This window comes from Schistocerca gregaria, chromosome 3 (genome assembly GCF_023897955.1).
Source record: "Schistocerca gregaria isolate iqSchGreg1 chromosome 3, iqSchGreg1.2, whole genome shotgun sequence".
Taxonomy (NCBI): Eukaryota; Metazoa; Arthropoda; class Insecta; order Orthoptera; family Acrididae; genus Schistocerca; species Schistocerca gregaria.
This window is the reverse complement of record NC_064922.1, coordinates 573,278,465-574,431,897: the sequence shown is the minus strand read 5'-3', so window position 1 is coordinate 574,431,897 and position 1,153,433 is coordinate 573,278,465. Positions and strand designations below refer to the sequence as shown.

Here is a 1,153,433-nt window from a genome sequence, read left to right as displayed (position 1 = left end):
GACACAAATGACACAAAAGTGAAGCACACAGAAGACACTGTCGGAAGTCAATAATACTTCATAAACTAACACACAATCGGCGGGTATGTGAATGACTGGAGTAACAGTTTCCTGTGATAGGTAAAAATGCACCAGAGTGCGTCAGTTCTGTTCTTTTCAGTGTTATTACAATGCATGACAGTGCACAGAATAAAGTGCGTGAGTAACATCATATGTAGAATGGTCACTGTAAATGACACGAAGATGTGTACTCATGTGAGACAGAAGCATCGTTGCCTAACAGAGTTTTAAAAGGGTCTCATAGGACATTCTGATATAATAGCGACCTGATATTGAACTACATGGGGCTGTGAGGGCAGGCCTAATCGTAGTCAAGGTTGCACCACAGCTGAGGATCGCCGTATTGCGCTCCAAGTACATCGTAACCCCTTCACAGCAGCGCCTGCAGGGCGAGAACAAGTAATGGGAACCGTGCAGCTTTCTGTGCCATTCCGCACCATTGGTTTCAGAGTAGGAAACTAACACTGTCGTTCAAGCACAACACAGTCTGCTGCATTTGGAGTGGTGCCGCGACCGAGATGTATGGGCTGCTGGAGAATGGTGTCACTTTAACTGCATTACCCAGGATGATCATCGTCGGCGAGTATGGGGGCGACCTGGAGAGTGGTCCTATTCCTCCAACTCAGTCAACTTTCTTAGAAGTGTTGAGATACTCCCATGGTCAGAAGGGTATCCAGCTCTATCCCCGATGGAATTTGTGTAGTGCTAGTTCGGATGTCAACTTAGTGCAGTGGCGGTATCCAGGATGCCGACGACACATTACAACAGTTTTGTAGCAGCTTGCCGCAGTAGAGCATACAGCGGCTTTATACCACACTTCCAACTGAATTAGTGCGTGCATCCAGGACAGAGTGGGTGAAACGTCGCTCTAGTAAAAACATTAAGCCCATTAATGTATTATAACGATTCTCTGTGTTCGTAATGCCAGGGATCGGATCATTTTCTGTTTACAGCAGAACTTATATCTTTGAAACTAAACACATATCATTTCAATTTGTGTTCATCTTACGAGTTCAAGAGGACATGAGACGGAGCCGGCATTGTAAAGCAAAACCAACATTGTAGCAAAATATTTGCCCACAAGTGTATATGATGTAGGTATGTCTCGATACAGCCCATTTTGACTGCAGACTGGGCACACATATGAAAGTCGAGATGTTTTCAAATGTTCGAGACCAATCAAAACTAATGATACAGCAGCTTTAAGTTAAACCATGAAAGAAGCTACCTTGACACATAAATGTAAATATTCCTCACACAGAAAAAATAGACTTCGGTACCAGACCAAGAATTTTTACCCTATTTTCATGTTACTCATTGGACATAGCACATTACCCAAGACTATGATATGATCCCCATCCCGCCATCCACATTCAGGTCCTCCGTTATGTCCCTAAAAGGTTCCAGGCAAATTCCGGAATGGTTGCTTTGAAAGGATTCAAATAGTTCAAAGGGCTCTGAGCACTATGGGACTTAACATCTGAGGTCATCAGTCCCCTAGAACTTATACGTAACTGACCGGAGGACATCATACACATCGATGCCCGAGGCAAGATTCGAACCTGCGACCGTAGCCTTTGAAAGGGGCACGACTGATTTTCTTGTCATCCCTTTCTTGACTTGAACCAGTGCTTCGTCTATAATGACGACGTTGTCGGATATATTGCCTCCCAAACGAATGCGAGGTCAACACAGGTAAAAATTTTAGACATGCTTTCTTGATAAACCTTTTATTACACAAAGTACCACCAACTGTCGTCAATTACGTTCTTGTATTATGATATGTCATCACATCTGTAAAAGACGTACGGTAATCGTCTAATAAATTTCTCAGAAGTTTTTTTACGAATAAGTAAGAATTAAGTAGTCTACAAATATGAGTTAACAGATGAAAGTCATATCCCCAGGTGAAGCCGTACTTTACATTAAACGGTTGTTTTGACGCCGATCAGGGTCATTATCGGGAGCTAATTGCTGGCCGAACGTGCGGTGTAATCGTAGAGAATACTGCCATGTTTTCACTTTATAGAGACACTGACAAAGATCGGAAGCGGTCTTGTCAATTGTATCGTTGTCGAAACTAGAAATCTGTCTAACAATGTTAGTCTGATATGGTATTCCCACATACCTTTGGCCACTGCCGGAACCTTCACGACCGATGTACCCTATTAATCATACGTGGGATGCCAGTGATCGTCACATAACAGTGAAAGAACAATGTACTTCATAACTGGCTCTCTGCTCGCAACTGTGACCACCTATGAGTGACTGCATGAATGGTGAAAAGGTTTTGTACGATCGTATGCAATAGATCATAATTCATACACTGACTGACACCACTAATTGACACGGCGGAGTGGTTAATATACAGAACTCTCAGACGAATGTGGGTGATAGCAGTTTAAATCCCTCCCATCTGTTCATATCGCTTTACGGGTTTCTGAGCTTTTCCTAATCAGTCAATGGTAAGTGACAGGGACGAAGATTAGTACACGTTGAATTCATTGTCCAGTCTTTCCCCCAACAAACCTGTTGAAAGAAAAACAGCACATATACAACAGATACGGGCTTTCTCAAAATGTTAAGTTGCCAACATTGTTGATTATCTATTTGAAAACTATTCGTGGACAGCAATTTAAAATTTGAGATCACACAGCTGGGCACATGTACCACATGTGATGATCACAATGTAAAAATGAAAAGTCCATCTCTTCGTAATGATGCTTAATGAACCATAACAACTAAGTTAATTGCGTATAAGAGGTGTGCTGATAAATTATTCTGGAAATTGCAAGCAGTTAAAGAGAAAACAAACAGATTATGTCATTGAAGGTCCCTGATTTTGTTTCATGCAGAGCCCGCCGTTGCGTCAGATACTAATACAAGATTTCTGTGTTGTCCGAACAAGACACAGCCACGGCCAAAGCACCACAGACGCGAAGATGCGAGCTATTGGCAGTGCCATAGATACTTGCCACTTGCGTGAGTTCCACCAGCGCCACGGGCGGCGCTGAGGAAGAAGACATTGGCTTCGTCTCGGCCAATTGACGGCAGAGTACAATCCACCAGTCACCGGACGACAACGGACAGAGGTGTACTCGGAAGATAGAAGAGCACCTCTCGCCATTGTGTTACGTATCACTGTCCAGGACTGACTTACACAGGGAACGTCGTTTAGTGAACTCTTGAAAGTGAACAGAAATTTTTAAGTGGCATTTGCTATGTATTGTGAAGTTTACGTACGATTATTTGTACTTACACATTGAGGGCTTGTTTGTGTTATATTACATACAGTGTTGCAGGCTTTATTATTCGACAAATCACAAACATCAGTAAACCTTTTTAACTCATTTGTGTCACTTTCAGATGCTTTTAATGGCTCTGAGCACTATTGTACTTAACATCTGAGGTCATCAGTACCCTAGAACGTAGAACTACTTAAACCTAACTAAATTAAGGACATCACATATATGCATGTTCAAGGCCGGATTAGAACCTGCGACCGTAGCAGTCGCGGGCTTCCGGACTGAAGTGCCTAGAACCGCTCGGTCACGAGGGTCGACTGTGTGAATTTGTTACTAATTTGTTAGAGTATTGTAGAGCGTTCGCTCTCGTGTCTTTTTACCTTGCAATGGGGCAGAGTTTTATTATAGTGGCAATGAGAAACTGTCTTTGTGGTGTACTGCACCAGAAGCCGTTTCACGAACTCACAAACACTGCCTACCGTATCAACAGTGGCAACTCGGACTCCAGAGCAGTAGCGACGAGGCCTTTACAAAACTGATGACGAGGGCTTACTAAACTAGCGACCAGGTGGCGTGACTTTTGCTTCGAATTTAAAGTGTTCTTATTTGCCCTTTTTCTCTTAATCCAACTGTGCACATTCGTGAGAATTTTAGCTCTGGTTGTGGGTGCACGTCATGTACGTCAAACCTTTTGCTGTTGTGTCAGTGCTATTGTCAAACTAGTTACGATGTCAACCCCAGCCACAACCCAACCACAGTCTGTAATTCACTATCCCGCGATGCAACCCTCACTAATGCCTACACCTACCCAGGCCCCAAAGTCCCAGAATCCGCCAATTGAATCTTTTCCTACCGAAGCAATGCCTAATGTGGATGTGCAATCGCCGCAGGAGTTTAATACGTTCCTTCGATTTAAGATGCAGTTGCTTCCGAAGCTGACAGAAATTATGAGTCAATTTGTCACACATCAAGCAGCAGCTCAAACAGTAAGCAGCGCGTCGGCCACCACGCCTGCAGCTTCCCAGCTACACTTCCTGCCACCGTATCTCGCTTCCGACGAAAACGCAGAAGTCTGGAAAGAGTAAATTGCACAACTCAGGGCCCACCTAACTGACCACCAAATACTGCGTACTGTGTCGCAAAATAACTTCCTCTGCATCGTTGGTGTATCAGTGCATAGGATTCTTACAAAACGCTTCCCTACATCAGTACCAGAAGACGTCACACTTAAGATATTAGTTAGTTCACTGACTAAATACTATGAATACCGTAGCAACATTAAGCCAGGAAGTTTTACGTTTTTTGTGTAAAGGAGTGGCCAGGACAAACATGCCGTAGTGGGTGGCGGAATTACAAGACTTGATGCGGAAATGCAAGTTCCTATGTGAATGTGGACAATATTACAGTGATTGCAAGATGAGGGACGAAACAACACACAGAATGTGTCAGACAATAATCAGAGAACATATTGTGAAATATTCCGATCCTACTCTTGATCATGTATTGCCGAACATAGATTAACAAGACTCTTGTAATTATGCCGTACACAGTTTTCAGCAGTTGGGTAACATTTATGGTGTAGAACAGAAGGGCGGAAATACGCGGTCCCAAAAATAGCCATACTTAATGGCACACAAACAGCACAACTCAACAGCTTAAGCTGGGGCCACGCTTCGCTCATCAACAGCGTGGTACAAAATCTTGCCCCCCGATGTCATACTACACATAAACGTGGAAATTGCCTGTCACGCCAAGCCACTTGATACTCCTGACACCGAACTGGTAACTGGACCTGTACAAAGAGTTTGCTTAAAAGGACAACAGTCCCCGGGTCACAATGTGAAACAGCTGCGCCCTCCTATGCACGTGCAAATTGTATATGCAAAACAGGTTGCTCCCATAGAACAGTCGTGTGCAGTTATTCCGAACACTTAGTTCACCTGTGAAAGGTCTCTATAATAAATTATATGTACCGTTAGTGATTGCAGGTAATACAGAAAAACTTCAACTGGATACAGTTGCACCAGTATCCTCTTTAAACTATGAAACTTGTGAAATGTTAGGCAAACCAAAACTTTGTCTATTTACAAATATGCTTACAGCGTACAGTGGTCACAACATTTTCGTGATAGACACTATGAACATTGACGCCGCGTATCGGAATCCGCAGAAGACAGTTTCCTTTCAAGCGCTACGAACCATTGAATATTTTTGGTCACCACTTGCTCGTCTTGTTTGGTTCAAACACCTGTGTGCTAGCTGCGTCTCATTTCAGTTCAAGTGACAGTGTCGCTGGGCTCTGTGACGAATCTCGTGAATTGTTTGCTCCTGGCTTAGGTAAGGCCAGTAACTTTCTAGCGCACGTTATGCTTAAAGACGGTGCGCAACCGCGCTCTTTCAAAGTACTTGCAGTGCATATTGAACTTCGTGAACAGCTTGGAAAATAACTGGCTCACCGGCACGAAAATGGCATAATCGCACCAATCTCTGTAAGTCAGTGGTCTTCCCAAGTAGTTTATATTCGCAAACCATGAGAAAAAAATTTGGATTTGTGCTGATTCAAAGCCACTGTCAATCACCAGACATTTGTGGATACTTATCCATTATCTCGACCTGACTAACTCATGGATTGTTTAGGTGCAGATCACTATTTTTCTAAAATCGACCTTTGCGATGCCATCTTTCAGATTCCTCTTGCTGAATCTTCACAAAATGCGTTTGTCATTAATACACATTTAGGGCATTAGAAGTTCCTTCGTTTGCCTTTTGGTAGCGCATCAGCACCTGCCATTTTCCGACGCCACCTATAACAGCTGACTACTTCTGTACTTTCATGTACAAATTACCTGGATGATATTGTAGTAGCTGGCCGCACAGCAGAACATCTTGCCAACGTGCGCACTTTGTTTCAAGTTTTGTCTAAGTCCGGACTGAAGTGCAATGAATAAAATTGTGTTTTTTCCCAGACGGAAATAGAATATTTAGGTTATGCTATCAACTCTCTAGGTGTTCATCCCACACAGGCCCATCTGCAAGCAATACGTGATCTCAGACCACCTCACCTCAGAATTTCAAAGAACTGCAATCTGTCTAGGGATCACAAATATTACATTAAATTCATTCAAAATGCACTTGATACAGAGGGCCCCTTGCATTGTATTCGCCGGAGAAATGTTCCATTTGTTTGGTTAAAATATTGTGATATAGCCTTCCAGAAACTGAAAGCGGCATTGCTTAGTGATCGATGCTTGGTTCATTTCGATCCAAACAAACCTGTCATTTATGCTACGAACACTTCGTCCTAGGGAGTTGCTGCTGTTTTGTCAAACCGGATTTGTTCGTCAGACAGACCTAATGCCTTGGCTTCCAAGCATCTGCACAAAGCTCAACAGAACTATTCCCAAATAGAAAAAGAGGCAGTCACCGTTTATTTCGGAGTGACTAAATTTTACCATCACTTATGTGGTCGAAAATTCTGTTTGCTCACGGACCGCAAGCGTTTTCAGTCACTCTTCAATCCGGCTAAACCGATTCCTATTCACACTGCTCAGAAATTTTCACGTTGGGCTCTTCTTCTCTCCCACTACCAGTACGAAATCATCTATCGGCCCACTTCTAAGCATGCGTATGCAGACGCTCTCTCACGTCTACCTGTGTGACCTGGTGCTGACTTCGACACCTCCGAAGCAACATGTTTTCGAACTGATGCACAAGAAACAGATATTGTCGAGGGGTTTCCCCTGGATTATTGCGAAGTAGTGCTGGCTACGTCTGATCCCGATTTGCAAATTTTGCTTCACACAGAGGCAGAACATTATCGGTTGGAGATATCGAAAGTGCTTCAAAGACATGAACTCAGCTTATTGCATCAAGGTGATTGGGGTGTTGTTCGCACAAAACAATTGGCGCGGAGAGACTGGACATGGTTTCACATGGACGCGATAATAGGAAGTATGTCCGAACGGTGCCAAGCGCGTGCGGAACATCAAGCTGCCCATCCACAGCGCATTTTTGAGTGGCCCAAGACAGAAGAGCGTTGGCAGCACGTGTATGTAGACTATTTTGTTTTAATTTCTATATTCAAATTAGCATATCGACCGACCCACCACCTAAGTACATTAGTGGATCCTAATTTCATATTATTTTACATTTCTGCAGCTTAATTTCTAACACTATAGGTATATCGCTATTATTCCTTTACCATTACACGGATCTCTACTGTTATTCAATTTGTTCATGTATCTATGTGCTAGCTGATTTTAACTTCCTCTACAACTATTATTATTCGTGTGCAATTTCATTTATCCTATTGGTGCACACTACCTACAGCATTACAAATGTGCCAACAATTGCTGGACTTGCTCACCGAGCTAACCCCAGTGAGCGTTCCCCTGGAAATGGGCTCGCTGATTACTTTGTTTCGCTGCAGTACTATGCTTTCTAATTCTAATTTACCTATTTCTAATATCTACTGTCGTAGTTGGTGCGTGTCACAATCGGTTAATAGTGTACAACCCCCCCCCCCCCCCCACCCCAATCCAAGGCATGGCGGATCCCAGCCAAGAAGCGGCTGGCCAAGTCCAGGCCCCGGTGGAACAGGGAAGGTGTATTGAGTCTAAGTCAGGTATTAATTATTTATTGATTGTTCCTTAAAAATTCCCTAAGGACTTAACTGAAAATGTCCTCTGAAACTTTGTCCAGGTCTGTAAAATGTGTCCTCTTGCCTGAGCAGGTGATGCGTATCATGGTTAGTAAGTTGTTGTCTAAGGTGATACGCACTCATACACCACCACATTGTCTCGACTGCCTTGCACAGCACCACAGTCACACGTTGGAGTAACCCTCTTCCAAAACCGACACAGGTACGTCGAGTAGAGCCCATGTCCAGTACGAAAGTGCAGTAGTCCTCTGGATGGTTTGAGGTATTTAGGTATGTAAGTCTCAAACGTTCCTCAGTGTTTGGCAGCAGCTCGTAAGTTCTTCGCCCAGTTTCATCATTAGCCCATCAATCTTTTCACAGTTCTATCCCTCTCCTTTTAATTCCAGGCTTTTCCCCAACATAAATCCCCATTATATCCTCTATTTTCTCCCTACTGTCCTTCTTCACCCACTACCAGGCAGCTTGTTCCCTAATTTTTATGTCCTGTGGACAGAGCCCCGTTAGCAATTGAAGTGCCCCCCCACCCCCCCACCCCTGCCAGGAGTTGGTCTGTATGCTCCTACTGAGAGCAGGAGCATGTTTCGCTGCAACCTTCTTATGGCCATGGCAGGCATAACCCTCGTCTGCCTGTGTGCCAAGATCCCTTACCCGTATCCTACGTGTTAGGATGCTATTGTGGTATAATTTAATAAGGTCAGGTGGAAGATGGAAGCGCTTGCGATAAATTCCGATAAGGTTATTTAACATTATCAATGACCTTTGTGATGCGGTGTCAAAATGTGATGAAAAGTTCCACCTCTCGTAGACGACTACATCTAGATAATCAGCCTCACAGCCCCGAAGAACTGATGAGCCGTTAATTCTTACATTTGGATTCCTATCAAGTTGGCCTTTGAGCAGCAAATATGTGGACTTGGTACATGCGATAGTCATTTTGGTCTTATGGCACCATGTAGTCAAGATAGTTATTGTTATTTCTACTTTCGGTTGTAAATACTCGCGCGTACGAGCGCCGACCAGCAGGAGTAGGTCGTGTGCGTATGCTGTGACCTCTAGCATATCATCACTGCTCTTTAGATCCCCCAGAAGGGGTCCGATATTAATGTCCCAAAAGGGAGGCCCCAGACAGAGCCCTGAGGACCCCCTTTGGTTATCATCTCGCTGTCATTGCCGCTAGGGGCCGATAGCCAAACCTCCCTGTCTTCGGAATAGCTCCTAAGGCAGCCATATAGCGGCCCTGGACATTCCTTCTCCCACAAGCATGCTGTCAAAGGTACCACCGATGTCCACCATGGGTGATCGTATTTTTACCCATAATAACATGTATGGGACACCTCAAGGATCAGTAGCCAATTGGCTTTGGTGTACGTAGAATTTGCTGGTCCTTACTGGAACACACGCTGATTAGTAATTGTCGACGTACATAGTAATTTCCCCTTTGTTACGTGTGCGGGGTGACCGCGCGTTCTAGGGCGCCAAGCCACGGTTCACGCGGCTCCCCCCGTCGGAGGTACAAGTAATCTCTCGGGCGTGGGTGTATGTTGTCCTTAGTTTAAGTTAGATTAAATAGTGTGAAAGCCTATGGACCGATTACCTCAGCGATTTGATCCCATGGGAACTTACCACCACCTCCTCTTTGTTGTTCCCATGTCATCGACCACATTTCGCCCCACTTTGCAAGCACTTCAGTTAATATTCTGCATCGAAGGTCTGTCTGAATTGCTCGTCATGGACAACGGATCTTCATTAGTCTCTGCAAAATCTGAAGATTTTTGTTCAGTGATCGGCATACGCCATCTCACATTAGCATCACTCCATCCACAATCGAATGGTGTGGCTGAACGTTTTGTTTGCACTTTCAAACGGCAAATTAACAAACTTTGTTTCCATCATCCACTCAAACAAACCTTGCTTCGCTTCTTGTCCACTTAACGCTTCCAGTCCCGCAATGTCCATTCGCCCGCCGAATTGCTACGTGGGCGACGCCACAACACGCTCTGATCCATTCCCAGCAGCGGTCGGTGCCTACAGGCTCCAGTCAGGCAGTATATCAGATTACCCAACCTGTGTTTTACAGAATCTATAGCTGAAAGAAGTCATGGGACCCCGGCGTCATTACTGATTCAGTTGGTTGCGTATGTTTCAAATTCAATATCTTGATGGATTTCAGAAGCGGCACCTAATTCAAAATTGCGTTTCCTGACTGCCATCAATCAGAGTGAGGTAACGCTATGCTGTTTCCGGATCTTGAGCCGATGAACATTTGTCCAACGCTGCATCCATCCACTAGCGGACGTCCGGCGGCGCCTGCCACGCCACCACCACTGGGTCAACGCGAAGCCGATGCCTTTGCGAATTCACAAGAAGATTCCCTGCCGATGGCTGCCGGGACGCACCCTCGGCGTCGTTTTTCGGTCGGTGTTCCGTCGCAGTGTGAAGACGCATGTCGGGGTGCGAGCAGCGAGTTGGCATCGGCTGCAGCAACGGTTGCCGCTCCAACTCTGACTCCAACACCCTACGCCTCCCCTTCATCGTCGGTATGGTGCTCGGCCGTATGGGACGACGGTGCTGGGGTTCGGAGGGGAGAAGTGCTGTGTGTCCCGAACAAGACACAGCCAGAGCAAAAGCACCACAAGCGAAAGATGCGAGCAGGTGCCAGCGCCATAGAGACCCTCGACTTGCGCGAGTTCCTTCAGTGCCACGGACAGTGCTGAGGATGAAGATATCGACTTCGCCTCAGCCAGTTTCCAGTCGAGCACAATTCACCAATGACCGGACGACAACGGACAGAAGCCTACTAGGAAGACAGAAGATCAACTCTCGCCACATGGTTGTAGATCATCTTCCAGGGCTGACTTACTCAAGGTACGTCGTGTTGTGAACTCTTAGACGTGAACAGGCAGTTGTAAATGGCATTTGACATGTATTGTGACGTTTACATACGATTATTTGCACTTAGGCATTGGTGGCTTTTTTGTATTATATTACATGCAGTGTCGCAGACTTCTCTAATCGACAAATCACAAAGATAAGTAAACCTTTTTAACTCATTTCTGTGACTTGGTTACTGATATGTTGGATTGTTGCAGAGTCATCGTTCTCTTATCCTTATATCTCACCCTGGGGCATATCTGTGTAGCAGTGGTGGAGAGAAATTCTCTTAGCGGTGTACTGCACCAGAAGCCGTTTCATGAATTCACAATCTCTGCGTACGGTAATAACAGTGGTCACTCGGCCTCCAGTAACGATCCCTTTTCAGGACTGGCGACGAGGGTTTACAAAAAGGACATTTTTTATTTGCATTAGCGTTCAGTATAAATCTTTATTTGGCATGTCTTAAGCAAATAAAGAGCAAGATTTCACCCCTTACCAAGGAGGAATTACGTGAAGAAATCCTCACGGAGACTGTTCACTTCTTTCTGAATATATAACTGATAATGTCGGGCAACATGTTAAACACCTTCATCTCTTATCCGATTCTCGTAGCTGCTAAAATAGGAAATATGCTGTATTGAGATGTCGTTTAATACTTACGAGACATGGAAGATTTCAGTTGATCGCCCATTACTTTCCAATAAGCCTCCGCTCTTACCTTCCGTGTGATAGAGATTTCAGCACGGTAAAAAGGAAATTACAAGCGTGTGACAGGATATATTTATCGGAAAACTATGTACAATTAATAACAGAATCCAGGAATAGAAATTAAAAAACGGAGGAGATACTTAATTTCAGGAAGTGGTGGCAAAATTTTTACCAAAAGAATGCTATTTCTGTTGAAATTCGAGAATGGGCTACACTAGGAAATACCAGGTGTAGAAGTATGAAACTGGAATTGGGTTGCAATAATTACACGTTTGCTGTTCTAAACCGATAAACAATACTTTATTCAAAATAATCTCGTCGGCCGCGGTGGTCTCGCGGTTCTAGGCGCACAGTCCGGAACCGTGCGATTGCTACGGTCGCAGGTTCGAATCCTGCCCCGGACATGGATGAGTGTGATGTCCTTAGCTTAGTTAGGTTTAAGTAGTTCTAAGTTCTAGGGGACTGATAACCACAGCAGTTGAGTCCCATAGTGCTCAGAGCCATTTGAACCATTTTTGAACCAAAATAATCTCCATTGCTGTTTATACATTCCTCCCACCTCTCTGGGAGGCTATGAACTCCACACCAAAAGAGCAGTTGTTCTTTAGAGGCAAACCAGTCAGCGAGCCATTTTATTACGAATTGAACCGTTGTTCAGCGAGATCGTGTCCCAGTGATGCAAACAGATGATAATCGCAAGGAGCCAAGTCATGAGAATTAGCACATGCTCTAGTATTTCCCAATTGAGCGACTCGATACTTTCCCTGACCCGTTTCGCTGTGTGTGATGGGTCTTTACCATGGAGCAATATGACTTTGTGTAGCCTTTTTCCATATTACAGTAGTCTTTCACGTAATACTCGATTTAAAACAATCATTTGCTGATGGTAGCGATCAGTGTTAACGTTTTCGCCAGGATTTAGCAGCTCATAACAGATGTGAAACGTCCCCTTAGAAAAATTATGCACCACCGTGCTTAAACTGACACACAATATTTTTAGCGCAAAGCAATCAGACTTTCAAAAATCCCTACGAAAGAATGGCCCTGACTGACATTAACCTATACGTTTCACAAATCACTTACCTCACAAAAATCTTCGTTACTCAAGCTACTGCAATACAGTGAGCGCCACTACAGCCATCTAAATAAAAGATTCAAACTACTGAAGGCACTAACTACTGATAGGCATAGTTAGCAAATGAAAGATTTTCATACAGAACAAACAATGTATTTACCTTAATAGACATTATATATATATATATATCAGTTCATGACATCAATTCTCACAAATTTCAAAACTCCGCCATCTCTTTCCCCACGTCCACCACTGCTGGCGGCTCACCTCCAACTGCGCAACGCTACGCTCTGTTAGCATCCAGCTGCCGCTGCCCAACACTACAATGGCGAGTATTACAACAATGCCAACCAGCCACAGACTGCACACGGCACAGCCAGTGATTTTCATACATAGCGCTACGTGGCGGCGGCGTTACCAATAAAAAAAAACCTAACGAGCCTACTTACAGATGACAGGCTTTTAATCCGACCTAACACAGAGCATCGTCCTCTTTCCAATGCGATTTGGTCTTGCAATGAATATTGATGGTTTGCCTGGATTAACCCATGATTTACGACGCTTAGAATAATCAAAACATATCCAATTTTCTTCAAGTGTCGGTATTCGACGGAGAAACGACCTCCTTTTGTATCTGGCGAGCAGCATTTCACAAGTGGTCTTTCGATTAGCTTGCTGTCTTCCATTCAGTTCATGTGGAACTCATTTTTCCACTTTCTGAACTTTTACCATAGCTTTCAACCGAAGAGAACGGTTTTGGCGTCACATTCAATTGTTCCACGATTTCCTGTTGAGTATGAGTATCATCTTCCTCCAGTAAGGCCTGCAATTCCTTGTCTTCGAACTTTTTCGGTGGTTTACCATGCTCGTCACTTCTCACATCAAAATCACATTTTCGAATTTTTTGAATCACACGAAACACTGGGTTTTCCCAAGAGCATGTTCGCCGAAAGCTTCGACAAGCATTCGATGCGACTCTTGAGCAGTTTTCTCCAAGTGATAAATGAAAACCAATTCTGTCCGCAAATCGTAGTTCGTAGGCACAAAACTCGACATGTTTACGGATTTGAAATAGATACCGATGTATGGGACTTGGGTTACTGTGTGTTGACATTCTTCGTCAGCCGTTACAGGAAGCCGATGGCTCTGCAGACGCGGCCCGACGGGCCCTACACAGACGGCTAACACCATCTATAGGAAATTACAGTTTCATACTTCTACACCTGGAAACAAACATTGTGAAGTGACATATTTCATTTAGTCCTGTTATTCATGTGAACTTCTTGCTGTTGTTAAGGTGGTCTCGCGGTTCTAGGCGCGCAGTCCGGAACCGTGCGACTGCTACGGTCGCAGGTTCGAATCCTGCCTCGGGCATGGATGTGTGTGATGTCCTTAGGTTAGTTAGGTTTAAGTAGTTCTAAGTTCTAGGGGACTAATGACCAAAGCAGTTGAGTCCCATAGTGCTCAGAGCCATTTTTTGTTGTTAAGGTTATGCCTTTCACTGACGGAGCAAAACAGCACACATTCTAAGTGCATGATGCATCTGTAATATCACCAAGCCTGTTAGTCAGGCTTATCAAGATCATATGTCTATAAATGAGATGAAAATATGTGACCTTAGGTGATTTATACGATTTCCACCAAAAGAAGAAATTGAACATTACTTATACTCTGATATATACAATTGGCCAACGTGTGTGAAAGAATTAAACATGTGTGGAATTTAATGCCAAATACAAGGGAAAATAGGCATAATTTGTTTGATTTTGGTCCATATTGCAAAAAAGTATTAGTTAAGTATTTATTGATGCGTATTTATTACAAAATATTGAGAAAGCCCATAAATTTAAACTTAACGTCAAAAACACGTATAAATATTGTCTACAGTGCACTGACATTATTCCCTCTACATTATTTTAAGAAAAAAAAATTATAAGTTAAACGCGGTTTAAGTACAACTGGAATGTTTTTGCATCTCCTGAAACGTTAGTTTTATGAACATGTGGGATTGCTCAACATTTCCATTCACATATTATCCACACTCCCTGTTTCACCATCCGCTCCACAAGTCTGTCTGCATCTCACTTGTAACATCTCACTTGCTATTGTGAAAAATTACTGCAGTTGTTTCTTTGTGAGAAATAGGGCTCAAATCAGCAGTAGTGTGATAATGAAACATCTTTAGACATAAATGTTTTATTTTTAAGTCATTTCCCACACAGGAATTAAAAATTTAATCAAAGAGGTGTTGTATCTCTTGACACTTTAAGGGCGTGATCGTTCACGTAACTTGGATTTGTTGGCAAGTGAAGTCGATAGTTTGCAAAGCAAAGTCAAAAGCGACTTTTCTGAAGTGGTGTACTTTTTATGGTCGATTGGTGTGCCCAGTCAGGCTGGAGAAAAAATGTTCAAATATGTTTGAAATCTTATGGGACTTAACTGCTAAGGTCATCAGTCCCTAAGCTTACACAGTAGTTAACTTAAATTATTCTAAGGACAAACACACACACCCATGCCTGAGGGAGGACTCGAACCTCCGCCGGGACCAACCGCACAGTCCATGACCGCAGCGCCCAAGACCGCTCGGCTAATCCCGTGCGGACTGGAGAAATACTCACCATGAACATATGTAGCCATTGACAATACCCAGGACGTAATAGATAGAATTTAGAAACTTTGTACATATTTCTGGAGTTAATTGAATATATGTGGAAAGATCAGTTTTGTTTTAATTTCAAAGACTCGTAAGCCTACAACATTACTACGTTTCATTGTAGAAAAACACATTTTGAATGCAACTTCAAAAAAACATGGAATAATTGTGTTTGGATGAATCTGAAACATCACTCGCATATTTAATGGAAAAAGGAAAAGATATTGCAAAATACTTTATACAAGTAACTCAGATTTGATAACCTAAGTCTGTACTCAATGGAATAAAAATTTATTGGGAAATGATACTAACTATTGTGATGACTTATTACTCCGTAATTCCTTCCAGCAAAAAATGGGCCACACTTTAATGGGCTAATCTATACTGTCAACGCTTTGTGGGCGGGAAGAAAGCTGAACTCGCTACCCCACAGTGTTATAAAATTAGTCGTGTGTTTATAATGTGACACTATGAAACTAAAACAGCACTGTACCACTGTTTCGTTAATCCCACAGGGAAAATCCCACGACTTCAGAGTGACGCTATAAATCTGATTGGTAGATGCCAGCTGCATATACTTTCACAAGCAGCCCTATTCAAACCATGAGGACATTGTAGAAGTCGCCACACAGGTTTACTGAATGCAGAAGTTACTCCACCATGGCGGCACCGCCTGGCTTATGATACTAGGACATAGTAGAAAGACTATGACAATGTCCAAAAACCAATCCTCTTGTCCCACTTCTGTATTAATTAAGAGGTCAGAGAGAGCTGCCTTCTCAGAAACACTGGTGGACTGACCTCGCATGGATTATCAACAGTCACCAGTAGACACTGTCTGAGCTTCCTGTGGGTCGGACCAGTCACGTCTTATTCCGAATGCAGCTGGCTTGTAGCCTCCCCGCCAGAGAGACAGCTGCCTACTTACTACCATCCACTACAGGCGCCTACTTGGCGTTCCGTGGTTCATACCTGGTCCACTTAGCAGTCGAGTCGTCATCGCCTGTGCGAGCTAACTCTGCTGCTGCTCGTCGCCTCGTGTAAGCACGCTTTTTGGGTGTCAGTGCTGGCGCTGTCGTTCAACTTGGGCTTCACAGCTGCACTCTGTGCGCCTCGATGCACCCCCACTGACATGTTAGCCTATGTCAATAAGCGTGGTCCCCCGCTCCTCCCCTTCAGGCTGCCATACCGTAACATACCCCCCCCCCCCCCCATACGAACCTAAGGCTGCCATGGCTGTAGCGCCGCCAGGTCCTGAGTCTTGACTCGGCAATGCCTAACCTTATTCCAGCTGATGGGTGACGCTAGTGCTGTGGCCATCTTTGGCCAGGGAATGGTCGTGCTTCCGAAGCTGCAACCTCAGATCAGGAAGTTCGACGCGTACCAGAACCGATGTCAGAATCTCGCCACCAGGCATGTTATCATTAACCTTCTGCTTAGCAGAATATTTGTATCTGTATACATAAACTGATGCTGTTTTGACTGCATATGGCGTGAACCACCAGTGAGGTGTAAACACTTTCAAAATAATTTTATTTATTTAAAGTTTACATTTAAGAAACACAGTTACTACTATTTTACTGATGGTTCTTTACGAAGGATATGTTGTTTATTCTCATTTTACACCAGGTATGTTTACAACATAATTCCCATTGAAAACTTGTGCAGGGGCTCTGCACTTACTTCATCTGGTGCTACTAAGGACTTCGTTGACTTCTCTACCTCTGCTAATTGGTTTCCCAAGATGATGATGAAATTGCAGCATCTCATTTTTTAAACCATCCTAATTATACAGGGGTGAATCACCTAAACTTAGTACCTCAGACATTGTTGAAATGGAATGTGCTGTTTTGACAGAATGGATCGCTATACAGGGGCTCGTATTGTTAGTGAATAAACCGAATGTAATAATACTTACAATGCGTATTTTTGTGTAAAATACATTTTTCAATAGGACATTGACTACTGACATTAACATACTAAAAGTAGGATCAATTACAAAATCATTGGTGTTGGTTGCAGGACTCTAGTGCAAGACGTTTACGAGATTCTTTATTTCGAAAAGTTTCCATGCTATCACTTGTTTGTTCCATTCAACCACCGTACTTGCTAGGTACAATGTCATTATGTTTGCTTAAAGTGTGTTCATCTGTTCCTTAAATGTATTTCGACTTGCTAATCAATTAGTGTGGACAATCCAAATAGTAGGTCGTGTGTGAACGATGGAATTTACCAACGTAGAAATAACCGACATGCTCATGGAATGTGGAGAGTGCAGGAAGAACACAGTTGTATTGTGTAGGTGGCGATATATTCCATTAGATGTCAAACTATATCTGCACCTCTTTATCAGCCTCTTCAACCACTTGCATGAATAGGTTCAATTGGTTCAATTCCTAACACATCTAAGATCTATCTCCATCAAGTGGTCCATGCATACGATTATGAGAATCCTGTTAACTTCTGAATGTAGACATTAAGGAAAGATACTCCACATACATAAATGTATCTTCTTTAGTGTTGAAACCACATGTACCACTCATGACCAAGTACACAACAAGACACGCACTATCAGTTGGTTGACAATCCACGTTGGCTTCATCACGTGGAATGAACTATCACCTCATAGGCCCTTGTCTCATAGATGCAACACTGAACACATGCAAGTTTTGCAGCCCCCTAACAGACCATCATCCACGGATGCTAAAAGACGTTCTTCTACAGACTTGCAGAAACCTCTGGTATCAACATGATGGCTGTGCAGCCCATATTGCACGAAACAACACAGCAGATTTTCACGAATTGTTTCCAAATCGTAGGACTGGAGACAAAGTTCCTGTACCTTGACCAACCGTTTCCGTTGATTTGACACCTGTAAACGTTTTCTGTGGTTGAAGCTGAGAGAAGCTGTCTGCGAGGACATGAGAGATTGCAGGGCACTCTCACTTCTAATACGGTGTTATGCTTCTTAATGGTCTTAGGGAAGATGATCTTTATTACTTGGTTGCTATACCTGGATACGATTGGAGTCCATTCATAGGTTGAAATGGCTGGCAGTAGTTAACGCTCTTGCTTGGGTGCTCAAGTGAAGGAATATCGGTAAGCTTTACCTGCATTCAAAGGAAGAGGGTGCCGATTCAAACGACTGCCGTAAAAGTGTAAGGCAGCCGAGGGCTGAGGGGAGCGTTTGTTCTGCAGAACCTGGGTGAAAACGTTGCGGTCTGCCAGTTCCTCAGTCTCATTGTGCTGACACGTTGTATGGCGCCAGTCTGTTGGCAGTCGGTCCAGATAAGCTGACTAGCGTCGAGGAGTCGCTGCTGCTATGTGCAGAGCATTGATGACCATCAATAAAGCGGCGGAAGGGCCCTTGTTAGGCAGGAAGCCAATGAGACGACTGTGTGTGGCGCTCAAATGTCCAGACTCTGCTACAGAACATATTTGTGAGTGAAAGAGGCTTTTAGCGAGTTTATCTCTGTTCTTTGGAAAGTTTGAAATGGACGCAACAGGCGAGATAACAAACTTCTTATGTATGGCTGTGGTTCCATCCAAATCATGCTTTTAGCAAGAACAAGGCATAAACACGTGGGAAAGAGGCCTTAAGGCTGTATCTTTTTTCCCTTTTCTCCTATTTAACTTTAAAGTCGCTGGTTGGTCAAATCTGTTATGCAGAGCAAGGGACAGTCTAACAGCTTCGAATGCGGTGCTCCAGCTCGTGACTGGCTTGTGCTAAAATGGGAGTAGTCTAAGATATCAATGTCCTATGCCCCCGAGCTGGAGAGGAGAGTTGAGAGGAAGAGAAGGACTCTGTTGTACTGGCACTGCTAGTAAAGGTCTTTACCTAAACGCTGACACTTGTGTCCTTCACTAGTGTGCCACTTAGAGCCTGTGACAGTCACCATTTGAACCATCAGAGGTAATGCTTCTAGTATCACGCACACAACGAGTGATGCATGGGTGTACTTCTTTGTTTTGAGACGGCCTCTAATCATCTGACATATTCCATCCCTCATATTTGTGGCACAGAGTCAAATTGGCTTGGCAGACCAGCTAACAGGTCCTCCAGCAACTGGAATCCACTGGGGATTCAGAAACTCATAGGGAAGCACCTGCCTTCCACATTAGCCGAATGTGAGACAGCGTACTTGGATGTTTTCGGGCACACGCCATTAATAACAGATTGCTCCCATCCATGACTCCAGTCGCCGAGAGCATTGTGGTGTGCTACCCTGACAAGCAGGAGGGTAAAGTATTCACTGCTATGGCATAGAGCCCCAATATATGCTTCTCAGCACCCTGTTCTTTGGAACCATATTTTTCCTTAGGGAATAGTAGAGTATAGATGTTTGATTGTAGTGTGGTTTTTGGGCCATACCATATATTAACATATATAAAGTCAGGTAAAGCGATTATTTCTGGTTAATGTCGTGATCACTTTGTTCACCATACACTGCATATCATTGAAAGCGTTTGTCCAATAAAAAAATTTTGGTGTGCCATTTTCTTAGCCATTTATTTCTCTTGTGAGTGAGTGCCCGACCAAGACTCGAACTCGGGACCTTTGCCTTTCGCGGGCAAGTGCTCTGCCAGGTGAGCTGCGAACCTGGAAAATTCATACTCACTAGGTAGGTTTTCAGAATCAGAAGACTGTTCCAACAACTACCTTACCTACTCATCTGATAGTCTTCTTGTCCGTTACAGTTTCACTATGTATGACACAAAAGTTTTTAAAAATTAATCCTCCAAAAGAAGCATGCTTATCACAAGCAGGGCTGTTGAACAGTGAAATAACAACAGCAATAATCAATAACAGCAAAGACATAACAGGCTCTGGTCAGACAGACGTCAGTTGTTTAAACGTTGCTTCTAAGCGCTTGGACTTGTAACGCTCCTACAGGAGGAATCGTGAACATCACTTTAACACAAAATGACAAATTTTTACAATCCTTTCCAAAATCGTAACAAGATAAATTAGGAAAAGTGTTAAAATTTCATTAAAATAAAATGTATAGTTACTAACAATAATGAAGATAATACGTCAGGTTCCTCATTACAGCGAATACCAACTTGGGAACGCAATGACAGCAGACGGCTAGTGTGCCCCCTCCGTTTACAGCGAACATGCTCCTGCACCACATCCAATACATAACGGTTGAAAGTTTTGTTCCATCTGTATTGTTTATTACTTTGAATAACGTACCGAGAGTCGAACACGATTCATATTCAGAATGAAATTTTCATTCTTAAACAGAATGTGAGCTGATATAAAACTTTCTGGCAGATAAACAGTATGCCAGACCGAAATTCCAACTGTGGACCTTTGAAATTCGCTGAAAATTCCTCAACTCCTTGACCCCGAAAGGCAAGTGTCTCGAACTTGAGCCTCAGTCCGGCACACACTTTTCACTTGCTAGGAAGTTTCAAGGTTCAAATCTTTGGTCGACGTGAATAACTCGAAGCTGAGTGCTTTCAATGTCGCCATAGAAACTGAAGCTCGTTTAGATATCTGAAGGCTTTACAGACTTGGATCTGAAGCAACAAAGAACCACACCCAGTGTATGTCTAATGCTGACCTTCGCATCTTTCTGCCTATATACACATATAACCAGGCGACTGAGCTGCAACGAGTCGATAAACTCAAAAATTTAAATGAATTATATTTTCATACAGAAAAATTGAAGAACAAAGTTTAAGACTGGAGACCAAATTTCACACTTGCTACAAACGGATTAAGGTGTTGGAAGTTTAACTCAGTCATCTAAACGTTGAAATTGGTGGCGGGGGGAGGGGGGCAATAAGCAGTGGAATAGATCAAGGAAATTTGGGAAGAGAGTTAAAAATAAGGATCGAGAGATATAAATTTGTAGATTTTTGGTGACATAAACTTCTGTTTGAAAATGACGATGACTTATAGGACATGAACAGCTTACGTAGTGTGTAAAACAAGGCCAGGTCAAGTGAATACGATGTGGCAGTGTAGTGTACACAACAAAGTGGCATGCTTTATTGCAGTGTTATGAAGGACGCGGTAATGCGGTAAACAAAGAATTCCCCGCATCTAAGAAACTGTGTTAGACGGGAGAAGTATTGGATGAAACTCTTGTAAAAGCCTTAAGCAAAATCACCTTCATCTGAAACAGTCAAGGTACCTCACGACCAGCCGCACATTCAGTGACAGTGCACTATTTGCACCAGTTTGTGTCCACAGAAAACGCAGTTAAGTAAATTAATTATTGGAAGATGTTTAGGCACTTGGCGTTGACGCCAAATGATATGTGTCTGAGAGGTAAACAAGGGGAGGAAAACTGTTCTCTTCAGGTAGGTGTACGGAAACTTCAGCATAAATCAAACACGGAATTAATAAACAAATATCACTGCTAAATAGTTACGCTACTAGTGCACAACGTATACACTGAAAATCTCCATACTGTGCAGTCAAAGTTCTTTGGCACCTGATGGAGTTGAAACGCACAGTTGTTTCTACTCATGAGTTGACGTCTCTGAGAAGACGTACGTCACTACTGCTAGCTGGCTCCGCTGGCATCGTCGTGGACTTTAGTCACCGATGATGTCAGTGCAAATAGTAACTGGAACTGCCGCTGCAGATGGCGCCTTTATACGCTGTCGAGTCTCGCTCTCTGGTGGCGTTGCCACACAGCATGCTTGGGACTGGCGACGCTCAGGATTGGAGGGCGCCTGTTGCACTAGCGACCACTGGTGGACAGCCACTGCACTTGTGCTGCCAACTTTGAAGTGTTTGACGATGACTGCCACCTGTTTGGTAACATCTGTGAGACGATACATGTCTTGGTCACAGGTGTCCACAGGTGTCGCTCATGAGGCAGGAGCTAAACTGTCGGACGATGCTGCATCTCTGTTCACGTCCCTGCAGCCACCTCGTCAATACCCGGAGAGATTGACCTAAAAGCTGGCCTGAGCATGGACCTAGTATCATATGTGGACTTCCGTAAGTGCGGTCGACATCTATGTGTCCTGTGGGTTGAATTTGTCGAGATGACTGACGAGTGGGCCATCGTGGCCCAACTCTGACAACTGAAGCTACGAGCGCAGTTGTCATTGTTGCCCCGTCTGTCTCCTTCGGCTCCAAGTCCAGCAGTGGCACAGAGCCCCAGGGAGACGCTGATGGCTGCTGCTGCGAGAGCCCGTGTCACCCGAATCTGTAACTTAAATATCTGTGACAGATACACGCAGCAGACATGGGTCAATTTGACAATAGTGTTGTATGTGCACTCTGCCTGGACCTTGGTGTGAAACATTGAGAGATACAGCAATTGAAAAATTGTGCCACCTACCCTTCTGCAGCCAGCTCTGAAGACTCTATAAAATACAAGATCATTAATATTATACTGATTATCACAAGAAAACCTTGACGGCTACTGTGGTAGATGTAGAAGGCACAGGAGAGTCCATTGGCGACAACCTTGTAGTAATTCTCCACTACATGGCTGTGAATAGTGGGATGTCAGATAGCTCTGAAGAGCTTGCATTCGAGTGTGGGAAACACGGAATCCGAACAATTCCTGTGCCAATGTTCAGATGAGTTGTTGAACCTCATCGTTGTCTGAGGGATGAAATGGCGCACTTGTTTCATGTTGTATGACATTCTCTGCAGAAAACTGTAGAAATTCTCTTGGAGCAAACTGTGGTCAATTATCAGACACAATGACTACAGGGAGTCCATCGAAGCAAAATATAGATGTCAGTGTCTTGACTGAGTCACAGTTGTAGGCTACGCATAGCACCACCAAGGACCCTATTTTAGTTAATTTCTTAAAAGTGGCAGTGATATTACACACATCAAAAATCGAAATATCACCTCCATTGTAAGCAGATAGCCCAGTTTGTGACTTTGAAGGTTTTGGCTGCTATACGCTTATTTAACACTGTGACTGTTGCTCCTGTGTCTAGTTGGCTGACAAATGTTCAAAGACACGAACGACTTGTCACCATTTTTCGGGAATGAAGACAAAATTCTGTGACTTTGTGAGTGACCTAACAACTGATGTAGAAGGTGACTTAGACTTAACAAAGTTCGCCTTAGAAAATTGTTTTGAAACAATTACTTTAACTCTGTTATCGTTCATTTTGACTGAACGAACGTTTGACTTGTTCTGAAATTCCTTTGGTATGCTGACTGATTGGACGTGTCCAAGTTTGCCACATTAAGCAATGTGTTTTTCTACAGGCACATGCTTGCCGCTTACGTGCCTTGAAGCACTGAGGACGTGACTTCACTCTGTTTACTTCTTGCTTACCGTGAGGCGGGTGTACACTACTGCCTCTGAGCTGCACGGCAGGACCAGTTCGCGCTGGATGGTGACGCGTAACCTGAACACACAGGCTGTTTATTACTGCCGCTAGAGTGAACAATGAGAATGTGTGAGGACTCGGACCCTAACACCGCACTACAAATGTGTGTTGGTGATCCTACAAATAGAGAATCTGTCTGAGAGTAGGATCTGGGTATCTGAGAATTTGATATCTGAGGCGACTGTCGGAGTTTTGGATATGGCACCACGCAACATCTCGTCTCTGTAATATTTGCCACATTGACATTGAAACTTACACTTCCTGATTAAGTCTCTCAAATCTGGAACCAAGTGTTCCCCAGTTTGTCTAGCTTCCTAATCAATCTAACAATCTCAACCTCTCAGCTGTGCATGAATCTGTTCACTAAATTGCTTCTCTGAAGGTGCTCTCGCGGTATCGTTCTCGCTTCCCGAGCACGGGGTCCAAGGTTCGATTCCCGGCGGGGTCAGGGATTTTCTCTGCCTCGTGGTGGCTGGGTGTTGTGTGTTGTCCTTAGGTTAGTTAGGTTTAAGTAGTTCTAGGAGACTGATGACCATAGATGTTAAGTCCCATAGTGCTCAGATCCATTTGAACCATTTAGTTTTGTCGTCTTCATCATCATCATTCATCTGCATTACGGTCGGAGGAAATAAATAATTTACGTGAAGAAACGTTTATGTGAAACCAGTTCGCATCAGGCATCTGTTATTGAAAGTAACGTCAATTTTAAAACCATTTACGTAGAGGATGCGCGACTAGCTTCGAATTCCGTGCCGTAGTGATCGCATTAAATCTTCAGTTTAGCCGTGGATATTCACTAAATAAAAGAGAACAATGTGTACTAGACAAAATTGCGTGCCCTTTCTTATTTAACGTTAGCGGGAATGCTACAAAATGTGGCAGCCGGCACTGCGCGCACTGCAAAAATTCGAACAGTAAAATTTTTCTGCACGTGCCACTTAGCATTCTGGAATTCGTTACCTTCTCCATTGTGAATTTCCATCAGTTAGCGTGACAACAATAGGCTCTCCTACTAATAATCCGAAAGTTCTTCCGCGTGTTACTGATGGACGCAGTGCTACAATTCAAGTGAACTGCGAAAGAGACTGCCTCGGTCAATACAATTGTGTACACCAGTTATCTGTCTCACACAGTTTATTTCCTCTTCATTTAATATGTGTTTGCGATGGTGTAAGCATATTGTTGCTTTTTCTTACATGGGCTGTTCTTAAACATCAGCATTGAGTTAAAATCACAAAGTCTACATATAGCTCTTATTTAAGTGGTTGAAGAGACAAGACAGATACAAACTTCTAGCTATCACCTACACTCCAAGAACAGATCTGTACTACAATTAGTAATGAAAGTAAACCGAAGAAAATTGTGACTCTTTAAAAGCAGAAACTGGCTGTCAGTTCCGATCCTAAAACAGTTTGCAAGATCGTAGAGGACATAATAGCATCTTTGAAAATAAATCTGGCGTAAATACTGGAGATGCACTATTTGAAAACGTACACTGGCAATAAGGCCGATTCAGAGCCTACAGTTGGTTTTTCTCAATCTCAAGATAAATAGCAAAATGCGCCTTTTAACACTCATAGATGATTATTCAAAGGTAAACTACTGAAGAGAGTAGACTGAAAATCATAAGTAGCAGGTCATACAACCCTTCGGATCCTTTACTTAGAGACAAGAAGACTATAAAGATCTTTGAGCTGCGATTACTACTATAATTATAGCAAAACAGTTAAGATAATTTAACGACGCTGGCAGTGATATTCCCTAGTTTCATATACCACGTGTTGCGTAGCATGCTGTTTATTCAGAGACGGAGGAAAAACATGTCGTGATGGACAAATTAATGATATGCCAATAAAATGTATTTTTCATTTTCAACCTGAATTCCAGTATTTGATTTTATAATGTTCTCACATTTGATATTTGAAAGTTTGTAAGCGAAGAAGGTACCAAAATTTACTTTCTGGTGGGCCACCAAAATCTTAGTTACGTCACTGGTGGAAGGCATTCACATAACGAATAAACGAATGAAAATTTTCATGGTGCCTGAAAGAATTGACACTATGTGAGTTTGGTGATATTAGGTGCCATTCAGAATAACACTAATGAAGAGTACAGAAATAATAAGCCTGTATTTATGAATGATTAAGAAAGTGGATTGCAACCAGCTCATAAGCTCAAAAGTAAAGTCATATGGCATCGTTAAATGAGAGACCGCGAACGGCAGGTTCAGCTGTCTAATTGGAAAGACTTTCTGCCCTACGAGCTGAATGGCTTCTTCGCTGGCTGATGACTTTGCAGTTTAGACCCTTTCACTCCAAACCAAAAGCACCTTCAGATCGCGAGGTGTAAGAGTTTTGTGTTTATGCGGATGCAGCCGTTCAACCTGCTCCAGAGGAAGCTTCTCGTGCCGCAAGATGTGGGCTTTCAACGAGTGTGGGTTTGCTGGTAGTTGGGAGATCTAACGTTAGGCCAAGGACGGGAAGGAATCCAATGTACACTCCGTGTGTATACTGGGTGGGGTCAGTCCGGATGTGGAAAGGGAGCTACCGGATGCCATGAAGAGTATAGAGTGAAGCCAACGCAGGTTGTGGCACATGTCGGCACCAATGACGTCTGTCGCATCGGATCGGAGGAGATTTTCTCTGGTTTCGGTTGGCTAGAGGAAAAGGTAAATAATGCCAGTCTTGCTTGCCAGATTAAGGCACCATCTGCAGTGTCGACGACAGAACCGACTAGGGTCCTTTGGTGCAGAGCCGCGTGGAGAGTCTGAATCACAGCCTCAGACGGTTCTGTGACCATGTAGGTTGCAGATTCCTTCACTTGCTCCATCCGGTGGTGGGTTTCCGTGTTCCGCTTAATAGGTCAGAAGCACATTACATTCAGGAAGCGGCTACACGTGCAGTGGGGGCTGTGTGGATGGGACTTGGCGGTTTTTTAGGAAACCAATGAAATGGCGTCCGTCTAAATAAGGGGCGGGTAAAACACAGTAAGGTAGTTGTAGAAACGATCGGTATTGTAGTTGTAAATTGTCGTAGCTGTGTTGGGAAAGAACCAGAGCTCCAAGCCCTAAAAGAAAGCACTGAAGCTCAAATCGTTGTAAGTACGGAAAGCGGGCTACAGCACGAAATAGAGCAGGAAATACAGCAAGAAATAAGTTCAGCCGAAACTTTTTAGAACGAACTAACAGTGTTCAGAAAGGCTACATTAAATACAGTTGGTGGTGGAGTAGTGAAATTGAATTAGAGTGTTCCTGCGAAATAGTATGGGTATAGGTTATACTTGAAAATCTAAATAAACTATTAACTGGATCGTTTTACCGTCCCCCCGACTCAGAAGATATACACTACTGGCCATTAAAATTGCTACACCAACCACAAATGCAGGTGATAAACGGGTAATTATCGGACATATATATTATACTAGAACTCACATGTGATTACATTTTCACTCAATTTGGGTGCATAGATCCTGAGAAATCAGTAACCAGAACAACCACTTCTGGCCGTAATAACGGTCTTGATACACCTGGGCATTGCGTCAAACAGGGCTTGGATGGCGCTTACAGGTACAGCTGCCCATGCACCTTCAACACGATCCCACAGTTCATAAAGACTAGTGACTGGCGTATTGTGACGAGCCAGTTGCTCGGCCACCATTGACCAGACGTTTTCAGTTGGTGAGAGATCTGCAGAACGTGCTCATCAGGGCCGCAGTCGAACATTTTCCGTATCCAGAAAGGCCCGTACAGGACCTGCAACATGCGGTCATGCATTATCTTGCTGAAATGTAGGGTTTCGCAGAGATTGCATTAAAGGTAGAGCCACGGGTCGTAACACATCTGAAATTTAAAGGCCATTGTTCAAAGTGCCGTCAATGCTAATAAGAGGTAACCGAGACGTGTAACCAGTGGCACCCCATACCATCACGCCGGGTGATACGGCAGTATGGCGATGACGAATAGACGCTTACAATGTGCGTTCACCGCGATGACGCCAAACACGGATGTGACCATCATGATGCTGTAGAACAAAACCTGGATTCATCCGAAAAAATGACGTTTTGCCATTCGTTCACCCAGGCGTCAAGGGTAACCGCAACCATGGTATCCGAGCTGATAGTCCGTCCTGCTGCAAACGGTGTCGAAATTCTCGTGCCGATGGTTGTTGTCTTGCAAACGTCCCCATCTGTTAACTCAAGGTTCGAGACGTGGCTGCATGATCCGTTACAGCCATGCGGATAAGATGCCTGTCATCTCGAATGCTAGTGACACGAGGCCGTTGGGATCCTCCACGGCGTTCCGTATTACCCTCCTGAACCCACCGATTCCATATTCTGCTAAAAGTCATTGGATCTGGACCAACGCGAGCAGCAATATGGCGATACGATAAACCGCAATCGCGACAGGCTACGATCCGACCTTTATCAAAGTCGGAAAGATGATGGTGCGCATTTCTCCTCCTTATTCGAGACATCACATCAACGATTCACCAGGCATCGCCAGTCAACTTCTTTTTGTGTATGAGAAATCGGTTGCAAACTTTCCTCATGTCAGCAGGTTGTAGGTGTCACCACCGGCGCCAATCTTGTGTAAATGCTCTGAAAAGCTAATAATTCGCTTATCACAGCATGTTGATATTGTCGGTTATATTTCGCGTCTGTAGCACGTCATCTTCGCAGTGTAGCAATTTTAATGGCCAGTAGTGTAGTTGCTGAACAGTCCAAAGAAAATTTGAGTCTCATTTCAATTAGGTACCCCTCTCATACAGTTATAGTCGGTGGTGATTTATATCTACCCTCGATATGCTGGAAAAATGATACGTTTGGAGCCGGCGGCAGGCATGAAAGATCACCGAAATTGTACTGAATGGTTTTTCAGAAAACAATTAATTCATGAGACCTCTCGAAGCGTAAATGGTTGCGAAAGCATACATGACCTCTTAGCAACAAATAATGCTTGACAAGCGCCGGCCGAAGTGGCCGAGCGGTTCTAGGCGCTTCAGTTTGGGACCGCGCGACCGCTACAGTCGCAGGTTTGAATCCTGCCTCGGGCATGGATGTGTGTGATGTCCTTAGGTTAGTTAGGTTAAAGTAGTTCTAAGTCCCATAGTTCTCAGAGCCATTTGAACCTTTTTTTTTGAATCCTGGACAAATAAGAAGTGTCATAACGAGTACAGGGATTAGCGACCACAAGGTAGTTGCTGCTAGGTTGAATACCGTAACACCCACAACCATCAAAAGGAAACGCAAAGTACAGCTTCTTAAAAAACCTGATAAAAATGCTCTTAATGCCTTTTTAGGATAAAGTCTGCACTCTTTCCGATCTGATCGTGTAAGCGTAGATAAGATGTGGAACAATTTCAAACAGATACTATCGACGGAAATTGAGAGATACCACATAAATTAATACAGAGATGATACTGATTCCCAATGGTACACAAAACAGGTAAGATAGTTGCTGCCAAAGCAACGAAAAAACAAACCAAATTTAAAAGAATACAAAATCACCAAGTGCGACAAAGTTCGGCAGAAGTTCTAAATATAGCTCATGCTTCAATGCTAGATACTTTTAATAACTTCCACAGCGAAACTTTGTCTCGGAATCTAGCATAAAACCCAAAGAGAGTCTGGTCATATATAAAGCACAGCAGTGGCAAGACGAAATCAATACTTTCACTGCGCAATAACAACGGTGAAGCAACTGATGACAGTGCCACTTATAAAGGAACTTAATAAGTTTTCCTTATTGAATAACAGATAGATAGTTATTCGACTCTCATACCAAAGTTAATGTGAAAGGTATTTAACACTGATGGGCAAAAGAAGCTTTACGCTTTTCGTTTATTAGTTTTAGTATTAGTTACCTTTCGTTGTTCTCCTGTCCTGGTGATAAGACGTGTTGCCTAATTTTAATGGTGTTACACAATGAAAGGAATTCATGGTCAATATGATTCTCTGATTTACGATACCACGGATCCCAGCTCTTAAAATTCCAGGAAATTATTATTATTTTAATTTTTTATGGAGAATTTAGATGGAGGCAACGATATTCATTATGGCGCTGTTCAACAATAGAGGTACGTGAATGTGTTCATCTCATTGCCTTCGTGGGCGCCAGTGTCTATTTCAGTGTATTATCCGCGACATTCAGAACCTGCAGTCTTTCTTTTCGTTAAATTTGGAAGTCCGATAATTTTCCTTCTTAGATGAGTAAATGTAATTTTATGGCAACTATTTTTATCTAGGCCACGGGGAATGACAGTACTCAGGGAGTACGTGCCTTTATCCCGAACCTACGTTCGCATACAACTGAATATGTACCGACTGAACTATATTTATGACCCATACCCTTTACGGTATTAATTCTTATTTTGAGCCACTCACTCGCAGATGTACGTGCTCTCTTATTTTGTGGAGTCAGTCGGGCGTATCTATAGTAACATTACTTTTAATATCCAGTGGCTTTGTTTCCATAATTAACCTTTGCCTGTGTCGCAACGGCGCTTCACGCGGAATACTTATTACGCGGCCACCATAACAACTATCATTTCAAAATTACGACACCGGCTGATTAAGTTTCCAACAATTTAAAAGGACGGTTGCAATGACCACCAACTGCCATAACGTTTGATTCAGAAAAAAATTACTACAAATTTTAAGTTGAAATATTTAAGTACTTTTTTCCATCCGTTGTTGCGACTATAACCAATTTATTCTGTTATGTGTTACGCCAACTGTGTACTAGATAAGAAAATAATTACCGAAATCACCCTACAAAATTCACAAATATTTACCAAAAGAAATGCAGAAGAAGCAACTTTTGGAACCTTAAACTTCAAACCGACTACCAAGAAAACCGCCCGGTAAAAGAAAATACGTATGGTAAGAGCAACAGCACTTCTACGCTTTTGGTTGTGCGTAACTGTGGGCTAGTTGATGTGTCAGAAGGGGGCGGATCATTTTCATTATTGCACGCCTAGAAGTCACTTATCTGTCTACTAATTCACCAGAGACATATTTCACTACATTGAATTTCACTAACGAGCGCGACGTCATCTGTGACTTGTTTACGTGTAATACGAGCCGCAATACTAGTGAACTCCGGCTGCATGCTAGTTTACGGTTATATACAGCTATGGTGAAAGTAAGATCACAAACCAAAACGATGCATAATTCATCCGATGAGGAATCAGTTGCTCATCCTATACCCAACTCAGAGGTAAACATTGCAGATATTGATACCGCAATCACAGCGACTAGTGATACTCAGTCGCAAGCGACAGACTACGATACGTCAACTTTGGAAACTGTTCCGGATTCTGCAAAAGTACAAGGTCCTATAGAGCCAGACACGATTTCCTGACGACTAAATAATGTCTTACCACTACAGCTCATTATTTGCGTCTCACGTTACAAAATAAAAACAATAAAAACGCCACCCAGTTTCATTGAACAGCACCTATGTTTATGTATAGCTTAGTGTTAAGTTTGACTAAGTACTAATCTCTGTGAAGTTCATTTGCTATATGTTTATCTGTATATGAAACCCAGAAAGGACGTTATGATATAGATCCTGGTATAAAAGAGGGAGACAGTGGAGAGCATAGGCAACAATAAGGATGAATTTATCCCACTTGCTACTCCAGATACCTTTGCTAACCCTACAGCCTGGATCGATACACCAAAATAAACGACGTTCTTGTGAAACTTTCTTATTTGCAGCAAAAATATAATTTAACTGTCAACGTGCGATTGAAAATGTTATAATGGGGTAGGAACAATGACCCTGCAAACCATCATAAAGAACTGAACAATGGACTTGTGTAAAATGTAATGTAATATCCATGCATTTCATGTAGTATGTAGTATGTAAGTAAATATGTATTTTGTGTGCCCTAGTGAATAAGTTTTGTTTTCAATGATAAGTGACAGGGCTGGCACCAGAACTATATAAGCAAAGTGGTGAAGAGAAATCCCTTAAAGAGAAGAACAGCGCAATTCAAGTACTTGTGTAAAGGAAAGGACTACCATTGTGTAAAGTGGTTGAGCTAATTGCCTGAAATTTGTCATTTCTTCGGACAATTCGCCCAAGGGGGCGATGTACAGGAACTTAATACTTTTTTCTTATTGATAAACAGATAGATAGTTATTCGACTCTCATACCAAAGACTAATGCGAAAAATATTTAACACTGACGGACAAAAGAAGCTTTACGCTCTTCGTTTATTAGTTTTAGCATTAGTTACCTATCGTTGTTCTCCTGCCCTGGTGATAAGACGTGTTGTCTAATTTTTAAGTGAAATGGTGTTATACAATGAAAGCAATTCATAGTAAGTATGATTTTCTGATTTACGATACCACGGATCCCAGCTCCTATAACTTCGGAAGATTATTATTATTTAAATTATAATTGGAGAATTTAGAGGGAATCGACATTATTCACTACGGCGCTGTTCAACAACATAGGTACATGAATGTGTTCATCTCTTTCTCTTCGTGGCCGCGAATGTCAATTTCGATTTTTTGCCGCGATATTCACAACATGCAGTCTTTCTTTTCATTAAATTTGGAAGTCCGATAATTTTCCTTCTTAGATGAATAAATGTAATTTAACCACAATTCTTTTTATCTAAACCACGGGGAATGATAGTGCTCAGAACGTTCACGCCTCTATCCCAGTCGTATGTTCCCATACAACTGAGTGTCTACCGACGGAACTATATGTATGGCCCATTTCCTTTAAGCTATTAATTGTTAATTTGAGCCACTCACTCGCAAATGTACGGGCCCTCTTATTTTGTTGAGTCAGTCGGGCGTATTCTATAATAACATTACTTTTAATATCCGGTGGCTTAGTTTCCACAATTGACTTGGCAGAACACTTAGATGGTGCAACAGGTCTACTAAAGAGACTGCTTACACCACACTTGTCCGCCCTATTCTGGAGTATCTCTGTCCGGTGTGTGATCCACATCAGGTGAGACTGACGGATGGCATCTAAAAAGTTCAAAGAAGGTCGGCTCGTTTTGTATTATCGCGAAATATAGAAGCTAGTGCACCAGACATGACACGTGAATTAGAGTGGAAATCATTAAAACAACGGCATTTTCCGTTGTGACGGGGTTTCCTCATGAAATTTCAATCACCAGATATCTCCTCCGATTGCGAAAACATTCTGTTGGCACCAACCTACATAGGGAGAAATGATCACCACAATAAAATAAGAGAAATCAGGGGTCGCACAGCAAACTTTAAGTACTCCTTTTTCCCGCGCGCTGTTCGAGAGTGAAACGGTAGAGAGACAGCTTGAAGGTGGTTCATTGAACCCTCTGCCAGGCACTACATTGTGAATAGCAGAGTAATCACGTAGATGTAGATGAATTTCATCGGATAGGTGTAGATGACTGTCATAGGTGTTTGTAGTGTGGTACAATGTTTGTGTTGGATGATGAGAGGAGCGAGAGAGTGAAACCGGCTGTCGGCACGTTGCCTACTTCTTTCGAGGATTATCCATGGGGGCTGCCGACCTTAAAGTCCGCAGCCGACGGACGAATCACCATCAATAGCGTCACGTGCCCTAACTTCGTGATAAACTGCGGAGAGATTTTGTCTCTAAATCAGAACACCGCCGCAAAGTCTGGTAATAGGGAGCTTTACGTAACAACCACGCTCCAAGAAACGGAAAGCCGCTAACAGCAACTTGTGTACCTTGGCTGATATCCATTCCAATACTGGCCCCAGCCCCCTCCGCCGCTGTTAAACTTCACTGATCTCGGGACAACGGATGTATTCAACAAGGCAAGGCCGCTGACACTCGATAAGATGATCGCATCACACGGAAAGAGTCGTGTTAGAAACTCTGTCTATGTATCGCTGCGGCATAAAATAGTCACCATCTATCGACCTAGCAAACATTTTGCAGAATGGATCATTAATGGCATTCATATAATCCCAGTTCATTCAATGAAGTAATAGTCGAGATTTGTCATACTGAGAGACCTTATACCTGTTGTCAAACGATCAAGTAACGTCCTCAGCACACTGCATGAATTTCGACGGTAAATGTATGTCTTATCTGGAAGAAAGAATGATGTTTGGATACTTGGTAGCATGTATGTATGTACAGATGATGAGTAGAAATATGTGAAAGTATTAAACTTAACGGTGTTCAACACACAGAAATAATGACTGACAGTTAATACGGGTATCTCCGATTCCTATTAACAGCTACGCTATTCGGATGAAGCTGCTCCTATATACCACTATGTGAGAATGCTGTATCCTTCACGTGGACGGATTTGATCGCGTGGACGGAGTTGTTATTTTTTGTGATATTTGTCGTAAGCTTATCGGTTAACTTCACTGCAGATTATATACTACGAGGGTTGCCGAGAAAGTAATGCACCGCATTTATTTATTTTCTCAGCCGAGAAAAATGCTATGTCTGCATTATTCGTATGTGTTATTTGAAGACTCCTGAGTTAACGCGCCAAGTTTCCATCACTTCCGACAGATAGCGTAGCTGCCGGACACTTTCAAAATGGCGTCTGTAGGTGATGTACGTTACAAGCAAGGTGCCGTCATTGAATTTCTCACTGCAGAGAAAGAAAGTGTAAGGAAAGTTCACAGACGCCTGTGAATAGTTTATGAAGCATCTGCTGTCGACAGAATCACAGGTAGTCTCTGGGCACGGAGGATGAGGTCACCAGAAAGCGACTCGGCGTAGCTCCACTATTTGCAGCAGTCGGGGGGTCCATCCACAGCTGTCACACCTGACATGTTGCTGCGACCTGATGTCAGCGACGAGAGACGCATTACGACTCGATAGTTGACGCTGCATCTGTCAACCAGCAAAGGAAGTGTGAATGCAATTTTCCGCACTGTTGGATATTCGAAAGCGTGTTCAAGATGAGTCCCACTGTGTCTAACGGTGTATCACAAATCACACCGCGAAAACATTTGCCTTGATTTGATACAACGTTTTGAAGTAAGGAGGAGGTCTTCTTGTCCCGGATTGTAACATGTGATGAAACTTCGGTTTACCATTTTGAGCCCGAAACAAAACGACAGTCGATGGAATGACACCATTCCCACTCCCCACAGAAGAAAATATTCGAAGACACTGCTTTCGCCGGTAAGGTAATGATCACCCTGTTGTGGGTCTGTCAAGGTGTGATTCTCATTCATGTAATGCCAGGAGGCGATACCATTAATTCACATGCATATGTCAACACGTTTAGAAAACCCAGGACGCGCTACTGCCGAATTCGGTGCCACAGCAACCCAGGAGATGTTTGACCCACACAAGTCTGACGACTGCTAAACACATCGCGAAAAGGGTTGGAAGCGTTACCCCATCCACCCTACAGCTCTGACCTATCGCCCTCAGACTTCCACTTCTTTGGGCCGTTAAAGATGTCACTGGTAAAAGACATTTCGAGGTGGCACCGGCTGTACCACCAGGACGAGGACTGGTGCTGACAGTGCATACACAGCCTTGTTTTGCGCTGGAGGAAGGCGACAGAATGGGATGGAGATTACGTGGTAAAACAGGATGTTTAGATAAAAGATCATTCTGTCTTGTGTGTAATTCTCATTATGTTCAATAAGGAATCGTGGTAGAAATATTATATGGTGCATTACTTTCTCTGCAACCATGGTGTATTACTGCAGCTACGTCTGGTTTAGCCAGTCAAGAATTTCAGAGTAATCAGTGCTCGCTAACAGTGCATGCTGATATAGTCCTGTTGTTCCTTTTGGCGTGAGTTAATGTTCTAGACCGAGAGTTCAATACAGTACAGACTGTGTGTCCACCAACATTAGCCGAAATCTCTCGCTAGTAAGTTTTCGAGTTAATTATTCATGCCGCTTCCTTAAAGTCTTAAGGTTTCAGTGAGAAGCGATTGAAGTCGTATGTTGCCATGCGCAGAGCGTATTTAAAGAGTTTGAGATGATTAAACTGTGTAGTCTGTGATTGGCTAATAGCTGTTCTGAGTTGAGACCGTCATCATCCGTTCTGAGTGACCTGCAAAAAAACATTAGATCATTCGCATCTTGGTATGGAGAGAGGCAGCAGCATATATCAGTAACACACACCAACAGATCATCTTGTAACTGATACACGAAACTCGTGAGGTTCGGAAGTATCTAATACTGATCACAGTCTTCAAATTGGAGCGTGAAGTAAGGAAATGCTACTACCTGTCATTTACGGGTATTAGACAACAAGGCATATTTGAGAAAATAATTTGGAAAACAGTAGTCTACACGAAGTGTCCTTATAATTCAAAGCTAAAATTACACAATTGCTAGAGAATCCTAACTGTTCTACCGTGAAATAAAAAAGTAACAGTCGGTGAAGAATACTCCTTCATTAGTGACATAAACTATTTACATCTAATAGACATGTAGAGCGGCGTATGGAATTTTGTTGTTATTAAAATGTTTTGTAATGTAGAAAAGACGCATTTCCCGGCCGATGCACCATATGTGGGGTGGCAGGTGGAATTGTTTGTTATTAAAATGAATGTGGAATGTCTTTCCCAACGATGCACCATATGTGGGGCGGTGGGTGGACATAATTGTTAATGAAATGTTCCTTTGATTTATTTAATGCTGTTGTTTGCCGTTCTCCATACTGGCTCTCTAACTACAATATTGGCAACCAGAAAGTGATTAACAAAACGTGAAGCCTGTAATTAGAATTCCTAGTGCCCACTTCATCTGAGAAATACACTTATAGCTACAGCTTAGAGCTCTGAGGAATTAGGAGATTGTCTGGGACTCATCATCAAAAACGATTCTTTCAAAAATGTTCACTATATTCTGAAAGTCACAGACCAAAAAGAATCCACACAATCCAACTACCAGAGCAGTCCAGAGTCTAATACGCTAATGCCACTGTAACTGTTCAAATTAAATGCTTAAGTGAATGCTCGCCATAATTTGATGATAATGTTCATCAAACGCCACGCTGAATAATGGTAGAATGTCTGACCCGCAGCGGCACGTGAAAATACGACATACACGAACTGAAGATAGATCATTAAAGTCATCCCAGAATTGACACTTCACTCGAAAGTGATTTCATGGTTACGCGTATCCCGAGTAACTTATTACGCTATCCGAGGCTGTTTCTAGAAATGATAATGACGCGACGCGACTCCCAGCGCTGGTGGTGTGCTGATCAACGTCTGGAGAGAACTGGGGCCTCATTTCCTCGCGCAGCGTTCTTATATATAAAGCCGCGGTGCAGACGGCTAAGGAAACGCCTGATGGAATCCGCTGTCCCGACTACCTGCTGGGCTAGTAATGCACTTTAAGTTATTAAAAAACCATTGCTTCCTTTGCTGATGGCCGATGAAGCTCTCAATTTAAACGTGCAATCAGCACACATGTAAGTAGTCATAATAAAAGTTTGTCGTGGATAAGTCCAATATTTTGGGGCGAGAGAATTAATTTAATTACACTACACACAGTAGAAGAGCTCTGAACTTGCCCTTTATAGATACGCTTTTGCTATAGTTTTATAGTTACTCAGTGGAAACTTCTTACATCTTTATGATTGTAGCGTATCTCCCATCTACTTTAATTTAAACATCCTAGCCTTATTTATTCGCCTACTTAATCTATCTTGCTTCCTTAATTCTTAAGACAAAAACCAGAGAATCATGAATTTCAACTAAAATTTTAATTTGTGGTATCCAGAACACTGTTTCTACTAAAGTATTATGCAAAGGGAATCTAAAAATGAATTTTTAAGTTTCTAGCCCTTTTCTGTGGCTCCAATGATTTTTACAGAAAAACGTCTAAATTTCGAAAGTGGTTAAAGTTATTGAACTGATATTTAAGACATAATGATACAGTATTACTCCTGACATGCTAGCAACGTTTCAGGTTATTTACTTGATTTTTAAAGTATTGCGCAACATTTATGACGTCAGAGCTAGTTACAGCAGACTGGCTGGCACACAATGGAAAGACTGCTGTGAATTTTCTACGGCGTGAGTAGATAGCTTCTGTACATCACCCTCTACTAAATTTTTTTTAATGTAAATGAAAAAAAAATTACAAAAGAGGAAGCAAGAGAACAGCTTAACTCCCTATGAAGAATTAAAATTTAAATGTAAACATATGTTGTTGTTGTTGTTGATTCAGTCCTGAGACTGGTTTGATGCAGCTCTCCATGCTACTCTATCCTGTACAAGCTGCTTCATCTCCCAGTACCTACTACAACCTACATCCTTCTGAATCTGCTTAGTGTACTCATCTCTCGGTCTCCCTCTACGATTTTTACCCTCCACACTGCCCCCCAATGCTAAATTTGTGATCCCTTGATGCCTCAAAACATGTCCTACCAACCGATCCCTTCTTCTAGTCAAGTTGTGCCACAAACTTCTCTTCTCCCCAATCCTATTCAATACCTCCTCATTAGTTACATGATCTATCCACCTTATCTTCAGTATTCTTCTGTAGCACCACATTTCGAAAGCTTCTATTCTCTTCTTGTCCAAACTAGTTATCGTCCATGTTTCACTTCCATACATGGCTACACTCCAAACAAATACTTTCAGAAACGACTTCCTGATACATAAATCTATATTCGATGTTAACAAATTTCTCTTCTTCAGAAACGCTTTCCTTGCCATTGCCAGTCTACATTTTATATCCTCTCTACTTCGACCATCATCAGTTATTTTACTTCCTAAATAGCAAAACTCTTTTACTACTTTAAGTGTCTCATTTCCTAATCTAATTCCCTCAGCATCACCCGATTTAATTTGACTACATTCCATTATCCTCATTTTGCTTTTGTTGATGTTCATCTTATATCCTCCTTTCAAGACACTGTCCATAGAAATATTAAAAGAAAACTTATTACCTACTTTAATTATTTAAATTGCTGACATATTCACTGCCTCTTAAGCAACATTATCACTCAGAATTTAAGCAAAATCAATGAAAAACTTTGGCATACATATTGCCTTAGACAAACAAACACATAAAAATATGTAAAATAATGAAAATCTTAAATACATTTTTACATAGACAAATTCAGAGAAAATAATACAGTTATTCATGATACATAAACCGATAGTTATATCTTTTTAGTGTTTTCTAAACATGAAAGAAAATTTTTACAAACAACGAAAATTTCATTTTTACATACGTGGTTGTAGCCGCTTTGGCTGGCGTTCCACACTTCCATTCACAAGGGTAGAGGAGGGAAGTTGCTATGGTGTGCCTCCTTCTCGTTCACTCTAAATTACATGGGGAAAGTAGAGGGGTCACTGTGAGTTGTTTCCAAGTCACTCCACGCTATCACGCAGCTACCAGGCTGCCATTATCTGGTTTGTCCTGTAGAACAAACAGAAAGAGTGCCTTAGACTCTGTTCACTTAATACCTAAGGGTGGGTAACAATGAAGGACATCACACAACACCCAGCCATCACGAGGCAGAGAAAATCCCTGAGTCCACCGGGAATCGAACCCGGGAACCAGGGCGTAGGAAGCGAGAACGCTACTGCACGACCACGAGATGCGGGCACACGATATCATCAAGGTTTCAGATGAAGCGGAATTTAAAAATTCAACATGGTAGGTAATGAGAAATTAAAAAAAAGTTTTCAGGTCTTATATTACTTAGATTTTTGACATATAGTTCCCATGCTTTTGGCTGCCTGGTTTCAGACACTTTTCAAGGTCACCCAACGATCCCCTTATGGTTACTTTCATCAAAATTAAGCATTAGATCTTCTGACTATGTAAGAAGTCTTCATAGCTGCAACTGATCAGCCGTCTTTGGTAGCAGAACGTGTGAACATTGTTCTCGAAAAGCATTAAAGATTTCTCAGTTAATAGGGAAGAAAATGAGACTAATCGACGATTGCTTATTATTGTTAAAAGTGGAGTGTGTCATTCTACATCTACATCTACATTTATACTCCGCAAGCCACCCAACGGTGTGTGGTGGAGTGCACTTTAGGTGTCACTGTCAATAACTCCCTTTCCTGATCTAGTCTCCTAAGGTCAGCGGGAAGAACGTCTGCCGGAAAGCCTCCGTGCGTGTTCGAATCTCTCTAATATTACATTCGTGGTCTCCTCTGGAGGTATAAGTAGGTGGAAGCAATATATTCGATACCTCATCCAGAAACACACCCTCTCGAAACCTGGACAGCAAGCTACACCGCGATGCAGAGCGTCTCTCTTGCAGAGTTTACCACTTGAGTTTACTAAAACATCTCCGTAGCGCTATCGCGCTTATCAAACAACCCTGTGACGAAACGCGCCGCTCTTCTTTGGATCTTCTCTATCTGCTCTGTCAACCCGACCTGGTACGGATCCAACATTGATGAGCAATACTCACATAGTTAGGTTTAATTAGTTTTAAGTTCTAGGTGACTGATGACCTCAGAACTTAAGTCGCATATTGCTCAAAGCCATTTGAGCCAAGCAGTACTCAAGTACAGGTTGAACGAGTGTTTTGTAAGCAACCTACCTTGTTTTTACTACATTTTCTAAGGACCCTCCCAATGAATCTCAACCTGGCACCCGCCTTACCAACAATTAATTTAATGTGATGATTCCACTTCAAATCGTTCCGCATGCATACTCTCAGATATTTTGCAGAAGTAACTGCTACCAGAGTTTGTTCCGCTATCATATAATCATAAAATAAAGGATCCTTCTTTCTATGTATTCGCAATACATTACATTTGTTTTAAGGGCCATTATTGACATTAGTTAGTTAATAGGTCACTACTTAACGGGAAGTATTTAAATATTCTTACACATATTAAAGAACAATTTTTTCGCAACAATATGACGGTAGAAATTTGTGATTGTGTGGATCGTCAAAACTGTTAGAGAAGACCTTATCTATAATGTTGAAAAGAGATATGTGTGGTTTGTCTATCGATTACTTACGTGATATTGTTTATATTTTTCTCTACTTCCATTTCTCCACTGCAAGAATGACACTGTGACAACAACAAGAACACTGAAAAATATCGGCAAGAAAGCACTGGAAGCCATTTCGAGGAAATATTAAATTTCTGTTCTTCAGTTTTTCTTGCGACGTATGTTCCGTATTACATTGAGCTAAGACAACCACAAGCACAAAATGTTAGCAAATACACCATCAGCAAGTTCAGCTTATATAAACTTGCCTTCCCGCTTTTTGATACTCTAAAGTCATCATATACCAATACAGATGTGATACGTAATTAATTTGATGCTTTATTGTGCCTCACACCACCTATGGTAACATAATTTTAGGATAATCCTTTTTAGCATCGCTGTGGAAATTCAGTTGGTTCAGATACTTTTGAGTACCCTGTAAAGTGCTTTGAAATACTGCCAACTAAGGCCTTCAATTAATTTTTTAAAGATGATTACCCTAGAACCTGGCACAAACAGTTCAGAGCGTTCAGATACTTTTGAGCAAGCTATAAGGAAATTTTAAATACCGCAAGTTATACACATTACATAAGTTTTCGTAATATTGCTCTGAATATTATACAAAAAGTTGAAACTCAAATCTTGCTGGGGGCATCCTGCCAATGACTTCTATATTTGTTAAATAATGGGATACCGCCATCTTGAACAGTAATGTCAGTGGTAGTTTCATTTTATTGAATATTAATGTTTGTAATATTTCCACCAGTGACATCTCATATTTTTATACACCGTGACTGTCTGTTTCATTTTTAATGAATGCTAAACAAAAATTTCACCACGGTCTTCGGTCTTCTAGAATTTCTAAGCTCTGTGACTGCCCGAATCATTAATTCCTTCTTTCGACATCTTGCGCTTTTTAAATTTAATATCATCATCATCTTTAGTTCTTAAATCAACCATTGTCTGAAATCTTTAGTTTTTAAATGTTCCACCATTGGCTACTTCCAGTTTTAAAGATCACACCGTCTTTAATTTCTAAACTTCTGGCTACTCGCCGTTTTTAATTATTTTAATTTCGTTCGTCTGCCATACTGTTGATGCTATTGGAAAAAAAGCAATGGCTACTGACGTCAAGATAATGAGGGAGTATGGTCTGTGAAGTTAGAAATGTAAACAAATGAAAACGTTTTTACTAGGTAGTGAAAGTAGGCTGTTTAGGTTTTCTTATTGGTAACGCCACATAGCGCTCGGTATGAAAAAATCACTGGCTGTGCCGTGTGCAGTCTGTGTTTAGTCTGCATTGTTGTCTGCCATTGTAGTGTTGGACAGCGGCAGCTGGATGCTAACAGTGCGTAGCGTTGCGCAGTTGGAGGTGAGCCGCCAGCAGTGGTGGACGTGGGGAGAGAGATGGCGGAGTTTTGAAATTTGTAAGAATTGGTGTCACGAACTGATATATATACTATGACTATTAAGGTAAATACATTGTTTGTTCTGTATTAAAATCTTTCATTTGCTAACTATGCCTATCAGTAGTTAGTGCCTTCAGTAGTTTGAATCTTTTATTTAGCTGGCAGTAGTGGCGCTCGCTGTATTGCAGCAGCTTGAGTAACGAAGATTTTTGTGAGGTAAGTGATTTGTGAAACGTATAGGTTAATGCTAGTCAGGGCCATTCTTTCGTAGGGATTTTTGGAAGTCAGATTGCGTTGCGCTAAAGATATTGTGTGTCAGTTTAAGCACAGTCGTGTAATAATTTTACAAAGGGTACGTTTCAGTAGGACATACTATGACTGTTCAACTGACGTGGATCTTAGTCGACCAGAATGACGAAAGAGACAATAATAATAATAATAATGAAAGTATTAATCATTGTAATCTGCTTAATATGCTGTCAATACATAATAATACATAATAATAATAATAATATGAGATATGTTGTTGTTGTTGTCTTCAGTCCTGAGACTGGTTTGATGCAGCTCTCCATGCTACTCTATCCTGTGCAAGCTGCTTCATCTCCCAGTACCTACTGCAACCTACATCCTTCTGAATCTGCTTAGTGTATTCATCTCTCGGTCTCCCTCTACGATATTTACCCTCCACGCTGCCCTCCAACGCTAAATTTATGATCCCTTGATGCCTCAAAACATGTCCTACCAACCGATCCATTCTTCTAGTCAAGTTGTGCCTCAAACTTCTCTTCTCCCCAATCCTATTCAATACCTCCTCATTAGTTACGTGATCTATCCACCTTATCTTCAGTATTCTTCTGTAGCACCACATTTCGAAAGCTTCTATTCTCTTCTTGTCCAAACTAGTTATCGTCCATGTTTCACTTCCATACATGGCTACACTCCAAACAAATACTTTCAGAAACGACTTCCTGATACATAAATCTATATTCGATGTTAACAAATTTCTCTTCTTCAGAAACGCTTTCCTTGCCATTGCCAGTCTAAATTTTTTATCTCCTCTACTTCGACTATCATCAGTTATTTTACTTCCTAAATAGCAAAACTCCTTTACTACTTTAAGTGTCTCATTTCCTAATCTAATTCCCTCAGCATCACCCGATTTAATTGGACTACATTCCATTATCCTCGTTTTGCTTTTGTTAATGTTCATCTTATATCCTCCTTTCAAGACACTGTCCATTCCGTTCAACTGCTCTTCCAAGTCCTTTGCCGCCTCTGACAGAATTACAATGTCATCGGCGAACCTCAAAGTTTTTACTTCGTCTCCATGAATTTTAATACCTACTCCAAATTTTTCTTTTGTTTCCTTTACTGCTTGCTCAATATACAGATTGAATAACATCGGGGAGAGGCTACAAACCTGTCTCACTCCTTTCCCAACCACTGCTTCCCTTTCATGCCCCTCGACTCTTATGACTGCCATCTGGTTTCTGTACAAATTGTAAATAGCCTTTCTCTCCCTGTATTTTACCCCTGCCACCTTTAGAATTTGAAAAAGAGTATTCCAGTCAACATTGTCAAAAGCTTTCTCTAAGTCTACAAATGCTAGAAACGTAGGTTTGCCTTTTCTTAATCTTTCTTCTAAGATAAGTCGTAAGGTCAGTATTGCCTCACATGTTCCAACATTTCGGCGGAATCCAAACTGATCTTCCCCGAGGTCTGCATCTACCAGTTTTTCCATTCGTCTGTAAAGAATTCGCGTTAGTATTTTGCAGCCGTGGCTTATTAAACTGATAGTTCGGTAATTTTCACATCTGTCAGCACCTGCTTTCTTTGGGATTGGAATTATTATATTCTTCTTGAAGTCTGAGGGTATTTCGCCTGTCTCATACATCTTGCTCACCAGCTGGTAGAGTTTTGTCATGACTGGCTCTCCCAAGGCCGTCAGTAGTTCTAATGGAATGTTGTCTACTCCGGGGGCCTTGTTTCGACTCAGGTCTTTCAGTGCTCTGTCAAACTCTTCACGCAGTATCGTATCTCCCATTTCATCTTCATCTACATCCTCTTCCATTTCCATAATATTGTCCTCAAGTACATCGCCCTTGTATAAACCTTCTATATACTCCTTCCACCTTTCTGCCTTCCCTTCTTTGCTTAGAACTGGGCTGCCATCTGAGCTCTTGATATTCATACACGTGGTTCTCTTCTCTCCAAAGGTCTCTTTAATTTTCCTGTAGGCAGTATCTATCTTACCCCTAGTGAGATAAGCTTCTACATCCTTACATTTGTCCTCTAGCCATCCCTGTTTAACCATTTTGCACTTCCTGTCGATCTCATTTTTGAGACGTTTGTATTCCTTTTTGCCTGCTTCATTTACTGCATTTTTATATTTTCTCCTTTCATCAATTAAATTCAATATTTCTTCTGTTACCCAAGGATTCCTAGCAGCCCTCGTCTTTGTACCTACTTTATCCTCTGCTGCCTTCACTACTACATCCCTCAGAGCTACCCATTCTTCTTCTACTGTATTTCTTTCCCCTATTCCTGTCAATTGTTCCCTTATGCTCTCTCTGAAACTATGTACAACCTCTGGTTCTTTCAGTTTATCCAGGTCCCATCTCCTTAATTTCCCACATTTTTGCAGTTTCTTCAGTTTTAATCTACAGGTCATAACCAATAGATTGTGGTCAGAGTCCACATCTGCCCCTGGAAATGTCTTACAACTTAAAACCTGGTTCCTAAATCTCTGTCTTACCATTATATAATCTATCTGATACCTTTTAGTATCTGCAGGGTTCTTCCACGTATACAACCTTCTTTCATGATTCTTAAACCAAGTGTTAGCTATGATTAAGTTGTGCTCTGTGCAAAATTCTACTAGGCGGCTTCCTCTTTCATTTCTAAGCCCCAATCCATATTCACCTACTATGTTTCCTTCTCTCCCTTTTCCTACACTCGAATTCCAGTCACCCATTACTATTAAATTTTCGTCTCCCTTCACTATTTGAATAATTTCTTTTATTTCATCTTACATTTCTTCAATTTCTTCATCATCTGCAGAGCTAGTTGGCATATAAACTTGTACTACTGTAGTAGGTGTGGGCTTCGTATCTATCTTGGCCACAATAATGCGTTCACTATGCTGTTTGTAGTAGCTTACCCGCATTCCTATTTTCCTATTCATTATTAAACCTACTCCTGCATTACCCCTATTTGATTTTGTGTTTATAACCCTGTAGTCACCTGACCAGAAGTCTTGTTCCTCCTGCCACCGAACTTCACTAATTCCCACTATATCTAACTTTAACCTATCCATTTCCCTTTTTAAATTTTCTAACCTACCTGCCCGATTAAGGGATCTGACATTCCACGCTCCAATCCGTAGAACGCCAGTTTTCTTTCTCCTGGTAACGACATCCTCCTGAGTAGTCCCCGCCCGGAGATCCGAATGGGGGACTATTTTACCTCCGGAATATTTTACCCAAGAGGATGCCATCATCATTTAATCATACAGTAAAGCTGCATGTCCTCGGGAAAAATTACGGCTGTAGTTTCCCCTTGCTTTCAGCCGTTCGCAGTACCAGCACAGCAAGGCCGTTTTGGTTAATGTTGCAAGGCCAGATCAGTCAATCATCCAGACTGTTGCCCCTGCAACTACTGAAAAGGCTGCTGCCCCTCTTCAGGAACCACACGTTTGTCTGGCCTCTCAACAGATACCCCTCCGTTGTGGTTGCACCTACGGTACGGCCATCTGTATCGCTGAGGCACGCAAGCCTCCCCACCAACGGCAAGGTCCATGGTTCATGGGGGGAGGAATATGAGATATAGGAATGTATATTTCATATGAGATATAGGAATGTATATTTCATACTTCAGAAATGTCAGTCTCCTTGTCACTATTTTTAGTAATTTCCTCTTCACAGTTTCTCAGAGCTCAGTAATGACATCTAGCAGATACATATGACTATAGTACAAAAGGAAGCAAGTCTCCAGAAGTTACTACATCGTAAAAGGATTAAGCAGAAGTGGGTTAAGGTTAGCAGAAGAAATGAACGGTAGAAAGCTGAAATAGATAAGTTGAGGAAAGCGTGGATATTGTTGATAGTGTTCCAGAAATATTACTTCGTTGTTCAACAGAAGGAAGACAGTGGGATGTACCAACAGCGAAGCAACGCCGTTGATAATAGATCGAGTTCCAGTCTGCTCATGAAAGCAGAGTAGCTTTAAAAAGGGCCAATTTACTGCGAAGTCTGTTCTTGAGTCTTGTAGCTAAGGTGGGGAAGGACACTGAAATACATTTAGTGATATGCGTACATACAGGGAAGACGCTGTACTAACCAGGTATTGTGCTGCAGTTATGAACTGATGACAGGTATATTATCTTCGAGAAGAGGTACTTAGGAGGCTGGTAACTAAGAAACCAAGGGAGAAAATCAGGGCTTGTGAAATTCAGGTGGCATATCTGGTCGCACCCACCTTGGGAATATTACGACATCTGTTACTAAACCTTTCGCAGTATATTCCTACTGCTTTCTTAGCAGTACATTCACCTATACCATACATTAAATACATGTCGATAAACAGTTATAGTGATGCTTCTCTAGCAACAAGAGACGAATGGTACAGGTAGCTTAGCTTAAGCGTGGATATAACACATTCAGTTGTATAATTTCTTTATGAAGCAGTGCCTTTAACTGCGATGTGGCAAGCAATGGTATGTTTCTAATGGCAAAAACATGCAACACACACGTTACTCACTCACTGTCTTGTGCCTCCTGAATATTCAGTTCTGTACATCAGTTTCCCATATTAGTATTCTAAATTTCATATTCTCTGTTGTATGTACCATTTTGCCTCCAGAAGTAAGCGGCACCCTGATTACTCGTAATTATCAGTTCACACTTAATTCGATCCTGAAAAGAGAACGCATAGGCAGCAAATGAACGCTTATTTGCAGTATGTGCAGAGCAAGCCCAAACTCGTCCGTCTTCATTCGTGAATCCGACCTTTGTTCTTCCTCAATTGTGATCCTGTCTTTACGTACCAGTCACCGAATCTGGCGTCCGCCACGCAATCAATCTTGTGCTGCCTGCGACAGCTGTGCCGAAGTTCTTTGCTTCACCACGTTGATTCTCGTTTCGATTCGTCTGCACTGCCACACTTGCAGAAAACTGCACCGTCTAACTTGTTTACAAGAGTGAGCCAGTATCATCTATCACCCAGTGGGTATTAAGATCAATAATAAACATTATGTATATCTATAATGCTAAACCGAGCGAGATGTCGCAGTGGCAAGACATAGGGCTCGGATTCTACTGGACGGTGAGCTATTCCCTCATCGTATTGCATTACAATCCGAGATCCGGCTCTAATTGCACTCATTGCCGATGGTAGGCTCCCAAATCTTCCTCCTTCTGCCGTTTTACGACTCGAATGTTGACTACCTATAGACTTCAACATGACGCGATACTGAAATTTACGACTCTTGATAAGGAATACCGTAAAATTTTGGAGCACCATATAATATCCGTAGCTACGTGTACAAATCACACAAGGATTAGTCCTCAACGCTGAGTGCACTAATTCAGAATAAAATGCTTTCCGACAGTCAAAACTCACATATGAACTCACTTTTTCACAAATGGCTCTTCCTCGAGCCACATTCTCAATTTACGAGAAAAAGATTAGGTTCATGAGGGACAGGTTACTTTCAACGGAACGCTAGACCAGGATAATATTGTGCTTTGGTGTTTACATAGTACCTTTGTTTCACTCTAATAGAGTGAATTATCAGTTAGAAATAAGCTATTCCTCGGTAAACATACATTTCGCGCCACGGACAGCCATCTTACTTACCATTCGCAAACTGCATACACACATCATCAGATAATTACCTAGACCTACGAGTTTGTCTTAATAATCGAGGAAGCTCTCTAGAATGTAGAAGTGAGATTCAGTTTTATCCATGTTGCATAGGTCAAACAGCTCGACCTCTATATATTGATTGCAATAATTTATGTGTGTTATTCAGAGAGTAAGATACGAATTGCCGTAGCTAGTCAAATATCGTGCGAACAATGAAACGCGCAAGCACACAGACTCCCGGCATACCTTGCTTCTAAAACGACGCCGTTTGCAATGGTATAGCCGCAGTGAGCTTTTGATAGTGTCACATCAAAGTGTTTAAAACAATAATGAGCCCTCGATCCGTGAAACACGATCAGTGATTTGGTTTTTGACAGCAAGGAACGTTGCAGCATCTGATATTCACCGACAGAGAAGTGAGATGTATGATTCCCTGACTGACAATAAAGTCCATACGTAGGAGATAGCTTTCAAGGGACAGCACTAATAATGGTGATATCGTATGTACAATAAACACAATGAATATTTCAGCAAATGTTGTTCAAGAAGCAAACCGTCTTTTTTACGAATTTAAACACCGGTTTTATTCGTTTACAGGAACTGTTGTTTTATATGTTGTATATAAAAGGCTAATATTTTTATTTCAAGAGGAAGTGCAATATCACGCAAAGGTAATAAACTTGGAAGAATTTCTCCTTATTACAAAAACAAATTTAGGCAGACACAGATGAAATGAAATCTCGCGTTGCTAGGGCCTCCCGTCGGATAGACCGGTCGCCCGGTGCAAGTCTTTTTGAGCTGACGCCACTTCGGAGATTTGCCAGTTTTTTTTCCATTAACCGGGATCGCCTGCTTACATGGCAGACGCTGTATTCGACTATTTCATTGTGTGTCCTCCCTCCAAAACTCTTATTTTAGGCATTAAAAACAAAACAAAAGGAGTCATTTCGTCAAAAACAGAATAATTAAATCCGAATAACGTATATAAAGGAATATGACGTTAGTTTTAATGTGCCTACACCTTTTTTTCCTCCGTCACTTCTACATCATGTAACATTTAAATCCCAGCAAGGGTGTCCACGAAAAAGGGGGGATATCAACTTATCCAACTCCTTGTCGATGAAAGACAAGATACAGAAAAAAGCTTTCGATAACGTGGCATCCTGAGCCACGTCCATTGCACTGTGACCATACATTGGGAAAAGACACTCGGATCTTCCTCATATCCATTCACCATCACATAGTAGACGTAATGTCCAGCAAGCCACATGATGGCATTGTTCTTCGAAGGTTGAACCGGCACGCAGAGGAATCTCCCCCGAGACAGCCGCCTCAGACGTCCTGAGAAGAAAAGCCAGTTGTCGGCGTAGCCATCTTCAATGGCCACGACCGCAGGGGATCAACCGATGATATAATGTATCAGTTTCGTGGCAACGATTGCAGCCCACTGAGGACAGTATGGAAAGGTCACACGATGGTAGGTACAGTATCACGAACAACTTGATACCACGAGGACGCTACTTCCATTGGGAGAATCGGGAGGCTAACGTCAGTCCAAACAATCTTCCAGTTCGTTTCTAGCGACAGGGCTTCCACAGAGAAAATATTATGAGGAATTTTGCAAGCGGCAAAAGGGCATTTTTAGGGGCAGATTCGCTTGGGAAAGGATATTTACTCCTAAATAACTGACTTCAAGAATATTACTTAACGTGCCTTAGTTTATAACTAATCCTACCAATATCTACTGGAGGTGATAAACTCGCCGGTGGGATACAGTCATGAAGGCGAACTGTAAGAGCCTGGTTAAAACGGTGCGACAGATAAATAAGGCAGAAGCCTCAACTCGAATGTCAAGGAGGGCGTAACCTCCCAGCAGACGCGGGCGTGCCATTAGCCCCTAACGCACGCGAAGTATAGAGTTGTCCAAGATACACCTACCAGTTAAACTTTGCAACTTGCGGAACACCATCGCAGGAAGTGGAAAGATTTATGCAATAAAATAAGCCTTACTTAACACCTACTTTTCAAAAGCCCGGATCTTATGAAGTCTTCCAGTTTGTTATAGCCATCTTTAGCTGACAACGGTCGATTATAACACCTAATGATTGATATCGTGTGATCTTCAAAGCCCATGGAATTCCAACAGCGTCAAACCCTCGCAAACTTAGTAAGCGACATTCCTGGTCATTAACCCGCGCTCCCGTAAGACGACCAAAACCATCCAAAACTTCCTTCAGCTTTGGTATCATCATGGGTACGGAGAAGAAACATAACGTCATCAGCATATGCACGAACGGTAAAGTTTTCTCCCAACAGCGAGCAGCCACGCAAACGAGCAACTATAGATCGCAATAAGGGTTCCAGAAACAGAACGTAGAGTGCTTCCGTTATATGGAAAACAGGTTCCTTCTTGCCTTGCATACGTAACATGCATCCGGTAACCACAAACAGTTAAGTGGGAAGGAATATTCTTTTTAAGGCACATGTCCACAGTCCGGATACCAATAGAACACTGGAAGCGATGGTGTGCTGACCAGCGTTCCCATCGGCTGTGTCGTATTGCTCCAAACGGAAGCAACGCTGTTTTAAGAAATGAATCGTCCTCTTCCGAAGGAAGGTTATAAATTATATACGGAATATACTCGAGTGCCGCATTTTCAAGGAGTACTTGACTAACGGAACCATCTCCATGTGCAACCAACACTTTAGAACCAACCCGAGAGAGAAGCCATGATCATAAAACTTCACAAAGAACGCATACAAATAGGAGTCAAAGTAAGCAGTATGTATCTGATCAGGTGTAACACTGATAACATTAGCCAACCAATCTTGAATCTTTAAGAAGCCGGGCTGAAAATAATGGGTACTATTGTCAAAACTAAAAAAAAAAGACGAAGAACAAACTTCGGAGACTCGAGAGACACCATGGCGCGGGCAGGAAACACCGCCACCAAGAGAAAAACGATAAAAAACTCCGCTACGGAACTACGATGTGACTCCAGCCGTTACACCAACAAGACTGAGTAGCTTCGACAAAAGCGGCGCTACAGCGCGGGCGGAAGTTAACTACGACCTGCTAGCTCGACGCGCAAGACGACACTACGAGTCGATGGGGATGAGATGATGATGACGAGGACAACACAATACTCAAGTACTGAGCGGGGATAATCTCCGACCCAGCCGGGAATCGAAACCGGGCCCCTTTCTACAGCATTACGTTGCGCTGACCACTCAGCGATCGGGGGACTCAGTCACAAATTATGTCAAATGTAAACGCATATGAGCGTTGAGAATCGTTATTCAATGAATAAATGGCTTTCCTCCCGAATATAAGGGCAATTTATAACGTAAAATGCTCATGCGAATAAAATGAGGGCTAATCAGCGGGATACTGCAGAAAGTGGCACGTGTGTTTCTTCTAGAGAGTGACTGGCACCTCCGCCAGGTGCGCAGGCTCCTGTAATGATATGCCAATAATAATTTGTGGAGATATTCTCCTAGTGTGGTACACTGTGGTGACGTATCCTGTGAGTTCAGGCACGGCTATTGTCGGCTGCGTAAGCGATGGCCGCTTGCGAGGGTCACAGCCGACAGTCGCCTGCCCCTTCCTGCCAATCTCCAAGGGGCTCTAATTCTCATAGCTAAACGGACTATAAACCACTCTGTCAGTGACAATGGCATGCATAAAAGTACTCCAGTAAAAGTATGCCTGAAAAAGTTGTGTTATCTCGAGAGAAATCACATGAACATACATGAACATGTATTACAGTTTCCAGGTTTTTATAGCAGTTTCTAATGAAAAGATAAAATTGCGTAAGAAATTAGGTAAGTGTCACTACAATCAGTCATTTCGCGGTGAAGAACGGGAATACACTGCAAAAATACTACAAGCGTAATATGTTTATTTTACGAGGGTCGTTCAGTAAGTACGGCAATGACTTCTTTTGCAGCCAGTTTTGTTTAAAAATGCGGAATTTTTTGTGCACCCAAAAGTTTCATGAAGTACCGATAGGCAGCGGCAATGTAAGTAGCCCTTCAAAATGGCTTTTGCAGCAGAGGTGTATTGGCTCTGAGCACTACGGGACTTAACATCTGTGGTCATCGGTCCCCTAGAACTTAGAACTATTTAAACCTAACTAACCCAAGGACATCACACATATCTATGCCCGAGGCAGGATTCGAACCTGTGGCCGTAGCGGTCACGCGGTTCCAGACTGAAGCGCGGAAAAATCATAGCATCGCAGATACCCGTAGGAAGTTGCAGAATGTCTAGTCGGATTTGACAGTTAACAATAGCGCTGCGAGTCGTTGGGCGAGGCGTCTGACATCACCGCAACAAGATGAAGCAAGTCTGTCTGACTTCCTGCATGCAGGCCTGCCATCAGAAATTAAAGAAATGACTGCAACGATTTTGTCGTCCTCAAAATGCAATCATGGTTTTCCTTATCCACGACAACGAAGGGCTTACCACATGTCTGTGCACTCGAGAGGAGCTCACATCCTTATCCATGACAATGAAGGCCTCACCACATCTCTATGCACATGAGAGGATCTCACAGAACTTGATCGGACTATTTTTCCTCCAACACCCAACATCCAGGATCTCTCATCATATGACGTCCTTCTGTTTGGCCTAATTAAAGATACATTCCACGGGAAACAGCGTATGGATAATGGTGATGTTATTGAAACAGCAAAACGTTGGCTCTGACATCGACCAGTAGGATAGTACCCAGATATACAGGCCACCCAGCGAAGTGGCGCAAGGACGTGGAGTTGAACGAAAATTATCCTAAATAAAACCAACCTGCTTTCAGAAAAGAATGTGGCATTGCTTATTGAACGGCACTAGGAATTCCCTGGAGCTGGTGTAGATAATCCTTTCACTTGTTGTTTATTACAAAAACCACATCCAAATTCAAAATATTTGTTAATGATTAGTGACTACAATCAACAATAAATAGCTTCACAACGTGACGCTAAGAAAGATCTACTTGTATATAAATGGTGTCCAGTGAAGTTCTTAACAATATTCACCACTAAAACATCATTCTTGTTATTGCAGATTTCACAAACTTAAGTGTGTCTTATAGGCCTCATTAAAATAACATGAGTAATGGAGCTCCACTAATTCTCTCCTGTTATCTTGTGTAAGAAAACTCGCTATTTGTGCTAGTTTAATTTCATTACCCTAATGTGTATGAAAGACTCACCTGGGCCACTGCTTTGTTTAATTAGGATTTAATTAGTGGTCCACGACTGTCATTTTAATTACCGCAATTTGCAGCCAACATGGTCCTCAAATAATGCAGTCAACTTTACATAGGTGGCACTTACAGGTTTATTGCTTTAATCCGGAAGTGAGAAATGTCATTAGGAAGACGTGAAATTACTGTACAAAATTAGATTTCTACCTCGCTCACTCGTGCAGTATGCTCCCATTATTCCTCCACCATCACAACCTTCCCCTCCACCAGCCCTCCCCTTAGGATCCATAGCTTCCTGAGAGGAAACATGGCATTCGTAGTCTGTAACTGGCGTACCGAAATAGTGTGTAGTTTTGATAACGCTGTGTGCCGCATAGCTTAGTGCTTTCTGCACCTGCCTAGTAAGCGGGAGATCCCGGTTTCGAATCACGGTTTGGTACACATTTTTTCTCACTGCATATATGGATTCCTGGCTGGAAGTGGAAGAAAACGGTCCTACGCACAAGCGTCTGGAAACGCATCGTTGCCACAGATGATGGCAATGACGAATGAATGTTCCTCTGATCACATTCCACATGTTTCTTGTATATTATAGGCTGTGCGGTTGAAGCAGCATAGTGTAAGCAGTAGAAGTGCTTGGTATTTATGTTGGGAACAAGCCGAGATGCTGTTTGTGTACGGCTAAGTGGATGGAAACAGTCGACATGCAGCTCGGCTATATTAAAATAAGCCTCTCAAAGGCACCAACAACATCACGCAACATTTCAAGACCTCTTTGGGAATTTTTTGTGTTCGTGGATCCTTTCAGACCGGTTGGGTCCTCTTGATAAGCGAAGTAGTAACGTGCTTGCCTCCCACGCAGCGTGCGCATGTTTGATTCCAGACCGGGTTGGAGATTTTCTCCGCTCGTGGACTGGGTCCTCTGTTGCCCTCATTTCATCCTCATCACCGGCACGCAAGTCACACAACGTAGCCTCGATTGAAATAAGACTTGCATTTGGCGGCCGAACTTCCCCGTTCGGGGCCTCCCGGCCACCGTTGCCATACGCTCATTTCATTTCATTTCAGACAGGTTAATTGCGCAGGGAGGCAGAGGACTGTGCGTATACCAGATATGAAGTACTGGGTTCTACAGGATAATGAGTCAAGCCCTAATACAAGATCCAGCCAACATCGTATCATCCATAGTACGAATATGTGTATCCTGCTTGACATCTGGTGGTATCCCTATCAGCTGCGATGAGTGGAAGTATTATCAGCAGCGGATTTCCGTCTACATGAAGGATTTTGCGGATGGTTTTAGCACCAGATTTCTGGTATCAGTCCTCTTTACCAATGAAGCAACCGTTACCAGAACTGGCATTATCAGTCTGCAAAACCGTCAGCTGTGGGCTACAGATAAACCTCTGGGAATGGTTGAAGTGTCTCATCAGCACCTGTCCAGCATCAATGTGACGTCAGAAATTCTTGACCACCATATAATTTGTTTGGTTATTATTTCACAACACCTCAACAGATTACTGTATCTGGGCTTCCTGTGGAATTTTATGCCTGGTCTACTTGAGGGTGTGTCTTTGTCAGTACGATAGGTTATGTTGTTTCTGCAGTATAGACCACAACTTCACCTCCGGATTACCGTTTGCTGAGAACTCAACATCATCTGCCCCAGACGTTGGATGCGACTTACTGGCCCCGTAGCAAGTTCTGCTAGATCACTGGACTTACGCCCCATGGATTTTTACCTCTGGGAGCATCAGAAAAGTGTTGTGTGTACTAGATCAGTTCCTGATGTGCAGCCCCCTCAGATGTGTTCATGGCACCTGTGATTCTATTCAGAGATACCCTGGAATATGCAAAATAGTGGGATAATCCATGATGTGAAGTGTGAGGACGTGCATTACATCCTATGGAGGCTACTTTGAACATCTGTTGTGACGTGGTACGATGCAGCTCTGTTCTATGTTAAGAGACGATCTGTTGTCATTGAACCCACACTGTCCATCTCTAGACACATATTCATTGGATCTTCTTCCCACCGTTTCCAGTCAGGAATCGGTTTCCACAGGTTGTCGGTGTTATTAATGTTCACCCTGTATAACTCTGGGATACGCTAGCTATGCACTCTATTTCTACATGCTGGCAGTGCACTCGGCCTGGTGGGTGATGGGAGTGACGGCAGGGGTAGCCCGTTTTGCATGGCTGCCGACTACTGGAGTGAGCACGTGTGACAGCTGATGTGAGCATGCACACTACTGTCTGTGGACGGCTCTCCCACATGCTAATCCTCCCCGTCACACAGCTGAATAAACACAAAGTGGTATGCTCTCTTGTAGCGTCAGGCTGAAACTGTCTTTGTATAATGTGCACCTAATTCATAGTGTTTCCGCTGAGTGGTCAGCGTGACTGATTGCCGTCCTACGGGCCCGGGTCAGATTCCCGGCTGGGTCACAGATTTTCTCCGCTCAGGGACTCAGTGTTGTGTCGTCTTCATCATGATTTTATCCCCATCCGACCGCGCAGGTCACCCAATGTGGCGTCGAATGTGATAAGACCAAGGAAGCCGGACCTGCTCCGCAACAAGCCTTCCGGCCATTGACTCCTAATGCTCATTTCCATTTAGATTCATAGTGTTTAAGGATGTGCTGCTGGTTTGGCAGTCAGTATGTTATTTGCACTGAAAGAACAGGAGTATGTACATTACTATACGGCTCTGTTAAAATGGTTATACATTCTACATAAGGAAAAGCGAAAACATACTAAAAATTACCTTATTTACTTCATTTGTTACAATCTTCACAGTGCAATTTAGTAATCGTTGGATCATCATCCTAGCAATATCCACACAACTGAAAATGCTTACTAGAATAGTCATACTTGGAAATAAACGCATCTCATTGAATCATTGCTGGCAGCTTGTGAACCCTGTGTGTGATACTAGACAAAACTGGCATAAGATCTTTAAGAAACATAATAATCAATAGCGTTCAGAATATGGCACTCTTCCATAACTTTTATTATAATTTTCAAAAATAACCTGATACCCACTTTCAGATTCAAGACAGTTGAATAGGTAATACGCATCAACAATTCCAATTTTATCGAATCCATAGTCTTCAAGCTACGCTATAATCAGATATTGCAGTACAAATTGATCCAGAAAATTTACAGCAGTTGGACTTAACAGAGTCCCTGCAATCTTCATTCCCCATTAACAGACCCTTAATGGCCGTCTTCCGAGTGTTGAATGATGCGTTGATGCTGATAACTTTCAGTGTACACTTGCTTTAGATCAACTTTTGACCAGCAGGTTCAAATGTGGTACTGTACAGCATCTTTTCGACGTGTCCGGTGCTCTTTCTGAACAAACTTTTAAAGCAGCGGTTAATAACAAAATGAACACAACGCCATTCTTACTTGTTTAATCTTTTCTACCCATGATCTTTTCCCAGCCTATTACATGTGGAAACATTTCTATATTTCTTTCTTCTATTCACAGCACCACATGCACACCTGGTTGCCAAAATTATTAATATCACCTTTTTTCCACTGGAAATCGGATCTGCATTATCCCATTATAATATATAATATCAACTAATATATAATATATAATATCAACTTTAGTTGATTAGAATCGTGACAGGTGAGACTGGATTTGAGTGCCGATCCGATGTATCAATAAGTTATGGAATTCATGTACCGGATAGATGTAACGGATTGCAAGAAGTCTACTTGTTATTAAGCATGTTGTAAAGTGAAAATTAATAATCAGTGAACATTCTCGAGTGTTTACGACCGACTGAATGAATCAATAACTGAGATAAAGCCTCGAATGCTAACGAGATGAATATTCTTCCAACAGAACACTACTGGGTGTATCATAACTCATGGTGTAAATTCATACAACAGTCAAATTACAAAATATTAGAAGCAAAAAATCTTAGTGAACAGGGGTCTGCGAATGAACTGGGAGAGACATTTGCCACTTTGTACTTACCGGTCACCACTGATTTGGTTCCATGTAAGCGTTATCCCAGCTAGGAAAAGGTAACGACACTATGCAACATTAAGGAAAGTCATTATAAATACTTTTTAGAAGTACAGATGCCTTTGATGAGTAAGACAATAGTTACTATTTTGTACTCGCAGTTAAAAGATGTGTTCAATGTGTCATTCTTGTACCCGGACGTAGGCATGTACCTCTCACTGCAATGAGTTTCGTATGTTTTCAAACACGCCTGATTAATTTTGCAATGTCTTACGAAGCTTTGCAAAATCCCTGCGCCAATTCTTCAACCATGTTAAGCTGGCCCAAGAAAAGAATTCCATGTCACATTAGGTGGTGTTGGAAGCTGTGGTACAGTTCCTCCGCTCCCAGTCCATCCTTGGTGATATCGGTTCGTTACATGTCGTCTCACCACAACAGCAAAATGTCCTGTGCTGTATCATACATGTAACACATTCTCTGGAGTTACTCTAAGGCAGCGTTTCGTAAACTGTGTTCCATGAAACACTGGTGTTCTGTGGGCCAAATTGCTCTGAGCACTATGGGACTTAACATCTGAGGTCATCAGTCTCCTAGAACTACTTAAACCTAACTAACCTAAGGACATCACACACATCGGTGCCCGACGCAGGATTCGAACCTGCGACCGTAGCGGTCGCGCAGTTCCAGACTAAAGCGCCTAGAACAGCTCGGCCACACCGACCGGCGGTGTTCTGTGGGAAGTGACTAATGTGTTGGCGTGTGGGTTGGCTATTCTGTCATTCTGCGCAACGGATTAATCTGAGATTCACCCTTTGCCCTGTGGCTCCTGGAAGATGTAATTTCCACCCCCCACACTACTACAGAAGTGAGTCAGACGCTCCTAACGTTCTAAAGAGAAATGCCTGAAAAACTTTCAGCAATAAATATCTTCGGGAGTCGTCCGCTGTATGGAAGTGACACATAAAATTCACAAAATTTCTTACTTAATGTAACACTAATGGCCATCGTGTAAGTCGTCCATGTAAGATTCTACTACATATAAGAAAGGTGACAGTTTTGTTGTAACAATATATGACTATTTTCCTACCATACACGAAGTGTCGGAATTTCTTTAACGCCCATATTATCGCTAATACTTCTAGTTCGGTGGTAAAGTACGAACGTTCACAACTGGAGAGTGTTCTACTAGCAATGGCCATTATTTTAATAGTATCTACATTAGTTTCGTCATTCATCTGAAATAACGTAGTCCCCAATCCCTTCTCTGATGCATCAGTCGTGATGAAAAAATTCTCTTCCATTCGCGGATGATGCAGCAGCGGAGCATTAACTAGAGCGCTACGTATTTCATCAAAAGCTTTACTACAAGCATCAGTCCATACCATGGTATATTTTTCCTCAACAATTTTAACAAGCATTCTTTGTTTAACAACTGATGCGAGATAAATTTCATGAAAAAGGACGCTAATCCTAAGAATGATTTTTGTTGCTCCCTATTGTTAGGATACGGGAATTTTTTAATTGTGTCTAACTTCTTAATATTTGGTACTATTCCCTCTGGTGTAATTATATGACCAAGAAATTTAATTTATTTCTACCGGTTTTTGATTTAGCCAATTTAATTGTCACTCCATACTCCAAGAATTTTGCAAATACACGATTTAACAATTCGAGGTGTTCTCCCCAGGTTTCTGTGGCAATTAATAAATCATCTACATACACCGTGCCTCGTTCCAACAGATATGGACTGAGCACCTTCTCTAGAGCTGATATAAATACACCACCGCTGATGTTTAACCCAAACGGCAGTACATTAAATCGATAGCTTCTATCTAAATAGATAAAAGCGGTATATTTTCTTGATTCTTTAGAGATCTTTGTTTGCTAATATGAACTTTTGAGGTCAGAGAGGTCAATAACTTCACTCCATGGAAATTTTTTATGAGTTCTTCAAGGTTTTCGGGACGAGTCCTTACTGATTTAATTATTTTATTAATATCTCTCGTATCTAAAACTAAACGTATTTCTCCATTTGGTTTAGTTACAACTAAAAGAGGGCTGGAGTACTCGGAATTTGAAGTTTCTATAATACCCCAGTCTAACATCTACTTGATTTCCTTTGTCACCGCTTCTCTTTTTGACCAAGGGATGGAGTATGTCGTCTTACAAAACGTATTATGAGGATAAGTATCAAAGTGATATTCTAAGCTCTTAATTATGCAAATACGATCTTAAAACTTCAATTAACACTATCTGCTGTTGAATTTACAGGTATTCTGATTCCCTAACCATTTCATCGATGCTTAACATCTCAGTGTCAACATCGGTTACTTTGTCACGGTCGTCACCTACATAATGCACAATATTTCTTGGAACATATTTTACAACCAAATGTTGACGATATTTTATTAAAATTATTCTCTCTTTTCTCACCATTATTCTTAATGGCTTGTCGTTCGCATTTAAGGTACAAACTCCTTCCTTAATGTTCAGGATTGCACCATATTCACATAAAAAATCCATACCCCAGATGCACGCTGTAGTCATTTTAGACACTATCAAGAAATTACATTCAAAATTTGCTTCTAGCAGTTCTACTGCTACCCGCACTTGGTTAATTACCTTTTGAGCTTTAGCGCTAACAGCCCCCAAAACGGTACATCCCAACACTGGTAAAGTGAGTAGCTCCTGTTGCCTACTAACCATACTTAAACAATTACTCGTCATTACGCTTACCGTTGCACCTGTGTCATTATCATAATACTTATAGGAATGCTATTAATCTTAGCATCTACTATCGCCTGTAACGTAAAATCCTCTTTGGTGACTTCAGCCCTTGGTTCCTCCATTAATTCGTCTCTGACGTCAGAGCCATTATTATAATAAGGACATTGATTAACCCGTGAAGTTTGCTTCCCTTCTCATAACCAGCCATCCGAGGAAGGCCTAACATGACTGGCTTTCGTTTGACCGCCCGTCAGTTGGGTTCCTCGGTGGTTCGTGTATCTCAACTAAATGCACTTCATTCCCATTTTGTTGGTACACATCGTCTCCTCTTACATCTTATTATCAGGTAATGGTATAGGTCGATTAGCGTTACATGGACCAGTGGCAGTATTGGGATTATTGCAATCTACATTAGTCATTTGATACGTTCCCCATCTAGATTTACTCTAAGGCTCCATCGGAGCACAGGTGTTTTGTCAGCCATCGCCACAGCATTGGTTATTTGGCGATTGCCGCCCTCCATACTTTCTTTTCCTATTCATGGTTGCTACATTTACTCGTTGAAAACTATTTTGTCTTTGCCGTTGGTTATTGTTTGGTGTAAAAGCACCTTTAGGACGATTATAATTTCCATTACCTTTATTATTTTCTTTTTGCCTACGATCCTTTTGTGCATTACCGTTTTTGAAATTGTGGTCACAGTTATTAAAACTCTTATTATTATTAGACCTATTTTGGTTCCAGTAGTTGTTATTACCATTATTCCCACCATTATAATTACTGTGGTTGTTGTGCCATTGTCTGGCGTCTTCCATTAACGTATCTATAGAGTCAATTACTGCTAAGAACTGTTCTACGTCATAATCAGGTGCATGAATAACTTTTCCCTTATTTTGAAAGGCAGCCTGCCCTTGAATATACGGATTACCTCTCTATTGAAATAGGTTCTGTCGAGTACCTAGTTTTATGTATGTAGCGTTCAAAATATTGCCTTAATATTTGTTTTCTAGGGTAATAAAATTCGGGTGGGTAACCTTCTTTCCATAAACGTTCTTGACGACTCAAGTTTTTTCGCCCAAAAAAACCCTTTCAAATTCTGAACACGTATTACTCGTTTCACTAATTTCCGCGGCCCATAATGCAGCTACTCCTGTTATCTTAGACACGATAAATTGGATCTTATCAAATTCTGACTAGCTACGCGGAAATATTCTCTTAAACGAATTTATAAACACTTTGGGATTAATGTTGTTTTCTCACTAGAAAATGTAGGAAATTCCGTACTCTTATACTGTATTCCACCTTTAAAGAAGAAACACAACTACGTTGGACATACGGGTCACCCTCTACTTCCCAATGTGAGTTTAATTCCCACGGATCACTAGTAAAGGTGTTAGACTGCATATACGGACGCTTTGTTTCGCAGTTGGATTTCCTTTGACTACCTATATGTTCATTTTGTGGTTTTGCGTCATTATGAAATCGTCGCTCTGATACTCGAGCGAGCTGTACATGACAATCACGAACAACTTGACTTTTTTAATTTAATTAAATACATCAATTAACTTATATGTTAATTTCTCAAATTGTTTACCTTGACCGATTAAATCATTGTCGATCCTTTTAACCGTCTTTTGTTCAATTTCATCCAGGTGGTCCGTGATATTACTATAATTATCGGTTAATTCATTAACCCTTATGGATGCCACATTGCATTGTTCCGATAAATTACTGAGATTTTCTTGCAATTTATCAATACAATCGATAATTTTAACATCCTGTTTTTCTTGTTTGGTTAACATGGATTCAACATCTTCAAATTTGTTATCTACCTTAACTTTTTGATCCTCAAATCTGGCTTCAACATCCCGACTGTCTACTTCTGAAATTTTACTATTTACGGTTGCCTGTCATATTGCCTGTTGTTCGGCTAGTTTCGAAAAATTTATATTAAACGATGCTTACCGTTCTAGAATTTAATAGCTTGCTGTTCGAGTACTTCAGGAAATTTATTATTGAAAAATGCCTGCTGTTCTGAAAATTGCTCACTCATTTAATTTTGAAAACATAGTATTAAGTATGTCTATACCTACCGAGATGTTCAGTGCGACATTCATTCTACATTCTCGATCGGAACCTTCTCTAACATCAGAATTATTGTCTGGTAATTCTACGACTATATCCCTTGTTCTAATCACCGATACACTTGGTATTGTTTCCTTTCCTTCTTCAGTAAACGTCTCACCTCCTACGTTGGCAATATTCCTATTACTTCCTTCCTGTTCTGGCAAATCACTTATCTCCTCTTCTGATTCAGGAATTCTCGTATCTACATCACTACGCAGTTTTAAGCTTCTTTTAAGCATCGTGTAATTACTGAACACAACCACAATGAAATCTCAGTTAGCACTACAGTTCAAAATCTATTCTAACATACTCAAATGATCCCTTATTTTGTGGATTGCTTACTTTTCTCTGTGATGGATTGTCGTGGCGTGGGTGTGGTCACTGTTGACTGTTGTCCGACGCGCTGCGTCGTTCTGCTTGCAGCTCACTCGATGTCGTGGAGTGTTGTCTGCGTTGTGGAGGAGTCAGCCCTCACATCGTCTCTGCAGTTGTCGTTGAGAAGATACGTCGGACGGTGTGATGTCCGGCGCCGTTAAGTCCAGTTAAGTCCTGTAAACAAAGAATGTGTAGGTGTTGCTCACAACTAGCACTTCGTCCTTGCAAACGATCCGTCTAGCTTCGTCTTCTCGACGAGGCGTCGACTGGCGTCGTTGGGCCCTGCGTTGTCTTCCAGATGAGACGACAGCTGGCGTCTTCGGGCCCCGCGTTGTAGGCGCCAAATTGGTGGGCGTGGCGCATGCCCCCGGACTCCAACCGCTTGCTGATGTAGTCGACGCCGTAGAGCTGCTACTGCCACAGTTCTCGAGGCAGAGTGGAGACACGATGCGATATAAAGTCAGTCCTCGTAGATTAATGAGCGAAAAAATCTAAAAACTTCCGAAAAGGTGCCCCTCGCGTAGTCGTTGTATCTCAATTAAAAGTCCGCAGCGTTTCCACTTATTCGAACTCGTATAATTGACGCTTTTTATTATTAATATTTTATTGTTAGTTGCCCGGATTTGCAGTAGTTATTAATGATTCTCTCGTTCGCATAGCACACACCACTGATTGCGAGGAAAGATTTTAGTTAACAGTTTTTTCTTACGCTGTTGCTTCGTTGCTATAGAATTGTTATGCTGGTATGTAGCGAGATCCAGAGATACTCTTTGATTCAGTCTTTGTAAAATTGCCTCGTAATACGAAAATAGATTAAAGTTCACTTCTCAACTAATAACGTGAATATTTGCACTTCAATGAAATAGTCTCATGAGTAGTCGTTGATTTAGTCATTTATAAAACTATTTAATGGTGTAGTCCACACTGGGTATTAACTGGTAACGAACAGTTTATTGTTATTTTGTCACTAAATACTTATAACTCCCGCACCACACGCTCACGGAATAATTCAGTTAAGTCAGTCCGATTAAGTAATATTTTCTTGGCAATTACCACAACTCGACACTATAGCATAATTGTTTTATCTTCATGATTTCGTGTGCTTGTGTCCTACTCAAGACTAACTGCGTGTATTCTTTCATAGAATGTTCACTTCTCCTTAAGGATAAACTAATTTAAAGTGTAGTCCAATGTTCACTAATTCCGTTATTAGATTTCAATTAACGCGTAGTGGATGGTTAAATGAGTCTATCTGTTTCTGTCCCAGTTTATAAAATCTGTTTCTTAAGCCATGAATCCCGTCACGCCACACACACTTCTAAACTCGAAAACAATCTCGTCACGATTCGCAATCTTAATAATTCAGATCAGAACTGTTCTCATACGTCTGCACTGGATGAGTTCTAGCAAGCGACTTCTTCTGTGGAAGAGCACTGTAGGCGCACTGAATTTCTTGGTTGCGCTTACAACTCTCTCCACATAAATGTTATCTCTGATGACATTACTTTGGACTTAACTTTTGAGATATTAATGTCACATTTGTCACATGGATATTTGTCCATTGCCCAAATATGATGTTTCTTCTTTCTCTTTCGCTAACAAATATGCTCAGTGGTGTACAATGTAGTTGTGGACAAAACTCTTTCGTGTTAGGTCATCGACAAAAATATCGTTACTGCCACGATAAATTCGCCTACTTAATGTTCTTTCTCAATTGACTTTAATGTGGTCGTTGGGGCATTACAGTAACTAGTGGGATGCTTGGGTACTGGAGTAGTGCTAGTTAGTGTAAGAAAAACATGAAACTAACGGAAACTATTATTTATTTTGCAAAAATTCTGTGAAATCACAATGGAACTTTTAGTTATGAACTTAACAAGTTATTTCCTGGTTCTTTTAGGATGTGAAGTTACCTCTTAAGGATAGGATTTTCTAATGAAACTTTTATACAAAGTTTAAGATTGTTATTGACTTGGCAGAATGGCTGAGAGCCGCGCCTACTCAACTGGAATAGGTATTCGTCAGAATTTTGCTAGGTACTGTCGAGGCTGTCGTGTGTGAAATGCAGTGAAGTGTACTGTTGTGGAGGAAATATGGGGCTCGCAATAGCTGTAGCGCACAATATCGTAAGCTGCGGTTACTGCTGTCTGAACCGCTCGCTGCTGACAAATAAGATAACTCTCGTTCTATATGGATTGACCTTCGCCAATCAAACTCTACCTATGCCTTGATGAAGTCAATGACTCCTATTCGCCCCTAGTCTAACTATTGGCGTGGTACACCAGTCAGACAACCAGTACACTGCGATTCCAGTCAAAAATTCGCTCGCAGGCATTTGACTATAACTCTGTCCGTTCACACCGCACAATCAGTGTGGTGGCCAACACAGTGAACAACAATTAATCGTAAAGACTCAATATAGAGTCGCACTTCGACTCGCTCTCGACAGAGGTGCTCTCCCAGTGAAGTACTGAGGAGAGACTTGTTCCTCGCTCTTTCAGTACACGTACGAGCGTGCATGCTCTCGTTACATGTTCTCGCTCCAAGAGCGACAACGGAACGGCCCCTCCCCAGCCAGACATGAAGGGGTATATCTTTCGGTCTCTTCCATTACATCTTCAGGTAAAGGCGTCAGAAATATCGTCTGTCAATCAGCATGGCTCTTCTAAAACGGGAGAATGACGTTTCGTTTAAGGCGACCAATCCAGAATTCCGTAGCATTGGCGTTTGGCGTTTGCTGTCTCCCTGTGAAAATGTCTGAAACTGCATGCTATGTGTAAAAAATGCTTAGGCTGGCCGCTCCCACACAATGTAGCGGAATTTGCATTTAAGCCAAACATGGGGTCGTTCTTCCTTTCACTCCGGCAAATGCTGTCCGCTCCACGGGGGTTGGGACCGACCCCCTGGCGTGCGGTTGTCTCTCTCAAACTAAAAGCTCCTGTGACCGTCGTGTCTGGAATGTGTGTGTGTGTGTGTCTGTGTGTGTGTGTGTATACGCCAGGTTTGAGTATTTCAACCATGGTGCGCACATGCGATTTATTAGTTATTTGCATATGGTTTACATGAATTCATACAACTTTATCTTATCGAGTTTGGGTTCAAATGAAGTGTATTGATGTGCGGAATATGGTTGTGAGGGCGAAATTTGTAGGCAATGAAGGTTAGGAGACCACGACATCTTAAATACCTCCCTCCTTCTGACAAAATTTTTGTGTGGGGTTTGTCAATGCTGAGGAAAACATTGACAAAGTCAGGCAAAAATTGATCTTTTAGATTTTCCAATAAACTTTTCTCAGCCATTCTTAACAATTTTATCTAATGATTACTTTGTAGCCACTGTGTCCATTTTTTAATTCTAAAATTTTCGTTTTGTTGTTAGGAAAATATAGACTTTACAAAAGGTGTTATTCTTTGTCTTTGACAGTACGTGTCTCTGTTTTTCATTTCCTAAAATTGTTTTTACAATATTAATTTTTCTAAATTTGTTAGTGTACAGTGTGTAATGTCTTCGTGTGGTTATCTCTTTTCTTCAGTTTGGCTTTGCGTAAATATTCCCTAAATCTCTGTTGTGTGACTTTGTTTTATTTATTTAGGTATTATTTGTATAACTGTTTTAAGAGTGAAGAAGTGTTTCCTCTTAATTCTATCCTCGGTAGTAATATTATTACCCCAAAAAAGTGTTTTTGAATTTTACTTAAAGAAGAAGAATCCTGCAAAAAATCGTTTTACCATTTTATATATATAAAAGAAATAAATAGCCTTTCCATGAGTTTGTGAGATTATATAACTACACTAGCTAAGTTTCTTTACAAAAGGTTTTAAGGTACCTATAAATTATGGCCTTTACATACCTAATAAAGTAATTACTTTTACAAAGAAGAAGAAAATTATTTTTACAAATATATCATTTTCTTAACTGTACATTCGTATTTTATTAGTTTTTTGTTTTGTTTTGTGCTGTGTCAGTATCTGTGCTTGACGATCCCCACTGAAATACTGAAAGGCGTTGACTCATTTGTATGGTTGTCATAAATCACGAGTGAAGCACTCTAGCATGCGATGCTGGGTCTTACTTGTTGACATTTTCATCATGCAGTGGTACTTTTAAGCGATGATGATGGCTATGGTTTACTGCATAAACAGTGATGTCTTGGTTCTCCTTTGCTTTCACACCTGGGATGGTATGGCAGTTTGATGATTGTAGTTGACTACTGACGATCGTCACCGAATATTGTGCTGTGACGTGTTGGTAGTTCACACCTGGTTCGGTATGGCAATTTGAAGATGTAGTAGGGAGAATGCCATTTATTTTGCTGAATCTATTTGTAGATAATGTTGGTTGATACTACTTAATATTCCGTTTGGCGTTCGCTTGTACTTGTTTGACGATTCAAGGTTTATTTTTGGAGAGGTGGTTGTAGTTATTGCCATGCCTCAAAGTTCATGGAAAGACGTTTGTAACAATTCGCTTTGGGCTAGCAATATGTGAATTTTAGTGTAGGAGTGATACAGGATTTGTAGGATGCGACTGCCTTTCCAACTGTTACTTGATGAATTTGTAGATATTAGTAATTCTTTGTCCCTTCATTGTCGTCTCGTCGTATTATGATTCTCCCCACGCTCCTCCGTTGTGTAACAGTGTCATGACATATGAAATGTCCATGCTGCGTGTTGTCCTCCTGATGTCCAACCTGGTTGCAACCTGCATTTCCAGTGGGGCGTTGGTCTTCATGTTGTTGTTATTGCCCTAAGTGCTTTCTCAACACGTCTGGACCCTCTCTGTCGTTATCTCGAAGCATCTTGTGATTGGTGTCGGTGGCGATGTCCTTCTGATGCGTAGAAATATTTACAATTTTTGTTTTAAATATATTTGTTATTAACAAAAAAAACTCTGATTTCATATAATGCAAATATTTTCTGATAGTGGCGAAAATTACTGTATATATATGTATATGATTTCCTTTCAGTTTTCTAATTATGTCCTACCACCCCTTCATTCTTTTGTAGCATTTATTGCTTGTGTGCATGTTGTAGTGTAATTGATACTACAAGAGATTGTTAGTGTGTATTGTGCCTCTTTGTCTTTTAATTAATATGTTATTTTGTTGATCTATTAATTTAACTTTTATTTAGTGGTTAGTATAAGATAGGGTGGACGCTAGTTTGTCTAACCTCTTTCGCATTTTTCAATTCAATCTTTACGTTTTGCAGTATTCGGTGGCCTAACTTCTACATCTGGTTTCTCTTGACGTTTCGTTTAAGGCGATGAATCTGGCAATCTGTAGCATTGGTGTTTGGCTTTTTCTGTCTCCCTGTGAAAATCTCTGAAACTGCATGCTATGTGTAAAGAATGCGCAGGCTGGCCGCTCCCACACAATGTAGCGGAATTTGCTTTTAAGCTGAACACGGGGTCGTTCTATCTTTGACTCGGACAAACGCTGTCCGCTCCACGGGCAGTCACCGGCCGACGTAGATGGGTTGGGACTGGCCTCCTGGCGTGCGGTTGTCTCTCTCGAACCAAAAGCTCGTATGACCGTCGTGTCTGGTATGTGTGTGTGTATGCCAGCGTCGAGTATTCCAACCACAGTGCACACTTGCGATTTATTAGTTATTTGCATATCGCTTACATGAATTCATACAACATTGACTTTATCTTATCCATTTTGGGTGCGAATGAAGCGTGTTGATGTGCGGAATATGGTTGTGACGTGTTACAAATGCTTCGTGCAAAACTATTAACACGACTACATCTACTTTGGCAATTCTTTATTTTGTGTCTTAACTTTTATTATGATTTCTATGTTATTAGCTATGATTTAAAGGTGAGTTAATTACTGACCAGAACAAGGTTTCTGATTTTAATGAAATTTCAGTGATTTTATTAACCTTCAAGGTAAACAATGTGTTCCAAGAATGCATGAGGGCTCTCAAATTGTCAAAATGGTTCGAATGGCTCTGAGCACTATGGGACTCAACTGCTGTGATCATTAGCCCCTAGAACTTAGAACTACTTAAACCTAACTAACCTAAGGACATCACACACATCCATGGCCGAGGAAGGATTCGAACCTGCGACCGTAGCAGTCGCACGGTTCCGGACTGCGCACCTAGAACCGCGAGACCACCGCGACCGGCCTCAAATTGTCCTGTTTGAAGAAAACTCTAGGAACCCCTGCTCTAAGAGAACACATTCAAGCAATCAAACCAGATGATGGCTCAGAAACCGTAGGTAATTCGGCCTATTGAGACTGTTTGGTAACATGTACGCTCCAGTAAGACAGTCACCTAGTAGTCCATCCAATGTCAGTTATCACTAATGCAGAGACCCATACACAACATGCGGGGTAAAGCCTCGATGATTTGCAACATGAGACTTGTCATATTAATCACACTATCATAAGTGAATCCTGCATCAAATGTGGTGTAGCTTAGAGTAGTAGTGGGACTGGGCATTTACGGGGACACCTTTATTGTTGTACACTTATTCAGGATGGTGGATCCGAGATGGTAGACATAAATGAGGTAACATAGCTCTGACGCTATGGCAGGAAATTCTAATCTTAGCGGGAGATAGGCCGATTGGTGGACCTCCCCTACCCTAATTCCTCCTACTCTCCCCGCTCCTCGCGCACTTCTATCGCATTCCACACCCCCACCTCTAGCCCACCCCTGAAATTGGCGCAATTGTTGTATTTGTGCCGAGCTGCATGAGAGGAAGGAATTAAGATAATTACTTACTCATTTTGCCAGGAAATGTGGTCAAATCCTGCTGGTGAATTGTCGTCCCCACACCGACACTCCTATCCTCGCTCTCTGTAATTCTCTATTCACACCCCCTCGCACCCCTTTCTAAGTTTCAGCAGCTTATTTGGCGAAACCGTCAGAGCGAAAAAAATTCGGAGCCCTACAGTCATTGTGTTTTCATCACTTTTCTGAAATGCTGAGTGAGCTTAGTTTATTTTGGCTGCTGACTCAGGCATATTAAAACACTTATTATTTACTATCCTCAGTTCTGGAAGCACGGTTCTACATCGGGAAACCCACCAGATGTCTAAGATCAGACAGGAACATCGTAACTTTACATATGTAAAACTTCGTAACATATCACGAAACCCACAGATAGTGGAAAAAACACAGACACACAGATGGTTGGATGTGTAAACGATTCTGCTAGTGTGTGAAGAATAGTCCTAGAGACAAGAAAAAGGCAGAAATATTAGAAGAATTTGCGATGTTATCCAACTGCTAGTCTCGAGATGGTGTTCAGCCACAATGGGCGGTGGGGGACAGCATCCCACCCGTCCGAAACAATAAAACAATAGGAGGCTGGTCTGTCCGGACTTGTCTCTGAGCATTGAAACAAAGAAGACATCGTATGACTCTCTGACGTCACGGAACATTCCGTAGATGCGTTATTCTGATTCTGTCTTATTCAAACCACTTTGAAGAGACTGGTTTACCCCTCACAAAAGATGCCTTGTAACTCGCGGACGTCAGAGGAACCCCCTGTAAATTGATCGTCCTGATTGGTTCATACCGAACTTTCCACCAAAATGCTGTTGCGGATGTGGGAGGACTGTCTGCCACTTTTTACGAACTGAGAAATTACGAGAATTTCACCGGAACGCTGTTTTCTGACAAACTGAAAAAAAACATACAGCACTTATATTGCTCTGACAAGTTACACGCTGCAGAAGTGATCTACGAATATTGAGAAATGGAATGTATTGCCAAAGACACTTACTCAGTTGTACTGCTCTGCTACTATTGAGGAAAGTTTGAATTTTTCGGCGTAAAGCCGATGTCCAACGAGGCTACATCACCACCGTGCCGTATCGCTACGTCGTCCTTGTAAACACAAATCACATCGTGCCCCATACAAATTCATCACTCCTGCATCTAGCATGTAGCTAACGACCACCAGGTACTCTTAAATCTCGCACGAGGACACACAGATCCCCAAAACAGAAGCCGCTGTGCTAGTTATCAGCACGAGGTTGGTTGGTCATCCAACGCAGCTAACGGCCACGGGGCAAAGGATCCCCTGAATGCACTGGCCTGATGCGTGATTGAGGCGCCCTCCGTGGGCAGCGTCCACACTCTGATCTGGCGTACAAAGGCTGGGCTGATTCCCCTGGCATAAAGGGTTCCACAAACGGCGTTGTTCCCGGCCGGACCTGCTTTCTGCCGGGGTTTCTGCAAGGAGTTCCTACCATCTCCAGACTCTGGAATTACAAGAATATTTAGTTTCTGATCTCTGTCGATGAGAAGTGGTTCATTAATAGGGAATTAATTTACTGACCTCTAAAGCGATATCAGTTACCATATCCGACTTAACACGCCAAAAACATCGATATATGTGACACTTTTATGCTGAAATCGTCGAACAGCACATGAAAATTTCTAGAGCTCCATGCATTTTCACATTTTTGCAGGAATATCATACCATTTACTCACGGTTCTCAACGTCAACCGCTTAGCCATATGCTACCGATCGCCGTAAGGCAGATAGTGGAAATTACATCTTCAGAGAGACGAAACCCGAACAAAGTCATAACGTGAGACGTGCTGGGAAACCACTGTACATCTGCGAAGATTTTTATGTGAAAACTCGAAAACAGAGGAAACTGGCAGCTTCACTCGTATTTTTTTAACGATTACCGATGGTAAAGATATAACAGATTTCAAATCATCCTTGTACGTTACAAAGTAAACGAATTTTATAATACTCATAAAAATATGTGTTTGTTATGTCTGAAGAACGAGAAAATATCTCATACACCGGTGTTTCACTATCGCAATGAAAACAACACATCACTACCCTTGCTCTCTCAACCAAATAAAAACAGGAAATGTGTAGAATTGCAGTATATCACACAGCCGAAGAAGAGGCTGAAGAAATTTTCAGATCTGTGCAACCAACGACGCACAAAGAGAGAGATACCTTAATGACTTGCATCACTACAGCTCCAACAAAGAAATGTGACCTCTGGTCACACCACGTCACAGTCGAGAAATAGGCTTCTATTCGTGGAACGCACAAACCAGTTATAAATGGACAAAAGACTCGAGATAAAACAAGCGCTTCATCAGGCCGTTCAGCTTATTCCTCGGAACGACTCTCCTCTGGAACAATAGCAAAATAACTGACTATTCGTCATGATTGAAGAAGTGAACGGTCAACAACTGTGCGGTTTGATACGTTCAAATTGTTCAAATGCTTCTGAGCACTATGGGACCTAACTTCTGAGGTGATCAGTCCCCTAGAACTTATAACTACTTCAACCTAACTAACCTACGGGCATCACACACATCCATGCCGAGGCAGGATTCCAACCTGCGACCGTAGCGGTCTCGCGGTCCAAGACTGTAGCGCCTAGAACCTCTCGGTCACAACGGCCGGCGCGGTATGATACGTCTGGATATGCTGGCCCAGTCTGAAAGTGGTCCTTGGCTAAGTAAGATTAGGCTAATGAAGAAAAAACATTAGGCTGGGCAAAGATACTATTTGGTCCTTCTCATACCTCTACATGCTGCAAACTTTTAGCACTGAAATGTGGTCCCCTATACGTATTCCCATCTGTCAGATTTGGTATTATGCACTAAATGAGTGTTATTTCGTGTTAAGGTTTTACAGAACAATATTTCTGTGTTAAACTGGCCAAACATACTCTTTGGTGCTCCTCACCGCAGATATTTTGATGCGTATACTCGCTGGTAACCTTTAGCACTGAAATATTGTCTCCTGTGCGTATTCCCAGCAGTCTGATTTGGTTTTACGTGTTAATCGTGTGTTATTCCGTGTTAAGGTTTTCCCAGAACAATTTCTCTGAACTGTCACATTTCTTTAACTAGTGTTTTTGACTACTCAAAGCTGCTCTTTGGCGCTTCTCACTGCTGATGGTTTCATACCTATGGCCGCCGGATACTTTTATTGTCTGACATTTGTTGGATTTATTTAAATCGATAGATAAAAAAATCTACTCATCAAGCGGCGGCAAGAACACACACATACAAGTTTGTTGTGACTGGCATGCATTTGGAGCCAGTGACTCCTTCTTCAGGCAGAAGGGTTGGAGGCGAAGTAAGAACGGTGAAGGAAAAGAACTGTAGAGGTCTAGGAAAATGGGTAGGTTTTGGGAAAGTCACCTAAATCCGCGGGTAAGAGGAGACTTACCTTGTGGGATGAGAAGGAAAGACTGATTGCTTGTGACTGTATCGGACGAGAATTGAACACAGTCTTTCTTCTCACCTCATACGGTAGGCCACCCTTGCCCGCGGTTCTGGGTGACTTTTCGAAAACCTACCCCTTTTCCTTCATCCTTCTTCCTTCCCCTTCATCCGTTCTGCCTGAAGAAGGAGTCACTGGCTCCGGGAGCTTGCCAATTACAACTGTCTTTTATGTGTGTGTTCTGTCGCCGCGTGGTGAGTAGAGATTTTATCGATCCAATTAAATAATTTCATCAATAATGGATTGTTTTATTTGTTGGATTTAGTATCCAGTGAAAGATGTTCATAAAAAAGCTTTCCAAGAAACCGATGGGAGTACTGCATTGCCATAGAACCTAGTCCACATGAATTTGACAATAGAGTTCACTCAATAATCCTTCCTAAACGCACTTACAGATCGTGGGCAAAGACTGCACAGCGAACGCGTGCGGACCTGTCGGGCTTGAGTCTATAACGGCAGCCAACGAGCATGGCCTTAACTCCTGGACGAGTGAAACCAACAGCCTGGTAAGCGAACAGGCATGTAGGGTGTGCAAGCTAGCAGTTAGGAGATCCTCAATAACAGCTACCAAAAACTACGTCTTCGTACCGCAATTCTCGTGATAATACTTTATAAAACGCCACCCACATATTCCACGAAACACTCTATATCCCTCGTTCTCTAAACAATGTTCTCTGATGACTTCGTCCTATTCCACTGTTCCAGAGAGCTTGCAGAGAGTTAGTTCACAATACAGCCTTCGAAAACCTCATCTACTACATCTACATCCACACCTACGTGGATACTCTGCAATTCAGACTTCATTGCCTGGCAGAGGGTTCAACGATAAACCTTCACAATAATTCTATATTATTCGGACAGAGCGCGGAAAAAAATGGCTACCTATATGTCTTTAAGTGAGCTCTGATTTCCCTTATTTTATTATGATGATCTTTTCTCCCTACGTAGGTCCCCAACAACAAATTATTTTCGTATTCGAAGTAGGACTTTGGGGCATATATTGTACTCGAACATTATGAATCACCTTGAAGAAATTGACTTATTGATACATAACCAACATGGATTTAAAAAATGTAGTTCTTGTGCAAAACAGCTCGCTCTTTATTCCTATGAAGTAATGCGTGCTGTCGACATCGAATCTCAGATCGATTCCACATTCCTAGATTTCCAGAAATATTTTGCCACCGTTCCTCACAAGGGACTATTAATCAAATTGCGTGCATTTGGATTTGCGTGCAGTTGTGTAACTGGATTCGTGATTTTCTCTCAGAGAGGTCACAGTTCGCAGTGATAGACGATGAAACATCGAGTAGAACTGAAATGATATCTGGCGTTCAGGAAGGTAGCGTCATAGGCCCTCTGTTGTTCCTGATTTACATAAATGATCTAGGTGATAATCTGAGCAGCAAAATGATGTAGAGAGAAATTGTGTATGGTGCGAAAAGTGGCAACAGGCACTAAACATAGAAAAGTGCGAGGTCATCCACATGGATACTAATAGAAATCCGATAAAATTTGGGAATATCATAAATCACACAAATCTAAGGGCTGTCAATTCGACTAAATATCTACGAATTGCAATTACAAGCAACTAAAATTGGAAAGACCACATAGATAATATTGTGGGGAAGATGAAACAAAGACTGCCCTTTACTGGCAGAACACTTAGAAGAAGCGAGAAACCCACTACATTACACTTGTCCATTCTCTGCTGGAATATTACTGCACGGTGTGGGATCGTTACCAGGTAGGATTGCCGTCCGGAGTGGCCGTGCGGTTTTAGGCACTACATTCTAGAACCGAGCGACCGCTACGGTCGCAGGTTCGAATCCTGCCTCGGGCATGGATGTGTGTGATGTCCTTAGGTTAGTTATGTTCAATTAGTTCTAAGTTCTACGCGACTGATGCCTTCAGAAGTTAAGTCGCATACTACTCAGAGGGATTTGAACCATTTAAACCAACCAGGTAAGATTGACGGAGGATATCGAAAAAGTGCAAAGAAGGGTAGCTCGTTTCGAGTTATCGCGTAATAGGGGCGAGAGTGTCACTCATAAGATAGGCGAGTTGGGGTGGCTGTCACTGAAACAAAGGCGGTTTTCTTTGCGGCGAGATCTATTTACGAAATTTCAATCACAAACTTTCTCTTCCGAATGCGAAAATGTTTTGTTGACGCCCACCTACGTAGGGAGAAATGATCATCATAATAAAATAAGAGAAATCAGAGTGTTCCGGCAATAAAACGAAGTCTTCGGTTTGGCTTCCTCGCATTTTCTATCTGTTCTTTCCATGTTAAGTTGTTCGTAAATGTAATTCCAAGATATGTAGTTGAATTTACGGTTTTTAAATTTGACTGATTTATGGTGTAACGGAAGTTTACCGGATTCCTTTTAGCACCCATGTGGATGACCACATTTTTTCCTTTGTTCAGGATCAACTGCCAACTTTCGCACCACACGGACATGTTTCCTATATCGCTTTGCAATTTGATCTTCTGATGAATTAACAAGACGATAAAAGATAGCATCATTTACAAACAACCTAAGACTGATGCTCAGATTGTCTCCTAAATCGTTTACTGATAAGCACAGCAGAAGGCCTATAACACTACCTTGGAGAACGCCAGACGTCACTTCTGTTTTACGCGATGAATTTCCGTCAGTCTTTTTCATTGATCCATTATGGACGATGGGACAATGGTTGGCATGTATTTCTTGTTGCTATAATTTACCAACAGCAGTATGTATTGAACAAATTTATTTTATGAACTTCTTATGTGCTACCACTTTCGGCATTATATTGATGCCATCTTCAGGTCCCACACGTCATAGTCGTAAAATCGATATACACGGAAGGAGCCTTATTACTGGATCCGTGAATCAACTCTTTAGGCCACAGCTCTTGGTGGCCAGGCGACACAGACTGGGGCGGTTAGCAAACATCGATGTTCGTTAAACCCTGCTGCATATCTACGTTAATGATATGGGCCTGTAATTTAGTGGATTACTCCTACTACTTTCCTTGAATATTGGTGTGACCTGTGCATCTTTCCAGTAATTGTGTACGGATATTTCGTCGAGCGAATAGTTGCATGTGATTGTAAAGTATGGACGTACTGTATCGGCATACTCTGAAAAGAATCTAATTGGTATACAGTCCGGACGGGAAGACCCACTTTTGTTAAGTGATTTAAGTTGCTTAGCTACTCTGAGGATATCTGCTTTTAAGTTACTCATGGTGGCAGCTGTTTCCAATTCGAATTCTAGGATATTTGCTTTGTCTTCCTTGTGAAGGAATTTCGTAAGGCCGTGTTAGGTAACTCTGCTTTAGCAGCACTGTCGTCGATAACACTTCCATTGCAATCGCGCAGAGAAGGTATCGACTGTGTCTTGACGCAAACATACTATACATACGACTAGAATATCTGTGGATTTTCCTCCAGGTTTCGAGACAAAGTTTCGTTGTGGGACCTATTACAGGTATTTGCCATTGAAATCAGTCCTAAATTTCGAACTTCTGTGCAAGGTGGCCAGTCTAGGAGATTTTTGGTTCGTTAAAATTTGGCACGTTGTTTTCGTTGTTTCTGCAACGGTGTTCTGACCCGTTTTGTGTACCAAGAGGGATCAGCTCTGTCCTTTGTTAATTTTTTGGCATAAATATCTCAATTATTGTCGATACTATTGCTTTGAGTTCAAGCCACATTTGTTCTACGCCTACATTGTTAAGCTGAAACGAGTGGACATTGTCTCTCAGGAAGGCGTAAGATAATTTGGCTCTGCTTTTCAGAATAGGTATGTTTTTCATATATTTTTGGAGGATTTGGGGCTACAGTATTAAATTTCACGACGACAACCATGTGTTCACTAATTACGTGACCATTTTCATACTCGCTATAGCTCAGGATTATTTGTTGCTACGAGGTCAAAAGTGTTGAATGCGTTTAGCATAATTTCGGATGATATTTTATGTGTACCTCAAGATTTAAACATTTTAAGACACCACCATCTATAATTGTGTGAGTGGAGTACATGTTCGAAATTAATATGAAATTTTCTGAAAACCTGTCAGCAGTAGTGTCATCTGAGTTGTGAGGTCGTTAAAAAGATACATTAGCTATTTTATTCCGGTTTCCAAGAATAGCTCTCAGGACATATCTACTTCAATTTCGCTTCAAGATAAACTATTACTAACAGCAACAAACCATTGTCTTTTGCCTACCTTTTCTGAACACTTACAGAAGGACCCATCCACGCCTAGAATAACTCCACCTAACATGAACACAGAGAGCACAATGACTTTCTTTCCCTACTTGGCAGCCATGTCTCTAGGGAGCCCCATAACGTGCCTAACATTGGAGATCCCAACAACCTAGACTCGCACCCTCTGTGACTGCCCAGGTGTTGCAGGCTGAGAGATTTCCTCTGAAAAAGAGACGGCATATGGTTGAGAAAGAGTGTCAGCCACAGACAGCACCTGGAATCTGTCTGACAGGCTACCTGGGGGGTGCCTTGCGTGCGGCTCCCTGGGAAGTATATCCCTGCATGCCGTGCTCCATGGCGACCTCCCACTTGACCCTGGGAAATTGGTCAAGCTCTGTGAGAGCAGTGACTGTGCTGGCCACCGGCGAGTACCGATCGGCGGACTCAGACGTGTAGGACGTCCGTTGGATCCCCACGGCCAGCCCACTACAGTGATGCCCGCCAACTGCAGTCCGCTCGCATCCACTCACAGTAATCACAGTACCTAACCGTACCAAAGCCCGTGAGAAACTACACGACACGGATAAACAACGGACAATCGACACCTGCTACGGAACGCTACTGTAACCACAGAAGAAAACCCAAGAACTGTGTGTAATAAATTAGATTAATACGCAGAGTGTTAAAAACTGAACTACAATGCACTCAGGTGAGACTAAATAATTCGTTCCTGATTAGGAACTTGTAATATGTCACATAGTCGTTTTATCTTCCGACACAAACGAAAACACAAGAAGTGTGCCTGTTAAATATTAAATTAACATGCAGAAACTGAAGAAACTAAAGTGCCAAAGCAAAGAGATGAAACTGTACAATTAGCTTCTGGTCAGGAAAACGTAAACTGTCACAAGATCGGTTACTTCTCTGTTGCTGCTTGTGTCTCAGCTGGCTGCTGCTGCCTTACTAGACGAAAGTCTTTAGTTTACAACTCATACAACTGAACCAGCTAACAAGCACACGCATCGTCTCCGTGACTGGGATATGTGTAGTATCCTGGGTTCAACACTATGTCTTCTTCATTACGTTGAACCATATTAGGCCTCTGACATGATACTACAGATTTATGTTCCAGCTTTAAAGCTAGCTTTGCAGTGGTGTGTGTCCTTGTATGATTAATCCGTAGTTCCATCTACAGTAGTGTCTCGGTGTGTTATTCATACACGAAGGCCTGTGGTGTCGTTTACATGTTTCGGTCTTTATGAACAGGTAGCTGTGGTAAACATAGCGGTTGTGTATTATGGTCGGGAGGAGGGGGGAATATCACAGCTTCACTCTGTCCTTCTAATGGTTGTTCTTGGACTGTATCAGCAGGGTGCCTTAGATTTGACAATGAAGATCATCAGTGATAGTTACCCCTCATACAAGCAATTTGTAGTACTCCACGCCGTAGCTTTTGATGAGCTGCATGACATTATCTTTGTGGATGTGTGCAGATTTTTGTAAGGGGAGCTACTGCTTTGTCTGGGCTCAGTCACTACTTTATTTTTCCCCCATGTTGGCATATATACACTATTTCTTGTCAAAAGCAACGATGCAGGAGGTGTTGTTGACGATCATATTGTTGGCTAGCAGGCAGTAATGCACTTATGACCAACTAACTGATCACTTTGTTATTTTGACCTGGAGCACGCTCTAGCCATACCCGATTTCTAACAACCCCCCTCCCCCCACAAATCACATTCAAACGTTTCATGAAAGTGGAAAGATCACAGTTCATTACAACCGTTAGTTGTACCCAAACACAAAGCAGGCGAGTCAGTAGTACAAAAAACGGAAACCCATTTTCTTACCATGCTCTGTCCAATGCCTATATAGAACGCAAAATTTTTCTAGCTACCTCAGCTGCTGTGAGCTCTCTATTGAGCTGAAATACAGCTGACGGTGATGAAAAGTCCAAAGAAGTGTCCAGGAAAGAACACCGACTTTCGCATATTACAGGTAATAAGAAGAGCCATCTAATGCTTTACCAACCTTTGACTCCATCTGTTAATTAAATCTGGATGTTTAAACTGATATGACCAATCTTTTTCCTAATTAAAAGAACCTGTATTGATTTGCTACGCAGCTTTCTGTCAAAAAATGCCAATTAAGTTATACGTCAATGCTGTTTCCATTTATGTCGACAGCGCTTGATTTCTAAAGGAATTTAGTGTTTACCTTAGTTCATTTCTGTGTGGAGGTAATTCTTCACAGTTGACAACAACACCAGCAACGAAATAAAGTTGTATCGCTGCTGGATTATTTTATAAATCTTTTACTGATATCGATAACCTGACCCACTCTGTTAATGTCCTGTATCGTGTTCCTGGTTTAGGACTTTACTAAATGCCTTTCAGATATGTGTAAATCTCTCTGCTCGTTGACATCTGTGCTGTGCTACACTCAAGTGATTTATCCTGACTCTGAGCACTCTACTTTTATACAGTACATCCAGTGTTTCTTAGTGGTTTTGGCAGTTATGAGAACTGATCGTTGCAATTGAGATTTGTGATAAATGTGGTATTGTATGACTCTTTATGAAAAGGTGCTGGAGTTTACTAATACTCAGAGCAAAATTCGTGGCAGAATTAAATATGTATTTGTTATTGTGTATGTGTGTGTGTGTGTGTGTGATCCATACAACTAATTTCATTTTATTATTTTATGGATACAGACTCGCCCTCATCGCCACCACCACCACCACAGATGGACGAGTTACCAAGGTGGTATTTATCAACCAGTGAGGAGGACAGTGGTGTTAAGTGGTGTTAATTTTTTGTATGAAATCATCAAAACATATTAAAAATGTGGTTTTATTGTTCTCTTCTTTTTTAGGAAAAAGTTGTTCTTATATCACCCTCTATCTTTTAAACACCTAGCATCTCCTATTAATACCAGTCCCTTCCTACAGCGTTCTTTTGTCTGTATTTGCGTGCGTGCGTGTGTGTGTGTGTGTGTGTATGTATGTGTGTGTGTGTGTGTGTGTGTGTTTTATAGGTGGTCAGGTGGGAGGTTGGATTCTTGTGCTAAATATAAACATAAATTTCTTGTACATGAATACTACACTAGTTTATAGGACTTAGTAACCATATCCCCTTTTCTACCTACAACATAAAATTTTTGGCGGAATTCCCAGCCTTTTACCCCGATGGGTGTTACGAAATAACACATGTTTTGAAACACATTTACCGTAGTGTGTTGTTATATGCGATAGCTGAACGTGTTGTAATGTTCGGAAAACACCATCTTTCCAGCATGTGTTGAGATTTGCGATAAATACCAATGTATATTTCAGAGAGTTGGAGAGATATAATAATTGAGAAGTGTTTCATGACAAGTAGTAGCTAACTTCCAGTAATGTTACAAGATTGCCGCCATGTACATGTGGTTGAGCTCTCCCAACTACACAGGGAAAAACAGCCACTGTATTAAAATCACTTATAAACATAACTGATAAAAGTGATACTTAATATTAACCTGATATTTGCAACTCCACTGGGTTGATTTTTGAACACCTTACTAAATTTAGTAGCTGACCTGCATGAGCGAAATATGAGTATAATATTCTAGTTCCACGATGAAGGGTGTAAAAAATATTAAACTGATAAGGACTTTCTTTTACCAGATGAGGAAATACCTGGAGGAACAATAAAGTCTATGACACACTGTTGCACATTTGAAAACGTGTGATTGCTCAGTCGCTATGAAGCAGCCATGTGATAGTTAGCTGAAAGCATTTCCCTCAGCATTCAGGAATGTCTTTGAAGCCAGAATGCTTAACGGTTTGTGGAATACTTTTGGTATTAATTTTCTTTACTAAGAACTGGTCGGTTTCACCGGCCGTATACCACACACACAGGTAGATATGCGCTATTGTTCCAAATCAGCACCAGCTTCTGTTTGCTTTCGTCCATATATACATACATGTACATATTTGTGTTCAGATCCTGCAGAATCTACCACATCACCGAAGATTCGATGGCAAGAGTTTGGGGAGGAGAGGGAGGGAGCTGTAGCGGCACTACCGTTTGGAACAGAAAAGTAGGTTTTGGTGCAATATTTCGAAGTGCAGAAGTTAGAGCCAGGCGCACGCCTGTTGACAGTAATTTACGCTACCAGCGGTTGTGAAGTAGAAGGGAGGCCACAGGGCTGTAGACCCACTGAAGTGAGTAGATGCAGTGGTTTGCATGGCGCAAGTTACAGGCAGAAGGGGCCCTCTGGCCTACCTAGGTGTTATGCGTACATCACTTGGAGTGGTGCGTTACCAAAACAAGGCAATTAAGTGTGGCATCTCTCCTGGACAGTGGGGCGTGTCTCACCACAGGCTACACAAAGCAGCATATGGGGCGCCAGCGTTCCAGTCCCCAGTGGGTCGCTGGCTCGACCCTCTGAGGCCGACGTGGGGTCCATAGCCAGCCAGCAACCGGCCACTGGACCGCTTGCTACCGCGGGCAGTCGTGTTGGCTCCCAATGTGCACCAAAGACATTCAGGACAAGGGCTGCAGATTCAGATGCCGGAATGCAGGCGCTCGTTGTCACCACATTCTTAGCCATTCCAAGAAGGGAGTGCGCCATGGGTCGCCTTGTAGCGGGCGGCGCTGAGGCTGCAGAGGCGAAGGCCATTGAGTCCGCTGCTGGCGCATCCTGACGACGCCACTACTCCACTTCTGTACAAGGCTGACACAGCAGTGCATGCACGGGTCGCTAGGCAGCCATACTGCGCCAAGCCGTTTTGTAGACAGTGAAGTGGTGACCTCAGCATTGCAGGACCCAGTGGCACAGACTGAGAGGAATGGGGGCACTGTAGCTGGAAACAATACATCATTTGGAAATCTCGGACGAGTCATAATAAGGTGCCTTCTACCTCTTCCCACTACATTTGGTGTTGCTGTTACATTGGGTGGCAGAAGTTTCCACTAAAGAGCAGATTGGGAGATTGCTTCTCCCAGTTCCCTCTACCAGTTGACCTGTGTAATAACTTCGTTGGTCCTCTGATACCTATCTGAACACTTGCAGTTCCTTCCACTATTTAGGCTGCAGGAGTTTTATTATTTCTGTGGTTTCTCGTGATTTTTTTCAATGTTTTGGTTAGTTTCAGGTACTAGCAGTGTGTACAATGACCTGAATAGTTTCTCACGACAATTTAAAGTGATGTTTGTTTTATACGACATTCTTGATGCATCTTCTACCAGATGAGACACCGTGATCTGTGTGTTTTGGGCACCAAGGTTGCTTGCAGTTCAGTTATAAGATTTGTAATTTTAGAGCTGCTCCTAGTGGATGAGGTTTCCGAAGCCTGTATTTTGAACTAACACACCACGAGCCCCCGGGAAAGTAGATTAGTATGTAGTCACCAGGGAGCATCGTTTAGAGACACTGAAGAGTTTCATGGATCACGACCTTACATCCCGGAAAGTTTACCAGACGATAATTACTACTACACTCGTTATTTCTTTGGGTCCTCTTGTCAACACCCACGCAGTCAACTCTGATCACATTTGGGAATATTACGAATTAAGTGCTGCATGACAAATGATTTAGATTGTTAAAATATTTCTCTTTGGGCTGTATTTCACCCATATATAATTTTCAGTTTATTACTATTTATGGTAGAAGGGAACTACAGTCACATTTATATAGAAGTTACCTTAAGAGATCTTTAAGTAATGGCTACTGTTTGTTCAACATCTCGTACACAACAAAATGCCATATATGTACCTGGTGCTCAAAATTGGAAGTACTTTCCTTTTTCCATCGTAAATAGGTACCCCATTAACAAATTAGACCATCTATCGAGTCTCGCTGCAGTGTCTGTGGATATGCATTTAGCAATGCACGCTTGTACTGAGAAGAGTGACCTGCCTGAAGACAACGCCAAAGTTGAACGTTTCCAAGGGTGCATCAGTACATTCGAAAACCTGGGTGCTTTGCCGGAACAGTTGGTGGTGCAAACGATCGAACACTTTCCATGAATCTCGACTGGGATACTTCCGACACAAATTCCTGGAATGAGACACAATAGTGTTTGCAGTTTAACTTATCAGTCACTGGATGCCAAAAAAAAGCTGTAAGTAGTGGGACTTGCTGGCTTCAGGAACAGCTTTCCATGTTGATAAATTTATTCTAGACGTCAGATCCGAGAAGGCAGCTGTACATGTGGCAAACATCGCACTGACACTACGACAGTAAATTCAAATTTTGACAGGAGACACGGATATTGGGATATCTCCACTTACCTAACTTCCCCTATCCCACTCCTCCACTCCATATGGCATCACCTATTCCCCACCACCACCCTACACCAGAAAATGATAGGAAATAGTCAGTATGTGCTGAGCGACAGGAGAGGAAGGATATATGGTATTTATTTACTTATTTTGGTGTGAAATGTATTCTTGGTGGCTTTATCCTGTCGGTGAATTGTCTTCCCTACACCAGCGCCCTTACCCCCATTTTCTGTCACCTTCTTCCTACCTACCTTTTCGAGGTTCAGGTGCTTCGTAGGAGGCACTGTCAGAGAGAATAAGTTTCAGAGTCCTACAGTTAAAGTGTTCATCACGTTCTGAGATGCTAAATAGGCATCGTTTATTTTTGCTGCTGGTTTAAGGTATGTTAAGGTACTTACTTTTATTTTTCTCGTTTTTGAAAGCACGGTTTTACAAGCCACAATGGTGTCTAAACTCAGTCAGGAAAATCAGAACAATTACATATGTAAAAGTTCATGGCATATTACAAAATCCACAATAGATCGTGACAATAGCAGAGATAAACAGCAGACCAGATGTTAAAAGATTCCCATGGAATTCGAAGCACTGTCTTAGAGACAAGTAAAATGGCTGGAATTTTCGGATAGTTTTCGATGTCCTTCAACTGCTGGTCTGTGGTCTGGAGATTCTCGTAAGCTACAATGGCGACTAGGGAACAGCATTTCACGTTTCTGAACCAGAGGGCGCTGGTCCGCCTGGATTTGTCACTGAACACTCGAGCAAATAAAACATCACGCGAATCTCTGACGTCAGGGAATTTTTTGTGGAAGCCTTGTTCTGTCCCTGTCTCTTTCGAACCAGTCTGTAGAGACTTGTATACCCCCCACAGAGGATGTCCTGTACCTCTCTGACCACATTGTACTTCCTGATTGGTACGTACAGACGTTTCACGCCCAAAAGCTGCAGCAAGTGTGGGAACACTGTCAACGCTGTCTACAGATGGACAAATTACGAGAATTTCAGCGGAAAGATAATTTCGTACAGGTCGAAAAAACATACAACAGTCATATTGTACAGAAAGTTAAACCCTCCAGAAGTTGTCTACAGATCATGAATACGGAAACTACTGCCAAAGCCCCTTGGTCAATTACACTGCTGTCGAGGAAAGATCACCATCACATGTCACTACGTCACTGTGGTAAACACAATTCATACCTTGGAGGTATGTGCCATCTATGCAACCAATTGAAGGCAGTTTGTTTGCATAGACCGTACATACCTCCAATAATTTGAAGCAAATAAGGGAAAGACGGAAAACAGAAACAAATTCCAACAACTCATATCGTGCCCCACACATAACCATCACTTCTGTATCCTGCATTCAGCTATCAACTGCCAGGCACTCCTACATGTATTGCGAAGACACACATATCCCATAAACAGCAGCACATATACCATAAATAGTCGCAGTGCTAGATATCCCCCACGAGGTCAGTAGGTCATCCACCGCAGCCAGTGGTCAAGAGGCAACTGTCCCCCTCATGCTCTACCCTGATACCCGACCGTGGCCCACTCCGTGGACAGCAGCCACTCTCTTAAATGGTGTACCGCGGATGGCCTAGTTACCCTGGCACAAAGACGTCCGCTAACGGTAGTGTTTCTTGTTGGGCCTGTTTGCTCCTTTGGTTTCTGCAACGAGTTGCGACCATCTCCTGACTCTAGGGTTAAAAGAATATTTAATGTATGAGCTATGTCGATGAGTAACGCTTCGCCAATCGCGAATTAATTTACCGATCTCAAAACCGAAAACAACTGTAATATCTGATTTTACATGCAAAAAAAAAAAAAAAAATTTCTTAAACTTATATGCTGAAACAACAGAGTAGCGTTTATGTATTTTCACAAGTGTTGCCGGAATATCGTACCATTTAAGAGACTGTTCTCGGTATCGACCGCGTAGCAGTATGCTATCGATTTCCTGCACAGTATAATTCTTAGAGAACGGAAGCCTTAAAACTTTAAAATAGAGAGGACTATTAATTCCACTCGTATTCTTTAACGGATACCTATGTCAATGATGTAACACATTCAAGATCATCCTCGAACATACGTATTCCTCAAACCTAGGGAACCAGCAAACGTCTCATCCACCGGTGTTTCAGAACGTTGCTGGAAACATCATCGACGCGGTCTCAATCAAAATAGACAGAAATGTGTACAATGTCAGTATAACTCATAACCGAATAAGAACTGCCGACCTGTGCGACCGATGGCACACAAAGAGAGACTTTTAACGTAGAAACCAGTCCCATATGTACAAAACACTCAAGAACAGGACGCTTCCTCAAGCCATTAAACGTCGTTCTCGGAAAGACTGCCCCACCTGGAACCATAGCGATATGCCTCTCCGTCATGGATGAAGAATTGAACGGTTAACAGCGGTGTCCTTCCGAACTTTCTGGATGTACAAGCACTGTGTGTAAGTGGCCCCCAGCAAAGTAAAATCAGCCTCATGAGGGGAAAACATTAAGCTGATCAAACCTATGCTTTGACGCTTCGCACTGTTGATCATATCTACACCCGCAGGAAGCTGATGGTTAATCGTTCGTTGGATAAGTACCAGGTTGTAGATATCCTAATTACCTCTTGCAAAAAAACTGACGAGAGTGCAGGATTTTTGAATAACCTTATCCACTTAAATCTAAAGAAGTTGGAGTTCACTCAAGAATCCTTCCTACACGCGATTACAGATCATGTGCAAGGACTGCACAGCTGTCGCATACAGAGCTGAGACTGTGACGGCGGCTGGCAAGCATGGCTTCAACTGTCCTATAAGTGACAACCGCAGCTGGCTAACCACACAGGCGTGGTTAAGCTCGCACTTAGAGATATCCCCATGCCAGCTATCAGAAACTTCACATTTGTACCGCAGTTCTCGTAATAAAAAAAACTTCGAAAACACGGCCCACATATTCGACAAGACACTCCGGTCTTGCCGACTCACCGGAGGAGAAACACCCCTCTGAAGATGTCCAGCGCAGCTCTGGACGAAACGTTAGGAGCTTAAGAGTTTCATGGACTACGACCTTACATCCCGGAAGATTTACCAGAAGATATGTCATCCGGTCGTGAAAGCCTTCGTAGAAGTAATTAATAAGAAAACAAATAGTGGCTGCTGCACAGCCCACCGGTGTGTCCATAATTTCCCTATCGATTTTGTAACGAGTTGCTTGAAAAGTTACTGATGATTAGACCATTAACGAAATTTCCGTGAGGGAAGAAGATGCAGGATAGTGAAAAACCGAAATTTTGGAACTGGTTTCAATTAGGGCCATTTTGAAAACAGTTAATAATTCACCCAAAATAGCTCTGACCACTAAAAATTACTCACGTTTTAAATGGACTTCACCATGCTGATGGGGGCGTATTGACACAGTGAAACACGGCTTCCTGCTGGAAGGGTATGCGCCAGTATAGGAAATTTCTGTGTGAGGCGGGACATGGGAAGGTACTATGTCCCAGCTGGCATGTTTTGGCCCCAGGCCTCTGACTTAAGTGGCGACATATCTATTTGCTGAAATCAGAAGGAGAATGGACTCAAAGAGGACCCTCTGCGACACGAAGCTGAGACGAAGCGTTTTATGCAGCACACTTGCAAAAGTCAGATGACAAACTTTCCACAGTATACCAAAGGAGACAGGAAAAAAATGTGTACTTATCATGACTAACTTGCATACTGGTTGTAAGTTCAATGAGAATAAACTTCCATAAACTATAAAGTTTCATAATGAAACTAGGGGCGCATTCGTTATAGTTGATCAGATGATTAGACTTTACCGCATCCGAGATGGCACTTATTGCTGGCCTGTGCATGTCATTTACGACACTCTTAACGTTGTAATGATCAATGCAAATATAGTTACTTACATCTACGAATATTTGGCGGCGAGACTTTATCCTCATAGTAACAGGTGAACGTGGTGGCCCCTACAGGACAAGGAGAGGAGCTCTCAAACCCGGAAATAGGAAGCTTTGTCAAAATCAACTTCCCTGCAAAGGCCAACAAGAGACTAAAATATCTCGCTAATGTTTCAAGTGCAATAAGTGTGTGTGCAAAAACTGCGAAGCTAGAATTCTTGCAGAATGTCTGAAATGTGAGTCCGTCCCAACATAGGCACTTCTGTCCACTCCTTTGTTTCTGAATACTTCCAGGTAATTATAATTATAGAGTGAAATTGTTTTTCTTGTTCTTACGATTTTTTCTTTGATTGCTACAAGCAAGAAAAACCACCGACTATTTTAGTCACATGCTGCATTGTAGAATATTTTTCAAGTCCTCGGTACATAATTATTTAGCATGCAAAAGTAAGTAGCAAGTATATACATGGTAAGTACTGACGTTGTTTTCATCTTCTTATGAAGAAAAACCGTCGAACATTATTTAACTTACTTCTTTCAGTGATGTTTGATGAAAGAACAAAGGATTTCTTCTGTAAAATCTGAAAGAAAAAGTTAATTCCTGAAAATTTCTTTTTGTGAGAGTGCTATTCATTTTAGTCGTAATTACCCCCTGATAACACTTTAGAGTCTTCCTGAACGAAATGTAGACGTGGCGGCACCCAGAATTTCACTCAAATGGCAATTATAATGGTGGTTTCCTCCTGTGGTAGGGTGTAGTCTAATACTTAAAATGTTAAATTGTTTAGCACTGTTTGAATGCTGTCCTTAGAAAAATACTGTGTTTTGCACAGTTCTAATTTCAGAAGGCACGTAAACCGATTTCTCTCATTTCTTTTCTTATTAGTATTGTGATATCCTTCCACCCTCCTTATATGAAAACAAATCACCGGACCCCTGCAGGTAGAAGCAATTTGAAATCCCGGCGCCCTGTTGTTATTGATGCATGAACAAAGTGGGGCAAGCTCCTTTCATTTTCACCAAGAGCCGTGGAAGACAGCCGAGTTGCGGTTGTGCATACCTCCCAAATACGGCTGCTCGTTTAAAGCTCAAAATTTACGTATTCGCTTGTCCTCAGTGCGCATCATCATTACATTACCGTTCGTCCTCATATGTATTAGTCATTCACTGTAATTAAACGTCGCACGCTTCAACAAAGCGACAGCTCAGTTCCTGGCTCAGCGATGCCTGTGAGACGCACCTAATTGTCGCTTGATCCCTACCATGCGACGGGAATCGGTTCTGTCTCCGTAAGCCACAAAGCAACAACGGCAGAGACCCAATTAATTGCGCAAGTTTCAGGGATTACCTTATTACGGGGAAGAGAGCAATGGAAAATGGACGCCACGTTAACTGCCTTTTGCAGACTTGTGCAGCAGCTGCTGATAGCTACTGCATGGAGGAGAACTGTAGTAGAGTCAAATGTTGCCGTCAATGAAAGATTTGTGCATTACTTTCATCCGTGAGATAACTGAGGATCGTCATTATCGAAAGGCCTTTTAATGAAAAACATGCTAAAATGCTGAAAAACAAAATAGAATTATTTCATTATTTTTAGATTAAATGCTCTAAACCCTTTATTCGTATGGAACCGTTAACGTTATCAAAAGCTCATCTTTTATAACATTACATGACTACAGTTAATCAGGTTTATTGTCCATTATAGGATAGAGCACGTATGGAGGTAAACTGGATCCTTGATGTTGATGTTCGTCGACATTGTTAACTAACAAAATCTTATGTGTCGGACCTCTTTCAGTTCGTCCAGACGTACTTTGCCAGTCGCCCACCCAGTCTAGTCATCACTCCAAATTTTGCTATAAAAATATTCCCGCAATATCACATATTATGTTGTTCAGTTATAAAACAGTGCATCCTACTTACAAAGTACCAACGCTGCCTCAGGGGAAGCTGGTTACTCCCCTGAGCTGCTGACAGCGATGATGTCCTCTGTGTACTTCCTTTGCATATCTAGTAGGTAACGTGCAGGAGGAAACACGTGTTAACTTCGGGCTGCTACCAAATATTCGTGGGCCAAAAGCGCCAGCTGTTTCGTTGTTAGCATCCAGCTAGGACATGTTTCCTAGTTCCAGAATGGGCAAATTAATTATTCTAAGGAGTTCACGTCTTGGCTCTGCGAAGACCAGCTGGAGATCTTGCTATCCACCCTGGGTTAGATAACTGTAGCCTGTCAAGGAATAACCCTCAAGAAAAAAAAAAAAAAGCTTCATCTTGCATTTGAACACTCCCTAAAAATAAGTCGTACCTGGAATAATCTGATTAGGCAAAATCTGCACATGCACAGTACAAAATAATTTATGGTGCTGTAATGGGACCTTCTACTGGACAAATGGGTTTCTGTAGCACAAAAGATCTCAATGGCGCAGTAAATCTCAGATTCATGCTGTACTTAATCATAAAGTGGCATAAGTATCCAACAGCTTACTTGCCTCCTCGGGAAGGATGTATGAGGAATAGTTCAACACGAGTAACGTCACGATCATCAAGCACAACTGGTACAGTCTTTAGTATGTAGGTGAGAGAGTTGCTTCACGTAACGTTGGACTGAAATAACGAATAGATGCTACAGATAGTAAGTTACTTCTCTACTGCCAGGTAGAGAGCAAAAATATTACCCACGACTTTGTGTACCTAGTGCCAATTGTATTATCCTTAGTGTACTCTGAGCTAGTAACTTAACTTGGTTGTTAGAACGCTAGAAATAGGTCACAACAACTCTTAATGTTTTATATGATCAGGTATGGCTGTTAAATTCGTGAAGCTTCCTGTGATGGCCTTTAATGAATATAAAATTTTAACTTTACAAATTGTTACCCAAGGGGAGATTACAAAACTATACGGCTAACGCATCTTAGAAGCAAAATCTTACACAATAGCTCTTGGAAACTCAGCCGAATATATTCGTTCTGGGATTCTAAATATGACTGCTGAGTTAGCTCTCACAAATCCTCACAGTTCAGAACTGATCTCATTTTATGTTTTAATGAACTGAAAATACCACCTTTCTAAAGTTAATCCTGCGTAGTGCTATTTTTCCGATTCCGTTGTTGTCCTGTTTCAGCTTCATCTGCTTGCTCAAAAAGGTCGTTTGCTTGTATGGATTTCAAGCCAAAAAAGTAAAACATTTCAGGCTTCAGCCTTATTGTAAAGAGAAATAATACAGCAAAACATTTATAAAAGGTAAGCAGAAGATATACAATGCCACTCATTCAAGTTTGTAACTGGAGTGACTCACATTTTAATGAAGTCGAGCGAAGGCTAGAGAAGCAGAAAAATAAAAGCAGATCTCAGTATAAAATAGTTATAGCATGTTTTGAAGCAAAAGTAGGAGTAAAACGAAAGAGAGATTCATAGGAGACTTTTTCCATGTACTACTAGAAAGGGTACAGCTAATACTCTACATTAATAGCAATTGCCGAAAAGAAAAACATGTTTGTCGCTAACACATTTCTCCGGCAGAGAACAGATATTAAATTGACTTTTGGAAGGAGGCACAGCAACTACACAGAAAATGTCAGAAGCTGGAGGCCCTATAAAAAGTAGAGTAAAAATAATAATATAAGATAAAAAGGATTATTTTTTTTTTAATGGAGAAGCGTGGTGTTTGCCCCCTTACTGCAAAAGTAGAGTGCTGAATTCTTAGCGATAACATTCTGTTAAGCCTGTAAATAGTCTCTATGCCAAAGTAAAAGTTACAGTGGAAAATTTAAGTTACCTGTGTAATCTCTGTGCCAACGTAAAAGTTACAGTGGAAAATTTGAGTTACCTGTGTATAAGTAATAAACAGGAACCTAGATTTCTCATCTGACTGCGTTAGATAATATTGCGCCGCTGCGGACCACATCCCCTCCAAAGACTTCCCTAATTCTTGATACTGCGAATAGTTGTTGATCTGTGTTTAGATGTTGACCAACACAGTATTTAGACTTTTCTCGTAATGTTTAACTCATCAGTGCGTTATGAGTAATACAATGACAAAACAATTACGTTTAACTAAAAGAGTTGCCTATATCAGTTAGGAGCACCCAAAAAAAATCTAATTCACTGGCTCAAATATTTTCGGCGGAACAAGAACAACACTTTTCCTTAAAAATCTCTTAAAAAATTACGATTTCCCCATAACACTAACGGCAGATTGTCTTTTACGTAAATGAACATATAATGTTTTATATTATGTAGTTTTGTAGGTTGGTGTAAAGTGATGAAGTCCCAGCATGTATTTAAAATGAGTCACTTGTGTTAGAATCAGACAAAACGGGATTTCCTGTGCTATTTGTGGACATAGAATATTGTACGTATGCTTCTGCAATGTCTGAAATACTTTTAAACATAAGCACTAGCATAGAATTTCTCACAGTTTCTTCTGCATTTGGAACATTAGGAATACAGGAGTACTAGGAGCATTTGATGTAAAAGCAAATAAATGATAGAGGACAAAAAGACATAACCAGTAATATATATATATATATGGAAATTGAAATAATAAACACCGTGAATTCATTGTTCCAGGAAGGGGAAACTTTATGGACACATTCCTGAGGTCAGATACATCACATGATCACACTGACAGAACCACAGGCACACAGACACAGGCAACAGAGCATGCACATTGTCGGCACTAGTACAGCGTATATCCACCTTTCGCAGCAATGCACGCTGCTATTCTCCCATGGAGACGATCGTAGAGATGCTGGATGTAGTCCTGTGGAACGGCTTGCCATGCCATTTCCACCTGGTGCCTAAGTTGGACCAGCGTTCGTGCTGGACGTGCAGACCGCGTGAGACGACGCTTCCTCCAGTCCCAAACATGCTCAATGGGGCACAGATCCGGAGATCTTGCTGGCCAGGGTAGTTGACTTACACCTTCTAGAGCACGTTGTGTGGCACGGGATACATGCGGACGTGCATTGTCCTGTTGGAACAGCAAGATCCCTTGCCGGTCTAGGAATGGTAGAACGATGGGTTCGATGACGGTTTGGATGTACTGTGCACTATTCAGTGTCCCCTCGACGATCACCAGAGGTGTACGGCCAGTGTAGGAGATCGCTCCCCACACCATGATGCTGGGTGTTGGCCCTGTGTGCCTCGGTCGTATGCAGTCCTGATTGTGGCGCTCACCTGCACGGCACCAAACACGCATACGACCATCATTGGCACCAAGGCAGAAGCGACTCTCATCGCTGAATACGACTCGTCTCCATTCGTCCCTCCATTCACGCCTGTCGCGACACCAGTGGAGGCGGGCTGCACGATGTTGGGGCGTGAGCGGAAGACTGCCTGACGGTGTGCGGGACCGTAGCCCAGCTTCATGGAGACGGTTGCGAATGGTCCTCGCCGATACCCCAGGAGCAACAGTGTCCCTAATTTGCTGGGAAGTGGCGGTGCGGTCCCCTACGACACTTCATAGGATCCTACGGTTTTGGCGTGCATCCGTGCTTCGCTGCGGTCCGGTCCCAGGTCGAAGGGCACGTACACCTTCCGCCGACCACTGGCGACAACATCGATGTACTATGGAGACCTCACGCCCCACGTGTTGAGCAATTCGGCGGTACGTCCACCCGGCCTCCCGCATGCCCACTATACGCCCTCGCTCAAAGTCCGTCAACCGCACATACGGTTCACGTCCACGCTGTCGCGGCATGCTACCAGTGTTAAAGACTGCGATGGAGCTTTGTATGCCACGGCAAACTGGCTGACACTGACGGCGGCGGTGCACAAATGCTGCGCAGCTAGCGCCATTCGACGGCCAACACCGCGGTTCCTGGTGTGTCCGCTGTGCCGTGCATGTGATCATTGCTTGTACAGTACACTCGCAGTATCCGGAGCAAGTATGGTGGGTCTGACACACCGGTCTCAATGTGTTCTTTTTTCCATTTCCAAGAGTATATATATATATATATATATATATATATATATATATATATATATATATATATATATATAATTTATTATTATTATAACGATTGTTCCCCTTTAGGATAGCGATTGAACTTGAATTCATAATTTCATCTTCGGATGTTTTTCTTCTTTGCTTCCCAAAACCTCGTCATCCACTCAGAATGCTCCTTCTTCCGTTCCTGTGTCCATTTTTTACCAGGCGGACAAGATGTTCTTTCCCCAAACTTCACACTTGTGATTTTATGCCGGCACTCGGAGCGATGTTCGAGATTTTTTATGTTGATCTGCTGTAAATCCCTCTGGACTTCTTTCAGCCATTCTGTGCCACATTTACCCCTTGTTATAGTATTGAATAATTTCTTTGCTGTTCTGGAGTCTTCCATCCTGTAGATGTGTGTATAAAATTTGGCTCAGCGCTTTCTGATTTCATCTGTTACTATGTTGATCTTTCTATAGAGTTCGTTTTGTGGTCTCTTCATCCAAATGCCATTTTTGCTGATTGGACCGTAAATCTTTCTGAGAATTTTTCTTTACTGCTTTTCTATTTCCTTAATTTTTGAATGACCATCAATCACCATTGTTTCAGGTGCATAGATTTCTTCTGGAAGAATCACTGTTGTATAGTGCCTTAATTTTGCGTCTGTCGAAATGCACTTCTTGTTGTAATGCGTCCATGTTAGCTTGTAGGCCTTCTGGAGCTTGGTGATTCTTTGTTCATTCGCAACTCTGTTTAATCCTGAGGGTTGTATAGTTTCACCGAGGTATTTAAAATGGCAGACGTGTGCAATTTTACCATATTTTGTTATTAAAGGGGATTTATTTTCTGGCTGCCTTTCCATTTATTGTTTTTTTTCATAAGATATCTGTATTTCGGTTTTTTGTGAAATTTCATGTGGTTTCTCCACTGCGTGAATCGCTTCTGTTCTGTTATTGGTGATAATTGCAATACCGTCAGCGAAAGCAAGGCGCTTGACTTTAATTCGGTTCTCTTTTTTGATACCAATTTGGATACCCTTTACGTGAGGTTCCCATTACCTGATTATCTTTTCTAGAACAATATTGAGAAGGATTGGGGATAGTCCGTCCCCCTGTCGGACTCCAGATTTGATTTCGATGGATTCTGATACTTGGCCCATGAATTTCACTTTGGTCGTTGTTCCTGTAAGTGTCTGTTTTGTGATTTTTCGTGTCTTTCTGTCGGTCCCAAATTCTTCCATGATTTTAAACAGGGTTCCACGGTCCACTGAATCATATGCTTTCCTGAAGTCGATGACTGCAACTACTTTGTTTCTGCATTTCCTCATTTGTAATATTGTCTTTAAGCACCAGATCTGTTCCGCACATGAGCGTCCTTTTCTGAATCCGGACTGGTATTCACCAATTAGTGTATCTTCTTGGGATTCTACCCTGTTTAAAAGCGCTTTGGAAAGGATTTTGTAAGCGACTGGGAGCAGGGAAATTCCTCTGTAATTGTTCATGTCTGTCTTGTCGCCTTTTTGTATAGCGGGTGAATTAGAGAGCATTTCCAGTCCTATGGTATCTGCTCCGTTATCCGTATGTCTGACATTATATGGTGTAATTTCTGCATAAGTATAGGATCGTTTAGTTTACAGAACTCAGCAATGATCCCATCTTCTCGTGGTGCTTTGTTATTTTTCAGCTGCTTGACTATCTCCATAATTTCTTCAAGATCCGGGGCATGTGAGTCTGGGTGTGTGAATACTGGAGAAGAGAAGACAAGTTTTTCTTGGGGTGGTTCGCAGTTGGGAAGGGGACTAAAATATTGGGCTAAGATTTTGCAGTTATTTTTCGTGTTGGTTTCCCAAGAGCCATCGGGTTTCTTGAAGTACAAGCTAGGCGCTTGGTATCCCTGTAAGTTTCCTCTAAAAGTCTTATAAAAATTTCTTGTATTATTCTTGATGAAATCGTGCTGGATTTCAGAGAGTCTGTTGTTCTCATATCCCCGTTTTTCCTTTCTAATTATTTTTGAGGTCTGTTTTTGGGTTTTAAGAAAGTTGTCATAGTTTTGTGACCGCAAAATTTTTTACATGCAGTTATACGGTTGTCGACTGCCTCATCACAGTTTGCATTCCACCAGCGATGTTTCCTGTTATGAGGGGGTTATCCTAACTTGAGGGCTTCCTGAATTTTCTGTGTTAGTTTCTTCCAGTCTGTTGATTTTTCCTGATTAATTTGCATGATGATTTTTTCTTTGTTGAGTTGCAGATATTCCGGATCTGTTTTGGTACTTTTGGGTGGCCTTTTTAGCATTCTGTTACGTTGGAATTTTGTTTTTATTTGGAGAAGATGATGATCTGATTTAAAGACACTTTTGCGGGTTCTGATGTTTTGAATTTCTTTTATGTTTTCTTTGGAAATTGCGACACGGTCTATTCGGTATTCACCCTGTCTAAGACTAGGTGATCTCCGTGTGGTTTATTTATGTACAGATTTTTGAAACTGGGTACTCATTATTTTAAGTCCAAAGTTTCTGCAGAAGTCGATTAGTTTTCCACCAATCTTGTTGGTACGTTTGTGTTTGGTGTGGGATCCAGTAGTATCTCTGAATTTTTTTTTCCTTCCCTAATTGTGTGTTAAAATCGCCTACTAAGATTTTCACATGGTGCTTAGGTTCAAATGGCTCTGAGCACTATGGGACTCAACTGTTGTTGTCATTAGTCCCCTAGAACTTAGAACTACTTAAACCTAACTAACCTAAGGCCATCACGCACATCCATGCCCGAGGCAGGATTCGAACCTGCGACCGTAGCAGTCGCACGGTTCCGGACTACGCGCCTAGAACCGCGAGACCACCGCGGCCGGCGGTGCCTAGGTACTTTATTTGTGTTTTTTCTAGTGTTTTCCTGAAATTGTCCACTGTTTCATGGTGGATTTCATTGTGGTGATTTGTGGGGGCGTGCACATTGATCAGAGTGTATGCTTTATTAGATGATTTTACTGATAACAGGCAGACTCTTTCATTGGGAGACGTGAAGTCAATAACTGAGTCGAGTAAGGAAGTGTGTACCGCGAATCCTGTTCCGAAAAGTTGTAGTTTGTCTCTTACTTTTATGGCAGGCTTGGCCTTGTAGATCCTGTAATTCTCTGTGTTAAAGTGTCCGTCATCTGTGAGTCTTGTCTCTTGCAGTGCAGTGATTTTCAGGTTAAATTTTCCCATTGCTTTGGTAAGTTGCTTTAATTTGCCTGTTTTAGTCAGGATGTTCACATTAACTGTACCAGTAAAATTTTTACGTTTCGTTTTGAGAGTGTGAGGAGTTTTTGAGAAGCTCCGATTCTTCTCCGCATGGTGTCCCCTATCCGCCGCCCCGGGAGGCGCCCAATGGGGCGACTAATGTATGAAATAGGGCTGTAGGGAACTGACACCATGAATCCTGCAGGGCTGTCCATAAATCCGTAAGAGTACCAGGGGGGTGGAGATCTCCTCTGAACAGTATGTTGCAAGACATCCCAGGTTACTCAGTAGTGTTCATGTCTGCTGAGTTTGGTGGCCAGTGGAACTGTTTAAACTCAGAAGTGTTTTCCTGGAGCCACTCTGTAGCAACTATGGACGTGTTGAGTGTAGCAGTGCTCTGCTGCAATTGCTCAAGTCCGCCGGAATGCTCAACGGCCATGAAAGGATAAGACAGGATGCTTACGTACGTAAAACCTGTCAGAGTCGTATCTAGACTTATCAGGAGTCCCATACTACTCCAACTGCCCCACACCATTACAAAGCCTCCACCAGCACAAAGAGTCGTTAGCTAACATGCAGGGTCCTTGGATTCACGAGGTTGTCTCCATACCCTCACTCCTCCATCCGTTTGATATAGTTTGAAACGAGACTCGTCCGACCAGGCAAATTGTTTCAAGTCATCAACAGGCCAATGTAGGTTTTGAAAGGCCCACGTGAGGCGTAAAGTTTTGTGTCGTCCAGTCATCAAAGGTACACGAGTGGGCCTGCAGCTCCGAAAGCCCGTATCTATGACGTTTAGTTGAATGTTTCACACACTGACACTTGTCGATGCCCCAGCATTGGCATCTGCAGCAGTTTGCGGAAGCGTTGAACTTCTGTCTTCTTGAACGATTCCCTTCAGTCGTCGTTTCTCGGCGGTCGGAGATTTAATGTTTTACCGAATTCCTTATATTCACGGTATCTCCTTAAAACGTTGTGTGCGTAAATCCGCACTTCATTGCTACGTTAGTGACGCTGTGTCCCATCGCTTGCGTGGCGACTATACCACCACGTCAAGACTCTCTCAAACGTTGATAACCTGCCATCGTAACAGCAGTAATCGATGTAACAACTGCGCCAGACACATGTCGTCTTAAATAGGCGTAGCCCACCACAGTGCCGTAATCTGCCTGTTTACATTCCACTGTATTTCAATACGCTTGTCTATACCAGTTTCTTTGGCTCTTCAGCGTATATTCTGAGTAATAATCAAATATACAATTACGTTTATGGCTGTCCATCTTAGTGCATGGACAAGGCACATAGCTGATGATATACAAACATCAAAAAAAGTTTTGCATCAGCCCGGTTCTTAGAACTCCTGGAGATTGACGTTGATTGTGGGTATTGTATCACAGACACAGTCCCTTTGACTGTTCAGAGATGTTACTATACCTGGCCAAAGATGAAAACAACCTTGCATGAGCAGCCCCTACTAGACGGAGGGGTTCTGACAGCCGATCAGTTCCAGTCATTCCACCAGAAGGAGGTTCTCGGCTCGTGTTGACTGTAGTTCAACCATGCTTAGACGATCTATACCGCGGTTCGATCGCGTCCGCATGGTTACTTTGTGTCAGAAAGGGCTCCCAGAAAGGGAATTGTCCAGGCGTCTCGGAGTGAAGAAAAGGGATGTTGTTTCGACGTGGATGAGACACATAAAGACAGGAAATGTCCTATACATGCCTCACTCAGGCCACCCAAGTGTTACTATTGCAGTGGATGACCGTTACCTACGGATTATGGCTCGGACAGCAAAGCCACCATGTCGAATGATGTTTTTTGCACAGCCACGGGACTGTGTGCAATAGGCTGCCTGATGCGTAGCTTCAGTCCCGACGCCCATGGCGAGGCCCATCTTTGCAACCACGACACCATGGAGCGCGTTAAAAATGGCCCGAACATCATACTGCAGTGACCGCTGACGATTGGCATCACTTTCTCTTCACCGATGAGTGTCGCATATGCCTTCAACCAGACAATCGTCGTAGACGACTTTGGAGGCAACCTGGTCAGATTTCCTTCAGAACGGCAAAGCATCTCAAATTTTGATACGCGGTGACTGTTACAAACACGTTCTGTGTGTTGAAATAAACAAATCTAATATATTTCTGTTCCACAGAGAAACTAGAACAATATTTGGTGGTGAAAATTGGATTATTCAGCCTTATGACTCTCAACCTTAATCATTTAAGAATGCATCTGTCACTTTCTGAGATGTAGACATATACCGAACTTAAATGAAGACAATTTCTGTTATTGTTTATGTATAGTATAACTTTTAGTGGCAGACTGAACACGCAGAGCTATCCTCGTCGATGGAGAAATTGAAAAACTGGTTATTGTAGATTGTTTTAAGATAAAATGAAATGGATAACAATAAAAGATGAAATCCTGATACTGCATGGCTGGCCATTTGATATGTATGAATGCATGAGATTTTATATCCTGAGTTGCCCCAAACTGTGTAGCACCATAAAGTATTTCAATGACGCATCTTCAATCCAGAGCCGCCGAATACTAAAGGCCCCATCGACGGAAGGAGACAGCTAACGTATTATCTTTAAAAATGTGTTTCCCCACGATGTGATCTATCGCCCCTAGACGTTCAAGACAAATATTTTGAAGTACTTCGTATGCGAAGGAAAGCAACGGACTCAGAACAGAAACTCTAACACTCCTCACTTTAAGTGGTCAATCTCCTATCGTATGCTGACTATGGAGGACAAGTTGCTGCGTATCACAATCCAGGTACGAAGTGAACCATTATTGAGGTTTGTCATGAACCTAACTTTATACAGAAGCACTGTTTAGTCATCAGAGTTACATGGTTTCATTAAATAAAAGGAAAGACCTACTCTTTAACATATTGTTTAGTCCCGATGATGCCTCATGCCCAAAACGATGAGTTGAATTTTTTGTGAATGTTCTTTTCCTGAAGCCTAACTAGAAATCTGACAAAAAATTATATGCACTGAGATGCTAGACGTTACTTCCTAAAAGATTATGAAAACACTAGTTGCTAATAAATCGGCCACTAACATTCAACTTTACAGCTTTCATCCTTTTTTTCTCTAGTTTCATTAATAAGTATTCGAAACTGTCAAGAAATTGACAACACCTGAAAGACCTACTGGACATGTAACACCAAATTTCGATCTATTTTGTGTCTGTCCCGATATTTCTACGTCAGTTTGTAGTTTTGTTTATGTAGCATTTTGTGACTGTCACGGACATTCTTTAAATATATAGGATACACATATTTCAGTTATGTGTACTTTTTGAACGATGTTGTTTAAGCTGTGCTTCAGTATTTAAACAACTACTGGAAGGATTGTTATATAAGGTACTGTAAATAACTTGGCCTATAGTTAGGGAACGAAGGGTTGGATGTAAAAACTGCGGGGAGGCCCTGTAGCTACGGAAGTAGCCTGACGGAGTGGAGAAGGTGTGTTATGCGTGCAAGTGACAAATCGTCCCTTACGAAGGATAAGGAGTCTAAACTGAGCAGTGATGTGGTTAACATCTCACTAGCAGCAGCGGAAAATATTCTGGGAGTTTTGAGGCCAGAGGATCTTGAGAGCAGTATGTACGGACCTCGGATGCTGCATTTGGTGATACTATTATCATTGCACTTGTTTTGGTCCTGTAAACAAGTAAGTCTGACGTCAAGAAGATCTGTAACAGGGTGAGGTCAACAGTGCTGCCATTAATGCCACGCCGCCGTGTTAACAGCCACTGCAAATTACGCCTCTAGTGTCAGCGTCGCTCCTCCAAATTGTTTTTATTTGGTACTCTGTAAATGGACCAGGTACTTCTGAAATTTGGTTGATTTTAAGAATAATCATAATGTTGCTAAAAGTCTTACACCGGTGATTATCCCGAATCACAAATCCGGACAGGACTCTTATCCTAGTAAATTTAATTCCGAGTGTCCTAATTTATTATGGAAAGACTTATTTGGCAGCTGTAAAAATAGTTTTGACTGCTTTCTAATGTTTGGAGTTATAGTGTAAAGGTCCGATTTACAGTTTTGTTAATGAACATGGATCTTCAGACCATGGAATGTTAAGGGCCCTCATGTGCTTGACGAGGTGGCTAATGAAGCAAAGCAAAGGACCCTTCAGAGCCAGTGCAGTTAGAATCTCATTATGTTTAATTGTTTCAAACTGAGCTTCTTGTTTTTTTGGTCATTAGTCTACTGACTGGTTTGATGCGGCCCGCCAGGAATTCCTCCCCTGTGCTAACCTCTTCATCTCAGAGTAGCACTTGCAACCTATGTCCTCAATTATTTGCTTGACGTCTTCCAATCTCTGTCTTCCTCTACAGTTTTAGCCCTCTACAGCTCCCTCTAGTACCATGGAAGTCATTCCCTCATGTCTTAGCAGATGTTCTATCATCCTATCCCTCCTCCTTATCAGTGTTTTCCACATATTCATTTCCTCTCCGATTCTGCGTAGAACCTCCTCATTCCTTACCTTATCAGTCCACCTAATTTTCAACATTCGTCTATAGCACCCCATCTCAAATGCTTCGATTCTCTTCTGTTCCGGTTTTCCCACAGTCCATGTTTCACTACCATACAATGCTGTACTCCAGACGTACATCCTTAGAAATTTCTTCCTCAAATTAAGGCCGGTATTTGATATTAGTACACTTCTATAGGGCAGAAATGCCTTATTTGCCATAGCGAGTCTGCTTTTGATGTCCTCCTTGCTCCGTCCGTCATTGGTAGCAGAATTCCTTAACTTCATTGACTTCGTCACCATCAATCCTGATGTTAAGTTTCTCGCTGTTTTCATTTCTACTACTTCTCATTACCTTCGTCTTTCTCCGATTTACTCTCAAACCATACTGTGTACTCATTAGACTGTTCATTCCGTTCAGCATATCACTTAATTCTTCTTCATCACATAATTCTTCTTCACTTTCACTCGGGACAGCAACGTCATCAGCGAATCGTATAATTGATATCCTTTCACCTTGTATTTTAATTCCACTCCTGAACCTTTCCTTTATTTTCATCATTGCTTCCTCGATGTACATATTGAAGAGTAGGGGCGAAAGGCTACAGCCTTGTCTTACTCCCTTCTTAATACGACCACTTCGTTCATGATCGTCCACTCTTATTATTCCCTCTTGGTTGTTGTACATATTGTATATGACCCGTCTCTCCCTATAGCTTACCCCTACATTTTTCAGAATCTTGAACAGCTTGCACCATTATATATTATCGAACGCTTTTTCCAGGTCGACAAATCCTATGAACGTGTCTTGATTTTTCATTAGCTTTGCTTCAATTATTAGCCGTAACGTCATAATTGCCTCTCTCGTGTTTTACTTTTCCTAAAGCCAATCTGGTCGTCACCTAGCGCATTCTCAATTTTCTTTTCCATTCTTCTGTATATTATTCCTGTAAGCAGCTTCGATGCATGAGCTGTTAAGCTGATTGTGCGATAATTCTCGCACTTGTCAGCTCTTGCCGTCTTCGGAATTGTGTGGATGATGCTTTTCTGAAAGTCAGATGGTATGTCACCAGACTCATATATTCTACACACCAATGTGAATAGTCGTTTTGTTGCCACTTCCACTAAAGATTTTAGAAATTCTGATGGAATGTTATCTATCCCTTCTGCCTTATTTGACCGGAAGTCCTCCAAAGCTCTTTTAAATTCCGATTCTAATACTAGATCCCCTATCTTTTCTAAATAGACTCCTGTTTCTTCTTCTACCACATCAGACAAATCTTCACCCTCATAGAGGCTTTCAATGTATTCTTTCCACCTATCTGCTCTCTCCTCTGCATTTAACAGTGGAATTCCCGTTGCACTCTTAATGTTACTACCGTTGCTTTTAATGTCACCAAAGGTTGTTTTGACTGTCCTGTATGCTGAGTCTGTCCTTCCGACAATCATATCTTTTTCGATGTCTTCACATCTTTCCTGGAGCCATTTCGTCTTAGCTCCCCTGCACCTCCTATTTATTTCATTCCTCAGCAACTTGTATTTCTGTACTTCTGATTTTCCTGGAACATGTTTGTACTTCCTCCTTTCATCAATCAACTGAAGCATTGCTTCTGTTACCCATGGTTTCTTCGCAGCTACCTTCTTCGTACCTATGTTTTCCGTATCAACTTCTGTGATGACCCTTTTTAGAGACGTCCATTCCTCTTCAACTGTGTTGCCTACTGCGCTATTCCTTATTGCTGTATCTATAGAGTTAGAGAACTTCAAACGTATCTCGTCATTCCTTAGAACTTCCGTATCCCACTTCTTAGCGTATTGATTCTTCCTGACTAATGTCTTGAACTTCAGCCTAGTCTTCATCACTACTATATTGTGATCTGAGTCTATATCTACTCCTGGGTACGCCTTATAATCCAGTATCTGATTTCGGAATCTCTGTCTGACCATGATGTAATGTAATTGAAATCTTCCCGTATCTCCCGGCCTTTTCCAAGTATACCTCCACCTCTTGTGATTCTTGAACAGGGTATTCTCTATTACTAGCTGAAACGTGTTACAGAACTCAATTAGTCTTTCTCCTCTTTCATTCCTTGTCCCAAGCCCATATTCTCCTGTAACATTTTCTTCTACTCCTTCCCCTACAACTGCATTCCAATCGCCCATGACTGTTAGATTTTCGTCCCCCTTTACATACTGCATTACCCTTTCAATATCCTTATACACTTTCTCTATATGTTCATCTTCAGCTTGCGACGTCGGCATGCATACCTGAACTATCGTTGTCGGTGTTGGTATGAGCTTAAGAAATATATATTTCCTGTGTTATCTATTCTATTACAAGTTGTTAATGCACAGTTATAGAGACCACGTACTAAGCAATGATGTTATAGAGTATGACCATTAATAGACTCCTTGATTTATGTCAGTCATTCCATGCTTTTCTCTATTTAGTATTGCTGTTACTTTCATGGGTGTTGGTGATTGGTTCTATGAACAGCTGCATCCATTTCATTTAAGTACGTGTAGTTGAGGGGCATATGTTACTGTTTGCTTCTCATTAACCATTTGTTTGTCTGACTTCCAAGCTAATAATATATTTATCTACAAGGTTAGGTATGGTGTGATATAGTGTAAACAGATAAATAGGGAAATAGTTTAGTGTGTGCGTCAAGCAAGCTTATGTTAGCCTTGTCATAGCCTTCTGCTTTATTATACTGCTTGACACAAGAATGCCCAATTAGGCTGGCGACCAATATTAATACATAATACTATAACTTGCTTTCATGCTGGGAGAACGTCTGTTCCTGACCCACCGGTTTAATATTGGTTGTACTCTGGTGGTGTGTTTCGGAAACGAATCCCAGTCTGATTGTTCTATTCCCATTAGATTATTTCATGGTCACAAATTTCTCAAAACTTCCTCTAAAATGTTTGACGTTAGCATCGACTGCCGTTTAAGGTTGTCGGTGATACCTTTAGAGACAGTCGACTGACTGCAGAACTAATATACGGTGCACTGATTTTCATAATTTTGTTTTGATATTTGACCACATCGATGAGTTCTTACTTTTTAATTTTGTAACAATTCATTGAGTTTCGTCTTTGATTGTTTGCTTTGTTTTTATGTGATATAGTTCTTTCGGAACAGCAGCGCTCTACAGCTAGACATATTTAGCAATAAAAGTACAATTTTCATTTAATTAGACGAATACTGATATAAAGTGTATATTAACCATTCAGCGCAGCTCTGATAAACCATTAACAGTTCCATTGTCAGATATTAGAGATACAGTACACTGAGTATCCACATTCTGTTACAGTACATCTTTCACATTAGGCCATAAGGCTTTAAATTTTTTCCGAATTTTTTATTATTCTCTTGACATAATGGTTGTGTTAGCTTATGATATGTACCCCATTTCCTCCTAAATTATATTCTAGTGTCACTTAGTTATTCCAATTAGTTGCTGATTAGTTCTCCTGGTCTGCTAGCAAATTTAGAATTGTGTGAACTATCAAATAACACCATAAAAATATATTATATCCGTCGTCTAAGTTATCTGTATTGTAGATTTCTTGCCAAGTTTCCCCTTTGACACTGGCTTCCAACATCTGTGTTTTTAGCTACGTTGAGATATGAATTTGAAAGTATACAGTCTGTATCAGCATCCGGGTAAGTCGATTAACATTAATTTCTTTCGAGGACAATTGAGAAAGTTGATATTGAATTCTCCTCCCAAAAATCAGCTTCATATATTTGCTAGAAACTGAATCTAGCACAGCGGCAAGTCTGGAGAGGATAGCCGTGTAGTCTGAACAGGGTAGATCTGTCGAGACCTATAAAAATAGCTGAACGAGTGGTTACCAACCCCATCCCACATAACGAAGGCGAGAAATAGAGTATCCTCATCACTTGGATATGTTCATTGTAATTGTCGCACTAGTAGGCACTGGTTCACAAATGTTATTGTAATTTTATTATGAAGAGTCCAGTTATCCGAGAAAGGCAAGTTGAAAAACCCAACACTGCTAGTCCAGCTACAAATAGTGTGAACCAAAATCGTGGGTCTCTTAGAATTTACGAAATCAAACTGTACGTCACAAATCTATACTCCTGCCGGTGTGGCCGTGCGGTCATAGGCGCTTCATTCTGGAACCGCGTGACCGCTACGGTCGCAAATTCGAATCCTGCCTCGGGCATGGATATGTGTGATGTCGTTAGGTTAGTTAGGTTTAAGTAGTTCTAGTTTCTAGGGGACTGATGACCACAGATATTCAGTCCCATAGTGCTCAAACCCATTTGAACCATTTTTGAGACTGTAGTTTGTTTCTATTTCTATGTCCTTCAGCTCTGTTTACAGCAGAGGTGAAATGAATACTAAAGTTGACTGTAAATAGCGAGAATCATTTACCTGAAATAGGAAAAAATTGTTAAAATTGAGTGGAAATGTAAGGTATATAATTTTAAATAGCAGCTATGGACAAATATACTTGTGACAGCTTGCTGTTTTAAGTTATAAACATTATTATTGTACTACAACCATGGTTCTCACAATGTATACGTACGACCAGATAGCGCTGAGTGAAAGACGTAGAATTTCTTTGTTTCTTGGAATCGATTTGTTTTGGTATAGCGGTATGTGGCTGTGGAACATAGACCGTGAACAGTATAGATAAGAAGAGAATATAAGGTTATGAAAACTGATGTCTCAAAACAGAATATAAAAGACAAGATAGTAGATCAAGTAACTAATGAAGAACGGCTAAATTAAGTTGGGTAAAAATTGGTTCAAATGGCTCTGAGCACTATGGGACTTAACATCTCAGGTCATCAGTCCGTTAGAACTACTTAAACCGAACTAACCTAAGGACATCACACACATCCATGCCCGAGGCAGGATTCTAACCAGCGACCGTAGCGGTCGCGCGGTTCCAGACTGTAGCGCTTAGAACCGCTAGGCCACCCAGGTACAAAAGAGTTTAGCGGCAGAACTTGATTAAAATAGGGGCTAAAAGGGTAAAGCACCAGTGCCAATGACTTGAGTGAGGGAGGAAAGTTGGAAGGAGGGGAATGGATATAGTAAAAATTGTAATGGAAACTAAATCTTTAATAGTGAGCCAGTGGTATGGTGATCTACTTACGTAGATTTAAAATGAGGTGCGGTGGTTAGAGCAATGTGGAGAAATGTACCTGTCATCGAATTCTTGGCTACGACAAAAGTTATTATGACACCATAAAAAATAAATTATTTCGTGGCCCATGATTCAAATTAGGTCTTCCGCTTTTCGAGAGATGTTGCCATCACAACTAGGCCGCCTGAGCGCCACGGCCGACAACTCACGTTATCAGTGCCACGTGTATTGGCTCTGTAATATCTCCGATCTTAGTTCAGCGTTAAAAAACAGATTTTTTTTTAAATTTCAGTATTACCATTTCACGGTTGCCTCTTTAAGCCATTTCCACCTACTATCATTTCGCTCTGCTGGGTTACTTGTAAGTACTTCGAGAAATTCTTGGATAAAATGTGTACAATGTTGTTCGCCAATTTCATGAAACTGCAACACAACCTAAAATGACAATAAGGCGTTCTAAATTGGAAAACATTTTGTAACATTGCTTTTGGGCCAAATGTATTAGGCGAATAAAGTGGATTGTTTGGGATTGTGGTACCGTGAGCTGTCACAAACTCTCAATAAATGTGTTTTCTGAAAACAAAAAACTGCCACGTAGGTTGGTGAATGGCGCTTTCATGAATGTCAAAGCATTTGTTTCAGAATTGCGCATCAAGGAGACAACAAGGCCATATTACTATCTTATCTGAAGGTGATAAGTGCAGACTTCCGGGAACTCTCACCACCACGATCTCCCTCACACATATTGAAGTCATGCCCACGACAAAAACTGGTGATGATGTTAAACTCACCCATGCTCTCTGAAAAATACGAGCCCAGATAATGATCTACCATGCTCTCACCCCTCCCGGGCTGGGAAGTCCTACCTCTCCTTCCTACGGCAATAAGAAAGAATCTGCCCGCACCTTTCCCATTAAATGGCAGACAAGAATCTTCATTCTGGTTCCTTATGCAATATTCTTGTTCCTTGTGCAATAGTGAATAGGTTATCATGAAGTGCAAGCAGCCTCACCAACAGATATTGACCTCCGGCCTGATGAAAAGGAAAAAGGCTAAAATTTAGGAGTCAGTTTTCCTCCATTCATTATTAATATTGTTTATTAATTATTATTACATGCGTTCATATTTACGTTTCTTTATTTTTCCGAACCGTGCAACGTGACCCTGATGCGGCGCTAGCAATAACACTGGAACAGGTTACGCAGGTGTTCGACTTGTTATTGTCTGTGCCACCAGAACAACCAAGAAACGGCCTTCCAGATTAATCGAAATGTTCTGAACCACCGTCGCCCCAGTCGTCAGAACTTCTGCAGTTAAGCACTATCAGAGTACTGCTATTATCCAGTATTTATAACGTGACTGCTAGTGGATTTAAACATGTGGATATAAACCTGACACCTGAAATCTGGTCTGAAATATTGAAGGGAGTGGACACTTTGCCACGTCTTCGTAACATGGTACTTTATATATAGTATACCTAAATATACAGTATGATGCACTATATTTATAGGAAGGTGACGAGCGACTACAATCCATTACACATTGCTAATAAGGTCCATATATTTGGAAGAAAGGTGTCCTCAGTCGATAAGCACGGAAACAGTGTGAAAGCTAAAATCAGGAAACATATGCATGTACATTAACTATTCAGGTGCCACCAAGTTTTGTGAATTATACTGTGCATTAGCAGTCATGATATAGCTGACTGCGTCGATGGTGTCCATATGTTACAGTTTCATGCTGTGTCTTTGTAGACCATTTACGCAATCATAAGATAAATTTGACTCAGTCAGAACAACGTGTAAATTCCCGGGGTGAAAAATGCCAACGTCTATTACTGATAACCCCGCAATCAAAATCTGTAGCAGTGGAATATACAGACGGAATACCACGTATGTAATTGCTGCTATATGGTCGAATGTGATTGTGGCCGAATTTGTGTCACATAGCAAACAATTACTTGCAAAATATTGCACAACAGAATGAATGTAATTTTGTGACAGTGTATGTTTGTGTGAAACAATAAATAATAATAATAATATTCCCTAAAAATTGTTGTTATTTCAACCCGTCACTATGTTTTCTGACATCAGCTCGCAGGTGAGCAAGAAATAATAGCAACACTACCGACTGAAACACGTGGAATAAGTGTATATTAAGTCTAAGGTTCCATCGCCACCTGTATGACCAGACCAGGGAGTCAACACTCCACTTTCCGCCCAACCCTCCTATTCAGCGTTGGTATAGAGGTCGACTTTGGGCACGCTCCAGGGACGCCGTAACATACCGCGAAGTACAAGACTCCTCTGCCAAGCCACGCGCTGCGCTGCAGCAGAGCTTCATGCGGTGTCGCTGCCTCCACTTTTGAGTCAACGCGCTGAATCATCATACCACCTTTTAGCAGTCGAGGAGTTATCAAGCAATAAATCACACTCTAAACAGTTTCCACACCGTAGGATAGGAATGACAGAGGTAATGAAATTTCATTACAAAACAAAATACACAAAACTTTAACCTCCATCTTCCCAAGAAGCGACACATGAGAAAGATGGCTGAAGAGCGACTGATGCCACCGTTCGTGTTACACAAGGTACCTCCCTCCTACGCTAGAGTATCTCTAGCCACAACAACGGATGGTGGAGCAAAACAAGAAATTGGCGCGTGGAGAGATCATACCAACGCCTCTAGAGGCAACTGCCTGTGTTAATAAAGACAGGAAACTCAGCCCTACCAACCATCTCTGTGGAGGCCAGTAGGAACATATTAAAACGGCGGTTTTCCCCTGCCTCTCCGTATTTTCATCCTAGAGCATTTGCATAAGCTACGTTTTTTGTACTCGATTAAATGTAGTGAAAGGATCGTTACCAGCAGAGTTAGCCTACTTAAAAATGGTGTAAATTATCCAACATTAATCGCCATATTATTTTTACCTACGGCATAATACATGGGAGTAAGCTAAAGCATCTATCTGTGTTGGGTTAATTTACAGAGAATGTACTTCATCATCCATGAAAACAGTAAGCTAAAAGACACCTGTTAACCGATCTTTTCTTTTACGAGTATTTATGTGTTGGTCTGAGACACTAAACAAGCTGGATTAAAAAAAGAACTGGGCTTTGTTGTCATAGGATCACGATGTTCATATATGAAATGACGAACAAAACCAGCATCATTTAAATTTGTGTGTTTAGAATAGTATAAAGTCATTTCCTCAAACATTCTTATTTCACGATCCAGTCACATTAATGTGATTACCACAAGTTTTCGACACCAACGTGCAAAAATCACTAACAATCACTATCAATGGACTGTACGTACAGGGCGATGGGGGAATGAGGGCTACAGTGCATTCATCGTAATGCAGAAACAGAGCGATTTATCTGACTCCATAACCGCATGGTCATTGACTTCATGCCAAGAGTGTGAGCATTTCCGAAGCGGGTAAGTTGTAAACTGTTCGCTGGTTAAAGCATACATTTCTAGGCAAAACGGTACTATCCAAAAGTGACACCGAGGCAACTGTCCTGCTCCATGGACCATAGATGACGGGTATGAACGACAACTGAAGGGATGTGTACACGCGAAGCGAAGCGCAGCTGTCGAGCGAGTGACCACCCAGATGAACCAAGGGGCCTAAGAACAGTGGCTCATCAATGAACGCTGCGCATGGACCTACACAGCGGGCCTTTGGTTCATGCACCCACGCTTACAGCTTTTCATCGCGGATGAAGACTGGAATTAGTATATCAACACAAATGAACGTCCACTGAGCGGCGACACGTTGCCTCTTCAGATGAACAACGTTTTATACTCCATAGGACAGACGCGCTGCCATATGCGTATTTCGCCTCAAATGTTCTAACAGCGAAGATCCTGTGATAAGCCGGCGGCCTTTTTATAATCGGAAGAATGGTTTCGTGGCATTTCCTGGATAATGTCGTCATTCTGGAAGGCACAGTGAGTCGAAACAAGTACGTATATATCCTTGGATCCCCCCCTAAATGCAGTTTGCTTTCCTCAGCAGAATGGCATTTACCAGCAGGACAACGCAACGCGTCACACGGCTTGCAGTGTAGGTGTCCGGTTCAAAGAGCACGAGGATGAGGTCAGCTTACTCTCCGGGATACAAAACTACCGGCACTTAAGTCCAATAGATGATCTGTGGCCAGCCGGAGTGCCCGTGCGGTTCTAGGCGCTTCAGTCTGGAACCACGTTACCGTTACGGTAGCAGGTTAGAATCTTGCCTTGCGCATGGATGTGTGTGATGTCCTTAGGTTAGTTAGGTTTAAGTAGTTCCAAGTTCTAGGGGGCTGATGACCTCAGAAGTTAAGTCCCATAGTGCTCAGAGCCATTTGAACCATTTTTTTATGATCTGTGGGACCACCTCGATCGTGCTTTGAGCACTGTAAACCATTCCAGAGGAACGTAGCGCAGCTGGCCATGTTACTGCAGTCATAATGGCTCTACATCCCCTCAGTACCTCACTGTCGCTCTTCCTGTAGGCCTCGGTCTCGCGCTCAAAAAAGTATTTACTTAGGCTTTTGACAGGTGGTCACATTCATTTGACTGAATCTTTGTTTTCTCTGTTACATAGAATCTGTGTCTTTAGTCTAGAAATCCTGTGAAGCTTTTATAGCTTGAATTGAGCAGTATTTCCAGCGTTATTTCATTCATGCGTGTTAAGAGTGTATGTGAAACAATGATAGCCGTCGTTGGAGTGTAATCTTTCTTATCAAAATAAGAGAATGTACAAATATATGTTTTTTTGTTTGCTGGTCATGGTGTGATATTTTTTGTAAGCAACTACGGTTAAGAGAGCTAAAGTCACTATTCCACATCCACGGCATACCATGTGCGTTTTAGTGTATGTATGATTGGCTGACAACATTTTTCCAGTTTGATAATTTGGAAGGAGCAGTCTGAGTGATTTTGAGGACAATCTTTAGATGCACCCTACATTTATGGGGAATATAGACCACTGTTAAATGCTAAGGAAGCTTGACAGTGTAAGTAGTAAGAGCACGTGTTAATTTACACGTGGATAGGAAAAAAAAGAACAAGACCTGTAAACATATGGAAAATACTGAAAACATATCGATAACATAAGAACACTGAACGAGAATAGAGTATTTATATGTGGGCAGAGTAAGCAATTTGCGGCATAAGCGCTAGATGTATATGAAAGGAAACACAGCACACATTCAGTAAGAGCAACCAACAAACCTTATACAGAGGGAATAATTTGTGATGGAAGCTGTAACATTTCAATGTAACCTCAAGGTATAGTAGAAGACGTCTAGAGACGTACTATCAAGAGGAAACTATAACTTCCTCACTAAATGTGGGTACATACTGCAACAAAAATAAAAATAACACAAGAAATAGAAAGGAAGTCATTTCGAGGAAAGATAAGAAACCTATGACTACTTCATAAAAAGTGCACCTTAAAACGTTTCAAGTGTCTGGACTACTGTAGCATCTTCGTGGGTATAAAGCAAGGCTTTCCTGGGATTTTTAACAAAAGGGAGCTTTGTGACCACCTGATATCAAACCACAGCTTCTCTGTGCACGAGCAAGACTGCCAGTGGAGCAACACTTTGTACATACTAGATTAGCAGGGGAATCCGAGAGCACAGTTTGGCTAAGTGTTTATACAATGTGATAATGTTAGCTTCTTAATATTATTATTACTTCCATCTGCTACATATAAACATTCTATATCTTTAGTATCCAGATATTCTTAAGTTTTGATAGCAACATTTAATCAGCATGCTGAAAATTATTTCCATCTCGTGACTATAGAGTATATACGAAGCTATGAAGTACAAATGGATGTCATCAGTTGTGGGAAGGTCATGTAGTGATATATTTTATAACAATCAGTAAGTACAAAGCTGTATTTAAGATACACCTATAACACACGTTGAACAGTTAGCACAGTATTATATTTTAACATATACATCCATATCCTCACAAAATCATTTTTGCAGTGCGTCATTTAACAAAAGACTTACTATTACATTTATGTCTCGGCAGCAGCGGCATCAAGGATTGACACAATTTATACCACAGACGGAACAGGTGTGTAAGATTACATCTTCTTCGACATCAGCTCACAAACCGCTGTACCAAAATAGTTTGAAGTTGGAAGGTGTACATCATCCAAAAATAATTGCTGGAGGAAAAAATGGCTCTGAGCACTATGGGACTTAACATCTATGGTCATCAGTCCCCTAGAACTTAGAACTAATTAAACCTAACTAACCTAAGGACATCACACAACACCCAGCCATCACGAGGCAGAGAAAATCCCTGACCCCGCCGGGAATCGAACCCGGGAACCCGGGCTTGGGAAGCGAGAAAGCTACAGCACGACCACGAGATGAGGGCAGTTGCTGGAGGATGCTGGAAATAATATTTGTAGCATGCTCCACACATCACATATAACATTATAGTTCGGCGCTTGTAACCAGTCATTGATCTGTTGCAAAAGTTTATTTCTTAACGAGGTTATATGATGAAACCTGGTATCTAGAAACAATATAAAATTGTAACCTTCAGGTTAGAAGACGACAGGAGGAAAAATGACGAATGTTAATAGCTTCTCACTTGTGAACAGCGCGCGAAATTGAACACCAAGGCATATCCGGCATGTGATTTAACACTCCAGCCACGGGCGGTGCGAACTTGTGTGTTCGCCTCTCTCCAGACAATTTCGAGGGTCCCGCTGATACAGCACCGGATTTAGTTTCTGCACTGTTTGCACATCGGAGGTCGTGATTTTCCCATCTAAAGGTTTTCGTTTCTGTATGAGTATCGTAGGCAGCTATTTTCCCATCACCTATATTTCTGCAGCTCTGCAAACGTCGAAGACATCTATTTTCCGATAGAATATTTTTTTGGTATGTAACAACAGAAATAGCATCTAGAAGTTCTCCACTCTCACCCACATATTTACACAAGCACCTTCTCGCTTCAGCAATTTTGTTATCGTATGTCAAAGCTTGTTTACCATTTTTGAAGATACATAACAATAAGAAAAGTTACCTATACGTTTATTTTGCTTTTACGGAGTTGGACGGTGTCCCAACGTTTTCGTTAAATGTCCACTGGTAATCAACTCTGCATTATTTCCTTTAATAATAACCTTGTGGACAGGTCGGAAAATGGCCCGCAGTTAACAAATATTAGCTGCAGGAAAGCGGTCTAGCAGAGACAATTATCAAATGTAAGAATTACATGTACCTACTAGATGAGAACTGGAGCATTGTAACAACTAAGAAGAGAAAGAAAATAGTGCAAACATTCATACAGGGTGTCCACAGTTAAAATTCCAGTTTCAAAACGCTGTAGAAAGAGAATCACTTCTGAGAATGGCGTCAAATTTGAACAGAATGTTATTGATGCAGGGGGAACGTCATGGAACAAAAACCGAAAAAGAAAGAAAACTATTTAACTAATATTTTACTAGTAGCGTGCATTACAAGCCTCCTAACGTAAATAACATGGCCTACACGACATGAAATTCACAATATGCCGGTTATGGTTTTAATTGCACTTTACTCCATCCCTACTGTTCACTGAGCATGACTGCTCAAATTCGGCAGTCATAAGTTGCGGCAATGTTAGCTAGTCAACCCCATCAACCACGGCAAGGTCGAAGGTTTCTCACTGTCTTCAAGCCAAAAACCACATTAAAACCAAAACGATATCTGTTACTAGAACCGTACAAAAAGCTAAATAGCAAGCAAAGTGACATTGGTTTGTAACTGTTGTAAGACTGGTCCGAGGCTTGTTTAATTAGGTGTTCGCCGTTTTCTACAACAAGCATAAATCGACAAACAGATCGGAGTGTCTCGGAGTCCATAAGCAGAATTCGTTACGCAATTCGTACCTCTAGTTCAGCTATGTTCGTACGTAGAGCACTGCACACAACGTCTTTCAGATAACCCCACAGCCAAAAGTAACAGGGATTAAGAACACGTGATCTGGACAGCCAGGCTATAGGGAAACGACGGCTGATAATTCTAGCATTTCCGAGAAGCCTTTGCAGCAGGCGTCTCTCTGGCTGTGCAGTGTACGGAGGAGTACTGTCTCGCATAATAATGATCCTATGCAGCCATCCGCGATGTTGAAGAGCTGGAATGACGTTGGTGCTCGTAAGACTCCCCCAGAGTTTACCAGTAACGGTACAGATAACAGAACTCGCAGGATTCATTCCTTAGTAAAAATACGGCCCTACAATAAAGAATGCTGTCAACAGATATATTTGGAGAACAAGGTAGTACCGATTGACGAGTGTATGGATTTCCCATAGTGAATATTCTGCAGTTTTATTACTAATTTGTCCTTGGAGATGGAAATGCACTTCGTCTGTTAACAGAATGTTCCATGGCAGTAATTCTCCATTTCCGTGAGACCAAGAAATTCCAGAGCCAAGTTCTGTCTCGCTGGCAGGTCAGTAGAAAGCAACACCTGAACATGGATAATTTTGTTTGGATAGCAATGCAGAATATTTTGTATTGCTTTATGCACCGTGATGTCAGGCATGTCAAACACTCCTGCAATTTTCCATACACCGCAGTTATCCCCACTACCGCGCGACACCTCCAGCAATGTGAAACGTCCCATTAGAATAATTATACACGACTGTGCTTAAACTGACACACAATATTTTTAGCCCAACTGAATCTGACTTCCAAAAATCCCTACAAAAGAACGGCCCTGACTAACATTAACCTATACCTCTCACAAATCACTTAGCTCACAAAAATCTTCGTTACTCGAACTACTGCAATACAGCGAGCGCCACTACTGCCAGCTAAATAAAAGATTCAAACTACGGAAGTCACTTACTACTGATAGGGATAGTTAGCAAATAAAAGATTTCGATAGAGAACAAATTATGTATTTACCTTAATAGTCAAAATATATATACCACTTAATGACATCCAGTCTTACAAATTTCAAAACTCCGCCATTTCTCTCCCCACATCCACCACTGCTGGCGGCTCACCTCCAACTGCGCAACGCTACGCGCTGTTAGCATCCAGCTGCCGCTGCCCAACACTACAATGGCAGACAACAATGAAAACCAGCCATAGACTGCATATGGCACAGCCAGTGATTTTCATACAGAGCGCTACGTGGTGGCGGCGTTACCAATAAAAAAACCTAAACAGCATACTTACATAGCCCCCATGCTCCCCACAAAAAAATTACAAATTGTTTTGGGCAGTGGCCAATAATGATTTGAAAATTTTTTTCATAATTACAATAAAAAAGAAATGAATTGCACACACTTATCGATACAATGTTGGTCAAAAGCTAAAATTTTCTCACAGTCCATAAAGACAGTCCTGATCATTCATCAAAGTAAAATTGCAGTGTTTTTCTCAAAGTCTGTGTAGTAAAAGGGAACGCACACGGAAGTAGTGGATTTCCATGCAGTCTTGAAGAAGTAGTGTTGTCTTTCCAACGGAAAGACAGTGCTGACTCTTGATATGCAGACAGATAATGGGCCACAACAGAGAAAACCCACAGCAGAGTCAGTCGGAGTTTTGAAGAATATTGGTAGGTTGGTCGTCACAGAGTAGACCCATTGTAGTCCTGATAGAGATTACGGTATTGGTGGGCCACCAGAGGTGCAGACCCACTGCAGTCCTTGTAGAAATAATGGTATTGGTGAGTCATCAAAGGTGTAGACCCACTTCAGTCCTTGTAGACATAGCCAGCAGCCATCTGTTGCGACTGTGCAGGTGCACAATCACCATCGAAGAGTCTTGCGGAGAATATAGCAAGTCCATCAACCACCACTTGTGCACGCACAAAGTTTTTGGAATTGTCCTTAGAACCAACAATGCTGTTGTCTAGTCCCTTTCTGAATTATTAACACATGTGTAAACACTGTCAGTTCTTCTTTTCACATACTGTCCATATACTATGACCAACAGAAATGTGTGCAGTGAAATGTAATTTACAAGTTACTTAATTTGATGAACTGGTGTCTGTTTACAATTTTATAACTTGAGAATACAATAACAAAGGTACAAAATATATCATTAAAGAACATAATAGTACAGATAATATTTGCAGTAATACAGGCTTTACAAAAGAATCGAAATAACAAATACATCAGTGTTACAAAAATTATGACATAAATACATACATAAAAGATCAGAATAACTTTTGAAACCTGAACTTCACACATGAGCATTAGAACAAAACAGAATAAATAATTTGTAAACATCTTTACGAAGTAAATAACATGTTATTAATGCAAATTATATTTGAGGATAACAGTATTCCTCATCATAGTGAATGTAGCTTAGTATTAGAAGAGAAAAAAATTCTATGAAACAGTACACAGTGACAGGAAGAAAATAAATACACAAGTGTACACAAACACATAGTGGGATAACACAAAAGGAAAGGACAGGGTTTGTTTTCAGGGTAACATTTGGTACTGCAGTCCAACCCAAAACTTCATTCCATAGATCGTCCCTCTTATTTCAACATTTGCTCCAGCCAAAAAAAATCCTATCCAAGCATGCTTTCTGTATTCTGTTCACATCCTCTTTCAAAAATAGTTTATCTCCACTGTACACTACTTTTTTGGCCAAACCATTTTCTTATATCTTCTCAATGCTTTTCTTCCAATTCATGATAGTTAGTTTCTTATATAGTCCACCCCCTGTTAAGCTAACTTAAACCTACTGAGCTCAGATGCTAAACTAAGGGACGACGCAATGCAGCTGCACAAAACAATTAACACAAACAGCAATGACAAAAAAATGCAAATTGGCAGAAAAAGGGCAGCAATATACGAGGGTCGGTCAAAAAGTAATGCCTCCCATTTGTTTCTACTTAAAAAAATTAAGTTAAGTGAAAAATTTGAATTTGGCGCCATTCCTCAAACCTTCTTCTGCAATCCACTGCAGTAGTAACTTTCTGTGTCAACAGGTGGCAGCACAGCAGAAGTTTGTAAGATGGCCGACATCGATGTTCGTTTGAGACAGCGTTGTGTGATTGAATTCTTGAATGCGGAAGGTGAAACGCCCATACGCATTCATGAAAGACTGAAGAAGGTTTATGGTGTTGTGACAGTGGATGTCAGCACTGTTAGACGATGGGTTCGTCGTTGTAAGGAAGCTGAAGGGCAAACACCGTTGACTGACAAAAGCGGAGCGGCAGGCCGGTGAGTGCAGTGACTCCACACAACATTCAGCAAGTTGATGACATCATTCGTGGTGACCGTCGGGTGACTGCAGATGAAGTGTGTCGCGTTATTTCTCTTAGTAAAGGCAGTGTGATCACGATTATTAAACAATTGGTGTACTCAAAAGTTTGTGCACGGTGGGTTCCAAGAATGTTAACCGATCAGAATAAAGAGGCAAGGAAAACAATAGCCTCCCAACACTTGCAGCGCTTCCGTTTGGAGGGAGATGAGTTTCTGAAAAAAATTGTGACCGGGGACGAAACATGGGTGCATTTTTTTGAACTCGAATCAAAGAGGCAGTCAATGGAGTGGCGTCACACAAGCTCGCCGAGGAAGAAAAAATTCAAAACTGTGCGATCGGCAGGGAAAGTTATGGCAACAGTTTTCTGGGATACAGAGGGTGTGATTCTGGTTGATTTTTTGGAGCAGGGATGCACTATAAATTCTGTTCAATACGTCACAACCCTCAAAAAACTAAGCACGTCTTCAGCGAGTTCGCCCAACAAAATCAATGGCAGATGTTCTTCTTTTGCATGACAATGCAAGACCACACACCAGTCGTCACACCTCTGACGAGATTGTCAAAATTGGATGGGAAGTCTTGCCTCATCCCCCATACAGCCCTGACCTGGCACCATCAGACTTCCATCTGTTCGGGCCACTAAAAGAAGCTCATCGTGGGATTCATTTTGAAGATGAGGAGGCCGTCAAAACATCCGTGCGTCAATGGCTTTGGAAGCAGAGCTGTGATTTTTACCGTGCTGGGATACATGCCCTTGCTCAAAGATGGGCCAAAACTGTAGAGATGGGCGGAGATTACATTGAAAAATGACAAAATGATCCTCAATGTTGTGGTTTTCAACCTATGTAATTGCATTTAAATTTCCTGACAATTAAACGTAGAAAAAAAATAGGAGGTATTACTTTTTGACTGACCCTCATGCAACATTACAACTAACATGAAGCAACGAGCAGCAACAAGAAAAATAAATCAGTAGTAAAACTGCCTTAACAACAAGAAAAATAAATCAGTAGTAAAACTGCCTTAACAGAGTAATACAAAGTGAAATTCAATAACACTATGCCTGGCAAACAGCAGCAGCAAATGCAATAACTTATATCTAAACATGACAAAGCTCAAGCAGAAAAAATAGTAGACTAAAGACAACAATGCAGATAAGGGAGATGTGTATCTACATCTTAATGTCTATATAATTAAAGTGGTGCACCACAAAAACTTATTGTAAAAAAATATTACCATGTACTTGAAAAGTAAATTCTGTATGTAATTCCTGTGAAGGGAAATGTCTGTTTGAGCTCCTTCGTTTTTTTTAAGTGCATCGTAAATTTATTATTTACTGGATCTGTAGGCATAAAATATTTATATTATACATCCATTACATTTTATAGTAAGCAATGCTGCAGTGCAGCTAGACACTAGGTATTAAACAAAATAGGCAAAGCAAGGCGTGAAACGTCATTCACTAGCCATATGGCGTTTCATAATGCAGTAAACAATCTTTGAACTAGCAAGACAATAGACGTGGAATGTTTCACGTCGTTTCATTAGGCATTTTAATAAATGTCATCAATTAAGAACTGCACATTATAATCATATGTTTTCAAATTCTAGCGTGTCGTATTTGCGATGCTTTCTACAAAGGAATGAATGTCAATTTTTTTTTTTTTTTATTTTTTTTTTTTACTCCACCTGTGCCTCTGAAAGGCACACACTAATGGCTTGTTTCCAGGTGGCTGTCGCCCAGCTGGGTGCCCACGACGCGTTACGTGCAGGTGGTCACTTAACTTTCTTACCGAAATATTTACGACACCAGTTTCTGCTACAGTGGCAGTCTCATATAAAAAATTTCACAAGTCAAGAACTTGCGTTACAAATCTGTAGAAACAAAATCCTATTGATATAACAGTGTCCAAAAAAGTTCCGTCGGCATTGTAATACATTCACGCATTTACATACATTTCATAACTCTTAAAGTACGATTCTTGGTTTCCAACAACCTTTTTCACAAACCAGAGTCCCTAACCACTATTCATTATTCCTTACCTTATTCGTCGACACTTCTTCAATATTACATCACAACAGATACGTAGCATAATCAAATAACTCATATAGCATCAGCTTATTGAACATAAACATATCGCAACAGCATAATACACATCGTCATCATAAGATCAGCCAAATCTCAATATCGTCGTGGCTTCCTTCAATAATTTCAAAACCTAAAAAATATTCTCTGCTCATTTCAATAGTGTCATCTACCTCAAACGTACTTTAAAAATCATGACCCCATACCAAATGCGACATTCAAAGCTCTCTGTGTACCACAATGGTTCCAAAAAAAATGTGAACAGTTCATGAAGTACAGACAAAATAAAATTTCATAAGTGTGAAGCTATCCAACTGTGTAATTGCGTAAAAATCTGTCACTGACGTAGTAAAAAAAGTTTCTTTCTCTGTTAAATAATCAGATAGCGGTGTAATTTATGTGTTACAGAAATATGGTACCGATGTGTAAAATTGTATAAGCAAGTACCATATTAGCTAGGGCTCCTTGTGCTTGCCAAACACATGGTACACAAAGTAGGCGTGTACCCCCTGAGGATTAATGTAATTATAACCTCAGGTGTTACAGATTACAGCAGTGGAATGAAATGTATGACGGGAAACCTTTGTATCATTGTACTTCAAATATCTTTAAAAATAAATATTTAAAGTACAAAATTAATCACTCAAATGTGTGTCCTGTAGCGCTAAACTGTGCGTCTTGTTGTAAGATATCGTCCTCCGAAAGCTAAGTTCTGCAGAAGTCAATGTACTTACCTAATGATAAACAAAAGTGAAATGCTATGCTTACAGATATCGTAGTTATTACGTACCTTATCGTGATCAAGAAAGTACTGTAATGTAACGTGTTGTTGTGCTACGGAAAAGGCTGTCTCATTGTAGCTATACCTCAAAGTTACTACTAAAACAGGTTTTCCTTTCCAGAACAATTCAGAAAAACTGTGCAGATATAAAACAGATACACCGCAAAAGCACAATGTAAATTGTGTCACACATTAGTAGCGTCGTGATATAATCGTGTAGCTATCAAAGAAACCAAATGCTAAGTCATCTTTAATCTCACAGAAAGTACTTCAAATAAAGAATGTCTTTTCAACTAAACCAAAATGTTCAATTAAAATCTCATTAACAGTATATGTTCTAAGTATGTAAGCCTTATAGTTGTTACGTAATCGTATAACTAACAAGCAAGAATGTACAAATAACAACACTGTGTCGTCTGTTCACTATAACAATGCATTCGTAATTTCTGTTAAAAAATGTTCCCTAGGTTCTAGACTGGATAGTTAACTTCAAAACATTGTTGCATGTTAACAGTTTCTCAGTGTGACAAAGCATACTAGAAATGTGAAGTGAAATGTTTTATGGCAAAGACAGAGTTAAAAAGCAGATTATCTTTCAATAAACAGTTTTACGTGTGGAATGTAGTGTAAACCTTTACTCTTCCTCAGTATGCAGCAAATCAACTTGAAGTCAATCATCATGTGGTATACGGCGGTAAAGAACACTGGAATTTTTCTCAAGGTTAGCTTATGTTATTTTTCTCCGAGCCAGCCGGCGCACGCGGCTGCCGGCGGTGCGATTCATTGTTTCCTTGTTGGCGCGCGTCGTTATTGGTATTAGGAGACCTAACTTCTACAAATTCACCTTGCCGAGAGGGCCCTGCTCTGTTTGAATCCCGCCAGTTCTGATGCAATTCAGGTCTGTCGTTACGATCACATAGTCTGTCGTCATGTCGGTAATTTCTGTAATTAATTTCTTTTCGATCACGTGGTGGAGAATTTCTTCCTGAATCGTAACTGCCCGCTGGACTGTTGCGTCTGAAGTTATTCCGTCTCCCGTGATGATAATAGTTCTGGTTGCCATATTGTCTGTTTCTATGATTGTCTTTGTCATATTCATTACAACGGAAATGCGATCTTTCTCTGTAATTATTACTAACCTGCCAACGGTTGTCATACGGGTGGTGTCTGTTTTTGTCACGATTTGCGTTGTTAAGAATAGCCTTGTCGTGTCCAGTTATTATTTCGTTCATCGCGGAATTGCGACGGATGTGACCTGTAGTGATTGTTTTCCTGTTTTCGCATCCCGCGACTGTCTGTGTCAATTTCTAATTCTTGTAAGAGTCCCTGAAAAGCTTCAATGTCGTCTTTGCAACGCCCTGCCAAAATAATATTCCTTAAATGTTCAGGCAATTTCATTAAGCAAATGCGGATCAGTTCTGAAGGGCTGTATGGGTTTGAAAGATACTGATTCTTATGCAACATGTCTCCAAAATATTTGACAAGACTGGAAAATTCAGATCGTTCAAAGTGTTTCATCATCATGATGCTATGTTTTACTCGGTCTTGTGTAGCTTGAGACCAGTATGCTGAGAGGAAGGCATGATAAAATTCTCCTTCACTGTGACAATCGTGAACGACCGATCGCATTCTTACAGCTGGTTCATTCTCTAAGTAGCGACACATAAATTCTAACCTGTCCTGCAATGACCAGATGGGAGGAAAACAATGAGAGAATTGATGGAGCCACGCTTGTGGATGAATGTCGTTTCCAGAATTCTTAAATGTTTTGAATTTACGTGTAGTAATGAACAGCTTATAGTCAAAAATCGTCATGTCGGTGAGTCGCATGTCGGTCATTGTTACATCGTTTCGGCGGTTCCATCTCAAAATTCAGTGCGCCTTGCCAATTTATTTCATAATTTCCGAAGTGTCCTGTGTTATTATTTTGTGGTTGTTCTGTATTTCTATGTCCCTCTTCCTGTATTGGAGCGCGAGTGTCCTCTGAAATATGTAATTCTTGTATTACTTGAGCCACCTGATCTTGTACTTAATGCATTTCTCTTTTGTACTGTGTATTGATTTGATTTTGATTCTGTTAGAATTTTCTAATTTGTTCATACTCTTCAGTTTCAGTGAAGGCTACAGGTTTTGTGTCATTCAGATCATCATCTACTTTAGTAGATAAGTTAGCGAACTGATCTGAAAGTTCGGCTACTTTATCCGATAGTGAAATTATTTCCTCTGTGTGTTTTTCTAAACCAAGTTTCAGAGTGTACATTTTTGTTGAAATCGTATCTACTGTGTCCTTTAAGTTGTCCTGAGTTTTTTCAAGTTCCGTAACCGAATCGGTAGACGCAACTGAGTCAATTTTAGCTTGAAAGGTCTCATGATTTTCATGAACAATAGTTTTCAGTTCTTTTAGGGGCTGCTTCGTGATTCTGTAATGCATTTTCATGCCGCGAAAAAATAGGTTGAAAATGCTAACAAATTTGTGTTTTTACGTCACTACAGACTTTTTGACATTTCGGTTCAATGTTATGTATCTCATTAGTTAAATCTTCACTTGTTTGTTCAAGTGTGGTGTCTACCTTTTGAAGCTTTTGCTGTGTTTGTCTCTGATTTTGTTCCACAGTGTCTAACTTTTGAAGATTTTGTCCTATTTGTTTCTGATTTTGTTCAAGCGTTGTGTCTAACTTTTGAAGATTCTGTTCCATTGTGTCTAACTTTTGAAGATTTTGTTCCATTGTGCCTAACTTTTGAAGCTTTTGTCCCATTTATTGCATTAATTGTAATAACAATGCACTCGTGTACGAAACATGTTACTCAGTGCTATTCGGCAAGGCATTTGAACCGGCAATATTCGCAGTTTGAAAAACAGAAAATGTGTCTTGACTTATTTGAGAAAACTGTGAGGACGCAAAACCTGAATCTACAGTATTTGCAAGATTGTGTTCTGTCATTCCCTATTCCTCAGACGAGATGTTGCCGACCGATCGATCGATAATGCTTCCCTGTTCACTAATTGTTTCACTGCCTACACCATTATTTGCAGCCTGCTCCATTTCCCTATGCACAATTACCAAATTACTACTTTGAACATTAGTTAATTCATTACATGGTGGCGCTAACACACTGCTTTCGTCTTCACTGTCATTTCTCAGTTTACTTTGGAGCCTAGTATTACGTTTTTCACACGCCATTATTGTCACAATATTTCACACGATAACACAGAAAAACACAATTTGAAGAGAAAAAATAAGTGAACACATTAACGTAGCACTGAAAATAATATCTAGTTAATTGCAAGCGCAGCTGCAAAATACTTGGTGCAAATCTACATGCATGCCACAACTGTTTTACTGTAAAGCAATGAAAAACTACAACTAAAGAGGAAATTCTCTCTACAATTACGCGCTAGCAATAAACAAAGGCTACACTAACTACACAAACTACAAGAAAAAAAATCAGAAGATTCCAATGAGGTATCCTCGGTTAAGGGTCGACATATGAAACGTCCCTTTAGAATAATTATACATGACTGTGCTTAAACTGACACACAATATTCTTAGCGCAACTGAATCTGACTTCCAAAAATCCCTACAAAAGAACGGCCCTGACTAACATTAACCTATACCTCTCACAAATCACTTAGCTCACAAAAATCTTCGTTACTCGAACTACTGCAATACAGCGAGCGCCACTACTGCCAGCTAAATAAAAGATTCAAACTACGGAAGTCACTTACTACTGATAGGGATAGTTAGCAAATAAAAGATTTCGATAGAGAACAAATTATGTATTTACCTTAATAGTCAAAATATATATACCACTTAATGACATCCAGTCTTACAAATTTCAACTCCGCCATTTCTCTCCCCACATCCACCACTGCTGGCGGCTCACCTCCAACTGCGCAACGCTACGCGCTGTTAGCATCCAGCTGCCGCTGCCTAACACTGCAATGGCAGACAACAATGCAAACCAGCCATAGACTGCATACGGCACAGCCAGTGATTTTCATACAGAGCGCTACGTGGTGGCGGCGTTACCAATAAAAAAACCTAAACAGCATACTTACAAATGCTGTGGCGACATCTACGACAGATCAACTTCTTTCCCCTCTCTGCCACACTACACTTCAAAAGAGCCTGTCTTTACGAATTTTACAATCATTTTCTGGAGACCCTTAGCCAACTTTTGACCAAAGCTTGTTTTCATTCCGTCAAATGTTGGAACTTCTGGAAGACTACTGGTGCAGTCACTATTCTTCTAAATAATCTTTACCAGCAGCGCTTGATTCATGACAGAGTCAGTCATGTTGTGCATCTCGGATGAAAACTGACGAACGGCCTTGTGTAACACGTCTGTTGGTGGGCATATCCTGACCCTTACGCCACCATGTGTTGGTCAGATTTTCGTTAAACGTATTTCCTCCATGACGTTTCCCCGTCGGTCAATTAGAGGCTGTTCAAATTGGACGTCATTCTGAGCAGTGTTTCTCTTTCTGCAGAGTTATAAAACTGAAACATTAACTATGGGCGCCCTATATGTATACAGGTTGTTCAGTAATCCAGTACGCAAAGTAACATGGATGATTCAGGAGACAGAAACAAACATCTTTCGTAAAGCAACCATGTTTCTGTAACACCTATTGCATGAGCACTCAACATGCGTAGGTAATGCACAAGTAGAGATGATTGTCGTTGTGTTTAACTTTGTTGTTTGAGATACGTACCATGTTTTGGTATCATTCTCTTCGACACTGAGTCAGTAAAGAGAGGGTGGCACTGGTTCCTGTATGACAGGTGAGAGTGTCAACATGGAGCGCTACACATTGGTGGGAACTGCGAGACATGCTCTTTACTTACGGTGCAGCGAAGTCAGAAGGCAGAAGGAGGATGTCGATTCAGCACGATGGGACCCCAGCTCACTTTGCAGGACCAATCCTAGCTGTACTAACTAGTACTTTTGGATATCGGTGGAAACGCCGCGGAGGACCTGTAAATTGGCCTACACCAAAGCGAACACACCACACATTTTCCATAGAACACAGAACTCCGTTACGGGTCGATACCAGCTCTGCCCTGAGGTCAATGGTACTCATTTAACTTTCATTGTAATGTAATAATTATTCTAACAGTAAAGGAATGGAAAACATTTAACACCGTTTTATTCTGAGTCACACACAATAGCGTCGTGCATATTCCGTACTCCAACAATCTGCGTTACCGGCTCGTGGCATGTGGGTGCTTTGCGAAATATATTTATTTTATTGTCGGACATCCTTCCTGTCACTTTGAGCACTCTATTTTAGAACAATACTGCGCAACAAAATTAAGTGTACAAATTGTAAATACCCTATAATTGCCTCTTATTCTGAAGCATAAATTTGAAATTAGGCTCAGTCTTTCCCTGTAATGCCGCAAAAGCTTGACGTCGGGCGGCGTCACCCTCCAGATCGACGACCCCTCAGACACCAAGATATGGACATATGCGAAGATAACGTCAGAGCTCGGAAGCTCATGTGACGTGCAGAGTGGGTTAATACTTTCACATTGTTACTAATTTTCATCACATTGCCGCCCAGACCCACCGTGGACGAGTGACGCCATGAGAAGGTCGTCTCAGCCCCTCTTACCCACATTTGACCGTTTTGTTCGACATCTTTGCGATGGACGTTACAACCGCTGCACCAAGCGTTCAAATCACGTGATTTCCTTATGGGTGGCTTGGGTAAAGATTCAGACACGCCGCCAACCAGAATCGAAACGAAAAGGCTTCAGAGGGTGGCTCAAAGGACATCAATGGAACCATCTTTTTCCTTGGGACGATAACTCGCACAGAGTGCGTGGTCGAAAACGACAAATTGCAGCGAGATGAGCAACAGGACGTTCTTGACAACCTTTCACACTGATGACACTTCCTGGCCGATTCAATCCTTCTCGGCATACACCACGCAGCTGCAATCCCATAGAACGTGATCTCATCCCTTTGGAGCATATTGCAGTGTACAGATGATAACCACTAGGGACCATTCAAAATCATTCGAAGAAATTTTAATGTGACCTGAAGGGACAAAGAGTCCTTATGTTTTCCAGTGCTCTTGATTCACGCTTTCCTGTGGCTTGATCACAGAGGGGTGTGACATCAACACATGCGTGAACAAAATGGTAAAGGGTACCTCTATGAGCCTGCAGCTCGGCAAAACTCTTGGTGGCACCGATCCACATTTATTGAGAATTCTAAAAAGATTACTTAACAGAGAAAGCCTGAGAAATAGCCTTGAAGCGCCCGCAGCTAGGCAACCTCTTGATACACCTCCGACGCAATTTACCTGCCACCTGTAGCCTATGGGTAATTCGAAGGTTTTTTCTGTAGAGACACGGTCTTAAAACACTTAATACATGAGGGAGGGAGATTTCACCGAATGGTGGAATGAGATAATCCCTTTGCCGTTTCATTCACGCATGTGTCAATGTCGCAACCCTCCCTGAGAACACGAACGGAGGGCTTGGAACAAGAGCCATGATCCTATGCCACCTCGGATCACGTTCGAATTTCTTCGAAAGGTTTTGAATGGTCCCTACGGTGCACCTGTACACCAGAGCAAAAACTGCAGTCGCGCTGCAATCCAAAGGGGTGATATCATGTTAAATGTGGTTGCAGCTGACAGAAGGGCTGAACCGCGCAGAAGGTTCCAGCAGGGCCAAAGATTTTCAAGAACGTCTTTCTGTCGCTTGTCGCACTGTGAAATATAGTATTTGACCGAAAATTGTGCGGGAATCAGCACCCCAAGACAAGAGATGATGTTATACTCGCCCTTCACACTGAGGTGACGAAATTCATGGTATAACGATATGCACGTATACAGATTGCGGTAGCATCTCGTACAGAAGTTATAAAAGGGTGGCGCTGTCATTTGTACTCTGGTGATTCACATGTAAAGGCTTCTGACGTGGTTAGGGCCGCACGAGCACCGTTAACAGACTTTGAACACGGAGTGGCAGTTGGAACTAGATGCATGGGACATTCCATTTAGGAAACCGTTAGGGAATTCAGTATTCCAAGATCCACGGTGTCAATCGTGTGCTGAAAATACCAGATTTCAGTCATTACCTCTCAAGACGAACAACGCAGTGGCCGACGGGCTTCGTTTAAAGATTGAGAGAAACGGCGTTTGCGTGGAGTTGTCATTGTTAATAGACAAGCAACACTGTGTGATATAACCACAGAAATCTATGTGGGTGATAGGAGGAACGTACCCGCTTTGTCAGTGCGGGGAAAATTGGTTTTAATGGACTATGGTGGCAGACGACCGTTACTACTGACTTTGCTGACAGCACGGCATCGCCTAAAGTGCCTCTCCTGTGGTCGTGAACATATCGGTTGGACCTTAGGGATTGTTCAGGTGAGTTCAGATTTTAGTGTGTAAGAGCTGCTAATTGGGTTCGGGTGCGGTGCAAACCACATGAAGCCTTTGACGCAAGTTGTCAACTAGGCACTGTGTTAGCTGGTATAGGCTTAGTTTACATGGATCATTGACTGGAAATAATTTTGTTCGGCTACTTCGAGACCATTTGCCACCATTCATGGACATCTTGCTCTCACACAACTTTGGAACTCTTGTGTGTCACAACGCGCTATGTCACACGGCAAAAGATGTTCTGGACCATTCGAACTAAATGATTTGGCCATCCAAGTCACTCGATTAGAGTCCCATCGAATATTTATGGGACATAATCAAGAGCTCAGTTCGTCCACAAAATCCTGCACCAGCAAATCTTTCGCAACTATGGACGGCTATAGAGGCAGCATATCTCAATATATCTGCAGGAGACTTCAAACGACTTCTTGAGGCCATACCTCATCGAATTACTGCAGTACGCCGGGCAAAAGGAGGTCTGACACGACATCAGGAAGTATTAGTGACTCTTGTCGCCTCATTATATGACGCCCTTCAGGCATTTTCGTTTCCACAGTGGCGGCGGCGTGTATGAAATATTTTTCTTCGGCCATCCATGAGAAGACCGTGTGATATCTGGGGGTCGCTGCACTGCCCTCCATCTCAAAGGCGCCAAAAGAAGATCTGAAATGTAGGAAAGAAGGGCTGTGAAGACCGTCGCATCGTTAGACATGTTCACTGTGGTGCTGAGCAGAATTTCAATGAAATACTTCCCAAAATGATCTATTAGCCAATTTTTTTATATCACATCAGCTTCTGAACACTTTTTCTATTGCATGCATCGATAGATTTATGTTTGAAGCATTCTCGTGCTCGAGGTAGACGTCGTAGGTGGCCCACTTTTGCAGCACTACAGAGGATGGATATAAGTGTGTGTGTGTGTGTGTGTGAGCCGTGAGCCCTTCCGTGTGGGCACGCACTTAATCCTACTAGTGCCACTTGTGCACCCTTTCGGTCGACGCTGGCCGTCCTTGTATCATCTTTGTATGGCTATGTGTTCCCTCTGGGCTTGTATGATGGAGTTCAATGTCTGCCACGGAGCTGCACTGATGTGTCTGAGTGATCAGCGTCCTGGCACTTGCAGCGAGTTAACACTGTTGATCATTGGGCTATGGGAACCCGTATTTTCCTTCAGCGTTGATCGTTGCCACCAGCGAGTTTAGTGGGCAAGGAGCGGCTCTCGTCACGTACAACCTGGCTACTACATGCATCAGTCAGTCATGACGTACTGAACAATTGTTAGCAGCCAAGGTCACCAGGGAAGTAATTTGGAGCCTACCTGGAGTCATCAAGCTATTCGCTTCCTTGGCATTTGTTTTAAATGATCTATGGATGCTTTTTAGTAAGTACTGTAATTAGAGATTGTAGTTTCTGTTCGGTGTGAGCTAGACAGGAACCAAACTTTTTTCATGCCGTGACTTTTGGGCTGCATGTCTCAGTCTGGATACGTGATACTCATATTGTCCTTCAAATAATGGTTTATTATTATTGAGTATTTGAAACTACTGACTTTAATTTATGTTTGTTGCTGACCTCATGGATCTTCGTGCGGCATGTGGTTACGTTTGTCCTGTAACTGAAGTTCTGTCGGCTCAGCCTAAATGTACGAGCGTGTGGATCATGTGTGTGTGTTCGTGCTTGTACAATGAAGCGCCAAAGAAATTGATATAGGCATGCGTCTTCAAATACAGAGACGTGTAATCAGGCAGAACATGGTGCTCCGGTCGGCAACGCCTGTATAATACAATTAATTTCTTGTTAGATTGGTTGCCGCTGCTGCAATCGCAGTTTGAACGTGGTGTTATAGTCGGCGAAGGAGCGATGGGACGCAGAATCTCCGCGGCGGGATGAAGTTTCAATTTTCCCGTACGGCCTATTCAAGAGTGTACCGCGAATGTCAGGAATCCGGTAAAACATCAAATCTCAGACATCGCTGTGGCTGGAAAAAGATCTTGCAAGAACGGGACCAATGATGACTGAAGAGATTCGTTCAACGAGACAGACGCGCAACCCTTCCGCAATTTGCTGCAGATATCAATACTTGGCCATAAACAAGTGTCCGCGTGCGAATCATTCAACGAAACATCATCTAGGTGGGCTTTCGGAGCACAAGGCCCATTCATGTTCCCTTGATGGCATCACGACATAAAGCCTTACGCCTCGCCTGGGCCCGTCAGCATCGACATTGAAATGTTGATGACTGAAAACATGTTGCCTGGTCGGAAGATTCTCGTTTCAAATTTTGTCGAGTGGATGGACATGTACGTGTATGGAGACAACCTCCTTAATCCATGAATCCTGCATGTCAACAGGGGCCTGTTAAAGCTCCGTAAGGGTGTGAGGCGTGTGCAGTTGGAGTGATATGGGACTCCTGATACATCTAGATACGACTTTGACAACTGACACGTACACAAATATCCTGTCTAATTACCTACGCGTCCATTGTGCATTCCAGCACGAAAATGCGACACCCTACGCTACACGTCCTGAATTGCTACAGAGTGGCTCCAGGAACACTCTTCTGAGTTTAAACACCTCCGCTGGCCACCAAACTCTCCAGACATGAACATTATTGAGCATATCTGGCATGCCTTACAATGCCCTGTTCAGAAGAGATTTCCATCCGCTCGTACCATTACGGCTTTATCGACAGCCCTGTAGAATGAATGGTGTCAAATCCGCCCAGCACTACTTCAGACATTAGTCGAGTGCATGCCACTTAGTGTTGAGCCACTTTTGACTGCTCGCGGGGGCCCTATACAATATTAGGTAGTTGCATCAGTTTGTTTGTCTCTTCAGTGTATTTGCACACTCTCACCCCACGTATTGAGGAGCTCTTTTGGTTACAGCTGTACAGTTCGACTGATCAAATGCTATTTAGTGCGGTTCCGAATTGCAGTGTCTATTAGCTCTTGAGAGGCCACATTAGAGATATATTTTGAATTTTTAAATCTTGTTGAAATTCCTGTGTAATTATTCTTTTAAATGACATTGTACATTGTTTCCTGTTATTGCTGGGAAAGTTAACTTACAATTTTACGAGCGCGCCGCTCCCATTTTCAAGTTTTAATATCTGAATTTTCAATTGCCTGTTTAAGTATTACTATGTATGGTATTTTTTTCAAAGTTATTTTGATCTTTGTTGTTTGATATATGTTGACAGAGTCGCATCGGCAGCAGTTGACTCGCTACTGTTCTACTGGCCACGGGCAGGAAAACATTTGCCTTCTGCTTCAGCAGCCTTCCCGTCATCGCATGAAACCTAAGTGTTGGCAGGCCACACGCGATTCTGCGGATATCCTGTTGCAGCCTCAACTTGAGCACTCTGTTGTTATTCTTTTAATACCGTGCCGCGGCGATGACGTTGCCGGATTAGGAAGTGATTGACTCAGTATTTCTGTTATTGTAATCCCTTGTAAGCCTGTGTTGAAAGACTCTGGGCAGACAGCACTCAGGTTCTGGATTGATTTAAGAAAACAAGGGTTAAATTGTCATTATCATTTTAAATGTGTTTTATGGGCACAGTTCGTAATATATATTTGTGTGTGCGTGACATCCTGTCTGTAGACAGGTACGAATTACGAATAAGTTAACCAGAATGTGATTAAGAACATTTCCAAATGTTGTATGGGGCACAAAAATCTGAGGGTACTATAATTAACAGCGTAGTCGTCTGTATATCCACCGTACGAAAATGGTTACTTCTTTGTCAGAATCGACAAAACACAGTCCTCGTGCAGGCGCTCGAGCAACAGCATTGGACCGATGCCACGTTATTATAGGTGGGAAGGGCCCCCTCGCCCTACAGTGTATAAAGCAATCAATAATATTCCTATTACTACCGAGAACTATGTGGGCGCGCAAATGATACTGCATACCCTTACTAATAATGACGCCGCACAGCATGACAATGGCTGGGTTACCATCGCACTATTAGTGAGTGGTCATAAAGTAGAAAAAGTTCCCGGGCTTGAATCGTTTAACAGTGGTGTCGTCATCGACTGTCGAACATTTCAGATTTTTGCGGCGTACAACACAGACATGAGTAAATCGTATTACATGTCATCCATGCTGTTGGTAATTAGAACTCGGATTGATCATAAAATAAATGAATCAGTATGGGTCAAAGGTGTGGACAGCTCCAAGAAAATAAAAACTGTAGAAGATCTCAACATTATTTTCGAACACAGAAACTCCAGAGTAAATGATGTACCCTATCAGTTTCGTAAAAGTCTTCCTGCCGATCATGTAGAAAGAGTTGACAGAAGTGGCAAGAGAGGAAGAACCTCATACACACCTACACACTGAAAACGGACCAGGAAGAATCTTATTCATTTCTCCAAGAATATAGGAAAAAAGCAGATTTCATGCTTATAACTTTGTTATTCGCACATCCGAAAATCATAGCGGCAAGATAATTAAAAAAACCGTTCCAGACATCGACGAGCTGGAGTGTGCCCAAAAAACCATCGTAGTACGAATTCCTTAACAGACTCATCAGTCATCCCAAGGCAGCCTCAGACACAAAAATCAGGTCTGCTGAGCATCGATTTAGGGAAATCCTTTGTTACCCAACGGCGTGTTACAGCATTTCATATTTCCGCAGGCAACAGTAGACTTACTACTACTAAATGGTTTCCAAAGTGTAAATTAACAGACATATAATAGAGACATTCCCAGTCTAAGGTTCTTTGAGAAACAGTTGTCCATTATCAGTAATACTGTTCGTTATCTCTTCGGAACCACTAGTCCAAATGGTCAACATCGACGTACCAGGGCAACACAACAGTTCACCCTCATCACCTGTTTCCATAATAAATAAGCAACCCCATAGTGTCCTGAAAATCTCGACGAGATACTCAGTTGCAGATCGTCGGAAAGGGCAGTAGAACATCAATCGTGACTGCATTTTGTCTAATCACAGTGCTATGAGGCCGATCAGGGTTGACTCCGCTACTGACACGCCAGGGCCGCTATAATTACGCAACACTGACAACAGGACAGAGAAGGTGCAAATTCATACGGCTGCAAGCACTATGGGACTTAACATCTGAGGTCATCAGTCCCTTAGACTTAGAACTAATTAAACGTAACGAACCTAACACACACATCCATACCCGAGGCAGGATTCGAACCTGCGACTGTAGCAGCAGCGCGGTTTCGGACTGAAGAGCCTAGAACAGCTCGGCCACAACGGCCGGCACAGAGAAGGTATCTAGCAGCTTATCAAGGGATGCCTGAAGCCATCCTAGGTTTTAAAGTTAAACAACCGTCACGGTGTGCAAATACACGACAATCGTAAAGTGGAATCAGCCGTAGAATAGCTAGATTCAAGTATAAGACATACACATGATATTTAAAAAAGTGTCAAATATTTTGTGAGTTGGCAGTACCCATAAAAAAAGAAAAAAATATCAATTATAGAAGTCCCTGAAGAGCATACCCTTAAGAGCTATGAGTACTTATTCCATAGAAGAGATGTGTTTCACGTTAGCATAAGCAAACAAATTCTCATAACTCTTACGGTATGCATTTCATAGTCCATGTTTATTATAAATTGTTTCTTTTCTTTTGATGGGTACTTAGACCTCTCAAAATATTGGACCCTATTTTTAACACCTTGTACGCGTATATAGCACTAACATCGTTCTGCAGTAACAATAACACAGGAATATTGACTAGTGCAAAAGTATACCTTCCATGTAATCAACATAACAAACTTGGTGCTGTTTGCTTGTAGTTTTAGTTATTTCTATGTAAACCATATGGATCATTCTTATTGTAGTTGACTGTGCCGTAATATCCTCACAATGTAGGACAAAAAGGCATAGCTGTTTTATTAATCCAACCCTTTTGTATATCACAACAAAAGTAAGTGACCAGACAGACGAGCAAATTTTGGTAAGAAAACAGATCAGTCAATCGGAATTTTGTAGACCGCGTATTTCGAGGATGATTTGGTATATTGCCTTAAGATTTCTGCAAATGAATCTTATCACAACATGCGCCTCAGCTCACTTCAGATGCTTACTGCTAGGTATTTTCCAGTCATAGTATTTCCAGCGATAGTGTAGAGCATCAGTACTGGATGTTGCCCCTCATTTTTAAGTAGGCTACCTCTGCTCCTGGTGATCCTTTCACTATAACGAAAGGAGCGCAAATGATGAGGCGCACGGGCATGCTCTAGAGAAAAACGAGGACTGGGGTAGTTGGGGTTTCTCACTTTTTTAACGTACGTTGTGGCCCCCGGAGGCCTGGGGATAACCGAAACTTCATGTCACCACCAGACACCTGTTATCGCAGTCGCAGAGATTATAATATATCAGGAAGTTCCTTGCGTGCCATGAGTGGCAGCATAATTCACTCCTCAGTCTTGTTCCTGGTATTTTTCAATGGGCGTAAAGTGGATTACATGTACCTTTTTAGCTTTTTTTGTTTTAAGTACAGTGAAATTCCGCTAACGTCCTTATCATGTGGTGGAGAGATTGTTCAGACTGCAAGTTATCGTTCGATAAATCCTCGGACACTACACAGTAGAATGCAGATTCAGCAATCTGACACAATGGAAAGCTCGTGGAACCCACACATGGCTCTGCTATGGCGAGGCAGAGGCAAGGCATGACATGCGGCAGATAATTCTTTTAATCTGGGCTTAGGTGACAGCGTCCAAGCAGTACAGCGACGGTGATCGAGTCCTGTAATTAATACTTGGTTGCTTAACGTGTCTCGGTCGGTATATTGCAGTTTTGCCTCATTCTAGCGATCTGTAGTTATAAAGCATATTAATGACAGGATAGGGACAAGTGGGAATAATGAACTGTAATTATTAATAACATTTATTTATGTTCTGCAATACTTTGCAAATTATTGTGCTCAGTACACCTAATCGTCAATTGCAATAGGAACTCGAGGCCCGTCTGTGATTTCTATGCTCTTCTCTATTGATAACTACACACCTTATTTTAATCAAATTTTGGTCTTTTCTTAATTATTTAGCTATAAATTTGAAAAATAATTATAAAAATTTACCTATGGTCTTGTATTAAAGTGTTCGTCAATGTTTCCTACCGTATGAGCCTCGCAAACCCGTGAGATCAGAAGCAATATTTCGTTCATTAGACGTCCCTCTACGCAGACATATAGTGATTTGCTATTGTTGACGACCGCTGTTATTTTTTCAGTGCACAGGGGTCTTCATTGTAGGAAGCACATGTTTGTCTTAGTGCATTATTTCACGACAGTTGTCTGTTCACAAATAATACGAACAAGAGAACTATCTTTTGAGAACATAAGGGAACCGCTGCTGCAGTCTTCTGATTGTGAACAGCCACATAGTGAATTTGAATTTTCCGGTGTTAATGACAGTGTGGTGGACGTAGCTGAAAACTCAGGACAGCTGAAGATGATGATGATAATGGAGAGTCCCTTTATGAAGAAGGAGGATAACTGCAATTTCTGTTGAGTGTGCCCTATTGTTTCCTCGTAACGCGAATGAAACATCAAGGCAAAACTCAAAGAGGACCATGGTCTTACGAGGTGGAAACTGTGGTAATGAAGAGTCTGGTTTTACGTTGTTCTTTCGTGTACCCCTCACTGAGAAAGTGACATTGCAGACCAACAATGGAGCTCAAATCCTTAAAAATGAGTGGGTGGATATAAATCTGCAAGAAATGTAAATGTTTCGTATTAATTCTGATCCTGATGGCATTTACAGGAAAAGAAATGAAGATATTAGGTAATTCCCGACCAATTTTCAAAGAAATTATGCCTAACAGCTGCTTCCATGCTGTTCCGAAGGTGTTGTGCTTTGAAAAGGCGGCAGACCGAGTTGAAAATAAGTCAGTTGGCAAACTGAAACGAATCAGAAACAATTTTGAGGTAAAGGAAACCACTCTGAGGGATACCTGCATTACAGGATAATGCACATCGCTGATGAACAGTTGACTACATTTCGAGGTCACTGTCCACTTCAACAATGCACGCCATCTAAACCTGCTAGATAAAGAATAGATTTCTACGAAATTTGTGACAGTGTACTAAGGTTCAGCTGGAAGATGAAAGTGTATTTCGGGAAGGAGGAAGAGACCAGAGCCATACAACTTAGCTAGAATGTTGTAAAAACGCTGGAGATTGAACTTCAATACTCTGTACGTAATTTCACCTATGACAAATTGTTTTACATCTCTCTCAAGCAAGTGAGGTAAACTCTATGTTATCTGGTTTGCAACGGGATGTTGTCACAGATTCTTAACGTTCTTAAGATGAGCAATGTTGTAACAGTCCTTAATAACCATCGGAAGTAGAGAAGCCTGAACTTATAATGACTTACTATGACAAAAAGCGAATGTGACCCCTGCGTCGCTCGTGTCAGTGCCATCTCTTATTTAACATCTTGTTTCTGACGTACTGCCACCTCGTTTTTTTATGTTACTTTCAGCTGACGCCTTGCCTGCCCGTGAGCGGCAGCAGCAGCACTTGCCGATATAGGCCCTCACGTATTATCTTTGCTGGTCTGCTATTACTTCCCGGTCGTCGTGTGTTGTCAGTTAGTTCGGACCTGGCAGTGTTTGAGTTGGCATGCAGCACAAGTTCAGTTGGGGCGCGGCTGCAGTGAGGTCCGGACCGCCATGACTCGATCGACAGTTGCCGACACACATGACTGAAGTGGCGACGACTTTGCTTGGTCGCGTCGGTCGTTCGTCTTGCAGGACGACGTGTATTTGGGCGGCGATCGCTTATGGGTTGGCTTTATGTGCCGACCCGTGATCCGTCCCTATTATTGTACAGTCACTGCAGTTAGTATTGTATGGTTCTTCTTGCAAGTGTTTGTGAAATTGTGTGTAGTTTTTATGATTTCGATTGACTAGTTATTTTAAATGCTTTGACAGAGAGTGTGGCGCTGTTCCCGTTGCTAAGAGGTCCGTAGCTCACCGACCCTGAACACGAAAGTTGACTTTTAACGTACCAGGAAGTCAAGACTGAACACAATGTGTCGTTTGGAGTTCGTTCTTGGCTTTTGGGATATTCCCGCGAGCAACAAAGTGGTTTTCAAGTTGAAAAATTACAGCCACCCTCCGGTGGAGTTTCACTGTATTTGGTTATTTGAAATGAACTGCACCGGCGGAATCTTCTGCCTTCTGGCCTTTAACGTTCCAGTGACCTGCCCAGGGCGTTGACGTAAATTTCAGGCAGTGTAAAAACATGGCTCTGACTACTATGGGACTTGACTGCTGACGTCATCAGTCCCCTAGAACTTAGAACTACTTAAACCTAACTAACCTAAGGACATCACACACATCCATGCCCGAGGCAGGATTAGAACCTGCGACCGTAGCGGTCGCGCGGTTCCAGACTGTAGCGCCTAGATCCGCTCGGCCACACCGGCCGGCTCAGGCAGTGTAGTTTCCTCATCGTGTTGCTGCTGTCCAGCACGGTGAGTAGCTTGACAGGTCTGTGAATGATTGGTTGTGGGCGCCATTATCTTCTACGTTCTTCCGTGGAACTCCCTATTGTGCCCTGATCGGATGAAGTGGAAGTTAACATGTCGATGGGTCCGCTGACTATTGGTCGGTTGGGTTGTCGTCGGATCGTGAATGGTTGGCCCGACTGCCTGTCTCACCTAAGCGAGCGTCAGTGTTTGGATTACAGGCCGACCCTCGGACATCTGGGCGCCCTTGTGTGGACCGCCTTATTTTATTTAAATTTGTTCTTGTCGTTGGTACTTGTATGGTTTCTAGCCGGTTTTGTGTTTTAAATTAGATTTGTTTTACTCTTTAGGGTCTCAGCCCTGTTTAAAGTAGTGTCGCACGTAAACCTTTTGGCATTGAAAAAATTTTTTTTTAAATTTCACGTCTTCGGACCTAAGCCGATTTCAATTTAACCTGTTTACTTCAACCTAACTAATGAACTGCTTTAAGGTAAGGCTTGCCTTTTAAATTTCTGATTATGCTTGCGCTTGAAGTTATTGGCCTTCAACCGTTTTTTAATTAAAGTAGCTTTAAGCCGGTAATTAAGTCCCAAAGATTCAAGCTATGTGTTTAAAAATTTGTTTTGGGCTCTTGTAATGTTTTGTTTAATAATAAAGTTATATGTTCAAGTGTAACTGACAGCCGCTTATTTTGGCCCCTTTCCACAATTTATTCTATCTGTTCTCTCTTGCGGGTTAAGCGGGACATTTCAGTGGCGTTGACACCGCGGTCCATAAGCCGTGATGCTACAGTGTGAAGAGAATAACCAAGTGCTGAACTTTGGTGGTTTTCTTCAAATTGATCGATGCAAGCGTAACGAATGCATACCTAATTTGAACGATTTTAGCTACTAAAAAAAATCAGACTTTCACAAAGAGTTAGGGAAAGTAGCTTTGGAGGGTGAAGAAGTCAGTAAATTCATTGGTTGTACCGGATCCAGGAAGTGCAGATAAACATCGAGCTCAGAAAAGGAGAAGGTACGCATTTTTCTATAGAAAAAAGATAGAAAATGTGAAATTATGTATCATAGGTGCACCAAACCAGTATGTTCGGAACATTCTGCTATTGTCTTTAGACCCTGCGCAAATCTGCAGTAAAAGTTATACTTCAAAAATATTTGAAGTGGAATAAGAGTAAACTATATATCCTTAACAACCGACGAGTATAGACAACTGTAAACTCCCCAGCAGTGCCTTATAGATTGAGGACGTAATTTACATTTCGATACGTTGACACTGTATTATTCATGGTTCTATTATTTGACGATAACGAATTTTTATATTTCTACTAACAGGGGGTTATGATCTCTTTTATGAACCTGATGACAGTCAGACGACTGAAGGTAGTTGTATAAATAAAGTATTTTACCAGCAGCTCAAAGCTGCAACATGACATTTCTCAAATCTATAACAACTGTGGTGCACCTCCTCTTGAAAAATTAGGTAAAAATTGTGTTTTTAAAAGGAATACAATTATTCTGAAAGTATTTTTATCTCTAAGGTGGTTCATGCCATAGTTAGTCAATATATTGTCAATTTATTTCAATGTCGCCTCAGAGACACGGCTGGTAGGTAACATTATACAGATTCCCTCATAAATAGATGTCTCACATTATGCGTTCAGCTGTTGCAGACTTTGGCAGTGGTTGAGCACAAGAATTTCACATTATTCTGATTGACTCACGATTACATTAATATTGTGTAAAGAGTCTGCGAAGTCATGGAATGCAGCTATAACATACAAACGCCAGGGACACAATCTTTCTGTTGTGATCGCTAATGCACAGTATAGTTCACATAATATAATGATTCTGTGACGTTTACTGTACTTGAGGTATTACCTGAGGTTAATTCCATCACCACTTCTCCAGATGTATCGACTGTTGACATCTTACTTCCAAACGTATGAACGTTAATAAGAGTGTGTGTGACAGACTGTAATCACGGGCAGTCTTCCTCCTAACGCAGTTCATCATACAGGGAAGGTAGTCCCATTGGTACTACGAATAATTTACTCTACTACCACGACATACGACTATCTCCACCACAATTAATATTTCAGAGTCGTTATCAGGTGCCCGTCTTAACAATCACATGTTTAGATCCGCTAGCAGTCACATATTGACGAACAGCGGTATAGTGCTAGCACCTAATTGAGGTTGTTAAGACGGCTGTTGCTGTGGCGGTGCAGAATTCTCGGGTAGATGTGGAAGGCCGAGTGTGGGTTACTGTGATGGCAGAGACAGTGTACGTATCCCTGTCCTGTAATTCTGCTTATGCCGCATCAGGAGCGCACTGCACTGCCGGGAGAAATAACGAAACGTAACCATAAACATATTGGTTAATTTCAAATGTGACACTATTAATATTTTTATTCTGCCTGAAGCACTATCTCTGTTGGTGCTGCTTCTGCTGGTATGTCATGTTGATCCTTTCACTAGTGCCTAAGGAGAATCAATGACAATGCCATAATTGGATTTCTAATAAAAGTACGTGTAGGAGGTTGGGGAACTTGATTCTTCTACTTTTATATTTACATGCACACTCTGCAAATCACATTTAAGTGCCTGGCAGAGGGTTCATCGGACCACCTTTACGATTTCCTATTATTCCAATCACGTACGCCGAGCGGAAAGCACGGGAAAGAGTACTTCTCCGTACGAGCACTGATTTCCCTTATTTTATCATGATGATAGTTTTTCCGTGTGTAGGTCGGAGCCAACAAAATAATTTCGCATTCGCAGGAGAGGGTTGGTGATTGGAATTTTGTGAAAAGATTCCGCAGCAACGAAAAGCGCCTTTGTTTTAATGATGTCCACCGCAAATCTTGTATCATTGCAGTAATACTCTCTCCCCTATTTCATGATAATACAAAACATGCGGCCCTTCTTTGAACTTTACCAATGTACTCCGTCAATCATGTTTAGTAAGGATCCAACACCGCGCAGCAACATTCTCAAAGAGGACGGACAAGCATACTGTAGGCAGTCTCCTTAGCAGATCTGTTGCATTTTCTAAATGTCCTGCGAAGGAAACACAGTCTTTGTTTGGCCTTCCCCGCAACATTTTCTGTATGATCCTCCCAATTTATTTTGTCCGTGATTGTAATTCCTGAGCGTTTTTTTTTTTTTTTTTTTTTTTTTTTTTGACTTTACGGCCTTGACTGACTTATCGTGTAACCGAAGGTTAACGGATTCCTTTTAGCACTCATGTGGATGAAATTATACTTCTCATTATTTAGGGTCAATTGTTAGTTTCCGCACTATACAGAATCTTTTCTAATTCGTTTCCCAATTTGTTATGATCTTCTGATGACTTTGTTAGTCGAGAAACGACAGCATTAGCTGCAAACCACCTACGACGGCTGCTCATATTGTCTCCCAAATCGTTTATATAGGCTAGGAACAGCAAAGGGACAGAAACACTACCTTGTGGAACGCCAGAAACCACTTCCGTTTTACTCGATGACTTCCCGTCAATTTCTCTGACAGGAAATAACAAATCCAATCACATAACTGACACGATATTCCATAGGAACGTAATTTCAGTAAAAGCCCCTTGTACGGTACAGTATCAGAAGCCTTCCAGAAATCCAGAAATACGGAATCAATTAGAAATCCCTTGTCAATAGCACTCAGCACTTCATGCGAATAAAGAGCTATTTGTATTTCACAAGATCGATGTTTTTTTAAATCCATGTTCACTGTGTGTCAATATACCGTTTTCTTCTACGTATTTCGTAATGTTCGAACTCCATATATGTTCCAACCTTCTGCCGCATATCGACGTTAATGATATGAGCCTGTGATGCAGTGGATTATTCCTACTACGTTTCTTGAATATTGGTGTGGCCGGTGTAACTTTCCAGTCTTTGGGTATGGATCTTTTGTCGAACGAACGGTTGTATATTACTGTTCAATATGGAGCTATTGCATCAGCATACTCTGAAAGGAACCTAATGGGTATACAGTCTGTACCAGAAGACTTGATATTATTAACTTATTTCAGTTGCTTTACTACTACTCCGAATATATTTACTTCTTTCTTACTCTTGTGGGCAGCTGTTCTTGATTCGAATTCTGGAATATTTACTTCGTATTCTTATGTGAAAGCATTTCGGACGGCTGTGTTTAGTAACTCTGCTGCGGCAGCACTGTCTTCGATAGAACCTCAATTGCTTTCGCGCAGAGACGGCCTTGATTGTGTCTTGCCACTAGAATACTTCACATCAGACCAGAATCTCTTTCGATTTTATGCCCGATTTAGTGACAAAGTTATGTTGTGAAAACTATTATAAGCACCTTGCATTGAAGTCCACATTGAGCTTCAGCTTCTGTAAAAGATTTCCAAACTTGGGGATTCTGCGTCGGTTTAAATTGGGATGTTTGTTTCGTTGTTTCTGCAACAGTGTTCTCATACGTTTTGTGTACCAGGGAGGATCAGCTACGTCGTTTGCTAATTAATTTTGTATAAATCTCTCAGTTGCTGCCGAAACTATTACACTGAATTCAAGCCACAACTTGAATACGTATATTTTTGTTTATTTCTGGAGGATTTGGGGTTTCCAATATTCAGTCTCTCTACGACAACACTAGGGTAAGGATTTCCACACCCCAGAGGTGTGGACTCGTCTTAGATCGTTTTCTGGGCTTGTACTGATGCAATGGATGGCTGACCTTCATTTTCCCACCACTTGGAGGTGAGAGCGTGACCTCTACCAAGTATCGGGGTGCGCTGAGTAAGGACGTTCCCTGATGTCTTACCACCACGAGATAAGATCGTTGTCTCTGTTCGTTTATTGATACCCATCTTTCATTTGGTTATAACGGAACTTTGTATTATTTACTTCAGTAACCGGTAATATTCTATGGCATGAGGGGTTTTACATTAAATAAGTGGCTCGAAACAGCATATCCAGACACTCTGGGATGATGATAGCATTGAAACAGAGGACGACACGCGTAAAGCTGAAATACTAAACACCTTTTTCCAAAGCTGTTTCACAGAGGAAGACCGCACTGCAGTTCCTTCTCTAAATCCTCGCACAAACTAAAAAATGTCTGACATCGAAATAAGTGTCCAAGGAATAGAAAAGCAACTGGAATCACTCAACAGAGGAAAGTCCACTGGACCTGACGGCATACCAATTCGATTCTACACAGAGTTCGCGAAAGAACATGCCCCCATGAACAGCCGTGTACCGCAAGTCTCTAGAGAAATGGAAGGTTCCAAATGATTGGAAAAAAGCACAGGTAGTCCCAGTCTTCAAGAAGGATCGTCGAGCAGATGCGCAAAACTATAGACCTATATCTCTGACGTCGATCTGTTGTAGAATTTTAGAACATGTTTTTTGTTCGAGTATCATTTCTTTTTTTAGAAACCCAGAATCTAGTCTGTAGGAATGTGCATGATTCCGGAAACTGCGATCATGTGAGACCCAACTCGCATTATTTGTTCATGAGACCCAGAAAATATTATATACAGGCTCCCATGTAGACGCTATTTTCCTTGACTTCCGGAAGGCGTTTGATACAGTATCGCACTGTCGTCTGATAAACAAAGTAAGAGCCTACGGAATATCAGACCAGCGGTGTGGCTGGATTGAACAGCTTTTATCAAACAAAACACAGCATGTTGTTATCAATGGAGAGACGTCTACAGACGTTAAAGTGATCTCTGGCGTGCCACAGGTGAGTGTTATGGGACCATTGCTTTTCGCAATATATATATATATATATATATATATATATATATATATATATATATATATATATATATATATATATATATATATATATATATGACTTAGTAGATAGTGTCGGAAGTTCCATGCGGCTTTTCGTGAATGATGCTGTAGTATACAGAGAACTTGCAGCATTAGAATACTGTAGCAAATGCAGGAAGATCGGCAGCGGATAGGCACTTGGTGCAGGGAGTGGCAACTAACCCTTAACATAGACAAATGTAATGTTTTGCGAATACATAGAAAGAAGGATCCTTTATTGTATGATTATATGTTAGCGGAACAAACACTGGTAGCAGTTACTTCTGTAAAATATCTGGGAGTGTGCGTGCGGAACGATTTGAAGTGGAATGATCGTATAAAACTAATTGTTGGTAAGGCGGGTGCCAGGTTGAGATTCATTGGGAGAGTCCTTAGAAACGGTAGTCCATCAACAAAGGAGGTGGCTTACAAAACACTCGTTCGACCTGTACTTGAGTATTGCTCATCAGTGTGGGACCCGTAACAGATCAGGTTGACGGAGGAGATAGAGAAAATCAAAGAAGAGCGGCGCGTTTCGTCACAGGGTTATTTGGTAAGCGTGATATCGTTGCGGAGATGTTTAGCAAACTCAAGTGGCATACTCTGCAAGAGAGGTGCTCTGCATCACGGTGTAGCTTGCTCGCCAGGTTGCGTTTCTGGACGAGGTATTGAATATATTGCTTCCCCCTATTTATACCTCCCGAGGAGATCACGAATTTAAAATCTGAGAGATTCGTGCGCGCACGGAACCTTTCAGACAGTCGTTCTTCCTGCGAACCATATGCAACTGGAACAGGAAAGGTAGGCAATGACAATGGCACGTAAAGTGCCCTCCACCACACACCGTTGGGTGGCTTGTGGAGTATAAATGTAGATGTAGATGTAGTTATCACGGTTTTAGAATCATATCAAATGTCCTATATGGAACGCTGTGATAATTAATTTCGAAATCTTTTGGATGTATAACTCATACTACAGAGCAATAGAAACCGACATTCTTCTTCTATTGTACAATATTCCTTTCTGTACGTTGTGCCTAAATGGAATGACTAATAGTTAAATTTAAATTTTACTTGTTGTATATACGAATGTTGCAATCTGTGTATTAGTGTCCGGAAACGAAACATTCGTATGACACTGATGGCTGGGAATCCCCACATCGGGAGGTTGGGTCACCGAGTAGCATTTCTTCTCAGTTAGCATCACACAGGGGGACTTGTGTGTCGATGATGAAGAAATGAGGACGAGAACAGCACCCAATGTTTGATCGGAGAAAATCTCCGAACCTCTTCCACCCCTGGTAAGAAAACTCGGTTCCACTGCATGGCAGTCACACACGCTAACACCGTCGTTGCTGACATATCGATTGTCAGCGCCGCTGAGAGTCTTTGGACCGGCTAACTGGTCGGAAGGCGCGAGTCTGGTATGAAAATAGATGCTTAAGCCGTGATCAAGCGCGGAGCCGGTGTTTGGGTTACAGTACAAGCCTGCAGAGGGAGAGGGCGTGACTAATTTGTCCTGAGCGGCTTGGATGCAAGACGCGTGATGTCCTGGGAAAGGGCAGCGATAATTGGAACCGTCAGCCGAGCAGGAAGGAGCTGTTGCCGTCGTGGCCGTAGAATTGCGTCGTAATACATAGCGACGGAGGAAGGGTGGTGCTGGGAGTGGTGGTCGCATCAACCCGAGCTTGACGGCTTTATGCCGATCCATAGCGGGTGAGTGTCAGCCAGGTTTTCTAGTTCCTACGAAGACATTGTTGTTACGGCCTATTTAGTTGCACTGATAATGCCGCCCTGAGGCTCGCGTTTTGAAAACTTAGAGCAAAAGATGCACGGTTGACGTTACAATTATTGTAGTTCAAATTTGTCTATGCAAAGTATGAACTCAACTCGCATTTAAAGCAAAGTGACTTAATGATTGATTTTCCAGTTTGAAGATTGTGTGGACAGTCGATGCGGCCTTCAGGTAGTGGAATACTGAATTGTGCATTATTATTTCCCAAATCGATGCTACTGAATTAATTTGCAGTTCATGAGCCTGACATTGCGAACAGCGTAAAAATAAGTAAATAAATAAAAATAACAGTTATAAGAAGTTTTGTTATACTATTGCCTTACCAGTGCTCGGGCTTGGCTCACTGGCATATTTTACTGATCATACGCCTTCAGCCTGTGACGCCACAGGGCAAGGGGTCTCCCTCCGTTTTCATTATTGGTTGTTAAAGTAACAAGATAGTTCCAAATCTTATGTTTGAGTGTAGGTGTTTAGATATGGCGCTGCTCGTGGTAGCCGCGCAGTCTTGGGCGTCTTGTACGGTTCGCTCGGCTCCCGCCGTCGGAGGTTTGAGTCCTTAACGTAAGGTTGTTTAAGTTACATTACTTAGTGTGTAAAGCAAGGGACCGATGGCCTCAGCAGTTTGGTCCATAGAATCTTACCACAAATTTCTAAATTAGACATGGCCAGATCGTGAAGTTTACGATGCTTTCTTTTTGGGCAGCGACCAGGGAAAACTGTCAGGTGTTTTCCAATTGAGTCAGTTTGTCAGTTATTGAAATTAAAGTTTTGTAAAATATTTATAACCAAGTCAATTATTTCTAAAATTGTCTTTTCTCTGTGATTGTCAACGCTGAGGTCAAATTTTAATTACTTCATTTAAAAGACTACAATCATTATTGGTCATTTTTAATTGGTTTGTTAAGTGGTCATCAAACAATTGTTGCTCATAATTGTTTAGATGTCCATTTGTTCTATGTACATCGAAAATCAGCTTTTAAAAGACTTCTGAGGAATTTTACTAGTATATTAATTCAAGATTTATAGCAGCGGCTGCTGCATTTGTTTTAAGGATTTGGTCAAATTAACTCGTAGTGTGTGTTGTTCCAGTACCAATGCACCCAAGTGTTTTTGTGACATCAAACAGATGATTATAAGTTAAAATTTAAAACAAAGGGCCAAGTCGCTTGTCACTCAAGGATCCCTTCGCAACCGCCTTTAGTGCGTTGCACTGTCCACTAAGCTATGGACTCGGACTGTTAGACGTTAGACGTTATCTTCACATATTTAACAGAAAGAGACAATAGGTTGCTACAAAGTCTCCCTCAGATAATTAATTGCACTAAATGTCAGATGTGGCATTCACTCGTCCTTAACTCAAAGAATTTATAGTGCTTTCCATTACACTCCATCCGCCTGCAAAACGCTTAATAGAACAGTTCTCTGTTTTGACACAAATGCCATTAAATTTCCTTATTTGATCATACACTGATCTACTCCGAACAGCTTTTAAATTTTAGTTTTCAGTGCTACATTTCGATCTCTGCTCTAATTCCTGAGGCTTTGTGTGTAAAAGTGAAATCTACAACTCTGCTGAAGAACAGAATAACGTAATAAATCTACAGTATTGGACGTTCTTATCTGAGGGTAAGGATTATCATCAGATTTAAAAAAAAAGGACTTAAGAAATGGGATAGAATCCAGTGGCCAGCTGTAGATCCTTTGAGGGGATGCAGTATGCGTAGCTCATCAGCAAACCACTGCAGAATGACTTTCATTCATAGTTTATACGTGTAAGTATTTCACAAGCAAACATTTAGTGAGACAGAAAAGCAGTGGAAAAATACAAAAATAACTATAGGCTGTTTCTAGAAGTAAGTCAAAGTGAGCCAAAAATGAATTGCGAAACACTGTAAACTAATACCATTAGCACATGAAACATATTGGCAGTTGCGAATACGAACAGCCATCAGTTGTATAAGATAAACACGTCAGTAAAACTTTGTGCAGGACAAGGACTCGAGCGCAGAACTCCCATTTTACGCCAGCGCTAGCCATAACCGCTTTGCCTGCACATGCGTAAGTCGTGGTCAGCCCCTAAATTCCACATGTCGTCACTCCTGCGTTGCAACCTGTGCTCGTACACACGTTATGTAATTCCCGTACAGGAGCGGGAATTTTAATTAAAAGTCGCTGCCCGGTACGGGAAGTGCGTAATGTGTAAACCAGTACAAGCTGTGACGCAGGAAGTGTCAGAATGGCAGTGAGCCGTGCACGGGCAGGCAAAGCGGTTAAAGCTACCTCTCGCGTACGTGTCATGTATTTAACAACGGCTGCCTATACCTGCATGTCGAAAGTACATTTTATCGCTTTTCTTAACAAAATGGGCACTGCAGTATCGTATTCCATTAGGTTCTGGTTGGTACTCAGGGCAGGCCATTCCATTTGTGGAATGCTACTGTCCTCAAGCCATTGACTCAGATTCTTTTTCACGACCGGGTACATTGTCATACTTACACAAACAACCTTCGTCTCCGAACCGTCCTTAACCGTAAGCGGTACACAGTGCTGCGAAGTGGTGTTTATATCCTTCCGTATTCAGCGCTGTCTTAAGCGCAGTAAGGGAATAACATCTTAATCACCAGAAACAACCACATACCGTAACCATTTGCATCGTCTCTTACCACTGATTACAGAAATGTGTTGCTTATGAGTTGCTGCTAAACCATTGTACTCCAGTATTTTTCACTCCACAGGCACAGTCGCTGTGCTAGCTGCAATACTCTTAGCTCTTTGAAGCTAAGAAGTGACGCCTTCCCCTGATACCATGAGATTTTTCACGACCAACCTTCGCAATACTCGGCGGTCGCTGTCCGTCAGTACACGATGTCTGCCTGGTCTCGGTTGAACAATGATTGTTGCTTCGCTTTTCCACTTCACAGCGACTCCACCGACAGCCGACTTTGGCAGCCTTAGAAGTGTTTTAGTATCTCTGATGGATACGTAACTCAAGTGACATCCAATGACCAGTCCACGCTCGAAGTCACTGAACTGACTAACCGACACTATCTGTTTTTCCTGTTTTCTGTTAACAGACAATACTCATCGACTTCTTTTACTCATTTTATACTGGCGACTATTGTGACACCTAGTGGTGAGTTCCGCATTAAATACGGGTATCCGGATAATTTTGGTCAGATAGTGCAAGACTGATCTGATCGATGTGAAACACAACAAACGAATTAGGTCTAAGCAGGGCAATTGTTCCATTTTGAGGTGCTTGTGTGTACTACTGTGAATGTATTGATACCACAATGGACACCAGAAAAGCGATTGTAATGTGATGAATTTCACTATACTACCCATGTGATTGGGATCGTGACCAGATCATTTACAGAAGCTGTTTTATGTGACGGTCAGTACAGTTGTTATGAGAGGGATGCACAACATCTTAGTGATGTTACAAGAGAATCTTGGCAAGGAGGAATTTCCTTTAGTAAAACAGTGCTGAGTCAGGAACAAACAGCCAGGATAAACGCTGAAAAGGATTTCACTCCTGCCGTTCTATAGCTACAGTACGGTCAGTAAAAAGAAAATCCACGCAGTATAAACCAATTTATTTTGTCACAACGTTACTTACTTGACTTTGATCGGGATAGAGAAATTGAAGTTAGACGCATGGGGCATTCCATTCCGAAAATTCTTAGGGAATATAATATGATGAGAACCACAGCTGAGAATACTAAATTTCAGACCTTACCTCTCACCACCACGCTTAGAGTTGCCAGTACGAACAGACAACAGCATAAATCAATGTGGGTCGCACGACGTACTTGTCCGTTAGGGCAGTACGACGAAATTTGGTGCTAATGGGCTATGGCACCAGATGACCGACTCGAGTGCCGTTGCTAACAGTAAGACATTGATTGAGTCGCCTTTCCTGGGGCGCTATTCTACATCGTTCATATCGATCGGTGCAGTAGGTTAGTTTCGTTAGTGATGTCATTTTCGGTTCTCTGTCCCAGTATCCTCTTCAGTAAGCTTCTGAGACCTGTTACCGAACGGTCCTCCCGCCGATTTCTTGACAACAGTACCGAGAGATTTTGGATTTCGGTATGGCCCTGTCGTTCGGTTACATGTGGTTTATTTAGACTATAATTTGTTATTTTAAATTATTCAGCGGTTTTAGCTTTGGATTTAATGATTGTGTTACGATACAATCACCACAGAAGGCGTCCAGTTGGAAAGTGAGTTCGTAATGGACTATATTACTTTGTTTGAAATACGGTTAGGTTACGTTGTTCCTGTGAATGATTACCACATCCAAAAAAAGAAGAAAAATATTTCGGTTAATATTCCCACAAAATACCTGTTACTTTTACGCATCTAACAATTTAAAGATCATTAAATACGAAGACATCGGCCGTCCTTACGTATATTACGTGATTGTTAGCTGAAATTACTAGTGACTTCGCATACTCCTTTTCGCAAATCGTTGTGTTATTAACTACTGAAACTCGTTTAAAACATTTAACTAACAATGCAAAGGAATTTTGTGAGGTGTGATGCATTTACGGCTTACGCCAGTATCATTCGGGAACGAAGTCAGCCTGTGTCTCTCTCGAATGGAATTACATGAAATAAAGCATCGGCAGCATGCAAGCTGTAGTAGAGCAGTTGTTAAGGCGACGAACTTCATGGTAACACAGAATGGGAGTAGGTTAGGAACACGTTGATTCCTCGTGGAGAGAGGAAGGATTCGGTCACGTTCCCGACACTAACCTCATCTGCAAGTCACACATGAAAAAATAAATCAGTAGTACAGCAGGTAAAAGAATATAACGGCAAACATCTGTTAGAAAGGAAGATCTTCAACTCCTTAAGGATGCGTTTAGAAGGGTGGAGCTGACAAAAAGCAACCAGGCAGTGAAGGACTTAGCGATATCGGTGATCGGGAGTGCTCTTCTGTCCACGTAATTTACCCTGGAAGGAACACACATCAAGGATTTACTTAATGATTATTTTGGGTACCTCAGTCTGCAGAAGAAGAAAATGTGCATGCTGAACGGAAAGGTGACAACTCAAGGAAAAAAAAGAAACATGGACAATTTAAATGAAAGGTAGGTGTCTCCAGAGATTTTAGTGTACAATATTCAGCTTAGGACAGTCTTCACCTAAGTTAAACATCATTAAGGAAGAATACATGAATGGGATTAGCTCGATGCAAATCTGCTTGGACCATAAAAAGGTCGTTGATGTCCTAGATGGAAAATGTTGGAAGGAATTCGCTGAAGCTAGGGAGAGAGACTGAACCATGACTGAGGTGAAATACTAACTCATGTATGGAGCCATCAGTCTGTAACTCTATTGCGGTAATGTCACGTTCCCCACCTGCGATCGAAGTGGTACGTGTACAAAAGTGACTGTACGCATTTCTTTTCAAAGTGCTGGATAGCTACACTGTTGCTAAATACTAAAATGTAGACTTTCACAGCCGGAAATATCCAAGTACTTGGTATCACGCTACATTCCGACAGTGCGGACGGTATTTGCTTCGTGATACATTACCCGTGTTAAAATGGACCGTTTTCCAATGGCGGAAAAGGTCGAGAGCTTGTTGATGTATGGCTACTGTGATCATAATGCACAACGGGCGTGTGCTATGTATGCTGCTCGGTATCCTGGACGACATCATCCAAATTTTCCGGAGCGTTCGCCGGATAATTACGTTATTTGAGGAAACAGGAAGTGTTCAGCCACGTGTGAAACGTCAGCCACGACCTGCAACAAATGATGATGCCCAAGTAGGTGTTTTAGCTGCTGTCGCGGCTAATCTCCTCATCAGTAGAAGACAAATTGCGCTAAAATCGGGAATCTAAGAAACGTTGGTGTTGAGAAAGTTACATCAACATCGATTGCGCCCATACCATATTTCTATGCACCACGAATTGCATGGCGACGACTTTGAAAGTCGTGTACATTTCTGCTACTGGGCAGAAGAGAAGTTACGGGACTATTACAGATTTTTTTTCGTCATTCACCAACAGCGTTAACGTAAACCGGCATAATATGCACTACTGGGCAACGCAAAATCCAGGATGGCTGCGAAAAGTGGAACATAAGCGACTTTGGCGGATTAATGTATGGTGCGGCATTATGGGAGGAATTATAATTGGCCCCCATTTTATGGATGGCAATCTAAATGGTGCAATATATGCTTATTTCCTACGTAATGTTATACCGACGTTACTACAAGATATTTCACTGCATGGCAGAATGGCGATGTACTTCCAACATGATGGATGTCCGGCAAATAGCTCGCGTGTGGTTGAAGCGGTATTGAATAGCATATTTCATGACAGGTCGATTGGTCGTCGAAGCACATTCACCGGATCTTGCGTCCGCGGATTTTTTTCTGTGGGGAAAGTTGAAAGATATTGTTATCGTGATGCACCGACAACGCCGGACAACATACGTCAGCTCATTGTCAATGCTTGTGCGAACATCACGTAAGGCGAACAACTCGCTGTTGAGAGGAATGTCGTTACACGTGTTGCCAGATGCATTGAGGTTGCCGGACATCAGTTTGAGCATTTACAGGTAATCACGCTGTAACAGCATGCGTAATAAGAAATGATCTGTTCACAAAGGTACATGTATCACATAGGAACAACCGAAATAAAATGTTCAAACGTACCTACGTTATGTATTTTAATTTAAAAAACCTGCCTGTTACCAGCTGTTCGTCTAAAATTGTGAGCCATTTGTTTGTGACTATTACAGAGCCATCTATCACAAAGCGAAAAAAGTGGGCCAACTAAAACATTCATACTTCTTTAAGTACTATACGAATATGTAATAAAAATGGGGGTTGATGTAGAAAAACGCATCTGATATCCGTTTGACCTATGGCAGCGCTCTCTAGCAGGCCAACCATAGCGCCATCAGGTTTCCCGCTACAAGGTAGACAAGTTTCGTTCTTTGTAGTTTTTTCGTTTGACGCTTAGTTCGTGAGAAATTTCGCACGGTCACGATCAATAGACCACCCTGTATAACTTTGAAGTATTTTATTGCGATGGAAAGGTCTAAATTTAATCATAACCCAACGCATTTCCTGCATATTACGTTAAGTAAATGAGATGTTTTAACTCCATAGTATTGATAGCACAGACAGTGTGCTCTTGTTGTTGTGGCCCGCGAGAAGTGTAGCGATCAGCAATGCCCAATTCTGCCGCGATTTGTTTGTGTTGGATGAGCTTGGACACTGCAGCAGACGCTTCGCTATGAACAGAAAGAATCACCTTGGCTCTGACTGCAGTGAGAGGGCATCACTGCTTGCATGTTCTTATAGTGACCAAGGCGAGATTTTATTCACAGGTGCTGTGGAACAATTGGAACGGGTATCATGTTATTAGTCACCAGAATATTAACCACTGATGAAATGTCCAGTCTATTTAAATCCCCAGAAAATAGGAACCTTCACACAAAGTAATGTGAGGTGATATCAAAATTTATCCAACCCACAAAAATTAACTGCAGAGCTTCCATTCTCGCAGTAGTGGCACAAAAGGAAATATTGTGTCTTGGAAAAATATACGTCATTTCCTTTTCTCATATCAACTCTATTATTTTAGTATGAATTGCGAAAATGAACACAAAAAACTAAAGTTTATGAGTAGCATATAAGTCATTTCCTTCTCATATCATAGCTTTTGTTTTAGTGTGCAGTGAAAAAATAAGCAGTTTAAGTTTCTGAAGCATAATACGACACCATATTCTTATCGTAGGCCGTATCAGAAACGCAAATGGCAGGCGGCTCTCCATTCTTTTGTCCAACAGTCTGTTTGCTTTCATGCACTACTGCCGTTAGTGGATTATTATTTAAGGACTTGCAGGCATCAAGCTCTTCAGCAGAATGAGCCTTACGTTATTGTGATAATTACGATATGAAAAACTTTCAACAAATACGAGTTCCCCTAGAGTAATTAAGGTATTTGTACATGTCTGTATACAGCAATGACTGACAGCTGCCACAACACTTGACACAGTTCACACGGCAGGCAACAAAACTGTTAATGCACTTCAGACTTCATTCAGTAAGTCGTTAAGAGACGGACGGAAACGTCAAATTAACGTCGCTTTCCGAGTCATATTCAATCCAAAATGAGGTGTTATTAAGGTAGTTGTGTGTTCTAGCAAATACGCTTTCATACTTCCCATATGAGTATTCCGAGAGCCAAAAGAACCTGTTAATGTGAAACCATTGGGAACTATATGAGTATCATCGGAATTGTTTCTGGAAGAACTTGTTATTAGTGGCGGGTAGAATGTGAAGGTAATTATCTTCGATGTTCAATCAGCCTCATAACTTTAGACGAGGGCCGAAATATGGTAAAAGAAAAAAATCAGAAAGAGAGGGGGATGATGAGACGAGAACACGCGACTATAAGGTCAGAATGCACGACGACTATCACTTCTTTTTTGCGTTTTGTTCCTTTTTTCCCTTCTGTTGCTCATAGCGGACGTCACATGACACCCCTTCAAGTTAGTTGTTTATCCTTTCACTCAGTGTTTTTATTTGAGAGAGCAGCCATTTCTCTGACCGAACATGCTCAGCTACCGTGTCTGCATAAAATATCATTTTGTTCGTTACTGGGCATTGTATTTGTTTGGGGTGGACGTCCGATGACACTTGTTAAAGTTAGTTGTTGATCCATTAGTTCAGTTTTTTTTATTACAGATGGCACGAGACCACATGCTCACACAAAATAACATCTCAGAAGTAGACAACACCTCTGCATCTTACAGTGTTGCCTGATTGCGCAGAATTTTGGACTCAGCATTGTCAATGGCAGAAGGTTTCATTGGCCACCTTAAGTGAACGACTCAGACTGTCTCTGTTGCGGCCAGATGGTGGTCAGTTTTTATGTGTAAGACTGAACATGAACACAATGCTGACGATGAGTGCTGAACCAGTGAAAGTGATACTGAAACAAGTCTCTAGCTTTACAGTTAATCATCCATGTCGGATAGGGAGCCGTAAGTCCTGTCTTGGCTCAAATGGCTCTAAGCACGATAGGACTTCACTTCTGAGGTCATCAGTACCCTAGAACGTAGAACTACTTAAACATAACTAACCTGAGGACATCACACAAATCCATGCCTAATGCAGGATTCGAACCTGCGACCGTAGCGGTCGCGCGGTTCAAGAATGTAGCGTCTACAACCGTTCAGCCACCCCGGCCGGCAGTCCTGTCTTCATTGAAAGCGGGTATTAAACATAGGTACATAAATGAAAGATCATCTGCAGCACAGTAAACATAAACAGTTATGACCATGTTGTGCACACAAACACTATGGATAAAGTAGGGAAAAGAAGACGCACTTGTTATCGCAAACTGTTGTTTTGCGTTTCAAGGATACTCAACACAGTTTTCAGGATCTACAAGTTAGTGACATACTACGTTATGCACATCAAGTTGCGCGAGACTTAGATTACCATGATTTCTAGGAAAGCAGTGGATGTTTGTTTATGGTAAGTTCCTGTGGGACCAAACTGCTGAAGTCATCGGTCCCTAGGCCTACACACTCCTTGATCTAACTTAAACAAACTTACGATAAGCACAACAAACACACCCATGCCCGAGGGAGGACTCGAACCTCCGATGTGGGGAGCTGCGCGAACTGTGGCAAGGCGCCTCAGACCGGACATCTACTCTGCACGGCTCAGTGGATGTTTGTTTAGCTTTAAACAATGCTACAGAATTGGAATGTGTAAGTTAACGAAATTGTCTATTTCATGATGCTCAGAAAACTGCGGAATCAAATGGTTCAAATGGCTCTGAGCACTATGGGACTTAACATCTGAGGTTATCAGTTCCCTAGACTCTGTTGTTGTTGTTGCTGTGATCTTTAGTCCTGAGAATGGTTTGATGTAGCTCTCCATGCTACTCTATCCTGGGCAAGCTTCTTCATATCCCAGTACCTACTGCAGCCTACATCCTTCTGAATCTGCTTAGTGTATTCATCTCTTCGTCTCCCTCTATGATTTGTAGCCTCCACGCTGCCCTCCGGTACTAAATTGGGGATCGCTTGATGCCTCAAAGCATGTCCCACCAACCGATCAATTCGTCTAGTCAAGTTATGCCACAAACTTCTCTTCTCCCCAATTCTATTCAATACTTTCTCATTAGTTGTGTGATCTACCCATCTAATCTTCAACATACTTCTGTAACACCACATTTCGGAAGCTTATATTCTCTTCTTGTCCAAACATGTCCATTTTTCACTTCCATACATGGCTACACTCCGTGCAAATACTTTCAGAAACGACTTGCTGACACTTAAATCTATACTCGATGTAACAAATTTCTCTTCTTCAGAAACACTTTCCTTGCCATTGCTAGTCTACATTTTATATCCTCTCTACTTCGACCATCATCAGTTGTTTTACTTGCGAATAGCAGAACTCCTTTACTACTTCAAGTGTCTCATTTCCTAATTCAATTCTCTCAGCATCACCCGATTTAATTCGACTACATTCCATTATCCTCGTTTTGCTTTTGTTGATGTTCCTCTTACACTATTCTTTGAAGACACTGTCCATTCCGTTCAACTGCTCTTCCAAGTCCTTTGCTGTCTCTGACAGAATTACAACGTCATCCGCGAACCTCAAAGTTTTTATTTCTTCTGCAAGGATTTTAATACCTACTCCGAACTTTTCTTTTGTTTCCTTTACTGCTTTCTCAAAATACATATTGAATAACATCGGGGAGACGCTACAACCCTGTCTCACTCCCTTCCCATCCACTGCTTCCCTTTCATGCCCCTCGACTCCTATAACTGCCATCTGATTTCTGTACAAATTGTAAATAGCCTTTCGCTACCTGTACTTTATCCCTTCCGCCTTTAGAATTTGAAAGAGAGTATTCCAGTCAACATTGTCAAAAGCTTTCGCTAAGTCTACAAATGCTAGAAACGTAGGATTGCCTTTCTTTAATCCTTCTTCTAAGATGAGTCGTAAGGTTAGCATTGCCTCACGTGTTCCAATATTTCTACGGAATCCTAACTGATCTTCGCCGAGGTCGACTTCTAGCAGTTTTTCCATTCGTCTGTAAAGAATTCGCGTTAGTATTTCGCGGATGTGACGTATTAAACTGATAGTTCTGTAATTTTCAAATCTGTCAACACCTGCTTTCTTTGGGATTGGAATTATTAAATTCTTCTTGAAGTCTGAGGGTATTTCGCCTGTCTCATACATCTTGCTTTTGTCAGGACTGGCTCTCCCAAGGCCGTCAGTATCTCTAATGGAATGTTGTCTACTCCCGGGGCCTTGTTTCGACTTAGGTCTTTTAGTGCTCTGTCAAACTCTTCACGCAGTGTCGTACCTCCCATTTCATGTTCATCTACATCCTCTTCCATTTCCATGATATTGACCTGAAGTTCACCGTTCTTGTATAGACCCTCTACAAACTCCTTCCACCTTTCTGCTTTGCCTTCTTTGCTTAGAACTGGGTTTCCATCTGAGCTCTTGATATTCATACAAGTGGTTCTCTTTTGTCCAAAGGTCTCTTTAATTTTCCTGTAGGCAGTATCTATCTTATCCATAGTGAGATAAGCCTCTACATCCTTACATTTGTCCACTAGCCATCCCTGCTTAGCCATTTTGCACTTCCTGTCTATCTCATCTTTGAGACGTTTGTATTCCTTTATGCCAGCTTCATTTACTGCATTTTTATATGTTCGCCTTTCATCAATTAAATTCATTATTTCTTCTGTTACCCAAGGATTTCTACCAGCCCTCGTCTTTTTACCTACTTGATCCTCTGCTGCCTTCACTACTTCACCCCTGAAAGCTACCCATTCTTCTTCTACTGTACTTCTTTCCGTCATTTCTATCAATTGTTCCCTTATGCTCTCCCTGAAACTCTCTACAACCTCTGGTTTAGTCAGTTTATCCATGTTCCATCTCCTCAAATTGCCAACTTTTTGCTGTTTCTTCAGTTTTAATCTACAGTTCATAACCAATAGAATGTGGTCAGAGTCCACATCTGCCCCTGGAAATGTCTTACAATTTAAAATCTGGTTCCTAAATCTCTGTCTTACCATGACAGAATCTATCTGCTACCTTCTAGTATCTCCAGTATTCTTTCATGTATACAACCTTCTTCTATGATTCTTGAACCAAGTGTTAGCTATGATTAAGTTACGCTCTGTGCAAAATTTTCCCAAGAGGCTTCCTCTTTCATTTCTTAGCCCCAATCTACATTCACCTACTGCGTTTCCTTCTCTTCCTTTTCCTACTGTCGAATTCCATTCACCCACGACTATTAATTTTTCGTCTCCCTTCACTACCTGAATAATTTCTATTATCTCATCATGCATTTCTTCAATTTCTTCATCACCAGCAGAGCTAGTTGGCATATGAACCTGTGCTACTGTGGTAGACTTAGAACTACTTAAACCTAAGGACATCACACACATCCATGCCCAAGGCAGGATTAGAGCTTGCGACCGTAGCAGCAGCGCAGTTGAGGTCTGAAGAGCCTAGAACCGCTAGGCCACTCCGGCCAGCTAACTGCGGAACCGGCCAGAAAATTTGTGGATGGGATAAACTCACTGGTTTCATCTTTCAGCAAGGAATTTCTTTCTAACACCGAAAAATCGCGATTTGAAGAAGAAATAAATATGAAAAGAACCCTGGAAATTAGAGGTACAAAGGGAGTTGTATGTGGATCAACTAATGTCAGTGCCTTAAAGGATTGGTATATAGCTATGCCGACTGGTAACCCGTTTGTTAATATACAGGGTGGCAGCCAGTCAAGGAATATTTTAGGGAATTGGTTTTACAAATTTATTTCCAAGGCCCAATTTCAACTTTACAAATTTTCTCCCAGAGTAACTTCGGATGTGCCTACGCGGCACAAGTTTCCTGCCTTTCAGAAATGAGACAGTTCTGTGCAGTTGAAGCTGCTTTGAGTCCTCTGATGAACCTTCAAGGTAATTCATGTCATCGGTTTTAGCCAATGCCATGCTTGGGGCACAGTTACGGTACATGTGCAGTAAATTGGCTGGAATTATTTTAGTGCTGGGAGAAGTTGGAGGAGCTCTTCTCCTTACGACTCTTTCTCGAGTGTGCTCTTTTAAGACCAGTAGGGAATATTTATCTCACAGCAAGCATGAATGGAAAAATGTCTAGCCGCGTGGGATTAGCCGAGCGGTCTTAGTCACTACAGTCATGGACTATTTGGCTGGTTCCGCCGGAGGTTCGAGTCCTTCCTCGGGCATGGGTGTGTGTGTTTGTCCTTACGATAATTTAGGTTAAGTAGTGTGTAAGCCTAGGGACTGATGACCTCAGCAGTTGAGTCCCATAAGATTTCACACACATTTTTTTAAAAATGTATGTAAAAAGACTACTATGTATGGTATAAGCACTTGTTTTGGCCACTAACTGGTCAAAATAACTTTCTTTCTCTTGATTCCTGGACTGTGTATTCCTTCAGATCAAACCATCCATCCTGAAAAGCGTGTGACATTGCAGTAGAAACCATCTAGAACCACTGCACAAATTCAGCTTCTGCATGTTTGTCTTTTCTATGACTGTGAAACATGTTGTCACACTGTCTGCAGGTACACCTTAAAGGAGAAGTAGTTTAGCGATAATCTCTACGAGAGACTGTTGAGTGCAATCAAATTCTATCATCTCTCATCGCTCCGTTTCACCAATATGATTCTGTATGCATTCTTTAAGCAGCTGAAAATCCTACAGGATTTGTAACTCCAAAGGTGTTCTCCTTCGATCTTGATGGTGCAAACCTTTGTGATCACTGTGGCCCGTCATTTTTCATTCGGTGTTCATGGTGCAGGTTAATGGGCTGTTTTGAACACTTCTTCAATGTTGATGACGTCCATTTTTGAAGTGTAATACGTAATTCCCATAGAATGTCAATCTCTGCACCTTCCGGACATCCATTCTGTTGCCTTCTTGGTGTACATTTTTCTTTCATAATTACTAACGCAATAGATTCAAATGAGCCTTACTAGAGATCGAACCTGTGACGTCACAATCAAGGCATTAGGCAGGGCGACCACCTACGTGGCATGAACCGTGATGCGACACGTGGCATGAGTGTGACTGAGCCCCAATGTCAGTGTTTTGGATTAACTGAAGTGTAACGTCTTTCTCGGCCGATAGAGTTCGTGTTATTATTTAACTAAATTATTGTTAATCAGCAAAGGGTGAAAAGACATTAGTAGGTACTTCCTTACTAGCTGTAAATGTGACGACGGCATGTAATGCTTCTAAAGTGTTTAACGAAGTTAGAACGTATCTCGATCTCTTCTATTAATTTGATGAAGACTTACTACCATCCGAAATCGCCAAAACGTCAAAGGCAACATGCAAAGTCAGGCAGCCTGAATGTTGACCAACATCCACTCAAAAAATTTGGAAGAGTAGTGCCGATCGTCTTGGGACCTATGGAATCTGCCGAACTGTATTGGGAACCTAAGCAGAAATTAAAAACCACAAAATTTTAGCTCCACTATCTCGTTACATGTTTCAGATGGAGACGAGTTATTTTCGTAATTTGTTTGGGAATCTGGTAAAAACAGTTTTGGGAAGGTTTTGAAAGGAAGATTTTAGGGTAAAGATTTGTCTGGAGGTGAGTTCCCATATTCGGAACTTTCACCCTTGGTCAAGAAGGCTGCAAATTGCAGAATCCTACCCCAGAACATTTAGTGGCATCATATCCTCGTAAACAATAAGTAAATGTAACAAGTTTATTTAATACATGTTATTTATGGAAGGAAGATTTACAGAATGTTGTTGTGGGATTTTAGTCCCAACATTCCGAATGATAGGCACTTCGAAGAGTTGTGACTCAGATAAAATTCATGTGTTCGTTCAAACTATCAGTGTGTTATGTTAGTTTATATTCGAAGCGTAGCACAATGCCCACCATCCCATTCAGGTCTCACAAAGGTTCTAAAAAACCAGCGGAGAATTGCTGACAGTGCTAAGAAATTGGGAAACAAGCTCTGTAGTTTCTTGCTTAGCTGAAATGGAGGATTGTCTTGGGAGAACAAATTACGTATGTACGGTGTGATGTAACCAAACATACAGCTAGATCAAAAAATTATACAGGCATACTTGATAGCAAACAACATTTCTGCTCAGCTCTACATCCTTCTTCACTTTCACACCTAATATAAATGAGTTTCATTTACTACACCTCTGTCTGCAATTTCTCGTTCAGCAGTTTCCCACTGTTTATTTTGAGCGTTCTGTTGCTGTTGTCAGTAATGGTGTGATCGTAAAACACAAGGATATCTTCCAACTAGACGAACAAGATGAATATTGAACTCAAGGTGGTATATCATTTTCCTCAATAGAGAGACAACTGACAAGCAAATGGGTTCTGTCGTAAATTGTCAACGAGTACAGACGTGCCACGCGGTGAAAGTGGAGCTCGTCATATTCATTTGGCTGCGTCGTGGAACGCTAAACGGCTCACTATAGCGGCAGTCCAATAGGTGCTGCGCCGTTGTACTGCCCTTGTTTTATCTGAAGTATCAAGTCTGTGAGTGCGTTTCTGTGCACATATCTGAGCAGATAGTTTATATTAGTGCAGATCACATATGTCTGTACCTTAACTGGCCACCCCTCCTGCGTGGCCGGATCAACTTCGTAACGCTATATGGGAACGCCCTATCTCTATTGAATATTCGGATTCTACTACGAAACATAGGTACTTTTTACTCTCATCACTGTTTCCCTTTCGTGGTAGATGGAACTGTAATCGACGAATATCACATGTGTCTTTTTCTGGAATTAGGAACCGACGCATCTGCTTCTGTATTTCATTTATCTTAGCAAAGTAACGGTTAATACTAGAATTCAAACGTTCCTTGAACCTTGTAAGTGCGGTTCTATAGTACAAACAGTATGGCTACACACTGACATTTCTGGCAAATAATCAACAGGTACGATAACGTAGTTCTCTGTTCCCTGCGGGTCTGACTGTGCTGAGCATCCAAATCATCGAAATGTTAGATTTCGGTGGCCATCCTCAGTCCCCGCCAGCAGGGTGACTGCTATTGTTGTGTGTTTCTATTTAACAGCCGTAACTCCCGCGCTGGACACTACGTGACTCACGGCAAAACGCAAACCATAACGATTGTAAAAATGTAAAAGTCCATGAGTTGATAGTGTCAGGTGCACCTGCCATGGATACTCACCGAAATCAAGCACCTCAATGGTGAGAGGCAAGGGGACCCACCGAAATGAAGCCCAGCAGCGGTGAGAAGCAAGGAGATTAACTGAAATCGAGCATCCAGACGGGAACAGAATAGGATTACTTCCATGTAGTCGTTGTTAGTTCACACTAATCGTAGTTTGTAACCAGATACTGAAACGGCCAGTGGTGTTGTACTGTACAAACAACTTTGCAAAACTGAGAGAAAAGTAGAATACAAATATTAAACGTTAGAACAGAAAAGTTTGCTTCTATATCGTAAGTGGTGTGTAGAACAAAATGCGTTGATTCTTAACTACAAAAATAAACACTTGTGAAGTTTGTCGGTTACAGTGCCATCTACCACGAATGGAAAACAATGTACTTTTCCCATGCAGGAGGGGTGATTAGGTGGTGACCAGTTGTACCACTGGCAAACGTGCCTGTGACTAATATTAACTTCTCAAATAGAACAATTTTTTAGGATGACGCGTTCTTTTCGACATACACAACAGAGGTGTCAAGGAAACTGGTATAGGCATGCACGTTCAAATACAAAGATATGTACGCAGGTAGAATACGGCGCCGCTGTCGACAACGACTATATAAGACAGTAAGTGTTTGGCGCAGTTGTTACATCGGTTACTGCTGCTACAGTGGCAGGTTATCAAGATTTAAGTGAGTTTGAGCATGGTGTTATGGTCGACGCACTAGCGATGGGACACAGCATTTGCGAGATCTCTATGAAGTGGCGATTTTCCAGTACGACCATTTCACGAGTGTACCGTGAATATCAGGAATGCGGTAAAACATCAAATCTCCTACATCGCTGCGGCCGTAAAAAGGTCCCGCCACAATGAGACCAAACAAGGACTGAAGACAATCGTTCAGCGTGACTGTAGTGCAACCCTTCCGCAAATTGGTGAGATTTCAGTGCTGGGCCATCAACAAGTATCAGCATGCGTAACGTTGAACGAAACATCGCCGATACGGGCTTCCGTAGCCGAAGACCCACTCGTGTTCCCTTTATGACTGCACGACACCGAGCTTTACGCATTGCCTGCGCCCGTCTACATAGGCATACGACTGCTGATGACTGAAAATATGTTGCCCTGGTGGACTACTCTAGTTTCAAATTTTAGCGAGTTCATGGACAAGTACGGCTATGTAGAGAGCCACATGAATCAATGGACCCTGCATGTCAGCAGCGGGCTGTTCAAGCTGGTAGATGTTCTGTAATGGTGTGGAACGTGTGCAGCTGGAGTGATACGGGACCCGTGAAAGTGTATATACGATTCTGGCACGTGACACGTACGTAAGCATCCTGTCTCATCACGTGCATCCATCCATGCCCATTGTGGATATCCGACGGACTTGGGCAGTTCCAGAAAAACAATGTGACACCCATAATTGCTACAGTGTGGCTTCAGAAACACTCTTCTGAGTTTAAACACTTCCATGGACCAGCCAAATCCCCAGACGTAAAAATTATTGGGCATATCAGAGATGTCTTCTTACGTGCTGTTCAGAAGACGTTTTCAGTTCCCTACTCTTACGGATTTATGGACCGCCCTGCAGGATTCATAGTGTCAGTTCCTTCCAGAACGACTTCAGACATTAGTCGAGTTCATGTCAAGTCGTGTTGCTGCCATCCTACGTACTCGCGGGAGACCAAATGGTATAAGGCAGACGTAACAGTTTCTTTGGCTCTTCAGAGTGGAATGAATGTATGGAGACACTCATTGCCTTCTCACATTACACAGTATATCACAATTCTTATAACAGGGCTCTATGGTGTACAGTGGACTAAGTAGTCAAGGTTTTCATGAAGAAGTATTACCCCTCGGTGCTCACACAAACTGAGAACATAGCGCCGTTGTCAGTAGGGCGCCCTTGTCTGTCCCTGTTGTAATTATAATGTCGCTTGCCACTTCCGTCCCACTGCAATAACGGCTGCGAGAAACTAAAGGGTAAAGGGAAAAGTAACATGTTTGTTCTGTTGACATATTCACCTTTATAACTTTTGTCGTACCTTTAATCTATGGAATAATGAATTAACTTCATCGCATAAAAGGCAGTATATCCACAAGTACAAGAAACGTTGGCCATACAAGGGGTTCCTGTAGAGCATGCAGGTCAGAGCTCTTCGCCTGCGCTATGCCCGTACCGTGAAGCTGTAGATTTGAAACCACTCCGATCTTCAAACTCATTTAATACAGAAACAGTACATTTTCGGACATGGGTTTATCATTAAATATTTACCTACAAAATCCGCTTTACAATCGTCAGAAAACTGTGTAATACGAGCAGTGAAACACCCTGTATGTGCATAAAAGAATACAGCGATTCGTACACTACCAAATATATCATATCACAGCATACTACCTCATATTTTTTTGTCGAAAATACTGCCTCAAAATTAATTAGAAATATTACCAACCGTTGATTATGAGCAAGAATTTGAGAGTTTTCTCTTGGTTGTAAGGAGAGTACTAGAATTGGGAATCCACTCCCAGTTATTCCGAATTGGTACTTAGCGTGCCACACTACCTACTCGCCTGTCATTTGGCTGAAAAATTCCCTGATTATGCATGGATCATTACTTGTACAGCCTACTCTACCTATTCAATGGCAAGTATTTTAAAGAATCCTGCGGTACTATTCTCTTTGCTAGGTTTCTACGACAGGTGCATGGGGCTTCCAATAGGAATGGAATATATAATGAACTGACCCTAATCCAAACTTCTATCGGAGATAAGAGGTGAAGAAAATACTCGTTTGGCGGCAGCCTATTGCCAGAGTCATCTGTGATGTGGCTGAATGAAACAGTACTGTCCATCTCAGTCAGCAAGTTATCAGTACCAGTGTTACTTCTGGAAGAGTACTGCTGGATAGCGACGTTCCTGTGCAGGTACGAAGCCAGTTTCACGAACACTGGGAGATGTAACCCTATATTCACCTTACACGCTAGTGTGAGAGGCTAGGATTATTCGCGTCATGTATGAGGGCCACCCAATTTTCAGCCATTCTGCGCATCCCCCTCCACTAGCCATTGGCGGTTGTTAATATTCATTCTCCTTCCGAGCGGCCAGCAGGGAGTTACAGCTAGAGAGCCAGAATCTCGCACCTACACGCTGCACTTTTGCTGCACTTCGCGACAACCGAATTATTCATTCAACTATCAATTCCTTTATTTCCTTTTATTTTTTGTTGCAGCAGTATAGCTGAGAATGTGTGCCTTGCAAATGTTTAAGTGAAATTAAAAATATGTCAGGTGGTGTCAACATATGTGAAGTACTTCACAAGGAGGCGGGGCGGATTATTTACCGCATTTATAACTTATTGACACGTGAATGTACATATAGGTCTCCTAATGTTGACATTGGAAAGCACAAGAATGGATTCAGGAACCATGTGGTATCGTCCAAGAGAACTGTAAAGAGAATTGCCAAGGAAAGTGTCAGAGCTGTAGCAACCGTAGAAACAGTTGGTTTCGTTTCGCCTGGAACGCATCTAAATCGCAAGGAACCTGTATCACAAATGGATGGTTTTAACAACGATGTTTTGAAGGGATCCATTGAAAGTCTTACAAATTTCCTTTTTATGACCGACACATGTCCAGATCGTCCGCTCATAGTAAACTCTCAAAACTCTGGCATCTCTTTCCCCCATCCACCACTACTGGCATCTCACTTCCAACTGCTCAACGCTACACGCTGTTCACATCCAACTGCCCAGCACTACACTAGCGAATATTCCAACAATGAGTCCAACCAGCCACAGACTACACACAGCGCAGTCAGAGATTTTCATACTGAGCACTACGCGGCCTTACCAACGTAAAAACCTAAACAGCCTACTTACACAGCCCCCATGCTACTCACAAAAAGTTTACAAATTGTTTTGGGCAGTATACAATACTGATTTGATAAAATTTCTCGTAATTACAATAACAAAGATTACAAATGCCGACAATTATTGATACAATGTTGGTCAGAAGCAAAAATTGTCCTCACAGTCGACAAAGACAATCCTGATCACTCATCACAGTAATAATGACAGTTTATGCACAAGTCTGAGCTGTAAATGAAAGTGCATGCGGTAGTAGTGGATTTCCATGCAGTCTTGAAGAACTGGTGTTGTCCTTACAACGAAAAGACAGTGCTAACTCTTAACATGCAGACAGGTAATGGGTCACAGGAGACAATGCAGCAGCATGAACATTAACACAAAGAAGAACGAAAAAAAAATGCAGAGTGCCAAAGCCAGCAGTAATAAACATAAATTAGCATATCAAATGCAACATTACAACTAACATGAGCTAATGTGCAGCAACAAGAAAAATAAATTAGTAGCAAAACTGGCTTAGCAGAGTAATACAAAGTGAAACACGGTAGGTCAATGCCGTGACAAACAGCAGCAGCAAAAGCACTAAACTATACCTAAACATGGCAAAGCTCAAACAGAAAAAATATTACAGTCAAGGTAGGAAATGTCTAATACCTATGTCACATGTTAACACTAGACTGATACATCACAATAACTTACTCTACCAAACAAGTCTCCAAGTCAAAAAGAAAAAAAAATTTTGCAGTTCCTGTGAAGGGAAACGTCTATTTGTGGTCCCTTTTTTTAAGAAAGTAGATTATAAAATTATTATTTAATGGATCTCTAGACAGAAAATATTTACATTAGTACATGTATTAAATTTTATTTTAACCAATGCTGCATCGCAGCTAGAAAATAGATATTAAACAAAATAATCAAATATACGTGTATAAAGCAAAGCATGAAACATCATTCACTAGCCATATGGCATTTCATAAGGCAGTACAAAAATCTCTCAACTATAAAGACAGTAGTCATAATCAGGTGCGTAAATGTAAAATACTACTTATGATTTCATAGGAATTTTAGTAAATGCCAGAAATTACGAGCTCCAAAGGGTAATCACATATTTTCATGTATGAGTGTGTCATATTGGCGATGCTCTCTACAAAGAAATGTCAATAGCAAGGTTAACGGCCTCTTTTTTTCTCCACCTGTGCCTCTGAAAGGCACATACTAATGGTTTTTCTTCCACGCGACTTCCACGCAGCTGGATGCCCACAGCGCATTACGTCAATGTCACCTACCTTACTAACCGAAATATTTGCTACAGCAGTTTCCATTACAGTTACAGTTTGATACAAATAAAATTTAACAGGTCGAAAAATTGCAGTAGAAATGTGTAGAAACAAAATCTCATATATAACTGTACCCAAAAATTTCCACCAGCATTGTGATACTCACATTCACTCAAGTACACACATTTCATAACTATTAAAGTACGATTCTTGGTTTCCAACATCCTTTTCACAAACCAGAGCCCCTAGCCCCTACTCATTATTCATACACCTATAAACACGTAATCACATTCCTCATATATCATCAGCTTAATGACCATTAACATATCTCAACATCATAATATACATTGTCGTCGCAATAGCATCATAAAAGCACATGAATCAAATCTCAAAATCATCACAGATTCGTTTAATAATTTCAAAACCTACAAAAATTCTCTTCCCGTTTCAATAGTGTCATATACCTCAAAAGTACTGAAAAATCATGATCCCATACCAAATACATCATTCAAAGCTCTCATACCATCACAATGGTTCCAAAAAATAGGAACAGTTCACAAAGTACAGACAAAATACAATTTCGCAACTGTGAATTCACTGAGGTAGGAAAAAATGTTTGTCTCTCTTAAATGATCAGATAGCTGTTTAATTCTGTTTTAGAGAAATATGTCCATATGCAAAGTTCAGCAAAAGTCAGTGTACTTGCCTCGTTATAAACAAAAGTTAAATGCTATGCATATAGATGTCGTACTTACTATGCTCATTGCCGTCATTAAGAAAGTACCGTGCTGTAACATATTGTTGTGTTATGGAAAAGGCTGTCTCACTATAGCTATACCACAAAAGTTACTACAAAAACATGTTTTACTTTTCATAAGAATTTAGAAAAACTGTGCCATTATAAAGCAGGTACAGCACAAAAGGAGTAATGTATATACCGTCACTCATTAGTAGCGTTGTGATATAATCGTGTAGCTGTCAAACAAACCAAATACTAAGTCGTCTGTAATCTCTCAGAAAGTACTTTAAATAAAGAATGTCTTTTCAAGTAAAATGTTGTATTACAGTCTAAGTAGCAGTATATGTTCTAAGGATGTAAGCCTTATAGTCGTTACATAATCGTGTAACTAATAAACAAGAATTACACACAATAACACTGTGTCGTATGTTCACTATAAAAAAGCATTTGTAATTACTGTCTAAATAAGTTTCCTAGGTTCTTGAGTGGATAGTTAACTTCAAAACATTGTTGCATGGTAACAGTTTCTAAGTGTGACAGTGTCCTAGTAGCGTGGAGTGAAAACATTTATGGCAAAGACTAAGTTAAAATCAGATTATCTCTCAATAAACGACTTTACATGTGAAATGTGGTGCAGTTCATTACTTTTCTTGGTACGCAGGGAGTCAGCTTCAAAGCAATTACCATCTGGTATACGTCGGTAAAGAATGCTGGAATTTTTCTCAAGGTTAGCTAATTTTTCTCAAGCACAGCCGTTGCACATGACCACCTGCAGTGCGAGTCATTGACTGTCACCTCTTTGTTTGCGCGCGCCGTTACTGGAATTTGGAGGTCCAACTTCTACAAATTCACCTTGTCGAGAGGACCCTACCCTGTCTGAATCATGCAAATTTTGGTTAAATTCTGGTCTATTATTAATATAATATTGTCTGTCAACATGTCAATAGTTTCCATAACTTCTTTCTTGTCAGTCACATGGTGGAGAGTTTCTCCAGGAATCGTAACTGCACGGTGGACTGTTGTGTCTGCTGTTATTCTGTCTCCTTTGATAATAATAGTTGTGGTTCCCGTATTGCCTGTTTCTATGATTGTCTCTATCATGTTCATTTCCGCGGAAAGATGATCTTTCCCTGTAACTATTGTTACTCTGTTGTCATACGGGTGGCATATGTTTTGGTGACGATTTGCGTTGTAAGAATAGCCTTGTCGTGTCCAGTTATTATTTATGTCTTCACAGAATTGTGACGGATGTGACCTGTAATTAGTGTTTTCCTGGTTCGCGTCCCGCTATTGTCAGTGTCAATTTCCAATTCTCGTAAGAGTCCCTGAAAAGCTTCAACGTCGTCTTGGCAAAATAGTATGTCGTAAATATTAAGGCAATTTAATAAAGCAAATGCTAATAAATTCTGAGGGGCTGCACAGATTTGTCAAATATTGATTTTTGTGCAATATATCTTCAAAATATTTTACCGGACTGGAAAATTCAGATAGTTTGAAATGTTCCATCATTATGACCCTATGTTTTACTCGATCTTGAGTAGCTTGAGACCAATATGCTGAGACGAAGACATCATACAATCCTCCTTCACTGTGACAATCGCGAATGACCGATCGCATTCTCACAGCTGGCTCATTCTCCAAGTAGCCACACGAAAAATCTATTGTGTGCTCTAACGACCAGATGGGAGGAAAACAATGGGAGCATTGATGAAGCCATGCTTGTGGATGAATGTCGTTGCCGGAATTCTTAAATGTTTTAAATTTACGTTCAGTAATGAACAGCTAATAGTCAAAATCATCATGACAGTGAGTCGCATATCGGTCATTATTGCGTCGTGTCGGTGGTCGCATCTCAAAATTCGAAGCACATTGCTAATTTGGTACATAATTTCCAAAATTCCCTGTGTTATTATTTTGTGGCTTTTCCGCATTTCTAAGTCCCCCTTCCCGTGTTGGAGCACGAGTCTCCTCTGAAATATGTAATTCTTGTAATACCTGTGTCAACTGATCTTGTACCTAGCGCATTTCCCTTTTGTACTGTGTATTAATTTGATTCTGATTTGGTTTAAATTTCTTAATTTGTTCTTACAATTCCGTGTCAGTGAAGGCCACCGGTCGTGTGTCATTCAGATCATCATTTACCTTTGTAGATACGTTAGGCTACTTTTTCCGATAATGAACTGATTTCCTCCGGATGTTTTTCTGAACCAAGTTTTAGGGTATCTACTATGTCCTTTAAGTTTTCCTGAGTTTTTGCAAGCCGCGTAACCGAATCGGTAGATGCAACTGAGTCAGTTTTAGCCAACACGGTGTCGTGATTTTCATGAACAACAGTTTGAGGTTCTTTTATAGCTGCTTCGTGATTCTGTAATACATATCCATGACGCCAAAAAATCGGTTGAAAATGCTCACAAATTTGTCTTTTTACGTCATTACAAACTTTTTGACATTTCGATTCGATTTTAAGTAATTCAGCAGTTAAACGTTCACGTATTTGTTCAAGCCTGATGTCTAAGTTTTGAAGCTGTTGCTCTGTTTATCTCTGATTTTGTTTCATTTGTTGCATTAATTGCAATAATAATGTATTAGTGTCTGGAATCTGTTCCTCTATGCCTTTCGACAGTGCATTTGCACCGGCACCATCCGCATTCTGAATATCAGAAAATGTGTCTTGACTTAATTGAGAAAAATGTGAGGACGCAAAACCTGAATCTACGGTATTTCCAAGATTGTGTCCTGTCATTTGGATATCCTGGGGCGAGCTGTTGCCGACCGATCGATTGACAGTACTACCTTGTTCACTAGCCGTTTCATTGTCTACACCATTATATGCTGCACGCTCCACTTCCCTATGGTCAGTTACCAAATTACTGCTTTGAATGTCTGTAAATTCATTTCACGGTGATGCTTATAACCTATGCTCGTTGTCACTATCATTTCCCAATTTACTTTGGAGCCTAGTGTTACGTTTTTCACACGCCATAATTATCACGTATTTCACACGATAACACAGAAAAGCACAGTTAGAAAAGCAAAAATAAGAAAACGCATTAACATAGCCTCTGAAAATAATATCTAGTGACTGCAAGCACGGCTGCGAAATATTTGGTGCAAATCTACATGCATGCCACAACTGTTTTACTGTTCAAAAATGAGAAACTACAACTAAAAGGAAAGTCTCTCTACAATTTCTCGATGGCAATAAACAATAACTACACTAGTTACTCAAACTACAACAAATAAATCAGAAGATTTCAGTGAAATATACTGGCTAAGGGTTGACATATGAAAGTTCCCCTTTGAAAATTAAGAATGACATTGCTGGATAACTGTTGCGTTATTTGATTTTTAAACAGCGGAGCAAAACTGAACGAACTGAGACAGTTCTCTCTTTACACATCCTAATCATCACTAAACTGACACAAAATATTTTTAGTGCAACGCCATCTGACTTTCAATAATCCCTACAAAAGAATGGCCTTGACTAACAAGAACCTATACCGTTCATGAATCAGTTACCTCACAAAAGTCTTCGTTACTCGAACTACTGCAATACAGCGAGCGCCAATACTGCCAGCTAAATAAAGGTTCTAACTGCTGAATGCACTAATTACTGATACGCATTGTTAGCAAATGAAAGATTTTGATAGAGAACAAACAATGTATTTACCTTAATAGTGTTCTAAAGTTTTGTTCATGGTATCACAAATCTTTTTCTGGTGGACACACGTCCAGATCGTCCACTCATATTATTAACCTCTGAAAACTCTGGTATCTCTGTCCCCACATCCTGCACTGATCACGGATCACCTCCAACTGCCCAACGCTACGTGCTATTCACAGCCAACTGCCCAGCACTACACTGGCGAATGCTCCAACAATGAGTCCAACCAGCCACAGACTGCACACAGCACAGTCAGAGATTTTCACACAGAGGATTACGGGGCGTTACCAACATAAAAACCTAAATAGCCTACTTACGCAATGTGAATAATGAATGCCTGACATAACAAAAACTTGTTACAGTTAAACAGGCTTCAATGGTAAGCATTCCTCCAAGGTAGAGAATTTTGAAATGTGTTGGTTCCAGATATGTTAAGAAGAGAGTTTTTAGTTCAATGAAGTGACCTAGGTGATGCATTAACTATATTCGATATAAAGATTCACGATACAAGAGAAGGAGGTAGTTCAACAGTATATTACCTTGATGAAAGATGGGTCAATTAGAATCATTCCAAGAAGATCTGCTGGAAAATGGGTAATGGTACAGTCGGTTCCAAAGTTCTCGCAGGGACAGGCCCGCGTATAAGTATTCTGTATGCTGACGTTTCTTCTTGTTTTATTTCTGAGAATAAACTTGTTTTTATGTGCAGGAAAAACAGCAGTAATAACCATTCGGCAATGAACGCTGTCAGCTTTATGACGTGATTCACTGTTCTTGTCATACATGGCTTCGACGTCGGTCATTGCCAGTTATAATTAAACTCTTACAGAGAAAAAATCAAATGCAACCACCAGAAAAGTGGATATTTTTCCAAAGCTCGAAAATAAAAATATTAAGCATCGTATAAACTAGACAGAATCAGTTGCTACTCTGATCGTCAACATATCAGTTACAATACATAATAATGAGAACTTCCTAGCGTTTTTGATTAGAACTTTTTATCCTTTCAATTACGCAGACTGTAAAGTTCAACATATTGGCCCCACCATGTTGTAAGCCTTTGCCATTTCAAGGCACGAGCTGAATAAGGCCCTCTTACTTGTCGAGATATCGGTGGTTTTCGATGTTATCGGTCAGGTTCCCTTTAGTTATTCGAAGATGACGGTTAATTGTTTGCTTGTACGATAGATTATAAGTGCATCCACTCACTGTAATATCGAACGTGTTAGTTTACACTCACAATGCCCGTTAAAAACGAAAAATATGACAACTTACTGACCAACATTACGATAGTCTTTTACATTAGTCTTTTCTACTACTAATTCCTTTTTACACACAGTGATTACACTTAACAATCGTCAATCATCCACACACCTTACACATTTTTAAAAATTCTATTGCGCAGAAGCACTTTTCAAGCAAATATAATGATTTCGGTTTGTGCTTTAAGTTAATTTTGTTGTGTATTAAATTTTTATTTGTAATTCAGCTTAAATCGCAATAAATGGTAATTACTGCAAGCAGTTTCAATATCGTTTTGAAAACAATTGTACTTCACGTCTTAACAAAGCTGTGTCATTTATTCTCGCCTGCAGTTGTCACGCAGAGCAAATAAGTGGTGCAGATGATGTGAGCTAATGACGTGAATTAATATTTCTCTCATGACGATTCATCGAAATTGGTTTTAATATTTGTTATTCGCCTCATAGATTTGAACGTATAGTACAACGTACCGTAAGAAAACTAGCCTGACTGTTATCCGCTGCAATGCAGTTCAGCAACATGGACTTTTGCGATTGAAGGCTTTCTCGGCGTATTTCAGCTACGAAATCTTTATGGGTTATCAGCCGAGTGGCGTCGTCTCCTAGTCGCAACGTTTGAATGGACTGTGTATCCATCATCTACAGGGAAGTGTCAGGGTGCTGTTCGCTCTCATCTAGTACTTGCCCTCTTTGGGGAAGTGTGTGGGGGAGTTTGTAGCCTTACGGTATTTACTCCACTGTGTACTTGTGTGTATGGTTATTTATGTAGTTTTTGGGTGACAGCGTGATTTGATGATTGTAGTGTGTCTGGTACTTGGCTGAGGTTGGCGAGATGATTGGTATTTTGGGTGAGGGAGGAGGATAAGGAATTGGATATAGGGATGTTCTCTTCGACGACTAAGTCGAAGATCGTCATTGGGAGTTTGTGCTTATTGTGAGACATGTCATACCGATCTAAGAAGTGGATGAAGTTGTTTCCAGATCTGTAAGAGCTCTCGTAGAAAGCCCTTGTGAGGTCTTGGAATCTTTCTTTGAGGAGTGGAATTTCGGTAGCAGCGTGCAGATCGTCGGTGGGGAAACCAATGGTTAAGGTGCAGTGCCCTCCTGAGGGCGCGGGCCTGCAGCCTCTGGAGTTCGTGTAGGTGCTGCTTCGCCACATGACCCCAGACAGGGCAAGCATATTCCATTACTGGCTGTATGAGGGCCTGGTAAACGTTCACTTCCACAGTCCAGGGAAGGGAGCTGGATGTGTTGAGGTTAGGGTGTAAGATGGACATTCTGACACAGTCTTCAGTGTACAGACTGTACAAAACGAGCCCCAGGACCGATCCCTGTGGCACCTCAGCAGGAATACGCCTTTTGGTGGAGGTGGAAGTTTCTACATTGACACTTTCGAAACTTCTATCCGTGAGATAGTTTCTGATCTGCTTAACTATGCTCCCGAGGAGCCCATGTCTGTACCACATGTAGAGTAGCCCTCTAAGCCATACTGATTCGAAGGTTTTGGCTACGTCTAGTAGCACCTCTCGCAGTAGCCTCTGTGGCTGAAGCCCTCTGTGGCTGCTTCAACCACTCTCATGATCTTTGTGGGGCAGAGTGGTTTTGCCGGAATCCGAATTTGAAATCCGGCAGAAGTTGCTCTCCAGTAACGTTGTCCGGTGTGGGTAACAGCACGAGGCGCTCATGGATCTTGCTGAGATTCGGCAAGAGGCTAATCGGCTCGTAGTGTTGCTAGAATTGAGGGTCTTACTCTGGTATGTGTATCGCGACCGCTTCTCCGTGTTTCCTGCAAGCTGGGAACTCACGGGAAAGAGTAATCTCATTGAAGACGTTCGCGAGGTGTTCGATAGCCGAGGGTGGAAGGTTTTTAACTAACTGATTAGTGACACTATCATGTCCTGGCCCCTTTTTTGTGGGTAGGGACCCATTTACTTTTGCCACGTCTTCGGGGACGAAAAGTGTGGGTTTGTCCTCTGGGTCCTCCTCAGCATTGAGGAAGACAGCCAGTTGACGACCTCTTCATGTTCATCATCCTGGGGTTCTGTCGCTTGGAACTGCTTCTCGGAGTCGGTGAGGGCATTGCCGTTTTCAGCATGGCTGGAGGCCAGACCCCGCTCGTCGTGCAGTGGCGGCTTCCTAGCGCGTCTTTTTGTGAATTTTTTGGTTGCTTTCCATAGTTTGTGATCGTATAAGTTGAGAGCTGTGAGGCGGTTTTGCCATTGCTGGTTTCCGTGGTCATTCATCGCTACCTTCAGCTCTCTCTGTAGATAATTGAGCAGCCTCTTGGTGGCCCGATTTCTGGTGATCTTCCTCTCTTCTGCAAATCTATTCTTGTGACGGGTTTGGGCTAGTAACTGTTCTGGGAGTTGTACTTGCGTGGGCGGGCCATACGTTTGTGGGGGAGTGGCATCTTACGTTGCCTGCAAGATGGTTCGTGTTAGGTATTGTAGTGCTTGCTCTACTGTTTCGGCAGTAAGTAGCGGAGCGCGAGTGATATCAGAGGCGACAGTTTCTCGGTATAGCTCCCAGTCTGTACGTTTGTAGGACGTCTGGTAACGTGGGAGTGCTACCCATTCTCCCACATCGGCCTTTAGAATCACTGGTTTGTGACCGGAGGACATTCTGATGATTGTCCTTGCGGTCACAAACCCCGCGATTCTCCTAGCGAGGGATATGTCTAGCACATCGAGCCTACCTCCATTTTTTGGAAAATGTGTGGACTCGACTGGACCCCATGTTTTGAAGTAGTGGTCACGCGGTAGTCTTTGCAGTTTGGTGCCTGCTGTGGAGGTTGCTCTAGAGTTCCAGTCAGAGTGTTTGGCATTGAAGTCGTCTTCTGTTATGAGTATCCCTTCAATTTGCCCTAGTGCAGCTATGTCTCCCTCGTCTATCTCGTCTCGTGAGGGCCGGTAAATTGCAAAGATTGTTAGGGCTATGGTGGCAGGGTTTACTTCCACAGCTACTGCTTCGATTTTATTGGTAGCTTTTATGGTTCAAAGGGTTCAAATGGCTATTAGCACTATGGGACTTCACTTTGGAGGTCATCAGTCCCCTACAACTTAGAACTACTTAAACCTAACTAACCTAAGGACATCACACACATCCAGGATTCGGACCTGCGACTGTAGCGGTCACGCGGTTCCACACTGTAGAGCCTAGAACCGCTAAACCACCCTGGCCAGCGTAACTGGTATGAGTACCTGGTGGTGGGGGATCACTCTTTTCATGTGTATGCCCACTCCTCCGCCTTGGGTTGGCCTATCTTTACGGTAGCTAACACAGTTGGGGACTGTCGCTTTTATTCGCAGTTTTATGTGATTTTCCCCCATCATGGCATATGTCGATGGAGAACTCCTTAATGAGTTCTCTGAACTCGACCTCTTGATTAACAATGCCATCTGCGTTAAAGACGCACATTGTCAGACCTTGGATGTTTGGTCGTCCATCCATGATGGAGTTTTGTAACTACTGAGGAAGTCGCAGAGGGGAGCGACTGCTGGACTTCTGCCTGAAGGGCAACGAGGATCTCAGTGTTCTGCTTCTGGGCTTCCCTAAATTCCCTCATCATTTCCATGACGAGGTTCATGGTCTGGACCATAATGCCTAACAATTGATTCGAAGGGGTGGAATGAGTGTGGAGTTCCCTAGAGCTTCTTCTGTCTTGTTGGACCTGGTTGTTGTTGTGTTTTTCCCAGTGTTCTTCTTGCAGGTGTGTATGGCGTTGTGGTGACAGGGTTTGCGTCGATTTCTCGACCACCTTGTCCTTGCAGCAGAGTGGCTCTGTAGTGACGGGGACTGCGAGAACAGCTTTGATCTCACGCCTGTTCTGCGGTATTTTCAGCAGAGAGACATGGAATAATGGTCACTTACTCTCTGCCCCATTTTTGCCCATCTCCTCTATGGTTTTGACAACAAATCCTTGGGCAGTTAGGTTTGTCTTGACTGCATGGGCCGAGAGCCGTCTGGGGAGGTCCCTAATGATGATGGTTTTGTTCCTCGTCTTGGTGGTGGGGAACGGGTAGTGCGGTATATATTTATCTGTGAGGGCCTCTTTAATGGCGTTGTAGCCTTCTATGTTGTGTAGATTGATCTTAATTTTGTCCCCACCTGTTGGTTGTGATGTAACTCATTGAGTTGTGTTTTGATCATGTCGTGGGGTTCCTCGTAGTTGTGGGGAAACTCTGCGACGATCGGTGGGAGGCGGTGTGATGTGTGATTCTGTACTGTTGTTTCTTGTGTTTCGTCTGATGCATGAGCCCCAGCCTGAAACCTGTTTGGGGTGGGTTCCACTCCCAGAGCAATGGGAAGTCTCAGCTGGCGAAAGGTTTTTCTCGCCAGCAGAAATCCCTCCGTATCCTCCGAGGCTTCATGATTCCCTTTCGAGGGCAAAGGTTTCCTGGTTCCCACTCAGGGCGACGAAAGATGCTGTCGATGGCTCAGGAACTGTGGGCTCCTCAGGGGTAGGGGGGCGGGGGGGTATTTTGGTTCAAGGGGTGGGATTCCTGCTCTTTTTGTGTTTGTCTTTCTTATCCTTCTTTGCACGCCACTGCTTCGTGGACGTGCTCTTGAGTGGGTGGGGAAGGGGGGATTTTAGGAACTGGGATCAGGTAGGGTGTTGTGTATCAGTTGTGTGTTTGGGAAGGATTTTGGTCGGTTGATTACTGCTTGCTATTTAGGTCGATGACATGTTCAGCGAGTCGGTTTTGGGCGTTGGAAAGCAGGAGCACTATCAGATTCCAGTCGCCGACCAATCAAGTGCCAGCGGAATCGCACCAGGCGCTTAGCGCCACAGGTGGTGGGGGGACGCGATTGCGGGCATCGATTCCCGGTGTCTGTTTATATCAGCGCCGGGCGCGGTCCCCTTCAGACCGGAGCGTTCTTGTCGAATTTTTCTAATTGCAGGATCCCAAGCTGAACTGAGATGGTAACCACTGTCTCTGGTATACTAAGGAATGTGAAAAGCAAACTGCTGCTCATTATTAGGAACAGCTGGATTACTGTTTCTGACACTAATGCTTAGATTTCCTTAACTGTAATTATAGAACTATATGTGTGGAACCCAAACTGAAGGAAGGACAGCTGTCAGTATTTGATTGAAGACGTAGATTTCGACTTAAAGTAGTCATCATCGGTGCATTACCTGAAACTCGTATAGATGCTACAGTGTCAGAGCATAACGTGTGAAAAAAAGGTACTAGGCTTTACGTGACATGTTTGATTGACAATTCATACAGTATACAGTTTTTAATATAGATGTTAAAATTGACTAACATAAATCTGAATGAGAATTGCTGTATTCCGCTGTAGGTGTGTTATTCAAGTCAATTATAGACCCACAACCGGTTTCACAACTTTTAAGTTGTATCTCCTGGTGTGTATAAATGATGTGTCATGCGGGGGTAGTGACACAGCCGATCGCAGTGGCTGCGCGGTTCTAGGCGCTTCAGTCTGGAACCGCGGGACCGCTACGGTCGCAGGTTCGAATCCTGCCTCGGGCATGGATTTGTGTGATGTCCTTAGGTTAGTTAGATTTAAGTTGTTCTAAGTTATATTGGACTGATGACCTCAGATGTTAAGTGCCATAGTGCTCAGAGCCATTTGAACCCTTTTGAATTAGTGACACAATGCCGTAGAGTATCTCTCGGTCTAGCTAGGCGAAGTTCCCTGCCCTCAACTCATACAAATCCATCATCTACGCATACAATACCCATCATCTATAATGACCGTTGCGTCTTTGATAAAATCACGAATTGTTATACCTTTACTGATTATAATATATTCTTTTCGACCCGTGTCAAACAACAGACAATACCCCTCGTAAACGTTTTCCATGGTAGTATTGGTCCCTACAGTGACAAAAGCCGACACACTCAAGTGTGTTTCTCATCAACAAAGCAGCTGACAGCATAAGTTACGAGTGAACCGCGTGTTGTCGATGTGTGTGCTGTGGCAGCTGTCAAGGAACTGAGACGGTGACTGAAATTACGTGACAGACACAAAACTTAAAAATTTTGAAATTTAAACTGTTACTGGCTACTTAGTGAAGCAACAAGGGTCCAGCCTGTCATCGTTTAGTATACCAGACATTTTCAGGTGGACCATTGTGACGGGACGACACATAAATTAACATCTCGCCAAAAATTATAAGGCTCATTCTGTGTTAAAGAATATAAAAGACTACGTCAGTGTGTGCGGTGAATATCAAATATTAAAAAGTGAGGTTTATTATTTGTTAATCCCGCAGGCAGCGATGCATTTAACAAATATCCTTTTTGTGTATGTAGATGAAGAAGAACTGACATGTATTTTTTGGGTTAGATTTTTCTCTAGCTTGTCTCGTCTAGCAGAGGGCCGCAATTGTATGAAGTCTGATATTTAATAACTTCGTGTTGTGGGGAGATCTCTTTCCCTAGCAGCATTTTGTCGACAATTGCGCTGACGTTAATTTTTAGTTAGAAATTCATTCGGTAATATTAAATGCAAAGGCGAGAGACGTTTCTATTTTGATCTTTTAATAATTTCAAAGCTAGTAAAGTAAAGACCAATTCGATCCATTAATGTTTAAAATTGGCAGCTTAACGGCAGGTGAGATTCTCCTCAGTTTATGCCTTGCAGATAACGATTAGTAAATACAGATAAATATTCCGTTTAATAAGCATAAACAATGTCTCAAGTTCTTTGTGGAAGTTGGTACATAAATGACCAGTAGCCCCTGAGAACCAAATTAATCATTACAGTTTTGCGTAAATGCACGCGTATGTTCTCTCCTAAATATCAGCGCTCACGCGAACCACCTATTAGACGATGGTGAGTCACGCGCTGTGTATAAAATATAGCGTATGTCCGTACGTATGTTTTGGAGGTATTGGGTTATGTCAGAGTCTCATGCTACCCAACAACATTTAACAGAGCAAATAAGGTTGCAGTATTTAGTATTTATTTTTTGGTTTAATCACAGTAATTTAGAATTTAACAAAACTACCAATTCGGAGTACCGCGATAAGTGGCGTCCATGAACGCGGGGCTCGAATTTATATGTACCAAAGTTATGTACATAAATATTCGGTACAATCAGAATAACTGGGATATAGTTGGGTTTATGAGAAATATTTTCAAAGATATTAGTAAAATATATTTCTGTGCACGTGATAATGTGTCTGGTGCAAGAGTTAATCCTGTATATGTAACATTGTTCCATGTACCCAACATTAACACTTGCACCGGAAGGAGAACTGTACGAGACCCATGCAGTAGATTTTTTGGACCTGCAGTTGACAATATATACAACTGTCTCAACCGAGATATACGCAGTTGCATGCAATACCACTTGGGCTGAGACCAAGAAGACGGAGGAATCCGGGGGCGATGCACTGTGCTTATTGTGTTGGCAAAAATTTGTCATATTCCTCAATTTAAAGTAAACTTATATTCTTTTGCCGCAGTGATTTTTATTCAGATTCATTTGCTATAACTTGATACTTGCGATTGAATCAGTTTTAGAATTTGCTAAACAGTGAATAGTGTTTGAGACATACGTCACATAATCAGCTGTGTGTATTTCAAATAAACTCAAGTGCAATTAATGATAGGTTCACTTGTGTGTGTACTGCCATAAAAGTAATCATTCTGCATAGATAGATTTTTAACTGTACACTATGAAGTATTGCGAAAGGTTTACACTAAAAAGTCAGTGTAAAGGGTAGGATGTAGTTTTATTTGAGGGGATTGATAGGATTTCTTTAGGTTATTTAAATATTTTATGGTAATTTTATATATTTTGTGTATTTATTGTGTGTGTGTGTGACATTTTGGGGGAACCATATTTCTTTGTATATTTGTGTCGAGATAGTAATAGTAGATTTCTGCGAGCATGGCTAAGACACGCAAAGAAAAACTAGCAGAGAGAGAGAGTATAAGTCTGGGTATGATACGGATGACAATATAAAGGCATTTCCAGTAACTAATCCATCCGATATGTCACGATCTCAAATTTCTAGAATGGAAGGTGAGCAGCATGTGATCGATAATGTATCTGGCAATGCTGATGAACGGGCTCACTTCTTGAGCAAAGAAGTGCACTCACCTGCTAGGATAGATGAAGGTGATGCAACATCATCAACAGCTGATGTTGTGCAAGCACCATCACCAACAGCTGTTTTATTGACTGCACTTATTGCACATTTATATCTCAGAGAGAAGCAATGCGAAGAGAAAGACAAATTAGAACGCCTTGCTCGGGAAGAGAAAGAAAGACAGCTGAAGATTGAGCAGATCATAAGGAGAAAGACAAATTAGAACGCCTTGCTCGCGAAGAAAAAGAAAGACAATAATGCCTAGCTCGCAAACGAAGGGACTAAAGCGTGATGTTCAGTTTCTGGCAAAATCGAACGAAATTTTAGATCAACGTAATACGGTAATGGTGTTACATTTGTCACATGAGATCGATACTGTAAAACGAGAAGTCATGCAATTACCTGAACAAAACATTCCGCAGTAGGTGTCACACTTAAATAAGCATGTAGGTCCGTTGGACAAGGCGCATAGCACTTCGGAAAGTAAGGTATAGACCATCAATAGAACTATTAATGAAGTATCGAGTACTTCAGTGCAAAAGATTAATGATGTAAAAGATTAGTGATTGCGTAACCCTGGCCGTGGCTCGGCTAGAGCTACATGCAGAATCAATAATCTGTGTGACATCTATTAAGAATATGCAGTACGGAAATGTACCACTTGATATGTACGGAGCACAAAACTCAGTCTGCGATAGAATTGGTTCAAATGATTCAAATGGCTCTGAGCACTATGGGACTTAATATCTGTGGTCATCAGTCCCCTAGAACATAGAACTACTTAAACCTAACTAACCTAAAGACATCACACATATCCATGCCCGAGGCAGGATTCGAACCTGCGACCGTAGCGGTCACGCGGTTCCAGATTGAAGCGTCTAGAACCGCACAGCCACACCGGCTGGCTCTCGGGTGAATTATCCAGGCATTGTGACTGCAATGGCCGGAGTGCTACCAACAGTAGCACAGGTAAAGCACGAAGAATCTTTAATTTAAGCACAGGCAGTTCAAAACGTTTAGTGATGAAAGGAAAAATGTACATCCCGTGATTTTTTCAAAAGTTTTCGAAACTTTTTACCTGTCTCATGGACTGAACACCAGAAAATTTAGTTCGTGATTTCATTTATTACGGGAAATGTGGGAGATGGAGATGCGGAACAGTGTCCGACGTTCTCGGAATTTGAGAACAGATTCCTAGTCAGGTATGTACAGGAAAGACTGCGTAACCCTTGAACTACCGCTTTGGCAATCTGAGGAAATACTTTTAACGGTATTTGAATAAGACGAGGTACTGGGATGAACCCATTTCCGCAAGAGATATTTTACGAATCTTAAAACGCAAATTACCAATAACGATTCGGGAAAAATTAGTGCACGTCCCGGATACAGACTTAGAATTGTTTATGGCAACAGATTCTCTAGACTTGATACATGAGGATGCCTGGCAGAATGACCAAGGCAACTCAGGAAACTGTCAATTGAATAACAAAACAAGAAATCAAGGGAATGATAGCCCCAGTAAAGATGGTTTGGGCTAAAACAATGAATATTCGCGTGGAAAGAACTTCCATAAGGAGGCGAACTTAATGAATAATGGGCCACCTGCGAATAACAACTGGGGTACCAAAGGTTATAATGCAAACCACTATGCCAACATAAACCAGTCTCCACCAAAAAAGGGGGGGGGGGAAGACTATTATAACCGAAAAAGAAGGAGCGAGGAGGGAGGAAACTCTAACTTCGTAAATAAAAATATGTGGACAAACAGTGAGCAGTGGCAACGGACAGGGCCAGCGAACTGGCAACCACATTAACGATATTCCGATGCCACCGCCCCCAACTCAGCCACAGAATAGTCAGCCACATGTTTATGTCGCTCAGGCTACATCGCAAACTGTGACTGACGTAGTGAGAATCACAGATGTGTCAGTCCAAGTATCGGCAGAGTGCGACAGACCGTCAAACTTTGGCCGACCTCTGTGGGCCCTTCCCAAGCGGTCGGCAAGGTTAATAAGGACGCAGACAGAATGCGGGTGTGCATTTACTCCGTTATAATGACGGATGCGATATGGAAGAAGAGTTAACAGTTGATCCGCGATCGGTGGAAAAACAGGATTTAGGTTCAAATGGTTCAAATGGCTCTGAGCACTATGGGACTCAATTTCTGAGTTCATCAGTCCCCTAGAACTTAGAACTACTTAAACCTAACTAACCTAAGGACATCATACACAGTCATGCCCGAAGCAGGATTCGAACCTGGGACCGTAGCGGTAGCATGGTTCCAGACTGTAGCGCCTATAATCACTCGGCCACCTCGGCCGGCAGGATCTAGGCCATGTGCAGGCCGAATTTAGCACAAAAATAAATGGAATAGAAGTGACAGTGATCCTTGATACAGGGGAAAGGGTCTCTGTCATACATGAGCAATTATTCAAATGTATTGACCGTGTAAAGAAGTTATACATCTTGCCAGTGGAAGATTGTAAGGTCGTAGGTGCTCTACGGGGCAGACTGAAAGTCTGAGATCGCCACGGAAAAAGAAGTTATAATATGCTCATTCCTTGTGGTAAGGAATCTTGCAGTGCCTAGCATCCTCGGACTTCATGGGCTTCGGGAAATGAAAACGAGAACTGACTTCTCCCGAGCCACATGAACTTTATACAATTGTAACCGGCAAATTGACCTGGCACTGATTAGGACTCCGGATACATATATAAATTACTGCCGGGATGTCCGAGTAACTGTCAATGATCCATATACATAGTGTACGAATGACTGTACCATTGATCAATGCAATAATGAACAGGAACCCGATTGGGATTTGGAAGCTGTTACTATTAAACAAAGAATCGAAGAAAAAGTAGCCGAATCCTCTTACTAAATCTAGCTACAACAAGCTGAGTTAAGACAATTGTTAAGTCGACTTGTGAATGTATTTTCAGAAAAAGCAGGAATTATTAAGGGATATGAATTCGACATGTCTGTCGTGTTACCCACTCCATACCGTGGAATAAAAGGCACACCGTAGGAAAAGAGGTACAAAGTATGCTGCGTTGGCAGATAATCGAACCTTACATGTGACCGTATAGTAGTCCGCTGTTAGCAGTTATGAAAACACACGGCAGTGTTCGATTAAAGTTGTCACGTATCCCAAGAGTCATAAATAGACAACAAAAGTTACAACAAGCGCTCCTTGCACTGCAGTGCCATGCAGCAACTAGAAAGGCGAAATATGATAGGAGCTTGAACAAACTCCACATTTACAACAGATGAGACTTGGTGATGCTCAAGAACCATCCTAAGTCTTAGAGTATTAAAAAGATTAACAAAAAGTGGCAGCTCAGAGCCACACAGAATCATGGATATATCTCATGGCGGATGTTACCCAGAGACAGGAAAAGTAAAAGGATTTTATCCTCATAAGGATCTGAAGACATTCATACCCATGGATGCGCAAGCAGATGCTTGAATGAACAGAAAAGTCATCTGGATAATGTACAGGGATTAGGTGTAAGGTGTACATATAGAGCTAGATAAGATTTATGTCATGTATGTTGAATTTTGGGTGAATGCTTGTTATATATATGTGGTAGTTTTTAAGTATGTGTGTGAGTAAGTTTCTTGTAGATGAGAGTCATGCATTTAAATGTGGGCATGTAAACAAAGTACTAGTAAATAAATCCGCTTAGTGGCGCCTTGAAGAAAATTGAAAAAAAGGGCACTGGGCATGGTTGCTGGAAACAGGTACTAGCATCGGCTCATTAACTGAATGTGTGGAATCTAACGATTTACCCTTTAAAGAGAATAATAATCGAAGGTATGCCAGATTATTAATGTCTGCATAGATTCCTGACACGCAAGGCAACTGCAAGTGCAACATTAATAAAAGAATTGAATCAGTGTTGAATGCTCATAAATACCATATATAAAAACCTACTGAACTCATGGGTCCAGGAAGAACAATTAGTCGAAACTTGAAATAAGAGAAGCTGGCTAGATCAATCACTTGATACAGAGTGAAAAGCCGTATCTAGAAATAACTCTCATTTACCTCGTGTATGAAGTATTAATATGTTATTTGAAAGCCGTATTTCTTATATAGCCTAAGTAATGTGTGCTAATATGTTCCAATTTATAAATGAAATTATCCGGACCATTACAAACTGCAATATGGATAAGGTGAATCACTAATTGGAATGTGATTTGAAAAGTGAACATTAGACTCTGTGCTAACACAGTGAGTGTTGATTGTATTTCGCAGTGTATAACTGTTCTTCAAGTACATTGAGATAGCTTAAATAAAATTAGCAGCATACATGATGATGCTTTCCGCAAAGTATGTAATTTAATATCCAGATAGTGCTGCCATTCATAGTGTGAAGAAATGTTTCTGTGAACAAGATAAACTTCCTATGAACGGAGGTTCACAAGTGAACTGTGAAAGGATTCTATGGGAAGCCCACAGCGAACTGCGGATTCCGGGGCTGACAAACGATTTATAGAAGCAACGTAGTGTCACCATAGCGAAATGAAAATGTGGCCTAGTGATGTACTTACATGGACGCTTGCCACAGTGACACTGTGTAGTGCAGAGTAGTGAACACTTAACAAAATGCTATTATTTATTTGAAATATTGAAAAGTGTGAGTTCGATCTATAAACTTATTTAAGGAGCTGGATATCGTACCTTCCTACATTACATCAGTGCAGACCAAAACAGTATACACGAATGACTTAGGAGTGCTTGAAAAATTAATCACATTTCTTGCAGCACCTTTAATATGTGTATTTGTCCTGCTTTGCTTATGAACTGATGTTTTGCCGAATTTTTTCATGTTGTCCGCCAGGCGAGCAGCGGCCAACATCCGGACTGCCCAGCTGATGCACGGCACCTGGCGACCGATGGTCAGCTGTCTGTTCGGACGTCACGGCGCCCGCCAACGAACCGTCGCTACTTGCGGCAGGCTGCCGTACACGCTTCTGTTGTCGCGCAGCTACAATGCACCGACATCTCAATCACTACACCGTCATCGACGACTCTTATTTCAGTGAAACTTCGAAATGTATCTATTGTTGGCGACCAAATAATAATTACAAAGAACAATGTAAACCTGTAACAAACATAGTGTGTAAAGGACACGGAAATTGAAAAACTGACTTCATATGTAAAACCAAACGTCTACCACAAATAATTTTGTAAACTATGCGAATTGTGTGCCAAGACAGTTATGTATATTGCTTGCACCGACAAATGTTTCGTCATGAAGATGAACTTTAATTTCTAAAATCAAACGTACTGTGTACGTAATGTCAATTTCATGTTGTAATGTTTATGTGCATGTTACACAAAATGGCAGTTACAACTAATGCAGTTACAACTAAAGCAGGCATAGATAAATTGAGCCGTGCACTGCTCATTTTCATGCCATTTATTGTTTGTCATCTTCTATTACGGTACTGCCGCCTCGTTTTCTTATAGCATTTACGGGTGTCATTAACTTTCTGCCTTACTTGTCCGTGAGCGACAAAAGCAACGCGTATCGATAAGTGCACCATCTCTGGAGCAACCAATAGTATTTCCGGGTCGTCGTGTATCTCTTAGTCAGTCGGAGGCGGACCAGCAGTGCAGTCGGGACGGAGCACCAGTGAGGCGCGGACAGCCAGTGCTCGCCGACCGCTGGTGACACACATGAACTGTCCGACGGAGTGAGATCGGAGTGGGACGCACGCTGGTTGGTCGTTCGGTTGGTCGCCTCGTCGCCAGACGTGTATTTGGTGCTTTCACTATTTCCGGGCGTGGAGTTGGTCGGTTGGCGTGGAGCAGCGAGGAAGTCTCTGTGACACGTGTCTGGTCCGGGGCCGCTTGTGGCGTCCACTCGCGGTTCGAGTGTGAGGGGCTGTTCCCATTGCTACGAGGTCCGTGGCTCACCGATCCCGGACGCGAAGGTTGAGTCTTTACTTAATCTACCAGCCAGCCCCAGCTGTTCACTTTGTGTCTTTTGAATTTCGTTGTGGGCTGTTGGGACATTCCCGCGAGCGACAACGTGTGTTTTCAAGTTGGCGAAATTCTGGCTGCCCTCCTGTGGAGTTTAACTTGACTTGATTTTTTTTGAACTGAACTGCCTTGTGGCCGTTAACGTTCCGGTTACCTGCCTTGGCCGTTGACGTAAGGCAGTGTATTTTCCCCGTCTTGTCGTGGCTGTCCAGCACGGCGTGTAGTTCGACAGCTGAATGTGTAATTAGTTGTGGGCGCCGATACCTTCTGCGTTGCTCTATTGAACTCCGTGTTCTGTGCCGGCCGGGTGGAGCGGAAGTGATCCCGTCGCTTGGTCTGTTGACTGTCTGTCGGTTGGGTTGCCGTCAGATTGAGAATTGTGGGGCCGACTGCCTCTCACCTAAGCGAGCGTCAGTGTTCGAATTCCTAGCCAACCCATGGAAACTTCTCAACGACGTTTTATGTGCTGCCTTTTCTTATTTGCCCTTGTTGTTAGTTTATGTATGGATTCTAATCGATTTTAAATTAAAGTTGTTTTGACCTTAGGGCGTTTTGTTGTTTGTGCCTTCAGCCTAATTTAGAGAAGTGTTTTAAGATAAAGCCTTCAAATTTCTGTTTTGAGTCTTAAGTGATTGGCCTTCAGCCAGTTTTAAATTAAACTTATTTTGCCCTGGAGGCGTGAGATTGAATGGTGCATTTAGCCGGGAAATAAGTTCTGAAATTAATGTTTGGCTTCCTATGTTTTTAATGTTTTCTTTACTCTTGTAATGTTTGACAAATGAATAACGTAGTATGTTAGAGTCTACCTGACTGCCACTCATTTTGTCCCGTTTCCACAAATTAAACTATCTGTCCTGTGCTGCGGGTGTAGCAGGGGATTTCAGTGATATCACAAATATTTTTTCCCAAAGACGAAACATTTTATTCTAAGACAACCGTACTGTTACGTAATTTCAGTTACTATCTATGTCTTATTGTGACGTTTGTTTCTTTGTTGTTTAGTAAATTGCTATACTATCAGCATAAAGGTAACTAAGAATACAAAAATCTTGAATGTAAACAATCCGAAGGCTCCTGACTGGGTTTTTTGACCCTTTTTTCCGTAGGCCTGTAACCCAAATGGGGAGCGTAAGAAAATTTGTATCGGGTCTGTAGGATTCCGGATTTTTCACATTCTTGCAAAAATGTAGGGTTAGATATAGTAAAAGTACTAACCTGTAATAATGAGGAGAGATAGAAACATGTCTATAACACATGAACTGCATGTGACACATATAAGTGTGAATTGTATCCAAATGTAATTACCATATTCATGTGAACAGGAACACGTAACTAATGCAGTAATAGGGCAGTGAGACTGTAAGTTAAAAGGCAAACATTGTTAAGTACACCCTCACTAGGGAGCCCATGTGATGGAACGTTGTATAACATGACATTTCGAGAAAAATTAAAAGGGTGTTTTTGTGTTAAAAAACATGGAAGACTACCTCCGTGTGTGCGGTGGATAACAAATATTAAAAAGTGGAGTTTATTATCTGTACAGCTCGCAAACAGCGAAGAGTTTAATAAATAGCCTTTTCGTATATAGTATCTGTGTGTTGCAGATGGCGAACAGAGGAAATGTTATTTGGGGTTAGTTTTTTTCTAGCTTGTCACGTCTTGCGGAAGGTCGCCATTGTATGAAGTCTGATATTTAATAACTTCGCGTTGGGTGGAGCTCTCTTTCCTAGCAGCGTTTTGTCGGCCATTACGCTGACGTTATATTTTAGTTATAAATTCAGTCTGTAATATTAAATATAAATGTGGAATGATTTTCTGTTTTGATGTTTTAATAGTTTCAAAGTTAGTAAAGTAAAGACAATTTCGAGTCATTAATATTTTCTTACTGAGTGAGTTCAGTATGGTTAAGATTGGCAGCTTAACGGCAGATGAGATTCTCCTCAGTTTTTGCCTTGCAGATAACGAATGGTAAATACAGAAAATATTCCGTTTAATAAGCGTAAATAATGTCTGTTTCTTTGTGAAAGTGGGTTACATAAATGACCAGTAGCCCCTAAGAACCAAATTAATCATCACAGTTTGCGTAAACACACGCGTATTTTCTCTCAAAAAATAGCGCCGCTAAACCGAACTATCTGTTAGAGGGCGGTGAGAGCATATGTCCGTACGTATGGTTTCGTGGTACTGGGATATTTGAGTCTCATCATAGCCCAAAATATGTAACAGAGTAAATAATATTGCAGTATTCAGTATCTTTTTTTAAAATTAATCACACTAATATAGAATTTAACAAAACTACCAATCCCTAGTACAACGATACCATCAAATTCTGATATCACTTACACATGAGACACAATTTAGTAGTGTGCTGTATGGTTTTCGTGCATTTGTCATAATGGTATTTGCAAGACCGGCTACATAAACATAAGCGCTCTTAACGGAGAAGACACAGTACTCTGAGGACCATAGCAGGCGGCAAACCATAGGGCTGCTTAATTTCGAACTTTCAACACTAACAGGGCTGGTTACTGTCTTTTTCGATCAAAATATGAGCAAGACACCTGCGGTGAGCTAATAAATTGTACCGTGCGTGTACTCGATGTCAGTCGTCAATGGCTTACTCTGTAGATGTGCCAGGCGTCCGCATTTAATATTGGAAAAATGTGCTTCACTCCAGAAATATCACCAAGTATGCATTAATCATATATTGGTGGGTAAACCAGATACAGAAAGTTACTTACTGGTCAAACGTGAAGATTACGCCCCTCTACTATCCTCCGCACCTACACAAAATTGATCTGCCATCCTCTCCTCTGGCAATGTTGCATGGATATCTGCAACCACCAAAGTTCTATGAGGCCCTCCAAATTCTTTAACAACATGCACTATACCTCACTATCCACAACTGTTAACTCTCCCACACATGGTTGCCCTACCATCTCATCAAATTCTCATCCCCTCTCTCCCCAAAGGATCACTTCATGATACCCTACTCGGTACGCAAAATAGATTTAGGTATCTGTATTACGTGGAACAATCACATTAATATCACCCCTGTCAAAAGCGTGACTAACCATCTCTTGCAGTGCGGATTTGCCGGAAGAGAGCCATTGAGGTTCCAAAAGGTACAGACAGGGATGTGGGGTCATGCTGAAACCAGTGCCGTTTCAATCTGCGCTACGTCTCTCGTTTGCGGATACATCGTGCGGACAGCCCATTCGAGGTAGCCTCTCAAATTGTCGATTGGTTTGGTGGCCATGGAAGTATGGTAAACTCATATGATCTCTTTGAACCACGTACATACACACCGGCAGTGTGACATGTTGTATCGTGATGCTGATAGATGCCATCGTGCCAAGGAAAAACAAAATGGATGGCTTCCGAAGATAGATGCATATTCGTATTGATCCATCGTGCCTTGCAGAAGGATACGGTATGCCGGTGAATACCACGAAAACATCCCCCAGAACATAACTAACGCTCCCTCCACCACTCGGGACCCTTCCAGCAGTTGGTACAGGGCTGTACCCAACAAAGCCTATCTTTACAGTGGAAAATAAAACTGTGAATCATCTCAAACGGCCATCTTCCAAACTTTTCATCCTGTGCAGGTCAAGCAGATGTTAAATGATATTGCACTACTTATTCTTAGAAGAAAGTCACTTTTCTGCTGTGTGTTTTTAAAATGTATGTATTTGTGTATAGCTTTTAGTCTTTTGCTTTTAATCTAGAAAATGCATTTTAATATAGATGCCAACAAAGTGCATCTTTTTTTACCGTTTTTAATTTCACTTTAGTTGTATCCGTTTTTCGTTTTTGTCATTTGTTGTAAAAGCTTTTTGCCGAGGAGTGGAATACTGTACTGCTGACAGCTCACCAGCTGCGTTGTGGGACGAGGGAGATGAAATATTAAGCAAAATGAGGCACAGAAAAACAAAGCGCTCACTCGTAGCGTAAAAGGTTAGTATGTCATATCACGAGACCAGTGACAGGCACCATCTGTAAGTGGGAAATTTATACACCTCGAGCAAACAAAAAACTCGCAACAAGTAGTCAGTAGGCGTTAGAGAGCGATAAGAGGCGCAAAATATCAACAAAGTGACAGAAATAACACAAACTGTGACAACTGGAGTGGCGGCAGGAGGAGGGAGAACAAGTAGGGAGCGTGAGAGTAATAATCCACTGGCACTCAAAATGTATGAGAGGAGAGACACGGGGGCAGTATGCACGGGCACTTGGAAACCCGGGCGACCGGTCGACCATTTAGATACGGCTGCTAGGCGGTGTGTAACTGTTGTGTTCTAAAATCATCAAGCGAAAACATAGTGGTGGTCAAAATGTAGTTTCATGGCTAGGGTTCGCGGAGAGGCTAGGTGATCCACTCAGTATGGTTGTAGGTAGATTATAGATTATTATGATAGCGAAATAGGTCCATATCAATCATTAATATATTCTAACTACATCTTCTTTCTAATATTAATAAGATACGTTGTGCTAACTTTGCTAAATAGATAACTTGGCATTTTGTTCTCATCATACCTTTAGCATAATACCCATCAAGCGATGTGGAGCAGTGGTTGGCACACGTAGGTTTACCATGATTTTCCTAAATCGCTCCAGTCAAACGCTAGGACATCGTTTTCGGTATGGACATGGCCGATGTTTTTCCCTGTTGATAAAGACGGTGGGTGGGAATCGATAAGGGCCCGGGATTATTTTAACCACGGTGTTGGCATAATGTTTTCATTGAAATAACTGACAAATAAGTAATTCTTTTGCGAAATTATTTACATATTTCATCACAAACGAATTTACTGAACTCAAAAGCAAAGATAAACATGATTGAAGTTAACAACAAGCAGTACCGTCGACTATCTAACCTGACTACCAACGACTACTACCAAAGGTCATTGAGGTTACTAAACAATAACAACTTTAAATTGCTGTATAAATTAGTACCTCTTCTTTCAAAATAGTAAATGAAGTATACTTCCGTTTCAATTGGAATATCCAGTTGACTGATGCTTCTGAATGTTACAACAAATAGACAGGGAACCAAATGATGGAGCCCTCTATCAAACAGAAACCAACAGAATTCAAAAATGCATTCAGAGCAGTAAAACAACAATTTAGACACAAACCAAATCTGACTACTAAAACCACGAGATATTCACGAACTGCTCGGCCAAAACTTTAAGATTTAAAATTTCATCATAATAAAACAAAGAAAGCTGTGGTTAAATGTTGTAAATTATATTTTTCTTCGGTACTTCCTAAATCAACATTAAGTAAAACAAGAAATAATATTTCCAGTAAAATAGCATTTCACAGCTGAGATAACAATAAAAGGTAAGAAAATATGCAACTTATATATATGGTCTCAGACTAAGATCAGTACGTGTTATCACTCAGAGTAGATGGGACTGATGAACACAAATACGAAACGTCGGTTGTAGTAGACAGCAATGGCTAAAGTTTAGAGCCAATCTCCGAAGGAACAATGTTTAAAATAGGATTCAAACCAAATCAATTTTCCCCTCTAACCCGCCAGGAGTAACGATTTTATTGACGTTGGAGCTGCGCTGGGTAGCAGTTCGGTCTTGGGCGACTTGTCACGGTTCGTGCGGCTAACCCCGTCGGAGGTTCGAGTCCTCCCTCGGGCATGGGTGTGTGTGTTGTCCTTAGTGTAATTTAGTTTAAGTTAGATCAAGTACTGCGAAAGCCTAGGGAACGATTAACTCAGCAGTTTGGTCCCATAGCAACGTACCACAAAAATAGTCGTTGGTGTCGTACGCCAATGTTAATTCACTCGGATTTACTTCTTTCTTAAGACCCTTCTCGAAGTTGACAGCCTCTCTAGACCTGCAGGAAATGCACCAGAGACAAAGGCTCAAAGTAGAGGTGGCCTCCCGCGCGACCACAAAGGTGTGCGGTATGACTAAGGTAACTGCGAAGCCTCCGCGGGTAAGACGATAAATAGTTCGGTTGATCGATGAAGAAAGGACGTACAAAAACCTTCAAGGAAATTATACAAACATACGACACACTTAGTAATGAAGTTAATAGGAAGCGCAGGGTATGACAAATTTAAAGAAATATAAAAAGAAATGATTGTAGGATGGACTCATTTAGCATATAGAAAAGAAGAAAGACCTGTGAAATTAAAAACAAAGGAGAACGTAAAGAGTGCAAAGTGTATTCCTCTGTTACACTATGTGATCATAAGTAACACGACACCCCCAAAAACATACATTTTTCATATTAGGGGCGTTGTGCTGAGACTCCCATGTCAGCAACCTCAGTAGTCGTTAGACATCATGACAGAGCAGAATGGGGCGCTCGGAAAAACTCACAGGCTTCGAAGGTGGTCAGGTGATTGGGTGTCACTTGTGTCATATATCTGTGCAAGACATTTCCACACCCCTAAACATCCCTAGGTCCATTGTTTCTGATGTGATAGTGAAGTGGAAAGATGGACACATACAGCACAAAAGAGTACAGGCCTGACTGACAGAGATCACCGACAGCTGAAGAAGGTCATAATGTGTAATAGGCAGACATCTATCCAGACCATCACACAGGAATTGCAAAATGCATCAGGATCCACTGCAAGTACTATGACAGTTAGGTGGGAGGTGATTAAAACAGGATTTCATGGTCGAGCGGCTGCTCGTAAGACACACATCACACCGATAAATGCTGTACAGTGCAGGCCGTTGATTTATTACTATAAAAATCTGATCTTTATTTTTCCCTTGATGTTCGTCAGTGCCTTCTGCCTGGCGGCTAGTTGCAGCCTCTGTCACATTGCCCAGCCGGCCGCGGTGGTCTCGCGGTTCTAGGCGCGCAGTCCGGAACCGCGCGACTGCTACGGTCGCAGGTTCGAATCCTGCCTCGGGCATGGATGTGTGTGATGTCTTAGGTTAGTTAGGTTTAACTGGTTCTAAGTTCTAGGGGACTGATGACCTTAGAAGTTAAGTCCCATAGTACTCAGAGCCATTTGAACATTGCCCAGAACCGAACATAACCACTTTAAAACTCACGTGTTGAAACAACAGCAGCTACATTCACATGTTTGTGACCAGGTAACGCTACCGAACTGCGTGTCTTCGATTTGGCCGACCAATAGGAAGGCTTGGAGGTGGTAAAGTGGGTGGGACCGCGGCCAGCCGCTGGGAGCAGACACGCCGTCCGCTCTCTTCCGCTGGCAGCTTCCGACCAGACCGGATGCTCTTCTCTCCTGCTCTCTTGGGCGGCAGCCCATTCAGTCTCGGTGGCTTCTCTAGGCCTGCCTTTGTTTTTACGGCATTAAACCGTCATACAGCTAAAAATTGGTTTGATTTTTCACCTCAACAGTTGGCTAATGCTTACCCCTCCTGGCCAATCCTGACGCATTAACACACGGTGTGATAAGTGGGAAGGCTCACCGTTAGGCCTGTCTTGTTTGAAGTTTAACCAGCCGTACCTAATGAAGCCGCCATTAATACTTCGTGCTTGGTGCGCCAGATGCGCCGCGCGATAACAAGCGCTCACGGTCGTGGTTCGCCAGGCAGCGATTGCCGTATCGGTGTTTTCTCCAAACAGCTGCCGCATCCCGCAGCTCGGTCGCATGTTTCGACCGGCTAGCTGAGGCACGGCGCCCACCCGTCGAAACTGCCGACATCTTCGCCGCCGTTTTCTCCCGCCGTCGTCCAACGAGACGCAGCCGGAGACGATCTACCACTGACGCAACTACGGCTCCTGTAAGTCACGCGTTGCTCAGTTTTTCTTCGCCGCCGCCTCCTTTTTTGTGCTCTCATTGTAAAGTTTTCCGCCAGCACTAGGTGTCCTAAAATTGAAACCATGCCTTAAACCCATAGTACCACCACTAGGGAAGGGAGCTCTCCACCTTTGGAAAAACCAGAGCCAATAGCTACCCTCGAAGCAGTAATTGGTAGATAATTGTGAAGGAAGATATAACTGACAGAAGATTACAAAAAATTGCCTCAAATCGTGCCTGGTAAGAAATACACGCTGGTGCGCCGCAACTGACGCATGCAAGACCCTTAAGCCACACAGTGCACCTGCCACTCATTGAAACTTTGTCTTAAAGTTTCCCTACATTTTCTGGAAAACATAATGAGCAAATCCTTTCTACAAACTGCCCGTGATGTAGGCCATTCTTGGGCTTTCGATTTCCTATTAACTGTACTCTGCCTTAAATTGTCAGGTTACGCCCTTACCTATATCGAATCAGTTCCCACCCTTAGGGACACCACCTCTTTTACCACTTTAGAAGCTAGGTTGAAAGAGAGACGTGACGCTCTCTATTACAGTGACAAGTGGTCCACCCTCCGCCAGAAGCAAGGGGAGGATGTAGAGTCATTATCTGACCAAATCCGCTCTGTGGCTTTCCGCTCTTACATGCTGGGTCCGGACCCCATCCCTAACGAAATATTAACTGGACAGGCGGAAGACCCCTCTATCGACTTATTTATACGTGGACTTGACCCGTATGTTGGAGGTGAGGTAAAGCTAGCCCACGCAAACATGGGTGATACGTACAACTACCTCTGTTAAAACCAGTGGTGGTTCAGGACGCATTCTCTGGCTTGGGGTCAAATACCGAAAACTACTGAGAAGAGCCGTATTGGTTGATCCTCTCCATCAAAACGATGTTCTTGGCAGATTACAGGTCCATGTTAAATGTTGTTTAACAACAGCGGAAGTACAAGGGAAAAAGTTTTACATTCCCATGTGTTTGAACAATTATGGAACGAAAGAGGTAGAGATATCTGGTGGCACCATTATAGCTGGCGGCCACGAGATTGAAGAAAACCACTCTGTACAAGAGAAGCCAAAATCTAACCAAAAACACCAGCTTCCGGAACGTAACGTATCATATTGCTCCCGTGCTGGAAGACAAATTCAGAGATAAGTTAGCTCATCTGCCTGTGGCTGACCAAAACAAATGGTACTCTGTCTCGGAAGAACACTCCTGTTTTTTCGAGGCAAGGCGTTATTTTCCGGCTACTGACCTTGTTTACCATGAAATTCCTACCAGTAATTCGAGGCCCATTGTGCCGAAACCATGTCGAATACCTTATCACCTCCAGCCTGTTGCGGAGGAAACTATCCAACAGCAGCTAGAGGCAGGGATAATACAACCCTCCGCCACTCCCTGGTCGTCCCCAATTGTTGTGGTCCCAAAGAAATCAACCAATGAAGAGAAGATCTACCGTCTTTGTGTCGATTTGAGAGCATTAATTAAGATAACCACTCCAGATACCCTCTCCCCCGTATCGACGAAACACTGGACAGGTTAGGGAACTACAAATACTTCACTACCCTTGGTATGAAGAGTAGGTACCAAAAAATACCGATAGCACTACAGGACAGGCCAAAAACCACATTTGTAGTCCCCTCTGGTCTGTATGAATTTCTGAGGATGCCATTCGGGCTGCGTAGTGCGCCAGCCACTTTCCAGCCCTTTGCTGACGTACTGCTACGAGGAATGAAATCCAAAATGTGTTTAGTTTATATAGATGATATCACTGTCGTTTCCAGAACCGTAGATAAGTGTGTTGCTAGGTTAAGGAATGTCTTGTCGAGACTAAGAAATGCCAATTTAAATTTGAAAATATAAAAATGTTCCTTTGCTGAGAGTCAAGTACAGTATCTGGGGGGTATTATTAGTGCTGATGCAGTACAGCCAGACCCCCATCTAACTGAAGCAGTTAGAACATTCCTTTCCCCTAACAATATAAAGGAATTGCAAAGCTTTCTGCGACTCAGTAATTATTATAGGTGTTTTGCAAAGGACTATGCCACAACAGCTAAACCCCTTACCCACCTGATTAAAGATGTATCCTATCAATTGACCCCCAAATGTGAATTTGCTGTGCAGCATATCAGAGATGCTCTGTCTAGTTCCTCCTTATTGATCTATCCTGATTTCGAAACACCATTCATTCTCTCATGTGCCGCGTCCAACGTCGCAGAAGAACCTATTCTGAGTCGAAATATTGATGGTAAGGAAACACTAATTGGTTACACATCCTGTCAGCTGGACCCGGCGGAAATTATTTACAGCACTACAGAGAAAGAAATACTGGTGTTAATGTTTAGGGTTAATTGCTTTAGATGCTATCGGTACCGGAGAAAACTTACAATAATAACAGATCATGCAGCACATCAGTGGCTATTACGTTTAAAAGACCCTAGCAGCCGTATCACCTGCTGAGCCCCGAAACTGAGTATGACTACCAAGTGCAACACAAAGTTGGAAGATTACACCAGAATGCTGATGCTCTTAGTAGAAAAGCGAGAATAGTTCAAACAGACAATGTGCTAATTAAAGAATTAAAAAGACTCAGAGGAAAATGATGCATAATGCTGCCAGTATCGCTCCCATCCAGATTTTATTACAGAGGATGGACTTCTATACTGCAAGACCACCTGGGTAGGCGTATAGTAATACCTAAAGATTTGCAGTCAAGTATTATTGCCCAGTGCCACAACAGCATGCAAGCTTGCCCTAGTGGATGAAGAGCCACAAACACCCGCATTTCCACGAATTATTTGTGGGACTACTGATGGCGAGATGTTGCCAAGTACATAAAAAGCTGCCTACCACGTTCCCAAAGAGCACCACCGCCACTAATCAATATTCCCTTAAAACCTCTTCCCGAGGCATCAAAACCTTTTCAGTTCGTAGGTTTGGATGAAGTCCGGTCACTTCCCGGAAGTACACAAGGAAGTAAATATATTCTCTCTGCTATTGATCACTTATCCAGATACCTTATTTTCGTACCCATTGCTGACATGTCAGCTGAAAACATAGCACGAGCTTTTTAGGTCGTCGCGTCCTTCCTTTAGAAAGCGCTGAAGCCATTTTAAACGATGAAGTAACGAATTTTATGTCCACCTTATTTGTCCAAGTTTGCAAATTGCTGAGAATTAAAAAATGGAGACCCACCCTTTTTCACCACCAGGCTAATGGCCGCATTGAACGTGCCCATTGCATTGTGAAACGAATGCTTTCCTATAACATCAACTCAGCCCACAGTGACTGGCAAAGATACATTCTGTATGTGGCAAGTGCACACAATCGCCATTTCCACGAAGCCACTGAACATACCCCTTATGAGATAGTGTTTGGCCTTCCTATGGAATGCCCTTTGAGATCGATAAATTACCTATGGCAGTCGGTCACACAGCCGTTAAGGAGCTATCTCAATTCCTTAAGGCCATTTGGAAGAAGGTACAAGGGAACAACCGCAAGGCAATCCGGAAGCAGAGGGAGAGAGAAGCAATAAAAGTGCCATATCCCCCCCCCCCCCTATAACATGGTGATTTGGTTTCATTAAAAAACCCTAGTGTAAAGAAAAGAAGAAGTGATTGCATTAAGTAATTTTCCTGCTTGAACACTGATGCCGTGAAGTTGTAAACACGTGCGCTCTGCTGTCAACCCTGATGTGCACGTACAGCGGTCATTTCACGCTGGTCGAAGTCATTCCAATCACGTGACACTGCGGCTACCCCCTATCCCTCGCCAACCCACGCCGTCCCACCAGCCACCCCAGCTGTCGCCGCCTGAGCCTCCTCCCCCCTTCTACATGCATGCTTCCCCTCTCTCTCCTTGCCGTACTTGCCGCTGCCTGTCGCTGTTAAAGTTATTATAAGCATGTTAGAACTACCTTCGCTATCAAACCATGCATAGCAATTTAACACAAAAAGGCTCCATATTTTTTACACAATACCTAATTTAACCGTGATTTCTTACATCCTTCTGTCTTAATGCCTGGGTGACCTCAACCACTTGAAAACCCACCCGTAAATTTATTTGCACACCTAAGCCCTTAACATGTCCGCTGATCAGACTATAATTATGAGGGGAGATTGGAAGCAAGCGACCTCCAGCTGATGGAACGCGAAGCGGAAAAACATCACAGTAACGAAGCGCGCAGTTATGGGGTGTCATCCCTTGTACCGCCATTTAGTTTGGTGGCGCTTTGCATTTCGTAGCCTCCCCAGTAGTACCACCCTACCACCTCCTGTCTAGTTTTACGCACCTAAATAACCGACTACCTGCTCCTTTTCCAAATTCGTAAATGGCTTCACCATTATGTGCCCATCACAGCCCCTTTAATTCACATTTATCGATTCATTCCCGAATGGAGTTGGAACAATCTTCGCTACAATCACTAAATTTACTCTAGTGTTACGTGAACTGCGTTTTGTAAATGATTCGTTCCAGTGCCCCAAGGCGTCGCTCAATCATGACATGCGCCGCTGCCCAGCTATCTCAGCGTTACATGTGCCACACAGCTGCTCTGCGATCTCAGCACTAGCTTGAAACCTGCCTCTGTCACCTCTGTCCGTTTCTGCCTCTCACCAGTTTCATAACGCTACCAGCCTCACCAAGTACCGAGTTTTATAAATAGTTTTACCACTCAGTATTATGTGCATCTTGTATGATTAGAAGCTATGAGCGATGTCCGACCCAGTATGCGTTACCTGTTGATAGCTGATTAATAATTGGTACCAAATAACTTGCATTTTTCTCCCCTTACGGTTTTATGTTCGGTTTAAGCAACGTCCTTGCTGTATCATATATGTTATTTCATGTACGTATTTTTCTAATTACTGCCATTGGTGTTGTATAAAGTGCACTTGTATTATATATTTATGACTCCAGTATGTAAAGGCCCACTACAGCCCTGGATTTTAGATATGACGCACTACAGCAACACCCATTACATATGATTCTCCTTCAGTCGTGATATACGATTTAGTTGTGAGTTAGCGATTTCCCCGGAATTCTGTTATGCGCCATGTTCGAGACTAGTGCCGGACTGGTATGTTTAGAAGAGAGTGAAGCACCAGAGTTATAAAAATACCCAGTAGAGAAGAGCTGAATGAACCCCTGAATTTGAGAAGTGGCGTACCCTCTCGCTGTAGAGCGGTAAGTGAGATAGATTTTGTGGTACGATAGTAGTAATTAAGTTTCATCCAAGTGTATAAAGAATAGTAGCTAGCATCCCATGTGCGTGTTATACATTCAAGAGTTCACCCTGACGAGTACATGTTTTGTTGTTGTTCATCCTATTTCTTACAAAGTAATTTATCGACAAAGTGGAGATGTTATGAGCGAGCACGGAAATCGACACTGCTACCATTTGGGTGCAGTGTCCCGCTGTGCGTTTAGGAAGTGAGAGACCCCCATTTTTATATTCAAACAAACACACTCATGATGTAATATGATTGAAGCACCGGCTGAAATAAGCACTGGATTGTTGACGATTAGCCCCATGACGTGACTTCATCCCCCAAGAGAAGTAACACGTTATCTTGTTGAAAACTTAGTTAACAAGAAATTACCACCCAAATGAATAAAAGTTTTATTGTAAAATGTCGCAGTAGTTCGCGCACCTTTTTCGTAGATCACGCTGATACCTCAGGGATTTTGAGAATTTTGTGGTAGTTAACCCACACGAGACGTAATCGCCCTATGCCTTTCTCGCCCATGCATTGCACCGGGTTACTACCATTGCTCTCAGTGGCTCGTCTGTTCGTTCCAACCTCGACCATTACTTTTTACCAACCTCCTCCAGGGCCGCGTGCCTTACACGATGCGGTTAGCGCCCGCAGAGCGCGCAGCTGATCAGTTTATTCTTTCACTTTTCTCTTTCATAAACTGTTCGCCTACCTATCTTTTTCATCTATACTTCATTGACAATTCACGAGGCTCGCCTTCGTCTGCTCCCTGGTCGGTAGCCAAGGCTACACAGACATATTGCTTCCAAGCAGAGGGAGGGGGAAGAAACACCCTGCGACTACTGGATATATCACAGCTGAATCATTGTTATTCTGAAACCCGTTACTTGAAGCTGTTCCCGATTATACTCCATTCCTTATCGTTCAAAGTGAACCCGCTTCCGCTTCGCCGCGGATGGGCCGCTCGGCATAAATGGCCAAGATGTCGGGCTACCCTGGCGTTGCAATCGCGGACGGCTGTCCACGAATATACAGAGGAAAAACCCTGCGTTAAACGCAACACTATTTTTCCCATTGGTCAAAACCCTTTTCCTCCTAAGCTCCAACATCCTTTACTATGGCCTCCGCTTCAGTAAATCACTTATGAAACCATTAGATACCGCGAATTGATTGCAGGACTGATTGATGCAACCCCTCATGCATCGAAATTACTGACAAGAATATTATGTAGAAGAATGTAAAAGAAAATTGGGGATCTGTTAGATGACGATTAGTTTGGCTTACGAAAGCTAAAAGCGCCGGAGTGTCAGTTCTGACGTTGCTGTTGACAGTGGAAGCAATACTGAAGGAAAATAAAGCAACGTTCGAAGGATTCGTCGGTCTGGAAAAGGCGTTCGACGATGTCAAACGCTGAAAGACATTCGAAGTCCTTGGAAAAATAGGTATCCAATAGGGAAAGACGGACTGTATACTACCCTTTTTGTCCTAAAGCTTCCCCCTCTTTTCTCCAAAAAAATCAAGAGGGAACTAATGAGATAACTGTTTAATTTATACGTCGAAGAAGCAATGTTGGAGATAAAAGACACTTTCAAGAGTGCTATTGAAATTAATAGGGAAGGATATCAATGATAAAATTTGCTGATGACTTGGCCATCTGCAGCAAAAGTAAAGAAGAATTACATAATCTGCTGTCCAATGAGTAAAGAATACGGACTGAGAGTATACCGGAGGAAGGCGAAAGTAATGAGAGGTAGCAAAAATTCGAACAGCTACAAGCGTAATGTCATAGCTGGTGTTCACAAAGTAGATGAACTCAAGGAAGTCTGCTACCTAGGCAGCAAAATAACTCATGAAGGACAGAGAAAGAGGACCTCTAGTGAGGTCTCAATTTCAGGAATATAGTTCAGAGACTGTACGTTGGTAGCACAGGACTGTATGTCAGAGGCACATAGTCTATGGGGAAACCGAAATAGAAGATAATAGATGTGCTTGAGATGTGGTGCTACGGCATAATGTTGAAAATTTCTGTAATGAGGTAAGGAATGAGGAGATTCTGCGCAGAGTTGGCAAGGAAAGGAATATGTAGAAAACACTGACAAGAAGAAGGAAAGACATGATGGGACACCTGTTAATACATAAGGGAATAACTTTGATAGCACTAGATGGAGATGGATAAAGACTATAGAGGAACACAGGGTTGGGCTACATCTAGCAAATAATTGGGAGCGTAGGGTGCAAGTGCTACTCTGACATGAAAGGATTTGGCACAGGAGAGGAATTCGTCGTGGACAGCGTCAGACCAGGCATCTGATGACTGAAATAAAAAAAAAAATCTGCATTAAACAGTCAACTACAAAAGACGTTTCCTACATTGCCTGTGAATGTGTGCTGGTTGGCAGTTGGCGGCAGGGTTGATCCTTGTTCCAACGGCAAGAAAGTGAGCAAGAATCATGATACAGCGAGACTATAAGCAAAATAGAGGGGCGTTGGAGACTGAATCAATATTAATGGAAAGAAGCGACACAGTTTTTAAAACAGCGACTGGGGCTCTGCACAGCAGCGGGATAAGACTTTGCCTTTGGACCCGGGGCATCATTAGCTTTCCACCTGGTCTTGTTTGTGTCCCGATGATGGGCAACGCTTGGTTGCTGGCAGTTATTGGTGGCACCGCCCGTGTTCAGTGGGAATGGGACGATTTCTGCCGTGGCTGTCATCATGGAGCAACTCAGCAGAGACAGTAGCATGCAGTTGGGCAGCAAGGAGACGCTAAAGCTGGCTGCGTGGGCTGCCAACTGTTCCGAGGCAGGGCAGAAAATTCCTGCAGAAAAATATCGGGGATAGTCTGGGTGAGGCAAGGGTCTGCACTTTAGCTGGCTTGCTGTCAACGCAGGGACTCGGTTCCTGTCTAAGGGAGCGAATGGTGGTCGTGCCTTTGTGCATCCCGGTAAAACTGACGAGATACAAGCATCTATTAGCAAATGCCTTACGTTCAGCCACGACGGTGTTCAGTGCAATCCTTTGTGTGCAGATGACTGAGTATGACTGCGGTTCAGGTACAGTTCCACAAGGAATTATATTTCTGATTAGCAATGGGTACACCGCGAGTTACATAAGAAGTGGCACAGAATCAAAAACTCAACGAAGTGACACATCAAAAAAGAAATAGTGGATGTGACCTTTCTGCAAGCATTTCCAGAGTGAGCGACACAATCCGCAGCAAGTGTGCAAACACGGCTTAAAGATTATGTACAAACCGGCAAAGGAGATTAAAGACTTCGATCGGCAAAGGAAAAAGAGGGACGTACTTGCAGTGTCGGGAATATACAGCATAGCAAATACACGCAGAAATGTCTATGTAGCAATAACTGGGCGATCAATCGATGCCTGGTGTTACTGCCCCTGGGTTCGGCTCCCGGTCGGGTTGGGGATTTTCTCTGGCCGAAGACTGGGTGTTGGTGTTGTCCTCATCATTTCATCATCATCCTCATCATTAGTGAAAATAGCTACATCGGACTGTATAAAAATTGGACTGTGTAAAAATTTGGACTTTTTATGAGCGCTGATGATCACCCATTTGAGCGCCCCACAAACCAAACATCATCATCATCATCATCAGTCAATACCAGAATCATCGAGCATAGGCAGCACTGCAGGTTGGACACGTGCAGAAATCGGCCATCGTGGAGCGCGCTCTGTGTGATACCGATCGCATGGTAAAATTCTTGCTGTAGAGAAGAGCTATCACAGCCGCTTGTTCAGAGGAGCTATAGATATACGCAAACATGAGAATAGCTTCTACAACAAAGAAGAAAGCTTTAAGGTAAACGGCTCCTGTATGCCCATGCTGCAGCTAATGACCGCTGCAGGTAACAAGGGGAGAAGCGCAACGCAAATGCTCTCAGAAGAAGCCTTGGAAGTTGGTACGGCACTGACATATTATCTGTGGCTGCGAGCTCGAATTCAGTCCACTAGAAGCAGTAGAGGGTGAAGCTTTGGCAATGCCAGTCACTGTAGGCAGTAGCCAACGGGAAATTTGTCAATAAGTGGCTACCAACCCTTTACAGTTTTGTAACTGATGTTTACTGTCGTTTTCCTTCTGCTGACATTGTCTGAATCATTTATTGTGGTCTTTGATCAAAAATGCGTAACCTCGATAATCTGGGTCAGTATGCTTCACTAGGTACATATTGTCATCTTGTTAACTGACTGTATCTTACCAGCTTGGGGTGTCGACTGGTGCTGTAGTACTTTTTTCAGAATTGTGTTGATGATTAATATCTAGTTAGTTTTTTCTTTCATGTCATTCTTGTACAGTGTGCCTAATTGTTCAGGTTATATTGTTTGGTAGAGTAATTATTGTAGAATTAAGTTTATCCTGAGAGGAGATGCATTTACCGTATAATGTATTATAAATTAAGCTGCATTTCGTAATTTATGCACTGGGTATTACAATGATGTTTCAATATAATGGGTTATTCAATAAATGTATTAACACTATCCCAACGGAAACCACAGCCCCTTATCAAATGGTTCAAATGGCTCTGAGCACTATGGGACTTAACATCTATGCTCATCATGCCCTGCAACTTAGAACTACTTAAACCTACCTAACCTAAGGACAGCACACAACACCCAGTCATCACGAGGCGGAGAGCCCCTTATCACACTCGCCGTTTACTGTGCCACAGTTGAAAGCAGAGCATAGGTGTGCATTGTTCTTGCGTGTTGTCAGTACTTAAGGTAGTGCCATATTTATGTGTCCTCGTGTTCTTTGTCATGTTCCTGGACCAGCAATTACTGATGTCCAGGCTATCAACTGCTTGAGGAATGAGGGTTGTGAAGTTGCAAGTTACTTTGAGGCTACTTGTGCTGGACTAGCAGCTTCGTCAGGTGAATACAGGAAGTAAGCGACCCAAGTACTGCAATCAAGTCAACCTGAACATTAAATTAGATGTTTACTTTTTTTCAGGGTATGGTAACTCGTCATTTCCACCAATTCAGTTTTCTGACAAAGGATGGGGTAAACAATGGCCTATTAAAAGCACTGCAACGAAGATCTGTGCAAGAAGAATTAACAATGGAAGAAAGCTATCAGTTATTGTAGTGGAAATTAGCAGGGTTAGTTAAAACATGATGTAGGATAATAATAGTCGTCAAGGGCACAAGATAGTAGACCCAAGGGTAGAGACACTGTGATGGAGTAAATGTGCTCTGGGTTACCCATCTTCTGTTACCCCACCTTCTCTTGTGAACGATAAAAGTGCAAGGGATTTAGGCGACGTCTGTCCCTGATACTGCATAGGCTTTTGCTATTAATTGTCAGACAGTGAGCAGGAGGAGGTCTCTGGTTTAAAGGATGTCAAAATTTTCCACATTTTGTATCCAAACACTCGCAGAATTCTGATTCAGCGGGTAGCTACAACAATAATATTAGAAGATTAGGTAAGAAGTCCCCATTCACAATTGTGCAACCAAGTGATTACAGATAGGATTATGATGCAACTTACGGACATGCATTATGGACATAAACAGGCTGATCTATCACTGGGGCACACATGAATAGGATAAAAATTTATACCAGAGCATTTTCATGCATCTAGCGCTTACGCACACAATTATTTGTTCCTGTGTACTAACGTGCATACTCGTATTAGTGCATGTTAAAGGATCCCAAGATAAATTATACTACAGAAAAGCCAGAATGAGCTCGGTCAGCAAGAGCGAACGAACTTAATGGCGAGAGAAGGACACGGTAAAGTCCGTAAGTCCTCGAAAAATCGCTGTAACCGCAGCAATACAGATGAATACACATCGATGAAGTTATCACTTTTGGCCAAATCGTCTGTGTAGTTGTTTGATTTTTTTGAGTTATCTTGTAACTGAGTATTGCAAAATATTTCAACATCTGCAAATAAAATTAAAAAAAGAACTGAGTTAGTTATGTAACCGAAGGCGAAAATCATTTATGATCGAAATCGTACAAAGTTTAATTTATTGAATGAAACTGAATTTGCTTGTGAATGGTGGCACACATACGAAATATATAGAATAAAATCAGTTTTGATGTGAATCATTTATTAGCAAGGTTCATAAAAGTAAAGCTACGAGTAGCAGCACATCAACACCGAGAAACCCCATGGGAAGCAACTGTTTAACTTGGACGCTCAGATACCTAGTCCGAAAGTGCCCTCACTTCGTGAATTGAGGGAATTAAACCTATTAACTGATTCCTCAGTCTTGAAAGTCGATAACAGTTATGTCCAATAACATCTGCGAGGGCGTGCTGAAAACAACTGACTCACCAACTTTATGTTAAATATTTTAAAGTTTTTTAATTAAAACAAATGTTACTAAATTTCTTTATGTCCACATATTCGCAGACCTCTGCGGATAGAGAGTGAAGGACAGGGGCTGTAAAGTGACGATGTGTAACGTTAACAACGTCGATGCGTGAGTAACAGCGTATTGCAATCGAGTTCCGAATTCGAAGAGTTTGTCCAGACGTGGAACCCGACAGTAGCACACTCTACAAAATCGCTGTGACTTCTAAAACAATCCGCCACCTTGGGTTCACTCTCTACGTCTAGATGCAGACACACACTCCGCAAACCACCGCACGGTGCGTGGCAGAGGGTACCCCTTATCTCAACTAGTCGTTTCCTCTCCTGTTTCACTAGCAGATAGGACGAGAGAGAACCGACTGTCTACGTGCCTCCTTATCAGCCCTGACATCTTGCATCTTATGCTCGAGGTCCCTGCGCGATATGTATGATACTGTAAGTAGGATCGTTCTGCCGTCAGCTTCAAATTCCTGTTTCTAAACTTTCTGAGTACTGTTCCTAGAAGTGCATGTGTTCTTCTATCCAGGGATTCGGACTTCAGCTCTCGAAGCATATCTGTAATACCTGCACGCTGATCGAACCTGTAGGTGCCTGTAGGTGCCAGCACAGTGCAGATGCACACATACCGTCGCAGTATCAGTATAAATAAGGCCACCCCACTTGCGACTTGCATCAGGGAACAACAGCGTTCTGTTGTTTTGTTTTTGCGTAGTGAATGTGTGAAACCTATTGAAAATCATCGACAAATGAAGGTTCAGTACGGTGATGCATGTTTGTCACAGCAGCAGTAGTAAGTTCGCAAATGGTGCGACTTCAGTGGAAAATGCTTCTCGTCCAGGTCAGGCACAACAAGTTGTGACTCCACAGAACATTGCAGCAGTTGAAGCCATAGTGAAGGAAAACCGCCGAGTGACACTGAATGGCATTGTAGCATATTTACAGATTAGTCATGGGTCAGCACACCACAATGTGCATGATGTGCTGCAGTTTCATTAAGTGTCAGCAAGATGGGTGCCACGGCACTTGACTCCTGTAATGAGGGAACGACGTGTTGATGCTTGTGAAGCACTTCTTCGGCGCTTTGAACGAGAAGGCGATGGCTTCCTTGCAAGAATCGTTACTGGGGACGAAACCTGAGTTCACTTCTACCAACCGGAAACGAAGAGAGCGAGCAAGGAATGGCGCCATTCCTCATCACCAAAACCAAAGAAGTTTCTGACCGAACCATCATCAGGGAAGGTTATGCTGACTCTCTTTTGGGATAAAAAAGGCGGCATTTTGGAGCACTATATGCCATGGGGGATCTCTGTCACCAGTGCATCTTACACAGATCTCCTACAAAATCATCTGCGGCCGGCCATCGAATCAAAGCGTCATGGATTGTTGTCAGCAGGTGTCCTTTTGCAACATGACAATGCCGGGCACCATTCTACCCGTACAATAATTGCAACAATAACAGACTGGCATTTTGAGTGTCTTCTTCATCACCATGCTCACTAGACATTACCCCAAGTGATTTCCATATGTTTGGACCACTCAAAGATGCAATGGGAGGAAATAAGTTTCGTTCTGATGAAGAGATACGCCCCGTCGTGCACGAGTGGTTGTGCGAACTACCAAAAGAATTTTTTCCCAAAGGAATTTATACAATTTATACACTTTGTAAGCACTGGATGACTTGCATTGAGTGTGGGGGAGAATATGTTGAAAAGTGATACAGCTTTGTGCCATTTCTGCACAATAAATAATATTTTTAAAAAAATTTGTTTCATTTGACTCACCCTCGTACGTTACTTAAATCCACGAGGTCACTAACGTCCATTTACCCTCAGTGCTTAAGCTTCCCGCTCTTCCACACATACAGTGCCACAATAAACTAACAAATTACAAATGAAATCCCAAGTAAAACATTTAAAACTGTCGCTCCAAAATTACTACCACCAATAACCAATTAGAACAGCTTTTCATTTCCCCCCTTCCTTTATGTACTCTTGACTGCATCAATCACTTCCTTAATTCTGTTGTGTCTATCGTTTTCCTAACTCCAACCCTCTGTAAATATGGTATAAGCAATCTGATTTTGACCTGTTAAAAGTCTTTCAAATTGTACTTGCCTTTGTTCATTCTGAAATTCAAATTCTAGGCGATTCCTTACACAATTAAGCGAAGCATTGTATTTGCACAGGAAGTCAGTACATAAACTACCTCCTTTACCATGACACTCACTACAAAACATTCTATCTCAAATTTATTTTCTGCGCATTTAAAATCGAAACGTATTTGTTGTCTTATTGGCTTACTCATATCACGAACTGCCATTTCAATCTGAACGCTAGAGGCTGGGAAGATTACTAGTTACCTATTTTTCATCATGTTCAGAATACTGTCAGACAGCGCTGACACATTACAAAGATGTAACAGTTTTGAACATAATCTCCCCCACGCTCAATACAAGTCTCCCAGCGCTTACAAATCTACAATTGCCTCTACCATTTCTTTGCCAACTTTGATTTCAATAACTGGCTGCACATTCACAATTTCCTTTCGTTCTAAATATTTCTTTCTTAATAAATCATTTTCGACGTCTCGTCCCCTCTCTTCCTATTCTAGCGTACACACATCGTGTTCTATCCATCTCTCAATCTCAGGATCATCCCAAAATAATTCATTAAGTATTTCCTTCGCCTCAAATTCATTCCTTCCCCTTTCTAAACCTCTAGCAATTTTAATCTTTTCTCGTTTCCATATATGCGGCGGTAATGACCGTAATGTTCTACCGTACCAACGCCAATGAGACACACTAAAATTACACTCCTACTTCATATAACAATTCGTACGAACTTCATTACACAAACTACATCGATCTACACTATTTACTTCAGCCCTCTCGAAATTTTCTGTTAGTTCTTCCAGACATTTCGCCGATTAACTACCCATAGCATGCACAACTTCACTATTCTTCCCCTCCAAAATATCGACACTTGCAGCTTCAACAAAATTACATATCAATTCGCTGTTAAACACGTTTCCTTCCTCAAATAATACATCGATTCCTAAGCCATCATCGCCATACCTATTCATCTCAGCAACCTTATTTGCTGATACACCATTTAAATCACTACAAAAATTTACATCAGAAACCTTATTTCCCTCCGTCGACAAATTAAATTTATGTTAATCGAACACAACTTTATCCTCCACCGCTACATTAAATAATTTGCTCCTACCTTGTTGTACAATTTCAGGACTTCCAGACTTGCTACATTCCGCTGTGATTGGATAAAAATTATCACACACAGGCACTTCTACACACTTTTCATCCAGATTAGGCCCCAATCGTACTTTGCATACATTCTCACAGTCATAATCTGATCAACGTTTTAGATCCACACATTCATCAATAAGTTTCGTTTCGGCTTCATTCGTGACTAGAAACGCGTAAATTCCTTCCTCCGAAGTATCAATACCAGTAGATTTTACGTCAAAATATGAATTGCCAATACTCTGTTCCTTTAAACAGAAATCATCTACCTCCGCCGATACATTTTTACCTTCAACTGCTGGTGGGACCAATGCTAAGCCGGATCACAGTCCCCCTCACTTGCAGCTGGTGAGGTCAGAGCTACACAGTCTTCACTAACATAAACGCTTTTCGCCGACTTACAAGTACCAGCTACTACAACATCTTCCTTACATCAGTTGCTACTATTTGCTAATACCTCTTCAGAACTCTCCACACAATTTGGTTTCACAAAATTCATATCCTTAACATCTTTTTCAACCTCTTAACTTTCCATTCATCGCGATTCACACACTCATTCATTACACGTTCATAACTTCCATCATTCCCCACAAATTTATTCCCATTATTTTTACTTAAATCTCTCACACATCTATGCTACTGCCATTTGCGCCTGCTTTTATTGGAAGAGCCACCTGTATAGCCTTCCTCTTTAACATACTCCATATTACATACACTCCTGGAAATGGAAAAAAGAACACATTGACACTGGTGTGTCAGACCCACCATACTTCTCCGGACACTGCGAGAGGGCTGTACAAGCAATGATCACACGCACGACACAGCGGACACACCAGGAACCGCGGTGTTGGCCGTCGAATGGCGCTAGCTGCGCAGCATTTGTGCACCGCCGCCGTCACTGTCAGCCAATTTGCCGTGGCATACGGAGCTCCATCGCAGTCTTTAACACTGGTAGCATGCCGCGACAGCGTGGACGTGAACCGTATGTGCAGTTGACGGACTTTGAGCGAGGGCGTATAGTGGGCATGCAAGAGGCCGGGTGGACGTACCGCCGAATTGCTCAACACGTGGGGCGTGAGGTCTCCACAGTACATCGATGTTGTCGCCAATGGTCGGCGGAAGGTGCACGTGCCCGTCGACCTGGGACCGGACCGCAGCGACGCACGGATGCACGCCAAGACCGTAGGATCCTACGCAGTGCCGTAGGGGACCGCACCGCCACTTCCCAGCAAATTAGGGACACTGTTGCTCCTGGGGTATCGCCGAGGACCATTCGCAACAGTCTCCATGAAGCTGGGCTACGGTCCCGCACACCGTTAGGCCGTCTTCCGCTCACGCCCCAACATCGTGCAGCCCGCCTCCAGTGGTGTCGCGACAGGCGTGAATGGAGGGACGAATGGAGACCTGTCGTCTTCAGCGATGAGAGTCGCTTCTGCCTTGATGCCAATGATGGTCGTATGCGTGTTTGGCGCCGTGCAGGTGAGCGCCACAATCAGGACTGCATACGACCGAGGCACACAGGGCCAACACCCGGCATCATGGTGTGGGGAGCGATCTCCTACACTGGCCGTACACCTCTGGTGATCGTCGAGGGGACACTGAATAGTGCACGGTACATCCAAACCGTCATCGAACCCATCGTGCTACCATTCCTAGTCCGGCAGGGGAACTTGCTGTTGCAACATCACAATGCACGTCCGCATGTATCACGTGCCACCCAACGTGCTCTAGAAGGTGTAAGTCAACTACCCTGGCCAGCAAGATCTCCAGATCTGTCCCCCATTGAGCATGTTTGGGACTGGATAAAGCGTCGTCTCACGCGGTCTGCACGTCCAGCACGAACGCTGGTCCAACTGAGGCGCCAGGTGGAAATGGCATGGCAAGCCGTTCCACAGGACTACATCCAGCATCTCTACGATCGTCTCCATGGGAAAATAGCAGCCGGCATTGCTGCGAAAGGTGGATATACACTGTACTAGTGCCGACATTGTGCATGCTCTGATGCCTGTGACTATGTGCCAGTGGTTCTGTCAGTGTGATCATGTGATGTATCTGACCCAAGGAATGTGTCAATAAAGTTTCCCCTTCCTGGGACAATGAATTCACGGTGTTCTTATTTCAATTTCCAGGAGTGTATACATTGACTTTCTCCGAAACCTATCAACATGTCTACCATTATCATTATCTCCAGTCCTTCATCGCCTGTTCAGATCGCCATTCCTGGATATGAGATATGGCAAACACCTGTTTCCCGACTGGTTGTTACACGATTACACTTCGCGCGAATTTCGCCCATCAAATCTGCATTCTTTCCTTGGGTCCCGTTCACGGATGTTATCACTCCCATTCGTTCTCCGATCATTCTGGTTATTTCAGCTACTATATCCCAGAAAATTCCTTTGATTTCTCCCCCGGTAGTGTTTTGGTGATGATTTTTTTTATTTCCATTTTGGTAACTACCACCTGGTTTGCTTTGAGGTTTGAACTTCAAAGCCTTCTCTAATTTTTCTACGAATTCTAGAAATTCGTCCACGGAATCACATGGACTATGGACAAGATCCCAAGGCAAATTTTCTGGTAATCGCATTTTAAGTAGGTGATTTCCGTTTAATCCGCCATTAACGTACCTGTAAATCGGCCCATTTAAAAATTCATTTTGGATCCACGTCTGCTTTGCCTCGCTACAAAAATGATTGAAGAAGCACTTTTAAAATTCTTCGAATGATTCGCACTAACTGCATTTAACATTTGCCCAAGACTGTGAGTCTCCCTCCAAATACAGTTCAACGTATTTATTTTCGCTTCTTCCGAAATGCCGTGAACAAAAGTGTCCCTACATGCAGCCAAGGAATTTCCTTGGTGATATCTTCCATAATCTGTGCAACATTTCACAGATCCGGTATTTGCACAAGGGATATTTATAGCCAGAGTGGCCTGTCGGTAGGCTAAGGAATCACTTTTAATTTGTTTCTTAAATTCATTTTCACTAGTGATAATTGACTAAATTTTTTATTTAATTTTGCCCAATTCTTTTCCCCCTCACCTACAAGACTGTCAATATCACTAATTGCTATATTCATATCGCTTTTATGAGCATCTTGCGCTTTTATACAATTGCTTACCTTGCCCCCAAGTTCCGTCTGTATCTTATCCATTTTCCCCCCCAAGATGTTTTTCCACTGATTCGATTCTAGATTTTACTTCGTCTGTAATTTTCTCATATCCACTCAGACACATTTTAATTTAACATCAATAGCTTTGTCAAAGTTACCCATACTTTTTTCAACTTCCTCTTTCACAGCAGAACCCATTTCAGTTCGCATTGTTCCCATATCTGTCTGAACTGTATTCGCAACTGTTTGCAATGTGCCCGTAGCTGCTAAAACTGTACCGATATTATTTGCCATTGTATTCATATTATTTGCCAATCCCTGGATCATTTGCCTTAGCTGAGACATCATGTGTCTCCCACATTCATTCTCCTTGCCTGAATTCGTACTAGTTAAACTTTTGCACTCTGATTTTGAACTAACCGGTTCACTTCTGTTTTCAGAATTACATATACTGGCTGACTGTTATATATTCGCGAGATCTGTAAGTGGAGCTTGAACTTCAGAGTTGAACACTATCTCACTATTTGTGCAGGCACTTATCTGATCTGAGATGGTTCCCTCTGCAATAATGATGCCGTTGGTTGTAGTGGAAGTCGACATTGCAGACTGCCCTGGAGTTCTCTAACAAGCTGCTGTCATAATGCTGTTGAACTGCGTCTTGCACCGGAGAAGTTGCCTGGTGTAACTGTAGCTGCCACCTGTTAGCGCGTGTTCCAACCGATACCACTATCCGTTAAACACGCTAACCACTACTATTGCCTGCACTCAACTTACTTGGGCTCTGACCCTTCATGCAAATTGCCTTTAACGTGACAGATTAGGACCTCATTCGAAAGCATTTGATAGTTGTGAAAATTACTGCGTAATTGCACTATTTCCAGAAACCTATTTGCGGAAAAACCGATCTCATACTGTGTTTTATGAGATGTCCACTCTGCAGAAATCTCTACTGGCTTTGCAAGGGTTTCTTACATTTAGCATAGTACGCTGAATAACAGAAAGCATAGGAATTACCACTTTTCAGAACACAAACCTTGGACGAATCCCCAACTGTGGGCATTGAAATAGAAAATGTGATGAGTGGCCCTCAAATGCGTATCCTCAGATTCATAGTTGAAGTATTAAAATTTTGGGCTGGTTTTGTTGTCTAGAGGCTGGGATAAGTAGTTGCCGCATTACAAGCCAAATACTGCTGAGACTACAGTACACAATAGGAATATACACACGAATCGAACGGTTGGAAGGTCCTATCAGTCGGCAATTGCGAATTTTGAACGTAAAATAGACATTTACGAATGAAAGATTAAAATATAATAAAGGCAGCAGGTAATATTTTAACGACTTTAAATGATGAGTACGGTACCAGAAGTAGCTAAAAGAATGCTCTTTACGACTGTAAAATACTTATTGGTGTCGCTGGTCCATCAATTAAATGAAATATAAGTTGAATAACAGGGACACAATAGATTCCTATTTCACATAATTAGTTACGAACAACAACATAGCTCGCAAGATATTCACTTCTAAAAGCATACTATGTGTTCACGGCAGAAGCCATGGAAGTCTCACAAGTGTACAAGTTTTAACTACAAAATATATCTACCTCTCACGACCAAGTGCAAATTGCTCCACTCTCCAAGTCTTTCCCACGACTGTGCGTCCATCGCGCCGTAATCCCCTGTCCTCTATCCAAACGATGCTTCTCTCGCACCTCGAAACACTGTCTTCACGTGTCCTTTTTGGGACGATCGCTGTGATTGGGTAGAGCGCTCCCACTCTGTCTCCAAGCCAATGTCCACTCACAAACATAATGAAACACATTCGAAATATTGGACTTACATTTAAATAACTTGAAATTAAATAAATATTCCTACTGCTGGACCATAATCACGCTCTAAAATACATTATTAAGTACATAAACAAATTAAATAAACATTTTTCAAAAGAATAGAATAGAAGTAAGCCAGTAGCCTAATATCTCTGTGCTTTCTAAAACACAGTAAAAAATCGACCCCTTTCTTCATAAATAGTATGTATCTGATAGAAACAGACATAGATGAATAAATATATTTAGGAACCACTTTCTTCATAAATAGCAAGTATCGGATATAAACAAAGACATAGATGAATAAATAATTTTATGAGGATGCTGCTACCATTTTTTGGTGTCACTTTTGGCCTGACGCGGTTAATAGCAATCAGCCACTTTGACCTCCAATAACTCATATACTATTCAACTTACATGCCCGTGATTTATACCGGTTTTGATTTACACTAACAGCTTTCTAAAGAAACGTAGATCGACAAAATCGGATGAACCATTATGTTTTGGAAATTCGTTGCTGTGTGTTACTTGTATGATATAAGATACTAATCTTTAAATTAATAAATTGGTTGAAAATCCGATTACACAGACAGAATCGTAGTGCAGATAATGGTAACATACATGTTAGTTTTTGAGGTATCGTGATTCATCTGGCTACTATTAATTGCTGGACGGACTGTGAAATATCTACCATTAAGGTTTCACAAAGTCTGCCATCTTTGTTACTCCCAGCATGTATCGTTCATCGACACAGCGTCACCATGAAATTACCAGCCACAGGGTCGCCTGGACCAAGTGGTGGGGCTACCCCTCTTGCCCCAGCTAGTGTACAGCACCTTTTGGCTGCCAACGTTCAGCACCACGCAGTCACCAACGAGCCGCAGCCAACCGAGATTCCTCTGCGCGGCCACGCCAACTACGAACTTAAAGTAGTATTTCCAGGGCACCACAAGTCGCCCGTTACCTCACACTTTTTATATCGCTTTGCATTGTTACTGTCTTATATTTAAACGCTGTGACAATGTCAATGAGGACACTACCAATGCTCTATCCGAATTTATGGCTTTGTTTTTCCTGCTGATCCGCTTTAAATTACATATTTCTACATTAAGAGCCAGCTGCCGTCCATCACACCAAGTAGAAATTTTTTCTATATCATTTTGTATTAACCTACAGTCACTTACCTTGACAGCTTCCTGTACACCGCACCATCATCAGCGAACAAACGCTAATTACTGCGCACTGTGGCTACCAAATTATATATGTATATACAAAACAGCAACTGTCCTGTCACACACTCCTGGGGTACCCCTGTCCCTGACGAACAGTTTCTGTTGAGGACAAGTCTTCGAGTCAGTCACAGATGCAGGATCCTATTCCATATGCGAGTAGCTTCGTTAACAATCTTCAGTGGGGCACAGTGTCAAATGCTTTTCGGAAATATAGAAAAATGGGATCTGCCTGTCGTCCTTCATCCATAGTACGCAGTATATCGTGTGAGAAAACACCAAGACGAATTTCGCGCCAGTGACGATTTTTAAGGCCGTGGTGATTCGTGGACATGAGCTTTTCCTTCTCTAGGAAATTTATTGTATTCGAACTAAGAAAATGCTCTAGATGACTGCAGAAAATCGATCTTAACGATACTGGTGTGAAATTCTACCGTTACGTTGGTTTGTCCTCCTTATATACAACGCTGACCTGCACTTTTTTCTATTCACTTGGCACTTTGTGCTGGTCGAGAAATTCGTGATAATTGCGAATTAAGTAACGGGCTAATGACACAGAATACTCTTTGTAAGAGCGAACTGGGATTAAATCCGGACCTGGCGACTTATTTGCTTTCAGCTCTTTCCGTTGTTTTTCTACGCCTGGGGTACGTATTACTGTGTCATCCATCCGGTACTTCTTGGGATGGTTTGCACGTTTCTCCTGCGTAATGACTTCTTAAATATGGAATTTAAAACTTCGGCCTTCCTTGTGTTATTTTCTAGGGCCAAACCGAACTGGACTAAAGTCTTAGACCCGCTTAGGGCGTTTACGTATAGTCCCCACTTGGCCCTAACCGATTTTCATCTGCTTCTGAAACTTACCAGATTGAAGGAACTCACTATCACAGAGATGAAGCGTTGGAGGCGGAGGTGAGATTGTGCCTTTTACAACAAAGTCAAACATTCAACAGTGACGGTATCACTAACCTTTCTGTGTTTGGCAGGAGTGTGTTCGGTTCGATGCTGACCGTGCTCAGAAATAATTATGCAAATATGAATCACAATGATGTAGAAAGATAATAACGTTTGTTTTATTTAAAAAGCTTAAAGAGTTTTCACGTAAGATTACTGTTCAGCACCTCGTATTACACTGCTCAATATGACTGATGAACCACATTTTCGAAACACAGTAATTCTGCCCATTGCGAAGATAAAGTTTGAAATTTGGCTGAAACGCGCCTATGACCTTCTCTATAGTGTATAAAAAGGGTGGCGCTCTGAGACGCATCAGTCGGGCTCGGCGACGCCTCAGTCAGCGAGCTGTCGACGCGTGAAGTTCACTTGAGCTGTGAGGCTGGTTTTATGACGTCGCTTAGCCATCGAGTTTCAGAGACGGTTTGTCTGAAATGTTTTCGTCGCATAAGAAGTCAGCGTGATTTCAACGCAGGGTGTAGTGAACGAGAAATAGTGACTACATCATTACTTATATCCAAGTAGACAGCTAGGTTCGTAGTCCAGGTTCGTAGTTTACTAATTTGTGGCATTCACTAACATTGCTTCTGGGACCTATTGAGATGAAATTTATTTTCACCGAGACCGGAGAGCTACAAAGCTAAAACAATGAAACTAATCTGTGCTACTAATAGGCCAAGAATATTGAAGTTCTACCTTCCAGCAATTTGTGTAATTCTGGAAACTGTTTTGATCACTGAAGAAAGCGTTTTTCTCGCTTTCTAAGTAGAGGTACAGCCGTGACGTAAAGAAATTAGCAGGGATCGGAGAACCACCAAGAGAACTGCATTTAATGAAACATGTCGGTAACCGCAGCTAAAGATTCGTTACGTCGAATGAACAAAGGAAGTAATGCCTCGTGTTTTTACTCACTATACAACTTGCGGATGAGCACTTCAATATTAGAGAACGTGCTGACGGTGTCGAAACTGTAACCGTAGCTACTGCTTTTAATATCGCTCGACACTCTTTTGTTGTTTTCCTTGGGAAGGACGCCGAGGTTCTTGTGATTCTGACTACTGCAGACTCGTTTTCCTCCAACAGTTTTCTCCTAAATCCAGGCTAAGATATACAAGGAGACGTACTCTGCAATTCCACTGAAGTTCGAGCTTCGACAGGCCACATTCTGCTCCTACGTACCTTCAGTGGTTCCGAACCGACTTGGTTATTTCCGGCAAAGGTAAACTGAAACTTCTCAGGGCACTGGAGACGTACTCAACCTTCACAAAACAACAGAAATATTCAGCAATTCCATTGCTACTGTTGATGAGATTGACAAGGCTGAACAGAAGTTTATAGCAGCCCTGTACTGCGAAGATGAAGCAAAGCCACTGAATGTGCTTTGTTATCAAATCTTTGAAAAGATTGTATCAAATACGCTCTTCAACATCACGTCTCTGGTTCCTACAAAAGCAGCTGCTCGACAGCACTGCCTGAGGAAGTTTCTGCATTTGCAACCCTTTAGATCTGTAGAAAATGGGACTGTAACGCTTCAACATTAGGTCTCTTGTCATTTTCCATTACTAAAGAAGAAGCTCTCGTGGAAATGCTGAAAACCATTTAAGGGTATTGCACATGGGACGCAGGGTGATATAGTAGTTGTTCCCACAAGAAAAACAATAAATGTTCCACTGTTTCAGATCTATACAACTGCTAATCCTGCAACAATGGTCCAGCCGACGTACCTGTTACAGACACTGATGACCTTGAAATAGATAGCGACATTTTCAAAAAGGAAGAAGAGATTCAACTTAGAATCCAAATACCACTGAGTAAAGCTAAATATTAATCTTTACTACCTTCAGAATGCTTGGGGTTAGAATGGTTCCGCTGCTTTCTTTGTGATTATAATAACCGTTATGGAAAAATTAAGTTTAACATGAGGATCAACTGTTTATTGGGACAGGGTCAGGACTGTTAAATCAGTCATAAGTGTGTCTTGTGTTGCACCAGTCAGCAAGTGGGATAGTAGATAACGTGGCTTCCACATGCACTCACGCTATGATGACCACAGGGAGGCCATTTATCTGGTGTCACACTTACTGATCTCATGACCAATTTTCCATTTGTGTGACTGGTGCACCACAAGACTTACATTTATTGCTGATGAGATAACAAACAGTCCGAATCACGTCATCAATAAATAAATGTTGTTTCTGTCCTTTCTGTATGATAAAGGTTATTGTAATTAATCTTGTACTCTGAGTGAAGACAATTTTTATTGTATTACTTTAACGCAGTTTGATGTAGTTGTATGTAACTCTGTTTATCGTTAATCGAATTAAGTTTCATTTTACTTAAGAGAAAAATAACAGGCCTACCGTGTTCGTTTTCAATAATATTTTGTACATAAATTATGGTCCTTTAAATAATTGTATTGTACCAATTTCATAACTTTGAAAAGTCTTATCTTGATAACTTGCGGGTAAGGGATTATTTATAGGTAACAAAAATGAAAAGTTAGATACTTGGAAAATATGATTGAACGGAAAGTAGAAAGTGGATGGTGGTCGTTAATCATGTGAGTTACATGGAGTAAATAATGGCGATATTTATTTACTGGCTAGGTCTTTTGTCACCTTCTTTAACTTTCGATAACACAATTTGTGGTTCTATAACATTTTCCATATAAAATTTGGCGTCAAACCGGCCGACGAAAAGTGTGAAAATTACCGTTAGTGGATGTAGCATTCATACAGGAGAATTTACACAAATAGCAAAGTTTTGATCGTCGATAGAGAATTTAATGCTTTACACTTTTCGTAACTTTTGCTTTTACTTTAAAACACCTAGTTTTGTAGGAATATGAGAAAAAGGGACAAGTACGAAACCTTGGTGGTTTTCTTTTCACCTGGGCTGGAGCTAGACTCATAAATGGGTTAAAACTCGAATTTTTCATATCGGAAGCCTACATCAGTTCTTGAAACAGTTCCAAAATTCCACTGATTTTTTTTAAGACAAAGCCATTTTAGGACAAAATTTCACTATCTTATAATGCTGGTTGACATTCGGTGTTGATAATATTATAAATAATGCAGCGCACAGGAGCCGATCAGTTAGTAACAAAAAACGCCAAGACATTATGCTTATTGTCCGTATTCAGCTGACAAAAGAGATAGTAACGATTGTGAAACGATTGTCATTTAGTTTTCAATGGGAGATACTAGAGTGTAACAGTATTAGGAAAATGTCAGTTGTAAAGGAGATGACGACTTGATCCTTATTTTGATGAATTCATGGTGAGAGACGTACACAATAGTTTTGATGTATTCGTGGTGACAGATGTACACAATAGTTGGAGGTATTTCCAGTTACTCTGTGATTTCGGCGCCTCTCTGCTATCTCAATGTTCAGAAAAACTGGTCAGGCTGGTATGGTGCACCATATGCTCTGAAGTACGCATATGTGAGCGTTGAGCTAGGACGGCTTCACCAAAATGTATACACAGAGTGGTCAGAAACAGTCAGATAAGCTTGTTAAAATCTTGTGTATTAATAATCGCCTCAGCCCTATTTTGGTCCTTTGTTACTGCACCACTACCGAATTCGTGGCGTTAAAGCCGCATCTTCAAGTGGCATACGATTAAAACGTTAGATCGGAAAGCTGTGTATCTTTTATTCCAACATTCGTTGTCTGTTAAATAGCCACTAAAATACGCTAAGACATGGATTAAAAACTGCCGAATTCCTATAGAGTGGAATTCTGCAGTTTTTAATCCATGAAATACCGTCTTTTAGCGGTGTTTTATATTTGACAGAAAACGAATGTTGGGGAAGAATGATTCCGAACTTTACCGCTCTGGTGTTTGAAACACATGTCACCTGAAGATTTGGCTTTAACGCCACGAAACCAGATTTGGTACAGTAATAAAGGACCACAATACAGCTGAAGCGATTGCTAATACCCAAGATGAACACTCATTACTGTGGTTACCCCACCTATAAGGCTGCCTGCCTGTAAAGATGTTGCAGCGTAGTTTGCGCAGAGAAATAAGTGATAAGAGAAAAATTCAATGCGTTGCTCTTTTTTCGTGTTAATTAGCATTGAAGTCAACCAATCAACCTGTTTCGTGCAAAAATTCATGCTCCCCCGTCGGAGATGTTGTCGCCAAACGTGTGCTTTGTTTTACGTTAATTAAAGATGGAGAAAGGAAAGGAAAGAGAGGAGATCGCTGCCGCCAGTTGCGTCAGGACATTACGCATAGTCAGCGGCGACGAGTGACAGTGTATCCTGGACAGGGATCTCTACTCGGGATCTCCCGCTTGTTAGACTCGTGCGTTATCCACTGCGCCATTCGGGTCACAGCGTCATCGTAACAGCGTGGATGACCTTGGCACGTCTCACGGCCGATCCACATTCCTATCGAGCGCCACCAATTCGCAGTCCCTGTCCCGTTCTGCCATCTTAGCTACTCTCAGATCCCCACAGGTTGTCGGAAGTATTTGTGCATCCGCGCTGAGGAAGGTGGATCTAGGCCAAGCTAGAGCGAATCAATTATATGAATGCATGGTGTCTGTGCCTACACATCCGAGCACGTCTGAATAGAATCATGAGCTATCGCCTATGCTCTGAACACACCTGGCACTAATTGTATGTCATAACAGGCCTGAATTTGCGCGTGGAACGACATCATTGCTTAAACTCGATGCTAATTAACTCTGAAATGGTTCAAAGAGCATAATTTTCATCGTAACAAATAATTCTTACCTCAACCTACAATAAAACACCCTTACAGTCTTTTCAGACTGTTTCCGGCCACCCTGAACGTAGCATCGATAATCAAATATCAGCGATCCGTTCTTATCTAAGAGTATTGAACAAGACCTCTGCTGTCGCCCTCTGTGACAAGCAACACAGCAGAAGTCTCTCCGACTCACAGCAGCGGCCCGGTGACCTCCTATTACATTCATGGCACCGCAGAAAAACCTACACAGTGACCTTTGACTCACATGAACCGCGCAGTCAATCAGGCGACACGAGCGCTGGCTCTCGTGTAATCCTGGTGACATAGTGCAATCCGTCGGCTCGCGAGAGAGCGTGCCGCCAGTCTCTCACCGCCCAAGTGCACACCAAGAACCTGACAATGGAAAAGCCTTACCTGCCGCAGTATCGCATGATACCAACAAATACTGAAACTGGGGAAGTAAACTGATTTTACAGCCGTCACTAAAGTTTTGGGTGGCAGGTCCGTCGCTAGTTTAGTGTGTGGTTACACACGACCTGGTACTATCTAACGCTAGTTACGCGTATGTTTAGTAGTTTCAACCATTAATATGATACGCTTTGTTACCGATATGCCATAAAAATGTACGCATTCGTATAATTAACAGAAAGACGAAGAATAACATCAATTGTATTCATTACAAACTTGTACAGCTGGTCACTGAAAACATCTTTCGGTGTTACATAATCACTGTAACACCCTAAAGAAGGTCGCTTGCAACAGGGACCGAACTATCAATAGTTTCATATATATTGACAATGCAGCCACAAACCTAGAAACGTTTTATTGAAAAGATCACTTTTGTTTTCTGTGATTTATTCACAGTGCATAATCACTTTCAGTTGGCTAACGAGTGATGTTCAGATGATCAGAACACGGTGATTATATTATATTTGGCAGGCACATTATATTTGTAGCAATCTTCCTATTTGACAATAACAGTTCTGGGAAAATTTATCTACAAAACACGGCCATGAGAACAACTGAGTTAGAAACGAACGTATCGTAGCATGGAGCAGTTCTTGCAGCTATAAGGTGACAATACAATATTTACCACCTTGATCACTGATGAAAACAGTTCTTACTAGGAATGTGAACATTGAAACATAGTGACAAACAAAATCAGAGTCTGTCAGACGTCAAAACAATTTATTCGTCACGAAACTCCACCATTCTCTCAAGACAAGTGTGGCTCAGGTTTTTCAGCACAGATTGGATTAAGGCGGGGACAATCCACCCATTTCGATGTGTACAATTTCTTACACAATAAACAGTTTTTCCTCCAACCGAACATGTACAAAACGGCAGAGTCGTCAGAATGTCTGTTCTATCTTCAAAGGAATCAAAATCTAAATCATATGGCGTGTACAAAATGTTTACAGAGCCACCTGTGATAATGTTTAAAAATTAAGTAAAATTTATCCTGCGTTTATCTTAGCGTGCAGTACGCTTTGACGCAGATAAAAATTAATCATGTTTTTGTCTTCGGCACTCCTTACTGATCTTCTCCATAATTCTTTATGTACATTGAAGGAAAAAAGTTGCAACAGCAAGAGGGGGTTGTACGACATAAACGAAAGCTAGTAGGAGTGATTCATGCGTGCTGTAACCGTCTTGAGTGTTAGTTACGTTTGAAATGGACGTGGAGAGTTGTTAAAAATGGTTCAAATGGCTCTGAGCACTATGGGACTTAACTTCTGAGGTCATCAGTCCCCTACAACTAGAACTACTTAAACCTAACTAACCTAAGGACATCATACACATCCATGCACGATGCAGAATTCGAACCTGCGACCGTAGCAGCAGCGCGGTTCCGGACTGAAGCGCCGAGAACCACTGGGCCACACATGCCGGCGATTTGAGCATCAGTTGGCACCACAGTACCACAACGGACTGTTACAAACCGGTTACTTCAAGGAGAACTCGGGGCCTGTCGCCCTGTAGCGTGCAATTCACTGACCCCAGCCGCCACCATTTGCGACTTCAGTGGGGTCAAGAGCTTATTGAAGGACAGAGTGGTGACCTGCTGTGTTTTCTGACGTAAAGTGTTGCCTCTGTGCCACTGATGGCAATGTGTTGGCTGGAAGGAAGCCGGTTGAGGGCCTGCCACCAGCCTGTCTGCGTGCTAGACACACTCGATCTATATCTATGGTTATGGTCTGGCTTGCGATTACGTATGACAGCACTTTCGTGGTTATCTCATGCACCCTGACTGTAAAATCTGTACGTCAGTCTGGTGATTTGACCTGTTGTACTGCCTGTCATGTAAAGCAGTCCAAGAGTTGTTTTCCAACCGGACATTGCTCGCCGACACTCTGCCTTTATTACACCACATGCTCTACAAGGTGTCGACATGTTGCCGTGGACTTCTCGATCACCAGATCTGTCTTAAATCAAGCGCATATCGGACATCATGGGACGATAACTTAGAGTCTTACACAACCTGAAATAACCGTCCCTGTAGTGACTCATCAAGTGCAACATGCGATGAACTCCATCCCTCAAAGTTACATACCTCGCCTGTATAGTACAATGTAGCACGTTTGCTTGCTTGTGTTGAACGTTCTTGGCGTTACACCCGTTACTAACGTACCAGGAGATCACATTTGCGGTGGCTTAACCCGCTATTACATTAACCTGTGATCTTGTAATGTTAATCACTTTAATATGTTACGAATACAACGATGTTCCTGAAATTTCAAATCTATGTATTATTATTCTTATGTTGCGATTTTCTTGTCCGTCAGTGTAACTCTGTTGATGTCAAAATTGATAGGATATTTTTGCCATTTTCATACAGTAATGTACTTTAAAGTGCCGCTCAAAGGCATGAAATACTGTCTGCAGCATCCGGATAGCTTGTAATGATCAGGAAGGGTGTTATGCTACAATTACTGAACAGTACTTTGGTGCAGCATCATCATTTGGCGAACGTACCTAACAGAGAGAACGTCGATGTCAGTTAACAGAAATTATTTGCGGCAAACTACCGTTGGCTGTCGGCCAAACAGTTATTTCTTTTAGATATTTATCAAATTCAGCTACATTTAAGTGCAAAGTACCAATTTGTTCTCTCTGTGTGCTTGCATTTAGAAAGTTTACTCCTCAAATTCTTGAATGAGAGGCGAAATTTTTACGTAAGGTTTAATGGGAAATAAATTTGTCCCAAAAAGTGTGCTCGGCGCTGCTGTCCACCTTATGTAGGAGTACTCGCTACTCCAAGTGATGCAAAACAGCATTTATTAAATCGCAGTATACTCCTACTTTATTTATTTATTTATTTATTTATTTAAGACTATGTCTGATACCAGTGGAGTTCTGTTTCCAGTGTTTTTGGCTTTTTATGTCCTTGCGCCATCCACCATGTGTTATTTTGCTGCATGAGTAGTAAAACTCCTAAATTTCTTCTACTTTGTGGTCACCAATTCTGAATTTAAGGTTTCCACTTTTCTGATCTCTGCTACTTCTCACTACTTCCGACTTGATTGGATTTACTCTCAGTTCATATTCGCTACTCCGTAGAATGTTCATACCAGTCAAGAGATACAGTTATCCTGTGGTGTCACCACCAGACACCACACTTGCTAGGTGATAGCTTTTAAATTGGCCGCGGTCCGGTAGTATATGTCGGACCCGCATGTCGCCACTATCAATGATTGCAGACAGAGCGCCACCACACGGCAGTTCTAGAGAGACTTCCATCACCCGCCCCACTTGTACAGCCGACTTTGCTACCGATGGTTCACTGACTTCTACGCTCTCATGCGCCAAGACGGTAGGTAGCATAGCCTTCAGCTAAGTTATTTGCTACGACCTAGCAAGGCGCCATTATCCGTACTATTGATATTGTGAATCATGTACCATAAAGAGCGACGTTCTTCATTAATGGATTAAAGTTAAGTATTCCACCAGCTACGTCCATTTTTCACAATTCTAATTCCCTTGTCATGTTCCTGACCTCACGTCAGCCTGCGTGAGCTAAAACGCGTGCATTTCGGCCGCCTGTAACTATACGGTTTGCTCTCCTGCCAACCACAACATTGGCGACTAGGCAAAACCACGTTCGTATCGATATTGCCCTGATTTACTTGTGTGATGGCTTCTCCACAATCTCCAGATGTACTGTCCGAATTTTATCGCTTACAGAATCAGCAGACACAGGCCTTACTGGATGCCCTTGCACAGCTCATCAAGGGTCAACGTGCGATGCAAAACGATGCGGCAGCAGCCGCTTCACCGCTATCGCAGCCACAACAAGCTGTTGCACCAACTTTTCGACCTTTTGATGCTGCACTGGAAAGCTGGACGGAGTGGTCACGCCAATTTGGATTCCATCTCGCCGCCTACAGAATTCAAGGTAACGAGCGGCAGCCTTTTTTATTATCGTCGGTCGGCGTGACCACGTACCGTGTGATAGTCAAATTATTTCCCCGACGCGACGTAGCAACTCTGTCCTACGAAGAAATTTTGTTTGCATTAGATGCATATTTCAAAGAATCAGTCAATATAGTTGCCCAATGGTATACCGTCTTTCGTACAAAACGTACGGTAGGTTAGACTAATCGGGAGTGGGTTGCAACCTTGCAAGGCCTTACTACGGATTGTGCTTTTGAGTGTCAATGTGGACTCCCTTATTCAGATACTATGGTACGTGACGCAATTGCACAGAACGTTTCTGATGTTCGTATAAGGGAACAAATTTTGAAACTAGTCAATCCCTCCCTTCAACAAGTGATGGACATATTGGATCGGCAGGACACACTTGACTTTGCTCAGGAATCATTTGAAACTTCGCCAGCAGTGTGTCAGGTTAACCGGCCCGCCGGGAGAGCTGCACGGAACAGTAAACAGTCCTCGCGCCCGGCCGCGCCGCTGCCGCCAGGCTCTCAGCCACGTGTACCGCGACGGCAAGCTAATGCAGTGATCAAATCATGCCCGCGGTGTGCTACTAAACATTCGCCTGAGAATTGCCCGTCACGCCAAGCTATTTGCTTTTATTGTAATAAAAAAGGACATGTTCAGAGTGTTTGCCAGAAAAAGCTCAGATCGGAAGCTCAAAACCGTTCCAGGCCCTTTGCTTCGCGCCGGAATCGGAATCGAACCAAGGATACTCAGGCTCGCGAACCTTCGCCCGTGGAAATTCATGTAGTTCATTCCACTCCCCCCAGTGCCAATCCCTCTAACAGTATATGTGTTCGTCCCAAAAATAGTATGCGTCGACATCGTCGGAACTCCCGTCAAGTCGCAAGTGATTATGTACCAGTGTCCGTTCACGTTGCACGGTTCAGTCGCTCTTGTCGTCAGCAGGACAATAAACTTTTTGTAGACTTGGACATTAACGGCAAAGTGGTACCATTCGAGCTCGATACAGGAGCTGCAGTTTCACTGATCAATCAAGACACTTACAAACTTCATGTTAAGCTCAGCGGCTATTCAGGTCAACAGATCCCTGTGTTAAGACAGTGCAGCCTTCTTGCAACATACAAAGGACAAACAAAACTTGTCATTTTACGTCCTTCGTTCTTCTTCTGCAGTGAACTTGTTTGGTTTCGATTTATTTCAGTTGTTTAACTTGTCTATAGTAAATCAGGTCCTATCAGTGAACCAGACTGTGCCTTCGGACAGTGTTTCTCGTCTATGTGAAGAATTTGCAGAGATTGCGCTAAGAACTATGTAGCACATTTGGAACTGAAAGTAAACGCGCGACCGAAATTTTTCAGAGCACGCAATGTTCCCCACGCATTGCGTGATGAGGTTGCAAACACATTACACGATTTGGAATCGCAAGGTATAATTGAACGTGTGCAGGCTTCTCTCTGGGCATCACCCTTAGTAACTTTGCCGAAAACTTCCTGCAAATTGAGACTTTGTATGGACTTCAAGGCAACAGTGAATCCACAACTAGTGATTGCAACTTTTCCTTTACCCCGCCCGGAAGATCTTTTTGACAAACTGTGCCCGGGTAAATATTTTTCGAAGTTGGACCTAGCAGATGCGTACTTGCACATACCGGTGGACGAAGAATCCCAGTGCGTTTTGGTGGTTAACACGCAACTTGGGTTGTATCTATTCACACGACTGCCATTCGGGTGTGCATCCGCCCCTGCATTGTTTCAGCAATATCTACAAACTGTTTGTGCGTCGGTCCCTACTGCAGCAAATTATCTGGACGATATTGTGATCTCCGGAAAGACGGAAGAAGAACATTTGGCCAATCTCTGAACATTATTTCAGGTCTTGCGACAAAATGGTCTTCGCTTGCGAAAGGACAAATGTGTGTTTTGTGCTCGGGGCTTACCATACCTGGGACATGTAATCAATTCCCAAGGCATACATTCCAGTCCCACGCACCTTCGTGCCATTCAAGACTTGCCTTCGCCGCAGAATTTGAAGCAGCTACAGAGTGTGCTGGGAAAAATCAACTATTATAATAAATATGTTCCACACGCCTCTTCCATTTCAGCTCCGCTTCATCGCTTACGCCGTAAAGGTGTTCCGTTCGTTTGGACGACGGAATGCGAACGCACCTTTCGCCAGTTGAAATCGGCGTTGCTTTCCAATACTTGCCTTACACCATTCGATCCCCGGAAACCCCTTTTGTTGATGGTGGATGCATCGGATTTCGAGATGGGTGCTGTGCTTGCGCACAAAGATGAATCGCATGATCGCCCTATTGCCTTTGCGTCCAAATTGCTCTCACCTGCGCAAAGAAATTAGTCACAGATCGAGAAAGAAGCATTGGCTCTCGTATTTGGTGTTACAAAGTTTCATGATTTCTTGTATGGTCGTCACTTTACCATAATCACAGACCACAAACCTTTGACATCGCTTTTTCATCCGACCAAGCCTGTACCTCCACGTACAGCGCAGAAATTCATTCGCTGGTCTATTTTCCTCTCGCAGTACCGCTCCGATATCTTGTATCGGTCCACTGCTAAGCACGGAAACACCGATGCGTTGTCCCGCTTGCCTGTTGCTGAGGATAGGGCATTCGATATCTCCGAACATGCTTGCATGTTCACTGATGCGGAAACCGATGACGTGGTCGAATCGTTTCCGATTGATTTTCGTCGTGTAGCTACAGCCACATCTGCCGACCCTGTCCTTGCTCCCGTTCCGCGTTTTGTTGCTACGCAATGGCCCTTGTCAAAGTCACGGATCGGGGACCCGTTGGTTCGCCGCTTTATTGCTCACAAGGAGACTTTTTGTACGACGTGGTGTTTTGCTGTTGCGTTCTGATAATGATTAGTCCAGGGTCGTGGTACCACGATCGTTACAGTCCTCTGTCTTACAGCTTCTCCACCAAGGACATTGAGGTATAGTGAGAACGAAACAACTTAGTCGTCAGCACTGTACCTGGTTCGGAATCGATGCCGCGATTGCGAATATGTGCTCTTCTTGCATGGTGTGTGCCGAACAACAATCAGTACCACCGCGAAAATTCTTTGCATGGCCAAAAGCCACTTCCCCTTGGCAACGCTTACACATCGATTTTGCTGGTCCGTTCTGGAATGCTCGATGGTTGGTTGTGGTAGATTCATTCAGTAATTTTCCTTTTGTTGTCCGGATGTCTTCCACGACATCATCTGCCACCATCCAAGTGTTATCTCCTATCTTTTGCATTGAAGGTCTTCCACAGACTATTGTTTCCGACAATGGCCCACAATTCATGTCCGCAGAATTTCACTGATTCTGCAAGACCAGTGGTATTCAACATCTGACGTCTGCGCCGTCAAACGGTGCCGCTGAACGATTGGTCAGGACTTTCAAGGCATAGATGTTGAAGTTAAGAGTCGCATTCTCGGGAGGACGCGTTATTGCTCTTTTTGTCCTCGTATCGCTCTCAGCCCCGAGATGGTCGCTCGCCGGCTGAGTTGCTCCACGGTCGTCGTCATCGAACCTTGATGTATTTGCTACATCCGCCGCATCAGGTTCCTGTGCAGTAGCAGACACCTGCTTTTGCTCCCGGCGACGTTGTCTACTATCGCCAATATCGAGGTTCACGGCGTTGGCTCGAAGGGCGCATTCTTCGGTGCCTCGGACGCGCTATGTATTTCTGTTTTGGAGGCCTCTGGTGAGGTGCGTCGGCATCTCAATCAGCTGCGCTTCTGTCGTCGCACGGGATCTGCCGCTCGCCGTCTGCTTTCAGCGACGGTGCCGTCCGGTCAGCGCCCCGGGGACTCATCTACTGGCTCGCCTCAGCCCCAGGTGTTACTGACGCTGCCTTCCATTTTGCCCCATGGCGACGCGCCGCCGCCACCGCCGCCGCCGCCGCCTGTTCTCCCGCCGGCGACGCCCGCAGTGGACGCTTCGCTGCAACCGCCGGGCGCCTCCCTGGGTCGCGCGTCGCCGATCGCTTCCCGTGACCAGCTGTCATCCGACATGGAACTCTTGCCCGCTCCGGACCAAATGTCGTCTTCGCCCGTCGGGTGCCCCGGCCCGATGGAGGTCGACCCTTCGGCCCCTCCCGTCTCTCTACGGGCGCATAAACCGCATGTTGGCGTGCACCCTGGAGCAGGTTTTCAGGCGTCTCCTAGCTCCCCGAGGTCCGAATGGCAGGGTGCGGGTGGTACAGCCTCGCCTGATGTTAGGCTCCCCACCTCGTCGCATACGTCAACATGGGGTCCTCCCCACGGCGGGCGGAATCCGATTTGCGGGGGAGGAATGTTGTGTCACCGTCAGACACCACACTTGCTAGGTGGTAGTTTTTTAATCGGCCGCTATCCGGTAGTATACGTCGGACCCGCATGTCGCCACTATCAATGATTGCAGACAGAGCGCCGCCACACGGCAGGTCTAGAGAGACTTCCCAGCACTCGCCCCAGTTGTACAGCCGACTTTGCTAGCGATGGTTCACTGACTTCTACGCTCTCATTTTCCGAGACGATAGTTAGCATAGCCTTCAGCTACGTTATTTGCTACTACCTAGAAAGGCGCCAGTATCCGTACTATTGATATTCTGTCATGTACCATAAAGAGCGACGTTCTTCATTAATGGATTAAAGTTAAGTATTCCACCAGCTACGTCCGTTTTTCTCAATTCTAATTCCCTTGTCATGTTCCAGACCTCACGTCAGCCTGCGTGAGCTAAAACGGGTCCATTTCGGCCTCCTTCAACCATACGGTTGGCTCTCCTGCCAACCACAACATATCCTTCTTCACTTACAACAAGGATAGCAATGTCATCAGCGACGCTTGATAGCTGTTTACCTTGAATTTTACTTCCAATCTTAGACTCTTCTTTGCTTCTTCGGCGTATACCGAGTACTTTGTTCCTACCTTTCCATTCTTATTGTTCAATCTTCGTTGTTGTACACTTTATATTACCCTTCTTTCCCTACAGCTTACTGCTAGCGTTCGACAAAATCAATTATTCAAAATTTTCGAAATTCTTTGCAAGATAGGGATAAGCTATAGGGAAAGACGGGTAGCATACAATATGTACAAGAACCTTCACCAGGTCGACGTATCCTATGAACGTGTCTTGATTTTCTTTTTTAGCCTTGGTTCCACCATCAGCCACAACGTCAGTACTGCCTTTACGTTTCCTGAGGTCAAACTGATCGACATTTTACTCATCCTCAACTTTCTTGTCTATTTGTCTACTTATTATGTATTACTCTTGCCAGAAATTTGGGTACATGAGCCGTCAATATGATTGTGCAAGAGGTATCGCACTTGTTGGCTCTTGAAATCTTCTGGTTTGTGAGGACGATGTTTCTGCGAAAGTCTAACGTGATATATCCGGACTCATACATTCTACACACGAACGTGAATGGGGGGTTGTTACTACTCGCCCCAGTGATTTTAGGAATTCTGATGGAATGTTATCTATCCCTTTTGCTTTATTTGATCATAAGACTTCCAGAACTCTTTTAAATTCTTATTCTAATATTATATCCCCTATCTCTTCTATATCAACATTTTTTCCTCGTCTGTCATCTCATCAGACAAGACTCCCCCCCCCCCTATAGAGATATTCAGTGTACACTTTCCACCTACGTAGTCTCTCCTGTGCATTTAACAGTGGAATTCCCATTGCACACTTAATGTAAAAATTCTACATGACTGTGCTTAAACTGACACACAATATTTTATAGCACAACGCAATCCGACTTTCAAAAATCCCTACAAAAGAATGGCCCTGACTAACATTAACCTATACCTTTCACAAATCACTTACCTTACAAAAATCTTCGTTACTCGAACTACTGCAATACAGCGAGCGCCAATACTGCCATCTAAATAAAAGACACAAACTACTGAAGGCACTAACTATTGACAGGCATAGTTAGCAAATGAAAGATTTTGATAGAGAACAATGTATTTACCTTAAAAATGTTCAAAAGTGGTTGCTGGCGTCTCACCTCCAACTGTTTAACGCTACGCGCTGTTAACATCCACCTGCCCAACACTACAATGGCAGTCAACAATGCAAACTAGCCACAGACTGCACACAGCATAACCAGTGATTTTCATACAGAGCCTAAACAGCCTACTGACAAATTATACTACGCTTGCTTTTAATTACAGCGAAGTTTTTTTTTACTTTCCGATATACTGAGTCAGTACTTCCGATAATCCTTTCGTTTTTTATTTCTTTGCACTTCTCATGCAGCCATTTTGCTTTAGGCTCCCTGAGTTTCCAGTTTTTTTTTTATTCTTATGTGACTTGTATATCTGTACTCCTGAACTTCATTGGACGCTTTTGTACTATCTTTTTTCAACGATCAACTAAAGTTAGCTATAGTTTCATCGCAGTTATTTTCTTTGTACCCGTTTTCATTTCCAACTTATTTGAATACTCTTTTTGTATATACCCATTCCTCTTCAACTAAACTATTTCTTATCGCAGTATCTACCCCCTTAGAGGATTTCAAGCATCTCTCTTCATTCCTTAGTACTTCCGTATCCAAATTCTTTGCGCTGCGATTTTTTCTGAATAATCTCCCAAACTTCAGACTACTCTTCTTCACAACTAAACTGCGATATGAGTCTGTATCTGATTCTGGGTATGCCTTGTAAAGCAGTGTCTGATTTCAGAGGCTCTGCCTGACCAAGACAGAATCTAACTGGAATCTTCCCATTCCTCCCGGCTTATTCCAACTATACTTCCGTACCTAGTAATTATCTATTACCAGATGATATTTACTGCAGAACTGAGTTAGTCTTTCACCTCGTCCATTCCCAGGACGAATCCCATATTGTCCCTCAACCAGTTCTTCTACTCCTTCCACTACAATCGCATTCCGGTCCCCTATGTTTGTTAGATTTTTCATCTCACTTCAGGTACCCAATTACCTGTTCAATATTCTTATATAGTTTCTCTAAACCTTCATCTACAGTTTGCGACGTCGGTAGGTATACTTAGAGTCGCTGTTGCTGTTGGTTCGTTGTAGATTCTGATGAGACCAACCCTATCACTGAATTGTTCACAATAACTCACTCTCTGCCCGCCCTACATATTCATAGAGAACCGTACTCCCTTTATACCATTTCCTGCTGCTGTTGATATTACCCTACACCTGCCTCACCATAAATTTTTGTCTACCTTCCATTTAACTTCACTGACACCCATTATGTTTAGATTGAGCCTTACTATTTTCCTTTCACATTTTCTAGCTTCTCTACCACGTTGAAACTTCTGACATTCAACACACCGACTCAGAAAACGTTATACTTTCACTGTTATTAATTTTTCCCCCATGGTCACCTCCCTCTTTGCAGCCCCCTCCCAGAGATCTGAGAGGGGGTCTAGTCCGCAATCGTTTGGCGATTGAGATATCGTCTCGACACTTTTAAAGTGCAGGCCACAAATCCTGTAGATACACAATATATGTCTTCACTGCAGTGGTTTCGATTGTCTTTCACATCTTGATGCCGTTGATAATTTCTGGTTCTTCTGCCATTAGGGGCGGTTTTTTAACCCAAGGGCAAGAGAGTGACATGAACCTCTGCTCTTCTGCCTTCTTTGACAAGGGTGTTTGGGGCATGGGAATAACATTTTACTCTCTAAGTTTTCGGCCGTTCCCACCTGAAAGACCCAAATACAATCTGAGTTCAGTTACGTAATTGTCGATGGCATGACGATGCTGTAGGCAGTTACAGTGATGCTTACAAAGTGGCTGCCTGCACCGATTTTAAGTCTTAAATCCGACTGCGAATGTCTCCCATTAAGCCCATTAGAGTGGTGAGCAAAGTAATGCATTCATTGTTCCACATAGGATGTTCAGTGTGGACTCTGCCTTGTCGCAGGATGCTCTCTCCAACCATTGCTTGCCTTTTTAATCGGCAACGCATTGGAAAGTATCGTGGTGGGCCACTGTTTCTGATTCTAATTATCCACAGAAACACACTATCTGATCAGAAGTACTCGATCACTCATATGTGATGCGGATGTGACCCTTAGATGTCAGTAGATGGTGACCCTTGAACACTAAAGCAGTTTGGCATAGTAGGAAATAAAGAGAATTCTGGAATAGTTTTAATTTACCCAAGGTGGCATACACTTTCCCACCTGTCGCCGCCCAGCCGCTAGTATAGATGTAGGAACATCGCACTGATGATGTCAAATGGCTTGTCCCTTCAGCTCTGCGTTCCCATCAGGAAAACAGCTGTCATACTCCAGAGACATGCGCTGGCCGCTATCTTCTCTGTTGATAGCGGACCACATGCATATCATTATGTTTATTTCGCAGGAAGAAATGTTCGCGTTGTTAACTGTTTTTTCAAAGGCCTGGCTGGAAAAAAAGATGTTGCCCTGTTCGCCGCAGCAAAGACCAGTCTTAGCAGATGTTTTTTCCCCACCCCAAAAGCTCCCAGACTTTGTCAGGGTATTGTAGCAGTTGTGTCGGTCTCACTTCAATGTGGTGTGTCGGCGTGTAGCTGTTGCATCAAAAACATTTCCTGGAGGGACTGCTCACTTAACAATGTACTTTCTGCGTTCTGCCTTGTGAATCAACCCATTACACAGCTTGTTTTACACAGCAGACCCGTAGTGGCAGCCTTAAAGGCCTTCCTACAAAAACTAACAAAAACCAGTGTATTCCTGTCTCCACACACAAGCGCTGCTTGAAATACATGTGGGAAAACTGTATGGAAAACGCGAGGACGCTGAACTTGGCTCTGATGTAACCAACAACTGGTTTTCTGGGATGGACAGGTGAATGCCGAAGAGACATTCCGGCAACGTAGATCTTGTAATCAATACATATCCCCATGTAATTCGATACCAGCTTTACGTAATCAAAAATAGGTTTTATCTTTGAGGACTGGCAAATGTTGACAATGAAATTCCTGGAAGACGAACAGATTGCTGTTTCACCTTTATTCTGTGGGGCTACAACACCGAATGTGTGTCAAAGTGCTGACCAGAAATTCCCCCCTGTATGAGCATTCCTGAGAACAGCTAGTAACTTAACATCACAATTGATAAACCCAAGGTAGATGAAGTTAATTAATTCTGCTACCTAGGTAGCAAAATTACTCATGATGAAGCAAGAAGGACATGAGAAGTGGACAAGCACTAGAGAAAAGAGAAGTCTACTAGTGTAAATAAATGCCTTCATTTGAGGAAGAAATTTCTAAGAGTGTAAAAATGGAGCGTAGTATTGTATAATAGTGAAACATGGACTGTGGGAAAACTGGAGTAGAAGAGCTGTGTTGCTGAAAACAATGTTGAAAATTATGTTGACTAATGAGGTAAGGGATGAGAAGTTTATTCACAGAATCGACGAATAAAAGGACACATGGGAAACACTTACGAGGAGAAGGGACTGGATTGTAGGACATCTATTAAGACATCACAGAATGGTACTAGAGGGAGCTGTCGAGAGTAAAGTCTGTAGAGCGGGACAGAGACTGGAATATATCATGCAAATAATTGAGGATGTAGGTTGTAAGTGCTACTCTGAGGTGATGAACTTGACACAGGAGAGAGGAATTCGTGGCGGGCCACATCAAACCAGTCTGATGATTCTGAGAAATGTTTTCAAATTGGTTCCAGCAAAGTTAGTTGGCAGACCTTGAGTTTATATAAACCCTAGCCTCTCCATAATCATTCGCAGCTCGTGGTCGTGTGGTCGCGTTTTCGCTTCCCACGCCCGGGTTCCCAGGTTCGATTCCCGTCGGGGTTAGGGATTTTCTCTGCCTCGTGATGACTGGATGTTGTGTGATGTCCTTAGGTTAGATAGGTTTAAGTAGTTCTAAGTTCTAGCGGACTGATGACCATAGATGTTAAGTCCCATAGTGCTCAGAGCCATTTGAACCATTTCTCTCCATAGTCATCTTCATTCTACTTAAGTCTGTGATTATGTTCAGTTGTTTCTTCGAGTTGTCATCATCATATACCGGCATGATGTGTTCAGCGTTTTCAAGCAGCATCAGCAGTGGCAGTGGTAGCGAGAAACGTCCGATGGAGTACTTGGAGGAAATGCCATGTAAGAACGTATTTTCATAGAAAATCTCTGTGTGATCGTTGCATAGAGTCTTCAGATTTCGTTAAAATGAAAGCAGTAGGGAGTGTTCGTCAAATCAGTGTGTTCAGCTTTCGAAATATATTTACGTTATTTCATTGCGTTGAGTGTTCTCATATCGTGAAAGCGAATTTATCATTCCTGTAATGTTGGCTGACCTCGATCAGTAGCTCGACGCTGAGAGGATGTAAACTGACGAATCTGTACAATCCCAGGAGCGTCTTCCAGTAGCGATTCCGCCATGAAAGTAGACTAAAAATTTTGTTCGTGCGTTGCATTTCCTGTATGTGTATATGTATGTAAATTTATATGCTCTGCTATTGTAGGTGATTTTGTTGTTAGAATTTTTTTCGAAATTTGTGGTAAGGTCTTAAGGGACCAAACTGCTAAGGTCATCTGTCCCAAACCCTATATACTACTTAAGCTATCTTAAACCAACTCACGCTACAGACATCACACACATTCATGCTCGAGGGAGGACTCGAACCTCCGACGGCGGTGTGGGGGAGGGGGGGGGGGAAGAAGGGGGAAGGTGGAGGAGCCGCAAGGACTATGACAAGGCGCCTCACACCGCATGGCTACCCCGTGCGGCTTTTGTAGTTATCTTCGAGGAGGTCGAGGGTAGTGTTACAGCACCCCCTGATGAACCTATTGAAGATGACATGCTAATATAGATTCTTTTTCATTAAACGTTCTTGCATAGGGCTGTATATGCCTCTTTAAATCAGCATCAAGTTGTTGTTGTAGGCAGTATCAGTGGGCTGGACCGGTGGCTCCACGTCGGTCCATATGAGTACCCGCCACTGTGGGTGCAAGAAATGCAGCAGGAGCTAAGGCTCCATGTATCCCAGTCGTCAGTGCTTGATTGGGTGGAGGAAGTCACCAATGACGATGTCTATGATGTGGCAGCATGGTGACATCGTCACTGCCTTAGGTAATTTATGTACCTATTTTTATTTTTTACTAACGGCCTTGCTACAGTGCTATAACCGGTTCCCATCAGATCACCAAGTTAAGTGCTGTCAGTCTGAGCTAGCAGTTGGATGGATGAAGGTACGGTCTGCTGAATGCAGTTGGCAAGAGGAGTGCCGTAAGTCCTTGTGAGGCACGCTAAGGAGCTACTTGATTGAGACGTAGTCGTTCTGGTCTCGTAAACTGACGTACAGCTGGGAAAGCGGTGTGCTGACAACATGCCCCTCCATTTCCACATCCAGTGACGTCTGTGGGCTGAGGCTGACACGGCGGCCGATCGATACCATTGGGTCTTCATGGCCTGTTTATGTGGAGTCAAGTTTAATTTTATCTTTATTTTTTATAATACTTGTAATCAGTGATCTTACTTTCATTTCAGCAGCAGGAGAGTTTATAACATGCTACATATTTTTCATTATTCTTTCTCTGCAGTTGGTGAACCAGCTATGCCAGGGCTGTAATCCGCTTCGCCATCTCTACAGTACACTTTGGGAATTGGAGATGGCATCGCCACAACCGCGCTTATGTGTGGCATACCTCACTTGCAGAATGAGACTCTTAGCTGCACAAGCTGCAGCTGCCTCAGCCGCCGCTCTTCTCTGCCGCCTCCACCACCGACTCCACCACTCTGTCACCACACAGGCTGCCATGGTCTTCCACCCCTCCAGCTGCTAGGACACCGCCACCGTAGGCAACTGTGTCAGGGCTGGGAATTGCAGGCAGATCATGGCAGCCATCACCACAGCCCAGGCGCTCGTTCTGGCATAACACGGCCCCTACCCCTCCTCTTCTGAGCGGCTGCCCTCGTAGGGATAGTCATAGTTCTGGTAACAGTGATCCTGTGGCTGGTGTATTTCCCTCACCTGCCCTTTAATAGATGGACCACTGGTAATGTGATACCACATCTCAACAACAAGATATTTGAGAATCTATTTGTGCAGCACACCTTTTATTTTCTCCTATAGAGAATACAGCTGCAGCGCATAGAGGCTGGAGAGCACAAAAGACTGACCAGTTATTTGAAAGTGTGCGTTCCTGTTCTGGAAACAGAGCTCTTCTATATCATTAATGATTTATGGTACCCCGCGATCAAATGCAGCACGGTGATGTGTTTTAAAGTCACAGAGCCCCCTTATAGGAATCAGGCTTTGACGAGATGAGCACATCTGGAGGAAAATAGCGATGTATCAATTGGGAAGTGGTTCCATAATTCCACCTTCCGTGCTACATAGGCCATGTTTTTTGAGATGGAAGTTAGAGGCTTAGGTGAAGCACTTGTTCAAATATGTGTGAAATCTTATGGGACTTAACTGGTCGTCAGTCCCTAAGCTTACACACTACTTAACCTAAATTATCCTAAGGACAAACACACACACCCATTCCCGAGGGAGGACTAGAACCTCCGCCGGGATCAGCTGCACAGTTCATGACTGCAGCGCACCTGACCGCTCGGGTAATCAAATGGTTCAAATGGCTCTGAGCACTATGGGACTCAACATCTTAGGTCATAAGTCCCCTAGAACGTAGAACTACTTAAACCTAACTAGCCTAAGGACATCACACACACCCATGCCCGAGGCAGGATTCGAACCTGCGACCGTAGCAGTCGCACGGTTCCCGACTGCGCGCCTAGAACCGCGAGACCACCGCGGCCGGCGCTCGGGTAATCCCTCGCGGCTAGGTGAAGTACTCAGCCGATATTCATACATATGGCTTTGATCTGATAAATGGGTGGTCCACCTATACTGAACTTCCTACGGATGTAGATATAATAAGATGTGTGTTCGTGTCCAAAAGAAAAAGACAACTATTCTTTTTCGTGGTCAATTCTGGCTTGTGGGGAAAATGACTGGGTTCGTCTACGGCACACATCTCGATATGGCAGAGATAATGACTTTCGTAGGTTTTATGACTTGATGTTCACCATCAAGATCCAGGAATTCTTAAACTTGAGGCACAGAAATCAGGGTATTGGTTAATGTTTATGGCATGAAGGAAAACACACCAGGTAAAGATAGTAACGTTGCGAACAAAGTTGATGGACCCTTTCATTTCTCTGAATTTGCTGGTCGCTGTAATCTGTATGTAAATATCGTACTATTAACCAAAGGAGACTATTATCACTATGTATCAATCAGAGATATCTCCTGCCTCCTTTTATCCAAACTCATTAAGCATTATGATAAAGAGCATATTTGCCTTAAGTGCCTCAGTGCCTTTATCATAAGCAACGTATTGCCAAAACATACTGAGAATTGCTTTTCCAAAAAGCCGGTAGGTGTTGTAACGCTAACTGAGGAAAACAGAATCTTAATATTAAAGGACACCTACCATCACGGGCGTTGTCCTTTTGTAGTGTATACAGACTTTGAGTGCCCCCTCGGTCCTTTGACATGCTGTGAAGGCGAGTCTACAGACTCACATACCAGCCTCAAAGAAAAACATGTACGATATGCAGCAGTGTACCAGGCTGTACGTTCGTATGATTTGGGTCTTAGCCATCACAAATTAGGGATAATCCTGCAATTTGGCTGCTCATAGAGCTGGAAAAGCTATCGTGGGAAGTGGATAAGGTTTACAGCACCATAATTTCCATGACCAAGTCAAAAGGGAATGATGATTTGTAAAGAAAGTAGTTGAAAAAATGTTCAAATGTGTGTGAAATCTTATGGGACTTAACTTCTAAGGTCATCAGTCCCTAATCTTACACACTACTTAACCTAAATTATCCTAAAGACAAACACACACACCCATGCCCGAGGGAGGGCTCGAACCTTCGCCGGGACCCGCCGCACAGAACGTAGTTGATTGTCAGATCTGTGTGCAGCCGGTAAGTCGGAGAACCGAATTTCCTCATAAGGACCATTGTCACATAACGCGAAAGTACTGTGCTGCTGTCCATAACACATGCAACCTAAGTATAAAGTATAAATTACCACGTTCTTTCACAACATGAACAGATGCGAAGCTCACTTAATTACTGAAAAGTAGGCGGGATTTGACATGGAGAAAGATCAGTCAGTGTTCCATCCGACAGTCCTGAGAAATATATTTCATTCTCCAAACGAATGAAGCCAAGAGTTACACTCCGCTTCCTGGATTCGTTACAATCTATGCAGCTACCACTCCAAAAACTTGTAGAATCTCTGCTTCAGGACGATATGCATATTACTTGAGGTACATATTCCGATGACATACCCGTAATGTTTCAGCTTGTGACAAGGAAGGGGTTTTTCCCCATATGAGTATCTGGATAGATGGAAAAACTGAATAGAACCTAACTACCCAATAACAGCATTCATAAGTAACCTTACAGGCGATGCCATATTGGATGCATAGTGTGAGCACGCTCTTAATATTTGGTTGTTAAATTTAGGGGAGTGTGCGAAACTTTATGTGAATTTACGTTTCCTTGCTGTTGTTTTCGAGAAATTCTCGAGTGTATGAACACATGTGCTCTGTATCCTGCATCTTTACGTAGCACCTGGGTTGCTGGGATGCTATGCTCAAGAAAACGAAAATGGATATCGATGCATTGACCTATGCTGATGTTCTTCTTTTCCTTCAGTGCCGGACCATTAGAGGACTTTTTCCATGTATTCACAGGCATGCTGAGGCCCACAAATGTTTATGGAAATGCCGTGTGGTTAGGGGCTCCCGTCGCGTAGACCGTTTGCCTGGTGCTAGTCTTTCGAGGTAACGTCAGTTCGGCGACTTGCGTGTCGATGGGGATGAAATGATGGTGATAAGGACAACATGAAACCCAGTCCCTGAGCGGAGAAAATCTCCGACCCAACCGGGAATCGAAACCGGGCCGTTAGGTATGACATTCCGTCGCACTGACCACTCAGCTACCAAAGGCCGTCACAAACGGGTAACAGTTTCACTACGTTCCGTGATTCGAGCTACATCAGGTACCTGTCTGTGAATAACTGACATGGACGTACATTGCAACAATTGCTGCCAAGTAAGTGAAAATATCCATAATGTGACGGCTGATTATACTGAAAGGTATCTTGTCGAAGCAGGCCTCAAATGCCCAATTAGTTTGCATGATTCACAAAGCAATTTACTGCCATGTCCAGAACAAATAGTTTCGTGAGGAGACACCATCCTCAAAGTGGTGACAATGCTGGGGGACAAGCAGAGATACATTATGCATTACAGAAACCTGCAGCGGTGTCACAGCTTACGGATGGAGCTGTTAGAATCATCCTTGCTATCTCTTTCAAGCAGTCACCTTGTGAAGAGAGCTTCCACGAAGAATGACTGTGAGATAGACTTTTTTAAAATAGTTAATAAGGAGATTCTAGGTAAGACAATGGAAAATTTGAGAAAAACACAGGAATTTCTTTTTAGAACACAGCACAATGGGAGTGGTTCATGGTGTGGATTCCTGCAGTCATGTCCTAGTTCATGAACCACGGGCAACGTATGGGTGGCCAAGTAAGTGGTCCCGATAGTCGGGATACCTGTTAGCTTGGAATAAGGCTGGGCAACTCGGACATATCCTGAGTCGTGGTTACCTTTGTGCTCAAACAGCAAAGACTACCAAATCCACCAGTTAGTCCCTCAGCCATTAGGGGTAAAACCCAATGGTACTCTGGGCAAGTAAGGCTAGCAACCAGCTTCCCTGGTACTTTAAATATGATGTTGGCAACAACCAGAGCAAAATGCCTCGGACCTTTGGAGGTGACGGAGTCCCACCTCTAACTGACAAACCAGGGACTCCTAAGATACGACTTGGCAAACAAATGGTAACGAGATGGGGAGCTATTAATATCAATGGGGGCTACTCTGGGAAGAAGGTAGAGCTGGTAGAGACTGAAAGTAAGATGCGACTGGACGATTTAGCTGTTAGTGACATTCGGGTAAGTTGTGAGAAAGAAGAGGAAGAGGGAGAATGCAAGGTCTACCTGTCAGGAGTCAAAGCAGGAATATCACAATGGGGAGTAGGGCTTTACATCAGGAAAAAAAATGGAACCCAGCGTAGTTGCAATAAGGTATGTAAACGAACGACTGATGTGGATGGATTCGACAGTGTCTAGCAAGAAAATTAGGATTGTGTCAGTATATTCGCATTGTGAATGGACAGTTCAAGATAAGATGGATAGTTTTTATGAGGCACTCAGTGATGTTGTTGTTAGAATAAAGGACAAGGACAGTGTTCTGCTCATTGGTGATTTAACGCCAGGATTGGAAATCGAACAGAAGGGTATGAAAAGGTTATGGGTAAATTTTGAGAGGATATGGAGGCAACAGGAATGGGCAACAACTCTTGGATTTCTGTGCCAGTATGGGCTTAGTAATCACAAACTACTTTTTTAAACATAAGAACATTCACCAGTATACTTGGGAAGGCAGGGGAACCAGATCTGTCATTGAATATATAATAACTGATTAGGAATTCAGGAAGGCTGTGAGGGACACACGTGTATTCAGGGAATTCTTTGATGACACTGATCATTATTTGATCAGCAGTGAAATTGTGATTGTGAGGCCGAAAGTGCCGGAGGTCAGGTCCATATGTAGGAGGATAAGAGAGGAGAAACTTCAGGCTAAGGACATCAGTCACAAGTACATAACAGCGATCTCAGAAAGGTACCAGTTAGTTGAATGTAGTCAATTACAGTCATTGGGAAAGGAATGGACAAGGTAAAGAGACACAGACTAGAACTGGCTAAAGAATGTCTTGGAACATTAGTGTGTAAAAGTAGGTTGAACCAAACAGCTTGGTGGAATGACACAGTCAACGCAGCCTGTAAAAGGAAAAAGAAGGCGTATCAAAAATGGCTACATACTACAACTCAGGTAGATAGACAGTTATGTTGAAGAAAGAAACAAAGCCAAACCGATAATTGCAGCATCCAAGATGAAATCTTGGGAAGACTTTGGAAACAGGTTGGAGACTATGGGTCAAGCCGCTGGAAAACCATTCAGGAGTGTAATTAGCAGTCTTCGAAAGGGAGGTAAGAAAGAAATGACAAGTATTTTGGACAGGTCAGGAAAACTGCTGGTGAATCCTGTAGATGCCTTGGGCAGATGGAGGGATTATTTTGAAGAGTTGCTCAATGTAGGTGAAAATGAGATCAGTAATGTTTCAGATTTCGATGTAAAATGGGATAGGAATGATGATGGAAATAGGATCACATTTGAGGAAGTGGAGAAAATGGTCAATAGATTGCAGTGCAATAAAGCATCGGAACTCATCAAATACAGTGGTCAGGTCAGGTCTTAAATGGCTACACAGGATAATTGAAATGGCCTGGGAGTCGGGGCAGGTGGAACAAGACTTCTGGTCAGGTGACTACAGGGTTATAAACACAAAATCAAATAGGGGTAATGCAGGAGTAGGTTTAATAATGAATAGGAAAATAGGAATGCGGGTAAGCTACTACAAAGAGCATAGTGAACGCATTATTGTGGCCAAGATAGATACGAAGCCCACACCTACTACAGTAGTACAAGTTTATATGCCAACTAGCTCTGCAGATGATGAAGAAATTGAAGAAATGTACGATGAAATAAAAGAAATTATTCACATAGTGAAGGGAGACGAAAATTTAATAGTAATGGGTGACTGGAATTCGAGTGTAGGAAAAGGGAGAGAAGGAAACATAGTAGGTGAATATGGATTCGGGCTAAGAAATGAAAGAGGAAGCCGCCTAGTAGAATTTTGCACAGAGCACAACTTAATCATAGCTAACACTTGGTTTAAGAATCACGAAAGAAGGTTGTATACGTGGAAGAACCCTGGAGATACTAAAAGGTATCAGATAGATTATATAATGGTAAGACAGAGATTTAGGAACCAGGTTTTAAGTTGTAAGACATTTCCAGGGGCAGATGTGGACTCTGACCACAATCTATTGGTTATGACCTGTAGATTAAAACTGAAGAAACTGCAAAAATGTGGGAAATTAAGGAGATGGGACCTGGATAAACTGAAAGAATCAGAGGTTGTACAGAGTTTCAGAGAGAGCATAAGGGAACAATTGACAGGAATAGGGGAAAGAAATACAGTAGAAGAGGAATGGGTAGCTCTGAGGGATGTAGTAGTGAAGGCAGCAGAGGATAAAGTAGGTACAAAGACGAGGGCTGCTAGAAATCCTTGGGTAACAGAAGAAATATTGAATTTGATTGATGAAAGGAGAAAATATAAAAATGCAGTAAATGAAGCAGGCAAAAAGGAATACAAACGTCTCAAAAATGAGATCGACAGGAAGTGCAAAATGGCTAAACAGGGATGGCTAGAGGACAAATGTAAGGATGTAGAAGCTTATCTCACTAGGGGTAAGATAGATACTGCCTACAGGAAAATTAATGAGACCTTTGGAGAGAAGAGAACCACGTGTATGAATATCAAGAGCTCAGATGGCAGCCCAGTTCTAAGCAAAGAAGGGAAGGCAGAAAGGTGGAAGGAGTATATAGAAGGTTCATACAAGGGCGATGTACTTGAGGACAATATTACGGAAATAGAAGAGGATGTAGATGAAGACGAAATGGGAGATACGATACTGCGTGAAGAGTTTGACAGAGCACTGAAAGACCTGAGTCGAAACAAGGCCCCCGGAGTAGCCAACATTCCATTAGAACTACTGACGGCCTTGGGAGAGCCAGTCATGACAAAACTCTACCAGCTGGTGAGCAAGATGTATGAGACAGGCGAAATACCCTCAGACTTCAAGAAGAATATAATAATTCCAATACCAAAGAAAGCAGTTGCTGACAGATGTGAAAATTACCGAACTATCAGTTTAATAAGCCACGGCTGCAAATTACTAACGCGAATTCTTTACAGACGAATGGAAAAACTGGTAGATGCAGACCTCGGGGAGGATCAGTTTGGATTCCGTCGAAATGTTGGAACACGTGAGGCAATACTGACCTTACGACTTACCTTAGAAGAAAGATTAAGAAAAGGCAAACCTACATTTCTAGCATTTGTAGACTTAGAGAAAGCTTTTGACAATGTTGACTGGAATACTCTTTTTCAAATTCTAAAGGTGGCAGGGGTAAAATACAGGGAGCGAAAGGCTATTTATAAATTGTACAGAAACCAGATGGCAGTAATAAGAGTCGAGGGGCATGAAAGGGAAGCAGTGGTTGGGAAAGGAGTGAGACAGGGTTGTAGCCTCTCCCCGATGTTATTCAATCTGTATATTGAGCAAGCAGTAAAGGAAACAAAAGAAAAATTTGGAGTAGGTATTAAAATTCATGGAGAGGAAGTAAAAACTTTGAGGTTCGCCGATGACATTGTAATTCTGTCAGAGACGGCAAAGGACTTGGAAGAGCAGTTGAACGGAATGGACAGTGTCTTGAAAAGAGGATATAAGATGAACATTAACAAAAGCAAAACGAGGATAATGGAATGTAGTCAAATTAAATCGGGTGATGCTGAGGGAATTAGATTAGGAAATGAGACACTTAAAGTAGTAAAGGAGTTTTGCTATTTAGGAAGTAAAATAACTGATGATGGTCGAAGTAGAGAGGATATAAAATGTAGACTGGCAATGGCAAGGAAAGCGTTTCTGAAGAAGAGAAATCTGTTAACATCGAATATAGATTTATGTATCAGGAAGTCGTTTCTGAAAGTATTTGTTTGGAGTGTAGCCATGTATGGAAGTGAAACATGGACGATAACTAGTTTGGACAAGAAGAGAATAGAAGCTTTCGAAATGTGGTGCTACAGAAGAATACTGAAGATAAGGTGGATAGATCACGTAACTAATGAGGAGGTATTGAATAGGATTGGGGAGAAGAGAAGTTTGTGGCACAACTTGACTAGAAGAAGGGATCGGTTGGTAGGACATGTTTTGAGGCATCAAGGGATCACAAATTTAGCATTGGAGGGCAGCGTGGAGGGTAAAAATCGTAGAGGGAGACCGAGAGTTGAGTACACTAAGCAGATTCAGAAGGATGTAGGTTGCAGTAGGTACTGGGAGATGAAGCAGCTTGCACAGGATAGAGTAGCATGGAGAGCTGCATCAAATCAGTCTCAGGACTGAAGACAACAACAACAACACAAGTTGCTGGCCGTCGCGTTGACTTTCAAGTAGGCACAGGTGCTGCCATGACTTCGCATAGTCGTGCCACTCCTGTCAACATCTAGGACGCACCTCACTGCACACAACGGACAGCAAATCCCAGTGCTCGGACAGTTTTGTTTGCCTGACACTTACAAATCTCACACAAGGACAGTGAAATTTACTGTGTTGCATTGAAGAGACAGTGACAATACTTTTAGCTCTTTTGACTTGTTTGGACATCGCTTTCAACACAAGGTGCTTTCAGTGACTGCTTTTAATCCAAAATACAGTGTAGCCAGTTCGCTTAAGGAATTTCCTGAACTCTTTTCTGGTGGACTTGGAAAAGCTAATAATTTTGCAGCGCACATTATCCTGAAAGACAATGCACAGCCTAAGTTTTTCCTGGCTCGGCCCGTTCCCATTGCTTTAAGAGACAAAGTAGCCAGGGAATTAAAAGAATTGCAAGACATGGTATGCTAACTCCAGTACAAGCTAGTCGGTGGGCAGGTCCATTGGTTTTGATGCCCAAGCCTTCTGCTCGCATTTATATTTGTGTTGACTTTAAAATTACATTCAGTCCACAGATAATAAGTGACACTTATCCATTGTCTGGCCCTGAGGAGATTATGGATGGGCTTTTCCGCAGGTCGTTACATTTCTAAGACAAATTTTCGTGATGTTCATTTGCAAATATTACTAGATCAAGAATTACAGAAGGTGTTTGTAGTTAATACACACTTAGGCCTTGTCAAGTGTTTGCGTTTGCCTTCCGGCAGTGACTCCACACCCGCCAGTTTTCAGCGCTACTTGTAACAGCGGACTGCTCAAGTGCCATACTGTTTGAATTCCCTGGGCGATATCGTCGTCTGAGTTCGTACGCTATGTGAATACACTGCAAATTTGACTATTATTTTTCGAGTGTTGTCAGATGCACGACTCAAGCGTCGTCTCGAGAAGTGTGAGCTCTTTCAGACACAATTACAGTGCTTACGTCATGTGATAAACAGTCAGGGTGTGCACTCCCACCGGTCTCATTTGTTTGCAATCCTTGACCTGCATATGAACAAGAACTACTTTTCGTAAGTCATCTAAACCTTTAGTTATTACGTATCTACGAGGATATGTTTGCATGCTGGTTTGTGTAGTTTTGAAGCTACTGCCTCCATACTTATTTGACTATACCTCTCTCTCTAAGCTCATAAATTACGGAAACGACCTCATTTGAATGAGGTCTAATACCTGTGGCAGCTGATGCCATGAGCAGTCATAACCAATTTTTATTTCATTAGGATGGTCTCATCTAATATCAGCTTTATAAAAATTTAATATTTCGCAGATCTTTGGCTTTTGGTACTCCAATTGCTTTCTTATGAACATTTGTCAAGTGTAATACTTGACTAGTAAATTTCTAGATCTCTTGGTGAATAATTTGCAGCCTCTGAGGATCTTATGAAAAAAGGTTCTGTATACTTGGTGTTTTTTGAAATCCCCTATCTCTTATTGGTATCACGTTATCTGCTGAATTTATAGGCTATGTTTCCATCATTTGTGATTTTATCACGCCGATGTAGTTTATTTTGTCATTTCTAGCCTAATTGTGATGGTTAGTGAAATCAGCAATGGCATTGTTCTCATTACATAATTTTGCCGAGAACGGCCTCAGAAATTCAAGAACAGCTCAAGCGTTTCTCTTAGTGTCTTCTCCTACTGGATATGTTCGAATCTTAGCGTCCATACTTTCTCTCGAACGGCCTTCCATGCCCCGATGACTTTATTCTTAGTCTACATCTCGTTATGTACTAAGCAAAGATCTGACTGGGGGACACCCTAAATAAATTATTTTCAGTTGCACAGACTTTCAAAGTTAAGCCGTTTATTTTCAGTTACATTAACCCTATAATTTAATGTACTGGTCGATCTCATAATGGCCTGAGAGTGTCAGTAGTTCTTTGCGTACATTCCCAATATTATGCTCGTGAGCGTGAATTTTCCCATATTTCCCAGCAAGCGAGTGTTCTGTTTATATATGACCATCTTCTCAGGTTGAGTGCTTGACATGTGTGCGAACGTGTCCTTGATGTGATGTATAGTGATATAATCACCTCCTCACATAGCTACAGATATAGAAAATCTTGGAAGTTTCATCTATACCCATCATCACTGAGTTTCCTTGCTGTACTATTAACAAGAAACGCGTAATGTGTGTGACTGCAGCAATGACCCCATATCTTTACAAATTAACTGAATGAAATATCAGTGCTTTAAATTTAAACTGTCTTGTTTGAAGACTTTAATGAGGTTTAATCATCCCTCGCCAACTGTTTTGGTGTTCTGAAATATGTCTGACACATACAAACACGTCAACGCCCATACGACGACCAAACCCGAAATATATTCGAATCTGATCCTCGTTTTCCACGGCAACATCGTAGAATATGAACATAGTGTCTGGCTTTACTTTTACAGGCGGAGGGATATAAGTGATTTTACTGAATGGCGTGTATGTCTCACTACTGACACCTTGCAATATCTCCTGTACTAGTTGGTATTTGGGACTGAATAGCGGTTTTGAAAAAAACCTGCTTGCTCAAAGTGGACTCATCTTGGTGTGCTAGCAATGACATGAGAACATTTGTCTTGCGGCAGTTGGATGGACCCACAATTATCGCTCGTGTATCATCTGGAAGAAGTATCTAATTCTTCTTCTTCTTCTTCTTCCGGTCTTCCACGCCATCAAAGGACCAGTTGCTTTGAAAAAGGTCCTGTGACGAGTATGCCACACCCACCTTACTTGATACCGACTACGTTAGATATTGGCGTGGAAAGGGTTTTAGAGAAACAAAATCACTTGTAATATAATCACTTTATTGGCTGAGCTGCATGGCTACGATCTGCTCAGAGAAAATCATTCCATCCACATTTTAGCTAGCTATATATAGAAACAGCTAGAAGCTTCGTATGTCTTTCAGTTTGACGATGATTGAAGAAGATGTTGGCTGTAATGCATTGAAGTTATACCGTTCTCATGCTAAGCATTCTGTATTCTATATTTATTTTCCTTCCACAGCGAATCGTGCCGATGAAGTGAATGAGGCAAACTGGTGTTGTTTCGGCATTCCAGAAATTGTACTGAAGATATTGTCGATGATTATGCCATAAATAATTCGAACTTAGGAACATTATAATTAGAGGTAAGAAAAAAAACACATGGTTTGTAATGATAAACATTTTATTCAGCTATCATACGTGAGGTGAACTAGATCATCATAAAAAAATTCACTTTTTCATTTTTCACAATATTTCCCAAATAACTGTTTCTTGCATGCATTAATTTTTGCAGACATTTCTCTTAAAATTGACGAGAGCAACAACAACAAAAAAACTCAGGTATTCAGTCTGCTAGTTGGACTCCATAGCCATGATACATAAACTAAAGCACTGTTCTAAACCACCTACATGGAGTGCATACATGTGGAGATGGTACACATCATCATTGACACTGCTTGAATATGCGACACGATTGCGGTGGTCTCTCCAACACAGGAGATATCAACATCTGCAATTGCAATACGTTCGCCACAATGTGATGCTGTAAATAAATGGATTAGTCTCCAAATTACATCCCGGACAATTTGTCATCGTTCACTGAAGTCGCAGATAGCGTCAGACTAGCACAATAAGTGTATGGGGAGAGAGAAATGGGTAATCCTCCGTAGTCATCTAATGCAGAATATTGTACATTGCAGTTCTTCAAAGTGCAGATCACTAAACGCTAAACACTGTAGTGATCTCCATCATCTCACGCCAGTCACTACCTGCTGCTTCTATGCCTACACTAAGACGTTTTGATCCACTAGCAGTTAAGCTTTACGTTGAAGTGAATACCGACAGGGCACATGGAACGGTTAGTGTCTTCTCATTCACAACATTCACACTCTTTCCTTGCAGTAAGACTGGAATGTTCCACAGTTCCATGAGTGGTGCATATGTTTCAGTCCAGTACTGACCTGCGCCATGCTGTTAGAAACCTGATGCGCAATTTGGGGACATGCTAGATGTCTGGAATGCTGCTTCAGGTCCCAACTCGCTGGAGGCGTAATAACACCCCAAAATAATGGAACAGTTAAATTATATCCCTCCACGTCATCTGCTCGGCAAAGCCTTGGCATATCCCCACATTTTCCAACAGGATGACACCGAAAATAAGTAAAAAAGAAAAGACACTTCTTCACGTTCAGTTCAGAACAGACTAAGAAATTTTTCCGCTAATTTTTATGTAATGCGGAAATGGGGGAGAGGGGACGGAAGGGAGGAGAAGGGACAGCACAATGTGGGAATGCTATGGGAGAGGGGAGGGGAGGAGGGGTAAATCCCATGACATCGTGTGACATTTCCTTATCCACACCATGAAGCAGGTTGGAGGGAGGTCCATCATCCTGAATATATGAAAACTGTCTTGGAATTCTGTTTATATCCCTACTAGGTCGTAGTGTATTATCCTAGAGAAGAATTAACAGCATAATCAGTCATCAGGAGAGCTCAGTGCCTTAGAAAGTGGTCCAGTTGTTAGGTACAACATGAGTTACAGATCCTATATTGTGTTACAATACTCCGTTGGTTTGAGGCTGCTCTCGTGAGTCTCCTAACTATCTGCACTTAATCACTCAGTGCATCAGATACTCCATATTGTTAGATGGGCGCCCCCTTAGATCTACCTCCATGAATGTACCAAGCGTAGCAGTAGGAAGGTTGCCCAGAGTAACAGGAAAACAGTCTTCGCTACGAACATTGTGGCGTGCCATCTCTATGAAACGTGATTCGATTCCTTTGGAGGGCAGTGCGAGCCCAGTTTTTGCAATCGTGTGCAGAATGGAATCACTAGAGACCGTTCAACATAATATGATGAAATTTCGCCGTAGCCCGAAGCAACGAAGGGTGCTTACGCTGTATCTTCTCTTTTATCTTTCGTCGTTCTGTGAGACGATCAGTGGTGGGAACGGTTGGGGGAGCGACACTGTCACATGCGTTAATAAATTGTCTAAGGGTCCTCCTAAGATCCCTCAGCTCCGCAGAACCTTCTGAGCCGCCACCCACCTTTGTTGAGCACCTTACAACTTAACCTGTAGACACAGAACTCATGACCAGAGTTCCAGGTGCCTGAAGCCAAGTTGAGCTGCAGATCTTTCGCCTCTATAGTGCTGCTCTTGTGCCTGATAGTAGACATCCACAATCGGAGAGTGTCGAAGGGCTGCCGGCGTATAAATATCTAAGACTTCTCATGGGTTTTGTCTGTAGAGGTACATTCTCAAACTTCTCAATAAAACTTGGTGAGTGGCACAGATGGTTTTGCTTAACAGAGGGTCTTACAGAGCTTTTGCCGTTTTATTCAGCATGCATCAGCGCCCTGTCCCGCTGTGATCACGTCAGTGAAGGACACCAAACAGAGGAGCTGAAACAGCATAAACATTCTTTACTCCTTCATATCATATTCAAATTACGTCGAATGGTTTTGAACGGTCTCATATGGTTCCATCTTGTACTCGAGAGCAAAAATTGCCGTCGCGGTGAGCTCAAAACGAGTGCGACCACTTCATACTGGGATGTAGCCCCACAGTGTCTTTAAAGAAGGGTCGAAAGGCTGACGCTGTCAGCAATGTCAAAGGTTGTGAAAAACATCTTCCTATTGTTAATCGCACTGCGAATAGTCGTTTCAGACAGCGAAACGTGTAGAAACCAACGCCCCAAGGGGAGGGGTGGTTTCATTGATGCCCTGTATGCCTCCCCTGAGATCCTTTCGTGACGAATCTGAGTGATAGGGCGTCTGGAATGTTTTCATCGGCCTCTCATAATAAAACTAGTGATCTCAGCACTACGCATCGTGGTCCTTTAATTCTGCAGCGTAGTGTATAATAATAAATCCCTAGTAAATCCCTCTGAGATAGAGCATTGTTACCATTGAATCGTGGGTGTAAACAGACATTGTGTCACATTCACACCATAAGCAATTTTATTTATAAAAGGTGACATTAATTTGATATTATATTTACTTCAAACATCTTTCTCTTGCAAGGATTCAGTCGGCGTGTCTCGTGTATCTTAAGTTACGCAACAACGACTAATCAGCTGTAAAGATAGACAGCATCTAACAGCATGCATAACAAGCGCGAAATCGTAACATATATCTCCATGTTAAACTGATAACCAACAAAGTAATTTTATATTACCAACGAAAACATGCAGGAGGTAGTGAGATTAACTTAGACAATATTTCAAGTTTTTAATCACACAACGGTAAATGTAACGGAGCATATTGTGTATACTTATAAAGCGGTCACTCATACAAGCGGTAATGAAATGTTTGGCTGAGGTACGCGTGGGGTGGTCTTCTGTAGCGCTTTATGGAGGTATATTCTCAGTTACATAAAAATTCGTCTACTACGGACAGAACTACCTGTTGCGAGCTCTACGCCTCTGCTCTCGAAAACAGTCGGTGTACAATGTCAGCCTCTCATTGCCCGCTGACTGAGGTTTAGCTGCGATGCCACCTCAAGCTATCTGAACGGCCGCACCTTTACTGCTGCTCTGCGGTCCGGCTACTGTGGGCAGATCGAAAGTAGAGCCTCGTCTACAGTACCACTCCCAACCGAATAGGTGCTTGGCTTGGCGCAGCCGGCAGAAGTGCCTGGTTCCAGCAGAAGGATAGTGCTGTGATACTGAGAACCAGAATGTGAGCAGACAGTTGACCGTAATACTGAGAGCAAGCCGACCATTTATGATTCCTTTTACGCATATGCTCACTGTTTCGACTGGTGTAGGTCCCTTAGAAGCGCCTCTAGAGTCAGAAACAAAATATTCACTAAACCAGCTTACATCTCATTGACGAGAGGTAGAGAATAATAAAATCATGAAATGAAAAGAAAAACATACCTTTAGGATGAAAATGTAAAAGAAAAATTCTCCTGCTAAGTCTTATATCCACAACTGATTAGGTATCTGTTGTCTTTCTGTACATGATAATCAAGAACAGATTTCGTGGCTATAGAACGGAAAATTTGGGTGACACAACACCGTGGTAATTTTTACTTTCAATAGGACGAAGTGATTTGAATGATGACGAAAGTAATAGTCGGACTTCGTAAAGAGCATTAGATTGCAGGCTTGACTTGTAGTAATGAAAATCTATGGAAGATAGAATACCGAATGACCGCAATCATTGTACCATCCAACAAATAGCTTGTAGCTAATTAACGGACTGAAAATTGGTACAAGCTTTCTGGATTTGTGGAACATGATGCTGATTACATTATTTCAAATAAAATATGTTGCATACTTTAAGCCTTTACGCGTTATGCTTGCACTTAATATTTTATTACTAAGTGTAATAACAATAGACAGTACAGAACTTTACCATCTGGAAGCTCTAACAGGAAGATTAGAGTAAGTTCTAACTCGCTTTCCCATTTTTTAAACAAGGGCAGAAGTTCTAACTCGCTCTCCGATTTTTTAAGCAAGGGCAGAACGAAAACTCGAAAGATAGCTGAATAAGCACAAGAGATATACCTTCTGATACAGTACTATGGAGTTTCTTGGCAAAGACATAATGATTCCTTGTAAAACTGTAGGTCGTTACTGGGTTCTCATGCACGCACACAAGAGAATGAGCTTGCGTACACAACGTTAAATTATTTATAATTGTAAAAAAAATGGAAATACGTTTAAATATTATCATTGTAGCGATATTCTGTCACCTTCACATTAATTGCAATGGAAAACTTTTAAACAGAATCGTTGTTTTGCTTGTGGTGGTGTTGGTACTTGCTGAAGTCTTCCCGTCACAGTACCGAAGCCGAGTGATAGAGGAGCCAAAACGAAACAGGGGTGCCGATGCATCATGTCGAGCATCGTGAAGTAATTCGTTTTCTAATTCTGAAGAGGAACGAACAATGCTGCAGTTATTCATTCTGTACAACTCGAAGTGTACGGCAACAATCCTCTGATAGGAAATAGTAATAGGTTGAACAGAAGATTCTATAGTGGTGACATAAGTCAGATTGAGAAACAACGAAATGACAAACCTTCTCTCAGTGAAGAATTAGGATTCGCAAGGACCTGACGATCGAAAATCGTCGCATTTATGTATCTCAAATTATTTACTGCTGGCTGAGCTTACTCCTCCTGCTTGAATGGTCTATAGCGAGTCGTTAAATACTATAACTTTATATTTCTTCCAGTATAACATTTTATTTGTAATACACCTGCAGGTTAAACCTCCAAACTCATTGACAAAGATAAATACGTAAACTGAAGGCAGCAAGAAGAGGGAATTAGAAATGAAGGAAGAACGTACCGCCACAAGACGCCTTCTTCCTTTTGTGTTACAACAGCAGCCAGCAGTCTTAGAACTGTTCAAGACTGCTGTCTTCGTAGTTTTCTACTCCTGTTCACCTCCATGCAAAACTACTGCCAAATAATCCTGTGTAGCATGACAGCAATCAGATCTTCGCATTGCTATTTTTTGTTTCTTAAAATATTTGTATATTTTTACGTCCAATTTCAACAGTTGTGTGGTTGAAAAGAACAGGTTATTGAAGTAATTAGCCTACTCATCACTCATCACTATAACTTGGCGACTCACCTTTATCTTCACCCGCACTTCGAATGTCCTATAAGCTTTCTTTTACATGGATTCCTTGTGGACGTTCTCTAGGTAATTCTACTGCTTCTGTTCTTGATGTGCGCGTACAAACGTTTTAGATCTTGTCTTACATGTTTGCCAGGTATTTTTTTTACCTGTATTTCGGCATTTTGTGTTTGCTACTGGAAAACTGATAATGATTTGCTCTTTGAGATTCGTTTGGCAGTAGAGTTAAATAGCTTGCATCTTTCAGTATACTGACCAATCTGTCTCCATGTTCAAATCATCGATTCCGTTCCCCGTTTCTCTTCCCCTGATATTCTGGAATATCCCATTGTCTGCAACTGCTCGGAGCCTATGCTCTTCTCCTTGTCCTATTCAGGCGGAACGTGTCGATTAATAATGTGCAGTATTTCATTAGTTGGATTATCCATCGCGATCGTAATCTTTGCCATTTCTGAACAAGTGAAACGCACTACCATCGATTGTCCTATTGTTTATGTCATGCTGTCCTTCATCTTCCATCCATGTCCAGATTTGGGTTTTTATTAAAGTATTTACTTCCCCTGTAGTCACTAGCACTATGCCAGGTGTGCTTCGAAGTAACAATTAGCCTCTTGGCCTGCAAGGTATCTGCATGTCGGTAGGCCGGATGAAATGTCCAGTATAACATTGGCTGGTGTTGCACCATAAGCTCCGGTAAGCCTGATAAGTGGGCTGTCCTGCGTTTCTACTGACATGGAGCTAAGGTTCTGCTCGGTAGCAGAACGCACTCACGTACATTAGTTGCGACACCAACAACTGCAATCAAGGGAACGTTTTAGTACGCAGTAATGACGCATCACTATCGAAACGGTAATCGGAAAAGTGAAATCAGTGACAGTTTTCGTAATACTGTTCGATGTTTCGGTCGCCACTTGCTATGTTCCATGACCACCCATACAAGGTTTGAAAATACTAATGGACCGGACCAATAGCTCTGAGGGCAATCCATATGGAATCTTAAACAGCCCAGCCACTCGGACGTGTGCTGCATGTGTCACCACAGCCCCTCGACAAACGAGCAAACGAAGTAGAGGAAATATTAGGACTCACTACTGCTGAAAAAGGCGAAGCCTCAGACATCTTAGGGCGTCGTGAAACTATTTCTACGAAGCAATAAAATGTATGTAAGGGCAAACGTTCTGACAAGGCTACGGCGTGCTGACCAGATGAAATGCCATAGGAGGGAGCCAAGGGACTATTCGTATCCCATGACAATGTCCCAACACATTCTGTGGAGTGAACAGTCACTTTTACTGCTTCTTTGGTCTATCCAGTTTTATAACTTCATTATATTCTCCTCACAAGGCACTTAATGCTTTCTCTCCCTTTCGACGCAGAAAAAAAATATATCGTCCACGATTATTATTCTCAACGTTGCCTACTTTCGATGTCAACATGGAATCACCTCTCAGAGACAGCAGACAGCAGCACTAGCAGCAGAGGCTAAACAAAGTGTGTCGGAGGTACGCGGGAAACAATGCACTCGTCATTTTAATGCGGAAGCGGAGCGGTTGATCACTGACTATCGGGAAAAGCAGGAAGCATTTCCGAAACGGCCAAGTTTGTAGACTGCTCATACTCCTTCGTTAGTTGAAGGATATCGTGCTTGGAAAAACTGTGCTATTCAAATCCGAGGCCGAGACAAGGTGGTGCACGCTGAGACTTAGATGACAGGGGTGAACGAGGATGAGGTGATGCGTATGGACAACCGTTGAGTTATCGACCACCCAGATAAACCAAGGGGCCACCACCACGAGTGTCTACTCAACGGCCGTTCAGCGAACGTTGCTTCATATGGGCCTCCGGAGCAGGTACATGCTTCATGCCCACATGCTCCTTACTGTTCATCGACGAAAATGTTCGAATTAGGACGCCAGTACCGCAGCTCCACTGAGTGGTGGCAGGTGACCTTTATAGAGAACTCAGGTTTTCTGCGCCATTCGACAGGTGTAAATAGGCATATACGGAGTGAAACGAATGAAAGAACACACCCTGCAATAATCATCTAAGCATGTAGGCCTGGAGGATGTTTTCGTGGTATTCCCTAAGCGATCTCGTCATCGTGGAAGACACAATGAATCAACACAAGTTTGCGTCAATCCCTAATACGATGGCATCTTCCAGGAGGACAATTCATCATGTCACATAAGCTCGCAGTGCACGTACGTGCCTCGAAGAGCACCAGGAAGAGTTTTCTCAACTCCCATGGCCTCTAAACTCCCCGGATTTAAACCCAGTGATGAATATGTGGGACCTTTCCGATCAAGCTGTTCATGCCATGCATCCCCAATAGGGAAACCTGCCGCAGCTGACCACGAACTGGGCTCTGCTTGGCTCCAAATCCCTCTCGGGACCCTTCAGAACCGTTTTCCAAAATTTTCAATTTGCACAACTCGCAGCGGTCTGCACTGCAAAATGTGGTTATTTACTCGTTTCATAAGTGGTCGCGTTAATGTAGAAAGTTATCTGTCTAAATTTATTATAGTGCAAGTGGTTCCGTATTGTTGACTGTGTTTTCCATGTTACTTTGTCTGCTAGACACTGAACTTCGAAGTCCCTATTTTGAATGGAGCGTGCAGCCTACGTTATAGGTGATAGATTGTGTAAGGCTAACTGTTGAAGAAATTCAGCTGAGTTTGCTGAGAATTTTAAGAAAAGAATTTTGAGAAACTCATGCTCTGTGTCAAACATATTGTTATTACAAAATCTGACTACGAACTTTGATGAAAAACTGATTGTTTTGAAACTAATTTATTATAGTGCAAGTGGTTCAGTATTGTTGACTGTGTTTTCCCCGAGAATTTGAAATAAAGAAAGAATCTGTTGCCTAAAGTACTTTCCTTACCTGGACGGCAGAGGATAAGGCAGTGTAAACTGTTGTCATAGCTACAGTGCGTCTCGCTAAAAGAGCTGTAAGGTCTAACTTCAAACTAAGGTAATCAAAAATTGCTGTCTTTCTTGAGTTATAATTGTGGATAATGATTTTAAATTAGGTGAAAATTGACTCTTCGCTTGTGAACAATGACTCTTGGGTAAGAGAACTCAATAGCAATCTAGTATCATGTAATGAAACTATTGTAATAGTTAAATTTTCTCTGAAATCACAGGACTTTTATACAAGAATTAGAAAAATTAAACTTCACATATATAACATTCCATGAAACAAAATTCCAAAATCTAGTTCTTAAATTTATTTCTCTCGATATGATCTGTAAATCCTAACAAAGATGATGAAAATCTAGAAGATCCCTTATCCGTATGTGTGGGAACCAAGGACGCAGCGTTATCAAACAGCGGCCGCAAAAAAGGCAAACTATATCGTTACCTCTAATCTATTCTTCACAAAGAATATAATCGTACCAATGTAAATAGCAATGCTTTTTCTGTCCAAAGCAAACTTTCATTAATAGATAATATAATTAACAAAATTTTGCTTGCCGGAACTAAACGAAAGCTCCACTGTTCACATCTGACACGAAAGCTTAACTGGCTCCTCTCCTCTTACAACAGATACATCCCCGCGCAACCTTCGCAGACCAAAGATCACTTTTAATTCACCTTTGCGCAGTGCAGTTTCTCTACCGAAGCTGTGCGCACACACTTGAGCAATTTCAAACTTACGAACACGATTAAAGACATCCAAAACAAGAAAAATATCCAAAAAAAGATTACACGCACGTGTGTGACTATGCCTTAGTCTCTCCGGCCAGAATTTAGCAGGATGAAATTCGTAATTAACAATGATTAGATTGCCAAATTCGCTAACGAAGCAAAGCACAAGGTAGATAATTGGAAATAAAAAAATGATAATTGTAATAGCATAAAGATCCGACAACATTTGCAGCATTTAAAAAATGTTCTACATCATTGTGCACAGGAGTAGAAACAGTCCATGACAAATTGTTTTAAATCATTGTGCATAGGCGCACGAACAGTACCATAAACATCAGTGTGCCCAAAGCACCAGTAAGTAAACAAATGTGGTACTATGATTCATGGTAATTGGATGATTATCTTACTGTGTACGTGGGATGTGCGTCCACTGTTAAGAAATTTGTTGCGCCGCAAAGATAAAGATAAAACATCTCTCAAATGTCACGTTTCTACACCATTGTAAATACCGTGTTACCGTGCTTCAGTCATATGTATTCAGTGAAAACCGTCGTTAACTTGATTGTACCCAGTACACCAATTCAGAACACTCGTCGAGCTGTGTCTTGAAGTAGACACATTTTGTCGAAGACTTAGCGCATGAGCATTGTATGATCTGAATCACTGTATGGGTTTATTTGGGAGGAGGGTGAGAACATACTAAGAGGATGCGGCATTGGTCCGTAAGCAATCCGTTGAAAACTGAGAGCCAATGCCTCTCACAACACTACTATAATGTTTCATAGTAAAGCGGAAACGTAGCAGTAATTTACCAAATTTCTGTAATATAGTTGCATGAATCCAGCAGATGTAAAAGAGGCTTTCGTTCATTGTGTGTGTTACGGTGCAGGAGAGTATGCTTAAATATTCACAAGAATTTCCTGACTCCAAATAATTCATAACAAACAAATATTGCTACAAGCGAATAAATACATAAGCTAGAATAAAATGTGAGTGTGTTACCATATGGTTATGTAAACAAATACTAAAGTAAGATTCCATAAGAGAATGAGTTTGATGGTGGCATTCAAGACCAGGTCACGATATCCTCTTGTGTGTACAGAAGACTGAAACTTGACAACTGTGTTGATTTACCAGTAGGTGTGTCAATCGTGACGAGGAGTCAGGAACTACATTATCTTTTCCAAGAATATGTATAAGAGTGAAATGAAATTCCTTGCAGATATAATGCCTATCTACCCAAGCGTTAACGACTATGTTTGACGGTCATAAGAAATTGTAGTGCACAGTAGTGTGTGTACACTATTGTATGTTTGCGAAAGACAAAATATCGAAACTTTGTAGATGTCCATCGAATGCCTTAAGTTTGGTGATTGAATAATTTCATTCAGAATCGGGAAGAACATGTTTGCCAAATGCAGTGCTCTTAGTAACAATAACATTTTCCTCCATTTTTGAAATACGTGAACGCCAATGGTTGTCTTGGAGCTATCAGTGTCAGTGCAAGGGTCAGTAGAAAAACTTCGAAGAGAAAGTAAATGTTCATTCAGGAAAGCTTGTTTCAATTTATTAAATTCCATTTATGCCTGTTTATCCCAAAAACTAGTTCGAATTTTTATCACATGTGCAACGATTTTTGTGCATAAATGAGCGAAAAAAACTGACGAGGCTTAAGAGACGTCTAACTTGGCGTGCAGTGAGATACGTTGCGCGGCTGGCGTCAGTACCCCTTCCTTGCATTGTCATCGTTGCTTTCGATTTCGCTTTGGCTGCGTAGAAGCAGCAGGGCTGTGTGCTCTTTCGGTTGCGGTTACAACACGGTCGGGAGATTGGCCCTTATTTGGTGCGCGTGCTCATTGGACGTAGTATTAAAGAGTGCTGCGGCCGGAGACGGCCGAAATGTTTTGGGTTACGGTACGAGGCATGGTGTTTCCCCCATTCTCGCCACGCAGTGCATGTTGAGCAGAAGAGCGTGCCGGGGCGTCGTCTGTCATTAACCGTTCATCTGGGCTTATGGTGTGTGTTCGATTTAAACAGGTGCAATTGTGTGTTTATATGTATTTGTTAATGGTTAATTAATCTTGTCTTCAGTGACGAATTTGACCTGTCAAAGTTGTCACACGTGACATGAAAACGGTGCTTGCGCTTTCCATCTTGGTTTCCTACCACTTGATCACGGGTCTGCAGCTGTACATAAGGAAACTCTGTGACCTCCTTATTATTGAGCGATGGTATCTCTAAAACTGTTGTAACCTTGATGATTAAGTACCAAAATCGGCACGTTAATGGCCTTTCGGAGTGGCCGCACGGTTCTCGGCGATTCAGTATGGAACCGCGCGACCGCTACGGTCGCAGGTTTGAATCCTGCCTCTGGCATGGATGTGTGTGTTGTCCTTAGGTCAGATAGGTTTACGTAGTTCTAAGTTCTATGGGACTAACGACCTCAGAAGTTACGTCCCATTTTTGCACCTTAATTAACGAATAACCAAATACTATGTGTAAAACATCAGATTCCATAAAAGTGTACTTCTGGTGGGCTCTTTCTCGGTTAAGGTAATACTCAGCTGTTGCTATTAAATTTCAAGGAACAGTCTTATTTATGAGTGTTATAGTGTTTTAATCAATTCTTAAGCGTTGAGTGTAAAAGGAAAAATTTTTCGACGAGCCTACATGTTTTAATGTTATGTTTTATTCTTCTATGTAATACGAATGTGCAATTTCAAGTGTGCTGGTGTAGTTTGTGTTTCAGTAGTGAGGAGGGGTGGGGAGGGGGGGGGGGGGTTAGCTCAGTGTATTTCCTCCGGTACGGTGGGACGTGGCATCGGCGCTTGACGACTTGGCCGTTGCCAGTGGAACTGTGTTTCGTTAAACCGGGCCCCATGTTGCTGTCCTTGTCTCAATTATCGTCCTTAAGCTGATTATTGCCGTCCTCTTTGTCCCTGGCTTTACTAGGTCGTTAAGCTTGGTAGTTCGTCCACCCATCGTCTTGGCGGACGCATCTTTCGGACGAAATACGAGTTTAAACTTGTAAAACTGCGTCACTCAGTAATCAGTGCCATATGAGATTGCTAGAGGGTCTGCTTACTAATTTTGAATTCCCTTGCCATCCATTTGTATCTCATTTGTACCTCGTATGCTGACTGCGAAGTTTAGTTCTTATAAAGGAGGGCTTCATGTGCGTACGTTCTCAGGGAATATTTAGATGCTGAGATGCTATTTTTGTAATAGCTTTTTTGTTACTTAATTAGTGCCTATCTGTACGGGCATGATTTGGATTATTCCTTTGCCAGAAATTCGTGTGTACGATGTCTTCATTGCCGAGCGTTCAAGTTTTAGAAGTTGCCTTATTGTTACTTCTGTCCATAATGTAATGATTTAATGTTATATCTTAGTATGAATTTATATTGAAAAAGCGATCTCATTGTCCAGGCTAGTCCTGCGGGTTCAGAGCTGGCAAGCTTTGATTGTATTAGGTATTTAAACCAGCAAAAATTTTCTTAATGTTTTATGCATTTCTTATGCAGATTTCACAGTTGTTTAAGAAAAATTTTTAGTGTGATAGTTAAATTTATCGGTTTTATTGTACTTCAATTGTGCAAGCTAATTAACACCGTTTAACACACGCTCTGTATGTTTAGTAATTATGACCCTGCTACTTTCTGTCGTATTACTGGACTCGAATAGCACGTTGGAAGCTGTAGGAATGGCGATTTCACTAATCACTTCAATTTTGTCCGGATCGGATTTAACACCAGAAGCTAAAATGACAAGTCCTAAAATTTTAGTAAATTGTTTCAAAACTCACATGTGCTGAAATTAAGCATAATTCCGAGATCTGCAAACGTTTACTATAGTGACTGCAGGACGCAGTTATATTGGAACCAGGTTTCCTCAATAAAACGTACGTCCACAACATTAGTAGTGCCTATGTATTTTAAATGTGTTGGGAAAAGGAAGTTAAAACCTCTGTTGAACACTGTATAAGCAATATTTAGACAAAATGTAGTTTGCAAAACTGACATAAATTCGGAATCGTATAATAGGCTGTATACTTGCGACAACGGCGATGTAATTCGAACTGTCAGAAGCCTTATTTTAAATATGGTGTGGAAAATATAGTGACTCCACGAAATTTTTGGAGCAGATCATCTAATGTTTGCCGTCTGTTTGTTGCTGTTACTATGCCATTAATTTGTTCCGAATGTAAAACAGTTCTAAGAGAACTATCTGTTTCTTTAGCAACGTCTTACTGTCCCTTATAAGGGGTAGCTGCCTCTTCAGTCACGCCTTGTTGGAGCATAGATTGTTTCCCGTTTTGCTTTGTCTCTGTAAATGAATGGAATGCTGTAACGTACAGAAACAGAAGTTTTGTTGGGTTTCACTTGGAATTTGTTAACAAAACTGAGCATAGTTGAGAAAACTCTAAAACATGAGAATGAGTCTGTAGAACTCCCTGTAATGGTTTCCTATCTCTGTCTGTGGCAGTTTCACACATACGAAATTTTGCTTGCATTGTTTGAGAAATGTATAAACTGGATTCTTCAGATTCATTGATGACAGGAAATTATCTCTACCAATTCGACATTTTGGTTGTGGAAAACAGTAACCTGCTAGTCTATTTTTCCGCCATTAAAAAATCTCTTCTCAAGATGTAATGTAACCATCCTATAATTGTTTTCTACTTTCAAAATCCAATAGTGGTTTGTCTGTCTAATAACTGCTTACGAGCATAGCCTATTTGTAGTAGTGGAAGGGTCCAGATGTTTGTAAAGATTGGGTAACGTTGTACAACAAATTGTACATGTGACTGCGATTTTACATCGACACCTTTCTTTGACTGAGCTCCTCTGATTTTTGTTTTACGTGGTGGTAAAGCTGTACAGGTAGCATTTGAATTACTTTTATTGAATGCTGCATCACGAACTACTGAAACTGGAGAGCTTGGATCTAAAACTGGCTTTAAAGAATGGTCGCCTATTTGTATGCTGGTGACAAGATGGCTGGTTTTTGAGGTAAGTCTTTGTTTTTTGTGTTCACCTTTCAAAAAACTGCAGATACATTCTGTCTTGTGTGTCACTGGCCGAGTTAATGGTTAAGAAAAACTAAACTGTTTGATACAATCTGTTGTTGTTGTTGTCTTCAGTCCTGAGACTGGTTTGATGCAGCTGTCCATGCTACTCTATCCTGTGCAAGCTTCATGTTCCAGTACCTACTGCAACCTACATCCTTCTGAATCTGCTTAGTGTATTCATACCTTCGTCTCCCTCTTCGATTTTTACCGTCCACCCTGCCCTCCAATACTAAATTGGTGATCCCTTGATGCCTCAAATGTCCTACCAACCGATCCCTTCTTCTCGTCAAGTTGTGCGACAAAATTCTCTTCTCCCCAATCCTATTCAATACTTCCTCATTAGTTACGTGATCTACCCATCTAATCTTCAGCATTCTTCTGTAGCACCACATTTCGAAAGCTTCTATTCTCTTCTTGTCCAAACTATTTGTCGTCCATGTTTCACTTCCATACATGGCTACACTCCATACAAACACTTAAAGAAATGACTTCCTGACACTCGATGTTAACAAATTTCTCTTCTTCAGAAACGCTTTCCTTGCCATTGCCAGCCTACATTTTATATCCTCTCTACTTCGACCATCAGTTATTTTGCTCCCCAAATAGTAAAACTCCTTTACTACTATAGATGTCTCATCTCCTACTCTCCCTCAGCATCACCCAACTTAATTCGACTACATTCCATTATCCTCGTTTTACTTTTGTTGATATTCATCTTATATCCTCCTTTCAAGTCACTGTCCATTCCATTCAACTGCTCTTCCAAGTCCTTTGCTGTCTGACAGAATTACAATGTCATCGGCGAACCTCAAAGTTTTTATTTCTTCTTCCTTTACTGCTTGCTCAATATACAGATTGAATACCATCGGGAAGAGGCTACAACCCTGTCTCACTCCCTTCGCAACCACTGCTTCCTTTTCATGTCCATCGACTCTTATAACTGCCATCTTGTTTCTGTACAAGCTCCCTGTATTTTACCCCTGCCACCTTTAGCATTTGAAAGAGTATTCCTGTCAACATGGTCAAAAGCTTTCTCTACGTCTAGAAATGCTACAAACGTAGGTTAGCGTTTCCTTAATCTTTCTTCTAAGATAAGTCGTAGTGTCAGTATTGCCTCACGTGTTCCAGTATTTCTACGGAATACAAACTGATCTTCCCCGAGGTCGGCTCCTACTACTTTTTCCATTCGTCTGTAAAGAATTCGAGTTAGTATTTTGCAGCTGTGGCTTTTGTTCGGTGATTTTCACATCTGTCAACACCTGTTTTCTTTGGGATTGGAATTATTATATGCTTCTTGAAGTCAGAGGGTATTTTGCCTGTTTCATACATCTTGTTCACCAGATGGTAGAGTTCTGTTAGAACTGGCTCTCCCAAGGCCGTCAGTAGTTCCAACGGAATGTTGTCAACTCCGGGGGCCTTGTTTCGACTCAGGTCTTTCAGTGCTCTGTCAAACTCTTCACGCAGTATCGTATTTCCCATTTCATCTTCATCCTCTTCCATTTCCATACTATTGTCCTGAATCGCCCTTGTATAGACCCTCTATTTACTCCTTCCAACTTTCTGCTTTCCCTTCTTTGCTTGGAACTGGGTTTCCATCTGAGCTCTTGATGTTCATACAAGTGGTTCACTTTTTTCCAAAGGTCTCTTTAATTTGCCTGTAGACAGTGTCTATCTTACCCCTAGTGAGATCAGGCTCTACATCCTTACATTTGTCCACTAGCCATCCCTGCTTAGCCATTTTGCACTTCCCGTCGATATCATTTTTGAAACGTTTACATTCCTTTTTGCTTGCTTCATTGATCACATTTTTATTTCTCCTTTCATCAATTAAATTCAATATTTCTTTTGTTACCCAAGGATTTCTACTATCCCTCGTCTTTTTACCTACTTGATCCTCTGCTGCCTTCACTACTTCATCCCTCAAAGCTACCCATTCTCGTTCTACCGTATTTCTTTCCCCCATTTCTGCCAATTGTTCCCTTATTCTCTCCCTGAAACTCTGTGCAACCTCTTGTTCTTTCAGTTTATCTAGGTCCCATCTCCTTAAATTCCCACCTTTTTGCAGTTTCTTCAGTTTTAATCTACAGTTCATAACCAATAGATTATGGTCAGAGTCCACATCTGCCCCTGGAAATGTCTTACAACTTAAAACCAGGTTCCTAAGTCTGTCTTACCATCATATAATCTGATACCTTTTAGTATCTCCAGGGTTCTTCCATGTATACAACCTCCTTTCATGATTCTGAAACAATGTGTTAGCTATGATTAAGTTGTTCTCTGTGCAAGATTCTACCATGCGGCTTCCTCTTTCATGTCTTAGCCCCAATCCATATTCACCTACGTTTCCTGCCCCCCTTTTCCTACACTCGAATTCCAGTCACCCATGACTATCAAATTTTCGTCTCCCTTAACTATCTGAATAATTTCTTTTATTTCATCATACATTTCTTCAATTTCTTCGTCATCTGCAGAGCTAGTTGGCATATAAATTTGTAGTACTGTAGTAGGTGTGGGCTTCGTATCTATCTTGGCCACAATAATGCGTTCACTATACTGTTTGTAGTAGCTCACATGAATTCCTATTTTCCTATTCATTATTAAACCTACTCCTGCATTACCCCTATTTGATATCGTGTTTATAACCCCGTAGTCACCTGACCAGAAGTCTTGTTTCTCCTGCCACGGAACTTCACTAATTCCACTATACCTAACTTTAACCTATCCATTTCTCTTTTTAAATTTTCTAACCTACCTGCCCGATTAAGGGATCTGACATTCCACGCTCCGATCCGTAGAACGCCAGTTTTCTTTCTCCTGATAACGGCATCCTCTTGAGTAGTCCCAGCCCGGAGATCCGAATGGGGGACTATTTTGCCTCCGGAATATTTTACCCAAGAGGACGCCATCATCATTTAATCATACAGTAATGCTGCATCCCCCGGGAAAAATTGCGGCCGTAGTTTCCCCTTGCTTTCAGCCGTTCGCAGTACCAGCACAGCAAGGCCGTTTTGGTTATTGTTACAAGGCCAGATCAATCAATCTTCGTGACTGTTGCCCTTGCAACTACTGAAAAGGCTGCTGCCCCTCTTCAGGAGCCACACGTTTGTCTGGCCCCTCAACAGATAGATACCCCTCCGTTGTGGTTGTACCTACGGTACGGCTATCTTTATCGCTGAGGCACGCAAGCCTCCCCACCAACGACAAGGTCCATGGTTCATGGGGGGGGGGGGGGGGGGGGGGCTGGGGGGTGCGATAAAATGTAACGAATGTTAATCTTTGGTGTTATTTCGAAGAACTTTAAACTTCCTAAAGTCGGTTAAAATGCGAGTGCGAAACTCTTTGTTTATTTGCAAAAGCTCTTTCACCTCTTAGTTGGCCAAAATGTTCTTACACTAAATATTTTTCTCGTCCTAGATAGCTGTCAACGCAGTTAAGTGTATCTTGTTCTTGCGTCACATGCTTTTCAACGTCAGCTAGATGTGTGCATAACCTATAGATTTCTTACTTGTGCTATTTGTTTACCGTCACCTGTCTTCCCTTGAAACACTGTGCAGACTGAAATTCTTCGATCTCTTTAAATTGTCATGGCTGCGTGTCTGCCGAGTCACAATCTGTATTTACTTCGACTTCCTCACCTTTGTTTGAAAGTTAATCTGTCTGTACTTTCAATGTTTCAGGTAGTTTTTTTGCTCCGACGTCACTTTTATATGTTTCAATATACAAATCGTGCATCTATTTCGAATGCTTATGTGATCTACCCTGCAATTTTGCAACCACGGAACTAGGATTATTTTTCAATGATTGAAGCTTTCTCTTTTTAGTATGTACCTGTAATTTCTTTAAATTTTGTCTGAAATTCAGACGCACTCTTAGGAAACTATGTAATGGTCTGTCTCTTTGCAATTTCTACAAATCTTGCAGAGATTTTCTCTAACCCTGTTTTCATGCCTGTTATTACATTTTTTACGACTGAAACATGGCTTTCCTTTTCTTTTGTTTCAGGTATTTTATTTCCTTGTAATTTTGTTTCGAGTATTTTGTTTTATCTTGCAACTATGTTTGAACGCGACTTGTCAATTGATAGCTAATGTTTTGTTGCTTTCTAGTACTAAGCGCCGAAGCATAAGTGCAAGGTCGTTTTTCTGCGAAGAATTCGTACTAACTGTTGTGTCATGAACCGATTCTTCATCTGTTTACATTCACTGTTGCGTTTTCCGAAAAAAATGGGTCGTCTGTGTGCTGATAAGGTCAGATAACGTGAAATCTAAAACTTTTAATTTCGGATCTCGTGTTTCATAATCAAAAGAAATATTTAAGTTCACAAAATATTATCTGAATTATGTGTATTCACCATAGTCCTCGTAACCATACTCTCAGGGTGGGAAGAACCTACCTCAAGCATCACTGTATCTGAATTAGTCACTGCAGCGCTATAAAGTGACTCGTCATAAATTTAAGTATTTTTTTCTCTTGAATTTTGCATATTGGCTTCTGAGAATGATTGCTACACTACATATTTACTATGTTACGCTACACCCTAAGTACAACAGCAAAGAAAAATTTTCAAATTAAATAATTTAAGTTTCAGAAATTACCTCAGTGAGCTATAAGAAAACACAAATTATTAGCATATAGCGCAACAACAAAAGAAAACTACAAGAAAGTAGCCTTTGATAGCAGTACGACTAATCTGGATACTTGAAAGAAAATATTTCAGAAACTTACCCAACGCCCAAACCTGTCACAAAGTGAAAGTTTGTGATTAAATTAACTTTAGTGAAAGTGGAACTGTATTGTTGACTGTGTTTTTAATGTTAAACTGTGTGTAGGATGCTAAATGTCGCGCAGCGGTTAGCACACTGGATTCCCATTCGAGAGAATGACGGTTCAATCCCGTCTCCAGCCATCCTGATTTAGGTTTTCCGTGATTTCTCTTACTCGTTCAAGGCAAATGCCGGGATGGTTCCTTCGAAAGGGCACGACAGATTTCCTTCCCAATCCTTCTCTAACCCGAGCTTGCGCTCCGTATCTAATGACCTCGTTGTCGACGGGTCGTTAAAACACTAACCACCACCGCTAAACGTCGAGGTATCTGTTTCGAATTGCGCGCATACCAGCCCTTAAAGCTGACAGCCTGCGTTACGCAACTGTTGGAGCCAAGGCGAGAACGGAAACGTCACAGGGTTTGGCACTATCCCTACCGCGTCGTCCCAGCTCAAACGAATTGACCAATGAAACGTCAAAATTAGAAGTAAAATCGAAAAGGTCTGTTTCACCCGCCTGTAGGTTTAGTTTTCTTTATAAAGTTGTTTTGGGCTCATTGAAGATTTATAACAACCATGTCACCCTTGGTAGGATTTTTTACAGTAAAATATCAGCTAACGACACATCCAATGAAAGGTCATCACTAGATCCTAACATAAACAATAACTTACACCTTCGTGTCCAACGTTCCGTTTGGTCATGTGGTTAGGGACATCATATTACCGGGTCTAAGACCACAGGTTCACAGCTTATTATATGCAAACTTCTTTTTCCACCTTCACGTTTGTGACGGATTCTGAGACCAGGGATGACATCTGTTTTTTACTTCTTACAAGTATATTTGATGTTTCTTTTCGACTATGTCGCTGTTTCCGTAATTGTGGTTAGGCAGCAATCTAAGACTTTAGCTTAAACTGCTGTGAGTGAAAGAGCAATAGTGACATTTCGAGAAGAAATTGCTTAAAAGCGGACTCCAATTTCGTTTTTTTTACTTGAAAGAATTGAGTAGTTAAAATTGTATTTTAAAACAATATAATACTTACTTTATAATGTTATGTACGATTTACATTTTATTAATCAGAACGAAAGGAAAAAATTGCCAAAAACATTAAAATGCTTTATGCTTAGTGAGTTGCAGCTATAGGTGCCAAAATCGGACCATATGCGCAAATAATCAAAATAGCACTAAAAATTAGAAGCCATTAAATTTGGGAAAACACTGTCCAGTTTCAAAGTAGGTATAATATAACATCTTCCCGAAAGTCACAGAAATTCTGAGTTTTCTTTGCTGAACCCGAGAGCCCTGCTATAGGACGTTCATGTAAGATTTATTTCAGATAGCTTGGTTTTGCATCGTTTAAGAATTCCTCCCTTCTCAATATTCCCAGAAATATCGCCTTTGAAATTATGTTCAGTGTTACTTATCTCTGCCAGTTGTGTAGTAATTTTTCACAAGTCATTGTAAGCACGAAGAGAGAAGCTTCAGTAGCAAGACAACGCTAAATCAGCTCTTCAAGATTTTTACCCAAAATATGTAGGTCTGGCTAGTTCTGTTTTTTCTGCTGTGTCAGATGTACTGTACTTCATGTTGGACTCCCTCATAATAGTTTTCGTAACAGTTTAGTGGCTTTCTCCCAACGTAACTTTTTTTTAAAAGTACATTAACAGATTTGGTTATTTTTGACGGACTCAACTTTCTTTGATCAACCGTCTCTTTTACCCTTTTTGAATCAGAAACAGAATTCCATGGTAATAATGTGTACACTACCACGGGAAGAATTTAAACGGGAAAAAGAGAGGGCCTAGTTTAACAAACGTCGGGAGATCCGGTTTACTTGACTAAAGCCTATATTTCGTAACAGAATAACAACAAATGGATCATAATACAATAAATATGGAGTGTGTGAATGCTATATCGAACCATCTACATTTATACTCCGCAAGCCACCCAACGGTGTGTGCCACTGTCATTACCTCCCCTTTCTGTTCCAATCGCGTATGGTTCGCGGGAGGAAAGACTGTCTGAAAGCCTCCGTGAGCGCTCGAGTCTCTCTAATTTTACATTCGAGATCTCCTCGGGACGTATAAGTAGGAGGAAGCAATATATTCGATACGTCACACAGAAACGCACCCTCTCGAGGTCTGGCGAGCAGTCTACACCGCGATGCAGAGCGCCTCTCTTGCAGAGTCGGCCACTTGAGTTTGCTAAACATCCCCGTAATGTTATCACACATACCAAATAACCCTGTGTCGAAACACGCCGCTCTTCTTTGGATCTTCTCTATCTCCTCCGTCAACCCTATCTGGTACGGATCCCACACTGATGTGCAATACTCAAGTACAGGTCGAACGAGTGTTTTGTAAGCCACCTCCTTTGTTGGACTACATTTTCTAAGGATTCTCCCAATGAATATCAACCTGGTACCCGCCTTACCAACAATGAATTTTATATGATCATTCCACTTCAAATCGTTCCGCACGCATACTCCCAGATATTTTACAGAAGCAGCTTCTACCAGTGTTTGTTCCGCTATCATATAATCATACAATAAAGGATCCTTCTTTCTATGTATTCGCAATACATTACATTTGCCTGTGTTAAGGGTCAGTTGCCACTCCCTGCACCAAGTGCCTATTCGCTGCAGATCTTCCTGCATTTCGCTACAATTTTCTAATGCTGCAACATCTCTGTATACTACAGCATCATCCGCGAAAAGCCGCATGGATCTTCAGACACTATCTACTACCTCATTTATATATATTGTGAGAAGCAGGGGTCCCATAACACTCCCCTGTTTCACGCCAGAGGTTACTTTAACGTCTGTAGACGTCTCTCCATTGATAACAACATGCTGTGTTGTGTTTGCTAAAAACTCTTTAATCCAGCCACACAGTTGGTCTGATATTCCGTAGGCCCTTACTTTGTATCGCACTCGACAGTGCGGAACTGTATCGAACGCCTTCCGGAAGTCAAGGAAAATAGCATCTACCTGGGAGCCTGTATCTAATATTTTCTGGGTCTCATGAACAAATAAAGCTAGTTGGGTCTCACACGATCGCTGTTTCCGGATTCCATGTTGATTCCTACAGAGTAGATTCTGGGTTTCCAAAAACGACACGATACTCGAGCAAACAACATGTTCTAAAATTCTACAACAGATCGACGTCAGAAATATAGGTCTATAGTTTTGCGCATCTGCTCGACGACCCTTCTTGAAGACTGGGACTACCTGTGCTCTTTTCCAATCATTTGGAACCTTCTGCTCTTCCAGACACTTGCGGTACACGGCTGTTAGAAGGGTGGCGAGTTCTTTCGCGTACTCTGTGTAGAATCGAATTGGTATCTCGTCAGGTCCAGTGGACTTTCCTCTGTTGAGTGATTCCAGTTGGTTTTCTATCCCTTTATTCCTATTCCATAGACGTGTTTACACGCTGTGTGAACTACCTACGCTTCATGTAATTTACTTATATTTGGCACCCATGGGATAGCTTTCATGAGAAAGGGTTTATTTTTGCCACCGTGCTACTGTAACGTACACTACATATTTCTGATGGAAACTATTCTACAAGCTTCACGTTTCACTTCATATGCTCTAAGTCTAGCTGATTTCACTGTTTAAAACAGCAACAGAAATAAAATAAACATATTTCTCGTAAGCAAACACAAATATTTTCACAAAGTAATTTTCATGGGAATCATATACCACACACAAGTAGGCAAATTGGCAAAGAAGCGGCAATACTTTACTATGTAAACGAAAATCAGCTGTTTTTACGTGAACACGGGTGAACAATAGCGCTTTCCGATTGGCCTCCCAGATCTGAATTTTCATTGGTTGCTAGGCAAAGGCTGGGACGTGGTCGGGATAATGGAAAACACTGTGTCGCTTGTCACTGGTGTAAAAATGCAACTGCGAGAATGCATGGAGAAATCGAACCGATAGAACTCTAAGAAAATCTATCCTTGTTTGAAACTTACTGTTATCACAGAATCTATGAACTTTGATGGAAAACTTATTACGTTGGAACTGGAGTTGATCCCTGAGGCATTTAATGAAAGGAAAAATACGTTACTTACAATATTTTGCCTACCTCGGTCGCACTGGATAGTGCCGTGCGGACTGCCTTCGTAGCTATATGGCGTCTCCACAACAGAGCTGCAAAATCTAACTACTGAGATACGCAATGGTGCAAAAGATTGCTACCATTATTGGTCCATAATTTTTGATAATCGTTTTAAATATATTGGAAATGTATTAAATACATTATATTACTTGACTTATTAGTATTTAATGAAAGTTCATAGTTCAGCTATCTTTTGAATCAAGTAACTTTAATCCAACAATTATAAAAATTAAACTACTTCTGTATACTCTTTCCTTCAACAAAATTCCGAAATCTTGTTCCCTTCCCTCACACTAATCGATAAATCCTACAAAGAACATGAAAAGCCGAAGATTCCTAAACTGGATGCCTCACGAACCAAGAATGCCGCGTTATCAACCCCCTGCCGCAAATGAAACAAACCTAATTATTACCTGTAATCCATTCTTAACTAAGAGTATAATCGTACCAGCCTATCCATAACATTTCCACTAACCCATCACACAGTTCCCATTTATCTTTATTGTTCATTGCTTACTGCTACTAAACCAAAAATCAACTGCCCACATTTAACAGCAAAGCGTGACTGTCTAACCTTTCCGGCGGAGCTTCGAGTCCTCTCTCGGCAAGGGTGTGTGTGTTTCTCCTTAGTATAATTTAGGTTAAGTAATGTGTAAGCTTAGGGACTGATGACCTTAGCAGTTAAGTCCCATAAGATATCACACACATTTCCTCTCTCCTCGTCATCAACAGATAAAACTGGCGAGCATTTTCACAGAGCAAACACCGCCTTTGTCATCCCTTAGCAGTGCTGCACCTCTGGCGAGACTGCTGAGCATGCCTAAACATTCAAGTTCAGCTTTTAAGTTCACGTTTCCTGACATGTAAAAATAGAGAATTTCTTGCAAAAATTTACGCATACACATTTCAGTATGGCAGGACAGAGTACTAGTGTGGCAGGCATTTCCAGAATGACGACGAAGAGATTTTTGAGGAGGAATGTTTGCTGAGCAGTCGAAATGTAGCCTTCTGCGAGCGAGGTCGCTGCCAAGTAATTCACCGTTTGGATCTCGGTGTCACTTTGAAGACTGAATATTAGGAGATTTACTGTATCTGTTGGTTTTTTAGAGCCGATATTTGATGCTTTATGACTACCACTCCGACATTGAAAAAGAGATTATTTAAATTTGACATGAGGTTCACAGCTGAATCATCAGACGCCGTACTCTATAAAACTTTCAAAAGGACTGAGGAAGGGAACTGCCTTACATTTGTCACCGAAATCATGTTGAAGTTCACCTAATTTAGTAGCAAAATTGGAAAAGCTACATATGCTACAGAAACGAATTTAATATCTTATACCATCGGCAGTGTAGTTATGTTAAAGTTAATTCGACTGGCCAGGTAACAAACACCGAGAAAAGCAATGGCGTTCAATGACTTCTGCAATTATGACGTAAGCGCAGTAACGCCAAGGAGAATGTACTAAGCGGAAATACGTTGACAGGATAACAGTCCAAGAAACATCAAGCTCAGCTTTTATAAAGATGAAACGTAATTTTAGACATAACCCTCAGGAATTTAAGTGACAATTCCGGTTAATTTCGGTGAGAAACAGAGTACATTTGAAAGAATCGAGCACCTTTCTGAGACGGTTGATTTGGTTTACCAGCGAGATCAAGGTAACAGAGGTAATTTGGTATTTTCAAGGAATCTCTCATGAATCCTAAATGTGACACATCGCATCAAGCCAAAGACGACATTTGCGAATACCCATATTAAAGCTATAATTCGTCAGAAGTCACTTGTAACTGCACAATTTCCCGACAATCAGCCAATAATAACAGTAAGTAGCGTCTTAATACTTAATTTATACAAGATCCATGTTTCAGTAACTAATAACGTTGCCAGATTGTCATGTACTTATTCAACTTCAGCTGAATGTCACTCTCACTTCTGTTTCTAGGATTTTTCTGGAGTTTGTTTATTGATTGTCTCGTGGGAAAAAGTTTCTCTCAGGAGTACCTCTGAAGGAGCTAATTAATATTAATAGTTCTGAGAAATTCATAACCTAACACTGGCGTGTCAATAGTCCGTGATCAGTCTGGAAGGGGTGAATACTAGTTATGTTTGTAAGAAACCTTATTGTTAGCGTCTGTTTACTGTGGGGACACGATTAGAAAGTAACGGCACGTACTCAGGACATCAGCAGAACAACAAGGATGTAGAGTCCGAGGACTGTTTCAGGTCGAAAAAACAAAAACGATGCCATGAAATTGAAATATCTGCAAAATGTACATCGCATGAAACAGCACTTTCCATGCTCGACTGCCATTAGGCATTTTGAATCAACAGATCTTATTACAACTTAACAATAAATTAAATAAGAATAAACTTTGGCTACCACGTGAAGAAATCTCTAAGGAATTGGTTTCTTGTGTGTGCCTTACGTATTTTTAATAATTTTTACAGCTGTATTTCGAAACTAACTCACTTTGGGTTCAACTGACTGCAGAAGGTATGATCATAATTATCATCAGAAAACTCTTAAATATGTTGTTGTTGAAGTCTTCAGTCCAAAGATCAGTTTGATGCACCTCTCGATGCTACTCTATCCTGTGCAAGCCTCTTCATTTCAGAGTAGCTACAGCAACCTACATCCTTCTGAATGAGCTTGGTGTTTTCATCTTTTGGTCTCCCTCGACAATTTTTACCCTCCACGCTTTCCTCCAGTACTAAATTGGTGATTCCTTGAGCCTCCGAAAACCGATCCCATCTTTTAGTCAAGTTGTGCATCTTCTCCCACTTACATTCAGTTCATCCTCGTTAGTTATGCTTCCTATTTCATTCCCTACCGCACTCCATATCCACTTACCACTTTTCCTTCTTGCAACTGCTGAAATTTCTGCTGTCCCTCTTAAGCAAACACACGTTTATCTGGCCACTCAACAGAAACCCCTTTGGTTTTGGCTGCACCTGTGGAACGGCTATCTGCATCGCAGAGGTATGCAAGCCTCCCCACAAGCAGAAAGATCCTTGGTCCATAAATTATAATAAAACATAAACCCGATTAATAACACATAGGGGGTGGGGGTACTTGGTTGTTTTGCAGTCTTTAGTAGTGCTAGGTTATTAATTGATCTGAGCGTGACGAATGGATGTTAGCGATACCAACATCGAAATGAAGTAGGAGTTAGGAACAGGGGACATCAGGGAATAGTTGATAAAATTACTCTTGTCAGTGCCTCAGATCATTTATGTATACAAAGAACAAGAGTGGGCCTATCATACTTCCCTCGGGCACTCCTGACGATGCTGTCGTCTCTCACGAACACTTGCAGTCTACGACAACGCACTGGATTTTAATTTAAGTTTCGGGCCACTCACATATCAGGGAACTGTTCCGTATGCTTGGACCATCGTTAAGATTGTGTATTGTGACACCTTGTCAAACGCCTTCCGGATACCTGGGTAAAGGAACCGGCCTACATCTACTTCTACGTGACTACTCTGCAATTCACATTTAAGTGCTTGGCAGAGGGTTCATCGAACCACAATCATACTATCTTCCTACTATTCCACTCCCGAACAGCGAGCGGGAAAAACGAACACCTAAACCTTCCTGTTCGAGCTCTGATTTCTCTTATTTTATTTTGATGATAATTCCTACCTATATAGGTTGGGCTCAACAAAATATTTTCACATTCGGAAGAGAAAATTGGTGACTGAAATTTCGTAAAAAGGTCTCGCCGCGACGAAAAACGTCTATGCTGTAATGACTTCCATCCCAACTCGTGTATCATATCTGCCACACTCTCTCCCCTATAACGTGATAATACAAAACGAGCTGCCCTTTTTTGCACCCTTTCGATGTCCTCCGTCAATCCCACCTGGTAAGGATCCCACACCGCGCAGCAATATTCTAACAGGACGAACGAGTGTAGTGTAAGCTGTCTCTTTGGTGGACTTGTTGCATCTTCTAAGTGTCCTGCCAATGAAACGCAACCTTTGGCTCGCCTTCCCGACAATATTATCCATGTGGTCCTTCCAACTGAAGTTGTTCGTAATTTTAACACCCAGATACGTAGTTAAATTGACAGCCTTGAGAACTGTACTATTTATCGAGTAATCGAATTCCAACGGATTTCTTTTGGAACTCATGTGGATCATCTCACACTTTTCGTTATTTAGCGTCAACTGCCACCTGACACACTATACAGCAATCTTTTCTAAATCGCTTTGCAACTGATACTGGTCTTCGGATGACCTTACTAGACGGTAAATCACAGCATAACCTGCTAACCGTATAAGAGAACTGCTCAGATAGTCACTCAGGTCATTTATATAGATTAGGAACAGTAGAGGTCCCAGGACGCTTCCCTGTGGAACACCTGATATCACTTCAGTTTTACTCGATGATTTGCCGTCTATTACTACGAACTGCGACCTTCCTGACAGGAAATCACGAATCCAGTCGCACAACTGAGACGATACCCCATAGCTCCGCAGCTTGATTAGAAGTCGCTTATGAGGAACGGTGTCAAAAGCTTTCCGGAAATCTAGAAATACGGAATCAACTTGAGATCCCCTGTCGATAGCGGCCATTACTTCGTGCGAATAAAGAGGTAGCTGCGTTGCACAAGAGCGATGTTTTCTGAAGCCATGCTGATTACGTGTCAATAGATCGTTCCCTTCGAGGTGATTCATAATGTTTGAATACAGTATATGCTCCATAACCCTACTGCCCTCCCCCCATGAACCATGGACCTTGCCGTTGGTGGGGAGGCTTGCGTGCCTCAGCGATACAGATGGCCGTACCGTAGGTGCAACCACAACGGAGGGGTATCTGTTGAGAGGCCAGACAAACAGGTGGTTCCTGAAGAGGGGCAGCAGCCTTTTCAGTAGTTGCAGGGGCAACAGTCTGGATGATTGACTGATCTGGCCTTGCAACATTAACCAAAACGGCCTTGCTGTGCTGGTACTGCGAACGGCTGAAAGCAACGGGAAACTACAGCCGTAATTTTTCCCGAGGACATGCAGCTTTACTGTATGATTAAATGATGATGGCATCCTCTTGGGTAAAATATTCCGGAGGTAAAATAGTCCCCCATTCGGATCTCCGGGCGGGGACTACTCAGGAGGATGTCGTTATCAGGAGAAAGAAAACTGGTGTTCTACGGATCGGAGCGTGGAATGTCAGATCCCTTAATCGGGCAGGTAGGTTAGAAAATTTAAAAAGGGAAATGGATAGGTTAAAGTTAGATATAGTGGGAATTAGTGACGTTCGGTGGCAGGAGGAACAAGACTTCTGGTCAGGTGACTACAGGGTTATAAACACAAAATCAAATAGGGGTAATGCAGGAGTAGGTTTAATAATGAATAGGAAAATAGGAATGCGGGTAAGCTACTACAAACAGCATAGTGAACGCATTATTGTGGCCAAGATAGATACGAAGCCCACACCTACTATTGTAGTACAAGTTTATATGCCAACTAGCTCTGCAGATGAAGAAATTGAAGAAATGTACGATGAAATAAAAGAAATTATTCAGATAGTGAAGGGAGACGAAAATTTAATAGTAATGGGTGACTGGAATTCGAGTGTAGGAAAAGGGAGAGAAGGAAACATAGTAGGTGAATATGGATTGGGGCTAAGAAATGAAAGAGGAAGCCGCCTAGTAGAATTTTGCACAGAGCACAACTTAATCATAGCTAACACTTGGTTTAAGAATCATGAAAGAAGGTTGTATACGTGGAAGAACCCTGGAGATACTAAAAGGTATCAGATAGATTATATAATGGTAAGAAAGAGATTTAGGAACCAGGTTTTAAGTTGTAAGACATTTCCAGGGGCAGATGTGTACTCTGTCCACAATCTATTGGTTATGACCTGTAGATTAAAACTGAAGAAACTGCAAAAATGTGAGTAATTAAGGAGATGGGACCTGGATAAACTGAAAGAATCAGAGGTTGTACAGAGTTTCAGAGAGAGCATAAGGGAACAATTGACAGGAATAGGGGAAAGAAATACAGTAGAAGGAGAATGGGTAGCTCTGAGGGATGTAGTAGTGAAGGCAGCAGAGGATAAAGTAGGTACAAAGGCGAGGGCTGCTGGAAATCCTTGGGTAACAGAAGAAATATTGAATTTAATTGATGAAAGGAGAAAATATAAAAATGCAGTAAATGAAGCAGCCAAAAAGGAATACAGACGTCTCAAAAATGAGATCGACAGGAAGTGCAAAATGGCTAAACAGGGATGGCTAGAGGACAAATGTAAGGATGTAGAAGCTTATCTCACTAGGGGTAAGATAGATACTGCCTACAGGAAAATTAAAGAGACCTTTGGAGAGAAGAGAACCACGTATATGAATATCAAGAGCTCAGATGGCAGCCCAGTTCTAAGCAAAGAAGGGAAGGCAGAAAGGTGGAAGGAGTATATAGAAGGTTTATACAAGGGCGATGTACTTGAGGACAATATTATGGAAATAGAAGAGGATGTAGATGAAGACGAAATGGGAGATATGATACTGCGTGAAGAATTTGACAGAGCACTGAAAGACCTGAGTCGAAACAAGGCCCCCGGAGTAGACAACATTTTATTAGAACTACTGACGGCCTTTGGAGAGCCAGTCATGACAAAACTCTACCAGCTGGTGAGCAAGATGTATGAGACAGGCGAAATACCCTCAGACGTCAAGAAGAATATAATAATTCCAATCCCAAAGAAAGCAGGTGCTGACAGATGTGAAAATTACCGAACTATCAGTTTAATAAGCCACGGCTGCAAAATACTAACGCGAATTCTTTACAGACGAATGGAAAAACTGGTAGATGCAGACCTCGGGGAGGATCAGTTTGGATTCCGTCGACAAGTTGGAACACGTGAGGCAATACTGACCTTACGACTTATCTTAGAAGAAAGATTAAGAAAAGGCAAACCTACGTTTCTAGCATTTGTAGACTTAGAGAAAGCTTTTGACAATGTTGACTGGAATACTCTTTTTCAAATTCTAAAGGTGGCAGGGGTAAAATACAGGGAGCGAAAGGCTATTTATAATTTGTACAGAAACCAGATGGCAGTAATAAGAGTCGAGGGGCATGAAAGGGAAGCAGTGGTTGGGAAAGGAGTGAGACAGGGTTGTAGCCTCTCCCCGATGTTATTCAATCTGTATATTGAGCAAGCAGTAAAGGAAACAAAAGAAAAATTTGGAGTAGGTATTAAAATTCATGGAGAGGAAGTAAAAACTTTGAGGTTCGCCGATGACATTGTAATTCTGTCAGAGACGGCAAAGGACTTGGAAGAGCAGTTGAACGGAATGGTCAGTGTCTTGAAAGGAGGATATAAGATGAACATCAACAAAAGCAAAACGAGGATAATGGAATGTAGTCAAATTAAATCGGGTGATGCTGAGGGAATTAGATTAGGAAATGAGACACTTAAAGTAGTAAAGGAGTTTTGCTATTTAGGAAATAAAATAACTGATGATGGTCGAAGTAGAGAGGATATAAAATGTAGACTGGCAATGGCAAGGAAAGCGTTTCTGAAGAAGAGAAATTTGTTAACATCGAATATAGATTTATGTATCAGGAAGTCGTTTCTGAAAGTATTTGTTTGGAGTGTAGCCATGTATGGAAGTGAAACATGGACGATTACTAGTTTGGACAAGAAGAGAATAGAAGCTTTCGAAATGTGGTGCTACAGAAGAATACTGAAGATAAGGTGGATAGATCACGTAACTAATGAGGAGGTATTGAATAGGATTGGGGAGAAGAGAAGTTTGTGGCACAACTTGACTAGAAGAAGGGATCGGTTGGTAGGACATGTTTTGAGGCATCAAGGGATCACAAATTTAGCATTGGAGGGAAGCGTGGAGGGTAAAAATCGTAGAGGGAGACCGAGAGATGAGTACACTAAGCAGATTCAGAAGGATGTAGGTTGCAGTAGGTACTGGGAGATGAAGCAGCTTGCACAGGATAGAGTAGCATGGAGAGCTGCATCAAACCAGTCTCAGGACTGAAGACAACAACAACAACAACCCTACTGCAAACCGACGTCAATGATATAGGTCTGTAGTTAACTGGATTACTCCTACTACCCTTCTTGAACACTGGTGCGACCTGCGCAATTTTCCAATCTGTAGGTACAGATCTATCGGTGAGCGAGCGGTAGTATATGAGTGCTAAGTAGGGAGCTATAGTATCAGCGTAATCTGAAAGGAACCTAATCGGTATACAATCTGGACCTGAAGACTTGCCCGTATCAAGCGATTTGAGTTGCTTCGCAACCCCTAAGGTATCTACTTCTAAGGAACTCATGCTAGCAGATGTTCGTGTTTCAAATTCTGGAATATTCCATTCGTCTTCACTGGTGAAGGAATTTCGGAAAACTGCGTTCAATAACTCAGCTTTAGCGGCACAGTCGTCGATAACAGTACCATCGGCACTGCGCAGCGAATGTATTGACTGCGTCTTGCCGCTTGTGTACTTTACATACGACCAGAATTTCTTCGGATTTTCTACCAAATTTCGAGACTGTTTCGTTGTGGAACCTATTAAAGGCATCTCGCATCGAATTACGTGCCAAATTTCGCGCGTCTGTAAATTTTAGCCCATCTTCGGGATTTCGCGTTCGTCTGAACTTCGCATGCTTTTTCCGTTGCCTCTGCAACAGCGTTCGGACCTTTTTTGTGTACCACGGGGGATCCGTTCCATCTCTTACCAATTTATGAGGTATGAATATCTCAATTGCTGTTGCTACTATATCTTTGAATTTGAGCCACATCTCGTCTACATTCGCATAGTCAGTTCGGAAGGAATGGAAATTGTCTTTTAGGAAGGCTTCTAGTGGCACTTTATCCGCTTTTTTAAATAAAATTATTTTGCGTTTGTTTCTGACGGATTTGGAAGAAATGGTATTGAGCCTAGCTACAATGACCATGTGATCACTAATCCCTGTATCAGTCATGATGCTCTCCATCAGCTCTGGATTGTTTGTGGCTAAGAGGTCAAGTGTGTTTTCGCAACCATTTACAATTCGCGTGGGTTCGTGGACTAACTGCTCGAAATAATTTTCGGAGAAAGCATTTAGAACAATCTCTGAAGACGTTTTCTGCCTACCACCGGTTTTGAACAAGTATTTTTGCCAACATACCGAGGGTAGGTTGAAGTCCCCACCAACTATAACCGTATGAGTGGGGTACTTATGTGTTACGAGACTCAAACTTTCTCTCAACTGTTTCGCAACTGTATCATCGGAGTCTGGGGGGCGGTAGAAGGAGCCAATTATTAACTTAATTCGGCTGTAAAGTATAACCACCACCCACACCAATTCGCACGGAGTATCTACTTCGACTTCACTACAAGATAAAAAACTACTGACACACACTCCACCACCAATTCTGACTAATCTATCTTTTCTGAACACCGTCTGAGACTTCGTAAAAATTTCTGCAGAACTTATTTCAGGCTTTAGCCAGCTTTCTGTACCTATAACGATATTAGCTTCTGTGCTTTCTATTAGCGCTTGAAGCTCAGGGACTTTTCCAGCGCAACTACAACAATTTACAACTATAATTCCGACTGTTCCTTGATCCCAGCACGTCCTGTAATTGCCAAGCACCCTTTGACATTGCAGCCCATCCCGCACTTTCCCGAGACCTTCTAACCTAAAAAACCGCCCAGTCCACGCCACACAGCCTCCGCTACCCGTGTAGCCGCCAGCTGAGTGTAGTGAACTCTTGACCTATTCAGCGGAACCCGAAACCCCACCACCCTATGGCGCAAGTCAAGGAATCTGCAGCCAATACGGTCGCAAAACCGTCTGAGCCTCTGATTCAGACCCTCCACCCGGCTCTGCACCAAAGGTCCGCAGTCGGTTCTGTCAACGATGCTGCAGATGGTGAGCTCTGCCTTCGTCTCGTAAGCATGACCGGCAGCCTTCACCAAATCAGATAGCCGCTGGAATCCAGAGAGAATTTCCTCAGATCCAAAGCGACACACGTCATTATTCCGACATGTGCCACCACCTGCAGCTGGCTACACCCTGTGCTCTTCATGGCATCCGGAAGGACCCTTTCCACATCAGGAATGACTCCTCCCGGAATGCACACGGAGTACACACTGGATTTCTTCCACTCCTTAGCCGCCGTATCCATAAGGGGCCCCATTACGCGCCTAACATTGGATCTCCCATTGGAGCCTCATGCTCTTTATTGCTCACCGGGACATGGTGAGAGAAAGGGAAGGTTGAACTTCCCACGAGCGATGCGTTCTTATTTGGCTCAAGAAAATGTATTACACTCGTACTTACAATATGGTTCAAGTGGCTCTGAGCATTATGGGACTTAACTTCTATGGTCATCAGTCCCTTAGAACTTACAACTCCTTAAACCTAAGGACATCACAAACATCCATGCCCGAGGCAGGATTCGAACCTGCGACCGTAGCGGTACGCTGTCCCAGACTGTAGCGCCTTTAACCGCTTGGCTACCCCCTGCCGGCACTTACAATATGCTCAAGGATTCTCCTGGAGACTGATATTAATGATACTGATATGTAATTTTACTGGTCTTACTCACAGTAAAATTTCTTTAGGCATACGCGATCACAGTTAATTATATCGCATTCCAGTAGGTCGATTACGAAGGGGGCGATTACATATTGAGATACAGTGTCTAAAATATTTCTATTGTGTGTTATTTGTCGAACTAGCTGCTCCAGACAGTTTTCGGAAACTACATCACAAGGCCGTATGTTCTTACCGCCCGCTAAGAATCGATAGGCGTTTTAGTGTATACTGGTTAGGTTCAAGCACCATCCAACGAACACTATATAATCTGAGTACTTCGGCACTGGAAATCGGCCAGGGTTACCGAGCGGTTCTAAGCGCTTCAGTCTGGGACCGGACGACCGCTACGGTAGCAGGTTCCAATCCTGCATCGGGCTTGGATATGTGTAATGTCCTTAGGTTAGTTACGTTTAAGTAGATCTAAGTTTTAGGGGACTGATGACCTCAGAAGTTAAGTCCCACAGTGCTCAGAGCTATTTCATCGATTTGGTTACCTTGGATTACTCACTTCCAGATAACGTCTGACTCAGATTCGATGTCGACGTCGATAGACACAATACTTGTGTGGTTTGACTGCTGCCCTCTCACAGCGTCTAAACTGTCTTTTATATTCATAGTAACCAAATCCGCACCAGTTGTAAAAATCGCTACTTCGGTGGCCGAAGTCTTGCACGGCAGAAGTCGCTATAAACTACCACGGTTTCCGGTCTTAGAACTATTCTCAGGCGTATCTGAAATCTGAATTAAAACATTTGTAACCTAATAAAGTAAGCAATTACGAAAAAAAAATTAAAGATCAACATTTAGAAAATAAAAAAACAGATAAAATGAACAATAACGTAATTAGCAGAAGCAGAATATCACGACCATCCCTTGACAACAGGCAACCGTCCACCGTAGGTGGACCGTCAAATAACATCCAGAACTCCACTTTCATTGGCCGTCTGAGAAAATTCCTCTTTTCCCAAAATGGCTACCGGGAGTGTATGGAGTGTATCACAAAAAAAGCCACGATATAACGTTAGCTGGAAGTCAAGCGCTGAACTAAAATACCGACCCTGCGCCGCAGAAAACGACTACCATACGCCGATCCAGGCCACGTGTGGCTGCGACAAGCGGACTCAGCAGTGAGCCTGCGGGCCTCATTCGTGATTAACACCTAGAAGAAGGCGCTTAACACGGCGTTGTGGGGAACTAAGGTACAAGCACGTGCGAATCCCGAAAAAATACAGAAAATACAGGTAATAACCGAAGGTAGTGGCTGTCCATTACAGGAGTTTAACCTAAGAAAACAATAAGGAAAAGCAGCAGGATTAGTATAAGTGCAACAAGGGTACACACACATGACATGGGAAGCTAACGTAAATATCATCATAAGTCAAGGGCTGAAATACGTACAAATGCCAAAACTGCAGCTAATAGCGGAAAGTCCTAACTTAAAGAATAATGAATTGGGAAACAGTGACGTTGAAAGGTAAAATGTTTAAAACATAAAACTACTAAATCTGCATCCAATAGCAGAAGGGTACTGACTTGGAATGGCAGACTGGGAACCAATGATATTGTAAGGTAATGCATTAGGGAGATCAAAAATGTTTCAAAATATTAAAAGCTAAAAACAAGTTTATACAATAATTAGCCATTTGATCTTTTTCGGCATTCGTACGTGCTTGTACCACCGCGTTATGCGATCCTTTCGCGGTGTTTACCACGAATGAGGCCCGCAGATGTACTGCCCAGTCCACTTGTTGCAGCCACACGTGAAACACGTGGGCTGTATCAGCATGTGGTAGGCGTTTCTGCGTATTTCGTCGTATCAGGTTGCATGCTTACCGTCACCTTCTGCGGCGCAGAATCGATATTTGTTTGGTTCAGCACATGACTGGGTGCACTCAGCCTCGTGATGCCAATTGAGGAGCCAGTCGATCGAATAGCTCAATAAAGTATTTTGCCGCGAGGGGTAGCCATGCGGTCTAGGGGGCTTTACTTTGTTCGCTGGGCTACTCCCGTCGGATATTAGTCCTCCCTCGGGCACGGGTGTGTGTGTTGTCCTTAGCCTAAGTTAGTTTAAGTCAGGTTGTGTGTAAGCATAGGGACCGCTGACCTTAGCAGTTTGGTCCCATAGGAACGTATCACAAATTTCCAATAAAGTATTTTACAACTGTGGCGGATTTGTTTACTATGAACTTCTTACAGGAAAGTTGTGAATGTCCACAAATATAAATTTGTCTGTTTCCTTTCTGTTGCAAACGATTCACCTATCAATGGGAGTCCCACAATTATACATTACAAAACGTACGTCGTGAAATATGAACCCAATACAGTAAAATAATCGACAGAGCCTCGGCTTAAGATGCTCCACTTGGCTCTGAATCAAAGCATGGCAATCAGTTCCGTGCACGATACTGAAAGTATCGCGAGCGATAGAATCGGCCTTCAAAACGTCCGGCTTCCGCTCCTACTGACTGAGGATGGCCTGAGAACCAAAATGACAGACGTCATCGGTGGCGTTGAATATATCATGTACCTCATTAGAGTTCACAGGACAAGACAAAGGTTTTCTGAACTGATTTATTGCCACCAAAGAAGTCGAAAAGGAAACCGCTGCTGTGCAAGGGCTAAGGAATAAAATGCATTAAGTCATTTGCGAGGCACTGTCAACAGACGTAGAGTGAACATAAATAAAGAAATGTAAAAGAAAACGGATAAGATCTTTTATGAAGAAAAAAGCATTCCGAATTATTATGTAGGGTTTCCCTCGCCTTTAGTGAACAACGCAACTTGACACTAAAAACGGTTTCTTCACTCTTCTAAAACGTCAATTGAATCTTCAATCATTTGAGACTTCTCCTATTGTTCTCAATTACTTTAACTAATGTAGTTTGCATGCAAATCGAATGATGTTTAGCAGTGAAATGAGAGCTGAAACTACATTAACAATTGTGCACATGCAGCTGGCATCTAGTTGTTCTACTGCTAATGCATGCATAGTCTATATGATGATACGCTTTTGGTACAAAAGGCACTATAATAATTTCACAGAGTAAGAAATGGATGGAACTGTTCTAATGGTTCAAATGGCTCTGAGCACTATGGGACTTCTAAGGTCATCAGTCCACTAGAACTAAGAACTACTTAAACCTAACTAACCTAAGGACATCACACACATCCAGGATTCTAACCTGCGACCGTAGCGGTCGCGCGTTTCTAGACTGTAGCGCCTAGAACCGCTCGGCCACCCTGGCCGGCTCCGCCAATTGGGAATCGTACACATTTCAACGACGTTACTCAGTCAGGAAGACAGCAGCCTCTACGCTACTGAGTGCGAGTGCGACCGAGCTCAGTAAAAAATGGTTAGAAGAGTGCAGACTGAAATGCCTTTGTTGTTCTCGTCACGTTATATAAGAGGCACTAGACAGGACCCAATACGGCGTAACAGGAGTTTGACTAAGTTATGACTAACAAATTCGTTAAGCAAATGTAGTGGAACTGAGCACTGTCGAGAGCTCGAGAAAAACAGAACGGATTCTTTCTGTACAAATGAAGACGTAGAGCCAGATCTTTCCTCTATAACATAAATACACCAACAACACTAGCTTACTCGATCAGTAGGGTCGATGGCGTTCACGAAGCCACTCCATCCTCTGGTTATGATATGGAAACATCTTGCGTCAGAGATTATTGTAACGTTGGTCATGCACTCACGAGAAATTCAACGAACCGTAGCCATAGGGCTAATGAACACCAGTAACCAGTACTGATATCAGAACAGCAGTATCACGTATGTATAGTCAAAGGGTCTGCCAAAACGGATTCGGTCCAGGGCAGATGCCGACCTATAACATCAGCGTCGCCCAAGTGTGGCGGCCTAACGCATTGGTGGACCACAGCACGGCATTCAGTATCGTGATCCATTTGAGGGGACTGTGCAGGAGGAGGAGGAGGAGATTAGAGTTTAACGTAACGTCGACAACGGTCATTAGAGACGGAGCGCAAGCTCGGGTGAGGGAAGGATGGGGAAGGAAATCGGCCGTGTCCTTCCAAAGGAACCATCCCGGCATTTGCCTGAAGCGATTTAGGGAAATCACGGAAAACCTAAATCAACATGGCCGGAGGAGGGATTGAACCGTCGTCCTCCCGAATGCGAGTCCAGTGTGCTAACCACTGCGCCAGCTCGCTCGGTCGGGACTGTGCAGACAGTGATATTGTCTCGATCTGAGTGCTCCTCGAAATGGGGTGTGAAGCCAATACACACGTCGCGGTCACGGCCATCTCCAAGCAAGGTGCCTCGCGGGGTAGTCACCAGGTCTTAGGCGCCTAGCACGGTTCGAGCTGCTAGCACCGTTGGAGGATAGTCCTCCCTCTGGCGTGGGTGTGTGTGTGTTATCCTTAGTGTAACTATCTTCAAGTTTGATTAAGTAGTGTGTAAGCCTAGGGACCGATGACCTCCCACATTTCCAAAACTTCCAAGGATGACTACCGATAGTGCGTTCCTACCGCGTCAGCGGGCGCAAACCGTCACACCACAGTCATCGACTTCTGCCCCGTGCCGACGCAGCGTCCGCGGCAGCCGTCAGTCCACTGTTGGTTTCAGCGGATTCCTCTGTGGATTATGTTGCCCCAGACGCCGCAAAAGACGCAGCTCTTGTATTCTGAACAACAGACAGAAGAATCTGAAATATTGATTTCTTATGTCTAATGACGCTACACAGGTCCTAGGTCTGCATCCTTACAAAACAGTAGTGGCTTCCAGTCCGGCAGTGAGTGACACTGTAAACTACGGAGATAGAATGTGCTACATCGGTATAGTGTGAACTGTGAATGTAATGGAACATAATTTGTTTAAATATTACGCACTACTATGGTGTTCAGCCGGCTGACACCGCTTTTATCCAGGATGGTCTTTTCTGATCCATAGTAGCGTATGTGGACAATGTAAATAGCGTTCTACCAGTACCACAAAGATAACAGAATCAGAAGATCTCAGTCAATAAAAACTTTCTTTATCCTGCAAGTCTTACCTACAGAAACAGATGACGGCTTCTCGGTGCCTAGAGTTCACCCAGGCTGCGGTCCGATACCGTCATGCGTTTCGATGTATTAACCACTACAGCGTCGCAGCCAAGGTCACGGAACTCCCGTAGCAAAAGAGGCGTTCCGTCACGCAGTATGCTGTTTGACCTCTGAGAACGGAAATTCTATCCTCATATAGAGGTTGGCTGTAATTATACTTTCGCTACTTGAGAGGGTCCCAACGAAATATTAGTTATCACATGACAACGTAACTTTGTGTGGAAATTTGTAAGGACATGCGGAAAGGATGTAATGAATACATCATTACAAGGAAGACATTAAATTTCTACGGGAGAGGGTAACATTTGGTAATTGTGTACTACGTTCATCCTCCATGTTTCAAATGTTGTTCAATGACATTACCATATGCTTCGACGACAGCCCGGGTGTTTGTACGAACGCCATTTCAGAACAGTATTTTTCGAACGGTGGACCATGGAATGTTCGACCACCGTCACACAGCTCGTGCATTGTTTGAAGATTGCACGTTTCGTCCACCGTTCTCAACCATGACAACAGTAACTTCTTCAACAATTTCTCACACAACTGGTCGTCGGCCTCTGCCAGGAACAATTCAAAAATCACTGATAAATTCGAACTTTCGAATCCTCTTCAACCCCGGGACGGAACGAGCATCTCTCTGTATTCATTTAATACGTCGACACTCGCGAAGAGCACAAACACTGCTGCTGTTGTTTTGATCAAATAGCTTTATGAGTAAATCCTGCTCATCTTGCCCAGAGTTATGTTGCTTGTCAGTCACTGTGATGCACATCGATGTTTATGTTTCAACCATACGTTGGCGTACAAGTACTGCCGCTTGGTAGGAATTCATGAAACTAATATACTTAACAACGTAAACTGTGCAGCGCACAGTCTGAAAATCTTTCCTACGAAGTGCGTAACCCGTATGGTAAATACCTTTCAGTCCACAGTAGCTCAAGTAGAGAAAGTATAATTTCCCTGTACATTAGAAATGATGGTGCTCGTAAGCCTACTGAAAGTCAACAGGAAAGACACGTCCCTCAACAGGCCGCTTCCAGCATTAGGGGAGACGCGACAGTCCTGCATAATCTGCCCGCTCACATTAACGACGAGGGCAGTCTGGGTGTAGTGAAGACAGCTTCCCGCATCCCAGACTGGTTCCCAAGTCCTGCCACAGTTACATGATTCTCAAACGTTTAGAAATCCTTCACAAACTTTCGTATGAATAACGACGCTAGACGCAGCAGTTAAACCTAGGCCTAAATAAAGTAACGTAAAATATTATCTAATGTCAAAGTAACGTAAAATATTATCTAATGTCTAGAAATTCCCTCCTGGTACGTGTGTGTGTGTGTGTGTGTGTGTGTGTGTGTGTGTGTGTGTGTGTGGTGGCTTTGGACTGGAGGAGAGAGGAGCTGTGACGATAGGAATGGAATCTGACCGACCGCTAACACTAACATAACCAGATCTGGAAATAATACACCCAGGCTGAGAAGATACGAGATAAAGGTAAAGAAAAAGAAGCAGGAAAGGTAAGCCTCGAGAAAACTAATCATATGACGGCTTAATCATTGTTGTGAGTGGCTCCTGCGCCTGATTTGTAAATGGAACACGAAAGGAGCGAATTGACTATATTAGAAGAGTACCCCCCGCGAAACGCGTGTGGTGGATTTCGAGTGCAAAACTTGAGGACGACCTAGATAAAGTAACTTAACATATTATCTAATGTCTAGAAATGAATAAAAGAGCGAGAGCACGTTGCCAGAGGTCTGCCAATCGTGCGCAGGAGGTATGACGTCACATGACATGAGATCAGCGTGAGTTAAGCACGTAATGAGGTAGCCCGGAAACGTGCGGCTGTTGAAGGAACGGTAAAAGACAGTAGACAGTGTGCGTCAATCAGCGAGCAGTTATAGTGCACTGAGCTGGAGCTCTGCATTATAACATTGACGGGGGCCTTGTGGATGACTTAACACAGGATACATTCATTGTCAAACTGGAGGAATGTTGAAGTGCGACGGGTGTATCCCAGGAGTTTGACATTCATCACAGCATTGTTTAACTGGCATCCGCACAGCAGTTCCAATGTCGATAGTATGTGCTCTGTATTGCGTTTGGAAACACAATTCTTCCTTTCAGTCCTGGTACATGCTTTTGACAAGAGTAATATCCAGTTAACCTATCGTCGGAACAAGCATTCAGCACTGTTCGAATCTGTTTTGCGTTTGTTTCACCGGTATTGTTAGTTGTATCACGCAGTATTGTGGGTAGATTCACCGATGAAGAGTTTGCCGATAAGTGTCTCATGTGCGGATTCGGTGCAAGCAACAGACGAGCGGCATAGCGAGGCTATGCTCAGCTAGGCGTGTTTCGTCTGATGCTTGACGCAATTTCGAGCCATACGATGAAAGTGCGAAACAATAAAGTATATAAGTATATACAGAAGAATGCGGACTCGGAGAATCTAAATTGTGGTCTCATACGGCGCGATTCGCAAAACAGTGGCGAACAGGACACAGACTGTGAAATTCCAATGGCGGGCCAGCAACGTGAGCCGCTTCTGCAAGTACGTGGCCAGACATCGAATCGAGTAAAAGGTCCCTGGGAACGCCAGATATCCTTTTATTTTATGCCGGATCCCAGCGCGTTGCCGGTTCCACGGCAGAAAATTTTTAGTGGAAGCGCTGTCGCCAGCAGCGAGCTTGCGGCTTAAGATATTTCACTCGTAATCTGCAGGAGTGGAGTTCACATCGACCATGAAGAACTACGGCTTCCCCTATTCCCTCAAATGAATTTGCAATGTGCATCGGTAAATCTTCATTTCAGTATGTACATTGCTAGAATGTAGGCCGCGCGTTAGCAGGTAGCACGAACCTTGGATCGGAAAACCTATGTCACTTGCGAATACTTCGAAACAGTATCAAAGTTTGGTTACCGTTTCTTCATTTCTCACAATGGAAGGCTTCACTTGATAAAAACATATTACGTGAATCTGGGTTTACTAGAATTTGGATTGTGGCAGATAAATATCTTCATATGTGTGTTACCTTTGGACATGTTACTAACAGCTATGAAGCTCCTTTCAATGTACTATGTAACATTCGTGCTACACACTGAGAATTTTACAGAATATTATTCCTTGGTTGTGACCTACAAAATGAATAACGTAAGTAAACCAGTTTTGTCTGTGATAAACAGGACTGTTAGCGATTTTGGTGCGAATCAGGGTTAACGGAAGAGTTGCTTCTCTGACACCTGACGGGTAACTAATTCTTACAGATTTTTGTTTCACAAGTTCAACATAATAACCTACGGACAAGGCATGTTGCGAATTGAAGCGTTTCCTTTTGACTTTCTGTTTTGCAGACTTCTCAGTGTCAACGATTGTTATGTCAATCGAAAGCATTCCGGCGCCCATTTCTGCTACAGTTAAATATCGATTTTCGGAAAGAATGATAGACATATGGCTGTTTTCTGTTGCTTACTAGATGCGTCTGCAATGTGTTATAAGCAGGTGTGGTACAGACTTTTCGGAAACATTCATCACACTTAGAGGAACAAAATATATTATATGGTCTTGTTTTTGGAAATGGATTATTTCCATGTTAGAGCTCAGTTTTTACAGGTCTTCAACACGTGAAAAAGGAAAACATACATGGAAAGAACGTAACAGCTCAGTATGAAATACATTACTAAATTAAAGCTCAAAAAGCCGTGCATTAGAAACGACATATGTACCCACCACTGTGTCGAATCTTTCTTATCTCAGGAGCAACGTTCGGTTTCAATTTTAGAATCCAGCTCTGTTGGTTCTTACTGTTATCTTTCGTAGAGCACTCACTTTCTCGTCTGAGGCTACATGTCGGCCATTCACAAGCCTCTCTAGAAATTGTTCCAGATTTTCTGCCTGTTTCTCCACACCAAAGCAAAAATCCGTAATGTTAGGAATTTGTTTAAAGTGTTTACTTGTGTTATTTTGGACAACACTAGCAATGACCGTCACGGTTGGCTGGCGAGATCCCTGTTTTCACACAAACATCAGAGTTACAGAGCGTCCGTATGAAGAACACTTCTGACTAGGCTTCTGAAGAGTAATTACCTCATGTTAGGACCCTGAACAGTAACGATTTATTCCTGCACGACTTTTGAGGTGTCCCTTGCGTGAGGGAGGTCCACTTCATTCGTATCGATATCACAACAGCCACCTATATAGACATTTCGCCAGAAGATGATGAATATGATACTCGTCGAAACTTTGGCATGTTTTAAGCCTGCCAAACTCAGTGGATTTTAGCGGAACATAACTTTATGTACTTGAGCAGAAAAATGTGCAAACATACTAGTGTTAAAGTGCACGAATTCTTCTGTTCTTCTGTTCATCGGTTCTAGGCGCGCAGTCCGGAAACGTGCGACTGCTACGGTCGCAATTTCGAATCCTGCCTCGGGCATGGATGTGTGTGATGTCCTTAGGTTAGGTAGGTTTCAGTAGTTCTAAGTTCTAGGGGACTAATGACCACAGCAGTTGAGTCCCATAGTGCTCAGAGCCATTTGAACCATTTTCTTCTGTTTATGTACATAACTGGGAAGTTTTGTGGTCACCATCTTTCAGATATTAAGGAATTCGTTCCCATTTTCTTCCAGTAAAAACCAGCTTAGTGTGTATTTTAGACGTTTTTTGGAGCCCTTATCATCAGTCATGTTTTACAGCATGCTTTGCAATATTCAGATGATTCCGTATTAGCTTAAAGTTGTTCACTATGAATGTCTAAATTCCTATTTCCTTGCCTAGATTTGAGGAGCTAAATCCAGATGGCATGCACTTTAAGATCTGTGTTAGCCCCTTGTTCAGTGTAATAAACATCCCAAGTTATGTAATGGAAATCAGAAGGCAATATTAGCCGCGCTTTGTTCTGGTGTTAAAAAGGCTTTATTTCTACCGCAAGCTTGGTATAAAAGTAAGACGTTGCGTTGAGTCTCCTTTATCACCACAACCAATCTTGAGTGCTGGGACAGTTTAGAGAGGGTGAAACAGAGGGTGGTGCCGTTTGACATTTTGGCAGTTGTAAAGAGAAATGTTTTATCCCACCAGGTTGTAGCAGGCCATCTAAGGCGCTTACTCTTGACGTAGAAGGTGTTTTACTTTCGTCAGTAACGTTTGGCTTTGAATAACGCTTAGCTTTGACACCATTGACGTTATGCTATTGGTTATGGTTCAGTATCACTACCAAATTTAAGCCCAGTTGCTTAAGTATTGTCACAGGCGTTGTGAGGTGGCAGTTTTGTAACAGCTTTACGTTTATTAAAGGCAGATACCAGATGGTTATAACTAAACTTTCCATTTAACATGTTATAGCACGGAAACGACACGTAATTACTGTACGAGTACCACACTCAGTAGCTCTAACGTCCAGAGTATGAGATGCATGATTTACATGCGTCACAGCGACACCGTCCAGTACCAGTTATTGCCACTGGGTGCCATGATGAGTCGTCATGATTCATAGCCTCACACGTGACCAACTGCAGTGCACTTGTTGACTTGTCAACATGAGCCTGAACAATAGGGGCACGGCATTATTAGGGAAACTCTATAACCAAAACAATGCTGCAGCTGCACTTCAAGAATACCAAAGGCTCAGAGGATTAAGGAGGGGTCCTCATTCTCCACCTCATGTGTGGAGCATGATTAAGAAGAATCAACCGGAGAACTGAGCGTCCCTACGGGGAAAAGCCCCCGACCGGTTCCACCACAAGTGGTTGACTAATCGGATTTTGCTATGGCAGACAACTCTGCGCCTAATTCCCGATTGTCAGGCAGTGCGCATGCTGTGTCAGGACAGTTGAACATCCCGTTGTCCACCGTACGGAAGGAGCTTCGAACCATTGTCAAATGATATTCGTATCCACTTCGTACAGCGTCTTGCGTCATAGGACGCAATACGACGTGTTGACTTTGCTCTCCAGTATCTCGCAAAGATTGACGTTGACCAGCCTATGGACAGTCGAAGCTAATTTTTCTCTGACGGGTGAGGTGAACACAGAACTTCCGAGTGTGAGGGTATTTACTTCGAGGCACTGTGCACGAAGTCCCTCTATATGGTGAACGTGTCACCGTATGGTGTCACTCCACGTCTACGTTCATCATTATCCTATTCTCTTTTGGAGCTCAGGGACCAAAGCCCTGCAGTGGGACTGGCAAGCGTTACTGCGAGATGCTTGACCAGTACGTCATACCCGCCCTGCGGGTGAGAGACGTTCTGAACTCAATAGTTTTCATGCTAGATGGGACCTTACCACACATCTCTCGTAAAGTTCATCTGCTTCTCCGAAACACATTTTGAAACGATGGAATTATCAGCCGATCGTTCCCAAATGGCACACTGGAAGCATGAGAAATGCTGTTTTACATGATGTGTTATTTCCCTTACACACACACACACACACACACACACACAAAACATCCATTTAATTTGCATCATTGTGCCCAAATGCTACTGTCTTGCCTTAACAGATGTGGCTAGAAGATTACATTGTAAATAGGCATGTAAAATTCATGTTTTGGTCTACTATTGATGAGATAAATATTTCGCTGTTGTAGCTGAACTAACCTGTCAGACGTATAACTGCAGGAAACACAGGTCGCCTAAGGTAACACACTAAGCAGGCAAGCACACAAATCAATAAGGAGTCTAATTTACTACTTGCAACTGGAATAATGTAATTAAATCCATTTTCATGTTCAGATTTGGTGAAAGACACAATGCACATTCAAGTTAAATATTTCTGTATCTAATTTTTCCTCTAATGTTTGTCAAGTGTTACTGTGGTCTGTGCAAACATGAAACAGATATCGTCATTTCAGTCTTATGGTACACTATTAGCCATTCATAGCATAAACTGACATCATCTAACAGTTTCACAAGTTTTCATTAATGTACATCTCAGCATGCACCATTTCAGGAGTGACACAGGTAATCCACATCAATTAATTTATCGTTTGGCTATGTGGCATGTTTGTTTTTATATTGCACAGGCTGATTTGATTTCCGTGTTACTTAGTGGATTATAATAGAAAATATTGACTCTAACCATTTCAGTGAGTATTAAGACATTAATTCCTGTTACAGCACTCCTGGATATTTCGTTTTGAATGTTGCATCTAGTACGTCTGCCTCAAATGTACGTTGTTGTTGTAGTGATCTTCAGTCCTGGGACTAGTTTGATGCAGCTCTCCATGCTACTCTATTCTTTGCCAGCTTCTTCATGTTCCAGTACGTACTACAGTCTACATCCTTCTGAATCTGCTTAGTGTACTCATCTCCCTCTACGATTTTTAAAATCCATGCGGCCCTCCAGTACTAAATTGGTGATCCCTCGATGCCTCAGAAAATGTCCTACCAACTGGTCCCATCTTCTTCTCACCTTATGCTCCAAATTCCTCTTCTCCACAATTCTATTCTGTACCTTCTCATTAGTTATGTGCTCTACCTATCTAATCTTCAGCATTCTTCTGTAGCACCACATTTCAAACGCTTCTATTCTCATCTTGTCTAAACTATTTATCGTCCATGTTTCACTTCCATACATGGCTACTCGATGTTAACAAATTTCTCTTCTTCAGAGACGCTCTCCTTGCCATTGCCAGTCTTATATCCTCTTTACTTCGACCATCATATTTTGCTCCCCAAGCAGCAAAACTCCTTTACTACTTTCAGTGTCTCATTTCCTAATCTAATTCCCTCAGCATCACCCGACTCAATTCGACTAAATTCCATTATCCTCGTCTTGCTTTTGTTGATTCTCATCTTATATCCTCCTTTCAAGACAAGGTCCATTCCCTTCAACTGCTCTTCCATGTCCTTCGCTGTCTCTGACATAATTACAATCTCATCGGCGAACCTCAGTTTTTATCTCTTCTCCATGAATTTTAATTCCTACTCCGAATTTTTCTTTTGTTTCCTTTATACTTGCTCAATATACAGATTGAAAAACGTCGGGGATAAGCTACAACCCTGTCTCACTCCCTTCCCCACCACTACTTCTCTTTCATGCCCCTTGCCTCTTATAACTGCTATCTGGTTTCTGTACAAATTGTAAGTAGCATTTGGCTCCCTGTATTTTATCCCTGCCACCTTCAGAATTTGAAAGACAGTATTCCAGTCAACATTGTCAAAATTTCTCTAAGTCTACAAATGCTAGAAACGTAGGTTTGCATTCCCTTATCTATTTTGTAAGATAAGTCGTAGGGTCAGTATTGCCTCAAGTGTTCCAACATTTCTACGGAATCCAAACTGAACTTCCCCGAGGTTGGATTCTACCAGTTTTTCGACTCGTCTGTAAATAGTTCGTGTTAGTATTTTGCAGCCATGGCTTATTAAAATGATATTTCAGTTAATTTCACATCTGTCAACACCTGCTTTCTCTGGGATTGGAATTATTATATTCTTCTTGAAGTCTGATGGTATTTCTCCTGTCTCATACATTTTGCTCACCACATGGTAGTTTTGTCAGGACTGGCTCTCCAAAGTCTGTCAGTAGTGAAACGTCCCCTTAGAAAAATTATACACGACTGTGCTTAAACTGACACACAATATTTTTAGAGCAACGCAATCTGACTTCCAAAAATCCCTACGAAAGAATGGCACTGACTAACATTAACCTATACGTTTCACAAATCACTTACCTCACAAAAATCTTCGTTACTGCAATGCAGCCAGCGCCACTAGTGCCAGCTAAATAAGATTCAAACGACGGAAGGCACTAACTACTGATAAGTACAGTTAGCAAATGAAAAATTTTATTAGAGAGCAAACAATGTATTTATCTTAATAGTCATATATATATATATATATATACACTCCTGGAAATGGAAATAAGAACACATTGACACCGGTGTGTCAGACCCACCATACTTGCTCCGGACACTGCGAGAGGGCTGTACAAGCAATGATCACACGCACGGCACAGCGGACACAGCAGGAACCGCGGTGTTGGCCGTCGAATGGCGCTAGCTGCGCAGCATTTGTGCACCGCCGCCGTCAGTGTCAGCCAGTTTGCCGTGGCATACGGAGCTCCATCGCAGTCTTTAACACTGGTAGCATGACGCGACAGCGTGGACGTGAACCGTATGTGCAGTTGACGGACTTTGAGCGAGGGCGTATAGTGGGCATGCGGGAGGCCGGGTGGACGTACCGCCGAATTGCTAACACGTGGGGCGTGAGGTCTCCACAGTACATCGATGTTGTCGCCAGTGGTCGGCGGAAGGTGCACGTGCCCGTCGACCTGGAACCGGAGCGCAGCGACGCACGGATGCACGCCAAGACCGTAGGATCCTACGCAGTGCCGTTGGGGACCGCACCGCCACTTCCCAGCAAATTAGGGACACTGTTGCTCCTGGGGTATCGGCGAGGACCATTCGCAACCGCTTCCATGAAGCTGGGCTACGGTCCCGCACACCGTTAGGCCGTCTTCTGCTCACGCCCCAACATCGTGCAGCCCGCCTCCAGTGGTGTCGCGACAGGCGTGAATGGAGGGACGAATGGAGACGTGTCGTCTTCAGCGATGGGAGTCGCTTCTGCCTTGGTGCCAATGATGGTCGTATGTGTGTTTGGCGCCGTGCAGGTGAGCGCCACAATCAGGATTGGTTACGACCGAGGCACAACACCCGGAATCATGGTGTGGGGAGCGATCTCCTACACTGGCCGTACACTTCAGGTGATCGTCGAGGGGACACTGAATAGTGCACGGTACATCCAAACCGTCATCGAACCCATCGTTCTACCATTCCTAGACCGGCAAGGGAACTTCTTGTTCCAACAGGACAATGCACGTCCGCATGTATCCCGTGCCACCCAACGTGCTCTAGAAGGTGTAAGTCAACTACCCTGGCCAGCAAGATCTCCGGATCTGTCCCCCATTGTGGGACTGGATGAAGCGTCGTCTTACGCGGTCTGCACGTCCAGCACGAACGCTGGTCCAACTGAGGCGCCCGGTGGAAATGGCATGGCAAGCCGTTCCACAGGACTACATCCAGCATCTCTACGATCGTCTCCATGGGAGAATAGCAGCCTGCATTGCTGCGAAAGGTGGATACACACTGTACTATTGCCGACATTGTACATGCACTGTTGCCTGTGTCTATGTGCCTGTGGTTCTGTCAGTGTGATCATGTGATGTATCTGACCCCAGGAATGTGTCAATAAAGTTTCCCCTTCCTGGGACAATGAATTCACGGTGTTCTTATTTCAATTTCCAGGAGTTTATATAATCAGTTGATGACATCCATTCTTACAAATTTCAAAACTCCGCCATCTCTCTCCTCACGTCCACCATTGCTGGCGGCTCACCTCCAACTGCCCAACGCTGCGCGCTGTTCATATCCAGCTGCCGCTGCTCAACACTACAATGGCAGACAACAATGCAAACCAGCCACATTCTGCACACAGCACAGCCAGGGATTTTCATACAGAGCGCTACGTGGCGGCGGCGTTACCAATAAAAAAACCTTAACATCCTACTTACATAGCCCCCATGATCCCCACAAAAATTTTACAAATTGTTTTGGGCACTGGCCAATAATGATTTGATAAAATTTTTCATAATCATAATAACAAAGAAATGAAATGCACACACTTATCGATATAATATTGGTCAAAATCTAAAATGTTCTCACAGTCCATAAAGACAGTCCTGATCGTTCATCACAGTAAAACTGCAGTGTTTTTCTCAAAGTCTGAGCAATGAAAGAAATGGCACTTGAAAGTAGTGGATTTCTGAGCTGTCTTGAAGAAGTAGTGTTGTCCTTCCAACGGAAAGACAGTGCTGACTCTTGACATGCTGACAGGTAATGAGCCACAGCAGGGTCAGTCGACGTTGAAGACTATCGGTTGGTAGGTCATCACAGAGCAGACCCACTGTAGTCCTGGTAGAGATTACTATTGGTGGCCACCAGAGGTGCAGACCCACTGCAGTCCATGTAGAAATAATGGTATTGGTGAGTCATCAAAGGTGTAGACCCACTGTAGTCCTTGTATAGATGGCTAGCATCTAACTGTTGAGACTGTGCAGGTAGACAATCACCATCGAAGAGTCTTGCGGAGAATATAGCAAGTCCATAAACCACCACTTGTGCACGTACAAAGTTTTTGGAATTGTCCTTAGAACCAACAATCCTGTTATCCAGTCCCTTGCTGAATTATTAACACACGTGCAAACACTAGAAGTCCCTACTTCTCACACATTGTCCATATACTATGACCAACAGAAACGTGTGCAGTGAAATGCAATTTACAAGTAACTTAATTCGATGAACTGGTATCAATTACAATTTTATAACATGAGAATACAATAACAAAGGTAAAAAATATATCATTAAAGAACATAATAGTAGAGATAACATTTGCAGTAATACAGGCTTTACAAATGAATCGAAATTACAAATACATCAGTGTTACAAAAACTACGACATAAGTACATACATAAAAGATCAGAATAACTTTTGAAACATCAACTTCACACATGCGTATTAGAACAAAACAGAATAAATGTGTAAACATGTTTACGAAGTAAATAACATGTTATTAATGCAAATTATATTTGAGGATAACAGTATTCCTCATCATAGCGAATGTAGCTTAATATTAGAAGACAAAAAATTCTATGAAATAGTACACATAGACAGGAAGAAAATAAATACACAAAGGTACACAAACACATAGTGGGATAACACAAAAGAAAAGGACAGGGTTTGTTTTCACTGTAACATTTGGTACTGCAGTCCAACCCAAAACTTAATTCCAAAGATCTTTCGTCTTATTTCAACATTTGTTTCCGCCAAAAAAATCCTATCCAAGCATGCTTTCTGTATTCTGTTCGCATCCTCTTTCGACAATAGTTTGTCTCCACTGTACACTGGTTTTTTTTTGGCCAAACCATTTACTTATAGCTTCTCAATGCTTTTCTTCCAATTCATCATAGTTAGTTTCTTATATAGTCTACCCCCTCTTAAGCTAACTTAAACCTACTGAGCTCAGATGTTAAACTAAGGGACGACGCAATGCAGCAGCACAAAACAATTAATACAAACAGCAATGACCAAAAAATAGCAATGGACAAAGCAAGCTACAGTAAATCAAAATTAGCAAGCAATGCAACATTACAACTGATATGAACGAATGTGCAGCAACAAGAAAAATAAATCAGTAGTAAAATTAGCTTAACAGAGTATTACAAAGTGAAATTTAGTAGCACTATGACTGGCAAACAGCAGCAGCAAATGCAATAACTTATATCTAAACATGACAAAGCTCGAGCAGAAAAAATATTACACTAAAGACAACAATGCAGATAAGGGAAATGTATATTCACATCTTAACGTCTATTGGTGCACCTCAAAAACAAATGCTACAACAAATTAACAAGTACTTGAAAAGAAAGTTATATATACAGTTACTGTTATTAGTAGCTTCTTATTGCTCTTTCCATTCCAAGAGCTCCTTTTTCGAAGAATGTGGATCATAAAATAATTATTTAATAGATCTGTTGACAGAAAGTGTCCACATTAGTAATTTCATTTAATTTTATTTTATAAAACCATTGCTGCAACACAGCTGGAAAACAGATGTCAAAAGCAATAAGCAACTATTCATACAAGTGGTTATCTTTTCTCCAAAAGTCTCTTTAATTTTCCTGTAGGCAGTATCTATCTTACCCCTAGTGATTACATTTGTCCTCTAGCCATCCCTGCTTAGCCATTTTGCACTTCCTGTCAGTCTCATTTTTAAGACGTTTGTATTCCTTTTTGCCTGCTTCATCTACTGCATTTTTATAGTTTCTACTTTCATCATTTAAATTCTGTATTTCTTCTCTCACCCAAGGATTTCTACTAGCCCTCGACTTTTACCTACTTGATCCTATTCTACCTTCACTACTTCATCCCTCAAAGCCACCATTCTTCTTTTACTGTATTTCGATCCCCCATTCTTGTCAATTGTTTCCTTATGCTCTCCCTGAAACTCTGTACAACCGCTGGTTCTTTCAGTTTATCCAGGTGCCACCTCCTTAAATTCCCACCATTTTTCAGTTTCTTCTGTTTAAATCTACCGTTCATAACCAATAGATTGTGGCCAGAGTCCACATCTGCCCCTGGAAATGTCTTACAATTTAAAACGAGGTTCCTAAATCTCTGTCTTATCATTATATAATCTATTTGAAGCCTGTCAGTATATCCAGGCTTCTTCCATGTATACAACCTTCTTTTATGATTCTTGAACAAAGTGTTACCTATGATTAAATTACGCTCTGTGGGAAATTCTACCAGACGGCTTCCTCTTTCATTTCTTATCCCCAATCCATATTCACGCACTATGTTTCCTTCTCTTCCTTTTCCTACTATCGAATTCCACTCACTCATGACTAATAAATTTTCGTCTCCCTTCACTATCTGAATAATTTCTTTTATTCATCATACATTTATTCAATTTCTTCATCTGCAGAGCTAGTTCGTATATAGACTTGTATTACTATCGTAGGCGTGGGCTTCATGTCTATCTTGTCCATAACAATGCTTTCACTGTGCTGTTTGTAGTAGCTTACCCGCATTCTCATTGTTTTACTCATTATTAAACCTACTCCTGCAATACCCCTATTTGATTTTGTGTTTATAACCCTGTATTCACCTGACATAAAGTCTTGTTCCTGCTGCCACCGAGCTTCACTAATTCCCACTATATCCAACTTTAACCCATCCATTCCCCTTTTTAAATTTTCTAACCTACCTGCCCGATTATGTGATCTGACGTTCCACGCTCCAATCCGTAGAACGCCAGTTTCCTTTCTCCTGATAACGGCATCCTCTTTAGTAGTCCCCGCCCGGAGATCCGAATGGGGGACTATTTTACCTCCGTAATATTTTACCCAAGAGAACGCCATCGTCATTTAACCACAGAGTAAAGCTGGATGCCCTCGTGAAAAATTACGGCCGTATTTTCACCTTGCTTTCCGCCGTTCGCAGTACCAGCACAGCAAGGCCGTTTTGGTTAGTGTTTAAAGGCCAGTTCAGTCAATTATCCAGATCGTTGCCCCTGCAACTACTGAAAAGGCTACTGCCCCTCTTCAGCAACCATACGCTTGTCTGGCCTCCCAACAGATACCCCTCCGTTGTGGGTGCACCTACAGTACGGCTGTCTGTATCGCTGCGACACGCAAGCCTCCCCACCAGTGGCACCGTTTGTGGTTCGTGGGGAGAGGGAAATGTAAGTATAAATGTTTATTCAGCTGTTAACAACATCAATTTTTTATTTTATAGTGTAGGATATGGTAGATCATGTTTATCCACCATAAAATTATTTTTTGTAAAGTTACTCAAAACGTTGCTAAAATGATAGATTATGCCAGTTCAACAATATAGTTTCAGATCAAAATCAGAACTCCCTTTATGCATTTTAAATCTGCGTATATCATTATAATATTTGACAAGCTTTGTATAACATTCTAGTTGTGGATATATTTAATTTGGGATGTCTTATGTTGTAAACCAACTGTAGGCCTAAACATGGAATTAATTGCTTTCTTCTACTGGGTGAAAGCTATATCAGCTATAAATTCATGAGTATTTTTCAGTGTTCTAGAACCAGTTTTTATGTGGTTGGATGAATTAATTTGTGGTACTAACATTGAATTATGGTCATTTACTAACTACAATTTATCTCATTAGTGTCAATAAGCTACCTGCATGTATTTTAATAAGCTGTACAGACCAAAATCGTCTGAAAATACTTTATTTATATGCCTATTGCTCTTACATAGTGTGACACAACAAGAAAACATTGTTCACTAGAAGTGCTGCTTAACCTGCTAATCAGATCAGTAATGGTAATAAGGATGCCATGTGTACTTTTTAAAATAATAATAGTGCAATTTATTTATGATAATAGTGACAGGTGTTCTTTTCTTCTAATAATATATATTTCCTGAAAAACTGCAGTCTCATTGTGCTGTAAAATTCGAATGTCTGTTTGCAGTCAGAGGCCTGTAATAGTACTTGTGTATTACGATATGCATCCTTCAAGGGATTTTGCTTGATAAAGGATAAAAAAATCATTATTTCCGTAGCAACGATTTTATTTTTGTGTATCAACTTTGCCCTTTGCTGCCTTCATATATGGCGATATTTCATCTCCCTCCTCTTCTAGCGACACTTTTGGAAATGTGCGGATGTATGTAACCATCACTGTGAAAATACGTAGTTTAATTGATGCAATGTTGTGAGTAATTGTTGAAATATCTGCTTACTTCTTTGCTAAATTGGATATTGGTATCTGACCAATTTTTATTTCTCTTTTTAACAGTTTTGTATTAATCAGGTTGTGTATATATACAATGAGACAAACATCGTTCTTACAAAGAGCGACATCAGAAGGAAACATCGTTTACTACAAGTGTTGCTTAACCTGTTAATCAAATCAGTTGTATATATATATATATATGGTGGTCCATTGATAATGACAAGGACAAAGGACAAGCATCTCACGAAATTAGCGTCAAACTAAAAAATACCACATGGCGCTATGGTTGGCCCGCTAGATATAGCTGCCATAGGCCAAACGGATCTCAACTGCATTTTTTAAAAATAGGAATCCGCATTTTTATTACATATATGTCTAGTACTTAAGGAAATAGAATGTTTCAGTAGGACCATCTATTTAGCTCTGTGATAGATGGCCCTCTAATAGTCACAAACGTGTAAGTACGTGGTATCACGTAACATTTCGTTAGTGTGGACGGTATTTGCTTCGTGATACATTACCCGTGTTAAAATAGAAGTTTATCACTTGCGGAAAAGGTCGATATCGTGTAGATGTATGCCTGTTGTAACCAAAATGCCCAACGGGCGTGTGCTATGTATGCTGCTCAGTATTCTGGACGACATCATCTAAGTGTCCGGACCGTTCGCCGGATAGTTACGTTATTTAAGGAAACAGGAAGTGTTCAGCCACATGTGAAATATCAGCCACGACCTGCAACAAATGATGATGCCCAAGTAGGTGTTTTACCTATTTCGCGGCTAATCCCCACGTCAGTAGCAGGCAAATTGCACGAGAATCGGGGATCTTAAAAACGTCGTTGTTGAGAATGCTACATCAACATCGATTGCATCCGTACCATATTTCTATACACCAGAAATTGCATGGCGACGACTTTGAACGTCGTGTACTGTTCTGTCACTGGTGACAAGAGAAAATACGGGACGATTTTTTGCACGCGTTCTATTTAGCGACGAAGCGTCATTCACCAGCAGCGGTAACCTAAACTGGCATAATATGCACTATTGGGAAATGGGAAATCTACGTTGACTGCCACAAGTGAAACATCTGCTACCATGGCGGATTAATGTATGGTGCGGCATTATGGGAGGAAGGTAATTGGCCCCTATTTTATCGATGGCAATCTAAATGGTGCATTGTTTGCCGATTTCCCACGTAATTTTCTACCGATGTTACTACAAGATTTCACTGCATGACAGAATGGCGATGTACTTCCAACATGATGGATGTCCGGCACATAGCTCGCATGCGGTTGTAGCGGTATTGAATACCATTTTTCATGACAAGTGGATTGGTCGCTGAAGCACCATTCCATGGCCCGCACGTTCACCGGGTCTGACGTCACCTGATTCTTTCTGTGGGGAAATCTGAAGGATATTTTCTATCGTGATTCACCGACAAAGCCTGACAACATGCGTCAGCGCATTGTCAATGCATGTGCGAACATTACGGAAGGCGAACTACACGTTGTTGAGAGGAATGTCGTTACACGTATTACCAAATGCATTGAGGTGGAGGGACATTTAGGGGTAATCACGCTGTAATAGCATGCTTTCTCAGAAATGATAAGTTCACATAGGAGCATGTATCACATTGGAACAACCGAAATAAAATATCACACGTACTTGCGTTCTGTATTTTAATTTAGAAAACCAACTTGTTACCAACTGTTCGTCTAAAATTGTCAGCTACATGTTTGTGACTATTACGGCCCCTTCTATCACAAAGCGAAGAAAGTGGTCCAACTAAAACATTCATATTTCTTTACGCGCTACACGAATATGTAATAAAAATGGTGGTTCCTATTTTTAAAAAAACGCAGTTGATATCCGTTTAACTTATGGCAGCACGATCTAGCGGGCCAACGATAGCGCCATCTGGTTTCCCCCTTCAAGTTAGACAAGTTTCGTTCTTTGTACTTTTTCGTTCGGCGCTTATTTCGTGAGATATTTGGCCCAGTCACGATCAATTGACCACCCTGTGTGTGTGTGTGGAGTTTGTACATCATATATTTTTATTTGATGTTGGTGTTGTTTAGTAGCTGATTGTTGGAAATATTATCTGTATAGGCTTTAGAGAGCCTTTAGCACCATAGTTTCGATTGTTACATGATGCAGCCTTCATCAAAAGTTGTTTTGGTATATAACCTCAGCTACATGTGGTCTTACGCAATAAAAATCAATGATTGAATACCTAACACTCTAAACATGTTAAAACTAAAAGTAATGTTTTGAGATATAACAAAATAAAATTATGGTACGACATACGAAATTAGGACACATGTTTTATAGTACGAAATATTTATTATCATCCGAAAAATATAAACTACACCATAAATCCACTGAACTGCACAGGGAAAGAAATTTAAAGGCTTGAGAGCGGAAGCTGCCTTACACATAACCTTATTCATACTAGATGGCTAATTTCAACAGAGATAACGTGATAAAATGGTTAAATATACACACTTCAGTACAAATGTCTTAAAACACGTAACCCACATGAAACAAATGTCACCATCTTGCACCATCCTTACACAAATCAATAAAAAACGCTTGATGTGCCACTGAGAATTCCATAGCAACCAAGTCCTTCGTCTTCAGCAAAAAATTGTGGGATATCTTGCACTACCGAAAGTCGGGTATGAGTGAAGTCGTCAACAGGTTTTTCTTTCTGCAGGTTTTTACGCTCTCCATTTTTACTCTTTCCACAGTTCGCTGAGTGCCCTTTTAATATGCACTATTCCAGGTTCGATGTTCTTAATTTGTTTGCAAAACTGATATGCACTGGAAAACGTCTTACACGAATACATTATGTCTGTTCTTTCTGACATGTCCTTAACTGTGATAGATATTACATAAATTGAAGGCGGAAAGTGGAGAAAGAAAAGGAATAGGAATGAACTATTGATGTCAGCTGCTTAGGGGCTTTATGCAGAATCAGCAGACACTACTGAAAAAAAATACCAGACCGCGATTCCAACCTGGGATCTGTTGTTTAGGCAATTGCGTTGCACTGCGCTCTTCAGACTCAGTGTTCATTGCAGCAGCGAGAACTATATCACCGTGTCTCTCGGTCGACTCACATTCCCGCCTAGCGCCATCTATTAGCTGTTGCTGTCCATACTTTCCATTCACTCTACTTTGAGACTCCTGCAGGAGTTACAGTTTAATTGTACTCCCCATTGAGGTTGGTGAATTGATTTCCCATCGAGGAAAATCAGTTACATGATTTCGTGGTGCCTGTTCTTTCTGACATACATTCCTATAAGTGATTCGCTTCAACGGGCAATGAATCCACCACCTTCAGTTTTGATGCACAATTACTTTTAATCCCCTGCGGGAACCTCAAGATAGCGAGCATGCAGAACATGGGCAAGGACTGGAAATAAATGGAGGTAGATGGGAATGTAGGTCGGATGTGTCGAGACAGTCTAACACAATAGTGAAAACCGTGTACTGGTGGCACAGTGGTTAACGAAACTGCTTAGTAAACAGGAGGTCCCTGTTTCGGATCCTGGTCCACCACCCATTTTCACCTGTCACCACTAATTATGCGTGAAGTCTCGACGCACCTGACATCTACAATTCCTTCCCTTTCCTTTCTCGTTCACATCTACACCTCCAATTTACATAACTAATATTCTTATAGTTTTCTGTTTTTACTTCAACTGCTTTCCCACTATTTGAGGTATAGTCTGCAAATATGCTGTATAACTTAAAATAAACAAATCTTGAGATACTACTAACATCGCTTTGTTATTCCATATCGGAAATGCTCCTAAAACACAAGAAACAACATGAAAACGATTATGTACATCTTTTAAACCGATGTAATTCAATGACGGTTGTCAATGTTACTCACACTTGTTTACACTCGAGGTGCCCATGGAGCTAGTACCGACGATGCGCCGGTACTATAGCATACTGCCATACACATTTACACTGAATATAATCAATTTTGAAAGAAATGGTTGTTAGCGCTTTTAGAAAGTTAGCTCTCAATTAACCAACAGTATGATAGTAATATTGTTCTAGTGTATAACATGATACTTTACCCTTTTCCCTCAAAACTGGTTCATTCTAAGGTAAAACATTACTAAACACATAGTACAACGTTTGGTGATGACAGTACGTTCTATGAACTATTGAGAGTGTAACTCGCAACATCCAGCAGGCAGAGCTGTCTGCGGGAACTAAACGAGCTGCTCAGGACGGACGGTCGGAGCTGCGAAGGCGCACCACCAAGTCAGCGGTCGGCTGCTTCCCTTTGGCGCTCTGTATGGGGCCCACGAGTCGCGCTTGAGGGAGCAGTCAGCCACGTTCCGAGCCACCGGCTCAGTTAAAGCACGCGGCGGCCACTTACCTGTGGCGTGAATGGAAAAGCTACGTCCTCAATTCCGTCTCCGACGCTGCAGATTCCAGCATTGGCACAATGTGCGGCGCCATCGCCGAGTTCAGCGGAAGGCCCGCTGTGTAACTTCGATGTAATAAGCCAATGACCCACTTACCTGTGTTTATATGTACGTTTCGTCGTGAGTCATCTCTCACTCCCAGACCATACCTCTCGGTCTTTTTTTTAAATTTTTTTTTTTAGATATTACAACGTCTGAGCTCGGGGTGTAAACAATTTCGTGTCTGGGAGGTCTCGTTTTGCTTTCCAGCAAAATACGTTGTGTAGGGAAGTGTTCGTGCACGTCCAACACCAAGTTTTGATGAGAGACTTGGTTTTTGTTAATAGTGAGAGAGGCAGTAGCACTTTACGTACGTAGCAGCTTAGCAAAATGTTGTGCTGTGACTTCAAGTTTCATTTGCATTTTTTTAATGTTCGGTCTCGTTGTCTGAGTTTGTTGTTTGAGCCAAAGTACAAGAAGTTTACAGTTACTTTTGTGAAGTCGCAGCAACTTGTTTATTTACCTTTTTTTTGTAGAGGTAATAGTGGATGGGATAAATCGGTGCCACAGAAATGTCCATTTGGCAGTTTGTTTGGGCACCAGTCTCAGTGTATCAGAGGTGTAGTAGCTGTTTGTTCAGTATGTAGAGGTACGCTGTATGTGGGGGGCATGCTGGTCGTACCACGGTTCGCATCTGCTCGTTTCATCTGATACATCTATGCAGCGTTACTCCCGGATATTTAAACCACTTAACAGAGTCAAGCAGGACACTAGTAATATTGTATTCGAATATTACAGGTTTAATATTCCTACACATCTGCTTTAAGTTACATTTTTCCACATATAGGGCTAGCTGCCCTTCATCACACCAACTGGAAATGTGGTCTATATCTTCTTCTATGATCCTACGGTCACTCAGCTTCGACACCTTACTGTACACCACGGCATCATCAGCAAACAACCGCAGATTGCTACCCACCTTGGCCGCCAAATCATTTATGATTATAGAGAACAGCGGTCCTATCACCCTTCCCTGGGGCACTCCTGAGGATACCCTCCTATTAACACTCGGCATCGAGGACAAGGTACTGAGTTCTATTATTTAAGATAGCTTCAACCTTCGTTAACAGCCTGCAACGGGTCATCGCGTCAAATACTTTCCAAAAATATAGAAATATGGAATCTGCCTGTTTCCCTTCATCCAGAGTTCTCAGTATATCACGTGAGAAAATTTATCGCACAAGCGTTTCTTTCTGAAACCATGTTGATGAGTGGATATAAGATTCTCAGCCTCAAGAAAATTTATTGTATTCGAACTTAGAATATGTTCAAGGATTTTCCGGCAAACGTACTTTAGGAATATTGGTCTGTAATTTTGCAAGGCCGTTGTTTTACTCCGTTACATATCTGGAACCACACATTAATACTGTTACTATTGGATTTTAATATTGTTACTCATGGTTGTCCATACTTTATATATGACTCATTCAGTCAGCGTAGTGCCTAAAACGGGCATACCATCCCCATACCTTCTTGGGAGTAAAACAATCCTCACACTCCATAACCTCTAACATTTGTTTCACACGTTCCAGAAATTTTGACAGTGACCATACTTACGTCACTGGGTTCTTCATACGTTGAATAACCACGAAATGACTTTTTGAGTGTAACCATTCAACCATCTTTCTGACTGTACCTTTACATTCAAACTTCCATCTCTGTAATTCACACATTAGCTTGCCTGTCTTCATGAAAGCCAGATCCTTTACGTTGCTACATATTCTAATAATATAAATAGCATAAACAGCACAGAAAATTACTTTAACCCAGAAAATATCCGCTTTGACTTATTAATTCAGCTCACTATACTAGCATTTCATATTTGCAGTTGCGTCTTTAGGACTGCAGGTTGGGATCGATTGACTGGGTCTGGGTTACCAAACCAATATTTATACAATTTGATAACGCGAATAAACTTCGTCAAGCAAATACAGATTTCACTTGATCAGATGAAATAGTTACAGCCACGACATTCACAAACAGTACGTTTCCAAGACTAAAAATCAATACAGTAATATCTTTAGAATAAAGACTAGGGGTACATAAAATTAAATTAATTGAGTGTCATATTTAAGACAACAACAGTGGAACTACTAAAAGCCAACTGATTTATAGACAGAATGCTTCCAGACAAAATGTTAACAGCAGCAACAAACGAAAGACTCAAAAATTTATATCTTGGTTGAAATAAGAACTCCATACTTAACTGATCTGGTGCAAGGCAATTTCAGGAATGCATTAAGTCTGAAAGATGAATTTTTCAGCATACGCTGTATAATAGTTACTTAATTTCCCTTCCTTTCTGAAAGGACATAGATGTTTGCGGTTTGAAAACAGAGGAACATTCAAATTGGTTGATGGGTGTCAGTGTACATCTGCAGACTCCAGGGACAAGGAAATACCACATAAATTAATCTGTTAAGTGTATAATGCTGATGATACAGCTAGCTATATACACATCACTACATACACACATGGACATAGAAAAACTTCCTGTGTCTGACATACAAGCCACACGAACACACTACAACCAGTATGCATAAGCCAGAACTTCATGTCCCTCAACTTTGCTCAGCTCAACAGACCCTCAGGAAGTGATGCATGTCATATCACATCAGTACGCCCACTCACGTCCTACAGTCTAATTTCTACTGCTGGCCTATCAGCCCCTTCGATACACATGTCTCTTCTCAGAGTTCCCCTTCTCAGAACTCCATGCTAACAAATTAAACATTACCCCAGCCAGAGAGTCACGCCAAGGCAAATTGTTCCACATTTGGCAAATCCTAAGCTACGATTTATCATTTTACAAGTGGTTAAACTAATTTAAAATTTTAAATTAGAAATTGTGCTACAATAATTAATTAAATAAAGAAGAAAAGTGTTGAGGTTTTTGCAAAATCATCGATTACCGTAAATGATAGACATTTTTTCGCTTTAAAACCACCCTGAATACTTCTGGAAAGGCTGCTATTATTTTGTGATCTGCTGTTCCATTTTAATGTCTCATGATATACAAGGCTATTCTTCGAGAAGGAGGGAGATTACAAGGAGAGGGGGGGTTGGTCTTGTCATATGATGATGATATGATGATGGATTAGGGTGTGTCATGAGTGCGAACTACTTGATGTGCATTTCAACACCTTCCCCACCTTCAGCAGTCATTTGAAGGTCTAAGTTTGTTGGTGCCCTCATAAATGAACTTCTTATATTAATGTCTATCAATGAATACACTTGGATGTACTGTTGTATTAAAAGACAATAAAGGAATTATGTAAATGGAGAAATTTTGTGGATTATTTGCGACACATTTTAACAGAAAATTCAACTTGAAAAAAAGGAATTCACTAGTGCTTTGCTGTATTAAATACAGAAGTGACTAGTATTTAGAGTTTATTTGTGGAGAAATGACACACAAGCTCTTTTTAATTACACGTATTATATTCTAGTCTTTGCCAAAAAAAATTCAAATGTGTGTGAAATCTTATGAGAGTGCTAAGGGCATCAGTCCCTAAGCTTACACATTACTTAACCTAAATTATCCTAAGGACAAACGCATACCCGAAGGAGGACTAGAACCTTCGCCGGGACGAGCCGCCCAGGCGGTAACTGCAGCGCTTTAGACCATTCGGATAATCCCGCGCGGCCAGTCTTCCCCTAATTGTTCCTTTTTTCCATAAAAAGTTTGCTTAAAAATAATGCATTTATACTTTTCGTAAACGAAATCAAACATTTAATATCAAATAGCGAAGAGAATGGAGTCTGAAAATTGGCTCAATGCAATGGTGCATGAAACGTTTACGTGACCGTCACTAATATAATTGAAATATTACTGACTATAACTCCCATTGAATAAGGATTTTCACAACAGTCAGCAATATATTTGATTCAAAAATTAATGTTGGAACTACTTAAAAACGAACGAATTTTGTTGAAGACAAAGTTAGTCTAGTTATATAGCAAAAATACTCTAACTGAAATCTCTTAATTTTAAAGTACTAGGTCATTCACTTCACAGGCTAGCAGACATAGTCTTTCTCTTCATTAGACTGTACTTATAATTTCACCTGTTGTCAGGCTGTCTTCGATATTCACATGGTATAGGTATGCATGAAGAGATTTCTAGTCATTGCGGCATGATTTTTAATGTAAAATTATCCTATTCCTCACATTAGTGATGAAACTGGACAGCTGGATATGATTTATCAACCACTATTTTTCATACTTAGAAAAGCTATTGTTAACTTTATACGTTCCGTCATGGGATTCACCTTTGATTAGTATGTCATCAGTCTTTCTGTTTACCTTGTAGAAAAATCTTAGGTGTGAACTAATCCAAGTGCCGTTGTGCTGACTCTCTTAAAATAGCTGATATAGATTCCTTGAAGTCATAGGCAGCGTCTCACAATGTTATGACTTTCCAGATCACAAATATTTCTGTGTATTTCTTTGGACTTACGATTGCTTCTACAGTCCAAAGCTTTTTTCTGTCTGTGGATGAAAACTGTCTGATGACAAGAATGAACAACAAAACACTTCCCTAGCGTATAATCTTTTCACTGCTGCTTTGTTCAATAACCATTCACTTATCATAAGGAATAAAAAAAATACAATATATTCAAGAAAAAATACTACGGAAAGAAGCCAACCTCAGTGCCTTTCAAGTAATCTCAATCACAAAACATCTTTTTACTCGTTAGGCACACAGCCTCTGAGCAAATTACATTTACAACAACATTTCCACCAGTTATATAATACTGTCGGAAGATTAGACATCTTAAGCTAACCTCTGTGGCTTTTGAAACATATCACATTTCAGACCTTACTTCCTTGAACAGGCCCTCTCTTGCCTCAAACGCATTTCTTACACTGCAACGTTTTTACAGGTTACAAAAACTTTTCTAATACTTTTCATATTACTGTATGGTCACCATAAAGTAATCTTCTCTGTCTTTAATAGGCAATTTCCTCTCATCTGATTCGTCACTTCTTAGTTTCTACTGCTGGGACACTCAGTCTCTGTGTACTTTGTACTACTTTAGTACGCTGTTTACTGATAGGGAAGAAGGAAAGACGATAGTGAAAGTTCTAAATGAAGAAGAGGAAGATTGACAATATGAAAAGAAACGGAACTAGTATTTGTCAATAACTTGAGCACATATTGTTCTTTAGATACTTAGCATTGCATTGAGTGCAATGTCCTCTAACGCTTCTTAGTTACTGACATTTAATGGCTGCTTCCTTATGTTGTCATTCAAATCACTGGTACTGCGCCAGCCCTTTGCCTCTGATAGACCTATTTCTCTCCCTTCGCCATATTCATAATAGCTTTCAATTAACTTAGGTGTCCTGCAAAGACGTATTGGCAAATGTTGAGCAACAGAAAATGTTTCTCCAATGAATGGAATTGATATGGTTTCACCCTGTACTATAATTACCTCCTCCATAATTCCTAAATCCAATTTACCTTGGTACTTCTGAAAAATATCTGCACCTACTAACATTTCAGCATTTACACCTTTAATAATTAGAAAAATTTGTTCGACGTGAGGTCCACCAATAATAATTGGTAACCATATCTCTTGTTTCACAACCTTTTTACTTTTACCAGTATCCACAATAATGTTTAACCACTTACTGGCATTATGACAACTGCTTTACTTTCTGGGAGAGCATTCACAAATTCTTGTGGTACATCGCAACTTTCGGAACTACTGCCAATTAAACAAGTAACTTTATCTTTAAATAAAATTACTTTAGTAATAGGTTGTCTAGGATTTATTTTTAGACATTGAATTTCAGGTTCATTTAGTAAACCATGCACAACCTCACGTCTGTCAAAACCTACCACTCTTGTGGAAATTAACTGTACACTTGCAGGATCCTCTTTCACCTTATTTCTACTAGTACCCGCCTCCTTGACTGATTACTCATAATGTAAAAAAACATCTCTGTTTGTTCCCTCCCCTCCATCTGAAAAATATTCTGTTTCTGCAACCTTATCCAAGGTGTTGACAGAATTATCTATATTAGAGCTTCTTCTACCTCTCCTGATTCCTCATCTTCACAGTCTGAAGTCGCTCCACTTACTTTATTCAAAAACTTCTCAACACTGTCATCCTCTTCCAGCTGCGTTTCCATAATATTAATTTCACAGCCTCGAGGTAGCCTCTCAACTGTTCTGCAGCGCTGATCCACCTCCACCTCCTGATCCAGATACTTGAAATAAGTTCCTCTTTAAAATGGCTCTGCTGATTTCTGAACTTACACACCCACAAAATGATACTTCCTTTTCTAAAGAAACAAATTGTTTAGCAGTGACACTCTCCTTAATCCTCCTATTATCGTTAACATTATTTTCAAAATTCTGTTTAGTAGGTGCCTTCTTTACAAAGGGCTTTGCTAGCGGGTATAGACTGTACAGCTGCAATCTGTAAATGCTAGCGTCATCACAGACAGTTAAGTTTTCCTGCTGTTTAACGTTATTGCCTCTGCTGTTTCTACCACCTGACAGGCGACGCTCATCAATTACGTCGTCGTCTCTTAGCTGACTGCACTCGAAATGCCGGTCCAGGTTAATGAACCTGCTTCTACCCGTACCGCCTCTTGCCCCTCTTCCCCCTCTCTTTCTATAACTAAGTTCATGTTGACGTCTGATCGGTGTCACTGGATCTAGTGGGAGGCCTGTATTCCTTTCTGGCGCTTTCACCTTTGTTTAAAAGGTTCTTAACTCTTTTCAAATAATGAACAAACCGGTCAATGTCTTTCCTGGGAGCAGAAATGATGTTATTTCGCCAATATAAAGGCAACTTGTTTTCGATCCCCCTAATAAACTGCCCTGTTTCTATTTTTGAACTCAAGTATGACAAAGTAGTAACCTCATTTTGTACAAATCTTTTGATGCTGTCTCTCTTGGGATCATATTTTTCCCCTGACCAAAATTTATTCGAAATTTCCACCTGTTGTCTTTCTCCCCAATACTCATCGAAATAGGCTTCCTTAAATTCCGCAATTTGTCGTATTTATCTGAGGCCAAGTTTCCCCAAATTATTGCCTCTGTCGTCAAATTTGAAGTAATGAATGCTATCCTCTGCTTATCGCTCCAGACGTTGACAAAACGACATCAAAGTTACTCCAAAATTCATTAGGGTGAGCATTTTTACTGGAATCAAATAGTAAAAACTGGCGATGAATAACAGGCTATTTCAGATGAATCTACAACACTGTTAGAACGATACTATACAGCCACAATGATTGTTAGCCTTTTCCTCCACTTTTGTTAGTCTACTTCCATGCTCACAAAACTGCTCATTCATACTTGGACTGAACTGTTGGGGGTTAGTTTCAATGTTTGTAATTTTACTCGCTATTTGCATGCCAAACTTCGCTGACTTTCTAGCATAGTGTGACTTTCCTCCTAGTGCTTTTCTACATGAGAGACATGTCCAATAACTTTGGCTAATTCTAAACGTAACCGTTGCTTCGACTGTTGGTTGTCCTCATCAACTTGCTCAATCTGTGTAGTTAGTTCACTTCTCACTGTCACAGTAGCAATATTACATTCTTGTCTGACCTGATTAATGTCACTTCTAACATTGTTAGTGAACAAAGTCAGGTCATTTTTCCAAGAATGTCTCAAATTCCAAATTTTATGCTCCATTCTACTGAAAAGTTAGTAAACCCCTGATCAGCGTGTAACTCATTTATTTTCAAACCTAATGTCTTCATTTTGTTATCCATATCCATACCTAATTTATTCATTTCGGTATCAATGTCATTACCCACTTTATTAATTTCTGTGTCAATATCAGAACTTCCTGGGGATTTAATATTTAAACTCATCCCCTTAGTATGTTTGAGAATATTCACAAACATATCTGAAACACTATTTTTTGGTTCAAAAGCCCCTGATATTGGTTCCTGTTGTAGTTCTTCAACAGTAACAGGTATATAATGAGCATCGGCTTCCACCACGCTCAGTTCATTATCTACACCATAGTTAGGTGATATTGAGTCAGAGAAACCACGGTTCTCTTCTCTGTTCGTGATACATCAAAACATAAATTACCTATCATTGATTAATCTTCGTAATTTACATTACCTAATCTACCTTCAGCTTCTCATCTACAGTTTACTGATTCCCTTCAGCCATTCTGCAGCGTTTATTGGCATACACACTCAAAACTTTAAGTAAAACACTACTTATCTTTGGCCTTGTCCGGTTGACTGTGCAGGAAGGTGAAACAGAGGTTCCGTCCTCTGAGCTCCACTTACGTTTGACCAGATTACGGGCCACCGCTTCCGCCACGGCTACAGCTGCTCCAGATGCCGGTCGGCTGCAGCTTCAGCCCCGTCTCACGAAGTTCCAAGGTCGCCAACATTGTCTGCCACCTCGGTTCACTGGCTGCCAATTCTTGACGAAAGTTCTTTTTCACACGTGTCTGTTGTCCTAATATAGTTCCTTTTACACACGCTTGTGAAATCTTCACGAGTCCAATGGACACACTGCTTTTATAAAGTTACTACACATCCGAACTTCACTATTGTTTTTCCTGGCCAATAAAGCACCAATTTGGATGGGCCGCGGTTTTGTTCTCTGTGTAGACTGCACATTAAAATTCACCTACCTCAGAAGGGCGGCTTCTCGATATCCCTCCACTCGGCAACGTAGATTGTTACAAGATGATGTAAAAGCAACGTTGATAAAAAACAACATCCAGTATCTATAATTACCGAGGCCATGCAACTCTAGTAATGAAAGAAAGATCTGTAGAAAAACTGTTTTTCAATTTCATCGGGCAGCAAGAAAATGGATTAGCTTCTGGAAAACAATGTTATAAATTTCAGCACAGAAATATTTATTTTGTCCGTATAGCCAAAGGAACGGTACTATTCAGTCCACATTTAAACTATCGGCTATTTTCTTCCAGTTCACAATTCATACACACAACTCATATGCACAGCAGCCAGAAATCTGTCTAGACTCGACCCGAATTAAACAACTTTTTCACAGCCATTAATTTCACCACTAATTTGAGTTATTACATTCGGGTCTTCTTGTGGATTTCTATAAAAGAAATTGCTCACCAAAAATGCTCAGTGGTTGGATACTGAAATATACCACGGGAATACTAGGAAGGCCAAAATGTAACATACAAATATCTTTACAAAAAAACAATTACAAAACTTCCAAACATCACAAAAATTGTCCATAAATGAATCCGCTATTACGGCGACGCCTTCTGGACGCGAGAAGCTGTATATTTTTTCATTTTACACATTACCTTGAAACGTAATTGTAACATGACCGTCAGCGCTGAAGCTAGTGAGCGACTCCTCTTCTTGCAACCTCACTCCCTGTATAACTATCAGGTAACGAGCAGGAACTGTCTCAATTCTGGTTGGATGATCATACTCGCTGACAATCAGCATGCTCGCTCATGATCATGCTCGCGCCGAAACTGGCCTAACCGATCCTTATACACAGACGCATTTACGTCACTTTAACATACAAATATTAAAGTACTGTTTAATGAACGGAAACAAAAAGGCAATAATTCTGGAAATATTCTTTAGATACTGATTTTACTCCTGCTGACTTTGCTCTGTGACAATAGCAATCACACCTAGACATACATCATCAGCAAAGTGGATAATCCCATGACAGGCTTGTCTAACTCCTGCAGGTTACTTACGACGATATATCAAGCAACGTTTAAGTGTGATGAATGTCCCACGTACACACTCTCATTTTTTTCCACAACAATATTAGACACAAATGATAATTTTGTCTGATTTTTATAGTACAAAAACGAAAAATAGTTAAAGGTACAACATGAATATCTCAGTTAATTAATTCTGCACCCTGGACCTTGCTGCAGGTGGAGAGGCTTGCGTGCCTCAGCGATACAGATGGCCGCACCGTAGGTGGAACAACAACGGAGGGGTATCTATTGAGAGGCCAGACAAACGTGTGGTTCCTGAAGAGGGGCAGCAGCCTTTTCAGTAGTTGCAGGGGCAACAGTCTGGATGATTGAATGATCTGGCCTTGTAACACTAACCAAAACGGCCTTGCTGTGCTGGTACTGCGAACGGCTGAAAGCAAGAGGAAACTACAGCTGTAATTTTTCACGAGGGCATACAGCTTTACTGTGTGGTTAAATGATGATGGCGTCCTCTTGGGTAAAATATTCCGGAGGTAAAATAGTCCCCCATTCGGATCTCCGGGCAGGGACTACTCAGGAGGACGTTGTTATCAGGAGCTCAGCAAAAGATAAACTATTATATTTCTTAACTGAATTTAGTTCCATAAGTGTCGGTTTTTTTCAGCAATTTTTTAATCTCGAAATCTATGATAGTTACAAAATTGAAATTTTCACAATCTTCTACTGAATAACAAAACGTCGTACGCCGCTTTTGAGAATGATTGAATAATATTTAATATCTATTATTTAGTTTCATACGTGGCATGAATATACAGTCACTCGAAGTGACAGAGGAGCTGTTATCACGCCGCAGTAGCATCAGGTGTGTGTAACTCATAGTTATGACACAATGATCTCCGTCAGAGCCTCCAGTTCCCATACTGCAGGCTGTACTGCAATGTTGCTTACTGCAATTATTGTTATCGCGTATTAACTCGTGATATCAAAGAGTGTATGTATGAAGAAGTAGGTACAAGAAATATAGGTGAAGAAAACATTCTAGAAACTGAGTAATCTACAGACTTATTGGGATTATGTAACAAAGACCATCTGAGACGAATGAATAGAACTTGTAGGTTGAAAGACAGATGGAAACAATACCGATAGCCTACTAAGAAGGTTTCAGAATCCCGCTTTAAGTATGATTCTAGGAATATGCTGCAGCCTCTTACATATCACTCACATAAGGGTCTTGAGGACGAGATTAGCTTCATGAAGATGAGCTTCATGAAGGACGATGCCTACTGTAGACTTCCTCCCCTAGCTAGCTATAGACAGTGACAAATACTGGGCAGGTTGGAGTCCGATACAAGGCTAGGCAATGTGGTAATCAACGTCGGTATTACTCCAGCCAGGCTTTGTGCTTCTACTGTGTCAGTGTAAGATAAACGTGATACTTCGATACAAGTAAGTAATAACACAACATGAAAACAGTAAGCATCACGCCAAACAGTATCATATATAGTTGTTCTCGATCCGAAATGTATATAAAAAAACAGAAAACTAAAATAAATATCCCCGTTAGCAAATGAAATTCTGTAGACTCCGTAGCCGACCTAAAGCTACTAGCAGAAATAGTCAGTAGCTCCCTGTGAGGTATATAAAGAAATGCATGCATCCAGTACATTTCAAAATGTGCTACAGAAGTAGAAAAGTTAGAAATACCATGAATAAACAACTCTGAATGCAACAACTCAGTGATACATATCTCAACTCTGTACTGTATGAAAAACCAATGTAAAAAATATTAAACAATAATCACTCATTTTACAAATGTAAATATTTTGTACCAAAAGTTTCTTTAACAGATAACAAGTAACAGTTTTGCATAAGGAAAATAAACCAACACACTGAAAATAGCACAAAAAGTGCTGAAACATATCTGCGTGGAAACGAAAGTACAAAAGTGTCTCCATAAGACGGAATTCCTTTTTCTTAGCAAGCACAGCAATATGAACAACCGCAACATTCGCAATAGGACATGAGAGCGGAATACATCCAGCAAATGATTGAAGATGTAGGACATGTTGTAAGGGCGTTTCTGAGATGAAAAGGTTGGCACAGGGGAAGAATTCGTGGCGAGCCGCATCAAACCAGGTGCCACAAAAAAAAACAACAAAAAAAAACACGAGGCGTAGAACCAGTATCCACGACGAAGGTTTCATTTATTCCCATTCCCTTCATGCTAATTGTAGGCAGGATTCTGCCTGCACAGCTACGTTTCGTTGTATTCGACCCTTGCTGTACTATGTGAAGCTAATTCACTAGTAGTGACGTTGCAAGCAGTTCTCTTCGTTCGTTCTGTGCCAGGAAGTACGTTACTGACAACAACTTCTTCCAGTTGGAAAGACTTCACAGTGATTTCCACTGTGCTCTGTAAAGTATCATCTAACGCACGACGCTTTCTCTTACCCCAGTATCTGTTATATCGCAAAAGTCATAAACTGAATAAAACTCCCAAGATTGAACTCCAATTCCTGAGGAGATTCAGTCTTGTCAGCCATCCATTTTCCCCTTTCTTTCCCCCTAGCATACTGCTGTATGAGCGCCATCACAATATATACTAGTGGAAATGGAAAAAAGAACACATTGACACCGGTGTGTCAGACCCACCAGACTTGCTCCAGACACTGCGAGAGGGCTGTACAAGCAAAGATCACACGCACGGCACAGCGGACACACCAGGAACCGCGGTGTTGGCCGTCGAATGGCGCTAGCTGCGCAGCATTTGTGCAACGCCGCCGTCAGTGTCAGCCAGTTTGCCGTGGCATACGGAGCTCCATCGCAGTCTTTAACACTGGTAGCATGCCGCGACAGCGTGGACGTGAACCGTATGTGCAGTTGACGGACTTTGAGCAAGGGCGTATAGTAGGCATGTGGGAGGCCGGGTGGACGTACCGCCGAATTGCTCAACACGTGGGGCGTGAGGTCTCCACAGTACATCGATGTTGTCGCCAGTGGTCGGCGGAAGGAGCACGTGCCCGTCGACCTGGGACCGGACCGCAGCGACGCACGGATGCACGCCAAGACCGTAGGATCCTACGCAGTGCCGTAGGGGACCGCACCGCCACTTCCCAGCAAATTAGGGACACTGTTGCTCCTGGGGTATCGGCGAGGACCAATCGCAACCGTCTCCATGAAGCTGGGCTACGGTCCCGCACACCGTTAGGCCGTCTTACGCTCACGCCCCAACATCGTGCAGCCCGCCTCCAGTGATGTCGCGACAGGCGTGAATGGAGGGACGAATGGAGACGTGTCGTCTTCAGCGATGAGACTCGCTTCTGCCTTGGTGCCAATGATGGTCGTATGCGTGTTTGGCGCCGTGCAGGTGAGCGCCACAATCAGGACTGCATACGACCGAGGCACAGAGGGCCAACACCCGGCAACATGGTGTGGGGAGCGATATCCTACACTGGCCGTACACCTCTGGTGATCGTCGAGGGGACACTGAGTAGTGCACGGTACATCCAAACCGTCATCGAACCCATCGTTCTACCATTCCTAGACCGGCAAGGGAACTTGCTGTTCCAACAGGACAATGCACTTCCGCATGTATCCCGTGCCACCCAACGTGCTCTAGAAGGTGTAAGTCAACTACCCTGGCCAGCAAGATCTCCGATCTGTCCCCCATTGAGAATGTTTGGGACTGGATGAAGCGTCGTCTCACGCGGTCTGCACGTCCAGCACGAACGCTGGTCCAACTGAGGCTCCAGGTGTAAATGGCATGGCAAGCCGTTCCACAGGACTTCATCCAGCGTCTCTACGATCGTCTCCATGGGAGAATAGCAGCCTGCATTGCTGCGAAAGGTGGATGTACACTGTACTAGTGCCGACATTGTGCATGCTCTGTTGCCTGTGTCTATGTGGCTGTGGTTCTGTCAGTGTGATCATGTGATGTATCTGACCCCAGGAATGTGTCAATAAAGTTTCCCCTTCCTGGGACAATGAATTCACGGTGTTCTTATTTCAATTTCCAGGAGTATATATCATGAAACTGCCCGTCCTGAACCTCAACGTAAGACCCACCTACCTACCTACCCTCAGAGGGGAACATAACTAAATCAACATCACCCAATGCTGCTATTCACACACTCACTCATCTCAGTACATCATACTTTAACTTAGTCTGTTGATTCAATATCTGACATCTCACTAGATATTAGAACTACTGATCTTATATCATTTTCTGTCATTTCCTTAACGTTTGCAGCAACTAAAGCATCGCTATTAATTTCATTTTCTAGATTGCCTGAGTTCTTGGTAATATTATCAATTTTCAATTTCTCGACCTGCTTACACTTAACACAATAGCATTGCGTCTACAATCTGCCCTCTGCTTAGTGCCTACCTCTCTTCATACGTTTTTCACCTTCACAAAAATTAACTGCAGAACCTACTGCTGCAGCGGGTAAACTAATGTATTCCTGTAACCTCTTAAAGCTTTCGCCAGCCGGGGTGGGCGAGCGGTTCTACGCGCTACAGTCTGGAACAGCTCGACCGCTACGGTCGCAGGTTCGAATCCTGTCTCGGGAATGGATGTGTATGAAGTCCTTAGGTTAGTTAGGTTTAAGTATTTCTCAGTTCTAGGGGACTGATAACCTCAGAAATTAAGTCCCATAGTGCTCAGAGCCATTTGAACCATTTTTTCTTAAAGCTTTCAATTGCTTATACATATTACGTTGTCTGCTGACATGTCTTCTCAACGGTAATCCACTATATTTCCTACTCAGATAATGTGGAGCATCACTACAAAAAAAGACGAACGACTGGAGAACAGAACAGGTTGTTAGAAAGATATTTAAATGTAACACTGAGTGGCTACTACTGGCTACCACTTTACCCACTTACAAACAATGAGTCATACGCCTTGCCTAAAATAAGCTACGTCGCCCAAGACAAGCAAGAAATAACATACATTTTTGCTCACTCTCATAAAAGTGCCTGAGTTTAGTTGCAATATTTTGAATATGAAAAAAGAATTTAACGTCTGGTTGAATGCCAACTGGCTCGCTGTGATAATTGTGGCGACAGAAAAAGTAAAAACAATAAAAAAAGTCCACCGTATCTTCTTCCACGGAGAGCAGTTACCATATTAGAACATGTACTTCTGAAATCTAATTTAGATACTGCAAGACTTCTCACGTAATATATACAATGACGGAAATAAAATCGCAGCACCAAGGAGAATTTGTGAGACATAAAGTTGGTAGGCGTGTTGTTATATCTAAAAAGAGATATCTACTCAAATTTCGCGTCAGTGACATGAGAACGGTAGAAGTAGCGCCAATAGATGAATGGAAACCATATTTGCTTTAAGTATAAGCTCTAACATTCGTAGCATTAGCTACGTTTGAGACTGTGCACAACTATGGATATATTATCGGTACAATCATTACAGATTTCTAGTTCATCTTTACAATCCGTTAAGTCTGTTCACACAATATTTCGACAGGTAATATCTATAGGTACGTTATCAGCTCTATAATCGCGAACTATAATATGGATTTTGCAGCTTATCAAAACTATCTCGACTGCAGGTTTACAACCAATACTGCAAGTGCACAATCATTCAGAAAACTTAAATTCTGAACCAGACAAAATACATATTACATATAAACAAACCTCTGACCGGTAATATTATAGAAATATAATTAATTTCAATAAGAAACCCAAAGACGAAAGTGATAAATTGTGCAATAACGTTAAATAATGAATTAAATTACCTTTTGGAATTTTATATCTCATTTGAAAACTTGGTAGAGAGAGAGAGTCACTGAAATGTTTCCTACTTTTTGTTAGTTCTACCACAAACAGGAAATAGCTAAATTTGAAATAAGAAAACTGCGTCGTGATTTTGAATTCAAAAGCATTGCAGACTCACAAAAGTGTATACACCAAAATTACTTTCATTATTCATAAATGCTACCAGTGAACACAAAATAGATTTAACCCATTCATAGAAGAACACAGAAGATCAAAACACTTGTTTGACAGTAACAGTGGGAAACACGCTGAAATCAAATTAAGTGTACGATTGTCAACATAACATAAACATCATATTCCCATAAGTAATTATCAATGGTTATTGTATGCATTATACTTAATCTGTTTGTTTTATATTTTCCAGTTTTTGTAATGATATTAGCGTGTTTCAGAAGCGTCTAAACAAGAAAGGAAATAACAGCTCCAGCTTGAAGATAAGGTTTTACGTCTTTCATTTATCGATAAAGACGACGCAGTTGGATGGTAGGAATGCTACAAAGCGGATGTGTGTTAAAGTGTCGCTCCATAAATTGAAGTCGTCACTAATATATTTGAAAATTGTAATCATCTGTGACAGTGTATCAGAATCTAATATTACTCTATCTGGTATAGAATGACATCATGGGAAAGTCTATTTATTAAAAGGCATATGTCAGCTTAAACTTACTCTGAGAACATGTTTTTACAAGCTTGCACAAGAAGAAGAAGCAGCAAGCTGGGAGACTATCGACAAAACTTCAATATCAGTAAACTAAGGGTATAAACTAAAGGTATTTGGGCAGGGGGATAAACGGACGTTAGACGTGGTGCCATCACCAGGATGCGAATGTGCAATTATTAATAGGTCTTGTTCCTGTTGCAGAACGGATATTTAGAGTTTTAATTTCGTACGTACAACCACAGGACAAATGAAATAATTTTAAGATTGATGATGCTGTCACACTTGTCACGTGAGATACAAATTTTAGATGCATACCACCATGGACTGAAAAACAAGACGGACGACAGACCCCAAATTCGGCTGCTGTGAAGTGACACCTAAGTTAACCCTTAACTCGCTAGGCAACCTTTCTTAACGTATACTACGAGGTTGAGTGTCTGGGACCCCTATGTTTGAACCGAGATTTAAGGCAACAATCATATGAAACTTTTAATTTATGCTATATAACATTTATTTTCACAATTATTTCCATGTTCTTTAAATGCTTCAAGTTTATTTTAAACAAAGCCTGTAGTATTTTACAGTTTATCACACGGAAGCACATAATTTTTGTGGTCGTTTTAAGTAGTACATATATATGGACTGTTATAGTACTGAATTTTACGTTCTGAAAAATTTTACAATCTCTGTAGGAAATAATTTTCCATATAGAATTAAATTCCAGGGTTTCAGTTTGCACTTAAAGATTCCACCCGATATACATATTTCATTGAAGAAACAGATTGATTCACATCATAATTTTCCTGAAGTTCTTCCTATGAATGATACTCGTGTACGATGGTAGAACTTTGATCACTGGCTAAAGTGTTTTTCATTTATTTCTTGATCTATATTACTAACACCTTTCTCCACAGACCGACTAACAGTTTCATCAAACTCGGGAACGTTAAAACTGGCACATTCGTGTGAACACTTCTTGAGTTATACGGTACTGTACTGAAGAAAACAAGTACGTAGTTCACGACGAGCGGTCTAGGAGACTCCAACACCTGTCAGTAACGCATATCAAGAACAAACACAGTGCGCGATAACGCAACCGACAACAAAACATATGCTACGGTCGCAGGTTCGAATCCGGCCTTGGGCATGGATGAGTGTGGTGTCCTTAGGTTTAAGTAGTTCTAAGTCTAGGGGACTGTCGACCTCAGATGTTAAGTCCCACAGTGCTTAAAGCCATTTCAACTATTTGGATTGGCAAATTAAGAGAGGTAGGGGGAGTGTAGAAGCATTCCACTACAACTGGCTTTGAAGAGCAAGTTCGAAAATTTTCGGGCGGTCTGAGAGACCATACCTCGTGTGTAAAGGCTTAAGTACACCTACGACTTTTATTTCCCATGTTTGTGTTGTGATTGTGGAAACTTTTCTAATTCAATGTATGCTTTAGTATTACCGTTTTGTACGAAGTGAGTAACAGTTTTTATCCAAAATTTCGAATACAGTTAACGAAGTAAAACAAGAATTACATGAAGAGGAGATAAAAGTTTGTGCAAGCTAATGAAAGGACAATGTCACTTGTAAAGTCAAATGTAGATCTGGCCAACCGTAATTCAAGAGAGTCAAGCCAAAGTGAAAACAATGGACAAGGGAATATGCAAAGCATTTTACTGACAATTTACCGTAACATTAATGTCATTGCTTAAACAAATGATCTCATTACTGCTGAACTTACACATAATTCCCAAGAAAATAACAGAGCTTCACTTGTACGTCAAATCTAAACAAAGCAACCGTAGATACAAACATTGCAATTGAGACCACAAAGTTTGACGTAGTTACTGAACTAATCAGTCATTATAATGATGTTAAGAAGGAGTTAACTGGCTGTGTGACAGTGTACAGAAACCAGATGAGCTAGTACAAAACGTACAAAGGTAGGTTGTCAACTTAGATTCCAGATCGATAATTGTCGAACGGAGAATGACTTCCTGAAATAAGAGGGTGGAAGTTGAAACTGGCGCTGTAGTAACCCAGTGTAAGGGTAAACTTGAAACTATTAGGCATAAAAACATGGGAGACATTGATAATCTCAGTAATAAAATTGAAAAATTTCAGAAGGTGCCTGAGAGCAATTCGAAACAAATGGGAAAACCTACGGTTCACTTTTTTATCTGCAATCGAACGAGGTAGCATTTCTTTGACAGATTCCTCAGAACAAAAGCTTACGCACGTTCACTGCCTGCTTTCGAATTTGAAGAGGCATTGCCGTTTCATTAGTCCTTTTGCTATTGGAGTTTTGTTCATCTTTAGTACCATTAATATTGCGCTATCGTTCAGGTATTCATTTTGGTTACTGCTGTGGTTATGGTTCTGGGATTTATTGAGGCTATTACTGTGGTTATATTGTGGTACAGTACTTAAGAACATCGATACAAAAAAAACTTAAAACCTTATTTTCAGTGGGGAGTGCAACACCATGGGAAACCACAATGCTTAAAACGTAAAAAAAAAATTAAAATCGTAACTGAGAAAGTAATCTTGCTCTACATTTCTCTTCGCTTCATGAAGAAAAATACGTTCGCTACTCTCGTAAAATGTAATGCTATTCACGAGATACAAAGCTGGCTGAACGATTAAGTCTCTAACAAAAAAGTTTAAATTCTTCGCATGTGGTACGTTTAAAATCTGCAAAAGTAAAAAAATGCTTCAGCGATGGTGTAATCGCGAAAGAGTGTGAAATATAAATCGCAAAAGTATTTAATTACGATTAAGATACTAAGCAATTTCAAAAAATTGTTAGTTTATATAACGTATTAAAAAGTTGAGTTCTTGATATGTGAGATAGCATAAAAAAGAACTAAAGAATTTACTATGGAAACTGTGTTACGTAAACTTGATCGGCGCTAAATGAGGTTGTCCGCGTGCAAACAGCCTGTGTTATTCCCGTGTGCGGACGATATTAGTGCTTGAACAGATTGTAGCCAGCCACTAATTTATATTCGTCTCGTAACGAACTAATATTATATACTTGAAGGGTTACTGTCTTTACTTCTATTACTCAAACCAATAGATTTGGATATTTTTAACACTGTTAAAAATGTGTAGACAATGTTTCTGATTTTAAAAAGTGTTCTGCAATTGGCATCGATGGTGCACGAGCTATGGACAGAAATGAAAATTGTTTCACTGGTAAGTTGCGAAAAAAAACAGAATAAATTGTTTACATTTTCATTGCATTGTATATCAGGAAGTGCTATCTCGGAAAATTTCGATATGCTGTCCCGCAATGACAAATGTAACAAAAATAACTAACATAAATGGAGGAGGAAGGAGAAGAGTGTCTCATGGGAAATTTAAACACGTTTTGGAAGACGTCGATGTGGAATACACAGATATCACTCTTGCATTCCGAATTTCCTTAGCTGAGTGCCGGAAAGTCCTTAGCTCTGTCTTTTTTCGCTTAGAAAGGAATAATTCTAGTTTCCGTATTTTTATTCGAAACTATCAGTTCTAACAAATTTTAATATTTAACAATTTTGCTCTGTTTTTATAAAAAAAGCTTGGTATTTGTTATGTATTTACGACCTTTAATGGATTCCGGTGTAAACTATTGTTTTTATTGCAATTAAAAAAGGAAATTTTATCATTTTCCTAGTTCCTGTGAAATGAAACAGGAATTCATGGAAGTAAAATTTTCATTATTGATTAAATCTTCCATGAGTTTCAGAATCGATTTCAAGATTTTAAATCTCCAGAGCCAGATATTATTTTCTTTAACAGTGCAATGAAAATTAGCCTTGAAAGTGTTAGAAGTGATCTTCAAGAAGATGTCTGCAGTTTACACAATGATACATTAATGATATCCGTAACAGAAGAGATGCAGCAAATTTTGGAAGTCATCTTACAATTTCAGTAACTAAAATTCGCAGGCTTGATTTTTAAAATAGAATCGTTTCTTCGGGCCAACTTACCTTTGTGAAAGTACTCTTTCTTTAATGAGGTACATTAAATGTTTTGAATGTACTACAGCAACCAGTAGTCGCTGCAACATCAGCTTTTTTTGGCTATAACGGAAATTGAAGTTGATAAATTGCAGAAGTGATGAATATTAAGTTAAATGAATCCAACCGAAATATTTATATATATTATTTATGTACATAGAAGAATAGTAGATTACTAAGTATAAGACAAAGTTTTAATACTGTATATCTTATGACGTTTACATTTAGGGACTAGGTAGATGTCACGACCCACACTGGCTGACAGTCACTCCTGCAATTGACTGGTGTGGCACTGGAGGGGTCTTGCCATGACCACACGAGTCTGGTTGGAGGCACAAGCACTCGCTGGAGGGGAATACGTGCCTCGCGCACACAGCCCTGACCTAGGTACAGAGAACCAAATGATATTATGAAGAACTTTTGTAGAGACCAGTTGAAGAATGTTTAAGTGTTGATCAATTCCAAAAATATGTGGGCAAGCTGATCAGGGCACCCGAAAGAACAGAGAGACAAAGTGATGATTACAGGAGACCTTATTGAGAAAACAGTAACAGTAATAATGGTAATATTAACTACACTAACAACTACTGTGTAGAAGGGGGAACTAATGACAACAATTTCACGAATTATTATTCAGGAAGAGGACTTGAAGAGCCAGCCAAAACCTTCTTGGTGATAGAAAGAGGGGATTTGAAGGTAGAGGCTGACAGCGGCATGGGTACAATGAAACACAAACAAATTTCAGAACACATGAAGAAAACTATGAACCATTAAACTGGTGACCTTATGGTCGGCTGTCCACAATACGAGAGAAAACAAAAAATATTACACAGGTACTAATGCTACAGCTATGTACTTGCTTCAGAGCTGCCATAATGTAAATACAGCGTAGTTAATATCTTTTAAATAAATAAAGAAGTAGGAGACTACGATTTTAAGAGTGGTTACTGGAAAGATTATTTAGAAAGCCATAGTAATGATGAAACATAAAGTGATGAGTTTTGTTTAGAAGAAAATGATCTATGCAAGTTATTCGATTAAGTCCTTAGTGGTAACTTAAAAGTAAGTGATAGAATTTGTACCCTTGTTTCAGCAGATGGATGAGGGTGTAACAGAAAATTAGGTAACTGATGTTTCTCCAAGGGGTAATATGTTAAGTAAAGCTACTAACAGCTTAAGGGCTGAAGTGGAAAGTGGTGATTGCGATAATGTTAAGCATTTTATAAGTTTAAAGGGAGAAGGGATGTAGGGAGATGACGAAGGGGAGGACTCAGGGGCTGTCGTTTGCTGTATGTGGCGCTATAGGGAATATTTGAGTCACATGTAGTCTAGGGTGTTTGAAATGCCTATTTTTCCTCAGTGCGCAAGTAGTGAAAGGGGTGAAAGCTATGAGTGTGCTAAATAAATCTACAATGTGTAGAATCAAGTGGTATGAAGGAGAAGGTTACGACAGAACTTTACAAAATCTGGGAAAAACTAGCAGCAGTAACATACCAACAAAATCCTGAATGGTGAAACAATCATAAGGGTGTATATCATAAATACTGAAGAAATTTAAGTAATCAGGAACAAAAACATTAAAATTTGAATGTTTAACTTAAAATGATGCGAGTAAGGTATGTACTCTAAATTTTGAAGTAAGTGTGAAACCAATTTATAAACTGATCAATATTTATGATCATTATTATACAGAGTGAGTTGTTATGTGAACCTCTTGACCACAGGTCTAAAGCGAGTGAGGTGGTAGGCACTCCTTTAATTCATATAAAAGCTGGAACATAAGAAGAAAGGTGCCTAATAGACGCCAGGAGTCAGATTTAGGGTACATTAGACTTTGCACAGAGCTAAAGGAAGATTCAAATTATCTACAACTTCCGGTGATTGAAGTACAAAATAAAGAAGGTACTGGTAGAAAATGGAAGGAAGTCTAGTATGAAGCTGTAATAACGTTTAAATTGGGTTAATCCATGTTCAAATATGAGTTTATTGTTATCCCTGACATTAGTAAACAATGCATCCTTGTTGTTGATTTGCAATACCAATTCGTTGCAATACAGAATTGGAAGAAGAAGGTCTTATACAATTTGTGTGGTGGTGGAGAAAGAAGCTAAACATTTACAAGAAAGTAGCATGTACTGGCAAGATAAAATCAGCAACTTATATTGCGTTGAGGAAAGTCCACATACAGTAAAGAACAATTAAGAAAAAACCAAGACGACTGAGGATTTAAAAAAAATTGTTAATGAAGGGATGTCTGAGGCAGATGTGTTATATAATCAACAAAAGCAATCTCTGAAGTGACTAATTTGGAACTATAATCTGTATTTAATGATGTCCCTGGTACAGTTACAAATTTTCAGTGTGAACTAAGATCAAAAACAGATAAACCTTTTTATCAAAAGCCCTATGACACATCTTTTGCATAAAAACCTCATGTCAGAAAGGAGCTACTGGAGCTTCACTAATTTGGTATCACTGAAAAAAAAGTCAATACGATAATGTATTCGTTGTCATTGCTGAATTTGATGGTGAAGTCAGACTTCAGTTAGAACTGAAACATTTAAATAAATGTATTTAAAAAGAGAACGAGTATCCAGAAAGCACTGAACTGCTTCATATATTTACATATGTAAAACTAGTATCTAGCCTAGATCTAAGTGCCTGTTTCCATCAATACCATCAATATTATAAGCTTCTGAAAGAGAGCATTGAGATACAAGTTGGCCATCAGCAGAAGATATCCTTGTATGTAGCCAAAGTTGGGAAGACCATTATGAATTTTTGAAAGAAACCCTTGTTTAATGAAGAGAAGGAGGTACGACCTTCATATTAGAGAAATGTAAATTATAGGTGACAAATTAAAATTCCTTGGACACCATATTTATGAAGAAGCTATTTTACACATGACAGGAAATCTCAAAACTATCACTAAACTTCACCTACCTAAGAATCGAAAACTGTTAAAATCCGTTTCCAGCTTAATGGATTCTACGAAAAACTTATAAATGGACAATGTATGAATACACCATTCCTAAGTACCTCATTAAAGAAAAATACCGTAACGTATTGATCTAATTTTATTCTGCTCGAGATTTTGGGATCCCTATCAGGTCGGATTGAGGGAGGACATAGAAGCAATTCAGAGGCAGGCTGCTAGATTTGTTACTGGTAGGTTTGATCATCACGCGAGTGTTACGGAAATGCTTCAGGAACTAGGGTGGGAGTCTCTAGATTAAAGGAGGCGTTCCTTTCGTGAATAGGTTCTGAGGAAATTTAGAGAATTAGCATTTGAGGCTGACTGCAATACAATTTTACTGTCGCCAACTTACATTTCGCGGAAAGACAACAAGAGAGATTAGGGCTCGTACAGAGGCATATAGGCAGTCGTTTTCCATCGTTCTGTTTGGGAGTGGAACAGGGAGTGAAGATGCTAGTTGTGGTACGAGGTAAACGAGGTACCCTCCGCAACGCACCGAATGGTGGACTGTGGAGTATGTATGTAGATGTAGATATTATTGGGCAACGTGTTCCATAGTGGTAAGGATGATGGGAAAATAATGAATTATACCATTGCTTTTAAATGTAGAATGCTGTTACAACACCAGAGGAACTACAGAGTAACACGGTGTGAGGTAGCGCAGTGGTTGGCACACTGGACTTGCATTCGGGAGGACAACGGTTCAAATCAGCATCCAGCCACCTTGTTTTAGGTTTTCCATGAATTGTCAAATTACTTCAGGTAAATGACTGGATGGTTCCTTTACAAGGTAAAAGACAACTTCCTTCCCAATGCAGCCCTAATGCAGGCGACTGATGACCCTACTGTTTGGTCCCTCAGCTTAGATTTAACAAGCCAAGCAATCAAACAAACAGTAACATGAAAGGACCTACCTCCAGTTCACTGGGGTTTCACGAAGCTTAAAAACTGTTTGATGCAACATGAAACAGTACTGTATTCTGATCACAAAGCTTTAAGCTATTTACAGGAACGCAGGTTAAGTCACAACCAGTTGTCAGGGTAGGCAATGCTCCTCCAACATTTGGATTATCACATATAATATGTAAAACCTTCCAGAAAGGAGGTAACAGATGGCCTCTCAGTTCACCCGTGAAAGCAGATCAGGGATGTCTTGAGGTCTAAGGAAAGGAATTCACATTTATAAACATAAAGGGGATGAAATTGGGACAAGCATCAGAACGCTTTGTAACATCACCAGGAAAAATGAAAATCACACTGAAAACTCATCTCAGACACCTAACATTTCCCATGATTCTAAATTTCTCAACATGTTTTATTCTTATAGTGTAAAAATTAAATGACATTTTACATTTGTGTGCACATGCTTACGTAACGTGATCATTTCATTTTAACACAGAGTTTTGGGAAAACCTTTAAATGTTGATATACATACATATATATATATATATATATATATATATATATATATATATATATATATATATATAATTTTTGCATAATTAGTGTTCTGATAACACAACACACAACCCAGTAAGAGCTCTAAACAGAGTAATATACAAGCACTTGCTACAGGACCAAGATATTTCTTCTGTACTATAGTCATACTTGCACACTGACTGAAATAGAAAAGTAGTATGTATGTTGAACCATGACTATTAGAACAGATATCTCAATAATAACACCATTAGATATCCTAGATTTTTTCAGCGACTAGAGCGTTCAAACATATTTCATTCATATGTTGATCCAATTTTGAGGTCTTGTTTGAAACTTATCAACATATACACCTCTTTATGAAATTTTTGTCGAAATACTTTTCATATGATCTGTGGAACATCTGTTTCCATGTATTCATTAGGATTATCGTAAAATCTTTCTTTACGTAGAAAGAGTTTCTTTAACCAAAAATATGTCTAGAATAAAAGATGCTTTTATGAATCAATTACATTTAAGTTTCAGAGTGCACTTTTATAATTGAAACTTTAATCTTTTACTTATTTCAACTCCTTTATAGCACTTTCATACAGTAAAGTTCATTCCAACCTATGGTTCTGATAAATGGAGACAGTGTTAACATAATGAAATTACGAAGTTCTTAGTGGATATTCTTAACTCAGCACTGAGTTTTCAGTCACTTTGAATAAGTCGCTAATTTATTTAAAAAAAATTGGGAAATGTGGATAGCTGACAGATCCCATCTCTTACAGGAAGGAAAATCCACAAATCGAGAATATCCCACCAAAAGAATATACATCTGCAGAGACAGCAGTAGCAAGCGAGAAGATGATACAAGAGGGCACCAAACAACAACAGCATCCACGATCCCGTGATCCTGAACCAAACAGCCAACAGCATCGGCAGAATCAACAGACACTACAAACAGGTAGAAATTGATTCTATTCTTAGAACTTTAGAAATTTTTGTAAACTTTATTTACTCTTTGGAAACATGCCTTTTTACTTGTTTACCTCACTAAATTGAATTTTAGGACGGTTCTCATTAAAAATACAGGACGTAGACCTGGTAAAATTGTAAATGAAAAATTTCGAACTCACTACTGGTCTATACTGTTAGAATTCCATCCAGAGTGGAAACGAAACTGATTGCTATGGGGGTATTATAATATTATGGATATGGTATCGGCAGATTCATTAAAGTTCTCTCTTTCATCTTTACAATCTGTTCACAGAATATTTCAATATGTGACATATGTAATCAACCTACACTCCTGGAAATTGAAATAAGAACACCGTGAATTCATTGACCCAGGAAGGGGAAACTTTATTGACACATTCCTGGGGTCAGATACATCACGTGATCACACTGACAGAACCACAGGCACATAGACACAGGCAACAGAGCATGCACAATGTCGGCACTAGTACAGTGTATATCCACCTTTCGCAGCAACGCAGGCTGCTATTCTCCCATGGAGACGATCGTAGAGATGCTGGATGTAGTCCTGTGGAACGGCTTGCCATGCCATTTCCACCCGGCGCCTAAGATGGACCAGCGTTCGTGCTGGACGTGCAGACCGCGTGAGACGACGCTTCATCCAGTCCCAAACATGCTCAATGGGGGACAGATCCGGAGATCTTGCTGGCCAGGGTAGTTGACTTACACCTTCTAGAGCACGTTGGGTGGCACGGAATACATGCGGACGTGCATTGTCCTGTTGGAACAGCAAGTTCCCTTGCGGGTCTAGGAATGGGAGAACGATGGGTTCGATGACGGTTTGGATGTACCGTGCACTATTCAGTGTCCCCTCGACGATCACCAGAGGTGTATGGCCAGTGTAGGAGATCGCTCCCCACACCATGATGCCGGGTGTTGGCCCTATGTGCCTCGGTCGTATGCAGTCCTGATTGTGGCGCTCACCTGCGCGACACCAATCACGCATACGACCATCATTGGCACCAAGGCTGAAGCGACTCTCATCGCTGAAAACGACACGTCTCCATTCGTCCCTCCTTTCACGCCTGTCGCGACACCACTGGAGGCGGGCTGCACGGTGTTGGGGCGTGAGCGGAAGACGGCCTAACGGTGTGCGGGACCGTAGCCCAGCTTCATGGAGACGGCTGCGAATGGTCCTCGCCGATACCCCAGGAACAACAGTGTCCCTAATTTGCTGGGAAGTGGCGGTGCGGTCCCCTACGGCACTGCGTAGGATCCTACGGTCTTGGCGTGCATCCGTGCGTCGCTGCGGTCCGGTCCCAGGTCGACGGGCACGTGCACCTTCCGCCGACCACTGGCGACAACATCGATGTACTGTGGAGACCTCACGCCGCACGTGTTGAGCAATTCGACGGTACGTCCACCCTGCCTCCCGCATGCCCACTATACGCCCTCGATCAAAGTCCGTCAACTGCACATACGGTTCACGTCCACACTGTCGCGGCATGCTACCAGTGTTAAAGACTGCGATGGAGCTCCGTATGCCACGGCAAACCGGCTGACACTGACGGCGACGGTGCACATATGCTGCGCAGCTAGCGCCATTCGACGGCCAACACCGCGGTTCCTGGTGTGTCCGCTGTGCCGTGCGTGTGAACATTGCTTGTACTGCCCTCTCGCAGTGTCCGCAGCAAGTATGGTGGGTCTGACACACCGGTGTCAATGTGTTCTTTTTTCCATTTCCAGGAGTGTATATTATAAAGCAGAAGTATAATTTTGACTTTGCTACTAATCGAAAACTGTCTTAATGTAGGCTTACAGCCAATTCTGCAGCTACCCGTGGTCTAGGGATCCCGCCTTTGATTAGTAACCAAAACTTCCTCGGTCCCAGTTTCGAAACCGTCACTGCACAAATTCTGATTAATAATCATCACTGGAAGCCGAAGACTTCTGGCGTAAGAGGTCAGCCCCATTCCGTGCACGCCCTCGTCAAAGAGGGCGGAGTAGCAGACAGAGGTACATCTCTGTCCTCGGGGGGAGGAGGGGGGGGGGGGAAGCTACCACTAAAAACGGAAGAATCAGCAATGATCAACGGCATGCGGAAGGCAATCGAAACCTCTACATTAAAGGCACATAACATGTATCCACTGGACATGTGGTCTGTAATTTAGAAAGTGTAATGATGATCTCTCGATTGGCAAAACATTTTGAAATAGTCCCCCATTCGGATTTCCCGAAGGGGACGGCAAAAGAGGAGATGACCATGAAAAACGGACTGAATAATCGACGATAGGATGACTTCTTACTGGTCAGGGCGGGGATTGTCAGAAGCTTCAACGTACTATAGAAGCTAGAAAATCTGAAAAGTTAAATGCAAAAGCTCAGTCTAGATACAGTAGGGGGCAGTGAAGGTAAATAGAGGGAAGAAAAGGATTTCTGTTCAGAGGAGTACAGAGTAACATCAACAGCAAACAGAAAACGGTATAATGGGAGTAGGATTCGTCAGACACAGAGGGTGATACTGAGGACAGTTCAGTGATACGGTTGTTCAAAACCGACAGCTGATCACCATCGACGAAGATTGTTCAGTTATACATGCCGATGTCGCAAGCGGCTGACGAAGAGACAGAGAAAACATATTATGATATTGACAAGATAATACAGTACATAAGGGGGGAACAAAATCTAATAAAAATGGTGAACAGGAATGCAGTTCTAGGACAAAGAGTAAAAGAAAAGGTTACAATAGAATATGAGCTTGGGACAAGGAAAGAGGGAGGAGAGATACTAATTGGGTTCTGCAATAAATTTCTGGTTGTAATAGCGAATACTTTGTTCAGGAAGCACAAGAGGAGGATAGTGAGTAGAAGAATCGAAAAGAGTATTTAGCAAGTGTTAGGCGAAGATCAGTTTCGCTTAACGAAAGGTAAAGGCACCAGAGAGACAATTCTGACGTTAATAATTGAAGCATGGCTACAGAAAAATCGAGATGCGTTCATAGGTACTGTCGACCTCGAAAAAGAGTTCGTCAGTGTAAAAGGGGTACAAGATGTTCGACATTCTGGGAAAAATAGGGATAAGCTATAGCGAGAGGCGAGTAATATAACAATGTATACAAGAATCAATAGAGAATAATATGAGTGGACGACCAAGAACCAAGTGCTAGGATTAAAAAGGTTATAAAACAGATATTTAGTCTTTCGCCTCTATTGTTCGGTCTGTATATCGAAAAAGTAGTAATGTAAAGAAAGGAAATTTTCAGGAGTGGAATTAAAATTCAAGATGAAAGTATATCAATAATACGATTGGCTGATGACGTTGCCATCCTGAGTGAAAATAAAGAAGAACTACCTGATCTGTTCAATGGAACGAACAGTGTAATGAGTACAGAATTTGGACTGATGGTAAATCGAAAAAAGTGAAATAGCAGAAATGAGAATAGCGGCAAATTTAACATCAGGATTGATGTGCACGAAGTAGGTGAATTCTATCACCCAGGCAGTAAAATAACCAATGATGGATGGAGCAAAGTGGAATCAAAGGCAGACCAGTACAGGCAAAAAGGGGATTTCTGGCGATGAAAGTCTACTAGTATCAATCCTAGATCTTAATTTGAGGAATACATTTCTGATAATGTACGTTTGAAGCGCATCATTGTATGGTAGTGAAACATGTACCTTGGGAAAACCGGAACAGAAGAGAATCGAAGCGTTTGAGATGTGGAGCCACAGATGAATGCAGGAACTGAGGTTGCCTGCTAAGGTTCTGCACAGAATCGGAATTGAACGGAATATGTGGAAAACACTGACAAGAGAAGAGACAAAATGGGAGGACATCTGTTAAGGCATCAGCAAATGACTTCCACTGTAGCAGAGGGAGCTGTGGAGGGCAAAAACTGTATAGGAAAACAGAGACTGGAATACATGCAGCAAATAATTGAGGTCCTCGGTTGCAACTCTGAGATGAAGATTTTCTCACAGGAGAGGACGCGGGACGAATAAAATCTATCACAACACTGACGACAAAGAAATATAAATGCTCAAACAGACAAAATGCATATTACATGTAAACAATCATCTGAGCGCTAAGGTAACAGAAACAGCAAACTTAATTTCAACTACAAATCAAAAGACGAAAGTTGCAAACTGTTCAATAATGTTAAAAAACTAGTTAAATTACCTTTCAGGACTTAATATCCCTTCTAAAAACTTAGGAGATATAGACACTCATGTGTTTCCTAGTTTTGCCAGTACTAACCAAATAGATAATAACTAAATTTGAAATAAAATAAAATACGTGTAACCTATTCGAAGAACAACACAGAAATGAGAAACACCTGTTTGGCAATGACAGTGGGAAACACACCCAATCATCTTATTCCCATAAATGTAAATGTCGTGTGACTGGGGCCTCCCAGAGGCTAGACCGTTGCCCGGGTGCCAGTCTGTCGATTTGACGCCATTTCGGCGAGATGCGCATCGATGGGGATGAAATGATGACGATTAAGACAACACAACACCCAGTCCGTGGGCGGAGTAAATCCCCGCCGCACCCGGGAATCGAACCCGGACTGTTAGGAGTGACATTCTGTCACGCTGACCACTTAGCTACCGGGGGCGGACTTCCCATAAATAATTACCAGTGGTTTCTCTACGTGTTATTCTCATTCTGTTAGTTTCATATTTTTCTAGTTTTGGTAATGCTATTAACCTGGCTGTAAAGAGTGTAAACAGAAGCCAAAATAAAAACTCCTGTCTCTACGCCGAGGCCTTACGAGTCCTTTGATGTATTGATGCTGACGACGCACTAGGTTGTCAAGTATGCTAGACAGCGGATGTGTGTTAGAGGATCGCTCTATAAACTGTTGTCATCACTAATATATGTGGATAAGGCAATCACTTATGTATCAGAATTTGGTATTAATTTATATGGTGGAAAATCACTTTATGGACAAGATTATTTATTAAAAGAAAATCGTCAACTTAAACCTATTACCAGAACCTACTTTTAAAAGCTTGGACAAGAATAAGAAGAAGCTGCATGGTAGACTATTGTTAAAACTTCAACATCAAAAGCTAAGGACACTTAATTCAGAGACGCCTTCTTCACTTTATCCGAATTTAGACACTTTAGGGCAGAAGATGAGTATTAGAATTTCGTTATACCCAAAAGGTTTTGGGTTATTTAGATGAATCGACTTTAGAACTGGATGTGGTGAGTTGATGTTAATCAAGAATGACTTTAAGGCGACAAAGGCGGCAGCTTCAGCATCTCTCAGAGTTTGAACGATGTCGTGTAATATAGCTACGAGAAGATGGTAGTTTCTCTGTAATATTACAGAAATACTTGGCACGAATGTTGCCAATGTACATTATCGGTGGCGGCAGCGGTCACGTGAATGAACGGTCGCGGGAATACCGGGCTCTGGACGGCCATGAGACAGTACCAAGAGGGAAAACCACCGTATTTAACATATGCCTCTGGCGCGTTGAACTGGATCTGCAGCAGCAATTTGGCACCACAGTAATACGACGAAACGTTAAAAATCGGTTACTTGAAGGACAGCTCCGCCAGACACCGTGTAGCGTGGTTCCACTGAGCCGAGACCATCGCCGTTTGCGACTTCATTGCTGTCAAACACTGCAGGGCGGGTGGACATCTGTCATGATTTCTGACAAAGTGTGGTCGTGCCTTGTGGCACTGACAGCCACTTGTTAGTTGAGGCCTTTTGAGGAGTGCTACCAACCTGTCTTATGCTAGTCACCTGGAGGTATGGTCTAGGGTTCGATTGCGAACGACTCTCGTGATTATCACAGGTATTCTCACTACAAATTTGTACACCAGTCTAATGGTTTGACCTGTTGCGCTGCCATTCGTAAGTACACATTTTTCAACTGTTCCCGTCGGTATTTATCCACACTAGATTCCATTATAGCTTCAATAAGAATAACACATTATTGTTGGTGCTCGTTTGCAGATTTGTCCATATAGTGATGAAAGTGAGATTTGTGTTACGTAGCGTTTTCAGTGAGTGCAGCATAAATTCAAATAAACAACACTTATAGACTCACAGGCTAGTGAATATCATAAAATAGAGAAGTACACAATACGTTATTCTATAAGGTAATTTCGTGCCACACAAATTTTTGACCCAAAATAATGTTACTAAGGATGTCTGTGACGCCGTATGCATTTGTTCACACTCTACATGCCTCTAGAGTCCACATGAACATGTACAGAATACGGCAACTTCGAGTAAGATCACAACACAAATTACACAAAAGGGCTACTGCTAATCACTGGCAACATACTACGAGTAAAACTGGAAGCATGTTTATGCTGATGGAGAGGCTTTTGTGATATTTACTTGACCCTGTTTTGTTTTGCTGCCAAGTGGTACAGTTTCATGATCTCGGATTCGAGTTCCGCAAGGGTTGTACAGTGTCTGGTGACTGCCGAAAGTGTCACCATAACCCCACCCCTCATATGACTACTTATAACTATTTCTTTGGAATTCAGTAGAATGCCCTTAAATTGCCTTACTTAAGAGCAATCGGTGTAGGTAGGAAATTTCCTCCTCTACTGAAGTAACATGACTATGAAGTTCTTTTCATAACGCTGTTATCTTTTCCATAAACTGTTCTCGTCCCCCTGCTTCTTCTTTGTCCGCTGAATCTGCATGATAAAAACAGTCTATATACAATACCTTCATTAATTTGAAATAAAATTACTGTACGTAATCTAGACTGTTTTTATTGCTTAACGATTTTAATAGAATTATACGGATGACTTTATACCCAAAAACTATGTTTCAAACAAATTTAATTGCTTCAGCTATAGTTTTGTCTGCTTCAGCTTTGGCATCTATCACGGTATTTTCTTCTGTCTGCTTCCGATTCTTTTCTATCCACGTCGGCTCTTTCTTGTGTTGACTTTGCCTGCAGCGAAATATCCCACATGTTTCCAGAATTTGAACTGCTCTGTTCTGCTATCGACTCCATTTCGAAAATGTCGCTAGTTTCGTGTTCCTGATACGCTGTACTGTTTATACGGCTACATTCAACGCAACTGCTACGTTCGCATCGCCCACAAAAGGTATCAACACGAGTTCCTCGGTATCTACTGAATTTCCCAGCCTAGTAATTTTTCTTGTCTCTGTAGACCACATTCGACCAGACATGTCAGTGCCTGAAACAGTTGAAACTGAAAATTACTCCATAAAATTTAACATGAACAAATAAACCTGCTCACACTAATATAAGGTTATTACTCGTTATGCAAGAAAGCCTTCACACGCAGGGCAAAGTCTCAATAACATATCCCTTAATACAGGTATATGCAGAACTTTATTACGCCACAAAAGATTTGAATGCCTCAGGCAAAAGTATGCTGCAGTTGCTGGATGAGGCATTCATGGAATACAGTGGTCGCTATAAATTGCTGTACTGCAAAAAGTGTTTCACTGTGCCATCCTTACTGCAGGAAACTCAAAAAAATCTATATTAGACTGTTGAATTTGGGTCGATGTGAAAGTGTCCGCTGCTCTTAGTTAACAAAAGCCAATTCGACTTCATACAAGACGAACATTAATCAGTACGAAAGAAAACTAGCCATAGTTGCAAATTTATGTCTTCTACTTACAGGATGCCTAGTTTCGGGTTGGTATCAATTTTTAAATCACACAGGTAGTCAAAATGGTATTTCCGAAACAAACAAAAAAAAACCAACCATATCAAAGTAAATATATATGAATCATGAAGTGCAAAGGAACTGTTACAGCGCACTCTGCAGTTATCTGTACGCACTGTAGCCGTTTCTTTTGCATTTCGTGATACCTATGTATTTAATTTGATATATTTCTCGTATTTTTGGATGTAACACTTTGACTATCTGAGTGATATGAAAATAGGTTCCGGCCCAGAAACTCATAAAGGGAAGATTTGCAGCTTTTGCTGGTTTTACGTTGTACTCATTACGAACTACCAGCATGGTGGCATAATTTCAGGTCAGCAACATCTGTTAAACGAATAATTAGTGGTTTTAGATACTGTGCTCAAGGACAACGCCTTCACAATGAACTTAACCAGATAGAAATACAACAGATTGCATTTATTTTTTAATGGGTCGTCTAACCAGAGAAAGTTCTAATACAGGTTTATGGGTCTTGAAATTGAAATCAAGTATGTATATCACAGGAGTTTATTTTCTCGGTATGTTTCATGAAATTAACAAACAGATTGACAGAGAGCACAGTTATTTAAACATTCTATTAACCTGCTCACAAGTGATCCAAACCCTGTCGGAGGGGCCAAAATTTATTTGTGGGACTTCATGGAGAATTAAGCACCGTGATGCTTCCCTGTGCAGCTCGCGAATTCATAGTTAAACAATCCAGAATTCCAGCGTACAATAAATCAAATTGGCAACGCAAGTACACTAGCTGAAATAACAGGGAAAATGTCAATTAGTATTGCATGTGTGACTGTAACGTTACTTCAGGACAGTAATGTCACGAGTTCTTACTCTGACAAAGGGGGTCGAACTGAAGCAAAGGTGTTTCTTTTCCTAGTTCCCTTACTATAAGATTGAACTGAATTCCCTAATTTTTCTCGGCAAATAGCAAAGGAGATGAGATACATTAAATCCATACAGCCGTCGGAATATAAAGTTATCATTATTGGTTACATGGAATCATCAGCCCGTGTTGATACTTGTAGATATCAAAGTCTGCTTCTGGACCTCTAGCCATTTCAGTTCTTAGCGTTCAAACACTGCAGTTAAAATATACATTTATTCCAGCGCTGGCATGAATGTTTTCCAGGACTGCTTATTGGGCCACAAAAATTTCTGTAACTTCAAATGCCACTGTAATTTCTGGCTGTCACAGAAAACGTCGAAATCTATTCGTTTTTCACCACTGCAGTCCGAATGGCCTCACTCTTACACAAAAATAAACCAAAGCTTTAACTCTTCCAAACCAGTAGCGATCTATTTCTTTTCGCTTCGTGTGATACACGAGCGATCTCATACAGAGAATGTGCAACCCTTTGAAGGTCTGCGATACCGACAGCAATTCCCAGACCTGAGTTTCGTGTTTTATCAGAAAATGTAAATGCGATTAGCACTGCCGAGACTTAGTACTCCGCGTATTAATCCTTTAAAATTACCACTTCAGAACTAATGTTCACAGAAGCGATTCATAGAGACAGTGACACAAGAACACATGTATTATAAAACTTCAAATGCATTTGTTTTAAATGTGATTCTTACGGATCAGCGTTGTTGGGCGAAGATTGCTTGGTTCTAGTCAGTATTCTCGGAAGCAGAGACAAAATCGTGCAAATGTGATGAATTTATGTATGGTGTTTTTTATATACATATGGGAAATTGTTTCAGTTAATCAATATACGTTTAAATGTCAAGGCAGGAGTCCAATTTATGTGATGGTATCGCTCTTAACATCTTTGTTTGTAGAAAATGTTCTGTATACTTAACAATCCTGTATGCTGTTAAATTATCAACCATATTTACATATTCCTAAATATAGTATGGTTGCCGAAGATACCATCGCATCCAGGACGTCCTGATAATTTCAACATTGGTTTGGGCATAAATAAAATCGACTGTTGACGCTAAGCTCCCATATTAGTGTGGTTTCATCCACTTTTACTCCCATTTTGTGTATTGGTTGAAGTAATATATTTCTTACTTAAATTTATTTTAGATTTAATGTTTATATTAACGCTTTACATCTTTCCAACTATGCTTCTCTCTCCAACTTTTTAAGCTTTTTTGTGATGCCTTATTGTTGTCCACCAAAACTGTTCCATTCTTCTCTGAATTTTCACTATTTCTTTCATTAATACTACTGGATAGATGTCCTAGAAATAAAGACAAATTAAAAGAATATATATATATATATATATATATATATATATATATATATATATATATATATATATATATATAAAATTTATTAGAAATCATTCACCGTGTTTGTTTTAAAACATTTGTCGCCACGATTACGCTAATGTAGTTATCATTCCTGAAATGGCTCTGTTGTGTCTTTCCAACTCTGCTCTGTCTAAGCAGGAGATAAACATGACTGACTCTGCAGGCAGACATCACGACAGGATGGCGCAAAAACTCTCAGTGACAGTTGTAGTTGCGAAAGAAGCCGTATTAACACTGTGCTGATATTGTAAAGTCGTCACCAGCTATCTCTTGAAAAAGAAAGATGCGGCACCTTGAGAGCACACCTGGACAATAGTACCACCAACACAGCGGGCGATTGAGTTGGTGATGCCATGATTGCCCACCGACTAAGACCCGTCCCACAGTTCTGCTGGAGGAAAAGACCTGCTATTTCAAAAATAATCGCAGAACAAGCTCATATAAATTTTAGACAAGCAGTCAGTACCCACAGCCAGCTATGATGGAGAAGTTACGCAAGTCTTCGTGATTTTCAGTCAGGCCTCCATCCACTACAGGCCGTCCACTTTGGATGTGCACATCATATCAGGACCACCTTGCTCCCTTAACGTCGTTGCCCTGAGTGGCATAATTGTACTGTTGTTCATCATGGTCTGCGTACAAACTGTATGACTGCTCGCCATTGCCTGTTTCAGCGAAGTTCGCAGCCGCAAAGCACGACTTACTGCCACTGCTGGCGTGGTGCTCACATAGCCGGCGTTAGCTGCCGCCTCGTGGACAGGAGAGACGCCACACGCTTTCCGTGACAGGAGCTCACTAGCTGATCTAAGCATAAGACACTAATGGAGGACGGAGTGAGTTTGGGGCCCTGACCACCGCCAAGTACCTCCTAGTATAATGCATTCTGACAAAAAAATAAATGAATATATACGGCACCACTACAGGCATGCTCAGGGTGGAGAGCTGGAGGCTTTCTTGACCACTAGCAGCTTGCATCCACCACCCATCGTACTTGATCATTCACCTCTGACTATGCTGATGAAAAAAATAGTTGATGTAGAGTAATGAAATTTGGGATATACATTTGTCAAATGTGACATATTTAAGAGATTAACATTGCTACACGACAGGTTAATGTAAACATGAGATATCCATTGTAAATGTGAAATGTTGGTACATTAATAATCAGTGTAACAGCCAGAAAGTTGAATGCAAGGGTGCAAACGTATGTTGTACGGGTTCTGGATGTCATTTTGTGGGATGGAGTTCTATACCTGTTGCACTTGGTCGGTCGGTACAGGGATGGTGAATGCTGGTTGTGGAAGAAGCTAGAGCTGTCGTCCAATGATGTCCCATATGTGCTCAAATGGAGATAAAACTGGTGATCGAACAGGTCATAGGACATATCGTCACTCTATAGAGCTTGTTGGGTTACAATAGTGGTATGTGGGAGAGCAATATCCTGCGGAAAAATAACCTCTGAAACCCAGGACCTCCTGTTTGCAGCGCAGACTCTCTATCAGACTTTTTTTTATAAAAACATTTGTTAAAAGAACAATCTTACTCATTCCAAATATATACTAAGTACATATACTAACCATGTACACATTTTATACATCAAATAGTTCAAACAAAAACAGTTTGATAATTGCTATTATGCTGATGTTAAAGAACACAACAGAAGAATGCGTTACTAACTAAGTTACCAGAATGGATGAAATTAAACATTAAGAAAAGTTTTTTTAAAATAAAATACATTCGAACTTCAAACATGAAGTAGTAAAATCTGCACTTTGAATCACAGGTGCTCCAATCTTTACAGAAGCATAAATAGCTGTTTATGAAGGATGTCAAAAAGTTGGTGGGATAATTTTTAATATATTAATGTACACAAGGAAATCGTCTGTGTGAGGGACTGGTTGAGGGTAGAAACTGATCTTTAACCTGCTCAGCTTAGTTACACTAACTATGAGCATTTCACAGAAATGTATGGAAGTCAACAAATACAGAATACGGAACATTTATGCCCATTGCACATAAAAACAATTTAATAATAATATTAGACAATTTCTGAAATACTTGACATTCTACATCTACATCCATACTCCGCAAGCCACCTGACGGTGTGTGACGGAGGGTACCCTGAGTACCTCTATCGGTTCTCCCTTTTATTCCAGTCTCGTATTGTTCGTGGAATGAAAGATTGTCGGTATGCTTCTGTGTGGGCTCTTATCTCTCTGATTTTATCCTCATGGTCTCTTCGCGAGATATACGTAGGAGGGAGCAATATACTGCTTGACTCTTCGGTGAAGGTATGTTCTCGAAACTTTAACAAAAGCCCGTACCGAGCTACTGAGCGTCTCTCCTGCAGAGTCTTCCACTGGAGTTTATCTATCATCTCCGTAACGCTTTCGCGATTACTAAATGATCCTGTAACGAAGCGCGCTGCTCTCCGTTGGATCTTCTCTATCTCTCCTACCAACCTTATCCGGTACGGATCCCACACTGCTGAGCAGTATTCGAGCAGTGGGCGGAGAAGCGTACTGTAACTTTGTTTTCGGATTGCATTTCCTTAGCATTCTTCCAATGAATCTCAGTTTGGCATCTGCTTTACCGACGATCAGCTTTGTATGATCATTCCATTTTAAATCACTCCTAATGCGTACTCCCAGATAATTTATGGAATTAAGTGTTTCCAGTTGCTGACCTGCTATTTTGTAGCTAAATGATAAGAGATCTATCTTTCTATGTATTGGCAGGACATTACACTTGTCTACATTGGGATTAAATTGCCATTCCCAGCACGATGCATCAATTCGCTGCAGATACTCCTGCATTTCAGTAAAATTTTCCATTGTTACAACCTCTCAATACACCACAGCATCGTCTGCAAAAAGCCTCAGTGAACTACCGATGTCATCCACCAGGTCATTTATGTATATTGTGAATAGCAACGGTCCTATAACACTCCTCTGCGCACACCTGAAATCACTCTTACTTCGGAAGACTTCTCTCCATTGAGAATGACATGCTGCGTTCTGTTATCTAGGAACTCCTCAATCCAATCACACAATTGGTCTGATAGTCCATATGCTCTTACTTTGTTCATTAAACGACTGTGGTGAACTGTATCGAACGCCTTGCGGGAGTCAAGAAACACGGCATCTACCTGTGAACCCGTGTCTATGGCCCTCTGAGTCTCGTGGACGAATAGCGCGAGCTGGGTTTCACACGACCGTCTTTTTCGAAACCCATGCTGATTCCTACAGAGTAGATTTCAAGTCTCCAGAAAAGTTATTATACACGAACATAATACGTGTTCCAAAATTCTACAACTGATCGACGTTAGAGATATAGGTCTATAGTTCTGCACATCTGTTCGACGTCCCTTCTTGAAAACGGGGATGACCTGTGCCCTTTTCTAATCCTTTGGAACGCTTCGCTTTTCTAGAGACCTACGGTACACCGCTGCAAGAAGGGGGGCAAGTTCCTTCACGTACTCTGTGTAAAGTCGAACTGGTATCCCATCATGTCCAGCGGTGTTTCCTCTTTTGAGCGATTGTAATTGTTTCTCTATCCCTCGGTCGTCTATTTCGATATCTACCATTTTGTCATCTGTGTGACAATCTAGAGATTGAACTACAGTGCAGTCTTCTTCTGTGAAACAGCTTCGGAAGAAGACATTTAGTATTTCGGCCTTTAGTCTGTCATCCTCTGTTTCAGTACCATTTTGGTCACAGAGTGTTTGGACATTTTGTTTTGATCCACCAACCGCTTTGACATAAAACCAAAATTTCTTAGGATTTTCTGCCAAGTCAGTACATACAACTTTACTTTCGAATTCACTGAACGCCTCTTGCATAGCCCTCCTCACACTACCTGTACATTTCGCTTCGCGTAATTTTTGTTTATCTGCAAGGCTTTGGCTATGTTTATGTTTGCTATGAAGTTCCCTTTGCTTCGGCAGCAGTATTCTATCTCGGTTATTGTACCACGGTGGCTCTTTTCATTCTCTTACGATCTTGCTTGCCACATACTCATCTAACGCATATTGTTCGATGGTTTTGAACTTTGTCCACAGGTCCTCAACACTATATGTACTTGAGACAAAACTTTTGTGTTGAGCCGTCAGCTACTCTGTAATCTGCTTTTTGTCACTTTTGCTAAACAGAAAACTCTTCCTACCTCTTTTAATATTTCTATTTACGGCTGAAATCATCGATGCAGTAACCGATTTATGATCACTGATTCCCTGTTCGGCATTAACAGTTTCAAATAGTTCGGGTCTGTTTGTCTCCATAAGGTCGAACATACTATCGCCACGAGTCGGTTCTCTGTTTAACTGCCGGCCGCGGTGGTCTCGCGGTTCTAGGCGCGCAGTCCGGAATCGTGCGACTGCTACGGTCGCAGGTTCGAATCCTGCCTCGGGCATGGATGTGTGTGATGTCCTTAGGTTGGTTAGGTGTAAGTAGTTCTAAGTTCTAGGGGACTGATGACCACAGCAGTTGAGTCCCGTAGTGCTCAGAGCCATTTTTTTGTTTAACTGCTCAAGGTACTTTTCAGGTAAAGCTCTTCAAAAAATTGCACTGGATTCTTTGTCCCTGCCACCCGTTATGAACGCTTGAGTCTCCCAGTCTAAATCCGGCAAATGAAGATCTCCACCCAGAACTATAACATGGTGGGGAAATCTACCCGAAATATGTTCCAAATTATTCTTCAGATGCTCAGCCACAACAGCTGCTGAGCCCGGGGGCCTATAGAGACAACCAATTACCATGTCTGAGCATGCTTTAACCGTGACCTTCACCCAAATCGTTTCACGTTTCGGATCTCCGTCAATTTCCTTCGATACTATTGCACTTCTTATCGCTATAAACACGCCTCTCGCCTCCCCCTTCACTGTCCAGCCTGTCTCTCCGGTATACATTCCAATCTGAGTTTAGGATTTCATTACTGTTCACGTCTGGTTTCGGCCAACTTTCTACTATATGGACGTTGTGACCGTTTATTAATGAGAACAGTTCTGGGACCTTTCTATGGACGCTCCTGCAGTTTACTATTAGCACATTGGCGGAAAGATGATATTATAAAGTTGACTAGCCTTCCAACTACACTTTCTGGACATTAATTGAATGTTAATTATCTGAAGTGATCATACGTATATAAAAAGTCTTTCACTGCAAAACTGACTTACACATCACAGTGCAAAAATGAACAGGGAAAAGTGCCAGCCATTGAATATTACATTACATCAGATAGAATATTATGTTCTTAACCAATGAATAAGGACATTTCCATAAAAACTGCGAATATCCAGATTTCCACATAAAATTAATAATGCAGCTTTAATGTTTTGTGTTTTGACACTATTAGACACATAATCTGACTGTCACATAATTTCTGTACATGAGCTTATAAAATTTCTTAAACTACTCTCTGAAGTAGAAAAAGCACACAGAAAACAGTAAAATTTCCAATAATATCCCTAAGGTAACCGCAATACATCACTGTCAACACAGTTTCAATTGTTTCAAATTTAATATTTAATATATTACTAAACTTTTTCTTGAGATTCCAATACTTTCTAATTTTGTGGAATTCACACAGCATGTATACCTTGAACTCTATGGCGCTTTCGGGTCCTAATTTGTTAGGACGTAATTAACAATAATTACCATAAACAAGTACACAGCATTATTTTTGCCTGTTGGAAATAGCGTGTATCAATGACAGCGATATATACTCAAGGGATGTCCTTGTAATCAGAGCTATTTCCTCCAGGATGCACTTTCAACTGTTCATGTGACCACTGCAAGTATATCTATGAATTATTGTGTCAACTAGATGCTATTGTTGACATAAATTAGTTTCACAGACTCCCATTGCGTACAGTCTTTCATTTGGGCTTACTATATTGTTAACTGTGTTGTACTATGACGTTTTTATATTAGTCGTGATCACTAATGATTTTCCAAATCTCAGTCCACTCTATGTTTGGAAGCTGTCGTTCTATTTTGTTCCTTCCTCCGCTTTTCTTTCGTTCCCGCATTATGGCTCTTGATGTTAATTTTCGTGACTACATGAGTTCGACACTTACATAACTAAAGTCAACATAGAAAATCATCACATGCTGTAAGCGACTATTGATATTCTGCAGGTCAATCGTGAGAAGCAGCCTTCGATGTTTAATTATCTCGAAAAGTTAGCTGGTTGTGCTTTCTCGCGAGTCTCTTATTAAATTAACTTACTTTTTGATAAAAAGTGCAGAGGGTTTATCCGTTATATCACCTTATTATAGTCCACCATTTTTAGGATCTAAAGCGCCTACTTAAGCAGGCACTCTGAAAACTTCACCTTTCCACAAAAAGTTGGTGACTTTGGACATTATTCCCCCCGCTTTTATTCTCGTTATTGCAAAACAGCTGGGCAGTATAATAAGCTTCAGCAAGGATGCATGAGTTGATACACTTTGTTCTTTGAACTTGGTTCATATATCGAGCTAAATTCTCTATAATGTCTCCTTGCACTTTATCTGCTGCTACTTTCCAATTTAAACTGTCATTCTCATGGGGCATGCTGTCAGGGTGATCCCAAGTGTCTTATGTTGCCGGACTAATTTCGCCCACTCGACGTTGATATTATCAAAACCTCTGAGATTTAACATTCAGCTTTTTCCTCGTTTGCATTGGCTCGAGATGCTGTACGGTACGAAACAATCACTGTTGCTAGCGTGGTTACCTCGTCATTAGTCCTTATAATGACCTCTACATCCTCACCATAGAAAATTATAACTGTTTAATGCCCTAATAATATAAAGCGTTTTAATCTAGCATGGACACGTTGGAGGAAAGATTCCAGCGAAACGGCGAAGAGATACATGGACAGAGGACTTCCTTGAGGAAGATCTCGTTGTATATGCATTGGCCTGGATTGATGATAACTAACCGCTATTTTAGCATTTAATTCAGTTGCTATGTTCTTAATCAACTGTATGACACATTCGTTGAAACCTATTTGCTTCAATGCCTGAAGAATATATTCATGATTTGCTACATCGAACGCTCCATAAAAAAATAAATAAATAAAGCACACTTTATGTTTGTTACAGAAGTTATTGCAATGATATCCCTGAATTCTGCTACATTTTGAAAAATGGTACTGCCTTGCGTACAGTTCTGATGTTGACTAATAATTTTGTCTGTAAGGCATGAAATTCTCTTCTTTACTATTCTAGGTATTGATTTATAATCAGAATTGAGCTGTGAAATTGGACGATAATTATTTTAATCGTTGTTTCTGTTATTTTTAGCACCAGAACAATTTTACTATCCTTAAACTTAGCCGGAATCATATTACCCTGAATGACCTCATTTACAATGTCCGTGATTCTCGCACCTACTATTGGCCAGTAACGGATGTAAAACTCTGCTGGCAGACCATCCGGTCGTGGGGAATTTTTTTTCGGGTGAGGTGCACAGAGTCTCACACACGTGCTCTTCGCTGACAACATCGAGAAAATTTTCGTTGTCACCTTCTGTCAGCTGTGGGGCTAGGATGTCAAGGAATTCTTGCAAGGAAGCATCCTTATTTCGCTGTACAGAATATAGCTCGCCATTATAGCGATAAATCTCGTCCATGATACGTTGCTCGGTTCTGAGAATCGTACCGTGCTTATTTCGAAGTTCATCAATAAAAGTCCTTGTCCCGTCTTCCGTATGCTTCCCTAAATGATACAGGGAAGTAGTTCCATCTTCTGACACCGAGTTTGCCTTCGATTTTACTTTCAACCCTTCCATTTCACTTCTCTTCATATTAAGTAACTTGGCTTTCACTTTTTTGACGTGTACCATCCGAAGTGAGGAACCCGCTGAGACTTGATCATACTGATCTCTAAAAAAGGAATAGTAATATTCTTTAGCGCATTTCATTCCTCTTGCGCTCTGGGCTCTGTATTGAATAAAAACTTTCGGCAATTTTCGCTTTACCATTTTAAACCCTCAGTCAATAGCAGTGGCATATGTGCTACGAGTACACAGGCTTACTGCCCATGTTTCTTTAATCTAGTCTTCTAAATCATGATTGACTGACAAGGAATTGTTCAAATTCCACTGATTCTTGAATCGGCGAACTGGGTGTCTTGGTAGATTTACGCAAGCTAAGACGCTCGAATGGACTGAAAAGTACGTAGGAATGGTTTCTTCTTTTGTGAAGGAAGTTTAAAGATTTTTAGAAATATATAATCTATCAATCCTGCTACATGATGTTGCCGCAACATAAGTGAACTCAACAATGGAGGGGTATTTGATTTCCCATATCTCCTTTAATTTTAAGCCAGCAACTAGTTATTTTATTTCGCTTGAGAAAATAAAATTAGGTAACAGATCTTATCGATTTAAAACACAATTAATATCACTTACAAGTAACAACTGTCTTCGATCTTTCCTTAACAAGTGTATCAGGTCATCTTCGAAGAAACGTGCCCTGTCAGCTCGGTGAGAGTTTCCTGACGGGGCGTACAAGTTGATGATAGTCACATCATAGATATTTAGTCCTATTCTAGTTCCGGATTTCAGTCGTTCCACCTCGCTTACTGTAATCCCTTACCTTAGAAAAACAGCTTGTTTCGAGAGACACATTTATGTAGCCAACAAAACCGGGAATTACTAAATCCGAAATTAGAACTTCTTGCACCCGGGCAATATCAGTCGCAGATTCGTACAAAAATTCCTTAAGTGCCGATGGTTTCAAACCGGACGTAATTTAATTTGTGTTTATAGAGGTGATAGAATAAGACTGCTTCATTGAGCTGTCACTATGAAGTTGTTTTGACGAACTAATTTAGTTTATTGTGGTTCAGGGTTCAGTTAAGCTAAGACAGTTTTCTCTGAAGGCTGAACATGAAGTAACACTTCGATCACACAAGCAGAATGATTTTCTGGTAAACCTTCTGATTTTTCCTCCAGTGATTCGTGTAGGACAGTTTCGGACAGAACATTCTTTGGGCTTGGGTCACCCTTGCTGGATTTTCCCTTCTCTTGGTTACGAGCTACATTCTCATTTGGTTGCGTCGGTATTTTACTTCGTGGCTTATCTGGAGCAGCAGCAGACGCTTTCGCAATTGTTGCCAGTGGCTGCCCTGAGGTATTGACCGTGATTTCAGTTTGGCCACCACTTCCTCGTTCTTTATCAATGTCACTTACTTCTCGATCGTGGGAAACAAATGGAGACTGCAGTTTTACAACCTCTCCCTGAATTTGTTTATTGACAGATAGCTGCTGATCTTCGCAAATTGCTACTGCATCTGTTACCTCTCGCACATTATTACTGATTACATAGTATTATCTTTCTGATCATTAGTTTCCATTTGTATTTTGCCTTCCGGTTCCTCTGCCTCCTCATCGCACTGTTTTTGCTTGCGAAGTGAGGGAGTTGGACAAGACAGCTCGTCCTCTGAACAACTGTCAGTTGACTGCAGAGGTAGTTTTTTCGATTGCATTTTAGTTTCACGAGTAGTGACAACAGGGTTTCCCTTTGTTGTTTCCTGGTGAAATTGACTGTTATCGTTAAGGGAGACATCAGTTGGCCCGCTGCGTTAACATCCTCAATCAGTTGATCCTGCCTGTTCTTTAGTAACAGATCATTTAAGGTAAGCTTTTAAGGCTGTATCAAATTACTTCTAAGAACAACAGTTTGCTGCGGACATTGCTGTCTGAAGTGGCCAGTTTCGTTATGTACATGACATGTAGATTCCTGCCCCGTATAAACAATTTGTGCCTTATAGCCACAAACAGTTATGTGAGACGGAATATTCGTCTTAAAGTCCATCTTTACACAGCGGACAGCGTTGCAACACTGCAGTTCAAATCGAGGAGACCATCGTTCATTTGCAATTGATTTGATGTCCCCGTAGTTTGAAGAGCTTCCTTATTCTTATCATTTTCAATTTCAATGGGGAGATTGAAGACACGAACGCTCTATAGATGGAAACCTTACTTTTATAACCTTTTCTATGCACAAAATCTAATTCATACCCCCACTTTTTTAATCCTTTATCAACACTCACAGCACTGATGAATTTGACAAAAACACAATATTTTTCGTGATCCAGTTGCCAGGTATGGACGGTTTCAGAACTGAGACCAATTACCTGTGTAATCCAGTCATTTATTTACAGGGACGTCGGCTGAACAGGACGGGATTCGTTGTCAAAAGCAAATGCCAGGGTATTCTTCCTGAGCGTTTTTGTCATGATTAATCCAGCGACGCAATTTCGGTTAAGCAACCCAAATTCCAATTAGCAGCAGCAAGACCAGAAAAAGCGATCAGATCACAAAGAATATGAACGAACACGGAGATTAAGGGTCGGACAGCACTCGGCGAAGCACAAATACAGCGATGTAAACGCGGATGTGTAGCGCAGCAGTTAACGGCGGCCACTCGCTAGCGCGGCTAAAACGCAACTGACTGAGCGACCAAGGACACAGACGATAGTGCGGCTGCAGGGACTTAACTCTGGCACGTTCCCGTGAGACCCACACTTTCCCACTTTCTGTCCACAGATACATACGTAGTGCCGCTGAACACTATACTCGTTACTCGCGGCAGTCAATCTACTGGACAGAGCGACTGCCATGTGCCCGCATCTCGTGGTCGTGCGGTAGCGTTCTCGCTTCCCACGCCCGTGTTCCCGGGTTCGATTCCCGCCGGGGTCAGGGATTTTCTCTGCCTCGTGATGGCTGGGTGTTGAGTGATGTCCTTAGGTTAGTTGGGTTTAAGTATTTCTAAGTTCTAGTGGACTGATGACCATAGTGCTCAGAGCCATTTGAACCATTTGACTGCCATATAAGTAGGAGGTCTCGGGTTCGAGTCCCGGTCGAGGCACACATTTTTCAACTTTCCTCATTGATATTTATCAAAGCCTGTAAGCATCGAAAGATCTAGATTTCATTATAACACCATTCTTCGAAAGCTGCTAGATCACCAGTGATATCTGTAAATATACCAGCTTTATATCTTATTAAAACTGTCAAGAGAACGAGATTATGGAGACTTTGAGTAACGAAGATTTTTCAGTCAGCAATCCGAACTAACTTTAGGTGCAGTAAACATAAATTAATTTGCATGAAAATGTTGTGGAATAACCGCAAGTAAAGTCTGCCATTGAATTATGCATAGCTGCACGCTCTCATTCTATCATGTGCTGCACTGTGGTTGTATGAAGAGGCCAAAATTTGCTCATTGAGGGTGACGCCTATTGCAGAAATAGGCGAGTAGCGAGGTGCGAGAGAAGGACATGCTTGACGTTACAACGGAGGGATCCGCAGACCCTAAGACAGTGGTGGCCAAGATTTCGGCTTGCGAGCAGTAGCCGGGTCCGAGTGTTTAAGTCCTCAGCCTCACTTCACATTTCCTCCACCACCACGCCGCGCTTTCCGAATGCAAGGAGGGGAAGAGGGGAAAACAGCAACATGCCGCATCTGGATGGTAGTACCATCATACTGCATATGACTTTGTTCTATCATCCACATTTCTCAACAGCTAGATCTAGAACAGTATTAATTATTTTTGGCCACATATAACATAACTTCGATCTGGTTCAAACTGTTGGCATAAGGACAGGCGCAGAAAAGACTCTGGCACTCAAGTTTCTACATATGTTATTGTTGTGGTCTTCAGTCCTGAGACTGGTTTGATGCAGCTCTCCATGCTACTGTATCCTGTGCAAGCTTCTTCATCTCCCAGTACCTACTGCAATCGACATCCTTCTAAATCTGCTTAGTGTATTCATCACTTGGTCTCCCTCTACGATTTTTACCCTCCACGCTGCACTCCAATACTAAATTGGTGATTCCTTGATGCCTCAGTAGATGTCCTACCAACCGATCCATTCTTCTGGTCAAGTTGTGCCACAAACTTCTCTTCTCCTCAATCCTATTCAATACTTCCTCATTAGTTATGTGATCTACCCATCTAATCTCCAGCATTCTTCTCTAGCACCACATTTCGAAACCTTCTATTCTCTTCTTATCCAAACTATTTATCGTCCACCTTTCACCTCCATTCATGGCTACAGTCCATACAAATACTTTCAGAAATGACTTTCTGACACTTAAATCTATACTCGATGTTAACAAATTTCTCTTCTTCAGAAACGCTTTCTTTGCCATTGCCAGTCTACATTTTATATCCTCTCTACTTCGACCATCATCAGTTATTTTGCTCCCCAAATAGCAAAACTCATTTACTACCTTAAGTGTCTCATTTCCTAATATAATTCCCGCAGCATCACCCAACTTAATTCGACTACATCCCATTATTCTCGTTTTGCTTTTGTTGATGTTCATCTTATATCCTCCTTTCAAGACACTGTCCATTTCATTCAACTGCTCTTCCAAGTCCTTTGCTGCATCTGACAGAATTACAATGTCATCGGCGAACCTCATAGTTTGTATTTCTCCTCCATGGATTTGAATACCTACTCCGAATTTTTCTTTTATTTCCTTTACTGCTTGCTCAATATACAGATTGAATAACATCGGGGAGAGGCTACAACCCTGTCTTACTCCCTTCCCAACCACTGCTTCCCTTTCATGGCCCTCGACTCTTATAACTGGCATCTGGTTCCTGTACAAATTGTAAATAGCTTTTCGCTCCCTGTATTTTACCCCTGCCATCTCTAGAATTTGAAAGAGAGTATTCCAGTCCACATTGTCAAAAGCTTTCTCTAAATTTACAATTGCTAGAAACGTAGGTTTGCCTTTCCTTAACCTTTCTTCTAACATAAGTCGTAAGGTCAGTTGTGCCTCACGTGTTCCAGTATTTCTACGGAATCCAAACTGATCTTTCCCTAGGTCGGCTTCTACTAGTTTTTCCATTCGTCTGTAAAGAATTCGTGTTAGTATTTTGCAGCTGTGGCTTATTAATCTGATTGTTCGGTAATTTTCACATCTGTCAACCCCTGCTTTCTTTGCGATTGGAATTATTATATTCTTCTTGAAGTCTGAGGGTATTTCGCCTGTCTCATATATCTTGCTCACCAGATAGTAGAGTTTCGTCACGACTGTCTGTCCCAAGGCCGTCAGTAGTTTTAATGGAATGTTGTCTACTCCCGGTGCCTTGTTTCGATTCAGGTCTTTCAGTGCTCTGTCAAACTCTTCACGCAGTATCGTATCTCCCATTTCATCTTCATTTACATCCTCTTCCATTTCCATAATATTGTCCTCAAGTACATCGCCCTTGTATAGACCGTCTATATACTCCTTCAACCTTTATGCTTTCCCTTCTTTGCTTAGAACTGGATTTCCATCTGAGCTCTTGATGTTCATACAAGTGGTTCTCTTATCTCCAATGGACTTTTTAATTTTCCTGTGTGCAGTATCTATCTTATCCCTAGTGAGATAAGCCTCTACATCCTTACATTTGTCCTATATCCATCCTTGATTTGCCATTTTGCACTTCCTGTCGATCTCATTTTTGAGACGTTAGTATTCCTTTTTGCCTGCTTCACTTACTGCATTTTTATATTTTCTCTTTTAATTAATTAAATTCAATATTTCTTCTGTTACCCAAGGATTTCTACTAGCCCTCGTCTTTTTATCTACTTGATCCTCTGCTGCTTTCACTACTTCATGCCTCAAAGCGACACATTCTTCTTCTACTGTACTTCTTTCCCCCATTCCTGTCAATTGCTCCCTTATGCTCTCCCTGAAACTCTGTACAACCACTGGTTCTTTCAGTTTATCCAAGTCCCATCTCCTTAAATTCCCACCTTTTAGCAGTTTCTTCAGTTTTAATCTACAGGTCATAACCAATAGATTGTAGTCAGAGTCCACATCTACCCCTGGAAATGTCTTACAATTTAAAACCTGGTTCCTAAATCTCTACCTTACCATTATATAGTCTATCTGATACCTTTTATTATCTCCAGGGTTCTTCCATCTATACTACCTTCCTTCCTTCTTAAACGAAGTGTTAGCTATGATTGTGCTTTGTGCTAAACTCTACCAGGCGGCTTCCTCTTCCATTTCTCTCCCCCAATCCATATTCACCTACTACGTTTCCTTCTCTCCCTTTCCTACACTCGAATTCCAGTCACCTATGACTAATAAATTTTCGTCTCCCTTCACTATCTGAATAATTTCTTTTATTTCATCATACATTTCTTAAAGTTCTTCGTCATCTGCAGAGGTAGTTGGCATACAAACTTGTACTACTGTAGTAGGTGTGGGCTTCGTATCTACCTTGGCCACAATAATGTGTTCACTATGCTGTTTTTAGTAGCTTACCCGCAGTCCTACTTTCCTATTCATTATTAAACCTACTCCTGCATTACACCTATTTGTCTTTGTGTTTATAACCCTGTAGTCACCTGACCAGAAGTCTTGTTGGTCCTGCCACCGAACTTCACTAAATTCCACTATATCTTACTTTAACCTATACATTTCCCTTTTTAAATTTTCTAACCTGTCTGCCCGATTAAGGGATCTGACATTCCACGCTCCCATCCGTAGAACGTCAGTTTTATTTCTCCTGATAACGACATCCTCTTGAGTAGTCCCCACCCGGAGATCCGAATGGGGGACTTTTTACCTCCGGAATATTTTACCCAAGAGGACGCCATTATCATTTAACCATACAGTAAAGCTGCATGCCCTCGGGAAAAATTACGACCATAGCTTCCCCTTGCTTTCAGCCGTTCACAGTACCAACACAGCAAGGCCGTTTTGGTTATTGTTACAAGGCCAGATCAGTCAATCATGCAGGCTGTTGCCCCTGCAACTGCTGAAAAGGCTGCTGGGCCTCTTCATGAACCACACATTTCGCTGGCTCTCAACAGATACCCCTCCGTTGTGGTTGTACCTACGGTACGGCTATCTGTATCGCTGAGGCACGCAAGCCTCCCCACCAACGCAAGGTCCATGGTTCATGGGGGGGAGGGTGGGGTTCCGCATAATCGAGGCTTATTTAAATTCATAATCAACGAAAGATCTTTCATACCTATATGCCGACCGAAATATTCTAGCACTTTTGCAATCTTACTATGGACACTTGGAGACCAACCTGAGAAAAGCAAAGTACACGTCGTGGACAGTTTTAACGTACAAATATTTGTCATTAAACTGTAATTAACTAGCGGGTCAATTAGATACATCTACACATGCGAAGGGGCTCCTTCAACTGAAACGGTCTCGAAAACAGGTTTAAGACTGACAGTGTCCCTAACCTTTATAAGATTATCATTGTAATTCTTGCAAAGATACCATTAATTATTCAAACCTCGCGCTTTATTTGACATCAGTGATCCGAGGGAATTGGATTGTCTTTGTTAGAATGTGTCCCATGCATACCATCAAATCAGAATAAAGTTATATTGCAATGTTTCACTGTGGCCAGTGCGCAGTCAATTCCACTAAAAACGTGAATCTGTAATCCATTCCGGACAAGGGCATCGTCAGGGGGGAGCGGGGCTGCTGCCCCTCCACCATGGATTCGAGGTTTTTTTTCTTTTTTTTTTAATTCTTACTGCTTGCCCAGTTGGTAACACGACAACTCAGACCTCCTGGTCACGGTTACGCTCATTTGAAGGAAAGTTGAAAATTAAAATTAAATATATCTCTATATCAAAGTCAAATCCCACTACAAGACGAGAAAGTAGAGACATTCGAAAAGGGCGCTGCCGGCAAGGTACACTGTTGGGCGGTGTAGTGTGGTTTGTTCTCTTTTACTTGATCTTCGTAGCTCTGCATTACGCTACATTCGGCCGCTGAATGTTGTGTGCCGATGTACTATAGATGCAACACAGATGGAATTAACGTTTCATATTTTTGAGCATATGTTTCGCAATATAATAACGCCTCAAAATTGTAGAAAGTAAACCATTGCTTAGAATGAGGCTCGATGTAAACAACGACCGTTTGGCGTGGAGCAAGCAATAAGAGATTTAAAAAACCTAAGTTAAAATGTTTTTAATTCGGGACGCGACAGGACAGTGAAAACCGTGATGCGTATACAGTCATTACCACATCAACGTCACACACATGGACAATATAACCTCTAACTCTCAGTTTCCTGTTGTCAAAGGTAAAGAAAAAACAAGAAAAGTTGTCATGACTCAACGCAGAAGGTTTTATTGCAACAATGCTAAACAGACGGCATATTCCTTTACAGTAGATTTTGCGTTGTCACAACCGACAGGCTTCGTTCTGTTGCACCGAACACTCGATAAATTGATGCACTATTTGATGATGCGTTACATTCTTAAATGCTATCGCACCATTTTAAAATAGTATCCTTCAATTCTGTACCGGGTAAGACAAACAGCAGGTGAACGGTTGGACACTGAAACCACTACGAAGAGCCCAGGTTTGGTGTCTGAGGCAGGTAGCGCTCCAAATCCCTTTAAGAGGCAGTTAGCGAACTAAATGAACATTGAATGAGATTTTCACTCTGCAGCGGAGTGTGCGCTGATATATAACTTCCTGGCAGATTAAAATTTTGTGCCCGGCCGAGACTCGAACTCGGGACCTTTGCCTTTCGCGAGAAAGTGCTCTGCCAACAAATGAGCATTTGTTCGGAAAGGAAAAACCAGACAACGCTCTAATCCCCTACCCCACCATTAAGCATTAGCAACAGATTAGCACTAAATGCTAGAGGGCCGTGAGACCGAACCTAGGACGGCAACAGTTTGTTGGAAGTACAAAGCTGCAGACAGACGTACATCCGCACAACATAGATATCAGAAACTTTTTTGGTGATTGATTGCTTTCATATTTTATGTACCTCTATTTATGATTTCTTACTAGCGTTGATATAAACGCTTGTTTTTGCGAACTCTTGATTTGAAAAAATTGTAATAAATATTTTTACACCATGTTTAAAAACCTATTCGAAATTAAGGGTCTGATGAAGCCCTTTAAGATGCCCACAAGCAGCAGAACAGCGTTAAACCATCTGCAAGGACCAAGTATAGAAAATAGGTGTGACCCCTGCTGACTTCATATACCGATAGGTCTAATTCAATTTTTTGTTCTTAACAGTACTGTCGTACGAATTAGCAGTCTCTTCTGAAGACCGGCTATATAAGCAGCGAATTAAAGAACAAAATGGCGAGGAGTGAGAGTATCTCACCGCTCACGAACACTTCTAATGTGTTTGAAGTAAGACTCTTATTATTGTGGTTAAAGCCAATACCCGAAGCCACGTATACGGAACGGATGCAAACAGAGAGAACCTCCTGATTTAAAACGAACTTGCTCATTGTGCATCTACACAGTGACATTTTTCTGCTGGATGTATTCCGATCTCTGTCTTTCTCTTCCGTTTTTGCCTTCTGCAGCTCCCTCTAGTACCATGGAAGTCATTCCCTCATGTCTTAATAGATGTCCTATTATTCTGTCCCTTCTCCTTATCAGTGTTTTCCACATATCGCGTTCTTCTTCGATTCTGCGCAGAACCTCTTCATTCCTTACCTTATCAGTCCACCTAATTTTCAACACTCGTCTGTAGCATCACATCTCAAATGTTTCGATTCTCTTCTGTTCCGGTGCTTCGACTCTCTTCTGTTCTTGTTTTCCCACCGTCCTTGTTTCACTACCGTACAATGCTGTACTCCAGACGTACATTCTAAGAAATTTCTTCGTCAAATAAAGGCTGATTTTGATATTAGAAGACTTCTCTCGGCCAGGAATTCTCTTTTTGCCATTACTAGTCTGCTTTTGATTTCCTCCTTGCTTCGTCCGTCACTCGTTATTTTGCTGCCTAAGTAACACAATTCCTTAACTTCATCAACTTCGTGACCATCTCGCTGTTCTCATTTCAACTACTTCTCATTATCTTCGTCTCTCTTCGATTTAATCTCAATCCATACTCTGTAATCATTAGACTGTTCATTTCATTCAGTAGATCATGTAATCCTTCTTGACTTTCACTCAGAATAGTGTCATCAGCGAATCGTATTATTGATGTCCTTTTACCTTGAATTTTAATTCCACTCCTGTACCTTTCTTTTATTTCCATCATAGCTTCCTCGATGTACAGATTGAACAATACGGCCGAAAGACTACATCTTTGTCTTACACCCTTTTCAATATTACCACTTCGTTCTTGGTCGTCCACTCTTATTTTTTCCCTCTTGGCTCTTGTACTAAATGTATATGAACCTTCTCTCCATATAGCTTACCCTATTTTTCTCAGAATTTTGAGCATCTTGCACTATTTTACATTTTAGAACGCTTTTTACAGGTCGACAAATCGTATAGACGTGTCTTGATTTTTCTTTAGTCTTGTTTCCATTATTAACAGCAACGCCTGAATGGCCTCTCTCGTGCCTTTACCTTTCCTAAAGACGTACCGATCGTCATCTAGCGCATATTAACTTTTGTTTTCCATTCTTCTGTATATTCTTCCTGTCAGCAACTTGGATGCATGAGATGTTCAGCCGATTGTGCGATAATTCTTGCACTTGTTATCTCTTTCCGTCTTCGAAATTGTGTGAATGATGTTTTTACGAAAGTCAGATGGTATGTCGCCAGACTCATACATTCTACACACTAACTTGAATAGTCGTTTTGTTACCACTTTCACCTTTCTGTATTCTGTATTCTGTAAACACATGAATCTGTAGAATATTTGCAGTAACATCCATGTGGATAGTAGGATACTGATATGGTATTATACGTCGAGCCCAAATTGAAAGTAATATTTTGTGACGTGGAACCAACACACGTTCTCTTGTAATTACAATCAATCCAATCTCTTATCTTTTATCTTTAGCTAAATTACATCCAGTGCAAATGAAGCTGCTAAACTGGCAGGAGCTTGTGACACACTCGCCAGGTTTTGCGACTTGTCAAACATCAAAAGTGAAATTGAACTTTGGAATAAATTATGGCGGAATACACAGAACCAAAAGGAGCTGAAATTGAACTTTGGAATAAATTATGGCGGAATACACAGAACCAAAAGGAGCTAACTATTTGTGATACAGAAACGAAAAACGTCTTTCCAGAAACCCAACATTCTATGAAAATTTTGATTATCCCCTGTTGTGCAAATTGCACTGTGGAACGGTCTTTTATCATTCTAAGACGAATGAAAACTTGGCTGATAAGCGCGATATTAGGAAGTCGTCTCAATGACTTAGTAATGATGAGCATCCACAGGAGATTAATTTTTAACCATAAAGTTCCCATTGACGAAGTGTTGCAGGCATTTGCAAAGAATCCGCAAGGATTGTGATTTAACTAATTTCCCTTAAATATAAGTAGTTTAAATATTCATTTTCATTGTTATTAATATTCACTGTTAATAGTTTCCTGCTTGAGTCATTGTGCAATAACATATTCATTTCCTCATCCTCTTTCTCATTCGACTCACTTAACATTTTGGCTGGTGAAGCCCTTGTGCTCTGGGCTGGCGCCAGGACCTGTGGGTCCCGGAGAAGTGTTCTTGGGGCTCTTCCGAAAATGTTTCATTTTAAACTTTGATTTCTTCGATAAAGTCAGTAAATTTTAACGCAATAAAATCGAACATCTTTTCTAAGAAACTTTTTTAATTGTCACAGTTTACATAAATTCAGTAGTATTGTCCATCAATTTAATCACTAATTACAAATTTATATGTGATTTTTAAACAATCTAGCGAGTTCAGTGAGTGTCTCTTCCCCCAGACTTTGCTTCAAAATCATAGTGCAGGTACAAAATTTGTATTTCTTGTGTATTTGTTTAGACACATGGGCCGATGAGCCCCTTTCGTGGACCTGCGTCCAGGGAATCACAAACTGTTTTGTGTGTTTGGATTATATTTCACAGCAGTGGAAAAATAACAAAAGCTTGTAAAATCTACCCCAACTTTAAACATAAAGAAACTGGAATGAAAAATTAGCATATACTGTTGCTCAATAAACAGAAATCAATGAAAGTAACTGTCGTTGAAATCTCAAAACAGTCACGAAACATCTTTTCTGAAATGGGAAAAGCGTTAACATTTTTGTGCTCTCCCCTATACTGTGGTTCTGTGGCGTGATATTATTTTAAGAAACCATAATGAAAATTAATAAATGTTTTAAGATGAGAGAAAAAAGACCAATGTGTTTATTGTAATAAATTTTATTTCTTTTCTTAAATTTTTATTCCTGTGACTACTTTTTGTTCCGATCCAATCACCTGAGGTCCATGCTCCCCACTACTGGTCAAGCTGGCGACATCCTTGATGACGGATGTTCTAATTTTCATTCCTGAAATCCTTTTGCCTTCACAAATTGAACAAAAGTGCGACTTGAATCGGAAAATCGCGAAAGGCATGCCTCTTTACCTAACTAACGCACTTTGCAGTAATAGATGAAGTGTCCTTATGCTTACTTGACTTACATTAACGACTGTTGCAACTGAAAATGGAATAATAGGTCTTTCAAAGTTATCAAAAAGTTTAATTTCTTTCTGCATGGTACTGTAATTTCGTTTCGTAGCAAATACGCTGCACAAGACTTTTATGTGAGGATCACCATGAATAAAAATGTCGTTTTAGTAATAGCTGCAGGCATATATTTAATATCGGCTTCCACCGTACTCAGTTCATTTCCTATACTATAATTAGAACTCACACAATCTGGAAACCACTGTCAATGATTTGTGATACATCACAACTGAAATCATCAACCATGGAATAATCTTCATAATTTACATTACCATCAGTTTCTCATCTACAATTTCCCGATCCTTTTCTGCCATTTTGCAAAGTTTTCTGGCACACACACACACACACACACACACACACACACACATAACTCTAAGTAGAACACTACTTATCTTTTGCCTTATCCGGTTGACTGCCCAGCGAGATGAAGCAGTGGGTCTGTACACCAAGATCTTTCTACATTGAACCGGAATATGGGCCACCGCATCCGCCACGGTTACCACCTGCTCCCACTGACGGTCTGCTGCAGTAGAAACTCAGTCTCTTGAAGTTCAGCGGTCGCTCATGTACTCTGCCGCCTCGTTCTACTTGCTACCGTTTCTTGATGAAACTTCATTTGTACATGTGTCTACTGTCATACTATTGATCCTTTTAATGCACGTGTGAATGCTTCACGAGTTCACTTGACACTGCTGCTTTTACAAAGTTCCTACACATCCGAACTTTACTATTGTATTTACCAGCCAATAAAGCACCAATTGCGGAGGGGCGGGTTTTTGTGTAAATTTTGCTCCTTTGTCGCACTGTTCACTGCAGAATTTCCAACTACTTCAGTACGGCGGCAGATCACCAGCCCGTTTCTCTGCATATGTATGTACTGCACTGACGACATAAAAGCAGTGTCAAAGAAAACACCGTCAATACCTACGTTGCAAAGTCCGCGTAAAATCTAGTAGCAAGCTACCCTGTAAATTCTTATAGCACTTTTCGGGAATACAATGGTTACTTCGTTCTCTCAGTAAAATGTCAAAATTCCGAATCGAGTCTTTTATTCCATTTCAATTTAAAAAGATACCCTGCCATCGGCCCACAAGTAATTAGCCAACATCACTGTCCTCAATTCACAGTTCATGCAACCCAGTACGTACTCAAGGGAGGCAGAAATGTACTTAAGTTCAACCCGAAGAATTGCGCGATTTCTCAGGCAATACTTCGCTACTGTACCTGAGTTTCACATTCAGTCCTTTTCAGTGGATTCCTATTAAAGAAAATGCTCTCCAAATGTTACATATAAGGATACGAAACATGCAACGAAGGCCAAAAGTTCACACAACATTTATATTTCTAACAAAACAATTCTAGAACTTCCAAACTTCACAAAACTGTCCCTAAATGCAACTGCTTCTACGGCAACAAAATCTGGACGTGAAATTCCAATAACTTCTCCAATTTACACATTATGCAGACGGAGACGTTCAACATGAGGGTCTTTATGGTGCTTGGTATCTGATATTCACCAGTGATGGCTCCTACATTGATGTATCGGTAGTCACGGCAAAATCTGAACTTTATAAGACTTTCTTAGGACCAAAATTAACGGTGCCCCTAAGGGGTTATAATTATACTCAACAATACCATCAGCTAGCTGCTGGTCTATAACTTCTTCTACTACACTCCTGGAAATTGAAATACGAACTCCGTGAATTCATTGTCTCAGGAAGGGGAAACTTTATTGACACATTCCTGGGGTCAGATACATCACATTATCATACTGACAGAACCACAGGCACAAAGACACAGGCAACAGAGCATGCACAATGTCGGCACTAGTACAGTGTATATCCACCTTTCGCAGCAATGCAGACTGCTATTCTCCCATGGAGACGATCGTAGAGATGCTGGATGTAGACCTGTGGAACGGCTTGCCATGCCATTTCCACCAGGCGCCTCAGTAGGACCAGCGTTCGTGCTGGACGTGCAGACCGCGTGAGACGACGCTTAATCCAGTCCCAAACATGCTCAATGGGGGACAGATCCGGAGATCTTGCTGGCCAGGGTAGTTGACTTACACCTTCTGGAGCACGTTGGGTGGCACGGGATACATGCGGACGTGCATTGTCCTGTTGGAACAGCAAGTTCCGTTGCCGGTCTAGGAATGGTAGAACGATGGGTTCGATGACGGTTTGGATGTACCGTGCACTATTCAGTGTCCCCTCGACGATCACCAGAGGTGTACGGCCAGTGTAGGAGATCGCTCCCCACACCATGATGCCGGGTGTTGGCCCTGTGTGCCTCGGTCGTATGCAGTCCTGATTGTGGCGCTCACCTGCACGGCGCCAAACGCGCATACGACCATCATTGGCACCAAGGCAGAAGCGACTCTCATCGCTGAAGACGACACGTCTCCATTCGTCCCTCCATTCACGCCTGTCGCGACACCACAGGGCGCGGGCTGCACGATGTTGGGGCGTGAGCGGAAGACGGCCTAACGGTATGCGGGACCGTAGCCCAGCTTCATGGAGACGGTTGCGAATGGTCCTCGGCGATACCCCAGGAGCAACAGCGTCCCTAATTTGCTGGGAAGTTGCGGTTCGGTCCCCTACGGCACTGCGTAGGATCCTACGGTCTTGGCGTGCATCCGTGCGTCGCTGCCGTCCGGTCCCAGGTTGACGGGCACGTGCACCTTCCGCCGACCACTGACGACAACATCGATGTACTGTGGAGACCACACGCCCCACGTGTTGAGCTATTCGGCGGTACGTCCACCCGACCTCCCGCATGCCCACTATACGCCCTCCGTCAACTGCACCTACGGTTCACGTCCACGCTGTCGCGGCATGCTACCAGTGTTAAAGACTGCGATGGAGCTCCGTATGCCACGGCAAACTGGCTGACACTGACGGCGGCGGTGCACAAATGCAGCGCAGCTAGCGCCATTGGACGGCCAACACCGCGGTTCCTGGTGTGTCTGCTGTGCCGTGCGTGTGATCATTGCTTGTACAGCCCTCTCGCAGTGTCCGGAGCAAGTATGGTGGGTCTGACACATCGGTGTCAATGTGTTCTTTTTTCCATTTCCAGGAGTGTATTAGTTCCATACACTTTGTAACTCGATATGGGTTCTTGTACTCAGAACATTATCCTCTGTAGGAATTCTGTGTTTCATGAGTGGTGTCGCTGCTAATGCACCACACGGATTAAATAAATCCGTCAACTGGAGTGACAAGGCTTCCAATACACTGTAAGCTTTCACGGCCGGTATAGTCTTCACTTAAAACATCCGGGCTGGTAGGCCGTGCTCGAAGAAAGAGAGAGTTTTATACTTCGACCACGGCCTATCAGCCCGGAAGTTTTAAGTGAAGAAGGCTTCCACTGCTTCTATATCAGTTCCATGTAAATGTTTTACTTCCTCACGTAATGCAGATGCAATGACGGTTTGTTTGACCTATCGCCTATTCATGTCACGTTATTCCAAAACATCCATATTAGCAATTAGTAAAACCTTTGGCATGCTCACTTCGTCTCTGCCGCAGTTACCAAGACTGACCAGAGACGTGTCCCTGAACTGTAGTGAAAATGAACTGTGAACTGTCACTGAACATACTATACACATAGTACTAAATAGTATCAATTGCCCAACTCTTCCTTTGTTTCCAATGGCTCTAAACACGTAACAATTCTTAGCTAGGTCCGTGTCGATGCTTACCCAGACCAACTTCCCTGTACCTTTCAGTATCATGAATTAACCTTTAGTACTTGTCTCAACAGTTTACTAGATACCATATTCATGACCAATCAGTCTTGTAACACTTGTAGATATATATCGTAGTGTAGAAAAATTTCTGATGTATGCTGTCGAAGGTCAGTTTTTGCGTGATATTAAGAAGAAAGTCGAGCCCCAGGATTGCACAACACCCCTCACCAACACATAGCAATATTTCTACACACTCTCGTCCTTGCATACGTTTCTGCAGCCCTGTGTTCTACTGGGAATGCTTTCCGACGAGATACCCCCAATAATGTTTAAAGATTGGTTACAGGACGTTGGTTGCCCCACACTCTTTTTCCCAGCACTTTATGGCCTACCTCCCCACATTAACGTGCGACCATATATAAAACACTTCATTGCAGAAGAAAGAACATTCCAGTCACTCTGCCTTCGTGTAGGAATGACGATCTCCTCCAGTTTCACTGCAATCCAGATAAGTCACCTCATTATTCTGACTCTCCTTGACGTATCAGCAGAAATATCTTTTAGAAACACATTCAGAGCTCTATTACCTACCTCACACAGAATAAGTCTATCCGCCTCCACATTCTGTGTTCGTTCTTACGTTTGGGATTTCAGTTCCCTAATTATTTCAGAGAAAGATTCCGCTGATTCGCCGGGCTTTTGCAATAGTTCATGGCATTTTTCCCTAAATTAACTCGTACTGTTATGCTTCTGATAGCGTTGTATTAGACCATTAGACAGTTTATCAAACGTTTGGTCCTTACTGAGGGTGTCGTGCTACCTAATATGCTTCTTTGTATCACCCACTAACCTTAATCTGGCCATATTAAAGGACTATTCTTCAGACCATTTTCCCAATTCGGCGGCAGTCTTTTCTTCACAAACAAAAATAGATACATTCTCGGCTGATTTCCCCTAAAAATACTATGAGGTCGGTAGAATGGGTGGTTACACTGGAGACGGCTTTACTTTCTCCTGAATCAAGGACTCATTGGTCACCATTCGCTGTCACTTCTCCATTCTCCTATGAAATGCTTCGCTGTCTTACCTCTGTTGCAATACAGTTTGTAACAAGGAAGCTATCTGTACCTTCAAAGCTTCCCCTTTTCGTTCAGAGTCGATGCTCGTTGGTGTAGCAATTGTGTGAACTCCATGCACCATTAAACCTTTAGAACATATCACAGCCCATCGAGATTCTGTGCACTGGTGTGCCTCTTTACCACCCCTTCTGCACGTATTACAGGTAGCTGATGCAGCCTGAACTAGGGCAAGTCAATCGCAGATATATTACAGTCTGGACGCCTCACTGGTTGCAAGTAACCTTCTCTAGTGTTCCCACGGAACTGAGACAAATCTGTAGATTCCTGCGGTCTAACAAATAACATTTATAATGTACTGTGAAGGTCCTTCCGGCTCGACATGGCCATACAATAAGAAGAACAAGAGTGCAAACAAATGTCCGGCAATCTCAATACAGAATTGCTATGAATTTCAACTCGTAGCTGTGGACCACTCGTTGGAACTACACAGATGGCCAGCTGCTGTTGTGCTAAATATGAGGGTGGTACCAGGCGTAGACAGCTGGAAACCACTTGCTAACACCACATGAAGGAATCCGATCCCACACTCCTACAGTTATCAGGACAGTGCTGGACAGGATGCAGTGGTGATGGACTAGTAACGCTCGAGATCGCCAAGAAAACATCATTGACAAAATGACAATAATACAGGATTACCTTCCAAAGCGCTTCACCACAGCCAGGTCGGCAGAGCAGCGCCTTGTCAGCTGCAGAAAGCAGGCAAGAGCTCGTCTCTCAGTACCCCAGATATGCCCTTAAGAGTTTTGCCCCAGGTGCTCCTGAAGTACACGATAGCTAGCAGTGATAGGTTCTCAGTAGTTGTTTAGGAGAAATGAGACGGCAGCTTTGGTGTCTGCCAGAAGAACAAGATGATCAACAGTGTAGCCTCACATTCCCTCTAAAAAATACGTGTGATGAATAGCATCCAGGTCACTCAGGTCAATCCTCCAGCAGCCTTGTAGGTTGATAGGAGCGTCTCTGCCCCATCAGTATTGCCTTAGAAGTTGACAGTGCAGCTGGTAGCAGCAGCCTTTTTTCAGCCAGACCTGTGGTTCCCTAGTCGATGGAAGGTAGCTAGGCTTGCCGAGGGTGGTTCTACATAGGGTCCCGTCCTACTAGATGCCTGCAGTTGACCCAAGGACTGAGAAAACACATCAGACAGTCGGCAATCATCAGTCAGCGATGAGATATTTGTTAATGAGGCGGGAGAGGGATACTTGTTTTGATGCTTCCTGTGTGCTTTGAGGCAGTGCAGACGCCCGTCACATCATGTCACCTGGTTTCCCCTCTCTGTCAGGTCTGGTGACTTCAGACTTTCGAAATTTCGCCGTTCAAAGGCTCTTTCTGCTGGTTCAGCATCTGAATACATATTGCTGCGTTGTATCTAGCTTTTTTTACAGCACTTTGTTTTTTCACTAGTACGACGGCACCTCTCGGTTTCCGTGATATTTGATTTGCTTGCAGACTTCGGAGCTCACTTGTTCCCCTGTCCAGTAATAGCTTCCGTGTTTCCCGAAACTCATTCAGAATTGCCAATTGCTCATTAGCAGAGTCGGTTTCCTTTCTGGGAGCTGCTAGGATAGAACAAAAAAATTGTTTCAAATGGCTCTGAGTACTATGAGACTTAACTTCTGAGGTCATCAGTCCCCTAGAACTAAGAACTACTTAATACTAACTAATCTAAGGACATCACACACATGCATTCCCCAGGCAGGATTCGAACCTGAGACCGTAGCGGTCACGCGTTCCAGACTGTAGCGCCTGGAACCGCTCGGACACTTCGTATGATAGAACACAGACGAATTTCCGGTGTCCGCCAGGAACATTATCATGGGGCATAACAGCAGCAGTTGTCAACGATAACATCTGTTGCTTATTAAGCGCCGTTAAACTATTCAAACGTACTGTCGGTGCTTTAGCACAAGTGCGATCAGTTACACCAGTATCGAAACAGGCATCGAGAAACTTTAACAAACACGTATCTAATGACTACAAAGAGATATACATTTCGCATTACACACTCAGATCGCGAAATATGAACCGTGTGAGAAAAGTAATGAGATTGATTTTCTATCTGCCATAACTTTAACTTTTTTCAAAGGCCAATATTGTCCCCTTCAACGTAGGTCCCTTTAGACTACATACACCGGCGGAATCATTGCTCGCTCTTCTGGTAGCACTGCTAAACCGCTTCAGCTGGTAGCACCTTTAAGATGCAAGTGAGTTTTTTTTATATTCTCCAGACTTCCAAAAATGACTCTTTTTAACGTAAATTTCAATTTCAGAAAAAAACGTCACAACTTATATCAGTTAAATAAGAGATACTGTAGAACAACAAGAATGCCATTTGAGGAGAAAATCCCGTTATGGAAGTGGCGTTAGGACGTGGGGCGGTGTAATCCTGTAGCACCAGCTTGACTGCAATTTCTCGTCTTACTCTGTTTACCCTTTTCCAGAGCCTTTCAAGCACCTCTTTGTAAAATACTTCGTTGACACTTTGTCCTCGACGAAAAAATTTTTGTGGACCATAACCATGATTGCCACAGAAGCAGATCAGCATCGTCTTGAACTTTGATCTGCTCATTGGAGTTTTATTCCGCTGAGCAGATATTTCAGTGTGCCACTCCACACTCAAAGGTCACACTTGACAGTTCTCCAAGTTTGACACAGAAACTGATGGCTTGATCGTAGAACCGTAATCTTAATTCCGCTGTTGGATTTTCGTAACACACAACAAAAACACAGCTTTACTAATGGTGCTCTCAAAAATAACGTGATGCGTGTTGGCAGCTGAAACTCGTATTGATATTCTAAAAAGTGTGAGCACACCGGCCTACACAAGATGAACAATACATCGTTGCCAGATATCTCTCAGTGTTGTCGGTCTCATTACTTTCCTCACACATTTTGTAAGTAGTTCTGGCTAGGTTTTTACATTTGTTTTAGTTAGCTGTACATTCGCTATCTTCAATTGTTGCTATGAATTTACTAGCGTATAGTTTAATAAGTTTGTATAGTGTCGGGTACAGTTTATTTTCTTTTCCTCTGCGTGTACAAACATTTTCAGAAAAGGGGTGGGGGGGGGGGGGGGACTGATGAATCCTTCGTTTCTATTAGGTGGCGTTCCGTGGTAGACTTTCAGGAAGGTTATCGTAGTCCACTAACGATTCACTTCGTCAAGGGAGGATTACCGAAAATAGCTGGGGGCCAGTGGTTCTGTTCTGAGATATTGTTCTTCGGACACCCTGATACGCTAATAAATAGTGACAGGCTACGGTGAGATTAAGCTTTGACAAATAGGAAATACGGAATGAGGTTTGCAGTTTATAAAAGGTATTTAGGGAAATACAGTAGGAAGAGCAGAATTAGAATATTTTGGAGGAAATACATAAAGTGTACAAAGAGCTAAGACTCTCATATGAGAAATTGAGACCACAAGGAGGAAAGTTACTGCAAACCATATTTGGCATGGTAGACAGTGAAGATATACGAAATATAAATAATGCAGTAGAAGAAACACAATAAGCAGCGGATACCACAAGAACTACAGTAGAGTGGCATACCACACAGTTGACAAACATGGAGCAGAATGTGCTTAATAACACCAGATTGGTAAAAAAATTGACTACGGATTTGGCTTGGCATGCAAAATACAGTGTGCGAACAATGAATAACAACATGGAGAGAAATCAGAGTAGGTGAGGTATATTGTATTTGGGGAATGACCATAGCCAAGCTGTTGTGAACATTAACATATGGACTGAACATTACAAGGCCAGAAGTAGCAAAACTGCAAGATGCAGTCTGCCATACACTGCAGGGACACCTGCGCAAGGCACTATCGCACTCAACCAGTTCCTAACAGGAATACCCGTGGTACAAAAAGGATTTCCCGCAGACCTGCCGCATATAATAACTCTAACCGTAACAAACGTAGTATTATTCTACCACTAGGAACCTTTGAATTTACAGCCCATGGAGTGAAAGGGCCTGCATCCTTTCAGTTTCGGATAGGGATCAGGAGTACAGGAAACTAGTATTTTATCGCTCACATCGTCAGAAACATTAGTGAACCATATAGAAGCCGATCAAAACAGGAAGTATTTTAATCCCAGAGCAAAGGGAAATTTATGTCTTCAAGTGATTAGCAGAGTTAAAAGAGTATATAAGAGAAAACATCACGATTTGTCAATCCTGTATGATACAGACTAACGTACAGACTTGTGAGGTACATCTTTTGTTATTGGCGGAAATGAAAGCATCAGAGTGTAAAATTAAAGTGCTGCTCCGAAGGCAACATCTGCTGAGAGTGGGAGGCACGGTGGATTTATTTAGTTTTCTCTCCGGAACTGAAGCGGTTATCGAAGTCAAAACCCACGCCCATGACCACAAATTCCTCTTCCAGCTACTACTGTGGGTGTGACCACGATCTCGTTCCTACAATACGCGTTGTATTGACCGGAAAAACCATAACAATTGCTGCCCACACCGTGCCAGACATTACAGAACATCACCTTACGTCCCGCCCTGATGCACACACTATATGCGCTAATTACATATAAGTAAGGACGAATTTCGGCAGAAAAAACGTTCCTGCGTCTTAAAAACTATATACATAAGGACAAGCACCGTGGTCTAGGGGAAGTGTCTTCGATCAGCAATCAAAAAGCGTCCTCGGCCTCGGGTTCACTCAGATTTTTAATAAAAGTCACCAACAATGGCGCTTGAAGACGTCTGGCATGGGAGGTCACATCCATTCTTTCAATGTCATTGTCAAAGAGAGCGGAGGAGCCGACAGAGGTTCAGAGCCCTGTATTGCGCATGGTGTGGTCAACTGCCCCTAAAGGTGGAAGAACTAGCAATGAACAAATGTAAGAAAAAAAGCAATTAAAACCAGTGAATGAAAGACACGTAGTGTGTCTCCACAGGGCATGGAGCGGGTAACTGAAAAAATAAAATTGTGATGATCACTTCAATGATAAAAATTCGAGGACCGTCCACCATTCGCATGTGCGGGAGGGGACTGACAAGATGGTTCTGGCCTTGAGAAGAAGACCAATGGACGGATAACACTCTACGAGTCGAGATGTGGAATGTCAGATGTTTGTAAGTGGCAGGGTTAAATGCAACATCTGAGCAAGGAGCTGCTAAGGCACAGCCTAGGTATAGTGGGGGCAATGAAGTGAAAAAGAAAGGATTCAGGCATATCTCGTCAGGTGAGTATAGAGTAGTATCAATAGCAGCAGAAGATGGTACAAAGTGATTCGGATTGGTTATGAATGTGGAGGTAGGGCAGAGAGTGAGTTACTGTGAACAGTAGACTGATAGGGTTGTTCTCATCAGAATCGACTGCGAACAAACACAGACAACGATACTTCAAGTATCGGTAGGGGTAGTGAAGGGGTAATTCAATATGTAAGGGAGATGAAAAGCTAATAGTTACAGGAGACTTGCATGTGGTTGCAGGGAAGGTATAAGAAGAAAGGTTTACGGGAGAACATGGGAGAGAGGAGAAAGCCTAATTGAGTTCTGCAATACGTTCGAGCTGATAATAACGAATATTGTGTTCAGGAATGACAAGAGGATGAGGTATGCTCGAAAAAGGCTAGGAGATACGGTAAGTTTTGTTAGATTTCATCATGGTCAGAAGCTGATTCCAAAATTCGGCATTTGATTCTAAGGCATATCCAAGAATAGATATAGACTCAGATCACAATTTAGTAGTGATGAAGAACTGCCAGAAGTTAAACAGATTTGTCATGAAGAATCAAATCCGACAGGTGTGGGATACGAAAGTACCACAGAACGTAGAGATACGCTTGAAGTTCTGTGAGGCTGTAAATACCGCGATAAGGAATAGCTCTACAGCCAGTTCAGTTGAAGGGGATTTGACATCTCTAGAAAGGGAAACCACAGAATTAGGAAAGGAAAACACACATACAAAGAAGGTAACCACGCATAAGAGAAAAAGTCTTCATCTGATCGATGAAGGAGGGAAGTACAAAAATGTTGAAGGAAAATCAGGAATACAGAAACACAAGTGACTTAAGAATGGAAAAAATAGGAAGTGCAGGAAATATAGGCGAAATTGCAGCATGACTAGGAGATGATTATCAGAAGGGCTCACTTGGCGTCTAGAAAAATCAAAACAACCATTGTAGAAACTAAAAGCAAGGTGGAGTTTGGGGATGCAATGGGAATTCCATTGATAAAGGCCGTGGAGAGAGTGAATAGGTAGCAAGACTACATTGAAGTTCTCTAGGAGGAGGAAAACTTGTCTGGTGTGATAGAGGAAGAGACAAGAGTTGATACAGAAGAGGTAAGTAATCCAGTATTCTAATCAGAATGTAAAAGAGCTTTGAAGAACTTAAGACCAAATAAGTCGAAAAGGACAGATAGCGTTCCATCGGAATTTCTAAAATCATTGGGGAAAAGAAAGAAACAGCACTATAGCAACACGACTGTACGTAGTTCCACTACCAACGCTGTCACAGTTCAGTTAAAAGTTTGATGTTAATTTTAACTCTATTTTTGCTAGAAACATAACATCTCTCATACAATTTTATCACCAATCCATCAAATACCTTCATATTACTGAAAAGTAGTAATAAGGAATAAAAATATGTAATGCAAAACAAGATCGTAAATTTGTATTAGAAAATAAGGTATCGAAATAGCAAATATAGCTCTCAGGAGAGATAAGTAATATTTTGTGAATACGTTTTTGAAACATTTAAATAACAGAGAGTCATATATTGTGTAATTTATATGCAAGAAGCAAGTTGTAAGATTGTTTCATAGGGGAATTAATAAACGTTTTGTGATGAATATTTTTAAACGACAGGGGAATATTTTTAGAGGGCAGGAGAAGTGTATGATTGGGAAAACATAAAATTTTCTCCTAGTTCTGTCCAGCCAGCACCAATCCATGCCATGCTAACATCCTCTATTGAAGTCAGAATGAGGATCAGGCAGAAAGAAATGTGGCATCGCAACTAGAAGATAAAATGTCAAATATATTGCCTTATCTCATGTGAGCAAGGAGGCTTGAATTGCCAAGACAGTATCATGACCTCATCGAGGGAAGGACATAAAGTCATTGTGACAGCATAGCTTGAGTTCAATTCAGAAAATAGAAGTTTGATGATAACACATATCAGTCTGCTGATATGGAAGAAAGGCAATAATCTGAAGACCTGAAAGCCATTTTTGCAAAATAGAGGAGTGGTGAAGACCGCTTTTGTGCCTGGATTAGTAGCCCTGCTTCGGTCGTCGACAGTCAGGCATAATGTCATTGCCTCAGATGAATACTTATAAATATTCGAGCTGCCGAGCCTTCACTTCAGTTACGTTTTTTACACCAGTAACAAGGCCGAACCTCTAATACAGGGTGGAGAAAAACTGTGTCACGAAATTTTAACCACGGATAGCTGATGCCGATAGGAACCGAACTACGGAAACATGGCACCACGCTCTCCGATTGGCCGTGGGAATGCCCTGCTGCCGTTCGTCGGATGAAGGGCAGTGCTGTCGTTGTCAGTTCACACATAAGAACGTCACTCTCCCCGTCGCTGCCACAATCTGATACGCACACATGTCGAATTGGTCTTGCTGTTTGTCTCCACCACACGTGAGAGGCAATCACATATAAGTTTCGCTTGGGAGCATACACACGTCACCTGCGATTTAGTCATACAGTAAATATCGCAGTCCAGTATTCGTTTGAAGAACAACGAGTTACGGTTTCTGTTTATGGATTAGCCGACGATAATGCGCATGAAGCTCAACGGTTGTATTAGGAACGGTCCCATCAAGACACCACCCACACCCGAAAACTTTTACAGAATTCACCGGCGACTTGGCGAAACAGTCTTGTTAGCGGGATATCACGACGGTCTTGGCAGACCTCGAACACGATGGGATGCTGCATTTGAAGAGACGGTTCTCGAGGACTTCGAAGAAGCACCTACGACAAGTACTCGAGTGGTTGAACACGACGTGGGGGTCACTCATAGGTTAGTCTTGGAGGATTTGAGAGATAACTGCGAGCATGGGTTCAATTTACATCCTGCCCAAGATCTAAATCCTGTGGCGGACTATGAACACGGGCTAGGGTTATGCCGGTGGTTTCTGCGACGTGTTGCGCCAAATCCCGACCTCCCGGCCATTGTGTTGTTTCCTGACTAGTGCACCTTCCAACATTGGGCAGTCACTGTGGGTGATCATCTAATTGGGTCAGTCCGTCGACCCCCTCGATTTACTGGGATAAATTATTTTCACGTTTTGGTAGAAACTCTACCTGGACTGCTGGAAGATGTTGCCCTGAACATACGGGTACCCATATTGTGTTGTTTCCTGACTAGTGCACCTTCCAACATTGGGTAGTCATTGTGGGTGATCATCTAATTGGGTCAGTCCGTCTACCCCCTCATTTTACTGGGATAAATTACTTCCACGTTTTGGTAGAAACTCTACCTGGACTGCTGGAAGATGTTCCCCTGAACATACGGGTACTCATATGGTTGCACAATGATGAGACTCCCGCACACAACAGTCGTGCTGTGCTTGGATATTTAAATAAACCCTTCGATGGCCGGGTAATTGGCAGAGGTGCTCGTAGGACATGGCCCCCCTGATCTCCAGACATCACACCACCGGATTCCTTTTTGTGGGGATTCTTCAAGGATCTTGTTCTCCCCCACGAGGCGTACCACCTACAAAGGAAGAGAAATTTATGGATTGCATACAACATGCCGCCAATCACATCAGGTCAATGCCCGGAATCCTTAAAAGATTTCGGCAAAACACCGTTCGACGTTACCAAGCTTGTGTTGCTTCCGAGGGCTGCCAGTTCGAGCACCTATTTTAAGTAGACAATGTCCTATCTACAAAAAAAAGCCATTTTTCTGGGCAGACACAATTTGCAAAAGACTTTCCGTTCGCGAACTAACAGCTGCTGACGGATTTATTCCGCCCCTAGAGAGAAAGGCTGGCGTGCTACCACCGAGCGTGTGGGCCGCGTGGTATACATCGCGATCTCTGGCAGGCAAAGCATTCGCGCTTCATGCGTTGTCCAGAGCATCAGGAAACAGGGCAATACCGCGGCCAGTAGGAACGCGTGGCGCCAAGTTTCCGTAGTTTAAAAATTGTGCGTTGGCGACCTACACAACAGTAGTAACTTTGGTTCCTACTGGCATCAGATATCCAGGGTTATAATTTTGTGACATATTTTTTCTCCACCCTGTATGCTGCTACTGTCTGCCCTGATGGCTTTTGGCACTCCGTCAACATGATGCAGTATTTTGGAGGTTTCACTTCTGCCCCATCTAATACCAGCAAACAGTCCTAGACGTCCCCAGCCTTTCTTAGTGGAAGGGACGTGGTAGTGATGGTCTTCACACCATACAGAGCTTCTGAGAGATTACCTTACACACCCCTTCGATGTCCACGAGAGTTCTCTGTTAATACGCAGTGGCTGTCCCAAGAAGTAGCGCCTGATCTGCAGGCTACGCCGGCTGCCAGCGGGACCTGCCACCCGTCCTACATAATGTTTACTTGACTGGACGCCTCTGGGTCGAAATCCTTCTAAGACGACCGAGCGAGGTGGCGCAGTGGTTAGCACACTGGACTAGCATTCGGGAGGACGACGGTTCAATCCCGCGTCCGGCCATCGTGATTTAGTTTTCCGTGATTTTCCCTAACTCGCTCCAGGCAAATGCCGGGATGGCTCCTTTGAAAAGGACACCGCCGACTTCCTTTCCCGTCTCTCCCTAGCCCGATGAGACCAATGACCTCACTGTCTTGTCTCCTCCCCCACAACAACCCAATCTAACCCAACCCAGTCCCTTCGAAGACGGCTGAAACAGCGTCAGCACGTTCAGAAGCTGTGTGCTGCTCTGAGCTGGCTCTTGTCTAGGCATAGCCACAGAAAAGAAAAAGTGATTGTAAACTTTAATGTGTTAATTTAGTGCTACACTAACGTTATGTGATTAGCGCCCAGGGCTCTCCATCTTACTTCATCCCAACAACAGTAGGAATTTCAGCCCATCGCTTCACAGTATATTCGTACACATGTTCTGAATGTCTGCCATAGTGCAACATCATCAGATTTATTAATTGAAACTTCTTTGAAGATCTGTGTGACAAGAAGATTTTTACCCCAACTTGTAGCACAGGATTCAGTCGATTGATCTTTTACCAATGCAGCTACATATTAGGCAAATAAAAAGTGCAGAAATAAATATATTTTTATCACTTAAGTATTTCGCCTTTTATACAAAGAATTTGATTAGTGGGTGTTGACAATTGTCATGTAGCCTCAGATTTCTGCACGTGCACTTGTGAGTATTTTATCCAGTGGAGCAGGGATCAAATTATATTTTGATTAAGCAACTTGCAAGACTATACTGGTCTTGCAGTTTCCTTTGGAAGACTACAGACGACTAAGGTTTACAGCCTGACAGTAATCACTGTTACTTGTAAGCTCCCTATGTGGCAATGATTTTCTATAATTGAATCGGCTTTCTGATAGTAGTCACTATGGCGAGTCAGCACTGCAGGTTATCACTTTCATTGCAATCTTAAATTAATATTAAATGCTGAGGAAAGTTAAAGAAATGCTGTCATTATTGGACTCAGCCAGTGATGGTTCATTAATATACCAACACATTTCTAATCTTTTATGAAAATAGCGAGAGTTTACTAATCATAAGACAGGACAAACAACGTAAGTTACGCGAGATAGCAAATAAATCGTGAACTGTTGGTAACACAAGTAGAAGCAACAAATAATTGACACTCTAGTGGGTGGCGGTCGGTTGGCAAAGACTAAGGTTTATTTGTGTAATCTATTTATCCTTGCTCAAAACACGGATAATTCAATCTGAAATGATCTAATGCTAAATAGTATTTAATGGATTTATTCTACAGACTGTGTTGGTGCAGCTGAGAGCAAGTACCAAGACTGTGATTCTGTTCACTCCAACGAGCATGGTTTAATCACATGTTTTCTTAACATTTCTTTCCATCTGTCTGACCGGAACTAGGGACCATTGCTGGAGATAATCCTATCCAAATGACCTTCTTATGTCAAGAAATCTTTGCATTAGGGTCTACACATAATCTGTGGGGTTACCTTTTTAAGGAGGGATGGGGAGGGGGGTTAGAATGGCATATCTAGATGTCAGCTCCACTACTACCAGGATATAACTATATCCAAAAACCTGCGCGCAGAAGGTGGCGCATTAAATTGGTTGCAGTGAGGTGTTTCAGTCTAGATTGAATTATGGGATGCAGAGGAGACTGTACTGTCACAGAAACATTCTTTGATATCTGACAGATTTAGCACACCGCCAAAATTCTCCATATTCTTCCATTCATAATCTTAAAGTGGCACAGTGTGCGTCATTTCACCTAGCATTTCCTAGCTCCAAAATTAGCTTACCTGACGTTATTGTACCAGATGATCTTGTCCATAAATTCAACAAGAAACATGCCAGAGGCCTTTTTCCCCTTCACAGAGAAAGAACAAGATTCTCTTTCACAAGACTTACAATGGCTTCAGCTTAATTTACATTCTGTATTTTAACCTCTTCTGTGGAGGAAGTAGGGCTGGGTCCTTGTCTTGTTCGCTGCTGAAGTCCTTCTGGTGACATACTTCTCAAATGTCACTTTTGTATTTTAATACAAGCTATAGTGCTCTACTTGTAGCGGATTTGCTCTACCTGTTTCTAATACCACAGGAAAACGTGACGTCACATCTGTGATTATCTTCTCCTCCCTTGGAAAATGCGTAATTGTAAAATCATACTCCTGTAGAGGAAGTACCCTTCTCCTCAATCTCTGTCACTTATTCCTCCATGGCTTTGAGATTTTTATAGAGTCTTATTTGTCACCCATGCAAGAGAAATCGAAACTTTTCGAAGCTAAACACGACCTCAAAAGCCTCAAACTCGGTTACAGGGTAGTATCTCTTGCATTCATTGAGAACACAGCTTCCAAAAGAGATTGTTTTATGCACAATCATTGCTGATATCTCTGGAATATAACTACCCCACGACTAGAGTGTGAGCCATATGTCATGCAAAATTCCTCCTGCATGGTGGGGGTGCTACACAATTTCTGCACTACCCAGCGTGGTTTTGACAGTGTGGAATTCGTTTTCCGCCAATTCGTCGCAGCCTCACGGTCTTTTCCCTGGTGAGATGGCATATCAAAGGTGTAACTAGTTTCTTCACGTGAATGATTCTCTTCTAGAAATTTGTGACACAAAAAAAGCCACGGAGTTGTTTCTTAGTCATTAATGTTGTAAATTTGGCTGTTGCCTCGATCTTGTCCAGGTCTAGCGAGATTCATTCTGCGGTGATGATATATCTGTGGAATTTTACTCATGTGGTTCCAATGCATGACTTCAGGTCGTTGGCAGATACGCTACGTTTTTGGTCTGTAGTTTTTCCTTAAGACCACATTGTGTCTTCTTCACGTCTATCCTGCAATCAAGAGATCGGACACGTAAATGGTGATGGTTTGTTTTATAGAATCCCTTAAGATATTATCGAAGGCAGCAGAGGACACATTTAATCCAAATGGCAGCCGTCTGAATCAGTTATATCTATCGGGGGTGAGCAACGCAGTGTATTTCATACTGTCTGGGTTGAGTGTAATTTGCCAGAAACTAGGCCGTATTTCGAGGGACGAGAATAGTGTTATACATTGGAAGTTTTGTGCGAGTTCCTATAACTTCTCGGGACAATCTGTTTCTATGCCTATGACGATGTTAATTTGGCACGAATACAGCACCAAATGGATTGAGCAGTCAGGCCTTTCTAACACCTTGAGGAGTTCGGAAACATTGTGACAGGCGAGTGGAGTCTTGATAGGTGGCATGAAGAAGTTTGTGTGCTTCTGCACTCGGAAACCGTATTCGAAATTTCGGCTTCCTCCCATTTTCATTAGATACGTCCGCGTTATCAAGAAATATATCTTCCAGATCCTCCTTGTCATGTGTTAGAATGTTTTCTGAGTTCACTAATTGTCTTTAATAGCATAGCGCAACTCCCATCAAATATGTTCATCTTATTGAGCACGATCTTTTGGGTTTTGCGCGTATCGGTTATGTCCTGTTTTACTTGTTCTTTAGTTAGCAAAGCGCCCTTGCGTGCACCTCAGGCTACTAATTCTGCTGCCCTGTCATCGAATTTCGCTCCGTTCAGGTAATAAGATGCCACTGCTGATGTTTTCTTGGCGTTTTGTACCACTTGTTTAGCAACAACGACCTCGTTCTTAACCTCCTCTAAATTTTGAACAGGCTGTTCAGCTACCATTCGTATCTCCTTTCTCTCGTTAGTGATCAATTCCTTCATCTCCTTCGTTGCTGTCTTCTCTCTCTGCTGCATCTTCTCCTCCGCTTCCCGTACAGTCCTCTCCACTGGGTGCATGAATCGCATGAGGGACTGAAACTGGGATCCTGCGCTAATACCTACAGGACAAGGTAAACGCGGCTCGATCGCTCTGTGAAGCTTTGTTCTTGAGTCCTGCCACTATCACTAACAGTATATCTTGCCCTTGCCGTGCCTGTAGAATGCACATGGCGCCCTGCTTCACCTTCGCTGTTCTTGCCTGACCGAATTACTTCATCATAATCAGAAATTTCTCGGTTATATCTGCAAACTCGTTTAGTACATACGACTAAGAATTATCTGCAACTTTCTCTTGATCAATGTTACCGGTCTGACGTTAATCCATTTGTGATGAGATTCTAATACTCCAACTAATTTTGAACAAAGTCGTCTTGCTTCTGGTAATCATACTTTCAGAATCCTACCCCTAAAGAGTTCAGTTACTATTTATCGCAATCCCACACAATTCTACCACGAAATTTGCACTAGCGTGCCACGAATATTGAATCCCTGACAGCTCATATCAAGCAAAAACATTTCCGCTCTATGGTAACATAAATAAGCCTTAATTAAACTACCATCTCACAACACAATGTCGTCCTCGTCAGGAACAATCAATAAGTGACAAAGAAGTCAAAACAACAAATGAATGAAAATAGAACCAAAGAAACTCAAAAATTTACGAACAGTCAACGCATTTAGCGCAGGAAATTGGTTGAGTTACTATAATCTAATTTACCTCAGTTCACCACTGAAATTTATGATCGGAAAAAAACTTGTGGCGGAGATAGCATCTGACGGTCACAAAGATGCCATCCGTTCAGGATCGTGGCAGTGGTCACCATATTGTAAAACTTCACTGATCTTGCGATTTTAATTGAAAGACTACAGGAAACTGCAAGTTTAGACCCTGACAGCAAACTCTTTAGTTTGTGAGCCTACCACTTGTCAGCATTGCCACGCTTCTACTAAGTGAAATTCATTCTTTGATAATAGTCGTTATTCCTAGCCTGTATTGCGGAGTGTTACTTTCCACAGACTCTTAAATTGGAGATTAAATGCTGAGGAAAATTAACAAATTAGTGGCCATGTCATCATTATAATCAATTAGAACATAGGTTAAGCGAGATGACAAGTAAACCGCGAACTATTGGCAACACAAGTAGAAGCAAAAAATAATGGGCACTCCATTGGGTGTTGTCTGGTTGGCAAAGACTAAGGTTTACCTTGGCTCAAAACAGGCGTAACGCAATCTGAAATTATCTAATGCTGAATAGACTTTGATGGATTTATTCTAAACGGAAGTTACATTACGTACGTGCCACTTAGAGCAAGTACCGAAACTGTGATTCTGCTTGCCCTAACAAGCTCTAGCAGCAATACTACAGTCCTTTCTTGATGCGTAGCTTTGTCCCAGGTGATAGTCATGGCGCAAGCATCAGCAAAGTAGCTATGTGTGGCTCCTGTGATTTGTTGTCATGGGCACAAAGTATACAAGGATACGTGCAGGCAATCTGTCAGGTGGATTGTAATTACTCTCTAACAGAGCCCTAAAATCTCAGCAGACTCCAGCATTTAACTCTCACATTCGCCTGTCACACCATGAACCACTATGAATCAATTATATTGCACTGTACACAAAGAGATCAAACGTGCAGGCGGCAAACCTGATATGAATGACATCATTATCGGCACAGAGAACTGTCCGAGATGATTGAGGTCCGAACTGTCGATGTAGCCAAGGCTTCTCCACAGGCTCCTCTTTCAAAGACCAGTACTAGTGTTGGGTCAGGCTAAGGACAATGTGCCTAAGAGCAACCCACTTATGGTAATAGTCAAGACCAGAATCTCCCCTATACACCAGAGTATGAACAGAGAAAAAATATCCCCTCTTGTCATGTTCCCATCGATACTTAGTACACTCGGAAAGTGCACAACTGCCCCAGCACTAGTTTCGTGCCAATCACAATATTCCACGAGAGCGATGTCTGCCCTCTAGATTGCCTGCTCAAACTCCTGACCAACCCCAAACAAAGGTAATAACATATTCTGCTGGAGAAGCATCCGGTCCCTGAAACGTAGATTTCTGTGCAGGGAGGTAAAGATTCTGTGTCCCATAGCTGTGTTTCCCATGGTCACTTTAGGCAGCATATGTTAGGAATTTATGTTGAGGCCTAAAGGGAGCAACATATTTACAACAGAGATTATTGTCTCGATGGGTCAAAATTACAGCTTCTCCGACGAAGGGCCTCCACTAAATTAAGAGCACCACATAGACCATTTCAGAGCCGCGATAAATATAAGTCTGTCGAAGGTTTGAGGCTTCCCAAAAACTCGTAGACAGAGGTACGACACCCCCTTACGGCTCCATCCATATTATCCTGTCCAAGGCAAACACAGAAACTCGCAGATTTCTATGGACGTCGGCACTATACGCAATGGACGTTTACGACACGGTCGAAAAGCCACGGCAGAGCTACCTACTTTTTCTCCTGAGCCCCTGCCCTTGCCATGGTCAGAAACGCCTTATCGGTCTTGGGACTAGAATTCTTTCCCCACAGGCAATGAAGGAGAGCGACCATAAAGAGGCTGCATGCATTAACAATGTACATGCTCCCACACGCCAACGCCAGCTCATATAGGCTTCCTGTCATCTCATAGAAAATGTTGACTTCAGCGATGCTCCTAGAGCTTACTTGTTTCATCTGATTCTATTGAATGATAGATCATCAGTTTGAGAAAGGACAAGTGACTCTCTCACTTATTTTCGTATTGAAGGCTGTTTCCTATGAGATGGACAGGAAGCTATCAACATGAGCAAGTGTTAACCGATGGAAACATGTACATTGTTAATGCATTCAGCCTCTTTATGGTAGCTATCCTTTGATTGTATTTTCTGGTGTTCTGAAAATGCAGGTGGTTTGGTTATTTAACAGTACATCACGCAGTGGACATTCAGGAATTGGAAGCCACGTGCACTGGCTAGGTAGAGGAACGTCTTTAGTACATGGCTACCAAGATTGAATATATAATTTTATGAACAATAACAATAAAGGAAATTCATCTTCTGAGGAATTTTTAGACTACCCATTTTCAGGTAGCTTTTGAGTACTTTCTACGTTAGGAGTTTTAGTAGGTTGGATGAATGGGTGATATAGAAAGGATGGTAACCTATTACTATCTTTACGACATTTCTCATCGAGGCATACACGTTATCTCGCATTTTTAGCTGCTTCTCTCACACAAATAATGATAAAAATTCAGAAATTCAGGGTCGCCACCAGCACAAGCCCTTCCAAACCATTTAGCAAAAACGGATCTGGAAAATTATTAGTTTATTTACTTTAATAATTTAAGTACAAGTATGAAAATTTCTGTAAGTAGGCAGATAAACAGCATTCCATGTCGTGCATCAAGCAACTTGATTAATTCAGGATTGAATATCGGAGTAAGTGGGTAAGATCAACAACACATAATTTATCTTTCACGTAGATTATTAATTGTATCTAAGTATTTGGTTGCACATCCTAACTACACATAACTGGTGCCTGACTAGAAATATTTAAGTAAGAATTACCTGAGAATGTTGTGAGCGACATGGGCGTTATTCTGTCATTCTGCGCAACAGATTAATCTGAGATGTATCCTTTACCCTGTGGCTCCTGCAAGATGAAATTTCAACCCCCACACTACTACAGAAGTCAGACAGATGCTCCAAACGTTCTAAAGAGAAATGCTTGAAAAAGTTTCTGCAATAAATATCTTTTGGAGTCGTCCACTGTAAGACAATTACACAAAAATTCACAAAATTTCTTGCATAACTAGTGGTATACTTGGGTACTGGTGTAGTGCTAGATAATGGAAGAAAAACATCAAACTAACGAAAATTATTATTTATTTTGCAAAAATTCTGAGAAATCACAATGGCACTTTAATTTTGAACTGAACAAGTAATTTCAGGGTTCTTTTCGGAATATGAAGTTACATCTTAAGAACAGGATTCGCTAATGAAATTTCTATAGAAAGTCTAATATTGTTATTGACTTGGCAGAATGGCAGAGAACAGCGCCCACTGAACTTTAATAATTATCTGTTAGAATGTTGCTGTCGCTGTGAAATGCAGTGAAGTGTACTGTTGTGGAGGAAATATGGGGCTTGCAAGAGCTGTAGCACACAATACAGTAAGCGGCGATGACTGCTGTACGGGCCGCTCTCTGCTCCTATTCGCGCCGCTCGCAAGGACTCCTGTTCGCCCCTAGTCTATTGGCGTCGTACACCGGTCAGATAACCAGTCCACCGCGATGCAACTCGAAAATTCGCTCGCAGGTGTTTAACTATAACTCTGTCCGTACACCGCACAATAAGTGTGGGAGCCAACACAGTAATCAACACTTAATAGCAAGGACTCAATATAGAGACGCACTCTGATTCGCTCTCGACAGAGGTGCTCTCCCAGTGAAGTACTGAGGGGAGACTTGTTCCTCACTCTTTGAGTAAACATACAAGAACGCTCTCTCGTTACGTGTTCTCCCTCCAAGAGTGACAATCGAATGGCCCCTCTCCATGCCAGACATGAAGGTGTATATCTTTCGGTCTCTTCCTTTATTCCTTCAGCTCAAGGCATCAGGAATGTCGCCTGCCAATCAGTATTGCTCTTCTAAAATCGAAGAATGACATTTCGTTTAAGGCGACCAATCCGGAAATATGTAACATCGGCGTTTGGCGTTTGCTGTCTCCCTGTGAAATCCTCTGAAACTGCGTGCTATGTTTGTAAAGAATGCGTAGGCTGGGCGCTCCCACACAATGTAGCGGAATATGCTTTGAAGCTGAACATGGAGTCGTTCTCCCTTTCACTCGGGCAAGCGCTGACTGCTCTACAGGTGGTCGCTGGCTGACGTACATAGGTTGACTCGTCCTCTGAAGGGACCGGCCTCCTGGCATGTAGTTTGTCTCTCCCGAACTAAAAGCTTTTATGACTGTCGTGTCTTGAATGGGTGTGTCTACGCCAGACTTGTATATTTCAACTCCAGTGCGCATTTGCAATTTACTTGTTATTTGCATATCGTTTACATGAATTCATACAACACTGACTTTATTTTATCGAGTTTCGGTTCGAATGAAGTGTCTTGATGTGTGGAATGTGATTGTGTGGGCGGAATATTTAAGCAATGATGGTCAGGAGACCACAACAGCTTACATTCCTCCCTCCTTCTGACAATATTTATGTCTGTTGTTTGTCAATTCTGAGGAAAACATTGAGAAAGGCAGGCAAAAATTGTTCTTCCAGATTTTGAAATACACTTTTCTCAGCCATTCTTAACAATTTTTTGTAATGAGTTCTTTATGGCAATTGTTTCTATTTCTTAATTCTACAATTTATGTTTTGTTTTTAGGCAAATATAGATTTTACAAAGGTTGTTATTCTTTGTCGTTGCTAGTATGTGTCGCTGTTTTTCTTTTTCCTTTCCAAAAGTTGTTTTTACAATATTACTTTTTGTAAACTAGTTACTGTAAAGTTTATCATGTTTTAGTTTGGTTATACCTTTTCTTTAGTTAAGCATCACGTGAATGTTCGCAAAAGCTCTGTTGTGTGACTTTGTTTTATTTACTTAGGAATAATTTTTTGTTTTTATGTGCCACTTTTTTAAGAGTGAAGAAGTGTTTTTTCTTTATTCGGTCCTCTTTCAACCTATGATTAACTAAAACCTTTTTTATATAAAAAAAATAACTTGGCTTTACAGATATTTTTCAGATTAGCTACTTATACGAATTAATTTTCTTTACATAATGTTTTAAGGTCTCTATCACATTATGGGCTTCACATATATGATAAAATAATTACTTTTACAAAAAAAAGGAAAAAATAGTTTTCCAAATATATCATTTCCTTAACTCTACGTTTGTATTTTGTCAGTCTCTTCGTTTTGTGTTGCGTCAGTTTCTGTGCTCGACGATCCCCACTGAAATACTGGAAGGTGTCGACTCATTTGTATGGGTGCCACAAATCATGAGAGAAGCTATCCACCACGCAACGCCAGGTCTTACTTGTTGACATTGTCATCATGGAGTGGTACTTTTAACCGATGATGATGACTGTGGTTTACTTCATAAACAATGATGTCTTGGTACTCATTTGCTGTCACACCTGGGACAGTATGGCAGAGCGATGATTGTAGTTGACTACCGACGATCGTCACCCAATATTGTGCTGTGACGTCTAGGTACTTCACATCCGTTTCGGTATGGCAATTTGATGATGTGGTAGGGAGAATACTGTTCATTTTGCTGAATCTATTTCTAGATAAGGTTGGTTGGTACTACTGAATATTCCATTTGCCGTTCGCTTGTATTTGTTTGACGTTTCAAGGTATATTTTTGGAGAAGTGGTTGTAGTAGTTGCCATGCCTCATACTTCATGGAAAGACGTTTGTAGCAATTTGCTTTGTAGGATGGGAGAGAAAGATGTCTTGCTGTCTTCTGCCCTTCTTCATCTTTCATCTTCTGTTCTTCTCTTCTTTTTTGCATTCTTCTTCTTGGGTTAGGAATATGCGAAAGTTAGTCTAGGAGTGATATAGGATTTGTAGGATCTGACTGTCTTTCCAAATGTTACTTGATGTTTTAGCAGATCTTAGTATCTTTTTGTACCTTCTTTGTCGCCTCGTCGTATTATGACTCTCCCCACACTCCGCCGTTATGTAGCAGTGTCATGACATATGAAATGTGCACGCTGCGTGTTGCCCTCCTGAAGTCCAACCTGATTGCAGCCTCCATTTCCTGTGTTGCGTTGGTCTTCATGTTGGTGTTATTGCCCTAAGTGCCTTCTCAACATGTCTGTAACCTCTCTGTTGGTGGCGATGTTGCTTTCTTATGTAGAGAATTTCTTTTCAATGTTTAATTTTATACAAACAACAAGAGGTTTTAACCCTATACAATGATCTGTCCGCAGCTCGTGGTCGTGCAGTAGCGTTCTCGCTTCCCACGCCCGGGTTCCTGGGTTCGATTCACGGCGGGGTCAGGGATTTTCTCTGCCTCGTGATGACTGGGTGTTGTGTGATGTCCCTAGGTTAGTTAGGTTTAAGTAGTTCTAAGTTCTTGGGGACTGATGACCATTGATGTTAAGTGCCATAGTGCTCAGAGCCATTTGAACCCTATACAATTCAATGTTTATAAAAATGAAGAAAATTATAATTTATTTCTCATATGATAATTTAATTAAAGCATATATCTATCATTTTTATAGCCTACCACTTCTTCGTTCTTTTAATTGTTATTGACCATTTATTGTTTGTGTACATGTAGTAGTCTACTTGATACTACAAGAGATTATTAGTTTTCATTGTGTCTCTTTTTCTTTTAATTAATGTGTTATTTTGTTGATTCTTAATTTATTTTTCATTTAGCGGTTAGTATACGATAGGGTGGACGTTAGTTTGCCTAACCTCTGCCGCATTTGTCACGTCAATCATTACGCTTTGCAGAATTCGGTGGCCCGACTCCTACTTCTGGTTTCTATTTGCTGTGTTGTTCTTGTCTCTGTGGACCATAATTTCCTCTGTAATTATTCGAGCCTTGGTCTCGCCAGTTGCTGTTTTAGACATCGTGACCTTTTTCATAGTGGCCTTAACCGTTGGCATTTTGATTCCTAAAGCCATATCCGCCACTGTATGAGTGTCCATTACCGTTCCTATCTCGGTACCAATTAATCTGGTTATCGTTTCTATGCCAAATGTCCCCATTGTATCACTGTACTTGTCTGTTAAATTGGATGAAATTATAGGTGTTAGGATTACGATTATTATAATAGGAAAATTCGTTCCTAGTCCTCTCCTTTTGCTGTTCCCTTTTCTTTCTTTTTTCTTTCACCTCGTCGTCTTTAAACATAAATTAAAGTTCCCTTAAAACCTCTTTGAATTCTTCGGTATTTTCATTTTTTCGTACTGTCGCCTGTTGATATTTTACCGATAATTTCATTCTACATAGACGTATCAGCTCTCCGTTACTTTGTGGTTTGTCTAGGCATTGATTCTTTTTGTCCATTGTATCAAAGAATTTTACCATGCTTCTCTTTCCTGAGTTTTCATATGGTGTCATCTGAAGTAACTTGTATTTAATTTTGATTTGCGCCTCCTTAGACCAAAGTCTTTCGAGAAATGCTGTTCTGAAATTTAGGTAAAACGTGCAGATAGCCGCGATCTTTTGCATCACCACTGCTACTGTCCTGACATTTGTGCAGAAATGAAGTCAAGCTTGTGAGCTACACTCCAGTCGTTTGGTAAGCCTACTTGAAACTGGCCGATGAATGTGCGTGAATTCAAGCTGCCGCCTTCTTCCTTGAATGAAATGGTGAAGTTTTCCAAATGTAAGGAAGTGGTCTGTATCATATCTACTCATAAATCCGGTTTGTGGCTGATTCATGGACACAAATAATCTGCCACTGCTTGTGTCGTTGTGTCTATTCTCTGGTATTCTACTGCCTGTCTTCCTATACTCATTTTCCTGACTCACATCCGCGTCATATCGTATCATTTCGTGAATGTTCGTGTGTTTCTACTCTCGTCGTTCGCGGTATAGTACCTGTGCTGCTATTATGCTGTGTCACTGGATTTACTGGTTCAGTAGCCTGTCTTTCGATTGGTATCGGCTGAATATATGTGTTCCGTTTTTCTAGATACTGTGCCTGGTACTGTGGTATGTCATATATTACTTTAATCGGGGTTTTCTGTTTCGATTTCTGCGTGAGTGTTACGTCTAGCCTTGGTTCTTCTTCAACTTTCTTATACGGCACGTTTTCGTGTACTGAATTAATGCTTGATGTGTCAGTTGTTTCGCTACAGGAGTAATCGGTCTCGGTATGTTCTTTGATAGTTGGTATCAACTGTATTCGAAACTTTTCAAACTGATCTTTGTTTTTAAGTTTTATTTTATTCATCCGTTGATCATATTTTTTCAGTGCAACCTTTTCGACTTTGCTTTGAATTGCTTGTTCTTCCGAAATTTGTATTGCTGTTCGAGTGGCTCTTTTCGTAAAACGTTCCACCTTTTTGTCAACGTTTAAAATGTCCAATTGGACATTGTCCACGTCAGTGCGTAATTGCTGCTTTCCTTGTGTTAGTACCTGAATTCTTTCTCTAGATTCTTTCACGTCTTTGTTTATCTGAGTGATCTGACTATCAATTGTGGCGATCCCTCCTTACATCTGGATTTTAACTTGCTGGATCTGTGTCTTAATAGCCTGATTATCCTGTTTCAATTCCTGATACTGTTTTGTCATCTGTGTATTCTGTTTCTTTATCTGTGTATTAATTTCCTGATTCTGTTTCGTCATACTAGCGTTCATTTTTTGTAACGTCTTCATGATCGCGTCCTGTCCTATAACACTACCTCCTGCTGAACTATGTATTCTCGAACTATTGTTTTCTACTCCGTCAGTTCGTCATTTACTAGAGCTATGCTTTGGCGTTCTTTAGTTTGATAACTGCAATAACCCGTGCTGTCTGTGTTGAGGACTAGTTGCGTTTGTCATTGAACCGTTACGTGGCGCAAACAACTCCGCATTCTGCCCTCTCTGTTATGTATGTCTTGTGTTTGCAGGTACAGTTGCGCCTGTTACGGAACCTTTTCGTGGCGCTCGTAACTCCGCAAAATTCTGTGTCTGTTGGTGGGGGATATTTAGAATGTGTAATATAGGTTCGACGTATTCTAAATGTTCCCCCTCTTCCTCATTTTCTACTTCTCTTTAAACGTTAGCTAATTGCCGGTTCATTGACTGCTTTGACGCGTTTTCTGTCCCTGAATATGAGGCAAACAAACGCGTTTCCTGTGCTCGTTTCGCTTCTAATCTTTGCCATTTCCTACGTGGTCTGTCTATATCTGGCTCAGAATGTGCCCTACCAGGAATTTCATATTCTGGAAATTCTATGTTCTCGTCCCTTCGATTCCCATCTGTCTGTTCTGTCTCAATTTTATCCCAGTCCAACTGAGCCTGCTGATTCTGCAGCTCCCCCACTGTCCTATTTTCTGATTCATCGTCTGTCCTACTCTCAGATTCACCTTACGTCCTATTGTCAATAAGCTCGTTTACCTGCTGTTTATCTGATTGATTCTCCCCCATCTTGTCTACTTGCTGTCTCTCACGTAACCTTTTGGCTTGTGCTCTCACATGGAAATTCTTTCAACTCACCACAACTTTAGCTACAAAACTGTACGACTACATACCAGTTGGTTGAACCAACAACAACAACATCGTCGTCACTTCTCCCCTAATGTTCTGTCTGCTCTGCTACAGTCTCCAATCTCCACCTGTGCGCTTGCAATGGGAGAAAAATGTTATTTCTCAATTATAACTTATATGATGCTGCGTCACACTGCCTCTCTGCGTCACTCTGCGTCTGTGTCTATCACCTGAAAATCCTGTGCCCTAACAGCTACACAAAAACCGTAAAAAAATGCAGGACTTTCCAACACAATAACACACGCTCTTTTCCCTAAAATTCTGCTTTCTTCACTACTTGTATCTATTCCGATCCTGTTGTTTGCAAATACCTATGAAATACATGATAGAAAGTTCTTCAAAGTGCTACTGCTGCGACCTGCCATAGCTAACTATCCTGACACTTTCCTATCCTGGTAGCTTACCTATTATACCTATCCTGGCAGGGTCGCCATATTCTGTGAGCACATGGGTGCTATACTGTCATTCTGCGCAAGGGATTAAACTGAGATGTACCCTATACCCTGGGCTCCTGCAAGATGCAATTTGCACCCCCACACTACTACAGAAGACAGACAGACGCTCCTAACGTTCCTAAGAGAAATGCCTGAAAAACTTTCAGCATTAAATATCTTCTGGAGTCATCCGCTGTAAGGAAATGACACAAAAATTCATAAAATGTCTTACGTAACTAGTGGGATACTTGGGTACTGGAGTAGTGATAGTTAGTGGAAGAAAAATATCAAACTAACGAAAATTATTTTTTAATTTTGCAAAAATTCTGAGAAATCACAATGGCACTTTTAGTTTCGAACTGAACATGTAATATCCGGGTTCTTTTCGGAATGTGAAGTTACATCTTAAGAACAGGATTCGCTAATGAAATTTCTATAGAAAGTTTAAGGTTGTTATTGACTTGGCAAAATGGCAGTGAGCTGCGCCTACTCAACTTGAATAATTAGCCCTTGTAATGTTGCTAGGTATGGTCGAGGCTGTCGTGTGTGATATGCAGGAGGAATGTTGTGGAGGAAATAGAGGGCTCGCAAGAGCTGTAGCGCACAATGCCTGTTTGGGCCGCATGCTGCTGACAAATAAGATATGTCTTGTTCTTTCTGGATTGACCTTCGCCAATCAAACTCTCCCTATGCCTTGATGAAGTCAAGGATTCCTATTACCTCCTAGTCTATCTATTGTCGTGGTACACAAGTCAGATAACCAGTCCACAGCGATACCACTCAAAAATTCGCTCGCAGAACTTTAACTCAGTCTGTTCACACCGAACAATAAGTGTGGCGGCAACACAGTCAACAACCTTTAATCGCAAGGACTCAATACAGAGTCGCACGCCGATTCGCTCTCGACAGAGGTGTTCTGCCAGTGATGTACTGAGGAGAGAGTTGTTCCTCGCTCTTTTAGTACACATATGAGTGCACACACACTCGTTCTGTATTTTCACTCCAAGAGCTACAATGGAACGAACCCTCTTCTCGCCAGACATGAAGGGGTATATCGTTCGGTCTCAAGGCGCCAGGAATATTGTCTACCAATCAGCATTGCTCTTCTAAAACTGGAGAATGACGTTTCGTTTAAGGCGACCAATCCGGTAATCTGTAGCATCGGCATTTGGCATTTGCTGTCTCCCTGCGAATACCTCTGAAACTGCGTGCTATGTTTGTAAAGAATGTGTAGGCAGGGCGGTCCCACACAATGAAGCGTAATTTGCTTTTAAGCTGAACACAGGGTCGTTCTCCCTTTCTCTTGGGAAAACGCGGTCTGTTCTCCGGGCGGTCGCGGGCCGACATAAATAGGTTGACTCGTCCTCTGAAGGGACCGGCCTTCTGGCATGTGATTTGCCTCTCCTGATCTAAACGCTTTTGTGATCTATGTGCCTTGAATGTGTGTGTGTACGCCAGCCTCGAGTATTTCAACCCCAGTGCGCATTTGCGATTTACTTGTTATTTGCATATCTTTTGTATGAATTAATACAACATTGACTTCATCTTATCGAGATTGGGTTCGAATGAAGCGTCTTGATCTGCAGAATATGTAAGAAATGAAGGTCAGGAGACCATGACGTCTTACAATGTAACAAATCCCAAGTTAACTACAGCAAGAAGAAACACTGAAAACGTCGGTGGGAGACAATGGTACTATCATCTCCTATGCATTCATACCATACAAATAACTCAGTGAGATATGCATTACGATTCTACCCATGCACTATTCTGGACAGAGGTTTAACCAATGCACGAGGTTGTGCAATAATTATTGAACATACAAATTGCGTCTGCTGATGGCAAAACGGCCGAACTATAGCATGTGCAGCATTCGGAATCAAACTGTCCTACTGCTTTGTAGAAAGCGCACGAAAAAACAGATACTCTTGCGGAAAGTATAGCTCATTAACCATGCAGACTGTTAAAATTTACGCTTATTGCGGTGCCGTGGTGGACCAGAAGGTTCGTTGAGTACCAAATACCAGGCACAAAATCGACACACAAAGACAAAAGCAACTTCTACAAAATATAAGGTTAAAGATTATTTTAAAAAATACCCAGCATCACACGCTTCAATTATGCTGAAGCTCTTAACTATTTCACCAGTTAAACATAATGAAGTCCTAAGTCAGCCTGCTTCCTATCACCTGAAACCCCCCTTAGGAGCTACGATCCGTACTCACCAAGCGTTCACTGAAGAGTGCCCCTTTCTCTTTCGAGATTACCTAGCTCCCCGTGCAGCGGAAGCTACCAAAAGGGTAGCCTCCGTCACCTACCTCTCACACAAAAACAGCCTTCGACTAAGATGGGTAAACTTCTCTGTTAAGGTACTGGATACCTAATCTTGTCATCCTGTGCTCTCCTTCAAACGAGAAGCAACATCGTCGGCTCCCAGCATACGATGACCAACTCAGCGTTTCCCACAAAACAAAACCGAAATCCCACATTCAAACACACATATAATATTCAATAGGCCTTATTTGTGTGCTCAGTCTTTCTGGAAGAGTTTATGAACTGAGATAAGATAAGGTAGTAAAGTGAATAAGTTGTACCGAATTCGACAAGTGTCTTATGAAACGACTACACGGAGACTATTCATCACACTGAACCCCCCCCCCCCCCTCCCCCCCAAAAAAAAAAAATACTGTGCCAGGAACGTTATTGTATTGCTATAACGTTAGCCAACAGGCTTTTCTTCTCTTAAATTTCATAAACCAAAACGTATGAGTTCAGGCTACCAGTAATTCTGAAACATAAGTATAGTTACACGTTTATCCCAAAATCATTGTATTGTGGATTAGCTTGTGTTACTAATTAACTGAATTAACTATTGACCTCATTCGGTCGGCAATTGAACAAACAGTTGTAGACAACGTACCATAGCAAAAATGGTGTGTGGGTGTAACCCAAGACAGTTTACACAACAGGATAGCTTATGAACTATAACATTTACTTAACAAAGAAATTTAAATTTGTTACTGTAATATACTTCTGCTACCGGTTTACTGAATTTTACTGTTGACCTCATTCGGTCGACAATGAAACAAGCAGTTATAGTCAAAGTACCACAACCAAAATAGGAAAAGAAATTTTAAAATTTATACTGAGAGTTACTTGTGGTATAAATTTACTGAATTTACTGTTGACCTCATTCGGTCGGCAATGAAACAAGCACCACAAGTACCACAACCAAAATAGGAAAAGAAATCTTAAAATTTATGCTGAAAGTTAGTTGTGGTACTAATTTACTGAATTTACTGTTGACCTCAATCGGTCGGCTGTGAAACAAGCAATTATTGGCGGAGTAGCACAACCAAATTAGGAACAAAATTGGTTCAAATAGCTCTGAGCACTATGGGACTTAACTTCTGAGGTCATCAGTCCCCTAGAACTACTTAAACCTAACTAACCTAAGAACATCACACACTTCCATGCCCGAGGCACGATTCGAACCTGCGACTGTAGCGGTCGCGCCGTAAAATAGGAAAATAAATTTTAAAATTTCTACTGAAAGTTACTTGTGGTACTAATTTACTGAATTTTTTTTGACCTTATTCGGTCGGCAATGAAACAAGCATTTATAGGCAAAGTACCACAAGCAAAGTAGGAAATGTTATTTTAATATTTATACTGAAGGTTAATTATGTTACTAATTTACTGAATTTACTGTTGATCTCATTCGGTCGGCAATGAAACGAGGAGTTATAGGCAAAGTACCACACAATTGATAGTACATGACAGCAAATTATGAATTATACACATAATGTTGACTAGTATACAAACTAAAACAACTATAGTACTAGACAAACCCACCACATAGGTACAATATTACACAATATACAAAGTAGTAATAAAGAAAAATAGTTCGTGAAAACACATTACATGACACATGGACGTAGTCTTATATAACATGTGAGAGTCAATAATAAAAAAATTATACAATCTTTTGACATAATATTACATAGTATACAAATTTTTCACAAATCATTACTTGAATATTTTTAGGAGGTTCCAAGAAAGCAAGATTTAAAAAAATGTATTTTACATGTTTCTAAATTTTATGAAGATAAACTCACTCTTTAGTAACTCATTATAACCTTGTTTTCAAAATCTACTGTTTCAGTTATTTGTGAAGTAACTCTGTCTTTCTTTCATTAGAACGATGGATTTGACAGAAAATACTAAAAAAGTTGCACATGTTTACAAAAATCACTTGTCATACGGGTATTTGCACTGCACAATCACATCTTTGAGTTTACATAGAGATGGAGGGAACTTGTGGAACTAACTCGCAGTAGCGTGTCCAACTGTCTCTTATACCGACGACTTTAATTGTTCTCCTTACTCAGCAATATCCGTGAGAAATCGCCCAGCTACTATCGTCTCCGAGAAACGTCAAGTGGTAATTTGTTGTCGCAGCTTCCACTTGTGACCATCATATCGTCCTCAGTATTGGCAATGTTGATAATTTTCTTGTGTCTACAGCTGGTTTTGGTCATGTGGACGGTATGGTACGAGAGCGACACTGATTGGCTCCTGTTTGTACAACCCTCTGCAGCACAGAGCATCGACCAGTATGTTGTGCCAGGATAGTCTAGGAGCGGCTACTCCCGAAGTATCAAGTGACATGGTGGTGGGTAAGATGTCCTCGCGCAAGGGTGGCGCTAAATGGCTCTTCTGCACGCCATCCTAGGCAGCAGAGGATATCTGTTATTTTGCACCTTCCCCGTTTGTCCACACCTCCTGTCATCCACTATTTGTGTGTACGCCGCCGGACAGGCTGCATTTTTCCCTCTATGCAGCTGGCGCACGCACAGACTACGTCTGACTGATTCACCAGGTCGGGATGTGCGGTAGGAGAGGAAGGAATGGGTAGCTGCCCCTCTCCCTTCAGCCGCTCCTAGCAGCCAGCTGGCCATAGTTAAAGTATTCTCCGGAACCCGCTGTCTTCCGATGCCTGGCTCCCACTGTCACTTTCCGCGCCACTCGTTCGGGTGCTCCACCCAAAGAATTCTATACTGAAAAAAATTTGGGAAAACAGTAAAATGTTTATACAATAACTTCTGTCTCGATAGTTCATCATTTCACATAGTTCCTTACAAACATCTTTCAAATATGAAACTTGAATGGTCCAGTAGGACTTCATGTTGTATGTTGTTGTGTTCTTCAGTCCTGAGACTGGTTTGATGCATCTCTCCATGCTAATCTATCCTGTGCAAGCTTCTTCATCACCCAGTACCTACTGCAACCTATATCCTTCTGAATGTGCTTAGTGTATTCACCTATTGGTCTACCACTTCGATTTTTACCCTCCACGCTGCACTCCAATGCTAAATTTAAGATCCCTTGATGCCTCAGGACATGTCCTACCAATCGATCCCTTCTTCTAATCAAGTTGTGCCACAAACTTCTCCCCAATCCTGTTCAATACCGCCTCATTAGTTATGTGATCTACCCACCTAATCTTCAACTTTCTTCTGTAGCCCCACATTTCAAAAGCTTCTATTCTCTTCTTGTCCAAACTATTTATTGCCCATATTTCACTTCCATACATGGCTGCACTCAACACAAATACTTTAAGGAACGACGTTCTGACACTTAAATATGTACTCGATGTTAACAAATTTCTTTCCTCTGAAACGCTTTCCTTGACTTTGCCAGTCTACATTTTATATCTACCTACTTCGACCATCATCACTTATTTTGCTTCCCAAATATCAAAACTCATTCACTACTTTAAGCGTCTCATCTCCTAATCGAAATCCCTCAGCATCACCCGACTTAATTCGACTAAATTCCATTATCCTCGTTTTTCTTTAGTTGATAATCATCTTATATCCTCCTTTCAAGACACTGTCCATTCCCTTCAACTGCTCATCCAGGACCTTTGTTATCTCTGACAGAATTACAATGTTATCGGCGAACCTCAAAGTTTTTATATCCTCTCTATGAATTTTAATTCCTTCTTCGCATTTTTCTTGGGTTTCCTTTACTGGTTACTCAATATACAGATTGAATCATATATCACATTTTATCTTCATCTACATCCTCTTCCATTTCCATAATATGGACCTCAAGTATATCGCCCTTGTATAGACCCTCTATATCCTCTTTCCACTTTTCTGCTCTCCCTTCTTTGCTTAGAACTTTGTTTCCATCTGAGCTCTTGATATTCATACAAGTGGCTCTATTATCTCCAAACGTCTCTTTGATTTTCCTGTATGCTGTATCTATCTTATTCCTAGTGAGATAAGTGTATACATCATTACATTTGTCCTCTAGCCATGCCTGCTTGATTATTTTACGCTTCCTGTCCATATCATTTTTGGGACGTTTGTATTCCTTTTTGCCTGCTTCATTTAGTGCATTTTTATATTTTCTCCTTTCATCAATTAAATACAATATTTCTTTGTTACCCAAGGATTTCTACTAGCCCCCGTCTTTTGGCCTAATTGATCCTCCGCAGCCTTCACTACTTCACCCCTCAGAGCTACCCATTCGACTTCTACTGTATTTCTTTCCCCCATTCCTGTCAATTGTTCCCTTATGCCTTCCCTGAAGCTCTGTACAACCTCTGGTTTAGTCAGTTTACCCAGGTCCCATCTCCTTAAATTCAATTTTTTTTGCAATTTCTTCAGTTTTAATCTATAGTTCATAACCACTAAAGTCAGAGTCCACATCTGCCCCTGGAAATGTCCTACAATTTAAAACCTTACCATTACATAATCTTTCTGATACATTTTAGTATCTCCAGGATTCTTCCATGTATATAACCTTTTTTATGATTCTTGAACCAAGTGTTACCTATGATTAAGTTATGCTCCTTCTCTTTCTTTTCCTACTCTCGAATTCTAGTCACCCATCACTATTAAATTTTCGTCTCCCTTCACTACCTGAATAGTTTCTTTTGTCTCATCATACATATCTTCAAATTCTTCGTCATCTGCAGAACTAGTTGGCATAAAAACTTGTACTACTGTAGAAGGCGTGGGCTTCGTGTCGATCTTGGCCACAACAATGTGTTCACTATGCTGTTTGTAGTAGCTTACCCGCATTCCTATTTTCCTATTCATTATTACACCTACTCGTACATTACCCCTATTTGATTTTGTGTTTTTAACCCTGTATTCGCCTGACCAAAAGTCTTGTTCCTCCTGCCACCGAACTTCATTAATTCCCACTATATATAACTTTAACCTATCCATTTTCCTTTTTACATTTTCTAACCTACCTGCCCGGAACTCCAGTTTTCCTCCTCCTGATAACGACATCCTCTTGAGTAGTCCCCGCCCGGAGATCCGAAAGGGGGACTACTTTACCTCCGGAATATTTTACTAAAGAGGACGCCATCATCATTTAACCATACAGTAAAGCTGCATGCCCTCCGGAAAAATTATTGCTGTAGTTTCAACTTGCTTTCAGCCGTTCGCAGTACCAGCACAGCAAGGCCGTTTTGGTTAAAGTGACAAGACCAAATCAGTCAATCATCCAGAATGTTTCCCGTCAACTGCAGAAAAGGCTGCTGCCCCTCTTCAGGAACCACACGTTTGTCTGTCCTCTCAACAGATACCCCTCTGTACGGTTGAGGCACGCAAGCTTCCCCACCAACGGCAAGGTCCATGGTTCATGGGGGGACTTCATACAGTAACGTTTATCAAGTTACTACTCCAATAACGTCTTGCCCACAGATTGCCAATTTTTTCGGAAATATAAATAAAATGATATAGAAATCTAATGTACTAGTAGTTTAATGTTTACTTGCACCAAGCGCAAAAAATCTTTTAACTGGTCTACAATTTATCACGTTAAAACATTTTTTTAACCATTCATTCAGTGTTCCCACTAAAGAAATTTCTCGTGTGTAATGCACTGATTTGCTTAAACATGAGAACCTCGTCTGAGATAACGTGAATTACGCAATGTAAATTAGAAATGACCTTGTGCTCATACATCAGTTGAAACTTATTTAACTAAATCAGTATATATACATTATTCACAAAAAAAACAACAATTTAAAGAGAAGTATTTGAGCTTTGTCAATATGGTTCTGGTCAACCTTCCTTCCTTTCTTTTTTTTGGGGGGGGGGGGGGGGTATAGACAGCACAAGGAAATTGATTAGTGACATTTCAACACCTGGTAGCTACTTCTAACTACTATTCACATCCCTTTTAATTACTATCTAAATCAAATCACAATCAAAACCTGCTTCTTATTACCGGGAACGCTTTTGCTAATCTACTCCATTTGCGGTACATGATACTGAAAACCACCACTATCCGACCCAAGTGGCCTAGCGGTTCTAGGCGCTACAGTCTGTAACCGTGCGACCGCTACGGTCGTAGGTTCGAATCCTGCCTCGGGTATGGATGTGTGTGATGTCCTTAGGTTAGTTAGGTTTAAGTAGTTCTAAGTTCTAGGGGACTGATGACCTCAGAAGTTAAGTCCGATAGTGCTCAGAGCCATTTGAACCATTTTTTGTGCCTTTCCCCATGGGCGTGGTGACACTGGTTCCTGGATCGAGTGACATTGTTGATCTGCTCTCCTTGAAACATATATATAAGTGTTACATTATTTCACTGGCAAATCTGACATAAAAATACTTCCTGTTCCAAAAAAATTGTTATTACCACATGTCATTATTTGAACTCATTAATATACTCTCTACGGCTACTACATTCATTTACTCTTTTGCAATAAACCGTTGATTAGCATACTAATAAAATTGTTACTCTCTGTCACCATGGTTAGCAGTCTCCTGTCCTCTCTTCTCATTGCTTGCTGTATCACTTACTACCTCGACAGCCTGATTGTAGGAAAGCTACCTTTAACATAAGTTTTAGATAGGAACAACAGTTACACATACAGTTACATTTTTGTATATAACACTTCTTCATTACCTCACAATGATTCATTATCGTCGACCATTATTCCCTCTTGTTTTAACAAATAGACGTCCGTGGTTTAATATAATCCGATGCAACGCTTCACAGTCCCAATCCCCATTTTTGGAACAAGAGATTCTCTCGATCAGAATATTGCCAAAACTATCATCCTGACACTGCTCGGAGAACATCGAAACCGGTCCATCCACCAGGTTAACGTTGAACTCGAGTTCGGGTTGCGATTCGGTTCAAACGGAAAATCTCAGGCATCTCGTTCCATTCTCATTGCGGAGCACGAGCTCATCAGAATTTAAACTGACGGGTTGCCATGAACCTCCACCGCCACAAATCGTTCACTAATGTTAATTCTTGCATCATGTACACACATAAAATCTGTCCCCAGAATGACGGACATCCTCATCAGGGGTGCAATATAAAAATTAAATTCAAACTCGTTACCTTGCTATGTGAACTTAATCCTTGCTTGTCGTTTCATTTCCACTCTTTTCCCGTTAAACGCTCCACTTACTCTCGTCCCTCGCACCGGAAGAATAGGCAAATTTCCCCTCTCCTTGCACTGCCTGAATGTGTCTTCGCCAATAACTGAAAATGGACTCCCTGTGTTCAGAATGGATATTAATTTCAAGTCACCAATTGAAACCGTTACACCGGGAGTAATTACCGCCACTTCTCTGCCTGGAGCCTCCTGTAATAGATCCTCCCGTATGTCTTCGTTGCCCGAGTACAAAATGCTTTTGTCCGTCCTATTTGCAGTTTCGATCCGTTCCGCGCCGGTCTGGAGTCAAAGTTCTAGCCTGTCATTTTCTATTCTGTGATTGTGTGTGGAATTCGCCGGCCTAATTTCCACCTCTGGTGGTACTCCCGCATCCCCGTTCCTATTCGTATCGCGTTCTCTACCTGGTTGGTTTCTGGGTTCTTGGCCACGATTTCCACCGTTTCCGGGGTTCATAGCATGATTTCCGTATACTCTTTAATTACCAAATTGTCGGTTCTTAATGAACCCATTGTTCCTGTTATCCCCACGGTTTTGCCACTGGTTATTATTGTTTCTATTCTGACGATCATCAATCCGTGATTGGTTCCGTTGGCGCCCCCTATTCGACTCTTGCACCTGCGCACTACGGGGTTCGCCAGCGTAAATAGATGTATACGCTTCCGAGTCGTCCTCAAGTTCCTCTAGAATTCCTTCGAAGGCCTCCACATCATCTTTGCATCTTGCAGTAAGGACGATTTGTCTCATATGTGCCGGCAGTTTAGTTAAGCACATTCGGAACAGCTCTGGTGGTCCAAACGGTTCATACAGATACTGATTCACCTTTACCATATGATGAGAAAGCAGAGCTGCGCTCGTGAAACCTGAGTTTCATAGAAAAGGTATCATGAATATTTAATGTTTTATCCTGTCCTGTGTGGCTTCTGACCAGTAGGCCGAAAGGAAAGCTGCCTTGAATTCTCGTACCGTGCCACAACTACGCGCCACGGTTCTCATTCTTGCGTCGGGTTCCCCTGCTAGAAAACTGCACACAAATTGCCCTTTGTGGGTGCTGGGCCACGACGGAGGTAGGGCAAACTGAAATTGCTGCGTCCAATAAACGGGATGGATCCCATCACTTGCGTTGAAGAACACATCGAACTTTCTCAGCGAAAGAAAGTGTTTGAAATCCACATGCTCCTTTTCCTTCTCGGAGAACGCCGGCGTAAATTCATTGCTCGTCCCCATGAGTGGCCTGTGCCGTCGTTTTCGCTACTGTTCCATCCGTCCTCGTGCCCAGAGTCTTTCTCCGCACTTTCGTGTGTTTTATTACGTCTGGGCACCTCTCGACTACGCTCAACGGGTGTTACAAGATCCCCTACACGTTCAACTAAATCACCGGTTACTCCCGCTTGCTGTTGGTTTGTTAAATAATGTCCAATACGGAAATTTAACAAGGATCGCACCACTTCCGTGTTTTCGCTAGTTCCTGCCGGCGAACATTTCCCTACCATTTCTGCGACTTTCGCGAGCTCATGTCTTATTTCCTCGGTTTGAGAAGCGTTTCCCTGTTTGCTGTGCTCTACTCGCCTTGGAGAGCACTAATCGCGCTGCTATTGAGCTCCACTTGGGTCTTAATGGCCTCCAGACACTGCGCGCCCACTACCTGCATCTTAGACAATAACTCCTTTTCGCTTGAATTTCCAAAGCCTGGAATTTCTCCGTTATGATTCGCGCATGACGTCCAACCATATTATTCAGTCTTAGCTGATCATTTTACACGTGCCCGATACATTGCTCCACCACAGTGACCGCTTTCCCTGTCTCTGTGGATATTTCTACACGCAGTGTAGTCTGAAATTCCTTCAGATCATTCACAACATTATTTTCAAGTTTCTCAAATCGTTTCTTATTCGCCTCCAATATTTTTTGTGTCTACTGGTTAGCCTCCGTCGTAGATTTATGAATCTCGTCGATCTTTCCTAATTGCCCCAAGATATTTTGCAAGAGCCCCCCCCCCCCCCTCACCATGCCAACTCCCATATTATTAAACTGGTTATTGGTGGGTTCATTACCTTCCTTCTTTATACTGGATTTATTCTGTTTGCTATTTAGACCCTCCATGTCTTGTACTTGGTGACAATCTGGATCGACGCGATTTTTTGCTGCTTCCGTTTGATCGACTGAGTTCAATATAGTGTTTTCCACGTGTTCTAAGGGCTCATCAGCCGCATTCATCCTGTTGCTACTGTCGTCCTGATTATCCCGACTTCTATTTTTTGACCGCTGCGGGTATACATAGTTTTATACACTCCTGGAAATTGAAATAAGAACACCGTGAATTCATTGTCCCAGGAAGGGAAAACTTTATTGACACATTCCTGGGGTCAGATACATCACATGATCACACTGACAGAACCACAGGCACATAGACACAGGCAACAGAGCATGCACAATGTCGGCATTAGTACAGTGTATATCCACCTTTCGCAGCATTGCAGGCTGCTATTCTCCCATGCAGACGATCGTAGAGATGATGGATGTAGTCCTGTGGAACGGCTTGCCATGCCATTTCCACCTGGCGCCTCAGTTGGACCAGCGTTCGTGCTGGACGTGCAGACCGCGTGAGACGACGCTTCATCCAGTCCCAAACATGCTCAATGGGGGACAGATCCGGAGATCTTGCTGGCCAGGGTAGTTGACTTACACCTTCTAGAGCACGTTGGGTGGCACGGGATACATGCGGACGTGCATTGTCCTGTTGGAACAGCAAGTTCCCTTGCCGGTCTAGGAATGGTAGAACGATGGGTTCGATGACGGTTTGGATGTACCGTGCACTATTCAGTGTCCCCTCGACGATCACCAGAGGTGTACGGCCAGTGTAGGAGATCGCTCCCCACACCATGATGCCGGGTGTTGGCCCTGTGTGCCTCGGTCGTATGCAGTCCTGATTGTGGCGCTCACCTGCACGGCGCCAAACACGCATACGACCATTATTGGCACCAAGGCAGAAGCGACTCTCATCGCTGAAGACGACACGTCTCCATTCGTCCCTCCATTCACGCCTGTCGCGACACCACTGGAGGTGGGCTGCACGATGTTGGGGCGTGAGCGGAAGACGGCCTAACGGTGTGCGGGACCGTAGCCCAGCTTCATGGAGACGGTTGCGAATGGTCCTCGCCGATACCCCAGGAGCAACAGTGTCCCTAATTTGCTGCTAAGTGGCGGTGCGGTCCCCTACGGCACTGCGTAGGATCCTACAGTCTTGGCGTGCATACGTGCGTCGCTGCGGTCCGGTCCCAGGTCGACGGGCACGTGCACCTTCCGCCGACCACTGGCGACAACATCGATGTACTGTGGAGACCTCATGCCCCACGTGTTGAGCAATTCGGCGGTACGTCCACCCGGCCTCCCGCATGCCCACTATACGCCCTGCTCAAAGTCCGTCAACTGCACATACGGTTCACGTCCACGCTGTCGCGGCATCCGACCAGTGTTAAAGACTGCGATGGAGCTCCGTATGCCACGGCAAACTGGCTGACACTGATGGCGGCGGTGCACAAATGCTGCGCAGCTAGCGCCATTGGACGGCCAACACCGCGGTTCCTGGTGTGTCCGCTGTGCCATGCGTGTGATCATTGCTTGTACAGCCCTCTCGCAGTGTCTGGAGCAAGTATGGTGGGTCTGACACACCTGTGTCAATGTGTTCTTTTTTCCATTTCCAGGAGTGTAGTTCAAGAAAAGAAATCCACACGATACAAAATAACATACGCGTCCCCTAATCCTGAGAGCACACGAATATGTGACTGAATAAGAACATAAATTGGACGTGGCTTGCACTTAATTCCGTCACACGCAGCGGAAGGTACCAGAGGGGTAGCCCTCCGTCACCAATCTCACACACAAAAATAGCCTTCGACACAGCCTTCTACTACGATGGTTAAACCTCTCTGTTCAGGCACTGGAAACCAAATCTGGCCATCCTGTGCTCATCTTTAAACTAGGAGGAACATCGTCTGCTCCTAGCATACGATGACCAACTCAGCGTTTCCCACAAAACAAAACCGAAACCCCATATTAAAACATACATATAATATTCAATAAGCCTTATTTGAGTGCTCAGTCTTTCTGGAAGAGTTAATGAATTGAGCTAAAATCACGTAGTACAGTGAATAAATTGTACCGAATTCGACAAGCGTCTTGCGAAGCGACTTCACAGAGACGTTTCAAGATGGAAGAAATACCTACACTATTCTTCTTCAGTGTTAATAGTTATTACAAGAGAGAGGACTGGGTGAGGTGGCGCAGTGGTTAGCACATTGGTTGGTATCGAGTATAAATTTTAATATCAGGATATGTTTTATAAGTTTCTTTTGCTGGGGTACAGGTTTGTATGTAACTGAAACGTGTCCAACAAGCGATTAGATGAAGGGGAAGACGCAAACTTTTAAAATGATGTGCTCCAGAAGAACTCCGACATTTAGAGAGGCAGTTGAGAGAAGTCATGAAGAGTTACCTAGTCCATCTGTGGAGAAAATATGTCTGTGATACGACTAAAACGACCGATGTGTCGAACGGACACATTATGAGACGTCTACTAGTAGTCAGATTTTTTACCGAGGGAGGTGTGTGTGTGAGACGGAGGGAGGAGGCGGGGATGGAAGGTGGAACAACCAGAGGTCTTGACTTCTATAATCATGATCAATTTTGATGTAAGTTTTAGGAATTACTCAGAACTGATGAGGTTTGCACTGGGGAAACTGACGCTTTTAATATGCATCAAATCAGCCTTCGGACTGAAGACCACACCAGGAACGGAACTAACGAAATAATAGTCTGATCATATGAAATTTTACGCAAAAGTCCATAACTGCTTAAGATCTTTGTAAATTTTTGCAACCATAAAGCAAGAAGAAACATTACAGTTCAGCAAATGGTGTTGTATCTCGTTGTTACTCATTTGCAAGAGATGGATAGGGAGTGGTCCATTGAATGTTGTACTGAAGCGCTCCATGTACTCGGATAAGTGGACATTCGTTTGGCAGTTCAGTAGCGTTGCACTTTTTCAGGGGGGTATTGCTGTTTATTGGGTTTCTTAAGGCTTTAGGTTGTTTTTAAATCCCAAAGCTACACATGTTCAACTTATTAATGGGAGACGACGGAAGGAGACTCCAAGTAATTTCTGGTCTAAGGACACCTTCCAGTATCAAACACATGCGGTGATTTGAAGAACACATTCCTGACTGCTGTGCTATCCAAGCATGACAAAACCAGGACATGTCGTCCGAACACGACAAAGCCAGGGCAAAAGCAGCACAGGCCCAAAGGTGCGAGTTGGTGTCAGTGCCATAGAGACTTGCCAGTTAGGCGAGTTCCACCAGCGCCACGGGAGGCGCCCCGACCAACTGCCGTCCGAGTATAGTCCGCCAATGACCAGATGACAACGGGCAGAAGCCTACTCGGAAGACAGCTCTCGCGAACTTATTTAAATATCTTCGTCAAAGGCTGACTTAGACAGGCAACGTTGTTTAGTGAACTCATAGAAGTGAAAAGACGGTTATTGTAAACGGCATTTGGTACGACTGTGAAGTTTCAAACAATGGTTCAAGTGGCTCTGAGCACTATGGGACTCTGAGGTCCTCAGCCCCCTAGAACGTAGAACTACTTAAACCTAAATAACCTGAGGGCGTCACACACATCCATGCCCGAGGCAGGATTCGAACCTGCGACCGTAGCAGCAGCGCAGTTCAAGACTGAAGCGCCTGGAACCGCTCGGACACAACGGCCGGCGGCTGTAAAGTTTACCTACTATTATTTTCACCTAGCCATTGAGGGCCTTTTTTGTGTTATATTACAAGCAGTGTTGCAAATTTCAAAACTTCATTATTCAACAAGTCACAAGGAAAAGTAAACCTTTCAACTCATTTGTGTGACTTTATTACTAACTTCTTGGAGTGTTTTAGAACTTTCATTCTCCTATCCTGTTACCTGACCCTGGAGCATAACTGTATATTAGTGGCAGGGAAACCTTTTCTTAGTGGTGTACAGCACCAGAAGCTATTTCACGAAATCACAAACTTAGTCTACAGTAACGACAGCAGCAACTCGGCCGGCACAGCAGTAGCGACGAAGCCATTAAAAAACTGGCAACCAGGTTTTACAAAACTAGGAATGTATTATATGTTTGGAGCACAGAATTGTATGTAAGTTAATCACAGACCATAGGAAAATCAAGAGAAGGATAGGATCTAAGCGTTTGAGATAGTCTGCTACAGATGGATGCTGAATTTTAAGTGTAGTTATAAATGATGAGAGAAGAGGAACACCCGGAAAACATTTACATTGGTAAGGGACGGAAACATATAACATAGAACATATGAAATCAAAGAATACGTTCCATGATGCTAGAGAGTTCTGTAGAGGGTATAACTATGGGTGAAGGCAGAGGTTGGGAGATGTTGAAGAAACCATTGAATATGTTTCTCTGATGTGAAGAGACTGTAACAGGAGATGAATTCGTGCCGAAGCCTGTCGAACCATTCAGAAGACTTACGACTCAGACTGTATGGAGACTGTGTGCCATTTGTGTAAACGCTGTTCTCCTTCTCGGAATGTGTGCAAAAGTAAAGTATAGGTGACCGAATATTGCAACTCATACGGTAGCTTAGCGTTACACTTATTTTGTATCTTGGTAAATGTTCCAAATTCGATGAAGAAACACTGTCTGTAGCAGTGCTTCAGAAAGGTTGTTTAACTAAACGAGATGTTGCATGTTCTCGCTCCTCAGATATCATGGGTCTATGTACTAGAAAATGACGTCTACTGAGTCCTCTAGCAATAGTGATCAACTGGGAAAAGATGTCGCCAGATGGAGTGTATATAAGCAGTGTAGGCAGTCCTGCGAGTGTTGGAAGTCAGTGAACGATGAAGTTACTAGATAATTTCAGTTTCATCTTTGCCATGTAATTTGATAATTTAGCAATTTCCTGGTGATACACGCACACTGTGAAATAATATATGGCGTCTTCCATATTACATAATGAAATTGTTACTGTACAAATGAGGTGTATTAGTGAAGTAAATACATAAAGTAAATGACAAATTTAAAAGCTGCAGTGATAACCATTGAACACTATCTTCAGACAGGTAGTAATTAAGTTCATAGCGGAGCATACATTGGTTTGGAGTGTAATGCTATGACTGTTTGTAACCGCCTTCGCAGAATGTATGAAAGGTTTTGTGCGGAGGCACTACTACCAGGCTGCATCAATTGCGCAGCTAACGTGGCCATTGCTGGAAGAATTAACGTGATGGTGACCAGTGTCCGCAGAGGAAAACGAAAAATAACGGCCCGACCAATTCGATGAATGGGATTTAAAGCAGAATCGAACAGGAATAGCAAAACACAGAGAACTGTCCGGTTACAAGTTTTTGCAGGGACAAATGGCTCTTGACTGAGCATTGTTGATCGGGAAAGACAAATCTGAAACGTAATATATCTGCGGAGTTTCTACATTCATGTAGGATATGATGACGAAATGATTATTCGTAGAAATGTATCGAATATATGGAAATGCAGGCATACTGTCACACGTTCTGAAGAACACTCACACAAACACCTAAGTAAGAATGCGAGATCCATAGCTCACTTTTCTTAACAGGTCAAGCACCAAGAAACCAAGTCGCAGACTAGAGTATTATTAAGAAGAAAGGAAGACAGGGTGAATTACTGTGAAAGACTGGTCTTTCTCTTCCGGCAATGAAGAACAGGTAGATGACAGAGTATAACTAATGATCCTTCAGCGAAGGAGGTCACGGAAGAACCATTTTTAAAATATGATGTTCCTCACTTAAATTTATTAAGTTTAAAAATGCTTACTCATCAGGAAAGTATCACAGATTTTTCTGCTGAGAAAATATATATATACACTCCTGGAAATTGAAATAAGAACACCGTGAATTCATTGTCCCAGGAAGGGGAAACTTTATTGACACATTCCTGGGGTCAGATACATCACATGATCACACTGACAGAACCACAGGCACATAGACACAGGCAACAGAGCATGCACAATGTCGGCACTAGTACAATGTATATCCACCTTTCGCAGCAATGCAGGCTGCTATTCTCCCATGGAGACGATCGTAGAGATGCTGGATGTAGTCCTGTGGAACGGCTAGCCATGCCATTTCCACCTGGCGCATCAGTTGGACCAGCGTTCGTGCTGGACGTGCAGATCGCGTGAGACGACGCTTCATCCAGTCTCAAACATGCTCAATGGGGGACAGATCCGGAGATCTTGCTGGCCAGGGTAGTTGACTTACACCTTCTAGAGCACGTTGGGTGGCACGGGATACATGCAGACGTGCATTGTCCTGTTGGAACAGCAAGTTCCCTTGCCGGTCTAGGAATGGTAGAACGATGGGTTCGATGACGGTTTGGATGTACTGTGCACTATTCAGTGTCCCCTCGACGATCACCAGAGGTGTACGGCCAGTGTAGGAGATCGCTCCCCACACCATGATGCCGGGTGTTGGCCCTGTGTGCCTCGGTCATATGCAGTCCTGATTGTGGCACTCACCTGCACAGCGCCAAACACGCATACGACCATCATTGGCACCAAGGCAGAAGCGACTCTCATCGCTGAAGACGTCACGTCTCCATTCGTCCCTCCATTCACGCCTGTCGCGACACCACTGGAGGCGGGCTGCACGATGTTGGGGCGTGAGCGGAAGACGGCCTAACGGTGTGAGGGACCGTAGCCCAGCTTCATGGAGACGGTTGCGAATGGTCGTCGCCGATACCCCAGGAGCAACAGTGTCCCTAATTTGCTGGGAAGTGGCGGTGCGTTCCCCTACGGCACTGCGTAGGATCCTACGGTCTTGGCGTGCATCCGTGCGTCGCTGCGGTCCGGTCCCAGGTCGACGGGCACGTGCACCTTCCGCCTACCACTGGCGACAACATCGATGTACTGTGGAGACCTCACGCCCCATGTGTTGAGCAATTCGGCGGTACGTCCACCCGGCCTCCCGCATGCCCACTATACGCCCTCGCTCAAAGTCCGTCAACTGCACATACGGTTCACGTCCACGCTGTCGCGGCATGCTACAAGTGTTAAAGACTGCGATGGAGCTCCGTATGCCATGGCAAACTGGCTGACACTGACGGCGGCGGTGCACAAATGCTGCGCAGCTAGCGCCATTCGACGGCCAACACCGCGGTTCCTGGTGTGTCCGCTGTGCCGTGCGTGTGATCATTGCTTGTACAGCCCTCTCGCAGTGTCCGGAGCAAGTATGGTAGGTCTGACACACCGGTGTCAATGTGTTCTTTTTTCCATTTCCAGGAGTATATATATATATATATATATATATATATATATATATATATATATCTATATATATATATATATATATGAATGGGATTCATAAAAAAGGGGTAAATTGGCAAATATATATATTTCCCAATTTACCCCTTTTTTAAGGTTTAGCAGCAAATTTAATCGCTGCTGGGAGACTTATAGATGAGTAGTAAATTTAGAAAGTAGTCCATGAATTAGGGGTACTTATCAGGTTGTTACATACGCAAAACCATTAACAACGGTGAGGTACAGTGCCGTGCATTTGATGAAAAACTCAGTTGATTGTCAACTTCAGAACTCAATATTTTAAAAAGTATTAACAGCATAGCGTAGGTAGGAGGCAGAACGTGTCTAATTTTATAGAGTCTTTGTAGGATACCACCACGATTACGGTTATACCGTGTATGCGTCTGCTGGAGCATCGCACTTTAAGTTTCTCGATGCGGTTCAGCTTGAGTGAATCATGCATATCACAGGGGTATTGATGACCAGCTTCATTCCCAGCAATTGAGCTGAAGCTGGGAAAGCGGTACCTAGTATCAGACGGTAACTCCTCATGGTACCGCATGCGTAACAGGTCTGTTCTCAACCGTAATCAAGAGTCCATCGTAAGCTGTGATCTATAGAACCAATTGTACGGCAGTTTTGATCGTCCTTCTGGCCAAAAAACGGGATGGTGTGGGAGCGACACGTCTGTGTGACATTTTCCTTTCACCGATGACTTATTGCTTTGATGAGAAAACAGTTCAGTTTGGGGAGCTTGTTGGGTGTTCGTTTCACTGCGTCTCATTTTAACAACTAGAGCTTTGTATTCTGTCAGCAGTTAATGTAGGAAATTTATCCAATAGGAAGGCGAGTAGGGAATGTGTTTTAAACTTTCATGTATTGCCCATCATACAACGTAACCTATTAGTTTTTCAAGAACCTCCAGCATTATTCAAGTTGAAAGTTTTAGTGTATGGTAAAGTGACTTGTATATCTTTTTTATTTTACTTGCGTGTGTGGTATTCAGTCCAGAGGATGGTTTGATGCAGCTCTCCATGTTACTCTATCCTGTGCAAGCTTCTTCATCTCCCATTACCGGTACCTACTGCGACCTACAGCCTTCTGAATCAGTTTAGTGTATTGATCTCTTGGTCTCCATCTACAATTTTTACCCTTCGATCTGCCCTCCAATACTAAATTGGTGATTCCTTGATGCCTCAGAATATGTCCTACAAACCGATCCATTCTTCTAGTCAAGTTCTGTCACAAATTTCCTTCTCCCTAATTCAATTCAATACCTTCTCATAAGTTATGTGATCTACCCATCAAATCTTTAGCATCCTTCTGTAGCACCACATTTCGAAAGCTTCTATTCTCTTTCGGTCTGAACTACTTATCGTACGTTTCATTTCCACACATGGCTGCACTCCATACTAATAGTTTCAGAAAAGACTTCATGACACTTGAAGCTATACTCGATGATAACAAATATCTCTTCTTCATAAACGCTTTCCTTGCCATTGCCAGTCTACATTTTATATCCTCTCTACTTCGACTATCATCAGTGATTTTGCTCCGCAAATATCAAAACTCATTTACTACTTTAAGCGTCTCATTTCCTAATCTAAATCCCTCAGCATCATCCGACTTAATTCGACTTAATTCCATAATCTTCGTTTTGCTTTAGTTGATGTTCATCTTATATCCTCCTTTCAAGACACTGTCCATTCCCTTCAATTGCTCATCCAGGTAATTTGCTGTCTCTGACAGAATTACAATATTATCGGCGAACCTCAAAGTTTTTATATCTTCTCAATGAATTGTAATTCCTTCTTCACATTTTTCTTTTGTTTCCTTTACTGGTTGCTCAATATACAGACTGAATAACATCGGAGACAGCCTATAATCCTGTCTCACTCCCTTCCCCACCGATATTTCTCTTTCATGCCCCTTGACTCTTATAACTGCCATCTGGTTACTGTATAACTTGTAAATAGCCTTTCGCTCCCTGTATTTTACCCCTGCCACCTTCAGAATTTGAAAGAGAGTATTCCACTCAACATCTTCAAAAGCTTTCTCTATGTCTACAAATACTAGAAACGTAGGTTTTTCCTTTTCTTAACCTATTTTGTAAGTTAAGTCGTATGGTCAGTATTGCCTCACGTGTTCTAACATTTCTAAGGAATCCTAACTGAACTTCCCCGAGGTCGACTTCTACCAGTTTTTTCAATTCGTCTGAAAATAGTTCGTGTTAGTATTTTGCAGCCGTGGCTTATTAAACTGATAGTTCGGTAATTTTCACATCTGTCAACACCTGCTTTCTTTGGGATTGGAATCATTATATTCTTCTTGAAGTCTGAGGGTATTTCACCTGTCTCATACATATTGCTCACGAGATGGTAGAGTTTCGTCAGGACTGGCTCTTCCAAGACTATCAGTAGTTCTAACGGAATGTTGTCTACTCCGGGGGCCTTGTTTCGACTCAGGTCTTTCAGTGCTCTGTCAAACTCTTCACGCAGTATCATATCTCCCATTTCATCTTCATCTACATCCTCTTCCATTTCCATAATATTGTCCTCAGGAACATCGCCTTGTATAGACCCTCTATATACTCCTTCCACCTTTCTGCATTCCCTTCTTTGCTCAGAACTGGGTTTCCATCTGGGCTCTTGATATTCATGCACGTGGTTCTCTTTTCTCCAAAAGTCTCGTTAATTTTCTTGTGGGCAGTATCTATCTTACCCCTCGCGACATGTGCCTCTACATCTTTACATTTGTCCTCTAGCCATCCATGCTTGGCCATTTTGCACTTCCTGTCGATCTCATTTTTGAGACGTTTTTATTCCTTTTTGCCTGCTTCATTTACTAAATTTTTGTATTTTCTACTTTTATCAGTTAAACTCAGTATCTCTTCTGTTACCCAAGGATTTCTGTTAGACCTCGTATTTTTCCCTACTTGATCCTCTGCTGCCTTCACTATTTCATCTCTCAAAGCTACCTATTCTTTTTCTACTGTATTTCTTCCCTCCATTCCTGTCAATCGTTCCCTTATGCTCTCCCTGAAACTCTCTACACCCTCTGGTCCTGTCAGATTATCCAGGTCCCATCTACTTAAAATCGCAACTTTTTGCACTTTCATTAGTTTTAATCTACAGTTCATAACCAACAGATCGTGGTCAGAGTCCACATCTGCCCCTGGAAATATCTTACAATTTAGAACTTGGTTCCTAAATCTCTGTCTCACCATTATATAACCTATCTGAAATCTGTCAGTATGTCCAGGCTTCTTCCATGTACACAACCTTCTTTTATGATTCTTGACCCAAGTGTTAGCTATGATTAAGTTATGTTCTGTGCAAAATTGTGCCAGGCGGCTTCCGCTTTCCTTCCTTACCCCCATTCCGTATTCACCTACTACGTTTCTTTCTCTTCCTTTTTCTACTATCGAATTCCAGTCACCCATGACTATTACATTTTTATCACCCTTAACTATTTGAATAATTTCTTTTATCTCACCAAACGTTTCATCAATCTCTTTGTCATCTGCGGAGCTAGTCGGCATATACAGTTGTACTAATGTGGTAGGCGTGGGCTTTGTATCTATGTTGGCCACAATAATGCGTTCACTATGCTATTTGTAGTAACTTACCCACATTCCTATTTTTTGTTCATTATTAAACCTACTCCTGCACTACCCCTATTTGATTCTGTATTTATAACCCTGTATTTACCTGACCAGAAGTCTTGTTCCTCCTGCCACCAAACTTCACTATATCTAACTTTAATCTATTATTTCCCTCTTTAAATCTTCTAACTTACCTGCCCGATTAAGGGATCTGACATTCCACGCTCCGTTCCGTAGAACACAAGTTTCCTTTCTCCTGATAACAACGTCATCCTGAGTAGTGTCCGCCCAGAGATCCGAATGGAGGACTATTTTACCTTTAGAATATTTTCCCCACGAGGGCGCAATTATCATTTAATCATACAGTAAAGGTGCATGCCCTCGGGAAAAATTACGGCTCTAGTTTCTCCTTGCTTTTTTTCCAGAGTTTTGATACCATACGCACATTTTACAATTCTTAAATGTTTTCTCCTTGAGCACTCGATTTCATGACAAATTATAGCAGTATTTGTTTTTAAGCATGAGAGCACTCACGCCTTGTGTGTGTGTGTGTGTGTGTGTGTGTGTGTGTGTGTCCATAAAAGCACTCTGTGCCAATATGTTATGTTTACTCGCCTTAGCCACGATATCGTGCGACAAAAATACTATATAATTGATGACTCATTCTACAGTGAACTACGAGTAATGCACAACATTTTAAAAAAGTAAGTGGCAGTAAGAACCATGACGTTCAACATCGAGAAGCTTATGCTAAGGTGGCGAGAGACGGGTGTTCGGGAAACAGATATAAACGCAAAGGCAAACCACAAAACCCTCAAGGTCGGACATAATAATAGAAGGCCTATGGAATGAAATACATGGCATACGGCGCACATAATAACAGTAAAAACCACTACAAAGATGAAGATGATAGTGTTTTCCTTCCACAAGTATTGGGAACGAAACATTAGTGAGGAAGTGAAATAATGCTGATAATGAACCAACAGACATGGTGTTACAGACCAGCTCAATGAAGTGTCTGATAACGAAACCATCTGTACCATGATAAGGAATGAGAGCCAATGGCATGGTATGAACGTTCCGCCAGGTAAAATATTACAAAACTACAAATCAGTTTTAACTGAGGAACCGATACAACTTGAACCACCAATACAGTGCAAACAACCTCAACTTCGGTCCGTGGTAGAGATGAGTCTCGGAGAGGATACGAAAATGCTTTCAGAAACCTTGAATGTCACCTGTGTGCCAGCCCTTAAGGTCTCGTAGGACAAGCAAGAGTGAAGTTGCTATTGCAACATAATTCTGTGTCGTTCCTTAGCTATGCCTGAACGCAGATGAGGCTAACCATTTGGAATAAATACAGGTGACACGCAGCTTTAAATTCTAATACGGAATACTGCAGTGTTGTGTAGTAAAAATGAAATGAAATGTCGTGTGCCTAGCGCCTCCCGTAGGGTAGACAGTTCGCCTGGTGCAGGTCTTTCGAGTTGACGCCACTTCGGCGACCTGCGCGTCGATGGGGATGAAATGATGATGATTAGGACAATAGAACACCCAGTCCCTGGGCGGAGAATATCTCCGACCCAGCCGGGAATCGAACCCAGGACCTTAGGATTGACATTTTGTCACGCTGACCACTCAGCTACCAGGGCCGGACGTGATATGTAGTGAATACGTGTTGTAAAATTCTGGGGTAGTAAAAAGGGGAATAATCATTAACAGTGTATTGAGAAGAGTATATCGTTGAAATAGAAATGTTGAATCGTTCCTGCCTTCGTATGAGTGAATTATTTTTGGAATCTGCCAGTTTAATCAAAGTGAATGAGTGTGATGTAGATAGGTGTGTTTTCCATTGTTTAAAGATGAATAAATCAATTTAAAAGACGTCAGCCGTCTTTGCTGTGGAATATTACCACATTTTATAAGTAATTTGGTAGTAATAATTACAGGTCTTCAAAGTATAGTTAGCCTGTACATTAACATTTTGTGCGATCGCGGCTGAAGTAAGTCTCTAACGCTTCATTCTGATAGATGTCAATAAGAATTATGGTCAAATCTCTTAAAATTACGGGTGGGAAATTAATAGTTGTGTGTCGTGCGACGACGCAACTATCGTATTAAATAATGACGAACAGGAACTGCACTTTACTATGCATGACCACAACTAGGCACATACGGTACACGCTGATACGTGCAGGAGATGGGTTGTAGGCGTAAATAACATTGTCAAGCAGAAAATAAGGCGACACCATTGCAGCGAGGTACATTCTCAAACAGAAAAATGGGTGCTACAGAAAGCTTTACTGCCCTAATGGACTGAATGTGGCATTGCTTTGTCGAATAGACGTAGCAGTATATTTTGCGCGTTTGTTGTGAATAAGCTAATGTTCTGTGTTAGAAAGTGTGCCTGTGTAAAGAGGTTGAAGTAATAAAATTTATGGAGGAACAGGTTTAGACAGCTAGCGCATAGATGGTTACAGTGCAAAAACTTGAAACACGTACATAAATTTAGATGCATATGCATACATCACGGAAACGTCAGGAACTACTATAACAGACCTTTGTCTACTGGATGGAACAGTAGGTTTCGAAGACAATAAGACAGAATATGTATGTACAAACACAGGCCCTTGACGCTATATGGTTTTAGATATACAGACGTTCTCAATAACTATAATAGGAAAGTTGGAGTAAACCAATAGATACCTTGAGAAAATGATACATGAAAATGGAGATGGAATGGAGGAAAACATTAGATACCTTGATATAAGGATAAAGGATAACATGGCTGTAACGAGACAAGCAAGTTATCAAACCGATATCTCCACTATGTTTAGTGAACAGATCGAAAACTACGAGGAAAGGAGTCACATATATGAACTTAGAATTCTACAAGTTGAAGTAATTGAGACGGGTTGCTCCGAAAATGGTAGCCAGCTAAGAATGCAGCTACTCCCTATGCAAGACGAAGCAAAAAACACACCAAATAAGGTAACCAAAATTAGTGGGAGACGGAAATCGCTAAGTTCTAGGTGGTGTTAACATTTGCTAGCTCTGTGACACTTGGAAATAATTACTTGCATAACTTCGTAATGCGTATATTGTAGAAGCAGTGGATCTCCTTACAGCAGTAAACAACATAGAACTGGTTTGGAAGAAATACAAGGCTTTGATAGGGATTGTAACATGTTCTGTGCGAGAAGAAGATATCTTTGTGCAGGCTTTAAAGAGTGGTGCCTTAATTTAGACAGAATAGCGTAAGACGAATTTGAAAATGATTTTTTAGTAGAATATCGATCACGGAAAATGCAAAAAGAGCTCAAGAATGAACTGAGACTACGAACATATAACAGACAGATTTAAGGGTAGCTAACAGGCTTGTTGCATGAGTCACTAGAAATAAACAGATATTTGTTCACTCTACTGAGAGACAAAATATTAATCTACATCTACATCTATATTTATACTCCTCAAGCCACCCAACGGTGTGTGGCGGAGGCACATTACGTGCCACAGTCATTACCTCCCTTTTCTGTTCCAGTCGCGTATGGTTCGCGGGATGAACGACTGTCTGAAAGCCTCCGTGAGCGCTCGAATCTCTCTAATTATACATTCGTGATCTCCTTGGGAGGTATAAGTAGGGGGAAGCAATATATTCGATACCTCATCCAGAAACGCACACTCTCGAAACCTGGCGATCAAGCTACACCGCGATGCAGAGCGCCTCCCTTGCAGAGTCTGCAACTTGAGTTTGCTAAACATTTATCACGCTTACAAAATAACCCTGTGACGAAGCGCGCCGCTCTTCTTTGGTTCTTCTCTATCTCCTCCGTCATCCCGATCTGGTACGGATCCCACACTGATGAGCAATACTCAAGTATAGGTTGAACGAGTGTTTTGTAAGCCACCTCCTTTGTTGATGGGCTACATTTTCTAAGGACTCTCCCAATGAATGTCAACCTGTTACCCGCCTTACCAACAATTAATTTTATGTGATCATTCCAATTCAAGTCGTTCCGTACGCAACGATTTGAACGGTAGTAAGATGAGTAATGAAGAGGGTACAGGCGTAATAAGAAGATATGCCACATGGTATCGTGGTTGAACAGAAAGACACGATAACTGACTGTATTGAGATAACGCTAAATCCAGCCAACATCTCAATGGATAAAAGATTGATGTCATTCATTCCATTTTAGAACTTCAGTTATTGTCGAAGTTACTATTCAACCATTGCGTCGCAACTTGACTTTGGATTATAGGCCATGTCTGGGCATTTGCTATCGAACTTAAGTTTGATCATTCATATGAAAGAAATTCTATCCATTGAAAACCAAGTTGAGAAAAAATTGTAGTATCCTAAATTTTGAACAGAGTATCACTAAAATGAACCATGTATTGGATTATCTATGGTCAATAATAATAATAATAATAATAATAATTATAATTATAATTATAATAGTTTACTCCATATTAATATCAAAGGGAATAATTTAAGTGGATATTGTGACCTTTGAAAGAATTTATTCAGTGTACATGTGCTACACAAATCAAAGATAGCAATTCATTTTGAAACGCGAATCGGCCGCGTAGAGCATCTTTGGAGCAACAGCTAAAAAACGCAGCTAACGGTTGGTAATAATTTGAATCTAAATTTATTAATCAACAAATATTGACGGCAATAACAGATACTGTTGTGTCGTCTCGCTTTCACGTATCTCGACGAGATAAAGAATACTGGCTGCGCATTGAAAAACGACAATAGATATTAGTTGATCGTCGAAGTGCCAGTAGGCAGGAATGGGAGGCGTCACACAGGACGGAAATTTTATACAAATTTATGACAAAGGACAGTACATCACACAGAGACGATTGGGAGTAATGCACAGACTTTATCGGAGAACGGTGGAAGAAGAAAGGGACCCAGGAAAACGCAGATTACTTACAGCTTGGCCATGTCCTGGAACTGTGACTCAGGGGCAAACTGTGTCGTTACGAGTTATAAAGACCAGAAGACATAACGGAGAAATGAGATACTATCGGTGGAATCCAGGTATTAGTCAGTAATATGTATAAAGAAGCAAGGCAGTTTGAGAATAGTACCGAAATTAGTGACAATATATTGATTAAGGTAAATGCGAACTGTATGGGTGATAGTAAAGTCGAGCCAGCTAAAGATGAATGTTGTGGTGATTGATGGGATCATAATACATTCACAAGAAGAAGATGATACCAGAATATCAAAAGATACGTTTCTAAAAGTACCAACTAATTCTAATTTGAACCGTTGATGGACCTTGCAGTATTATTTGAAATGGTGGATGTACATACGGAAGGCAGATGAGTGCCACAATATAAAAATGGAGTTGCATATAGCTCCTCTACGATGGCGATTGCCGAATCAGTAGTAGTAATTGGAGAAGAAACAACAGATATAAACACGAACAAGTCAAACATTGCAGAATTATTTGAGATACTACGATCGAACCGAAGCAGTCTTGATGTGTGAAAGCTGAATGTCATATTTCCATAAGCAGACCTAGCAGGCGTTTCTAAGTTAAAGAATATCTTTATGGTCTGAAAGTAAATCTCAGTACTATGGAAGAGAACCCGCCCTGTTGACTGTGCGGTCTAACGGACTGCTTTCCGGGTGGGAGGGAGCGCCGGTCCCTGTCACGAATCCGCGTACACCACTACTACTCTACCACGCAAAGATAGGGGTTACATTCGTCTGGTCTTAGGCGTTCCCTGGGGGGCCCACCGGGGGCCGTACAACACAATAACCCTGGGTACGGTGTGCGCCGGCGCAGGGGTGGACTGCGGCAGTCGTCGTGGGGTTTCGGACCACTGCAGCTGCGGCGGGAACGGAGCCTCTCCATCGTTTCTAGGTCCCCGGTTAACATAACATAACTATGGAAGAGAAGAATGAAGTGAAAAAATAGAAAGGACGATCTCTACCATTCAAATAACTTTTTTAAATACATGAATTCTCTCAAAGAGAAGGGCCTCAAAGCGGCTAAAAAGAGGATGAGGGAGTTAGAAAAAGAGAGAGCTCAACACCGAAAATCGTTTAAAGATATAGAAGGTAACGGAACGCGGATGACGCTGCTAAATCCACCAGTTTGGGAAGTACTCCCTTTGGAACAATACAGGAGAACCAATGTGCAGAACGGCGGCACAGAGTATACTACAAACGGCACCACAAGGAAGGTGCAATGACAAAATAAGGACCAATGGAAATGGAAATGTGGATATAAAGAGAGAAATGTATACATGCGATTTAGACGTAAACAGCAAATGCGACGAAGGATGCCACAATTTGATCAAATTTGCTTTCGGTTTTCATGCACAAGAGAAAGTCGTCATGTAAGAACTGCGAAATACAGAATACGTTAGATCAGAGAGTAGCAGAGCAATGACCAGGCGAAGCCAGTTTAGAAAGAACGTTGCTTCTGAAATATGAATAGTCGTGGGAAGTAGAGCTTAGCCGTATTTGGACCAATGTAGACTACGCATAGTAAGTTGCGAGTGGACTCTGCAGAACTGCCAGTGAAGTAGATTATTTTGCTTGGAGGCTAATTTGGTGTTGCGCGCTGCAGCCTAGGTTATGTCACACTGTTTGTGGCATTTCCAATGTTTCTTGCGAACATCACGTGATCGGTATGGGCAACGATCTACAGTCCATGTGCAGCCGAGACGGTGGAGCTTCGACAGTGGCACTTGGCGAACACTTGGTTACACAGGATAACGGAAGATGGGTATGGTGATGTCATGCACAGAGGATGTGCGCTGTGACCTGACTAGTAGACAGCCGCAGATGCACAGGTGACAGCGCTCGGTGCTACACAAATGAACAGCCTTCGTGCAGGAGAAGTTTGAAATTCAGCTCAAAGCTGCCGACAACCCTCCTAAGTGATGGTGGAAAACCGTGGCGCGACTCTCGAGCTCGGTGAGGCAACAGGCAGTAAGCTATCGACACGTGCCGAAAAAAGCCACAGCTCACTTCACGTCAGGTGGGTGGTCGGTTAATGATGTCACCGTAGGCGTGGCACACTACGAGACGGTTGTCACATCCTCTCTTGCCCACACTCCACATCTTTTCTGGCGCCTCTGAGCTCGTGGTCAGAACTGCGATGCCCACAGTTGAAACTGATGGCCGAGGAAAGCGTTACAGACATATCGCCGCTCAGTATCCACGAAGAGTTCTCAGAGATTGCCATAAAGAGCGTCAATGAAAACAGCCCTTCGCTGTCGAAAACGATATTCTGCAGTACGATGAGCAACAGTACGACGTCGCAGACAAGCCTTGACACTGCTTATTTCTCCACGATCCTTCTACCGACGAATCAAGCTTTCTCTAGGGACATCGGGGACCTGAAACTTCGCTGAAGGTGATCGCGCTCCTTTGAGTGTAGCCTGATAGCAGATTTTGCCTTGGTGTACACAATGGAATCACTAGGGATCTTCCAGAACCTCACGTTTCGCACCGCACCCTCCTGTGGCACGATAAGGACACTGTGCGATGTTGACAAAGAATGAAACGACGAGGCCCTTCCCTTCGCCCAGCATCCCGCTTAACACCCTCTCTGAAACCAACATTTGTTGGCACGTTATATACACTCCTGGAAATAGAAATAAGAACAACGTGAATTCATTGTCCCAGGAAGGGGAAACTTTATTGACACATTCCTGGGGTCAAATGCATCACATGATCACACTGACAGAACCACAGGCTCATAGACACAGGCAACAGAGCATGCACAATGTCGGCACTAGTACAGTATATATCACCTTTTGCAGCAATGTAGGCTGCTATTCTCCCATGAAGACGATCGTAGAGATGCTGGATGTAGTCCTGTGGAACGGCTTGCCATGCCATTTCCACCTGGCGCCTCAGTTGGACCAGCGTTCGTGCTGGACGTGCAGACCGCGTGAGACGACGCTTCATCCAGTCCCAAACATGCTCATTGGGGGACAGATCCGGAGATCTTGCTGGCCAGGGTACTTGACTTACACCTTCTAGAGCACGTTGGGTGGCACGGGATACATGCGGACGTGCATTGTCCTGTTGGAACAGCAAGTTCCCTTGCCGGTCTAGGAATGGTAGAACGATGGGTTCGATGACGGTTTGGATGTACCGTGCACTATTCAGTGTCCCCTCGACGATCACCAGAGGTGTACGGCGAGTGTAGGAGATCGCTCCCCACACCATGATGCCGGGTGTTGGCCCTGTGTGCCTCGGTCGTATGCAGTCCTGATTGTGGCGCTCACCTGCACGGCGCCAAACACGCATACGACCATCATTGGCACCAAGGCAGAAGCGACTCTCATCGCTGAAGACGACACGTCTCCATTCGTCCCTCCATTCACGCCTGTCGCGACACCACTGGAGGCGGGCTGCACGATGTTGGGGCGCGAGCGGAAGACGGCCTAACGGTGTGCGGGACCGTAGCCCAGCTTCATGGAGACGGTTGTGAATGGTCCTCGCCGATACCCCAGGAGCAACAGTGTCCCTAATTTGCTGGGAAGTGGCGGTGCGGTCCCCTACGGCACTGCGTAGGATCCTACGGTCTTGGCGTGCATCCGTGCGTCGCTGCGGTCCGGTCCCAGGTCGACGGACACGTGCACCTTCCGCCGACCACTGACGACAACATCGATGTACTGTGGAGACCTCACGCCCCACGTGTTGAGCAATTCGGCGGTACGTCCACCCGGCCTCCCGCATGCCCGTTATACGCCCTCGCTCAAAGTCCGTCAGCTGCACATACGGTTCACGTCCACGCTGTCGCGGCATGCTACCAGTGTTAAAGACTGCGATGGAGCTCCGTGTGCCACGGCAAACTGGCTGACACTGACGGCGGCGGTGCACAAATGCTGCGCAGCTAGCGCCATTCGACGGCCAACACCGCGGTTCCTGGTGTGTCCGCTGTGCCGTGCGTGTGATCATTGCTTGTACAGCCCTCTCGCAGTGTCCGGAGCAAGTAAGGTGGGTCTGACACACCGGTGTCAATGTGTTCTTTTTTCCATTTCCAGGAGTGTATATACCTCCAAAGAGACAGCCACTCACTCATCACTCTGCAACCGAATGACAGGCCGCCATTTCGACACCCCTGAGCTGAGAGGCTCTGCGTTGTTGAACTGGCGCCTACTGACCGAATGCGAAACCTTGGGGGTGTTGAAAGGCATGCCTGTCACGCCGACGCCTAGTACACAGTGACTGACTGTCTCTGTACAGACACCTATTTAAAGTGTTCAAAATGGTGCTTGAGTTTCGCTGAGGGTGTGGTCATCTGGTCTTAGAGCGACCCTCTGCATTTTATTCATGCTTGTGTCAATCATGACACCATGGGAGGGTGCGAGACAGGAGGGCTGGAAAAGCATAAACTTTATTGCTGTTTCGAGTAAAATTCAAAATTCGACGAATGGTTTTTAACAGTTGTAGTGGTTTAATAGTGTATAACACAGCAAAATTGTGGTGTCGGTAAACTACAAGAGGGTGCAATCAGGTTCGTTGTGGGTACCCGTCCATCTTTTCGTTAGAGAAGGGCGGGAGGCGGTGGTTTATCTGAAATGTTTCCTCGACCACTCATAAGAAAACCGCCTGATGTCAAAGCTGGGCAACTGCCAGCGAGTAATACAGCTGATTATTAACACAGATGTGACTCAGTGTCTTGCCTTCCTTTTTCTCAGAGACATACAAAGCAGTACGTCACAAAAAGAACACATCAGAGGGATTTTAAAATAAGCAATGCGCTTTTTGGATTCTGGGATCTTTATTTATGGCAATATCCAGTCCAAAATCAACACAAGATCATTAACACCATCTTGATCCACCTTAGGACACCTCTGTGTCCTCAATGCAAAACCGATGGAACAATGAGAATATCGACAGCAGACTAGCATTCCTTTCCCGGCGTAGCTCCGTCTACGTTTTTCTTATTGTTTTTAGTACTGACATACATAACTTTATGATTATGAGTCTTTACCCTGTATTAGCTTTATTCTGTGACATGGCCAACGTTTAGCCCCCAAAATAATTTAAATTTTTGTTCCGAAGAAGATACCATTATTGGCATCGAAACCTAGGTAAACTGAAGAAGTCTTACCTTGCAACTGAAAGCTGAATTTCTTATTGTCTTCACAATTCACAGTTTGCTGAAGCGCTGTGTTATGTTAAAGTATAGCTCTGGTGAAGACGGCATTCCTGGACAAGAGATGTTTATTAGTATCAAAAATATGCCTTAATTTGAGGAAGAAAATTTTGATAATGTACATTTGGAACATAGTATCGCATGGTAGTGAAACATGGACTTTAGTAGGAAAACCGGAACAGAAGAGAATCGAAGCATTTGGGATGTAGTGCTACAGACGAATGTTGAAAATTAGGTAGACTGATAGGGTAAGGAATGAGGACGTTCTGCGCAGAATGGAGAGGAAAGTAATATGCGGTAAACACTGACAGGCATAAGGGATAGTTGATTGGACTTGCGTTAAGACATTAGGCGATGACTCCCACGCTACTAGAGTGAGTTATAGAGGGCAAACACTGTAGAGGGAAACACTGGAATACATTGAGCAATTAATTGAGGACGTAAGTTGCAAGTGCTACTCTCAGATAAAGAAGTTGGCCCAGGAGGGAATTTGAAGTGCCGCATCGAACCAGTCAAAAGGCTGACGACTAAAAAAAAAATACCCTTAGTACTGAGGACTCGAAGTCGTCGTAGGCGGTGTGGCGATACCTGTAAGACACCGCTAGCCCACGCCTCTCGCGGTGTGCGTTTAACCCCATTTAAATGACGCGCCAAGCGCGCGCCCAGCGGCTGTACGATTAATTAAATAATCGGCGTGCTAATCACAGCTGAAATCTCTGGTCCAGAGGGACGTGAAGAGGCTGTGGTCCAGAGAGAGAGTAGAGTCAGTCGAGTCTTGTTCAGTCTTAAGAGTCAGTCGAGCTAGAAAGTGTCTTGTGAAACGATCATTCTGTGGATAATATTAGTGTGATGATTTCTTTTATATGTGTTGTGTTGTCTTCTTCGATGAGTAAAAAAAATATAGGTAAAATAAATTTTTGTGATGTCCATCAATAAGTTCATTCCAGTAAAAATAGAACCACTTCCCTTCACCTTTATTCACCCTTTTTTTTTAATTCCGGACATCACAGCAGGATCAGGCAGAGGTGTCAAAAGAAGGGTGAGATATGGGTAAGAAGGCAGTGTGACGACCTTATCATCGTATGACGCGTCCGCTATGGCGTTGGGCAGAACTGTGGAGAAATCTAATGCCAGTGTTCCATCATTAACCCTCTTTCAACTCTTATGAACTTCTGATCTGTGGCCTTTTGTCGGACTCTTGTTGTCTGTAGCATCTCCAAGCCCAAGGGTGAAGTCGTAGGGCGCCACTCGTTTAGATTATTTCAGAGGAAATTTGTTGGTTACTTCCAGGCAAATTTCAAACTTCTACGACGCAGTGGGAGAGTTATGGGGTTTCGAATAGGTGGCCCTTTAATTGGGTTGCGTTGTGTGTCTACTGAGTCCTTACAAATGGTTATATACACTCCCGGAAATTGAAATAAGAACACCGTTAATTCATTGTCCCAGGAAGAGGAAACTTTATTGACACATTCCTGGGGTTAGATACATCACATGATCACACTGACAGAACCACAGGCACATAGACACAGGCAACAGAGCATGCACAATGTCGGCACTAGTACAGAGTATATCCACCTTTCGCAGCAATGCAGGCTGCTATTCTCCCATGGAGACGATCGTAGAGATGCTGGATGTAGTCCTGTGGAACGGCTTGCCATGCCATTTCCACCTGGCGCCTCAGTTGGACCAGCGTTCGTGCTGGACGTGCAGACCGCGTGAGACGACGCTTCATCCAGTCCCAAACATGCTCAATGGGGGACAGATCCGGAGATCTTGCTGGCCAGAGTAGTTGACTTACACCTTCTAGAGCACGTTGGGTGGCACGGGAAACATGCGGACGTGCATTGTCCTGTTGGAACAGCAAGTTCCCTTGCCGGTCTAGGAATGGTAAAATGATGGGTTCGATGACGGTTTGGATGTACCGTGCACTATTAAGTGTCCCCTCGACGATCACCAGAGGTGTACGGCCAGTGTAGGAGATTGCTCCCCACACCATGATGCCGGGTGTTGGCCCTGTGTGCCTCGGTCGTATGCAGTCCTGATTGTGGCGCTCACCTGCACGGTGCCAAACACGCATACGACCATCATTGGCACGAAGGCAGAAGCGACTCTCATAGCTGAAGACGACACGTCTCCATTAGTCCATCCATTCACGCCTGTCGCAACACCACTGGAGGCGGGCTGCACGATGTTGGGGCGTGAGCGGAAGACGGCCTAACGGTGTGCGGGACCGTAGCCCAGCTTCATGGAGACGGTTGCGAATGGTCCTCGCCGATACCCCAGGAGCAACAGTGTCCCTAATTTGCTGCTAAGTGGCGGTGCGGTCCCATACGTCACTGCGTAGGATCCTACGGTCTTGGCGTGCATCCGTGCGTCGCTACGGTCCGGTCCCAGGTCGACGGGCACGTGCACCTTCCGCCGACCACTGGCGACAACATCGGTATACTGTGGAGACCTCACGCCCCACGTGTTGAGCAATTCGGCGGTACGTCCACCCGGCCTCCCGCATGCCCACTATACGCCCTCGCTCAAAGTCCGTCAACTGCACATACGGTTCACGTCCACGCTGTCGCGGCATCCTACCAGTGTTAAAGACTGCGATGGAGCTCCGTATGCCACGATAAAACTGGCTGACACTGACGGCGGTGCACAAATGCTGCGCAGCTAGCGCCATTCGACGGCCAACACCGCGGTTCCTGGTGTGTCCGCTGTGCCGTGCGTGTGATACGCTTTTCATAAATCCCACTTAAGCGATTTAATTTTGTTTCATAATTAAACTATCTGCCAATCTCATACTTATACTTTTATTTCTGCCTCGATAGCATTAATCTAAGCCAACAAAAGGCAGTGGTGTAAATTGCCGTAAAACTTTGGTGCTGAAAATGAGTTGCTGTGTTCTTCTTTTTAAAAATTTAATCAATCCCCAGACGCTTGGTAGAGTGTTTTGATATTTTTGAATGTGATGGAATTTTCGAGCTGCCAAAGTTTTCATTTTGCACGACAATTACTGACGGGAGTATGAGGATATCGTGATCGATATCCTTGCCAAAGAGACCTCGTATTAGCAGGCGCTTGCAACATGCTGCAGATGGAAAACTTGTTTTATAAATGAAGTAAATGGTTCTAGCTCCATCATAAAGCGCATTGCGAAGTGTATTTTCCTTATTTCTTAATGGTGACACCTGTGTTCATTTTCAAAACTTCGTACAAACAAAATTAAAGTTCGAGTGACAATTTTTACAAACGAAGCACACATTTGCAATACAGTTATAGCATAATAATATAGCTGTATGATTAACAAATTTGTCGTATAATTTAATTTTTACGAGTAGCCTTACTAGTTACATGCCGTATCGTAATTGTGACAATACACGTGAGACTATGTAAAAAGAAAACTGCCACTGCACTATGAGCGCCTCATCACCATTAAATAGACCACAGAGGACCAACCACAGAGAACTGATGTGCAGGCACACCAGTGTGTAGCAACCCTAGAGGCAGATAGCAGCGGCGAGCGTTGAAGATATATGTTTACTGGCTAAACAATTCGTAATTTTTCTTTCATTAACTTAATATAGACTTCAAAAACCTACAGCGCCAAAACATTTATTTTTCTAAGACCACTCAGTGTTCTCCAGTCTGTGGAATTGCACTATAGTGCTATGTGCTGCATCATGACGTCACGTCACCTGCAATAGACGCTACAGCTGCATGAGCTACGCTCAGTAGTTATACTGTTATGCATTACGGGTAATTTATACCCAATCCCTGAACAGTTACGTGTCCCTAGTGCAGCTCAAAACCATAAAGTTTTGCCAAGCAATGCTCAGAAAATAAATTAACGTTCCAGTTACAAAAGTCTCCTCCTAAGTTGATCATTAGTTTATATTCAGTAATATAACGGAGAAGACATAGTAAAATAGTAGAATTAAGATAAAAGTGGTTAAGTCTGTTTTCGGAATAATATTTAATTGAAAAAGGGACGTCGATTCGTCCATGGCTTCCTCAGAGTAAATGACTCTTTTAATTTTTCACTTTAATGAAAGTGAATGAGTATGATATATTGAGATTTATTTTACATTGTTTGAAGATCGATAAGTTGTAAATGGACGTCAGCTTTTATTTCATAGGTTCCTTACCATATTTTGTAATTAGTTTTGTAGCAACTAATTACAGTCACAGGTAGAGCTAGGCAGAAATTAAAATATTTTATTCGAACGTGTCTGATATAAGTCTCTAACCCTAAAGACCATTAGAATCACAGTCAGAAATCCTAAAATCAGGAAGACGAGAGCTAACAACTGTTACTTATTTTAGGGTCATTTTTGTAGCTACACAGTTACTTGTCATGTGGTATTGAACATACTACAGTGAGACTAATCGAGCATCAATAAGGTACTGTGGAACTACTAATATCATCTGAACATCGGCGATAGTGTCTCTAAGAGCTATTTTGAGATATTAAAAGAGCTATGGACAAGCGGAAGATAAACGTATTTTTGCCATCTATACTGAATCTAGATTCAATTGGAGTTTATACCTGTATGCTACTTCACCACACAATATTAGTAGACATTTTTTTTTCAGATGTAGTTACTCTTCACCACCATACCCCCTCCCCCCTTACCGTACTCCTTCCCCCGCTTTCGGTTTTTCTGCGTATTTTACATTCCGTAGTAAAACAATTACAAATAGGGACATTAACACATTCTGAACTTCGTCTAGTGTACGGTATTCGTTCAAACAATGTTTGTGCAACGTATATTCCGTTTTTAAATATACGTAACATATTAAAAGTGAACATTAAATTTCATCCATTCGTTATAATTTATTACGATTCAGTGCAGGACAGTAAAATCAGTTTCGGTGCTTTCGATCCGACAGGAAAATAATACACGCTGACAGTTCGATGCACTCACAACTCTGTCCATAGAGACAGCCTCTTAATTTTCCCTGTGGACGGACACTAATATTTCTGATTTATTGACTAAAGGTGGTTGTTTTGTGACCTCATGTTACCCGTTCACAAAGCACCCCAATACCCCGATGTGGATTTTAGCTTCAAACTGACAGGTAAAACGAGATATTTGCGTGAAGCGTTTGTTTGGCACAAAAAGAATGTTACTTTCTGTTTTCCCTTCGTACATATCATCGTATTATTCAGATGAATTTTCAATTTTCTCTTATCCATGTGCACATTTTCACTCCTCAGTACTACTGTAGCAACCGTATTTTTACGAGCACCACGTTGAAATGTTCTGTAGCAAACACCTAAAATCTGTCATCATCCTTCGGTAATTTTGTACAAAATTTAATGCTTTGTTAACTTAAGAACTCGTAATAATTCTCTAAACCGTTTATTGTCTAAGGTATTTACGTCACAAATGATTATTTGTGGTATTTTAGCAGTTAAAACCAAAACATAAATACACCTCCGAAATAAGTCAATTTCATTGAGTTTTACTGTAAAATAACCTGTTCGTGTAGGATAACCAGCAGCCCGCTAATTTGAGAGAAGACGATGTGAGCCAGAGACGGATCGGAAAGAGCAGCAGCCCGTGTGCCACTGTGTAAATGCCAGAAACGGAAGTAATAAATAAATTTTGCATATAATCGCCGAAATGAAGACGACATCGACCAATTCTTCAACGTTTTATCTTGTAGACTATTTCTGACGTCGAAGACACATGTTATAAAAGAGATAGAATGCATACAAAGATACACTGCTGCCAATGTCACCCAAAACTGCGGAATTACAGCATCTGCAGGTAGAGAAATATGTAGACAAAGCTTGGTTTTCAAAAATTTCTTGCTATAAATATATCTGGTAAGACGAATGGAGTAGCTCAAGAACATAAAACGCCCTCATTCTAATGCATCCACGATGTGTATGTGTACGATTGTGGCGATGGGAAGAATGGGGTCAGCAGGAGTAGCCCTAACAGAATTAGCACCAGAAAAAAGGGCCACACAGAAATTATTCTGATGGGACGGAAATCGATAAATCTGATGAACAAGTGCTGAGAAAAAATTGATTACTGTTTCATAGCATTGGATGATTTATTCAGGGGCAGAACTTCACAAATTAAACAAGCCCATAACCCCTTAATCTCCTCAGTAGTGGGAAAAGGGGTTTTTGGCGCCACTTTTGATATAAAATTGACATAAAATTAATTATGCAAATTAGTTAAATTGATCACTTAATTACGGCAACCCTTGTTGATGTCATGGGTTATCCCCAGCCATCACTGGGGCGCCCCTCAGGGACATCATAGCCCATACCCTCCCCCTCAGCTCAACATCCCCTGCCCCTCATATCCTGTAACGTACTTTGAGACAGCATCGATGTTCCGACTTCATCGGATCATGCAGACTTCCGTTATTAGTCAGCAACGATGGTAGGCATGTCGAAAGTTCATAATATAACATCCGAATATCTGTAGCGACGTTTGCATGTCTAATAAAGTGTGTGTATGACGCCGTTTGTAAACTAATTTACTTTTTTTCTCTTGACAGTGTAGATATTGCAGTATTGGGAGTTGTATACCATGGATCACAATAATCAACTTGTTGACTTTCAGGGTGGGGAAATTATTGTCCAATTACATCTGAGGCAGAGCAGGCCTACGATATAAAACCAGTGCATGCAATCAACAAGATGACATTTTGCTGCTGAACTTCAAATTGACAACGTGTGCTAACTATTAGTTCCTTAAATCAGTAATCTTGAAACCTCGCAATGACGTATGGCAGGCGACAGACAGGATGTCATCCCACCACAATCTGGGGGGTGTCCAGACACTTCTTCGCTGGCCTTTGGGCCTCAGTTCCAAGCGGAACTCATCGCTGAAGACAATGTTACTCCAGTCACTGAGATTCCAGGCTGAAGATGTGTGTGGAGACAACCCAGACAGCATTGGTTTACCAGCCTAACTGTAGCCAGCCATACGGACCAACAACCAGGAATCTTCGTCTGAGGTGACACTTCTTCTCATAGCAGGACCAATTTTGTGGTGATCCAACTCACCCTTACAGCATAGCGGCACGTCGATGATATTCTACACCCCGCTTTGCTCGCCACCACGTCAAGCAATCTTTGGCTTACATTGCAGCAAGATAATGTTCGCCACAAAAAGGCGAAGGCTTCCGTGCTTGTTTCCGCGCTTGCCAAACTGAACCTCGGCCAGCAAGATTGTAAGATTTCTCCCCAAATGAGTATGTTTGGAGCACGATGAGCAGGGCATTCCAACTAGGTAGTGATTTTGACTATCGAATGTGCCAATTGGACAGAATTGCCCAGGATATCCCTCCAGAGAACATTCAACATCTCTGCCAATCAATGCCCAGCCGAAAAACTGTTTGCGTCAGGACCAGATGTGGACCAACACGTTTTTGAATTGCTCCACTACTCAAACTCTTTCTCTCGAATAAATCATCATATTGTTCGAATTTGAAATGATATCATTTGCTTGCCTGTGTAGTACATCACACCGACATATTTCCATACCATTACTATAATTCCTTCGTGGTGCGACTGGCATTTTTCTTTTTCTTTTTCTTTTTTTTTTAGTGTATGACGAATGCAGTCAGTGTCCAATGCAAACCGCACGTTCCACATTCATTCATTCTGTTCTGTGTTACCACAGGTAACATGTAACGGTTCTCCCTTGTACTGGAAACAAAAGACATACGACGGAACTATTTTTACCTTGCCACATGAAGGCAGAACACTGACACTGTGCAATGACTCGCCCACCTGATGATGTTTTCTAAAAGTGTCGTCCCAGCACCCAGGAATAGTGACCTTTGGTGTTGAGGTGAGGCTGTAACAATCTAATGTGATAAGGCTTTCAGTACTACGAAATTGCCAGATTTCACTCAGGAATGCAGAGGTTTCTGTTTAATTACCGCACGAATCATATTTCAATAAGACCCCAAACTGATATCAAAACACTTTACTGTATTATGTGTACAGAGTAACATGTTCCAAACGTTAACTTGTCTTCTGTAAGAAAAGAAACTAATGGAGGGAGCCTCAAAAGACACATACATAGCACAATGTCCAAGAAAACGGGCTGAAACACATTACATGGATATGGTGGAGACGCACTTCGACCACATACCGATCAAGGAAGGAGTAAAAGAAAGAGCAGACAGGGGGCAGTGCCACAAACAACTATGGAATGAGTCCCATTGGTCACAGAAGAAGCCATTAAAAGCACCAAGAACAAAAATGCTGCAGGCCCTGACAGATTTTATGGCGAATATTGAAAAGACATTTTCTGAATACTGTGGGCAAAACTGTATAATTAGTGCGTAGAAACAGCCTCCATTCCTGATCAGTGGAGACTGTGAATAGTAAAAGAGCTATAAGGAAAGGAGACCCCCAAAGGCCCTAGCAAATAGAAAGGGATATCACTACAAAACTTACCTTCCAAAGTGTTCACAAAAATAAGAACAGAAAAATCGACGAAATCTTCCCTGAAAGCTAATTGGGATTCAGCAAAGGAAGACCAACTGTGGCAGCAATAGAACTTCTGCTAAGGAGCGTATTGGAAGCCCTTAGAGAGAGTTTTATGTAGTACTTGAAGACTTGACAAAATCCTTTGACTTTCTAAACAGAAAATTAGTGAACAAAAAACTAGAGGAAACCCTAAGTGAAAACAACATATGAACACGAATCATAAGCAAAGTGCTGCCATGGAACGAAGTAATGACCTCGAACAACCTCTCCCTATCGAGAACGATACTCTAATCAGACGGAGTACGTCAGGGAGACCCACTGAGTACTGTGTTATTTATCCTTGCAAAGGAATAAATTGTAAAAATACCCCAGACGGAGAGTGAGATCTCATATGCTTACGCAGACTGTATTGCAACAGGAGCAAAGGACATTGCAAAGTTACTAGAAGCAATAAACGGTATGGGAGACTGGTGCGTCGAACACCACTTCGGAATACATGTCACAAAAAAGAGAAATGATGGTGTTACGAAATGGAGAAAGAGAACCGGCATCAGCAGAGATCTTCATACAGGAGAGAAAACTGAAAACCATACCAGACGTCAAGTACTTAGGGTTCCAATACAAACAACTGCAATATGTTCCATATAACACGTAACGGAGAAAGAAATGCCTGAGTAAAGGCGAACTATATAAAGAAAGCAATCGGTGTGTCCAAAACAACACGATCCCGACTTGTATACCTGCTGGTGAGGGAGCGCATCTCATCGGAGATTTACGGGCACACCTGATGCTACCCAATACCAGCGCTTCGAAAAGTCTACCAAAAACATTGAATGGAAAAAAGGAAGGCGTACCTCGAGATTTTTATAGCGCTGGCGCCATGATTTACCGAAAATAGACAAAGGAAAACTTTGAAATGAGACACGGGATCACCAAATGGCAATCGATGGTGTCCAGCACCTTATTTGCAAATACTATGGACCAAAATCAATGCGTGATTGTAAACTGTGTCATCAAATACGCAAGCGGTACCATATACAACTTTGTACCATAACGACACGGTAAATATGTGACTATGCAAACCACAATAAGTATAATTTCTAATTTCGTGTATTATTATCATTGTACTTTGAACTATTATTGTAATAAGCATTCTGTATCAAATACGTTATGGACATTACTTTTACGTACAATTACTCTATACGGCACGCAACTTAGATCTTAAGGATATGGCACATAACGCGAATACACCGTACACCCACTGGTAACCGACTCGTTTGACAGTTTCATGCTGCTCGTGCATCAGAATGAGCAGTGAACACGAATAACTAATCTCGGCATTCACGTTTTGGGTAGAGCAGAAAATGCACTATGTGCTTCGTCTGAATATCTTTACTCCGCTGTTAACGGAATTTGTTATTAAAATGGCATCTGAAATGATTGGATGACAGTTTCCTATTGAGAAGCTACTTAAGGTGATAGATAACTGTATCTGTGCGACGCTTAACGAAAGAGAATTAGTGATTATGCTCTCTGGCTGATTTGTGGCAGCCAGTCAGATTATCCTCCTACTAAACTCAGTATCTGTCGGAACTGGACCCAGTCTCAACCTGTGCAGCGAAGGGATGGAGTATTGTGGCCTCTGTGGCCAGAAACGTTACACAGCCCAGCCTTTGCGACATTTTCAGAATTTGAATTTCCTGTCAGACAAGAAATTTTGACATAACTTGTGCAGGGATCACTACTATCAGAATTATAAAGGAAACATAGATCTTTCAGTAGCAGTTTTACCAGGCTGACATTCTGCCCATACCTGAACCTTAAAATTAATTTTCACATTTCTTGTCTTCAATAAACAATATTGCAAAACACAAACCAAAGCAGTTGATAATATACTAAAACACTCATGTCTTTATCATATTATTTAGCTGAAAGTCTATGGATGCGTTATCGTTGAAGCCAACATTTGCTCTAACTAATTCTCTAAGTATTGTATCGCTGTTGAAGCACACCTTTTTTCATTTTCTTTCTCGTGATTATATCTGGAACTCAACACCCTAGTTTTAAGTATAAAACTAATTTTCAAGGCTATAATACAATGCCAATCTCTTTATTAACATTACAATATCCAACAATCAAATTTTTTTCATATTTTTCTGCTGGGAATATGCGTAAGCGGTCTGACATGAAGATATTCTTTCTGTCTGAATTTTAAAATAAGTAGTCCTTTAATCACATTGCAGCATTTAACACAAACTAACGTACTTGTTATGAGTAACCTTTCCGCTGGCACAGAGCCGTCCTTTAACACTACCACAAATCATGTTGTCGCTTTGAGTTCTGTTTTTAGAGAACCGTTTTTAAGGACCTTAGAAGCGTATACTTGATCACCTTTCGTGTTTCTTAGAAAAGAACTTTCCGCTTAACCACTTTTCACGCACTTGGAGGATTCCCTTAACTGACAGACCTACTTTGGACTAACGTAGATATTCCAGCGACACCGAAATCTGAATGCCACTTGGTTAACTGTATTGTGTCTCTGCACTATGCGACGTCGGAATTCGCGGTCCGCTGTCAGAACTATGATTGTGTCTCTCTCATTTCGTCTCCAACGTCAGCGCAAAGGACTCATACATAACTACATGGAATACACAAATAATTGAATAAATTATTTACTTAATTTACATCGTAAAAAGTCTGGAGTGAATCATAATAGTTCCCAACAGCACTCACAGCTCATCAACATCTCCATTCATATGTATTATACAAACGACTCTGTAGTCGAGGCATCCGCAGCTGTGGTAGACGTTTTACTGCAAACACTCGGAAAACAGCTGTATCCTGAAACAATTCTATTAATGTACTACCGGTTTCGTGGCTTTTAACAACACCATTATATGCCTATAAAAATTTAAACACAGTAAACAACATGGCGGAGAATGTAGAAGTCCCATGCCTCATACCCAGCCATAATCGTGGTGTTATCTGCGCGGATAGTAAATAAAGAGAATGTGAGTGGTTGCTGCGCCTCGCCTAGATGGCTCTATGCTGCGCCTCAACCTGTGAGCGCCTTCTTGTTCCTTGCGTGGTGAGTTAACGGTCACCCACCATTTTATTCATTGACTATGCGCCCTTCGGATATTACGGTTTTAGGGATTGTGCCTTCTACTGTATATTCTCCGCCATGTTGTTCAACGTGTTTTAATTTTTAGATCCACTAGATAAAATGGCTGTAAACGAGGAAATCGGTTCTGGCTTAATAAGACCATTCCCATGCGCGTTGACTGGTCTACCTACACACTTGCTATACCTTAAACCCGTTTGCGGTCTCAAGCCACATAGTCACTTCTCTGCCCTGGTTATTTAATATACGAAAACACAATGTAAAATTTGTATAAACTTACACAAACTATATCATAAATACTTAAAAATGTCATATTTATGTGTGCTTTTTAGCTTTACTCAGTTTCTTGTACATATTCTGTATATGTAAATATATTTTTCTCTGAGAACGACATTCTGTTTTAAGAATTACCTAAATGTAAAAATGTGATTTCCCGCTATTTTCAGAGAATATTTTGGCCATTATATCAAGTAATATCTCACTACATATTTTCATTAGGTGATAAAACCAAAATTCAGCTACGAGTTTAATTCGTTGTTGCTTTTACTCGACTGTTGTTGTAGAGTTGCCTGGTGATCCATAACCTTTATCCAAGCCTACAACAGAGCAACATTTTAAAACACTCCTCCTCACTTTTTTATTAACTCATTTCCCATAAAACATATTTGTATGAGAAATACAATATACACTATGTGATGAATTGGGACACCCCCAAAAACGTACGTTTGTCATACTCTGTGTATTGTGATGCTACCTACTGCCAGGTATTCCATATCAGCGACCTCTGTAGTTATTATACATCGTGAGAGAGCAGAATGGAGTGTCCTGCGGAACTCACGGACTTCGGACGAGGTCAGATGATTGGGTGTCACTTCTGTTATACGTCTGTGTGCGAGATTTCCACACACCTAAACATCCCAAGGTCCACTGTTTCCGATGTGATAGTTAAGTGGAAACTGGAAGGGACACGTACAGTACGAAAGCTTACAGGCCGACCCCGTCTGTTGACTGACAAAGACAGCCGACAGTTTAAGAGGGTCATAATGTGTAATAGGCGGACATCTATCCAGGCAGGAATTGCAAACTGCACCAGGAACCACTGCAAAGAACTATGATAGTAACGCAGAAGGTGAGAAAAGTTGGACTTCATAGTTTAGAAGCTGCTCATAAGCCTCACATCACGCCTGTCAATGATAACGACGCTTCGCCTGGTGTAAGGAGCGTAAGCATCGAACAGTGGAAAAACGTTGTGTGGAGTGATGAATCACGGTACACAATGTGGCGTTCCGGTGGCAGGGTATGGGTATGGTGAATGCCCAGTGAACGTCATCTGCCGGCGTGTGTAGTGTCAACAGTAAAATTCGTAGACTGTGGTTTTATGGTGTGGTTGTGTTTTTGATGGAGGGGGCTTCCATACCTTGTTGTTTTGCGTGGCACTTCACATCACAGGCCTACGTTATTGTTTTAAGCATCTTATTTATTCCCTCTGTAGAAGAGCAATTCTGGGATGGAAATTGCATGTTTGAACACCATCGAGCACCTGTTAATAATGCACGGCCTGTGGAGGAGTGGTTACACGATAATAACATCCCTGTAACGGGCTGGATTGCACAGAGTCCTGACCTGAACCCTATAGAACACCTTTTGCACTTTTTGTAACGCCTGCTACGTGCCAGGCCTCACCGACCGACATCGATACCTCTCCTCAGTGCACCACTACGTGAAGAATCGGCTGCCATTCCCCAGGCAACTTTTCAGCAGCTAATTGAACGTATGTCTGAGAGAGTGGAAGCTATCATCAAGGCTGAGGGTGAGCCAACGCCATATATAATTCCAACTTTACCGGTGGAGAGCGCCTGGAACCTGCGAGTAATTTTCAGCCAGGTATCCGGATACTGCGGCGGGGCGGGTTAAAAGCTGCGAAACTGCTTACTGCGTTCTGTCAATGACAATTGTTCCACCTACCTCAGCAAAGCATCTAGTAATCAACCCGCGTCCGTGCTGCGTAGGTACTGTCTAGGCGATGTTAAAAGCAGCGTTTAAGCAAATCATCGTCCAGACTTATGTTTGTAGAGTCCACAAAAACTCGGTAACTACGTGTCCTGTAATACCTTATAACTAAATTTCGGAGGGAGGGCGATTGCTTAATTTTTTTAGATAAATGACAAAATTTTCGAAAATTTCTTTATTGCCTTGAGAAGCAAAACTAAACAGGTACCATGTGCCCACATTTACACTACTGGCTAATACCACTGATCCTCAGCTCAAAATTAATATAATTCCATACACACGCAAGACAGACAGAAATTTACTTCAGTTCTAATCTCTTTGTTACGCGATTTCACCGTCTATAATCTGCTACAGTATGTGAGTTAGCATTCGGTATTTTTCAGTTTATTATTTAAAAGAAGATGTTCGCATAAAATGGTTCCATATTTGAAAACTGAACATCCCACGCGGTATTTCACTACACAAAGGCCAAGAGTTTACAGGCGTTTATGTCTCCAACAAATTATTTCACAACGCTCTATTTTTGACGATGTGTCTGTAAATGCATCTGCTTTCATGGCAATGTAACCCGAACGCGAAATAACAGTCACTTCTTTATTTTACACATAGCTTTTTTTTTGACACGTCCAGTACGACCTTCCCGTCCGACAGCTAGTCTACCAGTGATTCAATGCCGTTGGTCACAGCTCATATACTACTTGATGGAGTGCTCGAAAGACTTGACTCTGATTGGTTGATCAAACGAACAGCGAAACAGATCAGTCTTTCAAGATCATAATCGCGACTAAACTGTTTTACTTCAATCAACATTCGCAGATGCATTTACGTCATTTCATGCTAGAAATACTAACTAAATGTTCCACCAAACCAAACCAAACGAAACCTAAGACAAAACTATGCTTCAAATACACTTTATAACTGATTATCCTGTAACCTTTCTGGCTGCCTTACTGAAAACGCAAACCCTCATAGACATACTTCATCCGCCGGTTAATGGGATTTACAGTTTTCATGACGCCGTGGTGGCGTAATGATTGCTAGTTATGTACGGTGTAATACAATATACAATTGAAATTTGATGTATGTCCCACATACACACTCACATTCACTCTCATTTACTCTCACCCTAACACAAAATATAAATATTAACTTTTAAACTGTTATTTTCATTACACATACGGGAGGCCACATGTCGTCCCCGCCTTACAAAACTGCTTACCATAACGTAACAAAACTTGCTGCAAAAATCGGCAGTCGGGTAATAGCTGGGACGATACACACCCACTAAGAAATTAAAAATTTTCTTACAATTTTTGCTGTAATGTTTTTCCTTAACTACCCTGACACTTCTCATTAAACTGTTTTTACTAAAAATAATTTTATTTGATCTAGTTATTTAAATTACATAACGTCACAACATGATTTATTTATTTACATCAATTGTTAATGGTTTGGGCTACATGATGTACAGGAAATTAATTTTACAAGAAAAATTACTTACATCAGCTGAAAATAAAAAACTCATCTAATGTTCTTTAAGGGGTCTTTACAATTTAATACTTTCTTGTTCAAAGAATGACTTTAACAAAATTCAACTTTCAAAGTTTACGTACCATAACATTTTTTTTTACATTATGTAAATTTTCAAAATATTCACGAAGAAATTTTTTTTTACAAAAGTTTTGTAAGGAAGAAATTCTTTTTTAAACCCAATTCTTTCATTTTCAAGAAAAAACACTAACTTGATTCTTCTCTTAATAACGTCCAAAAACTATACTGAAAATCCATTTGAAGCATTATGTCGTCTGTAACTGTACACTAGAACTTTGATTGACGCTTTGGGGGTTTTCAAATGTTTTCACTAACAAAGTAAAATGAGTATTGGTCATAAGCGCTTACACTTGAATCACTGGCATTTAGCATCCAGCTCAGTCTCAACCTCGGGGTCTCTCTCAGCACCTGTAATTTACAGTATGCCTCTGTGTCCATTCTCATTCTCTACATCCTAATCCTAACACGCACATTTATCCTAATTGATAGTTGCCTCTCAGATTCAAAAGTGAAAATAGAAACTTTTTTGAAAATTATATCCAAATTCGTTTTGAGGCAAATTTGTATTCATTTTCAATCTAACATTTACTAATTAATTGAGTGAAAAATGAATTAACAGCTTTTAAAATCTTTAAAAGTGTCCAAAATTGGCACTACTACTGAAATCTTATTTTGAAAATGTGTGTGTATATATGCAAGTTATTGCTACAAATATTACTATTTCAAAATTTTACTATTTCTTAACTTTCTTTCAGAAAACAGAATTTACTACTTGACTTTAGACTAATAAGTTATTGTTCACAAAGAAAAAAAATACAACATCGTTACATATTCTGTAAAACTACTTCTGCCACCATCAGCAGCTCAGAAAAACGTTATTACACATTATGCCTATTGATACAGAATCATTAAGCGCTGACAACCATTCAATGCACCTCCTGCAGTTCCTCAACGCCTCCTATATACACCATGAAAAAGAAAAAAACAAATTTAGAAAATCACTAAAATTACTTATCTTCGCTTCAGTAGCTCTGAGGCACATCTTACATACTACTATATACAAAGAATACCTATTCTCCAGAAATGTTCTAATAAAATTACTGCAAATTATCCTTGCCAGTTCCTGTGGTTTTAGCAAAGTCCTCACACAGATCCTATATACAAAAAATTACCATATTGTGGTTGGCAGACTGAAAATACCTTACGACAGCTTGTGTGGATTATGTAACACACATGAGACACACATTATATAAGGAATGCTCATTATTATTCACATACCTTGTAGAAAAATGTGAACGTAACTCACACCACCTCTGTGGCCCTGCACATCTCGCACACAATTTTCCAGAAGAAATACAAAATTCCGTATAGAACATTACTGAACCTCCTAGCCCATTACTGTGGCTCTACACATATGCCTTCTACACTAGTCAAGTACTGTGGCTTTTCATCACCTCATCATCTAAATTACATAATATATGTGTATAGCACATACAAAAAGGTCCTTATAAAAAAAACATTAAGCAAAACTAATGCTAACGTATGTGGCTCTTAAACCCATACCGTACACTACATTCAAGAAAAACAAATGTCACTAAAAACATCTTTCTCAAAAGATATCAAGTACAATTTTTTTTCTCGTTAGGCAGGCAGTCCTCTCTTGCTTCTGATACAGTACTCTTACAACGTCTTTACACGTCACAAAAGCTTCTAAACATTCTTGCCATATTATTGTATCATCACATTAAAGCATACTTTTCATACCTGTCTCTTTCTGGTAAGTCCTTTTAGTTTATACTGGGACACTAGCTCTCTGTATACTATGTACTACTCTAGTACATTATTTACTGATAGGGAAGAAGGAAATAAAATAGCTAAAGTTCAGAATGAAGAAGAGGAAGGTTGACAATACGAAAAGAAAAAGAAAGTATTATTGTCAACAACTCGGATGATTGGTGATTGTCAACCACCTGACGAGGCATAGATTTTACTGTGGTTCTGCAAAAGCGTATTGGCCGGTCCTTGGCAACGGACCCCATTTCACCAACAAAAGGAATGGATATAGTTTCCCCTCGTACATTTATTATCGCCTCAATGTTTTCAAAATCTAATCTTCCTTCGTATTTCTCTAGAAAGTCGGCATCTACCAGCATCTTAACACTAAGTCCTTTAATAATCAGAAAGTTTTATTCAAACTGAAGCCCACCTATGGTAATGGGTATTATTAAGTCTTCCTTAAATACCTTTTTGCTTCTACCACTGGCCACAATAATGTCTAACCCACTTACTGGCATTATAACAACTGCTTTACTTTCCAGGATAACATTCATAAATTCCTGTGACACTGCACAAATTTGAGAACCACTATCAATTAAACAAGTAACTTTATCATTAAATACAATGACTTCAATAATAGATTGTGTAGGATTTATTTTTAGACATCGAGTTTCAGGATCATCTAGTAAATCATGAACCACCTCTCGTTTGTCGAAACCTATCCCTCCTGTGGATATTAACTGTACACTTAAAGGATCCTCTTCCACCTTATTTCTACTACTACTAGCCTCTGTCACTACTCATAGTGGAAAAAGCATCTCCGTCTTTTCTCTCCCCTCATCAGAAGTATATTTGTTTCTGCATACCTATCCAAGGTGTTGACCAAACTGTCTATATTACCCCCTTCTTCTTCCTCTCCCGATTCCTCGTCTTCATTTTCTGAAATAACTACACTTTTTTCAAAAAACTCAATACTGTCATCCTCTTCCTCCTACGTTTTCATAATACTAATTTCACCGTCTGCAGGTAGCCTCTCATCTGTTCTGCGGTACTGATCCAGCCCCACCTCCTGATCTACATATTTACTTTCTGAAATAAGTCCCTCTTTAAAATGGTTCAGCTGATATCTGCGTGAACTTTCACTCTCACAAGATGACACTTCCTTCTCTGAAGAGACATATTGTTTAGCAGTGTCACTCTCCTTAGCCCTCCTAAACACTGTTTAGTAGGTACCGTCTTTACAAAGGACGTTGCTAGGCAAGCGGATTTAGTCTATACTATTGCAGTCTGTAGACGCCAACAACCTCGCAGACAACTAAGCGTTTCCCCGACGTGTGATGTTACTGCCTCTTACACAGCTACCCCCTGACAGATGTCGTGCAGCCGTTACGTCATTCTCTCTCAGCTGACTGCAGTTGGCTCACCGGTCCCGGTCAATGAACCTGCCCCTACCGGCACTTCCCCTTCCTCCTCTTCCTCTATAGCCGTTCGCCCACAGCACTGAAATCATATTTATATTGATGTGAACTCTGTTTCCACTGGATCTAGCGGGCGGCCTATATTCTTTCCTCGCGCTCTCTTCTTCTTTTAAAAGGTTCTCAAATCTTTCCAAACAATGAACAAAACGGTCCTTGTCATCCCTGGTAGCAGAAATGATTTTATTTCGCCAGTGTAACGGCGGCTTGTTCTCAATTCCCAAAATGATTTCCTCTGTTTCTACCTTTGCATTTAAATATGACAAAATCGTAATCCAATTCTGTACAAATCTCTTAACGTTATCTTTCTTTGGGTCATATTGTTTCCCCGACCAAAATTTGATCAAAACTTCCATCTGCTTCCTGTTTTCCCAGTGTTCTTCGAAAAAGACCTGTTTGAAATCTACTAACAAGTAGTATATTTATGAAGCTAGATTACCCCAGATTCTAGCTGCTCCCATTAGATTAGATCCGATGAATCTAATCTTTTGCTTGTCATCAGGTAACACGTCTTCGAAATCACTCGAAAACTCTTTAGGGTGAAGATTCTTATCTGGATCAAATCTCAAATACTGGCGATGGGCAACATAGGCTATTTCTGAAGATTCCACAACACCACTAGACACTACAAAAACGTTATTCTTATTACCATTCTGTTCAACTTTCATGGTTACACAGTTGCTCATTCACACTAGTACTAAATTGCTGGATATTAGTTTCAGTGTTAGTAATCTTACTAGCAACTTGCATACCAAACTTAACACACGCATCTTTTCCTTCTCTGATTTTATTTTCTAATACAATGTGACTTTCCTCACAGCACTTTTCTATGTTGTGAATCAGTTCCTGTACTTATTTCTGATTGTAATTGTTGCTCTACCTGCGGGATGTTCTCACCAACTTGCTCAATTTACAACGTTAGTTCACTTTTCCTTGTAACAATAGTAGTATCACATTAGAATTTTACTTGATCAATTAATTCATTAATATTATTTCCAAACAAACTCAGGTCATTTTTCGACAAATCCGTCAAATTCTGACTCTTATTTGCCATTTTTGATTCGAATTCGACAACTTCAGTGGGTAAATCGTTCATTACGTAACCAAATTTACTCGTTTTATTGCCAACGTTTGACCCTGTTTATTTCTTTCATCGTCAATATCAAACTAACAGCCAATCAGATCATTCTTTCAAGATCATATTCGCGACTAAACTGTTTTACTCCAATCAACATTCGCAGATGCATTTACGCAATTTCATACTGCAAATATTAACAAAATGTTCCACCAAACCAAACCAAACGAAAACTAAGAGAAAACTGTGCTTCAAATACACTTTAGAACTGATTATCCTGTTACCTTTCCGGCTGCCTTATTGAAAAAGCAAACACTCGTAGACATACGTCTTCTGTCAGTTAGGGGGATTTACAGTTTTCATGACACCCTGGTGGCGTTACACATGCTAGTTACGTAAGATGTAATACAATATAGAACTGGAATTTGACGTATGTCTTACATATACACTTACATTCACTCTCCTCTACTCTCACCATAACACAAAATAAAAAAAAAATTAGCTTTGAAACTGTTACTTTCATTATGAATGAAAATTAACGAAAGTTTAGAACTGAAAATCTTTATAAAATAAATCAGCAAAATGAGAGTGCTATTTCTGTTTTTAAATAATAAAAAAAATATAAACTGTTATAGTTTTTGTCAGAATTGACTTTCTTACATGTCAGTTACTAATTTTTTAATTTTTTTATATCTCAGAAATTTTTATAGATAGCGGTAACAAATTTTGACACAAAGTTCGCTTGAATAACAAAAGGTAATATATTAAATTTGGAATAAAACAGATAATATATAACATAGTTATTTAGTGTCTTAGGTGAGATGAATAAGTGATTTTAGTACGCGCCACAGTGAGCATTCTGACGGTCCGGCTTCGAGACAGGTGTGGCTATGACGCATACGGCAAGCCACGAGTCGGCCGCTGCAGAATGCTACTATGCGGCAGACTTCCAAAACATTTTGTTATAACCTAACAAAACTTGCTGCAAAAATCTGAGGTTACATAATAGCTGCTACGCTACAATACTTTTGATCATATAATGTATCTCAAGAGGCTAACTAGATTTTCAGCAGCCCAGTTATCCTTTGTGTAAAGCAAACGCAACTTTTGCTATGTGTGTTTTCCTCTTTCTTCATTACGTGATGGTATTTTTCTCAGTATTACTCACCTGCTATTTCGTTTCTCACTGGTGGTCGTCGTATTTCCAGTGCTGTATCTCGTATTTACCAACTGAGTATGTCTGCTTCATAACACTACATTGATCTTTGGAGGAAACCAATTCCACTTTCATCTGGAAGTACTTCAGTCTCATAAGCTACGAGTAATTATCTGACTTAGTTGATTCCCAAAATAATCTTCTCAAACCCTCTTTGGCTGACGTGTCTGCCTCCCCATCAAACTTACTGGCAGCACCATAGCTTGCCGATTTACGTTAAACTTACTGGCAGCACCATCGCTTGCCTATTGACACCAACATAAATCATATTGGCGGAAATACACTCGCACAAAATAAACTCTCACTACCACACCATAATATTGTTCATACATATCACCGGCTTTACTTTACAACCCAGACAGTTTAGTAACAGCACAATCTTCTGTTACCACCTGTGTAATTTACACCTACTTCATAGTTTCGCTGTTTCGTCAGTACTACTTACTTCGATTTCGTAATCAACTTCGTCTAGTGAGGCAAACATTTTCGGTACTATACAAAACCTATTGTTTTTAACACCCTTCGTGACAATATTTGGAATCTCTTTACCTTTTCGATTTGTTTTTACAGACCGTGTTCCTTGATAAACTGTGCTCATTAACGAGTCTCATGCTACTACAGTCTCAGTCTACGTTACGAAAATTTTCTTCTGCTGAATGGTTTGACTCAAAAATGTTTCAGATTGACAGACAATTGTTATTACGCTTACTGTTAAGCAAATTTTAAATATGTTCTCCAAATGAAGACGTGATCTTGCTTGTTGTTTTACAGTAGTATTAGTCTGGTTACACTGGCTGTTTTAGAATGTCTTACTTTCATTTGCTCAATACATATCATCATTGTATGTTGGCATATCAGTGGCACAAGTCGATGCTCTCATGTCATATTTTCTTTGTGTAGGAGTATGGTTTCCTGTCCTCATCTATTCCTATTTAATCAGCACACAATTTTCACCACTATTCACATTTTGTCCGGTCACAACGCAATTTTAATTTATATTTTAGTGATGTCAACGGTTCCCGTTCGACTACTGTCACTACATCAAATTTCTATACCTACGTCTATACCTATGTCTCTCAAAATGACATATCATATTTGCACTGTATTTTCAAATAGAATTTGCATTGGGAACTTTACTAATTATCCTACAAATTTCCTTAGACATTGAATGAATCTGTGCATCCCGATGTGTATGACCCGTACTACGTAGTTCACTAACCAAATCCTTTGATTTGACCGTTTTCCTAACATTAGCTTCTAATGTTTCAGAACTAAACATTCGTTTCGTCTTAAGCAGCTGATTCCACAACAACCACATCAATGCTAAATATGCCCTGTTCCTCAGGCACTGGCACAGTGCTAATGTACTGACTTTGATTACTTGTAAGACAACGTTCAGTGACCTCACTTAGCCTGTCTACAAATTGACTACCTTATAATTTATGGTTCAATGAGAATTTGAATCACTTTCGTTTCATCTTCACTAGATAATTCAGTGTTAACTTCACACTACCCTGCAGTCATTGAATCAGGTTGTGTGTAATTTGTGTTTCAGCTCTTATTGACGTTATTTTGTGCATTAAAAACTTCATTAACTTTAGGATCAAATGGCTTGACACCAATCTGAATTACATCTCTTTCATTATGCGTCATTTTTTTTAGTTACTCTATCATGTATTTCATCTTGACACTCAGCGAATTGTCCTTTCGTTTCCGGCTGCAGATATTGTTTCACTACAACATTATATAGTTTCTCTGGCATCTTCATTTAAATCTACCATGCTCGTGTGATCAAATCGGACAGGATGCTCACTTTCGGTACAGTGATTTACAACAAACCCTAGAGTTCTATGTACGTTATTTCTAATTTGATCCGCGTTACAAGTCTGACTAACATTATTGTGCTTCTGCGTTACTATCTTAGCCTCTTGACCTGTACCTACTTCAGTTAGCTTTCATTTGCTTTGACATTAGCTTACTGCATCTTTAAATGGCTTATTTGTACGATTAATACGTTCGTAATTAAATTTACCCTCCTCATTATGTAATACTCTTTGGAATGTAATGAAATTAATATGATAAAATATTTCGGGAAATAAGAGATTGTTATTGAATGAATTTGGCTCTGATCTTGTTTTTCTCACTCACAGACTCGTGAATTTCAATAAGGTCCATGATTACGATCACAGATGTAGGTTTGAATTTAATTCCCTTACAACGACGTTTTTCTTCGCTATGCTTGATTCCACGCTGATACTGATTTCATTAATAGCCTCATTTGAAGTTTCCAAAACTCGTCATAACATTTATCGAAGTCTTCTCATTTCATTATTTCATAACACACATTACCATTCCTCGCGGACGATCTTAATGTAATTTTGCCTTTACTGTACTTCCAATTAATACTAGACCATAGATTTCAATTTTAACCTCGTCTCTGGTGACGAGACTTGGTTTTGTTATAAAACAAAACCCTTATTACCTGCCATTTTAACAGTATTATTAACCAGTATAATATTCATACAAGTAACTTCTGGCAGGTTGACCTCATTTAATTTCCTCATCCATCATTTATGCACATTCATCTATGCCTTGCAAACTTCATACTTATATTTTTTAGCGTCATCAGTCTTTTGATTGGCGTGGTGTAGCTCGCCACGAATTCTTCTTCTGTGCCAAATTCCTAATGTCAGAGAAGCACTTGCTACTTACGTCCTGATTTATTAGCTTCCTGTGTTTAAATCTCACACCAACCAGTTTTAATCTGCTTGCTGACATCCACAAATCGTGGTTCTGCTGCCGACAGCTGAAAATTGCACGACGTACAGCTTTCAGAACTGCTGAAACACCTTTTTCGGCTTCGCTGTAAATGTGTCCGTTCCCATCCCCAGCAGCTGAATCTTTCACCCGGGGTTTATGGCTTCTTCAGTGGACTCCCTGGACTGGTTTCTGCGCTGGGTAGTAACGGATTACGACGAAATCTTCTTAGCACCATCACTCAAGTAATCCAAAACCCCACACCTACGAATGTAAGTATAACTTCTTGGTGTATTCCGACGTTAATTAAGACTTAAGCCTCTTTTCATATACTGCATATACGATTAAGTAACAACAAACGGTTCCTAGCACAAGTCCTCACAGTCCAAACGTAGTTTGAGTACGTTACAATATAGTTGAAAAAGAGTTCATGTACAGTTCTCTTTTGCAGTGTCTACTGTTCACATTCGTCTATAATAACATTAAACCCCATTTCCTCAAAGGACCACTCTTTAATCCTCAAAGATATTCCTCGCTGGAGATTCCAGGTACGGCTATACTGAAATGAAAGGGAAATTGGAAGTGGGAGTAACTTGAAGCACCAGAATGTGACGAAAGCAATCAGCGTCCAGTGCACCCATATATTCGACATTCATTCATTCTTTCCTGTTCTGCGTTACCACAGATAACATGCAACCATGCCCATTTGAACTGGTAACGTTGGAGATGCGAGAAGCCTGTATGTGCCCTGAAAGCTGAGATTCTGTAAGCTTTACCCACCTCATGTTTTCTATAGAGGCCCCGTCCATGCGCAGACGTAGTACTCAGGTGACGAGTCCGTTGTGTAGGAGATGAGGCTGTAATGAACAAAGGAGATAGCTAAGGCTTTCAGGGATACGAAATAACCTATCAAATTTCTGTCAGGGATTCCAGAGGGTTTTCTTTAATTAGTATACGAATCACGTAATAGCCAAAAAGGCAATCTGCTGTCAGAGCATTTTACAAATTTACGCCTACAGTGTCGTAGGTATGACGATCTGTGATTGAAACACAAAAAACTCTCTACATCAAATACATTCCAAGAATTACTTTAACATAAGACTTCTCTTACGGCGTGAAACTCATATCTTCTCCTAGATATGTGTGTACGAATACTTATGGCTGCAATACCCTAAACAGGTTCTGGTCTGATATTCTCATGTTCTGCTAGATGGTACTTATAGGACTACTCCAATATTCAGTTCTCCATCTGTAGCTTTGAAACATATCTTACAGGACGTACAAACGAATTTTTAATTCTAATTTAGATGCAAAGTTGCTGATATGAGTTGAATTGGGATATGACAAATGTGTACGAAAGAAGACATAACATACTTAATGTGTTTGCTGTAAGATTCTTATAGCATACTATCTCTGCGTATCATGTTTACACTTTCGTCTTGATTACTCATTTCAGTGTATCGTGGATGTAAAATTTGTGTCACGTCGAAATATTTCCTTTGATAATCCTATGCAAATTAGTACCACAGTACGACATACACCACCGTATACGCTGAATTGTCAAGACATACTGTAATATAACATTTCTAATGTTGAGACGCCTGTAATGGCACATTCCCAAAGACAAAAAATAGAAAACAAAACAAACAAATAAATTCAGAACTTAATCATGCGGCTCTAAGTCGGACTACACCAGATAGCCTCCCGTAATCTACCCGACTGCCAGTCTCAAGCTCCTACATAAGTTTTTGGTAGTCAACACGCATCATTTGCACAGAGTGCATTTTTTGGAGGGATAAGAAGATGGACGAAGTGCTTCGTCTGAATACCTTTAATGCAGTGATGTAGATATTTGTTATTAAAATGAGATCTGAAGTGACTGAATAATAGCTTATCATGGAGAAGCTATTTAAAGCTCTGGGTAATTAGTTCTCTGACATGCTTTATAAAATTTTAACAAATCGGAAATAGAAATTGGACCTGCTGGATCCTGCTATCGCAGTCAGTCAGATTGTCCTGCTATTAAACTGGCGTCATTTCTCTCCCAAGGGGAATTCACTGTATCATCCGTCGTCTAATTCTCACTCCTCTTCTTACGTTGCACCTCAGGTAATGGAACCTCAATCTATGAAGTGAAGCTGGGGTTCAATATAATGGCTTCTAAAGCCACATATCTACAAGCTGTATCTTTTCTTGAAAACGAACATATTAACCTCACATCTTTGCCACCGGAGCACCGAACTGTTCTGGATTCAATAATCGATACAAACAGTACTGGGAGGGAATGTAATACTGCTCAATCCTATCCATTATCAATGAAGAGACTGTGATTGTAGTAATCTGAATCGAAATCACTGAAAATGTGCGTTAATCTGTTTTCCAGCCTCCAATAGTGTCCTTATGCTGAGGTATAACTAACTCACAATGAAGAACTATGCCAATGCACAAGTTGTCATACTCAGAAGTTCTCATGTGGTAGGTGTAGAGCATGTGTGCAGTCTAAAGGTAAGCGGCACCTGGAAAGACATTCTAAGACAAAAGAAACGACACATCAGAAAAGAATTATCTGAACGGGAATCCAAAATCCGTAGATGTGATGTATATGTACACAAATAAATGATCCCAGCTTTAGAAAGTTGAATGACTCAGAGAGAAAGTGCTTCGCGAACTGAGCAAGTCAGTAACGGTTTCGTTCACCTCTGGCCTTTTTGCATGTAATTATTAGTTTAGTCATTGACTGCCACATTTGTTGTTAGCGTTCCTAAAGGATGTAGTGTCAAACTGTCCCACTGGGGCGATAGATCGTCAAAATCCCGAACTGGTTAGACAGCCCTGCCTGGAATGCTCCAAACATTCTCAGTTGGTGAGAGACAGGACGACGTTACTGGCCTACGTAGGGTTTGACAAGCACGAATACAAATAGCAGAATCTCTCGCTGTGTGCAAGTGGAGTGGGCATTATCTTGCTGGAATGTAAGTGCCGAATGTTTCTTCATGATGGGCAACATAATGGGGCTTAGAATATGATCGAAATACCGCTATGCTGTAGGGGTGCTGCGGATGATCACCAAACGGGTCCTTCTTTGAAAAGAAATGGTACCTCTGACCACCGCTACTGGCTATCCGGCCATATGGCGGGCGGCATTGGTACCCGACCGCTGTCCAAGACGCCTTCAGACACATCTTCCCTTGTCACTGGCGCTCAATTCGATGAAACATCTATCCCTGAAGACGATTCTCCTCCAGTTCTCTACTCTGGGGCTTACACTTCAGCGAGATAATGCCCGCTCGCGCAAGGGGAGAGTTTCTGCTGCTTGCTTTCGTGCTTTGCAAAACCCTATCTTGGCCATCAAGGTTCCTGGATCCCTCCTCTAATGAGAAATGTTGTAGTATTATGGGCAGGTCCCTCAAAACTGTTCCGGAGTTTGACGATCTAATTCGCCCATCGGACAGAATTTGGCACGACATCCTTCAGGAGGACATCCATCAAATCTTTCAATCAATGAATAACGGCTTTCATGAGGACCAGAAAGTGACCTGTGAGTTATTGACTTGCTCGATTTGTGAAGTTTTTCCTGTTAAATAATTTATCCTGTTTTCTTGAAACTAATAACTTGTTTGTCGGTGCGAGCAAATAACATCCACCAACTTCCGTCCCTCTCGGACAATTTCTTCTTGGTGCGTCTTAGGGTTTACTATGGCTAGTGAAGCTAAGGAATGGAGATGTGTGCGAAACAAACGTGTAGTAATATGTAGGTGAACACCTATGACCTAACATAACTGGTAGGCACTCAGATTTTCAGGGGACCGCAAGTAGTCTCGTACAGGATAAGCAGATGGTTGAATGCCGATAAATTTCTAGAAATTTCTGAAACTTATAAGGTTAAAAGTCGTTATTCTTGCCACCTTCCATTTATTTGCTAAATTCATCTTCCCCTTGTTACGACTGGCAGCAGGTAAGATACTTTAGTTTCATCACGCTAAAAAACTCTAAATGTTGTCTTATGGCGGGGTATTGAATTTTGTAAATCCGTAATGGTTGTAGGTCGAGGTTTGTAGTTCCATTCCAAGAATGGGTGAGAATGGCTCAGTTCGCATCTGACTCAGAGGGCGTTAGGGAAGATCGCAAGGATTTCACAGGCTTTTTCCCGTCTTACACCTGAGAGGGCTCACAGAATTCCCATGTCAATCAATCAAACAAAGACGTACTACTCGTATTGGTTCGGCTTTGTAGCACACTGACGGTGACAGTTCAAGTGCTGGCTGCCACCTAATAATTTATGGTCAGATATCACAGGTCTTGGTATGAGTCGGCCTAAACAGTGGGAATAGAAGTTTCGCAGGATTCCTGTCACGTTGTTTAGGCTTCCGTAAATTCAGAAATGTACAAACAGTGCTCTGATTCACCCATCCTCTATTAATGTCAGAAGGGAATTCCAAGAGCAAACTGGAGAGTAAAAGTGTGCCCTGATTGGTCTGCATCATTCTACTGTGTCTTTTTACACTATTGACAGAAAGTGCAACTCATTTCCTGATACATGATTGTGGTCGAAATAGCGCAACCAGCAGAGTGAGAAGCAGAGTCACATGAGAATGGGGTCTCGGTTTGTATGTGGAAGGTGAATCGTCGAAGGTCTTAGATGTTGAAGACTCTGAGTTGAGATGGTGTATGGGACATAATGGCGTCAAAGTCCTGTCGAGAGCGATTTTTTAGCCGGCCGAAGTGGCAGAGCGGTTCTAGGCGTTTCAGTCTGGAACCACGCGACCGCTACGGTCGCAGGTTCGAATCCTGCCTAGGGCATGGATGTGTGTGATGTCCTTAGGTTAGTTAGGCGACTGATGACCCCAGACGTTAAGTCCCATAGTGCTCAGAGCCAGAGCGATTTTGGATCTTCATATACGAGGGCTATCCACAAAGTATATTACGTTTTTTAATTAAAAATAAATAAATTATTGGAATGTTTTTATTATATACAGATGAAAGCCACACTTAAATACTACTTTTCTACATAGTTTCCATTTAAATTAAGGCACTTATCGTAGCGATGGACGAGGTCGGAAATTCCATCGTTGTAAAATTCGTTCGCATGCGCCTTCAACCACGTGGTTACCTCTTCTTGAAGCTGTGCGTCGTCTTCAAAACGCTGCATAGCCAACCACTTCTTCATTGCTGGGAATAAGTGGAAGTCGCTCGGTGCCAGGTCGGGACTGTACGGCGTATGAGGAAACAACTCCCACTTAAAAGATTCGAGAACTTCACGAGTGGCATTTCCTTGAGGGCCCGGGCGTTGTCGTGAATCAGCAAGATTTTTGAGCCCAACTTTCCCCTGCGCTTGTTTTGTATTGCTCTTCTGAGGTTGTGCAGAGTTTGGCAATACCTTTGAGAGTCTATTGTAGTGCCTCTTTCCAGGAAATCCACAAAAATCACACCTTTTCTGTTCCGATAGACAGTCTCCATCACCCTCCTCGCCGATATTGTCTGCATGCGTTTCTTGGGTTTTGGGGGGGAGTTTGTGTGCCCCCACTGCATTGACTGCAATTTTGTCTCGCAGTTCACATGCTTAACCCACGTTTCGTCACCAGTAACGATGCGATCGAATAATGAGTCGCCATCTTTCTCGTAAGCATCCAAAAACGTTAACGCAGCCATTCGCAGATTTTTGTGAATCTCTGTCAAGATTTATGGTATCCATCTTGCACAAAACGTGTGATAACCAAGCTTTTCGGTAATGATTTCGTGCAACAAACTTCGTGACATTTGTGGAAAACTCATAGAGAGTTCCGTTATTGTGAAATTATGGTTTTCACGGACCGCGGTATCGACTTTTTCGACAAGTTCGGCAGTCACTATGCCTGGTCTTCCACTTCGCTCTTCGTCGTGAACGTTAGTTCTGCCATTTTTAAATTATATGATCCATTGACGCACTCCACCTTCAGTGATTATGTTGTCCCCATACACTTCACAAGGCTGCCGATAGATTTCTATCGGTGTACAGTTTTTTGCAGTCAGAAACCTTATTACAGCACGCACTCCACACTTCGCGGCATTTTCAATTAACGCTGACATTTCAAACTGTCTCAGTAACTCAGCGGAGTACAGCAGGAACCTCTCACTAGCACGGCAGGATGCCGACTGAGCGGCGGAATGCCATGACACCAAGATGGCCGCGCTAGCCCCGCCCCTAACGGACACAAACAAAAACTTAATGTACTTTGTGGATAGCCCTCGTATGACCGTGCACAGCCGACTTACTGCCACAGCAGGTAGGTGAGAGTATGCACACTACCAGTGATAGATGGGCGTTGATGTTTGCAGTGTAAGACGTTATGTTGCCATAGTACTGTAAATCCTCTTTGCGTTGATAATATCGTCTTCATTTATTATTCAGTCAACCACTAATGTATAGTGTGTTAGACCACCCTCTGACTGTTGCCAATGGAGAGAAAATGAGATGTCAGGATGACAGTTGATTTGTTTAACTAACTTCTTTATTCCAGCCCTCAGCCATAGTACATCAGGAACAGCTTGGTGGAGGCACCTAGTTGCCTCACTAGACGTCCAGCACCGATGTCAGTGCAAAGAGCGGGGGCGAGCGTGGCGTATTATCTCATCTTCTCTGCACCTCATCAACGGGCAGGAATACGTTTCACTTTCTCCCTCCTTAAACTCACTGCTTCTCCGCAGCTGCTTATACTAATTACATTAAATCTGTACTTCACCTTGATAACTATGTCATAGGCCTTATTTCATACACGTTCCTCGTTACTGTTTCATTCACAACCTCTTGTTTTTCTGGTCAGTTTCTCCTACACCTGGAATAACTTCTGAGCTCCTCTGAAGACATTTCAACTGCACTACGTGCACAATTGTCGCTCTTGTCGGCAATTAAATCTTGACTTTTACTGGCGATACAGTGGCTACCACTTGGTAAGGTCCCAGGAAATTAGCAGAAAACTTGTTTGTCTTTCCCTTCGGCGTGTACCAAGTTAACAGCGTCACACACTGACCAACCGCACAGTGAGGGATTCTTACCGTGCGGCCCACTGCTTCTTCCTCTTTCTCCACTGACCATGTATTTGTCCTCCGTATTCTAGTCCAAATTTCCCTGTTTACTCAGGAAAATTTGTTAACAAACTCTGCAACCTTCCCTTTCTGCGTTTACAAGATGTCGAACGGTGATGACATTTTATGACAGTATACTACTTTATAAGGCGATAATCCTGTACTAGTATGCTCTTTTTAGTTGTAGGCAGAGACGAAATACTTCAAACGAACATCTCACTTGGTGTGAGGTAGGTGAACGTAGTATGGAAGCATTTTCCCGATTGCCGTATGCACTCTTTTAGTTCTTCCATTGGCGTGTGGATGGAGAGGACTCGTTCTTAACTCCTTCACATTCAATAGCTTACTCAATTTCTTCAATAGGTCTGACATTAAGTTCGTTCCCTCGTCTGTTACTACTGTTTCAGGCACTCCAATCGTCAGTAACCAATTATTTATAAGTTCTTGGGCCACTGTTGCTGTCTACTGGATTGACATCGCGACCATTTCTAAGTATCCTGAAAAATGATCTATGATTTTATGTACTTATTCCCTGCAAGTGTTTTATTAAAAGCACCTGAAGCGTCAGTCTCCAAAAATTCGAATGCTGCTAATGCTTCAGGTAATCTCAGCAATGGTGGGCACTTCACTCTCACTATTCCTCCATCAGTACATTACTGCTACTCTTCCGTTGGAGGATCTGCAACCTTCGTAACCACCCACTAATATGTGATCATGATTTCCTTATGTTCACTATTCCTTAGCTTCTCTGGTGCCATTACCTACGGACCCAACTTGCTTTCTCTGCATATCAACCCATCTTGTATATAAAACTGTGACTGCTTAAAATACTGATTGCATTCATCATCCATTCTCTGTGCAGGCGTCCATTCTTTATGCTCAGTACCCAGTAATACTGATCCTTTTCTATTTTCGCCATCAGCGTTTATGCTTTTCTTCCCAGGTTTATGCATGACTTCGAAATCAAATTCACTTAGTCCTGCTGCCTATCGCATCAACCTACTGGAATTATCCTTTATCCTCAATAACCATATTAATGCCACATAGCCTGTTATTACTCTAAACTTTTTACTGCCTAGATAACATTAGAAAAATGTGATTCCATAGCTAAGGCTTAACACCTACCTCTTGTAACAACACACAGCCAAGTGCATGCTTTGATGCATCACATGATAAAACACATTCTCTATTAAAATACGGAAATACCAATACCGGACTCGATTTTAAAGATTCTTCTAGATGCTTAAAACCGTTCTGGAAATCTTATGACCAGACAGATTTAATACTATTTTTATAATAATTGTGTCAACGGTCTGGAAATATCCGCAAATCCTTCTACGAACTGACGGTAACAGCTCACCAGTCGCAAGAACGATTTACAACTCCTTTACAGATTCTGGTACAAGAAATTCACGTACACGTTCAATTGATGTTGGGTCTGTCATAACCCCATCTTTACTTATGATATGACATATATGTGCTACATCTTCCATAACAAAGTTAAAATTTTCTGAACGCGGTGTTAATTTCGCTGCTTATAGCCTTAGTAATATTTCTCTTAATCGCTCCAGTTCTGTATCACTCCCACAGATGATTACGGCATCAAGACACATAAGCATTGCCGTGGTTTTAAACCTCTGAGCAAACCGTCCAACAATCACCGAAATGTTGAAGATGCACTTTTTAATCAGAATGGCACTCTTCTGAATTGATCGTACGCCCAGGATGCTGAAAACACTACTTTGTGTCGATCCTGTGGTGCAACCACTCTTCAAATACTCCTGAATTGCTGAAAAATTTATGCATTGCCCCAAAATATCCAAGGTTTCTCTGGTGTTTGGTAAAGGGTAGGCATCCGTTATTGTTTTCAGTTTCAGAAGTCTGTAATCACAACAAAACTTTTATTTTTGTGCTCCATCCGTGGCTTTTTTTGGCATGACTATCATTACTTCACTCCATGCACAGCTACTTTCTACAATTAATCCATATTTCTGCTGTTTGTCTATAAATTCCTCCAAATTCGGCTGCAAGTACCTAAGTAATCTGTATGGTTTGAGGTAGACTGATGATTCATTCCTCGTTGGTATTTGGCGCTGTGTAATATGTGTAGCTGGTAATAGCCCTTTTGGGAAAACATATCCTGAAATTCCAAAGGTAATTTTTCTAACCGTTCACTATTGCTTCTCTCTAGACGCTTCACTGTTCCTCGTAATGAACTTTCAGTGACATTCGACGACTGTATACGGTTGATAACCCACGTACCCCTTTTTTCTTCCTCCAGGATATTCATATTAGCGATTAACAACCCCTTTGTTAATCCTATGTCCGTTGATCTAAAATTATCTATAGGAGCATTTACCTTCTTTTCACCCTTTATTTCCTGTGTGTCTACTACACCTCTTTTAATGAAGCATTTCACCTTATCCATTCTCTTCTAACATTTCCTCCACATGCAAAATTTCTACCAGCAACGTAGACTAAACACTGACCCGAAGTATTTCCCAGTATCCTTAATATATAATCGTGCAACTCAAGTCTTAGTGTATACATTCGCAGTGTAATGGGTTCGTCTGTCTCGACAGACACGCCTTGCAGCATTGCTACACTGAAAATGGCTTCACTAAACTGAAACATTTTTCGGTCAAGTTTCAGCCACTGTTACCAAAGCACACATACCGATCCCAATGGCGTGACATCTTTATCCTCCTTCCACGTACTCTATACCATATTGGGCCCCATTACTTACATTTCACCGGATCACTATTGGCGACCCACACATGGACCCGCGTGTCTAATAATATCAAACAACCCTTTTTTCCTACAGTCCTCTTATCGCACAGTCCTCCTCTGTATACGATTTCATATCGTCCAATCTTATTAGGAGTGACGGAAAGTGGACCTGGAGCTACTATTGGCTTTAATACCTTATTCGCCACCATTTGTTTACTTTTAAATCTGTAACTTCCTCTTATTGTATTCATATCACCTCGAGGATGGCGACACTGTCTTCTTACTTGCCCCATTCATCCACAGCTGAAACATTTTATACTGGCTGCAAACATTGTCCGTTCACCCTGCATTCCTCACACTCTATACCTAACCGCACCTCTTTGCGCAAATCTGACAAACCTACTGTCCGCTCATGTCTTCGCATTTTCTCTTAGAAAATCATCAAGCTTATCTTCTTGCAAAGTAATTCCATTGTCTCCAGAATTCTCTTCTAATTGATACGTACATCCATTAATTTTCCTTATCCTATCTGTATACGATTTCACAGCTTCTGTATTTCTCTTAATTGTTACACCGAATTTTTCCGTATAAAGTCTTGACTGTCAACCATATAGAGTGAAGTGAGACATCAGGACAGTAGATTTATCTAATTAACTTGTCTATTTCAGCTCTAGTTTGGGGAAGCGTCGATTTGCCCCTCATGTGAAACAATAGATGGCTGGCATTCCCCTCCCGCCGGAGGTTCGAGTCCTCCATCGGGCATCGGTGTGTGTTGTCCTTAGCATAATCTAGCTTATGTAGTGTGTAGGTCTAGGAACCGATGACCTCGGCAGTTTGGTCTCTTTGGGATTAACACACAATTGAATAAGTGAATTGAACATCTGGCACTGCTGACAGAACAAAGAGCAAGGCGAAGCATGACATCACGCGAATGTTGCTGTCAGCGACATTTCCAGCTTCCAGCTGCCAGTATGATGACAGCATGGCAGTGCTTGTGACCATACTGGTGGAGGGGGGTGGCGGAGGGTGCGTGTGACCCCCTTCCTGACGAGGTAAGGCTCGCTGCTCAGCATCAGCTGCTTTCGTGACTCAGGGCAGGCTGTCTTGTAATTTGGTTGTTCAACAACGGACCACACACTACGTTGCAGTATGTCGTTCCAGGTGTCACTGACTATTCTTGTAAGCTGTGGTACTCAGACGAAAATAGTACGTGAATGACTGAGTACTTATATACATAGAACTATTCGTTTAGGGGTTAGGGCACATACGCTAAATGCTTCAGTGTCGGCAAGTGAGGAATGCCTTGCACCCTTCCCATAGCGTGTAGCTATACCACACCTGACTGGCTCTGCCTCGCAGCACGTAACACTCTTGCCTGCCTGTGGCTGAATCTGTAACAACACTGACTCCCCCGCTCGCGTTCTTTTTTTTGACTGAATATGGTCGATCCGCTGCAGATGGGTTCCATTTGTATTGGTGAGTTAATGTGCAGCTGTCATATGGTAGTGATCTCCCACTTGCTTCATACCTTCGCTTCAATCACTTTTTCGAACAATCATGTCACTGAGTCTTTGGCTATGCCATTGCTGTCAATATAATAAAAAAAAATATATTTTTGTTTGTGTTTCATTAGAAGTAAATTGTAGTTTGCTTCAATTAATTATTATTATTTGTCGGTTGAGCAAAAGTAGTCATTAAGTAGGATTTTATAGCAATTCTTCAACGTAGGGTCATTTTTAGATAGTAATCACGCTGGAAAATTAAAAATTTTACATCATTCTAGTTCGATTTCACATCCACACACATTGGGATTTAGCAAAAAACTGGCGAATCTTCTTCACTCCTCGTTTCTTGGGAGATTCTGTGGGCACACTAACATTTTATCTTACAATACAACGCGTAGTTAGTTAGCAGATCTAGTGTACAGTGCATATCATTATTTCTATTTTGCGACCAACTGCGGTAAGCTTTGTTAAATTCGTGCTGGTGTTACATCAGTCATAGTTTGATGGTGACTAGTTCTTCGTTTATTTGTGTTTGTTCCCGTGGGTTCTGCCCCGCGTTTGTATGAGTTAATACTGGTGTTGTGTTTTGGAAGCATTTTGTGATCATTATCTATTAGTTTACGGTATCTATGTACCTTTAATGCTATCTTATGTTAGGTGAATCTGTTGTAACATTCCACGAATTTTGTAATTGAGTGTTTTAGTATTCATTCTGAATGTCACTCGAGCTAATGCCTGGAGTCCAAAAGACTCATTAAAAGTAGATGCTATACCGAATATCTGCAGTCAGACTGACCGAGTCGCAAACACAGGGGAAGATCGCATGGTCGTTTCTTTAGTACAGTCATTCTGAAACGTGGCGGTCAAGCACATGACTGGGTGAGGTCAAATCCAGAGTGAGGGTGATGCCCAGCACCATGATAATAGCACAGTTGGGACAATGACGAGGTCAAATCACGGCGTGAGAATGGTTTAGAAGACAGACTAGATGGCGAGGCCCAGAACAAAGCAAGTTCCTGCACGAAGCCCACCACCCCACCCTTACGATCAAATTCATCCACATCTCCACGCAACAATAGGATTGATACTGAACAGAGTAGGGACGATCTTTTTACACTCTTAAGGTAAATGGAAGAAATGGCTGTACAGAAGGAACTAGAATTCAAGGAAATACTAAAAAAGGTAAAAGAAGCAGAAAGAAGGATAACACAGAGGGAGAATGTAGGAGAAAGAGAACAACACAGGACAGGGAGCAAAAAAAAAAGACAACTGCATACCACTATGCAGAACTTACGAGCCCATGCCTTATGTGGCCAGTCCTGTAGTAAGCCACACCGGTATTGTGAGAACAAAATCAGCACCTGATAACCTTTCAGGAGCGACTTTCTATTTCAGATACTTCGTGTCCACCAGAACATTGCCGAATTTCAATGACAACGGGAGTATCTTGCATCCCAATAACTTCATCTTACAGTTCGACCCCTCGTTATCTCCAAAGCGACTACTCGAATTTAAATTACATTTCATCTGTGGATACGTCGTGGACAGTGGAACAGAAAGAATGTGCACGATCGCTGCAACATGCGTATTGTACAAATAATTCAGAGATGCGATCTTGGTGAACTACTTGTCAACCAAGGCACAGGAACTCATCAACCACCATATAGTTTTTTGTAAGGACCTGGTCACCTCAAGATTTAAGAGCCCTGTCCTATTCTTAGAGGCTCTGTTCAAAAAGAACCACTTCATTAATATCCATGTAGTTATGCAAAAATAATGAGCTTGTGCCATTTCAAGCTCCCACCACTCTACCAACAAATACTGATTGGCAAATGTGGTAACAATATTGAACCTTTGAAAGATCCCCTGTGAGAGTAAGAATTCACGCTGGATTAGCAGAGCATGAGGGAAAGAAGATGTGGCTATAATCTCAGAGGCAGCAATTGGCAGAAGAGAAACAATCATGGAGAAGGGCACACAAATGGAGGTAGAACTTCAAGTGCTTACAGACACAAGAGCCACCAACTCGGCAAAAGAGGAGGCTGGAACAATCAGCACTATCGCCAGAATGATGAGAGAAGACAGTTGAGGCACAATGGGTTTACCGCTGGAAAGGACAGAGTACAACGAGAGGTCGTTGAACGCCGCTCACCTAACCCCTTTTGGCAGTCATCAACAGGAAAATCAGTGGGCATTCACATCAGCCATCTGAAACACTTAACTGATCAGAATAGCACTGGATCTTAGGAATTCGTAGTGTAGAGTACACTTATGTTGAACAGGTAATTTTGTTACATTCTTCCTCCCAACCTCTATCATATACCTCGTGTTAATTAAATATTAATATACGTTTAAAACCCGTGTAAATAGAACTTGTGTGGATGTGACTAGAAAACTGAGGGGGTCATGTAATGTGTCCCCTCGTTAGAACGTGCCTTGAAGAACGTCAGAGTTGGCAGTAAAGAATGACTGAGAAGAGACATGCTGTCTAACACCTTCGGTATCTTTACTGTAGCGTTACGCGATTGTAAAGCATATACCGTTGAGCTGGCTATGACGGAGGGGTGAACTATCCGACTCCTGTAGGTAACAACTATGAAGCTTTTGTGTTCCATAGCCAATAGGAAGTTTCCTATCTCGTATGTTTTCGTTTTGCCTGTAGCGTTCTCCGGGCGTTCAATTTCGATTTGGAACGAATCGACGCCACGGCTGCATGGACTCATATCTGTAGAGTGAAGATTTTGTTTTGTTTTGTGTAGTGTGATTCCAAAGAGCACATTCACTTATCACATATAATAAAAAAGAGTTAAATACTACTGTAAGGCGGACAGAGTATGCTGTATTGTAACTGAGGAGACGCGGCCTACGAGAAGAGATGACACACCAATGTTTACATCTGCCTTATTCCAAGAAAGGTCCTTCCTTTCTTACAAGAGCTTAGGTTCAGAAGTTTATTAATAATACTTTCTTTTCAATACAAAGGTGAATAACTTAAGGAAGATGTTCTCCTACTTGAAAGATTCGGAACATCTAACATAATTATGAAATGAGTTGGACTTTAAGCCGTCTGTGAACAGCTCTTTTGTTACTTTAATGTAATACACACATATCTACGAAACAGTAACCATAGAATCATGCCAGAGTCTTGTCTCATAACCTTGTATTGTACTGTAACACTAAGCAATTAGTAACTGCACTAGCAGGAGAGTCATACCACGTTACGTTGTTCACTGTTGCATTAGTTAAGTCTATTGGCGCAGATATAGTGTATAATCAACATTAAACTAGTTGATATTTATTCAAATTCTGTGCTTGAGTGAGTCATCATGTGGCAGAACACAGAGTGTATACTTTGTTTTCGTCCCTGTTATACTATTCCATGCTGCACATTTTAGTAAATCGCACTCAAAATTATATTGTACCGGGGTGGTTGTGAAAGGCTTCAAACCATCTGACTTGCATTTCTAGCTACATTTATGTTCCCCTTATCACAACTGGCCATAGGCGGGACACAGTAGGTTCATCATGTAAGAAGTCTCATGACATTATTTAATGCTTCGGAACGTATTATATGAAACTACAATGGCTATCAGTTGAGGCCTGTGGTTCCATTCTAAGAGTGCGTGAGAATCGCTCACTTCGCACAGAACTAAGAGTGCGACTGGGGAGACCACACGGTTTTCCGCACGGCTCGGCTGTGTAGGTTAACGGCGCTAGGATCAAGTGCTGGCTGCCGTCTTATAATTTGTGGTGAGATCTCTCAAGTTTTTGAATTTCTCGGGCTACGCGTTAGGAAGAGAAGCCTTGCGGGGTTCCCATCACGTTGGTTAGGCTTCTGGAAATACATAAGTGTGTAAACAACCCTCTGATACGCCATTCGCCTACTGAAGTCAGACGAGGATTTCTAGAGCAATGTTGAGAGGAAGATGTGGTCTAATTGACATTCTATGGTGCAATTTCATGAAATGTAGTAATTTTCAGGCTATTGACGGAAACAGTAATATATTTCTTGACTAGTGGTTGTGACCGGAGCAGCACAACCAGCAGTATCTGGAGCGGGGACACGTGAAAATGGTCTCTTGGTTTGAATGTGGAACGTGAAAGGTCCCTAGTTTTATACGTCGGGAACTCTGAGTTCAGACAGTGGATGGGACTTCATAGCGTCGGAGTCCTGACAAGAGATATTTGGCATCCTCACATGCGACCAGGCATGGCCGACTTACCGCCACAACAGACTGATGAGAGTGTGCATCAACATCGGTGATACCTTTGCCAGACTACCGATAATCACGGTTCCAGTGATAGCATCATTTTCATTTATTATTCACTCAACCACCGGGGTAGCTAATGCATTTGGTGAATCGCCCTCGCATTAGTGACTGAATATGCTACTAGCATACGGTAGTTGCTCCATAACTCTATTGCTCATATTTTTTGTACCAATCACGTAAATGATTCTTTTCCTGGTTCATTGCTTTGAACATCATACAACATCACATTAATTTTTATTTGTACTTCATTTGAAGTAAGTTGTAGTTTCCTTCTGTCAATTATTGTTGTTACTTTGCCTATCGAGTAAAACTAGTCACTGAGTAGGGTCTTATAGCAATCCTCCATCTTAGGATTCCATGTTAGAGTCATATTTGAGATAGTGATTGCGATCGGCAATTAAATTTTACATCAGGTTTTAAGGGGTGTGTGACGGAGTTTGGGTAGTTGCATCATTCCGGAGTGATTTCAGATGCACACACCGCGAGGCTTTATAAACTACAGCCTAAGGTCACAGCACATTTAAGTACGAATTTTTGGAACAATCGCATTCATTTATTCTGTCATCGGAACTGTCAGTTATCAGAAGTGTCGTTATACACCTCAAATGGCAGCGCGCTAGATGACGGATCCGATTCTAATCCGCTCATCGGACTGACGATTGTTTTTGTATCGACTTTCGTGAGTATGGTTTTTAGAAAGTTGCTTGCGCTACCGCAGGCAAATGCTACGTAAGAAAATTGATACCGAAACAAGTAATATACAACATAGAGAACAAATAGCACGATTCACAGATGATGCACACGACTTCCCACCCTGAGATCAACTGTCACCTTTGGCGAAAGGAAACACAATCGGCCACCGAATTAAAGTAACGTAAATTTACAAAATAATGGAAACAGTGTGCTGTAGGTAAACGCTAAGAAAATTATATACAGCCAATCTCTCAAGTTAATACGAGAGTCTAACTTAAATAGTGGCAACTATTTATTCACAACAGATACAAAAGAGTTACATGTTTGCACCTGTTACTGTCCTTCAAAGTAGTCACGCGCGTTGTGTAGAACCCGTTACCAGCGATGTGTAAGGCGTAGTATACCGTTAGCAATACCTGTTCTGTTGATGGTTGCGAATAGAGCGGTCTAAAGTTATGGTGATTCTCGTGTACGACTGTGATGGTGTTATCCCAACGCATAACGTTCATCCACGGCACACCGTCTAAGCACAGTATTACTGTTCGTTTTTGGAGCATCACATGCGACCAGCTTTGCGAAAGAAACGGCGGCACTTTCTGTGCAACCCACACTTCATTATGCACGACAATGCATGGACGCATACAGCGCAGGCGTTGGCTACTCTGTTCGGCAGACGGGACTGGGAAGTACTGTACCATCCACCAAACATCACGGACTTCAGTGCTTGTGACTTCGATTTGATTCCGAAGAGAAAGGAACCACTTCGTGACATTCGCTTCAAAACTGTTCCAGAGATTCGACAGGCAGTAGAACTCTCCATTCGCACCATCAACAGAACAGGTTCTGGTAACGCTATACTACGCCTTACACATAGCTGGCAACGGTTTTTGCACAACGCTGGTGACTACTTAGAAGGACAGTAACTGGTGCAAACATGTAACTCTTTTGTATCGGTTGTGAATAAATAGTTGCCACCTTTTAAGTTCCCACTCTCGTAGTAATGTAGGACCAAAAACGAGACAATTTAGTTTCGTCATTTTTCAATGTTTGTAGAAAGTCTCACATAAGTTTCTTCGTCGTGCACTGATTATATAATTTATAGTACGTAGGTGGAGCGTAGTAATCTGTAACAAATACAGTTTTGTATTACCAGCTTTGGTCCTCTCGAACAACTCCATTCTAGTGTCAACAATCTACTGTTTTGTCCTGATTACCACAAGGCTTCTATAGGGTGATTCAAGAAGATTTATTTTACAAGTAAAACTAAAGAAGAAAATTCGTATGAATATAGATCCGCAAAAGTTTAGTTACGGAGTTACAGCTAATAAAGGATTTGCATGAAATTTAGCAACTTCACTAACATTAAGCCATCGCAAAACTGTACAGAATTAAAGTAAAGCACGATTTCCAATTGTTTTGTTGTTATTGGTCTCGTGAATCTAGTAAAACATGTCCCAGAGTTATATTTCCGTAGTTTTCCAGAACATCCAGAGAAGAAAAGATTGTTATGAAAGTAAATTTGTTTCCTTTCCATTAAGATGTAGAAATGTTAATTTCATTGTTGACAACCGTTAGTGAGTTGTTTCAGTCGTTTCCTAACCTTGAAACGAGTTAGTTTCGTATAGTTTTCAGTGACAGTACGTAATAACAACGTTATTAACATCATTTTCCCTAAATTAAATTCTCTACAACTTCTGTTGAAAACTTTGTGCAGTTGTCTGGAAATAAAAAAACAAATTAGGCCAAATAATTAATAAATTGAAAATTTTTCGAATTTACTTCTTTGCTTCTCTGGACGTTGTGAAAAACTACTGCAAATACACGTCTTTGACATGTTTTATTAGGTTCGCCAGATCAATAACAACGAAGTAAATGGAAATCGTGCTTGACTTTAACCTGTTACAATTTAGAGACGGCTTCATATTAGCAAAGTTACAAAATTTTACACGCAAGAGACATTGTAGTCGGAGGAGGTAGGATAAAGACCATAAAATACGCGGGTAGTCAGGAACAGCTGGTGGAATCAGCAGAAGAGCTGCAGGAGAAGATAAAGTGTGTTGCAAAAATGCTCAGGAAGTTTGGAATGAGGTTAAATTTATGAAAGACGAAAGTGATGAGAATAAGAAGAAGAAAATCCAGTCCCATAATAGTAGATAAAATGAAGGTAGAACAAGTGTTGCTTTCTATACCAGAGACGTTTAAAGAAACCTAACGGAAGTTGTTCAAAAGAAATAAAGCGGAGCATATCTGTGGGAAAGAAATGAATTTGGAAATGTAAAACACTTCCTTCCGATGGAGCTGACAAAAAAATTGTCTAAATTTTCCTAAATGATCTGTACTTGCACAGTAGTAAATAATGGAAATTTACAAAGTCCAGTTACATTAATGTGAACACCATCTATGTTGGATGTCGACCTGCAATAACCACTCACAGACGTCACGTGGGAGCACTAGTAGTCGAGTGTATATTAATGATGTTGATAGGATGCGAAAAACAGGGCAGTCATTGTTGTAATGCAGAAACTGGGAGATTTAGCTGACGTCCAGAGCCGCTAGATCATTGACTTTCGGTCAAAAGGTTTGTAAACCATTCGCGAGCCGCCGTGGTTAAGGTACACGACAAATGGCTAAAGGGCGCTCTGCAAAACTGGATCCAAGGCAACTGCGATGCAACATAGGCCGTAGATGGCATGGTTGAAAGACAGCTGTGGGGAAGTGTACGGGTGAACAGACTTGCAACTGTTGAGAAACTGGCCTAGCAGAAAAATCAAGGCGCTACAGTGTCTCCTCAAGGACGTTTCAACGAAAGTTGCTGTATATGGGCAGCAGGCGCCTGTGAGAACTGCTGTTTATCGGTGAGGAAGGATGGAATTGGCACGCCAGTATCATAACGGGATTTTCATTGAGTAGCAATAAATGGTTTTCTCAGACGAATCTCTTTTTGTGCTCCATCAGACAGATGGCCATTGGCATGTAAGACGTGAAACGTCTTCAAGCAAACATCTTGCAGCCAACATGAAACGTTATGATCTTTGTAATGTTTTCGTGTCACTCCCTGGGTGATCAATTCGGATGGCACAACAGATCATAAACAGTATGGACCTGCCCGTGGGAACCACGTCCATTCCTACACAGAAATTGCCACACAAATCACAGTGTTTGTTTTTCGTTCTAAGAGAGCTAAGAGAAGCTTACACGACTCCCCTGGCCAACATCCTCCTCGGATTTAAAGCCAGTCGAGGGTCTGTGGGAGCACCTCGATAGGGCAGCAAGGGCTGTGGATGGTCAGCCGAGAGACCTAGCACAACTGGCAAAGTCACTGAAGTCGGAGTAGCTTCACATCTCTGTCGGTACCTTCCAGAATTCATTACTCTCTTACTGCATCTCTCCCACTGCAAAGGGTGATTAGTTAGGTTTATCACATTTGGTTACATTAAATCGACAGTACGGTGTAAAAAGAAAGAAGAAAGATATCTGAAAAAGTTTTGGAATATGGGTATTGAGAAGAACGCTTAAGTTGATGTGGGCTCATAGAATTCCGACTGAAGAAGGAATCAAGAAAATAGGGCCGAGGGAAGATTTTTCGAAGTGATAAGAAAGAGGATAGAATATTGACTGGGAAATTAGTGCCAGGGAATTGCCTGTAAGAAAGAATAATACAGGGAGAAGTGGAAAGAATAAGAGTTAGGAAGGGATTTGGGATGATGTATGACATTAAAAGAGAACGAACGTAGAAACAATTGAAATATTTCATGAGACAGACACACTAAGGAGGAAGAATTGCTAACCGACACACACAAACAATCTCTGATTCTGGCCAAAATATTAATGAGGCTTCCGCTGGATTTCAGGCGAATGCTGGAACTGAAAGTTCTATTGAAAATATGGCCATTTTGGATTCTGTTGGCCTCACTCAAAGCATGCTCGGACTTCCAGCTGAAAAGAGCCGCGACTCCTTGAAGAACTGATCCCCGAAGAGCCAACTTCAGTTCCAGGAGTCCAGAATGAAAGTCGTAATAAAATATTGATCACATCGTAATATGTAACATACACTATTACAGACGATTACACACGTAAGCCCCCCTGTGGGTCCGGGCGTAAGAAAAGGCCCGCGATATTCCTGCCTGTCGTAAGAGGCGACTAAAAGGAGTCTCAAAAGTTTCGGCCTTGTGTGATGGTCCCCTGTCGGGTTTGACCTCCATATCTCAAAATTCTTCCAAAGAGCGAGCTGACTGGGGAAGGGCGCCTTACTTGGTGCATTTTGTCCATCTTGCGGTCTGAACTTTCGCCAGCTTATTCCTCGTTGCATTGCAGTCCTGCCCGCTCTCCATCTCTTGGGCATGAATCCGCTCCTGCATGCACTTTCCGCCATGCGACATGCAGTGCCGGTTTCTGCACTCACTGACGACGGCCATGGACTACATGTCACCTAAAATCCAGCACGGTAGGCAGTCCGTTGTGGTGAGGCCGCCATGTACCCTGTTGGTTGTAGCCCACTGACAACACAGGGATCGCTCTACTAATGCCTGCGCCGTTTACTCCCCACGTATGCCAGGGAGTAGATGCCCATCTCCCTGGGGCATCGAGAATCCCGGCAATGGCCATCCTGCCAGGTGGCCTTTGCTGTGGCTGGGTGGCGGCTTGGTCAGAGTAGATGGCATCAGGGTGGATGACACGCAATGAAGCTTGGCACATCTTCTCTTGCTGGTGGCCAGCCACCAGCAGTCTCTAAGCGTCCAAAAGCTTACTTTAAGGCTAATGTGTATGACCCCAAATCGTTCCCCTCCATGGCCACACCATGGGAGGAACTAAAGTCTAGGAATGGTAGTGAAAGGTATTCGCCCATGTACCTTGTCTGTACTAGAGCTGATGGGGAATTCTTTGTGTCTGTGAAGCCTCAGTTCTTTGTAGAACATTTAGAGGATAAGTTTGGGGAGGTGGAGGGCTTGTCCAAAATGCGGTCAGGGTCAGTCTTAATAAAAACAGCATCCTCTGCCCATTCACGAGCCTTGCTCGCTTGTACGAAGCTGGGGGATGTTTCTATGACCCCCCAAAAAAGCTTAAATATGGTGCAGGGCATTATTTTCCACAGAGATCTTCTTTTACAGTCCGATGACGAGCTGCTCGCCAACTTAGAGCGACAAGGTGTCCATTTCGTCCAACGCGTCCACCGGGATCCGAGGGATGATCAAGTTGCCACCGATGCCTTCATCTTGGATTCCGAGGCTGACTCATTACCTAAGAAGGTGAAGGTAATGGTCTACCATTGTGATGTCAAGCCATATATCCCTCCTTCGATGCGGTGCTTCAAGTGCTGGAAGTTTGGCCATATGTCTTCTCGCTCTGCTTCAGGCCTCATATGTCGCGATTGTGTTCGACAGTCCCATCCTGATACTCCATGTGCCCCGCCCCCAATCTGTGTCAACTACAGAGACCACCATCCACCTTGCTCGCCGGACTGTAAGATTCTACAGAAGGAACGGAGAATAATGGAATACAAGACCCTGGATCGACTGACCTACACTGAGGCTTCGCGGAAATTTGAACGGCTTATGTCATCTTATGCCGCCACTGTCACTCCTGCTCCAGTCCATCAGCTGCGCCACATAGAGTCAGCTATCAGAGCCAGAGAACCACACCTGCCTTCACAGTGGGGGCCACTTCTCCCGCTGTTGATCCCACACCATCTACCTCGGGAGCAACACCCCGTCAACCACCAGGGACACCAGTCCCCACTTCTCTTGCTCAGAAGGGAACCCTTGGGGCACTCCCTTCCCAGGTTCCTACGAGCGGCACAGCAGACACAGGTCGCTGGTCGTTGAGCTTCACGATCAACAGGTGACCCAGGGGGGTAATCTGCCTCCCCAGTGCTTTCATGCATTTCTCAGCCATGGGAAATATCGTCCTCCAGTGGAACTGCGGCGGTTTCTTCCACCATCTTGCTGAGTTGTGACAATTTCTCAGCCTTCACCCTTTCCTCCGCACTGCTCTTCAAAAAACTTGGTTTCTGGCAATACAAACCCCAGCCGTCAGCCACTGAGGGCTGGGGTTATTATAGGAACCGCGCAGCTTATGAAAGGGTATCTTGTGGTGTCTGCATCTACGTCCTTCACTCCATTAACAGCGAGTCTGTCCCTCTACAAACACCTTTAGAGGCTCTGTTGCTCCTCAGGAGTTGACGCCACAGGCTGTTACTATCTGCAGTCTTTATCTTCCACTGGATGGTGATGTCCCACAGCATGTCCTGGCTGCACTGATGGCCCAATTGCCGCCACCTTTACTGTTACTGGGCGACTTCAATGCCCCTAACCCAATGTGGGGTGGGTCAGTGGCAACTAGTCGAGGCGGCACTGTTGAGCATGTATTGACACAGCTCAACCTTTGCATTTTAAATGATGGTGCCTTCACACATTTCAGTGTGGTGCATGGCACGAACTCAGCCATCGACCTTTCGATCTGCAGCCCTAGCCTCTTACCATCTGTCCAATGGAGTGTGCACGACGACCTGTGTCGTATTTACCACTTTCCGATCTCTATGCCACTGCCAAAGCGTCCCTCTTCTGGGCACCCATGCGGATGGGCTAAGAATAAAGCTGACTGGGACTTGTTTTCCTCCATGGCTGCTACTGCGCCTCTTTCTAATGAAGCCATTGATACGGTGGTTCACTCGGGCACCATCGGCATCGTTACTGCCGCAGAATCTGCCATTCCCTGTTCTTCTGGGTTCCTTCGGCGGAGGGCTGTGCCGTGGTGGTCACCTGAGATCGCTGAGGCGATTAAATATCGTCGACGGGCGGTCCAGTGTCACATGTGACATCCCTCAATAGAACACCTCATCTCCTTTAAACGTCTGCAAGCGAGGAACCGCCGTCTTATTCGCCAAGGCAAGCAGGAGTGCTGAGAACGGTATGTGTCCACCATTGATTGGGCTCCACATCTCTCCATCGCAGGTTTTGGCCAAGATTAGGCACCTATATGACTATCGGTGCCCTGACAGCGTGCCTGGGCTCTAACTGAATGGAGCAGTTTCTACCGACTCCGACGTAATTGCAAACCGCTTGGCAGAGCATTTTGCTCTGAATTCTGCTTCTGCGAATTACCCACTGGCCTTCCACTCCATTAAAGAGTGGGTGGAACGTCGGAGCCTTTCATTTCACACCCACCATCCAGAATCCTACAATGTTCCATTCAGTGAGTAGGAATTCCCCAGAGCCCTAGCTGCTTGACCTGATACAGCTCCCAGGCCAGGTCTCATCCACTGTCAGATGCTGAAACACCTCTCAGTGGACTGCCAGCGACGCCTTCTCGACCTTTACAACCATATCTAGGTCAAGGGTGAGTTTCCATTGCAATGGCGGGAAAGCATTATTTTTCCTGTTTTGAAACGTGGCAAGAACCCATTGGAGATGGACAGCTACCGCCCTAGAAGCCTCACCAACGTTCTTTGCAAGTTGCTCGAACGCATGGTAAGCTGGCGGTTGAGTAGGGTATTCGAGTCACGGGGCCTTCTGGCTCCGTCACAAGGTGCGTTCCGTAAAGACTGCTTTGCCGCCGACAATCTGGCGAACCTGGAGTCAGCTATCCGTACGGCCCTTACCCGCCGTCAACACCTCATCGCTGTCTTTTTCGACATGCGGAAGGTGTACAATACGACATGGTGCCATCACATCCTCTCTACGCTTCATGGTTGGGGCCTTCGGGGTCCCCTGCCGATTTCCCTACAAAATTTTCTGTCGCATCGTACATTCCGCGTGGAAGTCGCGGCCTCACATAGCTTCGAGTTCAGGAGAACGGGGTACAACAGGGTTCTGCCTGTTTTTAATTGCAATTAACGAGCTAGCTGCGGCGGTGGGAACGTCTGTCTCAGCTGTCTTGTATGCTGACGACTTCTGCCTTTACTATAGATCCATTAGCATTGCAGCTGTGGCAGGGCGCTATCCGCAAGGTGCAGTCTTGGGCTGTAGCGCATGGCTTCCAGTTTTCGGCTGCCAAGACCTGCGTTATGCATTTATGCCGGCGACGAACAGTTCACCCGGAGCCGCGGCTTTATCTTGCCAGCGAACTTTTGCTGTGATGGAGACACATCGCTTTTTGAGCGTGGTTTTTGATGCTCGGTTGACTTGGCTCCCACATATTCGGCAGTTTAAATAGATGTGTTGGTGGCATCTTAATGCTCTGCGGTGCTTGAGCCATACCAGCTGGGGCTCGACCGATCTACCCTCTTACGGCTCTACCAGGTGTTAATCCAGTCTCGGCTGGATTATGGGAGCCTCGCTTATAGATCAGCATCCCAATCTGCGTTGCGGGTGCTGGACCCAATTCTACACAGCGGGATCCGACTTGACAGTGGTGCTTTCCGGACCAGGCCTGTGGACAGCATAAAAGTGGAGGCAGGTGTCCCTCCACTGTGGTTATGGCGCCAATGTTTACTGGCCACTTATGCTACACATGTTTGTAGCTTGCCCGAGCATTCTAATTATCGTCTCCTGTCCCCGCAGTCGGTCGTCCGTCTCCCAGAAAGTCGGCCCCCTTCGGGTTGTACGATCATGGTACACATCAGAGAGCTTCTCTCCAGGCTTGGGGTTTGCCCTATTCCACCTCCTTTCTGGGCCCCTCTGCGTACACCCCCGTGGTTTGTGCCCCGCATTTGCCTTCAGCTCTAATTGTCACAGGGCCTGAAGGACTCAGTCCCCTGCTCGCCGCCGCTTTCTATTCATACTTGCCACGTATCAGGGCTCTGGCGTTGTTTACACTAACGGTTCGATGGTTGCTGGTCGTGTCGGTTATGCTCTCACTCTAGGGGACCATTGCGAACAACGTTCATTGCCGGCTGGCTGCAGCGTTTTCACTGCTGAGCTGGTCGCCATCCTCCGTGCCCTACAGTATATCAGCTCCTGCTCAGGTGAGTCCTTCTTTATTTGTAGCGACTCCCTGGGCGATTTACGAGCTATCGACCAGTGTTTCCCTCGTTCTCGCCTGGTGACGGCTATGCAGGAGGCCCTGCATACTCTTACCCGTTGCGGCCGCCATGTTTGGATACCCAGCAATGATATGTCGACCGGCTGGCGAAACAGACCACCAGTAAACCATTTCTGGACATCGGCTTCCCGGCGCCTGATTTGCGAGCACTCTTACGCCTGAAAGTTTTAGAAACTTCGGGACACTGAATCTCGACCCCTGACCACGCTAAACAAAGACCGTCCTATCGAGGAGACGACTACTGTCTCTCGCAAAGATTCTGTTGTCCTCTGCCAGCTGCACATTTGGCACACACGGATGACGCACAGCCACTTATTGCGTCGTGAGGACCCACCTCCATGTCGCTGCGGATCCGTTTTGACGGTGGTCCACATTTTGTTGGAGTGCCCCTTTTACCTGTGCTCAGGCAGACGTTCGCACTGACTGACACGCTCCCTGAACTTTTAACAAATGACATTGCCATGGTACTCTTAGTTTTGCGTTTTACTCGGGCAGGGTTGTTTTATTACGTAATCTGAGCGTTAGTTATGGTTTTTTGTTTTTTTTTTATACTAAAATTTAAGTGTGTTTCTTGGTGGTTGGCTTTTCATTTTTTATCTCTATGGTCGGCCAACCACTGTCACACACTTTGTGATTTTAATTCGTTTTGTCTGATCTCTGTTTGCGTCTTTCCTGTCCTGTGTCGTCTGTTGTCGTCTCCATTCTTCGTTTCTATTCTGTGTGGGTATTTGCAGTTCAAGAAAAAGGAACCGATGACCATAACAGTCTGGTCCCTTCAATCTCAGAAACCAACCAACCAACACACGTTAGTCTTTCACACTATAGTTAGCGACGCACTGTTGGAGAAACAAATGAAAACGACGTTCATTTACCCAGTTTCGACAAGTTTTCTCAGGAGTGATGCTAAGACAAATTTAAGAACAACTGGGAATCCGCTACTCCAGTCTGATACCGCTGCTGTCTGATGGTAACGATTCCAGATTTCAAACAGCCTTCATTGCATTCAGAATCACCAATTAAACTAGCAGCGGTTCTAGGCGCTTCAGTCCGGACCCCACGACTGCTACGGTCGCAGGTATGAATCCTGCCTTAGGCATGGATGCGGGTGAGTTCTTTAGATTAGTTAGATTTAAGTAGTTCTACGTTCTACGGGACCTCAGATGTTAAGTCCCATACTGCTCAGAGCCATTTGAACCATTTTTTTGCTCAAAGCCATTAGACCCATTTTTGAAATGAGACCATTCCTAGAAGTTTCTGAGAATTAGTTCTAACACATCATGTAAAAACTCGGTCGCTTACAGTACTTCTCGAGTCGTAAGGAAAGTCAATGCCTTCAAGAGGGTTTTCTAGAAGACAAGAGCCAGTCGAGAATCACATTACTGGCCATTGGCAAAGCTCAAACAGTGGAAACCACATCCATAAACTTTTTAAAATAATGTATATATATGGAAAACTAATAAACACTGTAAGAAAAAAAAACGACGCACCACTTAGGAATTTTCTGTATTGGACGGATAACGGAAAATGTGACATATTTGCATGTGTACAGACACAAAGATGAACACAGTTTTAGAAAACACTGGATGATTTTTTTCAAGAGAACGAGCTTCACAAACTGAGGAAGTCAACCCCCTCTGGCCCTTACGTATGTTGTTGTTCCACTTCACACTGACTGATGCAATTGTTGGATATCCTCCTTAGTGATATCGAATCATGCCGGTTTATACCGTCCAAATCCCAGCCTAGTTTTAGAGACAACAGTGTTGAAATCCAGTGGCATTACTGGAAGAGGTAGAGTTTTACAAGCATGAAGCCAAGCAGTAGAAGCTCCCACCGTATGCGTTAAGATATTATGTAAAGCCCAGGATGGCTCGCCATAGAGGAAAAAAAACGGGGTGTAGAGCATCGTCGACGACTCGCTCCACTGTCAGGATACCGCGGATGACAGCTAAAGAAGTCCCGTAGTGAAATGGCACACTGGCCATAGAGTTGTTTGACTGGCGACAGTCAAGCTAGTACCCCTGTCCTGGGCGTCTGCAGACACGTCTTCGCTACATGATGTTCACTGTGATGCGGGGTTCATTACTAAAACAATTCAGCACAAGTCATCGAAATTCCAGGTCGCGTGTAACCAACACCACTGCAAAGAGGTGTACAGAGGAAGTAGCAGTTGGTGGAAGGGGCTCCATAAGCTCAGCTTTCTGTCTATGAGCTTCCTACAAATGGTCGTTGTGGTCCCTGGAGCACGGGATGCATGTCGGAAAGACGACAGTGATGAATCCAGGGCGCTGAGTGCCTCTCTGAAGATTGCTCTTGACTCACCCTCCGTCATGCCTCTGGGTCGACGGCTTCCTTCTTGATGCTGCATTCTGCCAAGGGTCATGAGTTCTGGCTAGCGTCGTCACATAGGGGTATCGTTCCTTTTCAAATGTCGAGCGATTCTCCGAACACTCCAAACGGCTTCTTCGAGCCCAATCACACATTCACTCTCAAAATGTGACATCTGCGTATATCTTTCAGAATCCACATTATTCTTACTATTCTTTTTGTTAATGGTATAATGACGTTGTACTGATACATACTTAGTGCAAATAAAGAAAACATTTCCAAAATATACAAGAGACCAAACTAACTATCTGCTTTTTCCCCATGGAATAATTAATACTTGAAGATAGTAAAACCTGTCAAGGAAACATTATGGTATACTTACTGGTTACAAGTAGACATGTAATATACCCTAGACATACCTGTAGAAGTAGTCTGGTGTCGGCTTCCTCATACTTACTATTCGTTGAGCTGTACTATGGATATATTACCTTTTGCTGTGGGGCGGTATTATCCCTTACATTAGTCAATTTAACGTGACTATAATGACTTTGCGAGCACTTTAGGTCAATAAAAACGACTACCAGAGGCGCAATCTCTTTGTAGATTATTAGTTGTGGTTTGTTGGAGAAATACTCTCGATTACAGTGTATGAAATGTCTGTGGTAACGATTAGGGAACTGCCTATGTAACACAGGGAGAATTACGCGATTTTGTAGTTATCAGATATTGCATCAATGCATTATATGCGAGGCAACGGGGACAGCGCTCAGCCAGCAGCCTGGCAGCGCGTCTCCAGGTGTGCAACCTTAAGTGTTTACAAAACAGAGCAGTGGTTTGCTGGTTGTGCTCTCGCCACTAATATTTCGCCTTTGAATAATTGAAGTGGGGCAGAACAGGAGTCCCTTAGGAATTAAAAATTCCGGAAAAGTTGTTGTTATCCGCAGCTGTGGATCTTCCCAGGTGGATTGGGTGGAATTTACTCATGAAATTTGGTAAAGAGGGATTAATCGTGAAAATAGTTCGATTCCCACGCCGTACATTGGTCGGCACTGGGAAAGTGGGTATTTTGAGCGTTTCTAGGGATGTGATTCACCCGGTTAAATTTGTTGAGGAAAACAGAGGCGAAGAGCCATCTTGCTCGACTCTCTGGTAGGGTCTTCCGTCTTTGGCTTTAGTTCTGAGAGGACGTGAGCCATGTCAGCTCTTTGCTGATGGGAAGATTGTCGCAATTTGAGAAGTTTACAGACAGCAGTCCGTTGTCCAGGGGTATAATGTCCGGGGCCCCACACCCGGATTCCACGGCCGCGCCGTCGCCCGCCGGAGACCGCGGCCACAGCAGCAGTAGTACGGAGAGTGTTAAATAGCTGGATCACGTGCAATTGCTGATTCCACTGCGGTTTCACGATACCTCGGGGTGCACTAATTCTTGTTATTTTTCGTTTTTTGTCGATGTCAGTCGGTCAGCCAATTTATAAGACATCGCGTTTTGTACCGATTCTGACACAGTTAACTGCCAATCCCAGCTAGGAGGGTAATTCATAAATGGCTCATTAGTGTTTTTGTTCAGCACTGGTCTGAAGTTGATAGTAAATTTATTGATTCAGTAGAGCTTTTAAGTTCAGTAATTTGATCTTGAATTCACCTCTTGCTTTATTTTATTTCTTTGTTGTAATTGTCTGATATCATTGAACCCTTTAAGTGTTCGTTATGGTTCATGTTTGGAATTAAAATTAGGTAACATTTATCATGAACATTACCACTGCAGATTACTTACGGGCGACATTTAAATCTAGCGTTATCCATTCTTGCATACATTTCCACTCACGATTTCTCCGTAAGTTTTTTGACAGGGCGAACAAACGCAAAATCCAGACAAGCAACAGGCGGGGTGTTACAGCTGCTAGACTTTGGACATAACATCACTAATATCAGATGCACTGGAGCCTATCACTCACACTGTTCCTATCAGGCCACGTGATACGTTATTGCAGTTTAATTCTAGCTCATCGTCTTAAGACTCTACATTAAGTCATCGTACAGCGATAATATATCAAAATCAATCTCTGTAAATTTCAGGACCTAATTTTGTATTCATAAATAGGAATATTCTACTCATTACATTTTTAATCTAACTAAATGATATTCATATAAAATATAAAACCAGTTGATGCAGAATAAAAAACCACTTGTATGAAATAGTTACATATTTGTTCAAATTCTCGACACTTTAAAGTTTCGCGAAAGTCTGAGATAGATAATGGTTATCTTCACTCCCTTGTCACCTACCCTAAAGTGAGACTCTGGCTGTAATCTACCCGGTAGCATTCTGATTTTAGGCGTTGCCATACTACCTTAGTGTTGATTAACAACAGCCGAAGAAACATATTATTGAACAGGAAAAAGTCGATAATAGTTACCATTCCGCAAACAAACCAAAATACCATTTGTGTACCGAAATGTCGTTAAGTGTCATTTGGGTGAGTTTGCTAATAGTCGGCGTTGTCGGTGAAGAACATCTTTCACAGAGAAAGCTGTTAACAGAAAATTCGTAAGGAGGGACCTTTCCTGAAAGGAGGAACAATCCTGTTCCCAGGATTTCAATGAGCACGCTATTCACTATATATCTTTAAATCAATGTAGGTTAACACGTGTCATCCCACTCTAAAAACCTTGGTTAATGAGAATGCTACACTGTTGGAGAGGTGCTCCGCAGTTGAACTATAGGGAACGGTACTATTCTTGTTGGGAAAACGTCTTAACTGTACTCAAATTCACCGTGAAATTTCGGCAGGTTATGGACAAAATGCAGTGTGGCACCCAGTCTTAGTGAAACGGTGTCAACTATTACACCATGGTGCTGACCAGAAAGTTCGTATCTCACAACATGAAGTCTCCATCTTTTCGGTTAGGTGAAAGAACATCTGAAGGGAAAAGACATTTTCCGACTATGAGGATAGAGTGTGTATTTACCGTCGAGGAATTGAACGGCTTGGAGCACCTTCCGACCATTGTCTATACAGACGTTGTGACTAGACTGAGAAACAGTGCCCCGTTCAAAAGTGTAGCCCAGATCTGAAAAAAAAACCTTACTTGGCCTGCGCTAATAGTGGGTAATTATTTTACCAAGGCCCCTTGTATTTTCTTCCTTGTACTGTTCTGTTCGTCTGAAAACCAACGCATGAAAGGTTTCTGTTTTATTGACTAAACAAAATAAATACTGGGTAACAGTTATATTTTATTTACACCGTAAGATACACTGAAAGAGATGTTTATTTAGCAGCAAATACTCCTCCCCTGTCCTGGCAGAGATTAGCGCACTGGCGTCCCTGACGTGGGCTCATAGCGCCGGGGACACCAGCTGGCGTCTCTCTCTCTCCTCTCTCTCTCTCTCTCTCTCTCTCTCTCTCTCTCTCTCTGCAGCCCCACATCTACTCTTGCCTCTTACTTCAGCACTGGGCCAGAGGAGTCTTATCTTTTAACAGCAAACACAGCAAGCCCTTGAACCGAGCCAGCAGCACGACAGCTTCCTGTCCGTCTTGTATGTCCATAAAAACAGTCTTTAAGCAGAATTAGAAAGCAAAGTGGCAACAGTCAAGGTATCTCACATAAGTAAATCACATCAACTCATAACTAAAAATTATTACACACAGTTTGCCATCATATCAATGAATATACTTTTGCAGAGGCAGCTGGGAAAAAAAGAAAGCGAGGAAAACATTTACTGTAAAAAACAATTTCAGATAACCACAGGTCTGAGGAGATTTTGTGGTTTCACGTGGAATTGTTTTATATACTTTCAGAGATTTTGATATGCGGTTCTGCACGTATAGTTACGTCCAAGATCTTCGGTATGGTATTTTCAAATTTTGATTCGGTTTATGTATGTTTTATCGTCTTGTTTACGGAGAAGCTACAGACTAGTAGTAATGGTTAATACTTTCTTGTGTTTATAGGCGGTGTTTGGTAGAACACACCTAAGCCTCGTCGTACGGTGAGACATGTGAGAAAAAGAAATGACTAACTTGGAATTCACGGATGTCGCGAGAATTAACGACATGATGTAGGGAATTTAAGACATGAACAAGATGGTATGGTAAATAATCACTGAGTAAACTGGATGTGTGGCAAAATGAGGATGCTTGTGCTTCTGTTAGAAATAATTGTGATAGTAAAAAGAAGAGGTAAAATGCAGAAAAGTTCATCTATTTTTAAGTCTGTAGCAGTATTATAGGTGTATCAATTGAAGATAGTAGGAGTTCCTTGTCGATCAGGTTAGTGTTTCACAAATTTCTGCATAGTTTTCTGGACTGTGACTTGTAAGGAATTAAAAACGATCAATGCATTTATGACATAATAGGTCATATTCAAGTGGAGTATGATCTGTTATCAGCTTCAAGAAATTATGTATCCGACTGCAAGTCATACTCGGGTTTGTGAAAGTACTGACTTTGGTGTTTTAACGAGTCAAATCAAAGTAGTATCCCATGACAAGGAGTTAAGAACGACACAATGCCACGAAAAACGTGGCACATACTAGTCAGCAAAGCAGTCTTCCTGGCTTCGCTAAAGCAGCTCCTCTATACAACTCACGCAATCATCCATTGCATTTCTATACCGAAAGAGTTCATTCACATACAGCAAGGGTATGTTTTCTCGCACACACTTCTCGCAGCTGCCAACTAGCCAGTTCAGCATCACGTGCTCAACAACGAAGGCGAAAGTTGAAGAGGACGGCGTCAGCAGAGCAGATTTTCGGTCTTCGTGCTGTTCACATTAGAGTGCAGTCACTGAGGCCTCTTTGGCGGTGGGCCGTAGAAAACTGGCTGCGCCGTTGCGGTGCTGGAGGGGCAGCAGGGCCCCCTGAAGGCTGGCGGCGGCCGCGACGGTGCTGCTGTTGGCGGTGGGCACCGCAAGCTGCGTACGGGTCGTGCCGTCTTCCAAGCCGCCGCCGCCGCCCATCCCCGTACCCGTTTCGGCGCAAGACGTGGGCCGCGCCAGCACTGCAACACGGACGGCGGATCAGCAGGTCAGCTAATTACTCGTCCAGCAACAAGGCCTAAGTACTTCATACGATGATAACCGTGGCCGACTATAAGTACAAGAACTAGCGCACGTCTATGAGACGTCAGGAATGTAGTGTTAAACGTGGTCCGACATAAACATGATGGATGCTGAAAAGTTAACCACAGCACAATATGTTGGTGGCGAGTACACTGCCTGAAAACAAAGAGAAACGGAAACGATAGTGTGTGAAACTGTGCATAGCAACAGGAGAAGCTCAAAGAGTTTACCATAATTAGCCACGTCAGCTACAGTGCAAGGACATAAAAACAACGGTCATTATTCTAGAATGTGTGAACAATATTTGCATACACAACACTCTTTTAAGAAAAGTCACTTTTTAATTTCATTCAACTCAACCGATGTTTTCCAAAAGCCTGCAACTGCGTCATTCATGATTTAATTAGTGAAACACTGCACTAGCTACGGATTTTTTTCGTGCTTAATATATCGCTTTTCGAGAAAAAGAAATATCCACATAGGTATTTTGTGTGGTTTTTGTATGTGTGTAATCTGTCTCTCTTGCCATGCAGTTGTGTTTCACAGGTTACTGCAGTCGGACAGATTTCTTTTCTCAGATTTTCCAAAACATTGCATAAAATACCTATGTAAATATTTGTACTTCATCTTTGGAATTATTTCTCCAAACGTATCGTGCAAAAATACTGACTGATACAGTGTTTCATTGTTTAAATTACGAATCCTATTTCTGCTAGAGGTCTTGGCCAATTTAAGATTCTTACCAACAGGCGAAAGCTATTCCATCTTGCAATAAATTTCTCGAATCTCCATGTACTATTTTACATTTTATTGCAGAAACATGTGAACCAATACATAAATCACCTAATGAGTAATTTATGAGGGCTAAGTTTGGTTATTAAGAGTACAAATAAATACATACATTTCACTTATGTACAACTTCTGTTTTGAAGAATTTCGTATGCTTCATATTTTGCAATGTTCGCTATGGTAGTAGGCACGCACCACACATACATCGTCATTTTTCAGCTTACATGCACTAAGGCAAGTGAAGTGGCATTTAAGCAATGGCCGAAACTCTTACTTTTATCAAAAATGTTCAATAAAAGCTTCTCTACTAAATAGCTTTTATACATATATATCTTTGGCCACAAACACTATATTTATGACGTCACACAGACGTGCGCTCAATGTAGGTCACGGTGCAAATGTAACGTAAACATTCTCCTATAGGTCAACGTAGGAACTGATGAACGGCCTATATTCAGAATTGCGTGCTGTTTGTCGTGTAGGATGCATGTGCCGCAGTGATATACAGTCAGCCATTAAAACTGGAACACCAGGAAAAAATGGCAAATAACGAACATTTACTTACTGTGTATATTCAGTAATAAACATGTGGTCTAGGGGTAGTGATTCGGACTTGTAATCGATACAGCGTGGGTCCCGGCTTCGAGCCTATCCACGGCTTAAATATTATAGAAAAGTCGTGAACAGTGCCGGACGAGGACTTATGACACACACAGTCACCCTTGCTCTGTCAAAGGCCTTGTCAAGGAAGGCGGAGGAATGGACGGGGGTTTTGGGAACCCCCTTTCCCTTTGGATGAGAAACTCTCCAAATAAGCAGTAAGAATCAGCAATGATCAACTGCACGAGGATGCAGAATGCTATGAAAACTATAGCATTAAAAGCACAAAATATGTATACACAGGATACGTGACCTGCAATAAAGAGAGGATCTGTCCATAGGCAAAAGATTCCGCACTAGTTCCCCATTCGGATTTTTGAGAGAACCAGGGACCTTGCCGTTGCTGGAGAGGCTTGCGTGCCTCAACGACACAGATAGCCGTACCGTAGGTGCAACCACAACGGAGGGGTATCTGTTGAGAGGCCAGACAAACGTGTGGTTCCTGAAGAGGGGAAGCAGCCTTTTCACAAGTTGCAGGGGCAACATTCTGGATGATCGACTAATCTGGCCTTGCAACACTAACAAAAATGACCTTGCTGTGTTGGTACTGCGAACGGCTGAAAGCAAGGGGAAACTACAGCCGTAGGCCGTAGGGCATGCAGCTGTACTGTATGATTAAATGATGATGGCGTCCTCTTGGGTAAAATATTCTGGAGGTAAAATAGTCCCCCATTCGGATCTCCGGGCGGGGACTACTCAAGAGGACGTCGTTACCAGGAGAAAGAAAACTAGCGTTCTACGGATCGGAGCGTGGAATGTCAGATCCCTTAATCGGGCAGGTAGGTTAGAAAATTTAAAAAGGGAAATGGATAGGCTAAAGCTATATAGAGTGGGAATTACCGAAGTTCGGTGGCAGGAGGAACAAGACCTTTGGGCAGGTGAATATAGGGTTATAAATACAAAATCAAATAGGGGTAATGCAGAAGTATTTTTAATAATGAATAAAAAACTGGAGTGCGGGTAAACTACTACAAACAGAATAGTGAACGCATTATTGTGACCAAGATAGACACAAACCCCACGTCTACTATAGTACTACAAGTTTATATACCAACTAGCTCAACAGATGATGAATAAATTGATGAAATGTATGTTGAGATAAAAGAATTATTCAGGTAGTGAAGGGAGACGAAAATATAATAGTCATGGGTGACTGGAATTCGAGAGTAGGAAAAGGGAGAGAAGGAAACATAGTAGGGCAATATGGATTAGGGCTAAGAAATAAAAGAGGGAGCCGCCTGGTAGAATTTTATGCAGAGCTTAACTTAATCATAGCTAACACTTGGTTCAATAACCATGAAAGAAAGTTGTATACATGGAAGAACCCTGGACATACTAAAACGTATCAGATAGATTATATAATAGTAAGACAGAGATTTAGGAACCAGGTTTTAAATTGTAAGACATTTCCAGGGGCAGATATGGATTCTGACCACAATCTATTGGTTGAACTATAGATTAAAACTGAAGAAACTACAAAAAGGTGGGAATTTGAGGAGATTGGACCTGGATAAACTGAAAGAACCAGAAAATGTACGAAGTTACATGGAAACCATAAGGGAAAAATTCCCAGGAATGGGGGAAAGAAATACAGTAGAAGAAGAATGGGTAGCTTAGAGGGATGAAATAGTGAAGACAGCAGAGGATCAAGTAGGTAACAAGACGAGGGCTAGTAGAAACCCTTTGGTAACAGAAGAAACATTGAATGTAATAGATGAAAGTAGAAAATATAAAAATGCATTAAATGAAGTAGGCAAAAAGGAATACAAACATCTCAAAAATGACATCAACAGGAAGTGCAAAATGGGTAAGCAGGGATGACTAAATGTAAGGATGTAGAGGCTTATCTCACTAGGGGTAAGATAGATACTGACTACAGGAAAATGAAATAAACCTTTGGAGAAAAGAGAACCTATTGTATGCATATCAAGAGCTCAGATGGAAACCCAGTTCTAAGCAAAGAAGAGAAAGCAGAAAGGTGGAAGGAGTATGTAGAGGGGCTATGTACTTGAGGACAATGTTATGAAAATGGAAGAGGATGTAGATTAAGATGAAATAGGAGATATGATACTGCGTGAAGAGTTTGACAGAGCATTGAAAGACCTGAGTCAAAACGAGGCCCCCGGAGTAGACAACATTCCATTAGAACTACAGACAGCCTTCGGAGAGCCTGACAAAACTCTACCGTCTGGTGAACAAGTTGTATGAGACAGGCGAAATACCCTAAGACTTCAAGAAGAATATAATAATACCAATCCCAAAGAAAGCAGGTATTGAAAGATGTGAAAATTACCGAACTATCAGTTTAATATGACACAGCTGCAAGATACTAACGCGAACTCTTTACAGACGATTGGAAAAACTGTTAGAAGCCGACCTCGGGGAAAGTGTTGGAATACGTGCGCAAATACTGACCCCACGACTCATCTTAGAAGAAAGATTAAGGAAAGGCACACCTACGTTCCTAGCATTTGTAGACTTAGAGAAATCTTGTGACAATGTTGATAGGAATACTCTCTTTCAAATTCTGAAGGTGGTAGGGGTAAAATACAGGGAGCGAAAGGCTATTTACAATTTGTACAGAAAGCAGATGGCAGTTATAAGGGTCGAGGGCCATGAAAGGGAAGCAGTGGTTGGGAAGAGAGTGGGACAGGCTTGTAGCCTATCCCCGATGTTATTCAATCTGTAAACTGAGCAAGAAATAAAGGAAACAAAAGAAACGGTCGGAGTAGGTATTAAAATCCATGGAGAAGAAATAAAAACTTTGAGGTTCGCTGATGACATTGTAATTCTGTCAGAGACAGCAAGGGAGTTGGAAAAGCAGTTGAACGGAGTGGACAGTGTCTCGAAAGGAGGATATAAGATGAACATCAACAAAAGCAAAACGAGGATAATGGAATGTAGTCGAATTAAGTCGGGTAATGCTGAGGGAATTAGATTGTTAAATGAGACACTGAAAGTGGTAAACGAGTTTTGCTATTAGGGGAGCAAAATAACTGATGATGGCCAAAGTAGAGAGGATATAAAATGTAGACTGGCAATGGCAAGAAAAGCGTTTCTAAAGAAGAGACATTTGTTAACATCGAGGATAGATTTAAATGTCAGGAAGTCGTTTCTTAAAGTATTTATATGGAGTGTAGCCATGTATAGAAGTGAAACGTGGTTGATAAATAGTTTAGACAAGAAGAGAATAGAATTATTCGAAATGTGGTGCTACAGAAGAATGGTGAAGGTTGGATGGGTAGATCACATAACTAATGAGGAGTTATTGAATACAATTGGGGAGAGGAGGAGCTTGTGGCACAACTTGACAAGCAGATGGGATCGGTTGGTAGGACATGTTCTGAGACATCGAGGGATCCCCAATTTAGTATTGGAGGGCAGCGTGGAGGGTAAAAATTGTACAGGGAGCCCAGGAGATGAATACACTAAGCAAATTCAGAAAGATTTAGGCTGCAGTAGGTACTGGGAGCTGAAGAAGCTTGCACAGGAATGAGTAGCATGGAGTGGTGCATCAAATCAGTCTCAGGGGGGGGGGGGGGGGGGAATTGAAAGAATATAATGATTTCTCGTCGGACGAATATTAACGACAAGATAATATTTATGAGAGGAGGGATTCGTAATGAATCGGAACGTAGAGCAGGGAGTGAGTAAGTGGACGTTCAGTTTCAAGGCGAAAAACTAGAGATAAAAGTATACGAGGTTAGTGAACAGGTAATTCTGTATTTAAACGGGGAAGAAAATATAATAGGGGTTGGTGTTTTTGGGGAAGGAGACCAGACAGCGAGGTCATCGGTCTCAGTGGATTAGGGAAGAACGGGGAAGGAAGTAGGCCGTGCCCTTACAGAGGAAGGGCATTTGCGTGGAGTGATTTAGGGAAATCACGGAAAACCTCTAAATCAGGATGGCCGTATGCGGGATTGAACCGTCATCCTCCCGAATGTGAGTCCAGTGTGAAAATCTAATAATAACGGGAATTGGACGCGGTTGTAAATGAAGGAATAGAAGAAATGTTACATGCCTTTCATCTGAAATGAGAGAAGAGACAGACTATTAGAATTCTGCAACAAATTTAATTTAGTAACAGCGAATACTCTCGTCAAGAATTTTACGAGGAGCTATACTTGGATAAAATGAGACACAGAAAATTACAGATGCGTTACATCATGGCCAGACACAGACTCCGAAATCATATATTCGATTGGAAGGAAAACGATTTGCAGGCGTTGACTCAGATCACAATTTAGTAACGATGGAAGTTTAAGAGAACGTTTGGATGCTTGTGGTAGAAAGTGGCATATTGATGTACTGACGAACCATATGAGATTCGTTTGGGTTGTGCTAGGGACGTTTATACTGCGATAAGAAGTAGAACAGTAAAAATTTCAGTTGCAGAGGAGTGCACATCTCTAGAAAGGCCAAAGAAAGATATTGGTGGGTCAAACAAAGGTGCAAGGAACATAACTCCGCTGAAGTAGGACATTTGGTAAGAGAAGAAATATTTCCACTGATCGACGAAAGATGGATGCACAAAAATATCAAGGGAGAGATAGGAATACGTCAAAATTAAGTGTTTTCCAGTGGAACAAACTGGAATGCATGGCGGCCAAGAGGAAAGGATAATGCGAAGAAATCTAAAAAGGAGTGATCGTCAGATGGAATGACTCATAATGTACAATAGTTATACCAATGCTCTACGTAATGAACAGAAAGTGTGGTAACATTGAGAAAAAGGGAAACGTAGACTTCGGCGTTCGGACTCCAGACTGACCTATCAGGCCCGACTTGCCACCCTGTCATCCTCTGCCAATTGCGTCTTGTGGACGCCGTGAGGAGACACACGTGGTCAATAGACCGCTCTCCCGGTCGTCTGGTTTCTTGACTTTGTAACCGCTACCAGTCGGTCAAGTAAGTCCTTAGTTTTCCTCACAAATCAGAGTGAAACCCGCACAAATCGACCCACCAAGCGAAATCCGTGGGAGTAGCGGGAATTGAACCTGGCTCCACCGCAAGGCAGTCGGTCTTGTAGACCAGTCAGCTACGGATGCAGACGATAACAGCAAGCGTGCAGTAGGAATTCCGCTGCTAAACGCAGAGGAAAGAGTAGGTAGGTGTAAAGAGTGCACTGAATCTTTCTGTAAGGGAAGGTAGAAAATGGAAATTCGTCAGTGGAATAGTACGAGTTGTCAATGAGCAATTAATTTAAATTACGTTTGAAATTAGCTTCGCTACCTGTCAGACATGCACGCTGGCTTAGCGGCGCCTGCACAGTAGCTCAGCGTGTTCGGCCACAACAATGAACTTGAAAGGGTATCAAGTGACGTCCGCCCAGACCAAATGTAATGAACATTAACGAACCAAATGAAGAAAAGAAAAAAAGAAAAGTGTGTAGCGTCCTTGATTTGTACTCAAAACGTCCTCGGTACCGTATTCGAAACCCTACATCGCTTAAATTTTGAATAAAAAGCGTCTGCAATGGTGGTCGAAGACTTCTGGCATAAGAACTCACCACTCTTTCAGCGAACGACCTTTCAAAGAGGGCGGAGGAATGGACAGAGTTTCATGGCACTCTCTTGCCCTTAGAGTGGTGCTCGTAAAGACGGAATAATCAGCAATAAGCAACAGCATGAGGATGCAGAAGATGACGAAAACCACTGCATTAAAGACACACAATGTACATCCACAAGACATGTGGCCTCCAATTGAAATGGTTCATGATGGTCTCTCCACTGGCAGAAAATTCTGTACTAGCCACCATTGTTATCTTCAGGAGGGGTCTGCCAAGGAGAATGTGACCATAAAAATAATAAATAAAAAATATATTTTTTTTAAAGACCTGAATAACCAACGAAAGGATTACGTTCTACGAGTTGTGGCGTGGAATGTCAGAAGTTCTAACAGTATAGTGAAGGTATAGAAACTTAAAGGGGAAATGCTAAGGCAGAATCTAGGTATAGCGGGGGTCAGTGAAGTGAAATGGAAATAAGACAACTAGTGTATGATTGATTACGAATAGGAAGGTAGGGCAGAGTGTGAGTTATCGTGAACAGTTCAATGATAGGGTGGTTCTCATTAGAATCGAAATTTAGTCCATAGAGCTCTCTTCTTCGGCAGTAACAGTACTTCTAAAGCTGCTGTATATCGAATCGAACTGAGCTCTGATGACACGGATTCGTTATTACATGCTGCTTCAACAGTTGGGCAGAGTTCGCCAATTGTATGGCTAGCGAGTGGTCACAGTCTTCCCCGCCATTCACGGGAATAGGTCTGGAGAACGCGTTGGTCGGAGCAACAGTCGAATACCCTAAGAGAAAAAGTGCGGTCATGCGTTGCCTTGGAATAAGATTACACCAGAGGGATATAGGGAAACAGACCAGCATTAACAGAAACATGACGGCTATACCAAACAGACATGACTGTGCTGTGTACCCAATGACACCCTACATCATGACAGGCACTGGTCCTGTGTGACGAAGACGAATGGAATCTGGCAGCTTTCGTTCTTCTCGAAACGTCGAGATACGAATACGTCCATCGTGATGTTGTAACTCGTCTGCAAGGTCAGTACTGCGTCCGGTGCTCTTATGGGGCAGACCACAGTCTTTGAAAATGAAGAGAACCAGCAAAAACATTCGCTTTATGTGTGGATCTATCTCTGCCGAGAAAACAATGTCTATCCTCACGTAATACCTGTCACGTGCGACAGTTGAAATCCAGCATGGTTCAGCTGATGTCGTCCAGTCCATATTTGTATTTTAGTCATCAGACCACAACTACAGCAGTATCATGGAATGGTAAATCTTTGTGTCAGCAGAGCCAGATTCCGACAAGTGCCACCTCATTACATTACTTGTCTACCAAACAACCAACATCCAGGTGTTATTTCTGAATGAGAATTGCTCTTTAATTATATACGGTGAACCATAACTCTACAGAAAAACTTTCGTCGAACAAACCGAGATAGAAATGTGCACTAAACATGGGCTCTAAATTGCATGCCTTAGAAGCTAAGGGCAGTTGTACAGCCTTGATACTGTAAAACACACCTCTTCTATAGAACAGGTGCTTACAGCCCGTAAGGTATACACTTTAGAGCCGAACGTTGCAGGGCATTTTTTCTTGTTTCTCTACATACTACTACCTCTGAAAGTTTGTCGTTGGAACTCTGGTTCATCCTGTATATAGACTTCGAAAGTCGTCAATCCTACCTACCTTCCTACTTACCTACCTACCTAAGCGAAGTTAACTCTACTGAAAACTTTCCGAAGGCATGATAACCATTGCGAAGCATAGAGAACATAGCGGGCGTGAGGTGTCCACAGCGTATCGATGTTATTAGTAGCAGAGCAACGTAAGACGACATTCTCGTAATCCTCATTCCGTACGTTACTGCTATTCCGTACAAATGCACATTTGAACAACTACATAATGTGGTCAATTAGGACCATTCACACAGCCAAAACCGACAAGGGCATTTTAGAAGCAATTTGAACAATATTTAGCGACTCACGGCGCAAATTAAAACAAAGGTAGAGATTCTCAGTCCTTTTAAAACCATTGTAGCCCACAGAATGCGACACAGGACTACCAGGAAATATTTACTATTAGCTGGGCAACCAGATTGTGTTCTATTCGCCATAAAGCCGTCCTCCAATGGTACAGCAAAATATGAAGAGGGGGGAAGGCTAAATGATACGATGATACAGGAAAAGTGTAGAACCTGTTTTGCTGTCAGAAAAATGGCGTGAATGTGTGGCTTCGTTTAGGAGAGACTTAGTTACCACTACACCATAATGGTCACCATCAACATCACCACTATGTGTAAATTTTTATCTGTGATAATTATACACATATTTTGCTTGTTGAAGGAACGTTGAGCAGTATCGGATAGTTCCCGAATTCCATCTATCCCATTCTTTTCCCACTCGTACAGGGTCATGCAAATGTGCAGTACAACCTTCGTTCACACACTTAGGGATTAACCAGTGGTGTATACCCCTCCCCTCCCCCCTTGCAAGACGATCACTGTCATCCCCTGAAGACTCGTGATACTTCATGGCACGAGGCACGAGGATGCATAGTTTTGTCTGAAATACATGACAAATCCATTGAAGATTTATGACAATATTTACTTGCAGTGGAGCCAACTATCACCTCTGTGATAGCACCATATACGACCAAAACACATAATTGTAACAGGAGGAGGCCTTGCGCGTTACTGAAAAAATTCACCACAAGGGCATGATTCTATCATAACACGCTCAAATAAAATAGATAATTTAACAGTAATGTTCTGCGTTGTGGTCCCAGACGGGCCGCTCTAGCGCGACCGACCGCCGTGCATCTCCTGTCAGTGGCATTACTGATTGCAGTATGGAGGGCCATATGGTAAGTACACCGCTCTTCAGGTCGTTGTTGGGTTTCTTCGCTTTGGAACCCCTACTAATCGGCCGAGTAGCTCCATAGTTAGCGTAACGACGAAGCATGCTCCCTTTGAGGAAACATCTCCACAGTAGCGGGTAGCAAACACGGGTGCGAGGCTGGCACTAAGGATACAACATGTGTATCCACAGCGTGTGTGCCCATTACCTGAAGGAAGTCATTATGATTCCTCCATTACAAAAGATCCCGATAAGTGCCCCATTCGAATGTATGTATACTGCTGATATTTGAAAACTTTCTTCTGTATGTTTCTACATTTATCGAAGTATAAGTGAAGAAGATTCCCGCTGATTTCCTACGTAACTATATCCATAGCCCCATACAACTTTAGGCAGACGGTACTACCCATATCAAGAAGATTCTAGACAGGTAATTTTTGATCTCACATGTTTTGGAATTTTTATATATTCACTAAATTGCTAGTTGCTCATTTAGACTCACCACCAATTAGCTCTCTTATTTGGAATGCTAAGTTATTGCCTCGCTGTTGGACATTACAATCGAAAGAAGGAGAGATAGTGAAGTAAGACAACGGTGAACAACAGTCACTGCTCTCAGGAGACATCCTGAGATAATAGAAGGAATTATGTGTTGGGTGGAATGTGAAGGTTGTAGAGGGAGGAAAGACTTGAAACAGTGAGGAAGCTGAAGTAGATGTGGGATGCCACAGTTTTGTAGAGACGAAGAAGCTCGCACAGGATGGACTAGTGTGGCACTTGCACGAAATCCATTTACGATCTGAATGCTACAACAACAAAAATTATTTTGTTATGTCTTATAACTGATTTTTAAATGTAATTTAAGTGTAATTGCTTTCTTCTGCTTTACATTCCTGTATTACTGCAGCTAATTGTTAGCATTGGTATTATATCTGTTAACAATAAATTATATCATTCTCGCGATTAGTGATCAATGACTTCACAATGTTCTTGGACACACAGTACCACGTATTTTGATCATATGATCTATATGTAACGTTTCTTAATGTTTTCTTGTATTTTGGCATGTGCACTGATGTACCACTTTTAATTTTGTCATTTTATGTAATTACGTAATTTTATATAATTTATGTCACGGCGCCACCATTTAACCCTTCTGCCAGGTAGCGGCAATTTTGTCTTTCGACCCTTGCTTTATGGGAACTCATTTAGTGCGTCATCTCATGTTACGTTCACAAATGGTAGGTAACGTTCTCACCCTTGAGCAACCTTTGCTCTTGGGTAGATAGAAATGGATTGTATTTACACTTTTGATTAATGTTCTTTAATTATTACCATCTAAAAGTTATTCTAATGTATTTTTGTATACCAATTCATTTGTTATGATTCTATTTTAGAGTTCTGAAGATGGAAATAATCCCTATACGCGTCATGCATGCTTCGTGATCAATAACGTCAGTCTTCACTTTTTGGTTGACCTCATTCTAAACATTTTGAACTTTAGTCCAAAAATGATTACTATTACTTCTACAGTAGGGCGCTCATAATAAATCATGAAAGACGTGGTTACAGTTAAATTTTAGATTAACCGAAGGAAGGATGTAGTTCTGATGTTGCTCTCCAATGACCAGGTCAGTTTTAAGTTTTTAATATTCACTTTTCGAGTCCTTATAAAGTTACTCCATAGATTTCAGACATTTTTTTGTAAAAAAAGCCTCTTTTGCAACAGTTCAACAATAATTACTACAGGGCAGTTAAGGAAAACTTGAAAAAAAATTCTTTTACATTTACCTGTTACTTGTTTCCTACTGTAATGACATGTAAATGAAGGTGTAGTCACAGTGATGGAATCTATAATGTGAAAATAAGCTTCACAAGATGTAGTTTATTATAAAGATAAGACATCTGTCATCATCGAGGCGTTATTTATTTAATGTTTAGTAGTTACAGAAGTATTAAGGCTAATACATAAGTCCAGTTTTTTATTGGTTCTGTAACAATGAAAACTACTTTGCTGGATGGTTCATATGTAACAGTTTCATCACCTAATTACAACATACTCTTCTTCAAACAAAATAATCAGATACCCACACATTACATCTGTTGTGTTTTAATTAATTTTTAATGTAGAACAATTGACGTACCCGAAAAATTACCGAATAATTTTACAGAAAGTTACTCGATGTCTGAAGTTGTGCACAATTTTCATGCATCCATTTTTGCAGGATGTTTCCCATTCTTTGCGAGAAACCTCTGTCGTTGACGGATTACGTCATGGTGAACAAATTGTTCCCAGCGACGTGTTTTAGTATCCCTCAGCTCTGGTGTAAAGAGATTTCACCGAATTAGCGGAGTCTATAAACCAGGTGCACAGCATGCAATCTACCCCAGTAAATTGATGGAGTGATTCTGAAAAAGAAAACTATAAGAAAGAGTTTGTCCAAGGAGAGAGAGTGATTTTAGAATCAAGAACTTCAGTTTTGCTACACCTACCGCCTTTCACGCGTTGTGAATCCATGATAGGCTTCACACATTGCATACCAAAGCTGTACATTTCCTCCTTCTTTCAGGGGCGCATGACATTAGGCGTAAGCAAACATTATGTATCTAACACTAGTTGTTCCCCATGTGATGATTTATCACATCTACACGTTTGTAATAATTATTTTTTGAAAAGCTTTTTATTTTTAATAACAGCAGATTTAATACTATGAAAAATTGGCTCTTCCAATCTTGTGGATGATTAAATGGTAGTATTTGCTTGACCGTGATAGGAATTTTAGAAGTAATCATTCATTTCACCTGGTTATTGCTGATTAATCAGGAATATCCTTTTTGAGTACGTATAGACGGTTGTTTAATACACAAACTATTCTGTAGTCTCTGGCTGTTATGTGTCACATCAGAACTGTTGTCATTATGGGCGAGTCAGAGCAGCTGCTACTTTAATAATTAATATCGTACTAAAACGTACATAGTAACAGGAATTAATCTTTGGTAACAAACGAATATGTACTGAAGACAGTTATATGAAAATGAAACAAAATTGTTAATTTAATAATTTTGATAAATACTGCATGCCAAATTTTTAGCTTGGAATAATTTGTAAGCTCTGTAGGGGTAAACCAAGCTGTACCTTGCTTACGATTTGTTTCTACGTTTACGTGTTCTTCGCTCAGTGTAATGTTATCGTCACGAGTAGACACTTCATTAATTCTGAACAAGCTCTCATCTCACGTAACATACGCGTTACCGTCTCACCGCTTTCTTACCCCTTTTGCATCTCGAAGGGAGCAGTTGCATGAACTCGTGTCGGATGTTGGAGTTCAGCCAGCCGTAGACGATAGGGTTGCTGACGGCTGACGTCATGGCTGTGATGTGGCAGGCCGCCAGGGCGAGGTACTGCGCTTCCGTTGTGGCCTCGGGAAACCCCAGGTCCATTACAATTTGGTACAGCCCTGCGAAACAAAACGTATGCGGCTGGCTGCATTACACTAATTGTGACTGGGGACAATATATGGGAGTCCGTACCATACATCCATGAAATCGTACGCTACTATAATTGCATCACCAGAAAAAAATAGAAAACAATAAAAATGAACTATGCGTGTGCCGAACAGCAGGAAGGATACATGATTAAATTCGTGTACGTTTTGATAGTATAGAGGGAGTTCAGCCAGCCGTTGTGAATTCAGTACACCGAGTTGCCACTTCTGATACCAACAGGGGCTCTAGCCGGCGTGGAATCGCATCGCTCTGAGTCTGGACAACCGACAGGGCTACGTCGTCCCATGCTACTCCTCCTCTATGTTAATGATAATGGCTAGCGAGTGTCGGTGTGCCAGACTCTCAGTAACGTACAACCAAGACTACAGTAGGACACGATGTGCAGGATAAAAAGAAAAGCACTCCGTCTTCAGGCCACAAGCAGCCCATTGAGACCTTCCGACTGCCGTGTCATCCTCAGAGGAGGAAGCGGATAGGAGGGGCATGTGGTCAGCACACCTCTCTCCCGGTCGTGATGATGAATTTCTTTGACCGGAGCCGCTACTATTCGGTCGAGTAGCTCCTCCATTGAGGATGAGAGCACCCCGAGAAATGGCAACAGTTCATGTTCACTCATCCAAGTGCCGGCCACACCCGACAGCGCCTAACCTCGGTGACCTGACGGCAACAGGTCTATCACTGCGGCGAGGACGTTGCTAGCTCAGGATAGCATGGGCAAAATGCGGTCTTGCGTTTTGTTGAAGGATAACGTCACGGAGACGTCGATTACAGGGCATAACCTCGGGTCTCAACATGTCAGACACATAACCTTACGTCAAAAGTACCAGTTATGTGAAGCTGAGGTGGTCGTATCAGGTGCGCAATGGTCTGCAACACCATCACGAAATGTGCTGCACCAATATGACAATGACGAATGCAATCTTATAGCCTCCAAACACTGGTACATCCATTGTGATGCCGAACTAAGACACGTCTGAAATGTCGGCATTGTGTCACTCCTGTGCCCTGCGTTCTCGTTAGACGAACCATTGTCAGCGAACCTTCATCTACTGCCGCGTTATCGAAGTTGCATCGACTGTCTTCTTGTTGACAGTCCGTGGTGCTCCAGTCGTCACTGTAGCATCCATACTTGTGTTTTTGAGTTTTCAGAAACACGACGACCAAGGGATGTGACCTCAATCAAATTTATTCCACCATTTAGGGACATGACACTACACAGATGGTTACCTTTGTAGACTTGTACATGCACCTTGACTACGTAAATTCTCTAAAGAGTAGCGCCACAACTTGTCGCAGTGAGAGCCACTGGACGTGTGGAATGGAAGCAAAGAGCTCTTGAATATGCTGCTGGAGAATACTCTGCTACGCAGTTTTTTCGGTGTGTCCACAAAGCATTAATTGTGGCTGCAAAATAACCTTAACTTACAAATTCAGACCGTCCATATCCCACACATTTTCAAAGGGGAACTTGTTAGACGAACGCACAGGCGAGGGAATCTGTGGTGCACATCGTTCTTCGAAGGAGACCTGCATATTTCTCACCACATGTGGCCAGACATTGTGCTACTGAAATATGGCAGTTGGAACGGCATGCAGGAGGGTTCAGGCTATAAAACCCTCCTCATGTAGCAGTAGCTGTTCAGAGTTTCCTCAAGACTAACGTGGCCAGGGTACGTGTTATATGTAATGGCGGCCCCATCCATCACACTTGGCATTTGTCCTCTGTGCCACTCAACAATATAGTGTGCGCGATTACTTTCACCATGGCAGCGTCTAACGCGTATGCGGCCATCACTGCAGGACAAGATGAAGTGGAACTCATCCGTAAACAATGCATTTTGCAACACATCACGTCCTGCCGACTTCACGAGCCCATTTCAGTCTGCGGCGTCGGTGGGTTCTGGTCAGTAGAAGCCGACACAGTGGCATGCTTGCCACCAGTTCAGTCAGCTGTGGACAGCGTCGAACCGTCGGCGGAGACATGTTCACAGCCATTGCAGCGCGTCGCGCCAACACCATGGACGAAGCTGTTCTGTCCGTTCTGCCAAGAGGGCGTGACGGCCATCATCCAGCGCTGTGGTCACTTTGTGTCGATCAATACACTGTCGGCGGTGTGTACGGCCTTCTATTCTCCACTGGTTCCACATAAGGCTCACTGCTGATGCAACGTGCTCTGTATAAGCCGTAGTGTCAGGGAACGATAGATCATCCTCCCGGAGACCAAACCTCGGCCCCGTTCGAACGCTCTCAATTGCCGATATTGCACCCTGTGACGCTGGCGAGGAACAGTGGCACCTGATTATAAGTTTACATTTCGTACGAGGGCTCCGCACCGCCTGATCGTTGCGAAACACTGTCCTGTCACACAAAAGGAGGTGCTGTTGGTCCTGACTGCATGCCCCCTCTCTGTCACTGAAATCACTTATTATGGTTCCGCTCTTCTACAAATTCTCTTTATCGTGGCGTGTTGTTGCAGACCATCTCTCCTGAGTTTTCACTTTTTACAGATGTGTACTTGTTGGATGTATTCCAGTATCTGTTTACGACTGAAGTTTTTGCCCTCTGCAGCTCTCTCTGTTACCATGGAGGTTATTCCCTCATGTCTTAACGCAAGTCCTGTTATCCTGTTCCTTCTTCTTTTCAGTGGTTTCCATGTCTTCTTTTCTTAACTGATTCTGTGGGAAAGTCCTTATTCTTTATCTAATAAGTCCACAAAATTTTCAACATACTTCCGTAGCACCTCATCTCAAATGCTTTGATTCTTTTATGTTCCTGTTTTTCCACGGTCTATGTTTCACTGCCACACAATGTAGTGTTTAAGATGTAAAAACTCAGAAATATTTTCCTTAGATTAAGGCTTATTTTTGATACTATCACCCTTTTCTTTCCCTGGAAAGCCCTCTTCATATGTGGTAGACTGCGTTTTAATATTACCCGTTTTTCCCTATTTCTTACTCCTACGTTTCTCAGGACATCGAACATCTTGCACCATTTTCCATTATCGACCGTTTTTGTAGGTCGATGTTAGAGATCCGATGGTTGTTTTTTTTGTCTTGTTTCCATTATCAAACACAACATCAGAGTCACTTCTCTGGTGGCTTTACCTTTCCAAAAGCCCAACTGATCGTCATCTACTTAATCCCCAATTGTCTTTTCCGTTCTCTTCTCAGTAGTTTGGATGCATGAGCTGTTAAGTTGACTATGCAACAATTCTCTCAGTTCTCACAATTGTTGGCTCTTGCTATCTTAGGAACTGTGTGAATGATGTTTTACCGAATGTCTGATGGTACATCGACAGTCTCACATATTTTGCACACTGACTTGAACCGTAGTTCGATTGCCACTTCTCACAGTAATTTTATGAACTCCGATGCAATGTTACCTATCCCTTCTACCTGTCATCTGAAAAAAGTCTTTCAAAGCTCTCCTAAATTCGTGCTCTAATACTGAATCCATTCTGGGTCTAATACTGCAACCCCTGTGTCTTCCTCATCACAAATAATCTCGTCAGAGAAGCCTTCCACCTCATAGAAGCCACCTATACCCTCTCTCCTCTGCGGTTAACAGTGGAATTCCCGTTGCACACTTAATGTTACCACCTTTGCTCTCAGTATCAGCGAAGGTTGTTCAAACTTTTCTCTGTGCTATGTTTTTTCTTTTTTTCTGCCAGTCATTTCTTTTTCGATTTCTTCACATTCTCCCTGCGGTCATTTATCCTTGGCTTCCCTGTACTTCTTATTTATTTCAATCCTAAGGGATTAATAGAGTTACATTCCTGTCTATATCTGAGCATGTTGGTATTTCCTTCTTTCGTTAACACTTTAAGTACATCTTCTGTTATCCAAGGTTTCTTCGTAGTCAAGGCCCTTATACCTATGTATTCCTTTCCTACTTCCGTGATTGCCTTCTTTAGAGATGTTCCTTCCTCTTCAACAGAACTGCCTACTGAGCTATTCATTATCACGGTATCCATGGCCTCAAAAATTTGAAGCCTATGTCTTCATTCCTTAGTACTTCCATGTCACACTCCGTTGCACATAAATCTTTCCTGACCAGTATGCTAAACTTCAGCCTACTCTTCATCAGTAGTAAATTTTGATCTGAGTGTACATCTGCTCGAGGGGCGCATTGCAATCGCATATTTTATTTCCGTATCTCTGCCTAACCATGATGTAATCGAACTGAAATATCCCCGTATATTTCGGTCTGCTCCATGTATAGTTCCACCTCCTTTGAGTCTTGACCAGTATATTCGCTATTAAACTCTTAAACTCTGAAATTTACTGCAGAACTGAATTAATCCTTCTTCTTTCTCATTCCTACTGCCAAACACATATTTTCCCGTAACAATTTTTTCCGTTCCTTCCCTTACAACTGAGTTCCAAACAACGACGTTTCTTAGATTTTCATCTGTCATTGCATAATGAATTTCCCGCTCAATATCTTTATACACTTTCTCGATCTCTTCATCTTGTGCCTGCGACGTCCGCATGTATACCTGAACTATCATCGTCGTGGGTTTGCTGTGGAGTCCGATGGGAACAACCCTGTCACTAAACTGTTCACAGTACCTCATTCTCAACCCTCTCCCCTATATTCTCCTATTGATAAGGAATGGTAATCCAACTGTGCCATTTTGTGACGCTCGTGATATTAGGTACAAGAAACAATCACATTTCCCGACACACGGTACGTGACGCCGCTACAAGATGCGGCATGCTCTAGTGAACAAAACTGTATCTTCCTTAGGGCATTGGTCGCTTGGGGACCCAGAGATCCTGCAACGCATTACGTACGGCCCCACTGAACGCATCGATTCCCTATACGCTATACAGGCATTGGTTCTCGACCTACACCTTCAGCAATATCGGTAAACGATAATCCGCACTCAGAACAGACGCTCCTTCTGATTACATGAGACACAACAGTAGCTTAGCGTTAGTCCGACTACTTTACGCTCTTGTGCTAAAGTCCTAACAATTTTCATATACATTCATACAGTACACATCGTATCAAATTGACGTTTGGTTAATGTCACTTCCTTGACGATGCAATTTTAATGGCTAGCAATGTAACTCTAGTTGGAAACAATAGGGCTAGTCGCAACGCGAGGATCTCATCTTATGGAGAGAAGTACTTTAAGTAATTGTTAGGGGAGGTGTCATGTATTTGGATAAAAAAATTATTTTCCTAGCCTACAGAGTTTAATTTATGTTGTGTTTAAATTTTTTCGTCGTAGCAGCATTAGTAATTTCTTTATAATGTTAAAATGTTTAACTCTGTTCTGACAGCCACTCCCTTCTTTTCAAAGTTTGGGAATGTGCTTGCTTCATCGAAACTGTTGTGAGAGTTAAGGAATGAGGTAGGTTAGAAATTTTAAAAAGGGACATCGATCGGTTGAAGTTAGATATAGTGGGAATTAGTGAAGTTCAGTCGTAGAGGTAACATGGCATCTGGTCAGGTGTAAACAGGGTTATAAACACAATAGCAAATAGCGGTAATGCAGGAATAGGTTTGATAACAAATAAAATAATAGGATTGCGGGTAAGCTACTACAAATAGCACAGTGAACCTATTATTGGACGCCAACATAGACACGAATGGTTCAAATGGCTATGATCACTCTGCGACTTAACTTCTGAGGTCATCAGTCGCCTAAAACTTAGAAATAATTAAACCTAACTAACCTAAGGACATCACACACATCCATGCCCGAGGCAGGATTCGAACCTTCGACCGTAGCTGTCGTTCGGTTTCAGACTGTATCGCCCAGAACCGCAAGGCCACTCCTGCCGGCTCGTTGACTTCCTACAGCCTTAATTTACGAAACATAAAACTATCAAGAGAGTTGAGGTACACCTTGATATGGCACATTCTCTCATCCTATATGAAAAAAAAAGAAGTGCTTCACCATTACCCTCCAGAGCACAGCATCTGAGAAATACATCTGCTTGTGGTTTGGGTTGGGGTTGATATGAGGGAGGAGACCAAACTGCGACGACATCGGTCTCATCGGATTGGGGAAGGATGCGGAAGGAAGTCGGTCTTGCCCTTTCGAAGGAACCATCCCGGAATTTGCCTGAAACGATTTAGAAAAATCACGGGAAACCTGAATCACGATGGCCGGATGCGAGAATGAACTGTGGTCCTCCCGAAAGCGAATCCAGTGTGCTAACCATACGCCACCTTGCTCGGTCATCTGCTTATGCCTGGTGTCGGGATATCTATGAATTTTGAAAACTGTTCCCACTTTGATGCATCAGTACTGTCTGCTTTTAATTTGGAATGGTAGACTTGGTGAAGTTTTGGTCTATTATAGTGACATGTCTTCATGCCAGGAATGCTTACTCAATCACCAAGTAGCTGATTTACTATTATACCTGGTCGGGATCATCATTATATAATCAGTCATCTGACAATTTGACATATAATGTTGGATAAATGCTTCTTCTACACATTTCGAAGCAATTATGTTTCTCTTATTCTGTGTTAGTTCATAAATATGCTCTTTCACTCTTTATTTTGCCTGATTTCTTCTTTTAGCTTCCCGTAAAGCTGTTGCCATTCCTTATGCGTGAGACTTGTCACACGAAAACTGACCCGATGGTTTGCCTTATTGCTTCAACTGTACAGACACCAGTCTAATTGACCGCCTGCTTAACAGCCTTCTTGTCCATCTTTGGAACGAAATGCAACATTGAGATTACGTATTAGGGATCCGACAGTTTTTTGGTAGGCTTTTGGAGTTATGTGGCAATAGAAGTCCACAAACATGTCACATAATTCGCGTAAATTGCGGGCCGCTCATTTGAGCGTCCGGTTGTAGCACCCTGTAGCAACCCAGATGGTTCCATAGGATTCACATCAGGCGAATCTGGTAGCAGACACATCAACGTCAGTTGACTGTAACGCTCCTAAAACCACTGTAGCACTGTTTCGGCTCCGAGACACGGACCGTTATACTGTTGAATGATGATATCGCCTTCGAGAAAGACATTATTCATGAAGGGATGCAGGTGGTTCGCAGCTGTCAGCCTGCCTTCAGTTACTACCGCAGGTCCAGTGCAAGAACAGTACAATGTCTCCCACAGCATAACACTGTTCTTACCGGTATGCGTCTGTGGCCCGCTGCATGTTTCGAGCCGCCGTTCACATCGATGAAGGCGTTTGTCGAGTCGCTCATCGGCCTAGTGGTGCAAGAATGTGAGTCACACGAAGAGGAAACACGCTTCCATTGATCGGAGGTCGGATTCCGGTGGTCCGGTGCCTACTGTAGGCGTAAATGACGACGTCGTTGTGCCAAAATGTGAGCACGTAGGGGTGGTCCGCTGCGGAGCTCCGTGTATAAGAATGAACGATGATCGTCGTGGTCCGCAACACTTGTGCTTTCACCAATATCGTGCTCTTTTGGCAGAGACGCCATTGATCACCATCTATCCTACTTAACACAGCAGACAAGCCTCCAATCCCCACTTTCTGTGAAGAGTCGACGATCAACCATTTTGCGCCTAATTGCAGTTTCACTGTCCTTCTACTTATTCCCGTAGATGCACACGACATAGTACGTAAAGATTTGATCCGTTTCGCCGTTTCTAAGATACTCGTTCACAGGCTCTGCGCTATAATAAGCTGCCCTTCGTCGATGTTTCTTATCTCAATGGGTTTCCCCATTTGCAGCTCATACCTTCACTAGTGTGATCCCCCATCCGTATCTGCTACCCTTACACACTTTTGTTACTGCTTCACGTGCGCCGAGCACTACTGAGTGGCATTTAACGTCGCGATGGGCAGTAGTCATAATGTTTTGACTTACCTGTGTATGCTCTAAATAATAGACTAATTTTAGCACAACCTCCTAAATCTCAGCCAAGTAATATGAACGTGGAACGGGCTGATTCGATTCATTAATTTTCTTGTGACACTTTCTAACGTTCATGGGCTGCTCCCAGCTGTAAGACGGAAGTTCTATGACGATGTAGTAGGATATTCTCTCTCTCTCTCTCTCTCTCTCTCTCTCTCTCTCTCTCTCTCTCACACACACACACACACACACACACACACACACACACACACACTCGGTTATTTCTTGGAGTAATACCAAAATCGTGACATTTTCACAGAACTTGTGCAGCTGCTGTGTGTGATATATTCACAGATAGAAAGATCACATATCAGTGTGTCTGTTTTAATCAACGAGTGTAACAGTTATAAAGATAATAGCACGGTTTATTAGTGTGTCATATAGTGTAACAGCAGACAAGTGTGTGGGTAATGGCGTGACCCATTGCCCAATGTTACTCATTTTTTGGAAATATGTCGGTCCAACCTTATAGACCTCTTTGCTATTGAGGATATATGGGTTTGCTGCTAGTTGTCATACTCGTGATATGTTAAACCAGGCCGAGGTACGATGAAAGTGAAATTACGCTTCAAGGTGTAATGTTTTCCCTATATCATATAACCTTTCTACATTGAATAATTCCTGACGTCAGCTGCACATCGGGACTTAATTGAATGTCATCGTTCATCTGAAGTAATAGAGAGTAAAATGAAATTATGCGATGTTTCTGTACAACGATAGACCATTGGTTTTATCATGATATAAAGTTTTGTGGTTGGAAGGAAGATTAAAAATATAACGGCATAACTTGGTACTCATTTTGCCGTTGAAATAGTCCTTCAAATATTCGACAATATCTCCACCTTACAACACTGATAACTGTATTCCAGTGTTGATACACTAACTACGTAACACAACAGAATTTGCGTTGACGTCTTGTCTTGTGCGATGTAGGATTCGGCGTTGATTTCACGATTCGGGAAGTAAAGCTGATGTTTCACAATTTACTGTGCACTTCCAATTTTCAGAGCTAAATGCCAATTATAAAGAGTGGAATCAAGGCAAATTGACCATTCTACGAAACGAAAAACAGCTGGTCATGCGCAATGGGAAGTCTTTCCCTAGCGAATTTGGTTCAAATCCACATTCGGCGGTCCAGATCTAGGTATTGAGTGACTTCCCGAAACTGCTTAATGAAAATAGCCCAGGACGGCTCTACTGAAAAGACTCGGCCGATTTCCTTCCCCGTCCGTTCCGAATCCGAGATTGTGCTCCGTCTCTAATGTAGTCGACATCAAGCAGTAGCCTTCCTTCCTTCCCTCCCTCTAATGGATAGGCCGAGCCCGGAACCGTCGTCCTGCACGAATGGGTACTAAAAACAAGCATTAAGTGCTTGCAAACAGCATTTACTTCGAGCTGACACTGACACAGCCAGTACGGAACAAGCTACAGTTCCTATGAACTGTGAGTGATTGACAGGCCATGTATGTCAATAATGAATACAGCTCTGTAATCAGTGTATGAGACAGAGCTGAACCCTAAGACAATAGTTGAAGGTTGAGGCCGTGTAGCATTACTCCTGTACAAGGCAAAATCATAGCTAACTGAAACCACTGACTTCTTCTTTGATGGCGTAGCGTTACCGCTAAGACTTTGTTAAACAGTATTTATGTAGTATTTTGTTTTGGCTTTGGAGGTTAATCAAATTTCAGACTTTTGACATTATTGGGAAGGTGAAAGCATTCGATGTAGTATTTACTTACCAATGACCAGAGCACCTCAGAATGTCAGCTAAACAGTTAAGATGCTTACAAAAACTTTCAACATTAAGTCAGAAAATTTTGATTGATAATTTATACTGCATACTTACCCATAAAGCATTGAAAACTCATAAATTAAATATTTCGTATTCCCTCCTACACGATGACGTTCTTCACAGTTTGTCATATATTGTTAAGCACGAATGTGGTACTTTTATAACGGTCTCAACGTAACTTACATTATGTACTCTTCACGATCATTCCTCTGAATCCAAAAGTGGTCTACCTTACGCCTCCATTCTGGAACACATATCTCAGTACGTGGTGTACCCTCCGCAGCCGCCAACTATGGCACCTAGAAGATCGGACAGATGCCAAATACTGTCCTGGGACGTGTTCTTTTACACATCCTCCAGTTGTTCACGTAGTTCCGTAGGAGTTGTTTATGATGAATCTCACGACTCACATCCCGTCCCATCTTTTCCCACACGGATTGGACACTAGCCTGGAGACTGTGCTGACCAGGTAAGTTGCTGCACATATTGCAGAGCACAGTGAGTTCCACGGGCAATGGAAGGGCAAGCATTATCCTGTTCGAACAGAAGATCACGTTTCTGTTGCAAGAACGGAAAAGGAACGGGTATGACAACATTCTGCATGTACTGAGTGCTTCTTAGCGCCCCTCCGGGAACACCACAGGTGAACGACAATTGTAGCTTATCGCACCCTAGGAAGAACGCACTCTACGAGACGCCCCTCATGTAGTCTATGTCGTATGTACGAACGATCATCACTTCCGCGTAGACGGAATCTGCTTTCATCGTTGAAGACAACAGCGCGTCATCCCATCTTCCAATTGATCCTCTAACGGCAACAGTTGAGCCGTGGAAGCCTATGCTGTAGCTATGCAGGAGTGCGTGCCTGTAGTCCCACTAGTAATATCCGCATTGCAACAGTTCATATTAACACGTCTGGGCCCGCAAAGCCACTGGTCTGTACTGTGCTCGTTGTACGATCTACCGCTGCTGCCCTTGAAAATCGAAGATCCTGGCGGGCGTCTGCGCTCCGCGGACGTTCAGAACCTCGTCTACAGATACAAGTATCGTTGCACAGCGAAAGGACAATCCCACCGTTCGGAAGGCCACAAGTTCACCTCTTTCAAACTCACTCACTTGGCTGTAGGAAGTACGAGTGCGTGTCCGTGAGAATGTTGTCTGCATGCTGCACACTTTTGCACCATTCTGAGACTTCGGGCTGTGAGAAATACCTATTAAAGGTTAGACAGAAATGGCGCTCTTGTAACTAGCCCACTACGCTATCTGTTGGCGGGCGACGTTGAAACCATTATCAGTACATTTACTGTTCCCCATATGGTATATCCCGTCATAGGATCAAAATTGAAGTAGTCTAATTTTTTCCAGCAATGTATATAAAGTGAGACCAGTGACAGACTGAAAAGCCTGTAAGTGTGTTACCAGGAGAAATAATACTAAGAAAAAATTCGATACGTTGTACCATTTCCGATTTATATGGCACTGAAGATAGCCAATCATGTGGCTCAAATTCAAGCATCCTGCTAAAGGCTGTGTTTCTAAACGTGTTCTTCATTCGGCTGTCTTCTGTTTTTGTTTTGAACAGCCAGTGTCGGTTGGTCACAGTCATTGTGCTCCCTGCCGCCGTTGGATAAGCAGCTGCAGCAGCAAGTCGTATAACCCTAGCTTACTTATTTGTTAGATAGTTTAATTAATTTCTTTTCGTGTTTTTGGGTACTTGCATTGTTTAATTCATATATTTAGGGCGTATTATAGTATTGGTCAGTTGTAGCATCGCGCTTTAGTGTTTACTTCATAGATTCTTATTTAAATTGCGTGTGAGTTTCGTATAGGAGGTGCAATTTCGAGCTTTAGTTACTGTAATCGTAAATTCAGCAGATTGTAGCGCAGTCGTTAGGCATTTGTACAGGTTAGTTGATACATTCTTTTCGTGTTCTGCTTGCGTTATCTAGGCACGGACTCTTGTTTCGGTAACTGTTGTTAAACATCGATTAGAATGGACAGGGACTGCAATTGCTGTGTTCGGATGAGGGCTGACTTGGCATCCCTTCGCTCACAGCTGCAATCGGCGCTGACTTCGGTCGTGCAGCTTGAGGCTGTTGCCAATGGGCACCACTGATGGGAGCCGGACTCGGGTATCACGGGGATGTCAACCTCGTCCCGTCTGTCCCCAGATCGGTCTGCCGCTGTGGTTGCCCCGGTTGCTGCCCGCAGTGGGGCTGAGCCCTCGCCTGTGGTTGATTGGGAGGTCGTTCCAAGGCGTGGCAGGCAGCGAAAGGCGTCCCCGGAGGCTGATCAGAAAGCCTCCCCGGTGCGTCTGACAAACCGGTTTCAGGCACTGTCTCTGGTTGAGCCAGATGCAGCTGCCTGTCCTGTTTCAGAGGATCATTCTCAGCCTTCAAGGTCCGGGCAATCGCAGAGGGTGGGCTTACTGGTAGTTGGGAGCTTCAATGTTAGGCGCGTAATGGGGCCCCTTAGGGATACGGCGGCTAAGGAGGGGAAGAAATCCAGTGTGCACTCCGTGTGCATTCCGGGAGGAGTCATTCCTGATGTGGAAAGGGTCCTTCCGGATGCCATGAAGAGCACAGGGTGCAGCCAGCTGCAAGAGGTGGCACATGTCGGCACTAATGACGTGTGTCGCTTTGGATCTGAGGAAATTCTCTCTGGATTCAAGCGGCTATCTGATTTGGTGAAGGCTGCCGGTCTTGCTTACGAGATGAAGGCAGAGCTCACCATCTGCAGCATCGTTGACAGAACCGACGGCGGACCTTTGGTGCAGAGCCGAGGGAGGGTCTGAATCAGAGGCTCAGACGGTTTTGCGACCTTATTGGCTGCAGATTCCTTGACTTGCGCCATAGGGTGGTGGGGTTTCGGGTTCCGGTGAATAGATCAGGAGTTCACTACACTCAGCTGGCGGCTACACGGATAGCGGAGGCTGTGTGGCGTGGAATGGACGGTTTTTTTAGGTTAGAAGGCCTCGGGAAAGTGGGGGATGGGTTGCAATGTCAAAGGGTGCTGGGCAGTTACAGGACGTGCTTGGATCAAGGAACTGTCGGAATTATAGTTGTAAATTTTTGTAGTTGCGCTGGAAAAGTCCCTGAGCTTCAAGCGCTAATAGAAAGCACAGAAGCTGATATCGTTATAGGTACAGAAAGCTGGCTAAAGCCTGAAATAAGTTCTGCAGAAATTTTTACGAAGTCTCAGACGGTGTTCAGGAAAGATAGATTAGTCAGAATTGGTGGTGGAGTGTTTGTGTCTGTCAGTAGTGGTTTATCATGTAGTGAAGTCGAAGTAGATACTCTGTGCGAATTGGTGTGGGTGGAGGTTATACTTAACAGCCGAATTAAGTTAATAATTGGCTCCTTCTACCAACCCCCTGACTCCGATGATACAGCTGCGGAACAGTTCAGAGAAAGTTTGAGTCTCGTAACAAATAAATACCCCACTCATACGGTTCTAGTTGGTGGGGACTTCAACCTACCCTCGGTATGTTGGCAAAAATACTTGTTGAAAACCGGTGGTAGGCAGAAAACGTCTTCCGAGATTGTCCTAAATGCATTCTCCGAAAATTATTTCGAGCAGTTAGTCCACGAACCCACGCGAATTGTAAATGGTTGCGAAAACACACTTGACCTCTTGGCCACAAACAATCCAGAGCTGATGGAGAGCATCATGACTGATACAGGGATTAGTGATCACAAGGTCATTGTAGCTAGGCTCAAAACCATTTTTACAAATCCATCAGAAACAAACGCAAAATAATTTTATTTAAAAAAGCGGATAAAGTGTCACTAGAAGCCTTCCTAAAAGAATCTCAATTCCTTCCGAACTGACTATGCGAATGTAGACGAGATGTGGCTCAAATTCAAAGATATAGTAGCAACAGCAATTGAGAGATTCATACCTCATAAATTGGTAAGAGATGGAATGGATCCCCCGTGGTACACAAAAAAGGTCCGAACGCTGTTGCAGAGGCAACAGAAAAAGCTTGCGAAATTCAGAAGAACGCGAAATCCCGAAGATGGGCTAAAATTTACAGACGCGCGAAATTTGGCACGTACTTCAATGCGAGATGCCTTTAATAGGTTCCACAATGAGACATTGTCTCGAAATTTGGTAGAAAATCCGAAGAAATTCTGGTCGTACGTAAAGTACACAAGCGGCAAGACGCAGTCAATACCTTCGCTGCACAGTGCCGATGGTACTGTTATCGACGACTCTGCCGCTAAAGCGGAGTTATTGAACGCAGTTTTCCGAAATTCCTTCACCAGGGAAGACGAATGGAATATTCCAGAATTTGAAACACGAACATCTGCTAGCATGAGTTTCTTAGAAGTAGATACCTTAGGGGTTGCGAAGCAACTCAAATCGCTTGATACGGGCAAGTCTTCAGGTCCAGATTGTATACCGATTAGGTTCCTTTCAGATTACGCTGATACTATAGCTCCCTACTTAGCACTCATATACAACCGCTCGCTCACCGATAGATCTGTACCTACAGATTGGAAAATTGCGCAGGTCGCACCAGTGTTCAAGAAGGGTAGTAGGAGCAATCCATTTAACTACAGACCTATATCATTGACGTCGGTTTGCAATAGGGTTTTGGAGCATATACTGTATTCAAACATTATGAATCACCTCGAAGGGAACGATCTATTGACACGTAATCAGCATGGCTTCAGAAAACATCGCTCTTGTGCAACGCAGCTAGCTCTTTATTCGCACGAAGTAATGGCCGCTATCGACAGGGGATCTCAAGTTGATTCCGTATTTCTAGATTTCCGGAAAGCTTTTGACACCGTTCCTCACAAGCGACTTCTAATCAAGCTGCGGAGCTATGGGGTATCGTCTCAGTTGTGCGACTGGATTCGTGATTTCCTGTCAGGAAGGTCGCAGTTCGTAGTAATAGATGGCAAATCATCGAGTAAAACTGAAGTGATATCAGGTGTTCCCCAGGGAAGCGGCCTGGGACCTCTACTGTTCCTGATCTATATAAATGACCTGGGTGACAATCTGAGCAGTTCTCTTAGACTGTTCGCAGATGATGCTGTAATTTACCGTCTAGTAAGGTCATCCGAAGACCAGTATCAGCTGCAAAGCGATTTAGAAAAGATTGCTGTATGGTGTGTCAGGTGGCAGTTGACGCTAAATAACGAAAAGTGTGAGATGATCCACATGAGTTCCAAAAGAAATCCGTTGGAATTCGATTACTCGATAAATAGTACAATTCTCAAGACTGTCAATTCAACTAAGTACCTGGGTGTTAAAATTACGAACAACTTCAGTTGGAAGGACCACATAGATAATATTGTCGGGAAGACGAGCCAAAGGTTGCGTTTCATTGGCAGGACACTTAGAAGATGCAACAAGTCCACTAAAGAGACAGCTTACACTACACTCGTTCGTCCTCTGTTAGAATATTGCTGCGCGGTGTGGGATCCTTACCAGGTGGGATTGACGGAGGACATCGAAAGGGTGCAAAAAAGGGCAGCTCGTTTTGTATTATCGCGTTATAGGGGGGAGAGTGTGGCAGATATGATACACGAGTTGGGATGGAAGTCATTACAGCATAGACGTTTTTCGTCGCGGCGAGACCTTTTTACGAAATTTCAGACACCATCTTTCTCTTCCGAATGCGAAAATATTTTGTTGAGCCCAACCAACATAGGTAGGAATGATCATCAAAATAAAATAAGAGAAATCAGAGCTCGAACAGAAAGGTTTAGGTGTTCGTTTTTCCCGCTCGCTGTTCGGGAGTGGAATAGTAGAGAGATAGTATGATTGTGGTTCGATGAACCCTCTGCCAAGCACTTAAATGTGAATTGCAGAGTAGTCATGTAGATGTAGATGTAGAACAATGTGGTGAACTCTAAGCGATATGGAGATGACATTATTAGCAAAATAAAACGTGTAGGTCATGTTCAAAAACGTTTGGTAACAAGGCTGAAAAACTTACTGTTGATATGAAAGGAAAAAGATGAAAATTTTTGACCAGAAAGGGTCGGTTAACTAAAACTGAAATAGAAAACTTGCAGGTATACTATGGGCAGGCAATTAGAAGAAATAAAGAAAGTCTGGAGGCAATGAAGACAGATGTTTGGACCATATTCTTCTATAAGTCCTCTACTGAAGGTAAGGCATGTCATGTATTGTGTTCATCAGGAGAAAATTCGTGGTGCAAATACAATAGGGCTCAGGCAACTGGAAAATCTTATTCTCACCAGCATCCTCTTCCTGCTGCTGTTATTACAGCACTGAAACCTATTTTCAGAGACTTGGAAATGTCTGCATGGGCAGACCCAGAACCCAAATGAATGTTTCAACAGCATAATTTGGAACCTCCTTCCTAAAACTGTATTTGTAAGCATATGTACTATGAAACTAGGTGTTCATGATACTGTTATTACATTCAAATGTGGTAATATTAGAAAGTGTTGGGTACTGAAAAAGCTGGGAATTAATCCTGGTGAAAATATGATCACTGGGCAGCAACATTGCGGTAAAATTAGACGATGCAGACAGGTCTGCATCTAATATGGTCAAGAAAGCAAGACAAATATCCAGGAAGGTGAAAAAGAATCTGGAAGACCTGCCAGAGGACAAAGAAGGGTCATCATATGCCGCAGGACAGTTTTAATTAACAGTAAGTAACAAATTTCAAAAGTTTTTTTCTTTAAAGCCAATTTCCCGCAAACTCAAAAAATGATAGATAAATGAATGAAATTTTCAGAGACTCCGAATAACATGAAAAGCCACCCCTGGTACTACATTCATTAATATTCCCTCATTAGGAAGTTCACAAAAATATTTTATGCAGAAAAACATAATATTTTTTGTTAATAAATTTTAAAAAGTGTTTCTTAAAAACTATAAAATGGATAAAGTAGATTTTAGTACAGTTGACTCTACTAGCATCATGTAAGATACAGTATTAACGTCCTGCATCAAATAGCTTTTTTTTAGAAATGGGTCAAATGCTTGCCCAAATTAACATGGGTTAGATAGACAGGTTGTGGTCCCCTTATAACCAGCCCCCATTCCTGTGTTGAGGGAGTCTCTGCGCATATGTAACTATGCACTGGGCGCATTATAGCTAAATTGTTTGAAGTTGGTTATAACTGTGTAGGACAGTTTGAATGGCGACGACAGTACAATGAGTAAATGTTTCTTACGTCACAGTGAATGGTGGGAGTGAGGTTAGTGGCTCATGTTAAACCAGACGCTAATGGCGTTGTATGAACATTCGTTTGCGCGGGTTTCATAGTTTCACTGCAAAGGTTTTGTCACGTAACTAATCTATTCATTGCCATAGGCAACAGTGATGAGCAGACTGCAGCGGGCGAGGCGTTTTGTCAATTCTACAGTGAGTGTGTGCAGTCACGGCAGCAGCAGCAGCAGTACGTGACGTCACTGGTCTACACTTGTATTATTAATTTGGAAGGAGTGGAGACTGTCTCTCAGGAAGGAATCAAGTGGATTTTTATCAACTTTTTTGAATAGGTATATTTTTCGTTTGTTTTTGGTTTGGGGGTTACAATATTTAATGTCGCTACGACAACCCTGTGTTCATTGATCCGTGTATCCGTTTTGATGCTCGTTATTAACTGAGAATCATTTGTTGCTAAGGGGTCAACTGCTTTTTCACAACCGTTTACTACTTCCGTGGCCACTAGAATTAACGGCTCGAAATAATTTTCCGAGAATGCGTTTGGCGCAATTTCGGATGATGTTTTATGCGTACATTCGGAATTAAACATATATTTTGCCAACATATCTAGACTAAATTAAAGTCAGTACCAAGTATAATCATTTGAAATCAAGTTTTCAGCAGCTGTTTCATCTGAATTGGGAGGTCGGTAAAAGAATTCAATTATTATTTTATTCCGGTTGCAAAGAATGACTTTTCATCACACTAACTCACAGGAACTATCTACTTCAGTTCTGCAACAAGATGTTAAGTACATCGCAAAAATTTCGGCTGAGTTTGTCTCCAGCTTTAACCTGCTTTCAGTGCCTATAACGATTTGAGCATCAGTGCTGTGCACTAGCGCTTGGAGTTCTGGTACTTTCGCAACACAGCTACGACAATTTACAACTGTTATATCGATGGTTCCTGTATCTACGTTATTCCTGTGTTCGGCCTGCACCTTTTCTTACTAAAGCCCTTCTTCTGTTTTCCGTAGACCCTCTAACCAAAAAAAACACACAAACCAAGCCACACAGCCCCTGATACCCTTGTAATTGCCTCCTGCGTATACTGGACACATGACCTATCCAGCAGAACCCGAAACCCTACCACCTTTTGGCGCAAGTCAAGGAATCTGCTGCCTACACGGTAGCAGAACCGTCGGAGCCTCTGATTCAGACCCTCTACTCGGCTCTGTACCAGAGGTCTTCAATAAGTCCTGTCGACTGTGCTGCAAATGGTCAGCTCTCGCAAGCAAGACTGGTAGCCCTTACCACTTCTGTTAGCTGCTCGAAACCAAAGAGAATCTCCTCTGATACAAAGTGAGACACATCATTGGTATCGACGTGAGCAACCACCTGCAGTTGGATGCACCCTGTGCTTTTCATGGCCTTCGGGAGGATCCATTCAACGTCTAGAATGTCTCCACCTGGTATGCACACGGAGTGCACATTGGTTTTCTTTCCATACTCGGCAGTCATGTCCCTAAGGGACCTCATAACGCGACTAACGTTGGAGCTCCCAAATATCAATAATTCCACATTCTGTGATTGTTCGGATCTTGTAGGCTGAGCAGTCTCCTCTGAAGCAGGACAGGCGACGGCAACAGGCTCAGCGACAGTGTCAGCCACTGGAACCTGTTTGTCAGATTAACCGGAGGGGCCTCACGTGGGTAGCCTGGGAAGTCTTTCGTCGCCTGCTACGCCCTGAGGCGACCTCCCACTCGACACAGGTAAGGGGTCAATCTCCTGCGAGCTGTAACTGGGCTGGCCACCGGTGAAGACTGATCGGAGGACTCGGACGTGCAGGACGTTCGTTGGATCCCCATGGCTGGCCCACAACAGTAGTTCCCATACACTACAGCCTCAAGATGTGTAACCGAGGACATCGTAGCCTGTAGCTGAGAGCCAAGTGTCACCAACTCAGCTCGCATCCGCACACAACAATCGCAGCCATACTACAGATCTTGGAGAACTAAACTACGAATATAAACGGAATATTGGTATGTGCAGCACAATTCTACTGTAGACACTAACGAAAACCCAGGAACTGTGTCTAACAAATTAGATTAACACGCAGATATTCAAAACCTAACTATCGAAGCACTCAGGTGAAACTAAATAATTCGCCCCTGTTTAGGGACTTGTAACATGTCACAACATCGGTTTACTTTCCGACGCAAACCAGAACGTGAAAACTGTAGCTGTTAGATATTAAAATAACAGGCAGAAATTCAAGAGACTAAACTATTAAGGAACACACGATCACATTCTAATATTTTCTCATGGTGAGAAACTCGCAAAAGCCAGAAACTCGGCTACTTTCATGTTGCTGCGTGTATCTTGGATTGATGCTTGATTCATATCATGCGCCAGCTGTAAAATGTCTTACATCTTTCTAAGAATTTAATAGAAGACAGAATACTTACCTAGCTTCATAATATGTAATCTTCTTTCCGTATGAACAAGTTCTACAGCTACTGGAAAACCGTAGCGCAGCGAAGTTGTTGTTGTTGTTGTTGTCAACGGTCCAGGGACTGGTCTGATGCAGCTCTCCTTGCTATTCTATAGTGTGCAAGCTACCAAGTAACTACAGAAACCTACATCCTCATGAATCGGGTTACTGTATTCATCTCTTCTTCTCCCTCTACAATTTTTACCCTCCACGCTCCCCTCCAATAATAAATTGGAAATCCCTTGGTGCCTCAGAACATGTTCTACCAATCGATACCTTCTTCTAATCAAGTTATCCCACATACTCCTCCTCTCCCCGACCCTATTCAATACCTCCTCATTAGTTACGTGATCCACCCCTGTGATCTTCAGCATTCTTCTGGAGCACCGCATTTCAAAAACTTCTATTCTCTTCTTGTTTAAACTATTTGTCGTCCCTATTTCACTTCTATACATGGCTACTCTCCATACAAACACTTTTAGAAGACTTTCTGACACTTAAATCTACACTCTATGTTAACAAATTACTCTTCTTCAAAAACGCTTTCCTTGTCATTGCCAGTCTACATTTTGTGTCATCTACTCGACCATCATCAGTTATTCTGCTTCCCAAACAGAAAAACTCATTCACTACTTTAAGTGTCTCATTTCATAGTATAATTCCCTCGGCGCTCCATATTCTCGTTTTACTTTTGTTGATGTTCTTCTTTTATCCTCCTTTCAAGACACTGTCCATTCCGTTCAACTGTTCTTCCAGGTCCTTTTCTGTCTCTCACAGAATTGCAGTGGCATTGGCAAACCTTTTTATTTCTTCCTCGTGGATTTTAATTCCTACTCAAATTTTTATTTTGATTCCTTTACTTCTTAACATACAGATTGAATAATATCGGGGATAAGCTACAAACCTGTATCACTCAGTTCCCAACAAGTGCTTCCTTTCATGCCTCTCGACTGTTATAAATGCGATATGGTTTCTGTATAAATTGTAAATAGCCTTTCACTCCCTTTATTTAACCCCTGTCACCTTTAGAATTTGAAAGAGACTATTCCAGTCAGCATTGTCAAAGGCTTTCTCTCAGTCTACAACTGCTTGAAACGTAGGTTGGCCTTTCCTTAATCCATCTTCTAAGATAATTCGTACCGTCAGTATTGGCTCATGTGTTCCAATATTTCTACGGAACGCCAGCTGATCTTCCCGAGGTCGGCTTCTACCAGTTTTTCCATTCATTTGTCAAGAATTCGTGTTAGTATTTTACAGCCGTGACTTATTAAACTGTTAGCTTGTAATTTTCACACCTGTCAACACTAACCTTCTTTGGGATTGGAATTATTATATTCTTCTTGAAGTCTGAGGGTATTTCGACTGTCTCATATATCTCGGTCACCAGATGGTAGAGTTTAGGCAGGGCTGGCTCTCCAAAGGCTGTCAGTAGATCAAACGGAATGCTGTCCACTAGCGGGGTCTTGTTTCGATTTAGGTCTTTCAGTGCTTTGTCAAATTCTTTATGCAGTACAGCGATGTTAGTTGTCTGGGTATACCCACACTCAATTTGGTAACAGCGTTCAGCGCTGCAGAAGGTAATGCGTAACTATTATCACATCATAGGTTTTAGCCACCTATACTAAACAGATAACACAGCAACAAAAGGAATGTACTTCTCACAGTCGAGTCAAGGCAACAATTTTTACCGAGCGAAGAAGAGCAGTGGTTAGGACGAGGGACTGGCATTCAGGAGGACGAAGTTCAGACCCGCATAGATTACCTATGATATCCCTAAATCGCTTCAGGCAAATGCCGGGATGGTTCCTTTGGAAAGAAACTGCCGACTTCCTTCCCCGTCCTTCCATAATTCGATGGGACTGATGACCTAGCTGTTTGGTCCCCTCTCTCAGCTCATCCAAACAACTAACGTTTTCTTTGGTCCTAACCTTTGGTTTTTCTATGATGCTGCATACCGGCAGATCCTCTTTGACCTATGAACTATCGTGTTCTCTTGAAGCTACGTATCCCAATTGCACGTCTAGGTAATCTGTAAGAAAATATCAAAACATATTCAGACTATGTATTAGAATTTGTGTAAAATTATGTGATCTACTGATGCAGTAATATGAGATGAAATAACTCACATGTCGATGGGAATTTTGACATATTCTAAATCAGTACGATGTAAGTTACACTGTCAGTACTGAGACGACCTATTATAACATTATTATAGAATATTTATAAACCTGCTGACCATCAATAAATGTGATAAGGTGAAACGTACCCGTAGAAAAATTTATAATGTCGGTGCTGTAAAAACTCTTATGTTATATGATACAGAAACAGCCGAGTAAAACTCAACGTACTCAGACAGTTATATATTTACTTATTCTGATCATCATTAAACTGACACACAATATTTTAGCACAACGCAATCTGACTTTCAATAATCCCTCAATGGCCCTGACTAACAATAACCTATAACTTTCATGAATCACTTACCTCACAAAATTCTTCGTTACTCGAACGACAGCAATACAGCGAGCGCCAATACTGGCAGCTAAATAAAAGATTCTAACTACAGGGGGCACTAGCTACTAATAGACATAGTTAGGGAAAAATGATTTTGATAGAGAGCAAACAAAGTATTTACCTTAATAATGTTCAGCAATTCATCTTTACAAATTTCCTTTTTCTGGCGGACACACGTCCAGATTTTCCGCTTAAAACTCTGGCATCTCTCTACCCACATCCACCACTGCTGGCGGCTCACCTCCAACTGCCCAACGCTACAATACGAATATTCTAATAATGAGTTCAACCAGCCACAGACTGAACACAGCGCTGTCAGCGATTTTCATACAGAGCACTACGTGACGTTACCAACATATGAACCTAACCAGCCTACTTAAAAAGGATATGAAATTTATTTCAGGTTTTGATAGTGTAAACCAGATTACTAATTAGTACTGTTTCTTGTATTTTCATTTCACTATATACGTGTATGCTGTCGATGTGACGAAAGGAAGCAACAACAGGATTTACTTGTGTTGCAACTTGGGGTTTCCCTACGTCTGGCCATCAAATGTTACACTATGGTTGGCTGACTTAACGTTCAGATACAGTTGGCTGATGTTCACCAGCCCCACTCGCCGATCAAGTTAAGGAAATCCCTCATCTCCACGCAGAACTGGAGGTTTTGTATGTACTGTGTTGTTAGTCAAAAGAAAACGTCAGTGTCACGATAGTTAAAATCTGTAGTTCTGTGTGAAGTGCTACGATAGAAAAGACGTCGAAAAACGTGTGTTTTTAAGATGTGATAGTGTGATAGGACGGCACTGTGTCGGTAAGTTGATTATGTTGAATAGCTGTATCCGCGTTAGTAGTAAAGTTTTCAGTAACTAACGACCAGTTGTTGTAAGATTCTCACAACGTGTAGCTGTAGTTCGTTTATAGTGTGTATTGACAGGATGATGAAGCACTCCAGTTTTAACAAAGCTTTTCCTTTAAATGATGGTCATTTCCAATACAGAGTTAAAAATGTCTTTGTGTTTAATTGAGCAAATTTAAAAAAACAGTTGAACTATTAGTTATTAGACATTATAAGACAAGCACAGTATGAACGGCTCCTTTCCTATTTTTAAAGAATACGTGGCGAAATAAGGTAAAGATGTATTTCCTTCAGCTATGTGGCATTTTCGACAGATCAGTTAACTAAATTTGATATTTTGCTTATTGTTTGTATATTATTTAAGTATTTGGCTGATGTTTTCACTAGTGTTGCTTTATCTTTGTATAATTTTCATGAAGTACTTAGTTAATATTTTCATAGTATTAAATTTATAGAAGAATGGTGTAAATTGATTTTGGGGTCAGTTACCAACTTCGCTACTACGAAACCATTGCTTTTGAGAAGTCTTTGTTTTATCATTTTTTTATTATTTTGATTAATAATTCTCTAAGCATAAAATATTTCAAAAATAGTTTTTTACTTAAACATTTAAATTTTGAAAATCACGCAAGGAATGAAAAGTGTTATATAACCCTATAAGAGGCACAGCATTCACTCCGATACCGCAGTTTCCTTGAGTCATCAGTACTCTGACTAGCTGAATACGTCCCGCCAGGAATTCCTTTCCTCTCAGAAATTTTCATCTCATCTCCACAGATACTTCTAGTTCAGTTGAGGTCATTACCTGATGTTTCAACAGATGTCCTATAATCCTGTCTCTTGTTGATATCATTGTTTCCTATATATTCCTTCATCGCCGATTCTGCAGAGAACCTCATCATTCCTTATCTTATTAGGCAACCAAAGTTTTAACATTCTTCTGTAGCACTACATCCCAAAGGCTTCGATTCTCTTCTGTTAGTGTTTTGCCCACAGTCCATGTTTCCCTACCGTAACTACTATGCTTCAAACGCACATATACTGAAATTTCCTTCTCAAATTAACGCTTATATACGATACTGGTAGACTTCTCTGGGCCTGCAATGATATTTTTTTCCAGTAACAGCCTATTTTTATGTCCTTGTTTCTTCCACCAGGGGCATTTTGTTTCCTGTGTAGCAGAATTCTTTAACGTCGTATTCCTCGCGATCCTCAACTCTGATGTTAAGTTTCTCGCTGTTCTCATGATTGCTACTTTGATTACTTTCCTCTTTCTTTGATTTACTCACAATCCATACTTATCACTGTTCATGCTATTTAGCAAATCCTGTAATATTTCTTCACTTTCACTCAGGTTATCAATGAGATCAGCGATTATTAAGATTAATATCCTTTCAACATCAATTTTAATCGCACTCTTCAACCTTCCTCTTGTTTTAATCATTGGTTGTGAGATGTATAGACTGGACAGTAGGGGCGAGGCTCCGTCCCTGACTTACACCATTATTAATCCGAGCACTCGGTTCTTGGTTTTCCACTCTAATTGTTCCCTCTTGGTTCTTGTACATACTACATATTACCTATCTAATGTTACAGCTCACCGGTATTTTTCACAGCAATTGGAACGTTTGACAGTATCGAACTCCTTTTTTCAGGAAGACAAATCCTATGAAACATATTTGATTTTTCTTCAATCTTGCTTCCGTTATCAACCGCAACTGCGGTACTGATCCTCTGAGGCCATTGCCTTTCCTAAAGCCAGACTGATCCTCACCTGTCAAATCCACAATTTTCTTTTCCATTCTCCTTTATATAATGCTTGTCAGCAAATTAAATGCATGAGTAGATAAGCTGATTATGCTGCGATAATTTTCCCATTGGTCACCTCTTTCTATGTTTGGAATTGTGTGGTTGATTTTTTTCCGAAAGTCTCACAGCCTCATACATTCTACACACTACTTTCCCCAACGACTATAGACATCCCGATGCAATGGTATCCACCCCTTTATCCTTATTTGATGTCAAGTCGTCCAAAGCACTGTTAAATTATGATTGGAATACCGGGATCCCTATCTTTTCCCTGTTGACGCCTGTTCAGGGACGGCCTTAGGCATGTGGAAACGTCCAACCAACGGCCTTCCGTAGTTTTGTTATTAGAGATTAACTGAAAAAATAAAGTAAGGTGTTTCGCAAGCTAATTTTAATGTGATATAATTCTGTTACATACCAACTGTGACATGACTATGGCGACTGGAGTATGTCTTTGAAAATTATGCCTGCATCAGAATCGAGGGGAATCAGGGGCTATGATATTGACGTAGTATTGTAATTCTATTCACAGTATATGACTATTGCTCATCCGTAAATTAAGAAGTACGCGACTCATTATTTCTCAGTGCCTATACCCGCACTTTCTACTAATTTTCGTGGCTAACAATCAAGCATTACAGTCTGCCATCAGCAGGTGTTCCCAACACAATGATTTTTTCATTCTGGTCAGTTTAAACATACGGTGCATCTCCAGTTCACGCTGTTTCACGTGTTGTGTCTGCACTGTGTGTGAAGATAAAATGTTTGTGCCTGTCATGTGAAGTTCAAAGTGTCAATAGGGAAATGTCTTGTGAAAAGAACAGTCGTAGAAAGCACGATTCAGATGCTGAAAATATCAAGAAAAAGCTACTGTACCAATGGTTTTTGAAGTCACAAAAAGGCGTTTTCGGTCAATTTCTTCGACCATAAACATCAGAGAGTTTCTAAAGTATGCGTAAAGGACGATGGCATAAAATAGCCTCTTATCACATGGTGCTTTAGATGAAACATTGCAGTGTGCACCTGCTGCTATGCCATACTCAGGTACGCCTAGTAGTAGCAATTGTGAAGTAATCACATACTCTGACCCAGGCACTTGGCCTAACACGTTAACATTCTCAATGATAAATGACATTGTGCGGAAAGGTCCCACTAAAACTGTTCTGAGTATTCTTCAAATGAGAGCAGAAGATAAATTTCAAATCATTTTTAAGTAATAAATTTACCAATGGAGAAGAAAGGGCTCGTAAATGGCTCTTGTACTCGAAACACATCGTCAAAGTTCTCTGTTTTTTTTCTAAACTTTTAGATCTTCTTCAAACAAGCTGTCAAGTGATGGACTCTGTGATTGGATTCATTTAGGAAATGGGCTTCAAGAGCATCAACAATAATTGAACCACACAAACTGCACAAAAAACGGATATACGTTGAGATAGTTTGAAACAAAAAAGTAGTATTGATCAAATTGACCTTGAACTACTGGGAAAAGAGAAGGAGCAGTGGCGTCATGTTCTAAAATCAGTTACACATACTGTCAGGTACCTAGCTCAACATAATTCTCTATCAAGAAAATGCTAAGTTTCTTGATTTGTTAGAAATGATTGCAGAATTTGACCCTGTTTTGCAGGAACATTAATGACAGTAGACACTCAAGAAATTCATGACAATTATCTTGGGAAAAACATTCAACATGAACTCACAAATTTGTTTCGTAATAACGTAAAATCTAGCGTTAGTAATTTTGTGGAAGAAAGTAAATATTTTTCTGTCATACTTGACTGTACGCCTGATGCAAGCCACAATGAACAAGTGACTTTGATGGCTACGTTCGTAAATTTATCAGAAGACGTAGTGACTGTATAAGAACACTTCCGAGACTTTCTAAACGTCACTTCAACCATACGAAAAAGTTCGACTGAAACCATTTGGTGGAGACTAGATCAACTAGGATTCGATATTCATCATTACAGAGGCCGAAGTTACGACAAAGTCCCAAATATAGAAGGTTATGGAAATGGTGTTCAGCCCAGAGTCCTAAATTGCAAACCAAGAGCATTTTATATGTCATGTGACAGCCACAATCTTAATCTTATGAAATCAGATGCTGCAATCTCTACAGCAAAAGCGTTCACAATTCTTTTTTTATGTGTTATGCAAGGAATATGCATTGTTTTCACTGCATCTAAACAGAGATGATAAATCATATTGAACGGGGTAGAGCTTTAACAGTTGAAGAAGCTTTTGGATACTCAGTGGAAACGTAGTAAGGAGAATGTCAAAACTATTAGCTGTCAGATAAGAGAAGTCGGAGATACCCTCCTTGAGGTGAGAAACATTGCTGTTGAATAGCAAACAAAGAGCGAAGCACATTCGGTTGCTGTGAACCAATTAGAAAGCTTCGAGTTTACTGTACGCAATGCCATATGGTACTACTTGCCGCAAGCAGTCTCTTGGTTTATTATAAATATATGTCCAAGTGATGCTAAATGTTGTTATCTTTACGTACTGACAAGTGTTATCTTCTCAACATCTTCAGATTTTGAGCTACACCTTAAATTTTTATATATGAAATTAGTAAAGTTACTCGTGGCAGTTTGTTGTCTTTGTCTGTAGTTCCTTTCAGAACTCAAATCAATCACCAGATTAATAATTTAGTACGACTGGATTCAGAATTGCTCGTTTATCCATGTATCATCACAATAAAAAATAAAACTGTGAATGGCTGTAGGAGTATGAGTGATATCAGTGGCGTATTTAAGTTTAAAGAATAATGACAAGGTTTTATTAATATTTAGAAAACTAAAATTGAGGTGATAAATCTTACAAAATATTATTAGCATAAATCACTAAAGGAATGATGCTTGATTGGCAAAGCATTCATTGGGGTGGAAACTATACAAGTTCTCCCTTGAATTAATACCTTTTACAACGCAAACAGGCTTGTTTACACGAATCCACTGTGAGGCCAGATATCAGTGAAATTGAATGAATTACGACCAGGTACGGCACAGACTATGATTCACGACGAACAGGGAGCCGAGAATGTCATTTAACAACCTACACCGGCTCCACCTTGCTTTATCCTTTCACCTTGATTTAGGCGGCAGCTGCAAAGGCACGTTGCAGGCAAGGGGTGGAGCGCGGCGGCAGCTGTAATTCTCTGACGCAGCCACGAAAATCTGCAAACTACGCGGAATGAAGTTCCCATTATTAGAACTCGGGAAGCTTCCCTATGAGAGCCCTGAAATACCGGCAGATTTCAGTGTGAGGTGCACCCTTTTGCTGTTCTGAGCAAAGCAATTTGACTCACATGCATTACAGTGCGTGCTCGAATTGTTAAAAGTCATACGGCCGACTCAGGGCGAATATGTTCACCCTCGTGACACACGATATGACCGAAATTATATGCAGATCCACTGTCGGTACATTTGGAACCTGCCTCTCGTTCTCACTGCATCACAAGATGCTTACCGCAAGTCCCACCCTCTATGGAAAGACCTGAAGTTCTCCACCAGGTGAAAACTAGAAGAAGAAAAAGGCAAAAAATCACACTCACATTCCACCAAGCGTCGTACAGGAGATGAATTAACATAAAAAAGCCGCCTCCATGTTGTACAAACCATTTAAACTACCCTCCATTCATTGTATCTTGCCTCTTGACTGTTCTGCTGGCCTGATAACTAATCCAGACACTGCTTCGGCGTTCCTACGATGGGAGAGCAAGCACCTGCTTTGCATATCCTGAATGGAGTCAATCAGCAATCTCTCTTGACGGAAAAACGGAGATTTTACATTAGGGTGGCGACGTACTCTTGCAAGCATGGCCATGTTTCGGCAGAAAACGTCTACCTAGATGGGATCACAGTTCCTCACTTATGAAGAAACCTAATCTTTCGAGACCAACCATTTCCCGAATCTGACTGAAAGCTTTTAAGCTTCCCAGACAGTCTTGCCTGTAAAATACCTGTTTTTGCCACTCGCTAAAAGATACTAGCGACTTCCTGGCATCAGAGAAGTTAAAGCCTCTCTGATTCTTTCACGAGAGTTTTATAACTGTCCTGCCATTCGAACAACTCAGATTACAGCAGTTTACCTTCAACGTCTTCCTCCAGTCACTTCCTGCCATCTAGCCACCTTCGAGACGGACTGTCACCTGGCCCAGGTAAAATGTTATGCGAGCTGGCGCTTTCCTACTCTGACCCTAAGTGGGAAGAGTGGAGGGTCACGGCCTGAGGTCCCTCTTCAGGTACAATTCACAGTGCTGCTTTTTCGCATCACTCTCTCAACCAGGCCGCTTGAGACAACATTTATGGCCCACAATACATCTTCCTCTCTGTTTTTCATCGCCTCCAATACGCCTCCATGGGGACAAGTTCTCTACAGGCTACATATACAGCTATGAGAACATTCTGCTCACAATTTCCTTATGTGAGAAAGGTCATAAACCATACATACCAAATGTAGTATTGGGGAATAATGAAATGAAATGATCGTATGGCATTGTAGGCCGGGATGTCCCATCCGGGTAAGTTCGGCCACAGAGTGCAAGACTTACTTTAGTCGACGTAACAGTGAACGACTTGCTTGCCGGTGATTGGGATAAAATGATTATAAGGACAACAGAACACTCAGCCCACAAGCGGAGAATGTCTCCAATCCGGCCGGGAATCGAACCCGGGCCCGCTGCATGGGAGGCCAGCACGTTACCACTCAGCTAAGCAGGCGAATATACTGAAATCATTACCTAAAATACGAATGTTAATATGACCAACAGAGTACTTGAAGTGAGAGAGTGGCCTGCCACCTATCACTTGTCTTTGCCATTAAAGCAGCAAGTAAGGCACTTCAAGCAGAAACATGGAAGTGAGGGTATCAGCTAAATCCCTCAACAGCCTAGTGAAGATTATTGAGAATTCCCGTGAAGAAGGTTTTTTCAATTTGCAGATAACGGTGAATGAGATAACTGAAAGCTGACAGACTGAACCAGTATTTCGAGAAGGAATTGGCAGTATAGTGAAGCTATTTGATTGTGAAACGACGACAAGGATTCAAGAGCTAAACCTTCAGATAAGCATTACAAAATCGATTTTTCCTACCTTGTTTCTGAAACAGCTTTGAAAGAAAGGTTTGGCCAACTGGCGAAGTATTCCGAAGTATTCGGCTTTTGTTTTCTCCAGATAATTTAAAACACATACAGCCGGCCGCGGTGGTCTCCCGGTTTTAGGCGCGCAGTCCGGAACCGTGAGACTGCTACGGTCGCAGATTCGAATCCTGCCTCGGGCATGGATGTGTGTGATGTCCTTAGGTTAGTTAGGTTTAAGTAGTTCTAAGTTCTGAGGGACTAATGACCACAGCAGTTGAGTCCCATAGTGCTCAGAGCCATTTGAACCATTTTTTTTTAAACACATACAGGGCAAAGAACTGAAAACTCTACGCGAAAACATTGAGAAAGACCTATGTGTAAACAGAAGTGGTGAATGTTCGAAAGACATTCTTGCACCAGATGTTTCGACAGAAATTAAAGTGTTCAGAGAAATGGTGTCCAAGGACATGACAAGTCCTGTGATAATATTCAAACACTTATTAGACTTTAGAAACCCAGTTCCCAACATTTATATTGCCTTCCCATTTCCCAACATTTATACTGCCTACATAATTTTGCTAACCATGCCAGTGACTATTGCGTCCGCTGAACGAAGCTTTTCACATTTAAAGCTTATCAAGAATTATTTGGGAAGCGGCATCTCACAGGAACGCCTCTTTCCACGCTGGCAGTGGAACACGACATAGTTTCAGAATTGAAATTTTATGATATTATTTATGAATTTGCCCTTCAGAAAGCAAGGAAAAGATGTATTGTGTAAATTGTGTAACGCAGATATCTCATTTAATTCCATGAAAATACAGAGTACAGTCAAGCGATGAAAACAATTACTTCTATATCCTGAAAGACACTTGTGAACCATATTTGACTTCGTATTTCATTAAATTTGAAGAATTCACATAGCTAAGTTTGTTTTTATTATTAGCATTTTAGGAATTACAATACTTGTTAAGATTCCTTCTCTGATTAATCGTTTTCCTATCGCATCAGTAAATCTACTGTAGTAAAAGTCTTTTGTTGGTAGTATGTCAATGAAGAAACCTAGAATTCTTTTGACCTTGACTAAGGTGTTATAAGGGGTGTGGGGAGGGTAGGAAGCGAGAGAGACCTGTACCCGTCCTCGCCCTATCTAAGGCCGGCCCAGCTTCTGCTTCATATTCCACAACGTCACTGAACGGGTCCTCCCCCTCATAGAGGCGTACATTGTACTGTTTCCACATGTCTGCTCTCTCCTCTGCGGTTAACAAATTAACTCCCATTTCACCCCTAAGTTTACCACGCTTGCTTTTAATTTCACCGAAGTTGTATTTGACTTACCTCCATGTTGAAACAGTCTTTCAGGCCAACATTTCTCTTTCGATTTCTTCTCATTCTCATGCGGTGATTTCGCAATAGCTTCTCAGCGCTTTTATTTCATTCGTAAGTGACTTGCAGTTCTGTATTCGTGAATTTCCCGGAACATTCATCAGTCAACTGAAATATTTTTTTTGGTACCCATAGCTTCTTCGCAGTTAAATTCATTATATCTATTTTTTTCCTTCCGACTTCTGTGACTGCCCTTTGTAGAGATGTCTATTCCCCTTCAACTGACGTGCCTACTGAGCAGTTCATTATTGAAGTAGCCTTACACAGAACTTCAAGCTCATCTCTACATTCCTACTTTTTCTGTATTCCACTTATTTGCCCATTGATTCTTCCCCACAAGTTTCACTTCAGCCTACTTTTCATCATCACTGAATTGTGATGTCAGTCTGTATCTACTCCTGGGTACGTCCTGCAATCCAATATCTGATTTCGGGATATCTGCCGACAATAATATAATCTAACTGAAATCTCACTTTGTCTCTCGGACATTACAAATTACATCCTCCTCTTGCGATTTTTCGACAGAATATTTGCTTATGTTTGCCGAAATTTATTGGCGAACTCAATCTTTCTCTTCTCTCATTCCTGCTACGAAGTCCATGATCTCTTGTAGCACTATGTTCTTTCGCTACAACGACACTATAGTCTCCACGAGCATGAGATTTTCACGTCCCTTTACGTAGTGAATTGCTCTTTCAGTACACTCATACACTTACTTCATCTCTTCATCTTCTGCTTGCAATGTCAGCATGTATACCTGAACTGTTTTAGTGGGTGTTGGTTCCCTACTGACTATGAGGAGAAAATGACTGCCACGGAACTGTTCACAGCAACACACCCTCCATCCTACGTTCCCATTCGTAACGAATCCTACACTCGTCATATAATTTTCTGCTGCTGTTGTTATTAATGTACACTCGTCTGAACAGAAATCCTTACCTTCAATCCATTTCACTTCACTGAAAATTTTATGTAGATTGAGCCTTAACATTTCATTTCCACATTTTATAGCGTCCCTACGACGTTCAAACTTGTGACATTTCACTCTCATAATCGTAGAATGTTACCCTACAGCTGGAGATACACTCTTTTCCTTATGGCCACTTACCATAGGGATACGAATGGTAGACTCTTGGGGGTGGAGAGATCAAAATGACACATCTTCGTTAAAGGCAACATTTCCTGTGGATGCACATGGTGTATCTTTAATGCAGTGAAACCACTGCCTTCTGCACTCTCATTCAGAGGAACTGGCATTCGTCAGCCCCATCTACCATGACAATTATGAAATTTCAAACGCATGTTCATAGGACATTTTTTCCTTCAGTTCCAGTTAAGAATGCTTCCTTCCAGTTTGTCGGTTTTAATAATATTCTCCCTGTATATTATAAATTTATATAAAAACCAATGAAATCTGAGTTCATTTATGATAACAAGTATCTAACTGTGGTTCACGGATACCAAAACTGCACTATCCTCTTGTGTTATCAATATGATACGCTGCTGAAAATGTCACAAATTGAGCCGATAGCGGGTGATCATGGTCGGGGCATATGAGATATTAATTGTGATTGCAGGAAACTAAAGAACGGAATTAGAGGAGAATAGTTAGAATCGCGTAGCCATACACGTACAAATACACAGGCTAACAAACAAACCACGAACTCCATATCAAATGTGCTCAGAACTTTTCAACCTCCAAGACACTTGGGCTGGAATGAATTCTATCATCCTCTGTACAGTATGTTAGACTAAGAACGTGTTATAGAATGTGGCTTGCAATTTGCTCTTGTCCGCATCTACTCGGCTGCTACCACCCACATGCACGCCCAATACGTTTCCGTGAGAAAGTCAGATACCTCGGTGTCTGGCTGGACCGGAAATTACTCTGGGGGGACCACATACAACATACAAAACAAAGTTTTCAAAATCATAAGCAATGCTCCACGATACAGACGCATCGCGGACCTTCACCAGGAATATCGACTTGAGACTCTCACGGAGGTAATCCACAAACTCACCACAAGACTATACAAAAACTCCAGACATTCGCAGAACACGTTTATTCTGAATCTGAGGAACTACGACCACAACCATAGATGGAAACATAAAAGATACTTGTAAGGACCAAATATCTACGGCCAAGCACACGCAAACACAACGGTACAGGTGAGCCCCTGTTAATCAGACGCCATTACTGGATACCCAGCTGGAATATACTGCCGAATAACTGGCACTACTTAGGCAGGCCATACCGTACACTGCATGCAGACAAGCTCCACACATCCCCCTCACAGTGAGATGATCTATGGCCGACCTCCCACTACTATATAACGATCTTGATTGTTCCAGGAATGTAGCGGCTGCACCAACTGGGATACATCGCCATCGCTTGCCACTGTAATGACGTATGTTACCAATAGTAACAAATCCAACCATGCATGAACTGTATGAGGGAGGGGCGTTGGGTTGTTTGTGGGGAGAGAACAAACAGCGAGGTCATCGGTCTCATCGGATTAGGGAAGGATGGGGAAGGAAGTCGGCAGTGCCCTTTCAAAGGAACCATCCCGGCATTTGCTTGGAGCGATTTAGGGAAATCGCGGAAAACCTCGATCAGGATGGCCGGACGCGGGATTGAGCCGTTGCGTGAACTATCGCATCCAGTAAGCCACTACTGCTCTTACTACCGATCCCACTGTCACAGAGATTTTTTTTCCCTCGGCACGAGCCTTGGCCCTTTTTTCCCTGTGCTCTTCAAATCGCTACCCTCACTCGCGTTTCGTCGACTACCTACCACCTGATGGGCCGTGTTAATGCGTTGTCTTACCCAGACGAACGGATAACATCACTGGCCAGCAACCTGTGATCCACTTACTAGATAACTAACATGTTGTCGGAGGTGACAGTAGAACTTTTAGTTGTGGTCACCAAGTTGGTGCGGACAAGGAGGGGTCCCGTCGCTTTTTACCTGTCTGTGGAGATGAGGTGTTTCCTCCTACCACATTTCAAGTGTAGTTTTGACAGGAGGCACGATAAGCTTGCTAGCCCATACAATTATCAAAGGTAGTTACGCCGTCTTTTCTCTTGTGTCGGAAAGAAAAATTCAAAAACAGTGCATTTAACATTACCGTTAATTTCGATCTGCCCTTACGTGTTTCTGCTACTTGGTATCTCCATCTACTGATTATTGGCTTAGAAATAGTATAGTGAAATATCGTTTCGGTAATACTGACACGTATTGTTTCTCGCCACTTTCGTTCACCAAATGAACAACCAACTTTTATTAGTGAAGGCAATTTTAGTTTCCGACATGTCTTTCGGAAATAACTATTAATGAGATGAGAGGACGTCACATGCAGATTCGTCATGAGTGTACCTGTCTTCACTTTCTCTCTACCACTTGAATGTTTGTCTAAATCTTTAACTGCCACAATATTCGTGCTTGATAATTATCGATGAATTCAGTTGCATTTGTAGTACACTGAGGTAACAAAAAAGATGGGGTAACGATATGCTTATATATAGAAGGCTGTAGTATCGCGTAGACAAGTTATAAAATGGCGGTGCGTTGACGTTGCTGTCATTTGTACTCATGTGATTCGTTATGGTTTCACAGGGGTAATTAACAGACAGAACGCGGAATGGTTGTTTGAGCTACACTCATGGGACACTTCATTTCGGAAATAGTTGTTGAATTCAGTATTCCGAGATCCACAGTGCCAAGAGTGTCCCGAGAATACCACATTGCAGGCACTACCTCTCATGATGGACAGCGCAATGGCCAATGACCTCTCCTTAACGACCGAGAGCAGCGGCGTTGGAGAAGAATTGCCAGTGCTAACATACACGAGACGTTGCATGAAATAACAGCAGAGATCAATGTCAGACGAACGATGAATGTATCCGTTCGGTAAGTGTGCCAAATTTTGGGTTAATGGATTATGCAGTCGACCGAGGCGAGTCCCTTTTCTAACAGCGCGACATGGCCTGCAACGTCTCTCCTGAGCTTGTGACGTATCGGTATAACCTTAGACGGCTGGAAAACCGTGGCCTGGTTGGATGCGTACCGATTTCAGTTGGCGAGAGCTGGCACCAGAGCTGGAGTGTGACGCACACACCGTGAAACCATGGACCCAGATTGCCAACAAGGCAATGTGGATGCTAGTGGTGGATCCATAATAGTGATGGCTGTATTTGAATGGAATGGAGTGGGTCCTTTGATCCAACACAGCTGATCCTTGATTGGAAAGGGTTACGTTCGGCTACTTGGGGACCATTTGCAGGCATTCATCGACTTCATGTGCCCAAATAAATATTGGGGCTATTATGGATGTCAATGCACAATGTCACCGGGTAACAATTGTTCCCGAATGGTTTGGAGGACATACCGGACCGTTAGAGGGAATGAATTTGTTCCCTGACAATGACTAGTATTTTGATGGATGTCAGTGCGGCATGCCGTCGGGCTACAAGTGTTCGCAATTTGTTTGGAGAACATTTTGGACAATTCGAGAGCTCGAGCGAATTGTTTGGTCACCAATCGAACAATTATGGGACGCAATCTACAGAGATTTAGGAAAGGTAAAGGCACCAGAGAGGCAATTCTCATATTACTGTTGGCAATGGACGCAAAACTAAAGAAATATCAAGACACGTTCGTAGGAGTTGTCGAATTGGATAAAACGTTCTAGAATGTAAAATAATGCGAAATATTTGAAACTCTGAGAAAAATAGGGGTAAACTATAGGGACAGACGGGTAATATACAACATGTACAAGGTCCTAGAAAGAATAATAAGAGCGCACGACGAAGAACGAAGTACTCGGATTAAAATGACTGTAAGACAGGAAGATAGTACTTCACCCCTGCTGTTCAACCTGTACATCGAAGAAGCAATGATGCAAATAAAAGAAAGATTCAGGAGTGGAATGAAAATTCAGAGGGAAAGTGTATCAGTGATACGATTGGCTGAAGACATTGCTATCCTGAGTGAAAGTGAAGAAGAATTAGATGATCTGCTGATCGGAATGAACTGTCTAATTACAGAGTATGAACTGAGAGTAAATCGAAGAAAGACGAAGGTACTGAAAAGTAGTAGCAGAGAGAACAGCGAGAAACTTATTATCAGGATCGATGGGCACGAAGTAGATTAAGTTAAGTTACTCTGACGCCTAGATTGTGAAATAACCAATGACTGACGGAGCAAATTGGACATCAAAAGCAGTCTAGTAATGACGAAGAGAGCATTCCTGACCAAGACAAATATACTAGATTAAACAGTGGCCTGAATCTCTTGACGAAATTTGTGAGACTGTACGTTTGGAGCACGGCATTGTATGGTAGTGAAACATGGACTGTGGGAAAACCGGAGGAGAAGAGAATAGAAGCGTTTGATATGTTGTACTACAGACGAATGTTGAACATTAGGTGGACTAACAAGATAAGGAATGAGGAGGTTCCTCGCAGAATCGGAGAGTAAAGGAATATGTGGGAAGACTGGCAATGAGAAGGGATAGGGTGATAGTACATCTGTTATGATATCAGCTAATGACTTCCATGGTACTACAGTGAGCTCTAGTGGGAAGACAGAGATTCGAATACATCCAGCAAATAACCAAGGACGTAGGTTGCAAGTGGTACTCTGCGATGAAGAGGTTGGCACAGGAGAGGAATTCGTGGCGGGCAGCATGAAACGAGTCAGAAGACTGATGCCTCAAAAAGCATCCTGCAGCTGCAACAATTTCGCAATAATGGAGGGCTACGGAAGCAGTTCGCTTAATAATTGTGCAGTTGCTTCCAAATTCCTTTTGAGTCCATGCCACGTCGAGATGCACTAGGTCGGGCAAAAGGAGCTGCGACACTGTATTAGGGGGCACCCCATTATTTTGTGCACCTCAGTGTATGTCTCCTTAAAAGGTAGCCTAACATTCATACGCTTTCCAATCATCAGCACAGCGATAATAATTTTTGCAGCTCTAACACTTGTCGGAATGAAGTGTTTTGTACATTTAACAGAAAATAAAAGAAAGAGCTGTAAAAAAACGAATAAAAGCCTAGTGATACTTGTAAACTCGCCACAGAATGTGTTATTGCGCCAACGCTTTGATGGCAGTTCTTTAAGGCGGGGTTTGCATTACGATTACGTAAGGTGAGAGTAGATCTCGGGCAAATACTACTATGTTTGTGAAGCTGTAAACGCCAGCAAGCAATTTTGGCATCTACTACCAAATGCTTCTTGTGCTCCATTTTGCATTCTGGACGGCGTTGCTCATTTTCCTATTTTGATATCAACGAAGGCAAGTCTAGTTCCGTCGCAAGGTACTACGCCCCCACAGCCCCAGGAATGACCGATTATCGCTACAACAGCGAGTCAGTTTAGATTTCGCAGAAGCACAAAACATGTGTGTAAGCTGGAAGCACTGCCATACGATTCCTCTCCCCGCGGAGGGCCCCCTGTTTGTTCGCGCTTGCAGTCGGCTAAGACATTAAAGCTTCCCTGATAACTACATTTACATATATTTCGAAATCTGGTTGGGGTCCCAAGCGCTCGAGCATTATTCAAGAATGGGGAACGCAAATGTTATTTACGTTGTCCCTTTTATAAACTAACTATATCGTCTTAGAATTCTCCCATTTCGGCGTGACTCCCTCCGTCGGAGGTTCGAGTCCTCCCTCGGGCATGAATGCGTGTGTTGTCCTTAGCGTAAGTTAGTTTAACTTAGATTAAGTAGTGCGTAAGCTTATGGACCGATGACCTCAGCGTCCGCAGCTCGTGTTCGTGCGGTAGCCTTCTCGCTTCCCACGCCCGGGTTCCCGGGTTCGATTCCCGGCGGAATCAGGAATTTTCTCTGCCTCGTGATGCCTGGGTTTTGTGTAATGCCCTTAGGTTAGTTAGGTTTAAGCAGTTCTAAGTTCTAGGGAACTGATGACCATCGATGTTAAGTCCCATAGTGCTCAGAGCCATTTGAACCATTTTTTATGACCTCAGCAGTTTGGTCTCATACGACTTTACTACAAATTTCCAATTTCCAACTCTCCCATCAAATCGAAGTCGACCATTTAACTGTCCTGGAACTGATCTTACTTTCCCCCTCCACTTCGTGTAACTTTGTAATATTATAGCCGGAAATGAAACCTACTCGACTTTGTCACGCACAGTAGCAGTAATAGTGTATGCAGTTATTACAATGTTGTTTTTCCAATTTATCCGAATTAACTTGCAAGTTTCTACATTTATAGCAGGCTGACATTGATCACATCAAGTAGAAATTCAGTCTAAGTCATCCTGTATCCTTTTATTGGAATAAACTGCAGCAGTTCTTGAAGCTGAAGACAGTGCATCAGGTCCTGTGTATTGGAAGCCAACAGTCGACACCCCTGCCCGTTAGGCAACTCAACAGGGGTCATAAGTCCTACGTCGTCAGATTTCCACATAGCCTGCGAGTGGTAGAGCCTGCAGAAAGCTTCAGTAGTTTGACTGACTATTGGATGAAAACAGTCCAGCCTTGGTAGCTGCCTCTGGTTCACCGTAATCCTCCATGGGACACATCTCGACACTTTCACATAGTCAGTTGGGAGCAGCTGCACTTAAACTCTTCTGGTCCACCCATAACAGTCAAACAGCTGGGCAGCAGTGTGACGTCCAGCCCACAGTACTGTGACGATATCGCGACCACCAACACCATCACCAGACCGCGAATGCCTGTCTGCCGTCTAAACCTCTGGGCGTTTGGGCAGCTGGGGATTCTGCCGCAATTACGGAAAAATTAAGCTTGGGATATGAGCATCACCCACTTCTATCACTGTGCCAACAGGCAATTTCCTCTCCTTGTATAGCCTGCGGAGAGTCGCAGTCCTTCATATTCACATGAAGCGGTCACATCAGGCCTCCCGATCATTGCTGAAATACGAGGCTCCAGTGATGCGGTAGTAGGTACAGTAGGAGCAAATATCAGTGCCTGCTTCAGGAAGGCCAGACTGCATACCAAGAGACGATGTGACGAAGTATTCGCGTCACTTGGCACAGACGCTAGCAGTGTCTGATTGCAGAAGATGTAAGCAAACTGCAAAAGAAAAGTTTCAATATTAACGAACTCCCTTCTCCAGCTGCACCTGCGTCCATTTTAGTCATAAAATCGCCACACAAACCCAGCAGACCTGTTAACCACATACGTAATGTCATTCTAGGTGTGTCTTATTCTTGTATCCCATTATTCCATCTGCAGTTAATCAAAGACTGTTTCCCGAATAATGCAGCGACCTAAACAAAGAGTATGAGACTGCTAACTCTGTCTTGCGGATCGTTTACTGGTACAGAGTAAAGGAGCGACCCTATTATAATTGTCCTGGAACACTCCTAACGATAACCTTGTCTCTGATGAACCCGTGCCGTCCAGGACAACATACTACTTTCTGTTACACAATCTGTCTTTGAGTCATTCACATCTCTTAGAACCCTTCCTAAATGGTCAGATCTTCATTAACAGTATACAGTGGGGAACAGTGACAAATCTTTCCCAAAAATCTAGAAAAATAGAAACTGATCGTTACTTTTTGTTCATTGTTTAGAATTGTACAACAGTGTTTTACATGGTCAACTATTCCTATTTATATACAATATGAGATATTCTACACTTAGACTTTCCATTTATTACATGCATATTCTAACACAGGATGTACATAAAGTCCGGGAACGCTTCCCATTATTGATTTCACTGGAATCAAATATTGTACAGGTATCATACATATGTCATTTTGAAGAGAAACACACTTTTTCTTCATGTATACCGCCACAGCGTAGTTCGGTAATTTGCCGATAGTCGGCGCTAGTCGCAATCATGGCGAGCTCAGGGGCGAGAGCACTTCGCCGTGAGCACTGTCACTGGATATTCCTACTTCGACATGTTGCAACAATGGCTCATGCCTCAAATGCAATCGGACTCTCCGTTCATGTTTCACCAGGATGGGGCTCCACCCCATTTACATTGTGAAGTTCGTGGGTACCTGAACATGGAGCTGCCACATCGATGGATCGGCCGTTCATCTTTCAGCAGGATGGGGCTCCACCCCATTTACATTGTGAAGTTCGTGGGTACCTGAACATGGAGCTGCCGCATCGATGGATCGGCCGTGCTACAGATGGGGACAGCTGTTTAATGAAATGGCTTCCCCAATCACCAGATCTCTTTCTGTGTGACTTTTTTGTTTGGTGACATATTAAAGATCTCGTGTATGTACCGCCTCTACCATGTGATGTAGAAGAGCTGCGGGAGAGAATACAGGAAGCGACTGCCATTGTCGATCACGCCATGCTGGGACGGGTGAGGGAAGAATGCGATTACCGTTTTGACATCTGCCGAATCATTCATGGTTCGCATGTCCAATGTTTATAAAAGAAACTATCTGAGTTTCTCTTCAAAATGCAAATTGTATGACATCTGTACAATATTTAGTTCCTGTGCAATAAATAATTGAAAGTGTTCCCCGACTTTATGTACAACCTGTACTATAAAATCTGTATATATTTGTGAGTACCGAAAATTTTGTGTTTTAAGGAAATTTATATATCTGTAAAACTATACAGTATATTGACTGCAATTTTATATACCGATCTCACACTGTGAAGATTATCGCTAAGACCGAGGGAAGTGGAGTCAAAGGCTGGAATACGATTTAGCGTCTTTCTGCATCAACCACGTCAGATGACGTGTTGCATGGAGTAAGAAACAGCCTCCTGAGTTGCTCCCCATACAGCATTTGCAAAGGCATAAGCTGATCACAGACATTTCCAGCGTAAGTCCGGCAGCTTTGCTGTCCCGCATAGCACGATTTTGTAAGCAGCTCTACGGCAACACATCATTACTTTTCAAAGCTCTGAAAATGGCTGATGTTTTAGTCTGTATCCTTTAGCACTTCACAGTTGAAGGCTCGCAAAGGCGCCGCGAGGTGGCAGAGACCTCGTTACGCCGTCTCGACAATAGCTACACCCGCGCAGTGCGGCTAGCCTACCTTGAGGCAGCCAGGAGACGACGAAGAGTACGGCGACCCCAGAGAGCAGCAGCGTGGTGCGGCGGTTCCTGCGCAGCTCGCGGCGCGCGCGGCGGGAGTCGGCGGCGGTGTTGGCGTGCGCGTGCAGGTAGCGGGCGATGCGCGCGTGCACCGTGGCGAGCACGGCGGCAGGCAGCACGGCCTGCAGCAGCAGCAGCCCCGCCGCGTACGCCAGCTGCAGACGCCGCGACGGCCAGCGCTCGATGCACGCCTCGTACAGCACCAGCTGCAGCTGCGGCCCGGGGCCGCCCACCAGCGGCAGCGTCACGCGCTCCACCACCTGCCCAACACCGCCAGCCAGCGTGAGCCGTCTAGCGCGTTATCAACTGCTTGCCAACAACGGCGTCGACAGCGTCCGGGAGGTTTTAGACTGTTTGCAGGCAGAGGAGAATGAGACACTGTGGCCATTAAAGTTTGTCACTGGAAGCTGAATAGATACAGCACACGAACATGAAGTATAGTTTAGTATGTTTTGTTGCATCTGTGCATGGTTTTTTCACACTTGGGACTTCGCGTACAGAATATCACTCAGGCGGAGATGTGGAACTTTCGCATCATCAGCGAGTTTTATTGTAGGTGGCGCTACGTATGCAGAGAGTCGAGGAAAATGTGAGCAGTTATGGATATTGTTGCCACAAACAGTGAGTAGTCACATACTGGGAACTGAGGAAAGACAGCCTGTCAAATAGCTAAGGAGCCAAGGTAATGCCCCTAGTCGAAAAGCTGACGTTTCTCTTTCATACAAAGTATTTGGTTTTGTAGCTGTTTTTCGTGTACTCCAGCGAAGATAAGAATTGTGTCAGTGTGCTGTACGGCGCTGACTAGTGTTTACTAATCAACTCTAAGGTTGTTTGAGATAATTTTAGTGGATTACGTTTGCGTGAGCCGACTTTGGATCGGAGTTAAAAGAAAAACAAAATAGCAAAAAGGAAAAATAGAACAGAAGCTGATTAGCGTAGTAGCACAACATAGATAGTGCCAATCGACTTTTTGGGTCAGTACTAGATTATTTGTGGTACGGACAAAAATTGTACTTGTCCGTAAACAACTGACTGTGTCGGCTACCGTCTAAAGGCTGCTGGTGGCTGACCTGGTGGTGTTAGGGCAACCTAAGACGAATGCCTGGCACCTCTGGAGACTATAGTGTCGCTGGGAATCATCGATGATATTACGCCTCCAGATTCACAGAGAATCGCTGTGTGGTCTGAGTGGCCAATCGCTGTGCTTTGAAGCGTACTTGTGCGAAGGTGGCTGTGATGTTAGCAGCCGGCCGCACATGGAGAAGTGGAGCCAAACATGAGAGTCTCGGACACACGTAACGGAAAGAGCCACTGCTCGGTGCGGAGGTTTAATAATGGTGGATACTATAGTCGGGAAATAAGTCCACTCCGCTATCCTGCCCATGGATCTGTTCAAATTAAGGTGGATGTTCTGTCGTAGCGACTATGTGCTCCTGGTACTCCCAGATACAAATCGTGGCTCATGTAGTTACAAACGACACCTGTCACTTGGATTCGGAAGCCATCCTCCGTTACTAGTGACTGGCACTTTTCGTGAAGATATGTAACTCCTCCAAACAGAGGCTCAAACTATTCTGTGTCGATGCTGATTCAACAGCTTCTGCTGTCGGGTAGAGAGCTGTAGCACCCTCACAGGCCCCGGTGCACGTGTGTAGGTGCTAGTGTAGGTGACTACATGTAGCTTACACATGTTAGTTCTTTAGGATAAAGAAATTCTTTCAGTGGCCCGATAAGAAGAAATCTGGTTCTAAAAAGGGTACCATTCGTAGTAATTAGGAGAAAAATAATGTGAATATGATATTAATTAACTCAAATAGCTGCAATGGTTACAATGCCCATACAGTACCACAGACGGGAATGGCAATGAAATTCTGGAATGAGTGTGGCAAAGAAACTGGTGGTAAAGGCGGATAAATAGCTATAAAAATGTCATAACATGTAGTGAGATTAGTAAAGATTCTCAATGTGAAATAATTTTTGTGAAGACGAATGTTAAAAGTGGATCAAAGATAGTATTTCTATGCTTGTATAGAGCGTCTGCCTCTGGAGCATTTCATGCGGAACGTCTTAGGGTACATTTGGACAAAATGTTGCGTAAATTTCCTGATCATGTTGTAGAATTCGTTGGACGTTTCAGCTTACCGGCTATAGAATGGGAGATTAAAGTGATTATGGCTTTTAGTAAGGATAGGGAATCGTATGAAATTGTTGTGAATGCCTCATATGAGCCGGCCGGTGTGGCCGAGCGGTTCTAGGCGCTTCTGTCTGAATCAGCGCGGCCGCTACGGTCGCAGGTTCGAATCCTGCCTCGGGCATGGATGTGAGTGCTGTCCTTAGGTTAGTTAGATTTAATTAGTTCTAAGTTCTAGGGGACTGATGACCTGAGATGTTAAGTCCCATAGTGCTCAGAGCCTTTTGAACCATTTTGAACCAAGCCTCATATTAAAACTAATTTGAACAGTTAATTCGAAAACCAACATATGAAGATAACATCTGAGATCTACTGGTGAAAAAGAGACCAGAACTTTTCGACTCAGCGTAGAAGAATTAATCATTGATCATAATGCCATCACAGCAACAATACGTAAGGGTGTAAACAGGAATTCAAGAAAGGTTGGAGAAGATAACCACTTAGCGATGGCGATTAGAAGCGGATTTCAGGTTACCTGGGCGGTGAGCATGATAATTTCATCCCCAACACTAACAATATTAAATATTTGTGGACAAAGATCAAGAGCACTGTACTGTACACTGTAGACATACCTGTGCCGATCAAAGTTCTGTGCGATGGAAGTGTCCCGCTGTTGTTCGATAATCTCGTCAGGAAGCTGCTGCGACGGCAAAGGGATACCCATGGAAAATTTATACGTAGTCAAACCCTCAAAAACTAACAAAAACTTAACGAAAGCCAAATTAGCGGAAGGAGAGCCATGCATGAAGCGTTAAATGAATCTCAATGCCAAATTCTGTCACCGACTTGACAGAGTATCGTGAGAAATTTTGGTGTTATGTTAAATCAATAAACGTATCAAAGCCATCTCTCCAGACACTCTGTGATGGGTATGATGTAGGCATCGTGGCAATTGGCACGGTAAAAATCCGTAAAATTTTTTAGGCGGCCATAATTATTGTCCTAAGAAGGGGCTTCAGGGGGCAACATAATTTTTTTACATTTTTTTTACTTAGAATTGCAGAGAGATCCTATTGTTTCACAGGACTTTAGCTATTCTCTAGAAAAGTTTGAAAATGTCTTTTATTACAGTACTAAATCTATTAACGTCATCCTAGTTACTTTATTGAGAGAATATTTCACATTTCTAAGAGGTGTGTGAAATATTCCTTAAAAGGTAGGAAACATAGTAAAAATAATAACCTTATTTCACCTTCAAAAAAATCTCCGCTCCCTAAAATATACATTTGGTAAACCGTTCAGCGTGCCCTTTCCAACCTCCTACATTTCAAAGGCCCTATAAAAGAAAATCATTACAATAAAATTTCTTTAATGCTACCGATTATTGATTATTTCGATAAACTTATATTTTGACTTACAGCAGCTTAAAGAAAATTGTATTGTTTGCAAGTTTTTAATTACCACGGGGAGAGTAATCGAGGATTCAAGTACTACGTACAGGAAAAGGAATTAATGTTACTGAAAGTGAAACCATACCTTATTAATTTTATATACACCAATAACTATGCTTATGCACGTGCAATGGAATTTGCTCTCCGCGAAGTATATAACTGTTGCGTCGGAGTCACGTCTCTTCGCTACAAATGGCAGTGCGTACTGCATCTAAAATGTGGTGTGTGTTCTTGATGTTAACACTGCTGAGATAGAGAATACCCTAATACCCGCCATTAACATAAACTGAGCGTCCATTTTATGAATACCGCCAGCAGTACCAGAGTAACTTATACAGAGGTACGCAAATGTATGAGTACTTCAAAATCATATGGGAAGTTAGGGGTGGAATATAGTTAGACAAAATCCTCAGACACGCTACGTTAATATTTACAGACATACGATTAATCCACGACATGCTAAAATTCTAGCTAGGTTAGTAAGAGTGGAAAATCAAGAAACTTTAAACCATAAGTGAGTGAGGTAGGAAGCTGAGTTTCCTAAACAACATAACCCTCCTGGCTGAAAGTAATGGAATAAGCAGACTATATTGTAAAGTCTGAATATTAATGATTAACAATGAAATTAAGACGAAGTATTCAAATGTGACAGAACCTAGAATAGCGAGTGAACATAAGAATTGAGAAATGTATGCAATTAAAATAGTGAATGAATTCTGATATGTGGAAGCAAGAAATTAAAGGGACACTGTGGAGTGGTATGGAAGTAGTACATGGCCCGTCGGGAAAAGGGAGAAGGGGAACAGTAACACTCTAATACGTTTCGTGCAGATCAGAGTAAACATGAATGTAACTGATACCAATTATTTTATGTCACGTTTTATGTCTTTCCCATAGGGGTTTAAAAAAGTCGGACGCAGACTAATTACAGACGGGACCCGATTGACCGGACTAATTGTTGTCGTAAGCCATACGGATAACCGAAAAAACGTATAACTGAATGTATGCAAAAAGCGATTTTTGTGCTGTTAACTGTAGAAAGATAACCCACGTCGTGCGTGTATTGCTGTCTTTTAAGTACGCTGTCATACGTTTATGTTCCTAAGTTTAATACTTAATATTTGGTGTTTACTCAAAACAACAAAAACAAATTAAATTCATTAACATAAAAACAACGTTTGTCAAGAGTTTTGAGACGAATTTCCTTATGTTCATAACATTTTCTTAAAATTGCTAAAATACTGCAATCGTAATCACGTAGTACCTAACCAACATGACATACGGCAGTCATCGGAGTTCAATTTTGTTTACGCCAAATTGTCATTTGGCATTAAAAGTTTGTGCTCTCTTTTGCTGCTACCTTGAATCCATTTTAGTTGTAGTAAACTCACGGTATCACATCCTGTTTTTCTAACCATTTGAAAGCTGTTTCCAGGGCTTCAAATGCTTCCGCAGGAGATGGTCTTACTTCATTTTCTGCGGCTGCGGCTGGTGTCATCTTCGTGCATTTCCTGCTGTTCGTTTGGCTGCAATATGTGTTCAAAAATTTCACTACCCGACATGATATGAAAACCTTTGTCATTAGTGTCACAGGTGAGGCAGTGTCTCATGTCTTCGGCACCACATTCTTGGCGTATTTGTATGTTTGTCACTAACACTTTTATATCCTTCGAAATAGAACCATCCGTATCGATTATTGAATATTCGCGCACTGTTCCAAAATTCGTTCATAGTTTCCTTTTCAGTCAAATCGCACTCATATACAACCATGAAATAACACTTCTTTAAATTCATTTTATAAGCGATGTCTTCGTCAACAGATAACAATCTACGTAAAAGTTGTTTTCTATAAAGGCGTTTCATTGTTATGAAAATGCTTTGTTTCAGTGGATGTAGTAAATATCACACACTAACAGGCAAAAGATTTACTCTAACATTACAGTTTCAGGCTTAGGATGATTCATAAAAGTAGGACATTTCCTCGTTTGCCTTTTTCGTTTCGAATTTTCCTTTCTTCAGGGATAGGAGTTTTGTCCTATCACTCAATGAATATTTCGGTGCTCATCCGTGCCCTTTTTGGGATTACATGATAATGTTCACCGTGACGTTTCTGAAGCACAGAGTGTTTTTGGATTTCCAGTGAGGAGCAAAGGCATTTTATGATTCCCGGTAGTATTTACGCAAGCTAATATTGTTACTTGCTCTTCATAAGTTTTATATCGTCCTGCTGAAATCTATCGCCTGGAAAGTAAAATTTGGATGGCAAGGAGTTTCAGTTTAACCCATTTTCATTAGTGTTGTAAATGAAGGCCAGGACATAGTCATTTTCGTCCAGTCCTCCTTTAAAACCATCTTCCAAAGAAGTTTCTGTATCTGTCCCAATTTACATTTTCTCATGTTGTACTTCCAATTTGCAAATTCCATGAAGAGATTTATATCTGTACAACCATCAGTTATCTGCCACAAATGATTCAGCGCCACCGTATTTTTTCAAATAACTAAATTGCCGTTTCCCAGAGCAATGGATGAGATATCGGTTGCTCAGCTGCCCGACTTTATAAAAACCAACAACACAAAGCCTCTGTGTTTCACGCACGGGAGTCCTTCAAACATACAGTAGTTTGACTGTCGAACAGGCTCCCGTATGTAGGGCATACTTATAAGCATCACAGGGTTACCGAAACAACTGAAACAGTTGAAAGCAAGGTAAGTCTTAATCGAATACTAGTTCAGTTTTACGAAGAGTTGTCTACAACGTAGGTTTGAATTTATTGGGAATCTCTGCCTCCTAAGTTTCTAGATTAGGACACAGGGCCACATTGGAACTGTTAAAGAAGGAACAAGCATACAAAACAGGTTCCCAGATATGTGGGTGACTCGAAGACTTCTTAAATAACAGAGCCCCGTATTTTGTCCTTGACGGTGAACGTTCATCGGACAAAAGAGTATCGTCAGGAAAAGCCCAGGGAAATGTGACAGGACAACTTTTATTTGCTATATACCTATATAAATGATGTGGCGGAAAGGATAAGCAACAGTCTGCGGCTGTTTGCTGATGATGCAGATGTGTACGGGACTGCAGTCTCACAAAATGACTGAGACAAAATTTCCAGTTGGTGTGTGGAATGGCGACTGGCTCTAAATGTATAAAATGTAAGTTAATGTAAATGAGTAGGAGAAAAAGAGGACCAAATGTCCTCTGAAGTTCGACTACAGCGTTAGTAGTGAGCTGCTTGACACAGGCCGTCACGTCGATTAAATATCTAGGCATACAGTTGTAATATGAAATGGAATGAGCATGTAAGGATTGTAGTAGGGAAGCCGAATGATCGACTTTGGTTTATTGGGAGAATTTTGAGAAAGTTTAATCTGTAAAGGGGGCCACACATAGGACACTAGAGTTGTCCACTGCTCAGTACCATTCACGTACTGACTGAAGGACTGAAGGAAGACATCGCAGCAATTTAAAGGCGGGCTGCTATGTTTGTTATCGGCAGTTTCAGACAAGGCGCACGAATTGAGGACATGCTTTGGGAACTTAAATGGGTCTCACTGAAGGAAAGGCGATGTTGTCTTCAAGGACCTGTATTGATAAAACTTGGAAAACCGGTGTTTGAGACTGACTGTGGAATGACTCTACTACCACCGATGTACATTTCGATTTACAAACACGGTGACAAGATTAGAGAGATCGGCATCCGGCCACCCCTTAAAATTAACCGTGCCCAATCCGACCTTTACCATGCCGACCCTGCGCAAAATGCGGGACAAAGGCACTAGAAAAAGAAGAAGAAGACAAGATTAGAGAGAGTAGGGTTCTTACGTAGGCAAATAGATTGTCTTCATTCCCTCTTTCTATTTGTGAACGAGACAGGACAGGAAGTGATGAGTGATAGTTGCATAGGGTATCTCTTCTACGCACCATATCTACCCCATACTTATTATCTAGCTTACGACGAGTTTCTCCTTCTTTTAATCACTCCACAGTGTTTCTTTTATCTTTAAGCGATAACTCCATTCTCCTACGCTTTGACATTTTTAAGCATAGATACGACGCATGGCCGTGGCAAAGCCACTGGCAACTGTCTAATTAACACTGTAATGCATCGCGCGGGGCAGAGGCGCGCGTTCTGCGGGTGGGCGGTGGCCGAAGGACATGTCCGCACACGCACACACTACACTACAAAGGTATTTGCTCACTGTTGACAATCGGGATGGTTGCGAATCCATATAATTGAATTACAGACAATGGAATCTCCATTGTATTCAAAGCTGGGGTTTAATTCCTCATCCCACTTTTAATTTCTGCATGTAAGGTCGTGTTCATTGAGACGATCGCGACTCCCTGCAGAATATTTTTCAGATTCTCCGAATTACAAACGAGCTGCAATAGTCCCTCTGTCTGTAACTTTCGGTTGATGAAGCGGACTTATAACAATTCTGAGTATTTGGAATCTGTAGAAATTTTAGATGAATTGAAAATGCATTTCTAGACGTTCATGGCCGATACTCATCCCGACTGGTACTCCCATATCGTAACGAGATGACTTCTGATCGTTAGTCTTTTATTGTTCGGTGCTATTGTGTGACAAAATTAGCGCCCACATCTCGTGGTCGTGCGGTAGCGTTCTCGCTTCCCATGCTCGGGTTCCCGGGGTCGATTCCCGGCGGGGTCAGGGATTTTCTCTGCCTCGTGATGGCTGGGTGTTGTGTGATGTCCTTAGGTTAGTTAGGTTTCAGTAGTTCTGAGTTCCAGAGGACTGATGACCATTGATGTTAAGTCCCATAGAGCTCAGAGACATTTGAACCATAATTTGACAAAATTATCATGTAATCTCTGTTAGCTGAGGAAATAGTTGACCTACTGCGAACGCATTTAAGAGAGTAATGCCCTACTGCGAACGCGTTTAAGAGAATAAGGCAATTCTGCGTTTGTGTAGTAACACTATCATTCCTGAGTCCATAATTTCACGGTGCTCGCTACGTTGACTGGTGGTCAATCATAAAGTAATTAAATTACTGTATGATCGACCTCCCGGCAGAGTAGAGTAGCTGGTGCTTTAAGACATATTAGCAGGAGGTTTTGGTGTAACGAATGGGCCTGGAGAAATTGGACTAAATTGCATAGCCTCCTGGTAATCTAAAGTGATTGACTTTATTGTGACATTTTCGATTTTATTTATGAGTTCTCATTCCGAAACTTTTTATTTGCTGAGAATGCTGATCACATTGTAAGGAATCAGTTAAAAGTAGGTTTCGTCATTGCATATATCCGCCGGCCGCGGTGGTCTAGCGGTTCTAGGTACTCAGTCCGGAACCGCGCGACTTCTACTGTCGCAGGTTCGAATCCTACCTCGGGCATAGATGTGTATGTTCTAGGGGACTGATGACCACGGATGTTAAGTCCCATAGTGCTTAGAGCCATTTGAACCATTTTTTGCATATATCCTTTCCTGGTAACTCAGAATTTCTCTTAGTGTTTTGACATTTCCACCCTCCATCGCTGATGAGAGCGAGGATTACTGATTCGAAATAAAATACCCTTTCCTTCATCTACTTGTGCAGGAAAGTGATAGGAAATCTCTGATGAACTGTATGGTTTTCGACAGTTAATTAAAACAGCTGGTGTAACAAGGTAAGCAATCAGTCACAACATGTGTTTTCCTGTGGCAGATCCACATTTCAGTGCTAGAGGTAATACAGGAGCCAACTGCAATAGTATCGCGTTGCACGTTAACACGAAAGTACAATTAATAAATTTCACATGTAAGTGGATCATATATACCGGCAGATGATAATACCACATTTTGAGTTATAACCAACTATGTATGTACAATGCATTACTGTAACATGGCGTATGTATAGAGGGCGCCATAGTCATGTATGGAGTATACCAAGGCCAGTTGCTAGATAATTGCAAATACCGGCGTGAGCGCAGTTAGAATCTTGAAGTGTATAGTCCATGAGCGACTATGTCAATAACGGCATAAATTTGATAAGTTTTCCTGCTGGTAAGTACCATCCACTATACGTGAAACTTATACAGAGATACTTTGCTGTTAACAACTATGCAGTGGTACCTTAATTGGTTCTTCTATTACGTCTAACATTGAAGATGGTAACTCAGTGGCCGATATCTAGATCAGCTGCAATGCAAGCAAGCTGCGACTGATTGCTGTATCCTTTTTCACCAACGGAAATAAGTAAGACCGCTGAGCATCTTCAGATTTCACGTTTAGTCTAATTTAAGATAGCTAATTACTTGAAGATGTTGGTTTAATATGCATAGCAAAGGCTTGAAGAACGTGACCTGCGGCATTAAAATCATAACTTCTTTGAAACATACTCTAAAATCGAATCTTCAAGTAAAAGTCCATACTTACACTGACGGAGAATAAAATCACAACGTCAAGAAGGAGAGTTGTGCTACAGTAGCGAAAGTGGGTAGCAGTGTTTCTACAACTGAAAGATGCCAATTACAATTTCGCCTCAGTTGCGTAAGAGTGACGCTAGTAGCGCCCCTATTAGGATGTAAGTCACTTTTGTTTTAAATACAAGCTGTAACGGTCGTGAGCGTTAGCTACCTTTGAGATTGGACGTTTTGAATTTATGGGGTCAATAATGTCTTCAAGGCTTTGACTGATAACGAGGTTCTGTAATAGTGCTATTAGAAGCTGGATGTTTCTTCTGCGATATTGGAGAAAGACTTGGCGCGAATGTAGACACTGTACGTGATTGCTGGCGGCGGTGGCCACGAGAAAATACGGTTGCAAGAAGACCGGACTCCGGTCAGTCACGTAGCACTGCCAAGAGGGAAGACCATCGTGTTCTGCGTTTGGCTCTGGTGCATCGTTTTGCATCTGCTGCAGCAATCTGAGCGCAGTTGGCACCAGAGTTACACAAAAAATTGTTAGAGATCTGTTACTCCAAGGACAGCTTGGAGCCACAAGCTCTGTTGTGTACATTCCACTGACCCCAAACAACCGCATCATTTCAGTGGCGTCAAGAGCTCATTGGAGGGCAGGGTGGAAGTCTGTTGTGTTTTCCCGATGAATTCTGGTTATGGATCAGAGTTAGTGATGGCCAATTGTTTGTTAGAAGGAGGCCATTGAGGACCTGCAACCAATCTGTCTGCATGCTAGACACCCTGGACCTACACCTGGAGTTATGTCTAGGGAGCGATTTCTTGTGACAGCGGAAGCACTGTCATGGTTGTACCACCCATCCTGACAGCAAAGTTGTATGGTACTCTGATGATTCGATCTTTTTTACTGCCATTGATGAACAGCAAGCCAGGGCATTGTGTAAACTGAAAATGGAAGAGGGAGGAAGGAATGGAAAGGGAAGGAATTCATGATGTCAGCTGCATTGGGACTCTATGCGACTTCAGCGACGCCAAATGAAAATGCTCTACGGACCGTGTTTCGAAACCGGGATTTCCTGCTTACTAGGCATTTGCGTTAATCACTGCGCCCCGCGGACCAAGTGTTTATCGCACTCACGTGAACTATCTCGGTACGTCTCTCGGCTGACCATTCCCTCATAGCGTCACCTTTCTGCAGTCACCTCTATGTCCTCCATGTTCGCAGAAGCTCGAACGTACTGTGCATTCGCACTGAAGGTGGTGAATTCATAGCCCATTCAAGGCGATTCAGTTATACGAGTGTGTCTTGTTCGTTCTTTCGGATATGCCCAAAAGAGCACACACCAGGCATTCAGATAATTCCTGTTGGTGTTCTCCAAATTGTTAACTCTTGCCCATATACCACTGTTGTAACTCAACACGCTCTGCAGAGTATCGACATGTTGCCTTGAGCTACTCAATTATCAAATCTGTCTCCATACGAGTAGGTATGGAACATGATCGGACGACAAATCCAGCGTCATCCAAAACGACATCTCTATCACTATGACATGGTGTCATAGATATTCTTCCACCATGAACTTTAATTCCATTCCTGAAGTTTTTGGTTATTAGCGTCATTGCTTCTTGGATCCACAGATTGAACAACAGGGCCTAAATACTACACCCCCGCCCCCTCTTAACCCTTTTTAATCTGTGCACTTCGTTCTTGGTCGTCCACCATTAATATTCTCTCTTCACTATTGTTCATATTGTATACTACCCATCTCGCTCTATAGCTTATACCTTTTTTTCTCAGAATTTCGAACATCTTGCACCATTTTACACATTCGAGCGTTTTTTCCTAGTTGACAAATACTATGAACGTATCGATTTCTAATTAGTATTGCTTCCATTAACAACAGCAACTTCAGAATTGCCTCTCTTGTGCATCATCATCTAATAGATACCTAATCTTCTTTTCCATTCTTCTATATATTATTCTTGTGAGCAACGATGCATGAGCTATGTGTGTGTGAATTCCTAAGGGAATAACTTGCTGAGGTCATCGGTCCATGGACTTAGGAACTACTTAAACTAAGTTAGACCAACTTACGCTAAGGTCAACACACACACACCCATGCCCGAGGCAGGACTCGAACCTCCGGCTAGAGGGGCCGCGTAATTCGTGGCATGGCGCCTCAAACCCCGGGGCCACTCCGCGCGGCTCTTTGAGCTGTTACGCTGACTGTGAGATAGTTCTCGCACCTGTCGTCTCTTGCAGTCTACGGAATTGTGTGGAAGATATTTTCCGAAAGTCGGATGGTATGTCGCCATATACTTTCTACACGTCAACGTCTATAGTCGTTTTGTTGCTACTTTCACCAATGATTTTAGATATTGTGATAGAATCCTCGAAAGCTCTTTTAAATTCTGATTCTAATACTGGATCCCTTATCTCTTCTAAACCGACTCCTGTTTCTTCTTCTGTAACCTCGTAAACTCTCCCCTTCATTGAGGCCTTTAGTGTACTCTTTCAACCTATCCGCTCTCTCCTCTGCCATCCTAATGTTACCATCGTAACTTTTAATTTCACTGAAGGTTGTTTCAACTTTCCTATATCCTGAATCAGTCCTCCCGATAATCATTTCTTTTTCGATTTATTCACATTTGTCGTGCAGGCATTCCGTCTCAGCTTCCCTGCACTTCGTATTTACTTCATTCCTAAGTCACTTGTATTTCCCTGAACATTTTTGTACCTCCTTCTTTCATCGACCAACTGAAGTATTTCTACTGTTACCCACAGTTTCTTTTCAGTTACCTTCTTTGTACATACGGTTTTCTTTTCAACTTCTGTCATTGCCCTTTTCAGAGATGCCTGTTCCTCTTTAACTGTACTCCCTACCGAGCTATTCCTTATTCCTGTATCTATAGCCTCAGATACCTTGAAGCTTATCTCGTCATTCCTTATTACTTCTGTGTCCCCGCCACTGAACTGTTTAGAGAAACACTCTCTCTGCTCTACCTTCTGCTCGTAACGAATCCTACCCCCTTTACACCATTCTCTGATGATGCTGACATTACCCTATACCCTTATGACCAGAAATCCTAGTTATCTTTTCATTTCACATTACTGACCCCTACTACATCTAGATTGAGCCCTTGGATTTCCCTTTTCTGATTTTATAGCTTCCCTACCACATTGAAGCTTCTGATATTCCACGCCCCGACTGGCAGAACGTTATCCTGTCGTTGGTCATTCAGTCTTTTTCTCATGGTTAACTCCCCCTTCTGAATGGATGTTATTCCCGACCTTTTGCCAATGGACAGATCATCACGACTCTTTCCCATTTACAGGCAATCTGTGATCTGGGTACACGTTGTGTGTCTTTACTGCAGAGGTTTCCATTGCCTTCTGCATCCTTATGCCGGTAATCATTGCTGTATCCTCATGTCAGTAATCATCGCTGATTCTTCCACATTCAGGGGCAGTTTTCCATCCCAAGCACAGGATAGTGACCTGAACCTCTGCCCGCTACTTCGTCCTCTTTGAAAAGGCCGTTGGCAGAATGTGGGTGACTTATGATTCCGGAAGTCTTCAGCTGCCAATGCTGCTTTTTAATCATAATTCACGTAGTGGCAGGTTTCGAACCCATGACCGAGAACGAATCAAAGACGTTACCTCTAGATCGCAGGAGCTGGTTTTTTGCTTTAATCATATTTCTTTGTAAGGTTGTTTCTAAAGAACAAAGGTATTTTCACGAATACAAGGAAATGCATTATTTTCGATAATGCATTATAAAGGCTGTTAGCTTTCCATTCTCCTTTCAGTTATAAATTTGGCAAAATGAGTACTCGGGCAATGCCGACTAGCATGTCTTTAAATCATAGTGAGAAGGTAGTACCGTTATTGTTCAGAATTTTGTTTTGTAGTAGTTTCCTATATTTTCTAATTTTTTCCAGTCACTATAATCAAACGTACATGGTATGACGATAAATACCTTTTGAAGTAGGCCAACAGAAGTTACAGGGGTTTAATATTCTCAAGGAGAGGTTACTTTCAAACAGTATTTACTGGTTCTCGATGGAAAATATTGTATCCCTTACAGGAAGCAGCTGAAAATTTTATAGAAAGTAAGAATAAGGAAACAAAAGTTTAACGATCAGCTGATGTCATTAAAAACGGAGAAAAATCTCGACATCGAAAAGGTTGAAGAAGGATATTTTTGTCATCCTTTTCTAAGGAACCCCTTGGGTACTCATCTAAAGAGATTTTAAGAAAATCTAAATGTGGAAAACAATGCCAAATCTGTGCTTTAACCAGTGCACCACATCATTCGCTTAAAAATGTGGTGCAATGCTGTAAGCGACACGCAGTTTCTACTCTGGGATACTGACCTCGAAAATGTGAAGTTCCCCCTTGCCGATTTTCAGAAAATTACCGCAGGATCGTTCTCGATGGGCGTAAGGTCCTATTCGACATCAATAGCGTGTATACAATTTTGCTGCTTGGCTGCCTTTCCGGGTTGTTTACGCTGATTTCCGCTGTACGCGCTCGTTAGAGCCCGAAATCAGCCAACCACACTAATCGGGAAGGACTGCAATTATGCATGCCTCATAGGACTACCTGTTAGCGTCGTTGGAAATATTTTGACTTCGTCCACATGAGTTCACTTCCCCAAGGAGCCAGCGTACCTTCTGAGCGGCGTGGGGTAGGCGCGTGGTCTCAGGCGCTTTGCCACGGTTCACGCGGCTAACCCCGTATGAGGTTCGACTCCTCCCTCTGGCATGTGTCTGTGTGTTGTCCTTAGAGTAAGTTGAACCGATGACCTCAGCAATTTGGTCCCATAGAAACCTACCACCCCCTACCCATACTTCGAGCACTATGGGACTCAACTGCTGTGGTCATCAGTCCCCTAGAACTTAGAAGTACTTAAACCTAACTAACCTAAGGACATCACACACATCCATGCCCGAGGCAGGATTCGAACCTGCGACCGTAGCAGCCGCACGGTTCCGGACTGTGCGCCTAGAACCGCGAGACCACCGCGGCCAGCATATATATATATATATATATATATATATATATATATATATATATATATATATATATATATATATGTGGGTGTGTGTGTGATTTTCTCTGCCTCGTGATGGATGGGTGTTGTGTGTTGTGCTTAGCTTAGTTAGGTTTAAGTAGCTCTAGGCGACTGATGAGCATAAATGTTAAGTCCCATAGTGCTCAGAGCCATTTTTGATAAGTTACATCAAGCAAGTAAACAGAACGAGATTTTGAAATGGGATCTTCAAGTCACCTCACAAATAATCATTAAAATTTGACATTGCCAAAAATGAAAAATAATGTTATACAGCAGAAATTAACGAACAAGGAGTGATGTTTGGGAGACAATGTAATACAACCATCGAAACAACTGTAAGGATCTAGAGTACAATTCTGTCTGCTCTGTTGTATGTGGAATCTAATCACACATAATCAAAATAAATTACGGACGTGCTGGACGTCATTATGTATGTTGTGTCTGGACTTACAAGTGTCATATATATATATATATATATATATATATATATATATATATATATATATATATATATATATATATATTTAAGAAGAAACTGTACAAGTGAATTCCCACCAAAATTCTCAGAGCATTTCGTCTTAGAGCCCATGCACGGTTGACATTCAAAAAAGGGTTCAAATGGCTCTGAGCACTATGGGACTTAACATCTGAGGTCTTCAGTCCCCTAGAACTCAACCCACTTAAATATAACTAACCTTAGGATATCACACACATCCATGCCCGAGGCAGGATTCGAACCTGCGACCGTAGGGGTCGCGCGGTTCCAGACTGACGCGCCTAGAACCGCATGGCCACAACGGCCGGCACGACTGACATTGTTTTGAGAGTTGTAAGAAATCCGATTGAATTGGAATGATTTCATAACTACTGCTGAACGTCGATTTCTAATTCATTGTATATCTTGAAGCGGTATTTGAAGAATCGGAATAAGCTCAAAACACTGGGGACGAGTTAAAAAAATGTTCAGATGTGTGTGAAATTTAATGGCACTTAACTGTTAAGGTCATTAGTCCCTAAGCTTACACACTACTTAACCTAAATTTTCCTAAGGACAAACACACACACGCGTGACCGAGGGAGAACTCGAACCTCCGCCGGGACCAGCCGCAGGGGACAAGTTAAACAAAGAAGAAGCAGCTAACGAAAGAACATTTGTAAGGTCTCTGCCATAATATCGAGCAACAGCGAGAGAATAATATCTGACAAGGAAGTTTTATTTTCAAAAACGATACTAATGTCGTTTTTTAGTTGGAGATCCACAGGGGAGTTTCAAGGTTCTGGCCCAACATAATCGGTATGGAAATGCAGCTGGAGAAGCCAAAGCAGCGCGCGGCTTACAAGGCTCGTGTTGAGTGTTACCTCGGGCTCCATTTAACGTTAGACATTGCACCGTGCTGACCTCAACTGTATACTGTATGTTCGACGGAGGACAAGAGACTTCGCCTATCCTGGATCATAAGAGCGACTTACTAGGACACAAAACGTGTGATGGAAATTTCATCTGTTACGTAAGGTTATTGGGAGTGAGGGCACAGCCGGCGGGAGTGGCCGAGCGGTTATAGGCGCTACAGTCTGGAACCGCGCGACGGCTACGGTCGCAGGTTGAAATTCTGCCTCGGACATGGATGTGTGTAATGTTCTTAGGTTAGTTAGGTTTAAGTAGTTCTAAGTTCTAGGGGACTGAGGACCTCAGATGTTAAGTCCCATAGTGCTCAGAGCCATTTGAAGTGAAGAGACAACGGACATTGTGTCAAGGCATTAGCCAAGTAACACATTGTGATAGTACGACGACAATATGGTCGCTTATTTTAACACTATCACTAGGAGTAAAGGGATCGTTCCTGACACCATGTTTGTTTTATTTAGGATCGCAGGTCCTTGAAAGCAGCGCTTGGTACACATTAGTACAGTTACAGTTCTTATGAACTTTCAGAATGTCGCTGAGGAAATTTCCGGTAGAATTTGGATGCAAATATAGGATGTTCGGCCAGCTATTGAGCAGTTACAACATATCCGGGAAATGACGTCCACGGTCAGCTACACAATTCTGAACTCGCTTCATTTTGCTGGAAAACTCTTTCTGCAGAGCTGATTGTGATATGCTACCCATGTACACAGTTATTTCAGGCTTTGGGTCGCAAATCGTGCGTGGAGGACCAATACGTCAAAGATATTGCTGCTCCCAAAGGAAAAAACTTTGGAGTAATGTGCGACGAGCAGAGGGGGCCATAGGTCTTATGGGATGTCACGTCCCCAAATAAATCTTCCACAAGAGGCATAGTGTTGATACCATTGTGCACAGTAGCACCATTTAGTTGAAACCGTGAGTAGATGATTTCGTCTACTTTTAGATGACCAATTTCTTTAAAAAATTGAGATCAAATAACGCGCCATCTGGATATTGCACACCACGCTGCAGTTTTGTGATCTTGCAATAGCGTGTATAACTTAGCACGCGGGTTCTTCGTTGAACACAGTCGTGTGGTAGAGTGTTGGGAACAGGGCTGTGTGGAAGGTGATATCACGAATATCAGTGGTAATTATTTTGCACGTATGTGTTGCGTTGACTTAGAAATTTTTAACGTCATATGGTTTTAGTGTTCGTTTCACAACTAACACTCTGTATCTCAAAGTTTCGCAGTAATCGATGAACCGCAATACGATGTGTTACTTAACGCCTTTTTCAACAAGAGAAAAATGGCTTCTCCGTTGAAAGCACCATAATTTTCGACCTGGGTCTTTTTGCTAAATCGTGGGACGCATGACGTACGATGAATCGAATAACGGACGTCAGAGAGGGTACTATATTCAGCATGCAGATTTCTATGATCAACAAAAGATGGTAAAGGACCTGAGAGACTGTGTGAATTGTTGATGTGTCTTGTAGTGAAATTACCTTTTCAACGAATGAAACGGAATATGTGTCAGCAAGTGAAATTCTCATAAAATGGCACCAGGTGCTTTACAAACTCAGGGTATCTTACATCATGACTTGGTAAGGTGCTAGAGGTTCCTCTTTCACAATGATTCTTCCGCTTAGTGAAATACATACTTTTTCTGTAACGCACCGGTGCCATTCTATTAGAATTTCGACTGCTGATTTGCTGGATGTCTGCATGCCGTACTAGAAGTGATTTCATTTCATCAGAAACAATCTCAAATTAATTCTTCTCTCTATGAAAGGAGAGCGCATTAAAGTATCGCTTGCGGCATGCGAGAATCTATATTCCGGATCGAATTCACCTAGGAATGTGACGCGGCAGCAGAGCCGATAGCGTGGATGTGGTTTATAGGCTGTTGGCCAAACGCAGCTGGGCAAAAACCGAACTGCTACCCACATCCCCTCTCAGATACAAGCTACGCAAACATTTAGAAATCTTCTCACACAGGATCATGGATTTGCTGTAGACGCTGACTGAAGAAGTACACCGAGGAAGTGGTGGAATAAGAAAGGGAATCCGGCCACCAGCTTACATTCATTTTTTGTCAGACCATGTTATTGGGTCAACCCCTCTTAGAAGAAAAGAAACAAAGGCAGTAGAAGAAGAACTTCTCAAGTTAATTCTGTGTTGAGGTATGTTAAGTTCCGCCAGAGAACTTTTACTATTTGGCTTCGCATACTTAAAGACAATAGAGGTACTTCTTGCACAACGGTTCTTCTTCTTGACGAACACACTGAGTTGACAAGACTGATCGGATACCTCTTAATATCGTCTCGGATCTTAGTGCTGCAACTCAAGTCATATGGACTCAAGTAATTGGAAGTCACCTGCAGAAATACTGAGCCAATCTGTCTCCACAGCCGTCCATAATTGCGAAAATGTTGCTGGTGCAGGATTTTGTACAAATAAAGGACCTTTCGATTATGTTCCATTAATATTCGACTGGATTCAGCTTGGACGATGTGGGTGGTTACAATATTCACTGGAAATGTAGAGAACGTTCTTCAAAGCAGTCGCGCATAATTGTTGCCCGGCGATATGGTGCGCTGTAAACCATAAAAATTCTACCGTTGTTTCGGTCTTGAACGTTGCAGATGGTCTGCTTACCGACGACTATAATCATTTCCAGACAATGATGGGTACATTTTAATCATAGGGCCCAGTGTATTACATGTAAATAAGACCCACACCATTATAGTGGTACCATCAGTTTCAGCATACCATGTTAACAACTTGAGTCCATGGCTTAGTGGGTGTTTTGCACCACACTCGAAACCTACTATCAGCTCTTACCAATTGCAATGGGGACTCATCGTATCAGGCCATGGGTTTCTAGTCGTCAGAGCAAAGCCGATATGGTGACTAGCGCGAGAGAGGTCGTCTGCTGCCACAGCCCATTAACACAAATATTCGCCGCTCTGTCCAAATGAATAGGTTAGTCGTGTATACCACACTTTCTGCCCTCATTTCATGCAAGGTTGTTTGTCTTTTAGCACTGACAACTCTACGCAAACGCCGATGTTCTCCGTCGTTGGGCAAAGGCTTTGGCCACTGCGTTGTCCATGATGAGATGTAATGCCTGAAATTTGGTATTCTCTGCACACCGTGGATCCTGGAGTATCGATTTCCGAAATGGAGTGTCCCATTCCGAGTTCAGAGTCCGTTAATTCCCGATGTGCGGCCATTATGAGGTCGGAAAACCTTTTCACATAAATGGCCGCAGTACAAATGACATTCCGCCAATGCACTGACATTTTATACCTTGTGTACGTGATACTCTCGCCATCTGTATCGATATCCAATGACTTCTGTCACGTCAGTATGCTGTCTTAACAGAGGTGGTGATAAACGGACGAACAAAATTCGTAGCTTTATACACTCATTAAACAGTAGAGGTGGTCAAAGTCACCTGGCAGAGGCAAATAGGATGAGACAAACTGAAGGATAGACCGCCACCAGGCGCCATGCTACATGCCCGCTTCAGAAATTCACGTGACCGGCCGTCGATACCGGCGGTGCTGTCACCGCAGACGCCCTCGCCACATGTAGGCGACGTTACACGAATCACTACGCCTCATATGTTCCATATGCACGTTCAGCAGGGTTACTGAGGTCTTACAACTACACCCCCAGACTGTGCACTAATATGAACTCACCGTAATCAGTCATTCCCGTGATGCGTCGGTGACGGCTCAGGCTTTGACATTCCATATTCACAGAGGTTCAAGAGACTCTCGATTCAGGATGCAGTTACTTCACTTAAAAACTCAAAAGTAATGAAACAGTATAAGAAGTCTATGTGACGGCGCAAGCGACCAGTTACTATACACAATAGAAAAATGTCAGTATGACGCTTTCTCTGAAGCAGTTCGGCATCAAAACTTAAACGAAACTTTGTGTCAGGTATGACACTAGGTTTCTGAGAGTCAGGAAGCATGAGAGTGATGCACACCTGCAAAAGTCAGTCATACCATGAGTGGTTTCGTCTGTATCTTAAATTATTTCTGCCCTTAGCGAGTACGGGAAGATCACCATATCAGTAAGTTATACCTATGAGAAGTTGTTATAAAATTCTAATTATCACACAAAAACTTAATCTACGAAACTAACTTTTAATTGAGTCAACTGTGGGTTCTTGGTAAAACATGGTAAATGAAATAAACAAAGACTGTATTTGGCCTAGTCTCACTAACATCTGTGTTTTTGTGTGTCCCTAACACAATAAGTAGTTTCTTGATCAATGCAAAAGACAAACAACCAGCTCTCAGAAAAAGTGGGGTTTATAAAATCACATCCCGTGAGTGTCAGTCTTGCTACATTGGACAGACGGGGAGGTTAATCTGTACCAGGCTTAAAGAACACCACAGAAGTTGGAGATTGAAGAAGCCTTATTCAGTCTTGATGGACATTGCCTGAACAATACCCACAAATAGACAATAGACCTACAAGTCCTACACAGAGAGGCAACTCACCCAATTAGAAATTTTACAAATTAAAAGACAAATGAGAATCAGATTCTCACACTGCAGCGGAGTGTGCGCTGATGTGAAACTTCCTGGCAGATTGAAAGTGTGTGCCGGACCGAGGCTCCAGTTTTAATCTGCCAGGAAGTTTCATATCAGCGCGCATTCCGCTAGAGTCGCAGGTTCGAATCCTGCTTCGGGCATGGACGTGTGTGATGTCCTTAGGCTAGTTAGGCTTCATTAGTTGTAAGTTCTAGAAGTTAAGTCCCATAGTGCTCATAGCCATTTGAACCATTTGAACCACTAACCTAACCCTCTATAGAAAAGTTGGTCACAAGTAGATTACATTAGATTAGATTAGATTAGATTAATACTTGTTCCATAGATCATGAATACGACACTTCGATGTGGAACGTATCAGGTTAATGAAAGATGTCTGTACAAGATATTACATTACAAAAAATATTGCATGACACTAATGCTTAAGTTAGTTTTTTCCCTCCCTTAATTTATATCTAAAAATTCTGCCAATGAGTAGAAGGAGTTGTCATCTAGATATTCTTTTAATTTATTTTTAAATGTTGGTTGACTATCTGTCAGGCTTTTGATGCTGTTTGGTAGGTGACCAAAGACTTTTGTGGCAGCATAATTTACCCCCTTCTGTGCCAAAGTCAGATTTAACCCTCTATAGTGATGATCATCCTTTCTCCTGGTGTTATGGCTATGCACACTGCTATTACTTTTGAACTGGGCTGGATTATTAACAACAAATTTCATAAGTGAATATATATACTGTGAGGTTACTGTGAGGATCTCTAGATCCTTAAATAGATGTCTGCAAGATGACCGTGGGTGGGCTCCAGCAATTATTCTGATTACACTTTTTTGAGCAATGAATACTTTACTACTCAACGATGAATTACCCCAGAATATGATAGCATACGAAAGCAGTGAATGAAAGTAGGCATAGTAAGCTAATTTCCTGAGATTCGTATCACCAAAATTTGCAATAACCCTAATAGCATACGTAGCCGAACTGAGACGTTTCAGCAGACCATCAATGTGTTGCTTCCAGTTTAACCTCTCATCAATGGACACACCTAAAAATTTTGAAAATTCTACCTTAGCTACAGACTTCTCTTCAAAGTCTATATTTATTACTGGAGTTGTGCCATTTACTGTACGGAACTGTATATACTGTGTTTTATCAAAATTTGAAGAGAGTCCGTTTGTTGAGAACCACTTAATAATTTTGTGAAAAACATCATTTACAATTACATCACTTAGTTCTTGGTTTTTGGATGTTATTACTATACTTGTATCATCAGCGAAAAGAACTAACTTTGCATCCTCATCAATATGGAATGGTAAGTCATTAATGTATATCAAGAACAGTAAAGGACCTAAGACCAAACCCTGTGGGACCCTGTGCTTGATAGTCCCCCAGTTTGAGGAATCAGCTGTTGTATTAACATTACATGAACCACTTATTTCAACTTTCTGCATTCTTCCAGTTAAGTATGAATTAAACCATTTGTGCACTGCCCCCCTCAAACCATAATGATTTAGCTTATCTAAAAGAATTCCATGATTTACACAGTCAAAGGCCTTTAAGAGATCACAAAAATGCCAATGGGTGATGTCCGGTTATTCAGAGCATTTAATATTTGATCAGTGAAAGCGTATATAGAATTTTCTGTTGAAAAGCCTTTCTGAAAACCAAACTGACATTTTGTTAGTACTTTATTTTTACATATATGGGAGGCTACTCTTGAATACATTACTTTCTCAAAATTTTTGATAGAGCGATAGTTGTTGACATCCGACGTATCCCCCTTTTTATGCAATGGTTTTACAATGACATATTTCAGTCTATCGGGGAAAACACCCTGCTCCAAAGAGGTATTACATACGTGGCTGAGAATCCTACTTATCTGTGGGGAACAAGCTTTAAGTATATTGCTGGAAATGCCATCAATTCCGTAAGAGCTTTTACTTTTCAGTGAGTTTATTATTTTACTGATTTCATAGGGAGAGGTTCGTGGAAATACAGTTGTTTCAAACTGCACAGGTATGGCCTCTTCTATTAGAAGCCTTGCCTCTTCTAGTGAAGGTCTAGATCCTACTTTCTACACAACATTTAAAAAATGATTATTGAAAATATTTCCAATTTCAGATTGTTTGTTAGTACACTTGTCATTCAGTTTTATGGCACTAAAGTCTTCCTGTGCTCTTGGTTGCCCTGTTTCCCTTTCAAATTCCAACACGAATATCGGTCACACCTACAAAAAAACAAAAAAAATCGCGTGAAATAGGCCAATTTGGTCACATCCAGTAGCCTAACTCCACCTCATCCTACGAATTCTCGTCAAGTTTGAATTTTGTCGGTCACTTATGTTTTCGCTGCTAAGCTATGAAAATCACGTCAAATAAAGTACAATTGTACTTGTACTAACCCAGGTCACTTCCTGTCGATTGTCGGAAAAGGGACTGAAGACTTTTTTTCAAGGAGTACCGTCATCACTTATGCTCCAACAGACTTAGTACACATCATCGATATGGCAACACCAACAGCGCCCACCACTAGATCAAGACTCCAAATGACTTTGTACAAATCGTCGCCAGCAGAGGAGCCACTGGTCAGCGATAGCCCACGCGCGCGCAGCCGGTCCAGTGACTGCTCGTGTCACAGACGTCGGTCGGAAGGCGAAAAAGCTGTTTTTCTGGACAGTGGAATCTGCCCTGATGTCACAAACCGCCAGTCCACCACGTGGCTTGCTCGACAAAGAACGCTCTCGCTAAGTTTGTAAGTAACAGAGAAGCATTCTCGATCGATCGGTCCGCAACAGCTCGCCTCAGGAATCCGAAATGACAGAACACAATCTCGCAAATAATGTACATTCAGGTTTTGGGTCCTCACCGATTTCTCAAATAAGTTAAGACACATTTTCTGCTTGTCAAAATGTGAATGTTGCCGGTGCAAATGCACTGTCGAAAAGCGCTGAGGAACATATTTCAGACACCAGTGCAATGTTATTACAATTAATACAAGAAATGGGACCAAATCTTCAAAAGTTAGACACGATGGAACCAAATCAGAGACAAACACAGCAAAAGCTTCAAACGTTAGACACAATGGAACAAAATCTTCGAAAGATAGACACAATGGAACAAAATCTTCAAAAGTTAGGCACTACACTTGACCAAACACGTAAAGATTTAACTACTGAGTTACATAACATCGAACCGAAATGTCAAAAAGTCTGTAATGACATAAAAACACAAATCTGTGAACATTTACAACCTATTTATTCGCGACATGTAAATGCATTACAGAATCACGAAGCAGCCATAAGAGAACTGCAAACTATTGTTCATGAAAATCATGAGATCTTGCGGGCTAAAATTCACTCAGTTGCATCTACCTATTCGCTTACGCCAATTGCAAAAACTCAGGAAAACTTAAAGGATGCAGTAGATACTCTGAAAATTGGTTCAGAAAGACACATGGAGGAAAGCCGGCCGCGCTGGCCAAGCGTTTCTAGGGGCGAATCCTCCTTCGGGCATGGATGTGTGTGATGTCCTTAGGTTAGTTAGGTTTGAGCAGTTCTCAGTTCTAGGGGACTGATGACCTCTGATGTTAAATCCCATAGTGCTCAGAGCCCGTTGAACCATTGAACATGGAGGAAATTGTTCATTATCAGAGAAAGTAGTCGAACTTTCGGATCAGCTAAGTAATTTATCTAAGAAGGCAGATGATAATCTGAATGACACAAGACCGGTAGTCTTTAATGACACAGAAGAGTATGAACAAATGAGAAAATTCAAACAAAATCAGAATCAAATTAATACGCAACACCAAAGAGAAATCCGTGAAGTACAAGATCAGTTGACACAGATAATACAAGAATTACATATGTCAGAGATCTATCGCGCTCCAATATGGAAAGAGGGGCATAGAAATACGGAACAGGCAGAAACACAAAAAAATAACACAGGGAACTTCGGAAATTAAGAAAAAAATGGCTCTGAGCACTATGGGACTTAACATCTATGGCCATCAGTCCCCTAGAACTTAGAACTACTTAAACCTAACTAACCTAAGGATATCACACAACACCCAGCCATCACGAGGCAGAGAAAATCCCTGACCCCGCCAGGAATCGAAACCGGGAACCTGAGCGTGGGGAGCGAGAACGTTACCACACGACCACGAGATGCGGGCGGAAATTATGAAAGAAATTGGGAAGGTACATCGAATTTTGAGATGGAACTGCCGAAACGACGTTACAATGACCTACATGCGACTCGCCGACGTGATGATTTTGACTATAAGCTGTTTATTATTACATGTAAATTCAATACATTTCAGAATACTGGCAACGACATTCATCCACAAGCATGGCTTCATCAATTGTCTCATTGTTTTCCTCTCAACTGGTCATTAGAGCACAGATTAGAATTTATGAGTGGCTATTTAGAGAATGAACCAGCTGTAAGAATGTGATCGGTCATTCACGATTGTCACAGTGAAGGAGAATTTTAGCTTGTCTTCCTCTCAACATATTGGTCTCAAGCTACACAAGACCAAGTAAAACATAGCACAATAATGATGAAACATTTCGAACAGTATGAATTTTCCAATCTGAAATAATCTGAAGACATTTTGCACAAGAATCAGTACCTGTCAAACCCGCTTTTGGTTAATCAAATTGCCTGAATATTTACGACATATTATTTTGGCAGGACGTTGCAAAGACGACATTGAAGCTTTTCAGGGACTCTTACAAGAATTGGAAATTGACACTGACCATTTCGCGACGCCATAACAGGAACACAACAATTACAGGTCACATCCGTCACAATTCCGCGATGAAAGAAGTAATAACTGGACACGACAAGGCTATTTTTACAGCGTAAATCGTGACCACAACAGACACCACCCGTATGACAACAATTGTCAGAGATTGCACCACATTTCACATGTAAAACCGTTTATTGAAAGATCGTCTGCTGTTAATCTTTGTCATTAAATTTTTCACTTCACACTAACAATGACTTTGTCACACTTAAGAACTGTTAACAAGCAACAATGTTTTGAAGTTAACTATCCCGTCTAGAACCTAGGAAACATATTTACACAGTAATTACGAATATATTGTTATAGCAAACAGACGACACAGTGTTATTGTGTGTGTACATTTTTGCTTCTTAGTTGCACGATCACGTAACGACTGTAAGGCTCACATACTTAGAACATATATTACGTGTAACTGTAGTGAGATTTTAATGCAATATTTGGTTTACTGGAAAATATATTCTGGTACTTTCTGAGAAATACCAGATGACACAGTGGTTAGTTTATTTGACAGGTACACGATTATATCACGACGTTACTAATGAATGACACAATTTATGTTATTGCTTTTGCGCTGTATCTGTCTTATATCTGCACAGTTTTTCTGAATTCTTCAGGAAAGTAAAACATGTTTTATTACTAACTTATGTGGTATAGCTACAATGAGACATCGTTTGTCATAGCACAAGAATACGTTACAGTATAGTACTTTCTTGATCATGGTATTGTACGTAATAACTACGGTATCTATAGGCAAAGCATTTCACTTTTGTTTATTATGAGGTAAGTACATTGACTTCTACATAACTTTCCTTACGGACGACGATAATTAAGACACTTGGCACATTTTATCCTTAGGTAATGACAAATTATCTTACAACAATACGTACAGTTTAGCGATGTAGTACACGTATTAGAGTGATTAAATTTGTACTTCAAACCTTTATTTTTAAAGATTTTTGAATTGCAATGATACAAAGGTTTACCGTGGTACATTTCATTTCATTGCTGTAATCTGCAACACCTGAGTGTATAGTTACATTAATCCTCAGGGGATACACGCCTACTTTGTGTACCACATGTTTGGCCAACACAAGGAGCCCAAGCTAATATGTTGCTTATACAACTTTACTTATCAGTACCATTTTTCTCTAAGACATAAACTACACAGCTATTTGATCATTTAACTGAGAGAGACAAACATTTTTTTTACTACATCAGTGAGAGATGTTAGCATAATTACACAGTTGGCTAACTTCACACTTACGGAAATGTATTTTGTCTGTACTTTGTGAACTGTTCATATCTTTTCGGAACCATTGTGATACTATGAGAGCTTTGAATGATGTATTTGGTATTAGATCATGATATTTAAAGTACGTTTGAGGTAGATGACTCTATTAACATGAGCAAGGATTTTTTTTTTAGGGTTTGAAATTATTGCAGAAAGCTACGACATTTTTGATATTTGACTGAGGTGTTATGATGTTATTATCAAGGCGACGATGTGTATTATGTTGTTGAGGTATGTTTATGATCAATGAGATGATGCTATATCAGGAATTTGATTACGCCATGTATTTATTAATAGGAAATAGATGTGTTGGTGAATATGTATATGTGTAATAGGGTAAGGAACAAGTAGTAGTGGTTAGGGACTCTGATTTATGAAAAGGATGTTGGAAACCAAAAATCGTACTTTAAGAGTTATGAAATGAGTGTACAAACGTGAATGTTAGTTACCACACTGCTGACAATAGTGTTTAGACGCTGTTATATAAGAGATTTTGTTTCTACACACTTCTAATGTTAATTTCTGACCCTTGAATTTTTTTATTTTATATGAGACTGTCACTGTAGTGAAAACTTCTGCCATAAATATTTCAGTAAAGAAGGTAGATGACCTTGACGTAATGTGCTGCGGAGGCCCATCTGAGCGACAGTCACTGGGAAAGAAAGCTATTAGTGTGTGCCTTTCAGAGGCACAGGAGGAGAAAAAAGGAGGCCATTATCCTCGCTATTGGCATTTCTTTGTAGAAAGCATCGCAAAATACGACACGCTCACCTTGAAAACATATGAGTAGACTGTGGAGCTCTTAATTTATGATATTTACTAAAATGCCTAATGAAATAATGAGAAACATTTTACATCTATTGTCTTTCTAGGTGAGAGATTTTTCACTGGCTTTGGAGATGACATTTGCCTAGTGAATGACGTTCACGCTTTGCTTTATGTAATTATTTGCTCATTTTGTTTAATATCTAGTTTCTACCTGTACTGCAGCATTGGTTAAAATAAATTTTAATAGATGTGCTAATATAGATATTTTATGCCTACAGGTCCAGTAACTAACAATTTTATGATATACTTCCAAAGAAACGAGGGCCACAAAAAGACATTTCCCTTCACAGGAATTGCTTACATAATTTTTGTCAATGACTGGGTAACTTGTTTCATAGAGCTAATCACTGTGATGCATCACTCTAATGCTAAGATGTGACATAGGTATTAAACATCGCCATTTTTATTGTAATATTTTTTTCTGCTTGAGATTTGTCATGTTTAGGTATAAGTTATAGCATTTGCTGTTGCTGTTTGCCAGGTATAGAGCTACTAAATTTCATTTTGTATTACACTATTAAGCCAGTTTTACTACTGCCTTATTTTTCTTGTTGCTGCGCATTGCCTCACATTAGAGGTAATACTACATTTGCTTTGCTAATTTAGATATGCTACTGCTTGCTTTGCCAATTTGCTTTTTTTGTCATTGAAGTGTGTGTTGATTGTTTTGTACTGCCTTGTCCCTTAGTATATATATATATATATATATATATATATATATATATATATATATATATATATATATATATGATCTCAGTAGATTTAAGTTAGCTTATGAGGGGGTATACTATATAAGGAACTAAATATGAAAAATAGGGAAAGAAATGCATTGAGAAGCTTTATGAAAATGGTTTGGCCAAAAAATAGTCTACAGTGGAGAGTAACTATTTTGAAAGAGGATATGAATAGAATACAGAAAGCATGCTTGGGTAGGGTTTTTTTGGTGGAAACAAATGTTGAAATAAGAGGAAAGATCAATGGATGAAGTTTTGGGTTGGACTACAGTACCAAATGTTACACTGAAAACAAACCCTGTCCTTTCCTTTTGTGTTATTCCGCTATGTGTTTGTGTACCATTGTATATTTGTGTTTTTCCTGTCTTTATGTGTTTATCTGGTAAGACTTTTTCTAAGAATTTTTCTAATACTCAGCTACACTCACTATGATGAGGAATACTGTTATCCTCAAATGTAAATTGCATTTATAGTATGTTCCTAATTTTTTAAAGATGTTTAGACATTATTAATTCTGTTTTCTTTCAATGCTCATGTGTGAAATTAATGTTTCAAAAACTTTTCTTATTATTTTATGTATTTTCTTCTGTCATAATTGCTGTAACACTGATGTATATGTTTATTTCTATTCTTTTGTAAAGCCCCTATTACTACAAATGTTATCTGTATTGTTATGTTGTTTAATGATATACTTTGTACCTTTGTAATGTTATTCTTATGTTGTAAATTTTTATTTTATAGACACCAGTTCTTCAAGTTAAGTTACATTTCACTGCACACGTTTCTGTTAGTCATAGTATATGCACAATAGATGAGAAGGTGGGACAATGTTTGCACGTGTGTTGATAATTCAGCAAGGTACTGGTTACATCTACATGACATCTGCATCTACATGACTACTCTGCAATTCACATTTAAGTGCTTGGCAGAGGGTTCATCGAACCACAATCATACTATCTTTCTACTATTCCACTCCCGAACAGCGAGCGGGGAAAACGAACACCTAAACCTTTCTGTTCGAGCTCTGATTTCTCTTATTTTATTTTGACGATCATTTCTACCTATGTAGGTTGGGCTCAACAAAATATTTTCGCATTCGGAAGAGAAAGTTGGTGACTGAAATTTCGTAAAAAGGTCTCGCCGCGACGAAAAACGTCTATGCTATAATGACTTCCATCCCAACTCGTTTATCATATCTGCCACACTCTCTCCCCTATAACGTGATAATACAAAACGAGCTGCCCTTTTTTGCAGCCTTTCGATGTCCTCCGTCAATCCCACCTGGTAAGGATCCCACACCGCGCAGCCATATTCTAACAGAGGACGAACGAGTGTAGTGTAAGCTGTCTCTTTAGTGGACTTGTTGCATCTTCTAAGTGTCCTGCCAATGAAACGCAACCTTTGGCTCGCCTTCCCGACAATATTATCTATGTGGTCCTTCCAACTGAAGTTGTTCGTAATTTTAACACCCAGGTACTTAGTTGAATTGACAGCCTTGAGAATTGTACTATTTATCGAGTAATCGAATTCCAACGGATTTCTTTTGGAACTCATGTGGATCATCTCAAACTTTTCGTTATTTAGCGTCAACTGCCACCTGACACACCATACAGCAATCTTTTCTAAATCGCTTTGCAACTGATACTGGTCTTCGGATGACCTTACTAGACGGTAAATTACAGCATCATCTGCGAACAATCTAAGAGAACTGCTCAGATTGTCACCCAGGTCATTTATATAGATCAGGAACAGCAGAGGACCCAGGACGCTTCCCTGAATTGCTGGTTCTAAGGATAGTTCCAAAAACTTTGTGAGTGCACAAGTGGTGCTTATGGACTTGCTAAATTGTCCGCAAGACTCTTCGATGGTGATTGGGCACCTGCACAGTCGCAACAGATGGCTGCTCGGCATCTCTACAAGGACTGCAGTGAGTCTGCACCTTTGATGGCCCACCAACACCATTATTTCTACAAGGACTGCAGTGGGTCAGCGATACTGGTTGCCCAGCAATATTATAATCTCTAACAGGACTACAGAGGTCTGCTCTGTGATGACCTACCTACCAATATTTTTCAACTTCGACTGAATCTGCTGTGGGTTTGCTCTGTTGTGGCCCATTACTTGTCTGCATGTCAAGAGTCAGCACTGTCTTTCCGTTGGAAGGACAACACTACTTCTTCAAGATTGCATGTAAATCTACTACTTTCGTGTGCAATTTCTTTTACTAATGAGACTTTGTGAAAAAAACTGTAATTACTATTGTGATAAATTATCAGGACTGTCTTTGTGACAGCAATTTTGGCTTTTGACCAACAGTGTATCAATAAGTGTGTGCATTTGATATCTTTGTTATTGTAATTATGGGAATTTTTTTTTTCAAATCTGTATTGGCCACTGCCTAAAACAATTTGTAAATATTTTGTGGGGAACATTGGGGCTATGTAAGTAGGCTGTTTACGTTGTTGTGTTGGTAACGCCACGTAGCGCTCTATATGAAAATCACTGACTGCTATGTGCAGTGTGTGGCTTGTTGGCATTGTTATAATATTCGCTACTGTAGTGTTGGGCAGTTGGCTGTTATCAGCGCGTAGCATTGTGCAGTTGGAGGTAAGCCGCCAGCAGTGGTGGATGTGGGGAGAGAATTGGTGGAGTTTTGAGAGCGGATAATCTGGACGTGTCCATTAGAAAAAGTAAATTTGTAAGACTGGATGTCATGAACTGCTATATACATTATGAATTTTGAACACTATTACGGTAAATACATTATTTGTTCTATCAAAATCCTTCATTTGCTAATTATGCCTATCGGTAGTTAGTGCCTTCAGTAGTTTGAATCTTTTATTTAGCTGGCAGTAGTGGCGCTCGCTGTATTACAGTAGTTCGAGTAACGAAGATTTTTGTGAGGTAAGTGATTTGTGAAAGGTATAGGTTATTGTTAGTCAGGGCCATTCTCATGTAGAGATTATTGAAAGTCAGATTGCGTTGCACTAAAAATATCGTGTGTCAGTTTAGTGTTGATCAGAGATAAATGTCTGAGTACGTTCAGTTCTTCTCAGCTGTTTGAAGATCAAATAATGTAAGAGGTTTATCAGCACAGTAATTAATTAATTTTTGTAAGGCGACGTTTCAAGTTAATGATCACACAAGTTTTATTATTCAACCTACATGCCCCGATTACCTAATCCAATATCGTCGCAAACACACTTGCGCTTATGCGTGAGCCATCGCTCGCGCCAAGGTTTCTTCCTCCACAAGTCAATCTGACACAAAGTCCTCAACTCAGATCCATATCTAGAAAAAAATAACAACTCATATCGGTAAGAGAAGGTGTTCACTACACTTTCAACTATTTAGATTCAACTAAATTTCAATATACACACCGCCACCTCTTAGCAGGAACCGGCGCCGAGTTTCAATTCTGCCAGTAAAGAAAGGGCACATGCGCTTTCGGCACCAACCTAAGAAAACTGTCTCAAACGAAGCTTACCACCTCTAACCTAAGCCTCCAGGATGTTAACTATTCCTAGTGGTATCTGGTATAAGGACTCAGCCTGAACTAGGCTCATGGATGGAGGAATGAATGAACTTTGTTTAGGGATGGAGTATATGTATCACAAAACACAGGCACAGACATGTCCCACAGCATACAGACCAGGAAACCACCCATACATATCTCATTTATAATGCTCTACAAACACGCTTGCTTATTGTAAACCATGAAAATTAACGCATCGCACAGCCTACAGACATGCAAACCACTTGTAAATAATGCAAAACATTTACGTCCAAATATCCAAACTACTGCTAATTTTCCAAAACAATTTCAGAACAGACCTACAAACTGTTCCTAAATAATACAGCAAAATGATGTATAGACACACTAAGTACTCGTAAACTGGTCAAATAGCGCATATCAAGGAATGCAGACCCGCTACAGAAACACTGCAGTCAACGTGCGCAAGAACAGTCCAGAGCTCCCTGTCCATAGAGTACACAGGAGGAAGCGATAAATGACATATCACTCAGATGTCAAACCGCGCACAGCACCTGCTCGGCTTCCCAAAGTATGAGATGACGGCACCTCCCATTCATACGTAACACCTGAGAAATTCCTATCCAAATACGTGTTCCGCTACACAAGCGCTGATGCGTAGCGGATGTGATCGGGTGGGAGCGCAACCCCGAACTGCAGCCGAACGCAGGCCCAATTTGTATGTAGACCCCTTTAATGACCAGACGTTTATTTACAGAGAGCGCACTCCAAGTAGAGCAGCGAGCGTTCCGCGTTTTCTATACCCTCACTCTAACTGCGGTCCAGAGAATTTGATGCAGAATTCCGTACCACAATAGCAGAATCTGCTTTCTCTTTAGCGATTCTAACGGACCCTACATCACATTTGACTCACGCTTCACTTCTCTTAGCTACATACTACCGCGAAGTGAGGCAGCCACATGTCGGGTTCCACGCGGGTCGTTGAACACCGGTGAAAGTGGCATTACAAGCATCGCTCACGCCAGTCTCATATGCCAGGCATCTCCAGGTGCCCATTGCCTGTGCCACTGAAGGCAGAGTGTGTTGACACACACACACACGGTCAACCATAATTAACTACCCAGCACGGCTTTCGCCTCGTCGTGAAACGTCTGCGTGATGACTCGCAACCTAAAACATTCTCCACATTATTCTTACCTCACATCACTCTTTAAAAAAATAACACCCAGGGCAACCTCTCGAAAATTGAATAATGCCCCGTAAATAGTTAACGCTCGCTTACTCTCGCTTTCTATATGTCTCCGGTTGTGTGCACGGAAATTCCTTCCATAACAGAATCTGTTTTCCAAAATTATATGTAATCCACTCTCCCCAACGATCCTAACATGATAGGGTTCCATTTCCCAATGTACACAAACGTTCCCGCCTATATTCCGCCACAATCAATAAAGCATTCTGATTCGCTGTTATCGAATTTACCTGACGAATTAGTGATGCAGCCGGCATCGAAGCACGATTCTCTTTTTCTTTCCGACGCTTTCTGTGCTATTTTGTACAGATCGCTAAATTGCACTGTCAGTTGAACACACTAAATTGCCTACACATTATCAAATACATACCAGATTCACAAGAATGGTGGAAGGTACGAAGATAATTACCAGTGTAACTAGAATTAATTATTACGATTGCTGCTACATTCTGACACCGCACTATGTCAGGTTAATGTCTCCACTTGACGAATGCGCCTCACTATCTATAGCCCATATAAGTTTCCATGTAAAAAATCGCTCACCGTTATCCATGTACTCAATCTATACGTCCTCTCTAGTCATCCCATAACATAAAAAATACAAACTTTACAATGCAATATATACACAATTCACATAGTGCAAGCAACACTAACTTTAAAATACAATATAGGTACATTCCACACAAACAGCTCATTTATTTTTATATCTGTACAGCACACGAAAAAATTAACTTATGCCTACACTCACACTGCCTATATGCCACAATGCTCCCCTAGTCGTAGGGCATCACTGCCATCCTGTTCTTTCTTTCTTTCTACAAACGCTACACGCAACAGTAATAAACTATTTTACACTGCTCACTATTTTGCACTGACAACTAAACATCGCAATGTTGTCTACAGGTCATTAAGAACATACCAGACTCGCAAGAAATTTTTAATGTCAAACTGATCTCCAAACAGGGAATACATCACCGAGTACCGCCTCGATCTAGTAAACATGCAATTCATATCCCTCACCAGATCAAATCACCCATTTTAAATTAGTCAACCAAAGCCACTCTCAGAATTGATGTGCATGGAGAGTGGCGCCCCCCGCGGCACAAACACGTTAAAGTTTCCGCTTTCATGCTCACATTTCTCAGACGTCTCCAGACTCGTCGATTACAAGATCACCAATATTTTTCGTAATAATATTATACCAATTTAGCTGTACTTCTCGATATCAAGCACCAGGCAGCATCCTACCGATCGCTCACTCAACATAATTCTGAAAATTTAGACTGTGAATTACCTCTTTACATAAACGAAAATTTAGCTAAGTGGAGCTTGCTTAGATTATAGCCAGTTCTTGTGCAGAACATTGTAGTTTTAGGAGTGTGTGTTTATGTTTTCTATCTTACCAATACCTTCCAAGTACAGATCCTCACTCCTGAACAATAATTTAGAGTTCATAGCATCGTTGATTTAGGTAAGAATGTGTCCAACTCAATTCTCCATCGCGTATAAAAATAAGTCTTTTCTTGTTCTTCTTAACTGTTTGCTATTACATTACGGTACTTTGATATCTGTTACTATACATGTATAAGGAGTGCTTAGCTCCTCGACATGGTCACATCTCGAAAAATCTCGTGCACTTGGATGGGCTGGGACTTGGACAGATACATTCTTTGAAGAGACGTGGAGTGTAGCACTCTTCTTCTGATCGCTTGGAGATTAATTTTTTAACGATGTTGCAAGGTTTGTTGGTCAATGACTGTGTGAGATTGGTCTTTTGCCCCAAGACGATGAGAATGCTCTGTGACTTTCATATGCTGAGAGATAGGTCGTAAATTAAACACTATGCTCGGAGTGTTACAAATATGTAGAGCGTGGTCTGATGTACTTTGATCACGTATGTGTTCGGGAGTTAACAATGAATGCACGTACTGCACAGTCGTCGTCGTCGTCGGCTGATACTCGTATCCGAGTTTTCATTTCTCTCCTGAGGTTTCCTTTGTCATGGTTCAGGGTGGAAGTGTCGTTGATGTCTTAGCAATCCAATACTAGAGTGGAACAGGCGGCCACAGACATTACAGCTGATGGAAGGTGGAGGACGTGGCTGATCCTGGAGGAGTTTACGTCTCTGGCGTTTGTCATTCTCCATTCTTCGACGTTCCAGCTCAAAGTTTTGAAGAGCATTTGAGGTAACTGAGTGCCAGCTACTTCAGTCTTCTGCTATTGTGGACCAGATACTCGGATCGATGTTCAAGTTTTTCAGACTTTTCTTGTACTTATCCATATAACGTTTGAGAGGGGCACCTCGTGGCCTTTTACCTGTGCTCACTTCGCTGTACAGCATTTGGCGTGGACGTCTGTCATTGTTCATCCCCTGGACATGTCCGACCCATCTGAGTTGATGCCCAATGATAAGAGCTTCCATGCTATGCATTTTTGCTTTCTCTAGAATAGCCGTGTTGGATATGAAGTCATCCCATTTCAGGTTCATGATATATCTTAGCTTATGTTGGTTGAAGCGTTCGAGTTTCTTCAGATCGCAGCGATATAACGTCCAGGTCTCGCAACCATGTAGCAGGGTGGAAATGACTACAGCTTTGTACACCATCAGTTTGGTGTACAGTGTTAGGTCTTTATTCAGGAAGACACGCTTTGTAAGACGTCCAAATGCTACATGGGCAGCACGTAATCTATTCTCCACATCTTTTCCAGATGAGCAGTTAGATGACAGTATGCTTCCCAGGTAGAGGAAATGGTCCACTTGTTCCAAGGGTGTATCATAAATGGATATGCTGAAGTCAGGAACGGAGGAGCCAGGAGTTGTCTGCGCCATCACCTTTGCCTTTGGAATATTGATGGAGAGACCAAATCGTTCGTACGCCCTGCTGAAGGAATCAACTGACAGCTGCAACTCTGCAGGTGAATGAGCTGGAGAAGCATTGTCATCAGCATACTGCAGCTCTGTCACACGAGTGGTACTGGTGAACCATTTTGAATGGAGTCTAGTCTGGTTGAATAATCCTCCATCAAACCTGTACTTTAGTTCTATTCCGGCATTGTTTACGGTAGTCTCGTAAAGCATAGCTGCCAGATACAATGCAAATAATGTTGGTGCTAGAATGCATCCTTGTTTAAGCCCACTTGTTATTGGGAATTCACTAGTCGTTTCATTCTGGCATAGGACCTGTCCAGTCATATCAACGTGGAGAGCTTCAATCAAGTCAACAGAACGTTCAGGGCACCCGAAGCGTTTTAAGACCATCCACATGGCTTCTCTAGGAACTGTATCAAAGGCCTTTTCGACATCGTAGAAAACAATTAGTAAAGGCTTTTACTGTTCTCCGCACTTCTCCTGTAGTTGTCGTGCACAGAAAATCACGTCAATTGTCCCTCTTGAAGGTCGAAACCCGTATTGGGACTCAGGTAGTATAGTCTCTCAAAGTGTCTGGAGGCGATTTGAAAGGATTCTTGGAAAAATTTTGCCAGTGACAGAGAGTAGAGATATTCCACGATAGTTACCTCAGACGCCTCTGTCGCCCTTCTTGAAGATGGTGACAATTGTGGAGTTCTTCAAGTCAGCTGGTACCTTGCGGGTTTCCCACATTAATAGAATGTGTGAGAAGAGTCTAGTTTTTAGAGGCAAGCCGTCACCCTCAATAAGCTCCATCGGGATGCACAGTAATGTACCCATATTATTATACTCGCAAAGTGAAGTAATAGGGGCCGTTTAGCCGTGGTACTGAAATTGGGGGCCATGCTGTCACATCCGTGGCCGGTGGTGAACGTAGAGAAAAATTCTTCGCATTATCAAGTCTGTTGCTTAATACTACAGTAAATCGAAGGTGTCTTTTCTGTCACATCCGCTCATCAGTTACCACTTAATGACTGAGTGACATAGCTTGTTTGATTTTTGAGAGAAGTTTTATGGGTGCGAGACAACTTCTGGGGGTTGCTAGCAGCTAAACAGCGATCGCGTACGTGAGTGGAAAATTATGAATAACTCGAAATAGAACGCCGAGTCATCATCCGTTCCATCACGGCTACATATGAACTTAAATGTAGAGGTCATGAAAGACTTTAGCACGGTTGTCTGGAAACTCTCCACGTGACTGAATGGGAGGACCTGATTCCAAATCATAGACATCATTTCTAGCGGATAGCGTAACAATAGACGTATAAAAAGCTAGTGAACATTTCTTACGATATAAATAAGCATACAATTTACTACTGTTTGTCATTCTTGTCAATCAGTCATCGCCTTTAACTCAGTGGATATATAATTGAGACTCTGACGTGGTAGACAGAATGCCTTACACATACCGGATAAATATCTAACAGTGTGACGGAGTTGCAAATACCGGTTACATACCACGTTCGTCAACCGATTGACTTTCAAAATTCACCTATTTTATCACGAGGTAGGAATGGTTGTTTGTTTGTAGTTATTGAGCTGTCTGGAGCAAGCTCCACTTAGCTAAAGTTTCGTTTTTGTAAAGAAATAATTCCCAGTCAACATTTTCAGAACTATGTTGGGTGAATGATCGGTAGGATGCTGCGTGGTGCTTGATATCAAGAAGTACAACTAAAATGGTATGATATTATAGCGAAAATATGGGTGTTCTTGTAAACGACGAGTTTGGAGATGTCTGTAGAAATGCGAGCATGAACAGATTCCAAAACGGGCTGCCGTCACACTTTTATTGGTTGTTTGATTTGGGGGAATGGACCAAAGAGCGAGGCCATCGGTCTCCTCGGACTGGGGAGGGATAGGGAAGGAAGTAGGCCATGCCCTTTCAAAGGATCCTTCCCATCATACGTCTGAAGTGATTTAGGGATATCACGAAAACCGTAATCAGGATGGCCGGACGCGGGTTTGAAACGTCGATCTCCCGAATGCGAATCCAGTGTGCTAATAACTGAGCCACTTCGTTCGATCCGTCACACCTCTCTAAAATATTCGTGTTGCCGGAATCTACGAATTGCAAGCGCACTTCGTCATTTTTTGCCTAAAATAATTTGTCCACATTGAGCAATGTTCGCTAAGAACTTGGATAGATGATAACCCGTACTGCGCCATTCTAACACTGATCGTGCTGTGTTCACTAGCAGTAATGTGGATGCACTGAGGATGAGAATGCACTGTGATGTCGATGAAGTTAATTTTAAACTGGTTTGCTTTCAACCAGTTCATTCATCGTTATTGGGCTAATGTGTTTAAGCTTTTACAGATTTTTATCTCCCAGTAATTCTAAAAATAGCCAAATAATTTAAAGAAAGACACCTTTTCAGTAGCTTTTGTGTTAGGCAAAACTACTTTTCTGTAATTGCCAGATTACTTATTTAGTTTTCAAGTGCAGCATGTGACCACATCCGTTTGTGCAACTGAATGTATATCCAGTCCACATTGTCGTAAGCTTCCCCATTGTTATCACTATTCGGTCTGTGTAATGAGTATGTTGTGAAGAAAACAAAGGAGAAGTGAGGAAGGGGATTTAAGGCTCTGGAAGAATAATACAATTTCTGAAGTTTGACGATGGCCCTGTAATTCTGTAATGTAAGGGAAAGCACTTGGAAAAATAATTGAATGAAATCAATAGTACCTTCATAAGAGATTATGATTCTAAACAGCAGTGAAAGAAAGGTAACAGAATGTAGAATAATTAAATCAGGTGATACTAAGGGAATTAGATTAGGAAATGAGACACTAAAGATAAAACATGAGTTCTGTTATTTGTGTATGAGAATAACTTGGAAATTTGTCTTGATGTCTTATGGGACCAAACCACTACAGTCATCGGTCCCTAAGCTTACACACTACTTAATCTAACTTAAAGTAACTTACGCTAAAGAAGATGCACACGCGCCCGTGGCCGAGGGAGGACTCGAACCTCCGACGGGGGAAGCCGCACTGACCGTGATACGACGCCCTAGACCATGCGACTACCCCGCGCATCTGAGAATAAGTTATGGCCGAGGTTGGGTGGAGATAAAAGGCTGACTGAGTATGGTAGCATAAGCATTTCTGAAAAACTTAAATTTAAGTGTGAGGACGTCTTTTCTAATAGTACTTGTCAGACTGTTACTTTACGTGAACGAGAAAGAGTTCAGACAAGAAGAGAAAGATATCGAGATGACGTGATGGACAAGAATGGTAAAGAATCGAATTCATGGTACAACTTCAACAACTTTTGGCAATGTTGACTGGAACACTCTCTTTCAAATTCTAAAGGTGGCAGGGCTAAAATACAGGGAGCGAAAGGCTATTTACAATTTGTACAGAAAGCAGATGGCAGTTATAAGAGTCAAGGGGCATGAAAGGGAAGCAGTGGTTGGGAAGGAAGTGAGACAGGGTTGTACCCTCTCCCCGATGTTATTCAATCTGTATATTGTTCTAGCAGTAAAGGAAACAAAAGAAAAATTTAGAGTAGATATTAAAATCCAGGGAGAAGAAATAAAAACTTTGAGGTTCTCCGATGACATTGTAATTCTGTCAGAGACAGCAAAGGACCTAGAAGAGCAGTTGAAAGGAATGGGCAGTGTCTTGAAAGGAGGATATAATATGAACATCAACAAATGCAAAACGAGGATAATGGAATGTAGCCGAATTAAGTCGGGTGATGCTGAGGGAATTAGATTAGGAAATGAGACACTCAAAGTAGTAAAGGAGTTTTGCTATTTGGGGAGCAAAATAACTGAAGATGGTCGAAGTAGAGAGGATAAAAAATGTAGACTGGCAATGGCTAGGAAAGCCTTTCTGAAGAAGAGAAATTTGTTAACATCGAGTATAGATGTAAGTGTCAGGAAGACGTTTCAGAAAGTATTTGTATAGAGCGTAGCCATGTATGGAAGTGAAACATGGACAATAAATAGTTTGGACAAGAAGAGAATAGAAGCTTTCGAAATGTGGTGCTACAGAAGAATGTTGAAGATTAGGTGGGTAGATCACGTAACTAATGAAGTATTGAATAGGATTGGGGAGAAGAGACAATTGTGGCACAACTTAACTAAAAGAAGGGATCGGTTGGCAGGATATGTCCTGAGGCATCAAGGGATCACAAATTTGGCATTGGAGGGCAGCGTGGTGGGTAAAATCATAGAAGAGGACCAAGAAATGAATACAGTAAACAGATTCAGAAGGATGTGGGTTGCAGTAGGTACTGGGAGATGAAGGAGCTTGCACAGGATAGATTAGCATGGAGAGCTGTATCAAACCAGTCTCAGTACTGAAGACCACAACAACCACAACTTCAGTAAAAGAAGAGATCGGTTGACAGGGCACATCCTGAAGCGTGAAAGAATGGTCAGTTTGGCCATGGAGACAAATGAGGGACTTAAAAACTGCAGAGGGCGACCATGGCTCTAATATTGTATGCATTTCTAATGGATGTAGGTTGGTGTAGTTATGAATAGTTGTAGATTCTTACACAGCGTGGACTAGCAGAAAGACCAGCACCGAATCAGTCTTCGGATTGGAGACGAGAACAACGATAATATGTGTGTGTTTCCTCTCTATAGCACAACCTCGCGCGTACGTGTTGGACGCGTGCAGAGCTCAGGAGCAGAGAGCGCGGCCCACCTGGAAGAAGAGGATGGGCGTGATGGCGACGACGGCGAGCAGCCAGGTGAGCACGATGGAGAGGATGACCCGCGGCCTGCTGTCTGTGGGGTGGGCGGCGGAGTGCCTCACGATGGTGAAGTAGCGGTCCAGCGCGATCACCGTGATGGTGCCCACCGAGACCATGATGTTGGCGCCCTGCAGCGCCGGCACCAGCTTGCACAGCAGCGCGCCCATCGTCCACTCTCGCCTGCAACCCACGCAATACCCAGAAACCACATTGTGCGACCATGTTAACCACGCTCCTGTCAGGAAAAGTTTTGTTCCAATAGTCGTTGTGAACGTATCTATATCGTTATTCTTTCTAATAGACAAAATCATGATCTATTGTTACTGCCACAATGTACAAGAGGCTTTCAATAATTGATGCAATCCTTTTCTTAAGAAAGCAGGTTAGTTTAATTCAGAATTCCAACACATTGTATTATTCCATACACTTTTGACTAGAAAGTCATATCTTTCAACAGGATCTCCATTCAGTCCTATGTCCTTACGCCACCTCAGTGAAAGGGCCTGTGCGCCTGCATGCTACGACTCTTCTGGTCGACGTCGGAGCCAGCGTCCTGATGCATCAGTAACCTCCTCATCATCCATGTACAGCTTGCCATGCAGTGCATCGTTTATTTGCCCAAAGATGGAAGTCGGAAGCTGCGAGATCCGGGCTGTAGAGTGGATAAGAAACAACACTCCCCTCCCCCCCCCCCCTCCCCATTGCCCAGTGAAGTTTTGAGAACTCCTCTCGGGTGCGCAGAGTACTGTGAGTTCTCGCGTTGTCTTGGAGAAGTTCCTTTGCATTTTTGTGGTGACGAACACGCTTAAGTCATTTCCTCAATTTCCTGAGGGCAGCACAACACATGTCAAAGTGACACCAGGAGAGAGGAAATCAAACAGAATAAACCTTTCAGACTGCCACAAGAGCGCCGCCATCCCATTGACAGCTGAACTTTTACTTCGCAGCAGAAGTGGTGTAGCCCCTCTCCACGTACTGCGGCTTTTTCCGTTAGAGGTGAAGTGTCCATGTTTAATTACTTTTGACGATATTCTACAAAAAATTGTCAGGAGCAGTCTCGTTACATGCAAGAAATTCAGCATACATGGTCTTTCGTTGCTCTTTCTGATCTTCTATTAGGCAAAGGGAAAACAATGGGCACGCACCTTTGCCTACCTCATCTGGTGGACACTTCGCTCAACACTACTAACAGATCCGTCCACTTGAGCAGCGAGGTGTTTGACTGTGATCACCGCGAAAGAGAGTTTTCGCACGTCCCTACACTGCATGGATATCAGCCGTATGCAGCCGACCAGCACTGGGGAAATTGAACAGGTTTGTGCGACCTTGTTGCGATTATGACAGAATCCTCGCCAACGACTCACAGTGCTTTAGTTGACTGCCTGGTCTCCGTATAATTCTGCATGCCCCTATGAATATCTGTGATGTTCTGGTTTTCCGACAAAAAAAGCTCAGTTTGCCGCTTGGTACGTACCTCCTTTGGAGACGTCGTGTTGAAAGTTATGTATGGCCCTGTCACCTGCTGGAACTTCATGAAACTAAAGGCGCTGATGCGAGAATATTACACGACATTCCACAACAAATTCCACATTTCTTCAACCGAAACTGGACGATAAAAAAAATGTAACGCATTACCTATTGAAGGCCCCTCATAATACAACCATTTAAGATGGCGAAGATAGAACGATAAACCCAAATTACTTTACTGAGACGATTCATGGGTGATGTATTATTGTGAAATTGAGATAGAACATAGAATATACGGTAACTGGTTACTATGGAATTCAAGGATCTGTAAATATTACCCAGTGTAGCTAAGAAATCGAATCAATTGTATTTGTTCAGCTTTTGAAAGTACATATAGATTAGTTTCCACGTTGGCTAACTCATTTTGTACGTTTCGTGACCCATCTAATTTCCCATCATCTGTTGTTAGCATGACGACACTTGCAGACTATTTAATCTTTAAATATAAATGATTCAATCCTTAAGGTAATGAGAACACATTAAGTAGAATTTTTGACCCTTTCGATGAACCATCGTTTCTCGAAAATAATACAAAGCACATGTACAATACTAAGACTAGAAACAGTTTCCTCAAAGAAATAAAACATTTACACGTACGAAGGAAGGAGTCAGACACATGGAATCGTATTTGGTATAGGACAGTGTGAATTAAAAATCTTTTTTCCTACATTAGTAGCGAATCATGTCCACTCGAATTTCTCGTGATCGATATACTGAACGACTTTCTCGGTATTTTGTAGAACGCGGCCTTCCTTTTAGAGTCAGTGACGAATTAAATCGGCATTTACGTGACTAAGCTATAGCCTTCAAACCAGATATTTACGGAAAGAGGCTGCGCATTTGCTGTGTTTGAGAGACTCTCCAGATTCTGTATTTCACAGTCTCAGAAAAGCTCATCCGTCCAGTTAGCCGCACGAGATAGTACTCCGCTTACGTAATTCGTTCAGTCACGCCGGAAGCCTAAAGAATACCATACTGCAGTGTCGGTGGTGTTAAGAAGAACGTCCTAACTTTCAATCATATATGCTTGTCTATCCGAAGGAAAATTGCATAGTTCTTCCTACTAACAAAGGCACTGCAGTATGGTATTTATTCGTCGATTCCCAGCAGCGACTTTCAATTAAAATGGTCTCCTCTGCATGGGGATTACATAAAGTATGTACAAGCACGCTTTTGTGACGCAGGAACAAAGGCCTGTGGATGTTGGGGTCTTGCCATATGTCGTGCACGGATAGCCGAATCTGTTAAGGCGACCGCTCACTTAAAGCGGGAAATCTGGGTTCGAGTCCCGGCAGTCCACAGATTTTGACTGTCATATTTCCCTTATACTGCTGGTTGTTGTCCATATTTGCAACTGCGAATACATTGAATCTGTCTGCCGAATTAACCCCTATGACTGTTGTACGGTTCAGTCTGGATGTCGTTTTCAGGTAGTTTCCCATATCCAACTAGGTGAATACCAGGCTGGTACCCACGACCCAAAACTCAAATAATTTGGGTGGAGATATTCCGTCCCATGGGTCATAATTTGGGGACGGAAGGGCATCCTCAAAAACAGTACGGGTACCGAAATCCGGTAATACTCATACCAACCTCGTGTAGCTACGGAATGCAGATAAAAGTGAAGGAAGGCAGTCCTAGATATGCTCACATGTGTCTTCGGCATTCAAGAAGAAGTAAAGATCCCTGGGTAATACCTAACATCCTCGAAGAACTACTGTAAAATAAAGGCTTTACCTAGTTCGGAAACTGAACACCAACAACAGCCCCACATAACGAGAGTCCAGGAATCTACGTCTCTTATACTGAAAATAGAACCTAATTTACCAGAAAAGCACGAATGATTGGACCATAAGCCAGTAGACTTAAGCCATCTGCGATGAAATGGTCTTACGAGTCATCTTCTAGAAAATTGTGCGAAGAAAGTCAGAGCAAGTTTGCAAACAGCAAAACGGGAAATTTCCAACTGACAAAATGATAGGAAAATTCCACAAGTCCTAATACATCACACAAGGCCCATCACTACATCCAGCGTAACCAACCGGCCTGATACAAAATGAACTCACCGGAGAAGAGTCTTCCTGCACCAAGTCGATCCTGCGAGCAACTTGAGCAGTTTTCCAGTTCGAGAGAGCACTTCAAAGATTGCATGAAGAAAGAAGAGAACATTGTTAATATTTGACCCCTTCTCATGGCCTGATCTTACAATCTGATTCATATCAAATACGCAGTCGTCCTACAGAAATCTACCGCAAGCAACATAGAAGCACAAATCGTTGAAAAACATCAAATAGTAAATAATAAAACGCTTTCAGGACTTTTTATTCATTGTGTAGTACCACATCCTATTCTTCATATACGAAATTAGTATGTAAATTCCCAACGGCTCCGTTAGGGTCCTTTTCGGTTTTCTGTCATGTCTTTTGCTAGGATAATGCCGGAACACAAGTAGGTATATAACCTATTGGCAACTACAGAATCCCTAGCCTAAGTCTCTTTCAGTACATATAGTAAATCATGTCGGAAGAAAGAGTTAAAGTCACTTAATTCGATTCAGAAAGATGTCCCCTATTGAGCGATACAGATTTTCAATAACATGCCAGCAGCCATAAAAAAGGTTAACTAGTAATGAAGATCATTTTGAGAGAGTCTAAAGGATTTATTGGTGGGCCATTTTTTCTACTACGCTGATGAAGTTCAGGGCAGAACAACTCTTGCCTGTATTTTATTAATAATTTCACATAACGTGAATATAGCGTGCAATCTTAGTTAGGCACAAATTTTGTAAATAAATGCAGTAAAATATGTATTTTTATTTGATAATGCGTAGCTACAGTAGCCTGAGAATTATCATTTCATCTAAGTGTATTGAACATTTAACATTTGGTGACAGGCTATATATCCTTTCAAATGCAAATACGCTTAAAGTTTTTTTTTCTGTTCCACATCCACAAAAGACGATTTAGTTTGGGATCTGTGGAAGTAGCATTGGCTTATATATTCTTATTTTGTAAATATGTATTGTGTATTCTTATTTTCTGACATGTTCCACGTCCCAGAGAATCTCCTCACTATGAATCAATAGCAGCGAAAAGTACATCTAATTTACGAATGTGGGATTGCAATGTATGAGTTATGCTTCGTCTCACCTCAGTGTGAATGTGCTTGAGAGTTTGTTAATTTCTTGACTCTTTTCTCTCATTAGTTTCATTTCTATACAGTAATTTGTGTCTGTTGGTATAAGTGTCTTTCTTTGTTCTATCCCACGTGCCAGTATAAACTTTGGAGAGCCTTCAGTTGTTCTAACCGGTTTCTTCTTGGAATTACTTTCCTGTAATTATCTTTCGTTGCTAATTGTTTCACCGGGATAAACGATTTTCAGAATTTTTATATTTTCTCTTGCTCTGTCTTAATGTAGCTTGCGCCACGTGGTCCTTTTCTGAGCCATGTTAGATTCATCCGTATTTTTTTAAATCACTGAGTCTCTATTTTTGACGTGAATAAGATTTATATCGTAATTTCTACATAGCTCTACAGTACTAATTTTCAGGTTCACCATAAAACGTTCGACTGTTGGAACAAACCTTTGCCGACTATATGTGTTCGTAGTGCATTCTTCCGGTTTCTTTTCCTCCTTCTGCGTAACGTTAAGGTGGATGTGTAGGACATGTATGTTTCCCCTGGCACTATATTATTTCATTTTATGAGTATCCAAGGATTTAAAAACCCACGAGGTTATCCAAAGCAGGTACCAGCAACTATTATGTTTTTTAGGGAAATGTATGTCTTTTCTAATTATCTACATGTAATAAATTTTACGTGTAGTTTGAATGGAATTTTACTGTTCCGGTTAGAGATTTATCCCACATATACCAATCACTGTTTCATAGGAAGCATTCTACAGCGCTTTATCTCATGCAATGTATACTGTGTAAGTCACAAACTTAGTACAAAAGTTGCAAGCGACAACGTGGGCCATAATATGACCTTGGTTTTTTGTTTCTAGGTGGGGCCGCGTCAGAGATATGAAGGTCAACTTCGTTTTTTTTTAATATGGGATGCTATATTTTGGTGCAAGACGAATCTAATGATGTGTAACAGTAAGGTCTTTGAAGGTCAAAAAGGCAGCTTGAACGTCCATTTATAGAAGGTGTTCGAAGTGATGACCACTGGTATCAATACAGTGCTGTAATCTTATTATCATGGATAGAGTGCTATTCCTAATCACATCGGTATTTATCGAAGCACATGCTCTGACAGTTCTCTCTCGCATATCTTCAAGTGTAGTTTGAGCGTCTTTATAAACCATGAGTTTTACGAATCCCCAGTATAAAAAACCCAGAGGTGTCAAGTGTGGCGAACGAAGAGCGAGAATTACAGAAATTTCCCTTCTGTCTCTTATTATGAAAGTTTTGTGCAAATATTACTATTTCTGACGTAGTATTCAGAAGTTTCAATGCCTGATTCATAAGCAGATTGAGTGAAAAAATAATCCATGGTTTTTAATATCATGATTCTCCTTTAGGACAATCCAATTCATCTTCACAAGGTACTGAGATATGATGTAAAGAATGTCATACAACTGTTTGGTGAAGACAAAATTAATAGTACCTAAAGGGAAAAGTTTCTCGCGTTTCTCCACAAAAGGAGGTTTTGGACTTTTTCCTTTCTTTAGACTACTAATTCGATTTTAATCCTACTCTTCATTCATCCTTTTATTTTCGTCACTGAGTCTTCGATTTATGTACTGAACATTAGGGAAGAAAGACTGCATCACTTTGTAACACTCTTCTTAATCCCAGTACTTCGTCCTTCGTCTATCTAATTTCATTATTCCCTCATGGTTCTTGTACATATTGTATATTATCCGTCTTTCCCTATAGCTTACTCCCATGTTTTTCTTTCACATATTTTCCTTCTCGGCTACATGGACGCATGAACTGTAAAACATACTGTGCGATAATTCTCGCACATATCAGTTCTTGTTATTTTCGAAATTGTGTAGATGGTTTTTCCGAATGTACAAGGTCCCAACTATTACTGATGTCACAGCATGGTAGAGAAACTAAATGAAGCCGTGTTGCATGCATGTATGTATAGACGGAACTCCTCAGCTGTTTTTCTTACTGACTGGCATGACCCTGATGCCGCCATTAGTCGTGAAGATCTACACTTATACCCGGTGGTCACTCTCTACCGTTACTGTGGTCCAGCTGCTGCAAGCAACGACGTTCTGTCAGAAGTGGACATTGGCCTCGTTCCCAGACGATGTACATTACCACGACCTGTCTTCGCCTCACTCAGGTTTTTGGGCACGGTACTGCCGAATGCCACGGGTCAATGCCAACAGGAGCAGTATGAGTGCAGCTATCCAAATTTTCACTTTGGCAAGTACGGTGAAGCAACACTAGTCTCCACTGGGTCGCAACGTAGTTATGGTCTGACATTACAGAGGCCGCACACAATAAGAAATATTTTATTTTTTTATCCAACGTCACACAATTATTTGTCAAGTGAACATCTAACCAGCAAACCTGGTTAAAGACACTCTCATGGCTTTATTCAGTCAGTTTATATCCCCAGTAGGACCGTGTGCCGCAAAAGTGCATCTTGAATCCCCATAGTTTCGGCGCAAAAGATCCCAATGGGATTTTCTACAATGTATATTAGTCATAATATCCTGGATTCAGGATTAAAAGCTACATTAGTCTTCACACACTGGGTTCAGCACAAGACCAGTGTTTAAATTACATCAGCACAAGTAACCAACATTGCCCCGCATCGTCTGAACACTCGACATCTCTACACTACTATATAAAGACAATTTCTTTTAAACAATGATGTAGGGATTTTCAGTTATCACTTATTCCGAGAAAGGAAATTCCGTGTAGTGAAAATGTGGGGTTTCGCTTCTTTTCATTTCTTTTTCACAGTCAGTTTTCATTTATCAGGGCACTGAAACTTATAGACTATTTTCTTTACCTTTGAATATAAGTTTAAACAAAAATTTTATACACAACAGTGTTGTGTGCATCGCAGCCAGTTTGAAGAGGACACAGGAATGTTATGTTTATTACTTATTCACTAATGATTACAGTACCACTATGCAATCTGAATCATCTGGAACTTTCCAGGTCCACGCGTTCACTGTTTATGAGATATACTGTTACTGAAGCTATGATCTTTACAAAATCAGAAGTTGCAGAGTTTTCTCATGTAATAATTATACTAATGATCCCAACCGATTTACCTGTTAATTTTAAGTAACTTCATTTCACAATCGAGGTTTCGTTTTCAGTAAAAATAAACAAGGCACAATGTCAGGGAGAGAGACATGCGAAGAGGAGAGGGACAGAGAGCGGGAGTTGGAGAAAATGAATGAGGGGAAGGGAGATGAGGATAGAGAGAGGGGTGAGAAGGATATAAAGAGAGACTGGGGACGAACAGTGAGAGAGGGACGAGGAGTATATGAATAAAGAGAAGAGGGAAGAAGAGAAGATGGACAAAGAGAGGGAAGAGGAGATAACAAAGGGGAGGTAAAAGAAGATAAGGACGTATATACATTTCCCACATATCTCAATAAGTTGCAAAGCATTACTGGGATCGCTTGCGTAATGCATATTTTAATAAATTATCATAAATTGTTGCTAATTTGAATTGCCCTCAATTTTTTCATACTTTCCATAAAGCTGTTCGGCCATGTGACGAGGCTGAATAGTTGCTTCAGACATGCGAGCCAACTCAATACCAATTCAACGACTTGAACTACTTGAGGTGGTTATGGGTTTTCTTCATGCCACATTTATGTCGGATGCCAAAGTATTAGATGAATACAATAAAACCAGAAATATAACCTAGAAGAAAACAATAATAATGCCACAAACAGTTGCCGATTTGGAGGGACAGACTGAGTCAGGAAAATCATGTGATGCTGGTCCCACGACACAGGGGGAAAAGTCAAGTATCACGCTGAATTCGTACACTTATAATTGTGTTTCCAAATTTCATAATGTAAACAGCACCAGCTTCGGTTGCATGTATTGTTTACTCGAAGGAGCTCTACGAACTTACTATCTTTGATCTGAATTCACTGGTCTGATGTAAAATCTTACCAAGAAAGCTTAGTGGGGAAACATTGTTAGCAAACGGAAAAAGCGAAGGGTGAATTTTAGAGCGTCATTCGTGATACGTCAGTTCAGGTCTTCAATTGTCTCTAGTGATCAGAGTACTGGACTGTAGAAAGGTCTTCATAGAGAAACAGAAATATATAGTCATAAGACAGAAGGAGTGGCTGAACGAATAGGATGATTTACACTCCTGCAGAAATTACTCTCAAGGACGATAAACCACTTGTCTTGCCAAGTAAGAAATTAAAAATCAATACGAGAACTTTGCTTATCCCTGACGTCACATCATTGGTCTGCCTGTCAATTTCGCTGCTTGTTTTCTGTTCAAGCACATCGTGTTTTGGCTTAATGAAGCTGAATTGAACGTGTTACAGATCTTTCACAGACTGGAAAAGGACCTGAGGCCTTCACGTGAATAGGCAGAGCTTCCAAACTCTGAACCACGATGGTGGTCTGTAAAAGAAACTTCAAGCGTATAACATTTCACCAAAAAAGTAATGAAACACGCAGATACCCAAGTTTTCAGCTGAAAGATTCATTGTGACAGGTGCCTCCGAGAGACTGGATGAATTATAATTTTAGCTTGACTACTGTCTCAAGGTTGTTAACCCGGCAGAGCATACGCTTTGTGCTTCACATCCTTTTTCCTGGTACTACGTGTTCCACACCATCGCAGGAGAGCATGTCCAAATTTTTATCACACCGGTAAGATATTTGATAAGATTGAAGAACTAAGGTCATTGAAGGGTAAGAAGATAAGACATCTGTTATTGAATGACAACCTAGGAAAATATAGGCCTACTTGTTCTAGTTTTGACCAAGTTAGGAAAAAGAAAAAGACATACACTTCGCAAGAGCACAAGAATCATATGAAAAAAAAAATTTCCTATTGTTTGCCACAACTTGTTCCAATTTGGTTCTTTGTTAATATCTTCATACTTTCTTGTCTTAGGCACCTTTCTCTCTGTGTGACTTGATTTCTAAATATATCTACGTGTCCTATTTCTATGTCCATATGTGTATCGAGTAAAATTTGTTTCTTATACACAGGTCCAAATGTTTCATTTATTAAGCTCTACCTTTCTTTTTTCTATAGCGGGTTTTCTGGTTTCTTAGTATTTTCAGGTCTCTTCCCGCGCGACTGGTTAGGGTGTTCCCACAAGTTTCTATTTTCTGTACGATATACGTTTCTCTGATCTCTACTTTCATCTACTGCATTTCTCTGTGATTTCGATATATGGTGTCTAGTGTTACACATAATTTAACAAAGTTTTCTTTTTCATAATCTAGTCACTTGTGTTAACTTTCACCTCTTTTTTCCCCTCCATTTACATACAGTTTTCATTGGTATGAAAATTCCAATTATCTTTATTACATCATTTTGACAATGACTTGTAATGCACATGGAATTTTTTGAGATAGTGTCCACGGAAATATATAATCACTTACAGTAATTGGTAACACTGCTATCAATTTTCTTTCTAGCAGAAAGAAATACGTCGTACGTTCATATTCGTAAGTAGTGTATTCCAAGATTTTTGGATCTGCTGATACAGACATCTGAACACCAGCTTAAGGAACCGTTTCTGGGAGGTCGTTGTTAATGTTTATAATACGTCTCAATGTCAAGAAAGTATAATAGATTTTACATGACAGATTATATTTCCACGACAACAAGCGAAAATAAGTCAATTAATGGGATAATATTTTAAGTCAATGATCTATTCTGGTTATTAATATAGTTCTTTAGCTTTTGCTATAGATTAATTACGCCAAATATTTCATTGGGACGCTGTGTTAAATAATGCGTATAGTTCCAGCATTTAACAAATAAAATCGACAATGCTTGCCTCAGTGGAAACTTTCTTTTTGCTTTGTCCAATCAGTATGATATATGTAAGTCACTCTAAAATCCTTTTCAAAAGAAAATCGCCGTGTAGTACCGAAACCAGAGAAAAGGTGGTAACAATATTCGCATGTTATTATTTTAGATATAATCTGCAAAATGTGTCACATAGTTATGTAACTGGGAAAAATGTGTAAACTTTTGGAACCAAAAGTTAAAACATAAGCTTGAGTCTTATTTCCTTAATAAAAGTAAAATTGTTTTTAGTTATAAGACATTGATATGCATTAATAGAGAACTGCAAAATCATTGAGGCTCTTCTGTGTACTTCTTGTCTTATGGCGTGTTGGCTTCTGTCTCAGGTTCTTCGGTGAGCATTTTACCACTTTTCTTACATTTCTCCAGCAAGAGCAGTTGCCATTGTCAAAGATACATCTCCATTACTGGCGTCGAAGAACTCGAGACAGAAGCAACAGGCAATACGTCAGTTAAGAATTGATTTATTACCGGGCTGGTGGTAATAGAGTCTAACGTTGGCATAAAAGCCACTCACTCAAAAAGTGATGCTGCGTTGTATGTTATAATAAGTTTCACCCGAGTAAAGTCTGCACTGTACAATGTAGGGCTTGTTTCCATTCAGCCAGCTGGTCGGTGAAGAAAAGCTGTTGCCCTGCCTTCTGACGTAAGGCTGCTATAAAAGCAGACCAAACAGGGCTGTCAAAACAGAAACGTACGCAATTCCTTCATCCGATTATGTGCTAGCACCAACAGCTTTGCCGATGGAGAAATTTGCTACGCTGAAAAGCTGTCTCTTGTGTCAGGCAGTCCGAATATTATGCCTTAAAAAGGCACTGAGGAAAAACAGCTAGCATAAAAATTTACTATTAAGTAAGAAAAGGAATGTTAGCATTTTATTCTTAAGGCTGATGTGGACAATGCTAATAATTATTAAATTCGATGATAAATGCTCATCAAGATGCTCAAATTCATTTCTACTGTATTTGAAAGTTCAAATATTTGGATGCTGATATATAGCTACGGACATAGTTTCAAACTATCGCGATCGGCTTCCAAAATACTTAGAGCAGTGGTCCTACCAATTTTCCAAATTGGAGTATGTTCAGCGACTGAAATGAGTATTGATGATGCATGTTTCGGGCACTCAATGCTTGGAAATAAATGCTAATACACAGAATTTCTTACTACTTACTCGTTTTTCCCCAGTTTCTGACGTAGTCTCTACCAATATTTTACTTTTGAAGGGGACAGTCAAGTGAAAACATTAATAACATCGATGTTCATAATGAACCAGATATTTTTATGTTGATGCCACGATAGTTGCCTTTAAACATGGTCTAATTAAACAAGATTATATTTTTAGATGAAATCGTTTCGGATTGAAATACTACATAGAGAAAAAGGCTAGTGAATACAAATGTGTACATTCAATTTTCACTCTGGTTCTTCTTGCCCACAGAGTCACACGTACTGCCAGCAATCCTAATAGCAGACTAACTTTTCTCGGTAGCTGAACCTGAATATATGACTTAGGCCTGGCGCTTTGATGAAAGCAAACTGGAACCCATCAATTTTGTCTTCAGTATTTTTAGAGTGAATGCAGCTTCTGAACAATGGTTAGGATCTTAAGAACAGAGTCCAAATTAGGCAATGCTGTTTCTCCAAACTTTTCGTCATTAATTCTACTGTACAGTGACGAGAGCTGTTCGTAAATCTATGTTCATTTTAATTTCCTTAAAGTATCAAAACAGAGCAAGTTCTTCTCCATTTGTATGCTGTCATCCTGTTTCAGTCTGACTGTATCTTATACAAAACTATGAAACCGAATTCACCCTTTGAAGACTCGTTGACAATACAGCAATCTCCTCATCATTATATACCACTTAGGTTTCATTCATGAACATATAAACCCCAGTTGTGGGTGGTACTAGGGAAATGAATTACGCAGGGTGGACCAAATTCTAACTTCGACCTAAACCATTAGCGTCTCTTCTGACATACTGCAGGTAGTGGTCATCGTCTATTCACGAAGTAGGTGCTACAGATACGTCTTTATATTATCAATCAAGTTCCTAGCATTTGTGATCTCCAAAATAGATCACCACAACAACTTCCAACTTGAAAACATCGTGATGGAACAGCAGGAAAAATTACCACTAGGCCAAGGACGTGTAAATATAATGGACTCTCTTGGTCATCACATTCTGGGGGACCAGGAACATCATGAGAAGAATCGGAGCTTCTCCTGTTTTCAAACACTATACTGGTACTATCAACACAAATACGTTGGTCAAAAAAGGCAAACTCAAAGAGCTTACAGATATTCAGCAAATATTTCATTACGAAACCCTCGCAGTACAAGAGACGTGTTTAACAGACGAAAACCACTTTAACACAGAAAATTCCAGGATATACCAAGGAAACCTGCTGTCAGAGGAGGATCACCGACAATATTTTGCGCAGGATTTGCAGTTCACAATGTCCTAGATTACAATGGAGTTTCAGAAAGAATCTCTACAACAGCCTTTCAATCACGAAACCAAAGATACACAACCATCAATGCACATGCACCAGCAAACGATCACAACAGAAAGAAACCACAATAAATCGAAGACTTTTGAGAAAACTTGGAAGAAATAGCAAATAAAATACCAGAAAGACATGTTAAGATTATATTAGGAGACTTCAGTTCACAATTAAGCAAGGAGAAGAAGTACAAGCACGTCACAAACCCATACACAGCACAAAAATGCACCAACAAGTATGGTGATCATCCAATACTTTACTGTCAAAATTTTATCTTAAAAATTATGCCAACGCAATTTCTAACGCCAAAACGAAAGTCACAACATGGAAAACGCCCAAAAACGTATGGGGACAATTTCAGATAGATCAAGTGGCCATCAGGCCATCACAACCAAAAATAAAACGAAATTCTGAATGTCAGAATACGCAAAGGATTCTTGAAGTCCGACATTCACTTGCTATAAGTGAAAATTAGACCAATCCAAAGACAGAAAAAAGTCACAAGAATGGACCTAGAACACTTGAAGATTGTAAAAGACAAAGTTATTGAAGAAATTAAAGTTCAACAGAAAATTGGGCAGACCTCGCGAAGACAATTCAGAATGCAAATCGTTCGGATCTACCACCTAGGAAATGTAAACATAGATGATGGAACGCAACTTGTCATCAGGCCATTGAACGTAGAATCCAACGCTGGATTAAGTTTAGCAGGAACAGGAGAAAAGAGATATCGCTAGATTTATACAAAGTGCAGAAACGATCCTCGAAAGATATTAGAAGAGTGAAACGGATACACAACAGTAGACTAATTGAAACCGAGGAAGTATTTAAGAGACGTAACTTGGTAAATTTGTACAGAATTTTCCGGGAAAATACAAAATGTTATCAGCCTCTAAATATTTGCTTCAAGAGAACAGAGGGATATCCCGAAACAACTTCCAAATAAAACTGCAAATTTCTTGAAAATGGTTTTGATACACTCCTCAATTTGGAGAAGCCTAAAGAAAAGTTACCCTGCACGAAAACGGTACCAAACCCAAAAACTGACGTACAAGAGATGATAAAACAGCTAAAAACAACAGAGCCCCAGGAGGAGACGGCGTTACTTCCGGCCTCTGGAAACGTATACCAAACCACCTCAAAGGATACCCACAAAATTCTTATAGAAATATGAAATACAGGGAAAATTCCACAGGGTGTAAATGTGCGTTGATTCACACAGTCCAGAAAAAGGACTACAAGACAGACCTTAATTATTACAAGGATATTTCATAACCGGTAGCCCACAAAATTCTCTCCGCGATATTACTCAACAGACTAGAACCATAAGCTGATACAGAGATAGGGGAACACCAAGCAGGCTTCAGAAAAGGAAGGTCCTGTATTGAACAAACTGGGAACTTGCAAACGCTCCTGAGGGTCATAAAGATGAACGACATTGTAGTCGCACTCTTGGACTTTAAGGCCTTAGACTTAGGATATGTAATAGACAGAACGACTAGGATACTCCTATGACAGCCACAGACACGACATCCAGGATAATATTTATAGGAGAAATTTCAGACCCATTCGCGATACATACATGGGTCAGAGATGGTCTCTCACCACCTCTATTCAACGTTGTCTTGAAAATAATTAGCAAACAATAGAAGAAAAATTAAAGGAATTCAGTTTGGAAGAACGTATTCAAACAATATGATCATAAAATGCCTGGCATTTGCAGATGACCTTACAATAGTAAGCAACAATTGACAAGAAGTACAATAAGCACTTGAATAGTTACATGAAGTCTCTGTGAAAGCAGGTGTACAGATATCGTATGAGAAGGCACAATATATGAAAATAAAGAGCAACTACAATCAAGCCATATGTACAAAATAAAGAAAGGTTAACAGAGATGAAACATCCAAATAACTTTGAGAATATATACAAATAGGAGGATCAAACGAGGTATCCGACATGCAAAGAACAGAAAAACTTCAGAAAGAATACAAACTGACATGGAAGCACTACAGTAAAAGAGATATTTCAAGATAGGCTGAATGCAAGCACCACAGTACCCTTGTACTACCAGAAGCACTCTACGCATCAGAAACGGTCACCATCAGAACATCAGGCATCGCAGAGATACAAAAAATAGAACGTAAGATCCTCAAAAATTTGAGTCAGTGCAAAGGGATGGTATACGGATGTAGAGACCAACCAAAGAATTACATTGTATGCACACAAGAACAGGCTCACAGACAAGATCAGAAAATGCTAACTACCATTCTATGGACTCGTACACAGAATAAATAACAACGCATTCACAAAGAGGGTTTTTGATGTAGTAAATAGTCCAATCAAAAAAGTCAATTGTTTTCAAGAAATACAAGAAGACTTAAAACAAGCAACGACTAGTATTTAAAAGATAAATGAAACAGATTGAGATAAAAACAAAATTATGAACAGGAATTTTGAAGTAAAAGAAAGGAAGAAAATCAAAACATGAACAAAGCAAAGGAGGCAGGAACAAAACCCAAGAATGAACAAGTTCTGGGAAGAGACAAAGAAGAAAAAAAAAAGAAAAATGCATAATAATGTAAAGTTCAAATTAATCACTGTAAAGTATGTGTATATATGTAAATATATTAGCTCGTCTGCGCCGTATACACAGAAATACCTTATGAACTATTTCAAAAATTAAATGAGAAGTGCAGCTACCGCAGTTAGCGTACAGAATGTGAAGGTAACGGCAGAGTAAGGGAATTTGTCAAAAATAGCACCTGATATTCATGGTTCCACCGCAATCTTCTACACGGGAACTTCTTCCGTGTTGTAATTTAGTATCTGTCAGGACTGGAGAGGATCGATTCCTTACATTTAGATTTTACCGGCTTTCGCCACATCCAGAAGCAGCTATTTTTCGAACAATGAAGTACAGAGAAGCAAATTTATTTTAGCCCTCTTCATGCAACTAAACATTAAAAAAAGTTGTTTTGTTGCTGCATTTTGAAAGCCTTTCAGAACCACGGAAGCTCTAATAATTGGTAATGAAGCTCATTTTCCCTCGAGGCTGTAGGTATGGATTATTTATGATGAATTTCACTAACGATGACGCAGTTGCAAGACGTAGTTTCTGTTAGTGCTCCCTTTTCTGCAATCGTTTCTTTCTAACTGATGAGTTGCCCCAGAAAATTTTTCCATATGACATTATTCAGTGAGAAGATTCAAAATATGTCAGGAGATTCATGGTAACGTTTCCACGATTAGCAATTAAACGAAGAGTCAAAATAGCTGAAATACATTTTTTGAGACGCTCAGCAATATTCTTCTTACAGTTCAAGTTTTAATCAATACGTACACTCAAGTATTTGGAGCATTCCACCATATTTACTTACTCCAGCTCATGTGGTTCATAAATTGTTGGGATGACAATTTGTTGTACAGAAGTGAACATAATGGGTTTTTTATCAGAATTTGTAGAGTCAGTTTTCTGATGAAAATTCATAATTCCTTGTTTGTTGTTGTTGTCTTCAGTCCTGAGACTGGTTTGATGCAGCTCTCCATGCTACTCTATCCTGTGCAAGCTGCTTCATCTCCTAGTATCGTTACAAAATGTTATTTTCCATTTCTTCTCCTGTTTTTTTTTTTTTCTGAAGGGGCTTATCGTAACACTTGTACCATATGTGACAAGTACCATTTCCGCATGTTGAATGTTAACTGGAAGGTCATTAGGCACAAAATTGAATCTTGTGGGACTTCTTCTATGATTTCTCCCAAGCCACTAACATTTTCTAGCCCTCCAACAATTCGGTACACTTTAATTCCATTAGCCTGAGCACTGTCTATAAAAGATGTTATCAGTTGGTGTCCTAATACCTTGCTGCACATGAACTGGAAAACTGACTACTGAAATTACGTTCAAACATCTAAATAATGATTTTAATTTATTTTTCCTGACTATATCTTCTTAGAAATCTTCACTGAAACCTCTATAAACTACTGTCTTATCTTGTCCGACAGGCAGCTCAATAACTCATCTACATTTCTCAAAAAAAGCTGAAAGTTTCCTAGAGAGGATCTGTAGAATGTTTCAATTCTCAAAGAAGTTTTTTTCAGTAACAACTCACAGTTGTATGCTTTTAGGTTCTGATAAACACAAGAACTATTTGTTGCAATATTTCTGACTTCGTATCTAACTTTTTCATATGTTACAAATTCGTCATTTTTCCATGATACCTTTACACGAAAATGCAAATCTGCTACCTCTGATAGTTAACTTCTCCATCCCTGTTTTACTCCGCTTTCAGAGAGGCACCGAACGTCTGGCAATTCAGAAGTTTATACGTTTTCTAAGCATACAAGAAACTCGTCAGTATTTCTATTAAAACATGTAATTATCTAATGAAATAAATTAATTTTATGTTTCGAAGACTGTTGCATACATTGCAGTGATGTTCAGTTCTAACTTCTTACAATACTGTCTGCCTGTTTGCTGACTGTAACGTAAGAAAAAAATGTCCCTTTGACTCTATTAATCACAGGAATTTTCTCCCCTTACACTCTCTGCAAGACACTCAGCTAATCTATCCTTCTCCTTCCTATTCAGGTGCTGACCATGATTTGCGTATCTCCGTCTATCAGTTAGAGGCACGGCACAGATATGAGACATTGTTTCAGTTAGAGGCAATTTGTTCAGCTCGTTGTCTAAATGTCTAACAGCCGTGTTGACACAGGACTTGTCAACTTGCTGCCCCTACAGACCCCACACGGCTGTGTACTGTTCCTCCATGTTACGTTTAATGTTATATTCTAAGTTTTTAACCAATTCCTTTACTGCACCTCCTACCACATTATCCTCTCCAATAAGTTCTCTGCACCGGTTCCTCATGTTCTCTGTCTGCTATCTAAGCTGGCTCTCGGTTTCACGACTCTTGTGACTTGGTATCCGCCACCTAGCTCTTCCTGTAGCACATGGTTCAAAAATAGCTCTAAGCACTATGGCACTTAACATCTGATGTCCTCAGTCACCTAGATTTAGAACTACTTAAACCTGACTCGCCTAAGGACATTATAAACATCCACGCCCGAGTCAGGATGCGAACCTGCGACCGAAGCAGCAGCGCGGTTCCGGACTGAAGCGTCTAGAACCGCTCTACCACAGCGGCCTGTAGCACCCGGCCTACACTTCTCCCATAACTGCTACCTAGCAACAGGGCTTTTTTCTTTCTACATAACTTTTCTATCCACCTTGCCTTAAAGTCGCTATTAGAAGTTCGCTGCTCTCTAGTTACCTCGAAGCTTGTTTGAAACTGATCTCCTACGTCAGGTAAAAAGTCGTACTGATTACCGGAATTTTAAATATGATTTCTGAAGCTTTCTTCTTTTGTCTATTACTTACCAAATTATCCCACCTCCCATAGCGACTTTCCTCCTTCAACTTACCTAATCCAGGTTATGCCTATTTCTAATTCTACGTAGAGAGCACAACTCTTTCTTCCCTCTTCCATGACATTCTTGTCCCGACTACATAATCTGTAGCTTCACGAAAGAGTCTCATCTATCACTTGTTTTAGCTTCCCCGCTACATTCCTCCCAGTGAAACACCAACCAGGAGTCCTGACGTGTTTCTACCATAGCAGTTAACCTACGTGAAATCCACATTTTCCGCAAATGATGCTGTACTTACGGTAAACCAAAAAGCATTACATCACACTTTAATAGTCTTATAGTAATAACTAGTAAAATTTACTTTTTGATGAAGTATGCAGGTAACTTAAAGGCGTCAGGGTGATATAGAATAATACGACAGCTGTTCGTTGAACGTAGGTAGCAGAATACTAAAATTAACAATACTTTCTAACGACAATTATAACGTGAAACAACACGGTATTTACTACAACAGCGTTGAACAGACACTATTCAGAGATTATGGAAAGTACAGCAGTGATTCCAGAACACATCGTCACAATCCGTTAAATTGTTGTTTACTTCTGAGCGCTTGAGTGGAAATGAATCAATTGCATAATCTATTACGATATTCAGTAAGAAAATATCGTTAGATTCGCGTGAGATGTGGGAAGCCTAAGTCGGCGTGGGGGATTTGGGAACTGAAATATTGACGTCGTAGGGGGACTTGTATTGTGATGACGTATACGATCAGTTAAGCGAATCAATGAAGAAGCTGCATACTGACAGCCCAAATTCAAAGATTATCTGAGTTAGTCTCAATGTTTTTCTTTCCTGGGTGCACGTGCGGTGACAGACTCGCAGTGACACTGAAGAGGACAGCAAGAACGCAGCAGTGGAGAGCGGTGCAGAAGTCTGCAGCAGTGTTGAAGAGCAAGTGGGAAGACGCACATTGAAAGTCACAAATTCTCATTAACTAGCTCGAAACCTGATTAACGAATCAGAAACACACATTCATATTAAGCTGTTAATGAGGCATAGTTAAAGAGAACAGTTAAAACGTTACTACTAAGGTGACGGGTTTACGATCGCGATGTCACACGGGCTAAATAATGTTCACAATTGTGGTCACTGAATAACAAAGATGACGATGGATGGGCTTGAAGCGGGCTCTGATTGTTAGAGGCTTCGATAGTTGTGGGAATAGACAGCACGCCAATACCGTTCACACCTTCTCTTCTTTCTTTCCTGCGCCTAATCGGAAGGCCAGAAGTACAAAAAGCTATGAATAGCCGATAAGTACTGCAATTGACCCACCGTCGATCCTGTATGTTCAGTATCCTACCCCATGCATTTGAGACATGGGCACTAACAGCACTATTAGAAATGTGGGCTTTTATCAGGATATTAAGGATATCAAATGTTGCAGTACTAACGGCGCATGAGTAAAGTTTTAGGAACTATCAATACCATCAACAGAAGAAATCTCGAATACTATGACCATTTTATGTGCAACAACTAATAACGCCTGTTTCAACTTATTCTGTAAGGTTAGACTGATGGGGGACCTGCTCCAGGATGTAGAAGATTACCTTGGAAATCGTTTCAATTTGACACAGAATCGCTGTTCACAGGAGTTGTGGGTAATCAAGAGAACATGCTACTGGCCGCCACTCTACATGGTGGGTCGTCCTCAATTATTCGTACGCTTAGGTTCTTTCTCGTGTAGTGTAAATTTAACCACCGTCCTGAGTTCTCTAGGGTTACTGATCTGAACAGTCATTACTTCAAACAAGTGTGTATGGCTGCACAGTACTCACACGCTCCGAGCACGCTACCTGTTTGTAACACGGCAGTTGATGTCATATGGGTTGCATATGGAATCTGCCTCATTGTCCACATTCCTAATTAACAGACGTAATAAAATGTAAAACCCACGGTCTCGAACACGTGGCAGCTCTAGAGGGCAGACCGATAATTAGCTTCGTCCTGAGTATACCAATAACTACAAATCAAAAAAGTAGACAGATTGGCAGGTGTTTATATTACAGCGGTTACGGCAATATAGAGACACCAGACAGGCAGTTCTGCCATTGAGCTTGATTACAGAAGCAAGATATTATACAAAAAACTCTTCTTACGGCTAGTGTGCCAATAAAAAGCACATATAAATTGGTGGAACATATTCGAAATTCACATAAAGCTGTGATATACAATGTGGACAACGTGAATGGAAGGCGAAAAATGACGTGCTTGGATTCAAAAGGGAGTAAGACAGCTGTGAAGCCTTTCGCACCTCTTCTTCAATTTGTACATAGAGAAAGAAATGGGAAACATAAAACAAAGTTTGAGGAGAAGGATCAAAATTCTGGGTGAAAGGATATGAATGCTAAGGTTCGCTGATGACACTACTATCGCCAGTGGAAATGAGGAAGAGCTGAATCGAATCAATTGTGATGGGCTGACATTTTGGAATTGTATATTCAGGCACAGGATGATTTTAAGTCGGGGTGGCTAGAATCAAACTAATCCGACTACCTATCAGAACACACGTGACCACTCCTGCCCTCACACTCTGTCCCACGGAAACAGGACGATAATATCAGCAGGAATAAAAATTAATTTGACAAAGTAAAACAACGCAGGAGTAAACATGACAGTATTGTGGGAAAAAGAAAATTTTTAAGGATAATGTAGAACAAATCCCTAGAATGTACATGTGGATTGCGACGCTGTTGGCCCGCAGATCAGCAAGTAAAAGAAAATGAAGATCTAAAGCAATTATACGTTATAATGATTAGCCACGAGTAACGGTCAAACCAATAATGCGGTAAAGAAATGGTACTGGTGACCTGACGAAAGTATTTTAGCAACTCGATCTGAAATTCAGTTGTCTAACTCCTCGATATGCAGTAATTTGGAGTCGGGAACGTCTCATGAATTCATAAAATTGAGACATAATGTGCCAAAGTAGGTTACTAACTGAAGATACTTTTCAGGGTATAAAGAGTAAATTCTTATTTCGGGACTAATCAAGGAGGGAAATCGCAAAGTTGTATGCAAAAAAACTGCGAAGCTAAGAGGATACGTTAAGTTCCAGCAAATCGGAGGAGAGAATGTTCGCATGTTCTGGAGGAGAGAGTTTTGCGCGTGCTCATCTCGGAGAGTCGTAAGGCAGCTATTGTAACGTGTGGCTCTATATTTCTTATAGCAAAAACGTAATTTACACCGTTAAGAAACTGAGTGGTTCAGAAAATGACACAGATTATTTCTAAGCAATAATTTTAATGACTTACCAAAAATTTCCTTTCCATTTTGTATTAGGATATGTAACGAGTAAATGTAGGTACGAATGAGAAATGTCAAAAGGGAAGAAGACAAAGAATTAACTTACATGAATTGTATCTAGAATTGTAAGAGTTTGTGTGCCACCGAATTTCCATGGCACTACCTAAAACAAATGAGCTTATTCCTTGCGTCGTAAATAAGGGTGTCTTCGAAAAAAAATATGAACTTTCGAAACCATTAAAGAGTAAAGTTAACGTATTTTGACAGTCTTAATCATACCGGCCTTGCCTGGAAGGAGACAGCCTTATCTTATTTAGGGGGCGTCAAGCAGTGAACTTACTCTACGTTATCTCCCTTCCAACCCCTATGTTCATGATTCCTCCAGAGTTTTGTGCTCAGACGGCAATGTGCTTCTGAGAAACTGACAGACGTCTCTACGAGGCGATGAACAGTCTTTCCGTATCTAAGAAATCCTCTTGAAGTAACTAGACGTCAGCTTTCCGTACAGTTCAGGAAGTCGTTTACCACTTTTTCAGTTCTGTTATGACCTGTGTACAAGTAAACTATTTTTCAAAATTGTCATCATGGGCCAAATGACGTCTGAAATTATTCATCAGAATTTTTACATTGTTACTTGGAATTTTTCGCAGTTGGTTCTCTCACTGAGTCTGTAAGTGCTCCAACTTCTTCACAGTTTCTGCTGTCGTCGTCCTTACGACAGCATATAGCGTTTGCCCACTTAGTACCACAGGTGACACTGTTACGGAAGCAGGGAAAAGTTTGCTACAGAGGCAATCATTGTATTTTGTACACATTATATTATCGCCAGGTGCCGAAGACTGCTTCATACTTTTGTCCGTTTCCCTTTGATACTTCTGTGTTTCTCTGAATGCATGGTATTCAAGTCCGTTCTGTCTGTTTGTTGCAAACTCTCTTTCTCAAGAACGGTTAGACATACCACGTTGAAATTTGCGCCACATACTAAGATCTACGGTATCCTGGCAGAGTAAGAAATTGACACTTGTATATAAGTGGAATCAAATGATACGGCCATTTACAGGGTGACAATTTTTGAACAATATGAAATTAAGTTGTCATAACTTATCAATGGTTTGCTTTAGGACTTTCAAACTGCGATGTTGGCCGCGAGGCATGATGGGAATCTGTATGCGCAAGCGTACGCGCCTTGTTATTGTCGACCATTTTCATTTGGATGAGTTAGTGAGTAAGCGAAATTTGGTAACTGAGAATCCTAATTTCGCTATCGACAAGTCTCTTCACCCTCATCGGATGACTGTGTGTGCAATGTCGAGTCACGGAATAATCGGCGCGATATTCCTTGATGGCGCGGTGACTACGGAACGGTACATGAAGGTTCTGGAAGATGATTTCGTCACCGTTATCCAACATGACCGTCATTTCGACAAGATGTGGTTCATCAAGACGGAGCTCGAGCCTATCGAAGCAGGAGAGTGTTTGATGTCCTCGAGGAGCACTTTGGGGACCGCAATCTGGCTCTGGCATCGGGCTCCACTGGCCGCCATATTCTCCAGATCTGAATCCACGCGACTCCGTTTCGTGGAGCTGTACAGCAATAGCGCCAAAACTACTGCTGAGCTGAAGACAGCCATTCAGGATGTCATCGACAGCATGGACCTTCCGACACTTCAACAGGCCACGCAGATTTTCGCTTTCCGCCTGCGCCACATCGAACTACAGGCCTATATCATTGACGTTGGTTGGCAGTAGGGTTTTGGAGCATACACTGTATTCAAACATTATAAATCACCTCGAGGGGAACGATCTATTGATACGTAATCAGCATGGTTTCAGAAAACATCGCTCTTGTGCAACGCAGCTAGTTCTTTATTCGCACAGGGGATCTCAAGTTGATTCCCTATTTCTCGATTTTCGGAAAGCTTTTGACACCGTTCCTCACAAGCGACTTCTAATCAAGCTGCGGGCCAATGGGGTAACGTCTAATTTGGGCGACTGGTTTCGTGATTTCCTGTCAGGAAGGTCGCAATTCATAGTAATAGACGGCAAATCATCGAGTAAAACTGAAGAGATATCAGGTGTTCCCAGGGAAGCGTCCTGGGACCTCTGCTGTTCCTGTTCTATGTAAATGACCTGGGTGACAATCTGAGCAGTTGTATTAGGTTGTTCGCAGATGATGCTGTAATTTACCGTCTAGAAACGTCATCCGAAGACCAGTATCAGTTGCAAAGCGATTTAGATAAGGTTGTTGTATGTTGTGGTAGGTGGCAGTTGACGCTAAATAACGAAAAGAAATCCGTTGGAATTTGATTACTCGATAAATAGTACAGTTCTCAAGGCTGTCAATTCAACGAAGTACCTGGGTGTTAAAATTACGAACAACTTCAGTTGGAAAGACCACATAGTTAATATTGTGGGGAAGACGAACCAAAGGTTGCGTTTCATTGGCAGGACACTTAGAAGATGCAACAAGTCCACTAAAGAGACAGCTTACACTACACTCGTTCGTGCTCTATTATAATATTGCTGCGCGGTGTGGGATCCTCACCAGCTTGGATTGGCGGAGGACATCCAAAGGGTGCAAAAAAGGGCAGCCCGTTTTGTATTATCACGTAACAGGGGAGAGAGTGTGGCAGATATGATACGCGAGTTGGGATGGAAGTCATTGAAGCAAAGACGTTTTTCGTCGGGGCGAGATCTACTTACGATATTTCAGTCACCAACTTTCTCTTCCGAATGCTAAAATATTTTGTTGAGCCCAATCTACATAGGTAGGAATGATCATCAAAATAAAATAAGAGAAATCAGAGCTCGAACAGAAAGGTTTAGGTGTTCGTTTTTCCCGCGCGCTGTTCGGGAGTGGAATGGTACAGAGATAGTATGATTGTGGTTCGATGAACACTCAGCCGAGCACTCAAATGTGATTTGCAGAGTAATCATGTAGATGTAGATCGTCGCCAATGATGGCAGTCAAGTCGAACATGTCATCACCTAAATCCGAATATCTGTCGTGACGTTTACATGTTGAATAAACCGTGTGCACGCGATAGTTAGTAATTAACTACCGTCTTTCCTCCTATAGTTAAGTAGTTGTTACCCTATATATCGCACATTTTGATGCTCGCAAATTCCCTCATCATAACCTATAGTGTACTTGTAGTTTACTTAGAATCATGAAATTTGAAGAGGTGCCAGGTGTGACAGTTCAACCAAAGCAAATACATTCGAAAACGTCAATTTTTAATCAGAACACCGGAATTTTTTTAATTAATGTCTGTCTGTTTGTCTGCCCGTCTTTCTATTGTGACCTCTTTTGCAAGGAACAGGCAGTCGTATCAGGTAGCGACTTAAGTCACATACTGACATCTATGGTGCCTTGCTGGTGTACTAAATATAGGCTTCTAAGTCAGTGTAATCAAAAGATACGTCTCGTTACGTCACATGTTTTGATACTCAGAAACGTACTTATCAATACCTGCAGAGTACTTCCCTTTGACATAGAATCACGAAATTTGACAGGAACCTAGGTTTCACAGTAAAGACAAAGAAAAGATCCAAAAATTTGTGTTTTCAGTTACATCATACGGAAAAAAGTTGTCAGTTGTTATCGTACTATCTGTTCAACCATCTGTTGAGACTCGTCTTTCTCAGGAACGGGTAGACGTACAAAGTTGAAATATATGTTGCGCATTGAGGCCTATTCTCCCTTGATGTTATATTGAATGTAGGTTTGTTAATCAATGTAATCAAAAGATACGGTCATTTACTCATATGTTTTGATACTTGCAAACTCACACAAACTCGTAGGGGGCTTCTTCTTGACTTAGATACATGAAATTTGGCAGGAAACAAAATATCACAGCACAAGCAAAGGAAAGCACCAAAAAATGTATAGTATGTAATCGTATCACTCGGAAAAATCTTTTCTTTAAAATTAAAACTTTCTCGACAGTCAACGTAACTGTGGATTCGCATCTTCCTTGTATCAATGTCGATAACAGGAAAAAATCGTCCATACTAACAGTTCCCGGAATGAACGAAAAGTCTAGATATAAATAATTAAATCTGTGCGGAACCATCACAGCTCAAGTCTTACTCGCACATGCTCATTTTTTTTCTCCTGTTTAAGACAAACCCTTTTGTTAAAACGAATGTCCTTCACGTGACTCGTTGCTGCAGACCAACAGACACTTGTAAAGATACGAACTTATGAAAGAGAGTAGAATGTGGAATACTACAATATAAAAGTGTACATACAGGAGTGTTTATGAGTTTCATTGACTTTTTTACTGACATCAATGTTATACACACTGATCAACACCCACGTGAAAATAAAATTTGCTTTATTGGGCTAGTTAGGACACCACTTAATTTTACAACAGATATCCTTCTTTGTATAATAAAAAGGCTTTTCTCCTGCCCAGAAATTTAGTATCAAAACACGAATATACAACCTTAATAAAATTGACTTTCATAACTGAACTAATTTTACGTTCCTTGGTAGTGCTCTGTCGATGCTCTCCAACGAATGCCTAGGAGTTAGACGGGCCCCGCTGTGCGTGCCACGGCAATAAATGTTCTATTAGTCTGTCTACATTATCTGACTATAAAAATACGGTGACAATTGTCGAAATGAAAGAGAGAGATCGCTATGAAGAAGTTAGCTACGCAAGAATATTTCTGGTGTGGCTCTATGCAGCGGTAAACTGCAAAGAAACATCTTGGGCGTTGAGACACTGGGAGAATGTAATGAATAATATGATCTTGGTGAGAGTAGTGTGCGGAAGAATCGCACTACAGTACAGAACAAAAGCCATTTATCGAGGAATAAAAACTTTTAACCATCATGTTGCATGTTCAAGTTACACATCGTTAATGGATGATTATGTGTTTTGAATCATACAGATGTAACTCTCAGTGTCGACGACAACCAGTGCTGAGACAATGGAAGCAATTGAAATAAATTTAGTTCCCTGTTTAAGGACTGCCTCTCTTCGGTTTAGGTGCCAACGTAAAATACGAGAGGCGCTCGATAAGTAATGCAGCACACTGTTTCTAGAACGAAGTTAGTTTTATTCAGGAATCAAATACATCATATTGTTTCACACTCTTTTCGCTAGAAACCCAATTTTTCAACATTATCTCCTTATACGACCTTAGTGGAAGGGTTGTATGCTCGAATGGAGCCACCCCACTGGTCGTTGTCGGAGCCAACATTGTGCTGTAGCAATAACTCCCAATCATCCATGTACCGCTTTCCGAGGAGACCATCCTTTATTGGGTCAAACAGATGATTCTTCGCTGCTCTTTGTGGTCTTCTGAAGAGGAACCTAGCTTGTACACACATTTGAGTACTCCAGCTGGTGGATAAGTGTGTCAGCACCGCCAACAGAGACATCCAGTTGCGCAGCGAGGTGTTTGATGGTGGTCCGTTGATCACCTACAATGAGAGCGTCCGCACGTTCCAAGATTGCAGGATTCACGGCCGTTTGATGCCGGCCGGCAGGCGGGAAACCGCACAGGTCTGCGCAACCTTATGGCGTTGATGACACACGTCTCGCCCAGTGACTCAATGTGCTTTTGTTCATTGCCGGGTCTCCATTGACATCCTGAACGCGTCTATGAATTTCTTCGACGTTCGGTTTCCTCCATAAGAAAGTCAGCTCTATGGTTGGTACTCATCGGCGTTACAGACGTCGTTTTGAAGCCTGTGCAAAGGGCAATCACGAGTCAGAAAGTCACAGAACTACAGATGCTGAAGCAAGAATATTTCACTACGTCCCGCAACGGATTCCACATTTTTTCAACCAAAACTGGCCGATAAATACTTTGTATCGCATTACACACTGATCGCTCCTCGTAATAATAACACTACACTCTCCTGAAACTCAGTTCTTTACTTTCTATCATGTAGATGAGAGTACTGTGTGTACCATCGCTTAAGCATTATACTAAAGTTGCTGTATGATTTGAATGAACAACTGAACAAGGAACAGTAGTATGTGTGGTGCTGGAATATTTGTCTAAGTCGTTGTTCAAGCACATATATGATCATGTAACAGGAAACGTCTCTTACCTGCAGGGAAATATTAAATTGAATTTGCTGTAAAAAAAAGTGATCAGCACTAGCATCGATGATCCGCACTCTATTTCACCACTTTGGTAAATAACCACTTTAAGTATAGAAACGTTTTGTCATAGGTTCATTGCTGATAAACGTAAACTAAATTCTTGTTTATGTGGGTTTCTCATAACTTCCTGCATGACGCATATACACAGTCACACAGACCAGCCGTAGTTGTTGAATTACATCGTCCCATACATAATAGTGTTATACTGTCGTATTATTTAATTAAATTATATGTCATACACAGTGAAGATTACTTCTTGTTGTAATCACAAGTATTATGTTATATGATATATTTCACTTTTAATCGAATTTGTGTTTGTTAGACTGACTACTCTACGTGCCAGTAATTACTAGATGATTTACCGACTATGAAAATACACGACCACGTTGTTCCCACAAGCTGATGACAACAGATACGCCATCATATTCGCCTTTCACCGTCGTCGTTCATCTGTTTTTCAGTGTCTTAACCATCATGCGTCATTTCGTACAATATCTGATGTTAAATGAAGCTACTTATCCCAGCGTAATGCGAACTTCCGTTGGCGTTGACTTTCTTTGTTTGGAAAGGGTTATCGCACTTGTATTTCATTGAGTAAATCGTTTACTTACTGCAGGAAGATTCTTATAATGACGATAACAGTTCTGATGATTTTCTATGATCGACTTGTGCTCCGCTGAGAGTTATTCTGAAGTGATTCTAACTTTTTGTAAGAAATACATCTTGAAAGATAATAGTGGTTATGTAGGATTCGTAAGTGTATAAAGTATTCTCACAAAACCTTAACCGAGATTCCATGTCGAGAGGATGCGGTCTTAGTCGTTTTGTTGACTAAGATATTAAAAGGTTACGGATATAGAGCTGCTATGTCCTTCTTCACCTGACAGTGTTGGTGTGCCATACTCTTTATGAGTGATGACTGGTGCACAATGGAACTAAGCTCCTTTCATCTAGAAGGCGACTGTGCGGTGCGAAGGGACGACGACTTAAACAGCGGTGTTTGTTTACAAAATTTTTGGGTTTAATGCTACAAAGCGGGCTCTACAAGAAGTGTGGGGTTAGGTAATACCATCTCTGGAACTGTGGAGCGTAAGCAGTGGGAATAGGTTTTGATGCTGTGCAGCCGATATAATTTTAATTCAACTATGTTAGAAATTTTAATCATATCTAGTAGTTTCAATCATTTAGTGACTTACATACAATAAATTAAAAGATTCCTAACATTCTGTAGACAACTGTGAAGTATTTCACAGATTTGTTGAAGAAGAGCAAATCAGCGACCATAAGACTGCTACAACATTAATGAATGCTGGTATTCAAAGGATTATTAGGAAAGTATTTTTTATTTAATTTTTTTAGCAGGTGTTGCAGAAAATAGGAGGACCCTTAGCTGAACAGAACAACAAACACCCATTTCTCAGGACGGTGCTCTGAAAGATAAGTGGATGAGATAAAGCATAGTACTGTTCGCTCTATAGATGCATATCACGAACAAGGTTGTGATTGAATCCACACTCCTGCCACATTCCGAAGCAATTTGTTCGAATTTCGACTGCCCTGAGACGCCGCATGAACTTTAATTTATATGATTTTTCCCTTTTGTGGTCATTTCGCAGGGTGCATCTGGGAAGAATATTGGGAAATGCAGTGAAACAAAAGAACTTTGGAAGTATAATTTTTCCCACTGGTCTGATGAAAAATACAAAAAGACTCAGACATTGAAGATCAATGTCATTCCTTTAATTGGTCAGTAGTCATACTGGTTCCGAAATATAAGATGGAGGACCCCGTGCCGAAACACTAAATTTGGTCTTCACAAACTGAGATAAGTCACATAAAATCACTCAAGAGGGCAAGGCCGTCTAGTCCTCGTAAGGCACATGTACGGTTCTATACATTTTGAAATAAGCTGCTCTCTCCTGACAACCGTTTATATTAGGTCGCTGGAGCAACGAAGTGTTGCGAGAGATTGGCAAGTGCGTGTCTTCCCCGTTTCCAAGAGCGATCAGATGCAGGTTTGTATCAGTGACATCTATCTTTTCCTGGAATACCGTTTTACGCCTGGTGTTGTTACCATTTTTCGAGAAGAAAGATCTTAGAATTAGGAAGCAATATGCATTTTACAAACAGAGATCTTGTGTATTATGGTTCAAATGGATAGAGCGCTATGGAACTTAATATCTGAGGTCATCATTCCCCTAGAACTTAGAACTACTTAAACCTAACTAACCTAAGGACATCACACACACCCATGCCCGAGTCAGGATTCGAACCAGCGACCGTAGCAGTCGAGCGGTTCCGGACTGAAGCGCCTAGAACCTCTAGCCCACCGCGACCGGCTCTTGTGTATTACATATCCCTTTTGTTCGCCTGTAAAATCAAAGGACCCATCGGTAGCGTAGCCCAGATTGATGCCTTGCTACTTGACTTCTGTCAGTCACTCAGTGGAGTGCCACTGTGTCAGCACATGTACTACAACCAAGTCAGTGAATATAGAACAAAGTGTATGACCCGATTTCCTAACGCAGAGAGCTTATCATCTAGCTGTTAACTGGGTCAAATCATCAAATGGACAAGTAATTCCCCAACGTATTTTTTCGTGACTACCGCTCATGGAGTGTGTAAACTATTCGTCTCATAACTTGGAAGGTCCATGAGACAGTTCCTCGCTGATGCTATTCTACGTAGGAACGCAACAACGTAAGAAAACTTTTCAAAATGCCAGATAATCTGCAAACAGTTGACCTTCGATGTAAGGCCTGGGAATATACTTAAAGTAAATTGAAGAGATTGTGCTTGACTAAACGGCTACCATCTTTTAGTACCCGGTTATACTATTGGCATTAAATCAATAGAAACAGTATCACCCGTCCAAAGCGAGCTAAACTGAAGCGAAGACATAGAACTAGTTCCAAGAAAAAGAGTACCAAGGTGAGATTCGTTGGGTGACTGTTTATGAAATTTAATTCATCTGCAGAAGAAGGCAACTAATATACGTTATTCCGCTCCGTTTCTGAGTAACGCACGTCACTCTGGACCCGTAACTGGTCAGAATTAATACAGGAGCAGGAAAGAAAGAAGCAAGTGCAACTCCTTTTGTCACAGGTTTGTTTAGTATGTGCGAGGTCGGTACGGAGTTACTTATCAACTGGTGAAAGACGATAAGAGAGAAGCACCGCACGGAACGGACTAGTGTACAGCCAAAGAGCTGGGAGTGTATTTTCGAAGTATAGACAGGCTCCATATTATTCCTCCCACTTGCACCTTGTGACGTCACCACGCCGGAAAAATCAGAAAAAGTGAGCTCGTAAGGACGCTTGACTTCCGGCACGGTGCTCAGCAATGTAACAGGAGACAGGAGAACCCGCAGTGATACAAGAGATACCAGCCCGTATCTAGGCCCACAGTTGACAGGTTAACTCAGAAAACAGCCCGTTTGCGTGTTAGCGTTCTTCACTACCAAGATATCTATTCCCTTAAATATGAACGCTGATTAGTAACTACGATATGGCGGATCAGAGATCAGAGCTTCATAATCGATGATGTAATTTAGATACTACGTCAGTTTACCAGTTATGAAAATTTTGGCATACAACGAAGCAGCAACAGAAAATCAAGGTTAGAATGGAATTCCTCGTATAGCTACTTCATGCACAAAACTCGACGAAAATTTCAAAAACAAGGATGGTTCAAATGGCTCTGAGCACTATGGGACTTAACATCTTAGGTCATCAGTCCCCTAGAACTTAGAACTACGTAAACCTAACTAACCTAAGGACATTGCACACATCAATGCCCGAGGCAGGATTCGAACCTGCGACCGTAGCAGTCCCGCGGTTTCGGACTGCAGCGTCTAGAACCGCTCGACCACCGCGGGCGGCCAAAAACATGGAGCTCAGGAAAGGGAAAGGCAGCACTACATCATGTAAGCACATCGTTCCTCGCTAGAGTATTGCAACAGACTATCTATATATAGGAACATCGTGTTATTTTAAAATTGTGCACCATATCTTAGTCTTTCGTGGGCTTTACCAACTCAATTATGCAAGCACAACCCACAACCCGCCTCGACAGTACTTATTTGGCGAGTAGCTCTCGCAAACCTTCCATAATTCACAAAAGATATCCTACACAGATGAGGTACTTGTAGAATAAAGATATGAGGCTGACTGTGAACCGCGCCTTCTTAGCTTCGTCAGGGTTGCTGCCGAAAAGCAACATCCCACATTCGAGCGCCGGTCATATCAGTTAACACACTGCTAAGGAATGAAGATTCATAGTGCCAGTTTATTCACAATGTGAAAGAGTAAAATTGTTTTGCCTGTAAGATTTGCTAAAAATTTCAGAAGTCGGAAATTTCTAGATAAGGGTTCAGTTATGCTGGCTGAATAATTTAGCCACATCAGCAATGGTAAACACATACGCATCCAATATCGTACATTAAAGGTACATAAACGGTAACCTTTCAATTGTTCACACAGTACTGAAAAAATACCTACATTTTACAGGCTATGAAGTCACTGTTATATCAATCTCATGGCTGAGGATCAAGCCGGAGTTGGGGTATATTTATATTCATTTTTCATTTATGTGATTCCAAAAATTTTAATAAATAATGAAGCAACACGTTCAAAAGTAGCCCCTATCGTACTCAAGTATCATTATTATACCGAAATGAGAAGTGGCTACTCCGAAATGGGGGTTTGGTCATATGGAACAGGCGATGAAAGGAACATTAAGATGAAAACATAAGGCATTTTGATATGTGTATTCATCAGAATGACCATAACGAAATTGATACGTCAGACTATGGTAATGAGAATGAAAATTGTTAAGACTTTCGTGGCCACTTGTTGACAAACTGCTTATTTGCTTCTGTCTCGGGTTCTTCGGCCGACGTTCGTGTGATGATTTTGCTGACGTTTCGCCAGCACGAGTGGCTGGCATTGTCAAAGCTTCACCCTCCATTGCCGGCAATGGAGGGTGAAGCTTTGACAATGCCAGCCACTCGTGCTGGCGAAACGTCAGCAAAATCATCACACGAACGTCGGCCGAAGAACCCGAGACAGAAGCAAATAAGCAGTTTGTCAATGAGAATGAAGTTCGCAGGCGAAAAAATGAAAAGTTTGCAGGGCATAATTAGAAGGGACAGCAGAAAATTACAAGTAAGAGAAACTTCATACATAAATACTTATGTCTGTATATATTTCATTAGCACTGTTGTGTGTGTGTGTGTGTGTGTGTGTGTGTGTGTGTGTGTGTGTGTGTGTGTGCGTGCGTGTATCTGACGCGATGACTCCTGTTCAAAATTATTAGTGAACTAGCTGTATCCCGAGGTGTTATCCGCGGTTAGACATTTATAAATAAAAGTTAATACAGATACGCACTAGTCACATGTATGCACCATCGCAAAAATTATCTTTTGGAGGTATTGAGGTGCGAACCACTTGTAGCCCAGCAACCTCCTCGAGATAGGAAAAAAAATTAAAGACGATAGGAGAAGCTCACAATTCTCTCGTGTACTCAAGGAAAAAAAAAATTACGCGACCCAATAGCGAATAAAAAAACGTGCCAGGAAAGGGAGTAAATAATTTCACGACTATTTGCGACATGCCTAGCGCGGAAATTATCGTACGAGTAGTTGTCTTGGTGAATATGGAGAGCCAGAAATCTACTGTAATACGTCCCCGTAAACAACGTTTCGAGACTTAAGTTCTCTGTGAATATGTAGATATATGTGGCTCTCGATACACGCTAGCGGCAAATGTAGAGTTTTCCAGAGGAAAACGTTATGTGCACATCTAACGCTTGCCCTTGACTCTTATTCATATTAATTAAGAAGGCCACTTTCAAAGAAATTGCAGGCTTTTGAAATGGAAAGGCAAGTCTGTCTGAATGACAGGATTTCGTGGTATCAACATTGTCTTACATTTGGCTCCGCCGTCATGATGGAGGCATACACGAAATGCCTTCTCAGCTCCATGATGTGTAACTTGGGCCGTTACACGATGTTGGTGCATCGAGGTGAAACGAAATATTTTCATGCGCGTACTTTGTTGTGGAGCTTTGTGATAATTTTGTCCTAGAGAAATAGTTCTACTGTCCTAAATTTATTCATTTACTTATTTCATTCATCAAAACAGTTAAAAATTAGTTTAATAAGGCAGCCTGTCTCATGTTTGCAGCCTAAACAGCGGTAAAATTGTCTACGTTACTTTGTGTACTTTCAAGCGTATTTTACGTTACATTTTCTATGTAATTATATCAAGCGCCTTTGTTTCGTTCGGAAACTTATCTCTTCGTACCATTTTCTTCTACTTGAGGTAATTTCACTAAATCGATTATCAAACTAAATTGCTGAATCTATATATCTTACATGTAACTCCACTCAATGACACTCATTTACTCGTAGCAGATAATCGCTTATTAAATTTCTGTCACCGTTCTTCGAGTAGAGCCATCGTCTCCAAACTTTGTACCTTTCATCATTTACTTAAATATTACACACCTTTCATCTTGTTCATAATATTAGTTTACGACCACACGTTCTGTGCGCTGCTGCTCTTTTGAATGTAATTAGGTATGCGAAAAAAATTTGACTTACGTGTTCCGCAAAATTTAGAATAAACCTTTGTTTATTTTACTTGTGTTCTATTACTGATGATCACTGTAAAGCCAGTATCGGTAATCTGTTTCAATAAATCAGAATGTGACTAAGGCTGAGAACTCTGAAGCCTGCATAGGGATAAATTAGGCAACGCATCATGAGAAGTAGAAACATTCATCATTTTGGTCGAGAAACTTAAATCATGCCATTTATCATCTCTCTCGCATATTAATATTTTTCCAACATTACGGTGTGTGTACCTTTAGAGCTTTTCTTTAATGTCGTTCCGTAAAACCACCAAGTGAAGAAACAATTTTTATCACCATGTATTCTCCTAGCTGTAATTGTCCTTAAATTTTTCAGTTGAAGTAGTAGGCGGTTTAATTGATATGCACATTAATAACATTCACTGAATTTATCTAATATACGTTTATGAATATATTCTGAAAACCAGTATGAACGGCATGGAAGAGAGTATTCAGCATTGTACCACGTGTTGTGATTTCTTCCCGTTCCGTTTTCGTATGGAGCCCGAAAAGAATTACACCTTAAATGCTTCTACGTCTCCTGCAGTTGGCCTACTTTAACCTCCACGCTCACTACGGGAGCGACAAGTGGAGGGTTTGAAATGTCTCTGTATTCTCCACTTAATACTGATTCTTGAAACATTGTGATCATTGGTGCCGGCCTTCTCTGTACACAGATTACCAGGTAGTCGTACTTGATACGATTCCCATACACTTGAGCAATATTCTAAGGTGGAGAGCCGAATCGCCAGTCGATAAATCTCGTCTCGCTAGCGAGTAGGCATATCGGTGGCTAAAGGAACCGGTGAACTGAGGCTCTGATGAACTCTCTCTCTCGAAATCGAACTGGCAAGATGGTGGTAGAAGGAAGCAAGCAGCTCGGTTTGCTCTGTGGTTGATACGTGGCGCGGGGTCGTGTTGTCCACTGTAGGAGTCCTGAGCTCGTCACTGTGCTGATTTGTCGGTCTTGTTTTGGAGGAAAGGGGCCAATAGGATCAGTTCGGCGCAACCGCGCGGGGCGGCGAGAGGATCGTGGGCAATTGTTGGGCCACTGCCATATGAGGATCTCATTCTGCAGTGGGCCTCCAGTTACGAGGGCTGCAGCACATGACTTCTTCTAGCCGGAAGCTGTTTTCTGACATGTCCTCATTAAAGAAACGGGAAGAGCAAGTGTTGGAACGCTTTAATAGAATTTTCTTGTCCTGCTGGGTCTTTTACACATGGTTTAGTTCCACTTCTGCACCACCGGCTTCGTTTGTCTAGTGTATGTTAGCTTATCGCGTTTGCCGAATGAATCTCGTCGGCATGAAATTGCCACTATTGTCGACTGTCGTATCGTTTTGGCCAAGCTCAGATTTCCATGAGGAAAGTTTATTCGATGTTTATCGTTGTATATTAAGGCCGTAACATTTATATATGTTCATATTAACTTACCGGGCACTGTGTAAATTTAATGAGCGTTACTTAAGCCTTTGTGCCTAGCTTTTTGACTGCACTATTTGCTTGTGACTGTCAGTGTTTACTGAGTAATTACCAGTAGCCTTTTTTTGCCGCATGTACGGGAAGTGTTGAACTATCATAGGGACGTGTGGGGAACTGTAGTTGACATCACGCTGTTGCATGATTATGCGAACCTTTCGCTTGTTTTGAAAATTGAGTTTTATGTGTTTTTTAGAGGCAGCTAATCTGAGCGGGGTGACGTCAGAGCCTATACTGTTAAAGCACGACATTCTCTGGGAATTTACTGTCCCACTTTACGTCATATACTAATTCTGCAATTTGAATTCAAAATATTTGTTATTATTCCCTGTTTCACTCTTTTGCGTTTACCAATGATTAACAGATTTATTATTCAGCCTTTCCTGCTAAGGGGATTACTATTCATTTTGAATTTACGTATGTACTCCTGTAATCTTGTTGTCTTAACCAAAGTTCTTTGTTGTTCTGTTAGCGAAGAGGAATTAAGTAGCTCTTGTCTTGTAAGTTTTTGGGATTTAACTGAATCTGTATTTAGAAATAAATGTAATGTAGTACTGTTCTGGTAAAGGTGTTCATTTTCCACTCAATCTTACTTTGCTCACATTCAGTAAGTATGCAGTGTCACGTAAAAGGCTGCCGAGGAAAGCGCAACCAGTCGGAAACGGCAACATCGAGGAGCTGGGTTCGTTTACGCATGGTGACCACGCTTAAACTGCTGTTTACTGTCGCGCGGGATTAGCCGAGAGGTCTAGGGTGCTGCAGTCACAGCCTGTGCGGCTGATTCCGGAGGAGGTTCGAGTCGTCTCTCGGGCTGGGTGTGTTTGTTAGTCCTTAGGATAATTTAGGTTAAGTAGTGTGTAAGCTTAGGGACTGATGGCCTTAGAAGTCCCTTAAGACTTCACACACATTTGAACAATTTTGCTGTTTAATAGGGTCCGTTCTGGCCAGGTAAGATCCACACTGGAGCGCTGTGCACCTTCTTTTTCGAATATTCAGAAGAATCAGGCGTTCCTAGACGATAATGAACCATTCGGAGCACAATAATACCAAACGCAAGTGCAGATCATTCACTAATTCAAACGAATTGATGATACAGAGCTGACAGTGTCTGATTTAAAATCAAAGGGAAAGGTTAATGAACATCAAATGAAAGTACTGCAGTTATAGATGAATTTGAGAGCTTTGCAATGTTGTGGGAGAGGGAACAAAGCGAGAGTGAAGACAGTGTGTTGTTAGAAAATTCGCAAATTTAATTACCGTTAGGAGGCACAACATAGAAAGTGACTCATTATACTTTGCAAAATTGCCAAAGTCTCTTTTAAGTGTGATGAAAGGGTGGATTACCTTGCCATCGACACTGTGCAAAATTAGCAATGATTTTGTGATTTTCTGTATTTTTTTAGAGTCACGTTACTGTGTTCAAGTTTTCGTCGTGTATGATTTGTCAAATGCGATATCGAGTGTGTCAAGGCATCGTTAGTGTTGTCCTAGGGGACCATGGGAGTCTGCGGGTGTTGTGCACTAGAATCCTGGGGTAGAGGTTGCCCACTAGGCTTAAGAGGGACTTAATTACTGAACACCTTCTTCGTGTCCAACGGACGGGACAGTCTTTGAACCAATATGTACGGGAGGTGCGAACAGTACCACTTGCTTTTGATTTTCAGATGTATCGGTCTGATGTAGCCACTATTGTGCAGGATTTGATGACGGAGATTCGCTCCCGCGTGTTATTTGGTGAGATGCCACTCACTTACAGTGACCTAGATCGTTTGGAGACTAGCATCGAAGTTGTGACATAAGTTCATATGAGATATGAGCGCGAAGGGGAGGCCGTTCGGTTGAGTGGCAACGGCGCTGGCGTAAAGGTGTGCTGTTATTACTCCGGCTAGCCGGGTTACCTTGCTCGCATATGTGGCTGACAATTCATCGCTCTTTGCGTGTGCTAATTTTCATCACAAACCCTTATGTGCATTATTAGATTCAATTGTGGATTGCATCTTAGAAATCATACTATTTGTTAATTATCTGTATTACCACCCGTCACAGGAACGTGTAGAGCCGTAGTCAAAAGCTTGCTCTGACTGGTTTTTCTGTGTTTGCTGTAGGGCTGGTGACTTTTCCTGGCCCTTGGAAGTATTGATGGCGAAAGTTTGAACACTGGATTGCTGTTACGACGTGATTTCATCAAGAAGACGGAGATTGTTTCGGATTATTCGACCGCTTTTACGATTTTAAGTTCTGTTCATCATAGGGATAACCTGATTTGTGGGAACGGTCAACTTCTTTTTAACTTTGGTCCCCAAGTTCCGCGGAACTTGTGGCTCCTTTAAATATACAGCGTCAGAAGGGGAATTTTCAAATGAAATTAGAGCCAGAAAGTCACCTTAGATAGGTTTGTGGACTGCGTTAAGTAGCGCTTCGGTATTGGTGATCCCAGACTTATCTTATCCCAGACTTATACTAAAAACGGATGCTTCCAACTCAGGTGTAGAGGCGGTATTGTTGCAGGAGAATGGTGGGGAACACAGTCCAGTGGCTTACATGTCCCGTTTGTTGACTCCCACTGAAGGCAGATATTCGATGTATGAAATCGATGTTCTCGCAGTTCTATTCGCTAACGAGAATTTCAAGTTTTATTTAGGGAATCGCGATTTGTCACTTGAAATGGACCACAAAGGTTTCACTTGTATAACTGGACGCTCTGTCCACTGGGCATTGTGGATCTCCACGTTCAGAAAGTCAGGCATATAAGGGGAAAGAATATAGTGGGTGACGCCCTCAATCATATGTTCGAGAAAGAGATGCACCCTTCCCTCGAGGACCCATGACGGAGACGGGTGGTCTGATGCTTACCGAGGTACCAGACTTGTTTGTGGATCTGGGCGAGCAGCAGAAACAGTATTTGAGGCCTATGAAGAATCGTTTGGAATTTAATGAAAGCGGCCTGGAGTACGAGCCAAAACGAGGATCCTGCGCTTTCGAGTAAGGAAAGATCGTCATTAAAGGTTTGCCTACTTAGAAGTCTGGTACTAGCTGTATTTCGATACTATTATTATCCAATCGTGGGAGGACTTCTGGGTTCATACAAAACGGACCATAGGATTAAGGAGCCGTTAACGTGGGTACTGTTGCATGCAAGCTTTGTATAGGGCAGTAAATCGGAAAAAAATTCAAAATCTCGGTGCGCAGCTATCCTTCTGCATTACGCAATGCACGCTGTCCCAGTAGTCGTCTCTTGCCCTGTCATTGTACAAGGGCATAAGTAGAATGGTAGGGCAGTGCCGGGAGTGGTAGGTTGCCAAACCCTACTCTCATTTTGTAGGGGGTTTCACTAGTCCACCCATTCTGAGCTCCAAACAGAGCATCCGTCCGTTTACTATGTAAGGCCACTACTTCGCACCCAGGCAGGTCAGCAGCATATTTTGTGGCTGTCGATTCCTTCTCTAGTTTGTGTGATTGGCATCGAGCTGATCGGTGACAGTAGGTGTTAGTACTAAACACCTCAGCAAAATATTTTCCCTATTGAGCACTCCAAAAATTGTCATTAGTGACAATGCTGCAGCATTTGTTTCGTGGAAGTCATAAAAATTTCGTTTTCAGCATAGTATCAGACACGCCACCAAAACGCCTTACTACGCTCAGACATCGGCTGCAGAATGATTCAATAGTAACTTCAAAGCTGAGTTGTTATATAACACGATGAAGCCCAGAGAAGCAGGATTGTGCATTGCTATGACATAATTATGTGTTTAACACAACAAGACACAAATCGCATCAACTGACACAGAAGTCTCCCACGTTTGCTTATCCGTTCAATTTCCCATAATCCAGTGCGTGGTCGGTCACGGACATGGTACGTGAAGAATTCCTTCCTTATTATGGACAACTGACTCACGGCTGAGACCAACATAGAAAGGGTCCACGAAAGGGAAGCGGGGTGGTAAGCTACAGCTTTCGTCCAGGACCCTTAGTTTTTGTGAGGAACTTTGGGAGACGAGAGGGTGAACGCAAAGCCTTGGGTTAGTTGGCACTACATTTGAAGGGTACGTGATTCGCCCTCGAAGTACTGAAACCGTCACTCTCTGGATGAGAATCCAGGAGACTGGTCGTGGCCAACTGGTGCACCTGAGACATGTGTAACGTGACGGTTCCAGATAGGTAAGTTTCAAAAGCTTTGTAAACTTGACTTCAGGGGCTGAATTTGTGAAGGTGAGGTTGAGTTGTTTCGCGAGCCAATAGGCCCTATCCGCTTTGCGGCTGGGCATATCTTTGGCCAAAGTGCACTCGCCTGTGGTGAACTGAAGCTCTGATAATCTCTCTCTCTCGGAGTCGAACCGATAAGGACTGAGGACTTGGTTACTGGAAGCAAGCAAATCAGTTTTCTCTCTGGCCAATATACAGAGTAAGATTTTGTGGGCCATTGCGAGAGTCCTGAGTTTGCACTGGAGATGGTCTGTTGTAAACGCAGCGCGTGTTTTCGCAGAAGTTGTAGGAGAGCGCGTAAAAGGATGAATGTAGCGTTAGCACGCGGAGCCGGCAGACTACAGCGTGCAACAGGCAGCCAGTGGCTGCCTGTGGGGCGCCGTCTGCATTGAGTTTCCAGTTCTGAGAGCTGTAGCACTTCCATTCCGAGATCGGAAGCCGAGTCATGACAAGTCTCCATTCAAGACAAAGAGTAGGGAAGTCTTGGAATGTCACTCCTTGGCTCCAAATTGCCACTATTTTAACATGTCGTCTTGCTTGGTCTTAGTTCAATCTCCAATGAACAAAGTCCTTCTACTGTTTATTGCTGTTTGTTTAATGCGTGAACTGGAGTTGCCGTATAGCTGTCGCATGAATATGTGTACCTTTTCTCTTCTTCTTGTATTTTATGTGTGTCTGAGGCAACTAAAGTGAACTCGTTAGGCGAGTTATTGCGAGGCGTCCGAATTCGCGGGTTGATGTCAGATATGATGTCGTTTTGGGTGACAACTTGCGGCGTTGCTCTTGAAACTTAATGGCTGTCTTTATGTGTTTTAATAACATTGTAATTTGAATCCAAAATATTATTATTAATTTCTGTTTTATCTGGCGTACGTCTTTCCGTGATTAACTAATTTTTGTTGTCCTTTGATGCTCATGGGATGTGCAGTTTATATTAAATTTAAGAGAGTGCTCCTGCAACCTTATACTCTTTATTAAAGTACTTGCTGTCCTATTGATCAGGAGGAAATCATTACCTTCTGTCTTATGTGTGTTTTGGCTTTATGTGAAACTGTATTTGGAAATAAATCGTACTTTCATTGTTATTCTAACAGGTCCGAATTGATTAGGCGTGCATTTCAACCAACAAACTGGTAGGCAGAGCTTGGATACCTTTAGATGTAGGGTTAGTTGACTGAACATCATTTGCCACATGTTCTAGAAAATGTGATTAATAGCAATTGTGATATATAACTTTCTTGTTTTCTCAGAATTTACTTGCGTGCACGCGGAGGCTTTATGGAGCCCGAGCTGGTGATAGGGTTCGGCTGTCTGAGGAAAGAGAAAATCAAGTACGAGTTGCGCATTTGAAGCCAATATTAGCATGGCAAGATCAGGAAAGTGGATTAGTTTCAGCGGCGTAACGGCGCTCAAAGTATAGGTTACTGCGTACCATATTGGTCCTGTGAGTGCCACGCTGGAGTGCGGAGACGCTTCTCCCTCTGATAATGAGAAGAATATCGTGTTCCTAGAGAGTAGTCACTCATCCCGAGCATAAGTGTAGCCACTACACGTGCAGATTACGCACTGGTTCAAACGAATCAAGGGTACAGGACTGGTAATGCCTGATTTGCAATCTGAAGAGAAGGTTAATGAATTGCAAAGGAAAGTATTCTAGTTACAGATAAAACTGAGAGCTTTAGAACGCGGCGGGTGCAGGCGAGAGTGGAGAAGACCGTGTCTAGCTCTCAGGATGTATACTGTTGTGGTTGGCAGGAGAGCCGACCGTGTTTTTCTAAAGGAGGTCGAAATGCAGCTGGCGTGAGATCTGGAACATGACAAGGGAATTAGAATTGAGAAAAACGGACGTAGCTGGCGGAATACTTAACTTTAATCCATTAGTGGAGAACGTCGCTCTTCATGGTACATGATTCACAATATCAATAGTACGGATACTGGCGCCTTGCTAGGTCGTAGCAAATAACGTAGCTGAAGGCTATGCTAACTATCATCTCGGCATATGAGAGCGTAATTTGTCAGTGAACCATCGCTAGCAATGTCGGCTGTACAACTGGGGCGAGTGCTAAGAAATCTTTCTAGACCTGCCGTGTGGCGGCGCTCGGTCTGCAATCACGGATAGTGGCGACACGCGGGTCCGACGTATACTACCGGACCGTGACCGATTCAAATGCTACCACCTAGCAAGTGTGGTGTCTGGCGGTGACACCACAGATACCTTGCTATCGATACTGTGCAAAATTAGTAACGATTTTGTGTTTTTTATTTAATCAGAATAACGGCTTCAAGGTTTCGTGGAGTATGATTTCTCGGATTCTATGTCCGTTGTGTTGAGGCTCATTGGCTGACATCGTTATTGTTGTCCTGGTGGACGGTGGGAGTCTGTGGGAGTTCCGCACTAGGATCCTGGGAAAGAGGTTGCTGACCAAGATTGAGAGTGGTTTAATTAACGAACACCGTTTCCGTGTCGAACACACGGGAGAGACGTTGACCAAACATGTATGGGTTTTGATGTTGGGGTGTCTGAGTCTCGGGTGGTGGCCACTAATGCGCAGGATATGAAGCCAAAGGACCGCTCCCGTGTGCTATTTGGTAAGAAGCCAGTAACTTACAGTGACTTACACCATTAAGTTACTATCATTCAGGACGTAACGGCAACTTATATGAGGTGTGTGCTGAAGGGGGAAGCGTTCAGCTGGTAACGCCACTGACGTCAAGGAGTGCTGCTGTCACTGTCGTGAGTTGGGTCACCCAGCTCACACTTGCCGCGTCAGAGCAGACAATAGTTGCGCAGCTGACACCAGAGAGGCTGCGGTAGGTTTCCGTCTTCCGTTTTGCCGAATGCTTCGAACATGGTCTGGGTAGTGTGCGCTAATCTTAATCACAACGTGCATTATTAGATTAAAGGAGTAGGATTTCCTTATTAAAATACGATTTTTATCTTAGAAATCAAACTATATGAATTTTCTCTATTTAAACCCCTTTACAAGGATCTGTAGGGCTATTAACTGTCGAATGCTTACTCCCACTGGGTTCTTGAGAGTTTTGGTGACCTTTTCTGGCCCTTGTGATGCACTGATGTCGAAAGATTTGAACGTTGACGTACTGTTAAGGCGCGATTTCGACAAGATAGACCAGGTAAATTAGGAAGAATGGGATAAAATTTATAAAGCTTTAAGACTTTGGGAAAACACTCTTAGGGGTCGTTGAAAATAAAGCATAAAGTTCCTTCCCCTATCGCGGGAGCATCACCTCCCCCACCCCTTTAATGTATTTTATTTTCCTTTTTTCAAAGTTTACATAAAACGGTTCATTTAATGAAGTTGTCTATACGACAGAAAATATTTCTGGTGAAATTCTACTCAGAAATGCCAGATTCATGTTCAAGCCAAGTTATTAGGCTATTGGATTTTTTCGCATTGAGGCAAACAAGACCCCATCACCGAAGTGTTCAGTCACTTTGTTTCTGAGAGTTTTTATAGTCAGTGTCACTTCTTTTGGGAAACATTCATTAATTTTCAGAAACAAATCTAGCAGTGAAAATTGTCATTTCTCTGAACTATCAATAAATTTGCATAAATCGTGAAAAGCGGCATCGATGTAGGTATTTTGACGGCCCCTTTTTCGAGCAGAGGAAGGATTCGACAATAATGTAGCATAGCAATCTTGATGACAATGGGCTTCTGCAGCTAATAAACACAAAAAAACTGTTGTTGCGTTCGACAACCTCTCTCCCGAATCCATCATCGCGTTTCTTTGCTTTCTCAAGCAGCGTATGTGCATAGTTAAGGAGCGAACTTCAAACACTCCACGCCGTATGTGTAGTGGTTTTCTGTTTCCGCCTCTGTGTCACACGTTTCAGCACATATGAGACACTCTTGTTTGAAATTGAATGGATAAGAGAAAGAGGGTCTCGAACTTTTATCACCTGCTTCTGCAATATTCTGATTAATTAGTTTCCTTATATTACATTCCTTACCATATTCACGTTGACATTCCTTATGCACTTCAATCAGTCTAGTGTTCTGTAGAAGATTATGAGCCCCACCCTTCCGTTCTTTGGTGACTCGCATCAGAGTTTCGATTCCATTCGTCACTATTGGTCTCCTTCCGAAACAAGTTTACCACAAATAAAACAGATAGTGAGATGCAGTAATATTGTTTTCCCAGTCCAGACAAAAGGAATGCGTCTAAGAAAAGGACTTCATAACACAACAACCTGATAAATACTGTCTCAAAAACAGAGTTCTCTGGCACTACTTTGACAGCTCACAACATTAACTCAATTGAACTGGAAACTGGGTAGAAAGAACAGGCAGAGACAATAGTGGTTGGGGATAACTGAGTGAATGGGAAGGTGAATTTGACGTCTTCGTTGTTGGCACGTACTCTTGATTTCTACAATACTGATCACAAAAGAAATATCATCAATTAGAATATATAGGCTGCGAAATATTGCCATAGACTTAATTACGCTTTTCAAATAAATGCTTTGCTGAGTAACGAAAACTGTAAACTATTACGTTAACAGAATTGCGTTCCAATTCTTATACCTCAAATACCACTTGAACAAATGATAAGATGCACAAGACCTTTTTCGTGTACAACTTTGTGAGGAATACATTTGCTAATAGGAGCTGTGTTCGAAAAATGAGCCTTTTTGCGTACAAATTTATAAAAAAATATATTACTAAACTAAACGCCGTCCGAACAGGCTTTGGACGGACCAACGGTACCGACCGGCCGCCGTGTCATCCTCAGACCACAGGTATCACTGGATACGGATATGGAGAGGCATTTGGTCAACACACCGCTCTCCCGGCCGTATGTCAGTTTACTAGACCGGATCCGCTACTTCTCAATCAAGTAGCTCTTCAGTTTGCCTCACAAGGGCTGAGAGCAACCCTATTTCCAAAAGCTCTCGGCTGACCGGATGGGTATAAATTTATAATGTGGTACAAATTGACTTCTGGGGGGTATAAAAGGGGTACTTAGGAGGTTTAGGATTATTGAGGGGTATTTTCCAAATTAAGTTCTGTTCATCCGTAAGTTTCGGAACGTTAATTTCTTAAGTTTTCATTCGACAGCAGCCGGTCAAGGTTGGTTGAATATGGCTCCCGTGCACAAGGACCCAAGGAGCAAGCCCAAGAGACGCTCGCAATGTTATAGGAGTTCCCAGAGGCTTTGACGCGTAGGTAAGGTGTAAGTTAGGCACCCGTCTTGCAGGCTGACGGATAAAATAAAGCCGTTGCATCAGATAGAGGAAAACACGTAAATTGAGGAATTTACCCGTTCTTCTATATCTCCTTATGCGTCTTCGATTTATTTGGCAGCAAAAAGCAATTGTTTACGATATGAGACAGTAACTGGTTATCGGGATTTAAACCGTAAGGTAATTCTTAAGTCCGCTCTTCTTCCGGATTTACAACATTGCTTTACTTGGTGCGATGAAGCTCTGTGTCTTTCGGCGAAGTTAAGTACTGATTCGTGTACAATTAATTGTACGATTTCATCTGGAAAACGGTTAGGTCCTGTTGCGATTTGGGGAGGCGGATTCAAAGTAGAAGCTCTCAAGGTTAATCTTAAGAGTCAGATTTCTTTCTTGGAATATTTCGTCTCTGCCAAAGAGGTAAGAACAGACCACTCATGAAATTTCGGCCGTACAAGACTAAGAAGGGAATAGCCAGATTTGTGGGAATTATCAATTTCGCTCGAAAACTCGTGCCTTAGTTCAAGGAGCTGTTGCCTCCTTCAAATGTGCTGAGTCATAAGGGGAAACATTTCAAATGAACTGAGAGCCAGCGTTCAAACTTAGAAAGGTTGTGGACTGCATTGAGTAATGCTTCGGTGTTGGGTATCCCAGATTTTGCCCTTCATTTTATCTTAAAACAAAGCTTCCAACTTGGGAGTAAGAGTAGAATGTTAGTAGGAGCATAATGTGTAACAAAGGCCAGTGTTGAATACATCCTTTTCTTTGATTGCCTCTGAAGTTGATATTCGACATAGGAAGTGCTTTTTCGCTGAGGACTCAAGACATGGAGGACAGGGTAGGAGGGGGGGGGGGGAGGGGGAGGTTTCCAACTCAGTTCTCACAGAGGTGCCAGATTTGTTTTTTGTTGCAGACATACGTGAAGTAAGAATCCTCCTGCATATTTTTTGTGGGAGTTCCGGAACTTTGTTGTAGGCTAGACAGTTCGCACTATTGAACAGCGCCGCATAGAACATGAAAGGTGTTACCGTCTGCGCTATCCCGAAAAGTCAGCTGCAGCAGCACGTGCTGTGGAAAACGGACACCGAATTGCATTCGATAAGACGTCTATTATTAAACGGACTAATGGCTTCTGGGATACCGTGATAAACAAGGCCAAAGAGATTAGAATTTCTGACAACACCTTCAATAGGGACGGTGGATTGCAGTTGAGTACAGCGTGAGGGAGTTGCAGCGAGCCCGGTGGTCGCGCGGCCAAAACATTACCTTATATGGTGCGGGACCGAGCACCAGTGAAGTCACAAATGACGTTACGAGCGGCGGCGCGGCTATATAAGCACGTCAATGACAATCACACGACAGTCATCGACTGGACAATGGCAGAGGAGATCTCTGCCGAAAGCTCGTGGTCAGTAAACTGTTTGACGCTGCCTGAAACCCGAGAATGTTTTTAACGGATATCGCCGGGAAAGCATGCATTCGTACATAACGTACCTCTACGGAAAGGAGACGTGGCGCAGCATCAACCGCCTGGGAAAGCTGTACGTTAAGAAGGCTAATTTACTAAGCTCGCTTCCCGTTCTACTACGCTGCCGTGATGAGAAGACGGTTCCACGTTTTGCGATCGTTAGCCATCACATCGACACCACGGCAGCCAGAAGAATTTTTCTCCTAGTTAGCTTCGCCTAGCTGCGGGAGAGGATACATTTCACCAGAAAACAGCTCGATACAAACGGTCGAGAGCTTTTGGCCGTTCACCTGCAACTGATAAGGTTACATTAAGCTTTGGATTGGGACTGGATAGACGCAACAGCAGTTGCACAGCAAACATCATCCAGACAGAGAGCAACGGTTTGACAGAAAGGGAAATTCAGTAAACTTTCTCTGCAACAACATGGATCAGAACATGAAGTTACGGAACGTGCTGTCATCAATATGATAGCAAGAAACATCGACGCAGGTGCCATCTCAGCTCTTAAGAAGGGACTTAACTTTGCTCCTTCTCCACGAAGTATCCCCTTCGTTGACATATTGAGTGGTGTTGAACGTGCGGTTTGTAAGTTTCCAAGTAATGTGGCTAAGGAAATTCGTAGAGAAACAAGTCACATTCTTTTAAAATCCAAACCACCAGTTTCAAACATGACTTGAGATGAACGCAGTGGCTTCCGTGCTCTCCGGAATGATCCTCTCACCGAAGTCCTACCAGCTGACAAGGATAATGCTGCCATCTCAATGGAACGAGCCGACTATGACGCAAAAATCAGACCGATGTTGGAGAAAGACACATACCAAAAATTACCTCGGGACCCAACATCCAGAATAGTGAGGAAGACTTCAGAGCTTCTCAAACGGTCATCGCTGGAAGAGAATACTATGAAGAACCTCCTCCCCATGGCATCAAGACCGTCTACGTTCTATGGTCTGCCGAAGGTTTACAAGAAGGACACACCGTTGAGGCCGATAGTGAGTATCATCCGGTCGCCGACCTAAAAACTTGCTAAACATCTGACCAGCATCCTCTCTACGCACTTTGGACGCTGTGGACACCATATAAAGAATACTGCGGACTTCATCAATCGGATTAAAGGTCTGCGTCATGATGAAGGGGATATCATGGTTAGCTTCGATGTGGTTTCTTTATTCACGTGTGTCCCCATCACAGACTCTATTGACTTGTTGTCCCAGCTCTTTGACGAAACCACCGTCGATTTATTTAAGCACACTCTGAGTCATCATATTTCTTACATGATGGAGAATATTTTAACGAAACAGACGGCGTGGCGATTGGAAGTCCATTAGCTTCAGTAGTAGCCAACCTCTTTATGGAACATTTCTAAGACATCGCGTTGGACACAGCAACTGCAAAGCCGACCTGTTTTTATCACTACGTCGACGATGTGCAAGAAAAGGTAAAAGAGTTCCTTGAGCACCTCAACAGCATCCACAACCACGTCAACTTCACAATGGAAGTAGAGAAGGAGAGTTCCCTGCAGTTCTTGGAAGTGCTGTCTAGGTCATAGTGTAACCGCAAGCCCACCCACAATGATCGGTATCTGCACGCCACCAACTTCCATCACCCAGCACAGAAAAAGTCAGTTCTGAGGACCTTAGTACATCGAGCTGAAACCGTCTCAGACGCTGAAAACTTGCCTAGACAACTGAGCCACTTACGCAAAGTTTTTAAGGAAAACGGTTACAACAACAAACAGTTCTCAGAAGCAGTGTCATCCAAAACTCAAAGGAAGAAGAAGAAAATACCAAGCAGGTTGCATTCTTACCGTTTTGTGTCTCGACAATAGGGAAGATTAGTCGGGACCTGAAAAGGCATAAAATAGACACAATCTTCAGGCCTCCGGAAAATATCTGGCAACTAATGAAATCTGTGGAAGACGAGGTAGGCCTCAGAATGCCAGTAATGTACAATATACATGGATGAAGGGTATCACACGGATGCCATATACCTTGACTTCCGGAAAGCGTTTGACTCCGTGCCCCACTGCAGAGTCATAACTAAGGTACGAGCATATGGGATTCGTTTCCAAATATGTCAGTGGCTCGAATACTTCTTAAGTAATAGAACCCAGTACGTTGTCCTCGATAGTGAGTGTTCGTCGGAGGTGAGGGTATCATCTGGAGTGCCACAAGGAAGTGTGGTAGGTCCGCTTTAGTTTTCTATCTACCTAAATGATCTTTTGAATAGGGTGGATAGCAATGTGCGGCTGTTTGCTGATGACGCTGTGGTACAGGGGAAGGTGTCGTTGTTGAGTGACTGTAGGAGGATACAAGATGACTTGGATAGGATTTGTGATTGGTGTAAAGATTGACAGCTAACTCTAAATATAGCTAAATGTAAATTAATACCGATGAATAGGAAAAAAATCCTGTAATGTTTGAAAACTCAGTTAGTAGTGTAGCGATTGACTCAGTCACATCGATTAGGTATTTGGGCGTAACATTGCAGAGCGGTATGAAGTGGGACTAGCATGTAATGGCAGTTGTGAGAAAGGCGGAGAGTCTTTTTCGATTCATTGGTAAATTTTTGGAAGATATGGTTCATCTGTATAGGAGACCGCTTATAAAACACTAATACGACCTATTCTTGAGTACTGCTCGAGCGTTTGGGATCCCTATCAGGTCGGATTGAGGGAGGACATAGAAGCAATTCAGAGGGGGGTTGCTAGATTGGTTAGTGGTAGTTTAGATCATCACGCGAGTGTTACTGAAACGCTTCAGGAACTCGGGTGGGAGTCACTAGAGGAAAGGAGGCGTTCTTGTCAAGAATCGCTACTGAGGAAATTTAGAGAACCCGCATATGAGGCTGACTGCAGTACAATTTTACTACCGAAAATTAATATTTCGCGGAAAGACCACAAAGATATGAGAGATTAGGGCTTGTACAGAGGCATATAGGCTGTCATTTCTCCCTCGTTCTGTTTGGGAGTGGAACAGGGAGAGAAGATGCTAGTTGTGGTACGAGGTACCCTCCGCCACGCGCCGTATGGTGAATTGCAGAGTATGTATGTAGATGCCGATGTAGATACCATGTTGTTGTAGGCAGTTCTATGTAGAATAGACAGTTCGCACTATTGAACAGCGCCGCATAGAACTTGAAAGGTGTTACCGTCTTCGCTATCCCGAAAAGTCATGCTCTGAAAAACGGACATCGAATTGCATTTGATGAGACGGCTATTATTAAATGGACTAATGGCTTCTGGGATAGCGCGATAATCGAGGCCATAGCGATTAGAATTTCTGACAACACCTTCAATAGAGACGGTGGACTGCAGGTGCGTTGAGCGTGGTATCCGGTGCTGAGGGAGTTGAAGAGGGCCCGGAGGTCGCGCGGCCAAAACATTACCATATATGGTGCGGGACCGAGCACCAGTGACGTTACGAACGACGTCATGAGCGACGGCAAGACCATATAAGAACGGCAATGACAACCACACAACAGTCATCCAATTGGCAATGGCAGAGGAGATCTTTGCCAAAGCTCGTGGGCAGTAAACCACTTGACACGGCTTGAAACCCGTGAATCTTTTATTAAGTTTTGTAATAGTTCGCTAGATTTCAGTTGTCAAGCAATGTATCTCCCAGTGCTGTTTACATGTTGTTTGAAGCAACTTGTGCGGTCCTAGTTGTGTGTTTTCCTAGAGTATGCTTGTTAGCCTATCGTGCTTGCTGAGTGAACTTTGTGAGTGCCAAATTGTAAATATTGTCACCTGTCGTCTCGTTTTGGCCGAGCTTGGTCTCTCACAAGGAAATTCCTCAAGATGTGTTTATTGTTCATATAATGACTTTACGTTGACGTATGTAGTTATTATAATATGTGGTGCTCTGTAAATTTTGTTTGTGATATTGACGACCTTATGTCTAGCTTTTGGATTTCACTATTTTCTTGTGACCGGCTTGCAGTGTTTACTGAGTAATTTCCAGCAGTTGTTTAATGCCTCAAGGACGGGAAGCTGATGCCCATTATTTAGTGTACATGCAGTTCCAGTTGCCTGAACTATCATAGGGACCGGCGGAGAACTGTATTTCAAATATCGCTGTTTCGTGATTGTGTGTACCTTTTTCAATGTTTTTTAATTTATAATTTATGTTTGTCTTAGAGGCAGTTGTGTTGATCGGGCTGTCTATTGTGAGGCATCCCGCTGCGTGGTGACATCAGAGCCGATTTTGTTTAAGGGCGACACTTTCGGAGTTTCTCTGGGAATTTAGTGCCCAACTTTACGAAATTTAGTACTTCATAACATTTCTTATTAATTCCCCTTTAGTCAGTTTTGCGTCTTCCAGAGGTTAACTGACTTTGATTTATTATTCAATATTTGCTGCTGCGGGGAACTAGTGCTCGTTTTAGTAGGCTACTCCTGTAATCCTTTAGTCTTGATCTGAATATTTGTCGTTCTTTAAGCCAAGAGGCCTTCGTGTTCCGAGTTTTTGGGTTTTAAGTGGATCTGTGTTGGGAAATAAACGGAATTTAGTATTGTAACGAATGACGTTCAGTCCTCATTCGCTCCGTCCCTCCTAGCGCAAATTCAATGAGCGAGCAGTGGCAGGCTGCAGGTGAGATGCAGAAGTGATCTGTAAGCAAATCACTTTATGGGCTGCATGTTCCCAGCTATCTGCTATGAATGCATGATTGATCTTTGTGACGTTAGAGTCACGTATCACTCAGCGATATTTGATTACTTTCTTCTCATTCCTTGGCTACTTTAACGAGAGCACAAGGCTTTGAAAATCGGCAGGAAGGCTTCATATTATGTTGTTAAGAGTCGATTGCATCCTTGGTGTAGGGGTAGCGTCTTCGATTGATACACAAAACTTGTTCGTTCCATGGTTTTAATAGCGCCACTGCTTAAATTTTGATTAATAATCGCCATTGGCAGCCGGTATAAGAAATCACCCACATTCTGCCAACGGCCTTATCAAAGAAGCGGAGGAGCGGACAGACGTTCAGGGCACTCTCTTGTTCTAGAGGTGGGAAACTGCCACTAAAGGCAGAAGAATCAGCAATCATCAACGGCATGAGGATGCAGAAGGCAATGGAAACCACTGCATTGATGACACGTAACGTGTATCCGCAGGACATGTCGCCTGTAATTTAAGAACTGCCGTGATGAATTCTCCATTGTCAAAAGGTCCGGAATAGTCTCCCATTCGGATCTAAAAAAGGGGACTGTCAAGGGGGCGTAGGATTCGTTATGAATAGGAAGGGAAGAGAGAGAGTGTGTTACTGTGAACAGTTCAGTGACAGAGTTGTTCTTATCAGAATCGACAGCAAACAAACACCGACAACGATAGCTCAGCAATAAATTACGACTTTGGAAGCTGAAGATGAAGAGATATAGAAAGTGTATGAGGATATTGAAAGGGTAATAAAGTATAGAAAGGGGGATGAAATACTAAAAGCCATGGGTGACTGCAATGCAGTTGTAGGGGAAGGAGTAGAAGAAAAGGTTAGAAGAGAATATGGGCTTAGGACACGGATTGAGAGAGGAGAAAGACTAATTGATTTCTGTAACAAGTTTCAGCTACTAATAGAGCATATTAATAGAGAATAGTCTGTTCAAGAATCCCAAGAGGGGAGGTATACTTGGAAAAGGCTGCGTGATATGGGAAGATTTCAGTTAGATTACATCATGGTCAGACAGAGATTCCGAAATAAGATCCTGGATTATAAGGTGTACGCAGGAGCAAATATAGACTCGGATCGTAATTTAGTAGTGATGTGGAGTGGGCTGAATATTAAGACATTAGTCAGGAAGAATCAACTCGCAAAGAAGTGACATTCGGAAGTACTAAGGAACGACGAGATACGGTTGAAGTTCTCTAACGCTGTAGATACAGCAAAAAGGAGTGGCTCCGTTGGCAGTACAGTTGAAGAGGAATGGGCATCTTTGAAAAGAGCCATCACATACGTTGGGAAGGAAAACATGGGTACAAAGAAAGTAATTGCGAAGAAACCATGGGCAACAGAATAAATATTTCAATTGATCGGTGAAAGAAGGAAGAACTAAATTTTTCCGGGAAACTCAGGAATACAGAAATACAAGGCGCTGAGGAATGAAATAAACAGGAAGTACAGGGAAGCTAAGACGAAATGGCCGCAGGAAGAATGTGAAGACATCGAAAAAGAAATGATGGTCTGAAGGACAGACTCAGCATACAGGAAAGTCAAAACAACCTCCGGTGACATTAAAGGCAGGGGTGATAACATTAAGAGTACAACGGGAATTCCACTGTTAAAGGCAGAGAAGAGAGAAGATTGGTGGAAAGAATACATTGAAAGCCGCTATGAGGGGTAAGAATTGTCTGATGTGATAGAAGAAGTATCAGGAGTCGGTTTAGAAGCGATAGGGGATCCAGTATTTCATTCAGAATTTAAAAGAGCTTTGACAGACTTAAGATCAAATAAGGCAGTAAGGATAGATAACATTCCATTAGTATGTCTTAAATCATTTGTGGAAGTTGCAAGAAAACGACTATTCGCGTTAGTGTGTATAATGTAAGAGTCTGGCGACATACCATCTGACTTTTGGAAAGCATCGTCCATACAATTCCGACGACGGCAAGAGCTGAATAGTACGAGAATTATCGGACAATCAGCTTAACAGCTCATGCATCCACGTTGCTTACAAGAACAGTATACAGAAGAATGAAATAGAAAATTGTGGATGCGCTAGATGACGATCAGTGTGTTTCCTAGAAAGATAAAGGCACGAGAGAGAATTCTGACTTCGCGGTTTATAGTGGAAGGAAGACTTAAGAAAAATCAAGACACTTACATACGATTTTTCGTCCTGTAAAACGCCCTCGACAATGTAAAATGGAGCAAGATGTTCGAAATTCTGAGAAAAGGAGGGGTAAGCTATAGGGAGAGTCGGGTCATATACAATATGTACAACTTCCAAGTGGGAATAATTAAAGTGGACGACCAAGAACGAAGAGCTCGTATGAAGAATGGTCTAGGACAAGGATCTAGCCTTTCGCCCCTGTTATTAAATCTGTACATCTAAGAAGTAATGATGGAAATAAAAGAAACGTTCAGGAGTGGAATTAAAATTGAAGGTGAAAGGGTATCAACGTTACGATTTCTTGATGACATTGCTATCTTCATCGTAAGTGAAGAAGAATTACATGATCTGCTGTTCGGAATGAACAGTCTGATGAGCACAGGGTTCAAATGGTTCAAATGGCTCTGAGTACTATGGGACTCAACTGCTGTGGTCACCAGTCCCCTAGAACTTAGAACTACTTAAACCTAACTAACCTAAGGACATAACACACATCCATGCCCGAGGCAGGATTCGAACCTGCGACCGTAGTGAGCACAGGGTATGGACTGAGAGTAAATCGAAGAAAGACGAAAGATATGAGAAGTAGTAGAAATGAGACCAGCGAGAAACTTAAGATCAAGATTGATAATCACGAAGTCGATGAAGTTAAGGAATTCTGCTACGTGGGCAGTAAAATAATCAATGACGGATGGAGCAAGGAGGACATCAAAAGTAGACTAGCAATGGCAAAATGGGCATTCCTGGCCAAGAGAAATCTACTAATATCAGTTATCGTCCATAATTTGAGAAAGAAATTTCTGACAATGTACGTCTGGAGGACAGCATTGTATGGTAGTGAAACATGGACTGTGGGAAAACCGGAACAGAAGAGAATCGAAGCATTTGAGATGTGGCTTTACAGACGATTGTTGAAAATTATGTAGTCTGATAAGGTAAGACATAAGGAGGTTGTGAACTGAACCGGAGATTAAATTAACATGTGGAAAACACTGATAAGGAAAAGGGACAGTATGACAGGGCATCTGTTAAGACAAGAGGGAATGACTTTCATACTACTAGACGAAGCTCTAGAGGGCACAAACTGTAGAGGAAGACAGAGATTGGAATACAGCCAGCAAATAATTGAGGCCGTAGGTTCCAATTGCTACTCTGAGATGAAGAGGTTAGCGCAGGAGAGGAATTCGTGGCGGGCCGCATCACACCAGTCAGAAGACTGATGAACATAAGAAAAGAGTCGATTAGGCCCAGGTATTCGTCCCTTAGTTTAGCTTTATAGCAGGAGATCAGACACAGATGAAGCCGAGAAGGATGTCGGTCCCCAGGACACAGCAGTTCGCAATAGCTCATTCGGTAAGCGCCGGCCCCACGCCTTGGTGGCAATTCTGGTTTTATCCTTGTAGGAAGTCTCCTCTTAAACCACTGCAAGTAAGTGGAAACAGTTGTACATCACGTCCCAGTATGCTAATCTTAAAATCGGCCGGCAGGCGCAAATCCACCACCACGAGGGAATTCGTGATCTTTCCCTCCAGATAATTATCAGTTCAAGTTAAAGTTATCCGCTACTGTGATTAGGTGTGAAAGGCTCGTTCTATAATTGGAACATGGGGGAGGAGCCGATACCAAACCCTTGCATGTTAAAATGCGTTCTGTAAGCCAAAAGTGGAAAATTTCAACATGGCTTCCCTGTACTTCCGTAAATAACCAAAATTCTTGCTGGTCCCTATGGCAATGGCTTGGCTTCACACCTTATACCTGGAGTTTTTCCACGTTTCGGGAGGAGGATAATTCTGTACACATGCCGTTCTGCCATGGAAAGAGAGGGATACTTCCGTTGCTACCGCAGAGGGACGGAAACTTCTGGTCCTGTGCGCGCCCACTGGGACGCACGTTTGTCGAGTTCTGAAAAAGCGTTATATTTTGCATCAGCGCTATCGACTTCCTGAGCGGCTCCCAATTTACGGGATACGCTACGCAACTTTCCTGATTATTCACAAGCATATGCGGACTGCGTGGATTAACAAAGGATGTAGCTTTTCCGAAACAGATTTCCATGAAGTTGAGGAACATCCCACAGTGTTAGCAGGATATTTTAAATTAATTTGAGCTTCGAAAGAACTCCGTCAGCACTTTAGGTGACTACAGTCGTTGTATTCGAGCAATTTCCCAGTAAATTTAATACACATAGTGTTCACTGGGTTGGTGCCTTTTTCTCTGGCATTTTAATATAATATGTGTCGAGACTTTAGAGGAAACAAATGACTTATTAAACTCATTATGAACCAAACTATTGTCTTACAATTGATTCGGGTTAGGCTACCCTCTACAATCAAATATTACCACTGCATTACTTATTCGTCTGTCTCACTGTGACACTATTCCATTGCAAATGGACGGCTCCCTTTTTTGTTCAAATATTAAATATGAGAGTATTTACCTTCTGTTGTGACTTATAATTTACGAACATTACCCTGAGCTCGTCACAGGTGTCATAAAGACAGGTTAGACACGTACGAAAGACAGGCAGGGCAAGTTCTGTTCAGCCTTTGTGATCGACCCATTTCATAAAAAGTACCCATTGTTGCACCCAGATTTTTGTGCGAGGAGACCTGTTGCAATTGTGATTGATTGAGGTTTTAGTCACAGTATGCTATTTTGTCTCCGTGTTGTTAAGTTCACACTTACACTTTCCGGAAATTTTAAAATAAATCTGCCCAATCTTGCGCCACTCTGAAGTCTCATCAAGAATTGACAATATCTGTGCAGTCTTATTCACATACTACGCTAGAAGTCTTACGTTACTATTAGTATCAGCTGCTAGGCCCCAATACACATCCTGGGTGATACGTGGTAATTGCTGGAATTAAGGAAAACGTGGAAGGGAGGACCTTCCAATGTTCCAGTGTAACTTTCTTTCACACAACCTGTTTATTTAACAATATACAACCATAAAATTTTCTTTAACAAGATGAACAAATTTGCAAAATTCTTTTGACCTTAAAGTTCAAGTTGAATGAGCTTTTACAAAAAAATCTGAAGTGTTGTATTGCAAAACAGCAAACAGTGTGAGAGTGACAAGACGGCCGTACCTGCAGCTCGCCAGTTATTGGATTAAACTGCTATTTTTACTACCGCGCTGGACACAGTCTGTCTTATTAAATGCCCTTCTGGAACACATGAAAGCTATATAAGCACCACTGATGACAAGAGTGATTAAATTACTCAAAACAGAATAAGTAACATTTAATTTGAAAGCTGTATGTCGAAGGGTTCGGGGTTAAGATGAGCACCTGTGCTTAAAGGTTAAACAGATTAGCCAACAGTATGACAATAATGAGGCTTACCTCAAAGCAACCAACCTCTTAATTTCAATCGGCAGCCAAGGTGCGGCAGGACCCCAAGCCGTCCCTTCAGCCAACAGTATGACAATGATGAGGCTTACCTCAAAGCAACCAACCTCTTAATTTCAATCGGCAGCCAAGGTGCGGCAGGACCCCAAGCCGTCCCTTCTGACAATTTTATTTTGATTAATGCCCTGGTGGCAGTTGTCTGTTAGTATTTCCAAAGTTAAACTCATTGTCAGTTATTCAGACCGCTCTGAAAGAACATATTGAATCGTTGCTTGTGAACACTTATTACAAGAGAACTCACTCATCGGAACAACGCGGTCCAGCTAAAATACACCAATAATGACCCGGTCTTTCAAACACATCAACGAACAGCTTAGTACAACAGGTTATTCAGATTGTAACTAATGACTGACAAATGCAGTTACAATCAAAGAATTTAATTGGTTAATATTTTAATGTAACCACAGGGTCCCTTTTCGCTTAACGAGTACTTGTGCCTTGGTACAATCGTTCCGGCTATATTTACGACCAAGAGCTGATTCATTAGACCATTAATGATCGTGTACAAACCAGAAAGCACAAATTTTCAAACAAATGTAGTATTTTAATACTATGCTACGGCCTATATTTACTACCAAAGAGTTGAAAGAGTAAACATCTGAGGGTCGGTACAAACCAGAAAATAATAACGACAGGTAGACAATGACACAAATCATCACGATGATTACAGAATGTTACTCCCTTTATCAACAAGCAGTTCCATGGATCCGCGGTGTGTCACAGAGGTGCCTATGAAAGCCAGGTAGAAGAGGACAGCCAGGCCACGAGCGATGGTCGGACACGAATATTACCAATCAGCGGTCGGGATGTCGGCCTGCTGCTTGTAGTCAGTGTTAACCTAGGTGAGGTACTCCTGTATCTTCGCTCTGCGCAGTCCCACCTTGCGCATATCGTGGCATCGGCCGTTGGGACCTCGCGACCACCTCCTGTCAAGACGCTATCGTTAATCCCCAAATTTCGTGCCTCTCTCTCGGGCCAGCGATCGCCGTATATATATCGGCAAGCAAATACCTTCTAAGGGCATAACCCACAGATACCAACACTTTTTAACAGATATTGGCAATGGGGCCGCAGGAGGGATATTCGATACTTCACCTGAGCCGTAGCGCCCGACAGAACAGTCTACAAACTCAATGGTGCCGCCGCTCACATGGGAGACTGATGAGTTTCTTTTCTTCATTTGACTTTCATCGAAAATATCACAGTGTGTCCTCGCCGTAAAGATACCCTCAATCTAGTAATTACTTTGTTTGATGTTCCACATAATCGCACTTTTGTCAAAGTCGGTACAGTATTACCAAGTGAAACACCTTATGGATGTCAAGATATGCTGCATTCCCATGACTACCTAGTTCCACTGTTTTCTGTATGTCATGTGAGAAAAACGCAAGTAGCGCTTCGCACGATCGGTGTTTCCGAAAACCATATTAGTACGCATGGAAGTCACTGGTTTCGCACAAGTGATTGTTTGAGCTTAAAATATACTCTTTGATTCCCAATTGCCGGATGTCAATGAGATAGGACGGTATGATTATAACTATTTATCAGCGCCATTGACACAAAGATTGGAAACCAAGGATTGAAGGTGTCATATTATACACAGATGACTTCAAGTGCCTATTATATTCGTTTTAGGGAGGCTTACTTTTCAATCGGATTTAAAAAAGATCTGCATGTAGATGTTTCCCAGGTGCTCGAACGAGAAAGGTGTTTTTAATATTCTCTGCATAATTAGACGCTGAATATCTTTTGTGTGAGACTGCAGTGAACATAAAGCAAGAAATAAAGCGCATTTCTCTGTGTACCTTGGAGGCACCTAAGCCACAGGAAACACACCAAATTTGTGCAGTGCAGTGAGAACGAAGAGCGGATACCACTTAGGAGATGTGACGCGAACTGGGTTTCTCGGGCCAAGTTAGCCAAGTTATCCCGGCGGCAAGCCGTTGCAGCTGTGCAGCTTCCGGCGCGAGAAGTCATTACTGGAGCATGTACCTGCGGAGTATAACGTTCAAGTGCGGTAAAGTGCGAGACTTGTAGATGGAACAGAACCGCTCCTGCGCATTAATTACGTGTCCTACTCTGATTCTCGTCTACCCCCCCCCCCCCCCCCCCACCTGGCACCTGTTCTCGCAAACTTTGCTGAATCTTGTTAGATACCAGAAACCTGGATGTTAAGTGCGAACTGCTCCAAAGAGAAGGAACTAACGTGCTAGAAAAATATTTCATCGGCATTTTAAAAGGGTAAATTGATGAATGCTACTAGAGTGGTGTATGTTGTATCTAATCGGCTCATTTTTCCCAGGCCTAAACAGACAAAGAAAATATGCCTGAAGATGGTGTACTTAAACACCGAAACTGGCAGCCATATAATAAGTAATATCGAAAGGGACCGCTGCAGGTATTCCGTTTTGTTACATACATAAAAAAACTCGCATCACTGAGAAAATATTTGTTGTGGCGTATTTGGACACAAACGATTTTACATTTCCACCGTCTTCATTGGGTTATAATTTATCTCCAAATGCAGTAAAGCCGGCGGCATTTAAACACTAACTTATTTCTGTTTTTCTTCTGTTGGTCATCAGTCTTCTGATTGGTTGGGTGCGACCCGCCACGAATTCCTCTCTGACGCCAACTGCTCCACCTCAGAGTGGCACTAGCACACTTGGTCCTCATTGTTTCTGAGATGTCTTCTCATACAGTTTTTATCCACTTCGACTAGCTCTAGAACCAAGAAATTATTCCCTGTTGTCTTACCATATGACCTACTACACTATCCCTCCCTCTTTTCACGACTTTCGATGCGATCTATCCTATGCAGATTCTGCGGAGAAATTCCTCGTTCATTGTCAATGCACCTAATAAATGTTCCTCATTCTTTAGCTCCACACCACAAATACTTCCAATCTTCTTTTCCGGTTTTTCCAGAGTCTAACATTCGCTGCCACACAAAGCTGCGACCGAAACGTACGTTCTGAGAAATTTCTTCCATAAATAAAGGCCGATATTAGGTACCAGCAGCCTCCTTCGGTCAACAACGGCCTTTTTTCCTGAGTACATCGCTGTCATTGCTGCTACTCCTCATTATCTCAGGCTTCTTCGGTTTACTCTCATAGCATGTGCTCGTTCGACCGTCATTCGCTTCAACACATCCTGTAATCCTTCCTTATCCATGAGAATAGCAACGTCATCAGTGAATCTTCTTACTGATATCCTCTCACAACAACAACACCTTCCGAAATGGCCTTGGAGGCCCAACGGTACCGACTAGCCACCGCGTCATCCTCAGCCCTTAAACGTCACCAGATGCGGATACGGAGGGGCATATTGTCAGTACACCGCTGTCCCGGACATCGTCAGTTTCTGTGACCAGTTCCGCTTCCTCGCAGTAACACCTCCATTGACATAACAAAGCCTAAGTGCACCCCCTTGTCAACAGCGCTCGACAAACACAGATGGTAACTCATCCAAGTGCTACCCAAGCCCGACTGCGCTTAAGTTAGGTCAACTGACGAGAACCGATGTTACCACTGCAGCAACACGGTTAGCGATACACTTTAACCCGCAATTGCTTCTTCGTTGTAGATTAAACAGCAGACGCGAAAGACAGCACCCTAGTCTTGCACGCATTAAAACGCGAACGCTTTGTTTATTTTAATTATGCGTCCAGGGATTAAAATTATTGCAGTGCTGGTAGGACATTAATGGCATATGCACAGAGATTCACTACATACGAAGAATTAATTACAGTTCAGTGAAATAGACACAAGGCAATAACAATACAGGAATTAACATATACAACATGAATTTGTAAGATTTAGACATTAAGATGAAGGAAAGAAAGACTCACAAACCGCAATGTAATTGTCTTCATATTCTGAGGAGAGTTCTGGTGATGGACCTGTAAATCATTGCCATCTCAAGTTCCATGATCAGTGCTGAGGTCCCATTTCCTGATGCTGATTCTGCAAGCCAGACGAGGTGGCCGAGCGGCTCTAGGCGCTACAGTCTGGAACCGCGCGACCACTACGGTCGAAGGTTCGAATCCTGCCTCGGACATAGATGTGTGTGATCATCTTAGGTTAGTTAGGCTTAAGTAATCATAAGTTCTAGGGGACTGATGACTGAGGAAGTTAAGTCCCATAGTGCTCAGAGCCATTTGAACCATTTGACTCTGCAACGTGGCATTGCAGTTGTACTCTGACCAGCATCTTCCTTATTACTTAAGGCAGGTGTGAGCCTTTGGCTGGCTCGTATTTGACTTACTACAGGTAATTAACTACAGGCATTCAACCAGAAAGGAAACAGGGTGGATCAACTGCACAGGCTCGAAGGAAACGACATGAACATATTCTCTGGAAAGTGCCCGGATTGAATTGATTCTACTCCGAAGGTGACCATCATTAAATGATCCTACTGACCAAGTGCAGAGTGTTGTAGCTTGAATTTCGTTGCTTTCAGTCGTGCTTTTCAGTGGGACTATGACGAAACTTTTCACAGCATAACGACATATATTATGTCTCAAATAAAGGTTTAAACAAAGGGCAAAATATAGCTAAGTTCTAATAAAACACGATATAAGAGGAAAGCATGGAGTTTTAACTATTGATATCGTTTCGAACAAATAATGTTGTGGAAATAATTTTTTGTTCCGTTACGGGCAGATGTTACAAATCCTGATATACACTCAAACCCCAGCACCACTCTACCGTATCACGTCGACAGGAAGCCAATTCAGACTGTCGCAGCCCCCCAAGAAACTGGACTATCGTATGGAACACAATTTTGTGAAGGGAAACATCGCTGCTATGGTTCATGTTGAGTTTGTGGAAGTCGACAGCCGTAATGCTTCATCAATTAAAACAGTTGTCGACCAGCCCAGATGCATACAGAGTAGCCCATCAACTTGATTGATGAAGAACGAAGATGCAGTCCATCTTTGTGTGTAGAAATTGGAATTGCGAGAAAAATGCAGGTGTTAGTGCTGTAAGACCAAAGTAACAAAGGCGAGGTCATCCTTGAAAAGCGAAAACTAGTTACGGACCAGTTTCCAACATATTACGAGAAATTTTGGAGATTGCAAATGTCATCGTCCGCTGACTTTCGATACTGCTGACACCCATTCAACATCACGGTCAAACTGAGATAGCAGCGAAAATGTTAGAGTGGTCAGGGTACTTAAGATGACGTCTTTCGTTATGATGGTGAAAGGCCGTTGGATGTCTCAGTGTGACCATGAGACAAAAGAGCAAATGAAGCCGTGGGTACTTGTGGATCCGGAACTCATGAGAAAGACAAATAGGCAACCATCGACAGGAAAACTGAAGATGAACATTTTTTGGGATTGCCATACTATACTGTCAAGAAATTATGTTCGAATAGTGTAAGCTTTCAAGTTTATGTCGGGTTTTCGATTTATCAAAAGATATTATTTTTATTTAAAAAACTACTTTTTCGAATCTGGTGACACTTAAATTTATTGTGTGTAAGATCTGTGATTGTTAATCGACACTCTCATTTTATCACTGAACTTTTGTTCGTGTCTTCAATGATTTGCAAATAAAGAAATTCATAGAGGTGGTAAATTTCTGTAAATATACATGGTAGAATATGTATAAGTGCAGATAAGTGTATATGTGGTACCTTAATATGTAACACATCAGTGCGTGGTTTCTTTTTCTGTGTGCCAAACAGTCTTCCCACAAACACGTCACAAATATTACGATCTGATGTTTTCTGCATGGGCGTAACTGCGCCACTAAGTATACCAGGCCTGTCAGTGTAGAAAACCGGTTTTGCGTCCACGAATCCACACTTAAACACAACATCTGCTGCCTAGGGGAAAATAGGCATTGATTTCTTGCTCCTGCCATACATACTTGGATCAACTAAACAACCAAAAATCATACAACTTACAATAACTATAGTCGTTAGTCTGTAAATGATGTAAATAGTGATGTTCAGAACACTGTCCTCAGTCGCCAACAGAAATATCTGCACTTATTTAACAATGTGTATATAAATGAAGATCTCAGACAAAATATAGTTGTTCTAAATTGAAAACTGTCTTTTTAAACTCCCGAAAATAATGTTTTTAAGGAAAGTCCCATCTCTTAGATAAATTTCATGATGGCTCAAAGTCATGGTATTCTAAAATGGTGTCAAATATTAAACAAGCTTGTCAGTTCATGTGAAAGTTAAATTTTAGGTGACTCATAAAACTCGTGTAAATGTGATTTATAACTGAAGAATATGTTATGAACAGAATCCCTATATTCCGCTATTGTAAATATGAGTCTCACCATTTACCAGCGTATATTAAATTGTTGGATAAGTTCGTAGCATTAAAACAAAACAGATGCATCTAGTAGAGCACAGGTTTTGATACGGCCCACCACGAATACCTCTCTTCTGCCAACCACTTCATCTCAGAGTAGAAAATGTACCGTATGTCCTAAATAATTTGCTGGATGTTGTGCTACCTTTAAATCGTATTGTGAATGCGAAAATTTAGCACTGCCCTACATAAATATTTAAATATGTCTACAGTTCTGAGTTGTGATTCAGTTACTGGCTTACCCGACTGGAATATGATATGAGCAAGAATGTGAACTAAATTGAAACCCACAAACGTTTTCATATGTTGTCTGTAAATAAGTGTTACTGTCTAAAACTACTCAATTAGGTTCGTTGACTCTTTTCATATAAACTTAGTTCACTCTTGAATATCAGTTTACTTTAATGACACGGAGTCACACAACACTGGAATCGGCGAATTTTACTGAAACGATTTCTGATCTCTAGCTGAGAAAGTTTTATGCTCCGACACCACCAGAGAATGCTTGAAGTTAAACCAGTCTCTCATAGCATAGATTTACACATATAATCAAGTTACCTTTAAGTGGATTCTTTTTTCAATGTAAAATATATATGTCTGAATTATTCGGCAATTTTAACTTTCCCCGTAAAGCTGTCGTGAAATGGCGGCAGATATTTGCACATCTGTGTATTACAGAATCGATCTCTTCCGATTACATGAAAATAACTGATTGAATTCGATTAAAAAAACATTAATCAACATTAAATAATTGTTCTCAGTATTTTCAACCTGAAATAAATCTATAATTCTTGCCAATAAAATCATGTAAATATATTGCAGCTAATGGTGGCGTTGCAGCTCGTCCGCAGCGAAGCATAGATGGAATGCAGAGGATGACAATCAGTAATACTCTTACAGAAAATATGACATCAAGTTCAATGGCATCATTCTCAATTTTTTTCCACAATTTACCACAGATACCAAACCTTATCATAGGCGGTAGATTAAAGCACGTCGTTCTACTATCATGGCTACTTGAAAAATAAGAAAAACACAACAAAAAGCAGTGATAATAATAATTGTTTGTAAGCTATTTTCTGTGGCTGTTACACCGTCTCTGCACTAGAAGACCCACACTGTTTCTCTGACAACACACTTGTCTCTCACAATATCACATATTAAAAAAAATAATAATAAAACATGTTTATATCGGCTATAAAATAATGCTTGGATACTATAATGTATTTCAGTCCCTGTCTTCCTATACTGTTATTGCCGTCTACAGCTTCCTCTAGTACCATGGAAGTCATTCCATTATGTCATAACACATGTTCTAACATCCTGTCTCTTCTCATTTTCTTTGTTTTTCACATATTCCATTCCTCTCTGATTCTAGACGGAACCTCCTCATTTCTTACCTTATCAAACCACCTAATTTTCCACATTCGTCTGTAACACCATATCTCAAATGCTTCAGTTCCCTTCTACACTGGGTTTCCCAAAGCCCATATTTCACCTTCATATGATGCTGTGCTCCAAAGGTACATTCTCAAAAACTTCTTCCTCAAGTTAAGGCCTATGTCTGATTCGAGTGGACATCTATTGGCCAGGAATGCCGTCTTTCCCAGTGCTAGTTTGCTTTTGATGTCCCCCTTGCTTCGTCCGCCATTGGTTATTTTGCTGCTCTAGTAGCAGAATTCCTTAACTGCACCTACTTCATAACAATCGATAAAGATATTAAGCTTCTCGCTGTTCTAGCTTCTGTTACGTTTCATTACTTTCATCTTTCTTCGATTTACTCTAATATTTTGTACTCATTAGACTTCTCATTCCATTCAGCATATCATATAATTCTTCTTCAGTTTTACTCAGGATAGCAATGGCTACAGATAATCGCATCACTCAACAGAGGAAAGTCCACTGGACCTGACGGCACACCAATTCGATTCTACACAGAGTACGCGAAAGAACTTGCCCCTCTTCTAACAGCCGTGTACCGCAAGTCTCCAGAGGAACGGAAGGTTCCAAATGATTGGAAAACAGCACAGGTAGTCCCAGTCTTCAAGAAGGGTCATCGAGCAGATGCGCAAAACTATAGACCTATATCTCTGACGTCGTTCTGTTGTAGAATTTTAGAACATGTTTTTTGCTCGAGTATCATGTCGTTTTTGGAAACCCAGAATCTACTCTGTAGAAATCAACATGGATTCCGGAAACAGCGATCGTGTGAGACCCAACTCGCTTTATTTGTTCATGAGACCCAGAAAATATTAGATACAGGCTCCCAGGTAGATGCTATTTTTCTTGACTTCCTGAAGGCTCTCGATACAGTTCCGCACTGTCACCTGATAAACAAAGTAAGAGCCGACGGAATATCAGACCAGCTGTGTGGCTGGATTGAAGAGTTCTTAGCAAACAGAACACAGCATGTTGTTATCAATGGAGAGACGTCTACAGACGTTAAAGTAATCTCTGGCGACCGCAGGGGAGTGTTATGGGACCATTGCTTTTCACATTATATATAAATGACCTAGTAGATAGTGTCGGAAGTTCCATGCTGCTTTTCGCGGATGATTATGTAGTATACAGAGAAGTTGCAGCATTAGAAAATTGTAGCGAAATGCAGGACGATCTGCAGCGGATAATCACTTGGTGCAGGGAGTGTCAACTGTCCCTTAACATAGACAAATGTAACGCATTGCGAATACATAGAAAGAAATATCCTTTATTGTATGATTATATGATAGCGGAACAAACACTGGTAGCGGTTACTTCTGTAAAATATCAGTGGTATGCGTGCGGAACGATTTGAAGTGGAATGATCATATAAAATTAAATGTTGGTAAGGCGGGTACCCAGGTTGTGATTCATTGGGACAGTCCTTAGAAAATGTAGTCCATCAACAAGGGAGGTGGCTTACAAAACACTCGTTCGACCTATACTTGAGTATTGCTCATCAGTGAGGGATCCGTACCAGATCGGGTTGACGGAGGAGATAGAGAAGGTCCAAAGAAGAGCGGCGCGTTTTGTCACAGGGTTGTTTGGTAACCGTGATAGCGTTACGGAGATGTTTAACAACATCAAGTGGCAGACTCAGCAAGAGAGGCGCTCTGCATCGCGGTGTAGCTTGCTCGCCAGGTTTCGAGAGTGAGCGTTTCTGGAAGAGGTATCGAATATATTGCTTCCCCCTGCTTATACCTTTCGAGGAGATCACGAATGTAAAATTAGAGAGATTAGAGCTTTCACGGAGGTTTTCAGACAGTCGTTCTTCCCGCTAACCATACGCGACTGGATCAGGAAAGGGAGGTAATGACAGTGGCACGTAAAGTGCCCTCCGCCACACACCGTTGGGTGGCTTGCGGAGTATAAATGTAGATGTAGATCACTGATATACTTCCACCTTGAATTTTAATCCTACTCCTCAATCTTTCTTTTATTTCCATCACTGCTTCCTCGATGCACAGATTGAATAGTAGGGGTGAAAGACTTCATCCCTGTTTCACACCCTCTTTAATCCGAACATCTCGTTCTTAATCGTCCACAGGTATTATTCCGTCTTTGCTCTTTTGTGTGAATTCCTAAGGGACCAAACTGCTGTGGATTTCGCTCCCTAGACTCACACATTACTTCAGTTACCTTAAACTAACTTATGCTAAGAACATCACACACATCCAAGCCTGAGATAGGACTCGAACCTCAGGCGGGAGGTGCAGTGCAACCCGTAACATGGCGGTTTATACCTGGCGGCCTCTCTACGCGGCCTTCGGTCTTGTACACATTGTATATCAGCCTTCTCTCCCTATAGCTTATCTCTATTTTTCTCAAAATTTCGAACGTCTTGCTCCATTTTACATTGTCGATCGAGAAATCCTATTAACTTGTTTTAATTTTTCTGTAATCTTGCTTCCATTATCAACGGCAACGTCAGACTTACCTCTCTGGTGCCTTTACCCTTCCTAAAGCCAAACTGACCCTCACCCGACATATCCTCAACTTGATTTTCCATTCTTCTGTATATCTTTCTGGTCAGTATCTTGGATATATGAGATATTAAGCAGATTGTGCGATAATTCTCACTTGTCAGCTCTTGCAGTCTTCGGAATGGTGAGGATGACATTTTTCAGAAAGTGAGATGGTATGTCGCCACATTCACACACCATCCGCAAATAATCGTTTAGTTGCCACTTCCCCCCAATTATCTTAGAATTTCTCATGGAATGTTATCTGTCCCTTCTGCCTTATTTGATCTTAAGCCCTCCCAAGCTGTTTTAACTTCTGATTCTGATACTGGATCCCTTATCTCTTTTAAACCGATAAATGTTTCTTCTGTCAAATCTGACAAATTTTTCCCTGATCGAGGACTTCAATGCACTCTTTCCACCTATCTGCTCTCTGCTCTGCATTTAACAGTGGAATTCCGGTTGCACTCTTAATGTTAGCAACCTTGCTTTTAATTTCACCGAATTTTTATTTGACTTTCCCTCATGCTGAATCAGTCCTTACGACAGTAATTTATTTTTAAATTTCTTCACATTTTCCGGAAACCATTTCAATTTAGCTTTTCTGCACTTCCAGTTTATTTCATTCTTTAGTGACTTGTGTTTGTGTATTCCCGAAGTCCCCTGAAAATTTTTGTACTTCCTTCTTTCACCGATCAACTGAAGTTTTATTCTCTTAGCCATGATTTCTGCTGAGTTACCTTATTTGTACCGATGTTTTTTCTTTCCAGCTTCTGTGATTGCCCTTATTACATATGTCCATTCCTCTTCAATTGTACAGCCTATTTAGCTATTCCTTATTTCGTTATCTATAGCCTTAGAGATCTTTAAGGGTATCTGTCATTCCTTATTATTTCCATATGCGTATTTGTTCTTCCTGACTAATCTCTTACAAGTCAGCCTCTTCTTCATCACTACTAAATTCCGATCTAAGCTTATTCCGCTCCTGTGAGCGCCTTTAAATTCAATATCCGATTTCGGAATCGGTGTCCAACCATGATGTAATCTAACTGAAATCGTCTCATAGCACACTGTCTTTTCAAGCCTACCTCTTTTTTTTGTGATTCTTGAACAGAGTATTCACTATTACTAGCTGAAATTTGTTAAAGAATTCATTTCGTCTTTCTCCTCTCTAACTCCTCGTCTGTTGCCAAAACTCTCCTGTAACCGTTTTTTTCTACTCCTTCTCCAACAACTGCACTCCATTCCCTCCCCCTCCCTCCACCCCCCTCCCCCAGCTATCCGATTTTCATATCTCTTTATGTACTGTGTTACCCTTTCAAGATCCTCATTTTGCGACCTCGCAAATACATCTGAACCACCGTTGTAGATGTTGGTTTGCTGTCGATTCTGACTTGAAAAATCCAGTCACTGAACTGTTCACTGTAACACACAATTTGCCCCCTATCTTTCTATTCATAACGAATGCCAGTCCAGTTCTACCATTTTCTGCTACTGTTCGTATTACCCTATTCTCATCTGACCATAAATCCTTGTTCTTTTTTTTTCTTCATTTCACTTCACTGACCCCTACTATATCTAGACTGAGCCTTTACATTACCCTTTTCAGATTTTGTACCCCCCTACTACGTTCAAGCTTCTCACGTAGCACGCAATCCTTTCGTTTGTTATTCAATCTTTTACTCATTGTCACCTGCCCTTCGGCAGTACTCTCCCGGAGATTTCTAATGGGGCACTGTACCGGAATTCTTTTTCCAATGAAGAGATCATCATGATACCTTTTCAGTTACAGGCCGCATGTGCTTTGGACACAAGAATCTTTAATGCAATGGTTTCCATTGTCTCCTGCATCCTCATGTCGTTATCATTCGAGATTCTTCCACCTTTAACGGCAGTTCCCCAACCCAAGGAAGTCTTCGACAGCCAGTGTTAATTATTAATCAAAATTTAGGCGGTGGATGGTTTCTAAGCCAGGGCTGAGGAGGTTTTGATTACTCGTCAAGGACGCTACCCTAGACCACGGTTATAATCAATGCATTCTACTTCACTATTTAGAAGAGTCTGCCAATGGTGAGTAGTATCTTTTCGATTTCGTGACTGTAGAAATCACATGGTTTTTAGGCAAAGAAGTAATCGAGCTATCTTCTGAGTGTATTATCATCCGGAACGTAAGTTCTTTGAAGATTTTTCGATAGAGAATGGTGAAGGTGAAAATCTGGGGGCGCGCAATCAGGTGAATCTGGAAAGTGTTTTTTGTCGGTCTAACAGAATGACGGGGGGTGTTATCAAGGAGTAGCGTCACTTCCCACAGTCGTCATGGTCGTTGTGTTTGCAGTGCGTCTGCAGTTCCTCTCTGTTGTGGTCAATGAATGTCAGCAGTTATCGCTACGCCTCAGGGAATCAATTTTGCAGTGCATCACTCCGTCGCTGTTCCACAGATGCAAAACATTATCTTATATGAATGCGCTCCTGTCTTTCAACTTGGAGTTGCTGCTTTGTTTGTGCTCAGCCACCGGCTTTCTTTCCTTACGGTAGCATAAAGACACCATTTCTCGTCACCAGTAACGAAATAGTATAGGAATGGTTGGTATTGTTCACGAGCCAATCGATGATAAGCAAGCTGAGATGCACGTACATATGGTCACCCGCTGATTTCTGATATTTTGGCTTAGAGCATACGGTACCTATACACTCGAATTTTGTACCTCCCTCAAAGCACGAAAATACCGCACCATGGTAGAATGATCACAGTTCATCACATCCGATCGTTCTTGGATACACTGTCAGTTTGGATAAATGCGTTTAAACAAACTTCGTGTAACACTGAAGGTCCTCGTGATCGTTGAGAGTCATTAATGTCAAAACCAACCTCCTTAAAACGAGAAAAACTTTTTCTCGACGTGCTCCGTCCAATGGCATTATCCTCATGCACGGCACCATTGTATCTGGCTTCCTCCACTACTGTCATCCCTCTATTGAACTCAAACAGAAGAATACGTCGGAAATGGTCCAACGTCTTCATTTGGTACTCTATTTACTAGCGTCCACAGCTTCACTCATTATTTCCTCATGACAAAGTGACAATATGCAAATTCAGATAGCAACAATGAAGTACAAATAATATATAAGAATCGAGAAAGAAACCCATAGGAACCGGAATACCAACATGCAAAACAAAACACTACGAACTTAGGCAGCAACCTTGTATATCGATTAACACCAACATGGAACATAAGCTTTGTTGAAAGAGTTTTGAAGGAAACCATTTAAAAAAGGAATGTGCCACATATTGAACTTTTTTCAATAACTGTGTTGCCGATATTGGCAAGCAGTCTCTCTGCCCGGACAGAAGCTGCAACAACACTCCCCGACCCTCTTACTAAATCGTTAAGATGATGTCAGCTCAAAGTTGAGAGTTTGCATTATATCGGTGTTTGATGGCTATTTATGGGTGTTTGCAAGTCTATAAAGGTTGCTGCCAAGGTTCTCAGCAATGGACGAAAACACTCTCTTTTCTTAGTTCATTTAGGTGGTATTGACTTTCGATGTGACAATACATTTCAAGGATCTATTGTTGTGACCATTTCAGTCTCTGACCTTGATATCTTTTCTCACAGATTTGCAACAAGTTTTAGTCTAGTTACGAGTTTTCGTTCATGCATTTTCGATCAAAAAGTAAAATGGTTCAAAAGGCTCTGAGCACTATGGGACTCAACTGCTGTGGTCATCAGTCCCCTAGAACTTAGAACTACTTACACCTAACTAACCTAAGGACATCACACACATCCATTCCCGAGGCAGGATTCGAACCTGCGACCGTAGCAGTCGCACGGTTCCGGGCTGCGCGCCTAGAACCGCGAGACCACCGCGGCCGGCCATTTTCGATCCAAACAATTTGAGGAGGCAAGTAAATATGTATTCACTATTTCCTTGGGCTCTTTCTTGTGGAATTCCTGCAGAAAAGCTGCGTTTTCTGGTTGGTGGCCAATCTAGGTTTTGAAGAGTACTTACTAATTGATTATAGACACCGATTTGCACTCAGGATCATTGACAACAGCCCACAAAGAGTTAAGGAAACTACAAAAGCGAAACTTTGAAAACAAATCCAGTGAGTTCCGAAGTACACCACTGGCCATTAAAATTGCTACACAAAGAAAAAATGCAGATGATAAACGGGTATTCGTTGCACGAATATATTATACTAGAACTGACATGTGATTACATTTTCACGCAATTTGGATGGATAGATCCTGAGAAATCAGCGCCCAGAACAACCACCTCTGACTGAAATAACGGCCGTGATAAGCCTGTGCATTGAGTCAAACAGAGCTTGGATGGCGTGTACCGGTACAGCTGCAAATGCAGCTACAACACGATACCACGGTTCATAAGAGTATGACTGGCGTATTGTGACGAGCCAATTGCTCGGCCACCATTGACCAATCGGTGAGAGATCTGGAGAATGTGCTGGCCAGGGCAGCAGTCGAGCATTTTCTGTATCCAGAAAGACCCTGCAGTATGCGGTCGCACATTATCCTGCTGCAATGTAGGGTTTCGCAGGGATCGAATGAAGAGTAGAGCCACGGGTCGTAACACACGTCAACTCTTCAAAGTGCCGTCAATGCGAACAAGAGGTGACCGGGACGTGTAACCAATGGCACCCCGTACCATCACGACAGCTGATACGCCAGTATGGCGATGACGAATACACGCTTCCAATATGCCAAACACGGATGTGACTATCATGATGCTGTAAACAGAACCTGGATTCATCCGAAAAAATGACGTTTTGCCATTCGTGCACCCAGGTTCGTCGTTGAGTACACCATCGCAGGCGCTCCTGTCTGTGATGCAGCGTCAGGGGTAACCGCAGCCATGGTCTCCGAGCTGATAGTCCATGCTTCTGCAAACGTCCTCTGTTTGTTTGTGCAGATGGTTATTGTTTTGCAAACACCCCCATCTGTTGACTCGGGGATCTAGACGTGGCTGCACGATCCGTTACAGCCATGCGAATAAGATGCCTGTCATTTCTACTTCTAGTGACACGAGGCCTTTGGAATCCAGCACGGTGTTCCGTATTACCTTCCTGAAACCACCGATTCCATATTCTGCTAACAATCTTTGGATCTCGACGAACGCGAGCAGCAGTGTCGCGACACGATAAACCGCTATCGCGATAGGCTACAATCCTTTATCAAAGTCCGAAAAGTGGTGGTACGCACATCTCCTCCTTATACGAGGCATCACAACAACGTTTCACCAGGCAACGCCGGTCGACTGCTGTTGGTGTATGAAAAATCGGTTGGAAACTTTCCTCATGTCAGCACGTTTCAGGTGTCGCCATCGGCGCCAACCCTGTGCGAATGCTCTGAAAAGCTAATCATTTGCATATCAGAGCATCTTCTTCCTGTCAGTTAAATTTCGGGTCAGTAGCACGTCATCTTCGTGGCGTAGCAATTCTAATGGCGAGTAGTGTATAAATGACCCAAGATTGGTGCCAATGCATGTGCCGCTGCAAACGGGCAAGTTTCCCCAGTTGAACCGTCCGAAGCTGGTCGACACGCGTTGTGGCTCTGAGGTCAATCGTTCGAAGTGTTCCGTCAAACGATGTGGGGAGCAGTATACACAAATGGAATCACCGTGCGCCGTACCGGATCTGAGCCGCCAGGAAGGCGACAGGCTGAAGGGACTGAATATCGTTTGGCCAGCGATCTGTGAGTCTACAGACTAGCTCCATAACATAAACTAGTGAATGTACAGGTGCCAATTGTTCTACAAACTATTTTCAGGCTCTTTGCGGATGCTAATTTGCAGCCCATGTCGTTTACTGCCATTAACACCGTCATATACGCGACTCCGTCTACAGAGGTGCCCCTCAGGCCAGAAATATGTGGACTGCCAACTAGCAAAACGTAGTATTTAGCGATGAATCCTGATTCGTTTTGATTTAGACAATCCCCTCTAATTGTGGTAGGTGGAAACCCTACGAGCCAGCATTATGTTGCAGTTCAGCCGTATGTGGGACCCTGCGTAGGTGGTCTAGGAGGGCACTTTTCCAGGAAGAAGTACTCGTCCTCATACAACTCGAACCTGCTCAAGACTTTCTACGTTATGATCCAACTCTTCCGTGGTCGGACTACTCCCTCGACTTGCCCCCTATAAAGCACGTGATGGTTCAGCTGGAACGCCACATGCTGCCGTGTCATTGTGTACATGATTTGGCAGTGGACGTTTGAGATATGTCTTCCAAATTGCTTCAGGACAACATCAGATGTTGTATCACCTCGAAGCCGAATCATGTTGCGGTAGTATGTACCGTATTCCATCAAAAGGTGGTCCAACACATTATTATCGTCTAATGGTCTAATTCCTTAAGCTATTACCTGACCTTGGTTAGCCCTTGTTATTGCCGACAACGACCTGCATTTTTAAATACCTGTCTTATATGCCATAAAAAATTTGAAACATAGTTATTACTTTTTTCTACACAATAATCCGCCAGACAACGTTCGTGCAGCAGTAGTTCGGTCGTCAGATAAGCTTATTTAATATATTCATTCTTTACAGCTTTTTTGTACTGGTGAATATTCTGTTAGAGATGAGTCTCAATTTAGAATTAAGTGATGGCGATAGCAAACTGACAGCTCACAATTAGTACAGATTCCAAGAAATGTTGATCTATCTCAGTGCAGTGTTAAGTACGATGGACGTCCCGAAACTAATGCCTCTTACTTTTATTAATGGAAACTAGAGGAGATACATACATCACAACAGCAAAGCTTCATCCGATATTGTTTTAGCTACAGACTGTCATTTTTCCACATAGTCATCACCATTCGTTATGCTCTATTGTCAATGATGAACCAGAACCTGCACGCCGGGGTAGTAAAAATCGAAAACAGCGAGGCTAACCATTTCCTTACATCTTGGACAACAGCATCCTAGTCTTAAAAATGTTCGCCTCTAACACATCTTTTAGAAGCCCAAAGAGATGGAAGTCTGAAGGTGTTAAATCGGGAATGTGTAGTGGTTGTGCTGAGACAGTGCAACCGAATTTTTCGAATGAGTTGCGTGGTCGCAAAACTCGTGTTGTGGCTGGCATTATTATGTTGCAGGGGAAAATTAGTCTTCTTCCCTGGCCTTACCCTGGAAATTCGGGCGGTTAGGCAGTGTCGTCTTGTGGCGTGCTGAATTGACAATTTCTCCAAGCTCCAGGACATCCAAAAGAACCTCACGCTGACTGCCCCAAGAAGGGCCTAATTTCGGCTGCAGACGGCTGCGTCTTTTCCTCTTTGACAGAGAATTAGCGTGTCGGCATACCCTGGAATGTCTTTAGGACTCCGCCTCGTGGTGGCGAAACCGTGTCTAATCTCCGATGACTATGCTATTCAGAAAGGTGTCACTTTCAGCTTCATATTAGTACTGGAGGTCCCGACAAATGTCCATCCGATAAATTGTTAGTTCATCTATAAGCGTCTGCGGGACCCATCTCGTACAGACTTTGTGACAAACAAGATATTCTAACATATTTCCAAGGAATTAAAGCCGACATTCAGGTTTGCACACAATTCTCTCGTCGTTAACCGCCAATCGACACGAATGAGTTGAGATCAACACGCTCTTCATCGCGAGGGATGACAGCCGTGCAGGTGGGCCCAGCTTTGGCTTGTCATGCACTATCCTGAAAATGCCGTACCCCTCGCCTCATATTGGTCACGTCTATTGTATCGTCTCCATGCATCTCTAGCATGCGTCAATGGACTTCAATCAGTGCAGTTTCTTTAGCAGTGAGGAATTCAATCTCGCATCGGAGTTTCACACGCATGTCAATGATGAACCAGAGCCTAGTAAAAATCGAAACCAGCTGAGGCTAACTACTTCCTTACATTTTTTACAACAGTATCCGAGTCTTTGAGCTCTGCTCTGCTGGCGCCAACTACCGCAGAACGACGAAAGTACCTGCAAATGGAACAAGAAAGTTCAAGCATTAGCACTACACTGACGGCACCTGGCCCGGACATCCTGTCACCACGTTCAGAACGCCCCTCTTATTGTACAAAGGAATGATAGTACTTCTGGATGGTAATACTTATGAAAAGTATTTTCCGTTTATTCTGCTTCTTAAACAGTGAACTGATGTACGGTGGATTAGTGGAATACCTTAAAATTGTAGTCGATCCATTATCAAGAATGCAGAACGATGGGAGCTAGCTCAAAATAAACACTAAGGAGCACCAAAGACGATGTCGGCTGTTAAATAGCACCTTACATGTAATTCCATCGCACACTTTTAGTAAAGGAAGACATGTGTAAGTAAGAAGGTAACGACGTGTTGGGAAGACGCTCTTATCTGTCAACCACTCCTGTGTTCACGCTTGCGAAAAGAAGGACTGTTCACAAAGTTTCTTGGAAAAGCAAAAACATCTTAAGCTGTGAAAGCGGAATTACTATCAACAAACACAGCACCGTTCCCGAAGGCCAGTGCACCTGAGAAACAGTCAGCAAATTCTACAGAACCTTTCTTATGTAATGGCAGGTGATGAGCCACATTCTGTAAATAGAAATGATGCCCTAGATGTGGTTCCGGGTCCTGTCAGCAGAAGGTCGTAGATAATAAAATATTCTCCATATATATGTGACATCTCATCGAAGTTAAAATTTGAGAAGTTAAAATATATAAGCACTATTTTCGACACCTATAGGCTCACGAGAAAATGTCTTGACGATGATGATGACTTCCAAATGAACCTACGAAATCTGAGCATTAGCTTTAATACTGATTACGTGCCGAGTTAATTACATACTAATACAAAGCTCGATTTTCTGAAAAATGCAGATAATTTCAAGTAGATTGGTAGATGGAGAAAAACAAACTTCTTTACATTAGAACTGTTAACGACACAATAGTCTGAGAACTGAGAGAGTTCTCCTGCTGATGCACCAAGAGTTTAAAAAGTGCTCGCAGATATAAAAAATAGAGCGACCCAGTTGAAGAACGTGTACCATCAGAGCACATTAGCGTATGAAAATGACACTTAAATTATACGAAGTACGAGAATAAAAAACTAGAATCATTTGAAATGTAATTCTATAAAAGGAAGCTAAAATTTAAGCATAAAAGAGAGTATGCGGCGAGAGGTATCTATGGAAGACCCTTTGGGAGAAGATGAAAGATGTTAATGGGAATTTTGCTACGGCCACTAATAACAGTTGACATGGAGCTAGAAGGAGAGGGAAATAGAGGAAATGTTGGTAGTAGCCGGCCGCGGTGGTCTCGCGGTTCTAGGCGCGCAGTCCGGAACCGTGCGACTGCTACGGTCGCAGGTTCGAATCCTGCCTCGGGCATGGATGTGTGTGATGTCCTTAGGTTAGTTAGGTTTAAGTAGTTCTAAGTTCTAGGGGACCGATGACCTCAGATGTTGAGTCCCATAGTGCTCAGAGCCATTTGAACCATTTTTGAAATATTGGTAGCAGTTGAAAACTGAATAAGCAAATTAGTTTGCTGATTATCATTGTCTGACAGTTGGAGTGATGAAACAATTAGCACAAAATAAAGAGGTGGGAACGACAGTGTAAAACTACTTGAAATACTGGTGACGTCAAACCAAACAAACTATATCTTCTTGTTAGACCCTTTTTTTGCCATCTGTTGACGGCCTTATTTTACGGCAGCAGCGTCGAATAACCAAGTCACAATTTAGCACGCTCTCGGCCGATACTTTCAGCTTGTGGAAAAGATGTTCCTGTTCCTATATGTAATTTCCCAGTGACCATAAAGTCACTGGGAGATACTAAATGTTTGCTAGATGTTAATGTTGTAGGCTTCACGTCCGTAATTTTGATTCCCTCAAATGGTTATAAATGGAGACAAAAGTCAAGATAACTCGGGATTCCGTCCTACGATATTTAAAACTATATAAAAATCATTCACCATGTGATGTGGGGCTAACGCAGAAAAACCTATGAGAAAGGTAATGAGACGCCTTATTCAGACGTATGTAGAGCAGGGTGACAGGGAGAAGAAGAAGTACATACGGAATATGTGGAAATTTCCCGTAGAGTAACAAAATAAAACGGTACTTAAGTTTGCTGATGATGTAGTCCTTTTACCAGAACATAAAACGTCTTATTAGCCCCACTGAATTTAATAGGTAGAATTTTCGTACAAAAAATTTCTCAAAATAAAGATAACTGAAAAGATTGTTCAAAGTTGCGGATGATACAACTGTATACAGAAAATAAGATTACACTGCGTGTCCGAAGCCAGGAAGAAATTGTAAGTATACTGGAACGAATGTTGTAAATTGCTTTATTCAGCGAAAGATATCGACTGGTTTCGAAGACGGAAATCCAGAAAGTGTATGAATTAAGAACAACATTGAACAAAAATGAAACCAGTGAAGAAATTAAAATTTTGTAGTGTGTTCTTATGGAAGAACATTGGCAATTAAGTATACCATAAACCTGAAGAGAGAAGATGCAATTAAAAGAAAAAGATAAAAGCAGAAAGAATAAACAGGAAATAATAAACAAGAGGAACGAAGGCGTAAGCTGATCACAGGTTACCATAGCCATAAAAATTGTGCCATGCGTTCGAATAGTCGTAACATTATAGAATATAAAGGGGAAAGATGATAGAATGAGCGAAGTAGCTTGCGGGGAGGTGTTTGGTGCATATACACAGAGGTGACAAGATAAAATAAAAATATGAATAAAGGAACGGCTTGAAGCTATTGTAAGGTTTGATTCAGAAATGATGCCCCGTGTATAGCAGTCACTTCCTTTGCTAAACAAACCTTTAATAGAAAATTTCTTAATGAGGATTTTAAGACAGAAATATTATCTGACCGTAAATTTTTTACCTTTTACTATTCTTAATTTGAATTTTTTCTGGAATATGAATAATATAAAGAGAAGAGTTTCGTGATGGGCGTCGCCCTAATTGCAAGATATTAATCGCTGTGGATAGATACGTGCGAGAAGCAGGGTTGTTAACGCCGCAGATAGCTATCCTGGTTTTATGCAAAACGTTTTTCTCACATTACGATTTGAGAAGATAGTGTTGGATCGTGTGTGAGGAAAACCATCAGCAATCAGCCGCAGTTGCTAAGTTGCCCGTGAAAAGCACATATCGTAGACTGCCTCGTGAAACAGCGACTACAATCTATTAGAATTAATGGCTACAAGAGAGGGCAAATACTTTTGAGCCTAACATTAAGTTCTGCTTGGGAACATTTTGTAATGCAGTCACTAGAAGTAGCGGTCGTTGCTTGTAATATTTGCTGCGGGTTTAAGTTTTGGCTGTTAATTGTTTATACAGGAAATACATATTTCTTTCTGTGTATTAGTTCCATCAGTAAGAAATTAAATATTTGTACTAATCACTAATTCCGTAATAAAAAAAATTGTTTTAGCAGTCTCTTCCTTGCGTACTATTGGGACCTTTTAACGTTGTGAAAACTGTGTAGTACAGATTTTCATTTTTATGGATGAAAAAATAAAAGGATCACAGTCTTGTAAGTCGAATAACGGTTTGGGTAGTAAACTGATATTGTAGAACACAAATTATGATTTTCATGGTAAATATGAAATTTTTGTATGACGCATTGTCAGAACAATTAATTGGCATCAAATTTTCCGTTTCAGTCTGCTTTTGTAACATACAGTCTACATTCGATCAGTCGCGGTATACGAGTACTATGCAGCTAAATTCATTGTGATCTTCGTTGTTAATGTCAAATTGTCTCTCCTCGAACGTACACCCGATCTCATCTCATCTATATAAAAGCAATATTGCTACATAATATACCACGATTTTTAACTGTTATTTAGTGTGGAAATATGAGTACAAACGCACACTTGTGAAAGAGTAGTAACTTTTGCAGCACCCAGACAACACAAGAAACTTAAACTAAGTGACCTTCTAAGTCGGTAGACGTCTTGTGAATGCGAATTATTTGTCGCTATTTTGGTACCTTTTTTGTAATGTTTTCTTGGCTAAATATTATAATGCAGAACAACACAGTTTTGAGCTTCTTATTTCTATACCAGAGTGTAACGCTACCAATAGTATTTGTTCAGAAAAAGAATTTCTACAGAGTAAAAATATTTGTCTCTGCGTAAGGTATTTCTTTGTTACTATGTGTTATCAGGAGAAACCCCCCATGAACCATGGACCTTGCCGTTGGTGGGGAGGCTTGCGTGCCTCAGCGATACAGATGGCCGTACCGTAGGTGCAACCACAACGGAGGGGTATCTGTTGAGAGGCCAGACAAACGTGTGGTTCCTGAAGAGGGGCAGCAGCCTTTTCAGTAGTTGCAGGGGCAACAGTCTGGATGATTGACTGATCTGGCCTTGCAACATTAACCAAAACGGCCTTGCTGTGCTGGTACTGCGAACGGCTGAAAGCAAGGGGAAACTACAGCCGTAATTTTTCCCGAGGACATGCAGCTTTACTGTATGATTAAATGATGATGGCATCCTCTTGGGTAAAATATTCCGGAGGTAAAATAGTCCCCCATTCGGATCTCCGGGCGGGGACTACTCAGGAGGATGTCGTTATCAGGAGAAAGAAAACTGGCGTTCTACGGATCGGAGCGTGGAATGTCAGATCCCTTAATCGGGCAGGTAGGTTAGAAAATTTAAAAAGGGAAATGGATAGGTTAAAGTTAGATATAGTGGGAATTAGTGAAGTTCGGTGGCAGGAGGAACAAGACTTCTGGTCAGGTGACTACAGGGTTATAAACACAAAATCAAATAGGGGTAATGCAGGAGTAGGTTTAATAATGAATAGGAAAATAGGAATGCGGGTAAGCTACTACAAACAGCATAGTGAACGCATTATTGTGGCCAAGATAGATACGAAGCCCACACCTACTACAGTAGTACAAGTTTATATGCCAACTAGCTCTGCAGATGATGAAGAAATTGAAGAAATGTACGATACACTAGATGAAATTATTCAGATAGTGAAGGGAGACGAAAATTTAATAGTAATGGGTGACTGGAATTCGAGTGTAGGAAAAGGGAGAGAAGGAAACATAGTAGGTGAATATGGATTGGGGCTAAGAAATGAAAGAGGAAGCCGCCTAGTAGAATTTTGCACAGAGCACAACTTAATCATAGCTAACACTTGGTTTAAGAATCATGAAAGAAGGTTGTATACGTGGAAGAACCCTGGAGATACTAAAAGGTATCAGATAGATTATATAATGGTAAGACAGAGATTTAGAAACCAGGTTTTAAGTTGTAAGACATTTCCAGGGGCAGATGTGAACTCTGACCACAATCTATTGGTTATGACCTGTAGATTAAAACTGAAGAAACTGCAAAAATATGGGAAATTAAGGAGATGGGACCTGGATAAACTGAAAGAACCAGAGGTTGTACAGAGTTTCAGAGAGAGCATAAGGGAACAATTGACAGGAATAGGGGAAAGAAATACAGTAGAAGAAGAATGGGTAGCTCTGAGGGATGTAGTAGTGAAGGCAGCAGAGGATAAAGTAGGTACAAAGACGAGGGCTGCTAGAAATCCTTGGGTAACAGAAGAAATATTGAATTTAATTGATGAAAGGAGAAAATATAAAAATGCAGTAAATGAAGCAGGCAAAAAGGAATACAAACGTCTCAAAAATGAGATCGACAGGAAGTGCAAAATGGCTAAACAGGGATGGCTAGAGGACAAATGTAAGGATATAGAAGCTTATCTCACTAGGGGTAAGATAGATACTGCCTACAGGAAAATTAAAGAGACCTTTGGAGAGAAGAGAACCACGTGTATGAATATCAAGAGCTCAGATGGCAGCCCAGTTCTAAGCAAAGAAGGGAAGGCAGAAAGGTGGAAGGAGTATATAGAAGGTTTATACAAGGGCGATGTACTTGAGGACAATATTATGGAAATAGAAGAGGATGTAGATGAAGATGAAATGGGAGATACAATACTGCGTGAAGAGTTTGACAGAGCACTGAAAGACCTGAGTCGAAACAAGGCCCCCGGAGTAGACAACATTCCATTAGAACTACTGACGGCCTTGGGAGAGCCAGTCATGACAAAACTCTACCAGCTCGTGAGCAAGATGTATGAGACAGGCGAAATACCTTCAGACTTCAAGAAGAATATAATAATTCCAATCCCAAAGAAAGCAGGTGCTGACAGATGTGAAAATTACCGAACTATCAGTTTAATAAGCCACGGCTGCAAAATACTAACGCGAATTCTTTACAGACGAATGGAAAAACTGGTAGATGCAGACCTCGGGGAGGATCAGTTTGGATTCCGTCGAAATGTTGGAACACGTGAGGCAATACTGACCTTACGACTTATCTTAGAAGAAAGATTAAGAAAAGGCAAACCTACGTTTCTAGCATTTGTAGACTTAGAGAAAGCTTTTGACAATGTTGACTGGAATACTCTTTTTCAAATTCTAAAGGTGGCAGGGATAAAATACAGGGAGCGAAAGGCTATTTATAATTTGTACAGAAACCAGATGGCAGTAATAAGAGTCGAGGGGCATGAAAGGGAAGCAGTGGTTGGGAAAGGAGTGAGACAGGGTTGTAGCCTCTCCCCGATGTTATTCAATCTGTATATTGAGCAAGCAGTAAAGGAAACAAAAGAAAAATTCGGAGTAGGTATTAAAATTCATGGAGAAGAAGTAAAAACTTTGAGGTTCGCCGATGACATTGTAATTCTGTCAGAGACAGCAAAGGACCTGGAAGAGCATTTGAACGGAATGGACAGTGTCTTGAAAGAAGGATATAAGATGAACATTAACAAAAGCAAAACGAGGATAATGGAATGTAGTCAAATTAAATCGGGTGATGCTGAGGGAATTAGATTAGGAAATGAGACACTTAAAGTAGTAAAGGAGTTTTGCTATTTAGGAAGTAAAATAACTGATGATGGTCGAAGTAGAGAGGATATAAAATGTAGACTGGTAATGGCAAGGAAAGCGTTTCTGAAGAAGAGAAATTTGTTAACATCGAATATAGATTTATGTATCAGGAAGTCGTTTCTGAAAGTATTTGTTTGGAGTGTAGCCATGTATGGAAGTGAAACATGGACGATAACTAGTTTGGACAAGAAGAGAATACAAGCTTTCGAAATGTGGTGCTACAGAAGAATACTGAAGATAAGGTGGATAGATCACGTAACTAATGAGGAGGTATTGAATAGGATTGGGGAGAAGAGAAGTTTGTGGCACAACTTGACTCGAAGAAGGGATCGGTTGGTAGGACATGTTTTGAGGCATCAAGGGATCACAAATTTAGCATTGGAGGGCAGCGTGGAGGGTAAAAATCGGAGAGGGAGACCGAGAGATGAGTACACTAAGCAGATTCAGAAGGATGTAGGTTGCAGTAGGTACTGGGAGATGAAGCAGCTTGCACAGGATAGAGTAGCGTGGAGAGCTGCATCAAACCAGTCTCAGGACTGAAGACAACAACAACAACAACATCAGGAGAAAGATAACTGGCGTCCTACTGATCGGAGCGTGGAATGTCAGATCCCTTAATCGGGCAGGTAGGTTAGAAAATTTAAAAAGGGAAATGGATAGGTTAAAGTTAGATATCGTGGGAATTAGTGAAGTTTGGTGGCAGGAGGAACAAGACGTCTGGTCAAGTGACTACAGGGTTATAAACACAAAATAAAATAGGGGGAATGCAGGAGTAGGTTTAATAATGAATAGGAAAATAGGAATGCGGGTAAGCTACTACAAACAGCATAGTGAACGCATTATTGTGGCCAAGATAGATACGAAGCCCACACCTACTACAGTAGTACAAGTTTATATGCCAACTAGCTCTGCAGATGATGAAGAAAATGAAGAAATGTACGATAAAATAAAAGAAATTATTCAGATAGTGAAGGGAGACGAAAACTTAATAGTAATGGGTGACTGGAATTCGAGTGTAGGAAAAGGGAGAGAAGGAAACATAATAGGTGAATATGGATTGGGGCTAAGAAATGAAAGAGGAAGCCGCCTAGTAGAATTTTGCACAGAGCACAACTTAATCATAGCTGGCACTTGGTTTAAGAATCATGAAAAAAGGTTGTATACGTGGAAGAACCCTGGAGATACTAAAAGGTATCAGATAGATTATATAATGGTAAGACAGAGATTTAGGAACCAGGTTTTAAGTTGTAAGACATTACCAGGGGCAGATGTGGACTCTGACCACAATCTATTGGTTATGACCTGCAGATTAAAACTGAAGAAACTGCAAAAATGTGGGAAATTAAGGAGATGGGACCTGGATAAACTGAAAGAACCAGAAGTTGTACAGAGTTTCAGGGAGAGCATAAGGGAACAATTGACAGGAATAGGGAAAAGAAATACAGTAGAAGAAGAATGGGTAGCTCTGAGGGATGAAGTAGTGAAGGCAGCAGAGGATACAGTAGGTACAAAGAGGAGGGCTGCTAGAAATCCTTGGGTAACAGAAGAAATATTGAATTTAATTGATGAAAGGAGAAAATATAAAAATGCAGTAAATGAAGCAGGCAAAAAGGAATACAAAAGTCTCAAAAATGAGATCGACAGGAAGTGCAAAATGGCTAAACAGGGATGGTTAGAGGACAAATGTAAGGATGTAGAAGCTTATCTCACTAGGGGTAAGATAGATACTGCCTACAGGAAAATTAGAGAGACCTTTGGAGAGAAGAGAACCACGTGTATGAATATCAAGAGCTCAGATGGCAACCCAGTTCTAAGCAAAGAAGGGAAGGCAGAAAGGTGGAAGGAGTATATAGAAGGTTTATACAAGGGCAAGGACAATATTATGGAAATGGACGAGGATGTAGATGAAGACGAAATGGGAGATACGATACTGCGTGAAGAGTTTGACAGAGCACTCAAAGACCTGAGTCGAAACAAAGCCCCCGGAGTAGACAACATTCCATTGAAACTACTGACGGCCTTGGGAGAGCCAGTCCCGACAAAACTCTACCATCTGGTGAGCGAGATGTATGAAACAGGCGAAATACCCTCAGACTTCAAGAAGAATATAATATTTCTAATCCCACAGAAAGCAGGTGTTGACAGTGTGAAAATTACCGAACAATAAGTTTAATAAGCCATATCTGCAAGATACTAACACGAATTCTTTACAGACGAATGGAGAAAGTAGTAGAAGCCGAACTCGGGGAAGATCAGTTTGGATTCCGTAGAAATTCCATTAGAACTACTGACGGCTTTGGGAGAACCAGTCCTGAGAAAACTCTACCAGCTGGTGAGCAAGATGTATGAGACAGGCGAAATACCCTCAGACTTAAAGAAGAATATAATAATTCCAATCCCAAAGGAAGCAGGTGCTGACAGATGTGAAAATTACCGAACTATCAGTTTAATAAGCCACAGCTGCAAAATACTAAGGCGAATTCTGTACAGACGAATGGAAAAACTGGTAGACGTGGACCTCGGGGAGGATCAGTTTGGATTCCGTCGAAATGTTGGAACACGTGAGGCAATACTGACCTTACGACTTATCTTAGAAGAAAGATTAAGAAAAGGCAAACCTACGTTTCTAGCATTTGTAGACTTAGAGAAAGCTTTTGACAATGTTGACTGGAATACTCTATTTCAAATTCTAAAGGTGGCAGGGGTAAAATACAGGGAGCGAAAGGCTATTCACAATTTGTATAGAAACCAGATGGCAGTCATAAGAGTCGAGGGGCATGAAAGGGAAGCAGTGGTTGGGAAAGGAGTGAGACAGGGTTGTAGCCTCTCCCCGATGTTATTCAATCTTTATATTGAGCAAGCAGTAAAGGAAACAAAAGAAAAATTTGTAGTAGGTATTAAAATTCATGGAGATGAAGTAAAAAATTTGAGGTTCGCCGATGACATTGTAATTCTGTCGGAGACGGCAAAGGACTTGGAAGAGCAGTTGAACGGAATGGACAGTGTCTTGAAAGGAGGATATAAGATGAACATTAACAAAAGCAAAACGAGGATAATGGAATGTAGTCAGAGTAAATCGGGTGATGCTGAGGGAATTAGATTAGGAAATGAGACACTTAAAGTAGTAAAGGAGTTTTGCTATTTAGGAAGTAAAATAACTGATGATGGTCGAAGTAGAGAGGATATAAAATGTAGACTGGCAATGGCAAGGAAAGCGTTTCTGAAGAAGAGAAATTAGTTAACATCGAATATAGATTTATGTATCAGGAAGTCGTATCTGAAAGTATTTGTTTGGAGTGTAGCCATGTACGGAAGTGAAACATGGACGATAAATAGTTTGGACAAGAAGAGAATAGAAGCTTTCGAAATGTGGTGCTACAGAAGAATGCTGAAGATTAAATGGGTAGATCACATAACTAATGAGGAAGTATTGAATAGGATTGGGGAGAAGAGAAGTTTGTGGCACAACTTGACTAGAAGAAGGGATCGGTTGGTAGGACATGTTTTGAAGCATCAAGGGATCACAAATTTAGCATTGGAGGGCAGCGTGGAGGGTAAAAATCGTAGAGGGAGACCGAGAGTACACTAAGCAGATTCAGAAGGATGTAGGTTGCAGTAGGTACTGGGAGATGAAGCAGCTTGCACAGGATAGAATAGCATGGAGAGCTGCATCAAACCAGTCTCAGGACTGAAGACAACAACAACAACAACAACATGTGTGGCTGTAGATTTCTAATAAAGTCTGTAAATTGTTCAAGATATTTTTGAAAAGTGCCCGATATTGTAACAGAATTACTATCGCTCAAAATAAGATTATGAATAACCGCCCTACAAACGTACTATTGTACACAAAGACCGTTGCGACATAGGCCTTTCTGCCCCGTGCTAGTTGTTTTTGTCTTGATACTGACGGAGGAGTTCCATGTTTCAGCCACTTTTCTTTCACGCCATTTATTACATTCTGTGTGAATCCTATCTATTACATAAGTAAAATGCGTTCTGAACTTGCAAATTGTAATACAGTACAGTGTTCTAGTTTCTCACTGTTTGTAATGCATGCGGAGTAAGCGTACAAGCATAACCTGAACCACAGTTCATTCAGTATCATTTAAACTGCGCATTTTATGGAACAGGACAACAATGTCAAGGATACTGGGGAAAATGATTTGACATTAACATCGTTAGAGGAAGATAGTGGACGCCTGTAAATATCAAAATATTGTTCAAATGGCACTAAGCACTATGGGACAATATCTGAGGTCATCAGTCCCCTAGAACTAACCTAAGGACATCACAAATATCCATGCTCGAGGCAGGATTCGAACCTGCGACCGCAGCAGACAAGCGGTTGCGGACAAGCGCCTTGACCACCGTGGCCGGCTGTAAATATCGGAAGTTAACCTATAATTAATGTACTCACTTATTTGGGGTACGAGAAAAATAATGAGGCTGAAAATGCTGCGAACGATCTGGCAACACTGTGGTGTTCTCTCGTGTAGACCGGTGTGTTCAACCCTTTCAGACACTCAGTGTAAGTTTCAGCTCCGAAGAACCGCTAGAGATTTTTGAGAGCGCCATCAGTGAAGGTGTGATTGTTCTATGGGTAACGAAAATGGAACAGCGGAATTTAGAACAACGCTACGTAATCACGTTTTTGTGTTAAACTTCCGGAATCAGCCATTGTGCTCTTTGAAAAGTTGACAGGGCTGTGTGGGACATTCCTTATCTAGAGCAGAAGTTTCTCACTGCCTTACGTCATTTTCGGGAGCCCTAGGACGCGTTAAAGGTGAACCTCGCTTAGTGAGATCTTCAACTTTGAAAGCCGCCGAGAACGTCGAACGTGTGCGTGCTCTTGTGTGGGGACGAATCCTGGGTTTCTGAGTACTATCCTCACAGAAAGCGATACACTGCGACATGTCCCCCCAGGTAAAAGCTCGAATGAGCAAATCAAAGATCAGAACAGTGCTGATACACTTATTTGACAGTACGGGGACAGTGCCTCAGGAATGTTTTTCTCCAGGACAAACTATCAACCAAGAATTTTACAAAGATGTCCTTCTAATGCTCAGGAAAAGTGTGAATTGGGTGATACCGGACATTGGAGAGAAGTGGTTGCTGCATCATGACAACTTTCCACATCACATAGCCGCTTCCATTACGGAAGTTTTGACCTCAAAATGCATTCCTGTTGTTCCACAGCCCCCTATTCACCTGATCTGAGTGCTTGTGACTTCTTTTTAATCCAAATAATGAAAAACATATTAACTGAAAGTTATTTTGGGTCTCAATAACATTTAAGAGAATGTGAGCGACTTCTAAAGGCGCTACCAGTTGAAGCCTTCAGACCTGCTACCAAGACTGGGAACGACATCATCGATGTACATCTGCCGAAAGGACCTGATTTAAATAGGAAAATATTGTTCTTAGGAAAAAATAGATCATTTCTGTACACAAAATCTGCCTCATTAGTTCTCTCAAACACCCCATATAGCAGTGGCTACTGTTATTTAGTGCCTTTTGTATTCTTAATCTATATTTAATATTTTCCTATGATTTCACGACGGTTTTCAAAGGGCTTGGACATTTTCTGTGAGAGCTGTCGCACAACAGAGGCATGTTACCTGAATGAAGGATAAAAACCACAACTTCTGAACAAAGAAAAACCAATGTGTAAGAATATGAACATAATATGGGGTTATAAATTTCATTATATAACTTTCATTCAACAGTGAGAAGGTCAGCTGCTTTGAAGAAGAAAATTTAAGTTCTTTTCGATTTTATTTGGCCCTTACCAAACAAAACACGATGAAAAGGGTGAAAAGTTTCTTTGAATTGTCTCCTAAATATTTATTTCTATGGTTGTGTGTATACTTTCTTGATCATACACATTAAACTGTTTTCATATTTTCAGACGATCGTATTTACTGTTCATTAGTTTCTCTGTAGGGTAGAAAATTACCAAACTACCTTTGGCTATAGCACAGGAATTTCGGTCTGGACATTAGTAATATCAATACTTGTTCCTTAATTTTGTTATATAATTCCGCCTAGTTGCATCACAGACAGAACTTCATAACTTCGCTTTCACAAATCAGTACTGAGACAAATTAAGTGACATGGTCTTGAGTGTCTAGTGTGAACATATCTAGATTTCATAGTGATGTTGCCTTTCATTCCATGCTGTTCCTTTGACATCGAATTTGAAACGACCTGTAGACGCCAATTTTAGCATTTTCAGCTGGTAATTGGAGTTTCACGGTGCTGCGGAAGTGGAGAGGTCAGAGACCTCTGAGGGAATTTTGCCGTCTGTCACGCCCTGCGGAGCCCGAGGGGTTGCCGCAATTTGTCACGGCTGGGGCAGCGCCCTCTCAGCGGGGCATCCATCGCGTCAGCTGTGTGATCCGTGCAGCGCCGCAGGGTGACCGACAAGGCGGCTCTCAGCTGTGCTCTCTGAAGCTCCAGAGACATAGTGATGCAGAGAACAACCTAATGTCACTACCGAACAGGGATCGTTAGTTCAAAATTTACACCTCTGAGTTCATCCATGTGGGTATCAAAATCCAGAGAATGAAAGTGAAAGCAGAAGTCATAGTCTGTTGGGTACATGTGATGAGCAGCAAAAATAAATTGTGAGCGAAGATCCAGTGGAAGTATACCACTGACGAACAACACAGCACAACTAGAAACATTGCATCACAGAACGTGGAATTTTTTTCCGAGTTGCTTGAATGTCATCATATTAAACTACTTAATCGGTGCATGGATAATGATTAAGAAAATTTAAGACACTCACCCTACAGTCACACATAAAGAGAGAATTGAACATAAGGTACTATAACAATTATTCTCTGACAGCTATAAAGAGAATAAATAGTGAGAACTGCAGCTATCCAAATGAAACGAATGATCCCCACTGTTCATTCGCTTCAGGTACCAGAAAATACTTCAAGATATAAAATACGAAGCGTAATTTATAAAACACTAAAGAGACAGCTAAGAAGCAATTACTATATCATACGGGGAAGAGAATTTGATATCCATCAAGAAACGAAATCTGCGAAAGTAACATTTCCTCTAAACACGTACGACGTAAACGAATTCCAACAATTTGCAATCTATAACAAAGATGTAAGCTGATTTTTAGCTAACATTTAAAATCTTGTTGTACAGAAATTTTCCAAGACAGCTATTCAAAGCCATCGACTACTGTTGTCACGTGAGGAGTGGAAGTAGCAATGTCAACAAAACAGATATCCATCCAAACGGCGCTGTGGTAATCGTGTCAGGAGCTCTTAAATCCACAACAGTATCACGTCTGTCAGCTCTCGCCCTTATTATCCTCACTAATCTCCGACGATAACAAGAGAACTACATTAATTATGAAAACTCAATACTTCCACACACTAACCGACAGAAGACATAATAAAAAAATTACCGCGTACTTGAGGAAGATCTAGAGAACCAGTGTGAATAAACAATGGCCAACCAGCTCCAAAAAGCTATGATCCACGAGAAAAATGAATAAATCAGTGGACATTCTTCGACGGCTATAATATCATAAGTAAAATCAATTTGACCATGGCCGAGCGGTTCTAGACGCTGCAGTCTGGAACTGCGCGACCGCTGTGGTCGAAGGTTCGAATCCTGCCTCCGGCATGGATGTGTGTGATGTCCTTAGGATAGTTAGGTATAAGTAGTTCAAAGTTCTAGGGGACTGATGACCTCAGAAGTTATGTCCCATAGTGCTCAGAGCCAATTGAATCAATCTGACCATGCAACTCCTGGTAGTGACACAGCCAAGGAGATGATGAGCTTCCTCAACCGCGTCAGAACAGGTCACGCCATAACCAAAGCAACATTAGATATATGGAGATTAACCGATAATGATCAATACGTCTGCACAAAATCGGAACAAACGTATCACCAGTTTGGCACGACTGCCCAAAAATAGAATTCATGGGTACCTGGAATGACTTCGCAGATATAAAACATGCAGCAGTAAAGTGGCTGGAGTCTTTGGATGACCTCTACTGCAGCGTAGATACATTGTCTCAAAGCTGTCAGATCTCGAACCTTTGTTTGGAAGCGGTGTCCTTGATAAACTCACATGTATTGGAACTCAGCGAAATCAGATTGGGGGGAGGGGCAGTGGAATCTTACCACCCTCCGAGCCAACGCTCAGGAAATGTTTCTGGGAGAAATGTGGTAACATACCCGAGTTAGTGCAGTGGGCTACAATCCTGCCGGGAAATAACAACGAGAGGCATCTATGGAACTGCGTACTGTAGTTCACCAACATGTCGAGATAGGCGTGCCCTGTCATTGAAGACTGTATAAAAAGTGGTTCAATCACACGACGTTAATGTAATCCTAACCACATATTAACTTTTGGTGTATCCTTTCGTACTCACTCACCTCTTCCGGAATCTCACATGTCCGTATTCGATAGTTACGGCGGTTAACTTTGCCAAAGACATGGAAGGTAGATCCATGACTGAACAGCACTGCATCAAAGTAGTTGTTGATTTCATCTATAGGATGCAACAGTTCAACAGCAAAATCAAAGTCTATGGTGATCCTCACACTTAATGTGATGAAAAAGTTTGTAAGCACACAACCGGAGACATTTACGCACAGTGTCATGCACCTTCGAACGGGGAATACCTAGCCTGTCTAGTGGATTTACATCGGATTCTAACGAATGCTTTGCGTACACGTTTGGGATGTTTTCCAGCATTTGAAACCAAGCTTCCTCATTTCTGGAAGGGTTCGGTCTACTGACAAATTGATTTAAGCGTTGGAGGATCCACGTTCACTTCCCTTCAGGCACTGCCCCTCCCCCTCCCCCCCCCCCCCCCCCCCATGTGATACAGATTTTAAGCCTACTAACCGTAGCACGCACTGTATCTTCCTTTGTGGCAACCGCATTCTGATTAACTGGAGTACGTCTTCCTGTTGCACAATAAATATCTGGGAGCATGCGCCATACTGCTCAGAGCTGTTCATGAAATGATGACGAACACATACTGGAGAGCGTGCCTCTATCGATAGCGTACATATCCCAAAACATAAAATGTAGAATTCTGTAGTTATAAGCATTTATTTGTGTTTACTTCCAATTCCTGTATGTATTAGATAAATGAGGAATTGCACGAGTATCCATTTTGCCAATTTTCTATCAGAAACGAAAACAAAATTATAACTCTATTTATAGGGTACTACCACGTACATTTTCTGCATGTGGGCGCACCTGCTTCTCTTGTCAACAATGCTATTTTGGAAACGTCACTATGGTAACGTCTCTTCATAGCTCTGTAGACGGTAATTATTTATGCTTACAGACGTGTGCACTTGGCAGTTCTGTCAAAAGCGTTCCCAAAGCTCAGCGATTTTCTTAAGCTGTCTCGACTGCCGGAGTGTTTTAGTACTAAAGAATAAATGTATTAAAAATTCATGCATTTAGCGGCACTAATTCGCTCGTCTCATTTTGTCTGCCATCATATCTCTTGAACTATGTGTTGTACAAACATATAATTCTATAGTGAAGTGAAAGGGACAAGGATTTCTTGTCATACTAGTATAGGGTAATATCAACAGCAGCATAACACATAAGTAGGATTCGTTATAATTAGGGGCAGAGAGTGTCTTACTGTGAACAGTTTAGTGATAGGGTTGTCCATATCAGAATCGACAGCAAACAAACACTGACAACGATAATTCAGGTATATATGCCGACGTCGCAAGCTGAAGATGGAGAGATAGAGAAAGTGTACGAGGATATTTAGAGGTTAATACAGTATGTAAAGGAATATGAAAATCTAATAGTCATGGGAGACCGGAATGCAGCTGTAGAGGTAGAACAGGTTACAGGTGAATATGGGCTTGAGACAATGAACGTGAGAGGAGAAAGACTAATTACGTTCTGTAACAAGTTTCAACTAGTAATAGCGAATACTCTGTTCAAGAATCACAAGAGGAGGAGGTATACTTGGGAAAGACCGGGTGATATTGGAAGATTTCAGTTAGATTACATCATGGTCAGACAAAGATTTCGAAATCAGATCCTGGATTATAAGGTGTACGTAGGAGCAAATATGGACTCAGATCACAATATAGTAGTGATGAGGAAAGGGCTGAAGTTTGAGACATTAGTCAGGAAGAATCAATACGCAAAGAAGTGACATATGGGAGTACTAAGAAATGACGAGATATGGTTGAAGTTCTCTAACTTTTTAGATACAGAAATAAGGAATATCTCAGTAGGCAGTAGAGTCGAAGGGCAATGGACATCTCTAAAAAGGGCCATCACAGACGTTGGGAAGGAACAAATGGGTACAAAGAAGGTAACTGTGAAGAAACTACGGGTAACAGAAGATATACTTCAATTGATAGATGACAGGAGGAAGTACAAAAATGTTCCGGGTAATATAGGAATAGATAAATACCATTCGCTGAGGAATGAAATATATAGGAAGTGCAGGGAAGCTAAGATGAAATGGCTGCAGGAAAAATGTGAAGACATAGAAAAAGAAATGATTGTCGGGAGGACACACACAGCATACAGAAAAGTGACAACAACGTTCTGTGACATTAAAAGCAAGGGTGATAACATATAAAGTTCAAGGGGAATTGCACTGTTAATTGCAGAGGAGAGAGCGGGTAAGTGGAAAGAATACATTGAAAGCCTCTATGAGGTGGAAGAATTGTCTGATGTGATAGAAGAAGAAACAGGAGTAGATTTAGAAGAGATAGGAGATCCAGTATTAGAATCAGGATTTAAAAGATCTTTAGAGATCTTAAGATCAAATAAGGCAGGAGGGATAGAAAACATTCCATCAGAATTTCTAAGATCATTGTTGGAGTTGCGAACGAAACGACTATTCACGTTGGTGTGTAGAATGTGTTAGTCTGCGAAATACCCTCTGACATTCGGAAAACAATCATTAACACAATTCCGAAGACGGCAAGAGTTGACAAATGTGAGAACTACGGCGCGATCTGCTTAACTGCTCATGCATCCAAGTTGCTTATAAGAATAAGATACAGAAGAAATGAAAAGAAAATTGAAGATGCGCTAGATGACTATTAGTTTGGCTTTAGGAAAGGTAAAGGCACGAGAGAGGCAATTCTGACGTTGCGGTTAATAATGAAAGCAAGACTTAAGAAAAATCATGTCAGCTTCATAGGATTTGTCGACTTGCAAAAAGCCTTCGACTATGTAAAATGGTGCAAGATGTTCGAATCTCTGAGGAAAATAGGGAAGAGTCAGGTAATATACAATATGACAAGAGCCAAGAGGGAACAATAAGAGAGGACGACCATCAACGAAGTTCTAGAATTAAAAAGTGTGTAAGACAAGGATGTAGGATTGGGAGCCTACTATCCAATCTTTACATCGAGGAAGCAATGGTGGAAATAAAAGAAAGTTTCAGGGTGGAATTAAGTTTCAAGGTGAAAGGATATCATTGATACGACTCGCTGGTAACATTACTATCCTGAGTGAGGCAGAATTACATGGTCTGATGAACGGAATGAACAGTCTAATGACGAAAGAGCACTGACTGAGAGTAAATCGAAGAAAGATGAAGGTACTGAGAAGTAGTAAAAAAGGGAACAGCGCTAAACTTAACATCAGGATTGATGGTCACGAAGTAGAAGAACTTAAGGTATTCTCCTACGTTGGCAGTAAAATACCCATTAACGGGCGGAGCAAGGAAGACATCAAAAGCAAACTAGCAATGGCAAATATGGGCGTTCCTGGCCAAGGGAAGTCTACTAATGTCAAATGTTGGCTTTAATTCGTGGCAGAAATTTCTGAGAATGTACGTCTAGAGTACAGCATTGTACGGTAGTGAAACATGGACTGTAGGAAAACAGGAAAAGAACAGAACCGAAGCATTTGGGACGTGGTGCTACAAACGAACGCTGAAAATTTGGTGGACTGATGAGATAAGGAATGAGGAGGTTGTGCGCTGAATAAGAAAGGAAAGGAATATCTGTAAAAAACTGATAAGGAGAAGGGACAGTATAATAGGACATCTGTTAAGATATGTTGGAATGACTTCCATAGTACTAGAGGGACGTGTAGAGGGCTAAAACTGTAGAAGAAGACAGAGATTGGAATGCATCCAGCAAATAATTAATGATGTAATTTGCAAGTGCTACTCAGAGATGAAGAGGTTAACGCAGGAGTGGAATTCGTGGCGGGCCGCATTAAACCAGCCAGAAGACTGATGAAAGAAAAAAAAAGGTTCATTCAAAGATATACGCGGATACTATCTGAAATATAAGTTGCGAATAGAGTTAGTAACAAAGAGTTACTAAAATTAACCGTGCACAATGTGGCAATTTTTCACCCATGTCTGTGTTTGTGACATCATGCACACTGATGTCATTTCTCCTGCACTGCAAGGGGGGCTCCGTAAGTAACGCAGCACATTTATTTCACAGAGCAGGTTGGTTTTATTACAGATTCCAGTACATCATATCATTTCCCACTGACTAAAAAACCCAGTTTTCCAACTTCATCTCCGTTCAATGTGACGGCTTTGCGCCATCTTACTCGGAGGCCCCGCATGGTACCATTCTACTGATCTATGTTAGAGCCTACATCTTGCTCCATCATCCATATTCTGCTTCGTGAGGAGTGAATCATACATTGGAGCAAACTGATGTAAGAAAAAAATTATGAAATCTGTGCTGTAGAGTGGATGAGAAGAACAGTCCAAGGAAATTTTGTGTGTTCGTCTTGGGCCCATTGTCTTGTGTAAGGTCTCACTTTGTATTTGAAGAAGGAGAATTTTGTTTATATTTTTGTGGCGACGAAGACGCTGATGTCATTTCTTCAGCTTCCTGAGTGTAGCACAATACACTTGAGGATAACTTATTGCATCATCACGGAAGACACAAGCAGAATAACCCATGAAGAGTTCCAGAAGACCGTCACGTAGCTTGCGGTGCGTCTTTCTCCGGTTCCAGTGACTATGTGTCGACAAGAGATTGTCACAATCAGCCAGCCTCGTAACGCACTAGCGACTCACCACAGTTGATTGCTCTATATGGTCTTCTGCTAGGAGGCGACGAACCTAGCGGAACACACCTTTCATTATCCCAACGGGTAGATGAATATGTAGGCATTACCATCAGAGACGTATAGCTGTGCTGCAGGGAGTTTCATTCTGATCCGTTGATCACCTTGGATGAGAGTGTCAACACGTTTCAACACTGCAGGAGTCACAGCTGTGTGGCGGTTGCAGGTAGATGGGAGACTGGATAGGTTTCAGCAGCCTTGTTGCGGTGATGACATATCTCGACCAATGATTCACCCTGCTTTTGTTCACTACCATATATCTGTCGTGAAATTGCAAGTGCATACGAATATCTGTGATGCTTTGGTTTCCCGCAAAAGAAATTCAATGAAAGCTCTTCGCGTGCAACACCGATCAGCCACAGACGCTATTTTGAAGGCTGTGTATAGCGCCGACACCTACAAAAATTTCATGAAACTCTAGGGGACGATGTGGAAATGTTCCATAAAATACCAAAACAAAATAAATAGTTCGAAAAAAGAAATGCACTGTTAATACGACGCCCTTTATGGTGTAGCTTTTTAAGGATGTTTAGCTGCATATGAGGATACTGTCTATGAAATTCAGAATTTGTGGTAAGATCTTATGGGACCACACTGCTTAGGTCATCGGTCCCTACGCTTACACACTCCTTAATCTAACTGAAACTAAGTTACGCTGAGGACATGACACACACACATGCCCGAGGGTGGATGCGAACCTCCGACATGTTCAGCCGCGCGGAACGTGAGATGACACCTCAGACAGCCCGGTTACCTCATGTGGCTCTGTGAAACTAATTGGGAATGGAGTTACTAGCACAGAGGTGAGAAACCTTAACGTTATAGGTGATGTAGTCCTTTGACACATTTATTACTGATCACAAAGTTTTATCTTCTGAACCATTATAGGCTGATGGTTCTTCATGTCACAATATTTCTTGCCAGATAGTAAGGGATGTGTGGACCAAATTTGGTTCAAATCGATCCTGTGTTTTAGGAGGAGATGTGGAATGCACACAACACACACACACACACACACACACACACACACACACACACACACACACTCACACTCACACACACACACACACAAACAATTAATCACACACACACACATAATCAATTTTTATTATGTATACACTATGTGATCGAAAGTACCCGTACACCTGGCTGAAACTGACTTACAAGTTTGTGGCGCTCTTCTTCGGTAATGCTGGAATTCAATATGGTGTTCCCCTTCCTTTAGCCTTGATGACAGCTTCCACTCTCGGCGGCATACTTTCACTCAGGTGCTGGATGGTTTCTTGGGGAATGGCAGCCCATTCTTCACAGAGTGCTGCACTAAAGGACTAAAGGAGTGCTGCACTAAAGGAGTTCCAAAACATCCCAAAGGTGTTCTATAGGATTCAGGTCAGGACTCTGAGGTCAGTCCGTTACAGGATGCTATTATTGTTTAACCACTCCGCCACAGTCCGACCTGTAGAAAGATGCAGTCAACCACCAGAGAATTGTTATTCAACAGTGGAAAGCAAGAAGGTGCTCAAAACATCAATGTAAGCCTCTGCTGTGATAGTGCCAATCAAAACAACAAAGGTTGCAAGGCCCCTCCATGAAAAACACTATCACACCATACCACTACCGCCTCCGAATTCTAGTGTGGGCACTACAGACGCTCACACACGACGTTCACCAGGCATTCACCGTACCTACACCCTGCCATCGGATCACTACATTGTGTACCGTGATTCGTTACTCCACACATCGTTTTCCGCTGTTTAATCGCCCAATGTTTACACTCCTTACATCAAGCGAGGCATCGTTTTGCATTTACCTGCGTGATGTGTGGCTTATGAGAAGCCTCTCGACCATGAAATTCTAGTTTTCTAACCTCCCACCTAACTGTCATTTTACTTGCAGTGTATCCTGATGCAGTTTGGAGTTCCTGTGTGATCGTCTGGATAGATGTCTGCCTATTACACATTACGACCTTCTTCAACCGTCGGTTGACAGTCGAGTTCGGCCTGTACGCTTTTGTGCTGTACATGTCTCCTCAAGTTTCCACTTCACTATCACATCGGAAACAGTGGACCTAGGGATGCTTAGGGCTGTGGAAATCTCGCGTGAAGACGTATGACACAGGTGACACCCAATCATCTGACCAGGTTCGAAGTCAGTGACTTCCGCAGAGCGCCCCATTCTGCTCCCTCACCATGTCTAATGACTACTGAGTTCGCTGATATGGAGTATCGGGCAGCAGGTTGCAGCACTATGCACCTAATATGAAAATCGTATGTTTTTGGGGGAATCCAGATACTTTTGATCACATAGTGTATATGCTAATCGCCTTGCCGCAGTCTCAACACCAGTGCCCACCAGTTCTCCATAGTTGAGCGCTGTGGGGCTTCGTGTGTACTTGTATGGGTGACTGTCTGTTGTACTGAGCACTGTTGGCAGGATGTGCTCAGCTATTGCGAGGCAAATTAAGGAGCGACTTGATTGAGAAGTAGCGGCTCAAGTCACGAAAAGTAACAACAATGGCCAGGAGAGCAGTGTGCTGAACACATGCCCGTCCTTACCCACAATCACTGGTGCCTACATGTTGAGTATGACACAGCTGTTGGGCAGTGCCAGTGGGTCTTTCAGTCTTTCCAGACCTGTTCAAACTCCTGGAAATGGAAAAAAGTACATATTGACTCCGGTGTGTCAGACCCACCATACTTGCTCCAGACACTGCGAGAGGGCTGTACAAGCAAAGATCACACGCACGGCACAGCGGACACACCAGGAACCGCGGTGTTGGCCGTCGAATGGCGCTAGCTGCGCAGCATATGTGCACTGCCGCCGTCAGTGTCAGCCAGTTTTCCGTGGCATACGGAGCTCCATCGCAGTCTTTAACACTGGTAGCATGCCGCGACAGCGTGAACGTGAGCCGTATGTGCAGTTGACGGACTTTGAGCGAGGGCGTATAGTGGGCATGCGGGAGGCCGGGTGGACGTACCGCCGAATTGCTCAACACGTGGGGCGTGAGGTCTCCACAGTACATTGATGTTGTCGCCAGTGGTCGGCGGAAGGAGCACGTGCCCGTCGACCTGGGACCGGACCGCAGCGACGCACGGATGCACGCCAAGACCGTAGGATCCTACGCAGTGCCGTAGGGGACCGCACCGCCACTTCCCAGCAAATTAGGGACACAGTTGCTCTTGGGGTATCGGCGAGGACCATTCGCAACCGTCTCCATGAAGCTGGGCTACGGTCCCGCACACCATTAGGCCGTCTTCCGCTCACGCCCCAACATCGTGCAGCCCGCCTCCAGTGGCGTCGCGACAGGCGTGAATGGAGGGACGAATGGAGACGTGTCGTCTTCAGCGATGAGAGTCGCTTCTGCCTTGGTGCCAATGATGGTCGTATGCGTGTTTGGCGCCGTGCAGGTGAGGGCCACAATCAGGACTGCATACGACCGAGGCACACAGGGCCAACACCCGGCATCATGGTGTTGGGAGCGATCTCCTACACTGGCCGTACACCTCTGGTGATCGTCGAGGGGACACTGAATAGTGCACGGTACATCCAAACCGTCATCGAACCCATCGTTCTACCATTCCTAGACCGGCAAGGCGACTTGCTGTTCCAACAGGACAATGCACGTCCGCATATATCCCGTGCCACCCAACGTGCTCTAGAAGGTGTAAGTCAACTACCCTGGCCAGCAAGATCTCCGGATCTGTCCCCCATTGAACATGTTTGGGACAGGATGAAGCGTCGTCTAACGCGGTGTGCATGTCCAGCACGAACGCTGGTCCAACTGAGGCGCCAGGTGGAAATGGCATGGCAAGCCGTTCCACAGGACTACATACAGCATCTCTACGATCGTCTCCATGGGAGAATAGCAGCCTGCATTGCTGCGAAAGGTGGATATACACTGTACTAGTGCCGACATTGTGCATGCTCTGTTGCCTGTGTCTATGTGCCTGTGGTTCTGTCAGTGTGATCATGTGATGTATCTGACCCCAGGAATGTGTCTGTGGTGTTCATTATACTTATATACTTATCTTGTATTGATTTAATGTAAGGACTTGAAAATTGGATTTCTGTAAAAAATACCCTAAACCAGTTACAAATAGAAAACAGCGTGCATGTTGGTATGTGTGAATGTCCAGTATCTAGTCCAAAAGCTTTGGGTTGAAATCAACCAAATTGGATATAATAATAGCAGACATCACAAGTATCCACACATTGGTCTTCATAACCTCATAACTCCAATGTAAGTGAAAGACATTCTTTCCAACCCCTGCATCAGACTGACCTGAATGACTGTCCTGTGGTGTGGGAACAGTATCAGACTGCCAAGAAACAGCTTTTCAGGGCAGCCTACATGACAGGGGCAGGAAACAGTTTTCTGGGGCCTGAGTTGTAGGCTTGTGTGCATGACAGGCATGTTGTGTTGGCCTACTTTATTGAGGCTTTGCTGCCTTTGCGTCCAGAGAACTAAAATGATTTGCGAGCCCCATATGCCTAATCAGCCCTGCATGACCGGCATCTTATTGGCTTAGTGTTGATGTGCTTTATTGAACTGCATTGCAGGGGGCTACATGTGCCATTAATGGAAGAGTGGGAAGTGGAGATGGAAAGAGAGTGAGTGAGGAGGATATGGTTAGAGGGAGGGGGGAGGGAGAAAATTGTGGTGAGAGAGAGTGGGTGGAGGAAAGGACAAAGGGAGAAGGAGGTGGAGATGAAGAGAGGGAGAAATTGGGGAGGTGGATAGGTGTGCGCAGGTGAGAGGATGAGGTGAGCAGACAGAGGGAGGGAGAGACAGACAGGGATAAGAGGAAGTGTGTTCAATATGTGTGTAGAATATGTATTTGGGTTAAACCACAGGAAAAGGACTAGAAAATAAATTTCGGCAAATCCCATTCCAAGATAGAAACGGCAGAAGGAAATGTAGGATTTAAGGCCTTGTCGATGACAAGGTTGTTACAAACAGATCAGAAGTACAGGCCGAATAGTCGTGATCATTTTAAAGGTAATTTCCCAAAATTAGGCTTAAATGAAGAATAGAAAGTATCGAAAACTAGAAAATGGACGACCAGATGTGATTCTAAACCATTGTATTCAGGAATGTGTGTTAGTTACATCAACCACTCTTCTGTGCCGATAGAGGTTATGTGCTTCTGCATGAGTTGTTTTAACGAACGCCAAACAAAGATTAACAGTCTGATATCCAAGTCTCAAGAAGATCACAATAAATAGGTGTTAGTTAGTACATACAGACTCAGGTCTTTAACAATCTGTTAGTAACTTAGGAATTTAAAAACAGCAACACAGGATCGTAGCAGGTAACATATTTGACAAATGTTTGCTTTTTGATAGAGGAATTAAGTAGGAACTAAAAATGAGAAGCAAAAGAATCCGAATTAATTGAACAACATAAAAATTTTATATTTATGCCGCATACCATTTTCTACTAAAAATTATTGCATCTTTCTTTCCTGGCCTTTATCCCGTATCACCATGGCGTCAGCTGGTTATTTTATGGATTCGGCAATGTTTAATGTTTCTGTCGCTCCCCGTTCAACCCGCTTTCCGTCCCCACACTCCTCCTGGGACGGAGATTCTGCATCTCATTTGTCTACATCTAGTGTTATCTCATGTAAAGTGTGCGAACGAAATGTTTGTGAATCGCGTACCTAATGCGCACCGTGGGTATGAGCTCAGTATTCACCTAGTCGGATTTGAGAAACTACCTAAAAATCATGTCCATTGTAACTACGATACCGGCTCTGATCGTTAATCTGCCATAGCTGGTGCGCCTCCCTGAACCCCAGAAGAGGTGTACTGACGTGTGTGGTTCTCCCTATGAGTCAACAATACGAAAAATTGACAACTGATCACTGATATTTTATAAAATATGTAAACCACGGACCACATTTTCTGCGCTATCGCCGCCGGTAGCGGCCCTTACTGTAAGGAAACGAGGCTCATTGCAAGGCTCCACTCTTCACTCAGTTTCAGGTCACTGGTTCTGTACATTAGGCAGTCTTGTACCCTAATTTCAATAAGTTTTTTAATCATGCAATCACAGAACGTTGAAGATTGCATATCGTGGTTGTATGGACAGCATCACGAGTGGAGGGGTCGAGGGGGTAACGACCAACCTATATCGGATGCCGACTCGAACTAAGCAAAAGTTCTGGTCGGCACGGGAACCATCTGAAGATGTTAACAAGATTTTTACCGAAAATTTACAACCCGACATACGCGGACAACCAAGAAATTAAATTTGCCGGGATAACATACGATCACATATCAACCAATATGTTCACTACGCACTGTAAAATGTAAGAAAATGAGCGTATTTGTGATTGGTCCTCTCGACAAAGCCGTTTAATAATGACTCCAGTATACCAGGAAATACTCTGACGACACGTAGCTCACCAATTAAAATAACGTAACTTGTAGCAATAATAGTTAAATGAAGTTATTTTGAGGTAAGAAATAGGATCAATATCTTTATTCCAGTCTCAGTCCTTTCACCTCGTCATGGAAAGAAAAACAAAGTGGGGCATTTGTCACAGGCAACACACTATTAATAGTTCCTGCTACAAGAGCAGTACGTAGAACACTACGCAAGAGATACCACTCTCTTCTAGAGAAAGATGGAACTCTGTGTCATTGATCTATATCTGATATATTAAGATGGGGAGAACTTCCCAAAAACTTCAGTGAGGGTGCAGCCCAGGGATATTGTGTCACCATTAACACTGCAGGCATTCTCACAACTGAAGAAGACACTGCTAGTTAACCACTTCCACCAGAACAGTCGAATATCGTTGGAGCTCTATATTATTGAAAAGTGTGTAACCTGTGAAATTAATGACACTCTTAGTTAGGTTTCAGGTTTATCCTCTTGTCGACGATAGGGTCATTATAATTCTGGAGAATTTACGACTATCTATGTGTGAAAAATTGCGAGATAGTCAAGTTACGGATGACCATTGCTTCGGTACTGAAAAGTGGAACTGAAATAAATCGCTATTAATTTAAAGTGATCGAAAAGAGTAAGCTGTAAAGAATAGGACCTATGCGTACGTAATATATACCTAGTCGCCTTCTGGACTCATTAGACGTCATAGTGTCAGCGCCCTCCTTCTTCTACACTGGATGTACGTACCGTATGAAAAGCAAGTTGATGTCATACTGTTTAGTAAGCTACCACCACAGGCAATGTCGTGTGGTGTTACAACAGCAGAATCCTTAAACAATCGCCACGTGCGTTTACTCTTTAATTCTGGATTATCATCTTTTAATGTTTATTATCACACTATAAATAAGCTAGTTCAATATTCAAATTCAACGATGAAATAACTACTGACAAAAACCATTTGCACAGCGTTTCCTTAGTCACGTGTATAAGAATGTGTCGTTTTAGAAATGCTACGCCTTTAACAGTATGGTAGTTGTTGTCGCCTTCAGTTGTAAAACTAGTCTTCTACGCTAGTCTGTTCTGTACAAGCCTGTCCATAGGGGCATAACTACTGCAGCTCTCATCCACTTCAACACACAATCTTACATCACTCTTCACGTTCCATTGAGTACCTTCCTTCCATTTAAACATACTTACTGCACTCAATCCCTGACATTCCTCTTCAATCTTTATCTTGTATGCTTCCTCCAGTTAAGAAATTGATGAACCCTTGATTCCACAGTTTTTATTCTATCGCACGATCCTATCTTTGAGCCAAGTTTTACCATATGTTTCTTTCTCTCCTAATTCTGTTCAATACCTCTTCATTAATTAATTACTCGATCTATCTATCAAATTTTGTGAACTCTTCTGTAGCAAACACGTTTCAAAGGTTTCTATTCTCATCTTGCATGAACTTCCTTATTAGATTGTGCTACATAATAGTACATTCTGAAAAGACAACACTAAATTTATGTTCCATGTTAACATATTACTCTTTTTCAGAAACGCTTTTTTTGCTTTCCACCCCGGTCTCCGTCAGTTCTGTTGCTGTCAAGATAGCAAAGCTCACAGGTTGCTCATTTCCTGTTCTAATTCTATCAGCATCACCTGATTCAGTTCTTTTATGTTTCATTACCCCTGTTTCACTTTCACTGATGTTCATCTTACACATTCTTCCCGAGACATTATACACTCCCTTCAAATTTTCGCCCAAGTCTCTTTCCGTCTCTGACAGAAAGCCTCGCAGTTTCAGAAAATAGGTCACAGTTAAGCCATCAGAAGCTGCTTGTCTGAAGCTTTCGGCGGTTGAACTACCGTATTTTCAAATGTTGAAGAGTCATGTGGTACACCCTTCACCAAATTTATTCAAGACTTCAGTATATTCTCCATAAAATTCATTCCCATCTCCAAGTTTCTTATTGGTTTTCTCTACTGCTCTGCCAATGTGCAGATTAAATAAAATCGGAGAGAGGATACAATAGTTACCCAAGTCTTCACTACTGCTTCACTTTCACGCTTTTCGACTCGTTTGTTCCTGTAGTAGTTGTAAGAAACTTTTCGCTTTCTGTACTTTTCTCTTGCTAACTTCAGTACTTCAAAGACTGTTACCAAAAATTATAAGAAGTAAATAAGGATGTAGTGTTATAAGCGTATGTTGAAATATTGTTTAAAAGTGGGAAGTACTTGGTTAAATTTCAAACGGCAGTCAGAAAAGATTACAAGTTGATGGTTTAGTTTCACAATGACAACCAGAATCATCTATTGGAATGCCTCGAAAACTTTCTAAACGACCCACAGAGTGTCAAATGGTTGAGAATGTGTTTTTCTTTAAATTAACTCTAAACTTACCAGCTGTTTTTTGTGAAGGGTCTGTAGTGAATGCGTTCTCAGAAAATGTAACAGTGTTCTAGACACATTCTTAATTCATTTGCCACCCACACTGTATAAACACAGTACAGCAAAATATAGTGCGTAGTGTGGGTGGACAGCTCTCCTTGATTTAAGGGCAGAGCGCTGGTAAATCTGTATGCGGCAACCAACGCTCCATTATAGATAGGCGACTCCTGCAGCCATCAGCACTGCCAGCGCACTCCTCTGCTCCTAACCTCTTCCATTTGAAAGATCACTAGGCAATGCCCTTTGCATACGCCTGACTAATGTTGTCGCAGTTTATGCTCCCGCGGTAACCCTGTTTCGCACAGGATATCCTTTTTACAAGATGAAAAAGAGTATGTACCACATCGCAATCATTTAACTAATTTCCCCGGTTGTAAGAAACAGACATGCCTACATTTTCGCCTCATTATTACCCAGACCCACTGAATTCTTTTAGCTTTTGTATGAAAAGTTTTCGTGCCCTCCTAGGAAAATACTTTTACGAGAGGCGTTCAATAAGTAACGCAACACATTCTTTTTTCCAGTCAGGTTCAGTTGAGAAAATCTGCATCTACATTTACATCTACATTTAAACTCCGCAAGCCACCCAACGGTGTGTGGCAGAGGGAGCATTACGTGCAACTGTAATTACCTCCCTATCCTGTTCCAGTTGCGTATCGTTCGCGGGAAGAATGACTGCCGGAAAGCCTGTGTGCGCGCTCGAATCTCTGTAATTTTACATTCGTGATCTCGTCGGTAGGTATAAGTAGGGGGAAGCAATATATTCTATACCTCATCCAGAAACGCACCGTTTCGAAACCTGGACGACAAGCTACACCGCGATGCAGAGCGCCTCTCTTGCAGAGTCTGCCACTTTGCTGAACATCTCCGTAACGCTATCACGCGTACCAAATAACCCTTTGATGACACGCGCCGCTCTTCTTTGGATCTTCTCTATCTCCTCTGTCAACCCAACCTGGTATGGATCTCACAATGATGAGCAATACTCAAGTATAGGTCGACCGAGTGTTTTGTAAGCCACCTCCTTTGTTGATGGACTACATTTTCTAAGGACTCTCCCAAAGAATCTCAACCTGACAGCCGCCTTACCAACAATTAACTTTATATGATAATTCCACATCAAATCGTTCCGTACGCATACTTCCAGTTATTTTACAAAAGTAACTGCTACCAGTGTTTGTTCCGCTTTCATATAATCATACAATAAAGGATCCTTCTTTCTATGTATTCGCAATACGTTACATTTGTCTATGTTAAGGGTCAGTTGCCACTCCCTGCACCAAGTGCCTATCCGCTGCAGATCTTCCTGCAATTCGCTGCAATTTAATAATGCTGGAACTTCTCTGTATACTACAGAATCATCCGCGAAAAGCCGTATGGGACCTGCGACAGTATCTAATAGATCTTTTATATATATTGTGAAAAGCACTGGCCCCACAACACTTCCCTGTGGCAGGCCTCAGGTTACTTGTAGACGTCTCTCCATTGAGAACAGCATACTGTGTCCTGTTTGCTATAAACTCTTCAATCCAGCCACACATTTGGTCTGATATTCCGTAGGCTCTTCCTTTGTTTATCAAGCGACAGTGCGGAACTGTACTGAACGCCTTGCGGAAGTCAACGAAAATGGCATCTCTCTGGGAGCCTGTATCCAATAAATACAATGCAGGCTCTGTTAAGGGATATTGTAGAATATTTCCGCTTCAGTCCCTGAAGTTTCATGAATATTGGATAGGAGGCGGCGATGTACGTAGCCTTCAAAAAGGCTTCCGTATCGGGCGTGCGTTTCAAGCAGAGGGCTGTTATTTTGTTTCTGCGGAAAACCAGAGGGTCGCAGATACTCATAGGCGCTTGCAGTATATCCACGGAGACCTGACAGTGAACAAAAGCACTTTGAGACGTAGGACAAGGTGATTATCATCACCGCCAAACCATTACAAACGTGTCCGATCTCCCTCGTGCCGGCCTGCCGCACACAGCTCTCATTCCTGCTCTGGTGGAACGTGCGGACACTCTTATCCGAAATGATCGATGGATCGCACTCAACTACTTCACTACTCAACTTGACGTCGCTGTTGGTAGAACTGTCACACTTTCCCACCATTGTCGGTACTCAAAGGTGTAGTCCTCATGGAGCCTCGTCACCTAACAGAATACAACAAAACGAAACGAAGGACAATCTGTGCGGAATTGCTTGCGTTTTACAACGCTGATCGAGACAATTTTTTGTGTAATATCTTCACAAGCGACGAATCGTGGCTTCATCACTTCGAACCAGAACGAAGTGGCAATCCATGGAGTGGCACCACACATCCTATCCTCGGAAAATAAAACTGAAATTCACACCCTCAGCCGGTAGAGTCATACCGACGGACTTGTGAGACTTTGAATGGGGTATTCTGTTTGATGTCTTCCTTCACGGAGCAACGATCAACTCTAAAGTGTACTTTGCTACCCCCATGAAATTGGGGAACGACTTCAATGTGTTCGTCGCCAAAATAACGCAAACAAACTTCTCCTTCTCCGTGACAATGCAAGGGCTCATGCAAGTCCGCGCACCAAAGAGGGGCTCTCTAATCGTAAATGTGGTGTTCTTCCTCATTCACCCTGCAGCCCAGATGTCGCACCTTCCACCTCCCATGTGTTTGGTCTAATGAAGGACACACTCTGCTGGATGACAGTGTTATTATTGATGGAGCAAGACGCTGTCGTCGACCAGTAGAGTGGTGCCGCTCGGGCATACAGGCCCTTCCAGTAAGGTGGCGTAAGGCCGTCGCGTTGAACGGAGACTTTGTTGAGAAGCAGGGTATTGTAGCCAAAAGAGTGGGGAAAAATGATGCATTGGAATCCTGAATAACATCAATTTGATTTTAGAGAAAAATGTCTTACATGGCTGACTGAATGCCCATCGTACTAGATACCAGTTACAGTAGGACTGAGTTTGTGTACAATATCACTCGTGTGCACAGCCATTGTAACTACTAAAAAAATTGTAGCCTAGCTTCCTATCATGTAGAAATAACTACGTCCGTTTTATATTCTTACGTAATACCAATATGATTACATTACACATGTTAAAGAATGTGCTTCAAAGGTTCAAATGTGTGTGAAACCTTATGGGACATAACTGCCAAGGTCATCAGTCCCTAAGCTTACACACTACTTTACCTAAATTATCCTAAGGACAAACACACACAGCCATGCCCGAGGGAGGACTCGAACCTCCACCAGGAGCAGCCGCACAGTCCATGACTGCAGCGCCCCAGACTGCTCGGCTAATAAATATTGTGCTCTTTGATACTATTCTATAACCAGTGACAAATGGTATTATAGTTCAATTCTTTTATCTTGGCGGCTCGCGCATGCCCGCCCGGACGCGGCAGATTGCTGGGTTGCCAGTTGCACACGACGCACGCGCCAAGAGAAGCAGCGCCATAGTATAGCATATTTCGCAAGCTTACGTTTAGGGGGAGGAGCGCGCGGTTCATGAAATAAAGCCACCACGGCCGCATTAACCCTTTCGCTGCTACAAAGTTGTGCTCCCTGCATTCCGCGCTGTGCGCTATTTTGTCACTGCACTGCTCGCCTGTGCAGGCACATGATGTTCCGACTGCTCTGACACTCTTATCATTCGATGCCACAAAAACTATTTGGCCCAAAAATTACATCTTTACACTTCTTCTCCACTGATACCTTCCCCCCAGAAATGACTTAATTTCGTTTCGATGTTGGACGCAGTTATTATGCAGCATTAAATATAGTAAACGATAGCACGAAATTTTGAAAAGTTTTCAGTGGTAAAAGTCGATAGAGTATAATTTCCGTATGGTCGATTTTAGTTGTCACAATGTTGAGAATTAAATGGGGACAAGATACATAAATTTCATATAAAGTTTGCTGTATAACAATATCTCATTTAATTTATGTACCACATAGGTGTCGTATGTAATATTGAGAAATTTTCCATCTTTCGCGACTGTAACAAAAGTTTTTTACACTGGGCACGAATATAATTCGAGAAGTAAGGCACTTTAATATTCCACAATGAGACTTTCACTCTGCAGAGGTGTGTGCGCTGATATGAAACTTCCTGGCAGATTAAAACTGTGTGCCCGACCGAGACTCGAACTCGGGACCTTTCCCTTTTGCATGTAAGTGTTCTACCAACTGAGCTACCGAAGCCCGAGTCACGGCCGGTACTCACAGCTTCACTTCTGTCAGTATCTCGTCTCCTACCTTCCAAACTTTACAGAAGCTCTCCTGCGAACCTTGCAGAACTAGCACTCCTGAAAGAAAGGATACTGCGGAGACAAGGCTTAGCCACAGCCTGGGGGATATTTCCAGAATGAGATTTTCACTCTGCAGCGGAGTGTCCGCTAATATGAAACTTCCTGGCAGATTAAAACTGTGTGCCCGACCGAGACTCGAACTCGGGACCTTTGCCTTTCGCGGGCAAGTTTCACTTCAATATTGTTTTTAAATAATGAAAATATTAAGCGCTGCACAAGGTTTGAACACCTTAACCGTTACGCTGACACAGCTCGTCTGATTATAGAACACCATGAGGACAGTAACACATCACGCCAAATACTGACAAATACTGTTGGAATGACTATGAGTTACTCATGCTTCGTCGAAGTATAATAGGAAATAAAATATTACCACTGTTCTTTATTGCGAAAAAGCGGTTCGTGAGATTGATACAAACACCTTTCCTTGCTATCACCTGAATTAGGAGCTTTATTGCTTGTTTGGTTCAATTAATTAATAAAATATGAAGCAATTGGTATCAAGAATGCTTTTTCCAAACTTTCTATAAAAGAAAGTCTGCTATCAAGACATTGCTTTTCTTCTATTACTTTATTTATGGCTGAACGTTTCTAAAACTGAGGACACTCGTCCATGCTCTGCACCGCAGTCGAGGTATGGCAACGTCGTTCTCTGTTCATTGACTGTCTGTGTTTTGTGACGTCAGATGCTCAGAACAAACCTAAACTTGGCCGCCAACATATATGACGCGCACTATAGCAAAGGAGTTCTGCTCGCATGCTTCTGTAGTGAAACGGATCAGGCATAGTTTGTGGTCTTGTAGGCTATGAAGTCTTCTAGGCTATGATCATTATGAGAAATGCATTTTGTAGTACAATGATATGCGTAAAATTATATACATACTTACTTCGTGAACCGGGAGCCTACTGCTGTCTTTTCAATTCCAATGTGGTACTCCTTTCCTTTAACGTACAATTGAAGATCCTCCCAGACGGACAACTACAGATTATACAACTGAGAAACTGGACACTACAAGTTTATCATAATATCTCTATCCAGTTCTGAGAAATAATGGATGCATTTGTGTGACAAACAATTGTACTCCACTTTTGATACGTGCATAACGTAGGCTTGTAGTATTTTCCAGAAGAATGCTTACGATAGAAGAACGGGAGGCTGTTGTTAGTGCACGACTGCGTGGTTTATCTTATCTGAAGCTGTAGCAGGAGTTCACTAGAAAATTTCGTAAGCCAGCTGGAACAATAACGAACATCCGGTCACTTTCAATATGTTCTCAAAAGCTGAAAACGTTGTATCATGCTTCGGGAGACCTGTTGCATCACAACAGACAGTTAAGAGAGTTAGACAATACATCGAAATATGTCCGAATTCATCAGCTCCTCGCTTAAGCAATGATTTAGACGTGGCAAAACAAACGCTTTTGATCGTTCTACACTCAAGAACAAAGTATACCACAATAATATGCTTTACAAGCTAGACAACGAAGATTACACAGTTAGCAAAGCATGTATTTAACAGGAGCTGTAGGCAACGAACATTTCATAGACCACATTTTGTTTACTGATACCTCACACTCCTTGTCTGCGGATAAATTAAGAAATGCCAATGCACAAAATATTCCTAAATTTTTAAAAATGTAACAAAGATAACTGCGACGTATAGAGTAACAAACCACCTCACACCACCACTGAGTGCCAGAGAGACACACCAAAAGGGAATGTGTGATTTGAATTCACAAAGATTAATGTTTATGGCTCATCATGTTTACAGATATAATTACAGAAAATATTTACCTTGATATACTAGAGAAACTCCTGGAAACACAGCTTCAGCAAGAAGAGATTGTTAACATTGTTCTTTTCCGACATGTTGAAGCATCCCCTAATTATGCTCTCGTTGTAAGACAGTAGCTAAAACGAAAATTTTCCTGAATATGGGTCGCTTGAGCATATATAATGTCAAGGACGTACAAGAAAAAAGTTAGGAATTTCCAGAACGTAAAAACTCAGATGCGTGATGCAAAGTCGGTATTACAAAAGATCAAAATATATTCAACTCTGTCCGTCAGTGATGGGAACAATGGTTCGAAATTGACGGACGTCATGTTGAAGTGCGATGAAAATTTGTACATACATTGGCAATAAATAATCATGTGTGTTATATAAATGCATCCACTATTTCTGAGAAAAAGATTAAGGGTTTACGGCAACCCTAGATACTACTGGTCAGTCAACGATTAAACGTTATGAAGTAGTTGACGTAATACCTACACAAAAAGAAAGAGAACTGGGAGTTTCAAATAACGAATTAAATATTTGACATATTTGAACTACTTCATTACCTCTGCTTTCAATTCCTTAGACGTGGTAAATTTGGAAACTAATCTCTTAGCAAAGAAACGCTTACAACTGGTTTTCGGTGACGATGTGTTACTTTAGATGGGGTATGAGTTCCTGGCATCACAAGGAGAACTGAATAGCAATACTATCAGTGGGAGAAACCGACGGCCCTGCACGGAAGACAGATTTAATTTGCTGGAAAAATTATGACCTTTCTTTTCCAGCACATAAAAGTTATTTTGCAGAGGGTACACAGTGAATACTGAGAAAAGGTTTCTGAAACAAAGGTACAAAATGTTATGTGAGAAGAGGTCCGATATGGGAAAGAAAAACTCACGCAGTCCATCTTCAGTAGAAGAAAAACAGATTTTTTTTTTTTTTTTACTGTTGACTCCGTTTTTCACGGTATCATATTCCGACGCTTAGACAAAGTTACAGAAATAAAATACTACAATGGCCCTCATATCTTGCTCCTGCATCACTAAATCCTCTAATATAATAATTTTAAGACTAGTTTGCAGTACTACATTGTCTTAAAAGTCGTAGTCCACCAAAATAATCGCAACACAAGAGAAAGTCACTGAAAGACATAATTTAATGCCCTCTGTCATGCCACTGCTTATATCTAGAGACCAATTTTAGAAAATGGTTCTAAGCACTATGGGACTTAACATCTGAGGTCATCAGTCCCCTAGACTTAGAACTACTTAATGCTAACCCACCAAAGCCAACACACACATCCATGCCCAAGCCAGTATTCGAACCTGCGACCGTAGCAGCAGTGCGGTTCCGGACTGAAGCGCCTAGAACCTCTAGACCACAGCGGCAGGCAAAACCAATTTCAGACTAAGTATTATTCCCCTTGGGTATTAAAGTAATTTTTATAAGCATTCTAAGCCGCACACCTAAATTGTTTGCGATTTTAATGTATTTAGGAAAAAGTATTTTCAGCCATCCTACAGCTAGAGTTATCGTTCCTGAGATTTTGTCGTTTGGAAACTACACTCCTGGAAATTGAAATAAGACCTCCGTGAATTCATTGTCCCAGGAAGGGGAAACTTTATTGACACATTCCTGGGGTCAGATACATCACATGATCACACTGACAGAACCACAGGCACATAGACACAGGCAACAGAGCATGCACAATGTCGGCACTAGTACAGTGTATATCCACCTTTCGCAGCAATCAAGGCTGCTATTCTCCCATGGAGACGATCGTAGAGATGCTGGATGTAGTCCTGTGGAACGGCTTGCCATGCCATTTCCACCTGGCGCCTCAGTTGGACCAGCGTTCGTGCTGGACGTGCAGACCGCGTTAGACGACACTTCATCCAGTCCAAAACATGCTCAATGGGGGACAGATCCGGAGACCTTGCTGGCCAGGGTAGTTGACTTACACCTTCTAGAGCACGTTGGGTGGCACGGGATACATGCGGACGTGCATTGTCCTGTTGGAACAGCAAGTTCTCTTGCCGGTCTAGGAATGGTAGAACGATGGGTTCGATGACGGTTTGGATGTACCGTGCAATAATCAGTGTCCCCTCGACGATCACCAGATGTGTACGGCCAGTGTAGGAGATCGCTCCCCACACCATGATGCCGGGTGTTGGCCCTGTGTGCCTCGGTCGTATGCAGTCCTGATTGTGGCGCTCACCTGCACGGCGCCAAACACCCATACGACCATCATTGGCACCAAGGCAGAAGCGACCCTCATCGCTGAAGACGGCACGTCTCCATTAGTCCCTCCATTCAGGCCTGTCGCGACACCACTGGAGGCGGGCTGCACGATGTTGGGGCGTGAGCGGAAGACGGCCTAACGGTGCTCGGGACCGTAGCCCAGCTTCATGGAGACGGTTGCGAATGGCCCTCGCCGATACCCCAGGAGCAACAGTGTCCCTAATTTGCTGGGAAGTGGCGGTGCGGTCCCCTACGGCACTGCGTAGGATCCTACGGTCTTGGCGTGCATCCGTAGGTCGACGGGCACGTGCACCTTCCGCCGACCACTGGCGACAACATCGATGTACTGTGGAGACCTCACGCCCCACGTGTTGAGCAATTCGGCGGTACGTCCACCCCGCCTCCCGAATCCCCACTATACGCCCTCGCTCAAAGTCCGTCAACTGCACATACGGTTCACGTCCACGCTGTCGCGGCATGCTACCAGTGTTAAAGACTGCGATGGAGCTCCGTATGCCATGGCAAAGTGGCTGACACTGACGGCGGCGGTGCACAAATGCTGCGCAGCTAGCGCCATTCGACGGCCAACACCGCGGTTCCTCGTGTGTCCGCTGTGCCGTGCGTGTGATCATTGCTTGTACAGCCCTCTCGCAGTGTCCGCAGCAAGTATTGTGGGTCTGACACACCGGTGTCAATGTGTTCTGTTCTCCATTTCCAGGAGTGTATTAACACTTTAGAAGGCTTTCAGGTGCAAAGTGACGTAAACTTATCAAAGTACGACTAGTGACATACAAAATTGAAAGTAGAAAATGATTGAGATAAGGAATTTAAGAAATAAATGCTTTCCCGAAATTAAAGAATGAAAGATATCGGATCTCTTCCTGAAAGTAATTCAAATTAAAAAGGAGTAAGACAAGTTTTATTAGTTTTATGAACTCACGTTCGGATGTTGGCATTTAATTGTTGATTACAATGTCTTGGGTAGTTCGTACGTTACTATACAGTTGGTAGTTAACAAAGTTTGTGGATTGGTTGGAAGCTGGCTATCAAGTCACCTAAACTTGCTCTAGAATTTATTTATGTGTTCCGTAAATCTAAAGTACTGCAAAAAAGATTTAGTTTTCTCTCCACAACGACGTACGGTTGTAACACTATGATTGAATCTACGAAGGTGTTGCTTGATATTTCAATGGTCAAATTAAAATCTTCCAATAGCCGTAAAACTTCTTGACGTTTTATATTACGAAAATAACGAAATTGATATCTGGAAGAAATACAAACTGCCTATTAGATGTCAAACTGGCGAAGTCATCGTATATCAAAGGGAAATCCTAAGTGAACAAATATCTATCTATCGAGTTATCTAATTTACTTGTCAGGGAGATCAACGTAAAGGGAAGGGCATTGTTTATTTGAGTAAAGCTAATATTGCCGTAACCGAGCAAGAAAGAGTTGTGTAGTATATTGTGAAGAACGACGATGCGAAATGATAACTGCAACGAAGCAGTAGATTTTATAAAATGACATAAAAATCTATCTCATGCCACCCATGACGAACAACTACATTTATGAAAGTAGACCGTAAGCATCTGGCTGAAGTGAACTTCAAAATTATGTTTCAGTTTACTGCCGGCGGTATTATGAAAAGAGTACGTAGCTCTTACCGACTGGGCCTCAGAGTAGAGCATTACACTTCAGTGGTGTTTTATGGAACTACCCTACCATCACCGGAACTAAGGTGAGGAACGCTTTTATTGCTTTTGGTCGATAAATCGCTTCCATCAAGAGCGGATGGTGTGAAAGAAACGGTCGAACGCACTGTGGATAGCTATGGGTCCGGAGTCGTTCGTGATATAAATCGTGACAGTCAGCATTGAAGATAGAGGCTATATGCTTGCTTATGTTCCAATCCTGTAAAGTATATCTCAGCCACTAACTAGACATCAGTTTTTCCTGAAAGTTTATCTATACTCCTATATGAAAACAAGGCATTGTTCAACGTTGTTACCAAAAATCAAGACAAGCTTTTGGCCGACCCGATAATCTAACAAGCACTCAGACGTGCATAGGCTACGTATATCTTACATGAAAAGTAATGCCACAGAATTTTTTTATTCTGCTCTCAATATTGGTTAAGATATTGCACGTCATCTACTTTACTCGGTTGCTCCAAATATAGCGTGTAAGGTGGCGTGTAACGTAAATATGTCGCTGCACCAAAACAGCGTGTTGTAATCGGGTTTTTAACAGCAGGAAACATCTACACACGGAGCTCCCTCTCCACACCGCAGGTGAACTGTGCGACATCTGAAACAGTCCGACGCCTTGGGTTCACTAACATTGACCACTCTCAAGACTGTCCCGACTTAATCCCATTCGATTTTCATCAGTTTCCAAAACTTAAAGACCTCCTGCGAGGACTTCACATTGATAGTAACGAAGCGGTGCAAGCGGAGGTGAGATAGTGGCTTCGTAAACGAAGTCAAATTCTACGGTAACGTTATCAACAGATTGGTCTGTCATAGGGAGTAATGTCTTCGTGAACATGGGGACTGCGATAAGAAATAAATATGTAGGCGTTAAGAATAAAGATGTAGAATTTTAATAAAGTTAGTTTTATTTAAAGGTCTTTGAGAGGTTTCACATAAGAAATTACGAGGAATTAATTTTCAGTGTACACTCATAATATATGAGTATATAATTTATAAATGCGTATACCACGTGTTCAAAAATTAGACGACTAAACTTCAGGAATAGATTCCTCATATAACAGCAAGAAAGAGGCCATCTCAACATAGGTCTGGAACTGCATCATTACAGACTAATTCGATCTTCAGATCCTGCTAACTTCATTGTATGTCTGCTACGCCAGCTGGTACACTCTGATTACGTATCGGAGGAAATGTGCAGAAAGACCTCTCCCTCGCAGAATGGAGGCCTCCGCTCGTTGATTCTTTAAATTCTGCACTGGATTAAAAAAGAATGGTGTACTTCCTAGTCTCTGCAAGGCTGCTACAATTAGTGGCTGGAATGTAGGTTCAAGCGCAACAGCAGGCGAATACACCAGAGATCTGACAAGAGAACATCTATGGTTTAAGTTGGTTGAACGGCTTCGCAAACAAACGGTCAATCTCTGCCGATGTAGCTTTCAGGAATATGTGGTATGAGGTGCTCCAGGAGGACGGACTGAAATGTGAGGGAGCATCATCTTGCATGAAATACAATTGCCAAGAGTATCAAGTGGCATGTCTTTTAAGTACTCAGGCACTCATAAACCGGTATAGTTCTGTCCAGTAAGTATCCCTAAGAGGACATAGGGCCCTAACGAGCAATCACCAATAATGGTTGCCCAGCCGGCCGCTGTGTCTGAGCGGTTCTACGCCTTTCAGTCCGGAACCGCGCTGCTGCTACTGTCGCAGGTTCGAATCCTGCCTCGGGCATGGATGTGTGCTCCGTCCTTAGGTTAGTTAGGTTTAAGTAGATCTAAGTCTAGGGGACTGATGATCTCAGATGTTAAGTCCCGTAGTGCTTAGAGCCATTTGAATTTGAATGGCTGCGCAGATGATAATGGCGACACCTGTTCGTAAAGGTGATTGGATAGTTATTTAGCAATTTTTGCCTTTTCACACTTGCTAGTTAGCCAAATTCTGGATTCCCTTTTATGTGTCACTTCATCTGTGAATAAAACAACAGCTCCCTCGTAGTCATTTCTATAAAACACTGCCAGAACTTTACTCTTGGTGGATGATCCACAACAGGCAAAACAATTGTACTCAGAAGGTGGTACGGACACATGTGTACGATCTGCCATTGCTACCCTTACAATTTGACGATCCCTGCGGCCTTCTGTGCTGTATGGACGTCCAATGCTTCGCGGCCTTCTGTGCTGTATGGACGTCCAATGCTCCGTCTGCTGATGTGAGAGAATTCACGTGACGACTGATATCGTCATCATCGCACAACTGACGCAGCACATTCATCTTGTGTGGCAGATATCCAAAGGACCATCCTGTCACTCGGAAGGCCACAGTTTGATCCCTGTCGGACTTTCTAGGTTGGTTGTAGGAAGCCAGAGTGCGTCTCCTTGGCACGGTTGCCTGTTTTACTTCACACATTTGCACAACACTGAGCCGCAGTCCCTATGATACGATAGACAGAAATGCTCTGGTAGTTGTACCACTAGGCGATCTGTTTCGGGACGACGCCGAAACTACTATCAGTACATCTAGTATCCCGGAGATGGCATATGCCGTCGTCGTGTCAAAATCGACATCATCCTTCCACGTGTTCTAACATTTCTCTGGCAGTGAGGATAAAATGAGTAGGTCTTCCTCTCTTTATGGAATGAAGTAAAAGGTCGCAACAGACTCTTGCTTATTGCTAAAACGTATTGACTAGAATAGATAACAGAAGTAATTACTAATAACGCAAAGATTTAAATTGGTTATTGAACATACACGATAATACCTTGGCACATGTAGAAGGAACCGGAAAGGAAACGATAATAATACAATTAGCTATGTCCACCTAAGCCGCCGTTGAATACTGAATTAGTTAACAGTTTAAAGGAAAGACCCCAAATGCACATATTTGCACTAGGTCTCTCGTTTAAGCTCGCATTGATTTCAAATGGGTGATTATGGGTGAAACTGTGAATTAATTCATGAAAGCAAGTTTTTAATTCGAAAGAAATAACTTCGCATCGGCTGTCTTCATGATGTGCATTACTGCTGATTGTGCTTTCCATCGTTACAAAACACTAACGCAGAGAATGGTGGCAATGGTAGCTGAAAGTTAAAAAGTTTGGAATCAGAGTCAGTAATCGGTTCTATGACAGTTTCAAAACGACCATTAGCTAAAGCGTTGTCTGATGAAAGCGCAGAAAAAGGTCAAGTGTTTCCATCCGAAGCTGTAGCATCCACCGTGTATATTCTCTCCATCTCAAAATTTTGCTGGATCTGCCAGCTGTGGCCTTTCAGTTTCCTGTCCAGGCAAAAATTCAGAAAGATATCAGCAATCTCCCTCGTATTAAGGTATCTGCTATGATTAACCATTAGCACATATACCTATCTACGATTTGTAATTAAGCAAAGTTTAGCAACTTGCTTCAAATTTTCAGAAATTTAAAACCGTGCATTTGACAAAACGAAAAGATATAATATGCTATGACAATAATATAAATGAGTCGCAGTAGTTGGAATCGCTTAACTCATACAAACTCATACACTTTGTAGGCGTACAAAACGGAATGATCACATAGCTTCAGTCGTATGTAAAGCAGGTTGCAGGCTTCGGTTTGTTGGCAGAATACCGAGGAAATGCAATCAGTCTATAAAGGAGTGTCACCATCCTATAATGTTCCTACACTTGTGTTACCTATACCAAATAGCACTAACAGAGGATATTGAATGTATGCAGACAAGGGCAGCAGGAATGGTCAGACGTTTGTTTCATATCTGGGACAACATTTTAGAGATTCTGAAGAAACTGAGATGGCAGAACTTGAAGACAGATATAAACCATCAGAAGAGATCCTACTAACAAAGATTCATGAACAGGCTTTAATTTGTGACTCTAGGAATACACTACAATCCCCTGCTTATCAATCTCATAGTGCTCTTGAGGGTAAGGTCAGATTAATTACAGTAGGCACAGACATCTAAACAATCAACCTTCCAGAGGTGTATACTTGAATGGAATGGGAAAAACTCCAGTAAGTCGTACAGTCGGACACACCCTGTGTTACGCACATCACAGTGATTTCTAGAGTATATATGTGTATGCAGACGTAGAAAACAGTTTCGGCCTCGGTTGCCTGAACTGATCAACACAAGTGCTTTACTTTATTTTGGATCTGAATCCGGACCAATGTCTCTAGCTGAAGAATCAAAGTTCCTGTTTTCTGCACGGATTGGAAATCGTTAGAGTTGGACAGAGTTACCTTAGGATCATTTCTGCTAGGAGCCTTCTTGGATGAAATGAAAATTCGTCGTTTAATGATTACCTATTTGGTGAGCACCTTCTACTTCTTAGTCAGAAGTGCCCTATTTAAGGAATGTGGGAACAACGGTGAAAGCTACCAGTAGTTCCCGACTTTTAAGGCAAGGAGAAAGCGTTTTTACGTAATTTGTTAAAATGTAAAAAATCCGGCAACCCCATAGATTGGCCACATACATAAATTTTGATGACTATTCTCGTTTCGGTTGTCAATGCAATACCCTCACACCACGCTCATGTAAGCTACACTCTGAGAAAGTCTAGAAATGACTGGAAGAACCATATATTGCACCTACATGCAATTGCATAGAAGATAAGCCCCGTGAAGATATCTCTTTATTGCACTTGCCTTTATACAGCTGCAAGTTTGTGCATAATATGATTTCTACTCATACATCTAGTTTTTGTTCATCTGCATCTCATGTGAGCATTTTCGTATCTGACGTTACCACTAAGTATTTTATTCAACTTATCTCTCTTACAAGTGCAAGTTATTGTATGGTATGGTTATTACTAGTATATCCAGTTTGTGTTCAACCAGAATCTAATACGAGCATGATCTGAGGATAGTTGCAACATAAAAGCTGTTAGAAAATGCAATTTTTTTATATTTGAATAGACCTACTAAGGTTATTCCGGCTTTTGATGTGTTTAAGCAGTCTCTCAATAACGCTTCCAAGAAAGCCATTCTGCGTTTTTAGAGGCAGTTCATTGTCCACACCAATACCTCACTTCACGAGTCGCTGCATAACTGTTACAAGAATTAGATACATATAATTGGCCTGTCGCATTACCTTCGAAGGCTCTTTCAGTGACAATGTTTAAATATTCCCTATATTAATTGGAATTATTACGGTTTTTTTTTGGCGTGGAAACGCTATTTGGAGTAGAGGAACTACTTATTAGAAACAGACAATCAGGCCGTAAGCTGGCTACCGGCTGGAAGCCGTGATACTGGCAGGATAGCACGCTGCGCAGTTCGTGTCTTAGCTTTCGGTTTTGATGTAAGGCACATCCACCTGGCCGATGTACTGACTTGTAGCTTTAGTGGGGATTAGGAGTTCACTGAAATCATACAATCAGGTGATGATGTTCAGTGCATTGCACATAGTGATACCATCAGTATTTGGGAATATTAAGGGGCAGCAAAGATGGGATCAAATGCTCAGGAGTATGTACGATCAACTTCTTAGTGTGTAGCAAATTTATAGATATCTTCTTGACAACAGTCCACTATTTTATTGGTCAAATTACGAAGCGAATTGAAAGAATTTTCTCACCAGAGAGCTAATTCCATATGCATTTAAGTACTTGCACGGCATTTTTTATAAACGTTATTTGGGTTCTTTTAAGATATTTACAAATATTTAAAAGTACCTTACCCGTTCGTTGAGTAATTTTAGGACTTCAAAAATGTAGTCAAGGAATGTCACGAATGTTTTTCTGTAAAAACCAACCGCAATTCATGTCGTGGTTTCTTGCTCTCCAGTCAGATAGAGAGGCAGATGGACGAATTGTTTATGGATTATTCAGCCTGCTTCCACGCACCAAGAGTGGTAGTATGCGTATCTCTGTTGTGGGGGATGCTTGGAAATGGTTTTTGTAACTTGTTTCCGTCAATGATCTGACTACAAATTAGACAATTCTGTAAATTTACAAAGTGTTTCGCCACTTTGACCCTCCAAGACATTAGTAAGTGATAATGCATCTACTCTTGCTTCTAGATAATTAATGAAATGCTCTTCTGGTGGTGACGCACATCGACATTCATGAATCTGTTAACCAGAACCATAAATTTGTGCTGACAATTTATCATAACCAATCTCAGAAAAACTCAGATAAATCCATCACATGGATTTGTTCTGCTTTGCGGTCTGTTACTCATGAGGTGCATATGACCATCCCTGCGAAATTAGTGCTTATGTACCGTATTAACTCACCGATATCTAACGTTTGTTCCGTCAGTAACATTTCCCATAAGAAATTAGATTCTCTCATGATTAAAAGAAACTGGAGGAAGGTGATTAATAACATTTATGTAAGTCTGCAGGCTTTCGTGGCCAGTGTCACTGAATAACATTTGTTTAGCACAGAGACAGGAGGCACCGAAATATAACCTCATTAAGGGTTGGAGGTATTTATTTTTGTGCTGAACTTCTTAGCTCAAGCAAAGAGAGTAGAGTAAGTTTGTTTCGTTGGATTGTTTCTGATTATAAACATGCCCAACTCATTTACCACAGTAGTTAAATTTTTGCTAAGAGTAAATTCTATAGAGTTCATCTTCGTCAGAACAAGATTAGGTTCCTTCTAATGAATTGGAGACAATAGAAGCTCAATTAAAGAAAAAAAGAAGATACTCGGAATGGAAGAAGTGACGTGTGTACTGCTTCGAGACGAAGGTAAAAGTGTGGTGTAATCTTGTTGTCTGTTTAGCTAGTCAACTGCTCCCTTTGAATCCCAGGAAGAGACAAGTGTGCTACCCATAGCGACAATTTTACAGCATTACGCAGTAGTACACCACCGATAACAGAAGGTTGGCCATCCAGTGGCAAGTGGATGCAGTGACCATTATCCAAAGTGACTCTAAGCGCGTGTGTGATTCTCTATCCTACGAACTAACATACCTGAGAAGAGCGTAGCTTGAATTTGATGTTCCTACAGAATTCGTGGGCAAACTGACATTAGTGATCACAATAATTGGCGCTTGCTGGACTTCTTTTGTGGGCACCTTAGTGTGTTGTCTATACCATCATTTATTTGGCGCTATCCACTATGCTGTAGGTAACTGTGCGTGTTACGTTGTTTCAGGTTTCAGCTAATCACGATGTTATTTAAAGAGCTTACCATCTCCAACGTGGCTAAATTACATTGACAAAACTGTTTTGGCCACAGTTACAAGGGCAGGGTGGCCAAGTTCCTTACTACTGGGTTTTGAGCCTCATGGGTAATTTATGAATATTATATGTGCTGATTATTTCGAACTTATTTTGTACTTAGGATAAAACGTAAGTTGAATTTTACCTCCTTCTGCTTTAGTTTAAGCCATGTGAACATTTTCTTTAGTTTTTTCGTACAACTAGCCTGAGTTTTCATAAAATGAAGCAACGTTCGTTGGTTCACTTTCCATAGGTTGGGATTTGATTTCTACCTAATTCCATGTTTGGCTATTTGTTACGAATGCCGGGCTTTTTAATGAGACATTGGCTGCCAATCTGTGAGGGTTGAAATAACTTTTATCTCGTTCATCTCATTTACGTAGAGAATAGACTTCACATTTTTCTCATACCTGCTCATTGCCTATTGCGATCTAATGTGCTTGCAGGTGTTAACTGGCGTGTATATTGATGCTTCATGTATGATTCTGTAAGACAACTGCAATGTTTTTCTCTCTATTGTAGTTGCTCCTGAATTCATACAGCGCTTTAATGAATTTATTATATGACAGAACCACCTGTGTGTTTATACAAAGCCATTTTGTGAAATATTCATTTACTACTGATCAAATTTGAAATAGTATATGTTTATCACAAATCGTCTTAGATTACCATTTACGTATGCACGCTTTCGCCGAATACATAATTATGTCTTGGGGATTTCAGTTGTAAAAGTAAACCCAACAGTAATGCGTAACAACTCTCCTTTTGAGGGTGGCACTGCAGTTAGATGAGCTTTTGCATGACAATTTCGCGCTTACGGAGAGTACAGAAGATTCTGTTTATCACTACTAACTAAACCAATATAGAGTCCCCGTAATGACCCATAGGTTTATTACTGTGTAGTTTGGCCTAATCTGTTTTCTTTACTGGTTGCATGCAGTAACTTACATGCCTCATTATATTTAATTTGAGAGTAGTTGTATAATTGGGGAAATGAATGAAATCTGTGGAAGAGGCTAATAGCTGCGAGCATCTACCCAATGGCATTTTTTGAAAACTCTCGTTGTACCACAACCGTTAACCCGAGTTTTCTGTAATCTACTGTGATGCTTGACTCTTCCGGTAATCGACCTATGAATCCTTGCTGAATGGGAAGATGTTCTCCCACATAACGTAAGCACCTGAAAAAGAAAGTGTATAGATGGGCTTTCTTATCAGAGGGTATGTGGACATCGATTAAAGGGGAACAGTGGCTGACTGGATGAACGTTACTACACTAAAACAGTTAACATATTTTATGAAAGTGATACTTCACAAGACGTAAGCATTTAGAGAAGGTCATACTTAGTTCCACAGCCACGGGCTGCCAGTAAATAATTCTGCATTACAATCGGTTGCAATTCTCAGATCATCGTCAAGTGCCTTAAAGTTTTTAAACTAGCTCACAATGCATTACAAAAACTGTGACACCAAATACGAAGGTGTGTTGGATTGCAACCTCTCCGAATTTTTATGTGAAATCACGAAAAGCTTTTGCAATAAAACAAAAGTTATTAACGTTTTTCATCTCTATGCTTCGTGCCTAGGCATTTGCAGCCCTCTGGCGTAGATGGATGTGAAGTTTAGTGTTTCACATGGCGGTTAACTTAGCTATGTCGGTTCGTGAGAAACAGCGTGTTGTAATCGAATTGCGAATTCTAAACGTTCGTCCACACATGGAGCACCCTCTCGTTCAACATGTGAGTGCCAGACCACACACGAGCGCTGCGACATCTGCAGAAGCCGGACTTCTTTAGTTCACTGTCATGTATCATACGCCATACAGTTCCTACTTGGCCACATGCGACTTTCTTCTGCTTCCAAGCAGAAGTGATGCTATGGGTCCTTCAGGAAAGTCAAGCATTGTACAGCGGTGGCATCAGTAAACTGCTCTCTCGTTGCGATATACGGATTCGTTACCAGGATGAATATCTTGAGAAGCAAAAATGTCGACATGATGAAGAAAGACGTAGTAAGTTAATAACGTTTGATTTATTTGGAAAGGTTCGAGAGTTTCACATAAAAAGCCCAGAAGCATTACTTTTCGGAACGCCATCGTAGCATACAGTCCACCATACTTGACCTACGATGATTTCTACTTCATTAGAAGAAGATCGATGATACTACAAACAGCATAGTGAACGCATTATTGTGGCCAATATATATACGAGGCCCACACCTACTACAGTAGTACAAGTTTATAGGCCAAATAGCTCTGCAGATAATGAAGAAATTGAGGAAATGCATTATGAGATAAAAGAAATTATTCAGGTTGTAAAGGGAGACGAAAATTTAATAGTCATGAGAGAAGGAAAAGGGAGAGAAGGAAAAATAGTAGGTGAATATGGATTGGGACTAATAAATGCAAGAGGAAGCCGCGTGTTTGCATTGTGCACAGAGCATAACTTAATCACAGCTAACACTTGGTTCAAGAATCATGAAAGAAGGTATCAGATAGATTAAATAATGGTGAGACACAGATTTAGGAACCAGGTTTTAAATTGTAAGACATTTCCAGGGGCAGATGTGGACTCTGACCACAATATAGTAATTATGAACTGTAGGTTAAAACTGAAGAAACTGTAAAAAGTTGGGGATTTAAGGAGATGGGATCTGCATAAACTGAAAGAACCAGAGGTTGTACAGAGTTTCAGGGAGAGCATAAGGGAACAATTGACAGGAATGGTGGAAAGAAGTACAGTAGAAGAAGAATGGGTAGCTTTGAGGGATGAAGCAGTGAAGGCAGCAGAGGATCAAGTAGGTAAGAAGACAAGGGATAGTATAACTGCTTGGGTAACAAAAGAAATATTGAATTTGATTGATGAAAGGAGGAAATATAAAAGTGCAGTAAATGAAGCAGGCAAAAAGGAATACAGACGTCTCAAAAATGAGATCAACAGGAAGTGCAAAATGGCTAAGTAGGGATAGCTAGAGGACAAATATAAGGATGTAGCGGCTTATCTCACTAGGGGTAAGATAGATACTGCCTACAGGAAAATTAAAGAGACCTTTGGAGAAAAGAGAACCACTTTTATAAATATTAAGAGCTCAGATGGAAACCCAGTTCTAAGCAAAGAAGGGATAGCAGAAAGGTGGAACGAGTATATAGAAGGTCTATACAAGGGCGATGTACTTGAAGACTATATTATAGAAATGGAAGAGGATGTAGATGACGATGAAATGGGAGATACGATACTCCGCGAAGAGTTTGACAGAGCACAGAAAGACCTGAGTCGAAACAAGGGCCCGGGAGTAGACAATGTTCCATTAGAACTACTAATGGCCCTGGGAGAGCCAGTCCTGACAAAACTCAACCATCTGGTGAGCAAGATGTATGAGGCAGACGAAATACCCTCAGACATCAAGAAGAATATAATAATTCCAATCCTAAAAAAAAAGCAGGTGTTGACGGATGTGAAATTACCGAACTATCAGTTTAATAATTCACAGCTGCAAAATACTAACGCGAATTGTTTATATACGCATGGAAAATCTGATAGAAACCGACTTCGGGGAAGATCAGTTTGGATTCCGTAGAAATGTTAGAACACATGAGGCAATACTGACCCTACGACGTATCTTAGAAGCTAGATTAAGGGAAGGCAAACCTACGTTTTTAGCATTTGTAGACTTAGAGAAAGCCTTTGGCAATGTTGACTGGAATACTCTCTTTCAAATTCTAAAGGTGGCAGGGATAAAATACAGGGAGCGAAAGGGCTATTTAAAATTTGTACAGAAACCAGATGGCAGTTATAAGAGTCGAGGGGCATGAAAGGGAAGCAGTGGTGGGTAAGGGTGTGAGACAGGGTTGCAGCCTCTCCCCGATGTTATTCAATTGTATATTGAGCAAGCAGTAAAGGAAACTAACGATAATTTCGGAGTAGGTAGTAAAATCTATGGAGAAGAAATAAAACCTTTGAGATTCGCCGACGACGTTGTAATTCTATCAGAGACAGCAAATGACTTATAGCAGTTGAATGGAATGGACAGTAAATTGAAAGGAGGATATAAGACGAACATCAACAAAAAACTGAGCGAGTTGGCGCAGTGGTTAGTACACTGGACTCGCTTTCGCGAGGACGACGGTTCAATCCCGTCTCCGGCCATCCTGATTTAGGTTTTCCGTGATTTCCCTAAATCGTTTCAGGCAAATGCCGGGATGGTTCCTTTGAAAGGGCACCGCCGATTTCCTTCGCAATCCTTCCCTAACCCGAGCTTGCGCTCCGTCTCTAACGACCTCGTTGTCGACGGGACGTTAAACACTAACCACCACATCAACAAAAGCGAAACGAGGATAATGGAATGTAGACGAATTCACTTGCGTGATGCTGAGGAAATTAGATTAGGAAATGAGACACATAATGTAGTAAAGGAGTTTTGCAATTTAGGAGCCAGATAACTGATGATGGTCGAGGAAAGGGAAAATATAAAATGTAGAATGGTAAGGAAAGCATTTTGAGGAAGAGAAATTAGTTAACATCGAGTATAGATTAAGTGTCAGGAAGTTGTTTCTGAAAGTATTTGTATGGAGTGTACTCACGTATGGAAGTGAAACATGAACGATAAATACATTGGACAAGAAGAGAATAGAAGCTTTCGAAATGTGGTGCTACAGAAGAATGCTGAAGATTAGATGGGTAGATCACGTAACTAATGAGGATTATTGAATAGAATTGGGAGAAGAGGAGTATGTGGCACAACTTGACAAAAAGGTGGGACCGGTTCGTAGGAAATGTTCTGAGGCTTCAAGGGATCACAAATTTAGCATTGGAGAGCAGCGTGGAGGATAAAAATGGTAGAGGAAGACACTAAACAGATTCAGAAGGATGTTGGTTGCAGTAAGTAATGGGAGATGTAGGAGCTTCCACAGGATAGGGTGGCATGGAGAGCTGCATCAAACCAGTCTCAGAACTGAAGACCACAACAACAACAACATGCAACTTTAATGTTAAATCCGAACAACGACAGTCAATTAAGACACATAAGTACATATTTTTACATAAATATAGTTGAAATTTGCCATCAGGCAAGATTAACCCTTTACGTTTCGATGCCACACTTATTTAAAATTGTTTGAAAGAGCCGCCCTACCTGAGTATGGAGACCAGAGTGAAGGGCATGCAGACGAGGCACAGCGAGAAGTCTGAGGCGGTGAGGTTGGCGATGTAGAGGTTCCGGGGCGTGCGCATGGCGGCGCGCCGCGCCACCACAAAGGCGACGGCGCCGTTGGCGGCCAGCCCCAGAGCCGCCAGCAAGCAGTAGGCGGCGATGAGCGCAGCCTCCGCGCCGGGGCCCACGTTGCGCGCCTCCCGTGACTGACGCAGCACGTCCATCATCTGCAAAAGACGTGGCGTGTCCATCACGTGGCACGTCCATCAACGTGGTCAATCCCCCACCTGCAGACCATGTGGTGAATACACCATCTGCAAACAACGTGGTGCATCCACCATTTACAAACAACACGGTTCATCCACCATCTGCAAACAATGTTGTGAATCCACCATGTGCAGACAACGTGGTGCATCCATGATTTGATAACATTGTCGCACATCCGTCATATGTAAACAAGGTGACACATCCACAATCTGCTAACAAAATGATGCATCCACCATTTGCAAACAATGTGGCACACCGATCATCTGCAAACTACATGCCATGTACATTATCTCTAAACTATGTGGCCTGCCCAGCATCTCCAAAGAATATGCACATGCTGCATTCACCATCCGCAAACAATGTTGCACGTGCATCATATGCAAACACTGTGGTGCATCCACCATCTGCAAAAATTTTACCACTTCCATTACCTATAAAAAAGGTGTTATGTCCATCATTAGCACACAAAGTCCCGTGTCCATCATCTATAAACAACCCAGCGCACTGTTAATTTCAAACAATACGACAATACTGAGCCATGTGTGCTTGGCCTTTAATTAATTTCGTCCCTCGTTGACGAGCCAGTGGCTCCATCGGTGGGGCCAAAAGGCGTGAAGTGAGCTTGTAGTGTGCGGAGCAAGTCAGCTGGGAACACAGGAGGTTTGGAGTTCTAGATAGTACACGAGAGTATCAACTGGCTCCTGCAAAGGAACCGGATGTCGGTTCTTACTTGCCCTGCAAAGCGGTTTCTCTGAGGAGGCACGATATTTTAGAAAACACACCAACCTCTTGGATGTTACACTCCTGCAAATTGAAATAAGAACACCGTGAATTCATTGTCCCAGGAAGGGGAAACTTTATTCACACATTCCTGGGGACAGATACATCACATGATCACACTGACAGAACCACAGGTACATAGACACAGGCAACAGAGCATGCACAAGTACAGTGTATATCCACCTTTCGCAGCAATGCAGGCGGCTATTCTCCCATGGAGACGATCGTAGAGATGCTGGATGTAGTCCTGTGGAACGGCTTGCCATGCCATTTCCACCTAGCGCCTCAGTTGGACCAGCGTTCGTGCTGGACGTGCCGACCGCGTGAGACGACGCTTCATCCAGTCCCAAACATGCTCAATGGGGGACGGATCCGGAGATCTTGCTGGCAAGGGTAGTTGACTTACACCTTCTAGAGCACGTTGGGTGGCACGGGATACATGCGGACGTACATTGTCCTGTTGGAACAGCAAGTTCCCTTACCGGTCTAGGAATGGTAGAACGATGGGTTCGATGACGGTTTGGATGTACCGTGAACTATTCAGTGTCCCCTTGACGATCACCAGAGGTGTACGGCCAGTGTAGGAGATCGCTCCCCACACCATGATCCCGGGTGTTGGCCCTGAGTGCCTCCGTCGTATGCAGTCCTGATTGTGGCGCCAAACACGCATACGACCATCATTGGCACCAAGGCAGAAGCGACTCTCATCGCTGAAGACGACACGTCTCCATTCGTCCCTCCAATCACGCCTGTCGCGACACCACTGGAGGCGGGCTGCACGATGCTGGGGCGTGAGCGGAAGACGGGCTAACGGTGTGCGGGACCGTAGCCCAGCTTCGTGGAGACGGTTGCGAATGGTCCTCGCCGATACCCCAGGAGCAACAGTGTCCGCAATTTGCTGGGAAGTGGCGGTGCGGTACCCTACGGCACTGCGTAGGATCCTACGGTCTTGGCGTGCATCCGTGCGTCGCTGCGGTCCGGTCCCAGGTCGACGGGCACGTGCACCTTCCGCCGACCACTGGCGACAACATCCATGTACTGTGGAGACCTCAGGCCCCACGTGTTGAGCAATTCGGCGGTACGTCCACCCGACCTCCCGCATGCCCACTATACGCCCTCGCTCAAAGTCCGTCAACTGCACATACGGTTCACGTCCACGCTGTCGCGGCATGCTACCAGTGTTAAAGACTGCGGTGGAGCTCCGTATGCCACGGAACACTGGCTGACACTGACGGCGGCGGTGCACAAATGCTGCGCAGCTAGCACCATTCAACGGCCAACACCGCGGTTCCAGGTGTGTCCGCTGTGCCGTGCGTGTGATCATTGCTTGTACAGCCCTCTCGCAGTGTCCGGAGCAAGTATGGTGGGTCTGACACACCGGTGTCAATGTGTTCTTTTTTTCATTTCCGGGAGTGTATTTGGCCGTTTGCACACTAGTGAAGGTGATCTGGTGGTGAGGTTTATGCAACCACCACTCATAACTAATAGCAGCTGAATAAAAATCATTTGCTTAAAATCTGATCAGTGAATTTTGGCTACATGTAGTTGCATATTTAATGAGTTTTAATTGTTTGCAAAATTCTCTATTTTGCTTTCTGCTCAATGAGAGTGGATTCACAGTTAATAGCAGCAGTATAAAAATAATTTTCTTAGAATCTGGTCAGTGAAATTTTGTTAACTATAGCTGCCCAATCAGTACTTAGTATTTTTTTTAAAAATCCTGTACTCTGTTTGTGCACTGAATGACATTGGGTTCATAATTCATGGCAGCTGTTTAAAAGTCATTGACTGAAATCTGACTAATGAATATTTGCTAACTGTAACTGTTTAGGCAGTAGCTGTTAACTTCTTTTAATCTATGTATTTTGTTGTCTACTGAAAATTAGTGGCATCTTAATTAATGCCTCCGGTTTATAAGTCTTTTGCACAAAACCTGATCAGTGAACGCTTGGTAAGTGTAGTTATCTGATTTTAAATCTATGCACGTTTGGTGTTTGGATAACGGAGGGTGGCTCATTTTTAGTGGCAGTTGTTTAAAAGTCATTTTTCCAAATTATCCTCCGTCAGTTTCACTGTTTGTTGTTTTTAAAACTCGTTTGACTTTGGCAAGAAATGTATTAAAGTTGATGAATGCTGAAGCAGTTCTGTTGGCAACCCACTCCTTGGATTAAGGCGACCCAATCCCAAATCTTATCACCCAAATCCCCAGTTATCAACTGGTAGCCAAGAGCGCAGTTACTTTCATTTTTCTGTTTAGACGCCGAAGGTGAAAGTGACCACCGTTTCTCTTCTTTAAAAGAATTCTCGGTTACTTCCTTACTCGTGTCAGCTGTAACTGTATTTGCTTAAGTACTTACAGTTATCCAGGTAGCAATCATCTGCATGGAAGCCTGTCCGTCCCCAGGGACAGGCTACCTCGGGAAAGATAACTTTTAGTACTACTTGCAAATTTGGCAGCAATCGGCGAAGCCACAGTGACGGAATTATTGAATGATCATCTCCGCGTCGCCGTGGGGAAGCCTTGGACTTCGGCGTCAGCTCCAGTGGTTCGGCGGCGTTGTCAGGACTATGGGAAAACGTGAACTTATTAGAGAACAGTGAGCCTACGTGCAAACAAGTGTATAGGATTCAAGCACGGGCCACACACACTATGAATCGTCTTGGCTTTTTAAAGCAGACATCCCTGTAGCTAGACGAATGTTCTGTTATTCATATCTTAATTAGTTAATTTAGGAGGTAGAGGTAGGTTTGAGTCTTCTCGCGTTAGTTGAACTAACTAATGTAAGCGAAAGGAACGCTGTAGTTGATAATCCGCGCCATCAGTAGACTGGGCCGGAAATGGAGGGACCAGTAAATGTGATCTCCTCAAATGCTTTTGCAAGGTTGGCAAACTATATGTAGTATGTACTGCACGGGATTAAAGAGCTTTCTACCGATCAGGTTGGCAATCTCAATTTGTGTTATGGGTAGCGTTTCGGTTTGAATTTCATGCTTACGCATTATGAATTTTACATCCTATTGTTCTTCAGCTTCTTAATCCTATAACCCATATTGTTCAAGCAGGATTTTCCCTAAAATTATAGGGAGCGAAGGACCGCTTCATGATTTGAGACAGCATTTAATTCAACTGAAGTTGTCATTCCGGTTCAGGCACGATTTGGAAGGCAAGCATTTTCGTCGTGTGAAATGTCAGCATGAGACCTTGCCTACATACATTGATGAGATCCGCAGTGCTGTGATAGCTCTGAGGTTGCAAGTAGTTGAAGGTGATGTGGTTAAGGCCATATTAGAAGGCCTGAAGCCTGTGGACTAGTTATGTTTGGCTTTTCCAGGAAATCTACCAGCTTAGATACCTTCGTTGCCAAGATGGAAAGATTAAGATTTTCTGATGAGTGGAACCGGCAGGAGGCTGCAGGCTTTGCGTTCGGTAAGGTTAAACTAGGGTCTGTTTCAGGTCTGGTGATAGTAGACATTTTGTGTGGTTACGTCCAGTGAAGTGGGGCTCGAGGCCTAACACCTACGGAATGGGGAACCCATTTTCCTGTTAAGAACTGCTCCAACATTTAGCGCAGTGTGAAGTCTGATGCTTCCTTAGGTGTGCGAGCTCTTGAATAATGAGCCTGTATGGGCTGATTTAGATTCTGGGAGCCCTGTTTCACTACGTAATATAACTGGTACCTGAAATTCTGATATTTATGAAGAATGCGTCCTCTATGTCACACATCTCATGTCAGTGGTCAATAGATAAGAGTTGCTACTGGTAGGGGAGTTTAGGGGCAAGTTAGGCGTACTGGATTTAAAAATGCGTGTCAGCTTTATTGTTGCTAGGAATCAGTCAGTTAACTTGATACTGGATTGTGATTTCATTTAGCTCACCGGCCTGGTTCTTGATTGTCAAGCTCGCACCTCTTCTTTCAAATTTAGCCCTTACGAAAGGATAACATTATATTGATGTCGTCGGTCTCAACCGATTAATAATGTTTATTTGGGGTCGTCAGAGTTTTCCAATGATCATTTGGAACCTGGCGAGGCTAGTAAACCGTTTTTCTTGTTCCTAAAGGACTAAGTCGCGATTATCGGTCGGTTGTCGATTATAGGGCACTCGACAGAAGGTCCTCTTGGAGTCATTTCCGTTGCCTGCCTTTGACAATTAAGCCAACAGGTTCGCAAGTGAACTGGATCTCAACCAAGCCTATCATCAGATACCCTTGACTGAAGTTTCCAAACCAGTGCCTTTTGTACTGATCTGAACCTTTACAAGTTTAATCGGGCTCCTTTCGGACCCTCTATGGGTGCGGCCTTGTTATCCCGTCTTTTGGACCATGTTTTGGAAGACCTTAAGTTCAAATTCGTTGCAACTATCTTAATAATTTGTTGGTTTACAATACCACGTTCGCAGAGCATTTGGACCACCTCAGAGAAGTTTTGTTTGTCTTGACGAGGCCAGGTTTACTGTCAAGCGCCCTAAGATTGTCTTGCCTCGCCTTCTACATCCTTTACACATCACTTGGTTTCTGCTGAAGTGGTAGACATTGATAAGGACCGGATACGTTTCTGGCGTAACTCCCAACTCCCCTTCCCACCCTCGTCAAGGAGCAAGAAGGGAGTGGCCAGATTTATTGAAATGGTAGTATTTACTTGTTCTTAATTTCGCCCAATTGCCAGTGCCTTTGAGTAAGTTGCGAAAGAAAGGCAAGGCCTCCCTTAGCGGGAAGAGTCGCCAGTGTCCTTTGAGGCAATTGAAGCCACACTTAGCAAACCTCTTGTGTTAGTTATCCCCGATTTTGGCAAGCCCTTTGTTTTTCCGATCGACGTATTGAATTATGTGGTAGTAGCGGTACTCCTCCAACAACATCAGGGGAAGTGGCGCATTGCGGAGCTTATCTGTCACTGAATTAAAATATCTTCGCCACGGAGAAGTATAAGTTCTTGCTAGAATGTAGGGAATTTGTGCTGGATGCTGATGACCTTGTGCTGAATTGGGTATTGGTCCGTCCCTGTAAAACTGTTGCTTGTTGGGGAGTCCGCATCTCCTAATTTTCTTTGGAAGTTCATCGTACCAGGGGCCCAGACAATAATGTGGCTGACACTTAAAGTCGCATATATGAACAATGTGACTCCTCACAAGACGTGGATGATGGTGGACAACTTGCCTTGGGAGCTGCTGTGTTGACAGAAGTTCCTGAACTCCTTTACTATCTCATGTAGAGACAGCAAAAATATTCTTTTATTTTCCAAATAAGAGAAACGCTTTTAAATGGCGATCACATTGACATGTTCTTAATAAACGTAATTTGCTTAAAATGTGGAAAGGCGAAAGCACGTTCAAAATTTGTTTACCTAAGCTATTGGTTCCCGCTGTTTTCAGTTATTTTCATAGCTCTAAGGTGGGCGGTCATCTCGTTTACCATAAGACTTTGAGCAGAAATAACAATATATGGATATAGATTGGTTAAGGGGGAAATTCAGGCATGCAAACAAGGAAAACCCAATTCTAACTCACAAAATGTTTCCTCTAATCTACTCATGAGAGTAGACCCATGTACTGCCTCTTTGTGGACAACGTTTGACTCCTTCCTAATACTCGGGGTGGCAGATAGTATTACATCTTGGTGGTTTTCGATGGTTTTTCCGTTTTAGCTGGTCGAGTCCCAGCTGTAGGGACATTAATGGCCAATCTCTACAGCAACTTACCAAATATTTGCCTTCTTTCGACCACCGATCACCCTAGTAGGTGATAATGCTCCAGCGTTTACATCTAGTGAATTCTGTATGTTTTCTTCCGATATTGATGTTAGAAATGTTACCACCACCCCCTACAGCCGTTTTTTGCAAAGTGCATGAATAGGACTTTGAAGGTCGCATTTACAATATTTCATGCAAGGACCCAAAAACGCTGAAACCTTCTGATTATATGGTTAAATGTTTTAGTTAATACTGCTCAGAATAAGGTCATGAAGGTCACTCCAGCCTTATTAATCGTGGCCTGTTCTATTAAAACTTCCTTGAGTAGTCTTTGGATCACTTATTAGCCGCTCCATGAACAAGACGATCCCCAAACCATCCAAAATAACTGGTAGAAAGCTATGTACGAGTAAAGCTCACGCGTGGAAGATCGGCACATAGATAGAGTTTTGGTTGAGATCATGTCTTTGTGCATTTATTTAATGTCAGAACCAAGGCTGCAGTAACCCCTTCCAAAATACGTGCTCTTCATTTTACAGGTTTCTGAGTACTGTTAATATCTTCACTCATTATGAGTTGGATGTGACGATCTCTGGAATAGATGTTAATCACGCGAAGTAGGATAGCTAGCCTCAACTTTACCTTCTACCCTTGGTAATGAACCTCAGGGGATGTCTTTGATTTTCAGTTGGTTAGGTTCAGGCTTGTGGGCTTGGCCTTCTATCGATGTTGCCCCTTTTTGATGACCTTCGTATTGACAACTTTGGAGGTACACCGATGGTGCCAACGATGGCGACAAAAGCCGCAAAGCTGGAAGATTTTGGGTAGTGAGCATGTGGTGTGCAGACCGAGTCGGACTGGGTGTAAGAGGTTTGCAATTCTGGATAGCACGTGAGAGAATGAATCAGCTGCTGTATATGTGCGAAGCCTGGATTTCATTCTTGGTTATCACCTACCCTGCGAAGCGGTTTCCAAGAGTGGGTATGACATACCAGCGACTTGGAGGTTATGTGGCTGTTTCGACGCTACTAATGTCTTGCTGGCTTAATAAGTGGAAGGACCTTGGCCATCCAGTCCAAGTTAAGTAACTTACGTGTATTTTCTTACCCCCTGCTCTTTGTCTTCCTTTCCCCTTCCCCTTGTGGGGTTATGCAACCACCACTCATAATCAATAACGGCATTTCATAAGTCATTTGCTTAAAATCTGATCAGTGAATTTTGGCTGACTGTAGCTGCTTATTCAGCAACTGTTAATTGTTTTTTTTTAAATTCTCTATTTTGATGTCTACTGAATGACAATCAATTCAGACTTTTTAACAGCTGTTAAAAAAATCATTTTCTTGAAATGTAGCTGCTTCTTTAGTGAATTTATATTTTTTTCAACTCTGTTTCTTGCTGTCCGCTGAAAGTCAGTGGGTATATAATTAATGGCTCCTTATATAAGTCATTTGCTTAAAATCCAATGAGTGAATTTTCGCAGACTGTTGTTTCTTGTTCAGTGACTATTACTTTTTAAAAAATATTCTTCATTATGCTGTGTGCTGAAGGACAGTGGGTTCGTAATTAATGTCAGCTGTTTGCAAGTCATTTGCTTAAAATTTGATCAGTGAATTTTGTCTAACTGCAGCGGCTTATTCAGTGACTGTTAACTGTTTTTAAAACACTTTAACTATGCTGTCTACTAAGTGACACTTGGTTCATAACGAATGGCAGCTGTGTATAGTTCATTCAGTTTCAAAATGCTCAGTAAATGTTGCTAATTGTAGTTAACTGTTTTTAAATTCTGTATTTTTAGTGTATCATTAGTGGCAGCTGGCTCATAATTTGTGACAGCTGTTTATGTCATTTCTGTAAAATGCGCTCAGTCAATTTTAGTGTTGATTCTTTTTGAAACTCGTGTGACCTTTATTAAAGATCGTGAATACTGAAGCAATTACGTAGAGAAATCAGGCATTCCTTTAGGGTGATCCTAAATCCTAGTTCTTAGTTCCCACAATCTGCAAAAACACAGAACATCCAGCATCTGCAAATACTGTAGCAAGCCCGTCATCTGGAAACACTGCAGGACATGCATGATGTTCAACCAACATGGCCATTCGCCCCTACCAGCATGTGTCTAGTTGCTCGGTAAAATAGGTGCAACAATGTTCTCAAATATGGGAATGGATGCGGGTGAGACTTAGAAAATTACTGTTATTTCGACAGTATCAGATCTTGCCACTTTCAAGTCAAAAATGCTTTTGCTGTTCATCAAAAGGTGCTGTTAACGTACTCAATGGCTCTATCAAGTTAATGGATAATTTTGATGTAGTGACTGGAGATTACAGCAACACTGAATATACTTCTGATTGAACTGTGTTACTGGAGTGAACACTCCTTGAGGAAAACATATTTGCCTTTGGAGAGTCTCGCACCTCCATCGGTAAAATTAGAACCCTGCCTGGAAGTCTGCCCCCATGCCAGTCTGTCTATCTGACTGTTCAAAATCCCCTTTGTCAGGGATAGGTAAACGTATTATGTGGAAATTTATGTCACATATTAACGTCTATCGTCCTTGGCAATGTAAAAGGGTGAAGCTTTCAAGTCAAGGCAATAAAAAAGTACGTCCAGTTATGTAATATATTTTGATACTCGGGAACCCACTCACCAAAACCTACAACGTACTTTGCGTTGACCTGTAATTATTAAATTTGCCATGAAGCAAGGGTTCAAACTACAAACAAAGAAGAAGATCCGAAAATATTTTAACTATATCACACCAAAAAAACATTTTTGCCATTTTTATCAGACTGTGTATCCGTCCATCCGCCTTTTAAGTTCCTTTTTTCTCAAGAATGTTTTTGAGCTATCTAGTTGAAATTTATTTTGTGTGCTGATGGCCATAATTCTTTGGTAGCGCGAAAATGGCGTGCTGGCGACCATAATTCTTTGGTAGCGTGAAACGGTAAACTTCGAAGTCAATTCAGTCAAAAGTTATGGCCATTTATGTCGCATATTTTGATGCTCGCAAACTCACTTATCGAAGCATATGGGGTTTGTTACGTCTGCCACAGACGGCTCCTGCCACGCAGACTACACTCAAGACACCCCTGTGTACCATATAACATTCACAAGCACTTGCGGGCGCTACCAAGAGGAAACAATTCTTCAAAACAAACAGAGCTTGCCAGAGACTAATGCAAACCATTTTCTGCAGGGGTCGCCTCCCAAATACAGGGAAAGTTGGAGTTCTCCGCCGACCTCCACTGGCTTTATAAGGCCAGCGCAGCAGCAGTACAGCCAGTTCCTCACCGAGCTAGGACCAGCTCCGACGGACTTCACCGACGCTCTTTGTGAATGGTCGTGTACATGTTATTTGTTTTCTTTGTGTGTATATAGTGATTATTCGAGAAGTTTAGTTCAGTTTCAATAAACGACATTATACCGAGTGTTCTACAATACTGTGTTCTTCAGGGTTCTTCCCACTGACGTACCCCCACACCCTCTGTGGTAGTACTAACTGAGCTTCGAGCCCAGTTGAGCTCAAAATCGTTTTCCAATGTTAGAAGGCAATGAATACAATCTAATGCATAGTTTTCACTGTTTATTTTCGAAAAATAATTGATTTCTATACTTTGAAAATTTTCGTATATGGACCGGACTGGGTTCTGTACTGTACTTGTGTGTAATGACTTACTTTAGGTTTCCAGCATGACTTTATTACTGTTTTAATGAATGATAAAGCACTGTGCAATGAGAATGTAACGTTTATTTTTTATCTGTAGAGCCGTTTTAATATTTTCATCACCTGCTGCATTTGATGATTGCTGGACTGTTAAGTGCTGATGTGGAACATGGAGCATTACTGACCTGTGCTACTGGTGTAGTTGTGATACTTAGAGAATTTGCTGGGTTGGTAGAATACTTAGTTTTTTCAGCTGTACGACATGCCATTACCACTTTTTTTTAAAAAATATATGTGACCTGGTGTTCTACTCCTAGGAGTAAATCATTCTTCAGTTTCGTTTCTTACACATTATACACCCAACGTGACCAGAACTGGCAGAATTGGTAGGATTTTGGATTCAAGTTGAGGCGTAGCGCCTTACATCGTGCCTACTGAGATCAGACATAACATCTGTGAACAGGCGTGCTGTAGGAGCTATGTACAGGGCAGGAGGCATGAGGTGAATGTAGGCAGTTCCTCTGCGATCTGGTCGGGGCCTTAACCGGCGGACACAGTGTTATAGATCTGTATATTTGTCTGATTGTTTATTAAGTACTGCTACAATGGTACCTAATTATTAGAGTGAATGAAGATCTGAATGTGAAATAATGTTTTGTGTAAAGGTTTTATACTGTACATTGAAGTCAGTGGTCTTGTGAAGAATGCTCGAGAACGACGTGTATGTTGCTCATTCGTACCGCGGATTTTCTTGTGACCTATTCCGTCGGTTTACGGTGCTGGGGAAATGCAATTATAATGTCGGTACAGAAGTTTTGTTAAGAGGGAGTTAACGTTACATTTGTAGGCTTTCCAAATTTCTTTATGTTAATTTACTGTTATGATTCAGTGAAAAATTTTGATTGTTCCTATAAATATGTGCAGGACTGAACGAGTTAGGTGCTACTCTGATTGACAGTGATGTTTCTCTGCCAAATCAGAAATCTGCATGTTCGGGCATATGTGAAGAACTAAAAACTGCTATGCGCTCTTGTCTGGAACGACGCGACCGCTACGGTCGCAGGTTAGAATCCAGCCTCGGGCATGGATGTGTGTACATTAATTAGGTTTAAGTAGTTCTACGTTCCAGGAGACTGATGACCTAAGAAGTTAAGTCCCATAGTTCTCAGAGCCCTTTGAATCAGAAAAGCTTCTTCTGCGTAGAGATATGAGCAGAGTCGGGACTTGGATCTCACAGTGTCCAGATCTGTTGCTAAGTTCTCCGATGAAAACTATCAACATTGTGATAGTTCGGTAACAGACTGTTTGACAAGTACCTTGAAGTGTGGAAGACAGTTCGATTTAATGTACAGTGGGAAATCAGGAGTTTTGTTGACGTTTTAAACCACTGAATTCGCCCGTGGCGTTTTCCTTACTCGCGAACGTGAACATTTTATTACGGGAGACTGATTATAGCAACATTTGAACGAGTTATTCTAAAAGAAACAATCAGTTTGTAAACTTTCTGTAGAGGATAACTAATAATTACCATAAGGTGGTTACAGTTATGAAATATGTTTCAGTGTGCAATTTTCAGACTTTTTACAGCTTAGAGTAAGGCTTGATTATAAATGGTATACTCAAGCTTGCCACAATAGAGAGAAATTCTACGCACATAAATACGTTCATTTAACTATTATTGACCTTCCATCGACAGAAATGGTTCAAAGGGCTCTGAGCACAATGGGACATAACAGCGGAGGTCATTAGTTCGCTAGAACTTAGAGCTACTTAAACCTAACTAATCTAATGACATCACACACATCCATACCCGAGGCAGGATTCGAACCTGCTACCATAGCGGTCGCGCTGTTCCAGACTGAAACGCCCAGCACCACTCGGTCACCACGGCCTACGTAGACAAAACTACTTTTAATGCAACTTGTGGTTACGAGGTGTACAGCTGTTTTTTCTAGTTTTTTTTTTTTTTTTTTTTTGGCTGAGAACTATAGGGTGAGCGGATCTTTATAAGTAGCTGCACAACACCACGCCGCCAGAGAGCTCCAAGTCTAGGTTTAAGAAGCTTCTGGTTCTAGTGTTGGTCTGCCGACTATGTCTACTCAAATTGTTGAACATGGGCCCTCTCATAAATCAGATAATATGTTGGTTCGTCAAGGAGATGTTGGGATTCCTAATGTAATTCAGGAAATTAGTGGTGTTACTGTAAGTGAGAATGCAGATGATTTAGACATGTTGGTACCTTTTGAGTCCACTAGTATGTGTTGTATCTTGTACGGATAATTCTACTCATGGTGCTGCCTGACCACGTTCAGGATGAAGAGCTGCGTATTAATTCGCTTCCAAGAGTTACTTTCGATAAAGATTTTATCACTTGTTTTCTGAGAGCTAAATGTGAAATATTTGAGGCTTGTAACACAATACAGCATGAAAAATAGGGGTGAAAACAGACTAATGCAAGAGATCGAACCGAAAGGACAGAGGTGAATGCAAGAGAACAGAAAGACGGTTCACATAAATTTATGGGTCAAGTAGACCCTAATTAAATGGGACAGTAAGCTAACGTTATTGTAGTACGAGGGCAGATCCCATTGAGAACAGAAACTTAAATGCACTGGGAATGATATCTGAGGCAGATTTAATGTACTGACCATTCGTTTAAGGGGAGAACTGCATTCTGATCTTTGTGAGTCGATCTCTCTGGTTAAAAGCAAATTTTGTGGCTGTGTATCTCAGTAAACCCAAAGGAAGTATAAAACCGGTTAAGAAGGTGGCTGATTTAGATACTTGTAACTGTATCTATTAGGGCAGGACAGTGTTCAACTGGTAGAGTACCAGTCGATACTGATGTTTCAGAAGAAGTAAAAGCATTTAAGGAAGGGAACTGTAAATTACAAAAACAATTCGAAGTAGAGAAAGCTGTTGCAAAAGAACTTACTTTTACTGTAGACAAGCCTACTGGTTGTGTAGGTCAATGCTCGAAAGACACAGTTGCAGACTGTTTGCGATTTAGTCGAGGTCACAGTTGTATAGAAGGAGATTGTAGCCCATCCTGCTGAACGTATAGCGCAGGTTAAACCGGAAATGAGAGAGGTACTGACTGACATTTCAATGAGAAATGAGCTCTCAGGGGCTGTGGTCTCCTATGTTGATGATGTGCGCAGTTCTGTGAATACTGTGTCAATAACGAGTAAAATTTCCAAACTGATTATGCCCATTCTAAATAATAATCAGTGTCTGTTTCTGTCGTCAGATTGTATGAGGCAATGAAGTGATATTTCTCTTCTAGTGTATTGGCGGGTAATGTTTTATTTTGCTGGTGGACGTTTCTTGTGTGATACGTGCTTATGATGGGAATGGTGTTTTACATGCTCCATTATTAATGAAACATTGTCACTAAACAGTGAAGGTGCCAGTGAAGATCTTATGAATTGAGTTTAATACCTTGACTCTCAGGGAGATATAATGTCTATGTATATTACAGGCACCATCCCCACAGTCCTTAGCTGGCAGCAGTACTCGTTTCCTTTTTCGTCTTCTGCGCTGCTGTCTATTCTGTTACTATTTAATTTCTAACTTAAAAAGGATCTGTTGCTATCAATGTGCTTGTTGTGAGAGTTGTTTTAAGGAAGCTGTCGGGTCCAAGTGAGAGTGCCCGCCCATTCATTATGAGAATAAAATAGAATAATTAACATTGTATGAGCTATGAAAGGGTGTACAAAAGATAGAAATTACCAAGAGCAGGATCTGAGATGGGTGCAACTCTAAGGATATTTGACTATTTTAAATAATGGTTTCTTCAGTTTGTAGTTGAAAGGATGTCTTGCATTGAAATATGTAATTTCTATTTTGGCTGTACTAAGTGGTAGTTAAAAGACAGACTGAAAAGGTTTGATGGAAAAATAAATTCGCTCAACAGGTAAGGGATGAAGAATGTAATTTTATTAAATTTACGTCGACGGTTGCCATGTTGTGAAAGGAATATCACTGTGCCCAAGTGGACTGATCAGTGACTCCCGAGTGTAAGAAACCTACACTGAGAGATAGATTGAGGTTACAAGCAGGTAGGTAATTGTAACGTAACATAGCAGGGATCTACCTTTTCTAAATTTGGAACTGAAAATAGGTCCAGCCGACTTTACGCTGTTTGCTTATTTCTGTTTCCTGGATCAGCCTAACTCTAACTTATGCGGAGAATTTTATCGATGTTCACGTCAATGGACCTCATGGCTGGTATTCTTTTTACTCAGATTTTTACGAAGAGCTCATAGACACAGAAGATTATCAATAATATCTGATACAGATTGTGCTAAATTGTTCTGTTAAGGAAAATCATGATGCAATTTCTATTATCAACTACATCTCAGCTATGTTAACACTGAGGGAGACAGAAACCTCGAAAGGGTCTGTGCAGCTTGCACTATTCGCTGAGACGACTTGCAAAGATTAGGATGACCAATGTATGAGCCTGTTTCTCTCCTTGATGAGTCGCAGGTAAATGTGATGGAAAACCCTTAAAGGCCTACAGACCCTGTTTGCCAGCGTCCACATTAACTAAACTGCTTAATTTTTTATCTTAACCTTCTATTTTAGTAGACGAGACCATCGAATCAGGGTTAATTCTTCAGAGAAACTTAGTAATTAGTTCATATTGTAATGAAGAGAGTAATTGCAAAAACTCAGCTCATGATTAACAAACTGAATAAGACGATGTTAGTGATGAGTACAGATACCAGAACAGTAAGAGTGCTCAGAACCTTGAGGTTGTTTCCTGGCTTAATAGATCACTGGTGTCTCATGTCAGGGTGTTCACCACATACTGGACTAGCACAAATTTTCATAAGTCGCAGCTGGGTAAGATGTCTATATCCATTGCAGCTTATGTCATGAAATCCACATTTAGGGAATAACTAGGAATAACAGTGTCAGCTGGACCATCAGTGAGAGTTTCGACCTTGTGTGGCAGCTGGAGACAAGGCAAGTACACCATTTGTTTGCAAATTATATATGTGAGCTTTGAACAGGAGCGTCCTAATTATCTTTGTCTGGATACTAACTTACTTTATTTATTTCTTGCATGCTTACCAGGCACAGTCTAGTGTTCTAATAACTGTGTGGTGTACAGTTATATCGTCTTTCCTATGAATAGGAAATATGATTGAGTTGATGAGATTGGGAGCAGAGTTGGTGACCATTCACACACAGCTCCAGGTAGTGCTGACTTCGGTCATATAGCTTACAAGGTACTGTATAGAAGTGGGGAGAAAAGTAATTTGTGTCATAATATGACTAGCAGAATGGATCTGGTGATAGGACACATCCTGGGACATCAAGAATCAATAGTTCAGTACTGGAGGGAAGTGTGTGTGTGTGTGGGGGGGGATGGTAGGGGGAAACCAAGAGATAAATACCGTAAGCAGATTCAGGAGGGTTTAAGTTGCAGCAGTTATTCGGAGATGAAAAGGCTTGCACGGGACAGAGTATAAAGGAGAGCTGCATCAGATCAGTCTTGGGACTGAAGACCGCAACAACAGCTTCACACTCAGAATCAGTGGGATGTTGTCACATTTCCAGGATGCTAGGTGTGGGCCACGAGAGACCGTATTTCTCTCTGGCCGGCACATCACGGCTGACAGCTGGTCCAGCCTCTGCGGCAGGTGAGCGAGTGCCCGACCGCCCGCTGCTGCCCTGACGTGCTGCGCCTCGCCGTGCCGGGCCGGATGTTTACGCAGGGGCGGCGCGTCGCTGCCGGTTTACGAGCGGAGCGGCCGAGCGGCGGGCGGCGGGCGGCCAGGGATCTGCTGCTCGTAAATCTGACAGCGGGAAAGCCAGCCCAGAGGTGCGTGACGTAGGGTTGTAGCGGGTCCCCAGCGACTGCTGCCCGTGGCCGCGTCCTTCGACACCTCGCAGTCGCTTCTGTTCACCCTGAGTGTGAGCTCAAATACGCTATGCGCCTCTAACAGCCACTCGATTCCTTCGAAAAGCTGCATCCGTAGTTCCGCGCGAAGTCCGACTCATGCGCACGGACTCTTGCAGGGGGTCGTCGTCGAGTTATAAGTATAACGTCAAAAGCAAAATAAAAATTATGATAAATTTGTCTCGAGTAATGACTTTTTCTTTCCCTGGAGATAGAGTCATCTAAAATTTTGGAAAACATGTTTTCCTCATCTGACTGAGTATAATATGTTTATTTCACTATCTAGATTTTGGCCGTCGGGCATTCTCAAGTGTTTCTTTGTTAAAAATCTTTCGGCTTGTCTGAAACACAAGTCTTCGTCGAAAACAACCTTGCATGTAATTTTCAACAATAACTCGTGTTTCTCATAAATGGAACAAGTTTTTAGTTGTAACGCTTGAAAATGTCCTAAAGGATAAATTTCAGTAATGAAAGAAACACATTATATGCTATGGTGGAAACATCTTTTAGAGAATTTGTCTCAGTAACGAACCAAAATCGATGTACTAGAGCGAGGAAGCCACAGGCGATCCTTCGGAAATTTAACTGGGAAATAATACTAAAAATCGTTTATGGATATTGCTATTTTGGTAGTAAAGTAAATGGTGGCAGGCGATCGAGAGGATATAAAATGATTGCTGGCGAAAACAACTTTTGTGGACTGTAACCTTTTACAGAAGATAAACGTGGACGATAAACAGTTTACACAAGAACGGTGTGGGAGCTATTAAAATGTGGTACTACAGATGAATGTTACAGATTGGATGGCTCGATCGGATACTGAGAACATTAGCGAACACCATCAATAAAGGAATACATACTGAAGTATCAAGGGATGTCAGTTTTGTAACGGAAGGAAGTATTGCGGGAGAGGAGGGGGCTGCGATAAAAGTTGTACAGGGAGGCCAAGACAGGTTCACACAGATAACCTTCACGGTAACTGTTCAGAGATAAACAGGCTTGCATGAGACAGTGTTTTGAGCATCAACCCAGTATTCGGAATGAAAACCTATTTTACGTTAACTGCTATTCCACAGTTTCGAGATGAGAGTTCGAACTTCATAACTACCTCTCCAAGCTACTTGCAGCGCGTAAACAAATTATATGATGTATTGTTTCACATTATTATCAAAATACGTTTATCACGGGAACAGAATTAATACCCAAAACTAGGACAGCGTCTAAGAACCGGTAGTTCAAATGGTTCAAAGGGCTCTGAGCAAATATGCGACTTAACTTCTGAGGTCATCAGTCGCCCAGAATTTAGAACTAATTAAACATAACTAACCTAAGACGTCACACACATCCATGGCTGAGGCAGGATTCGAACCTGCGACCGTGGCGGTCGCTCGATTCCTGACTGTAGCGCCCAGAACCGCACAGCCACCCCGGCCGGCTAAACCGGTAGTAAGACAAGCTTTGAGCAAAGGCACAGAGTTAGAGTTCACTGCTACTATACCACGGATAAATGCCTTTTAGCAGTCCAACTACCCACACTAACGCTTTCAGATCCGACAATTTCATTTCACAGCATACCCCACAAACAATCACTGCAGTGCCTCCATTGCCACCGATAAACTCTTCGAAGAACAAACAACAAAACAGTCCAAAACCAAAAGGGAGATAGGTAGCGTACATAAACCTGAATATTGTGTTTCAATATATAGTAATGTTATTTATTGGCTCAACTAGTCACTTACAGTTCAGTCACTTTTATCAGATGGTACCTAAAAGCTGTGGAATAGGCCATAGATGTGCCTCTGGCCACCACGCACTTACGCACTGATTAAAATGTCTCGCCACAGAAAACGGAGGAAAAGGTGTAATACAAATTCCATTTTCGCACAATAGAATGCACTTCAAAATTCCTGCAGATACCCATATTAGCAAATAACTTTGTAACACAGGGTTACTTAGTCACAAATATTCATTACCTTAAGTATCACTTGATCTGTAGGTCATGGAGGGTTCACAAAAGAGATATCGATTTTGGAGCTCCAAACAGTTCCACGAAAACTGTGTTATATCCAGACCTTTCAGCCAGTCTGATGTAGGAACAGAATGCATCTAGTCTCGTCGAACACCCCCACCCCATGATATTCTATAGCTACTTTGCTGCTTCTTGTCAGGGATTTTCAAAAGTTTGTTTCTGAAAAGTGGTAGAAATCACCCGACACCACTGGAGAATTTATCGTGCAGAAGCCAGAATATTAGGCTACAGACTACGACACATTTACGAAATGACTCACTCATCACCTCCAAGCCGAACAAACACTCTTCTCTTGGGTAATATATACTGCCTCTGGCATTTGCGGTATATAATACGAGTAGTCACAAGGCCCAGCCAAGTATTTCTTACAAATCACTTGCACGGCGCGACTGCATCAGAAGTAAACATACAATACTACTGTGACAACCGGCAGTATTCAAACAACCTCAAAATAGCAAGCTTGGTCGTTAGATAAAATGTAAGTACTCAACCGAACGATGAAAACAAAAAAAAAAGATAAAATATTCAGTCTGTCCGTTTTTCATTGTACTTAACAGTATATGACATAGAGCTTTGCCGTGATGAGCGCTGAATGGGTATCAACATATCTCTCATATATATATATATATATATATATATATATATATATATATATATATATATATATACTCCTGGAAATGGAAAAAAGGACACATTGACACCGGTGTGTCAGACCCACCATACTTGCTCCGGACACTGCGAGAGGGCTGTACAAGCAATGATCACACACACGGCACAGCGCACACACCAGAAACCGCGGTGTTGGCCGTCGAATGGCGCTAGCTGCGCAGCATTTGTGCACCGCCGCCGTCAGTGTCAGCTAGTTTGCCGTGGCATACGGAGCTCCATCGCAGTCTTTAACACTGGTAGTATGCCGCGACAGCGTGGACGTGAACCGTATGTGCAGTTGACGGACTTTGAGCGAGGCCGTATAGTGGGCATGCGGGAGGCCGGGTGGACGTACCGCCGAATTGCTCAACACGTGGGGCGTGAGGTCTCCACAGTACATCGATGTTGTCGCCAGTGGTCGGCGGAAGGTGCACGTGCCCGTCGACCTGCGACGGGACAGCAGCGACGCACGGATGCACGCCAAGACCGTAGGATCCTACGCAGTGCCGTAGGGGACCGCACCGCCACTTCCCAGCAAATTAAGGACACTGTTGCTCCTGGGGTATCGGCGAGGACCATTCGCAACCGTCTCCATGAAGCTGGGCTACGGTCCCGCACACCGTTAGGCCGTCTTCCGCTCACGCCCCAACATCGTGCAGCCCACCTCCAGTGGTGTCGCGACAGGCCTGAATGGAGGGACGAATGGAGACGTGTCGTCTTCAGCGATTAGAGTCGCTTCTGCCTTGGTGCCAATGATGGTCGTATGCGTGTTTGGCGCCGTGCAGGTGAGCGCCACAATCAGGACTGCATACGACCGAGGCACACAGGGCCAACACCCGGCATCATGGTGTGGGGAGCGATCTCCTACACTGGCCGTACACCTCTGGTGATCGTCGAGGGGACACTGAATAGTGCACGATACATCCAAACCGTCATCGAAACCATCGTTCTACCATTCATAGACCGGCAAGGGAACTTGCTGTTCCAACAGGACAATGCAGGTCCGCATGTATCCCGTGCCACCCAACGTGCTCTAGAAGGTGTAAGTCAACTACCCTGGCCAGCAAGATCTCCGGATCTGTCCCCCATTGAGCATGTTTGGGACTGTATGAAGCGTTGTCTCACGTGGTCTGCACGCCCAGCACGAACGCTGGTCCAACTGAGGCGCCAGATGGAAATGGCATGGCAAGCCGTTCCACAGGACTACATCCAGCATCTCTACGATCGTCTCCATGGGAGAATAGCAGCCTGCATTGCTGCGAAAGGTGGATATACACTGTACTAGTGCCGACATTGTGCATGTTCTGTTGCCTGTGTCTATGTGCCTGTTGTTCTGTCAGTGTGATAATGTGATGTATCTGACCCCAGGAATGTGTCAATAAAGTTTCCCCTTCCTGGGACAATGAATTCACGGTGTTCTTATTTCAATTTCCAGGAGTGTATATATATATACAAACGTTGAAGGACGTAGTCCTTCCGCAAGACTTTCTTCCTCTACCGGAAGCTTTCGCTTACAAGAAATGTATTTATCTAGGTTGGCGTGAACAGTAAACCATGTGTTTCCATGAACAACAAATATTAAGATGGTGTGTGACAGAAACTTTGACATTACCATGGAAGCTTAAGAAAACTTCTAAGTTCTTGGGGGTTACGCTCTTCTAAAACAGTCTGAAAAGCTTCTAAGGGGAAGTTATGTTGATGGATAACTATTGAGAAAAGAAATCGATACGCTGCACCGTTTCCGGGTTAATTAGCAATAAAATTAGCCTATTATGCCGACGCAAAAAAAAAATTTAGCGGCCCCCTAGGTACAATTAGTGCATGTTTTTCTCATTGCGTAGATAACGGACTCGCCATTGGTCAGCCTCTGTGACTGGTGTTCAGTCTTTATTACAGTCCCATGCCCAATTTCTGCCTCCATATTCATCCCTAACTGCGAACATGTTGCCGGTGCATGATTTTGTGCACGAACAGACCTGTTGATTATGTGGCATAAATGATATTTCGGACGATATGGGCGGCCATATCATTCGGTCGAACTGTCCAGAATGTTCTTCAAACTAATCGCGAATTTTTGTGGCCGTGTGATATGGCTCATTGTCACCCACAAAACTTCCAATGTTGTTTGGGAACAATAAGTCCCTAAATGGCTGAAAATGGTCTGCAAGTAGCCTTATATAACCATTTTCAGCCAATGATCGGTTCTGTTGGACCAGGAACACAGTCTACTCTTGTCAACACAGATTACACTATTATGGAGCCACCAAAACTTGTACCTTGCCTTGTTGATAACGTGGGTCATGGCTTCTTGGGGTCTGCCCACTCGAACTATCCCATCAGCTCTTACCAACTAAATCGGGATTCATCTGACTAGGACACAGTTTTTGAGTCGTCTAGGGTCCAGTCTACATGGTAACGAGCCCAGGAGACGTGCTGCAGTCGGTGTTTTAGCAACGACACTGGCGTCGGTCGTTTGCTGCCATAGCCCATTAAAGCAAAATTTCGCTGCACTCGCCTAACGGATAAGGGTGTTGTACGTCCATCATTGATTCCTCTCGTTGTTTCACGCAGTGCTGCGTCTCTGTTGGCACGGACAACTCTGAAAGAAACTGATGATCTCGCTCGTTACGTGAAGGCCGTTGGCCGCTGCTTTTTCAGCGGTGAAAAGTAGTGACCGAAACTGGATTTCTCAGCAGACTCTTGACACTGCAGATCTTGCAATATTGAATTCCCTAACGATTCGCAAAATGTAATGTTTCGTGGATCTATATTCATCTACCTTTCCGTGTTCATAGTCTAGTAATTCCCGTCGTGCGGCCATAATCACGTCGAAAACCTTTTCACCCGAATCACATGAGTGAAAATGTCACCTCCGCAAACGCACCGCCCATTGATACCTCGTGAACGCAAAGATGACGCCATATATATCGCTGTCCGGTGAATTTTGTCACCTCACTGTTTGGTTTCAGCTCAGTAAGGTGGATAGACCTTGTCATGTGGCAGAAATAGTGTAATCAGATATCGTGTTTGGCTGTGTCACTGAATTCACTGTGAATTTAGTTGCCCGATTTGTTGGTGTATCAACGTGGACTGCCCTTTCTATCTACTAGGAATCTTGTGCCACTTGCAGCCATCTAACGGCTTTAGAACAAACGTCCTATAAAAATCCTAATCGAGTTGGCCCTGAAACTAATGTTACGACTTTCCAAAAACAACAAGGTTAAAACACCACGGTATTTGATAACATTAGTGAATGAGGGCCCATCTGAACCAGTTCCTAAGCGAATACTTCAATGGAAGAAGCACTCATTACCAATCGAATGGCCACCGCTGACAGTGGAAGATAAAGCTCCCCGTCTTGAGTGGCAGACATCGCAGAATCTAAACTGTAGTTGACTGGAGGCATGCTGTGTGTGCCGTCCGACAAGTCTCGGTTTTAAATAATTTCAGATGTTTCAAGCCGTCGAAGCCTCCGACGGCACGGTGAGGAATATCGTAATGATATGTCATTGCTAAATGATTTCAAAGTAATAGCATATTATAATTCCAGCAGAGAACAGTTCAGGAGGAGGTGACATGAGAAAAATAAAGACAAAAGAAACGAAAAGGCAGCTTTCCTCCAGTGGGAGTAAGGGATGCCTCAAGACTAGGCATGTAAGGGAAGCTAGAGGATCTGGAAAGTAGATGTAGGGGGTGTCAGTCAAGTGAAATGGAAACAACATGGGGATTTTTTGTCAGACAAATACAAATTATATGAACAGCAGGAGAAAATTGTATAATGGCGGTAGTGTTCTTTATGAAGAGGAAGGCCTGCCGGAGTGGTCGAGCGCTTCTAGGCGCTACACTCTGGAACCGCGCGACCGCTACGGTCGCAGGTTCAAATCTTGCCTTGGGTATGGATGTGTGTGATGTCCTTTGGTTAGTCAGGTTTAAGTAGTTCTGACTTCTAGGGGACTGATGACCTTAGCAGTTAAGTCCCATAGTGCCCAGAGCCATTTTTTGAACAGGAAGGTACGGTAGAGAGTGAATTTCTAGCAATAGTTCAAAGCAAGGTTGTTGCCTTCAGAATATACAGCAAAGCAACGCAACAGTAATGGTTTGGATACAACTGCCGAGGCCCCAGCTGCGACAAGTGTGGTGACAGTGTTTTACTGTTTGGTTTTAAGATACCTGCGGTAGAGGAGTCATTTTTGGCGTGGCGAACGTTCTCCCGTGACAGTTTTTCCCCTTGACAAATTACGCCTTATAGTATTACTGTCATCGTCTGTGGAAGCGGTGGGAATGTGACGGCGGTGGCAGGTGCCACTGGTGTTGGAAGAGACATTTATGATTAACGTGCTCTTTTAATTGTGTTTTGGATTCTGGTCTGACCATATCTGTTAGTATAAGAGTGCCCTGCCGGAGAATTGCGAAATTTTCTGACTCCCTTTGCTGCTGTAATGCGAGATCTCTTAAGTGTTTAAAATTTTATTTTAAATCTATTTAAATTCTGTGTCTAAGTCACACTGTGTTACAAAGTCTGTCTGTAGCTTCGTTATATCAATATGCTTATTCTTGGTTCTCGCCAGTGTTTAAATTGTATTGTTCTCGAAATTCTTAGTTTAGTCTGTCAATCGCAGCTTGCTGGCTGTTCTTGTAACTTATTCTGCATTGCTTGTTCAGGGAACTATTCACTGAAAATGTGTTACCGAACTAATTGAAATATTGGTGTTTCAGAGAATCTTCTTCAAATGGCTCTAAGCACTATGGGTCTTAACATCTGAGGTCATTAGTCCCCCAGGACTTAGAACTACTTAAACCTATCTAACCTAAGGACATCACACACATCTATGCCAGAGGCACGATTCGAACCTGCGACCGTAGCAGCAGCGCAGTTCCGGAGTGAAGCGCGTAGAACGGCTCGGCCACAGCGGCCGCCACGCACCTTCTTCCGCATACGCTTGTTTTACAAGAGCCCTGCTGTTGCCTGATGGATCACCCACTGCTGCTGCAGTCTATGTGCGCAACAGACACGGCCTAACAAGGGTGACCGAACCGCTGGTACTGTATTACTAGCCACTATTTCGGATTCACTGCTGCAATTATCTTGTGTGAAGTTGCTCTACGCAGAGAGAGACTGCTGCTTAACTAATGTCTTTTTTTCACGGGAGGTATCTTAAAACTAAACAGCATGAAACTATCGATAAGTCGTCACATCGTGGAACACAGTTACTTTTCTGAAAGCAACGCAGGGCGCTCAGCGAACACCGAGATGGGCAGGATGTAACAAGCAATACAGACGACACTAGCAGCGGATCCAAACTTGCCCGAAACCTTAAATTCACACCCCAGGGAATAATCACATGTGGCAGAGCTGTAACAAAAGAGCCCACCTAACGCTGCATAAATAGATCACACAACATGGCTCTACACCATTAAAACTGCCCTTTCATTGCACCGGAATCAGCTAATGATAATCAAAGTCATTGCCATTGCAACGGTTCCCTCAGAGGGAATCTGTCAAGAAACCGACCACCGGCGTGTGACAGCGCATGTTATATATACTAAGATGGTATCTGTTCTTTCGGACATGTCCGAAATACCATCTTCAGATACCATCTTCATATAGTTAAGGCTCACCGGCCCCTTGATCATCTTCTTATTCGGTGCGGATCCACAAAAAGTGCCCGAACTCTCACGAGAATCGGCAACGCAAAACGAGTAACGAGTATAATGGGTGGGGACACTACGAATGTAGTGCGGGACAATACGTTGAGAATGTGGGTTTCGCGGGAGGCGTGACAGAGATAAATCCGTGCAGTGGCACTATCCTTTGTGTCCTCGGTGGCTCAGATGGACAGAACGTCTGCCATGTAAGCAGCAGATCCGGGGTTCGAGTCCCGGTCGGGCTACACATTTTCGCTGTCCCCGTTGACCTATGTCAACGCCTGTCAGCAGCTAAGGGTTTTCATTTCATTGTAACAACACATGTTTCCTCCAACTTATTTCCTTCCCCCTGATCCCCAGCGACTGTCCGTTCCACACCGGCCTACCTCGCAAATATTTCGAACGCAAGGGCGCCGTTCGGCGACGGGAGGATAAGAGAACCGGAGATTTAATCGACAGACCGATACCAGCCGACACTGCCCAAGCTAGTATTGGCGAATAAACTTTCAAAAAATCACAAGAGAAACGGGTATATTTGAAAGAGGTCTGAAGATGCGAGAAAAATTCATGGTTAGACAGGGATTCTGTAATCAGATTTTGAACAGTAAGGCGTTCTCTAGAGCAGATACCGATCCAGACCCTATTTGTATTGTGTGCTGAAGTTGAATCTTCTGGTAGAATCCGCAGAAGTCAGATACTAAAAAGATGTGGACTGAAAAGCTACATTTGTTTTGTAATGCTGTAAATACTGCGATAATTAATGACAACTCCGGCAGCTCATTCGAACAGAAATGGACATCTCTAATAGAAGCGCTCACGTTTGACACATAAAATTAAATTTAAGAAATATGTTTGCAAAAATACTGTGATACGTCCGACCGAGGCCACTTTCGCCAACGCGCCGTGAGCGGCCAAGCCAGACATAGTGGGGCCAGCCCCCGGGTGCGGTCATTCTGCAAGCACAGAGAGGGGAGCCGGGGCCGACTTACCTCGCTCCAGGAGGCACGTGAAGCGAAGGATTCGTCTGACCACGAGAAGCGTGCCGAGGGCCGATGGACACCTGCAGCCATTAGGACAGAACGCCAAGAATGTACGCTCGAATGCATCTGATTTCTTCTGGCCTGGCGGCAGTCGCTTTACCTGTCTTAGAAAGCAGGAATGTGCCGACAATTCCAGCACCCCACGGACGCAGGAAGGGTCGTACAAAAAACAAAAAGCGCGGGGAAATGGTGCCGGGAGGGGTGCGAAAGAAATCAGCACTCTTGAGAAGATCTTTTTCCCGTCAGTGAGGACATTCCTTGTAAATAACGGACACTGGCAATTTTGAGACGGAGTCCAAACATGACGCTCTCCAGGGCTCACGCAAAGAGAGCGGTTATAAAGAAGTGTTGTGTAGCTGCTCTCCCAACAGCCTTGGAATGCAGGAATACATTTTAAGAATATGAAATCGTCCCACGCCATATAGAAAATTTCCACCCTGTACAGAGAGGAGTGGTGATGAAACAGCGATCTGTCATTGGAGTACATTGAAATCTTCGTCCGCCAATGATATCGCCAAAGGAAGCATATTTCGAAGAGTAGTTGAGTTGGGAGACACCGCGGAAGCGACAGGACATGGGTGTTCTTCCTGCCATCGCCAACATCCGCCTTCCGACGCCGTAATAGCACAGCTTCGGCGAAGCAACCGACAACGGGCAGCCAACGCGGTTATAGTGCCTGAGCCCCGCCAATCTGTGCAGCACAACTGCGACGCGACGCGCAGCAGCGAAAAAAAAGCTCTGAGCACTATGGGACTTTACTTCTGAGACCATCAGTCCCCTAGAACTTACAACTAGTTAAACCTAACTAACCTAATGACATCGCACACATCCATGCCCGAGGCAGGATTCTAACCTGCGAATGATGCGTTCGCGCGGTTACAGACTGTAGCGCCTAGAACCGCTCAGCCACACGGGCCGGCAGCGCAGCACCGAACCAGCGCCTGCCGCCTACAGCGGTATACGACGAACGATAACGTAGAATGGTGAGACGATTCGTTCCCTCCTTCTTCCCCTTAATAACTGATTCGTGTCCACGCCCAGTTAAATTAGCCCTGAGATTTGTCATTTTGTTTTGCTTTGTGTAAACAGCACGAAAATAAATACATTTCTGTCATGTTTTGATAATATGAGCAATCTTTTACATTCATATATGAACACCTTAATGTCATCCCATTTGTGTTCGATTTTGTTTAGTTATTGATATATGTTAATTTTTTCCCCATGAACCATGGACCTTGCCGTTGGTGGGAGGGGCGCGTGCCTCAGCGATACAGATAACCGTACCGCAGGTGCTACCACAACGGAGGGGTATCTGTTGAGAAGCCAGACAAACGTGTGGTTCCTGAAGAAGGGCAGCAGCCTTTTCAGTAGTTGCAGCGGCAACAGTAAGGATGATTGACTGATCTGGCCTTGTAACAATAACCAAAACGGCCTTGCTGTGCTGGTACTGCCAACGGCTGAAAGCAAGGGGAAAATACGGCCGTAATTTTTCCCGAGAGCATGCAGCTTTACTGTATGATTAAATGATGATGGCGTCCTCTTGGATTAAATATTCCGAAGGTAAAATAGTCCCCCATTCCTATCTCCGGGCGGGGACTACTCAAGAGGATGTCGTTATCAGGAGAAAGAAAACTGGTGTTCTACGGATCGGTGCGTGGAATGTCAGATCCCTGAATCGGGTAGGTAGGTTAGAAAATTTAAAAAGGGAAATGGATAGCTTAAAGTTATATATAGAGGGAATTAGTGAAGTTCGGTGGCAGGAGGAACAAGACTTCTGGTCAAGTGACTACGGGGTTATAAACGCAAAATCAAATAGGGGTAATGCAGGAGTAGGTTTAATAATGAATAGAAAAATAGGAATGCATGTGAGCTACTACAAACAGCATAGTGAACGCATTATTGTGGCCAAGATAGATACGATGCCCACACCTACTACAGTAGCACAAGTTTATATGCCAACTAGCTCTGCAGATTACGAAGAAATTGAAGAAGAGTATGATGAAATAAAGGAAATTATTCAGATAGTGCACAGAGACGAAAGTTTAATAGTCATCGATGACTGGAATTCGGTAGTAGGAAAAGGGAGAGATGGAAACGTGGTAGGTGAATATGGACCCCAGCTAAGAAATGAAAGAGGAAGCCGCCTGTTAGAATTTTGCACAGAGCACAACTTAATCATAGCTAACGCTTGGTTCAAGAATCATAAAAGATGGTTGTACACATGGAAGAAGCCAGGAGATACTGACAGGTTTCAGATAGATTATATAGTGGTAAGACAGAGATTTAGGAACGAGGTTTTAAATTGTAAGACATTTCCAGGGGCAGATGTGGACTCTGACCACAATCTATTGGTTATGACCTGCAAATTAAAACTGAAGAAACTGCAAAAATGTGGGAATTTAGGAAGATGGGACCTGAATAAACTAAAAGAACCAGAGGTTGTACAGAGTTTCAGGGAGAGCATAAGGGAACAATTGTTAGGAATGGGGGAAATAAATACAGTAGAAGAAGTATGGGTATCTTTCAGGGATGAGGTAGTGAAGGCAGCAGAGGATAAAGTATGTAAAAAGATGAGGGATAGTAGAAATCCTTGGGTAACAGAAGAAATACTAATTTAATTGATGAAAGGAGAAAATATAAAAATGGAATAAATGAAGCAGGCAAAAAGGAATACAAACGTCTTAAAAATAAGGTCGACAGGTAGTGCAAATGCAGGGATGGCTAGATGACAAATGTAAGGATTTAGAGGCTTTTCTCTCGAGGGTTAAGATAGATACTGCCTACAGGAAAATTAAAGTCCTTTGGAGATAAGAGAACCACTTGTATGAACATCAAGAGCTCAGATGGAAACCCAGTTCTAAGCAAAGAAAGGAAAGCAGAAAGGTGGAAGGAGTAAATAGAGGGTCTATACAAGGGCGATTCAGGACAATATTATGGAAATGGAAGCGGATGTATATGAAGATGAAATGGGAAATACGATACTGCGTGAAGAGTTTGGCAGAGAACTGAAAGACCGGTGTCGAAACAAGGCCCCGGGAGTAGATAACAATCCATTAGAACTACTGACGGCCTTGGGAGAGCCAGTCCTGACAAATCTCCTCCATCTGGTGAGCAAGATGTACGAGACAGGTGAAATACCCTCAGACTTCAAGAGGAATATAATAATTCCAATCCCAAAGAAAGCAGTTGTTGACAGATGTGAAAATTATCGAACTATCAGTTTAATAAGTCACAGCTGCAAAATACTAACGAGAATTCTTTACAGACGAATTGAAGAACTAGTAGAAGACGACCTCGGGGAAGATCAGTTTGGATTCCATATAAATGTTGGAACACGTGAGGCAATACTGACCCTACGACGTATCTTAGAAGCTAGATTAACGAAGGGCAAACCTACGTTTCTAGCATTTGTAGACTTAGAGAAAGCTTTTGACAATATTGACTAGAATACCGTCTTTCAAATTCTGAAGGTGGCAGGGGTAAAATACAGGGAGCGAAAGGCTATTTACAGTTTGTACAGAAACCAGATGGCAGTTATAAGAGTCGAGGTGCATGAAAGGGAAGCAGTGTTTGGGAAGGGAGTGACACAGGATTGTAGTAACTCCCCGAAGTTATTCAATCTGTATGATGAGCAATCAGTGAAGGAAGCAAAAAAAAAAATTCGGAGTAGGTATTAAAATCCATGGAGAAGTAATAAAAACATTGAGGTTCGACGATGACATTGTAATTCTGTCTGAGACAGGACTTGGAAGAGCAGTTGAACGGAATGGATAGTGTCTTGAAAGGAGGATATAAGATGAACATCAACAAAAGCAAAACGAGGATAATGGAATGTAGTCGAATTAAGTCGGGTGATGCTAAGGGAATTAAATTAGGAAATAAGACACTTAAAGTGGTAAAGGAGTTTTGCTATTTAGGGAGTAAAATAACTGATGATGGTCGAAGTAGAGAGGATATAAAATGTAGACTATCAATGGCAAGGAAAGCGTTTCTGAAGAAGAGAAATTTGTTAACATCGAGTATAGATTTAAGTGTCAGAAAGTCGTTTCTGAAAGTATGTGTATGGAGTGTAGCCTTGTATGGAAGTGAAACATGGACGATAACTAGTTTGGACAAGAAGAAAATAGAAGTTTTCGAAAAGTTGTGCTACAGAAGAATGCTGAAGATTAGATGGGTAGATCACATAACTAATGGGGAGGTATTGAATAGAATTGGGGAGAAGAGGAGTTTGTGGCACCACTTGACAAAAACAAAGGACCGGTTGGTAGGACATGTTCTGAGGCATCAAAGGATCACAAATTTAGCATTGGAGGGCAGCGTGGAGGGAAAAAATCGTAGAGGGAGACCAAGAGACGAATACACTAAGCAGATTCAGAAGGATGTAGGTTGCAGTAAGTACTGGGAGATGAAGAAGCTTGCACAGGATAGAGTAGCATGGAGAGCTGCATTAAACCAGTCTCGGGACTGAAGACCACAACAACAACAACACAAAGATAAGAACGAAATAGGACCTGGTGCTATATTCCTTAGGACTGAGGGTTAAAATTTCTCTTTTATGGAAATGCAGATTATAGTCATGCATGTTAACTGTAATTAGGCAAAAATGAAAACAAAATTACTTTAAGGAGGCAGCTGGCAAAACAAGCGAAGAAGTCAAGAGATCCCAGCCTGCTTCGTCACAACCTGGTAAATCGTATCGGTTATCGAAAGGCGAGAGGCAAAATTTTCTTTTGCCATTGACGAGTAAGGAGAAGATAAAACTACATTAAATTTCATTCACATTTACATTTCTATTGACATTTTCCATCTAGAGGTAAACTCAACAAAGTTTATAGAATATTACGGAGTAATTTATCATATATGAGTAACAGTTTTGGTGTCTCCTATTTGATATGCACTTAAAATGAAACATACTTTTCAGTAACTAACGTGCCCTTTCTGAAGCACTGATATATTGTGATGTCCAGCCGTACAACACGTGGAGGCAAAGTAGCAACCAGTCCGGCCTCTGACAAATGGAGAGTGTCCTAATAAAATTTAATAGTTAGTTTTGATAAATTAGGTTATGAGTCGATTGATATAAGTCACGGGCTGATCGGCCCAGTAGTTCATAAGTGAAGTCCATTAATTGCCGACTAAATCAAATCAAATGAATTTACCTCGGCAATTAGGGACCTCCGTATCCTTGCCAAACAACGTGAGTCCTGACTCGTGAATGAACTGTAATTTGCTGACGCCTGGGTGAAATAATATAGAATTTCTAAAATATGATGTACTACTGGAAGGCCAATGTAACTGTTAGATCAAATTCCAGCTATTCTTCGCTTTCGGCAGAGGGACAAAGCCTCCGTCCGTTGTTTTCGCCAAAGATCCGTAATTCCAGGTATCCCAACTGCGAGGGTGAGGACACTGCTTCCAAGGTCCATAACGAAAGTACGAGAGGCGCAATTGTTAGGGTGGTCAACAAGCTTCTCTTCCTGTCGGAGGAGGTAGACCGTGTAGTTAGGTCTTGTCGCCCGCATCTCGTGGTCGTGCGGTAGCGTTCTCGCTTCCCGCGCCCGGGTCCCCGGGTTCGATTCCCGGCGGAGTCAGGGATTTTCTCTGCCTCGTGATGGCTGGGTGTTGTGTGTTCTCCTTAGGTTAGTCAGGTTTAAGTAGTTCTAAGTTCTAGGGGACTGATGACCATAGCGCTCAGAGCCGTTTATTTGAACAAAATTGCCCGAAAACGCTCTCGATAACCCAGTTAAACCCAGTTCTTACCAGTTGCAAGTTCGTGAACATCGTCCGTGGGAGAGCTACCGCCGTTACGCACAGATGTGCGTGCTGCTCACATCGGTAGCGGTCATTAATCGCGCGACACAAAACAGCATGGTCAGTAATCAGTTTCCGCCAGTTAATTGGTAATCTTTCCGATGCGTCGCGATAACGTGTACACCAGACGGTTTGTGCGGGAATGGTATCATACTTCCATAAAAGTAATCTCAACCGCCCGAGACCGGTCTCGCGAATTCTTATAACTTTTAGTATTTCAGATTTCTCTTGGCGCACTCTCTCTTAATGCAGGGGTTGGACCATACAATAACATGGCCGTAATTTGTGCTATTTAATTATTATTGTGACTTGACCTGCAACAAGACGAGTGTTGCCAGTTTCTTAACTTTGTTGGCGAGAAGTATATTTTATTCACATGTAGCAGGCTACCTTTCATTTAATGTGTTGCCTTGATACCATATGTGCAACATCATATCATATCCGTCTTACCGTTTTCTTAGTGTGTAGATCCTCTTGTTGTCTCTTTAACAGTTAATCACTGAAACCCAGCTACACGCCTGACACGGCCGACCGCGATAGTGGCATCAGAAGACTCACATGAGGGACTTAGTATATTCAATTCTTAGGGGTACAAGAGAAACGGACTGCCAGATTAACTGTTCAGTCAGTCTTCATTTAGCTCCGTAACCTGCTTCCATCATCCATAAGATCACATTCCTGAAGTCTTTCGTTAACGAGGGCGTAAGACTAGTGGACGTTTCCCTGTACGAGTTTTCTTACTGGATATCCTTGCTCTAACGAGATGACCGGGTAAAATGTGATGGAACATCTTTCGGTGGAGACATTGTAAACATAATGCACAGAGAAGAGCACATGCAAGAAGCACAATATGTAGCAATTTTTCGATTCTACTTCCCTTCAGAAGACGAAAAATTATGTGCTTTGCGTTTGGTTTGTTGCTGTGAAAAGGCTTCTGTTCTCTACGCTAATAATAGTAACAACATAATTCTCCATTTGAAGATGATGTTGTGAACCACCGGCACGCTTAGTGGGAAAACAAAAATGTTACTGACACAGTAGGTTGTTTTATTTGTATTTGTCAACATTGGCATCTCTCATGATGTCGCCTTGTATGGAAGAAATATAAGTCCAAGTAACTGTTCAGTAGACGAAGAATGCCTATGCCTCGTCACACAAAACATTCAGAACAGAAATTTCATATCGAAAGATCGGATCTCGTCAGGTGGTGCTACGAATGACAGAAGGCGACAAGTGAATGGTCGCTGTATGAAATCGAGATTAAACTGTGTTTTAAGCAACTGAAATGGGGTCATTACAGTATCCTCTCGTCAGTTGTGGTCCCACTTACACGGACGTATGGCTTTGTGGTGAATTAGCTTTATGATGAATAAGTAATCCCGTGGAATTACAGTACTACATACTTTCTGTGCAGTTTGTAGCGCAATGGAATACAGTTTGCAGTCAGCCGAATATTCTCCCCTCTTTTGTATAACCCACTAGGGACTCATACTGTAGGTTAATGCACCACACGGAGTACTTAAATTTTCATGAATTTTAAAAGCATCCATTTGGTGAACATCTGCCGACCATGGACCGTGTAATACAATACTGGCCATTAAAATTGCTACACCACGAAGATGACGTGCTACAGAACCGAAATTTAACCAACAGGAAGAAAATGCTGTGATATGCTAATGATTAGATTTTCAGACCATTGACATAAGGTTGCGCCGGTGGCGACTCCTACAACGTGCTGACATGAGGAAAGTTTCCAACCGATTCCTCACACACAAACAACAGTTGACCGGTGTTGCCTGGTGAAACGTTGTTGTGATGCCTCGTGTAAGGAGGAGAATTGCGTACCATCACGTTTCCGACTTTGATAAAAGTCGCATTTCAGCCTATCGCGATTGCGTTTTATCGTGCTGGATCCCAACAGCGTCGTATCACTAGCAGTCGAGATGACAGGCATCTTATCCCCACTGCTGTAACGTATCGCGCAGCCACGTCTCGCGAATGAGTCAACAGGTGGGGATGTTTGTGAAACCATAACCATCAGCACGACCAGTTCGACATTTGCAGCAGCATGCACTATCAGCTCGGAGACCATGGCTGCGCTTAGGCTTGACGCTGCATCACACACAGGAGCGCCTGCGACGGTGTGCTCAACGACGAACCTGGGTGCACGAATGGCAAAACGTCATTTTTTCGGATGAATCCAGGTTCTGTTTACAGCATCATGATGGTCGCATCCGTCTTTGGCGACATCCTGGTGAACGCACGTTGGAAACGTTTATTCGTCATTGCCATCCTGGCTTATCACCCACCATGATGGTACGGGGTGCATTGGTTACACGTCTCGGTCACCCAAATTGCGTGAAAGTATAATGATATGTCAGTTCTAGTATAATATATTTGCCTAGTTAATACCCGTTTATAATCTGCATTTCTTCTCGGTGTAGCAATTTTAATGGCCAGTAGTGTACAACGTGGAGCATTTCATGCTCATTGGACTCTCACCATACATTTAGAAGTAGCAGAAAAAACATGTCCCGATTTCGCATTGACACAGAACGCCATTTAAACATCAAAAGGGAGACTTTGATGATATGTTGTTGTTGTTGTGGTCTTCAGTCCTGAAACTGGTTTGATGCAGCTCTCCATGCTACTCGATCCTGTGCAAGTTGCTTCATCTCCCAGTACCTACTGCAACCTACATCCTTCTGAATCTGCTTATTGTATTCATCTCTTGGTCTCCCTCTACGATTTTTACCCTCCACGCTGCCCTCCAATATTAAATTGGTGATCCCTTGATGCCTCATAACATGTCGTACCAAACGATCCCTTCTTCTTGTCAAGTTGTGCCACAAACTTCTCTTCTCCCCAATCCTGTTCAATACTTCCTCATTAGTTATGTGATCTATCCATCTAATCTTCAGCATTCTTCTGTAGCACCACATATGGAAACCTTCTATTTTCTTCTTGTCCAAACTATTTATCATCCATGTTTCACTTCCATACATGGCTACACTCCATACAAATACTTTGAGAAACGACTTCCTGACACTTAAATCTATATTCGATGTTAACAAATTTCTCTTCTTCAGAAACGCTTTCCTTGTCATTGCCAGTCTACATTTTATATCCTCTCTACTTCGACCATCATCAGTTATTTTACTTCCTAAATAGCAAAACTCCTTTACTACTTTAAGTGTCTCATTTCCTAATCTAATTCCCTCAGCATCATCCGACTTAATTCGACTACATTCCATTATCCTCGTTTTGCTTTTGTTGATGTTCATCTTATATACTCCTCTCAAGACATTGTCCATTCCATTCAACTGCTCTTCGAAGTCCCTTGCTGTCTCTGACAGAATTACAATGTCATCGGCGAACCTCAAAGTTTTTATTTCTTCTCCATGGATTGTAATACCTACTCCGAATTTTTTTTTTTTTTTGCTTCCTTCACCTACTCCGAAATTTTCTTTTGTTCCGTTTATTGCTTGCTCAATATACAGATCGAATAACATCGGGGAGAGGCTACAACCCTGTCTTACACCCTTCCCAACCACTGCTTCCTTTTCATGCCCCTCGACTCTTATAACTGCCATCTGGTTTCTGTACAAATTGTAAATAGACTTTCGCTCCCTGTATTTTACCACTGACACCTTTAGAATTTGAAAGATAGTATTCCAGGCAATATTGTCAAAAGCTTTCTCTAAGTCTACAAATGCTAGAAACGTAGGTTTGCCTTCCCTTAATATTTTTTCAAAGATAAGTCGTAAGGTCAGTATTGCCTCAAGTGTTCCAGTATTTCTACGGAATCCAAACTGATCTTCCCCGAGGTCGACTTCTACTACTTTCTCCATTCGTCTGTAAAGAATTTGTGTTATTATCTTGCAGATATGGCTTTTTAAACTTCTTGTTCGGTAATTTTCACATCTGTCAACACCTGCTTTCTGTGGGATTAGAAATATTATATTCTTCTTGAAGTCTGAGGGTATTTCGCCTGTTTCATATATCTCGCTCACCAGATAGTAGAGTTTTGTCAGGACTGGCTCTCCCAAGGCCGTCAGTAGTTTCAATGGAATGTTGTCTACTCCTGGGGCCTTGTTTCGACTCAGGTCTTTCAGTTCTCGGTCAAACTCTTCACGCAGTATCGTATCTCCCATTTCATCTTCATCTACATCCTCTTCCATTTCCGTAATATTGTCCTCAAGTACATCGCCCTTGTATAAACCTTCTATATACTCCTTCCACCTTTCTGCCTTCCCTTCTTTGCTTAGAACTGGGTTGCCATCTGAGCTCTTGATATTCATACACGTGGTTCTCTTCTCTCCAAAGGTCTCTTTAATTTTCCTGTAGGCAGTATCTATCTTACCCCTAGTGAGATAAGCTTCTACATCCTTACATCTGTCCTCTAGCCATCCCTGCTTAGCCATTTTGCACTTCCTGTTGATCCCATTTTTGAGACGTTTGTATTCCTTTTTGCCTGCTTCATTTATTGCATTTTTATATTTTCTCCTTTCATCAATTAAATTCAGTATTTCTTCTGTTACCCAAGGATTTTTACATACTTTATCCTCTGCTGCCTTCACTACCTCATCCCTCAAAGCTACCCATTCTTCTTCTACTGTATTTATTTCCCCCATTCCTAAAAAGTGTTTCCTTATGCTCTACCTGAAACTCTGTACAACCTCTGTTTCTTTCAGTTTATCCAGGTCCCATCTCCTTAAATTCCCACCTTTTTGCAGTTTCTTCAGTTTTAGTCTACAGGTCATAACCAATAGATTGTGGTCACAGTCCACATCTGCCCCAGGAAATGTCTTTCAATTTAAAACCTGGTTTTAAATCTCTGCCTTACAATTATATATTGTATCTGATACCTTTTAGTATCTCCAGGGTATTTCCATGTATACAACCTTCTTTCATGATTCTTAAACCAAAGTTAGCTATGACTAAGTTGTGCTCTGTGCAAAATTCTACCAGGCGGCTTCCTCTTTCATTTCTTAGCCCCATTCCGTATCCACCTACTACGTTCCCTTCTCTCCCTTTTCCTACACTCGAATTCCAGTCACCCATGACAATTAAATTTTCATCTCCCTTCACTATCTGAATACTTTCTTTTATTTCATCATACATTTCTTCTATTTCTTCGTCATCTGCAGAGCTAGTTGGCATATAAACTTTTACTACTGTAGTAGGTGTGGGCTTCGTGTCTATCTTGGCCACAATAATGCGTTCACTATGCTGTTTGTAGTAGCTTACCCGCGTTCCTATTTTCATATTCATTATTAAACCTACTCCTGCATTACCCCTATTTGATTTAGTGTTTATAACCCTGTAGTCACCTGACCAGAGGTCTTGTTCCTCCTGCCACCGGACTAATTCCCACTATATCTAACTTTAACCTGTCCATTTCCCTTTTTAAATTTTCTAACCTACCTGCCCGATTAAGGGATCTGACATTCCACGCTCCGATCCGTAGAACTCCAGTTTTCTTTCACCTGATAGCGACATCCTCTTGAGTAGTCCCCGCCCGGAGATCCGAATGAGGGACTATTTTACCTCCGGAATATTTTACCCAAGAGGACGCCATCATCATTTAATCATACATTAAAGCTGCATGCCCTCGGGAAAAATTACGGCCGTAGTTTCCCCTTGCTTTCAGCCGTTCGCAGTAACAGCACAGCAAGGCCGTTTTGGTTATTGTTACAAGGCCAGATCAGTCAATCATCCAGACAGTTGCCCTTGCAACTACTGAAAAGGCTGCTCCCCCTCTTCAGGAACCACACGTTTGTCTGGCCTCTCAACAGATACCCCTCCGTTGTGGTTGTACCTACGGTACGGCTATCTGTATTGCTAAGGCACACAAGCCTCCCCACCAACGGCAATGTCCATGGTTCCGGGGGGGGGGGGGGGGGGGGGGGTGCATGCAAATTTTTACGTAGTAAACAGCTACTGACATACTAGTAGATACTGTTCACTCTGTTTGTAACTACTAAATCTTTCAAATGTCGGAACAAATCGAATATTAGTACCGACACCTTCAGCACAAGAGAAATTGCATTGATTTGTAGAAGTATTTGTTTTAACCTCATGTCAGTACAGTGGAGTAAATCTGTTTTCAGAATAACATATAGTTAAATTTTGTGAGCGTAGAATGTTTAATTATCAAATGCAGACATTGTTAGTAACACATCCGTTTTCCAAGGAAGTACAAACTGTTATCTATCCAATTGTAATAAAACCGAGTAGTGAATTATCATGGAAAATTGAAAATGTTTGTGATTGCTGCCCTAACTCAAGTAATAGCGTGTTCCTTTTCGGTTGTGCTAAAAGTATATTGAGTGAAATTTTACGTATGACATTGGAACTGGTTTCATCGCCTTACATGTACAATGTTTTAATCTGTACTGCCAACGAACATAATGACGTTTTTCTAAAACTGTTTGAAGATATGGACTAGAAAATGAGACTGTCTAAGGCATACGTTCTACAGACTAACTCGTTTCTTCGTCCGTTTTTCTGTTTGTATGTATTTTTATGCTGAGTGTTCACGACGTCTTTTCCGGATGTATCCGTAATACAGGCTATGCAATTGCAGGGCAAGGAACTGTACAACTATTACAAGCACTGCAAGGAATCGTGGCAGAACCGTGACCACCACCCCAGCCTCTTAGATTGGAAACAACAAACGGTTCAAGCGCCCAAATTCAGAGATTTTCTGGGACAAAGTGAAGAAAGGGCTGATTATGTTGAGCAGTAGACGGGACACTTTAACGCCAATGGAATAACAGGTAACCAGCGTATTTAGCATTTTCCATTTTCTCTCCATCGTAGGATGTATTCTGGTTGGTAGTAAAACTCTTTGCAGATTGTCAACCCCTTAAGGTCCCCTACGATGAGTTAGTTGACCAACTGCGAAATCATTTTAAATCACAAATACATGTAGTGGCTGTTTTCTGTAAGTTTTTTAGATTAAAGTTGCAGCCAGGTCAGTCCTACAAACAGTAGGTAATAGAACTTAATGGCCTCACTACACAGTGTCACTTTCGGTGTTTACTTGGATTCAGTTGCTGTGGCATTATGGTTACAGGTGCGATAAATTGATTCCTGTATTCGTGCTGCCATACTAAGGCATCCAAGAACTAAATTCAGTACAGTATTGTCAATGAATGAGTCACATTAAAATGTCGTTGTAACTAAGCATGATTTTCAAGCAAATGCTACATCTCTTGTCCAGATGAAGACAAATCTGGGGTTATGTGCGAACCGGTCACACCTTGGCGCTGCTACCACAGTCACGGTAGTCCTGTCCGCGTTGCTCTCATACACATGATAGAGTACAGTGTCCGTGCCACAAAGCCAAGTGTTTTAGATGTGGCAAACAAGGCCACATACCGTTTCTACATTCCATGACAGACATGGATTCTAACGAGGTGTATAATGTGTGCAATGGTCCGCTGATCCTGTTGTAGTTTAGTGAGATTGGCAGGACACAAACTTTCAACTTATCAGTCGACAACCCAATAAGTTGTATGTTCAGTTGCATGTGTTCAATAAAGGTGTTAATTACCAGTTATATACTGGTGCTACTGTAACGCTGCTCAATCGCGCTACATATGAATGGTTAGGTAGCCCACAGCTTCAGCAACCATGTAACTCGTTCCGTGGCACTACTAAAGAGTGTTAGTTCATGTGTTGTGCTTTCGCGAGTTCATGTGTTGTGCTTTCGCGAGTCGACTAACATTTTAGGTATGGTTACCTGATTGTCAGTTCTGATATAAATTAATTCAGCTGGGTTTATAGCCAATATTAGTGCACTATGTCACAAGTACCAGTTCTCTTTTACATGGTAACTTAAGCAAGGCCCAACGGCTCGAGGGCCAAGTGACAATGAAAGACAATTAGTAGTCCTAATTTTTAGTGATCGTCTTGTCCCTTATGCATAACGGAACCGGTAAGCTGCAGAGTTGAACGACAGTGATGTCATCAAACCTGTGCTGGCCAGTCAATTAGCGCCATCTCTGGTGGTTCTTCAAAACTGTTGGGTGGGTTGCGGCTCTTTATAGACTTTAAATCAATCTTCCATCCTCAAACTGTTGTTGATTCTTTTCGAGGGATTATATGGACAAATTAGGTCAGGTTAATTTCTTTTCATAAATTTATCTTCAGAGGCCTACCTGCAGCTACCATTAGATTAATAATCAAAGAAAATTTTGGTGATCAAGGCACACAGGTGATGATTCCGGTTTCAGCAGTTATTATTCTATAGCGCTTCTACACTAGCTATTTTCTATAGGTATCTTGAGGAACTGACGTCGCAAGTGCATTAATGTTCTAACTATTTAGATGATATAGTTGTCTCCAGTCATACGCCTCCAGCACACTTACAAAATTAAGAGGCACTCTTTCAAGTGTTGTCCAAAGTGGGACTGATTTGCCACCGTTCTGAGTGTTCCTTAACCACATGATTGCTGTGCATGACATCCATCTGTCACAATCGTATTTAGAGAATGTTCGAGACTTTCTGCACCAAACAATGCTTCAGAATTGCAGGTTTCAGTGGAGAAGCTAACGTATTACATCCACTTTATCACGAATGCTCCTCAGATCGTGGCGATTCTAAACTGCATACGTGGCAGTGGCATTCCGTTTATAAAGTCGGACAGATGTAAGACTGCTTTTCAGCATAGTTGGTCCTCTTCGGCCCCAGCAAGCCTGTCATTCTTTCTGTAGATAGTCCATCTCATAGAATTGGTGCGGTGTTGTCAAACAGAATGGCTTCGAATGACAGACCACCTGCGTTTGCATCAAAGACATGGCCCAACGCAGCTATAGCCAACTTCAAAAAGAAGAAAGGTGGTCATGCACTTCTGTCAGTACTTATATCGCCACTGCTTTTTCCTAGTCACAAACCACAGACCATCCACAGTTCCGTTTGGATCGTTCCGGCATATCCCAGCACAGAAGTTACAGCTTTTGGCCCTTCTCCAATTACCAGTATGACTAGGGTTATTACCTGTACCCGGGCCGGTGAAACATGTCACTTGACAGCTCGCGTGTAGTTGGCTGCACTGCGATTGCGAGGTTGCAGTAGCTGCCAGCGCACACGCCCACAACTCCGAAGTACGTAAGTTACAATCAACGTTTATACGTAATTACAACAAAGTCGTTTTTCGAACAATAGAGAGAACGACGATGGAGACCAAGCGTTTGATAGTACGTTAAACCGGGATATAACAATACCCGAAGTTAATGACAATATCTATGAAAAGTCGCCCAAACAGTTAGAGTAATAGCTGCATGTAAGACGTCGTATAATAATGAAAATCTAAGCATACCAAATAATACGCTATCCGCACAGATAGAAAGAAATGAAGCGAAACATACATAGCCTACCCGACTGCAGAGAGAAAAAGACTCCCCCCCATGAACCATGGACCTTGCCGTTGGTGGGGAGGCTTGCGTGCCTCAGCGATACAGATGGTCGTACCGTAGGTGCAACCACAACGGAGGGGTATCTGTTGAGAGGCCAGACAAACGTGTGGTTCCTGAAGAGGGGCAGCAGCCTTTTCAGTAGTTGCAGGGGCAACAGTCTGGATGATTGACTGATCTGGCCTTGCAACATTAACCAAAACGGCCTTGCTGTGCTGGTACTGCGAACGGCTGAAAGCAAGGGGAAACTACAGCCGTAATTTTTCCCGAGGACATGCAGCTTTACTGTATGATTAAATGATGATGGCATCCTCTTGGGTAAAATATTCCGGAGGTAAAATAGTCGCCCATTCGGATCTCCGGGCGGGGACTACTCAGGAGGATGTCGTTATCAGGAGAAAGAAAACTGGCGTTCTACGGATCGGAGCGTGGAATGTCAGATCCCTTAATCGGGCAGGTAGGTTAGAAAATTTAAAAAGGGAAATGGATAGGTTAAAGTTAGATATAGTGGGAATTAGTGAAGTTCGGTGGCAGGAGGAACAAGACTTCTGGTCAGGTGACTACAGGGTTATAAACACAAAATCAAATAGGGGTAATGCAGGAGTAGGTTTAATAATGAATAGGAAAATAGGAATGCGGGTAAGCTACTACAAACAGCATAGTGAACGCATTATTGTGGCCAAGATAGATACAAAGCCCACACCTACTACAGTAGTACAAGTTTATATGCCAACTAGCTCTGCAGATGATGAAGCAATTGAAGAAATGTACGATGAAATAAAAGAAATTATCCAGATAGTGAAGGGAGACGAAAATTTAATAGTAATGGGTGACTGGAACTCGAGTGTAGGAAAAGGGAGAGAAGGAAACATAGTAGGTGAATATGGATTGGGGCTAAGAAATGAAAGAGGAAGCCGCCTAGTAGAATTTTGCACAGAGCACAAATTAATCATAGCTAACACTTGGTTTAAGAATCATGAAAGGAGGTTGTATACGTGGAAGAACCCTGGAGATACTAAAAGGTATCAGATAGATTATATAATGGTAAGACAGAGATTTAGGAACCAGGTTTTAAGTTGTAAGACATTTCCAGGGGCAGATGTGGACTCTGACCACAATCTATTGGTTATGACCTGTAGATTAAAACTGAAGAAACTGCAAAAATGTGAGAAATTAAGGAGATGGGACCTGGATAAACTGAAAGAACCAGAGGTTGTACAGAGTTTCAGAGAGAGCATAAGGGAACAATTGACAGGAATAGGGGAAAGAAATACAGTAGAAGAAGAATGGGTAGCTCTGAGGGATGTAGTAGTGAAGGCAGCAGAGGATAAAGTAGGTAAAAAGATGAGGGCTGCTAGAAATCCTTGGGTAACAGAAGAAATATTGAATTTAATTGATGAAAGGAGAAAATATAAAAATGCAGTAAATGAAACAGGCAAAAAGGAATACAAACGTCTCAAAAATGAGATCGACAGGAAGTGCAAAATTGCTAAACAGGGATGGCTAGAGGACAAATGTAAGGATATAGAAGCTTATCTCACTAGGGGTAAGATGGATACTGCCTACAGGAAAATTAAAGAGACCTTTGGAGAGAAGAGAACCACGTGTATGAACATCAAGAGCTCAGATGGCAGCCCAGTTCTAAGCAAAGAAGGGAAGGCAGAAAGGTGGAAGGAGTATATAGAAGGTTTATACAAGGGCGATGTACTTGAGGACAATATTATGGAAATAGAAGAGGATGTAGATGAAGACGAAATGGGAGATACGATACTGCGTGAAGAGTTTGACAGAGCACTGAAAGACCTGAGTCGAAACAAGGCCCCCGGAGTAGACAAAATTCCATTAGAACTACTGACGGCCTTGGGAGAGCCAGTCATTACAAAACTCTACCAGCTGGTGAGCAAGATGTATGAGACAGGCGAAATACCCTCAGACTTCAAGAAGGATATAATAATTCCAATCCGAAAGAAAGCAGGTGCTGACAGATGTGAAAATTACCGAACTATCAGTTTAATAAGCCACGGCTGCAAAATACTAACGCGAATTCTTTACAGACGAATGGAAAAACTGGTAGATGCAGACCTCGGGGAGGATCAGTTTGGATTCCGTCGAAATGTTGGAACACGTGAGGCAATACTGACCTTACGACTTATCTTAGAAGAAAGATTAAGAAAAGGCAAACCTACGTTTCTAGCATTTGTAGACTTAGAGAAAGCTTTTGACAATGTTGACTGGAATACTCTTTTTCAAATTCTAAAGGTGGCAGGGGTAAAATACAGGGAGCGAAAGGCTATTTACAATTTGTACAGAAACCAGATGGCAGTAATAACAGTCGAGGGGCATGAAAGGGAAGCAGTGGTTGGGAAAGGAGTGAGACAGGGTTGTAGCCTCTCCCCGATGTTATTCAATCTGTATATTGAGCAAGCAGTAAAGGAAACAAAAGAAAAATTTGGAGTAGGTATTAAAATTCATGGAGACGAAGTAAAAACTTTGAGGTTCGCCGATGACATTGTAATTCTGTCAGAGACGGCAAAGGACTTGGAAGAGCAGTTGAACGGAATGGACAGTGTCTTGAAAGGAGGATATAAGATGAACATTAACAAAAGCAAAACGAGGATAATGGAATGTAGTCAAATTAAATCGGGTGATGCTGAGGGAATTAGATTAGGAAATGAGACACTTAAAGTAGTAAAGGAGTTTTGCTATTTAGGAAGTAAAATAACTGATGATGGCCGAAGTAGAGAGGATATAAAATGTAGACTGGCAATGGCAAGGAAAGCGTTTCTGAAGAAGAGAAATATGTTAACATCGAATATAGATTTATGTATCAGGAAGTCATTTCTGAAAGTATTTGTTTGGAGTGTAGCCATGTATGGAAGTGAAACATGGACAATTACTAGTTTGGACAAGAAGAGAATAGAAGCTTTCGAAATGTGGTGCTACAGAAGAATACTGAAGATAAGGTGGATAGATCACGTAACTAATGAGGAGGTATTGAATAGGATTGGGGAGAAGAGAAGTTTGTGGCACAACTTGACTAGAAGAAGGGATCGGTTGGTAGGACATGTTTTGAGGCATCAAGGGATGACAAATTTAGCATTGGAGGGCAGCGTGGAGGGTAAAAATCGTAGAGGGAGACCGAGAGATGAGTACACTAAGCAGATTCAGAAGGATGTAGGTTGCAGTAGGTACTGGGAGATGAAGCAGCTTGCACAGGATAGAGTAGCATGGAGAGCTGCATCAAACCAGTCTCAGGACTGAAGACAACAACAACAACAGTTATACTCACCAATTTACGATGTCAATGGCGCAATTCCATCCTATTCTCCTTCACTGTCATCGGAATCGGCGCCAAAACCGTTGTCTTTATCATCATCATCATTAAGAGAAATCATTAACTGTTGGTTTTCATTTATAATGGCATCTATAGTCTGTGCTTCTCTTATCAGTTTAGGAACATGGTCTACTTCTTTCCTCCATGAGGTAGCGTCTACCGTAACATTTCTTCACGTAGCAGTGTTTCCTCTTCCGTTATAGTAGAAGTCTTATTGTTACTTGTAATGTACGCCATGACTTCACTCCAAACCAATTCAATTGGATTCAAATGGCAATGATAAGGCGGTAGCCTAATTACCAAGTGATCCTGTTCGTTTGCAATTTCATCTACAACGTGTTAGGCGTCACAGGCTTATTTTGTTTCACGAGCGAATATAATAGCAGTTTTATCATGATCATGTCCGCAGCAGTGTCTCTCGCCTGCGACCACTGCACAATAGTTTCTTTACGGTCACTAGTGGTGGGAGCTTTATCTAAAATCACGGAATGATACGGTGCATTGTCCATCACAAAAACTTTCGGGTTACTAAACTGGAGCAACAAATTATTAAATCACTGTATAAACCGTGGGTGGTCCATATCCTCATGATAGTCACCGGTTTTTTCCGATCGAAAAACTTGAAGTCCTTCAGGCACAAAGCCGTTTGAAGATCCAGCATGGTCCACAATTAATCTTCATCCTCTTCCTGTTGGCTGATGACCGCTGCTATTCGGAGTATCATCTGTCCAGCATTTATCAACTAAACCTCCAGCGTTGACCCAGGTTACGTCTAGCCATATGACTCAGTGTATGCCCTTTCCTACAATCTTGTGGAAGAAAATTGTACGAGCTGCAACGACATGAGCTTTCTCTAGTAACAGTTTTCGTCCATCTAACTTTTTAAAACGGAAGCCCATACTTTTTAATATCATCTTAAGTGATGTTTTTCTCCCTGAGAAACGTTCACTTTCTTTTAAAGAAATTAGCAACTTCGCTCTTGTGGAGTATTCTTTCCTTTTATAGTATCCGTATATGTGCCGACGATTTGCATCGGATTGGAAAAAATAAATACCGGTAATAGGACGATGCTGCTTCTTTTACTTGCCCGGAGTACTTAAAAACACAGTTTCTTTCTCAGGGGCTTTCTCCCACACTGTTAATTTCACTGTCTGGGAAGTCTTGAAAGAGCGACCCTTTCCTTATAACTGTTCATTCACTGAGTCGTGGAGTTATCTAGGTATGCTCTAAAACTTTATCGACAGAAATCGACGCATGCCCATGAACAGAAACAAATTCTATTCTTGCTCATATAACTCACGCGTCCTCCGTAGTAATTCCAAAGCCTCACTATTTAGTGGCACTCCACGGCTCAACGGATTGTCCCTTGGAGAACGACATCGTTTTGGAGACATTGTTTAACAAACAAAAACTTTAGTCGAGGCGGAAAAACAACAGCACGCGTTCTCGCACTAACGTACATTGTTTATACGTAAGCCGGCAACGTAGTAGCGTCGACGCCGGGACCGGCTTTGTTCGGTGCTGGTGTTGGTTCAGTAGACGCGGCGCCTCCCGTTCCTCACTTGTTTGTTAGTTATACTACCAACTCTACGGCGCTTGGGGAGTGACCTTGAAGTGACATGTTTCAGCGGCCCGGTTTAATTGCCAACAGTGCATGGCTGACATCATGTCGAGGCTACCAACTGGCTTCGATGGTGCGTTTGATTCCTCCATGGACTCTTGTCATCACATAGATTCCGAAGAAATACTGCTTTTGGAAGATTTTCCGGTCATCTTCCACCATGTGGTGCCGGAAATGCCATCGTATCCAGATAATGCTCAAGACTGTTCATGTTGGGCGGCACTGGAGTCAGAAGGAGATTTGCAAGCCAGTGATACATTGCTATTTTCCTTGTGGGCGTGTGCTCTATATACAGATGGGTGCCTCCTGATGCCCACCAAAAGTGGCGATGAAAGAGTCATGATCCCCAGTCCACTCAGGGGGTAATTCTTTAATTGTTGCACCAAGGACAATGAGGTACAATGTACACCAACGAGTTGGCAAGGCACCATCTTATATCCACGAGAATGGGTGCAATAATAGAGGCCATGACTTCACAGAGTGTAATGTGTGCAGATTATCAACCTGCTACTCCACAACTGTGCTTTTCGTGGCTACGTACAGACAGACCTTGGCAATGGCTGAACATAGATTTTGCAGGTCACACTGGAACATACATTGGCTGTTGATGTATAAAGTTTCCCTTCCTCATTCCAATAGAGTCTACCACATAAATCGGCATATTATCAGCTCTTACGTCTGTACTGGAGGCTTACCTGAGGTGATAGTGTCAGATCCAGTGCAGTAGTTCACATCTCAGAGTTTGAACAGTTATATGCAGACTACAATATTCAGCATGTTGCCACAGCAACCTTTCATCTACAGTCGAATGGTGATGCCAAACGCTTTATAAGGACCTTCAAATAACAGATGGACAAGTTGTGGGCCACCTAGACACACACACACACATACACACACACACACACACACACACACACACACCAGCACCAGACTTGGAAAGTTTTCTGTCGTTTTATCGCTCCCAGCCCAATGACGAAAGGACATCAGCAGAACTCCAGCATGGTCGACACCACGGGAATGCTCCAATTACTACGTCAGCCACAGAGACCTTATGCCCCTCCTTCGGAGTCAGAGAATCACAGTTTTGGCATCAAAAACTTGTGTCCTGTCATGTTTATCCAGACGTCGGAGATGGGAAAGGGGCATGGTGTCTGAGATATTGTCTCATTCCTCTTACATCATCCACTGTCCGATGGGGTTGCACAGGCACCATCAGAACAAGCTTCAGCCAATCCTCCTGGCTGATTATACAGCCATCAACAATATATTCTTTTGTTCACATATTCAGCATGCAGCTAGGGTATGCAGCAGTCACCGCCACTGTTGCAGACGTCGCCTCCAGCAGCACAGTCAGCAGTATTGGGTCACCCTAATGGATGTCGACCTGGCGCCATAGCGAGCATCGGAGTCGTGCTGGCTCCAATTGGAGCAACAAGCAAAAGGGTGGCGCCATGTCGCCCAGCTGTACACTTCGGATGTTCTAGACGTCGTTTCCACAGTTCCGCCTGTCTCATCATCCGCTTATGCCCCTACGGCAGCCGACGTGCATCCTGTGGTTCCGCTCCATTTCCAGCTAAACACAGGGTGGATATATGGCTGCGCATGGATGCTCGGCGCTGACTGAAGCTTCTGCACCTTCCTCCGCAACTGCATCGGCGCTCCTTGCTTCCTCCCCTCCATCCCCCTCCCACACACACACCATTTGTTCCCATTGTCGTGACTCACCTCCATACAGAACGCTGGGGTGGCTGTTTAGGGGGAGGCATGCGGTGTCGTTGAGTATCGAGAGAGGCTCAAGAATTATCGACCACCGCAGAGATACTGACGGCAACGCGGTATCACGAGGTAGCAATAGGAGGCTAGGAAGAAGCTATTCTTTCCACAGTTTTGAGGCGTCACCGCTGCGCTTCTGCCGTGAAATAACGTCCCCAGAGGCCAGGAGGGCAGTTCTGTTCGAGCTGGGGTCCTGCCCAAACCAGTAACGTTGTGTGATGCTCACTCACCGTGACAGCCGTGTCAATCGTCAGGAAGTCAAGAGACTTCTTTATACGTGCCAGCGCTATCAGAACTGTGTCAACAAGTGAATACACCCTTAACAATGTATATGCGTTAACAAAATTTCCTCAATCAATAAGATAAGCAATCCCCGAAAATACAGGCAAGCTCAGAAGGCATACAATTTAAATGTGACTCCCAACTGGTACACACCAGCAGAAGCATTGACAATGACCCTTATTAAATATATAGTTGCCCAAATTACAAGATAAAGTGGGAGGACATGCAATTTAAATGTGACTACTAACAGGTGCACAACATAAGAAAAGTTGACAATGTCCTTTAATATATATTAATTGCACAAAATACAAACTGAGAACTACAGCAGATGGCTATCACAGCCAACGAGGTAGAAGCTGGCAAATTTCTCAATGGGTGGAGTTAGCTAATGACTGTGTATCAGAGCTAAGGTTCAACAGTTTATATTGATAAGTAAAAGACCTTTAAACTTAACGGAATCCATAAATATCAATAAGAGTGCAAGGTTTAAACGATGAATTTTCTACTAATGTCATAAATCAATTTGAATGTTTTACTTCTGATGGAGGCACCCACGGTAGAGCAAAAACCAGGTAAAAAGACTCAACTTTTGCCACTCAGGGCTATTATTACTTTAATTTCACTTTGCAAACTGTCGCCGACCACACAGCCATGCTTATAACTTTAAGATATGTGTGCGTCCCACCTTCCAAGGCTGCCTCTAGATATAAGGATATAAAGAAAGAACTGTTGAGTACCGGTATGGCCATTCAGTTTAATAAGCAATGTGAAATAGTGGCTAGTCCCTAATTATGAGAAACCTTATATTAATTTCGCAAATTGTAAGAATGGTCCCAAGTTTTTCAGACCTGTACTTAAAAATCTCATTACTGATCATGTTAAAAAGCTATATGCTAAAAAATGTTCTCAATGAAGAGTCATACTTTCCATATTTGGAGCTCACAAATATATTCCGTTTAATTATAATTTTAACGTCGACGATTTATGGATGCAGATTAACGAACATTTAGAAATTTGTAAACAGAAGCTTAGTAAACTTTTTTGTCTGTTTCCTGCTGAAAAATGTTATCAAAGAATTTTCAATCAGAAATACAGTCACAACGTATTTTATAAAAGAATTTTAAATAAGACTAACATTATTTTTACACAGAATGAAACTGTCTTACATGAAAAAGGCCTAAAGTACAATGTCATGCCCTACTTGGCAGACAAAAATGTAGTAGAAAAGATGCTTGCCGATCTAAAAATTGGCATTCATTGTATAAAAATTGATAATTCATGTCGAATTAGAACTACCTTTGACGTAGCTAACACTCTCAGTACAAACACAGCCTGTCTTCAAAACGTTATGCAGAACATAGGAAGTTGGTTAAATCGATTAATAATAAACTTAAATAAGCTGATGCTTTAATAACTAAGTCTGACAAGGTCGCTCTTTGCTTATTGCCTACAATTCTGTATATATTTCTAAGACATCAGATTTTTAAATGAAAATATTATTTCGGAACTGCATGAGGATCCGACTCCCGAATTACGAAAAGAAGTTAGGTCAGCTATAAATGACGCAAAATATTTAATCAAACCTTTTCATAAGAAAATGCTTATCACCATGAATCCTCCGCCCCAAAACTTCGTTCTCATCAAAATTCACAAACCTAACCATCCGTTGCGCCCGATTTCTAATAGTATGAATAGTGCGAACCATGATTTGGCTCTGCATGAAACTCTTAAAAAATCGTTCGTCGTCGAGACCAATTATTCCATACCCTTAATAGTGACGCCTTTGTCCGTAAAATAAAAGTTTTAGAATGCAGCCAAGATACCAAGTTGTTTTCAGATACCAAGTTGTTTCCAGAAGACATAAAAAGCCTCTATACAAACGTTCCCGTACAAGAAACGTTTATGGTCGTACAAAAAAAAATGTTCGCAATTCAAAAAAGACGAAAAAATCACAGTCTCTAATCACAGTTGTAGACAAACAACATTATTCTGAATTTAATGAAGCATTGTTTTCAGCAATCCGACGGTCTCGCTATGGGAAATCCGTTATCTGCTATCCTTGATGATATTTTCATTTAATTTCCAGAAGAAAAGTTTTCAACTCTCTCTCAGCTACAGCACTAGGCATTCTCTCCTATTTCAGATATGTTGATAATAGAATATGTGATCAAAAGGATCCGGACACCCCCAAAAACTTACGTTTTTCATATTAGGTGCAATGTGCTGCCACCTACTGCCAGGTACTCCATATAAGCAACATCAATAGTCATTAGATATTGTGAGAGAGAAGAACGGGTCACTTTGGGAAACTAACGGACTTCGAACGTGGTCAGGTGATTGGGTCTCACTTGTGTCATGAATCTGTACGCGAGGTTTTGACACTCCTAAACACCCCTAGGTCCACTGTTTCCGATGTGATAGTGAAGCGAAAACACAAACAGCACAAAAGCGTACAGGCCGATCTCGTTTGTTGATTGACAGAGACCGCCAGATAATCACATAGGAATTCTAAACTGCATCAGGATCCATTTTCAAGTACTATAACGGATAGGCGGGAGGTGAGGAAACTTGGATTTCATGGTCCAGCGGCTGCTCATAAGCCACACATCACACCAGTAAATGCCAAGCGACGCCTCGCTTGCTGTAAGGAGCATAAACATTGGACGATTGAACAGCGGAGAAACGTTGTGTAGAGTGACAAGTCACGGTTCACAATGTGGCGATCCTATGGCAGGGTGTTGGTGTGGCGAATGCCCAGTGAAGGTCATCTGCCCTCACGTGTAGTGCCAACAGTCATATTAGGAGGGGGTGGTGTTATGGTCTGGTCGACTTTTTCATTGATGGGGCTTGCCCTCCTTGTTGTTTCTGCGTGGTACTATCATAGCACTGGCCTACATTGATATTTTAAACACCTTCTTGCTTCCCACTATTGAAGAGCAATTCGGGGAAGGTGACTGCATCTTTCAACACGATCGAGCACCTGTTCATAATGCATGGCCCTGGCGGAGTGGTTACACGGAAATGACATCCCTGTAATGGACTGGCCTGTAGAGAATCCTGACTTGTATCCTAGAGAATACCTTTGGGTTGGTTTGGAACGCCGAGTACGTGTAAGGCCTCACCAACTGACATTGATACCTCTCCTTAGTGCTGCACTCCATGAAGAATGGGCTGCCATTCCCCAAGAAACCTTCCACCATCTGACTGAACGTATTCCTGCGAGAGTGAAAGCTATCATCAAGGTTAAGGGTGGGCCAGCACTATACTGAATCCCAGCATTACCGATGGAGACGGTGCCACGAACTTGTAAGTCATTTTCAGCCAGGTGTCCGGATACATTTGATCACATAGTGTATTTTAGTCATCTACAAAGGCCCTGCTGATGGCAATGACTGTATTTTAAACTCTTTAATGACTTCACAAGAAAATATCCATCACCAGTAAACTAGCAAACGACGCCCATCAACAGAACTTTCTTGGCTTGACGCTTACAGTAGAAGAAAAAGAAAATCTCATTCCATGTTTTTTGAAAAGAAGCATACGAGGTGCGACAATAAAGTTATTTATTTATTTATTCAGCGTATGGCTCATAACATCACAGTAAAAATTACAGAAACAACATGATTTAAAAAATCACATATGTATAAACAGAACAATAAATAACGGTTTGTATAGAAGGACACCACCAATTGTAAATTTACACTCACAGGAGAGCAATCACAAACAAACGTCCAATAATTAGACTGATTTTCTTTGCAAGATGTGGCAGCCCTCCGGGCCTGCGTAGGCACAATATCTTTGACTTTGGTCTATACGCTGCTTCTACTCAAAATGCATATCGAACCAACTGCTCAGTCGTGAGTTGTGCTGTAATAAGTTATCTCTCTCGTCACAGAAATGGAACCACATAGTATTGCGCAACGGTATGCCTTTTTTTCTTTAAATAGGGCGAAAACGCGACGACAACTTACGATAAGCGTCAGGAGACTTTTAGAAAAGGAGATTATGTCAAGTTTTTCATTGGCATAAAATGTTTAGTGAAGGCAATGTTGAAGAAGAAGACCACAGTGGACGACCATCAACCGCACGGACGGATGTCAACTTGGATAGGGTGCGTGAACTTGTACGATCTGATCGAAGATTGTCCGTGAAAATTATTGCAGAAGAACTGAACATCAATAGAGAAATAGTTCATCTAATAATAACTGAAGATCTTGGTATGAGAAAAACTTGTGCAAAAATGATACCCAAAAGTCTCACACCACAACAGCGAGAAACACAGAAAAATGTGGCAGCCGATCGGTTAGAGCAAAACGGAAATCAATCCAGAATTGTTGAGCCCTGTTATCACTGGTGATGAATGTTGGTTTTTTCAGTACGATACAGAGACAAAACGCCAAAGTTCGCAGTGGTGCTCAAAAGGATCACCCAGACCAAAAAAGCTCCCATATCAAAGTCAAAACTGAAACGCTTGCTTGTGTACTTCTTTAATTCCAAGGAAATTGTTCACAAAGAATGGGTGCCTCCTGGACAAAGAGTTAACCAATATAACTACAGAGAAATTTTAGAAAGACTTCGTAAAGGAGTTCTTCGTGTCCGTGCCAACACTGCTGATAATTGAATTCTGCATCACGATAATGCGCCACCCCATACTGCTCTGTCAGTACAGCAATTCTTAACCTCAAAAAAAAAAAAAAAAAAAATCAAATCAGTAGTACCACAGCCACCTTACTCACCAGATATCGCTCCGTGCTATTTTTTTCTGTTTCCAAGAGTTAAAACGACGGTCCAGTGACGCCATTTTCAAACAACAAAAGATGTCCAAAAAGCTGTGACGAGGGTCTTGGAAGATATAACATAAGACGAGTTCCAGAAATGTTACTATCAATGGCAGGAGCGCTGGAAAAAGTGTGTGCAATCAGAAGGGAACTACTTTGAAGGAGAGAACGATAAATTTGACTAAAACGGTAAGCAACATCGTTTTGCACATGAGTCTCATTAATTTTTTGTCGCGCCTCGTGAACCTATCAGATCGTACTTGGGCCTTTCGTGCACCGACAAGCTCATAAAAACGCTTTCTTTCACTCTTCAACTCTCAGAGATATTTCTAATGAACTCTCGAAAGAAAAATTTGATGAAGAAATTAATTTATTCAAAACGATAGGAGCTAATAAAGTATATGAACCTGTCATAGGGGATGACACCCTGAAAAGAAAACTGTTAAAAGAGTTACTACACCTGGCATCTCTACCATTAATCCAACCTAAAGGAATTTTTTTCAGTAGTTTTCTTGGGGCCTATCTCATACCAGATTTAACGCCTTCTTCCTACTAAATATAACTGTAATGTAGCATTTTCAACCAATAATAGTTGGAAGAAAAGTTTTATTCATAATTTAAATCTGACTCGATCCTTATGGAAAACTTTAGTGCTGTAAGATTTTCTGCGACACCAGCTCTTCTTACTAAATAAGACAAACAGGACGTGCCTATACGGTCAGATACAAAGAACGTCTTTTAGGAAAAAATGGCACTAGCATCAAAAATTCTTCTCTTGCCGACCACCTTCTGATTACAGGACACGCGCCTAACGCTGTTCACGATATCAACATTTTGCAGACCGAGAAGGAAGGGCGTGGATTAGATATGCCCGAAGAATTAGAAGTTTTTAAACATCTTTGTCGAAATGATGGCCTCATTCTTAATGAGCAGCTACAATTACGTAATAAAGACTTCTTTAGTGGTATAAAGCCGTTACTTGATATTTGATTTCATGTTCCCAAGTGCAGTTACCGAAACTTTCTTAGTATCTAAGTCGACCCATAATTTTTTTGTATTAAAGGGTTCATATCAGCTCTATTTCATGTTATATCGTTTCTGTACACACTGAGTAATTCAGGCGCCTTTGTAGTTCTATAATGGCGTTTTCAGCCTTTGAACTGTACTTCTAAGCTCTTATGTAGACAAAAAGTTACCATGTCTGCTGCTGTCAAATAAAAAATTTCCTTTTACTTCATGTACTAAATAATGTTCATTATAATATTCAGCTGTCAACATTTTGAAAAGTAGCCTATTTGTATTTGCGGCTTCTAGACAGTACTCTTGTCGTAATATTGATCTGCCCGCATCTGCTAACGCTGGCACCTTAGCCAGCTGCAACCTGTGACTTGACATGTGTGAGCAGCCCATAGTGACTTGTCCCCATCACAGCGTCACAGCATTGTCTATACTGCTAAAGTAAATAGCATAGCCAATGGTGGGCGTCCTTGGTAGAATCCTCGTAACAATTATATTAGTATACTGCAGGATACGTCAAATTTAATTTTGATGTGGACTTAGTAACAAATCACATGATTATCTCAACAAACGTTTCAGCGATGTCGCTTTGACAACATACGAGTAATCAGTTCGACTGTAAGCATTCTTAAAGTCTAAAAACGCTATCAGTACAGCGAAAATTGCTTATCGTGCCATCACTGCCACATTACCAAATGTTGAGAGTACTATATATCTGCCATTCTGAGACTGGGAATTACACTGTTATGATAATCAAACAAGACATGTTAAATAATATGAGTGAAGAATTGCGAACACGGATCATGAGTTTGAAATCGGTATTGTTAAACGTTTTTGGGCGAAGATGGCCTAATTATTTTCTTTTTCGAGAAGATTCTTTCACAATTCAGACCCTGATGCCACCCATAAAATCAGGTGACAATTCAACTCGTCGTAGAACGTCGTTTTCAATTTGTGTTAATTTTGGTCCTTTTGGGTATCTAAAACATTTATGGAATTCTGCGGGGATTCAATCAATGCTCGGTAATTTATTAAGAGGACTTTGTTCCATTTTTGGAGTATTGTAGGTTAGGCTAGTTTGTTTCACACCCTAGTAAAGAGTTTGGGGTAACCAGATCGGGCTACGAATGTATTGCGCTTCTCTGTTAATATACAGGTGGTTGAGATCTCGTAAAATGTATTGTTTTATCTCCTGCTGAGTGTCACGTACATGGTCGTGCTTGTAGATTACATCATTGATATGCAGACAAAGTGCGAAGTGTTTCTCTTTTGTTACGTAACCTATTTAGAAGTTTTGGAAATCAGTGGCATGATCCGTTGATCTCATTACAAATCCCTGAGAAGCGATACACGTTAATTGTACTATTTTAGTTTCATTCTATTTAATTCACGATAAATGTCATTCTATGTTTTCCGTATATCCTAAAGCTGTCTTAACGCCAAGAAATTATAAGTGGAGTGTCTCCAGTGTGAAGTTGCTCCTGAAACTACTTATAATTTTCAGTCTAGTATTTTACCCATCGTTATCAACTGTAGTCGTATACAACGAAATAATAAACAGTCAGTTGTATGAAGAAATTTTCTTTGTGCGTTTTGGACACTTACTGATTTTCTACAGAAGGGTATACCTATCGCATTATTTGCAAGTGTCAACGATAAGAGGTACACAGAAAAATGCAATAACCCTAAAAGAAATATGCAGGATTAAGAAATGATACAATAGTGAATCCATTTCTTCAATATGAGCTCTTATTGTATTAACAGGCCGCTAAGTGCCCGAAACTGATAAAGAAATTAAGTTCCTGTTATGCAACTAGCTGCTTATTATTTCGTTACAATTTACAGTTTACCATAGAATAACCAGTACTCTAAATCGTTCTGAATGTTGATGAAAAACAGTGATGCATAATCATCAAAGTTTTTCGATTTCTTTCCTAATATATCATAATTTAAAATATTATTTTCAAACTCCAGCAAACGCACGTGCCTAATAAAATCATCCGCAACTGTGGTTACAATTTGTTGTTGTTGTGGTCTTCAGTCCTGAGAGTGGTTTGATGCAGCTCGCCCTGCTACTCTATCCTGTACAACCTAGATCCTTCTGAATCGGCTTAGTGTATTCATCTCTTGGTATCCCTCTACGATTTTTAGCGTCCACGCTGCCCTCCAATAATAAATTGGTGATCCCTCGATGTCTCAGAACATGTCCTACCAGCCGATCCCTTCCTCTAGTCAAGTTGTGCCACAAGCTCCTCTTCTCCCTAATTCTATTCAAAACCTCCTAAATAGTTATGTGATATACCATCTAATCTTCAGCATTTTTCTGTAGCACCTCATTTCGAAAGCTCCTACTCTCTTCTTGTCTAAACTATTTATCATCCACGTTTCACTTCCATACATGGCTACACTCCATACAAATACTTTCAGAAACGACTTCCTGACATTTAAAGATATACTCGAAGTTAACAAATTTTTCTTCTTCACAAACGCTTTCCTTGCCATTGCCAGTCTACATTTTATATCCTCTCTACTTCGACCATCATCAGTTATTTTCCTTCCCAAATAGCAAAACCCCTTTACTACTTTAAGTGTATGACTTTCTAATCACCCGACCTAATTCGACTACATTCCGTTATCCTTGTTTTGCTTTTGTTGATGTTGATCTTATACCCTCCTTTCAAGACACTGTCAACTACTCTTCCAAGTCCTTTGCTGTCTCTGACAGAATTACAATGTCATCGGCGAACAAAGTTTTTATTTCATCTCCATGGATTTTAATACCTACTCCGAACTTTTCTTTTGTTTCCTTTATTGCTTGCTCAATATACAGATTGAATAACATCGGGGATAGGCTACAAACCTGCCTGAGTACCTTCCCAACCACTGCTTCCCTTTCATACCCCTCGACTCTTACAACTGCCATCTGGTTTCTGTACAAACTGTAAATAGCCTTTCGCTCCCTGTATTTTACCCCTGCCACCTTCAGAATTTGAAAGAGAGTATTCCAGTCAACACTGTCAAAAGCATTCTTTAAGTCTACAAATGCTAGAAACGTGGCTTTGCCATTCCTTAATCTTTCTTCTAAGATAAGTCGTAGAGTAAGTATTGTCTCACGTGTTCCAACATTTCTACGGAATCCAAACTGATCCTCCCCGAAGTCGACTTCGAACAGATTTTTCATTCGTCCGAAAACATTCGCGTTAGTATTTTCCAGCTGGGACTTATTAAACTGATAGTTCGGTAATTTTCACATCTGTCAACATCTGCTTTCTTTGGGATTGGAATTATTATTTTTTCCTGCTTGAAGTCTGAGTCTATTCCGCCTGTCTCATATATCATGCTCACCAGATGGTAGAGTTTTATCAGGTCTGGCTCTCCCAAGGCTGTCAGTAGTTCTAATGGAATGTTGTCTACTCCGGAGGCCTTGTTTCGACTCAGGTCTTTTAGTGCTCTGTCAAACTCATCACGCAGTATCAAAACTCCCATTTGATCTTCATATACATCATCTTCTATTTCCATAATATTGTCCTCAAGTGCATCGCCCTTGTAGAGACCCTCTATATACTCCTTCCACCTTTCTGCTTTCCCTATTTTGCTTAGAACTGGGTTTCCATGTGAGCTCTTGATATTCATGCAAGTGTTACGCCTTTCTCCAAACGTCTCTTTAATTTTCCTGTACGCGGTATCTATCTTACCCCTAGTGAGATAAGCCACTACATCCTTACATTTGTCCTCTAGCCATCCCTGCTTAGCCATTTGCACTTCCTATCGATCTCATTTTTGAGACGTTAGTATTCCTGTTTGCCTGCACCATTTACTGCGTTTTTATAATTTCTCCTTTCATCAATTAATTTCAATATTTCTTCTGTTACCCAAGGGTTTGTACTAGCCCTAGTCTTTTAACCTGTTTGATCCTCTGCTGCCTTCACTATTTCATCCCTCAAAGCTATCCATTCTTCTTCTACCGTATTCTGTCAATTGTTCCCTTACGCTCTCCCTGAAACTCTGTACAACCTCTGGTTCTTTCAGTTTATCCAGGTCCCATCTCCTTAAATTCTAACGTTTTTGCAGTTTCTTCTGTTTTAATCTACAGTTCATAACCAATAGATTGTGGTCAGAGTCCACATCTGCCCCTGGAAATGTCTTACAATTTAAAATCTGGTTCCTAAATCTGTGTCCTACCACAATATAATCTATGTGATACCTTTTAGTATCTCCAGAGTTCTTCCATGTATACAACCGTCATTCATGATTCTTCAACCAAGTGTTAGCTATGATTAAGTGATGTTCTGCGCAAAATTGTAACAGGCGGCTTCCTCTTTCTTTCCTTAGCCCCAATCCATATTCACTTACTATGTTTCCTTCTCTCCCTTTTCCTACTCTTGAATTCCAGTCACCCATGACTATTAAATTTTCATCTCCCTTCACTATCTGAATAATTTCTTTTATCTCATGATACATTTCATCAATATCTTCGTCATCTGCTGAGCTAGTTGGCATATAAACTAGTACTACTGTAGTAGGCATGGGCTTCGTGTCTATCTTGGCCACAACAATGCGTTCACTATGCTGTTTGTAGTAGCGTACCCGTACTCATTTTATTCATTATTAAACCTACTCTTTCATTAACCCTATTTGATTTTATATTTATAACCCTGTATTCACCTGACCAAAAGTCTTGTGCCTCCTGCCACCGAACTTCACTAATTCCTACTATATCTAACTTTAACCTATGCATTTCCCTTCTTCATTTTCTAACCTACCTGGCCGATTAAGGGATCTGACATTCCACGCTCCGATCCGTAGATCGCCAGTTTTCTCTCTCCTGATAACGATGTCCTCTTGAGTAGTCCTCGCCCAGATATCCGAACGGGGGACTATTTTACCTCCGGATTATGTTGCCCGAGAGGACGCCATCGTCATTTAATAATACAGTAACGCTGCATACCCTCGGGAAAAATTACGGCTGTAGTTTCCCCTTGCTTTCAGCCGTTCCCAGTACCAGAACAGCAAGGCGATTTTGGTTAGTGTTACCAGGCCAGATCAGTCAATCATCCAGGCTGTTGCCCCTGCAACTACTGAAGAGGTTGCTGCCCCTCTTCAGGAACCACACGTTTGTCTGGCCTCTCAACAGATACCCCTCCGTTGTGGTTACACCTACGGTACGGCTATCTGTATCGTTGAGGCACGCAAGCCTCCCCACTAACGGCAAGGTAGATGGTTCATGGGGAGGGGGGGTTACAATACCTTTATCAAAAGTCCCAACTGGTTTCGCGTAAGTAGAGATGCGGCTTCAGGTTATCTGTGAAAGAAATTAAAACATTACCAATTACAATGGTATAAGGATATGTGTGAATATCCATAGAGCGCCAAATATCAACGAGAGCTACATACTCACAGGCTTCTTAAACAGTCACGGTACGACAGAGTGACTCATAAGACCCAAGTCATGTCATCCATCGTCAAGATAGAAACAGAAAACACGTTAAAAGCGGTAGTCCATGGCTAAATTGATTGGGACCACGAACGCCTGTTTGTGTGTGATATAAAACGGGACGAACCTACCTAAATTTCTGTCTGTCGCATAAATATGTGAACTAATTAAAAACACCATATTAACAAAATTGTTCAAACGGCTGCGAGCAGTATGGGACTTAACATCTCAGGTCATCAGTGCCCTAGAACTTAGATCTACTTAAACCTAACTAACCTAAGGACATCACACACATCCATACCCGAGACAGGGTTCGAACCTGCGACCGTAGTGATCGCGCGGTTCCAGACTGAAGCGCTTAGAACCGCTCCGCCAAACCGGCCGGCTACCCACATTAACACGTCTTTACTACAACAGATGGCTGTAGTCGAGGTTAAGTGTCTTACCATGCCGTAGAGAGCATAGAAGTGAGTACGAAGGCAGCGTAAATTGTTCTGAGGAAGCAGTATTATGAGCCGCGTGCGACGTGGCGCTAGCGCGAGTCTCGGACCGAGGTGACGAAATCTATGACAAGAGGAGTTGGGGGACAGGCTTTACAGTGCGACTCATTCATGTACCGCTGCGTGTTACACGGTCATTAAGTGCTCTTCTTTTCGAAGACATTACTAGTTAAATCGATTTAAACCTCTGAAATACAAGACAACGCAGGGTGTTCGGAAATCGTCGTTACATACACTACTGGCCATTATAATTGCTACACCAGGAAGAAATGCATATGATAAACGGGTATTTATTGGACAAACATATTATACTAAAACTGACATGTGATTACATTTTCACGAAATTTGAGTGCACAGAGAAATCAGTCCCCAGAACAACCACCTCTGGCCGTAATAGCGGCCTTGATACGCCTGGGCGTTAAGTCAAACAGAGCTTCGATGGCGTGTAAGGGTACAGCAACCCATGTAGCTTCAACACCATACCAGAAATCATCAAGAGTAGTGACTGGCGTTTTGTGACGAGCCAGTTGCTCAGCCACCATTGAACAGACGTTTTCAAACGTGCTGGCCCGGGCAGCAGTCGAACATTTTCTGTATCCAGAAAGACCCGTACCGGACCTGCAATATGCGGTCGTCCATTATCCTGCTGAAATGTAGGGTTTCGCAGAGATCGAATGAAGGGTAGGGCCACGGATCGTAACACATCTGAAATGTAACGTCCACTGTTCAAAGTGCCGTTAATGCTTACAAGAGGTGACCGAGACATGTAACTAATGGCACCCCATACCACCACACCGGGTAATACGCCAGTATGACGATGACGAATACACGCGTTCAATGTACGTTCACCGCGATGTCGCCAAACACGGATGCTACCATTATGATGCTGTAAACGGTATCTGGATTCACCCGAAAACATGACGTTTTGCCATTCGTGCACCCAGGTTCGTCGTTGAGTACACCATCGCAGGCGCTCCTGTCTGTGATGCAGCGTGAAGGGTATTCGCAGCGTTGGTCACCGAGGTGATAGTCCATGTTGCTGCAAACGTCGTCGAACTGTTCGTGCAGATGGTTATTGTCTAGCAAACGTCCCCATCTGTTGACTCAGGGATCGAAGCGTGGCTACACGATTCGTTACAGCCACGCGGATAACGTGACTGTCATTTCGACTGCTAGTAATACGAGGCGGTTGGGATCCAACACAGCTTTCCGTAATACCATCCTGAACCCACCTATTCCATACTGCCGGCCGATCATGCCTTGCGGGTCTAGGCGCTAAAGTCAGGAACCGAGCGACCGCTACGGTCGGAGGTTCGAATGCTGCCTCGGGCTTGGATGTGTGTGATGTCCTTAGGCTAGTTGGGTTTAATTAGTTCTACGTTATAGGTGGCTGAAGCCCCCAGAAGTAAAGTCGCATAGTGCTTAGAGCCATTTGAACCATTTTTATTCCATATTCTGCTAACAGTCATTGGATCTCGACCAACGCGAGCAGAAATGTCGCGATACGATAAACCGCAATCGCGATAGGCTACAATCAGACCTTTATCAAAAACGGAAACGTGATGGTTCGCAATGCTCCTCGTTACGCGAGGCATCACAACAACGTTTCACCAGGCAACGCCGTCAACTGCTGTCTATGCATGAGAAATCGTTTGGAAGCTTTCCTCATATTAGCACGTTGCAGGTGTCGCCACCGGCGCCACGTTGTGTGAATGCTCTGAAAAGCTAATCATTTGCATAGCACAGCATCTTCTTCCTGTCGGTTAAATATCGCGTCTGTAGCACGTCGTCTTCGTGGTGTATCAATTTTAATGGCCAGTAGTGTACTTCTAGAACTTGTAGAGGTGTGTGGGTACATAAAATTTGATTTAGAATACATGGCAGTAAACGTAGTGCTTCCTTTCTGTGGCGGTTTTTGTTCAGACGAGTAACGCGTCCACGTTTGCTGATTGAAACAGGAATTTCTCAGGAGTTGCTCAATCTGTTACTCAAATAGGATAGACTGGACAACGTGTGCAACGTCACACGGTCACCTGACGTAGAGTTGAAGGGAAGACATCTAGCGAGAGTTGTGGTCGGTTTACTAGAAACTGAAGAGACACCAGGCGAGATGGAAAATATGTACCAGAACATGCTTCATTGGTGCAATGTCAGTAAAAGATTGGTGGTCGCCACTAATGCGTCATTACCATCCTATACATCAAGTTAGCTCGGTTCTTTTTTGTTATGGAATAATAAAAACACGTGATGTTTAGATGTCAGCACAAATTGTTCAAATGGCTCTGAGCACTATGGGATTTAACATCTGTGGTCATCAGTCCGCTAGAACTTAGAACTACTTAAACCTAACTAACCTAAGGACATCACACAACACCCATGCCCGAGGCAGGGTTGGAACCTGCGACCGTAGCAGCCCCGCGGTTCCGGACTGAGCGCCTTAACCGTGAGACCACCGCGGCCGGCCAAATGTCAGTACAAGCAAAACCGATAAATGAACGTCTAGTTATGTCTCCTTTAGAATTGTTACCTAAAACTGTACTGTGTCACGCCTAATTTATTTCCTCAATATTCAAAACACTACGTACTCACTGTCCTCTACAAGTTTGTAACGTGAATTTCCGAGCTGCCTGTATAGCCCTGGAAAGCGTAGCTAGTAACATGAGTTTTTCTGAGTGCCAAATGCTCTATTTTTACAACCAGCAAGCTTGTAGTGTATCTGCAGTGTTTCAGGGCACGTTCGTAACACATTAAGAAATACGTATTTTGAGAATTGTTCAATTACTTCAGCTGAGAATGAAACAAAATGGACCCAAGTCTTACGGAAACAAGATCAACAGTAAGGAATAACAGTGTTCTGAAGGGATGCAGCTGTTAGGCGTATTGGTAGGATGGAGATTATCTACATACAGAATCAAAATTGGATAACAAACTTTTGTGGTGCAGCTCGGTCTGAGAATTCAGAGAAATTTTGGGAAACTCTTTTAGTGAACGGCACACATCAATTGCCTCTGTAGCCTTGAGCGTAATACCTTTAGTTTCATATTAAAGCATGTCCGAATCTGAAATGATATTAGTAACTGAGAGGATTTTGCCCCGCAAAATAGCATTCGAAAGGTTTGGTTTCTGCTGCAAATTTCACTGAAACACATATCGCTGCCCGGACGGAAAGCGCATTCCAGGTTGTGCAGGGCACTGTGCCATCGCTGTTTCCGGATCAGGCACAGTTCCTGGAGTAGAGAGTGCTGAATTCCGATTTGTGTAGAAACAATGACTGCTGTTTTGATTGCATTCCGAAGTCGTAGTAGCTAGTTTCCTCTTTTCCTCTTCGTCATCGTGTGGCTCTATAAGAATAACATAAACTTAAATCACTGCAATCGTTTTTTGAACAAATATATAAAAATATACAATACTGGTTAAGAAACAAAACATGTGTGGGAAGAGTTACTATTTGTATCTGCGCCCCCAGGCTATAGTAAACTGCATGATCGCAATTGCCTTCCTGTTCTTCAGCGATGTAGTTGTTTATCACTGGCACATTAGTACTGTTAGCCTATGTCATGAACCAGTCCAGTCCAGAATGTTTTAATCTGCACTGAAGGCCCGCGCCTTTCATCTGACAATGGAACAGGGAGTGAGTCAGAAGGAACTGCCCCTTGGAAGTGACAAAGGCCCGCCGAGGGCCCGGAGGCGCGCTTGTCAATACGGGCCACGCACTACTCCGCCGTATTGCAGCCGTCGCTACGGATTACGAGACTTGCGACGGGTCTGACTTCTCGACACATCACTGGGCCCCGCGCGGGCCTAACACCACAGGTCCGTCGGCGGAAATCTCGGAAAGTTGCCGCTGGGGGACCATGACAACGGCGGTACTAACTGCAAATGGAAACACATACAGAAAAAACACATTTCCTTACTTACTGCACATAATATGATAAATAAATTTATCTATTAAAACATACACCGCCTCTTACTCTTAAGTTTTTAAAAAATTGTAATTTTCTAGTGATTTTCCTGAGTTGTGACTGTACTAATGGTTTCATGATAAAGAAAAACACTGAAGTAACCAAAGTCCTGGCATAGCGATATGCACATAGGTAGACAAAGGTAGTATCGCGTACAAGAGATATAAAAGGGCATTGAATTCTACAGCTCCCTTTTGATCTCAAGTAATTCTCGTGATTTACGATTTGATTATAACCGAGCGACGACAATTAACAGACTTTGGACGCGGGCTGTTACTGGAGCTAAAAGTATGGGACATCCCATATTTAAAATCGTTAGGGAATTCAATATTTATAATTGCACAGTAGACGCCGAGAATACCAAATTTTAGGCATTACCTCTCACCGCGCACAACGCAGTGGTCGGCGTCATTCGCTTAATGAACGGGAGCAGTGGCGTATTCATAGAATTGTAAGTGCTTATAGACAAGCAACACTGCATGAAATAACCGCAGAAATGAATGTGGGACCTACGACGAAAGTATCCGTTAGGGTGGTGCTGCGAAATTTGGCGTTAATGGGCCATGGCAGCAGAATTCCGGCGCCAGTGCCTTTGCTAAAAGCACGACAACACTTGCAGTGTCTCTCCTGGGAGCGTGAACATATCGGTTGTACCCTAGACGACAGGAAAACCGGGCCTATTTCAGTTGGTAAGAGCTGATGGTAGATTCGAGTATGGCTTCGATCCCTCGAAGCCATGGACCCAAGCTGTTAACAGGGTACTGTGCATGCTGCTGGTGGCTCTGTAATGGTTTGAGCTGACCGGAAGTGACCGGCCGCTGTGGCCCAGCGATTCTAGGCACTTCAGTCCGGAACCGCGCTGGTCCTACGGTCGCAGGTGCGAATCCTGCCTCTGGCATGGAAGTGAGTGATGTCCTGAGGTTAGTTAGGTTTCAGTAATTCTAAGTCTAGGGGACTGATGACCTTAGATGTTAACTCACATAGTGCTAAGAGACATTTGAGTCATTTATTTATTTATTTATTTTTGATTGGAAATGGTTATATTATGGTACTTGGAGACCATTTCCAGCCATTCATGGACCTCATGTTCACAAACAAAGATGGGATATTTGTGGATGACAAACCGCCATGTCACCAGGCCACAATGGTTTAAGACTGGTTTGAAGAAAATTGCGGACAGTTTGACGGAATGATTTTGCCATCCATACCGCCCGACAAGAACCCCATTGTACATTTATGGGACGTAATGGAGCGGACATTTGATGCATAAAATGTAGCAGCGGCAACACTTTCGCGATTATGGACGGCTGTTGAGGCAGAATGCTTCAATTCTTCTGCACGGGACGTCCAGCAGCTTGTTGAGTCGATGCACTACTACACCGGGCGAAAGGAGGTCCGATAGGGTATTTGAAGATGTGCCACGACTTATTTCACTTCACCGTACATTCGTATAACGCCATACATGCTGTGCGATTATCAGTAATATAACAAATAAATAAACCAATAAACCAGAATACTGTATTGATTAAGGCCACTCTCAGACATTTATTCATTTGTGTTCACTATCTGTACCTCTTTGCAGGTAAACGGTTTCCGCTCACTGTAAATAAGTTTTTGCACAAACTAGATAAATGAAATGTTTGACTCTGAAATAGTCGAATATCCTGATACATTCAACACAGTGACTGAACAAGTGAAGTACTTCGTAAGCTCCCTGTGGTGACTCATATCGACTAGAGCTCAAAATAGTACAAGATAGTTCCAACAGAATCTTCGACGATCGAGCGTCATGTCGTCATAGAAATAGCAAAGTTCTGCTTTGCAGTAATATGGTTAGTGCCCGAGTCGACGGACTATGGCAAGTTACTTCCATCATTTCAGGTGATGTCACTAGCTGACTAGCTGTTTGATGACCCGAAGTAATCTAGCACTGCCGATAACTGGTACCTCGCTACGCTTCGTAGCTTAGGGCTCCACAGATAAAAAACGGAGCGAGTACGAACCCAAGATTGCAGGTTTCATACTTCATAATCAAGACCCAGCTGTTAGGTTATTGGTGCACTGTTCTCCGTCTTCTCTGTTGTAGTTTCGCGAGTACCATGAACGTGAGAACGCTGACGTTGCCCCCAATGCATATTCGTCAGCTATAAAAACTTTCATATGTGCGTTGTTTCTGATTTTATATATGAAAAAAAACAGCATACGCATGGGAAGAATTCTATAGAAAGAGCATACAAAAAGCAAAAGAACTCATACCACGATCATACCACGGAAAAAGATCACTAAACTCCGTTGGTAGGACTCTGAGTGTGAAAAGGTACTAGAAATACGCAACAAACTCTTGCGGACTACAATATTAAAAATCCCCTGAAAGCCTATGCCGTTTCCAAGAATCAACAAAACAGCCTGCCAAACGTATTAGGCAAACAATGCGAAGGTACATGAAGGAGCATGTAGCAGAGGTAAACTTCCGCAACAACAACAGGGGAAAATTATACAGGACGTTCTCAACGAAGATCAGCGGGTCCACTTTTCCAAATTTGTGCTTCAGTAAACCAGATGGAAAACTAGCACTAACTAACTAAGAGAATTGTCAAGAACTGGCTCATTATTTCTCCAATCTCCTTAACTGACCTGAACCTGTAACAAGATTTCCAGTACAGATATGTACCTCCACCCAACCAGAATCACTCCCACCAACATGTGAAGAGTTCAGTAAATACACTCCTGGAAATGGAAAAAAGAACACATTAACACCGGTGTGTCAGACCCACCATACATGCTCCGGACACTGCGAGAGGGCTGTACAAGCAATGATCACACGCACGGCACAGCGGACTCACCAGGAACCGCGGTGTTGGCCGTCGAATGGCGCTAGCTGCGCAGCATTTGTGCACCGCCGCCGTCAGTGTCAGCCAGTTTGCCGTGGCATACGGAGCTCCATCGCAGTCTTTAACACTGGTAGCATGCCGCGACAGCGTGGACGTGAACCGTATTTGCAGTTGACGGACTTTAAGCGAGGGCGTATAGTGGGCATGCGGGAGGTCGGGTGGACGTACCGCCGAATTGCTCAACACGTGGGGCGTGAGGTCTCCACAGTACATCGATGTTGTCGCCAGTGGTCGGCGGAAGGTGCATGTGCCCGTCGACCTGGGACCGGACCGCAGCGACGCACGGATGCACGCCAAGACCGTACGATCCTACGCAGTGCCCTAGGGGACCGCACCGCCACTTCCCAACTAATTAGGGACACTGTTGCTCCTGGGGTATCGGCGAGGACCATTCGCAACCGTCTCCATGAAGCTGGGCTACGGTCCCGCACACCGTTAGGCAGTCTTCCGCTCACGCCCCAACATCGTGCAGCCCGCCTCCAGTGCTGTCGAGACAGGCGTGAATGGTGGGACGAATGGAGACGTGTCGTCTTCAGCGAAGAGAGTCGCTTCTACTTTGGTGCCAATGATGGTCGTATGCCTTTTTGGCGCCGTGCAGGTGAGCGCCACAATCAGGACTGCATACGACCGAGGCACACAGGGCCAACACCCGGCATCATGGTGTGGGGAGCGATCTCCTAGACTGGCCGTACACCTCTGGTGATCGTCGAGGGGACACTGAATAGTGCACGGTACATCCAAACCGTCATCGAACCCATCGTTCTACCATTCCTAGACCGGCAAGGGAACTTGCTGTTCCAACAGGACAATGCACGTCCGCATGTATCCCGTGCCACCCAACGTGCTCTAGAAGGTGTAAGTCAACTACCCTGGCCAGCAAGATCTCCGGATCTGTCCCCCATTGAGCATGTTTGGGACTGGATGAAGCGTCGTCTAACGCTGTCTGCACGTCCAGCACGAACGCTGGTCCAACTGAGGCACCAGGTGGAAATGGCATGGCAAGCTGTTCCACAGGACTACATCCAGCGTCTCTACGATCGTCTCGATGCGAGAATAGCAGCCTGCATTGCTGCGAAAGGTGGATATACGCTGTACTAGTGCCGACATTGTGCATGCTCTGTTGCCTGTGTCTATGTGCCTGTGGTTCTGTCAGTGTGATCATGTGATGTATCTGACCCAAAGAATGTGTCAATAAAGTTTCCCCTTCCTGGGACAATGAATTCACAATGTTCTTATTTCAATTTCCAGGAGTGTACATGCTTAAACTACAAAACAACCTAACATCTGGTGAAGACGGAATCATTCCAGAATTACTAAAGAACCTTGGACCAAAGTCACTATAGGAGCTTACGCAAATATGCAGCACTATCAGGCACCTGACGTCTTGAAATGTGCACTTTTCCATCCATCGGTCGGGCACACAGTTTTAATCTGCCAGGAAGTTTCATATCAGCGCACACTCCGCTGCAGAGTGGAAATCTCATTCTGGAAACATCCCCCAGGCTGTGGCTAAGCCATGTCTCTGCAGTATCCTTTCTTTCAGGAGTGCTAGTTCTGCAAGGTTCGCAGATGAGCTTATGTAAAGTTTGGAAGGTAGGAGACCGATACTGGCAGAAGTAAAGCTGTGAGTACCGGACGTGAGTCGTGCTTTGGTAGCTCAGTTGGTAGAGCACTTGCCCGTGAAAGGCAAAGGTCCGGAGTTCGAGTCTCGGTCGGGCACACAGTTTTAATCTGCCAGGAAGTTTTATAACAGCGCACACTCCGCTGCAGAGCGAAAATCTCATTCTGGAAACATCCCCCAGGCTGTGGCTAAGCCATGTCTCTGCAGTATCCTTTCTTTCAGGAGTGCTAGTTCTCTAAGGTTCGCAGAAGAGCTTCTGCAAAGTTTGGAATGTAGGAGACGGATACTGGCAGAAGTAAAGCTGTGAGTACCGGACGTGAGTCGTGCTTCGGTAGCTCAGTTGGTAGAGCACTTGCCCGCGAAAGGCAAAGTTCCCGAGTTCGAGTCTTGGTCGGGCACACAGTTTTAATCTGCCAGGAAGTTTCATATCAGGGCACACTCCGTTGCAGAGTGAAAATCTCATTCTGGAAACATCCCCCAGGCTGTGGCTAAGCCATGTCTCCGCAGTATCCTTTCTTTCAGGAGTGCTAGTTCTGCAAGGTTCGCAGAAGAGCTTCTGTAAAGTTTGGAAGGTAGGAGACGGATACTAGCAGAAGTAAAGCTGTGAGTACCGGACGTGAGTCGTGCTTCGGTAGCTCAGTTCGTAGAGCACTTGCCCGCGAAAGGCAAAGGTCCCGAGTTCGAGTCTCGGTCGGGCACGCAGTTTTAATCTGCCAGGAAGTTTTATATCAGCGCACACTCCGCTGCAGAGCGAAAATCTCTTTCTGGAAACATCCCCTAGGCTGTGGCTAAGCCATGTCTCTGCAGTATCCTTTCTTTCAGGAGTGCTAGTTCTGCAAGGTTCGCAGAAGAGCTTCTGTATAGTTTGGAAGGTAGGAGACCGATACTGGCAGAAGTAAAGCTGTGAGTACCGGACGTGAGTCGTGCTTCGGTAGCTCAGTCTTGTTCCGGCACTCGGCCAGTGCACATCGCGCGGTGACGGGCGGTAGCGCGGGCCAGTGTTTACGTCGCGAGCAGTGCTGAGGTGGAGAGCTGAGCAGCGTGTGCGAGCGCTGTTAACGTTTGTTTCTGTATAACTGTTGTAAGTAAGATGTCGACAATTAACAGAGCGAACAGCGTTCAGTGGGTTTTCGATCGCGCTGCCTTGCGACCGACGGCGTTTGAAATTCATGAGTTGATCTTTGAGGATTTGAAATTGCCTGAAGATATAGTCGACACATTCCAGTTGGACTTTGTGCAGTACTCGTTATTTATCAAATTTATTTCGAGTGACACTTAAGAGAAATTCGCTGAGGAGCATGTTGGTGTGAGACCATTCCGTCATAATGATGGCAGTATTAGTAATGTCCAAATCGTGCCTTCGGGATACGGAGTAAGAACCGTCAGGATATTTAATGTGCCACCTGAGTGCCCTAATGATCTGATTGCATGTTCTCTGTCACTGTACGGCGCTGTTTTGTCAGTTACAAATGAAAAATGGTCGAGTGCCTATCGCTACCAAGTTAACAGCGGGGTGCGCAGTGTACGTGTAGATTTGAAAAAGCGTATACCTTCGTATGTTGCCATTGGCGGCTGTCGTGCACAGGTAACTTACATTGGTCAACCCCCTACCTATTCGATCTGCCATTCAACTGAACATCTGCGGATGAACTGTACACGTAGACGTCCATTTCAACTTCCACGGGAAAGTCCTGCAGACGGTAGTGAAAAGCTAGTACCACTATTGAGTGAGGTGGTCGCGGGGACTGTACCACCACCCCTGCAGCCGGAACATGTCAGCGAGGTGGAGGTGCCAGTTCAGGTGGAATGCAGTGCCAAAGACATTCGCGGTAGGACGGACGACGATTCGGCACCGTCACCTTCACCGGGGCAGTTACCGCTGGATAACAACGATGCGCCAGCCACCTCTGAAACTAAGCCGTGTGAGATACAGGAGCGGGTGCAGATCAGTTTGCCTGAACCACCCCTATCGGTAGAGATTGTAGCAGACACGAAGAAAGGCCGCCGAAGGAGAAGCAAAGGGAATAGTAGCAAAGAGGAAAAGTCGAATGATTTAGGACCCGTGCACATGTCAGAAAGTGGCAGCGAGACTGAACCTCAATCTTCTTGCCCCGTGCGCTGCGAGGACACCGCGAGGCAAGAACGCATTCGTGAACAAACCAAACACCTGAAGGCACTACTGAGCGCTGAAAGGGATCAGAGCACCGTAACGGCCAAGAGGAAGAGCGAGCAGAGCAGCGAGCAGGTGCAGCAGCGCTCTTGCAGGAACTCGCTGACGTCAGTCGCAGCCCCGCGTGGTGGCCAGGCGGATGCGACCACGTTGACAGACTCAGCCGGCGGTGGCGGTCAGCGCACCGCGCAGCACCCCGACAGCAATGAGCCGTGGTGGCAGCAGAACGAGGAGATGCAGCAGTAGCTGCTCTCGCGCATGACCATCGCGCTGCGACCTTCCCCTCCCTGGTCCGTTATTGGTTTTGACATTTCGTTTCGTACTCCAAACGTTACCAACGAGTTTGGTTCAAAGCCGGAGAGAAGGACGATGCGAAACTCACAGCTCATTGTCCTCTGAACCATCATGGGTGACAGCCAAACCTACAACATTACCACACTTAACGTCAATAGAATTCAAAGTGCGGTGAAACTCCGTTCGCTAAATGATTTCTTGTATGGTACCAGCGTTGACATTGCCCTCCTACAGGAGGTAGTCACAGCCTTAGAAGTGCCCGGTTACGTTCTTATTGATAACATCAATCTTCAGGATGCTGTAGGCACTGCCATCCTTCTGCGCGACGGTGTACCCTTTACGGATGTGCAGCGGCTGCCCAGTGGTCGTGGCATTTCTCTTCGAGTGAATGGTGTGCAGATTGTTAACGTGTACGCCCCCTCAGGTAGCACTCACAAGAGAGATCGTTCAAAATTTTATAAAACCGAGGTTCCCATTCTTCTTAGCGGTTATCGTGAACATCTCATCCTTGGTGGTGACTTCAATAGTGTGCTCAATGACAGAGACCAAACTCCTAACACGAACAGATGTATCGAACTTGAACATTTAATTCATGGCATGCGTCTTCACGATACATGGGAACAACTGCACGGTGAACGGGTAGCGTACACCTTCGTAACCAGTCATTCTGCCAGTCGGCTGGATAGGATCTATGTGTCCGATGCCCTCCAGCGACACACTGTGAACTGTGACATAGCTCCTGTCAATATCTCCGACCATTGTGCATATCAGTGTTACCTCAACCTACACCGCCAGCCAATTTACCGCGGGAAGGGCTACTGGAAATTGAATGTCAGCCTTCTGCAGGATGCCCAACTTGAAGAGGAGGTGAACTTAACGTGGCAACAGCTCCAGCGGCACCGACGTCGTTACGCTAGCGTTCTACAGTGGTGGATTCAGTGTGCTAAGCCTAAATTACGCCTGACCGTCATGAGCTACGCCCGACAAAAAAGCTTTTGGCAGAAACAGACTATTGAATTTTATTATCGCTGTTTGAGAGAACTGTACAGTCGCACTAACAATCCTTCTCGAGACATCGACGTAAAGATCAAACGATATAAAGCAAAAATCACTTCGATACAACGCCAACGCATGCATGGCATCATCGTGCGAGCCCACCCTAAGGACGTTGCCGCCGAAGAACGGGCCTCTCTGTATCACATCCTGAGAACGACGAAACGGTGTAAAGCCATGTTGATTGAAGCCGTCGTTGATGACGGTGAGAATGCCATCACGAAGCAACGTGACATCATCTCGCACGTCTACGACTATTATAGTCAACTTTACAAGAAGCAACTCGTTGATGAACACTCGTGCGAGGATTTTCTTAGGACCTTGAGCTGTCGCTTGTCACAACAGGATAATGCAAAGTTGGAATCTGTTTTCACACAGGACGAAATCCGACTGGCGGTTCACAGTGCAAAGAAAGGGAAATCACCAGGACCTGATGGTCTCAGCGCTGAGTTTTACCAGCGATACTGGAACGTCCTCGGTCCGACACTCCTCGAGATAGCGAATGAACTCTGGCACCTGGAAGTCATACCCAAGGCATTTACGGAAGGTATCATCCTGCCCTTACCGAAAAAAGGGAACAGCAGGAAGGTTGAAAACATGCGACCCATCACACTCCTGAATGCCGACTTCAAAATCATCACCAGATCGATTAAGCTAAGGATGCAAACCGTTATGTACAAGGTTTTAGGCAGTTACCAGTACAGTGCAGTGCAAGGTCGAAGTGCAATCTCAGCTGCCTGCGATTTGAGGGACATCATCTGTTCATATGCTGAAACTAAAGGACAGGGCGCTCTGATCTTTCTAGATTTTGAGAAGGCTTATGACCGTGTACGTCATGATTTCCTCTTTCAAAGCATGAAGAAACTAGGATTTGGACCTCATCTCATAGAATTAATTCGCAAACTTACTACAAACGCCTCTTCACGGATTCTCATTAATGGCCATTTTACAAAAGAAGTTTCCATCGAGCAGTCCATCCGCCAAGGATGTCCTCTCTCAATGATTTTGTACGCCATTACAGTAGAGCCGCTCCTGAACAACTTAGTGCATAGCGGGATCGGGCTTAGCGTCGAGTCTGTCACTATCCCATGCATTGCGTATGCTGACGATATATGCGTAACTGTGTCATCATCGCAACAACTTCTGTCAGTAGCAGCTCTTCTACAAACATTCACGTTTCTTTCAGGAGCAATACTCAATAGAACTAAAACCACAGTTTTGCAAATCGGTGGCGGTATCGGAGACATATCCCATGTTACCTGGTGCAAGGTAAAGGATTCTCACACAACCCTCGGTGTTACTTTTGAAGCCAAACCAGACAAATTCCTGACGAAGAACTGGTCACACATGCTTCATAAATTACGTGCTGCTTTGATGCTTCACTCCGACCGTGACTTGAACATACTACAGAAAGTTAAGACCATCGAGATCGGAATTACGAGCAAGATGAATTATTTGGCGCAAATTCTTCCAATCTCCGACCACCTAGCCAAGAGTATACAACAAGCGTTATGTTGGTTTATTTTTAGGGGGCATATTTTCAAAGTTCAGTTCGATACCTTAACCTTACCTTCGTCCAAAGGTGGCCTCAACCTCATTAAAGTACACAAAAAATGTGTCACCCTGCTCCTAAATCGCATCAGGAAGGAGTTTCGTACCCGGAGGACCAGTCTCATCAGAAACCTCATTCAGCGGTGGAAACCTCATAGCTTGGACCCACCCGTTAATATCGCCGGCATTCCACTTTCTTACCGACATGTGCGACTATACTACATGGAAATGAGCTACATTCGACACAACATCGTCGATACCGGAAGCCTGACGAACAGGAAGCTTTATGACCTTCTCATGACAACAAACCACAGGAATCGTCTCGAAGAAAAATATCCACATATACATTGGAGTATAATATGGCGGAATGTGCACAACGACATGTTACCATCACGCGTCATAGCAGACTGGTATCTCACAGTCAACGATAAAGTAGCAACGAATGAAAAGCTACATAAAATAGGCCTTCAACCAACGCCCAACTCTGACGCATGCGGAAGAGTCGATTCGCTCCTTCATAGGTTCACTTGCGGACATGCAGAAGAAATTACAACCTTTCTTCGTCAACGATTGTCAGTGATAGACCGTACGACGCCCAGTGGTGTAGAACTTTTAGAGATCACTCAGCCACAAAAACTGAGGTATCCACGAGCAAAAAACAACGCTACAACGTGGATCATGGGCCACACAGCATCGTTTATTATGCAGAATAGGCATGCTACTTTTCTAGACTATTATTCTTACATAGAAATTGAACACTTTAAAATAAGCCAACATTGTGACTACAGGAGGATATTTGGAAATATGCTGAAAATCATAATTAACGGTTAAATGCTTCAAATACAATATTTGGATAGTAGAGGTTGCCAGTTGCCTGTATGTCTAAATCCTATTTGCTTCCTGGGACTTTATTTCTTGCCGGAATTTTAAGATACTATTCAGATGCTCACCAATGCAGAAGGCATTTTTTTTTCCTTCACATTTTTCTCTCAACATTTTCCTTCTCTCGCAGAGCAGCGGAGCTACTTTCCTTTCGACAATGATGTGATAGTCTTTTGTGCACCTCAAGAACACATTTCCTTTCTTTTCTTATATTGCGCAACGGCTGCCTAGGACTCATAAATACTATGTTCATTCTATTTCATTACAAATCGGAGCACATGTTTATTTTTCCCTTCAAAAAAAAAAAAATGGTAAAAAAAAGGGCTGCTGCCTCTGGATCATAGGGTCTCGGGATCGATTCCCGGCCGGGTTGTGGATGTTTCTTCGCGTGGGGATTGGGTGTTTTTGTTGTCCTCATCATTTCAAAAACAAAAAATAAATAAAAAAAAATAAAAAAAAGGAGGCCGGGTGTAGTGGATAGTCTGAGGATGGGTGTACTGTTTCACAGCATCCTGTGTTGATCTGGCGTCCGCACTGAGATCGCCATCAATATGGTCGCTCAAGAGGAGTCTTGGGCGACCAGGTTAGCTAAGGAGGGATGCACCGGGCCAAGAAGGAAAAAAAAAAAAAAAGAAGTGGTCTAGAAAAAAAAATTGATAAGGCGTCGGACTTCGGATCTGAAGATTACAGGTTCGAATGCTGTCATGCTCGAAATAAAAAAAAAAAAAAAAAGTTGGTAGAGCACTTGCCCGCGAAAGCAAAGGTCCCAAGTTCGAGTCTCGGTCGGGCACACAGTTTTAATCTGCCAGGAAGTTTCATATCAGCGCACACTCCGCTGCAGAGTGAAAATCTCAATCTGGAAACATCCCCCAGGCTGTGGCTAAGCCATGTCTCCGCAGTATCCTTTCTTTCAGGAGTGCTAGTTCTGCAAGGTTCGCAGAAGAACTTCTGTAAAGTTTGGAATGTAGGAGACGGATACTGGCAGAAGTAAAGCTGTGAGTACCAGATGTGAGTCGTGCTTCGGTAGCTCAGTTGGTTGAGCACTTGCCCGCGAAAGGCAAAAGTCCCGATTTCGAGTCTCAGTCGGGCACACAGTTTTAATCTGCCAGGAAATTTCATATAAGCGCACACTCCGCTGCAGAGTGAAAATCTCATTCTGGAAACATCCCCCAGGCTGTGGCTAACCCACGTCTCCGCAGTATCCTTTCTTTCAGGAGTGCTAGTTCTGCAAGGTTCCCAGAAGAGCTTCTGTAAAGTTTGGAAGGTAGGAGACGGATACTGGCAGAAGTAAAGCTGTGAGTACAGGACGTGAGTCGTGCTTCGGTAGCTCAGTTGGTAGAGCACTTGCCGACGAAAGGCAAAGGTCCCGAGTTCGAGTCTCGGTCGGGCACATAGTTTTAATCTGCCAGGAAGTTTCATATCAGCGCACACTCCGCTGCAGAGTGAAAATCTCATTCTGGAAACACCCCCCTGGCTGTGGCTAAGCCATGCCTCCACAGTATCCTTTCTTTCAGGAGTGCTAGTTCTGCAAGGTTCGCAGAAGAGCTTCTGTAAAGTTTGGAAGGTAGGAGACGGATACTGGCAGAAGTAAAGCTGTGAGTACCGGACGTGAGTCGTGCTTCGGTAGCTTAGTTGGCAGAGCACTTGCCCGCGAAATTCAAATGTCCCGAGTTCGAGTCTCTGTCGGGGACACAGTTTTAATCTGCCAGGAAGTTTCATATAAGCGCACACTCCGCTGCAGAGTGGAAATCTCATTCTGGAAACATCCCCCAACTGTGGCTAAGCCATGTCTCTGCAGTATCCTTTCTTTCAGGAGTGCTAGTTCTGCAAGGTTCGCAGAAGAGCTTCTGTAAAGTTTGGAAGGTAGGAGACGGATACTGCCAGAAGTAAAGCTGTGAGTACCGGACGTGAGTCGTGCTTCGGTAGCTCAGTTGGTAGAGCACTTGCCCGCGAAAGCAAAGGTCCCAAGTTCGAGTCTCGGTCGGGCACACAGTTTTAATCTGCCAGGAAGTTTCATATCAGCGCACACTCCGCTGCAGAGGGAAAATCTCAATCTGGAAACATCCCCCAGGCTGTGGCTAAGCCATGTCTCCGCAGTATCCTTTCTTTCAGGAGTGCTAGTTCTGCAAGGTTCGCAGAAGAACTTCTGTAAAGTTTGTAAGGTAGGAGACGGATACTGGCAGAAGTAAAGCTGTGAGTACCAGATGTGAGTCGTGCTTCGGTAGCTAAGTTGGTAGAGCACTTGCCCGCGAAAGGCAAAGGTCCCGAGTTCGAGTCTCGGTCGGGCACACTGTTTTAATCTGCCAGGAAGTTTCATATCAGCGCACACTCCGCTGCAGAGTGAAAATCTCATTCTGGAAACATCGCCCAGGCTTTGGCTAAGCCATGTCTCCGCAGTATCCTTTCTTTCAGGAGTGCTGGTTCTGCAAGTTTCGCAGAAGAGCTTCTGTAAAGTTTGGATGGTAGAAGACGGATACTGGCAGAAGTAAAGCTGTGAGTACCGGACGTGAGGCGTGCTTCAGTAGCTCAGTTTTTAGAGCACTTGCCCGCGAAAGACAAAGGTCCCGAGTTAGAGTCTCGGTCGGGCACACAGTTTTAATCTTCCAGGAAGTTTCAACACAGAAACAGTTAGAACACAAAATTGGCGAATACCAGACAGACTTTGGCTCTGGTTGTTCATGTACAGAACATACCACCAATCCGAGAACATTTCTAAAATACACTTCTGAAAATGGAAGGAAGAACACATTGACACCGGTGTCTCAAACCCACCATACTTGCTCCGGACACTGCGAGAGGGCTGTACAAGCAATGATCACACGCACGGCACAGCGGACTCACCAGGAACCGCGGTGTTGGCCGTCGAATGGCGATAGCTGCGTAGCATTTGGGCACCGCCGCCGTCAGTGTCAGCCAGTTTGCCGTGGCATACGGAGCTCCATCGCAGTCTTTAACACTGGTAGCATGCCGCGACAGCGTGGACGTGAACCGTATGTGCAGTTGACGGACTTTGAGCGAGGGCGTATACTGGGCATGAAGGAGGCCGGGTGGACGTTCCGCCGAATTGCTCAACACGTGGGGCGTGAGGTCTCCACAGTACATCGATGTTGTCGCCAGTGGTCGGCGGAAGGTGCACGTGCCCGTCGACCTGGGACCGGACCGCAGCCACGCACGGATGCACGCCAAGACCGTAGGTTCCTACGCAGTGCCGTAGGGGACCGCATCGCCACTTCCCAGCAAATTAGGGACACTGTTGCTCCTGGGGTATCGGCGAGGACCATTCGCAACCGTCTCCATGAAGCTGGGCTACGATCCCGCACACCGTTAGGCCGTCTTCCGCTCACGCCCCAAAATCGTGCAGCCCGCCTCCAGTGCTGTCGCGACAGGCGTGAATGGAGGGACGAATGGAGACGTGTCGTCTTCAGCGAAGAGATTCGCTTCTACCTTGGTGCCAATGATGGTCGTATGCCTGTTTTGCGCCGTGCAGGTGAGCGCCACAATCAGGACTGCATACGACCGAGGCACACAGGGCCAACACCCGGCATCATGGTGTGGGGAGCGATCTCCTAGACTGGCCGTACACCTCTGGTGATCGTCGAGGGGACACTGAATAGTGCACGGTACATCCAAACCGTCATCGAACCCATCGTTCTACCATTCCTAGACCGGCAAGGGAACTTGCTGTTCCAACAGGACAATGCACGTCCGCATGTATCCCGTGCCACCCAACGTCCTCTAGAAGGTGTAAGTCAACTACCCTGGCCAGCAAGATCTCCGGGTCTGTCCCCCATTGAGCATGTTTGGGACTGGATGAAGCGTCGTCTAACGCTGTCTGCACGTCCAGCACGAACGCTGGTCCAACTGAGGCGCCAGCTGGAAATGGCATGGCAAGCCGTTCCACAGGACTACATCCAGCGTCTCTACGATCGTCTCGATGCGAGAATAGCAGCCTGCATTGCTGCGAAAGGTGGATATACGCTGTACTAGTGTCGACATTGTGCATGCTCTGTTGCCTGTGTCTATGTGCCTGTGGTTCTGTCAGTGTGATCATGTGATGTATCTGACCCCAGGAATGTGTGAATAAAGTTTCCCCTTCCTGGGACACTGAATTCACGGTGTTCTTATATCAATTTCCAGGAGTATAAAAGACAATCAGGAATGCGCCAATCATTTGCACTTTCTTAGATTTCAAGAAAGCATATGATTCTGTTGACCGATAATACGTGTTCAACGTCTTAGATGAACAGGGATCCGACCCAAAAACACTACGATTAATGAGGCAGACATTAGCTAACATAACATCGAAAGTTAAATTCATGGGCAATATCTCAGATCCATTTATAATGAAAACTGGAGTGCGCCAACCTATTCCTAAACAAAGTATTGAAGGAATGGGAAAGGAAATGAAAACTCAAGGACGCTGGAAACCAACACGCCTTGGAAGATGCCGGGACAAAATAGAATTGTCAAACCTAGCTTTCGCAGACGACCTGGCCATACTATCAGACTACGAAACAACTGCAACCATAGAAATAGAAGTACTAAAGGAATGCAAGGAAAGAGTTGGGCTGCAAATCTCTTTCGAGGTCTGAATTTTTCTGCTCAAAAGTAAACATAACAAACTAGACACAAAATACGACAAAATAAACAGATCTGCAAACTTCAAGTGTCTAGGTGAATTCCTTGAACCTATAGGAGGAGGAAAGAGAGTGTTTGGCAAGACACAACACGTATACAATAAAAAAATACTGTATTCACACAAAAGTCAGACACTACAACACAGTAGTCACGTCTGGAATACTGAATGCAAGTGAGACGCTAACAATCCATATTAAAAGTGATATGGAAAGGATACTGAAGGAAGAAAGTAAAATATGAGGCAAATTCTAGGCCCATAACTGACAGAAGAAGTGTTCAAACGGCTCTGTGCACTATGGGACTTAACATCTGAATTCATCAGTCCTCGAGACTTAGAACTACCTAAACCTAACTAACCTAAAGACATCACACTAATCCATGCCCGAGGCAGGATTCGAATCTGCGACAAAACATCAGTGCGGCTCCAGACTGAAGCGCCTAGAACTACACGGCCACAGCGACCGGCCTAAAAGAAGTGGGATACGCATTATGCTCTAGGAAAACTACAGAGATGATGTCAAACATAGCAGCAGATATCAGAAAAAGGAAGTTAATGTTGTATGGGCACATCATCAGGCTGTCACCAACATGACTCGCCGGGAGAATTCAAAAATACGTACAAGGGGTCAAATCAACAATACCATGGATCAAACTGGACGTAGAAGCAGCAAAGGTCGATGCAATAGAAACTGAAGACGGAAATGTACAGAAACGAATGACGGAAATGTACACAGGGACAAGAGATACAAGTGTAATGTGGGGTCAGAAAATGAACTCCCAAAGATGATGAGGTCTCATACTCCGAGGAGTGTAGGGCCGATGCGGGAGACCCGCACCGCCGTACTAGGCAAGGTCCTAACGGAGGTGGTTTTCTATGGCCTTCCTACTACCCTGATAGGGATGAATGATGAAGATGAAATCGACACAACACCACCCAGTCATCATGAGGCAGGAGAAATCCCCTCCGGGAATCGAACTCGAAACCTCGTGCGCGAGAAGCGAGAACGCTACCGCAAGGCCACGAGCTGAGGACAGTCCCAAATAATCCAGGGGCAAAGTGGATTAAAGACAGAAAGAGATTCCATGGAAAAAGAGAGAGAATCATGAAGCTTAGAAAGAACGCTCAAATGAGGCAAAATGCTTTGCGTTATCTTACAGGTACTCGCCCCAATTAATAATAATAATATATAATAAAACTATATAATAATAACAATATATAATAAACGAACCCCATGAACCATAGACCTCGCCGTTGGTGGGGAGGCTTGCGTGCCTCAACGATACAGATAGCCGCACAGTAGGTGCAACCACAATGGAGGGGTATCTGATGAGACGCCAGACAAACGTGTGGTTCCTGAAGAGAGGCAGCAGCCTTTTCAGTAGTTGCAGGGGCAATAGTCTGGATGACTGACTGATCTGGCCTTGTAACACTAACCACAACGGCCTTGCTGTTTTGGTACTGCGAACGGCTGAAAGCAAGGGGAAACTACAGCCGTAATTTTTCCCTATGGTATACAGCTTCACAATATGATTAAATGATGATGGCGTCCTCTTGGGTAAAATATTCTGGAGGTGAAATAGTCCCCCATTCGGATATCTGGGAGGGGACTACTCAAGAGGACACCGTAATCAGGAGAAAGAAAACTGCCGTTCTACGGATCGGACCGTGGAATGTCAGATCTCTTATTCGGCCAGGTAGGTTAGAAAATTTAAAAAGGAAAATGCATAGGTTAAAGTTAGATATAGTGGGAATTAGTGAAGTTCGGTGGCAGGAGGAACAAGACCTTTGGTCAGGTGAATGCAGGGTTATAAATACAAAATCAAATAAGGGTAATGCAGGAGTAGGTTTAATAATGAATAAATAAACAGGAGTGCGGGTAACCGACGGCAAACAGCATAGTGAACGCATTATTGTGGGCAAGATAGGACACGAAGCCCACGCCCACTACAGTAGTACAAGTTTATATGCCAACTAGCTCTGCAGATGACGAAGATATTGATGAAATGTATCATGAGATAAAAGAAATTATTCAGGTAGTGAAGGGACACGAAAATTTAATAGTCATGGGTGAATGGAATTCGACAGTAGGAAAAGGAAGAGAAGGAAACGTGGTATGTGAATATGGATTGGGGGTAAGGAATGAAAGAGGAAGCCGCCTGGTAGAATTTTGCACAGAGCATAACTTAATCATAGCTAAAACTTGGTTCAAGATTAATGAAAGAAGGTTGTATACATGGAAGAACCCTGGAGATACTAGAAGGTTTCAGATAGATTATATAGTGGTAAGACAGAGATTTAGAAACCAGGTTTTAAATTGTAAGACATTTCAGGGGCAGATGTGGACTCTGACCACAATCAATTGGTTATGAACTGTAGATTAAAACTGAAGAAACTGCAAAAAGGTAGGAATTTAAGGAGATGGGACTTGGATAAACTGAAAGAACCGGAGGTTGTACAGAGTTTCAGGGAGAGCATAAGGGAACAATTGACAAGAATGGGGGAAAGAAATACATTAGATGAAGAATGGGTAGCTTTGAGGAATGAAATAGTGAAGGCAGCAGAGGATCAAGTGGGTAAAAACACGAGTGCTAGTAGAAATCCTTGGGTAACAGTAGAGATATTGAATTTAATTGATGAAAGGAGAAAATATAAAAACGCAGTAAATGAAGCAAGCAAACAGGAATACAAACGTCTAAAAAATGAGATCGACAGGAAGTGCAAAATGGCTAAGCAGGGATGGCTGGAGGACAAATGTAAGGATGTAGATTCTTATCTCACTAGAACTAAGATAGATACTGCCTACAGGAAAATTAAAGAGACCTTTGGAGAAAAGAGAACCACTTGCATGAATATCAAGAGCTCAAATGGAAGCCTAGTTTTAAGCAAAGAAGGGAAAGCAGAATCTTGGAAGGAGTATATAGCGTTTCTATATAGAGACGATGTTCTTGAGGACAATATTATGGAAATGGAAGAGGATGTAGATGAAGATGAAATGGGAAATATGATAGACAGAGTACTGAAAGACCTAAGTCGAAACAAGTCCCCTGCAGTAGACAACATTCCATTAGATCTACTGACAGCCTTGGGAGAGCCAGTCTTGTGAAAAGTCTTCCATCTGGTGAGCAAGAAGTATGAGACAGGCAAAATTCCCTCAGACCTCAAGAAGAAGAAGAATCCCAAAGAAAGCAGGTGTTGACAAATTTGAAAATTACAGATCTATCAGTTTAATAAGTCACAGATGCAAAATAATAACGTGAATTCCTTACAGACAAATGGAAAAACTGGAAGAATCCGACCTCGGGGGAGATCAATTTGTATTCCGTAGAAATGTTGGAACACGTGAGGCAATACTGACCCTACAAGTTATCTTAGAAGCTAGATAGAGCAAAGGAAAACCTAAATTTCTAGCATTTGTAAACTCAGAGAAAGCTTTTGACAATGTTGAATGGAATACTCTCTTTTAAACTCTGAAGGTGGCAGGTGTAAAATGCAGGGAGCAAAATGCCATTTGCAATTTGTACAGAAACCAGATGGCTGTTATAAGAGTCGAGGGACAAGAAAGGGAGGCAGTGGTAGGGAAGGTAGTGAGACAGGGTTGTAGCCTCTCACCCATGCTATTCAATCTCTATATTGAGCAAACAGTAAGGGAAACAAAGGAAAAGTTCGGAGTAGGTATTAAAATCCATGGAGAAGAAATATAGAGGTTCACCGATGACATTTTAATTCTGTCAGAGACAGCAAAGGACTTCGAAGAGCAGTTGAATGAAACGGACAGTGTATTGAAAGGAGGGTATAAGATGAACATCAACAAAAGCAAACGAGGATAATGGAATGTAGTCGAATAAGTTGGGTGATGGTGAGGGAATTAGATTAGGAAATGAGACACTTAAAGTAGTAAAGGAGCTTTGCTATTTGGGGAGCAAAATAACTGACGATGGTCGAAGTAGAGAGGATGGACTGGCAATGGCAAGAAAGCGTTTTTGAAGAACAGAAATTAGTTAACATGAAGTATTGATTTAAGTGTCAGGAAGTCGTTTCGGAAAGTATTTGTAAGGAGTGTAGCCATGTATGGAAGTGAAACCTTCACGATAAATAATTTGGACAAGAAGAGAATAGAAATTTTCGAAGTGCGGTGCTACATAGGAAGCTGAAGATTAGATGGGTAGATCACATAAATAATGAATAGGTATTGAATAGAATTGGGGAGTAGAGGATTTTGTAGCACAGCATGGCTAGAAGAAGGGATCGGTCCGTAGGACATGTTCTGAGGCATCAAGGGTCACCAGTTTATTACTGGAGGGCAGCGTGGAGGGTAAAAATCGTAGAGGGAGACCAAGAGATGAATACACTAAGCTGATTCAGAAGGATGTAAGCTGCAGTACGTAATGGGAGATGAAGAAGCTTGCACAGGATAGAGTAGCATGGAGATTTGCGTCAAACCAGTCTCAGGACTGAAGACCACAACAACACACATCATAAAAATGTATGTGTGTGTGTTACACGTGTTCTCCTAAACCCCTAGACTCATTTCAACCAAACTTAGTACACATATCTCTTTCGGTCTGGAAAGAACCGCTGTAATGACAAAAACAATCTACTTATCAAATGGGTGAGGATAAAAAGCCAACGGAGTTCACGGCGCATAAATACCCACTCCTAAGTCGTGCAGTACTTGAGAATGAGAGCACTCAGTGACTTGCAACAAACCTTAGACATAATTTAAAACCTTTACTGAGCTTTCTCTCGCTGACAGCCCCCACAAAATTATAAAAGGAAGAAAAGTTCTCGGTTACTACATTTTCGGTGTTGATATAAGATGCATTGTGCTGCCGCCTACTGCCAGATACTCCATGCCAGCGACCTCAGTAGTCACTAGATATCGTGAGAGAGCAGAATGGGGTGCTCCGCGGAACTGACTGGCTACGAACGTGGTCAAGTGATTGGGTGTCACTTTTGTCATATGCCTGTACGTGAGATTTCCACACTCCTAAATATCCCTAGGTCCACTGTTCCCGAAGTGGAAACGTGAAGCGACACGTACAGCACAAAAGCGTACAGGCCGAACTCGTCTGTTGACTGACAGAGACCACCGACAGTTGAAGAGAGTCGTAATGTTTAATATGCAGGGTGTGGGTGTGGCTGGGCGTAGGTATGGCGAATGCCCGGTCAACGTCATCTGCCAGTGTTTGTAGTCTCAGCAGTAAAATTCGCAAGCAGTGGTGTTATGGTGTGGTCATGTTTTTGATGGAGGGGGCGTGCAACCCTTGTCGTTTTGCGTGGCACTATTACAGCACAGGGCTACATTGATAATTTAGGCACCTTCTAGCTTCCCACTGTTGAAGAGCAATTCGGAATGGCGATTGCATATTTCAGCACTATCGAGCACCAGTTCATAATGCACGGCTTGTGTCGGAGTGTTTGCATGACAATAGCATCCCTGTAATGGACTGGCCTGCACAGACTCCTGACATGAATAGTATAGAGTACCTTTGAGATGCTTTGGAACTCAGTCTTCGTGCCACGCCTCACTGATCGACATCGATATCTCCCCTCATTGCAGCACTCCGTGAAGAATGGGCTGCCATTGCCCAAAAAACCTTCCAGCACCTGACTGAACGTATGCCTGCGAGGGAGGAAGCTATCATGAAGGCTAATGGTAGGCGAACACAGTACTGAATTCCAGCATTGCCAATGGAGGGCGCCACGGAATTGTAATTTCAGCCAGATGTCCGGATACTTTTGATCACATGGTGTACCTGCAAAATAGCGTAATTGTATGAGACACAGTTGAGGAGATATGAATGCATACCATTCAAATACTGGGTTGCGTGGTAAACTGCCTAACATGAATGACCTTTTAATGTATTATTTCTTGATCTTCTAGATCCCACAGCTGCCAGTTACGCTAATGATAAATGAAAACCAACTGTATTTTTACGCATTAACGGTGTTACAAGCAGTTTCGTTTCTCTGAACACGTTTAATCTCCTTCAGTTAAACAAAACAGGATATTTTACAGTGTTTTAACGAATAAAACGGGGGCCTCTCACTGATAATAACCTTGTACTAGATCCTCGCGGACTTGTGCTGACATCAAGAGATAGATCGACTGGTGGTCGTACGAAATGTTAAAGACAACGTCCAAGAACACTGATCGTAAGCGGAAGTATGGCCAACCGATACTGCATGCTGTACCGTAAAGTGACAGAATAGGCTCGCTCCTCGACAGAGGTAAACATGTAAACGTAATATTTAGTGTCTGTCGTCTGTGGTAGTAGGCTAAGCGATCGAATTCGTTACAAGCAATGACGAAACCTTAAGTACAGAACTTAAAGAGGGCACAATTAATGCAAACAACTCATAAGGAGAATCTAGCAAAAATTAACGACACAGTTATGAACAATAATAAGATTACATCGTAACTGGACTGCTATGGCAGAAATAAATATTAACAACATTTTTAAAATAGTCGTGCAGAAATTTTTTGGACGATAATATTCACTTCAGAGACGATGATGAGTTATTAGTAATGTTATTCTTCATGCTTTCCCGGCGATCTGTTGACAACTTGGATATTCGGGAATCCAGCCGGATGTTCGCGTCGTTCTCGCACGATATTTCAACAGCGTGCCTCGCTGTCTTCTTCAGGTGCTACCTGAGACTGGTCCTTGGGTCGATCGAGTCCAGTATTTATGCCTGGGAGGAGCTGGGCGTTCCCTAATCGGTCCGCGCCGCGTCGAGTGTTCCATCTGTGGTCCGCGCCCGCCAGACTCAGCTTCAACGGACCCCTCCTGTCGCGGATGTTCCGACTGCCATTGAGGACGGCCAAAACCGGCGCCGACGGCAGTCGGAACATCCGCGACAGGAGGGGTCCGTTGAAGCTAAGTCTGGCGGGCGCGGACCACAGATGGAACATTCGACGCGGCGCGGACCGATTAGGGAACGCCCAGCTCCTCCCAGGCATAAATACTGGACTCGATCGACCCAAGGACCAGTCTCAGGTAGCGCCTGAAGAAGACAGCGAGGCACGCTGTTGAAATATCGTGCGAGAACGACGCGAACATCGGGCTGGATTCCCGAATATCCAAGTTGTATTAGTAATGTTGTTACACAAGATTCATTGTCTTTTGAAATTGTAAAAGAGCTTTGGCAACCAATCTGTTGGTTATCGTACGTTGTTAATATAATTACAGGCGAGCTATTTTAAGCTATCTCTAATAATTGAAAATGGAAGAGAACATACACCAACGCTTACACAGAGCTGTATCATCAGTAGGATGATAACGCCATGGGTTTTGTTACACAATTGATCGTGAAGCAATTCATGTAGTACAAAATAACCCGTAATTGTGATCATACAAACTGCTCAAGACTGAAGAATGAAAGTCGTTACATCAAATAACTGCATTGAACGTATAAAAGATCTGAAAATAGCAGAACATTGTAGTTAATGTCCGTTGCTAACAAACTAAAAGCGAGCTGTGCTTCATTTTTTACATGTCTGTACATTTAAGAGACGGATTCCAAGGCTTACACATGGTTACATTGACACAGATTGATAAAAACAGAAGGTAACCAATTAAATATATGAAATACTTGCACACTAATTGTAAATGTTCTCACACAAAGTAATCGTGAGCAATGAATAAAAACGATTACCAGAAAAAGCGTTGTCGCTGACCATGTGGAACGCTAAATTAATAAACTGAATAGTTGCAGTCGTGTATTGCCAATTACCATCTAGTACAAATCTGATAAAGAATAAAAGCCACTACATAATTAATCCAAACAACTGAAAAACAGACACTAACGAAGCTTTCTAACATGACTACGCACAATGACCAGGGATCAGATGGCATTGCTTACACCAAACTACATCGCCATTTGACACATACGACGCTAAGTAAATAAATATAAAATATAGTGTCAAATCATTGTGTAAAATAACCAGGATCAATAATGAAGATCTTACAGAATTACCATAAGCCATGAATAATACAGTTACAAGAGACATATTAAAAATGTAAAAGAGTTACAGCAACCTACTTGTTGCTCATTGTGTACTATTGATACAAGTAAGTTGTATTAAATTAGCGATAATTATTTACATAACAACAGAACAAATGGCAGAGGTTACACAAACCAACACTGAACAGCCTGAAAATTATGAACTATCGACATAAACACGTCTAGGCGTGATACACGCACGGTTCATGTAGTATCCGTAAGCGTGCTGTCCATGTGTCGAATGGGGAAGGTGAGCTATGTGAGTTTAACAGAGCACAGGCTGTGATGGTCTGGAGGCTCAGCACGAGCATTACGGAAACCGCACGATGTGTCGGGTGTTCGAAGAGAAATGTGGCGAGTGTCTTCAACACGTGGCAAAACAAAGATGAAACCACGTCCACACGTCGTGGAGTTGGACGGACACCCACATTACACAGGTCGGACGTCGTAGGATGGGGATGCTGGTTAAATAGGACGGTAGCGAAACTAACATCGGACATTGTCGCTGGGCAGAGCACGGATGTGCCTGGACACGAAGTGCACACTCGTAACGCCGGCGACCCTTGCATGTGCCCATGTTAACAATCACGACGTCGGCAAGCATCACTGAAATGGACACGTGGCCACCGGCACTGGACGGTGGCGCAGTGGCAGGGCGTTGCGTGGTCTGATCAACCCCAATACCTTCTTCACCATATGGACGGGAGGGGAGCAGCAACTTGACTCTTCAACTGTGGAGGGACACAGGCTGGCGGCGGCTCCATACGCTCTGGGGAACGTTCAAAATGGTTCACATGGCTCTGATTACTATGGGACTTAACATCTGAGGTGATCATTACCCTAGAACTCAGAACTACTTAAACCTAGCTAACCTAAGGACATCACACACATCCATGCCCGAGGCAGGATTCGAGCCTGCGACCGCTGTGAGTAGGTAGTTATAATGATCTGGCCGATCAGTGTATATTGCCGCTAGTTGACAGAGCAATGCGACTTAATTATACAGTCGACTGTGAGTAATGAAATTTAATATAACAGAACCGGTAATGATGATCATATAAAATTATCATGTCTACTGAATAACAGCAATTAAAAATAGATGTTATCACTGTACTTGTTGAAGTATCAAAATAACTGCTGAGTATTTCTCGTCTGTTGCTAACAAACTAAGAGCGAGTTGCGCTGAGTTTTCAACGTATCTGTACAGCAACTGAATAAATGCTGCAGCTTACATATAGATGCTGTAACGTTAAGCAGGCGAAGTAGTTAGTAATGTGTATGAAGCAGTTGTTAGCCAAATAGTGAAGATAGTAAATGTGCCCACATGAAGAGATCATGAATACAAATTAAAGCCGTTACAATAAACCGTGTTGCCATTGAAATGCTGAACTTCAAAATAACTAAACTGGATAGATCGTGCCGTGTGTTGACAACTAAATCGAGCTGTCTTATGCTTGATACTATCGTGTACAATAAAAGAGGAAATGAGCAGTGGTTGTGTGAAGCTATATCATCATGAAATGGTTTCTCAAGTGAGTAAATGATTTAACAAACGATTCTGAAGCAAAAAACTCTGGCGCTTAGATCAACACTGTGAGGACTATAAAAATTTTGAAAAAGTTGAAAATGAATTTGCAAGATATAGAAGATGCACTTTTAAAATAACTGCTGCACAATTCACGTTGTGCGAATAAAACTATAGGTGGCCAATCATATGTGTACATAAAACCCCATCATAAGGAGAGTGACTGTGTTATGTACTATGAACCACCTAAAGATTAGCTGTAACGTCTCTGCATTTGAGCGGACACCAATACATTGCTCAGAACACCGAGACCAGCATGAGAATGAAACTAGACAAGAGCATTTCAGGAGAGGAGGGATCAGTTACTCTTGTTCAAAACACTGGCGCTTATTCAGAGACTCACGTCAGACAGTATTAACAGTTAAGAAAACATATAACTATTCCAGTAGCTGCATGACATCACGCATACATAGGAAAACTAATGTAGTCACAAGATATAATCGTAACTGACACATTTAAAAATATGAAAGTGACTGAGGTATGAACCTGACACTTAGCTGCATCCTTATACAACGAGATAAAGAGTAGTTAAAGTTCCCAAAACAGACAGGTTCTACACACTGACACTCCTTGTCTGGTAACAAATTGTGCTACAAAATGAAACCCAATAAAAGGCAGCCGGGTAACATACATGACAAACAGTAACAAAAGACAGTACATCCTCTTACAAAGCAAGTAAATACAAAAGTGTTTGTTTATAAAGAAACATGTCCATAATTTTGTCTTAGGTATGGTATAGTATTTGTGTGAATCAGAAGCTAATTATATGTAATAGTGGATGTAGATTTCACGAAAAGAAACTTCTGCGAAGCACAATGGAATCAACAACGTGATTTGCAGATGGAACGGGAGGTAAACGGCACAGCTGCAGAGAAAAGAGGAAACAAGGGACGCCACCAGGAAGCCAATCCATGTCACGGACGCGGGAAAACAGCAGGCCTATTCAAATGTGGCTACCTGGAGACATCAGGTGGGCAGCAATGACAGAGCAAGAAGCATGGCAATATATATATATATATATATATATATATATATATATATATATATATATATATATATATATATATATATTAAGATGCACTCATCAGTGAGGTAATTAATCTTAACATTTATTACTGTTATGGTTGTAGAATCAGTCTAGACACTCACTTATTTACTTTTATTATTCTGATCAAAATTTCATGTACAAAGTTAATGTTAATTATAAAAGAACATATTCCTCAACCTATATAACTCATTATTAAATATCTGTCGGCACCTGTATACCTATGAACAAAAATACACATAACAATAGAATTACGATCATCATCAGATCCCAAAGTTAATAATTGCATATACTACTAGTTAAGCTACTTGTTAAATTATTTGCCCATAGAATGTTTATACTAGTCTAACTGCAATTCAAAGTAATACACTGTCACTGGGTATCACAAGATCGTCTGATCTCATTGCTCTAGGTATCTTCGTGGATGTCGTCATGAGTATCTGTGAACAATAAAGTGCACATCTGGACAAAACATACATGAATGAATGACTAGGTGAGCCTCTTCTTCATTTCATGCTTCAGCGTACTTCCGGTGGACAATCATAAACTACATAGCAAGTTTAGCACGAAATAACTGATACTTTCTACAATCGTACTGTCACGTACGGTTTTTCATGTTTTTACTCAGTGATACCTTTTCTGTCACTGGCTTCTCCCTGGAGCTCCTGTCATTAACTCTTCATTTAATGTTAATAAGGTAACATTTTATTTTACTAGTAGTACCTCCAAATATAAAGATTTTAGTACATTGTATAAAATCACTGCTCATCAACACGACTGCCATGCCATTATGTATCACCAACGATCTCATATGCTTTGAACGTATAGCACTTATTACTTCCGTTCACTAATTTTTACGTGTCTATATCCCCTTATTACTTCCATTTCATGTCGCTGTAACACTCAAACAATATTTCAGTGCTCTCATACAGTGTTCTGCAGAACTGGCCAATTGTTCTGTCTCTCTGAACAGGCATAAATACAACACTTCCATGTGCAAAAAACGTTACGCTCTCGTGTAGCCATGTGGAGCAGGCCACCTAGTGATCTCTCGTTTCTCTGAAAGGAGACAAATCATACTTGGACGACACAACCACGTATCATCGCAAACCACCACTAGCAAGTCACTAATTTCTGACCTCATTGTTAAACGTGGAAAAAAGACACTCATTTCATTAACTAATTCTAAATTCTTTTCAAAATGCAGACATTCTCTGTTAATACGTTCCACATCAATTTGGTATCAAACCTACCTATTCACACGTTTTTACGACTTTGTTTTGCGGTACCTCACATTTCTCATTTTTACTTTATTCCTTTATGGACAGATAGCACATCATAAACTCCAGACACCATTTAAATTGTACGCTTTGCTTTCTTTGCACATAGTTAAATCCTACACAAATAAACATACCCTAATTTACTCATTCTCGGCATACTGCCCTTTTATGCATTGTAATACCTCGTTTAACTTTACAATAGCACAGAGAATATTGATAAATCTACATATCCCTTCAGTGCAATAACTAAACTTAATTGATAATTGTGTACAATAAACATTACTTTCACCATATAAGCTCATGTTAATTCGTCCTACTCAACTATGTCATTTTGTTGTACTCTTCCATGGTTGGGTGGTCTAATTTCAACTGATTGTTCCCAATTCCTGTTGTTACTCATTCCACCCCATCCTTGGTCAGATCATTGACGAGTTTCTCTATTGTCGTCCAATGATGTGCCATTATCTTGTGGGTCCCATCTGCGTGCAATTTGTTGCCTACTTTCTCTGACATAGTTCTTCCACTGTTCATTGTTCTCTCTGCAATATCTATTGTCCATGTTTTGGTGAGGAGACAATTTACGTTGTTTTTCCAATTATGGCCTTTATTAGTCCCTGCGTTGTTCTCCCTTCTTCGACTCTGCACCTCTCTCAGCCAAGATTTTACGCGCGCCTGCTGCTCGTTGAAAACGAACTACAGTTCTCTTAGGATACCCTTGAATCCTTATGCATCACTTCGAAATCGGCCGACGAGCGTTTGGTGGCAGGATATTGTCTACTTCATGTTACACAATCTTATTAAATGAGCCAGAGTACATTGGTCGTCCAAATACTTATTTTTCTTGGTCAGGTTTTTGAAATACTTCCCCGAACTGCGGAACCCTGAACCCTCGAAGTCTCTGCTCATCATTATTTCCGGTTTTATCCTGTCCTATGTCTCCTTGGACCAGTATTTGTTTAAAAACGCGTCACGGAACTCTTCGTATGATGTGCACATTTTTGTAATGTTCCGCATGCATTCGTCCTCGATTTGTGAACATACGAAGTTCAGTTGGTCCATCAGACGCCCGGGAGGAGGTAGTGATAAATCAAATTGCCCAATAAAAGTTGGGTGTAAATCATTACCCACGACCTTTTTTGCTGGAATTTTCGTACAGAGATAAAATGCATAAAATCGTGAATTTCATTAGAATCTCGCCCCGATCGGCCTACCACATTCTCACTTGGCGCTAACGTTTCCGGTCTATCGTTGCTTTGGACATCCTCTCTTCTACTCCCTGTTACGGTTTCATCACTGGAAAAATGTTCCGTGGTGCGCATTGTCGGGTAACAATCATGCATATGAAATATGTGATTGCTGTTCTCCATATTCACAATCTGTTACCCAGTCGTGCCCTGTGTAGACGCAGGGGCCACATCTATAGCGATATTTCGTTGCGTCTGCAGATAAGCTTTCAGTCTGTAGTTGACTAGCAACTCTTACAGTTGAGCACATTGTACTATCGTCTGGGCTTGGACAAGATCGTGCTGAGTTTGAACTGGATCTTTCGGTTTGTGTTATTACCAAATCGCCTACTATTTATTTTCTGAGATGTGATCTTTGACTAGGTTGCAACCTGACTTCCTGAGATAATTGCTTGATTTCACTTCCTATGTTTTCTTTAAATTGTTAGAGCTTCCCAGTCAATGACTTATTTGGTGAAATTTCAGTATTATGCCGCTGTGTTGTCTCTACTTGTTTCAAGTGCCTCTGCAACATCGTTAATGCTTGTCTACCTATCTTTGTCGTATTTTCTTCTCTAATGTTTCAAGAGCAATCCGCTTTGCACCCTTCACTAGTAATCGTGCCTCGTTCGCGGTTCTTTTGACCTTCGCAACCTCTCGATCTAATTTTGTTCGCATCGTCACTACCTCATTTCTCACTTCCCTCATTTCATGTTTTATTGACTGAATCTCGACACTAACGTTTTGAATTTTACTCCCCATTTCAGAGCGTATTTCATCATTCCCGTTTTTTATTTGACTTCCCGATTCAGAGATGACCATTTGAATTTTATTTCCCATTTCTGAGCTGACCCTCTGAATTTTATTTCCCATTTCACTTCCCATTGCTTTTAATTATCTAGATCTTCTCTCCTATTGCGGCTTTATCTTCCTCTACTCTTAGGTGACCTCCTGCCCCATTTCCCTTTCCATTTCTTGGTATTCAAGAAAGTCATCACTGCACGACCCTGATATGCTGCCTCGTGACGATGTCACTGATGGCGATCTACCGCGATTCTTATTTGTTCCGCATTCACTTGGACTCCCTACATTATACTCCCGTATCGGTTGTGCTACGAAGCGCGCTTTCGCCATAGTTATCATAGACTGATAACAGTTCTCTCTACAGGTACACACAATTTACACTACCCACATTCATTATGTAACGGGCATGTAACATAAAATAGCTACAACTGAAAAGCTAAACTGATGGCAACGTCGTGGACGAGTAGTGTCGTTACAAAACAAACAAAATACGACAAATGACATAAATAAATATCAATAAATATGCGACCAGTGGGCTGTTGCGCAACGCCTCTTAAATGAAATACAATAAAATACACAAATATAATTTTTAGTGTTGTCGCGTGATTTTACCACTGAAAACTATACACACAAGCTAGTGATCACTATCAATAACATCTGAACACGATAAATGAAAAAAAAAAACTATTTTGAAAATTTCTGAGGTTTCAAACCATTTTATGACTACTATCAGAAGGCTCTAAGTAGGATCCAGATAGGGTGAGCCATATCCAAATGCTACTCCAGGAGGGTGTGAAATGAATGTGTGCAACGGAAAATACTAAATGCTATACTGAAGATTTAGCCCTGTGAGACTACCCCCTGAAGCAGATATTAGGATCTCTTAATGCTAATGTTATCTTCTCCTTATTGCTCTTTGACATATAAATTATAACGTAAACATAAATGAATGATTAAGGGAACTAGTAACTACAAATGATAAATGCTGTTTCAGATTATATATTTACTGCAGATTAAAACCCATTTACATTTTACAAATATTTATATATCAATGTCCTATCGACATAAAGATATACAAATGGATTTTCTAGCTAATATGATTGATCAGTTGCCAAAATCCGCCCCTTTTTATAGTGCGAGATGACTGATATCATCTACGCAGTAAACACCTGAAGACACTACTTTCAAAGGTGATCTAGAGGGGCGTGCAACCTCTGTGGAAATAAAACTTACGCGACCACAGATGTTCAGTTTTATAGACCTAATAAGTTGAAACAATTACCAGTGTCACTGTTGTACTGCGTCCGGTGCGTCGGAGTAATGGTTCTCGTAAACGCCCGCGACGACGGAAGAACTCCAGCTACAAAACAAACTATTTCAAACATAACGGCGGCAGATGGCGGTTCTCTGACTAGTATAATCTAATACTGTCTTCTCCTCTCTGTGTTCTACAGACAAGAAACGTGAAATCCCAGCCACAAGGACGGAATTCAGGTAACGTCTCTTCGCGAGTATAGACAGAAGAAGTGTTCTCTATCACCGATGGCTGCATACTCGACGACGACTCCCTACCTGTAGGCGAAGTCCACAATCGTATAAGATCGCAACAGTACTGTGCCTATCTGTTCTAACTATAAAATCTCAAGAGAGCAAAGACAGATAGTCCGTGAGTACCAACAAAAGCTGATACGGAGTGGCCTCGAAACATGGGCGCTCAAAACGGATGACATCTTTCCCTCCACTGCTCCAAAGCTCGGCTCCGTTGCCTCGTAACTGCAGAAGGCGAATCATACTCTCAAAACCACGGAATATTCTCCCTCTCTAAAGATTCTTCCGAACGACGACTAACAATATATTAGTCTTTTGCCGTACAGCGTGGGAAGTTTGCGAGAAAATACCTATACCCGTTAATTAGGAATTCATACAATGATACGCTTCTCAGAGTAAAAATATTCGCAAATAATACAGACTGAGTGATCTCCGAGGTAACGCTTCCTCGTTTCTCTCTGTGGCGTCCAAGATTGTCAAAGTTTCCGAAATACTATCTGGATATCCTTCCGGCCCCGCTGTTAACCGGCCGACCGCCGCTGTACGAGTATTATGCTTCAGCACTAAGGTGGTCCGACCTTTCATCTAGGGAGACTTCCTGTGTTAAGCAGACCAAGACACCTGTGCAGGCTTTTCCACTCAGGTACTGAGTTACGCCTGCCGTTTCATTTCCGCTGGTGTTCCAGCCCCTGCCAGTATAGGATGTCATTCGTTAAGTTGTTTCAATAATAAAGACACTCCTTCATCTTTCATGCAGTAAGCGTTAACAACTATTTACGAGGTGTACATGATAATGTCAGTATTCCTTAACTAATCATATATAGTTTTTACAACCAATCTAATGATACCTAATTCTGGTTGTAATTCATGGAAAAGTATGTAGATGAGTGCTTGTAAGGTGCGAAATTGTAGCCACCTTATAAGTGTGAATTCAGATGCTTCATGACAATACGGAAGGGCTATAAGATGTTCTATTCTTTAAGCAATGTCTTCGAAGCGTATTCATTAAGTACACAAGAAAATGTGAAACTTAAAGTAAGGTATAACGAGAAAAAAGAGATTTGTAATTAGATTTAGTTAAGGATCTCCATGACGCCGGCCGCTGTGGACGAGTGGTTCTAGGCGCTTCAGTCTGAAACCACGCTGCTGCTACGGTTGCAGGTTCGAAACCTGCCTCAGGCATTGATGTGTGTGATGTCCTTAGGTTAGTTAGATTTAAGTAGTCTAGGGTCTCAGATGTTAAGTCCCATAGTGCTTAGAGCCACTATGTCTCCTTGATGTTCTCAGTGTACTTCCTGTTATATAATTCGGTTTGCCATTTAACTTTCTTTCTGGTAGTATCTCAGGAAGTGTGTATTCCCAGCTTTGCAAAGGCATTCGTTCATCTGCCTTCTCAAACTTTTGGAGAATAGCATTGTTGCTTTCTATGCTAATGACCATATGACCATTTACATATAAGAGCATACCAGAAGTCAAAATATTAATCTCACTTAAAGTAACATGTACAGTACTCTTTATGACGATCTTCTGTCCAGCCTGTTCATCGTAGCAGCATTCACAATAACTACATTTCAGCCTGTATATGTCAGATAGAAGGAACTTACAGAAAACATCTATGCTGTACTATAGCGCGAATTCAGTATATTATTGGTACAGAAACCATTTGAGTGTTACGAAAGGCATGCGCTAATTTGTCACGCATCTCACCCATGTATGGGATAGTGACGTAGTTTATATTATTGACCGATGCAATTTTCGACAAAGTAATTTCCTTGTTGTCCTCTGAGGCTAAACATTATTTTCTCCCTGTTTCATACTTTATCGACTGACATTGGTTCGTATCCGCTATTGATTATATTAGTTATTAATTTTATGCGTTTTAATTCCTCTGGTGTATTACGATCCGATAACGGGAGTCTAAAAATGCTTTCTACCATGGTTTTATAATAGGCATTTGTAAGTACGCGGCTGGAATGAGTTGGCATGAATGACAGTATCTGTAGTCATCGGTTTCCGGTATAAGTTGGAGTCATTCATGGCGTCATTAATACAGAAATTAAAACAAGAAAATTAACAGTCTATACGATTTCGTTTTCAGTTGCATAATTCGGTTTAGTACTCAGGTCGTTGAGCTCACAGTGAATTTCATTTACATGATCTTCATTCTCATTAACGAACGTAACTGTGTCATATACATACACAGTGTTCTTACTATTATGATTGAGCTTAATGAACTTTGTTTCTACTCGATATAAAATATGTATTTGCAAGAGAGTACCCCAAGGCTAGACCATTATTCTCAATATACATTTTAAAAACCGAAATTGCTGTGTGACAACACTAGTTCAAAAAACTCACTCAGCTCGACTGTAGCAGCAAGTGACAGCATTTTGTGTTTTAAAAGGTTATCCCTTATGATGTTAACAGTTTCACGTGCCGATATGTTGGTCTATGTACAGGTAACAGCAGCAGGAATGAAACTTGCCACTATTCGGAATTTTCACATCTTTAACTCTCTTGATAAGTTCATTGGAATCCCTTACCGATTACTGCGTGAAAAGTGTAGAACTGGTAAAGCATTTGATTAACTTTTTACTAATTAAATAAGCTGCACTTCTTCTGTAATTAACTGTGAATCATATGGGGACGTGACTTTTAGGATTCATCACAATTAGAGCCTTTATGTTCGTGTCTGTGAAAGGATAATCGAATTTACTAACTTTGTCGTTAACGAGAGACTGGAACTTTTCCTGGAATTTTGTGGTTGAAAATGCTGCAATGTCGGCCAGACAGAATAGAACTTCGTCTCAAGCTACAGGAAAGATGTAATTGAGGTGAGAATCATACCTCGTCTTTTCATGTGCACTTACGTCAAAATGGTCATACGACGCATAGCATAGAAAACAATCTTAGTACTCTCTACAAAGTTGAAAAGGATAAGTTTACCAATGTATTGGAAGAGCTGGAAATAAACACACTTGTAGAGAGAGCACCAGAAAGTAAGTTAAATTGGAAAACACAGTTGTGTAACACGAAGTACACTGAGAACTTGAAAAAGATCGTTACCGAACTGTAACTGCAAGTCGTTCGCTTTTCCGCTTGTTGTAATTTAAGTTTAATTTTGCACTTTCTTCTATAATTCGTGATTCTGCTTTGAAGATATTGCTTTAACACAAATTTCAGTATAGACTCTTCTTAGTGTCAGTCTATAACTCAATATATTTGCGAATTCGTGCTTCCTGCTTCACACCATGTACACTAAAGAGCTAAATAAACTGGCACACTGCTTAATATTGCTTATGGCCCACGAGAACACGCAGTCTTACTTCAACATTACGTGGCATGGACTCGACTAATGTCTGGAGTACTGCTGGAGGGAAGTGACACCATGAATCCTGCAGAGCTGTCCACAAACCCGTAACAGTAGGAGGGGGTGGATCTTTTCTGAACAGCATGTTCTAAGCCATCCCAGATAATCTCAGTAATGTTTATGTCTTGAGAGTTTGGTGGCCAGCGGAAGTGTTAAAACTCAGAGGAGTGTTCCTGGAGCTACTCTGCAACAGATCTGGAAGTGTGGGGTGTGGTATTGTCTTGCTGGAATTGCCAATGTCCGTCGGAATGCACAATGGACATGAATGAATGCAGGTGATCAGACAAGATGCTTACGTACGTGCCACCTGACAGATTCGTATCTAGATGTATCAGGGCTCCCATATAACTCCCACTGCTCACTCCCCACACTGTTAAAAAGCATACACCAGCTTGAACAGTCCCCTGCTGACACGAAGGGTTCGTGGACTGGTGAGGTTGTCTGCATACCCGCACACGTCCATCCGCTCGATACAGTTTGAAACGAGACTCGTGCTACTAAGCAACGTGTTTCTAGACATAAACAGTCCAATGTCGGTGTTGACAGGCCCAGGTGAAGCATCTAGCCTTGTGTCGTGCTGTGACCAGGGGTACGTGAGTGGATCTTCGGCTCCAAAAGCCCACATGGATCCGTTCCGTCCAATGGGTCGCAGGCTGACACTTGTTGACGACCCAGCACTGAAATCTGCAGGAATTTGCGGAAGTGTTGCACTTCCGTCAAGTGGAACGATTCTCCTCAGTCGTCGTTGGTCCTCTTCTTGCAGGATATTGTTCCTACCGCATCGATGTCTGAGGTTTGATGTTTTACCGGATTTCTGATATTCAAGATACATTCGTGAAATGCTCTTACGGGAAAATCCTCGCTTCATCGCTACTTGGGAGATTCTGTGTCCCATCGCCGTGTGCCGACTATAACAACACGTTCAAACGCAATTAAATCTTGATAACCTGTCATTGTAGCAGCACCTAATCGATCTAATAACCGCGCCAGACACTTGTTGTGCTATGTAGGCGTTGCGGACCGAAGTGCCCTATGCTGCCTTTTTACGTATCTCTGTATTTGAATACGCATGCCTATACCAATTTACTTGGCAATTTATTGTATTTATTTGTTTTCTATATATATATATATATATATATATCTACCGTCTACTTTGCTGTCTGTAGTGCAGCTGGCAGTTTTGACAAGCGTTTCGTGGGGACGTCATGTAACATATCGAATCACATTACACACTTCACAGGGGCGACATATGTACTGACAGAACTCATGAAGAGAGTCTTATGATACACTGTTGTTATTGTGCCTTCTTGTAGGCCATTCGGAATCGGAGAGGTGTCAACCGAGTTGTCCGTATGCAACCACTAATGACTTCATTACGCCTTGTACTTGTTCGGGTATATCTTTAAACTGCTCAAAAAAAGGCGAGAGGGTGGCAAATAGCGTGTCATAGAAGGGCCCGTTGTTTTTTATTCATACATGTGTCAATATCGCATCGCACTGTGATTATGACACAGTATGGGGTGCAGTAGGAGGGCAGAAAAAGCGTAAGCACCCGGCGCTGATTTTGTTCATGTTCATATTTTGTTGAATTTTTGGATCGTGCATAGTGATTTCACTTTGTATACCAGAGTAAAATTAGCGACCGCACTAGATTCCAAAGGAGTGCATTCCCGTTCAGTGCTCTTATTGGCCATCTATGCCATTACAGAAGGGTTGGTTTTTCCGCGAGGATGGGAGCAGTATCAGCATCGTCAAAACCGTCACTCTTCTGTTCATCATAGTGCGAACTGCCTTTTCGACTGCTAAATGTGTGGGAATCAGCGTCCCAAGTAAAGGTGTGCTTTCATTGACGTCCTTTACGCCACTCGCTAAGGCCTTTTCGTGTCGGTTCTGAATGACAGTGTGCCTGAAATGTTTTCCTCAGTCATCCATCAGAAAGCCACATGATTTCAATGCTGGATGTCTTGTGAAACACCTACGGTGGCGGTGGGCGAATTTTGGTAAAGTTGATGCCAATATAAAAACATTATCCAACCTTACATCTCGCATGAACTCGAGATCACTGGACTTCTTCTTAAATGCGTCAGCCCCTTTCTGTCTTAAGCCGTTGCAAAAGAGATGTAGGTATCTCTGAAGCATATTTCAAACGTATGTGCTGCAATGGGATTTCGATAATATTTTCGTTTAATTGTTTACTGCAACGTAATTCTGCCAGATCCAGTAGAATGTGAGAGGAGACTTTCAATTTCCTCGTTAAATTATTAAAACTACAGACAGATAGATAATAGTCTGCATTTTATGTACTGGTTACTTCCTTTGCAATATTGTGGTAAAAATGCAGACTTTATGTAAAATTTGCATAGCGACACAGATGCTGGTTTACACTCAGCAGCAGACAGAATGTTCGTCCTGGCAAACGTGGCCTTGCAGAAGTCTATAGTCGATATTTTTAACAATCACCGACTTGGGAGAAATGGATGTGTGTAGGGACAGTAAAAACGCTAATTGTCTAAGACAGATATTACTCTAACAAATGACAAAATACGCAGTCACGATCACATGTACACTGCTCCCAAATACTTAATAATGTTAAATGGACAGTTTGGACATTTGTGGAGTGCTTACAAAAAAAGCCAAACGTTATGTTTCTCGATACGGAAGGCATTAATTACGTAAGTATTGCCTAGCACTTTACATTCAGTCACGCACAATTACACACACACACACACACACACACACACACATACACACGTACATACTGTAATGTGAAAGTATCAGACAGTAACGTTTACAACCACATTGCGGATTATGCTGTTATGTCAAATACACTACAGTATCTCACCTTGTAACACCATAGCTCTAATGCTGTACGGATTTATTTTGCCTTTTGCTCCGGTTTAAAGTTCTAACATTGAGTATCTGTAGATGTGTTTGCATCAATGAAATAAAATTGTATACTCCTTTCTTTGTTAAAACTTTGATGTCCTGGTTTGATTCTATGTAATGTAGTATATCTGTTATTTACATTCTTTGTCCCATTTGGAGGGAACAAAACTTACTGTATATAATTGTAATTTCTGTGTGAATAATTTTTTTGTAGAAATGTCAATATGTGCAAATGTTCTGTTTTATTTAATGCGTTTGGTTGCTGTTATATAAACTGCTGATCTGCCCTTAGGGTTCTTAGTTATTCTGTATGTAAAAGTTGTTGAGTTTCCCCTCGGGAACGGAACTGTGTAGCGCGCGCTAATTGTGATTGGCCTAGGTAGAAAAGGAGGAATTGAGAGTCAGTCGGGACCGAGCCAGCAAACTGTGCACTGCCATGTAAAAGTTGCATATTTTGCTGATTCCGAGGGAGGCTTTTTCTGCCACTTTCCAATGCCTCGGTTGGATGGATTAATAGCTGGAACGATTCTGGAATTGGTATCCATCATCGCCACCAAGGACGGACAGAGTCCAGCAATTCTGCCTGGAAATCCACCTACCAACATGCAGTAGCTACCACATTGCGCGATTACTGTAACGGCATACTATAACGATGTACAGTGAAGGATCAGCTAAATGGATGTGTTAGTGTTCCTCAAATCTAAGGTAACTTATAACTGAATTCATGTACCTACCCCAATTTTTCCCTATCACAACACCTCTAAGATTCCTCTAAGTTTGAACAAAGATTACCGAGTGTCCTTACCGAAAGAACATTAAAGCCCAGTGTTTTGCTAATTAATGCCTCTCGAACATAGTAAAAAGAAAGTTAAAGTTAATGTGTCAAGAGAGTAAGTTAAAGTAAATGATGCTTGCTGAAGATAACTTTCCTATTAAAACTGCTTATTAATATGTGGTTGCCAAATTCAAAATTAAAAGTTCTTAAGACTGAGACTTTTAAAAGTTGGCTTAGTAAATGATCTCATTTCTGCCTGTTGTAAATGGCAGAAGGTGAGTCAGTATCATACAAATACACTCCTGGAAATGGAAAAAAGAACACATTGACACCGGTGTGTCAGACCCACCATACTTGCTCCGGACACTGCGAGAGGGCTGTATAAGCAATGATCACACGCGCGGCACAGCGGACACACCAGGAACCGCGGTGTTGGCCGTCGAATGGCGCTAGCTGCGCAGCATTTGTGCACCGCCGCTGTCAGTGTCAGCCAGTTTGCCGTGGCATACGGAGCTCCATCGCAGTCTTTAACGCTGGTAGCATGCCGCGACATCGTGGACGTGAACCGTATGTGCAGTTGACGGACATTGAGCGAGGGCGTATAGTGGGGATGCGGGAGGCCGGGTGGACGTACCGCCGAATTGCTCAACACGTGGGGCGTGAGGTCTCCAGAGTACATCGATGTTGTCGCCAGTGGTCGGCGGAAGGTGCACGGGCCCGTCGACCTGGGACCGGACCGTAGCGACGCACGGATGCACGCCAAGACCGTAGGATCCTACGCAGTGCCGTAGGGGACCGCACCGCCACTTCCCAGCAAATTAGGGACACTGTTGCTCCTGGGGTATCGGCGAAGACCATTCTCAACCGTCTCCATGAAGCTGGGCTACGGTCCCACACACCGTTAGGCCGTCTTCCGCTCACGCCCCAACATCGTGCAGCCCGCCTCCAGTGGTGTCGCGACAGGCGTGAATGGAAGGACGAATGGGTACGTGTCGTCTTCAGCGATGAGAGTCACTTCTGCCTTGGTGCCAATGATGGTCGTATGCGTGTTTGGCGCCGTGCAGGTGAGCGCCACAATCAGGACTGCATACGACCGAGGCACACAGGGCCAACACCCGGCATCATGGTGTGGGGAGCGATCTCCTACACTGGCCGTACACCTCTGGTGATCGTCGAGGGGACACTGAATAGTGCAAGGTACATCCAAACCGTCATCAAACCCATCTTTCTATCATTCCTAGACCGGCAAGGGAACTTGCTGTTCCAACAGGACAGTGCACGTCCGCATGTATCCCGTGCCACCCAACGTGCTCTAGAAGGTGTAAGTCAACTATCCTGGCCATCAAGATCTCCGGATCTGTCCCCCATTGAGCATGTTTGGGACTGGATGAAGCGTCGTCTCACGCGGTCTGAACGTCCAGCACGAACGCTGGTCCAACTGAGGTGCCAGGTGGAAATGGCATGGCAAGCCGTTCCACAGGACTACATCCAGCATCTCTACGATCGTCTCCATGGGAGAATAGCAGCCTGCATTGCTGCGAAAGGTGGATATACACTGTACTAGTGCCGACATTGTGCATGCTCTGTTGCCTGTGTCTTTGTGCCTGTGGTTCTGTCAGGGTGATCATGTGATGTATCTGACCCCAGGAATGTGTCAATAAAGTTTCCCCTTCCTGGGACAATGCGTTCACGGTGTTCTTATTTCAATTTCCAGGAGTGTATGTTAATTTTGTGTCTCACTGTAGTAAAAATTGAAAACTGCAATTGTGGAAAGTTATATGTTCATGCTTGCTAAGTGTTTGTCTTTCGTGTTTATTGGAAGTGCATATTAATAGTATAACAGGATCCACAGTTTGTCTATTGCGCTATTGCTAGGTAACAAGTAACAGGAAGACCACTATTAATCACAACCATAATTTATTTATTCGAAAGACAGTGAGAAGTAAATTGTTAGTGAATTTCAACTAACTTTCATTTTTAGTAGTAAAGTATTTAACTGAGAGAGACTTAACCTGCGGACGGCTCATAATTTTGTAGCGATTACATTTAAAATTTTATGCAAGGTAGGAAAATGCGTGAAAAGTAATACTGAACTTATGTCCAATCTATTATCTTACAGTGAATATTATTAGTAATGTTATAAAGCCTATTCAGTTTGAACAAGCCCTGAAAGTAATACTGAACTTATGTCCAATCTATGATCTTACAGTGAATATTATTAGTTATGTTATAAAGACCATTGAGTTTGAACAAAAAAGTTATAGTGTGTTTCTTTATCTGTTATATTTTGCAAATAGTTTTGGCTGCTCTATCTTTTAGCTTCAATCTTACCGTAAACATATGTATGTTTCAGATTTCATTGCACTCGCGTGTGGCAAAGTATAGGTTGTGTTTGTCCGTTGAAGTTACTCATACCTACTTTCTTAAGTAAGAACATTAACCTTTCTCTTGCCTAATTAGGCTGGCGACCGTTTTTCTAATTATTTAAACCGTATGGCTAGGTAAAACATTATTTGCTACTGTTCAAATATTTACGCAATTCTGACTAATTTCCGATAAGCTACCCCCGTAAGGTACAACTCGGTCAACATAAGAAGATTCCTCTCAGAGGGTAACACTGCTCTGTTGCTTTATACCATAATCGTTTTAACTAGATACTGATATTTCATGATCTGCCTCCTATTTTAAGGTGATGGTATAGCAGTAGCAGACGGAAGTGTTATAACCTCACCATTTTTGAACTATGCCTCTCACAGTAGTACAAGGTAGTGTCAAGAAATAACCGGAATTACTCATTCAATGGAAAATACTGCTCACCTTGATTGAAATTCCATTACAGAATTTCCTTTTAACATCGCAACGATTCTAGTCTTAGTTGAATGTTCAAAACACCCCCTGAAGTTCCTTTTAGATAGTCTGTTGAGTATTCTCGAAATTTGCTTATTTAGCCCTCGATCGCTCTGAAATTAACAAGTCCAAAGCTCTATATGTGGAAGTCATACTACGCTGGATCTGATGAATAAGAGGGATGCAGTATATTTCAGTGCCTTATTCTGTGGCTTGCCGGAGTGGCCGAGTGACTCTAGGCGCTACAGTGTAGAACCGCGCGACCGCTGGAGGACTGATGACCTCAGAAGTTATGCCCCATAGTGCCCAGAGTCATTTGAACCATTTTTGAACCTTATTCTGTGACTGCTTCTTGAGTCTTGATGGTGTGATGAATTGGTGCATTATCCTGGTGGAGGAGTCATTGTATCTGAGCGTGTAGAATGCCTAGCTAATCGAAGGAGACAAGATGCATGACCATTTACTGCATTTGATTGGACTTTGACCTTTTTTGATCTTTGGCTTTAAGAAAGATCCCATTGGGTACTGTCCTGTTTTGTCTCTGAATTATAATGACAAAAATAGGGTTCGTTGCATGTCATAACTTTGTCCGAAAAATCCTGTTCTCGCTGAAGCCTTCCCTTCCGCTGTTGTCGCGTCGTTCACAGTGAGCCTTCTGCTCAACACTAATTACACGAGGCATCTACTTTACTGCAACATTTGTATACCCAACAACATTTTGTACAACGTCTTCATTGCAAACATGCGAAATGCGGAAAATTTAGAATTTCAAATCTGGAAACTGGTAAAATGGTTTGTGAAAGTGGCGATCAAGTCCAGAAATTCGTTAACTGTATTTATAGTTGGTAAAATGGCATTGCAACGCCATGCACAGGTCACATACACCACAGTTACATTACTACATATGTCGCAACTACGCAGTTATACCACTCATAACCTCAATTACACCACAAATATACCACAAAAACATCACACCCATATCATAGCATAAAAGACACATACACCATACGTATGTCGTACGTACACCACGGCTAGATTTTTGACAGTATAAGATAATGCCGACATAGCGTACTCACACGATTTTATTCAAGCCGTTCCAAAACAGAAGATTCGTAAAATTAGCAGCTTAATAGCCAGTTTGGTAAAGTTGTCACAGTATACCATAATGGATACGTATCCAGCCAAAAAAGAATTGGAAGATGAATAACCGTATCCATACATGCTGATGTGGATTTATATTTAAAAGTGTTTAAGTGCTGTGCATAATGGTTGCTGAACCACTGACAGCTACATGTATGAGGTGGTGTCAAAATAGCCAGAAATGCTTTCCTGCTCTGAGATGTTCCTACATCTGAGACTGGTGTTGCCAGTACCTGAGAGATCTTAAATTGAGGTGCTGCTCGAAAGTGATGAACATTATAAACACCTCGCAGTAGCAACCCAACTAAGGGGAAGAAAACTATGCGCATTGAAATGCAAGGACGTCTAGCCGTATTAAGCGTATTGTGCTTCAGTCACTGTGTCCGACAAAGTGAAATGAGGCGATACACTTAATCAGAAAACGAAATTCTTGATGAGTCGGTATTAGAATTTAAACTTGCTAAATTATCTATGAAAGACCAGCGTTCAAAAACTACACTGTTTCTTTATCTATTGCAACCATCTTTACATGGTCATCGTTTCACAAAAACTTTGGTTCTGCCGTGAAATGTTATAATAGAAGAGAGTGGTAGATAGCTGTAAATTTACCACTCTATAACTTATGAGTGAAAGACATGCAAACATATAACTTTGGTCATTCAAATCAGAAAAATGAATCTAATCCGACAAATAGAGAAAAAAACAGGTAACATTTTCCATTTACCAGACGCATCATAAATTGACGCGGAAAGCAGTGCAGTAACAACGTTACCTATAACTGACACTTGCTAAATTAATCTTTACGGAAAGATATTTTCAGAATTCAGTGTTCTCTATATCTATGTCTGTACGTTCTGCAAGCTATTCCAGGCTGCTCAGTACCGTGACCGACACCTGAATCACTTATTTACTTCTCACAGAATGCTACTGGCAGCGACAATCCTATTGACAACCGAAGATAACATTGTACACGCAACCTCTGTGGTGCAACATATCAGATATTCAAGTAATTTCCCAAGTACAAATATGAAGTATGTGTAACATCCACGAGATAAGTTTTAGCTACAGTGCGACGGGAGGAAATTATACCTCTAAAATTCTAAACATTATCTATTCAACATATGAAAAAAACAGTGAAAACGATGATAAATATTAATTATTTATGTAACATTTTATGATGTAATTGGACATATCGATCTGTATCATATAAAGACAATGATAATTGTAAATTCCTTTTATGATCTGCGTTGGTCTTCCTTTTTGTTAATACCTTTTGTTGGATGGCTTTTGTAGGTTGCGGACGCACATCAAATTGAGGTCTGTTAAGAAATTGTAATTATTTGTTAACTATTACTTGAAAGCAGAGTTCATTATTATTACAAATATGAGTCATTGATTATTTGTAACTTTAATTCCTCTCTGAGTAAGCATTATCTTTCCGCTGCAAGGAGCGCAGCCATTGATGATGGCGAATTGTCTCGCGTTTTTTGACTGTGTTTTCCTTAGAAAAAATCAAATGTTTGCTTGATGAAGTCTAAATAGTGCACAATAGAAAGTAAAGTTTAATAAGCCTTTCAAATACTTATCCTATTTGCTCTAGCAATAGAAAGTCTCTATCAATGGTCTGCCGCCATCTTCACAATTATCTCAGCGGAAAATTCAAATTAAGCACCTCTGCAGACATAAATGCCGAAGGTAATACAAATGTGTAACAATAAATGAGCACCGGTGGTCCCGAACTCATTTTAATGGAAATAATTCGAATCAGACTGGTCCTTTAAAAACAATGCTCAAAGCACGATCGTTATAACAAACTTTTCTAGCTGATGTATGGAGCCGAATTAATTACGCACGGGTTGCGAAGAATATTCTTTTCAGGTAACATACCTCAGTGTTGTGCGCGGCTGATACTCGGTGGTTTTAATGATCATTTTGCTGAAGATAGCTGCTTCCATCATAATGAATAGTGAAACTTCCTGGCAGATTAAAACTGTGTGCCCGACCGAGACTCGAACTCGGGACCTTTGCCTTTCGCGGGCAAGTGCTCTACCATCTGAGCTACCGAAGCTCGGTAGCTCAGATGGTAGAGCACTTGCCCGCGAAAGGCAAAGGTCCCGAGTTCGAGTCTCGGTCGGGCACACAATTTTAATCTGCCAGGAAGTTTCATATCAGCGCACACTCCGCTGCAGAGGAAAATCTCATTCTGGATAATGAATAGTTATATAGAATCTGTTGTATGAACTGTGATTTAGTGACACACAACTTACAGACAACACTTTAACACGACGTTAACTTCGAGTTCTTCAGCAACTTGACCAAATCTTTATCCGGGAGGAAACTTATTTAGTAATTACGCAATGTAATAAAATAAGGTTATCATTTTCATTTACAAATTAATAAAACACCAAACCACGGAATAACACAGTGAACGCCACATATGACACATTGGATGAAAATATAGAGCTCACATCACATTCCTTGTATACAAAAATAGACTAGAAATCTTCAAATTTGAAGAGGGGCCATCTGCCCAGCAGCCGACAAAGTAAAACCAGTTGCAGCAGGGCCTGGAGTCGAGAGGACAGCCCATCACTGATCTCCACGTCGACAGCACCGCTGCCAGCTGCAGATGACGGAACTAGAAAGGGAACCGTGAAGACCAAACAAGGAAGTGAGACACATAAAAGTTTCAGTTACCGACTTTGGAGGAAAAGCACTATCTCTAGGACCCCACATCAACCATTGGTGGAATACATTCATGAAGAACATCCTGCGACTGCAGTAGGCGATGGTGGAAGATGTGGCAGCCACAGCTGAAGAACTATAGCCTGTATAGTCCTCTGAACAGACAAAAAATCAGTAAAATCTACTCTAAGCTAAAAAATAAGAAAATATGTCTACGCAAACAGAAATTTAAGACGAGTATGTGCTTCTAAACGCTCGCTGACATAAATTGCTTTGTTTGTTAGCTGCTCAAGATGAAAACCTTATTCATATTCACAAACTTCAAAAATTAAAAATTCCTTAATGCCTTGTGTGATTTTTACAAGCCATATCTCAATGTGCAGCGCCTGAAGAAACCTGTCAAAGCATACTACGTGAATTCGACTTGAAAGTGTAGTGTGGATTCCATTGTATAAAAAGCTGGATTATACGTGAAATAGCAACAGTATGCTCTCCAACACTACAATATCTTCCATTACATGTGTTCATTTTATTGTGGTCTTGTTTTTTTATAGCAAAATTTGAGAAGAAAGTTAGTCATTAACATCCCGTCGACAACGAGGTCCTTAGACACAGAGCAGAAGTTTGGAGACGGAAAGCAGCTATGCCCTTTCGAAGGAACTGTCAAGGCATTTGTCTTAAGCGATAAAGGAAATTCATGAAAAACCTAAATGAGGGTGGCCAGACGTGTGTTTGAAGCGTCGTTCCCCCGAACGCGAGTCCAGTGTGCTAAACACTACGCTATGCCACTCGGCTGCAGGGAATTGATACCACACTAAACGTACTGCTAATATCTTTAGAACAAGTGCATTTAGCGTATTTCTCTGATCAGCACTGTATACCTGAGAAAATTCTACCGTACATTATAAGTTACATGTTTGATTATTGTTCGATGAACGTGTTTCTGGATATTTTCCATGAACAGGGGAAAAGTTATTAAAGGTTGCGCCCACCTTGTATCTGAGACAATTATCACCGAATCTTCGTAAAGGTAGGATGTACACTAGATACACTACGAGTGGGTCGCTTCGTAAAAGTGTTGGAATTTTTCAATAGGGGACTTAGAGTAATACCGCACGAATGCGCTGTTAACTTAGGACTCCTGCAAGGGCTACACTATGGACTGGTAAATACCGCGATGCACAGTTAGATACTAGTAATTTTTCCGTGAGAAATCCGGTACTTCAAAATGCTGCACTATAGTGGTGTGGATATACAGGGTGCAATGTATTTAAACCGACAAAGTCTTGGAGGTTGTAGGGGACATCAAAACAAATACTTTTCTCTAATGTCATTTTTTCCTATGAAGATTATTTAAACCGGTGGAGGTCGTACTACCATCTTCAGTTGTTAGGGGTCCTATTATCCTCTTCAGTTGTACGCAACTGTTGTCCACCAGTGTAGTAGTACATTGTCTCTGTTTACTAGTGAAGCGATACACCTGGAGTGAGTACACTGATTTGGTTGGTGCATACTACGTAGCGCACCTCAACGAACGAGCTGCACAGTGGGCTTATCAACAACAATATCCTAATCACAGTATCTCGCATCATACGACCTTTGCTGCTGTGTACCAACGTCTGTGTGACACCGGGTCATTTAGCAGATTACCTGGAAATGGACGCCATCGCACGGTAACAAAGCTGCAATTTGAGGAAGCTGTCTTGCAGCATGTGGAGCGGGATCCTAACAATCTGCACTCGTGCAGTTGCACTTAAGATGGGAACGAATCAGACGAATGTAAGATCAGTCCTTCGACAGAAATTGTTACGTCTATTTCACTTACAGCGTGCCCACAACCTGGAACCAGTTGATGAGCCACCCAGAGCTCAGTTTTCGCAGAGGTACCTGGAACAGTGTGAAATGCACACTACAATTCCATCCTCTGTGGTGTTTACCAATGAAGCAAGGTTCGGGCGTGATGGAGTCTTCAACATGTACAATTCGCATGTTTAGATTGGGGATAACCCACATGTCACAATTACTAGCGCTCATCAAGTGCTGTTCTTCGTTAATGTGTGGGTCGGTGTTGCTGGGGACTGTTTAATTGGGCCGTATCTGCTACGTAGGCCATTAAATGGCAGACACTATTAAAATTTCTAGGCAGAGCATTGCCAGAATTTCTGGAAGAAGTCCCTCTCCCTACAAGACAACGTATGTGGTTCCAACATGACGGGGCGCCGGCACATTTTAGCCGTCGTGTGCGTCGATTCCTGGACCGACGGTTCCCAGAAACGTGGACTGGCAGATGAGGTCCTACACCATGGCCTGAACGATCCCCAGATATGTCTCCTCAGGACTTTTTTGTGATGGGAGAGTTGCGTAACCCTGTTTCTGCAACTCCTGTTGCATCAGAAGAGGATCTCGTTGCCCGGATAGTAGCACCAGCAGGAACAGTTCAGGATACTCCTGCGGTTTTTGCCCGTGTCAGAAAGAACATGATCCGACGGTGTAACCTTTGTTTACGTGTCTATGGCGGCATTTTTGAAAATCTACTGTAATTGAAACTGGGTTGTGTTAATCTGTTGTCTCTTGGTCATGAAAAAATGGAAAAGTGATTGTTGGTTTAATTGATTTGATGCCAGAGAAATCTTCCTCTACTGGTTTGGACACTCCTCATAGGAAAAAATGACATTAGGGGAAAATATTTGTTTTGGTGTCCCCTACAGCCTCCCAGAGTTTGTCGGTTTAAAGACTTTTCACCCTGTATAATGTTGAAGGTTTCGTGAGACGCTTAGTAATTTTAACCCATCAAAGTTGGATTTTAAGAACACCTGCACTGCACTTAGGAGGAATTATCACCAACTTCACGTCATATTTTAGAGAAAGGAAAGAATATATGCAAGGTGTCATTCCCAAAAATCGATCCTGCGAGAAAGTTTTGTCCAAAAATGTCGTAGTACGCAGCTATGACTTGAAAATACAGTTTTTAAACTTAAGCGTGCACCGGTTGCTTGCCACTCGCTCCGTCCTACGGCAACCAACTTAGCCATAGTGCGAGACTAAATTAAAAAAAAGGAGTAGCGCTATTCAAAAAAAGAAAAACAAGAATAATTGTCACACCACTGAACAGTTCTCCGCTCCCGGCTATTAAGTGGCTGAAGTGAGGCGAGCGATGACTTACAACCGGTACAACCGGTGCGTGCGAAAGTTTAATAGTAGTACCTTTAGCGGGTTCCTATCTGCATAATGTAACTGTTATGGCCCAAAGTTTCGCGCGGGATCGATGGCTGGGCTAATATCTTGCAAGTATGCTCTATTCACCTTAAAATATGAAGTCAGTTTCGCGGTGTTTCTTTTTAGAACAGGTTCTCATAACCTTCGTAGAGAACATTAACTATTTCCTGAGAACAAGACTTGAACCTATAAACTTTCTTGACCTACCTTGGTAGCAAGCGACGTACATGCGAATTTTTCTTATACTTTTCCAAGTACTTATAATATTTCCCGAATGGATGTGATATTTCAAGACCTACCTTGGATAGAACTTTAACATTTGAAACCACAGTGTGAACAGTTATCTGGACTTCGTGACAAACGCTAGCGTCGTGTGCTCTTTTAATGACACTTTGCGTTAAGTATTCGTTCTGTTATAGAGTGAGTCACTGGACTTTTAAGATATAGAAACGAACAAACACAGTACGAACAGGCCTTGAAGGCCCAACAATACCGACCGACCACTGTGCCATCCAAAGCTCTTAGGCCTCACAGGAAACGAGTGAAGAGCGGTTTGTGGTCAGCACACCGGTCTCCCGGACGTTCTCAGTTCTCATGATAAGCGTTGCTAATTCTCAGCCAAGTACCTCTTCACTTGGCCTCACAAGGGCTGAGTGCACCACTCTTGTCATCATCACTCATCAGACCCGGACGGTGATCCACCTGAGTGCTGACTAAACACGACAGCGCTTAACCACCGTGATCTGACGGGAACCGGTGTTATTGCTGGGGCCTACCCGTTTCCTCCTTTGAGATAAAGGTCACTTTATGCACACGTGGTCTAGGGTAAGTGTATTAGATTGGTAATGAAAACGTCCTTGGTCCCGGGTTTGAAACCCACCATCGTTTAATTTTTATTAATATTCAAAATTCCGGCATAAGATATCAACCCCTTGTTAAATATGGCGGAGGAGCGTACAGAGGTTCAGAGCACTCTCTTGACCTTGAAAGAGACCCTAAAGGCGGATGAATCAGCACTGATCAACGGAATGATGATACAGACGTTAATGGAAATCACTGCAATAAAGAAACACAACGTATATGCACAAGTCATGTGGCCTGTAACTAAAAAAGTATCATGATGATCTCTCCATTGGCAAAGATTCCGGAATAGTCCCCCATTCGGATCTCCGAGAGGGGAATGCAAATAGGAGGTGACTATGAGGAAAAGATTGAATAATTAAATATATTGTTACCTTTCTAAGAATCGTGGCGAGTTATGTCTGAATCTTGAATATGGTAAGGTACCTAGAAACCCTGAAAACGGAAAAGCAAAGGCTCAATGTAGATATAATAGGGGTCAGTGGAGTGAAATGGAAAAATAAGACAAGTATTTCTGGTCAGATTAGTATAGTGTAATATCAACAGCAGCAGGAAATGGTTTAACGGGAGCAGGATTCATTATGAATAGAAAGGTGGAGAAAAGAATCTCTTACAATGAACAGTTCAATGACAGAGTTGTACTTGTCATAATACACAGCAATCCAGTATCGACAACGATACTTCAGGTATACAAGCCCACGTCACAAGTTGAAGAAGACGAGATAAAGAAAATGTATTATGATATTGAAAGGGTAATACAGTATACGTACGGAGATGAATGTGTAATAGTAATGGGGGACTGGAATGCAGTTGTTAGGGAAGGAATAGAAGAAAATGTTACAGGAGAATATGGGCTTGGGACAAGGAATGAACGAGAGGAAAGGCTAACTGAGCTCTGTAATATATGGCAGCTAGTTCAATGATCACAAGAGAAGACAATGTACTTGAAAAAGACCAGCCAATACGGGAAGATTTCAGTTAGATTACATCGTGCTCAGGCAGAGTTTCCGAAATCAGATAATGGATTGTTAGGTGTACCTAGGAACATCTATAGACTCAGATCACAATGTGGTAGTGGTGAAGAGTAGGCTGAAGTTCAAGAGATTTCTCAGGAAGAATCAATACGTAAAGAAGCAGGATACGGAAGTACAAAGGAATGACGAGACACGATTGCTGTTCCCTAAGGCTATAGATACAGCAATAACAAATAGCTCAGTAGGCGGTACAGATGAAAGGAAATGGAGATCTCTAAGAAAGGCAATCACATAAGTGGGAAAGAAAAACACAGGTACAAAGAATGTAACTGGGAAGAAACTATAGGTAACACAAGAAATACTTCAGTTTATCGATGAAAGAATTAAGTACAAAAATGTTCAGATAAATTCAGGAATACAGATATAGAAATCACTGAGGAATGAAATACATAGAAAGTGCAGGGAACCTAAGCCTAAATGACCACATGAAAAATGTGAAGAAATCGATAAAGAAATGGGAGGTGGGGAGAGTACACTGAAGGCCTCTATGAGGTTGAAGATTTGCCTGGTAGAAGAAGAAACAGGATTCGATTTAGAAGAGACACGGGCTTAAGTATTAGAATCAGAATTTAGGAGAGCTTTAGAGGACCTAAAGTCAAGTAAGGAAGAAGGCATGGATAAAATTCCATCAGAAATATTAAAATCATTGGAGGAATTGGCGACGAAATTACTATTTACGTTGGTGTGTAGAGTGTATGTGTCTTGTATGTGCATGGCGACATATCATCTGACTCTCGAAAAAATATCATCCACACAGTTACGAACCCGGCAAAAACTGACAAGTGCGAGAACCGTCACACAGTCAGCTTAACGGCTCATGCACCCAAGTTGCTGGCAAGAATAACATAAGAAGAATGAAAAAGAAAACTGTGTATGTGTTAGATGAAGGTCTGTTAGGCTTTAGGAGAGGCACTTCTGACGTTTCGACTGATAATGGAATCAAGTCTAAAGAACAATAAAGACACGTTCATAGTGTTTGCCAATGTGGAAAAAGCACTCAACTATGTCAAATGGTGCAAGATGTTCGAAATTCTGAGAAAAATACTGGTAATCTTTAGGAAGTGGCAAGTAATATACAATATGTACAAGAGCCAAGACAGAATGATAAGAACGGACCACGAATAAGGATGTGCTCGCATTAAAAAGGGTGTAAGGTAGGGATGTAGCCTTTTCCCCTACTTTTCAATCTGTACTTCGAAGAAACAATGGCGGAAATAAAAGAAAGGTTCAGCAGTTGAATTGAAATTCAAGGTCAAACGATATCATTGATACGATTCGCTAATGACATTGATATCCTGAAAGAGGGGGAAGAAGAATTACATGATATGCTGAATGCAACGATCAATCTAATGAATGCTGATTGAGAGTAAATCGAATACAGACGAAAGCAATGAGATGTGGCAGAAATGAGAACAGCGAGAATCTTAACATCAGGATTGATGGTCACGAAGTAGATGAAAATATTCATCTACCTAGGCACCAAAATAAACAATGACGGACAGGGCAAGGAGGACATCAAAAGCAGCAAGCACTGGCAGAAAGGGCTTTCATGACAAAGGGAATTCTACTAGCATCAAATATAGGCCTCCATTTGAGAAAGAATGTTCCGAGAATGTTGGTATGGAGCACAGTATTGTACGGTAGTGAAACATGAACTGTGGGAAGACCGCAACAGAAGAGAATCGATTCATTTGCGATGTGGTGTTACAGGCGAATGTTGAAAATTAGTAGGACCGATAAAATAAGAAATGAGGAGGCTCCGCGCAGAATCGGACAGGAAAGGAATATGTGGAAGGCACTGACAAGAAGAAGGAACAGGATGGTAGGACATACGTTAAGGCATGAGCGAATGACTTCCATAGCACCTTAACATTCATGGTGGTGTGTGTTTGTTCTATGTCGTGTCTCCCTACCACTTTCGCGCAACGACGTTCTAAGCGTGTTTTTTGGGGAATTGACTAGTTTGAATCTGGGACCTGTTGCTGGCAAGGAGACGCCAGACCACACATGACATGTAGAATTCACAAGAGTTCAGTGAGACTAGCGATGATATAACTAAATACTTTATGATTTCAGAGTCACCTCCACTGCACTCCCTGTAAAAGAATCTTAATACCAACTAAATTTAGTGGAAGGTTTCACAAAAGAGAAAAACTATCACAATGGTCTAAAGTGACGCTCAATTATCTTTAGTTACTAATCTAACTTGTCGTAAATTACAGTGGCTGATGTGGCTTCTCAATAACTATTTAACAGAAAAATCGTTGCGTTTCAGATTTTTACTTGAAGTGGCAAATGTGAACACCATGAGCTTTAATTTACGATCGACACTAGAATTACGCAAAAAGGGGGCGTAATAGGTGAGACTTCTGCAGTTCGGAGTGAAGCTTTATACGCTGTTACGCGGCATCGCGTGCGTTCATTACCTTGTTAGTGTTCGTCAGGGTCGGCGCGCAGCACAGCTCCGCTCACCTCGCCGTCTCCGAAGCAATTCTTCTCCTAACTTCTCCTTACTACCATTTACCGAAGTTGGTTTAAAAACGGCTATCTGGCTGTGTTTTCATCTGACCAATCAGGGTCTCAATGTTAACCTTAAGCTCCACCTAAAAAATTCTGTCTTTCCAATGAGAAACGTTATACTTTTCGTTGTGGGGCAGTGTTTTTAAAGTATGCAACGTAACAGAGACGCGAAAAAGTCTCACGCTAAAACTTGCAGCTGATGTGGTCCTTTTAGCGTTATCATAAGATCTATACTGTTCTTCTGGAGGGCTCTATCTTTTAACATGGGCTGGGGGGGGGGGGAGGGGGGTGGTCCTTGACGTAACAGAGACGCGAAAAAGTCTCACGCTAAAACTTGCGTGTGATGTGGCCCTTTCTGTGTTGTTGTAAGATCTATACTGTTTTTCTGGAAGGCTAGAGCCTTTCATCATGAGCTGGTGGGGTGGACATAGTGGTTAGCTGGCGACGTGGGTGTCCGTCCCTTATCGTAGGGCCTTCAGCTTAACACGGTTCTGCTCTCGGCTTCTGTTCTCGTTTCTCCCCTCGGAACTGCGTCTGTCTCACAGTGGGAAGGTACGACATGCATTTAGGCATTCTTGTGTTAGTCTGTGGTATTCCATTTGCTCACTCGTTACTCGTATTACTTTGGTTAATTTAATGTCACGATTTATTGGGAGCTATGGGACATACTACTTGATTTGCTTTTCATGTCAGGGTTTTCATGGAAGGTGTAGGATTTGCCTGACACCTTACAGTACTATACGGAGCTGTAGAGGGCAAAAACTATAGAAGAAGACAGAGATTGGTACACGCCTACCAAATAATTGTGCACGTAGGTTGCAAGTGCGACTCTGAGTTGAAGAAGTTGGCACTGGAGAGAAATTACAACTTTTTTATTTTAAAGTCCAACCTATGTCTATACTACTTCTATTTTTGCACCTTTACTCCATAAACAACCTGACGGTATGTGTATGGTCGCGTCTCTGTGATGTTATCTTCATAGCCCTTCCGCAAGACAAGCGTCGAAGGAAGCAATACATTTGTTGACTGTTATATGAATGTATGTTCTCCAGTCTTTAATAGCAAACCACACCACGATGCAGCAACCTCTCTTGCAACGCCTGTCACTGTCATCTACGTGACCTTCTCGTGCTGACTAAATGAACGCATAACGAAACGCCCTGCTCTAATTTCAATCTTTTCTATTTTCTCTATCAGTCATGTCTGGTACATTCCTACAGTGAAGAGCGCACCTAAAGTAAAGGTCGAACGATGGTCTTCTAAACTGTCACCTTCGTTGACGGGCTACGTTTTCTGAGGGTTGTTCCAATGAATCTCAGTTTGGCACCTGCCTTTTATGCCACTGGTTTTAGGCGTTGGCTCCACTTCAAAACCCTCCAGTGAATCCAGTGATTTTTTCCGAAGTCGTGTATTCAGAAAGGGGTCTTCCAATGTGTTCGGCTATACAGGGTGGTCCATTGATCGTGAATGGGCCAAATATCTCACGAAATAAGCGTCAAACGAAAAAAAACTACAAAGAACGAAACTTGTGTAGCTTGAAGGAGGTTACCAGATGGCGCTATGGACGGCACGCTAGATGGCGCTGCCATAGGTAGAACGGATATTAACTGCATTTCTTAAAAACAGGAACCCCCATTTTTTATTACATATTCGTGTAGTACATACAGAGATATGCGAACAGTTGATAACAGGTAGGTTTTCTAAATTAAAATACAGAACGTAGGTACGTTTGAACATTTTATTTCGGGCCAATGTGATATATGTGCCTTTGTGAACTTATCATTTCTGAGAACGCATGCTGTTATAGCGTGATTACCTGTAAATAGCACATTTACGCAATAAATGCTCAAAATGATGTACGTCAACCTCAATGCATTTGGTGATACGTGAAACGACATTCCTCTCAACAGCGAGTAGTTCGCCTTCCGTAATGTTCACACATGCGATGACAATGCCTTGACGCATGTTGTCAGGCGTTGTCGGTGGATCTCGATAGCAAATATCCTTCAACTTTTCTCACAGAAGGAAATCAAGGGACGTCAGATCCGGGGAACGTGCGGGCCATGGTATGGTGCTTCGACAACCAATCCACCTGTCATGAAATATGCTGTTCAATACCGCTTCAACCGCACGCGAGCTATGTGCCGGACATCCATCATGTTGGAAGTACATCGCCATTCTGTCATGCAGTGAAACACCTTGTAGTAACATCGGTAGAACATTACGTAGGAAATCAGCATACATTGCACCATTTAGATTGCCATCGATAAAATGGGGGCCAATTATCCTTCATCCCATAATGCCGCACCATACATTAAACCGCCAAGATCGCTGAAGTTCCACTTATCGCAGCCATTGTGGATTTTCCGGTGCCCAATAGTGCTTATTATGTCGGTTTCCGCTACCGCTGTTGGTGAATGGCGCTTCGTCGCTAAACAGAACGCGTGCAAAAAATCTGTTATCGTCCCGTAATTTCTCTTGTACCCAGTGGCAGAACTGTACACGACCTTCAATGTCGTCGCCATGCAATTCCTTGTGCACAGAAATATGATAGGGGTGCAATCGATGTTGATATAGCATTCTCAACACCGACGTTTTTGAGATTCCCGATTCTCACGCAATTTGTCTGCTACTGATGTGCCGATTAGCTGCGACAGGAGCTAAAACACCTACTTGTGCATCATCATTTGTAGCAGGTCGTGGTTGACGCTTCGCATGTGGCTGAACAATTCCTTTTTCCTTAAATAACATAACTATCCGGCAAACGGTCCGGACACTGGGATGATGTCGTCCAAGATACCGAGCAGCATACATAGCATACGCCCGTTTAGGCATTTTGATCACAAGTTCCATACGTCAACATGATAGCGACCTTTTCCGCAATTGGTAATTGGTCCATTTCCACTCTGGTAATGTCTTACGAAACAAATACCGTCCGCACTGGCGGAATGTTACGCCATACCACGTACATACACGTTTGTGAGTATTACAGCGCCATCTGTCACAAAGCGAAAAAAGTGGTTCAACTCAAACATTCATATTTCTTTACGTACTACATGAATATGTAATAAAAAATGGGGGTTCCTATTTTTAAAAAACGCAGTTGATATCCGTTTGAGCTATGGCAGCGCCATCTAGCGGGCCAACCATAGCGCCATCTGGTTTCCCCCTTCAAGCTAGACGAGTTTCGTTCTTTGTAGTTGTTTCGTTTGTTACTTATTTCGTGAGATATTTGGCCCGGTCACTATCAATGGATCACCTGTATAGTAGCATAGCCAGAAAAAAAAATTCTTACAAACTGACAGAGACATCGGTAAACCGGTGCATCTTCCTACGACGCTACGGTGTCGTAACCGAATATCAACACGGGAGGCCCTAGGTTTAAACAAGCTGGTAGTTATTTTCATGAGAATATTTTAGAGCAAATCCAAAATAAACTGATTTGGCACCTTGGTAACAGTGTGGAGCAGACAGAACGCTCTACTGTAACGAGGACAAGTATAGCAACTTCACCTACAGATGTCACAAAAATGCATTTCCAAATGAAAACTTCGCATAAATGAACAATCTGAAAGTCTAAACAGCAGAACACCCGAGAACGCTGACAGACTGAGAAAAAGAGAGCAAACTCTGTCTCCAGTGTAGGGCTGATCACGTCATCGCCTTCTATAACACATTTGCCCTCCTCAAGATCATTTTCAGAGAGCGGCCGTCCCAGTTACATCTCGGATATGAATGGAGGAGCAACTCTGTTAGTAGCAGGACGCTCTTCAACGAGTGTCTACAAGATGCTGCCGATTTTCAAGATCGCAGCTGTCCAGACGTGGAGGGGACTTCGGATCAACGAGTCTTCTACTTGTCACAACGGTGACAGAGGAAGGGAAATTTGATCACTGGGCGCCAATGTAGCCGCTACTGGGGCAGTAAAAATACTTCCTAACAGGCTGTGTACTGAATTGCCACTCTTGCTTTCCTTGATGTTGCTTTAAGTTTACCGTCTTCATATCATCAGGGGAACCGAAGAAGGAAGGAAGATTAGGCTTAACGTCCCGTTGATGTCGAGGTCATTTGACACGGAGCAAAAGTTCGGATCATGTCAAGGATGGCGAAGGAAAGCGGCCGCGTCCTTTCAAAGGAACCAACCTGACATTTGGCTGGGGCGATTTAGAAAAAATCGCGGGAATCGTAAATCTGGATGATCGGGGACGGGTTTGAATCGCCGACCTCCCAAATGCGAGTCCAGTGTGCTGGCCACTGCGCCACCTCAGCCGTTACAGCAACCAACTACATGGGTATGCGAGGCTCCGACAGATGTCCCACAGCCACGCCCGTTACAGGAGTGCCACCTCGCGCTTTCCAGCAGCGCGCTCGTTGCTAGGAAGCACCGGGAAGAACACGGGGTGCTTGCTAAATTCTCGCTAGTAAATGATTGTTTAATACATCATGTTTCATTAGCGCCTCCGCACTTTACACTATCAATCATCCTCGCTCTTTTCTTTTTGGGGTCACCATTCTTCTGACTGGCCAGACGCAGCCTCTTGTCACTGATGCAACCCGTCACAAATTTCTCTGCTTTGTCAGCCTCTCCATCGCAGAGTAGCACTTTCATTTGCTGGATGTATTCCATTCTCTATCTTTCTCTTTTACCTTCTGCAGCTCCCTCTAGTGTGCAACGGAAGTTAATCTCTTATTTGATAACACGTATCGTATCATCTTGTACCTTCTTCTCGTAACCAATTTCAGTAAATTCATTTTATAGCCCATTCCCTCGACAACCTTCTCATTCCTTACAATATCAAACGACCTATTTTTCGACATTCTTTTGTAGCACCTTTTCCGAAATTCTTCGATTCTATGATTTTCCTTTTTTCCCGCAATCAATGTTTCACTACCATGCAATGCTCTGATCCAGACTTACATTCTCAGAAATTTTTTCCTCAAATTAAAGCCTATGTCTGATACTAGTAGACATCTCTTGGCCAGGAATGTCCTATCTGTTACTGCTAGTCTGCTACAGATGTCCTCCTTCTTCGTCCATCATGGGTTATTTTGCTGCCTAAATAGCAGAATTTCTTCGTGATCACCAATCGTACGTTTCACGCTGTTCTTATTTAGCTTCTCGTTCCTTTCGTCTGCAATCCTTGTTCTATACTCATTAGACGGTTAAGTCCTTCAACAGGCCCTGTGTTCACATTTACTGAGGATTGCCCTGTCATCAGCGAATCTTATCACTGATGGCCTTTCACTTTGGATATTAATTCCACTATTGAACTTTACTTTTATTTCCGTTATTGCTTCTTCGATGTCCAGATTGAGCTGTAGGGGCGAATGAGTAGTTGAACAGTAGGGGCGGAATGCTACATCCCTGCCTTACCCCTTTTTAATACGAGTATTTCGTTCTTGGTCTTCCACTCTTATTGTTCCCTGTGAGCTCTTGCACGTATTGTATATTACCTACCTTTCCCTATGTCTTACAACTATTTTTCTAAGAATTTCGAACATATTGCATTGTTTTAAATTAGCGAACGCGTTTTCCAGGTCGGCAAATCCTGTGAACGTGTCTTTATTTTGCTTACACTTGTTTCCATTATCAACTGCAACGTCATAACAACCTCTCTAGTGTCTTTACCATTTGTAAAGCCCAACTTAACGTCGTCAGACACTTTCTTTTCCATTCTTTTGTATATTATTCTTGTCTGCAACTCGGATGCTTGAGCTGTTAAGCTGACTGCACGATAATTCTCGCACTTGTCATCCTTTGCAGTTTTCGGAATTGTGCGGATGATGTTTTTTTGCGAAAGAATGATGATATATCGCCATTCTACACACCAATGTCAATAGTCATTTGTTGCCACTTCCTACAATGATTTTTGTAATTCTGAGGGAATGTGGTCTACCTCCTCTTACTTATTCGATCTTAAGTCTTCAAAAGCTCCTTCATTTAGTATTCTCGCATACACGGAGCGACGGTTCAAAACCGCGTCTGACCATCCAGATTTTGGTTATTCATGATGTGCCTAAACTGCTCCAGGAAAATGCTGGGACGGGTTCTTTGAAAAGGCACGCCTGATTTCCTACCCCATCCTAGACACGGTAGGAACGAGTGATACTTTCTAATGACTTTGATATCGATGGGACGTAAATTCAATCTTCTATCCTTCGTTTATGATATTGATTCTAATACTGGACCTCCTATATCTTCTAAACAACTCCTATTCGTTCTTCTATCACCCCATCAGACAAGTCCTTCCCTTACAGAATCACTCACAGTTCCATTTCCAGCAACCCACTCTCTCCTCTGCATTTAACGGTGAAAGTCCCATGGGACTCCCATTGCCCTCTTAATGTTACCACCCTTGCTTTTAATTTCACCGAAGGTCATTTTGACTTGTCTATATACTGAGTCTGTGATTCCGACAATCATTTGTTTTTCGATTTCTTCATATTTTTCATGCAGTCATTTCATCTTAGCTTAGCCCCTCCTACTTATTTCATCTTTCAGCGACCTGTCTTTCTGTATTTCTGAATTTCCCTGAATATTTTTGTACTACCTTCTTACATCGACCAACTGAAGTATTTCTTCTGGGGCTACGCACGGTTTCTTCCGAATTACCTTCTTTGTGCCTCTGTTTTTTTTCCAACTTCTGTGATTGTTCTGTTTGGAGATGTTCATTCATTTTCAACTGTACTGGCTACTGAGCTTTTCCTTACTGCTGTATCTGTAGTCTTAAAGAACTTCAAGGGTGTCTTCTCATTCCTTAGTACTTCGGTATCCCACTTCCTTGCGTATTGATTCCTCCTGATTTGTCTCTTAAACTCGTCACTACTAAATTGTGAGCTGAGTTTATATCCGCTCCTGTGTACGCCTTACAACCCAGTATCTGATTTCGGTATCTCTGCAAGACCATGACGTAATCTAACCGAAATCTTCCCGTATCTTCTTGAAAAGCTGAAATTTATTGCAGATCTCAGTCTTTCTCTTGTCTCATCCCTAGGACCAAGCCCATATTCTCCCGTAAACCTTTTTTCTACTCTAACGATGCGCATTACGTTACTTTTGTTTACGTTGATGGTCAATAACCTCTCCCTTCGCCACGCGTCAGTTCTTGACAGGTCTTCCTGAACGTCGCTAAAATTATCTGACGGTGTGGTTACACAACAGCATCGTTTGCGAAAAGTGCCACGGAACTTCTCATGTTGTTTGCTATACCATTTGTACATCTGGCGAAAGGTAGTGGACATCTAAAAGCCCTTTCGGGAACGCTGGAAGTTATTTCTACGTCTGAAGACTTGTCGCCGTAGGGAATGACATGCTGCGTTCTGTTTGCTGTAAACTATTTAGTCGAAAAATACAGTGACTGGACTGATCGTTATTTAAATTTCATTTACGACGATTAACAGGGTGATGCTAAGAGAGTGTGTTTTTCTCCTATAAATATCAGAAAGTAGGCACATAGCTTTTTAATAGTCAACAACAAACCTTTGGGCAATGTACTATCTTTTTGGCAGAAAGAAATAAAATAGTAACAATGACAAACAAAGTCATTCTTTGCAAACTGCAGATTTAAGACGAATCCCACGTTTTCTTCAGGTACGTATAAGAGCAGATATGGAAAACTACTCCTCTTGTGAACACTATCATTTTCGTGAATAGGTTATGACACATTTTTCAAGGACCGAACTGTAAACTGCCACCATCCGAATTTCTGTAGAGACACGATGTTTACATTCACTAACAGACGGATCAGAAATCGATGCTAAGCATCCACATGATATCTTGTTGTCTTGGACCGATGATGTTTTTTTCTCCTAAGAGAAAAGTAAAAGTAACAGTTCCGCTAATGAACTCATGTTAAAGAAGAATGGACATTGCTGCTCTATGAAAACCAGAAAACAGAATTAGTAAGTGTGTCAAGTTTTACTATCTGACTTCAGTATTTGTTAGCGTTAGTATATCAACCATAGTACACGATCAATACACTGAAGTATGAATGTGCATAAAATCACTTTCGTAATAATTGCACTCTTCATCTACAGATATACGGATTTCAGCATCTGTATATTTGGAGTATAACGAACGTATCTTAAAAAGGGATCAAGAACGTGTATTTTACATACGTGGCTGTTAAAGGATTACTAGAGTAAATCCAAAACTCTAAATTCTACATACAAGTATATCGGAAATTTGACTGCAATACAAGGCAATTTTAGTGCGATTAGTTTCAGTGATGACTATTCTTCAAATATTATTGGCTGTGATTCCGTAATAAAACTGTCTACGTGTGTCTTAACTGACATCGAGAATATCGTAAGGAAGGTATTGTTATCGATTCCAAAAACGTTATTGTGATCGCGATTCTTTATGTTTCGTGTTTCTATATGTCGTTATTTCGCATATCATACTCATTTACGATAGCTCTTTATCGCGTCATGTGTTTGGAAAGCATTGTTTTTAATAAAGCATCGCCTCTTTTGCTGAATTTTCGAATTTTTACCAGCATTAGAAATACTACTAAAAGGAATAAATGAGAAAAAAATCAATTTAAGACCTACATCCCTCCTACACACAATTTATCTGCTGGTATTCTGGAGGACATCTCTCTTTTGAAAATGTAGTTGCAAAAGAACTGCTTATAGCAGCTTTAGACTCAGCTCCAACGGAAAGACTATGATAACCGTACTGTTCTGGAAATACGTGAATACTCAGGCGATGATACCTCCTAATATCGTGTCTGGTCTCCTTTTACCCGACCTAGTGCAGCAATTCGTCGTGGCATGGACTCCACAAGTCGTTGGAAGTCCCCTGCAGAAATATTGAGCAGTGCTCACTCTAGACCCGTCCATAGATGCGAAAGTGTTGCCGATGCAGGAATTTGTGGGTGAACTGTCGATGAGGTCCTATAAATCTTCAATAGGATTCATGTCGGACCATCTTTGTGGCAAAATCATTTGTTCGAATTGTGGAGAATATTCTTCAAGCAAATTGCGTACAACTGTGGTCTGTGGCATGCCGCATTGTTATTCATAAAAATTCAACGCTGCATGGGAACATGAGGTCCTTGAATGGCTGCACAGTGGCCTCCAAGAAGCCTAACATTAACATTTCCAGTCAATGATAGATTTAGTTGAATTGGGGGATCCATTACATTCCTTGTAAACACAGCTCACAGCATCAATGAGCCACCTACCAGATTGCACAGTGCGTTGTTGACAGCATAGGACCATGGCCTCGTGGGATCTGAGCCACACTCGAATCTTACCATCAACTCTTGCCGACTGAAATCAGGACATCTGACCAGGCCATGTTCGTCTAGGGACCAACCGATATCATCACGAGCCTAGGAGACGCGCTGCTCGTGATGACGTGCTGTTAACAAGCACTAGTGTTGTTCGTCTGCTGTCATAGCTCGCTAACGCCAAATTTCGCCGCAATGTCCTAAAGGATATGTTCGTCGTACGTGTCACATTGATTTCTGTGGCAGTTTCGAGCAGTGTTGCTTGCCGGTTAGCACTGACAAATCATCGCAAACGCCACTGCTCTCGGTAGTTAAGTGCAATTTTGTATTCTTGTCAAATTCTTGACACTGTGGATCACAGCACACTGCATTCCTAACGATTTCCGAAATGCAATTTCCCTTGCTTCCACCTTTCCCCATTTAAAGTCTGTAATTCCCGTCGTGTGGCTATAATCTGCCGGAATCCTTTTCAGACGAATCACCTGACAACAAACGACAGCCCTGCTAATCTACAGCCCCCATACACCTTGTGTACGCCGTACTACTGGCATCACGACCTTTCTCCTCTAACTGTAAGTGTGCCGTTTCCTTAAGAAGGTTACAAAACGCCACGTGTACAACTAAAATCCACTTCACTGCTGAAAATAAAAACAATAAATTTAATGTGGTATAAAGAAACGCAGCTGATGGTTGGAAATGTAAAGCAGAAATGAAGAGATGGCAATATTTTTTTTACTACTCTACTACGTTTCTCGGGACTTAGCTAGTAGGAAAGGTGAGAGAACGGAATCATCCGACAGCTTCAGGCGAGAAATGGGGACGGGGAACCGGTAGGCGATGTGTTCCACATCACTCCACTGTGTCGTTGGTGAATAGCGTGGATAGCAGTTTCTCGAGAGAAGTGAGTCCCGGGCGCTCACCCCGCTGTGCTCTTTGTCGCCTCTCGTCCGCCGTGACAAAGGAGGCTGGCACTTTGAAGAAGGGGCAGTTAGCGACTCCTCGCACAACGACACCACTTATCCTCGCCAGAACCGCCCTGCTGCTGTTCCGGTCGCTTTGTCTCAGTGCCCTCGTGCCCTCCTTCTGTCACCGTCCCTGTATTTCCTGCGCCAGCGATTCGAGAAAGGAAAGGCCTGGTCGTTTCAAACTCTGCCGATTCATAAAGAGATTTTCGTTCTGTGCTATTCGCACTACCAAAAGTTATTTGGTACGCAGCATCTAGTCAACAAGTAGAACTCCGGTAGTTTTTCACTCAGGTACGAGAAATAAATACATATGGTAAAATCAAACGACTGTTTCACTTTCAGGAATGTTTCAGTAATGTCTATGTGCTTCGTTGAGAGTACTATTAAAACACGAAGGTATTTCTTCAGATTACAGTGGTGCCATCTGCTATTCCAACCATCAGAACACCAATAAAAATCCAAGGCGTAACAAGAATATAAAACATCACCAAGAGAGAAAATAGTTTTTGACGTTTCAGTGAATCCATTACGTTATGAAACCAAAACGTCACTTTCTTTTAGGTGAAAATCTTCTTCATTTGTCATATATGGCCGAAACTGAAACGTCAAGGAGCACATTCAGAGCGATGAAACTACGAATGAAGAGAAAACTGAAAAAAGATGCAGAATTCTTAGAGTTCATTTAAAATCTAGGAGGCGAAAATCTACTTTTATCACAGGAACATGTTAGAAATTTTGTATCGCAATATTAATGAAGAGCAGTATGCAGCCCGAAACTACTTCACTAGTGTTCCTATTTCTCTTTGACATCAAGGTTCATTTGAGCACATTTCGTATGGTTCTACTAATGGCAGCAAGTTTCCGCCTTCAGCTTTGTCTTCAACAGGAACAGTTAGCGGATCCATCAACTCCATGTTTTGACTCTTTGTGGACATTCATCCGTATGTTAATTTTACAGGGTTTCTGGCACTAGTTATGAAACTGCTTTCAGCAGGTCAAACGATGAATGCAGCCAAAATATGACTCATTTCTGCAAAGGTGGAAAGAGTAGTGTGTAATATACCAAGAAGCACCAACTTCACTTGAAGAAAAAATAAAGGTTTACTTAGCTAATTCTTCCTAATTATAGATTAAATAACAGCCTGACGTATTACATCGTTACAGCGCACCGTTGAGTGTAGTTAGCAGACTTCCTCAGGAGTTGCTGGGTTGATCTTAGATCATTCCAGTTGTGATAAGCGCTGCAATTGGAGACATTTGGTAACATAAGGGTGTAACAAAAGGAAGATGCACGACGTCTGTGAACGACCACCTAGGTCAGTTGCTCACAACAGGAGTTACAAAATTCTTCCAAACGGAAAAACCAGAAGGGTTCGACTGTATTTTGGTTACGAAACTGTGTTATTTTTTAAAGATCATTACTCTTAACTTTCTCCTATGACTGTAGAACTGATTACATAAACAGGGGATAATTAAAATGTTTCCTAATACTAGCATTACTCTGTGACAGTGTGTTGGAAGTTACATCTTGTGAAACAAATGTATGACCAAAGTCCTTCCTCGCATATTCCGCGGACAAATTTATACTCTGCACCTTATACCATGCATATGTGAAAGTAAAAGTGAGATGTATACATTACATATGCTTAAATAGGTCATTAAAATGCTCTCTCCAATTTCTAGATAACTAATTAACAACACTTCCTCGGCTGCGGATTCGAACTTCACCACCGCTTTAATGTTGAATAAAAAGCATTAGTAATAGCGGCCGAAGACTGCCGGTGTAAGAAGTCACCCTCATACAGCCAACGGCCTTGTGAAACAGGGAGGAGGAGGGGACAGAGGTTCAAGGCTACTCTCTTGCCCTCTGGGGTGGGAAACTGCCCCTACAGGTGGAGGAATAGGCTAGATGAAAGGTGCATTTAAGACACGTGTTGAGTATCCAGAGAACAATGGGCATGTAACTGATTAAGCGTAATGATGATCTCTCCATCGGCAGAACATTCCAGACTAGTTCCCAATTGGGATCTCCGAGAGGAGACTGCCAAGTGGAAACTGACCATGAGAAAAAGACTGAATAACCAGATAAAGGATAACGTTCTACGAGTCGGAGCGTGGAGTGTCAGAAAACCTGGAAAAGGAAATTTTAAGGCTCAATCTAGATATAGTGGGGGTTAGCGAAGTGAAATGGAAAGAAGGCATGCGTTTCTGGTCAAACGAAAATAGGGTAACAACAGAAGCAGCAGAAAAAGTTATAGCAGGAGTACGATTCAATATGAGCAAGAATGCGGAACAGGGGTTGATTTGCTGTGAACAAACAGTTCAGTGATAGGGTTCTCCTAATCAGAATCGACAGCAAAGCAACGTTGACAGTAATACCTCAGGTGTGCATGCAGACGTCGCAGACCGAATGTTAATAGATTACATGCGGATACTGAACGGTTAATTCGTAACGTCAAAAGAGATGAAGTCTAATAGTCATTGGTGACTGGAATATGGTTCTAGGGGAGGCAGCAGAAGAAAGGGTTATGCGGAAATATGGGCTTGGTGATAAAAATGGGAGAGGAAAATTACTGAGTTTCCCAATAAATAAAAAAATACTAAGAGGAGGAGGTATACTGCGAAAAGACCGAGAGATACGGAAAGTTTTGAGTTAAATTACGCCTTGGTCAGGCAGATATTCCGAAATCAGACGTTGGATTCCAGGGTGTACCCAGAAATAGATACAGACACAGATCAAAATGTAGTAATGATGAAAGATAGGCTGAAGTTTAAGAGACTATTGAATAAGAACGAGTGCGCAAGGAATTGGGATATGGAAGTACTAAGGAATGATGAGACATGGTTGAAGTTCTTCGAGGCTACAGGTGTTGCGATATGAGTAGCTCAGTAGACAGTTCCGTTTAGGAGGAACGAACATCTCTAGAAAGGGCAAAGACAAAATTTCAAAAGAAAACCGCAGGTACGGAACAGTGGCCGGCACGAATCGATCACGTTGTATCTAGGTAATCGGTCTCGTTGTACCAAATATGTTCGAGTAAACTTCATTGCGAGCTTGGTTTCTGACAGAAGCAGGTCAGTGCATCCGAGCCCACGGGAGAAATGTGTCTTCCGCCAGGAGGAGACCCTGATAGTCAGTATGGCTGGCTAAACACAGGAAGGCATGCACAACCAGTGACCATTCGTAGTGGCGCACTATATGAATGTGCAGTCTTGAGGAGAAATGTTGTTTTGTGCTAGAAAGGTCCCTGATAGTTTCGGAGTTGATTCGTTGCTGCACCACGTTAAACGTCAGGACTACAACTGCAGCAGAGCGACTGAACACCGGTCATTGTTACTGGTAAGGATTCACGTCTGAAACCGACGAACACTTTGTGCTCTTATAGCTAGTTGGCTCCTAGTCGTGCTCTGATAATGTACACGTGCCTTATCAGTCAGCTATTGGTATTTTTGGTTAATCTACAACAAATACAAGTTACGCTTATGTACGCTCAGTTACGTTTTCTGGGCATCATCTGTTGTCCGATTAATTGTTCTTAGGCTTTAAGGGTTCTACGAACTGCAATTATTCAGCTAAAGCTCCTAGTAATTGTTCTCAATTGCTATATCACGGGGAATTTGACTGCCTTTTTATTATCTTAGTTGGTGCGTTTTGGTGTCAAGAACGGTTCTCGCTATTGTTTATAAGTGTCATTCTGCTATTTTCTTTAGTGTAGCTCTAAGTACTATGGGACTTAACATCTGAGGTCATCAGTCCCACTCGACTTAGAACTACTTAAACCTAAGGACATCACACACATCCATGCCCGAGGCTGGATTCGAACCTGCGACCGTAGCAACCGCACGTGGTTCCGGACTGAAGCGCCTACAACAGCTCCGCCACATCGGCCGGCTTCCTTTAGTGTGTTTCGCCGTTTAGTGTGGTAGCCAAAGAAGCTAATTGTATCCTTTCTGTCGAGAATAGTTTGCCTACAACTACGTTCACTTGAAATGAATATCCACCACAGAATTTCCATATAGTAAAATACGTATCTTATATTTGTCAGATGTTAGTTTTTTATCAGCTTTAATCCGTGTTAAAAAAAGGAAGCAAACAATTTTGTTATCTTCACGTTCGCGGCTCTTTCGATGCCGTAAAATTATTATTATTACTATTATTTGGGTTTAATTCAATCAGTACAAATTTTGATTCAATTAAGATTCAAGTTACGTTTCAAGAAGTTGACGTATTTTTTCCTTTAAAGTTTGTTGTGCTATCAATCAGATTTGGTGTAAATGGAAGTAAACTTATCACCCTTTTTAAATTTTGCAAAACGCAAATAATTTATGCTGTTATTGTAAATTGTAAAATTTTCTTTCATCACGTCTCTTTAAATAAATATGAGAATTTGAAACGTCCCCTTAGAAAAATTGTACAAGACAGCTTGAACTGACACAAAATATTTTTTTAGCGCAACACAATCGGACTTTCAAAAATCCCTACAAAAAATTACCCTGACTAACATTAACCTATATGTTTCACAAATCGCTTAACTCACAAAAATCTTGGTTACTCGAACTACTGCAATGCAGCGAGCGCCACTACTGCCAGCTAAATAAAAGATTCAAACTACGGAAGGCACTAACTACCGATAGGCATATTTAGCGAATGAAAGATTTTAATAGAGAACAAACAACGTATGTAGTCATAATATATATATATATATATATATATATATATATATATATATATATCAGTTCATGACAACCACTGTTACAATTTTCTAAACTCTGCCATCTCTCTCTCCACATCCACCACTACTAGCGGCTCACCTCCAACTGCGCAACGATACGCGCCGCTAACAGCAACTGCCCAACACTACAATGGCAGATAACAATTCAAAGCAGCTACAGACTGCACACAGCACAGCCAGTGATCTTCATGCAGAGCGCTACGCGGCGCCACCAATAAAAAAAACCTAAACAGCCTACTTACATAGCCCCCATGCTCCCCACAAAAATTTTACAACTTGTTTTGGGCACTGACCAATAATAATTAGAAATATTTTTCCATAATTACAATAACAAAGAAATCAAATGCACACACTTATCGATACAATGTTGGTCAAAAGCAAAAATTTTTTCACAGTCCATGAAGACAGTCCTGATCATTCATCACAGTAAAATAGCAACGTTTTTCTCAAAGTCTGAGCAGTAAAAGAAAATGCACACGGAAGTAGTGGATTTCCATGCAGTCTTGAAGAAGTAGTGTTGTCCTTCCAACGGAAAGACTGTGCTGACTGTTGACATGCAGACAGGTAATGGGCCGCAACAGAGCAAACCCACAGCAGAGTCAGTCGAAGTTTTGAAGAATATTGGTAGGTAGGTCACTACAGAGCAGACCTACTGTAGTCCTAGTAGAGATTATGGTATTGGTGGGCCACCAGAGGTGCAGACCCACTGCAGTCCTTGTAGAAATAATGGCATTGGTGGGTCAACAAAGGTGTAGACCCACTGTAGTCCTTGTAGAAATAATGGTATTGGTGGGCCATCAAAGATGCAGGCCCACTGTAGTCCTCATAGAAATGGCCAACAGCCATCTGTTGCGACTGTGCAGGTGCACAATCACCATCAAAGAGTCTTGCGGACAATATAGCAAGTCCATGAACCACCACTTGTGCACTCACATTTTTTTTTTTCAAATGTTCTTCGAACCAGCAGTGCTGTTAACCAGTCCCTTGCTGAATTATTAACACATGTGCAAACACTATTAGTCCCTACTTCTCACATATTGCCCATATACTATTACCAACAGAAACGTGTTCAGTGAAATATAATTTACAAGTTACTTAATTTGATGAACTGGTGTCAATTACAATTTTATAACATAAGAATACAATAACCAAGGTACAAAATACATCATTACAGAACATAACAATACAGATAACATTTGCAGTAATACAGGTTTTACAAAAGAACCGAAATAACAAATATATTAGTGTTACAAAAATTACGACATAAGTAAATACATAAAAGATCAGAATAACTTTTGAAACATCAACTTCACACATGAGCATTAGAACAAAACAGAATAAATCATGTGTAAACATCTTTACGAAGTAAATAACATAGTATTAGAAAAATTCTACAACAGAACTGTCATCAGCTAAACACATAGCCAGGAGAAACATAAATATACAAGAGTACACAAACACAAAGCGGAATAACAGAAAGGGAAAAGACAGGGTTTGTTCTACTGCAGTATCTTGCAAACAAAACTTTCTTTACTTCTTGGAGATCTCCCTTCGTTCTTCATTATTTCAAAAAGTGTTATCTATACCTGCTTTCTGTACTTTTTTCGTAAAACTTCTCAATGCATTTCTTCCAATTCATTGCAACCCATTCTCTTATATAGTCTACCCCCTCTTAAGCTAACTTAAATCTACTGAGCTCAGATGCTTAACTAAGGGACAAGGCAATGCTGCAGCACAAAAAAATTAATACAAACAGCAATGACAAAAAAATGCAAGTAAGCAAAGCAAGCAGCAATAAGTGTAATAACTTATACCTAAACATGACAAACCTACAAGCAGAAAAAATAGTACACTAAAGACAACAACACAGATAAGGGAAATGTAAATTCACATCTTAATGTCCATATAATTAAAGTGGTGCACCACAAAACTAATTTTACAAAAGATATTACCAAGTAGTTGAAAAGAAAATTAAGTATGCAGTAAATGTTATTAATCCCTTCTTATTGTTCTTTCCTTTCCAAGTGCTCCTTTTTCGAAGAACGTGGAACATCAAATGATTATTTAATAGATCTGTTGACAGAAAGTGTTCACATTAGCAAATGCATTTAATTTTATTTTATAAAACCAATGTTGCAACACAGCTGTAAACCAGATATCAAATGAAATAAGCCACTATGAAAGGCAAAGCATAAAAATATCATTCAATAGCCATTTGACATTTCATAAGTTAGTACAAATTATCTCAACTCTCGTAGAAGGACGCTTCTCATTATCAGGTATGCAATGTAAGTAAGTATCTTTCAAAGTAATGAGCGTGTCGTTTTTACTATGCTTTCTACAAAAGAATGTCAATAGCGAGTTTAGTGGCCTCTTTTTTTTTCTTGTGCCTCTGAAAGGCACCCACTAATGCTTGTTTCCAGGTGGCTGTCGCACAGCTGGGTGCCCACGACGCATTACGTGCAGGTGGTCCCTTAACTTTCTTACCAAAATACTTACGACACCAGTTTCCGCTACAGTGGGAGTCTCATATAAAAAAATTCCACAGGTTGAGAATCTGCGTTACAAATGTGTAGATACAAAATCCTATTGATATAACAGTGTCCAAAAAATTTTCGTCGGCATTATAATACATTCACTCATTTACATACATTTCATAACTTTTTAAAGTACGATTTTTGGTTTCCTTACCTCATTCGTCGACACTTCTTCAATATTTCGTCATAACAGATACGTAGCATAATCAAATAACTCATATAGCATCAGCTTACTGATAATAAACATACCGCAACAGCATAATACACATAGTCATCGTAATAATAACATCAGACCACCACAGTCAACTCTCAACATAGTCGTAGCTTCCTCCAATAATTTCTAAACCTAAAAAAAAATTCTCTGCTCATATCAAAAGTGTCATCTGCCTCAAATGTACTTTAAAAATCATGATCCCATACCAAATACATCATTCAAAGCTCTCATAGTATCACACCCGTTCCCAAAAAATATGAAAATTTCACAAAGTACAGACAAAATACAATTTCACATGTGTGAAGTTACCCAACGGTTTAAATACGTAAACATCTGTCACTGATGTAGTATAATAAATGTTTGTTTCTCTTAGTTAAATGATGAGATAGCTCTGTAATTTATGTGTTAGAGAAATATGGTAACGATGTGTAAAACTGTAGAAGCAAATACCATATTAGCTAGGGCTCCTTGTGCTTGCCATACACATGGTATACAAAGTAAGCGTGTACCCCCCTGAAGATTAATGTAATTATACCCTCAGGTGTTGCAGATTACAGGTATGGACTGGAATGTATCACGGAAAACTTTCTTTGTAATTCTAAAATCTTGAAAAATAAAAGGTTCAAGTACAAAATTAATCACTCAAATGTGTGTCCTATAGCGCTAAATGTGCGTCTTCCTGTTAGATAATTCTGTGGAAGTGTCCTAGTTATCGTTCTCCGAAAGATAAGTTCTGCAGAAGTCAATGTGCTTACCTTATGATAAACAAAAGTGAAATCCTTTGCGTATAAATATCTTAGTTATTAGCTTATTGCCGTGATGAAGAAAGTACTGTGCTCTGAAGTATTGTTGTGCTACCAAAAAGGCTGTCTCATTGTAACAATACCACAAAAGGTACTACTAGAACATGTTTTCCTTTCCAGAAGAATTAAAAAAAACTGTGCAGATATAAAACGGAAACACCGCAAAAGTAACATTGTAAATTGTCAGTCATTAGTAGCGTCGTGATAAAATCGTGTAGCTGTCAAATAAACCAAATTTTAAGTCATCTTTAATGTCACAAAAACCACTTGAAATAAGGAATGTCTTTTCAAGTAAACCAAAATGTCGCATTATAATCTCATTAGCAGTATATGTTCTAAGTATGTAAGCCTTATAGTCGTTAGTAATCGTGCAACTATCAAGCAAGAATGTACACACACATTAACACTGTGTCCTCATTTCACGATAACAATGCATTCGTAATTTCTGTTTGAATCAGTTCTCTTGGTACTTGACTGGCTATTTAACTTCAAACATTGTTGCATGTTAACAATTTCTTAAGTGTGACAAAGCATACTAGTAATGTAAAGTGAAAAGTTATTTGACAAAGTTAAGAAGCAGATTATCTTTCAATAAACGGTTTTACATATGAAATGTAGTACAATTCTTTACTCTTCCTAGAGCTCAGAGTTAACTTGAACGCAATTATGATGCGGTATCCGTCGGTAAAGAATACTGGAATTTTTCTCACTGTTAGCGTGTATGTTATTTTTCTCTGAGCCAGCCGGCGAAGGCGGCTGCCTGTAGTGCGAGTCATTGCCTATCTCTTTGTTGGCGTGCGCCGTTATTGGGATTAGGAGACCTAACTACTACAAATTCACCTTGACGAGAAGGCCCTGCCCTGTTTGAAGCTCGCCACTTCTGAGGGATTTCAGGTCTGTCGTTTTGTCGGTAGTTTCTGTAATTCCTTTCTTGTCGGTTAAGTGGTGGAGAATTTTTCTCCCTGAATCGTAACTGCGCGCTGAACTGTTGTGTCTGAAGTTATTCTGTCTCCCTTGATAGTAATTGTTTTGGCTCAAATATTGTCTGTTTCTACGATTGTGTCTGTTATAATCATTACTACGGAAATGCGATCTTTCTCTGTAGCTATTACTCTGCCAGTGGTTGTCATATGGGTGGTGTCTGTTTTGTTCACGATTTGTGTTGTGAGAATAGCCTTGTCGTGTCCAGTTATTATTTCTGTCATCGCGGAATTCTGACGGATGTGACCTGTAATTGTTGTACTCCCGTTTTCACGTCCCGCGATTGTCAGTGTCAATTTACAATTCTTGTAAGAGTCCCTGAAAAGCTTCAATATCCTCTTTGCAACGTCCTGCCAAAATAATATGTCGTAAATGTTCAGGCAATTTGATTAAGCAATTGCGGATGAGTTCTGAGGGACTGTATGGGTTTGAAAGATAGTGATTCTTATGTAGAATGTCTTCAAAATATTTCACAAGACTGTAAAATTCAGATTGTTCGAAATGTTTCATCAAAATGATGCTATGTTTTACTCGGTCTTGTGTAGCTTGAGACCAATATGCTGAGAGGAAGGCATGATAAAATTCTCCTTCATTGTGACAACCGTGAATGACCGATCGCATTTTTACAGCTGGTTCATTCTCTAAGTAGCCACATATAAATTCTAATCTGTGCTCTAATGACCAGTTAGAAGGAAAACAATGAGAGAATTGATGGAGCCACGCTTGTGGATGAATGTCGTTGCCAGAATTCTTACATGTTTTGCATTTATGTGTAGTAATGAACAGCTTATAGTCAAAATCATCGTGTTGGCGGGTAGCATATCGGTCATTGTTACTTCGTGTCGGCGGTTCCATCTCAAAATTCGGTGCACCTTACTAATTTCTTTCATAATTTCCGAAATGCCCTGTGTTATTATTTTGTGGCTTTTCCGTATTTCTAAGTCCCTCTACCCGTGTTGGAGCGCGAGTGTCCTCTAAAATACGTAATTATTGTATTACCTGTGTCAGCTGATCTTGTACTTCCCGGATTTCTCTTTGGTGTTGCGTATTAATTTGATTCTGATTTTGTTTGGATTTCCTAATTTGTTCTCACTTTTCTGTGTCATTCAGATCATCATCTACTTTTGCAGATAAGTTAATGACCTGATCCGAAAGTTCGGCTACTTTCTCCGATAGTGTACTTATTTCCTCACCGTGTTTTTCTGAACCAAATTTCAGAGTGTCCATTTGTGTTGAAATCGTATCTACTGTGTCCTTTAAGTTTTGCTGAGTTTTTGCAAGTTGCGTAACCGAATCGGTAGATGCAACTGAGTCAATTTTAGCTTGCAAGGTCTCATGATTTTCCTGAACAACAGTTTGCAGTTCTTTTTTGGCTGATTCGTGATTCTGTAATGTATTTTCATGCCGCGAATAAATAGGTTGAAAATGCTCACAAATTTGTGTTTTTGCGTCATTACAGACTTTTTGAGACTTCTATTCGATTTTATGCAACTCAGTAATTAAATCTTCACGTGTTGGTTCAAGCGTATGGTCCACTGAGTCTAACTTTTGAAGATTTTGTTCCATTTTGTCTAACTTTTTAAGATTTTGTTCCACTGTCTCTAAGTTTTTAAGATTTTGTCCCATTTGTTTCTTATTTTATTCAAGTGTTGTGTCTAGCTTTTTTACCCTTTGTCCCATTTGTTGCATTAACTGTAATAACAGTGCACTGGTGTCTGAAACATGTTCCTCAGTGCTATTCGGCAGTGCATTTGAACCGGAAATATTCGCATTTTGAAAAGCAGAAAATGTGTCTTGATATATTTGAGAAAACGGTGGGGACGCAAAACCTGAATCTACAGTATTTTCAAGATTGTGTCCTGTCATTTCGGATCCCTCAAGCGAGCTGTTACCGACCGATCGATCGATAATGCTTCCTGTTCACTAATTGTTTCACTGCCTACACCATTATTTGCAGCCCGCTCCATTTCCCTATGCACAATTACCAAATTACTACTCTGAACATTACTTAATTCATTACATGGTGGCGCTAACACCCTGCTTTCGTCTTCATTGTTATTTCTCAGTTTACTTTGGAGCCTAGTATTATGTTTTTCACACGCCATTATTGTCACAATATTTCACACGATAACACATAAAAGCACAAATTGAAGAGCAAAAATAAGAGAACACATTAACACAACACTGAAAATAATATCTAGTTAATTGCAAGCGCAGCAGCGAAATATTTTGTGCAAATCTACATGCATTCCACAACTGTTTTACTCTACAACAATGAAAGACTGCAACAACAAAGGAGATTCTCTCTACAATTACGCGCTAGCAATAAACAATATCTACACTAATTACACAAGCTACAAGAAAAAATCTGAAGATTCCAGTGAGGCATCATCGGCTAAGGGTCGACATATGAAACCTCCCCTTAGAAAAATTATACAAGACTGTGCTTAAACTTACACACAATATTTTTTTAGTGCAACGCAATCTGACTTTCAAAAATCCTACAAAAAAAGGGCCCTGACTATCATTAACCTATATCTTTCACAAATCGCTTACCTCATATAAATCTTGGTTACTCGAGCTGCTGCAATACAGCGAGCGCCACTACTGCCAGCGAAATAAAAGATGCAAACTACAGAAGGCACTAACTACTGATAGGCATAGTTAGCGAATGAAAGATTTATATATATATATATATATATATATATATATATATATATATATATATATATATAAGTTCATGACATCCATTCTTACAAATTTCAAAACTCCATCATCTCTCTCCCCACATCCGCCACTGCTGGCGGCTCACCTCCAATTGCGCAATGCTACGCGTGGCTATCAGCAACTGCCCAACACTACAATGGCAGACAACAATTCAAACCAGCCACAGACTGCACACAGCACAGCCAGTGATCTTCATACAGAGCGCTACATGGCGTTACCAATGAAAAAACCTAAACAGCCTACTTACAAATTTCAAATTTGTTTTTTTGGGCTACCACACCTTACCACTCCCGAGCTCTTGCTTACGTTTCCTAAGAAATAATCTACTTCTTTCAGGTACAAGGAACGCAACTGAGAAGAAACCGAGCATAGGAGATGACTTACTTCAGCTGTTCAAAGAAAGAATGATGTACAACAATGTCCAAGGAAAGTTAGGAATACAAAAATGGTTCAAATGGTTCTGAGCACTATGGGACTTAACTGCTGAAGCTATCAGTCCCCTAGAACTTACAACTACTCAAACCTAACTAACTTAAGGACATCACACACATCCATGCCCGAGGCAGGATTCGAACCTGCGACTGTAGCGGTCACGTGGTTCCAGAGTGAAGCGCCTAGAACTACTCGGCCACTCCGGCCGGCTTAGGAATACAGAAAAACAAGTAACTTTGGAACGAAATAAATAGGAACTCCAGGGAAGCTAAGGCAAAATGGCATGGTGACAAATCTGAAGAAATGGAAAAGGAAATCATTGTCTGAAGCACGGATTCAGCATATGGACATTGGTAAAATAAAAGGCTAGGGCGCTAACATTAAGAGTGTAATCGAAATTCCGCTATTAAATGCAAAGGAGAGGGTGGACAGGTGGACACTGAAGTCCTCTACGAGGGCAGGCATGTCTGATGATGCGATTAGATTTAGAATTTAAAAGCGCTTGGGAAGACTAAAGCAGAAGGGATAGATGGCAATTCATCAGCATTCCTAAAATCATTCGCGAAGTGGCGACAAAACAACTATTCGCGTCGGTGAGTAGATCTACGTATGTGTTGGCCACCATCTGACTTTCGGAAAACTGTCACTCACACAATTCCAAAGATTGCGAAAGACGACGAGTGCGAGAATTATCGCACAATCAGCTTAACGATTCATGTTTGCAAGTTGCTGACAAGAGTAATACACAGAAGAAGGGAAAAGAAAATTGAGGATGTGTAGGACGACCCCCAGTCTCACTCTAGAGAAGATAATGATACCAGGCAAGCAATTCTGAACTTGCGGTTGATAGTGGAAGCAAGACTAAAGAAAATTCAAGACACGGTCACTGGATTTTTCGACCTGGAAAAAGCGTTCGACATTGTTAAATGGAGCAAGATATTCGAAATTTGGAGAAAAATAGGGGTAAGCTATAGGGTAATATACAATATGTACGAGAGCCAAGAGCGAATAATAAGAGTGGAAGTCGAAGAACGAAGTGCTCGGATCAAAACGGATGTAAGACAGGGAGGTAATGTTTCTTCCCTACTGTTCAATCTATACACCAAAGAAACAACGAACGAAGTAAAAATACTAGAGTGAATGTGAAGATTAATTACAGGATCTGCTGAATGTAATCAACAGTCTGATGGGCACAGAATACTGGTTGAGAGTAAATCGAAGAAAGATGAATGCAATGAAAAGTAGCAGAAATGACAACATACAGAAACTTAACATGTGGGTTGGTAATCATGAAGCAAATGAATAAGTTTTTCTCCAACGTTGGCAGCAAAATAGCCAAGGACGGACAGAGCAGGAGAGACATCAAAAGTATACTAACACTGAAAAAAAAGGGCATTACGGTCCTAGAGAAATCTAGCAGGACCAAACATGTTCCCTGATGTGAGGAAGGAATTTCTTTGAATGCGTTTGGAAAACATCATTGTATGGTAGTGTAACATGGACTGTGGGGAAGTCAGAAGTGAATCTAAGCATTTGAGATGTAATGCTACAGAGAATGTAGAAAATTAGGTGGATTGATAAGGTAAGGGACGAAGAGTTCTCCAGAGAACTTGAAAGGTCTCTGTTGGATTCCTTTCATGTTAATTTCTTAAATCTGTTGTCATTTACGGCATAAATTCCTCTTCTAAACTTACTGTGGGGTTTCTGACTATCTGCGAGGAGACTGAGTAGTGGAACGTGTTACTTTTACACATAAACAAGAACGATCTATCACACTACTACACTTTAAAACACAGTTTATATGCAATTCATGTTTCACAGTCTCATACGGAACCTACATCCGCTTTCTTTTATGTACTGTATATGATAAGATACTGTCATCCCCCTTCCCTTCTGTGTGAGAGGATAAATGAGCAAATGTATTTCTAGTTGCATGCTTGAGAGTAGCAGACAAGCCTGTCTGCTAGAGAACAGTAGGACCAACGTCGGAACAGGTAGCTATGCTTTCTAAAAGCAAAGAGGTTTCTATCCTTAGTATGGTTCTGTCCGTCCCTTGTCATGTTGGTATAGGAAGCTACCCCTCTGGTCACTTCCATTTTGTATACGGAAGCACCCTTGGTAGGAGCGCAGATCAGTCTGTCCGTGGCGAGCGTGGTGGTAAGATCTCCGGCTAAGCGCGTATTTGCTAAGTCCGTAGGACAATGTTCAGCCTAACTGAAAATTTAATCACCTTTATTTCAGGTTTAGCTCTAAAATATATAATGTTACCTTAAATTGCAACGCACTGTAATTCGAGTGCACAGTTCAGAATATCTTCCGGTAGTTGCTTTGTTACTACTTTGTGAGTAAAGTGGAACCACGTGTTGATCAGTAACTCCAACTAAGATCATCAATCTTAAATGCGAATGTGCGTGAGATTATAACGTCTCGTCTTGACAATATTTTTCTATATAGCAACTTTTCTTGATGTTCAATCCACGTGGGGTGTACTTTGAGAGACTAGCACCACGTGCTTATACAATTGTTTCACCCATCAGGTTAATAGTAAGACGATAGTAACCAGTTCGAGGTTTTTCTTTTGTAAATTGCTTTTCGATCTAATGTATTTTAAGTATCAAAATCATTGTGGAGTTACAATCTTTGTGTAAACCAAGTTAACCACGTGAAGCATGTGGTGTAATCATCAAAGTAGCTCTCAGCTATTCTTTTCGGGAAGATTTCACAGAGAGTTAATATGAATTTAGTGTACCAGTGTGTGGTAATTACATGACGGACAGGATTGCGCTACGAACGTTACTTCTTTGGGTGAAAATTGAATCGGTTGGTTGTGGTTAATTTCCTCTTACATATGTTTCAATGTTCTACGTGTGTTATTTTATGAATGTAGTGTTGTATGCAGTCTCCCAATCTTGGCTCCCTATTTGATGTGTTCCATAAGATTACAAACTCACATTTTCACAACCCTAAATAAGGCACCAGCTTAGTTATGACTCAAGTTTAATATGCTGAAATTTCAATGATCAATGTTAAAATAAATTTCCAAATATAAACTGATTTATTTATTTTTATTTAAATTCTCTTTTTTATATATGTATCACCGGTTTTCGTATGACTATTAAAGAATTATAATTAATTTAGTCTGGTTGGAAATTTGGTAAGCTAGACTGGATACCTGGTGAAACAGTTGCTCAGTAATGCAACGTTAACTTCCTCAGATAGCTCACAGCCTTTGACCCACGTTTAACCCTCTTTTATTGTCTATTAGCACCGCTTTCACATAACAAATTAAAGTAACAACATTACAAACTGTCGAGAATATATAGCAAAAACAATGATAAGAAAAAGGGACAAGTAGGTAGATCACCTTTCAACACATCGCGGGATAACTTTCATGGTACTAGAGATAATGTAGAGACTAAAAACTATAGAGGAAAACAGAGATTGGAATACATCGAAAAAACATAGTGTGTGAGCCGTGGAATGGCTCACGTTTATCCCATTTATTGTTTGTCATCTTCTATTACGGAACTGCCGCCTCGTTTTCTTATTTTATTTACTGGCGCCACTAACTTCCTGCCTTACTTGCTCGTGAGCAACAGCAGCGGCGAGTATCGATAGGTGCACTGTCGTACCACCTCTGGAGCGACCGATAGTATTTACGGGTTGTCGTGTGTTTGGAGTCAGTTGAAGACAGACCAGCAGTGCAGTCGGGACGCAGCAGCAGTGAAGTCGGGGACAGCCAGTGCTTTCCGACCGCAGGCCACACACGTGCACTTCCCGACGGAGAGAGGCTGGAGCGGGACGACTCTTAGTTGGTCGTTCGGTTGATGGTCTCACCGGCCGACGTATAATTCGTCCTTCACGTTTCCGCGCCTGGGCAGTTGGTCGGTTGGCGTAGAGCAGCGAGGAAGTATCCGTGGCGCGTGTCTGCCGGGCCGCTGGCGGCGTCCACGCGCCGTCGGAGTATGACGGGCTCTTCCCATTGCTACGATACCGAACACGGAAGTTAAATTATTCTGTAGCTTGATCCGTTGACTGTCTGTCGGTTGGGCTGTCGCCGAATCGACAATGGTTGGGCCGACTGCCAGTCTCACCTAGGCGAGCGTTAGTGTTTCCAGACTGTCCCCGGTGTGCACCCTTTTCTTGTTCGTTCTTGTTGTATGTACTTGTATGGCTTCTAGCCGATTGTTCCAAAATTAAAGCTGTCTTTCATTTTTTTTAAAATTTCTCCGTTCTTGTAATAATGATCAAATAAAAGGTTGTATGTTCGAGTGCAACTAACAGCCGCTTATTTTGGCCACTTTCCACAACCTAAACTACCTGTCCTGTCCTAAGTGTTTAGCATGACGTTTCAGGTTGTAGGTCCTACTCTAAGTTGAACAGATTCTCACAGAAAGGAATTCGTGGCGGTTCGCATTAAGAAGTTACAAGACTGACGACTCAAAAAGGTAAGCTATTTTTCTGTTTTATAACTGGTTACTGTAGGACCTATTTCAATTTATTTCTTGAATATACATGTTCCCCGTAATTCTATGTAGTCATCTTCTTCAATTCCAGATGTAAGAGTAGAACTCTTTTTATCAATTATTTATTTTTTATCTCATTTCTTTTTTTTTTTAGTTGATTCGCATTTATAACCATCGCATGGACTATGTGACTGCAGGATCACAGGTACTGGGTTGTTACCATCCGCGGGTTGTATGCAGCGCCTGAAAGCAGACGTTTGCGGCACAACCCTGCATCATTGTGCAGTTATTCTTTTTAAACACAGCCGTACATAGCGCAGTTACGTAAACTGCGATTAACTATAGGTGAACCTTCAATTAGTTTCCTCGTTTGGGCTACTGGTTAGCAACTACTCAGTAGGAAACCCACGTAACAAGCGCCCAGCCTGTGTCGAACGTTGAATACAACTGAAACTATAGATTGTCAGGGATTTTACAGGGCATAATCCACAACTTTTGATTCAAGGATATCGTATATTCAACAAACAATGCTAAAGTTCTATTCGTAGTGGTTTGTAGAGTGGTGTTCGATTAACTGTTATTTTTTGGCAATGACCATTGTTTCAGTTGAATTTTGAACAATTTATTCAATTTCGAGCGAGGTTAATCAAGTGACTTTAGCAGCTCTCCCCATTCGGCTTGAAGTTCGTTAACTGTGAAGAGTTGTGAACCTTAACTTGAAACAAACACCTTAAGAGAGCTACTCTCCTTAATAATCCTAGAGCATTCTCAGGGGATTTGTCTTAGGCCCATTTATTTGTCGCGGCATCTGGTCCAGGACTTAGAATATTTACGCATTTAGGCTTGGGAAGATGGGTAGTGCACCGACTACCAACACCGAGTATAATGTTCATCCTTCTGTTAGGCAGACCAGCACAACTTCTACAAGCAAAGTGGTTGCTGTAGACTGCCAGAAAGCCTCGACATCGTTCATGGATGCAGCCTGACGATGAAGTTATCCTACACAGTCCGATTACATTTTGCTCTCCGATGACGCTGCGAGATTTTTAGTCGGATAAACGTATAGGGAACAGCTTGTATGGAGACTTTAGCAAGTTTTGGAACGTAACCACCTCCTGAGCCTTGGTAGGTGAAGGCTGCGAAACGGACCATCTGGAGTTTTTGAAGCTCTTAAATGATGGATCTCCTGCATTTGACGCTAGGTATTGTGTTCAAGTACACGTCCTTTATATGTCTGGTAATTTAAAGTGACTAGCAAGTGCAGCGAAGAGTCTAGCTTCTCCGTCTCCCACGATGATCTGTAAAACTACGTACTGGAAGACTCGAGACTAAGGCGAAATTATGAGTCATAATAGGACAAACAGGACTCGTAACGATATTCTGGTTATTATTGGCAGCAATTCTGACAGATATGAGAGGCCATCAAAAGTTACATTACACTTTATAGTGGCAGTCCATGTTACTTTTATTGAATGCTGCACTACACTTCAAAGTTACTCTATTTTTCAAAATAGTAAAGAAATACGCGAAAACAACAGGCGGAACGTTCTACCGATAATGCATTTCCTAGATGATAGAAATCGGCTCCTTGGTGTGAAGGTACTTGTTGGAAAATCTCTTTTCTCCCAGATGTTCTTCCCCTTATGTGCATGACATTGTTCTCTGTGGTCAATGTCGATGGCCTTCCTTCCCGATCAGTGTCACCGACGGGTGTGCGGCATTGGACAAATGGTTGGCGTAGATATACACTGTAAGTAGGCTGTTTAGGTTATTTTATTGGTAACGCCGCCGCCACGTAGCGCCCTGTATGAAAATCACTGGCTGTGCCGTGTCCAGTCTGTGGCTGGTTTGCATTGTTGTGTGCCGCTGTAGTTTTGGGCAGCGGCAGCTGGATGCTAACAGCGCGTAGCGTTGCGCAGTTGGATTTGAGCCGCCAGCAGTGGTGGATGTGGAGAGAGAGATGGCGGAGTTTTGAAATTTGTAAGACTGGATGTCATGAACTGCTATATATATTATGACTGTTAAGGTAAATACATTGTTTGCTCTCTATTAAAATCTTTCATTTGCTAACTATGCCTATCAGTAGTTAGTGCCTTCCGTAGTTTGAATCTTTTATTTAGCTAGCGGTAGTGGCGCTTGCTGTATTGCAGTATCTTGAGTAACGAAGACATTTGTGAGGTAAGTGATTTGTGAAAGGTATAGGTTAATATTACTCAGGGCCATTCTTTTGTAGGGATTATTTAAAGTCAGATTGCGTTGCGCTGAAAAAAATAATGTGTGTCAGTTTAAGCACAGTCTTGTATAATTTTCTAAGGGGACGTTTCAACACTACGTGATCAAAAGTATCTGCACACCTGGCTGAAAGTGACTTACAAGTTCTATGCGCTCTCCACAGGTAATGCTGGAATTTAATATGGTGATGGTCCACCTTTAGCCTTGATGACTGCTTCCACTATCGCAGGCATACTTTCAATCAGGTGTTGGAAAGCTTTTTGGGGAATGGCAGCCCAGTCTTCATGGAGTGCTGCACTCAGGAGAGGTATCGACGTCAGTCGGTGAGGCCTGGCTCGAAGTCGGTGTTCCAAAGCATTCCAAAGGTTTTCTATAGGATTCAGTTCAGGGCTCTGTGTAGGCCAGTCCATTACAGGGATATTACTGTCGTATAACCACTCCGCCAGAGGCCATGCATTATGAACAGGTGCTCGATAAGGCTGAAAGGTGCAATCGCCATCACCGAATTGCTGTTCAACAGTGGGAACCGATAACGCGCATAAATATCAGTTTAGGCCTGTGCTGTGATAGTAACACGCAAAACAACAAGGGGTTAAAGCCGCCTCCATGAAAAACACGACCACACCATGACATCACCACTTGTGAACATTACTATCGGCAATACACACGCTGGCAATTGACGATCACCAGGCATTCGCCAAATTGTGTACCGTGATTCATCACTCCACACAACGTTTTTACCCGGTTCAATCGTCTAATGTTTACACTCCTTACACCAAGCGAGGCGTCGTTTGGCATTTACCGGTGGGATGTGTGCCTTACGAACAGCCGCTCGACCATTGAATCCCAATTTTCTCAGATACAGTCTAACTGTTATAGTATCTGCAGTGTATCCTTATGCAGTTTGGAAATACTGTGTGATGGTCTGGGTAGTCTGCCTATTACACGTTACGACCCTCTCCAACGGTCGTCGGTCTCTTTCAGTCAACAGACGACGTCGGCCTGAACACTTCTATGCTGTACGTGTCCCTTCACGTTTACACTTCACTATTTCATCGGAAACAGTCGACCTAGGGATGTTTGGGAGCGTGGAAATCTCGACTAAAGACATATGACACAAGTGACAAGCAATCACCAAGCCACGTTCGAAGTCCTTGAGTTCCGCTGAGCGCCCCATTCAGCTCTCTGACGATGGCTAATGATAACTGAGTTCGCTGATATGGAGTACCTGGCAGCAGGTGGCTGCACAATGCATCTGATATGAAAAACGATTATTTTTGGGGTTGTTCGGATACTTTTGATCACTTAGCGTACTACGTCTGAGCGTGACAGTGCATTTGGTCCATATACCGGCAGAATTCCTCGGAGAATGTCTATACAATTTACATAGTTTGCTCACAAGAATCCTGCTGTCCTGAGTACGTGTTCTTGGCAGTGTGATTCGATTTGCCGCGCAGTTTCATTCGCATGCTGTGACGGCAGCTGTTACCCTCACCGCAGCAGAATTGTGTGTGTGTGTGTGTGTGTGTGTGTATTGTCTTCTGGCGATGTGCAAGGCATGCTGCGCTACGATGTTAGCATGGTACGACATGTGTAATTTTATTTCTCAAGTCCATACGTATTTCTGGCAAGTCGGAATTCTGCTACATGGTGTTCGCCTTTTATTCTAACTGCGCATTCGAAATGTATCTTCATTTGTTTATTTTGCTGCTTTCGAGGCGCACTTCAAAAAGAAGCAACGACTTTTCTAAGAATTCTACTACCACACTCGCTGTAAATATCTCAAGCCTACGAGAAGCCGCCAAAGTAGTACCTACTACTTTAAATACCGCCTTTCTCTCTTTTAATGGTCAGGGTGCTTCCACACGAAAAATGGCAAAACTTGTGGCGATACTTAACTGACGATTCCAAACTAACAGGGAACAACTGAGTGTGAGATCACAAGTGCAGTCTTTAGTGAGGCTCATTTGAAAGTGTTAAGAGTTGTGACAGGTGACAGGATAAGTATTAGCTGCTCATGACTCAGCATGTGCAACTGGAGGGCGACAGAAAATGAGAGTCCGGGAGGTGCTGAGATTAACGTTCTATGGGACGTATGTATGACACTTCACAAAATAAACATCGTCGAAATTTAAGAAATGCTTAGAACTAAGAGTCAAGATCGAAGGAAAGTCCTTGGCAGTTACAAACCGTGCGGGATGTTTAGCTAGGTATCCACTCCTACAGGAATGCATATAGAATCATATTGGTGTTGCGTTCTGACGAGATCTGACAGAATATGATGGTATGCAACTGAATGCGAGACAGTCTGTCATGGAGATTACCGGGAAAATGGCTACCCTTTAAAGTGTAACTGCAGATAATGCGATATTACATTTTGCTGGCATGGAAAAAATAAACATCGAGAGGCGGAATTTGTTCAGCGGTTCCAGGTGGTACGAACTGCAATGGTACATTCTGTTCAGGAGGGATAATTTGCTCTGAAGGAGTATGATTTTTATGCGCAAACCGGGAATCAAGCAAAAGCAAATTATTTTGACCAGCTATTGTTCACAATCAGTGTTCATATCATAGTTGTAGTTCTCTTATGCCCCTTGTACCACTGTTACTTGCTATGACGTAAATATTCATTTCTGCCCTTGCAAGATCATACACACTAAAAATAATAGTAGGGGGTCAAGCACATATACCTCTCGCAGCACTGTAAATAACTTTCTCGTCAATTTATCATCCAGATTAACAGTCGGCATAATTTTGTATGAATGCATTAACGCAATGATGTTAGCTGATATTGATACAACTCTCCTGGTACCTCTAGTTTCCAGGGTTCCATTGATATATATCTCCTCTTTAAATCCCGATTGGCCGGAGTTCAAAACAAGTTCCTTACTGAACAACTGGGTAAGTTTGCTTAATTTTTGGACCGATTTCGCTGTTTGCTGTGCATCGTCACGTTGAAAGTGAAGACTGCAGCACTGTTTGAAGCTATTCAATCATCCCAATATTTCCTTTAGGTCACTGTAACCTTAGTCAAGGGCAGTTCGATGTGCATAAATCACATCGAAAGTCCTTGACACGCGCAAATGCGCGTCTTGTCCTCCCTTGAATATCCGTAGTTTTTCTTTTGTACTACACCGTCCTGCTCCTGCGGACTTACTCTACATTGGTTAATAACATTCTCTTTCTTTTTTTGCGGCGCCTTATGTCCAATGTGCGTACTTACTTTTAGTATCGGCTCCATGGACAATGATTGTCTCTTGCTACGTTTCACTGGAGACGGGAATGGTGGCTCCCTGTCCGACACCGGTTTCGGAATCATTTTCACTTATTAAGCATGTATCGTCATTATTGCACTCCTCATGCACTACCATAGGAAAAAGTGTCCGAACGACGTGAACTGTGTTTCTCGAGGTGCACATGCTGGCCAAATACCGTAGCTGTCGTTCAGGTCCTCCAATCTCTTTGCAGTACAGTCGTTGGGCTATATAAAACGGATACCACAAGAGACCACTACAGAACGCTGTTCTTTAAGGTAATCGGTCCAGATGCACATAAAAACCATGATATTTTAAATGCTAGAAAACGCGCCGTTACAGACGAGACAGTTCTAATGGCTTTTAAGCTCAGTTTTATTGCAATATGTGTCATTTCTAGATTATTACCACACACATTCGAATCTGAGTTAACTAACTCTGTCACAGAAATCATTTCAGCAATCTTTAGACAAAGTTAAATAACTTTATGAACAAGATATTTGAGAGAATACCAGGACTCCTGAAGTTCCCTGATAATTAGAAGTATTTAGCTCTTTAAAATGTTTCTCCACAGCTGTGAAACGTCGTGGTTTGTCATAAACAGGATGTTAAACTAAACAGTCAGAAGCAACACCATTACCAGCAGCAAACGTAATATGGAAACCACAAAATTAACATCGTATCATCAGTAGTTTTCCTGTACTCAGACGACTGTGCAATTAACTGTCCATACGTCGTAATCTTAAAAGACGTGACAAACTCTTTTTTTCTGGATCAGGATTGAAACCAAGCACCTATAAACATTGTAACTAATCAAAGCTATCATGGCCCATGAAGATTCGATCGCAGTTACTTTCCTCACTGGTGACTAGGCATAAAGAGTCGTCAAATATCGAAGTTTTCAGTAGTATCCGTTAGCAGTTCTGAAGTTGAAAATTTTTGTGGTCGGCATGGAATTCTGTCAAGTCACTTATCTCTCTGTTAAATAACGTTGGAGAATGTTTAATATCATTTCAAGCTGCACATGCTTGGAGCGACGTTCTGTTATGTAAGATTTTGTGACAGGGACAGGCACTCGAACCCAGCACGTAATCACATAAGTAAAATTGGATGTTAGATGTCGAATTTTTTTATCAGCAGTAAGATAATCGAATTTTAAAAATTTATACAGTTTTTTCGCCTGACAGAAAATCGAACCACTGTTGCTTTCAATACAGAAATTATTTGCTCAGCAGTAGTGATATGTGTACATAATGTACTAGAAATAACAGCACCTGTAAGGTGGTTGATTAAACGAAGGTCAGTTTCGCACTTTATATAAGAGTTTTTACATCGTAATGGGAAGGTGAATATGACACCTAACTTACTTCAGAGGTAAAGAGCAGATGTGTCTATAAAAATGTAATGCAAAAGGAACAGATCTCAATCGACGGTATTAACACACCACTTCTATATAACGCATGTCAATGAGCAGAAGGTGAAACAAGCAGCGAAAGGAAACGTTTTGTGTGCAAGTAGGCGCAGGCAGGACCAGAGGCCGCACCACAGAAGGCACCACGAAAAGCTCTTAGGGGGCGTCCCGTGGCGGGAGTCAGCGACTGGAGCCGGCCAGGGTGGCCGACCGGTTCTAGGCGCTACAGTCTTGATCCGCGCGACCGCTACGGTCGCAGGTTCGAATCCTGCCTAAGGCATGGATGTGAGTGATGTCCTTAGGTTAGTTAGGTTTAAGTAGTTCTAAGTTCTAGGGGACTGATGACCTTAGAAGTTAAGTCCCATAGTGCTCAGAGCCATTTTTTTTTTCAGCGACTGTACAGGTGACGCATACTGGAGAGCAAGTAACTGGCCAACAGAAGAAGGACACAAAGAAACTTTAGAAAACTGTGTTTTGGAAGTCCAAATATATACGAACAAAACCAGTGGCGTAGTTGGTTATGTCATCAGTGAATGGTACACATGTGATGTACGCATGTAACTTTTAGGGGCTGGAGCGGGCACAAAACGTCCGATTGGCCGAAACGAGCTAGAAAGGAATAAAGTGCCAAGATTTTGACTCAGTTCACTAGTATGGCCCTTGCGATTGGCAGCGAGAGGGAGGTTGGGTTGTTTGGGGAACGAGACCAGACAGCGAGGTCATCGGCCCCATTGTATTAGGGAAGGACGGGGAAGGAAGTCGGCCGTGCCCTTTCAGAGGAACCATCCCTGAATTTGCCTAGAGTGATTTAGGGAAATTACGTAAAACATAAATCAGGATGGCCGGACGTGAAATTGAACCGTCCTCCTCCCGAATGCGAGTCCAGTGGTCTAGCCACAGCGCCGCCTCGCTCGGTGGCAGGGAGAGTTTCCACAAAACTAAGAGGAACTCTCCTATTGGTCGAAGAAAGCCCTGAAGTGGAGAACGAAAGAACCCAGGTGGGGAAACAATTCAGCTACGAGAAAGACGAGAGCGACAGTTTTTGGGAATCTTCTCTGAACTGGCTTTAAGTGCAGAACAGGGCACATAATGCTCTATACGACGAAGAGGAGAAATTTGAGTGAACACTGCATTCACTGCGGCTGACATTCAGCTAGACATTAGCTGTAGAATCGTTGAGCTCAAACTGGGGAGAAATGAACCAGCCAGTTAGTTAATTGTTCTAGCGAGGACTGAGGGTGCATTTTAATAAGCATGCTGCTCCAGCCATGCATGTGCATATCGCCATGTTCAAGGACTATGGATGAGTGCATGTTTTCTCGTATAACGAGAAATAGAGGGAGAGTAATTAGTTTTCATAGGAATGTAAGAGGACGAGAACAGCCATGCACACTACAGCTCATCACAGCTAAGGTAAATACCGCGAGCAGAAGTTGTTGGTTGAAAAGCTTGTGCCCAGTGTAAACTCGAGTGACCTTGGGTAATCTTATGCTCAACTTATCACAAACTGAACCATCCTCCATAGACTTGATTCTCATCCTAAATAGTACTGAACTTTGAGCCGGAATTGGATGATCTATCGTAGTACTGGCCAAAATCATGACGTAATCGTAACAATAATTTTGTAAAGAAATTTCTAGTTAAAAATTACCATTGCTGTGTTTAAAATTATTTCACTTCTTGAGGACGAGATATGTTCGTTTGACAACTGTCGTAACATTATCACATTGTAAATTGTGTAAATGCGTATTACTGTCATATGATTGAAAAATTAAACGTAAAATATTTACAGCTTAACAGTTGTTGTACTGTTCTGACCACAAAACCATACACACCTACCGCTATTGTTAACTTCAAGAGACATTATAAATGAAAATTATTTATCACTATTAGTTCCGTGTGCATATGCTAGGTTTTGGAATGAAACTATGAATGTTTTCGTGCTGGACCAGGCTTCGAACCGACATTGTGCCTTTTATGGAGATCTATAGAAGATTTCAGTCTTGGGGAAAACAGCGAATTTGTAAGTAGGCTGTTTAGGTTTTCTTATTGGTAACGCCGCTTAGCGCTCGGTATAAAAAATCACTGGCTGTGCTGTGCGCAGTCTGTGTTTAGTTTGCATTGTTGTCTGCCATTGTAGTGTTGGGCAGCGGCAGCTGGATGCTAACAGCGCGTAGCGTTGCGCAGTTGGAGATGAGCCGCCAGCAGTGGTGGACGTGGGGAGAGAGATGGTGGAGTTTTGAAATTTGTAAGAAATGGTGTCATGAACTGCTATATATATTATGACTAGTGGGGTAAATACATTGTTTGTTCTCTATTAAAATCTTTCATTTGCTAACTATGCCTATCAGTAGTTAGTGCCTTCAGTAGTTTGAATCTTTTATTTAGCTGGCAGTAGTGGCGCTCGCTGTATTGCAGTAGCTTAAGTAACGAAGACTTTTGTGAGGTAAGTGATTTGTGAAATGTATAGGTTAATGCTAGTCAGGGCCATTCTTTCGTAGGGATTTTTGGAAGTCAGATTGCGTTGCGCTAAAGATATTGTGTGTCAGTTTAAGCATAGTCGTGTATAATTGTTCAAAGAGGACGTTTCACATAGACCAGTTTTGTACAATTTTTCTAAGGGGACGTTTCATATGTCGACCCTTAGCCGAGCATACCTCACTGGAAACTTCTGATTTTTTCTTGTAGTTTGTGTAATTAATGTAGATTTTTTTTTGCTAGCGTAATCATAGAGAGAATATCCTTTGTAGTTGTAGTCTTTCATTGTTGTACAATACAACAGTTGTGGCATGCATGTAGAGTTGCACCAAGTATTTCGCAGCTGCGCTTGCAATTAACTAGATATTATTTTCAGTTCTATGTTAATGTGTTCTCTTATTTTTGTTCTTCAAATTGTGTTTTTCTGTGTTGTTGTGTGAAAAATTGTGACAATAATGGCGTGTGAAAAACGTAATACTAGAGAAATGACAGTGAAGACGAAAGCAGTGTGTTAGCGCCACCATGTAATGAATTAACTAATGTTCAAAGTAGTAATTTTGTAATTGTGTATAGGGAAATGGAGCGGTTTGCAAATAATGGTGTAGGCAGTGAAACAATTAGTGAACAGGGAAGCGTTATCGATCGATCGGTCGGCAACAGCTCGCCTCAGGATTCCGAAATGACAGGACACAATCTTTCAAATACTGTAGATTCAGATTTTGCGTCCTCGCCGTTTTCTCAAATAAATCAAGACACATTTTCTGCTTTTCAAAATGCGAATATTGCCGGTTCAAATGCATTGCCGAAAAGCACTGAGGAACATATTTCAGACAACAGTGCACTGTTATTGCAGTTAATGCAACAAATGGGACAAAGGCTACAAAAGTTAGACACAACGCTTGAACAAAATCAGAAACAAATGGGACAATGGAACAAAATCAGAGACAACCACAGCAACAGTTGGACACAATGGAACATAATCTTCAAAAGTTAGACACAATGGAACAAAATCAGAGACAAACACAGCAGCAGTTGGACACAATGGAACATAATCTTCGGAAGTTAGACACCACACTTGAAAAAACACGTGAAGATTTAACTATTGAGTTACATAACATTGAATCGAAATGTCAAAAAATCTGTAATGAAGTAAAAACACAAATTTGTGAGCATTTTCAACGTATTTTTTCGCGGCATGAGAACTCATTACAGAATCACGAAGCAGCCATAAAAGAATTGCAAACTGTTGTTCGTGAAAATTACGACACCTTGCAAACTAAAATGGACTCAGTTGCATCCACCGATTCGGTTACGCAACTTGCAAGAACTCAGGAAAGCTTAAAGGACACAGTAGATTCGATTTCAACACAAATGGACACTCTGAAACTTGGTTCAGAAAAACACACTGAGGAAATGTGTTCACTATCGGAGAAAGTAGGCGAACTTTCGGATCAGTTCAGTAATTTATCTACGAAGGTAGATGATAATCTGAATGACACAAAACCGGTAGTCTTTAATGATACAGAAGAGTTCGAACAAATTAGGAAATTCAAACAAAATCAGAATCAAATTAATACGCAACACTAAAGAGATATCCGGGAAGTACAAGATCAGTTGACACAGGTAATACAAGAATTACATATTTCAGAGGACACTCGCACTCCAATACGGTAAGAGGGACATAAAAATACGTAACAGCCACAAAATAATAACACAGGGCACTTTGGAGATTATGAAATAAATCGGCAAAGTACACCGAATTTTGAGATGGAACCGCCGAAACGACGTAACAATGACCGACATGGGACCTGCCGACACGATGATTTTGACTATAAGCTGTTCATTACTACACGTAAATTCAAAACATTTAAGAATTCTGGCAACGACATTCATCCACAAGCGTGGCTCCATCAATTCTCTCATTGTTTTCCTCCCAACTGGTCACTAGAGCACAGATTAGAATTTATGTGTGGCTACTTAGAGAATGAAGCAGCTGTAAGAATGCGATCGGTCATTCACGATTGCCACAGTGAAGGAGAATTTTACCATGCCTTCCTCTCAGCATATTGGTCCCAAGCCACACAAGACCGAGTAAAACATGGCATCATGATGAATCATTTCGAACAATCTGAATTTTCCTGTCTTGTGAAATATTTTGAAGACATGTTGCACAAGAATCAGTACCTGTCAAACCCATACAGCCCGTCAGAACTCATCCGCATTTCCTTAATCAAATTGCCTGAACATTTACGACATATTATTTTGGCAGGCCATTGCAAAGACGACATTGAAGCTTTTCAGGGACTCTTACAAGAATTAGAAATTGACACTGACAATCGCGGAACGCGAAAACAGGAACACAACAATTACAGGTCACATCCGTCGCAATTCCGCGATGAAAGAAATAATAATTGGACACGACAAGGCTATTCTCACAACAAAAATCGTGACCAAAACAGACACCACCCGTATGACAACCGTTGGAAGAATAGTAGTAACAGAGAAAGATCGTTTTTCCAAAGTAATGAATGTAACAGAGACAACCATAGAAACAGACAAAATGGAAACCACTATAATTATTATCAAGGGAGACAGAATAACTTAAGACGCAACGGTCCAGCGCGCAGTTACTATTCAGGGAGAAATTCTCCACCACTTAACCGACTAGAAAGAAACTACAGGAACTACCGACATGACGACAGACGATATAATCATAACGACCGACCGGAATTTCATCAGAACTGGCGGGATTCAAACAGAGCTGGGCCCTCTCGCCAAGGTGAATTTGTAGATGTTAGGACTCCTAATCCCAATAACGGCGCAAGCCACAAAGAGGCAGACAATGACTCGTACCGCAGGCAGCCGAGTGCGCCGGCTGGCTCAGAGAAAAATAACTTAAGGTAACCTTGAGCAAAATTCCAGTGTTCCTCACCGACGTATGCCACATGATAATTGCTTTTCAGTTGAAACTCTGACTACTAGGAAGAGTAAAGGTTTACACCACATTTCACATGTAAAACCGTTTATTGAAATATAATCTGCTTTTTAACTTTGTCTTTGCCACAAAACATTTCACTTCACATTTCTAGTATGCTTTGTCACACATAGAAACTGTTAACATGCAACAATGTTTCGAAGTTCACTATCCAGTCTAGAACCTACGGAACATATTTAGACAGTATTGACGAGTGCATTGTTATAGTGAACAGACATCACTGTGTTATTTCGTGTGTACATTCTTGCTTGTTAGTTGCACGATTACGTAACGACTATAAGGCTTACATACTTAGAACATTTACCAGTACTGCTAATGAGATTTTAATGCAACATTTTGGTTTACTTGAAAACACATTCTTTATTTGAAGTTCATTTGGTGACATTAAAGATGACTTAGCATTTGGTTTCTCTAATAGCTACACGATTATATCGCGACGCTACTAATATGTGACACGATTTACATTGTTGCTTTTGCGGTGTACCTGTTTTATATCTGCACAATTTTTCTGAATTATTCTGGAAAGTAAAACATGTTTTAGTGGTAACTTTTGTGGTATAGCTACAAGGAGACAGCCTTTTCCATAGCACAGTAATACGTTATAGCATAGTACTGTCTTCATCATGGCAATAAGCATAATAACTAAGATATCTATAGGCAAAGCATTTCAATTTCGTTTATCATGAGGTAAGTACATTGAGTTCTGCAGAACTTAGCTTTCGGAGGACAATAACTACGACACTTCCACAGAGATTGTCTTACATCAAGACGCACATTTAGCGCTACAGGACACGCATTAAACTATTTATTTTTCAACATATTTGAATTACAAAGAAAGTTTTCCGTGATACATTTCACTCTGTTGCTGTAGTCTGCAACACCTGAGGATATAATTACATTATTCCTCAGGGGGGTACACGCTTACTTTGTGTACCATGTGTTTGGAAAGCACAAGGAGCCCTAGGTAATATGGTATTTCTTTATACAACTTTACACATCGGTACCATATTTGTCTAACACATAAATTACACAGCTATCTGATCATTTAACTGAGAGAGACAAACATTTACTTTACTACATCAGTGACAGATATTTACGTAATTACACCATTGGATAACTTCACACTTACGAAGCTGTATTTTGTCTGTACTTTGTGAACAGTTCATATTTGTTTGGAACCATTGTGATACTATGAGAGCTTTGAATGACATATTTGGTATGGGATCACGATTTTTAAAGTACGTTTGAGGCAGATGACACTTTTGACATGAGCAGATAATTTTTTTTTTAGGTTTTGAAATTATTGGAGGAAGCTACGGAGATTTTGATAATTTGACTGTGGTGTTATGATGTTACTATTACGATGACGATGTGAATTATGCTGCTGAGGTATGTTTAAGCTAATTCTATATGAGTTATTTGGTTATGCTACGTATCTGTTATGATGAAATATTGAAGAAGTGTCGACGAATATATATATGTGTAATAAGGTAAGAAATAATGAGTAGTAGTTAGGGACTCTGATTTGTGAAAAAGGATGTTGGAAACCGAGAATCGTACTTTAAGAGTTATGAAATGAGTGTATATGCGTGAATGTATCACTATGCTGGCGAAAATTTTTAGGATACTATTCTATTTAAAGGATTTTGTTTCTACATATTTGTAACGCAAATTCTTGACCTGTGAATTTTTTTATATGAGACTGCCATTATAGCGGAAACTGGTGTCGTAAATATTTCGATAAGACAGTTAAGTGACCACCTGCATGTAATGCGTCGTGGGCACCCAGCTGCGCGACAACCACCTGACAAAAGAAAGCCATTAGTGTGTGCATGACAGAGGCACAGGTGGAGAAAAAAAAAAAAGAGGCCATTATCCTCGCTATTGAGATTCCTTTGTAGAAAGCATCCCAAATACTACACGCCCAAACTTGAAAACATATGATTACACTATGGAGCTCTTAATTTATGATATTTACTAAAATGCCTAATGAAACGACGAGAAACATTTCATGGCTATTGTCCTGCTAGTTGAGAGAAATGCCATGTGGCTTGCTTTATGCATTTATTTACTCATTTTGTTTAATATCTAGTTTCTAACTACACTGAAGCATTGGTTAAAATAAATTTTATGGATGTACTAATATAAATATATTATGCCAACAGATCCAGTAAATAATAACTTTATGATGTACTTAAAAAAAACGAAGTAGCACAAAAAGACATTTTCCTTCACAGAAATTGCATACAGAATTGTCTTTTCAAGTACATGGTAATATTTTTTTACAATAAATTTTTGTAGTGCACCATTTTAATTACACAGACATTAAGATGTGCATATACATTTCCCTTATCTGCGTTGCTGTCTTCAGTGTACTATTTTTTCTGCTTGTGGGTTTGTCATGTTTAGATGTAAGTTATTACATTTATTGCTGCTTGCTTTGCTTACCTGCACATTTTTTTTATTGCTGTTTGTATTAATTGTTTTGATCTGCAGCATTGCCTCGTCCCTTAGTTAAGCATCTGAGCTCAGTAGATTTAAGTTAGCTTAAGAGGGGGTAGCCTATATAAGAGAATGAGTTGCGATGGATTTGAAGAAATGCACTGAGAGGTTATATGAGAAAAGTACAGAAAGCAGGTATAGGTAGGATTTTCTTGGAAATAAATGATGAGGTAAGATACTGGAAAATAAATGATGGAAGTAAGAAATAGGTGAACATATAAAAGCATGCTTGGATAGGATATTTTTGGTGGAAACAAATGTTGAATTAAGACGAAAGATCTAAGGAATGAAGTTTTGGGTTGGACTACAGTACCAAATGTTACACTGAAAACAAACCCTGTCCTTTCCTTGTCTTATGCCACTATGTGTGTGTGTACCCTTGTGTATTTATGTTCTCCTGTCTTTATATGTTCATCTGATAAGGCTTATGTTGTAGAATTTTCTAATATTCAGCTACATTCACTATGATAAGGAATACTGTTATCCTCAAATATAATTTGCATTAGTAATATGTCGTTTTCTTTGTAAATATGTTTAGAAATTATTTATTCTGTTCTGTTTTAATGCTCATGTGTGAAATTGACGTTACGAACTTTATTCTGATTTTTTATGTATGTGCTCCTGTCACAATTCCTGTAACACTGATGTATATGTTATTTCGATTATTTTGTAAAGTCTGTACTACTACAAATATTATCTGTGTTGTTTTGTTCCTTAATGATATATTTTGTATCTTTGTTATTGTATTCTTATGTTATAAAATAGTAATTGACACCAGTTCATCAAATTAGGTAACTTGTAAATTACATTTCACTGCACACGTTACTGTTGGTCATAGTATATGGACAATATGTGAGAAGTAGGGACTGATAGTGTTTGCACGTGTGTTAATAATTCAGCAAGGGACTGGACAACAGCATTGCTGGTTCTAAGGACATTTCAAACAAATTCTTTGTGATTGGACAAGTGGTGGTTTATGGACTTGCTATATTCTTCGCAAGACACTTCGAGGGTGATTGTGCACCTGCACATTCGCAACAGATGGCTGCTGGCCATCTCTACAAGGACTACAGAGGGTCTACACCTTTGATGACCCACCAATACCATTATTTCTACAAGGACTACAGTGGGTCTACACCTTTGATGACCCAACAATACCATTATTTCTACAAGGACTGCAGTGGGTCTGCACCTCTCGTGGCCCACCAATAGTAATCTCTACCAGGACTACAATGGGTCTGCTCTGTGATGACCTACCTACCGACAGCCTTCGACGTCGACTGACTCTGGTGTGGCCCATTACCGGCCTGCTTGTCGAGAGTCAGCACTTTCTTTCGTTGAAAGGACAACTCTACTTCATCAAGACTGCATGCAAATACACTACTTCCGTGTTCATTTTCTTTTACTACTCAGACTTTGAGAAAAACACTGCAATTTTACTTTGATGAATGATCAGTACTGTCTTTATGGACTGTGAGAAAATTTTAGCTTTTGACCAACATTGTATCGATAAGTGTGTGCATTTCATTTCTTTGTCATTGTAATTATAAAAACATTTTTCAAATCTGTATTGGCCACTGCCCAAAACAATTTGTAAATTTTTTTGTGAGGAGCATGGGGGCTATGTAAGTAGGCTATTTAGGTTTTCTTATTGGTAACGCAGCTTAGCGCTCGGTAAGAGAAATCACTGGCTGTGCTGTGCGCAGTCTGTGTTTAGTTTGCATTGTTGTCTGCCATTGTAGTGTTGGGCAGCAGCAGCTGGATGCTAACAGCGCGTAGCGTTGCGCAGTTGGAGGTGAGCCGCCAGCAGTGGTGGACGTGGGAGAGAGAGATGGCGGAGTTTTGAAATTTGTAAGAATTGGTGTCATGAACTGCTGTATATATTATGACTAGTGAGGAAAATACATTGTTTGTTCTCTATTAAAATCTTTCATTTGCTAACTATGCCTATCAGTAGTTAGTGCTTTCAGTAGTTTGAATCTTTTATTTAGCTGGCAGTAGTAGCGCTCGCTGTATTGCAGTAGCTTGAGTAACGAAGATTTTTGTGAGGTAAGTGATTTGTGAAACGTATAGGTTAATGCTAATCAGGGCCATTCTTTCGTAGGGATTGTTGGAAGTCAGATTGCGTTGCGCTAAAGATATTGTGTGTCAGTTTAAGCACAGTCGTGTATAATTGTTCAAAGAGGACGTTTCACATAGACCAGTTTTGTATAATTTTTCTAAAGGGACGTTTCAAATTAATGGAATTATGTCGTCTGATGTTGGTCAGACACGACGAAAGAGGCGATCTGAGTTCGGGCCCCCACAAAACATCAAATTTCTGAGCATCTCAAGTTCCAGTACAGAAATAGCTCTGCGAACTGAAGTGACTATTCACTCATTAAATAAAATTAAATTGCTAGTGTAAGGAAGATCGGCGATCACAGAGTTTCTATTTGCCATAAATTCCGCCTTGCTAAAACGGCTCTGCCCTAGTTGTTATCGAAGGGATTAGAAGTTTATAATGCGGATTGTTAACTGTGATGCAGCCTAACAGTCTCCACTTGGCATTACTAGAAGAGAATGAGATGTTTTCATGTGTGTTTAAAAGACATGACGGAAGTGGCAACCGCACACATAGCTTCCAACCACTAAGAAACTAGGAGCATTGAACGAGAATACTGAAACCACGTTTGTTACATTCATGGTTGTGTCGTAACATATGATGCGCTTTCCTTACAAATTAGACATCGTGCAAAAAACGCATTTGCCTATTAACGTTAATTATCAGCATGTTTCTGACACGGAAATTATGCTAGTCTTGCGGTGGCGGATTGTGAAGACGCTTTTAGCCGTCATAGTGTCGATTCTAATCCATTTTAAAATTTTCCCTCTTTCAAGAAATTTATTTGCTCGACAAATGCCATTTCAGAGTATGAAGTTACACTATGTGATCAAAAGTATCTGGACACTCCCAAAATAATACGTTTTGCATATTAGGTGCATGGTGCTGCTACTTACTGCCAGGTACTCCATATTAGCGATCTCAGTAGTCATTAGACTTCGTGAGAGCAGAATGAGGCACTTCACGGTACTCACAGACTTCGAACGTGGTCAGGTGATTGGCTGTCACTTGTGTCAGACGTCTGTAAGCCACGCTCCTAAACATCCGGAGGCCCACTGTTTCCGATGCGATAGTGAAGGGACACAAACAGCACAAAAGCGTTCAGGCCGACCTCGTCTGTTGACTGAAAGAGACCGCCGACAATTGAAGAGGGTCGTAATGTGTAACAGGCACACTATATTGATAATCACACAGGAATTCCAAACTGCATCAGGATACACTAGAGGTACTATGACACTTAGGCGGTGGGTGAGAAAACTAGGATTTCATAGTCAAGCGGCTGCTGGTACGCCACACATCACACCAGGAAATGCCAAACGACGCCTCGCTTGGTGTAAACATTAGACAATTGAACTGTGCGAAAACGTTGTGTGGAGTGAGGAATCACGGTACACAATGTGGCGATCCAATCGCAGGGTGTGGGTACTGCGAATGCCCGGTGAACATCATCTGACAGCGTGTGTATTGACAACAGTAATTCTCGGAGGTGGTGATGTCATGGTGTGGTCGTGTTCTTCATGGAGGGGGCTTGAACCCCTTGATGTTTGGCATTTTATTATCACAACATAGGCCTAAATTGATATTTATGCACATTCTTGTTTCCCACTGTTGAAGAGCAATTCGGAAATGGCGATTGCATCTTTCAACACTATCGACCACCTTTTCATAATGCATGGCCTGTGACGGAGTGGTTACATGACAGTAACATCCCTGTAATGGACTGGCCTGAACAGTGTCCTGACCTGAATCCTAAAGAACACCTCTGGGATGTTTTGGAATGCCGACTTCGTGCCGGGCCTCACTGACTGACGTGAATACAGCTCGTCAGGGCAGCATTCCGTGAAGAATGGGCTGTCATTCCCAAAAAAACCTTTCAGCACCTGAGTGAACGTATTCCGGCGAGAGTGGAAGCTGTCATAATGGCTGAGGGTGGGCCAACGCCACATTGTATTACAGAATTACCGATGGAGGGTGCCACGAAATTGTAAGTCGTTTTCAGCCAAGTGTTCGGCTACTTCTGATCACAAAGTGTACTTTGATTATTGCTGCCATTATCGCTATTAACTTCCCCATTCTGCTGCTACTACACGCGTACATGAAGTAAGTATTCAGTGATTCTTCGTTATTTTGAGAAGCAGTTGCCCAAAAACAGATAAATACATACGTCGCAGCAAATGGTTCCGGAGTTCTACGGCAAGGTGACCGTAACAACTAGTTATTTAATTCTTTTTAGGGCTGGGAAATACTTTTCAAGGTAATATCAAGCATTTTCATTTTTAGCGGTTTGCATTAAAAACAAATCAAATCGTGAGTACTCTACAGCACAACATCAACTGAGTTACACAATTTCATTTACACCCTCTTAGCATGGACCTTGCAAAATGATAAAACAAGCGGTAGACATCACATTCAAAACCAGAGTATGTTCATGTCTTCTGTTAAATGTCACGATCGTTCTCTCTAGATGACTCGGTCAACGTCACCTATTTCAAGTAGTACAAGGAAGAAAAGATTGCAGAACGTGAACTGTTTTCCGATGTATTAAACTACTTTTAAGTGGGTCAGGCTGACATTTTCCCGGAGTTACTCTAACTGTAATATCCACTTCAAGAAAAAAGATAAATATTTCAACGTTGCAAAACTTTCGTTCTGCTCAGAGGACTACAACTACACTTAGTCGCCAACCACAGATTCGAACTTTGCGAAAACACAGTTTCAGTAAACTGGTGTAGCGAAGACTGTTTACAACTACTCTTTCTAACCGGAAAGTAAGCAGATGGCTTATTGGGCTCTGTAACAACACTGAAACAGTAATTTCGTGTGCAAGCAATGCTTACGAATTGTTAGAGCTTCCACTTCTGTATACCCCTGTCCTAAACTGGCTCCTCATCTAGAATATCATACTGAGACCCCACTATGCTCGTAGTGCTACCTCACTGTTTATTTTACTTGCTTTTGTTTTCACTGAAATGAAATTCACACGTCACCTCTCATGGTTTCAATTCCTTTCTTCTTTACTTCTGTGACATTAGTTTTCTGGTCACTAAGAATTTTACCTTCTAACGAGCGAAATGCGTCTATATTCCGCTAGTAATAGCTTCACAAACCGCTATTTAGTGCTATTAAGAACATTTCTTTTAACATTTTCATGGGTGAGAGACTTCAGTTAAACTCAAATCATCTTAAGCAGCAACGTTCACAAATTTTCCGAAACAGGAAACTTACTGTGCAGATAGGAAAAGGTTTAAAAGCAATGTCTGAGCAGTGTGAGCCATGTCGAATTTTCTTCTGATAGCTCAGCATCATAGCTTGCCTAAGAGGTATCACAGGTTCTGTTCCTGTAGCTGTGGATATCAATAGTTGAAGCCGAGTAGCATCAAAACAAGAGACGATTAATAACTGATGACTGTTCGTCCCCAAACTGAGGTGTATTTGTAATAGGGAAGCTAGGACTTCGACTTCCTCCAATGAGCTTTGGAAACCATATACAAGCTGACCTACGTTTACAATTTTTTGAACGTTACAAGTGACGTTAGAAACCTAAACTAATAACCATTTATGAACTCAGAATTAAAGTTGGGGAGGTGACAATTTCAAATCCAAAAGCAAGGGATAAAAAATTTTACCTACTCCACTATCCGCCCACTTGTATGAAGCGTTGTTACAGATTTCTGTTATTAAATAAGTGAGGTAGAGCAGTTGTCAACAATACGAAAGATGGAGCCATGTGACATCCATCACAACGTGATTCTAAAATTTCCATTTAATCTCTGAAAGCGGTGTTATAATTAATAGGAATTATATCTAGAGACAAAATACATTTACATGGCACTCTAAACAACACTGACAAGGAATTAATTTATTAAAGCTTCTTTCAAAGCATATAATCGGGAACGAATTTGACTTCTGAGGCTGAGGAAGTGCTCTCCACCTTGTTTCGCACTTCGTTTTCACCTGTCTTGTTATTAGTTCCTTACTTCAGGTATTTCACAGCCTAAGCAATTTGATTAAGGTTACATACTGCCCTTTATGAAAAAATATATTCCGTGCCCTAGGATACAGAAAATCTCCCTAGGTATAGAGGATGGCGGAGGCAGGCCAAGTCAATCATAGTCGTCGCCCTGAACATCCACGGACTGTCACGGAGGATCAAGATAATAGTTTTCTCAACTGCACTGATGAAGAACCTTTAAGTACAAGCAAAGAAATTAGTAATATCCTTAAAATGTGAGTAGGTGGATCATTCCACATCGTCTCAACAAGAAACGGAGATATGATCGGAAATCAGCGGGTAAGGAAATGTTGAAGGAGCAACATAAGAGTGCCAGATTAAGCTGAGTACTGGCGTACGTAAAGAAACCAGCTTTTGTATCGCACTTGGAGAAAGATACATTTATGGTCGAGGAGGTGTTATGCTGCACGAAATACTCCAGTCCATACATATTGACCGAGTGGAGCGTGATTTGACGACAGTACTTCCATCAGGTGCAAAGATGTGGACGAACTGCTGTCACAGGTTGTGGATGGATATCAACAACTGTCTGCTGCATTCTGTGGCAACCAGACCGTCCGTTTTCTAGTCATTAGTACTGCAAAATAGAGGACAATATAATGCTTCTTTCTGTTTATCTGATATTTCCGGGAGGCAGTAAAAACTTCCGCAACGATAGTTCTCCTGTCCACACTGTGAACTGTGTAAAACGCTGGTTTCAAATGGACGGAGGCATGGAGCTGTACGACTGGCCTCCCAAAGATGCTGACCGTACTCCCATAGAGGAAGTATGGACAGAGATGAAGACAATTATTTGGTGCAGAAAATCAGCACCGATTCGAAGAAGTTCATGACATATGTGAATGACTCATGCGGAACTCTTTGCCTCTTCCCCGCAGTGGATAAATGCAGTTGTAGAGGAAGACGGACACTGGACATATTGCTGAATTATTGTCTTTTAAGGAGAAAGGTTTGTTTATGACAAATGAAAGTGTTGTTTTCCGTCGAAGAAGAGGAAAATTCTTTTGTCTTCTCTTGTTTCCTATTTCTCCCTCTTTTATTTGTCATTTTCTATTACATACTTGTTTTGTAAGTGGAGCGCTTATACATAAAAACTAGGCTATCAACTTCACCCTTTCGGCCATTAAAGAGGTTATTCATTTTAAATTAGCTTCTTATCGTTGACCAAAAGTAGTGGCACAAACATATCACGAAATTTGTACACAATGATGGCAAATTTATTCATGTGGCAGTTGCTCGTGCAGGAGATTTTTAAGCATATATTCTATCACCATAATTGAGGTTCATCAGCTAATGAAATTGAATTATACCCTTCTCATGTTTATCTCACTAAGAAAATTTGATATAATGAAAGTAAACTGTTTGTTTCAGTCACGGGTGTGAAATGATTCAAGTATGTCGCACAGTAATCAAAATACATATTTGCCGCAAAACTGTATCTCTTCTGATGCAGATACTAAAAGAAAGATATGAATAAGCGTGCGGTTCTGCTATTAAACACGTTTTTTCAACTCCAAATTCACTTCGGTTTGTTCATTGCTTCCGTAAAATATAAGCAGCACACTAATTGCTGTCATTAAACGTCTCTTTGAGGCTATTTTAGCGTTTCTTGTGAAGCAATGCACTCCTACAATGTACTGAATGGAGGTTTGAGATGGATTGCGATGCAGAGTCTGTCTTATGATTTAGTCACTGAATTTCGTCCTGGGCGTTTGAAGGTCGAAAAAAGAAAAAAGGTGAAAGGCTTCCTGAGAGCGTAACCACTAGCGGATTGGAAATCGAGCATGTTATCCCTAAGAAAACAAGAAACTTCTGTAGTGTAACATTTTATTTTACGTTCATGTTTCCTAATGTACATTACTCGGAATCATTGCTTGGGTGCAAATGTCAAATCTGGGTTCGAACAATGCATTTCACTTTCTGTTACATCCTAAATGGAGCCCACCCAGAATATTTCATTGAAATGGCAAGAAAGTACAGTATTAGACATAAAAACTGCAGCCAACCGTCTGCTGCAGAGACAAGGTCGGAGTCGTTAACTTAGGGCAGCCAATACAGCTGACGTCCCCTCAGAATTCTATGTCTGGACAAATGCACAATCTGCCAACAGTGTAGGACGCACCAGAGCATGCAGAATGCTTTCTTTTCTATCGTGGCAAAAAAATATAACAACTACAGCTCATCTTATGATTTTATTTTATATTTGCGTCTCTTCAGGCTGTTTTTAATACGGTATAGGTTTATATGATCTCCATACATAATCCATAATTTGCGAGCATTACTGGATTCGCAGGTAATGTGTCAGCACTCCACCCATCAACTTAGTAGGCAGTTCAGAAGCTGTGAGCAGTAGTGCTCCTCTATTTGAAAGCTACAAAATTCTAGGAGGTGACTATTAATACATTTCTGCTAAATCGTCATCATTTGGCTCATTAGGAATTCCAATGTAATATTCCTGCTGGTGACTTAGTGACTAGGTGACGTCTTTATATTAAATTCTTAACAGGAATTAACTTCTCAGCACTGACAAAGGACATATACTCGAGCAAATGGCAAAGGAAACGTTATATCTGGCCTCTGTTGACTCAAAAAGGATGTTGTGCACCACAGAAACATCCCGAGAGGAGAGTATACCGAAGCTATAATTTTCTGCCAACAACTAAGGCAAGAAAACGGCCTACGGAACTTCATCGCCTGTTGGTACTATATGAGAACTCACTCTGCCGGTCTCACTAACAGGAATCCTAAAGGTATCCCTCACGTACTTATTCTCCTGAGATTATGACAAAATATGTTTATCTTTCAGGATCCTTAAAGAAAAACACTCAAGAATATTTCTATCTGGACGAAAAAGCGTTTTGATGACATCTTTAATGCAGATCTAGTAGGTTTACTCAGGCGTGGAATCAGTAAAGTACCTCGGCCTTGTCACACAGTTCTACATAATGCTATAGAACATACAGTTACTGTTATGTTCATTAAAATAATGGGCAACGCTTTTAACATGTACTCTGTCCTAATTCAAATGAAACTCAAGTTACCATGATGTCCTCACCACGAAGGTCTACTTTAATAAAATGTAAGGTGTTTATAACACGAGCGTGCCCATATCTGCACGAATTATTAAGATATTGCTCATTCAGGACTTCTAAACGATCTGTTTTTACTGGCTGTCATCTGTCACTATGAAGTAGTATGGAAATGTGACCTTTCACAACTAAGATAAATACAACTTCCTAATTTATTTTCGATCTTGTTCTTCTATCACGAAACTGCCAAACATGTACCACTCAGTGAGATTGGAATCCGGGACCAAAGTAGCCCCCACTTTACAATCGACCACATTACCTCGCAGCTAACGGAAGTGCTATTTCCACGTGCATTCATCGACTCAAAACCAGATTGTTAACTTTATTTCACACCTTACGCCAAAATCATTGGTATTTTTAACAGGGATACGAATATACCATGTGAATACTTTAGACAAATTCTGTGTCATTGAAAAAGAAACCCGTTGGTCACACGGTTCTGAAACATATCATGTGTTGAAACTTCCTGGCAGATTAAAACTGTGTGCCGGACCGAGACTCGAACTAGGGACCTTTGCCTTTCTCGAAATGCAAAGGTCCCGAGTTCGCGTCTAAGCCCGGTACACAGGTTTAATCTGCCAGGAAGTTTCATATCAGCGCACACTCCACTGTAGAGTGACAATTTCATTCTAGAAACATCCCCTAGGCTGTGGCTAAGCCATGTCTCCGCAGTATCCTTTCTGCCAGGAGTGCTAGTTCTGCAGGAGAGCTTCTGTGAAGTTTGGAAAGTAGGAGACGAGGTCCTGGCGGAATTAAAGCTGTGAGGACGGGGCGTGAGTCGTGCTTGGGTAGCAGTCGGTAGAGCACTTGCCCGCGAAAGGCAAAGGTCCCGAGTTCGAGTCTCGGTCCGGCACACGTTTTTCGGAAGACATTTCATATGTGACTGTTTTCTGAGGAAATACAAATTAGGAATTTTTGTTTCGCTGTCATGTAATGGTGCGTTAAATGCATTATTTCCGGCGATATTGCTTTGCGACGTCGATGACACATGTAAAATACATGTGAGTGTAGAGCCTATTAATTCAAATAACTAATGGTCAGTTTATTTCAGAACAATAGAAGTAACGTTGAAGCAAGCTAACTACCTAACTGACTGCAAAAAGTAGAGCCTGTGCAGTGGCTGTCATTTCAGTTGCATGGCAGATCGTTGTTTGTTAAGCACATATTTGTAGAATTAATTTATTTTTCACAAGAATGAACTCTCTACCTGCTCTGCGTTAATGAGATGTCTGTTACATGTATTAAACACAGTAGATTGATTAATTTTTCCCTTATAATGCTACGAATTTTTGTTTCAACTAATTATTTATTCTTGAGGGTAACACGAGACAGCATATCAGGGCCGATATTCATAGTCATAAAATGGTGCAAGCTAACACTTGCGGAGCAGGGTAATATGTTGTTGTTGTTGTGGTCTTCAGTCTTAAGACTGGTTTTATGCAGCTGTCCATGCTACTCTATCTTGTGCAAGCTTCTTCATCTCCCAGTACCTACTGCAACATACATCCTTCTGAATCTGCTTAGTTGATGAAGGGTGCATATTCTATGTAATTGTAGATTATAAGGAAGTACAGTACAGGATAGGATTCAAATTAATTTATTGCACAACTTTAAATTGTGCATTAAAAATTACTTTCTTTTCCTGTTGCAAGATTTCTTTTGAAGTAAAAATTAATAGTTGATTACATCGGGGGGAAATGTAGTGAAACTTTAAACTAATAGGAAAATGTCTGTATCTTCTAATCAACGTAGAGTCACTTGCTAAAAGTGTATCCATATTACCTTTGATATAATATAGGAAGAACTTAATCAGACTTGTTAGTCATACGAATGGACAACGCCATCACGCCACATTTACTTAGCTAGGCAGCGTTAGATTAAGTGCACAACCATCAAAGTTATTCAGAAAATTGGGATTACGTACCACCATTATATTTTCTAATCACCCGTACCATTCTGATCATATATTTGTTGCTATGATCTACCGTGATGATTACCGTATTATTGCTGTTGATTCTTTGCCAAGAAAAGCGAAATGTGCCTTTTGAATCAGATTTTCCATTATCAGTATTCCTCGATTTCCTGTAGTTTGTTGTAAATTAATGCCGGGTAGTTTTACACACTAACCGGTCCATTGGCCATCAGAATATCGATTTGGGAATTATTCAAACTATAATTGCTGGAACATGAGACTACCTCAGGTAACACTCGATTAGATGTTGAATATTACTCGGAAAGCAGCATTAATTTGACTTTCAGTCCCGCTCCTAAAGAATTACTGAAAGGTGTCTGGCATCTACTAGTGATGGTGTCCCCCGCCACGTCAGTTCTGTAAAGGGTTGCGGCAGCTGTCAGTCAGTACTGAATACAGACATGCACAAATAGGATATATGGGATACTCTCCTTTCCCACATGTTCCCCATATGATAATTAGTAAATAACGTAAGGTAGAGCCTGCTGGAAAACGTTGTGCCCCAAGTCAGTCACTCATTAAGAATTTACGAAGGCTGGTAATCAATGAAATGATTTATGTGCTTCTCAGAAAAAGTATTGCCTTGTGTACTACTATCGGAAGCAGAAAGGCTTCTTAGGATTTCTTTGCGTTTTGCGTAAACTATTGTGTTTCATTTGTGAGAAGGTAATTTTTTTCTTGGGGTCACAAGAGAGTGCTCACTATTTATTTCATTTTTCTGATGATTAATGACAGGATACTGGTTCCCCTGGCTTTGTCTCATATGCGAACAGTGTTTGACTTTGGCTACTATACTGGGATCGTGTTACACCTAAGTAAGTGGTTAGTGGCATTGAAGTTTTTCGCTCTGTATCGAAAAATTCTCTGAAACGTAGAAATAAAGTATGAATTATCATCTTACATAGTGGTTTTATTTATTTATTTAGCGTATGGCTCATTACATCACAGAAAAAATTACAGATACAACACGATTTTAAAAAAAATGTATAAACAGAACAATAAATAACAGTTTGTATATAAGGACACCACCAGTTGTAAATTTATACTCACAGAAGAGCAATCACAGAAAAACGTCCAGCTTAGATAATATATAGTCGATTGCCTCTTGGGTCCCCATTAGGAAATCTTGTGGGTCACCCTCATATGCCCTTAGTGGGAATTCCTGCACGATGTGTTTGACCGTCTGTCTCTCAGCGCCACAATCGCAAGCGGCTGAAGGAAGTTTACCCCATCTTTGTAAGGAGTCTGCGCATCTCCCACAGTTGGTCTTGATGCGATTAAGAATTTACTAAAGATGCATAGCATACTGTGGTAGTTTACTTCTGTACTGCTCTCCCATTCCTCTTTCAATCGGTCATTTATTTTAAAGTTGGTTTGGTGCAGCGCCTGTGCGGTCTTTAGTGGAGGATGCCTGGACCGGAGTCGGTTTCCTTGGATGTCGTGAGTATCTTCATGGATTTGTAATTGAGGGTTATTCAGAATTTTTCGAAATTCTCTAACCAGAGCGTGTTCTCGGCTCGGGTTAGGAGGGGCTATGTTACTGAGAACGGGCAGCCACACTGTAGGAGTTGGCCTGATTGTGCCTGATATAATATGCATTGATGCATTAAGTTGTCTCTCTACCATGTGTGTGTGTTCGCTGTTGAGCAACACTAGGGCACAATATTCTGCCACTGGATACACCAAGCCAAGTGTGGATGTTCTTAAGGTAGATGCTGTGGAGCCCCAAATGGTGCCACAGAGCTTTTGCAATATGTTGTTGCGTGTTTTAAGTTTCGCTGCAGTTTTCGTCAGGTGTTCTTTGAATGTTAGTGTCCTATCTAAGGTAACCCCAAGGTACTTTGGGTATTTGTTATGATTTAGTATTTTCCCGTCTAGACATACGTAGTTCTTTGTTGACCATTTTGTTGTTCAAATGGAAGGCAGATAGATGTAAAGTTAGTTCGCCTCCAGGTGGTGGACCCTGAATAACGCTACATGAACTAATACAATTGGCGGCAGACCGAACGAAGAATTCCTGCCCGACATCACAGTGAAAGAGTGCGTAGTGGCTGTTTGGCGTTATCATTCAGCAGCATTCGGATAGTCTGTGCAAATTATAGAGCCGTCTACCAATCTCTGCCGACGCAGTAGTTATCGATAATCCTCCTATGACATTTGTCGCAGCCTAAATCTAGGGGCTAAATTAATAACACAATGCGCAAGCGTCGCATAGAATCTCAGCACCACCCTCTGCTTGGTGAACCTGTTGTTACTTCGGATTAGCCCGCCTGGTTAGCCACGCGGGCTAACGCGCTTCTTCCCGATCGGGAGGTGACTTGGTCCCCGGCACGAGACCTCCCGGTGGATTAGTGCCGAGGTCCCGTGTGCCGGCCAGCCTGTGGTTGGTTTTTAAGGCGGTTTTCCATCTACCTCGGCAAATGAGGGCTGGTTCCCCTTATTCAGCCTCTGTTACACTGTGTCGGCGATTGCTGCGCAAACACCGTTTCCACGTACACTTACACCATAATTGTTCTAACATGCAAAAATTTGGGGCTACACTCGTCTGTTATGAGACGTTCTCGGGAGGGTCTGCTGGGGGCCGAACCGCACAATAACTCTGGGTTCGGTGTGGGGCGGTGGTGGGCTGGGTGGACTGCTGTGGCCTATTGTTGGGTTGCGAACTACTGAGGGCTGCCGAAGCCTCTCCGTCATTTTTAGGTCCGCGGTTTAATAGATACATACATACTTCGGGTTTCTCTGCCTTCAGCATGCTGCACGTTGAACAGCCAATACATTTTAATCATAACGTGTAGGTGAAACATATCTATATTTTAGTATTTATGGACTAAACGACAGTTTTTTATCAAGGACGACAGATTCTGGCCACTCCTCTCAGCATTTTGTGTTCCCTGTTCTTCTCTCTGACGGCAACTGGGCGTGTTAGTAGGCTCTGCTATCAAAGAGTCACTGCATAAATTCCTTCGTTTAATTTTCAACGGAATTTTGAGACTGTATTTTATTTAATTTCCAATAGCGTCCACCGTTGTAGCTTTTCTTGATTTGGTACCTCTCACTAAGTAGCTTATGAAGTCTCCATGTGGATGTTAGGTTTTGCAGTCGTTTGCAGTTGTTGTCCCTTTATTTCGTGTCTGTCTTTCTGGGATAGTGCCACTGACATCGATATCAAGATACGTGATATCCCAAGTTTAATATTGTAAAAAAGACGTGTTGCCCGCTCATCACGTTTACAATATATCTACTGGAGATTTTCTAAAAATGTGAAACATATCTGGCGCTAAGGTTCTTAGTTTTTGCAGGCTTAAGACAGAAAAAGGTAAATAATTGTGACAGTCAATGGTTTGTGTCATTTAGTTTGCAGTCGACAAATATGAATGTTATTACTGACTACGCTGTAGTCCTTAAACGCAATTACAGAAACGCAGTAAGGCTCACTGACATAAAATTTGGGTACTACTGCGATCGACCGCCACGGCTTTGAGACAGGAACTGTAGTCACTTCCTAGAGGTCTTAAGGCTAGTATTCTCCAGCCAGAAGTGTAACTGAATCTTGACGACAACGCAGGAGAAGTTTGGCGACCATGCGACCAACGAGATACTTCATGGAAGGGACAGAATTAGCTTTAAAATTCACTTGAAGCATTCGTTTCACTTCTGTTGAATATTTGAGTGATTTTCAATTAAGGTACCAAATTAAGTTATCAGTTTATGATTTTGAGTCCAGGAAAGTCGTCAGACGTAAGAAGTGACTTAATCTCATCTTTTACGTTGCGAGTTTATTGTCTTAGCCAGCACTGCAGGCATAGCGTGCTACCTTAGTATTGCGCTAATTGTAGAGTAACTTGTTCGTTTGTAAAGTGGAGATTCCTTTGGCCCCGGTCTCGCTGAAGAGTACATTCTTACTCGTTTCGTGGCAAGCCTATGAGCAGTCATATCGAATACCAATAAAGATATTTTGTTTCTTTTGTTAATGAGATGCGACATTTCCATGTTACGTCAGTGTGACAGGTAAAAGCCAGTAAATACTGACCCTTTCGAAAACCCGAATGAATAATATCTTAATAATTCGTGCTGATATGTGCTCCTGTTAAGATTTATGTTTTAATAACATAGACTTTCGTCGTAAGGAAATCGTTGTAATCTGAATTTCATTTGAATTAGGACAGTGCATGTCTTAATAGCGTTGCCCACTACCTTATTGCAAACCACAGTAAACATCAGAGAGAAATTAATGATAAGCACAATATTCTACCGCCCACCTAAAACAGTCTGTTAAAAGTCATGTAGTTTATCGATTCCACGCATGTCAAAACCTACGGTATCTGATTTAAAGATGTCGTCAAACATGGTCTGAAGTGCATTTTCGTCCAGAGAAGAGTCTTTTTAATTATTTCTCCGTAAGAAGCTCGAAAGGTAACATATTAGGGCTTAAATTCAGAATTATAAGGACTTGACGGGCCTCTTTTAAACTCGTGTATAGTTTTGTTAGTTACATCTTCAGAGTGCGGCATCGTGTATTATCAACAGGCGACGAAGATTTTCAGGTCACTTTTTCGAGCGCTGCAACCGATACGTATCTCAGTAGTTGGCAGATAATTTTAGCAGCAGTATACTCTCCCCGGGAACGTTTTCGTAGTGCAGAACACCCTTTTTGAGCCAGAAGAGGCCAAATATAATGTTCACCCTGCCCTTTGCTCGATTATACACTCCAGGAAATGGAAAAAAGAACACATTGACACCGGTGTGTCAGACCCACCATACTTGCTCCGGACACTGCGAGAGGGCTGTACAAGCAATGATCACACGCACGGCACAGCGGACACACCAGGAACCGCGGTGTGGGCCGTCGAATGGCGCTACCTGCGCAGCATTTGTGCACCGCCGCCGTCAGTGTCAGCCAGTTTGCCGTGGCATACGGAGCTCCATCGCAGTCTTTAACACTGGTAGCATGCCGCGACAGCGTGGACGAGAACCGTATGTGCAGTTGACGGACTTTGAGCGAGGGCGTATAGTGGGCATGCGGGAGGCCGGGTGGTCGTACCGCCGAATTGCTCAACACGAGGGGCGTGAGGTCTCCACAGTACATCGATGTTGTCGCCAGTGGTCGGCGGAAGGTGCACGTGACCGTCGACCTGGGACCGGACCCGCAGCGACGCACGGATGCACGCCAAGACCGTAGGATCCTACGCAGTGCCGTAGGGGACCGCACCGCTACTTCCCAGCAAATTAGGGACACTGTTGCTCCTGGGGTATCGGCGAGGACCATTCGCAACCGTCTCCATGAAGCTGGGCTACGGTCCCGCACACCGTTAGGCCGTCTTCCGCTCACGCCCCAACATCATGCAGCCCGCCTCCAGTGGTGTCGCGACAGGCGTGAATGGAGGGACGAATGGAGATGTGTCGTCTTCAGCGATGAGAGTCGCTTCTGCCTTGGTGCCAATGATGGTCGTATGCGTGTTTGGCGCCGTGCAGGTGAGCGCCACAATCAGGACTGCATACGACCGAGGCACACAGGGCCAACACCCGGCATCATGGTGTGGGGAGCGATCTCCTACACTGGCCGTACACCTCTGGTGATCGTCGAGGGGACACTGAATAGCGCACGGTACATCCAAACCGTCATCGAACCCATCGTTCTACCATTACTAGACTGGCAAGGGAACTTCCTGTTCGAACAGGACAATGCACGTCCGCATGTATCCCGATCCACCCAACGTACTCTCGAAGGTGTAAGTCAACTACCCTGGCCAGCAAGATCTCCGGATCTGTTCCCCATTGAGCATGTTTGGGACTGGATAAAGCGTCGTCTCACGCGGTCTGCATGTCCAGCACGAACGCTGGTCCAACTGAGGCGCCAGGTGGAAATGGAATGGCAAGCCGTTCCACAGGACTACATCCAGCATCTCTACGATTGTCTCCATGGGAGAATAGCAGCCTGCATTGCTGCGAAAGGTGGATATACACTGTACTAGTGCCGACATTGTGCATGCTCTGTTGCCTGTGTCGATGTGCCTGTGGTTCTGTCAGTGTGATCATGTGATGTATCTGACCCCAGGAATGTGTCAATAAAGTTTCCCCTTCCTGGGACAATGAATTCACGGTGTTCTTATTTCAATTTCCAGGAGTGTATGTCCTTTGTTAGCGTTGAGACGTTAGTTCCTTTCGAGAGTTTGATATAGAGACATCACAACTAATCACCAGTAGGAGTATTGCATTGGAATTCCCGGTGATGACGATCAAGCAAAAGTTTGTTACCAGTTAACCCTTGGATTTTTGTTCTTTAGAACTAGAGCATGCAGTTATACTGCACGTGTCGTCTGAACCTTGAATACTGAATGCGGATGCCGCACGATGTTTAAATGGTCTAACTTCATGACATATGTCCGTTATCGAGGCTCCCTGAGTGTGCCACATGATTCGTGGCAGAATGCTACTTCTTAAAGGAAAATATCTTCTTCTAACGCGTTTTGCCAAAATGCACTCGCCCCACAAACCATACAATGCTTCAGAGCTGCCTCTGCTGCCTTTGCCTACCTACTGAAACCAACGCGGACAACATATCGCATATGTTAGATCTTCTTCCACTTGCTGTTGTATTTTATCACTCTTGGACTACGTTCTTAAGTTTCAGACATACAAAATGCAAATAGTAGATGCGAGATACTACCAGAACTACAAATAAGAAAAAGCTCAACAATTAATATATTCATAGCACCACACTACATTTGCTGTCGGAGGCGTCTGATGGCGCCGGGAGGCGAAGGGCCGGTAGCCGATAACTGCTGTGGGGCGGGAAACTCTAGAGTGTAAACTGTTCTGATCAGTTGGGTGGAGATGTTTCTGTAACCATTTTGCTATTATAGGTGGATTAGAAAATGAAATGAATTATGTTCGAGATTCCATCAGACTGATAATTTTAGTAGATGTCAAATATGAGTTTTAAGAAACTAGGGACTTTATGATTACAGAGCACAAAGCTTACCACTTGAACACAAGCAGATAAATTTTCGTAATAGTACAAGAAGACTGACAGATAAATAGAAACACCCTGCGCGCTGTGTCACATTCTACAGTGTTGCCTGCTCGTGAATTTGTCCAGACAGAATTCTGAGGAGTCGTCGGAGAACTGGCTTCTTTAAGTAAACAACGTAGACTTCATCTCTGCGGCGGTTGGCCGGCGACATAGTTTTATGTCTAAGACAGTACTTTCAGGCCAACTCATTCAAATATTGTGATTGGTTTCCGTTTAAGAAGAGTCGTTGAGAAAGGAAAATGGCTTCTGTGAACCCAGATGTTACGTTTGCAACCTAAGACACAACTGCTCTCAAATGTCATGTGCTCAGTAATCTACAATAGGCATCACGCTCATAATAGAACAAGGTACACCACAAATGTGTAATATTGGAAGTCATACGAATCGCTTCCGATCTCACTGGAAAATGTTGCAGTTTTGAAGCATTTCTCTCGTTTCCTTTATTCGTTCTTAGAATGGCAACAAGACAAAAATTCCGAGGCTAAATTATAAGACACACTCTCCATCACAAGCTGTCTGACAACCGCAACTCAGTACATTGTAGGAGTGATCGTAAGTGCCTGTTTTGAAAATACTGAGTTACTTCATAAGAAAAGCACAGAAAAGCCTCCTGGGACATTTGCTGACAGTAATTGGCGTGTTTCTTGAATAATTTCGCACATGTGACTGAAAAAAACAGTTTTCTTTCATTACATCAAATTTTCGTCGTAAGATAGATCTGACAAGTGTATAATTAAATTGCATTTTGTGACGCATTTCAATTATAGTGATTGAGTTTTTGCTTCAACATCTTCTGAACGAGCAGTTGCCACATGAGTAACTTGGCCACCACTGTGCCGATATTTCATGACTTGTTAATATCAGTCCTTTTGGTCAATGGTTGCCAAGTAATTTAAACTGAAGAGTATATTTAACGACGGGAAATAGTGAAATAGAGTGCTTAGTTTTTATGGATAATCTGCTCCATAAACATAGAATTTTCCTCTTCTTCCAAGAAAAAAAAGTTCATTTGTCATATTTCTCCCTAACAGCACAATAATTCAGTAACGTGTCCAGTTTCCGTTCTCCATTACAACTACTTTTATCAGCCGCAGGACAAAGGAAAAAAGTTTCCTGATGAATCTGTTATTTTGTGACAACTTCTCCCTAAGCGTCAACACTGCATCGAACAGCGATGGCTTCTTTGACGGTGCTGGACTGTTACACCCAATGATTTTCTCCATCTCTGTCCATACGTGCAATATTGGAATGCAGTCAGGAATTTTTTGGAGGCCAGTCCTACAACCCACTGGCTCCGTTCATTTGTAACCAGTGTTGCACACAGTTCACTGGGTGCACAGGAGAATGATTATGGCCGGCCTTTGTGGCCGAGCGGTTCTAGGCGCTTCAGTCTGGAACCGCTACGGTCGCAGGTTCGAATCCTGCCTCGAGCATGGATGTGTGTGATGTCCTTAGGTTAGTTAGGTTTAAGTAGTTCTAAGTTCTAGGGGAGTGATGACCTCAGATGTTAAGTCCCATTCTGCTCAGAGCCATTTTAACCATTTTTAGAATGATCATGTTGGAAGTTTATCCTACCTCCCGGAAGTCTCAAACGAACAGAAGAAAGCATTACACTGTCCTATGTTTTACGGTACTAATGGCTAGAAAACTGACGGTCTGGTTCCCCAGAATGCAGCAGACAGTTGTTGATATCTATCCCCAATCTGTGACAGCAGTTCGGTCACACGTTTGCTTCTGAAGGACATATTTGCTGTCGAATCTTGCTCCACTTGCACTGAAATATATGTTGCAGTAGAAAATACCTTCTCGACCATAAATATTACTACATTAAATGAATTCGCAATTTCTAACAAGGGCAACCATCAGCTATAGAATGGAATGACGACAATGAAACTTTGTACTGCAAGGGGACTCGAATCCGGATATACTACTTGGTATTGAAAGTCGCTTGCCCAGTATTGGCAGATAAATAAGATATTGTAGTGCCTGTGTTTTTCCAATTACAGTGCAAAGTTGCTTTGGACATGCATGCATAACACAGACATTGTAATATCCTATTTATCTGACGATAACAGGCAAGCGACTTTCAAGTACAACGTCTCACCTGTACGGGAATATACATAATAGATGTACGAGTACAAGTGGTAGAGGCATTGTTGACGACATGTGGCAGTTTGGGTCAAGCAATGAGTCGTGGACGGGTAGCCAATTGGTAAGGCGACCGCTAGTGATAAACGGGAAAGAGTGATTCAAATCCCGGCGGGACTTTTTCTAGGGCTGACGGTTGTATTTATTCTCAACTGTGAATTCATTTAATGTGTTTCATAACTGCTGTAGTCACCGCAGAGCCTGTTCCTTAGGGCTTGTATGCGTGTCAAAAGGAATCGTAATCATAACAACACAGGCACTGCAATATCGTATGCATCTAACTTACCCCCAATGCGATAAGACATAGGGTTCCTCCAGTACACCAGCGCTTAGCTTGAACAGGCACTCTATGTTGCTTTTTCAAGGTTTCCTTTGCGGCTGATTTTTGTCCATGTATTTGTTTCTTGTTAAGACCACGAAGAATGGTGGAACTACTCGCATTTATATGAAGGATGTTTCTAATTTCTGTGCTTGCACTGAAGAGGCCCTCATTAATGCAGTTGATCATACTACTGTCTTGAACCTCCGTGGCAGTCCGCCGACGTCCAGGGCGACGACGACGGTTGACGTGGCCTTCCTCCTCCATCCTCTACACCTACAGATACAGCATAGGTTTTCTGTATCGTAGGGCACGGGAAATGGCGCTGGTACAGTAGCCATCTTAACAAAGCACAAGAATGTGACGTTAATCAAATTACTTGTGCTGTAACACAATTGAAGCAAGGATATACTAACAAGGCATGTGGAAACGAAGTGCGGTACAGAATGGAGATCATTTCCGTCGTTTCAGAATTCAAATTGATTCCCGATTACGCGCTTTGACAAGGTTTAATGACATAATTCCTTGTGAGTATTGTTTAGAGTATCGTTTATATGTATTTTGTCTCCAAACATAATTCGTATTAATTGGAATGACACCGGATTTATAAATTAAAACTAAAATTTAGTCACGTTGTGATGCAAGTCATGTTGCTCCAGCTATAGTATTGCTGTCAACTGTTTTATCTCACAAATTAAACCACAGCAATCTGTAACAGCGCTTGATACAAGTGGGAGAAGAGTGGATTAGGTAAAATGGTGAATTAGTAATCTCTTGTTATGGGGTTCGAATTCCGCCGCTTCTCGAATTTTAATTCGGTGTGAACAGACAATTGTTAATTAAGGTTGACAATGCTAGTTGTAATAGTCAAAGTAATTGTATTATTCAAAGTAATTTGTGTACTCTTACGTGGCTTCCAATGCTCATTGGAGGAAGGCGACGACTAATGGGCACCCGTAGCTTCTCTGTTACAAATACGTCTCAGTTTGGGGATGAAGTTAGTCTTCCGTTGTTAAACGTTCCTTATTTTTACCAGTGGCATACCCTTAGATGCTACTTGCATTCAACTAATGATTTGCACAGCTACAGGAGAGCAACGTGTGATACGTCTTAGACGAACTAAAATGCTGTGCTATCAGAAGAAAACTTGACCTTGGTCAGACATTTTCCTACCTGCGCAGTAAACTTCCCTTATTCGGTAAATCTGTGAACGTTGCTGCTTAAGATGTTTTAAGATTAAACTAAATTCCTTCACTTAAGACTATGTTAAAAGAAATCTTCTTAACAGCACCAAACAGGAGTTCGTGAAGCGATTGATGGTGGGATTTTAATGCATTTCGCTGGTTAGAAGAGAAAATGCTTAGTGACTAGAAACTAATCTCCCAGAAGCAAAGGAGGAACGAGATGAAGCCTGCAATGTTGGGTGATCATACGACTTTTATTTCTGTGAATCCAAACGCAAGTGAAATGAGCAATGAAGTTGGCAGTTCGAACAAAATGTTAGTCTCAATACGACGTCGCACTATCTGGCGCCTGAAATGATGCGGAGCCCGTTTAGGTTAGAAGTACACAAAATTGGAAGACGCAGCAATTCGTATGCATTGCTTGCGCAAGAAATTAGAATTTCAGTATTGTTATAGAACCCAATAAGACAACTGTGTGTTTTCCGGTGAGAGAGAGAAGTTGTAAACAGTCCTCGCTACACAAGTTTACTGAAAATCGTGTTCTCAGAGTTACAGTCTCTGGTTGGCCAATAAGTGTAATCCTCTGAGTAGGACGTCACTTTCGCAACGTCTATACATTTTTCTACATTGTTGAAGTGGATACTACAGTTGCAGTAGTTCCGTGAAAATGTCAACTTGAACTGCGTAGAATAAGTTGAATCCAAATGAAAACAGATCACCCTCTCCTCTTGAAATAAGTGACGTCAACCAAGTCACCTGGAAAGAATAATCTTGACATTTAACAAAAGAAATTATTATCTTCTGATTTTTAAACACTTACTTACCGCCAGTTTCAGCACTTTACAAGGTCGTTCCCAAGCGCAAGTAAATGAAATAATCCTACACAACTTCTTATATGAAATATAGCCTTCATCAGTTTGTTTCACCTTAATGTGAACTACGAATGATTCGCGATGTCCGATATGAACATCAAAAGGATTGCCAAGACATTGTCAGAAGTAAGTAACTACTTGTTACGATCCACTTGCCACACAATAACGCAAACCTTTGTGCGAACTAAAAATATACCTTTCCTGGGCAACTGCTTCTAAAAATAACCAAGAAACACTGAATGCTTTTTTCAAGCACGAGTGCAGCAATAGCAGAATGGGGATGTAAAAAGCGATAATGGCAACAATAATCGAAGTAACTTCGTACTCAGCAATTGTCTTTCTCGAGCTAAGAAATTTCTTGACTCTGGGAAAATTTAAAAATGGCTTCGAATCGAGACTACGTTGTCTAAAAGCAGGTTTACATTCCACTGGTATGAGACTAGCATAATTTCCTTGTCAGAGACCCGCTGATGATCGATCAGCTGCAGAGAAATGAATTTTTTTCACACGTCATACGTGACGACACAACCACGAATATAGCAAACGTGCGACTTGGTATCCTCGTGGAATGATACTAGTTACTTAGTTGCGAGGTTCTACTGCTACTTTGGTCATGTATTTTACACACACCCCAACACCTCTCCTTCACGTATATTAATGACAAGTGAAAAAACGTCAGACTGCACCGCAGTTAACAGTCCGCATTTTGAACAGCACACTCCTTCGTTACCATTTGGACAAGGCCTGTTTAGTTTAGCCCATAGCAGAAGCGGAACTATCGACAAATAAAATCTGTCAACACGGAGCTTCCTTACACTAGAAATGTAATTTTATTTAATGAGCCAATAGTCACTTCAGTTCTTAGAGCTCTTCTTTTATTTGAACTTGAGACGCTGAAAAATTTGGTGCTCGACAGGGACTCGAATTCGGATCTCCTCTTCCGTTGTTTCTGCCCGACACCGATCTTCATAGTTCGATCATTTCGTGTTTTTCCCCAAGACTGCACTATCCTCTAGGTGTCAACGGAGGGCACATATGTCAGTTCGAATCCTGGTCCAGCGCAAAAGCATTCATCCTTTCATTTGAATCCGTGGAAGATGCATAGTGAACTAATACTGTAACTAATTTTTATTTTTAATGTGATTCTTGAGTTTCTCCCGGCGTATTTGATAATCAAAATATCCACCGGTGTACTGCCGGTCTATAGTGTCCTATCAGTAGTTAGTGACTTCTGTAGTTTGAATCTTTTATGTAGCTGGCAGTAGTGGCGCTCGTTGTATTGCAGTAGTTCGAGTAACGAAAATTTTTGGTGAGGTAAGTGATTTGTGAAAGGTATAGGTTCATGTTAGTCAGGGCCATTCTTTTGTAGGGATTATTGAAAGTCAGATTGCGTTGCGCTAAAAATATTGAGTGTCAGTTTAAGCACAGTCGTGTATAATTTTTCTAAGGGGACGTTTCATATGTCGACCCTTAGCCGAGGATACCTCACTGGAATCTTCTGATTTTTTCTTGTAGTTTGTGTAGTTAGTATAGCCTCTGTTTATTGCTAGCGCGTAATTGTAGAGTAATTTCCTCTGTAGTTGCTGTCTTTCATTGTTGTACAGTAAAACAGTTGTGGCATGCATGCAGAGTTGCACCAAGTATTTCGCAGTTGGGCTTGCAATTAACGAGATATTATTTTCAGTGCTATGTTAATGTGTTTTCTTATTTTTGCTCTTCAAATTGTTCTTGTCTGTCTTACCGTTTGAAATATTGTGACAATAATGGCGTGTGAAAAACGTAATACTAGGCTCCAAGGTAAACTGAGAAATGACAGTGAAAACGAAAGCAGTGTGTTAGCGCCACCATGTAATGAATAAACTAATGTTCAAAGTAGTAATTTGGTAATTGTGCATAGGGAAATGGAGCGGGTTGCAAATAATGGTGTAAGCAGTGAAACAATTAGTGAACAGGGAAGCATTATCGGTCGATCGGTCAGCAAAAGCTCCCCTCATGATTCCGAAATGGCAGGACACAATATTGCAAATACTGTAGATTCAGATTTTGTGTCCTCACCGTTTTCTCAAATATATCAAGACACATTTTCTGTTTTTCAAACTGCGAATATTGACGGTACAAATGCATTGCCGAATAGCACTAAGGAACATGTTTCAGATACCAGTGCATTGTTATTGCAATTAATGCAACAAATGGGACAAAAGCTTCAAAAGTTAGACAACACGCTTGAACAAACACGTGAAGATTTAACTAATGAGTTATTTAACATTGAATCGAAATGTCAAAAAGTCTGTAATGACGTAAAAACACAAATTTGTGAGCATTTTCTACCTATTTTTTCGCGGCATGAAAATGCTTTACAGAATCACGAAGCAGCCATAAAAGAACTGCAAAGTGTTGTTCATGAAAATCATGAGACCTTGCAAGCTAAAATTGACTCAGTTGCATCTACCGATTCGGTTACGCAACTTGCAAAAACTCAGGAAATCTTAAAGGACACAGTAGATACGATTTCAACACAAATGGACACTCTGAAACTTGGTTCAGAGAAACACACAGAGTAAATAATTTCACTATCTGATAAAGTAGCCGAACTTTCAGATCAGTTCACTAACTTATCTACAAAGGTAGATGATGATCTGAATGACACAAAACCTGTAGCCTTCACTGACACTGAAGAGTATGAACAAATTAGAAAATTCAAACAGAATCAAAATCAAATCAACACACATTACAAAAGAGAAATTCGAAAAGTGCAAGATCAGTTGGCTCAAGAAATACAAGATTTACATATTTCAGGGGACACTCGCGCTCTAGTACGGGAAGAGGGACATAGAAATACAGAACAACCACAAAATAATAACACAGGAAACATTGGAAATTATGAAAGAAATTGGCAAGGTACACCGAATTTTGAGATGGAACCACCGAAACGACGTAACAATGACCGACATGCGACTCGCCGACATGGTGATTTTGACTATAAGCTGTTCATTACTACATGTAAATTCAAAACATTTAAGAAATCTGGCAACGACATTCATCCACAAGCGTGGCTTCATCAATTCTCTCATTGTTTTCCTCCCAACTGGTCATTAGAACACAAATTAGAATTTATGTGCGGTTACTTGGAGGATCAACCAACTGTAAGAATGCGATCGGTCATTCACGATTGCCACAGTGAAGGAGAATTTTATCATGCCTTCCTCTCAGCATATTGGTCTCAAGCTACACAAGACCGAGTAAAATATGGCATCACAATAATGAAACATTTCGAAAAATCTGAATTTTCCAGTCTTGTGAAATATTTTGAAGACGTGTTGCACAAGAATCAGTACCTGTCAAACCCATACAGCCCGTCAGAACTCATCCGCATTTGCTTAATCAAATTAGCGGAACATTGACGGCATATTATTTTGGCAGGACTTTGCAAAGACGACATTGAAGCTTTTCAGGGGCTCTTACAAGAATTAGAAATTGACACTGACAGTCGCGGAACGCAAAACAGGAGCACAACAATTACAGGTCACACCTGTCACAATTCTGCGATGACAGAAATAATACACGACATGGCTATTCGTACAACGGAAATCGTGACCAAAATAGACACCACCCGTATGACAACCTTTGGCAGAGTAGTAATAATTATAGGGAAAGATCACCTCTCCGCGGTAGTGACTATCACAGAGACAATCAGGGAAACAGACAATATGGGAACCAAAATAATTATTAGCAAGGGAGACAGAATAACTTCAGACGCAACGGTCCAGCGCGCAGTTACGATTCAGGGAGAAATTCTCCACCACTTAACCGACAAGAAAGAAACTTCAGGAACTACCGACATGACGACAGACGATATGATCGTAATGACAGACCTGAATTGCATCAGAATTGGCGGGATTCCTACAGGACAGGGCCCTCTCGACAACGTGAATTTTTAGAAGTTAGGTCTCCTAATCCCAATAACGGCGCGCGCCAACAAAGAGGCAGGCAATGACTCGCACCGCAGGCAGCCGCGTGCGCCGGCTGGCTCACAGTAAAATAGCATAGACGCTAACCTTGAGAAAAATTCCACTATTCTTTACCGACGTATACCACATGATAATTGCGTTGAAACTGAATCTCTGCGTTCTAGGAAGAGTAAAAGATTGCGCCACATTTCACATGTAAAACCGTTTATTGAGATATAATCTGCTTTTTAACTTAGTCTTTGCCATAAAATTTTTTACTTCACGCTACTAGTAAAATTTGTCACACTGAGAAACTGTTTACATGCAACAATGTTTTGAAGTTAAATATCCAGTCAAGAACCAAGAGAACCTATGTAAACAGAAATTACAATGGCATTGTCATTGTGAATAGACGACACAGTGTTATTGTGTGTGTACATTCTTGCTTGTTAGTTGCACAATTATGTAACGACTATAAGGCTCACATACTTAGAACATTTACCAGTACTGCTAATGAGATTTTAATGTAACATTTTGGTTTAGTTGAAAAGACATTCTTTATTTGAAGTACTTTCTGTGAGATTAAAGATGACTTAGCATTTGGTATCTTTGATAGCTACACGATTATATCACGACGCTACTAATGTGTGACACAATTTACATTGTGCTTTTGCGGTGTATCTGTTTTATACCTGCACAGTTTTTCTGTATTATTCTGGAAAGTAAAACATGTTTTAGTAGTAACTTTTGTGGTATAGCTACAATGAGACAGCCATTATCGTAGCACAACAATACGTTACATTATAGTACTTATTTGATCACGGTAAGGTACGTAATAACTACGATATCTATACGGAAAGCATTTCACTTTCGTTTATGATGAGGTAAGTACATTGACTTCAGCAGAACTTTGCTTACAGAGGACGATAACTATGACAGTTCCACAGAATTATCTTACAACAAAACGCACAGTTTAGCGCTACAGTATACGTATTTGAATGATTAATTTTGTACTTAAAACATTTATTTTTAAGGATATTTGATGTACATTGATACAAAGGTTTTCTGTGATACATTTCATTCCATTGCTGTAATCTGCAACACCTGAGGATATAATTACATTAGTCCTCAGGGGCGTACACGCTTAATTTGTGTACCATGTGTGTGGCAAACACAAGGAGCCCTAGCTAATATGGTATTTGCTTATACAACTTTAGACATTGGTACCATATTTCTCTAACACAGAATGACACAGCTATCTGATCATTTAACTGAGAGAGACAAACATTTATTTTACTACATCAGTGACAGATGTTTACGTAATTACACCGTTGGATAACTTCACACTTATGAAACTGTATTTTGTCTGCACTTTGTGAACTCTTCATATTTTTCGGAACCATTGTGATACTATGAGAGCTTTGAATGATGTATTTGGTATGGGATCATGATTTTTAAAGCACGTTTGAGGCAGATGACACTTTTGACATGAGCGGAGAATTTTTATTAGGTTTTGAAATTATTGGAAAAAGCGACGACGATTTTGAGAGTTGACTGAGGTGTTACGATGTTATTATTATTACGATGACTATGTGTATTATGCTGTTGAGGTATGTTTATCATCAATAAGTTGATGCAATATGAGGAATTTGATTATGTTTCGTATTTATTATGATGAAATATTGAAGATGTGTCTACGAATATGTATATGTGTAATAAAGCAAGGAATAATGAGCGGTGGTTAGGGACTCTGGTTTGTGAAAAAGGATGTTGGAAACCGAGAATGGTTCTTTAAGAGTTATGAAATTTGTATATATGCGTGAATGTATCACTATGCTGGCGAAAATTTTTTGGACACTATTATATTTAAAGGATTTGGTATCTACACATTTGTAACGCAAATTCTTGACCTGTGAAATATTTTTATATGAAACTGTCACTGTAGCGGAAACTGCTGTCGTAAATATTTCGGCAAGAATGTTAAGTGACCACCTGCACGTAATGCGTCGTGGACACCCAGCTGTGCGACAGACACCTGGAGACAAGCCATTAGTGTGTGCCTTTCAGAGACACAGGTAAAAAAGAAGGGCCATTATCCTCGCTATTGACATTTCTTTGTAGAAAGCGTCGCAAATACGACACGCTCAAACTTGAAAACATATGATTACACTGTGGAGCTCTTAATTTATGATATATACTGAAATGAAATGATGAGAAACAATTCATGTCTATTGTCTTGCTTGTTGGAAGATTGTTTACTGCATTATGAAATGACTTATTGTTAGCAAATGACGTTTCACGCCTTGCTTTGCCTATTTTGTTTAATATCTAGTTTCTAGCTGCAATGCAGCATTGGTTACAATAAAATTTAATGGATGTACTAATATAGATATTTTATTCCTACAGATCCAGTAAATAATAACTTTATGATGTACTTAAAAACACGAAGGAGCACAAAAAGACTTCCTTTCAGAGGAACTGCATACATAATTTTCTTTTCAAGTACTTCGTAATTTTTATGGTAGAATAAGTTGTGGTGCACCACTTTAATGATATAGACATTAAGATGTGAATCGACATCTCCCTTTTCTGCATTGTTGTCTTTACTGTAATATTTTTTCTGCTTGAGCTTTGTCATGTTTAGTTATAAGCATTTGCTTCTGCTGTGTGCCTGGCATAGTGCTACTGAATTTCACTTTGTATTACTCTGTTAAGCCAGTTTTACTACGGAATTATTTTTCTTGTTTGCTGTGCATCGCCTTATATTAGTTTTAATATTGCTGCTTCTTTGACAACTTCCATTTTATTTCATTGTTGTTTGTATTAATTATTTTGTGCTGCTGCATTGCCTCGTACCTTAGTTTAGCATGTGAGCTCAGTAGCTTTAAGTTACCTTAAGAGAGGGTATACTATATCAGAAACTAACTATGATGAATTGGAAGAAAAGCATTGAGAAGCTATAAGAAAATGGTTTGGCCAAAAAAGTAGTGTACAGTGGAGAAAAACTATTTTTGAAAGAGGATGTGAACAGAATACAGAAAGCAGTTTTAGATAGGACTTTTTGGGAATAATGATGAACTAAGGGAGATCTCTATGCAAAATACTGCAGTAAAACAAACCCTGTCCTTTCCTTTCGTGTTATCCCTCTACGTGTTTATGTACCCTTGTGTATTTGTCTTTTTCCTGTCTTTATGTGTTTAGCTAGTAAGATTTATGTTGAAGAATTTTTCAAATACTATGTTATTTTCTTTGTAAATATGTTCAGACATTATTTATTGTGTTTTGTTTTAATGCTCATGTGTGAAGTTGATGTTTCAAAAGTTATTCTGATCTTTTATGTATGTACTTATGTCGTAATTTTTGTAACACTGATGTATTTGTTATTTCGATTCTTTTGTAAAGCCTGTATTACTGCAAATGTTATCTGTACTATTATGTACCTTTGTTATTGTATTCTCATGTTATAAAATTGTAATTGACACCAGTTCATCAAATTAAGTAACTTGTAAGTTACATTACACTGCACACATTTCTGTTGGTCATAGTATATGGACAATATGCGAGAAGTAGGGACTGATAGTGTTTGCACGTGTGTTAATAATTCAGCAAGGGACTGGATAACAGCATTGCTGGTTCTAAGGACATTTCAAACAAATTCTTTGTGAGTGGACAAGTGGTGGTTTATGGACTTGCTATATTGTCCACAAGACTCTTCGATGGTGATTGTGCACCTGCACAGTCGCAACAGTTGGCTGCTAGCCATCACTACAAGGATGACCCACCAATACCATTATTTATACTAGGACTGCAGTGGGTCTCCACCTATGGTGGCCCACTAATACCGTAATCTCTAGCAGGACTACAATTGGTCTACAATGTGACGACCTGCCTACCAATATTCTTTAAAACTTCGACTGACTCTGCTGGGGGTTTGCTTTGTGGTGGACAATTACCTGTCTACATGTCAAGAGTCAGCACTGTCTTTCCGTTGGAAGAACATCACCACTTATTCAAGACTGCATGGAAATCCACTACTTCTATGTGTATTTTCTTTTACTACTCAGACTTTGAGAAAAACACTGCAATTTTACTTTGATGAATTATCAGGGCTGTCTTTATGGACTGTGAGAAAATTTTATCTTTTGACCAACATTGTATAGATAAGTGTGTGCATTTCATTTCTTTGTTATTGTAATTATGAAAAAATTTTTCAAATCTGTTTTGGCCACTGCCCAAAACTATTTGTAAATTTTTTTGTGGGGAGCGTGGGGGCTAAGTAAGTAGGCTGTTTAGGTTTTTTTATTGGTAACGCCGCCGCCACGTAGCGCTGTGCCATGTGCAGTCTTTGGCTGGTTTGCATTGTTGTCTGCCATTGTAGTGTTGGGCAGTGGCAGCTGGATGCTAACAGCGCGTAGCGTTGCGCAGCTGGAGGTGAGCCGCCAACAGTGGTGGACGTGGGGAGAGAGATGGCGGAGTTTTGAAATTTGTAAGTCTGGATGTCATGAACTGCTATATATATTATGACTATTAAGGTAAATACATTGTTGTTCTGTATTAAAATCTTTCATTTGCAAACTATGCCTATCAGTAGTTAGTGACTTCCCTAGTTTGAATCTTTTATTTAGCAGGCAGTAGTGGCGTTCATTGTATTGCAGTAGTTCGAGTAACGAAGATTTTTGGTGAGGTAAATGATTTGTGAAAGGTATAGGTTCGTGTTAGACAGGGCCATTTTTTTGTAGGGTTTATTGAAAGTCAGATTGAGTTGCGCTAAAAATAATGAGTGTCAGTTTAAGCACAGTCGTGTATAATTTTTCTAAGGGAATGTTTCAAACGATGCGGATTGACTCGAATAATGTTTGAAGTAGCGCTGGAGGAAACTGATACCATGAATTCAGCAGGGGTGACCATAAATCAGTAAGAGAATGAGGGGTGGAGACCTTTCCTCACCAGCACGTTCCAAGGCATCCCAGTTATGCTGAATAATGTTCATGTCTGGGGAGTTTGATGGCCAGCGGAAGTGATTAAACTCAGATGAGTGTTCTTGGAGCCACTCTGTGGCCCTTCTGGACGTGTGGGTGCATCGGAATGTACAGTGGTCATGAGTGCATATGGGTGATCAGAAGGGTGCTTACGTACGTTTTACCTGTCAGAGTCGTATCTAGACGTCTCAGAGGTCCCATATCATTCCAACTGCACACGCCGTACACGTTACAGAGCCTCCACCAACTTGAACAGTCCCCTGCTGACATGCAGGATCCATGGATTAATGAGATGGCCTCCATACCCATATACATCCATCTGCTCGATACAATGTGAAACAAGACTCGTCCGACCTTTCGCTGTTGACGGGCCCAGAGGAGGCGTAAGGCTTGGTGTCACGCAGTCATCAAGAGTGCACGAGTGAGCCTTCAGCTCATATCTATGATATTTCGTTGAATGGTTCGCACGCTGACACTTGTTGATGGCCCAGTGTTGATATTTGTAGGAATTTGCGGAAGGGTTGCACTCCTGTCACGTTGATCGATTCTCATCAGACGTCGTTGGCCCCGTTCTTGTAGGATCATTCTCCTGCCGTAGCGGTGTCCGAGATTGGATGTTTTACGGATTCCTGATATTCAAGGTACACTGGTGAAATGATCGTACGGGAAGATTTCCAATTCATAGCTACCTCGGAGATGATGTGTCACGTCGCTCGTGCCCAGCTTTAACACCACGTTCGAATACACTTAAATCTTGATAATCTGCCATTGTACCGTATTCTGCCTATTCACATTTTTCTGTATTTGAATTCGCATGCCTGTAACAGTTTCTTAGGCATTTCAGCGTATTAAACCAGTGTCTTCCATTGATCTCCCGTGGTATCCACTTTCCGTCGTCAAACGACTGTAGCCTAAGGAGATTAGAGGACCTGCAGGGCAGCTACGTTTTGCGGGCTGCCTGAAAATCTGACGAAACGCAGTTCAGATCGTTTGGATACGTTTAGGCATGATAACATATTGTCCACACAGTGGAGCATATACGACACCATACATTCTAGTGACACATCTTGCAGAACCGTTAATATTTAATATTCCGCTTCTTACTCCGAATAATTCCTTTGGTTCCTGTCTAGTGAAATGTCAACTTCGGCATGTGTTGTTTCAGATGTGATGCAATGTTTGCTTTTTCAGTTTTGCTTTGTGCCAACGCCACTAGCACTGTAGCTCTGTCTTCAGTTATTGGTTTACTAAACAGTTCACCTACACACCATATGCTCATTCATTGAGCCATTAGCAGGCAACATAGTGGTTGTATGGTGAGACACGATGTGGGCGTCGAATGCCGTAAACATCATTGGCCTTTTGCGACGTCACATTCAAGGTGTCTCTGTAAGAGTTTACATTGGGGCCAATTGTCAGCTGCCGCCCCATGTAATTTCCGGTAGGGGTCTCGTACAGCTAACTCTTTCGCTCGCTCATTAATTACTCAAAGTGCATCGAGTTTATCTGTTCCTAGCAAAGCAGCAAAAAGGGTTTGTGTTCTCTGTTTCAGCATGTGAACTTGCATATAAGAGCAATTCTTAATTTCGAGCGGCCTCACCGACGGATTGATCGTAATTTACTTTCGGCTCTTTCACTGCAGCATCTGTTTCACGATATTTAGATTTCTTGTGCACTTAATTTTTTCTTTGATGCCGTTACAGAAAACGCGTAATATTGTTAACCGTCATCGGCCACCATTGATCATTGGCTATCATCAGGAGTGAAAGCAAAATCACACGGTCATCAAAAAACACACTGTCGGGGTTGGTATAACTAAGTGCTACAGTGACATGATAGCTAGAAGTTAAGTCTGTCTGTGAGGTACGACAGAACTTTGTAATAATTAAGAATATATATCTCAACTTTTTAAGAAAGGTCGTATTTCCAATGGAACAACAGCTACGTACACAACAGGAAAGTAAACTAAAGCGAGAAATCTAGGGTCCACAATGACAAATTGGAACGACGGTTACTTTAGGATCAATTTCTTTTAGAGGCACAAAATTAGTTACTTAAGAAGAAAATTTATGTGTTCAGATCACAGACCAATGACAATAGATGCTGTATGTCAAGCCCTGTTTACTGGTATGGCGATATATGCGGTAGGCAAACTCGATTAATCAGGCTTTTTAGACTGCTACTGAATTTTGAACATTAACTTACCATCAATTATAGAGAGATAAATACATGAAACAGGATAATACAGACTGAAGTTGGTAATAAAGTTATACCTCTACATTCATAAATTAATATAAATGACAACACCGTCAAGGGTGACTCGTACTTCGAAATGTTGGAAACGATAACTCCTGGTCTCAGCGTTGTACTTGGATATAAAGATTATTACTTTCAACAGAATGAGGTGTGGGGTACTTTCAAGAACACAGTTTACGCTGCGAGACCACACAATTGACGATCTTAGAGAGCAAATTGAGCAAGCCTGTGTGTTATTCAGTTGGAATGTCGCTCAGTCATAAGTCGTTGTCGACGTGGTACTTCAATGAATGGACACCAGTTTGATCATTTACCACCTTAAGTCGGACCATGAGGCACCCAACCCCTCTACAATTGTTTTTCTAACCCCTTTCCTTAAAGAGACGTTCAGTTGCAAAGAATGTATACATTATTTTTGGACACCCTGTACATAATGAATACAGAAACTTTATTACAATAACTGCCTCATTACGTTGTAAGTCTATCAGCCTTTACTCACAAACAAATGGTTTTTCTCGCACAATTATTAGCCCAGAAAACAGCTCGTAATTCAACATTGTCCAGATTCGTAAATATGATAATAATTATATTTTCAGGTCGTCTAGATTGACGAATCACCTTGCACAATCTTTTTTTTGTGTGTGTGTATACACTGGCGGAAAGCAAACGAAATTTGTGTATATACAGTAGTGAAAAAAAATCTCAACGCCAAAAAGGATTTGTGTGGCAAATAAGAAAGTTAGTGGTTGTGTTTCTTCATCTGAAAGTGGAAGTCTATTCAAATTACGTACTAGTCGCATAAGAGTGGCGCTAGTAGCGCCTCTGTGAGGACGCTTCAAATGCAAGCTGTAACGGTCGTAAGCGGTAGTTATCTGTCAGAATGGACGTAGTGAGACGATGAAAATACCCTTAACATGACAAAGATTCCGTTATCAACACCTCACTGTGCTTTCATGAGGTCGTGTAACAGGGCTAAGAGAAGCTGCGGTTTCCTATGCAATATTGCGGAAAAATTTGCCAGGAATGTAGCCCCTGTGATTAGTGGCAGCGGTGTTCACGAGAATGTCCGGTCGAAAGGTGCTCAGGACGGCCACGTGGCGTTACCGAAAGGGAAGACCAAGGTGCTTCCGGTATGGCTCTGGCGTCAAGGACTCCGTAACCTTGTTATATCTGTACCTGCCGTGCGAGGACAAGCAATGGAGCCCCTGCAAAATCGTGCATCATCTTGCACCACTGATCGGAGGCTAGCTGCACCCGGGAGGGAAATTACGTCCCATGAGGTGGCTGCCGTTAATATTGTAACAAGAACGGCTGCGTTTGCAGTGGAGTCGTGCCTAGGAAAATGATAAATATCGTGGGTTAGTGTTCGGCGATTAATTGCGTTTCTGCATTGTCCTCGTATGACAATCGTCGGTTAGTACTGCTGCGAAGTGGGGAGAGGTCTCATTCTAGCAATATTTTAGAGAGGCACAGTGGCATGATGAGCAACCGGGAATGTCTTCAGATCACGGCTGGTAGTGATTGCGGAAACTCAATACGACACAGGCATCGTACGTCCTCATATGTTCCCTCTCATGCGACAGTACCGTGGTGCTATGTTTCAGTATGACTATTGTCGCCCGTATATGGCACGAGCGACTTTGAGCTCTCTTCTTGAGATGTTGAGATAGTCCCGTGGCAAGAGATCCATAGTTCTGCCCTCAATAGAATAGTTTCGGGTCTGCCATTATATGGAATTCCAAGGGTCGATGAGCAGATGCAACTGTTGTTTACCAGCTGTCGTAGGAGAGGATGCAACTGCTTTGTGAAACCTTTTCCAACCCAATCAGTGCAGGCACCATACCAACAACGATTGTAACGTTATACTGAGATGTTATCTGCTACTGTGGAGTTCTTTACTCGATGTTGTAACCACGTTTCCTTCCACCTTTCTCGGTGCTTTCCTTGTTCTGCCTGGCTCACGAAGAGCTGAGTATACACCTAAATGATCTTTTAGAGGCTTTCTCAGCTATTTTGGTCTTTCCATCGATTAAATATCATAGCGTTAACATCATTTTTCACCACACGTAAAGTACACTACTTGCCATTAAAATAGCTACACCAAAAAGGAAATGCAGACGAAAAACGGCTATTCATTGGACAAATATATTATACTACAATTTATATGTGATTACATTTTCACGCAATTTGGGTGCATAGATCCTGAGAAATCAGTACCCAGAATAACCAACTCTGGCAGTAATAACGGCCTTGATACGCCTGGGCATTGAGTCAGACAGGGCTTGGGTGGCTTGTATAGGTACAACTGCCCATGCAGCTTCGACACGGTACCACAGTTAATCAAGAGTAATGACTGGCTTATTGTGACGAGCCAGATGCTCGGCCACCATTGACCAGACTTTTTCAGGTGGTGAGAGATCTGGAGAATGTGATGGCCAGGGCAGCAGTCGGACATTTTCTGCATCCTGGAAGGACGGTACAGGACCTGCAACATGCGGTCGTGCATTATCCTGCTGAAATGTAGCGTTTCGCAGGGATCGAATGAAGGGTAGAGCCACGGGTCGTAACACGTCTGAAAAGTAACGTCCACTGTTCAAAGTGCCGTCAATTCGAACAAGAGGTGACCGAAACGTGTAACCCATTGCACCCCATACCATCACGCCGGGTAATACGCCACTATGGCGATGACGAATACACGCTTCCAATGTGCGTTCACCGCAAGGTCGCCAAACACGGATGTGACCATCACGATGCTGTAAACGGAACTTTGATTTATCCGAAAAAAATGACGTTTTGCCATTCGTGCACTGAGGTTCGTCGTTGAGTATACCGTCGCAGGCGCTCCTGTCTGTGATACAGCGTCAAGGGTAACCACAGCCATGGTCTCTGAGCTGATAGTCCATGCTGCTGCAAACGACGTCGAACTGTTCGTGCAGATGGTTGTTGCCTTGCAAACGTCCCCATCTGTTGACTAAGGGATCGAGACGTGGCTGCACTAACCGTTACAGCCGTGCGCATAAGATGCCTGTCATCTCGACAGCTACTCATACGAGGCCGTTTCCATTCAGCACGGTGTTCCGTATTACCCTCCTGAATCCACCGATTCCGTATTCTGCTAACAGTCATTGGATCTCGACTAAGGAGAGCTGCAATGTGGCGATACGATAAACCACAATCGCGATAGGCAACAATCCGACCTTTATCAAAGTCGGAAACATGATGGTCCGCATTTCTCCTCCTTACACGAGGCATGACATCAACGTTTCAGCAGGCAACGCCGGTCAACTGCTGTTTGCGTATGACAAATCAGTTGTAAACTTTCCTCATGTCAATACGTTGTAGGTGTCGCTACCGGCGCCAACCTTGTGTGAATGCTCTGAGAAGCTAAGTAGCAATTTTAATGGCCAGTAGTGTATAAGGCGATGTTTCTGAGGCTTACACAATGCCTACGTAGTCCGAGGTGACCTACCTGGTCGATGGTGAAGTTAAATATCTGGGACGACACGTTGTGGTAGCGGTCATCCAACAGGTAGTTGTGCAGTTCGTCGACTCTGATGACGTGGCCGATAAACGCCGTCCCGTCTCCGTCGACGCCATCGCACGATGTGTTGGCCGCGTCTTCTGCAGGTGCCAGGGCGTCCTGGAAGCTCCCCATAGTGACCTCGAGCTGCCTCACAGGTCCGACTGCACTGTGAGGAACCGTCCAGTGCCAGCTACGATCACTGACAGACCACACGGATACTTGGAACTGCTCTCACATTTTATGGTGCACTGCATTCAGTACGATGTATCACAGCATGGTTTAGAATTATACAATTTGTCGGCAAGTCTAAGATGTGGATATAATTATGCCCTGTTTCATTTTATTACGTTACAGTTTCTTGTGGATGCTGATGTCAGATCGAGAAAGCTGGAACAGCTACAACCAAATTAATGTATGTCTCGTACGAGAAGCTACAAATTTAACATAGTATTATTTTACTTCATCTACATCATTCTTGTTCACGGGGAACTCCGATTAAGTACTCCACTACATGGCCGTGAGGTAATTTCAAAGTGCTCTTGAACCTCTTTGTGCTTCTACAAAGAGGTAATTGTTCTATTTTTCTGTGTCTCAGGAAAGTGCAAAGAATCTTTGTGTAATCAATGATGCTATCTCTGTTTATTTGGTTCGAGCCTTTACTTGCAATAATCGCTTCCTGAATTCTGGCTATCGGGAAAGATAGTTTCTCGATATGTTGAGTAACTGTAATGATTGTTAGCAGTTTTTCTCCATTCCCAAATCACTCTGCAGACGAGCTGAGGGAGTGGTGATGCAGTAGGGGGGGCACAAGCAGTTCAAGTGAAAAAGAAGACTGTTTAACCTCGAATATTTGTGACAAACTCAATTTTAATTTAGTGTCATAACCAATTTGTCAAATAGATTCTGCCAGCTTAGCGACTTCTCACTGCCATTGTCCTGAATCACTGACGGCTTTCATATCGTCTTAGAACGATGTTCCAGTCAGATCATCGAAGAAGATGCAGCAGTTCCTTCGTGCTGGTGAGGTGTTTTATCTTCGCTCCCAACAACCTTCCAGCGACACCTGTGGAGAAAGAGAGCAAACAAGTGAGATTGACAGAGGTACACATCATCTTGTTGTGTTCCAGTTAAACATCATCACATGTGAAACACATTGAGTTATTACTAAGTAAATACCCGTTTGCATAAAAGATTAATATTCTGCAACATGCAACACATGGGCCTCCTCACGAAAAGATGGAACCCAAATCTCAGAGTAACAGTGGTGATAGGTTTTAGGACTGACTATCTACTAGGGAAAGCAACATGAAAACGAGACAGATGAAAGGAACATAAGCTTCCATCAATTGCCCCTGCCACATGATGCCCTCTCTCCCTCCATTGATCCTCACCTCCCCCTCCCTACCTCTGTCCTTTCCCTGGGCTCCCTCTCCCTCCCACACTCTCATCGTTTTTTTTTTTTTTTCGCCGCCTACCCGCTCTTAGCCTCCATTCACTCCACTGGAGTCCTTTTGCTTTCCCCTCCTGTGCCTTCCCCCTCTTTCTCGCGTCTGCCCTGCCCCCCCCCCCTTTCGCGTTTCATGTGTCACTCCTTCGGCTCCCACCCTTTTGCTTTATACTCTCCTTCCCCCGTTTTCCCCTCATCTGCCCGGTTCTCCACCCATCTGCATTATGCTGTGGTGTGTCCGCGTCTGTAGTGGAGCGTGTATGTGTTGTGCATCCCATTTTTTAAGTGTTGCAAACAGAAACCAAACTGTTGCAGAGTTCCTTAATTGTGCCAGTCAACTTAGTGTGTCACTTAATTAGCATCGTCAACCCTGTGTTTTTATACTTTAACTTCCACAACTGTCCACCATTTTACAGTTGTTAAAAAGTCAGCCTTTTATCGCCTGTTTCTATTGTTCGTTATCTTCTCATTATGTTTGTAACTCTTCTGTAGGCTGAAGAGCGGCATATGAAGCTACTGAGAGCCCGTCTTTCCCTCCCACCCACCTCTGGAAGCATTCGAAATTAAATAAAGGAAAAAACGGAGTATAAAACACGGCTTATTATTTCGAAAGTAACCGGAAAAATCGTTAATTCATATACCCCCGGTCAGTAGTCACTATGCTAATACATACTCAATGGGAAAATATTTGAGGTTGCCAATGGAGTCATGATCGTATCGTTGCTTGCACCTTGACGTACGAAGTTAAACGATGGCTATCAAAATATGGAAATCGCATAGTGACAGGTCGGGACTGGAAGCTGGATGTATAAGGCTTTCCCAGAAAATCTTCTACAGCCCAGACGAAACAATCTTGACAACATGTGGACCCGTTTCGAAAGAAGAGGTGCACACCTGAACAATTGTGGCTCTACAAGCAACCGCAAAATCTCTTCCATCAAGATATTGACCATCTTGTCTGTCAGTGGCATAGATGTATCATCAATTATGGCTATTACTTTTGAAGTAATAAACAGTTTACTTATTTTTTATTCCATCTGTTTCGTTTTCATTTGACTGCCCCGTCTATTTTACTGCTTGATAGCTGTGACGCCAGTGCGTATTTTATGTCATTTAACTCCACAGTTTGAATGTTTCCATCTAAGTTATTTTAAATGACCTTAAGATACATGATGATGATCTGAAGGTAGGAACCGTTCTGCAGCTCTTGTCGCTATAGTTGCGACGTTTTTCTAATACTTAAGAGCTTTGGAGCATCAGTTTTGTAAAACATACAGACACACTGAGACTAGTTAGTCTCCTACACTTTTATGAAGCTCATATGGAATGTAATTTTTGGTAACAGTCCATGTATATGCGATTTTGGTAATTTATGCATTTATTTATTTATTTTGCCAGCTGTCCGGCATGTGGTGTTCATTTACGAAACTTAAGTGGATCATTGTTTTTCCAGATTGGAATTATTTTAGCGATGAAACATTTCTTCTAATTACTTATTGGATTTGTAGCTCCTAAAATGAACACGTTTAAAATAACAGCATCCGTTTAGTAAGCACATAAACACTGTTATAGAACATGTGCGTTACTCTCCTACACATATTTTCGACAGGCTTATACAAGAGCTGAAGGCAGTAATTTGTAAATAACAGGTTTTCGAACCTAATCATAAGGTTTTTTATTCTGAAATTCTCATATTCCGAGGAGGAATCCTCACGTTCACTTACTGCTTATTAGGAGACTGCATATCACTAATTATACTGGGTAGCGAATCGTACTGATAATGTATTAATACTTTTAACTTCGTGGAAATTTCTTTATCATTGTAAATTACTTAAATGCACAGAGAAACAAGTGTTGTAACGCCCTCTGGTGCACGTGACTATTGCTGTTATCGCGCAGTCTGCTGATTACTGCAGTAATCTGCTGGCGCAGCATTTCGGCATTGTGGCCACCTTAGCCACTTCGGTATCACCATCCTCCCCATTCAGCGACTTTTCCGGTCTCTGCAGCATTGTGACATGTGTGGTACGTGATGCTGAACCTAAGAAATAAACCAACTGCTTACAATTTCAGCATGGTGGATTAGCTCCTTTCTTAGCCACGTGTTACCCCTGCGTTGTTACACCAGGAACATCCCCATGCAAAAAGGAATTAAACTTCTCTACCTCATCCAATATTTCTCCAAAATTTCCCCAAATAATTTCAATGGAACATCGGTACCATTAACATGTCATCACAACGTTACACACCACTCAGACTTTAGGTCAAAATTAATGCCGTATGTTTTCTTCATCATTTACAGAACGACGTGCGAAGTGGCGTCGATGATGATATTTGTTGTTCATGCCGCTATAACAGGGAGTGACTTCAACTTGACATGTATAGACTGGGAGAATCATGCTATTAAAAGTGGCACCAGAGATAAGGACTGGTGTGACATTACTGTTAATTTCTTATCCGATAATATCTTGTCAGATAATTAAAGAGGAACTCATGAAGGTACGTGTTAGACCTCCTAGCACCAAACAAAGTCCAAGTTACTGAATTAATAACGTAGTGGGAGATATCAGTGATCACAAAGCTATGATAGCAACAGCGACCACAGAATTTACAAGAAATGCAAAAAAAGTTGGATAATATTGTTGCTTAGCAAAAGCGACAGGATACAGACGCTGTAGTCAAAATGAAATATTATGTGCTGAGGACGAAGATGTGGAGCAATTTTTTAGATCATAAGTCTTCTGAGTGGTTTGATGCGGCCTGCCACCAATTCGTCTCCTATGACAACCTCTTCATCTCGGAGTAGCACGTGCCACCTACTTCCTCAGTTATTTGGTGCATGTATTCCAATCTCTGGCTTCCTCTACATTTTTGATCTCTACAGCTCCGTCTAGTACCATGGAAGTCTTTCCCTGATGTCTTAACAGATGTACTATAATTCTGCCCCTCCCCTGTCAGTGTTTTCCATATATTCCTCCCTTCACCGATTCTGCACCGAACCTTCTCATTGTCTACCTTATTAGTCCACCAAATTTTCAACATTCGCCTGTGGCACCACATCTCAAATGCTTAGATGTTACTCTGTTCCGGTTTTCCCACAGTCCATGTTTCACCACCATACAATGCTGTGCTCCAAACTTACATTATCAGAAATTTCTTCAACAGAGTAAGTCCTATGTTTGATACTAGTAGACTTCTCTCGGCCTGGAATACCCTTTTTGACGATGATAGTCTGCTTTTGATGTCTCATTTGCTCCGTCCGTCAATGTTCATTTTGCTACCTAGGTAGCAGAATTCCTCACCTTCAACTACTTCGTGGCCATCAATCCGGATGTTAAGTTTCTCGCTGTTCTCATTTCTGCTGCTTCTCATTACCTTCGTCTTCCTTCGATTTCATCTCAATCCGCACTATGTAATCATTAGATTGTATATTTAATTTAGCAGATTATGGAATTCGTCTTCACTTTCTTTCGGGATAAAAATGTCGTTAGCCAATTGTCTCTTTGATATCCTCTCCTCTTGAATTTTAATTCCTGTCATAAACCTTCCTTTTACTCCCATTATTGCTTCTTCGATATACAAACTGAATAGTAGGGGCGAAAGACTACAAACCTTTCTTACACTCTTATTATTCACTCTTGCCGCTTGTATATATTGTATATTACTCGTGTGTCCCTTTAGATTGCCTGTATTTTTCCCAGAATTTCGAACATCTTAGTCCATTTTACACTGTCGAAAGCTTTTCCTAAGTCAACAATTTCTATGAAAGTGTCTTGAATTTTCTTCATTCTTGCTTTCATTATCAACCGCAACGTCAGAATTGCCTCTCTGTTGCCTGTACCTTTTCTAAAGCCAAACTGATCGTCATCAAGCACATCCTCAGTTTTCATTTTCATTATTCTGTATATTACTCTTGTCAGGAACTTGTAGCCATGAGCCGTTAAGCCTATTGTGCTATAAGTCTCGTACGTGTCAGCTCTTCCTGTCTTCGGAATTCTATGGATGATATTTCTCCGAAAGTAAATGGTATGTCGCCAGACTCATACATTCTACACACAATTCTTTTAAATTCTGATTATAATACTGGATTCCCTACGTGTTCCACATTGACTCCTGTTTCTTCCTCTATCACATCAGTCAAATCATCCCCCTCATAGAGGTTTTCAATGTATTCCTTCCACCTATCTTAAGGGACGACAAAGACACCGTGGTTTAATAAGCGTGTTAGTAATATGTTGAGTGAAAAATAGAGTTTCATTACAGTTTCAGAGTAAGTAAAAACCTGGGTGACAAGCCAATGCTGAACGAAGTAAAAATGAGCATAAAGCGAGCAACGAAAGAAGCGCTCAATGAGTCTGAAAGTAAAATTTTATGCGAGTAAAAACAATAATAGCTTTGATCCGTCCTTTCAATCATCGTTGGGACTTCTAAAAGGCAGATACTGAGATAACCAATCGCAGAACAGAAAACATGAGATTCCTGTGAGATCGTAAAAGATTATGCAAAAGAACTTACTCCCCTAGTATAAGCTGTATATCGTAGATCGCTGGAGCAACGAAGGTTACCAAGTGATTGGAAAAAAAGCGAAGGTCATTTCCGTTTTTAAGTAGGGTAGGGCAGATGCACGTAACTATCAGCTTATTTCGTTGACGTCAATCTGTAATTGAACTGTGGAACACATTTTACTCTCGATAACCATGACGTTTCTGGGGAACGACACAGAGATATTTACAATTGAAATTTCGGAGAGCTCTCTCCGGGATGACTCGGACAACATATTGCTTCCTTCCACATCTCGTCCAAATACGACTGCGAGAAAATTAGAGAAATTTGATACAATACACAGGCTTAGTGACAGTGACTCTTCCCACGCGCCAACCGCAAGGGGAAAGGGCAAGGAAGTTGGGCGAAATGAGCCAGTGTTACCAAAGATCTCTCGGCCACAGACCACTAACACATTATCGCCGAGCGTCACGAATTCGCATCACAACAATGCGACAACAATAAGTGTATGATTAATAACCATTTTCGAGTGCCAGTGCCGGTAGTTGCAGATTCTACACGAAGCTATCAACGACTTCGACATCTGCCACCACGTCCTGAGTGTTTCAAGTACTTTTAGAGAGACTATTTTTTTATTTTGGCCGTTCGACTATTAAGGGGTTAAGATGCTTGCAGAATGTGATGTAGATGTCAATTTCTACATCTACATCTACATCTACATATTGCTCTGTAAATCACATTTAAGTAACTGGCAGTGGTTACATCGAACCACCTTCGCAATCCTCTGTTATTCCAATCTCGTATAGCGCGTGGAAAGAATGAACACCTATATCTTTCCGCACGACCTCTGATTTCCTTATTTTATCTTGGTGATCGTTCCTTCCTATGTAGGTCGTTGTCAACAAAATATTTTCGCATTCGGAGGAGAAAGTTGGTGATTGGAATTTCATGAGAAGTTTCCATCGCAACGAAAAACGCCTTTCTTTTAATGACATCCAGTCCAAATCCTGTATCACTTAAGTGACATTCTCAACCATATTTCGCGATAATAATAAACGTGCTGCCCTTCTTTGAACTTTTCCGATGTACTCCGTCAGTCCTATATGTTAAGTATCCCGCACCGTGCGGCAGTATTCTAAGAGACTACGGACAAGCGTAGTGTAGGCAGTCTCCATTTTCTAAATGTCCTGCCAATAATACGCAGTCTTCGGATAGTTTTCCCCACATCATATTCCATGTGGTCCTTTTAATTTAAGTTTTTCCTAATTGTAATTACTAGGCATTTGGTTGAATATACGGCATTTACATTTGACTGATTTATCGTGTAACGGAATTTTAATGGATTACTTTTATGACCTCACACTTTTCGTTACTGCCAATTTCGTACGATTCATGTATCTTTTCTAAATAGTTTTGCAATTTGTTTTGATCTTCCTATGACTTTATTAGTCAATAAACGACAGCGTCATCTGCAGACAATCAAAGACGGCTGCTGAACTTGTCTCCCAAATCATTTATATAGATAAGGAACAGCAAAGGGCCTGTAACATTACCTTTGGGAACGACCGAAATGACTTCTGTTTTACTCGATGACTTTCCGTCAGTTACTACGAACTGTGACCTCTCTGACAGGAAATCACAAATACAGTCACATAACTGAGACGATATACCATAAGCACGAAATTTCACTACAAGCGGCTTTTGTAATACACTGTCAAAAACCTTCCCGAAATCCAGAAATACGGAATAAATCTGAAATCTCTTGTCAATTGCACTCGACACTTCATGCGAGTAAAGAGCTTGTTGTGTTTCACAAGAACGGTGTTTTCTCAGTCCGTATTTACTGTGTCTCAATAGACCGTTTTCTTCGAGGTAATTCATAATATTCGGACACGACATATGTTCGAAAATTCTGCTGCATTTCGTCGTTAATGATATCGGCCTGTAATTTAATGGATTATTCTTTCTACACTTCTTGGACATTGGTGTGGGAGTGATAGCAGGTGATCGCACTGGCAAAGACTCTTTTTGAGAAGAAACTCAGCTTCACGAGCGGTTGCTATGGGACCCCATTTTTCATAAAAACTGTTGAGTTCAGTGCGTCTCTCTCCTGTAGAGCGGGTATGATATGCTGGCCAAGCATATCTCAGTAACACCAGCCAGTGATACTACACGTCTTTGGTCCTGGAACGCCAACTAGTTGAAAACTAATGGGCCAATGATGAACGTAGCCGTTTAGCCACATCGTACTGTGACACGTTCACCATACAGAAGAACGTCATGCACAGTGACTGGTCGTGAAGGTCCACACAGCCGGTAATTATGTGTTCACCTCAACCATCAGAGAAAAATGAGCTTTTTCAGTCCATAGGACGGCCCAGGGCCAGCCCTCGCCAACTTCAGTCCTTGCGAGAGAGTGGAGAGCGAAGTCAACATGTCGTTGTACGTTCTACGGTGCAAGCTGCTGTACGATATGGTTCTCGTATGGATACTATTTTGGAATGGTTCGAAGCACCTTCTTTACAGTGGACCACGGATGTTCAACTGTCATCACACAGCGGGTGCATTGTCTGACAATCGGGGTTTTCGCGCAGCGTTGTCTGCCATACCAACAGAGATTTCACCAACCACTTGTGGTGCGACTGGTCGTTGGCATTTTCCCAGAGCGACCCCCGGTTCTCCAGTTGATTCAAACTTCTTCAGCCTGCTTCACAGAGCAGGTGGAGAAAGAGGACCCTTCGTAATCCTTTCAGGCGGCGATATTCTCGAAGTGCAGCTGCAGCATTACTGTTGTTTTGATAACAGAGTTTCACCCCCATCGACCTACTCCGTTTGTCCAAGCTCATGTTGACACGTCAACAAGTGCCATGCGACTGGTCTGGTGTGTGAGACTACGAATCACAAAGACTGATCAAGATACCTTGTGTTCAGTGACCACTGTTGGCACTGATCGATGGTCCCATTTCGCATGGAAATCATGCACTCCATACTTTGGACATTAGTGCTACCACGTTTGGTACTCGTACAGTAGTTGGTGGCCGTGTTATAACATGTTGTGTGGAATTGCTGCCTGTGTACCAAAGTTTGAAACCCCTACAGGCCTGCTTCCTTTCACTAATTTTACGTTTGTTGTATTGCTGGTAGCCACCACCGTGGCCTAATTGTTTTGAAGCGGAGCATTTACTCTCTTACATAGATTTGGAATAATTGTAAAATACCTTGATCTACCTTCTGGGACGCTGTACAAATCCGGACCTCGTTACAATTCTTAAAAACGGCAAGGCAATTTCTTAGCCCTCTGGCGGCTGGTCATTATTGATTTTGATCTTGCTATTAAATATTCTAATAGAGAATTTTAAAGCAGATACTGAGCCTTCTGGCGCTTTGTGAATATTGATGTTGATCTCATTGTAACTTTCTTTTTAAAGGAAAGGGGATATATTTTAAAGCTATTCTGGTTGACTGTGGTGTTTTTAAGTGCCTTTTCGCTTCATTCCATCGCCAAAAAGTCGCTTGTGTAAAAGTCGGGGGGTCGAATTTTGCTTCGTACTTTCGTCGCTGCGGACCGCAGGCAGCCTGCGCCGCGGTTTCTAGGACCTTATCAGGTCCTCTGGGTGCTGCGTCCTCTTAATTGGTTAGAACCCCTTGAACCTCCCAATCACCTGTCAGGAATAAGCAGGGAGTGGAGGAGGAGGGGGATGTCTCGGATTTATTGTTTCAGGACTAGGTTCAGCAACTGAGCCATGTTCGCTCGTATCGATTACTATTTTGAGCGATTTACTTTGCCTGGTTTCTCTTTTGGTCGTCCGGTGGAGCTGCCTCTGCTTCGCGGCTGGTGGACCGAATTTTCTCGGCGTGCGAGAGTCGTTATGGACAACGCTGGGAGGAAGTTGGGGCTCCGAGCTGAAGCGGTCGGGACAGCGGTTGTCTCATTGTGCGGGAAGTAACCAAATGCCCCGTTCCGAGAGAAGCTAACGGCTATTGTCTTTTCACCGAATGAGTGTTGGCGCTGTCGCCGATTGTGTTGCTATCCGTCGAACTGACCTCTCGGTAATAAGGTGTCAGTTGCCGATTCACTTGCAACCTATCTGATTGATTGTGATTTAATCGGAAACCACTGTTGATTGGTGGACTGGTCTTCTCAACAGACGATGTATTGGGTCTTTTGGACGCTTCTGGGTTATGTGTGCCCGTGGTTACTTGTTATTCATCCCTTTTGCAATACGGTGACTGATTCCAGTATTGTATTAGTTGCTTGTGGTTCTGTTCTTTCGTGGAGCTGTGAACGGTTCCTAGTAATAGGATTCCTCCTGGAACAGACGGCAATTAAGAGCCGAGTTGTTAAAAAGTTTTTTTTATATTTTCTTTTGTATTATAGTACATTGTTCATGCAATGGGGTGCCCGTTAGCCCTAGCCACACAAGGAGGTTGCTGTCATGTAGCGGACTGTGGATTGTTGATAAATGCCCTATGTTGGTAAGAAGCAGTAATTGTGTGTAGTAAAATTTTTTAATGAACAGTCAATCTTAACGCTTTCTGTGAACTGAATCTCTGGAAGCAACTTGTAGGAATTTTAGTTGTGGGCACGAATAATAGTTTTGTTGCCGTTGTCTTTCATTATTTGTTGAGCTTAAGTGGGGTAACTTTAATTTAAAAAAAAAGGTGGGCGAGAAAATTTTCAGATGGTTCAAGTTCATGTGGTTCAAATGGCTCTGAGCACTATGGGACTTAACATCTGAGGTCATCAGTCACCTAGAGTTTAGAACTACTTAAACCCAGCTAACCTCCAGACATCACACACATCCATACCTGAGGCAGGATTCGAATCTGCGACTGTAGCGGTCGCGCGGTTCCAGACTGAAGCACCTAGAACCGCTCGGCCACACCGGCCGGCATGGTTCATGTGGTGAATTATTTTTATGTTTTATGTGGTTACTGTCTAAGCTGATCTAACGCTAATATCACGTTACTTAGCCGTTTCATAAGGTGACTCAGCTTGCGGATGTCTGAACGGCCAACAAATTGTTCATATGTGCTTCACCAAACGGCCGACCCGACGACGGGAGAGGAAGCGGGCGCGGTTCTGGTCGCCAGACTCAGAGCACCATTAGGACTGCTATTCCGTGCCGGGTTGCGATTGTGGATCGTCGCTTACTTAAGTTCTTATGCTTACTGCGACGCTCTGTTCCGGGAATTGCCGTTGCCTACTTTTCCCTCCCAAAATCAAGCCTCAACATTGTGTAAACAGGATGTTTTCCTGAAGTTAAACTCTATTGCACGTTAGTTTATCACAGACATTATATAACATTTGCATCACCCCGCTTCCCAGAACTCCTGAAGATAGACGTTGACTGAGTATACTGTATCTCAGACAGAGTCCTTTTTGCCGGCCGCTGTGGCTGAGCGGTTCTAGGCGCTTCAGTCCGGAACCGCGCTGCTGCTACGATAGCAGGTTCGAATCCTGCCTTGGGCATGGGGCATGGATGTGTGTGATGCCCTTACGTTAGTTAGGTTTAAGTAGTTCTAAGTCTCGGGGACTGATGACCTCACATGTTAAATCCCATAGTGCTTAGAGCCATTTGAACCATTTGAACAGGGTCCCTTTTACTGTTCAGAGATGTCGCTAAACTCGCCCAAAGATGTAAACAACCATGCATAGCAGCGGGTATTAGACGGAGGAAGTCCGACAGCCGATCAATTCGAGTCAATCCACCAGGAAGGAAGTACACGGCTCGTGTTGTCTGTAGGTCTGCAGGTCAACCATGCCTAGACGATCAGTACCAGGTTTCGATCGTGTCCGCGTTCTTAGTTTGTGCCAGGAACGACTCCCAACAAGGAAATTGTCTCGGAGTGAACCAAAGCGACGTAGTTCGAACATGGAGAGAATACAGAGAGACAGTAACTGTCGATAACATTCTACGCTCAGGCAGCCCAAGAGCTATTATTGCAGTGGATGACCCCTACCTTAGGGTTATGGCACCAAGGAACCTTGACAGCAACGCCACAGTGTTGAATAATGCTTTCAGTGCAGCCTTAGTACGACGTGTTACCCCAGACATGAACCATATCGAACATGCCTGGGATAGATGGAATAAGGCTGTTTGTGGACGACGTGACCCACAAGCCACACTGAGGGATGTACGCCATTGCCGTTGAGGAGTGGGACAATCTGGACCAACAGTGCCTTGATGAAAATATGCCACAGCGAATACAGGCATGCAGCAATACAAGAGGACGTGCTACTGGGTATTAGAGGTACAAGTGTGTATAGCAATGTGGACCTCTGCCTCTGACGGTCTCGCTGTATGGTGGTACGACATGCAATGTATGGTTTTCTTGAGCAATAAGAAGGACGGAAATGATGTTTGTGTTGATCTCTATTCCAATTTTCTGTTTGGGTTCCAGAACTCTCGGAACCGAGATGATGCAAACGATTTTTTTTAAAGGGATTATTTTTAAGCCTTCTATGACTCTGTTTTGATCTGGCCTTCATTGTAGTAGTAAATAATTTCAAAGCAAATATATAAAGCTTGAGGGGTTTTATGATTATTAATTTTGATATTGTTGTAAATTTTTAAGGGAGAATTATAAAATAAATTCTAATCCGTGTGTCGTTCTGTGATTACTGATTTTAATTTTCTAATTTATTAAAAATGTTATATAAACAACAAAGCACAATTTAAAGCGCTTCTGGCGCTCTGTGATTATTGATTGTAGTTAAGTGGCATTTCGCTTGTTTCCACTATAAAGAAATATTTTATATGTTTGCACTAAATAAGTTGTCGTGTTGTCAACAACAAGTGATGTACAAGAAGGATCTTAGCCCTTCCATAAATTCCTGCCGCCATAAATGAAAAACTGTTTCACTTTTCAGCATGGTTTTTATTGTGTCATTATTTAACTCCAAGTTTGTTTCATTGGATTCCGTTCTCTACGTTACATGTGCAATTAATCCATTTGTATTAACCCATCCCCTCGTCCCCCTCTCTCCATCCGTCTCTGGTGCCCACTTTCTGTCCATCTCCTTCTGTCACCCTGTAAGATCATCTGCTCCTGGTCCCTGTAGCTCGCCCTCACTCCCGCCTCTCCTTCTCTGCTTATCGCTTCCTTCTCCCGTTTTTTCTCCTCGATATCATTCCCACACCAACAGGAGGTTGTAGGATCTTACCCCCAGAGTATTTCTTTCGAGACGTAAGTATTATGTGCACCAAGCTTGGCTAAAACCGATTCAGGTGTTTAGAATCAGTTCATCTGCGGCTCTAGCCCACTTATGAACGTGTCATATAAATATGTATTTAACACATAATTAGAGGAGCAAACAGAAATTTTGACAGGTGGCGTTTATTTTGCCACGAAACAGTACAATCAGGTGATAGTAATGTGAAAACAATACAAAGAATACAGGAAGTAAACAACTTCAACGTGCATAACGGTAGAAAATATGTTATTCGTTAGTTTTTTTTCTACTTCTACAATTTATATACACATTCCGATAACTGATTAATGCACTCTGTATAGGATGTGACCACCTCTGTCAAGGTATGACAATCGACGGGGCATGCTGTGAATGATGCCATCACTCTCATGTTGAGCAATAACGCCCATTCCTCCTTCAGGGCAGCTCGCATATCGTGGAGAGCGACTGGTGGACGCTGATGTGGTGCGACCCATGTCCCTGGTGCATCTCAGAGGTGCTCTATCGGATTGCGATCGGTAGAGCGAGCGGGCCACGCCATGCATGTAGTATATTCCGTCTCCAAAAAAACATCAACTGTGCGTGCTCTATGAGGCCGATCATTACCGTCCGTGAGTACATAGTTTTGGCCCACGGTAGGTCGCATGAATCACATATTATGTCCTAATATCTCGTCACGATACCTGGCAGAAGTTAAACGTTGCCGACATAACCGTGCAATTTCATGAAGAGATGTTCGAGTGGTCAATATAATTCCTGCGCACACCATTAGGGATCATCAATGGTATCAATCCGTTTCCACAATGGTTGGGTCCCGAAATTATGTTCCATGTTTCCTCCGGATGCGAATCTGCCGAGAATCACTGTCCAGACCAAACTGTGAAACGACCATTGGCCCACTGTTCGACCGTCCATGTGGAATGTTGACGGCTCCACTCCAGATGTTCCTTTTTGTGAGGATGCGTAATAGGTACACATGCAGCAGGTCTTCGACTAAAAAGGCCACTCTGTCTAATACTTTTCTACGCCGTTTTTCTCGCTACAGCAAGGCCAGTGGAGGCTGCGAGATCAAATACCCAATGCCGTGCAGTACTGTGGCGGTACCGTCGTGTCCTTACACTCAAATAGCGGTTCTCTCTTTTTAATGTAACACGTAGTCGGCCCCGCCCTGACTTCGGGATTCAGTTTCGATGTCTATAAACTTTCGCCACATCCGAAAAACAACAGGATGATTCAGATTAAGCCAAGGGTTATATCATTTTCAACTGTGTTGCTTCCATTCTTCCCATGACCCTCCACCACAACGAGCCTGGCAAGCGTCTTCTCTGTGCCACACTGCGTGCAGTGTGTGTCTGTGTACACAGCGGTTCTGGATGTGGGACTACCGGCAAACACTATCCCGTTTGATAGATGCCCTGACGTCATCATTGGCGTGGTTGTCCAGTGACCAGAACGCCATCTCCAGTGCAGGACATGATCGCACTGACATCTGTTGACAGTGAATTATACACAGGTCGGGGAAACAGTGGTTTCTTGCTTTAATTTCGGATATCAGTGTGTTAGTAGACGTACCTCATTTGCATCAGTAGCGATTTTCGGCTTGCAATTCCTTTTTCACGAGTCTGAGTATTCTGACATCACACATCCTGAACTATATGTCGTACATTGACTTATTTTTGTATGTTCATTTAGCCCCGTAAGTGGAGAATGTGTGCAAAATGTGCAATATTGTTGCTAGCTAAGGAGTAATAAATTTAAGCATCAAGCGTGATGTGACAGTTCTTCACGCATCTCAGTGTTTATGACGTCATATCTTCTGAACTATGCTATGATTCATAATTTTTCTTGTATTTTCAGTGGTGTATTTGAATGGTGTATACAAGGTGTGCCGTGAATTTATTTGATAGTAAAGACATAATAAAAAAAACGTCTTGCCTGATGCGACAGTTTTACTCTGGGACAGTGAAAATGTAGTAAGCGATAAACTACTTCCTTTCATAAAAGTTTTCTGGGTATGGTACCGCTTCATATTGTATAAAACTACTGATGAAGAAAACCTAAGTTTCGGCCACGGTTTCAGCGGCCTTTTTCTAGGTCTACTGGTCAGTAGACTGAACCTTGTCGAAACGTTGGTTTTCTCCAGCAGTAATACTTTTATGTCGACAGACTCTGGCCGCGGAAGCCCATGCAATTATATTATTTCCTTTCATATTTTTACGGGTGTTGTCCACGAGAAAAAGATTCTTAAATGTTTCAAATTATGCGTAAAGTCTGCTGCAAGTCACTAAGTACTCTTTTTCAAGTACTGGAAGAATGATGTCTGCGAAGTAGCACTTCGTGGTGTACAATCCTTTCTTATCATCACCATTCTGAAAGGTAGGTGGTTCTGACTCCCCAGAGATTATTCCAAGACAGTAAGCGATATGTGTGCCAAGTTTGACTGAAATTGGTCCAGGGGCTTAGGAGTAAACATGAAACATATACACTTACACACGTAATACTGGCATACTTACAAAGATCCACTTTTGTAATATGTATGGATTCATAGCATTGTGCGGGACACGTATGTCCAAATGAATAAAAGTTAAAAATGTTTACAACACTGACGGTCAAATATTTAAAAAGTCATTGAGTTTCAATATTAGTATCACCGTTAATTTATTGAACTGAGTTCGTAGCTAACGATGGAGTTGTATACGGAAGAAAAGTAACCAATATTCCCTTAATACTGAATTTGGCCCAACACGTTAATCTAACGTGGAATGTTCGCGCAGTATATCTTATAATGACAGATGTGAGCTAGGCATAGTTTTGACACTGCTATCTTTATTCAATGCTACATGAAATAGATGTTTAACAATAGTAATGAGAAAGTTTCTCATTAAGCACAAGGAAGTTGCTTAATTCTTAGATCACAGAGTGCATTAGGAATATCACATTCAACCTTAGGCGACATTTCGGTAATTTTTCTACAGTACTCTTTCTCGTTTGGTACAATGGGATATGGTTGAAGAAACACAATACCTCTAGACTTCTACCTAAATTCACTCTCATTTTTTGTTCATTACTCAAATATCCTTTATTGTGGACGTTATAGACCTTTTTACCTTAAGCTTCCCTTGCAGTGCTGTTGTTTTATATGTTACAGCCGTTACAGAAAAAATGAAATGCAGGAGGTTGTTAGACTACATGTTTTTTGTGGCGCAATGGCACTACAAAATTAATTAAATTCTTACTGTCATAAGTGTGATTATGTATAACTATGTCTGATTCGTGTCAGGGCACCGGCTTTTGCTTTTTATGTTTCTTGCTTTCTATTTATCTTTTGATTGGTTTCTTGACTGCTGCTCTTAAGGACATAAAGAAGCCACATATTTGTCGTATTTACTTACAGTGTACTGGTTTTCAGTATCTTTGTAATATATTTACTTTGACTTAGCGATAATGAAAAACTAAGTGCCTTATTCGTGTAACCCTACACGATATAACTGATACAATTCTATACTAAGTTTCATATGGACCTTCTTGACAACAGCATGAACGAAAAAGGCTCAGAATCAAATATATAAAAAGTCAGTACCGTTATCATTCCATATTGCAATCAAAGGTATTTACGCTCATACTTATGTTAACAAGGAAGAGAAGAAACTGTTGGGACTTCTTGTACAACCATCATAAGATACCATTTCAAATAAAAAGCATCTAGAAAATATGGTTACAATTATTTATTATTGTGCATCATTTTATCTGGATGTTCCTTGTTTCATCGTATTGTTTGCGAGGAAGGTAAGAAAAAGGCTCGGATTTTCTTGTAATCTTCATAGCATATTGTGTAATACCAGACCGTCACAAACACGGTAGTTAATTATTATTGAAAGAAGTTGTAAGTACAATATTGTTATTACTGTGTTACATACAGGCTGACAATTATTGAACAATGTGAAATAAAACCGTCATAATTTCTGAACCGTTTGCGTCAAGACGTTCAAACTACATGGTAGGCCGCGGGGCATGATGGGAATCGGAATGAGCACGCATGGTTTGGTTTAGCGACTAAGCCCACTTTCATATGGATTGGTTCGTCAATAAACAATACTGGCGCTTCTGGGGGATTGAGAATCCGCTTTCCGCAAATTCTTCGCCCTCGACGGGTGACTATATACTGTTCAATGTCCAGCCACGGAACAATTGGTGCCACATTCCTACATGGCACCGTGATTACCGAACGGTATGTGACGGTTTTGGAAGACGATTTCATCCCCATTATTCAAAGGGTCCCTGATTTCGAAAAAATGTTCATGCAAGACGGACCTCGACCGAATCGGAGCAGGAGAGTGTCCGATGTCCTGTGGGATCACTCTGGGACCGCATTCTGGTACTGAGGCAACTGGCATAAGCCTTGATTGGCCACTATATTCTCCGGCTCTGAACTCATGCGACTCCTTTTAGTGGGGTTATATTAAAGATAAGGTGTACAGAAATAACACCAAAACCATTGCTGAGCTCAAAACAGCCATTCATGAGGTCATCGACAACGCGAATATTCCGACACTTCAGTGGGTCACGCAGAATTTCGCTATTCGTCTGCACCACATCATCGCCAATGATGGCACGCATATCGAGCATGTCATAACCTACATCCGAATATCTGTAGTGACATTTACATGTTGAATGAAGTGTGTGCAATCCGTAGTTTGTTTGTAACTAATTTACGTTTTTTTCTTCCATTTCAATATTTGTCACCTTGGAAGTCCCGACTATGAACCATGCTCGCAGCATAAATACGCACTAATTTCTCATTCCCTTCCTCATGATCATACTCTGTACCTTAGTTAAATGACAAACACTGCTGTAATATTACTAACTGGTACATTGTTTTATAGATATTACTTTCTGTTTCATGTAACATTTATGATCAAAATCTCTGTACAGCTATAACCTGGAAGGAATGAATGAAAAACAGATGTATTTCTATCAAACCAATAGTAATTTGGCAACATGCTTTAACTAAGAAAATTTGTGGTGCTATATGACGCTGTTTCAACAAAAAGAAATGCGAACACCCTGACGTTAGAAAAATTAGTCCAACGGGAGAAACGACGCCTATTTTGATCCAATGATGGCATATCCCACCTGATACATAGTAGACGTACCGATAACGGTTTCAACGTCATTAACCAAAGGTAGCGTAGAGGCATAGCTACTAGTGGTCCACTTGCGTCCACCGTTTAATGGCGAATGCCCACAGCCAGCAGACTCAGTGTGGCGCAGACTTGTGAATGAAGCAAGCAACCATGCCACAGACCCGCGCTCGTGCTTCCTGCGACCAAATGAGTGAGTTTCAAAGGGATCACATTGTGGTCTTCAGATGGGGATGGTCCTTTCGGAGAACTGCCATACAAGTTGGATGTGCTGCGTCAGTTATGCAATGATGCTGGTATTAGTGGTCACGTGCACAATCCCACAACTGTAGACAAGGTTCTGAAAGTCCTCATAGCACAGATACCAGATCGTCGTAATTTAGGGGGAGCAGTGGCAGACAATACAGCCGCCACAGCACTAATAAGATGGCCTGTGAGCCCAGATGTATCACCACGAACTGTTTCGTACTAGTTATTAGCAATCGGGCTACATGCAAATGTCCGACAGATGGCGCTTCATCTGATTGGAATAGTAATAATTAACATAACGAAGTAAGACAAAACAAAGATGAAGTTATTTACAGGAAATGCTCAAATGTCGACCATCATCTATACGATCGACTGGTTGCCACAGTCAGCCCTTGCATTGCCACTCACGGAGGATAAATCATTTAATGGTACGGGGGTCTAAGGTCGGTCGATACCTGGTACTGGGTGATAAAAAAGTCAGTATAATTTTGAGAACCGAATAAATCACGGATTAATGTAGATAGAGAGGCACAAATTGACACACATGCTTGGAATGACATGAGATTTCGTTAGAACACACAAAAAAATACAAACATTTAAAAAGTGTCCGACAGATGGCACTTCATCTGATCAGAATAGTAATAATTAGCATAACAAAGTAAGACAAAGCAAAGATGATGTCATTTACAGGAAATGCTCAAATGTCGACCACCATTCCTCAACAATAGCCGTAGTCGAGGAATAATGTTGTGAACAGCACTGTAAAGCATGTCCGGACTAATGGTGAGGCATTGGAGTCGGATGTTGTCTTTCAGCATCCCTAGAGGTGTCGGTCGGTTACGATACACTTGCGACTTCAGGTAACCCAAAAGCCAATAATCGCACGGACTGAGGTCTGGGGACCTGGGAGGCCAACCATGACGAAAGTGGCGGCTGAGCATACGATCATTACCAAATGACGCGCGCAAGAGATCTTTCACTCGTCTAGCAATATGGGGTGTTTTAGTTTTGTTCTAGTAAAACCCCATTTCATTCCTAGCATGTATGTCAATTTTTACCTCTCTATCTACATTATTCCGTGGATTATCAAGTTTCCAAATTTCCGACTTTTTGATCACCCGATATATCTGAATCGCTTGTGCTATTGTCCCACTAAAATAATTGTGTCATGTATTATATATGCAGAGTTCCAACAGTAAATCTTGAGTGAGTTGTAAACCTCTAAAATAGTGTAATAATGCTTCCGGCACCGTATTTTTTATGAAATTAACTGCAAATCTCAGTTGTTAAGTGAATGTTACCATTTCAGCTTGCTTACTGTGGATGCTGTCCACTATACGAAGAATCCGTTGTCCAGTCACCTAGTATACATTGATAACTAGTCTATAAAAAGCGTAAGTCCTTTATGACATTGATTAATGTTACATAAATGGCTGCAATGTAATATGTTTACACAACGGCGCACAAAAGTGTACCGCTACTCATTTTGCAGAATTTTAATTTAGCGGTATTAACTGTTGTTTACATATATTCCCTGGACAAAGACCACTGTCGGAATTATCACCACTGTAGATAAAACACTGTCTATTTACATTACCACAGAGTCCAATACTGCAGAAACAAAATTGTTTTATTGTTAAACTGAATTCTCTTTTATGTGGCTAGTGTACAGCGGGCGTACTGCATCGCTTACTCGATTTACATATAATGGTTACCGTTGATGAAAATTTCTAAAGATTTACTAGGAAAACAGTGGATTAAAGTTGTCACTCAGTACGGTCTCCCTATATCGCCGCAACATTCACAGCCAATATGAAACATGCCTTAAAACTTCCTTGAAAGGAAAAAACCACATATTCATCGAACAAGAGAATAAGTTCACTAAGCCATAAAGAGAGGTTTATATCTCTCTAGACAAACGTGTGGTTCCTGTGCCCAGCAGCCTTTTATGTACGTAGTTGCAGGTGCAACAGTCTGGATAATTAACTGATCTGGCACTGTAACCGCCCGCCGCGCTGGTCTAGCGGTTCTAGGCGCTCAGTCCGGAACCCCGCGACTGCTACGGTCGCAGGTTCGAATCCTGCCTCGGGCATGGATGTGTGTGGTGTCCTTAGGATACTTAGGTTTAAGTAGTTCTAAGTTCTAGGGGACTGATGCCCACAGATGTTAAGTCCCATAGTGCTCAGAGCCATTTGAACCACTTTTTTTTTTTTTTTTTTTTTTTTTTTTTTGCCTTGTAACCCTAGCCAAAACAGCCTTGATGTGCTGGTACTGCGAACGGTTGAAAGCAACAGGAAACTGCAGTCGTACTTTTTCCCGAGGGCAGGCAGCTTTATGTATGATTAAATGATGATGGGCTCTTCTTGGGTAAAATATTCCGGAGGTAAAACAGTCCCTCATTCGGATCTCCGGGCGGGAACTACTCAGGAGGACGTGTTATCAGAAGAAAGAAACCTGACGTTCTACGGATCGGAGTGTGTAATGTCAGATCACTTAATCGGGCTGGTAGGTTAGAAAATTTGAAACGGGGAATTGGTAGGTTAACGTTAGATATTGTGCGAATCAATGAAGTTTTGTGGCTGGCGGAACAAGAGTCCTAGTCAGATGAAAACAGGGTTATAAATACAAAATTAAATATGGTAATGCTAGAGTAGGTTTGACAATGAATAAAACAATAGGAGTGCGGGTAAGCTACTACAAACAGCATAGTGAATGCATTATTGTGGCCAAGATAGACACAAAGCCCACGCCTACCACAGTAGTAAAAGTATACATGCCCACTAGCTCTGCAGATTATGAAGTGATTGATGCAACGCATGATGATATAAAAGAAATTATTCAGATAGTGAAGGGAAACGAAAATTTAATTGTCATGGGTGACTAGAATTCGATAGTAAGAACAGGAAGAGAACGAAACGTAGTAGGTGAATGTGGAATGGGGGTGAGGAATGAAACAGGAAGAAGCCTGGTAGAATTTTTCACAGAGCATAACGTAATCATAGCTAACACTTGGTTCAATAGTCATGAGAGAAGGCTGCATACATGGAAGAGGGCTGGAGATACTGGAAGATTTCTGATAGATTATATAATGGTAAGACAGAGATTTAGGATCCAAGGTTCCAGGGGCAGATGCTCACTCTGGCCACAATCTATTGGTTATGAACTGTAGATTAAAACTGAAGAAACTGCAAAAAGGTGGGAATTTAAGGAGATGGGACCTAGCTAAAATGACAGAACCAGAGGTTGTAGAGAGTTTCAGGAAGAGCATAAGGGAGTGACTGACAGAAACGGGGGGGGGGGGGGGGGGGGGGGGGGGATGCAGTAGATAATGAATGGGTAGATTTGAGGAATGAAATAGTGAAGACCGCAGAGGATCACGTAGGTAAAAAGACAAAGGCTAGTAGAAATCCTTGGGTAATAGAAATATTGAATTTAATTGACGAAAGGAGAAAATATAAAAATGCAGTAAATGAAGGAGGCAAAAAGAAACAGGAACATCTCAAATATGAGATGGACAGGAAGTGCAAAATGGCTAAGCAGTGATGGCTAGAGGACAAATGTAAGGATGTATAGGCATATATATCTAGGAGTAAGATGGATACTGCCTACACGAAACTTAAAGAGACCTTTGGAGAAAAGGGAACCACTTGCGTGAATATCAAGAGCTCAGATGGAAACCCAGTTCTAAGGGAAAACACAATGGTGGAAGGAGTACATAGAGAGTCTGTACAAGGGCGATGTACCTGAGGATAATGTTGTGGAAATGGAAGAGGCTGTAGTGAAAGTGAAATGCGAGATATGACACTGTGTGAAGAGTTTGACAGAGCACTGAAAGACCTAAGTCGAAACAAGTCCCAGGGAGTAGACTACATTCGATTATAGCTACTGACAATCTTGGGACAGGCATCTCTGACAAAAATTTACCATATGGTGAGCAAAATGTATGAAGCAGGCGAAATACTTTCAGACTTCAAGAAGAATAAAATAACTCCAATCCCAAAGAATGGAAAAACTGGTAGAAGCCGACCTAGGGGAAGATCTGTTTGGGTTCCGTGAAAATATTGGAACACTTGAGGCTATACTGAGCCTATGACTTACCTTAGAAGATAGATTAAGGAACGGCAAACCTCCGTTTCTGGCATTTGTAGACATAGAGAAAGCTTTTGACAATGTTGACTGGAATACTCTCTTTCAAATTCTGAAGGTGGCAAGGTAAAATACCGGGAGCGAAACGCTATTAACAATCTGTACAGAAACCAGATGGCAGTTATAAGAGTCGAGGAGCCTGAAAGGGAAGCAGTGGTTGTGAAGAGAGTGAGACAGTGTTGTAGCCTTTCCCTGATGTTATTAAATCTGTATATTGAGCAAGCAGTAAAGGAAACAAAAGAAAAATTCGCAATAGGTATTAAAATCCATGGGGAAGAATTAAAAACTTTGAGGTTCGACGATGACATTGTAATTCTTTCAGAGACAGCAAAGGACCTGGAAGAGCAGTTAAAGGGAATGGACTGTGTCGTGAAAGGAGGATATAAGATGAACATCAACGAAAGCAAAACAAGGCAAAGAATGTAGTAGAATTAAGTCGGGTAACGTTGAGGGAATTAGATTAGGAAGTGAGACATTTGAAGCAGTAAATGGCTTTTGCTATTTGGAGAGCAAAATAACTGATGATGATGGTCGAAGTAGAGAGGATGTAGAATGTATACTGGTAATGGCAAGGAAAGCTTTTCTGAAAAAGAGAAATTTGTTAACATCAGGTATAGATTTATGCCCCACGAAGTAGTTTCTGAAAGTATTTGTATGGAGTGTAGCCATGCATGGAAGTGAAACACGGACGGTAATTAGTTTGTACGAGAAGAGAATAGAAGCTTTAGAAATGTGGTGCTACGGAAGAATGCTGAATATCAGAAGGGGTGATCACATACTGACAATGGGGTATTTAATAGAATTGACGAGAAGAGAAAATTTTGGTACAACTTGACTAGAAAAAGGGATCGGTTAGTAGCACACGTTCTGAGGTATGAAGGGATGACCAATTTAGTATTGGAGGGCACTGTGGAGGGTAAAAATCGTAGAGGGGGACCAAGAGATGAATACTTTAAGCAGATTCAGAAGGATGTAGGTTGCAGAAGATACTGGGAGATAAAGAAGCTTGCACAGGAAAGAGTAGCATGGAGAGCTGCATCAAACCAGTCTCTTGACTGGAGACCACAACAACAACAACTTCTCACTAGATAATGTTGGAGATGTTTATTGGTACTCTTCTTGCACCGCAAATATCGATTAAAAACGAGACCTCAGAGCGTAATTCCGGACACTTTTTCTTTTTGATAGGGCTGGCGTCACTCACGTTTTGAAGACTAGTCAAAGGGCAGATGCAAACGATTACAGATCTGTATCGTTGACCTCAGTCTGTCGTAGAATTATGGAACAACTTCTGTTCTCAGGACTTTTGACGTCTTTTTAGATCGAGATTTTTCCCTGTAAAAATCATCATGGATCTCTGCAAACAGAGATTTAGCATATCTCAGCTCGCTTTGTTCCTTAATAATGTCCATTATACTGTAAACAAAGGCGCTCAGGTTGAAGCCGCATTCCTTCAGTTTAGGAAGGTACTTGATACCATTCCTCGCTGCCGTGCACTGAAATAAATACGTGCTTATCTTGTGTTGGACCATATTTGCGAATGGATTCAGGATTTACTTGAAGACAGAACTAAACACGTCTATTTTAATGGAACAAAATCGACATAAGTAAATTTAATTTATGGAGAATCCCGAGGAGGCTGATAGGACATTTACCAATTACAGAGCCTATAAATGATGTAGTGGAAAGCGTCGGATGCGCATTAGGACTGTCCACAGGTGAAGCAGATGTATGCAGCAAAATAGCCACGCTAGAAGACACTATCGAATTGCACAATGACCTATAGATGATTTATGAATGGTTTAGGCTCTGGCAGTTGACTCAGACCTTAAATATATGTAACGTATTTCGCATACATAATAAAATAAATCCACTAGTTTACAACTGATCTATTACGAAATTATGTAATAAATTGGGAAAAAGCGCGGATATTGCAGCAGTAATTTTCTTTATTGGCGACTATTTTCGAAATTAAGTTATTTATAAAATCATCCAGAAACACGAAGCAAATGGGATAATCTTATAATGAGTTTAGGCTCTAAACAAGTCATCAGTATATAAATATCCCATGTTCGACATTTTTCTGCAGTTCATTGCATTATTTATTACACCAACAGTTAACGATGTCATGTCTTCCAGAATCCTGAAAATCGGTAAAATACATTACTGACGATAAACTACTGTAAACAGTATCTGCCATAAGATATCTAGTAGTCACTATCGTGAGCGACAGTATGTGGAATGACCACATAACACAAATATTATTAAAATAAGAGGCCACGCTAAGGTTTATAGGAAGAATCTTAAGGAAGTTGCTTACAAGGTTCTTGTTCATCGATTCTGGACAGATTGTGTTCACCAATCTGTCATCCTTCCCAGGTAGGCCTGACGGAAAGGATGGACAAGATACAATGAAGAACGGCGCGTTTCAGCAAGCTATCGTTTAGTTGGTGCAAGAGTGTTAGAGATGTTTAACAAACTAGATTGACAGACGTTACAAGAGGACGTTGTGCATCACAGAAGGGTTTACTACTCATGTTTCGAGAGAGCACTTTCCGGGAAGAGTCTGACAACTTCCTCCTACAAACATTCGCGCACTGAACACGATGAGGAAATACGAGAAATTAGAGTCGACAATCATTCTTCCTATGCGCCATTTACGAGTGGGAGGGGGAGAGAGAAACCTGTCAGTGGTAACGAAAGTACCCTAAACGTGACTTGCGGACTATGATGCAGATATAGATGTGAACCAGAAAATGGAGACCAAATTACAATTCATACATCAACACAGATAATGGATTAAGAACTAAATACGGACGACAGAGAGAACAAAACCCGTAGTTCATAACAGGCCACTACGACGATGGCGATACTCGGGCCAACAAAAGACTCGTAAAATAAGATGATATACCTATACGGTACACAATACGAATTTTCTTCTTAAGTGGACTAAGAAACACCTACACAGAGACAAGTGTCTTCTCTATGAATCATTAATTATTTCCTAAAATTTGAGATATATGTCGCTTTCGTTGAATTTTAATACTATAGGAGGAAAAACACCAATATTAGAAAGGAAAGAAGATCACGTTTAATGCGCAGTTGGCAGTGAGAGTCGAGGCATGTTCTTCCCGCAGGGGAAATTGATCAACGGAAACAGCTACGCCTCTTGCAGGAGACCACCTCGGGTTTTGCTCAGCTGATTGGGGAAACAGCAGAAAACTTAAATCCAGATAACCTGAGCTTCGCTCGAGTCCTGTATGATTACAACTGTTTTACCTCACGCAGTGTTCCACTTACATTGAGTTAGTCATGCTTCGTGGAAAGAACATTCAGGTTGAGGGGGGTGGGTGGGAGGTGAAGGATGATGTGAAGGGAGACTGAACGTATCCTTCTCATAGGAACCGGTTTGGCTGGCATGTGCCGTAACTGAAGTAGACAAACCACGAAATACCTGCGTATCGATGGCCGATGCTGGATGTGCATATCACTGCACCGCTCTCTTGGCCATGTTCCATGGACCTCAAAGAGAAACAAAAGATTTGGAATAAAATCAACAATCCATAATTAAGTGCAACATAATGAGGTGTCAAAAGTGTAGTAGACTTACATGCGTAAAAACGTGCAACCATTCAAACATTTGGAAGTTCGTTGAGGTTCATGGTTTTGTGACCAGTGCCTCCCTTCGGATAGACCGTTCGCCGGGTGCAGGTCTCTCGATTTCACGCCACTTCGGCGACTTGCGCATCGATGGGGATGAAATGATGATGATTAGAACAGCACAACACCAAGTGCCTGAGTGGAGAAAATCTCCGATTCAGCCGGGAATCGAACCCGCGCACTTGGGATTGCTACTCTGTCGCGCCGACCAATTTTTTATTCATTTTCTTCGATATAGTTCGTTGGGTTTGGTTTCGGCGGACTTCACGAGACATCTGTTGAAATTGATCGTTAGTTCTTTGACTCAGTTTTTTTAAAATTATTATTATTACAGAGAGCACGCAGCCCTCGGAACGGACAAGCTGAGCTGCCGTGCCTTCAACACTCAGCTACCGGGGGTTTAACCTGTGCTAAAGAGAATAACATTTTCTTCCATCTCTGTAATCAGCACAGCAAGTTATTTTTCATCAGTCTGTGATGATTCTAGGACGATTTCAATCGAGTACACACAGCTGCCTCTTCCAGAAACTTTAGTACTTCACATAGCATCGAATTTCAAGCAATTTATAGCGAAAAGCGTTATCTTTTATTCAATCCAACAGGGAGAAGAGGGTTACACGCACAAATATGACAAGACAATCCTCGGAACTGACGCTATGTAACAAGAACAATCTGTGTTACAAAAATATCAATATAATGTGGTTGTTTCATTTGAAAGTGGACGTTTGCATAACCCGCGAGCAGTCTCGCTATGAGTATTTTGCTCACGGACCTTTAAAACTCTCGGTACTTTATGAACAGTGCCTACAAGGTTCTCGTTCATTCAGTATCTTTGTTTTATACGTCCACTGACCCGCGCGAGGTGTTTGTTTTGTGTCAGCATGTAGGTGTCACTAGCAGAGGTCACTTTGCTGGCCCAGTCATTTCAGTGCATCATTTAGCTCTTCGCGCGAGTGTCAACGTAAGTGTATATTTCGCTATTCATATTTTCTAAGAGGTCATGTCCTGTGTACTGCTCTTGGTTTGTTGCGTTTTTTATTATTTCCGATGGATGAGTATATATGAAAAGATTACATTAAGATTGTATTGTATTTTTATAGATGGATAGACAAGGAGAAACATTTTTAGCGTGGCTGGAAGGTAATGTGCGTATGAGTACAATACAAAATCTCTGTTATCGTCTACAGTGTTATCAATTCCAGGCATAATGTTAGCATAGAACAGTGAAATCGTCATTAATAGCCGTTCATGATGTCAACAAGACACTGCCGACAGATTTTCAAAATAGGTCCAAATACACGAGCTCTCCACCCCCCCCCCCCCCCCCCCTTGTCTTCCTCTTCGTCTTTCATCTACATCTACATCTATCTACATCTACGTCTACGTGATTACTCTGCTATTCATAATGAAGTGCCTGGCAGAGGTTTCAATGAACCACTTTCATTCTGTCTCTCTACCGTTCCACTCTCGAATGGCACGCAGGAAAAAAAAGCACTTAAATTTTTCCGTGCGAGCCCTGATTTGTCTTGTGTTATCGAGATGATCATTTTGCCCTATGTAGGTGGGTGCCAACAGAATGTTTTCGCAATCGGAGGAGAAAACTGGTGATTGAAACTTCATGACTAGATCCCGTCGGAACGAAAAACGCCTTTTTTTTAATGATTGCCACTCCAATTCACGTATCAAGTCAGAGGCATCATGTCCTTACTTCGCGATAATACTAAACGAGCTGCCTTCTTTGTGCTTCTTCGATGTCATCCGTCAGTCCCACCTGATGCGGATCGCACACCGCACAGGAAAACTCCAGGATAGGACGGACAAGCGTGGTGTAAGCAGTCTCTTTGGTAGAGTTGATGCATCTTCTAAGTGTTCTGCCAATGAATCGCAGTCTTTGGTTTGCTCTACCCACAATATCATCTATGCGATCGTTCCAATTTAGGTTAACTGTAATTGTAATCCCTAAGAATTTAGTTGAATTTACAGCCCTCAGAGTTGTGTGATTTATTGCGTAATCGAAATTTAGCTGATGTCTTTTAGTACTCACGTGAATAACTTCACACTGGTCAATTGCCACTTTTCGCACCATACAGATATCTTATCTATATCAACTTGCAAGTCGTTTTGATCATCTGATGACTCTACAAGACGGTAAATGATAGCATCACCTGCAAACAATCTAAGACGGCTGTTCAGATTGTCTCCTATGTCGTTTATATAGATCGATACAATAGGGGGCCTATAACACTTCCTTGGGGAACGCCGGGTAATACTTCTGTTTTACTCGATGACTTTCCGTCTATTACTGCGAACTGTGACCTTTTTGACAGGAAATCACGAATCCAGTCGTACAACTGAGGCGATACTCCACAGGCACGCAGTTTGATTAGAAGACGCTTGTGAGGAACGGTGTCAAAATTCTACTGGAAATCTAAAAATAAGGAATCAACTTGACGTCCCCTTCCGATAGCATTTATTACTTCATGAGTATAAAGAGCTAGTTGTATTTCATAAGAACGATGTTTTCTGAATACGTGATGACTATATGTCAATAAATCGTTTTGTTCGTGGTACTTCATAATGTTCGAATACAGTACATATTCTAAAACCCTACTGCAAATAGACGTTAGTGATATAGACCTGTAATTCAGCGGATTACTCCTACTTCCCTTTTTGGGTATTGGTGTGAGTTGAGCAATTTTCCAGTATTAAGGTACGAGTGGTTGTATATAATTGCTAAATGTGGAGCTATTTTATCAGCATACTCTGAGAGGAATCTGACTGGTATACAATCTGGACCGGAGGCCTTGCTTTTATTAAGTGATTTAAGCCGCTTTGTTACACCGAGGATATCTACTTCTATGTTTCTCATCTTGGTAGTTGTTCTTGATTGGAACTGAGGAATATTTACTTCGTTTTCTTTGTTGAAGGAGTTTCCGAAAACCGTGTTTAATAACTCAGCTTTAGTGGCACTGTCATCAGTCACTTCACCTCTGTTAGCGCGCACTGAAGGTATTGATTGTGTTTTGCCACTGGTGTGCTTTATGTATGACCAGAATCTCTCTGAGTTCTCTGCCAGATCTCGAGACAGAATTTTGTTGTGTAAATTATTAAAAGCATCTCGCATTGAAGTACGCTCCATATTTTGAACTTCAGTAATACTCTTCCTATCTTAGGGATTTTGCGTTCTTTTAACTTTGGCATACATTTTTCGTTGCTTCTGCAACAACAATCGGACCCGTTTTGTGTACCAAGGGGGATCATTACCATCACTTATTAATTTATGTGGTTTATATCTCTCAATTGCTGTTGATACCCTCTCTTTGAAAACATTCCCCAACTTTTCTCCACCTACATGATCAGATCGGAAGGAATGAAGAGTGTCTCCTGAAAAGGCGTTAAGAGCATTTTCTTCAGCTTTCCTCTCCGATTCTGAACAAAACCTCTTCGTTCCGTCCCTTATCACTCGACCTAACTTTCAACATCCGTCTGTAGTACCACACCTCAAATGATTCGATTCTCTTCTGTTCCAGTTTTCCCACGATTCACCAGCATGCAATGGGATGCTCAAAAGGTACATTCTTAGAAATTTCTTCCTCAAATTAATGGCTATGTCGACACTAGTAGACTTCTCTTGACTAGGAATGCCCTTCTCGGCAGTGATAGTCTGCGTTTGATGTCCTCCTAGCTCCGTCCGCCATTGGTTTTCGGCTGCCTAGGTAGCAGAATTCCTTATCTTCATCTAGTTCATGATCGTCAACCTTGATCTCAGCTGCTAATTCTCATTACTTTCGTCTTTCATTGATTTACTCTCAGTACATACTCTGTACTCATTAGACTGTTAATTCCGATCAGCAGATCATCTAATTCGGCTTCACATTCACTCAGGATAGCAATGTTATCGGCGAATCGTATCATTAATATTCTCTCACGCTGAATTTTAATTCCAGAACTGAACCTTACTTTTATTTCCACCATTGCTTCTCCGATGTACATATCGAACAGTTCGGGTGAGGGACTACATCCCTGTCGTACATTCTCTCTCTAGGCTCTTGTACATAATGCATACTACCCATCTCTCCTTATAGCTTATCCCTGTTATTCTCATAATTTCGAACATCTTGCACCATTTAAAATTGTTGAACGTTTTTCCTAGTTCAACAAATCGTGAGGACGTGTCTTGATTTTAATTTAGTCTTGCTTCCATTATTAATCGCAACGTCAAAATTGCCTCCCTGGTGCCTAAAGCCAAACATTGTCTTCCAACACATCCTCAATTTTCTTTTCCATTATTCTGAATATTACTCTTCCTAGCAAATTAGATGCAGGAGCTGTTAGGCTGATTGTGCGATAATACAAGGTTTACAAGATTATAAACGGTCCATTCGGTGCAGTAAGAACCTCCGTAACGTAGTGCATTAGGGTTCCACTGTATCTGTTCTTGTATGGTATTCCTAATTTGTCTCAAATTTAATCAGAATGTAGCAAATTAGAAGCAGCTATAGGGTAGTTTAGTCTTGTAAAATGTCTTACAAAAATGTTTATAGGAGTGCCAAAGCAAATTCTAGGGTCTCTGGTGTGGTAAGTGTCCACCTTTCAAGGCTAGCTACCAATAATTTATCATGTTTGGTACGCTTAATATAACTACACCATAGTTTATCAGTCCATTGATGTCATTCCGATGCCAGGAAAAGAGCTAGTGTTTCTTTTTATCTCATTTTCAGTATCAGAATACTGTTTTCAGAGCCAACAGTTCATGTGAGCAAAGATATGAGAACAGAAGAGAGCCAAGTTCAGGCTGCGTGGGCGGTGATCATACACTTCCTGTCGAAAACTCTGCAGCAGCGTGTTGCAGTTGGGCTGTACGCCCGAGCATCGTTATGAAGGAGAGCAATGCATCAGGACAACATACCTCTTCACTCCTCTGACTTGTCCTTCATAAAGGATTTTCTTGAATCACCTGATCCACTAGCTGGCAAGATCTACGGCTAACACTTACTTCATTCCGAGAACACTTGGATCATGCACGTCTGTGCGACCTGCTTCAAGTTTCCTGCACCATTGCCTCCCTTTTCTCTTAAGTATCACAGTTACGTTATGTCAGCAGCATGAAATTACACAGAACCACTCATCATGGAGATATCAAATGGCGTTGACCATTTTACACTGGGCAGGTTACTCTGTTGTTAAAGGCTCCTTTACGTGCCCACCGTGCGTTCAGAATTGAAAATTGACTTCATCGTCAGACATACTAGGGACACTGCACGACTTATGTGCACAAATCCTCATTGGATTTTTACCTGTGGCTCTAATTTCGCGGCCGATTGGACCTTGCAATAAAATAGCTCCCCTGTATATCTCGGTGGAGCTCAGTGATATTCACTCAGTGAACAGCTCATCCACAGCTTCATGGATGGCTGATTTTTATGTAACTTGTCATGGTATATGAAGACTGTTCATGAGCGAAAATCAAATTGTCACTGATATTGAGGCACACCTCCAGAACTCAATCTTTTACAAGTGAGACTCTGGAGTTGGACAACAAAGAAGGAGGTCGAAGGCTATGTCTTTTTTCTAGTAATAAATCACGTCACTCGAGGTATCTTTGCTGATAACATTGTACTATTTCGTCAATCAAGACACCTGCAGACAGTAAACCCTTGCAGATATGTAAGTACTTTCATTTTTTACATATCCATTTATATTTTTTCGTATTTTCCCCAATTTGACATATTCATCACACTTTTAGTACTTCTACAATGTTTTCTACAACTTTTATTCAATGTAAGTAAAGTTCTTCTGGATAAGAGACCACACAGTTAATGTGTAAAACTCTCCGACGTTTCGGCCACTGTTGCTAAATGGTCTTCTTCGAGGTGTTTTTGCTAACAGGATGCGGTCACATACCCGAAGTATTTTTTTGATTCTAAAAACGGCAGCGGAAGGCTATGCTTACATTTTATAAACTTGGCGAATTATGTCATGTCGACGTCATGATGCTTCAGCCAATCACAATGCAGCATTGCCCCGATTATGTATCGGTTCTTAGCCTCCAGTCAATTCTGTCTCTCTCTCTCTCTCTCTCTCTCTCTCTCTCTCTCTCTCTCTCTCTCTCTCTCTCTCTGTGTGTGTGTGTGTGTGTGTGGCTTCATAGCGTTCGAAACGAACACACTCATCAATGATGTCATAGAGAATTCTATGAACACCAATAATTTCTGACCAAAGATACTATGTATATAAGAAATACCACACCACATTAGGTAATCCCCGCACTACTTTACACCACTTGGCGACGTCGCAGTAAAATTCTGATGCTTCCAACCAAAGAGGCTGTATCTGTAACATAGTACTATAAAATACGCCTCTAGGGAGGCGAACACTATCTGCAACATGCACAGCGAAAAGTACTTCGCCTGCAGGGTGTCCCTCCCTTCTGACTCCGACATATTGGACACCGAGGCTTGAAAGATGTTTGCGGACACACTACCCATCGACGACCGGAAAAGCTGCGTTATAATCAACTACAGCCAGATGGCTGACATTCCTGCTACTTCAGTTCTCTCTGAGGGATCTCCCGCCTGCAATAATAACAGCAAACAGATCCCAAGACTACTGCAAATACACACCTAGATTATGAGGAACTCCACCCATTTATACGCTGGATGATGTCGGGAGGGTGTGGAACTGATAGTGCAGCCACTGTCACCAGTTTGTGTACCGCTGAGCTCCACATGTCTTCCTAACATTATGCCAAACCATCTCTGTAGGTGTGGTGAAGAAATTTGCTCAATGTGATCTCGTAGCTCGGAGAAACGCCACTGAGTCGTTCAGGAAGGTAACATCCCGCTACAGCAGAACATGTCGTAACGCACCCACGGTTTCGGATGGATATTGCAAACAGTTTTAGCACCAATTAGAAAAAACCTCTCCTGTCACCCTTAAAAAAACATTTAAAATATTCTGTGGGTGGCACCTTTCTCGGCAAAGTTGCATTCCTAGGTAGGATGAAGACAAAAATTGTGTAAATAAAATAAACCCAGCAATGTTATTAGTGCATGTGGGAGTACTCTAAGAATCGTGTATTAACTACATCACAATCCGATTATACTCGTTTTGCTTTTAACGCGATATCAACTGATCCATACAATGTCAAAGACACATGCTGGATAGCTAGAACACTCCTGCTTTTACGAAATTATTGCTGTGAAAACTTATATCAGTATTAATAAAAATTATACTTAAAATGTGGGAAAGACCGAGGGAAGTGGAATACTCCTCACTATACTGAACATGTCGGGTATATCGGGAAAAAATTATAGACAAATACATTCCTGGAAGCACGTCGACGGTAGACAGGATCAGACAGTGTTCCCAGGCATAATATAAAGATACGTAATATTAGTATACGTCGTCACTACATGATTCGTTAACAGGCGATTAGATTATTACAACACTATATATCTTCGTCACACACAAATGAGGCGGAAAATAAACCATCCTCATATACAAAGACACAGACTCATAGAGGCCGTGATGCCTATTCCGCTATACGATAAAACATTCAACCTTAGAGATCGAGCACCATTTGTCGATAAACGTATTTTCCAAAGACCAATTAACCTATCACATTTTGTGGTGAAATTAGTAACAACACTCGCGCAAAGACCTTCAAAAAATGAGTTGCACATACCTGTTAACAGACCCAGGAACCACAGGGAGCGACGTCTCCAGTCCGAGGCTGCATACAGCCGTGGAAACGCGGACCATAGCTCGACTGTTGCTACAACCTCCCCGTATATGCGGCTACTAGCTCGAGGAACAACACCCACGTAGTGCGGACATTGGTTAAAATTTTGATGTGTCACATCGATAGGGGACGCCGTGTTTACAGCAACACTTAACGTTTACATAGATCGTCTTTGCAGTCGTTACAGCACTCTGCGGCAGCTTTTCAGAATATCGCATCGATATTGGACGCCGTTTCTACAGTAACCCTCAACGACCATATAGATTATCTTTGCTACTAGCTTCCCACTATCGCTGTAGCAACCTTTGAGGGGTATTCCATATGAAACGTCCTCTTAGAAAAATTGTACATAACTGTGCTTAAAGTGACACACAATATTTTTTAGCGCAACGCAATCTGACTTCCAAAAATCCCTACGAAAGAATGGCCCTGACTAACATTAACCAATACGTTTCACATATCACTTTCCTCACAAAAATCTTCGTTACTATAGCTACCTCAGTACAGCGAGCGCCACTACTGCCAGGTAAATAAAAGATTCAAACTACTGAAGGCACTAACTACCGATAGGCATAGTTAGCAAATGAAAGATTTTAATACAGAACAAAGACTGTATTTACCTTAATAGTCAAAATATATGTAGCAGTTCATGACATCCAGTCTTACAAATTTCAAAACTCCGCCATCTCTCTCCCCACGTCCACCACTGCTGGCGGCTCACCTCCAACTGCGCAACGCTACGCGCTGTTAGCATCCAGCTGCCGCTGCCCAAAACTACAATGTCAGACAACAATGCAAACCAGCCACATACTGCACACGGCACAGCCTGTGATTTTTCATACAGAGCGCTACGTGGAGGCGGCGTTACCAATAAAAAAACCTAAACAGCCTACTTACACATATATCTTTGCCAACAACACGTATGTTACGGACCGGAAAATAGAGGGCTGCCTAAACTATTTTAAGCTAATTATTTACTATAGTTTATATTTTTGACCAATAGTGGTTTCATAGCAATTTTACGATGTATTTTACTTATAACTCTTCTTCAATACTTAGTAATACACACTATTGTGATACATTTAATGCTAATAGTAAACACTGTGCTTCTGACTGGCCAACACTGATATCATACACAGGACGATGAGTGGGACTAGTGTTATTTAAGGCCACTCCCTGCCTATCCATTATCCATTTAGCAATCAGTACAACGTTGTGGACCGGCGCAGCATGCTCCAGGGAAGTCCACCTGCCGTTGTGGGTGTAATTATGTAGTTTGTATTGTTATTTCAGAGTATATACGTCACTGTAAGGAACCCTCTGCTCGTACGTGTGTTATTTGAGTCTGAAGATAATCCTTTAGGATTTAAACAGGTCACTCCGATTAAAAGAAATTTGCGATCAAGACTAATTTTTAATTATCATACTAATACAACATCGTTGATAATGTTTTCCAAAATTTTACTGTCATCGAAGATAAATTTCAAAACAGGTAATACCAGAATCAGGTTTTGTGTTTGACGCTTCTCACAGGAGAATACTGTACAAAGCATATTGTTGAATCTGTTTATTGTTGTCATCAAAGACGGTAATCAAAACAAATTGTTTGAAAAAAAATTGCTTGTAATCCTTGCATGTAAAATATTCCTCTTGTAGGAGTCTACTGCACAAGATGTTTTGACATTAGACATTAAAGATTGGGTATATAGTAATTACACTCCTGGAAATGGAAAACAGAACACATTGACACCGGTGTGTCAGACCCACCATACTTGCTCCGGACACTGCGAGAGGGCTGTACAAGCAATGATCACACGCACGGCACAGCGGACACACCAGGAACCGCGGTGTTGGCCGTCGAATGACGCTAGCTGCGCAGCATTTGTGCACCGCCGCCGTCAGTGTCAGCCAGTTTGCCGTGGCATACGGAGCTCCATCGCACTCTTTAACACTGGTAGCATGCCGCGACAGCGTGGACGTGAACCGTATGTGCAGTTGACGGACTTTGAGCGAGGGCGTATAATGGGCATGCGGGAGGCCGAGTGGACGTACCGCCGAATTGCTCAACATGTGGGGCGTGAGGTCTCCACAGTACATCGATGTTGTCGCCAGTGGTCGGCGGAAGGTGCACATGCCCGTCGACCTGGGACCGGACCGCAGCGACGCACGGATGCACGCCAAGACCGTAGGATCCTACGCAGTGCCGTAGGGGACCGCACCGCCACTTCCCAGCAAATTAGGGACACTGTTGCTCCTGGGGTATCGGCGAGGACCATTCGCAACCGTCTCCATGAAGCTGGGCTACGGTCCGGCACACCGTTAGGCCGTCTTCCGCTCACGCCCCAACATCGTGCAGCCCGCCTCCAGTGGTGTCGCGACAGGCGTGAATGGAGGGACGAATGGAGACGTGTCGTCTTCAGCGATGAGATTCGCTTCTGCCTTGGTGCCAATCATGGTCGTATGCGTGTTTGGCGCCGTGCAGGTGAGAGCCACAATCAGGACTGCATACGACCGAGGCACACAGGGCCAACACCCGGCATCATGGTGTGGGGAGCGATCTCCTACACTGGCCGTACACCTCTGGTGATCGTCGAGGGGACACTGAATAGTGCACGGTACATCCAAACCGTCATCGAACCCATCGTTCTACCATTCCCAGACCGGCAAGGGAACTTGCTGTTCCAACAGGACAATGCACGTCCGCATGTATCCCCTGCCACCCAACGTGCTCTAGAAGGTGTAAGTCAACTACCCTGACCAGCAAGATCTCCGGATCAGTCCCCCATTGAGTATGTTTGGGACTGGATGAAGCGTCGTCTCACGCGGTCTGCACGTCCAGCACGAACGGTGGTCCAACTAAGGCGCCAGGTGGAAATATCATGGCAAGCCGTTCCACAGGACTACATCCAGCACCTCTACGATCGTCTCCATGGGAGAATAGCAGCCTGCATTGCTGCGAGAGGTGGATATACATTGTACTAGTGCCGACATTTTGCATGCTCTGTTGCCTGTGTCTATGTGCCTGTGGTTCTGTCAGTGTGATCATGTGATGTATCTTCCCCCAGGAATGTGTCAATAAAGTTTCCCCTTCCTGGGACAATGAATTCACGGTGTTCTTATTTCAATTTCCAGGAGTGTATGTTAATTTTGTGTCTCACTGTAGTAAAAATTGAAAACTGCAATTGTGGAAAGTTATATGTTCATGCTTGCTAAGTGTTTGTCTTTCGTGTTTATTGGAAGTGCATATTAATAGTATAACAGGATCCACAGTTTGTCTATTGCGCTATTGCGCTATATTCAACACCTACTAAGACAACCTGGTTTGTGGCACCAGACTGATGAACAAATTCCGTAATGTGGGTTTGTAAGTTTGCAGGACACATATCGTGGAAATGAATAATCTGTTAAACTACGAGGATTTTCACAAAATGCCAACGACTTAATGATGGACTTAGTAAGAGCAGCTTCAATCAACACACCAGTGAATCATACTCGAGTGATTATCAGTAATAAGAGGCCTAGTGGTAAGACAATTATTTAAAATACATAACGAAGCTGTGTCTAACCTCTGTTAGAAGGTGTGCGAGGGCTATTCGGAAATAAGAAACGATCGCGTGGAAAATGGTATCCACTGTAAAAATCAGAACTCTATCATTCGCAACAGTCACCTACATCTTCCAGCTACATAGTCGCTGTTCGGGCTTGAAATCTGTCGTACCTCTGTATGAACTTTCCAATTCCCTCGTTATAGAAGACAACCTCCTTAGCTTTCCGACAATCTACTCAGGGCATTAGCTAGTTGTCTGTAGCAAAATGTTGTCTTCATAGTCAGTGGTTCATTTCAGCATGGATAAAAATCAAAGGGAGCCAGTTCCAGTGAGCAAACAATTCACGTGTAAAGCGCTGCGGGAGCGTCCTACTGCCTCTGCAGCGTGCGGCTGAGAACTGCCATGAAGAGGGAGCTGTATTACAGTCACATGCTGGTTTACATGGTATAAGGCAAAATCTCGTGGCAGTCACCCGTGCTAGGCGCGAGACACTATTTTCTTGGGATCCTTTCGCGTTTACTGTGCGCCCAGAATTGAGAAGAGAGGCGTGACGCTATTACGGGCATACTAGTCACACTCTCCAACACATTTGTGCAGTTCACGAGCGATCATTCCTTACTTGCCGAATTGTCCTCATACATAGGCCCTCGACTGTCAGTAAAAAAGGCTTCTATGGAGTGTGTGTGTTGTGTGTATTGAACCACGGACCTAGAAACAAGCCGGCCGCAGTGGCCGAGCGGTCCTAGGCCTTTCATTCTGGAACCACGGGACTGCTACGGTCGCAGGTTCGAATCCTGACTTGGGCATGGATGTGTGTGATGTCGTTAGGTTTAAGTAGTTCTAAGTTCTAGGGGACATGACCTCAGATGTTAAGTCCCATAGTGCTCAGAGCCATTTGAACCTAGAAACAGCATAGAGGCTTCGTCCCACGGTAGTCCTCAGTGGATCACAACCCCACAACAAGCCACAGCAGTCCACCCAGCTCACCGCCGCCCCACACCAAACCCATGGTTATTGTGCGGTTCGGCTCCTAGTTAACTTCGACAATAATCCGCCGGCCGGGTTCGTGCCAGGGACCGCCACGTCTTCCACTCGGGAAGCAGCGCCTTATACCGCGTGGCTGTTCGTGCAGGCTTTCTATGGAGTAGTTCTTACAGTAATTATGGGACACGAAACACCAACCTGGTAAGTGTATCGAACTGTCGATCAAATCTAGAAGTTTCTCGTAACACACGAAAAAATTTTAGATATTTTTTGCCCATAATAAAATCAGTATAGATTCGAAGACTTTTCATATACACGTTACTGCCATTATCACTGTGTACAGGAACTGTGACACATCTGAAAAGACGATACTTCTACAGACGATGCGAGGGCAAAAGAAAACTATTTTCCAAATATTGTTTCTACAGGAGATAACGTGGGCGGGAGAGATGGATTCAATCATCGGTTGGCGTAACTTTGGATTCCACCATCATATTGGTTACAAAACTGCTTTCAGTATTGCAGTTCATCTGTATTCGTTTTCCGTGTTAAAACTATAGGCGAACAGAAAATGCACTCCAGGAAATTGAAATAAGAACACCGTGAATTCATTGTCCCAGGAAGGGGAAACTTTATTGACACATTCCTGGGGTCAGATACATCACATGATCACACTGACAGAACCACAGGCACATAGACACAGGCAACAGAGCATGCACAATGTCGGCACTAGTACAGTGTATATCCACCTTTCGCAGCAATGCAGGCTACTATTCTCCCATGGAGACGATAGTAGAGATGCTGAATGTAGTCCTGTGGAACGGCTTGCCATGCCATTACCACCTGGCGCCTCAGTTGGACCAGCGTTCGTGCTGGACGTGCAGACCGCGTGAGACGACGCTACATCCAGTCCCAAACAAGCTCAATGGGGGACAGATCCGGAGATCTTGCTGGCCAGGGTAGTTGACTTACACCTTCTAGAGCACGTTGGGTGGCACGGGATACATGCGGACGTGCATTGTCCTGTTGGAACAGCAAGTTCCCTTGCCGGTCTGGGAATGGTAGAACGATGGGTTCGATGACGGTTTGGATGTACCGTGCACTATTCAGTGTCCCCTCGACGATCACCAGAGGTGTACGGCCAGTGTAGGAGATCGCTCCCCACACCATGATGCCGGGTGTTGGCCCTGTGTGCCTCGATCGTATGCAGTTCTGATTGTGGCGCTCAACTGCACGGCGCCAAACACGCATACGACCATCATTGGCACCAAGGCAGAAGCGACTCTCATCGCTGAAGACGACACGTCTCTATTCGTCCCTCCATTCACGCCTGTCGCGACAACGCTGGAGGCGGGCTGCACGATGTTGGGGCGTGAGCGGAAGACGGCCTAACGGTGTGCCGGACCGTAGCCCAGCTTCATGGAGACGGTTGCGAATGGTCCTCGCCGATACCCCAGGAGCAACAGTGTCGCTAATTTGCTGGGAAGTGGCGGTGCGGTCCCCTACGACACTGCGTAGGATCCTACGGTCTTGGCGTGCATCCGTGCGTCGCTGCGGCCCGGTCCCAGGTCGACGGGCACGTGCACCTTCCGCCGACCACTGGCGACGACATCGATGTACTGTGGAGACCTCACGCCCCACGTGTTGAGCAATTCGGCGGTACGTTCACCCGGCCTACCGCATGCCCACTATACGCCCTCGCTCAAAGTCCGTCAACTGCACATACGGCTCACATCCATGCTGTCGCGGCATGCTACCAGTGTTAAAGACTGCGATGGAGCTCCGTATGCCACGGCAAACTGGCTGACACTGACGGCGGCGGTGCACAAATGCTGCGCAGCTAGCGCCATTCGACGGCCAACACCGTGGTTCCTGGTGTGTCCGCTGTGCCGTGCGTGTGATCATTGCTTGTACAGCCCTCTCGCAGTGTCAGGAGCAAGTATGGTGGGTCTGACACACCGGTGTCAATGTGTTCTTTTTTCCATTTCCAGGAGTGTAGATTTATAAACCATTGTAGGTCTTACCTTTGTTTTCTTTAAGTGTAATACCTAGATATTACATCTTGCTACTACCGAAAAATCCATTCATTGAAACTAGAGTCTGGCACAAAATGTACGTAACCAGCTAAAGTGGCATAACATCTGTGTATTCAATTTTAGGTGTCATAGGAGAAAGGATGTTGTGATCAGCTCCATCAAAACCAGTACTACTCACCCAGTAGCTAAGCTGCAGCACGATCTTACGAATAAGAACGAAAGAAGTTAAGGAGAAACTCTAGGTCCGCATCTTAAACAATTTGTTCTGTATATCGTTACCCGCATCACATCCAACTTTACATTATCCCCATTATTGTCACTAGATATTTTTTCACATTCTTAACACTGCATCAGTAACCCGTGGGAAGGGATCTGCGTGTGATGGCCATAAAACCAGCATATAACATGTTTCCGAAACCTCGGACATGGGCAACGAATCTATTGGTTGAAGATAATACATCCTTGCGTGATTAGCAAAACCTTAGATGCCAAATATCTCTTTTTCCTTTTTTAAATTAGAGTGCTTAAGTATTGCATCCCGCCATTACAGAATAATCGATTAAAACTACAGTATTTCACACCATATACACATCCAGCTCAAAAATATTATAGTTATGTATTCAAAGGTTAGAAGCCATGACCAGAAAAGACGTCATGATCAACACCATATGAGGTGGTATTACTTCTATTATTTCCCCAGTACACAAATTGCAGAACGATCTTAAGGTTACGTATACGATGATTTTAATAGGTCTGCTCTACGTATATTGCCTCCTTTTCGTATCATGAGGGCCTAATTAGTGCTATACGTCTGCCATCAAGACATTCAGACCCTTCAGAAATGTACAGTTGTTCAGTGCAATCTCATATTTACGTTAACTTGAATACCACATATTCGTAACACCAGTAGATGGTAATGTGGCCCATGTCGGTTTGCTTACGACGGTCATCCAACCTATGTATAGTCCACAGCAGAACAGTCGCCATCACTGTTCGTTGGCTCATGTAATCGATTTCAAGTCAAACGTTTAAAACTATAGACACGTGAAGTATAGCATTATAACCAATTACAGTCACCGATTATAAAGACTATACGCACAGACGCACAAGTTAACAGCTTTTACTTTAATTCTCCATGTGATATTTATTTTGACCTCACGCCATTCTGGATGAGTATTCATAAAGGGGGGGAACAGACACTGGAGTGCTTCTTAACAAAGGTACTTGGGAGATAGTACCGACACTGTCACATGATCAACCCCAGGCCATGGGTTGGAAGGGCGCTTAGAGTCCACCAACGACATGCAACAAGGATTGTGGTACTCTGAACACCAATATCGCATAGTTAGCGGTGTATATTTGCGAAAAAATAAGCCACGATGTCTATAAAAAATGTTAGCTGCAGCTGATGAACCTAACACCTGAATGGCATAACGTGAGAGTGCAACGCCGGCATGGAGGGTGGCCATAATATAAAATTGACTTCTAGATCGTTTTAAGTAGAACTAAGATCTTTATTTTCGTAGAATAATACTCATATGCAAGGCTAAGGTCCTGAGTCCAGTGCTTATGCAACCAACGTAGTAGTAGTAAATTGCTGACAATATTTTGTTGTACAAGGACACACCAAAAGCACGAGTTTGTGTAATCGGTTTCCACGTTAAATAATAATAAATAGTAGAATGAAAATATGGCATTTGAGTTTTGATGGCTATTTTTTCTATTTCCAGTAACCGACTGCAGATCTGTTAGATAAAGTTAAAAATTTAATTAACACGAGAGATTATATAGTTACTGGAAGAACTATCTTAGAATTTTTGGAATGAAGTAAATTGCAGACATACCATATATTGTAGCTACAGAGTAACCTGTCAGTACAGAACTATTGGTTCCCTGTCATATCTAATGTTTAATCTGTTAAAACCTTATATCACAGTTTGGAGAAACCATATTGGTAAAAGTAAAAAGTGCCCACTATCTGTAAAAATTGTGCATATGTACTAAGATGTTATTCTTTCACCATACCTATTAATGGCGAATATACTTTTTAACAGTAAGACAATTTTCTAAAGAAATAACATTTATAATGTTACTTATAATCCGTTTTGATTGCGAATTAGGTGTGATGTAGCATGTGAAAATTGCTGGATTTGGACGGGTTACTACTGTAACTGAATAATCAGATCTGAACATGGTTCTGAATGAACCGAAACCGGTCATATGAATAAAAAAATAAAAATAAAAATAAAATTGCAATCAAGACGGATTTTAAGTAACATTATAAAATCATTGATGGCTGTTATCCCATAAGACATTATGTCTGTTTTTGCAAAGAAAAATAACATTTTCACAATCTTTTTTGAGTGGACCACGCACAAAAATAATATACAATAATTAAAAAAATATTGAAAGAAACTTAAAAATATTATTAAAACATATGCATAATCTTTCGAAAACGTGCGTTTCCTCTTCTTTGTATTGATTGGTGGTGGAGAGAATTTCCCTGCGTCAGAACGTACACAGCGCCACGCGCCACGTGTGCGGCGGAAGAGGACTTGACGTGGCGTTGCTTTGCTTAAGCAGCTTCAGTGTACCTCGTAGAAGATAGCGTGTGTCTTCAGAGCAACTTTCAGAGTTCGGCCGAGGATGAGCAGTACCCTACAGGGATTGCGGAATATCCTTCATAGTAATCGATAGTCATGTCTGACGGTACGAAGCAACTGTGATGTCTATCTGTAATCGTGAACGACTGACCGACGGAGCAGATTGTACTCACTTCGTTGCACCGATACATGTAATGACAGGGATATTGTGCCCATGGCACTGATAGACTGCTTTGCCGCATCACGAACCGTATCACAACAAATTCGGTCTGTTGCGCAACAAGCAGTGTCCGCGCGTACCCTTCGACGTCGTTTGCAACAGAGTGGACATTCTGCAGGGCGGTGTCTGGAGACACCGTGCTGAGAGACAGTTAAACTACCGCTTTATGCATCGCCATATGGTATTATGCAATGGCACGGTATTTGACTGGACTCTAGCAACCTCCCACCACCACTCCCCCCTCCCCTTTTTCCCCTTCCAACCTGCCTGTCATAGTAAACATTGGTGGTACAGTAACCAACCAACGTTACATCTCAGAAGTGTTACAGCATTTTTTCCTCCCATACCTTCGGAGCTTGCCATCAGCCACATTGCATCAGGATAACTCGCTACCACACGTGGCACGCAATGTTCAAGATTTCTTCGTCGCCCATCGGTCTGTTTCTGCCTTAGCCTCCCTGTTCTCCCGAACTCTAGCCCATCGGAAACGTGTGTTCGGTGATTGCGGAACGACTGTCCCGAGATCCACGACGTTCTGCTACGCCAGATCAGCTATGACAATATGTATAAGCTGCATGGACCGCTATACCCCAGCAACATTCCTAGTGCCTCTTTGATTCCATGACAAGACGTGTAACAGCGGCTATAGCCAGCGATGGAGGAACACTCAGTACTGACTTCGTCATCTTCGCCCCATCACATGGGGCTGTATTTTCAGTCACGTGATATTTGTACATAGTGCTATCTCCCAAATCAATTTTGTTGTCATACCTCCAGTCCTTTGGGTGGCCAACAGTGTACGCATCACTTGAAACTAACACGTGCTGGCTGGAGAATACCGTAGCATACAGAAAAGGAAACACTGCGTTCCTTTACGCTCAAAGAACTAGCGGCAGAATAACAATTTCGTTTTGTCTGTCTAGAATGCACCATCTCTCCACTAGTAAGACAAAGGAGCTGTCATTCCCTCTCCTCTATCTACTCGTTACAGTTCCTCTCGACCTATTACCCTCTCTGCATAATGATTTTGCCTTTTTTTTTACCTGTGACATCATGTCTATCCCCCACTATGTACAAGTACATACCCTGTCTGGGATGGCATTCTGCTTCGAAATTGGATGGTACAATGAAATAGCAAGCCACAGTTGGTTATGTCAGCAATACTCAATAGGGTTGTAGTTGTACATTTACATATGGGAAAAAGGGATAAATATCGAAATATCTGGAACATGTCAGAACTTCGGTAAAAAAAAATGCAATGTGGTCACACAAGATATCTGCATTTATTCACAAGATTTCTGCATTTATTCTTAGAACGTAGTGGGAATGTTACTTAAGAAGTAGATCAGCGTGTTTGAGGAGGTCCCTTGTATACTCTCCTAGAAAGCTGCGAGGATGAGTGATCTATTACAATCACAGCGCCCTACGCCTCAAAATTGACTGACACTGACATTGCGTTACAATATAAAATAAACATTATACAGAGGAGGGGGGGGGGTAGTATATCTAGAGAGAAGCTATAATGAGTATACATAAGAGAGACATTGATAAGAGAGAGATTTACAGCTCATTTGCCTCACTACTGGAACGCTGATACATTCTAGAGAGACAAGACAAAATTGTCGTTCTCCCGCTACTTTCGTGTGTGTGATGAGGCGGCAGTGTTATTGTAATCTGAATGCCGCGGCATTTCCCAAAATACTTCTTAATTGCGAGTCACGTGTATTTGGAACGGTAAAGAAAATAAACATTTTGATGTTGTGTAAAGTTATTAGATTTAATAGTGGAAAGAAGTGAAGCACGCTGATTGCACATTCACGTCACTGTAGATGTAATAATGAGAAATTTTCCAACAGATAACAAAATGTGGCCCTGTGGATAACGTAGCTGGTATAATTTTTAACATAATTTATATTTGTTCCAAATATTATTGCCTGGCGTTTCTCTTACTCTTAAACCCATTTATTGTACGTTTTTGCTATTTTGCTATTGTCCTCCCAGATGGAGGAGAAGCAGTACTCACTGGAGAGGGGACTATAGAGATGCTGTCACAATAGTTGTTGTTTTGCGTCTCCGCCTCCTTGGTACGACGCTGTACGGTAGGTTTTGACCATCTCGCTGCCGAAACATCAGCGTCGACCAGATAGCTGGCCTGACTGCGATCTTTCGCAGCCGTCCACGATTATGCTTTTAATAATCATAAGGTAACATTACATAAAAATCTAAGCAATTAGCCTCTTGGTACAAAGCGGGATGGGTGTCTTTAAAGTGAATTTCCTTCATTAGTGTAGCCTCATACACAAAGAAAATAACATCACATCCACCCTACCAAGGACCTTGGAGTACTCACGTAAAAGATAGTAATTGCAACAACACTTGGATGATATGACAGAAAGTGTGTCATCTGAAGTCTTAACCTATATGATTCTGTTATCAGTATGGAGTAAAGGCAGTGTTTAACATCTGCTCAATATTTTCCACTTATTAATTTTCATTATTTAACACAATGGAAATAAATTACGTCAACTTATGCCGTTCATGTGAACTCATTTACACAAATTATGAATTCTGAGCCTTTTACTACTACACATCGAGCATAAGAGCAGGACTCAGGACCTGAGTCTAGATCATGGGCATTATTTTATCAAAAAACATTTCTTAATTCTACTTACAATGATATCAAAGTCTCCTATATATTATGACATCCTCGATGCCAGGGATGCATTATCATGTTGTTCCATACAGCAGTTAAGTTTGGAGCTGCATCTCACTTTTCTTATAGATTTCGGATCTGGTACTTTATTGAATATATGCCATTGAGTATGTGGTTTTGGTGTTCAGAGCAGCACCATGCACGTTGCTTGTCGTTGGTGGACTCTACGCGAGTCTCCCAACCCGTGGTCCTGGGGTACACAAAATGCTAATACCTTTACGATTAGAAGATCATGTGACTGGGAGTGTCGTAATCATCACCTATCCCAATTATTGCTTTGCTAAGAAACATCTGATTGTCTGTCCAGCGCTTTTTCTCAATAGTAACCCAGAATGCCGTGAGGCCGAAACGAACATCATATACAGAATTAAAGTCAATACTGTTAACTTGAGTGGCTGTGCGTGCACTGCGTATAATGACTGACTGTAATTGCTAATTACTTTTAAACATTTAACTTGAAATCGAATACATTAGCAGCTTAATAGTAATGGTAACAGTCCTAATGTGGACTATAAATAGGTTGGATGAACGTTTATTCGTCGTAAGGAAACCAGCATGGGCCAAATTACCATTAAGTGGTTTTTTTTATAGTGTTAACAATATGTGAGATTCTAGTGACCGTAAATATGAGAACGCTCTGAATAACTGTACATTTCTAAAGGCTCTGATTGCCTTGCTCACAGAAGCATGATTTCCTGATTTGTAACCTGATTTGTAAAGGGGGCAATGTACGTAGAGCAGACCAATTAAAATTATCTATGTAGTCCTAACACCAGCTTATATCTTGTTGGTCATGCACCTTTCCTCATAATGGCTCCTAAATTTAGAAAACCTGGATGTGCACTTGGTGTAAAGAGAACTGTGGCCTTTAACGATTTACTAATGGACGTATTATGGAACAAATTATTCGCCCCTGATTTGTAGTGGAGGAATTGTTTCTCATGCAGACCTAAGCTGTTTCCTTAACTTCTCGTATTTGTATCGGTAAGGTCGTTCTGCAGCTTATATACAGGGTGAGCACTACTAGCTCAAATAGTGCTGATCACGATGTCCTTTTCTGTTATGGCTCCTAAAGTTCGGGTACACGAATGTTATACCCTTTTCGCTGCATACGTACGTACTTTCTGTGAAAGACTGAATTTTAATGGATTTTTCTGTAGCGGCAAGATATCACAACTCGATGCTACACTTAAAAAAATAAAGGCAGAACCTGAAATAGTTTATCAAACTATTGCTTTTACTCCTGTAGTTTAACATGGAAACCTAATACACATAGACAGCGATACTGACAGCTGTTTTGTAGCTACTCTGATGATATAATTCAGAGTTACTCTACCGGATGATTAAATTCATCTCATCTGCCCACATTACTTCCTTGGGAAAGGAGACTGGGAAACGAGCTTTTTAATGGCCACCATTTGTGGCTGGTAGATGTATTGTCTTTCCAGATGTATCACGGTTCCACGATACAGGGCTAATGTTAATATTGGCTCTTCGATTGAATAATTATTTAGCAGGTACATAACATCAACATTTCATCATCAGTCTGACACACATACATGGTTTGTTTAATGAATGTGAACTATAATTATCACTAGAACTTCCGTAGAACCCTATTTTAATGACAGTCCAGTACAGACATATGTATACCACCGTAGTCACAGATTCATTATGTCTTTTAAATGGTTATCATTACTCCTGGTCTCTTATTGGTAATAATCACTCGAATGTATCACACACACACACACACACACACACACACACACACACACACACACACAGTCACTTACTCACACACAGTACTGAACCTTGTGCCGCTCACAAAAGCACGGTGTGAAAGAAAATGGTGCTTGAGAGAAACATTTCTATCGATCCCTAATTTCTCTTAATTTTCGGGAATATTCGCCTGCTCCAAATGTCACCCCTCAACAGAGCTTATAGCATAAAAATGGCTCTGAGCACTATGGGACTTAACTGCTGATGTTATCAGTCCTCTAGAACTCACAACTACTTAAACGTAGCTAACCCAAGGACATCACACACACCATGCCTGAGGCAGGATTCGAACCAGCGACCGTAGCGGTTGGGCGGTTCCAGACTGAAGAGCCTAGAACCTCCCGGCGAGCTTATCACAGGGAGTGATAAGCTCGCCGAGAGCTTTCAGAACAAGTAGTACTCGCGTGTTGTTTGAAGCTGCCCACGCCAATTCCATCATTACATTACTAGTGTTTCGGGAAAATCCTTCCACTTGGGTGTGACGAAAGACTCACCGCTGAGATGTGCGGCGAGCTAAGAAATGTTCAGATGTGTGTGAATTCCTAAGGGAGCAAACTGCTGTGGTCGTCGGTCCCTAGACTTACACACTACAGAAGCTAACTTAAACTAACTGATGCTAAGAACAACACCCATAGGCGAGGGAGGACTCGAACCTCCGTCACGAGGGGCCGCGCAGTGCGTGTCATCGTTCCTCAAACCACGCGGCCACTTCGCGCGGCGTGCGGCAAGCATGTTTATTAAACTACCTCACTGTATTTGTTACGGTGGTGCTTCGGGAAGGAAAATGAGAAAGACGGCTTTCATTTCGCGAAACACTGTTAAGAAAATTTACAGAGCTGGCATTGGAAGCTGACTGCCGAACGATTCTACTGCCACCAACATACATCGCGCGGAAGGACCACGAAGATAAAATGCGAGAAATTACTTCTCATACGGAGACCTACAGACAGTCGTTTTGCCGTCGCCCTATTTGCAAGTGGAATAGGAGTGGAAATGACAACTGGCAGGGTACCCTCCACCACGTACCTTACCGTGGTTTGCGAAGTGTCTATGTAGATGTAGATGTAGCGATAGATGTAGATGTTCGTGAACGTAATACCCCATGCCAACAAATTGTCGAACTGAGTCCTGTAAGCGGAATACATTATATGCAAGGTTTCTGAGCACTTTTTGGCAGACAAATCGTCGTGTAGCTCTCTTAGAAGAGAAAGATGAAATGATTCACTAACATCCGTTGTACAGCCTTCTGTTCTCTCAGAATCATCAGGAACTTAACTTGACTGCGATATTGCCTGATTTGCGATTCGTCAACTACTACCATAACGGACATGCGCTGCTGTCGAAACTAGCGATACATGGCAACCTGGAGAGGGGTTGATCCGTGGTAATCAAAGATGCTCAGATGTCTCTGAAATCTTATGGGACGTAACTACTAAGGTCATCAGTCCCTAAGCTTACACACTACTACACACTGCTTAACCTAAATTATCCTAAGGACAAACACACACACCCAAGCCCGAGGGAGGACACGAAACTCCGCCGGTATCGTAGTAATCACTTAACATCCAACACCTTATGATATTATTGCATCGAGCACGATTATGGCGCATTTGTTGCCATTAAATAGTGTACTTTTGTTAATAAGATTGTTTGGGCAAGTACAGCTGCTAATACGCATGTAATAAAAATAACTGTGGTCGGTTTTATTCGTTTATGCAGTTACCTCTGGATATCACTAGCGTTCACTGCGTGACACACGTTGTCAACGTAATCAAACGCTGGTTTCCTCTGATACCGGCAGCACGTGGAATCTCCTCGGTTACTGTTTCCTTTTTAACAATCGCTGGAGTAACCTTCCTATGAGGCGGTTCGAGTTATGAGGCGAATGCATTCGCAGGTGTTGCTAATCGTTATTTAACACACATGTTGGTGAATCGACAAGTTATCTACTTTGCATATGCAGTTTCACGCGCTTTTTTGTCAGCCACTGTCCGCACTTAGAGGCTGTGCATCTTGGCTCTAGCAGGCGGATATACAGGGAGATGTCACACGGCTATGGTCTGGTCGGCATTTGCAGGGCTGCCCGCATGCACGCACTAGAGACGTCGACCCCTGTAGTTCCTGGGCCTATAGCGAAGACAAGTCCTTGCAGTAACTCGCCGTAAGCATGGGTGGTGAATGCACTATTATCAGGTATGTTATTCAACGGTCATTGCACACGATTGTTGGTAATCTGAATCGACAAGCTAGTAGGTTAACTGATCTTTGGAGAATATACTTGCAAAAAAATTGCGCTCGATCTCTAAGTTCGCTTTTTTTTCGTACAGTGGGAAAGGTAACGGCGGTCTGTGCAGTAATTTTTGAAATAAAAGAGTTGAATTTTACTGATCTGTGGCCATTGCTCTGTCTCATCTGTGTATGGCGAGGTCTTATACAACACCAATTATTTCCGCTTCCATTTCTTTTTCTGACGTCGTTCACTGATAGTGCGAGAGTTACATGTCTTTATATTCTACATAGTAACACTGTGAGATCTAGCCCACCGTCAACGTGGTCTTAGGATAGCGTTTTCTCGCTAAATGTTTTCCTGTATAATCGGCATGGTGCAGTAGAGGATATTCCAATGGCACCAGAGCTGCCCACGTAAGAAGAATACTCATAGTTATGCACAGATTTGTTCTGGTGGTAAATATTTTTTAAACACAGTAGTCTGCTGGTTGTCCAGCCTGTGTATTTTGATCAGCCGATATTACGTTAACAGCTAAGATCACGCTCGAATTTTCCTGTTGTTAATATACACTCAAGCCCCCAAGAAACTTGTATTGGCATGCATATTCAAATACAGAGATATGTGAACAGGAAAACCACTGCGCTGCGGTCGGCGACGCCTATATAAGACAATGAGTGTTTGACGCAGCTGTAAGATCGTTTACTGCTACTACAGTGAAAGCTTATCAATATTTAAGTGAGTTTGAACGTCGTGTTATAGTCGGCGCACGAGCAATGGGCATAGCATCTCCGAGGTAGTGGTAAAGCGTCAGCGTGCTTACCATTCAACGAAACATCATCGATATTTGCTTTGAGAGCCGACGGCCAACTAGAGTACCCTTGATGACTGCACGATACAAAGCTTTACACCTCGCCTGCACCCGTCAACACCGACACTGGAATGTTGTTGACTGGAAACATGTTGCCTGGTCTGACGAGTCTCGTTGCACATTGTATTGAGCGGATGGACGTGTATGGGTATAGAGACAACCTAATGAACCCATGGACCGTGCACGTAAACAGGGGACTCATCAGGCTAGTGGAGACTCTGTAACGGAGTGCTGCGTATGCAATTGGAAGTACATGAGACCCATGACACGTCTAGATACCACTGTGACGAGTTACACGTAGGCAGACATCCTGTCGGATTACCTGCGTCCATTCATGTCCGTCGTGCATTCCGACGGACTTTCACAATTCCAGCAGGACAATGCGACACCTCACACGTCCAGAATTGCTACAGTGTGGTTCCAGGAACACTAATCTGAGTTTTAAAACTTCCGCTGGCGACCATACATACCTACACATGAACATTATTGACGACATCTCTCATATCTTACAGTGTGCTACTCAGAAGAGTTCTCCTCCACCAAACCCCACTCCCATCCCGTATACACACTTCATTGGCACTCCAGTGTACTTAAGTTTGAAAAACGCTCAATTAGATAAAGGCATCCCTAAAAGGTTTTATTTGGAAGCACTCCAAACATTTATTGTTATTGAATAACAGGCTTAGTAATATCGACTTTCCCAGAAGAATTTAAAATATTTTTGAAGTAACAGAGCTTGATTTACATGTACAGTGACCTCCACCAAATAGGCGAACAAATACAGATAACAGTCAACAAAAGACTACCCCGCGAACTCCGCGACTTACGTCTCAAAAGGGCGAGGGATCTCATTAGCGTCGCTCCGTAACACAAGCGCAATATGTGCCTCCGTGAACTTCTCATCATCTGCACACAATACTTCGACGGTCCACCTCGCCCTCATCTTCAGGTGAGGGATCTCATTACAGTCGCTCCATAACACAAGCGCACTATGTGCCTCCGTGAACTTTCACGAGGTAATAATTTTTTGTATTCAGATCAGATTCAGTACATCTCGTCATCTGCACATAATATTTCGACGGTCCACCTGGCCCTCATCTTCTGGTGAAGGATCTCATTACAGTCGCTCCATAACACAAGCGCACTATGTGCGTCCGTGAACTCCTCATCATCTGCACACAATATTTCGACGGTCCACCTCGCCCTCATCTTCAGGTGAGGGATCTCATTACAGTCGCTCCATAACACAAGCATACTATGTACCTCTGTGAACTTTCCCAAGGTAATAATTTGTTGTATTCAGATCAGATTCAGAACATCTCGTCATCTGCACACAATATTTCGACAGTCCACCTGGCCCTCATCTTCTGGTGAGGGATCTCATTACAGTCGCTCCATAACACAAGCGCACTATGTGTCTCCGTGTACTTCTCATCATCTGCACACAATGTTTCGACGGTCCACCTCGCCCTCATCTTCAGGTGAGGGATCTCATTACAGTCGCTCCATAACACAAGCGTACTATGTGCCTCCGTGAACTTTCCCGAGGTAATAATTTGTTGTATTCAGATCAGATTCAGAACATCTCGTCATCTGCACACAATATTTCGACGGTCCACCTGGCTCCCAGCTTCTGGTGAGGGATCTTATTACAGTCGCTCCATAACACAAGCGCATTATGTGCGTCCGTGAACTTCTCATCGTCTGCACACAATATTTCGACGGTCCACCTCGCCCTCATCTTCAGGTGAGGGATTTCATTACAGTCGCTCCATAACACAAGCGCACTATGTGCCTCCGTGAACTTTCCCGAGGTAATAATTTGTTGTATTCAGATCAGATTCAGAACATCTCGTCATCTGCACACAATATTTCGACGGTCCACCTGGCCCTCATCTTCTGGTGAGGGATCTCATTACAGTCGCTCCATAACACAAGCGCACTATGTGCCTCCATGAACTTTCCCGAGGTAATAATTTGTTGTATTCAGATCAGATTCAGAACATCTCGTCATCTGCACACAATATTTCGACGGTCCACCTGGCCCTCATCTTCTGGTGAGGGATCTCATTACAGTCGCTCCATAACACAAGCGCACTATGTGCGTCCGTGAACTTCTCATCATCTGCACACAATATTTCGACGGTCCACCTGGCCCTCATCTTTAGGTGAGGGATTTCATTACAGTCGCTCCATAACACAAGCGCACTATGTGCCTCCGTGAACTTTCCCGAGGTAATAATTTGTTGTATTCACATCATATTCAGAACATCTCGTCATCTGCACACAATATTTCGACGGTCCACCTGGCCCTCATCTTCTGGTGAGGGATCTCATTACAGTCGCTCCATAACAGAAGCGCACTATGTGCCTCCGTGAACCTTCCCGAGGTAATAATTTGTTGTATTCAGATCAGATTCAGAACATCTCGTCATCTGCACACAATATTTCGACGGTCCACCTGGCCCTCATCTTCTGGTGAGGGATCTCATTACAGTCGCTCCATAACACAAGCGCACTATGTGCCTTCGTGAACTTCTCATCATCTGCACACAATATTTCGACGGTCCACCTGGCCCTCATCTTTAGGTGAGGGATCTCATTACAGTCGCCCATAACACAAGCGCACTATGTGCCTCCGTGACCTTTCCCGGGGTAATAATTTATTGTATTAAGATCGGTTCTCCAACCGGCACTTCTCGTCATCTGCACACTATATTTCGACGATCCGCCTGGCCGCCATCTTCAGGTGAGTAGGCCGTCGCACTACCTCGCCGGAACCGGATTCAAACAAGCCGTGGAGGCTCTTTTATACACCGACCATGGGACCACTGCGCGTGCACGAAATCAGCGGCGCTCTAGCTACTAGCACAGCAGCGCACCGGTGGTGAAAGCTCGCGGAATCGATAAATCGATATCAGACACTATTGACAGAGACAAGGACTGCTGTTTCTTGATTGCAAACAGAACAACGTTCCAACTCTTACTTAAAAGATACTTTTTATCTCTGTTTATAATATTGTCAGGTAGCTGCATTTTAATGGCTTCTTTCACAACACCATCCCAATACCGTGACGCAGGGGCCACCACTTCTGTCTATTCGTTCTACATTTTATGTCCCTCCGTAACATAATGTTACGCCATTACAGACTCCTCTGGGTGAAATAAGCGCGTGTGGTGAATGGTGCTCCACACAACGATCCTGGACCGCACGAATTGTTTGTCGAATATAGACCTTCTTGCCGTGGCAGGGAATCTTGTAGACTCCGGGATTTTTGAAACCTAAACCATTTTCACTGAGCTCATCAGGGCTCAGGTCTATGATGGCCTACGGTGTACATATTTAATATTAGAGATTTTTGCTTACAGACACGTCATACAGAAGAACTGAGAACGATGCAGCTGAATGTATAAAACGCATGACACTTTCAGTTTTGAAGACGAGTTCAATATCTAACGATGTTCTCAAAAAACTTCGACCTGGTACTGCCGTCTCTCTAGATTATATGGTTTAAGTAAAGTACAGAACAGGGAATATCCCTTCGGCCTATTGTTAGCAATTTGGGCGCTTCTACTTACAAGTTAGCCAAGTACTATTTAGCGTCCGTTCTCAGTCTCCATGTCGGAAAATTGGAACACCATATTTTCTGTTCTCTGGTTTTTATTCGGCGTTTTCTTTGTGTCTCAGTCCTACGGATTTAAGCGTTAGTTTTAATGTTGGGTCTCTGTTTACCAGAGTTTCTCTTGAAGATTCTTTGCAGTTGGTTGGTGAAAAATTGTACGAAGAGTAAAGTAAGGTTGGTCGTCATGTATTGACATCGATGTATTTTTTATTTAATGACAAATACTTTGAACAAACTGACGAAATGGCTATGGGGTTCCATCATCACCCATAGTCGCTAATTTATTTGAGGATACGGCGCTGAAGACGACGTTCTTAAAACCAACTTCCTCCTGGAGATACGTGGACTATATATTTATGGTACGACCACAATAGAGATCGTTGCCTAGATCATTTTAATTGCCCGCATCGCAATGTTAGGTTGACAATGCAAGTTGAAAAGTATGGAAAACTTCCATTTTTAGATATCTTACTGTACAGGTGGGACGATGAGGCATTAGAACATAGTGTTTATCGCTAGCCCACGTATACAGGCCGATATCTTTATGCATTAAGTTTCATCCATCGTACCAACGCAACGGCTTCCAATATACACGCTATCTAAGGAGCAGATAGTTTGACACAAGAAATGGACCATTTAAAAGATGTGTTAAGCAGAATGGTTATACTGACAATCAGATCCGTCCTGCTCTACAGATTGGACCTTCACGGGAACCAACGGAACATTCAAGCAAATCGGTGGCGTTCCTAACGTTTGCGAGGATCGTACTTCAAAAATATCTAGAACTTCAAAGAAAACCTAATATTAAAAATGTATTCTATCCACCAGGTAAGACCAGAACCCTCTAGGGCGCAGTGAAGGATGATTTAGGTTTGAGAAAGCCCGGAGTGTACAAGATTCCCTGCCACCTCGAGAAGGTCTATATTCGACAAACAATACGTGCGGTTCAGGATCGTTGTGTGGAGCACCATCGCCACACGCGCTTATTTCACCCAGAGGAGTCTGCGGTGGCGTAACATTATGTTACGGAGGGACATAAAATGTTGTATGATGAGACAGAAGTGGTAGCCCCTGCGTCATGGTATTGGGATGGTGGTGTGAAAGAAGCCGGCTATCCGGCTATCTGACAATATTATAAACAGAGATAAAAGGTATCTTTTGAGCAAGAGTTGGAACCCTGTTCTGTTTGCCATTAACAGACAACGGTCCTTGTCTCTGTCAATAGTGTCTGATATCGATTTATCGATTCAGCGAGCTTCCACCACCGATGCGCTGCTGTGCCTGTAGCTAGAGGGCAGCTATTTTCGAGCACGCGCGGTGGACCCACAGTCGGTGTATAAAGGAGCCGCCGCGGCTTGTTTGATTTCAGTTCCGGCGAGATAGTGCGACGGCCTACTCACCTGAAGATGGCGGCTAGGTGGACCGTCGAAATATTGTGTGCAGATGACGAGATGTTCCAGCTGGAGACTCAGTATGAATACAACAAGCGCACTACTACTTATATAGCGACGCACGCGTGCTAGAAAGTGTATTGAAGGCATGATTTGAAGAAATTTTTGTATTCCAGGCTAAGTGTGGCACAGATAAGCAAAGTCCAGCTTCTCTGTCACCTCTTCAAACGATTGAGGACAGATCTTCAACGCAAAATGAATCACAAGTAAATTCTGAGCATTGGGCTGGCTCATCCGGAGAATAACAAGATACAGCTACTGCCAAGATTTTCTTCCATTGGAGCCGCCGAACTCGACTTTCTCAAGTATAAGAAGAAAAGAAAATAGCGTGCACACAGACGATTTTGAAAATATTGTTACGTAATTTTCTGTGTACATAAAAATGTCGGCTGCTGTTCATAGAGTATAATGTAGTGGAAGAAGAGGAGATATTAATGTTAGATCTCTAAGAGAAGACTGTTGCGACTCCTTGTTTTATTCGCAAGAGCTTCCACTTATAATGTCACTGATGAGCTAAGATCTTTTGAAGAAGTGAATTAGATAATAATGCACTTGTTTCACAGGGAGCGTTTTGACCGATTTCGAACACTATCGTTTTGGAAGTTTACAGTAGGTACGAACGACAGAACAGTTTTTATTCTCGTGTAAGAAGCTGGTCATGTACTACCTTAAGAACACGTTACTCCCAACACACGCTGCACAGTGCCGTTTAGATTTCATTAAGGCAGATCCTGCAGTGAGAAGTTGGCTGCCTATCCTAATTGTTCCAAATATCTGAATGTGTGTGTTTCTACATGAAGAATGTGTCATGACACCATTTTTATGCCACAATAATGCACGTCTTGGATTTTCAAGGACATAACACATCTTTGACTTACAGGTGGAGGTTATTTAAATTTTATTACATGTCTGGCTCATCATATGAATACTAGATTGTCGTTGGTTGGAAAGAGGAGGAGGAGGGACCTATGAAGCACAACATTTCAATACTGTCCTATTATTGACTGGAGATAAGGAGTATTGCTCTGTGGTTGATTGGAGATAGGGACAGGGGAAATGATTTTTAATTTTCTACTAACACATTTTGGCTATTTCCACAACATTAACATTTTAATTCTGCATTGTGACTGGCTGAAGAGGGGGAGGGATATAAAACACAACTGGGCTAGTATGAATTTTAAATTTTTTTTATTCTGGTTGAATGCTCTCATTTACCAATTCGCTACTTTGGTTAGGAAAAGAAACGAGGGAATTTGGGGCATCAAACAGAATTGAGGTAACTCAAGTTTATAAATTTCACTCCAAATTGTTAAAAATTCCCACGAACGCACTTCCCTCTACTATTTTCTTGAATTTGCTGCTTTTTTTATTGTCCTTCAATCCTCCATCTTCGATTTATAAATTTTCTGGTAATTTCTACACAGGAAAATTGACCTAATTTTATTTCCCCGTCACGTTTTTGTCTTTCTCTCCATTCGTTATGATGGAATTTCCCACCAAAAGCAACTGTGGTGCCATTTAGCGGCAGAAACTGTAACTGTGCACCAGATAATTGTTAGTCGTACTAATTTTACAGTAGCTGTAAAATTTTCTACGAATGAAGTTACGCACAACATTGATAAGGTACGAAGATTCTCCAATATGTACATTTGGTAGAGTACGAAAACAACACTCGTCGCATTCGAAAAGTCTCAAAAATCTACGTTTATTTTCGTTGATATACAGTGAAATTCTTGTGGAAAGATTCTTCGAATGAAGATATTGCTGCTAAATTTTTTTAAATCATAAAAGTTGATTCCTACGGATGCTACCCCAAAAAATACAGTTTACGTTTAGATGTACAAGTTTTGATCCAGTCAACAAGAAAACCAAGTTTACATTTGACGCCAATTCTTAATACCTCAGATTGCGACAATCACAATGACGACAACAAGGGCAAGATAAGAATAAGATGGGACTTTAGATTTTCAGGTTTTTGATTAAAATAAGCTTCCTGCCGCGTCGAGCACGAACAGTTACGTGAATTCTTCTGTTCTGATTAAATTCAGGCACAAAAAACGTCGTTAGAGGCCGGAGCAGCTTCGTGATGTAGCACCGTCATTATATTAAATTATTCATTTGTGATTATTCAATAATCTGCAAGACGAAAGCAATAAGCCGAGTTTACAGAAGGAAGATTAGACTGCCAGTTGGAATTGTGACAGACATAACGGGACATCCGTCAACACGCTGGTGGTGCACGATTATCACGTCACCAAACCATTCGATTTCATTTTTTTAATTAGCAGAAACATTTAGATAAAATTTCTAAATATTGTTAGAAAACGGAATGGATTACTTTTCCATAAATTAAAACGTGTTTCAGTCCATTATGCTTGTTAGTGAGACCAAATTACAAATGACAGGTTCATACGGCGCCTTTGAGGCTGACGATCTGGAGAGACGAAGGGAGAAGAAGAAGAAGAAGACACATAATAAACTGAAAGTAAAGAGAGGTGTGTTAATTTTAAAACATATTAGTTGTGCTATAAGTTAAACATGATGCTATTACTAACACTACGAAGAAAATGATTTGTTATAATGCCCTCTTGAATATGGAAGACAATATCCATAGTAATTTGTTTTCATCATTCAATCATAACTCATATATGGGCTCAGTATTTCTTTAATTTTAGCATCAAAAAACCACTTTGGTCCACGACCTATTAAAAACCAACGGTCTTTTCTGTATATTGAAGCGAAATATGTGGTGTTTATTTACACTGATAGCCGAGGTCTAATCCGATTTATGGATTCTCTGCCATTATTCCCTCATTTTCCTGCAAATTTAGTCATTCACATTTTATAGTACAGACGTACATTATTCCTGGAGCTTTCAGTGTTGCCCACAGCAACAAACCGGCTGCAGCAGAAATGTTTTGTTTGAGAAACTCTGGTTTCCCGCTAAGGGGAAATGTTTGCATGAATCCAGCCATTAATTTCATCCTAAAACGTAATTACAATTTCTCGGGGAATGTGAATACCTTGTACGCTACGATTTGCCAAGTAGAGTTAATGTTGCCGTGAACAAATGAGAGTCATTAACATCTGAAAGCAATGCAACGTTTGCTCCACTGAACTCAGGACATATTCATTACTAATGTATCAGATACACTATGCACGGGCAATGCAGAGTTATTATCTAGTGGCCCTGTAAGGCGTAACCTCTATAATCACTCGGAGTTTCACATTAGGAAGATCTAACGTGTTCCTTAATTGGTTCGTAAATGCAGGCAGTAAACTATGGACAACGGGAGCGTAGAGGACCAGCGCGGTATCACTGTGCCGCTCTTCAATATGTGTGTGGAACAGGATTTAATTTTCCTTTTCTTGTATGCCTTTCATAAAGATGATTAACGGCAGGCAAAACACACAACATATTTACTTACAGATATTTAAAAGACTTTTAATTCTTAAGCTAGTGGAAGTTTGTCCTACTAAGATCATAATACAGTGCATCATGTGATACACGTCAGTGAACAGAATGATGAAGAAATACATCTGAGCCATCTTCTTAGCGAGAAGTATATTCCTTTCTGTGGCACTATATTTCATATCAATCATTATTTTCATTCTTTCTTAATCTCTAACAAAAAGAACCTGTAATTGTCAGTAATACTTTCATTCAACTATTTCACCTCTACCGTTTAGGCCCTTACGTGACACTCAGATGTTTGCAACTCAACACATGACGCCGATTGTAAGTATGAGTGCACCAGAGTGTCTGAATTCACAATAAATTTTAACAGGGTGCGCTCTATCTTCAATTCTGAAGGAAACTGTACATTGTCTTGTCTGCCAGTGTGTCTCTGGAATACTCTCACAGGTTGCCGTATTCACGTACACAGCAGCGACATTATTCGGACATTGTGTCGCTAACATGAGGCATGAAACGTGGAAGATCATCAACTTAGTGTTCACGCGCTTTCAGCACCACCACCCCCGGACCCTCTTTAGGACCTCAGGTAGAGTGTAGTAGCACTCTGCGTTGCGTTTTGAGAGGAAACTATACGGGCTGTTCACAACGGTCTTCACTCAAATACTTCTGCCTCTAGACGTCCACGAGGTTCGCTTGAACAAACTGCTCAACACAGTGGTGCGCGGAAATGGGGATAATGGTAACATTTGGATGAATGAGGCCGGTGTAGTATTAAACCGAAACCTGAAATCACTGTAGGGGAGTGTGAAGGTGACCCTATACTAATGAGTATCTTAGGATTGTAGTCAATCATGCTTGGCCTTAATTCATGTACATATGTCGAAAGCCTTTCCCCGCTATCGAGAGTACTTTTGTGGCTGAGCAGTATCGAAACAGACCCTCCAGTGTTCACCTTTACAGACAAAATTTCGGAGATGAGTTGGGCTTTCAAAGCGATGAAGTACATACACACTACATCCATGGTGTGAAAATTTTTCGGTATGGAGAAATCAGTCTAACGGAATGGTTCGTAACATCATACGAACCCACAGAGTACGTCTCAAGCCATCTGAAATTTGCTGGGAGTCATCATACCATCCCACGTGACGCCACAGACGATCTCAGCGGGCCGCCTACCTAGTGTGTGGCATTCTGTGCATGTAAGTCTCGACCACATTATGGACAACGTGCCAAGAAGGTTGCAAGCCACTTGTAGAGCTCTGAGAGGCGTAACACGGGGTTCATTGTTACCCCTCCGTAGATTTTGAACCCACAAATTTACACAGATGTGCACTTTCGAGCTTAGATTTGTAAGGCTTATTCTTTCATCTCTACAATCGTTACGTATAAATACGAACTACGTAAACATGTAGGTGGTGTGAAATTGATTTGAGTAGTTTATACAACCAAGTACAAATAATATTATTTACTTATATTCAGTGGGACTGTAATGAATAGATGTTCAAGTCATGATAATCTATTTCACCTACTTGCTGTTCATTCAACACCTAAGTGAAACTACTGTGTTAAGACATAATCCTACCACATATCTTTCTTAAAATAAACTTCTCTATCTTGCCTTGCTACGTTATTAAACTTTATAACATTAATAAATTTTCTCTCTACTTCACTTCCTTACTACAAACTGTTCTCCCTCTACTTGACTTCAATTGAAATTGAATTTTGAAACACACAAAAACCTCAAATATATTTCTGCATCTGTAGACTTTTACAATTTTAGTTTCAGCTATAAGAATTAATACCCTACACAGCATAAATGCGTTCGTTCCAAACCAACACTTTGTCATTTACATGGAGTGAACCAACTTTAATTACACTGAATTTTTAATTCCATATGGATGGGGAGTTGGGAGGAAGCTGTTGTTCATTAAGTTTCGTTTGCTCCAGGTCCCACCATTTGTCTTATGACTGAAGAAAAACATAACGGCAGGAAACACCAAAACAGTGGTTGGTTGCCTGTCGTTTGGCTCAAATATCTTCACACTATCTCAGTGGATCTGACAATGAATATTGTGATCTTGGAATTCTGTTAATGTAGAGAATTTCGGCCTAATTCTGTAGATGATGAAAAACTTGAAAGTCCAGTCTGTGTAGAGAATATTCTTGAGAGGAGTTCACTGAAGTAATTTTGCTCAATACATTGTTCTTTCAATATCAGGCTGCAACATCTTCCCAAATACGTGTAGGCGCTTACGGTCTGTGAACAATGTCATTGATTTCTTCGTTTTCTAGTCGATTCTGCTGCAGTGAATTCGATATTTCTTCGGGAATAATGTAGGGAGAAAATGCAAATTTAAATTTCAGAAAATTAAATGTTGTAGGATCGTGCTGGAAGAGTGATTTAGTAAGTCCAATGTTACGTGGTATGTTATGCTGGTGTTCTTTTACTCGGTCTATAATGTTCTTGGTTTCAAGTGTTTCGCGAAGGGAATTTGTTAGGAAGTCATAGTATAGATCTTCAGCCATCCGAAGCAACTCTCGCTTAGTGTATAGAATTTTTTTCCGTTTGGTTAGATGACGTAACTCATGCTTGAAATTTGTATTCAAGGGTGGGTCGGTCAATTATTTTATACGTAAGAGGGCAACTGGCTGTTCCACTCCATGTATTCGGTATTTCATGAAACCTACGAAATTAAGTCAGATTTCAGCTTGTTTAATCTTTTCAGTGGTGTTTTTCTGCCAAGAGTTCATCTAGATAGATTCCCAGTTATTTGACGTTAGGTTATTAGGTAATTTCTAGTCCCCACATGGAATGTTGAGCTTGTGGGGATCCTGAATTTGGCAACTAGTAAAACTTCTATGTCTGAATAGGATAAGTTGACTTTTGCTTGGATTAGGTCGAATTACCCATTTACTGAGCCAGGTTTCAAGTTTGCTGGTGTAGCTGTTGGTCTGCTCATTGATTGCACTGCTGATGAATGCATGATACCAATAAGTGGTATCCCCCAGTACAGAGCTGTGTCCTCACTCAACCACCTGGGTCTTAGGATGTCAGCGGTATGTACCGTACATAACAATGGTGAGAAGACCATCTGGAGGGTTTCCCGCACTGCGTGTGAAGTAAGACAGTGTTTGATCGCCAACTCGTGCTTGTACGTTTCTATTTCCAATGTGGTTAGCTATTAATAATGAAATTTCAGGTGGGTTGTTGTATCTTAGTGTTTTATGAAAACTTTCCGCATACCATTCCTTATCAAAGACGTGTTCTATGTCCAGAAAGAGTTCAGCAGTCGCATCAGCTAAGTTGCAGGCTTTTGCTAATTTGATTGTTAGTTTTAGTAACGGACCAACGACACTCTGACTGTTTGTAAAACCAGCTTCTTTAGGTGGTATATTGCTGTTGACTTCTGAAATCTGCTGTAGTCTGTTGTTAATTATTGCTTCAAAAGTTTTGCCAGTTATTGGAAGCAATGTGGTAGGTATGTATGAGCTAGGGTGTTCTTTTCCAGATTTAGGAATCATTCTAATATGCGAATGTTCCCATTTGTACAGTACAGTTTCTTGAGTTATTGTTGCATTAAATGAAGGTTTAGTGATTGAATAAGTCATTGTGGTAGAAGTAGTATGAGATGGAATGGTCGAATGACATGATATCGAGGAGCCATATATTTGCCACCTAGAGTGGCAGAGGCAGTCTCATATTCTGTTATTTCCTTCAATAGTGGATGATAAGATGTGTGGTATTTTTGTATAGAAATGACTGAAGTTCCTTAGTAACAATTTCCTCGTGCTTGTCGTCAGATTTGGGGTCCTGTGGGTGAGTTTTCGAGTAGCTCACTGAATATTTCAGCCTTCTCTCTTTCGTCGGCCATGATCTGGTTATCGATTTGTAAAGCCACTTCTTCGGTGACAGTTATGCCCATGATTCTCTCGAATTTATTCAAAAAGAGAGTGGGGTAAAGTGGGTAAAGTCCTTGCGACTCAGGACGCAATCTATTTGTCCTGAATTATCGAATCTCTTATCCAACTTAACTGTTAAGACGGTTCCATTTAGTTTTAGCCCTTTCATTAGGCTACTGTATCTCGTTATCATTATGTATGTATAATAACTTTTCAACTATTGTCGTCCACGAAAATGCTTCTAAACTAGTTTCATTCAATAAATAAGAGATGTGTCTTTATTCTGAATATTCGTTCTAAACAATGACCCTTGTTTCACATCACACGCACACAAGTGTACTAGAAGGGTACCAATATGAGCCCAGATGACGATCTGAAGGTTACTCTGCCTTTTCTCCTCAGGCAATTGTGTGTGGTATATTCATAGTCACATATCAAGATAACCATCCGCTCACGTGTCTAGAACAATTGTGCAATTAAAGAATGGTGGGAAAACGATGGTCACTCACTCCATTCCCCCTAACGACCTGCCATTTATCTAGGGCACTATTTCCCAAACTGAATTCCGCGGTACACTAGTGTTCTGCGGGAAGTGAATAAGTGCTCTGCAAAAACCTACTAATAACATGGCGTTATTTTCATCATTTTGGGGGTCGCAAATGTTCTATTAAATTTTATTACAATTTCTGTATTAATAGTTATAATTTGAAATTGGAGAAGTGACTGAATTAAATAAGTTTAACTAATTTCAAAAAATTATATTAACATTCAGAATAAGCAAGACGTTGCATCAGAGTACCACACACGGATTCTTCAAGCAGCAGGACGAGTCAAAACTGGAAGAAAAACGAAGTCACCTTACTGTCCCGCATTTTCCTTCCTAGTTCTTCTCCTGCCAGTTAGTGTGAGGCCCATTATCTGAGGTCTGGCCACTGTAGTAAATCGAAGACAGATCAGCTCACGGTTATCCTACTTATAATCTTAATTTATGATGCACTATTATATAAGCCACTTGGACATTAGCATGTATGATCAATGTACTCTGGGCATTTATAAGTGTGGCATTACTAAATTACTATTGTTTAATGATATCATGGCATTTTCTATAGGTGCATCAATGTATGATCACCTCTCATTGCTGCCCTCAGGGGCTCAGCATTTGTTCGCCGAGTATGGGCTTGGCGACTCCAGGGTTCCTGAGCTGGGGACTGGTAAGCGCCACCAGTTCTCTGGGCATGCTTCAGCTACCACTGTGTGGCGCGGCGGTGGAACGTTCTGTGTCACAAGGAATGGGGATCTTGGCTTTATCGCCCAGATCATAAGGACGGAATAAACCTCTATAAAAAAACCTGAATCTTAAGGTGTGCTACGTGCTGATGAGATGCATGGCTGTTGAGGTGGGCAACCTCTGGGGAACCTGCCACACCTCAGTCGTATAAGGCTTACTCACGCACGTGGGGCTCTGTCTGAGTGGACCCTTATTTCCCTAGCTGCTCGTAGGACCTTGATGGAATCCTGGAAGTTTTCTTCTTCTTCTACCAGCTTGAAGGGTGTACTGCCTGGGAGTTCTCACACCCATTCATCAAAAAGAATGAGGAAGGCTAGTCCTCCTGCTAATCATTTTGTTGTCAGTAACGGGGCTCAAGGAGTCATGAATAACAATGTATTTGTAGTGATCAAGAAGATTGAGGGGTCGTTTGAGAATGTGTCCCCCTTCTTTATTCATAATGGCTTGGAAGGGCTGGCTGGTACCCTTGAGCCTATTAAGCGGTTGCAACGGTTCCTTGGTTGTTGAGACTAACCAGGCGAAGAAGGTAGAACTCCTTAAGAAGTCGCAGAAACTGGGTGTGTACAACATCATTGTTCAATTGCGTAATTCCCTTAACCGCAGCAAAGGTGTGGTAACTTGTCGGGATATTATGGATATACACGTTACTGACCTCAAACAAGAATCGGCACCACAGGGGATCATAGATGTTGAAGATAGGACTCGTAAGAACAATGACGAGATTGAGAAGACTGCCATTTTTATTGTGACCTTCAATTCTCAAACGCTACCTAAACATATCATGGCAGGTTTTCTCCGTCTTAGGGTTCTGTTCTATGTACCTAGCCCTGTGCGATGCTTCCAATGCCAGCGTTTTGGCCATACAACGCTGAGTTGCAGAGGTGAAGCGACTTGTGAGAAGTGGGGAAAGGCAGCCCATGACGCTGGGACCGACTGTCCATTTCCAGCGGTTTGCATTAACTGCTCAGGAAGCCATCCAATCTGGAGCCGAGATTACAGAGGAACCAAAAATTCAGAAAATCAAAGTAACCAAGCGGGTCCCCTACACAGACGCCAAAAAGGTCTATCAGGCGATGGAACCCCCTGTCTTTGCCACTTCTTATGCTTCGCTGGTGCAGAAACCTGTTACTAACATCGACGCTTTGACTTAGGGTCGTCCAGTGTTCCCTTATCCACCTCTGACACCTGTACTTTCATCTGTATGTGCAAAAGTAACGTGAATGACTTAGCGATCCAGAGAACTACAACGGAAGAGACAAGTATTGTATTCACAGTGCACAGTTCCAAGGCATCTCAAAAGCAGAGTGCCCCTCAACGCAAAGCTTCTTCCAAGAAAAGTGGCTCTCACCGCCCGCTTTCCCTCTCATTCTTGCTGGGAATGGGAGCAAGGAAAGTATCCCAATATTCGGGTCGACAGCTGACCTGGACGCCATCAGATGTCATTACGGCACGTCTGACTTATGACGAGGACATCATGGATTTTGATGCCTCATCACCAGACCCAGTCACCCCTAAAACTTCGACTCCCTCTACAAGTGCCTCACCACCCCAGAGCAGAGACAGGGGTAAATCAAGACCACACTGTTGAAATGGCTCCCATACTCCAGTGGAATATAAATGGATACAGGACTCATCCGGCAGAACTTAGACTACTTGTCCAGGACAAACCCTTTAGCCTCAGCCCTCGAGAGACTCATTTTAAAGATACTGACACTCCTGTACTTGGAGGCTATCACCTTTATAGAAACGACGACCTTAATGGTGAGAGGGCAAAAGGTGGTGTTGCAGTGTTCGTAAAGGACACTTTTCACTCCTCACCTATTCTCTTAACAACAACAACACTACAGGCTGTTGCTGTTGGGGTAGTGGCTCATGTTGACATTACAGTGTGCTCTGTGTACTTACCACCCCATGAGCCTCTTGATTGTGGGGATCTTACTCACCTTCTTGATGAACTACCCCATCCCTTTATTCTTTTGGCGGACTTCAATGCACACAGTGCTGTATGGGGTTCTAACAACACATGCCCCAAAGGTGGGGCACTTGAGGATACTACAAGGCACAGATCTTCTACTGCTGCACATGAGTCAATCCACATATTTTAGCACCGCTACAGGTTCGTCCACCCACGTAGACCTCTCCTTCTACTCGCCTGTTCTTGGGGACACTTCTCAGTGGGCAGTGGACGATGACCTTCATGGCAATGACCATTTCCCTATATGTATCCATCTGCCTAATGGAGCAGATCCTGGAAGAAAGCCACAGAAGTCTAACTGGATACTTAACAGGCAGTTCGCTGTTTTCGAACACCGTGATAGCGTCCTGGACTGGGGGGATCACATTACATCTGTGATTCACAATGCCTCTGATGCATCCATCCCGAAGTCTGTGGAAGTGCCTAGCTGGCGACCTGTCCTTTTGTGGAAAGATGGGTGTAGTTTTGCAACCAGGACAGGAGGGCAGCTATGCGCAAGTTCAATCGATGCCTTACAGAGGCGTGCAAAGGCGCGGAGAATCATTCGGGAGAGTAAGCGGAGGTCTTGTCAAGAATTGCTGAACTCCATCAATAAGTAAACATCTGCCAGTAAAGTATGGAAAGCGATCAGGAGGACCTGAAGGCTCAACTCTCGACCGCCAATAGCAGCTGAATGAATACAGGGATCTCTTCTGACATCGATGATGGACTTAGCTCAGACAATGGCTGAATCATATAAATCAATTACGGCTGGTTCCAGCCTGGATCCCACCTTCCGTCGGTATCGGGAGGCCCAGGAGAAGGTTGCTCTTGATTTTCGTTCCACCAGTATGGAAGAATACAGCCAGACTTTCTCTCAGTGGGAACTGGATTCTGCGTTGTCATTTGCTTGTGATACGACCCCTGGACACGACCTCATAATTTACAGCATGTTGCAACAGCTGGACCGACGGTCGAAGGAAGTCCTCCTTCAGCTCTTGAATAAAATTTGGATAACTGGCGACTTTCCCAACTCGTGGAAAGAATCTATTCTAATCTCAATTTTAAAACCAGGGAAGGATCGGACAGACCCTGGTTGATATCGTAGTATTAGTCTGACAAACTGCGTAGGAAAGACACTGGAGCGAATGGTCAATCGGCTCCTAGTGTGGGTTCTTGAAACCAGGTCCCTACTCAGTCGACGCCCGGGGTGGCCGATCGGTTATAGGCGTTAAAGTCTGGAACCGCATGACCGCTACGGTCACAGGTTTGAATCCTGCCTCGGGTATGGATGTGTGTGATGTCCTTAGGTTAGTTAGGTCTAAGTAGTTCTAAGTTCTAGGGGACTGATGATCTGAGAAGTTAAGTCCCATAGTGCTCAGAGCCACTTGATTTAGAATTTACTCAGTCGCTCCCAGTGTGGGTTCAGGAGGTATCGCTAGACCCTCGATAACCTGAGCCTGCTCGAAGCTACAATCAAGAAGCTTACCTTAGTAAGCAACAACTTATCGGTGTTTTCTTCGATTTGGAAAAGACCTACGACATTACCTGGTGGCATCGTATTTTGTTGCAGGTCCATCAGTGGGGCTTCCGCGGACGTCTGCCGACCTTCATCGGATCCTTTCTCTCGGACAGATATTTTAGATACAGTGTTGGGAATGCCCTGTTTAGGCGGTTTAAGCAGGAGAATGGTGTCCGTCAAGGGAGTGTTTTAAGTGTCACAGCTTTCGCCATTGCAACCAGTAGTATTACCACCACAGTGCGACGTCCAGCACTATGTTCCTTGTTTGTGGACGACTTCTACATCTTCTGTGCATCCTCCAACCTCGCCACGGCCACTCGGCAATAGCAGCTGACGATCAGGCGGTTGGAAGACTGATCTTACACCACAGGTTTTTAATTCTCATTTGAGAAATCAGTTTGTGTCGATTTTAATCGTTCCCGGTGTTTAATTTACCCGTTTTAAAACTGAGGGGCACCATACACACTTTTAAGAAAAATGTGAAGTATCTGGGTCTTATCTTTCAAGAGAACCTAACATGGTTGTCACACCTTAAAGAACTGAAACTGAGATGTCTCGAGCTGACAGGGCACGTCTGCTCCAACTTTATAAGGCCTTTGTGCGACCCCGGCTTGAATTCGGACGCCAGATTTATGGCTCAGCCAGGCCTTCACACCTTAAAATGCTGGATGCCGTTCACCGTGAGGGTCTACAGGGGCCTATCGCACGAGCACGGTTGTTAGTTTGTGGGCAGAGGCTTATCAGCCTCTGCTCTCTTTTCGACGTCTTCTTCTCGTGGAACGCCAATCATATAGGGCACTGTCTGTTCCTACCTCGCCAGCATCCAGTTACGTCATTCAGCCGCCACTGGAGCGGCAGTTCACTCATCGGCCACAACAACGCGGCCATTTGGGACCCGTGCAAGGGAGAGCCTTGAATTATCACAGGTTGTTGGTATTAAGGTTCAACGCCAGGTTTGGAGTAGGGAATCTCCCTGGCTCCTACCAAGGCCCAAATTGCTTTCACAGTGGGTTGCTTAAAAGAAACATTGTACACCAGACTATGTTTTTGAACTTAAATTTAAGGAGATTTTACATAGCCACCTAGATTTTATTACTGCCTACACGGATGGTTCTAAAAAGGGAGATTTTTTCGGCTGTGCAGTCGTGTTCCCCGACATTGTCCTCGGGATAGGGCTCCCAGAGCACTTGTCAGTTTATTACGCGGAACTGTTTGCTATCCTGTATGCCATGAAGCAGATGAGATGGCGTCATGACAAAAAAATTGTCATCTGCCCTGGTTCCCAAAGTGCCCTTCTCGCTCTTGGACAGATGTACCCAGCAGATCGGATGGTGCAACAGGTACAGGACACTCTCCTTCTCTTGCACAGGCAAAACAAGGAAATCCTTTTTGCTGGGTTCCAGGGCAGACAGGCATCAAGGGAAACGAACTCGCTGATGCTGCTGCCAAGGAGGCTTGCTCCCTTCCTCCTGCTGCTCGCTGTTCAGTTCCTCTGCGAGCTGTTACTTCATTTGTGACCAGGAAGACCATATATTGTGGTGGGATTCTCTGTGGCTGGAAGTGAGAAATAATAAACAGCGTCCCATTAAGACTTCAGTGCGCCAATGGATTATCCCCTTCCGCTCGCGCAGGTGTGAAGAAGTAGCCCTTACTGTGCACAGAGTGAGACATTGTCCATTGACGAATGGATTCCTCTTGCGTCGCGACGAGCCTCTAGTATGTCAAAGATGCAGGACACAGATGTCAATTGGACATGTTTTAACCGAGAGTGTTTTATATCGACCTGAGGGTCGAACTGCGTCTCCCACAGGATTTTCCCTCTATTTTATCTGATAACGAGGCGATTGTTGATCGTGTCTTAAGATTCTTTGTGGTGTCGGAATTCTTGCGAAAATCCTTGGCTGGGTCACGCATTATTTCTAAGTCGTCATCCAGCCACGGTTATATGTCGCTTTTTAACAGCATCTTTTCAGGAATTTTATCCATAATTGTTTTTAGTTATCCCGCTGTGTCACGTTGTGGTTTTATTATGGGTTTAATTGAGCCTCACTTTGTTGGGGCTGCTTTACATTGCCTATGGGGGATCACACGTAGTTTTCCTGTTTCTTGATCTTCCTCCATAGGTTGCCAAAATCATCTTCGGTCTAAAATTACTGCAAGGACGCTGATGACCTCGCTGTTTAGCACCCTCCACCGTAAATCATCATCATCGTTATCTCATGGCTGTTTACGATTTTAGGGAAATATGTTCATGTCTTCACTGATTTCGTCCCACTTTTATACAACATCAATCTAAGACACGCATAAAGATGAGACTTAAAAAGTGAACCAACTGCCACAGTTTGATTTTTTAACAAATACAATGATATAAAATGTTAAGCAACTAGCACACTACGACAAATACACCTGATACAAAGCTATGAGGAACTTGACTCTGCGTTATTAGTGGGTTAAAAGCACTGACATTGTGGCGTCCTATAATACAACTGGTTGTATCAGACATTGTTACAAAAGGAGAAAGCGATCAAATATAGATTTCTTAAATTTTTTCTATATTTATTTCGATCACTTTCATTATAAAACATTAAAATATGATAACTAGTCTCAGTTGACTAAGCAGTCGCCTTATAACCACTCGTGGAAAATTATATGTCAGCATGCTGCATATGGAGGAACCTGCGTTGTACACACAGCTGAAAGTTTGTGTGTTTGAGTAACAGTTGTAGTAAAAAACTGAATAATCCAGCATGGTAACACCAACTAGTTCAAAACCGAGCTTAATGACATTGCTGTCAAATGTAAAATGTATATTCATCATCGTTATACTGAGTAATTGTTTATACCAGAGAAAATGTTTTATCTAGCAGGAATGAGTTGACGATGAACCACTCATATCCTTAGGTAAATTTTCATGTGGCTGAATTCAATGTTCACTAGAGAACTGCTTAAGTCCACTCGACTCATTGGTTCCTTCAGGTATTATCCATCTCGTGATAGAATCTACATCTACATTTATACTCCACAAGCTACCCAACGGTGTATGGCGGAGGGCACTTTACGTGCCACTGTCAATACCTCCCTTTTCTGTTCCAGTCGCGTATGGTTCGCGGGAAGAAAGACTGTCTGAAAGCCTCCGTGCGCGCTCGAATCTCTTCATTTTTACGTTCGTGATCTCCTCGGGAGGTATAAGTAGGGGGAAGCAATATATTCGATACCTCGTCCAGAAACGCACCCTCTCGAAACCTGGCGAGCAAGCTACACTGCGATGCAGAGCGCCTCTCTTCCAGAGTCTGCCACTTGAGTTTGCTAAACATCTCCGTAGCGCTATCATGGTTACCAAATAACCCTGTGACGAAACACGCCGCTCTTCTTTGGATCTTCTCTAACTTCTCCGTCAACCGGATCTGGTACGGATCCAACACTGATGAGCAATACTCAAGTATATGTCGAACGAGTGTTCTGTAAGCCACCTCCTTTATTGATGGACTACATTTTCTAAGGACTCTCCCAATGAATCTCAACCTTGTACCCGCCTTACCAACAATTAATTTGATATGATCATTCCACTTCAAATCGTTCAGCACCCATACTCCCAGATATTTTACTGAAGTAACTGCTACCAGTGTTGGTTCCGCTATCATATAATCATTGAATAACGGATCCTTCTTTCTATGTATTCGCAACACGTTACATTTGTCTATGTTAAGGGTCAGTTGCCACTCCCTGGACTAAGTGCCTATCAGCTGCAGATCTTCCTACATTTAGCTACAATTTTCTAATGCTGCAACGTCTTTGTATACTACAGCATCATCCGCGAAAAGACGCATGGAACTTCCGACACTATCTACTAGGTCATTTATATATATTGTGAATAGCAATGGTCCCATAACACTGCCCTGTGGCACGCCAGAGGTTCCTTTAACGTCTGTAGTCGTCTCTCCATTGATAACAACATGCTGTGTTGTGTTTGCTAAAAACTCTTTAATCCAGCCACACAGCTGGTCTGATATTCCGTAGGCTCTTACTTTGTTTATCAGGCGACAGTGCGGAACTGTATCGAAGGCCTTCCGGAAGTCAAGGAAAATAGCATCTACCTGGGAGTCTGTATGTAATATTTTTTGGGTCTCTTGAACAAATAAAGCGAGTTGGGTCTCACACGATCGCTGTTCCCGGAATCCACGTTGATTCCTACAGAGTAGATTCTGGGTCTCCAAAAACGACACGATACTCGAGCAAAAAACATGTTCTAATATTCTACAACAGATCGACGTCAGAGATATAGGTCCATAGTTTTGCGCATCTGCTCGACGACCCTTCTTGAAGACTGGGACTACCTGTGCTCTTTTCCAATCATTTGGAACCTTCCGTTCCTCTAGAGACTTGCGGTACACGGCTGTTAGAAGGCGGCAAGTTCTTTCACGTACTCAGTGTAGAAACGAATTGGTATCCCCTCCGGTCCAGTGGACTTTCCTCTGGTGAGTGATTCCAGTTGCTTTTCTATTCCTTGGACACCTATTTCCATGTCAGCCATTTTTTCGATTATGCGAGGATTTAGAGAAGGAACTGCAGTGCGGTTATCCTCTGTGAAACAACTTTGGAAAAAGGTGTTTAGTATTTCAGCTTTACGTGTGTCATCCTCTTTTTCATTGCCATCATCATTCCGGAGTGTCTGGATATGCTGTTTCGAGCCACTTACTGATTTAACGTAAGACCAGTACTTCCTAGGATTTTCTGTCAAGTCGGTACATAGAATTTTACTGTCGAATTCACTGAACGCTTCACGCAAAGCCCTCCTTACGCTAACTTTGACATCGTTTAGCTTCTGTTTGTCTGAAAGGTTTTGGCAGCGTTTAAACTTGCAGTGAACCTCTCTTTGCTTTCGTAGTAGTTTCCTATCTTTGTCGTTGAACCACGGTGGGTTTTTCCCGTCACTCGCAGTTTTACTCGGCACGTATCTGTTTGAAACTCATTTTACAATTGCCTTAAACTTTTTCCATAAACACTCAACATTGTCAGTGTCGGAACAGAAATTTTCGTTTTGATCTGTTAGGCAGACTGAAATCTGCCTCCTATTACTCTTGCTAAACAGATAAACCTTCCTCCCTTTTTTTATATTCCTATTAACTTCCATATTCAGGGATGCTGCAACGGCCTTATGATCACTGATTCCCTGTTCTGCACTTACAGAGTCGAAAAGTTCGGGTCTGTTATCAGTAGGTCTAAGATTTTATTTCCACGAGTTGGTTCTCTGCTTAATTGCTCGAGGTAACTTTCGGATAGTGCACTCAGTATAATGTCACTCAATGCTCTGTCCCTACCACCCGTCCTAAACATCCGAGTTTCCCAGTCTATATCTGGTAAATTGAAATCTGCACCTAAGACTATAACATGCTGAGAAAGTTTATGTGCAATGTATTCCAAATTTTCTCTCAGTTTTTCTGCCACTAATGCTGCTGAGTCTGGAGGTCGGCAAAAGGAGCCAATTATTAACCTATCTTGGTTGTTGAGTGTAACCTCTACCCATAATATTTCACAGAAACTATCCACTTCAACTTCACTACAGGATAAACTACTACTAATAGCGACAAACACGCCACCACCGGTTGCATGCAATCTATCCTTTCTAAACACCGTCTGTGCCCTTGTAAAAATTTCAGCTGAATTTATCTCTGGCTTCAGCCAGCTTTCTGTACCTATAACAAATTCAGCTTCGGTGCTTTCTATCAGCGCTTGAAGTTCCGGTACTTTACCAATGCGACTTCGACAGTTTACAATTACAATATCACTTCAACGACATATTGGATAGAGAATACTCTTTTCCGAAGTTTTAATGTATCAGTCACCTATAATAACTACCTTGTCTGTGTTGGAGTCTGTGCTGTGCTCATTATTCCTGTGAGTAGTCCGTTGAGTATTGGACAAGCTGCATTATGGACAGCAGTAGGTTCGCTTTTTTGTTAGAGTATCACTGTGCAGCACTGCGACACACGCTTACCAAGTCCTATACACATCCGTTTTGAATTTTAAAGGCAATTTTCTTGCAGATAATAGTCTTTAATCGAGCTGATAAATTCAGTCAGAAGTTGCATGTTGCATCCCATTAAGAGATTGGCTATATTATGCATTTCTGTCCGCTTTTTAGTACAGTATCGCTGTGTGGCACTGCCTCCCTCCATTAACAAAATTTTCAAATAAAACTACAGTTTTCTCGGATATATAAACCTCCAATTTCACTTCTCATAACTCTGAAATGTAATTTACTTAAGACGAAAAGCCAGTACCCCAGCAGGAAAACGGAAATTTCTACATATCTTACAGGGGAAAACTGTAAGTAGCCAGAGTATAGTTCACCTCCTTTCATCGGTCCGGTTTGCCTAGAAGGTGTATTTCGTTTGAGTTCGACCTTTGCGTGTCCTTATTAGCAAAGCAGACACCCTTTCGAATGACAGCAGTGTACATATTTGTTTTAAGCTCGAAAGAACTAATCCCAACTCTGTAATATCTGTGTTTTTGACAGTTTTGTTAAAAACAGTGTCCCAGAACGAAAGAAATGTGTTTTTAATAATATGACAGTTATATACACTCCTGGAAATTGAAATAAGAACACCGTGAATTCATTGTCACAGGAAGGGGAAACTTTATTGACACATTCCTGGGGTCAGATACATCACATGCTCACACTGACAGAACCACAGGCACATAGACACAGGCAACAGGACATGCACAATATCGGCACTAGTACAGTGTATATCCACATTTCGCAGCAATGCAGGCTGCTATTCTCCCATGGACACGACCATAGAGATGCTAGATGTAGTCCTGTGGAACGACTTGCCATGCCATTTCCACCTGGCGCCTCAGTTGGACCAGCGTTCGTGCTGGACGTGCAGACCGCTTCATCCAGTCCCAAACATGCTAAATGGGGGACAGATCCGGAGATCTTGCTGGCCAGGGTAGTTGACTTACACCTTCTAGAGCACGTTGGGTGGCACGGGATACATGCGGACGTGCATTGTCCTGTTGGAACAGCAAGTTCCCTTGCCGGTCTAGGAATGGTAGAACGATGGGTTCGATGACGGTTTGGATGTACCGTGCACTATTCAGTGTCCCCTCGACGATCACCAGAGGTGTACGGCCAGTGTAGGAGATCGCTCCCCACACCATGATGCCGGGTGTTGGCCCTGTGTCCCTCGATCGTATGCAGTCCTGATTGTGGCGTTCACCTGCACGGCGCCAAACACGCATACGCCCGTCATTGGCACCAAGGCAGAAGCGACTCTCATCGCTGAAGACGACATGACTCCATTCGTCCCGCCATTCACGCCTGTCGCGACACCACTGGAGGCGGGCTGCACGATGTTGGGGCGTGAGCGGAAGACGGCCTAACGGTGTGCGGGACCGTAGCCCAGCTTCATGGAGACGGTTGCGAATGGTCCTCGCCGATACCCCAGGAGCAACAGTGTCCCTAATTTGCTGGCAAGTGGGGGTGCGGTCCCCTACGGCACTGCGTAGAATCCTACGGTCTTAGCGTGCATCCGTGCGTCGCTGCGATCCGGTCCCAGGTCGACGGGCACGTGCACCTTCCGCCGACCACTGGGGACAACATCGATGTACTGTGGAGACCTCACGCCCCACGTGTTGAGCAATTCGGCGGTCCGTCCACCCGGCCTCCCGCATGCCCACTATACGCCCTCGCTCAAAGTCCGTCAACTGCACATACGGTTCACGTCCACGCTGTCGCGGCATGCTACCAGTTTTAAAGACTGCGATGGAGCTCCGTATGCCACGGCAAACTGGCTGACACTGACGGCGGCGGTGCACAAATGCTGCGCAGCTAGCGCCATTCTACGGCCAACACCGCGGTTCCTGGTGTGTCCGCTGTGCCGTGCGTGTGATCATTGCTTGTACAGCCCTCTCGCAGTGTCCGGAGCAAGTATGGTGGGTCTGACGCACCGGTGTCAATGTGTTCTTTTTTCCATTTGCAGGAGTTTATATAACAGTTGTGTCTCTTAAGACAATAGTAAACTACGTGAAGCTGATGCAATATGCCAGCACTACATCCATTACAAAAGGTATTTTAACATCAGGCAGTTCCATTTAGAAGCTACAGTGTATTTTTTTGTTTAAATAATGCACTGCAGTAATTCCAAACAGCCAGAGTTGCAAAATATCTCTTTATATTACTGAATAATGACGATCTTCAGGTTTTTATTCATAATCCATTCTCAAACCATCCCGTGAAACGATAGGCTAACACTACAATTAGTGATATAAAGAAGCAAAAAGCCAATACTTTTTACGATGTGCAATATGCAATGTGTCAATATATGTATCATCCAATCAGAATAAATATTACTCTATGTGGCAAAAAATCATGTCAATCATTATCCAAAGGAGTGTAGTGCAAGTGATGATGAAACCGGATACAAACAGGAACGGCACTCAGCAATGAGGAAATTTTTTGTAGGTGCTGTCCCTGTCGAACATTTCGGAAAGTCTTCATTGCATACCTTATTCATCAACAACACAACAACATAACGAATACTGGGGTTTGTAAGTCACGCCACTAACAAATAATGCACTGACAAATATTGTAAATCATGTGTGTACAAGTTAATGTGAAGTTCATTTGAGTGTTTTTTCGTAGTACAGGCAGGCGGAAGTTTTGTTAAACGCTTTAAAGAACAAGTGGGTCCCGTTAATAGAACCCCTTTATTTAAGGAATGAGGGCCACCGAGTTAATAGTATTGATAAATGCATAAAGAGTACGCAATTGGATATTCTGGGGAATTCCATATTTTTGTGATTTGTACTTGGATTATTGCATACTAGTGCCTCGTGGATGAGGCAACTTTGTAGGAGTGCAGCTTTTATCTTGCATACGCGTGTTTCGTTACGGTAATAGGATGCTGCTCTCAAGGCTCATTACAACAAGTAAATTACATTTAATTCTCAGTAAAAGAATAATTTAGATTTGTTTTAGTTCACTGGCAAGTGAGATACAGAATTTTACGGAGAAATAACATTCCGAACGAATTATCAGCGCAGAGCTGGAGACGCCCAATAAACTGATAGTGGGGATTATTTTTAAGTTAATAACGCTTGAAAAATGTTTTCTCTTGTATACCACGTAGCTACTGTGGTAGTCTCCATTAGCCTGTTCTCGTTTCTCCTATTGTCATACCTCGTTGGTACCCGGGGTCGGTAGTATGTGCTGGGAGAATAAAACAAATTTTAAAAAGATCTTGTTTCCTATGTAGGCAACAAGGGACTAACTTACGGTAGAAAAATTTGTTGATTAATCCGTTGGAAGTCATTAAAACTTAATGTTTGCTATTGTTGTTAATTGTTTTTACTGTGATGTCAGTTTTAAAATACTATATTTTCATTACAAAAAGATAAACAGTTCGTTTTATTATAAAGTTTGGTTTTAGACTATTTGTGATTTGTTTCTTCTTTAAAATTTGACATATTTTTCATTTAATGATATAAATTTGGTTCATTATAAGGTTTTGTTGTAGACTGTTTGTTTGGCCTGGTCTATGCTCTTTGTGAATGGTGGTTCACGTAATGCTTCTGTGCGCCAAGGGTAGATCTCTGCGTGTTATCTAATTTATAAATTCTCTACCTATTTCGAGTGAAAAAACTCTGTCTAAAGAGTTTGGTGTGACCTACACACCCCTGTTGTAATGAGGTACGTCACTTTGATTTTTGTGTGTTATCGATATGCACATTAGAGAAAGAGCCAATTACGTTCCTCTTAAACAGCTTTTGGTCTTGTCGTTGCCTCTGCACAGTGTCATACATACTTAATTGAAGCGTGATAGGTGATGGATGTGTTTAGTAATGGTGTATGGACTTGCTATTCCATCTGTTAGATGAAGAAACGACAGCAAGGACTGGTATGAGGTGTACATCGAAATGTGAAAGGAATATGTATTTTTAATAACGTTATTATGAAGGAAAGAAGTCTGAGGTAAGACTGCAGCATTGCTCAGCTAGGAATGATTATTGTCAGCTGTTTAGCTTGCTCAAAGCTGAGAGAAAGACCGTACCATTTCCCTGAGTCATGGGTTAACATATTAACTGAATAAGCCGTTTGACCTGGGATAACATCGATTTTCGGTTTTCATCATATTTCGATAGATTAAGTTTTTATTTAAGTATTCTGAAAAGGATATAGCAAAATAAAATTTTCGAGCCTTTAAAGAGTATTTTCCTACCACATGTGTTTATGTGCCGCGCCTACATTTCTGTAACCCTGTGTCAACCCAGCCACTGTCAACTCGAGATGCTAAATCGAGATGCGGGTGTTAGCCAAATACAATGTGTAGGCCATGTTATAAAACGTTTGGAAACAAGGCTGAGAAAACTATATGTTGATATGAGATGAAAAAGATTAGAAGATGGAAAATTGTTGACCGGACAGGGTCGGTTTACTATAACTGAAATAGAAAACTTGCAGATATACTATGGTCAGGCAATAAAGAAATATAAAGAAAATCTGGAGAAAATGAAGACAGATGTTTGGGCCATATTCTTCCATAAGTCCTCTACTGACGATAAGCCATGTCATGGATGGTGTCCATCAGGTGAAAATTGGTGGTGCAAATACAATAGGGCTCTTGCAACTGGAGAATCACATCCTCACCAGCATTCTCTTCCTGCTGCTGTTATTACAGCATTGAAACCAATTCAGGGACTTGGCTCATCCTGACCGTCTAAGGGAATGTCTGCATCGGCAGAACCCAAATTAATGTTTCAAGAGCATAATTTGGAACCGCTATCCTAAAACTGTATTTGTAGGCATGCATACAATGAAACTAGGAGTTCATGATGCTATTATTATATTCACTGGGTTGCAACATTGAAATACAATGACGATAGCCGATGCAGACAGGTCTGCATCTAACATGGCCAAGAAAGCAAGACAGAGATCCAGCAAGGCGAAAAAGAAGCTAGAATACCTGCTAGAGGCCGCAGAAGGGCGATCATATGCAGCAGGACACTTTTAATTAACTGTAAGTAAAAAATTTCAATTGTTTTTTTCTTTAAAGTCCATTTACCGCCAACTAAAATTTCCCGTACATATGACCCATTGCAGCAGAAACTATCATACATAAACGAATGAAATTTTCAGAGACTTTGCATAACATAAAAAACCACCTCTGGAACTACATTCATTAATATTCCCCCATTAGGAAGTTCCAATAAATAAATTTCTGCAGAAAAAACTTGATTTTTTTGTTAATAAATTTAAAAAATATTTCTTAAAAACTATCAAATTGATGAACTAGACTTTAGCAAAAGTTGACTCTATTAGCATCATGTAACATACAGTAAAAATATTAAGGCCATACTGTAAAAATATGAAGGTCCTCCATCAAATAGTTTTTTTAGAAATGGGTCAAATACTTGCCTAAATTAACATGGGTTATATGGGCACTGTGTGGTCCCCTTAAGAATATTACAGTTCTGACCAATATTGTATGTGAATAGTATGCAGAGTTGTACTCCGTCTTTTTGAATATATACTTCATACTAACATCATTGTCTTGGAATATCATTTCATAGGAACAGCTACTCTCCTAACCCCACTGTTTATCATTACACATTACCCCATGCAACAGTTTGAATATGTATTTATAGACAGAAATCTAGTCTGGCCGCTGCTTGCTTGCTGTTTGCTGTTGTGGTATCGAAAAACCTACAACAGTGTTGTCAAGACACGAGGTAAGTTGAAATTTTTATTAGGGCCAGTTAATTGTTTACTTCTGTAGCGCATACAATACGAAGGCAAGTCGCATTCAGATCAGTTACAGTTCACTTCAAATTAGGATCTGTTCCGTAAAAGGTTAGCATACGAGTGTAAGTTGGATAACAGTTTGTGAATACATAAATTTTATAGATTGGGTGGTAAAGTTGGACCGAATTCCCTACGGATACGAATATAGTAGGGCGGTTTGTATGTCGTCCTTCTGCCCGAATAGTTTGTTGGTACTTTTACTAACATGTAGTCAGGTTGTGTTGGAATTCTCTTAAGCCAAGGGAGAAAAAAAGAGCGGAAGAAAGCAGCTGCACTTATTGTAGTAATGTTGTACTTTTTTCAGTCAATTAATTGAAAATTCTGTGTCCAATTTGTGAAATTATGTGTTGTCTGGTGATTATCGATTACTCTGTTGCGCAAGAAATTGGCGTAATAGCACCGGCTTGGTGTGGATTTCTTTCAGTGTTCAGTATTTGCGTGCACAATAGAAGAGTAAAGTTTCTTGTTTGTTTCGTCTTATAGCAATTTTGATTCTGCAAGAAATAGGTTTCTCGTCAACCACACGAAATTCCGTCATATCACAAGAAAACAGAGTGTATTGCGAAATGGCGAGTCGGTCCAGGATGAAAGAAACCAGACTCAGCGATTATCAAGTGCCAATAGCTTACATCAAACTGCAGGAAATTGTGCGGATCCACAGTTATTAAGCAATTTAGAGGACAATAATGAATCAGAAGACACGATGGGTAACGAACATGCGAATTCTGAAGTTGAGTCCGTCGGTGATAAGTCGCAACAGTCTAGCGAAAGCTTACAAAAGTCGCCACAGTCGGGGTGAAATGTTACAACTTGTGAAAGACGCATCAGAATCAGGTTTTGCGTCAATTTCTTCTGAACGAAACAACACACATCACATTCAGTGAACAATTACACAGAATTGATTCTTCAGTTTCTCACGGCGTATTTGTTGCTCGAACAGTCCACGGGTATACTGCCGGTTCATAGTGTCCAACGAGAACAATATTTCCGCTATCAGACATGTCGCCTTCGTCAGGTGCGCTGACGATCTGAGCTCCTGAGGGCGGGCGGCCGATTTAAATCCCCTCCCCCTGCGGGCCGCTCTCTTCACTTTCTTGGCACACTCGTGTTCTCTAAAGTTTGAACTGTACCAAAAAATGTTAAAAAGAAAAGTCACTCGCATTTAATTAATATCTGATCCCGTTAGTCAGATATGTAGAGAAAAGCTAGTGGTATTTTCATTGAAGTTAGACTGTGACACATACGTAACAATACGCGACAGGGATGTACTACGGAACAACGATTTGAAATTCCGGCAGTGAATAATGGGTCACATCACCAAAATATACTGCTGCTACAGTGCTAAATTTTGATTACTTACAGAAGATATGGGACATCTTAATGATAGTCCTAGGAATTGAGCTCTCAGTTAACATTCCGTAAAACGAAATTTTTGGAACTGAAACAGATTGACGAAACAAGTACACAGTTTCGAACAGCATCACTTTTACTCGATGTGTTGTCCAAATGGAAATTCCCGTTTGCAAATAGTAGTGTTACTGATGAACTGCAAGTATATTATGGATTTTCTACTAGTTCAAGAAATAAATACAGATTGTTAATGGTGAGATTGGGTTGTTGCTAGGTAATCATCGATATCCGAGGTAATATGTATTTTTTGGACGTTTTATTTTTATGATCACAAAGTGCAGTAATGAAGGCTTGTTTGTTCAGTAGGGTTATATATGAAATTTAACTGTGGACTATTTCACTCGTAGGAAGTGATTAATGAAACAGAGCAGGGACCATTTACTATTAATTACTTACGAGAGATGAGGATACTGTGAGATGTGAGGTTATTGCTGTGACGATACAGTAAATACGTTGAAGGTCTTGTTGATTAGTGATAGCGAGGATATTGATGATAATGTGATAGAAAGATGCTATAGTTAGTAATACTGATGAATTGTGTTGAGTATGTAACAGTTAGGGCAAATGTTAGCGGCCCTGTTTTTGTTGAAGCGGTTTTTCCTTGAATGAACATATTTCATTAGCCTGGACGTAGTAATGGGAGGGTAATGATGAGTAATGTGGATAGTAGTACAACAGAGATCTGAAATGGTAAGTAAAATCAGTGTGATAAAACGACAACTATTTTTTCATGTGGTTGTAGCCAGATGATAAAACTAAATGTCAACTCTGTCTAACATATTTCTAGCGTTACAGCTCACAGCAACAGTTAGCGGTAAACAATGCTGTTGCACCACATGCCAGACCGACACCCGTCGCACAGGAGGCAACTTTGCAAATCAGGAGACAATCGTCGAGTAATAAACCTCATTTATCGCGCAACTACTCGAGTGTTTGCTGTCATGATGTGTATGCTAAAAAAAAGGGCTATGAACGTAGAAATTTAATCTAGAATCAGAGTATGTGACTCAGCATTGACTCCTACTCTGCACTATAGCACACTCTTTCAGGATACGGTATATCAGTGAACTTTTCGTGATTTGTCATTGTGCTGGTGTCTATTTCCTTGTTTATACTGATAAATGACAGTGCTTTTTTCCTGATTTGTAGAAAGCTACATCCACTCAAAATTTAAATTGTAATGAATTCTTTTAGAACTAATCTGCCTTTCTTTGTCTATCAGATAAACATTACATATAAATGAAACGATGTAATTACAGTCTAGGTTTCGCCAAATTTTAAGTTCTCGGAGAGTGAAGATGCATCTCATGACTCACGCGGTGTGACATGGATAGACATCACATTTGATATGAGAAAGGAGATACAGGAAATATGTGGGGTGTAAGTGATGATGTTTTTCTTTCTTTTCAGCCTTACATGATGATTTTATTTCACTTTTTAGCTTTATTCTCTTTTGCCATAGCTTAGGATCAAATTTTTTTACATACATATATATCTACTGACAAATTTGACATTGTAGATTAACTGCCTTCTTGTATTTACATATGATGTAACAAAGAAATAAACATTGCTCTAGCTTAATGAAATTTCACATTGTAATTGCCTTTTATACTAATGTCATTTATTGAGCTACTTCGTAATGCATATTCTCTGTGTAAATTGTTACTATAGGATGCAGCGCGATTAGTATAATAATTATGTTTAGCAATGTACTGTACTTGAGAACGATTTTATGGAAATGTAAGAGGATGTAGATGAAGATGAAATGGGAGATACGATACTGCGTCAAGAGTTTGACAGAGCACTGAAAGACCTGAGTCGAAACAAGGCCCCTGGAGTTGACAACATTCCATTGGAACTACTGACGGCCTTAGGAGAGCCAGTCCTGACAAAACTCTACCATCTGGTGAGCAAGATGTATGAGACAGCGAAATGTCCTCAGACTTCAAGATGAATATAATAATTCCTATCCCAAAGAAAGCAGGTGTTGACAGATGTGAAAATTACCGAACTATCAGTTTAATAAGTCACAGCTGCAAAATACTAACTCGAATTCTTATAGACGAATGGAAAGTTTGGTAGAAGCTGACCTCGGCGAAGATCAGTTTGGATTCCGCAGAAATGTTGGAACACGTGAGGCAATACTGACCCTACGACTTATCTTAGAAAATAGATTAAGGAAAGGCAAACCTACATTCCTAGCATTTTTGGGCTTAAAGCTTTTGACAATGATGACTGGAATACTCTCTTTCAAACTCTAAAGGTGGCATGGGTAAAATACAGGGAGCGAAAGGCTATTTAGAATTTGTAGAGAAACCAGATGGCAGTTATAAGAGTCGAGGGTCATGAAAGGGAAGCAGCGGTTTGGAAGGGAGTGAGACAGGGTTGTAGCCTGCCCCCGATGTTATTCAATCTGTATACTGAGAAAGCAGTAAAGGAAACGAAAGAAAAATTCGGAGTAGGTATTAAAGTCCATGGAGAAGAATTAAAAACGTTGAAGTTCGCCGATGACATTGTAATTTGTCAGAGACAGCAAAGGACTTGGAAGAGCAGTTGAACGGAATGGACACTGTCTTGAAATGAGGATATAAGATGAACACCAACAAAAGCTAAACGATGATAATGGACAACAATATCAGAAGTTGCGTCCGCCTTGATGCAAAAGACCTTGTTATATGTGTAATTTCTTTATTTTCCCAAACTAGTTTCGGCGACAAATATCACCATCATCAGTGGGCTTTTTTAATCTAGAACATGCAGAGAATAGCATGGTTACACAAACAGAGTGGCACATTATTACATTTTTACTGATCGTTTTTTGAAATATACTTTTTATACTACCTTATTTATTGCAAGTTACATAATGTTTTTGAGCATTATTTTTGCTGTTTGCAACATATTTACTCCGTGCTTATGTCACCGATTTTATTCACGAACATCATGTCATCTGCAAACTGTATGAGCGGCTGTTAGTAAACAAATACTGAAGGTGAACTGTGTATGTCAGCAATATATTCTTGGGATTGCAGCAGCGTTGTGGAATGCAGTGTAATGAAACTGTTACTTAGCTATTTGTGTACTTACGTTCGTCTGCGGTTTTTCTGTCTGGTCTTAGTCTTTTCTGAACTGTATTGTTTGTTCTGAATGTTATTGGGATCCCTTGTTTTTTCAATTCAGCAACGCCTGAATATATCAACTCACCTGCAACTCCTGTCAGGCCCAGTACATAGGACAAACAAGCAGAAACTTCCGAACAAGGTACACAGAACACATGAGAGCTCTAAAGAGTGACAGCACACATTCAACTTTTGCAGAACATCTAATGAACAAAAACCATAACCCCACCAATATTGAAAACGATCTACACATTCTGAAAAACAGCAACAGTCTATACCAACAATTAACAATAGAAGAAAATTACTATATACAACAGGCCATAGTCGAAGGGAAAAATGTAATAAACGAAAACACAACACTTTGCAATAACACACTCTTTACTGCTCTGAGAGAACTGGCCACGGACTCAGAACAGACAAGCACACACACGCAATAGAACCACTTCCCCATCACACACACAGACATAAATAAAGAACAGGAGTCGTCGTAATTCGCGCTACAGTTTTCATAGCCTCTCTCGCCACATGCGATACACCTCTCGCGACACGCGCGAACGGCAAGATGGCGTAATACCCGCGAGCCAAAACAAAGTGCGAAAGTTTTGTTTTGTGTATATAAAAGCGTCTCCACACCATCCAACGAACGTAAGTACACAAATAGCTAAGTAACAGTTTCATTACACTGCATTCCACAACGCTGCTGCAATCCCAAGAGTATATTGCTGACATACACAGTTCACCTTCAGTATTTGTTTACTAACAGCCGCTCATACAGTTTCCGATGACATGATGTTCGTGAATAAAAACGGTGACATAAGCACAGAGTAAATATGTTGCAAACAGCAAAAATAATGCTCAAAAACATTATGTAACTTGCAATAAATAAGGTAGTATAAAAAGTATATTTCAAAAAACGATCAGTAAAAATGTAATAATGTGCCACTCTGTTTGTGTAACCATGCTATTCTCTGCATTTTCTAGATTAAAAAAGCCCACTGATGATGGTGATATTTGTCGCCGAAACTAGTTTGGGAAAATAAAGAAATTACACATATAGCAAGGTGTTTTGCATCAAGGCGGACTCAACTTCTGATATTGTTGTTTTTCTATGCAAACACGGACTAAATGGAAGAGTTCCAAGATAAAATTATTGATGATAATGGAATGTAGTCGAATTAATGAGGGTGATGTTGAGGGAATTACATTACAAAATGAGGCACTTAAAGTAGTAAAGGAATTTTGCTATTTGGGGAGCAAAATAACTGATGATGGTCGAAGTACGGAACATATAAAATGTAGATTGGCAATTGCAAGGAAAGCGTTTCTGAAGAAGAGGAATTTGTTAGCATCGAGTATAGATTTAAGTGTCAGGAAGTCATTTCTGAAAGTATTTGTATGGAGTGTTGCCATGTATGGAAGTGAAACATGGACGATAAATAGTTTAGGCAAGAACATAATAGAAGTTTTCGAAATGTGGTGCTACAGAAAAATGCTGAAGATTAGATGGGTAGATCACATAACTAATGAGGAGGTGTTGAATAGAATAGTGGAGAAGAGGAGTTTGTAGCTCAACTTGACAAGAAGAAGGGACCGGTTGGTAGGGCATGTTCTGAGGCATCAAGGGATGACAAATTTAGCATTGGAGGGCAGTGTGGAGGGTAAAAATCGTATAGGGAGACCAAGAGATGAATACAGTAAGCAGATTCAGAAGGAAAGAAGGTTGCAGTAGGTACTAGGAGATGAAGAAGCTTGCACAGGATAGAGAAGCATGGAGAGCTGCATCAAACCAGTCTCAGGACTAAAGACAACAACAACAACAGTACTGTAGAGAGATATCATAGGTCAGTTAAGATGTGTAAGAGATCATGAAATATGAGTGAGGAGGAAATTGATAGAAGAAGGTAAGAACCAGCAAAACAAGGTTGCATAAATGAAATATGAGAAGTGATGAGGTAGTTAAAAAATGAGAAATGGGTAGGTAGGGCAAAGATGGCAAATGATTCAATAGGGCAGTGGAGCTAAATAATATGAACTTACTAGAATGCATGAAATATAAGACAAAGAGTACCAAAAAGCAAAGTAACAGTCATATTTGTTGAAAGTTTGATGAAATTGTAGGCAAAAGGATCAAAAGGTGCATGACTGAGGGATTAAATATAACTAGGTAGCATGCTAATTACTGACCATAGTAGCTATAATTATAAACATTTGACTGACTGCATAAAGTATTGTTCAATGTGAAACTTGGTCAGTCCCTAATGAATTGTTTTCCCAATTATATATTTTTGTTCTCCATATCTGTGTGTGTGTGGGACACCACGATCCTCATGTGTTTATTTCTTGTGTGTGATCATCATTCTCATGTATCTCTATCTACCTCACCTCCTATACTTTTTCGCATTTCACTGATGTCCACACAAATATATTTATATGAATAAATTTATAATCATCTGTAGGGTCATTCTGTACAGATATTATAACTGGTTATTATCACACCTATTACTGTAAAGTGTTCTACATTATTTACTTGTCTGATGATTCTGTACCTCATAGTTGTAAAATCATGATGCTATTCTTTTCTTAGTTTATAAGACATTCCACTGCAAGAATAAATATGTCTAGTGATTATGTACTGAAATATTTTGTGTCACATTTTGGCATAATTTATTGATAAGAGCTGCAGGTGACATTCATAAGGAACTCTGATACTACAAGATGGCTTTGGAGTTGTCAATGGATCTACAGTCTCCTTCAAACGACATTTTACTGTTCGTGCATGTGTGGGGTTGTCGGCTGAGAACTGTGCTTATCCCACTAAGTATGCTTCCACATAATTTCCCACAAAGGTGACATTATTGCAATGAGCTAACGGAAGTTTGGTCGTTTATGAAAGAACAACCTTCTACTTAATTTGATCTGAAAATTACTACTGACATATGTGATTGTGCTTCAGAAATGTAGTCACTGAGTGATATAGACACTCTAAGCTGCTTTCTATGTGCTAAGAAAAATGTAGATCACAATTACTATTTCAATACAAAATGTGACATATAAACTTTCAAAGTAGCCCTATACAGAAAGTTTTCGTAGAAATCACTAAAATTGAATCGGTGTTGTGTAAGCATTCACATATTCTTGAATTTCGTATATACTTTTTACTATAGTTATTCAACTCATATTATTGTAAATGTCTTTTGTTCTTTGCATTTGTAACAGGTTTTGAATGTTAATATCGATAAAGTTTAGAATTTTCTCCTCTTCCCATTTTATTTGAAATGACCTTAATGTAAAATTTTCTGGGGGACAGTGGAGGATACGTATTGTGCTCATGTCATTTTGATATTTTTAAGGTATCAATGATCACACCATTGAGAGAGAGAGAGTTACATTACCGTTAAACAATCCTTGGTATTGTCAAGGCTCAGTCTTTGCCTCAGTGCAGTCTCATACATTCTTAGTTGAATCGTGATAGTTGAGGGATATATCTTGTAGTGGTGTGAGGACTTTCGAATGTATCTGTTAGATGAAGACAGCATGAATGGGTAAGCAGTGAATATCGAAAGGTGAAAGGAATATATATTTTGAATAATGTCATTATATTTGAAGAAAAGAAGTCTGATGTAAGACTGCAGCGTTGCGCAGCTAGGAAGGAATGTTGACAGCTATTTAACTTGATCAGAGCTGAGAGAAATACTCTCCCATTTCTCTGAGTCATGGATTAACAAATTAACTGATTAAGCTGTTTGATTTGTATAGAAATGCTCTATTAATATTGCATCCTCCTTAAATCATTGTCCACAATGTTAATTATAGTACTGTTCAGTCAAATGTTATGTTTGAAGGTAATGAAAGTTATCCTCTGTCTTTTTTAATATATATATCTTCGAAATTCTGCAACAATGACGACGTGAGGTATGTAGAAATTTTGATAAGGGCCAGGCAGTTGTTTAACTTACACTGCGCATCTAATACAAAGACGAGCTGCATTCAGATCAGTTACAGTTCAGTTCAAACTAGGTTCTGTTTAGCCAATGGTTAACATACAAATGTAAATTGGATAACAATTTGTGAATAAATTTACTTTGTTAATATGTAGGTTTTATAGAGTGGGGGACAAGTTGAACTAAATTCCGTACAGAAACAAATATAGTGGGGAAGCTATACTATATTCATTATTTTCTTATATCTTTGATCATTCTGGTACCCAATAAAGACTTTCCTAAGGGTTTAATATGATCACCACCTGCAGGAAAATTTCCTTATGCACAATGCAGTTCCTCTTTGTATCCTATTTCAAGACTGCTTGAATTGTACGCCTTTGAATAACGATTGTCATGATTTTTTCCCATGTGGAATAATATTTATTATGACTGGACTATATTTACTTCGATACAGTAAACATTTCACTTTGTGACACACATTTACTGTTTGGTACTTTATGTAACAAATTGTGATTTTATCCTATTGTTTCACAGGACGACATGAGAGTGGATTACGAATACAAATCTAAAACTACACATCATCATGCAATAAATAGAGCTATTTTGATATTTTGGCTGTTTGTCATTTTGAAATAGTACTATAAGATTCTGTCCCTTCAATATACCAACGTTCTACATATTCGCTGCGCTATTATACAGTAAATTATGAGACATCTATCGGCACTTGATATCTGTCAAACAACGTTGCTTCTCTGTGAATTCAGTGACAGCCAGGATCCCACTACATGTTGGTGCGGGTAGGTGCGTACAGTTTCGAGCAATATGCTGTGAATGCCTAGAAGGAACTGAGTTCACAGTCTGTGAATCTGTATCTCTAATCCAATACAATGCATAACACCAGTGTAACATCTACGTCCTGCAAGTCGTAAGTATAGCTTCCACACTCTTTGTAATATTTATGGATGTATTTTTACTCCCCACATGCCGGTAGTGACCTTAGAGGAAAGGGACTACATTGCGCTTACCAATGCGAAGTTCATGAATGCTTTTATGTAATTTTCACGTTTTCTATATTTCATACAATTCGTTGGTCTTTTTTGTAAGTGTGAATCCAGCATATGTCATTAAGTGCACATTGTTTACTGCCATATCCCAACCTTATATACATTATGAAAATGGAAATTATTTCCCATGGATGCGTTTTCTGATCTTATCTGTCTTAAATTTAGCTTTATGTTAATGATTCTTGAAAAACCACTGACCTTCATTGCCACTTGACACCAACTAGATCCATCTATACTCCCTTGCATTCGATAACACAGAATAGGGTCCAACTATGGCTGTAAAGCTTCATGTACATACCAATCATACAAGATGTATTTAACAGATGAAAATAATGCTTCCAATTCTGGTCAAATGTGCAATAACGAGTTTCGAATCAGAAAATGGTTCTATAAAAAGAAATTTGTCTCACGTATTCCCTACTGCAGTAAACAACCCGAAAAACATCCGTTTTATTTATGTATGCAACAATATGACCAAAGCAATCCACACTTAGTTGTGTACCCAATGTGATCATTAATGTATATGTACAAGATCTTATTTAAATTGCTTACATGCACGCGCACACATACACCACACACACACACACACACACACACACACACACACACAGACACACACACACACACAGGGGGGGAGAGAGAGAGAGAGAGAGAGAGAGAGAGAGAGAGAGAGAGAGAGAGAGAAAGTGAGAGAAAGAGAAAGAGAGAGAGAAAATGAGATATGGAGAGAGAGAGAAACAGCCCACATCTCGTGGTCGTGCGGTAGCGTTCTCGCTTCCCATGCTCGGGTACCCGGGTTCGATTCCCGGCGGGGTCAGTGATTTTCTCTGCCTCGTGATGGCTGGGTATTGTGTGATGTCCTTAGGTTAGTTAAATTTAAGTAGTTCTAAGTTCTAGGGGACTGAGGACTAAAGATGTTAAGTCCCGTAGTGCTCAGAGCCATTTGAATCATTTTTTAGAGCGGGAGACAGATAGAAATGTATATGGGATGTACAGGATAATTCACCTGCCATTAGATATGGGTTTTATGCAACCCGCAAGGCCTTCAAGAATCATGTGGTATAATTTCACATTCTCTCGCTTGCTGCAAGCAAACTAAAAATTGACAGGAAATTTTTATAGTAAATTTAATGTAGTTTAATTTTGTACTGGGGTGTTCCCGCTGGAGGCTACAGTTCTCGAGATATTCAGGAAAAACACGTTATTTCAATTCTGTACGTTTACCTTGAATAATTCTGAAGCTATGTCCTTAACGACAACGTCACCATTACCAAAAATTTAATGACATTAAATTTCCTACACGTAGTTCCTTCTCATTTTGTCTACATTTTTAAAAGTTTGGTTGTCTTGAGGGACACAACATCAAAATTTGAGGGTTGTGTTAAACCCATAGGTAGGAGCAGGTGAATCACCCTGTACATATCTATATATAATTTAGTCATTTTGCTTTCACAGTTCATATTTAGATGTTTTCCACATTCTGTGTGTACCTGTGCATGCAAATTAAATAAGATTTTGTTCCAGAATGTCTGTGTTGTAACTGGATAACCAGTTGCACAGGGTTGTTTTCTTTACCATCCAACAGTGATATCGATTCCGCACCTCGACAGAGAATGCACATTAAATTACTTCTCCAGCTGTATATTGCTAGCTATCAAAGCCAATGCTTATACACACTAAAATACATTGAGTGTGGTAGATGTACGCTCTCATGGCTACTGCATTATAGACAGGTGTGTCGACTTTAGCTATCTTAAATACAACTTTATGCTTACAAAATCTCGCTCCATGACCACCTAAAACTTAAGACACTCTATGTACTCTTCTCTTGTATTGATAACACAGAACACTGTCCAACTACAGATGCCAATGTCTCATATATAAGTTAAAGATCCTGGACGAAAATAATATTTGAGGAACTGGCTTTATCCAACTGTAAAGAGACAGCTACATTGTTTGTTTGTTTGTTTGTTTGTTTGTGTGTGTGTGTGTGTGTGTGTGTGTCTGTTTGTGTGTGTGTGTGTGTGTGTATGTGTGTGTGTGTGTGTGTGTGTGTGTGTGTGTGTGTTTGTGTGTGTGTATGTGGGGCAGAGGGACGTCAATGAACTCTGTTCCCTTCTTGGAACTTTAGTGTGTATACAAATGTTTCAGATCTGTAGCTGACCAATATTATCTGTTGTCAGTATAGGAGGAAAGTGTAGACGACTTTGGAAGTTTTCCCTAGAAATACTGTAATTTCAAAGTCTTAATCAATTTTGCATGATAAATTAAAATAATATTTACCGCCCTTGTTAAGTATACTAATGCTGCATCTGATATCTCTCTGGTGATTTCTCCATTGTAATGGGCAGATCTCAAACGAGGAGGTTCACACAGTTGAACTAGAGAGAAAAGGTGAAGTAAAAACTCTGTTTCCCCGGCTTTCTTGTGTCATTCTGTTGGCTTGGAGCAATGGCAAAAGGGAGAGAAGAGGAGTGAGAGAACAATCTCATAAACAGCAATGTCTGGATATTTGCAGAACAGTTCATGGAATTATGTTTAACTGGGTTTTAGGTAAAATGATCTGAGTGATGAGTTTCACTGAGACCTATCACTCATATTATGTTTAAGCCAATGAAGTATTTTAGTAGCACTCTTATTCAAAATTAAGAACAACATATGAGCATACTGTGTAACATTTACTTTAAGTGTGACAACTCGACCTCCATCAACGTGCGCTCACTCCGTATTAATTTTTACCTGATAACTAATTATTAAAGTCCTTTGATATAGCCCTCTGTGGCTTTTACAAATTCTACCACAAACGGAGTCAATCAACCCCGTTACTTTCTCTCTACTCACTATTCTTCACTTATTTCCGTTCCCTGTTCCTACGAAGTAACATTCATTTTAATGTGGGAGAGAGCAGGAGAGAGTCTTGTGCCTTGTAGGTGGTGTACCTAGAAACACACGATGTTATTTAGTCGGTAGTTTAGTTATTACCTGATTGTAGAAGCAGATAATGGAATGCGCACTAGAGACCACAATACCCAGTTTCCGCCACCGTCTACAGGTTTTTTTTTTCTTTTTGGCATGTGGTTCTGTCTTGCGTAGCATTTGTACACGTTTCTCTTTCTGTATAAAAGCCGTAGGCACTACGTTGTGTTTAGGAACAGAATTCTATGGCCATAAAAACGCTATATATTTTAGAACAATGTATGCGACAGGCTGACAGTTAAGTTGTACCTTGCTGGTGGTACTCACATTGTACCTTGAAACAGCAGAAGGTCTCTTTCCGTGGGACATGTAATACTTGCAGATGAACGTAGTTTTCTTAATGTCTCGGCAATCTGACCTCTCATTAAAAAGGAAATTTTAGTTACTTTCCATTAGAGTCTACAAAAAAAGGAACTTGTAACAGTGTCTGCGAACAGTTCAACTTAATTTGATTTCACTTAGTGATTATTTGTCTACGGTAGAGTAATAACATAGCAGATAAACTACAATACCGAATAGAGCGTTGACCAGATTTTGTTCTTTGCATTGCTAAGGAACTTTAATCGAGTATTTGTTCCTTTGAACACGCCCACGCTGTCCTTTGGAACGTGTTTTCATGTTTGGCAAATACTTCATTTTCGGGAGCAATTTTTGTAGTTCCAAGAAACAACTACTCCACATAAACAGCAAATCACCTCATATCTCAATGGAACAATAAATTATATTAGACTTCTATTACCAAGCTGGATAGAGGTGAAAATCTGAAAGGTGTACCAAGCTACAGCACTTTCCTCCTGCTTATACAACATAAAATATACATGCAAAATACTTACATACAGGTGAATTTATATATTTCACAAAGAAGAGGAAAAGAAGTATAAATAAGCATGCAGGGAAAAATTCTGCCCTAACCTAAATACAATGTAATCATTTTTCAATAGATAAAATGCAACCACAACCACTGTAATTAGTTATAGCCTATTTGATGACAATGTCATTTACTCTCTGTATTTTGTAATAATGTGTTTTGTAGTTGTGTCGCTTTAGTTGTTAAGATCGCTATATGTGCTTCTGATGACGCATTGCCGTTGTTGTCTAGCAACAGTAGTACACAGAGGTCCTGTATTTTTTGATTAGCATTTATTGGTTAACTGTGAGTACAGAAATATCTAAAGAGATTAACGTTTTTTGTAAATGGATACCTCAGTATGGAGCAAAATATAGATCCCGATGTACATCGCTCTTTCACTGGTCGCTCTAAGCAATCCCACTAAAAATTCGATCTAATTTTTATCTCCTTCGTTTACGTTAATCTACGGGTCAGCTGGCTGGCTAAACTTATTTACAGACTCACCCTTACGAGAATCACTATTAAAAGTGAGGTGAAGGAAACGTTTCACTACACACCGTATTGCGATTCCCATTTGATTCTCAAATTAAATGAGGAAGAATGACTTGTACACCCTTGAGTGTTGTAAAGAGTGAAGACTATTTGTAGACCTTTTTATGTGTTAACTGATTCTAAGCAGTTTCTGAATAGGATTTTGAGTGATATTTGATTTTTTTAATGTTTCCACACATTGTTATTTCTAGCTATTGAAATGAATGGCTCACTCCAGATGCGTTTCTCTAAACCCCGTAGTTAAAGAATTCTATGCCTTTACGTTTCATGGAGTCCATTAACTTAAATTTCACTATGTAACGAGCTGTAGTCGAATTTAAATTTCTTGACAGTTGATGCCTGTCACTTGCAACTACAGTTTTGCCACATCAGCTGCCGGCTACCTCTCGGCTGTAGGTGACACACAAATATAGCGGGTCAATTCACATGTGTTGCTAACGTGTAGCGCTGAGGGATGTTGGAAGTGACTACTACAGAGTTTATTGGAAATGCCAAATTTTCTGTCAACAATTAATTTTAAGTGACAAATGACTAAACTGAGTCAGGCGACGGGTTTTGTAGTATTGAATTTAACCTCATTTCTTAAGCCAATCATAACCTCATGATGAGCAGTGTACCACAGGAAATGGCGGTAAGCAATCTGCGGCAGAACTAAAATTACGATTACTTTGTTCATGGCGATTAAATCTAACCTCTACCAGTAAATTCAACACAAAACAAATTCAGGTTCCACGGTAAAAGCAAAGTGTAATTTCTCGATATCATTGGTCACATGAAAGTATCCTCACAATGGTTACCGGACTGCCGCATTGCCAACCAATCAGTAGTCCTCTCTGGCACTTGGTTGTAGATTATAGGCGACACAGGCTGATTCCTAACAAAAGAAGAATGACAGGAAGAGAGATAAGATCAAATTAACTCAATACAATGATGAAAATTACGTGGCAAAAGATTAGAATTTAAAAAGTACGTTTACACCAATTTTGATTAGCTACATTTATAATTTAAATAAGTTGCCATACTAGACGAAATTGCTACCTGGTATGCTACCACAATGCATAAAGTAGTTCTAACTATGGAGACCCAGTAGCAGTGATGATTTTCTGCCTTCAAAAATTCGGCTTCGCACAATGTCGTGCGAAGCTTATCTAATGCAAGCTGAGCTCTGTGATAATGATAACTGTATATTTGATGCTGAATCACGTCTTTTTCAGGAGTATCCAATAGTGATTTGTTAGTGCTGTATACGAAAGGGGCGTATATCGTTACCATAGTTTTGTGTGTGTGTGTGTGTGTGTGTGTGTATGTGTGTGTGAGTGTGTATGTGTGTGTGTGTGTGTGTGTGTGTGTTGTTTTGGTGTGATTATCATGTGTAAAAAATACCGAATAAACGTGCCCGAAGCATGATTGGGGATGCTAACACACCAAGAAAGACAGCCAGAAATTAAATTTAAAGTGAACTGACGAATTTTTGCGGCAGGTTGGCAACAGTGAACGGCTTGAGCGTGCCATAGAGCACTCTGGATGGAGGAAACCAGCTCCAACACGTGAAGTATCAAGTAATTTGCTGCGAAACCGTAGGATGTAGTTGTTCAGATTTGTCTGGAAATATCTATGTATTTTACATTTTCTGTTATGTGTGAAATATCTAAATCTGTGACGAATACTATTCACTATTTTACTGTGTAAAATTGATTACCATTACACACCCTCATGAGACCCATCTGAATTCATATGTGTAGACCTATATGTGAAAACCTCGTCAGCAAGGAAAACGTATTGTGTTTCCCCTGTCAAGTATCTTATATTTACTAACAGGTTTTTGTTTTATATTCTGTGTAGACGACGTAGGTGCAGCAATGAATCGAAAATTGTGAGGAAGTCTAGAAACAAGGAATCAACTTCATTACCTCACTGTTATTACTCTTAGGGTATAGTTTAGAGTCTATGTTTTCCACCATTTTCAGAACTCGTGCTTGGAACAATGTAAATTGTTATTTAGTTATTATGTCTTATATACTGAGACTGAGTTCGTGTTATATGATTCTTCTGGAATTGGAGATGACAGATTTATAAACGTGGGTATTTTTATCAGTTCTGCTTCGTTTATGGTGACGGGTGTGATCTACATTACTTTATTTATCTTCCCCAAATGGCCACTGCACTGTTTTGAACGGAAAGTGTTACATCACGCCTCAGCATTGACGGATACCGCTGTTCCCATGCCTGTGGTTGTTGATTACAATTTCATCATTAAAAACGTTTGCTATCAGTATGTTCCTACACAGAAACAATGGATAATTACATTACGGCTACTGAGTATGTTTAACAATGCTGGAGCTATTAAGTTGGAAATCACAGTCGGAATACCGAAGGGACGTGTTGATACTGCTTATCGGCTCCTTTTGGCCTTTGACCAAGGTCGAATTGTTGCCATGAGGGACATACGAAAATCATTTCGATAGCTAGCTCACATTTCGTTAGCAGTGGAATGACTGAAGAACGATGGCCTCCCTCAGGACAACAGTGTAGCCTTAATTGTAGGCACAGGACTTTTCAGAAGGTCTAGAGCTCAAGAAGACCGTGGGAATCTTCTAATGGCACTGATGAATAAATAGATGACAACAGGTAGTTTACAGGCAGAGTATCATCATGGAACGTCAGGAACAGAGCACTGGAACGTTCGATTGAGATCTAGAGTTGTCACGCGTCCATGATCACTGACATCATACAACAGACCGCAAACACTTGCGTAGTATAGAGGCAGAGTCAACTGGGGCATTGAAGAGTGTTCCATAATATTCAGTAATAAGTATCGTTTCTGTTTATGGTAGTCATTGGCGCCATGTGTTCGTAGGCAATCTGATGGAAGGTCATACCAGACGGCCTTTCCCGAGGCCTATACCTCACCAACTAGTGCTCTAATAGTATAGGTGGCTACTGTATGTGACCATGGGGCTGATTTGGTTTGCCAGTGGGAGGATGAATGCTTGCCAGTATGTAGTAAGAATGGTAAGCTCTGTTGTAATACCTTTCATAGCTATAGTCCTCTTAAAATAAGTTCATAGTTAACACTTCATACGTTGTATTCGGTTTCCCACAATCAGAGTGCTCAACGTCATGCCTCAAACTTTCGTCTTCGCCAAAGCCACACAATTACTTTACTACCACTTCCTTGCCGACTTTCTTTCTCGACGTGCTTGTCCCGAATCCAGCGTCTGGTTCTTTTGTTTAGTATTTCATCACAGATGATAACCACATCAAAAATAACACATATACACTACGAGGCTAAAGAAATACGCACGTTTAATACGCAGCACTAACCAAACACTGCTGGATGCTTCAGTACTAGACGCGATGAAGCGTGATTCATGCAGTCAATATAGTCACTGAGATCGATTTATATTAGACAAGCTTCGTACGACATTGTGTGAGCAGAATTTTTGAAGGCTGTCAATTAATCGTTGCGACTGGGACACCAGAGTCATAAATTGAGGGTCGTCGTATAAACCTAACTTATAGAATGTCCGAGATTCTAAATTCATCAAATGCAGAATAGTTTTTTATTTTTCTAAGTGTAATCAGAAGACTTTGATTACCATTTTTATTCAGTTAATTCTTTTTATTTCTAATAATTTTTTGCTTAATTTTCATTACACCGACTTTTCATTTACTCTTATTTTTCTTGCTGTCTTTCCTATTTGTTTGGAATTTGTTCGTGTCGCCTATAATTTGCATCCAAGCTTCAACCAGGACGGCTCATCGGTTGATAATACGGCATCGCGTGTACCCAGTGTGAGGACAGTTCCTGGTGCTCAAATACCGAGAAGAATTTAGTTTAGGTTTTGCTCATGAATCTGTAATTTTGCTGTGGAATGTGGCTACACAAACAAACGTATTACGAAATATTTCTTTCATGAATTTGCTCCTAGAGTTTCTCCTTAAACGCTGTGAAAAAAGCAATCGTGTTTATAGCTGCGACTCAGGTTGCTGATCACGTTGCACATCACGAGTTTGTGTTTAGTTTAGGACTGGAGTCTAACTTCAAGGTTACAAAACCCGTCGTCTCCCACAGTTCATTCACTGGTCACTTAAGATCAGCTATCGACAGAGTACCTCCCATTACAGTCGTACCTCTGGGCGGCCGCTTCCAGCAATGCTCCGCACTATGCATCAATTGCACTTGTGGAGTGACCCGCCGTGTTTGTGTGTCGCCTGTAACCGTGCCGTTGCTGGCAGTGGTTGTATAAGCATCCTAGCGAAAACCAACAGCCATCAACTATTAAGTGATTTTATCCTATGGCATATACCAGTTGGTATATGCCATAGGATAATGCAAGAACTCACACCGCAGTTAACACCACATACGCCTTTTGTAATTTCTGGATCCTCCATTGGCGTGCTCGGACCTCCAGTTCGTCACCGTTAGTGCATGTCAGGGATTCAATGGGCAGACATATACTTCCGTATCAGCCTATAACCATGAATCTACTTGTGTCTGAGATACGGCGAAAAAATCTTCAGAATTACATTTGCAGGCTGTTTGATGCCGTAGAACAGAGAGAAGGATAGATTACTCGTTCCCGTGGGTATCTGGCCTAAAGCTGATATTGATGAGTTTCATCGGTTCCAAACCGTACTCAACGAAGTTTAAGGAATATAGGAACGTTAAAATTCCCTCCAAAGAACAACACTTTGAAAGTGTCAAATTATTTAAATTCATTATCGCGCTTCAGTTCTGTTACAAAGTAGAAAATATTGTCTAGCAAACGGCCTGTATTCATGAATACTTCTAATGAATCATGTAGCCAGAATAAGCGGGAATCAAGCAGCTCCGAGGAAACAGTGTGCGTAGCTCTCGCAGTGTGATTGATCCAGATGTATCCGAGGGAAAGGCCACACCTGGCATTAGGGATGCAAACGCTGCCTGTTGCTGTCAAACAAGGCACCCGCGATAAGGGAAAGGGGGGAGGGGTGTGATGGATAGCCACTAATCTGCCGGCCTGGGTGCCAGCTGCGTGGACTGCTGCTACCGAACAGTGACTGTCATGCGAGGCGCCACAGGGTGAGTGGCATGGCGTCATCTGTGTCACTGACGACATGGAACCGCTCTTCGACAGGTGAGATACCTGTTTAACACTCCCCAAACGGACGCCAGATCCACGCTGTCCCAGTTTGCAAAATGTCCTTCGATCATCAACACCAGGAGTATTGTTCTAGTGCCACTGTCATATACTGGACTTCAGTTATTAAGTAGAGCAATGGACGTCAGTGTGTAATATTTATCAGTTAACCTTCTGAAACTGCCCTCAAGGCATTATCAGTATTTCTCTTGTGGTTGTTCTGCGTCTGCGTAAGCCTAACGGATAAAAAACTGTTCATACACGGTAGACATTACACCAATAGCGTGCAATACCACCTCAGACTAAGATAATGGCCTCAGATCGACGAGGCAGAGAGTATAAAGATTATTTCATACGCTATTGCGGCCACTTATTGCTCATTATGAGCTGCAGAGCTCTCAAACAGTGAGGATATTTACGTTTCAACTTGTACTGCGATTAGTGCTAGCTATCTCCTCTGGTGTTAATACTCGGTGAGTTACCTGGCCAGCAGATATAAGGAAATACCAGACACTAACAGCACTAATAATCGTTCGTCAAATTAGTAGCAAACCTGATTCAAACATTATCATTGAAAGAGTCGATGATCGCTATACTGGGAATGAGCTGATTTTTTTGGTTACGATCATTAGTGTCACCAGTTTGCAAAAAAGTTAAAAAAGAAACAAAAGTAATCTCAGTTCTTTCTGGCATAGTTAAAGGATTTACCACTACATAAGATATTATTTTAATCCGTCCATAGAAATGACAAAATAGAGGAACCTATGAAGTATGTTGTGTTGCTACACGGCAACACAGTCCTGCACTTAACGGGTAGTAATGAAACTCAACCCATGTACTAGTAATCTGAAAATAACTTAACTTCGTAACTTACTAGAAACACTTCAAACGTTTTTTTAAAAGCAAAGTTACCAGTACTCGGTTTGTTTTTTCTACTAAAACACAATATATCATCACAGTACGAATAAAAGCTGGCAACCTCATTGTTTTCCACTAGCTGAAACACATACCCCAACAATAAAGTTAGAAAATTGAAATCTAAAAAGGCTTCCTCTAGATGAAGCTATAAGGTGAGATTCTGGTCATGACTGGTTAGAACTAGTTCAATGTCTTATTGGAGTTTTGAGGCCAATTCCCTCGAATTAAGTGAATTTAGGATTGGTCCACCTTTGCAAGTACACAAATTGTTGTCTCGTTTTATCAAGTTGTGGCCTTCTCAGTGGGGCTTCTCCATTATGACACACATTGTAAAACAAAAGGAAAATAATCGAAGACCCACTGATGACGGCACAACTGTGGTGTGTTTGCGTGATATAACAAAACAATAATGTGTGTAACTGCAAAAAGGCAGACCAACCCTTAGTTAATTAGAACTATATCGTTCTCTGTTCTTCGAAATAAGCGTCTTTCTACAAGTTCTTGGCAATATTATATAATGTATGTTATAATGTTTTAAATAGTTCCACAATTTATACTACTATATCAGCTGAAATGATAATATAAATGATGGATGAAGTGGTTCATTGTGTGGGTTCCTTTAGTCATGTCCTAGTTCATGAATCACGGGCAACGTATGAGTGGCAAAGGAAGTGGTCCCGACAGTCGGGATATCAGTTACTTTGGAATAAGTCTTGGCATCTCAGTCATATTCTCAGTCGTGGTCACCTTTGTGCTCATACGTCAAAGACTACCAAATCCACCGGTTAGTCCCTCAACCGTTAGGGGTAAAACTCAATGGGACTCGGGGCAAGTAAGGCTAGCAACCTGCTTCCCCGATACTTTAAATATGATGCTGGCAACAATCAGAGCAAAATGCCTCGGACCTTTGGAGGTGATGGAGTCCCACCTCTAACTGCCAAACCTGGGACTCCTAAATTACGACTTGGCAAACAAATGGTAATGAGATGGGGAGCTATTAATATCAATGGGGACTACTCTGGGAGAGGCTGCAAGTAAGATGGGGCTGGGCGTTTTAGCTGTTAGTGACATTCGGGTAAGGGGTGAGAAAAAAAGAGGAAGTGGGAGAATACAAGGTCTACCTGTCAGGAGTCAAAGCAGGAATAGCACAATGGGGTGTAGGGCTTTACATCAGGAAACAAATGGAACCCAGCGTAGTTGCAGTAAGGTATGTAAACGAACGACTGATGTTGATAGATTTGACAGTGTCTAGCAAGAAAATTAGGATTGTGTCAGTATATTCGCACTGTGAAAGGACATATCAAGATAAGATGGATAGTTTTTATGAGGCACTCAGTGATGTAGTTGTTAGAGTAAAGGACAAGGACAGTGTTCTGCTCATGGGTGATTTTAATGCCAGGATTGGAAATCGAACAGAAGGGTATGAAAGGGTTATGGGTAAATTTGGAGGGGATATGGAGGCCAACAGGAACGGGAAATAACTATTGGATTTCTGTGCCAGTATGGGTTTAGTAATCACAAATTCCTTTTTTAAACATAAGAACATTCACCGGTATACTTGGGAAGGCAGGGGAACCAGATCTGTCATTGACTATATAATAACAGATCAGGAATTTAGGAAGGCTGTGAGAGACACACGTGTAATCAGGGGATTATTTGATGACACTGATCATTATTTAATCTGCAGTGAAATTTGGATTGTGAGTCCGAAAGTGCAGGAGATCAGGTCTATATGTAGGAGGATAAGAATGGGGAAACTTCAGGAAAAGGAAATCCGGCACAAGTACATAACAGCGATCTCAGAAAGGTACGAGTTAGTTGAATGTAGTCAATTATAGTCATTGGAAAAGGAATGGACAAGGTACAGGGATACAGTACTAGAGGTGGCTAAAGAATGTCTTGGAACAGTAGTGTGTAAAAGTAGGATGAAGAAAAGAGCTTGGTGGAATGACACAGTCAAGGAAGCCTGTAGACAGAGAAAGTTATGTTGAAGAAAGAAACAAAGCCAAACAGATAATTGCAGCATCCTAGAAGAAATCTTGGGAATAATTTGGAAACAGGTTGGAGACTATGGGTCAAGCTGCTGGAAAACCATTCTAGAGTGTAATTAGCAGTCTTCGAAACGGAGGTAAGAAGGAAATTACAAGTATTTTGGACAGGTCAGGAAAACTGCTGGTGAATCCTGTGGATGCCTTGGGCAGATGGAGGGAATATTTTGAAGAGTTGCTGAATGTAGGTGAAAATACGATAAGCAGTGTTTAAGATTTCGAGGTAGAATGGGATAGGAATGATGATGGAAATAGGATCACATTTGAGGAAGTGCAGAATATGGTCAACAGATTGCAGTGCAATAAAGCAGCTGGGGTGGATGAAATTAAGTCGGAACTCATCAAATACAGTGAAACGCCAGGTCTTAAATGGCTACACAGGATAATTGAAATTGCCTGGGAGTGGGGACAGGTTCCATCAGACTGGACAAAAGCAGTAATCACACCAATCTTTAAACATGGAAACAGAAAAGATTGAAACAACTACCGAAGTATCTCTTTAATCAGCGTTGTGGGTAAAATCTTCTCAGGTATTGTTGAAGGAAAGTGCGAGTATTAGTTGAGGACCAATTGGTTGAAAATCAGTGTGGGTTTAGGCCTCTTAGAGGTTGTCAGGGCCAAATCTTTAGCTTACGGCAAATAATGGAGACGTGTTATGAGTGGAACAGGGAATTGTATCTATGCTTTATATCTATGCTTTATACATCTAGAAAAAGCATATGACCGGGTTCCTAGGAGGAAGTTATTGTCTGTTCTAAGAGATTATGGAATAGGAGTCAAACTTTTGCAAGCAATTAAAGGTCTTTACATGAATAGTCGGGCAGCAGTTAGAGTTGACGGTAAATTGAGTTCATGGTTCAGGGTAGTTTCAGGGATAAGACAAGGCTGCAACCTGTCTCCACTGCTGTTCATATTATTTATGGATCATATGTTGAAAACAATAGACTGGCTGGGTGAGATCAAGATATGTGAACACAAAATAAGCAGTCTTGCATATGCGGACGACTGAGTTGTGATGGCAGATTCGATTGAAAGTTTGCAAAGTAATATTTCAGTGCTAGATCAAAAATGTAAGGACTATGGTATGAAGATTAGCATCTCCAAAACGAAAGTAATGTCAGTAGGAAAGAAATATAAACGGATTGAGTGCCAAATAGGAGGAACAAAGATAGAACAGGTGGACAGTTTCAAGTACTTAGGATGCATATTCTCACAGGATGGCAACATAGTGAAAGAATGGGAAGCGAGGTGTAGCAAAGCTAATACAGTGAATGCGCAGCTACGATCTACTCTCTTCTGCAAGAAGGAAGTCAGTACCAAGACTAAGTTTTCTGTGCACCGTTTAATCTTTCGACCAACTTTGTTCTATGGGAGCGAAAGCTGGGTGGATTCAGGCTACCTTATCAACAAGGTTGAGGTTACGGATATGAAAGTAGCTAGGATGATTGCAGGTACTAGTAGATGGGAACAATGTCAGGAGGGTGTCCACAATGAGGAAATCAAAGAAAAACTGGGAATGAACTCTATAGATGTAGGAGTCAGGGCGAAAAGGCTTTGATGGTGGGGTCATGTTACACGCATGGGAGAAGCAAGGTTAACCAAGAGACTCGTGGGTTCAGCAGTGGAGTGTAGGAGGAGTCGGGGCAGACCAAGGAGAAGGTACATGGATTCGGTTAAGAAAGATTTTGAAGTAATAGTTTTAACATCAGAAGAGGCACCAATGTTAGCACTGAATAGGGGATGATGGAGGAATTTTATAAGGGGGCTATGCTCCAGACTGAACAATGAAAGGCATAATGTTTTAAATGATGATGATGATGATGATGATGATGATGATGATGATGAGGAATCAGCTGAAAACGCATCGGCCAATAATGGTACAAATTAATTCGGTAGAGGGTAGCTGTTGTGTGATTACACATTGAAGTGACGCTGCAGTAATCGGTGATATGGGCACTTTACGACGCGGTAGATGGCTAGAGCCATTCTAACGGGGTTCCCGACTTATCAGTCAGCTCTGTTATGGCACTAACCTTGATGGATTTTTGCTGGAATCCATGGATTCAGAAACTAAATGGTTCTGCCAAATCTCAAGAAAGCAAACCTCACATTTTATGGTAATATGGATCTCAGAGCATGTGAGACTTTACAGAGTAAGTCATTTATGTCGAGACGTTAAATTCTCTTGTGAGCCCTGCTTCTTACCAGCTTCAGCAACGATCTGATTTGCCTGACATGCAGTACCGGGCAGATGACTTTTTTAGGACACTGCTATATATTTCCGTTGTGAAATATATGGGTTTTCCTTTCATTTATAGAATTAAAACATTATTTTACTTTGAAAACTAAGTTTGTACAGAAACAAATTAAATGAGAGATGAAATAAGTTTTTAAATGTTTTTATTATTATTACTTTTATTAAGCACGAATATACATGCAGATTTTTTGTGGAAAGACATAAAGGGTGTACCATTACCACTCAGTAGGAGGAGTCTTTATTTATCCAGAGGTTAAGCGTCACTGGGATTTATTCCCAGAGAGTCTTTCTTCAGCCTTGTGAAACAATATGGGCATATCTGCATTGGTACAACACTCATGTGTAGCGTAAAAAGCAAAGACTGGAATGCAGATATTATTTTTAGTTTTTCATTGCAGCTTCTACCTCCAACCCTCTTCGTCCTTCTACAACTGCTATAAAAACCTACAAGTAGAGGTTATTGTTTACCTGCAGCCTGCATTGCACACCTTAATAGAGCAGAATTTCAGAAGTTGTTTCTGCTGAATTGTAGTGCAAGGAGCCATTTGAAATTATTTTATCATGAATTCCCAAAAAAGAACATAAGTACCATTTTCCTTCAGACTGAACTTTTCTGTGGGAAACGGACACGTCCTTTGTTTTGTCGCGCTGTGAAAGAGATTCCCATCAGTGGAAGCAGACAACCCCAGACAAACACATTTCGAAGAACTGTACAGGGGAAAATAATGAGACTGAAGTGTTAGATACTGTTAATATAAAACCTCACGTGTGTTTTCGTAATATTACTAGTGGTTCTACAATTTTTGTTTGCAATCAGGCGTCATAGAGCTGGGAAATAATTGGATGTAGAGTACCACAAATTTCTTTTTTACGGCCCTTATATTTTGTTCTGTATATTGAAAGGCATACAAGCAGTAGAAATCGTCTACTTTCATTCTGCAAACACAGTTTATATACCAATTAATGTACATTCGAAATGCAAATTAATTCCATTTCACTTGAACCCAGCCGAAATGTGGTAGGCTGCAGTAGAAACCGGGTAGACTGCGGAAAAACATTTTTATTTCCAAATGCAGCACAACAAAAGTAGCTGCATAGGCGAGTTCTTCTTTTTCTTCCTCTCGGCATTTGCAGATACTCCACTACATGTATTGCGAACAGGATCAGACGATTTGCATATGCCGTCTCAGCCACATAGCAACCAGGGCAGTTCAGCATAACAACCGACGCAATCACCCACTGGTTTAAGAGTAGAGGAAATTGTCGGGCTGAGATGCTTGTCTCAGGCAAGCAGGAAGAATGCTGGAGATTGCCGGTGCCTGGTTCCTGAAGAAACATTCCCGGCTTAGCTCACTTTGATAACATTCTTTTACAGCTATTAACATCTGTGAAACGACACTCTAATGGATGATTTTTTTTATTACCGCTGCCAGTTATTTGAGCCGTTCTTAAGGCGAGTTTCCTAGGGGTGAGAGCATGCCATTCTGAGATGCCGAATTCTTAGAGAGACATTACCTGCTAACCGCACCCTGCTGACAGTTTTGCTGCTTTGGGCACCTGTGAATCACGTCCCTGGTTGAAGGAGCATTGTTTAAAACAACACGTTCAATTTTTTGACTCATTCTTAAGACACAACTTTATAGCAAATATACCAATATCAAAAGCTTTCTGAAGGGTACGGGTAGTCATTGGAAGTGACGCTCACACACTTCAGCAGCCTGTACGGCGTGTAGCCCAAAATTTTTCCCTTATTTGATTTTATCCTTTTATGACTCCAGTACAGAAAACAGTGGGTCAAAGGCACAAGAAATTATGTCATCTGAATTTGCTACACTATCATCACATATAATTTTAGATACAAGTTGCTGGAAGAGGAGTTCCAGTACACTCGACTGGGAGGTCTGCATTTTTCCTACAGTGGTGGGAGTTGAACGAGTCTGCTTAATTTTTCAGTAGTGGGACAACAATTTTACTTTTCTTATTGACAGTTCCTGTGTGTGTAAATGTTTGAAGAACTTTCACACTGAATGCTTTTTCGCCACTTCACATTTTGCTCCTAGTATTCTGACCAGACACTGCTTGCAGAAAGGACACTTAGGTCAGTCACTGCCTCAGTCAGTTCTACCTTTACACCTTGTAGAGACTCTGCGGGACCTGCACGCAGTGGAACATTAGTCTGTCAGAACGCTCCAGGCGGAGACTTCGACCAGCAGACTTCTGGTTCAGACTTCGTCCTAGAAGAAGTTGCAGTTGAGGGTGCGCAGACACACAGAGCTATCCATTTGCACCTCCAAAAGTCAGCACTTCGATTCTCCAACGCTGCTCAGACGTACTGGCAGCACCAGTGGTATATGTCAAGATGAATTTGATACTCCTCAACAAATTCCAGGTCGGGTTCTTCCTGCGAACTGGGGCTGGTACAATCGAGCAACATCTTTACTTAGATTTCCAGCATGAATGCTATCACTGGTATCGAGTCACAGACTCTAGTCAGTCAAAATTAAATAGGATACAGTGCTGAACTTCTCATAACGTGCCTTAATTTTTAAACTCTGCCAAACATATCCTTCAGTTCTATCCTTTTTTGTGTTTATTATTAGTGTTATTACACCTCGAATAACTTTCACTGAATTACATGAGAATTATTTAATGAAACCATTTTGTGCTAGTTAACCCACGAATTTGATGAACTTGGAATTTCATTACATAGCGAGGCTTCCCTATGCACAATTACAGGAACCACGTGATTACATCAAAAGAGTGATTCAATGCAGTGTCAAAAAATTTTTGTTTCTTAACTCCATTGTGTACAGTTCAAGTAGCATGGTTCCTTGCTGGGGAGAAAGGGGGGGGGCAGATAACTAACTAGTAGCATTATTTCTCATAGCAAGTGGCCAAGATTTCGGATATTTCCGTGACCTTTTGTGATGTATTTCAATTATAAACGTTAAACTGAAATCAGGGACTTAATCGTTATCATAAATTTAGACAGCACTGTCTATGGAGGGCAGCGATTGGTGCAATTTTTAAGTTAAAATCAACAGTCGAGATCACAATAATATTTGTTTATTTGCCGGTTTCGGCACATGTTAAAGCATCTTCAGAATTTTTGGTTCCTTATCGCTGGTGCTAGCGGCTCGACGGTTTTTCCATGATACCACGATCGTTTTATCACCAGAAAACCGACGAGCCGTGGGTCCACGATCGTGGTATCACGAGAAAATCGACGAACCTTGGTACCACGATCGTGGTATCACGAGAAAACCGAATTGTCGCCAGCACCAGCCATAGGAGCAAAAAATTCTGAAGATGCTTTAACAGACGCCGAAACCTAAATTAATCGTTATCAGTAATAATTGCTTTTCACTGCAAAATGTCTAATACATATTAAAACTTCGATGACATAATTTTAAATTAGTTTGGTGTTTCTAACATTACCAAATGCAGCTTTCTTGCACATTTAGTCTTGTTTTGTAGATTGAATTTCACAACATGTGTATATCACCATCGACAACGCCACTGTAACTTCGATATAGGTCCATTAATGTGAATTTAATATTGCCTTTATTTGCAATGTATTTTGGTACGTTTTCTCAAAGGTAGTGGAGTTTGTTTGAATGTAACCGAGAAGCGAGACGTAGATAGCAAGGAATCAGGCTACGATTAATCTTGTAATAAACAGATAAGAAAGTCAGAACAAGCAAGATATTGATACTAGGGACGAGACAGATTATAGGTCAGCGGAAGATGAAACAGGAGGAGGTAAACCATGGGGTTATCAGGCGCTTAGGGTTATGATAGCGAGAGAGATGTCGTTGACGCTGTCAGGAGGTGGAGGAGAGCGATAGGCCAGACACACCACCACAGAGACATACGCGATTCATTTAGTGGGTGTCAATTCCGATTAGGAGAGACGTGTAGGGAGGCGCACATTTTACAGTATCAGAATATCAGAATTTTAGTGGGAATTGATAAGAGGATCAGCAAATATTGAAAAACAGACATCAAGAATTTGACACAAAAATTAGATGAGTACAGGGAGAGAATAAAAAGGCAATAGAGGAAGCCGAGGCAAAGGCAGAGAAGACTAGAAGAGAAGCAAAAGAAATAAGAATGTTTCTGAGAGGCAGGAAAAAGGAATAGGGAGGCGAGAAAGGAGACATAAAGAGCAAGTGATTGGAAGAAATAAAGAACGAAGTGACAGGGAAAGCTAAAGCAGTCAGAAAAGAAGTGAGGGAGAGAGGATAATAACAACCACTGAAAGAAAAGAGGTCGCAAACTTTACGAAGGAAACAAAATACGAAGTTACAGAGGCTAGGAAAGAAGCACAGTCGACAAAAATCATGACTAGGGAGACACAGCAGAAACGAATGATTGAGTACTACAACTTACAGTGATAGAGCGTCACCTTGGGAATGGGATAAGTCGGAAGAGCAGGAGGACTGGTTGGACAAAACAGAAGAGCGGATAGACAGATATGAAGGACGTATAATCAGGAAACTTAACGAAGCCGCAGAACAGCTAGAATCGCCTACTTAATAAATAAAGAAGCGAGCAAATTGCGAGAGAGATACAGTCTGAGATATCCTGGCCTGCATTATCAGAAGAAGTTCAGTCTTCACTATAATTAAAAAAGGAATAGTACTGAAGACAAAATGAAACAGCTAACTTCAGTACTAGGATGAGAGGCAGATGCAAGGGAAAAGCACAACTGTGTGCCACAAAGGAGGACCCCCGTGGGAAAAATGGATGAGTCCGACGCAAGAGCAAACAGTCTGCAACAAACGTAAGATGGTAGGAACGAAATAGAAAGTTACCAACAGCAAATAGGAAATGCGCTAGAGATGAGGAGGTATTTGATTTTATACACTTTCTTTCCATATGTAGATTTCATGTCTACAAGGTTTCTGTCACTATATTTCACTCCAGGATGTGGATTTTTTCAGTTTGGTTTGTCTTCGCCACCATCATGTCACTACAGTATAAGTCAGACTTGTTGTTAGCACATGTCGAAGGGAACATAGAAGAAGTGGGAGTTCCAGTCTTTGATCACTTCAAGCATTTGTACGAAGATGAATAATAGGCAGTTTAGAATACGTGAGACAAGGAAGGAAATACAACATCGAAATACTAACAGGAGGTAATTATTTTGTATACATGTGGGTAGGAATGTTAAAAATAGGGTGATATCAACATTGAAGACTAGTCACTTGTATACATGTAAGTGTTGTTACGATGCACTTAAATTGAGGTTATAAATGTATGTACAGATATCTTTGTAATAATGTTAAGTTTTTGTTAGTTTTACTTTTCTGCGGAAATGTTATATCGTGTCAGAAGGTTATATGAGCATGTACATGTTCTGTCTTCACAGGCACATGGTGTGAATGCTTGGGAAGGGTAATTCGTATGATGGAAGTGGTAGAGGATCTGTTGCGCCAGAGGTGCCGAACATGGAACATTAAACAGATGTATATATTACGCTTATTCCACAATGAAAGTGTGAGTCTTTGTATAATTGGGATTATGTGTGTGTTTAAGGTACCAACGTAGTGTGCCTGCACTAGTAGACAGTGTTTGGTACCCATGCCACGGAAGCATCTGGACGGATGTTATTAAGCAAGCTAAACTTATATTTTTGTCCACGTCAAGTGCGTCAGAACTATATACATTATGTAATGGTGCTAATATTTAGAGCGTTCTGCGTAGGATACTTGCAGCAGTACTAGGAAAAAGCTGGGGTCAATATTTTTGTGTATAACTGTTTAAGGAGCACAGAAGGTACAGGGATATGGATTCAGAAAGATCAACCTGAAACAGCGATTGTGTGATTCACAGAGCTGAAAGATCAATGCTCACCAGTTGAGAACATTAGTTCAAATACACGGAACGTAAATGTGAGAGGCCACCTATCTTAATAAACGGGAGGAGCCACATGTCTTAATAAACTTTTATTTGTGTCGTCTTACCAGCTTAGCTCCCACTGTTTTGCTTGTGTAGATTGTATGGTTTGCACAGGCGTTTTTATCCTTTACTCGAATTATTATGTTGTTCATGAACTGCTACATCTTCTAATCTTTTCACTGTAATTAAGGCCACAGAAGCATGTTCTCTTCCGAATGCACTTCTGGCCAAGAAGTGATTCTGGTAGTTCTAGTAGGAGGTCCTTGTCAATCCTGCCTTTTGAGACCTTGCGGTGATGTTTCAATAGAAACTGTACCTTCTAACACATTTTTTGGAACACTAATACCAATTTCTTACATTTAGGTTAAAAAAGTTTCTAATATACTACAATATTTTTGAGCCGTACCGTGCTGATAACCCGCAGTACGTCTCCCACTTGCCATCTTGGCTTCTAGTGGAGGGCGAGCCGTTTTGGAATACGAAGGTGGAATATTAGAAATGAGTAGAACTGCGACGGGCAGCCGATCAGGAGGAACTCTTCAGCAACGGCGTGTGGTGACTTCAGCAGCGCTATTTCTCTACCGGTTGACTGGACTCAGTATTCCGCTTTGGGCTGCGTGTCAGAGAATATGGTTTCATCCTGACAGCTCCGAAGGACATGAGGTGGTCGAAGTTATTCCTACTGCGGAAGTCTGTGTTTGTGACGCCTTGGTTAACATGGAAGCAAGGCGTCTCACATCCATGGTGATGTACCTTACTTATGTCGAGTGGCTTGAGGTTCGCAATGTGTTCATTTCTGTAGTCTTCCCCAGAGTGTCACCGTCTGTTTATGCCCATTCTCCACCTACACGGATATTAAAATCCTAAAACCATCGGCTCAAACTTCCTGTTTGCCTAAGCTATTGGTCGTGGGTACGTTGAGCGTGAGGCCTTCGTATGTTTGTCTAAACTGCTTGTTGTACCGCCAGTATGTGTGTGATTTTCTGTTATTATGGCATACTGTGCTTTTAACTTGTTTTATATGAGAGTCTTTTGGGCATTGGTTTAATTTACCGCATTTATTGCTATAAAACGCTTTGATGCTTGCTACTTAATTTTTTAATTCTGTGAGAAAAGGATTCGTGCCAGTTGTTCGGTATTTAAGGCACTGTCTGATAAGGTAATCGAAGTTGGGTCTCTAACCGTGTAGATCCATTCGAATCTTGTTGATTTTCCGTCCCGTGTGGTGACCCTTGCTACCATGACGCCATAGGTGGGTTGTTTTGAAATTGAGTTACATTTTTATTATTATCGTTGTGGCCTTGCCTCTGATAAACAGGAAGTTATTTCTGCAAGCTTATTCACACTTTAGCGTAAATGTGTTGTCTATTTTCAGGTTATGTAAAAGTGTTTTCTCTTCTAAGCAAACGCTATTTTCTGTAATGTCATAATTCTGTTTTCGTCTTTTTTTATGTAATGTAAATGCTTTGTTTTCTATTCTAAGTGAATGATATATTCTGTAATGTCATAATTATGTACAGAAATGCACATGCAGAATTCTAAATGCAATGGGAAAGTTTCATATTCCTGCAACATTTCTTGATAATTTAGTCTCCTACTTCACCTTTGTCTCATAAACTGTGCTCTAATATAGGTGTCGTATGTGTGCATGTGGAGGGGGGGGGGGGACTTACGTAAACGGTTATTCTTTTGTTTTCCTTTCGTGTGAAATCGTTAGCAAGGGAACCTCCCATGATATCTGGGAAGAGTAGTTAGCTAATATTGTAAGTAAATAAGCACTCATACCCAAACCAATGTATGAATGTTGCTACGTGCCACGTTTCTCGAGCTGAACAAAATTTTTATTGAGGGCACCTTCTCCTTTGAAGTTATTTGTCACTATTTACCAATTCTATACTTTAAGTCTAGCTTTAAATGCCTCCATAGGAGTAGTCAACTTTACTATGCATGTATGTGTTAAGATACGTGGGGCTTTACGTTTCTTACTCTGTAGGTCAGCAAAATACTCATTTATTTCCTATCACAATTTTTCAGCTGATCCTAAGGTCAACGATTCCACCGATTGCGATAACCACCATCTAGAAAAAAAATTGTACTTTGTTTCACAAAGTGTATAATAGAATGCATAGATTATTTTGAACAGAAGCAGAGACTGATGGAAAACGTTGAGGCAGGAGGCCTCATCTCTTTCCATTCAGTGATACACGTTTATGCAAACTAGCCACACTGTTACATGTAAATTAGAGTACACTTGATATGCAAATTCATTACATTTCAATTACATCTATTCCAAATCGAGGATACTGCGAAAACACATGTTTGTTTCCTATTACAACGCAACAATAATGCATTCCTAGGTGATTTCTTCCTTTTATTCCTTCTAACCACTTTTAGGTTTTCCATTTTAAGTCCTGTGTTGTGGGCTAAGACGTCTGCATGCAATGTCAGGGAAATTCAACGGAAGAACCGTCCCAACCAGACGCTGATTTCAGAGACAAGGAAAGCATCTGCCTCAGATGTTCGGCCCAGGTAGGGAGTAAGGATGCAGGAGATAGGAGGCCATTTTCCTGTTCCTCGAGAGATCTTCTCCACCAGGCATACTGTGCTACCATTTTTTTCTTCTGTGGGTATCTGTGAGACGCTCTGCTATGAAAGGAAGATTTTTTCTAAACAAGTCAGCCAGTAATTTGAACCATTCTTAAGGGAAAGCTTTCTAGGAGAGATATCGATCTCCAAAGCTTTCTAAGTGGTATGGGCAGTCCCTGGAAGTGACAGTAACACACTTCAGCCACTTGTTCGGCGTCCAGCGCAATATTTTCCCGGTTTTTCTATTTCTGCTTTTGTGATTCCTGCCTAGATAATAGCGCACTAGAGGAGCAACAAATTATGACATCTAGTTTCTTAGACACAACTCTCAGTACATTTCATTGTTAGGAATACATCAGCGTGTACTTCATTTTTCATTGTTGGGACAAAAATTTTACTTTCCTGATTTGCAAATTGCTGCTTGAGACTTAGGATACGTCCTCAGAACTGACCCTCTCTGTGCTTTTATCTCACTTCGGATTCTGCTCTAACAAGGGAACCTCCCCATCCCACCCCCCTCAGATTTAGTTATAAGTTGGCACAGGGATAGGCCTTGAAAAACTGGACACAGATCACTCGAGAAAACAGTTGTGTGGAACTATGAAAAAAATAATCAAAATATACAAACTGAGTAGTCCACAGGCAAGATAGGCAACATAAAGTATAGTGTGAGCTCCGGAGCGCCGTGGTCCCGTGATTAGCGTGAGCAGCTGCGAAATGAGAGGTCCTTGGTTCAAGTCTCCCCTCGCGTGAAAAGTTTAATTGTTTATTTTCATACAATTGTTTTTCGAAGCTGCACAGGTACACAGAGCAGTATTGTTTACGTGATCGTGTGTCAATTATCAAAGTTCAGGCACTCACACATAATCATCTTCACTCTCCAAAATTCCAGGACATGTTCAGATTTGCTTGGACAAATGCAGGATTTGACGGTGACAAACTCTTATGTTCATTCGCCAGGTGTACAGATTAGGTGGGTCGACAACAAATTCCTGTCATGTGACGCACATGCCATCACCAGTGTCGTATAGAATATATCAAACGTGTTTTCCTGTGGAGGAATCGGTTGACCTATGACGTTGCGATCAAATGTTTTCAGATCCCATTGGAGAAGCACGTCCTTTCGTCTACTAATGGCACGGTTTTGCGGTGCGGTCGCAAAACACAGACACTAAACTTATTACAGTGAAGAGAGACGTCAGTGAACGAACGGACAGATCATAACTTTGCGAAAATAAAGAAAGTAAACTGTTCACTCGAGGGAATACTTGAACCAAGTACCTCTCGGCCCGAAGCAGCTCACGCTAACCACAGGACCACCGCGCTCCTGAGCTCTCACTATCCTTTATGTTGCCTATCTTGCGTATGGACTACTCACTTTGTATATTTTGCTTATTTTTTTCATACTTCCAAACAACGTTTTCCTGTTTTCTCGATTGACCTATCTTCAATTTACAAGGCCTATCAACTGTGCCAATTACAACTAAATCTGAGGGGGTTGCGATGGGGGATTTCCTTGTAAGTAGAGTGACTTCAGCCACCGTTTGCAGAGAGGACCATTTAACCTCTGTTTACAGCACACTTCGATCGCAGTTCACACTTGGCAGGGACACTTCGTGTTCCACGCACAGCTAGCGCAGTATTCAGTCAGCATTCTCCAGGCGGAGACATTGCTTAGCAGAATGCCAGAATGCTGGTTCCGACCTCTTCTGAGCAGGAAGCAGCACCGGCGAGCACACATGCGCCCTGGCGCCATCAGTAGCTCCCGCAGACAACACATTCACACTCGTACAGTAGTGAGACATACGGGCACCAGCGACTGTATAGGTAAACGCCAATAATTTCAAGGTTTCGTTCTATGTGCTCACTGAGGCTGGAACACTAACATAACAACTTCACTTACATTCCAAGTATGAAGGCAATCACTGTTGAGTCAAAGATTTGAGTCAATCAAAATTTAATGTTTCAGACCATTGTGATTACCGTCACGTGTTTCCCTTCCTGAACTTCGTGTAATCATAAGCTTAAGTATTATCGTTTTGTGTTTATTATTATTACCGTTACTTCTTGAATAACGTTTACTGAAGTTCTTGATTATCTTTTAACGATACCTATTCGTGTTTATGAATTCAAGAAATTATCATACTTATTTCGTGTTGTAGCTACCCTTCCCCTTCCTTGTGCACAATTAATGCAACTGTGTGATTATCCCCATCAATAGATCCATTGCTGGGGCCAAAATTAGTTTTTGTTAAATCAGTTGCACGCATTTTAACTAGTGTCCATCTTCGGCATCAAGATCTTGGCAGATAACTAACTAGAATCACTCCTCACTCTCTTTGATATCGAGGGTATTTCTCGATATCTCATTGACATTTCGTCTGAAACATTACCAAATGCCAAGTGTGTTTCGTTTAGAAATGTTACAAACAGTGTAATAAATAGTAAACAAAGTATTTCTTGGAGAAATCAGTTAAGGAAAATTTTTATGGACATCAATAAATGGCTTCTAGAAATTATTTGACACTAAATATTTAAAAGAAGGACACACTACATGCAGCTAAGGACTTGTAACATGTTTCCCACTACCATATACCTCTAATACGACAACAGACATGTGTAACAAAATGATATTGCTGAATAACTGATATTAGAACTCATTAATTCATCCAGGACGAACATACCTTAGAACAGCTGAAGTGCCTATGCGAATCTCTATTTCCAACATGAATATTTTCTGACATAGGTGATACAAAACTTAAAAAGGTAGCATACTATGCTTGTTTTCATTCCAAAATGTGATACAAGGTTATTTTTGAGATGAGTTATCAAGTGAAGCTAAAGTTTCACATGTCTAAAAACATGCAATAAGAAGTATTTGTGGTGTGAACACAAATATCCTACAGAGGCCTCTCTAGGGAACTAGGGATAACTAGTACTTCCAAATATATTTCTTACTTGAAGAAATTGTCATTAAGAATATGCCTCTTTTGGAAACAATCACTTTAGTTAATGTTATCAGTGCTAGCAGTAAGGATAATCATCACAAATATTTAATGTCAAGAAATGCCTTCATTATTCAGGAACACTTGTTTTCAGTACCTTGCCAGTAGAGGATAAAAGTTTTAATTAACAACCAATCTCAGTTTAGGAGTAGAGTAAAGTATTTATTGAAGGATTACTCCTTCTGCTACATTGATAAATATCTCAGTAAAACCAGTTGATATGTATAGACACTTTTTTAAAGAACTACAAAACACTGTGCTGTTTATGACAAAATTACTTTTTATTTTTCTACCAATTTCGGTTTGGTACCATTATCAAAGACAGTTGTGCAACCTAAAATAGTGGACAATGTGACAACGCCAAACCAAATAAGGAAAAAATAGGAGAAGCAATTAAATCGAACAAAATACTCACAAAAATTAAAACAGATATATATCACTTGTTATACATCATTTTATCTAAGCGACCACAGAGAAAAATAATTCTCAGGAAAAAACAGAAATTGTGACAAGATTAAAATATGATGGAACTCTGATACAAGAACAACATGTGATGTGCACCAATAGAAGTCAAAGACTTCAAAGTCAATGATGATAGACTTGGCCAAACTCAAAGGAGCTACCATTAAATACTTCAGTGATAAACAGATTACAAAACTGAAGCATTAACAGTTCCCCACTTGAATGGTATTTCAAAATAACGCCCATAAAATAAAATACAAAGTAACATATAACCAGGATTGATGAATGTAAGAAAATACATTCAAGTCAAACTTTATCATAAAAAAAAGCTACTGAGCAATCTATGAAATTAAAATCTGTCAAGCCATATCTGCCCCAAATACAAATTAAATTAAAATACTATGCAGAAAGTACAATTTTTAGATGTGAAGCAAAATACAAATGGAAAGCGGAATATGTAGATGCAAACCACCAAAAATTTTATTCACATGATACAATCTAACCAAAAATGTTTATCAAGAAACATGGTATGCATCTGAACTGTTACATATTGATTAGAAAAATATGTCACCAGAATATCTACACAAATACAAAATGAAATTAAAATCCCATATGTCACATAGATAAGAATTAACAAAGAAATATGGCGAAATTACTCTTTAATGCATTGGTTAAAAATATTTCATCAACTTTAATACATTCGCATTAGACAAAATAAGAAATACCATTTAACATACAGACAACAATTAATAATGGGAACAATAATTATAAAATCAAGATACAGTGGACTAATCATGTCATTGGCACTATGTCTTTTTTTAGTTGACAAAACTAGGGATACAATGAGAGAAAATGTGAGCATGTTTTTAAGCTTGTACTGAAATTGTTAAAATAACAAAATAATGTCGAGCTACAGGGTGTTTGTAGGTCGAGGGTAAGGAAAAGCAATTAAATATATGAGAAAAATTACAAAGTCATAACTTCAAAAATTAATACAGGTATAAAAATTTACAAAAGGTAAATACTAAAGGACATTGGCCCTAAAAACCGCAGAACCTACAGAAATGGTAAAACAAGAACCATAATTTTCATAGCCAGTCTTACATGCATTGCATTTCTTACTAAAAAGTAAATGAAAAGAGAAAATGGATGCCAATATAGTATTTGAACAGGGTTAATGAGCAGAAAGCCAAAACCATTGGTGACTATATTTCCAATCATGATACTACCATAATTTGGAAACATGGGTAATGAAGGTCAATTATAAAGGGAACAATATTAATAATAAATCAGTTGAGAAATTCGGAGAAGCTAAGTGAAAAAAAAAGGAATATGAAATTGAGTTAGTCAGGGAAAATTTTTTACAATATAGAAAGTTAGATATTCCAAAGGTACTTGAATTTATTGAGCTTCTAAGCCTTGTTTCATCCCACAATTATTTTTTCTTCATTGATGAATATTTAATGCAACAAAATGGGCTTGCAACTGGTTGTTGTTTACTTGGGACTCTTGCTCATATCTTCCTTGATAATACAGATTGTAAAATATTTTATAGCAATTCCGAGGTGGTTAACAAAATTGTCTATTATAAGAGATGTGTTGATGACACCATTATCTTAAGACAAGGGGATCATAATTATGTTCAATCCTTACACAGTGTGTATGATTATATGCATCCATCTATACATTTGACACTGATAGCTGAAGACAGCAAGTTAATATATATTTTTGGATTTCAGAGAGGAAACGTATACTGGTAGGCCTCAGTTTAACATGTATAGAAACCCTATGATCTGGAATGCAATATTCGATAATCAGTCATGCTACCCAGTCACATACACACTTGTCCTTTTCAACTCTATGGATGACAGAGTTGTTAGATAACAACAGTCTCCAAAAAACGTAACTAAAGAACTAAATATCATAAAATATATCCAACCACAAACGGTTATGAACTAGATTGGTACAGAAATTATATTTAAAAAATCAAAGCTAAAACGACATCACTTTGCAAAATATAAAAGAAGGGTCATTTGTGATTGGCTACAGTTCCATGCTGTGGTAAAGTATCTGATAAAATCTAACATTTATTTAAGAAAGTAACACTACAATTTCACTTCACACTGGAAATAATTTAAATGAAGACAGAAGGGGGTAAGAAAGTACCACCTCTGACTTAGAATCGAACTGAGAATGAAACATAGCTGCGAGAATTAGGGAGTTCACTTTTTTTTTGTTTTTTTGGCCGAAGAATACTGGCCATACGTGTTAATTTTTTGATTAAATTATAATGCTGATCACACAGAGGCGTCATTATTTCCTTAAATGTATCATGGTATTGCGCTATACAAAGGATGCTTTTCCAGAGACACAGGAAAATATTCTAGTTTCGTCTTATTTTAAGGGTGCGCACAGTTGGCATACTAGATAAGAGAGACCTTACAGTGATGACAAGACGGCAAGGACTGTAACGCAGATATCAGGAACTGGTGTGCATTGTAGTGATGATCTGATGAAATAGATATTATGTGTAATATTAACCTAACTTGCCTTATTGTATCCATCACAAATATTTGTGAGTCACTGACGTGATCAAATAGACAGATCTTGCAGCTGTTATATGTATGTTTATTGGCAGCTAGTTTTAATCATCTTGTGTTTTCTCTGCACGTCGCCTGTAGGAGTAAATCATGTTGGTGGATGTTCAAAAAACTGGATCGGAGCACTATGGGACTTACCTTCTGAGGTCATCAGTCCCCTGTAACTCAGAACTACTGCAACCTAACTAACCTAAGGAAATCACAGACACCCATGCCCGAATCAAGATTAGAACCTGCGAACGGAGCGGTCTCGCTGATCAACACTGTAGCGCCTAGAACCACTGGGCCACCCCGGCCGGCGGTGGATGTTCATCTGATCAACTATCCGCATAAGTTTTATGTTTCACATTGTGCTTAGGTGTGCCCCGGAATTACTGGACTGCGCAGAGAAAGGCGGAGATATTCATGCATGTATGAAGTAAAGATTACTTTACCAGCACACAACAACTAATCGCTATCATTATTGGAGTAGAGGGTAACTTTCTTAAGTTAGTGTCATATTATACACATAAAGACTTAAAAGAAAGTGGAAGAAGACTATAACCCAGTGTTGTGCAGAACTCAAGGACGAAAGTTAACCTTCGCATGACGGGTCACTGCCAAGTAACATTGATCGATTAAAATTACATCACGTATAGAAAGAAGTGCTACACTGTAGTATGGAAGGTACCGGTATGTAACACGCACTGAGACGAAAAGGAAAGACGCTCTTATTCGAAGATAATAACTTCACTGAAGTCAATGATTCATGGTGCTCCCTTGGACAATATAACGAGCAGGACATGATTTTTATGGGATGTGTGATCACCACGGAAGGTTATGAATATTCTGCAGTATGCTCTCTTGTTAGTCTCAAGGTCGAATGCACCCCTGTACAGATGCACGTGGTCAAGGAGTATAGTGTCAGTCTTAGGTTGACAGCTGAGTGTCCCATGATCTAAGATTTAGATGGCAGTACATCAGTGCTACATTTTGCCCCCCCCCCCCCCCCCACTTACCCCTCGCACCATAATATTTGGACCGCCAAAACGCTCTGTGTTCGACAACACTCCGCAAGCCGAAGCGGCAGAGCGGTTCTAGTCGCTACAGTAAGGAACCACGCAACCGCTACGGCTGCAGATTCGAATCCTGCCTTTGGCATGGATGTGTGTGATGCCTTTAGGCTGGTTAGGTTTTAGTAGTTCTTAGTTCTAGGGGACTGATGACCTGAGAAGTTAAGTCTCATAGTGATCAGAGCCATTTTGACAACACTCCTGGATAATACACATGTTTCTACCTCTCGCTATATGAGTGTTCGTTATGCATCCAGGAATGTTGTCGAATATGATCGTTTTGGTTGTCTAGGTGTTAACTGTGTGTAAAGACACAATGTTGCATGGGTATGCCTACCTCCAAATCTCTGAAACCGTGACCTAAAATATAAACATGGTTGTGACACTGTACTGCTTCCCCATGTGCCTCTTTTCAGGTTCGCTCACGGCCCTAAGTTCACGTTCATGGATGACAGAGCGTGATGGCGTGTGAGCATTAGTAAAATTTACTGTTTTGAAGAGCGCGCTGTTGTGCGTCATGTAAAGCAGTCATCCTTCTTTTCCGGAGGTGGCGTCGCTGTGGTAATCGCATCTTCGGTGACTCACTCTAGTGGAAAAGGGGAAAGTTTGCCTGTTAACGTGTATTTAAGGGGCGCTCGGAGAGTTGGACAGTCGAGGAGAGTCTAGTCAGTTGGTCAGCCGGCTCAGTGTGGGGCAGTCAGTGACGGTCTGTCGTCGGAGTGGGAATATACCTGTCGTTTGAATCAAGCTTTAAGCCAGAAGATGAGAGTCTTGCCACTCCGTCAGTAACAGAACTCGGCTAGTGATCACCCGGTCGGGGCTGAGTTCCTGCATCTGAGTCTGCGCGTTAGGCCGCCAGTCTGAACGAGTTGCTCGTGCAACGGTCATTGGCAGTTGGATTGGTCGATTGGTTGGTCGCGCACTGAGACACGAGATGACTTGTCCGCCTTGAGCGTCGGCTCATGTTAGGTTCCCACGTGAGTCCAGCAGACCGCGCCGTATAGAAAGGGGTCCTGGCTTCGCGGCTCACAAGAGACCAACAGGTGCGCAACCACGACATCGGGCTGGCCGGGGCGAGCTGCGACACCATGCGACGGGAGGTCGGCGCGCCTTCCTGCGTCCGTTGAAGCGACTGGCACCGGACGGTTCGGTAGAGCGTGGGGGTGCTACGCAAGTCCTTCTCCAGAAATCACAGTATATTAGAAGTTAAATGACTGGAGATACGTTGTTTCATTTACTTGTTAAATTCTACTTGTTTTCTTGGTGGGGTAACCAGCCACTATGTTTTGGGGTCGTCCCACAGCTCTTCTCCGTTTGCCCACCCGCGGGAAGGTGGTTATTGTGAATTGGGTGGTCCGTTTTTCCCTTGTGGCATTGAGGAGGTTTAGAGCAATATGTCAATCTGCCATACGTTAATAGCTGCCTCTCTCATGTTTGTCGGATTCGGTGTTACTGAATTTATAGAATTAAGGTAAAGGTCGAATTCCTTAAATACGTTTTTATCTTGCCTATCATCTTGCGAGGCTGTATATGTGTAATGTAGAGCATGTTGTACAGTCTATGTAAGTCAGAATTTCATTGGTTTCATTTAAATAGTCATTTTTATAAAGTTGCCACCTTTCCACCGTAAGAGCCCTTTTAAAAACAATTTGCACTTTTGGCGGCAAATAATTTCTCAGTGTGAGTGTTTGTGCCATTTCCATCTTCCTTATGGGGTGCGTAGTTACTGTGTTTGTGTGAATTGTTAAAACTTTTTTTAAAGTAAACTTCTGTGTTGCAGATTTGCACTAGTGTAGGTCGTTGCGAGCAGTCGTGAATACGGCCGTGCTGAAAGGGAGCGGAAGCTTCTCAGCCCGAAGGCTCCTACTGTAACAAAAAAATTTATTCTGCCTGTGAATAATTGTAACTTGATATTTCGAGGGGGCTTTTCTACTTATAAATTTTAAAACTATTTTTGAAAAGGCTTTCATGAATAAAATTTCCATTACCTGAAATTTTATTTGTATCCACCAGTTACTCCTTGGCAACTACTTCCACGCTCACATAGTGTGTTAATGTGCTTGATGAATCGCTAGTGAATAATGTAAATTCTTTAAGAAAAGATTTTTAAAGTAAATTTTCACTGTTCAGCATGCTACTGCGCTGGCTTAAGAGCTCTTGATATGAGAGAATATTCGGTGAATAGTAGACTGGTCTGCCCGTTCTCCGAACTTTAATCCCATCGAACGGGTGTGGGACACGCTAGGGAAACGTATTGCAACACATCTACGTCGACATACACCAACTGCCATTCACTAATAGTTAATCGCGCTGGAGAAAGGACCGTGCTATCTGTCACAAAACCTCTTAGCAAACACTGGCCAGCATTGGAGCACGTTGCTGAGCGCACATTGCGGTAACTGGTGATCACACATCCTATTAAGAACCATGTCCCACCTTTAGTAATGTTCAGGGGACCACCATGAATCGTAGTGACGTCAGTGCAAAAATTGTCTTTTATTGAAAGTGTCTTTTCTATTCATCTCATTGCATATTTCTTCAGCTATTTTCTGTACTTTAATACAGCAGTTGATTCTACGCATTGTCCAGATTTCATGGATCTATTTCACCAATGCATAGGTACCGGTTTCCACAAATATAAAATTAGTTTCTTTCATCACGAGATTAGGAGACAGAAAATCGGGTATATGAGCTCAGAAATTCGCGTAGAATATTGGGAAAATTCTGAAGTGACAAGTCTTCTGTGCCTCTCTAAACACCATGTAATCATAGGGATGGAAATTTTAAATGGAAGGGAATACAGACTACAGTTGTTTACGTGTTAAATGAACATGATGAAAGGGGGAGATACACATATGTCAAAGCTGAACACAAGCTCCAAAACCTTGAAACAAGCATTTTTTCCTTCCAATAAAACCTACAAGCACTTGTTTCTGAGTTTTTACTATGGGATACTGGTTCTACATAGAGATCCCCTCAAGGAAACCTTCAACTATTTATGTGAGTACGCTACTGGATTCATACTTTCTGTCGGAGAGGTCACGGTTGGTACCCGTACAAGACCCATATCGTACAGCAGCTTGCACCACAGGACGAAAAACGACGTGTTGAGTTCGCACTCCACTTTCTTTCAAGTATTGAAGTTGACGACGGTTGGCCCTGGAACATCCCATCGACAGACGAGGCTCTATTTCTCTGGCGGTTGAGGTGAAAACAGAATTGTCGAATTTGGGAATCTTCACCTCCTGTTACTGTTAATGAAGTTCTTCTGTATGATAAACGTGTCGCTCTGTGGTGGGGCTTGATGCATACGTTCATCATTGGACCATTCTTTTTGGAACAGACTGGTGGTCAAGGAACAAAGGCGTGCACAGTGACTGTCCACCCTCGCCAGCGTGTCACATCCGATCTACAGGAGAGACACGCATTGAACCAACAGTTGCCATGCAAGATGGGGCCCCCTCGCACACCTCTCATGAAGTTCACCTTCTTCCCCCAAAAACACATTTGGAAACGATCGAGTTATAAGCCGATCGTTTCCAAATGTGAACGTTGTCCAACAAATAAGTTCCGACCGGTCGTGAAGTGGAAACCACTGGGAAAATCCGGTAAAGCTTTACAAAGATGTGTTGGGCGGTATCTCCAGTATGCCCGTCGATCACGTCCCGTCGCTCCTTTCAGTTCTGAGTGAACACTGAGCACGTAAAGATGAGTGGGCAGTATCGTCTCTCGTCAAGTATGAGGTCCTGATTAGAGATTTTGCCTGTGTCATGCAGCCAACATAACACAACTGTGGAGCAGTTCGTTCTCCATGCCAAATCCCTGCCGGCACACTGCAAGGGCAATGAAGACGCTCCTGCAGCGTTTCTGATGAAAAGTTTTTGATCACCCACAATACAGTCCGTAATTGGCGCCCCCTGAGTCTCATCTGTGGTCACTAGAACCGCTGGCTATGAAGACAAAATTTTTCCACAGACAATGGTCTGCAGACAACTAGCCGAAAGCACAGGTGGCTATTTTCTACGACGAAGATATTGAAAAGTTGATACAACACTACGACAACACTCGAATTTGGAGCGGCGACTATGTAGAGAACCAGTTTCAACCCGACGTAGGGGTCATCTTCTGGGATTGGCCGACTGCTGGTGGTGTCACTCCTGTCTACATAACAGCAGGAAACAGTCACTGTTATGTAGACAGGAGTGACATCATCAGCAGTCGACCAATGGTGTAAACTCCCAGAAGATGATCCCTACGTCGGGTAGAAACCGGTTGGATGTATAATAATAATAAATGCGATTAAGACTGTTTTTGAATAATTGACTTGATCTCACTACTAGTGATATCCAGTTACAGGGCTACCTGGAGGACGGGGTTTCAGATGACGCAAGTGCTGATATGAAGCGCAGCATGTAAAAAGGTGACATGCTATGTTCCAGGGCGCAGAATGCAATCCCACTCTTTCAGACTTTACTGGCGACTGATGGGCGCCATACTGAGCCCTTTTGTACAGGTAATGAAACCGGCATGTAATGGTGCGATGTACTGTTAGGAACACATCGGAAGTGTTTCAATTCAACTGATTTTGCAATATTTCTCTTCCGCATGACCTTGATATTAACGCTACCAGGTTGGTACTTGTTCGGTAACTAGTTTCCGCGTTATAAGGTGTTAAATCCTCCCCCCATGAACCATGGACCTTGCCGTTGGTGGGGAGGCTTGCGTGCCTCGGCGATACAGATGGCCGTACCGTAGGTGCAACCACAACGAAGGGGTATCTGTTGAGAGGCCAGACAAACGTGTGGTTCCTGAAGAGGGGCAGCAGCCTTTTCAGTAGTTGCAGGGGCAACAGTCTGGATGATTGACTGATCTGGCCTTGCAATATTAACCAAAACGGCCTTGCTGTGCTGGTACTGCGAACGGCTGAAAGCAAGGGGAAACTACAGCCGTAATTTTTCCCGAGGACATGCAGCTTTACTGTATGATTAAATGATGATGGCATCCTCTTGGGTAAAATATTCCGGAGGTAAAATAGTCCCCCATTCGGATCTCCGGGCGGGGACTACTCAGGAGGATGTCGTTATCAGGAGAAAGAAAACTGGCGTTCTACGGATCGGAGCGTGGAATGTCAGATCCCTTAATCGGGCAGGTAGGTTAGAAAATTTAAAAAGGGAAACGGATAGGTTAATGTTAGATATGGTGGGAATTAGTGAAGTTCGGTGGCAGGAGGAACAAGACTTCTGGTCAGGTGACTACAGGGTTATAAACACAAAATCAAATAGGGGTAATGCAGGAGTAGGTTTAATAATGAATAGGAAAATAGGAATGCGGGTAAGCTACTACAAACAGCTTAGTGAACGCATTATTGTGGCCAAGATAGATACGAAGCCCACACCTACTACAGTAGTACAAGTTTAGATGCCAACTAGCTCTGCAGATGATGAAGAAATTGAAGAAATGTACGATGAAGTAAAAGAAATTATTCAGATAGTGAAGGGAGACGAAAATTTAATAGTAATGGGTGACTGGAATTCGAGTGTAGGAAAAGGGAGAGAAGGAAACATAGTAGGTGAATATGGATTGGGGCTAAGAAATGAAAGAGGAAGCCGCCTAGTAGAATTTTGCACGGAGCACAACTTAATCATAGCTAACACTTGGTTTAAGAATCATGAAAGAAGGTTGTATACGTGGAAGAACCCTGGAGATGCTAAAAGGTATCAGATAGATTATATAATGGTAAGACAGAGATTTAGGAACCAGGTTTTAAGTTGTAAGACATTTCCAGGGGCAGATGTGGACTCTGACCACAATCTATTGGTTATGACCTGTAGATTAAAACTGAAGAAACTTCTAAAATGTGGGAAATTAAGGAGATGGGACCTGGATAAACTGAAAGAACCAGAGGTTGTACAGAGTTTCAGAGAGAGCATAAGGGAACAATTGACAGGAATAGGGGAAAGAAGTACAGTAGAAGAAGAATGGGTAGCTCTGAGGGATGTAGTAGTGAAAGCAGCAGAGGATAAAGTAGGTACAAAGACGAGGGCTGCTAGAAATCCTTGGGTAACAGAAGAAATATTGAATTTAATTGATGAAAGGAGAAAATATAAAAATGCAGTAAATGAAGCAGGCAAAAAGGAATACAAACGTCTGAAAAATGAGATCGACAGGAAGTGCAAAATGGCTAAACAGGGATGGCTAGAGGACAAATGTAAGGATGTAGAAGCTTATCTCACTAGGGGTAAGATAGATACTGCCTACAGGAAAATTAAAGAGACCTTCGGAGAGAAGAGAACCACGTGTATGAATATCAAGAGCTCAGATGGCAGCCCAGTTCTAAGCAGAGAAGGGAAGGCAGAAAGGTGGAAGGAGTATATAGAAGGTTTATACAAGGGCGATGTACTTGAGGACAATATTATGGAAATAGAAGAGGATGTAGATGAAGACGAAATGGGAGATACGATACTGCGTGAAGAGTTTGACAGAGCACTGAAAGACCTGAGTCGAAACAAGGCCCCCGGAGTAGACAACATTCCATTAGAACTACTGACGGCCTTGGGAGAGCCAGTCATGACAAAACTCTACCAGCTGATGAGCAAGATGTATCAGACAGGCGAAATACCCTCAGACTTCAAGAAGAATATAATAATTCCAATCCCAAAGAAAGCGGGTGCTGACAGATGTGAAAATTACCGAACTATCAGTTTAATAAGCCACGGCTGCAAAAAACTAACGCGAATTCTTTACAGACGAATGGAAAAACTGGTAGATGCAGACCTCGGGGAGGATCAGTTTGGATTCCGTCGAAATGTTGGAACACGTGAGGCAATACTGACCTTACGACTTATCTTAGAAGAAAGATTAAGAAAAGGCAAACCTACGTTTCTAGCATTTGTAGACTTAGAGAAAGCTTTTGACAATGTTGACTGGAATACTCTTTTACAAATTCTAAAGGTGGCAGGGGTAAAATACAGGGAGCGAAAGGCTATTTATAATTTGTACAGAAACCAGATGGCAGTAATAAGAGTCGAGGGGCATGAAAGGGAAGCAGTGGTTGGGAAAGGAGTGAGACAGGGTTGTAGCCTCTCCCCGATGTTATTCAATCTGTATATTGAGCAAGCAGTAAAGGAAACAAAAGAAAAATTTGGAGTAGGTATTAAAATTCATGGAGACGAAGTAAAAACTTTGAGGTTCGCCGATGACATTGTAATTCTGTCAGAGACGGCAAAGGACTTGGAAGAGCAGTTGAACGGAATGGAAAGTGTCTTGAAAGGAGGATATAAGATGAACATTAACAAAAGCAAAACGAGGATAATGGAATGTAGTCAAATTAAATCGGGTGATGCTGAGGGAATTAGATTAGGAAATGAGACACTTAAAGTAGTAAAGGAGTTTTGCTATTTAGGAAGTAAAATAACTGATGATGGTCGAAGTAGAGAGGATATAGAATGTAGACTGGCAATGGCAAGGAAAGCGTTTCTGAAGAAGAGAAATTTGTTAAATCGAATATAGATTTATGTATCAGGAAGTCGTTTCTGAAAGTATTTGTTTGGAGTGTAGCCATGTATGGAAGTGAAACATGGACGATAACTAGTTTGGACAAGAAGAGAATAGAAGCTTTCGAAATGTGGTGCTAAAGAAGAATACTGAAGATAAGGTGGATAGATCACGTATCTAATGAGGAGGTATTGAATAGGATTGGGGAGAAGAGAAGTTTGTGGCACAACTTGGCTAGAAGAAGGGATCGGTTGGTAGGACATGTTTTGAGGCATCAAGGGATCACAAATTTAGCATTGGAGGGCAGCGTGGAGGGTAAAAATCGTAGAGTGAGACCGAGAGATGAGTACACTAAGCAGATTTAGAAGGATGTAGGTTGCAGTAGGTACTGGGAGATGAAGCAGCTTGCGCAGGATAGAGTAGCATGGAGAGCTGCATCAAACCAGTCTCAGGACTGAAGACAACAACAACAACAACAACAACAAGGTGTTAAATACGGAAATTATAATGTATATATATATATATACATATAGGAAAATTATAACCACCGGGTGTCTAAGATTAGAATTATGTACAACTTAAATTAGAAAGAACGCGCAGCAAAGACTGCGTTTTATTAGCAAAACACTTAGAAAATGCCAGAGGTGTACAAAAGAGACTACCTACACTACGCTCGCCCGTGCTCTTTAGGACTACTGCTGATCTGTGTGGGACCGATGAAATCGCAGTTTGGTCCCTCCCCCCCCCCCCCCCCTCCATAAACCAATCAACCAAACAGGATTAAAGGAGTGCGTCGATAAAGTTCAGAGAAAGGCAGCACGCTTTGTGATGTGAACAAATAGGGGACAGAGTGCCACTGACATAATACAGGATTTGGGGTGGACATCATTAAAACAAAGGCGTTCGTCGTTGCGTCGGGATCTTCTCACGAAATTTCAACCAACAGCTTTCTTCTCCGAATGCTACAATATTTTGATATTTTGTAGACTCAGATCTGCTTATGGAGAAACGATCATAATAATAATATAAGAGAAATCTGAGCACCAAAAGGAATGATATATGTGTTCATTTTCTCACGCACTGTTCAAGAGTGGAACATTTAAGAAATATTGTGAGCATGGTTCGATGAACACTACGCCAGCCAATTAAGTGTGATTTGCAGAGTATCCGTGTAGATGTAGATGTGGATGAGAATTACAGACGTATTGCTCCACTAAGAATGCTACTTATACATAGACTCTCCAAATACTACAAGCCTTAAATAATAAACTGTCAGGAGATGGAGTTTTTGTGAGCTCTGACTGGAATTTTATTACTTTGATCTGTTTACTCTCATAGAAAAACCTAAGTATTATGGATTTGATTGCTTTACACAAAGTGATTTGAATCATACATAACAAATAGAATGTAAAAAATTGATCTGAATAATTCAAAAATCGAAGGACGGAGAGAAAATTTTAGTAACTGGGCCGAAATCGCGAAGGCAGTGCTACAAGTTTGAGTTTTGGAGACACTTCTGTTCCCTAACTATATGAACGGCCTTCCTCTTAACCTCTGTGGAACAGGACTGGTACTTTTTGCGGACGATGCAAGCATTATAATACATCCTGTTAGAGGGAAACAACAGAAAAGTTATTTATAGAATCGTTCAAAGAATTATTAAGTAGTTCTCAGAAACACGGCACTTCCTAAAGTTTCTGAAAACACGATATATTCAGTTCCGTACATCAAACCGAGATGTAGCACATGATGAGGAGTTATTTCCTAATACTTGGTTGTAAATATCGATGAAAACTTGAAGAAACATGTTATTGTGCTGCCTAAACATTTAAATTTAGCCACTGTTGATCTTTGTATAACTGCCAGTCTATGAAACAAAAGAATCAACCTCCTGACTTATTGTGTACTTCTCCACTCAGTAACGTCCTATTGTGGGGTAGCTTATTGTATTAAAAGAAGGTACCGATTGCTGAAAAGCGAACGGCAGTGACAAAGTAACAGCACCAAAAACTATTTTTTATATGTTCTTGCATACTTCTGGCTAAAAATCATATTTTCATTTATGTCAACTAACCACATACACAAATCGTGAAAACTGGCCCGTTCCACATCATTTCGTGGAATGATATGGTTCAAATGGCGACATGAACCGTGTTATTAACTGTCTAACACTTACGTTCTTCATCGTTCCATGACATTTGGATTGTATCAAGAAAGATCCTAGGCAACGTTTCGAGGAACTGAGGATCAATTAAAGACTGATGTTATTCTAAAACTACTTGGCACTCTTTCGTATTTAGTTTAAGACCAAAGTTTTCCACGCATAAAATCACCGAATACAGATCTACATTCATCTGCACTACAGCAGTGTTGATACCTTCATTTACATAAAGCTAGATTTCATGGCACCGAAATCTTACATAGAGTAGCATAGGGAGCGACGAGATGATACTGACGGTATCACGCTGTAGTGGTCTCAAAATACACAGCCGTCAACAATTACGTCATTACGTAGGTGGCAGCAATGCTGTGGAGACACTATGCCATGGAATCTGCTATTGTCGAGTGATAGCTCACGTTGACCTTACCTCCGAGCAAATGAGCTCCATCGGCCCGTCGCACGTCACCGGCGTGCGCAAATGCTTGACGGAAATACAGAAATTGAGGCTTTACGATGCTGTTCAGATGCCCTTGGAGCGCTATAAGCACGAAGGACAGGCTTTCTTATGCCGTATCGTAACACTGGATGAACATCGCGCGACCAAAACTGAAACGCCAATCAAATGAACGGCCTCACCATGGGTCGCCGCGAAAGTCGATAGTGCGTCAGAGTCCCAGTATGGTGAAAGTTATGGTGACTCTCGTGTACGACTGTGATGGTGTTATCTGAACGCATTACGTTCCTCCATGGGAGACTGTCAGTGCATAGTATTAATCTTCGTTTTTGGAGCAGCACCTGCGATCAACTTTGCGAAAGAAGCGGTGACACGTTCTGCGCAAACCAGCCATCAATTTGCACGGCAATGCGCTGGCGCATACAACCCAAGCTGTGGTTGCTCTACTCGGTCGATGGGACTGGGAAGTACTGCACCATCCACCACACTCTCAAGACTTAAGTCCATGTGACTTTGATGTGATTCCGAAGGCAAAGGAACCACTTCGTGGCATTCTCTTCAGAACTGTTACAGAGAGCCGTCAGGCAGTAGCGGTTCCATTCGCACCAACAACAGACTAACCTCTGCTAACGGTATACTACGCCTTCCACATCGCTAGCAACGGGTTCTACACGACGCTGGTAACTACTTTGAAGGACAGTAACAGGTGCAAACATGCAACACTTTTGTATCGGTTGTGAATAAGTAGTTGCCAGTATTTGAGTGCCAACCCTGGTGTCATATTTCGATTCATAATAAAGTTCATGGCGATGATTCTTATAATTGCTTCATGTTTTGTCAATTAGGTGTTTCTAAAGAGAAGTAAATTAGCATTGCGTCGGTCGTGTTCCCGCCGTCATGTATTTAAAACCGTGTTTTTAACGTACTTACACCTCACTACGTTTATCTAAATTACTACTGTCACTGAATTGCTGCTTTGCCTGACCGTGATCGGTGCTAGCAGCACGTATCGATATACCCCTTCTCGTAAATCGCGAGTTAGGGCTGCTAGCCAGCTGGAACGCATCTGGAGCCAGTCGGGGAGTTGCAATGCGGCACTAGTGCAGTCGGGTTCGAGCTGTAAGTTCTGCATCGACATGGCTCGCTCGAGCATTGCCACCACGCATCGCTTGAACTGTACCATGGTCTTGGTGGATCGTCCGTCGGTCGTCCTACCGGACGACGCGTCTTGGCTCACCGATCGTTCATGAGTCGGCTGTGTGTGTGTGTGTGTGTGTGTGTGTGTGTGTGTGTGTGTGGGTGGGTGGGTGGGTGTATGTGTGCGCCCGCATCGGCTCTCGATTTGTCTTGGTGCGTGCTTAGTTACTCTTGGGTATCGTTCAACTCTTCGTGCAAGTGTTTGTCAGGTTGTGTATGTAGTTGGCGTCATTTCCACTGACGACTATTTTAGATTTGGTCGGCATTCTGAGGGTAGTCGGTCGGTTGCTGCGGTCGAGGGAACTTATTTCCACGCGGCGCAGTCGGCTGGGTCCGCTAGAGGTCCCTACGCAGTTTCGGAGCGTGTGTGTAACTTTCCAATCGCTCCGAGCTTCGTGGTACACCGACCCAGGACGACGAAGTTGAGTGGTGTTTTAAGTACCCAAGCCACGTCCATTCACGTTGTGTGGATCGATTCAGTGGTTCGCTGTTAGGGAGGTTTTCCTGTGAGCAACACCGACTGTTTGTATTGCTGAGATTTAGCCGCCATGCGGTGGGATTCACTATATTAGTTGACTACAAGTCAAATGCACCTTCGGAATTTTCTGCCCTGTGGCCGTTAGTGTTCCGGGTACATGCGCTGGCCACTGACGTAATTGCAGGCAGTGTCCTTTCCTCACTTGTTGGCACTCTCCAACACGGTGTGTAGTTCTGACAGCTTAATACATATACATATTCGATTGTGGATTATCACCCCCGTAACATTTTGTGTTTGAATCCTCATGTACCGATGGGTGGAAAGCCAGTCAACTGTCGGTCGGTCCGTGGCTGTCCCTGGGTTGAGTTCCGACGAATCAAATGTCTCACCTAAGTGAACGAGGGCATACGGACCTCCTGGAGGCTTTTTAGCGCTCTTGTCTTTACCGTCTTTCTCACCGTTGCTTGTCTGTTTGTAATCTATCATAGCAAATGATAAAAGCAACATTTTTGGTTTTACTGCGTTTTGTGTAAGTAAGTTTCATTTGCGGCAAGCGGATATTTGCTGAAAGGTTATTGGCGTTGTGTTATCTTTTCATTTAGTCCGGTTTCAGGTACTTAAGACTTACGGCTTATGGTTATATAATTTTTTAAACTTAAGAAAACTAATTCGGGCCTTCAGCCTTGGAACCTTATTCGTAAAATTACCTTTCAAGCGTAAACATTGCGGCCATCTGCCCATGAAAGATTATTGGTAGTTTATTTAAAAATATTGGAAATTTTGTTGTGGGCCTTCAGCCGTTTGTATTGCATCTTGTTTATGTTTGTCTATCCACCTTTGCCTTGAGGGTTTCATCCTAACTGTCCTATATATATAATTGTAACTGTGCATTTTCAGTCACTTTAAATGTACCTTGTTGATTTTTGAGATTTCTTGTTTGGAGGCCTTCAGCCGTGAAACGTTTGGAGTCTGAAACTCATGGTTTTAAAAGTTCGGGTATGTGCCGCTTTGGTTGTAAATGTGCTATTAAATTATATTACATTTATTATATTAAATTATAATAAATTACAAGTTTAAGGTGAAACTGACTCTAACCTTATTTGGCCATTTTCACAGCTCTAATCACCTGTTCTGCCCAGTGTGTTTAGCGGGAATATCAATAAATTCACATTCGTTTTGTCATGTCATTTACATCCAATATTCATTACTGGACAACGGTAGACTAGCAATAGTTAGGTGAAGATGACTGTGATTCTCATTAGATAACACCTAATTTGGAGTGTGCAAATTTTTTGGTTTGATTTGGTTTGGTACATTTAGAATGGATCAATAAGTGAATTTCCCCTTTTGTGGTCACCGCATGGTTTCTGCTCAGCATATTACTGAAGAAAAGCTTGATTGTAATCAAATAGCAGTAGCGATGGTCGCAGTATCGGAAAATTTGCTTAAATCACCATCAGATAGCTGCTGCAGTTGCTCGTACGTTTGGCAAGTCGCCTAAGACTAACGGGGAGATCGCCACGAGGGCTGGGAAAGTGCAGAAGTATGTTTCGAAGGTCAACTAGAAGAAGCGCGAGAGTAAGGGATGCTATGCCATCTACATTTACAAGGTGATGAAGCGTGTGCAGTGTGATAACGGCATCTCCTTGAAGGCGATGAGCATCATGAACATCTTAGAAACGACGTTACCGAGCGCACAGCAGCAGAGGCATCGCGCTGGAGCACTACACCAGACGTTCGACTGTCACGTCCCGCGAGATATAGACGGCCGTGAGGGTTTTACTGCCTGGCGAGCTGGTGAAGTACGGCGTGAGTGAGAGCCCCAAGGCCGTGATTATCTAAACGAGCACCTAGTAAGGTGTCTCCTAACCTCTCCATCAGTGGAGATGTCGGTCAGTTTGCGACACGTTTGCAACTTGTGTCCTTCCTTCCGCGTGGAATGCCGACTGGAGAACAGAAGATGAGGCGTAACACAAAATGAGATCGAGAAATCGTATAAATAGTTTTCAAAGAGTTCTTGCAAAGGTAGTGATGGAGGAATCAACCGCGTTGTCCCGGAGAATGAAAGGAGGATTTCTAAAACGAATTGCGATTAAACATGTATTGGAGTAGTCCTTCTCACGGTAATAAATTCGTGTCTAGTAAAAATCAGTTCTGTTTGGGGTTTCAGTTTGCTGACTGGTTAACTGCAGCTATCGACACAAGTGCATCCAATGCAAGTCACTTCACCTCTGCGTAACTACTGCAGACAGTATCCACTGAAAATGGTCACTGTTGTGAAGCCTTACACCCGTCTATAATTTTTACCCAAATATTGCCCACTGCCCCCTCCCAAACCTTTACCAGTGTAATTATTCCCTGCTGTATTCAAGTTATGCATACATCTCCCTCCCCCCCCCCCCCCCCCAGTCACCTGTTTTTGAACAGTACCTCTTCATAAATCAGTCAGTACCCTACTCTTTAAATTAAACTTTGCCAGAACATTTCAAACACTTTGCTCTATTGTTTTTCGTCGACGATACACTACCATATAAGGGGGAACTATAAAAAAATACTTTCGGAAAAGTCGGTATCACTTAAAATTACATTCGGCTTTTTCTTCAACAGAAAACTTTTCGTGCAGATCATCACAGCGATTACTTTCAGTCATATGCGATCGAATGAGACAGATTTATCCACTAGTTTTAGGGTCTCATTAAGTAACGATTAACCATCATAAGCATTTGTTTCCCTTTACTTATTGAAGATTGTTTTTAAACAGAATCGATATACGGAACAACAAATATGCCGTGCTCTTCAATATGGTCCGTCACGCGAGCCAATAGAGGATACTTTTGAAGCTGTTCCTTATTTACCCTTTGCGGGAAATATATCATCCACAATTTCAAGAACTTAAAAAAAATGATATTAAAATTGTTTTTACGCCGGTGGCCAAGACTAGAGACCTTCTTGGCCCATGGTTTACGAAATTCCTTGTCAATATGGAAAGAAGTATATTGGTCAAACCATTCGAACTATTCTGGACCGGTGTGTGGCACATCATCGGCACAATCGGTTGTTCCAGCCCGAGAAGTCAGCAGTGGCGGAACACTGCCTTAACGAAAGATGATGTATGACAAGACACAATTGATAACTCCTGCTTCTCGCTATTGGGAATGTGTTCTTAAAGAATCCATTGAAATTAGGTTATCAAGTAATATTATTAACAGGGATAAAGGTTTTCCTCTAAGTTAGATATGGAATCCGATTTTGTCCGACCTTAAACGGCAACGGTCTTCTTTCCGATCATTGGATTCTTCCAACTAGTGCTGTTGCGATTTATCGTTCCTGCCGTCTTCTCCCACCGGCGCGCTGCGTGTCTGCTTGCCGCCAGGAGGCGCAGTCCATCATCTCGCGCACGGGCGGTGCTCTCTTCATAGTGTATAAAGGTTACCGTCGTTGTGGCTGGAATTCAGTTTCCGGCCAGGCAATGCACGAGCATTAACTCACCTGAAGATGGCGGTCAGCTGGTCCGCCGAAATATTGTGTCTGCACGACGACATGATCCGGCTGCAAACCCGTGAAGAATATCTAAGCATTATCTTGCGGATATGTATAGAGATGCTCTTGAGATTTATAAACACCACAATAATTTAAACAGAAAAGAGGAAGGTGTTAAATTAGACGAAATTTGGAAGTCAACATTGTAACGTAAGAACGACGATTGATTTTTTTTCAATCGAGCTTGTTGGCAATATCAGCAATTATCTCGCAGCCGACGTCACGTGACAGGCTGTGGTGCCCTCTACATTGTTTACATAAACGGCACTCCATCGAGTTTGGATTGTGAGCTCCGCAGACTCTACCGCTCTTTCCTCTGTACCCGTGACTGGGATACATTCATCCGCCACCCGCTATTACAGCGACACATCCGGAACCTCCTTATATCCAAGAAACGCAAGCACTGGCGCAAGGCATGCACATAACTCGACCCCCTCTGTCAACTCCTCCAAGTACTGGTCAGCCTTCCGCCACCTTACTGGTAGCCATCCCACCCCACATTACCTCCACGACGATCACCCCTTCCCTGACAACCTCAGTAAATCTAACCATTTTGATTCCCACCTCTCCATTCCTGACGATCCCCATTTTGATTACTCCCTATTCCCCACCATCCTTGATCACACTGATACCTCTGTCCCACCGCACGCCCCTAGCTTCCTGTACTTAGATCAGCTACCCCCCTCAGACATCAACACTCCATCACTGCACATTACATCACACTCGTCCTCTGCTCCAAACGCAACAACGCCCCTGGTCATGATGGCGCTACCTACTGCCACCTCAAGGAATCCCCCCTGTCTTTCCTGGCTGTCCTTGCTACCCTGTACAATGTCCTCCTCTCCACTGGCTTTTACCCCTACCTGTGGAAGACTTACCATGTCCAGCTGTTTACTAAACAGAACAAACCCACCTCTGATACCTCTTCCTATCGTCGCATCTGGTTCGCCTGCTTGTTCAGTAAGGGCTTTGGGAGCATCCTCTCCCCCCTATTCACCGCCACCTTAACCAGTACCTCCTACTTCCCCTTACCCAGTGTGGCTTCTGGCATTCCTTCTCAGCCGACGACCTGCTCCTTAACGCTACCAATCTTCTTTCCCTCCTACGTAACTCCCATCGCTCAGCTATCTATGTATCCCTTGACCTCCAGATTGCTTATGACCTATTCTCTCCCTATCAATTTCGTCTGCCTCATCGTTTCCTTCCTCTACAATCGTCCCTCCTATATACCTGTGCACAATTCCAAGTCCCATATCTTCTATCCCTCCGTCAGCACGCCCCTAAGCTCTGTGCTTTCCCCTTTCCTCTATCCCTTGTACACTGCTGATACGCCCAAACGTCGCCCACCTGTTCATCTCCGCCAATTTGTTGACGACGCCGCCTTCCTAGCCCTTTATCCTACCATTCAACAGTCCCAATATACCCTCCAAACCCAACTCGACCAGTTCAGATCTTTGTGCAACGAATGGTTCCTTCATAGCAACTGCTCCAAGACGCAAGCAATCATCATAGGTTGTACCGCCTGCTTCTGCATTTCCATGATTTCTGTCTAACGACTTAGGCCGTCCTATCCACCTCACTCCTACCCTCAAGTACCTTGGGCTCACCCTCGACCGCCACCGCACCTGGACTCGCCATCTCCTTACAGTCCAACACAAAGCTCAAAACAGACTCCCCCTCCTGAAACTCCTGTCTGGCCAGACATGGGGCTGCATCCTTCCAGCATCCTTCACACCTATGAATCCTTGATCTGCCCTATCCTCCGTTATGCCGTGTTGCTTGGATTAACCAACCCCCCTTCGCCCCCAGGTTCTATAACACCCTCCAAAATCCTCAAGCACCTTCTGTATGCGCCTTCCATCGTCCACAGGCATCCTGTACAACCTTATCCCATTCCCCCATCTCTCCTTTTCATTGAACCCATCTGCACCCTGTATATTGCCTGCCAACTCGATACCCCCCTCCCCTTGGTGCCCCTTTCCTCTTCACCCCCAGCACATTGCCACACTAAACCATTAAGTTCTATCCTCTCTCCATCTCCACACCCTCCACCTCCTTTCCCAATGCAACGTCCAGCACCTACCGCTCCCAGATGATTAACTTCGCATTGACCTTTACCTCTCCTACCAACTCTACTCCCACATTTCTACTGCTGCCTCCTCAGGCTCCTTCTCCTCCCCTCCCTTCTTGTGAGCTGCTTTCCCCCTCCTATGATCCCTCCCTCTCCTGTGCTCCAGTGTCTCTGCACTCCCTCCTGCCCTGTGTTCCCTCTTCATGTCCTGCCCTGCCCATCTAATGCACCTTGGCTGTCCCCTTCCAATGTTCCCTCCCTCTACTGTGCTCCCCTTCAGTGTCTCAGCACGCCCTCCTGCCTTATGTTCCCTCTTCCTCTCCTGCCCTGCCCGTATCATGCATCTTGGTGTGCCTCCTGCTCCCCCATCTTTCCTCTCCCTCCCCCCTCCCAACCCCTCCACCACACCTTCTTTCCCTATATTTCCCACCTCTCCAGCCTCCAGTCCCTCGGCATATCCCTACCAGCGGTTTTATGTTCCCCGTAAGTGCTCTGTCATTTCTACCGGTTTTTTAAGTGTCGTGCACTGTGTGAATTTTATCCTGTGGCCGACATTTAACTTGTGTTTGACTCCAGTAGTTTTTAAGTGCACTTTGATTTACGAGCTGATTTCTTTTAGCTTTATGTAGACAATTTAACTGCTCCGCCCCCCACCCCTCTGCATGTCTCCATCGTGTATATTTTAACTCCAATCATCTCCATTTACTTTGGCACTTTAAGTCCCCCTTTTTGTGCTCTCTTTTTTATGTAATCATCCTTCTGTATTTTTGTGAAGCCAACTGGCTGAAAAGCGGTGGACGGTGCCGCTGCCAGCCCTCTTCTGCCCATATGGAGCAAGGGAATTAAAAAACAATAAAGAAAAAATAGAGTTCTGATTGCATAGATCATTTTACCTTTGTAGATTTCTCCCACAGTCGGAGATAAAACATAACGAGAAAGATTCATACATCGACCATGGCCTAATAGCCCAGATGTTTTTAAATGATGTCAGCACCACCCGTGAAAGTTTACATTGTATGATCAATATCATCCACTGTAGGTGCTTTGTTTCAACTTAGACCTTTCAATGCTGTGCCGAATACATCTCACAATGTCGCATTCACCATCTTATATTCAGCCACTTCCCTTTTCTGTAATACTGTCTACATCTTGTTTTCCTTTCTATTGTCCTTTATATTGTTTCAGCTCCTAACGTTCATACAGCTATTGCTCTTTTGTGACAGGTGTCCATTAATTCTCCTTGGCAATATATCTACATGTCCTGTAACCATGTGTCCTTCTACTGCATTACATTTCCCATTCAACAAGTCGAGGTTAGCAAATTTGCACAATCTGTTTCTTAGTGTGTATGCAATTTTGCTTGCTTCATTTTGTACCTTCTTATATTTTCTTCTCCCAGCGTTTCAAATTTAATATCATTTGTGTTATAAATGTTTACTTTTGTCTTTAGGCCTAGTTGTTCCTCTTATTCTTTCACTTTTTCATACCTTTGTTTGTATTTATTTCACCTACTCTATTATTTCACTATCTTTTGTCCCATTAAAGCACACAAAAATCTTCGATTGAATCAACTCATCCAAGCCCAGTATAATTAATTACATGCTTTTATAAGTAACTGTTCACCTTCAATCTCCATTAGACCTTAAAGTAGAATGTCGTTCCCTCAGGAAGTATGCTGAAGCGCCAAAGAAACCAGCTAATATCGTCTAGGGCGTCCGCGAGCATGCAAAAGTGCCGCAACGCTTCGTGGCATGGACTCGACTAATGTCTTAAGTCCTGCTGGAGGGTACTGACACAAGAAAAAAAAATTGTTCAAATGGCTCTGAGAACTATGGAACTTAACTTCTGAGGTCATGTCCCCTAGAACTTAGAACTACTTAAAACTAACTAACCTAAGTACATGACACACATCCATGCCCGGGGCAGGATTCGAACCACCGAGCGTAGTGGTCTCGCGGTTTCAGACTGTAGCGCCTAGAACCGCTCGGCCACTCCGGCCAGCCTAACGCCACAAATCCGTAAGAGTATGTGGGTGTGGACATCTCTTCTGGACAGGACATTTCAAGATATCCCAGATATGCTCAATATATATGTCTGGAGAGTATAGTGGCCGACAGAAGTGATTAAATTCAGAAGAGTGTTCCTGGAGCCACTCTATAACAATTCTGGACGTGTGGGGTGTCCTTATGGAATTGTCCGTCAGAATGCACAGTGGACAAGAATGGATCCAGGTGATCATGCAGGGATGATTACGTGTGTCTTCTGTCAGAATCGTATGTAGACATATGAGGGGTCCCATATCACTCCTGACACCCCACAACATTACAGAGACACCACCAGCTTCAAAAGACCACTGCTGACCTGCAGGTTCCATGGACTCTTGAGGTAGTCTCCATACCCGAGCGTGTCCATCCGCCTAATACAATTTGAAACGAGACTCGTCCGACCAGGTAAGATGTTTCTAGTCACCAACAGTTCAGCATCGGTGTTATACGAGTGGGTCTTCAGATCCTTAAGTCCATGTCGCTGATGTTTTGTTGAATGATTCTTAAGCTGACACTTGTTGGTGGCCCAGTTTTGAAATCTGGAGCCGTTATCGGAAGGGTTGCACTTCTGTCACGATTCCCTTCAGTCGTCGCTGGTCCCATTCTTCCAGGATCTTTTTCCGGACGCAGCTATGTCGGGATTCGATGTTTTACTGCATTCCTGATATTCGCAGTACACTCGTGAAATGGACGTTCGGGAGAATCCCCATTCCATTGCTACCTTGGAAATGCTGTGTCCCATCGTTTGTGCCGCCTGTAACACCATGTTCAAACTCACTTAAATCTTGAAAACCTGCCAATCTAGCAGCAGTAACCGATCTAACAATTCCGCCAGACCCTTGTTGTCGTCTATAGGCTTCCCGACAGCACAGCCCTATGCTGCCTGTTTGCATATCTCACTATTTGAATACGAATGCCTGTACCATTATCTTTGGCGATTCACTGTATATTGGGCGTTTTTTCTCCTTCTCCGTTGGTAGTCCGACCTTGGAAGGCTGTATCGACTAATATCACAAGACCAGATTATTCAGTATTCGTAACTTTCCTAGCATTTGTAAGTCTGATTACAGTTGTTTCTTCATCTCACTTTCTGCCATGGATGTATTGTTTATTAGAATAAAATACCCAATTACTGTAACATATAACCCTATTTACTTATACTTGTATTTACTTAAGAAATGTATGTAGCTCCTGTGAACTAACGCGTTCCACGTTGTCGTGAACATGAATTTTAGATCACGTGGCTAACTAACATACATGAAGGTGGAAACGGTCTTCTTGCAGCAAAGTTGGCTTGTAGTGGGGATAGGGGGTGGGGGGCTGTGTTACTCCACTGTTGACGTCTCACGTAGTTTTAGTCTTGGGAGGTCTCGATAAATCTGCCTTAACAGAGTAGTTCTAAACATTCATGGTGGTGTCTGTTTGTTCTATATCGTGTCTCCCTACCACTTTCGCGCAACGACGCTCTGAGCGTGTTTTTTAGGGAATTAAGTAGTTTGAACCTGGGACCTGTTGCTGGTAACGAGACGCCAGACCACACATGACATGTAGAATTCATAAGAGTTCAGTGAGACTAGCGATGATATAACCAAATACAAAATGATCTCAGCGTCAGCTCCACTGCACTCCCTGTAAATGAATCTTAATACTAACTAAATGTAGTGGAAAGGGTTCAAGGCTTTCCTAGTTTTAGTTAGCTGGTAAAATAACGAAGAAAAAGCAGGTAAGTTTACCATTGATAGTTTTATTCTACTCACAAAACATCGTTTATAAATTGCAATATTGATAAAAGGAAATGTTTCAACACAGGATGGTAAAAACCAACTGCGTTCAACCAAACTGTGAACGAATATTCCCTGAGTGGTTTTCCAAGTTCTACAATGGATCGAAGGATGACCTATGCCATATCACATCTATAATCTAGGTTTAAATTAAGTTTCACAAAAGAGAAAACTATCAAAATGGTCTACAGTGAACCTCAATTATCTTGAATTACTGATCTAACCTGTCGTAAATTACAGTGGCTGATGTGGCTTCTCAATAACTATAAAATAGAAAAATCATCGCCTTTCAGATCTTTACTTCAAGTGGCAAATGTGAACACCAAGAGTTTTAATTAACGATCGACACTAGTATTACGCAAAAAAAGGGGTGTAACAGATGAGTCTTCTGCAGTTCTGAGTGAAGCCTTATGCGCTCAAAAATGTGGCATCGCGTGCGTTCATTACCTTGTCGGTGTTTAGACAGCGTCAGGGCGACAGCGGCCGGCGCACCAGCCATCCAGCTCGCCGTCTCGGAACTAACGCTTCTCCAACTTCTCCTTACTACAATTTACCGAAGTTAGTTTTAAAAAAAACTATCTGGCTATGTTTTCATCTGACCAATCAGGGTCTCAATGTTAACCTTAAGCTCTGCCTACAAAAATTCTGCCTATCCAATGAGAAACGTTATACTTTTCGTGGTGGGGCAGTGTTTTTAAAGTTTGCAACGTAACAGAGACGCTAAAAAGTCTCACGCTAAAACCTGCAGCTGGTGTTGTCCTTTTAGCGTTATCGTAAGATCTATACTGTTCTTCTGGAGGGCTCTATCTTTTAACATGGGCTGGAGGATTGTCCTAATGTAACAGACACACGAAAAAGTCTCACGCTAAAACTTGCGGGTGGTAGTGGTCCTTTTTGTGTTATCGTAAGATCTATACTGTTTTTCTGGAGGGCTCTAGCTTTTAACATGGGCTGGGGGATGGTCCTTGATGTACCTGAGACACGAAAAAGTCTCACGCCAAAACGTGCAGGTGGTGAGCCCTAGTGGTTAGCTGGCGACGTGGGTGTCCTTATCGTAGGGCCTTCTAGCTTAACACGGTTCTGCTCTCGGCTTCTGTTCTCGTTTCTCCCCTCGGAAATGCGTCGGTCTCTTGGTGGGAAGGTACGACATGCATTTAGGCATTCTTGTGTTAGTCTGTGGCATTCCATTTGCTCACTTGTTACTTGTATTACTTTGGTTAATTTAATGTCACGATTTATTCGGAGCTATGTGACATACTAGTAGATTTGCTTATTATGTCGGGGTTTTCATGGAAGGTGTTGGATTTACCTCACACCTTATATATCACCACCCTTCAAACTTAATTTTTCCACTGAATTTAGGCAAAGAACCAATCGTTGTCTAAGTCAGTAAAAAATTATTCCAATGTTTAAATTTTGTTGCCTACTGTTCAGCCACGTTATTGTGCTCTATGCTAGTTTGTATTACTAATTTATATTTTAATATTCTTCCACATTATAATTAAAAATGACAAGAGAAGAATATTTTTATACTATTACTAATTTTTAATTATTTTCTTTCTTTATTTAAGTGTGAAGTTTTTTTAAGAAGTTTGTTTTGGAAAGTGAGGAGTCTTTCACATTGATTTTCTTAGGAATATTGCTTTTATAAATATAATAATTAAGTAAAATCTATTCCTAACATATTTTCTAAATATCATGTACAAGTAAAATGTTTTTGTTTCTAGACACTTATTTCAACATTGTTACACTAACAAATAAGAGTTATTTCCAAGAATTGCTCTGACAAAGAAATATACATACACAAGTATTCAGATATTATCCTAACAAATGGTACAGATGTTAAAAAAAAAGGAAAACATCCAACAAGATAATTTTTCATTCTTTGTTTCTTATAAGGAGAAAATAAGTAAAACATTGTTATTCTTTTATTTTTATGACGAGAAAATAAGTGTCATATTGTTTCTGTATATACTGTCCATTTCAGAACTAATGACTTATTTTTATCGATAGTCTATTTTTTTATTTAAGTCCATAGTCAATGACTGTTATTTTTAATTTATTATCTGTCTGGTGTGCTTAACTTATTTAGTTTCTCACACGTTTCTTTTACACAATTCCTACGTCACATAATTTGAGTTCACATATTCACGCAATCCTATGGATGTTTAAGCATTAGGTTGGCGAATGTTTTTGCACGAAGTTGATGGACTTGAGCGGGATGGATGTGGGCAAGCATTTGATGTACAGCTTCGTTCGTTGTTCCTTGTTGGCTTTGCAAGTGTGTGTTGCTGTTGTGGATGTCCCATAATGGAATGGTGCTCTGAGTGCAGAATCTCGTGGTTTACTGGCTTGGTATGCGTGAAAGTCATCGTTATGTGTCGCTGAAAGCGGTCGGTTTTCGTTGTAATACTTTGCAGACGACTAGTTTACAATAGGATAGGGATTTCGGAAGGTATGTCGTCTATTGTTCACCCATCTTCTTTCTTGGTCTCAATCTTGCGAATCTTCAACTTCTGTTCTTCCTGCTTTTTCTCTGCTTCTTACTTGCTTCTTGGTTCTTCTCTGGGCAAGATATGGAAAAGTTTATTGATAACTAATCTCTTTGAAGTTCTCCTCATAGTAAGAGTTTGATAAGTTGTTTGGGCGTGTCATTTTTACTTTGTGGAAGTTTTCTTCAGTTTCGTGCATCAGCTTGCTGTTTAATAGCAGTAGTGTGACTTTTATGCATATTTTTTGCCAATGGTGGCTTGCCCAAGCGGTCTTCTCGTCGGGCCGTTTTTTGCTCGCTCCGCTGTGTCGGGGGGCACCCTGGGGTTTACGAGCGGTGAAAATGGGGTTTCTTCTTGTCTGTCACTACTGACGTTTGGCCTTCCCTTGAGTCTCGGCAGGGGTCTGTCAGTGTGCGGCTCGGTGTTCCATCCCAGCAGGGTTCCTTCTAGCGGGCAAATTTATTGCCCACTTTCTATACAAGGGCCTTCTGTTAGTTTCACTGTCCTGTCCCTTCTCTCGACACTCCTGCTATGTAGGAATCGTGTGTTGCTAATTACGTCCTTTTCTTTCTTGATACATCTCGAATTTCAACTTGTGGGTCGTTGCATCTGGTCTTTGTTGGAGTTTTTACAATGGCTCTTACAAAAACTTTTACTTATCATCATCTAACATATGTCTAGTATCTACTTGTTTTATGCCTTCTTAAAAAGCTTTACAAATTTCGGCGCCCTTTCCTTGTTACAATTCTAAGATATTTGGAGTCTTAACGTCTACTCAAGAATCCTCAAATTCGTTTTTTATTTTTTGTGTAGTGTCGTGGTGTATAGCATTTTAGTATTTCATACTGTTAGACTATCTACGCTTTATCCCTTCACCTTAATCTATGGTACTATTGGTGTTATTATTGAAACTACTTTCTTTTTCCAACCTTCCTCTCTCTTCATTCTTCTTTCTTCTGACCATCTTATCTGCAACATAATCTTGAAATATTGTGCTGATTATTTACAAGTAATAAAATTAATCTTCAAACTTGTACTGAAAGTGTTTAATACTGCCAGCCTTAGGTAAAAATACATCTGCTCTATGTAGTAAAATACCCTCTAATTCTCTTTTACTGTGTTCCGAAATACCTTGAACTTCTTGCAATTTTTCGTCGAATTCTTTATGGACTTCTAACATGAGTTGAGGCGATTCCTCCTTTTGTGCATACCATTCTAATTCTTCATCCTCTTTATCTCACATCATTCTTAATTCTTTGTTTATAACTGGTATTTCTTCTAATTTTAGCTTTTGCTCAAAGAGAAGTGTGATATTCCCGAATGTTACGCTACCTTTCCCCATATCTACTATGGCTCGTCTCTCATTTAAAAAATCTGCACCTATAATCAAATCTACAGTTAGTTTAGGTATAATCACGAAGATGGCTTTGATCTTTTGACCTTGGCACGAAAGAGTTAACCTTGTTTGTCTCGTAACTTCTGCAGCATTGTTTCTAATAGGACCTCTTACTTTAATCTTACGTGTTTTCAGAACTGGCAATTCCTCATTGGCATTACACTGCATGAATAAATTTTCTGAGATCGCAGTCAGTTCACTTCCGCTATCAATTACAATATTGACTGGGATATTCTTTACCATGGCCTTCACAATTGGTTGAATTTGAAAGGGTTGGTTCTGTTCTTCTTCTTATTGCATCAACGAATCCTCCACATACATGAGTCTTTTTAGGAATTTCCCTTGTGAATTCGAACTTTCTGTAGGATAAGCTTCGACTGCTACTTCTCTCTCTTTTATTTCCTCTTCACTATTTCTTCCTTCATTTACGCTTTCTTCTGTATCCTCTCCTTTTTCCTCATCGTCGTCTATCTTCTCCTTCTTCATCACTACCTCCACATAATCGCATCTAAATGCACTAATTATCGCTTCATAACTTCGTGCATTATATACGTTGCGTTGTGTGCCCACTTGTAACTTATTTTCAACTTCTGTCGACTGCGCATTATCCTCATTGAATTCGCTTTCCCTGGTTTCCATCTCAAATAGCTCTGCAATACGCATTACTTCGTGCTTTCCTCCTACATTCGTTGTGCATGCCTCTGGTAATTCTTCTTCCTGGTCAGTATTCTCCCAATTAATTTTGTCCCAACACGATATTGTTATTTTCTCTTCTTCGTTTTCATCTGGTCCCTGCGGATTTCTTTCTTCCTCCTTCTCTTCTCATGATAAGATTTTTACGTCTCTGTTCACGGTGCAGCAATTGTCCTGGGTCGGTGCGTCATTCTCTTTGGCATGGGCGATTAGTTGTCAATTCGAACGTTTATCGGATTTTGGTGGTTTGACCTCAACCTCTTCTATCTGTATTCGCTTTTCTTGTTCAGCTTGTTGATATTGGTTTCTTTGTTGATAATTTGTTGGTCTATTGGTTCTCCAGTATCCGTTCCAGTTGTCGTTATTCCCTCTGTAATAGTTGTTGCCGTTCCTGGGTGAATTATAGTTATTGCCATATTCTTTTCTAAATCCATAACCGGTTCTTTGTTGAAATCTATTGTCGTTTCTTGGTGCGAAGTTATCACGTGGTTCGTAATTATTGTTTCTTTGTACTGTGTCTTGTGGATTCCACTGCTTTTTGCTTTCGTTTTCACGTGCGCTTCTTTTTCTTGCGTCATCTTCCGAATATATGAACTCTAGTTCCCTTAGAATACCTTTAAATGGTTCCACGTCATTGCCTCCGCGACCTACTAATGATTGCTGGTATTTCAATGGTAGCTTCATCGCGCATAATTTAATCAACTCTCCGCCACTGTATGGTACATCTAAGCATTGATTTCTGTTTGCCATTACTTCGAAATATTTCACGGGACTCTTCTCTCCTGAATATCTATAATATGGGTTCTGTAATAATTCGTACTTCACTCTGTTCTGTGCTTCATTGGACCAATATCGTGAGAGAAACTTCTCTCTGAAATCTTCGTACGATCGGCATGTCGCTGCAACATTCTGCATGGTTTCTGCGATTGTTCCTGACATGTGTGCACATATAAAGTCTAATTTGTGTGCTAGCGTCCAGTGTTCTGGTAATCCTACTCGGAATTGATCAATAAATGTTCGTGGATGTAATGAGTTTCCTTCCCGAAAGTGTTGAAATTTTCTGACTGTGAGGAAATAATCGTTGTCGTACTTCGTCATAGTTCCATATGAAATTCGCGATTCTTCGCCACTTTTGTTTCTGATCATTTCTCCCGTCGTTCTTTCCGGTTGTGTTAGATCCATTGGATACTGTCCACTGTAACTTTCGCCTACCTTTGCGTAGTATCGTTGGAGTGGTACGCAATAATTTTCTTCCACCTGTTGTGAACGTGTAGCTGAATGCATTGCACTGTGATCTTCGCGACCTGGCTTTCCATTGTCACGTATTGGTTGGGTATCTTGTCTGGCTAACATTAATGCTTCATTGCATGATCCAAACTTTCTTGAAACATACATTTGTCGTTCCGCATTTGTTTGTGATGACGTTTGTTCATCAAGAATTTCGAAACGTGTTTGTTGCTGTGCAGGCTGTCTGATTTCACGTATGATTGGAATCGCAAATGCGTAATATCTTCGTTAATTGTTTGCTTTTCTAGTGCTGTTACAGATACGGATGTGGTTGCTAACTCTGTGCTTGTTCGATCCTGTTCACTACGCTCTTCAATGGTTTGCAACAACTCTGCTCGCAATTTCTGAAATTGTCGCTTCGTTTGCGCTTCAATTCTGACTATGCGGTTATCATATCTTTGCAGCACTGCTTTTGTGATACGTTTGTGTAACACACTGTTTTCAACAATTTCACGCGCTGTACCTGCTGCTTGTCTAGTAATTACGTTTATTTGTTTCTCTAATTTCTTTACTTTTCTCTGGGTGTTGTTACGTAATGTTTTGATCTCGTCCTGAGTGTCATTACGCAATGTTTGTACGTCCACTTGTACCTTGTCAATGTCTGTTCTCAATTGATTGTGACCTGTTATTAAGTTTCCTATCACTTCTCGAGATTCTTTTGCCTCGTTTTCAATATGACTTAGGTATAACTGAATTTTTATGTTTTGTTCTTTAATCTCACGCATTTGTCTCGTGGTTTCTGCATTCTAAATTTGAATTTGGTTCGCTATGTCCTTATTTTGCCTTGTCATGGTTTCTGTAATTTGTTGTAATAATTCTGCCAGATTGGTGGGTCCTACTATGTTTTCTTGCGACGTAATACGTTCTGTGCTTTCGCCCAAGTGTTGGTTCGCAACCGATTGCATTGACCTCTGCTGCGACACGTTTCTGCTAGCATTTCTTGTACTCTGTGGCGAGGGAGCTCTGATTACTTGTACCATGGGTTCTAGTATTCAAGACACAAGTTAGAATCCTCCTCGACTGTCTCTCTACTTTCCTGCTCCTCTGACGTATGCTGACCTATGTTTTTTGTGCCTCGTTATGGTGCGTTATCTGTCCTATTTCTCGCGATATTGCATCGTCTGTTGTCCTGTCCTCTATTCTCTGTCCACTTTTATACTGGGTCTCTACCTCAATTCGATAAAGGTCACGATCTGCCATTGCTAATCTTTCCGAATCCCTTATTTTCTGTTTTAAAAGCACTTCACGCGCCCTACTTCTCGTCAACGTGCGCTCATACGATCTTACGCGTTTCATAAACTTTTTGTTCATACGACTTGACACTACCAAGACTGAAAATCCATTCACTTACTTGTTGGGTCAGAACCAACTTGTCAACAATGTATCCGTCACCTGCACGCTTGCATTAGAGAAAACTTAATTCTAACCATTTTCAAAATTCATAACTTAATTATGCTATTGTTTCTGCTAGACTCATTTCTATTTTATACATTTACTATCTATCGCTGCAGCTACTGTTTTCGACTATGTATAACTTGAGAAAAAAATATTTTTTTTTACTATGAAAATTTTTCAGCACCATATATTCCTGACCTAGTGGTCGACCTTCAATCATGGTATTTTACCATCCTGGCAGGGTCGCCATTTTCTAAACATTCATGGTGGTGTCTGTTTGTTCTATATCGTGTCTCCCTACCACTTTCGCGCAAAGACGCTGTGAGCGTGTTTTTTAGGGAATTGACTAGTTTGAACCTGGGACCTGTTGCTGGTAAGGAGACGCCAGACCACACATGACATGTAGAATTCAGAAGAGTTCAGTGAGACTAGCGATGATATAACCAAATACTAAATGATCTCAGCGTCAGCTCCACTGCACTCCCTGTAAAAGAATCTTAATACTAACTAAATATAGTGGAAAGGGTTCAAGGCTTTCCTAGTTTTAGTTAGCTGGTAAAATAACGAAGAAAAAGCAGGTAAGTTTACCATTGATAATTTTATTCTACTCACAAAACATCGTTTATAAATTGCAATATTGATAAAAGGAAATGTTTCAACACAGGATGGTAAAAACCAACTGCGTTCAACCAAACTGTGAACGAATATTCTCTGAGTGGTTTTCCAAGTTCTACAATGGATCGAAGGATGACCTATGCCATATCACATCTATAATCTAGGTTTAAATTAAGTTTCACAAAAGAGAAAACTATCAAAATGGTCTACAGTGAACCTCAATTATCTTGAATTACTGATCTAACCTGTCGTAAATTACAGTGGCTGATGTGGCTTCTCAATAACTATAAAATAGAAAAATCATCGCCTTTCAGATCTTTACTTCAAGTGGCAAACGTGAACACCAAGAGTTTTAATTAACGATCGACACTAGTATTACGCAAAAAAAGGGGTGTAACAGATGAGTCTTCTGCAGTTCTGAGTGAAGCCTTATGCGCTCAAAAATGTGGCATCGCGTGCGTTCATTACCTTATCGGTGTTTAGGCAGCGTCAGGGCGACAGCGGCCGGCGCACCAGCCATCCAGCTCGCCGTCTCGGAACTAACTCTCCTCTAACTTCTCGTTACTACAATTTACCGAAGTTAGTTTAAAAAAAACTATCTGGCTATGTTTTCATCTGACCAATCAGGGTCTCAATGTTAACCTTAAGCTCCGCCTACAAAAATTCTGCCTATCCAATGAGAAACGTTATACTTTTCGTGGTGGGGCAGTGTTTTTATAGTTTGCAACGTAACAGAGACGCTAAAAAGACTCACGCTAAAACCTGCAGCTGGTGTGGTCCTTTTAGCGTTATCGTAAGATCTATACTGTTCTTCTGGAGGGCTCTATCTTTTAACATGGGATGGGGGGTGGACCCTTACGTACCTGAGACGCGAAAAAGTCTCACGCTAAGACTTGTGGGTGGTAGTGGCCCTTTTTGTGTTATCGTAAGATCTATACTCTTTTTCTGGAGGGCTCTAGCTTTTAACATGGGCTGGGGGATGGTCCTTGACGTACTGAGACGCGAAAAAGTCTCACGCTAAAACGAGCAGGTGGTGAGCCCTAGTGGTTAGCTGGCGACGTGGGTGTCCTTATCGTAGGGCCTTCTAGCTTAACACGGTTCTGCTCTCGGCTTCTCGTTCCTCCCCTCGGAACTGCGTCGGTCTCTCGGTGGGAAGGTACGACATGCATTTAGGCATTCTTGTGTTAGTCTGTGGCATTCCATTTGCTCACTCGTTACTTGTATTACTTTGGTTAATTTAATGTCACGATTTATTCGGAGCTATTTGACATACTAGTAGATTTGCTTATTATGTCAGGGTTTTCATGGAAGGTGTTGGATTTACCTGAAACCTTACATAGTTACTCTGACATATTTCATAATTACAATTAATGTTGCATGTTCCATGGAGTCCTTGGCTTAATGTGTCTTTAAGTGGCTGCAATGAATCGGAAAATTTTGTGGGTGATCGAAAGAGCATCATGACTGCTGCATCCTCACTCTTGTCTCAACGATGGAGCCGAAACAGACCTCTTTTTGTCTTCATACCATTCAGGGTTTGGTTTTTACTATCGAAAGAGGGTAGATTTAACGTCACCAGATCTATAACAATGTCATCGTTAGGAGCGCTGACCACTCAGCTATCAGGACGTACCTTACGGTCATGAAACGATTAGATTAATAACTGTGCGAAGATGGGAACTGAAGCAATCACTCCTCGGCCTCACCATACGCAGATTAAATTGCAGGAAAGCCTACAACTAACGGAAGTACAACACACTACGCACTTTTCAGTGGTTTGCAGAATACAAGTAGATACAGAGTACGTGAAGGAACTTACCCCCTTCTTGCAGCGACGTACCGTAGGACTCTAGAAGAGCGTAGCGTTCCAAAGTATTGGAAAAGTGCACATGTCATCCCCGTTTTCAAGAAGGGATGTGCATAACTATAGACCTGTATCTCTAACGCCTATCAGTTGTAGAATTTTGGAACACGTATTATGTTCGAGTATAATGACTTTCCTTGAGACTAGAAATCTACTCTGTAGGAATTAACATGGGTTTCGAAAAAGACGATCGTGTGAAACCCATCTCGCGCTATTCGTCCACGAGAATCGGAGGGCCATAGACACGGGTTCATAGGTAGATGCCGCGTTTCTTGATTTCCGCAAGGCGTTCGGTACAGTTCCCCACAGTTGTTTAATGAACAAAGTAAGTGCATATGGACTATCAGACCAATTGTGTGATTGGATTGAAGAGTTCTTAGGTAACAGAACGCAGCATGTCATTCTCAATGGAGAGAAGTCTTCCGAAGTAACAGTGATTTCAGGTGTGCCACAGGGGGTGTCGTAGGACCGTTGCTATTTACAATATAGAGAAATTACCTTGTTGATGACATCGGAAGTCCACTGAGGCTTTTTGCGGATGATTCTGTGGTGTATCGAGAGGTTTAACAATGGAAAATTATTACTGAAATGCAGGAGGATCTACAGCGAATTGACGCATGGTGCAGGGAATGACAATTGAATCTCAATGCAGACAAGTGTAATGTGCTGCGAATACTAGAAAGAAAGATCCCTTATCATTTGGCTAAAATATAGCAGGTCAGCAACTGGAAGCAGTTAATTCCATAAACTATCTCGGAGTACGCATTAGGAGTGATTTAAAATGGAATGATCATATAAAGTTGATCGCCGGTAAAGCAGATGCCAGACTGAGATTCATTGGAAGAATCCTAAGGAAATGCAATCCGAAAACAAAGGAAGTAGGTTACAATACGCTCGCTCGCCCACTGCTTGAATACTGCTCACCAGTGTGGGATCCCTACCAGATAGGGTTGATAGAAGAGATAGAGAAGATCCAACGGAGAGCAGCGCGCTTCGTTACAGGATCATTAAGTAATCGCGGAAGCGTTACGGAGATAATAGATGAACTCCAGTGGAAGACTCTGCAGGAGAAACGCTTACTAGCTCAGTACGGGCTTTTGTTGAATTTTCGAGAACATACCTTCACTGTGGAGTCAAGCAGTATATTGCCTCCTCCTACGTAAATCTCGCGAAGAGACATGAGGATAATATCAGAGAGATTAGAGCCCACACAGAGGCATATCGACAATCCTTCTTTCCACTAACAATACGAGACTGGAATAGAAGGGAAAACCGATAGAGGTACTCAAGTTACCCTCCGCCACACACCGTCAGGTGGCTTGCGCAGTATGGATGTAGGTGTAGACATTAGTTGTATCAATGGCCCATGTGAAGGAAAGCTTGATTGAACTTTGCTTTGCAGTTATGTACCTCAAGCAGCTTCAGATCAAGTTGTGTTGCTGAAAAAGGTGGCCACATTAGTGTGTGCAGATATTAAGTCATTGACCACGGCATACCCATATCACTCTCGAATTATACTTAACGTAGTTCGTATGATCTGTTCCCGAACTGCAGCAATCGTGAGGCATCGCCTTCCATAATCGTTCGAAGCATGTGCTATAGTCATTGAAGCGATCTTCCGTGTTCTTCGAATGAGGTACCAGTACACTGATAATTATTGATGCCTTCTACGCTAATACTTATTTAAGCCTAGCAACAGCAAAACTTTTTCGTAACCCACATTATCAAGAGAGGGAGGGGGGATTTGAGCCCAACCTGAAAGTAATTAAAAAAGAGAAAAATTCATTAACTGTTGTTGACTTACATCAAAAACAGTTATTATAGAGGTACTGATGTATTTAATAGGGTCCGTATCATACGATTATCTTTTAGGACACTTTTACCACTGTCAAAGCACTTCCAAAGACGTGTGTTACCGAAGGGGATGGAGAACTTTATGCCCTATGGAAAAAAAATGCAAAATTTGTTAACTGTTTTTGACTTTAACTCACAACATGATTATTTAACAGATATTGATATGTAATTAAGTGCCCAAAAATACAAATGTTGAATATGACATTCACTAATGAAAGTGACATTTCGTATTAACATTTCAAATTTTTGAGGTAATTTCCACCGACAATAGTAAATCTGTTTTAAAATTAGGTACATGAGTTCTTTACAAATATTTATTTTCTTCAGAATATCAAAATATACAGAAATTTTCTAGACTACATTACTTTCAAAAGATGGCCATAAAGTGCTTCCAACCACTTCGTAATGCGAGGGTTGATCTCATTTAGTAGTTAAGTATCACTTGTTAACAAATTTTGTTCCTGCATCAAGACTTCTGATGAATCTCAGGACGACTTTCTATATGGGTTAGTTTTCATTACAGTTTCCAGTAGTTGTATTACGAAGATAGCTGTAAGAAGCTCGCAGAGAAAAAATTGTAGTAGGCGTTCAGTACTTTTAAATAACACGACTGCTTGAGGTCCCGTTCCTAAACGACTACCTCTCATCGCCTTCGGTTTTGTTTTTCTTGATGCCAAACACCAACTGAAGCCGAACATAGCTTCGAAATCACTTGTATGAGCTGTGTTTTGAAAAAAAAGAAGTTTGATTTACAGCAAGTAACTGGATAGCGTTTTCTTGTTGAAATTTATACCTAAGTTTGCGTGTGTAAAAGAAAGAAAAAAAAAGTTTTTTGACATCTATCATTCACTTTTTACCGATATCTTCTTTACATGTTAATGAATTTTACTAGACTCACAGGTGAATTAATATTACAAAGTTGCTCGTCCGTATTCCGCAGCCCACCTTGCGTGCCTTTAATAACATTATAAGTACAATAGGAGCGCTCGCATAATATATTGCATCACAATGTGATATGCTGCGGGGCTCAGTAGTATTTCTGGTGATGAAGACTTTTACAAGCGTTGAATCCGCCCAACATTTCTGCTGTGGCTCAGAACTCGAAGGGGGCAAATCTATATCCACAGCACTACATTCCAAGTAAATAACATTAGCACGCTACGTACAAAATAGGTTAGATTGATTCAGGTAGCAGCATATAATGCTTCTTCCTTGCTCACCTTATTATCACAAGTGTCAGTTACTGCTTTGTGCTTCATTAAAATTTTCTGTTGTACGGCTTGAACTCCGGATCCTACTAAAAGCTGACTGTCTTAGTTGATGAAATCATTGTCTCAGATAAAATAAAAGAGCAATGTTACTAATGACTCTATAATTTCACTTGTCTGATAAATAGTCTACGTTTAGAGTAATTTAAAGTATTTTGGCTTTCAATCAACATATAGCACTAGTCAGAGACTTTCGTCACTTGGCATTCTTACATAAAATTTACAGGCCTCTATGGTCACAGCTTTATTTGGGATATGATACCCCACGGGCTGAAATTGTGGTTCTGGCTCTCTCATGGGAAATTACGAGATAATTAATTCACAACGTAACATATTAGAACAAATTTCGAAATAAAAGGCTATTCCACAACATTTAAGATTATTACTTAATTCTGCAAAATTTCTCTATACTTAGTGTATGAGTGATATAATAAATTAATGAGGTAGACAACAGAAAGGAATTGAAGACATTTAGATCTTCAGCACAAATAATTAGTATTACTCTGAACGAACACAATTAAAACGAACAGCAGATCGAGGTTCATGTATGTATAACGATAAATTTGTCTAAATTCAAAAACGAATAAACTTCCATTAACCAGTTAGTAGGAAAATAATTATTATGAAAAATTGTTTCTTATCAAAGTACGCATTTGTTAATTTCCTACTAGAACGCTTACTGAAGTCGGGTAAACTTTCTATTACGTTTGGTATCTGTCGGACGCTATGGACCTTAAAACATCTTCTACGTTTTACAGAAAATAAATAATTTTATGGGTCCCGGTTTGCATGAAAAAAGAAAGTTCCACTTTCTGCGATCTCTGACATCAAACTACCACATATACGCTAACCATTGTTTTAAAGTTTCTGCTGTAATAGATAACTAAGCTGCCACAACGCTGATAAGGTGGCATTTGGTATGTGACGCGAGGTAGCTTGCGATTTGGAAGGTGAATACTGAAGTAGCCCATATCAGCTGTCCACCGAAAAATTCGGCCGATGAAGCCGTTTTATACTCTTCTTGCTGAATTGCATGTGGGACCGAACTATACGCAGATACTTTTTGGTTACGCTAAATGTGGTGAAGACTCCTTGACTGCTGCACAGAACGAAGCTACGGCCGCTAGAGCATACAAAATGTGCAGAGGCGCTGTAACGAGAATTAACTCGTAATTCCGCTCCTATTACGGGAATAATATGATACCTCGAGTACCTGGAGGACAACGGGAGGAAGCGTCTAGTTTATCATCATTAGACTATGTTTCTATATCCAGGATTAAACCGGCACCAACTAGAGTCAAGGCCAAATAGCTGTACCGTGACGCGACATCATAGCCAATCGGCGATCGTAATGTCGCAAACCACACGAAAGGAAATGTACGGCTCCTAAAGTTGGGAGATTTTAATTGTTATTTCAATGACGTTAGTTAACAAAGAAAACGTGTACACCTATTTGTATAGATATCATGAAAACAAATAACACGTAACCACTGTGCGTCTTATTTGGTACGTAGGTATACGAGTACATTTGTAGACAGCGTCACTCACGTGCTAAAAAATTCGTGATATCTTTGTGTACGAAATGTTAGTAGAATCTGAAGCGTTCTTAAATGTATATAAATAAAACATTTACACATTTCTAAATACCATTTTTCTACAAAATCACTGATACATACACATCAGAGCCTGTCTATTCGTACAATTTCCTATCACGTACGTAATTTCAAGAACATATTCAATGACGCACACTCAGAAACAATCTTTCATTCCTGGATCCATGTAACTCCAGGTGGAACATATCGTTTTGAAAGTATTTGGGTCAGGGAGAAACTGGCTGATTTCGATATCTGACGAAGTTACATGCATAGGATGAAATTAGGAGGTAAAGAGATCAGAGTATTATAAAACCAGTGTAAATTTCTCTGTTCTCTTTGTGGTGTAAGTGAAGTGACAACTGTATCTTCTTCATTACCGAGGCTTCCATTGTGCTCCGACAACAGTATTCTTAAACCCCATATTACCGATTTCACTTCTCCTTCTGCAGATATTTTTTTGTCATACGTTTCTATGGATCTACAACACTGATGAACAATTGAACTGAAAGCGTTGTTATTACCAATTCTGTCAGTGCTACGATTCTCCTTTGAAGTAACGACACTGCACCGACAGATCGGTGAAACTGACACACTCGTCTTTTACTATTTTCACTCAGTTCTCCTTTCAGTATACACTGCGGCTAAGTTTCTCATAAATGTGACAGATGTGAGTGCCTTTGCTAATAACACATTCCTGGGAGCGCCTCTCCTCTGCTCGTGACAATATCTGTTGGACCATAGACGATTTGGAAACGGTGGCCTAGTCAGATGAACCTAAATTTCGGCTGGTGAGGACTTAAGTAGGGTTAGAGCGTAGCGCAGACCACACGAAGCCTTGGACCCAGGTTGTCAGCCGGCCGGAGTGGCCGTGCGGTTCTAGGCGCTACAGTCTGGAGCCGAACGACTTCTACGGTCGCAGGTTCGATTCCTGCCTCGTGCGTGGATGTGTGTGATGTCCTTAGGTTAGTTAGGTTTAATTAGTTCTAAGTCATAGGTGACTGGTGACCTGAGAAGTTAAGTCGCATAGTGCTCAGAGACATTTGAACCAGGTTGTCAAAAAAACACTGTGAAAGCTCGTGGTGGCTCCGTAACGGGTTAGGTCGTGCTTACATCGAATGGATTGTCTCCTCTGGTCCACCTGAACCGATCACTGACAGAAAATAGTTACGCTTGGTTATTTTGAGACTGTTTGATGCCGTGTACCCAAACAACTATGGAATGTTTATGGATGAAAGTGCGCCATGTAATCAGGCCACAACTGTTGGTTTGAAGAATACTCCGGACAACTCGTGCGAAAGATCTGGCGACCGAAACTGCCCGACATGAATGCTATCGAACATTTATGGGCATAAACGAGAGATCAGTTCATGCTCAAAATCCTGCAGCGGCAGCACTTTCACAATTATTTGTGTTGGCAGAAGAGCCAACACCGTGTTACGAATGGAGGCGGAAATTCACGCGTCTTAGCTCACTCAGGCTGGCTTGAGGAGGGAAGAACTATACTGACGTGAGGTCTGGAACATGACAAGGAATTAGAATTCAGAAAGCGGACGTAATTAGTTTGATACTTAACTTTAATCCATTAATGATGGACGTCGCGCTTGACTGTACATGATTCACAATGTTATCTGTTCAGAACACATTCTTCAAGATGAATATGGCGCCTTGCTATGTCGTAGCAAATGACGTAGATGAAGGCTACGCTAAGCTGTCGTCTCTGCAGATGAGAGCGTATGTAGGCAGTGAACCATCGCTAGCAAAGTCGTTTGTAAAACTGGGGCGAGAGCTAGGGAGTCTCTCTAGACCAGACCTGCCGTGTGGCGGCGCTAGGTCTGCAGTCACTGATAGTGGCGACACGCGTGTCCGACGTATACTACCGGACCGCGGCCGATTTAAAGGCTACCACCTAGTAGTGTGGTGTCTGGCGGTGACACCACAATTATAAACTACTATAGAGGCAGCAGCATAGCTCCATATTTCTGCTGGGTACTCCAAGAACTTGTTGAATCCATGCCACGTTGATCTGCTGTACTATGCTGCGGAAAAGGAGGCCCGGTACGATGTTAAGAAGTTCCCCTTGACTGCTCACTTGAGTGTACAGGTTGCTGTCAGTTTAAACTTCGTCTGAAAACGACATTCAAAATAAGACAGCACAATTGTTATGAATTATTTGGCTTCGTACGCAGCTGCTCAGTGTTCTTCGCCTCATGAAGTAAAAGAAATATATGTTTCATTTCACTGTCGTGTCTCATAGGGCAACTAAGTCGAGAAACGAAAAGTATTGACAGCCGTTCCTTTTGCCGATCTGCTTGTTGCGATTCGTCCTTCCCTACCCTTCTTTTTCTCCAAGATTATTCGCAGTGATCCGGCCGCTGCCTTGCGGCTGTAGCGCGAGCAGGAGCCAGCTTGCACGAGCAGCTAGGTGAAAGGGTCTGCTTTAGAACGATGAAGAAGACTAAACTCCGTAAATGTATTTTATATTGCGCCAAACTCACGCAAACTCGAGAAAGTAATGAGTAATGAATGCACTCTAAAACGGGAAAAATATGCACCACCAAGGAATTATTCCAATGGGACGGAAATCGGTATATGTGATTTACATGTACAGGCAAAGAAATGTTTACAATTTCAGAAAAAAACTGGACGATTTGTTACAGAGCTTCACAATCCGAGCGTAAGTAACGCTTGGTCTGCCTCTGGCACTTACACAAGCATTTGGCACCTGTAAATACTACCCTTGAATGTCTTCAGAGGGATGTTGTGCAAAATTCTGTACTACTGGCACATTAGATTGTGAAAAGCCCTGCCTATAATTCTGCAAACAACCTCATATGGGGAGAGATCTGGAGATTTTGCTGGCGAAGGTAGGGGTGACAAACGGACGGGAGTTAACTTACTGAAATGTCGGCCAAAGGTCGCCTAACATGGATGAAAACAGAACGGTGAGTAGAATATCTTCGACGCACCGCTGTTCTCTAAGGGTGCCGCGGATGGAGACCACATGAGTCCTGCTATGTAACGAAATATCAGTCCAGACCAGCACTTTTGACTGTCGCGCCGTATGGCGAGCGACAGTCAAGTTGGTATCGCATTACTGCCCGCAGCGTCTGCGGACGCGTCTTCAGCCTGGAATCGCATATGGTGTACAGCTACTTCAATTATGACTCTCCCTGCGAGCTGAGTGCCGATGACCATCGATGACGTGTCAAGAGACGCACCCGGATTCGGTGGGATGTCAACCTAACTGTCGCCCACCATAGTGCCCAACAACCTGGAGTGATTCCGCGAGTGTCATTTTTTTTTCATTCCAGGACGACTTCGGTTTTCATCCGTGGCACAATTACAGTACAGCGGTAGGTTTACGACATTATACTACCCGCTTTGTGGTCCTCCGTAGCAAGCCATACTTCGGTAACACTTCAGAAAAATGGTGGATGCCCGCACACGGTGAGAGTTTGTACTGCTTTTTGTAGCGCTTACCAAAAGCTACCTTGGCCAGCATGATCGCTGGATCTCTCACACGCTGAGAATGTTTAGAGCATTGCGCACGGGACCCTACACTCAACTCAGGATTTTGCGGATCTGATGTGCCAGTTGGACATAATTTGGCACGATTTCACTCAGAATGAAAACCAAGAGCACTATTAACAATGCAAAATGCTTGCATAAATGCCAGAGGTAGAGCAAGCATTATTGCCTTGGTCAGATCATGAAGCGACACTAACTGATCAAAAGTATCCGGGAACCTGCCTGAAAATTAGTTGGTGTTGACCTCCATCGATAATTCTGGAATTCAGTATGGTGATGGCCCACCCTTAGTCTTGATGACAGCTTCCACACTCGCAGGCATCCGTTGAACCTGATGCTGGGAGATTTCTTGGCAAATGGCAGCCCATTCTTCACGGAGTGCTGCACTGAGGAAAGGTATCGATGTCGGTCGGTGAAGCCTGGCACAAAGTTGGCATTACGAATCATCCCAAAGCTCTTCTATAGGATTTAGGTGAGGACAGTGCAGGCCTGTCAATTACACGGCTGTTATTGTCGTCTAACCACTCTGCCACAGGCCGCACATAATGAACAGGTGCTCGATCGTGTTGAAAGATGCAATCGCTATCCCCAAATTGCTCTTCAACAGTGGGAAGCAAGAAGGTGCCCTGCAGCAGTGCTTAACAGCGGATTACTATTGCTAGCTGAAGAGCTGCAGTAAAATGTAAAATTTAGAAAATAAAATAAAAGTGAAAACAAGAGGAACCTAAAAGTTTTGCACTGAAGAAACTTCCTGATATATTAAAACTGTGTGGCGGGACCTTGCCTTCGAAGAGCAGTTCTCTTATTCACTGCTGTACAAAGGTCTGTCTCACAACCTAAACTCACAACTTCACATCTTATAATACTTCTCATCTCTTTTCAGAAATTCATTACATAGTGTAGAATAGCATTCCTAGACGAATGGAAATACCGAAGAATAGCACAGACTATGGAATTATTTACGGGATGGATCTTTCACTATTCAGGAAAATGGTTGTTTATTGTAACTTCCTGTCAAATTTACTGTATTCCAAGAGGGCGTCAATCCCAGAACATTCACTTTCACAGACACTGCTCTTACAAACTGATCATTTTTCAAGGGGAACGTGTGAGCACAAATATTCCATAATGCTTACGACCTTTTCTGACGCGAGAATTCAAACCACTGAATTGGTAATGTTGGTGTTAAGTACCAATGATTTCTGATCGCCATTTTCAGTGCACCGTTGGCTATGAGCAATTGGCAGTGCCTATCTTCGCGCGCATTACTTTGTCGCTGAATAGACAATACGACAGGTTTCACGAGAAGTATGGTGAACTTCCAAATGACTCGTGGATAGTTTTTAAAATTCCTTGTTAGTTTAGGCACTGAGAGAAACGACTTTTTCTAGCACAATTTGTTTCAGAAGTAAATAAAGGTATATTAGAAATCACTGGTAATTTCTCTTGGATTTAAGGCAGTGTTGGCAGTCAGTTCAAGAGCATTCCCAATTCTTGATATTCTTTAAGTTCCTGATCTCCAAAGGTACACCGAGTAGGGCACGGAAAGTATTTAAAAATTACGGATATTCTAGGTAATAGTAACATCATAGTTTAGGACGTGAAGAATTTTATTGCTTCTTTATGTTTATGTAAATATTTCGTTACAACTACAAACCCTAATTTAACTGAAGATCCGCCAACATGAAATTCTAGCCGACATAGCTCAGCTTCACACTAATACTATAAGACAAACCATTGCTTGACTGACTCCACACAGCAGTGACGCCACGAGTACTACATGGCATTAAAGGATACTGGATATGTCAAGGAGAAATCTATACTACATCAAAATGAGATGTTTTTCGCGGCTGCCCCGGCCTACTAGATATATACGTTGTTAGGATTTTGACTTGACGAGTTACAAGTATGAACTTTTACATTATCTCTCATTCGTATCTGTACGTATTGATTACCACATTAAGGTACTATTTTGCATCAACTAGTAGTTCACCGTCTTACTCCTTTTCGAAGAATTACCTAGTCACGCCAGCACACAGATAATCACTCTTTGATTACGAGAAAGCTTCTCACGAATTATTTCAGAATTGTCTCCCACATCTGGTAATTTAGTTAACCAAGATGCTAAATTGCCTGCGGAATACGAATTAATGACAGAACGTATCTGTTTCACTGTTACCTAAATACAACTGAAGAATTGTCGTTGTTTATAAACTTTCAGAAGAAAACCTGCTGTCAAAATTAGGTGCATAGTTCGTCCGAGGACTCTATCCAGTACTACCTGCTAGAATTAATGTAGGGTATGAGTCTAGACCCTTTCCAAGTGTACGTATGGAGACATCATTTGAAGGAGCAATTCTTGTATCGACCGTTAGTAATGTAGGTTGGCTGGACTTTTATTCAGTGGTTTAACCTCAGACTGCCACAACTCCTAGATTTCTTAATGTTTATATTTTATATATTGATGCATTTATTAAATTACACTTTAGAAAAGGGTCGCAACTTGTGACGATTGTTGTATATAACATATAAAACAGCTAAACCAAAGCTTTTCAAGGTTGACGGTATGATATGTCTATATAGCAACAAATATTAATGACACTAACTTTCATGTGATGTCTAGTACTTCGTCAAACTTTTTCATGAAATACACCTGATGAATCAACGATGCCGCCTCTTCATCGATGTTCCTGAGTTATAAGAACCTCTTTATCAATTCGTCCTCCTATGAGGCGTTGTGCATGATGAGAGTGGCATCCCACGCTTATGATGATGCCAATAGAAGCAACGTAGCACTGTGCCTTCTGCAGGCAGTAAGTTGTCCTGGTGGTACCAACTTACTGATTTACGATGTGTAAATAAAGCACACTTCACACTCTTTGTGGTTGGTTTCTCGGTAATTTTTGCTGTATTAAGAGCTACTGTTTTGGATTCGAATGTGTTCAGTGCCTTTTACTGTTTCTCGTTCAGGAAACTACTCGACAAAAAAATTAAGTGTTTCGCACCTTGCATTCTCACATCGCAGCTCGATAATGAACTGGCTCTCTGGTCATTATTGGTTGTTGTTACTGAGATACTTGGGAAACATATTTCGAAAAGCCTAAAGTTAGAAAATGTAATAGGTGGCCAGTTTACGTTAGGGGCATTGTAGGTCATACGCGCTGTATATAGAATGTAGTTAAGATTCCAAAAGCGGCGTTTAAACCAGAAGAAGAGCCACACCTCATTCCAGTCCTAGGAAATAAGTGATATAAACTCGAAGTCGGCAGCTACGGCCATGGCTGTGGCCCCACGTTTTGTCGACTTTTGTTTCTCTTCGGTATATGATTTGTGAAATTTGCGGTCACACTCTCAGCTGAGATTAAAAATTATTTTAATTTTGAAACAACAGACAGACCGTCACAGTCCCAGTGAATGAGTTAGCTGCATGTTGTATGTGTCAATTTATCTTGTAACCGTTTCAATCATATGATACTGAGTAACTGTTTTTGTACACTGACTATCGATCAAATGACGTGTTTTCCAGCGAGTAATGCGTTTGACAATCGGTTTTGCTGCAGATATAAACAAAGAATACTGTTTTTTTTTAATAATTATGTTCTTGAGTGCTACAGAAGAATGCTGAAGATTAGATGGGTAGATCACATAAGTAATGAGGAAGTATTGAATGGGATTGGGGTGAAGAGAAGTTTGTGGCACAAGGGATGGGTTGATAGGACATGTTCTGAGGCATCAAGGGATCACCAATTTAGTATTGGAGGGAAGCGTGGAGGGTAAAAATCGTAGAGGGAGACCAAGAGATGAATACACTAAGCAGATTCAGAAGGATGTAGGTTGCAGTAGGTACTGGGAGATGAATAAGCTTGCACAGCATAGAGTAGCATGGAGAGCTGCATCAAATCAGCCTCAGGACTGAAGACAACAACAACAACATGTTCCTGAGAGAGGTGAAGAGACATTTACTATGGAAGAATTTGAGTTTGTCACAAATTTGGATACAAGGAGAAGATATTTGTCAGCAATAAGGAACAGAGATCCAATGCCTAATTGTTTCGTAAGTGAGATTGGTCAACTATATTAAAGGACACTACATTCTAAGATGTTACACTATTCAGAATAAGAGGTGTCATTTGCGAATGATTCATGTGTACACTTTTAGTAATCTCAAAGTCCTGTCTTGATTGTTAAGTTCAGTAGCTGCCTCTGGAAATTATTCGGGAACACAGCGAAAAAACTTACCTGCTACTACGGCCCCAAGCTCACATTATCCTGTATCCGCTTTAGAACTGCATTTACTGACCGTGATTTGTTTAATGTTCCATATTGTATTGATGTAACAATTACTCTTCCAGATAACGTAATTTCGAAGGTGATCATTTGGCTTACTTCTTGTAATGCAAAGAAATTGAGGCTAATTTTGGTGCTTGTTTAAAAAACAAATGTGGGAACAGTATCGTTCGTTACACCTTGTAAGAAACGAAATGATTTCTGCCTCTGATGCCGCATTCTTATTCGTCACTCATTTCGTATGTTGTGAATGTTTAAAATAAAAAAAACTATATGTATACACTCCTGGAAATGGAAAAAAGAACACATTGACACCGGTGTGTTAGACCCACCATACTTGCTCCGGACACTGCGAGAGGGCTGTACAAGCAATGATCACACGCACGGCACAGCGGACACACCAGGAACCGCGGTGTTGGCCGTCGAATGGCGCTAGCTGCGCAGCATTTGTGCACCACCGCCGTCAGTGTCAGCCAGTTTGCGTGGCATACGGAGCTCCATCGCAGTCTTTAACACTGGTAGCATGCCGCGACAGCGTGGACGTGAACCGTATGTGCAGTTGACGGACTTTGGGCGAGGGCGTATAGTGGGCATGCAGGAGGCCGGGTGGACGTACCGCCGAATTGCTGAACACGTGGGGCGTGAGGTCTCCACAGTACATCGATGTTGTCGCCAGTGGTCGGCGGAAGGTGCACGTGCCCGTCGACCTGGGACCGGACCGCAGCGATGCACGGATGCACGCCAACACCGTAGGATCCTACGCAGTGCCGTAGGGGACCGCACCGCCACTTCCCAGCAGATTAGGGACACTGTTGCTCCTGGGGTATCGGCGAGGACCATTCGCAACCGTCTCCATGAAGCTGGGCTACGGTCCCGCACACCGTTAGGCCGTCTTCCGCTCACGCCCCAACATCGTGCAGCCCGCCTCCAGTGTTGTCGCGACAGGCGTGAATGGAGGGGCGAATGGAGACGTGTCGTCTTGAGCGATGAGAGTCGCCTCTGCCTTGGTGCCAATGATGGTCGTATGCGTGTTTGGCGCCGTGCAGGTGAGCGCCAAAATCAGGAATGCATACGACCGAGGCACACAGGGCCAACACCCGGCATCATGGTGTGGGGAGCGATCTCCTACACTGGCCGTACACCACTGGTGATCGTCGAGGGGACACTGAATAGTGCACGGTACATCCAAACCGTCATCAAACCCACCTTTCTACCATTCCTAGACCGGGAAGGGAACTTGCTGTTCCAACTGGACAATGCACGTCCACATGTATCCCGTGCCACCCAACGTGCTCTAGAAGGTGTAAGTCAACCACCCTCGCCAGCAAGATCTCCGGATCTGTCCCCCATTGAGCATGTTTGGGACTGAATGAAGCGTCGTCTCACGTGGTCTGCACGTCCAGCAGGAACGCTGGTCCAACTGAGGCGCCAGGTGGAAATGGCATGGCAAGCCGTTCCACAGAACTACATCCAGCATCTCTATGATCGTATCCATGTGAGAATAGCAGCCTGCATTGCTGCGAAAGGTGGATATACACTGTACTAGTGCCCACATTGCGCATGCTCTGTTGCCTGTGTCTATGTGCCTGTGGTTCTGTCAGTGTGGTCATGTGATGTATCTGACCCCAGGAATGTGTCAATAAAGTTTCCCCTTCCTGGGACAATGAATTCACGGTGTTCTTATTTCAATTTCCAGGAGTATATATATATATATATATATATATATATATATATATATATATACTCCTGGAAATTGAAATATATATATATATATATATATATATATATATATATATATATATATATATATATATATATATATATATATATATACACTCCTGGAAATTGAAATGTAGAACACCGTGAATTCATTGTCCCAGAAAGGGGAAACTTTATTGACACATTCCTGGGGTCAGATACATCACATGATCACACTGACAGAACCACAGGCACATAGACACAGGCAACAGAGCATGCGCAATGTCGGCACTAGTACAGTGTATATCCACCTTTCGCAGCAATGCAGGCTGCTATTCTCCCATGGATACGATCGTAGAGATGCTGGATGTAGTCCTGTGGAACGGCTTGCCATGCCATGTCCACCTGGCGCCTCAGTTGGACCTGCGTTCCTGCTGGACGTGCAGACCGCGTGAGACGACGCTTCATCCAGTCCCAAACATGCTCAATGGGTGACACATCCGGAAATCTTGCTGGCCAGGGTAGTTGACTTACACCTTCTAGAGCACGTTGGGTAGCACGGGATACATGCGGACGTGCATTGTCCTAGTGGAACAGCAAGTTCCCTTGCCGGTCTAGGAATGGTAGAACGATGGGTTCGATGACGGTTTGGATGTACCGTGCACTATCCAGTGTCCCGTTGACGATCACCAGAGGTGTACGGCCAGTGTAGGAGATCGCTCCCCACACCATGATGCCGGGTGTTGGCCCTGTGTGCCTCGGTCGTATGCAGTCCTGATTGTGGCGCTAACCTGCACGGCGCCAATCACGCATACGAACATCATTGGCACCAAGGCAGAAGCGACTCTCATCGCTGAAGACGACACGTCTCCATTCGTCCCTCCATTCACGCCTGTCGCGACACCACTGGAGGCGGGCTGCACGATGTTGGGGCGTGAGAGGAAGACGGCCTAACGGTGTGCGGGACCGTAGCCCAGCTTCATGGAGACGGTTGCGAATGGTCCTCGCCGATACCCCAGGAGCAACAGTGTCCCTATTTTGCTGGGAAGTGGCGGTGCGGTCCCCTACGGCACTGCGTAGGATCCTACGGTGTTGGCGTGCATCCGTCCGTCGCTGCGGTCTGATCCCATGTCGACGGGCACGTGCACCTTCCGCCGACCACTGGCGACAACATCGATGTACTGTGGAGACCTCACGCCCCACGTGTTGAGCAATTCGGCAGTACGTCCACCCGGCCTCCCGCATGCCCACTATACGCCCTCGCTCAAAGTCCGTCAACTGCACATACGGTTCACGTCCACGCTGTGGTGGCATGCTACCAGTGTTAAAGATTGCGATGGAGCTCCGTATGCCACGGCGAACTGGCTGACACTGACGGCGGCGGTGCACAAATGCTGCGCAGCTAGCGCCATTCGAGGGCCAACACCGCGGTTCCTGGTGTGTCCGCTGTGCCGTGCGTGTGATCCTTGCTTGTACAGCCCTCTCGCAGTGTCCGGAGCAAGTATGGTGGGTCTGACACACTGGTGTCAATGTGTTCTCCTTTCCATTTCCAGGAGTATATATATATATATATATATAGTTAGTGTAATAGACACGTTTCGCGGTAGCCAACCATCGATCATTCACGCTCATGATACTTCGGAAATCACATAATTCCGGGTATTTCTATTTATTTGATTGTTCTTGCTCTTAGTTGCATGTAAAAGAAAACTCGTTTTCAGACTCGTTCATTTTCGCAACTGAATTCATTTCATTTCCTATGTGTTCTCAAAACAAGGGCAGTGTAGGAGTTTCCCAAAGCTTACCAGAACTTTAAATGTAGGAGTTTCTGAAAATTTTAGCATGCAGCTGGCATTCTACAGTCACTCTGATTCGTATGACCTCCGGCTTTAGGTCTTTAAATAGATGAATGCATCTTGCTTCTCTATTGTATTATCTAAGAACACACTACCATTCGTAGAATGGTGGCTGAAACGTCTGAAGAAATGTGCGTACAGCAACAGCTTGATAATTTACTAACACTGACTCAAAAATTCTAGAATAAGACGGCTGATCGTGACTGGTAACTAAGGGATAAACCGAAATGTATCGGTAGCTCCGACGGAAGACACATTAGGATTTAAGCAGCTGATAAATCTAAATAAACATTTTATAAATCCTGTCCATATTATTTTTTGCCGTTTTAGATGCAAATGGCTTATTCTTATCAGACAGCATTGCCGGCAGGTGTGGCCGAGCGGCTCTAGGCGCTTCAGTCTGGAACCGCGCCACCGCTACGGTCCCAGGTTCGAATCCTGCCTCGGGCATGGATGTGTGTGATGTCCTAAGGTTAGTTAGGTTTAAGTAGATCTAGCTTCTAGGGGACTGATGACCTCACATGTTGTCCCATAGTGCTAACAGCCATTTGAGACATATCAGACGGTATTGGTACATATGACCGCCACATAGATGGGAGTGTTTAAAAAAGTTGTTGCAGTAAAGCATTGTTTGGGAGTGCGCTCTAACTTCCGGAAGCTAACCTTTCCTGCCAGAATTTAATTTTTGTTTATTCCTCTCACAGAACACATTCTGAGCCATATAATCGTATACTGTCACAGGTTCCAGTGGCATTAATGTGACCACTACCTATGTTCGACGTCGATGTGCAATAACCACTCACACATGGGAAGTTGCTTCACTAGCATTGGCGGGTATATGAAGTGTGTCGGGGGGGATGCGGGAAACAAAGCTGGTGTTGTCTTAATGCGGAAAGGAGGAATTTATTCGGGGCATAAAAGGGCATGATCCTTCGCTTTGTGGCCAAGCAAGCAATTCCGAAATGGCTAAGTTCGTAAATTGTTCGCGTGCCCTCGTTGTTAAAATATAACGTGCATGGCAAAATGTTTTTTTCGAAAACCGGTGCTGAGCAACTGTGGTGCACCAAGGGCCATAAATGACAGGCGTAAACGACGGCTGCGGTGATGTGAACGGGCAAATAGACGAGCAACTATTTAGAAACTGAAAAAAAAAAAATGGTTCAAATGGCTCTGAGCACTGTGGGACACAACATCTATGGTCATCAGTCCCCTAGAACTTAGAACTACTTGAACCTAACTAACCTAAGGACATCACACAACACCCAGTCATCACGAGGCAGAGAAAATCCCTGACCCCGCCGGGAATCGAACCCGCGAACCCCTGCGTGGGAAGCGAGAACGCTACCTTACGACCACGAGCTGCGGACGCCTGAATTTATGCGTTATAGGTATATACCATATACCTAATGCCTTAAAAAATTAAAACCTTCTGTATGGTGGTGTGTAGTGTAAGTCATTTATGCAGCACAATGCACACCGCTCGTTTGGGAACTGACATGAAAAGTCAGGAGACTGACAACGACCTACAAAAAACACTATGGTGTTTAGTTATCCGCTCCGTAGTTTCATTCTTGACCCAGGAGGAATATAGTCTTTTCAGAATAAAATATATATATGTAGCTACAAAATTCAAGGATCTGACATTGCATTACATCCAGAGAATCAATAAAATAAAATGCTGAAATATTTTACAGATAATTATCTTATATAATTATATGTATTTCCATCTCTTATTCACATGCAAGTTAACTAAATTTCGGTGATTGTACAAGTGTATGTTATTTCACTTGAAATCCTTTCCAAAGCTTTATTTTGCTTTATTCAGTACGACCGTGATCGTAAATGCATGTATATTTTCTCACCACGCCAACAAAAATAGACATTATAGTCAGTTCTGTTTCTCATTTTTCTGTATACAGAACAATCACACAACAAAACCAAAAGGGTTCGTAAACCGTCACTAACAAGCCGCATTCATCAGGCAGTGGCGTGGCATGCCATACGTCACGCCAGTCTCCTATCCGCTGGTCCGTTGGACTGTGTGTGTGCCATCGGCAGTCACCGAAATGTCGTCCAGTTGAAAGAGAGAGCTACGACGCAAGCTGTTGGTACGAATTTTCCATTATTCTTAGATATCCTTCGTAACAGGCTCTTCATCATTTCGATTATCTGTGTTACCCATCAAAACTGAAGACACATTCTGGAAGTATTATAATCGAATTGGATTGGTTGGTTTCTTCTATGTTTATTGTTGTTGCGGTCTTCAATCTGAAAGCCGGTTTGGCGCAGGTCTTCATGCTATTCTATCCTGTGCGAGCTTCTTCATCTCGGAATAACTATTGTAACCTACATCCTTCTGAATCGGCTTACTGTTTTCATTTCTTGATCTCCCTCGACAAGTTTTACACCCCACACTTTCCTCCAATACTACATTGGGGGTCCCTTGTTGCCTCAGAATGTGTAATATCTACCGAACCCTCCGTGTGGTCAAGCTGCGACAAAAATTTCTTGACTCTCCATTTCTGTTCAATACTCATTAGTTACGTGATCGACCCATCTAATATCTAACAGTATTCAGTAGCACTACATTTCGAAACCTGCTATTCTCTTTCTGTCTAAGCTGTTTATCGGCAACATTTCACTTCCATACATGCAACATTCCATACAAATACCTTCAGGAAAGTGTTCCTACCACTTACACTTTTAATTAATTTTAACAAATTTCTCTTCTTCCGAGGTGCTTCTCTTGCCAATGCCAGTCTACATTTTATATTCACTCTATTTCGGCAACATCAATTATTTTGCTGCCCTAAAGCCAAAACTCACTATTTGAAGGTCTCGTTTCGAAATCTAATTCCCTTAGCATCTCTCGATTTAATTCCCCTACATTCCATTATTCTTATTTTGGTATTGTTGATGTTCATCTTATATTTTCCTTTCAAGGTACTGTCCATTCCATTCAACAGCTCATTCAAGTCCTTTGCTGCCGGCCGCGGTGGTCTCGCGGTTCTAGGCGCGCAGTCCGGAACCGTGCGACTGCTACGGTCGCAGGTTCGAATCCTGCCTCGGGCATGGATGTGTGTGATGTCCTTAGGTTAGTTAGGTTTAAGTAGTTCTAAGTTCTAGGGGACTAATAACCACAGCAGTTGAGTCCCATAGTGCTCAGAGCCATTTGAACCATTTTGAAGTCCTTTGCTGCCTCTGACGGAATTACAATGCCATCATAAAACCTTAATCTTCTGAACATTAATTCCTACCACACATTTTTCTTTGGTTTCTTTTACTGCTTGTTTAATGTACAGATTAAATGATATCGAGGATAGACTACAAGCCTATCCCACTTCCTTCATAACCACGGCTTTCCCTTCATACACCCTGGCTCCTAACTACCGTTTGGTTTCTGTAGAAATTGTAAATGATCTATCGCTCCCTGTAATTTACCCCTTCTGCCTTCAGAATTTTAAAGAAATACTCCAGTCAACACTGTGAAAAGATTTCTTTCAGTTTACCAATGTTGGTTTGTTCTTATTAAACCTATCTTCTAAATTAAATCGTTGAGTCAGAATTGGCTGTCATGTTCCTGTACTTCTGCGGAACCCTTACGTACTTATTGACGAACCGGAATTTCGACACATGGACGTTCTTACTTCCATTATTAGTTTCACATATTATCTTATACCATACTCAACGCCTTTTTGTGATTATAATCACTGCAAGAATTCCTGAGGCTGGCATTCTTTGCCAAAAGTTGTCATGCAATGTGTTGCTTTATTATTCGTTAATCTGAGTGCTTACTTTGTGATCAGAAACCACAATGCGATCGATACTTACGTTTCAGAATAATTATGTCTGAAATTGTTATCACAGATTTCTCTTACGGTCGGCATAATCCTACGTAATCCATGGCCTATCTTTCACATCGCCTTAATGGTTGCACTTTGGGAACGGACTAAACTTCGTTCCTTGCTCACATAAAGGGCGTGTTTTCTATTTCAGAGCATGAGGCAAGTTCATCTGCATGAGTTTAGGAGGTGCGGGACAGGTTAACAGAGAGACTCTATTACTGAATGTTGACTCATTCCAGGACTCTGGTTTCCGGGCTACGGAGTCAGGACTATAATGTGGATTGTGAATGAACGTAAGTAATGAGCCTCACATAGTAGCGCAGGTAGTCTGGGTTCACAATTAGATGATTTGCTAAGCGTCTGTCAATGCCAGTATAAGGATACGAAAGTTTTATTTACTTATCAGTCAAATAAGAAGGAAGCAAATAAAAAGCGAGAAACCTTCATCTTTACTCATACCAAAAGTCTACGCCGGCCACTATTCATTCGTGATGACGGATGTGTTGTGAAACTAGAGACTGTTGCCTAATGAACTACATTAAAAATGGTGAGCTACCTAAAGTGCAAACAGAAATGAATGAATCATTGACTATTGCCGAATCACTCTTCAGATTACTGAATTTGCGACAATAATACTTACGAGACAATGATCCTAAATTTACATCCTCACCCCTTCAATCACAAACATTATTTTGGTGTAATATGATTCATCATCATAGGATACTACATGGTTAACAATCTAGACGTCGATATCTACGAAGGTAACGGCGATAACTTTTAAACGCCATTTCTAATATCGAAGTATTCGCCATGGCTCAACTGATCCTTACATTCACAAAAAGGGTCATATCAAAATTCATAGTATTGCATTTTCTTCCAATTCTCGTTACTCAAAATGCTTCGTCATTTGTACGATACGTGATCATACTTTTACATATCCCTTCGTGACAGTGGCACCTTGCGAACAAATACTAACCGAAGACTAAAGAAAAAAAAGTTGGAAAAATTTAAGATACTAGTCAACACATGTTGCTCACTCAGTTCATAAACATCCACGATATGTTATCATCAATAACAATAAAACGAATTAAATACATTCATCTTTGTACCCGATGAAATTAAATTCGCCTTGCGTTCTTCTTGGCAAACAGCTTTCGTCTACTTACTTTCGTGTTCAGTCGCATTTCTGCATATTTACATTTGGATATGTGGATCTCTGATGACAACTAAATTACGGTAGTTAATTACGCTATGAAAACTTTCAAGCGAAAGATTACTGTAAGCCAGAAACTGTGGAGGCGGAAAGGTCGTTGTGACGCTAATCCTAAGCTGCTTCCATAGCCTTAATCCACCTTTTTATCACTTCTTTTTTTATAAACTACTATCTCATGGGCGAAAACATAGACGTCTGTACTTCGTCTGCCAGTGGAGGATATTTCTGCCCGATTCCAGGAAGGCAGATGAGTGCTGGAGTTATGGGCTTGTATCTATCTAAAGAAAATAAATATATCTGGTATAATGGCTGGTCTACATGGGTGAACAGTCAAAGATTTGGGAGAGGAAGGCTACCTATACAGTGTCTTCAGTACGTTCTGTAATCTAGCACCATTAGCCATCATCTGTAAGGGCATCAATATGCAATTTCATAGATTTAACAGAATATGTGTAGATGGTAGACTGTATCGTTATTAGCCCTTCTGAGAACATGTAAGTTAATTCGAATACACACACCAAGTGAATATTAAAGTTTCGGCAACTGAGGTCAACGGCCTGTTCCACTCATCGTCAACTTCAGCTGATGATGCTCTCTGAAGGTGGCCTAAGTTTATGCCGAAACCGGTCATTCTCATAAAATATCCATCTTGATCAACAATTTTTTTCACTATTTCTACATAGATTACAAGACCGCTGTTTTCCCAAAAACGTCAATAAATATTTTGAATATTAAACTATACCGGGCATGTGTATGTGATATGTAACAAGAAATCGAATAGAAATTCTTTGAGAAAAATATTTTCGATATACTTAGATTAGTTAAAAATATTCAGAAGATGTGTGAAATGTAAAGACGAAGGAAACTATTAAAACGTATGAGACCATCACATAAAGACAGAGAAAAATCAGAGGTTCATTCTAGAAATGCTCCAGACTCTTGACGAAAGAGAAACGTAAAGGATGTATCGCTTAAAACTGGGGCGATGTCAACAGAAAATACAAAAAATCGTCGGAACTAACGACAAATAATCTAAGAAAATTTTAAAATATGACACTAAAAGTTGCTACAGCAGTATAACCTTCCAAAAAAATAAAATTGGAGGTTTAACATATGAAGTACAATGGACATCATATCTGAGAAGTGGAATGAAGAGGCGATAATGAAATTTTCGCTCAGCAGCGGTATATGCTCTGCTATGAAACATCCTGGCAGACAAAAACTGTGTGCCAGACCGAGACTCGAAGTTGGGACCTTGCCTTTCAAGGGCAAGTACTTTCCCGACTGAGCTTCCCAATCATGCATGACTTATTGCCTCTCCTGACAGCTCCAACTCTGCAAGGCTTCGTCGGCTACCTTCCAAACCTCACAGACGCTCTTCTGCGAACCTTGCAGAACCAGTACTCCTTTCTTCCAGGAGCTTCTCAGGACAGCTTTTGTGAAGTTTGGATGATAGGAGACGAGGTACTGGCAGAATTGAAGCTGTGAGGACGAGTCGTGGGTTTTCCTCGTGTAGCTCAGTCGGTAGAGCAGTTGCCCACGAAAGGGTCAGTTCGAAATGCGATCTGGCACACAGTTTTAATCTGCCAGGATGTTTCGTAACAGCGCACTTTCATTTAACATGCCTGGAAGTTTCAAGAGTCCATAGTTGTTCTAGGAAACAACTTACCCAAACGGTTAAATAAATACAGAAGAAAACTGATATGTGACAAGAAAGTAAGCCGAAAATGCGGACATAATTTAAGTACTGGCTGGTTTTAGTTCAAATATATCACTTTGATTTTCCGAAATGCCTTCGAAGTTTTTACGTAAGAAGGGAGAAAATAATAATTCGAGGAAAACTGTATCACCCAGAAAGAGTTGATTCATCCCTTAGTTGGGTTTGTCGAGTTACAGGATATGTTCGATAGTGATCAGGGGAATTGGATCTTCCATGTCAGAAACATAATGAGGAAATGATGCAGAAGAGTATTTTTCAGTATTAGAAAATTTCTTTCTTTTTCTCTAGGCTCTAGGTATTCGCTCCTGGAGATAGGTTTTTCCTGCATTTCGTTCGATGTCGCCTGTTCTCTCCAGAGGACGTCCGACACTTGTCCTTGACTCCTTCTGACGCCAGTGTATCTGCACTGTGATCCATATGAAGTTGTTCCTGGTGACGAGTCCCGCCCAATTCCATTTCAGACTTGCTATCCGCTCGACAAGGTCATAGACCCCTTTCTTCTCCTTATCTGTTAGTTCCTGATCCTCTATCTGAAAATCACTCCAGGTATTGTTCAATTGTCCTCTGAGAAACCTGAAATCGATTTACGCTGATAAACAGTATGTTGTTACTTGTATAGTACTCTTCTTGTTATGTTTATAGGGATGGTTGGTTTACGGAGAATGTAACCAAATTTCGTCATACCATCGAGTTGGAGCTAATTCGCTGTCTACGTTTCCCAAAGTTCGATTATTTGTTCACATATATGTATACACATCCAGGGTAGAGTTTCGATTGCGATAGAGACTTTGAGCTTTCTAATGTTAGTTGTGAAGCCTACAGCTTGGGAAGAATGTTTCAGTTCTAGGCTTATTGTTGACAGTCTTTTGCGTCGAAGATGAAGAAGCTGATACCAACTGCAGAGCGTAGATGGTTGAGACATTTTCCATCTATGTCGAAACCTTTCTGTCCCCAGGATATACGCGTCTTGTAGAGCCAAGGTGATTAATGTAGGGAAAATTGCTTCTTCTTGTATGAAGTTTCAAGTGTAGCAAGTGTAGCACATGAAGTTGGTATATCTGGTACCAATGCGGACTCTGTTGATCGTTTTGTCAGTACTGACCAGGTTTAGCTTCTGCCGAATGCATTCTGGTAGTCTAGCAAGGCAAGGTGATGTGAGATGTGAAACTGCGTACATTTCACTATCTGAAAGATTAATGCTTAAATGTGGCCTGTGGGATGTGAAATTTTTTCTGGATCCTGCCTTTTCTACTGGACAGCAAAAGTCAATCTTCTCAATGATATTCGTTTTGTAAATAAAACCCGCCGTTTCTTGCAATGATGTTCTTTATCTGTTGCAAACGAGCTTCGTTTTTCACTTTAAGGCATATTCCGTTTGCTTTAGAATGACATATTTTTGTTGTGATTGCAATGCAAACAAACTTGTAATTCGTAATGGTTTTGTTAGCAGCTTGTTGGTCTGTAAAACTCGATGTTTATGTTCTCAGCTTTTTTGAAGAGGAGAATGACCTCTGCGTTTATCCGCGACTCTTGAATTTTGTCTTCCTCGAGACATTTACTTCACATAATCAGGAGGGCCTTTTACATGACGCTCCTCCAGTCTTAAGCATCTCGCTCGTAATCTGATCACCGGGAGCCTTATAATTCTTGAATGGTTTCAGAGGCTTTTCCAATTCATTTTTATTCAGTCCTTCCGATCGAACATTCATAACAGATATTCCAGCTCCATCATACAGGGTCCAGCTTCTCACTGACTGCCTTTACAGCTTTCGTTAACAGTCCTGCATAGTATTTATAATTTTGCCTCTTCCAGTAACAACTTCCCCTAAACCTTTTCGAGTTTTGTGGATGATCAACTTAACTTTTGACTGTCGAAGCAAAGAGCCTCATGTACACTCTAAGTCTGATGGTTTCTTCAATCAATATCGCGTTTGTGAGTCCCTGACATCGTAAGGTCACTTTGTTTACGTTTTTGTCGTGGTTTCTGGATTTGGGTGACTCTCGGCAGTATTTCTCCTTTCTTCTATAAATTGTTGTTTCGAGGCAGAATTTCGGATTTTCCGGTTTTAGAGTGAACTAAATTTATTTACTGCTCTTCAAATACAGTTGGTGACTTCTGGTGTCATTTCGTCTACTTCCATTTCTCTTAACAGTATCATTTTTGTGATTAGCATTGACTCTTTGATTTTCTGTTTCACCTCCTCTATCGTAGTTCTGATCTTTCTTTCTGTCACAAGTTTTGTTTCGAATGGAGTGCTAATAAGGATCGTGGTTGGACCTAGCCTATGGCCAATTCCTGTACTGAAGCATTTCATGAGTACACGCTGTGCAAATTTGGTTGTTCCATATGAGGATGTGATCTGTTTCATTCTTATCCAAGCTCACCACATGCTGGTTCACTCCTTTTTCTAATTTTTATTCTAAAATGTGTTCTTGTAGTACACACCTTCATTGCTAAGGAAATTCACCAACCTTTGTCCTTCATTGTTTCACGTTCTAAGTACAAAGTTTCCAATAAAAGAGAAGTCTTCTTCTTCGCTGCAATCATAACATTAATACCACCAAGTATTAAAGAAAATAAGGTGTTTCCAATTCCTTTGCTGTTGTCATATCTTCACAGAATTGTTTTACTTCTTCTTCGGTTAACATAGAAATAGGTGCTTAAGGAAAAATTTGTTGGAGACTAATCTTAGTATTCAGCTGAGCGAGATGGATACGGCCTCTTTAGCAGAGCTACGCCATCAATAAGCGAATTTACGGCAATGGCATTGTGCAATAAATGCAAAGACCTTACGATGGTATTCGATTCGCCTTTCAGCCTTGTTTTCTGACTCCGAGGACGTCCCATTCCACGTTCTGCAATTCATGTTCTAAACAGGCTAGATGTTCTTCCAATCTCATGGTGTGAATATTAAATACTGTAGCTTAAAATATTTTATTCAGGTTTTCCTATTTTTTTTTTTTAATTTGACTGGTCAGATCCCTTAATCGGGCAGGTAGGTTAGAAAATTTAAAAAGGGAATTGGATAGGTTAAAGTTAGATATAGTGGGAATTAGTGAAGTTCGGTGGCAGGAGGAACAAGACTTCTGGTAAGGTGAATACAGGATTATAAATACAAAATTACGTAGTTGTAATGCAGGAGAAAGTTTAATAATAAATAAAAAACAGGAGTGCGGTAAAATACAACAAGCATCATAGTTAATGCATTATTGTGGGCAAGATAGACACGAAGTCCACGCCTACCACAGTAGTACAAGTTTATATGCTAAATACTTCCGCGGACGACGAAGAAATTGATGAAATGTATGTTGTGATAAAAGAATTTATTCAGATAGTGAATGGAGACGAAAATATAATAGTCTTTGGTGACCGGAATTCGGTAGTACGAAAAGGTAGAGAAGGAAACGTAGTAGGTGAATATGGAATGGCGGTAAGGAATCATAGTGTAACCCACCTGGTAGAATTTTGCACAGAGCATAACTTAGTCATATCTAACACTTGGTTCAAGAATCATAAAAGAAGGTTGTATACATGGTAGAAGCCTGGAGATACTGACAGGTTTCAGAAAGATTACATAATGGTAAGATATAGATTTAGGAACGAGGCTTTAAATTGTAAGACATTTCCAGGAGCAGATGTGGACTCTGATCACAATCTATTGGTTATGAACTGTAGATTAAAAATGAAGAAACTGCAAAAAGGTGGGAATTTAAGGAGATGGGAACTGGATATACTGAATGAACCAGAGGTTATACAGAGTTTCAGGGATAGCATAAGGGAAAAATTGACAGGAATGGGGGAAAGAAGTACAGTGGAAGAAGAATGTGTAGCTTTGAGAGATGAAGTGGTGAAGGCAGCAGAGGACCTAGCAGGTAAAAAAAGGGCTAGTAGAATTCCTTGGGTAACAGTAGAAATACTGAATTTAATTGATGAAAGGAGAAAATATAAAAATGCAGTAAATGAAGCAGGCAAATAGGAATACAAAAGTCTCAAAAACAAGATCGACAGGAAGTGCAAAATAGCTAAGCAGGAATGGGTAGAGGACAAATGTAAGGATGTAGAGGGTTATCTCACTAGGATAAGATAGATACTGCCTATAGGAAAATTAAAGATATCTTTGGCGAAGGTAGAGCCACTTGTATGAATATCAAGAGCTCAGATGAAAATCCAGTTCTAAGCAAAGAAAGAGAAGCAGAAAGGTGTGAGGAGTACATAGAGGGTCTATACAAGGGCAATGTACTTGATAACATTATGGAAATGGAAGAGGATTTATATGAATGTGAAATGGGAGATACGATACTGCGTGAAGAGTTTGACAGAGCACTGATTGACCTGAGTCGAAACAAGGCTCCGGGAGTAGACAACGTTCCATTAGAACTACTGACTGCATTGGGAGAGCCAGTCCTGGCAAAACTCTACCATCTGGTGAGCAAGATGTATGAGACAGGCGAAATACCCTCAGACTTCAAGAAGAAAGGAATAATTCCGATACCAAAGAAAGCAGGTACTGACAGACATGAAAATTACCGAACAACCAGTTTAATAAGTCACAGCTGCAAAATACTAACTCGAATTCTTTACAGACGAATGCGAAAGTTGGTAGAAGCTGACCTCGGCGAAGATCAGTTTGGATTCCGCAGAAATGTTGGAACACGTGAGGCAATACTGACAAAAGGCAAACCTACATTTCTAGTATTTTTGGACTTAGAGAAAGGTTTTGAGAATGTTGACTGGAATACTCTCTTTCAAATTTTAAAGGTGGCAGGGGTAAAATACAGGGAGCGAAAGGCTATTAAAATTTGTACAGAAACCAGATGGCGGTTGTAAGAGTCGAGGGGCACGGAAGGGATGCAGTGGTTGGGAAGGAAGTGAGACAGTATGGTAGCCTATACCCGATGTTGTTCAATCTGTATATTGAGCAAGCAGTGAAGTAAACAAAAGAAAATTTCGGAGTAGGTCTTAAAATCCATTGAGAAGAAATAAAAACTTTGATGTTCGCCGATGACATTGTAATTCTGTCAGAGACATCAAAGGACTTGGAAGAGCAGTTGAACGGAATGGACAGTGTAATGAAAGGAGGGTGTAAGATGAACATCAACAAAAGCAAAACGAGGATAATGGAATGTAGTCGAATTAAGTCGGGTGGTGCTGAGGGAATTAGATTAGGAAATGAGACACTTAAAGTAGCAAAGGAGTTTTGCTACTTGGGGGAGCAAAATAACTGTTGATGGTCGAAGAAAAGAGGATATCAAATGTAGACTGGCAATGGCAAGGAAAGTATTTCTGAAGAAGAGAATTTTGTTAAAATCGAGTATAGATTTAAGTGGCAGGAAGTCTTTTCTGACAGTATTTGTATGGAGCGTAGGCATGTATGAAAGTGAAATGTAGACGATAACTAGTTTGGGCAAGAAGAGAATAGAAGCTTTCGAAATGTCGTGCTACAGTAGAATGCTGAAGATTAGATGGGTAGATCATATAACTAATGAGGAAGTATTGAATAGCATTGGAGAGAAGAGAAGTTTGTGGCACAACTTAACTAGATGAAGAGATCGGTTGGTAGGACATGTTCTGAGGCATCAAGGGATCACGAATTTAGTATTGGAAGGCAGCGTGGAGGGTAAAAATCGTAGAGGAAGACCAAGAGATGAATACACTAAACAGATTCAGAAGGAATTAGGTTTCAGTAGGTACTGGGAGATGAAGAAGCTTGCACAGGATAGAGTAGCATGGAGAGCTGCATCAAACCAGTCTCAGGACTGAAGACCACAACAACAACAACAACTTTTAACAGACTGCAAGTAAGAGTTGTTGACATTAACCAAAAGTGTTTTCCATCGCAGAATGAGAGACCTACTGGAGGTGTTGGGGAACTGCCTAGAATTTGTCAATTGGTTGCTTCAGGTGCGTCCCCTAACCCTTAGGGGCAGCTGTGACACTATACCCTTGACGAATAAGATGCATTTGGGACATCGTCTTTTTATCTCCTGTTGTTTACTTAAATATACCTGCTTTAGTGTCGGCAAAGGACCATCGACTCAAAGCGAGGCTGCCGGATAAGTAGCTCCCTCCCTCTGTTCATCCACCCTGTAGGTGTATGGAGGGAGTGAGGGGAGAGGGCATCGATTTTCGGCAGTTCGTTATCGTACATCGAGGAAAACACACGTTCCACTACCACCCCCTTTAAAGTCTTTTAGTACGAGGGTTTTCTCCAGTACATTCGCTGCGTTATCACTCGTCTGTTATGAGTGCCGTTTTTTTTCATGAAATGTGAGGCATTTTTTTCAGTCATCTGTGATATCGTGTATTGGCTTAGATTACCTGGGCTATATAGTGAATTTTAGTTTTCGACTGTAGCGAACGCTGACGTCAAACAACGATAGATACTGTATGCTTGTAGGTAATACACTTTTGAAACTCCTCTCTGTCCAACACTTGCGTCTTGTCAGTGGCAAGTATTTCCCACCAAAAAGAATGATGACATTACCTTTCACCCCTACCTTTATGCTGCCAGCTTGCAGGTGTAGGGTAAAGTTTGAGTGTGTCTGTCGCTAGTTTCGAGTGGTACTGTGAAATTGTTTCCCACCAGGATTAGACCTGTTGTATGGTATCGTTAGTTTTTGAGTGTATTGCGATGTTATGCCATATAGTAGTGCAATTAGGACCAAACCCTGTGATTAATTGCGTAATTAGGATTGATATTTGCGTCAGTTTCCCGACCACAATAACTGAAGTACACTAAGGCCGTGTCCTATGTGAGTGTCAGAAGCGAGCGACAGCGCGTGAGAGCTTCAGGCGACATAACACAACCGCTGGTGTAGCTACGGAAGTCTCCTATGTAAGCGACGTCTGAGTCGTTGCCTATCTCCAACTGCAACTGGTGACTGTTTGAATCTTGTCGCTGCAGCACGCGCGACACAGAGTGTTAGCTACGTGTCCTCTTGGCAAGGCACTGGAGCGGATGCGTCGGCAAATATGAAGTACTTAACATCCGATTTTAAGAAAACTATTCAGTGAAAAAATTTTATTCTTCCGCAACCAATAGCTTGATTACCGTAAATGATAAAGGTCAGAATTTATTTTTTGTTATTCGTCATAGTTGCTGTCCTGCACGAAATTGAGTATATGGCTGCACGTCATTTTTAAGAATTTTCACAGGTTAAATCACGTTGTATGTACTTTCCATATAGTTCAATTAAGGCCATACATTATTGAGTATGGAATATAACCAGTATATCTAATTTGTATTTAAAGTTGAGAATGGAATGATATATATTTTTCCTTATTGAAATATTGGTTGTAATATCCGCGGATGGGTAGCTCACGGCGCGTCCAAACCTTTCCTGCGCTTCGGGAATCAAGAGCTCGCAAAAATAGTGGTATCTCATAAAAGGTCCACGATATCGAAAACAACAAATTTTGGAAATGACAACACGCAGAAAGGACTATGTTATCACATGATTAACACTCGATGCCTCTTTGTAAACGTGTGAGCAGAGCGAAAACAAGACTCCCTATAGCTTACACCAGGAGGTTTTGTCCAAATTTTCATATTCGAACGAATGGAGAGAAACAGGTAAACGGGGAATCAAAGTGACCAGCATGAGGTTTAGTTTGGCAAGAAAATATTTTACTGCTTGAATGTAATCAGGGTAATGAACGGAAACATAATTAATAATCAGAGGAATAATTGAAATATTTCACGATGAGCTCCTGTAAATGAAGTGTCAAAAATGCCATCTGTTCCAGACCTAGCTATTTTGCATATCAAAAGATGAATTGGTGCGGTATATAAATGTCAAAAACGCTTCCTTCGAATCAAGTACGTAAGGAAGGCAAACGAGGACTCAGTAAGATCATGCTTTCTGAGTAAAAGTTGAAATTCAAATATGGAAGAAATTAGTAAAATATTTTATGAAATGATTTCTGTAAAAGAAATAAGTAGAGCAGAGAAACGTTTAATGCTTGAAACCATGAACAGAAATGAGATGCACCAAACCGTTCCCTGATATTTATTATATCATACTTGTAGACAAATCATCACACAAAAAGTTTGACTTTGTTTTAAAAAATTTAGTAAGCTCTACTTTTGCAGACTATTTATAGTAATTGAAACGCTTGCCCTTAACACGGATTGCTGATGAATTACGTTCACAACATCAAATATCTGTGAAATTTCATGGTTCATTGCAATTTATTAGTAATTAAATGTGTGTGATATACTGGGATAAGTGTGAAAAACAAGTTCTTTGGTAAGACCTTAAAAATATACCTAGCGATGCAGTGTAAACTTCATATCCACAATCGTAACTGAGTCAGTAAAAATATAAGAACAGGCAGGAATCGAAACCACGATCGTTTCTTCACATATTTTTATGAACTGCATACGACTCTACACCACAGCTCATGTGTGTCAATATGTGTATTTATGTTTGTATTTAGCATAGTTAATCATGTAATACTCGTTCCTCCGTATTTATTGGGGGTTAAATGTACTTTATCATGTAAAAAAAAAGTATTTAATTTATTGATCAGATAGTCGAATACTCCTCTGCTCTTTTACGTGTATTCTAAGAACTTGTCTGGTGATGTTCGTAGTTGACGATACTTGTGAAATTCTCCATGGTGATTCCTCCCTTTGTTAACTTCATCTACAGCATTCCTTTTCGCTTTATTTTCTTAGGTAAACCAATTTCTGTAGCCTCACTCTCCAGCTACAGTTTTCTACAGGTTAAGAGCGCCGTTTTATAGAAACAGCTGGCTGGCTCTGAGCAACCGTCTTGTAGCTTGACACGGTAGCTCGCACGCGGGACACCCAAGGTTTTCGCCCGGTGTTGCTGCTTGTCGCTGGAGTGTCGCGTATCCAGAAGTCGCTCTCTGCTGCTCGCTTCTGTCGCTCACGTAGGACACGGCGTAACCTAACGCGCCTCTTCCGAATCTGGACCGTTTCATTTATTAGGTGGTGCACTTGGGCTTTCCATCCAGTAGAATCAGGGTTCGAGTGCCAGAAAGGGCACTACCATTTTTAATTTCCTATCAAGCGCTTCTACTGGTTTAATTGTATTACATGGATACACTTGGGCTTTGCGCCCAAGTGGAGCAGAGTTCGAGTCCCAGGATACATACAGTTTTATTTTCCCATCAATTCCCGGGTAGGATGTTAGCACAGGTCTGGGGCAAAATTCTAAATTCCAGCAAGTACGGTAAATTGTTGGGTATGTGGCAGTTGAGGGGGAATGGGCGAGGTGGCTGGGGCACATGTGAAACAGAAAAAATACGCGACGTCTTCCAAGGGCTGGGGTGGGTGGGGATAGGCATGGTGGGGGCGTGCGTGGGTCGGGTGGGGGTTATTAATTGATCAGTTTAATTAATTTACATATCAATTTGATATCTAAAGTGTGCTGGCGCTGCCCCTATCCTACCACTTACGCTGTTTATTTCTACACTGGAAAAGTAATAATGCCAATTTGAAAAAAAAATTAATTAAGAATATTCTGCGTGCCATACCAGAACTGACTGGTTTCAATTGCCAATAAGATAATTTTTGTATCAGATGTCCTCAGTGTTGAGGCAAAAAAATGATTCAAATGGCTCTGAGCACTATGGGACTTAACATCCGTGGTCATCAGTCCCCTAGAAAATAGAACTACTTAAACCTAACTAACCAAAGGACATCACACACATCCATGCCTGAGGCAGGATTAGAACCTGCGACCGTAGCAGTCGCTCGGTTCCGGACTGAGCGCCTAGAACCGCGAGACCACCTAGGCCGGCAGTACTGTGGCACTACTTTTTATTTGTGGTAATACATTTACAGAAGTACAGGATTAGTCTTTCAACCAGTATAAATGTACTCACATAAAATATTTCCTGAGATGTTTAAAATTTTGTGCACGAGTAGAACAAAGTTAAGTGCTCCACAATTTTCTAGCTATTGATATTCTTACTTCACTCCATTCTTGGGGTCACATGTTACAAAGATTTCTTCATAGGGCCCTTCGCGATTGTGAAAGACATGACAACATCATCAATAGTTCCTTCTGTTTTGCAACTGATAAACAAACTGTTTCTTCACATGAGGTACGGTATGGTGTATATCAGCCATTGTCTTCACTCTTTTCGATACAATAATATTTCATTAATATTGTGATCCCGAGTAACAATTGTTAATAGCTGCTTGCGATAAGTGAGACAATTCGATCATATTGCATTTGGAGATCTTACACCTGATGTATCAAGTTTTCTCAGCGCTACTGATTAACACTACCCCCTTTTCTGCCGAGCTGTTGTTTCCTTTTTACAGGATAAACTCAACAGAACATCCGGAATCACTCCAATGATCATACACACGTGCTTTCAGTTGGATCTTTAAAAGGAAATTTGTCATATGCATCTCTCCAATGTAAGTGGAATGATTCCATAGCCTTAGCTGACTCTACAATCGTGTAAAAACCTTGCGGAAAGAAGTCTTGTTTACCTTTCTTCAATTCCCAGTTACTGAAAAATCTTTGTTGCACTTGGAAAAGAAAGTGCCCATACACGAAAAACTTGTGTGACATCTCTTCAAACCAGTCCTGGCTTGTCACGAGACCGTTAAAACACGTCAGCTGAATGGAGGTGACCTTTACTCGTGGCGCTTGGACCTTCTTGGCACAACCACCATTCGCCATTTAGCAATGAATGTTTGAAACATATCCTCCACAATGTGGCACTTGAGCGAAGTTTAGTTACATGCAACGGACATGCAAAAAACTATCGATAACGTTACAGCACTGGAAACATGTTCTGTGAAGAAATGGGGCTTAGAACGTTTGACACTTATATGATTAATCTTCAGACACCCTCTGAAGAAATTGAGGTACCATTTAGTAAGCAGTATCGTAGTTCTCTGCATATTAAGGCGGTACGAAAGTCCTTTTCCGTTCTCCCTAACACCAACACATTAGTTTGCACTATAACTGTTACTTTAACACGAGATCAGATAAAGACACTATCGTTATGTGTGCGCAGAGAGGTAATTACTTTATTTAAATACCTTCAAAATTATGGAATACTAGTCTGCTTGTCCCCTGTATTTTGCTGGAAAACTTACATTATATGATTTTAGTCCAGTTTCGAGAACACGTCTACATATTATAAACATAAGGATCATCCGTAGTATGCTATGTAGGGTGTTTAACGCAACGCCCCTTTTTCACTATGTTTCAGTTCGAACATTGACACGTGATTCGAATTTTATGTTTTATACGTCTCAAGCTCCAATTTTCTCCATAGTCAATGTTGAAGAACAATATTACGGAGATCCACAATGACGTATAATGTTCTCTTTGCATTTCTTCTCATGGCATGACCACCACGCGAGATTCAATTAGTATTTGTGCAATTCGCGCGATGTGTGTGACACCTATGTGTCAGTTTCTTTGCGTTACAATATCGTTTACTGTGGCCAATATAAAGTCAAGATTTTTCCCACCTACTTCGCTGCATGACATATCTTCAGTCATGGTTATAACTGCTTTAACGATAGCTGAATATGCAGGACGCCTGGGCTAGTGCCTGTTTTGGGCTGGTTGCTGCTTGCACTACAGAGGGTATCAGCTGTCCCTTGTCTCCCCTGTGGTTGGCCGATGACCGCTAGCTGGCCTGCAAGAGGCCGTTTCTGAGAGTTTGGCGCTTGGGCGAGCGGAGAATTCGCAGCAAGGTGACCGCATTACAGTGATTTGACTCTTCAAATTTAATATCAAACTATCGCATGGGCTGAGCTTTCCTCTTCCGCGACCATTCAACGTCCTCAAATATCTACTATCCGTCAAAAATAGCGTCTCATACAAGCACTTGAGAATCAGTGCGTATGAATTTCGCATATAAATAACTACAGCGAATTTTCGACACTTATTAAGCGTGGTGGTTGTGGTTGTTGGGATGTTTAAGGGGGACTAAACAGCTAAGGTCATCAGTCCCCCTATTAAGCGTGAAGTACTAGATACAGAGAGCATAAATAGTCTTACCATCAATCTCCCTCCACCTCCACATGAGTATTCTGCAATTCACACTTAAGTGCCCAGCAGAGGGTTCATCGAATCACTTTCACTCTGGTTCTCTACCGTTCCACTCTCTAACAGCGACAGGAAAAACGAACAATAAATTCGTCCCAGGCGAGTTCCGATTTCTCTTATTTTATTGCGACGATCTTTTCTCCCTATGTAGGTGAATGTCGGCAACGTATTTTCGCATTCGGAGGACAACAATGGAGATAGAAATATTGTGGAAAGATATCACTGCAACGAAAATTGCCTTTGTTTTAATGGTTGCCATTCTAGCTTGTGTATCATGCTCGTGACACTATTACATCTATTTCGCGATGAAACAAAACAAGCTGTTCTTCTTCGAAACTCTCCGTTATACAAATACGCTAAGGATCCCATACTGCAAAGAGATATTCTAACCAAGGGCGGACATGCGTATTGTACACATTTTCTTTAGTACATCTTTTGCATCTTGTAAGTGTTCTGGTAATAAAACGAAGTCTTTGATTTGCCTCCGGACAACAGTGTTTATGTGACCGTTCCATATTAGGTTCTTCGTTATTGTAAGTCCTAAGTATTTAATAAATTTGACAGCCTTTAGAATAGTATGATTTACCACGTAAGCGAAGTTTGACGGGTTTAGTATTCTTGGAGATGACCTTACACTTTTCATTCTTTGGGGGTCGATGCCTTTCACTGATATGGACACAGGTACTGGATAAGAGCCGTTTTGACAGTTTACTTGAAATATTTACCACTCTGTGCATCTTTGCATGCCGAACATGAGAGTGATACGTATTCTTTGGCTACCACAGGTTGTAGTGAAGGGCGAACGAAGGGGTCGGAAACACTTCTCGGACAAGTGAGGCAGAGTGCAACTGTTGTGTCATCACATAATGAGGAGCCTGAATGACGGATGTGTTGCACAGAGGTTTTAATTTGATACGTCTATTGCGTAAATGAGGATACGATACTATAGATCGGCGGCTCATTGGAAAGAAAACGTAATTTGTCTTGAATTAATTCTATATTTATTATAGCCTAATTATTTCATTGTGTTTAACAACATCTACTTTTTGGTATCCATGAATAATTGCCGGAAATGCGTTCAGTAATCTGATTAGTTTCCACCACAACGATTAACTGAAAAATACTTCATCTGGAATCTAAAAGAGTGAATTATAGGTGGTTTAAGCCTTTACAAATTTGTATTTGACAAAAAATTGTAGTGTCGCACCTTGCACCATTGAGTGATCAGTGATCAGTATTTTTAAGAGTGGACAAGAACTCCATTTTGCTGCAGCAGTTAACGTAATAAGAAGGCACACTGCCTCGCGGTGATTTATTACAGCTCATCATACTTTTCATCATTTTTCCTGTGCAGATAAAGCAGAGCGAGTTATCCGTTGCAAGGTAATAAAAAGTTGTAGAGCTAAAATAAACTTTTATGGACAAAATTAGAAACAGTATTCATTCTCAAAAGTGTATCTGAGATCAGTATATCTTTTTTTTTTTTTAACAGGGTGGAGTTTTCTTATGTAACATTAACCAGTGCGTATTGCCTTTTATTTTTCACAAAATAGCCATTCTCAGTACTATAGATAATCGTTCCTTACGGAGAGTCAGATGCAGTTTAAATTAATAGGCATCAGATACATAAAGATACATTTGCCGAGTTCGTACTTAAAAGCAGGGTAGCACATAAAGTTCTTGCTTTCACATTGTTCGCGAGAGGTTTTAGCGCAGACATAGATTCCTATTATTGGAGGTTCAAGCGTATTAGCTTCACACACGAGGTTACAATCCATACTGTTATTTTCAGTAATGACCTACTAACACCCAAACCAACATTCAATTTTAACAACCATCTCCTCTTCAGAAATGCATTTTTTGCCGTTACCAGTTAACATTTTACATCCTCTCTTCTTCGGCAAACATCGTATTCTTATTGGCCAAATAGCAAAACTCATCTACTACATCTAATTCTACTACATTCCATTAATATGTTTTTCTTTGGTTGATGTTCGTCTTATATCCTGCTTTCGAAACGCTGTCCATTCCATTCAACTGTTGTTCCAAGTTTCTTGCTGTACCTGACAGAATTGCAATGTCACCAGCAAACATCAAATTTTTATTTATTCTCCCTAAACTACAATTCCTTCTCCAATTTTTTTTTTGGTTCCGTTACTGTTTGCTCTATATATAGACAATAGAGTAGTGGATAGGCTACAACGCTGCCTCATTCTCTTCTCAATCACTGCTTGTCTTTACACTCCTTGACTCTTATAACTGGCGTCTGGTATCTGTAAAAGTTGTGTAAGGCTTGCGCTCCGTGTATTTCACCCTCGATACCTTCAGAATTTCAAAGAATGTATCCCAGTAGATATCATCAAAAGCTTTCTGCAAATGTACAAAAGCTGTTATCGTAGGTCTTACTTCCCTTAAGTTATCTTCTAAGATAAGTCTTAGGGTCAGTAATGCCTCACGTGTTGCCAAATTTCTCCAGAATCCATACAAATTTTCCCCAATGGCAGATCCTATCACTTTTTGCCTTCTTCTGAAAATAATTTTTTTAGTGTTTTGCAGCAACAACTTATTAAAATGATACAACTGTCACTTGTCAGCAACTGTTTTATTTGGAATTTCAATTAATAGATTCTTCTTGAAGTCTATGGGTTTTTATGAGTGTATTTCACCTGTCTCATACATCTTGCTTTCCAGGTGGAGCAGTTCTTCTAATGTTGGCTCTCCCAAGGATATCAGTAGTTCTGATGGCATGTCATGTACTCTGGGGGCATAGTTTTGGTTTAGGTCTTTCAGAGCACTGTGAAATTCGTCCTACAATATCGTATCTCCCATCCCATCTTTATCTACGACTGCCCTCAAGATCATTTACCTTGTATTTCCCTTCTGTACACTCTTCTTACTTTCCAGCTTTCCTTCTTTGCTTAGCCCTTGTTTACCATCAGATTTCTTATAGTCATGCATCTGTTTTTTTATTGTCCTATACGTGGCACCTTTCTTACCTATTTATGCCTCTGGTTTAATGTTTGTTTTCACTTTCGCTTGTTTCATCTTCTGAATTTCTATTTTTTCTTTCTCTTCAATTAAATTCAGTATTTCCTATAGTAACCAAGGACTTTTACAACGCTTTGTCTTTTTAAATATTTGATTCTCCAATGCATCCAATATTTCGTCTCTCAAAGCTACTCATTCGCCTTCTATTTTATTCCTTTGATTCAAAATAGGACTGCATTGCCAACCGGTTGCACATAACTCTTAGGTACACTGACCTAGATTTCGACAGCTACTAGGATCCGGCCTCCATGATACAGAAGGAAATTTGAGATACGTACGATTGTGAACACTAAGAACAGTGCATATCATAATTTAGCAAGGTTCCTTTTCGAAAAAGAGAAAAAGTAATTAGCTTTTCGAAATAATTATTCTGTCATCAATAGTCAAAATCTAGTCAGTAAAATCAAAGCTCTGCAATGTGAGCAAGATACTAAATTATTTTCATTAGATATTACGAACCTATATGCTAACGTACCTGTTCACATTGTTGAAAAAAATTACACACTTTTAAAAAAAGATATTTCTGATAAGCAAATTGCATACCTATTTCGTTTCCTAAGAATAGTAGTAAATACATGTATTTTGTTTTCAATGATAAATCATACAATCAGCCTGACGGCCTCTCAATATGTAACCCACAGGCAGGCATCTCGACCCGTTTTTTATGAATTCGCTGGAAGAGAAATTCTTGAATTATTCTTCAGGTGCTGATCATGGTGTTTTGTCTTATTCTCGGAACGTATATTATATTTTGATAATATGAAGTGATTCCCGATAAAGAATTCAGCATTTGTTTGAAACTTTTAAATAGTCTTCAAGAAAAAATCAATTTCACTTGTGAATTAGAAAATAACGACAGTCTGCTTGATTGATTGAACCTAAGTGTTGCTATTGACAGCGACAGACTTTCTTTCGCTATTTTTCTAAAAGCCACCAATACAAATAAAATCGTGCCCGGTAGTTCAGTGCATTCTCGTTCCCAAACGAAAGAATTTTTTTCACTCAGCCACTCATGGTGCTGTCTATGTATCTCTGTTACCGGAGAAGCTTAATGAAGAGATATACATAATAAAAACTATTGCACTTAATAACGGGTCTTGAAAGATAGAACTGACGTTAAAATGACCACTTCAGGCAGCAGTGCTAATCCCGACAGTAATGAATAAAGAATATTTTCTCGATAATATGTTTAGGCTGTGTTTCGTCTAAATTTCGTCGTAATCTGATTTAAAAAAGTCATAGTTGCCTTTTACATGAAAAATAACTTGCAAAAAAGTCTAATTCACAATCTAAACACCACAGCTGCCCCGATACACAATTTAGGAGTGTATAAAGTCACTTGTGAGGCGTGTCCCGTTTGGAACATTTGTTGGAAAACAGAGGTACTAATGTATACAATTGTTGGTCATCGGCTAATTTCCGGACACAAACCGAAATGCATTGAAGATATTTCCATTTTGCAAAGATAAAAGAAATGTCTTAGACTCGATGTACTCGAAGACCTGAACATATTTCTGGGAGCGATGGCTTCATCTTCAATGAACAGTTACAACATAAATTTTTTCAAGGGTTTCAATCACTGCTCGCGTAATTTTGAATCCTATGCCTTTTAGTATATTTTCCCCTGTTTCTGGCTCCGAAATAACATTTTCTTCGAATCTCATAGATATGTGCTACAGAAGTTACCTTCATACAAATATTTTCCAGATTGTAGAGCTGTCTGTAAATTTTTTGTGTATTATTCCTTCCTTTACGCAATAGCAATTTCTGTAAAGCCTAACAGATGGCTCTGTTATACTTAATCTGCTCAACTTCCTTGTATTTTCAAAAAGACATTAAGCTCTATTCCTTTATATTTCGTTCTTAGAATTAACTCTCTTTTTTTCAGTTATTTCTGTTATGTTTCAAATGGGCACATGTCACAGTCCGCGGCTAATAGGCCGAGCAAATCGTATTGTTTTCGTGACAGCAATGTAAGCCAAAAAGCTGATCAGTCTGATATTGTTCCCAGCGTGGCACCGAGCGAGGTGGCGCAGTGGTTAGCACACTGGACTCGCATTCGGCAGGACGACGGTTCAATCCCGTCTCCGGCCATCCTCATCTAGGTTTTCCGTGATTTCCCTAATTCGCTTCTGGCAAATGCCGGGATGGTTCCTTTCAAAGGGCACGGCCGATTTCCTTCCCCATCCTTCCCTCAACCGAGCTTGCGCTCCGTCTCTAATGACCTTGTTGTCGACGGGACGTTAAACACTAATCTCCTCCTCCTCCAGCGTGGCATACGTGGCAAAGGATAGAAATTATTATTTCACTTTTTTCTTGAGCATAAATGCTCTAAATTCTGACCTTTGCTTTCTATCAATGTGATTGTACGTCAGTAACCTTAGTACGTCATGAAAATTGCCATCTTCGTTAATGTGTTCTTGATCATACCTAATTTTCTGTGTGTTATTTTATAGGACTTATCATAATTTCATTCTGATGAATACACAACTAGTTGGTGTCGAAACAAGATCAATGTGCCTACAAGTTGTGTGCAACCGGTTGGCTGCGTAATCCTATGTTGAAATTAGTACACGGTTGCTGAGTAACAGCCATGTCTAAAACTGTTATTCGTTTGCCCTGTTTCACACATCGCTGCGTAGTGAAAACTATGAAAATATCAACATGATATTGTTATTTCTATTTATCCCATTCCGGTCGCCCTGCTTTCATAACTTTTAGCAATTTCTTCAGTTTTAATCTACAGTTAAACGAAGTGTGGTCTAGGTTCAAATCTGCTTCTCCCTATGTTTTAAAGTTTAAAATCCAGGACTTTTAAACGCATACAGCCTTCTTTCATGCTCCTTAAACCAAATATTAATGACAGTTAAACTACGCTCTGTAAGAAATTCGACCAGTTGGCTTCTTCTTTCATTCCTTTCCCGTAGTTCATATTCACCTACTACTATTCCTTCCCCTCTTATCGAATTCCGGTGCCTCATCAGAACGACATTTTCGTCTCCCTTGAGTATCTGAATGATTTCTTTCATCCCGCTATACATTTTTTCAATCTTATCGGACGATGAAGAGATTGAAAAAATTGTGTGATGGAATAAAATAAATCATCCAGATAGTTAAGGGAGACTCAGTTGGCATAGAAAATTTTCTATTACTGTGATGGGTGTTTACTTCACGTCGCAACGAACTATAGTTCAAAATGGTTCAAATGGGTCTGAGCACTATGGGACTTAACTACCAAAGTCTTCAGTCCCCTAGAACTTACAACAACTCAAACCGAACCAACCTAAGGACATCACACTCAGCCATGCCTGGGGCAGGATTCGAACCTGCGATTGTAGCGGTCGCGCGGTTCCAGACTGTAGCGCCTAGAACCGCTCGGCCACCCCGACCGGCAACTAACTATGAAATATTCATCATTGTGGAACATCAGTACTGTGTATCATTTTTAATATGTGTACGTGTCTGCAAGGAGTGACGGAACATACCACAAATACAGATTATCGGAAAGATTTATAGAAATGTGTTATGAAATGGAAGAGGTAATGTTAAACGCAGAGGAAAATTAAGAGTCTTCAAGTGACCATACCGTGCATATGACTGGTGAATCAGCCGGCCCGGATGGCCGAGAGGTTCTAGGCGCTGCAGTCTGGATCGCTACGGTCGCAAGTTCGAATTCTGCCTCGGGCATGGATGTGTCTGATGTCCTTAGGTTAGTTAGGTTTAAATAGTTGTACGTTCTAGGGGACTGATGAGCTTAGAAGTTAAGTCCCATCGTTCTCAGAGCCATTTAAAGCGTTTTTGAACTGGTGAATCAGCCAAAGGCCGTTGGTGGAACAGTGTCTTTCTGTAGATGCTTGGAATTCAGATTGCCAGAAGGGTGTGATTCTTTCGAGGAATTCGCGAAACGGTTTATGACTAAACAAAGATCAAATTTTTATAAGACCTGACATCATAGGGTCTGTATCACATTTTGTATTCTTCTGGTGGTTTTAGACGTTGAAATGTGTCTAATGGTCCCTTTCATTTAAATTGAGGAGATGTGTCATCTGTGCGTCATACCGATGCCGCAATATTGAGTCTACCATGTTAATTTAACTTATGCGAGACTGCACTAATGCCTTATGGAAGGAAGGTGAGACACGAATAGAATGCATATTTCACCATCAGCTGCTTTTTTATTAAAATCAAAACATCGACTTGTTTCAGCCACTGATCATCTTCACGGATTAGGGTTAAAGCAATTTAGGCCACAACAACTGTTTTAAACATAATTCGTGAAGATGGCCTGTGACTGAAACCGGTCGATATTTGGATATTAATAAAAAAAAAAGCAGCTGATGGTCCTACGTGCATTTTATACATTAGTTGACGTCTTTTGTAGTCACCTTCCAAAATGTTCAAAACAAGGTGAGACATGTTAAGTGCTTTATTTCTTTTAACAAAACACGGAACCTCGAAGGAGAGTATTATAGACGTGTTCAAATTCAGTGCAGAACGGAGTGCCTCATGACTGGAGTGTCTAAAGTCCGTCGGTCATTTTCCCCACCACTATCTATGTCCGAGCGCTATTGTGGAAGAGGTGGAGATGGCTAAGTGTCAGAGACAGATGGAACAAGACTTTTAGGGCTTGGGAAGATGGGAAATTTTAAAACTATTGACTCTTCCCTCACTCGCTAATGAGTGGAGGAGTCGGACAACACAGTTCCGGATAGAGCTGGACAAGGACAAAAAGTAGGGAAAGGGGAGAAAGTTTGATAGGGCACTTCCAAATTTAAAGCACAATTCCTCCATCTGTCCTAAGGAGACAAAAGGAGGTGACTTGCCCAAGTGATTCTGAGGCAAAGTACTTCGAGGGACGAACGAGTACAAGGCACTGACGGAGAGAGAAAAAGCGGAAGCCAGAGAAGTACTCGACTATTGCTGCGTGAAGAGCGCCATTGTGGTTGCTCGAAGTCCTCTGCTGTTCTCGCAATGTCGAAATTTAAGCCACGTTAGGTCTCCTTCCTGTCGCTTTCGTTTTGCTCTCTTGCTTCAGTCAAATCATGGAAACGTTTCTGATTATTCTTGCGCAGTATATTGAATATGGTTTCAACAAAAGTGTCATCAGGCCTCCGTTCCCGGCCCAGCCCCAATTTTCCTCACTCTGCGACCAGTGATTGAAATAGTAGTTCATACTTAGCAGAGAGGCCTAATTTTTACGTGTGTCCGTGAGACATGCAAGGGAACAATAATTTTCTTATTCGTTACAATGTTCTTATTTACTCGACCTCCACCTTCGACCCCCCCCCCCCCCCCCCCTCCCATCAAGCCCGACCGCCAACATGTGTGCATTCCTGCTATCTTTACAGAGTAATTAGTAATAGCATTAAGTGGTGCACATTTTGTTGTGTAACTTTTGTAATCGTTCATTGTTTGCAGATTCTTCCTGGGTTTTTTAACGTATTTTAGATCATGTTGTTAATATATTTTTGACCATGTTTTACGGAAAGAGGACCATTTGCACTCCTAAAAAAAACCACCTGTCTTTCCCCAGCTGCTAGTTAGACTTCGTTTCGTTTCTGCTACTATATATGATTACTATTTGGGTCACGATTTAATAATTCATCCTAATTTCTAAGGCAACAGTGAATGATGTTGGCCTGGAGATGAAAGCAACACTTTATCATTCCAATGAGCTCACCAAATAGACGCCATTTTAACCACGTCACATACTCGACAGACCTGCTTCCACCTGTATTCTCCTGCAAGGACGAATACCAGATACGCGACAGAGAGCTTTCACTCAGCGGAAATCTTATGCAAAGCAGTAGGGCTTTTAAGATGTCTAATCGTATGTAAATTATATGTGCGGGCCCCACGTTTCCAAGACTGTTTCCACTACACTGCTTACAAATTCTCCATATAGTGCCAATGTCTCCCCAGGGAATTTCCATATCTTTGGAGTCCCGAAGAACGACATTCTTGGGCATCGATTTGTTTCGGAAGAAGAGCTGCACCCCTAGATACATTCATGTTTCTGTACCCAACCGCTAACATTTTTTCCATGAATGCACTAACCGTTTTATCTCAAAGTAGGATAAATGTATAAAGAGGTATGTCGATAACGTTTAAAACAATGAACAATTTGACACGAGTATTTTTCCCGTTTGACTGTCTCTTATACAGACAGGGTGATACATACCTACTGTGTCCACAATCCGCCAGTGCACCTGCATTTCATATTTCTCTCGGGGGTTCTTAACAGTTCGAAAGGGTGTGTGTCACGTGAACCTTAATTTGTAAATGTCCAAGCAAATTTATAATGATAATATGGGACTTTCAACCCTTTCCTGTATTTGTGGACGATGTACACTATGTTGTAAGCCTACAGTAATCTAAGAGGAGCATATTACATACGAAGAAAAACGACGGGCAACTGGCTCGCGAAGGCCGCTTCCCACCTTCTGGTGCTGGAAATATCAAGGCCAACCCTCCGTTAAATGGGCGCAGAGTGGGTCAAGATGATACCCGGAAGATGATGTGGCGACTGCCGTCCGAACAGGAATGAACGCAGGGCAGGAAGTCGGCTAAACAGCATTTCCTACCAGACCAGTGGACTTTGTCGAGATAATGTAGTCTATCACCATTCCCAAGGTGTCGCACAGCCGCTCAGTGCGCGACATGTGTGCTCTTGCTGCTATGCAAAAGACGTTCATGGAGGAGAACAACAAGAGATACAGTGAGCTACACGAGATATTCGAGACCCTCATTGAGGGATAACGAGCGTTAGGTAAAAGGATGGTGAACGCAGCAACCCCGAAAATCCAACTGTCGGGTCCTACATGTCAAGACCAAATGTGGAGTTTTTTTTACACAGGAAGCATAGACCGAAAGAAACACAATGACTGAACTTTAGTTGCTAAGCTGCTCTGCAAGTATTTAAAAATAAAAGAAGTTGAATACTGCCAAATACGTACCGCGCCAGGCGGCTGGAGAAATACACTCCTGGAAATGGAAAAAAGAACACATTGACACCGGTGTGTCAGACCCACCATACTTGCTCCGGACACTGCGAGAGGGCTGTACAAGCAATGATCACACGCACGGCACAGCGGACACACCAGGAACCGCGGTGTTGGCCGTCGAATGGCGCTAGCTGCGCAGCATTTGTGCACCGCCGCCGTCAGTGTCAGCCAGTTTGCCGTGGCATACGGAGCTCCATCGCAGTCTTTAACACTGGTAGCATGCCGCGACAGCGTGGACGTGAACCTTATGTGCAGTTGACGGACTTTGAGCGAGGGCGTATAGTGGGCATGCGGGAGGCCGGGTGGACGTACCGCCGAATTGCTCAACACGTGGGGCGTGAGGTCTCCACAGTACATCGATGTTGTCGCCAGTGGTGGGCGGAAGGAGCACGTGCCCGTCGACCTGGGACCAGACCGCAGCGACGCACGGATGCACGCCGAGACCGTAGGATCCTACGCAGTGCCGTAGGGGACCGCACCGCCACTTCCCAGCAAATTAGGGACACTGTTGCTCCTGGGGTATCGGTAAGAACCATTCGCAACCGTCTCCATGAAGCTGGGCTACGGTCCCGCACACCGTTAGGCCGTCTTCCGCTCACGCCCCAACATCGTGCAGGCCGCCTCCAGTGGTGTCGCGACAGGCGTGAATGGAGGGACGAATGGAGACGTGTCGCCTTCAGCCATGAGTGTCGCTTCTGCCTTGGTGCCAATGATGGTCGTATGCGTGTTTGGCGCCATGCAGGTTAGCGCCACAATCAGGACTGCATACGACCGAGGCACACAGGGCCAACACCCGGCATCATGGTGTGGGGAGCGATCTCCTACACTGGCCGTACACCTCTGGTGATCGTCGAGGGGACACTGAATAGTGCACGGTACATCCAAACCGTCATCGAACCCAACGTTCTACCATTCCTAGACCGGCAAGGAAACTTTCTGTTCCAACAGGACAATGCACGTCCGCATGTATCCCGTGCCACCGAACGTGCTATAGAAGGTGTAAGTCAACTACCCTGGCCAGCAAGATCTCCGGATCTGTTCCTCATTGAGCATGTTTGGGACTGGATGAAGCGTCGTCTCGCGCGGTCTGTACGTCCAGCACGAACGCTGGTCCAACTGAGGCGCCAGGTGGAAATGGCATGGCAAGCCGTTCCACAGGACTACATCCAGCATCTCTACGAGCGTATCCATGAGAGAATAGCTGCCTGTATTGCTGCGAAAGGTGGATATACACTGTACTAGTGCCGACATTGTGCATGCTCTGTTGCCTGTGTCTATGTGCCTGTGGTTCTGTCAGTGTGATCATGTGATGTATCTGACCCCAGGAATGTGTCAATAAAGTTTCCCCTTCCTGGGACAATGAATTCACGGTGTTCTTATTTCAATTTCCAGGAGTGTATGTACCCCTGCCGTAGTTGTAGCAGGCAGAGCGTGAGGAACATCGAGGGCAAATATCCTTGATTGATGGCACGTGAGCAGACAGATAACACTGCACAACCCGATAGTAATTCGTAAAGCGAATTTCAGTGTCTATTGACAGTTTCTATGACACAATTTTTTAGTTATTTTTAACTCGAATTAGCAACTTCTTCAACGTCCATAATAATTAATAGATACCTTCGAGGTATCGCTTAGAGTTGAAAGTGGAGATAGAACTGAATTTTCTTTATGATTTATTCGTAAAGTCTCGCTAATAATATCTGTCTTTGTGCAGTTTGAATAAATTATTTTTTTCATTTCTTTAGGTGTGCCTTGTGTAAGCAAAATGCTTGCTTTTGTCATCCGATACATTTTTGTGGGGACTACAGGGAATAAAGAAGGAAGTTTCATTGTTAGCAAAAGACACATTATTAAAAACTCGTCGTAAAGTCTATGCAACAGGAATCGTCCCCCAATATTTAATGTCAACATGTTATAGTTCCGATTGTCGGAAGTCGTCTGTAATGTATCATCATACACCACCTTCATTTCCTCTCCCAGTCACTTGTGTAAGAATTATATCTGCAACAGTATAGCTCTCGATATGAACTGAATATAATTCAAGAATTCATAATTTGAGATATGTCTGGTATGGTTTATGTGCTTAAAATTCACATGTGTTCACTTTAGACTTAGTGTTATGCGGCGCTACTTCCTCTTGTCACGGCTTCGCTTGTTTATTTGTCGAATTGTGTGTTAGGCAAGAACGGCTAGACAAACAGCCGTTATAACCGCTTCTTCATGTGGAAAATGCATAACATATTTTTAAACTACTTACTGTGCGCCCTGGCAGCTAAAATTTTGACACTGCGTTTCTTTCGGTGTATTCGTTCTGTGTGAAAATTTCAGGGTAGGTTTCAGCACTCGTAGTGGACCATAACCTTGTCACTAGTTTCAAAAGTTGGAGCCACAAATCTGTGGCAAGGAAAATGGCGTCAGGAACATGGGAAGTCATCTGTAGGAACAGCCTTAAGGAACGTAAAGAATTGCATGCACAGAGCGAGCAAATGATTCGAAATATACTGTACATTACCGCAGAAAGTTGCTGCACAAAGGTACACTGTTAAATGGTCACTAACTGCACGTACTGAAACGGTGAGAACAAAGAACGCTTGCGAACTGAGATTTGCCGTAAATTTCTGCCCAAGAGCATTCAGAATTAGTTTAACGCCGCCCGAGTAACCGTTCACGAACGAGTGTTACGGGAATGGACGGTAAAATTCTCGAGGTACCATCGCTGAAGGAAGAATGCATGTCGGCAATGGAGGAGCTAAACGGACAAAGCATAGCGTATATGAAAATACTACAAAGGTGAAGTGGTAATGTTTGACATGTCGAAAGACACTCAAACCGCAAGCGCGGAGAGCGCGTGTGGGCGAGTCTGTACGCAAAGCTACGGTTCCATAGATGATCAAAACAGTGTTGCAGCATGCAGTCAGTCATGCTATGCAAGTTACGGGAATTGACAGTAAGTTATGGTAGGAGCCACGCCTACAAAATGGATGCTTTTTGCAAGTTTCGCAGATCACTGCAGAATGTTTTACGAATATGAAGGATGGGAAGGGTTTGGTGATGCTGCCGAAGGCATAGGAACTCACAGACGAACTCCGAAACCGTTGTACTGACATGTTCGATGCATCAAGCCCGCAAGCAGCCGGTTGCCATAAATTGCATAGCAGAACGTTTTTGACGATCGGAAGGTAAGTGTTCAGACGAGCACTCTGTGCCTGTTCCATATAAAAGAACGAGGCTGTACTGGCAACTTACACGACGATTATCGATGTGCTGAAAAGTGTGATAGACGAAGGGGCACAAACATGCAAAGCGTCAGGTTCGCGAAAGAGGTGTGGGCGCTATTCTCGCAAGGGAGGCCAACGTTTTCACTAAAGAGCGTCGAAGAAGAAATGTGACGAGTTCAATGATAGGATACGCACAGTCTAAATAAACTAAACATCCAAAGAAACTGATACACCTGACTGATATCCTGTAGCCCCCCCCCCCCCCTCCCTCCCAAAACACGCAGAGGTGCCACTACACGTTGTGGCATTGACTCGACTAATGTCTGAAGAAGTTGAGGAGGGAATTGACAACATGAATCCTGCAGGGCTGTTCATAAAGGCATCAGATTACGATGGTGGAGATCTCTTATGAACAGCACGTTGCAAGGCATCCAAGACATGCTCAATAGTGTTCATGTCTGAGGAGATTGGTGGCCAGTGGAAGTGTGTTATTGGAGTCACTCTGTACCAATCCTGGAGGTGTGGCATATCACATTGTCCTGCTGGAATTGCCTAAGTCCTGCGGAATACACAATGGACATGAATGGATGCAGGTGACCAGACTGGTTGCTTACGTAGGTCTCGCATGTCAAGACACGCTACTCGTATCAGGGGTCCTATATCACTTCAAGTGCACATGCCCCACAACATTACAGAGCCTTCACCAGCTTGAATAGTCCCCCGCTGACATGCAGGGTTCATTGATTCATGAGGTTGTCTCCATAAACATACCCGTCCATCCACTCGATACAATATGAAACAAGACTCTTCCGACCAGGCAACATATTTCCAATCATCAAGAGTACAATGCCGGTGTTGACGAGTGCAGGCGAGGCGCTAAAGCTTTTTGTTGTGCAGTCAGCAAGGGTCGCGAGCGGGCCTTCGGCTACAAAACCCCATGTCTATTATGTTTTTTTCAATGGTTCAAATGTCCCTGAGCACTGTGGGACTTAACTTTCGACGAGGTCATCAGTCCCCTGGAACTTAGAACTACTTAAACCTAACTAACCTAAGGACATCACACACATCCATGCCCGAGGCAGGATTCGAACCTGCGACCGTAGGTGTCGCGTGGTTCCAAATTGAAGCGCCTATAACCGCTCGACCACCCCGGCCGGCTTGAATGATTCGCACGCTGATCCTTGTTAATGGTCTAGCATTGAAATCTGTGGTAATTTGCGGAGGATTGCACGTCTGTCATGCTGAACGATTCTCCTCAGCCGTCGTTGGTTCCGTTTTTGCAAGATCTTTTTCCGGCTTCAGCGACGTCGGAGATTTGATATTTTACCAGATTCCTGATACTTATAGTACACTCGTGAAATGACCGTGTGGTCCCCACTTCATCGCTACCTCGGAAGTGCTGTGTCCCATCGTTCGTGAGCACACTGTAACACCACGTTCAAACTCACTTAAATCTTGATAACCTTCCGTTATAGCAGCAGTAACACCGATGTAAGAACTGCGTCAGACACTTGTTGTCTTATACAACCACTGCCGACCACGGCGCTGTATGCTGCCTGCTTTACGTACTATATCTCTGTATTTGGAAACGCATGCCTGCGCTTCAGTGTACAGAGTTAAGCGTGGGCTCTGTCACGAGAACGATGACTAGATAAATGCATAGAGGTTGATGTTTCGGAGACCTGAAGTATGTGCATAGTAATAAGGCATGTGTGCCGAGAGAGACATGTTTTGAATAGTAGACAGAAGAGCAGGTTTCATTGTAGTTACGTGTTCGTTTCAAGTAGGATGTTCAGTGGGATACCAGGAAGAATGTATACAGATACAGACAAATGCTGGCCGAGAGGAAGGGTATTGTGTTTCACCGTTAGTGTGCTTGTTATAACAGTGTTTAGAGTAGTAGCATTTGAGAGAGAGAGAATGAAAAACCGTAGGAGATAAAAAAAAAATAATCCAAGTAATCACTTGCACCAGTGAATGAGTATTTTTTTTTCAGAGACGGTTAATTATGTTGGGTGGTTGTTTCCCTAAAAAAACTGTGGTAGTTAGGTGCAAGATCAAAAACTGTGTGTGGCCTGATATGTTGGGTGGATTGATGGATTCGTTTCTAAGTTATGGAAGAACAGGACATACCCGCTTGATTATACACCATTTTGACCCTATAACCACTATGAATCTAGACACAAATGAATTAAAAGCATTAGCTGCCAGTGGACTTTCGTTGGTAACAATGGGGCCAGTTGAGAATTTATGACAGACCAGGATTCGGACCGGGATTTTCTCTTTATTAGACAGACGCATTCATCATTACGATCTCGCATATAGAGGTCACCCCAAGCGTAAGGACTACCGTGGTACGCCTCATGTCACATCCAAATTATCAACTCGTACCACACACTTCTTATGTAATGCCCTGTTCGTTAGCCCCGTCTCTCGCGACATTTCGTCAATTCCCATAACAGCTCGATCTTGGTGTGGTTCTGTACAGAATGGACCATTGGGCGTTGTGGTTGTAATTATATATGAGCAACATGTTCTTTCGGACATGTCTGAGTACTCAAGTTCATGTGTAGAATATGTTAGACTAACGGTACACCATCAGACTTTCGGAAACAGTATCAGCTCTACAATTCCGAAGATAGAAGAATCGACGAGTGCGATAATTATCGTATAATATAATCTTAGTTATCGGAGACATAAAGTGGAAAATTACTTTTCACCTCAATAGACGCCGAAGCTGATTGCGCAAAATCAATTCAAAATGATTGAGAGAATTCCATTCAGTAGGAGATGAAGGTTCTCGAAAAGGAAACGACTTTTGTATGAATTATCAGTCTTCCGTTCTTCTGTTACCGAAGCTTTCTTTGCAGTTGCCATACTTTGTACCAAGTTTTGACTGCCCGACAGCTCTTATTGTCAATTTTGTACAAGTGCACCCCTCTTCAACTGAGTCACACTTTCTTCTATTCTTTCCCCTACAATTTCAATCCAGTCCCTTATTACTATTAGATTTTCATCTCAGTTTACGTCCTGAAATGCCCATTTAGCATAACCATATATCTCTTCGTCTAATGTTCGCGACGTTGGCATGTGTACCTAAACCATCGTTTTCGGCGTTGTTATGCTGTAGAATATGATGAGAACAGCCCTACCACTGAACTGTGCACTGCAGCTGACTCTGTGTCCTACGTTCCAATTCATAACGAATCCTTCTCCCGTTATTCCATTTCTGCTTGTGTTGATATTTCCATATATTCGTCTGACACGAAATCATCATCTTCTCTTCATTTCAGTTTACTGGCCTCCACTGCATCTAGATTGAGGCATTGTATTTCCCTTTTTAGATTTTCTAGCTTTATTTTAAAACTTATGTTGTCCCGTTGTTGGTTGTTCCGCGTTTTTCTCACAATCAAGTAAACATATGTTCAATGCCACCATGAAATCACTATAAAAGACAGCCAACTCATCTCTGTAGCGCAAGGCAATATACGTAACCATGAGACAACGGTTAGATACCATGAGTAATTTTAAAGCAACAAAGTCACCCAAACCACTACCTAGGCATCCATTTTTAAATTTCCCACGGTGTACCTAATTTTGTTATGTTGAAGGAGCAGCAGGAGGACGACGGTTCAATCCCGTCTCCAACCTTCCTGATTTACGTTTTTCCTGCTTTCTCTAAATCGTTTCAGGGAAATGCCGGGATGGTTCCTTTGAAAGTGCACGGCCGATTTCCTTTCCAATCCTTCCCTAACCCGAGCTTGCACTCCGTCTCTATTGACCTCGTTGTCGACGGGACGTTAAGCACTAACCTTATCCTTGTTTTGCTTTTGTTGGTGTTCGCCTTATATCCTCCTTTCAAGACTCTGTCCATTGCGTTGAACTGCTCTTCCAGGTCCTTTACAACGTTACCGGCGAACCACAAAGTTATTTTCTTCTCCATGTATTTTAATTCCTGCTCCGAATTTTTCTTTTGTTTCCTTTACTGCTTGCTCAATATACCGATTGAATAACATCGGGGATAGACTACAATCCTGTCTCACTCCCTTCCCAATCACTGCTTCCCTTTCATGAACCTCGACTCTTAAAACTGCAATCTGTTTTTTGTACAAATTGTAAATATCCTTTCGATCCCTATTTTTTACCCCTGTCACCTTCAGAATTAGAAAGACAGTATTCCAGTCAACATTGTCGAAGGCTTTCTTTAAGTCTACAAATGCTAGAACCATAGGTTTGCCTTTCCTTAGTCTATTTTCCAAGATAAGCACTAGGGTGAGTATTGCCTCACGTGTTCCAACTTTTCTACGGAATCCAAACTGATCTTGCACGAGGTCGGCTTCTACCAGTTTTTCCATTCGTCTTTAGGGAATTAGCGTTAGTATTTTGCAACCGGTTATTAATCTGATAGTTCAGTAATTTTCAAGTTTGTCAACACCTGCTTTCTTTGGGATTGGAATTGTTATATTCTTCTTGAAGTCTGAGGTTATTTCGCCTGTCTCATATATCTTGATCACCAGATAGTAGAGTTTTGATAAGGCTGGCTCCCGCAAGGCTGTCAATAATTCTAATGGAATGTTGTCTAATCCAGGGGCCTGGTTTCGGCTTAGGTCTTTCAGAGCTGTGTCAAAATTTTCACGCAGTATTATATCTCCCATTTCACCTTCATCTACATCCTCTTCAATTTCCATAACATTGTCCTCAAGTACATCGCACTTATATAGACCCTCTATATACTCCTTCCATCATTCTGCTTTCCCATCTTGGCTTAGAACTGGGTTTCCATTTGAGCTCTTGATATTCATGCAAGTGATTCCCTTTCCTCCAAAGGTCTCTTTAATTTTCCTGTAAGCAGTATCTATCTTACCCTTATCGAGATATGCCTCTATATCCTTTCATTCTCCTCTATCTATGCCTGCTTAGCCATTTTGCCCTTTCTGTCGACCTCATTTTTGAGACGTTTGTATTCCTCTTTGCATGCTTCATTTACTGGACTTTTATAATTTCTCCCTTCATCAATTAAATTGAACATATCTTTCCTTTACCCAAGGATTTCTACTAGCCCTCGTCTTTTTTTCTCTTTGATCCTCTGCTGCTTTCCCTATTTCATCCCTCAAAGCTACCCATTCTTTTTCTACTGTATTCCTTTCCCAGATTCCTGTCAGTCGTTCCCTCATATTCTACCTGAAACACTCTACAGCGGCAGGTTCTTTCGGTTCAGCCAGGTAACATCTTCTTAAATTCCTACCTTTTTGTAGTTTTATTCTACATTTCATAATCAATAGACTGTGGTCAGAGTCCCCATCTACCACAGGAAATTACATTGTAAACCCTGATTTCCAAATGTCTCTTACCATTATATAATCTCTCTCATACCTCGCAGTATCCTCTTCCTTGTACACAGCCTTCTTAAATGACTCTTGAACCAAGTGTTAACTATGATTAAGTTATTCTCTATGCACAATTTGAAGAGGCGGCTTCCTCTTTCATTTCTTATCCTCATTCCATATTCATCTACTACGTTTCCTTCTCTTCCTTTCCCTACTGTCGTATTCCAGTCAGCCATGACTATTAGATTTTCGTCTCCCTTCACTACGTGAATGATTTTTTTTATCTCATTATACAATCTCTTCGTCATCTGCGGGGCCAGATGGTATATAAACTTGTATGAATGTGGTAGGCGTTGGCTTCGTCTCTATCTTTGCCACAATAATGCGTTCACTATGCTGATTGTAGTAACTTATCCGCATTCCAATTTTTTATTCATTATTAAACCTACTCCTGCACTACCCCTATCTGATTTTGTATTTATAACCCTGTATTCACCTGACCAAAGGTCTTGTTCCTCCTGCCACGAAACTTCACTAATTCCCACTCCCTTAACCCATCCATTTCCCTTTATAAATTTTCTATCCTACGTGCCCGATTAAGGGATCTGACATTCCACGTTCCAATCCGTAGAACGTCAGTTTTATTTCTCCTCATAACGACGTACTCCTCAGTAGTCCCCGCACGGAGATTTCAATGAGGGACTATTTTACCTCCGGAATACTTTACCCAAGAGGACGTCATCATCATTTAAGCATATAGTAAGGCTGGATGCCCGCGGAAAAATTTACGGCGGCAGTTTCCCCTTGCTTTCAGCCGTTCGCAGTACCAGCACAGCAAGGCCGTTTTCGTTAGTGTTACAAGGCCAGATCAGTCAATCATCCAGACTGTTGCCCCTGCAACTACTGAAAAGTCCGCTGCCGTTCTTCAGGAACCATACGTTCGTCTGGCCTCTCAACAGGTGCCGCTCCGCTGAGGTTGCACCTACGATACGGCTGTCTGTATCGCCGAAGAATGCAAGCCTCCCACCAACAGCAAGGTCCATGGTTGAGTTTAGCAGCGAGCTAATTCGAAGTAAAATTAGAGGCAAGAGCAAAGAACTCGTACTCTGTGTAGGAGGTGAAACTTGACAATGTAGGTCTTCGCAGTTTAATAGAACGGTGCAGTGATCGAAAAAAACGGTTTGTAAGTGAATGCTAAGTTTTGGAGTTAACAATACTACCACTGAAAGGAAGAATGAACGCATACCTATTGTGACTAAGAAAGAGGTGGAAATGGTTAATCGAAAATGGTAGACACTGCAAATGTCTGGTTACAGCCATGTAGAATAAATGCGTGTACCCCAGTTAAGGTAAATTGCGTGTATTATTGGAGAGAACTATAAAATTGGGAATACTTAATACTTTAACACAGTAAAGGAGCAAAACTGGTAATACATACTGCTGGATTTAATGCATATATGACGTGTTACATAAACGTCTATTTTGAGCGACGCTAAAATTACACGTTGTTTAGTAAACAAACGAATGCACACTTCCAAGTTGAATCAAGAAAGTAAATTACCACAGAAATAATTATTTTGCTATTGAAAGCTCACTGTCAACGTAACGAAATTAAATATAGTGATAGTCTATTCGCTATTACCTATACGTATCTTTTATCCATTAAGTTTCTGAAGATTCCCTGTTCTGTGTAGCGAATGAAATTGGATGAGATCAGATTACAAGTACCTTTACTTTCCAATTTATCCATAGTGAGGAGATCCTGAAGGATGTGGAGCATGGCTTGACGATTTACCCCAAAAAGTAATCCCATATGTCATTATGGAATGAAAGTAAGGGTAGTATATTGGCTTTTTCATTTAAATCCTCCATTCCTACAAATTTCGCCCTGTAAATAGAGTTTTGTCTAGGCACTTTAGCTGTTCTGTGAAGTTCTCCTCCTAGATGAATTTATTATCAAGCTGTAATCTCAAGATTATAACATTATGTACTTGTTTGTCATCATATCTTTGATACATGCTGATGGGAAACCTCTTACACCTTCTGAATTGCATGTGGTGTTTTTGTTTTATTCTTTAGTTTCGTACAAAGAATGGGGTACATGACTATATTCCTAGTGTATCGGACTCGAATCGGAAGAGTGGAGTTCAAATCCATGTATAGATATGTAGATCTGATTTTTCAGCGGATTCCCTCGATCGAGTAACGTGGATGCTGGAATGATTTACTTGAAACAGTGACGACTTCGTAATCCATCCATTTAGAGTTTGTTTTCAGCCACTAGTGGCCATGTAATTGACAGAATTCGAAACAGCAGTATTCTCATTAATAATTCTCATGTTTGTTATGAAAGGAGGGAAGATTGACGAGCTCCGAAAATGGACAGTTCCACGGCAGCAGAATTCTGGAGTAGTATATTTATGGGGAAGATATCCTTCAGACATATTGTTGCAGAGAATTTTTTTTGAACATGTAATGATAGATGGAAGATTCAAAATTAACACGCCATAGACTATGAGGTCGCTGACGACGACGTAGAGTAATCGAATACTGTACCAAACCGCATAGCTTCCCGGTGTTAAGGGAAGTGGCTCCCAGAGCACAGTGTTTCGTTTGTGGCCATCAACAGACTTCAAATAATAAGAGGGACTAATTCTTTACTTACTGTATGTATTTTAGGATTGATTCTCGAACCTCTTGAATTTTTGAGGTTCAATGCCTTAGTCTGCAAAAGCGAACTTCTTAGAGGATCGCTTTGTTGACCGACTCCCTCAAAATGGCTTATCGCTCCGAGCACTATGGGATTTAACAACTGAGGTCATCAGTCTCCTAGAACATAGAACTACTTAAACCTAACTAATCTTAGGACATCACATACATCCATCATCGCGGCAGGATTCGAACCTACGACCGTTGCGGTCGCGTGGTTCTACTCCCAAGCACCTAGAACCGCTAGACCACAACGGCCGGCCGACTCCCTGTCTGCCTTACTGTTAAAAACCCTTTTTCTCAGGAACTGGTATAGCTATGAAGTTCAAGTTTATGTCCCATATTAAGGTCGCGAAGTAAAAATATTTAAACTGCTAAGTCAGTTCAATCAAAAGGTACTCGAAAATGCTTCCCGTTGACTTAAATTCATGCAAATTGTAAGGAAGCCACGTTTCAAACTATAAGTAAAATAAAATTTTCAAAAATGGCCAATGTGTGCTATATCAGACCAAAAAACATGTTTTAGTAATTTTTTACCGCTGTCGTCTGTCTGTCTGTCTGTCCGTCTTTTAGGACGCCTTTTTCTGCATAACAGGCGAATGTAACAATCTCAAATTTACGTCAGGTACTTAAGCGTAAGAGACCTAGGCAGTATATAAGGTCTAAGCTTCTAAGTCAAGGCGAAAGTATCGGTCTTTTCTGACGCATATTTTGGTACTCTCAAAGTCACCCATCAAAGTCTGTTGACCTAAAATCACGAAATTAGTAGAGAGGCCTGGTTTCACCTACGAAATCTGAATCTTTTCTAACTGTAATTATATCACACAAAAATTATCTTTGCCTTTTGAACATGCATTGCACTCTTCAACTATCTAAATCATAACAGACAAACATTACTTTGTACAAACATAAATTGTAAGTTTTAGCCTTGTTTTAGTGTGTAAATAAAAATATTTTATTAATTCTTCTCTCTCTACATATATAAACTTAAGTACCCTGTTCACTTCTTTTTGTTTGTCCAGGGTTGTCCGAGGAAATACCGTAAATATTTCGATAAGGTCTTGGAATTCCTGTGACTAATCTCTAGCCAGTACCGATATCGACATTTGACAAAAACCGCTGAGATCTTAATCCCGGGGAGGATGGATTGTCTGTACACATAGTTAAGTTTGGACGAAACCCTCAGTGTGTGAGTCCTACTAGCACCTGGTAAATTTTTTGTGTGTCTGCTAGCCAAAGCGTATTATGTGTAGCGTATACAGTATTTTCGCCATCTTTTATCCGGGTATCGATTCCGAATGCTGCTTTTAGATGCAAGGTAAGTCGATAACCATAGTCCCACAGACAGTGTGGGATTCAGCCACGCAGATTGAGGTTGTGGACAACATATATTGCTATGGGGACCAGACGTGGGAATGCAAGTTACATCCAGCTCGTCCGTGTTATCCGCCAACTGGTCCAGTCTCTATGGTACATGTCACGATCAGGTTTCAAGTGCAGTCTGTGGCTGACAAAGATCCTGCGCCAGATGTAGTCGCTGCCACTATTGTAAAAGGAACCTCTCGGCCACAAGGTCAGGGTACTCAGAGACATTGGGGTCACTGTAGACGGGAGCTCAAGCGTGACATGCGTGATAGGGACCATTAATAATATATCTACAATGAGAGGAAGATTTTCATTGTGCACTTTGTGTGTATACTGAAAGGAATCATTTCAGATGTGGAAAAAGAGCTTCTGGAGGTCATGAAGAGCACAGGGTCCACCCTATTGCAGCTGATGACTCATGACGATATTAACGCTGTGTCACATTGGATCATAAGACATTCCCCTTGGTTTCGAGCGGCTAACTGATGTGATAATGACTACTCCGAATCACAGGCTCAGACAGTTCGGCGACCGTGTAGGTTGTATATTTCTCGACTCACGCCACAGGTTGGTAGGAATCTCATGTTTAATTTAATAGGTAAAGAGTCCACCACACACTGGAGGCGTCTACACGGGTAGTGGGGGCTTTATAGAATGGACTGGGCAATTTTTTAGTTTAAAATATCTGGGGAAAGTACAGGAAAGTCAGAGGTTCTTAAAGGACGATCAGGGTAGAGAGAGCAAAAAACAGTGTTGTATTTGAAACTTTCTGGCAGATTAAAACTGTGTGCCAGACCGAGACTCAACCTCGGGAGCTTTGCTTTTCGCGGGAAAGTGATGGTAGCTCAGATGGTAGAGCACTGCATGGTGAAAATCTCATTCCAGTGTTTTAGTTGTGAACTGTCGTAGCTGTACTGAGTAAAGAACCAGAGCTTCAAGAGCGAATACAAAGCACAGAAGCTGAAAACATTTTTGGTATCGAAAGCTGGCTAAAGCAGAGATAAGTTCAGGGGAATTTTTTACGAAGGTCGTCAGAAATGATAAATTAACTACAGTACGTGGCGGCATATTTTCAGCGACTGTGGTCTGCTAACTGTCCTAGACATCATCAACTTCAGCTTTTGGTGCTTTTCTGTAGGTGGCCGAAAACTAGGCTGAAAACGGTCATTCTAGTAATATAACCATCGTGATCCAAACGGTTTTTTCACTCATTTTATATGATTTTCAAGATCGCTGTTTCCGAAGAAACTGTTACCAAAAATTCTGTGTACTCGAGAAGCAGTCGATAACACTTGTTCAAAGCCGGTGGTAGATATAAAATATCGAAATGAATTGAACTAAATGCCGTCTCCGAAAGTTATGTCGACCAGTTAGGTCAGAAGCCCACTGGAAGTGGGCGAAGACATACTTGACCTCCTAGCTAAAAATACGGAGCATCAAGAAAGATAAAGGGCTTAGTGACCGCAAGGTCGTCGAGCGAGACTGACTGCCACATCATCCAAGTAAACAAAACGTAAACACAAAGTATATCTAAAATTGACTTGACGCATTTCTAGGAGACAGTCTCCACTTCCTCTCAGCTAACAATCTAAATGCAGAACAGATGAGGCTTAAAAACCTGGAAATAGTTTCTGCGGCATTTGAAAGATTTATACCCAATAAATAAATAAAAGATGTCCCTGATCCCAAATGATACAGAAACCATTTAGAAACATTGCTGCAGAAGTGACGAACAAAGCTTCAAAATTATAAAAGAACAAAAAATATCCAGTTTACTGATGTTTTACTGAAGCTCATTGCGGACTTCGCTTCGAGATGCCTTTAACAGCTTACACCATGAAACTCTGTCTTGAAATTTAACAGAAAACCCTTAGAGATTCTTATCCGAAAGTAGATCAGCGCCAAGACACAATACCTGCACAATATCACTTGTTATACTGACGATGACAGAGTCACTTAGTTTTCCGACTTCCTCACCAAAGAAGACGTAGTAAATATTCGAGAATTCGAATGAAGAACAGCTGCCAACATTGCGGCGTAGGATACAGGTTAAAGCCCTTAACAGATGCATGTCTTACCCTCCAGATAGCATACCAGTTATGTTCCATTTAGACTATGCTGATACAATAGCCCCATACTTATAACTCAGATACAACGTCTCGCTCGACGAAAGATCCGTACCAAAAGGCTGGAGAGGTGCGCAGGTCACACCGGTACTCAAGAACGGGAACCCGACGACTTACAGACCCGTGTCGCTGACCTCAATTTACCGCAGGATTGTGGAACACTATGTTCGGGCATTATAAATTACCTTGAAGTGGACGGTCTATTGACACATAATCCTCAAGGATTCAGAAAACCCGTTCTTGTGAAACACAACCAGCTGTCTACTCGCATAAAATAACGAGTGGTAGCGACAGGAGATCTCAAACTGATTCTAGAAGACTTTTGAAACCGTTCCTCACAAGAGTGTTTTAATCGTTTCATTTGTGGGTCTCAATTCATGGTTTCGTAGCAAAAGACTAGAATCAAGTAGTAAAACAGAAGACACTTGATGCTTTCCAAGTAAGTGTTACAGTCCCTCTGCCAGTCTTAATCTATATAAACGATTTAGGAGTTGTTGTGTCCTGATTTCGGCAGGAAGAAGTTAACAGTCAATTTGAACACACTTTATTATAGTTAAAGGAAAACGTCTTTTTGGATTACACTAAGCTTTTAATGCTAGAACAACAACAAAAACTCACATCTCTCGTGGTGGCAAAATACAAAGTGCTACTACAATGCTGCAGCGAGTGAATAAGATGCTACGATCGGCGTAAGTACTGGCCAGATCTGTGCCTCGCGTTTGCCAAACAATGTCTATCTGGCGGTCGAGGCGTGCTGATAAAACCACATCGGCGGCGCGCTACATCAGACATATCAGTTCCGATTGCCGGAACGCTGTCACATGTTGTCTGGCGAAGTAGTTCTCTGTTTTTGGAAAGTCTGTTATTGTTTCTGTACGCTGGTGATGTTTCTCTCGGCGCTCCTGAAAGGGGGTTGGCAACCCATCTTGCACGGCAGTTGTGTGGGCCCTCTAACAACAATGGACCGCTACGACAGGGGACAATGTGGTTCGTTGGTTTGTGGGATTGAAGGGGCCAGACTGCTTGGGCCATCGGTCCCTTGTTACAAAAACTTCAAACCCCAACAAAGAATAAAAACGACCAATAGAGACCACAAAAGACGACACAGGACAAGAAAGAAACAGGTACCAGAGAAAAGAAATTAAAATCACATGGAGTGTTGGCCGACCATAGAGACAAAAAAGGAAAAGCCAACCACCAAGAAACACACTACAAACTCAGTCTAAAATCGTAGGCCAAGGGCCAGACTCAACACAAAATAAAGACAAACACTTAGATCAAGTGAAAAAAGCCCCCTGCACGAATAAAACGCCAAACTAAGCCTGCCATGGCAGTGTCATCTGTGAAAGTGCAGGACGCATATGAGGCAGCGCAAACGTCTGCCTGAGTAAGGTTATAAGGGGAAGGCCAACAAAAGGTGGACCACCATCAAAACCGACCCGCAATGACATAGAGGCGGGTCCTCTTGGCGCAGTAAATGGCTGTGTGTCAAGTGGATGTGGCCAATGCAGAACCGACAAGGGACAACGAGTCGTTTCGAGAGGTTCGCACGGAGGACCGCCATACATTCGTCGTCTCGTTGATAGGACAGAAATTGTTTGGTGGGGAAAGGTTGCGCCATTCAGTGTCCCAGAGTTCAGAAAATTTGCGGCGTAAGACAGTTCGCAAATCAGTATCCGGGGGGCCAATGTCCAGAGATGATTTACTGGTGGCCTGTTCGGTAAGGTGGTCAATATGTTCATAGCCCAGTATCGCAACATGGCCAGGGGTCCGCACAAAGACCACAGAGAGGCCGCAATGGGCAAGAGTATGAAGGGACTCCAGGATAGCCATCACCAGACGAGAGCGAGGGAAACACTGGTCGATAGCTCGCTACAGATAACGAAACACTCACCTGAGCAGGAGTGGATGGCGAGCAGCTCAGCAGTGAAAACTCAGCTGCCAGCCAGCAATTAGTGTTGTTCCTAATCGTCCCCTAGAGTGAGAGCATAACCAACATGACCAGCAACCGTCGAACAGTCAGTGTAAACAACGCCAGAGCTGTGATACGTGGCAAGAATGGAAAGAATAGGGCGGCGGAAGGCCTCAGGAAGGACTAAGTTCTTCGGGAACTGTGCCAACCAAAGGCAGGGGTGTACACAGAAGGGCCCAGAAAGGAGGTGGAAGAGAGAAAACCCCAAGCCCAGGGAGAAGCTCTCTGACATGGACTGCGTTCATACAACCCGACTGGGGCCGACGTTCCAAGAGATGGACGACCGCCTGAAGGAACAGGAGACGTTAATTAGGATGCCCGGGCAAGCTACAAACATGTGTAGGATAAGCGGCCAGGAAACGTTGGCACTGTAACCGCAATGGAGGGACACCTGCCTCCACAAGTATGCTGTTCACAGGGCTGGTCCAGAAAGCTCCCGTGGCAAGTCGGATCATGCTGTGAAGGATGGGGGCCAGCACCCGCAATGCAGAAGGGGATGCTGAACCATAAGCCAGGCTCCCATAATCCAGACGGGACTGAATTAACGCCTGGTGGAGCTGTAAGTGGGTAGATCGGCCTGCTCCCCAGTTGGTGTGGCTCAAGCATCGTAGAGGATTAAGATGCCGCCAACACAACTGTTTAAGCTGCCGAAAGTAAGGGAGCCAAGTTAACCATGCACAAAATATCACACCCAAAAACCGATGTGTCTTCACCACAGCAAGTGGTTCGCCGTCAAGATAAAGCCAGGGCTCAGGGTGAACTGTGCATTGCCAGCAAAAATGCATAAGGCGCGTCTTGGCAGCCAAAAAGAGGAAGCCATGCGCTATAGCCAAAGACTGCGCCTAGAGGTTAGCGCCTTGCAGCTGACATTCAGCAGCTGCAATGCCAATTGAGCATAGTAAAGGCAGAAGTCGTCATCATACAAGGACGCTGAGACAGACGTTCCCACCTCTGCAGCGAGCTCATTAATTGCAATTAAAAACATGCAGACACTTAAGACAGAACCCTGTGGTACCCCGTTCTCCTGAACTTGGGGGGAACTATGAGAGGTCGCAACTTCCACGCAGAAGGTACGATGCGAGAGAAAATTTCGTATGAAAATCGGCAGCGGACCACAAACACCCAAACCAAGAAGCGTAGAGAGGATGTGATGTCACCATGTCGTATCGTATGCCTTCCGCATGTCAAAAAACACAGCGACGAGGTGCTGACGGCGGACAAAGGTCATACAGATGGCAGACTCCAGGCTCTGTAGCGGCAGAGCTGCCCTTACGGAACCCACCCTGAGACAGAGCCAGAAGGCCCCGAGATTCGAGCACCTAACACAACCGCCGGCTCCATCATGTGTTTGAGCAACTTGCAAAGAAAGTTGGTGGGGCTAATGGGGCGGTAGCTGTCCACTTCCAGTGGGTTCTTGCAAGGTTTCAAAACGGGGATGATGATGCTTTGCCGCAATTGCGATGGGAACTCACCCTCAATCCACATACGGTTGTAAAGGTCAAGCAGGCGTCGCTGGCAGTCCAGTGAGAGGGGTTTGAGCATCTGACAGTGGATGCGATCGGGCCTGGAAGCTGTGTCAGGGCAAATGGCTAGGGCACTTTGGAATTTCCACTCACTGAGTGGAACATTGTAGGATTCTGGATGGCGCGTGTGAAATGAAAGGCTCCACTATTCCACCCGCTCTTGAATGGAGCAGAAGGCCAATGAGTAAATCACACAAGCAAAATGCTCTGCTAAGCGGTTGGAAATTGTGTCGCGGTCAGTACAAACTGCTCTATTCAGTGAGAATGCAGGGACGCTGACAAGGGTCCAATAACCATAGAGGCGCCTAATCTTGGCGCAAACCTGCGATGGAGAGATATGGAGGCAAATGGTGGAGACGTACCTTACCAAGCGCTCCTTCTTATGCTGGCAAATGATGCAGCGGGCCTTCACAATGAGCCTTGTAATTTGATGAGGTGTTCTAATGAGGGATGCCTCTTGTGACGCTGGAGCGCCAACGTGCGATCGTTAATCGCCTCAGCGATGATAGGTGACCACTAAGGCACAGTCCTCCACTGACGGGTCCCGTAAGAATGGGGAATCGAAGACTCCGCTGCAGTAACGATGTGGTGGTGACCGAGTGAAGCACCGCATCAATTGCTTCATTGGAAAGAGGCTCAATAGCGGCAATGGAGGAGAACATTTCTCAGTCAACCTTATTCATAGCTCATCTGCAAGGGTGCCCAGGAGAGTAACGCTGTGGCAGTACAGAAAGATCAGAGAGTGGTCACTACCATAGAGGTCGTCATGCATTCTTCATTCTACAGACGGTAAGAGGCTAGGGCTGCAGATCTAAAGGTCAATGGCTGAGTACATGCCATACGGCACACTGAAATGTTTCAAGTCACCATTATTTGAAATGGAAATGTCGTGCTGTTTCAATACATGCTCAATGGTGCTGCCTCTGTCCATTGCCACCGATCCACCCCACAGGGGGGTTATGAGTGTTGAAGTCGCCCAGTAACAGAAAAGCGGGCGGCAATTGGGCTATCAGCGCAGCCAAGACATGCTGAAGGACATCACCATCCAGTGGGAGATACCGACTGCAGACAGTAATAGCCTGTGGCGTCCACACCCAAACAGCGACAGCCTCTTAAGGTGTTTGTAGAGGGACAAACTCGCTGTGAAGGGAGTGAAGGATTTAGATGCAGATGCCACCAGATACCCTTTCATAAGCTGCCCAGTTCCTATAATAACCAAGATGGCCACGGAGGGAGGGGGTTCGCATTGCTAGACACCAAGTTTCTTAAAGAGCAATGCAGAAGAAAGGTTGAATGCTGAGAAGTTGTTGGAGCTCTGCAAGATGGTGGAAGAAACAGCTGCAGTTCCACTGGAGGATGATATTGTCCATGGCTGAGAAAGGCGTGAAGTGACTCGGGAGGCAGATTACGCTGCTGGGTGACCTGCTGCCACTGTTGAGCACCTCCACAAGAGAGATCCATTGTGTCTGAGCCACCGGTGAGATCAGGGTCCTCAGCAGACGCCAGAATCTCCACTTCATCCTCAGATGCAGAGCCCGAATGTGGGGTGGGTGCCACCGCAAGTTCCTTGGGCTTAGAGGTCTTCTTTGATTTCTCACGCTGCTACTTGGGTTTCACTGGTTGGGAGGGCTTCACCGATTCATGCCGGGATGGAGAAGGAACGCGAAGACCTATGACCAGCTGGTTGTGGGCACTTATGCCATTGTCAGGCGTCAGCCTTCCTGCTTGTGGAAACCTGGGAACAGAGGGACCCAAGGGACCCCATGCGAGCGAGAGAAGGCAAAGAAGGTGGACGCTTCTCCAGCTTAGAAGTGAGGACGAACGTCCCCAATGGGTGGAGGGTATTGCTCCCGCTACGGTCGCAGGTTGGAATCCTGCCTCGGGCATGGATGTGTGTGATGTCCTTAGGTTGGTTAGGTTTAAGTAGTTCTAAGTTCTATGGGACTAATGTCCTTAGAAGTTAAGTCTCATAGTGCTGAGACCCATTTTAACCAAAAGGAAGACTGATTTTTATTGGCAGAGCAGTTACAAGATACAACTGGTCTAATAAACAGATTGCCTGCACTACGCTTTGCCGTCTTCTGCTAGAGTACTTCTTACCACGTAGGACTAACCGAGGTCATTGAAGAAGTCCACAGAAGGGCAGTTCATTTTGTAATATCACGAAATTGAAAAGAGAATGTCACGTAGTGGGAATCATTAAAACTAAGGCGATTCTCATTTTGGTGAGATCTTTTAATTAATTTTCATTCCGCAATTTTTTCTCCTGAATGTGAAATCGTTTTACTGTCGCTAACCTTTAGAAAGGGTTCCAGGAGAAAGGATCATCGTAATAAAGTAAGAGAAATGAGAGCTCGTGCAGAATGATTTAAGAATTCATTTTTGCATTTGCTGTTAGAGTTGGAACGGTAGAGAAATAGTCTGAAGTTGGTTCGAAGAATCCTTTGCCAAGCACTTATGAACTCCTGAGTAATCACGTGCATTCGTAACCAGTCTGTACTACAGGTTTTTGTAAAGCTAGCAACCACACATTTTTTGGGCTATATGGTCTTTCTACGCTTTTTCTCGTATGCAAAAGATTTCTCTACATTGATATGCCTGAGAAAGCATGAAATAAATACTCGATCTACGTAGATTGCTAACGATGCTGATTCAGAAATGTCGTTAGAACCGGAGTATTCTTTATCGAAAACTGAGAGATCGCCCTGGACGGACACCGAAGACACATTGCTCTTATAATCAACGTCCCGTCCTGCTGTACACCAGCCGGTGGTTCGCTACATCTGCAGATACAAAATGCTCTGGGTACGTAGGCCCTGCTCGTATTAGTATCGTTCCACGTTTACCGCACATCGCCAAAAATCTCCTATACTCTGTCATTGTGCTTTCTGATTTCCAGCAAGTAACATACAGCTCTCATCAAATCATAATTTGGTTTGGACAACACAGTGATGTACTTCAGGAATTCGTACTGGAGATATTATATTGCCTGACTCCGACCTTTGAAATATCTTACCCAATCAGTAGTAGGAGGATACATGCCAAAGGTGAAAGAAGTGACTGACAAGAAGCCTAGGTCAGATCAGGGTTCGAACCCAAGCCTTCGATATCTGCTGTCTAGCTTTCATGTAGCAATATCTTCTTCATTTAATATTCTTCGTAACAGTAGATTAAAATAAATGGAAAACATTTAATTTTGTGGAACTGACAATAAGCAGCAACATGACAAAGCCTGTTTTTATTGCTAGATGTTACTTCACTCTTAATATGTAAAATAATTTCTTTTCCTTCTGAAATCCTTTACGTTCCTCTTTGCTCCAAAACTGAAATGCATGCTTCTTTATAAATTAAAATAATTCTAATATTTGGTCTAAACCCATTTACTTGGTCATCTCGTCAAAAAGAGTTTTTCTCCTTCTTAGAGATTTTTTTGTACATGAAGTGCAAAAATTGCACTAGAAAATACAAAGAAAATAATGAGTAGGAGTTTTATCCTTAGATACTAAATAAAAAGTAGGACATTCAAAATTCTACACATTAGTCTTAATGTCTCTAATGCGGGGATAACATGCTGTTGTGTGACTTACAAAATGGGTTTCATAATTTCTGTCTTGCCGTTCGCAGTGAAATGCTGTTAGTCTACACTTAAATTCTGATAAATTTGGTCTTTATAATGTTATCATGTAGTGCACGAATTGACGTGATAGCCAGAATACCTACTGTTTTCATTGCCAGTGTACTGCTTTCGATGTTGCGTTATATTCTATCGTAGCCACCGAATCATCAATCCGAGCTCCCAGTACAAAAATTGAAACACTAATAACGACGGTATATAGCGTTTCTGTGACAAATAATACAGCAGAACGACTATCAGAAAGTACACTAGAACCATTACTAGCAGAAATTGAAGACTGCGGTGCAAGAAAATATTCGGTGTATTTTATAAAGTTGACGATGAACATTAATGTGACTGGACCGTGTATCATCTCTGCAAAATAGGGATGTCTCTAGTATTTATCCCTCTCTTCCAACGAAGTGATGCAAGGGAAAAGATCTTAAGGCTTATAGAGTATGGTACACGATACCAGAAAAAGCGGAGTTATCCGTTGCTGCCCTGACGTTTTAAATTAATGCTGTAACAACAAACATAAAATGAACAGCAGCTCTTAGAACAACGGCAGCGCCAGGCAGAGCGTCAGTGCTGCCAGTTGCCGAGAGGAGGCAGCAGCTGTCACAGCACTGCCCTCCTCTCTAACCCACGGCGGTCGTTGCAAAATGTTAAGTCTGACGACCTGAAATGTCACACTCATTAAAACGTTCCATACTACTGTACCATCGTCGTATGAATTTCTTCGCGTTACCCACTGTTGCACCCCCTCTGTGGAAATCTCACAGGGGTCAAACATCTGATTGACAACCAGGCTCGCTGCTAATTACAGTTACAGCTCGTTTCCTCGTGTTAGCCTACAGAGGCGTGACGTCACATATCCTAAATTTGATCGCAGTAGTTCTTGTCCTAGCGAAGTGAATCTGCTTAACTAATTTTATTGACTACCAAATATTAAATCAGCATCGTAAGGTCACTAGCTTGCCGGATACAAAGTGTTCACTTTAAACGTTTAATTTCTTCATTAGCTTCGTGCATAGTGCAGACATAGAAAGCATATGTATTAAAAAATTATCGGTAACCGCTTCTTTTTTAGCTGAAAATGTCAAACTCTGAAGCAAGAGTGATCACATCCTACGACACCATTATTTTCTTCCCTGTCTGTTTTTGGTATCAAGTAATCCGTAAAGATGTCGACAGTGAAATCCGGAAGAAACTAAATTTGTATTATTGTTAACACTCTTCAAAAATGAATCGAGTAGAAACAAAGGCTATGAAACATGAAACGCTAAAACGGAATTGCTTTCCTAATTGTGGACTTTTAAATTTATCAGTGATCTATTAAAGAGAAAATTTCTTTTCCTGCTTTTTTCTGTTGATCACCAGGTAATGGATAAAAATAGTTTTCGACACAAGTTCATCAATTCCTTCACCTTTTATTTCCTGTAATTACAATGTGCGCCAACTCGCTCCCGTTACAATAACAAGCGATCAATTAGAGTTGGGAGACCGCTAATAATACTATCAGCGGAGCGTCCTTCGTTAATTGGCAGAGAAGCTTGGTCTCCTTCTTAAATATAGCACGTTGTAATTGGTAGGTGACCTAAAAAGAAGGGCAGTAAAGACAGCAGTAAATTAGGCATTAATGTTTTCCCTCTCATTTCAGCTCATTATCAATGAACATGTCAGTTTATTTGGAATATCAGCGAAAGCGAAAATATATTACGAAAAGTAAACCAGTAAACAATAAATATGAGTAAGAAGCATAAATGTCAGAACTTTTCAGGGCAAGGACATGTTTTTAATTTTGCTAATTTCAATTAAATGTAATCTTCCCATCATCATTTACTGCTGCTCAAATGAAAAGTTCTGTGCTTGGAAATTAAAGACTGAGATCTTTCAAATTAAATTCAGTTATCTTTCAACGTAATTCCGGTCAATGTCAATGCACATGCGTGTAACATTATTGCGACGTGCGAAACAGTAAAACCTTTACAATACACTTGAAGATTGTTGTAAAACTCTCACTTAACACAGAAACATTTTCTGGACATAAATAATTAATAGTAATATGAAGAGACTATGGTGAAATGATGAGTTCATCGGCAATTCAGTTTCTAATTCCACAGTTTTCACAGTGACTAAACACCCTTAATAAATCTCTTTCCCTATTTTTCACAGTGCTGTAGATTACCTGAGAGGTATTCGCCACTAACCTTTTTAGCTGTAGCAAGCTAATGAACGTAATCTTTCCGTCATGTGAAATTGGTTTTGCCTTATCTTTCGGTAGGAGCATCCATTGTTTTATATACACTCCACCGGAAAAAAGTCACGATTCGGCCCAGAATCTCGCGGATTGAAGTAGACCTGTTTCCAGTTATCTGTCTCGCCTTGAATTGAGCCTTCATGACAAGTAATCGTAGACTTATATTTCAGCAAGATAATACCCGCCCGCATACAGCGACAGTTGCTCGCCAAACCTTGCCCTGGCCAACAAGTTCTCCGAATCTCTCCCAAATTGAGGACATTTGGAGCATTATTGGCAGGACCCTCCAGCCAGCTGCCCCGTTGGCCAGAATTTAACCCGGTGTCCCTCAAGAGGACATCGAAGAACGGTATCAGTCCGTGCCATTCTAACTAACTACTCGCACAAGAGGCGAAGCTGGAACAATGCGCTATGGACCTTTTCAGTTTGTCAGTTCCTTCTTCTAAATTAATGAATCAATCTGTAAGATGTCGTAATCATTTGTTTTCTGTACATATACACCACACCTACCGACTTCTGACCATTCGGATAATTCCTAAGTGGTGCCCCTTTTTTAATATGTTCTAGGAGGCTCACAATGTACTCACAGAAACGAATAACTCCAAAAATGCAATGGATTCAGTTACAGCGGTCTCACTTGTGTGTGCTTGGAATTCGAAACGTGCGGCACATTTAATCTATGACGATTTTTCCTGACCACTTCTCCATTTCAAATGAACGTCACACTTCCTGTTACATAAGTGCGGTGTCAGTCATTGAGCTAAATAGACTAATCATCTCATTGAAAATTGTACGCTTTGACGATGTTTTTATCTGTTATATTTTTTGAAAGTTCTTTTTGTGGATCCTCTTTATACTTTGTTGTTGTTCAGGCACCAATTCACTAACTTCCACATACATAACATTCGTAAGCTGTTTCTGTGACCCTTTTAAATGTAACTAGTCAATGCATTTTTTTAATTATTTTTATTACGAGCTGGTAAGCCTTCGTCTATCATAAGATGATAGTTCTGCTTTTAAATTCAGATGCACTGGCTCTGGGAACCTTATGGCTTCGAAGCTTTTACATTCTTATGCATCTTCTTTTTGTACCTTCCTCCAGAGGAAACATTATTTGAGATGTTACATGTATATTAATAATTCTCCATCTGTTGAAAAAAAGGAGCAGATTTATTATAATTACACTTGAACAGACTGTATTTATGGTAGCGATATATGCCGTCCAGAACAACGAATTATGAGTATATGACGGAATGAGCCTTCAGTTTCTCCATCTAATTTTAATATCGACAGCTAGGTCATTAGACCATTGAAACAAAAAGACATACTTACGTTACTCTATAACGTCTAGGCACGTAACATAATCAAAATTGCATTGATATCAGTAGCATTGTTTTACCAAGTCAGAAATCTTTTACTCCCTCGTAATGTATATTACTATACTACACACATTAGCAAACATCCTCTTTGTAGAAAATAAATTTTAGTCTGATTTTAGTGCCAGTCAGTGAGAAGTTGGCGACGGAAAGGATGCTGAGTGCGAAAGGCGAATAAGTCGGATATCTATACAGTAAGGTTTCTGCCGCACGTTTAAATTAGATACGTTTGCAGACAGGGATTTCTCATCCTTGTGACAATAACAAGCAGCAATCAGTTTCGAAGTCGACAATAGAGAACAATGATGAAATAGGCACAAGTCTTGAGCAGAATGTAACTTAACACACGCCCTTGCGAACTCCAGACAAACTATTCTTGTGCCATTGTTGACACCACTCACTAAGTTACGTTTGTAGCGGACGTATGAATATCGTGATTTCACCAAAGAATAATGCTAGTGAGTTATTTGATCTCATGAATCACTCTCCCTCTACAAAGGGGTCACTGGTCATGTGACGATACAATAAAAATGCGGTGTGGTGGTAAGCCTACGTTATCGGCAAAAGCGTTACGACTTTACCAGTTTCCAAAGGTACGAATGCTATTTCAATTTATGGTTGCTTATTCAAGTTTTCCACTGAATAGAAATTTTAAGCACAGAATTAAGGGAACTTAATATATTTGACATCGAAATGTATGAAGAGAGTCACTGGTGTTTTAAGTGTTTTCGTGATTTTAAATTGGGGGAAATTGGGTATAGAGGGGTACAGTCTGGTACCGAACTTCGTATTGACGTACCTAAACAGCTGCGTCAGCACAAAACTCAAAAACCTCTCAATTAAAGTAAGAACGAAACCGTGAAATTGAAAACGGCCCAAGAATGTATCAGAAAAACGTATTTCAAAGTCTTCGACTAAATGATTTTTTCAAGAGACAATTGGACAATCATTATGCGGAATTTTTGAAAACATTTAAAAAATTTGATTATGGACATCCCACACACACATCAGTTCAGTAGCAAAATTTTACAAAAATGATTTTGATGAAAAGACGTTGATAAGCGATAGGCATACGTTTTTACAGCTTTCGAAGGGAACAAACTGGAAACAAAAAGATTTGAGGGAAGATGCGAAGTTTTTAAGGGCAGATGTATCGGCAGGACGCATAATTGGTAAAATTTGGCACTTCATTCCTTTGCTTTTACTGTCCGTGGATCATACTATTGTAATGATGGCAGAGTTCCTTTATTACAAAGGTTGAAATCGTATTTAAGATAAAAAATGATGCAGGATCGAATTAATCATATCACTATTTTGCTAGTTTACAGTGAGACTGCCGATAAACTAGATGTAAATAATTTGTTACATACATTTCATTCGTGACACTGCACATCACACTCTTTTAATTTGCAAGTTACTGTCTGTTGTTCTTGTTGTGGTCTTGTTGTGGACTGGTTTGACGCAGCTCTACTGAACAGAATTTAATTAGATAAGTAGTATTCTAAGAATGATCTTGGACTTCTTTGTATTTGTTATACTGAAAATCACTTTTTTATGAACTTGACAGAGATGGGTGGAGGGGAACGAGGAAATTCTTGTTTGGTCAGCTACACGGTCATACAAAATATCAATCGCCGGACTTGTTCACGGACGTCCGGTACACTCACTAATCACTGCTCTGTCGACATACACAACCCTCTCTCACCTGTAATGAGAGTGATATGTAAATATAGATTGAGAATCATTGTTGTATGTTACATTAAACTGGTCTGTAGGAATACTTCCTCTCTGATTACGTCGTTGGACAATGGTCCGCCCCTCCCGCTTCCCCCCGCACAGCACACAGACTCGATATGGTTTTCTTCTATCACAGTGTACTATACAGTACTATATTAAGTGTGCTTCCAGTGATACAAGAGTATTCATTACGACGGCTGAAGGAAAAGGCACAGCACGCGAAGCTCACCACTTTAAGGAAATGTAGGACAGAGAATTATGATTTCATACCAAGTCGACGACCATTTCACTACAGACGAAGGGCAAATTTGATTTGGACGTAGATTGGGAAGAAATTAGGGGGTCTTCTTTTGAAAACAACCACGTCGTTTCCCTCTTTACCTTTTCACGGAAATGATGGAAAAGCTGATACCGTTTGGCTGGACGAGAATATTTTATTTACTTCCTTCCCGTAAACCAGTGAAGTAGTTCACACGGTAAGGGGGAGGGGGGAGGGAATGAGTTGTAGCTAGGGTTGCCACATTAAATGGACAAAATTACCGCACACTGCTCGGCGAAAAGATTTGTTGAGCTGAAGACTTAGGTTGAACACAATAAAACACTTAGAAAACAGTAAAAATTACGTTTATTATTGGTAGTTACAGCTTTCAACGATCTTTATTACATTTAATGTTTTGGTGAAAGTGATTGCATTCTTCTGCTGCTATCGTTTAGACACTTTGTTTCAAGCGTGATACCGCAAATGATTCATCTGACTGAAGATTCTTTCCATGTGGGCACTGTTGCATGGATTTTATCAGCTGAGTAGGAATCTTTCTTTCTATTATGTTTTATTTTTTCAAACAAAGTTCGAATAGGTCTGATACGGATACGAAACACTGCACACAATGAAATCAAAAAGCAGCTGTGTGCAACTCTGAGGTTCAACTAATTAGACTGTTTGCGGTATTGGCTGCTGGGCGCTGGCGGTGGGAACAGAATACAGACAAAGAAAGATGGGGGAAATAATTACCTAAGGTCCCAAATGAAAATATCGCCGACTGGCAACGGCGCAGAAAATCTTTATTGTCTTTATTCTGCAAATCGATAAATATTTTAGTGGTATGAATGTAATACTAAAAGTGCTGAAACACTCATACTTCCGTACCGAGCACCGAAAATGTGGGTCTGAAATACCGAATAGTTCAGTAATAAGTCGAGCACCTGGAAACCCATGCTGTACCCCAACAGAAAGGACCATCGTAGTATAGGATACATGTGACTTTGGAAAACTACGTGAACCATCTAACAGAAAATGTGACGAGTAGTGTTATCCCTTATAATACCGAACATGAACTTAACAATGTGCACGTGCGTGAGCCACTTCTCAGAACGACTCGCCAGACAGTATGTACTTGAGTTACGAAAATACTGTACCGACTGTAGGTAATAATAATTATTGTGATATCGGAAAGCTGTTCCTTCTTGGGTAGATAACGCAACTGTCGATTAATGTACATGTTCCTAATCTGTACAGCGTTGATGTAATATAAAAAATAGGTTTCACAGAATACAATGTCTTCGTCAGTTAAATGACAACATTCCAGAGTTGACTCAGGAGAAAATAAAAAATAAGTGTCCCTTCGCTTTCCTCGAAATATATGGACAACAGACGCTAATTTTAAGCTGTGGAGCGGAAAGAAGTAGTACAAATAATTTCTGCTCTTACTTATACATGACCACTCTACAATTCATAATTTAGAGTCCGGCAGAGTGTTCGTCGTACCATCTATCTCTCTACTTTTAAACAGAAACCGAATATTGGAAAAATATGTTGTTATTATTATTGTCTTCAGTCCTGAGACTGGTTTGATGCAGCTCTCCATGCTACTCTATCCTGTGCAAGCTTCTTCATCTCCCAGTACCTACTGAAACCTACATCCTTCTGAATCTGTTTAGTGTATTCATCTCTTGGTCTTCCTCTACGATTTTTACATTCCACGCTGCCCTCCAATACTAAACTGGTAATTCCTCGATGTCTCAGAACGTGTCCTACCAACCGATCCCTTCTTCTAGTCAAGTTGTGCCACAAGCTCCTCTTCTCCCCAATTCTACTCAATACCTCCACATTAGTTATGTGATCAACCCATCAAATCTTCAGCATTCTTCTGTAGCACCACATTTCGAAAGCTTCTATTTTCTTCTTGTCTAAGCTATTTATCGCCCACGTTTCACTTCCATACATGGCTACGATCCATACAAATAATTTTAGTAACGACTTCCTGACACTTAAATCAATACTCGATGTTAACAAATTTCTCTTCGTAAGAAACGCTTTCCTTGTCATTGCGAGTCTACATTTTATATCCACTCTACTTCGACCGTCATCAGTTATTTTGCTCCCCAAATACCAAAACTCCTTTACTACTTTAAGTGTCACATTTCCTAATCTAATTCCCTCAGCATCACCCGACTTCATTATACTATATTCCATTATCTTCGTTTTGCTTTTGTTGATGTTCATCTTATACCCACCTATCAAGACAGTGTCCATTCCGTTCAACTGCTCTTCCAAGTCCTTTGCTGTCTCTGACAGAATTACAATGTCATCGGCGAACCTCAAAGTTTTTATGTGTACTCGCTTCGAATTACTTTATTATGATGGTCATTTATTTCTATGAAAGCACATTTATTTCAATTATGGTCACACGATCGCCTTTATCGTGTCGCGGTCACTCTCTGTCTCATTTTCCGTGATAGTACAAAATAGGCTGCCCTTCTTTGGACTTTATCGATACCCTCCATCAACCCTGTCGAGAAGGAACCCACACCACATAGTAATACTGTAGCGGAGTACTCTTAAGTTTAGTCTAGGGAGTCTTTTTAGTATATCTGTAGCCTATTCTAAGCGTTCTGTCAATATAACGCAGTCTTTGGTTTGTCTTCCCAGCAACATTATCTGTGTGGTCGTTCCAGTTTAAGTTGTAAGTAATTGTGATTCTTAGTGAAAGGGAGAGATATAGGTGGACACGACATTTATTTATGGATATTTTCAGAGTGAATGAAAGTTTCGTGTTACGAGAGCGAAGCAGTCGCGTGTGACATCTTAGGAATAGTCAGCTCATGGCAATGACAGTAGTTTCTCTGAAAGCCTCTATCTTTCACCCAGTTGTAGCCTGTAAGGTGGAACGTTGTCGAGTGTTTTGCATGGAGTAAGCTGGCAGAACTTTTAGCGTAGTGCATATTGGAGGAGGATTTTGTTGAAGAATAATATTTGGAATTCCTAATCTGATGTAAAGACTTACAGATGCTGCATTTATAGAGCACGGAGAAAGGATTTGCATTATGGATACGTTTTTAAAGTTACAATTTATGCTGGCAGGTACTGATAATGTTAGTGATTCTTGCAGCAGAGCAGTCCATCCTCCCGACCCAGTGTGGGTCAGTTTATTTTAATTCATTACAATTTGCGTAATCGTAAAATCATTGACTATTCTAAAGATAGTAATGTCTTTACTTTTCTGTGAGTCTCATGTTATTGAAATGAACGCACTAGTATTTTCATTTTAAGTAGGAAGTTTTTTAGCATGAGAAATTAATCATTATCTTTCTACCAGTAGTTCAGTTTTACTTTAGCATATTTTAGTGGCGCGACTTTTTCATGCTGTTACTTGGCTGCTGATTATAGTGCAATTTTTCTGGAGAGATAGTTTTCATATTTGGCTGGTTCTTTCGTTTCTCATCTTACGTTTCCACTGCGCAGATATTAAGCATTGTTTTGCAATTCATATTTTTAATGGACCAGTGAACAGTGTGTGTTTCATAGTGTTGTTAAGTAATTTCAATCTTTCAGTTTTTTTTTTTTTTGGACAGTGCACAGTTTGATTTTTGTAGCGATTTTTGAGAGACAGTTTTGATTTAATTTTTTGCACAGTGAACGCCAGTTTTGTCTTTATGTAAATGTGTGTATCGAGACACACTGTTCTCTGTAATAATTTCATTTCAACATCTAAAGAGGACAGTACATTCAGTTTTTAGTAAATAGCAGGAAAACATTTTAATGTTCTTGAACGAACGAACGATCGTATCAGGGCAAGTAACTTTTACTAGGTATTTACTTAATCCGCCAACTTTATAGGTTTATCTGATTTATCGTGTAACCTAAATATAATAGATTCCTTTTAGTGCACATTAAAGTGCCCTTTAACTGTTCCTTATTTATAATCGACTGCCACGTTTCCCACCATACGGGTATCGCATGAAAGTCTTTTGGTATTTGTTTCATTTTCTAATAAATTGAATAGATTGTAAATGACTACATCATCTGCAATCAACCTAAGAGGGCTACTCAGAATGTCTCCTAAATCTTTGATATAGATTAGGCACAACAAAGTGCCTATTACACTTCCATAATAAACTCAGATATAAGTTTTACTTGAGGACTTTCCATCGATTACTACGAACTATGACTTTCTTGGTATGATATCACAAGTCCAGTCGCGCAACTGAGACCATACTCCATATTTACGCAATTTCATTAGAAACGTCTTGTGAGTAGCTGCTGGCAAAAGTCTTCTGAAAATTTAGAAATATGGAATCAATTCGAGAACCGTTGTCGGTAGCATACAGTACATCGTCCGATTAAGGAGTTATTTGTATTTCACAAGTATAACATTTTCTGAATCCCTGAGGTTTGTCAATAGATCACTGTATTCATGGTAATTCATTTATTCGAACACAGTATGTCTTCCAGAATACTACTGCGAATCGATGTTAGTGATTTTTTCCTTATGAACTTGTGTCGAAATCCAAAAGCTTTAGTTGGTTAGTTAATTTATTTACTGGAAAACGGTTTCATGTGAATATAATTTCCGTTGGCATTTGTTTTGATACATACTGTATACTGACTGAAAGTATTACTACGTTTTATACATGTAACATGAACGGTCAATAATTAGGCTCACTGTGCACAGTGTGCCGAGAATAAGGTGAAGCTTTATCATTTGTAAATTTCGTAAGGGTATGCAAACTGAAAGTACTTGCAACCTATGTCCTCAATTATATGCTGGATGTATCCCAGTCCTTGTTTTCCTCTACAGCTTTTACACTCCACAGATGGCTTAACGGTTGTCCTATCATACTGTATCTTCTTCTTGTCAGACTTTTCCATGTAATCCATTCCTTGCCGATTCTACAGAGAACCTCTTCATTACTTACCATATCAGTTCCTCTCATTTTCATTCTTCTGGAGCACCGCTTCTCAAATGCTTCGATTCACTTTGGTAGGCAGAAATCTAAGAACTTTTAGCATATTACAGTCCCATCAACAACTGCTATAGACTAACATATTGAAAAATCCGCCTTAGCTGCGAGGATTTCCTGGTCTTTATTCAGGTTTCGGTTAGAATAATCTAGCCTTCTTCAGAACCATAAAGTTACTATAACATGCCAGAGTAGGACAGTCAAAAAATGATTCAAATGGCTCTGAGCACTATGCGACTTAACTTCTGAGGTCATCAGTCGCCTAGAACTTAAAACTAATTAAACCTAACTAAAGAACATCATATACATCGATGCTTGAGGGAGGATTTGAACATGCTACCGTAGCGGTCGCTCGGTTTCAGACTGTACCGTTTAGAACCGCACGGTCACTCCGGCTGCGGACACAGTGAAACTAAAAATTAAAACCTATAGTACCGCCGTACCATGTCGCAGTAAACTACTTAACTGAAGTCCAGCCCCGGCATCACTTCACAACGTGGCAGGTTGGCAGAGGCAACTCCTTTCGTGAGTGCTACCTCTGCAAAGTTCGCAGGAGACCGTCTGTAAAGTTTGGAAGATGAGGTAGTGGCAGAAGTGAAGCTGTGAGGATGGGACGTGAGTCGTGCTTGGGTAGCTCAGATGGTGGAGCACCAGCCCGCGAAAGGCAAAGGTCCCGAGTTCGAGTCTCGGTACGGCACACAGCTTTAATATGACAAGAAGTTTCATATCAGCGCACACTCCGCTACAGAGTGAAAATCTCATTCTGGAAACAATATTTATACTCTACAGACATCGATAGAAGGCGATGTAATTAGTCGCCGTAGAGCTAACTTTCGACCTCAGTGACGTTTGAGGGGCATAGAAATCATTTACACCACGTTGACGGGGGACGTAAGAGGGGAAATGTTGTCTGCTATAAAATGATGCTACTTTAAGCATGCGTGGACACATAATTAGCAACTGTAGTACAAATTACACAAGGAAGTAACAAGATTATGTGAAAGCATATTCGTAGAGTTGTTCAGGTTCAAAACCACTTGCTCCGCTGTTTCTTTTTCAGGTGACACACAACATGGCTTCGCTGCTCTACTGCAAAGCTACAGTTGTTAAAACACTGAAGAAGGCGTCAGTCGTAAACATAGGAGTCGAAAGGATGTAAGTCAGCCAGTTAATATTGTAGCCAGCTTACTACCCTTCCAATGTTTATTCATTGCTCGTCACTCACTCTGCGCTCTACACGACATTGAATAATGAAGCCCAGATTTATTTCATTTGATGTTAGTTATTGTTCACTACATGTCAACACTAAATTTCGCAACAACTATAGCAAACATCACACCAACTTACTAAAAAAAATTTTTTTCGGACTGCGGTTGCCACGTACACAACACAACCCCACTCTCTCTCGGTTAGAACATCTAGACCACTGACTACAACAATGCTGAAGCGTTGTAGGCACAATAAGTTAAAGATAGTCTGTAAACTTATGAACAAGCAACAGATATTTTATAAAATTACACAAAGCATAGCACAGTACACATCAAATGCAAAAATAAGTACTGGGTGCAGTCCCTCGTGATTTTCCAACAAAGTACCGACTGACCGCTTACAGACATTGCATTGTTCCACTTCTAGATGCTCTCAAACTTTGCAATGTAACAACCAAAGTAGGCGTTCAAGAGTCAAAATTTAATATCATATTCATCATAATTAATAACTGCCATATTTTATTACAATGACAGTAAGACCACTTTAAGAGGCAACTTCATGGTGGGGTTGACCCCTTCCCGCCCCCTTCCTCCCCCCCCCTACCAATACCCCAGCCCATTTCTTAAATTACAGTACTATTCTTCTACAACAGTACAAGACATATACTACTGATCTAACTTCCATGTTAAAGTGTGCTTCTTGACAACAGTACTTTTATCTTTCTACTACGCCTTAAGTAACAACTAGCTTCAACAAAATGTAGGAAACTGCCACATAGACAACCAGTTACATATGGGCATCGAACAAAATTGTAAAAAATTGCCCCATATGTCAATATTTTAAATTCAAATCTTTCTCCTTAAGTACTCGCATGCATTCTCTTATTGACGTTGTTTCTGTGGTACCACAGTAAATCCTTGATAATGGTTTAATGAGGTCAGATAAAGCTGGTTCATGTGTAGGAGGGAGGTCTCAAGTTGATACTGTGCATGTGTGAAACTGATAGTAGGCATCAACTACCGGACCTCAACTAGTATTATAGTACCAAAGTCTGACGGTGTGTGTGTGTGTGTGTGTGTGTGTGTGCGTGTGTGTGTGTGTGTGTGTGTGTGTGTGTGTGTGTGTGTGTGTGTCATATCTTGACAGGAGGAGTGGCAATGGTAAATATATGTAACTCCGATAAAGCAACGTACCGAACAGTTGTTTTAGATATAAATTTAATATACAGTCCTCTCAGCTGAATGAGTGTGATTTCATGGACGTCTGTTCTGAAATGTGTACACATAGCCTGTCAGCAAGCTTGCAGGTGAGATCTAAATTTAGGGAGCATAACCATAAGTTACGTCATGATTATTTAAGAGATGACTGTGCTAAGAAGTATATATGAGCTTACTCAGTAAGGTCTCAGACGAGCTGAAATTTGCTGACATACAAGATAGCCAACGTATTGTAGTGAGAAGGTTAATAACGCAGCATTGAGTGACTATAATGTTTGGCTAACCTTGTAACACACTTGAGTCCGTACTTGAAAGCATAGCAAACCTCGTTTCTTACCAACACAAGTGTGTATTAAGTTCAGTTGTTTAAATTATTGTTCTGTATGTTACTTCATTGAAGTGTCATGTAGTTTCCACTGTGCGACAGCGAATGTAAGACTTATTATCAGAAGATGACAAAGGTTATGTACTGCAACAAAAAGTTATTACCTAAGCATAGGATACTGTGGACTGTGGCTGACTTCGAACGGTGCGCATTAGATTTATTGAAACTTTGTTTATTATCTAAATGAATGTGTTTTACATTCCAGTGATAAAAATACTGTTCAGTAACTTATTTCACTGAACTGTCATGTAGTTCTCACACTGGGAGAGCATAAATCATTAATCTTGTCAGGTAATGGCAGACACACACACACACACACACACACACACACACACAGACACAAACACACACATGGACTGTCAGTTTCAGGTACTAAAATACTAGTTGAGTTCCAGTATCTGACATCCACTGACAGACTATAGAAAATATATTGTCGACTTCTGGTGTTAAGGTAATAGCTGAGATCCAGGAACTGACATCCACAGTCAGATTATGGCACATACACTAGCGTTAGAATATTATTTACTATCCAGTACCTAGCACACACTGTCAAGTTACGTTACATGCACTCTCCGCATGCGGCTTTCCTACTGCATATGAAGAAATTCTAACTGACCATATTAAAACATTTCCAGATATCTGATATGTTATCGCAGCAACAAGGGTAAACTACCAATTGATTACGCAAAAAGAAACAACTTTAATATATAATGGCGACGTATGGTGCCATCAGTTACAAATATAATGCCTATCTGTAACTGGTGACGTGTATGTCAACTTACTACATAGTTCTTTAAGCTAGTTGATACATAAAGTGTGGTATAAAGATCAAAGACTGTCATGGACCAGTACACTGTAACCTTTTAATCATATCACTAAATACCAATTAGTTATTTGTTTTGTGCTGTTATGGAAGAGATTCTTAAGTACTTCGTCAAGTAATACAGACAATTTTTTCTTAGTGCACTGATTGAGTTTTCATATATAGAGCTTTTTACTTTATGGAAACCTTGTAGGTTAAAATCACACATAACAAAGAAGATGTCCATTAGGCAGTCAGTAAACTCAATTTAAATTTTCTAGAGTAGAACATGATGAATTATTTTCTTCTCTACTAACATGGTGCTTCGTCACATGATGAGACTTTCCATTGAGTACAACATATAACGTAGCTTTCTTTTAGGCCTGATAGGAAATGTTAACCATGTTTGCACAATCTTGTTAGCATGTTATTTTAGCTAAGTACGTTTCACACTGTCGTAGAACAGTATACATGTAATTTTGATGTGAAATTATTTAATTGCAGTACCCATTCCGTATTCCACCAAGTACTGTACATCGATCTAAGATTTCTCGTTGACAAGAGCAGCTTAACCTACAAGTTAGGCTAGTTGTTCCAGGTGCACTTTGACAAATAATACAGACATTTCCGACGTGTCTGGCGCACATTACAGGGCGCGCAATGAAGATGCAGTAGCGTGTCACATGGACGAAAATGTTCATTTGCCAAAATATCATGGACATTAGACATAGTGATCGCACCTCACGTCCGGATTTAGTTAATCAATCATAGTCCGTTAACTCCCACCAAATTTCCACCTCATCATCCATATGTATAGCAACTATCTTGGTAGTACAGAACAAATCCTTGGATTAGGTCTCGACTGCAACAAAAAAACCTGGTAACCCCTTTTAATGACTATTCAACATGAAGCTCACAAAGAATGGAACATTAAAATTTTACTAACCGCATCAACATGAAGTTTAAATAATTCCCTCATCATTTATGCCCACTAATGCATTGTTTAACTTGGCCTTAGTACATTCTTCCATCCTTACTTTTGTCAGAGTAGCTAGGCGCACTGCACCGCATACCCCTTACCACCTCTTGCAAGTCCTTTAACATCATGTTCTCCACTACATCTTGAATAGTTAGTTCCTTTTTCCATGGATCAAACTCACGATATACATTATGACGCGGAATGTGTCAACAGAACAAACACTTAACACTTACAGTCAGCTTAAAAAAATACAATTAAGTAATAATATTTATATGGCTACATGGTGGATATTTACAGCTTTTTAAATGAATAATTACTGTCATTCAAGATATCGTCCCGATTTAGAAGAGTTATTTAAGACAAACGCTTCTTATATCTGTCAGACCTTTAATGTGCATGAGTAGATTGTCAAAGAAATTTTCATTTGCCAAAATATTATGAACATTAGACACAGTGATCTCACCTCTCGTCCGGATTTAGTTTATCAATCACAGTCCGTTAGCTCCCACTAAATTTCCACCTCAACATCCATATGTATAGCAACTATAGGTGCGTATGTCACTCCTTTCTGTGCGAAGTTAGTTTCGTTAAAGGGCAGTGCAGATCATTTTTCCCTTCTAGTGCTGTACTTGTGAATATCTGCGGTGCTCTGAAAATTAGGATTGTTGATAACAAATGTCGTAAGAGAATAAATGTAGGGCGAGATTGTGATCAATATTACCAATAGCTTAAAGACATATCTGCAATTTGTGCATCTGTGAACTCCGCTTATAGTTCTAATTACTTTAGTCCTATGTATATTTCTTGCCTAAATGAGTATTTGCCCTAAAATACCTTTTACAATATTAACATGTTGCTTTTCGAGTAATTATGTGGGATAGGCATTCAGATCAGCCTCTGTTGGAAATGTGATAAATGTTTAGATTCAATATGTACTTTTTAAGCAACTGGAACCCGACACACACATTTCCTGCTTATACAGTTAAAACTGACTTGCCTTTCTTGCATTTACTCCACTTTGCTAGAACACAAATCTCTATAAGACTTTATACAGACGCGACAGCAAACTCCATTAACATGACAAACTGGGACTCCTTCCCTATTTCCGTAAAGCTTACCGTGGTTACGACATAGTCCATAACGTCGCTACGGTGATCGATCGGACAGCGACTAATTACATTCTCAGGAGGCAAACCCTCACCGCAATAATTTCGTTTCCTTTCAAAAGTCGATTCAGTTTCATTCATACCGATGTTGTCTAGGAAAAGTTAATGTACTTCTTTAAAATGCGGCATATTTTTTTGTCAACCATGTGACTTATTTTTCCTTCTGTCTATTAACTATACTCAGCGTCTCCCCGTTCCATTTACAACGCATTTTCTGACTTCGTACCTCCTTCCTTCCACTCTTCGTTCCCCAGCTCTCTCTCTCTCTCTCTCTCTCTCTCTCTCTCTCTCTCGCTCTCTCTCTCTCTCTCTCTCTTTCTGCCTGTTTCCTCATATCACACTCTCGTTCTCTCCATCTCTGTCCTAGTGTCGTGATAGATGACATGAATTTTTTTTAAAAAATCACAAACCTCTGCAAACTATTTACAAAGATTTTTTTGCGGTCTTGTCCCCTTTTTATGAGAACATAAAACTTTTAAAACAAGTGCATGCTTTCGAATAGGTGATCAAGCAATTCACATTTAATGATATTAGGATTTTTCTTGTTTCTTTGTTTTTTATTAGCTGTGTTTATTGAGCCACTACCTTCGTCGCTTGTGTTTTCGTTACGGTCAGCCAGAAAACCGAAATAAATCACGGCGCCCACAAAAACACACAGAGAGTTGACGGATGAAACGGAAGGAACTCACAGACACACGTTGCTACGCGGGGCTGACTATAAAACAGGAACGTTGCGAACGAGCGTAAGCAAACGAAACGGCCGTCGTAATCATAGAAAATATACCGTGTTCACCACAGACTCAACTACACTGACGTAACACCAGCTTCAATAGAATCCACCTTCGCCTTTAGGAACCACATCGCCCACTTTCTGAATTAACGAAAATTTATTGCAAATTGCAAGAAGGCCAGTAGTTCGGTCCGTACTGTACACCTACTGTCTTATTAGGTCAGATATTAGTTGCAATCGAAAACTGGCTTTAAAGGGTAATTACGATATTGCATCACCTTTATTCTTCAGAAGTACGAATCAAGCGACTTTTAATTATACCAGTGCAGGTTGTAGCTTGTAGATACATGGCTGACGACACATGAAAATTTCAATCTGACTGTGAAGGGTGCTCGGATAGCCTATTGGTAAGGCAATCGCTCGCGATAAGCGGGAAATCCGGGTTCGAATCCTAGTCCAGCACAAATTTTCATTGTCGCCATTCCAGTAGCCAACTAACGGTTGTCCAAATTCGCAACTGCGATTTCATTTAAGGTATTAGAAGGTAATGTTCCGAGATCAAAATTTCCAGCCAGAAAGCTTCATCTACGACAACCATGAGAAACGGTAGTAGTCCTTTATTATGCATTTATGGAAGTCACGGATCTGGAAACACATTTGTTACGGAATTACACAGGTTTATTATAGATCCAGTTTTGAATGGAAGACAAGAAATAAAACTGATATTAGTGGAATAGCTATATCGGGATCAAGGATGTGGCTTGATTAATGTGGTTACCCACATTCTTATAGCTAAATTATGTAAAATATTGTACATTTTGGTGGATGTAATTACCAAAGGACAACAAGGGTAATTAAGATTTCGCTAATCACGTCGGGTCCATCTGTCAGAAATAATTTGGTTAAACTCATAATTCAATTAATCCACGTATTGTGATTAGATATATAGTTGTTAGAGGTACCATATCTGTGAGAGGTGTGTTTTTTTTTAAATGTGGTTAAGCTGTTTATTTACGCACCTTCTGTTTACAATTCTAAAAGTATGTTGACTAAAATCAGAGGATACCAAGAGTTGTCTAAAAAAAGAGGAGCGAATATGTTCAACCTGCACTTAGCTGCATATTCAGATAAGGGAAACGGATAATCTAGGTTACTAAAGTGTAAAACATGCAGTACTTTCCCGTATAATACTTCTATCTAATTATTGGTCGGTCGAAACTTTTTACACCTTATTGACTTCGTGAATTTGGTTTACATGTATTACCCACTTCATGGGTCTTGTTAAATAGAAAAATTCTTCATTATATCTACTGAAGAAAAACTACAATTTAAGCAAATGACAAAAAATAATAAAAGCAGCTATCTATATAAAATTAACACAGAATATCACCCATTCTGATCTCTATTTCACAAGCGCTCATAACAATTCAGTTGTTACCTTTAAGATAATTATAGCATCGAAAGACCAAACAAGTGGAAATACTGACGAAGAAGTTCCCAACTCTCGGTGTTGCTTTTTCAGTTTTTTACAGTAACTGAATTACTACACGAGATAGAATTACTAGAAGTTATTAGTTTAATAATTATACGTTACTAGCTATTGACTAACAATACGTAATCAAAAACAAAAACCAAGGCCATAAAAAATGGTTCAAATGGCTCTGAGCACTATGGGACTCAACTTCTGAGGTCATTAGTCCCCTATAACTTAGAAACTAGTTAAACCTAACTAACCTAAGGACATCAAACACATCCGTGCCCGAGGCAGGATTTGAACCTGCGACCGTAGCGATCTCGCGGTTCCAGACTACATCGCCCAGAACCGCACGGCCACTTCGTCCGGCTACGAAGGCCACAACACACAGCAGTTTAATAAGTTTATTGCATGTAAATCCAACATCACATTGATAGTAATAGTATGTACTCCAATGCAGTTTGTTTCTGTGACATGCAGTTAATATGCCTTTCAGTTCTAGTGTAGCTGACTGTAAGTGGTATCGATTTGTCGCCGTGTTGTGTGGTTGGAATAGTTACAATAATGAAATTCAGGTGAGGCTGAGGGACGATTTTTTTCGTCAGAATTAGTATCATTATTTTGAAAAAGTAGATAGCAGGTTGTTTCAAAACAGAAGGTCAGTAATCAGGGATATGACAGGAATGAACATTCAAATAAAAGTCAAGAGAACATGGACTCTAAAACGCTTATCTTAAAGAATGAGCAGTTCTTGTTCTTCGATACTGTGAAGCAAATCTCTTCTACTATAAGCTCTTTGGTTTCTATATTTTGCGAAGTAATACTATGGACCAAAAGAAGAAAAAAAATTCCAGGCAACATATACTCTAAAATGCATACCTTTAGAGCTAAGGGCCCTTCCTCAACTTCGCTACTTTGATACACAACTCTCCTAAAGAACAAGTGCTTATAACTTTTAAGACGTGCATTTTACAGCTTATGTTTTCTTGTTTTGGTTCATTCTACCACTTCCCAAAATATGGAAAGCAAAGAGCTAGCAGTACAAGAGATTTGTTTCACAGTATCGAAGATTAAGAATTGCTCATATCTCTTAAGGTATGTTTTAGAGACCATGTTTAATTGAATTTTCTGTTTGAATTATCTTTCCTGTCATATCCCTGAACATTAACCATCACTTCTCAAACACCTTGTATTATTTACAAATTTATGTTACGACTTACAACAAGTTTGTCGCAAATAAAACAGCGTAGAAAATTATCTGTTACATGTCTACCACCTAAGTAATTTATCCGCCTGTTAATTCTTATGAATATTCATCTGTTAGAAAAATGTTTAATGAATGGTTTATCTGGTTTTCATATCTTCATTTATTTTTCGTATGTACATGGTGTCCCAGGATGGACTGGTCACATTTGGGAATATGATAGGAACGATCATTTGAAGCATAAAATCCCTTGGATATAAACCCCAGTTCGAATGGTTCCCAAGATAGGACAAATTTAACATACGTTTGTTTTGGGGCTAGTGGCGCGCATGTTTGTGTCTTGCCCTAATCGCTGGATTGGTCGTGGCATTACAGTTACCTCTTCACGCAGGTCTTACGCCATTACACTTTTCTTTATGGGATTGGACGTCTGAGGTTTACAAACTTAAGGTATATACGTAAGGTAAACTACGAAAATAAGTATTTCTCAAATGATATTTTGTAAAACGCATGTGGTAATGCTCAACAACCGTTGTTCAAACGTAAATGTGTAAATTAGACAAAGTACTGAAAAATACAGAAAATTAATAACAATGTACATTACAGGTGCTATATCTTAGAACCCATAATACTAAACACGGCATAAGTCCATAGGCAGAAATTTTCTTCAAATAATCATTTCTCATGCATCCCTGAATATTGACCAATCCTCGAGGGAGAGCCTACGTATGTTACGGAACCGAGAACAAAACTGAAGTATTTTTTAGAGGGAAGTAAATGTTGACAGATTGCTGAGATGCATTTCAGCGGGAATACAGAATAAGTTCATCCAATGCGAACTTATCCGAAACCGTTTTATGACAAACAACGATGCATTGTTACATCTCTATGCCAAGTCAGTCGGAATAGCGAGACACACGTCATTGCTTTTCATCTCACTGCTAGTTTTCCACGTAAACTCAATAGTAAAGTTGTATCTGAAAATATGTAACACTGATGCTGTACGACAAACCCAGAGCAGAGAAAATATAGGAAAAAAAACAGTATCATTCACTGCAATTAAAATATTTTATTTTTACGCCTGTATAAAACTGTCACGGGAAATAGAGTGCAGCAACGTAAAATTGTTAAAGAAGTCACTTTCAGTATCCGTAATTATTATAACTCATTGCATATGGGCAGCTACAATCACTTCAGCACAACACTGAAGAAATTTTTCCTAGATGTAGCGACGTCCTTACACGCTGTGTAAGAACTAAGAATTTCTGCCGTATCTAAAATTATTTTATGTATGAGAAACGTTGCGTTCTGTTGTTTATTTGAATGGGCCGTAGAAGTGGATGCAGGCGGAGCTCTTGCAATATGTATTGTATTTTCTATGTGCGACTCAGTAGTTACAAAATGTGTAGATATGTGATTACATGTTCAAACAGAAGCGCTACGAGAAACATTCCTTTGCGTTTATTACTACAGATTTATACAGATATCACGTAAATATTTCTCAGGCAGGCATAGATTTTAAACAATGAATGACTCGGAAAAAAGAAAGAAACAGTTTGTGGTGGCCTTTTACTGACACTTTAGGGCTGGTTTCACAGAGAAAATCTGCGTCAACATGTCAGTGCGGAATAATGTGCATCCTACCAGTATATAAGGAGCTGATGGTTGCATCAGAAATATCGCAATCTAGATACACATAAATAATTTAATGCTGGAAGCGTTGTAATGGCACAGTGAACTACAATGGAGTCAGCAGTTTTCTTTTAGCTGCTCCCTGTATGTACGGCGAATGAAAGTCAAAGCGTTCCACGCAATCATCACGTATCTAAGTTAACAGGAAACACAATGTATTCTGTGTACGACAGCTTATGAATTTAGCATTTGATCTGAAACAACGATATATTGTTGCTAGGAACACATTAAAAATATTACCATTGCTTTTTCAGAAAATAAAATTACAAAGTGATAACAATAATTTCAGACAATTTTTCGTTTAGTGTCATCTAAAGTAACGGATAAATAAAGTCAATGGATCGCTGATAAAACTACATTGTTCAAGCAGAAGATACGGTAGGGAAAAATTCTTTATTGTCAACTTATTTTTGGACTCTGCTAAAGAGTCATACTATAAGCAGAACGAATCAATTATCAGTTTCACTTTTCTGAGACAGTATTTTTCATGCATGGATAATATATGCGAAACATGACGTCCTGAAGTGCGAAACTAGTATTTCGGAGACATTCTTCACATTTTTCTGGACTGGTTTCACTATTATGTCTTCAAATGAATTCCATTATTGTCTTTTTAATATAGCTAGGTCACGAGCAGGGGTTTCAGAACTACAAAATATGAATTATGCTTCGGTAATCTGAGAGAAGGATAGAATATTACGGTCAGCTACCTCTATGATCTGTGTATGAGGGTCTTGAAACTTTCAATTCGTTTTGCAGTGCTCAGAGCTAGGATACTTGTGATGTGAACCAAAAGCTATAATTGGGAAAAGAAGGTTACGTCCACAGACACAGCTAAGTCAGGTGAAACGAATGCATCCACTTACCAGTGTTTCCTGGTAAAATACAAACAGAAGTTGTCTTCGAGAACTTAATTATAATATATTGATAACTGCATCCAGCTGGGAAAAATAGTAATAATGTCTAATACCAAATGGCGAAACAGAATATTCACGTTTCACTATCTTTTTGGGCTACAACAGACGTTAAAACTGACAGTGATGGAATATTAGACACAAATAACTGCCTCCCAAGTTTAGATGCTCCATCTGGTAGTAAACATAGTTGATGAAATAGAAACTGCTAGAGAGAAAATGTCATCCCCGACATTTATATCTGTGCACTACTTATTTTCACTTGGAAAGCGTTTGCTCACGACTGAAACTACTTTGGCTGTTAACAAGAAAACAAGTGTAGCTGGTGTTGAGGGGGAGAACAGAATACTATGGTTTTGCTATCATACGACATAAGTGGCACAATTTTGTGTATCTGTTTCTCTGTTGTAAGACCCTAAAGTACGTGCTTAGAGTTTAGAAACTTTTTGTAGAACACGATTTTTGCAACTTTCTATCTTATATTTTAAGTTGCGGGTAGCACTGGGACGGGTTTGGTTGTTACCTACCTGTACCGTGGCGGAGTGTCTCTCAGGTACGTGGAGAGCAGTCGGCCTGCCGATTGCCGCGGCGCGACCTATTCGCGACGCACGGCCGCCGGCTACCTGCTGCGCGCGCCTGCCGCCGACGACTGCCGCTGGGTGTCCCGCACGCCAGATGCGCCGCCGAACCACTGGCTCTGCCGCTGGCGCGTCGCGTCGCGTCGGCCGCCAGCCGCGCGTCGCCGGCCAAGTCGGCGCCTGCGCTCCAGCGCTGTCCCTCCACCGTCCCCCCCCCCCCCACCCTCCCCCACAGCTTCGCCACCAGCCTAACCAAAACCCAACCAAACAACAAACACACGTCGCTCGGCCGCTGCCCAGAAGAGACGCTTCTGTACCCCGTGCTGTCACGGGCAACTAATTTGGTCTAGTCCCTATCTTGTTTGTTCGTTTCCCCACCGTTATCCTAACCACTTTAGGAGTTTGATATCTGCGCTTCCAGTCTCACATTCACTCCCTCTGTTTAATATCTACGTTGACACTCCCAGCAGCAGTTGTACTTTGCCCTGCGCTGTCAGGACCACCGCTAACACCGACGAATTTTTCGTTAAAATTTATCTGCTACCCGTTTTGAATTCAGTATGATAACACTGCTTGTAATCATGTTTGAATCATTGTGCTGTGCTTCTGAAGTACAGGAATTAACAGATAAGTAAAATGTAAATGTCGCGTGACTAGGGCCTCCCGTCGGGTAAACCGTTCTCTGGGTGCAAGTCTTCCGATTTGACGCCACTTCGGCTGCATGCGAGTCGATGGGGATTAAATGATCTTGATTAGGACAGCACAACACCCACTCCATGAGTGGAGAAAACCTCCGACCCTGCCGGGAATCCAACCCGGGCCCTTAGGATTGACATTCTGTCGCGCTGACCACTAAGCTACGGGGGGCAGACAGCAGATAAGTGACGCCAACTTCGTGAATTACAGAGCGTCTACAAATATACATTCAACGTATTTCTCTCTTATAAGACCACATATTCGTATTAAAAATTCGTACTAGATGTTTGTTTAAATGTCCACTATGATGTGCTGTGCACTATTACGAAATTTACCACACATATTAATGAGACATTCTTTGGTTTATATTTTTAACACAGTTCATTGAAAATTGTTCGCTGAAATTTACTGAGTGAGGCAAAGTTTCTGGACACCTACAAGTGAACTATAGTACAGGTTGTGTATGTCCTTCGAGCTTATAAAAGCCTGAATTCTGCTGGGACACTTTTAGTGCGGAGTCGGAATGTCCGCGTAGCAGCGGTAGTCCACTCCCTTCCTCAAAAACCGACACCAGTCAAGGTACTGCTATTGGAAGCCGGGGTCTGCAACGGAGCTGACGTTATATCTGCTGCCAGAGGTGATCCATCAGGGTCAGGTCGAAACTCCTTGCAAGCCCTCCCATTTCAGGAATATTACCGCCCATGAACTATTGCTCACAGATTCTGATTCACGACCACATGCATCGTCACGTTTTGCAAACATCGTCTCCAATCTATTCCTTTAGTGAACGCCGTGCACGGTGTTGTAAAATGCCATTACTTTATCCATTTTGGTAGGAGATCACAGCGATTGTTTTCATAAATTATACAAGTATTGCTACCAGCCACTTAAGCACAATAAAGGAAACGCTTACCAATCACGAGACACTCCTCCTCTGAACGTATTACGGCCACTACATCTGACGGTGGGTAATGTTCTTCTGATGTTTCGCAAACTCAAATTCTTCCATTGAAAACACATACTCCCCTATGTCTAGTAGTTGACAGTTCAATGGCCCCGCCCTTTAACCACCTCAGGCGTCACGTAGCACTGATTATAATCCCCCACGTAGAACCTTTTTGAAAGCTGAGCTCCGTTAAGGACACAGGAAGGCATTTTCCACCGTTTCGCACTCCCTTTTAATGAAAAAAAGAAAATAAAGGAAAGGGCTTAGCGAATATTGGACCAGATTTGCGATTGCAGTGCCAAGACTTCCTTGCACACAGAACCCAACACTTCATTTTTGGTGGAACACATTGGTGAGACGTAGTTAATTTCCGGAGTACCCCAAGGAAGTGTGATACGACCGTTACGGTTTACAATCCATGTAAATGATACAGCAGAAAGCGTCGGAAACTCTTTAAGACCTTTCGGAGATGTTACGGTTGACTATAAGAAGGTAGCAATGCCAGAAGATAGGATCGATTTGTTGAAATGACCTACACAGGGTTAATAAAGAGTGCAGGCTCTTGCAGTTGACGCTGACCGTAAATAAATGTAACATATTGCACATACATCGGAAAAGAACACCACAACTGTACAACTCTACTACTGATGAGAAACTATTGGAATTACTACCCAGAGCGATCCGAAGGGACCACACAACACAAATAGTAGGAAATCACACGCCAGACTGAGATTCATAGGAAGAATAATAAGGAAACCTAGCACATCTACGAAGTAAGTGGCTTACAGGGAGCATGTTTGGCTGATTATGAGCATCATCAGTGTGGGAGCATTGCCAGGTAGGAATTATAGAAAAGATAGAGAAGATCCAACGAAGAGCTCACTTTCGTCACAGGATCGTTTGGTCCTAGCAAGAGCGTCACAGAAGTGCTCAACGAACTCCACTGAGAGACATTTCCAGAAAGGCGTTCTACAGATACTGTGATTGGCTTACAACGATCATTTCGGTAGAAGACTCGTTTTACAGTGTATCATCATGAAAGCCATTTGGTGGGCGCGGTTTAGAAACCTGTCTTATAGTGGGAGAGGTTTTCTGCCTTAAACAATACGTCACACTAGTATTGTTTAACCTTGACAAAAACCAAGAGTTTAGGAATTTGTTAATTTTTTCATATTAATATTATTGCTTGGAAGTAGTGTAATCTGCTGCAGTTTGACGGAGGGATTCCTACTCTGGCGGATCGGCTGGGTTTCGGAGAATAAAGTAATAAAACACTTGCTTCAAGGAGGCCAGTTAGAGTACTTGCGTTAGAGAGGTTGAAGAGAATACTTTCTCCAAGCCCTCGCAGAGAACTGCAGAGCGGGATGTCTCCATCTTGGAGCAGAGATCGACCTGAAATGCAAACTTACATCCATTACTGCCTGACTTCTACGAACACACTGTTTAAGAGTTCTAAGAATGAGCCGGTCATGCAATCACGGAGTCGAGTGGAATACCAGGACATTCAATTTACATCAGGGTTTAACTGCGCAGTTTTCACATCCACAGCCAACTATTCGGACTCATAAACCACTTTGGCAAATCTATTGGAGTTCGTAATTGCTCTTCCGGGGTTATTCCTTCAAATTACTGCCACTTGCGCAGTTGTAGGCCATATTCGCAACATTGTTCCATATTACGCTTTCATATGTTAACCCATTGTGCGGGGCAAGGAGTAATAATTAACTGGTCGTTACTTCGTTACGTCAATATAAAAAGACTCTTAAATTGTGTGTGCATCTTTCTCACCGACACCCGCCTTCTACAAGAGCCTGAGAACTACTTTTGCGGTCAGCTAGAAAGCAATGGACAACCTACTGACAATAATTTCCAGTGTACAAGGGCACATTACTCTTTGTGCGCACTTAATGACAACGTTCCAACTTGCTATTTTCTAATTGGGATCAGGAACTATAAGTATAATTTAAAATGTTGAGTTTTAACTGATTGATATTTTCCATAAAATTTCAGATGCGCATAATATAATAGTATCCCTAATAACAATAACAATAATAGTAATAACAGTTACATCGCTATCAGAAAGAGCGCTATTAGCAGTTCAGAGGCAATTTCTAAGGGAAGTTTCAAGTAAAATGCTCTATCGCTCTGACTTCCTGAGGATTTTTTCTGCCCGGGGACCGGATGTTTGTGTTGTCCTCATCATTTCATCATCAACATCAGCATCATCATCTTTCATATTAGCAGCTAGATTGGACAGCGGAAAAAATTGGAGTGTGAAAGAGTTAGGACTTTTTACGGGCGCTGATGACCCAGCAGTTTAGCGCCGCACAAACCAAACACCATCACCATAGCCCTGACTTCCAGTCGCCAAAAGTTAACCGCTTGCCTTAACAGTGATAAATAATCTCGCACTCTCCACGAGGCTTTGTCAACATTATGAGCGACACCAAGCAGTTGCTTCAGTGAAATCCAGGTGATCCAGGACCGTGTATAGTCCTTTGGAGTTCTCTTTCTACCCATACCGAAACCGCGTTCAACTCTGCCCTGCTCTGTGGTCCTCTGAGGCACGACGCACGCGGGTGTTTGACAGATGCGGACAGTTTTATATCTTGGTACGAAGTGTGTCTCACCACTGCCTCTCTAGCTGTTTTTACATCGTATATGGGGGTGCAGCGTACATTTGCTATCAACCATCCTAAGCACATATAGCAGTATCTAAATGGCCCCTTTTTCGGACAGCTATTAAATAATAGCTCTGTCGTTTAACAATTTACAGTCTTGAAACTTCCTGGCAGATTATAACTGTGTGCCGGACCGAGACTCGAACTCGGAACCTTTGCCTTTCGCGGTCAAGTGCTCTACCGACTGAGCTACCCAAGCACGTTTCACACCCCGTCCTCACAGCTTTACTTCTGCCAGTACCTCGTCTCCTACCTTCCAAACAGTCTTCTTAATTTTTATAAAAATTGAATTAAGTTTGCTTTAGCTACTGAAAAAGATTTACCTCGACTGCATTTAAACTACACCGATTAAAATTTTTAGAACGGAACCGACGGTGCAACATGACCTCTGAACTGCCTCTTTATGATTCCTTGTAACCATTGTTGTTTATAATACAGTCTCCAAATTTGACACAGCTGTATTATTTCATGCGTGTAACCGAGTACTGTAATTAGAACCGTCTATTGTAAATACAAATGAAACTTAATCTAACATGTTAGGTTTATGCAAAACAACTCAACTAAAACAGCATGGAAATAATTACGTCTGTCTGGAATTCTATACCGATTCTACGAAAACGAAAAGCGCTGCCCTGGGTGCGTAAAGTATCGATCATGGTCGCAATTTCATTGAGAGTACACCGCGGACTTCTTTTGAGAAGTATACAAACCAATGGGACCCACTTTTTAAACTACCTCAAGAGGTGCTGAGCACTTAAGAGCGCTTATTGAACCCATCACAAAGTGTCTTTTGAAAAATTGACAATGATATAGAGAAAATGGAAATGTTCGTCTAGGACTAGAGCATGGTCAACCAACAGTAATTACATAACAGTGCCGACATCAATCTATCTGCGTTACAAAATCTAAACACTACTGCGAGGCAATTCCAGTTTACAACCATTGACACTAAAATCCGTCTTTTTCCACGTATGTACACATAGTTACTTATTACAATTTGACAACTATATTGCAAAAGAGATTGAAAACGGAACCATTACAACGGATATCGTTTATCCACAGGACAAGCCGTCAACCAAAAAATTCTTGTAAATAATCACATACATCAGTAAAAATCCCAAAGATGTAATATTCTCCCATTTGGATCTCCAGTCTGGGACTTCTCAGGACGGAGTGGAAGCTAATGTTCTACCGATAGGATTTATGTCGTAGAATTGCTGGGAAGCTAAGCGTATGCAACCAGAGATGAGCACGTTAAAGCTAGATCTGGTAAGGATTAATGAAGTGATATGGAAATATGACAGAGATATCGGTTCACTTGGTAATAAACAGTGCTGTTAAGTAACTGAGTAAAGGGTGTTGGCATCGTTACGAACAGCAAGGTAAGTAAATGGCGCTAGCTCTTTTGTGAGAAACACTAATCAATGTAGCGTTCCCGTACAGAGAAATATTCACAAGGTATTACTGTGCATCTACAAAATTAATTCCTACTTATTTCTTTCTTATTTCACAGATACCTAATGCAGAATTAATCCGAAATTCATTAAGAACGTTTAGTTTACGACAGCAAAAAGTGGTCAATAATGAACATTATATTAATTAGTATTATTATAATATTGGACTCATACAGTGATTCTATGTTATTTATCGGGGAATCAACAAATATTGTTACTGCTAGCAAGTGTAAACAGAAAATTAGCAGGAATGAAACCAGCAGTACACGTTACATGACCACAACACGCTTTTAAATTTCGCCTAACTGCGGTGGTGTATATATTTGTACTTGTAGTGAATAACGTTCACAGCGCTTTTGGCAGCATGGAAACAAATACGTACAAAAACTTGCAACGCGAATGAAATGGAAAGTGCTATTGATATGCAGTCTTCACGGAATGCATTAGTAGTCGGGGCTCGAATTGTTAGCCAATCAACATATTGTAATAATACTTGGTAAGATTACTGTTTTGCAGAACGCACGTTTTAATTTGAACAATGCCTATTGACACTAATAAAAAGAAGCGGGGTATATTACGGTATCACAGGCGATTCTTGCAAGATTCGAGTGTTAGTCGTTTACGAGATGTCGTACTGGATGGTAGCCCAGGCTTCGGACCATTACAGGTTATGTTAATATACATCTACATTTATACTCCGCAAGCCACCCAACGGTGTGTGGCGGAGGGCACTTTACGTGCCACTGTCATTACCTCCCTTTTCTGTTCCAGTCGCGTATGGTTCGCGGGAAGAACGACTGTCTGAAAGCCTCCGTGCGCTCTCGAATCTCTCTAATTTTACATTCTTGATCTCCTCGGGTGGTATAAGCACGGGGAAGCAATATGTTCCTCATCCAGAAACGCACCCTCTCGAAACCTGGTGAGCAAGCTACACCGCGATTCAGAGCGCCTCTCTTGCAGAGTCTGCCACTTGAGTTTGCTAAACATCTCCGTAACGCTATCACGGTTACCAAATAACCTTGTGACGAAACGCGCCGCTCTTCTTTGGATCTTCTCTATCTCCTCCGTCAACTCGACCTGGTACGGATCCCACATTGATGAGCAATACTCAAGTATAGGTCGAACGAGTGTTTTGTAAGCCGCCTCCTTGGTTGATGGACTACATTTTGTAAGGACTCTCCCAATGAATCTAACCTGGTACCCGCCATACCAACAATTAATTTTAAATGATCATTCCACTTCAAATCGTTCCGCACGCATACTCCCAGACATTTTACAGAAGTAACTGCTACCAGTGTTTGTTCCGATATCATATAATCATACAATAAAGGATCCTTCTCTCTATATATTCGCAATACATTACATTTGTCTATGTTAAGGGTCAGTTGCCCCTCCCTGCACTAAGTGCCTATCCGCTGCAGATCTTCCTGCATTTCGCTGCAATTTTCTAATGCTGCAACTTCTCTGTATACTACAGCATCATCCGCGAAAATCCGCATGTAACTTCCGACACTATCTACTAAGTAATTTACATATCTTGTGAAAAGCAGTGGTCCCCTAACACTCCCCTGTGGCACGCCAGATGTTACTTTGACGTCTGTAGACGTCTCTCCATTGCTAACAACATGCTGTGTTGTGTTTGCTAAAAACTCTTCAATCCAGCCACACAGCTGGTCTGATATTCCGTAGGCTCTTACTTTGTTTATCAGGTGACAGTGCGGAACTGTATCGAACGCCTTCCGGAAGTCAAGGAAAATAGCATCTACCTGGGAGCCTGTATGTAATATTTTCTGTGTCTCATGAACAAATAAATCGAGTTGGGTCTCACACGATCGCTGTTTCCGGAATCCATGTTGATTCCTACAGAGTAGATTCTGGGTAACAAAAAAGGACATGATACTCGAGTAAACAATATGTTCTAAGATTCTACAATAGATTGACGTCAGAGTTATAGGTCTATAGTTTTGCGCATCTGCTCGACGACCCTTCTTGAAGACTGGGACTACCTGTGCTCTTTTCCAATCATTTGGAACCTTCCGTTCCTCTAGAGACTTGCGGTACATGGCTGTTAGAAGAGGGGCAAGTTCTTTCGCGTACACTGTTTAGAATCGAATTGGTATCTCGTCAGGTCCAGTGGACTTTCCTCTGCTGAGTGATTCCAGTTGCTTTTCTATTCCTTGGACACGTATTTCGATGTCAGCCATTTTTTCGTTTGTGCGAGGATTTAGAGAAGAAACTGCAGTGCGGTCTTCCTCTGTGAAACAGCTTTGGATAAAGGTGTTTAGTATTTCAGCTTTACGCGTATCATCCTCTGTTTCAATGCCATCATCACCCCGGAGTGTCTGGATATGCTGTTTTGAGCCACCTACTGATTTAACGTAAGACCAGAACTTCCTATGAATTTCTGTCAAGTCGGTACATAGAATTTTACTTTAGAATTCACTAAACGCTTCACGCATAGCCCTCCTTACGCTAACTTTGACATCGTTTAGCTTCTGTTTGTCTGAGAGGTTTTGGCTGCGTTTAAACTTGCAGTGAAGCTCTCTTTGCTTTCGCAGTAATTTCCTAATTTTGTTGTTGAACCACGGTGGGTTTTTCCCGTTCCTCACAGTTTCACTCGGCACGTACCTGTCTAAAACGCATTTTACAATTGCCATAAACTTTTTCCATACACACTCAACATTGTCAGTGTCGAAACAGAAATTTTCGTTTTGATCTGTTACGTAGTCTGAAATCTGCCTTCTATTACTCTTGCTAAACAGATACATCTTCCTCCCTTTTTTTATGTTCCTATTAACTTCCATATTCAGGGATGCTGCAACGGCCTTATGATCACTGATTCCCTGTTCTGCACTTTCAGGGTCGAAAAGTTCGGGTCTGTTTGTTATCAGTAGGTCCAAGATGTTATCTCCGCGAGTCGCTTCTCTGTTTAATTGCTCCAGGTAATTTTTGGATAGTGCACTCAGTATAATGTCACTCGATGCTCTGCCCCTACCACCCATCCTAAACATCTGAGTATCCAAGTCTATATCTGGTAAATTGAAATCTCCACCTAAGACCATAATATGCTAGGAAAATTGATGTGAAATGTATTACAAATTTTCTCTCAGTTGTTCTGCCACTAATGCTGCTGAGTCTGGAGGTCGGTAATGGTAGCCAATTACACTCCTGGAAATTGAAATAAGAACACCGTGAATTCATTGTCCCAGGAAGGGGAAACTTTATTGACACATTCCTGGGGTCAGATACATCACATGATCACACTGACAGAACCACAGGCACATAGACACAGGCAACAGAGCATGCACAATGTCGGCACTAGTACAGTGTATATCCACCTTTCGCAGCAATGCAGGCTGCTATTCTCCCATGGAGACGATCGTAGAGATGCTGGATGTAGTCCTGTGGAACGGCTTGCCATGCCATTTCCACCTGGCGCCTCAGTTGGACCAGCGTTCGTGCTGGATGTGCAGACCGCGTGAGACGACGCTTCTTCCAGTCCCAAACATGCTCAATGGGTGACAGATCCGGAGATCTTGCTGGTCAGGTTAGTTGACTTACACCTTCTAGAGCACGTTGGGTGGCACGGGATACATGCGGACGTGCATTGTCCTGTTGGAACAGCAAGTTCCCTTGCCGGTCTAGGAATGGTAGAACGATGGGTTCGATGACGGTTTGGATGTACGGTGCACTATTCAGTGTCGCCTCGACGATCACCAGAGGTGTACGGCCAGTGTAGGAGATCCCTCCCCACACCATGATGCCGGGTGTTGGCCCTGTGTGCCTCGGTCGTATGAAGTCCTGATTGTGGCGCTCACCTGCACGGCTCCAAACACGCATACGACCATGATTGGCACCAAGGCAGAAGCGACTCTCATGGCTGAAGACGACACGTCTCCATTCGTCCCTCCATTCACGCCTGTCGTGACACCACTGGAGGCGGGCTGCACGATGTTGGGGCGTGAGCGGAAGACGGTCTAACGGTGTGCGGGACCGTAGCCAAGCTTCATGGAGACGGTTGCGAATACGGTTCACGTCCACGCTGTCGCGGCATGCTACCAGTGTTAAAGACTGCGATGGAGCTCCGTATGCCACGGCAAACTGGCTGACACTGACGGCAGTGATGCACAAATGCTACGCAGCTAGCGCCATTCGACGGCCAACACCGCGGTTCCTCGTGTGTCCGCTGTGCCGTGCGTGTGATCATTGCTTGTACAGCCCTCTCGCTGTGTCCGGAACAAGTATGGTGGGTCTGACACACTGGTGTCAATGTGTTCTTTTTTCCATTTCCAGGAGTGTACATAGTGGTCTAGCTAGCACAACAAGTTATCGCAACGGTGTGCCAGAGTACCTACGTATATATTCCATTTAATTCTTATTCATTAACACATACAATATGATCATTCACACAGTACAAGTATCAAAGCAAAATCTTTGTACTAAGAGTGTCATTAAATGAGTTGCGCTCGGATCAAACCAAATTACATGCTGTCTGATTCCATTAATTGACCTTACTGTATGCAGTTTAACAATTAACTTATTAAAGCAGCAGGATGCTACCTTGAGCTGCTAATTCATTGAGGAAATGCTCCTTTTAACGTGCAGAAGATCATTCCCTGTCTCGATTGGGATCGCTGTCCATTCAGCTGAGAAAAGACACCAACCGCTGCATCAGGTTGTTGTGTCGATGCATTAGCCACATCTCGTGCTGAAAGTTCGTTACGTACGGCTAATCGTACCACACGATACGTGGCTCTTCCTCCAGGCTCCTCCCAGAACCCGCTTTGTCGTATCTCTCCAGCAATTGACCACATCAACGTCCGTGCATTCGACCAGCTGAGTCAAGGCAGTGCTCGCTGCAATCCCGACGCCAAGTCGACAGCCCTCTCGCGGTGCCAGCACTTTCTTGAGGCGGGGACAATAACTGTGCCACTCCACGCTGCCTTTAATCGGCTGTTATAGAAATATATCGAGGGAAGTGTCTGTATCTTGGGAACAACAGTATGAAACTTTTAAGGAAGAATATGTCTGTAAAGTTTCAGAGATGCGTCAAGCAGGTTAACGTTCTAGGAATCAAGTCTTAGTGAATTCGATTATAAGGTAATTACTGGACCAGGCAAGACACGCAAATGCAGATGGGATGCTTCGGAAGACCAATGAGTCGTAACTGCTAGGTACCATCCCTACAGAACAGCTGAAAGTGCAAGCAGCTGACGAATAGTGTACGCTATTTGAAACAGAACCTCAATTGACCGTGCGCTACGGCGTGTAGTATACGCAGGCAGGGCTTGGAGCTTATGTTGTTGTACCATATACCTTTTGAGAGAATTTATTAAAGCAGGCACACTATCAGGTGTTAGCAGGGCAGCGCATGAGGATTATTGGACAGCAGAATGACGTGAAGTAGAGCACTATTGGTGACGAACACGTTAGCAGACGTAGACTAGTATGTAAAGAACTGTGTACCATATGGACAACAAGCCGCGTTAAGTTACCGACACATGTCGCTGCAGAGACTACCGGAACACAAAAAACCATTCAGATATTCGGTTAGGACACTTAGGTCATTTTGTGCAGACGCCAATACTAAAGTGCTATGTATTACCGATTATGAATCTCTTTTCACAAAATGACAGTTATTCTTAGTCAACATGCCATTATTACTAATAGCTTATGAAATATCTGTACTCCAGAGATCTGGATTACAGACCAAGACAAGAAATATATCTGGAAACTGATGAAGCACGTTTGTCATTAGTTCTTAAAAAAGGTGCGTCAAATATCACATAGCTCAAAATTAGGGAGATAAATAAGAACTGCTAAATTCAAAGATCGGTAAATTTCACTGGGACATTTGGTCAAAGACAATTAATCTCAGAAGTGTACATAGCAGTAATTAATGATTAGTTTCGCTGATACAAATAACAAGAGAAAACAATAGGAGCGAGTAGAATAATGGTCTAAACTTGAGAAACTTCTCAAAACCAAAGCCAACCTTATAATGGTTTTCAATACTACGAAACTGAATGTAAAAGAAATCTAACTTCTCAAACTAACTTGAAAATTAAATGAACGCACAATTTATGAAATAAACAGTTACCATGAAGCATACAGGGGAAAAAACAGAAAAAAATAATATGTTTGGAGGCCATGTATTTGTCCTACTGAAATTCATGTGGCTAATCAGTGACGGGAAAATATTTTAGTTGCGCAGACTGTATAGAAATCTTGGACGATAAGGTAAAGCAAAAATGAAGGAACTGATTCAGAAACGAATGTTAAGTACTGAAACATAAAATTAATAATACCTTCGATAACAAAAATATGTGTGTTGAGTTTTGTAGTACAGGATTTTCACAGAAAATCCACTATGAGCGGTAACCATTACAGTTCCTAGTATTTGCCATATTGCACAAACAACAACAATGAAATATAGATCTCCTTTTGCTGCTGGCTGTCAGAGATGCTGATACCGAGCCGGAGTGTAAACGGCACCTGAGCTCAAAGACAACCCATTGCATGACAAAAGCTGCAGGAGGACATGCATCATGCATGGCGTCTCGCGCCTTCCCTCTCCTCCCTCGTGGACGAACATATCGATCTCCAGACTACCGGGGAAAAGGAAGTGTTGTGCTTGCTATTGCGATTATCAGTATTTCATGCTTATATGCAATATAACTCTAATGTTACTACGTTTTAAACTCATTAACGACTAGGGGAACTGCTTCTTATAGTCTGTTAGAAAGGAAAAGAAAATAATAGTAAAATATAACCTCACAGTCGGTTTTATGTAAGGGTCTGCATTAGCCACAGATTTATTATGAAAAGTTACTTTCCCACGGTAGCTGTTTGTTTATTATTAGAAATAAATAGTTTGTTCCCTTTTCAGTGCCTAGCAATTTGGCGCCTTTCGTATTATCAACTAATATCACACTAAAATAGGTGCTATGCTTACAGCCTGTTTTAATCCACGAGGCAGTGTGCAAAAATCGTTGTGTTATGATGTTTCAAGTAAGATTTCCGCACAACCAATCTACATACGAATTTCAAATGTCTGACGGCTGTTCCCCCTCTTATTACAGATGAACTGCGGTAGTGTCATACAAAGAGTAGTGGTAAACGGAAGAGACAGCTTGTCTGTTTCGGTGCTAGTTCTAATAATGATACGTTCTCTAAACACATGTGCGCAAAATCTGATTTGGTCTTGGTGGAATGCATCCTTAAGAAAGCCAGGATATTACGTAGGCACTATAAAAATGAAGAATTCAATTTCAATTGGCACCACATGCACTGTGTGGAATATATTTTAAAATATTAAGCCTTCTCGACAGCTTTCGAAGTTCCGTGGAAAATTCAGTTAACACCACGTGAGTTATTTTTTCTCATTTTTCTTTTTTCTTTGTGGTGGTGGGCGGGAAGTTTCATTCTTCTGACTAATTTAATGAAACTCGGCACGAAATCCTCTCTTGTGCCGACCTCTTACTGTCACACACGCGTTTGCATGTACGCACCCTACGTGCTCGTCTACTTCGTGTATGAATTCCAATATCTGTCTTCCACTTCAGTCTACGTTCTGCAGTACCATAGAAGTTAGTCCCTCATGTCTTAACACAGTGATAGCCAACCTTGCACTTACACCCACTAGCGGACGTTGGCGCTATCATAGTGGGTGGTAATATAAAGTTATTTCTCTACTTTACAAATTACCATTATAATGGAACCGGTTGGCGATTAGAAAATTTTACTACTAACACAAATAAAAAATTTGGTCATAGGTGAGAAAGGTTGGCTATCCCTGTCTCGACAAATGTTCTATTACTCTGCCCCTTGTCTTCTCAGTGTTTTCTATATGTTCCTTTCCCCGCCGATTCTGCTTAGAACCAGCTTATTCCTTATCTTTTCACTTCACCAAAATTGCAAGGTCCGTCCATTGTACTTGAGCTCAGACGCTTGGATTCTGTTATTTCCACTTGTCCCATAGTTCATGACACACTACTATACACTGATCTGCTCAAATCACAGTCCCAGAAATTCCTTCCTAAAGTGAAGACCGATGTTTGATATTAGCACAATTCTCACGTCCAGGAATATCCTCTTTGCTTGTGGGAATCTGCTTTCTGTGTTGCTTTGACACGTGTCATTTCGCTTTCAACATTGAAGTATTCCTTCACTTCGTCCGTTTCGTGGACCCCAATTTTTACGCTAAATTGAGCGCTAGCCTCATTTCTGTTGTTCTTCACTACTGTCGTCTTTCTTGGATTGACCCTCAAATCGTGTACTGTACTCCTTTCACTGTTTGTTAAATTCAACTAACCCAGTAATTAATAATCAGTATCACTGAGGATAGCAACGAATAGCGAAATTTATCGTTGATATGGTCTCACCTATACTAAAATCCATTTATTTCATCCCTTTCTTATACTTCCGTCAGTGGTTCTGTGATACTCAAATGATTAGCTTTTCAGAGCATTCACACTAGGCTGGCGCCGGTGGCGACACCTACAACGTGGTGACATGAGGAAACTTTCCAACCGATTTCTCATACACAAACAGCAGTTGACCGGCGTTGCCTGGTGAAACGTTGTTGTGCTGCCTCGTGTAAGGAGAAGCAATGCGTACCATCACGTTTCCAACTTTGATAAAGGTCGGATTTTAGCCTATCGCGATTGCGGTTTATCGTATCGCAACATTGCTGCTCGCGTTGGTCGAGATCCAATGACTGTTAGCAGAATATGTAATCTGTGGGTTCAGGACAATACGGAACGCGCATCTTATCCACATGGCTGTAACGCATCGTGCAACCAAGTCTCGATCCCTGAGTCAGCAGATGGGGACGTTTGCAAGACAACAACCATCGACGACGTTTGCAAAAGCATGGACTATCAGCTCGGAGAGCATGCCTGCGGTAATCCTTGACGCTGCATCACAGACAGGAGCGCCTGCAATGGTGTACTCAACGACGAACCTGGTTGCACGAATTGCGAAAAGTCATTTTTTCGGATGAATCCACGTTCTGTTTACACCCGTGTTTGGCGACATCGCGGGGAACGCACATTGGAAGCGTGTATTCGTCATCGCCATACTGCGGTATCACCCAGCGTGATGGTATGGGGTGCCATTGGTTACATGTCTCGGTCACCTCTTGTTCGCATTGACGGCACTTTGAACAGTGGGCGTTACATTTCAGATGTGTTACGACCCGTGGCTCTATCCTTCATTCGATCCCTGCGAAACCCTACATTTCAGCAGGATAATGCATGACCGCATGTTGCAAGTCCTGTACGGGCCTTTATGGATACAGAAAATGATCGACCGCTGACCTGGCCAACATTCTCCAGATCTCTCACCAATTGAAAACGTCTGGTCAAAAGTGCCCAGCAACTGGCTCGTTACAATACGCCAGTCACTACTCTTGATGAACTGTGGTATCGTGTTGAAGCTGCATGGGCAGCTGAACCTGTATACGCCATCCAAGCTCTGTTTGAGTCAATGCTCAGGCGTATCAAGGCCATTATTACGCCCAGAGGTGGTTCTTCTGGGCACTGATTCTCAGGATCTATGCACTCAAATTTCGTGAAAATGTACTATTATGTCAGTTCTATTATGATATATCTGTCAAATGAATACCCGTTTTCCATCTGCGTGTCTTCTTCGTGTAGAAATTGTAATGGTCAGTAATGTAGAACATTGAGGAATAGCATAGGTAGTGCAGTGAAACAAGGATAAAACGGCAACCGGATAAACATGAAGCAATCGTAAAGGAAATGGTGGTCGGGAGGACTAATTCAGCACATACAAAATACAAAATAACCTTCAATGAAACTAAAAGCAAGAGCGGCAACATTAAGAGTACATTAACAAATCCTTTGTGAAGCGCATAGAAGAGAGCGGATAGATGAATAGAGTGGAATGTGTACACTGGCGGCCTTAGTGAGGGAGAATAGCTATCTGAAGTGACTGAGGAAGAAATGGTGGTCGGTATGGAAGACTTAAGGCATCCAGTGTTTGGGTGAAACAGAGCTCTGACGAAATAAGGCAGAACGGATACAGAACATCCCTTCAGAATTTGTACAGTCATAGCGGCAAGCGAAAACGAAGCAACTACTCATATTGATGTGTAGAGGGTGCTGTATGAGACTCGAGACTTTTGAAAAAATAGCACCCACCCAATTCCAAAGATTGCAAAGGGAGATGGGAGCGAAACCTATCGCTCAATCAGACAAAGGGGTCATACATCAAAGCTGTTGGCCGAAATAATGTATAGAAGAATTGATGACAGCACTAACGAACAATCAGATGGTTCGTCAACCGGAAGAGAGGGACACCAGGGAGCAGATAAAGATAATAGTATGTGGAAACAATATCACACTCTGTTATTTAGTAGAAGGTGTTACAAATCATGAGAAAGGTTTGAGTAAATAATACGGAATTATGGATAATATACACAAAAGCGCCAAAGAAACTGGTACAGGTAAGCGTATACAAAACAGGCAGAATACGGTGCTGAGGTCGGCAATTCCGATACTCATAAGACAAGTGTCTGGCGCAGTTTAAATCGGTTACTGCTGCTACAGTGAGAGGTTATCAAGATTTAAGTGAGTTTCAACTTGGTGTTATAAGCGCAGCACGAGGAATGGGACACAGCATCTCCGGGGGTAGCGATGAAGTGAGGATTTTCCCGTACGACCATGTAACGAGCGTAACATGAATATCAGGAATCCGTCCCGGGTTTGATTCCCGGTGATGTCAGGGATTTTCCCTGCCTCGTGGTGGCTGAGTGTTGCGTGTTATCCTTAGGTTAGTTAGGTTTAAGTAGTTCTAAGTTCTGGGTGACTGATGACCATACGTGTTAAGGCCCATAGTGCTAAGAGCCATTTGAACCATTTTTTTTTTTCAGGAATCCGGTAAAACAACGAATCTCCAACATCGCTGAAGTCGGAAAAAGATCCTGCAAGAACGAGGCCAACGACGACTGAAGGGAATCATTCAACGTAACACAAGTGCCTTCCTTCCGAAAATTGCTGCTCATTTTAGTGCCAAGCCGTCAATATCGTGGTAACCACAAAATGAAATGGAGCCTTGACGTCAGCACGACACAAA

The 1,153,433-nt window shown here is 41.8% G+C and overlaps 1 protein-coding gene across 1 annotated transcript; it reads right to left on the bottom strand.

Annotated features, from left to right (window-relative positions):
• Positions 1-477,270: 477,270 nt before the first annotated feature.
• Positions 477,271-1,136,731, bottom strand: LOC126354399 (neuropeptide Y receptor type 2-like). Its single transcript, XM_050004009.1, has 7 exons — positions 1,136,506-1,136,731; positions 895,864-896,980; positions 700,961-701,205; positions 574,423-574,651; positions 533,406-533,724; positions 492,219-492,404; positions 477,271-479,055 (listed from the first exon to the last, which is right to left on the bottom strand). Exons 2-7 carry the CDS (start codon positions 896,047-896,049, stop codon positions 478,829-478,831), a joined length of 1,392 nt encoding a protein of 463 aa, XP_049859966.1. The 5' UTR covers positions 896,050-896,980; positions 1,136,506-1,136,731; the 3' UTR covers positions 477,271-478,828.
• Positions 1,136,732-1,153,433: the final 16,702 nt, after the last annotated feature.

Excerpts from the sequence above, each read along its gene's own strand:
- LOC126354399 (XM_050004009.1), bottom strand. The coding sequence starts at position 896,049 with ATGGGGAGCTTCCAGGACGCCCTGGCACCTGCAGAAGACGCGGCCAAC. Across the intron at positions 701,206-895,863 it reads TTAACTTCACCATCGACCAG|ATGATGGACGTGCTGCGTCA; the intron begins GTAGGTCACCTC and ends CGTCTTTTGCAG. Across the intron at positions 479,056-492,218 it reads CCCTTCGAGATGCAAAAGGG|TGCTGGCGCGGCCCACGTCT; the intron begins GTAAGAAAGCGG and ends TCCGTGTTGCAG.